We start from the raw sequence: 919,184 nt of genomic DNA on the forward strand, positions 1-919,184 counted from the left end.
ATCTTTTCCACATGCGTTTTTTCATTATTTTGGAAAGTCCGGTGCAATTTTACCTCATCTTAGGCGTGTATCTGGTTGAATGCAGGAAATGGGCGATAAAAGTCGAGTCCAGCGTCGATGCCATGGAGATGAGAAAATATAGCAAAGGCCCTGAAAACATGGTCAATGATAATAAAATGATCAACGACTAAATGGTACTGGAGTGACTTGGGCCAAGATGGCAAAGATAGGAAACAGAAATTTCAATTTTATAGATCAACATGGCTGCTTTTTGGGTTTTCTCGTATGAAACTTGGAAATAAAGTATTTTCAACATAAAATAGTAAAAAAAAGTAATCTTGAAACAGCATCTTGAATTTTCATGTATTTGTCCCCACCCAAACATGAGAGAATTTCTTTTTCGGCAAATAGAAACTGGTAAGTGTAAAATCACAATGACATTGGAAGCTTGGGTGTGTGTTTGAAAATGTCCCTTTTAATACAATACAAAATGTAACATGGAAACTACCCCTAAGCACATTTTGCATAGATAACGTATACTTATATTGTCTAATATTTGTGCATTATTAGGCTTTGTTTGTCAATGGCATGGTTTCAAAAGTGAAATAAAACAATTTGAAAACAGCTGTAACAATCTTCAAATTATTGATAAAGTTCCAGTTTGCATCATAGAATAGGAATGAATTCAACTTCTTGAAAATGTGCCATTTTGGGGATATTACATTTCTTTGGTGCAGCCACAACTACAAAAAAACCCCAAAAAGAACAAAAACAATTTCTCATATGCACTGTTATGTGACAGGTAATATACAGTAACTTACCTTTTAGAGTACAGTAACATTTATTTCCCTTTTAGTGAAATGTAACTGTTGTGTTGTGCTCAAATTCTGATGCACAAATGACAACAAGAGCGAGGTAGCGAGCTGACTTTGTTGGTGTAAAGCATTAGTTTGCCTCAGAAATACTGCTAAAAAACTCCAAATGATGAGTAATAATTAGAAAGAAAAAAACGATAGCTTATATAATATAACTATATAGCTTTCTAGGGCAGAGTCCAAACTGTATGGTGATCAAGGCCGTTTTGGGGAACATTTAGGCCGAAACGGCGCGGCGCCGAACGGGTCGTCCGGACTCCGCCCCCCGATGGTCCAAGAGTGCAGCGGACCTACGGCCACCGAGCCCACGGCGGCTCGTTGCCCCACTCGAGACACCACGCGGTGCACGGCGACCGGCTGCTGGGGCAGAGGTGTGCCTCGGACCGTCGGGGGGCGTCGTCCGCCCAGGAGCGCGTGCTCCCCGATTTTGACGAAGGGGGCCTGGAGGAAAACGTCGGGGGGGGACTCGGGTTCTTCGCGGGTAAAGAATGTGTTGCTCACCGCCAGCTTGTTCTTGAAGGGAGCCAGGAGGAAGATGTCGGGCGTGGGGGGGCTCATTGGGGCGCAAGTCGTGCATTCCATGGTGTCCTCTTGCGTCTTATTGGCGATCCACGTCGATGTTGCGATCCCATCAGCATCTTCTTGTGGGTCACTACATAGCGCTACCTGCTGGTCTGTGTGTGGAAATATGCAGAGTTGGCATTTTTTTCTGATAAATGTCTGACACTTGTAAAGACAAAGCAAAAAGAGAGCAAAATGAAATGAGCCAGAAATTAAAGTGGACTTTTTTGACACTTTAAGAGGTCTTAATGTTTGTTCTTACCTCATTAGAATGTACCAGCTCTATGGATAGAATAAAATGGTTATTAGTACATTGGACACTATAATATTGGATTGTTTTTTTTTAACTATTTTTCCATTTTGTTTAAAAGTGACCATCCCAAAAGCTAAGATAATGTAAAAAGCCATTTGAAATACAGAATACAGAATGCAGAATATGAAGATATACCATGAATATACTGTAAATCTTTTGCATTTTCGAGAGTTTGATAAAAAGATACTACATATCTTAGAAGTATCTCAATTTTAGGTTTTTTATTTTACTGACTATTTTTAAATGAATTGCCTGCCATTGATGGTGATAGAAATCCAACACATTCAAACTGGTTGAGTTGACAGTGATGAAAACTTTTTAAATAAAATTCACAATCAAATGGTAAAAAAAAGACCCATAATTGGACCTCTATTACCATCGATGGTATTGAAGACACGGCTATTAAAAAAGTATAGTAATGAATGTTAATCAATCACCAGTCCCACACACTGATGTTCACACTTGCATTTTATTTGGCCACCCCTTTAGAACGATGTCACAAAAATAGAAGGATCACGAGAGAAGAGAGCACAGCTGACGACTTTGTGGGCCATGATCACAAATGAGGGGACTTGGGGAAAAAAAAACATCAGCTCTACATCGAAGGGGATTTCTGCTTCGGCGTGAATTGCACTGCCTGCTTGTCACTTGCGTGCTTCAAGTGCCATGCTCGGGAGTTGCATAGGTTTGAACTGCCAATGATTCTTGACAAAATGGAGGGCAATGAACAAGGTCTCTGCGTTTTGGATTCAAAAACTTGGGGTACAAACATTTTGCATTTCCAAATATGGAGGAGTCTTCTCGAAACAAGAAAACGGATACTGAACAACAAAGACACTATACAAAGAGGACAATTGTATGCTTTCAACATCGATTGCCTTCTCATCCAATGGACTATTCTATCTTCGCACATTAGACTTGTTTTAACCAGCCATTTTGATTTGACGCAGCCAGTTTGGGGTAATTGTAGCCATTTTCAACTGTTTTTCCAAGTCAAGATTGCGTGATTTCTAGAAAACTGGAACAACACACTTGCCTGATTGCTAACAAATTGGAATGACGCACTACAGACGGCGAGACGAATTATGGGGGCATTTTGGTCAAATGTGATCGCGTGATGCATGGCATCTAAAGTGGACGGCTATCCATAGAATATGAAACTAATAAGTTGAAGAAAGTGACCCACCTAATTCAAAAGGCACCCATGCCGGCAGGAAACTATAAAGGAAATGTACTCTTGCCAACTTTTGCAATGGTGCAAAGGACATATTTGTTTATCTTTCCAGGGATTCAAGTTCTAGGTCTAGGCTCAGTTATAAGTCACATTTTTGGGGTCCATAAAATTCCCTAAATTTGATTGGGGAGAACAGGGTTGGTTGTCATACTTATTCTGTAACTCAACCACCAGAAGGCAGTGTTGTGCAGTATCAGTAATGAATTGGGTGCTGCTCTCCCTTATAATAAACATACGCAAGGGAATCCATGCGTTTTTCCCCATATTCCAAACCAGCGGATGTTTTAATTGTTTTTTTGTTTTAATGGCGGCACTCTTGGTGCAAACTACCGTTGCCCGGCAAATGAGATAATTTTCTCCTCTGAGTGCACATTGACCAAACTTATCTTACTTTTTTTTCCACCTGAGGCAATTCTGTGCTTTCAGGAGCGACCCTCTCACAATATTTTAAGCAAACAACAACACAGGTATTAAAAATTCACACATCCACGCACAGACCACACACAAAAACTGGACAGCTACAAAACACCCAAAGACACCGCCATGCTTTTCCAAAACAATTAAAATCAGCAAAGCTAAACTAAAAACTTTACCGAAGCCAATGTTTTCCCTCCCAAGCAGGTTGGCAGAAGAAATGAAACGGGACAAGCACACACGCACAAAAAAATAAAAAATAAAAAGGATCTCACTGGCAAGGAAACAGTTTTTTTTTGGAATAAAAATATAGTCCTTCATATCAGTCCATGTAAACACATGAAATCACTGTACAAAGGAAGAGAGGAGATTGAACAGGAGTCGCACAGTTAACATACCGTATTAGAGAAAAACAAAAACAACTTCCCCAAAACACACACACACAGCCCACAAAGAGGAATGAAATATTGATATTCTTTCAATATTATCTATTGTATAGATTTCTTTATAGATATTTTTAAGCCTAATATGCATTTCTTACATTCATTCTCTAACACTCTATTCATATTAACATTTATGGACAGGAAACAAAGTCATATATCATATATGTATATATCAACAAGTAAAGCTATATGACAGTGATGTCATTATGTACATGGGCAGGGGCTGACTACTGTATTTACACTAATGGGGCAGGATGTCATGAATGGGTTGAATGAGTAAAAAGAAAGAGGAGTAGATGGAGGAAAAAAAATGAAAGTGTCAAGTCTGGTCTCATGAGGATTTAGTAGGAGTCAGGAAAAGGTGGCCACTGAATTTCCACATAATTTTGCATTAGTTTCTTTTTTGTTTAAACTACATCATGTTAGAGACATATACATTGATTACCACTTGTGGAAGTGTATTAACAGTTTAGTAGCCCAACCTAGTGGGGAATTTGGTCCATAACCTGGCACATTCAATAATTTCATTTTCATCCTGTTTTACAGTACTGGTTGTTTGAAAATAAGTGCCTTATAGACTTTTAAGCATGATTGAATCAAAGTTCTACTTAAGTTGTTGGTGACAGAAGGCAATTTTCAGTCCCACAGGTTTTTACATTGGGCCATTTTATGTCATTATTTGAATGATTTCCTACTAAATTGTCAGGAGAGCAAGTAAACTGCAAAAAAAAATCAATATCAACAGCTGCTCTATTTATGCACTGTTTTATAATTTTTTTTAATCTATTAGCATATATGCAGAAACATGCATTTTTAATTGATATGGCACACTGCTAAATGCTCCTAAGAGCTTCTTATAAATGCTGTCTGTAATTAACCTATTGCTAACTTCAAAACAGACTGCTTTAGGGATTTTTTTTTCTGCACAATGTCCCATGTGAATTACATATCATTTAATGGCACGAGGAAAAGACTTTTTACAGTAACTTTACAAATGAAAGCAGCTTTATTTAACCTTAAACCCATCAGCAGCCGGCACTTGGATATTTTTCAGCTTTCCTTTTACTGATCAAAATGATGAATTACCTTATTATATAATTTCATTTCATAATGGAACATTAGGGCCAGATGAAAGAAAACTATGTTAGTGGCGCTTTTGAGTGAAGCAGTAGATGTGAGGCTTTTAAATGTGACATTAATTGGGGTAGTTTCCTTTTTTTGTAAGTCTGGATGCTTGACAGACAAGCTAAGGTGCAAAAGAAGGCTTGTTCGTGAAGACTTGACTTTAAATGTTGCCTTCTGATTATAGAACATTTATTGCTTCTCCTTGGTGTAAATAAGTGGGTTTACTACCATTCATTCATTATTGGAAAGCAAATGTCGTCTTTTCCCTTCTTACTAGATGTGTTTTTTTGATAAATATAACTTTTAAGCTCTTAACATATGCAAATAAACCAGGGTGGAAGGGGAATCTGATCAAGGCAAACAACAACAAATTCACTTGTGCACAATGAACTACAACCACTTAGCACTAGGCCTATTGTACATGACCACAATGTTCTATTGTTTTTGCTACCAGACATCATGTAATATTCAAAGGTTAAGCTTGAGAAAGGATGAAGATGGAGAGGGGAAAAAAGTGAGAGAACGGTGAAGTGGTGAAGCCGATAAAGTGGCGAAGATGGCAAAGGAGCGAATGGCGAGGGGTAGAAGATGCACAAGAATGATGATGGTAGCCCTATGCGAGCTATGACATGATTCCAATTCAGTATACAGCTTCTATGGGGGGGGCGGGCGGCGGGGAAGGGGGTTACGGTTTACAAGTCGATGAGCTGGTCCACCAGCAGAAGGGAGCGGGCCAAGCTGGGCAGGCTGGATTCAGAGCCGCCACTGTTACTGCGCGAGTGGCCTCCTGAAACTGGCCGGAAGAAACAGGGGGGAGGGCGGGTCGGAAGGGGGGGCGGGCGTGAGGCAGTTGAGCAAATGAGTTTGGGAAGGGAAAGCCGAAAGGGTTAAGGGAAAAGGACGGAGAAGAGAGAGAGAGAATTGAGCTTTTATAGAGCAAATGGTTCTCTTGGTCATTCTTAGCTTGATGGTGTGAGAAAAGCACAAGGGATCCTGTCATTTTTTTTTGTATGGCTCTTTGTAGTAACATACCTTGGGAGTTCTTTCGCCCGGTTACGGGGATGGGGTCAAACTCATCCCCTGTGGCCGCTTCGGTTTGCTGGGGCTCCAAGTCTGAGATGAGGATGGAAGAGTCTGCAGAAAATGAGTGCTCATTTAAAAAAGGGACAAACAGCACAAATACCCTTCAAGTGAAAGACTGTAGCTTAAAGGATTTATTTAAGGGACCATTTTTAACCAATAAAATAAAACTCAATCCCATTAAGTACCCACGTAGACAATTAGCATATTATAAACCATTTAAAATATTTTTTAATGATTAAATACCATTATAAATTAGGAATATGTTCATTAAAAACTAAATGAATCAAATTCAAATGAAAAAAAAAGCACCAACCTTCAATAACACGCAATAACAACCCCCTACAAAATTTCATAGTAGATAACTCATTTGTCTCCCATAGGCCCTTGACAGACATTCTATCCATTTAAACTAGGAGGACTGGCTGTGTATGTTCATATTTCTGTATCTAATCCATTTTGAGTGGCAGAGTTGTCAGCCATCATTTGCTGCTGCTAGCTTCTCCCAGTTAAATGCATTGGAGACCTAGCGCCATCAGTGGCAGCCCATGAGTTAAATGAGTGCCCTGGCTTGATGAGGCCTTGCCATGGCACAGCCCCTGCAGCACATTGACTTAACATTACGCAGCAGGTGGCCAGACACTCTGCTCTGATTCACAGTCGCCTCAGACAGCGACAGTCAAACACTTTCGTTCAGCGGGCCGACAACTAAAGGGCAGCTGCAATTGTGCCACTCCGATGATTCTCCTCCAATTGCACGTGACACACGCCACAACTCATAATGATGACATTTAGGCTGGATTTACATCGAGGATTCACATACCATATCCTATTCACGTGGAGCTAACATATACATTAAACACCTGTGACTTCCAAATTAGTATCATTAGCATTAACACAGTGCATTAACCAATGTCAAATTTAATCAGTACTTTAACAGACTTTCAAATAATTGTACTATATTTCTATGAGGCGACTAGTCGTCATTTAGTTATCCTCTGCAGAAAACATAATGCTCTGGAGTACCTGCTAGGGGAATTTCACACACCTACCTGATGGATTTGGCTGTGCAGAATCTCCAGACAGCAAACCGAAATCGTCTAAAGCAGACGTAGCGGAGGACACTGAGGAGGAGGCTGCGCTGCTTGCGGCTACCGGAGGCGCGGGTATACCGGAGATCAGAGAACATCCCAGCAAGGAGGTATCTGCAGTGATGTGATCTATGGCAAGAATAACACCATTAAAGTGTCTCCTCAAATAGTTACAAAAAAGTACCAAAACCTGGGTTGATAAAAAAAAGCTACCTTTTGCAGAGTCCTCAACAGATCCACCAAAAGGATCCGACAGAGACAGCAGATCGGGAAGCACGAGTGAAGATACGTCTGGAGATTTTAGTCCTTCGATAAGCTTCTCTGAGGAACGGCAAGGAGTTTACACAAAAAAAACTTAATAAAAACTACGATAAATGATAATCATACGATGTATCGTTTTTCTATGGCGCTCTTTAAAATGTTTTTTTACCGTACTCCTTAGGGTCACAAGCACACAAAAGAACATGTGCACGACATATGAACTCATGTTTAAATTCATATTCCAAAGCAGTTTCTTTACTCTGAGGTGGACATGTCAACCACCAGGTGTGTTAGTGTATATAAAGCAAAGTTACCTGGTGCGTTAGACAGTTCAAGGGTGTGGAATGGATCCGGGACGATCAACAGTGACGCACCTGAATCCACATCAACGATTGTGGACGGTCTTTCAGCTAAAATATAGTAACAATGTCAAATGCAAAAATGTAGAAGTAGAAGTGCTTTATCATCTGAAATGAATACCTTTAGAGTCCGGTTCTGCATTCTCCAAATCTGATGGCTGCAAGCCTGGTATCAACTCCCCACAGACAATTTCACACTCTGAGGGCGGTTCTATAAAACATCAGCCTTTCAGAATGTAACAATCCCCGTCAGCCCATTCAAAATTGATTGGACGTTTAGTGCCTTCAATGAAAGCCAATGTATTAATGATCCAAAAAAAGCCACGTGGGAATCAGTACAGATGCTTTACCAGTAGGCTTTGCTTCCTTGGGTTTGATTTCCTCGGCGGTGAAGCTGGAGAAGCTGTCATTGTCATCAAACGGGTTCCACGTGGGCGGCACGGTGGTGTCGTCGCTGGAGGCAGGGACATTGTTTTGGTCCTGGACTAGATCAGTTTGAGGCTGGGTGGAGCCAACTTGAGTGCTGCTGACAGAACATAAATAAAAGTGTAAGTGACTAGGATCTCTTGCAATTTTCCAGACTTAAAGTGACAGTACTTACTGGACAGCGTCTTCCTCAGCTGCCAATGAGGCCCCTCCGTTGCCTCCATTGGTGGCGCTCGCTGTGACATCACTTGGGACATGTTTGGGGCTCTGCAACCCCCCAGTCTTAGGGGATGCAGGAGGAGTCTGAATTGAGAGATAAACACTGATAAGCACAGAGTTCTGAATTGACAGTGTTGAGGCAATACACATGTTTAACCACAAACAGTGTTTATAGAGTAAAAATCCCAACTTAACACCCGCTACTCGGGATCATAGTGGCCAAAAGATCTATTATAAGAAACACAAATTATAGTTAAATATAATCCTCACGGTCTCAGCTGCTGTTTGCTTGACCTCCGCTGCGGCCGACTGAGCCTGGTTGACCGATGGCTGACTCGTCGGCCGTGGATGCTGCTCGGTTGTTGATTGGCCGGCGGCTGATTTGTTGGGAGACGCCTGAGAGGCAGGTGTCTGAGCCTGGACGGGCAACTTGCGTCTAGCTGGACGCTGAGGTGCGGCCGGGCTGGACGGACACTGCCCCGCCTGCTGTGAGGTGGCGTGAGCCGCGGAGGGCGGCGGGGCCGTTTGCTGTACTGTGGACGGCTGTGCTTGGGTATCTGTCTTGGACACGGGCGCCACCACGTTGGCGGTAGCTTCTGCTCCGGCAGGAGGCTGTGTAGCATAAAGGGGAAATTTAATTGCTTGCACGGGCGGTCAGCTACGTAACACAGCTAGGTAAAGGTTTGCCATTTCTATGTACCTGCTTCTGGGCCACTGTGGCTGGGCAGGAATTGTTTTGTGACTGGAGGAGAGGCAAAGCACAAGTCTGTGCCTTCTGTGACTGGAGCGCCGCAGCTGGCTGCGAGAGGTTCAAGCTCACACCTGTGGGAGGTCACAGATAACATGGTCATGTTGCTCGCAAACTTTTGAAGTACAATATGCTTTTCGTGTTACTCAAAACAGTAGCACTGACTGCAACCCAAGGTTACTATTGTTAATGAAAACAAAACGACCAAAAAAAACCTAGAATTGGAAAAACAAAAATGATACACCAAGTAAATATATACAAATTAAAGATGATAAAAAGCAATATTTACAAAATTACAGCAATCAAAAAATACAACTTTTCTTCTACTGCATTAATTTATTTTTTTAAACCATCCACCTGAACACAAACTCTAAAAAAAATTCCACCTAAAACTAATAACCATGCTTCTTGTACAGTCACAATGAAAATGGTCACATGGTGCACCCTTATACAATGTGATATACTCAAGCCCTTGATAGCGTACGTAATATCAACTGAAAGTATCATTTAAGGGCATGAGTTTAAGAGACTTTAATTTCGAATACTACTTTTGATGCTAGCTTCTTGTGCGTTCTTGATCTGCTTCTCTTGAGAATGGTGACATTCACCGCACATTACGGATTAAAGGGATTGTGGCCTTTCCACACATTGCCATTTGAACACCTGGCAATGGATTGCAGTAAAAGTGAGCCACGTACCAACAGGCTGAGCTGCCCCACCTGGGAGATTAGCCCGCTTGCGAGGGGTGAGGGCAACGGGCTGGATGGGAAGGATGCCGGCAGCGGTCTGAGTATGAGCTGCTTTGGGCCTCTGGCGAGGAGTGATGGAAGTTTCAGTGGTGGGGATCGGGTCTGTCAGCCTACTGACAAAGATGAGTGTTACACTACTTAAAGACTATGACACGACTGAGACCTTATAATTATAAACTTGGTGCTTATTACAACGATTAGCACGAGCTCAATGGTAATTTCATGAGGTGAGACTTACCTGGGCTTGGCTTGACTCTTCTTGGCTGCAGCTGCTTCGCTCGCTTTGATTGGCTCAGGAAGTTTAGAAGGAATTGAAGAATTCTTGAATCAAGCAGAGAAAGGACATTAAATCATAAGAACATAATTTAAAGAGGCCACACAGCCTATAATGTTATCAGGTTGTTGGATTGGTGTTGGTATTGTTATTGAAATATTTGCTGTAATGGCTCAGAGACAATAACAGGATAAAAATAAAATGGTGACTGACCTTCATATTCTGAACAGGACAAGTGCGTTGTGCCAGTTTAAAAGCAAAGTGGGACACCTGGTAGATATCTGGCCTTTTGTCTGGGTCAGGCTCGAGCATGTAGCCTGCAGAAATAACAAAGAGCCAATAAATCAGGCTATTACAAGACAGGGGGGGCTACTAGATTACTAAACCACAAGTCCATGCTTTTGTTAAAGAGCACGACTTGGAAAATATTAGCTTCATAAAAGTGTTAAGAGGGACTAACGAATGAGGCAGTGGAGATCGTAAGAGTAGCGGGAGTTGTCCGGAATGGTGAAACTGCCATCGCAAATGGCCACCTGGCTTTCACCAAAGGGCAGGGTGAAGAAGCACAATTTGTAGAGCAAACAACCCAGCGCCTGGGGAAAGGAACACCACATGCACGCCCCGTCACAACAAAAACACCAAACCCATATCAAAACACCACAGCAAAAACAGGCCATGTTATTTTCAGCTTCCAACCACACTCGTTTCAATACAATGCATTTTTTATTAATAACAAATCACTATGTTTAAGAACTGTCAAGAGGAATTCAGGCTTCATATGTTATTTGAACATTCTTAATGAAGCCTTTGTGTTTAATAATGTGAAACAAGAGCCTGCCTTTGGCTGTCCAGAAGGGGGGGAAATTTCAGGTCCAATTGCATAGATGTCTAAAAATAGAGTATACCGTGCCTGCTCTCAATGCATGGCTCCCTTATGAGTGGCACAATGCAAGCAGAGCAATCTTTCATAAGAGGGAATTATGTAACTTAATGTCTGCATCTAAAGCAGTGTAGACACAAACAAATCACCTAAAATGACCATGCTTTTCCTTTATTGTAATCAAGGTTAGGAAAGGCATGCATTATTGTTTCTAAAACATTATCTAGGGGGTTGTTTGCAGACAATAAAGGTAACATTCATGGATGCCAAAAACACAAATTGGGCAGATTGGGCACTCAATTTAAATTAAATTAAATCAAACATACGGTTTGGGAGCCAATTGAAGCCCACGAGACAATGTTTTTCTGGTCCCTTATTGCACATTAAATTGTAATCTTATTATGGCCTGCGTGTATTTTCCTATGGGCAATGAAAAAACATAAAAATAATTCTCTAATAATTAGAAAAAACTTATACTTAAAACCAATTAGCAAATACACGTTCACATTTGAGATCTCTTTTACAATCAGTTGATGTTCTCAGACAATAAATGACATCATTACTTACCCAGACATCCGCTTTGGTGGTAATGATCTTGTTGTTGTAAAGGTTTACCATTTCAGGTGCACGATATGACAAAGTAGTGTACCTGAAGTAAACCGATAACAAGTCAATACAAACTCAGACATAAAAAAGAAATATTTATTTTTGAATCAAGTCCAGTTGTGTAACCAACATGAAAAATGGACACACTCACTTCTTAATCTCTTCCTCCACAGCGGCAACGCCTTCATTCTGTGGACTCAGGGATCTGTTAGTGGCGCTGCCAAAGTCACAGAGCACATAATGACCTTTATCGTGCAGGAGAATGTTCTCCACCTATGGACATAAAACAGACGACATGAACATTTTAGAGGCAAATGTCTCCAAGTGGTGCAAAGATGAACCATCACTAGCACTCTGCATGATGAACCTGATTAAAAATTTGCAACAGAAATAGTCCGTTTTGACGTATTAGAACAATTTGCTTGTTTACGTGTCACCTTTAGGTCCCTGTGGACGATGGGCGTCTTGCGCTGGTGCAAGCGAGACACGGCGTCACAGGTGTCGCAAAAGATCTGAAGCACCTCCACCTCTGTGAAGCCTGTTTGCAGCCTTTGATTCATCAAATTAACAACCTGCCCACCTGTGAAATCATCATAAACAAGTTGAAAGAGCGCATATACCTATTGTCCATTGTATAATCTTCCAGGCGACTTAAAAGTGTGTACGTGTGAGTCACGCTGGTAAAAATATTCGCTTTACGCTTCATTAGGTACCCCCACCACCTTCTAACACCAGAGCTGGATCAAAGATAACTCCTATAGAATTAAAGGGCTCATTCATTCAAGTAGATGAAAGCAGAGCAGTTTTTTTAAATACATTAAAAACACAAGAGGAAATTACAGGGAGAGTAATGAACTGTGATATATTTTCTATGCGGCCGCGAAAAAAGATAAATTCGACAGCCCTGGACTACAGGATTAGAGAATTGAGTTTGCTAAGGAAACAACAAACCAGCAAAGATTGATTTCCCAGATTACATTAAGTTTTCCGGAGTTTGCATCTTAACAAATGCCCCCCCTAGCCTTGTCTCTTGTTGTTATGGAAACAAAAGCCATCCTCTGCATTAAGACGCTTTCACACTAGGGAGTTGCTCAGTGTGAAGAACCACACAGGGGCGTGGAATGAACATGGCGCCCCTAAATCAGCGTGCTAACATTCAGAAGTGCTTGTCTTAACAGCCAATCAGGAAGTGGCAAGGCTTTTCATAAATGATACGGCAATCCGCAACAAAATGTAATATTTAGTGTTGCAAAAGACAGCAAAGTGAGAAAAAACACCTAGTAAAACGCAGTACAAATAATTATACCCTTGTTTTGTTGTCGTCTGAACTCTACCACTCAAATTAATTCCACGGACAATGTTACCCTATTACAGCATCACCCTTTTACTTGAGGGCACTTACCCTTGCAATAGTCCATCAGTATAAAGACTTCCCACACGTCCCTTGACCCCATAGCGGTGATGCTGGAGTCTAGGTAGCCCACAATATTTTTGTGGCCCATAAGATCTTTCTGTAAGGGCGCAGACAAAAAGATCAGGATCAAAATTAACATGCTTAAAATGTCGGGAGGGAGAATACAGGAATGGAAACCATCACTTGGTTAAAATGGACAATAGCCTGAATTATGTCTACTAAGTACTCATTTGAGAACGCTTTTGTGTAACTCTCGCTCTACCATTTTTTTTTGTGTGAAGTAGAAGTACTAATTAAATTTTGTAAATCAAACAATTATGGTAATTTTTGCTTTTCTCCTTTTTTGTCATGATATGGATGCTCGATGGCAACATTCTGCCCATCACACGAGAATCTTTATATCTATGAGATTAACCTAAAAATGAAGAACATTTCTGTGTTTCATATAATTAAAAACATTTGAAAATTAACACCTCTTGAACTCAGCATCCATCCAATAAAAGAAACCTGATATTTGCAGCTGTGAAAAACAACACCTTTACATGCATATATGGTAGCTCTATTTATGTATGGGCTTCATGTCAAATGCAAGTGATGGAAAGAAGGTAGTATTGCATTTTTAGCTACTCACCATTATTTGAATCTCGCATTTGCAAACCTGCAGGTCATACTCGTTGTTGACGTACATCCTCTTCAGGGCGCAACGCACACCCTGGTTAGTTTTCACCAGGAATACAATGGCAAAGCCACCTGTTATGTTAAAATACACAATAAAACAGTCACATTTAAATATAAAAAATAAAAAATAAAGCCTGTGCATGTCCAATCTCATTTATCAGGTTTTCATCATGGAATACAAACCGTACACGAAATACAAGCAAAATGATAAGGAGAAATAAATGGTTGAAGCCCTCATAATGCATTAGTCATGTCTTTGCTCTGGGGTTTATGTACTGTAAAGGCCTACATGGCGGCCTTGCCATCTGCTGCAGCTCAGACCACAAATTCACTGGGCGCACTTTGGTCCCGATTGTTCGTCTTCAATTTCAAGCTGATGTTACCTGCTCAGCCTGGCGTACAATAGTGAATTGAATTTGAAAAAAATATTCGTGGCTATATGGGAATGTTAATACCGTTAATCTTATAAACAGCCAAAGTCCCATCTCAGTCAAGCAAAATGAAATGATCTCACTAGTCCAATTTTAATTGAGTTTTTCCCCCTTCAAATTCAATGATGGAGCTTGATGGACAACATAGTCAGTTTTCATCTTTGGATCTACTAAAACAAGGGCAGAGAAACTAAGATCCCCCCAAAGCATCATTCCAGCTACCACTGCAGTTCTATAAACAATTCACACAAACGTCTACGGACAATCATCATAAGCATGTTATTAGAACTATGACTAATGCTGGCAGAAAGAAGGGGGGAACTCCTAGTTCCAAAAAAGATTCCAAAGCAGCTTTCCTGACTGTGAAGCAAACTTTGACAGTTTTTTTCATCCTAGTAAGGATTAAGCACCAACAATAAACATCTTTAAAGATATTGCACTGTTTTTAAACCAAGTTGTTAGTTATACATGCACAGCAATTTAGACTAAATCCAATCGCATTGAGGCAGATGTGCCACACATTAAAAACCCCACCAGCCCCTCTAAAAAGTATTCCATAAACTAAAAACAAAAAACTGTGTGTGTACTTGTCAAAGATGCAGCTTTGGAGTATTGATGCTGGTCAATTAGTCAACTAATACCATAGGAGATTACTTATTTACACACCTTTGTTATTACCATTAAATACCCACATTTCACACCAAATGAATGTGCAAATATTCACATTTCATTGGCCAAGCAAAGTGCATTGGGTAGGCTTTCAGGAAACTGTCAAGACGACTGTGTTGAAACTGTCAACACGACTGTCAGTATGCTGGAGAGGATGCAAAAGAGATGAAGTGATGCTCTTCATCATGAAAATGTTTGGGTATTTTGATGGTGAAAAAAATATCTATTAAAAAAATTCACTGGGTTTGGGGTGCATGGGGGGGTTGGGGCAGAAGGGTTAGTGCGTTTGCCTCATAGTTCTGGGGTCAATGGTTCAATCTCAGTGTGGTCATCACTGTGCTGAGTTTGCATGTTAGCTGGGATAGGCTCCATCACCCCTCGCAACCCTTGTGAGGATAAGTGGTTCAGAAAATGAAAGATCACTGCAGTTAGAAATTAATATTCAAGATGCTCTTTAAAGACTTGTCTTTCTAGCTTTAGCTGATGATGTGCAATGAATTTTTTGTTTAAATATCAAATATTATTCATTGATAAATAACGGTTGGGGAAACAACACTGCTTTACACTGACAACACGAGTAGACGATAGAACAAATGCTCCCATTCACCTTCGGCGATGATCTCCTCCACGGTGACTTGGTGGCGGCCCACAGTGAAGGCTCGTCCGATGAAGTTTCCTCCGGCATGGCTGGACCCGGAGCTGCTGCCACCTCCTCCAGAACCTGGTCCGGAGCTGACCAACTCACGCCGGGAATCGAAGAACTTCCTCATGGCGTCCAAAACGACAGGATACCAAATTTGAAGCTTAATCGAGATGTTTTGGCTGAGTGTCTATTTGCAGCATCCAAACACGGAAATTTGTGTCGATGACGCCGAAACATGAGATTTTGATTCGAAATAATGAAAACGGGCTGCTTCTAGCTGTTCATGTGAATGAATGACACCCCATCGATGATGCTATAATAGCATTCTTCGGGTAGTCCTCTTTTGTACCTATTTAGCGGCTTTATTCCGATGAAAACACATCGGTGCTCTGTTCCATCTCTCGTTGCAGCTAGCTAGAGGCTAGCTCTTCACACGCTATGACATTTCGTATTTAAGCTTATCTGTTTATCCCCTGACGTTGTGGGGCTTCGATCGCAGTGGAAAGCAGCCTCGCTGTTCCAGTATTCCCATCCTCAGTCGAGCTGTGTGGCCGTTCGGTGGCACGTAGTCGCTCGGGAAGCCATTTAATCACAGCAGCTGACGATAACCAGATTTAAAATAAAAACGATTTTACCATGCATTACGCAAATCAGACCATCGTCGGCCACACAATTTAAAATAAAGCACAAAACGTGACACGTTTTTTAAATATGAAAGGGTGATCGGAGGATTTTGAAAGCGTTCTGCTCCAACCACGGCGTTCTTACACAGGCTGCCAAATCAATCGCAACATCCCTTCGCACTTCCCGTCAAAGCGCGCAAGGAATTGTGGGTCATGTAGTTCAGAGAATGCAGCTGCAGATCTCCTCTATCGTCAAGTATTACGTGGTCATCTGTGGCGTTCGCGGAGACTGGATGATAACATAATCAACGCTATCTAACTAGTTTGTTTTATTTGTCACCTACGTTAAATCATGGTATTGTTTAAAAAGTAAAATATTATACACATGGTTGTAACATCCATACTCTGTCAGAAAGAAAATCATTCGAAAGGTTTGTCGGCAATTTGAAATGGAATAGGGTGGGATTTCCGCGTTCCTCTTGTAATTGAACGCATCTGCACATCGTGAGGTTGAAGGCGGAAAAAATGCATTGAGGGGAGGGACTTGGTGCAGTTGACATTTGACTGTGGAGGAGAAAAAGCCCGAGTTTTCGAGTTTACACTGTCTTTTGGTCTCCGATTACATTGCAGTCAACGGCACAGGTAGGGATTTTGTTGCATTAACGACGAGACATGGTTTGCGAAGTATAGGATTGTCTTTTTTGTATATTAATTTGACGCAATGAGTTGAGACTGCAGCTCTGTGGGTTACTCAGTCACTTCTGGGTGTGCCCAACTTTACAATAAGTTAACGGAGACGTTTTAATCCTTCTTTTTTTGGTTCAACAGTCTCAGCCAACATATTAAAAACTAATCCATAACAATGTCTTTTAGTGGTGGAACTTTTACTATAAATGTATGCAAATATGTTCTGCATAAATTTTTCCAAATCTACTATTGCACAATCTTAATCTTATAAAATTGTCACATGTCTGTCTCAGTCTGGGGGGTTTATATTATTAAATATTTAACTAATTTACCTGTGATATCCATTGAATCGTGCTGTTTCTTTTGTCTAAAAGTTCCAGATTAATTTTGGTTTGATGTTTAATAACTAGTAATAAATATCTGCTAAACTCTATTTAAACACAAAATATTTTCACAAAATACACTGCTCCAACAAAGCTCACATGATTCAAGCCAAAAAAAAGAGAAATCATCATCTCGTACATTTAATTAATTTAAAACCTAAATTAAAAAGATAAATCCTAATTGAATTTAATAATCTCCTGTGGTTGAGTGGAGACATTGCCATCAGGATAATGAATTTCCATAAATGAAATGAAAGATGAAAAACTATGCAACTATCTGAGTGCCACATGCTGGAGAAAATTGATACATGGATAAAATGGCTGAATTAAATTGAATTACATTTACAAGTGTAAATATTTTGCACCTCATGTAGACATGTCATCTTGTAAAATGAGCCACGCAGGATGAGAACAATGAGCCCTTCAGCACTATTGATTTAATTACAGGTGTGTCCCAGCAAAATAGCTCTTAATGGAATTACCTGGAACACAAGGGATCTTATCCATAGGCAGGCACGTACGAGTGAAAAGATCCATTGGATGATGAGAAGCATGCATTATTAAGTTGGAGGTTAATGAGGTTCATCATGGACAATGCTACCTGATGCTTCCGTTTTATTAATTGAGTCACATTATTTTGCAGCCTTCCCTTAACTCCGATAAAGAAACTTCAACTCATCTCACGATGGCAGCGGTAAGTTTAGCTCTATTTTTGAAGCAGCACTTTTACAGATATTGTGGTGAACTGGGCTCAACATTATTAAAATGTTATTCTGATCCAGCCTACCATTGTTTGAACATTCATAGCCACTGCTATGACATTGTAAAAAATAAATAAAAATAAAACACTAACACAGACAAAATTGATATGATCAACATTTTTTCCTCTGAATTATTATGTTTTTACTGATATCACATTATTTATATCGTAATGGTGATATAAAATCATCCAGCACTAGAGACATTTTCAATAAATGTTCTCTTTTAATAAAACATGCTATACAAACTGATTATTATTTTCATTATTAGAATAATTTTTCTTCTGCATACTTTGAGATTCTAAAGGAAGAATACGATTGAAAAAAATATCCTATTCCGACTGCAAAATCTTATTTGAAGAGTACACTGTGATTACAGATTTCTGCACCACTACACTCCACCCACATTTTTGACTTAACTTTTTTTCACTTTTTTTTTAATGACTAGATCGGAAACCGTGGAACAGTCACCGAGGCATCTGGGTTCGACCCAGAGGCGGACATGCAGAAACTTCGTGGGGCGATGAAGGGAGCGGGTAAGTCTCGCAAAATAGAGTCTCCATGGAAAAACAAACAACTCCTCCTACTCTTCAGGAAAGTCAAAAATTCCATTTTGTTCAGCTTTTCTATAGTCCATTCATTCTGAATAGCATACTTCTTATTCAGAATTCAGACCTGCATAGCAGCCAAGACCATGTTTCTATCTGTCCCTATATAAGAGGGAATGTTGATTTTATTAGAAAGCTTAATCCTCCCCTGACTCAATCCCAAACAAATGCGTTCTGTGGTGAGGTTAACTCACTTTTCCTGATTCTGTGAGCAAATCATGTGACAGAGGCTTCCCCGAGCGGAGTGCGGAAAGCACAATTGTTCTATTTTTTGAATGGAAAAATGTCTCACAGGCACTGACGAATCCGCCATCATCGAAGTATTAGCACATCGTACAATCGCCCAGAGGCAGCGCATCAAGGAGGCCTTCAAACAGGCAGTGGGGAAGGTGAGAATTAACAAAATGGTGTTTTCGCCCCATTCTACTGATGCAAAGGGATGAAATGAACCAGCTGGAGGGTTGAAAAAGCAGATGTTGTCCTTTTTTCTGTGCACAAAGCAGGCTTGGGCTTTGTTGCCATGGTACTTATAGTGTCTATTAATCATTAGGGCAAAAAAGCAGAAATGGATACTCGAAAAGAAACGAGAACAGTGAGAGCTTTGTAATCAACAGGAAAGAGTGACGCGCCACGTTATCAGATAGATAAAGTATGCGGTCATTCGCCAATTTTTATGTGTTTTGACAGATCAGATGTTAATTAAATGAGAAGTTGGATGTGTACCATCCTGACAGTGAGATTGTGATTAGACTGACATGCTGTGGCAAGATTGGTGATGTTTAAAAAAGGATTTTTATCATGTAGAAATAACAAGTACTTTTGGATTTATTGTGTTCAAGTGTATAAGTCGTTGTAGTCGGGCTAAAATGTTAATGAGATGTTGAGATAATAAGGGAGAATTGGTTCAATATAAAAAATGGAATAGCCATTTGTAAATGGGCATTGAATTACTGTTGATATATATGGAATTTTGCATGGTTAAAACACTCTGGAATCGCAACCCCAGTACATTTGAAGCCATGCAAATCAGAAATATGGGTCAGGATTTGAATATATTTGTCTCCCACCTTATCAGGACCTGGCCGATGAACTGTCCTCAGAGCTGAGTGGGAATGTCCGCAGCGTGGTGCTGGGACTGCTCATGCTGGCACCCATGTACGACGCCTCTGAGCTAAGAAACGCCATTAAGGTCAGAATTATACTCCACCTTTAGACTTTTTATGCCCCTAGAAAAAAACTGAATAGTCTCATTGCAATTCTGGAATGTTTGTATTATTGCAACATGTCTGTGGGTTATGTCATAACTGTGTGTGTATATAAATATATACACACACGCACACCCACTTACACACTTATTATCACCACAGGGGGCCGGAACAGAGGAGGCGTGTCTCATCGATATTTTGGCGTCCAGATCTAATGATGAGATTACAACCATCAATGAAGTTTACAAAAAGCGTGAGTGTCAATTTTCCTGTCACCTAACTGGTTTCGTAGTATGACAACATTAAAACAATAAAAAATAATATTTATAGTCCATATATCTGCAACAATAGGTACTAACAATATGAATAGGCTACGAGGGGGAAAAAACAGTTCTACACTTACAAAATACAACCATATCACTTTTATAGTTGTACATTCATATAATTTTTTATCACATCACAGTACCGTATTTCTTTTATAAGTGTCTCTATCAAAAAACAAGCAGTGCAGATGTCCTAAATCTAATTCAAGTTGGCTGTCCTCAGAATACGGGAAGAAGCTGGAAGACGATGTGATTGGTGACACATCAGGAATGTTCCAGAGGGTTTTGGTCTCTTTACTAACGGTGAGCTATCCAAAGCGCATATGAAAACTTTCATTCTTCTTCTTTTGAGGTTGGTCTCAGCAGGGTGAGATAGAGCCTTTAGAATCATTTGAGATTTGCAAAATGTGTATTTGTATCACCATTTTTCCATCTTGTTGTTCCTCACTCAGGCTGGACGCGAAGAAGGCGACCAAGTCAACGAGGCCCAGGCTTTGCAGGATGCCAAGGTAAAGATTTACTCAGTTCTAGACAAAATGTATGAAAAATGACGTTGATATAATATTAAAAGTCAAACACGTGTCGATCTTATGCTTGCAGGAAATCTATGAGGCAGGCGAAGCTCGCTGGGGCACGGATGAGGTGAAATTCCTGACAGTGCTCTGTGTCAGGAACCACAAGCATCTGTTACGGGGTATTCCTGCACTAACATAAACATGATAAAAAGATAGGTGTATAGTACCTGTGTCACTATTTTCGGAAAAATACGACCTCTTTCCTCATTTCTTTTTAAAAACAACAATCTTTTCACTATTTGCCAAACCAAGATACCGCCCAAATTAATAATAGTATTGTTTTGGCACCATCTATAGCAGGGGTCGGGAACCTTTTTGAAAGAGAGAGCCATAAACAATTCCCATTTTCAAATGTTATTCCTTGAGAGCCATACTCCCAATTTAAAAGTCAAAAAACATGAAAATGTGCGAATTTTTTGAGTCATTTTCCCACTTTTAAAGTACAAAAAGACTCTGAATTCTTTTGACAACATTGTTACGCTGTTGCTAATCAATGAATATCAATGAGTTCAATGAGTATCAATGAGAGAATGAATGCAGACGATTCAAATCAATGCCACAGTTCCGACATGACGTTCCTATTGGTCCGTTCTGGACTCGGCTCCCTCACCAGCAGTTTCCATATTTTAGCTCAGAGCCATATGCACCCATCAAAAGAGCCACATGTGGCTCCCGAGCCATAGGTTCCCTACCCCTGATCTATAGTCAGCCACATGAAATTATTGATGGGTTGCTTAAGTTACTTTCAGACAGGTTTTTAATACTGAATTAGCGATATTATTTAATATATTGCTTGTCTCATTCCTCAACTTCCTTTGCTTTTTGTTTAGTATTCGAAGAATACCAGAAGATTTCTGGCAGAGACATCGAGGAGAGCATCAAGAGGGAGATGTCAGGTTCTCTGGAGGGTGTCTTCCTGGCCATAGGTTAGTTCAGGAGTGGGCAAACTTTTTGACTTGTGGGCCAGAATGGATACTAAAATTTGACAGAGGGGCCGGGCCAGGAGCATTTGGACATGCAATGTAATTTATCAAACCTGGGGATTGAAATATAAGAAAAAAGACACAATTGAAGGTGAAAATTTATTTTCAAATTTACTTTCAACATTAAGAACATATTATTATTCAACGGAAGAAAGCAGTCTTTAAATTGAGAGTGATGAGCGGCATGTTAATTAAGCTACTGTACTGCTCCTGTGCGTACATGTGCAAGTTGCTATTTTTAACACAGTAGAGAAACTCACATTTCAGTGGGAACTGTGTTGTTGTTCTCCCTTTTTTGCCAGTGCATCAAAATGTGGAGTTAGTGTGCTATCTATCGGGGAAATGAGGGTATTGCAGTGGAAAGGGAATGAGGTTATTGATTTTTACTATAATTTGGACAACGTCGGCGGGCCGGATTAAAAAGCCTAACGGGCCGGATATGGCCCGCGGGCCGTAGTTTGCCCATGTCTGGGTTAGTTAGTACTTAGTTGCAGGTTACCATGGCGGCTGGCATAAACATCCAACTTCTCTTTTCTTTCTCCAGTCAAATGCATAAGGAACAAGCAAGCCTTCTTCGCTGAACGCCTGTACAAATCAATGAAGGTTCATAGTTCATTCTTCAACTGAAACGTTAAAAAGTCCACTTGACATGTTTGCTGATGTGTGTTTGGACAGGGTCTGGGCACCACGGACACCGTGCTCATAAGGATCATGGTTTCCAGGGCTGAGATTGACATGTTGGACATCAAGGCGCAGTTCCTGAAGATGTATGGCAAGACTCTACACTCGTTCATTAAGGTGAGGCTCTAAATCAGACATCAATCCATCAAGCCGTAATGCTGTTAGAAATGTCTTTCCGTCAAGTCTGTTTTTTATCCTGTTCATTCATGATTTAGAACTTGAGGTGAACATTTGATAGGTGGGCTGGCACTCCTAACAACTGTTTTTAGACAAGCCATTCAAAGATACATTACGTTTTCTTCTATACTAGCCTACCCTTTAAATTTCTGTATTTTGAAAATCATTTACCAGTTGGGTGCATTTCCCTTTTCTTTACTGCTTTTCCTTCTTTCCAAAGGGAGATACATCTGGAGACTACCGCAATATCCTGCTGAAGTTATGTGGAGGAGAGTAAAACGACACGCAAGAAGCGAGAAATCCCATCCAGATCAGCATCCCCGCGTTGGATGAACATGGATGACGCACTTTTCCAAACCTCTTTCGTCTATTCCTTTCAATTTCAAATCACCACTTTACCTTGTTTTACTATATCTATGACCAATTAAACCAAAGACCAGTGACCTTTTACACGTGTCAGGGTTTTCCTCATCGATCCCATCTACAAAGATTTACACGTGGTAATAGTTCTAATATGTCCTTCCGCATCTTTACTGACGCATAAGACGAATGTTAGCGGGCCTTTACTCTTGTTACCGCCCATCAAGTCCATTTGTTTAATTGGGAGTCGTTCTTCATGTGTTGAGTCAGGCCCTCAATTACATTAACAGGAACCTAGTTTCAATTTTCGGCTGAAAAACGGGCTGTAATCAAGTTGACGAGGAGGTCCCTAAGCTCAAGCTTACATCTCAGGCAGGAAATACGCTGTAGTTGTTGCCATCTCCGCCACTGAGGCACAAGTAGAACTCAGAATAGTAAAGCAAGCACATTAAAAAAATAAAAAAGTGGTAATATTCTGTTTGGCAGATAAACACACTCAATTTTGTGACTCGCCTGTATCCTTGAAAGTTAGTGCACGTGTTGCTTTGTAAAGGTAGTTGCAAAATAGTCAACGTGCTCGCACAGAAAAAATAAAAACCTGCACATGTCAAGTATTACATTATACCATGCTCTGCTATAAATAACCCAAATATCATATCTTTCCTTTGTTTTGGTGTAAAGAAGCACAAGAACATTAGGAAAATATTGAAATTTAATGAACTATTCCTTTTCCATGTCACCGCAATGTTCATAATGTGCAATATTGTATCTTAAAGTATTAAAGCCCAACCAAAAAGTATTTACAGTACGTTATTATGAAAACAATGTATTTGTTTTGAAGTATTAATGCCCAACCTAAAAGTATTTGCAGCCCCAGCCCCCTGACTAATGCACTCTATGATGAAAACGATATCTTTTTTTTGTGTCTATGTGTAATAGGCGTGGCCGAGGCGTGGAGTTCAAAAGACCGCCGCCATCGCCGCCATTTTTCAAAATGGCGGATGAGCCGGAGGCTGGGCGCGTTGAACTGCTGAGCTGCTCAGAATTGACGATTTCCCGAAGAAAGACCCGACAAACTTCTTCCAGGACAATGCAGCGCGTTCGGTACTTCGTCTTTTGGGGATTTCGTAGCCCCAGTTCTCATTTCAAGAGTGCTTTTTGACGGGAACGTGCTTCATTGGCGTGATGTGGCCCCGACGTGGATGCAAACAAATGTTTGCTAGCAAGTTGGCTACATTGCGTCACCTATTGCTCTTAATGTTTAAAAAGAAACCCTTCCATTGTGTGTTTCAGTCCCTCAACGAGGACAGACTGCTGGGAAACATCAAGAATGTGGCCATAACGGCCAAAAAGGAGCAGTTTGTCGGCAAAGTGAGTCTTTTTTTAATAGCTTCTAATTCCTCTACCCGTGTAATTGGATTGGATAACTTTATTCATCCCGTATTCGGGAAATTTTGTTGTCACAGTAATGTTTAGATATCAGCGACCAGTGTTCACGGCTTTTCTAAATTAGCTTGTTTAGCATCATGATACACTCCAATTTTGAATGAAGACACTTTAACTGGGTTGGCGTTGATTTTTAATAGCAAGTTCCTGTGTGGGTAACTCACACTCACACTAGTGCCATCAAGTGGAGTTGTAAGGAATAAACAGTACACTTCTAGAATACGTATATACCTTTTCCCTTCCCTTTCCTAAAGGAAGACTAAAGGGCTTGGACCTTTTGATTTTTTATTGTGGTTTTGACAAAACCTAAGCGAGACATTCATTCAGCCGTAGCGCAGGGGTCATTTTTGACTCGTTTAAACAACCATTTTTCCTCCGTCTAAGAGCTTTGTGAGACGTATTTTATTTTTTTGATTGAATGGGAGTCATTTGTGCATCAAAATGGTTAAATAAGCAATGACATAATCATGCTGTGGTGTTTTGCAGAGATTTAAAGCGACAGAGATGGTGGAAGCTGTCCAAATCTACAAGACCAAAGAAGGCGTGTGACGTAAGACCTGTTTTTCAGGTTATTTGATTTATTATTTTCATGTCATGTGTACTAAAAATACTCTATTTTGCTTCTCTTCAAGGTCCACCCAAGTTTACCAAATCAACGTGCCTTTGACACCAACATCTTGAGGGCCCCTATCCAGTATGTTTTCCATATCTCCCACCACATCTGAAAAGAGAGATGGGCCTTTCTCATGTTGGTAAAACCTAACTTAGTGTTGTTTTTTGGTCAAATCTTTTGACCTAACTGGCCTCCAGTTTATTTATTTTTTTAAATGTTGGACTTAGTGTTTTGTGCTTTGACCCTCTTTTTTTCCTCCCCAGAATTCCATCCAGTGCCAAGAAAAGATTCATCAATGGAAATAGTCTCATCTTTAAATGCTGGAAGACTTGTGAACTTCTCAATTACCCCATTGTGGGAAAATAAAACCTCTGAAATATATTCATGTATTTTTCTTTGCTAGTTATATAAAGGAATGCACACAACATGACATTTTAGAATTTTTATTCAAAGAAAAACATTTGCACACTTAAGATCAGATCAATTGATGTACTCAACCTGTAGACAAAAGTAAAAACACTTAGAAAAATTTCAACAGGCTAAAAAAACCGTTTTTTAAATTATAAAACACTTAGAATATAAACACCAAAAAAAAAGGAAAAAAAAGACCATTGAGGGCCTTGGGTCTTTTTTCTCCAAGTGTTTTAACAAAGACAAATGACACTCAAATCTCTTTTATTGCAATTTCTGATTGAAAAAAAGAAAAGAAATCCTCCTCACCTTAGGAATCGGGACATCACCTATAAAATAAGAGGGGGTTAGTAAATTGCAACTTTAGTCAATAAAATAATGTGAGATTGGAATGTTTTGACTTGGATACATTACAATATAATCCGGTAGCCAGCGCTATCGCATTTCGATCTTAATCCATATGAAATACATATGCGTCTGACGAAATAGTGCGTGCTTTGTGTGTCTAAAATACAGAAATAGCACTCGTTACTGACACTGCGGCGTAAGAAACGATGCGCCAAATACGGTATTAACCTCAGAGCAGAGTTAAGAGACGATGCATCATCTTCAAGTGGGCAACCTGGGAAGATCACCTGGTCCTCCAGGGTCTGGACATCACCATGGACCTGGTGCATGCAAAAAAATTGAGCAAAAGTTATCATATACAGAGACTGGAGATTCAACAGATGTGTTTAGGTGGGTTTTTTGGGTCATTAGTATTACCTTGATACCTTGGCCCAGTCTCCTTTCCCCTCAAGGGTGTGCATGGTTCTGGACACACGGGAACAGCTTCATCTTGATTTAACCAAGCTATTTGGGAAGTGCAAACAATTATTACAGGAAAGAGAAATCTTAAACTAAATGATCAAGATAAAGAATGAAAATAAGTTAGTGCTCGGTGCTAATTTCCCATTTCCAGACAAAGCGATTCAATATACAGACTGATGTAAAAAAACTAGGAGAAAGTCGTCTTAACCATTTTGGTATCAATGATTTTTGTTTAAAACAGAATTACAAATTGGAAAAGGGCGTTTAGTTATCGCAGTGAAAACTATCATTACATTCAACACACCTTCACCTGGCAAACTGACCGTTGATATCTCGGCTTTGTTTGATAAAATGAAGTCTTCCCCCACGACTCAATAATGGAGAGAATACGGACAAAATACTTTTGAAGTCAAATGTCGTGAGGCTAATGCTAAGCTAGCTAGTGACATGCCAAGGAGCCCATACTTCAAATGTCGACGGTGTGTTCGACCTGGCAATAAACTAACAGATTTGTTGGCGTTTTGGCTCAATTGATTCCTAAAAAAATCTCCCGGTAGGGTGTTAAAAATGCACATAGGCCAGTAAATTGCTCTAGTCTAGGGCTTACCTCGTTTGGGTGCTAGTCGTTCGACCGACGGCATGGAAATGGCTGCGCTAAAGGGCGAGATGCTGCGCAGGTGCATAATTTAAGCACCTGCGTCACCAATGGGCGTAACCACGCCCATAGGAGGTGATTTGTCCTCCCGACTCAATGACCATGTTTGGAAGATGACGTACTATAGTCGCCATTTTTGTAGTCTTGATGCTGTAAAAGAGTGTGTTCGTTTTTTTTTTTTAATATAAAAAGCCTTACTTTGCATGGTCATTTAAAAAAAATAAAAAGCCTTACTATACATGGTCATTTTTACAAATTAAAAAGCCTTACTATATATTATGTCGTATTTTAAGAAAAAAAGCCTTACTATACTATGTCGTTTTTTTTAAAGAAAAAAAGCCTTACTATATACACTATGTCGTTTTTTAGGAAAAAAACCTTACTATACTATGTTGTTTTTTAGGAAAAAAGCCTTACTATACTATGTCGTTTTTTAGGAAAAAAAGCCTTTCTATACTATGTCGTTTTTTAAAGAAAAAAAAGCCTTACTATATACACTATGTCGCTTTCAAGCTACTGCCGCATAATATAGTCTAGCTTAAAGTATAACCAATACTTTATATGAGAAAGAAAAAAATGAATCAAACAGCTGACAACCGCTTCATCAGTGAACAACAAACTGAAGACTTCAGGATTAACGTCAGGATGTCACATGCACCTTCAAAGTCATCTGTCGTCATCTTATTGGCTCGCTGTCATTCCCATAGACTCCCTCCCTCCTTTTCCTCTCCTCCACTCCTTTCTACATGTTCTCTCAGAGTGAACCGGGCAGCATCCTTTTTATTCACGGAGGAGTGAGCGCTGAATAAATGCACTTTACAGTTAATGCATCACAGGTAAGTTACTGAGCTTTATATTCTGAAGTGGAAAACCTCCTACAATGCCATTAACTTGTTATCAACAAATATATATATTTTTTGGGACTAATATCAGACAGTCAGCTGGGTAAAATTTGAATCTATCATTTCGATGACATGGTTAAATTAAACTGAGTAGTTATTCATATACTGTCAATAAATGTACTGTAAACAGGTGCATATGCATATTTACTGTAATTGACATATTTACATATCAGCCCCTTCTAACATGATAATTGATCGCCTAAGTCATTTTTTAATTTTTTTCAGGAAACAAAAAAAACTGAAAATTTGTTGCATCTTTGATCATCATATTTTTTTGTAAAAAAAACAAGTATTTTAATATATATATAAAAATTAAAATATATATTCGTACTATAGTACATACCTTTCTTTGGCTGGAGACCATCAATACTATTTAAGTACTTTATGAGTATGAAAACAAAGAGCACAGTATTAAAAAAAATTCGGAGTAATTGTTTACACATAAATAGATTAACTATTTCCTTTTTTTCCAGAATTGTTTATAGTATCAGCCTCCATTACATCTAGTTTCAGTATTTTATTACAGTTGATGCTCTTAGATATATATAATAGGGTGAACATATAGTTGTGCTTTAAATATGCGGAATTTCTTAACTTGAAAAGTAACCACAAGGAAAAGTAACCACAAGGAACTGCTTGTCAATGTCAATTTACGTGTCATAGCTCAATACAATTCGTCTTTTTCATCTTCCTTGTCAAATTGCCAAAATAGAAAAACCTGACTTGATATCCTGATTTTGTGGCTAGAACTGTACTGTATTACCCGGTTGTTCAAATAAAAAGAATGTATGAGTCTGTATGATGAAAGCACTAAAACACTTGACATTTAAAAAACAAAGTGTTGACTAAAGTCATGCTGTCATTTCAATTTGAAAACGTTAAAGAATGACTCCAATTTACTGCACTTAGCAACGGTCTCTTTTTTGACAATAAGACGTGAAGTATATTTTATGATCTTTCAACCAAGAAGGGTGTGATTGTTTGGATTTGACGTTTTTGTTCCTACTTACCCAGACCCTGACGTTGCCACAGTGCGCCCCCATCATGCAGACCAATGGCAGTGATGTACTCCAAGACCTTTATGAAGTAGCGGTCAATGACAAATCCAGCAACCGCAGCTCGCAGTTTGCTGACGTAGCCATGCTCCAGACGTTCAAACCCCTCATCATCCCGTGCTACGCTCTCGTAGTGGCGGTGGGCGTTTTCGGCAACTACCTGCTCCTTTACGTCATCTGCCGAACACGAAAGATGCACAACGTCACCAATTTTTTCATCGGTAACCTGGCCTTTTCCGACATGCTCATGTGCGTGACGTGCGTGCCGTTCACCCTGGCCTATGCCTTCAATCCTCACGGTTGGGTGTTTGGCCGCTTCATGTGCTACCTGGTCTACCTTATCCAGCCGGTCACTGTTTATGTTTCGGTCTTCACGCTCACTGCCATCGCTGTGGACAGGTGAGTGATTAAAATGATACATCCCTTTCAGATAGACATGCTTTAAAGTAGATTGCGGTAGGTTGGCTCATTGAAAAGTAGATCTAGAAGTGAGTCTGGATGGGCAAAGGATGTTTTAAACACCAATGGTGGAGCAACATATGTAGACATTGTTTTTTAATTGTTTATAAGGAACCACAAATAATACTTTGGCTGAAAAAGCGAATGTTTCATCTGTGTTTGTGTTCTTAATAGGTATTCAAGTCATTCATGCTTGCATTTAGCTTTGCTAGTTGACCAATTTCTATCAGTAAAATAGCCTTCCGCTGAGATAGACTGGTACCCTACAGCGCTTCGCATGAAAAAGTGTCTTGAAAATGGATGGAAGAACATCTGTTCTTGTTCAATGTTGAATCCTCACTCACTTCCTATGGTGATATTGACTTAAGGTTCTGAATGGATGGTCGCATTGATGTTCTATATAAGACTCAAACAGTAAATCAATACATAGTATATGGGTTTTTATTTGACTTACTGTATGTTCTATCCTTTTCTTCAATCCCAAACCAACAGCTGTGCAAAAGTCCATTTCTGCTAAAGATAAAGTATGTGCATAAAATGTACAGAATGTTTTCAATAAGATTTCCCTGCGGTCAAGTCACATTGTGTACTTCTGCAGAGCAAAGCAGCAGCTTTTAGGAGCCTTAAGAGGAGTAACATCAGGGAAGAAAGAAAGAAATCGCTCGCCTCCACTAATTATACGTTACAAACACGCTCAGCTTTTGTACTTGGCACATGCATATTTAGACAAAATGAGCAATCCTTTTAAATGCTCAGCTTGTCATGTTGTAAATCACAGCACAAGCTCTACATGTACTCACCCAAATTCGAACATATTTTTATTATCCAGGCAAGAAAACAAGGCATGTTTAATTCTGCCTTAGTGTGAATCCTCCAAGCTTCACCGTGATCCATTCCATGACCTCAGTCAATTTCTGTTTAAAAATTTAAAAAAAGTTCAGTTAATGAGTGGACCGATTCTCAATTAACATTTCAATTTAACACTTCAGCACAATTTAACTGATTTAAATTCATCTGACTTTATCACAATACAGTAGAGAGGCCAAAAAGTAAAGAAATTTTAGAAGGTCAAATAAAAATGTTAAACTCATATTCATTATATGGAATGGAAAATATTTTTCAGAAGGAAAATTGCAAATATTTTTTTTTTTACAAATTCCCATATTTGTGCATCCCTTTGAGAAAAAGAAGCATACTATAGTTTAATATTCATGAATGTTGATATACTTCGAGTTTGTCCTAATTCCTCAAATAGGCGCAAAATTAAACATTTTGGGGGTGCCATACAATTGGATTCCATATATACGCTATAATATCAGAATCACCACCACTATTTGATGGTTTGCTCATGTTGTAGCAATACAATGTTACCTTTTTTTATTTGAAGTAGTCTCTGCAAATCATAAGGCAATTTCCCACCTTTGTAGATATTATGTGACAGTGCACCCTTTGAAGAAGCGCACCTCCGTGACCACCTGCGTTTGGGTCCTCGTCGGGATCTGGCTGCTGTCCTGCGGCCTGGTCACGCCAGCGGTGAGCCACACGTACCACGTGGAGTTCAAGGAAGAAGGCTTCACCATCTGCGAGGAGTTTTGGCTAGGCCAGGAGAAGGAGCGACGGGCTTACGCATACAGCACCTTGCTGATCACCTACGTCTTGCCCCTCTCCGCCGTTTTCGTCTCCTACTTTTGCATCACGGTCAAGCTCAAGAAATGCGTGGCGCCCGGTCACCGAACCCAGGAGAAAGCCAACGCCCAGCAAGCCCGCAAGAGGAAGATTTTCCGCCTCATCGCCCTTCTCGTGTCAGCCTTTGCCGTTTGCTGGCTGCCCATTCACGTTTTCAACATGCTGCGAGATATCGACATTCACCTGATTAACAAGCGCTTTTTCCTTCTCATTCAGCTGCTCTGCCACCTGTGCGCCATGAGCTCATCTTGCTGCAACCCTTTCCTCTACGCATGGCTGCACGACCGATTCCGCTCGGAGCTGAGGAAGATGCTCAAGGGCCCCAACCGTGTCGGAGCGCCGCTCAACCGCTACCCCGCTGGCGTGGCCTTGTAATCAATCGCTCGCTATGGCCACCTTGCATTGGATGGTCCTCATTTTACTCTACAGTTAACCTGGCACTCCGTACACGGCTTATCCTGTTTTGTGACCGGACGTTTGGTCGCCCGGACGTTTGGTCGCCCGGACGTTTGGTCGCCGGACATTTGGTCACCCGGGTGAATACAATTTTGAGAGCTGGTTTCAACAGTAGATATTTAGATATATTAAACTCTCTCTCATGAATATAATTTTGAGAGCTGGTTTTAACAGTAAACTCTCTGTCATGTTGTCAAACATCCGGCGACCAAACGTCCGGCGACCAAACGTCCGATTACCATCTTGTTCAGGGTGGCAGAATCCGATTTTGCTGATACTATCTGTAGAGTGAATGAAAACGGATAAAATGAATGTTGCATTAACCAGAGCGGAAATTTGCTTTGCGTTTAACATCAAAATGCAATAGAACACACCACAAGATGTGCTCAAATCATTTTAATGAAAAACATAATTACAGTTTCAGCCATTCAAACAAAACGATACGCAGAAGTCCACTGGCTGCATTCTTCGTCAACATTTGCCCTTCTCGCTGTGTAACTCCAAAGCTTTCTGCATCAAAACAAATTCCTTAACCTCCCGCGGGGTGCGAATGTAAGACTCAATTTCGCTGTCTGAGATCTCCTCATCCTCAGCCACGTCTTTGATTGCTTCTAGCACCACTTTCCTTCTCTTGGGCTGAATCACACAGGGTGGCGCAAAAAGCATCCTCTTACCCCAATTGGGTTCACAATTTTGATTAAAATCTTCATCATCTACTGCTGCCCGATCACCCTCCTCGGAATTTGGGACGGATGTGCATTGTGTCTGATCTTCGGGGTCGGATGGATTTTCCATTTCAGAGCTGGGTTGACTCTCCACCTGCGTGGTCTCTTCGTGCCTTTTCAAAGCCCTTTGTAATAGCGCGTATCTATTCTTGACAACATCAGCCACGTGCCAGGCCACATTGTCCATTGTCACCGAACCTGTTAGCCAAGGGATCTCTTGGCCCAGTTTACAGAGCACGCTCTTGATCTCGCCCACTCTTTTGGCAGCAGTTTGGTTCTTTCGGACTTTGGCGATGGCACAGAACCTATCCAGGGACATTTTCAGGCGAATTTTGTTGGGGTTTAAAGACTGCCAGGCCAAGTAGACCGCCGCCATCATTAAGGGGAGGGGTTTGCGTCCAGTCACGATCCAGGAGTCGGCGGCCATCTCTAGCAAGGACAAGGCTCGTTTGTTTAAGTCCTTGCAGTTTTCGGCAAAGTTTTCGTGGACGTCGAGGGAGCTGATTTTGTACCTGTCATTGATGATCAAAGAGGGGAGGGGGAGTATTAATATTGCCGCAGAGACACCCCTGCTGGAGTTATGATTCTACAGTTATAACTGTAAAAGTAAAACATAAATTAAAATACATACTACATAGGACACATTAGACGAGATTGCACATTTACAGAAATGGACAGCTTTCAAAGAGCATAACGTACAATAAAAATTAGCAGGATTATTAATATAATTGGCAGCAAAATTTGACTTAACATCTTTCAAAGCACGGATATCAACAATTAAGGAACAGATTTTGCTTACTCTTGACAATGAGCCTCCATCATATCACTAATATTGACCAGCGGCGCTTGGATCTTGAGAACCTGCACCATCTCTAAGTAGATGGCTCCCAGGGTCGCTATGTCGGCATCCAATAGGCAGGCGACGGTGCCGATGGTGATGGGCCAGTTGAGTTGCCGGCAACTCACTAGCACGCAGCAGCCGGCTAAGTTGTCCTTCTTCTGCAGGCTCACGTTCAGAAAACTTTCGTGCTCGTAAGCCTGGCCGAAATACGTGCTCGCCTGTGTCTCAATTTCCGAGTTGACTCGTAGGACTCTACAGAGAGTAGTTAGCCGCTGCTGGCCTGTGCGGGTATGATATAGGCACATGGTTAACATAAGTCCATCCACATGAACTGGCATTGCAGGCAGTGAATAACATGGATTTATTTATTTTACCCTTGTGACTAATTGTGGGGGGAAAAAGCTGGCATCCTCATACATGGACATCACATTTTAGGTCATGTATGCCCCAATATTAACAGTTGGAATACAAATCTCAAAAAAATGTGATGTTCACTTATGTGGGTGCCAGATTATGGTTATACATAATTTGATCATTACAAATAAACAATGCATTTTTCCTATAAATATACATACACGTGTATATACGAATATATGCATACATATGTATATATCTTTAAATAAAACAATTAAAAGGGATAATAAAAATATACTCCAGGTGCGGTGAATGAATATTCCAGTCTAAATGGAACTATCTAACGTGGTATGGTAGGACATGAGTTCAATTCAGGGCAAAAAAAAACCTACGGTGCAAAATCGGAGATCATGTTTTTGGACCATATCGCCCATCCCTAATTACACCCAACGATTTATCCTAAAGACAAAGTGTAAAGAGAATATCTCACCTTTGATCTGGTTTAAACATGGCCTTTTAGCCACGGCAGTTGTGCGGTTGTAACTGACGGCTGAAAATGAAAGAGGAAAAATTCAATGTAATTCCAATTCATGGCACAGTTAAACCTCATAAAGAGAAAAATATCTCAAGATTACCAGCTCCTTCGAACTGATCGTGGATGAGAGCCCCTTCGGACACAACCGTGCCGCAATCTGCACAGACCACTTGACGCTGAGCGTGGTGGTCGTCTTCGACAAGGCTGGACGAGCCGCATAAAGGACATTTTGATGCCCCTGCGGACATGTTGCGTGCAAAGATCACTCAATAATACGAAGAAATCATCACCGAAGGTGGACTGGAAGTACTGCCCGGCATTTGTTATTGCACGTAGTTATAATACTTCCGGGGGGAAACAATATACGGAATAAATAGTTCCTGATGAGTACGAAAATAAAGTCGTATTTAAAAATGATATCATATTTCTTCATATTAAATACATTGCTGTAATATTATTTCATGTATTTTTTTGTGGATTTTGGGGAGAAAAATCATTAGGGAAAACAGGGCTAGTTGTCACCCATGTTATAACTCGACCGAATGGGGGTGGTGTTGCGCAATATCACTATTGAAATAATGATAATGTGCACATTTGCTATAAAGAAACATCACTTGCCTTTAATGAAACAATTTTATATTGATTTTTTTTGGTGGTTCAGAGTTTAAAGATATACTATTTAAAGTATTTACAGAATATTATAAGGAAGCTAAAGCTCTAGTACTTAATTATCAGTATCATGATGGTGAAACATTTGTGTCTGTTGTATACAAAGAATACCGCAAGGTGCTGAAAATAGACTTTATTTTTTTTTAAACATTCATCCTGTTACTGGACACGTGACAAATTCAAAGAATACACACAAAGGGGTATTTTACACTTTAAGAAATGTATGCAAATGCAAAGAGGAAGAAGTGAAAAACAAAATTTGGCATTTGAGATTTAGTAGTTTTGCATCAGTAAATTGCAATCACTGTAGAAAATCTAATGTAAGCTGAGTAAAGTGCTTTTTCATCATTATGTAAACATTCCATCAGTGCAAGATGTGTAAATGTAACAAATGCATAGCTCAAATCCTAAAAAGACAGACCAAATGGAGCAGTTATGTTGGAAATATAAAGAGGAATGTCTTGAACATTAAGAAAATGTATGATTATCTTTGCGTGTGGAGGAAAACAAAAAGGAAAAGGCCAGCTAGACGAGTTTTTTCATAGACATGAGGATGCTTGGTTGCTCCTCCATAACACGCAAGAGTAAGTTGTCGATGTATTGCTCTAGCTCTGCTATCCTTTTGTCCTTGTTTTGCAGCTGCTTCTCCTGCTTTTTCGCCAGAGAGATGAGTTCCTCCCGGGTGAGCATAGAGTACGGCCCCTTCTCTTTGTTGACACTCACCTACAAATGGGACATAATATAAGTGAGTAAATCTTACCTTGAAAATTAACAAAAAAATTAAAATGGCATATATGCTATATCCATTTCGGGATTAAAAATGTGACGCACCGTCTTCTCAGAGTTACCAAGAGGTGATATCCCTTTTTCATCTTGGGTCTCTGTGGGAGGATACGGCTCCTGGCTGAGCGGTTTCACAGGCTGAAGTCTTCAGTCAGCAATACAGAAATATGAATTATTTAAACAAATCGTGATGAAAATGATAAAAGAAAACTGGTGTGATAATACCATATCATGCATATCAGCCAAAATGGTAGCATGGCTACTCATTGCCAGATAAAAAGGTAAATATAAATACATTCTAAAAAATAAGATGACAAAAAATCATTTTAAATGGTTACTCCTTGTTCAGGACCCCAAATTGCAAAAAAATAAAAATGTTAAAAGACTATACAAGACAAATAGAAAAAGATGAGGACCTTGCCTGACCATAAAAAAAACACAAAATCAATAAGATATTTAGCTTTAAAGTGAAAATTCAGGATGAGCCAAAAATGCATTTCTACAGGCACGGTTAAGATTTGTTGTCAATCGATATTATCCAAATTAATTTCCCTAAATACATTGTAAAAAAATAAGATGACAAAAATCATTTTAAATGGTTCTTCCTTGTTCAGGACCCCAAATTGCAAAAAAAAAAATGTTAAGACTATACAAGACAAATAGAAAAAAAGATGAGGACCCTGCCTGACCATAAAAAAAACACAATCAATAAGATATTTAGCTTTAAAGTGAAAATTCAGTATGAGCCAAAAATGCATTTTAACAGGCATGGATTAAGATTTGTTGTCAATCGATATTATCCAAATTAATTTCCCTCGTTTACCGAATACCAAAACACATACTCCAGACTTTGACTTTGAAAAGCATCAGCTCACCTGCGGGCAGGTGCTGGAGGCGGGTCCTTTTTTTCACCTGCACCTTGCCCATTTTGCAGCGTCTTCGGCTTGGACTCCTTTGATAGATTTTCCTGGCTTTCCAAAACCTTACCAGCCACAGATGCCTGAATTTCAACGCCACCGCTTTGTAGGGTCGGCGGTCTTGACGCGACGACGGCGCTTTTTGCAGGGGGGACCGGTGCACGGGCCACTTTCATCGACTTGACTTTGCTCTGCGAGGCGGCGTTCAGATTGGGAATTTGTGAAACAGGTGGAGCCCGTGACACAAAACCGGGATCTTGTGTGGCACGCTCATTCCCACCGTCATCGTCATCGTCGAATGGATTTAAAGTGTGTGTGGCTGGGAGGGGCTTGGAGTCAGCACTAGGTATGGATGGAGCAAGACGTTTAGCGGGTTTGGGGGGGAAAGCTTTTTGCTCAGGAGAGGTCGCCGGGGAAGCGTTTTTCGACTGTATGTCTTTGAGAGGCTCCATACTAGGCTTTGAAGGCACTGTTGGGTCAGCAGGGATGTTGGATCGAGTCTTTCCCGGAGGTTGAGGAGCTGCTCGCTTCTCACGTTGATTGAGCGGAGTGTTCTTTTTATCAGTGGCAGTATTGTTGCTTCCCAATGACGCTTCAGATGATGCGCAACTGCAAATAAATTGGCAAGACCAACAAATAAAATTGCAGATAAATGGAGGAATTCAAATGAAAAAGTCCTTATTCATTTTGTTCAAATCCCCCAAAAGCTTTTTTTTAATGTCAATGTAAAAAAAAACTGTCTTGTCTTCTATTTTTCTCATTAAGGACTTTCCAATGTTTACTTGTATTATTCAATTGAATTTTCTATGCATGTTATTATCACTTCTACTGATCTGTGTATTTCTACCAATGTTTATTTTGTATACTTGTTACATGTAAATGTACACATGAATAAGGCATGGCGTAAATAAGGAATAAGATCAGGCTAACAGAGGAACATGTCATCCTGGCTATGCAATTTTCACGAAGTCACCAAGCTTCGTTTACATCCTGGGAGCCCGTTGTCACGGCAACTCAGGACATAAACCAAACGAGGAAGTCACCGACACTCTTTGCACATCTCACTGACACTGACCTTGTCTATCTTTTTTTGCATCTGCCACTCACTACTACTTCCTCATCATGTTCCTCTCTCTGAGATACATCAACTAGATTAAAGGCGCTTTTTTCCAGATTAAACAATTACACTACCCGACATAAACATCAAACCTTTACTAACGTTCTAATACGCGACACATGATCCAATTTAAGTGAAGAACTGACCTTTTCGGGAAGGTTTGATCCGAAGTTCTGTTTTTGGACCTGAAAAATGGGTTGGGAAGATCGTCGTCAAAAGGATTATTGGTCAAGCCTTCGTCAAAGGGATTGGAGGAATCCATTTGTGTATCCTGAAGAACAGTTTTGGCCTTTTGGTTGCTTTTCTCCTCACATGCTTCATCCATCTTGTCCTCATCCTTCAACTTCTTTGGCACTTCTTTCCTCACATCATCATCATCATCATCAATCCTTCTGTCTTCTTCCTTTTCCACATGCTCTCTCGTTTCCGATTCCTTCTTTTCTTCATTCATCTTTGCTTCTTGAGCTTTCTCCTCCATCTTCCTCTTCTCTTCTGCTACTTGTGCTTCTTGCCGTTTCATTTCCTGCTCTTCTTTTCTCAGTCGCTCCTCTTCCTCTTTTCTCCTCTTCTCTTCCTCCCTTTTCCTCTCCTCCTCGGCCATCCGTTCTCGCTCTTCTTCCTCCTTTTCCTCGTTCCTCCTCCTTTCTTCTTCTTCAAGTCGCCGCTGTTCCTCCTCAAAGAGTTTCTGCTCTTCTCGTCTTCTCACTCGCTCCTCTTCCTTCTTTCTCGCCTGCTCTTCGACTCTTCTCTTCTCTTCCTCCAGCCTCATCTTTTCCTTCTTCAATCTTTCAAGTTCAAGTTGTTGGATCCGCTGCTGCTCTTCTGCCAATCGTTGCTTCTCCTCGGCCCTCCGTCTCTCTTCCTCTTTCTCCTGCCGCTTCTTCTCTACCTCCAATCTTTCCACTTCATGTCTTCTCAATCGCTCTGCTTCTTCTCTTTTCTTCTCTTCTTCCTCCTCCTGTCTCTTCACCAGCGCTAATTGTTCCTCCTCGTCTTGCCTTCTCTTCTCTTCTTCCGCCAGCCTCACCTTCTTGGCTTCCAATCTTTCCAGTGCCAGTCTTCTCGTCTGCTCCGCTTCTTCTCTTTTCCTCTCCTCTTCCTCCAATCTCTTTTCCAATGCTAATCGTTCCTGCTCTTCTCTCTTTCGCTCCTGCTCCTCTTCTTCCTGTCTTGCTCTCTCTTCAGCCCTTCTCTTCTCATCCTCCAGTGCCAATCGTTTCTGCTCCTCCTCCTCCTCCTCCATTCTTGCTCTCTCTTCATCCCTTCTCTTCTCTTCCTGCAGTCTCTTTTCCACAGCCAATCGTTCCTGCTCCTCTTCCTCCTGTCTTGCTCTCTCTTCCTCCCTCCTCTTCTCTTCCTCCAGTTTCTTTTCCATTGCCAATCGTTCCTGCTCCTCTTCCTCCTGTCTTGCTCTCTCTTCATCCCTTCTCTTTTCTTCCTCTTTTCTCCACTTTTCTGCTTCTAACCGTTCTAGTTCAAGGTTTCTCAACCTCTCCACTTCTTCGTTATGTTCCCTCTCTTTTTGCCTCGTCAGCTCATCTTCTCGTTCCTTCTCTTCATCCAGCCTCATCCTTTCCTCTTCTAACCTTTGAAGCTCTTGCTTTCTCAACATCTCATCTTCCTCCTCCTCCTCCTGCTTTTCAACTCCTTCCTGTTCTTGCTTTCTCGCATCTTCTTGGCTCTCCTCCCTTTCCTGCTCTTCTTCCAACCGCTTCAACGTGTGTTCCTCCGTCCTCTCTTGTATATCGGTTAACCCGTCAAACTCGGTTTTCTCCTGCTCTTCCTCCTCCTCCTCCTCCTCCTCCCACGGGGTGTACTGCCTTATGACGGGGAGCAAGTCAACCGGCGGCGGGGAGTTTTCGGGCACATCCTCCATAGATCCGAGTCCCGAGCTGGCCAGACTGAAGTTGGAGCCCACCCGAGACACGCGAAGCGGAGGCTCCTCGCAGTAAACGTGACTCCCGTTGATGCACAGGTTGCTTTTCTCCAGGGCGGCGTGCTTCTGAGATGACCCTTTGGGGTCTGAACTGTCAGAGTGTTTGTGTTTCAGGAATCTGAACTTCTTCTTACCTAGAGAAACATCAAAAAAAAAAAGTCCACTTTGATGTCAATTTCAGACCGTCATTCAGTCATGTCCTATTCGATTTTTAAAGGCAGGGGCTTGCTTTAACCAAGGTAGATCACAGAAAGTTTTAATTAAGCTCATTCACAAGCTATTCCCCAAAAAGTGAGAACCCAATGTGAGCCAGTCTCTTCATTTTATTCCGCTAGGAACCCCCCTTTCCTGTTTCATTGTTTCCAGATTTAAGTCACAATGGAATGCCACCCTCTACCCCGGAGTCAAATCAAATTTGGCACGCTGCTTTTTCTTCTTCTTCTTAACATGAGGCAAAGAATGGCCTAATCACACTCCAATTTCTAATTTATCTACGACACTGGTGTCAAACTGGCGGCCCAGGGGCCCGAGAAAGTAAATCATGAGTGGTGAATTTCTGTTTTAGGATCAAATTAAAATGAAGAGTATCGATGTATATTACATTTCCTGATTTTCACCCTTTAACATCAATAATTGTAATTTTTTAATCATTTTTTCTGTGTTTTTAGTTCAAAAATCCTTTTGTAAAATCTAAAAATACATTTAAAAAAAAAAGCTAAAATAAACATTGTTTTAGATCTATAAAAAACTGAATATTCAGGGCTTTTAATCCAGTCCATTTAATCCATTTATTAAAAAAAATCTTATTATATCTAAAATGGTCTGGCCCACATGAAATCGAGTTGACGTTAAATCGGCCCGCGAACCAACCCGAGTCTGACACCCTTGATCTACGATGAATATACGTTTTAATTTTTTCACCATCAATGGCAGCCATTGAGTGAGAAAAAAACAAACCTACTCCTCAATTTGAATGTAAAACAAAGCCCAAATATGAATTTAAACATGCCCACTGACCTTCAGAGGTATCTACATTAAGTCCAGACGACAAGCTGCCACTGAGAGCGGAGTTCTTGTCAGGTAAGACTGTCATGGATTGTGACAAGTTCCTCTGCAGGTTGGACTTGTGAGAAAATATAGACTTGATTTTAAGCCGCTTCTTCTCTTTGCTCATCGGCGCCTTGCCTTCATCCACCTCATCTTCTTCCTCACTCTCTGTGAGAACCTGCGTGATGGACGGAGACGCCGCATCCGGTTCTTTTTTCTTGCCCCGAACTTTGTCCTTGAGCTTGCCCAGGCGGGATCGAGATTTGCCCACGGCAGAGAGGTCGAACATGCTGGCCGTCATGTTATTTTTCATAAACTGGATGTCCACCAGGACCTCACCTCGGTCTTTGTCCGCCTTGCCGTTCTTGTCCAGTAACTTGAACCACCTGTGTGGGACAGACGCTTAAAATAAAATAGCTGACAGGTTAAAAAAAAAAAACATCTATATATATATCTCATGCAATAGAAGTCATCAATAGGACAACTACTCGAATTCAGCAGGCAGTGATGTCACACTCTTAAATACGACACGGCTTTAGTAGCAAATGACACGATACTAAATGATGTCATAAAAGCTTGAAGGTCTTTGATGAACCTCTTTAAGACAATGATGGATCAAAAGGTAAACTTTTTTTCACTTTCACTTCTGGATTTAGATTTGTGTTCATTGTGACAAATTGATGTTTCAATTTTAATTATAACATCAAGAACAACAGCTTTGAAATTAAGATTACACTCAAAAAGAAGAGTGAATAATGCAAATAACATGCATTGCACAAGTTTTAAAAAATCGTAAATATTAAAAAAAACTAGAATGGATTGAAAAGTTACAACTTAACTGTAATAGTGAGTTGCTAGGGGGGCATATAAATAGGACTCTTGTTTATACATGTTATTCATGGAAATGATTACTCGCCTAGCAAATGGAAAGTGATTTCATAGGAAAGTTTCCAAAAGGAAAAAAGGAGAAGTAATTTGGATTCACGTCCATGCATGAATGCTTTTACTGAGAATATGAATTGATGAAACTTTTCCGTGTGCCAACCAAGTTAAAAATAAGTGCTTTTCTTCCTCCTATAACAGGAATAATAATAAGTCTGACATGACAAAACACCAGTAAGACAATGCTGGTTATGAAGGGTCTCAAGGAAAAAACAGTCAGAAAATACCTCCGAGTCAGCGTAAAATGTGCTTATCACGCATAAATCTGAGGTCAGCACTGAAAAAACAACTCCAACTGAAATCTGGATTCCTGGGGAAATGAGGAAGGCACTTTTGTGTGTGCGCGTATGGCCATGCAGGGGTCTCTCTGGTATTTCACTGCAACAAGCCACTGGATTGCCTAATGTGGACCGTAATAAAGTATTCTTAAAAACTAACAGATGTGTCCCAATCATATTAACCCCACAGTGGGAGCCATGTCATGAATTTATAAAGATCCATAACAGCTAGAATGCTATTGCTATCTAAAAGGTGCTGAGGAAAATAGCACATTAACGTGCAACATGCACAATGCACTGAATGTATCAGTTGAAAGAGACGCAACATGAGAAACCAACAAAAAAAGAGGAAATTATACAATAATTTGGAGTATAAATCGCACCACAGCCCCAAAAAGGCGCCTTATAGTCCGGAAAATACGCTACGTTCCGGGAAAAAAATGCCATTGTGACAGGCTTAGCCACGTGTCAAAAAATATTTACTGACATATAGCAATAAAATGTGCTACTTTCTCTTTCGCTGCCACCCTCCCCCTTCAAATGGATTGGAGGTCTACCAGTGATAAACTCCCTTTTACTAACAAGCAATAATAGTTCAGCAGAGTAACGCAAAGATCACTTTATAGATCATTCGAAAAAGCGCAACAAAGCCAAGTTAAAAAAAAATGAAATAAAAGAGAAGTAAGCGACTCCCAATTGCAACACAAGGGAAGTTACAGAAATATCAGGAAGGTCTTCACTTCATGCTTGAGTGACGATAATGGCTTTAAACTGACTAATCTGACACTTGTGCGCCAAGTGGAGGGCCGGCTCATGACTCGACCTTGTCAACAAGCATTTTCCTATTTGTGCGCACACACACATACACACACATCCTTCCCAGTGCAGCGTGTTCTCAAGATAAGACACTGGTTGCTCTGGTAGAGAGCAAGCTCTTTTATCACGGCGCACAGCCGAGAGAAGAGCCGGCTCAGCATTGATAAGTGTCCATGCAGCACAAGTGGACGGATTATCAAGGAAGACCATCAGGGTGCCCTGTACAGGATTTGGACATCAGAGACAAGGTGGAGCTGTAAAGAACTTTGAGCTTCTCAAAGCCTGGGATGACTGATGTCTTCTCTTTTGGAACACACCCTAAACAACCCGCAAGTGTTGATAAGCAGCAGGATGCTTTGCATTTTTAGACCATTACATCAAGTACCCACTAAAAAAAATATTGTAGCATTTTAAATATTAACCTCACCCACAAAAATTGTCAAGAAAACAGTATTTATTCATATAAATCGCACTGGACTATGAAGCGCTTAAAAATTGATAAATATCCTAAGAAAGTACTGTATTTTCTGCACTATAAGGCGCACCAGAGTTCATTCATTCATTAAATGGCTAATCTTAACATTTGTTTTTTTTTATCTAAGGTGCACCAGATGATAAAAGGCAGTAGTAGTAGGGGGTTGTGTTATACATCCACTAGATGGAGCTGTAGTAATCGCAATAGTGGTTAGCAGCTGTGTTAAACGTCAACTATAGATGGAGGAGCTGTGTGTAAATTTCAGACAATGATTAATCAATATTGATTCATATAAGGCCCACTGCCGGCTGTAATTTGCAGCTTATAGTGCGGCAAATACGGTGTGAAGAGTGCATACATCTCTACAAGAAATAATCACGTTACAAAAAACCACCACATGTATCATATTTATATGATACATCCGTTTTTAATCAGGGAAAAAGAATCACATTGCTCAAAATGAATGTACCAAATATGATACACAGGGCTTTTGACGATTAGAAATGTCGTACAATGTAGCTCTTAAAAACTAAATCAGCATTCTTTAAATGATGGAACGATCGCTGCCAGCCCTCCCAGTCAAAGTTGATTGGGTGTATATACACGAGTTAAGATCTAGTGAGGGCAAAACTAGGTAATAGTTTTTTTGCAAACGAGCGTTGTACGCCTGCCAATCCACACAAAGGCATACTCAAGTGGTAATAAAACCGATAGTTGGCACAGTCCATGCAATTGCTTACCAGTCAAAGGCCAGCTTTGAGTTGTTTTGCTTCACGGATCAAGCAAACTGAGCAGAATGCAACGTGCCTTTTCTGAGTATTATTAAATTATGCTTCATTTAAATAGTGTTGGATTTTTACACAAGCTTTAAAAGCTTTTTTGTCAAAAAAAAAGAAAAGAAAATGACCCCGTGGGCAATTCAGTGTTTATTTTTCACTGATAAAGCAGCCAGGAATGTAAGGCCACCGACAGATGAAACCTCACAAGCAAAGTGCATTCTCTACACTTGTGAGAAGTTTGCCCACAAAAAATGCATTTATATTCCACAATAAGAATGAACGGGAATGATAACGATCATAGAAAAGGGTGGTGATGTAAACATACATGCTGATTAGAAATAAGGAGGGAAGCTGGTATGCAGTGGGTCACATGGCGGAAGAGTAAACTACTTACGAGCAGCTTAGCACAGCACAACACAACGCTTTCCAGGGCGCACACTCATAGTATGAAGTATTCACGTGACTAAATGATTAATTTACAACACATGACAGAAACAATTAGATCAATCTCTTGATAGTGTAATAGTGGACTCCTTGAATGACTCATGATACATGGGCTACATGGAAAAGTTCCATACAAGAATAGAAGCCTGGATTTGAACCCTCAACCTCTGATTTGGTCCAAATTTGGTTACATTACCTGCAGATTGCAGGATTATGTTCTAAAAATAGCTCACCAGTGATTGGACATTGTCATTTTATAGGAATGACGTAAGAAAGTATCATTTGAAAATGAAAACACTGCCAGTGATTGATAGATATGAATTGTTGCATTTTTTTTAATTAATGTAGAAATTCACTAACTGAATAAGGATGCAATTAATTTGAGGAAAATGTGTAGGTGGCTACTTAAGTCTTGGCTCCCATTAAAGTCACTAGATATTAAAACCATTTTGAATAGGGAGAGGGACGAATGACTGCTGCCAACCCTCCCAGTCAAAATGAAGTGGACATCTAGCGCCATCAATGGCACTTAAAAGATCAGATGCAATCAATGTGCAATGAGCATCAAATGCAATCAAATTAACAAGAATAAATTAACTTGAGAATTGTATTGTGGGCGAGCAAAGGGATTTTTATTTCATTTATTTTTGTAATTTAGAGTTTTTTTAAAAATCCTAACCGGTTAAAAAGGGTTAAACTAGTAGCTCTGACTTTCCAAATATTGGTAGGCTCTTGCTTGACTTTATATTATTCATATTGCATTTATAATATACAGTTCTGTCCAGATCAAAGTTTTCATGATTGTATGAATTAAACTTGAACATTAAAAAATGCATTTCATTTAATGACAGTTTTAAACATTACAGTGAGAATGGATCAAATGATTTCAATAAAAAATACTATAACAAAACCTGAAAGTATAACTAGTTTTATGTAAACTAAAAAGTCAACTTGGACGCCTAAACACGTCCTTTATTTTTTAAAATCCCTCAAACAAATGTTAGACCCTTTCTTATTCTCTTCATGCAGTAGTAGTACTGCCTTAAATCATTAGTTTTCCATGAAAACCCCATTGTAGTATCATATTATATGTTCCCTGTGTATGTCATGGACTTACTCGCTTTTGCTGCGGTTCTTATCCTGAGCGAGCAACTGCAGATCGATGACTGCCTGCCCCAGCAGCTTGTCCAGACCCACCAGGGCTCGATGGAGGACGTGGACGTGCAGCGTGCCTCTCCCCCCAGCGGCGCCCTGCTGGGGCAGCTCGAAGGCGGCCTCCTCCTTCCAGACGGGGGCCACGCTCTTCTCCACCACGGACGTCTGGTACTTATCTTTGCCCACTTGCATGAGCGCGTAGGCGTCATTGGTGCCGCCTTTGCCCTTCGCTCTGAGGCCGCGGGCTTGAAGCACGGTCACCTGGACGCTGGTGGGAGACCACGGTTGATCCAGAAACGACATCCCGGCTTCGGTGCTCGCTGAACGGCCGACGAGTGACCGATCATCCGTTCGACCAAAAGTTGCACTGCAACAAGTATACTATTGCAGTGCGGCATATGCGACCGGACATTAGGATTCAGCGGGGTGGGCGTGGTTTAGAGGCGTCGGGGGTGGGGTCAAACGAGGTCCCGCCCACAGATTAACGGACTACTACTACTACTGTTGATGGTACACATCTGAGGTTGATCAATAGTATAATTAGTTAATTAAATAAAGACAAAAATGGGGGTCAATTCTCAAAAGTACATGACCATGTCTGAGAGGATAGTTTGTATTTTCCACCAGTTTTCCATTTATGAATGTGAAAATTGAATAACTATATATAGGAGACAAATGTGAAATGCTTTCAATTTTGGTTTTAAATCAAGAAAAAGAGGGTAAATAAAAGATCAGATGGCATTAAAAAACTGCTGTTTTTAACTCTTTCAATCATGTGGCTCTATTTATCTTTCTGCATTGAATTAAAATGAGTTTTCCTTAGTAGCCCTCCAATTAATTTGAACTTGGAGTGGCAGCAAATGAACAAATCAAAACTATTGGACGTCTAGAGTAGTCAATGGCAATATGATCAATGCCCTACTCCAAATAATCTCCCCAAAACAAGCCACCCGGGGTGCAAAAATGGCCCCTGCAACAATTTTAAAGTGAAGAGGAGAAATGTTTGAACAAGAAATTCAATGATTGAGGAAGTTTAGTTTGATCATTTTTATCATGAAATGCTTTTGTCATTCATTCCAAAAACAAATGATGCACTGTGTTTTAAGCTCTTTGTCACCAGTCCACTTTCTGCAGCCCGCTTCAGATGCTTATATATAGAATCCCGAGCCAATTACTGAAGTGATGTAAGAGTCCAGCGACTGCACTTCATTTGTCTTTTGACAACACAATAGGACCGGAGAATGCCAAACTTCTTACGCACTCTAACAAACTCATCATTAATTATTCCTAGTACAACCAGCAATGGTCAATTGATCAATATACGGGGCACAACATTCATTACATGGCAGGTTTAATTAAAATGGTTCTGTTTAGGGGTGAGCTGTAGTCTATCCCAGCTAACTTGTGGCAAGAAGTGAGGAAAGCCATGCAATAGTAACACGCAAATAAAACCATTTCCTTGTAAAATGTGAGTCAAAGGAGTAAATGATTACATAGAAGTGAGATTTTCTGTGTTCCAGAGAATAATATTCATAATTCCAAAATCTAAATCTAAATTTCAAGTCATTTTGAAATGTGCTAATAGATCAAATCTCTTTCAAAGTGCATGTCACCCCACACAAAAAGGCCAAACACAGTTTAAAAACATGAATATTACCACATGTTGTTCATACCTGTGTTGTTGTAGTTTTACTAAGTGGCCAGTAGATGTCTGCCTCTTATTTCTGATATCTGATACTGCCTGGATTATTCCCATTAATATGTACAGTGCTACAGTGTTAAGAAAGTACATTTACCACTCACAATTATTTTTAAAAAAATCAGGTTTCAACTATCATGGGCTAGTTCTCAAAAAGATTCAAAGTACCAAATGCACCTAACAAATTTGAGAAAATGCTTATCATTTTCACCCAGAGGGCAAAAGGGCTGCTTTTTTCCACTAAGGCTTAAACTGTTACCTCAATATAAAGTCTTTAAAATACAGACTCTCTTCCCTCCCTGGTGTGTTAACATCACAGATGGCTCTCTCGTGGGCAAAGAGCAAAATTGCGTCCCAAGAGCATCACCAAGCTTAAGCCCCTTCAGGCTGGGGGTTGTTATTTAGCAAGATGGACAATGAGTATAACGGGACAACATAGCATAACATAAGTCAGGGGTCCCAGTGGAGGGATTTATACAGATTTGGCAGTGGGTGGTCTCTCTGGATTTGAACAGGCATCAGACAGTAAATGTTTAAAAAGCAATTTAAAGTCAACATAGTGACACAGTTCAGCGATTTGTTAAAACATTTAGCGAGCAGGAAAATGTATAATGTGCAAATGGGATTGATTTAAAGTTCATATTCAACAACAACAACAACAAAATCCATTCTTTACTCTTCATCTTTCATTGTAAGACATGGAAATAGATACATTTTAGTGGATTATAGGGTTTTTATGACAGAGAAACTTAAAGATGTAGCGTATTTTAGCGGGTTGAGACATAAACAAACACTCATCAAACTCTGCATGTCATAAAAACTTTTATTCTACCATAAAACCTGCTACAAATTGCTTTTGGCATGCATAGGTTTCACACAGTTATGACATGTATGAGAATTCCCTTTAGATCTTCACTTTTCGCCATGCACGTTTATGAAGTCCCTTTTTATTTTGAATGAATGACATTAAATATATGCATACCTTTTTTTTGTATTCAATGTCAAATGATACTTTCTTTGGCTTTCGTGCATAAAGAAACAAACAGCTTCTTTTGTTGTTGTTGATATGTATAGAACACTTCATTTAAATAACAGATTATCTAGCAAACAGAGCCACTTGATGAGCGAGGTCAATTTTCCAAATTACATACATGGACAATATAAAAAAAATTAATTCATTGATGGCGATAGACGTGCAATTTATTAAATGCGGGAGAAATGCTCATGTTTTCAGGGCCGTTGATTTTCATCATTTTGAGTGAACAAACTTTCATTCGACCCACCAATGCAGTCTAAAAGATTTGGACATCTAACGCAGTCAATGGCAGCCAATGTGTCAAATGAGTTCCCTTGAAGGGTTTAAAAAAAGCATAATTCTTCTCGTCCATGTGTGTATTTTGAGGTATTTAAGTTCATATAAATGCATTCAGGGACACAAACTACAATACAATAAATCAGTCTTCCTTTGGGAATGTCATCAAAAAATATACGTGCACAATGATATTAAGAATCAGTATGGAATGTTTAAAATGTCTACACACCCTGTTCAAATGTCATTTTTTTGCGTGTGTGTATATATATATATGTGTATATTATAAACTGTTGAACTTGTGTCAAGAATATTTGCATCAGCACTTCTTAAAATATACAAAAAAAACACAGATTCCACAATATGAGGACTTTTTAAAACCCAGAGGAATGATTTCCTACTACATGGCAGTTCACTACAAACTTAGGACTACAAGACAAACTTACAGCAAAGTGTGTACAATGAGAGCACAATGGGAAAATATCAAAAGTCTGGAGGAGAAATAACAATATGCACAAAAAAACCACAAAGACACAGATATGCCCATATTGCCATATAAGTTAGTTTACTTTCAGCCAATAAGATTTCTCCCCTCTTCATTAGCATTTTATCCGTACCACTCGGGGAGTGGAACACATAACCTATTTAAAAAAAAAAAAAGCAACCCTGAGATAACATCCATAGTTTTATCTAGTAGTTGAGGAAGTTCATATGATCTCATAGGGATGACATCGTCTAAATCGCTACATATTGTATGGTACAGTCAAAGTAATTAACCAAACAAGCATGTTAGCACCAACCATATACCAGGAGAAATTGTGCTTTTTTGTTATATATAAAAAAATGGTTTCTGGTCCAGACATATAGGATGTGTTGAAAGAAACAGCAGGAAAATGGAGTCGTCAGTATTGACTGGTTGCGCTTGCCGGTCTAGTGTTGCAGTTTCGGGGTCAGGGTTGATATGATTTTTCGCTCCATCTCGTCTTAAATCATCGAGACATCATCCGCACAAATTCTGCCAATTAAAAGCCACAGAAGCACAAGTCAATGTTTGAGTTTCCATAACCCCTATGGAGATAATCTGACAGACACGCTTGCTCCGCTCATCCCTTCGAATGTGGGTGCATTTAAAATTTAAGCGCGGTAGGAAGGATCAGAGTGTATATACTTGTATATATACGGTATTCTCACAGGTTTATCTCAGTAAACCAAAATACGGTGGAAAAGGTTAAATTCCAGTAGCCAATCATACAGGCAGAGTGAAATATTTCAAGATTTTTAGTATAGAATACAATAATTGGACCAGCCAATTGCATGCATGCCTTTAGGTGCATCTGTTTTGAATTCAAATGACTATATCATCAGTAGATGTCCAATCCATTTGGAGTGGAAAAACCAATTCAGTGCCCCTCGCCTCTGGCCCAAAGTCAGCTGGGATAGGCTCCAGCACCCCCCACAACCCTAATGAGGATAAAGGGGGTCAGAAAACGAGATGAGATGAGACTGCTGATGTTATACCAGTAGTGTATTAAAATGTATATTGTGTCACATACCTTCAAAATCCACATGTCCATCTCCATTGAGATCTATGTCACGTAATATGTCCTCCAGATCTCTGTGCCCTACCTAATAAAATAAAAAAATATAGAGGTTAAAAAAAGTACATGAACTGTAAATAATGTAGTTTTGACTGATGCTGTCAGAATGATATCCCGGTAGTAACAATGGCTTGGAGACGCAATGCATTATGGCAGCAATTTCAAATATTTGGGCAATCATTATGAGGTAGACCTGATAAAGTGGCCTTTGAAACTAATACCTGCTGTCCTAATAGTTTTTTCATGGCTTCTCTGAGCTCTGCTGTGCTTATTTGACCATCACCGTTGGTGTCAAACTGAAAAAGATGAGATTATCATTTTTAAACGCAAAGGAGAATTGACAGAATGTTGTTGGTGAGGCTGTAAAAATGTGAATGAATTGATGAGTACTACACGGTTGAAATGTCCTCACCTCCTTAAAAGCATCACGTAACTCCTTCACCCCGATCATGTCAGCCGTCTCCGCTAGAAGTTTAGGACCCATGAGCTCAACAAAGTCTTCAAAGTCGACATGTCCACCCACTGTTAGGCAAAAAAAGAAGTTCATGGGTTAAATCAGGCCAGTTGCTATCAAAACAGGTCACTCCTGGGGTAAGCAGGATATTTATCTTATCTTTTAAACAATAACAAATGACTGCACTTACAATTCATGTTTATCTGCTGGCTTAGTTCGATCAGCTCCATCTCCGTAGGCATGTATCCCATCGTCCTCATGCAGTTGCCCAAATCTTTACAGCCGATGAAGCCATCTTTGTCCTTGTCGAACTCCTTGAATGCCTCACGCAACTCTGCCAGCACGTCGTCAGAGGGTAATTATTACGTGATTCTATTTAAACTAGAGGGATATTTGATCTGGGCACTGTCGCTTACCATCCATTTCTTCTGGCCGCAGCTCCCGGTCCTGTAAAGAATCAGGGGGGAGGGTTAGAAGCCCGAAAACTATGCCAGATCACAGCACTCCTCACACAGCATGAGAAGTAAACAGATGAATACATAAGTGAACATGTGCTTCTTCTGGAACTAGATGAAGAGATTCCTGGCAAAATTAAGATCTGCTGCTTGAAAATATATGCATAGAAGATAATGGAAAAGAAATAAAATTTATTTCTACCATTATGTTTTAGTGCTGTATGATATGACAATATATAGTGCTGAAATGATTTTAACTTTTGTTTGACATTTTACATGTTTCTCGTCATTACACCTATCAATATACCTCTTCCTAATATGCAAAATTTGGCCAGCAGATAACGCCCTATTTGCATCTACATGCCACATTAGTACCATCAATCCGCCTGAAGATGGCCCTATCGCCAATCAATGGTAAGCAAACTGGTTGCCCCTGCCAACCATACATTGTTAATGCATGCAAGACAATTGGAAATAGCAACACATGACCCATGCAGAACACAGACAACACAATTAGTTCCTATATCAATGTTAATATGTTATTTATGATATTATGCTAACTTAATGAATAGCAGTCTTTAATGTCAACAAAAAGTAACAAGCATTACTTGAGTAATCAAATATCTTTGCATTCTGTTTACACTGGATTGTTTTAGGTTGCAGCACTTGTTAAACGTCATAATTTTTGAATAATTTTTCACCAACAATTTAAAGATTTATTGTCTTGTGGTCTATCGATATCATAAAATAAAATGTTTTTCACACATAATTATTATATGTATAGAATAATCCAATTTCTAGTTATTTTTAGTCAGTATTTCACAATTTTTTTTCCCAAAATCTTGAGTATTTGTAAATTTAAAGTGACTTGTATTGCCAGACTTGACACTTTCTGTACACATATACTTGTGACAAGTGTGCCTAGGCGAACGAACGTGGTTAGACAACCACCGCTTCCAAAAAGGAACAGCCATCTACAGCTCATCATCGCAGCGATCACTCAGTAGGCAGTCGCGCTCATTTCTCCTGACGGGTATGATTTGTTTAAGAAAGAAAAAAAGGTCTGACGAGGGATGTCACTGCTGCTGAACGACATTGTAAAATAATCGCCGTTCAACTTGCTTTGGCTAGTTTATCCTTAAAAATGACTGAATGACGGTGATAGATGTCCAATCCTGTGTCTCTTTTTAATTTTCTGCTGTGAGGTTAAATGAGTTCATGGACATTTTAATTCAATAAACTGTATCTCAGCAGTGAATCAAATATCAATGCTTCTGTTGTGACTTTTGCTGTTGTCATCTCACACCATCATATCAACAAAAACAAAATATTTAGATTTTTTTAATAAATGGATTAAAAGAACTGGATTAAAAACCCTGAATATCCAGTTTTTTTTAATAGATCTAAAACAATGTTTATTTTCGCTTTATTTATATATTTTTAGATTGTACAAAATTATTTTTGAACTAAAAACACAGAAAAAATGGATTAAAAAATTACAATTATTGATTTAAAAAGGGGAAAAATCAGGAAATGTAATATACATCTATACTTTTCATTTTAATTTGATCCTAAAACAGAAAGTCGGCACTCATGATTTACTTTCCCGGGCCACACAAAATGATGCAGCGGGCCAAATTTGGCCCGCGGGCCGCCACTTTGACACACTTTGGACTACGACGTCCATGAGCATGAGCGCTAAAATTCATTTATTCCAGAGAATAATAATATAGCAGAAGAAAGGCTACCACCTGTTTTCATTTAGGGTGTTGCAAATTCAAATGTTCCACCCCCCGGTGTGATGCCTCAATAAGATAATATGAATATTTAGTTTTGCTGTCTCTAAGGTGTCCTTGAACGCACTTTCAACCCAGTCTGTGATGCTGATATGCCTGCCTTGACATTGTTTTGATAGTGTGTATTAAATATGCATCAGTATCGAGTTTAAATAACAAGACAATACTATGTGATTTTAACATGACGATACACAATGAGAAAAATCTGATTTATGAACACTGCAGTAGGGCTCTGTATTGGAATAACTTAACTATACGTATATCCCATATTAACTTCACTAAAGAGAAATCAGATTTTCATATTTCTAGGTCACACTTATGTTTGTGCTAAGGTGGCGACATGATGTCGAGTAAGCGTTGGCGTGCTTATCTCTCAGCATGCGTGCAGATGCGAGAAATTCTGGACTTACGTACAGCCTGCCGGTTCTCGGCGAAGCCCTTGCGCAGAAAGATACACGCGGGCCCCAATACGTTGTGCATGTTGGCGCCGTTCTGGGCCAGGGCCACTAGTGGCTCCAAATGGGCCCCCCCTGATCCCCCCTCCTCACAGGACTGCACCGCTTTGTATTTCTTCTTCTGGTCCTGGCGAAATCAGTCAAGGAGCGGCTTGGTAAATAAATATGAGAGATTTTAAGGCGCTGGGTCGAGGGGAAGGAGGGAGGGATGTGGTCAGGTCATTCAGTCATTTGCCAAGTAGGAGTCAGTCACGGTGGAACGTGAATGTAAACCCTAAATCTAAAATGCAAAAGTACATCCAATACATAGGTTGCCATTGACAATGACAGATGTCCATACCTGTCAACCTCTGCCGATAACTGCCCTTATAAATGATTATGATTCCCCTTACAAACCCCCAAAAAACCTTACAAACACCGTACGAGTCGTACGGTGTTTGTAAGGTTTTTTGGGGGTTTGTAAGGGGAATCATAATCATTTATAAGGGCAGTTATCGGCAGAGGTTGACAGGTATGGATGTCCAATGTTGAATATTGCTTTCTCCTTTTCCATTTTTAAAATGGCAGCCAAAAAGAGACCTCTCTGAGACACTTCCCCTTCCTTTTTTTGTGTTAAAAAGCACAATTCTTGACCTAAAAGATGCTTCTGAAACTCACAGGCAGTTCAGAAGACGCCTTTTATGTGCAGCCAGCCTTTTATTTATAATCACCAATTAAGCTCATCAAGCCGAGGGCGAAAGAGGCTCCCGTGCAAAGTCGGCCCAATTACAGAGCAAGCTACAGGTTAATTAAAAGCAGGCGGTTCCTTGCTAGCGTCGGATGCAAGCCAAGCGTAGCCATAAAAAGACTGAAAATAGAATGTGACATCACCGATCACATCTTCAGATAGTGTGACTGTCACAGTGAATTACCAAGAGATCGCCGCCTGCATCTTTGCACAAGTATACAAATATGAAAGCACGTATACAAAATATATACTGTCCACCTCTTAAAATGACCTTCTCATTCCATCTGCTACCATGTCAGCCCAAATGCAGCCACTTTGTGCATTTTCTGCAATAGCCAAGCATGGAGTGGGGGGATCCATGCCCACTGGCTAATTTAAGCAAGTGATGCATGGCGCAGGGCTGTTTGCGGATACATCGTGCCAGAAAATTACTACCAAGCCACACGCGGACAGTTATATAACAAAAAAAAAGCATAACAAAAGAATAAATAAAATAATGAATAAAAATCTGGATAAAAAGGCACAGGTAAGAAGTCATCCAATGTGGCACAATTGCTTGAATTGTTTTGTTTGTTGGTTTTTGAAATTGTCTAATTGACCACTTTTAGAGTGATACAATTTTATTGAAATAGTGAATCAGCTTTCCTTCAATGCTTTGACTCAAACTGATGCAAAACACCCAACGTTGAACTTTTATGACTTTTGTTTTTTCTTTTCATTCATTCGTTCTTTTTTATTTTAGTTGCTTGTAACTGCAATTTAGCAGAATGTTTTATAGATTGACTTAACTTCTTAAGTTTTGCAAATGTTCAAGTGGTATTTGGACCCAAAAGGTTACCAGATGGTTTGAAATGTTATCATTTTATGTGCCAAAATCGACATCTGACAAGAAATAGTAAAGTTTTTTTGCCTATCATTGACAATGGCAGCGAGTGAGTTAAACTATATACATATAAGAAAAATCAACTTCCATGACATTGGACATATCTATATTTATTATATTTTTCGTGAATATAATATTTTTTTAAAGTATTCCTTCAAATCAATCTCAAAATCTCAACATTTAAACTTAGGGTAAAACTATATATAAAATAATAATTTTCTAACAATATTGATTAATATTTGTATTAATGATAATGTTTTTAAGTTTAAAAACCTTTCTTTCAGATTTAGAAAGGATGATATTCCATTTCCATGATATTATTCCAGTATGAAGTACATTGGACTTTGGAAGTTCCAAATGTAGTGAGAAAACCCTGTTTCTTGCCTGGTGAGGTGTCATTTATCCATTAGATGCCTTAAAGGCACATTAACCAAGTCTCCACAATTCTGAAACACTGAAGCCACTATTTAAAAAGAAAAAAATGACATCAAAAACCAAATCCAATCCTTTGACAGTTCTCCCCCAAAGCCAAGACGACGTGCAAGTCAAAGTCAGACAAAGTCCAGTCGCTCCAGGTGCAGTCGGGTCACCTTCGAGGTCGCCGGAGGTGGAGTCGGGGTGATCGAACATGCAAAAAACGCCGGGCGAGAACGCGGGCTTACCTTCTTGTTGAAAATTTTGAGCGACTTTACAGAGTTGCCCATCCTAAAAAGTCCCAAAAGGCCACGTTCTGACCTTATGTTTTCCCCCTAAGTATGTGTGACGGGGGCGCGTGCATGTGCATCCGCGTACGTCTCCTGGCATGCATCGGAATGGGGAGTGATTGGAAAAGGGTAGAAGGTCTCACGGGCTCATTGACTGACGGAAGAGGACATTTGGGGAGAAACGGAGAAGGGAAGGGATGTGAACGAGGGGGAGGAGGGCCCACGAGTAAGACAAAGGAGAGCAAAATGACGGATGGGAAGAACACGGGGACGAGTGAAGAGATGCGAGCGGCGGGAGCGGAAAAGACGGCTTAATGGTTCCATCCTCTCTCCGACCGTCTTTGCATCCCTCCCCTAACCCGGTCTCCTTCCCTCACTCGCTCTTACTTTCTCTCCTTTCTCCTCCCCCCTCTCTCCCTCTCTCTCTTTTTCCTCACTCTTCTACGCTTTCCCCCAAAATCTATGCAAATTCCACAGAAGAGACTCTTCTGGACAAGCGTATTACCTTGCCAGGAGCAAGACGCCGCAGAGGCTAATCCAAAAGCAACGGATACATACAAGCGCACACACTAGTGAAGCTCTCCATCTAAAAATAAACCAATCTCCTGCTCCTTCTCCCCAGGATTCATCCATCCGTCCATCATCCATGCAAACATACACAACAAAGTCATTTTAAGCTAGAAGGGCTTGGATTTAGGCCCAAACGTGCACAAAACCAGCTGCAGCTGCTCCGAGTGTAAACATACGCAACAGAGATGGCAATAGATGTCCAATCCATTTGAACCGGGAGGGATGGCAGCTCCGGTTCAAGTGGATTGGATGTCTCCTGGTGATGAACTCCTTTGAATTAACAGTTATATGTCTCTGAAAATGCTGAATTAAATATGCAGCAGAGCCCACATTTGAATTGTAAAAAAGTTCATTTAATCAAAGCTGCAACAATCGTAATTAAATCCCAATTAGCGGTGTAGCCCAAATAGTTTCAGGGGGTGGCGTACTCTAGACATTTCAAGTATTTGCGGAAGACAACAAGCATGATTATAAAAATGCAAATCCAAAGAAACAGCATAACTTCACCAAGAGCAAAGATTTGAACATAAAAACTGTGATAAGGGTGGGCTCACCTTTTGAAGCTTGATTTTTGCCGAGCTTGCACTTTATATTTGAGGCATGACTAAATATCTTCATGGTTAAAATACATTCCAAGCCAACTGCTGAAGACTGACATCTGCTGCAGTCAACTCCAATCCAAAGTCAACATCTTTACAGTATGAAAAAAATGTAGCTGTCTTAATGCTAAAACACGAAGGGGCTACAGCAGGGGTGGGCAAACTAATTCACAAAGGGCCGCAGTGGGTGCGGGTTTTCATTCCAACCCATAAAGAGGACACCTTTTCACCAATCTGGTGTCCTACAAGTGCAATCAGAGGATTGCAGTCAGGTGCTTCTTGTTTTCTGTAGAAATCTCATTGGTTAAACTCTCTGTGCTGGACCGGTTGGAACAAAAACCTGCACCCACGATGGCCCTCGAGTACCAGTTTGACCACCCTTGGGCTACACAATACACAAGCATCGACCATTTTACATTATGATCATCTTACATTCAATTGTGCTTGATAAATCATAAAATTACTTAATGGGATTCCCGTCTAATTGAAAGGGGCAATGTTGACTTGAGATATGCATGTTTTTACCTACACGTTAATGTCACAAGTCGAGGCACCATCGTATTTACTTTTCATGTTTATTTTCTGCTAATGTGTTTGCAATTCATTTTAACACTCAAGACATTTTGACTGGCTCTGCCATTCAATGCAATATTGTTCATTGGGCTCGTGCATGTGTGTGTGTGTGTGTGTTGCTCACTGGATGATTCATACAGCCTCGCACCGCAGGCTCATTGTGAACTTCAGAACTCATTGGACATCACACACACGAGCCGTCAGATTCCATCAAGTCATGGCAATGCATGTGTGCGTGTGTGTGTGTGTGTGTGTGTTTGTGTGCAACTTCAATTCCATGGTTTTTCCTCCCCTTTCACGTCCTTGTCTTACTATCATTTACATAACTCTGTATCAATGCGTTCAGTATATATTTTTTTAACATACGTAACCTCAATGAAACAGGAGGCTTAATAGGATTTGTTACCTGAGAGTAGAACATATGATGAAATTCAATTTGAATTAAAATGAAATTCAAGCTAAAAAAAAACTACGAAAGTGACCAGAAATTAAAGTTAAAATTGAATTCAATCCAAAAACTATTATTATCATATTTTTGAGGGTATTTATTTTCAATTAGACATAGTAAATAGAACAATAGTACTGCTATACGCAATGAGGTAGGTAGCATGGCATGAAGTGATCTTTTTTTAAGGCATTGGTTTATTGCCTTGAGAGGGCACAAGTGGATAAGCCATACTGTAAATTGAGTTATTTCAATTCCAATATGCCTCTGCAAATGTAGCCAGTTGAAAGCAATGACCATGAGACGCTCATGAATGCATGTGGGCATCGGCCTCCTCATCTTTATCCAAGCCAACAATTGTTGCTATGACATCACCAGGCACATAAAGGGCAAAATTCCCTCCAATTGGCCTCATGTGTCGTCTCATTTTCTGCCTTCCGCATTCCGCATAAATATTTAGCATCATTCGTAATCACGTGCAGTCGGGCGTTTCACGGATTAATTCTCATGTGAGGGGGAAAAAAAGGAGGATTGGCGCCAAGTGAGAATTTTTGTGTGCCAAGCGCGGATACAAAAATATCCACGGGCTTCTAAAAATAGAACCTGACACTCGAGACATATGCTGTGCTCGCTGTGCTGATTCACGCCACTTTTCTTTACATCAACACACAACACCCAGCTCCGTCTATTGTGGTGTTCTAACACCTCACAAAAATGATCATCAAGAATGTGAATCTCCAATTTCAAAATGCTATGATATCAATTATTCAGAGAACTATATTAAAATAATTGATTTGATTGGATCTTGACTTAACCAAATGAGCTTTCGAGCTGGATCGATGCACTCTAGACATCATACTTTTAAAAAAACAAACAAACACAGATATAGTATCCATTAATACATCCATGTCGATGGCAGTTATCGTGGTTAAAACGGCATTTTATGTCTCCATCTCTAGCAAATGAGCAATTCTGTGAGGTCCTTGACCCATCTGCACAGTCACATGAGGCCATCTTTGTCAATCCATTGCTTCCAGGACTTTTATCCCAAATGAATTGGACATTTATTGCTGTCAAACACAGGCAATGTATTAAATCATTCAAGTCTTTGCAGCAATAGGAAGGTTGTTAGTGTATTTCCATAGTTTTAGTTTTGCCAGTGGTCATGAATTGACGTGACGATGCTGACGATGTAAGAAATGTTGATTTTTAAAGCAACTCTGGATTGTCGATCATCGTTAAAGGCAGTCAATCTGTTAAAACGAATCAGACATAATTGCTCTCAATGTTGGTGAATGATTTAAAGACAAATGGCTTAAACAGCTAAAATCATTAAAATATATGATTCTTTTTCATCAGTAAATATTCATCTTTTGTGAATTTTGAATTGAATTGAACACTTTTGTTGTCATTATACAAGTGTAATGTGATTTAAACCTTCACCATGAAATGCACAAATAACAACAACAACAAACAAACAAAGAAATAAATTGCTCTCTGTAATAGGGGCGAGCGAGCAAGACAAATGCATCTGGCGTCCTCTTCTGGTAAATATGTCAAACACATGCTACTAGACTTATTTTCTTGCTTGAATTTTGGCCAATATGATATTTTTTTTCCTTGATAAAAACTGATGTCTCCTTTAAATACAATATATATTTGTGACAAATTTACTTCTATTTGAGATTTTGTAGTCTTTTTGTTCAGAAAGACCATCAAAGGCTCAGAGTTCATAGCATTATAAATTTTATAAAGTTTGATTCACATGCAGAGAATATATTTTATGCATTTATCTAATCATATAAAATATTTTAGGGTTTCAATATAGAATAATATACTCTTTTTTTACTGTATTTTTAATCATTGGGTATTTTATGACATTATTCTATCATTGCTACTACCGATCGTATTCTTTTGATTTTTTTATGACTAATGAAATGATAAATCATGATTAAATACATACTAGTGCAGCTCCAATCGTAATGTTTTCATGCAAATGTACCATCGTTTGAGAGCGTTTGAACATTCAAGCACATTTCCCAATATTTCCAAATAGTGAAGCAAAATAAACCCATTTTGTCGTTCACTTTTGAATGACATTGGATGTTCAAAACACATTTGGAAAAATATGCCCTGATTTCTATTGAATTGAATCCCTTGCATTTGAATGAAAGCCCCCATGAAGAGCTCCCCCTTTTTTTCCCTTTAGAGCAGAGAACACAAACACACAAAAAAAACTGCGCCGCCTCCAGTCTTTGAAATTCAGGTCTTGATGCTCTATTTTTAGCCTCTCCTCCCTCCACTGGCTGCTCTCGGTTGGCCTCGTATGTATGCATGCAGATCTTGGTGTTATGTAACAAATTATTTCATGAAAAGAAAGTTTGTTGCAGTGCATCGCATCACCCTGTCGTGTTCACTTTACAGGAGATCTGGACATGAGTGGGAATCTACTTTGAATTAAGGTCGACGCACGGACAGTCAAGTTAACTGTTGACACTTGTAATGTCAGCTCAGAACTTTCTAAAAGTTGTAAGCACAGTATCATTGTGTCTTTATTGTGCTCCTTACACACACGCTATTTATACTAGTATGTACACTAACTACTAGTACTATAAATATGCACATTAAGTCAGCCTGAAAAAGGTATTTTCTTTAGTAGCTCGTTTGTTAATGTGCCATTAAAATAATAGAATGGGTTGAATAATTTGTGAGTGTTAACATGTTAACTCTCATAGGCTTAGTTACATCTACATGAATACTTTTCTATTCTCAAATTCAGGTCATGTAAACACACAATGAAGACAGCCTCTTTTTTTGTAAAGCACATTCTCCATTCACAGGGAATTTGGGGCTTTTGAGTATAGGAAATAACTGTTGCTGTCTAATATTTGGAGAAGAAACCCAGGAATTCATCAGACTGAGTAAAATATTTGATTCATGGCATGCTGAATTTAATGTTAGCACATCAATTTATTGTTAGCACACTCATAACGAGGACCTTAAGAAAACTAACTTTTTGCTAATAAAACAGCCATAGGAAGATATAACGTTCAATGATATTCGGTTGGTACTTAAATGGAAGATTGATCAGCGGTCGCTATTGGGATGGAGTTTACGAAAGATCAATTTGCAACAGGAATATGTCAAATGATGGACATATGCATGTTAACAAAATTCCAAATGAAATACTAATAAAAACAACAGACCTTTGACCGCTCAAGTAGTCATTGTCTCTTGACTTGGTGTTACATTCTGTAAAGATTTCTTCCATTCATTATTATATACCAAAAATCATTAATTGCTGTATTTTTTTCAATTGTGTTTTTGATTTTTCTTGTTGTTTCTATATTTATGGATCCCCATGTGCTTTCACAAAATTAACTACACTAGTCCTTACTATACTACATACATTCTTAACCTAATAAGAGGTACTGGTAATATAAACATCATCATATTCCTCTTTGAGTAGATTAAAAATGCAACTAATGTGCCAATTCTCGCTGGTTACGCGAATATTTCTGCATGAACCTCGGAGACTGATTGAAGCTCTGGCCTGAATTGAGTGCTTCGCGAGATGAGTTATTTCTGGAACACATTAGTGAGCACGGAGGTAATTGTCTCTTCTACAGTTTTTTTCTTTTTTTAAATCATCCACCCAGAAGGCGGCGGATTGGAAGAAAATGGATAGATTTTGGAAAGCAATCAGACAGCAAGGGCACTAAGGGGGCTTCATACAAAGAACATGTTGAAAGGTCAGAGAAGGAAAAGATCTTAAACCAAACGTCAAAGTGATGGAAGAAATGCTCAAAAGGAGCCTTGAATTGGCGAAACACGACGCAACATTATTTTTTAGAGCATTTCAAGCTAAGATGTCATCATGTTTAGGCATTTCATTTTGGTTGGTAATTTGAAAAGGTTGTATTTCAGGACTGAATTGTTTTCACGCTTCCCCCTCCCAGCTGTTTTGGGGGATGTTTCTTTAAATGATGCTCCCTTGCTAATTTCCTCACTATCCCCAATGGACATTTTGATTTTTTTCCCCTCACTGCCTCGCTGTATTATCCTTTTCCAGGCAGCTTTTAGAGCATTTAGGAAAATGTAAAAGGTGACCACACAGGATGGGTAGATGAACAGAATTTTTTCATAGATCTTTTTGGAATCTGATTAATATTTTTACCAGGTTATCTAAAATTCAAACATTTTCCTTAACCATTGATCTCATTTGGAAGACTCTTTAAATCCTATGTCAGATAACGAGATTTCCTTAAGGATGTAGCTTGGAGATTTGAGCTTTAAGGAAGATCCATTTTTTAACCAACTATTCTATTTTCATTCTTATATTATACATGACCATTTTTTCCCTTTTTCTTAAAGGAATAACCAAAAAGGCTGTCATCGATGAATGAAATTACAGATGGTGGGTATGAAAGTGTGCAGTTTTCTATAGGTCGGCTTATCGCGCTATGTTGATAACACCAAAACGTACGGATATAGCAATCATATGGCAAATATGACAAGACCATTTCTACTGATTAGTGTACTCAGCTTCTTAATTTAAGTTTAAGCATTTTGGAAAGAGTGGATGGAAGTACTTGACAAAAACTGAGATTGGAACCCCGCATCGATCGACTGTGAGACCGGCATGCAGACCACGAACCCACTACCCAATGAAACCAACTATTAACACCTGCAGGCTTTTAGAATGATCAATAAAACTAACATGCATGTTTTATGTGGTGTGTAAAATGCTCTGGGATTGAACCCAGAATCTCCCAATTTAATGGCAGGCATGATAACGACTTGTGCTGACTTAAGCCTCGACGGGGGTCTCAAAAGATAGAAATAATTTTGATGAAAATGATTGAATAATTAGAGAATCTGGGGGTTAATTAGTAAAAAAAGAATAAAAATTAACATTTAAAAAATAATCAATATAATTGAAAATAACATTAAAAAAAAAATCAATAACTGCAAATAACATTTAAAAAAATAATCAATAATTGCAAATAACATTTAAAATGTTTAAAAAATAAATTAATTATAATTAAGTATGGTCCTTGTCTATTTTACTCTTTTTTTTACCTCCCATAGCTGCCATTGACGCCAAGAGAAGTCCAATCCATTTCAACTGGGAATGCTTTCAATATGAATTTCCCTTTTTTCACTAACTAAGACAACACATACTGACTCAGTCAAGATAATGAAAACTTTTGGGCAGATGTTTGCAGTATTTCTTTGGGTTAGGTGAGCAAAAAACAACTAGAATGCGAAATAAAAAGTACTATACTTACTTGTCCAAAGACAGACTTGACGATGGGGTGCAAGCTTGCATCATAGTCCGAAACGGTGCTCAACCTCTTGGACCTCCGACCGGTAGCGGGCCGACTCGTAGCCGGACCGGCGGCGTCCAAGCTCAGGCTGGAGGCGGAACCGCTCGCCTTCTTCCCGCTGGTCTCGAACAAGGAGTCCGCTTCATCTTTGCCCCTAGCCGCGGATCCCTTGGCGACCCCCGCGGACGGCTTGGACCTGACGGATTTGGGGCGCGTTTTGCGCTTGACGTCCTCCTCGGCGCCCTTCTCTGCGTGCCCGGGGCGGCACAGGGGTCTCCTGGCGCTCGCCTCCTCCATCCGGCCGGCGTGGACTCCTTCCCGGCCGCGCTGGTTCCGCGGAGTGCCTTCCGATTGCCTGCTTCTACGCTAAAAAGCCCCCTTTGGGCAACGATGAGCTCATGGTTCCCCCTTACCCAGACCTCGTGGAGGATGCTGCGGGTGCGCGGAGAGCATCATCCAGGTCCGCAGAAGTCGGGTGGAGGTCCGGGGCAGCTGCCACCTGCTGGGAAGAATGTCAAAGGAACTGTTCCCTCACACTTTGTCCAAGTTGGAATGGGAGAGCACACAGTGTCCACGATGCAAGTTCACCCACCAAAGAGACCCCGTCGTGCACGTCACCGCGGATTAACACGCGCGTAATTTGTCACAAGAGTGAAGAAGAATCCCGCTGCTGCAGTTTTTAGCGCAGTGGGAGGATGCTATCAGTCCTCCACTGTGAGAAGGATTTCAGCACTTTTCACTTGTGCAATATATATATAGAAACAGTGCGAGAACATTGCATGATGTCTTGGTGAAGATCATCTTTCTGGTTTGGCTGTTTTAGATAGTAAGTCAAGATTGAAGTGAGCGGTCGCTGCAGTGGACATCTATTCAAAAGGTGACGATTTGGACCACCGGTGTCAAACTTGCGGCCCGAGGGCTGTCGCATCACTTTGTGAGGGAGGGGCACAAAAGTAAATCCACCCAGCCAAATTCAGGCAGCACAATGTTTTATTGGCCTGTTGCACCAGATACTATCACACTGTGCATTGAAATAGTTTGCTATATATTCACATATATAAATAAAAATGTAATCATACGGAACACATTTGCTTAGTTCACATTGTTCTAACAAGGCAGTCGGGCTGGCAGTTACGTTCGGCGCAAAAGGTGCCCTTTTTCCGCCCTGGGCAATTGCCCACCCCAAATTGTCTGTGCACGCCTCTCACTGTGGTGCTATGAACGACGACTGAAACGGACTTCAAGATGATAGCAGATGTATGATAGATATATGATAGACACCAATACATCCATAAAAGAAACAGAAAGGGCTTAATAATATAAAAAATATCCTAATAAATCTTTTTTTTTCTTCGCTCAGACTTTTGCAGGCTGCTAGTTTTCTATTATTTTGTTGCCGTGCGCCCATTGTTTTTTTGTTAACATATACTAGCTAGCACACCACGAAAAAGCTAGAAAGGATCCCTGTTTACTTTGATTTGTTTTGTACTTTGTGCTTTTGCTATGTTGTTCTGTCTAATCACCCTCTTGCTACTGCCACAATGAAATTTCCCGAATACGGAATGAACAAAGTTATCCAATCCAATCCAATCCAATTCTGGTTGTAATGTCACAATTGTAATTGCCAAAATATGGCCCATCGCAAAGTAGCCAGTTTGTTTACAACGATGCAAATCTTCGGTCACAGAACTGTTGACATTCAATATTTATTCTACACATTCTTACAGCATTGGAAACCATTAAGAATCTTTGCGTCATGTTTCTCTCCCCCATTTTAGAACATTTTGGAAAAAGCTCCAAGGAACATGCTAAAACCTACGGTTGCCGACCCCCAATGAAATGATGTCAAGTGCGAGCAAAGTGTGCCTTTTTTTGCTACTAAACATGAGCACATTTGCCAAGGAGCATTGCATGAGGATGAGCCATGTTTACACCCGGGGTCGTGGAGGCCTCGCAGCAGATGTCCACCAAGACAAGAATTTTTTTTTTAAAGTGTGGGTGTAGATTCATGTACGCGGCCAATTATAACTTGAGCTTGATAGTGTAAAACTGTGAAAAAAGCACACTTTGCTCAGAGTTCCCTGGAGCACGTGTGTGTGTGTGTGTGTGTGTGTGTGTGTGTGTGTGTGTGTGTGTGTGTTCTGACATCTGTGCCTCCTGCGCTGCAGGGAATGCACGACTATCTCCCCTGCATCAACTTTCATATTAGCCTACATTAGCTCATCTGCTCCTTTGCCATTCTTATCGCACTTAACCCCCTCGCAGCCATTCATCTCACTATGCCATCCATCTTAGCTTCATCCTAACAATTTTGATTTTAACAAAAAACAAATACAATTATAGTGTGAGGCATTTAACAAAAAATACATTTTCTTTTGGAGATACCTTCGGATGAACCTTCACTTTTTTCCCCAACAACGACTTAGCCAAAGTATTGTGTTTCTTGACTATGCCATTCGGGTCCTGGTCACGCTCACTAAAATATTAATAAGCAAATATTAAATATTTAACCCCACTACAGCTGGAAGACAAGGTGACCACTGTCGTCCGGCAGAATGAAACTGAATGGAAAGCTCGGATGAAGCGCATCCAATTATGGAGTAATTGATAACGAAGCCTATTGTTGAGTGCACCGTTATTAGAAACAAAAGGCCTTCTATGGTGTGTCCCATCAAGAATGCGCTTGAGTGACAGATGCCAAAACCTGTCAAAGGTGCAGGCAGCGCTCATAGAAATGGAGTGAATAGAGAGGCACGGGTGGGTGGGCATGACGCAGGCTAGGAAATATTAATGTGCACTATTAATAGGCACGGAGCAGGCAGGGGTGGTGAATAAGCTCCTGTGATGCCCTCTCAAAAAGGTGGAACGTTTGAAGGAGAGCAAGAAAAATGATATCAATGATTCTTTCAAGAATGAATTTCTTGTGGTTGCAAGAATTAAAACGTTAATTAATTAGATAGAGTAGTTATATCAAAATAGTATATCTTGAACATCTTTGGAATTATATTTAATACTATTAAGAATAAATGTAAATGCTATTACAAGTGATAAGATAATCAGTGGTATTGACATTACATTTTGCTCAATGTCTCCCTCTTCGGGCAAGCGGTGGAATATTCAAGTTGAAGGTTGCAGAAATATGGAAAAAAAGGGGAAAACAACTGAAAAATAAAGAAATATTTTTGATAACTAGACCCTCTGTAGATGGCATTTGAAAAAGGGCAGAAACTACCAGAGAAAAAAAATATAAAAATGAAAATAATTGTTCTTATTAAATTAAAAACGACACGAACTAATTGACATGGCGATAAGAAACCAGACGTATACAAACACAACATAAAACATCACTTGTAATAAAATGACGATAATAATTCCACAGCTAGCACGTCTTTTCTGATTATTTTCTCCATACCCGCATAAAGTCCACTAAAATGGCAAATCATAAACACACCATTTAAAAACGTCATTAGATGTTTTTTAGACTATAATACTAACAAGAATGTGCACAACATCTATCACCATTACAACTGCATGCAAAATAATCTTCTTTGCTTATATCTTGTAGCAAATGCATAACTTTGTGGTACTTTTGTTGCATTTTGCAAGTGTTTTCTTGAAAATGAAATAAAAAAATCACTGGGAAAAACTGCTGAAAATGTTTTCCAACTTTCGGAGCAACATTGCAACTGTTTAAGTGAGTTTGTTGACACCCGTGTTACCTTTTAAGGATACAGCAATGTGGGCCCCATACGTGGATGGCCATAAGAAGGCTTGAGTCACTTGTGAAGTTTATACAAGCCCATCTGGAGAAAGAGGACATCAGCGAGGGGGAGATAAGGGGGATCTTTGAGGGAGCGTCATCAAATCATAGCTGATTCCAACTGGCCTACAATACCATAGGTCATTATTAAATTAAAGGCAGAGAGGTTGCACTAGGATGGTTTATTAGGACCAAGGAGTAAAACAAGATTTAGTATTACGAGATTAAAGACTTAATACTTCAAGTATTAAGTCGGTCGTTGTAATAGCAGAATAAAGTTGCAGTATTATGAGGGGAAAAAAGTTGGAATATGGTAACAATAATGTCATACTTTGTATTTTGAGATGATTTAAAGATTACCACTTTAATATTGTCATTTTCCCATTTTGGGGGGGTAATATTACAACTTTCATCATGTAGTATTTTCTAACTTTTTGCCTTTTTTTCTCGTATTAACTTTAATCTCAAAATATTGCAACATTTTTTTCCGCTGGGTAATATAATGACTTTAATCGTGTAATTTTACCGCATTCATAAAATATTATGACTTTTTTCCCTCTTAATGTTGTGCCATTTCCCCTAATGTATTACAACATATGACTTTAATCTCTTAGTCCTATTTTTTTCTTTCCTTAATACGCCACCCACACTTATTCAGGTGAAAAGGTTTAACGAGGGGCAGCCCGGCGGCTGAGTGGGAGACATGGGTTCAAATCCAGGTCGGTCCACCTGTGTGGAGTTTGCATGTTCTCCCCGGGCCTGCGTGGGTTTTCTCCGGGTACTCCGGTTTCCTCTCACATTCCAAATACATGCATGGTAGGCTGATTGGACATTTAAATTGGCCCTAGGTAGGAGTGTGAGCGTGAATGGTTGTTTGTCACCTTGTGCCCTGCGATTGGCTGCCCACCAATTCAGGGTGTCCCCCGCCTCTGGCCCGAAGTGAGTTGGGATAAGCTCCAGCACCCCCAGCGACCCTAGTGAGGATAAAGCGGTTCAGAAAATGAGATGAGGTTTAACAAGCACACTTAAGCCCCAAGATGGTAATACCCAAGGGGGGGGTTAGTATTCATGTGCATCTATGGTAAAACAATTGAGTCATTTGTGGACTGTCCCTAAGTGTCGGAGCCAGGCAGTGCTTGCGGGGCGCGTTCCCGTGGGATACTGAAAGTGAATTCAGCCATGCCGGCCGCACAATGATGCTGGCTTTCTACTTGCTGGGCGCGTGACCCCGAGTGGCCCCTGACTCAGATGGACAAGTCCAAGTGGTGCTGCTGCCTGACGTGTGCGTCGTTGTGCACGCTGGTTCTACTGTGCTTGTGCCTGGGCACTCTGCTGTCTCCGTCGTGTTCCAGCGCCGATGAATTTCGGCGAGCCGCCGTTGCCGCCGACTCGCAACTTTGCTCGCAGGTCGGCAGGTGAGTCCGTCCGTCCCAACCTATCAGATGCCGCTTTTCTCAGGTTATTTCATCGCTGGGGATGTGGATTCATTTGCATTTGTTGATGAATCGGCAATTGAAATTGAGCACGGTGATAAGCAGTTTAAGAGATTGAAGAAGATCTACTTGGATGACATAGACGCAGTCATGGGCTATAAGTCTTCTTACTACATATGGAGTCAATATTGTGCTCATTAATGTTGTAATTTTGCTTAGTGTTTGGACGCTTTGAATGCTGCTTGTGTTTTGCGGTGGATAAAAAAAAGTATACATGCAAATGCCTGTTTTTTTTTGTGATTCCTCCAAAAAAATGCTCATTTGATACCATCCTTCCCAGTTCAAATGGATTGGACATATAGCGCCCTCAATGGAAGCCAATGAGTTAACGTGTAGACTTGAAAGGTGCTATGAAATGAAACAAGTGATAAAATAATAGAAGTCCATATTTAGGAGAGAAATACACTAAAAAGTTTAAAAAAAAGGCTAAATAATGACAGAAATGTCTAGATAATCTTTCTCATCATCTGCCCACAAAAAATCCAATTATATTTAACGTCTCATCTAGCGTCAGCTGCACATTTTTGCAGTTTTCTGGCATGCTATCCATCAATCATCAGTGATGTTAGAACCAGAATTACTGAAAAAAGGTAGGCGTTCCCTCATGCATTTTATAGGATGCAATAACTATGAATTTGTAATAAAATATTTAAGATATTGAACCATTTGAGTGTCAAATGTATTTTCTACATGAAAAAACGACTTTGGCATATTTCACTTTTTGACAGGTACCATTTTTTAGGATGTTTAAGCTTTGGTAAGACATTACTCAATGCACAGAAATCTTCCTCACATACCTAAAATACGTTCTTGTCCCAGGAGGACGCTGCAACGGGGCGGCACGGCAGTCGACGGCGCCATCGCGGCGCTCTTGTGCACGGCCGTGGTCTTCCCTCAGAGCATGGGGCTCGGCGGGGGCTCTGTCGTAACTGTTAGAAATAAAACAGGTTTGTTTTTCGAGAGTTGAATGTTTTCCACAAAGCCCGTTTTCAACGTGGTTGTTGTTTTTCTCACCACCAGGCAAGGTGACAGTCTACAACTTCAGAGAGACCGTCCCTCGGAAATTTAAAAGCAACTTGTTAGACGATTGTGCAGATTCATTTAAAAATTCGCCAGGTAATTACATCATTTACGTCAGTGAGTCGTTCCAGAATTGGGGGAGTTGACGTCCAAACCTTCAGATTTTTAATCATCTAAATGATTTTTTTAATGCAGCTTTTGAGAAAATGTACTTGTACTGACCAATTATCTATGTAAAAGAGAAAAAAATGGTTGTAATTATTTTTTTAAAACACCAAACAAGTCTGTTATACTCCCTAAAATGCCATTTTCATCTAAAAAAATTGAAACTTATTTTGAAGATTTTTTAAGCCAATTCTGCTATGACTCAAATATGCATAAGAAAGAAAGAATTACCATTTTTGTGAGCCTATCTCGTTCTCCTAGGCAGTCAGTGGATCGGCGTTCCCGGGGAGCTGAGGGGCTACGAAGCCCTCCACAAGCAATACGGCAGGCTGCCGTGGTCCAAGCTCTTTGAGGAGCCTATAAGGCTTGCCAAGGAGGGCATCCCAGTTCCTCCTCATCTGGGGAAGATTCTTTCCATAGCCTCTGTGAAAAGAAGAATACAAAATTCTTCACTTTGGTACAAAATCCATCCGATTTCATAACAGTGTATAGCGAACTTACCAATTTCTGCTCTTTTTTTCCAATCCCCAACAGTGAAATCTTTTGCAAGGGCAACAATGGTGTTTTGGAGACAGGAGACATCATGAAATTTCCTCAACTTGCTGAAAGTATGCAAATCATTGCGGAGAACGGCGCCGATGCCTTTTACGTGGGCCAAGTGGCTTCGGATTTAATACATGACATCCAAGCTGCAGGTATCCACGTACAGATGCTACTATCTGGTCTGTCAAGATTATTTGAGTGGGCGGGGCCATACCTGTCAACCTCTGCCGATAACTGCCCTTATAAATGATTATGATTCCCCTTAAAAACCCCCAAAAAACCTGACAAACACCGTACGAGTCGTACGGTGTTTGTCAGGTTTTTTGGGGGGTTGTAAGGGGAATCATAATCATTTATAAGGGCAGTTATCGGCAGAGGTTGACAGGTATGGGGCGGGGCCAAGTTCAACGTTGAGGGTAAGCGTGCTACTACCCGCTAAACCTGAATACTTTAATATCGCTCTTCTAGGTGGGACGTTGGAAATGGAGGATCTGAGATCCTACCAGGTGAGGGTGATGGACCCGTGGACAGTTCCTCTAGGGGAAACGGTGATGCACATTCCTCCACCACCTAGTGGTGGCGCCCTGCTTGCCTTTATCCTCAAAATCATGCAAGGTTGTTGTCTTTTTCCCATCATTCAATTCCATTTCTATGAAAAATGAACTGTCCAAATACTGTTCATGGTTTTCCAGGTTTCTCCTTGACACCACAGTCAATAGAGAAGGAGCAAAAAACCCAGTTTTACCATCATTACATCGAGGCAGCCAAATTTGCTAAAGGCCAGCGAAGAAACATTCGTGATCCTTTCTTCAACAGTAAGACGGTTAGGATTTGGCAACTGTCACTTAAATATGAGGTCAGGTCAAAGGTTACAAGGTCAGTGTCAGAAAGATGCTTTTTAAAATCAACATTTAGCGAGCAGACCACCTGTTGGATGCGGAGTTCATCGATCGCATCAGAGCGATGATTTCCCCCAACGGCACCCACCCGGCCGCCTACTACTCCGACTTGACGGCGGCGCCCGACCACACGGGAACGTCGCAAGTTTCCGTGCTGGATGAAGACGGGCTGGCCGTCTCGGCCACCAGCACCATCAACCATTTGTGAGGAGAGCCTTTGAGCAAATGTTCTCAATTGAAAGGTTGTCATCTTGGCGTCTCTTGGCGTAGATTCGGAGGAGGCGTCTACTCCCCGCGGACTGGGATCATTCTTAATAACGAGCTGGCGGACTTCTGTGGGAGAGCAGACATATTGACACATGGTATACTTTTTACTTAGGCGACAATAGTTGTAATTTGTGGATGAAAAAGTCGAACAAAAACCTGTGGAGTCTTGCAAATATGTTCTGTAGGTGAGCAGCCCCCCTCCTCGATGACGCCAGCTATCCTGGTGTCCAAGACCGGAGGACTTTTTGTGATCGGTGGCGCAGGAGGAAGCATGATTACAACCTCGGTCGCTCTGGTAGTCAGCCAAACTACGATTTGTCCACTTTTCCGAGGCTACATTTGTTTACATCCCTTCTCTCCGCAGTCTATAATTAATCATTTGTGGCTGGGCATGAGTCTGAAGGAGGCCATCGATGCCCCCATCGTGTTTGTCGACTCCAAGAATAAAGTGAATTTCCCGCCCAACTTTGATCAGGTGACCAATCGAAACATAATGGTTAAAAAATGATTAGAGCGAATAGGGAAAATATTATTTCATTTCTGCCTTCAGTCTGTCATCGACGGCCTCAAAGCTCTCGGACACCAGGTCGGACAAATGGAATATTTTTTTAATGTCGTGAACGCTGTGGAGAAAAAGGACAGCTGCATCGTGGCTGTATCAGACAAGAGGAAGAAAGGGATGGCGGACGGGTACTGATAAGGAACGGACAATATTCTCACTTTACTTTTCAAAAATCTGCAAAGGACAACTTTTAAAGTTTTTTTTTATGCTATATTAAGTCAGTGAACAGCTCTCGTTTAGCACTGGACTGAAATCTAACACATTGTAGAAATGGCTGCAATGTAGTATATCAATAAAGAATATGTAATTGTTTGAGGAAATCACCTGTCTTTGACAACTGCAGACATCCAATTCATTTAAAGTGGCAGTACTCGCAATGAATATTTCAGTGGCATTGACGGCTATTTTTGCTTAAAGTGTTGCTATATAAAAAAAATACATATTTATACCACATTATAAATGATATTCTAATAAATACATCAGTAAAAAACATCCTATTTTTTTTAACATGTTTTTTTCCTATTTTCTTGAGAGCTTTGATTAATTAAGCTATCTTGGTTTTGATTTGATTTTTATTAATTTAGACATAAATAATACAGTATAGTATGACGGCTATTTTTGCTGAAAGTGTTGCTATATTTTAAAAGAAATAATCAAACACATTTATACCATCTTATAAATGATATTCTAATAAATACATCAGTAATAAACATCCTATTTTTTTAAAATGTTTTTCTCCTATTTTCTTGAGAGCTATAATTAATTGAGCTATCTTGGTTTTGATTTGATTTTAATTAGTCTACACATAAATAATACAGTATAGTATAGTATAGAATTTCACTATATATTTAACTGTATATATATTTAATTATACATACACATGTAAATACATCTATGCATGCAACATGCATTTTGTCAAAAATAATCATAAAATAAATAGTCGACCTGACAAAAGCAAATTGAGCAATTTGTTGTTGACTGTTGTTTTTAAATTTTTGGCTTCTTGTCTAATTATATCATTAATATAAAAAAAGGAGACAAACTCCTAAATCGGTCTGAATAATTAAAATGTATCCAGTTTAATTTTCAAGAGATGAATATGTACACATTTATCATTTACCTTCAGGCAGCGAGCGAAGCAAATACTGACATAGTATTCTGTCGAGGCAAGTTACAGCATCGAAGAAAAACAAATACGATTCAAAAATAGTCTTAAGTATGTTCCACGTACAATATATCATCATCATTGGTCCATTTGTGTAATCCTTTGATCTGGAAAATAAAACACTAGTGTTCTCTTATAGGCCGATATAAGAAATACAATCAGCAGTTCTCATCATCGCGCAAGGGTACGTACGGGTAGCAGCCAAAAGGAAGAGAACTTGGAAAAAAAAAAGCAAATATACAATAAAAATATAAATTTCTTTAAAAAGAACATACACTCACGGTGCGTGCGGGGGGTGGGGTGATATTTACGATATTTTTAAACCAGGTTTTCAGATTTGGCATTTTCTGCTGGTGTCTACTGACTATCCTGAGATGTTTTTCTCGTCTTGAAGGCATTCCAGCACGTAATGGATAACCCGGTAGCAGAAGATATACTGGTCCTGGAAGGCATAAGACAAAACTTGTCTAGACTTGTACTTTTTAAGTCATTGGTCTCTTAGTATTACCTCAGTCTGGACCATTCCCTTTCGCTGAAGTCTCATGTTTCGTACCACGTCTGAAATGTCAAACTGAGCAGAAATAAAAAACATCAGCATGCGGCCTTGTTAACACCTTTTATATTTATGTGAAAAAAAAAATCCTGGGTTTTTGCATGCCGACGTCGAATGTAAACGACGTGACAAAATCCATTCGCTTATGGCAGCATGAAAATGAAGTGTTGAACCATACTAAACCAACTAAAATATGTATTTAAGACATGTACCAATTACTATGAGTCCGATTCACACATTTATCCATCCATAAATCTGTCTGCAATATAACTATGGAATATTTTGTGGCTTATTCTCGACATTAAATCCATTGAAACCGGGAAGACTAGCATTGACTAATGCACATGTGTCAAAGTGGCGGCCCAGGGGCCAAATATGGCCCGCCGCATCATCTTGTGTGGCCAAGGAAAGCAAATCATGAGTGCCGACTTTCTGTTTTAGGATCAAATTAATATGAACAGTATAGATGTATATTAAATTTGGATAGTTTTTAGTTGAAAAATCATTTTGTAAAATCGAAAAACATATAAAATGAAGCTAAAATAAACAATGTTTTAGATCTATAAAAAATGAATATTCAGGGATTTTAATCCAGTTCTTTTAATCCATTTATAAAAAAACAAACAAAAAACAAATATTAAATCTAAAATGGTCCGGCCCACGTGAAATCAAGTTGACGTTAAAGCGGCCCGCGAACCAACCCGAGTCTGACACCCTTGGACTAATGTTTGACTGCCATTTGACGGCGATAGACGTCCAATCAATTTTGACTGGGCGGGCTGGCTACGATCAAATGATTCAGCGACCGCCTTAAAAATGAATGTAATTATTCTAAGACCTTCTCTTTCGATTTAAATAACCCAACTTCACTATTTTAAATCAGTATATCCTTACAAGTTTGAAAAATGGGAATCCTCCAGTCAAATTGGATTGGACAATTTAAGCTATTACAATTAGCAGAGTCTACTTACATCGGCGTCTTTGCTGATGAGGCCGAGAACCACGTCGATGCAAATGAGCGTTCCGGAGCGGCCGATGCCGGCGCTGCAGTGAGTGATGATGGGGCCCGAACGGTGGGCGTGCCTCATGTAGGAGATAAAGGTGAGCAGCTGCTCGGGCTGCGACGGCGTCCCGTGGTCGGGCCAGCCCGTGTAGTTCAGGTGCGTCACCAGCTGAGTCTCGTCCGTCTAAACGACAAGAGGTCGTCAGGCCAGGTCACGTCTTTCCGCGCTTACCATTGGACGAGCTCCTTACGGTCACGTCTTTGACCTCCATGAGTCGGATGACAAAATGGTCCAGGTATTGATCTTTGAGCAGCTTGATCTGCAGGCGCTCGTCCACCATCTCGGTGGTGCCGGGCGAGTCGGGCCAGTAGCGCTGGCACTTGACCTTTCCGCCTTCGATCTCCTGGGTCATCATGGCTACCACGTTGGACTTTTGCTCCAACACCATCTGCCAGAAATCACCCATGGTGGTGGGCAAGGGTCCCTGGCAGGCGATGTAAGTGAAGTCCTCGTCCTTGACAGGCATCTTGATGTGGTTGGCGTTGATGTAGCCACCGTTTGTGCCCAGCACCACCCGTGTCGTGTCGACTGCAAGAAGACATGTACGGGGAATATGTTAACTGTTAACGCCGTGCCTGCCATTGATGGTGAGAAATGAACCAGATCTGCTTTAAAAAATGAGCTGTTTTTAAATGAAGTAGCACATGCTACTGCCTCGACGCTTAAGGCAAAAAAGCTGCAAACTCACAGGGGACAATGTTCTTGTAGCGGTTCTTCCTCTTGTTCTCCTTCGTCTGGCCCACCAAACAGTCGTCCAGAGGTTGAAGATTTTGAAGATTCTATGAGGAAATTGTCAGGATGAGAGCAAGTGTAAATGCGCAACTGAAAATAATGAATGGGTTTAACCTCAAACTCCTGCTGCGGGACTTTCTGGTCCAAGAGTCCCTTCATCATGCGCACAATGCCATTGAGCTTTACATCCGTGTACTGGCCATCAGGGATCACTTCTACTAGCGGTAAGGAGGTCAGCTCGTCCTCGGTGATGATGGGTCCAGCTGTGAAAAAAACCCACCATCAAATTATACTATATTATAAATTGGATTATACTGTTTTTCATGAATTAATAAATATCCTCAAAATTGTCACAAAACACCTCCCCTATTTTGTGATTTTAAATTAACGTAGCATATTTTGGTTTTATTTGGTAACATACAAATGGTCATATGAATTCATATGTATTGACGTTTTTTTTAAAGAAAAAAAATACCATTTCTGTTTTCATTGGGCATCTCATCGCTTCCCCACGTGATGACATCATCTTCTTCTGGCTGGCCGGCGCTCATTTGAAGATAACTGTCCAATGAACAACATCAAACAGCATATTTACAAAAAAGCACTTTCTTTTGTAAATTCAACAAGAAATAAGTTTTACTTTTCATTGCTGGGGGCGTCCACATTCTCCTCTATCCATTCAACTTTACGGGAACTCTAAAGAATGAAAGAATCTCAGTTAAAATGTTTTAGTTGTAATATATATAAGTGTGAGGGCTTTGTATCGTACCTCGGGTGAGTCGTCAGGTAACGAGGAGCCATCGTAGTCCGTGTCCTCGGAGAGTTCCGCGCTGTGCTCCCTTTCGGGGTGGTGGGAACCTTCATCATAGTCGGGTGGCGGTAAGGGTGGGCAGCCAGATTTTGCCAGGTTATGGGGGCTACACAATTTAGTCTTCACACCGCTATCCTCACTGAGATCTGAGAACAACAATGGCGATTACAAACAATTGTTTCTAATAAGGCGTCAGAAATAATCTCAACATTTTAGAGCGAGTGATTATTTTTGGGCATTAAAAAAATCCAGATACAATAATAATAACAAAAAAAATCCAGATACAATAATAATTTTTAAACAAATCCAGATACAATAATAATAATTAAAAAAAATGCTACATAACTGAGGGCTATACTTATTATTTATGAATAAATAAAATATAGTAATGAAATGTTAATAAATACAGATTTATTTTAGGGATGCTTATGTAGTACCTGCAATTCCATTGCACTTATCATTTATGGGCAGGTAATCCAGGTAGGTGTTGGGGTTCTGATCAGGTGGCCTGGAAACCATGAGGCGTACCAAACCTTTGGCTTTGCGGATGGTGGTTACAGCTTTGGTGTGCGAGACGCCCGTCATCGTCTCCTCGTTCACCTGCACGAGAAAGACAAACAGCTCTAAGAAAATACTTTTCAAAGCGGTGCAATGTGAACATTTAAAAATGGCTCACTTTCAGCAGCCTGTCGCCCACTTGCAGTTGGCCCGAAGCCTCGGCCACTCCGCCCGCCGTGATGGATTTGACGAAGATCCCTCGCTCACCGCCAATAACAGAGAAACCGAGCCCACCCGATTGCGGTTTCTCCAGCTCCATTTTCATCACCTCCTCCTGTATTTTATTTAATTAGTAAACAAAAGTCTGTATTGTTCACCACGTAAAACAAATACATTGGGATTGAGTTTACCTCTAAAGAAGACAGGGCTGTGAAAAACTCAGTCTCCATTGGATCATCTGCTGTGAGGAACCCTGAAATAATAAACAATGCTTGTAAATAAGTAGTGTTTATAAAGTGTATATTATAAGTGCTTCCTTTGATGTTGATTAGATAAAGAAGAGTTGCCGCAATGATGCTTCATTTTGGCGCCCTTTGTTGGTAATAAGACACGTCTCAGCTACCTTTTCTCCCAACTCAGTTTTTTTATATGATTATTTTTACACTAGATTTAAAAACTAACAGTAATGGGTATTTAAACAACTACCTTGGTTAGGTGCCAAAGCTACGCATAAACAATTAACAAAAAGGAATAGTCCAGTTTTCTACTGTATTGGATTTCATTACAATGGGATTGCATAATTACTGGCAGATGTACCATTAATGTTAGATGATACGTTGGAGCCCATGTTGGTGTTGAGGGAAGACACGCTTTTCCCGGGGAAAACAGGTTCACCGTCCCTTTAAGAAAGAGACAAAATTAGAATAGATGATTTTGTTCTCAAACTTTTTGGCTGCGGTTAACAAAGAATTCGCTAACGAATGTATCATACTACCTGGTGGCTTTGAGAGACAGGTTGCCGCGAGAAAGCTCCAGCAGTCTAGCACTTTCGCCGAGGGTGAGGTCCTGGGTGGGCACGCCGTTAATGTAATGGATGAGGTCCAGTGGTCTTAGGCTGCCTTCTTCAAAGACCGCCGATCCGGCGAGGACATCTTTCACAAACACGAGACCATACGCGCTGTCCCGACCGCCATCCAACACTAAACCTGCAGGAAAAAAGTTGCAATCACCTTTTCACTAAAGACAATTCTGCTTGATGTGAACACTGTGGATTTTACCCAGTGGTTTGTTGGTGTCGCCAAAGCAGATGTCTGGAAGCAGGTGGGCATCAATGTAAGGTTTTGGTCCATCCAAGACCCTGCCCACCACCAATTTCACCAGCCGAGGTTCTGCACGCACCAAGTCAACCACCTCAGTGTGGCCCATGTTGCTCACATCCGTTTGGTTCACCTGAAAGTAAAAATCACACATACTTATAATACTTACACACTGGGTTGCTCAAGAAAAAAAAGCGCTTTCTTCACATTTTAAGTGGTGTTAAATAAACAACATATTCTCTTTACGTTTAGATATACATTTGAAGTGTGAAAAAGCTTGAGGCTTGTTTTTCTACCCGTTAAAAAAGCTGGCATGCGTGTTGTACCTTAATCATTCTGTCACCCGGTCTGAGGCGTCCATCGCTTTTGGCTGGATCCTGAACAATGTCATGGATGTAACAACCATGATCACTGCCTTTGGTCAGCGTGAAACCCAGGCTGCCCTTTTCTGACTTTATGAGAGAGACTTTCAGCTCCACTTCCTGTTACCACAAACAAGGATCCAATAGAAAAGGCTTAAGACAGAGTGGAAAAATGACCATAGGAATGAATGCCCATTGTTCGCCAAGGACAATCATGAAGTAAAGCTCTTCTTCGCAAAGTTTTATTTAACAGCAGCTAACAAAATAAACAAAATAGAATCACGTACATTTGGTTTGAGCCTTACCGGGACAAGTTCATCCATCTCCGGTCCATTTGTAGGCATAGAGAGATTTAAAGGCATGGGCAGAGGGGGAGGAAGGGGGTCTGGACTTGGTGCTGACTGGGAGGATTCCAGGCGGAGTGAAGATTCTTGATTCCTGGGAGGCAGGGGTATATTAAATGGCGCACAAACGGGAAGGTACGATCCACTACGCACTCTTCATGCCGTGACGGGGTGCATCAACGTTTTGTAGACTAAAACTACTTACTGCTCAAGTTAAAACTACTTAATGCTGAATAAAGTCTGACTTGGAATTTTAATGAAGTTAAGTATCTACAATTATGCCCCCATGAAAATACCCATACAAATCTTGCCAAAAGAGCCGAGTTGCCAGTTAAATATAGTATATAGTATATTAAACGGCAGGGGTATATTAAATGGCGCACAAAGGGGAGGCTCAAAAAAGCAAAAATCATTTAATATACCCAGGTATATTAAACGGCAAAATACGGTAAGTCTCAAGTCCTATCTTAGCAATATCCATAGTGAAGACGAAGGAGTTTACCTCTTGCTTTGTTCCAGTCTTGTCATGGCCACGTGTGGCGAGTAGAAGCCAGAGTTGACGCTTTCCTCCAACTGACCGCTGTTGTTGTGGGATCCGAGTCCCAGGCTCCCACTGGGGGTCTGGTAGACGCTGCGCTCCCACGTCTGCCCGCTGTTCTCCAAGGCGCTCGGGCTAAACGCCTCCTCCACCTCCTCGTCACCGTCCGTGCTGTCGCTGTAGCTGTTGCGTCTGCCGGAGCTTTTGACTTGCAGTCTGTCCAGCAGGTTTTCTACGCTGCTGGAGTTCTTAAGAATCGACGCCTCCTGCGGGTCTTCGAAGCTGCCGTTGGATTTGAGCCGCAGTCTCTCCAAGGCTTCTTCCACGCTACTCTGACTCTTCTTGTCATCCGGTTCAGGACAAGATTTGGTTCTTAGCAGATCAGGCTTGGGTGGTGGAAGAAGGTCTTTGAGAGGAGATGGATTGGGTGTCTGAGAAGAAAAACAAATGCAGAATGTACTTTAAATGGTGCATGGGTCAAAGACAGAAAAATTCCACTCAAAAAAAATTGGTGACAAGGAACAATTGTTGGGGATTCTCACCAAAATTGAGGATTCCATCTCTGGAAGAACGCCCCTTTCTAGTCTACAGAGACGTAACATTACTTCTTGTCCCGTCCCTCGCAAGGCTGAGATGACCTCCTAAATGCAAAAATGACAACAATTAATTTTTGCTGGTGTTCCAGAAGAATCAAAGCGGCATATTTAACATACGTGCTGCGAAAGTCCTTTGAGGGGGGTTTGATTAACGCGCATGATGACGTCGCCCACGTTGATGCGACCGCTCTCGGCAGCCGGCTGACCGGGGAACAGCTTTTTTACACGTACCATACTGGAAAGCGGAGCATCCTCTGCCAGGTACTCCTCCCGACTGAAGCTGAAGCCCAGTCCCGAGGCGTTCTTCACCAGGCGCACGTCAAATACGTTGTCTAGTATAAAAAAAAAGTATGGAAAATTGTTACTCTTAGCTTGAATCTCTCATACCTCTGTTTGTCCTATTTTATATCGGAATGACACTTAATTGTTTATTTAATTCTTTCAGTGGCACTGAAGATGACAAATGTCCAATGGTGTGTCTTTTTTTCTGTGAATTTAAATGAGTTCATCACTAGTAGATGTCCAATTCATTTGTACTGGAAGGGTTGGCAATAATTAAATAAATATTGTATGCAATGACAGCTTATGTTTTAAAATGACATAATACAGAGTATAAATAAAACAAAATAGTCCAGTTTTGACAGCTTAGAATTTAAACAGAAAAAAGGGAAAAATATACAGTATTTAATAATAAAGAGGATAAAAGAAAAAGAACATTGAAAACAAAGCTGCTGAAACATTGCATGTATTCAACAAGAGTTTTATCATAGCACTGGTCATTCTAATTATTATTTTTTTATATGGAAGATATTTTTAAAGTGTGTTTTCAAATCCAAACAAACTAACCATTGTGCCAGATTGGCCTTTTCCAACACAAATTCCACTCAACCTCTAATTTCTCTTCTTTCTGTTCTATTTGTGTCCATTTTGCTACCTTACCCGGCGTCAAAAAGCTGTACTCCAGTTTTTCTTTGAGCTTCCTTGATGTCAGTTTATTCTTGCTCAATTCCCTCAAGCTGTTATTACTGGAGTGGAGCGGTGTGCACTGAGGGGTGATGGGTACATGAACCTTTTCTGTGGGTGGGTAACCCCTCTCCAACAACAAATTCACCGTCTGATAAGAAAGAATGACATTTTAATCCAACTGAAATAAAAATGCAGCAGACGTGGTCACTCACTTGTCCCGTGTCTCTAAGAACGTCAACCGCTTGCTGATGAGAGGCACCCTCGAGAGATTTTCCGTTGACCGCAACTACGCGGTCCCCTGAGAAAAGTGAGAAAATAACTTAACATGCTACCAGGCTCAATGTTATTTATTTATGATTTTAAAAAATTAACATACCTCTATGTATCCTTCCATCAAGCTCTGCAGCTCCTTGCGGAAGAATGGCCTTCACGTAAATTCCGCCATGCTGAATGGTTGTGTTGACCCCTCCCTGTGAAATGACATCATAGTTAACGTCAAGCCTAAAAGAGACGTTGGTAATATTTTTGTTTGGGGATGATGGGCGTATGGAATTATTTTTTTATATAGGAACTTCTATTATCATTACTAGCGTATCTGGGGCATGCTAAATTAATGAATTTAAGAGACCTTTTTTTTAAAATTACATAATAAATGAATGTGGAATATTTTCTCAAAAAGGGCATATTTAGGTTGACGCAAGATTTTTGCAGCATTTGGAGAACAAAAAACTTAGGCCAAATCGGTCCAATGTGCAACAATATAAACTACAGCTACCCTGTTGTCCAATAAATTATGATTTTTTATTTAATTTTATTTATTTTTTAAAGTGTGACAGAATGAGAAGTCCTGAAAAAAACATGGATCCCTACGGTGTATATTTGGAAAATCTAAAAATATAATTTGTGGTTGAATGTTTTCTCCGTTGTCATTACGTTGTTCTATAGTACAAAAAGTTTAAAAAAAAATTAAAATGTGAATAATTTCTAATATGCTACCATTTTGTGACTTGTTTAGTACTTTTTAATGTATTGACACGCTAACTGTGTTACATACAAAAATGAGCCCAGGCCAATAATATGGACATATACAAATAACAGTAAATCTCTGGTAACAATGCAACAACAAATATGTTAGTTCAAAACTGATTTTTTTTTTAAAGTAGCATGCAAAGTGACAGTCCAAAGTGTTTTCAAATTAGACCAGATACACCGACAGGGAAGCAAGGCAAACCCGGTAAATGAACAGCACCAATTTGAGTTAGTGTTGAGGGATGGAGGGTGGGAGGGGAAAGGGAGATTTAAGAAAGAGATGGTCAAAACCTTGCCGAACAGTACCGTGACACTTATGCCCAGGCTGCTGTCCTTTTTGGACAGCTCAATGTCAAATAACTCTCCAGGCCGGAGGCTACTGACGCCTGAGGCATTACCATTTAATTGTTCCCTGTGGTAGTCCTGCGAACACAAGAAGAAGAAGAGGGCATGACGGTGAATGCGCGCAAGCTGGGACATGCAGAAGGAAAGGTTGAGCTGGTGTTGGGGTAGGAAAAAGCTTACATGCAATTTGGAACCAAACCGCCTCGCATTGAAAGTCAATGAGAGGCACAGGTTATAATTAGTGAAGGCAGGCAATGAAAGGAGTGAATATGCGGATTTTTTTCCGTCAATTCCACACACATTTAATGATAATCACATATTATGACAAATTAGTACCTTAGTGACCTTTTGTTTCTCTTGAGTTTTAGACTGACTTTCCTCATCCATGTCAGAATCCCCACTGAAATACTCGGAAAGCTTTGGAGCTTCTAAGAGTTTTGTCTTCCGGGTTTTGGGGGGCAACGCCGGCGGAGGAGGTTCCAGGGAGGAATCTTTGGACTCTGGCGCGGTATTTGCCCTTTCGAGGCAGTTTTGGACTTGGCTCGATACTGGCAGCATGAATGTTGGAATGGTGCTCGTCATGTCTTGTGCGGGTTGAGAATTCAACTGGGTGGGCAAGGTGGGTGAAGGCTGGCGACAGGAAGTCGGAGCGCTAAATCTCACTGTTGATGTGTGATCCGTTGAAGGAACTTCCATTTTTTGTTGAGTGGACTTTAATGCCGCTAACAAAGACTCGGTCTTTTCTGGAGAAGATTCAGGTGAAGAATCTGGATAAGTCATGAAAATATCATAACAAGGAAAAAAATAAAAAACAGATTTCTGCCAAAGCAGACAAATTCAAAGCACTGTCATAGTTATGACATTTAGACCCTTTCTTTTCTCGCCATATAATATGGATAGAAATTGAATAGGCTAATCCATTATAAAGTTATCATGAAATTTCTTTTGCGACCGCCAGATTTAATCACCTATGCAAGAATTCCTTGAAGTACTCTTTGAGGTGCTACTTGTTTCAACCCGTCTTATAAACAAATGTTACCTTTACAGAGACTCTCTTTAGGCTGTGACACCACTAGCATGACATCATCCAGAGCATTCTGAAGTACTTCGATGGCAGTGGCATGGGAAAGTCCTTCCAGGTTCAGGTCATTGACAGCAATCAGGCGATCACCTGCAATGACGCACATGAATAAAAGTATGACAAAACATGTACCTGCACTGCAGAACGAAGAGAGAACGTAAACTGGGTATACCAGGTTTCAGATAACCATTAACATCAGCAGGACCCCCGGGCATGACAGAACTGATGATGGTCCCCATATCAGTGGGACCAGAGTTCTCCTCAGCTACCACCTGGAAACCTGCACACACACACACACTGGTGTCAAGCAAAGAATGTAAAGAAAAAAAAGAAAAAAATGTCTTTACCGAGGCCATATTTATCATCTTTCTTCAGATTTACAAATGTGATTTGTCTCTCAGGAGATGGCAAAGCGTTCACTCTTTTCTTGAGGGAATCTATTAAAGAAAAAAATAGGTGATTGTTTATACTTGAATTTACAGTATATGCATGCACCAAACAATGCCGACATTGTATTGAAAGTATTGATCATTTGGAGAATAGGATTAAAAGAAATATTGATGAAATATGAACTACTCATACATCACATTTGTATCCTGACTAAACATACCGTTAGCAGATGTTGGAGTGGAGGGTAGTCCTGAAGAATTGTGCATACTAACCCCTAAAAAAAGATTATTTTTTTTTAAATTACAAAAAAATTGAGTCTTTGAACAAAAACTTTATATCATATTTTGTTAAATTTACCCATCACATAAGCCTGGCCTGCATCTTCGATAGAAGAAGAGTCCGATTCTCTTTTGGACTCCAAATGACTCCAAGCTGGACTGTTGTGAGAAAAATAGAAACGGTTAACGGTCTCACTTCTACGCCACTAGGGGTCACTGTACGCAATAGAGACGTGTGGGACTGTGGAGTCATCATTCATCAATTGGTTCATCATTCATCAATTGGTTATGTCATACATAAATCCAGTGAAGTAGCACTGGCTTTGATAAGAAACAAAGCACAGAGCATTCATGAAAACAAGCTGTTGTTCTCAGTAGTTGTTTTTTTTCAGTTATCCACACTTTTACTGAAAATCTCGTAATAGACTTATCACGTTCTTCCTCCTAAGCACAAACTCACGTGTTGGTCTGTTGAGAGAGCGAATCCATGTCTGAACTGGCGAGCTGACCGTGTAGAATCCGCATCAGTGCTGCGCTACGAGCTTCCGTCGCACCCTGCACGGGGGCTTCCAGTGTCTGCCCAAGATTGTGCAGGGAGCGGCTGATAGCCCGAGGTTTAGCAGCCCCCTTTGTCGGTTGGAGTCCGGGAAAGTTAAGGTGGTCCTGAATCAAAATGGAACTAGACGATGCCTTGTTGAGGGCCACCTCGGAATTAGAGATTCTCTTCAAGTGCTCTGGGTTGGAGTGTGTGGACAGAGCGGGGGCCAGGCTGCCTGAACTCAATGTTCTGCTCACTGCGGGTGGACGTTCAGTGGGGCACTGCAATCCAGTTAAGGGGCTGTTTGCTAGGGAAAAAAAGTAAACGATTGGTCGCCGGTCTTTTGGTCGCCCGGAAGGTTATTGATAATTACCATTTAAATTGTTGCTCAAATTCCCTAAATACAAACTGCGAATTACTATTTAGTCATACTTAATGCCCTATTAATTATTAGGCTAAAGAAAAGCGCCAAATTTCCCATACTTTTATTGTTTTTTGTTGGAGAACTAGTTATGACCCTGACTGACGTACCTAGAGGGACAATGCATGTACATACAAACTCATACACTCACACATCCGCTCAGTGAAACTGCCCAGGGCCATTGTTGGCTTTTATTGATGTGTAGACCGTCTTATTTTACCTTGTTTTGTCGCCGGTCTTTTGGTCGCCCGTTGTTTGGGTCCGGGCGACCAAAAGACCGGCGACCAAACGACTGCACACGCATTATAACCGAGAGATTGGTTGTCACATCCAAGCTTTTCTCAAATTTAACCACACGGGAAAAAAGACACTAATGAATCAAAAAGTCATAGTGATAGATTACCCTGCCCCCCCAAAAAAGAAATAATTCCTACCAATGTCCTTGAGTTCCTGCTGGCTTTGTTGGGCTCTCATCTGCAGGTGAAATTTGTAATGGTCAGAGCAGAGCTGGAGCAGATACTGACACGTGTTGCTGCTGTCCGTCTGGAACACGTGCTTGATTCCGTCAGATGCGTTTTGAAGGCATATCTTCTTTTTCTGTCGAATGAGTGAAATTGGGTTTAAAGCAGCGGGAATTTACATGAAAAAGGAAATGTCGTCTCACTGTGAAGGAAATCTTTTTGGTCTCCCTCCAGGGGAATATAAGCACTGGGGTTCGGTTTCCATTTAGGACTTCAAAAATAAGGACTCCCTTGGTGTATACACCCAGCATGATTCCCGTCTGCGACCTCTTCTCTGGAAGAACGCGGTGGAAATGAACTCCGTACTCGGTCAGCCTCTGGCTCATCTTTAGGAAAAAAAGCAAAAAAACTTTGCATTAACGTGACAACATTATGGATTTATTTCATTGTGTTTAGAAAAAAACTTAAAAGGTCAAAAGCTTCCATTGTATTGGCATATTTCCTCTGACAGACCTTGAGAAATTCAAACTCTGCATCCGACTCAGGTGCTCCAAAGTAGTTGCTGTGAAGTTTTGGCAGCTCTTCCTTGATTGTCGTCTGGTCTATCTTGTCCAAAACTGACACAGGCAGATAGTGTTCCACTCGAAAATATGTCTTTCCGTGGATCTGTAGCACAGAGAGGCACATTTGTTATTTTGTGCCTGACAAGTTAAAAGGAGCATGATATAACCCCCACGGGCAGATATTGGACAAGAAAATAAGGCTGTTTTGGCCTCATTTCTGCTCCTGTAATAATTTTCACCACATTTTTAGGTATTAACTGGATCAAGAAAGTGAATTACCTCAGGTTGATAGTCACCGTATTCCGCCTGAAGCCCCAGCGAGGCCAACAGAAGGGCATTTTCCATGTCGCAGCGTAGCCTCTCCTCCAAAATGTCTTTCCTCAGCTGTAGATAGTACTGATGTCTAGTCATCGCGTGTCTGTTATCCAAAGAGAATGAAATTATTCAAATATACAGTTTTCTCCTGCAAAGAAACCTCAATTCATTAAAAAAACCCTCACTGAATTAGGTTGATGTCATCGACAAAAAACTTGATGCGCAGGAAAAGGTTAAAAGGCACGTCAGGTTTCTTCTTCCAAGTCTCAGGCGCAACTTTGGACAGCTTGACATCAGGATTAACAAAGAAATACTCGTTATCTGTGTTGAAGGAGGGAGATGATATCAAAGTGAGTACAATTCATGCAATTTTATCCCAACAACGCACACAGAAGCGAGTGTCGTACCTGTCATGTAGGCCAGGCCAAAGAGATGGCGTTCTACCAGGCCCACGTGGGCGATCACCATATCCAAAGCGTCTTTACACGAGGCCTTGATATCACAGGTCAGATCCAACTTCTGGCCGTTCAGCAGCACGACACCCACCTTCCTCTGTACTTCCTCACACTTCCGCTTCTAAAATCAGAAATAATAATGATATCCCCGAAGAACAAAAGTGTCAGTTTTAACAACATAACGATGCATTCCCACCATTATGGAAGAGGAAACGTTGAGTGCAACACTGGGCTCACTGGCCATCTTCACAAATTCTGGCCCACGAAACAGCTGTGAGGTTAAAACAAAACATTAAAAATACAGTATTATGATTGGATACGTAGTCTTCAAACAACTTGACATAAGCCAAGTGAGTACGTTCCGTCCCATATTTTTGGCATTGGCTACAATTTCAACGGGCTTTCTGCCTAGGATTTAGCTCTGACATAACCGCCAAAAAAGGGAAAATTGCCAGCCTGACCTTCCATTCCCTGTGCCATTTATAAAGAAACGTTGGAGAAGAAACAGGACAAATCCAAGACCAAGCAAGTATGCCAATTTACTCTAAAACTGTCCTTCCAGGCTCTTGAACAAAAAAATGTCTGAGTGTTAAGACCTACCGTATGCATGCATGTACATCTATGTGTATGTATATATATATATGTCTGTACACGTGTGTATATGTATATGTGTGTGTGTATATATATATATATATATATTTCAGCGACACGCTTATTTATTTATATATTAATTCATGTATTTATTTATTAACTTAGGTACTTATTACCTATCTATTTAGGTCTAAAATGCCTTTCCTATTTCTGCATCCTCACCCTCTTGCTACTGTGACAACGAAATTTCCCAAATACGGGATGAATAAAGTTATCCAATCCAATCCAATCCAATCCGATCCAACTCATTCACTCCCACCGAGATTTGGGTTTTCTTGATCACATTTTTTTTTCAGATTTTAGCCGTCATTAAATAGGAAATAAGGACCTTAGCTCTACGCAGTGGCATTGAAGACGTGTACAGAGGGTCCCGGAGTTCCAACAAGGACGTGTGAGGAGCAGCCAAGGCATCATCCAAGGAGTACAAATTGGCCCGGGACAACCTGTTGGCCAGGTGAGCCTGCAGACGCTGCACTTCCTCCTCTTGCTTCTGTAGGAGAAGCTCGGTTCCTTCCAGACCTTCATCCGTTGTTCCTTCATATAGCCTGCATGGAAGGTAATAAAAAGGATAATGAGAATAAGAAGGGAATGCACGTTTGTCAGTCATTTGTAGCTGATGTATTGATGAATTTGAATTGAATTCAATTTGCATTTAATTTTTCTGATGTGAACACCTTTACATGTCACTTAACTAGCAACTACAGTAAAACTGCATTTTTAAAATTGATTTAAGTTGGTATAAAAATGAAAACAATTATTAGAATTTAAAAAAAAAAAATGATTGTGACTGGATGCCTTGGAAGAAAAAGATCATTAAAAATTCAAGTTCAAATAATAATAACAATGACATGTAAATGAATGTATTTTATTTTTTTAATCAATGATAAAATTGTGAATCCTAAGAGGGTGGTGCAAACCAATTAACAAAAACAAAACAAGCAACAAAAAAAAAACCTGTCAAACTTTTACGACGCCTGTGAAAGAATTGTTGTGCTCTGTGACAAAATGTTAACATTGTTTCCCCGGAAGCAACAGACAGATCTGCTCTCTAATACCCATAGATTAGCGAGATAGAGGTTTCTCAATGCGGAAGCCCCAGTACATCCGATGACCTCACTGTCCAAGCATGGGGGCTGACCCCGCTTTGCAACACCCGCTGTGTTTTCTACTCTTATCTGCCACTTATCAGCCCCACAGAGCTCTCGTAGCTCAGGTATTAAAAAAAAAAATCTTACGCAAGACAGCTTAACTTGCAACATCGGTGACGTTCTATATAGTAGTTGGAATTTGATAGTCATTCTCAAGGAAAATATGCCTCTCAAGTCAAATTGAAATAGACATCACCATCATTTGATGTGAACTGATAAACTTCTTTATATACTTGTATGTTAAAGACGTAAAAGTAGTGGGGGTTTGCATACCACATTGTATTTTGGGTGGTCGTGGGGGTGCTGGAGTCTATCAGGGGACTCCCTAAATTGTTTTCCAGCCAATCACAGGGCACAAGGACACAAACCACAATTCACCCATACCTGTGGGCAATTTTAGTGTTCAACAATGTATGTAAGCATGTTTTTGGGATTAGGGAGGAAACTGGAGTACTCGGGAAAAAAACCCACGCAAGGCACGGGGGAACATGCAAACTTTACATGGGAAATTCGGACCCCAAAGGGGGTTGAAACTTGATCTCAGAACTGTGAGGCGGACGTGCTAAACACCGTGGCGTCTGACTTTAAAACAATCTTTTGATATCTTTTTTAAAGAATTGTTCATGTTCCAAGTATAAGTACTGTGTGTATTGTGGCAAGTCATTTGTTAGCTGATCTCACCTGTGCCTCTGGGCGTTATGGCTGGTGAGGGACAGGGAATCGTGCTCCGAAGCGAGTCCTAGCTGAGAGCCAAATCGTTTCGCGTCAGACGTTTTCTTCCCTGTGGATGACACGGCAGAAAAACTATGGGCACCCGCATCGCATTATGCGGCTGACCGACATCAACATCTGATGAAATAATAGGCACACTAATGCGAGCTGAGAACAAGAATGGCCTCGGATATTAACAATATGGACATTTTACCTTGCCTGTAGTCAGGGTCAGAGGACGTAACTGAGGGGCTTTCACTGGAGGAACTGTAATCACTGTGGTGCCTGTGGTGGGTGAGATTCGGTTCTAGGAAGAGAGGGAAAGGGACCAGAGTTAAGTGGAATCCTGTAAAAGACGAGTTGAGCTTTTTGGGATCTTTTTGGTGTTCAACAGGGGACGTTTTGTGTTTTGATAATATTCCTCATTCACAATGGTTGAGGTTTGTTCATCAGTGTGATGGTAAACAGTCAAAAATGGATTAGATGTTCAAGAATACATGCTTGTCATGTGTTGTCATGGCCCGCTGGCTGAACATGTAGTACATGATGAAGTGAAACGAATTCTACTCTGATGACTTAGTCAAAACTTGAAAGTCCTGCTCCTCAGTATCACTCCGGGCTCACATAACTTAAATGCATGGTATTCCGATGTCATTGCTCAAGATTAGTATTTTTTTTTACTCCTGACATTTCCAAATGATGTTACAGTTTCATTATTCACATACTCCTCACTATCATCCCTAATAACATTAACCCAAGCATCACAAATACTTCCAATACGACTACTATAAGTGTTACTACTGGCACGGCTACGTTCTACTTTTTTTTTTACCACTTAGTACTACTACAAGTAATACTTTCAACACATAAACCTACACTAATATTACCAACACTACTGATTTTACTTGCCACCGCTCTCACTGCAACTTAATGTATTCCTAGCACCAACACTTGCTTCTATATTGCATAATAGCCAAGCCAGATGGTATGACTAAAAGTGGAGACAATAATTAGTTGTACTTAATTCACATCCCAACAAAAGAAAATTGCAGACCACAAATTTTGCTAATTAAGTCACAGTAATGCACTGCAATAAGTGCTCTACTAAACCCTATCACATGTATTCAGTTATAAATATTCTCCGTATTTGTTGGCCAGCTGTGAGAAAACCAGAAAATACACACATTGAAGCCCCGTAATGTTTACGAAGGGCTTGGTTGCAAAATGCTTAGGGATTTCTCCCAAAAATATATTGAAGCCATTATAAGAAAATCTAAAGTCCAGCAGTGATTGGACTTGTCAATTATTCAGTAACTTGAGATGAACGGTATTTCCCAAACACTGGGTAAGTAGTTGCATTTTTCATTTCCAGAGAAGTTTAACATTCAAGGCCAATTGCAATCAACAGACAAACACACATATGACCTTCACATTTAACCACATCACACACTCATTTTGATCTAGAAATGGAGTTAGACTCAAACGCTAATGCCAATGTTCAACTACAACCAGCTTTTTTTGTAGATCGGACACATGCAGACGTACTAAAAACTAGTGGTCTAGTTCAGGGGTGGGCAAACCGGTCCTCGAGGGCCACTGTAGGTGCAAGTTTTTGTTCGAAATGATCCAACACAGACAGTTTAATCAACAAGTTTTCAACTGAAACAAGAATCATCTGACGTCAATCCATTGTTTGCAGATACCAGATTGGTGGGAAGATTTCCTCTAATGGGTTTTTGTGCAATAGTTTGCCCACCCCTGATCCAGTTGGATTCTTTGCAGCAGTAATTGGGTAAATTCAACGACCATTGCACATTAGCCAAATGGAAAACAAAGTACCAGTAAAGCATGATGCCCAAATCCAATCTATAACCATGATTGCAGATTGGTAAAATGTATACATGTTCAACTTTAGGTTGGGTACTGTAAAGGTAAACATAGCTAATAGCATCATGGCAAAAATCTTACGACGCATCTGTTTCGAAGCACGAATACAGAAACCCTTTAATCTTTCATTGGAGTCAGCATGCCAAAGTGCCAACAATTAGGACAATTTGAGTGGTTGTACCTTCACTCATATTGTTTTGTTAATTGGACCAACCGCTGGTCTAAGACACATGACTTGCTGCCAAGAGCCGGAAAAATCCAATAACGTTTGGAATTCCCTCATCCGCAACACATGACTGCAATTATAGGCTCCAGATTTACTTTCAATAGGATCTACTGATTGAAACACCTTGTGGTGACGAGTGCGTAATACGGTGGTGGGGGGTAAGATGAAAGCAACCAGATATAAACATGCCCGTGCACACACACACAGTTTAGTCCAGTGAGACTGAGACACACACACACACATTCACAGAGAGACTCCATGCACTGTGCATGTGGGCGAAACCTGAGAGCACTGACCACTGCTGCGCCATCAATTTCCTGCAGGAAACAAGAGAAAGCAGTGAGAGGAGGAGAACGAAGGAAGAAGAAAAAGAAGAAGCCAAAGAACACATCTCCTGCGAAAGCCCCATTCACACCACGCTCAAGATGGAAAATGACATATTTGAGCTAGGCCAATCCACGTTTATCACATTAGTGTCATTTGGCCGGCCAGAAGACAAAACCGTTTCCTCAAAGTGGGAGTTTTCTTCAGCTTGTCACTGGGATATTTTTGCACGCTTAACACTGATGTAGTCGCATCGATAAAGTTCCCTATAGATTTAGTTTGATCAGGTTTGCAAGATATTCGGTTTTGAGAATTCTCAGAATGTCTTTTCCAAAGGAAGATATGGTTTAAAATTGCTACACTATCATGCTTATGCATTTTACAGGGATGTGGTTGCCTTGTCAAGCACCCTTGAAAGCTAATTCTTGTAAAATCAGCCTTCATAAGATTTACCCATTTTGGCCGCATCGTCTTTATGCTGTAATGTAAGGTTAGCATTGTTCAAATGCAATACTTTTCAGGACTGAAGGGTGGCATGCAAATAATTTCGGAACAATGGTTGGCAATGCGTACTTGAAACCAAGGCCACAATTATCAGGCAAACCACAATCCTGTGAAATATTTTTTGTGTTCCTCCAAAAAAAATTGGTCAACCAGATTACCAGAAGAAATAACAATGTGGTCAAAAATTAAACAATACAATTTACAATTAGTCCTCTACAATATTCTTAAAATTACAAATGTACATAATCATTAGTCAAAGACTATGATTGTGGAGCGCAATGCAAAAGAATGTTGGCTTCCCTTTACCTGCTGCAATTTGGTTTGTATAATGCAATCTAGCAAAGTGTAGGTTAGTATGTATTCTGTTTTGACTCCTCTCGTGCAATTAAAAAAATAAATAAATCAACGAAAACATTGTTGGCCAAGGGAGAATAAGTAGAGAGGAGAGTGGGAGAGACCCACAAAAATTGAGGGAGAAAAGAACTGTGTTGCTCTGTGGCACAAGTACACTGAAAATAACTGGAAAAAGAGGAGGAGTAAAGTCAAAGGAACCAAAATGGCTGTTTATGTTATTATGAAAGAGCGTCGAATAAAACCAGCAAATGCGCAGGAGACCTCTGGGTCAACAGAAACAGAAACTTGACAAAGAACTACTGCTAAAATGTGGAGAAAAACAAAAAATAATACTGGTTCAACTATTGGGTTTGTGTTGGGGGCGAAGATGGCGTCCAATCTTTACTATTCTCGGTAATATGCAGTGCTGATGTAACAGACGTAAGGACAGAGTGGCGACTGGCGAGGATGAGTTTTCATGTATGACAGAGCGCTGTAGTCTAAAATTAAGCAAGTCTGTAATTAGTGTGACTCAAACTCAAGGCTGCATCGAAAAGCCCCCCCAAAAAACACAAAAAGCGTGCGCGTGGGAGTTGTCATTTTCAGCTCCTTATCAGCAGCGCTGCCACGCAGCCTCTTTTTATTTTTACAACCTGGTGAAAGGGATTTTTTTTAGCCTGGTCTGGATGTTTTTTGTGTGTTTTATGACAAGACGAGAAGAGCACACGTATGAACTCAACTACTACTACTAGCTTTGTTACGTTTTTTTTGTTTTTACCCAATGACTGCCATTAATTGTGATAAACATCTACCTGCAAGGGCTGAAACTGAATAACACACAAGTTGACATGACGGGTTTTGTGAGACTCCCATCATTAGCCCACGAGACTTTCGCAATTATGGAGCTTTTTTCTTTTTAAATTGAGCAACATTCTCGGTCCCGTTTCTTTGTTGTGACGCATATAATTGCACTTCATATAGTGAGCCATTATATTTATTATGATGACAACGATTGCGTATCGTTTCAAGCTGCTGATGTCAAACGCTATGCGGAAAGACCTGATCTTAGAGCTTAGGAACTAAGTACAACCACAAAGATTGAGGGAAATTTGCCATCTAGTTCGCACCGAGGTCAGGCAAATAAACCAGTACATCATTGAGTGGATTCTGCGAAGAGCCCATTATAATATGAACTTTCCACATTTTTGGCTATAAATAAAAATAAAATAGTGATTAGACGTCTAATACGTGTAATCTGATGAAAACAAAGTAAGTAGTTGTTAACGAAAATTAGACAATACATTTTTGAGTAGAAGTCGACAAAAACTAGACACATTTTGAAATGACTAATACATGACTAAGACTAAAAGTATTTTAAGATGAGAATTAATAGTGTTGCCAAAAACAATACTAAATGACAGGTATTAAATGTTCTACTTTCTGACTTGGCATCGATTACTGAGACTGCTTTAGTTTTGGTCATGATAGACAGGCCTCCCAAATTCCACTTTGTTAAACTGAATCAGCTTCTAGAGCTCATTTTTTTCTCAATTCTGGAAGTAAAGTGTCACCAAATGGCTTTTTATTCATTTAAGAGAAACCTTGTTTGCTCTTTACTTTTCTTCGCAAGCATATTTTTTTTAGTAGCGACATCGTGTGAAGATTAAACTGGACAGACTCACCATCCACCGCCTGCCGTAACATCTGCAGCTTCCTTTGTCGCTCCTTGATCCGGTCATAAGCACCGGGCAAGCCTGAAACTACCGACGGGGTAGAGAGGTGATGGGCGTTCCGCAACTTCAGTCCACCAAACTCAAAATAGCGAGAGTCCCTCTCTTTAGATGTGCCGAATGCCGATTTGATCCTGCCGATAGTCTGCGTACTTAACGCGCTGCTGCCTCGACGTGCATCCTCCAAGGCTCCGAAGCGAAGGGCCTCGGGGTCGATGCAGGCCAAGTCCACGGACGAAGCCCAGGACTTTCTAGTCTGCGCCACTCTCAGGTCTGCGCTGTGAAAGGGCAAAGACCTGCGGTCCAGTTCGACCGGTCGGCCCTTTTGCTGGGGGTGAAGGGGGTGCAGGTAAGGGTAGGAGTGCTGGTGATCGAAAGAGACGAGTGTGGGGCCCATTTCCCCGGGGAATTCAGAGTCGGGATGATAGTCAAACTGGGGAAACTGGAGGGCGGCCCCTTCATCCTCTTGCCTGGTGTCATGCACTGACAGGGACCCCATGGAGCGACTGAGACCCCGGTTGAGAGAGCTCTGTTCCTGAGACCTGGCACGATAGCGCTCCAGCACCCTGGGGGCAGCACTCCTTCCTGGAAAGACATCAAAACAAAAGTTCTATTTAGAAATCTAGTGGCTTATCAAGAAGAAGAAAAATCACATGCTCAATATGGATAAGTTTAGAATCAAAAGATCACATTTTGGGGGGGTAAAACCAAATTTCCTGGAGTTGTAGATTAGGGTCGGAAATAAAAGAATTGCTGCAATTATGTAAGTGCTCTAAAATGTGTTTAGAGTTGGTGAAGAAAACAAAAAAAAGGCCTCTGGTAATTTATGAGAGTACAGGAATATGAATTATTTTCCTTTCATGGATATTGACAAAAATTTGAATGCCAATTGCTGGCGGAGGTCCACGTCTAAAACCCACTGAGACTTTCCAAGAATAAGAAAGTTCACAAGGACCCCAAAGCACATTTATTTCTGTTTATTGACATCCATAAAAACACTACTTGAAATTAAAAAGTGCAATTTTCCCCCTCAACGAGAGACAATCAACAACGCCATGGGACTATTTCCCCTGCGGCTGCCTGTTACTCATTCACAAAAACAAAACATGGGCACCCAAAGCTCCAGGGCTGTCTGAAATATGCATCTTTAATCATTGCCATCCCACTCTTACATAATCGGGATGGGAGCCATGTTTTTTGCGCTCTTTCTCCCTTTTCTGTGGGTCTGGAAACAAATTCTCAGAAAACCACCAGGAGGATTTGGTCATACTTTCCAAAACTAATGACCGATTTGATATGTTCCTCAACAACTTTCACTCTTCTGACAGAGAAAATGAGCTATGATACAAATGGATATCCAACAGTAAAGGATAAAATAATTTCAGATAGACTAAATGTCTGTCAAAGTGGCTGTTTTTATGATCGCTTTTACCTGATGGTAATCCTTTCCCTCTTAGCCTTTCCCGTATTTCTTTACTCCGCTCAGGAAGAGACTCTCTGTCAGTCAGCAGACCATCCAGCTGAGGAGAACACAAGAATGTATGCTCATCCTTCCTTTATTGTTTATTTAGATTGACATACAGGTATGAACAAGCTTTAACGGAAGAACCAACATCAAAGATTAATACCTAAAATGCAGTTGGTATGCTACTTTACCAAATACCAGACCCAGGAAAGGTTGCCAAAGGGTCAATACCTGAAATCTAATGTACAGGAGGTGCTACTTCACCAAGAAACATACCTGGGAAAGACTGCCGAGGACCAAGCGAACCAGCTTTCGAACATAAGAGAAGGGAGGATCACAGCTGGAGTTTCGGATGTGTTTGCTGCAGATGTCCAGCACCGTGCGCAGCGACATTCGACTCAACGTGACATCGTCGCACATGTTGAGGAGGAGGCTGTTTAGGTGTTCCCCCAACTTCATGGGCTTTGCGGAGGGACAAACGTTAGAACACCAGAAAAAAAAAGTCGCACAAGTTTTTAGCCGCCCTTGATTCACCTGGCTTTGGGGTATTTCGTAGTCTGCTCCCCAGAAGAGGGTCATCCCCAAAGAGTACATGTGCATCTGCCCCGTAAAAAAAGATATGTTTTGAAGTACAAGAGTAAACATGGACCACGCAAACATGAATGATTTCATTATTTCAAACTAAAAGGCTCTTCAAAATGGATTCTTTCCTACTTTCTCCTGTTACTGGTCGCCAGGAAGAAAATTTACTTCCCCTCAGTGTTGGTTTTGGTAAGGAAAAGGATAACTGTGTGATAGCCAAGAAATGCAACATAACTTCAAGGTCACAGCACACGTTTAAAGCCGCCCACACACTTTCTGAAAATATTACCATTTGATAAAAACAACAATGTGAAAAGTGCAGTGAGGGGAAAAAAAGAACTCTAGTCGAGGGAGAGTTTTAATGAGGATTGTGGGGGTTAAAATTTCAAAGCCTGAAATAACGTTTCTAGGGGCTAGCAGAGATGGGACTAGTGGTGGAACACTGACTCAGCACTAAAGTGTGTTGAGGTTTGCGGGACTGTGCAAGAGAGGGGAATGTAGTCATACACGCTTTCAGCGTTTCTACCGGAGGTAAATGCTCTAATAGTGGGGGTGTGGTTTGGAAAAAAAACATTGGCACTCAATTCAGCGCTTTATTTAAAGAGGAAACACGTTTGTAAAAATAAGACAGTAGAACTATTGTGTTTCTTCGAACAATTACAATGACTTTGTGATGGGTAAATGAACAAAAAAATGGAAGGAAAAGGTAATGATGCGATAAATGAACAAAATGTATTGTTTTTACAATTGTCCACCACATTCTATCTAAGGAAAAACCTTAGAGGTTCTGTCTAGATGACTGACACTGTGCCAGGGGAAGTCAAGGGTGACTTCCAGACTCTGTCTAGCTTTGGTTCTGGCCCCACTTTGAGTTCCCAGATGTGTCTACCAAACACGTCCAGGAATGGCGAGGTGACGAATATCGGCTATATTCCAAAAACCACCCAACATCTACGAACCCACCGAGGGTTTTTATGAGATCCATTACAGGAGTCGACAGCTGTATACTAGAAAGCACGCATGATGCACCATAGCCAAGGTGGTCATAGTCTTTAGTTCAGAGACACTGAGTAGGCCCAAAGGAATGCACCTTCTTGAAGGTCAATAGCTAGAGGCACCAAACCCTTTTAATAGCTGGTGAATCTCAAAGCTCCCTTTGAAATATGATATGTCTGTACTGGCACGTGCCAATTGGTTGTTCATAGTGTTTGTTTTGGTGTCTGACACAATTGCTGAAATACAAAATACCAAATCGCTTGTAGGGGAAAATGTTTTTGTACCTTCTCGATGTCAGAAACAGACGTCAGGGTGTTCCCCTCGAGGACTTCGGGGGCTGTGAAGGCTCTTAGGTCCTGTTGGGTCAGATACTCATCGGTGAAGGAGATGTTGCCTGAGGGCATGAGCAGGAGCGACCATGGGGAAATGATAAAACCCATCGCTGAGGGGTCTGAGGAAGGTGAAAAGACACAATTGAAGATAATGACATGGAAGATAAGATAAGAAAGACAAACAACTACATCCTACTTGGTAAAATCCCAGCTATTGTAACAATGATAAGGGGAAAATCACTGTAACAAAGCGCAGAGATTTGGTCATGTTTCATGTAAACATTGGTAGCTCAGTTGTAACTGTTGAGGAAATTTAAATTGGAGAAAGTAAACAAACAAGCTGGGAAAAAATAACTGTTGCGGCACAAAGGCACAGAGGAATGGCCTTTCGGAGAAATGTACTTTTTCCGACCAGGCCGCAGCAGCCAACGCCACGGTTGGAGTGCGCTTTAAAAATATACAAAGGAATGTTTGAGCAGCGCTGCAAAATTCTTTTCTTCCAAGTGATATGAAAACCCCAGAGAAAGAGAAAAAAAGCAGAAGAAAAAGCACACAGATGAACTGGAAAACATTTTCCTCCCAAAAGCTGGAATTTGCTGTGTAAATAAGACTTTCCTGTTTAAAGGAATTGCCGTAGTTATTGGTGTAGGCACTTCTTTGTGCTCATCCTAAGACAATGCACTGTCATCAGATGAGAGGATACTTGAGCGATAATTTCTAATATAGAACAAGTCAGTCGAGGAAAGGAACATTAAATACATAAAAAAAGCGCAGTAAAACAAATTGAAGATCAAGAGGGAATCAGAAATGGTCATGAGAAAAGTGGAATAGGAAAAAAAATAAACAAGATCTTGATCAACATTACCAAATATGACCATTCTGTCGAACCACAATGAATAATTTTAAATAAACCGCTAACAAATCTCATGGAGGAATTTTTGTGTTGAAAACAGATTATGATCAACTAGAAAGTCATTCTTGTGTAAACATTTCCATCAACTACTGTTGTTTACACACAAAGCAATACAAATAGAACAGTGTTTAAAAAAAAATGTATTCATAGATTCGAAAGGAGCGTGAAGCAACTGTCACGAGTTATGAAAGAATGGAATCAAACTTGAAAATGAATAAGACCGTGGGATACAGTGTGAGCTGTTGCTATGGTGCCATATTTCATATACCTGAATTCCTGCAACTGGCGAAGAGCACTAACTTTATTATCCTAGTAATTGTACTTGTACACTTGAGCGGGTGTCAGATTCTGTTGACTCTCAGTGGCAGTAAAACTGAACATTCAGCATGCTGTGTGAAAGCACGCTGTTTAAAAGTTCATGTTCAAAACGGATTCTTATACCCGTCACAATTACTACGATTTTTATCGGGAGAATTTGGTTTGTGTTGGGGTTATTCTGGATAATATTATAGATGTATGCATTTTAATCACTTTTGTATAAGAGTGTCTTTAATTTGAGACTGGGGCAAACTCGAGGTCACCCTCCAGGACAGCTGGCTCCAGCTTGTTGACGTAACACCTCACCGTATCCGGCTCGAAGGACCAAATGATGGATTTATTATTAATACAATTTAATCAAACACGGAGACATCTTTAAACATACACTGTCTACAACTTGCAAGGAGAATCCTCTTGAACGAAGGCGAGTTGGGAGTGATTCTCCTTGCAAGTTGTAGCCAGTGTATGTTTAAAGATGTCTCCATGTTTGATTAAATTGTATTAATAATAAATCCATCAGTTTGTTCATAATATTTTTCTTATTCAAAATGTGAATTCTAATCACATCCCGAAAGAGCCATGTGGCAGCACCCTTATCAGAGAAGTCCAAAATGTGAGCGCCTGTCCTAAAACACTACCTCAGCATAAACCAGGCCTCACTGATAAGACCAGCGTGGAAAAAAAGTATTTAAAAAATCCACGATACTCAGCAAAAAGTACTGTACTAATTGTACCGTATGTCTGAAGGGGAGTCAGGGTGGTTATGGCAGACGTAGACATTACAGAATGGCTGCCAACCCTTTAAAAAGAGGACTAGTGTAATCAGGTGCAAGAGTTTCACGACTTGACAGGTTAGCACCACCTCATTTTTTTTCTCAAACAACAACAGAAAGAGGAGAGTCCTGTAGTGCCCGCTGACTCACATCCTGCAATGTCTACAGACTGAAAACTTTCCTTAAGTCAGTGTTTTCCCTCCAACCCTGTTGAACAATTTAGTGGGGGCCATTTCAATGTAGTTGTCATACTGAATTTAACACTAAAATACAAAAGAAAATTGGCAAAGATGTATTTTTATACAAGCAACCCATCTGAATAGAGCAGAAAAGTTCATTTTAATTGGAATAATTCAGTGATCAACCAGATGTTTTGTTCTTTAACATAAGGTAACACTGTTTTATATCACAGGTATCAAAGTGGCGGCCCGTGGGCTAAATCTGGCCCACCGCATCATTTTGTGTGGCCCGAGAAAGTAAATGATCAGTGCCAACTTTCTGTTTTATGATGAAATTCAAATGAAGATTGTAGATTATTTCCTGTGTTTCCTCATTTTACCTCAATAATTGCAAAAATTTGTACTAATTTGAATGTACAAAAATGATCCATCGATTAGCACGATCGAGAAAGCTGTCAATTTATTAATCGATTAATTTTGGCAGCCTAGTTGGAAGACATAACGGCCCTCCGGATTTAATCGAAACTACCATGTGGCTCGCAACAAAAAATGTGTTTGACACCCCTGTTTTATATGATAACATAAATATTACATCATTTAATTCCACCTGTTCAAAATAGTATTGCAAAATAGCAAAGACTCCAAGTTCATATTCATTCCCTTATTTCTATCTTTTGAGTATTTTTTTGCTGAAATAACATGCCATAGATGTGGAACTTTGTTTTAATTGCGTAAACAAAAGTATAGCATATTTTTACAGTGTCAAACATTGCCTGGATGTCTTGAATTGATAGCTAAATTTAATTTGTTTTGACATGAGAACAAGTAGGTCAACCAAGAATGTATGGAGGTCTCCATTGTAATATAATGAATTCATTTAATTCATTTATTCATATTGAAAATAAGTGACTAACTGGCTGCGCATACAGGATATCACTTTCATCCTATTTTTGGCAGTCTGTAATTATGTCAGTCAGCATGCGGCGGTTTTACTCAAACTAACTCCAAAGAAGTCGGGCGAGGACTGAGAAAACTTGCGCTGGAAATTATGACTCAAATATGATAAGAGAATAAAGCCAAAAACGGTGCGGTGAACATAGCAAATAGTACGGTTTGAATGTTGGAACTGGATTTTGCAACGTTCATACCTTTGTGAAAGAGTTCCTGGAGACTCTCGGCGCTCTGGCTCAGCACCGCCCAAACCTCCTCCTCCTGGAGCGGACCTCCTCGGACCTCCAAGGCTTCTGCCAGTGACACGTGCATCTTTCCTGTAGGAGCAGAGATAGTCAGCATCGGTGATTTCACGGGCAAAAAAAAAATGCATTTCCTTTGCTTTGTGGTATGATGTGCAAGGAAGGAAGGAATTTCACTTTGTGCCAGTGGCAGTTTTAAATGCTGGAAATGGAACGACCACAAGCAGATGATGGATCATTAAAGAGAGATTATAGTTTTGGAAAAGAGACCCCTTGAATGTCACAGTTCAAACCACAATGATAGGACGCCAGACAATCTCACAGGACTTCAGCAAGCAGTGTGCAGCAGATACAGATGTATATTTATCATCAAAATTAGTCTAAATGTGAAGTTTTTGTGACTATTGACTGGTTTTAGAATGATATTAGCGACATGACTTCAATTTCTTTCACAACCCTTGTTGGTAGTCATAGAAGGAGTCATAAAAAGCCTATTTACTTACAATAATCCATCCCAGAAGACATGCCACAACAAGCTTGAACTCCTATCATAAAATCTTTGAAGTTTCAAAGAAATGTCCCCAGGAAAAGTACATCTTTTGGCTTTTCATCATTTGTTGTCTCATATAGAAAGATTTCAATTCATGTTTTTTTTGACAAAATGGGAATAGGTCTCTGTCGAGGATTACGACTTTGCGTTAAAAAAACAAACAAACAAAAAAAATGACGTGTCAGAGTGAAAATACATGGCACCTCCCACTTTACTTGAAACTTGCTACACTGGTTGCCAATCTTTCTTTTCACGGCAGGTTTTGAGAAAGGTTGCTAAGAATGTGTGACAGTATATATATTCCCCTTCCACATAGCGTTACTTGGAAATGACATTCCGACAAGTACCTAACATTGCTCATTCACTTGGGCAAACGTGTTGACAAACCCTGCCAAAAATGTTTCATAAGGCTGAGTTATAGTAGCTGCTACTACAAATTTAGAAGTGCACAACACAGCACTTTGAAGTTTAGACCTCCTCTTTAAATGAAATCACTACTTTTTGCAGCCTGAAATAGAAACATACCTGACCACGAGGGACTTTTAAGAGCAACACACCCACATTCACACAGATGGGTACAACATGGGCAGGAAAATATGGACCGCCTCCATTTAAAACCAGCAGCAATTTTTAAGCTTTACAATCCATTAGAAAGCACTTGGGGCATTCTGAATGTCTACCTAGGGGCAATTTAGAGTGTCCAATCAGCCTATCATGTTTTTTTTGGAATGTGGGAGGAAACCGGAGTACCCGGAGAAAACCCACGCAGGCCCGGGGCGAACATGCAAACTCCACACAGGTGCACGTGACCTGGATTTGACCCCGGGTCCCCCCACTGTGAGGCCGACGCGCTAACCACTCAGTCGGTGGGCTGCCTTGATTGCATTTTATTTTTCATATTAACGTTGTATTTGTATTATTCTTTCTACAATAATTAAATGTAGGGTTTAAGTAGCAAGTAAACCTACTGTTAATTGCTCTTTATTTATTTAAATGAATTGGGAATGGTTTATTGTTCTTTATTGATCAAACCTTGTCTTCCTGTACAAAGGATAACACGAATATTGGAAACCTAAACTGATGTGTACTTTTCAGATTATTATTTGAAAGTCTCACTCACATTTCTAGATAAAATATTACGGAATCAATTCCAAGGAATTCATTGGTCTTGGCTCGAGTCAAGAAAAAGGAACTCATATCTTCCTCAAATCAAATCAGCAACCACAATTCCTGATATGCACCGAATCGCCTAACTTAAGACTAGTTTAGCATCGACTTTTGTTTGTGTTTTGTTTGTGTAAAGAAAACATAGCATGAATGGAAGGAACGTCAACGCCGGACAAAATTTAGGACGTCTGCTTCCAAACCCTTCATTCCATCATGAGCAGGGCCGCGGTCCAATGAGAGCAAAGCTGGCCTCCACTGCGGCCAGGGGCCGGATAAAAACATTCCAGTGTGTTGAAACAACAAGGGCCGTCAAACAATCAGTCTTCACAGCGCTCGCCATTCTCACGGCTAATGAGCGAGATGGCGAGGAACCCGCTCGCCTCTCGTTCTGCAAGAGAATGGATAACCTGCATTCCTGCATAAACACGGTACTAGTCCTATTACAGGCGTACTCATTAACTCTTTTCTCTAAAGCGGGATTCTGAGAAAGGACGCTGCTTGACAGATATCCCCACTACTAATTTGTCTGCTGACCCACTTCTGGCATTCAATGCTACGCTTTAAAATCTTCCCAGAATGCACTGAACTTTTTTGTACTCAATAATGTCTCATGTTCTTATTTAACCAACAATAGGCATGTTTGTGCAGGGGTATGACAACTTTACTTGATGGAGACGATGGGGAAATTATTTTTGTTTGAAATTATCAAGTAGATAAGAAAATGTCTCATTTTTCTCATGCTTTGCGGAATACATAATACAGTCTCAAATGGTTTAGGATAATTTTAGCTATAGACTATAGCATCAATTGTGCACTTTATTTCTAAATATTTACAATTATAAATTTTTAATCTAAGCTATAAACACAATCTGTGCATGTGTTCCAGCATTTTTTTAAAGGTTCCCTTTCAGCTCACATTGCATACAGATACTTTAAATTGAGAATTGTAAGATGACAACTGTCATATCGTAAAGTACATGTGTCAAAGTGGCGGCCCAGGGGCGAAATCTGGCCCGCCGCATCATTTTGTGTGGCCCGGGAAAGTAAATCATGAGTGCCTGCTTTTTGTTTTAGGATCAAATTAAAATAGAGTATAGATGTATATTAAATTTCCTGATTTTCCCCCTTTTAAATCAATTATTGTAATTTTTTAATCCATTTTTTCTGTGTTTTTAGTTCAAAAATAATTTTGTAAAATCTAAAAATATATATAAAAGCTAAAATAAACATTGTTTTAGATCTATAAAAAAAAACTGAATATTCAGGGTTTTTAATCCAGTACTTTTAATCCATTTATTTAAAAAAAATCTAAAAATTATATCTAAAATGGTCCGGCCCACGTGAAATCAAGTTGACGTTAAAGCGGCCCGCGAACCTACCCGAGTCTGACACCCCTGGTCTAGGATAATTTTCGCTATAGCATCAAGTGTGCACTTTATTTCTAAATGTTTACAATCAATTATACATTTTTAATCTAAGCTATAAACAGCATTTTTTTAAACGTTCCCTTTCAGCTCACATTGCAAACAGATGCATTAAATTGAGAACTGTCATATCCTAAAGGAATATACAAAATTCCTGGTAATTAACGTGGGAAAGTGATTTTCAAAGATTTGGATTATTAGGCTTCCAAAATAATATCCTTATTATTATTATTTGTTTGTTTATTGAAAAACAGCCTGAGGGTAAAGGCCCCTAAATCCAGTGCTTTCAAATGCTTGGCTACGGTCACAAGGCCTTCAAGTAAAGTAATCCTGGAAACGTGATAGCGCCTTTTACCCTGTACTTAGTGTGAAGCTTTTCCTTTCCGCCGGCCGTCCTGCCAATGACAGCTCTGCTTTACAGATGAACATGAAAACGCTTCATTTCTCTTTTTGCAACCGCCCTAAAAAGTACAATTTTCGATTGTTCACACCCCCAACTCTTGCCAAAAACACAACAATTCACAAATGATCTAAAACACAATTCTTCACACAGCAGACCAAAGAGGAAATGAGTTCATATCGTCCGAATATCAAAAGTGTGGTCTCTTCTGGCAAAGAAATTTACGGAGATATTTTTTTTTCTTGAACGTGGCCCACGCCAGGAAAACAAGAGCAAACTCCGAATGAACCGCTTTTCCGAGGGGGACGTTGGAACAAAGCAGGGTTGAAATTCGGATGCAGAACATGCATGTGATGATGGAAGAGGCTTCCAAGGGATGATGCAAGGACTGTTTTTGTAATATAAACATGAGGGAATTCAAGAATGCACACTCTTGTGAATAAAACGGTGCTTTCTACACTTGACATTTTGTTGCTAAGAGTATGCACAGCTGTGCTGTGTGAGGTCAGGGTACTTGTGAAGAAAACAGTAGCGGGAATCTTAAAAAAAGGAAAAAATGAAGAAAGAAGTTGTGACTCATAGAAATAAATAAGGGAGGGGAAACAAGCTACTTTGCATTAATCATCGCCAACTGTATTTTATTTTTAGAGGTGTGACAATATATTGATGTGGTGATAATGATGTTATTTTAATAGGATGTCACCGTTGTACTCATTGGCTGCCATGGTGGATGCAAGATGTCCAATTAGTTTTGACTAGGAGGGGTGAATGAAGTCGCTGTCGCTGTCTTTATGATTTTTGCATGTCCTAATTTTTTTTAAATATATTTTTGCAAGTTTTTTTCTATTTTCTTTTCATGATTTATATGTTTTTAACTTAGTGATTTTTTTTTTCCATTATTAGTTTTTTCAAAGTTTTTTTGTGTTTTTGTGTGAGGCATTATTACAATTTCTGGTGACTTTCTAATTAATTAATTTTCAGGGATTTTTGGGACACTTCCTTGCTAACACAATGTTTTGTATGTATGTATTGAATTCATCCTAAATGAATTGGACATTTAGCACTGTCCATGGGACTCAAACATGAGAATTCAAACCCAGTCCTCCCAGTATGTCACCTATCAAATGAAGTCCTTTCAGATTCATGAGTTTACAGGCCAGAAAAAGAAATCTAATTTGACGTCATATGGCACCGTTCCAATCTTTTTACGGTGAAAAGGCACATTTTGGATTTCTTTGGCTCTGAAGTGGCATGATTGTGGTACTTATTGTGGCAATTTGAAAATATGAAACGGGGCATAACTGGATCAGAATAAGGCTTCTTTCAAATGTGGCTGAAAATGTGTCACTTATGCACAACTTGAATGTGCCGTGTAAATGCAAGCGTATCATGAAAATGCTGTTCTTTATAAAAAAAAGCAGAGTTTTCCTGATGTGTGAGCCTTTGCATCATTGAGTTCCTTCTCAGTGTTGCAGGGCAAAACCTAAAAAAAAATACAAGTGATTTAATCCCATCACATCAATCATCTGAGATAACTTCCACTTTACCTGTAACCCTAATGAACACAAGTGATGGATGGATGTTTAGTCTTTGATACCATTATCACAAAAGGGCAGTTGCACCGCTGTATAGCGTAGATAGCGCTTCTTAACACACTAAATTTTGTGGACTTATTTTGAAGGGGAATAGGTTATCTAGGATATGGGAGCAGATTCTTTTCGCCCCCAATACAACTCTATCTTCCTTTCCATATTTATTCTAGACCTCAAGCACTTCATTTGCACTAATTACAGGGTTGCTATGTTGCACACAACCACCAACACAAACAAAAACCTACCTCATCTCTTCCGTCAGCATTCGATACGGGAATTTACATCAATCGCATCCCTCTGCCTGGTTGACAAGTATTGCAAAAACTGGCGAACTCTGACCTGGCCAATTGTAGCAGTTGAATGGCAATGAATTGCTGAATACTAATGAAGGGGGAAGGGAATATATGGCAACAAACAATTGGAAAGCAAACTTGTAATATGCTCATTTCCTATACACTACTACTCATTGTATGCAAAATATTCCTAATGATACAAGCAAAACACCTTGATGTCATGTTTTAATTGTATTAATTCATTGACTGCCACTGACAAGATTGATTTTTTACATTTACTGCACCATAATTTGGTCAAATGACAACTCATAACAATGAAACTGAGGAAATACATCACCAAGCTTTCTAATGTCAGATCAGCTTTTAATGAACATTGTCTGCCATTGACGCCAATGGACGTCCAATCTGTTTGGACTGGGAGAGGCTGGCAGAGAACGATCTCCCATCCCTCCCAGTCCAAATAGATTGGACGTTCATCACCGTCAATGGCAAACAAAACACGATCATTCAACATCAGCCATGCCAGTTCAAATGGCTTTGACGTCTATGGCTGTCAATGGCAGGAAATGCGCAAAAATATCGTCCAAAATCGCCTCTTTTAGTAGATCCGCAACCTATTAGCTCAACAGAAGCTAGCAAGACGCTTCAGTGGGAGGAAAAAAACTTTGGAAGTCGCGATCGGAGAAAAGTAGCAGGAAAATAAACTTACCCGGAGTTCAGAAACGCTACCAACGAGACACCAAAAGTGGTTAAAGTTGCTTCGAGGGCGACCAGACGCCATCCCATCCACAAAGCAACATCTTGGCGAGAGAGGACAGTCTGGCAAGCGGCAACAGGTTGCTCTCGTTCGGCTTTCGAGATGAGTAAATCCTTCAAAACCCGTGCGTGGTTCCTGCTTCCCGGATTTCACCTCGGCGGTGACGAAGTAAAAAAAAAAAAAGCCGTGTGTTTTGGCGTGGAGCTGGAACCACCCCGCGTCACTCGCTCGCAGGCGGCCAAGTTATCATTACTGCTGGGGGACGCCAGCGGACTAAACTAACCCCTCCCTTCAACCAAACTCGCGTGGGCTGACCGGGAGTAACCAGACACCTCCATTGGCCCTCCTGGTTCGTTTTAAAGCGTCGCCATGACGACACGTATGCCATAACTAGCGCTCAGAACTTAACGCTACCATCTAACATGATTGCCATATTTTTTTCTCTTTTAACCTTGTTTATTTTTGAACACATAACAAATTCGGTGACTATTGCTTCCATTTAAAAGGAGCGATGCACTAAGGAAGCAATTGATGCCAAGTACTTCCTTCCTCGCAAGCGCCACGCTACCACTGGTGTAAAAACTACGGGTTGTCGCCATCTACTGACAAGAACATGTAATTACAGCCGCCCTTGAATGTGCAACCAACAGGAACACATGATGTATACAATAGCAGTACATGCATATATATTGTAGGATATTAAGAAAGCCAATTAATTGGACATAGTTGTGATTTAACTTTTGTAACCCAAGTGTTTTATTAGTTTTTGTCTTAGCTTGCTAACTACCCTTTAGATTCCCTCCCCCAACTTTATAGTTTTCTATCTCTTTCTTGCAACTGTTATCCATATAAAACTTCATCGCGCAACATCTTTTGAAATATTTTGCCTTGTAATAAAGCATCATGCCAATTTTAGATGACACTTTTGGCCTCTCCTCTCCTTGTGAAACACGAACTCTGTTTTAAAGTGTTACCATAACCCGGACGGTGCATTTGTGCAGAACGCCCACACTAAAATGAGGCAAGCACTGCTTTTACTACTTTTTTTTTAAAGCAGCTTATCTCCCTGCAAAGAAGTCTGGATGCAGACGGCGCAGTTGCTAATACAGCACATTCTCAGGAAGCTGACAGGATTCATGCAAGAGAATACGGGGTGCACAAATGGAGGCCCAATTCAACGCCATTGATAATAATAAATGTACAATCGTATTCAACTAGTAATGAGTGGGAGACATTACATCTGCAAAACTAAAATTTATGGTGATGTTTATTTTCAATGCAGAAATTAAACATCAGTAAATAAAGCTGTCCCTTAAAAAATTCCAACCCCATGAATGCCTTGTCTTATTGTGGATAGGTTTTATGTTGCAAGATGGGAATGTTATGATGAATGATTAGTCTTGGAAGAATTATAATTGCAGAGCAGCAATTGAATTACATTTGTCTTCTGAAAAACAGTAGAAAAAGAACAGGTGGATGGAATTTGTACTTACCAATACATTGACATAGAGGGAGGGATTGAAAGACTGCGCATTATACAACTGAATGGGAGCAGTCTGGCTGTGTACCTCCCTCTCACACTCTGTTCAGCTTTGACGTCACGTGAGCTCCTCTCCAGTTGCCATGGCAACTACTCCCCTCTACCTCCCCCTTTCCTCTCCCTCCTCTGCTCCCCCGATGCACAATGGTACAGCCAGCATCTTGCCGCACAATGGTTGCAAGGTGTCAGTGAGCTGAAGAGTGAATCAGCATCAGCCAATTTTTGCTTCTTGATTTAGGCTTTTTTAAAAATTATTGTTTTCATTTAGAGTTTCTCCAAGTGGTTTCCATCTTCCCTTTTAGGGATCCTGCAGCCATGATCACCGCAATGCTTTCTGTCGGGATGTTTTGAACTGGACTGGGTTTGTCATCAGCTGGCACGGAATGGTAAGCGCATAAATACAATATGAACTACGAGAGAAGGTCAAATAAAAAAATAAAAAAATACATTCAATCAGTCTCCAATTAAATTGATCATAGATTTGAATTGGAAAAATTACTTGGGAGCATATCATTGATTAAATGTTGCCCCTCCGCCCTGCCAAGGCAAAACAAGGCTATCCGAATGTGTTAGTGCATGGCATCAGGTGTTGTTATTTGCTATGAAATCCTATTAAATCACTGTATAAATGAATTTTGGCATTTAGGGCGAATTGTCTTGCATTTTTGATGCATCCATGCAAATGGCCGCTAAATAGAGAGATGGATGGATGAGCTTCTGTGTAGGCCCGCATGCAGTTTGTGCCCCCCCTCCACCCACCTCCTCACTGTCTCTTTCTCACACACAAGTCAGCTGCATACCTTGTGCATTATTCAGAATATCAGTGGACTTCAGCAAGGGAGGAGGCAGATGTCCCAGATCCCACTAGAAGTGTGTGTACATAAAGTGGACAGCATTGTATTTAGTGTGTTGATGTTGATTTATGCATAGATGGGAGTCTTCTTTAAGTGCGGGTTGGTAGTAAAACTCCACTTGAAAAGCCAAGGGTCCAGAATACTGTATTGTCCTTTAATTATCATGTTTAAAAACAGCATCATTCTCATGATGTTCCTCTCAATGTTTTTGATTTATTATATATTGTTTTGTTAGTATTTCAATACACCAGCATGACATATGAATAATATTCGAATAGAACGCCCAGTCCATGACACCTATGATCTTGTGCTTTTTCATACTATTGTTTAGTGTAATACAACTAAAGAAACATTTTCAACTATCAATAACCTTGCACTCACTGTACCAGAAAACCTTTGTATCATGCATAATAGCATTATGTATCACATTATTTGGTTGCTTCAAGGGCATAGAACATTAGACGTGCTATAATTCATATCATAATGCAAACATGACATATCATACTACTAGATGAATATGCTAACTCTGAGACGAATGACATTTTTTCTGCATAAACAAAACATTTAAAGTAATTAGACATATTTTAAATCAGCTTTATCCTGATAACAGCTCTATCAATGGCAGACTATGAAACTGTATCATATAGAAACAACATTCTTTCATGTTATACTTGTTTTTTGTGGCAACATTTAATACCAAATTAGTTACTTACATTAGGTGATGTCGTTTATATATCACTTAGCCTTGTATTTTTGTATACAAAAGGTGATGTAACTGAAAAAAATATTATTGCAGTGTTTTGAGACACTAGTAGGCTTTCTGTCATAAGGTCATTCATTATGTGACATATGGAACAAATAGATTCACCGTTGATACGCTCCATGTTGATACTATTTTGTATGTTATGCGACCCCCCAAGCAGTACCGTAAACTTATGCCACTGTAAATATGATCTTGTTTGTTTGTTTTACGCTGGCACTGATAATTATAAACTTTCCAATCAGAACACTCTCCTCAACTCACTTCTGAAATGTTGCCTGTTTGTAGCACACTGCTTAACATAAATGAGGAGACAGAGGTGGGGACTGTCCTCAGAACATAATTTTAAGGAATGGGAATTCACAAATAAATGCTAAAAAGTTAACAGAAATATTGCTGTAGATTTGGCTGTTATGTTATCCATAGTCCCTTTGTTGTGATAATCATGCACAGCATCTTGCATCAGATTTATTGCTATAAATGTTGTCGTTCATTGTCACAGGAGACCTTGGACGACAATGTCATTGTCTCAAAAACATTGTGTATGAGCTTGAATATTGGAAACGTAATGTTTCATGAGAAATGAAGACCAAATTATCCGTTCAATATATTATAAAAGGGCGAAATCCGCAATTAAAATGGACTGAATGATAAATCAGACTGCATGCATGTCGTCCATGTTGCTTATATGCAGTGGTGAGGCCTCTTTGTGCCAATGTTTGTAGTATTGCCATTATGTTGCAATGATGTGAGCCAAGCTGAAATTCTTTGGGATGTCACAACAAATCTTCCATGTTGACGAAAACAGAGAAAGAGCCAAAGAGAGCACCAGAGAGGATTCAGTGGCTCCGACCTTGTATTGATGAATTATTCAGAAGTGTGCTTTCATGCTTCACGTGAAAGTGCTGCAGGGAACACGATTCACCATTAAACTAAGCTTACGATCACTCTGCGCATTATCTAGTTGTGCAACAATGTCTGTGTGTTGTAAACATTGAGAATTTCACCATAACATCTTAGTTACTTGTTAACCTTTCACAACATAGGCGTACCGGCACAGCAAGGGTGTGTCCCATGCAAGTGATAACTTGAAAACAACTTGATTTCTGTTTATATTTCCAAATAGTAAGCGGCCATTGTGTTGCTTTTCCATTCAGCAAACCGATTTTGAGGCAGAAAACGATTGGTGTAACTGCCACTTTCCAAAGCAAATGTCTGCAGCCATCTAAAATTAAAAAAAAGACCAAACCTGTTCTAAAAAGCCACTTTCCTTGTCAGGAAAAAGAACACTTATCTCAAAATACTCCAACTCCGCATATGAGGAGTCCCAAATTGATTTCCCTTTAACCACATTATCGCAGTGCACCAGGATTGTTAAAGTCCTCATTTGTACTGGTCTCTAACAGAGTTCCAGCAGGGGTGAGACTTAAGTTCAATTTGGAGATAAGACCCCACACCTCTGACATTTCCATATAAAACAAAAAATCCATAGTAACTCTATAAGAAGTGGTTTGGTTATCATCACCAAGTTGACTATCTTTGAGGAAGGCTTCATTTATTCACAGTGTGACTACATTTAAGTATTCTTTTTACAGCTTTTTTACCCAAAACAATCAGTTACATAAGTGGATTGGCTCCTGCGAACATGCAGCTTTATTTCTCTTGTACATTGCAGCTTTCACTACAAATTTAAAGCGGCAACACATCTGCAACGTTCTGTTCAGAGTCCACACTTTAGACATCATATTATGTTAAAATCCAGGCTTTTCATCATCTTAAGTAATTATGCTTGCCTTGTTTGTTTGTTCTTATTTTTGCATCATTTTGGCATTGTGTCTAATGGCTTCGTTAATTATCTGTATCATTAGAAACCAATAGATGTAATATCTGCTATTGTACTTCTGTAAATATCATTATAATGAATTACCAGTTATGGCAGTTGTGGTGCTTTGACAAGGCAAAGTGTGCCCTTGAACGTGTTAGTGTAAAAAAGGACAAAATACATCACATCTCCATGCAACAGACTGCGCAAATCTCATTTACATGCCAGTGGCTTGTGCGTTTAATTTTTAAACTGTACGATCAGCACGCTTTTTCCCCCACCTTTAAAAAAATAAAAACTGTTATGAGGCATAGGAGATGCTAAAATGCATTTCATCTGTGATGAAATCAATAAATTGTCGAGCAGCGTTGAAGATTCCATGCATGAGTCAGTGCTGTTTTCTTTCCCAGACTCTGTGGGTGCTTCCCCCCCCTCCCACCACTGTGCTCTCTGCGTTACTGCAAGGAGAGGCTGCTGAAGCCAGAACTCACAATGGAGCTTTGAAGGCTGGGAGGGAGCAGGGGGGAGGGTAAAGTAGATGTACGCAGCCAGGCCAGTAGCCTGGGAGCGAGGGGAGGGACAAAAGGGATGGTTGAGGATGAGGGGAGACATTTGTGATGACTCAAAGTGCAATGAGTCTGACAGGGAGAACAATAAAAACCTACATTTTGATTCCATTGTGGGCTGATCATCCCATAATTGAGTCCAAACGAGCAGTCATTATGAATGCCACTCCATTGCACTGTGCTGAGTCAGAAAGAGTGCGTGCGTCCAAAGCAGAGCCATTAGCCGGGTCTCTTATTGATGTCCTTTAGGGAAGATGCATGGCGCAGTCATTATTGACTCCTGCGTGTTTGGACCAGTCTTGCCGCATTCGCGGTGTTAGAAGACATTCAATTATTGGGTTAGCTGGACTGAAAATGGTCTTTTAAGAGAAATAATGCTTTCAAATTAGATTGGGGGTAATCACATTTCTACTGAGTGAGGAAAAAAATTCAACCGGATCTGTTTACTTAAACTATGAGACAAAACATACGTATAAGATTGCTTTTTAGATCAATTTTCCTTATCAAACATTCATCAAAACCTCTGGATTTGGTTTAAAGGTTCAATTTTTGAATAATATTTAATCTAATATACTAATCACTATGACTATAAAACATTGGGAAGTCTTAAAAAATCATATTTTGTAATCGTAAAGGGTGCACAAATGAGACGTCAGAAAAAGTTACCAAAACAATTGATCATTTTGTCACCTTTTTTGTAAATATCTACCCCAGGAAAGCCCTTTTTATAGGTATTAAAATTTGGTTGAAATCACCTTCTTCCTTTATTCAGGATCTTTTATCTGTCTTTTTTGATTTTCAAGTGTTTATCTGGTGTTCGTCCAAAAAAATGGAATGCCAAGCTACTTTTCCACCTGTGTTATTAAACCTCTCAAGCCACTGCACTCTGGGTGATGTATTGCTACTTTATGGTACGGCGCAGAGTGTCGTCTTTGATGAAACCGGAGCGGCGCTTGAGACTCAATCTGGTCAGAGAGCTGAGTTAGCAAGCCCACGACCCTCCGTTTGCTAGAAGGCAAATATTGGGAGCCTTGTGTAAAGGTTTTAAAAAAAATCATGTATACACAGATGGCTAAAGATTAACGTCGCACAAATACGGATTTAATAGATGACGTAAAGCCAGTCTTTGCCCAGCTTTTTGCAAATCACTGTTGCAATGTTCAAAAGGCATCCCAATGAAATGGATGTAGGAAGTTGACGCACTATAAGAAGCAGTTCCATTTTTCATAGTTGGTCAAAGTCGCAATTCTGTAGAAAAGGCACTGCGCAAAACAAGGGAATGAACCCCCATAGCAATTCTGTTTTGTTACATAACTCTAAACTATCATCAGGTTTCTGTAAGTAACAGACTCCCACAACGTTGCGCTTGGACCACCCCATCGAAGACCATGACAAGTCTTTTGGGAGTCGAAACAGAAATGAGGCCAAGACCAGATTTATTTTTAAGACCGCCTGGATTCCAACTGACGCAGGAAAAATGTGGTTTTAGCTGAAGCTAAACAGCTCGTCATTCCCCTGGAATATATATACATTTACCCAAATACAATACCGTTGCAGAACTTCAAACTAAAAATTTGGTAGATCAATACCGAGTTAATGCTTTGACTCTTTCTTTTGTGTTTTTTGCAGGTATTTATGAGTAGACATTTCTTATACAACTGCAGCCAACCGATCCTGGATGTGAAGATAGCCTTTTGTCAGGTGTGTGTCCCTTACAGGTAAAATATTAAAAAGGTACAGTACTCATTCTGTTAAATTAACCCTTTTGATAACTAGTCTACAGGCTGCATAGTAGTTCAACACCAAAATTGTCCGTAACTCTTTCACTGCCATTTAAAATGATTGACGTCCAATTATGGGGCTCTTTTTATCCATTTGCTGTGAATTTCAATGAGTTTATTGCTAGTAGACGTCTGATCCATTTGAAGTCATTTTAAATGGATTAGACTTTTCACGTTGTCAATGGCAGCTAATGAGTTATAAAAATAAAAATCTTGGCATGCAGCGTAAATGTCAACTTCACAGAGGCTACATTGAATGTGCATGCTGTGTTAAAAATGAAAATGTTCATTGTGGTTGCATGAGAAAAGCATAATAGTATTCGTAAGGTGGCTCATTTAGTTAAGTTTAACTGAGGAGGAATTTATTTGAAAAAATATGGTATATTTTGACATATTATTTGTGAATGTTAGTGCAACTGTTAGCATGTAATGTCCTGATGATGCAATGAATGCCTCAAGCTTTCTTTTTAATTGCCATCACTGATATGATAAAGGGCAGAAGTTCAGTCGATTGAAATAATTACGTCAAAGGTTTGGTTGGATTGACACTAACGGAAATGTTTGATCCATTCATTATGTCATCCTCCAGGTTGTGATGCCGGTGAGGGCAATAATACACTAATAAACATACTTTCTTTGTTTTGTTTTTATTAAAATGAAAAACATGCATCTATTTTAAAAAGAAAAAATTAAAATTGAGACCTTTGGTGTCTGTGTTCTGAATTTCGAACTTGGAAAAAAAATTAATAATCATCTGTTTCAATCACTTAAGTATTGTTGCCTTCATCAGGACATGTGATGTTGCTCTTTTTTTAGCTTTTAACATACAGAATTTTCCTTTTAGCTTTAAGACACAACTAACATTTTTTCCATCTGTTTTGCTTTCACTATGCAGGGTTTCGGAAAACAAGTGGATGTGTCATATATTGCCAAGCATTACAACATGAGCAAAAGCAAAGTAGACAACCAGTTCTACAGTGTGGAAGTGGGAGACTCCACCTTCACAGTTCTAAAACGCTACCAGAATCTAAAGCCCATCGGCTCCGGTGCTCAGGGGATTGTCTGGTAGGTCGTTTCCACTTTTGCTTTTAACGGTTCTCATTTACACTTTTATTTAGATGGGATTTCATTTTGGTTAATTGTTCTTTTTAGATGACAACATTTTTGTGAATGTGTTTTAGCATCAGTGACTTTCCAACTATTCCATTTTTAGTAACATTTATTATGATAGTCTCTAACTCAAAAATATTTGAAACCATCTAAATTTCTCATCAAAAGTGACAGAAATTAATAAATAACACTTAATGTGATGGAATTTATTCCTAATCATAACAGGTGTCATGTCATGATTATCACAGCATTCAAATCCAATACAACCTAATCCACTACTTTGCCAAATTAACGTGCAACATGTTGTTAAGCAAAAACAACACCGTTTTTTAGCACAGTATTTAAGCTTGGATAAACGGTTGAGACACAGTGACATTTAAATTCTCGGCACTAAAATGTTGCTCTGTTTCGAATAATACATGAGTGAAGAGAAATCGAACAGCAAAGCTGTAGAGCGTGCTTGTTCATTGTAATTCAATGCACAACCTCTGCTTTAAGGGAAGTGCAAAATCTGCATTGTCGGACAAACACGGAGGGCTGTGGCCTACTTGCTTAAATAACAACTTACTGCTGGACGCTTGCCCATTTGAAGGAGGTCGTAGGTGATCTGTGTCAGAGAGTCAGGGCAGCAACTGTCATTAAGTTATATGGTGTCATATGGTGCCAGTATTATCGCGGCCAAATCCCCCTCCCTGACTGAAAACTGCTTTAATAACGGGCTGCCTGTTGAAAGCAAATGGGATACACTGTGCTAGTAATCTTATTTAGATTCTATTGCGCTTCATTATGCTAGTACATAGTAATCCCCCTCGTATTAGTGATCCAATTCACTAATTATTTCTTGTTTGCGTTTTCTCCAGCTACTGCCAGTAAAAATCAGCTATTTGTTTTTGTCATATTAAATGCTAACATGTTGTTTTATGTCATTTTTTTGTCAACAGTGCAGGTTATGATGCCGTTCTCGATAGAAACGTAGCCATCAAGAAGCTAAGTAGACCTTTCCAGAACCAGACGCATGCCAAGAGAGCGTACCGCGAGTTGGTACTAATGAAATGTGTCAATCACAAAAATGTAAGTGACAACTACACACTTGGACTTTTTAATTTAAAAAAAAAGTTAGACATAAGCGACATTTGTGCTGTTCCTGTCCTTAATAACTCACATTTTGTATGAGAACTTCTTGAAATATGATAAAACATTCTTTTGAAAGGTTCCTTTTGTACGACGCGTTGCATATTCCCATCTTTTTGACACACATTATTTTCTGTTTTCCAGATTATCAGCTTATTAAATGTCTTCACATCGCAAAAATCATTAGAAGAGTTCCAGGATGTGTAAGTACAGTTTGCACCTTTATCAACACATCCCTGAAAAGTCATGTCCGAAAGTGGGTGGAATGTAATGTAATGGGATTGGCTGCATCTATTATATTTACATAGTGATTGATGGATAAGTTTATGTTATAGGGAGGGATAATTTCTTCATTTGAAATTTTAAATATGATATATAACACATGATTTATCCCATTTTAACTCTCAAGACCGGACCGTTTCATTCCACACTTGAAACATTTTCTCTACAATGCTGAGCCATTTGCAGCCAATGAACAAGCACCTTTGCATTCCCTTTAAATGTGGCACAGTTAAGGCAACAGGGTGTATTATTTGTCAGAGTCTGGGAGCGTAAAGAGTGCAAAGTATACAGAACTGTAAGCACACCTTCAAGAAAAGAAGACATTAATTTGTATATTTCCCAGGTACCTAGTGATGGAGCTGATGGACGCCAATCTGTGCCAGGTGATCCAGATGGAGCTGGACCACGAGAGAATGTCTTACCTGCTCTACCAGATGTTATGCGGGATCAAGCACCTACATTCAGCGGGCATTATTCACAGAGTAGGACAACGTGTTTTTCTATCCTAGCCAACTTGATGCCATTCTGCTTTGTTTGGGATTCATGGGCCTCCCCATACAACCCTTTTAATCGTTTGCTAACATTCAACTTTAAAATTTTACAACTAATGTTTTTCTCCCATCATTTAGGATCTAAAACCAAGCAATATTGTGGTGAAATCTGACTGCACTCTCAAGATCCTGGACTTTGGACTGGCTCGGACAGCCGGCACTAGCTTTATGATGACCCCTTATGTGGTTACGAGATATTACAGAGCACCCGAAGTTATTTTGGGAATGGGTTACAAAGAGAATGGTAAGAACTCGCAGTATTTGGGCACAGATCTCTTTTTTTTATATTTAATTCAGTGCAGGGAACTCATTTGCAACTTGCCCCAAGATACCACATATTTTGCTCTTGTTTTGAATTGCAAATAGGCTCAAAAAGTAACATTTACATATCTGTATGAACAATAGTGTCTATGATTTGAGGTACCTTCAATTAATACAGAAATTGAATTACATTCTTTAGCTGTAACGTTTAAGCAAACCATGATAAATGCAAAAGAAAAATATATCAAGTCTAAGGACTGCAGCAATCACTCGTCCCTAAGCAGGTTATAAATCTTGTTAAAAATGACATTACAGATGTGATTTAATCAACGAAAGGCTTAATTTAAAGCAGCGGTATGTTTGCCAGGCACCATTAATATATTCATTACAACAGCGGGATACAAAACAAAAGCCCTTGTGACTGAAAGCATATCATTTATAATTGTCCTTGTAGTCAACATAAAGCCTTAGTGAACATTGACCTGTTGGAAAAACAACATTATGACTTATTGTCAGATTGATAGAGTGCATATTCTTTGACGTTTTAATCCCACTGAAGCTCTACTTTACAACTTTTGCTCTTTAACAAAACAAAATAATATTTTACTAACACTACAGTGGGAGATCTCGCACTTTGTTCACTGCTTTCTAATGTCTGTTTTATTTCCTAGATGGATTTCACACTAATCTTTTGCTTTTTCCTTTCTTTTCCTCTCACATTGTTGTATGCAGTGGACATATGGTCGGTGGGATGCATTATGGGAGAAATGGTGCGCCACAAAATCCTTTTCCCTGGGCGGGACTGTATCCTTGTTCTAAATGTGCTTTTTCTTTAATGGCATCAAGAAACAAACAAAAATTGGACTAAATTGGACATAACAAACAAAAAAAACTGAAGTCTCACATATATTTATGTAGTAATTCTACATTTTTATGTTGAATGCATCACATACAAATATTATATCATTAGATAAAATGTAACTATTTAAGTTTCTTTTTAAATGACCTTATATCAAATGCAGAAAACAGAAGACCAACATTTTTTAATATAATAAATACAAATTCAAAAGTTAAAATTCATTCCTTTGTGGGTTAGTTTGTTGAATATTTTGTAAATCCTTACATATAACATATTATAGACATTGTAACTTATTAGTTATGATGGCAATTTTCAGGTAAAAATTTAAGTCAATTTATGTTTTAAAACAGTTTAATGGTTAGTTAGTTAAGACTTTTGGGGAATATTAATTAATGTCTATTAAATCAATATGTTCATAATACATTTGTATTTAGTCATTTTATATAAACTCATACATGAACATAAGGATGTATGTTTAATCAATACTAATTAGTAAATACATTTCCAATGTATCTTTTTTAATATTAAAATATATTCTAGAAATTTTTTGTGGATATATTTTATATTAAACATACAAATTGATTTAGTAGTGCACACACATTTTCTAGTGTCCAATTTCTGAAGTGCAAACTAACCCATTGACCCTTAAGCAATGCTTTTTTTCCTTCTCCGATTAACTTTGCAGCACTGACAAAAAGAGTCAATTGTCGGCGAGTATTTTGTATTCCATATAAATATTTCAACATGTGCGTGTCGAAGGGAGTGCTTACCTGGAGTGATGCATCCCCTGTGGGGCATCTTTAATTGCATTTTTAAGAAGGCAAAAGTCTGCTTGAGACTGCCCTGCATGCAGTGTGTGAGTCACAGCACTTGAATAAATTATGCTACTATGCTACGAGGTAGCTTCTAAGGCACACCTGAAAACTGCGGATTTGTACATTTAAAACAGACTTGCAAATTGGCCCACTCCATTTCCCCTCAATTGTTTGACGATGCAATTATTCGAAAATCAATTCCGCCCAACTGAAAGAATGAGTGTTTAATGGGCCTATAATAAAATAATGATCAAATATAACATAGTATGTGTAATGTAAAATATGGAAATTTCACATAGGAAGGCCCAAATGAAGATATAAACCCTGAATCTTAGTTGGGAGATAGTAGTTGTGCCATGCCATATCTCTTGGCAGTAATTGGAATGTGTGTGTTTTTTTGGGTGAACCCAGTGGACATGTGGTCAGTGGGCTGCATCTTTGGAGAGGTGATTAAAGGCATAGTGCTCTTCCCCGGAACGGACCGTATCCTTCTGACGTCCACCCTTTCCCGTTGAAGTCGATAAAGCCTCGCTCAACGTGGTTTGGACGTTACACTAATTTAATGCGCCAAGCATGATGACATAAATATGGGATGTCTGGTCTTGTGAACAAGGGGTGTGCATGAGATCAACTGGAAAGTAACTATAATTCCCATCATTTAAAAAAAAGTTTTTAGTTGCAATAAATAAAAAGTATTGACAGAGTTGTCGAAACGAAACAAAACTCATTTTATTGTGACGAATTAATTGTTCACTTACAGCACAAAACGTGTTAATTTTGAGGTTTGCAGGGAAAAACTGTCAAGCAAAATAAGAACTAGGTTTATTCTGTATTTTCTCGAATATTTCCAGTGCGTGTATGTGTGTGTTTGCCTTAATCCCACATCAGATATCGACCAATGGAACAAAGTGATCGAGCAGCTCGGTACACCGTCGCCAGAATTCATGAAGAAACTGCAGCCCACTGTGAGGAACTATGTGGAAAACCGGCCCAAATACGCCGGTCTCACTTTTCCCAAACTTTTCCCGGACTGCCTTTTCCCCGCTGACTCCGAGCACAACAAACTCAAAGGTGACAACAAAGCATAGCTCTTTTTATACTTTTTTACTTTCAGATAGATTGCACTATATAACACTAAAAATTCACTGTTCCAGCGATTTACTGACGTCACACACTTGATGCGTTGAAAGAAAATTTGTTCCACTCTTACAGCGTTTCCCTGCATTTTATTTTCTTGCTCGCTCTCTGCTGTGACATTGAAGCTTCCCCCTGCTAAAATATTAATCAGCCTAGAAGGGGGAGATCACAGTGTCACAGACAGGAAGCAAGAGAATTTCCCATGAGCTAAAGTTGAATGCATAGATTGAGTGATGCATGGATAGAAAGGGGAATGAAATAGAAAGCATCCAAAGATATCATCTGACAAATTTTTCATCCGTTCCATAAGAGGAATACGTGGGTGGAATTTCTTTCGTACTTATTTCCGCTGTGTTAATGCAGTTATTTATAGTGAATGTTAAGGGAGCCACAGTGATGAGTGATCCTTGTGCTATTTTTTTCATTTTTATTGTCATTTTTCCATAATTTACAGCAAGCCAAGCCAGAGATCTGCTGTCCAAAATGCTGATAATTGACCCCGCCAAGCGGATATCAGTGGATGAAGCCTTGCAGCATCCCTATATTAACGTGTGGTACGATCCGGCTGAGGTGGAAGCAGTGAGTAGGCCTTTCCTCTAGTATTCATTTTTTTTAATCCTAGGTTTAAAATGTACTCCATTTTTCCTAAGAATAATGTTGCAGGTTCAATCTATGGATAGTATGAAAACAAATGACTGTAAATTGTGTGTTACTTTAGGCCAAATGTCATGCTGAGATGTAAACAATAGTCAACTGAACTGGTAGCTTAACATATATTCATCATGGAGTGTAACCGCACAGAAATGTTAACCTTTTGTTTTTCGTATTTTAGGAAGATTACCCTTAATTAATCCCTCCAAAAACGTATGACTGCAGAAAAAAAAACATTATCAATGGCCACGAAAATCCCAGCAATAACAATAATCCAGTATCAAATACCAAACAATAACGCAATCAAGAAAATGCTGTCAAAAATTACGATTTTTAAAAATATTTATGCTCCTGTAAACACAATTTGCGTAAACTTAAACTGATTTTCTGATGACTTATTGGTGTGCTGTTTTGTGTCGATCTTCATCATCAGCGCCTCATTTGTGTGAGGTGACAGCGAGATTGGGAAAAAGCCTAAAGATTTGGAGATTTTCTTTTGTTTCTGTTAATATCCGTGCCATGAAATGCGCTTGCCTGATGTTAACTGACTGTATATACTATTTGAGTGGCCTTGTTCAACACATGTTCTGCTGTTTTCCCCTTTCTCTAATGTCACCTCATGCTGATGAAGGCCAGGGATCTCATCCAAATATCCATGGTAAATGACCACCACCACTTCTGCAAAACTCTCCCTCCCTTCACCTGACAAAATATGCTGAATAGATTTCACTTGGACCCTCAGACGTGACTATTTAGTGGAGGAAGGAAAAAAAGGGGTCGGAAATCCAATGAATTCGATGGAATGAGCCACGGGAACTTTTTTCTAATTGAGTTTTCATAACAGTGATTTGTATATTTCCCTTCTTTTTGTGTAAATCAATGCAGTTATAAACAGAGTAATTCTGATGCCAGCATGTTTTTGTGTGCATCGTTTACATGCTAAAAAGCTCTGATGTTTTGTATATGTTCGTTTATGAAGCCTGCAAGTATGTGCAATCAGTTAAAGCGCTCGTTCGCAAAAGCACACCTTGGAGGAATTTTTTTTTTTTACCCTGAAAACTGAATATATAGTGTGTGTTTTGGCAAACAACTTCAAGTGTTGCATAGAGACTGTGCTCTAGCAAACTAACGGCATCCAATGACTGAAGTTTCTGTGCTTTCTTTTTAACTTGCAGCCTCCGCCTCAAATCTATGACAAGCAGCTCGATGAGAGAGAACACTCCATTGATGAGTGGAAAGGTGGGATACGTTCACTCTTACATCCAATTGGCTCATCTTGTTCTTATTCTAATATATGTTTTGTTTATCTATCACCTTATTGAGTTACATTGTGTAGGATTTTTTTTAATGTACCCTATAATTTCATGATACAAAACAACTACCTAATAGCAAATCATCGGTGTACAAACATATTCTTAATTCATTAGCTGCCATTGACAGCGCCATGCGTTCAATCAATTTAAATGGATTGGAGGTCTATTAGTCATAAACTCATTTTAATTCAGTTGATGAATTTCTCTTTTTAAAAACAAGAAGCAGTGTATTATAATTTAGACTACTACCTAATTTTGTAAGACGACACATTTTATATTCATCATATTAAAATACATCCAAACATTCTTTATCTATGTACAATGACACTTATTACTGGTAGTAGTGGTGGAAGTAGTATAGTGGGCAAATTGTTTACATTCTGGTATGCATTTCCTTTTTTTGTAGAGTTGATCTACAAAGAAGTGATGAATTTTGAGGAGAGAACGAAGAATGGCGTAGTGAAGGGACAACCTTCACCTTCAGGTACTCTCAGTGCATAAGCCTAATCGCTCTGTAAGTCAATTTTATATACAACCTTACTGGACCCTCAAATATTCACATACCCCATTGTCTTGTCCATTTGTCTTCTCTCATTTGAAGCTAAGTGATAACTTATGATCAAAATGTGTTGATGTATCATTTATAATATAGACGGTATTTTCTATGTTACTTGACTTAAGTTCTTTGGGAAACAATGACAGGCCTATTGGGTACAGTGCATGTTAAAATGGTCACTTATCTATAAGGACTCTGAGCAATTTTGCACGTTTTAAGGGTTTAGAAAATCCTTATCATTTGCATTTCTGCATTGAAAAAACAGTATTGTCAAGCGAGCAATAGTGCAGTCGCTATTTGTGCAAGTGGTTTAGTTCACAGGTATTAAAGTGGCGGCCGCATGATTTTGTGTGGCCCGAGAAAGTAAATCATGAGTGCCGACTTTCTGTTTTAGGATCAAATTAAAATGAAGAGTATAGATGTATATTACATTTCCCGATTTTCCCCCTTTTAAATCAATAATTGTAATTTTTTAATATTTTTTTTCTGTGTTTTTAGTTCAAAAATCAATTTGTAAAATCTAAAAATATGTTTTAAAAAAGCTAAAATAAACATTGTTTTAGATCTATAAAAAACGGAATAGTCAGGGCTTTTAATCCAGTTCTTTTAATCCTTTTATTAAAAAGAAATCTAAATATTATATCAAAAATGGTCCGGCCCATATGAAACCGAGTTGACGTTAATGCGTCCCGCGAACCAACCCGAGTCTGACACCCTTGGTTTAGTTGATGCACAATCTAACACGACACATTTTGATTATTATTCCCCAAACCAACAAATGTGGGTTTAATGTGTCAGAGTAGTGTTTGGTGGTGAGGAGGAGTGTAAAATAGTAAAATTGTGAGGCTACAACATTGAATACAGTAGTAAAGCCATAACAGAGATGTGCAAAAATTGGTAAAGGTGACACTTTGTCAATACTAGATGGAATATTCTTGAGTAAAAACAGCCGTTAAGGCTGTCCAAAGAGAGAAGTGAACAGTGTCAGCATTTTTAGGACAGCCCTCAATTACTTGCATTTACTTGCTATTTGTGACAAGTCCCTATCCTCCAAGCCTAGATGGATTTTGCTATAGGGATTTTTAGAGTAGCACTCAGATCCATTTTTTTTCTTGTTTTGCCCATACCAATCTAATCCCTTTATATATAGACCATGAGAAATACTCCAAACAACAATAATATAGTCACCAGTACTTTGGGGGCCTCCAAAATGACGATATCTCATCCGAAAACATGATCAAGCAGTGGCGGTCCGTGCATTTTCTCGTAGCGCCTTCAACAATATTTTGTGCATATATACTTGTGCAGCTCGCTACAGATACAGTTTAGTAGCTCTGGCTAATCACTAGCCAATCATAGTTGGTGAAAGCGATGACGTATCCCTATGCCTGCGACAAGGCAATGACGTATCCCTACGCCCGCGACAAGGCATTGTGGTGTTGCCAACTCGAAATCTGATTGGTTAAAGCAACAGTCTTATTGACGGTTGTTTAATGCAGCAGAGCCTGCAGAACTGATTGTGAAGGCCTTGGGGCAGATTTCTGACCCTGGCAACAAATAATGGCTGGAATGTGATTGGTTAAATGCTTCAATATGAAAACACATCTGGAAGAAGTGCAACCAGGGGGAAGGGAAGCTAACAGACAATTTGGAATTATTTAATAAGTATTGATGGACAAAATATAATATATGATTCAGATATTTCTTAGGCCAGCAGAGAAGGCCTTAATCCAACTCAGTTGTCCCAAAGAAATGAAAATATCCTCAAACAATTCCATTTGAGGTTACTGAAAAATGAATTGGCCCTGATCTGGTGACTTCATTTCCTGCGGCCTTTGGTTTCCCAGCGAACCAAAGTCCCAATAGCCACGTTGTGATGTGTACTCGTCCAACACCTCGTAACCTTTCCCCGTGCTTTCCCCACTTACCTATTTGGCACGATTGGTCCCAGCGCCGGCGTGGGCGCTCTGGTACGTTGTAACCCCGGCGCCGCCGTTGCTTCCCTCAGCGCAGGTGCAGCAATGAACAGCAGCGAGAGCCTCCCTCCTTCCTCGTCCATCAACGACATCTCGTCCATGTCCACCGACCAGACCCTGGCCTCAGACACCGACAGCAGCTTGGAGACCTCGGCGGGACCGCTGGGGTGCTGCAGGTGACTAGCCGCCTGCCTGCGCAACCCCGCCTTCTTCCGCCGCTGAGGAAGACGGAGAAAGGCGAGGGGAAGGGGGCGCTATTGTGAAAACAAAAAGGGAAAAAATGGGAAACAATCAATAGGAGACCACCGAGTCTGCGCGTTGTCATGCTGAACAAAAAACAGCAGTGGTATGTCAAGTTATCTAATGTGGATGATCCTCTAGTTGCTTTGCTTATATTAGCCCACATGTATTGCAAAACAAAAAGCGGCTTTGACTTGCATCTCCTTTAAGTGTAAATGCATCACAATCTGGCTGGCTGCTGCTCCCCCTGCGCCCCCTCTCAAATGGCCGCCCCCAAAAAGCATTTATGCGCTCCTGTCTTTGTCCTTCTCATGTGGCATCTGCTGTAGTTTCTCCAAAATTAACCCCTGAAATGTGTACGTGTGTTAAAAACACACCTGGGCCTCCTGTAAATAATGTAATTGTGTATAGCTGACGGGAATACAGTGGGACTAACGGCCAGTATGCTGGAAGCTTCTTGTTTTTCATCGGAATTTATTTCAGCAAGATGCAATTTATTTTATTTACTTTGGAAAAATTTTATTTGACTCTATTACACAAAAATAAAAATATTCTGGCAACCTAAGATCACTCCGTTGCCATTTTCTAGACATATTAATTTGTCGTTTACGTTGAAATAAACAATAAACCAACACAAAAATCTCAGTTAAATCAAATACGTATATTTTTGGTGATTAAATTTGGTTGACTTAAACATGGAAAAAAATCAGTACAATAAAGTCAAATAAAATAGGAAAAATAAATCTAAAATAAATTACATTTTACTCAAAATAAAATAGTGTTAATTCCTTTTTTTCCTCATTATTTCCACTGTTGATGCACCGTGCAGACTTAATTGCTCCTGCACTCGTGCATGAGTTCACATAACATTTACAGTCACTGTAAATGCAAAATGCCAAATGTATATGGCTCAAATCCACCAACACTGTGACACATGTCAGCTGTCGTCCCTCCTGACAATTAGGCTTAAATTTCTACTATTTATCAAAAAGGTTTTGTCAAACTTTTTCATTTTGGCCAACCCAACAATAAAGCAAACCAAGAGCGAACAGCCACCTGTCAAAGGCTTGATTGAAATATAAAATGGCATGGATTTTTGACCAAAAATGTAAACAGTGCTAAACGCCATGGGAAAAACTTTACTTGACACTTACCTGAGCTCCTCTTTCAAAAATGGCCGTTTTGATTTACACCTGTAGTATCTTGGGTGGCCAGCTAGAGGGGACTGTCCCCCAAATAAATTGCAGTCTGGCTTGATGTTATGTTCAGGGTCTGCTGGGTCGAGGCAACTACTTTCTCTCTTTAAACAGGGTTACAATGATTTTTTTTTTCTTCTACTGTATTTTTTCCCCAAAACCATCAAGCACGTATAATTATGTATCTTCATAAGTTCTGTACCACTTTCCTTTTATTTAATTTTTTCATTTTCTCGGTGAGAGTTCCTCACTTTGTTGTTGTTATTGGAATGTGTTTTACTCCAAAAAGCAATTAATTTAAATTTGTTAACATCATATAGTCAAGTGAATATGTTCTCATTTTAAAAACACACAAAAATAAGGCTTAACATTAAAATTCAATTGACGGTGGACATTTCTTCACATGGAAATTTGTTTTTGTAAATCTACACCTTTTTATTCAAATGAAAAACATATTTTAATGATCTATCCATGATTCCATTTGGATTGAAATCACTTTGGCAGCAACAACAACAAAACCATCTCTATATATAAGACAAGACATTTTGGGTCCTTGCCAGCACTGAATGTAATATTAGAAACTAATCATTTGTCATTTGTATGATTTTTGGATGTGCGCTTGTGAATGGAATGTGTGTGTGTATGTGTCTTTTGAAATAAACCAGCTAGTCAACACAATCGGAACTGAAAACACAACTTTTTAAAAATCTTGTGCTGATTTGCTTTCCTTTTGGGAATAATGAATGCGTGTGTGGATGCATGTGTGAGGTAAAAAAAACTGATGTGTAATCACATTGAAATGTAGGATAAATTTGAAAAGCAACTTTGGCCCATATGGAGCCCGAAGAGAGCACTTGATGCGGCTAGCCTTCCATTTACAAAATTTAACTATTATAAAGACAAAAAGGTTCCCAAGACCTTTTTCGGGACAAGCACTTTTGTTATCATATTGTAAATAATAACAATCCAATAATGCAATAAAAGCTGACACAAGAACGGCAACACGAGTATCTTAATTGAAAGTTGAAATAATTTAACGACACATGAATATAGGTCATCTGTACCAAGGGATTTTCTTCAGTTTTCCCTCTTTTACTGTTTTCATACACCATTTTGTTGGGTTGACAATAAATGAAAAAAGAAGAAAAAAAAAGTTTCCTGCTGATGATCTCAAAGCTTAAGGCAAACAAAAGCCCGAAACCATTGCAAAATATAAAATAAAAAGAGAGCTGAAAGTGAGAGCTGTTACTCCAAACACATTTTAAAGGAACTGTGTATGTAAAAACAAAACAATACTATGTAATGTATGTGATTGAAAATAAACAATCTTTGATCTTAGACAATTGACTGTTTTTTTGGCTTTTGCAGGAAAAAACTGATTTTTTTCAACATATAGAAGGAAGAGTATCCATTTGTTTGATGCATTTTTATTTTAACATTTGTACAATCACTTCTTTAAGTATCAAGTATCACATGTGGATTATTCCACAGTAGTCCAAGTTTTTCACTCACTGTTAAAAAGTCTTTAGGTGAGGGTGATGATCATGCGCAATGACATTTGATGATTCATCGGGGCACGCCGATTAACGAAGGCAAATGCGGTCAATACAGAACATAGCAATGCAACTTAGCATGCACCTGCAATGACCAGCAGCAGGTTTAAAATGACCATCTCGTACCGAGATTTTTTTGGTTTAATGCAATAATAAAATAAGTCCATTTAATATTGCATCGACACTTGCTACACACTAGCTGCTGTTTGGGTATTTTTTTTGGTCATGAGCCCATTGCGCACTGACAACAAGACACAAGTAAGTGCAAGCACATGTACAGTGTGAACATGTATGTACATTTAAATAGCACAGTTAAGCTTTTATGCCTCTTTTTTAGATAAGACGTGTGTTTCGCCACACTTTTTTTTAAGCACGAGTCTTTGGAGGATTTAAATAGTATCCTATTTACATAAAGTCTCACCCTGTCGTCACCATAGGTGACGTTGTAGTAGGTGTTCAATAAAGTTTTCACTATCACATCAGCAATTCAGCTAATATGCAGGTGAGTTAACTCATTCACTGCCAGTGACAGCGATAGAAGTCGAAATCATTTGAACTGGGATGGCTGAGGTTGAATGATCATCTTTCAGTTACGTTGACGACGGTCCAGTCCAAATGGACAAAGCGTTGATGACCTTAAATGACCAATAATAATTTAATAATTTAAGAAACACTAAAGCTGATCCGACTCTATGAAGGTTTTTGATCCGTACCTTTTTAATTTCAGTGTTGTAAATGGTTTTAAAAATCAACTAGCCACTAACTTAATATTGGAGCTGCTAGCCATTTTCCAGATTTTAAAACAAAAAATAGCAAAAGTTAAAATGTGAGTTGTTGCTTTTCCGTTCATGTACCGTAAATGTTGGTTCCTTAGAATACTAAGATAATAATGAGGCTAAGAACCATAAATCTAGACCAAACTTAATTGGAGCTGCCAAATTCAAAATACTTATACTGTGTTTTCATGTTTAGACAATAGTGATAGTAAATGTGCTTAGTGCTTTTGCTGTCTGTGGAAGCATCTACCAAGCTTCTTTTCTAGCTCCTTGCCGTTATAACACTCCTAATGGAAAGAGTTCCTCACCCAAACCAGCTGCCAAATCCCGCTTGGAGCTTCACAATAAACTTTATAGTCTTTCTGGGTGTTTTCGCCCTCCCCCTTCACTGTATCCAGATAGGGTTGCTGCGATCGGGCCGTCGGGTGTCGGCAGATGTGGAGTTGCCTCCGCCAATGGTGAGGTCGCTAAAAGTGGAAAAGAACTGCTCCATCTCCTTCTGAAGCATGTTGTTCCGGCGCTCCGCGTCATCCTTGGCGCGCTCGGCATTGCGCAGCTTGATCTCGGCCATGGTGTACTTCTTTCGCTCCTGGTCCAGCTCCTCGTGCAGGCTCACCATCTCCGACTCCAAGTCCAGGTTGCGTTGTTCCAAGCTGGGAAAATGAGAGTGGTTGGTCAACAAGGAACCGTGTTGTAAGGCCCAACCTTTTGTACCCTTACACTGTGAAATATGGTTTGGTTAGTTACTTCATTTGGTTCTTCTATTATTTAGAGCAGGGGTGTTAGACCCGGGTTGGTTCGTGGGCCATTTTAACGTCAACTTGATTTCACGTGGGCCGGATCATTTTAGATATAATATTTAGATATATTTTTTTATAAATGGATTAAAAGAACTGGATTAAAATCCCTGAATATTCAGTTGTTTTATAGATCTAAAACAATGTTTATTTTAGCTTTTTGTTATATATTTTTAGATTTTACAAAATGATTTTTGAACTAAAAACATAAAAAAAAGATTAAAAAATTACAATTATTGATTTGAAAGGGGGAAAATCATGAAATGTAATATACATCTATACTCTTTATTTTAATTTGATCCTAAAACAGAAAGTGGGCACTCATGATTTACTTTCCCGGGCCACACAAAATGATGTGGCGGGCCAGATTTGGCCCCCGTGCCGCCACTTTGACACATCTGATTTAGAGAATGTATATATTTGGTATTAATGTCACCTCTTTATCCTGGCCTCATAATCTGCCTTTTGCTTGAGCATCTCATGCTTGAGACTGGCCACCAGGCTGTGCAGCGCACTGTGTCCTCCAGCCGCGCCGAACTTGCCGCCTTGCTCGCTGTCGTTCCTCACCGTCCCGTCTCCTCCCGTTGCCTCCCTTCCGCTATCCCGTCCCTCGTCCCCGCCGCCACCACCGGCGCCAGCCTCCTGGTTGGGAGCGTCCAGGTCCTGGTAGTGGCAGCCGTAGAAGTCCTGCTCGGGACAGGTGGTCGTGGAGGAGCGACAGGAGGTGGAGTTCTCCGGCAGGGAGATCTCGCAGGAGGACGTGGACCAGGTGGCGCTGTCCACGCTCTGCTTGTCCTCGCAACTGCTGCTGAGACACGGTACGTGGTTGTGTTGCTGGAGGTTCTGATGGTTCAAGTGTACGTTGTCGTACGTGGACAAACGATTCTGGTTGCATAGTTGATCCCCGTTAGGATAGTCGCAAAGGCTTTTATTCGCCTCCCGTAAAGTGACGCATCCATTAGGTACCCAAAAACCACCGCGGCCGTTCAAGACCGCCGCCACCGCGTCAGAGCCGGAGACTCCCATGCGAAGAACCCCGTTGGCGTTGCCTCCTCCCGGAATGCCACTTGTTCCCATTTTTGTGCCCTTCAGTGCCCCGTTTCGGCGCCGCGGTAAGCTTCCGCCACTCAAAATCGGACACTTGTCCTGGTTTAGATCCGAAGATGGAGGCGAGGAGCTAAAGGAGCCATTGGTGACGATCCCGCTTCCTTTACTGAATGCAGGGTTCTTTTTAACCGTCAGTGGAGGACTACGGCTTTTGTCCAAGTGTCCCGGAATGTTCCGAGGGCTGGTGGAGCGCGGGGATCCTCGGTCGTCATCTAAAGCCTCCCACACGCACTGACGGACCGCCTGGACGTTGTTGTTCTCGGCATTCTGGGCCGCGGCTCGACGGGGCGAGTCCACGTTGTTGTTGGCGGGTAGCAGCTGGCTGGCCGGACTTTCCTCGTCTTGTGGGAAGAGAGCGTCGTGCCGGCCAATCAAGACGGCCATGAGCTGCTGGACCAGAGACGTTCCTGCAGAGTGTGTACACGAGAACTGTCTTCAGCTTGGATTTGCGTGGAAACCACTGGTGCGCGTTCAATACCAACCTTCCATGATGGTGACGGGATCCTCCACTTTTGGCCGGAGGATGTTTGGCCCAAATACCGTGGCCAAATTGTGCACACTCATTTTATTCACGCCGGAATATGACTGCACTTCATCAAGAAATCTTTCAAGGAGACACAAATGGATTCATTTCAATTTACAATTGATTCCTAGGGTTTGTTTCTGTTTCTAAAAATGTTAATTAGCCCAAAACCTGCTACCTGCAGATGTACTTGAGAAGGTTATAGTTGACAAGTGGTAGACCTCCCACCAGCTTTTTCAGCTCCTTCATACCCTGCTAATGATAAAAAAGACAACTTAGTCATGTGGGTACGCATGGATGGAAAGCACCCTCTTTACGACGGACAACTTGTCTCACCGTCTCATCGTCCTTGCCAAGCAATTTCGTACAGGCCAGGAAGTCGTCGTACTTGTGGAAAGGGACGACGGGCTCGGGGAGTTCTCGGAGATAGAGCTTTAGCAGTGATGCTACTGTGTGCACGTCTGTGTTACTGAAAATGCACAAAATGAGATTTAAAAAAATGAGGCTTTAATGACGGATTATTAAGGATACGCAATTATCTCCCACCAGTCAAAGAGGGGCTTCTCGCCGCAGTCAAACGCCTCCTGCAGCTCTTTAACCAGATTGGCTTGCCCGGGCAGCCTGAAAAGTCCTTCTTCGCAAAGCCCTCGCTGGCGGATGAAATCCACACACTGCTCTACCAGCACTGGTGCCATTTTGTTCCCATAGCGACGCTCGTACCGCACTGTTTCTTCCAGCTTCTGGCCAAAGATCCCTACAATGTGGTAATAGCACAAGGACAAACATATAGTTTAAAAAAAGGAGCACACAGAGCAGAATTCAGCCTAACCAGTCAAAGTCAAAGTGGATGATGCATTTCAAAATTCCTGCCTACAACAACAAATAATGAATTTTTTGTACTATATATATCACACAGACAGTCAGTCTGGGTGGGAGTATTCTGTTATGATCACCTTCGCCTGAGAAGGGGAGTGAGACCCAGGGGAGCAGGAAGCAGGCAACAAAACAGAGTGCTGGTGCACAAAACTCAAGGCTTTAATGAAAAATAACAGAAAAAAACCTTATAAACTTAAAAATGGGTAAAATTAATAAAGGAACAAACTTATTGGGAGATGACACATACTCACACCGACAAAAAGATGACATAACCCAAACGAAACAACAATCCCACACAGGGTTTAAATACATGGGCAGGGGATGATAAGACCATTACAAACACCTGGGTCACACGAGGGAAGGGGCACCAGAAAAACACAGCAGGTGGAACGTATTTATAATCACACGGACAGCACACATAAGGAAAACACACCCATCCAAACCCAAACAAAATGTAACAAAAACCCAGTCTATTGTAAAAAAAATTGCATTTATTTATTTATTTTAAAACTAATGCATAATTACTTTTATTATTTGGAATATATTATTCTAACACAGATTTAGCCTGACACAAAGTCTTGTTGTTGCCATCATACTTACCGGTCTTGAAGCTGATACACTTTGTCAATGTCAGCAGGAAGCGTTTGTTGATGAATTTACGAAAAAGAAACACACTAGACCTGCCCAGATTAGACTGCCAACATTCCACCATTTTGATTGAAAAACAAAAGAGCTAAAGTCGATTAAAGAATCTAGCTCTCAATGAGAGAATTACAACTATTCCTCTTGAGTTCCATCTTTCTCAGGTTCATGAAAGTCAAGGATAATTAGAGTTATGAGTCTTCAATGAGTTGTAATGCTTACAAAGCGCATACGTCCAGCCAACTGAAAAGTGAGGAATGTTGTGAGCATTTAAAGAGGTCATCTTTGCAGACGTCCTAGTCACGAGTTTCAAAATATTTCCCCAAGTCACATGTGACTTGACAGTAGACTGACTGTGGAAACACAGTACAAAAGTATAATTCATATTTTATTTGGCAATGCTAATGTATGAAATGACATTATCATGCACAAGTTCAAGACCAACAACTTTGAATTAGGTCACAGAACCAGAACACCGACTGAAAAACCATAATATCTGTAAGGTTAATTTAAAGCATAGTGGCATATAAAGTACATATGATACACTTGTAAGAAGTTCTAGACGACCAATTTTTTATAATAAATTGCTCAAAGACAGCCCTCCCTTTTAAATGAACTGGATGTCTATTGTCTAACAAATATTATCGTCTATATTTCCACATTTCCCAAGAGTAAATAAAATGTGATACATAATAGGAGCATTTATTAACAACAACAAAAAAGCAGCAAGGCATGAACTCAGTCTAATTTAACCACATGTTGTAAACAAGTTCCCTGTACAGCATTTTAGATGACTTCACGTTATGTGAACCTGGTCAACTTTGCAATGTGGCCATTCTAAAATGTCATGCATGTTCCGCCCAGTCTGGTTCTTGCTCTTTTTTTCCCCTGCATTTCTCCATAATGGTCCATTTCAGTTTGTTTTCAACTCCACCCCTCACCAAAATCCTCGCCCAATCTGCAACTGAGTACTAATTAAGGCCTTCCTGGGCCACTATTACAGTGCAGTAGCATCTTAAAAGTCACATTAAGAGGCATTGCTGTGTTTCTTTTAATTGAAAGGCCAGTTCAGATGAACACGCGAAGCCCAATGTTCAAAGTTAACATGCAAACGTTCCCAAAAGGACAACGCGACCGCTAATTACCGTGCAGTAAATCGGGAAGGATCCACAAGGAGAGGCCACGGCAGCACATCCCAGAGAGCCTAAATTCAGACCGCGAGCTGGCCCACGAGCTAGAGCGACATGACAGCCAACCGCCGCGATCAGTCACTCCCAATTGCACCGGGAGGCCCCTGAGTGGCCAATCGGGCCTCAATCTGCTGCTGCAGCACAATGGGGAAAGGCTGGATTGGCCCTGAACGCGAATGTGTGTGTGTGTGAGTGTGTGAGTATTGGGGGAATAACAAGGGGGGCAGAGGAAGGGCACCTTTCGAGTGGCATCTTTGACAAATGGCTCGTCCCTTTCAAGAGCAGTCAACTGTGATAGACGTCAAAATCCAATTGTGAGGGGCCAACGTGGCCTCCAGTGTTCGCTGCGATCCGCCCACGCATTCAGCACGTGCGCCCCATTACATGCACCCCATGTACAGGCCAAAGTAAAAAAAAAAGTTTCATAAAATCTCCACATACCAGTTCAAATGCCATTTTTTGGTGTGTAAAATGAGTACCCGATAAATCTCCTACTAATGAAATTTGCGATATAATGTTAAAAAATGCATCACAAAAATGTATACATTTCATTACATACTATTTTAATTCCCCGTAGATTTAAGATCATAAAATTTGCAGTTGTACAAATGGAAGAATATTATTGTTTGAAATATGACTAGTAAAATGGGAATACTTATGAACATGTGTGAATTATCTATTCACATTTTATGTGTAGTGAATAAATGTTGTGTATTATATTGTATGTTTTTGAGTCAGTCATTAATATTTAGAGCAAGAGTCAGACTTTGGATCATATGTGACTGCATGAACTGGGTATTTATGTACTGACCTCCACCAAAAGGCGCCCATATGACCCTGCGGATGGTCTTCACCCAATCCTCCATGTCATTCTGGGTGCTGGCCATAAGTAGGTAGGTCTCATGGTTGGCTGTCATCCGCTCTCTGTCTCCCCCTGTTGTAAAAATAAGTAAATAAAAAATGGTTATTAGCTCATCATTTCAAAACTGTCAAGGAATACAATTGTTGGCCTTTTATTTCATTTTGAAAAAGCATAACAATAGTGTCCGAATCCATCAAAACTTACAATTTACTGGAAAAACAAACAACAACAAAAATGGTTAAAAACATTTATCCCAATTTGAAAGAAAGTGTACGGAATCTACAGTCTGAAGTGATTTTTTCTTTAATGTACTGACCATATATAATAGCTAACACTCAACAACAATACAACAAAAACACAATGCATGAATTACTTCTCAAATGTCTGAGTAAGCACTGGTGGAATTATTTCAAATTTCAACAGTGTGTCTAATGACAATCAGGAGAACAAGTGGATTAAAAATAATATAACATTGCAAAAAGAACAATAGAGAAGATGGATTATGCACCAGCAGCATCCAATGAAGAAACTCGCAGTACCTGATGCTGAAGATATCAAGTGAGGCAATCCATAGACAGGCAAACTACAAACAGTTGGGTGTATCATCTCCATTCCTTCACTTCCGCTCCCGGTAATCCCGAGAGGGTTATTAAAGAGTGTCAACTTTTTAAGAGAGAATCCCTAATTTACGGACGGTGGCTCCGCACCGAAGACTGAGCACAGCTGAGAGGGTGTGAAAGAGAAAGGCAAGGAGGCAAGGTTTGTAGAGGGGGTTGGTGAGCACACACACAACACAAACACACACACAGCACACACACCAGCGCACGCCTCTCTTTAGCACAGTAACGGGAACAATGGGACGATCTCGGCCGCGACCCCATAAACAAACAAGGAAGGCCCATTCACACTGTGATGCTTCTCCAAACACTATCTTAAATACCATGATGTCATCGATAGACTTTCCCAGGTTTCATTCAATAATAAATCTTGTATTCTGTAACACAGTTCTAAAACAAGTTGTATTCAGTTACACTATGAAACAATTATTTTTTATCTAAACCCATCCATTTTTTTGAGTCCATTTCTGGATATAAAGTACATCTACACGATTGTGCGAAGTCCAGATGATCCATTAGAACTGGGAGGGTGGGTTGCCATCCTTCCTAGTTCAAACGGATTGGACGTCGACTCATTTCAGTTCACAGCAGAGGATAAAAAGAGGCACACGATAGGACATCTATCATTGTCAATGAAAGAGTTAACTTTTCAGTGTCCACTTTTCTCCCTGCTGAGCATAAATTCCCATCTAATAGCAGACCCCCCTTTCACCCGACCCCCCACGTGGATGGTATCAATAGTCGACAATATTGCTATCAACTATCATGTGAACATTACCAGAGTCCCCCAAGAATCTTTCTGTTGGAGAACACAGACCCCATAGAGCGACAATGGCTATCCATTACCATCTGATCCTAAATGAGTACCAAAAAGGGGGGGAACGGGCCTGCGGGGTGTCTGCTTGACTGACCCTAAAGAGTAAAAACGCAATCACGGCGCCTAAAAATGGTGAATAATTGTCTCCTCTGGCAAACATGATAGCCAAGCTTAGAATGTATACAAGTGCGGTTTGCCTACGTATGCAGCTGTGAGAGGGGGGGGTGACGGGGTCATCACGTTCAAGAGTGGTCAACGGGCTGTCCGGGCAGCATCCGTTCTGTTTTCATGCTGAGCAAATAACAGACTGTGTGTGTTCTGCCAAGGCTGCTGTAAATACACTATTATGTAAGCACAACTTCAGCAATAGGAACTGTCTGGTCGGAAGCTTGTGAGGGAATCAGATGACTACATTCAGACACTCAAAAGCGCTTGTTTGTTGATGTTTCTATGGGATTGACGGCGATCATGTTCCATAAAAATGTACACATTAAATCATTGCTAGGATTGCTACAATGTTAATGACTGACTGTTGCCTAAAAAGTGAAAGCGTGGTAGGTAATATGCAAACAAGGAAAACAAATACATTACGTACTCTAACTTTAAAATTCATACTGTTAAAAATGAAAACGCTTAATGGGGAAAAAGACTATTTTTGGTTATTTTAAAAAAAGTTATAGACATCACATTTTGGGTCATTGTATGTCATTAATGATTTTTTGGTACATTTTTCTACAATAAAGAATATTATAAATGAATGTATTGTTATTAAAAACAAAACTAAAAATAGAGATACAGTCTCACTGTGACTCGCATAACAGTTATTTCTTTGGCTATTTGTGTCTTTTTTAGGACACAGTGAAACTGTCACCACTATTAATTCAACAAAAATGTCAGCACCCAGGCTTGCAAGAAGCAGAAACAAGCAGTTGAGTTACTCACTAATATTAGTTAATATCACCTTTCAGCACTTGTGACTGCCCGGGGGCCAATGAACACCTGTACTGCTCAAAGGCGAAATTGAGCCCTTTTTGGAAGCCTTTTGAAGCCTTTTTCAAGTGGAAACCCCAAAGCCCTTGATTTATTGCGACAAATTGCAGTACAAAAGCACAACACTCGGGCTCTCCTCTAGGGAAATCAGAAAAAGAATTGCTGGATGATCAATTTCACAGTTTTGTTGATAAATGCCAAACTCAGGCGATGTGTTTTGGGATTGTAGATCAACATCCCTTTCATCCACTGGCTTGATTTCATTTACTAAAGAACCTGTCAGCAAGGCACATTATTGTGATAGAAAGAGATATAAATCTGACGTTCATTACTCAACAGGCTCCATCACTTTATATTGCCACGTAGTGACTGACACATGGATTACGCTGAAGCTCCGCACGCATCCTCGTCGTTTTCTTTGACAAAGCTGACCAAAAGTGTTGTTGGCTGGATCCGAGCGTTAAAAAAAAGGGTCAATGTGGGGTTATAATCAGGATACAGACACTAATGACAACAAAAATGCTAGCGCTTGTGTCGGGCAGCCAAAATGGGCGTTGGACTCCAGCAACAGTTGACTTTTAAGGTCATGTGTTTTAGATGTGGAAAGGAGGAAAGTACGCCAGCTGGATGGCTGTTTTTCTCGCTTTTTTTATACTTGGGATGAATTTTTATTCCTTCGGGTTAGACTTCTAAAAGCTACATACTTGGATTTCACATGTGCGGTTTAGGACCTTATAGTTGTAAACTTCTGTGATGAGAAACTTCTCCTTATGTTATTTTAAAGTACAAAATGCATAGAAACAAATGAAAGACTTCATAAACAACTGTGCAGACAACTCACACCTCAACAGAGGAAACCCCCAGGGCAGTTTGCTTAACCGATTGATGTTCATGATGTACACCAGAGTCCACTTCCCTGACATTGAAATAATGTCCAAATAATGTTTGGAATTTTGCAGAGAACCTGGGGCTCCGCAACGACACAGGAATTCTCAAATTACGGCAAGTTTGTATATGAAAGTGAAGCCTGATGATGTGTCACTGAACACAATCACCTTGAGCAAGGCACTAGCTGTGTGTAAAAGTACAATCTAGAATGACCCGCTATAAACCAAGATAGGGCTATAAGACTTTTCTGTTTCAGTTTTCTCATCAAACCACCATTCAATGTATCAAAGCTGTCAACATTACACAGAAAAGGCAACTCCACTGACAATTATCTATATTTCCACAATACAACCTTTGCAGATGTCTGCTGCAGGGAGGCCATTGACATCCCAGTGGGACAATTACAAAACTGATGCATTAAAGATGCAAACCTGCAATAAAATCAAGCTATAGAATTAACCATTTCCAGACATAACCTGGAGGAGAAAGTATCAAAAACTGTTTTAAGATAAGAACACCACAGAATCTCCGAAACCGCCCTCAGAGATGGCACGACGCCTTCCGCTCATCAGTCTGCTTCTAACTTTAAATAGTCCAAAGTCTAATTATATGAGCAATAAAACAGCCTCAGCTGGATGTAAAACTGTCTGCGGGCATAACTCAAAAAGACAGACCTGAGTTGCAGTTAAAGTCCATGGGCTGCAGACATGGACGAGGCCCGTCGCTGCAGTTTCTGACCCCCGGCCGGTCGGTCGCACTTCTTCATCGGATCCTGTCCTGGACCACAAATGGACCCAAAGCCTTCCGTCCCCACCAGAAAACTCACACTGCTTCCTTTCCTTGCAAATTGACGTCTTCAAACTTCATTGCAGCGCTCTGCTTCCTCAAGGTCAGGCTGAGGGTTAGTCTGCCTTCCCCTCAGGAAGTCATTCCTTCCACCAGAAACTTTTTTTTCTGTCCCGAGAGCGGAGAGAATGAACGAAAGTGCCGTACGTCGCTGGTCTCTGCGAGAAGTTGAAGGGGCGGGGAGGCTGGAAGCCGGTGCGGGGAAAGAGGAGGGTGGGAACGAGGGCTGCAGGGAGGGAGTCATGTCGTAAATCAAATAGCCCTCCCCAAAGTGCAGACCTGTAAGTCTGGCAGGCCAAGAGCAGGCATTTGGCCAAATGACTCATCCGCTGTGCTCTATAAATACAGACATGTGGGGTTCCGAAGCTGCAGCTTCTGCTACCGGCGGAAGAAATTGAGCTTTCTTGCTCTCGGAGGAATCCTCTGGGTGACCTACTTACCCCTTTTTCAATTTCCTCGAACACCCTTCGTCACCTTCGTCTGGCCTTCAGAGATGTTCCCATTTAAGAGAAATACAGTGTAGCGCAGACCTCCGCCAAGGACCAATCATAATTTGGATTGACACCAAATTGGAGATATGTACTAATATCCTTCATATGACTGACTTCTGCGTTTAACTTATTGATGACGACAGAAAAAAACGGAGTTGCTTTTAAAAACTTGGTCAAAGTAGGTTTTACAGCCCCAAAATTAAGGAAACATTAAAAACCTTTGCATGGCTTAACCTGCTTTAACGCCATTTATTCATTCATTTTCACAAAGTAACTCATTTTCTGCCATTCCCAGCACTATTTGTCCAGTGACAGCGATTATTTGACCATGACAGGTTGTTTGGGTTGTGATTAGTGCAATACTACCACTAACAAACCTTGATGAAACATTTCATTTTCCCTTAGGGCACATGTGTCAAAGTGGCAGCCCGCGGGCCAAATCTGGCCCACCGCATCATTTTGTGTGGCCCGAGAAAGTAAATGATGAGTGCCAACTTTCTGTTTTATGATGAAATTCAAACGAAGATTGTAGATTATTTCCTGTGTTTCCTCATTTTAAATCAATAATTGCAAACAATTTGTACTAATTTGAATGTCCAAAAATGATCTATCGAGTAGCACGATCGAGAAAGCTGTCAATTTATTAATCGATTAATTTTGGCAGCCTAGTTGGAAGACATAACGGCCCTCCGGATGTAATCAAAACTACCACATAGCCCGCGACAAAAAATGAGTTTGACACCCTTGCCTTAGGGGGTGAAATACCAACAACAACCAACGACAAAACGGAGACTGTCCCTAAAGCAAACCAACATTTTTCACACAACCCTCTAACAAACAACAACCAAAAAAACAACCTCCTCATTAGTATTAATACTGTTGGCATTCGGACGTAAAAAGGAAACAGGGAGACGTCCAAATATTTATGTAGTGAGTTTACATATCGTCGGTGTAAACATTCAAGTGTCAGAGAAACATACCCAGATATGCGGGTGCAGTAAAAATGTGGAGGGGGAATACAGAGAGGGTCAAAGTATGAGGGGAACTGTCAAGACCTATTAAAACATTTTAAATCTGGATGAAAAATAGCATTAAAAATATACATGAACAGATATGTTCAGCTTTTCCAATCAGTGTCCTCTGTTCTGTAAACAAATCAAGCAATAGTAAGTGGAAACATACAAACATTACTAATAGCAGAGCAAAGTGAGGAAATATATTATTTTTTTAGCAGTTTAATGAATGACAGGTTGTGAGTGAGCGTATATTAATAAGACTGCAATAGAGTATACTATAATTACATGTGTGATGAAGTTAACTAGAAGCCATGTCTGCTTTGTTAATCAGTAGCGGCTGATGCTACAAAACTGTTGCCGCCAGATATACTGTATGTCTGAATCCTCCCCCAGAATGCCGGCTTGTAAATTTCATTCGTGCACCACACACATCTATACGAGAAAACATTCCACCCCCAAAATCAACTTCACAACTTGTCACCTTGGCTCATATTCAGCCTTCTGGATTTACAACTTGCTAATTAAATCCCTTCATCACTCCGTCTTCCTGCAAACACGTAGTTGCTGACTCCCAAAATGCTTGTGTATACTTGTACTGTATGCAAACGTGTACTATATGGATTGGTATGTTATAAATTTACTGTAGGACATGGAATGCTGTCTTTAAGATTAATGCATACAATCTTTCATCGTCACTGACTACTGTACAGTATGTCTGCATGTAGTTCTGGGTTTGAAGTGGCTTGCCTTAAAATATATGTAATCATATTGAAACATTTTTCTAAGCTTACCACACAGTGATCTGGGCAGGAGATAATAAGTGCATGCAGACTTTCTAGGAAAATATGAAATTTTGCTTATTTGAGTGTGTCCAATCTTATAAATAAAATTCAGTGGTGGCATGTGAGCTATTTAAAGTGACTTATTTATTCATCCATACTTGTGGTGTGACACTGAAACGTCCGTGGCACACACTGATTGATATGCTTGACTGATTACAACACTGGGACTTTAATCCATTACTCTGAGCTGGACACATTTTATTACCCAGGAAGAGTTTCTAACGTGATTGAATTGTAAAAATCAAAGCATTTGCCATAGGGATACGAGAGGATGTTCCTGAAAATAAACATGGAAAATGTTGTTGTCTTCCTAAATAAACCAAGTACAGTCATTAGCTAGTTTGTGTATTCTACACTTGCATTAAAAATGCAAAAACCCTCTTTTGTGGACTCTTTCAGTAAGGATTTGCTTTTCTTTAATTCTCAAGGTCAAATTAGTAGTACCAAATCTGTCCACAGAGCGACACCCTAGGCTTTACTTCCCCCTTTACTGAATCACTCCAACACAGGCCACAACTCTGAGAAAATGATGCTTATTACTTACTTACTTTGACCGACCTATAAGTTGGAACGAACACTCTGAGGGGACTTGTAACTTTCCAACCTCTCCCTGTAAACAGATTTTTACTGCTCGCCTACGCACAGCAATGTGCCCCACAAAGGCCTCTCATGGATCGAGGAATGGGAAAGGAATGGCGAGGAGGGTTTGGGGGTGCTTTGGGACACAGTGAACTCACAGGCACAAATTAAAAAAAAATACTTATCGTCAAACACAACAGGGAAAAGTTCCTTTTTTGATGAATCGCATCTTGGGATTTGCATTTGGATATTGACTAAACATGGCCAAATAATGGAAAATGTATGTTATTTTTTTAACCATCAACTTTGTAATGAGACAACCAGGTAAATTTATGTTATCTATAGTGGAGCTAAAAAAATACTGTCATGCAAACTCATGCAAATGCACAGATGGATGAAAATAGCCACACTATTTGATGTTTAACAGTGTCACTGGCAAATAAAGAGTTAAAATGATAGATAAAACTGCCACTGGTTCGTGTTTTCTCAAGTTCAGAGATACCTGACATTCCTAGATGGATGAACTAGATAAAATGACTGACTAGCCCCAATGCTCCTCAGCAGACAGTTTCAGTGGGGGACTCAGATACATTACATTTATGCACCAAGATGGATCCAATCATGCCTCTTTAACACCGAGAGTTCACCTGTGACAGAGCCTAGTCAAGCCAGCGTGTCATTAAGGCACCCAACAGTTAGGTCAATGTATAAAATACTTAAGCTTTAAATACTTGACATACCTTGACAAAGGATTTCAACATGACAAGATGAGAGAAGTTAGTGTCGAGTGTAAAATATCACTTCTGTTTTAGCGATATTCCATTACACATAGGTGAGGGCTATTATAGATTTGACTCACTTTCACTGTTGTTCAGACACTGCAAAAATGCTAAAAAGAGTTCCAACAGCACCTTTGTCGGTAGCACAAAAATGGCCAAAAATGACTACTGAACAACCTTTCCAACAATTTTTTGAAAATTGATTTCATGGGTTGGAGAAAAAGCATTTGGAATAAGATGTGTGTCAAGTTTGGTATTATGTAAAGATAATGTAAACATTCAATGTCTTTCCCCTTCAGATCAACATCTGGCTAACGTGTTCCAACATGAATAGAATGTCACAGTTGCCCCGGATGCCCCGCAGACAGTTACCGACGGGATTGACTCTTCAATTGGAATATAATCAAAATATTTGTTTCATGGGAACCCCGTTATCCTGCCTTGAACTGTGCACGTATTCAACACATAACCAGAAGTAGAGAAAAGATTAGAGAAATATGCACAGTGGGAACAAAAGTATGTGCAGGTGCATTTCCTAAACTTTTTCGAAACTTTGCTAAAAGAGACAGAAATTCAGAGCCGAGTGATTCCAGCCCTAAGGCGACATCAGGCTGCCAGACAACAGACGTCTCTGTACGACTTTCTCCCTTTTCCTCGGAAAGTCATCAACATACACCCCCGCCGCCCTCATCACTTCCAGCTCTGTGTTCAGCACGGCAGCAGAGCAGTGGAATAAATGTGTTGTGCATTTTCCTTTCGTTCCCACTTCTCTAAGACTTCTTTATTCACCTCCTCATAACAAGACGTATTTTCCGGATTTGGAATGGCGTAAACAGCCGTGGGTAGTTTGCTGAGGGAGGAGGAACTGAAAGTGGGCACGCAATGCAAAAAAAACAAAAAACTGAATCATCAAAAATACTACATGACACCAGAGGCGGGGCTAACAGACAGGCTTGTGGCCCTTGCTAGTAAAAGGGCCCCAAAAGACTGCCAAATTGTACAAGAATTGGCAATTTGAAATGACACCCTTGTGGGACTCCACCCAAATTTAGGTTTATTTTGTTTGGTGTCATTCATTCATCAAATTAAATGTTATTCTTTTGAAATATGCCTACCAACTTTATCTTTCTTCCAATGTCATCTTACACATTATTCACTTATTTATTGTGAATTCATCCCCAGGGATTTATTGCTTGGAGCCCTTAGTGACCCCTGCAAGGCCACTGCATGACACATCGGAATGATGGGGCTTAATCTCATTCTTGTCTTGCTTATTGGCTCGTTCTGACTGACATGTTCAATGTACCATGGCACCAAGGTGGTATTGTGCTGGGTAAAACGGTCAGGTTTCAGAAAGGTATGAAATTCAGAGGCCACAAAATTCAATAAGCACCATGGAAGACAGAATTGAGGCTGACGATGTCCGTTTTTTTGCTGGTTTGTTGAGTTATATCCTCAGTAGCTTTCTCACAATGTTTAAAGCATGTGTCTAACAGTACTGGTCACAAAGATTTTAGGTGTGGCCTTGTGCAGTTTCACTTCTCTTACCAAAAGCAATAAACAGAGTAGAAACACAGAAAACTGAGAATTTAAAGGTTTGAAGAAGACATTGTTGCCCATACTATAAAGCAAAATGACTTATTGTTTTGTTAAATAAAAAATAAAAAACTACCTATCCTTTATAATAACATTTTATACAATGGAAAATATGTTTTAATCATTTGCTGCCAAGCCCTCCCAGTCAAAATAATGATGACATTCCCTGATCTAAACCCTTGCAAAGTTGACCCAATGATTTTTGGCTTGAAAAACAGCACTCTTTGTTTGAGGAAATGTAGCAATACTAGGACAGGGATGTGAAGTTTAACACTTGACACTCACTTCTCCCACACTGTTGTCCTGAAATCTATAGGACAGTCGAGCATAACATTATGTGTTCTTCTGAGTGACAAAAGATGGCTCTTTATTCAACCGGTATTTGCAATTCAAATATTCTGTCTATCCTATTTAGCTGGGATATCTGTATACTGGACAAAAGGAGACCTTGTCCATTTGTCAATAAATGCAATCTTTAACCAATTTTATAAAATGACTTGGATGGTTTTGTCCTACCTGGAATGACCTCAAAGAGATATTTTCCTGCTTCATCGCCGCTGCTTGGATGCTCTATAACTTTGTTGCCAGGTAGGAAAATGGCTCCCTGCGGAAGAAGAACAAAACAGAACTTTTCAATCCCACGCTGTGAGTGTTTTCAACCCAAACAGTCAGGATTAAGTTCTGGTCTACTTTATAGTCATTTGGACTGAAGTGTGAGTTGTTTAAAGACTCCGTGGTGTCAAATAGATAGAGGTCATTAGCAGGGTTCATGGTAATGCAGACAAGCTGTGGGTCAGTGACAGCATTAATGGGATCAGAGGGGAGGCAGAGTTTCAGACACTTTAATAGGCTGTAACTGTGACAACAAGGAAGTGGTGGAAATTGTACCTGAGGTTACAGATGAGGTGAATTTAGAATAAAGGGCCTGTAAAGGGGTTAGGGGAGAAGTGGTAGGTTTCATGTAGCCCGTCATCTACAAAAATGAGCTGATGAACAGAAGTGATGTTTTTTTGCATTTAACTTTCATCGTGGCTGCTCTGTTAACAAGCAGGAATCAAGAGATGGCTTCAATGCATTCACGAGTGTGTCTTTGAGTCCTAGTTTAGCTATAGTTTTAAACCACAGTGCCCACTGAAATCCTCCGTGGTGGCCTTTTGTTCACGGATTTTAAGCCGGACCACGAAGACCAAGCTTTTATTTTAAATGTCTGTATATTGTTCCAAAGTTGGGAACAGTCATTTAAAGGGGAATGTTGTAATGACAATGTCCCGAAATACAAATGCGGGAGACAAAACTTGTGTTTAAGGGATGTTCTGTATTGTAACGTGGGAATTTTGGGAGGATAAGTGCGAAATGAATCTGGCTGAGTCATCCCAAAGAAGGAATTATTTTCTTACGAATCCTTAAATATCCATAACATGTTAGGAAAATAGCCACACGAAACCAAGATTATCAGGATGAAAAAAAATGACGCGTCAGACATTCTACAGTATAATATTGACTTGGATGATATGGCTAATGTTACACCTACTTTGGGATATGTTTTCAGGATGTAGTCCCGCCAAGGACATTTTTTTAATTACAAGTTGCAAACAGAAACGTATTACTAGGCGTGCTTGAAATGCGAGTCATTGGTAATTAGTTACTGGCTGGTTGATCGCCACTAAGGGCCTTTACTTCCACTAATTACTGGTGTCCAAACTCAGTGGTGTTGCAGTGTCAGGAAGTCAAACCCACTGGGAGCTCTGGAGATGTCAGTGAGTCGCTGATTTTCCCGTAAATAGTCCTTGGCAAAGTAGTACTCAAAATGTGGTCAAAGAGTGTTTCTCCTTTAGTTGTCATTGACTGTCAGAACTCAGAATGCAAAAGGGGTAATGATGAGTTTTGGTCCAATATTCTTGTGCACTGTGGAAAGTGAAAATCCTTGTATTCATCCCTTTTTAAAGAAAATGTGTCTTTGATGTATTTAATGAGACCTCTTTGAGTGCCTTATGTCGCTCAGTGTCTTATTTAACCTTGTTAAAAGTAGAGAAGAAAATAAACTCATTAAGTCTTAGAGTGCTCTTTTGACTTTACTGTTTTATGGATTCACTTCGTTGTAAGGCCAATGTAGGATAAAAGAGGGTTCGACACAGGTGTCTTTGCAGAAGACAAGATGCTCGCTCAAGCAGAGAGAAATTTCAAAGGATAAAGGATAAGTAGCAAGATATTGTAGGATTTTGGCTAAAGAAATAGTAGGTGGGTGGTTGGCACTTTAAAATCCAAAGGGAGAAAAAGTCCTGATTGAAAATCCGTAACAGGATTAGAAGTAAAAAACAAGATCTGTGGGAAAAAAAGGTTACAATTCAGAAGAAAGCAACTGTTCAAAGATTCCATTAGCTGAGCTGTTCCTACCCGAGCCCATGAAAATTTATTTAGAAAACAGAACACGAGGGAATCTGAGTCATAGTTTATGGGATGCGGAGACCTTTTTACAGTGGTGAAAGTCTGCATTTGGGCTACGTGCGTGGAATAATGCGGAAATAAAATGTAAGTCTGTGCGCTTATGCAAACTGATGCGATGATGGATCAAGTGGCACCTTGCCATGTCATACACCCTGACATTGTATTAATGGGACCCTATGTTGTAGTATCCACTGATGACAAGCTCACTGAAGGTCGAAAAGTGGTTTTATCATTTCGTTGTGCAACACAGAATAGCATTGAGTGCAGCAAAATGTCAAGGTCAATCAGAAGATTTTCGCCACACGAGACACTGTCGTGTTGTGTTGTCTTTTCAATTGAAATGTATAATTTAACTAACTTATTTCATAACAGTAGGGCAATTCATTGGTGAGAACACACTACAATATTTTATATGCAATCATCCGGGCAGCTGATAAAAGCTACCATTGTTTATGCCCTGCATACGATGAAATTTGAGTGTAAGTGACGCCAATTCGGCGGACGAGTGAGGGCAGGCAGATGGCATGTTGATGCTAAACCCACACGTGCCGTTGCCCTACGCATGCTTGTGACCTCGCGCTTCCATCAGACTGCCATTCTTGGGATTCCTCGCGTTGCTCTGAGAGGTTTGGCTGAGTATGCGGGACACTACACGACCCCTTGCAGTGACAATGGCTTCTCGCCATTTGTTATTGTCAAACACCTGAGTGCTATGGGTGATTCCCCAAGTCACGTCAGTGCGTAGACTGTTAGTCATTGTTTATCTTTAGGTCGTGAGTCTATACCCAACAAGATTATGTAAAAGCTGCAACACCAGTTTTGGCATGAAAAAAAATATTGCTTTGTGATTGATGGATTGGTGATCAGCATGGCGTCAAGACAGGTAACTATATACATAGCTAGATACTAAATATGGCTTATGCTCTTGCATCAGTCAAAGAAGCATGTCAAGAAAAAGTTTTGTTGAAATAAGCAAGTGGAAAGAAGTATCGAGTCTTTTCTTTTCACATTTTGCTTTGTTACAAAAACCAAAAACAAGCTGTCTGTTTCGGTGTTCAGTCTTTGCATGCTTGCTGAAAGTGGCTGCCTAGTTACAGTCACTAAAGAGATTGCCTCGCTGCTGTCTGTGTGAGTAACTGGGCTCTTGGCTCAAAAATTCACTGATAGTCCAACAATCGTTTGAATGCGAGTCTGAGACACGACCTCGCACAAAATGTTTTATAGCTCACGTATTTGAAAGCAGCTAATTTCAGCAGCATCCTCTACAAGTGCGATTCATGCCAATGGCAATGCCATGCAATTTATTCCTATTAGAATGCCACATGACACTCTCACTCTGAAGCAATACCCATTCCGATCTGAAACACCAGATGTTTAAAGAAGCAAACTAAGAACCAGACTGCCTGAATTATTGAGTTAGCGACCATACCAGGGATTTGCTCTCGTCCTCGTCCTTGTAATAGATGAGCTGGTCACCTCGCAGGACAAACCAGCGGCTGTGCCACGTCTTGACGAAACCACCTTGCTTCCTTAGCCACCCACACCTGATGACACCGTTCCTCCCATGGTGGTCCTCTGCATTGGTCTGACACCCGCTTTGCTGGGGTCCGCCGTGGGACTGATCGTCCATCACAGCAACTGTAACCTGCCGAGAATCCATCATACGTAAATATGAGTGACAGAAGGTGAAAACATCCCCAGAAAGTACATTTCTGATACATCCCACAAACATTTGATCACTTTGTGTTTCTAGACTCATTTAGTCAAAGTTCCAAATCTCTCACGCTCATTTTAAATCAACACATTGTTGCATTTATTTAGCGAAACCTGCTGAAAGTCTGCTGACATCGGCATTAAAGTCTCTGTGACTGCGGCTGAGCTGCATTTGGGGAGCGTCCAAGCAAACCACAAGGCCAGATGACGACCAGATGCAGAAGCCCAGCAGTGCTTTCAAATTGCAGTGGAACAAGTGGAGCAAATAAAAAGACAAATGCAATAATATTAAAAGTGCAGTATTGGTTGCTGTGGTAACGACCAAACCAAAGCGTGATATTTTTTTCCCATCTAATGAATGTTAATAGCATCCTGCTGACGGAAAAGAAGAAAATCAAATACGAGGAACTTTTTTTTAATTAACTGGGAAAAAGGAATATACTATGCTTGAAAAAAGTAAAAAAATAGCGTACAAAAGATCTCACATATAAATGTATTCAATGTTGACATTGGGCACTTACTGTGTCTTGAAAAAGCTTGTAATTTCAAAATTATTTCCACAAGATTATGCTTTAAAGTATTTGAATTATTAAATAAAGACATGACTAAAAATGCATTGCTCGCATCTGCAATAGTAAATTATATGCTAAATTTGGGGCTTTTTTTCCAGAACAAAAATATCCTTTAAAAAAAAAGAAAAGGCTTGTATGAAATTAAATACACTGTGGCAACACTACCAAAACACTATTTGTCATTTATGACGTTTAGAATAACAAAAAACATGTTGTTGTTTTTGCTAAAGATGGATCTGAATCAAAAACGCAACATACATTCCAAGGACTCCAGTAAAATGTCAAATACAAGTCGCAAAGCTCTCCTATTTCTTGTAAAAGATTTATGATTCAGATTACAAGGGCTCTTCCTGGTAATAGATTTATCAATCAGAACACAATGCGACACATCTCTTTGCTGAATTATTTATCAAAGTCACAGGCTTTTCTTTCTGCGAATATTTATGCTTGAAAAAGATCCTGGTGGTTTAAACAGTATTTTTTCTAAAACCGCTCATAAGTGAAAATGTGACAAAAAGGAAGAATGGAATGTGTGACCACAGGAAGTTGCTGTGAGGAGGGAAAGTTGTATACAAAAAAGCCTTTTCCAGACCATGAGGTTGAAGGTGCAATTTGAAAGGGGCTAATTTGGACTCAATTTAGCTTCGTGCAGTGGGCTCTTCCGTCACGTCTCGTTTCTTGAGAGAAGATGACTGTGAGACAGTTTGTGTTCAGCAGAGTCTGGTCTACACTCAGCTGTGGTGAGGAAAATGCAACGAGCCCTTTGACATTCCAAAAGGTCTCGTTTGAGGAAGAAAAGGCCCACACATGCTGCCCTATAAACTGTCCAAAACAAGCACTGCACATACATTGCAGTACATACAAAGATGTTGATTCACATTGAGCACTGGCACCTATCCAAGTTGACTAATGGCAGTTTTACATTTAAGAAAAAATCAATTTCTTCCTTATATATTCATTCCCACCACTAACCTGTACATAGGAGACAGAGGTGTCAAATTTGGAGTCAATTCAAATAAGAATAGTTTGGCTCAAGGTCACTTAATAGCAAAACCTGTATTGGAAACATTGCTTGCCAGTGCTGTAACCCCTTCAAATATCCCTCCTCCCACTTTGGAGTCTTGCACATAGGGCCCCTGTGACCCACATGTGTTAAAGACAAATATAACCCCCGGTTACCAAAGCTGCAAGCTTGGAGAACAGTTTGCTCCTCCTGGGTTAGAGAGAAGGCAGTTCTTCTCAGAGGATGTAAAAGAGGAACTGGCTCGGTGTGGAATTATCGCACAAGTAACGCCACCTCGGTCAGCACAGACAATTAGATTCTTGCATGATTTAACGTCCGATGGGAGAACTTATTATGGATTTATCGTGTTGGTCTGAGATCAGTCACTACAACCCACGCTGTGAGTCACCGCGTGATTGCAAACAGCACACGATGTGATGTGAGAACTCATAAGGTTTGAGTCTTTTCGGGGATAAATGTTAGCTTGTGTGATGAATCACATGTGGCTCCCCCGCCATAGTCTAAGAGACAGATGTTTTTTTGTAATGATGCAAGCAATCACTACTCTACTACGATTAGGTCTCTGGCCACAAAAACGAGTATTGAAAACATCCTAGAGAGTAAAATGTATAATTATATCTAGATCCCAGATTGTGTGTAAATAGTTAGAAGGCAAACTATGGAGCAATACTCCCAAAATTCAAATAGCACTACAAGTCTTCAAAATGTCAACAATAAAGAAAGTGGAAGAAAGTTATGGCAGAACTTGCAGCTGCCATTGATGAGGCAGAGGTCTCCGAGTCAGGTCAAGCTCAAAATACTTGCCATTGCCACAAACGACTTTGCTAACTATCAAACGACCCAACACAGATATCTGATCAAAAAGGCATTGGTCACATTTGTAACATTATCTTCCTCAAGGAAAAATGTAGCAACAAAACTACCACAAAAAAAGGTTCAAAAATAGTTACTTGTTCGATATGTTCCACACACCTAATCCCGGTTTCCAACTTTGCCGCAGTTTCCGTGACCTGGCTAATAAACAGCTATCGCGGACCCCGGAACAGCCGAGTACAGCAGCTGACGCGGGCAACCCGATCCTGCAGCTTTCTAGCAGCAACTTGTAAGCACTGCACGCATATTCCGGGCACTGCGGGGTCACCACGTCGCATGTACCTTTCTTTTTTTTGTGAACATGCAGGGTAAAATGATTGACATAGGGTCTTATTGGGCCTATATAACTCTTATAACAAACCATTTTGATGAAAGCGACCAGGAAAATGCCCTGGGAAATTGCTAATTGCCAGGGAAAACGTGCCAGGTTTGTTTTACTGACTCCCAGCAGGCCCACCCACACCCAGGCAAGACAAATGAAAAAGTCTCACTTGCTGTGAAAATTGTTGTATAGTCGTTTTAGTGTACATTTCACATAACAATGGGTATGTGGATAAAGAACAGACGCCCAATTAAGAAAGTTAAAGATGACCAATTGAGAGAGATTATTAGACCGGCATGAGGAAATCTCTTTGTAATCCACCCTCAAGAGGAATCAGTGTCAAGAATACATACTTTGGATGACTAGACAGTTCAGTGGAGGAACATCATTGAAAAAGGACTCGCACTCTCAAACACGCTCTGGAATCTTAGTATTTTTTAATATAAACACAAATGTTTGTGTTTCATTATTAATGAGTTCCATGACTTTACTATTTGTTTACAAGTTTTGGTTGGATAGAAAAATGAATCATGATGATGATTTATAAATCATGATGGAGCATAATTTCCCTAATAGAAATAGAAACATGTTCTATTCCAGAGCAGCAATGGTCTCACGTCATCAAGTGACTCCAGTAGATCGGGCTATTTTGGTGGAGGTATTCACACGTATGAGCATAAGGACTATGAAAGAAACCTTCATAAATGCACTTTTGGGAGTTTTCTGAGCTTTTGAACTGTCAAAAAGAGGCTATCAAACTTCTTTTGGCTCAGTCTATATGATATCTGGAAAGAGTTTAGGTACAACTGTTGTACATTTCTTGTCCACCAATTAATAATGGACAGACGAAAGTCATCATAAAGCTATGCTCTATACTTTTTGAAATGTTGCTATGTCAGCACTTCCACTACAATTGGGTCATGTTGGTGAGCAGGTTGCCCGTTTTTTTGCCTGTTGTAACCACATTTCTTCATGCTAGGATGCCACTGTTGTGAAAAGGCCTGGAGGCTTGAGCACCCCTGTGATCCTCATGAGGATAAGGGGAAGGGATATTGAATGAATCATGATAAATACATTAAATCATTGAATGATTTGGTTGATTTTATTCAAATTATTAACACTACTAAAAATGGTTCTACTGTATACATACATCTAAATATAGTTACTATACTATATCATTTACATTTGTAGTTCAACCAATTGCATTAATTATTATTAATTTTTTGTGTTTTTATTTTAAAGCATAAATGAGCGCTACCCAAATTGTCTAATACATTACATAAATATAACTTGCAAAAAATCATTTATACTTTTTGTCAATACAATGATAATATAGAAAGAATCACAAAAAAATAATAACACAAATTGTCAAAATAAATTTTAAAATGTTATTGATGATTGAATCACAGTTGATTGTACCCCATAAAAATCTGCCTAGCAACAAATGGCTATAAAACATTTGACTTTGTAAAATTAAAAAAAAGTCTTTACAATCAAAGTTGTGTTCCCTTCCTTAACAATCTAGCTCTCATTGTGATGCATTGCAGTCTAAACTACAACCACAATAATTATTATGCCATACCTCCAAAATGAATGATGATTATGTTTGCTAGGCATCTGAATAAAATGTCTACCTTTATTACTCCCACACTAAAAGAGGAATGACACACCACTGAATCCCCTCAATAAAAACAGAGCATATCACTCACCTATCTGATAACCAACCAGGTGTCGCTCTCCAAATAAATCCAGTGCGGAATGACAGCCGGTGACAAGAAGATAAGCGGAAGAAGGGGGAGGAAAAAGAAAATGGAGATGATGTTCAATAGCCTACAGTTGTCGAGTTGCCTAGACTCACTGTGTGGAGTAATGTGTCCACAAGTTCAACTCTCACAACGAGTGCATGCTGAACCACTCTCTCTCTCTCTCCAAGAGGAGGAGTTCACTCTTACACACACATGTACACACTCACACACTCACACTGCGGCCTGACACTTGTGTAATCCTGACATCAGCATCCAAAGGCAATAGTCTATTTTCTTAAAATAAGCAACTTTGGGGCAATATAATGTCATTCTTAAATTCAACTTGCATATCTTTTGTGGTCATCTTAGAAATCAATATAAAGTAAAGGTATGCAGCGAAGCCAACATTTATTGGATGACCTCGTGGACACTTTGGTGTGAGTTTGCTGAATACACAGAAAAGGGAAGAGGACATATTTTGTTTACTCGTGATCTGTCTGAATAAAAGCGCATGTAAACTGTCCATATTATTTTAGTAGGCAATGTTAAAAAGCTTGATTGGCAATTATTAGACCAGTGCAGTCTAATTAGGTCTGAGAAACAGGTCTAAGTTGTTGGAATTTGCCACACTTATGGATTTTCATGCAAGAACTCCCATTTTAATGCCATGCCAGAGAACATAGGACATGGGCCACTAAAAAGTCAAATGACAGGTTACAATGAAAAATATCATTCACATTTTAGGCGGAAATTTGGAATTTTGTAAACTAAAGTAAGGGTAGAGACTAAATTTAGACAGGCCAAAGACATAAAGAGCCTGTCTTTATCTTTTAAGGTTGTAATTTGAATAAACCTTGGTTTTGGGGGTGGAGGTCCAAATTCATCTCTCCACACGTTTTCATTTTATTATCAAGATGTTGGATGTTCAGCATAAGACTCTGACCTTGTGCATAACAAGCTGTAAACTAAATGGAGATGCATGCAGCGACTCCCATGAGGGCCGCCTGTGAGATTGGGGATAGTGCATAAGATTAGACGAAAGGAATCTTCACAGATGGCGGATATGGGAATTAAAACGGGCTCTACGGTTCTTCTGTTCTCATGGCCCTTCAAGTAAATGGGTTGGACCCTGGGTGACATCTGTGGGGGTCTTTAGACAGGACTGGAATGAAACATAAGCAGTAGAAAAACTGATTGTTTTTCCAAGTCACTGTCCTTGGAAAAAAAACACTGCTATTTTCCCATTTTTTATTTAATTGCAAAGTCCAATCCAAATTGACTGGAGAATTGGCGGCGATTGAAAAAAGGCCTTAGCAAAACATCCTGTTTACAATTTTGAATCACCAAGTCTATTTTATTTTGCTATCAACTTGTGTGCATTATTTAATATGTATGAATTGTGTTTGGAAGAATCAGATAAAATATCTTACTATACTACTACTAAGTATTAGGGTTCTTTCTTCTGCTTTGTACATGTAAATATTCAAATTAAAATTTTTCTCATGGCTAGGCAGTGAAAATTAGTTCATAAAGGTTAAATATTTCTCTGTCAGTTCAACATTGCCTCTTGGTGGCAACATCTAATATTACATTGAAACTTAATAGGTGCTCAATTTTTTAAGTTTTAAAGGCTACTGGCTGTTTGCCATCAAATACAGACAAAGTTAATCTGAAAATGATCTGAAAAGAACATTATTTTGTGGTTTTATATCATTTCTAAATATTAATACAATTATAGCGAGGACACTGCTCCAGATGTCCAGTAGATAGCAGTATATTGTAAACTAAAAATATTGCATGTGTTTTGAGTTTCTACGATTACTACTAGTGGGATAAAGAACTTTGTATTAGTTATCTGAATTATTACATGTTGACTAAACCAACAGATTTGCATCACAAAGTGGAACACAATTCATTAGTCATTTTCATGATTTTTTTCTCAATACATGAATTATGTTTCAGGACAAGCGCTGAAAAGATCCATTGACTGAGAAGACATTAGTCCTAAAATTATGAGATATGCAGTAATATTACTATTTATAATGCTGGATTTGGAATGCAATCTGGATTTTTTTTCATAAGAACAAAGACATGATTATTTACTTTGAACAATCATCCTGCCCAATACTGAAACCTTCATTTGTATTCTCCCCTTTATACCTTTTTCATTCACACTCAACTAAGTTGTTAACTAATTTAAATTGTTTTACTTTCCTTTTATCTTTATCTTATCTAACTTCATTTCCTGGGGCCACAGGGTTCACTAATGAGAACAAATACTTGCTCTCATAATAGTGTTTGCTGTTGGTAAAAACAGCTCATGCAGGCGGGGCAAGACTGTAAATAGCAGGACATGTATTTGCAGTAAATCAGTGTTATTTACACCTTTGTTTTAGCGCAGGCGGAGGGAGGTGTGACGTGCTCGGGGAGTCACATAAAGGGTATTTCTCACCAACGCTTTCCTGTTATTTTCCTTCCTTGTTATGCTCCTTTTGTTTGTTTGGATGCGAGACCTCGGAATGTTGTCTCTCAGGGGAACGGACGGGAACGTTCCAAACGTTCCGGTCGGTGCACTGCCCTTGAATATCTGTAAACGTATTCGACACCTTACAGGTAGCGGTTATTTTAGTCCAAACATATCCAAAACCAAAGTAGTACCTTAACTAAAACTGAGATGAGTTTATCCAGTTGCAAGATGTCGCTTAGAATATATATAAATATGTTTTTTTAATCTTAGTTTGTGGATTCAAATTGTAATATGATGCTTTTGGGGACTTCTACTGTTAGCAGTAAATGCGCTATACAGTAGCAGTGCGTTCTAGTACACATTTGACATTTACGTTTAATGAACCATGGGCCAGTTTTGGCCCACGGGCCTCAGGTTGATATTTGCGATTTAAATGCTCACTGAACTGAATACTTCCCCAAAATGTTTTTTTAGCGCCCAAATATCTCATACATTTGGAATTTTCTTTTTCATTGAAGTGAAAGGTCATTGAAAATGTCCTTTTGTGACTTTCACAGCCCGGCAGGGGACATTTTTTAGTGTGTGCGTATTTGACCCCCTAAAATTCCAACGCTTTTTCAAAGTGTCATTTGCTCTTGAATTCCCAGCCAAAGCAGACACAACAACAACAGGAAGAAGGGCCATTTTCACAGGTGTCAGGAAGTCCAGGAAATAAACACGCCAAATGCGACACAAACATTTTGGTAAGTGTTTCAAGAGTCTGAGGTCAGGCTCAAATGCTGTTATTGTGAGATTCAACATTTTTTCATATTATTCAAATAATTTTTTTTGCACCAGTCACACATAGTATTTCATATAGTATTCTCACTAATATTTTCTTCACGGAATACAAATTGAACGGAATCATTCATCAATGGTTTGTGTAGTGTCTACACCATTAGTGACTGCTAAATTTTAAATGACCATACATATTCAAGATCAGTTTACCATAATCCATAACATATTTGCCAAGTTTAAATCTTTAAAAAATCATGAAACATTATGAAAATATGAAATGTGTCAGGGATTTCCTTTTACTTGTTAAACGATACAGGTATTGATGAGTCAATAACAACACATCTTTGTTCGTGGGTGGAATCACGTCTGACCCGCATCTCGGCTGTTTTTGGATTGTTCAAGTTGTTATCATACTTTATACCTTACTGCTGTACAACCAAATGAACTTTGAAGTAATTTAAAATTTTAAGGAATTAGCACACTTATATTTGTATTTGCCATCCTGGCCCAGATGCCCATTTTTAATACACCAGGTTTAAAAATACAACATTAGAATCATAAGGGACACTCCTGACATAGTTCAATTCAGCACCATGGCTGCAGAAATCCTCTTCTAATGCATTGTCATAAGTACAGATTCACAACATTATATTTGAAGTTCTTCTAAAGTCCGTATTGGTTCAGGCATATATATCTTTTTCTCTCATGAACACTATCTTGTCAACTAATTTACAGGTATATCTGGTCTGTAAGGAATTTTTGTGTGTGGCCACAATGCAGAGTGCTCAGTTGGGATTAAGTGCGCTAGTGGTGTAATTGTGATGTACTGAAGCAAAAGACTCCACCAGAAAACGATAAAAAAATGACAAAACAGTCACTGATAACTTTGGTTTATTTAGTTTTACCACAGTTTTTTTTCATATGTACATCTTTTATACTGTACAGTACAAATACAATTGCGATGAATGACATATATTACTGTGACACTATGAAAAAGTATACACCTTATTCTCTCAAGTAAAGGCTCACTATACATTTGGAAAATGAGTATAAAAAAGATATTAACTGTATAAATAAAAATCAACATGCAGTCAAGAAGTTAATAAAAAAATTAGAGCTGTCTGTTGACTTATAAGTTAACGCTACATTTCCACTGACTGAGTGATTAAATGAGTGAATTATGGAATGTACTCTCAGCGTGGGTTAAGTTGCCTGGGTGCATTGGGAATGTTTGCTGCCAAATCTTGAACTTCTCCAGAGCCTTCCTCTTCACCTTGGGGCTCCGTCTTGAGATGACTGGCCAGTTTAGTGATGAATTGAAGGGTTAGACAAGCGCCTGTCTCCCTGTCGCACAGGCCACCTTTGCAGCTGCATGTTTTGCGGCACTCCATGCCGTAGGTGCCAAAGTGGCAGTCTGGAAAGAAAGAAAAACATAATGATGAAATCCTAATATTATACTTGTCTTTGTATTTAGAGTAAAATATTTGGATTTGAATTTATAGTAATGGGATAGGCTGCAGCACACTTGGCAACCTTGTGAGTATAAGCGGTACGGATAATGAATGAATGCACAATCTATATATAAATGTTATTTTAAACAGCTGTTTTTTTCACTCTGGGATAGAATATATGGCATTTGTAATATTTGAATGCCATGTTTAAAAATATAACACATATATAGAGAGAGAGATAAATATGTATATACTATTTATGGTTGTAATATGAACTAAACAATGATTTTTGAATTCACTGTTAAACAAATACATCTCTCACTGTGGCATAGGTAGATTGTTGGGTCATGACATTTCTATGCCTTTCTACCAAAGTGACTTTTGCGCGTTAAATGACCAATATCTCTAAAGTTGGTGGATCAATTTCACCCCAAATTGGAATTTTCTTGCATGAATAGGAATCTAAGACCGTGAATAGCAACGTGTTCCCGTTCAACGTTACCTCTGCAAACGCCGTATTCGTCTCCGTAGTCATCCTCATCTTTATAGAACTCGCAAAAGAGGCCCGGTCCGCACTTGACGCCGTGCATGCCCGACACGGTGCGGTAACAGTGCTCCCCTCTGCCGGCAGTGCACACCGGGCAGCATCCGCAATCGTCCATCACGGTGCGCGCGCAGCCGGCCGTGGGGCCGCATCGCTCCGCGTCGCACCTGTCCGGACAGTTGACGGCGTACTTGACGCCGGAGCCCCACGCCTGGGCGCCGTGGGCTAGTAGTGAAGACAGCACCGTGAGGAGCAGCAGAGACATGGCGGACGGCGATGGAGGGGAGATCGGCGGTGAGTATCAGAGGAGGATCAGGTGAGGAGAGGCGAGGTTCGTGCGGTGCGGACCCAAGCGGGAGTGAGGAGGCGAGCATCGACCGGAGAGCTTTTCATGGCATCCCAACAAGTTTGTTTTGCACTTGGCTTTCGTCAATTTCCTCATTCCGCGACTGTTTTTAGAGATCCGGCGTGGAAGTGCTTGGGATTAGCAACGAGTCACCATCCAGGAACTGAACTCATGCCACAAGTTATCTTTGTTTTCTTTTTTTTGTGGGGGGAGTAGGGGGGGTCGAAGGAACCGAGTCGCCAGCCAACGTCATCAGTCATCAGGTCACATGAGTTTTTGACACTGACTGTGTTGCAACGAGATGGTTCAATTTTTTCCTTGTAAATAGATTATTTTGTTATGATTTGTTTGCATTTAACAGCCATTTCCTATTGTTACTTAATTTGTCATGCTGAAGGAAAGCATTATTTAGAGGTGTGATGCCACTAAATGAACAATATTTCTTCCAGTTCTGCAGGTAACGTGTCACAAAACTGTTGTTTTGATTATCCAGCTGCATCCGGTCACAAAAAAATACCCCTTTTGATATACAATGAATAACAAGTAAGCAGTGGGGAAGAGGAATAATGTCACTTAACTATTTAGAATTTCATAAATGGGGGCTTTCATAATGATATGAACTCTGATCATTGTCAGTACTATGGCTGGGCAACTCCAGAAATAGTTTCTTTTTCTAAAGGCACTTTGGGCAACTCCAGAAATAGTTTCTTTTTCTAAAGGCACTTTGTTCTTTATTTGCACATTGTTTATACTGAGTCCTGACTTCCACATGATGGAAATGCTGCTCTCACTTGCAAATTAATTTGGCTGAACTACTACAGTTTTGTAAAGTGGAAGGGTACAAAATATATCTTGATAGTTTAGTTACAAAAGTCTGATTTCCAATGCAGAAAACATTTGGTTCGGATTACTGTATTGCTGCGAAATGAGGCTTGCATATGAGTTTTATGAAAACTCTGCCTGTCTTCATGGTTTTGATGATTATAACACACTTGAGAAACTTATGCAAAAATTTACAAGAGTTGTCATAATTTCTCCTCTGTTAAAGCTGGACTGATAAATGCAAGAAACAGTAAATGGAATATATAATTGTGGATTTTTGTGAATATTGCAGAAAGAGTAGCCCCCAAATGTTAGATAACCTTTTCATGTGCATGAGTGTGTGAAAAAAAAAAAATAAACAAACAAACAAACAAAAACAATGCACATGAGAGACATTGTACCAATTACCACCTGCTGTGCCTGAAAAATTCCACCGTTTCAACACGTGTCAACGAGCTATGAATTCATAAGGAAGAAATCCAAAAAAATTAACGGACTCACAAGCATGCTGATGATCATGACGACCATTATTGATGATGCTGAAGATGAGCTGGAGTTCGACACTTTGAGACACAAGATGGCGATAAGGTAGCCATCCGACGCCGTTCGTCTTCAGCCGATACAACCCCAGAAGAAGACTAGGAAGCGAAGGAGGTGGTGAAGGTGGAGGAGCAGAAGGAGGGGAAAGCCGGGAAACGATGATCTTTTTGTCCGAGTAAGAGCTCGATCTCACCGGGACAGGTACGCTGACAACAAGCTAACTCTGCCCCCGAGCATGTGAGCATGCTTACGGCTCCCAGCTACAAAATGTCCGAAATCTATTGCAGCTAATATACATGTCAGCGCTTGTTGTTCTCCATCGTCACACGCCCGCCTGGACGCCACCGAGCAGCGGGGCTTGTTTTACGGCCAGCTGTCATCGACCCACCGAACCGAAGTGTGTGTGTATGTGTTTGGGGGGGCTTGTTCGGGAAGTGTAGCCAACCCTGGACCCGAGCTTACTCGGGGGAAGCGAGGACTGCGAGTTATTCGTTCCGTCGCTGAGGTGAGTCGCCGCAATGTCACCGGTGCCTTTGGCGATGGGGATGAGGATGGGGATGGGGATGGGGATGGGGATGGGGGTAGCGTCCCCTCCGGAAGCGGCTGGCTCAGAGGACCACCAAGCCGGCTAATGTCATCAGTATTGATATAACCCTATTTTTCAGTGATGCATCTTTGGTTGAAAATGAATGAGGATTTAGTCCACTTCGATGCTGCTTCATTTTTTTTAAACCCATAGGCTGCCATTGACGACAATAGACGTCCAATTCATATGCACTGGGGCGTTGGCAGCATCAATGGCACTGAAGCTATTGCTGTCAATGGCAAGATGTTAAATTGTGGTTGTCCTGGGAATAGAGAAAACCCTTCCCCCCGTTCTTCTGACATCCACATATTTTGCCCACGTGTTTTATTTCATTCATTCATTTTTTTTCTCCATGGTGCTTTCTTTCACAAGGGTCGCAGGGGTGCTGAAGGTCAGTAGGTAGGGTACACTATATATTAATGCTATTAAAAATTTACATTTGAAAATGGGTTAATCATAGTATTATGCCTTGTAACAATTTACAAAAAAGGGTTTGATTTTTTTAATGATGATTAAAACACAAAAATGGCTTGTTGATTCCAAAATTGCAGTAATCCCCTAATATGGTATCCTTTTTTCTTCCACCGATTATTCTGCAGAAAACTATTGTTAAAGCATTAGATGCAATAGTCCTCAAATTCATCACTCGAGAAATAGACACAAATGCACATTTTTGGCATAATTACTTTCACAGAATCACATGTGTACAATTACAGTATTCATTTCATTTATAATACATAATTGAGTTTTTAACACTGATTCATAATTATGTATTTAATTCATAATTCTATTTCAAATTGTTCATAAAACAAGCGCATATCATTTAGTAGGTAATGTAACATATTCTTTAGGAAAACAGATTTTAAAAAAGTTCAAAAACCAAATTCAATTTTTGATTCTGCACCTAAAAATAGTTAGAAACAGTTGTCACTTTTAACTCAACAACTACTGTCTGCTATTGTGCAAATTAGTCAAATCTACTTTGGTATCCTTGATAGAGGATGTGGGCATTTAAAATAGTGGCCAAGCTCTTAGGCTATTCCTTAGTGCACTCATATTACATTTAATGACATATTGCAATAGTTGTTTGAAGCTCAGATGTAGCTGGACAGTGGTATATATATTAGGTTTGCACTTAGTCATGCCAATGTGCCTAAACAGTAAAAAAAACAACCTCATATACTGTTAAAATAATCCCCATGATTTATTTAAAAGATCTCATTTAACTCAGAAAATTGTATAAACTTTTCAAACATTTAATAATAAAATATTTGGTGGTTTCACATCCGACAAAATGTATTTTTTATGCGCCTTATTTAATTTGGTTTAACGGTATTATTCAATCACTTATGGAACAGTTTAAAGAAGTCCCTCTGTGCTTTTGCTTTATTTCAAGACTAGAATGTTAGTAGCTGGTTGCTGCCAGCTGACCTGACTGCTCCGCTGATAGTTATTTTTGTCCAGAGTGGAAACCATATAGCCCTAGCTTTGCGGTTATTGTGCGCACATGCATGGCGTTTCTTTGAATCTCCTCAGCTTGTGTAGCATAGAAAGTTGGTCCTGTGAAGCAATGTCTCAATACCTCATTGTTTAGCTAAACTCAGTAAGAGCTAAAGTAAAGAGAAAAAAATGTTTTCTACATTTGATATTGAAGGGATGGAGGAAATGAAATAGTCAATCAAATTTATACTAGAGAAAGTGTCTGGAGTTTGCGTAAAAGAGAAACTAATTCTGGAGTTGCTGTAAAAAGTTCAAGTATCTGTGTCTTCAAAATGCTGAGGAGCAAAAATGCATTGCAGACAAGGAAAGGAGAATAGAGGACTCCAGACAGAATTAAGTACTTGTTTATTGTGGATTGAAGTCATGTTGAAATTGTGCCATGGAAATTCTAGTCCTGGTCCAGTCTTTAAAAGCAAAAACTAATCTATACTTGTCATTGGGTTCAATCTCAACTTTTGTCTCATCCTTTCCAATGTCAGGTTTGCTTGGTTATTCACTGCAACTTGATGTTGTTCTTCATTTTCAGGTGCTCGTCAGGGTGAAGATAATGCTCAGATATGATGCCCTGTGAGGCCCATGTGTTGCTCAAATGGCAGGAACACCTCAACAGCTCCTGGGCGGCGGAGGACAGCTTGCAGACGGCCACCAGACATGGGGCATCCAAGCTTTACGGCAGGCTCCTCCACAACAAGGAGGTGGTGAGTCTGGCCCAGCCCGTCCATGAACTCGTGAGCCCTCGACTGCCCGACTTTGAGTGCGAGTCCTGCTCGGCCGCAGAGAAACAAGAATATCTTTTGTCTCTGCTGCAAAGTCAACGATGGCTTGCTCGGCGCTTGCTGACGCAGACCCGATACACGCAGGGCCTTCACCAGAAACTGGTAGCCCTGCAAAGGATCTTTTATGCTATTCACACCAAGTATCACGACAACTTCCGCTCGCAGCTTCCCTCGCACGCCGCGCACAGCGGTGCGGATTGTGGGCATCTCGAGCTAGCATCTGATCCTTGCGTGGTAGGCGCGCTGCCCAGGGTCAAGTCGGGCTCGGATGTTCTGATCGAGATGGGCGTGAGGACAGGTTTGAGCCTCCTCTTTTCACTGCTGCAGCAGAACTGGATGTACGCCGCTTCCGTACACCCAGAGTCCATGCTTTGTAACGACGTACTGGCCACCGCCTCCTCCGTGCTGGCGTCCCTCCCGCCGCTCTCCCTGGCCAATGAGAGCAAGATACCATCAGTTGGGCTGGACTGCCTTGCACAGGTGGCTGATTTCCTAAAGAAGACGTCGGTGAACAGCGGGAGCGGCAGTGCCGATGTGACGGGGAGAAGGCTGGCCCTGGAACTGCTGCTCGGCCTGGCCATGCAGAGAGGCTCGCTCAAGTTTCTCCTGGAGTGGGTAGAGGTGGCTTTGGCAGCCTCCATGTCTTCACGCCCATCTGGGCCATCTTCCTCCTCCACACTGAGCTCCAAGCAAGCTGCCGGTGTGGGATTCGACGTCATCCATCAAACTCTACTTCAGATGAGACAGTTTTCGGTAAGTTATGAATTTGAGATCATTGGAGAGTATTGTTGAAAACATTTGCATGGTAACATCATTTGATAAAGTTCAAAAGGGAACAATTGCTTAAAAAGTAGAAAATAAAGATATCTATTTTTTGGTGATACAACTATATAGAAAAAAAAATAACGTACAGATACCAGCAGGCTTTTTTTTTACTGCATCAAGTATTTTAACTTTCTTACTTGTTTCCACCTCTGACAAATATTGATCAATTTCTTGCACTGTACAAATGATAAAGTACTTTACTTTCACATTATCCTTAAGGGTTTAAATGGAGAGACCATCAACACTCCAGTCCTCCAGAAGGACACAGACGGAATTTGCCGACTCTCCCAGGCGGCGCTCTGTCTCTTCGAGGAGGTAAAATAGTCTTTATTTTGAAACAACTCCTTCAAGAAGAACTCACTCTATTCCATTCTTTTGCAGATCTGTAACTTGGCGTCTTTTTGCCTGTGCTCCTGCAATGCCGACGCAGAGGCACCCAGCGCTGACGGCGATGCCGTGGTGGTGTACGTGTGGGGTAGCAACAGCAGTCATCAGCTAGCAGAAGGAACGCTGGAGAAAATCTTGCTGCCCAAACCAACGCAGGGCTTCAACGATGCACAAATGGTGGGAGCCACTGTTAAAGCCAAAAGAATCATAACCTGACTCATATACTGTATTTTCTGCACTATAAGGCGCAACTAAAAACACTTCAATTTTCTCAAACGCCAGTAGTGCGCTTTTTAGTCTCATACACCTTCATAACGATCAATATTGATTAGTCATTGTATGAAATTCTCTTCTCAATTTGGGGTGTCCCACGTCCAGTGCCTATAGATGGCTGCGATAGGCGACCATTGTGAGGATAAGCGACACGAAAAATGAACGAATTCATTGCAATACGAATGAATGTTGAGAGATTAAATGCCACTATTTGGGGAAATAAAGAGATCCCCTCTAATGCCCTTTCAGATCGAGGCCGGCCAATACTGTACCTTCTCCGTGTCGGCGGATGGTGCAGTAAAGGCATGTGGTAAAGGGAGCTATGGCCGCTTAGGCCTGGGCGACTCCAACAACCAGTCCATGCCCAAGAAACTGGTGCTTGAGCCCCACAGGAATATGAAGAAGGTGTCCTCCTCTAAGGGATCGGACGGTCATACCTTGGCCATCACCACGGAGGGAGAGGTAAGTAGATATACTTCAAGTCGGATGTGTTTTTAGAGTTACAGTTGTTGCTTGTGTGGAATAAAGATTGGGGAAAAAAGAGAGAGTTTGTATTCATCATGAACTTTTTTTTAAATTCATACTTTAGGTGTTCAGCTGGGGTGATGGAGAATATGGAAAACTGGGCCACGGTAACAGTGCAACGCAGAAATATCCCAAAATCATCCTAGGGCCTCTATCAGGCAAAGTAAGGAAACAAGCGTTCTACCAAAATGCTTAAATGATTAATCCGAAACGCTAACTCACTGCCTCTATTTCAGGTTGTTCTGTGCGTGTCTGCTGGCTACAGACACAGTGCTGCCGTGACCAACGATGGCGAGCTTTACACGTGGGGCGAAGGGGACTTTGGTCGACTAGGTGCGGGACTTGATTTTTTCCATCTTGTCTTTTTACATATTATAAACAATCTTCTTGCTTTCTACACCCATCATACAGGGCATAGTGATAGCCAGAGCCGCAACATACCAACACTAGTAAAGGACATCAGCGGTGTCGGGCAAGTGGCGTGCGGCAGTTCGCATACCATTGCCGTGGCTCAGGACGGACGTGCCGTGTGGTCCTTTGGAGGAGGCGACAATGGTATGCTCCTTTAGCATGTGGTCTTTTGTGGAGTAACTTAGCTTCATCCCTTGCAGGTAAACTCGGCCACGGCGACACTAATCGTGTTTATCGGCCAAAGATCATCGAAGCTCTGCATGGATGTATTATCAGGAAAGTATGCGCTGGAAGTCAGTCATCTTTGGCGCTCACTTCTGCAGGACAGGTGAGCATATAGCTGAGAAATGGCTGAATTAATCATAGGGATGAAGAGAACATGCATACAAACCAGTGCAGCTAGAGATAGATGGGAATGGTCATCCCTTAGAATTTCCATCACAGGGTTGCAGAAATGGCGTCAACTGGAGTCACTGTTTTGACCGACTTAGTTAAAACAGGGTTGTGAATGAATGTCTAATAATGTGATTGATTTAAGGTGTTCGCGTGGGGCTGCGGCTCATGTTTAGGGTGTGGTTCGTCCGAGACCACATCCCTCAGACCCAGATTTATAGAGGACCTGAGCATCACAAAGGTCATCGACATCTCTTGTGGGGATAGCCACTGCTTGGCGCTGTCACATGGTGCGTGAAAGACTGGACAGGATTTTCCAATAATTTCTCTCCCCTTGCGCGAAGTCTATTGATGTTTTTATGCAGAGAATGAAGTATACGCCTGGGGGAACAACACGATGGGTCAATGTGGGCAAGGTCACACCTCAACACCAGTTTCCAAACCAAAGAAAGTACTTGGTCTGGAAGGGGTCTCCATTCAACAGATCACCGCCGGGACTTCCCACAGCTTGGCTTGGACTGCGGTGCCCACTGACAGGTAAATACAACAAATATTGGTGCTTGTTTTCTTGTGCTAGAGTAAGAAAATACATTCCTGCTGACAATATTCCGGCATCAAATGACTCGTTATTGGTTTAAAAACTCATTTTGTGCTAATAATACTGATAAAAACTAAACACGGAAATCAGAACTTACATTTTTGCATTGTTTTCTTAGGCTCTTAATATCACAGACTTTATTTAACTTTATCGAAAACTGTCTGAAACCATTCATCATCGTATTTTAATCACCTTAAGAGGACGCACAGTAATTTATTATTGGTTATGTGGAGAGTCAGTCACATTTTATAAATTGGTTAATGATATTAGAACAAACATGATTCATGTTCCCTACTTTTAGTGATGTGGATTTGTTAGTAAGTGATTTGTTTGTCTTGTCAGGCAGCTGGTGGCGTGGCACAGACCTTTCTGTGTGGACCTAGAAGAGAGTACCTTCACTTACTTGCGCGGCTTCCTCGAAAGCTACTGTGACGGCATTGGGGATGACACACCCCCGGCGCCTTTTTTGTCCCAACGGTAGGGATGTATTATTCTATTAATTGACATAGGGGTCAATTAAGGGTGACATATGCACATTTAGATCTTTTACTAGTCTTGTAGCACTAGAACTCAGGCTCACTGTCTATATTCCTGCAGGGAGCATCACCAGTTCATTTTGCTATGCATGAAGATGCTTTCTGTCCATCTATCCCTGGCTCATGCCGGGGGAACTGGTGCTATGGTGTTGGGGGCCCAAGGCAGGCCCCTCCGCAACTTGTTATTTAGACTTATTGACACCAACATGCCGGACTCCATACAACAAGTACGCTTGCTTGTCATGATTGCGTACGAATAAATATAGGGTGTACCGTATATCAGTTTTTTTTCTTTGTGTCCATGTGTGGAGGCGGTCATGAACACGCTCTCCATCGGCGCTTCGCTCCTGCTTCCTCCACTGAGGGAACGGACCGAGCTGCTACTCTCCCTTCTACCTCAGGGCCCACAAAGTCTAAATGTGCTCTCCAAAGGGCAAGTAAGTGCAATCGTGGGCTGTATGGATAAAGTATTGGAACAAATTGGACAATGCAAAGTTTTTTTTCTCCATATGTAGACTGCAGGAAATTAGTTAAACTCACTCCTTTGGCATTTATAAACAATATTAAGTCTTAGGGAGAAATTAGGGGAATTTGTGTTGCTTTGGGAGATAATTAAACAGTACAGTTACACTTTCAGTTTTGTTTTTGCAATAATGGGATTTAAAATCGGATTTTTCTTTTCAAGAAAACTTAAAATAATTATTTTTTTCAAACTAATTGCACTAACATGTTATTTTTGGACATTTTTTAGCGTCTTCAGTTGGACATGGTGCTTAGCAGCCTCCAGGAACAAAGTCACATGGCATCATTGCTGGGATACAGCAATTTCGGAGATGTGGCAAACCTGGCACCACCTCTGATGGCCGCCTCATCTGCCAGACCCTCCTCTTCTTCCTCATCCGATGCCTATGACCCTTTTCATTTAGCAGAGGTGCTACTAAGAACGCTTCTGCTCAGTATTGGCTTTTACACGGTATGAACACGCACCGCTCCGCAAGCAATGGGTGTTGGTTTCTTTTACTCACTTTATTATTGGTGTTCAAATAGGAGCAATCATTTGGGGAATTAGAGAAAAACTGTGATAAACTGCTATCAAGCAATGGCCAAGGAGAATCAGAGCCTCCTTTACACTTTCACCAGCTTCTCTCCGGACTCCACAAACACATGCTGGCTCACTGTTATATCCACTTCAGCCCTGAGGTAATGAAAACTACTAAATGTGTACTTTTGGAATTGCAGTCAACTTTTGCGTATTATTTCCGCCAAATTTGCTTTTCCTGTTCTCAACAATTGGCCAATTCTTGTACTCAGGTTATTGCATATTGGTACAATTTGTAAATATAAATAAATACATTTTAAAAGAGAAAAAAATATTTAAATAATTGGACTGATCTGAGAAGACGTTTTCTCCTTTCAAAAATATTATTTGACTTTTTGAAAAAGCTTTTAAACTTACTGCCCCTTCCTAATCAATTTCTCATTGCATTGTTTTGACTTCATACATTGAAGTGTTGCAGTAAATTTGAGCACCATTGCTGATCAAATTCCACACATTTCTGTAATTCCATACAACGCTGCAGTTGTTTTGATCACCTATGTCAACGCCTGCTGTTCTCCCTCCTGATAGGACGACAGCAGTGTAAAATTACTTGGTGAGCATCTTCACCTAATGATTTCCTGCGCCGCTGAGACGCTTAGAAGATCAGCCAAGTTGCTGAAGAAGAGCTTCATGGACAAGCAGATGATGAAAAAGCTGCATAGTAAGAACCCACTTGAAGCTATTAGAAATAAATATAACAATTTATATATTTGTTGCATATGTGTATACTATACCTTTCACTTTTCCATGCCCTATCACACTTTGTCCATTAATTTGTAACCTTTTCTTTCGGTACAGAGGTGTTGTACAACTCTATGGCAGGTAGCCTGCTGTGTCAGGTCATGTACTCCCTACTGCTGCTACCCCTCACCTTGGTCCAACCTCTGCTTGGCCATTTGTTGGACTTGCTCCAGGACCTGGACAGTTTCAACAGGTTGTTGCCAGAGACGGGTCTGATTGAAGAGCAGGAGTTAGAGGTAGAGGTAGAAGCCTCAACACTTCCCTCAGGTATTTGCAGTTCTCGCTAATATGTTACAGAATTCATTATTTAATCACCTTTGGTGAACGGAGACTTATCACTTAGATAAAAAAGAACACCAGGAGGTAGAAGAGGAGGAATGCCCATGGCTTTGGATTTTGGATCTTGAGCGCTCTGTAGCACTGGCAGTGGGTCGTTGCCTTGGCGGGATGATGCAAGGCCTTCCATCCAGCCCTCAAGAAAGAACGTCTGAATTCTGGCTATCCAGTCTTCTTCTCCGGAATGGCCTGGAGATGGACTATGAGGAGCTGGGTAAGCTAAATAGGCAGATTCCTCCATCAAAGTTGTTCATGTCATTGTGACGCTTGTTGTTTAGACTCAAGCATGTCTTGGCTGACTGAGGCGGTGGTGCTGGGGGGCAGTGATGCAAGGCTGACAGAATTGAGCCTGAACCAGGAATCTTTGGCTTTACTGGAGGTGGCGCTGGGTTCCTCCAGAGGAATTGCTGGCTGCCTGTTGCAGAAGATGGAAGAGTTCACCCTCAGTAGAGGTAGAGTACTTTGTGCTTTGTAACTTTTTCCTGACTCTGGCAATGTCTTATTTTACCATGAGATAACACGTACTTTCGTTTTTTTTTTAAAACTCAAATGGATTTAAAGTCAGCATGCTTTAATTTTTTTGCTCTGAGAATAGAGTGGGAAAGCGGAGGAACTTTGGGTGACTCTTTGCTGGAAGCTGTCTGTCGCTGCAGCTTGGCGGCCCTTCTCAAGCACACAGGGATTCCAGATAAAGCTTGCTGGCATGAGAGGTCCGTGAGACAATTTCTTCATATCATTTAGTAGTTTTTTTTGTAATATGTGCGCATATGTTGCGTACTATCGTCTGCAAAGCAGAGCATTGCTAATTATCTGCTGTGTTTCAGGTATGAACCCTCCGAGATGCTGTTAGATGTCTTTGAACGTGTCTATAAAATCAGAATGTCTCTAGTGGTCCATAAAAACTCTCCAAGAACCTCACAGGTGTTTGCTGGTGCCAAACAGGTACAATTTCTTAGTTGAAAAAAGGTTGATCATGAACCCCCTCAAAAAACAAAAACAAAAAACACAACAAACCTTGGTCTGGTTGGTGGGTGATCTTTCATTGCCAGAGTCTGGGTGCAGAAGAGCCAGGACTTCGAGTCTTGAAAGATAGCGAGCGGGTGCCCGTAGGGCAGTGCAATCAGGAGGTGCAGGTGCCGGCGCCCCCTGAACCCAACCACAACCAGGACCAAGAAAACACAGAGGAACCGTTGGGAAGCAATTGCATGGATCTTACAGGTTAGTGGAAGCAGATCTCCTACTCCATTTATGAGCATTCAACACTTGGTGGTTGTAGGGGAGCGTACAATTTGCGGTAAAAGCGATATCATCTATCATATCAGTAAAATCCCTGTCTGTGTAGAAGTCCTGGAATCCTTCATGGCAACCCGTGAAGCCCTGCACATACACCAGGATGTGACGGTGTACGAGTCCTTTGGGACTTCTACACTTCCCGGCACAGTGGAAAGCCCAGTCAGCACCCACGGCGAGCTTGATCCCAGACAGCAATGGGACAATCGGAAAGAGGTGGTGGAGGAGAGCTTGCCTTTCCCCGCTGCCTGCCGGCTCCTCATTTCACGCTGCCTCTTTCTCCTGCTCGGGGTCCGTGCTGCCTGGGTGGAACCTGGTGATGGGGAAGTGAGTCAGGCACCTACTTCTGGCTCCAGGTAAAATTCTAATTAATGTTTAATTTGCTTTAAATACAATATTATAAACCTTTGTTCTCCTTCCTAAATATTGCAGGGCAGCAACTGACACTTTTGGCCTGAGACAAGAGGTAAAATTTATTTTCGTGAACTTTAATTGTTTTTTGACTGCTCTTATTTCATGTCATCTTTTTTTTTTATTCAGTCTGACCAAACAAAGACCTCCCTGGGATCATATACAAACAAAATTGGTATGCTTTATTCCATAGTAAATTGGTTCAGTTTGTAAATTGTAAGTTGTTTGTGAGTCTGTTTGTATTTTCCTTCTTCCAGGGTTGCCACTCTGCTCTTTGGATGTCATGAAAGACGCTTGGGATCGTTTGCGTCAGTGCATCAGCCCAAACTCCCCAGTCGCGGCCCCCTTTAGGGACAACACCCTGCCGATCCTTGATGAAGCTCTTCGTTTTGTTTGTGGGAACATGCTGAAGTTGACAGAGCCCAACCAGGTTTGTCATGAGGCGGACCCCAAAGCCATTGCCTTTGCCATCCTGCAGCAGCAACATAGGGCTGAGGTATGTACTCTGCATTATGTAATAAAGTAAGCCCCTCTCTACCCCCTGTTCACTCTTCAGACTTGTTTGTAGTTTTTCTGTGAAGCTTCATATATTTGCCAAATAGCTCACATAATAGCAAAAGAAACAAATCATTCTGTCTTAATCAAGTGTGTTGAGGTGAAAATTCCAATTTAAAGTCACTTGCCGTAGTATTTAATGAGACCAATTAGACCTTATGTGGGGCAGGAGCTAAATTTAGCATAGTTTGGTATAAGAGAGGAGTTGCCACAAGTGTTTTTGCTCGAATAAATGGAGATCAAATAGCTCAAGCAAACAAATACATTGTTTTTCTCCCATAAACATAAAAAAAGTGCAGGAAAGCCCTTTCTAATATATTGGAATCAAATGGAAAATGTGTTTATTACAACAAGAAATATGCTTATTTTTTAGGCTGTAGTACATGCAGCATTTTCTAGCTTGCTCTTGTGTGGTTTTGAATGCATTTCAATCCACTGTCTTTGTTTTGTTCAGCTGCGACTGGATGCCTTCCATCAGATGTCCTCTTTCCTTTCCAAGATGGAGGAGAAAAGCTCTTCTCCACACTCTCCTGCCCTGTTGCAGTCAGTGCAGCTCCAGTTTCTGTCTGGGTGCTTTGCCTTAGGAACTCAAATCATGGGCCCTCCCATGGGGGCCCCTTACGAGATGTGCCATTACACGGTATCCATTATACATACGGTCACGGTGAAGTCATTATTCCTTGCTGGTCCCTGCTGGATTAATACAGAACCTTTTGCATTTTCGCTATACAGGCTGGCACCCATTCAGCTACCATTGGCAAACGAAAGGAGTTACAATATGCAGCGCATGCTTTCTACCAACAAGTGGTGCACGTCCTCAGACAGAGGGTCCTGCTTGAAAGAAAACTTCCAGGTTTATTACCTCAGCCAAGAGAAATAATGTTTGTTTTACGTGAAAAAAATCTTTCATTGGACAGGTCACATTTATGTGCTAATATTTCAATACTATGTACCATCATTTCTATAGTATGACACAATGTAAAAATGCCACACAAGTGTCATGATGATGGGGGTGGGTATGTTTGAACCTAAATTGTTAATAATGGGATTGATAACACTTTTTTTGTCATATTGTTAAAGTTTATGGTCCCTGAAATATATCCCACAGAAATGTTGCTTTGCTTTCCAATCTAAAAAAATAGAGAATATCACAATAAGTACATCTAGAAGTTTAGATCTGTTTTAATAACGTGTATTAAGTCTTGCATGTAAAGAGCCACTTTAAAGTTGTGACTATTGCCATTCTCATTAACAATGTGTTTATTATCCTCCCTGGTCACGAATGTCAATTCATCTGTCATCAGGCTCGTGTCAGCACCTCCTGCTTGCCACCATGTTTGCGCTCAACTTCAACTACCAGCCAGCTGATTTGGTGCTGGTGGTCAAGCGCGGCATTCTGGAGCTGCTCTGCATGTTGACCGATAACAGCTGCTCCCTCATGAACCAGGGTTGGCTCACCGTCTCCACATCGGGATGCACGCTGCTCAGTGGCGCCGTCAAGCTGGCTTGTACGCGGCTCCTGCAGATCCTTGTAGTCGCTTCCAGGTCAGGCTTGAATTTTTTTCCCTTTGAGAGTGAGACCATGTGACCAAAACAACTGTGGGCTTTCAGCTCCTGCGAAGATCAATTGCCCCTCGATATTTCCCACGCACTCATGGAGGTTATGTGCCAACACCTCCAGAATGTACTTCATGCATTCCAACAACAGCGGGCGGCGGAGAGAGTGACAGAGGAGGAAATGATGAAGGAGGAAGATGGAAAGGGCTTAAAAGGTTTGGAATTTTTTTCCTTCTCCATCTAGCAGCCTCATTTACGCAAAACAGAGTGACCATCAGATTTTGTCAATTTTTGCCTTTTTTATTCATGTCATAAGTTTTTTCATTTTCTGTCTTGTTGAGTAAAAGAAAATATATGTTGGAATAATGCGTTTTAAGCTCGCTAATGAATTCATATAACCTACTAGAAAGTTTAATTGGTTAGTTTATGGTGAGTTAGTTGTTAGTTCACTTGTGCATATATTGGTAAACAAAAGTGTTTTTTGGACCGAATCAACATAATTAGAATGTCTATTACTGTTAATGGCACTAAAATATGATAATATAACACCTGGTCCAGTTCAAATGTTTGATTGTCTATCATCATCAATGGATCCCATTTAGTTAACTCGAAATTAACCAGTTAAACAGTTGATTCTTAAATTAGCTATACTTCCATGTGCAAATTTCTCTTAGTTTGTATGTTAATTTGATTTAGTTTGCTTAAAAAATGAATGTTAACTGACTTGATTATTTGTCTGTAGACATTAAAATACATTTTAAGACTTTTTTTTAAACCTAGAAGTCATTTAAGTGCGTAATTCTTTTAAATGTTGGTCTTTACCAGGATCAGAAAGCAGCCGAGTACTCGAATGTCGGCTTGCCGACTTCTTGGTATTCCTCAGACGGGTGTTGTCCTCACGAGTGATGAAAACATTCTCCTCCTTTATTAAGTGGGTTGATCCACTAATGGACATTATATCCTACAAGTGCACTTTAGGTAAATGTATTGGATGAACAAATTACTGTTATTGTTCCTTTTTTTATTAAATGTACCCTTTTTGATCACCAGGATCACCATGCTTCCAAAATCTTCGCACAAAGCTTTTGGCTTTCCATGTTTTGGAACGATTGTTGCCTGCTTGCTCTGAGCCTGAATATGTTCAAAAGGTAAGACATAAGAAGTAATATATTTGATTTTTTGAACATCCTTTTTCCCTTTTTTTGTAGATTGTCAAACAACTTTTCCAGCTGATGTCTGTTTACATGTGGGAGCAGCCTCTGGCTGACATGACCCACAAAGAGAGAGCTGTAAAGGATCCTGAGGTAAATTTCCTAAGATTTGGGAGTCAAGTTAACATCACTCACATTTTACTGTCCTTCTCTTTGTTACGATAGAATTCCAGCAGCAACGATGAATGTATTCCCATCGGCGATTTTTCCTTTGATCCGCATAAGATAACATGCTGTTCCCTGGAGAGTGGGGACGTCCTCTCACATGGTACTGGTGGAAAAGGTTATGGGCTGGCCACTACAGCCATCTCCTCTGGATGCTTTATATGGAAGGTAAATAGACTTTCAGTGCCCTGAAAAGCTTAGTCCTCCATCTCTTCCTTTCATTTTGTTTTTCCTAAACAATGTGGTCGGTGACTCGGTTGGTTTCTAACTTTCCCTGCCTCTCTTAGTTCCACATTGCCAAAGAGCACAGAGGCAATGAGGGTACGTGTGTAGGTGTGTCCCGCTGGCCAGTCCGTGACTATAACCACCACACCACCACCGACATGTGGCTTTACCGCGCCTACAGCGGTAACCTGTACCACGGCGGCGAATTGGTCCGCACGCTCCCTTCCTTCACACAGGGCGACACAATAACATGCATCCTGGACATGGAGGCTCACACTGTGTCATTTGCTAAAAATGACAAGGTATGCCTTAAATGTAGTTGGGAGCAGTTCTTTGGCAAATATTTATTTTTGCTGTATATTTTTATACAAGGAGCCTAAGTTGGCGTTTGAAGGTGTGGTTGCATCTGAGCTGTACCCTTGTGTGCTATTCTACAGCAGCAATCCTGGAGAAAAGGTACCTTATATAACTCTTGTTAGCATGTCGCTTAGATCAGGGGCGCTCACACTTTTTTGCTTCAAGACCTAGTTTTTAATGTGTGCTGTCCATTATTAAATAAATCAAACTCAAACTCAACATGTATGGAAGCGGCAGGGACTCTCCATTGATGCTAAAGCTTACTGTAGACATGCCAAATTCATAAGAGCCTAGCTAAGGATATAAACAGAGGGGAGGGATCAAAATGTTATTGTCGTGCGATCTACCAATAGTACCTTGGCGATCTACCGGTAGATCAGGATCTAAGTAATGGGCACCCTTATCTTCGATTAAAATAACTTACCGCATATTGAGATGGTGCTAGTAACATTCTGTATATTTTCTCAGTTTTGATTTGTTTTTTAGCCCCACCACCACCAAAAAAGAACAAGGCCGTTGTGGCTATTGAAATAACATTTTGAACAATTTGACCATGAGCAACAATAATTGGAACCCTAAAGTCAGAACACTTTTACAGATTTGATTAGAACAAGAACACTTAGTTCTAAGGTCAGACCAGAACATGACGACCTACATGTTTTTTTAGTTTAAATTAAACTAACTAAAAACTAATGCGTTCATCACAGGTAAAACTGGGGGACCTTCAGATGAGAGGTATGCCCTCCAGCCTACTACCTGGCGAGCCGCTTTGCAGCCCACGGAACACTGCTCTGATCGAGTCCACAGTGCAACTCCTGCGCCGGCTCCACCAATGCGACCAGTGGACACCACACATCAACCACTATATCCATACCCAGCTGGAGCTCATCGGTCCCATGCTAAAAGAGGAAAACCTGGGAGTTTTTGCCTCAGGTTGGTTACAAAATAAGCAAGTTTCCTTGCCCAGATTTAGCTATTTGTTTCATCACAAGAATTTGATAATAGGAAATGCATCGACAGACCTTGATTCATCCTACAAGGAAAGTGACTGTGGAGTTGCTCCATCCCAAGAAGACCCTCCTCAAAGCCTCCTATCCGAGTCCAAACTATCTGCTTTATGCACTAAAGTCTGGCCTGTACTGGCATTGATCGGAGGTGTGGATGGCGGTCTCCGGGCAGGAGGCTTGTGTCTACACAAGCCCAGTGGACGCAGGGCCGTCCTGCTGGGGGTCCTGAAAGAGAAGAGTTCTCTGGCCAAGCTTCAGTGGGAGGAGCCTGACCTCTCTATCAGGTATGTTAAATTCATGTAATTAGTCAGTATGAGCAAAGTTGTACTTACGAGTTATCTACGTGATCACCAATCCCCCCTCCCCTCCAAAAAAAACCCTCAGCCTTACGATATTTGTTTATAAATTGCATTTGGCTGAAATATGTCCCTCACGAAATGTATTTGTAATGTATTTACCTATTTTTTTTAAATACCTACTTAATAGCTACCTTTCCGATTAGTTTCGTGTCAATATTAAAACGGTTTCTACACGTGTCATTAACATTTTCTTGTGACCTTTCTGTTTCATTCTTTTCTGTTTCTTCCCCATTTGACTAATTTTCTTCTCCTTAATTTGTGAATCCACTAATCCATCCTGGTGTTGCTTGCTGTCTCTTTGGCTTCTTGCTAACCCTTTTCTGAATAACTAAGCTGCACAAATTCTTGGTCACCCAGCGACACACCTATTTCCTCGCTGGAGCCCTGCGATACGACCGGCTGCGACGCAGCACGGCTCGGAGTTATCAAACCGGCAGTACTTTTGGATCTCATTTATCTCATTGGGCTGCTAGAGGAGCGAGGCTGGCTAGGAGGTCGTGTGGCGATCGTCGAAAAACTGTCTCAAGAGAGTGAGGTGCATTATTGCCTGGACGAGATAGACAATCTCATTTCGTATGAAGAAGAAGGTTGGAAGAAGGCTGAAGACGATGGGAAGGCGTCTGCAAAAGACACGATGAAGATCCAAGAGGAGGTGACTGGCCCGCTGCAGACATCTCACACCAAATTCAATACCTTCGCCTTCGAGCTCAGAGCTGTCAAAGTCTCCTACCTTCTCACTGGGGCTTTGAAATCCCTCGCAGTCATTTTCAACAGTGAAAAATTGTCAGATTTGCTCTCTGGTTGTAAGACGAATGCCACCTCCACAAGTCCTAGACCTGACCGGGAAAAAGACGGAAGTTGTGGAAGTGAACAATGGGACGAGAGTGCCGAACTGAGTTCCGTGCTGCAGTATGTGGTGCAGAGCATGGTAAAGTGGGCAGTCCGGCCTTGTCCCATTAAGCAAAGGGTGTCATTGGCAGACCTTGAGAGGGCTCACATCATGATCTATAAAGGTGCATTGAGTGGGCTTCAAGATAAAGAATGCAAAGGTATAGTACATTTTCAATGTTGTTTTTTTCTTCACATTATCCCTTTGTTTTTGGTGGAGAGTTGTAGATTTGTTAAAAATGTATCTACACTTGAAGTGAAATAACTTTTTTTTTTATACAAATGTTACTTATTCGTTTACAATTGGATTCGCTACATATGCATTTGAACCCACATTTGGACATGACCTGCAAAAGTGTCAAATACTTGTAATCTATGTCTTCTGCTGCGTTTTGAGCCATTGTTTTTTTTTGCAGAATCAGGACATCACTCAGCCTCCCAACCCATCTCTAAGTCCTCCAGCTCCATCTCTTTATACAGCATCGGCTCAGAAGGCACCGCCATTTTTGGTCAGTCTAACCAAGCCTCCGCATCGTCTTCCAACTTGGAGCTGGCCTCATCACTACCGACAAACCTGCAGGCAGACAGTCTCGATCAATTCAATCCTTTCCTACCAATCAGCCTCCTTCAGTGAGTATTTAAGTCAGGGAGTCACAAAGTAAAATGCAACACTTGGCTTGCAACCATATCACGATACAACAAAGTAGTATGAGATCATACCAAAAAGAATAGAAGCATCAAGCTACTGTAATACATATTTTGAATCATTTTTATACTCTGTACATTTGCGAAAAATCAACATACTGTGATATGTCATAGTAAAGTGTGTTTTATTGTATTGGGACTAATTTCAGACACATGGTGCTAACCCGATTCCCCACGCTCACTGGATTGGTTAGTGCCCCTCCCTGTGCTGCATCTTCCTTTAGCCTGGCCAGTTCAGCCTCGTGTGATGCCTTCACAGAACAGCAGACTAGTTTCATGGAACCCGCTCCATGCAGCACGCAGGCTCGAAGCAGCTTAGGTAAGAGCTCAGCTTGCGAAAATTTCCATTTTTACACTGCGTGTTAAAAAAACATTCGTTTATTCTTTTTTAGACAATTTAAATCACTGTCACTGTTCTGTCCACAGCATTGTTACCATCTGTTCTGTAATGAGTCAAATCGGTCAACGATATAATCTTATTTGATTGTGTTTGTCCCTTGAAAAAAAAAGCATGTTCTCAACTCCACATTTTGCACTGTAGTCATAATTTTCCTTATCACTTTTTTTCTGTTGTATATTAAATCAAACACATTGCAAAGTTAAATTATGGCCACATTTTTCTTTTGTTTTTTTTGTGTCAGTCCACTTTTCTTTTTCTCCTTCGTCACCAGAGCGGACACAAATGTTTGTCACCAGCCGCTTGCTAGAAATGGGATTCACTATGAGACATATCTACTGTGCCATGGAGGCTGCAGGTACTGATGTAACTGTGTTGATGGTGCAAACACAGTCTCTGTTTTGCATGCTTTTTCATCTCAAATGTTGTACCCGTGTTTCTTTTGGGATCATGCAAATAAAATAATCCACAATATTTGCGGAAACCTTCCCATACCCCATCATCCACCTGGTGTTAATAAACTCCAACACCGTTCCCATAGACGTAGCGGGTGAGCTGGACTCTCGGACCATCGAGGTATTGGCCAGCTGGATGCTGGAGCACCCCCCGACAGAAGAGCAACAGATCGCTGAGTCACCCAGGCATGAGGTTGACCCCGACACACCGTCCTCCGATGGACCAGAGACGGTGCAGTGCCCTGAACGCCCTGCGAGTCAACCCACCGAGAGGTCTGCGATTTAATGCACATGTTTCATTATAAATAGAATCACAACATAATCCCACTTATTTTAACGACAGCTTTACAGCACGTCTTGACTGGATCGAGCGAGAGAACTTCTTAGATTTCCACCTGACAAGAAACAGACCTCCTCCCGCAAGGCGACGGCGTTCAGGTCCAATTCAAAGGACATCTTTTCGGAGGCCAGGTAATAGAAATCGAAACACAGAAATAAATGTATGATATGGAACCATTTTGAATAACTATGAAATGAAACAACAGAAAGAATAATTCAGGTTGCATTAAGTATGATTTTTATCAATTACTGCTAAGTTTTAACATATCCCATACCTTTTCTTTCAATCAAAAGGAGTTCCCATCTCTTCAGATTTGCCGTCACCCAACCCCATTCCGCAGCTTTATCATCAAAACACAACCGATTGGCCGGAATACGTGGAGTTTCATCCCTTCTCCACCGAGGAGGAGTCCGAGCTGGGATACATGGACGATGTCTACCATGAAGAGACGTATGAGGACATGCTCACTCCCTTTTTTAGCCTTGAGAGGGATACTCTTCAAATAACAGAGGTATATACACAAGGGGTTTTATCCATGCTTTACTCAAAGGGCGTCCAATCCATTTAGACTGGGTGTTCATTCACTGTCTTCCCGTTTCAATGACATGCAACTAAAATAAATCTATGCCCATGTTTTCGAATCAGAGCGGTGAAGAACACAATCCAATGGTGAAGTGTGAGCTATGCAGCACCCTCACCTTACAATTTAATAACCACATCAAGCGCCGACATCCCGGCTGTGGCCAGAGTGCGGCACGCAAAGGCTATGACAGCACCGGCGCCTACGTCGACGTCTGGTTTAAAGGGGAATGCGGCTCCAACTTTCCTTTCTACCTCCTCTGTACCTCATGCAGGGAAAAGTACCTTGCTGCCAACGCCAGTGATCCCAGTTCCAGGAGTGAAAGGTGTAGGAGATTTTCTCATATAGTACTTGTAGTAAGGGCTGCAGAAAGTATATTTAATAGTGCATGTGCTCATTTGGGTGGAACCGCAATGGGATACACTCTTGACTAGACCTCTAAGTCATTTAAACTGGGAGAACTGACTGTTAATGCTCATGTTTCAGTGTGGGACATGTTTACAAGTATGGAATTATATACAGTTGTCACTCAAACAAAGGCTGATCACAACTATTGCCATAATAGGCTCGTTTTCCAAAATCCAGAAGTGCCTCGATTTATTTCCCTTTTTAATATCTTAATACAATTGCCTGTTATTTTAGGATTAAAGGCCTGACGAGTGATCTGATTGGCCGTTTGGACAGTACCTCTGATGGTGAGTTTGGCTACGATTACTGAAATATTTTTATCATCACTCTTAGTATTCTGTTTGAGGTGAAACATTTGCTTTTCCTCAGACGACTGGGAAATTAACCTCCAAGAAGAGTGTGACGAAGACAGACTGACAGGACTGGAGGACTTTGGGCTCTTGTTGAGACCGCTAGGACTAAATGAAAAGAAGTTGGTACCAGACCCCATTGCCTTCACAGAGCCTGATCCACTTGGAGCTTTGGTTTATACCTCGGCGGATCCCCTGAGGGGTAATTCCAAAGGTAGTTTGCCCATCGATACCCTCTCGTACTAGTTAACACAGTTTTTCACAAAGTAATGGCAGTAATAGCCGATAAACTGCCAATATTCCGGGGTTTACCGTACATCTTTTAACCACTAGGAAACGCTATTGTGGAGCAGAGGTTCACGCTGAGTCTCGGGCAACAGGCCTTATCTCTGAGAGACTCTCACGACCGACTGAAAGCTCTTAGACGAGTGACCTCCACAGCTCAGATCCTGCTGGCGTACGGCATGGTGATGCGAGCCCTTTCTACCACTGCTTGCAGGTAAATCTGCTAATACATTTCTAGTTTTTTTTCTCGTGTTGCTACTCCTCATTTCTCCATATTCGTTAGTCCGTCCAGCGGACTGGACTCATTGGGCCTGGCAGACATTCGCATTCTGGTGCGTCTAATGGCGCTCGCCACTGCGGGCAGGGCAAACACGTGTGCAGACAGACGGTTTAGTGGCGAAGAGTTTGCTTCTGAGCGTGGCAACTCCAGCTGCCTCAGCTTTCTGACAGCAGCCATAGCCAGTGTGGTGTCCCACAGCCCATTTGCCTACAGGCAACTGGTGGAAATATGCACTCAGGTCAGTAACATGATCACTTTGCTTCTTTATTGTTTGGTATGTTTCACAGGAATAATCAATTGTTGACATTAATATCACATTTTAAAATGTGTTTACTCTGCAAATTATTAATTATTTCTTCTTGTAGGATCTAATGGCAGCGGCTACAGGAGTACATACTGTATCCAGTAGTGTTACACAGCAACCAGCAGTATTAACAATCAGTCTGGCACCACCCGCAGCCCAGCAGCAGCAACAACAGCAGCAGCAGACCAGAGAATGTAGTGAGCACTCGGCATCCTTTTTGGTCACGCAGAGTCTTGTGGCTTTACTCACGGAGAAAGGTGCTTATTGCCAGAGTGCTGACAAGACTGAACATGAGGCTCATGGTGAGTCATACAGTATAAATTGTTGAATTATATTGGGAACTTTCGTAAAACCTTGTGTGCTTAAAAAAGGTTGCTTTCTGTGATCCTCAAGATTGAATTATGCAATGTTGCAGATATGGTGGCTAACATTCTGCAAAACCTTCAATGATATTGCAATACAAGCAGTCAATGCATACTGGAACAATACTCAAAAGCATGAAAATATGCCTTTTCTAGATGCAGAATGACATCAAATAATCAAATTACACTTCAACCCATTGAGGACAATATTATAGAAAATGGGTGAATGAATAAATGATAAATTAAAATTTGAATCTTTCTAATAAAGATCCAGGACACCAGGGGCTGTCTTCCTCTGGCCCCTCCACCCACCGTGGCGCACGAGTGGGCCCTCTGGAGCTGGCTAATGCCCTAGCTGCATGCGTCCTGTCCGCCATGCTGAGCAACGAGCACCGCCAGTGGGCGGCATGGCGTCTCGTGCAAGCCCTGGCCGCGACTGGGCGAGACGGACCTGGACGAGCCCAGACTTACAGCGACCTTGCAGGCGATCTGCGCAAATGTCCCGTCCGAAGGCTGGAAGGACATTACAATAAGGTGTGTCTGATGTTTGGGATGGTGCAAGCAAAGTGTGCAAAACTTATTTTTCGGCGTTGTTGTTTAGATTGCCACCTGTTCTTGGAATAGTGAGCAGAGTCTGCTAGCTACATGCTCCCAGGACAAAGTTGTGCAGCTGTGGAGTATCAGTGAGAACAGCGCCCAGTTGCACACCACCTTCTCCTGCATAACCAGGTAGTAATAGTTGCACTCTAAAATAAAACTTAGGTTCTATGATAATACTTTTTACCTTACAAATACCCTTTTCGGGTGTCATCTAAAGAAATAAAAACATAACATCCTTCTCCGTAGTAAAACACATAGAACAAGCTCCGAGAGGGCGACAAGATTTCATCACCTGTCATCGCCTGTGTACTGGAGCACGGGCGGAGACTTCCTAGCCGCCCCTGAGAACAAACACATCACCATAATGAACATCAGAGGTGAATGAAAACATTTAGCTTTATTTTTTCCCCCAAATGTGCAACATTATATATTTACATACATACTGTTGGTGCAAGGACAAGTGATTACAAAGCAAAAGTAGGATTTCATTGCATTGTTTGTCCTAATACTGGGTTTCTTTCTTTTTAGAAGAATAGTTAAAATGAATGAATATGGTGGAGACCTTGGTTACGTGTCCCCTTGTATGCATTTCCCATTGCTTGCAGGCTCTCACTGTCACACCGTAGCTCAGGCATCCCGGGTCACAGCATTGTGTTGGGCCGCTGCCTTCAGCTTATGGCTTCTCGATCAGCCTGAGGCGTACATAATACGACCTACCGAGAGTTTGTTGGTGGGACGGCTGGACGGCTCTCTGTGCTGGCTGCGTGTCACCATGCAGGAGCTCGATTTGCTCGTGAACGCCACAGAGCTTACCCACTGCTATAGGACGGAGGGTGAGGAGACACCAAAATATAGAGTATATGGATATGATGATGTGTAAAAATTCCTACATTATCTTTAGCGGGGCCTTCTCGTCCTCTGGTCTTTCCCAGCCCCGCAGTGCGTGGCCTGGCACAGTGAGGAAAAGCCATTTGCGGTGGGTTACCCAAGTGGAAAAATCCTTGTGGCGACAGCTGAGACCGATGAGAATGAGCCCTCCGTGGTGCTGCCCATGTACCAGGTCTGACTTCATTATGATGAATAATTAACATTTCACAGGGGTGGGAAATAATAGACGGAATTCCTAAAAACTGAAATATCTCCTGATGAGAATAAGGCTTCCCATAGCTAACTATTTTAATGCAAATTGACAATGAAAGAAGTCCAATAACGTTGCTCTTTAATTCCTTCTGCTGTGAATTTTAATTAGTTTGTCACTAATGGACGTCCAATCCATCTGGATTGAGTTCAAGTGGATTGGACGTCTATCACGGGCAATTGCAGCCAATTAGTTTAAGTGAAAAAAAATAAAGAGTGTGTTACTTTAACTGTTGCTGTATTCTTCATGCAGGATGGTGTAAGCTCCCTTAAATGGGATCCAACCGGAAATCTGCTGCTGATTCTGGGCAGGTCCGAGGTTGTGAAGATCCTCGGACACTCGGGCGGCAAATGGGTGATACTTCATTCCCTCGCAAATTCTGGTACGGTCAACGTTGCGGAGTGGTGCCCCCTGACTGGCCGAGCCCCAGACCCCATGCTTATGATGGCGGCGTGAGTTCTTTAACAGAGATCTACAGTTTACCATGTGACTTTTCCCCCCCAAATAGATTATTCACTATTATTCTTTCCCTTACAGAGGTTGTCAGAATGGCTTTGTGCATGTGTGGACGTTGCCTCAAGGAAATGCTACTGTGTTGCAGTCATCCATGCTGAACAGTCCCTTGAGAGAGCACAGAAAGGCCAATGCCTCGGTAGTTCCAGCCTTTTTGGTATTGCATCAAAATAAATCATTTTTAATATCAGGAGTTAAATAACAGGGTTGTTTTATTTCAGGAGAGTGCAAAGTGTATATTTGCCCTCCATGGCCACATCACAGCGGTGAAGTCACTCTCGTTTTGCCCAAGTGGTCTGGCTCTGGTTTCTGGAGGAATCGGGGGCCTACTCAACATCTGGTCTTTACAGGTTAAAGAGTAGTAGACATTGCTAAAGTTATATGATGAATAGATAGAGTACTCGAGCTATCGTTGCTGTTTTATGTGTTTGTTTACAGGACGGGTCAGTGTTGCAGACAGTTACTGGTTTGGGATCGGTCATCAGTACAACATGGATCCCCAAAATGGGTGTTTTCGCCTGTTTTGGAAGGTCCAAGGTTAGCATTCAAATTTAGGCTTGTTTCCCCGAATGTGTGTTTTTTAAGAAGTACTACATCTTCCTCCTGTTTTCCAAAAATACACATGTTGATTGAGGTTGTCTTAGAATTTCCCCCCCAAATTCTGTGCAATTCTAAATTTTACAACCTCAATGCAGTTTTACATTTGAGTTTTCGTGACGGTTGTCATTTAACCTTTTTGTCCCCTATTTTTCGCACACAGGATGTCTTGTTAATCGGCTGCACTCCCGACTGGATCGCTCAGAATCACGTTCTCGCTTCCTGCCGCATGGTCTTAAGAAGCCAGAGCATCCTGGGTCTGCATCGGGCTCCTTGTTTGGCAGTGCTACTGGAGAGGCTACCCCTGTTGTTGCAGGAGCAGTACTCCTACGAGCGGGTCAATAATTATTAATTGCTCTTTAATCTACATTATATGGAAGATATTTTAAATACAGGTTTCTAACTCATTAGTCCAAGTGATTTACCCCATCCCTCTTTACACAGGCTCATGTAGTCATCGGCGACCAACTAGTCCACAGTGCCTTCCTGCAAAGCCTAGCCTCCCTCGCCGTAGGTTTGTCCTTAGAGGACCACCTGTGTCGTTACCCGTGCCCGCCACATCATGCTGATCCTGCCAGCCAATCCTGCCCAGCTGAGTGGACCTGGCTCGCCACCTACGCCACCACCGTGCGTAGTGCCGAGGCCATCGCCAGTGGCATTGTCTTCCCAAAGTCATTTGCAGTTCCAGAATTGGAAGAGGAGGATGAGGATGAAATATCAAAGGCCCTGGTAGAGAGTGATTTGTTTTATTATAATACATGACCAAGAGGACAATATTGTCAAGTGAGTCTTTGACATGGATGTTGTTACACTTGTTGTGCCTCATAGGACAACAGTAAGTGGAGCTACAGGATGGACGAACAGCTAATGTCCTGGGCAACCACCCGACCAGAGGTAAATGCATAATTATAACCTATTTGAAAATTATAGTCAGAATTGGGAAGGAAAGCTTAGTTTAGACTAGTAAATTTCATACATGTTACAGCAAATACCACCTCATAGAATAACTGGCTCTCCCAGTACCACTATTTGGACTAACATTTTCTTCAAAATTATAAACAAGATTCTGGAATTCGCTTGGTTAAAACCTTGTCCTTGTCTTTACCTGTAAATTGACTGGGGAGTTCATGTGATTTTTCTTTTCCACAGGACTGGCAGCGAGGGGGAAAGAGTGAGGTGTACCTTTGGGGGAATGGCCGCTATGGACAGCTGGCGGGTATGGGAACCAACCCCACCACACCTATGTTGGCACCCTCTCTACTACAGACGCAACAGGTATGGTATGTCCAAGATGTAAAGTATCGAAGTCAGCTGTTCCTAATATTTCACTTTGATTGTCTTTTAGGTAGTGTGTGGTCAGAACTGCACGTTCCTGGTTCAGTCCAATGGGACCGTGCTAGCCGTTGGAGAAGGACAGTACGGAAGGCTGGGGCAAGGAAATTCCGATGATCTATATGTCCCTACTATTATCTGCGCTTTTCAGGGTGATAAAAAAATACACACACGCAGGATGAGTCCATTAAAAAATGACACTAGCCACAATAAATGGAAATTTCTCTATGTGACCAGGTTACGTAGTGACTCAACTGGTGACTTCCTGCGGGTCGGATGGACACTCCATGGCGCTGACCGAGACGGGAGAGGTATTCAGTTGGGGAGATGGTGATTTTGGAAAGTTGGGACATGGCAGCACTGAAAGGCAGAGGAGACCTAAACAAATTGATGCCTTGCAAGGGGAAGATGTAATCCAGGTATAGTAGAGCAATTACATATTTTTGTAGTGTTTTTTCCCCCTTTGACTCACCCCTCAATTATTCATCAATGGCTGCCAAAGGCAATGGAACATGAGCATTTACCTCCTGTTCTCCAAGTTTTAATGAAGTCTAAAGCTATCATGTTAATGGCAGGGAATGGGTTTATAATCTTGTTTTTCCCTTTTTGATACAGCTCGCCTGTGGTTTCCGACATTCCGCTGTGGTGACGTCTGACGGCAAACTATTCACTTTCGGTAGTGGTGAATCTGGACGTCTGGGTCAGCGGTCAACATCAAACAAGATGCTGCCAGAGAGGGTTGCTGCACTGGAGGCTTACCACGTAGGACAGGTAAAGACTCATTGCTAGATTCTAACAATTTCAGATCCATTCAGTGACTTGAATGATTTTTTTTTTCAGGTTTCCTGTGGTCTCAACCACACTTTGGTTTTGTCTGCGGACGGAACGACTGTATGGGCATTTGGAGATGGAGATTATGGAAAATTAGGAATTGGTTCCTCAACAGCCAAATATTACCCCCAGGTATGTTGATTAGGAGAGGTTGTATTTTAAATGACACAGAATAATGCCTTCATCCATTTAACACAATTAGATGCACAACCTATATAGTCATCTAAAATTGATTTTTTTTGTAAAATTAAGACACGAAATATATTTTTGCGGGTGTGTTGTTAATATACGTATCAATACAGAGACTGTGTGTGTGTGTCATACAACTGTTTTTTTGTTTGTTTTTTGGTTGTATTGGGATTCATTCGCCTTGTGGTCCATTATATTGGGATGCATTATATTGTGTCATGATTTTTTTTGTCAATATGCATAATCCTAATGGTGGTCTATTTGTTCAGAAAGTGGAGCAGCTGTGCAATAAAGGAATAAAAAAGGTCAGCTGCGGAACACAATTCTCTGTTGCCTTGGCCTGTGATGGACATGTGTACACTTTTGGACAAGGTACATCTCATGAAAAATGAAAATAATATCACGCGTACATTAGGATATGTTGTCATTGTTGTTTTATTTGTGTGTTTATCCCAAAAGAACGTCTCATTGGCTTGCCAGACTCGATGCTCAAGAACAAGTCATGTCCTCAGGTGGTTCCGGCTCTGACTAGCCATTTTATAGAGGACGTGGCCTTGGGCTGTGAACACGTCCTCGCATTGTCCTCCACAGGGGACGTTTTCGCCTGGGGGTGCAATAGTGATGCACAGGTAACATTTATGAGAGTTGTAAAGACCCTTGTATTGAGTAAAAATCCCCTTTGCAGCTTGGACTGGGGCATTCAAACCCAGTGAAGGAGCCCACACTGGTGACAACCCTCCAGGGGAAAAACATCAGGCAGATCTCAGCAGGCCGCTGCCACAGCTCAGCATGGACGACGCCCTCTCTTTCCGTTAAAACTTCAGGTTCTTGCACGCTTCCGCGCCTCCCAGAGTGTAACTTTAAAATGAACATAAAAATCCTCTCTAGGTGGTTGTGGAAATTACCAACTCGGTCTTCCTCAGTGTGTCCCTCCCCAATACAACACATTGAAAGGCTGCAGCCCTCATCTACTCAGCATGCGCCTCAGGGTGCTCCATCACTTCTCTGATCTCATGTACAAATCATGGCGGCTGCTGAACCTTGACGCCAAGAACATGGTAATCATATTCCACAAATCATATTAGACCTTTAACCCATTACAAGGCAAGTGGCTATTTTTGGTCATTTAAAAAAGAACAACCTGCCGTGAAAGCCGCATTAATAACATTTGGTACACAAGTCTGTCCAGGTCTCAATTATAATTTTGTAATAATTTATAAATAGGAAATGACAGCGTATGTATATCTATGTGCAAAAAAAAATCAAAAACCTCTTAAATTCCACACAAGTATAAATTCAGACACAGCAAAATTAAACTACAAGTGTGTTTATAATCTGTAAACTATGATACAAATGGTACACATCCATTTTGACTGATCAGTGTTGCAGTACTGATATTTTGCTCAACTTTTAACTAATCCATGGAAAATTTCGGCTCTGAAATATCTTGTTCGGGCCAAGTAACGTGATCTTGCTTAATTCGGCCAACTCCTGCTCTGCTGTATCCAATACTACCACCCCTTTATTCCAATCAGGTGTCTACTTCAAGGTACAGTTTAGGGACAACAGCTATTGTCCGGGGTGAGCTCAGAGGTCTTCTCTCCCCTAAAGTCAACACACTTCCACTGGTGCGCTCAATTGGTAGAACTATGATCCAAGGAAAGACATACGGGCCACAGATCACTGTGAAACGCATTTCCACAAGGTATGTGTATTGTCAGAAGATTAAAATACGGATATAGTGAATAACACAAGATGTTTTTAGTTTCTTGAAGACTCTATGTTTGTTCCAAATAACCTACAGAGGCCGCTCAAGCAAGCCCATCTTTGTGCAAATCGCTAAGCAAGTAGTGAACCTCAACCCTCTGGAGCTGCGACTGCCATCCCGAGCTTGGAAGGTTAAGCTCGTTGGGGAAGGAGCGGATGATGCCGGGGGAGTCTTTGATGACACCATCACGGAGATGTGCCAGGTAAAACAGAAAAAAACCCTTTTTTTTAATCTTTTTAATTGACCAACCCATCTATTTTAGCAGAAGTTTTGTGAGGGCAACCTTTAACTAGTTAATTTTGTTGCGCAGGAGTTGCAGTCCACCGTGGTGGACCTTTTAATTCGTACACCCAACAGCTTTGCCGATGTGGGCAGTCACACTGACAGGTGTGCATTTCGTTTATACGGCAAATCCAAGTCAAAAATTGCCAAGTATCCAATCTGAGGCTTTGCTTCTGTGTCCCACTTCCATCAGGTTTCTTCTCAACCCAGCGGCGCTCTCCAAAGATCACATGGTCCAGTTCCGCTTCCTTGGAATCCTCATGGCAGTAGCAATCCGCACCAAAAAGCCTCTGGACTTGCATCTGGCACCATGGGTGTGGAAGCAGCTCTGTTCCATGCCGTTGGGAGAGCCCGACTTGGAAGAAGTGGACCTTCTCACTTATCGCACTTTACATGGCATTCTTCATTTGGAGAACAGTGGCATTACAGAGGAGAATTTCCATGTGGTAAGATATCTGATTTCAGTATGTTCTTGCCATTACCTGTAAATGTGTTTTCTTTCATTTTATTATGTAATATCAAACAACAGTTAAGTGAAGAGGTGCTCACTTTTTGAGTTTGACAAATCATGCTGTCTCAACATTTTCTTTCCTTTTTTGTTGAATGAATGGCACCATGTCTGAAAAGATGATTCCCCTGGATTCCTTCATGGCCTACAGTGCAGATGGAAGGCTGGTGCCAGTGGTTCCTGGAGGCCAAAACATTTCCCTGAACTTTTCCAACCGAACGGAATATGTGGAAAGAGCCCTGCAGTACAGACTTCATGAAATGGACTCTCAGGTTTGAAGCCATGACCACATGGCAGTTTCTACTTTAACTCTCATTTTTATTTGATTTGACTGCATTCTCTACTTGAGCATGGCCAGATTTTTGTTTGTATGTTTCTACATGATATTTTGGAGAAAAAAAACTCATTTCGTGCTAAAAGCATCAAATATGTACTCATCCTTTTTTTTGTATTCACATTTTGTGTTAACATTTTTATAGTTTTCTGTATTTTCAAAAAATACCTCCCCCTTGTACTTTTGTGGTGTGTAGATAATTCTGTCCCAGAGGTATTTGTGCTTTGTTACTTATTACCATCGCTGGTGTTGACGAACAAAGCTGACCCAGTCGTTTTCCCAGGTGGCTTCGGTCAGAGAGGGCATGTCGGCCATCATTCCGGTGCCGCTCCTCTCCTTGCTGACTGCGCGGCAGCTGGAGCAGCTGGTGTGCGGCCTGCCCGAGGTGTCGGTGGAGACGCTGAAGAAGCTCGTGCGCTATCGCGACATTGCCGAGAGCCATCAATTGGTTGCCTGGTTCTGGCAGAGTTTGGAAGAGTTTACCAACGAGGAGCGCGTTCTTTTCCTGCGCTTCGTCTCCGGCAGGTCCCGGCTGCCGTCCAACCCGGCGGACATGACGCAGAAATTCCAGATCATCAAGGTGGATCGGGTGAGTGGAGGCTTTGAAAAAATGCTCCCATTTGTGGAATGATCTGATCTGGTCATTTTTGATCAATTTTCTGGCTATTTCCTTGTTAACTAACCAATTAGCTGACATTGTCTGTGCTAGACGTCCAATCCATTTTGACTAGAAGGGCTGAGTGAACGTGCGTTCCAGTCAAAATGGATTGCACAAGTGAGTGGAAAATTTTGAAGGAATGTGCCCTTGGAAATGAATGGCACTTTTATAAGCATGATTGTATGTTTTTGCCAAAAATTGGCTAATAACTTTGGTGCGCCTTGATTTTTCAAATGTTTTATTGTGTAAATTCAATTTGACAAAAACTGTAGAATAAGTAATACTTTTTTTTAATTGGGTCAAAAAAAAAACGAAAAAAAAAAATTTGGAATCACCGCGTTATTTTTAAATATTTCAAAGTTTGATTAGTGGTACTCGGACGTTTCGTCGAAAGAAGTTTGGTCCCCGGACGTTTGGTAGAACGGACGTTTGGTCGCCGGGTTGTTACTGTTGAAACCAGCTCTCAAAATTATAATCATGAGAGAGTGAGTTTAATATCTAAATATCTAATATCAACAGTAAACTCTGTCATAATTTGACAGCGAGCGAACCTGGCGACCAAACGTCCGTTCTACCAAACGTCCGTTCTACCAAACGTCCGTTCTACCAAACGTCCGTTCTACCAAACGTCCGGTCGACCAAACGTCCAGGGACCAAACGTCCGGGGACCAAACGTCTTTCGACGAAACGTCTTTCGACGAAACGTCCGGTCACGGTGCGAACCAATCAAATTTTAAAAAATGGACAAAAAAAACCACCAGACAATTTATGTAGCGAGTTCTGCTTTGCAACTCATCCCCGGAATTAAAGTGTGTTCACACTTATTTTATTTGTGCTCTTCCCCACCCCAGCCCGTCAACGGTCTGCCGACAGCTCAGACGTGTTTCTTTCTCCTACGTCTTCCACCTTACACGAGCCAGGCGGTGCTAGCCGAGCGGCTGCGCTACTCCATACACAACTGCCCCTCTATCGACATGGACAATTACATGCTGACGCACAACACGGAGCCCTTGGAGACCTCTGACACTGAAGAGTGATGCTGTTGTAATGCACTGACTTTTAATGTATTTTCAACCTGGATGAGTGTCATTGTTTCGCGCTTGTGTGAGCTGTTGTGTATTTATTGTAGTGCTTGATCAGAGAAGCTACTGGGATAATATAGACTATTATTTCTCAACATATAAGCCACTGAAACAATGTGCCTGTTTGTTTGAAACGCCCAAGGAGAGTATTACTCTAAAATAAAGAGTGCTTACTTGGAGTGTTTTTGGTTTTTTAATGACATTTTCCTTGAATTCCAGAATGAATTTTTGCCTATTGAAAAATAGACCCAAGCGACTAGTGGCCATTTATGAGGGAGAGCAGCAAGTTAGCCCCAATTTGTAAAGTAAGTATTTTACCTTGTGTTTACTATTTATACAGTATAGTTTTTGGTTTCCTATCTAGTCTGCCATTAGTCTATTACTAAAAGGATTTGATTAACGTTATTATGCCCCACAGACAGTGTAGAATTCTACCTGCAGTCAGCAAACCAGGCGAGAGAGAACGAGAGGAGGGACAAAAATAACATTCATATATCATCTTAACAAGGCTACACTTATCACAGGTAAAGGCCAATGTGGCAAAAATGCCAACATAGCCTAGTGATTAGTTGTTGTTTTTTTTTAGAATAGAAATGTATGCGTGTGAATTATGCTGCAATTTATACAAAAATAGAACAAAATCAGGAATTATATATTTTTTTTATTTCATTTCATCCTGTCTCTTAATAACCCAGGCATGTTTTGTACTTAAGTTCCACAGGGGGGCGTTCTGGTTGTTGGTTTGAAGTTTTCCTGAGTCAGTTTTCATATATTTTTTAAATCCTTTGAATTTCAGGGTCTCAACAGGAAATGTCTTATTTTTTCCCCTTTCTTTCTAGGATTTTTTTGTTCTATAGACTATGGAGCAAAACAGTTACTGAATCAAAATCTTTTTTATGACCCATCAATTCAAAATATTCTGTTCATGTTGCTGTACATGAGTCATTGTTTATTGACAAAAAAAATAATTTACAGATTTCATTATAAAATGGTTAGTTGCAGCTCTCGTTAATCATACATTCCCAAAATGTAAACAATGTGAACTTGGCCTCCTGTTTTAAGAAAATTTCCTTACTTTGTGCATTTCTAAACGCAAAATCTGTTCTCAGCAACGTTTGCAACCCAATATGTTTTATTTCAGATAACCTTATGTTTTTCTTGTGACCCCTCCAAAAATAGCAAAGCATTTGTCTCAATCCTGAATTTTTAATTAGTCAAAGGAGGATGCGAATTACAAAGTCCCACAATTAGAATATAACTGGTCACCTGATCTCATCACCCTTCCAAAATTCTCAGATTCCGCGTTGCGATTGGATGAACTCATGGAAACAAGGGCAACCTCAACACGTCGTTGAGGTAATGCGGCAATATGACGCGTGACCCGCATACCCCCGCGTCTGCCATCTCTGTTTACAGGACAGACGACATGTTGACCACATCGTCGACACTTTAGACTTCACACTAAAGTTTCAGCTGCTGATGTCATCCATTGCAAATTGACGTTCTGACGCCCATGAAAAAGGAGATCATTACTCAATGGCAGGCTTTGACGGTATTTAATGGTCTCAGTTTAATTTTTGATTTTTTCAAAATCACGTCACTTTAGCCAAAAATGCTCATGAAGTTCAGTTTAATTAATTTTAACATGCATTTGCTGTGATTGGATTGCTGATGAAATTGAGGCCTACTTTTGAATCATTCACCTCATTGTCCGTTCTAAGACAGAAAATTGCCATTTTAAATTCATGAGATAAAACGAAAAAAACACCCGAACCCTACATTTTTAAAGAAGGCATTGTCGTCTCCACAATTTGTAGCCTCGCCTATTTTCTTCGAGAAAAAAAAAGCTAGTTAAGTCCACACCGAGACGGCTTTAAGCTCAAGTCTCGCTCGACTGCTCCTTTCAAGCGAGTGACCTTTTTTGGGATGCGCAGTGTTGGTGGCGATTGGCACTGAATTGCCCCCTGGAGGGAAATGCTAAAATGTGTCTTGAGACTTAAGGGGGATTTAGGAGACATTCAGTGATTGTGGGGGGGGGCATCCTGTGAGACTGCTATAAATAATGCAGCTCCTGCAGCAGCAGCAGCGTCTGGAGCTGGAAGACAATCCCCAGATACCGCCGGACATTTCTTCCCTGAGCAATTGGATCAGGTTCACTTGTTCAACTTGTTAGATTTGAAAAGCCCCTTTGTTTTTCACCATGTTGGGGTTACCGAGGTTTCAATAATTTAGATTTCACGTCCCCAATCATCAATTAAGTAAATGAACATTAATTATTAACTTTTTTCTAAGCACTGGAGCTTCATGGGCTCACTATTTAATATCTTAATGATTAAATGGACATCAAAAGCAGCCATGTGATGATCCAATAAGGTTTTGGGATCCAGCAACATTATACATAAATTATAAACTGGAGTGTATGTTATTACCATAGACAGAAAATTTGTGCTAATTTGAACAGCGTTTTCAATTACAAGTTTGCATGAGCAGATGGGTTCAGAATTAAAAAAGTTTATTCACGCTTCACATTTTCGATGTGGATTCATATTGTTTTCTTATATTACCAACAGGCTTTATTAGAGCCAGTGTAGTTTGCAAGGATTAAAGTAACAGCTGCTGGAAAGCCCTCGGTTTCCCAGTTTCCCTCCAGTGTAAATTTTTGTGCTTAATTTTAAAGCAATGTTGCAATTGGTTTTTGCTAAAGTTTGTTCAGTTTAAGCCATGGGATCTATAAATGTATATGTGGTGAATCAGACGCATGTCAAATGTAGCTTTTTTTTTTACCCTGTATCTATTAGCATTATCTTCACATACACATCTGATGAATTGCTTTCTTTAAAGAAAAGTCTAAACCTTTACCAAAGTTATATATGCTTAAAATGATCCTTTTTCGAAAGAATTTGTCCTCATTAGGGTCATGACTGAGCTGGAATCTATTGCAGCTAATTTTGGTGAAAAGCCATAAACCACAAGGGCTAGACGAGAGAATCCAACTTATTGGCGGTAAGGAAAACCTCTCAAAGTTCTTGGACTCTGGGCTATGTTGTCTTTTGTTTAAAACAAAATTCATAGCCGTCACCAAGGAAGGACATGCATGCATGTAACTCTAATAAAAATAACGCTGACTGAGTCTTCACGGTGAGTAGCATTGTAATAAAATGGTATGTTTGCAGATTTAGCACATTTAGTAAGTTAATGGTGTATTTTGCCAAAATGACCAAATTGACCTTCAGCTAGCATTTGGAATTTGCTACACTTAAAAACACTCTTTCTTTGTAAACGTAAAATAGTATGTTCATGTTTAACAATGGTTACCTCTTTGTTCAATAAATTAATAATACTTCAACTAATGTATTCTTAGAATTAATCTTTAACAAGCCTCTCTGTTTTAACTCATGTCTAGCCCCCCCCCAGTGCCACTGAAACTTCCAGTTTAAAATAATTTGATGTCCATTGTTGGCCATGGTGGGAAAGTAAGGTAAGATGACTTGCCACCATTTTGTGGCATTTTTAGGTAATTAAAAATCTCCTGTAGTGGTGCTTGTCAAATATATTCAGAATTTTGCTGTGACTTTTGCAGGTTTACTGTCATCTCCATGAACCAGTCACATCTAATTAGCGTTTTGACAGAATATTCACATATATCCTGCAAAAGATGGTTGCTTGGAAAAGCAGAGGCAGGTAAATACTGGCTCTTCTAAGCCTTCATTTTACTGGGTGTTTGTTGTAAAAAGAAAAATAAATAAAGTCAAATCAGTACTTGATTAGAGAGTCTTCTCACGTTCAGGCACAGTGTTTATAAGACAGTTTTGAAAGTCAATGGAGAAACTTATGAAACAAGAGATTATTTATGATGCGTCATGTGAGGTCCTTTGGGAGTTGTCTTTGCCTCGGGCTTGTAAACATCCATCATGCTGCATCCAGACAGACCATTCTTTGGGAGTGCTGGTTAAGGATTTTCCTCCCTCTACTGGGAGTGGACATCACCTGAGCATTGAAGCCAATATAAAAAAAACGTTTTCAGTTTCAATGAGCTCTTATGCAACAACATCTGGACAAGGGACTTATGGAAAAACCAAACTATCAGTGATTACATCAACAGCAATCCCATCCAACCTCAATGGGATCAAAACATGAAGGGCATTCCTATGTACTTTGACTGGTATCCAAAAACAGGAATTTCTTCCCCCTCCCTTGCCATTTTCTATTTGCTAATGATGCTGGAATAAGCATTTTTCATTCCCAGTAATCATAAACATCTGGTGTGCACCATCTGTCCATGTTGTTGTTTAACTGTCATTAGGTGAGGGTTTACAGTGTCCTATCAATGGATATGTATTTAGCAGATTTTTTGTATGATTTATCATTTTTGTCATCCATTTAGCTTTACCAATGATTTGGAATTGTTTTCTTGTTTCACGGAGAGGCAGAAAAACTGTTTTTTATTCCAAAAGAATAAAAAACACAGTTTTTTTATTCCAAAAGAATAAAAAAAACAGTGTTTTTTATTCCAAAAGAATAAAAAAAACTGTGTTTTTTTATTCCAAAAGAATAAAAAACTGTGTTTTTATTCCAAAAGAATGGTACCATTCTTGGTTTGAGGATGTGCCGAACAAATTGCTTAGCTTTCCTTACTAAACCTTTGCAAAAAAGTAATCAATCCAGTTAATCTTAGAGGAATAACGTCTTCGGAGAAACCAAAGATCCCCGCTGTGATTCATTCAATGCCCAAGATATAAGGAATGACCTAATTAATAGAGGTTCTCTAATGATTCTTTAAAAAAAATTAGATGCCAAAGTAAATACCATTTCTACTCTTCTGTAGTATTTATTGAACCTTTGTTTATGCAGGTGAAACAACAATTGATTCATTCATTCATTTGGAACGCTGATCTGGCTATTATGTGTGTCACATGTACTCATTTATTTCATGGGTGAGTATTTCTTTTTTTTCATACCTGAACAACAGTGACTAAAGTTGAAAAAATATACAATTGCTTCATCCTAGAATATCATGGGCTTAATTTTGGGTGGGATCTCTGTAGTTAGTTAGGTTACTGTATGGTGTGTGGGGGTGTGCGTGTGAATGTGTGGTGCGTGCGTGTGCGTCCATCTTCTGATGTTTATTTTAAAGGCCTGAGAGAGCTTTTTTTTGCACCTGTGCTACTTCCACATCGCACATGCTGTTGGATGAGAGACGCATGATGATGGAGGCAGTATTGGCTAGGGACCAACTTTATGTTTGCATTTCAAATACCTACAAAAGTAGGCTCCTGAGGTATGGAATAAATGTGGAAAATGGCTGCTTTTAGAGCCACCCTTTCAAAATATTGAGAGTATTGTAATGATGTATATTATGCCATCACATTTTAACTAAAGGCAACTGCAAACTTATGCAAAGGGTAACTTGTTTTGTAAGTCAGAGAAGGAAAAAACATTTAGTTTGCACTATATCTATAAAATTACGCATTTTCTTACAGCAAAAATCTAGTTATGACACTGGGGGTAAAAAAGTAAGGGTGTTGATCTAAATGCATTGTTGAGCCAATTTCTTACGCTAATAGTTACATTAAACAACATAAAAGGATCTGTAAAACCTGTCGGATCCAAAAGTGGCGTCTGCATTAGGCTTAAGGATGTGGTGGGCAAGTGGGCTACAAATGGGTTGCAAATTCATTCAAGTAAGCGCTGTTGTTGCAATATACACTCACTAAATTATGTCAGTATATAGATAAGTGCCCAGAGACCTCAAGGATTCTTATTTCGAATTCAACCACACATTATCCCATTGCTAAGGTTAGTTTACCAATTTTAGCACTAAGCCACATTCATTATCTGACTGAATACTATATTAACTCACCATAAAAGAAGTAATGTTACAATTATTAAAAAATCGTAGCAGTGTTTTATGACTGACAAGTGAACATTGCCTTGTTGAATCAAATTCCGGTCACTAAATGACCAATTTTAAAAAGAAAATATATATTACCTCATTTTTTGTCAGGGAAATTGCGGTATGTTAGCGCTAAGTGAAAAGGTTCCGATGTCAGCGTGTATGAAAACAAAAACTTTACGTTTGTCCTCGTGTGACCTTACACAGGACGTCACGGAAGTGTAATTTGTTAACCTGACCTACATAAAAGTCCTTGTATACAGCTGCGTGCTGACGACAAAGCCGCCAAGATTATATTTTAAGCAGGGTGCTTGTGATTTATTCTTCCGCTACATGGTTAACGGCAGCATTAATCACGCCGTGAACTATGCCTCCCGTATAATTTACAAACAACTCTATAGGATACATCTTTTGTGTGTGGCTATGTTTAGTTCCAATTTTAGATATGTTCGCACCATGTTTCTATTGGTGATGCCATTTTTTGTCGGTGTGACATTCTAAAGAATCTGTCTAGAATTTCTTCTTAACATTGACTTGAATTTTCGTTTAGCACACAAAGCTCCTTCAGTGTATGGTAATTTGAATTATTTTTTTTACTTTGTCCTTTTCAACTGTGTAAACACAGAGAATGCCAAAACTGAATCTTTGATGGTTGAAAAGGTTTCAATGTGCAACATGGGGGTTTGGTGTTTATTCAGAGAATGCAGCTGGGCAGAAAAGGGTGGAGGCGGTAGAGAAAAAGAATGAACAGTTTGAATGATAATAGGAAAGAATCGTTAAGTATAGAGTACTGTATTCTACCTAATTTAAGTAGGGTAGTTGTCTTGATAGGACTACTCTTACTGAAGGCATATTGTTTTATGTGTAAGACCAAATTGATGTGTTTAGTGACACTTTGTGATGTATTTACTCACTTGTAATTTGTATTGACTTGTAACGTTGTATCGTCAGTCACTACTAACTACTACATTTTTATCCTCTCTTGAAATGTTACACCATGGCATGGACTTGCGCTCCAGATTCACTTCTCATGCAACTTGATACCACTCTGAAAGATGCCAGGTTGTTTAAGGACAACAGTTCCTTTGAATATATTCTATCTTTGCAAGCATGGTAAGAGGCATCTAAAATTTCATGCAAAGTATCAGGTGTGCCGGGTGTGGTTTGTAAACGCATCCAGGCTGTGGACGGAGGCCGAGTGACGCCACGAAATTCGAGTGCTGTCGCCGGCCCTCGTCATCATCACAACGGCGAATATAGGATCCTCAATCATTACATTTACATCACCAACACAAAGTCACACGTGAAAACATGCGTCATCTTTAGAACCACGTACTTGTGTACCCGCATTATTCCCATTTGAAATATGAACAAAGAATGAGACAAACTCATCAATCCAATTTAACGAATGTCAACATTATGAGATGTCAGCTGTCTCTAAAGTGCGTTTGTGGGGAAACATTTGCTGAAACAAAAATTGCATAATACGATTAGATCAGGGAACAGAACACGGAAAAAAATGGGTGGGGTGGAAGTAGCTATATTTAAAGCAGTTGCTCAGCCAGCTGTTTTGCGCGTGTTGCTCTGGCTACTTTATGATTACGAGGGAGGATGCCGTTAGGTAATCTATCATAGGATGAGTTTTTTGCCCTGTTGTGTAAGGGTTGAATCAGAGTCCTTCACTAAGGTGTCAAAATGACAGGAAGTGCAATGTCGTGTTGTCATTGGAAACAAGAAACTGTTCTTTAATGGCTTAGAAAATAAATGAAAAGAATGGGAACAAAGTGTTGTGAATTAGTGTTTTCGACATGGAGGATATTGAAAAGATAAGATCAATTAAAGACAAAATCATTGATGATGTAACGCTTGACAAAGATTAAAATCAAGACTAAAACTTTGTGACTGTAGGGCCAAGGCCAAGACATGTAGCCCAGACCAAGATAAACTACCTGGAGACCAAAACTCTGAGGAGTTAAAACCAAGGTCAAACCTTTAGTTTTCCAACATCAGAAAGTACGAACTTTTTCCTTCCCTAAAATCGTCTTAAAACCAAATCGAGTAAAACAATCAAGTCTCAGCAAAGCTGGGCTGTCCTGATGTCCTTCATTGCAGCAATGTTTGGGCTTATCAATCATGATTTAGTACTTTCCAGTTGACAGCCACACACTCACGTGTCCTACACAGCTGGTGCTGTTGCGCTCGGACGAACAATACCTAGGCTTTTTTAATGACTTTGTAGCAGAACCCTGCATGAAAACGATGTGCCAGCAAAAATGCGTATCTTTCATTACTGCTTCATCTCCTTAAAGGTGAAAAGCTGAAATCGTCCATCAAGCAACTCTTTGCTCGTATAGTGGGAAGCTCATTTTGTTGAAAGCTTCACCACGACCAGAACATCAGTCAGTGACGGGAAGCCGCCAGACACTTCTCTGTACTCATTGATGGATTTGCATCAATGACACAAGAACCGACCGGGCAGCTTTTGTGCATGTGTAGTCCACGTGACTGTTTGACGCAAGCCTATGAACAATTCTTCCCCACTCAGCATCACTGCAACGCGCTGCTGTAAATATAGTCTCCACAAAACATGGGTATAATCAGTGAGCTTGACGGAACTGCTCTCACCCGCTAATGCCAGACAGATTAATTATCAAAATGGCAATTGCACTACAATGCTGGCACAATTTGATAGAAATGTCCATATCCGGTCTGATGTTGTAAACACGTGTTCTTTTATTCATCGTGACCGGACGTTTCGTCGACGGACACTTGGTCGACGGACACTTGGTCGACGGACACTTCGTCCCCGGACGTTTTGTCGAACAGACGTTTGGTCGACGGACAGTTCGTCGAACGGACGTCCGTTCAAATGCAGTTCAAGTGCAGTTCAAATGCAGTTGCCAGACGACCAATCCATTTAAAGTGGAACCTCTGGTTGAAATGTACTGTTGACAAGTGTCCGTCGACGAAACGTCCGGGTACCTTTATTCCTTGCAGAACCACGCTTGAAAAAGAACGTTTTTGTCAAATTGACAATGGTTGGACTTTGTTTCCAATGATGTGGGCATTGGATTTTGTTTTCGACATTTACTTTGCTTGGAATTAAAATGCGCACTAAAAAGTGTCCGGGACATATCCACTCTCTTTTGGCAGCAATCACGACATTTGACGGCTCCGGGAAGTGAGCTCTAGAGATAGTGGGAATTGTGTGCATTAAAATGCCTGCGACACATGCACTCTTGCTAGGCAGCAATCACAGCACCAGTTAGTCGAAGTGAGCTCCAGCAAGAGCAGGGAAAAATGGCAAATCCCAATCGATCCTCATTTTTGCTAAGGACACTTCACATACCATTCGTACCCCCCAAAATACAAATGCTGAACTTACAAATATAGTTTTTAGCATTACACAACATTAGGTGCATCGGAAACACACCAAAATAGACTGAATCAATCGATGTGATTGGTGGATTTGACGTTAAGTTGCAGCATTAAGCAAACAGAGTGATGTCAATGTGTAGCTGCCACAATGTTTGTTTTTACCCTTGAGCTAAGTGAGTCATTAGTGCTCGATTCATTAGTGCAGTATCGAACTGGGGCACCTTGCCATTGTTAGCTTTTGTATTATTCATAAGGATGAACTCAAAGGACTCCCACCTGCATTTATTTAATGCTTTATCCAACAAATCCTTCGGTTTTACATGGAGTGATTTTGCTAATTTAACATGTTTAACTATCGACAATAACCACTGACCACAAGATTAGAATTAGACAAATAAAACGGATCTATTATGAGATTTACACGCTTGGCAGGATCAAATCAAAAAAGATTTACTGGCAGTTTTATGGGTGGTGAATATTTACTTTTATAATAAAGCCAAACATGACTTGATGTGTTGTCGATTATCACGCCTCATGAATTCTCCTTCGGAGCTCATAAAACCAAGAATACTAGTGTAAAAATATAGTTAAAGACTAGCCTAGGAGCCCCACAATAAAGCATTCCAAGCTGAAGGCAATCAGGAGAGACCCTGAAATCATTGGGATTATGGTCGGCTGGAGGGTCTTTATAAAAGCCGGGAGGCAATTAGAGTGGCTTTCTGATGACCTTCAAGCTTGATCTGTTTTTTAGCAGACACTTTTAACCTCACCGCTCATTGTTGTCAGTGCATTTTGGCAGCATCCTGCGATGATACTCTATTTTCCGACCCTGGATCGCCCTGTCATTTTCATCATTTTCTTTCTCTCTGAAATGTATAATCAAGCTGTGAAAAGTGTCACTCTGCCAAGGTGACGATGCTGTTTGTTGTAATGGGGTAGACCACAGGGGACTGCTTTTCTTTATTCAATGGTTTAAAAGACAAAACCGGTTTGACCTTGCCATACAGCTGAGGGCATCCATTTTTAAAAACTGGAAAATATTCCACATGCGACTGAACTGGAAAATGAGAGTCTCAGTTGTTGGCAAAAATGGAATCCAAATAAGAATCTTTACGATTAAAATTGAGTTCGGGCCATTCACGTTATAAATATTGATTACTATAGATGTAAAACTAATAAGGAAAAAATACAATTTCTTCCTTTAGGGTCATACTTTAATAGGATTATTTGTGAAAGTGAGTCAAAACAAATCCATCTGTAGTCTGATGAGTACAATTCTGAGAGATGGCTAGGAGAATCCTTACAGTGTCCTAATGTTATTTACAGGTACACACCGGTGTGTACTCCTATGACACTACTACCCATCATGGCATCAACGGACATTGAGTAAATCCATTGCTAAAAATACTTGCCAATCCTTTGGGATTACTATGCTTACCAAGTGGACACAAATCTGGAATTAGGCAGCAAAAGGCTGTCAACTTCCCTCCATCAACACCTGATCCACTCCCTAGGCATGAATGTTCGTGGGGCAAAGGTGAACTCAAACAAGTCAATCCACTTGCCCCTTGCCATATGGTAGCATGCATTTTCAGTTTTTCTTTACTTGAAATGTTGGAGGCAAAACTTCCTGGCAATTCATGATGACCGTACTTTGAGATCTAAAACATATCATGTGGTTGATCAAATATGTTATATGGACACCATTTTTGTTTGGAGGCAAATCTTCACTTTTTGCATTTTTACCTGTATTTCAGTAAAAGAGGCACGAAAAGCCCTGTTTGTGGGATCTCTGAAAATAGTTCCTGAGCAATTATTCGGTGATGTGAGGAGTGTAAATCCACCTCAATCGTCTTGGGGAAGCAGTCAGGGCATGTGCAAATGTCAAACCTGTTCAATATTGACTTTTGCAAATCCTCGTGTGAGGCGGACATCGAGTTCGACCGAGTCACACACTTTGAGACTGTGATGTGATAATCAATCTAGCAGTTAACCTCCTGATTCGTGTTTCTCCGTGTATTTTCTGTCTGTCTGGATATTCTAACACCAGTCTTTCTCTCATAACTCAGTTGTAGTTGTGCCTCCGCTGTAAATTCACTAGACATACCAATACTACTTTTGTTCCTCCTCAGGTTTGATGTCTTAGGCTTCTCAGAAGTAGGCATTTAATAGAGATTGCCGTTAGCCTCTGAAAGAGCCAGTCAGACATAAGTGTGTTGGCGTACTTCCTTTGTAAGCTGTAAATCGGACTTGCAACGGACGCACCCCCGCTCACTTAAATTCATAGATATCATAGATATACAGTAGGAGATCTATGTTTATATCAGTGTCTATTACTTTCAGATCTAATCACATCATGTAATTGATCAAGGAAATGCATTAGTTAAGGACTAATACATTTTTTGTTGTTGCCTGCAAATCTTCCTGTTCCATTAAGTATTGTCAATCAACCTTGGTAAAGGTTGATTATTTCCATGTACGATAATTATGACCTTCACATCCTGGACAAGTGGGTGATTTTTTTTCTTTTTTTTTTTAAATTCTTGATGAAGCCAACCTATTGTCCGGGTTGGTTGCCGTCCAGCATCATCCCCTGCGCTCTGCGATAGCCTGATCGCCTCGGCCTGGAGACGGCCCAAACCCGCAATCCCATTAGAACGCTACTCCTCCCAACCCCGATCACACTTTAATTAAAATAGTCAGTCCGGCATGGGCGGTAGTCCAAGAATTACTTGTCATGTGTAGCCTGAGGAAAAATGTGTTGTTGTTTTTTCCATCAAAGGCCCATTGAGGTCATAGTATGCAAGTTCAAATGTTTTAAACAACAGCTCAGTCTTTCCTTTAACCACCCTGACATCCAATGACTTGCAAAAAAATAACAAAATAAATGGAAGTGGTGTTTGGGGGGGGGGGGGGGGCTGTAACGCAATGCTGCCATTCTGTTGGCGGCTGATGCTATTTGTGGCATAAGTAATAGCTGCCAGTGCGGGCCTATGAAATGGTTCACGTCAAGATGAGCTATTGACCGTAAGCAGAGATGACTGGGATGTAATCTTAGAGACACAATGCAATTTTAGCCTGGCCAATCAGAGCGCAGCAGACGGAACATTGTGCTCGGTGGAAGACCACGTTTTCTTTCAATGTGTTTTCAGTTTTCAATATTTGCATTTGAAGCAAGAATGGCCATTTGACTACATTTTCTTGTTTGAAAATGGAGAAAATCACACATGAATTCAACTGAAATAATTCTCTATTTCCGTGTTTTGCGATATTTTGACTTTTCCCTACAAATCATTCATTGACAATACCAATGTTATCATTTTTTTTGTAACTTAACTTTGTGGATCAATGTTAATGTTTTAAAAAATATTTATTTGTGTTCAGTAGTCATTTAAAATAAACAAATAAAAAAAACTATTAGTCCTCCTGCCTGCTTTACAAATACAAGCTTGCAGTCCATCACTTCATGCAACTCTTTGACCCCCAAAATATATATTTCTTCTCCTCTGACATGTACTTTGGGGATTTGCACTTCTTTCAATATCAGTATTGCTTAAAGCCATAAATCTTATGCAATCTTTCTCTTTTAGTGACCCTCCTCCCACTCTGTCCTTTCCCTTGCCCTGGCACCACGAACTGCGGAAGTGAAGTTACACAAGGAGTTGAACAGTTGGCATATCAACTAATCCAACCCAATGCAAACGCAAATTGAAAAAAAAATACACACAGGAGGAAATAAATGAAAGGAAGTCTGTTTCAATTAGGGCAACATTTGGATCGTTACATAATAATCCAAAAGCAAACATGCAAAACATCTGAGCTAATATGCTGCCCGGTCATCTAGAAAGCCAGCTGCACTGAACTAGATGTTGCTGCTGTTATGAATATTATGATTATTTCTTATTAACCCAACTTTGAAAAATCCCTTTATAAACTTGATTTTCATAAAATTGCCAAGTTAAGTTTAAATATTTCATTTTTATTCTCCTTTTAACATGCTTATATTGTAAAAACTATATTTCTTTTGTAAAATTACCATTTAAATAATATTTTTTTGTCTTGTAAAATCAATACTTTTGGTTTTAAAATGAAAAGGAATTAAAGTATCACTTTACTCTGATATGTGAAACTTGTTTTTTATTTTTATTTACTGCTAAATGTCAAATCTATTTGAACTGGGAAAGCTGACATTGAAATTGTATGTTTTAATGTGAGTGTCAATTGTTAGCTGCCATCCCTCCCATGTCAAATTGATGCAAAACACCATTGCAAACTACCTCTAAGGCAGGGGTGGGCAAACTATTCCACAATACGGTTGTGGGTTTTCCTTCCAATCCATAAAGAAGACATCTTTCCACCAATCTGGTATCTTAGAAGTGCAATCAGTGGATTGCAGTCAGGTGCTTCTTGTTTCAACAGAAACCCCATTGGTTAAACTGTCTGTACTGGATCGGTTGGAACAAAAACCTGCACCCAGATTAGGCCTCGAGGACCGGTTTGCCCACCCCTGCTCTAAGGCCACTTTAATCACATTTATTTTCCATTAGATTCTAATTCATGCATACTCTCATTGATTAGCAACAATGTAACAATGTTGTCAAAACATTTCAGAGACTTTTCCTACTTTAAAACCACTGAAATGACTAAAATGCACACATTTCCATGTATTTCCTTTAAATCCTGAATATGGCTCTCAAGGAATTTGAAAATATGAATTGTTAATGTCTCTCTCTTTGTCCAAAAGGTCCCCGAACATTCTAGAATGGATCAAGTTCATTAAACGCACATGCCTTTTAGTTTGAAACTGGGTGCGAGTGGGAGGAGGCGTTTGACCAGCCTGATTATGTAAATAAGTTGCAGGCGCGTGTGCAGGTTGAAGCCGCAGTGAGACAGACCATCCTCGTGTGCGTGTGTGCGTGCTCGGACGTTTCGGGGCCGGCGCCCGTCGGTAGATGGCGGTAACCCAAGAAAAGTGATCCAGCGAGCAGGGGAGGGCTCTCGGCCACTCGGGCTCCGGTGTTTGCGGCAGCAGCAGCATCAGCAGCAGCAGCAGAGGCAACAGAGGCAGCAGCAGAACCAAAGCAGGGCCAGAAGAGCCAGCGCCGAAGAACTGTGAAGGACAACCGGTGGAGAGAGCAGCACCTCTCCGCTCTTCAGCCCCCCTCCCTCCACCTCCCCGGCCCCCCTTCTAGCGCACGCAGCCATGGAGGACAAACCCAACTCGTTCTCCGGCGCCAAGGAGGAGAAATCGGACGGGAATAACGCCTTCCAGAGGCAGGACTCCATCCAAAAGAACAACAGCACGGGCAGCAAGGACACCAAGGAGCACGCCAACTCGGTGGGCTTTAAGGGGGAGCGCGACGAGGCCATGGTGGGCTTCGACGACCTGGAGGCGGCGGCCAGGCAACACGGGTTCATGCAGAGGCAATTCGGGGCCATGATGCAGCCCGGAGTCAATAAGTTCTCCCTGCGGATGTTCGGCAGCCAGAAAGCGGTGGAGAAGGAGCAGGAGCGGGTGCAGACGGCCGGCTACTGGATCATTCACCCGTATAGCGATTTTAGGTAAAACACCTGAACGCACCACCTAGCGTACACCGCCCCCCTCTCCGATCACCCCTGGGGGGGTCTCTGCGAGCTTCCACGCGCGTCTTGCAATAAAGCACGCGTTTCATTGCGGCATTTTGCTGCATCGCACAAACGTCCTTGAACGCAACGCAAACGCGCACCGTCGCTCGGTGCGCGCGCGTGTCTGTCTGCCTGCGCGTGTCGTGTTTTTGTTGCGACATATTGCAGCTCGTGCGAGCGAGATTCGACCTGCCAATGCACCAACATAGTCATTATACCTGGTGACGGACAGGGGAGATTGGGAGGGGGCTTGAGACCAGTCTTTTTTAGTTGGAGCTCTCATCTGCCATTTTTTTGAGGGTGGGAAACCCATGGGGCGAGGGGCGGAATGGGGCTCGAGCGTGTAGTCTTGGAGAGACACCTGCTCGGCATGGTGTCCTAGTGGGTGGCGCTGGTGCCTCGCTTTCCTGAGTGTCAGGGTTTGAATGGGTCTGTGATTCTCTGTTTTTCGTCACGCTACTGTAGGTTCAATGAGGGCAATGTGGGGTGAATGTGGTGGTGAGTAGGGGTGCGACAGTATATTGATAGGGTGATATATCGCAATACTTTGGATACCCTTTGTACATCAAAATACTCTTGTCAAGAATAGATTTATGGATTAATATATTTTGTGATCATAAAATTTTTCACGAGGCCGTTAGGATAGCTGTCATTTTTTGCACCGCCTAGAAGGCAGTGCTACAAGAGAAAGTGGGAGAAGAAAAATATGACTTTTAATATATATATCCTTTAATGCCTGTATCACTTGCCTTTTATCATCAAGTCTATAGGCTTACAAAATTGATTTTGCAAAATAGGCTGAATTCTTTTTCAAAATCGGCCTTTGAAAATCCCATATCGTTTGAATTTCAAAACATTGTCATTGGCACTCAAACATGAGCATTCTAAATTAAGCCAACCAGTTTAAATGAATTGGACGTCTCACGTTGGCAATGTTTTAAGAGACTCGTTTGTTGATACAGGAATTTTTCAATTGTATAGTATTGCTGTATTTCTATACTGAAATATTCCCTTTTGTAATTGACAAAAATGCTCCTTCATTCCATAACAAATTAAAATCGACTAATGTAAAAAATCCGGAAAAGAGCAAAAGGTCTGTAATGTGATGGAAAACAATCTCACGGTGTGACGATGGATGCTCTGGTGGTTGGACCGCCTCATCTAATTCCACCAGTGAAATCAGGTGCAGTTTGGCGGCCAGCTCACGGTCCATTTCACCAATTAAGGCATCTCACTCATCCGGGCTCTCATCCTGCATGCTATAACCTGTGCAGCTTTTCCCTGGAGTTAGTAGAGATGTTCTAGGTTTTTAGAATGTTCTGGCTATTCTATTTTTCTCCCGTTAATACAGTTCTGAGATATGGACAGATTCACAAAATAAGAGGACTTGGACTCGATTTGCAGGCAAAAATATGTGATTCTACTATGGAGCCTTCTCCTAACCAAGAGAACTGTCCGTGGTCCTGAAATCAAAGCTAGCAAGCCCTGCAGCAATGATTCAAACCATGTTTACCAGTATACACTCTAGAATCTAATAACTGAGTGGCTCACATAGTATGCTAGGGTCCTTGTGTTTCCGTAGGTGTTGTTAGCAAGCGTTTCAAACTGTTGTTGACTGTCAAAACAAAACAAAATGACTGTGGCCTCCAATGTTCCCTCTAATTTTTCGTTGGTCTGAGCAGAAAGTCAACCTCCCTGAGCGCACTGAGTACCAGTGTGAGCGACATCATCGGTACTCGGATGATTCGCCTAAAGACGTTTCGCCGACGGACGTTTGACAGACGGGCAGGTCGCCGAATGGACGTTCCGCCGAACGTTCATTCGGCCGAACGGAGGTTTCGCCGAAACGGGATTCGCGCGCTTGCCCCGCCCCCGGATCGTGTGTGTACAAGTTTTTCAACCTCGGCCCGCGGGCCATATACGGCCCGTTAGGATTTTTAATCCGGCCCGCCGCCGGTGTTGTCCAAATTATAGTAAAAATCAATGTTCGTCTACCATCAATGGCAGCCCGGGAATAAGCACTCTTGGGCGGGCAGATGTAGCAGAACCGAGCCGTAAAATGACAGCAATCGGGTCAAATCCATCCTAAAACAGCATTTAATGATTAAATACAAATACTGGAGCTCTTTGGACATTAGAACCGAGCCCAGGGAAGTGAATTCCTCGGTAAAAAGTCGCGATGGAGGCAAAAAAATGTCCATATACGTCCATTCGCCAAACGGCTCAAAATGCTCTCAAATTCGGTCAAATCCAGCTGAAAACAGCGTTTAATGATTAAATACAAATACTAGTATTTGTATTTAATCATTAAACTATCAAATACTAGTATTTGTATTTAATCATTAAACTATCAAATACTAGTATTTGTATTTAATCATTAAACTAACAAATACTAGTATTTGTATTTAATCATTAAACGCTGTTTGAACGAACGTTCATTCGGCGACCTGTCCGTCTGTCAAACGTCTGTCGGCGAAACGTCTTTAGGCGAATCATCCGGTCACGACATCATCATTGCTCGCTATGGGCACACCAGTATCACACCTGCCACAAGCAGGTGCATGTCAATGTTCCCTCTAATTTTTCATGTAAAACATGCTGTAAAACACGAAAAACATAAGTGGACAGAGCTACTGCCACTGGCTGCCGCTCAACCGGCGCCATCATGAAGAAAGGGGTAAAAAAAAAAAAAAAAAAAAAAAAAAAAAAATCCGTTTTTTTTTTTTTACTGCGCGCCATAGGATTGCTGCTGCGCAGAGAAGACGAGAGTAGTGCGCAATTGCGCACGTGCGCAGCTTAGAGGGAACAGTGGTGGCCTCCATCTGCAGATTTGCATTGCAAATTCCGCATACACCGCTAGCCACATTTTTTTTAAATTGGATTTTTTGAGTGAAGATCTGTGCATCTATGTGTTTTGGGTTGACATAAACATTGATGCATAGGATAGATGTCCATAAAGCTTCAAGCTGAAATGCACGTGCACTGTATGCACAGTAATGGTGGTGGTCAAGGATTAGCAGTCAATGAGCTTAGGGGGTTCTGCATACCATTATGTAAGGAGATTGACCCTTGCTGCTTTAAAATGGCCAAAGTGTACAACTTGGCCAATTTTCTTTGTCATACTAAGCATTGCAGAAATCCATCAGAAATGTCCATTTCATGTTTGTTTACCTCCTAAAAATCAGAGCATTGGGGACATGAAGTTGTAACTGTGAATTTACTCTACAATGATGTATACCACCAGACCAGAGATTAGTAAATGATGTTTATATTCTGTTTAATTTTTTTTTAACATACGCAAAGGTTTTTTTTTTCTCGAAAAGCTAAACAAACGGATTAAGGACATGGCAAAAAAAATCCAGGAATCAGCTTGGACATTTTTTATTCCCCTTTTTGACTTACAGTGTGTACCATCGGCCTGACATATACCAAAGGGCATTTTATGAGAGGAAGTCGCCTGAGAAATTGCTTTACTCGACAAGCTAGCTTTCGTGTCGTCGCCAAGTGTGGATTGCTGTTGTCTCTTTTCGCATTCAGGGTGTCGCTTTCATCCTTTATGCCTACCTCCAAAAAACAAAACAAACCAAACAAAAAAAAGGCACACCTTCACGGTATTAGTAATGACTTGCAGTATATCCCTTCACTTGAAATGTAACAGCCACCATATTCTCTCCTACATCCTGGCTTCTTAAAGATTAATGGCAGGTTAGTAGTATACATTATTCATAGGTTTTTGGAGACGTCCCACATGCGGGGTCTCGTATACCTTTCCTCACGCTAAAGAGAGTGGCCTTTGTCGTCCTTTGAAAGGCATCCTAGTGCGTCAGTGTTTTTAGGCAAGTGTCCCATGGCCAATTTTCATGCTTTCTCACATTCACAGTTTAGTATGACTATTCACAGCTAAGCTACCGTCACTTGGCTTTGGCAAAAGGTGTTCCTGTGCCAATTTCGGAGACATTCAGCATGCATTTGCTCCCTCAGCAAAGGCTTCCTGCTAGTGACTCTATAAATAGCACAGTATTGATTCTTGTCTGTAAGAGGACTATAATGATGCTTTGGCAATTATCCATGAAAAGATGACCGATTCATCTGCGGGGATCAATGTAGATGTCAAAAGCAGGTGTTTGGTCGGCCTTGACTATTTGAACTCTTATGCCATCATGCTGTATTAGCCTAATTACAGTCTGTTTCACTTGGAGACTGTTAATTAAACCACCTGCAAAATAAATAAATAGAAATTGGCTAGAAATCAGGACTGGGATTTTATAGTACGGAAACACTTAATTAAAATATTTTATTAATATTACTGGTCATGTGAAAAACCCTGTGCACAGAAATGACATCTCACCCTTGGCTTTATTTCTGTCTTGACAAAAAGTGCTCAATTGACTTTGTCCCCACCATTTTATACACAAAAGCCCTATAAAAAGAAGGAAAAACAATAGATTTACTACCCTTTTAAAACACCTTTTACAACAATGTGTACCCATTCTGTTACACCACTAAAACTACCTCCTAAAGTGGGAATATTTTTTGGTTTATGGCATTTTTGAATTCCAAGCTATGCACTAACTGACTAAAAAAAGCTGTAAAATTGTGTCTTTGGCAGAATTGACAAACGTTTGGCTAGTTTAAGCGCTTTTATGCAGACCAGACACCCAAAAAAGCAGGTAGTAAAATGTCTTTAGCAGAGTCATCTGTGTTTTTTTTTCCAAAACTGTTACCAGGTGATGGTGTCTTTGGCCTCCCAAGATACTCTGGAAAGTTTTCATTTTGCGGCAATTAAACAGAGCAATTCAGACAGAGGTTGCGCTTTTACCATAGATTGATGAGGAATAGATTTTTGGTAAGGCTGCAGTCTGAACTGGGCACGTTGCACACTGGACTGCGCAGTGTGCCGTGCGTGGATATCAGCTGAAGTGTTAAAGCAAGCAAGCTTAATTCAATGATGTAGGGAGAGCTACGCGTGCTGTTAAGTGTGGCTGACTGCATCGTCACGCTTGGCGACCAGCTCTTGGAAACCAAACGGCCGTGTGCCAATCCGGCATGGGAGTCACAGAATCATATTGAACTCCATTGGCTGCCATTGCCAGTGCCCCTCCCAGTCAAAAAGTTGGCATTTAATGATGAGCATTTACAGCATTTTTTTTCCCAGTAAAAGTTTTTTTAAAAATTCATGCCAATGGAATGGAATTTAAAAACATTGTAATGGGTAATGCTGCAAATTGTCCGCTTGACTGATCTGTTGTGCTAATGAATAAATCTCCACTCCTTTTTACAGGATTTTTTTTTACATTTCAAATTTAACCCCATTGAAAACACAGTTGATTTTTACATTTGTCGCATAGTAACTTAATCAAATGACCACTTACAAGACTGAAACTTAGGAAAAACGAACTTCCTACTTCCCAAACAGATCAAATGTATTTCATCAGTTAAAATTGGTTGCCATTGACAATGATAGACATACCATCTAGCTAATCCAAATTGAACTTTAATCTATAGGAATCCTATATTTCTTCTTCTTTTGAAGTGACCTCTCACCTGCTATGTTCATGTTTAAGAAGAATAACAGAGTTGTCAGGCTCAAGGCCCATTTGGCTGCAGTCCGTCGTAAGAATAATGGCTCGGACGCACCGTCGAAGGTTCTCTGCCGAGTCAAGGCCAAACATACCATGTAAGAATAACCGCGCTGCTATTTTCCGCAGCGCCTGGAGGGCCGCTGTTTAGCTTTAATTGAAGACAATTATCGGACATGCGATCTGCGGGTATATTTATGAAGCAGAGGCCGCGGCTTAATTAATTCAAACAGATCCATTACTGCCGGTCCAGACTGCCAGCACAAGCGCAGGCGGCCTGCCAGTTTAGCAAGCCAGCTAGTCGATTTTCACCCTCGGAGGATGGCGTCAGAGGGGAGTTTTTAGTTGCCGCTAGATAGAATGCCTTGAAAGCATCTATTTTCAGATCTTATCGGCGGTCTGGGGATCCTCTGAGGGGTTGATGAATGGCTTGCAGGGGCCGTTAACACAGCCTGGACCAATGACTGGCTCTCCTACTACACAGCAGAGTTCATGTCTGTGAAAAATAGCTCAAAATAACATGATATCTGGACAGAAATTTGATGTATACGTATATTATTTTAGCAAGAAACATGAAATCGATGCACTTGGTTTACTGTTCCTGGCTGTGGCTTGTGTATTATTCAAGATACATTATGGCTGTGCAGGACATACAGTGCAATTTCACCCCTTAAATATTATTAGTCTTTTTTATATAAAATGCTTGGGGAGGGGGGCATCCCTTTATTTTGCAATAGTGATTAATGGAATTTTCGCTTTCAAAAGGCAGTTTTTCTGTTGCCAGATATTTGGAGTTGACCTGAAATATGAACACATGCCGTGTGTTTGTCTCCGCAGGTTCTACTGGGACTTGATAATGCTCATCATGATGATGGGGAATCTAATCATCATTCCTGTGGGAATAACCTTCTTCTCAGAGCAGACCACCACCACCTGGCTTATATTTAACGTGGCCTCGGACACCATCTTCCTAGTGGACCTGGTCATGAACTTCAGGACGGGAATAGTCAACGAGGAGAGCTCTGAAATTATCCTGGACCCCAAGGTCATCAAGATGAACTACCTGAAGAGCTGGTTCGTGGTGGACTTCCTCTCTTCCATTCCGGTGGATTATATCTTTTTGATTGTGGAGAAAGGCTTTGACTCGGAGGTGTACAAGACGGCGCGCGCGCTCCGCATCGTCCGTTTCACCAAGATTCTCAGCCTGCTGCGTCTGTTGAGACTGTCTCGACTCATCCGATACATCCACCAGTGGGAGGAGGTGAGTACGACGCCTTCGGGTCGATGTGGGGTGTACGGTGATAGGGTTTGGAGTTGGATTCTGCCGGCGTGGCGCGGTCGCAGCATATCGTGACGTAGCGGCGTCAAGTATCATGCTGAATTCACCATATCTTAAATCTTGATATATGTTGGATAGCTTAAGTATTGAGCCAGGCTGTTATAATTAGAATTAAAGTATTAGGGCTGCATTGCGAAACAATTAGGCACTATCAAAAGAATTTAAATCATTAATTCATAATAACTTTTTACATACCTTTTTAAATCCACCGCAAGGCATATAGGCAATTTAAGTGTCCATTTGAGTGTGATTTTTTTTTTCTTTGCTATTTCCCTTCTGAGTGATGCAACCGTAAACAATTTGCAGAAATAGCAGCAAAATCAGCACAGACACGAGAGGAGAAAACACATTTCCAAAATTGAAGAAGGGGAGAGTGACAATATTTGTAAACACATTTTTTTTAATATCCGTGTGTGAACGTTAATGTCTCTCATTTGAGGATATTAGTCAGATTTTTCCTAATAAGGAAGGGAGGAATTTATTTTTTTAAGGCGCAAGCGTCGGTCGTATTTGTTGAGGGCCAAATTGTAGTTATGGTTTCCTTTGGACGGCCATTATTTCTACCCTTTAGGGTTGCATTTATTATTCAATTAACAACTATTTTAATAGTCGAATCAATTGTTGTGCGAAAAATATTTTAAACCCTTATTTTGAACATTCTTTAGTGTATATACCTATTTATGCTGTATGAAGTAATAATGTATTTTTTAAACATTGATTTCTGACTAAAAAGGCCAGTACATTTTTTTGAAAATTTACTTATAATTTTTTAATTTTATTTACATATACTTGAATCATTAAAAAATTTAATACAATAGTAAATTAGATAGATTTTTTTTTTAAATCTGGAAATGCTTTATTCTTAGTCTTTCACCTAGGAGTGCCGAAATTTCATTTAAATTTTAATTTAACAAGAAAAAAGGTTGACGTACATAATTTGCAACATTAACAAAATAAGGACCAGATTTTAGCCCCTTGAGTTCGACACCTGCAATTTGAGACAACTTATTGTTAACAAGTGTGTATTTATAGTTCACCCTAGCCCCTCAGTGTCCTTGTCGGACCTTGTGCCTTGTTTGTTATTGTTGTTGGCGTCATGCGTATCACATCATCAATCGACATTCTTTGGGTGTGCACCTCGCGCTTGACCGAGCACTGCTGCAAGGGTCGGAATGGCTGCGGCTGGAGCCTTTTTCCAAGATAAATGTCGGCCGTAAATGAATCTGCGTAGATAAAAGTACTGGGCCGTGAGTTCAATTTCAAGCTCTTGTGACGCTGACCAATGAAGTAGAAAGTGTTCAAAAACCACTAAAGCAGCCCATTTCCACCATTTCCCAGCAGAAACTTTCCTCCAAGAGGGCTCTCATTTAGACGTTATAGTAGCCAGAGAGTCAGATAGACTGTATATTAAATTAACTACTACTATTTGCATTTTTTTTGCTTCCTCCAAACGTGCTGTTGCTATGTGTTCGGCATGCTGGCTATGTGGGAAGCTGATTAACATTCCAGATGAGCCACCCAGAGTCTGTGGGAGGACTGTGAGGTGATCCAGACCCCAACTAGAAACAAATTGCATGCGTAATAAACCAATGAATGAACGAATGTTCCGCCCGCTGGTGTTGTTTGTAAGCGCGGTAATGAAGAAATGCCATGACACGGAGGCGTTTGGGCCTCGGAAAAGCCCCCACCAACCCCCCCACGACCCATACGCCAACACAATAACAGAGTCGACACATCTTCAGGAGCTGCTGCGAGCGCGGAGAGTGTAAAAATTCCGGGCTGTCATATGAGGTTAGGTGTCAGATAAAGGACATGTGCTTATAAGGGGAGAACAAATGCATTCTCCAACGCCTTGAACCATCGTCATTTTCATTCAGTTAGTCAGCCAGCCATCCAGCCACTCTTAAGTGTCGGACTGACGAAGAGTCGTCATCCGGCATGCACGTCACTGTCCTTCACTGCTAACCCCCTCCTCACTTTGCCACCACCTCTTTGCTCCATCTGCCTCGTCAAGAGTCTCACAGAACTGGGATGAAACCCCTTCGTTATGCTACAATTACACCACCATAACATCCAAAAGGGAAAAGTCAAGTATTAGTACTCCAAAAGCAAGTATTGGATCGAGACATCACAAATTCAGACCACACCTATTTCCCATAGAATCACTTACCAAGAGGAAACCTCTCAAAATGCCATTTTGAGCATATCTTTCGATTTTCAATCCGTTTTGAAAGAGAAAGGCAAATCATTTGAAATGAATTACACATCCACTGCTGGCAGCGACACTGAAAGATGAGCACTCACAGCTATTCTTGCCAGTTCAAAAGAACTGGATGCATGTACAAGAAATGTCTTCTTTAACCCCTCTTAGACCCGTAGGTTTAATTAAATTGAGCACACATATATAGAAATATATACACTGTTTCCACGATTTAGATTTTATCTGAAAAGTACACTGAAAGCCCTCCAAGAAGACAGAACTGGAATTTCCCGTATATAACACAAATCTTCCATGCTTAATGATACCCTAGAGACAGATCAAGAAAAAAAAATCCTCTCTATCTTTCTGCCTGTCTTATTGCGCGGGGCGACTCCGACACATACAAGCACGCACACGTCTTCCCGCCAGCCCATCCCATTTCGTTAAGAGCTCATCAGTTTACTGTGACTGCAGCATCACGCAGCCTTCAAAAAAGGCGTTGCAGAGAGATGCTAACATGCCTCTTTTTTTTGTAAACTGGCTATCGTTTCTTTGCAAGGATGTTCTTGCTATTTTATATGAAGGAGTTAATATTGCATGCAACACAGCCTATATAAAAAGTCATGGTTCCCTGTGATTTTCACAGAACACTGAACACCCACATGCCTGCTATGAAACCGTTAGCTCACAGTTAATTGGAGAAAAATTGTATTAGTTTTGAATGCAAACAAACAATTGTTTGTAAACACTTCAAAATTATCCCCATGATGGAATTGTATAGTGATTGTTCGTGCTGTACAATAAGACGATATATATATATATATATATATATATATATATATATATATATATATATATATATATATATATATATATATATATATATATATATATATATATATATATATATATATATATATATATATATATATATATATATATATATATATATATATATATATATATATATATATATATATGTATATATGTATATATATATATATCTATCGCCAAAATGATAAAAAGCTTTTTATTGATATTTCACAGTTCTATTATAATTATCGCTATAAATAGATCAGTTCCTACAATTCACATTTCGGCCAATCGGTGCTGTTTTGCCACATATGCTTAGCATTTTGGTTCCCCCGCCAACTGGATTTGACTAATGCATGCAAAATAATTGAAAATAGCAACACATTCCACACAGAACACAGGCAACGCAATTATTAATATTATGATAATTCCAATATCAATATTATGCCATCTTAACATATAAGTCTTAAAAGTCAAAACAACTGGTCACAAGTAATTGTAGATAATTACATCTTAGCAAACATGTATGTGTGTATATATATATATATATATATATATATATATACACACACATATACACATATATACATATATACATATACACATACACATATATACATACACACGTATACACGTATACACGTATACACGTATACACGTATACACGTACACACGTACACACGTACACACGTACACACGTACACACGTACACACGTATACATGTATACACATTTACACGTATACACATATACATATATATATATATATATATATATATATACACATTTTTGTTCCTTCTGTTTACAATGTACTGAGAAAAATGGCTTTATCGTGATAGATTTTTTTCCATTATCGCACAGTACGAGTGTCCGTGTTCATGGATGTTGCTCAACTTCTTAAAGTCAGTCTTCTTTTAGAAAGCACTCCATTTGGACTCATCAAGACACGATTAATCAACAACTTACTATCGTTAATCGATTCTTGTGCCTGCCGCTGCTTTATACTGATGATACCCATTAGGTTAGGCCGTTAGGGCCAAGGCAGATGATGAGCTTCATTATTCAGGAATTCCTTGTCAATGCCTCCCGGAATAATGGTCGCTCTAGCTTGTAGTTCCCAGGCAGAGTGAAACCGGTAGGCTGGTGTTTGCAAGGGGCGCACCGCCGTGCGTACACGCGTGCGCTCAATCATTCATTCGTTTGTTTGCTGGCGCATAATTATGGCGATGTGCAGCGCTCAGGGAAATTGCAGCTTACGCAGAGAAGGTCGTGCCGAGCGGTTGACTGCTCATTTGCCGTGCCGAGCAAAACAAACAAGGCTTAAAAAAATGGGGGAGAGAGAGAGAAATGAGGGAGTGGAAACTTAAAACTGGGCTGATTTTGTTTATTTCATAAGGGCTTCAAAGGCGATACTGCGGCCTTCGGAGGACACGTTGGAACAGTGTTTCGTAACGTACATTCTCAGATGAGTCACACTTGGCTCCTCGCCATAAATCCTGGCTATCATCGCTAAACCTTTACTATCAATCCCACATTATCTGTCTTCATTGTTTTGAACTTGGATGGATTGTTTGGAATATTTAGGGAAAATAAACATCCATTTGAATTAAGCCGTCCAATTGCCGATGGAATCCATTACTCTTCATTATAATGACAATAATAATAGATTTCTACATATTGATATCAGGTGCCTTTTTTTTTAACTGATGGAGTTTATGGAGGGACTTTTTTTTTAGGAAACCACAAAGAAGAGAGTTACAGTCGTCCGATGCAGGAAGTGACGAGACTGTGGACAAGAATAGCCGTTGTGTGAGAGGTGGGGGAGGGACGGAGACGGTTGATGTCGCGGTGGTGAAAGTATGATGACTGGGTAACGTTATTTATGTGATAGAGAAATGACAGTGAGCTGCTGAGGATGACACACAGACTTAAGATGGAGGGAAGAGGAGAGTGAGGAATTGCCGATTGTTAGGGAGGAGAAGCTGTCAACTTTGGCGAGGTGGTTTTAGTTGAGGAAAATGTCACTTTTCCTGCTTAACTGCATTTTCTGGGAATTAGAAGTGACAGGATTTGGCTGTAGGGTTATCTTCAAAGTACTCAAAAGCTACGTTCACACTGCAGGTCAATTCTAATGTTTTTTTGCCTATTTGCGAGAAGTATCTGATTTTATTTCATGCAATATGAAGAATCCAATTGAGATTTATCCGTATGCGGAGAATATGATGTGTATCCGACACATCTGGAGTACGGACATAATCCTCATGAATACGATTCTTACATCATCAACAATGACATATGCCACCGCTGTTTGAGAAAATAAACAACAGATGCGGCCAGATGAATGGTACCGAGAATGGCACGCAATAAACATTTCCTTCTTGAGAATGCATGTAAGGCTATCAGGTTTGACAAATGTTGTTAGTGTGATACGATGCCAAGATGCATCATGGGAAACCTTTGCATATAGTCATGGCAGGAAAGCGTTAGTTCGCCTGCTGTTTTGCATTTTCCTTTGACTGGCATTCTGTGTTTTACAGTGTGTTTCTTGAACAAAGATGTAACTGCCGTGTAGCCGCTGCCATTTCTGGTTTATATCCAGCAACACTGGCGGCAAGAACAGCGGGCTGTCTGCCATACTCATCTCCGCCGATGGGCTCAGGTTGGGCGGGTGGCGGCAAAGTGGGCTCCCTTGGGAGAAGGTTTAGCCTTTTTTTGGTGCTCCAGACGCAATATGTCAGATTCTAATGTGCTCTAAATTGAATACATAACAGCTGTTTTTTTGCATGCTTAGAAATTTTCAAGGTCAAATTCAATCTTTTCTACGATGCTGTCCAACCTTAGTGGAACAATTGATCGCTGTTTATTTTAAAACCCAAAAATGCAAACTGCAGCAGCAATAATTCTTGGTGAAATAATCAGGACATTACATTAGGCAGCATTGAGAAAAAGGCTGACGAGTATAACTCCTTCTAATTTGATTTTATGTAGCACATCAAAGTAAAATTGAATACGTGAATGACTGCATAGATTCGTTCTGTTCTCGTTTCCGATAAATTTGTCCAGCATAACGATAAAAAGTGACAGATTAGTAGGTCGGTCATGGTGTATTTCTCATTTTTACATTAGTTGAAATTGCATTTGGCTCACTTCACCGGCTATGCAGATGATAGCTCGTTTCAATACTAAATCTAAACACAGGTTATAAAAATGACCAATTAGCCTTGCAACGTTCATGTTTTTTTAATTTTATAACACTTCTGAGTGCCACACATACCTATAAAATATCATTTCACAGTTTTATTTCCAATATTTACTCCCATTTTGCTTTGACATTCTCTCACCTCTCACTGCAGTAATCCATCACAATAATGTAATTGCTTGCATATGCGTTTTCCTTCTCCTTTACTCTGGAACTATTCAGACCATTGGTTGTAACTACAAACGAGGCAGTGGAGCATTCCGGTGTCAAATTCTTTCATAGTTTAGTAAAGGAGGATTGATTACCGTGGCCAATACGATGACTAATATACATATACAAAAGAAATTGTGTCAAATACAACATATATTATAGATAAATTCGCCTGTGTTTGATGAAGATGATGCAGATTTTTGGCTGTTATTGAAGAGATTTAGTCAATCAATTGATCCGCAAGTAGGGGAAAAGTGCGCCAGCTGAGCCAGGTACCTAAATGACTTCTAACTGCATTACTGCGACTGCATTTGCCCTCCACGGAAGTATTGTCTGTCTTATACACACGCACTAACACACACGCTAGCTTATGTAAACACACTGCTGAAGGTGCTGATTGTCTGTCTTACAATGACTCAGCGTGCTGTCAGTGCACAACAAACATAAAATGTCTGCAAGTAAAGTTGCCAAAGCACACACCCGTCGTAGTTTGGACTTCCGTAGCAGGATTATGCAAAATGCACCGCGCATTTGAGTTTGTTTGCTCAACCGTGCTGCATCAACACTTCAGAGGCTTGAGATTTGATAAAAACCGACAATAGACAGGGAGTCAAATAGATTAATACGACGAAAGGCATTACTTAACTCAACATAACACAGTTTGCCATGATATAAGATTCATCACATTTCCTCTCAGTGTCTGTATTTTTTTCGATTATAAATTGCAAAGCCAAAATATGCAGAATGACGAAAAAAAGTAAACACGAATCATATGAGGAGAGGGTAATTTATATAATCATAGACCAAGAAAAAACATACATTATGGTACTTACAATAAAATAGAGACATTCTACAGGCGGACCAAATGACTATTAATGTAACATATTAACAGTTATTTAGATTATTACAGTATAACTATGCTAAGACTCTCAATTTAACTCCAAATTTTATATAAAGTTGCAAGGCTAGCCAAACTATGGATTAAAAAACTTCAAGTTATAGTCCAAAAATAGGGTTCATTGCATTATGTAGACTGTAAATAGCAGTATTTTCGACAAAGTTGGCCGTAACGGTAAGTGGAATTGCTAAAATAAATTTAAGCCGATCTATTGTGCATTTTTTTGGGTCATACTTACTCATGAATGATACTTGGTATAATATAATTGGCATATTTTTCATCATAATGATTCATCATAAGGAAGTGTATAATTTTTATCTTGATTGATGTGCTCCTACAAGTTGTTATCTTCAATTACAGCTTGTAAAATCAAGCATATTGCAAACCTGACTCTATTTAAAGATGCAATTAATGCTGCGGTTGCACCAAAGCTGTGCAAGGGACCACAATGTATGGATCACAGATGCCAGCCTGTGACATTTAGAAGAAGAAGTCTGCCTTCATTAGTATGTCAGCTCAAATGCCATTTAGTGGCAGGACACACAGTGTGTGTTTCCTGCTGTGAGACGTGATTGGATGCGACGTCTCTCTGTGTGTTGTGTGTGAGAGTCTGCGATACGTCACGTTAGCGTGCGAATCTACCGAACCACGTCGCCTAAGGGTGGCATGAGCCGGCTCTCTTGCGCTACTGATATTTTGTCCCCTTTCACATAACGCACAACTTCATTTTAGCATCACACTAAATAGCACACTTACTTTTAGTCAGTTTAAAAAATAATAATAATAAATTCTAGCTGTTTATGTAGCTGTGTTATAAGAACCACAATGTGTTGAATAGTATGTTTTTTCTGAGGTTTAGATTAAAGTAAAGTGATTGATTTGTTTGTTTGAAAAAGTATTTTTAATTTATCCCGGGAGTGTTAATACATATTTTCTTTTTTGTAAAATATAATTGCCAGTCGTGTTGGGTTGTTATTCTGCGCAATAAATGTATGTTACATTTTAGTTCATATATTTAAGAAAACAAATCTAAATACTTTGTATTTGGACAATTTAATCTTCTAAGAGCTAATTTGTATATGTATTCCAATTTCCATTAGACTCTATTATCACATGATATACAAGTTCAGCCATATTGTCAAGCCTTATTTGGTACTCATGTTTATTACTTTGCCTACCTAAATTGCCTTGAGTTGCCTTTTCTGCAACAGCAGCATGCGATCCAACAACAACAAAGCTTTAGAATAGATGAAGTCGATTAAAAGGAAACATAAATCAATATAAACAACTTTTGAGTTCTCTTGAGGGACCACGCTACATCAAGTTGTCGTTTCTGAAATCGGCAGCATGTAACTTCTTTCAAGACCGAGGCAGTACATTAGAAAAAGTAGACTTAACATCAATATGACTCAACATAAATAACAAGGCGAACTCAATAACACGGCTGATTTCAGACAAGGAGTTACTTCCAGATGTGGTTAATCAACGCTGACTTCCACACAATTGGCAAAATTCTTAATCTCCATATACTAATCTCACGCCACAAAGTTTGCAGGTTGAGACGTCGTGCGTCACGGCAAACGTAAGGTTTGATTTAACGGGAAGGGTATAGCGAGGACGCAGTCGTGGAGGCAATGTGTGTTGATGCGATGGCGTGCTCATTTCTGATTACCACATTGTGGTCGCAAACTCTTTTTGTCATATTTACGTGGTGAATGACTCATTTCGCAAGCTCACAATGCGCATTCGTTTCACATCACAATCAGTTGGCGGATTTGCCCAACGTTTTTGTTTTGATTTGCCCCTGTAAGTATTTATCTTAAGCCTCCTCTGTTTCTGGCAGAAATAAATGCAGATCATTTTTACATGCCAGACACGACTCGTAAGACGGCTTCCAGTGAGCGAGGAGCTAAATTTAACTTGTAACCTATTCCACTTGTTTCTGAAAAGCTACACTTTTATACGTAAAGTGCAAAAAGGTCACTATTTCACAACCGCATGCATAGAAGCAAATGCGCTCGCTGTCCGAAGCTGCTGAGCACTCATCCATGCAGCAGTGACTTTAACGCTCAGTGCTTTTCACGCTTTGCTCTTCTATTTTTCATTAGCTTTGAGTCTCCTTCCTTAGACAAAGAAACAGTTTTGCTGACGTCATCTTGATACGATTTTTTCTATCTGTAATGTCAAAGTTATACTTTTGCTCAGTTTGCTTTTATGTGTGTCATTTTTACAAATGACTGACCCCTACAGTTTTGAACATGCCTTCTCTCTTGCTGGCTTGGGGGATGTAAATCTTTCTGTAGCCCCTCAACAATCAAACCCAATCAACATCTCTTGCATCGTTCACCTACAGTCATTTTATTTTTAGCATCAGCCGTGAATGTATTTTTAATTTCGTCTTTGCCCCTCCTTCTAAAGCATGCAATAGGATTTCTTCAAAATCATCCTATTGTTTTTTCTGAGCTTTTCCATTAACCTACCATGCATTTTCTTAGTGTAGGAAACAATCCAGAATAACTAGAAAAAGGAGAAGAACATGCTTAAAATGGAGCCCGGATTTGAAATCGTAACCTCTGAAGTATGAGAGAGATGTGCAAACCAATCGCCCGCTGCCAGATTGTGAAGAAGCAAAATTTATGTCGTTACATGTTGGCAGAGTCTTGCGGCAAGATTGATGACTCACCACCCTAAAAGACAGGGATTCGGGCTTGAAAGATATATTCATAACTTTTCACTTCAGGTGAATTTTGTTCCTTTCAGATGAGATTTTTGTCAGATTGCTTTCAAATTCAAAAGACTATACATAGACCAAATAATGACTTAATCAAACAACACAAACAGTGGACAGTCTTTCAAATGCTGCACACTGTCATTCAGTCTGCCCATTCTTTTATTTATTTATTTCTTAACAACAGTGACAGTGGGATATCCCCGCTCCCCCCCACCCAATCTGCTGCATAGTGTACACGCAACAGTAAGCAGACGGATGGCAGCTACGGTCTTGGGAGGTCGACTGAAGTGATAAGCATGGCGATTAGGCTAATCTGGTTTATTTTTGCTTGACGGGGTGGTTGGCCTATGTAGGCATTCGCGGGGCTACGCAGCCATCCTTGGGCACATGGTTACATTCTTTCTGCTATTTGCACTGTAAACAGATTGCAGCATTTAGTTGTTTTATTATAAGATTAAGACGAGTAGCACTGTTTTCAGCAGCCTACTGACTATTAGCGTTTTCACTTCCCAAGAGTTAATGTTGCGCTTGATTTGCGCAAGCAGCCTCTATTTATCTAACCAACATGGTCCCCGCGATAATCATCGTTTATTCTTTCTCGTTAGCTGTTTACTCCCGTCAAAACACCATTAAATTCCCTATTGTGAATGTAATGATTAAAATTTGCTAAACTGAAACTGTTTTAAAATTGATGACGCTAGATTACTTCAAACTACCACCACAGCTCTAATAGTCTTGGGAAGATATTCAGGAAAATATGTAGGCCACGTTGTACGTTGAAACACGTCAGAAAAAGCACAGAGTTCTCCTGTATTTTATCCAAGAAGAGATTGAGGTCAGCGACAGCATGCTGAAGACGGTGGATTATACAACCGAGTTTCCGATAACAATTTTTATCATTTCCTGCTATGTCAATTTGTTTAGTAGAGCCAAACCTAGCTAAACACTGAGTGACTCACAGTGATTTACATCTTACTCAATAGTCTGTGGTCACCACAGATGATGACACAACGTAAATGAAGACCAAGGTAGAGAGGGAAAGTTAGAACAGCCAGACCGTGCATCTTTAAGATTATGTCGATAGTTGGATCAGGTAGCCTGGGGGTATTTGTGGGATTGCAACATTTCACCAGCCTCTTCCACTACTGTTTCATGACAGGTGTTTGGCTGCCTCAGCTGGAACTGAGAATTGCCAAAAGGAACTGTTGACGGGGCTGGAGAAACTGAGCGCTTGCCAGATGGCCTGCAACTTGCAGAGTTCATTATCCTATTTTGCAGAGCATACATTTTCATTTTGCTAAAAATGTTGTCACCCCTGTTTACAGTCTCCTCTTTGTTAGTATAGAAGCTGAAGGCAAATGTCAGGCTGGTAAAGTTATTTCCAGGTTCCGGTATTGAAGCATTTGTTACATTTTTGTTAGTGCAGCTCTAGGGGCAAGGGGGTTGATGAACTGCACTTTTAGAACGCATACATAGGATTAGAATCATACTGTGGGACCCCTAAGTACTCTCCGAAGATGCATCCTCTGCTGTGTAAACAATCGTGGGGAGGGTTCATCTTCCTGATGTTAACATGAGCACAGCGGGTCATCCTTTGCAATCCAGTCAAATCCCTCCCGCTCTCACATGGGCATTAATCCACCACGACTGCCTTCTTAGCACAAACATAACTTGGGCTCAAACAGTTCCCTTCTTCTCTTGCTTCAGTGACAGACATATTTGCAGCAACAGCTGTTTTTTTCCGTCTTTCTGCATTTATTTAAGTTTGTTTGGCGAGACATTTTTAGGTCACCGGCAGCAAAATTCTGTGAGCAAATGGTAAATTTAAGCACAAATCTTACGTTGCGATGAGGTTTTTTTTTGCCTCATTGACTGCTCTAGACGTCCAGCCCATTTTTACTGGGAGGGTGGGCAGAATGATCTCTGCCAGACCTCCCAGTCAAAATTGGGGGTTGGATGGCTATCACGATCAATTCAGTGCAAAGTAATCAATCAATAACAGCCATTCCAGTTGAAAGGGGGTTGATGTCGATCTCATTTAATGGTACCTATGATACGACCACCATCAAACATTGCAATGGTCATCATTTGGGATTGACCATTGTGTTTTTTTGTTGATTTTTCTCAATTGGCAAGTCATTTTAGCATTGGTGGGTAGAATAAAATGATTTAAGGGACCACAGAGTCTGTTGTTCACTGGTGAGAAAACATTTACTTGACGTTTTAGCCCCTTTGGTGCATACAGTCAAAATCTGCAGTCCCCAGCCTCCTGAAATGACCTCCACACTGGGTTTTCTTTGCATGTGTCGGCAGCCCACCAGCATCCTAATGCGATCTGCTTCTTACACGGCATGCTAATGTTCCAGTCTTGCCATTGTTACCAATGCAACTGTTCCCAAACTACATGCCGACTATATGAATGTGAAAGCGCCACACATTATGAAGGCAGAGCAGAAGTGTTGAGGTTATCACGCTCGCAGGACCAAAATAGATGGCAAGCGGGCAAGTCCAGGGACAACAATTCTGCTGACGGCCACAGAAAAGGATAAAACGTGAAGAATTTGTTCCAACTCAATACAGCTGTTCCCAAGCAAGAACCCACTCATTTTGTTCCAGTTTTTAGCCATTTGTGAAATTTGAATTAATTTGAAATGTTATAAGAGGGGTGCTGGCAAAGATTTCAACACTTACGTAAACACTATAAAAACTCTAAGCATCGTTTCACTTAATTTTTAGCCCAAAAATCGACTTCAAATGGATTGGATGTCTACTAATGCTAAACTAATCCATCACCACCATTGATCAAATTCCAACGTTTTCCCTACAACAACATTTGATCGCTGGTAATTCACACTAAACATTTGTCCAAGCTTAGAAAGAAAACACGGATATGTTTTGCGCTTCTGTAGTTTTCACCCATAATGAATCCATCCATCACACATCTGCCTTCTAATGAAGTCTCTTTTTTCCTCTTTGTGCTGCGGGGCTTGATTGCTTCAACAACGCGGCTCAATATGCAGTTTGAACTCGGTGTCCTGTCTCCTTCCTTCTATCCCAGGCTTATTTGCATACTAAGTAGTTTCCTTAAGCAAACGGGAAGTTGCTTTGAACTTTTAAACCCTATTCATTGTAAATAACTGCGTGTAGGCAATACAACATGCTTATGGTTGGCATTTTTTGTACGTTATCAACCATGAAGCCTATTCCATACTAGCATATTCCAGATAAAATGCACTTAATACTAACGAGTAATGTATATTTTTGAAAAGAAAATTAACATTTGTGGTATTTGTTATGTTTATGCTCCAGAAAGCCTTTTTGTCATCTTTCAAGTCCAACGTAATAGCCAGTGATGGATTTAATCCCTTTTTGAATTTGTCCTTTACTAATCCCTAATAACCTGAAAAAGAGGTCTCTCTTATAACTGAAGATCCATAAACGAATGGCTAATTGTGTCTGATGAAAACCCCTTACAAAACAATTTCGTTTTGTTTTTCACAGAAATTTGGTGAAAAAAAATATTTGTAAAGCATATTTGCCCTTTAAACTAGTTCCTATATTTTACATAGTTTCCCCAATCTAATTTTGCAGATTTTAAACAAATGTCAATATCAGATATTGATAACCAAAGTAAGCTTCAAATGCTGTTTTTAAATAGTCATTTTGAACCAAACTGCTCAATAACTTAAAACCTACACTGCAACAATTCTGAAATGAATCGTCTTTTAAGACAATTTTTGTTACTTTATTAGCAGATTTTTTTCCTTGTCATTTTAAATAAATTTCTCCTCATTTCTTTTGGTATCTGACATTGAAGGTCAAAATATCCTAACATATTTTACCCCAATATGAAGAAATTCAACCAATTCCTACATGTGCAATGTGTGCAAATTCCCATTAAGAGTGTAGAGCAGGGGTGGCCAAACCGGTCCTCGAGGGCCGCTGTGGGTGCAGGTTTTTGTTCCAACCGATCCAGCCCAGGCACTTTGACCAATGAGATTTCTGCAGAAAACAAGAAGCACCTGACTGCAATCCACTGATTGCATTTGTAGGACACCAGATTGGTGAAAAGGTGTCCTCTTGATGGGTTGGAATGAAAACCCGCACCCACTGCGGCCCTTTGTGGAATAGTTTGGACAACCCTGGTGTAGAGGCACTGCAGCAGTTGTCGACTCGACCTATATGGTGACAATTCATTTCACTGGCGAAAAAGTCCCCCCGACGGGAATAGAGTGAGCTGGCTGTCCTGCAACGCCGTGTGACCCTTTGCTGCTATCACATCATATCTTGGCTCCTCGTCTCTTCTGTATTAGAGGATTATGTTGACCTCTGCCCTTGCCCCTGGTCAAACCAGAACTTGACGCAACATAAGCCTGTATTTTGCTGATGCCAGCACGAGGTGTTGCTTCCTTTTGGCTCCCTGTCACTACCACCTAGTTGCTATGTTTAAAAGTAGATCGCTTATGTAGCTCAATTTATCGTAAACGACTTTTGTTGGAATGCTATCACTTTCAGTGCCATTGTGATGGTCACAACTTCAGAATGACAAATGGATTAACTCACTGCCTGCTAGCGATGGCAATAGACATCCAATGGTGTACGTCTATTTATGAAAAAAGCTACATTTGGGAGTTACAAAGGTTTAGAGCAGCATAGTAGATCGTCTTTACATGGATTCAAGTTTTCTGTCGTGTCGACAGAATTCTGTCAGCTGATACTGTTACTATTTTGTATGTTATTTTTTTTAAACTCATTTACAATGATAACTTCATTTTACTCTTTCACTACATAGTTCTGTTTTGTAAGATGTGCTGCAGCAGGTGTTTAGTGTAGACTGAATGACTGGAAACAATGAGGAAATTTAAATATTCAAATTCGGTTCAGTCAGCCACACATGAATGAGAAGCCGTTGAGTTGAGATAAAAAGTAGAATGTATTGAAAAAGGACATTTATTTCTGGGCATTTCAAAATTGACTTTCCAACCTTATGTATATTAAAACTTATGTTTTGAAAAGGCGCCACATTTAAGAATTCTCTCTTCTGTGACATTTTAAATTGAGAAGACACCTTTGTCACTTTACCAATGCATCATTATGGGTTCCAAAATTACTACTTGGAAATTTGGTTTGCATCAAAACCGTTAGAAATTAACTTCTCTCTTTAGCTTACTTTTACAGTGAAAGTGCTGTTCCAGCTACCTGCTATTTTTTGGTTCACCACATTATTTTTTTTTTAACGATCCGATTCTCCGGCACTTTTGCAACATTAACATTTCTCCAAAAATAAGTGGATCTTTCCTTTCTAAAGTTAAAATTCTCGAATTGACGCTTCATCCAAATTAAGCTCGCTGAATCCACACCACAGTTCGAAAACCCTTGTTAGGCAGAACTTCTTCTATTATTAGATCTCAAGGAATAGCGAGTTCAACAAATTCCACACGGTGCTAATTAGTCTCCACATCTTTCCTCCGTGTCCTCGGGTAGGGATGACCCAGCGGTTGCGGAGGTTTCCCAGCAAAGCGATCTTTAGCAATTGTATGAAAAATGAAAAATCTTTCGAGAAGAAAAGCTTAGTCTTGCTCTCAATTCCCTCTTACTCGTGAACTACGGTTAAGAAAATAAACTGTGTATTTCTACATATAATGACAAATCACGATAATTAGTTTATCGGTATGCGCTCACCGATATATCGTTTAAAAAAAGTGTGGAGGTTTAATAAAGGAACCTTGAAGTTGCCCTTTTCACTATTAAAGTGTCTATGTTAACATAGACTAATTTAATTGTAAATGTTTATAACATTGTTGCAATAATACAGTGTTGCTGTGTCTATGTATGTTGCACTGAACTAAAAAATAGTTGCATTATCAATTTAATAGTTGTATCGTAGAATATTTTAGATTCATTTCACAATGTTGTGAACTCTGGCGTCACCTGACTATTTGTGCTTGGAGATATATCTTTGCACCAAAGATGTTTTTTTCCAAATGTGGTTTCTGCTGAAAACATTTCAATTCCAGCAAAATGATAAAAACCGAGTAGATTTTTAGCTGTCTGCTAATAATCCTCACTTTGCATCCAATGGAACCTTTCATCGACCTGTAAATCCTCCCAATTTGAGCTGCCACTTTTCTCTCATCTTTTAATGTATTTTAAGAAAACCCATTGCATCAGACATTTAAAGAAACAATCCTTTCAGCCAGTTGATGTTTTTTTTCCTGGCATGTGCTTACATTATGTAATAATGTAATATGCACTCCATTGACAATTATTTCTGCACTATCAAGCATCTGATTGATCAGTCAGATGGCCTTTTCGATAAAATAATGTACACTTCAACATTATTTTTTTGTTATTTAAGGGTTGGAAACACTTGTCATCTAAATAAACAACCATAATCAGCTCATTTCCCTAACCAGTTAAATCAGACAGGAATATCTGCTTTTATTCCCAACTGCTCCCTGTTTGTTTTCATTTTCCTACTTTCTCTGTGTCAGTTGTTCCGTCTCATTAAGTCATCATCCAATGATGAACGTGAAGGCAAGCAGAACCATTGCGCGAGGGAGAGAGGGTTCTGCTAAATTAAGAATAAAAGACAGTCAAAGAGATTCAGGGTGTGTTTGAGACGAGCGCTCTCCTCTGGCATATGCTTGTGGCTAATTTTAGCCTCGCAGGGCAGCGCACCGAATGTCCCAGTGGAGGAGTTGAACCATAGAGGGATCTGAGCATCAGCCCCGGCCGGCTTCTTTGCTCTCTCTTTCTCTCTGATGCAGGCTTTCTCTCCCTTTGTCATGTGTGCGTGGCTGCTGTCCTTTACAGTAGTTGCAGAAGGTTACAGGGATAATCACAATAGAGCACACTGAAAAAGGAATGACCATTCAAGGAGGCTTTTTTTGTTTTACATTTTCACTCTACAGATTTTGCATTTGTGAAGCACCATCCCTATAATTGATTATTCTCAGGCAATTCAATCATTTTTATGATCAAGTACATTGATATCTTAAGTTTTTGGAGATGTAAGCTGTTGTTAGTCTTTTATTTTTCTTTGTTTTGTTTTGAACATTCAGATGCTGGAATTACCACCATTTTATAAGGGTATAAAAGTTAAATAGATAAATATGGTGCTGCAACGCATGTGGAACGACAGTAAAAATATTTAGTATTTGATAAAAAAAGTTATGCCCTGACTTGTAAAATTTACAGTATTAAGTTTACCATTTTTTTTCATCTATACTTGTGCATCCATTAAGGATTGTCTTGTAGATTTTCTCTACAGTCTGCCAAATTTTAACCAAGTAGTGGGTACTAGACGGCTATCGTGGTGGGCGGATCATTGCTGCCAACTTTGATGACTCACAGCAAAGCGAATAACTATTATTCAGCAACTTAAGGTTAGACTTTGACCGAATGCCTTATACCTTTTTTTATTAGTGTTCATTATGAACTGTAGCTGGTAGTTTATCATCATTTCATAAAATTGCACAATTAAAAAGATTCACCAGTTGGTGTTTTGGGAACGAATATTAAATCTTGTTTTGTTTATGATTATGGGATAGTATATATTTTAATTAGTTACCCATTGGGTAAAATAGTTTTTTTTTTTACGATAGCAGGAGTGTGGTTCTATAGTCGTTTAGTTGTTTTGCGCCAATAGCTTTTCTAACTTCACATATTTATTTATCGTCCATCCAGTATCTTCTCCGCTTATCTTCGTAAAAACGGCGAACCAAAAAGGCTGTGGTTTGGCATTGATCTTTACTGTGAAGCGAACGTGACACCCTGCCATCCACCGAGCTGCCGGTTGATTCATCACTCCATGTGAATTAATGTTTTCGCACCGTTTCAGAGGTGAATGTGAAATTCTGCCACTTAACAGGCGAAATAGGCCCAATTAAGAGTCATTTCAGCCATGATTTATTAAAATGGGCGCTTTGAGGGGAAAATGGAGAAGCATCGACTTTAAAAATAGATCGCAATTAGATTAAATATTTCACTCGACAAATCCTGGAATACTAGGCTTTTATTACCCAATCAGCAATCATCACGTCTATATTTAATGGTTGCGGTCGGCGGAATTATGTAATATCAACCTGAAATTAAAAAATGGCTCCTAATTATGATATAGTTTTGCTGGAGCTCGCCAGATTGTATACGGAACCATAAATAACTTGGTTTAATGTTAAGTCATCTTCTTAATTATATTCCATCAAGAAAATTGAGTAGCACACTAATTAGCAGTCCAAAGACATTTAGTGCAGTATTACATAATTATACCTAATACGATGTATGTTTCTTAGAGCTTGTTTGTTTTGGAGTGCGTCCATGTTGAATTATGCACACCTCGACATCTGCGAGCGCGCAGCACAAAAAACAAGCAGCAGCGACCGCCGAGCCTAAAATGGAGCATTTTCTTTGCCTCAAAGAGGCTGAAATGATGGTTTCATTTTGCTCTGTTTTCTGCAGATCTTCCATATGACCTATGATCTGGCTAGTGCCGTGGTAAGAATATTTAACTTGATCGGCATGATGCTGCTGCTGTGTCACTGGGACGGCTGCCTTCAATACCTGGTGCCACTACTGCAAGACTTCCCCCCTGACTGCTGGGTGTCGCTAAACGGTATGGTTGTAAGTATCACCTTTTTACTATCTCATTCTTCGTTTTGGTAGATGCACGCTCCATAAGGATCAACGTATGTATCGACTGGTTAACTTTTTCAATTCATTCTGCCATTATTTAAAACGGGTTTTCTACTATTTGACGTCTGGTCCGTTTGAATTTAATTTCAGATGGATTAGGCGTCTGTAGACGTGAATGGCAGCCACTAAATTAAGCAGGATTAAATGGAAACAAGATCAAAACGCAAGGATAGGTGGTGACAATAGAGAGTGCCTTCTTACCCAAATCTGGAAATGTTCTGAATTTGGCTCTGAGAGGGGTTGTCTCATGTAATAACATGGTTTGAACCTCAGTATCTCTGGTTGCGCACCAAAATAGCATTGCTCTGTTGTGCTCAAGTAAAAGGGCTTTGCTACTTCTTAAAGTATAACAAATCTGCTTACGTGAACTCTTCATATAAACTGTTTTGGCGTTTTGTGATGCCCCATTTGGGATGTCACGCTTTTCTGCCTTCTGTTTGCTGGAGCGCCTCGTAGGGGAAGCGGAATGTAACAGCTGGCCTCAGGCCGTCCGCTGCCTCTTCGTCTAGCCTCTTCTTCCGACACACTCCCCACATGCAAAAACGACCGTTGCGAGGCATCGGGGGCTTGAGGTGCTAACGTCAGCCCTCCTTAGCGTCACCTCGCTTTACTTTTCGTGTCAAGCCGAGCCGACCGTGCGTGAGTCACTGCAAAACAAGCACAAGAGTGGTTTGTCTCCAAAAACCGCTCCGCTTCATCCCGATTATCAGTACTGAACTATGCAAAGACAGTCATTCCAATGGCCCCACATTATGAAAGTGTGACAAAGTCATCCAAAAAGCCTCACGAACTGACTAAATTTGCACTGTACCTCTCGTGCGGAATAATTGTCGCTTATTACTCTGCCGCCAATCAATATGAAATCATGAAAAAGAGTTAATTAGCTGCACCCTGCTGGGCTTCATTTGCATAAGGCGCTTTCGCCACAATAGGACGTTTTAGCAAGTTAAAATGGGTCTTTCTAAATAATTTTTTGATTCATTTTTTTAAATTTAGCATTCAGTTAATGGTGGCATTGATTGGAAATCCAACATTTGCATCAATGGTCCTGTTGACTTCGTGTGCGGTCGATTGGTCGCCGGTCGTTTGGACGCAGTCTTTTGGTTGCCCAATCGACCGTGTACCGACTTCGTGTGCGGTCGATTGGTCGCCGGTCTTTTGGTCGCGGTCTTTTGGTCGCTCCGACCGCGACAACGGGCGACCAAAAGACCGGCGACAAAACAAGGTAAAGCAACACGGTCTACGCATCAATAAAAGCCAACAATGGCCATGGGCAGTTTCACTGAGCCGACGTGTGAGTGTATAAGAGTTTGTATGTACATGCGTTGTCCCTTTTAAGAAGCTACGTCAGTCAGGGTCTTAACAAGTTCAGCAGTTTAACAAAAAACAATAAAAGTCCGGGAAATTTGGAGCTTTTCTTTAGCCTAATAATTACTAGGGCATTAAGTATGACTAAATAGTAATTCGCAGTTTGTATTTAGGGAATTTGAGCAACGATTTAATTGGTAATTATCACTTACCTTCCGGGCGACCAAAAGACCGGCGACCAATCGACCGTCTACCGTTGACTTGGTGCATCATGTTTTAGGACTAAGAGGAGTCCAGTAAGGACTGGTGATAGTGGCTTGTAGGCTACTTATCAGCTTGACTAATGGCCTTAGAGTAGCTTCTTACTTCCAAGCAGCCACATTGACTTAATCAGCAGACAAGATAATACTGCTGTCAGGTGAGAGGGTGATGGAGTCTGTTGGTGTGATTGTACAGAAAGCCAAGGGTTGATGGGAATTTGTAACTGAAGAGTTATACTATATATATATATGTTGTCTTTTGAGTGGTGTGAGTCAATGTGCGTATCTTTTTGCATTATTAAAAGAAAGTAGCAGCAACGTTAGTCGGCAGCAGACCGTAATTAATTGGAGGCCATATTCTTGGTGTGGCTATGACGTTGGAAGCAGTCATAAAGAATTTGCTTAACATCCCAAAAGATGGTTAACGTCGTCTGCAAGTGTGGCGCCTTTACTTCCCTCCCTCGGGGGTTCAAAGTCCGCTTTGCCTTCTGTGCACTGTCATTGAGAACAGCTTTTTTTTTTTTTTTCCATTTGCTTATGTAATTGGACAAATGCTTATTGTGCCGCACTTTTCCGTTTTATCCGCGAATGTGACAGCTTGCTGGATTTTAGCGAGTGATTTGATTGACTCATTAGAACAGTGGCGTGTGCGAATGCTCCATCAGGGGGAGAAGTTATTTGAAATGTTATTTTGTAATGCGTGCGATTAGTTACTTTAGTATTTTTCTGGTGGGTTCAAGTAAGTTATGTGAAAATGCATCCATATGACGATATCTAAGGTTAACAAATATCCCAGTTTAATTGGATTGCACGTGCATCATTGTCAAGAGTATACATTGAGATAAGAAATGTACATTTTTTGACCAATTGTCCATGACACAGCAAAAAATAGGCATTATTTTACTTGTTTTTTAGCTTGTGTTTGTCTTTTGTTGTACTGTAGTATAGTATATATTAGATTAATCAGTCACCCATTCATACTTAATTTTTTTAGTGGTTATATTGTGAGATGATTGTTAAAGTGAGCTTTTGGACGCAAATTAAAAAATATATGGGCACCTTTTAAGGGATTTCCTGGCTTAAATTCTGAGAGTGGTGGTCCCATTCAGACCACTCATGCAGATGATTGCAACACTTTGACAGTGATTGGGGATGAGAAGGTGTGATAACGCCAGCGCCCCACTTCTTTTAAAGAAATGTCGAGCGGCGGTATGAATATTAAACTAGTTGCCTATTTGGCAGCATGCATGTGGTGCTTAATTAGAACAAGTCGCTTGGAAACATTTTCTGCGTTGGGCTCATTTGGAGCAGCACCACTTCTAGCGGAAGCTGCATTTTTTTGTTTTTGCCTTTCTAATGGAGATGTGTTGATACCCTAATGAGTCAAACACACCCCTCCCTTCAGATGACTGAGCATTACATGACGAGACATTCTTTCAATCCGGGAGATGAGGATTCACGGATAGAAAATATAGGCTGGTGAAACAAAATCAATATGGATAATGCGTATGAGTGGCTTGCAGTGAGTGAGTCATGGAAGATAGAGGAAAAAAAGAAAGAGAAATCAAATTAGTTAAGAGGGTTGGTGTGAAAAAAAAAAAAGAACTGCATTTGTTTTTTTATGGCCCATGTAAGATGAGAGCGTTGCCAGATAATAATAGGTGTGACAAATGTTGAAGCTTTACAAATCAGAATTCCATCTTTCATGTACAAATTGTGTTTTTTGTGTACTCATTTAACTCACTGGCTGCCATTGCCAATGAGTTAAAACTGTGTTGGGCTCTCATTTGAGAATTTACAATAAACAAGACCTACCTGAATTAAGTTGTTACCAAAAAAAGATGACAATTTAATTCCCGGGGGCTGAAAAGTGACCCGCAGTGCAAACAACACAAAAATATGACATTGCACAACATGGTGCCGACGCAGCTCTCCTCCATCTGCGCGACAACGAGGCGAAAAGGTGCAGTGAGTCAGCTTTGAGGAGCAAAAAAAATAATATTTTGTCTCCACTGCTTCTCTAACCATGCATATCATGTGGCCAAAAACACCTGACATCCTCCTAAATGTCTTTTGTTACAGCAATATGGTTGACAGTTTTTTGTCTTCCCACAATTGTGCAAATTGGTATAGTGTGTGTTTCTGTTTTATGATATGAGCAAACTCATGATGTGAATGTGCTCGTATCATGAATGTATTTTCTCCATTAGAAACAACTGAATCCAAATTAATGTGTGCAACACTATTAATGATGATTAGCTATTGAATGTGTTCACTTGCAAATTTAAGAATTGGCTTAAACAGCATCCATTATTATTTTTTTTAAACATGTTTGGAGAAGATATTCCCCCGGTAATGACTAAGTATTGATTTTATAGTAGTGTAAGTGTGACAATACTCTCATTGTATGCCACCAGTAATTTTCCTTCTGGCTTAATGAACTGATTGGTGTGCTATTAAGCAGATAATGATTTTACAAAACAACTTTTAGAGGAAGATTTAACATAGCTATTTGCTTTTAGAAAGAGCATAATTTTGGGAGAGCTGTTGCGTTTATGTACATGGTAGCAGAATAATGAATGATACCAACTTGAACAAAACGTGTTTGGAAACTGGCAAGAAGTGGGGGACTCCATTCGCATGCCAGCTGGGTATACGGAGGTGTCGATTTTGGCTTTGTAAACTGGGCTTTCCAAGGGCAATTAGTTAGGCCTCCAAAAATAACGGTTAACCTCTATCAAAGAAAGTACAGTACCTCAAGGATCCACACCGCAACTGTGTACTACACCACAACAATCATTATACATGCATTCTTTGAACCCCCTCCCCCATTATTTGGTCTCTTATCATTCCACGTGGGCTCTGTGGCTGGTCTGGTCGCCAAGCATGTTTGCTCAGCTTTAGTCTGATAAATGGCGAGTCAACAAGACGATTAGAGAAAAAAAATCAGACGCAAAGCTGGACAGAGCACTGCAAATATCCACACCGGACGCGTGGTTATTATCATTCTATTTGCGGCACAGGAGGCAAATGACTGTCATGTTAAAATGCTCCAGGGTCATTTGTAAAAACAAGGTGACTCGTGAGTAAATGTTCAGTGGTGAAGCATAATGTCATGCACACTGATTGTGATCCATGATGGTCTTAGTAGTTTGAAAAACACTTTTAGGTACTGCAGGGCATGTCTATTTATTTGGAAACTCTTTTCAACCAGGTTTTGCCTGAGGAAAGGTTGATCATTTAATGATGGCTTGAATGTTAATGTAAAAGTCCAATAGAGGTAATGGCAATCTGTTTTTTTGGAATATATGTATGTTTGGGTCACGAATAAGAGAAATGCTGAATGGTAATGCGGGACTGAGCTCTTGAAAATGTGGTTTGAAATGAGTTGGCAAAAATAAACAGTGGGAGAGAAGGCTTTCTTTTGCTTCTCACCGGAGAAAGGATGTCTCAGATGTGTAAATAATGCAAGTTGAGCTTTTTTAGTACTGCTGTCGACATGAACTCTTTTTCACCCCTTCGGAAAATGGGGAAAGAATAAGAGCAGCTACAATAAAGCAGGAGAAGTATTCGTAAATGGTTCCGGCGAGGTTGTGGAGAATATGTTTTGTCTAAGGACGGTTCATCATCAAGAAGTCCGGCCTCCCTATGGCTTCTCCTCAGTCTCATCTGTCTGTCTCTCTCTCCCCACCCTGGCAGAACGTATCCTGGGGAAAGCAATACTCGTACGCCCTCTTCAAAGCAATGAGCCACATGCTGTGCATCGGCTATGGTGCCAGGGCGCCGGTCAGCATGTCGGACCTGTGGATCACCATGCTTAGTATGATCGTGGGTGCTACGTGCTACGCCATGTTTGTGGGCCACGCCACCGCGCTCATCCAGTCGCTGGACTCCTCTCGACGGCAGTACCAAGAGAAGGTAGGGTCAAAACATCCTGCAAGTTACATTAGTTTTATTTTTTTTCCACTTCTTGTCATTGACAATGCCAGACCTCCAATCATTTTTGACTGGGTTTAAATTAATCAGACCTTTGTTGTTGCCAATGGCAGGGAATGACAACAACAAAAAACTCCAATGTATGCACATACGGTATTTATTTTATTATTATGTGCATGAATTGTGCTCATGTAGAATTCCAGACAAGCCAACATCTGGCAATTCCTAGAACACGTGGTTGTTCCGGATGGGCTGCGTGCGCCACGCAACAATCAGATAACCCGCCTTATAAAGTACATCTTCAATGTACATGTGTAGTACTCTTATCCAGGATTATAGTCAGTATGGGTTTGAGATTATGATTGAATAACAATTATAAAACAAAGACCAGACCTTTATACAGATCATGCAAAAGCTATGTATTGACCAAATATTTTTGGGGATTTCCGCTTCAAAAAAATAGATAAGAAATGGAAATGTGATAAAGTCAATATAGAAATAAACAAAAATATTGCACACAGATAGTGAATGGCTGGTGTTTAAAAAAAATGTGGCCTGGCCATTATCTCTTTACAGACACACACAAATATACATTTGGACATAAAATATGCTTCAGAATGAACATTTTTGTATCATACAGTCAACAATTTGTCCATGGATTTGTTGCTTTGTCCATGAAAAATGTTAATCGGCTTCTTCTTCTTTTTTCTTTTTTCGGTTTGTGGTTTTTTTTTAGCTTCTACTTTCACAGAATAAATTGCTTTTTTTTGCACATCATTGGCGCGTTGCCTTCTAGTGAATATTAATGACAGCAGGTTGCCCACAGCAAACATTGAAAGTCACTGAATTAGTGGCATGCCTTTTACTCTGCATGGGCATACTGGACATCTGCTCTGCAAATCGGCTTCATCTACATCCCACTTCATCCTCCTGAAATGTCTTTCGGGGCTTTTGAAATGGCATTTTGAGTGATTTACCCAAAATTTGCAATTACAATAAAAAAAAACTATTTTTCACCTACTGGTGTATATAGGAGCAAATATACATTTAGACATTTATTTTTATATACATACCTTACATTTATACACTATGTTTTTAGTTTGAAGCAACATCTCAGTAATGCCTTCTACTATATGTGAAAACATACACTACCAATGACTTGAAATAACAATGAACCTTCACATTGAATTGCCTTGTGTTGAGTGACCAAGTATGTTCCAAATGACCTTTGGTGGAAAATGAAATTTTGTTGTGTTAACCATTGCATGACCCATGACTGCTAACAAAATTGCCACTTATAAGTACCATTACATTGCCAGAATTTGGATTCTCTCATGTGTAAATCTACAATACAGATGCTCTTACCTTTTAAGTGAGATATGTGCCAGGAGTGTCATTTTCTTGACTCACTACACTGCTAATGACCCAAATAGAAATGCAGTTATTTCAACCTTTGCACCATCTATAGAATTGAGTATGAATTGAAAGACTTCTATATCAACCATTACACTAACGGCCTTTGACTTTAGTTTCTGTAGAAAGTCCCATGTGCTTCTACCATGGATGTGAGCAATCTACAGTAACCTGAATATGTCAGTAGGATGTTGCACAGGCCGGTAGCTCACTACCTCATATTACCATCATGGCTCAACTGCCCAACAGCACTATGCTTCATGCCTGTTTGAAATAATGGCAAATACAACCTTGGGTAGATTTAGCCTAGGGGGCAACTTTACAACCACCCTACTTCCTCTCGTACATGCCTACCTTGGTCACATCTTGCATAGTTTTTTGTACTACAGTCAAAATCAAAGGTTTATTCAGTCGTCATCCCTCAAACTAAATTATTAACTGAAACGTATATGCTTCTGTCTCGTCTTTGCCTCCCACAGTACAAGCAAGTGGAGCAATACATGTCCTTCCACAAGCTTCCGGCAGACATGCGGCAAAAGATACACGACTACTATGAACATCGCTACCAGGGCAAGATCTTCGACGAGGATAACATCCTTAGCGAACTCAACGACCCACTCAAAGAGGTGAGAAAAGGTTGACTGATGAAAGATTGAAGGAATGTCTACCTTGAGAGCACCTGAAAAAAAATCTCAAGAACTAAAAAGATACAGAAAGTCTGGATTTTTTTTCTATTCAGTGACCATTTAAGGCTCATTGGATTTTGCCATGAGATATTGACCAGTTGCTACCAAGTTTTAACCACGTTTTTGTCAAAATTTAGTGCAAAAATCTTCCACACCTTCCATCCACTCTAGAAAAGCGTAACATTGCTTCTGAGTCTTTTTAATTGTGACCAAGCATTAACACACAGGAACTGAACATCTATAATCAATATTTCAATGTTTGGTATGAATAATATAGACAAGAATTGTCATAAAACCCATGCGAACGTAGCATACAGGACTGTCTCCCATTCAGACCCATTAACTGCGCTCAATCACCAGTTCTGCAGAGCCCAGACACTGGAAAGGAGGACGCAGAGTGGATTTATGATTATTACCTACGATGCGGAAAATCCTTACAGGCTTTTTGTCCACTCTGCAGAGTAGGCAAATCTGCCTAGTGACAATGACAATCCAATCTGCCCCGTGGGACTGGCGACTAAAGAAGAACTGAGTCCCACAAAAATACACATCTTCATTTTATTGTGAAGCAATAGTCATTTTATGGATGTGCGCAGTTTGAAAAACACTGGCTGTTTTTTTTGCTTTTTTATAATGAGGATTCTCTTGCCCCAGTGAAATACATCTAATCCAGACTTCCCGTGGTAACATCCAAGAGCTGAGCCGGGATCGTTGGCTGCCGGCCACCTGACTGTTGTTGGCACCTCGCCTTCCTAGCCAAATTTGGAAGGAAGCGTGAGGAGGTTTGGATGGGGTGGGAGTGGAGGGGGTCATCGTGGCAGCGAGGAGCCTCTCCACTCAGCAGACTATGTGCAAAATCTGGCATGTCGTTTTATCACAAGATTAAAGCCGACACTGCTGGCTCCGGCAAGTGTGACCACCTGGGAAGCATCAAAACTGCTAAGATGCCAATATTATGAATAAGCGTCTAAAAATGCATTGCTTAAGTAAATATGTAGGGTTTTGTTTTTTGCTTTTAGGTTTTTTTGTTTGTTGGTTGTTGGTTTGAAGCTGCTACGTTATAAATAGTCTACTACTCTTTGGGAAGATATGTTCAGATGTGGGTTAGATGGAAAGTATAATTTGGGGGGGCGGAGAAAATTGGGGGCAATCATTCATTCATCATTTTATTTCTTGCCTTCCTGAACATTCCGTTAATAGTAGTGCCAACCATTACAGCAGCTTCACCAGCCATATTTTTGTCTGAGTATCAAACTCCTTTTTGAATAATGTGTGTAGCGCGTTATGTAACATAATATCATGACTGTTCAAGTCCATGGCCATGTGACAACTCTTTAAAGAAGTATTGTATAAGCAAAGATTTTTCCCCGCTAAGAGGCTTCTTGAAGCATGAAAACTGATCACTATCCGATTTTTTAGTTCTGGTCCACGATTGAGGTCATCGTCCTTAGCATCTGGGTAGCCGTTCTGTAGGTTAATGTCCCATTATGTTGTATATAGAAGAGGTGAGGGAGTCAATCACTTGCCACGTGCTGAGCAACTTCCAATCTGTGCCCCATTGGGGGTCAACGGAAAATAAACACCTAATCTCTAGCTGGGCCACGAATTCTGGGATGATTGGGCAAAGCTCATCAGGATCTGAGACCCGTGCCAAAAAATGTTCTTCCAAGCAGTACTTTAGAGGTTTTAGGGATAAGGCAGCAATATGCGCCCCATTCATTTTGTGCTGAGCTGATAATAGCAGCTGGAGTGGTGCTGATTTTTTTCCATTTTTTTCCCCTCGCTGCAATATCTCCTGGGATCTCATTTGTTGTTGTTTTTGTTTCCCCCCAGGAAATTGTTAACTTCAACTGCCGTAAGCTGGTGGCCACCATGCCGCTGTTTGCCAACGCCGACCCCAACTTTGTGACGGGGATGCTGAGCAAGCTCAAGTTCGAGGTCTTCCAACCAAATGACTACATCATCCGCGAAGGCACCGTTGGCAAGAAGATGTACTTTATCCAACACGGTGTTGCCAGCGTCATCACTAAGTTCAACAAGGAGATGAAACTGACTGACGGGTCCTATTTTGGAGGTATGCCATCAGTCTTCCTTAACATCACAAATTTTTAGTCCATATTTATTCAGTCATTGGTCAAGGCTTCTGACAGATGAACTTTAAAGGGCCAAAGGCTAGCTTTCAGTCACCATCGATGCAGTTGTTGACCTGTCTACTTGTCAAGAATTTTCACAGTCACTTGCTTTTGTACCTCTCTTTTCTCCACTCTAATGATAGTTACTATACTTGCAGCCCACCATGCGATCTGTGTGTGTCAGCCATTTTACGCAAGCACTTCAGCTGGCTTACTTTCCTCATGTTTTGATCTCCTCCATTGGTTGAGTCTAAAGACTCACACACTACTTTTGTATGTTTACATGCACGCAAAAGGTGTAACAAGTAACTTTACGCGCTGCTTTGTTCTCCCCGTAATCATGGTCAAGCACTATATAGTGAGTGTACAGACTGATGCACGCTGAGTTGCACCCGAGGCGCTTCGTTGGATGCCTCTCGGAGTCAAATTAATGCAGATTCTCATTATGCAGCATTGGCCGCTTGTCAGCCCCGCTGCCGTTATGTAAGCGCTCATCTGGCCGCCGGAGGAGGCCAAGGCGTGGATCAGGCATCCCCGAGGACACAGAGGTTGCCCCCCCCGCCCCCGCTTGCTCAATCCTTCCCACCACCCCTGCTACACGGATACACATTGCATAAACTCTAGTAGCCCTTCCGCCCCCTACTCTATATGTTCCCACAAACACTCCAGGCAGTGACGAAAAGTGGATTGGACGTTCATTCGGTGGATAATCAGAAGCTTTTACTCTGCTTTTTTTTCTTTCTCTCCTCTCTCAGGATGGATAGCATCTATGCTTTAAATGTCAGATGCAAGCCCCCTGCCTCTCGTTTACTCAGACAAATCAGTGTCATCTCAGTGTGACGGAAAAGTTTCCTATTTTAAGACGCGCTTGCATATTTTATGCCTGTTCGACAGGCACCACAGAGGCGAGCAGAGGGTTCTAAGAATACTGCCATTTTGGCGTCTCGCAGGCAAGAATCAAATAACAAATTTGGCCGTCTTTTTTTTTTGCATCGCCGGCGTGTGTATAATACTAAGGGGGATGCTGTCACATAGCGTCTGTGCATTTGTTCATTTGTCAGTGTGCCGAGCTAGGAGATCTTCGTCGACACGTAGTGCAGAACAGCTCATTCAGACGAATCAATGTCTGGTTATGACGCTAGCGATCACAGTCCGGATATGAAGTTATGTGTAGTGAATGATTTTATAGATAGGTGTGTGTTTGGAAAGATGAGGTGATCTGAAGTTAAATAGTTTGATGGGATGAAAAACATGTACACACGACTATAATGAAAACCACTACAAACTAAATTCTAACTGTTTTTAAAACTTAAAAATAATTTAAAAAATGAGTTTGTTGCACTAATTTACAAAGTAGGAGCCTTGCTCTAGAAAAACCTAAATCAAAATGTTAAAAAATAATCAAAAAGGGTTTAAAACCATGGCTGAAACATAACTATTTAATACAGACCTCAAAGTATCTCTGGTGGGAGTTTATTTTCAAACCTTTAGAAAATATCAAAACCTCTTTTTTTAAGTTGAAACGTCCAAGTGAGGCAAATTCAAGATGGCAAATGAAAAAAAATGTTGCTGTCAAGCCTCCCAGTTTAAATGAATTGGACACCCGCTTTACACGCTCATGTATGCATTTGTCAAGAATAGTAAGAGTACAATAATGCGTTTTTGCTTTTCTTGGGTTGTGCCTGTAGCTAGCTACCAGCTGTTGCCCTGCCGTCCAGCTGGTAATGCCACCCGCCCACGTGTGCACTGGTGAGCCCTGAGTCGGTCGGCCGGTTGGGAGCAGATGGTTGTACGAAGCCGGGCACCGGTCTCCTTTAGTTTTCCATTTTTCCTTAATGATTCACATAAAGACGGAAAGTAGTGCGATGAGACGGGGGTGAGCAAGGATTAAAAAGCAGCCACAGGACACCATTAGCATATTAACGAGCTGAACTTGGGAAGACTCAAAGTCACAAAGCGACCCGGGCCAATGACGCAAGGGTCCAGCTCCTGAGGCAAGATTTGCAAGTGAGAAATGACTCCAGGGCCCGTAGAAAAGAAAGGTTTATAGTAAAGATACAATCCCCAATTCCAATAAATTGCCTTCAAGGTTATTATGCTTAACAAAAACTGGCATTGGAAAAACAAGGAGCTTTATTTCCATATCAAAATGATAAATACAGTGGACCATCATGATATGAGCACCTCGCTTACGGGTTTATTGTGATATGAGACACGGCACGAACGAAAATGAGTTTCAATGCATGAGCAAATTTTCATTCCACAAGCAAATTGCAGGAAAGACTTTCTATTATCGTGTCCGCGTGTATGAGCGTGGCATACGAACATCGTGGATCAACAGAATGCCCCATCTGCCACTCATTCTCATCGTCTAATTTTTATCAACGTGCATCCGGATCATTTGTGATCAACCAGGAAAAATGGCAACCAAAGAGTAGTAAGAAAATCATCATTGTCAATAGCATTGAAAGAGTTAACTGTCCAGTCTTGTAGCTTCGAAATAGGTGCCTGTTAAATCTGGCCTTCCCACATCATTTCAGCATTCACACCTCATTCACACCCCCAGCGTGATGGTGTTGCTCCAGCGTGGCACACACATTCAGTGCTGTTTTCATGACATGCTCCTACCGAAGATCACAGCTCAAGTCCAGAAGTAAAAGATTGAATCGCCAACAGATGAAAAAGGGCTGCTTTCTGTCAGATGTGGGGATGAAACGTGGGCAAAGCTTGCCATGGGGTTGTTATTTGGCTGGAGTTATTTCTGAATTGATTCTATTGATCAAAAGAAAGCTCTATAACACCAGAATTGTTTTACACTGCGAATGTAGAGTTGTAGGACAAATAGGGGTGAAATTTCTAGTGTTGATAATGCAATATGGCACAGGTGTCAAAGTGGCGGCCTGGGGGCCAAATCTGGCCCACCGCATTATTTTATGCGGCCCGAGAAAGTAAATCATGAGTGCCGACTTTCTGTTTTAGGATCAAATCCCAATGATTATAGGTGTATATTATATTTCCTAATTTTCCCATTTTTAAATCAATAATTGCAATTTTGTAATCCAATTTTGTGTTTTTAGTTCAAAAAGCATTTTGTAAAATCTAAAATCTAAATAAAAATATTTTGTTTCCTTTTGAAATGAAAAATTATTAAAAGACGTTTTCCCTTACTAAGAAAAAAAAGCTCATTATTTAAAAAAAAAAGGATATTTAGGGCTTTTTGATCAGTTTGTTTCAATCTTACTTAAAAAAATATATATATAAATATATATAGATCTCAATAGTATATCTAAAATGGTCCGGCCCACGTGAAATCGAGTTGACGTTAATGCGGCCCGCGAACCAACCCGAGTTCGACACCCTTGCAATATGGTAAATTCTCAAAATAATCATAAAAATGTGATCTTGTCTTCCAGGATCATTTGGCAACTCCTATGTACATACACTATTGTAGGCTCAACTTAAGCTTCTTGTGCGATCATATTCAATGATATTTTCTCAATTTACTGTGGTCCAAAAACACTTGGACAGTGGGCCACTGCCCCTAGTTTGGACACCACTGCACTATTCATTACTATTGTCCAAAGTAGAACATACGTTTGACACACAAAAAGGTCCTCATCTACAATTTGTGCATTGAAAAGAGTGATGAATTGTATGGACGTGCTGCTACGTGGTAGTGAGGTACGCAATGCAAAGCGGTTCAATCCCTTCATATCACGTAGGAATGACCAATGCTTGCAAAAGAGACAGCTGGGTTGGTGCAATGCAGCGATGCGGTGTGATGCTTGACAGGACACGACTGCATTGCATTAAGGGGCCATTAGCCGTGCGGCGGATGATAAATGGTCTCGACGTCGCAGAAGTGACAGAGTTTATTTACACTTGGTGTATGCGTCTCCTTTAGTACCTTCATGTTGAAGGTTCATCTACATGCTAATGTGTCACAGGCATTTAGTTAAACTGTAACGTGATCCAAAAAAGTGGAAAGAGATCAAGCGACGAGATTTGGGATGAATCGTCATATTTCGATTTAAATGCCGCCAGCTCGTCAAAATTGATTGGAAATCTATTGCCGTCAATCAGTTAATTTATGATTGCTCATGTAAGCCGATAGAACAAAAAAATACTTATTTTGAATGCAACCCCGCCCGGCCATAATTGAAACAAAAACTATAAATCATCCATGAAACAAGAGTCTTTCTTTTGTGATGCTGAAGATATTGTCTTTGCATTGAAGACAGCAGAAACATTTTTCCTTATTTTGTTTTGTTGCAGAGATCTGCCTTCTCACTAAGGGCAGACGGACGGCGAGCGTCCGGGCCGACACCTACTGCCGTCTCTTCTCGCTATCCGTGGACCACTTCAACGAGGTTCTAGAGGAGTACCCCATGATGCGACGGGCCTTCGAAACGGTCGCCATCGACCGATTGGATCGCATTGGTAAGGATCTTCGCAATGACTGAATCTTTTCCAAAATAGTTTTTCTGCCTGTCATTGTGCCCTGGTGTCATCATCTCTGGTCACACTTTTTGCCGTCTTCCCTCCATGAAAGCATCGTGTTCGCCATCTTGTGCCGCATGGCCTTGTTATGCTGTCATTTGTCCTGATTAATTAACACACGTGTTGGAACCAGTATTAATCCTTGTAAAAAAAAAAAAAAACAATCTTGATGGTTGGATTAACTGGGGTGGAAGCGCATGCCGCCGTCCCGGAGGGGGTCGGGGGAGGTATTGACCTCGCCCACCCTCACTGGACGCCAGCGTCTGGATGGAAGCTAACCTCACATGCATGCCTTGTGTGGCCCTCTCCCCACTCATCTGCACTCCTGGGTATGAGCAGCCCCCCCAACCTCGACTAAAAAAGGTTTTAAATCGGGAGTGGGGAACCTAAAATATCGTAAGAGCATTTGAATGCAATGCATAAAAGGCATACTGGTGTCAAATCAAAAGAATGCTGATAAAACAAATGTTTCTTTGACGTTGCATCATATCTGTTTTATCAATTTAGTCTGGCCCGAGGAGGATTTTCTGGCCCCTAATAGGGAAAAGGTTCCCCACCCCTGCTCTAAATCAACTTAATACTAAATGAAAGCCAGTGACAGGAAACAGGAAGTCGCTTCAGGCTGGAACATCCCCACTTTCTTTTCGGAACAACAAACAAAATCCAGTTGAGCTCAGCCAAAGCAGCGATTTTTAAAAATAGATTAACACAACTCGGCTCTTGAATAAGCAATGTATATGCATTTCAAAGGGGCACATGTATCAAGTAAAATGGGCAATCATTTTCGCTAATTTGTTATTTTAATATAGTTTCTATTGGCTACTCATGAAAAAATCTCACGTACAGTAGCACCTCTTCTTTAGTCATTGTTCATAAGGAAATAACGACAATTAAAAGGAATGAACGACCAAAAGAAGGCTATTTTTTCCACGCGATCGCACTCCAAAGTTTTTTTTTATGGTCAAATGACAAACATGGAGTGTTGCCTTCAGGCTTAAGAGGTTCCACTGTATTATAACAAACAATCCTTCACTTCTTGAATTCTTACCTTATTAAATATCACAGAAAAACAACATAAGACGGTTTGTTGTGGGGCGACGTCTGTTGCACTGATTACCCCCGAAAAACATGAAAGATTTTGCAGTTCTGCTCACTCGGCTGGGCGGCTGGAGCCGTGCCCGGCGTCTTTCGCCGACCATACGCTCAGCTCACCGTTCTTTTCAGCTAATTACACGCTCACGCAAGCAACCAAAGCACATTGTGTATCCGTGTTCTGTCATATAGCTTCCTGAGAAAAACGTTACGTTATTTCAGTCTTAAATGTTTGAATTTGCTGTATTTTATTTTTTTGCTTTCTTTTAAATTTTTATTTTTTTGCAAAGTTTGCAACTGTGCCTAATATGTGCTCAGTAATTAAGCTGCAGTATGTACCTCTTCCCCTTGCTTGCCTCTGTCATACCCATGTATTTGTGCGTCCTTTAAGCGCGTCAATACAGGCGATCGCGGTCTTATTACGACGAGTTAGTGTAACCGTGTCAGGACACTCTGCTCCAGTGCAACATAACACATTGATTAGCCGCGCTTTATCCAAGACGAGACCTGTTTTTCATGTGATGAAGGCAACCTTTTCTCCTCGGAGTGAAGTCCTCATTCAGGATGCGCCTCGTGTTGTCGTCAGTTATTCGATTTGGCGCGTGAACATTTTTGAACTATAAACTGTTTATGTTCAGTGGGTGTTTACCCTTTTTAAAATGCATGTGTTTACAAGGAAGCTTGTAAATATGGCAACCTACCTAGTTAACTCCTTCAGTGAAATTGACGATGATAGACATCCAATCATAGCTGTGTTCATGTTTCTGCTACGAATTGAAATTTGTGTCAATAGCGGATGTCCAACTATATGAACCAAATGGATTTGATGTCTTTCACCGTCAATGGCCGTGAATGAGTTATTTACCAAATTAGAAAATGTAGTGCTTTATACAAAAAACACATTATACGTAGCAGACAGCCAAAGAAAATAGCTATTGTGAATTTTGTGAATCATAAACACATACTCGGACTCCACCCTGACCGGTTCGGCAAATGCGTCGTCATTTTAATCAATACAAATTGGTCCACATGCTCAGCATCGATCTGTCCTCTCCGACAAAAATACGGAGCAGGTCTATTTTCTGCCTCATCAACCACCGGCCGTATCAAGTCTTGCAGTTGTTTCCGAAAAGGAATACTGTAAAACGGCAGCAATATCTGGTCCTTCAAAATATATAGTTTATAAAAATTTTACACATCTTATTATTATATTGAAGTTTTCACTAAACATAAGTTATTTTGCATGGAGCGTACAGGTGCTAGAATTCAGCATATGAGATGAACTCTAACCACAAAAATAGAGTTATAATAACATTACGTTGTTATTTAATGATGGAAGTCCAAGGAAATGGGGTTGCATTCTTCAATTAAATAAAAAAAGGCATGTCAATTTGTCCCTGTGCAGCATTTTACAACACGATGCCCTTGAATCTGAGCCAAAATATGCATTTGCCCTTTTTCTTGTTATATTTAAAAGACAGAATAGACAGCTGCGCACTCTGAGTGGCACATTTCAGAGTGGCTTCACTTCCTGTCTCTCCCACCATCACCAAACCGGGGAGTTGGTCTCATACAAGGGAAGACGCGTGCGTTGTCATGACTGTATCGTTTCTCTCTCTTTCTCTATTTATATTTGAACTGCATTTGGTTCCATGCTTGTCCTGCATTGATTCAAGAAAAAAAAAGCTAAAAAAGAAAGTATCGTGTTGCACATTTGACGTGATCTTTTATCTATCTAAAAATCACCTGACCAGGAGTCCGTCTTGAGACGAGCTCATCTCGTTTTCAAGAGTGTCCTGGCCGACGAGTAGGCACCAGGTAAACACTTCATTCCAGTTGCAACATTCAAACAGCGTCTTAAAAAAAAGGGGGAACCCGTAGAGGCTGGCTTAGTTGGACCTACTCGTAAATTCATCCTCCAAGAGCTTGTTTTCCCTTCCCCCTTCCCCCTACACATAATGACAATTCATCCACAACAGTGACTGGATGGACACATAACCAATGTCAACAAGGGAGACAATCCAGGAAACAAAGATACATTTACATGCCATTGTTTTCTATTTGTTTGCTTTCAAAGATTATTACGGCTCAGATTTTCTTTTTTTCCCTTTTTTTTTGTTCAAAGGAATCCAAATTTGTAGATGAACAAAACATTCTCACATTGTTGGGTTTGTTACCTTGAATTTGGATGGTTGACTAAAGTGGGACATTTCATTTGAATCCTATTCAAACTGAACTCATAGACTGCCATTGATGATGATATACATGCAATTTATTTGTATTTAGGGCCTTGCAGACAACCAATGTTTATCAGAGATCAAGTGTTAAAATTGCGAATTTAAATGAAATCGTTCTTTTTTGTTTGTTTTTTTATTTTTTTTAATTTATGAGAATATACTTAGCTTGTTTGTCCCAAGAAAAATCAATAAGATGCTTTGTTATTGAAGCCAATGGGTACAAACAATGGAAAAAAAGTAGGGGCTTATAGTCTGGAAAAAAACGTAGTTTGTTTTGAATTTGAAAAATGAACTTTTTACGCTTTGCTTTTTTATGTTACATAATTTGCAACCACAGATGCCAGGGTCACATGACTGGATGTATATGATCGTCAATGGCGCTAAAAGTCTTAATAGGAAAGCGGATAGGTGAATGGTTTCCCATCTGTGACTTTAAGGAATTCTTGTTAATGAAAATGACTCACCATTATTTATGATTTTGCTTGTTTCAATCATGTTTTTGTTGATGTTCATATTTGTGTTTATCTATTTTTGGGTCATTCATTGATATGTTTGTTTAATTGTATTTTTGTTTTATTTGCGTGATTTTTTTGGGGGGTGGTAATTTTAGTAGGTTGAGCTAATCACGTTACTTTTTTCTATTATAATTTTTGTCATTATTTAGTAAAACTTGAATTTTAGGTTGTTGGAAGGGCTAACTCATAATTGATTTTTTTACATCAACACGGTGTGTTTAATACAATCAAGAACTTAATCGTCTGTTTCAGAATCTTTAGCAATAATTTACGGTAAGTTCACAAATGATCCTTCCATGCAACATTGTGACATTTGCTTTTAAAAATAAGCATTTCTTTGAAACCTCAAATCTTCTTTAATTACTACACACTGCCTACTGCCTATTGCTGTAGTAAACAATCGCTCTATGGCTGATTGGACTGAAAAGAGTAGGTGTTTAATTAGGTGAAATGGAGTACATTAGTTCTCTGTAACCAGCAAAGGCACCACTGATTTACTCTAAATTAGTAGAAGAAGAAAACTAATAGAAATGTTATTTGGGGATGAGTGGAATGAAATTCATCTGAATTTGCTCAGAAAAAAAGCATCCCATTTTTTTAAATCTCCACAATTTAGTCCAAGAAGATAGTGAATAATATAAAAATGCATCTCCACAATGTTCTTGAACATTTTTCCTCTGGATAGGCACATTTTGTATTCATGACACTATGAATGAAAGATCAAATATCAAATACAGTCCTGTTGAATGAAAAGTTTTAGCTCCATAATTGATTAAAAAGAATCAATTCTTAAAGATAAAATACACTAGTATTCAACTTTAGTGTCCACAGTAATTAGGGAGTGATTTTTGCGTAATAGTGTGTACCATTAGCAGATGAAAAATTGCTAAGCAGACCCTTCTAATGTTCTCTTTTGGACACCAATCATTTATATGTTGTCAAAACAGCCTTGTGAGCGTAATATCATTTTTACTGTTCTTCCAATTCGCAGATCTAAACCCAGTCACCTTTAAAAATGCCATAAAAGAAGCATTGTAAGTCAACTGGTAGTCTGTGGTGCTAGTTTTAGCCTGTAGTGAGAAATCGTACATGGCAGAGCCAACATCAATCCTACTGAAAGCCGATGCGGGTTTGTTAACTCGCCGGCGGCCTCGAGAGTAAAAACGCCATCCAAGTGGAGAAGTGTTCATCCCCTCGAGGACGGACAAAGTCTACATGATGGAGTGACTCAGACTAAAGCCTTGAGTGTACTTGTAGTCCACTCCATCTTCTTTAGCCAGCAATGTCACGTCATTGGCTGTCAATATGCAAGAGGTGTCCAAACGCCTGTCCAGATTTTATTGGCCTAAAGCAAATGATGAAAGTCATTGAATATGGCCCGCACAAGAAGCTTAAATAGAGGCTACATTGCGGAAAATAGTTGGACTCTAAAAAAATCTAGTTAAATTGTCAACCAGTAAATTGTCTTTTTAACCCTATCGGACCAAACATATCGTCAATGATAAATACATTTTGAGCAATGTGACTTTTCGCCTTATAAAAACAGATATATTATATTTATGATAGGTCTTTATGACAAATTATATTTGAAATTTGGTTGTAGTTTTGTTCTGGGGGACTGTTAAATGCTCAAATCAGTGTAAACTCTCTCCAAAAATCGTACGTTTGCCAATACGCAAACAAATGGGTTCTACCCTATCAAGGCAAACTGCCATGATGCATATCCAAACTTTGTGTAAAAAAAAAAAAGGGAATTGCCTGCTGGCCCCTTAGGCGCAATGTGCCCTTTATGATGCATAATTAGGCTATTTTCAATTTGAATCTATTGTGTATATATAAGGCCCCAGGGGGGTCACTGTGGCGAGCTCCTTTTAAAAGGGGCATGGGAGAAAATATGCAATGTTCTAATTGAATTTTGCAGTACAGTTAGATGCATAACTCTACCAAGTGTAATTGCTTCACACATTATTATGAATGTCACCTCACAAGCACTTTGTGGTAATAGTGGTAGAATAGACTTTAAAAAAAAAAAGAAAAGTCTTACAAAGTGGATATTCTAGGTGTCCTTGTGTGATGTGCATTAGTCCTTGTGGTTTGAATAGACTGTGACTTTCAATTGCAGTACTTTAGATTTGCGTGTCGTCTTTGGGAGGGAAACTGTCCAGAGTGGTGATGCGTGGCTGCGACTCATTCGTATTCCGTGTTTCGTCAGCACTTTTCTGCCAGTCGACGCCACACGTAATCTTTGTCTCCTTTATGTGTCATTCACCCCTTCCTCCCAGACCCCTCTAGTCGCCACCATTGCCATTCAGTGTACCTCACGTTCCATAAGACTAAGTTTTAGTGGATGTGCAAGGTTGCAGCTTGAAGACATTAAAAATTAGCATGGCTGTCATTGTCCAGAGCTGCCAAAACTACAGAATACATTAAAAAAAAACTGAGATATAACTGAAATGTTTATATTAATGGAATATTTTAAACTTTGCTTATTAGAATTGGTCCATATGTGAAGTTGTTAAAGCATTATGTTCCCATTGACTCGTTAAGAGTCGTGAGCAGACTCACAAAAACAGGTATAAAAAATAAATATGAGCACTCGCCTCCCTCTACTGGCTAAGTTAGAACGTACAGGCAAAAATAAGTTCACTATCAATAAAATTAGCTCATTAGAAAGAGGCCTGCGAAGACCGATGCGTCAAAATGTACACACATGTTTTGTCTGGAGTGCGCACACACCCCGGGAAGAAGTCAGTCCCATTGGTTCCCAGTTATTTCCCACATTTGGTCAAGTCTTCAAGCTGCATCTTGAGATTGTTTGCCATTCTTGTTCCTGGTTTAGCTAGATCTTTTCCTGTGCGCGCCCTTTTGCCAGGCCAGCTCACCTCTCTCGACTGCTTCCCAACAGGGAAGAAGAACTCATTGCTGCTGCAGAAGTTCCAGAAGGATCTGAACGCCGGCGTTTTCAACACTCAGGAGAACGAGATATTGAAGCAGATCATTCGCCAGGACCGGGAGATGGTGATGATGGTGGACCGCAAGCAGTCGGTCAGCGGGGTGAACTCGACGCCAATGTCCGGCAACTCCATCATTAACTCGCCAGCGCAACCGCCCTTCTCCGCCGCCTTCGGGATGGGTCAATTCCAGCAGTCGTCGGTTCCTTTGACCTACAGCGCTTCAGCTATCGCCAACGCCTCCGCCGCCCGTATGCTGCCAGCCGCCGCCGCGGCGGCCCTCTACCCCACTGCCAGCGTCACCCACCTGGGTTCCTCCTCCGCCATCGCCCAGACGCCTCTCCAGGGGGCCATCATGTCGCCGTGCTCCTTCACGGCGGCCATGTGCAGCCCGCCGGTGCAGACGCCGCTGGCCGGAAGGAGCTTCCAGTACGGCTCTCCCACGGCATCCCAGCTGTCGCTCATCCAGCAGCCCGTCAGCCAGCCGTCTCTCGGCGGCCAGCAGACGCAACTTAGCCAGCAGCAGCTGCCGACGTCGGCCGCGGGCGGTACCGGGACGCAGCAGCATTCCCCGCAACAGCATTCTCCCCAACAGCAGCAGCAGGTCCCTTCGCCCCAGCGAGGCGAAGTCCACAAGAGCACGCAGGCCCTGCAGTCGGGCAGCTTGAGTCGAGACGTGCGACACCTGTCGGCCTCGCAGCCGTCCCTGCCGCACGACACTTCGCTCGGGCAAAGGCCGCACCAGGCCTCGGGCGAATCGCTGGCCTCCATCGCACCGCCGGCGGCCACGGCGGCGCCGTCCATCCAGGCCATGAGTCTGCAGGGCGGCATCCGCACCACAGTGCCCCAGCGGGTCAATTTGTTCCGGCAGATGTCGTCGGGGGCCCTGCCACCCGTGCGCTCCACGTCGGCGGCCGTGGCGGCGGCGGCGGCCTCGTCGTCATCGGGCCAGCACAGGGAACCCCCTGGTTCTCGGAGAGATTCTGTCCTGAGCAGTACGGAGCCTGAGCAAGACAAAATGCGCTTTGCATCAAATTTATGATCCCGTTATTTTTTTTGTTTTCTTAATTATTTTTTTTCTTTTTTTTTTTCAACCATGGAGGACCTCGTAACTACTTCAGCATTGTTTTCTCCTTTTAGATCGCCTCATTGAAATAGTGTACATACAAAGCCCTTGTATTATATTTTAGACAAATTGTCTCCCTGCTTAAGAATGTATATTATACAGATAATCTCGTTTTCTTTTACAGTATGCCATATCTATGAATATGTACACATATCTGGTACATGGCCTGTGTGTGTGTGTGTGTGTGTGTATATATAGATCTGGTACGAATGGGAGCGTTGGGAAAATGCGCGAGTGCATGTGACTGCGTGTTGAAATCCAAGTAGGTATAATATATTTCGCAATGGCAATTGAAAAAAAGCTGTAGTGTAAAGAAAACATGAGTCTTCCTTTCTGAGAAATATAATGAATTATATCAAATGTATGAATTTTTTTGATTTCTATATTTATCATTTGATGGTTTGTTTTCTACCTGGAATGCATTATGGATCGTGACTTCCTTTTCCCACCAATGAGGAAGAGGAGAAGCAGCGTTTAGCGCCACTGTGGAACCATATGTGCAACGTAAAAACTTGCAAATCATCTTAAAAAAACAAAAAAACAAAGAAGAACTAACAAACAAAAAGCACACGCTCACTCGAAGGATTTTTACTGGCCCTACAGAACTCGACACCGCATTGAAAGTGTTTGCAACTTCGGTAGTGATAAGGGAATAAATATCGGAAAATTCTGCTTTAAGATGAGCGTGATGGATGGATAAAAGCACGGATGTGTGCCATTGTTTTCTATTCCTCATTTGGGATGGTTGAAATGTGACGTAACAATGAGAGCGGGGAAAAAATGAAACTGTGTATATTTATAATATTTATAAACTAAAGACTTATCACCATTATGCAATAGACTGTGACATAAAGATTACCTATATGTGTGCTGTAAATAGTTTTTGTAGAGCTAGTATTTACAGATACAGTGTGGTGCATTCTCTATCATAAACAAATGTCTTACTTCTGTCAGAGAACCTAACTTACCCACATGCAACTGACAAAGCTGACGAACGAACCTTAATGCAAAAGAAATAAGCACCGTTTTGACCAACAGGCTCAACAACACTCCAATTTTTCATGACAAAAGTTTACCGTTCTGCCATTTTTTATATATACTGTACTTTTTTTTAGAGGCGTTTCCCCTGTCATCGAGTCGTATTTGTGTGAAACTATCAGTTTTTTAAAAGACAGAATTGGTTTGTGGAAAAGTATGCCTTTTAACAGACTTAGTTGCGTAAAAAGGAAAACTGTGAGAGCATTGAAAATGGAGGTTTAATGTTGAAACGTCAGATTTGTGCCGACTTTAGCCAAAAAAATGCTTCAGTTCATACTAAGTGGGTTTCGCATCAGACCCATGTTCCCTACTTACTGTTATCGTTTTTCACGATGTTTGAAATTTTGAGTGTCCTAGAATTTGGGGTCCAATGATTGGGGTGGCAATCTGTTCTATTGTTTTTTTTGTTATTTTTTTATATTATGCTCAAGTTTAGTTAGCAAGCTTTGAAACTGCTCCAAACTGTCTCGATAGACTAAAACTCCAAAACTACGTTCCGGGTTTGATCTTTCAGGCTGTTGTTTTCCATAACGATCTTAAAAGTGACTCGCGTGTAATAATTCATTGATTGAATCTGTGGCCTACTTAAAATAGTGTTAAGGCTCTTCAGTTTTACAACTACGGTCAGACCAGGTTCCATTGGGAAAGATTAAGTCAAACCAATCAACAAAATGTACAATCTGCCAAGTCACCTTTGAATTCTCAAATACTATATTCGATTTTGTAACCGCAAATTGCTTAATAACAAGACAATCGTTAAACCACGGCTCTCCGTGTAGTCATATTTCTAGTAAGAACAGTAAAATCTAGCTTTCGCATCAGAAATCAACTGGAATACATCAAAGCCCGATATTAAAGCCAGCTACTGGAGTGATCTTGAGTGCATGGTGCATCAAAGTATGCCCACCTGGCACAATTCAGGACATAAGCTTTATCACAAAAAAAATGACAGATTGAAGGCTGCGTAGTGCTGTTGTTTGCATTAAGGTTCTCCGGCTCATGTAAATCCTTCCTTGTGGGCTCGAATATGCCAAACCAATTCCAAAGCAGACACGGAACTCTCTAAACAAGGTCACGATGGATCCAAAAGGCCGTTATTTTGGCTTCCCACGTAAAATGTTGTTAAGCATATCCGAGCCCTTCCAGGAATGAGCGTTCGGCTACCAGTTTGTGTCGATAGTGTAGCGATACGATCCTACCGCCGCCGTCAATGAAAGCATGCACTGTCACGACAAAGACAAAAAAATCAAAAAACAAATGTTGATGTTAAATGTTGATGTTTCTGTTCATTGTCCGTCCGACTCGATGTCGTCTGTGCGAGCATCGACTTTTCACATGGACATTCTTACGTATTTGTGCCTAAACTATAGCCATGTTCCGTCCTACTTCGGTTCCTCTTTTACACGTTTTTTTGTCCGTGTTTTTGTTGTCAGTTTCTTTCGACGGGAAGGTAGTTCATGAAGACGGCCAAATGTGTCACGACATCCAACGTTTTCAAGCAGCTTGTTTATTTTCTCTTAGATTCACGCTTTTATCTTCTTTTTTTTCATGCGGGGTAGAGTGCAATCTTAATGCAGTTATATCATGCATGACAAGATGTTGTAAAAATGCTGAGCACCTTTCTTATCTTTTCTTTTTTTGGGGAGGTAGCCACTGATGTTTGTTCACAGAAATCGCCCAAAGCAAGAAAAAGTAATTGTGTTTTAAGAATTGCACTTTTTGAAGTAGAAAACTGGACATATTGATGTTGGTGGACTTTCCAACAAACGGAGCTTTTGGGTGAACTGCCATTGTTACGTAGGAATGAGTGATGGCACATCGCAGGATTGTTGCGTTGTGCCATTTTTTTGTGTTTTTTGGTTTTTTTTTTCATACTTGCCTTCAGAGGGAGTGCGTCCCTTTTTTAAAATTATTATTCTTTCCCCACTCTACCGAATACAGCAGTCAGATGGGCATTATTGGCAAACTAACAAGCTTACACATTAGCAGTGTAGAGACCCTCTACAAACCAGCACATGCTGTATGCTTGTATGTGTATTTTCGTTTTTTTTCCCCCCCTTGATTTTTTTTTTCCTTTTCGTTCGTCAGACTGTTTGGTTAGGCGCAAGAAAAATAGAGATGCAAAAAGAATTTCCGCAGAGGACGAGAGCCACATTTTGGTTTACTGAGTTTTTCGCGGAGGACAAGAAAGATTAATGTAAACTTTCTTGCAACAATATGCAGACAAACAGTGTTTGTCAAAAATCCTTTTTATTTTTGTTTTATTTGGTTTGTAAATAATAAACCTTTAAGATATAGAAAATAAACGACATATTGTCATTTAAAAATGGAAAGTGTCTGTGTGTGTGGTCGACTTTTGGACCCAGGCCAGTCGAGCAGTCAGCATTTTCAACCGTGGGTGAAATATCAGAAATACCTTCAGGAGGGGATTTCCATTCATTAAAAATGAAGTTCCAGGACTGAAGTCTGAAAGCTGCTTGCCACAAAGACAGATTCCCTCCCTGCCAGGGCAAAGGACTTCTTTCTTTGTTCTGAGCATCGAAACCTTCCACGCAAACTTGTCCCGAATAAATCTTCTTCGGTCCCCTTTGGAACGATGGCATTGCTTTTGTGCCTGCCGCATTATCACAGCAACAACAGGGCCTCATTCGGCTTTGAAGAAATGTTATTAAATGCACGGGAAATTAATTCTGTTTTCCTCCTGACATTTTGTCCTTGTCATGGAGGAGTCTTTTCTTTTCCCAATAATGAGAAATTATTAGTTCCATTGGAACTGAGGGGATTGGCAATGAACGAACAGTCATTCGCTGCCAGCCCTCACACTTTAAACGGATTGGACGTTTATAGCCAGTGACAGGACCAATGAATTAACCAATCCAATGTGTATTTGATATGCATAGTTGACTTGAACACTGGTTAGCTGGGATTCCACTGCTTAAAATGTCAGTCTTGAACAATTAATTAACCAAGTGTTTGCAACATAAAAATCTAAGCTAAAGTACAGTGGGAACTTTTTAACTATCCAACAAAATCAAGAGTGATGGAAGAAACATACATTCATGTGATTGATTGCCTACTAGTTCGAGTGTATAGTCCTCATATTAAAAGTCTGCTCAGATTGGCACTCGTTTCCCTGTGACCTTGAACAGGCTATTCCCGAGAATACTGAAAAACTTACTTGCATTAGGAAATAATGACTGAGCTCAAAGTCTTTATGATCGATTATAGTTTGCAGTAGGCTGTACTGAAGAGACAGTGAGAAGATTGGGATTCACGAAGCAGGTCTTCACATTCAGAATGCAAATCTGACTGTCTTTTAAGGTATGTTTACTTACTTATCAATGAGATTTATTTACCATTTTGACTTGACTCAAAAAGTGCAAACCATTTATCGTCTAACAAGTCATTTTTCTAGTTCCTGCATCCAAATATGAGGGAAAAAAATGTTGATTAAACTAATTTATTATTGTTTTTTTGTCTTAGTAGTTGTAATTCTGATTGTTATGCTGCAGGACAAATCGGCTCCAACTATACCTCGGGATCCTGACAAGCACATGACGAAACTGCCCTGGTTTGACATTTTGCCAAAAAGTGACACAGCTTTCTCTGTGGGTTTCCAGGGACCATATGGCTCTCAGTCAGGACCAAGAACTGCAACCATGCTACCCTCCAGGGTCACTCCATTGTGCCATTTCTGCGTCCACAGAACCACAGGCGGACTTCAATATCATTCCCTCTAGAATTGTCTATTCAAATATAGCTGCGGAAAGTCAGAAGCAATTTGCGCTTGAGCTGGCGGATCCTCGCCTGGAATGCGTCCGATGAGCAAAAACCCGCGAGTGCCGGGGGGCTGCCCGAATAAGCACATGGTGCCGGAGCTCTGTCGGTTCCCCTTCTGCATATGAGAGCACTGAGGTAAAATGTTTAGCAGACTTTCTTCCCAAAACAGTATATACAACATGCATATTTGTTTATAAAGGTTTTTTGTTTTTTTTAAAGATTGACAATGTCACATTTTGAAAGGTTAAACCCATATACCTGCCCAAAATGTCTTTATTCTTTATCAACCACTTGACAGTTGGTGTACAAGACATGTTTCTGAACGATTCCAGGAGATAGGTCGGTGCAGGTTTTCCTAGCAACCAGTGAAGACGACACCGTTCCACCAATCAGTTGATTGCTGTCAGCTGAAGTCAGTTGGAATGAATTCCTGCACCCACATATCCCTTTGTGGAATTGGTTTGGAGACCTGTGGTGGACAAGAAGTCATTTGATGAGATGTCCTGTCTGCACTTTGGATTTGTGGGGCTCTTATCTGCCTTCAATGAGGACTTCAGAACAAGGTTAGAGAAACTACATACACATACACATGTACACATACACATATACACATACACAGTTACACATGCACATACATACACATACACATTCACACACATACACATACACATACACATACACATTCACATTCACACACACGCACACACACACACACATACACGTACACATACACATACACGTACACATTCACATACACATTCACATACACATTCACATACACATACACGTACACGTACACGTACACGTACACGTACACACACACACTTAGGAAGCACAGATAGGAACCTACTATTTGGGATCTAAGATGCAATAACATTTTAAATCATTTGCCCTGGAGGAAATTGTGATACTGACAATGCATACCGTTATTGTGAAAAAATAATGCTACAAGACTTAAATGAACAATAAAATCACTATTTGTTAAGGTAAATGTAGATAGTTTTCACGTCAATATACTCTTCACTATAATGATTCATGCAGTTGATGTTTATGTATTTCTATGTTGTTGTAGTCGATGAGAGCTTGAGTTTGTTGTAATCAGGTCCCGATGAATCCATGTTGTTGCTGTTTTCACCTTGTCCGACCTTGACGACCACTAAATTTTCTTGCCTTGTGATGATATCCTGTAAATTCAATTACCTGTGAGCACTCGTTACCACCGCCACCGTGCAGGGTCGGCCATCACGCGTGTTGTCGCGTCCTTGCCGTAATGACGCTTCATCGGCTTGGCGGCAAGGACGCGTGATGCATGTTGGTTTGCAATTCGGTGTGATCGTAGGATGACGCGCCCTCCACGGAGGCATTTTGGATCGACTTTTATCAGGATAATCAAATCAGGTGAAAATTTTCTTGAAGATATTACTACAATAGATTGACATTGCTTGACAGTTGCACAAAGGCCTTGTCAACCAGGAAGAGTTAAGTGGGGCGTTCCACAAGACCACTTTGCAGGTCCCCTCTATTTTCAAGTTTCATACTTGGTTTTAGCTCCTTTTATACCAGGCTTTACATTGAACTCGTTCACTGCCATTGACAGTCATGGACGTCCAATCTAATTTGACTTAACCTATCATGTTTAACTGTGCAAAATGCATTTTAAGATTATATTTTAAGGAATTTTCTACATTTACTTTTTTTTCTTTTAGGATTTTCCTTATTTCAACTATTTTGCCATAATTTTCCAATCAATACTATTTTACCAGTAAGCATGAAAGACATGATGACAGAAAAATGTTAGGTTGTACAGCAAGTGTATGCAAAGCATGAAACTGGATTGCTATAGTTATGAGATTATTTTGTAGTATCACTGCAGTGCTCAGATGCTCGTCAAGATTTGTTTGACCTTTCGCCCACATCAACCCATCTTCACATCGCGTTTAACTTGCCGTGCCAAGGCCTGACGTCTCTGCTGACCTCTACGCTGAGGTCGCAGGCTTCTTGTTATCTCGTGAACCTCAAACACAATACACACACATCACTATCTTTACAGCAGTGTAGGAAAGAGACAAGATTTTTCTTTGTTGTGAGATTCCAGATTATTAGCAATTAATTGGTGCTGTTAATTTATGATTTTCTGAGTGATGTGTTGCTGCCACAGTACAGGTTTGACACTGACTATAAAAACTGCAGATTATCATGGGTAGTTTTACCGAAACAATGCAGGGAGACACTTCGTTGCTGACGCCTCTTCCAACGAATACGCTTTTAAAGTTCACGAATGCGGCTGGCCAAGTTTAACTGTGGCTATAGAATAAATGTTAATGGTAAATTTATCACATTTGCCACCTTGACTGCTCAATCTCCAATCATTTCCTGTCCCCCGCGCCACAGCTACTGCTTCGGCCTCCATTGACGAGCTGTCAGTACACCTACTTCATCATCAGCTCCTTCATGCAATGCAACTTTCCATCAATTCCACACTGAGGATTCGTTTTCTGCCCCAGTGCTCATCCCTGCCAACTTTACTGCCAAATCCCTTCTGTATGAATCATTCCTGCTTTATCTTTATCATGCATAAAGCACAATCCGTCAATATTTTGCAAAGTGATAGCTTTGTTCATTAGAGCCCAGAGGAACCCTTAGAGAGCTTAGTGGTCCAATTTCCCTTTGACCTCTTTACTTGTTCATATTGTGGTCAGGCATTCCCGGGCAATCTTTAATCCCGTTTTATTGTGGTGGGAACAGATTAGAGGAAAGCTAGAGTATGAGGAGTCTTGTTGTTGTCCTTGATTGACTCATAAGATCATGCAGAGAGGATTTTTGACATTTTGACTTGTAGTTGATTGATGTTTTTTAGTCAAAATGTGATTCATATGATCCAAAAATGTTGGCTTTATCTCGTTATATGTTAGGCTTTGGCTAGCCATTCCTTGTCTTTGTTAAATGGGCTTTATCTTGTTAAATGTTAGGCTTTGGCTAACCATTCCTTGTCTTTGTTAAATGAATTAAGTGCGTGATATATTGTTTATGACACTTATGATCATTACCATTGCACTTTTATTTGTAAAACGTGTGCTCATTAAGAGGGTAAATGGATGTCACCAATACCAGCATCCACATACGCCCAGAGGCCCCCCACCCTCCCACACACACACACTCATATATGCCAGACTGCATAGTCATGTGACGCCGAAAGCCTCCTGCATAACAGTAAATAATCCCGCCATGGCTAAACCTACCAGATTAAAGAAAATCCCCCGTCCCGTCAATTCCATTTTTTTGTTGTACGATCCATAACTTTATTAACCATCTCATCATCATATGATAAAGTGTGGGTGGCGGAATGCATCCACATGTCGTTGCTGTTTGCCATCCGTCCACTTTGACATCGTTGAGGTGTTTGCATGCGTAGTCGCCGGGTGTTGTGAATGGAACGTGACCTCTGTCTAAGATTTGCAATCCCAAACCGTCTGTTACGCAGCATAAGCTTCCATTTCTGATTTTTTTTTATTATGATTATTCCTACCCAAAATAAAAACAATCTGAAAGGGATCAGCAGTAATTCCATTATATTGCGAGTTGCTACCAGCGACACACCATGTGCTTATTGATGTAATTCTTTTTTTTTTTAAAGTGATGGCTAGAAAAGTGTGCCTGTAAAATCTGCTGCGCAAAAAGTGACATTTAACCATTTTTCTAAGACACATTTACTATTGCAACATTATTTTTTTGAGTGCAATCGTCCAATTTTACCAAATTATACCACCATAATAATTCAAAAAGGTTGAATTGACACAACAGGACTGTTTGCGTATTGGAGACCTTCAGCTTTAGTACAAAAAGTTCAATATTTAGGTGTGTTTTTTGGTTTGTTTGTTGTTTTTTTATGCCTCGATAGCTGTGCTCCCTTGTAGTGGAGTAGGGTGTTGTTTTTTTCCGCTTGCCTTTGAATGAGGAAATTCCTCTATCAAGTAATTATTTAATAGAAGTTTATCCTTTCACCTTTGGTGGTTTAATTATTTGTGTTAGTATTACATTCACTCCTCCATTGTGTCCATTTTATTCTTGTTTCTCAATGGTTTGCATTGTAGTATCTGGTTTGGAGCTTCCCATCCAATTTATCTTGGCGAAATGACTCCTGAAGTCCTCCATCGTACAGTATTTCACTCTTTCTACAAAGCCCTTTGATGTATTCTATCCCTCACCCTTTTATTTTGTACTTGTTTAGTAGTCTCTGGCCTTGCTTGTCTTCAATCACTCCTTGTGGTGATGTGCCTCTCCTGCTGGTTGGTGTGCTTATTTCTATCACCTTTTTGTATGCAGCATCACTTCTCTTTGATTCCCTTGCATTCTAACCCAGCTTCTTTTGTTTCCCTCCATTTAGTTTACAATACAATCCACATTTTGCAAAATTGAAGTTCCTTTGTGGTTAGTATTAGTGAGGCTTGAGTGGGATGCTGCTCCTCGGTGCCGGGAAGAGTTTATTTGAAAGCTATTCCTCCTGTCTTGCATTCTCATTGTTAAAAAGTGAGAGAATTTGTTTAGGTGTAACATCATCTCTTTGCACTTTTTTTCTCTGGTTAGAGTACTAGAATTATGAGGTTTACTCTAAAAATAAGCATGCAAAACACATTTGGCTTACAAAGTGCTGCTTGTGCTGATAACATAGGATGCAAACTCAAATAAAAAGGATAACCATTGATGATTATAAGCCACATGTGTCAAAGTGGCGGCCCGGGGGCCAAATCTGGCCCGCTGCATCATTTTGTGTGGCCCGGGAAAGTAAATCATGAGTGCCGACTTTCTGTTTTAGAATCAAATTAAAATGAAGAGTATAGATGTATATTAAATGTCCTGATTTCCCCCCTTTTAAATCAATAATTGTAATTTTTTAATCATTTTTTTCTGTGTTTTTAGTTCAAAAATCATTTTGTAAAATCTAAAAATATATAAAAAAAAGCTAAAATAAACATTGTTTTAGATCTATAAAAAACTGAATATTCAGGGCTTTAATCCAGTTCTTTTAATCCATTTATTTAAAAAAATCTAAATATTATATCTAAAATGGTCAAGTTGACGTTAAAGCGGCCCGCGAACCAACCCGAGTCTGACACCCTTGTTATAAAAAATTGAACAATGTATATTTTTCTCACTTTAAATGGTGAGAAGTTCTGCTTGACTAGTTGTATTACATCAATTTTAATGTAATTTTTTTTCACATCTTAGCCACAGTGTGGTGTCTTTCATTGAAATCTATATTTGTAAATTAAATGTTATGACCATGTCGGGCTGTATTTCATCCATTATTTTTAAAATAATTTACCTCAATTCATTCCCCGTATTGACTCATTTCCCAAAACGTGTCAGGAAATGACTGAAAATGGAGTTAACTTTCATCCATTGTCCTTGTTTGACTTTCTTCTCCAAACAATTTTCCTACCCTTTCCACTTTAAAGACGTTTCAACACTTTGAATGACAGCTGAAAAGGCTGACTCAATCAAAAGGAGAAAAGTGCAAAGACTTGAAGGAGCTGTGGCTGATGATTGACAATAAGCCTGACATGGCTTAACGCAGCTATCATTTGTTGATTATGTTAAAGGTCACCACCTTTCCCCATTCTTACCTATTTAGACCTATCCATAATTATTTGGACACTTTCCAGTGGAGGGGAATTTTGACATGTAGACATTTAAATGGCTCTGGTTCGTTTTGAGATTCTGAAGAAAATAAGTGAACTGTGGGGTCGGAATTTACATTAGTTTGTCACTAGTCGACGTCTTATTCATTTGAACGGGGAGGGATGGCAGCAAGTGAAGGAAGTTTCCAGAAATTTCAATTCCAGTCTCTAAATTCTATGATATATTTCCTGTGATTCCTATTTATGGAGTCAAAAGTGACATGAATCGACACACTCCCAGTCGTTACCTGGACGTTTTTCATTTATCAGTTTTCTCTCTCCATCCGGGTTACTCCAGTCCAGCATCTGCCCTTGGGCGATAGCGGCAGCCTGGGCGGGAGTCACGAAACCCTGAAAGAAGACGTTAATCGCATGGGAAAGCCAAGACAAAAACAAAAACACTTTGGCGGAAAATCTGCTTACATAAGAGCAATGGGTTTTAATTTTTTCCTCCCTTACATGGTGGTTTGGTTGCGTTTTTTGGGATCTGTGGAATGTCACATTAGTTCGAAGAGGCCTACCGGAAAAAATCTCCTAATTCACATTTTCGCTGCATGGATTGCCCCATTGCAGCCATCTGCTCGCCAGCATCTCGATCCGCGGCCACATACTGCCCGTCCAAAAGAATTAAAGCTGGAAACTCGCTTCTGTTGATTTTTTTATTTTTTGTTGCAAAGGGCAAAAAGTCAGAATTGTACAAGAAATAAATTGTTGCTGCTATAAGGCGGAAAAATATTCTATTCATCCTTTCCACTGGAAACACAAATGTAGTTCAGGTACTTTACGACAGAAAAATTCAGTCTTCTGTGAAGCCAAAACACTATCATTCTTTTCACAGAAAACGGATAGTTACGTAGTGTTGCTTTAACGTTTTTGGCCAGATATTGAATTTAAAAAACTATAGGTATTTGGCACTTTTCACCTCATTTTTAGTCACCCAAATTTAGGCCAGTCTCACTACTTTTATTATGCATTTTGCTTGTTGACTAGTGGTACCTTACCAATCAGTACCAAATGCATGTACATCTATGTGTATATATGTGTGTGTATATGTGTGTGTATATATATATATATATATATATATATATATATATATATATATATATATATATATATATATATATATATATATATTTCAGCAACACACTTATTTATTTATATATTTATTCATGTATTTATGTATTAACGTACTTATTACCTATGAACCCATATTACTACCACTTTTAATGGAATTATAATGAGCATTAGTCAATTTTTTGCATCGTATTTTTCTTGACCATCTTTTTATCTGCCCTTTTTTTCTTTATTCATAACGTGATGCTAGCTGTTCTTTACTTGGACACAACAGCCTCCTGGAATTATTTTCTTTTATCTGATGTGATGTGGGCCGGAAGGATTATTTCAAAGCAGGCGATATTGTGTATGCGTGCAGCAATAAAAAGATAAAAGAAAGAAAAGAAAAAAAACATAACAGAGGGATGTGGCGATCCCAAGGACGTACGGAGGTTATTGATAATGATCAGAAGGCGTGCAGTTACGTGTAGGTAGTTTGCAATCTGGCACTAGATGTCGGCTGCTGATAGACTGTTAAATCGGCTTAGGGATTTTCTATTTTTTTCTTGTATGTACAACTGTGCTCCCATGTTCAACTTTAATGGCAATCTACATACAATGTCAGCATCATCAAAGCTTTATTGACTCTTTCGGTGCCTTTGAAAAAGGTGCACATTTTTCTTTTAACCATATATTCAAACAATTTTCAAACGTTATGACTTCATTGTCAAAAATAATACAAATGTATTTTTGCAATAATTTTTTTAAGGTGGAATATTAGTAGAATCAGGTCATAATTTTGTTCAACAGAAAAGTCATTCAATCTAGACAAAAAAATGAGTTATAATAAACTCTTATCTTGAAAGAAAGCCAAAAAAAGAAATGTATTTCAAGTAGAAGGTCACTACGTATTACAAAGATAGAGTCATAATTCTCTCTTTTGGGCAGAAGATATGTTACTGGTAGCACAGATGATGCCAGCGAATAGAGAGACAGTATCAGTCGACCTGCCGCAATGAAACCACTGAAGCGTTGAAATGACAGGAAGGAAATTGCTTATTAACCTACTGTCACACCAACGAAGAAGAAGCCAGCACACAATCGGTGGCTTCATTTGCTTGCAAAAAATTATAAGTCAGAAATACAGTGCAAATGCTGAGAGAGGAGATTTCAGTAAGTCATAAGTAGTACAAGTGTGTGGCACTTTATGAGGAACAGACATGGGTAATCTGATTGGACAGCATGATCTAGGTACAATGAGACATTTTCACTCAAATTTGACATTACATTTTAGCATTATTCTTGTCTTGCAGATCTTGTAACAGTTATTACAGTAAAATATAGGATCTTGGTTGAGTGAAATGACAATTTAATGGCCACATACAATACAAGTTGCATATTTTGTAATACTACACTGTGTCTTATGAAATTCAATGTTGTATATGTTATTTATATATGCTATGTTTTTATATTTTTATTTTATTATACACCAAGTACAATTCGTCATCGCAAGTGTTTTTGTTTTAGGCAATAATGACAGTAAAAAAACAATTGGGGAAGGAAATTTAAACGTTTTGACTCTTTCTATTCCAGTTTTAGAGACAAATATACAAATGTACACCATTTTAGCTTGCGTTTTATTGTCAAATTTCTGTCTTTTAGTCATGCAAAATGTCAACTATTCTTTTCCTCATACCCTCACAACTCAATCAGCGTGTCATCATGACTTTATAGTCTAACACTAAGAATGTATTGTCATAACATTACATGTTCCTTCCTCTATTTTATGACTGCTGCCAGCCATGTATGGGCTTTTGCATACTGATTAGTATGGATTGACTAATTAAATAGATGCATATGCATGTGCTTGCTTTAACACAGCTCGTGGTTTTAATTTAAAACCCATAAAGAGAGAAAGACAGAGGCAAGCATAACACGCTGTGATTTAAACCGCAGTAAGAGGATCATGAACGACGAACAAGGGCTGTCGTGTGCAAAGTTAGTCAAGGGTAATGAAAAAGGAATTAGTGGCTTTATTTGAGGGGGAAAAAAAGAAAGATAGAGAGACCCTAACATGAGTTCATGTGCTCTTGGCTGTGTTCTTTCCCACGTGGAGCAGCTTGCTTAAAAAAAAAGTCTCACTGACCTTGAGACCATAATGATATAATAAAAATACAGAGCGTCCCCCATTTTTTCCATCTTCTCAGCTCGATTGGGAGCCTCTTAACCCATCCGACAAGTTGAATGCAAAGAGGTGAAGCGGGCTATAATCGTCAGATGGCCACTTCTTGTGTGGGTTTGAGTAGCTGAATTGCTGCAGACGGCAACCCACACTTGGCTTTTTTTTTGGTTTTGGTCTTTATAATTTTTGTTAGATATTATTTACACAATACGAAAGCTATAAAATGTTGCATAAAGTCATGAAACTGGAAGAATCCTGAAAAAAAAGAATTAAGAATTCTAACTTTCCCAACTCTTAACAAGGTTTTTACCGTTAGAAGCATGATGCATGACAAAAAGTTAAACAGACTAATCCAAATGGAACATACCTATTCATATATGAGTAAGTAACGCATGGTTGGGGAAAAAAACTGACCAAACACTAAGAATATATTGCATCATAACATAATGACTGAAAGTGCTCATAATTAATTTCACAATTGCACTGCTTTTAAATATCTCACTGAAAGACAAACACTCCCGTCTACTGGTTCCGATGGGTCACTGTACCTTGCTGCCCATGAGAGGAAACTTAATATATGGTTGTGACTCATTCCTGCAGGCGAAGTAAATAGACACCATCTATTGAATCATATATACTGTCCATAGGCGTGGCAATAACGTACATGAACGTGTAAAAATGATTGCTCTGTTCTTATCCGGTGAGGCTAAATAAGGGCATGGCGACCAGTCCAGCCTCATTATTCCCCTATATGTGAGGCCTTGCAGCATCCCTCATTCTTCGGCAGGTCGGGTTGCTGAGGAATGGAAACAGGTGGAAGGTAAATGGCACAGCCTTTCCTTCAGTGCTGTGACGCACCCTGCTTGCACTAAAAGCTGTCATCCATTTTGTGGGCACCGATGACGAGGGTGCTGAAACAAGAGGAGGGATGGGGATGGAGGAGAGATACCTTTGTCTTGGTTAAAAGAGCCATCCAGTGGAGAGAAGAAGAACTTCCTAGTAGTCTCCTGCTAGAAGCATTTTTTGTCAATAGCAATGCCATTTTTGGCCAACTAGAATGCAGTCAGATGTAATAGTATAGAATATTTTACCAAAATGGTAACGCTACTTCTGCAAAGGAGTATGGTTTAATATAGTATTTGGCGGCAGATTATGAAATTCTAATAAAGACGTGCGTTAGAAATACAAGAGTTGAAAGTAAAAATGGTTGAAAGCTTTCCCTTTCAAACAGGCATTCCAATGCAATGTTTTCCTTTTTGGATTTTTTTGATACACATGGAATTTTTTAAAAACTGAATTAAAACCAATTCTATTTTTTTTTCATCTCAGTTTTGCAATTTTACTCTTTCTCTGTGGAGGATAAAGAACATTTAACTTTGATTACTGTTGCGCCAAATGGGATGCTGCATCGTTCGTGAAATAGTCACCAGTTGACAAAGTTCTACTTATTGTGAAGTAATAACCGAGTTGAGTTCTCTCGTAGCATACTGCACGTGTATTTCAAATTTGTCAGGCAAATGACGTCTCATATTTCAAGGCAATGTTGTAGTTAACATCTAGCAGTACACTAAGAATCATCCATACTAAATTTCAAGTTATGTCCTCTTATGAAATGTCCTGGTATAAGAAGGGTGCATTGTGACATCTGTAAAGAGACACCATCCACCTCTGGTTTCACACAGATATCTTTACAGACCGCAGTGGAACGCCACACGAGGGTCAGCCTGACTTGTGCCCAGCTCTTGTGTCCGGGACAGCTACCGAGGTCGCCCACAGTACAGGATAAGGCTTGGCATCTCATGTGTCGTCGCGACCAGGGTTAACCCCTAAACCCCAGTGCCCAGGTTAGTCTTTTGGAGTTCTTTACGTGGCCACAAATGGAAGATGAACTAGTTTAGAAGCCATTTGTAAAAGACCATAACTGTATTGCTTTTTTTATTTACTCCACAAACATTGTCAATGTCACAACACCTCAATGTCAGATTTCCCATTTCAAATGGGTTTTATGTCCATAACCTTAAATAGAAGAGAATGAGTCAAGAAAATCCCAACCGAGATAATTCAATGTATACCATTGGATTATTATTATTATTTACCACGTTGATTGCAACATGTTCAGATAATGGCACTGTTTAGGTGACAAAGTCCGACTAGTGTTTTGACTGAGAAGTGCAATACAATGTCAACTGGAGTTAAGATTCTTGTGCGGGCCATATTCAATGATACATTCATAATTTGCAGCGGGCCGATAAAAACTGAGCAATGGGCTGTTGTTTTGACAGCTATAATTTAGCTTTTGGGGGGGGAAATTTATGCTCCTGGTGTATGTACTTCATAAAATGACCTAATCTGTAGTTTTGGTTTACTGTTGCAATTTTATTGAGAGCCACCAGGTAGAAGCAGAGTTAAAATCCTGAAGTGCGCCCTACTGCTTCATGACGTCAAGAATTAGACGAGACGCACATACGTAAAATAATGAAAAATAGTCACTATAAATCGCCTCGATAGAATCCCTCATCTAAACCTAACGTGCGCATGGCGAGTGGGAGGGTCCGCTTGGCTGGCTGCGTGTCAGGTTTTGTCCACGCACGGCCCTGCGAGCACCACCACGGAGCTCATTCCACGAGCGGGTGGCTCGGTGACAGGAGTCCGACGGCGAGCCATGATCCCCGGACACCCTCGCAGTCTGCTCCGCGCTGTCACCCTGCTCTTTCTCCTCTCCGAAGCCTCCCCCTTGTCACGCTACCCGGAAGATGCCCGCTTCGGGTAACTTCCACACACCCACCGCGTCATTTTGAAGACAAATATTAAAAATATTATTTTGATATTGACAGAGAGGAGTGCTCAGAAAACAACATATCAACCACCAAGTACTCCTGTGTCAAATCCAGTGGAGAAGTTGCAACATGCTACAAGTAAGTCTTCTCTTGGCTGAAATAATTGCAATTTTTTTTTTATATAAAATTAGTATTTAATATATTTTCTTAAATATTTACTTTGCGATTAAATTAGAACCATGCACTCATGGATGTATCACCAGCATCATCATGGTTGTCATGGTAATGCATGTAAACTCATCAAAAAGCATATTTTACACCAATTTATTGCTTTTTTTTTAATTCTTGGCTATTTTATGTCTGTTATGCAAAGTGAATGGCAACAAAATTGGAAAAGTACATGTATACCAGTAAGAATATTTTCGCCTAATGCATTAACAAACAAAACATTTGACGTTTTACTCAAAAGTCTAACGCAAAGTTGTGTTGAAATCTGAAAATTTTGAGTAATCTTGTGAAACTACCAATGATTAAAAACAGAAAGACGGGAACTGTATTGTTATATAATAATTAGAGGGTATTGTTTTCCCACGTTTTCGAAGATGCTGACATCTAAGTAGGATTGAGAGGATGCTGGACATTGTGTAAACAATGTTTTGGATGGAATTTGAAAATCATTTTGCTTGCCAAACGTCCTTGTTAAAATGGATTTTATATATTTGATTTCACTATCATTGGCAGTAAAAACATACTGATTATTTCAATGTAAATTGAATACCACTAGAAACAAACAATCACATATTTTGCCTTTTACCCAAAAAATGGAAAATATGTATGAAAAGTTTTTTTGCACATAATCCGTTATGATCCCATTTAAGTCTCAATAAAAAGATGTCCTAAAGGGGGTTTGGGGGAAACATGGTTGCCATGGAGACTAGTTGTGCTACATAAGAACAGGCGTCTCAATCGATCATGTCAGATAAATAAAAATACACCTTTTTACATGCTTTATTTAAAATTATTAGTTTATGTTGAACAATATAAATGCAACTTTATGTGTAATCCTGTGCAAAAAAAGGAGAGGGGAATCAGACATTTCCCCTTTCACCCCCAAAGTCTTGTCTATTTCTTGCAAGCAGCAAATAACTGACAATGATTTAAAACACAGATAGCTCTTGTTTTGCATAATAATCAGTGGCTATTTTCCAAGAATTTTCAAAGATGAGCAAATACAAGTGGGAGGTTAGTTTATGAACTCATGTCAAATTTGTTTTAAGAGGTCGTCTTGGCTGCTAAATTTTCAACAACCATACACAAGTTTTTTTTCAAAGGGCCATGGCCAATCTCCCATCATTTTGGCATTTTAGATCCAAATTTAACAAAATGCATGTTTCTCTGCATGCTGAGTTGAATGTTTGGCTCAAAAATGGCTGTGAGAGACGGAGCCAGGTTTTTGGTCTACAATTGCTTCTAATTGCGATTATAAACCTAGTAGTTCAAATGGTGTGAGCATTACGTGCCAAGTTTGCAAGTAGTCAGGCTCTAAGTGGTCTTACGTTGCCACATATAAAGAAAATAACTCTTGGCTTCGCATTTTGCGGTTAGTTTTTTAAATTGTTTGTTAAGTGGTGTACATAGTTTTCTCCCTGCAAATTAGAGTACTATGTAATGAAAACCTTTGATCCACAATATAAATGCCCTAGAGTCTTGTTTTTCATTTACATTGGAGCCAAGTGATAGAACTTAGGAAAGAAAATGGAAGTACAGTATGTTTGAATTGGGGTATTTCTAGGACCACCAAAATTTTAGTGACCTTTACACTAAGAGTATTCCACTGTCTGCACTAGCAATGAGGCAACCAGCTGAACATGTTTTATTCTAAAGCACATGTGTCAAAGTGGCGGCCCGCGGGCCAAATCTGGCCCACCAGATCATTTTGTGTGGCCCGAGAAAGTAAATGATGAGTGCCAACTTTCTCTTTTATGATGAAATTCAAATGAAGATTATAGATTATTTCCTGTTTCCTCATTTTAAATCAATAATTGCAAACAATTTGTACTCATTTGAATGTCCAAAAATTATCTATCGATTAGCACGATCGAGAAAGCTGTCAATTTATTAATTGATTAATTTTGGCAGCCTAGTTGGAAGACATAACGGCCCTCCGGATGTAATCGAAACTACCACGTGGCGCGCGACAAAAAATTGAGTTTGACACCCCTGTTCTAAAGCCATAAGGTTCAAATTGGTGGTAAAATGTTGTGGATTGCAGTACATAAAATAAACATCTAAACAAAGAATTAACCACGTTTACAATTGTTACTAGGTTCAATAGCTGAATAACCGCGATGTCGGGACAATGTTTTTATGGAGTCGATTTAATATTGTTTTGACTTTTAAAACCCTCACTGTACTATTGTTATTTTTTTCTCGTGAAGATAGACACTGCCCCATAGTGGCCAGTGGAAGATTCTCCAATCGTTTTCCCTTAATTCATGTTTGTATTATTGTTCCTAGATAGTAGCCAGGTATTACTGTATTTCCACAGGTCAAATTTTATTGGCCGCTGAACATTTTAACACATCAAATGATAAACACTAAAGCCTCTGCTTAGCTAGCTAACGTACCATAGCAAACCGCCACGTATTTGCTCAAATAATCAGCGGATTTCATCAGCCATGCTCGCATTGTTGAATCGGTTTCAGCGTCGCCTCGCCGGCTATGCCAAGACAAAGGCCAGATTCCCCCTTTGCTATGCAACAATGGCGGGAACCAAAAAAAGGACACATTTATAATCTTTGTTTATAACTCGTCTTCAGTTGAGGCGCGCGAAAAGGATGATTGCACTGATTTATAGCGTGAGCGATGTTGGCTTAGCCCGGCCTGTAAAAAAAGACTTCCCCATAAAAGACGCTTTCCACTCTACAGCTGCAGCATAATTAATGTGCGGCATGTGCAGTGGTTGCGATGTTGTTTTTAAAAATAATTCTGCTGTTACAACGCTTTTTTTCTTTTTTTTTTTCTTGTACGCAATCGCTCCTCTTAATATACGCTAACTGTTATAATCATCAAAAGTTCATTCACTCTTAGCTTTCACTATAAACCTTTCATTAAAGTTGATGTTTAAAGCAATCACATAAAATAAATGTTTTTTGTAAATAAGAAAGAGAAGTCAGCATCGTGGTAAAAGAAACAAATGGCCGATTCCATTTTTGTTGTTGTTTTTGTTTTTTTTAAGACATCTGGAAATATTTGTCAGGTAGCCTATTTTTAACGACAGCATAATAAATTACTCAAATGGTTCCTTTTTTGTATGCTACTAATGCAGCTAAGAAAGGATGATGGAAGAAGTCCAAGTTGTTTCTCAACATCTCTTTGAGCAGATGTAGACGCAGCAATCATGCCAATCTGAAATGCCTGAAAGGCATTTATTCCGCCTGGCGGCCTTTCTCACCATTATAACAATGAAACAAAGTCTGCCGAGTAAAAGCCCAACTTATGACAGTTTGAATCCAATAAAGTCGTATGCTCTATTATGATCAAAGCCATAAAACTCAAGTGTCTGCAGTGTGTCAAAGCCTATTAGGACTTTGTTATTCTCAATTTACAACTATATTACAAGGAAATTTTAACTTGAGCAATCAGTTATTTCTTTGCTTGTAACATTACAACTTAGAGTTGAACTAATAGAGAGGGATACTTATTTTAACATTAATTCTACTAGCATCGGTCAAACTTTTCAGAGAAAAAATCTAACTTTTTTTCTTGTAACAGTGATTAATTTCCTTACAGCAGTAAATTAATGCTTATCTTTTCTTGTTAAATTATGATTTAATTCTAGATAGGGTCATCTTTAGTCTCCAGGATTGGCGTTTTTATGCACATGATATAATAATGTTAACTCATAAAAGACACCTTCCTTAATTTTAAGTTTTTTTTGTAACATTCCAGCTTTCATTTTACTTCAATATTTGTGTGGGTGTAAAATTGCCCTTATTTTCAGGAAAAAAATGACTTTTTTAATTAACAGAGTGAGTGGAACCACTCTAGCACTGCAAAAAGACAATGCAAAAAGTCCTTCAATCTGTATTAAATGCCAAAACGTGCCTGCCTTTAGCCTTGGTACGTGTCGAAAGGAAGGAAGTAAACATGTGTTTTCTATCCTGGTAAGAACAAGTGTGACCTGTCAAGCAAATGCACACAAAGTGTTGAGAAATTGACTTCTCCCGCAGAGTTCAGAGCTTGAAAGATCTTAATGGTAAAGTAGACTGTAAAAGAAAATGAAGAAAGTTGAGGACAAGGTCAGACTAGCAAATAATTCCCGCTTTCCTTCAAACACGGAGTGAGTCATTGTGATTGTTACAATTAATAACTAATGAAAACACTGTAAATTGCCGTAAGTAGTTTTTGTATTGTGATTGATGAAGAGTTTAGCAAAAGATACACAGAGAAATTAGATCATGCACACACTCAAAGCGCTACAGTGTAATTAATTAGAACTTGATATCGTCTGACATAGTATATAGTACGTACTATTTATACATTTGTCAACTTAGAATAAACATGCTGACTGAGGCAGATTTGTATTTCAATACTTCCTTTTATTATATGCAAATGTAGTGATTTTAATATTAATGAGTTGATTTATGTTAATTTTGTATGACATATACTAATTTGTTCATATCTTTTGGGTGATAATTTTGTTTGGATTTTCATGCACTAACACTGATTTAATTTTTGGAAGCCTAAATTATTCACTTCTACTCTCTTCCAAAACTATGAAGATGGGGGGGTGCTGAAAAAGGATTATTGAGTTAAGCAATGTTAATAGCGCACTGCAGCAATCCTATTGAATTAAACAAATCATACAAGAATTAATATGTTTTTCTGTATCACAGCATTTTGCTGCTGTATTATGAGCAAAAAGTAGCATATTTTTGCTTAATCTGCAATAACCCTCGTTTTTTTATTTGTCAAAAATGTCTTTTTTCACCCATTTCTTCTCATGACACTATTGTTGTAATCTATAATCGTGCATTATTTTTCATTGTCAGATAATGTGTAAGAACTAAGATAAGTTCTGATTATCAGTGAGTGGAGGATAATGTCGTGCTTGATTTGTATTTATTGCTGCTGCTGAGTGGCGAGGATAATAATTCGTACAAGTCAGGGCAAATTGTACTGTTAAAGTGAAGAAGCTGTAGGAATGCAAGCTATCACAAGGACAAGGGAGTACATGTTAGTATTAAAGAACATTCCTTAGTGTCAGATGTGGATATCATGTATCGTGGTGTTTGTTGCATCGTTTTTTCAGCTTGAAAACAAGCGACCACCACGCAACATTCCGTACTGGTTCCTCTTAAATTTGATTCTAAGCCTGAAGTGGATTTAACAGCTAACTTTGGGTAAGAAATAATTGACGGTTTGAAGGGGAAAAATAAGGCCACAACTCAGAATATGGAATGAAATACACACTGAATTGGTTGTCATTAATTGTACATCGTGGGAATTTATGGAGTTTGTGATTACCAACCTAAATTGTATCCTTTGTGAGCCATTTCCTAGAAATAATTCAGAACATAAATGTTCACTTTGACGATTAGAAAGGGACTATAAAGTGTGAATGAATCCAAATAATAGGCAGCCATGTCAATGACTATACCAGTGGCCCTGTAGAGGAAGTTGCGAACGCCTTACTTTGATTTACAATTTGAGGTTTTGTCCCAAGAGATCCTCTGAATTCGTCTTCCAAACTTGCTTTAATTCAGATGTCAGTTGACATGACAAAAAGCAAATACTCAAGATTCAGTGAATGGGCCATTGAATGTGAAGCCATCCAATGGCAGATGCCCAAGTTCGACTTTGAGGTTCTCCCAAGCCATTTCCTAAACTGACAAAGTCTGCGTCCGTTTTTTATTGTGTTGGCAGCCGAGTTCAAACAGCCCTTTTGGGTGCATTTGTCTCATTTAAGACGAAAATGCAGACTGCACAGTGGCTTGGTCAACAGTGAATTGCGGGATGATTATAAATACTCCATTCAATGTGAGTAGATCAAATTCTACGACAGCTACATTATGTGAATAATACCTTACTCTTCTTAAAGAGAAGGCTTTGCTCTTTAAAGCTATACTTCAATTTCCAGAAGTTTGGTCCCTGGAGTTCCTCGATACTAATTTCCCCTAAACTAAATTGTATGCTACGTGAGCCATTTTCCTTTTAAATTTTCTGGACGTTTGCTACGCCAAATGATCACTTCGACAATATATTTGAAGTCTGTTTTCTTAGAGGTCCTCAAGACTTTTGTTCAATAATATGTGAATAACGGCACTAGCAATAGTCTCTGACAATATATTTGCCTTGTTAAAGGCGTAAGGTACAGGATTGTTCCTATTAAGCGGAACATTACCATTTTTTTCCAATGTTTTGCTTGACAGACAACATGAATTTATCAAGGGTCTCCGTAAAGGGGAAATGCGATCCCAGGTGACTTTAGGCAAAAAGGCGCAGTTAAACTTCTTTTTTTATTCCTAAAAGATCTTGCATAGGCTTTTTTAAAATTAAATTGCTTGTAAAATAAGAAATTCAAGTCATTTTGGAAAGGATTTGAAACCAGTTTGTTGAATAAGAAAGCAGAATACATACTTTGTTAGTCTGGCATTATTTCGCCAACACAAAACAAAGCGCTCTTGAGATTCTGACTGATAGAGATCAAATGTCGCTTAGGTCACAGAGTCCTGTTGGTTTCAAAGCTAGACTTGTTTTTCCGAGTCGTCAAGTTTGCAAAATACGCTTTCAGTCACCTAGAGTGTTCTGGCTCCCTCCCTCTCGGCAGAAAGATATCATCTGCTGGAAAACAGCATTCTTTAGCAATGTTTTACCTTTTTTTTTTTGCACTTTAGAATCTATTTATTCTGGGAAATAATGGAGACATGGCTAAGAGAGCATCAGCATGTCGGTTATGGAGTAAAAACAGAGAAAATTGCACATGGTATTTTTAGATGAATCATTAACTTTTCACTTTGGTGGTTCCCAGTTTACTTAAATAATTATTTTAAATTTCCATTTAACTCCCTTTGTCCTTAGTTGTGTTTGCCCTGCACCTGGGCAAAACTGCAGCTAAATTCATTTAATCTGAGCCCCTAAAACGAGCCAGTTTATGGTAGTTGATACTACAAGGTTTACGTGTAAGTGACTCGATGCCAACTCCCGCCTGCGCAACAGCGTGAGCTACACATTGCTTCATCTGTTTACATTTTTACTCAAGTGTACGTAGAACTACCGAGACAGTTTATGGTGAAATCTTGATTTAGTACTGCATAGCATCATGTTCTTTACCAGTCGCGTAGGAGATTTATATCTAAGTGACATAATATGAACCCCCTGCAATCTAAACTGAACAAGTTGCAATTTACATCGGCCAAGATAGTTTATGGTGAAAGCTTGGTTTTATTGGATTTACATGCAAGTCGTATAAACATACTCAAAATTAGATATATTTTCATTCATATATCTGTAAAACAAAATAAATGTTCTGCACATGCTGAATTTATTGTCATACTTATATTGTCGTCATGTCAACACATTATGTAATTTTTTTTAAAAAACACTTAAATCTTTGTGGTACGCTGACTCATCCTTCTTTGGTGTGCGTGCCCCCCAAAGACAAAGTTTTAACATTTTGTCACTTACCTCATAGCCTCATCCGTGTTATTAATTTTTGTTCTACATGGGATATTAAAAAGATTTATTCATAGCAACTTTATGTTTTATAGTGTGCATGAACAAGGGAGTGCAGATGGAGTGCGAAATGTACCAGAGAGGTTTAGATGGACAGAATACCTGCAGAATCCATAAAAATACACCAGTTGGATGACTTCCACTATATAGGTTTTGGCTAAGAATTGAACTTCTATAAAAGAGGAGTGCACATTAGTAAATGCAGCATGGACAAAGTACAGACAGGGAAGAATGTACAGTACATGGATCTGGTTTTTAAGATCACTTTCAGGGACCGTCAATCAAAAGTGAGTATTCCATTATTTTAAAAGGTTGATTTTTTTATACGGTAATGGATCTCATCCACAGAATAACAAACAACAGCAAAATGTTGGAGAAGAAAATGGCAGCCATCACATTTGTGGAAATGATTCAATTACAGGTTTATTGGTTGTATATTTTATGTCACCTGTACACACATTCACAATGTGCAGGTTAATAAGGTGGCGGTTTCGTTAAGTTGTTTTAGTATGTTCGAAGTGTAAAATTCTTTGGCATCCATGAAATCCATGATTGGCCGCATCTATCAATTTTGTTTGAAGGAATCTTTTTTCTAGGATTTGGGCCATTTACAGAGATCATAGCCACAGTCAGCCCCCCCCCCCCCCCCCCCCCCGCATCCCCCAATTTACTGAACTCATGTCAGCAATGGTCCACACGAATCATTTCAAACAGAATCATTCATGAAGGAGAAAAAGATAATCTTGTCAAGTTGTTTTGGATGTTTCCTAACCCCGCTTGGATTTTCCAAAAGGGGCAACAAAGTATAATGTTGCAATGTGGGACCATTTTCCCTAATGCTAATTCAATAAAAGATGCACAGTTGAGGGAACAAGAACATGGATATGGATCTGGTTTCTCCTGTGATGGTGGGAGATGTTTGTTTTGACCGCCATCGTCCCAAAGACTGTTTGCTTATTCTCCTTTGAGTCACACAGGAAGTCCCCTTTGTGTCAACTCTCTCAGGGTATCCTCAAGTCTAATCCAAACTGTATTTTGTATTAATATAATATATTGTATTTTAGTCCAATGTAGCCGACTGGCGTATAGTCTAGTGAATCACCAATCTAGTCTATTCTGCCTATTCCATCAAAATCAGCAGTGTAGCCTCTTGAGTACACTATGTGGCGTATTGCTCATTTACAGTGAAGGCCAGGACAAATGTAGAAGTTCATCAAGTGCGATGGTAATGCTTTATTTAACAAGTTGGTGCCTCCAGTGCGCTGAGAGAAGTGGTCACCATGTCTGGTGAATAGTCCTGACGAGTGAGTTAGTATTATTTGCATTCTATTCCAGTGAGCATGTCTCGTGACGCACATTTTAAGAAAATATGCATTAAAAGTACATCGGCGAACTGAAATGATGTCTGTGTGCCAACACTGTGGTTTCTTGTCATGTGGATGAGTTATGGTTTTTCATCTGTGGGTTTCCTGAACAGAAAAAAAGTTATTTTCAGGGTTAACTTTCAGTGCCTTCTTAATATTTGTCATCTGCAAAATCATTGCTGAGTTAGGAACTACCCTTAATTAAGTATATTACCTCTAAAGTACAAATGTTTCAGATTATTTCTTTGACATCCATGCCTTTCTACATACGATAAATGGGAGTAAGTAAATGAAACCTTGAGTTCGTATTTTGTAGATGAACTATTACATTTTTAATTTATCAAGGTTTTGTTCAATAATCTTCATTTTTAATAAACAATGATTATCCAAAACAAATGTATTTGTATTTGAATAGACTAGCAATATATTCTGTCTTAATGTCATAGGAAGTTAAGATGTTGTCTTTTGTATTTACAAAATACAAGTTATATTCTAATTTAATTTTACTCCCCCAAAAAATGACTTTCTGCTATAATTTTAATGTTTTGGTTCTGCCTTTTCTTGTTTTACCTGGCAATAGTTTACTTGGTGATTATATGAATGACATCAATCATATTTGAACACAGGCAAGCATATAAAAAAAATAATTTAAAAAAGCAATGCCCCTGAACGGTGAATAAAAGCTGCAAGAATTACAAGGTCATCTTCTCGGAGTGAGTATGTTGTATTGCTGTGCTGACTTCATCGGGTAATTCAAATTTTTTTTGCTGTGTTTTTCCTGTTTGAGCGCAACACCTGGAAGCACTTTTTGCCGAGTGTGAGCCGTTGACGAATAACCATAAAATACTTTAGATCAGCACACAGCACTATACGAGGGAATCTGTCCAAGTCAGCAGGAAACCCGTCTGTCTGACCTGCAGATAGCCGCCCGCGTTTTATTAACATGACATGTCGTTAATAGACTTATTAAATAAGTTTAACATGTTTCCGCTTGGTATTTTACAGAAAGCAGTGTTGCCAGGGCTTCAGGTTCGTGTTGGGTCAGTGCATTCCCGAAGGTAGGCAAGAATAGTTAAAGCATGCTTAAGCAATTCATCTATTATTCAGAATTTTCACCACAAGGGAGAATTTACTGTCTCTAAATATAATAGGGAAGCATTATTCATTAGATAAAAATGGTTCATGTTGGGGAAATTCAAAAACACTACACGAACAAATGCATCAAGAGCAAGAAACTGGTTGCACCGTGGGAAATAAGTGAATTTATTTGGAGTGAAATAATTACCGTATTTTTCGGACTATAAGCCGCACCAGCAAAATAATGCACAATGAAGTTGCACTGAATTATAAATCAAAATCATTTTTGGTGAATTGTTTGCTGCGTGATGGATGAGAAATGAAGTGACTGCCTTATTGTCATGGCTGACTTTTCCTTGTGTTTTCAAGACTATGACGTGTGCGCTGACGCTCCCTGCGAGCAGCAGTGCAGCGATCACTTTGGCCGCGTGGTGTGCACCTGTTACGCCGGCTTCCGTTACCACCGCGAGCGCCACCGGAACCGTGAGAAACCCTACTGTCTAGGTGAGATTTTCCAATTTCACACAGCATGATTTCTTCTTCAGCCAATCACCTGACAGTACCCTATGATAGTATAAAGGGTGACCCCCCAAAAATAAGGCCACAGATTTGAATAGGCGTCACTTCTTAATTATTTTATTCCGGAATAAAAATAGAAAAATGATCTGTGCTGTGCTAGGAAAAATACAATACAGTTGTTTTAGAAGCTTCTGTCTCTTTTTATTTCGAAAAATAAATCAACAAATGACGCCTATTCCACATTGGGTTCTGTTTTTGGGGGGGTATCATCCTGTGCAGGTATTTTGACCTCTATGCATAATATTACTTTATTGTTTTCCATCCAGATATCGATGAATGTGCCGACACCAATATAACAACATGTTCTCAACTCTGCATCAACACAATGGGTAGCTTCCAGTGTGAGTGCATTGTGGGCTACTTCCTTGAAGAGGATGGACGAACATGTTCTAAACAAGAGAGAGGTCAGTTGCTTGTTGAGAGGTTGAATGTGTTGGGTACAGTTTATTCCATTTTCATTTTTTTAAGTGTCTTCTCTTATTTCTTGGCTGACATCGCAAGTTTAAAGTTTCAGTGCAATCTCTGTTCTCGATTGAATATAACTTTCATCCAGTATAGGAGTAAAATTGAAGGCCATGTTTCTATTGGCAAACAGTATTGGGTTTACTATATGGTATCACATAGACATTAATTAATCTATATTATTAGTAATCCATAAAATGAAAGAAAAACCCAAGCATCACCTGGGCACCAGGCACTGTCCCTCCACTTAATGCAGTACAAAAAAAATATTTAAAAGCTATATTGATGTGCATATGCATGTGTACACCTGGTAGTCATTACATATGGCACGTCAGAACAATTTTTTCCTCCCGAGTGTGAACTTTGAACCCTTGGACTCCGGTGTACTTCTCTGGTTTGTCTAGATGCTCTTGAGAAAAATAACACAAAGGACCATGAAGATTGGGAATAATAATAATAAAGATTGTCACGCCCCTTCCGTCGCCAATGAGGCGGTCCTTCCTCCCATGGGTGTCTCCTCGGTTTAGCCAAAGCAACGTGGTCCCGACACTGTCAATCTTCTTTTTAATGTATGCGGGAGGAAACAAAAGCCGCCTCTGTATTGCCCTCCTTTTTCACGATTGTTACACTGATTATCAAACCAGAGGAGTAAATGGGAATGATGGGGGGAAAATTCCCGCACACCGGTGGCCTCAAAGGTCCGACACGTGACTTGCGACCGGGTCGTGAGGTTTTTGATGTCACACGTCCAAACCTGTCAGCAAGGCGGCGCTATGCGGATGTCTGCTTCTGTAATTGTCCTACTTTAATTTGCATGGTTGGGGTCAGAAGATCTGTCACTGATCGTAAAGTGTGTTTCATTTATTCTTGAGTTTACAGTATGTTCACTGTAGGTCAGTGGTCAGACTTAAATCAGTGGCCTTTTGTGGTAAAACCTGCTTGTATGCTGTGAAAAATGAAATTCAAATACTAGTAAAGTGCTATCTTTAACAGTGCTGCAAAATGTCTTGGAGAAATCTGACAACGTCATGAACACGGGGACCTGCTCGGCCACGTGTGACGACTTCCAACAGATTAAGACTACTGTGTTGCAACTGAAACAGAAGGTGAACATGTTTTTTTATTGTTTCATGTTTTGTACCCTCACAGGTTTACATTCTCTGTATGTCTTCAGTGTGGAGATCTGCAGAAATAATATAACCCTACCTTTATTTGTTCTTACAGTCGTACGTGAATCTCACATTGAGTCCCTTGGAGGAACATTACATTACTTTATTTCCTTTAAAACAATGTTTTCACTTGATGTCTTTCTCCAAGTTTGAATTTGGGCAGCAAAAAACAGTCAAGCTCTTGTTTTTCCTCTTGGAATCCATCTGCCATCGTTGGCAATCTGGGTCACATGATTAATTGCTTTAAGTCATTTGGTCCACCGACTCCATACATACTTGGCATAATACTAAGAACTCTAGATGAGCTAATTTTGTTCTGTAATGAGAGATTTAGTTGGAGAGGTATTTATTTGACATGCATAATTTTATATAGTTGTGGTTGAAAATGTTGCCTGGGCAATGAATATTTTCGCGAAATGTTTGATATATATATTTTTTTTCAAGATGCTATTAAGCAATACTGATGTTCCAGAACAATGGACCAATGACAAAATCACAGCTGGCCTTTTGACAGGCCCCCCTGGCCTGCCTGGTCCACCAGGTAAACATCTTATTTTAGCATTTGAAGTCTCATTAATTGGAGTGTAAGGTCATCTTTGGCAACACAATTTAAGAAAAGATACACACATACTACAGCCCAAATGATAACTGATCATAATGATCAGATCAGATAATAATTTTGATTTTTGCATCCCTTTTTAAATGTATTTTAGTTGCCTAAAAACAAGCAAAACTTTGCAATTTTAAGTATTTGAGACAGATCCAGTGTAAAAGAAATGGTAATTGAGTCACGTTTCAGATTGTGATTTATCTTCAGCATAGAGTATAAATGTCCCAAAATGCCTCAGGGTTTTAAAGTAATTCAGTAGTAAAAACAGCAAGCGAGGAAGTCAAATGAACTTGATTTTTATTTGCTTCATTTTTTTAATTTTAGGAGATCCTGGACCAAAGGGACAGCTAGGTCTTGCAGGACTGACGGGAACCCCAGGCACTCCTGGACCAAGAGGCCTGATGGGTCCCATGGGTCCCACGCCAGACTTGTCTCACATCAAACGAGGCCCCCGTGGATCTGTGGTCAGTTGATTATTGCTCATCTTTTTTTTATTCTATCTCGGTAAAAGGATCACGTTTTAGTCATCATTTAGTCTTCTCTCTTGGTATTCTTTTCTGGTACCTTTCCATTTGGAATATGTTTCTGGCCAAGTGGTTCCATGCTGGGGAACTCATTCGTGGTTGTAGCATCATAAAGCAAAAAGTTAGAAAGCACCAATATTCTCCATAACAACAAAAAATATAGGGGTCAAGGCAATTGATGTGCAAAAGGCCCAGCATGACGCCAAATCTAAAATGAGAGAAGTAAATGAGCTGTTATAAACAGGCTGCAGATTAAGACACACACAGTAAGGTTTCAACAACTCTAAAAAAAGTATTTTTTTTTCATGTTGAACCCCTTTGCTCATTTAAAAAAAAAATACTTTTCAGCTACACTTTGTTTTTTGCGTCTCTTTTTTTCTTCCCCCTTCAACATTGCACTTCATTAGTCACTTAAAAAATGGTCACTGCATTCCAACTTAGTATGACTCATTTTTATTGTTACATGCACACCCGTGGAGTTGATTTATGATTTTTAATATAATCATTTAAAATGAGACTAAAAAGCCAAAAAGTTCACCTTTTGAGATAAGACGAACGGAAGGTTAATCCAGTGACGAGTAGTTTTCTTTGGCTCATCGGCTTTCTTTGCCCGCCAGCGTCATCTTTTCCTGTTAATTAGGGCGACCGGATCGTGGACCAAGAATGTGCAGGACGCGGTCATTGCATCGTTGATGAACGACGCTATCAAATCCTGCAATTAGACAAGCAGGCGGCCTTAACTGAGCCAAAAGCTTCGCGAAGCCCTTGAGGGAGCATTCGGGGATTTTTAAAGGAGCCAAACGTAAGATTGGTGGTCATGAATGGTACTGCAGCCAAGAGGAAACCTTTTGAAGAGCATCAATATCATCCCCTTTCACTTTGGGTTGCCAGATAAGCACTTCACAATGGAGAATCATACTGCTAATCATGCGGTCATTAATATTTTTTATTCGTTTTCAGTTGTCTCCAATGAGAAAAGGCATCTTTAATTCATATCCTTGTCTTATTTTGGATTTTACTCAATTGAAATTGGTAACGATTATTTTTCAATTGATAAGATTACATCATTAAATCAAAACGCGACCTTATATTAGGTAACCTACAGATTACTGAGCCCTGACAACTTGATCTCATGATTACTTTTATGGGTTGACAATCTCGGCTTTACTATTAAGAACAGTCTCAAAAATACGTAAAAACATGTTTCTTTAGTGTTTATTGAATTAGAAGCGATTTTTTTACATATTGTTATTTGTAAAATACTTGTTCGGAGTATTGATGATAGTCCACACACATTTAAAAGTATGTAAGTCATAAAAATGCATTCATGTAGCGTATAATCTTTGGGAAACGCAATTAAATCGCACAAGCTTGAATAAATACAAGTTGTTGTCTTTATTCAACAGGGGCCTCCAGGAGCGCCGGGAAAAGACGGACATAAGGTGAGATTACGTTTCGGAGTTCAAGCACGGTTAACATTGCAACAGAGGCTACACCGCGATGATTGTTAACAGTTGAAGTTGCTAAATCGAATTTGAAATGTGTTCCTGATGCCTAATGACGTATTGCGATCCCCTCTCGGGAAAACACGTTTCTTGCCCCCTGAAAATCAAAATGGGCCCCCATGGGGTTCGCAGTGTTCAGGATGCCATTAACATTTTCCCGATGGCTGTAAGGACCACTGAGCAGATTGAGTGTTTCATTTTTTTCCCGGCCGGGCTGCGTCACTTGTCTGGTCCAATTCAGGTGCCATAGCTTAACACAGAATCCTTCAATTTTCCGCACCGGGAATGTTTGTATGAATATATCGGAGGGTGATGCTAATCTGTCTCTCTGAGTAACAAATCCAAACCATCTGCCAAAACACTCACAGCCCCAACGTGACCCCCCTCCCCTTTGCAAGCCCACCGAACCACCTCAGTGGTCGGGCCAACCAGTGCTACCGTAGATCAACAGTACTTCCTCACAGTTTCTTTTACACTCGTTAAAAGAAAAAGGGGGAAAAAAGAAGACAATATTATGAATTCCACTCGTGCTCCCCTTTACTCAAATTCATCTAAACTAAATATTTGTTTCTTTACCCTCCAGGGGGAGCGAGGAGCACCCGGGCCCGTTGGACCTCCAGTAAGACAATCCTAGATCAACGTCACATGCTTATGAAATCTGTTGCTAAAATTTAGTGCTATTATATTAAGGCATTTAACAGATAGGGGGGTAAAGCGATATTGCCCAATGTTGAGAAGTTCTGACTAGCCAAAGCTCACCTTGGCACACAACTTGGCCAAAATAGATCACGATTTATTTGCTGATCAAATAGGCGATGGATTGAGGCCGTAATTTACCTGCCATTGTCGGCTAGACGTCCAAGCTATTTTGATGAGGAGGGGCGGCTGGTTCGTCCCCTCCCAGTAAGAATGGATTGAGCGTGCAGGCAAATGAGCTCAAAATTTATATGGGTTGGTCAATATAATAGAGACCCTCTTAAGAAAACCGTGAATACAATGTGGCCCAAGACAAAGATGAGTTTGACACTCTTATACTCCTAACATTTGATGTTATAATCAATCCTCAGGATCATTGGTGGATATAATTTAGTTTTTTTCCTTCTTTACTAATATGTTCTTTGTTGTTTACCTCAAGGGTCTTCCAGGCTCTTTCGACTTCCTGCTGCTGCTCATGGCCGACATCCGCAACGACATCACTGAACTGCAGAACAAAGTGTACGGCCAAACACCCCCCTATCTGGGGGAAGAGCTCCCCGCCCCGTCCGACGTGTGGCGGGACGGCCAGGACGCGGGTTCGGGCGAGGACTACCGAGAGATGCCGCCACCACACCCTAAAAGGACCCGGAAGAGGAAGCCACCACGAGGAAGAACGGACCACGATGGATTCTAAATACTCAATGGAAGTGTAAATATATTTTTATAATTTATCTTTTTTTATTAACGGAATATTTTCTATGCTTTTTCGATCACAGATATTTATTTTTGTATGAATTATGCAAGATAATAATTCTTTTTTTAAAGAAAAATATATATCATTCCCATTATATTAAAATGAAAAAAACAATCAATTTCTTTATTATTGTTATTAGTCATGACATAGGTTATTCTTTGAATATTTTTCAGTCGCTAAAGATTATAGAGAACGAATTATTATGCCAAAGAAATACAGTATTATTAATTTTGACAGCGCTCCTTCCTTAGATTTTTTTAGGCAAAAAAAATGAGAATTTATTAGAATACTAGGATTTTCCTCTTAAATGAATTGAAATTCAAGTTTTTTTCTCTATAAAACACTATGCCTTTTTTGGCAAATAGTGTCTTTTCTTATATGAATTAAGATTTGATTTGGATCAGATTATTTTACAATTTTTTGCCCTCATACCACTATATTAATACTTTTCTTGTCGTTGTGCTTTCAGGGTTAAGGACTTTTTTTCCCACTCTATAATAGCAGTTCATCTCGCATATAGTAATATTATTCTTTAACCAAACTGCATTTTTAGCTCCCAACTCATTCCACTGAATCGGCTCTTCATTCTGTTAATTTTATTTTCATTAAACATGTACAAAAGAGCGTTCAAACAATTAGTTTAGATAATCTCAAGATATTCATCTTATCAATGGATGCTATATGTAAGTAGAGTCCTTGGTGATGCTACCATCACCGTGGTAACAACATTACAACAGTTTAATGGAGTAAATAATCATTTTTACTAAAGCATGCCTCAACTTAACATATCTGATGATTAAAAAAAAAAAAAAAAAAAAGAGAAGATTACTTATAAAATATGATCACCTACAGTCCTACACTTTCTCTTTCCAGGTCCCAAGTTAAAAAAGTTACATTGTAACGGGCCTTCTTTGGACTTCCAGCTGCTTTGGGAGTCTGTAACGTTTTTTTTTCTTAACTCATAAAAGTTTGTTGTTGTAAAAAAAAAAAATTAGTTGTGACCTCGCTGACTTTTCGACAAAAGACAAAAAAACAGGTTTTAATCGCAGGAGGTAAATGTCATCGTTGTTTTCTGAAATAACAACCAGAGAACCTTTCAGAAAAGTGGAACGTGCCCCTTTGGTGTCGTTCATCACTTTTGTCTTGAGAAAAAAAAATGGAAGTTATCTCGGCCAGGGTCAAGCTGTCGCCATCATAAAAGCTTTATTAACTTCGCAGTGATTTTTTAACTCATTGGCTGCCAACCTTCTCCCAATCAAGATGTGATGGGCATCCAGTGCCATCAATGCCACTGAAAGATGAGCATTCGCAGCCTTTCCTTTTAAATTAATTCAACTATTTATTGTATATATTTGCAAATTTGAAGCCAGATTATTCTATTTCGTTACTAAGAACAATGCTGAGGGGAATTGGGGATCTTTTTTTCCAAGCAAAGTATAGTTGCTACCATTTTGTAGCATCTATAGCCAATTATATACTTTTCAGGGGAAAAGGTCAAGCTGTCATAACAATAATATTAATTGAATAGGGTTCTGTGTAGATGAATGCATTGAACATTTTGAAAGAATTTTAGGTATTTATTTACAAAGAAAGCAAGAATCGTCCTGAAACTGAAACAGCCTTTTCACTTAATTAAAAGTCCACAGTTTCTTGCCCTTTCCAGTAAACATAACAAGGTCATGCCAGTATGTCTCTTCCCTTTAAAATTATGAGCAAATCATGCTTTATGTGTTTTTTCAGCATTATATTTCTACTCTACAGCATGTTTTTTCTGTGTTTTATCATCTCAGACATTTCAACTTTGATTTAATCAATGTAAACTTCATCCTTTGTACTAACATCCAACCTAGTTTTAGTTGATGGGTTTACTGGTGCCTTGGCAACTAAATATACAATGTTTTAGGGTTTTGCCATGACGTCATTATAATGCACCCCAGTTGACCCCAAATAAATGGAGGGTCGCAGTACACAGTACTCCTCTGTAACCACTAGATAGCAGTACTTGCTTACTTCAAATTGTCAGGCTCGCTTAAAGCAATTCAAATTTTCTAACTGGTTTCCTTTGGGGGGAAAAAACAACTTTAAATTAGTATTTCCTACCCCAGATTTGGGTCATTAAACAGCCCTAAAACAATGTAGTAGTTGTTCCCCCTATAGTGGTCCATGAAGTATCACTGAAAACTGTTATATACTTCCAAATAATAGGAATGCCGTTTTTCTAGTAATATATAAAATCTTTCCACCGATTTCATGAGCCAACTTTTATTTTTTTTAAATGACATCTTCCTATTTTTTTTAAAAAAAATAGGCTTGTTATTCAGGCATGTACAATTGGATTTTCTAAGAAATCTTCATGGTAGTTTGAGTACAGCACAAACATCCCGCAACATAATTTTCTATTGAGACAATTTCATTTTTTTCTGCTCTGTGTGCCAGCGTGAAAGTCTTTTTATCTCAAGTTTTTTTCCCACTTCAATGTCATTTTAGTTGGTTTTACAATTTGGCAATCTGTTCTGGGTTGTCGACTGCCATTAACGCCACAATGGCATCAACGTAATGATCATGCCTAGCTGCCTTTTCCAAGTCTTTATTTGTGTAAACAAACGACAAAACATGACATCATCGTTTGCGCGTCGTACCTTTGTGTCGGTAATGAGCCCATTTTCTGTGCATGGGTTTGATTAAAATGGAGGCCCCACCGTATTGAAGAACTCCCACCCTAACAAGCTTATCTTGTTAGAGGAAAGTTGGCACTTCATTTCCCTCCGCGAAAATCTCTTGTGGAAGTAATTAATCGAGGGTAAGCCTTAAAAGATTCCAAATATTTACTGAAGTGGACCCTTGTATCCTAATTATATCTCCCCACCACCACCACCTCCCCTTATTATTTAGCCCCCTCTGAAAAAGATGCACTCCTGAATAGGAGAAAATTAGTGTTACCCAATTCATTAATGAATGTGTTTAGCGTGGGTGGCAGATTAAGCGCCCCAAAAATCCTCAATTCAGGAAAGATTGTGGAAAAAAAGAGGAAAAAGAAAGTACATTGTTGCGGCCAGACAGTACAAATGTGCTTCTAATGAGGTGAAAGGCACCCCCTTAACATCCATCCACCCCCCGTCCCTTGTTGAAGGAAGTATTGAAAGTAGATGCGGACAATAATAAGAGATTGCAAACAGGTAAAAGAGGATTGAATGGCTCTCTTTCTGGGACTCCTGGGGGGCCTGGGGCCTTGCCAGCACAACAACACTTGGCCCCGGAGAGAAAACCCCCCACCCCAATGCCCGCAACCCGCGTTGTGAATGAACTTTTGTAACACACAACACACACACACACTCTCTCTCATTGAGTTATCTTTACTCGGTCATTGTCTCGTCTAATTGGAGCTGATGAGGCCCCTAATTGGTCACTGCTTCACAAGGTCCGCCCACTTCAAGCCATGGCGAGCATGAGCGGAGTTAATGAGAGGCCTGCCGAGTAAAAAAGAAACCTGCCTGGGCGAATGGAAGAAAGGGAAAGTTGAGGGTATCTTTTTTTTTGTTGAAAAGACCAGGCAGGGCATGCTAAAAAGGGGGTAGAAGGGGGGCAGCCCCGCACCACACTTGTGCGCATAAAAAGGGGGCCCGTGTGCTATTGTCGCCATTGCTTAAATAATGAGAGAGAAGGTTGCTCCTCAAATGAATGCGCCCAAGTCCAATAAGTGGTCCAAGCCACTCCAAACTGGACTGTGTAGAAGTAAAGGCCCCTCCAAGGTGAGACCCAAGGGTATTGTGAGAATGGAGCATGTGCAATACTCACAGCCACTAATCCTCTTTTTCTTTTAAAATTTCTTTTTCTCTATTGAAGCACCATTTTTAAAAAAAAATGCAATTTCATAATTGGAGACAACCACATTGTAATGTACTTTGCCATACATTCCGATACAAAACGGCGACATTGAACGAGGGGGAAGGTGATTGTGGGGGGGCATAGGAGGGTAACGTGATGGTGATAGAATCGGAATCTTCTTTATTAGGGAAGCCAATCTTTTTTTATATAATTAGTGGCTATCTTGGTCAAAATATACATATGAACTATTTGTGATGTTTTTTTTCTAATGTTTATTGGAGTTAATACTTGCATTCTTACACTTATACAATGTTAATGAACGCTAGATGAATTCAATTTAAATAAATAAAAACAATCAATTTCTGGTTACGGCCCCCAAGTAACCCAATTTTGTTTTCGGCAAATATCATAACAGGAAAAACAACTTTTTAATGAGATTTCTTGCCTCATAACATTGTATTTTGGAAGTCTTTTCAGGTAAAACTGAACACTTACAAGAAAGGCAAAAAAAACGATACTAATGTCGATTGTTTCAGAATGCAACAATTGTGCACAAATTGATACATTTGGTAATATAATATCTATTTAATGGAACAGAGAAAACTTTGAGTCACTGAGAATACTAGATGGGAAAATATTATCAAGGCAGCAAAAACTCATATGTCACCTAGCGTAATGTATAGTATTTACAAAGTTTGTGCTATGGTAATTCGTAAAAGAAGAAGAAAATGTGTTAGTTTGATTAAAAACCCACATTGTCAGAGATGGACCTCCAATGCATTAGTTTTTGGGTACATGCATGACGTGTTGATGACAACAGCGCATAATTGATGGCCAAATATTTGTGCTGACTACTGAGCTAGGGCTTTTCACAGGCACCACTGACCCATTAACATCTCGCGTTGTCATTATGTGGCGCTCACTCGAGCATTAGCATGGCTTTTGTCATTTTAAATCCCACGTTTACACACAAAGAAGTGCAGCATTAACTTCCCAATAAGAACTTTGGCCACAAAGACACAGAGGACTTGTATTTATTTTATTTATTTAGATCTATTTAGGGCTTAATCGGTGTGCCATGAGGTGACAAATAATTCATGACATCCTATAATGTCAAGATGAATCTTCCTCTAAAAGTGTCCTCACTAGTGTACAACACCTTTTGAAAAAAATACAATGAAATCACCTTATTTATACTTTAAATACTAGTTTTGATGAGAAAAGCTATCTACTTTCATTCAAAATTATGTGAATTATATTTGGTAACTAAAATAATGCTAAAATATCTTTAATTTCATTCATTTATTTACACTTTGGTGGGGAAAAAGAGAATATTATCTACAGTTTTAATTAAAAACAATATAAAACATTAGTAATATATTTCTAAATTTGGTTTTTCCATTTAGAAAATGAAACGAATCGGAAATATCCAAAACACTAACTTGAAAATGTATTTTTTTCCATGTTTAATAGTCAGGATAATTTAAAAAATTATTTCTGCTAACATACATTATATAAATTTGAAGATAATAGAACAGTGAAAATAGAATATCAAATTGTGTTCTTTTATATCTCAACATAGAGGCAGTTATTGACCAATTTATCTTTTTTTTTAATCTCTGTCCAATTGTTGTCTTCCATTGTTGTGAACTCTAAGAAGGCCATGGGACAATCGCTTAAGTTTTATGATTTAATACACAAAAAAGCATATCTCCTCTCATTGTTGTTGGATTTTGTAGATAAATCCACAATGCAATGAGCCTGGCCCAGCGCATGAAAACTTATCAGAGAATAGCCTCTCAAATAATTTCTTGCCATTTGCTGATCATGCAACCGAAGAGCCAAAATCCCCAGATTAACGTTGCCATAATAGCCGAGTTTTGTTAGGGAATAGACCCATGCCGAGAGGAGGGTTGCTGGGGGTGCCTTGACCCATGAATGGGGGGGGTCACCAAGTGAAAGTCGATAGAAAGCAAGCCTCAATTGTGTCACCTCACAACTCCCACAGAGGCTTTCACAACCCACTGCTGATCCAAAACGTAAATCACAGCCAATCATTTCACTTGGAAGACTGCTTGCTGTCTACTTTTGACTGACATATCACCATGAATAGTATGATAATTTGATTACAATAATCCAGCTCAGCTTCACAAGAATTTATGAAGACAATCACAACATATTTTGTACTAAACTCAAATGGATGCTGGCACATCGGTATCATTCAAAATAGATAATTAACATTTGTTTTAAAGAAATCATGACTTAAGTGAGGACAGTGCATGAGAGGTGAGATGAGTTGAATAGTTGTTGGTTTGAAACTTTTGTCTTAGTATTCAAACTGCAAAAATATGAACACAATGGCTGCCATTAGTTGCCATTGATGGTGATAGGCGTCCGACACATTTTGACCGGGATGGGTGACATTGTCAATTCCCAGTGCTAAAGTTTTGGACATCTATTGACGTCAATGGTACTGAAAAATGGTCATCAATAGCAGTGATTGGTTTTTAGGAGTTTATTTTTTACAATTATAAGCATCAGAAACCCCCTGCAAGACTCAATTTGCACATATTTTAGGCTTTTAGAGTTTTTGTTGATATATTATTTATTTTTTGGTGTGTCGTGTCACAACCCCGGAGGTCCAACTCCACGTGTGTGTCACCAAGATGCCAGGACCAATGAGAAGGAGCCTTGTTGGCCTGCGGGCATCCCGTCATGCACCTGTAACTCAGCGCTACGTCAGCACTGACACGAAAACATGGCGGTGTCCGGAGGAGCAACACGGTGTCGGCGGCGACATCGGGCTTCGATCTCGGCAACAACAAGGATGTTCGTCGCTTTTGTAAGCACGCTTCTGTGCCAAAGCCTCGTTGTCAAAATGTCGGCCGCCGAAGACGCGGTCGTGAATACGCCGGCAGTTGCAGACGCAGACCCAGCGGACGCGGCTCCCCACCGCCGTTTCGAGTACAAACACAGCTTCAAGGGGCCCCATTTGGTCCAAGATGACGGCACAATACCTTTCTGGACATATTCCGGCAGTAAGTCCAGATAACAACGTTTTTTTCCGACATCTGACACTCACGGTGGTACACGTGACACTCATTAATACCTTCGCTAGAACCATCAAACATCAGACAAACAGATCTCAACTTTTACTTGTCACATTCGTAGATGCGTCATATAACTTATGATTGGTGTGTCACACCGGTGATTGTAGCCCGTTTTGGTATTAATTTAAAAGGGACAAAGACGATCTGAACTGCCATTGACAATGATCAACATGAATTCAATTTACAGCCAGGGGTGGGCAAACTATTCCACAAAGGGCCGCAGTGGGTGCAGGTTTTCATTCCAACCCATAAAGAGGACACCTTTTCACCAATCTGATTTCCTACACGTGCAATCAGTGGATTGCAGTCAGGTGCTTCTTTTTTTCTGCAGAAATCTCATTGGTCAAAGTGTCTGTGCTGGATCGTTTGGAACAAAAACCTGCACCCACAGTGGCCCCCGAGGACCGATTTGCCCACCCCTGATTTTTCCACTGTGATGGCCAGCAGAGTGATCCGTATTTACTAACATTGATAGACTATGGTTAAAATGGATTGGGCATCTATCGCACTCAATGGGGACCAATGTGTCAATAGATTTGAAAAAAAAACTGTATTAGATTTTTCTGATTTGTAATACTAGAGATAAATGAACAACAACCATTATTTTAAGGAATTCTCCACCCTTAATGCAGGCAGACATTTGTTCAATGCCCGTAGAATCTTAGCCAATTTACTGCAACTATCCCAGATTGGCCGCCTTCCTTCATGACATCAATAATACCCATGCACCCTAATGTTTGTATAATGTTTATGTGCATGCAATCATAGAGTGAGTTCATAAGGGGTGTCATTTTTTGTTTAAACATTATTTAACAAAGTAACGATGTGCATTCAAAAAAACGGGGGCAGAAACAGTCTTTGAAATGAAGGTCAACTAGTTATTGTCTGTCACTTGAATGGTATAAGATTTTTAAAATGTATTATCTCTACCCTAGATGCCATCCCAAGTGCGGATCAGGTGCGCATTGTCCCATCTCTCAAAAGTCAGCGAGGGTCTGTGTGGGCCAAAAACAAGGTGACCTTTAAACATTGGGAGGCTGAGGTCACCTTCCGTGTGTCTGGAAGAGGCCGAACGGGAGCAGATGGCTTGGTGAGAAATAGCTAACACTTTGCTATCAGGTTAATCCGTTTGTCTTTTGTTTTACAAAGGAACGTTGATGTTATTCTAATGTCGTCCTCAAATATGTTTGCCTGCTTCCAATTTAACCCTGAGGGCTCCATGTTGACTGTTGGCATCCCATTCACGTCACAGTTTCTCACTCAAACCAAACCATATAAAAGTTCATGCGACTATAACCTATTAGCTCAAAACTTGGATGTAATTGAAATGCCATAGTAGAAATAAAAGTCTATTTTAGGTCAAATGTGAATCGCACAACTGCGACTTTAACAAACAGGGTAGCAAAACAAATATTAAATTAGCCTGAAAATTAGAATGCATGTTAAATAGACTACCTCTCTCATATTGGAGTCGTGTAAAAAATGAAAATGGTCTCATGTTTGTGTATATCTTTTCGTAGCCGTCTGTTTCTCATGTATTTTATATGAATTAGATTGAATTTTTACGCATTTAAAACGTATTTGAGACCTCAGCGAGGATTAAAAGTGTTGTGTATTTCTTAAATTGTGACAAAGTGAGTACAATTAGTTTTTTTTTTTTCCCATTGTGCAACAACTACATACTTTTGTACGTGTGTTTAATTAAACTAATTGTTTGATTTTTTTTACCGACAGGCCATCTGGTACACTGCAACCGAAGGTCAACTGGGACCCGTGTATGGTGCCGCCGACAAGTGGGACGGAGTCGGGATTTTCTTCGACTCTTATGACAACGACGGAAAGGTCAGTGTCACATCAGCGTATTCATTTCCCATCAAAATATTGTCAAAATGATCAAAATCAAAGCATAAAATGAGTTATTTTAGTTGTTGTTTGTTAGTCAGTTGTAAAAGGCATAAATCAATGAATGTATTTTTAATTTACTTCCTGAAGATAATACAATCGTCAAATCCTGAGGATAAAACTAAATAAATATTGATTCATTCATACACCACCTATAATCCCATGTGACTTTATACCTTCCTAATGTTATTGTTTTTAAAGAGAGTTTCACATATTTCCAGTTGTTGTTTTTTTCCTTTTTTTTAATATTCGCAAAGGTGATTATTCAAGATTGTTTGCTTACACCATCGTGACAGTCAGCAGGTCATGTTTGATCATGTTCAGGTATGAGATTTGTGCGACTGTTTGTTCAAGATTAACATGTTTTGTGTCCTTTGCAGAAAAATAACCCAGTAGTCCTCCTGGTTGGAAACAACGGCAAACATGTTTATGACCACAAACAGTAAGTAAATACTTTCTTTGCATCTGACGTCACCGCTGCCACCTCACATTTCGTCAACTTAAAAGAAGATTAGGAAATATGATTATATTTGCTTGAGAGTAAATAATCCCCTATCTTTCCCTAATCTTGTGTGTGTGTGTCAGTGAAAGCTTGAAATTAGTTTTTCCCACAGTTTGTCGTGGAATTGGCTCCGTTTTTACTCGGATATACTTATCAATGTTTTTTTACGTACAGTATTTAATCAACGTAGGGGAATGTCCAAAAACTGTGTACAGTAGAGTTGCAAAGTGTTGCATCATAGATTAAAGTGACAGCCGTGCTTTTCAGTGTGAAAGTCAAAACAAGGTGTACCTTATCTCAGTAAAAAATAGTCATGGGAATAACTCATTAACTCATTTTAAGACAATATTTGGTCCAAAATAATTTCATACGAAACCAATTGTCCAGAAGGTTTCATAGTTCTCTGCAGTTACATTATAGCTATTTTGCTATTGACCCTAATAATGTTTTTTATTCATACAGTATGTATCTCAGAAATACCACGTGATGATTTTTCTTAAGATTTTCCCTTCAAAGTAACACATTTGTACTCCCTATTAAAACCATGAATATGGAGGTGGAAATTGTTAATCAGGGGGCGGCTTATACGCGAGAAATTGTAAACTTCAACAATTTTTAGGGTGTGTTTTATATGCACGGGTGGCTTACGGTATTTAATCAGGGACAGCACATACCAATGAACAGATTCATATTCATGTTAATGAACATATATGTAAATATGTAAAATTGTAGCCGAGGGCTAATTTCCATCTTTAGTTCCTTGTGTAGGTTGAAGATAAACAATGACACATACTTAATGTTGACTGTTTATATTGTTTTTAATAGCCGTTTAATTTTTTGGAATGTCACACAGCACATTTTAGGCAATTGGGTGGAGTCACAATGTATCCCAATCTTGTTCTTAACGTATCATAATATTACGGTAGTAACACTGTAAATTGTCTCGGCAGTGACGGCGGCACGCAAACTTTGGGCTCATGTTTGCGGGACTTCCGCAACAAACCGTATCCCATTCGAGCCAGGGTGACGTATTACAAAAAGACACTGACGGTACGTCCCGACACACTTTGCGTTTTGCTCAATACATGTCCATATCGAATTTTAAACCGATCCCCCGACTATCGGCAGGTGATGATCAATAACGGTTTCACTCCAGACAAGGACGACTTTGAGTTCTGCACCAAAGTGGACAACATGATTATTCCCCCCGAAGGTTTCTTTGGCGTCTCTGCTGCAACCGGTGGATTGGCAGGTATTATCCTGTAGTTTGGTGAGAAAAAAAAAGTCATTTGAAATGAGTAGGGTTTTTAATTTGGTTATTATAGTCTTGTTCTTTTTAAATATGGGATTTTCATGATTCAGGTGTTGTTCGCATCAGACTAAGTGTTAATTATTACAGTAAAACAGACCTTATTTGTCACTGTCATTAAATTCTCTACAAACACGTTTGAATTAATTTTCTCCCATTGATTTCCCTCTGCAACAGATGACCATGACGTGTTGTCATTCTTGTTGTTCCAACTCACGGAACCTGGCCAGACGCCGGTAAGTTAGATTTCCTGGAATTCCTTTTCCAAAAATGCTGTGGCTTGTCTGTGTGAATGAATCAGTCCAATCTGCTATTGAATTCATTCAAATGGTTTTTTTTCTTTTTGTCTCTGGTGGCCCTCTTGAAGCCCCAACCTGAAGCGGAGATTCCTAAAGAAGACAAGGACAAGTACCAGGAGGAATTCCACAACTTCCAGCAAGAGCTTGACAAAAAGAAAGAAGAGTTTCAGAAGGAGCACCCAGATGTCCAAGGAGAGCCAAGTTAGTGTTTTGGGGGGCTAACTAAGTGCCACATCTTTCCTTTGCTATGCCCAAAATTACAACTAGTATATATATATTTTTATGGTAAATTGATTTGTTTAATTATTATTATTATTATTAAACATAACAGGATTTTTTGTATCAGTACAATTTTGTAGACATTTTATTAATCTTAAATAAGAAGGCACACGTTATGTGTGGCAAAAATAAAGACATTCTAGTGAGATAACCTTATATTCTTAGCAAGCTTACTGGACTAGTTTCATAGATTCCCTCAGGCTGTTGGTAATGTCTTCCTAGTCATAAGGCTTTCTGATATTTATTTTAGATATAATTGGGAGTCATGCCTAATAATTTGTCACTTCATTTTGTTCTCTAAATTGGATATGCATATTTGTTTGTGTGTAAATATGTCATATACACAACTTTGCAATTTTATCGTAGAACAATAAGAAACTTACCCATGAATAGCCCGCCATTCTCTATATTGAATTTGTTCTTCCAGTTGACGAGTTGTACGAAAGCGTGAACGATCGGGAAATCCGTCAGGTGTTCGAGGGTCAGAACCGCATCCATCTGGAAATCAAGCAGATCAACCGTCAGCTGGCCATGATTCTGGACGAGCAACGCCGCTATGTGACCATTGTCACTGATGAGATCTCCAAAAGGGGATCCCACACTGATACTGGACCAGTAAGTTCCACTAGTTGTATAATATTACGTCTGCTTTTAAAATTGCCAATTATTTCTATTTTTTTGTCATTAACCTCATAATCTTAGTTACCCTTTTCCACAACTGTAATATTCCTTCAGTCTTTTAAAGTGTTATCTTAAAGTAACATAACATGATTGCTGTTTTTTGTAACGTCAAAATATAAGGGCAGTACTTAGGTTTTATACTGGCAGTCGCTTTTCCCTACTTAAATCCTAGCTTGCGCTCACATCTTTTTAAATAATGAGGACAAAGCTTATTTTATTTTTCAGATTCAAGCCTGTTGTTTTTTTCTCTCTTTAAGATCGATGTAGCAAACCAGCAGCTGGGTACTATTGTATCCTCCCAACAAGATCTGCTCAGAAATCTCAACGAGATGCGGTGAGTCTTGTTTTTTTGTGTTTTTTTTTTAAATCTGCTGAAAAACAAAACCAAGTGTAAATCAATCCCGGCAGTCAAACCCCAGAAATCATATTTAATCTCAGACTGCTCACATCTCAGGTGTCTGCCCGCCCGACTGCCAGCGCTGGTAATCCCATGATCATGCTTACATGACATACAGTACATGAGAAAGTAAGTCTGTTTTTAAAGGTACATGTACGAGGCATGATACGCACACTAATACCCACCCACTCATAATCTTCTTAAACTTAAAGGGTCATATAGTACAAAAACAAGTAAAAAAAAGTGATTTCCCCGCATTATCTTGAGCGCATCCCTGGTTTAAAAAAAAAAAGCTATAATATTGTATTAAGATCCGGACGGCTGCTGAATTTCTCAGTAAAATTAACGAATAACAAAATAGTACAAAAAATATCAGGCAAAAAGTAATGAATTGGGTAGTATGACTGGAATTTAATTAGCGCAAGGTTATTTCAAATATTAATCATAATTGGACACCTGCAGAATGTGGACTATTTTCCTAATGTAGAAAATGATTTTGAAGTTAAGTGCGTGTGGCCGAGACTAGTGAACTCAATAACACTCTTGTTTTTGAAAAATATAGCTTTCCTACTAATATTTTAGTGTACCATTGTAGCTTACAGTGTGAAACAACACTTCATGTAAAACTTTCTCTAAAAGTATTGAAATCATTGCCAAAGGACTTCAAATTTATTAAAACTGGAAAGATTGAATATAAATGTTCGTTTATTGCCATTGACATCCAATTCATTCACCCCTCCCGGTCCAATCAATGCTAGCTAATAAGTTAGTTTTCATACCATAACATTTTTTTTTTTTGGCTAATACATTGGATTCTGATAAAATTAAGATTTCCCCCCGCCCCCGTTTTTGGTATGATTTGCATTTTAGCACGTCCTTAATACTCTGTGTACGTTGCTGTTTTAATGATTATCTCTTTTCAGGTTTTGATTGTTTTTTAATTCGCACCTGCCATCTGCATTAGGAATTAATCAGAATGATATTAGATCTCACTTTATGCAACATTAATCTGTGTCTTGTATCATAAAAGAAGCAAGCTGTCCACGTGGCCTAAATCCTGAGCGCATATACATGATTTTTCTTCATCATTATGACGTTGACCCATAACTTTGGAGGTGTCACTGGGATCACTTGATTGACGGCAGTAAAAGGCCAGTCTAGCCTTGATCGTGCTAACTGATTTATGGTTGGTTTTAGGATTAGATGATAGGTCATAAATGGGACACTAGATAAAGATTAGATGTCGGCTTTATTATAAAACGTTCACTTTCTCAGGAGGTTTTTTTTTTCAGGGAGGGGGTTAAAAAATGAAAACAAATTAAATTTTTTGATTCACTAAGAAAAGGACACGTCTTAACGGCGCCCCCAGATTAGGCGTCTTTAAATACATCTGTCATACACGGTCTGCTGGACTTTCTTTCATTTGTCCATTTTTTTCTTCCTTCATCCTAATCGTATTAGTTGTGTTTTAAGACGATAAGAGAAAGTTAGTGCTTACTGCCTGGCACCGATCAGTGGAAGAAATGTCATTTTCTTTGGACTTATTGTATAAGCAAGGCGACGCAATTGAAATGAAAGTGTAAAGCCCTTTTCCCTTTTTAAATTAAAGTACGGGGACTGTAAATGAAATGAAAATGTCAATGTGGTAAGATGGAAATAGATATTTAGTCATTTCAAATTGCAGATGTGAACATTAAGGACAGTTAGGGAAATTCTATTAAAAAAATGTTTTAGCCTTCATTTAAAGCAGGGGTCTCGAACTCAATTTACCTGGGGGCCGCTAGAGGCCGAGTCTGGGTGAGACTGGGCCGCATCAGGATTTCCACAAGAAAAGCACTGATAAAACATTCCAACGTTATCAAATATCTTTATTTTTTAACAAAAAATAATGAATTAAATAAATTAACTTAAAGATGAACAAAAAATAAATCAATCAGTAATACAAAACCAAATAATACTAATGAGCATACAGTAGATATACACTGGCTGGCTAAGTAGAGAAAATGAATTATTTTTATTCCGTTTCAAATGTCTGTATTAACAGCTCTTTAACCTTAAACTTTCTGAACTTGAATGGAACATTGAACATGAAATATTCTGAACACGGCTTCTCTTGCCTACTCCTTGCTGCTAGAAACCTGGCAGCGCTTCTTCTCACATAGTCACATTTGGCTTGAGGGAGGAAGCAGTGGAGACCCTCAGTAGAGCTTGAAGATGCTCATCAGTAAGTCTGGACCTGTACTTGGACTTATTGAAGTTCAAGGTGGAGAAGAGCTTCTCACACAAGTATGTGCTCCCAAAAAGGCACATGGTCCGCTTGAACCTTCGGGAAAGTTCAGGGAAGCTGGGGGTCAACTCTCTCAAAAATTGCCCAAGCTTGTCTGCTTCTCCACTCACCTCCCTGAACTTGGCTTTGAGTGCAGAGTTGCACTGCAGGTCAATGAGCTCCATTTGAAGCTCAGGAGGGGCATCTTGCACATCAAAGGAGAAGGGGTCCGCAAAAATTTGAAATGTGGCTTTGTGTGTCTTGAAGTCTGCAAATCTGTGATCAAATTCCTCCTGTAGCTTCGAAATGGCCTCAACATACTTCTCACCACTGAATGGTGTGCCTGCATCCACGAGAGCCTTGCATGCTGGGAAATGGCAAAGGTTTGTCTGAGAGAGCTGGGCTTTCCATAACACAAGTTTAGTGCAAAATGCTCTCACGTTGTCATAGGCAGCACTGACAAGTTGCCCCTGGCCTTGTAGCTTCTTGTTCAGTACATTAAGCTCATGTGTGATATCAACAAGAAAAGCCAAGTCCATGAGCCATTTGGGATCACTTAGCACAGGATCAATCAACTCACAAACGGCGTAGCTAGCTTTGACTGCTGCATTACTGTCTTTGGTAGCCTTCTTGAAGAAATCCTGTTGCCTCAGAAGACGTGTTTTCAGACTGGCAACCTGGTTGGCTCTCTCATCTCCCTGGTATTTTTCGTACTCCTCAGCATGTCTCGTAGTACAATTACGTTTCAAATTGTATTCCTTGTGCACCGCAACTTTTTCAGTGTAAATGAGACACGTCGGGGTGCCCCTGTGTTCAACAAAGAAATATTGCACTCCCCACTTTTCTTGAAACTGTCTGTGCTCATCACCGACCTTTCTCTTCACGGCAGGCTTTGAAAGAGACATCTCTGGGGCTCTGTAATATGTTTTTCCACTTGGAATGAGTCTCGGGTTGATCTTTCACATTCAGTCGCGCGGGTTTGTGGCGCATGTGCACTTTCGCTCTCCGTTTCAATCGCGGAGATGGCTACAGACACTGACACAGGCTGGATCACGGATCATAGCGCCTCATTCAGTTCTATGCTGAGAGCAGCGGAGGAGTGTGCGCGCCGAGCGGAGTGATCGGCCTCACGGCTTCTCCTCCGCCCAGCTGATTGGAGGAATGAATGAGTGAGTGAGCGAGGCACTGGACAGCCCGGCCGATGTCCCGCCCTCCAGAGCCGTATACCTCACCGTGATTGGTTCATTCAGCTCCGAACCAAAGTTCCCTCTAATTTTTTGTTGGTCTGAGCAGAAAGACAACCTCCCTGAGCGCACTGAGTACCAGTGTGAGCGACATCATCGGTACTCGGATGATTCGCCTAAAGACGTTTCGCCGACGGACGTTTGACAGACGGGCAGGTCGCCGAATGGACGTTCCACCGAACGTTCATTCGGCCGAACGGAGGTTTCGCCGAAACGGGATTCGAACGCTCGCCCCGCCGGATCGTGTGTGTACAAGTTTTTCAACCTCGGCCCGCGGGCCATATACGGCCCGTTAGGATTTTTAATCCGGCCCGCCGCCGGTGTTGTCCAAATTATAGTAAAAATCAATGTTCGTCTACCATCAATGGCAGTCCGGGAGTAAGCACCCTTGGGCAGGCAGATGTAGCAGAACCGAGGGGTAAAATGACAGCAATCGGGTCAAATCCATCCTAAAACAGCATTTAATGATTAAATACAAATACTGGATGATATCGCGATGGAGGCAAAAAAACGTCTATAGACGTCCATTCGCCAAACGGCTCAAAATGCTCTCAAATTCGGTCAAATCCAGCTGAAAACAGCGTTTAATGATTAAATACAAATACTAGTATTTGTATTTAATCATTAAACTAACAAATACTAGTACGACCTGTCCGTCTGTCAAACGTCCGTCGGCGAAACGTCTTTAGGCGAATCATCCGGTCACGACATCATCATTGCTCGCTATCGGCACACCAGTATCACACCTGCAACAAGCAGGTGCATGTCAATGTTCCCTCTAATTTTTCATGTAAAACATGCTGTAAAACAAGAAAAACATGAGTGGACAGAGCTACTGCCACTGGCTGCCACTTAAACGGCGCCATCATGGGGAAAGGGGTAAAAAAAAAAAAAAAAAAAAAAAAAAAAAAAAAAAAAAAAAAAAAAAAAAAAAAATAAAAAAAAAAAAAAAAAAAAAAAATCGATCTTTCATATTAAGACGGGGGCCGCAAATTATCGTCCCGAGGGCCGCAGTTGGCCCGCGGGCCGCAAGTTTGAGACCCCTGATTTAAAGGAACTAATTTGCTCACTTGAGGTTATTTGCTCCACAGTTAATTAAGATTTTCAAGTCGGTCCTTTCACTTACCAGTTCCAGCAATGCTGTAATTTCATAATTAATGTAATATATGTTTGGTTTTGCTAAAATTATAGGTGATACTCAAAATATCGGATCACATGTCATAGTTGGGCTTACGGCATACTACCCTGCAAACTTATATTACATTAATTATGAAATTACAGCATTGATGGAACTGGTAAGTGAAAATGACAGACTTGAAAATCTTAACTGTGGAGCAAATAACCTTAAGTGATCAAATTAGTTCCTTTAAATGAAGGTTAAAACATTTTTATAGAATTTCCCTAGCTGTCCTTAATGTTCACATCTCCAATTTGAAATGACCAAATGTCTATTGCAGTCTTTCCTACCGTGCTTAGCTTCCAAGATCAGACGTAGTATGCCATAGCCATGACTAGGACATGAGATCAGATATTTTGAGTAGCACCTATGATTTTAGCAAAACAAAATTTTTACCGGTTTAGTGCACATTTATCATTGAGTTTGGACCCTGGTCTCAGCATTCTGGGTTAGCTGCACTATCCTGATTGGGTTTTTTTTAACTTTAAGACATCTATATGCGCTAATTGATACAATTTTCTGAAAATGCATACATGGAGATTTTTTTTTTCGTGTCTAACCGTGTGTTTGCTTTTTGTTTCTTGTCACACTTTTTCTCGCAATACGCCCAGCAAAATGTCCCGCTGTTATAATGTCAACGTACTAATTCTGTCTGCTAGCGTCACGGCTGGCCCTTTGCTTAACCCTTTCAGGCCTTGTAATCTGATGTTAGAACATGTTTTTATAAGGGATTCATTTGGCAATCATGACCTGCTTTATCAGATGGTAATTTTTCGGTTTTCAAACTTTGGCTATACAGATCCTCTGGTGAATAGGGATTAAAAGATTAGGTAGGAGACAATTTGAATCACACTTAAAAAAAGGGTGGGGTAAATAAATACTGTACGTCGTGTTTGCTAACGTGAAAAATCGGACTTGCAATCAATTTTAAGATTTTTTGGGGGGGCTGCTGATTTCTATTGGATTCTATTAGCTGAACATTCACAGTCAATCCTCCCAATTGTAATGAATTGGAAATGCTTACTTATCTCTGCAGGAATTCCTTTCACGAATCTTTAAGGCAGATGGGCACAGGCCAGCAGCAGAATCATCAGCAGGGCGGCGTGGCCACGTATGAGAGTGTTCAGCATTTCAATGACATCAAGGAGCACATACACACCGTCAGACGTGACCTGGAGCAATTGGTACAACGTGCCGTTCAGGTAAGAATTCTACGTTAGAATTGTGGTAGGATTTTCTTGTTTTGCGTACTAAAATATGGACTCACTGCAGAACCCCGGTGAGAAGGTCCAAAAGTGTCCCGAGGTTCCTCCAATGCCATCCTGCTTGTCTACTGTCCATTTTGTCATCTTCATTGTGGTCCAGTCAGTTCTATTCTTGTGTTATATCATGTACAAGTAAGTCAATATTTTTGTAATTGAACAAAAATGAATTGATTTAGCTTCTAATGTATCATTTTTTTTCTACTGTAGAAGCCAACAGGAAGCAGCAGCCAAGAAGTTCTTTTGATGGTAAAAAAAAGAAAATATTGAAGTAAAAAATGTAATTTAGAGAATGCTTATTTTGGATGATTTTGTTTTCAAATTTTCTAACTTATTGTACCCTGAAGGAGAATTGATTTGTATGAAAAACTTAATTTAATTCATTCTTTTCCATTTCAATTTGATGCCGTTTACAAATGACACACAAAACTTCAGCTTGACAGTATTTTTGCCTTTGTATTATAGAAAAAAAGATTGCCTTAGGTGTTAACAGGCAGGTTGCTGACACCAAACCTGTCTTTTTTTTAAATGTACAATTTTCTAAAAATAAAGATGAAATTGTCACAATCTGACATATCTGCCTAATGACTAAAAATGTCACTGTGTAACTTTAAAATTGACCCAAATACCTTAATCAAAATTTGAAAAATCATTTATTTTTCCCTCCCAAAAATATAAGCGCAGTCATCTTGTGACGAACATACGCTCATTGAAACTGTTTTTAAAAATGTACCTCAGAATAGTGAATAGCCAATGCATGATGAGTAGGTGGGGCAAAGTCAGATACTTGAATTCGATTGGCTAAAATGGTGCATTCTTTTTACCTCTTTGGCTCCTATCAGTGGTGTGCCGTCAGCTATTATTTGTTGCCAGGGTCAGAAATCTGCTTCCAGGCCTTCACAATGACTTCTGCTGCATTAAACAAGCGTCAATAAGACTGTTGCTTTAACCAATCAGAATTCGATTTTGTGACATCAAGGCCTTCTCACAGGTGTAGGGATACGTCATTACCTTCTCACAGGCGTAGTATATATTTGCAGTCAAGACTTTCCAATAATGACAAAGTGAAGTATGTCTACTTCATGGTGTAGAGGTTTGCACACCTGCCTGCCATGTGGGCAGACAGGGTTCAAATCCCAGTTGGTAATCATTTTCCCTTAAATAAAAACATGTGTAGTCAAGACTTTCCAATAATGACAAAGTAAAGTGTTGCCACTTCATGGCGTAGAGGTTTGTTCACCTGACTGCCATGTGGGCAGCTGGGCTTCGAATCCCGATCGGGAAACATTTTCCCTTAGTTGTTTCCATATATTTGTGGTCAAGACCTTCCAATAATGTCAATGTAAAATGTGGTCAATTCGTGGTGTAGAGGTTTGTTCATCTGACTGCCATGTGGGAGGCTGGGGTTCGAATCCCAGTTGGGGAATATTTTCCGTTAGTTGTTTCTATATATTTGTAGTCAAGACCTTCCAATAATGACAAAGTAAAGTGTGGCCAATTCGTGGCGTAGAGGTTCACTCACCTGACTGCCATGTATGAGGCTTGGGTTCGAATCCCAGTCTGGAAACATTTTCCCTTAGTTGTTTCTATATATTTGTAGTCAAGACCTTCCAAAAATGACAAAGTAAAGTGTGGCCAATTCGTGGCGTAGAGGTTCGTTCACCTGACTGCCATGTGGGCAACTAGGGTTCGAATCCCGCTCTCATTTGACTGATCACTACACTATGTAGTTCATTAAATGGGTAATCCTTTTTTCATTACAATAAAGACTTAGTCATTTTTTTCAGCAAAACAATTATGTTCCGGTCAGCCTTCGGCTGACCGGAAGACAGTTGGGGGGGGGGGTTCCTGGTGGTGTTCGACAGTCGGCCTGCGGCCGACTGCCGACAACATACAGTCGTTGACTGGCGACACCGGGACGTGGGGTTCCTGGTGGTGTTCGACAGTCGGCCTGCGGCCGACTGCCGACAACATACAGTCGTTGACTGGCGACACCGGGACGTGAACCCTCGACACCCACATTGCAGGCAGGTGACTGACCCACTACACCACGAGGCGGCCCGCCTATATGTGGTCATTTGGTGCTTTTATTTAAGGAAAGACTGAATGACTTAGTCTTTTTTAATGGCAAAATGGTTCATCATCCACCGAGATTCGAACCCTGCCTGCCCACACGGCAGTCAGGTGAACAAACCTCTACACCATGATGCGGCCACACTTTACTTTGTCATTATTGGAAAGTCTTGACTACACAAGGTTGTTTCTATTTAAGGGAAAAAGGGTACCTACCTGGGATTCGAACCACAACTGCCCGCATGGCAAGCAGGTGACTGACCCACTACACCACAAGGTGGTCAGCCTATACATGGTCATTTGGTGCTTTTATTTGAGGAAAGACTGAATGACTTAGTCTTTTTTAATGGCAAAATGGTTCATCATCCACCGAGATTCGAACCCTGCCTGCCCACACGGCAGTCAGGTGAACAAACCTCTACACCATGATGCGGCCACACTTCACTTTGTCATTATTGGAAAGTCTTGACTACACAAGGTTGTTTCTATTTAAGGGAAAAAGGACTCCTACCTGGGATTCAAACCACAACTGCCCGCATGGCAGGCATACCTACCTGGGATTCGAACCACAACTGCCCGCATGTCAAGCAGGTGACTGACCCACTACACCACAAGGTGGTCAGCCTATACATGGTTATTTGGTGCTTTTATTTAAGGAAAGACTGAATGACTTAGTCTTTTTTAATGGCAAAATGGTTCATCATCCACCGAGATTCGAACCCTGCCTGCCCACACGGCAGTCAGGTGAACAAACCTCTACACCAGGGGTGTCAAACTCATTTGGCATCGTGAGCCACATACGGCCTAGGGAGATGTCAAGTGGGCCGGACCATTAAAATTATTCCATGCTCTGCTATAAATAACCCAAATATCATGTCTTTCCTTTGTTTTGGTGTAAAGAAGCACAAGAACATTAGGAAAATATTGAAATTGAATGAACTATCCTTTTACAAAACATTTCATCAAACACCTCATATTTCCTTAGACAAATGTGCAATGTGCAGTGATCTCAGTGATGCGGCTTGTCTTCTACTCTGATGGAAAGAGTGCGCCCTTATCGGATTATCCATGAATTGCAGCGAATTAAAAATATTAATTCCATGTCTTTTATGCATTTTTTTCCACTTTCAAATTATCCTGCGGGCCTGATCGAACCTCCTTGGGGGCCGGTTCCGGCCCGCGGGCCGTATGTTTGACACCGCTGCTTTAGCCAAATGAATCCCAATTGAAAAAGCATATCCAAGTATGTAACCTTAGAAGTCAAAAACAAACACTGAAGTGCATGTCACCGCAATGTTCATAATGTGCAATATTGTATCTTAAAGTATTAAAACCCAACCAAAAAGTATTTACAGTACGTTATTATGAAAACAATGTATTTGTTTTGAAGTATTAATGCCCAACCTAAAAGTATTTGCAGCCCCAGCCCCCTGACTAATGCACTCTATGATAAAAACGATCTCTTTTTTTGTGTCTATGTGTAATAGGCGTGGCCGAGGCGTGGCTGTGGTCAGAATTCAAAAGACCCGCCGCCACATTTTTGAAAAATGGCGGATGAGCCGGAGGCTGGGCGCGTTGGACTGCTGAGCTGCTCAGAATTGACGATTTCCCGAAGAAAGACCCGACAAACTTCTTCCAGGACAATGCAGCGCGTTCGGTACTTTGTCTTTTGGGGATTTCGTAGCCCCAGTTCTCATTTCAAGAGTGCTTTTTGACGGGAACGTGCTTCATTGGCGTGATGTAGCCCCGACGTGGATGCAAACACAAATGTTTGCTAGCAAGTTGGCTACATTGCATCACCTATTGTTCTTAATGTTTAAAAAGAAACCCTTCCATTGTGTGTTTCAGTCCCTCAACGAGGACAGACTGCTGGGAAACATCAAGAATGTGGCCATAACGGCCAAAAAGGAGCAGTTTGTCGGCAAAGTGAGTCTTTTTTTAATAGCTTCTAATTCCTCTACCCGTGTAATTGGATTGGATAACTTTATTCATCCCGTAATCAGGAAATTTTGTTGTCACAGTAATGTTTAGATATCAGCGACCAGTGTTCACGGCTTTCCTAAATTAGCTTGTTTAGCATCATGATACACTCCAATTTTGAATGAAGACACTTTAACTGGGTTGGCGTTGATTTTTAATAGCAAGTTCCTGTGTGGGTAACTCACACTCTCATTAGTGCCATCAAGTGGAGGTGTAAGGAATAAACAGTACACTTCTAGAATACGTATATACCTTTGCCCTTCCCTTTCCTAAAGGAAGACTTCAGGGCTTGGACCTTTTGATTTTTAATTGTGGTTTTGACAAAACCTAAGCGAGACATTCATTCAACCGTAGCGCAGGGGTCATTTTTCCTCCGTCTAAGAGCTTTGTGAGACGTATTTTATTTTTTTGATTGAATGGGAGTCATTTGTGCATCAAAATGGTTAAATAAGCAATGACATAACCATGCTGTGGTGTTTTGCAGAGATTTAAAGCGACGGAGATGGTGGAAGCTGTCCAAATCTACAAGACCAAAGAAGTCGTGTATGACGTAAGACCTGTTTTTCAGGTTATTTGATTTATTATTTTCATGTCATGTGTACTAAAAATACTCTATTTTGCTTCTCTTCAAGGTCCACCCAAGTTTACCAAATCAACGCTAAAGAAAGGTGACTTTGACACCAACATCTCCCACCACATCTTAAAAGAGAGATGGGTCTTTCTCATGTTGGTAAAACCTTACTTGGTGTTATTTTTTGGTCAAATCTTTTGACCTAACTGTCCCCCAGTTTATTTATTTATTTAAATGTTGGACTTAGTCTTTTTTTTCTCCCCAGAATTCCATCCAGTGCCAAGAGATTCATCAATGAAAATACCACATCTCTAAATGCTGGAAGACTTCTGAATTACCCCATTTTGTGGGAAAATAAAACCTCTGAAATATACTCATGTATTTTTCTTCATAGAAATAGCAAAGGAATGCAAGCAACATTTCATTTTATAAGTTTTTATTCAGAGAAACACACTTATCATCACATCAATTGGTAGACAAAAGTAAAATACACTTAGGATATAAACACCAAAAATTAAAAGGAAAAAAAAGACCATTGAGGGTCTTGGGTCTTTTTTCTCCAAGTGTTTTAACAAAGACAAATGACACTCAAATCTCTTTTATTGCAATTTCTGATTGAAAAAAAAAAAGATATCCTCCTCACCTTAGGGATCGGGACATCACCTATAAAATAAGGGGGGTTAGTAAATTGCAACTTTAGTCAATAAAATAATGTGAGATTGGAATGTTTTGACTTGGATACATTACAATATAATCCGGTAGCCAGCGCTATCGCATTTCGATCTTAATCCATATGAAATACATATGCGTCTGACGAAATAGTGCGTGCTTTGTGTCTAAAATACAGAAATAGCACTCGTTACTGACACTGCGGCATAAGAAACGATGCGCCAAATAGGCGTGTAAATACGGTATTAACCTCAGAGCAGAGTTAAGAGACAATGCATCATCTTCAAGTGGGCAACCTGGGAAGATCACCTGGTCCTCCAGGGTCTGGACATCACCATGGACCTGGTGCATGCAAAAAAATAGAGCAAAAGTTATCATATACAGAGACTGGAGATTCAACAGATGTGTTTAGGTGGTTTTTTTTTGGTCATTAGTATTACCTTGATACCTTGGCCCAGTCTCCTTTCCCCTCAAGGGTGTGCATGGTTCTGGACACACGGGAACAGCTTCATCTTGATTTAACCAAGCTATTTGGGAAGTGCAAACAATTATTACAGGAAAGAGAAATCTTAAAGTCAATGATCAAGATAAAGAATGAAAATAAGTTAGTGAGTGCTCGGTGCTAATTTCCCCTTTCCAGACAAAGCGATTCAATATACAGACTGATGTAAAAAAAACTAGGAGAAAGTCGGCTTAACCATTTTGGTATCAATGATTTTTGTTTAAAACAGAATTACAAATTGGAAAAGGGCGTTTAGTTATCGCAGTGAAAACTATCATTACATTCAACACACCTTCACCTGGCAAACTGACCGTTGATATCTCGGCTTTGTTTGATAAAATGAAGTCTTCCCCCACGACTCAATAATGGAGAGAATACGGACAAAATACTTTTGAAGTCAAATGTCGTGAGGCTAATGCTAAGCTAGCAAGGAGCCCATACTTCAAATGTCGACGGTGTGTTCGACCTGGCAATAAACTAACAGATTTGTTGGCGTTTTGGCTCAATTGATTCCTAAAAAAATCTCCCGGTAGGGTGTTAAAAATGCACATAGGCCAGTAAATTGCTCTAGTCTAGGGCTTACCTCGTTTGGGTGCTAGTCGTTCGACCGACGGCATGGAAATGGCCAAAGGGCGAGATGCTGCGCAGGTACATAATTTAAGCACCTGCGTCACCAATGGGCGTAACCACGCCCATAGGAGGTGATTTGTCCTCCCGACTCAATGACCATGTTTGGAAGATGACGTACTATAGTCGCCATTTTTGTAGTCTTGATGCTGTAAAAGAGTGTGTTCGTTTTTTTTAATATAAAAAGCCTTACTTTGCATGGTCATTTTTAAAAAATAAAAAGCCTTACTATACATGGTCATTTTTTAAAGAAAAAAGCCTTACTATACATGGTCATTTTTTACAAATTAAAAAGCCTTACTATATACTATGTCGTATTTTAAGAAAAAAAGCCTCACTATACTATGTCGTTTTTTTAAAGAAAAAAAGCCTTACTATATACACTATGTCGTTTTTTAGGAAAAAAACCTTACTATACTATGTCGTTTTTTAGGAAAAAAGCCTTACTATACTATGTCGTTTTTTAGGAAAAAAAGCCTTACTATACTATGTCGTTTTTTAAGAAAAAAAAGCCTTACCATACTATGTCGTTTTTTAAAGAAAAAAAGCCTTACTATATACCAGGGGTGTCAAACTCATTTCGCATCGTGGGCCACATACACCATGATGCAGCCACACTTTACTTTGTCATTATTGGAAAGTCTTGACTACACAAGGTTGTTTCTATTTAAGGGAAAAAGGATTCCTACCTGAGATTCGAACCACAACTGCCCGCATGGCAGGCAGGTGACTGACCCACTACACCACGAGGTGGTCAGCCTATATATGGTCATTTGGTGCTTTTATTTAAGGAGAGACTGAATGACTTAGTCTTTTTTAATGGCAAAATGGTTCATCATCCACCGAGATTTGAACCCTGCCTGCCCACACGGCAGTCAGGGGAACAAACCTCTACACCATGATGCGGCCACACTTTTCTTTGACATTATTGGAAAGTCTTGACTACACAAGGTTGTTTCTATTTAAGGGAAAAAGGATTCCTACCTGGGATTCGAACCACAACTGCCCGCATGGCAGTCAGGTGAACAAACCTCTGCACCACAAAGTGGCCACACTTACCTTTGTAATTTTTGGAAAGTCTTGACTACACGGTTGTTTTTAAGGGAAAAATTATTACCAACGGGGATTTGAGCCCTGTCTGCCCTCAAGGCAGGCAGGTAATAGAACCACTACACCATGAAGTGGCCACACTTCACCTCCCCATTATTGGAAAGTGTTGACAAATATATATACATATATACACGTACATATATACACGTACATCTATATATATATCTATATATATCTCTATATATATCTCTATATATATATCTCTATATATATATATCTCTATATATATATCTCTATATATATATCTCTCTATATATATCTCTATATATATATCTCTATATATATATCTCTATATATATCTCTATATCTTTATTGTCAATTTATCCTTCCATGCATAAATTATAATATTTCTTTTAACCCCCAATGGCACTGAGGTAACTGTTGCTTGCATTAACAGCCATCAATGGCATTGGAAGATGTGCACTCACAACCGGCCCTCCCAGTTTAAATAAATTGGACATGTATCTTTGCCTGGCGCTGAGTTAGGTACGCCCTACCTGTAATGATTATGGATGGTAACGTGTCGCAATGAAACGGTTTCCCTCCCATCCTCCCCCATTGAAGAATAGCATTACACGTCTTAATCCTGATGCCTTGCCACTTTGACGCTGCACGTTTTCACTTTTAGAGTAAAAATTCCATTTATGGTGTGTTGTTTTAAAAAAACTTGCTTTTTGCTGCCCAAATCAGCGAAAGTAAAAAGGACGGAAGCGCTGTGAAAGGCTTGTTTGATTTAAATATAGATAGGAAAGAGGCCATCTGTCTCTTACCATAGCGGTGGTAGGGAGGATTTAATCCAGATTATGGCCGAAACGCATTCACTTGTGCGTATGTGTGTGTGTGTGTGAGATTGTGTGTTTGTTGCCTGTCATCAGTGCGTCCTCGGCCGAATAGACAAGCAGCAGGTTAGCTCGTGAGCTACAGGGGTGCTAAGGGTACAGGAGCGGAGAAAGCGAGTCATTTTTCTCGTTCCTTGACCCCCCAAAAAACAAGCAAAAAGTCAACATGGCTTTTTTGATCAAGAGCATGATCGGGAACCCCTTGTCGGGAATTGGCCTTGGCGGCGGAGGAGACAAGGAGGAGGAGGCCACCCCCACGGACCCGGCCAAGGCGGCGGGCATGACCCGCGAGGAGTACGAGGAGTACCAGAAACAGGTGGTGGAGGAGAAGTAAGTGAGGGCCTCCATTTTGGATTAGCGTGGGACGACCTTGAAAAGATTTAATTCGAGTCCAATCTCACGTCAGATTGGAGCGATGTTGAAATGGTTGCGGTTTTACAGGAAGATTTCATGCAAAAAATAGACACTATTGGTATGTTAACATTGTCTAGGTTACATATTGGGGGTTTGTGGATCAATAATCAGATTTAATCCTATGTTTTACTCGATTTGAGTGAACAATCGCAGAATGGATTTGATTGTTGGTGATCCAAAAAATTTTTAAACATTAATTTGACAAAATTAGTGCCACATTAGGCCTGCACGCTTTTTGCTTCTTCCTGTTGTGACGGAATTCCATGTTAAGCCTTTCCTTGTAAACGATTTGCCCACTACCCCCCCCAAAAAATCAATTACTAGTTTAAAAATCAAAGCACAAATTAATTTGTGTAGTGTAGTGAAATTTCAAGTTACGTGACTACACAAAAAACGATGTGATGAGTATCAAATTTAGTTTAAAAAAAAGTTGTTTGAGGGAGAGAACCTGCATATAAGCACATTATCACCTAAAAACATTGTTAAGTACTGTAATTAGTTTTTTATGCTTTTTATGTAGTGGTGAGGAGAGGGATAGCAGCTGTGGGGGTGGTATTTGGCCCGCATGAAGTAAATCTCGTCATCCCGAATTACATAACGGGATTTATCGGCCTCCTTTGTTTTGTAGTTTGTTTTTTGCTTGTTTATCTTGGGCATGTTTAACACATGGGCTGCCATTGATGGCGGTAGCCGTCTGATCCATTTGAACTGGGAGGGCTGGCAGTAAATGAACGAATGTTCATTCAATTGTCTTGGACGTCTACTTGATCATTTGAATTCACAACCGATGGACTAAAAAAGCCTTCTGGTCTAAATATATAAAATGCAATAGCATTGCCAATTTCATGTGTGCTTTTACCTTTTGATTCTGAGACGCGAGTTACATTAAAGGCAGTTTTTTTGGGGGGTTTAAATATATAAAGCCAGTTGTGTATGGGTCATGATTTCGAAATGTGCCCCGCCCAGTCTGGTCTGGTAATCCTTACCTCTAAATAGCTTTAATTAAAACTACTCAACTCAAAGAAACTTGGCAGTTCACTTTTCTCTTATGGCCTCTCTCTGTAAAGACACAAAAATACATTTAATAAATTTGTCTAGTTTGCAACTCAGATGTTTTTAAAAAATCCACTACGGAGGCAAGGTTGATTTAGCAGAAAGACAATTAGTAGTCCTACAAAAAAAGTCTCAACAACCCTAAAATGACAGACAAAGGGAGCCACCTGTATTCATTTGAAGGTAATTTCTGACATTTCCAAGTACCCATTCATCCAAAAAAATTATGATTATGGGATGGATTGGACATACACCGCCATCGATAGCAGTAAAACATAAGCATTCACAGCCGTTCTCCCCACAATCAATGGCATGGAATTGGTTAAATACTCTCCAAAAAACCCTGTACTTATGTATTTCTGTTTTAGTGCATTTAAGTAATTTAGTTAATTTGAAAAATGTATTATTTTTAAAATGTATTCATAATTGTTAAACATAATATGAAAAAATAATGATGAATAATTTTAACATATTAATATATTAATATTGACCTGAAATAGTCGTTTGCTTTTAAGGGGTTAAAGGTCAATGTTTGAATAGCTGTCCACTCTGATGATCACTGTTAAAAACAACGATAAAACAAAATTAGAAAGTATTCTGTGTGTCACAACTATCCAGGTTAAAAGGTTAGGTTTCATTGTCAAATTTAGCAGTTGCAATTAATGGTGACTAATATTCATTGAATGTGTTTCAGAATGGAGAGAGATGCCGATTTCTTGCACAAGAAGGCTGAGAGGGCAACACTGAGGGTCTGCCTAAGGGAAAAGTACAGGCTGCCAAAGGTACACACACCACTCTCCAAGGTTGAAAAAAATAGACTAGAATAGTAAAGAAAAACGAAAAGTGCATCCCTGCATAGATGGTAAATCGTGTCATTTTTTTATGCTACAAAATTGTGATGAAATGATCGGGAGTGGGGGACCTGAGAATTGGAATATCTATCTTGCAGTGTTCATCAAAGAGCGAGATTGTATACGTAAGCCATTTGGTCATTGGGTGTTTCTAATATTGTCATGTTAAATGAGAATACAGTAAATTGGGCAAGTCAGGGTGCATGAGATAACTGGGCGGTGATTAGAGGAGATTAGACCGGAAGGTGTTGACCCATGTGAGCCTCGTGGAAGCCCAAAATCCACTGAGCAGAGATCCCGGGATCACTCGCTAATGCATCACTTCATGTGATCCAACTTCAACTAAGTCATTCTCATACTTCCTTTTTTTTTAAAGAACAATTTTGGAACATTTAGCAGGCATGGAGGGAGGACAAAAGGTATGTCGGCTAGCGTTTAATTGTTGCTTTTAATTAAGTGTCGACTACAAAATTCAAACTCTTATTTAAAAGTGGGTTTTTAATATACACTCATGACCTTGTCGGCTTTTGTGTGATGAAAAAAACAACAACAATGGCTCCTCTGTGGCCTTTTAAAGTATATCCATGTATACTGTAAATCTAATTATTCCGCTCTAATGATGTTTACGTTGTTCACGAACAAAAGCCGACTTGTCTTTAGTGGAAGAGAAATAGGTTTGTGGCATGGCGACAATGGTAAAATGTGTACAATGGTTTCTCTCTTGAATGCAGGGGGGGGAAGGGAACACTTTTAGCAAATAACAGCATGGAAACAGGAAGTTGTTGTCCCTCTTATGGCTTTAGCATCTCGTGCAAATACCATGGACGTTATCTTTAGAGCGCCGGCTGTGGATAATCTCCATGATTGGACGTTGAGCCCGACTGAAACGGTCATTGCAGGCATGACGATCAGAAATAGAATTGTTCATTAAAGTTGGAGATTGTGTTTTGAATCCCATATTTAATTTCATTAGTGTCATAATTGACTATCCCATTAACAGTAAATAAACATTAAATGATGATATTCAAGGTACATTTTTTTTTAATTAACAGGATTTGTTTAAATCTTTTATTTTAGTTTCTAGGGTCTATATTATGAGCTATTGAGTAGTTTGTAAATGTTTAATAGCGTGCAAATTATTTTTTGACGGACAATCTTATGAACTAAATGAGAGGATCTCTTTAAGAAACCAGATTTATGCCTAAACAGCCAAATTCAAAGCATTCCCATAATTCTGTCCTCTTTGACCTTTGACCCACCCTACAAATTTGAGTTGAATAGGTTTATCTGTTATCAAGTTAATCATATTATGTTATCAACATGTCATCGTGAAATTTATTTTCTGATGTCTGTGACATTTAAACCTGTTAAAAATGTAATCCCTTCTTCATATCAAAAACAAAACCTGCAAATTGATAATAATCCCCTTATTCATTCTAAAGTTACCCTGAACACAAACAAACAGTCAATAAACCAAACCGAATATACAAGCTCCACCTTCTGTAAATTGTGGTTGTGGTAAAACTATAGTTTCAAATGTTTGTGCTATTTTTTCAGGGGTTTTTAAGTAAAACCGAATTTTAAAAAATAATAGTTTCCTCTTTACAATGTACCTGCCCTTCGGAAAATACCAATAACCGGGATTAAGAACGATTCATCTGTTTGTTTACATTGTATCTAATCTTCCATTTAGGCAGTGGCCTCACTTCTGAAAAAAAAAACAAGATAATACTATGTGAAAAATGTGTTTACCATTTACTTTTGAACTCTTTTAGTGCTATCGACGACAATATTAGCCCAATCGTGGGCTCTTTTCATCCTTTTTACAGTAAATTTAGAGGAGTTTGTGACTAATAGACGAACTATCCCCCTCAAAATAACAACAGTAAACTATTTACAAACTTGTTTTCCTCCCTATTGTTGCCTTATTAATTTTATCTTGTGTTTTAACATTAACCTGCCAAAGGGACTAAAGATAGAAATGAGCCTTTTAATTATAATCCTACATATTTATAGGTGTATGTTCATTAATATGTATTCTCTCTATTTCAAAAAATAATAATTCAAATTCAAACAGCTATTTTATAGTAGCAAACCACCAACTTTTCATTGAAAAAGTGGAATGGAAGCATTTTACCGTTATGTTTGAATGCAGAGCGAACAGGACGAGAACATGATCGAGATGGCCGGCGATGACGTGGACGTACCTGAGGATCTGCTCAAGATGGTGGACGAGGACGCCACCGAGGAGGAGGGCAAGGACTCCCTCATGGGCCAGATTCAGAACTTGCAGAACATGGACATGGACCAGCTGAAGGAGAAGGCGTCGGCCACCGTCACCGAGATCAAGTCCAAAGCCGAGGAGAAGTGCGCCGTCATGTGAGATGAAGGCCGCCGCAAGATGGGTTGTTTTAAGAACGCCGACAAAGACCTCCGCCAGGGCTGTTAAGAACAAGGAGAGGTTTGTTTTCATGTCTGTTTATTAACTAAAAGGTTATTCCCCAATTTTTCAAACAGATGGGCGCAGCCCGGATGATTCAATCATCCAAAATCTCACCTAAATTGAAAGATTTTGTGGCTATTGTTTTTGTGTTTTTAGCTTAATCCCATTAACTATCTGTCCACTATTTCCCGCTGCGTTGTGAATGAAATGTTTTTTGTTTTCTTAATGGTATTGGAACAACAAAGCTCAAAACCTACGCGCAGGGGTGGATGTTTATTTACTAAATTAAAAGATTTTAAATGTATTGTTGAATTGTAACAGGATCATGGCTTTTAAGTCGACGCACGAAAAACCCTAAAGCTCCCCAAAAATGTACATATACAAATAATATCATGTAAATGAGTCAAACGTGCCCTAATTTATTCATTTTTTCATGTATTTTGCCTTTAGAGTAAAAACAGTGTATTATTTTTAATAAGTAAGGTGGAAAAAGTAAGGTTTTTTTTCAAACCATTTGGTTATTGACCCACACAAACCCATCTACAAATACAGATACAAAATATCATAGAATATGAATCAGAAACTGTATAAACAATCTAAAAATGAATGTATATTAATCCCTAACAGGTGGCTTGTCTTACTGAAGGAGATAAAAACATATCTGATTGAAACTAAAACACCAAACTTAAATTCATCCATTAAAATAATAAAACATTTAAATATTACAAGATGTTGACAACAAAAGAGCAAATGATATCCAGCCTCTGACTTCCGATAAAGACCTTTAAAAAAATCCCCTACCCGCCATCAAACCATATTCTTTGTCATACTAATTTATTTATTTTCGGTAAGCAACAAGACTATTGCTGTCCAGCTCTCATGAAAATGTTGAAAGCCAAATATATGTTTAAACTTCCCTTTTGCTTCAATGGTTATGCTAGTTTTTTTTTCTTTTTCTATTGTGCTGTTTGAGTTCATGGATATGTTTAGAAGTTCTCATGTTCATTGAAAAAATCAAAAGGAATATGTATAAATCTGAAATCTGAGGTTAATAGATAATGTATATATAAGAGTGTGGTGTTCAAATAAAAATGTGTATTATACAATTTATGTGTGACTGCTTGCTTTATGATCGCCTTCTTGCACCTTTTTTAATATAAAAAAACCCTTCCTATACATGGTCATTATTTTAAGAAAAAAGCCTTACTATACTATGTCGGGTTTTTTTAACGAAAAAGCCATACTATACTGTGTCGTTTTTTAAGAAAAAAAGCCTTACTATACTGTTGTTTTTTAAGAAAAAAGCCTACTAATCGATGTCGTTTTTTAAGAAAAAAGCCTTACTATACTATGTCGTTTTTTAAGAAAAAAGCCTTACTATACTATGTCGTTTTTTTAAGAAAAAAGCCTTACTATACTATGTCGTTTTTTTTAAGAAAAAAGCCGTACTATACATGGTCATTTTTAAGAAAAAAAGCCTTACTATTTATGGTCATTCTTTAAGAAAAAAGCCTTACTATACATTGTCATTTTTTAAATGCTTTACTATACATGATCATTTTTGAACAAATAAAATCCTTACTATACATGCCTTTAGAAAACTAAAAAGGAAGTTGCGCGTTGACTCGCTGGTGTTAATTAGCATCTCACCCCCCTCTTCCCTTGGCCTGTGACAAAGGATGAGGTCACCTTGTGCAATTAGGAAAAGCTAAATAGTTTTAGGGGGGGTTTAACTCTTTTGAGCAACATCATGTAATCTCCTTTAAGCGGGATTACCACACTGCTGTCAATCTTTGTTTGCTCTTAAGTGGTTATCGCTGAAAATTGTCTTTATTGTGCGCTTCCCAAAGGGGGCCGACCCCGCACTTAAAATGTAGGCTTGTTTAATAGATTAGAATGGAAACATTAAAGCTATTCCTGCACTGAGTGTTTACGCTCAGGAGGGCCAGAGATGACACTGCTGCCCACTGGGCATCTTCAAACACAAGTAAAAGTTACAAAAACTCATTCCAAATTTCATCAAGCCTAGCATCACTTTTTGTAGTTTAAGATGCAAACATTTATTCATTTTCTGAACGACGAAAAGTGTCGCACGGGGTGCTGGAGTCTATCCCAGCCATCAACGGGCACTAGGTGCGGGTAAACCTAGGGGCAATTCAGTGTTTAGCTAGCCTACCGTGCATGTTTTTGGGACTTGGGAGGAAACTAGAGTACCCAGAGAAAACCCATAAACGATGGGGAGAACATGCAAACTTCACACAGTGAGGACTCACCTAGGATCGAATCCTTGACCTCAGTACTGTGAGGCTGACGCGCAAACCACTCGATCCCCGTTGCCACTGAAATGCAGACAAATGCTGTTAGTATATTATAATCATAATTCGCAATTAGTTGAGTTAGTAGTGACTGACAACTTTACTACACAACTATTACACTTAATTATTCACTGCAGCCAAATGCATTACACTTCTGCTGCTGTCAATGGCAGCCAATTATTGAAAAAAAAATGATTTTTTTTCTTCCTCTGTCTAAGTTGCACACTTCCACCCATTACTTTATCACTAGGTGATGTCCAATCAATTTAAAGTGGGGGTGAAATGGATTGGACGTCTATTGCTGTCAATGGCAGTCAATGAGTAAAAAAAATCCACCAAGATACACTATTTATATAAGGAGTTTACCATCTTATATATATATATATATATATATATATATATATATATATATATATATATATATATATATATATATATATATATATAAAAATATTTATGTATAAAATATTTATATATATTATGTCTGAAGGAGGTCGGCCACCAAAAACCAACCAATAAGATTGCCATTCAGTTTGGCAACAATATTTGCACATTTTGATTAAATATTAAGCTGGCAATCCTGGCAAGAAATCGTATAATTATGATTTTGTTGTACCTTAATCTGCGAGCCTAATCTTTCTTCTTTTTCCCTCCTCTCAGACGGACATGAACATGACATCTGGAGGAGTGGAAAGATGGTTTTAAGATTGATGTAAGTAGGTTTTACACATGCACTGCTGCATATTTGCATCCCCTCCCCGTGACGTCGAAAAGCAAGCAGGTGGGGTGAAGGGTGTGTGGGTGGGTGTGTGGGTTGTGGTGGTGGGGGGGGCTTGAGTTTAAAAAGCGAAGATGCTCCAGGCGAGAAGACATCCATCCCATTTGTGTCAGTCCCTGCCGACCCATGTGGCTGCTTGGACCACCTTCCCAGAGGAGGAAGAGGATGCTGACAATGATGATGATGGAGGAGCGACTGCAGACCCCCTCGGCGCGCGCCCTCGTCAACCAGCAGCACCACCACCCGGGCACGGTGCACAGTATCGAGGCCATCCTGGGCTTTAAGGAGGACCTCCTGTTCCACAAATCGAGCGACTGCAGCCCGCCGGTCGAGGTTGGGGGCAAAGACGCGGAGGAGCGCAACGTCCAAGTCGGACACAAAAGTCGCTTTGCAGAAAGTTTGGACGGTAATTTGCTTTGGAATTTGCTTTACATGCGTTTGTTTCATTTGTTGCGCTGGATTTAGTTTGGGTTGATTTAAAAGTAGTTTGGCATTGTTACATGAAATTGGTAATTCTCCTTAGTATACTTCCAAGTTATTTCAGAGAGTCGAACATTTAAAGCAAGACGTCCCACTTAAATAATGCGTTTAAATTAAAATCTATTTCATTTATTTCGTTCAAAAACATCAATAAACAGAATGTATTGCTGTTTCTATTCAGTGTAATCCTTTTCATTTTGTTTTTATTGGCATTTCATGCACTTGAATTTGTATTTATTCATGAAGCTACGGGTAAAAATGATGATTGATAATGATAAATCTATAAATAAATAAGACACCCGTCTATAACATTTTGGCAATTGGCCACACTTCTATCCAAAATGTTATTATGTGGCAATATGTGGATGCCAGATCTTCATGAGTTCATCATTACTTTTTGTTATTATTATTATTATTATCATCACTAGACACTTTCCCCAAAGGATTTCGATTTAGTTCAAAACTACAATTTAGGCATGTCCACTTTAAATCGGATCTTATTTTATTTCTTTTTGTTTTACTAGCACATAGACTGATGGCCTTAATTTTTGCGATAAATGATAAAGATTCCCTTGTTTTAGAGCTCATATAAACATTTAAAAAAACAAGAATGAATAACTGAACTCTTTTTTTTCTCATGCAATCGTGCAGCTGCCACTGACGGTGCCGGTTTGGGTTTGGGTTTGGGGGACGCTCCGTGTCCCGATTCCCCCGAACGAGAGGGTTGCAAGTTATCGGACGACGAGAACCCCAAGAAAAAGCATCGGCGAAACCGGACCACTTTCACCACTTTCCAGCTGCACGAACTCGAGCGAGCTTTCGAAAAGTCGCACTACCCGGACGTGTACAGTCGAGAGGAGCTGGCCCTCAAAGTCAACCTTCCAGAAGTTCGAGTTCAGGTGTGGAAAGCAAACTGCATTTTTCTTTCTTTCATCTTTCAATGAAAGTTAAAAAACGTACAGGGATTTTTTAAATTTTTTTAAATCATGCATAGCAATTTGATGCACGCAGGAAATAAATAACCATGGCACCTAAATGATTGATAATGACATGGAATATTGATATTTTCAACTGCAGAAAAATATATATTTTATTACTGATTGATATTTCTATTTTTAAAACGTTCAGGGAGAGTCGCTACACTGGACAGCTTTTTAGAAAGTTTTAACCCTTTATGGGGAAAGTACCCATTTTTGGCCATATAAATATTGTTGAAATAGCTGCGATTATTTGTTTCAGCCATTCCTATTTATTGTATTTTTATGTTATTTTTATGATTATAAATAAATGTATGAATTAATACAATGTTAATTTAAAACAATAACTAATATTGTTTGCCATTGACAGCGATAGATGTGCAATTCACGTGGCAGCCCATCACTTAAAAGACAGTACCATTTTTTTAAAAAGTTATTGTCGATATTTTTGTAACCTCAATTTTACAAGGTTAAAAATATCACTGCTGACTACTGTACAACATTATTATCATTGAACCAAGACAGACAGGTGAGAAATCCAAAGTGCAATAGTAGGCTAAAATTGTAAATAATACACTTTGAATGATAATGCAATAAAGCACAGAAATAAAACTAAATAGATATATACGTATATAGTATTAGAACAAAGAACTTTTTTTGCAGATGTAAAATGATGTTGTGTTGGATAAGGAAATGCATTGTATATTTTGTCAGGTCTTACCTTGTGGATGTCAAATAAAGTTGGATCATCTTTGCCCTCAGGTTTGGTTCCAGAACCGTAGGGCCAAGTGGCGTCGACAAGAGAAGCTGGAAGTGAGTTCCATCAAGCTCCAGGAGAGCACGGCAGCCTCCTCCTTGCTCTCCTTCGGCCGCCCCACCGTGGCCACGGGGCTGCAGCTGGACCCCTGGTTCACCACCCCCATTGGGGCCTCCGCCAGCCTTCAGTCGCTCCCAGGGTTCATGGGTGGCGGAGCCTTCTCTGCCTCGCCTCCCCCTTCCGTGCCATCTTCCTTTCTCAACGTGCCCACCCTGGGGCACCCCTCTCACATGCCCCGGATGGGCTCCGTGTGCCCGGCGCCGTTGTCGGCTTACCAGTGCTCGTCAGACCCCAGGAACTCCAGCATTGCCTCGTTGAGGATGAAGGCCAAAGAACACATTCAGTCTATTGGCAAGACGTGGTGATGGATGCGGCTTCTGCTTATTTGGGGAAAACAGTTTGGATTGGAAAACAGTTGGGATTGGAAAGCCGGCGCTGCTATGGCAACAGCCCGACAGGCATAAACTGTCAAAATGTTTTCATACTTTTCAGATTTCTCTTCATTCCCTCTCATTTTTACATGTTGCAACAGGCATTATTTATTTGACTCTTTTACATGTACAGAAAACTTATTCTGTTTCTTCTTCCGTATAAAATCCATCTAATGTGAATATTTTCAAGACAATAAACTTATAAGTAAAACCAAAACAACAATGAAGTTGTAGAATTTGATATTGGGAACCCATGCTTAGAATGAAAACAGTCCAATTATGTGCACGTTTTGGTCACCAGGGGACACTACACCAAAGTCACATTAGGTTTTTATCGTAGAGGATAAAGAATACATGCATGGGAATAGTGTGTCTATGTGTTGGTGTACTTGCTCAAATCCAACGCCCAAAACTGGGGAAACAATCCTATTTAATATCCTGTTTTTTTTTGCTTCAACTAATGACAAAATGATGCGTTTGGTTGACATTCATATGCCATGCAATTGTGGACAATGGATTTAAATGCAAAATAAAATAGAAGCAGGAAAACACTGTAATAAAAGAGAAAAATTAATCTGCAATATCGTGCAACAACAACCCAGTAACCCACGTGGAAAGAAAATATTTTGACGTGCATTAATATGAAAGTGAGCAGAGAAAGGCCCCTTAGTGGTGGCATACCATGATAACAACAAATTGAAGGACTAATGCAAAAACTAATCTTTAACTTATTTCAAGACAAATAACATTTCTAATTTGATGATTCACAAAAAAGAAAAATTTAGCTTCTTTTGGCCAAATGCACCAATATTGGCTTTTCACAGTCCCCTGAAGCAAATAATAAATAAACATTGAGTGTCTTTCTTGGAGGAAGTAGTACACCTAAACCAGCTTAACCTGGCTGACTTCCTCCTGGACTCTCAGAGAATAACTTGTTTCCTCCTCATTAACTCCCGTAAACGTTATCCTGTGGTCTGGTGGGATTAGAGGCGTAATCATGGGGTGAAAGTGGCTTGTTGTCCCTTTGTTCACCAATAAACCGTGAAGCAAATGAGGGATGAGTACACAAGAGGAAACTTTTCCTTTTGACCTTAAGAGGGACGACATGTGCAACTAACTTGTTGCAATTAGTGCTCGCTATTGTCTGCAAACTCAAAGGGGCCCAAACACCGACCCCATCATTGTGTACCCCACTGTTTTATACATGCTGTGTAAGTAAGTGTGTGTCTGTGTGTGTGTGTTGGGGGTGTTTGTATGCAAGTGAGATGAGACAATGTTACAATATACAATAAAAAAGAATAAATATTGTCTTATGTATCTTTTAGTTTTCCCTCATTTTCTTTTTACATTTTATTTTAAATAGAAAAAATGTCATTTAATATTGAGATATTTTGGTCTTTCTTGAAAAAAATGAAAATAACTGAATATTTCTTCATTTAAAAACAAACTAAAGAGGAAACAAGGAAATATTCTCTCTTAGTGATTTATCTTAACGATATCGTTTAAAAAAATAGTTTCATTTATGATTGTTAATGATCCCTTCGACTTTTAATAGAGAAATAAAACCACTACAAGTGCAAAAAATCTGCTTTTAAAAGAACTAATTATATTGGTCAGTTTTAATTAAAATTTAGGTCTACAGTGACCATAAATAATGCCAAATTTAAAACAAAACGACCTCATTTTTTCACTCAACACTTTAAAACGGAGTGTTAGCGCCATCTATTGGGTAAGAAAATTAATCTAAGTGAGTGCACCATACTACATATACTATAGCCTTTTGAAGGAATGTTTTTTTATACCATGCACATACCTGATACTGAATCATGTTAAAATGAGAGGGAAATCAAAATATCCTCTGAGAGCCACTGTCAAAATCTTGATCATAACTGGATAGTTCTATTAGTTTCAGTTTTCAACCAGATGAAAATTGTGTTAAAATACATATGAATTCAGATGGAGCTCTTCCTAATGCAAAATGATGGTCTGATATCTATGCGCTTATGGCATTCTAAAAAGGTCAAATAAAGCTCAAGGACTAACCTCTCCTGGATTATTTGGTGATTGTTGATGGAATGTTCAGTTTTTGGCACTGAAGTTTCATCTTATCTTGCTAAAAAGAGTTTGGGGAGGGGGGGTTGAATCTTCCATCCATTCTCGTCTTTCCCAGCAAATGTCCTGAAATTGGTAATTGCAAGAATAACGATGAGAATGGGTAAATTTATAATATTCCCTGAATTTTCTTCTTCTGTGTTTTCACATTGTCAATACAGTTTTTCTCCAGTCAATTATATTTGCAACCAATATTTTAATTTCTTACTCAATTTTTTGTGACATGAATATTTGAGTGTATTATTCACTTCTTTCTCGTTGTCTTTTCATCTAATTTTATACTTTGCTGACAGTCATCATATCCTATCATATGTTGAAATATATTTCAATTTCTCTTATTCAACTACTGAATCGTCTCTGAGCACCTCGAACATTTTAGATTCTACTATAGTATTCAATTCCTTTATTGTCATTTCCATGTACATAAACCTTTAAAAGGCATTAAATGACTCTACGGTCTTTTTTGTGGTCATTCAAATGCTAATAATCATCAAAAAAGGGATATTTTACTTACCGACTGCCCAATGTCGATTGCGTCCATCCATCTTCCCAAGAGGGACTGCAAGAGAGTGAAAAAACTAAATGATTAAAAGCAGCCACAAAAAGCAGGCTCCCCTGCCCATGTTCAGTAAAGGTCAGACATTGGAAACTGTTGGATTTTGATCCCTGCTGTTAATCAACATGATCTTTGAGGGAAAATTAGACGCCCCTTCTGAAGCGGCTGGGCGTCAGTGCCGGGTGTTTTACATTTAAATTTTCAATACAAATAATTTCTCTTTCTGCCTGAAATTGCATAGACTGCAACTGAACTGCTTTGCTTGTCTGGGAATATAAAAAGGTCATTCCAGAAATGGAATGGGATTGATTGGTTAATAGTTGTTTTTTTTCTTAGGCTTGTCCCGTATGTTTAGATTTGGACAGAAACATACCGTGCCGATTTTGTTGTCTGTGATTGTACAATTAAAAAAAAAAGAATTGGAAGACATTTTGTCACATCCATAAAATTTTAGAACACCCAAATGCTAAATTCTACAACACGCATTTGTCTAAATGAATATGCTTGTCCTGAAACAAATCTAAACATTTATTTGAATAAACAACGTTAAAAACAGTATTTTCTTTCCTTATTTGGAGAAATTTTCTTGTTTGTCTTATTAAGCAGTGCAACCCTGTTGCTGTGATTTACCAAATATTGCAAAACTAAAACAGGGGCTAACCTAAATAGCCAAATTTTACACTAGGCGGCAATGTTGTACAACTTTAGCAAGCCAAGCCACTGCAAAATGCTTGTTTCTTGATTTATTTTATCATTAAAACCTGCTGTGCACGTTCAACTGTTAAGACTGGAAAAAGCAAAAGAATCATTTAGAGTTGTGTGAGGGTGGATATATTTAATAATTGTTAAAATAAGTGTTGTTAGGTTTGCATATATAAGGTTAAATGGTTGATTTATATCTCCCTGAAATTTTTTGGAACTTGGGATGTCTGCTGACATAAATGTCATTTTATTTTATTTATTTTTTGCATGTTTGAAATGAAAGAGTAAAAAAGGATGGCATGCACCAATGTGCATCAGTTAGAAGCCTTGCAAACTGAGAAACACAATTCACAATTTTTCCAATTTAAGGACAGCAATGTAAATACAAGAACGGTTGGATTTTCATAGTGACTTTCTCTTTGAGGCTTTTATTGTTGATCTTTATCTAATTATGACTCAAATACCTGTTAAAGCTATTTTTACCTATGTGATTCCTAAATTGTCCATTGAAAAAACCCACATTTTAGGGTTTATCCAGAGTTTATGAGAGCGCATAACTGGCATCATATTTTGTATTTACATCCTTCAGTTCTTGAACACAAAGGACATTGACTATCAATTTTAAAGCCTTACCATTTAAAATCAAATGTATAGGCCTACAAGTCTTACACTAGAAGAAAATAGGTGTAAAAATAGGCTTATAGCATAAAGCGCTAAAGAAAGACTGGGTGCAAAAATGTGCAAAACCAGTTATAGTATAAATATAACAGCTCAGGCCGTGCACAAAATAATAAATAATGTGTGGAAATGATCCCATTTGGAGTGAGACAAAAGGAAAGCTCAAACCAAGCATTGTCGTGCAAGGTGGTTAGAGAAAAGATGAATATCAGAAGCATTGAATTGTTCTTGTAATATATTACAGAGCATAATACCCTTGTATCAAGGGAAACATGACGTCACACTACATTGGGGGAGGGGAGCAGTACTGTGTGGTCTCCTCTGCACTGCTATGTCATAACATCGAAGGGCAGGAAAGACTATTCGGGCCTTTCCATTCACTGAAGTGAATTGCACATACAGCCTTGTTAAATGTGAAGATATGTGTCGCCTTAAAAATACATCCATCCTACCCCCGATCACACAATAAATGCTGGAAGATGTACAAGGCTGTCAAGTGCAACAAGGACTGATAAGCAAGGCCTAAAGAGGGACAGCCATTGGCATTTTCATCGTTTGGAAATTGCGTTTTCACCATGCATCCCCATACGGACACAAATATGAAAACGAAAGGAGAGTGGTACTGAAAACCTTTAAGAACCAAATCCCTGTCCAGAAAAGTATCCAGGCAGGGTGCCAACCTCATCGAGTACCGAGCCACTTTGTTTTATGACTGTAGGAGGACTAATGAAAAATTGACCATAGGGCTACCTCCACCCTACAAATACAATGCAATGCTAAAGGTCTATTAGAACATAAAAGCGGAGCTGGTAGTGGCACTCTTATTAGACATTCCTTGGTTATTTATTTCACTCCCGTCTCCCCCACCTCCATCTGCCTCCCTCTCTCTCTCTTCTTCCTCTGCACCAGCTGCTGCTCCAGAGCCAGAGTGGAGAGTCCCTTCCCCACCATCCCCACCAACACCCCCCTTCAACGACAAAGACAAAAGGCCTGATTCGCCTGCTGAACGAACACCCCCCACCCCTATCTCTATCCTTCCCTTCATGAATGCCCGCGAAGGTGGCGGCGGTGGCGGCGGCAGCCGAAGGCGGAAACGAGGCCCGGAATGGGAGGGAATCAGTCAAGCAGAGTGGGAGGAGGGGGGGAGGGGAGAAGGGGAAGAAGATGGAGGCTGGAATGGCTGGGTAAGACACCAAGGCAGGTGCTGAGGCCTCGAGAGGAAGACATCATTTTCCAATGTGGGGGGAAGATCTAACTTGGTATGCAATGTTTAGTTATATATTTGTATTTGCATGTTTACAAAAATGCATGTATCCGTGGGGCACGTGTGGAGCGATGGCATCTGATTGGTAGCAATATAGGATAGGTAGGGGCATGGATAAGCAGTGTTTGACTGGGCCACCATGTATTGGTATCTCAGAGGTCTAAGGTTGGTAGAGGGTGAAAGGACACCCAATGCATGCTCGTGCCAGCTTTTCTTTAATGTACAGGTCGGCGCATGCATACCACATATATTGTCATCCTGCCGTTTTTGGGCGACTGAGAGGAAAACTACGTGGTACGTGGATGCACAGTGTTTTTACTTGACGGGTGACGACGCTTAGGTTTTCGGCTATTTGAATGATGGGATGGTTTGATGAAACCTTCATTGAAGTACTTTATTGTATACCAATCCTTGAAGTATTGTTCCTTCCTTCCACTGCCATTCCAATATCCATACTTGACAACAACACTTGTTTACCAAACTTTCAATCTCAATACCAAATCCATTTAAGTCCGCATCTTCAATATCACAGAGGGCACGACTAGCAGTCTTTTTAAGGCTGTAAGCCTGGAAAAAAACCCACATAAGTCGCATCTGAGTATAAGTCGCAGGCCCAGCCAAACTACGAAAAAAATGTGACTTATGTCGTCTGGTTTACAGGTTTAATACTGCATATTTATTCATTCACTGGCCATAAAACGTGTCGGATCCGGACAATCTTTATCTGCATTTCCATAACGCATAAACAGGGAAGAAAAGGTCCCAAGAGTAGAGCATCCTGTCTGTTGCCTGTGTGCTCCTGAGGCCGCACTGCAGCTTTGGGCTTTATGTCAAGGGAGCAGAACTAGCTTAAACCAGTTTGAGGCAGACACTGAGCGAAAGGGAACAATACTGTGTGTGTGTGTGTGTGTCTTCTAAGAGATATAGGCGCTATTCCGCAGTAATCCAATGGCAGACTTTTGCATCTCGACCACCGGCTGCCACGGAACAAGTGTCAAGCCTGCAGCAGTTCGCTATGCGGCAAAGACTCGTGGAAAAGGGAGCAGGGAGATTTGGGAAGGGGGCAGAGGAGGGGAGGCTGCCTGGAAGTCTGTGAATCTGCAGCCCAGACACAGACACACACACACATAAACACACACACACACATAAGGGATGATCTATGTCTTGTTTGTATGTCTGTGTGCTGGATGAGAGGATTTTTTTTCCCAGGACCACCAGCACAGCTCTGGATGTAACCTGACCCTGGCTTCTGGGCCTTCCGTGAAGAGAGGCAGGATTTTTGTTGTTGTTGTTGTTGCTGTTGTCATTGCCAGGGTGGGGTGCATGGCTGTTTAAGGGTTAGCAGTGGGAGTGAGTATGTTTGTTGCAGGATGGGAAAAAATGAAAGGACGAAGGTTGGCTAGTGGCTCAAGAGGAACGAAGCGAGGGGGTGAGAAGTAGATGATTTTTCTTGCATGTTTGTATGACTACTCTTTTTACTCAAATGACGGTGATGATGATCTCAGTGTGTGTTGACGTGATTTGGCAGGGGTGCCGAAAGAGGTTATTATTTACGTTATTTAATTTTCATTTTCATGTGTATCAACATTGATTTTCAGCAGAAAGCGGCTCTGGCTTGCTGCTCCCACCAGGCCTCTCTTTCTGCTGCAGCAGCCATTTTCATCTTCTTTCATCGCTCGTCAGCCATTCCCTCCACCCGCTCTCTGACATATCTCCCTATTGTTTGGATTATGAAAGAATCTGAGGGCAAATAAATCTGTGCATGCAGATTGTGGCCATCAGAAATTGATTGAAATCGATTGTGCCAGGCTAGCCACACACGTGATCTTCCTTTTGTCTACAACAAGCATGACACATACATGCATTAAATATTCCACTTTGAAAAATGAGTGAGGACGATTGAGGATGAATTAAAATGGTGTGTACTCAGATTATTTTGATGGCTGACTTTCTTATACTTGTACTGGGAAACCGCAATAGAGATTTTTCTATTATTAGTTTCAACAAGTCCTGTACTTGTGTCAATAAATTCACCCATAAACATGCTTCCTTATGAGTTTGACCATTTTTGGGAGATGAAAAATTACAGCAAAATTCATTTGAGGTATATTTCATTGCAACTATTGTCCACATTTCAATCCAGTCTCATGTTTTGCCTTCTATTGCATATTTTCTCATTGATGAAAAACAATCGAATGATCTAGTGTGGTTAGTTGGTCTTAACAGTATAAAGGTGTTGGTTATATAACAAAAATGATATTGAGACTAAATTGTTTTGATTTGGGGGAATTATCAGGCAACATGGTTTTCCTGTCGAAATCTCTCTTAAAGAATGTTGTTTGTGTCAAAGAATGAGCTTTACCAACACACTGTGATGATCAGGTGATTGACTCCAATTAATGTATTTTCTGCCACTTATAGGATAGCTCCATAATAGAGCAGGGATAAAAACATGGCCGATATGAAGACACCAGACTTTGAGGACCTCCTTGCGGCTTTCGATATCCCCGACATGGTAGATCCTAAAGCTGCTATTGAAGCTGGCCTGCAAGATGAGCACGACAGCACAGTCAAGCAAGCAAAATGTGGGTCGACAACCAACGACGATGTCGGTGTGAGCGTCATAGTCAAGAATATTCGAAATATGGATTCAAGTCAGCATGATGGAACCCTTTCTGGCAAGGACCTGCAGTTCCACCCCATAGCTCATTCTTTACTTGGCAATAAACTTGAAAATGGTTTCTCGACTCCCATGGGTGGTGACTATGTCAAAAATGGATGGAATGAACTGACAGTTTGTAAACAGGCCTCAACCTATAATGAATTTAGTCCATTCTTCATTAGAGAGGAGCTGGAAGAGGAGAAGATTCGAGTTGGTGATCCAAATATCAACAAGATTGGACAGCCATTTGTAAAATCCGCCACCAAAAAAGAGAAACATCAATCTAAACATCCTTCCTCTGTGAAAAACCTTTTAAAATCCGAAGCAAAGGACTTCAAACCGGATCAGAATAACAATGAAAATATCACTCTTGAAAGCTCCATTTTCAACAGCACCACTCAATCGAGGTTGTTCCCAGAAGAACCCACGGAAACACTTCCTTCTTCACATTGCAAGGAGAATAATGTGCAAACATGCCAAATCCAGTCAAAGACCTCTGCAAAACTCTCTTGCATTGCAGCGATTGCCGCACTTAGCACTAAAAAGGAAAGCCTTGCCGACTACATTTTAGATTCTCCTATTTCACAGGCGGGCTCGAACCGTGACAATGAAAATTCCAGAGAACCGGGAAAGAAACGTGAGCAGGAATCAGCCTTGGAGATCGCCAAGCGCCTACTATCGGGACCACCGGATAGTCCCTCCAGCGTTCATAGTGAGAGTAGCGCCACTGACGACACACCAGTTATTCCAAAAGTCAGGATAAAAACAATCAAGACCTCTTCCGGACAGATCAAGCACACAGTCACACGAGTGGTCCCAGACTTGGATCTTGACAGGGCAACTCAAGATGAACATATTGCCAATGGCGTGACAGTCAAGGCTACCAGTGGCGCATTTCTTTCATCTGCAATTGCCTCTTTGCCAACTACTGTTGTTCCGACCCGCGGAGGACCATCAATTGAAATAACTAAGCAGATGACCATTAAACCAGTCGCCACAGCCTTCCTGCCAGTGTCCGCTGTAAAGACGGCCGGTTCCCAAGTCATTAACCTGAAGCTGTCGAATAACACCACAGTCAAAGCAACCGTCATTCCAGCTGCCTCGGTACAAAGTGCCGGTAGTGCCATCCTTAAAGCGGCAAATTCAATGCAGCAACAGACTGTCATGGTCCCTGCTTCCAGTCTGGCTAAAGCCAAACTACTACCAAAGGCAATCAATTTTAGTCATCTTAATCTTCTCACTAAGAATGTGTCCTCCAAGGGCAATGGTCTCCAAAAACCAATGTCCACCACCAAGCAATCACCAAAACAGCAAGGGTTTCTAACCAGACAGTCTTCAAAGAAACAGTCCAGAGTTCAAGTCTTCTCCAGCTCCCATAGCTCTGTAGTTGACGCTTTTAATAAAGTCTTGAGCAGCATAAATCCCATCCCCGTGTACGTCCCAAACCTTTCCCCGCCAACCGCGGCCTGCATTTCCATTCCCTCTCGTGGCTACAAGTGCCTGGAGTGCGGTGATTCCTTTGCTCTTGAGAAGAGCCTGACCCAACACTACGAACGTCGAAGTGTGCGGATTGAGGTTACTTGCAACCACTGTTCAAAGAGTCTGGTATTCTACAACAAATGCAGCCTTCTCTCTCATGCCAGAGGCCACAAGGACAAAGGGGTGGTCATGCAGTGCTCACATTTAATCTTAAAACCCATCCCTGCCGACCAGATGATACCGACGTGGCCCTTTTCTGGAGCAACCATCAACGCAGAAGGCATCGTCTCAGAATGTGCTACGCAGGCATTACCCGTTCTAACGGGAAAAGTTCCAAGTGGCGGGGCCCAAAGTGGGGTGATTTCAGTTCCAAGCAGCGCTCCTATCGAAGCAGCCATGCCTTTAGAGGATGATGCATCAAAGCTCTGCAGGCACAGCCTAAAGTGTTCAGAATGCAATGAAGCGTTTCAGGACGACAGCTCGCTAGCAACGCATTATCAACAAGTTATGGAGACCAGTGGGCAGGTATGGCACATGTACTGCTTTTAAAGAGGATATATTGCAGAAATTTTAGCTATCGAGAGACCATAGATGTCTGAGACATTTCTAAAAAATATATATATAATAATACAGTTTTACAGCTGCCACACACATTTATTTCTGTTGTAAACGTTTTTGCCTTTTATTATTGGTAGTGTTGTAGCACTGCCAATAACAGTAACGACATGGCTCTGAAATGATCCAATCATCCTTCTGCTATGAATTTAAATGACTTATGGGTAGAAGTTATCCAGCTATGGCAGCGAATGAATGCTTGTCCAATTTCAAGCAGGGAAACTTCTTGGATAACATTGCAATTATTTTGATCTCCCTTTTCCTTTCTCTGTTCTATCAGAAAATTTGCAGCATCTGCCAGATGCTTCTCCCAAATCACTGCAGTTTTCTATGCCATCAACGAATCCACCAGCAAAAGTCTCCATACACATGCCCTGAATGTGGAGCCAGCTGTCGTTCTGTCCACTTCCAGTCTCACCTCACCAAGAACTGCCTACATTACACCCGTAAAGTTGGCTACCGGTCAGTCTCCTGTATTCAGAATCATATTTCATTCGTCTTTGGGCGGCAGGCCAGATGTCTTTAAATACAACTTGTTAGACTGAACAAAAAATAGGAATATATTGCTTTGTTTTTTGCTTCGAATTGTCAAGACCTAAAAAAGTTTCAAGATTTTCAAGTAAAACAAAAGACCAATTTCTCTCACATCATGTTCACACCTCTAAATCGGTATTTTGGAGCTTTAAGTCTATCATTTAGCCACTTCACAGTTAACAGACATATCACTAGATAGATAAGTACAAGATAAACTTTTCCACTGGTTTTTAACTGGTGGTTGTCTTACGTTACTGAAAGAATCGTGTTCAGTTTGTTTTTTTTGTCCAAGTTTGACTTTCATCAACTCATTAACATTCTATTTATGCTCTCTCTCCAATTATCAGTTGTACCCACTGTAGTGTGATCTTCGCCGATGTTGCAACTCTGAAGTCGCACATCCAGAATACACACAGTGAGATCTTCTATAAATGCTCACTTTGTCCCATGGCCTTCAAGACCGCCCCAGCAACACACTCGCACACAAACACGCAACATCCTGGACTGAAAGCAGGCGAACCCAAGTGAGTCAAGAAAAGTGCCCCTAAAGCACTGAAAAGTACTTGCCATATGTTCCATTGAAATTGAATCTGCGGAGAGAAAATGTCACCCCTCATCGTCGACATACAAATTGGCCTTTTAAAAAATAATTGCCGCGACGACTACAACCCGAGAGCCTCGACTAATTCGAAGGAAATTTGAATTTTGCTTCGGCAGATGAAGGATTTGTAGGTTTTAGACAGGGTGGATTAATAGGTGTTATTGTTCCATATGGAAAGCTTTAGCTTGAATGTTTTCTCATTGGAGGTGTAACAAATTACTTCATGCAATTAAAAAGTATTTCTTCCATTCAACAGGCTTATATACAAGTGTTCCATGTGTGATACTGTATTCACCCTGCAGTCTCTGCTCTCCTCACACTTTGACCAGCATATTGTCAATCATAAAGTTCCTGTCTTCAAATGCCCTGATTGCTCATTGCACTATGCAAAAAAGCAGCTCATGCTGGACCACATAAAGGTAGGAATTCAATATTTTATGTACAAATGAATTCAATCGTGATACTCAGTGTATGCAACTTTGCCACCAGAGCGTCCATGGAACTGTGAAGATCATTGAAGGTCCACCAACCTTTGGACTCAACCTCCCTCTCAGCATTAAGACGACAAATTCCAACAATAATGGTGCGAGCAACAATAACAAAGAGGGTGGAAACGAAACTAAAGATGCACCTACATCGCTAAAAACGCCAAACAAAAGCACATCGGGGGAACTCAAGAACAACAATAGTTCAGGGTATACATGTAACGAATGCAACCTCATTTTCACATCCAAGGAACCCTTTGTGGCTCACATGAAAGGAGAACATGGCAAGGTAGAAGTCTGAAACCGTTCAGGAATCATCTGGCCATGAAATTATGCTATGTCACCCTCATACTCTCATACTTTAGAAACTGAAGAAGCACCCATGCCAACTGTGCGAAAAGTCCTTCAGTTCTACCCACAGTCTTTGCCGACACAACCGCTTCAAACACAAGGGGGTGCGCAAAGTCTACACATGCCCGTGAGTACAAGCTAATTGTAAAAAAATATATATATAAATGCAATTTGTGCATTTTGAATGAAGGACTGAATTATAGAAGTCTAGCGAAAGCAGTCTTGCTGACTAGATTAGCCTACTTGAAACCAATTGACAACAGTGAATGTGGATTATCGACAGTAAAGACAAGCTTGCATGCAAATAAAAGTAGGGGAATGACAATATTTCGATTTGGTGATACGTCACGATACTTTTACAAAAAATTTAACAGGCAATGTCCAGCTCTCGTCAAGTCGTTCACCAAGAGGGCGCTGCTGGATCAGCACATTCAGCTGGTGCACGGGACCTCGGAAGAAAAGACCGCAACCTCCGAAACCAGGCCCAATTTGCCAGTTAAGAAATCGGTACCACCCGGAATTTTTTTTTAATGTCTCTCCTTTTTGGTGTCTCCTAATATTTTTTTGGAATGTCTTTCACAGAATGTCAGCCCCAAAAGAAAGAAGGAAGAGGGGTCTCTGGGGTTAAACTCCAGGACTTTGGACATGCAGCCATTGAAGAGACTGAAGGTGAACATCCCCAAAGTTCATCGCTGCACCGTTTGCGGCTTCACCACGGAGGACGTCCCCGCCTTCCGCAAGCACATCCCCCAACACAAGTCAGACGGCTTGTCCTACCAATGCCAGGAGTGCGGCCTGTGCTACACTTCGCCCCGTTCCAAGGCCCGACACCTTTTTATCGTACACCGACTGAAGGACCAAGGTCTCAACCGACTCAGGGGCAAGGACGACGACGAGAACCAGCGAGAGAACCAAGCGGACGTTGCAGTGGATACCGATGACGGGACGCCAAAGACTAAATGCAAAGTGTGTGGGAAGCTGTTTGAGACTGAGGGAAACCTGAACACGCACATGAGGACACACGGCATGGCGTTTATCAAGGCCAAAAGACTCAATTCAGCAGAGAAATGAAACCATTCCACGATAACCAAAAGTCTTCATCTTATGTCTCGCAATCAACTTTCATAGTCCTACTGTACATGTACAAAAGACAGCAATATATATACAGTATAAACTATGTCCCGGTACTGTTCACAGAGTCAATTTCTGTTTTTAATGGAAAAAAATGTTTCTAAAGACTTTTATTTTATTTAAATAGGAGAGCATTTTATTTTAAACGGTTTTCACTGTCGTGATGAGCTAGTTCTACATCATGTACTGTATGGCTGTAGTGTAATGTTATTGTGACGGTCTCCATGTGAACACAGGTATTTTACAATACTGATATTTTCTATACATCGGTTTGGGGATAAATTATTTTTTCCGCCGTCTACGCTACAATGTTTTCACTACTACCCTGCATTAACTCAACTGTATTTTACTGAACGGGAATGTATTTAGATAACCAAACCAGACAGGACAAAACAAGGAAGGTGGCAAGAGCATATGTGTGTTATTGTCATTTTCTTATAATTAAATACCTGTGTATGTATGTGGATTTACAGTAGCCTTTTGGTCAAACATTCTTGTTTATTGCTATTTAGAGAGAATAAAAACTTGAATATTACACTGAAAAAACAACTAAAGAAGAACTTGCTGCCATGATTTGAAATGTGTAATGGGCAAACATCAATAAGCTGTTGGATAGAAGTAAACTACTTTTTAAGACTTTAGTTTCTCGCTGTTGAATTGCATGTGAGAACTAGTCTGTTTGAATGTTGTCTTGTTGCTGCTAATGTTGCTGCTGATTTGTATTTAGACATTTGGGATGCTGGAGTTTAGTGCAGATTTGATTTGTCAATAAAAAGTGAAAGTAAAGAAAGAGATTATGTTACCAACTTTTGTGGAAATGACTGTATTTTAATATCTGTTGAAAATATAAATGGTGAAATCAGGGTGCATGGGTTTTTAGAGCAGGCACTCTCTCTAGTGGTCAGAGTTGAATTGAATGTTCTTTTCTTTTTTTTCCCTTCTTGCATTTAAATGAACCCAATAGCATAAAGGCTTGAACTAGTTTGCTAATTTAACTCAAGAAAATTAGTGAGATGTTTTTTCTTTCCTCTCTTTTGAACCCAAATATTTATAGTTAACTTCTAATTGATTAACATGCATGTATCTTATGGTTAAAAGTAATAATCACAGTTGTTACATTTTTGTCGTAAATCAAATTTTCAAGCCTTACTCTTTTGGTGCTTTCTTTTATTTAGGACTCTATATTTAATTGACTATTTAAAAACGTATTATCATTTGTATTACCATGCGCCCCCTTATGCAGGCAGTCTCTCTTTCAACAACATAGACTTAAACATATTTTTTATGCATGTCGGAAAATATGAACATAGCCTATCACCTATGATGTACTGGAAATCCTTTATGGTAGCCAATGCAATAGGCCAAAAAAAACAGATGATGGCTGTTGAGCTTTTAACTTTTATCTTAAATGGCAACATGGTGGCAATGGTTAGCAACACGATAAGGAGATAGGGCCATCACAAGGTCACCATGGTTCACAAGTACAATAAATATTTGTAAACAATGAGTAAAAACATTTCTTAATTACTCTGTGGTTCTTACGAGAGTCGTCTTGTAGGAAAATTATGCTATAGTAATTCAAAGTAAATTCGCAACGCACCTATTATGATAGATCACTAATGTTTTGGAAATTAAACACCTTGAGCAACAATCAACTTTTGTGATTCTAAGGTGTTAATCGTGTTAATCCCACAATGACGTCGAGACACTCCAGATCATTTCCGTCAATGTCGCACGTAATCGAATCCTTTGCGCACCTGCCCTGGAAAGCCAGGTGTGGAAGTGTTACATTTGCCAAGGTAGCTCTTGAAACCCTCCCCCTTTAAATACCCAATTCTGTCAAAGATGCAGCTACTTCTAGAATGGCCCTTGGTTGGGTGAGGTTATTTCTTTTAGCGGGTTTAAATGTACTCCTAAAGACAACGCAGTCGCTGAACGTGTCTAAAAAATGTGCGATGGATACCAATACTTTCTTGGTAGAAATGAACCGAGACAAGCCCCAGGAATTTGCAGTTCTTAGTAAGTAGTATTTTGGTTTCATTTTATTTGTGCTTTTGTGGTAAGTTGAATTTATCCGTTTGAAATGAATAAGGTATTGTAATACTATCATTTTTTTCAATTTAATTGCAGTGTATGATGCTTTTGGGAAACAGGGTAGCAATGTAGAAGGAGGCAATGCGAACAGACCTGGTCTGCTTCAGCAGTGCCGCTCTGCCCACAGTCCTTCTTTCTCTGGGCAGTACTGCCAAGTGTTCCTCAAGCAAGTTAGGATGAATAATGCAAATTACAGAAAGTAAAAACTTTGCAGTGAATTAAAAAGCCAATTTTCATTTCATGCATAGGGAACAATACAGTACTTTGTGGGCATCTGTGTCCCGGATTCTTGTGAGGAAAAGGAAGTGCAAACGCTGGTGATCTACGGTGAGTATACATTTAAAGCTACTGTCTTCTACATTCATAACTATGATGTATTTATACTCTTTTCAATAGATGCATTTAAAATCGGACACACATCACTCATCCTGCCGTTACCCTCGATTCTGACTAATGAGTCTACTCAGGAGATGTTTATGACTCACTGCTTATCAGATACCGTTACCCCCGATGCATCGGATGTCACATGCATGTAAGAACACCCACCAACACTTAACTAACGCTTGCACCGATACAATTTTTGGGCTTCCGACACCCAGCTCAGGTCATTTGCTGCCAACCCTCCCACTTCCAATGGACTGGACGTCTACTAGTGATACAGTCATTTAAATTGACTGAAGAAAAATGATTTGATAGATAGGGTACTGCAACACTACTTTTGACCTTAATCAAATCTTAATCCTTTCTTTCTATTGTAGATTAGTATGTTTGACAATGCTGGCTTTGCCACTCCTCGCCACCCTGTTATCGGCAACAATGAGATGGCAACAGAACCAAGCCTTGATGCCAAATACAGAGTCCATCTCTTTAGATGCTGGCTTTGACCAGTACGGCACACTTAAGACAAACGGTTCAACGGGTGGTGAAGTAAATGGTGGTATTACAGAGGGAACAAGTAAGTACAAAGACTGCACCCTCCAAAGTCATGTGAATTATGGAATCTGATAAGTCGCAGTGTTTCCTTCATACGCGCCGAAGAAAGCTTGTGTCACGTCTAACATGTTCATGTCCAGAACAAATTCAAAGATTCTTTTGGGTATTGTCTAAATAAAGTTAAAACTCACCCAAAAACTCAGTCACCAACAAAAACATACTCTAGTTAGCCAGCCCCATATTTTGGGAAGAAAACAGACTAAAATCTTTGACAAATTCAGTAAAATGTGATCCTGTCATGTCTCCCACAGACAGCACCAGAAATGGATCTTGGTATTTTCCCAAAAACTGCATATACCAGTGCCTCCAAGCCTTTTCCCTCCAGACAACCAGCAAGGGTATCTTTACCACTTCCTCAAGTTTGCCCACAACCGGCTACTCCTCCCTGAACGGCATCCGGATCCTTAGCCTCCTGTGGATCATGTGTGGACATTCTGCACAATTCCCTGTGATAAACAACCTCGGTGAGAATTGCAAGGCTCGTGGTTCTGTTTTCAGTTGTTTAAATGATGATATAATTCGCAGATAACTACAAAGACTGGAAGAAAACAGTAGAACGAAGCCCCCTGTATGTGTTTTCTCTAAGTGGACCAGTTTTTCTGGCTGTAGACACCTTCCTCCTGCTGGGGTGAGACTGCAGCTGCATTACAAAAACTGAAATGTCAGAACTTTGGTGTTCATGCCAAGTCGTAGATCCCACTTGTACAATGCAAGCATAGTATTGGTATGCAAAAACATTTTGTCTTTCAGGGGTCTACTGAGCGCCAGGTCTCTGTTGGGGTCCATCCAAGGAGCCGGAGATAAATTGAGTCCGGGTCTCTTGATGGTCTTCCTCTTCAGGAGGTTCAAAAGGTTATCTCTCACTGCCATGTTACAAATGATTATGAAACAAGAATGTGAAGGTTTTTTTTTCTCTATGACAGGGTCCAGCCACTGCACATATTTGTTATGTGTCTGACTATTGGCTTTATCTCATTAGTCCACGGTGGTCCTTACTGGTTTCCATTCATAGACAACCTGATGGATTGCAAGAGATACTGGTGGGGGAACTTGCTTCTGATGAGCAATCTACTCCCAGTTCATGAGATAGTAAGGTCGAACAGTAACTGCTAAAGTTTTGCATTTTCAAGATTGAAACAGCTGTTCACAAGAACCCAACTTCTCTGCAGTGTGTGCCTTGGACGTGGTACCTATCTTTGGACTTCCAGTGTTACGCCACCACACCCCTATTGATCTATTTGTACAGATTGTATGTCCAATCTCTTGACAATTTTAAGATAACAAGAGCACTTAACCAATCTCCTACATCCTCCAACAGAAATAGAAGTATCTTTGCTGCCGTGGCAGGAGGCCTCCTGCTGATGACCACTTTAGCGGGCTCTCTAGTAACAGGACTCCTGCAACTCCCTGTCTTCCAGCCATCTACGCTGTAAGCCCAAGAGACGGTGAATAGGTTCTGATGTTGTAAAGTCATACAGGTTTACATACTGCTAGTGCCAGATTAAAAAGGAGAAAAAAAATGATTTCATCGATTCAGTTGCTAGGTTTAAAGTCTGTTCCATCATTTTCACTCAAGTGTACAGTACTAATATTTCTCTTTTTTTTATTCCCAGGACGTCCGAGAATTATGTCCTATATTATTATGTGAAGCCCCACACCAGATACGGACCATTTTTAATAGGAATCGTAACCGGTATATACCTGACTACTAGAAAAGGGCAACTCTTAAAACATAAGGTTAAATCCATCCTCAAGAATAATAAAGGCACAAAGTCCAGTTAACATTGTTGTCTCTGCGGTTACGCTCACATGCTTACCTTGTGTTTGTACTTCAGTGGCAGGCGCTGCTTGGTTGGTTCTGTTGTCTGTTAATCTTGGCAGCGTTGATAGGACTAGCCTACGTCCTTCGTGGCATCCCAGTGCATCCATCCGTGCCACATGCGCTTTATCAAGGACTGCACAGGCCACTCTGGGCTTTGACCATCACTTGGATCATCCTGGCCTGCGAGGATGGCTATGGAGGTAGAAGAAAAATACACGTGTCGTTAGCAAAAGAAAAAGAAATGAAATTAATCTATCTAGATGTCTGTTTGTAGGCTTCATCAATAGGTTCTTGTCATTTTCTGTGTGGGTCCCCCTGGCCAGAATCAGTTTTGCGTGCTATTTAATACATCCTGTTTTCATCCTGGTCTACATCGCCCTGCAAGAGACGCCCATCCACTACACAGACATCACCTTTGTGAGTTTTTGGCTGCAGAATTGGCGACTGGCACTGTTGTACTGGATTTATGTAGGATGGCAATCTTCTTTAGATGTACCTGTTTCTGGGCCATGTGGCACTCACGGTGGGGACAAGCGTGGTTTTGACGGTGCTGATCGAAAGGCCTTACGTTCTTCTCAAGTGGAAATGGGAAGATGAGCCAGTTCAACAGTGATTTGAGACATACATTGACTTTACGAGTTTGGTCATGTAAGCTTTGAACTGCAAATAAACGATCCACAATTTTTGCGGCAAGGTTGTTTTTGTTGTTTGGTTGGCCACCAGGAATAGCAACTCAGCCTGTTGCCAATCATACAATTTGATTAAATGTATTTTCTTCATTGTCACTTTCAAATAATATTAGATGATTTAATTATTGTCTTTTTTATAATCCGCTGGAGTATTCCAGTTACATCAAAATCCATTTGAACTGAAAAGGTTGGCAGCAAAAGAATGTTCATTCGCTGCCATCCCTCTATCGCCATCAATGGCAGCCAATAAATTAATCCCAAGGTTTAGAATAGCTGGAGCTTGGCTCTGGACTTTCCCCTTGAAGTTAACGTTGCAGTAATTCCTCTGAGATTTACTGCTGTAATCCGATTGAGCATGTTGGCATCTCTGATTTGTTCACTGCATCTTCCATGACAGAAAGTCACAAGTGGTGGATGACGTCCATTCTCACCACTTAGATAAATCCTTTTTTAACTGGTCACGGTTCCTAACTACCAAACATTGCTGACTTATTTTACAACATTGTGATGTAGTGATGCCAGTTCCCGTTATTCATAAAAAAAGATCTGAAAAAATACATTCCAACAGTAGACATTCAATCATTTTCAATTGTGCCATAAAGGTATAGCTACGCACATAGGTATTACTCTTGATTAATAACTCAAGATTTTGAAGGAACACTACATTACATTTTCCAAGATTACTTGTGACATGACTTCATAGTTCCGCAAAAACTAAACCTTCGTTGTGCACTCATTGTAACGGATTGGTTGCCATTGATGTTATAAAGAGGATTGAAAGAATAGCAATGAAAGATGAGCATTCAGAGTCAGTCGTCCCAGTTTAAATGAATCAGACGTCTGTCATCGTCAATATCAGCCAATGAGTTAAGATGACTCTCCTCATAACAACGAAACTCGGCAGAGACGAATACCTTGGACATGCGCATCACTTGTCTGAGTTGTTGAGTTTCGTAAGGAGGGCAAATGACAGGCTGGACAACAACACGGGGTAAAAATATATCATCGTGTTGTAAGAGGACACTTGTCTCACTCTGCCTCATCGAGTGGATGAGTCCAATCTAACACGTCACAACATCAGTGCACATGGTGTAAATGTTCGTATGAGCATGGCTGCAGAACGTGTAGCTTCTATTTTTTGATCAACATTCCCATTCATATAGTTGCCAGAAAGATAGGGTGAAGTTTACCTATGAAGTTTAACTGTGTACCCCCCCCCCCCTACTTTTCTCACAATATTTTAGATGAGAATTTTAAGTTGATATTGATATCCTAAAAAAAAAAAAAAAAAAAAATTATACTGGATCACATTTTTTTTAAATCTTTACTAATTGTTTTTTAAATTACAATGACTTTTATTTAATTATTTTATTATTGTTTGGCTTTTTTGTAATTTTTTTTTGTCAATCCCATTTTTCAAACAACATATTCATTCATTAATTTATCTTCTGAACCACTGATTCTCACCAGGATCACAAGGGTGCTAGAGCTAATCTGGATACACCCTGGATTGGTTGTCAGCCAATTGCAGTTATACAGATAAACTTATTTTTTAAGTGAATGTTTCTCTACTCTTTCAGCACCATTGACGATAATAGACGTCCAATCACGTGACATCTAATTATCCATCTGCCATGAATTGAAAAAAATAAAAGATTGTTCAATTCAGCTAATTTTGACACTGGCGACAACTGTGTGCTTTCATCTTCGAGAAAACAGAAAAATGTTTATCGTGGAAAAAAATCTTTTCTGGGCATAACAATAAACAGAAGAACCAAATACCAAGAGATGATGCAAATATAACAAAATTCAGTTTTTGCATTCTTCTGCAAGTCAACAAACCAAAACAGTTCGTCGAAAGCACTGACTCTAATCGTTGTAAATATAGAAAAGCCTTTTAAATGCTGAACATCGACACTTGTCCTCACTATCAGGTAACTTTGCGTTCGTGAGGCGCCGGTGACGGTGTAGGGGGTTGCCTAAAAATAGACCCTCCTCACCCACTTGAAGGAGGGTTGACACTCAAGTGGTGCATCACAGCTTTAAATCGTCAAGTACGTCTATGAGAGAGGTACGTACTTTGCGGCCTATTCCTTTTTATTAGCCTTGAATCCATTCCACAGGCTTGTTGTCGGTTCCAGAATGTTCCACTGGGCCTTTCAAGTGGCAAATGATTTGAACTGTTGCATGAGTGATGGATGGACTTCCAATCCTATCCAGTTGCCGTTTAAATGTCATCTCCAGAGACTTTTGTGTGATGTGTTGTAGTAATGTGAAACTTTGCCAGATTTAGTTTTGAAACAAACAGTCTAATTATCAAGATATTAATTTAGTACATAATTGAATGCTTAAGCCAGAGTGAAATGTTACACATAACTCATTGGCCGTCTAATTAATTGTCTGGGAGATCTGGCAGCCATAGTTTGATCATTCAAATCAGATTGGACAGCTAACATTGTCACTCTCAATGTGAGTGAATGAGCTGGTTGGCAAAATGAAAACTGTCTGCGATTGGCTGGCAACCACTTCAGGATGTAACCCACCTCCTGCCAATAGTTAGCTGGGATAGGCTCCAGCACCCCCGTGACGCTTGTGAGGATAAGCGGTGCAGAAGATGAATGAATCAGAGAAAAAAATACTGCAAGAAAAAGTTCATCATTCAGAAAAACTAATTTTCAGGGTTTTTTTCTTCAATCAACAAATGTTTATAATAATTACTAAAGATAAAGTATTTCTCAAGAGTCAAATAAGACAAATGTTGTATTAAATGACTACAATAAAAATATGTTTAAAATGTACAGAATGCAGAAATAAATATCAACCCTTAATATAGTAAATTATTTCCCAGTATTTTTTCTTAATACATGAGTAAAAATCTGTATAAAATAATAACTAATCAACGTACAATTACTATTACATTTTTGACTGATCTGGGTTGATTAACTATTAAATGGGACTGAAGAGGAATTATAAAGTCACTTTCTGGAAAGGCAGGCCTCTTATTTTGTATAGTAAAGTGAAATAAATATTATTGTACTACATTTTATCTCATTCTAAATATTCAAAACCTTGGTAGGAAATCTCCTAGAAAGCCATAACCATGTCCTCACTAGGATTTCACATGCTTTGGTGTTGTTGTTGTCGCCGTGTAGCGTGAGGTGCCTGCCCTTCACCGAGTATGTGACCAATGCAGGCCATGGGTGAAGATGTCCTGGTATTTTTCCAGTCTGATCACCACTAGCACCCCTTCCAGCACTCATGTAAATCAACAGCGACACTTTCGACACTTTGTAGCCAGCTACAGCGACACTTGCTGTCCAACTCACAGAGTGATGCACTTTGTACCTAGATAGATTAACATTGAACAAATAAAACTAAATATTCAATTTATTTCAATAATATCCCAATGTTGCCAGCGTTGAAAATGAACAGATGAATATTCTAAATTCGGGGTGAGCATCAACTCATAAAATCATACTGACAGCTTTAACTATTTTGCAGGAACAGGAAACTGCAGTCGAAGGTATGCAGAAGGCATCAACATTTTTTAAACTGCATCAATGGACGTGACACCTATCTCAACAGACCATCAAAGACAATCACCATTGGAAAGCAACCAAGATTGTGGCTATTTTTCTCTTTTGGGCGGCTTCATGAACACACCGGAAGAGTTCCTACCCTTGCTACCTCACCTGTCCACTAGCCTTATCTCACCCAGGTGTGAGATTTACACACAGCCCGTCCTTATACCCGACACGAGACGCCCGTTCGGGGTGGAGTCGATCAACCTGGAAAATTTCAGGGCCTCCGATCTAAGTGCCGAGCACACTCTGACTGCGTGCGCTACGAGCTCGGACAGCTCGGAGGATGACTTTCCCACGGACCCGGTGTCAGACTTGTATATTTTTGAAGATGAGGCACAAGACTTTATACTAAATCCAACTAGCCGGGAGATTAAATTAGATCATAACAATGATGGCTCCCCCATTGGGTTTAGTGATGCAGCAAAGAGCATGACGCACAGCAATGCCCCAGACGAGTACTGGCTGGCGTTGGCGTCTAACTCAGCGCTGGAACCGCTCACTGAGCTCACCCGGATCACTCCCCAAAGACCGAGGAGTGTCAGTCCTGCCGAGCAGTGGTGTGACGCCTGCCAGTATTTGGATAACAAGGATGTTTTGCCCGCTTCCACCTCTAGCGACTTATCGTTGGAAGAGACGTGGGTGTCGGGTTACGCCAGAGAGGGGATTGGCTGGGGAGGGGATGACACCATAGGTTGGAGGCCGCCGGTGGAGAGGTGGTCCTCCGTGGAAAGCTGGGCCAGCGCCCTCTCGGACTGGAATGTCATCGGAACGCCGGCGCAGGAGTTTACAGCCACTTTCTCAGAGATCGGAGCCGAGATAGACGCCCTGACTGACGCGCTAGCGGATATTAAGCCTTACGACTCGGGAAAAGGGATGGGGCTTCAGGATCAGCCAGTCGGAGGAATCATCCAAGAAGTATCCATTCAGAGTGGGCAAGGATGCTTTGATTTCCAAAATCCAATGGGAGACATCATCCAATCTCCAGGCCATTTGACAGCTATCACGTCAACGCAAGTAGAAGAAACGCCAGTTATTAATCTTGTGTATGAAAAGCCATCCATTGTTTCATCCGATGAAGACAGAGAAGAAGACATAGACAGCCTAAACCCTGCATGGACTCACTTAAGGGATGTGGACCTTCCTCGATTTGTCCAATTTTTAGGGACAGAAAATTTGAAAGAAGAGGAAATCCTGCTGAAGATTGTGGAGGATGGACATGTGACAGAACAACCAGCTGATCTGACAAATGAACAGGTGGGAGGATTTTTAAATGCAGTCACAAACCAAGAAATTAAGTCAACAACACATTTGACAGCCCAAACTAGGTAACTTTTTTAACTGGCTTTTGAAGTACCAACTAGAAATATATTTTTTATACACATTTTTAGCGATTTTTTTCTTAACTTCTAAAAAACATCAATTGCAAACTAGAAAATGTTTCTTCTTCACCCAGGGAGTGTGATGATCTGTTTTAAAAAAGTATAATATAAATGAATAATAACCGTCACATAATTTTAATGGGTCACATAATTTTAATGGGTCACATAATTTGTAAAATGTAATTTGGCCAAATTTAAAATATTGTTAAGGAACATATATGTAAATTAAACAAACTTTTATTAAAGGATTACACAACTAAAAAGTATGTACGTATCTCATCAAGTAGGTTTACAATAATACAAACACTAATTTTGTATGTGGTCAATTTCTACAAAAATAAATTTGCAGGCCGCAAAAGTAATTGAAAGTAGAGTTACAAATGAAATAGCGTCAAGAGCAAATTAAATTACATTAAAGCAAATACACTTGGTCTGTTATTAGTTGTAGAACTTCTGAAACCGCCATGAATGAAAGTAGTTTGTAGTGTACGCAGTGTAATACTGTCCAAACAAGTAACGAATAGAAATGGTCACAACCAATAAAAGCACAAATAGCCACGCGTATGAACACAATGCACTGAATGGCAAACACGGGGGACTTAAGCAGCAGTCGTAACCGCTGGAGAAAAGGTTCCAGACGTTCTTATTCCGTTGACCGTATCGCGCTACAGTCGCAGAGATGAACACAATGTAAAGTGGCTACACAAATATTGTCACCCACCCATGCCAAGTTCCCGGGCGGGCCCACATTCTGCAGAACCAATTGTGAGTGACAGCTGAAGGAGAATGATGGGAGGGGCGAGAGAACGGCTGTTTAATAATAGCACAAGACAACGACGTTAATAGCATGCATCTCTTGTGCGTCAAGGCAATAGGGTTGAAGGTTTGCACAGCTGCTGATTGTAACACAACACCCCTTTTCCCCACACACGCGGAGCCGCTGTATCCCCGCTTTAAAAAGGCGAGGGCCAAAAACAGGTCCCTCATTGGTTGTTGTTGTTGTTGGGCTCAGATAAAGATCCGCTGTAGGCCGTTTTGTGGTTGCGTGGTCTTCTTATGGCTTTTGGAAGTAGAGGCATGGCACTTCGTGAGGGGGTTTCGGGATTGACGGGAAGGTAGGTGATTTTAGGAGAATAGAGAGAAGGTCTTTTGATGCTTTGGGCTTGAATGTGGTCGAGAAAGCAATGGACGTTGAGCCAGTCAAGTCAGAAAAAGGAGAAAGGTTATTCTGAGGTGTAGCGTCGTCAAAAGCGAATAGAAATGCTGTTTCTGGATATCATATTTGATTGCGAAGGTATTGATCCTTGGTACGTAGTAATTTGTTTTTGGGGGGGGACCACATGTCAATAGAAATGTGATTTTTCATTATTTCCTTGTGATTGTAATGGATTTTTTTGTATTTTCTTTTGGCTGCCATTGACAACACTATTTGGATGAACGATCATTCATTTGCATCTTCTATTCATCATGAATTAGACGTCTTTTGTCCTCAATAGCACAGAAAGCTGTGCATTCATCAGCTTGACTGCCCACTTGAAATGAATTATGTGTCTGTCCTTACAAATGAGCGGCTATGAATTAACATCCCTCTTTTCTTCTTTTACTCCGTGTCACCTCGGGTACATTTTGAGGCATTCTGGGGTCACCTGGGGAATATTTTGGTTCCGGGTCTTTTCTTCTTGATTTCATGTCACGTTTTGTTCACTGCAGGGTATTTACATGTCAAATTATGTACTTTAAATGAATAAAACCTATTTTGTCAATGAAAATGTCTCCAAAATAATCCTAACACTATATTTTTTTAAATTCCACAGCAGTCTGGAAACAGGTTGTTTAAGGTGACAGAAGATGACAGCATCCACCAGCTGGACTCTCCACAAAATCAGGAAACAGAAGCAGATCTGAGAGCTGGGTCAAGCAACATCGAACATTCCGGAACTTTTGCGGAAGAAAAAATGAATCTCTGCGTGCCAATGTTTAACAGTGGTGGCAACGTGCAATGTAATACTCTGACGGAACCTGATTTAGAAAGTCAGATGCACTCGCAGGTATCGTGCCCCACCTTTATTTTGCCCGTAGCTCCTCTTGAGATCAAGTCCACGTTGGAATATCGTAGAAGCAGCTTGGAAGGAGATCAACTAAGGACTTTAAATGATGCCCAGCCACGGATACGGACTCTTTGGCCGCTCTGCGACAAAGCGAGGCCTAGCGAGGAGGTTCAGGAACTCTGCAAAGAACCTCCCCCCATCCTCGAAATGAACTGCGCTATTCCAGATGAGCCACATGCGCCCAATTTGGCAAAACCGAACAACCGATTGGCCACGGGTAAACCGAAGCAGAATCAAGGGACCTTGGAAAAAACGCAACTCAAAACCGATGTCAACCCCCGCTGCAAGAAGGAAAAATCCGCCGCACACCATCACGGCGCTCCCGGTCCGAAGAAACTGGAGAACTCGCCGCAGCTCGTAAGTGGTAAACAAAAAGAAACTTTAGAAAATGACAGCAGCCAGCTTGTCAAAGAGACGATCCCACATATGGAGAATGCTAAACCGCACGGCAAGAAGAAAAAAAAGCACCACCACAATGCGCCCGGGACAGAAAACGATGCAAAGATGAAGGATACCAAAGGACGAATGGAAATGCCAAACATCAAAGTCCACAAGGACGCCAAGACGTCAGACCCAGTGGACAAAAAAACTCTAGCAAGTTTGAAACCCCCGCACGGGGAACACATTCGTCATAATACGGATGGCAAAAACAAGCACGTCCTAACCGGTGATGATACTGTTAAAAAGCGACGCTTGTCCAAGGATAAGTTTGCAAAATTTTTGGACTTAAAACCAAAGACGGAGGAGGGACCAAAGGTCGATGTCAGAGCGCCAAGTAAAAAGGCCTCCAGTGAGGTGGTCAAACAAAATACAAGCCCCCCAGCAGAAGGTAAAAATTATATTCATTTGTGCAGAATTTGTACTCTAATGCCTTTTAAGAAGAACAGTTGACAGGGAGATGGTAAAACTAACTGAAATTTTAAGATTTGACCAAAAATCTAAAATTCCATATTGGACTTTACTTTAAAATAATGACTAAATTTTATAATATAAAGTTTACTGTCTGAATAAAATGGTTATTTAACTCATTGGCTACCATTGATGGCACTAGATGTCCAATTCAGTTTGACTGGGAGAGTTGAATGAACTTTCATTTCAGTCAAAATTTTAAGTTTAAATGAATTCAACGTCTATAGATGTCAATGGCATGTAAACTTGTTACTTGGGGACTTAACCAGTGTGTAGTTTAGTCTTTGTTGACATCACATTATTTATAATGATGACTATAAGGTTTAACAATAAGAAATATAGTACATGATAATTGCTAATATATTTATGACTGTCCTTGAAAGGGTTAATTACAGAAAAAAAATCATGTCATGACTTACAGAACCGAAGGTGATGCAACCCATCCAGCCAGAATCCGTGAGCGGGGACCCCCAAAGTCTAAGTCTGTGTTGTCGTTTCGCCAGCGTCTTCACCAAGCACACCATAACTTGGAGGCATGAAGCTGTTGTCCTTCTGGAGATCAAACGAAGGTAGTCCAACTTGATGACCTCTGACCTTTAAAGAAGTTAAAATGTTTGCATTGCAATTCAAATGTGCGCACTCGGTCGTTTTTCAAGTGGGTACCTGATAGAAAGCAGATTTGGTCGATGAAACGATCCCTGCAAATGTGTCTTTATGACACTGTGTTTGTCTCTGAAGTGCAGGGGACGAGAGTCGAGCATCCTTGACCATCTCCAACGCGTCCCACAAGGACCTGGGAAAGTACCAATGTTGTATGAGTAGCTCACAAGGCTCCATCACGCTGGATTACCTGCTCACATATGAAGGTATGACTCACAACATAGCAATATATATAAAAAATATAACTATTAGGTCAAGCCATCTATTAACAGTCACAATTTTACAGTGCTGCGTGAGATTGTCATACTTCCATCTCCAAATATTGCAGGTGAGTTGCAATAGATTAGTTTAAAAAAATAAATAAATAAATCACCCTCACTCATTACCTTCTTCTTTTGTAGCCCCCCCGGTCGAGGCGGGCTACGAGGCGGAAGACGTCCAGTGTTCCCGGCTGCTTTTCAAGGAAGACTTCTTGTCCGAGCAGTACTTTGGCGAGAACCAGCCCGTCAGCGTGGTCACCGAGAAGGCCCACTTCGGCGAAGGCATGCACCGGCGGGCGTTTCGAACCAGGTTACGCCAAGGGTGGGTTCCTCTCCTGCTGGCGGGACCCTCGTGCGTGCTCAAGGTCCACACCGCCGTCACCTATGGGACTAAGAACAACGACGACCTCGTTCAAAGGAACTTCTCTTTGGCTGTGGAGGTATGTGCACAAACCACTTTTCAGCCAATGTTTAATAAAATGACTAAATAGTATTAATACGTTTTAAGTAAAAGTAGGAGGTGCAATGATACATCCAGCTGGACCTATACCATCGGTTAAGCAAAGTACTACCCAAATATTATTGTCCTTTTTTTGGAAAAAGAATAGCAATGATTTCTTTTACATTTGTTGCTTCGTAATATTGCCGTATGTCACATTTTTCTGACCCCAAAGCAGGCTACATACGAGGCAGTAGTACTATATAGATGAGGATTTTATTAGCTCAATTACAAGAGAGCCATGAGGTCTGTATATAGAGGTTAAGATGTAGGTACCATGCACGGGTCAGGCGAGGCAGAGGTCAAAAGCCATGAGGTCTGTAGAAGTAGCCAAGGTAAAAGTGTTCCGGGAAGGGCAGGAGGTTGATGACTATTTGCAAAAATAAGACTAAAATGGAAGAAAGCACTAAGAGATAAACACTAGGAACATTACAACAACATGGTGGAGAATCAGTAGGCTGGGGATCTTGATTGCAGGCAGCTGTCAATGCTCCACCCATTTGCTGCTGGGCCTCTAATTGGAATGTAGACACTCCTCCTGCAGGCCTCACCATTGTTGTCAAAAGAATCCATTGATATTGTGTCATATCGTCATGAAATTGCTGATTTACAATTAATGTTGCATCAATATTGGTACTGACACAGCACTAAAGTGAGGATTCTAACTGCATATTGCTCTACCCAATTAGGATGCAGGTTATGAACAATACCGTAAAAAAGGAGCGCTTGTTTACTAACTTTTTCAATGGTAGACATCCAGAGGATGCACAAATTTGAATTAATATTCATATATTTTGCAGATTTGATCAAAAAACACTTCATAGCCAATAATAAGAATAGTAAAAAGCACAAATAACAGCAACAAACAAAGAGACAAATACATTTATTGATTATATATTTGTATGTTTGTTTTTGTTGTTATTTGTGCACTATGTGGTGAAAGCTTTCAATTCAATTCAATTCAAATAGATAATTACTGGCATATTTTCAATGGTATATCTTTAGAAAGGAAGCCCAATGGTATAGTGGTTCGAACTTTGGCCTCACCGTTCTGAGATCGAGGGTTCAATCCCAGGTTTGGAAAATGAATGAAAAAATGTGCACGCAAGGTGACCCGGATGACCCGACAGCTATGGTTCTACACGTTTTTATTGCGACACATACTGTACATTTCACTTTCGACATTGCGCTAGAAATAAATCCAGGCTCTCACACGGTACATTAAAGTCAAAACGTGATATGATGCTTGATTTTACAAGCATGCTATAATTAGTATGTGCTAACATGTCACGCAGGAGTGTCACGTTCAGAACACGGCCCGGGAGTACATCAAGGAGTACAACGTCGCCACCCAGTCTCTCGACGCCTTCGGAGAAGTCCCGGAGTGAGTAAACTCAAGAAAATAGTCTTTTCTTCAACAAAATAAAGGAATTTACAATTGGCTGGCCACCAATTCAGGGTGTCCCCGCCTCGAAGTCAGCTGGGACAGGCTCCAGCACCCCTTGCGACCCTAAAGTGGTTCAGAAAATGAGATGAGATTGCATATCAAATATGAATGACACCCAATTTGGTGCTTTCTATTCCTGCAAAACAGCATCATTCCCATCTATCTGGTTCACCGGCCCTCCAGCGACATCCCGTACGCCACGTTGGAGGAGGAGCTAATTGGGGAATTTGTCAAGTATTCAGTGAAGGACGGCAAGGAGATCAACCTGATGAGACGGGACTCCGAGGCGGGTCGCAAGTGTTGCGCCTTCCAGCATTGGGTGTATCAACGGACGGACGGGAACCTGCTGGTCACCGACATGCAAGGTGGGTCGAGAAAATATCTGGAGTCCAATGAATTAGTTGAATGTTTCCATTTTTTCCAATGGTGTGTCTCTTAAAAACTAGATTAAAACTATTTTGATGAGTTTGCCTCTTAGTAGGCATCCAATCCATTTGAACTGGGAGGGTTGAAAGCAGTTGAACGTTTGTTAATTTGCTGCCAGACATCCCAGTTCAATTGGATTGGACGTTTATTGTAGTCAATGGCAGCTGAGGCGAAAAGAACTCATTTTACAAATGAATAACAAACGGTGGTGTTTTGCAGGAGTGGGAATGAAACTCACCGACGTGGGAATTGCCACGTGTAAAAAAGGGTGAGGTGATCATTGTATTTGTTGATTTCATTCATGCATTCATTTTCCTGGGCAGTTATCGTCCTGCATTTTGTTTATTTTTATTTTTAATATTGCTTTAGTATCTTTACGGTTTTTTTGTAACTTTTCTTCCGCTCTTTTTATAGTTACAAGGGCTTCAAGGGTAACTGTGCCACCTCCTTCATCGACCAGTTTAAAGTGCTGCACCAGTGCAACATGTACTGCGAGATTCTGGGCCTCACCTCCCTGCAGCCCAAAGCGAGCAAAAAGGCCGCCTATCCTCCCAGAATCAAAGCGCAACCTTCAGCTGGAACCAAAAAGAAAACTTTTGGGCCAACTGTGAAAGCCAAATCCTAACAGGAGGACATTTGTGTTGAACTCTCATGTCTTACATCGATTATTAGGTATATTAAATTTTTTTTTTTTACTTTGGTGAGGTTTCCAAATGCACATGTTCATTAAATTAATGAACTGGTTGATTAACTTATTGGAGGAAACATTGTTGACTATGAAATAGAGCAGAAGACTGATCTTACTGTATTTTTATTGAGAGACATTTATTGAATGTTTATTTACAGCAATACATTTGTTTATGACAAGAATGTCACAAAGGAAGTCGTATTTCAAATGAGTTGTAAGGCAATGGCACCGATACCGATTTATATAAATACTAGTATTTGGTAAAAGCATCGATATGGTAGTAAAATGACAAAATTGGTATCGGCGACCACTAGGAAATAATGTGCCAATGCTGTGAAATGTGTACTTTTAGATTTGGTTTCTCAAAATGATGACGTCTAATTGCCTGGCGTTGAATCTTTCTTCTGTGAATTGAAATGAGTTCGTCCTATTTTGCTTCATTTCGATGGACATTTTGCTGCTCTCTTTGGTGTGCACGCTTTGGCCACCAGGGGGCAGAATAACACATACAGGCAGATCAACTATAAGAAAGTTACAGTGGTATTTTGACATACACTTGACTTATGACTTTTTAATTAAAAACCCCCAAAAGGAAAAACAGCTCTTAGTTAATTTCTTTAATCTAAAATACTATCATCCATTTAAAAAATATGAAAATGCTATTATTCTTTTGTTTTTAAAGTTTTCATTCATTCATTTTCTGAATTGCTTATTTTCACAAGGGTCGTGGGGGGTGCTGGAGCCTATCCCAGCTGACTATTTGCTCAAAAAATATTTGTTAATGCTATTTTATTCATTATTTTATCCACTTTAGAGTGGTAGTATTGGGGTAATTGAGACCAGGCATTCACAGATGTGGACATCACATTTTGGGCCATGTGTGTTATTAATATTGTGGCCTACATGTCCCAAAATGTGATGTTCATGTATGGGGACACTAGGTCTTTATGAGGCCAGGTTTTTTTGTTGGACTTGTTTGTAATCAAGTAATATAAATAGCCGCTTGCCCTATAAAAAAGGTTAAACATCCTGAATGTCTTTGACAACTTGTGAATTTCCATATTTGTAAAAATGTACCTGAAAAAATCCCTGTGATTTCTCCATCCAGTAGCTATTTAGTGTGATGATGGCGTTTGATTGACAGGACACAAACACCATTGTCACACTCCAAAGCTCCAGAGGACAAAAACCGGACCTGGACACACCAGTCAAGAAGTTCAAAACTTGCCATCGGGCAACTGGGGAAACAAAAATAAACAGGGTCATCAAGAAAAGTGACCATTTTTGGTCCTATGGCTTTCCCTCACAAAATGAAAAAAAAAAAACAAGCTCACCTGCCCATCGTCCCCGGGCTCCTATTTCATATGCTCTGTCTTCCCATCTGGAACCTCTTCATATACCTTGTGACGGCTTCGGAAACGGTAAAAGTCCAGTAGCTGACCGGGCAGGCAGGCAGGCAGGCAGTTGAGAGGGAGGTCTGTGCCCTGTCCAAGTCTTTATGTAGACAAACAGCCGGTTGCGCATTAGTGATAAGCCACAGGCAAAGTATTGATCGACCCTGACCACAGCCAAGAGAGGGTGATCTCAGGTAGGACCAAATAAAGGCCCCACTAAGGCAACAGGGGTATTTTACACCAGAGGTCTTGTAACTTTTGTTTTTTTTTATGTATTTTAACTCATTGGCTACCATTGATGACGATACCAAATCCCTCTGGTCCTTGTTTTAAAAGTTTCGTAGTTTTGGATGGATGTCTTAACCGATATTATAATTGTATGAAGAAAGGACTGTTATGTAATTTCTATTCATCCTCACAGTTTGTCAGTTAAGTGGCCTGGGAAAATGAATGAATGAATAAATATAGAGCTATATGTTTGTTTTTTTGTCGATATACCTGAGGATTATTTTCTTGCACGCCCAATCCAGTTTGACTGGATTTGCCCTCCTAGTTAAAAATGGATTGGACGTCCATCGCCATCAATGATTTAACCTAATTTCTGCATGTGTACCTCAAATGGTATGTTGTTGGGTGCTGGCTTGTTTGTCAGCTTTTAGAGGCTAAGGGTGCTTTGATAAAATGTCCCCACGCTTGGCAGGCAGGCTTTTATTTGCTTGTCCTTGGAGCTGATAACCGTAGATTATGCATGTGAATGAACGGGAGTCCTTTCACAGCAACAAGTGCAACGCATTGACCAACGCTCCAAATCAAGAGACTAAAACAGCATCAATAGGTATATAACAGCATTACAGTTGCATTATTAGCTTAGCGAAGAAAATATTGAATTAAAGACATGGATTTATAGTTAAAGAACAATAATCCTTTAAAGGACACTCATTTTAACTCACTGGCTGCCATTGAGAGTGCCAGATGTCCAATACTTTTTGACTGGAGGGGAAAAATGAACATTTGTGCATTAATCCCTACCGGTGAAAATGGATTGGACGAAAAGTGGCATTAAAATATGGATACGTCTGAATGTATTTATTCATTTAAAAATAGTTGATACTATAATATGTCATTTATCTGTTAAATTTTAGGTCACTTGTCCATTTTAAAGTATTTACAGGTCACTTCCTATTGATTTTGGATCACTTGCTGCACATTTTGGGACATTCTGGGTCACTTCCTGTAGACTTTGGATCAGATTTTTCAGGTCACAGGTAGTTTTGATATCGTGTCCTTTTACTCTCAAAGAAATGAATGGGGATGTTTATTTCATTGTCACAATTTTCTAAATAAGATGAAGTAAAACAAGACAAAAGTATTGAGAGAAATGTCACTTTTATTGGACTTAAGTTAACCACAAGAAGTTGATAGGAGAGGCATACACACAGTATGTGTACGTCACCCGTAAGAAAATAAGCAAAGCATATACAAAGAATGGATAACTGACAAGGTGAGATGCAATAGAGGAAATGGATTTTTTTTTCTTTCATCCAAAACGTGATTTAGCAGCTTTAACCACATTAGTTTGGGGTTCTATCGCAGCCAATAAGCGCTGCATATGAAATAGAATCACATTCAAAAGTTGACGACGACGCAGGTGACCTCAGTGATGTATAAAGTGCCCTTTAGGTTCCATGGTGTTAGAAAAGAGAAAACTTTCGATTTTCTTTCGTAAGAAACATGCTGCTTATTAGATTCAAGATTTTTTAAATCACAGCTTTCTCGCGCGCTCACACACACTTCATTTTTTAGTGTTGATCATTAATACTTCTGTTAGATGTAATGCATACATACATTTATAGGTGGTCAAAAAAAAGGAACATTTACAGCATTATAAACAAGCCAGGACTATTCATGTGAAGATAGTCTGACAAACAGTAGCCCCACACGTCCAGATCACGAACCCACACGCGGCGTTTCGGCCAACTGCGGCCATTCAGAGTAGCGATAACAGTTAGTTTAACAATATATAAAAAAAAAGAAACATTTTAGTATTTCAACATGTTCTCAATTCACCGTCAAAAGAAATGATATGGAGTTGTTTTTGTGTGTTTTGCATTTCACTTAGCATGATCTTTGAGAAGTAAACATCAGTACAAAGACGTTATATTTCCTGAAGGAATTATACCAATATTTAAAAAAAAAAAGATCCCCTATAATGGAAAAAGGCTCCTGTGGCAACATAGGAGAAGGGAGCATGGCAGACTTCCTGAAGTGTAATTGGCTAGTTGTATCGCTAAGGTAATCCGGTGATGGGAGCCATGTTTAAGGCCTCGGATGCGTGCTGAAATGTTAATAGTTAGTAGTAGTGCTTCCACAGAATTTAGTGGTGACTTGGATGTTTTTCCATGCTCATGCCATAGGATAAAATATACACCCCTCGCTGCTGGGGGGCAAGCGTCCGAACGTAGCCCCTCGACTGTGTCGACAGTCGATTGTGGCTAACAGTTCGGCATTTTGCTAACCACATGCTACCCGTTTGGACACTTTTTTCCTTGTATTTCCCCTATGTCAATTCCGATAAATCGGGAGGTCGGCTTAGGATACCGGTTTTTCTTCTGGAGGTCCCCTCCCAACTGCCCCCGTCTTTAGTCAACTCCTTCAAAGCCCTGCGCGTTCTCCACGGCCATGAGAAGCTTCTCACGCAGGTCTTCGAATGAGTCGTAGGTGGGAAGGTCCAAGCGGTTGAAACTGGAGAAAGAGGTTGTGGGAAAAAAAAATTGACTGGGCTTCCAGATGTAAATGATTTACGTCAATACTGGATTCTGATGAATGTGTTTTTATAAATGCTTGTGGTAATATCATAATTTGAGCCACAATTTACAATCTGAGTTTAAATACAAAGATTTGGAAACAAGTATGAACTCATTTGACATTTTTGGAGTAATACCACATAAGGCAGTAATAGGCCACATTACAATATATAGTAATATTTATTTCAACAATCTAACACAAGTGTTGACCATTCATTGGTTTGAATTATTACGATTTCATTTTTTTAAAAAACAGATAGAATTGGAAATCCTGCCAGTGTCGTAGTTATTACGGTAAATAAGCCCCTGAATTGAATTTCCTTTCATTTGAAATATGATAAAAAATATTAAAGTGCGAGTGTCACATACCACGTGTGGGCTCTGGGCAGCTTATCCGGCGTTCCCCACTGCTCAATAGTGAACAACTGAGGTCCGTTCGAACCTGGATCAGGAACAAGTGTGTTAGAAAAATGCAAAGCAAATTCTGCATTTGTAAAGTAAAATAAACTCTTTGGCTGCCATTGACAGCGCTAGACGTCCAATCCCTTTGGAGGGGCGAATGTCTACAAATTGATTGGACGTGTCGCGCTGTCAATGACACTGAAACGTATGCATTCGCAGACAGTCCTCCTGCCGGTGCTATTAGATAAGAAAGAGAGGAAAGCGCACCATAAAGCTCGGCGAAGCCATTCATCGGCACACGCGATGTTCCGGTGACGAACTGAAGAAGTCGGATCCTCTTTTCGGCATCCATCAACAGGACGACCTGAAAAAGAATAAATATATTTACATTTAACTTAGGGTTTTATGTTTTTTGCGATCGCCTCCGATCGTGCAGTCACGAAAACAAAATGCTTAGCACCCAAATGTTAAAAATTAATAAAAAACGGAACAAAAACATCAACACTGAACTGATTTGAATCGCTAACTAAACACTCAAATTTGAAGTGACTACTAAAAATAAAAACATTAGGGATTGTCTCCATTCTTAGGGATCTTTTGTCTCTTTGATTTTTCTGTGAATATTTAAAAGAAATTAACCCTGATAAGCAGTTGACTTTCATCAGCGCAAACAAGGCTGTACTTCCAAATGGACTTTAATCTTTAAAGGTAGTGCCAGAAGAGCCATCGTGCTTTGAAATCAAACACAAAATAAATAAACAGCAGCTTAGTGGGACGTGCTGTGTTACAAACTAACGACTGACCTTCCAGAACCATTGAATGACCGGGTGATTGGGACAGTAGCCATTCTTGTAAACGGTGTGTTGGCGCCAGTCATTGACATCAACGTCACCTAGTCCGCACATGAGCAGCTGCACAAACACACCAAGAAAGCAGTCAGTTGAAAGTTTTGCATTAAAAATGCTTTTAACTCATTGGCTGCCATTGGCGGAGATAAACATCCATTCCAATTGGGGTTGGCAGGAAAGTTCCGAGTCGAAATGGATTGGACATCGTTCGATGACAAACTAATTCAAATTCACAGGAGGAGGAAAAGAGCCTGATTGAATGTCCATCATCGTCAATGGCGCGGAAAGGGTTAAAAGTCATCTGTTCATACCTCCAGTTCATTTTCATCAAAGATCTTGATCAGATCGATTTGGATGAGTTCGGTGAAGCCCTTTAAAGAAAGGAAACAGCAGTAATCGTCTTGGCCAAAGTCAACCAGGGGGAGGTTATAGTGCCTACTGGTGGCGACTTGGTAGTAGTGTCATAATACCTCCAGGAAGGCGTTCATCTGCTTCTGCACCCGATTGACAAAGCGCCACTGGATAACCAAACTGGGGGGAGAAGCGTGTCAGTATCAAAAGCATTGTATTGGCTTCATACTTGATTCAATTTCTTACTCGATGTATTCCTTCTTGTTGTCATTGGTGACCACCATGTCGGATCCGCTGGGCTTGAGGTCCACCTGGTATGTCTGGGGAGAAGAAAAACAAAAAACAAAGAATTAAAGGTAATCACAGAAATGCTGCCTGAAATTGGATGCTTCTGCTGTGAATTTGAAGTACTATATTATCATTAGTAAATGGATAATCCATTTGAAAAACCCAAGTACAAAAAGTTTTTAGCCACAGGCGTCCCTTGTTTCACAAACCTGTCCAAAATTGTCCTCATCAATGCAAAACCGCAAGTCCAGTTCCGTGGGATCATTCTCCAGAATCCACTTTAAGGAGTTGTAATATTCACTGTCCTATGGGGAAAATGCACACTTAAAACTAATTCACTAAATCAACCTAAAAGCTCTCAGGATTACATTGACTTACCACAGACTCCATATCTTTCAGGGAGATCTGTTTACCCAGCATCATCTTGTAGAATGGCCTGATAAAAAACCCTGTAGGGGGCGCAAGTCAGTTGCGTGTGAATCTCAGCAACTGAGGCGGTCTCAATAGAGTAGCCTCTCTCACCGTCCAGTAGCTTCCCATGAAAAACGGCCATGCCTGCCACCCGTCCAATGAACTTGAAATATGATAGGTGGTCCTCATTGCATAAGCCGGAGTTGGGGTTGATCTGAAGTGTGTAATTGTCGCTGCAAATAAAGCATTCGCCAATTATTATGGTAAAGCTTGAAATCTCATTGTGTACTAATACCAATAAATCCACTGATGAATTGTACTGTCAAATATCCTACGTATACACAGGCAAAGGTTATGTGTTACCGGCAGTTGCTAAGGAACAAGTGAAGCAGAATGTCTCTTTTGTACTAATTTTAAACCAATTCTAAGTGAAAAACTAATGGCTCCTAATGGCTCTTCAAGGATTTGATCGCAAGCCTGACTTTTTTTTTATAGCTTTGCTCTACAGGGCAAAAAAAAAAAAAGAATGCGAGCTGATTGCCGGCGCCAAGAAAAGCAGGCAATCAGGAGTCTTCTATTATATTCGCTCTGGCTGAATGTGGGAAAAGATTGCTTCAGGATGGATTTTTGAATGAGAGGAAGAGTTAGTCAAAATGAAAGGACATTTTAACAAGACCCTGGGGGAAACGGCACAACACCTCAGCTCAATGACGAGACGTTTTTCCTATTTCAAGGGGAAGGAAGTATTGCGTACTTACGTGGCAGAGTACTCAAAAAGGCCGTAGTAAGGATTAAACATCTCCTTGGACAGGAGGAAGAACCACTCGCGGGCCACGCCTCCGTAGTCCAACCCTTTCTCCGACTCAAACTCAATCCACAGGCGTGCTTTCAGGACGTCGGGCTTTTTGAGCGACATGATACGACGATAGGACTCCTCGAAAATGTTGTTGCGGTGGAGCTTCATCTCGAATCGGTTTGGGATGTCAGCCTATAAAAAAACAAAAAAACAAGTTCGATATCACATGTATACATTAAAATCGGTAATGTGACAGTATTACATATTGGTGAATTCGGAAGACCAGGTGTAAATGCTCATGTTACAGTGCCACTGCCAACATTAGATGTCCAATCCATTTTGACTAGGAAGGCTGGCAGCGATCATTCACTGCGGTACTCGGACGTTTGGTCGCCGGACGTTTGGTCGCCCGGACGTTTGGTTGCCCGGACGTTTGGTCGCCCGGACGTTTGGTAACATGACAGAGAGTTTACTGTTGCAACCAGCTCTCAAAATAATATTCATGAGAGTTTAATATCTAAATATCTACTGTTGAAACCAGCTCTCAAAATTATATTCACGCGGGCGACCAAACTTCCGGCGACCAAACGTCCGGGCGACCAAACGTCCGGGCGACCAAACGTCCGGGCGACCAAACGTCCGGGCGACCAAACGTCCGGTCACGATTCACTGCCAGCCTCTCCCAGTCAAAATGGATTGGCCATCCAGCAGTCAATTAGCAGTATCTCAAGGTATTAGTGTATTCAAAAAGTGTTTAAAAAAAAAAAACATCACACTGTAAGGTAGAACATAGCAGGAAAAGTCAGCAATCAAGCAATATTAAGAAAGTTTTCCATTGTAATAATGACTGCAGCATACTTACTGGTTTCTTCAGTTTTTTCCGAAAGTAGTCATATTTTTGCTTAAACTCTCTGGAATATGGAACAGCCTGCACAAGAGAGAAAACTATTTAAAAAAAAATAAATAAATTGCATGCTGGTGAATGGCCAGCCTTAAAATGTAGACCATTTAATACACGCACGCTGCCAATGTTGGGCAACAGAAATGGGACTATTTGTTGGAAGCATAAATTGAAGTACCATGTGAGGGGTGTAACACAAGATTGACACGGAGGTGTTGGAATGCCAAGTGACGGTTACAGTGTTGAAAGCGTAGGATGTGCCATTTCCAACGGGTGGAACACATCAGCATTGAATGGAAAACTACTCACGGGTCCGGTGATAGCAGGACTCTGAAGTCGGGGATCCTCCCATTGCGTGTTCTTTGTATCTAGATGAGACAAAATGAACATTGAATGATAAGTCAACTACACGGCACTGATTTGGTGGTTGAAGGTTTTTGTCCCAACAGTGGCAATGTGCTAAACTTGCTTTGTATGTTTTTCTTAAATAAAGGTTGAATGCCACGCATAATATTCTCATGACTTTGCCAAATAGTACACTTCACTACACCTAAATTGCTTTGAGCCAAGTGAACTATATCTAGGGGGAAAAAAATAATGCATTACCACCGCAATAAACCATTATCAATTGCTTAATAGGATTCACTCATTTTTAATGGAGGGATCTAACACTCTTGCCATTATTTTTACATCAATTGTAATTGTTTTGTTTTTGGAGATTAGTAAGCACCATGTGGTCCACTTAGGGATGGAAAACAAAGGTGTCATCTTACTGTGGTCAATGTAGAAAGTGCGTCCATCCGTGTGAATTCGCTCTTCCCACCCAGGCTACAAACACAACACACACACACAAAAAACATTGTTGAGAAGAATGACAGTGATAAAATCACCAAGGCTATACTTAAATTGTCATTCAAATCTATTCTTTATTCCAGGGTTGATTGATCTTGTTCCCGTCAATCAAACCCCATAAAAACAAACTCGTATGCATCTTTATTTTCTTATTTTTTGTGATAATCAGTCCTATTTGAGTCAGGTTAGGAAAGACTACATATACCACCAGACATGACACAGAAGGCCTGTTACCACCAATATCAAATCCGGCTTCCAGTTCTAACCAGAGAGCCATTGCTCAACAGTCACAGCTCACGCAAGCACGCACATAAACACCCACACACACATACACACACTCACTCAGCACACCGGCAGTCAGGCAATTCAAGTAGATAGATAAAGGGAAAAGGGATGGGGGGATTAAGAGGCCAAGACTACACTCCTCATCTGTAGACTCCACAAACATAAACATGGGCATTTTTATTCTAAGTTTGCTTCGCTTTGAACTTTCCATAGACCAAAATAATTACTTGTGACATGATATCTTTATGCCTCCTCATAGGGAATGTTGGTTTTAACTCTTTCAATGCCATTGACAATGAGAGACATCTGGTCATGTGGATCTTTTCACTTCAGCTGTGATTTAAATATGTTTTTCACTAGTAGACGTCTAATCCATTTGAACGGGAAGGAATGACCATTCGCTGCCAGCTCACTCAATCAATGCACATGGATTTGACGTCTATCATTGTCAGTGGCCTCCAATGAGTTAATTGGAACCAACTTGGAAGACCCTGTCTGAGGCACCACTGTGCAGTCATCGCCCTCCTTGCTAAAAACTGCACGGGGTGCTGTTGTCCCTCAGTGATACAGTTACACAGACATGGCGTAATCTTAGAAGCCCTGGGGGGGAGAGGCAAAGGGGGGTGCTGGTGCAGAGGGCGTGCAGAAAAAGAGGAAGCTGGAGGAAAAATTAGGACGGAGGTAAAAGCCATTCATGCTGGTCACGAGAGAGAAACAAGAGAGAAAGACCAGAACTAAACAAAACAATAAAGAAAGCGCAGTGCTGTCTGCAGGCATGATGTGACCACCGCGTAAGCAGACCAGACATGTAGGTAGGCAGGCAGAGGGAGGGAGCCGACCAACCTCCTCTGGTAGGTGCTGCCAAACAGACATGGCCCCGGTGGGGTGCAAGGGAAGTAGTGGACATTATTAGATCCACCAGAACAAAAGAGCAATAACACAACGTACACACTCATGCACGCGCCAACCACATACACCAGGAGAGTCATCTAGAAATCGACTTCAAACTAAATCCAATTATGCAATACGAAATCAACTGATCAGTGAACATGTATTGTATTTTCTGTATATTTTTGTGAAGCTAGAATTATATTAATAAATTGCCATAAACAATGGAAACATCAGATGTTAATCACATTAGTCATTAAGCTTTGACGACAACAACACTTGAAGACTGTAAGGCGTGTCATATTCATGGCAGTTCTTTCTATTTTAAGCAGTCTATACAGGATTTCGGGACAAAATTTACTCACAGGGAGAGGCCCAAGTTCACCGGGTTCCATGGAGTTCTTATTTCGCATATGGACCGGATACTTCAACCTGGGATCCTCCTATTTTGGAGCAGAAGAGACTGAATGAGGGACAGCATTCAAGTTAATATTTCAATTATTTAGTAGAACAGATTGTATTCTCATTATTTTCTAATTTGCAGCTATGCGAAGACAAGAACCGAGTTCCAGTTCATCATGAAACATTGTGTTTAAGAAATACACTTCATTAATTGACACTGAACTTGGCAACAGCCTTCAAAAAATAAAATATCGGTTAAAAGGAAGAAAGCGTCCAGCAGAATTATATATTGAATTCAGGCTTGATGTGAATAGACCAGTGATTCTCTCCCAGGGTCTTAACAAGTGAGAATCAATAGCATAGAAAAAGAAGTGGTACAGTGTTACTCACCCAGGTGGTGGCTCTGCTATTGTGGTCGATGAAAAATGGCCGTCCATTGGGAGCTATTCTCATTTCCCAGCCTGGCGGTAGGAAGCTCTGTTGGGTCTTATGTTGTGATTTGGGGGAGCTGTACGGGGACGGTTGCGGGGATTGAGGGTTGGAAAAGGTGTCCTTTACCGCACGCCTAGCCTGGATGTTGCTGGCCCCCTGGATAAACAAAGAAAGCAACAGTAATCCCAAATGTTTATTAACGTAAACATTGCCAGCGAATAATTGCAGCATGCTTTTATATTAGTGTCATCTAAAAACAATGGGAGTTAGAGAGGGTTTCCATGTTATAACAACTATGATACATCAAAACATTCAAACTTATTACAATGAGGCTTTTTCATGATTAATTTCACCCTCAATATTTTAACACTTTTTAGGTTAAACATCTACAAAAACAGAAACAATGAAAATGGTATTAATCTAACTATCATTCTATGACCAGCTGCAAAACAAATGCTTTACAGGGGTCATTTGAAAAAAGTCAATTTTATAACAACTTTTATTACAAAAAAAGACTACCTGAATAATCCACTGCATTTAGCTTTCCATAACTTTTAATAACTCAGTACTAAAAGTCACCCTGACCTTTTTGTTAACTTCTTGTGTTCTAAGAGGCTTTGTGCTGTAATAGGCTTTTTAAAGAACATAAGACATGGAGGCTAATAAGTGTTCCGTCATCACAATCACTCATTATTATGCACTGGTCTGAACTTTGAACAAGAAAAAAACAAGTGTTAATTAATGCAGACGAGTCTGGAAGTTCTAATTATGTTACTGTTTTTTTCTCACTTTGACTTTGGTGGTGTGTTATCACACACAACTCTTAATTAAATCACCATCAGGTCAGCTCTCTTGGTAATTAAGCAAGCGACAAAGAATTGCAGCTCTTAGTTTGCCTCATTTCTACACCATCAAAATGTCTTGCCAGATTTAATTGTCACAGCAAGAAGCTTTGTTTTACTGTTTAACCACTGATTGAAGTACAAAAAACCAAGAGTACTTCATTAGTTAAATGGAATAATTGATTATAGTTCATGCAAGCATCAGAGAAGAATTTGAGGTGTTTCTCAGTAGACGTGTGAACTCATTGTGAGAAAAGTACATTTCCGGTTAACTGGTTTGAACATAACAGTTTTCAACAACACAGATAATTTAGAAATGTGAGATACAAGCTAAATCATTTAAATTGGAGAAGAAAAAAACATTTCATATCATCGCACCCAAGTACCCAAACAGGAGGGGTAATTTGCTCCCAATCCTTCCAGTTCAAATGATTTGGGACTTCTACGAGTGACAAACTAGTTTAAATTCACAGGCTAAAAATGCCAGTACGTATATACAAATGTCTATCAATGGCAGTGAAAGACTGACTAACAAGATGAAGATTGACTTATTAATAAAACAGGTGATTAGGGTAGGGGTCATTGGTAAAAACAAGGGTGGAGCACCTTTTTTGTTTTTAAATCAGGGCCATTTTCCATTCTCTGTATGAGTCTATAATCAAATCATTGCCTATAAAGGCATAGTATACACTTCACATTGAGTCTGAGGTTCTCCACCCCTGTTCTAGAAGGATTGCGATGGATTGGAACACTATGGGTGACTACATCTCACCTCCAAGGGGGTCGACAGGGTGACAGTGGGGGAGCTGAGACTACGAGGTCGTCGGAGTTGGGGCTCAGGTAGGTGGTTGTTGGAGGCATTAGAGGAGGCATTGGAAGAGGGGGAGGGTATGGGGGCTGCACTCGACCCCGTTGCTGCGTTCGCACCATCTTCAGTCAGCTGTCAGGAAGAAAAGCACTTTGGAAGTTAAGATAGAGAAGCAAATGTGACATTCCTCCTCACTGAAAATTGCAGTGCGGAAGATAACCACAAAAACCACGGTGCATTTAAAGGATCAATCTGATAAAGAAATAGAGGAGCCACTTAAACACTGCATGTAAGAAGACAGCAATTTGCTGTTTTTCCTGTAGTTGCATCAACACAGAATAGGAAAATGTCAGCCTGGTTATTTTCCACTTTAGCAACAACAGAAGGGGATGCAGTCAGTTTATTCCAGTGCTGTGAAATATAACACTTATTCCGCCCCGTTGTTGCGTCAATATCCAAAGTTGCTTGGTTTTTGTAAAAAAAAAAAAAAAAAACAGGCTATTTGGGAGGGATTGTGGAAAAGAAAGACAAACTTTATCCAAGAGGAAAGAAAGCCCAGTCCCACTGCAACATAATGGAAATTTCCAAAAGCCCACCAACACTGTTGATGAGCTAAAGTGCAGCAACTGTGCTATAACAGTGTGCTTTTTTGGTAAACATGTTACAACCAATAGAATTAGCATTTTTCCTTTAGCAAGAATTTTTTTAAAAAGAATAATGTTTAAGCCTCAGCCAGGTGGGGAAACATTTTTTGCATCTTTTTAAATGCTGTTCAATATAAAAATAAGTAATTTATGCAATGATACGATGTTTGATAGTCCCTTACTATTTTTATCTTTATCGCTTTTGGAACCAATAGAACATTTTACTCAAGTCGTACAAAAAAAATTATATTGTGAGGATTGGTAAATTAAGAGTACGGATAATAGACTAATCTTCCCACAGTTGTCCTTGAAACAGCAAACTTTTTGTAAGTGAATCAACGCAATGGCGTACTTCTTCAGCAACCTATTTTCTACACTTAGGTAGTCCTATTTCACCCCTTAAAAAGTGCTGCTGAAATAAAATACCACCAGGAATGATCTATTTGCCATTCTGAGTCGATACCATGCAGTGGGTAAGGGGCACCGTTAGACTCTTTACCTTCGCCAAGAAAGTCTACTTTCCCTGGTCATTTTAATTTCTGTGATGGTTAGCATGACTATTCAAAAAGTACAGATTACACAAAAATTCCAAATTAAGGGACTATCCATCCTTGGCGGAGGTCTAACGAGCACCAATCTAGGTCTGCAATGCAATCCTTATGACAGGAATCCTCTCCTTCTGGTAATGGAGAGCGGGGTGGGAATCAGACAATGAGCGGTCAACAAATGCACAGGCAAGGACAGGTTACTAGGACATTATAGAGTAAAACAAGAGATTAGACGTCCAGCTCCAACTAGACTCGACAAAAAACACAGCGGAAAGACAAATATGGGAAAAGATGTGGCTCCGATCCAGTGTCAGAAAACGCTAAACAAGAGAGGATTGAAAGGGGAAAATACAAACTCAGTGCAGCCGCCTAAAAGGCCGCCAACACTGGGGCGAAAGGAGAATCGACGCCAACATGGTATGGAAGTACGCTTCGCTCCCGCCACCTTGACCTGCTGTACCTGCACAATGGGCCTAGTCCAGGTAGTGGTGCGGTTGTTATGGTTGACGTAATATGTTCTCCCTTTGGCGTCCTTCCGCTCCTCCCATCCAGGGGGCAGGCCCAAGGTGGTCAGGTTGAACGCGGTTGCTGTGGGAGACTGGAGACCCGCCCGTCGTGTGGAAAGAGCAAAAATAAACGCGTCAGAAGAACGGAAGGTGACGTCTCCAGGAGGGAAATGTCATGTTTGACTAGCATTCCAAACGGAGATTAGTTTATAGATATATTAAATATTATATATTTAAAATTGGAGTTCCTCAAATGTAGTTTTCGCAAACAGTTCCAATGGATGGGACATCTATGAGAGTTAAAGGCCTTCCAACCAAAACCATTTGACAGAAATCATTCTTTGCCTCTGTGTACCAATCTGGATGTTTCCTATTTATGACAGTATTAGAACCTCAAAAAGTAAATTTGCCTATCTTGAAGCAACATTCACATAACTGGGAGTGATAAACTGTATATTGCCCACCCCTAATCTTACTAATGTGCTGTTTTACTGATTGTTGTCTTCCTCATATGCATTCCATACATTAAAAGTAGGAGGCACTAGATGGTTTCAAGTAATCATAACAATTAAAAAGATGACAACTGCATGATAAATTGTAAACTAGAAAATCTAAGAAAATCCCTACATAAATAAGGTCCACAAATAAAGATGCAGGCAACAAAGCCACTAATATTGAAACACTTTCACAATTACCACTGAAGGCCTCCTATTCCTGTAATTTTTAGTACATATTTGTGCATGTATCTTTTATATAATTTTAAGAGTATGTTCTGGGGAAAAAAGCTTGTTTTCAAAGGGGTGACAAAGCTATAGTCAACTAGAGGGGATGTTATTGTGTGCTAAACAAGAGGAGAAAAGGGTTTGTATTTCATATGAACTGAGACATTACCGTGCTATCCTCACCACCTGAGACTGTTTGAGCCCTGGTTCTTCTGGAATGGGAACGCTGCTGGTGGCAGACAACAGTACTGTCAGGAGGGGGCATTAATACGGGGGCCAGGGGCATTATTTCAGAAGGGGTAGTGTAGTATAGTGAAGAGACACTGAAAGGACAAAAGTGTGGTGAAAGTGATTGTCTCAAAATCAATAGAGGGATTCTAGAATATTGATTGTGGGGTGGCATGAAGGTAGTGCAGTTGTGATTGGTAGAGTGGGATTATGCAAGGAAAAGGACCCAAGTTTTAAACAAAATTACAGGTGAATTGGATTTTTTTTATGGGGAATTGGATTTTAAAATGAAGATCAGATGAATTATCATGGACTAATATCGGGGACATGGCAAAAAAATTAAGGTAAACTACTGAGAACTCGCCGGAAGACCAAGATGGACACACAAAATAATGGGTGACCTTCTGGGACACTAATGACGCTGGCACATAAGTAGGTTATATATCAAAACTATGGTGTTGGTGTTGACTTGATGCACTCTGCAACAACATTGCTATTTTTCTGAACCAAATTCATCCAAAAAAAATCTAGCAGTTCAGCAAGTAAACACAGAGGTTTCACAGCAGTGTTATAAATATGCGCACCAGTAAATACTTTCAGGGATGAATGTCTCTTGCAAAACCCAATTACAAATGTGACTATAAAACCTCAATATGGCTGCAGGGACATTAAACCATTGGTTACTGGCTGAGGATAGCAAATGCCTGCCTGATACCGCCGCTCGACACTGGTTTGTCATCATTGCTGACATCAGCAGTGGTAGTATTCCTTTGTTCAACAGCTGTGTGACTCGCGTGTGCGACAAGCCTCGAGAGTCATGTGACAGTTTGGCATGGAGGTAATGATTCATGACATGTAAGGCTTTTCTAACTGGAATGGTCATAGTGCTGAAGAGTAAGTGTTTCCTTTCAAATCAGCTATAAGGAGAGGAAGGAAGCAATGCTATAATCTTAGTGAAGCAATAAAAATGAAAAGAATAGTCACAACCCGAAGAAGATGTGAAGAGTTAGTAACAACAGCGGTCTGGAATGGTGGAGGGGGTGGGGGTTGGGGGTGAATATGTTGTGCACCCACAGCACCGACAATAGAGATGTGAAGGAGAAGCCTAAAAGAAGGCTCAAGGAACAAATGTTTGAAAGTACCTAACTCAAGAGGAAGGGAGAAAGTAGCACAAGATAGGCACGGGACGGATGGAAATATGAGCATTGGGAAATATTTACCGCAAGAGGAGGAGGCTGGGCCTGATCGCTAACACCATCAGTCATACTGGAAGAGCGCAGTCGGTTGGACAACTGAGTCTGTTAAGAGGAAAAAAAGTATTTTAAACCATTTTCACAAATAATGAAACAGTTTTGGATTTTACAACTATAGTAAAACCCTGTGTCGGTTTTCCATATAGGTTAAAATCTGCAATAGAAGGGCATTTTAGCGTGATAATATTGCTTTTAAATCGCAAGGGGTTTTTATGTTGTTTTTTTATGCACTCAAAACACCTAACCCATTTTTTTGTTCCCAGTGACATTTCATTTTAAAGGTGACACCTAAAAAAAATTGTCCATTTCTCACCAGAACTGAGCTAGGCCCGGGAACTTCGCCGTTGGTGTCAGGGGTAAACGACAGCCTCAAGCTCAAATCATCGGAGAACTCTTGTGAGACGGGAGTCGGTGGGGGCTGTGGGGTCAGCATGGAGGACGTGCCAGGTTGGGACTGGGCGAGGGCGTCATTAGGGTCTTCCTCTGTGATCAGCTCCCAGGACTGAAAAGAGAAGAAACCGAATGTCTACTGAAAATCTTAAGCTTCAAGTGTCGTTCAGAGTTAAATATCCAAAATAAAATTTGCACAACACTGATACCTGGGTAAGATAAAAGAGATTCACTGATGTAACAAACTCAGGTTTTGTGCAATTACTGACTCAATATTTATGCCTGCTATTGTCATTAATGCTATCATTAAAATATTCTTTTTTGGTGTTTGAATGCTTAAAGTCTTCCTCACGTTGTCAATAACATCACGTGGCTCCATGTGCTCATTTTCCAGGTCCTCGCTGATGTGGCGTCTCGAACGGAAGACCCGATGCGCCTCCTGGTGTATCTGACGTTGCCGATTGTCGCTTTCTGTTTCCGAAATCACATCCCTTAAAATAAAAATTGCAGTTACTTTTAAGAAATCATGCAGATGTAGGTTAAGCACGGCACAAAATAAGAGGTAGCAGAAGCATACATGTTGGAGGGCCGTTTCCACTGTGTGGATCGGTTGTTGTGGTTGACGTAGTAGGTTCGTCCTAGGTTGTCCACCTTTTCTTCCCAGCCAGGGGGCAATGGTGGAAGAAGCTGCTGCGGTCGCTGCGACCCTGAATCTGCGGATTCCTCCCACCCCTGAAGTCAAAGGGAATATGCATACTATTTTTTGAATGCACTTCACTGCATGGTTTAAATTAATGATGAATTGAATTGATAATCATTCAAATGGCTGACGACCTCTGGAAAAGCCAATGCTGCTGAAGTTAAAAGCTTAAAAACTGTCAAGAGTTCAGGGAAACAAAAATAATTCAATAAAGCACTCCAATATGCTAGGGAGACTGTTTACTGACAGTTTGTTGTATAATACATTTATTCATGTGTATTAAATTTTAAAAAAGTAATTGTTTATGTTGATGCTTAGTGGTTAGAATAAGGGATCGGCAGACTAGTGATGATGAAGACAAATTAGTTGTCTAATTATTTGTTTAGATTTACTAGATTCTTTGTAACTGAATCTTTAATGCAATTAATTACCCAAGACGATAAGTAATGTCACGGGGGGGCTGAGCATGGCTGATCTTACCTCTACCTCCTCCCTCATGTCCCCAGCTTCTTCTTCTTGTCCCCCTTGTTTGGGCAGGTAAGCCATTTTCAGGCGGAGATAACCCTTCACCCTGGACTTATGGCTTGAAAATAACAATGAGAAGAAATAAAGTGCTAAGTAACTAAAATTTTGCTCTATAAAATGTGATTCATCATCGTTTTAATATGCTTTAATAGGATCACATCCACTTTGTTGTTTACTCTAAGTGGTACCAACCTCCTAGGTCGCAATAGGAAGTCCTTAAATGTGTAGGGCCGCTCCATGGCTGGGTCCTCAGTCTGCAAATTAATTAAGAGGAGGTATTTTATTTTGACAGGCATCATAATCGAGTCACGCCTCTGGATTGCATGACGCTGGGCGTCACGCTGGAACTGGGTTGTGCAACGCTTCTCCGGTTACCCATTGGAAAAACAGATACGTTTTTTTAAAGTCTCAGTCTGCCACACTGTTTTCAGTCAACAGTAAAAACCTAGCTAGTGAATAAGTATGTATGCATACATGACTCATCTACTAACATGTAACATATAATATAGTTCATTCATTAATTTAACCAGCTTCATTGTAACAGAAATCTTGGAAAAGAAATCTTGGAAAATCAGCTGACAATAACAAGCATTATTATACAAAGACACCAAACTTTGTAAATATTTTCTTTGCAACTACCTCAAACCCACTGCATCTTTGATTTTAGAACCGGTTATAATATCACCAAAGTCTGCATTTTCCCACTGAGAATATGTAAATTACACCAAAGTGTTATTTCTCTGCAGTTCCCAATCAAGGACAGTTGCCTTTTTGTTTACATTCTAGACGTCTCCCTGTCTTGCCAAAAAGGGATCGTCTGCTCGGCTATTGGAGCAACAACAACAAGCTACTTTTTGTATGCACTATCACACCAGAGACACTTTTGGCTTACCAAAAGCAGAAGTGTTGATAAGGACCACAATGGTATCACACAAAGCCTATGTGCTGCTCTGCGATTTAACGCCTGTACCTGATTAGTGTGTTATTTACACAAATGAAAAAAACCAAAAGACGTAATGTCTTTTTTGGCATGGGTTTTGATACATTGGTGTATATATTTTGTCTAGTATACTTAGCCTTCTTTAAGAGGAATGACAAACGACAGATTTATAAAATGTCATTTATGTTAAAGCTAAAGGACTGTCATATTTTGTCAACATCAGACTTAAACTGACCGAGTTAATCAAATCCATCTAAAATGCAGTCATACTCGCATATGCAATAGATTGACCATGTGTGGTCGAAGTCTTATTCTGATCATACATAATAAACATTGGAATTGAACCAAATATGTAGATCAAGATAAATGTGAATGAAGTCAACTCACCGGCAAATGACTAAGAGGTACATCCACTTGTCCCAAGAAATCATCTCTGGTCTAGAACACAACAACAACAAAATCAAAATCACAGCAGAAGTCACTTCTGCGCGACCCAAAAATTTCCAACAAGGAGAAAAGAGGGAAAAATACACAGTGATTGTTGAGGTACGGCAGTATCGCCAAGGAGTTCAAAAACCCAGCAACAGTTTGTCCAAGAGAAAGGTATTGATTTCAGGTCAAATGTAGAAATAACCACTGGCCTTATTTTATGAGCGTCTAGTACTGATGCAAAACAGCAGCAATTGTGTTTGAAATTTTATCATGTGACAGCACTCTGCCAAGAGCACAGAATCTATCATTTGTCAAAGACAGACGCTCAGTATAAGTTTAGCCAAAAGGTCAAACCTTTGGTATCAGAAAACCCTTACCCAGAGAAATAATCAACAACAAAACAAAAGCCACATTAGCCAGACAGAGGAGATATGACAACATGAGGAATAAAACCAGGAGAAGAAGGTTTATGAGTCAAATAAAAAGAAACCTGAAAATGTGTCCATCCCTTTGCTGTAATTAACGCAGACTAGAAAAAGGGGAAGGGGAAAAAAGCGAGGAAACAAAGGCGAATGATTGCATTGCACCACATTTGCGCCCCCTTAAAGAGGGCCAAAGATTACCTGTCCGATGTGGAAAAGCCCATTCTTGGAAGAGGCCTGTGTATTGGAAATAACTCATTTAAATGGCAGATGTCATAGAACGGTGAGCTGGATTTTGGACCCTTCAACCACATTGCAAGATGATTGGAAATCCTTTCTAAGTATTCATTTATTAGACTGCCTTTCTAAACACCACAAGCTTTAAACTACAGTTTAATGACATGATGATTGGAAGCACTTTGGTATTTGGAGGCTCAATGGTGACATTGAAAACAATTTGAGTGGTACCTGTCTCCTTTCATTGGGTTTTAACAACGCTAGAATGACGCGTTTTGGCCAATGTGGACAAAAAACTAATTATAGGCTGAAATAAATGCTTAAACGCATTGACGTCAGGGATATAGTAATTTGCATAACATTTCCGAGTTGGATTAAAGTACTCTTTCCAATATTTAACTCAAACATCGGTAAAATGGCCAGCGGGGCTATTGAAAATTGGAATGTACAGGATTATTTTGTATATAAAGAAATTCACAAGTGATGCCGAACATTGTTGAGAAGAAATAGGGGGGCAGGCATAACCAGCCTTATCTGTCTCAACTGTGGCAACACTCACTCTTGACAGATGTGGAATTCAATGGTGAAAGGTGAGTCAGACATTTGCTTGTAATTTTCTATTGTGCCGTTATGTCAGTGAAAGCAACAAACAACTAAACACACCTTCAGAAACCTCAATACGCCTACAGACAGCTGAATACACACCTATTGATACCCAAACACTAGATGACAACAGTGAAACAGTGTAGAAGACAGACAGTGTAACGATATCTGCTCTCATTTCATACACCAAGTGGAAAACCTTCTAAGTCGCTGACAAACTCCCAAAATGGTGAATCATGAATCCCATATTAACTCGGAATTGTCTGGCACGTGTTAATGCTGTCATCAGAATGCAGTGAAAACTTGTTTTGAAAAGCACCTAATTAACTAACATAACTGACACTCAGTATTGACGAAACCCTGGATTTACCCTTGACCTCGTCATCCTCTAGCTCGTTTACAAAGTAAGGCATTAAACTGTGAGTTTTGCTACGGCAATAAACAGCCAGCGCAACCATGCCGTGGGGAAATCGGGCTGTTTTCTTTGTCCTTTAATGCAGGGGATTTTAAGCTGTGGGTATGTGTATGCTGTGGTCTATAATTGCAGCGTCATCAAAGGGTCACAGTTGAGCCATGCAGCTGCCTCCATGGGCCAGGTTACACTCGGGGTTGGGGGTGTCGCCAATGGCCAACAAACAGCATGAGGGATGAGGGCCTAGAGGCAGCCAGCATATGAATTGTTTGGGACAGTCATATCAACCTTTGCCAGAAATCCTAACAGCATTTGTGCACCCCCTTTGCTACGCCTGTATTATCTGTTAAAAAGAAACTGTGAAGAAAATGCTCCTATTAAGTTAATATTTCATGGGAAAAATCTAATTATTCTACCAGAGCAACACTACAAATTTTACAGATGACACCAAATACAAGTGTATGCTTTCTTGAGCTAGTCACTCTGAATATTTCCAGACAGTAGTAATTGTTGATAGCACTGCCAGGAAAATAAAGGTGTCCACTAGTGTCTAGGATATTTTTTTCTACCTGCAAAAATAATTGGAATCACTTCTAGTCCCACAAAAAACTGCCCTTTTCACCCAATTATATTTAAGTGTGAGGGACAATTAAAGAAAGGCTGTTTTCTGTGAGGAATAATCTCACCCTAAATGTAGCAGATGTGACATAGATAAACATTACACATTAGGATCTTTCAGGTGGTATGGGAGCAGATTGGCAATATTTAATACTCACAACACTAAATATTAGGATTTAAAAGTTGAGAAATCGCAAAGCTACAATTATAAATGAAAAAAACATAACTGAACAGATGCCATTTTACCATTATGCAGAAACGTAATGCCATTAAAACAGATACTAAAATCCAGGAACATACTTACAGAAACTAATAGAAGACAGCTCATGCCTGATGTAACACTTGAGGTAGGCTAAAGATAGATCAAATTACACTTACCTAAATGCAATTAGCATACTAAAATGTTTGTGAAAGAAAAAAGTAAATGTGTAAAGATACATTAAGATTAAAATCCTAAAATGCATTTCTTTTGCACAAACGTCAAAAGAAAAAAACGTCACCCAACCGAATTTCTTCAATAGCATTTACCTTGGGAGTATTCGTTGCTGCATCAATCACTTCTTGATCTCCACCTCCGCCAGGTGTGAAGTAAATCTTGAGATGGGGCTGCCTTGGAGGGGGGTCCCCACTGACTTTAAAAGTACAACCATTAGATCTTGGATCCATCCTCCGATGATCCACATTTGGTTGACTGTCTGAACCAATTGCCTGGCTATCTGTTACATTTTCTGGTTCATTCTCTTGCACAAGTGGAGATGAACCTCGTTCCAATTTAATTCTTGGATAACGGAATATACGGCCACTGGTGGATCGAACAAATCCAACATTGTTGTGCTCCTCTTGCGATGAATCTGGTTGCTGCCAGCTATGGTTCAAATCTCGGTTCTGATTCTGTTGGAGCTGGAAGACAAGTCGCTGTGCTCCACTGCTACTAGAAGCAGGAGACTGCTGCTGAACAGTCCAAGCAGAACTACCATAAGGCAAAATTCTAAGATGCTGTACGTCAGAACCGTCGGTTGAGTTCCTCCGGATATGAATGCCACTGACGCTGATACCTGCAGGGTTTCTGCTGTACACGTTATGACCGTTGGAACCGATGCTGAAAACCCTACGCTTTGGAAAACGTGGGTCAGTCACAAATATTTGTTGGTTGGGAGACTCCGGGCCGCAGTAAGGAGGAGGTGGTTGTCGCGGAACATCAGATTGACCCGAAACTTCGGCGTACGTTGGCACAGGTCCCGGAGGAGTATAATGGGGTGGCAAGACATCATCAGGAAGGCTACAGGAATCCCCATTACTTGCTACGTCAGAGCGCTGAAGAGAGATGTGCATGGAGGAGCTTTTTGTAGGCCGCGGCTCGGCATAGGCTGTTAGCTGCGGTATGAACATAGAGGAACTGCGCTTAAGCAGTGCGTCCGCACGCGGCCCAGACGTAACTGGAGGAATTGGCTGCTGTGCTGCCTCCCGAGATGGACTCGGTCCTGCGGATGGTTGAGAGTGAAGGGCTGTTGCTACATCATTATCTTCTGTATCTCCTTCTAGTATGTCCGGGGCAGTGTTGCTACGGTTGGAGCCAAAATATAAACGCAGACGTGCCATTTTTTAGTCCCGTTCAAAAGCCTCCCTTCCCTACAAAGGGTTGCGCGGTAGTCCCATATGTCGTTCTTCTAACTGGCCAGATGACTGTTCCTCGTTTTTTCTTCCTTCCACTGTAGCCCCGCTCCCATTAGGTCCCACCCACCTCGAGTCCCTTTCCTCAACTTTCCTTCCACAAGTAAACGCCATAGAGGAAAAAGAAGAACATCACACCACCAAAACTTGGGGCGCAAACCACAGGACCGCTAAGAGTGACGAAAAATAAAAATACAGACAAAATATTGGTCTGTGTTCTCCTGGTTCTCGGCACTACTCGGCACTGTCGACGGACAGCAGAAATAGCCTGAGCTTAGTGACAGCCAGCATTCCTGACATGATTGGATAAGGGCGGCCGGCGTTTCTGGTTTCCAGGGTGACAGCGGGGTTGCCTGTCGCTCACGTGACAACAAAATGACCCCTTTCAACATGTGCCACTATGATTCAATGCTACCCCCAAGTGCCAGCGGGGTAGAGGGTTACTCCAGAAATGACACCCTAACCTGATCATACAGTAATCTTTCTTTTTCACCCAGCGAGTGCCATTAAAATGATAACTATAACAAGAAAACACCATAAAATTTCAAGCCGGTGATCTTTCTGTGTGTGTATGCGTTTTGGAGATGCGTAGGCAAGTTATGACTCAAAATAGTTGGAAAAGCAGCAGGAGCGCAAGAAGCAAAACTAACAGATCGAAGTTAAACCTATGTGGCGAGATAGATTTTCTAGGCTTCTCTGTTTACATCTGAACGCTTCTGAAGTTACAGGACATCTTTGATACTATTTTAGTCCACAATGCTAAAAACAGGCGTGCACACATAAGCATGAGACTGATAAGCAGCAACAGGAACTACACTATCTGCAAAAGAAAATTGCCAATTTAGGATGCCCATGATAAAAATGAACTTGGTGAGGTTCTCCGGAAAGGCTAAATTACCTAAAATGTCACAAACAGAAGAAAAGCAAGACCATTTCAGTGAGAAAATAGCAAAAAGAAATCATGTTGCGATGAGTTAACTTCATATCTTCAGGATATGGGAAATACTGACGGAGCCACGGAAACAGAAGAAGAGCCTGTCAATTATAGAACGACACTGCACACTGTGTTTGGCACTGTCAATATCTGATTGTGAGCAGGAAATGTTCAGAAGAACTGTGTGGAAAAGAAATGCAATGTGTGGTCCGATGGCACCAACCCAAGCTTGAAAATTACATAAGAGTAAAATTCACAAAAAAATAGAACACTAACCTATTCAATCTAGTGCTTCGATGCATTAACCCAAAAACTTTATGTATTTTTTTCAGAAGATGAAGCTGTTATGCAAAAAATCAAATCACAAAGGTGTCAGTTCAGGGTTCAAGTGTAGATTTCTCTTGGCAACATGAAGAAATAAATGGAAAACGAAGCCATCTAACTAAACCTGACTGATTCCTTTGAGGTTTAATATAAATCACTAAGATGCGCGAATATAAAGTGCTGTACAGTTTGTCCCTGCATGCACCGAGATATGGAAAAGCCCTCCTCAGACATATAAGGAGACAAACAGGTTTGAGCCTTCTCTTTCATGTGTCCCCCCCACTGCCACTACTTCACAACGCTTACGTTAGGGAAAATCTGAGCTGTGCCTTTTTTGGAAGGCCACTTGCCACCAATTCCAGTCTTCATTTGCAACACAGTACTAATAGATGCATGTGTTATATACACCTATGATTTAAGATTTTATGTAAACATATCAGTTCACTTTTTTTTTCCTGTGCAGCATCCACTAATTGTTATAACAAACATAAAAGGGGCTTTCCAAGAGATTAAGTTACAAAGAAACCATTGCAACAACCCTACACCTGCTACTAAGAAAGGTCTTTCCATAGAAAGCCTAGTCTGGTCATATCTTGGATCAGGATTTCTTGGATTTACAGAAAAATAGAGAGGAGTAAAGTAGTAGATTCATCATTAATTAAGAAGCCTCATGTTATTTTCAACTCTTTCAGTGTCATTGCTGTGAATTTAGATTAATGCACCCCTTTCAGTGACGGCCAATAAATTAATTGGATCACGTTTTGATATAATATCTAACAGCATGGTAACGGCAGACCACTTTTTACACATTAAAATAAACTTTGCATTCAATCAGACCAACATTTCTCTTTTGTGTTATTGATTTGACAATGTCCTTGGGCATTATGAAAAAATATGCAACCTTGAAGAATGAGTTGAGTAATACAAAATAATATAAAAACATGCATAAAAAAACAAATATATTCCAGAAGGCTAAGTGACCAATGTAACAAACATGCAGGAAAAAAATAGTTATCATCATGATCGTGACGTTACATTTTGAAAGGCTCTAATTCTAAAACATGTCCTTGAAAAATTCTCAAGTTAGCACAGTGGAAACACACATTCATAAATGGAAAATGGGGAAAAACATTATGCCCTAAGAATTTTAGTGGGTGCATTCAAATATAGGACTGACAATAGAAGCTGTCAAAATGGGAGTTTGAAGGTGATGAAGGAAGGGTAAGGAGGGAAGACACCTACCAATCTGTTTTCATCAAACACCTCAAAGAGAAGCCTGTGATTTTGTGGACACACCTGCATAAAAAACAAAAGGAGTGGTGTTAACTGCAGAAATGTACACACGAATGCAGCATCTTCTTCCACCTTCACACAGACAAAGCACACAAAACACTAGGTATAAAAAAAACCTATGTACAATGAAAGCAGCACCAAAGTTGTGATACTAAAAAGTTAATAACTGCTCTCTTTGTGTTACACAGAACAATACAATTTAAAGGGACGTCTTTTTGCAGTATATAAGAAAAAGGCTGTCGTAAGGGGTTAAACTGGGGAGAGAAAAAAATCAAACCCGATACATGACATAACAAGTAAAATATTCGAAGAAATTGATACTCACCCTGAAATAAAATTCTTCGTTCCATTTGGGATTAAGCGTCTGGAAAAATCAAGTATTCAAATGGTTAGACTAACAATGAAATAAATAGAGCGCACAGTGCATGTTTTTATTATGTTTTATGAAAAATTGCCATATAGACGTTCTCATCTAAAAGGCTACAAATTTATGACAAACAAACTAGATTTAAAAAAAACATTTCCCTCAAGCAACAGGTAAATTTAGATTGTTATGATTAAGGCATTAACAAAAAAATATTTGAATAATCGACTAATCTGTCAATTACATGAGGTGTAATAGGCGAAATCACCAAGAAAAGAACAAATAGAAAAATTATAAAGGCCAACAAAATAGGGCATTGTGGCTGCTGCTTACACACCAAACAGAACATTTTACACACCAACAGATTATAAATAATCATTGTCCGTGACACATCTGCAAAGCACTCAGTTATATTACTCACAACCTGTAAAAAAAAAAAAACGAACCCTGAGAAAACAAGCCAAGTTTGACAAAGAAAACAAATGAACAGGACAGTTTATTTTTTTGCCAAAAGCAAACCTTTTATCTCAGGAAAAAAAAAATGATGCCATGAAAAGGTGTCCCACTTAAAGACATAACGACCGAGGAAGATTCTTTTTTTTCTGCTCCAGATAGTGTGTTGTCAGCTATTCATAGCCTATACGGCATGAATGGGCACTGGCAGCATATGCGTACTTGCATGGGGAATTGCCTGACTGCCATCGGCCACTTTGTAAAATGAAGTCTCTCTTGTATATGAATATACAACTTGTGTAGTTATTTCTTTGTGAATTTAGTTTCAAAGTAAACTCCAGCTAGTGTGTCAATTACCATCTTATAACATACTCAGTAAGAGCAGACTAACATATGGCACAGATGAGTTTGATTTATTTAATAAAGGGACTATACATATTAATGAATATATACATCTCATCATTGTTTTTCCTTTGATCCAAATGTGATGATTGTGAGACACCAAATGGAAAAATAGAATAGATAGTCTTCATTGTCATTGTACAAGTACAAAAAAATTGAAAGTGCATTGATTTTTTTTTTAAAGCGCAAATATATGAACACAAAGCATCAACTTCAGTCATCAGTATTTCACAACTAATTACTGCACAGCTCTTTCAAAAACTTGCTTTATTATGTGTGATTATTGCACTCAAATTTTGACTCACCAAAATAAAACGTTGTTATGAAGGCAGAAAATTTAAAAAAACAGGTTTTGGTTGAGAGTAGAAGACTTTTCCAGATAACAAATGTATATAAAATTGAGGAGTGACAACATAATTATGATTTAGACGCAACGCAAAAGGCTATGTAACTCATTGGCTGCCATTGACAGCACTAGTACAAATTGATTACAGTTATAAACTCATTTAAATTCACAGCAGAAGATCCGGATAGGAAAAAAAATCCCTGCAAATTATTTAGATGGATAACCGACTATTTGCTGTCTATTAAAAAAGTAAGTAAATCGCTTTAGCTGTGTCTGCAGTGGCATGAGCAACACATTTCCTGAACAACTCGGGCAGGAAACTGCTATATTAGCAGGCACAAACATAAGTAGTTTGGGCAGAAATTGTGCAGGACATGATTAGACCGGGTGTGGCTAATCTGATGAGGTCAAAGCAAATTACAGATCACGCAAACCCAAGCAAAGAGGGAGAAAGAAATGGCAAATTGTCAGCTCCAGTTTGCTACTTACCTTTTTTATGGTTTTTGTTTGGACCAGGGCAAGCTCTCTGGTTTCATCTGTGACATAGAGGGACAGTTTGACGTAGGGGTCGCTGTGGACGAAAACATTGCAGATTTGTATGGGTGAATATTGTACCAAAAAGTATGTTCTGGTTGGTGTTTGTTCAATTTTTTTATTTGTCCATGTGAACATTTTAAACCTTTGCATACAACGGTCATAAAATATGGTTTGATAGTAATTCAAATAACAAGAATAAACAGAATTTGCCCAAACTAATATGAAATCTGTGATTTTCAATGTCAATAACGTAACTCACCTGGCTCCAATAATGTCTTTCTTGGCGAGATCAATTCCCGCAATGACCTTAACCCGCAATACTCTGGTTTCATGCTGAGGAAGAAAAAGACTTCTTAGTCAAACCAATGGGAAATAACATTTCAAATGATATTAAATGCTATCAGTATTGATTTTATGAGTTCTTTTACATTGTGTGACCCTAATTTTTCTTCAGGGTAAAAGGTAGTTAATTTAAAAAAAAAAAAAGGTTAAACTCTTAGGCTTATCATTATCAATAGTTTAATCAAATATTTTTATAAAAATAATAATATAATGAATGATTATAATATTAAACAATTTCTTCAAAAGTGAGGGATGCACCACGTTTCTCCTGGCCATCACAAGACAATTATCCCCTTTAAAATTAAAATACATTTTCAGTTCTCTGACAAATGAATGCTTACGCATTGCTGGTCCAAAAACTGATCTATATATATAAAAGGTTTGCAAATCCCCCCCCCCCCAAAAAAATACTCTTGACACAGTTGTAACCTAATAGACAACAATCAATGGAGCATTTACTTGGGACCGGTGTCACGTTACTGAACCCACAGAGAAGGATTTAACAGCCTCCGGCGTCAGGTGACAATTTGCCACGTTGTGGTTTTTGGCGCAGCATATGACTGAAGGTGAGCCAAACCATGTCTAGAGTTCACTACACTTCGGAATGAATGGCACGTCTACAACCTGCTACGTCCTTATAATGATTGACAGAAAAAGGGCGATGCTGAGCTTGTAGTCTTGAATAACATTTCATAGATGATGAAGCACACGTATCATGATGATCATAAGTCCCATATTGGGGACAACGTAGCTGCTGTTCAGTGGTCTTGTAGGAAGGAGAAACAAACAAAAAAACAGGGACTTTACAACAATGCTTTCATGACAAATTTGATTCCCCTGCAAATAAAATCTAAGAGCCAATTGGCAATCTAGTTTTCAATTTGTGTTCACTCCTGTGAGAAAACAAGCAGTCAGTAACAACATCAGAAGAATTTGTAGGCACACATCTTGTCATACAGATTTTAAATGAAGTAACTCTCGTCAAAGTGCTGTCATCGAATTGCGCTATAAGGTTCAAAGTTCAGACCTTCCCTCTAGGACAGTGGTTCTTAACCTGGGTTCGATCGAACCCTAGGGGTTCGGTGAGTCGGTCTCAGGGGTCTGCCGCAGAGGTCAAGACATATCGACTCATCAAGTCTATTCACGATAACATGTCCCGCTTGACCATCACTGGATGCAGATGATGACCTGACATTGCTTTGCCAATTAGTGCTGCGATGAATTTATATATCTTACATTGGAAAAAAATAATTATATCTTACACTAAAGTGGGGGTCGGTGGATCCTTATATTAAACTGGTGGGGTTCAGTAGCTCCAATCCAACAAGTTAAGGACTTTATGAAAAGATCTTCAGGTTCAGGACCCACTAGCCATATTTAGAGACTCGACCTGCAAGTCCACGAGAAAAGCCCCAAAAACCAAAGCTCTAGAAATAACAATCAGACGTTAAATGTCGACTCACTGCTTGTCTCATTTTCAAGAGGAGCGATCTGATGTTATGTCTAAAATGACGGCTGTATGCTTTATACTATTTTGTTCGCATCTTGGGGTCCGTCAGCGTTTTTGTAATGATCCTGATTATTATGGATGGCAAAATAAAGTGAAACACTCGTCAGAAAAAGTCAGACCTGTTGAATGCTTTGATACGATCATGGTTATACATTTATTATGTGGCTATATGCCATGTATTACATCAGTGTTTACCAAAATGGGGGTTCGCCTACCCCAATGTAAACAACAAGGTCTCCTCTACGTGGGCGAGTGGAAGAGTGATTTAAATTATTTGCATTGTGTATTTATTTATTTATTTATCTATTTATTTTTGCTCTAAATAAAAAGAATGGTGTTGCACAGGGAGGGGGGAATGTTGTCGGGGTAACAAGACAGCTGGCTGATCATTAGTACTAAGGTAAAGCTATGTGGGTGAGGGCTGTGTAGTAGCTATGGTTAGCATCGGCAGCATCTGTGCGGTTGTCTCGCCGTCAATCGGCACTACGATCGGGGCTTACCTCATCCTCCGACAGTCCGTAGATCGGCTCGTAATTCGTAGCCATATAGCCCGACTGTGGTCGCTAATCGCCGCTTGAAAAAGAGGAGGCGAGGCAGCGTTAGCTAGCTAGCCTCGAACAATTAAATCCCACTTTTTGGACCCCCGGGCTTCCTGTGTCGCGCCGTCGTGGTTAAATCCGTTAGTTTTGGATTTAGCTTCCAAGATCTCACTCCGATTCCACAAAATGATTATGTTTACACTGTCTGATGAGGTTTCACTGGAGATAGGATAGCTTTTGTCAAATACTGGGCACCCCCTCCACTCGAAACGTTGTGACACTTGACTTTCAAGGGGTTCGGCCAATCAGGTATCGGATAGGTGTGATTGCTGGTAGTGCCGACCAATCAAACGCGCCCTTCTGTTTCCCTCACGGACGCTGTCACCCCGCCTATCAAAACGTAAAGAGGAGTGTGGCTTTGAAATATGTATTCCAAGTTGTCTCTTGCGTATTATATATATTAAATACCACAGATTAATGATTGACAATTACAGGAAAATATTATATTTTATTACATGGCGAGAAGTCTGTCCCCGAGATGGACAGGTCGGGGGGTGGGGCTTAAACACTTGTCCAACAATAATATTTAACTATTTTCCTGCCATTGACGGCGTAAAACGTCCAATCCATTTGAACCAGGTGGGTTGGCACATTCATTAATCTGGTTCAAATGGATTAGACGTCTACTAATGACAATTTCAGTTAAATTCACAACAGGATGAAAAGAGACAGATATTTTTGACGTCTATAATCGTCAATGGCACTGAAAAAAATAATTAGGTGATGAGAAAGTTTAGAAAGTAGTGGGGGACAAAAAAATTTCTCTGATGCAGTTGAAGATTTACATTAATCATGTTTTCAGGTAGAAAATAAAGCCAACATGGTTTGGAAGTTAATTATATGTTTCTTGCTATTTTTTTTCACAGATTCACAAATGTCTCCGAATAAAGGCAACAAACATGCAAAGTTGCCCTCAAGCAGCCCAGTGCACTTTTTAAGTCTCTCACACAATGCATTCTTAAATAAATATAGTAATAAATACTATATGAATACATGTGTAATTAAATAAATCAACCATTCTGACATTTGGATTTCTCTTGCCGGTTTTTTTCTTCAAAATTGCACCACCAGAGGACAATGTCTCCTTGAATGTAATGTATTAATTTTGTGAAAAACTGACACATCATACACAAGATTAAATAAATAAACACCAACTAAGCTATGGTATGACAATCACATCCCTTTCCTTCAAAGAAAATGAATACAACACCAAGCTTAGTCTTATAATATTTATCCACAGATATAAGAGTCAAATTAACCCCCCACTTGACAAAACATGTTAACCACAGAGAGGAAATGAAATGGAAACTATTGACCATCAACTAGGGCACCGATGGGATCATACAGTGGCATCCAGTGTGACTCCGATGTTTACTTTTGGATGGGAAGAGCAGATGGCATTATTATATAACACTGTTGCTTCTAAGCACAGCTGAAGCAGAGATTGTTACAAAGCCATCTTTCGCTTTCGCTCAGTTGGTGAAAAGCTCCCTCATTTTTTTGTTATGATTTTCATTACATCTCGAATGAAATTTTGTAAACAAGGGAGAAATAAAAATCATTTTTTTTCTAACAAACAGATGCACTAATAGGATGCTCACTCAGAGGACTTAGTCAATTATTCCTAATTATGTATAATTACAGAGTGGGTTGTAATTCAGAATTCTTCTGGGTGTGTGGGTGTGTGTGGTGTGTGGGTGTGTGTGTGGTTTTTTTGTTAATCCCAGCATCATGTCATCTTTACAGATGCCAAAGGAAATACATCCTATTTGTTCCCTATAGGGGCAAAAAAAGTGCTTATTTGATTTTTATACTTAACTCATTAGCTGTTATTGATGGGAATTAAAGATCAATGCCATTCTTGCCTGTTGAAAATGATTTAGACATCTATCCCTATTAATGAGTTAATAATAATGAATCTAACGGTTCAAAATCATCATGGCATTAATTTTCTGATACTATTTTAATGACATCTTGGAACCACTACTGCAAGAAGTTTCATGGCATGTGTAAGTAAATACCTGTTGTTTACATCCAATGTTTATATTTGCATACCTGCTAAGTACTTATTTAGCCTGAATGAAACTTAAATTCAAGCAAGAGAACCTCATTCTTATATATTACACAAGACCATATTTGAATTGATGGACTTTTAAAATGGTGAATCCACAATATCGTGATTACAGTTACATCCCTAATGTAACAGTAGGGGAAAAAAAGACTTGCAATCCATTAGTTTTGACCTTGCTTTCATTCAGTAAATGTGGAATATCCCAGTTACAAAGGGGATTGTTCACCTCGGCCTTTTTGGCCATGAAAGGGCCGTCCGATACAGCGGCTCATACTCCCCTCCCTTGCTTGGAGGCGGAGAGCTGTTTCGATGCTTCCTCTTACTGAGGCTGAAACAGCCAGGCGGCTCAGCCAGTAATGTCTGTCTCACCTCAACTCCAAATCACTTGGACCATCCACTCTTGTGTGGGGAGCCAGCGCTGCCCTGCACGGACAACTTGAAAAGCTGACAGACGGGTGAGTTTATTTCTAATTTAGAAATATTCATATTTTATGTACATATTCTTTCTACCAACATAAGAGTGGACTTGTCCGTGGCTAGAAGGATCAATGCCCGAGCTCAATGTATATACTGAAATACAGTATTGTGAAATGATAGTAAAGCTTTTGAAACACTTGATAATTATTATTATTATAATATTTATATACTTAATAGGTTTATCTATATACCTGGCAAGAAATACTCATTTGTATAATATAACAGATTGTCAATAATTTCTCAAAATATTGTGCTAAATTCAATAAATGATGAATATTTTGTATTTTTTTTAGACTTTACTAAATTACATTTAAAAATTAAAATAGGACAGTTTTAAGGTAAACATCTATTGATACAAGTGTGGCAACCTGTTGGAAGATGACAACATTTACCAAGGAAGTCATATCTTGATGTTGTATAGAGTAAATTCACTCTTCTATTGCTAAACAACCAAAACATTAAATCAGTGTGATAGTGTTCGAATATGAGCAGTATTTTTCTTTTGTAAAAGGTGATTTGTCATTGTATTATGTGCTTAAAAGCCTAAGATCCCTAAGTAGGATTTCCGCCGGCACGGTCGACCTGTCCAATGGTGTTTGCTTGAGCCTGGTTCAAGCTGGTTAAGGGTGAAATAGGTGTTGGCCATTATAGTAACAAGCCGATCAAGTCAATACAGGATTATAACGTCAGAAACCTTGGACGCTGTTTTGTCACCTCTGAATAAAGTCCTAAACAACAGCACTCTAAACAAAGCATCTGTAAATGTATACCACATTTGACCACATTTTGTCATTTTACAGCCTCATTCCACTATGTCATGAATGAATTATTTTCCTTAAAAATAAAAAAGCAAAGGAGAATACTCTGTAACTCCAATAATATGAATTTATTTGCCAAAAAAGCACCTCTTAGATGATGAGAAATGAGAAAGGTAATTATCTGGTCTTTAGGCAAAACAATGCACTGCTCAATACCGGAGAGTACCATTCTTAAAGTGAAGATGGATGGTAACAGAAGCAGGCTGTGGGAATCATTTTCAGCACTAGATGTATGCATAGCCTGATGAAAGCCCTTAGGAACCTTTGATGTGAAGTAAAACGTAAACACACAATAGATATTCTAAGCACACGAGCAAAGCTAAGAAAACTAGGTTGTAATTTGCAGAATAAAACATTCATTCGCTTCCGTTGGTCAGTCACCCACAAATAAGAAGCGAATATAAGGATTTAAACCATAATTGTGATTGCACATTGATAATCAGTGACATTTAAAAAAAATGGATTTCACTCATTCACTAGCACCAATTTCCAGTTTGTGCTTTTACAACAAATGGGAGCTGCATTAACCCCAACCTTGGTAGATTGTTGATGCCGGCATCTATTTACAGTGCAAGCACAGTCTTAGGGCGTATGAACCTGTTCCAATATAGGTAAAATAAAATATCAAAGCAAAAAGGTTTGACCTTTGCACTGTAAAGGCAAGAGAAAAAAATGGCAATGATACAATATGTATAGAGACGCTAAATCACCATAATAATGGCTTTTAAGGGCAACCCTACTTCAGTACATTTCCAAGTTGTCATCACTCCCTCTCTCAGCTCTTATTTCTTCTTTTTTATTGTATGAGAAATTCTTAGTTGAAAAATGTGAAAAGTCCATCTTCTACAAGATGTGCTGATAATTTAGCACAATCTGACAAGGTAGAAGTGCTACAATTAAAGCTAAAACTAAGTTATGAATCTAAATTGACAATTATAATGAGGTAAATTCGGGTGATAGACACTGAATTAAAAAAAAAACAAGGGCATTCAGTTCTGAATGTTAAATTAAACAGGCCGCAACACGTCCCTGTACGTCATTGAAGGGATTCGCCGTTAACGCAGTTTCATGGCGCTTTCCTGTCTTCTTAGCAGCTTATTTAGAACGTGCCCTCTGATTATATAAACCCGGCTATATACAGCAGGAGGCTAATCCAGTGGCGTGACCTTAATGCCAATTAGAAGATCATGGTGACGTTATTGAAGCACCATCAGGATGGGCATTTAAGAAAACACTGTTCTGATATGGTGGAATTCAATAGGTATGACAGCACGGGACTACGATGTTAGCATTGGGGATTGCGAACCGCTTTTCATGGCGCCATGTCGCCAGATGTACTCTCCCCGTCAGTGAAATAGTTTTCGGGGTCAGCCGTCTTTGGCAGGTTCAGAGATGAGAAGGGTCGCGTCCTTTACTACCAATGCAAAAAAAAAGCTATCTGCTGCTGGATTATGCAATCGCTTGCGCCACATGTGCCAGCTGGTGGTAGTAGACAGAAATGGGGAGGATTGTATTTATTTTCCTGTTTAATCCATAGTGCAAACACCATGAAGAGGAAAATACAGTCGATGAATTCTTTAGTTAATCTTCTTTGGTTATATGGGATGATGACACTGCATCCAGACCTTTGTTGTATTGGTACAAAGAAAGGCATAGATTAATTTTAGGCAACATTAAAAATCAATAATTGCCTAGAAATGCAACAGTATAGCGATAAAATACTATATTTGGCAAAGTGAAGCGCCTCAACTCATTTCAACATAGGTGCTTAGTCTTTTTGATACTTCCACAAGATGGCAACAAAGCTCTCTTTCTCTTTTGTCCACTAGGTATCGTATATATTTAGAAAATTTAATACAGTTTAGACACAGACAAATTTATTCAACTTATAGATAGACCATTAAATCCCTCGTACAATGCTGTATTTCTAGAAAATGCTGCATGAAGACAAAATGACTTGACCAATCTCGTTTCGTTCTTCTGTAAATATAAAGGTGCACAGAAAAATATTGAAAATCCACCCTCCCTTCGTTTTATTTTAGAACACACTTCTCAAATGACCTGTGCAATACTGAGCTTTAAATCTGTAGCTCTAATAAATAAAAATGATAGATCTACTCTACTGTTTCCTAGCTTGGACAGAACATAACAACATCAGTGTATTTCTTATTGCAACCCGAATGAACAGTAATTGCAGAACAAAGTGGCCTGGTCCTCGTAATTTGAGTGATTGAAAAGCACTGCTGTTGTTGGCCAAATATTACATTTTCACCAAGTGCATTAATGTTTCCATCTATACCTTAAAAAAACCAATACAATTGCAAAGTCGCTAAAATTATAGGGGTTCTTACAATATTTAGAACCCCTAAAAATTTCCAGTAATAGATTGTAGCATTGATGTTGTCTTTCAAAAAATAATAGCTTCAAAGGAATTACGATTAGATTTACAAATACATGGCAATTTTTGCTGGAGAAATCATCTTTGTTTAATATGACTACCTTTTCATCACAATATTAGTATTCTTGTAAAATGTTGCTCCCACCTTACCCAAATAAAACTCCAACTTTATTCTAATAAAATAATGACCTTTTTTTTACACTTGCACTGAGAGAGAATAAGGAATTTCCATAACAAACAGTCATTTGTAAATGTCTGTTGATGTTTTCTGTCCCTCCAGCACTGAAATGTGTGGTGCCGCGATGAGGAATGCTTTGGAGTTGACCTGGTTGCTGTTTTTGGTCATCACACTACGTGCTAAAGGTACAATGTCAAAAAAAAACATTGTCCCTGTAACACCTACCCACAGAACATGCAGTCAGAACAAAATGTTCAATTTAAATATCCAAATCCAACCAAAATTATTAGAAAATGACATTCAATTTAGCATCTAGCACCGTCAATGGCAGCCAATGAGTTGAATGACCACCATGTTAGGGTTTGTCTTATATATATATATAGATATATATATCATAATTGGTGGATGACTGTGTCATAGGTGTTGGCTTGACTTTTGAACATGGGGGCAATTGGTATCCATCCGATCTAAAGTTTCCTTCCCATCTGCCTCAAAGGTCACAGTCGACCAGGGAAGCCCACACTGACCAGCTGCCGCTCACCTGAGAAAGAGACCTTTACCTGCTGGTGGCAGCCTGGCTCCGACGGAGGACAACCCACCACATATGCACTGTACTACCGCAAAGAAAGGTCAATAATTCCCTGATTGTGCTTACTATTCATATAATATCTAGGTTTATTTTTAGGGAAGGGCTCGGCCAAAAGTAACGTTAGTTTCTCGTGCCTTTAGCTCTGACATTGTGTACGAGTGCCCCGACTACTACACGGCAGGGGAGAACTCCTGCTTCTTCAACAAAAATAACACTTCGGTCTGGGTCAACTACAACATCACTGTGGTGGCCACCAACCGACTGGGAAGTACCTTCTCAGACCCAGCGGATATTGATGTGGCCTACATTGGTCATTTTTCCTTTTTTTGGGACAGGCAATGTCAATGTATCCCGATTCTTGTGATTGACTTATATGTATAAATGCATCTTACTTGACTTATTGTTTTTCCTATGCAGTCCAACCCAATCCCCCTGAGAACCTGTCACTGACCATCATGGAGGACAAAGCCTGGCCTTTCCTACGGGTAGCGTGGGAGCCCCCCCACAAAGCCGACACTCGCTCCGGCTGGATTACGCTCATCTATGAGCTTCGCATCCAGGTGGATGGCGAAAAGGACTGGGAGGTGCGTACGGGCAATATTATTGTCGGCTTCATCCATGTCAACGAGGAATCGTCAATATAGCGGCCGTTGTTTGAAACCTGATCTTGGGTGCCAGCTGCTCCCTCACATTAGGACACTGTATATAATCCTCACTTTACCTATATACACTGTTATCTGTTATCTTTACCTACCTAGGCTAAGTGGAATAGCGCAAATGTGGGATGTATAGTTTGAATGTTTTTTTTTTTTGGTGGATGGGTGTGTTTTGTTTGTGTGTCCTGCCTGTGTGATTGTATGAGTTTCACCTGCTGTGTCTCTTTTGACAGGTGTTTGTGATTGTCCTCAACCCCTGTCTGTGTACTTAAACCCTGTGTTATTGTAAATCCGTGTGGGAGTACTGTTTCCTGTCATGAGTTATGTTTGTCTGTTCGTCTGTGTGGACTCCAAAAGACACTGTTAAAACTAATCCAAATGATTCATTTGGAAACTGCTGAAAACAGAATTCCAAGGTTTATCAACCCAGCTCGAGCCCTTGAAAATTGCCTAGAGTGTCATTAGTGGTTCTGAAAGACTAATAAATACAACGGCGGTGCCTATTGTGCTTTTTCAGACTCACGTGGCTGGCCAGCAGAAGATATTCAACATTTTCAGTTTGCGTTCTGGTGGCTTGTACCTTGTACAGGTGCGCTGCAAGCCCGATCATGGCTTTTGGAGCGATTGGAGTACTGCCTCCTACATCCGTTTTCCTGAATGTAAGATAATCGCAACCATGCATTGAGTGTGCTAGCAGATTTGTGTGACATTGCTTATATTCTACATCTAGATTTCCATCAAGAAAAGTCGGCGTGGATCGTCATTGCAGTCGTTTGTGCCTTTTTCTTCTTCGGCATCACTTTGTTTCTGCAAATGACTTGTCACAGGTAAAAAAAAGGAAAGAATATTGTTTTGATTAAAATGACAAATATGAAGGTGTCAGGAAAGTGCGGTTTGGGATACCTTGTAGTAATTGTATCTGTCTTTTTTTTCATCTGAAAAGCTTGAAACACTTCCTCCTCCCACCCATCCCTGGTCCTAAAATAAAGGGATTTGATCAGCAGCTTCTCAAGGTAACGTCCCACTTTATTTTATCTAATTCTAATTTGTTGCAATCCTCCTCGGGTCAAAACAATAAATTATACCGAGATACATGGATCAAATGGTGGCAAAAACTATTATGTTGACAGACACCTATTTAGCCTATTCGGCTCCATTCTACCATTGTTACTTTAATGTATCTTTGTTCTGGGTTTCTGATAAAAATACTCCCAAAAAATGCCCTACCAACATATACTGCAGTGTGATTTAAATATTATTTTTTCCTTTTCATTGTGTATTCTTTGGCTGCTGCGACTTATAGTCCAAAAATATGTTGTTCATTGGTTCTTCCCGTGCAGAAAGGCAAGTCTGAGGATATGTTCAGCGCCTGGGTGGTATCTGACTTTTCCCGGATGTCATCATCGCCCAATAGCGAGGTATTGCTGGTGGAAGAGTATTTGGAGGTGTACGTCACGGATGAGCGAGAGGCCATGTTGGGAGAGAGCAAAAGCCAACGCGGCCACGACGGCTTCAAGTTAGAGAACTCAACGTCTGACAACGACTCAGGTCGCGGAAGCTGCGACAGTCGGACCCTACTGATGGAGAAGTGCGGCCAACCTCAAGAGCACCAGGGCGACGATACCCAACGGAAAGACTGGGGTGAAGTCCGAGTCGACGGCGTCAGTGGGACGTGGCCTCCTGTATTTACCGGCCTGGAACGACCTCGTCGCTGCCTCTCCGGTCTTCTGGCACCCTCTAAGGCGTCCAAATACGTCAAATCCCGCAGCGACGTCAATATCGCAGCACCTGGGCCCAAAGAGTCGCCGGCTCGCTGGTCGGTCGAATACGTCGGCACGCGGACGGAGGCGGAAGATGACCTGGGCGTACCTCGGACGGCTCCCTTTCAGGAGCGGGACTACAGCCGAGTGAAGCGGGTGGGCAGCGACGATACTCTGCTTCTGCTCCAGAGAGTGTCGGAGGCGTGGACCGACGAGTGCGAGACCAGGTCGAGCTTTGGCAGTGCGAACCAGAAGATCACCATCTGTATGCAAGACGCCTTGCCGATGAGCGGCTATGTAGACACGGCCGCTATTTTGCCAATGACATCCTACTGAGTGCCCTTTTTTTGGGGAGGTCATTTCAACTAATTCATTCATTTTCCTCACAAGGGCCGTAGGGGGTGCTGGAGCCTATCCCAGCTGACTTAAGGTGGAAGAATTTTTTGAATGTTCTGAACTCACTTTTCCATGTGCTTGAAAACTAGACTAAATTGTGCAGTATTGTCATTACTTTACAAGACTTTCTTAATGTATAAAACCGTTTCACAAAAAAAAGATGTCAAGCAACGTTGAATTTTTGCACAGAAATCAAAACTGTGAGAGGAAATACTATGAATACGCAAAAACTCAACTAAGTTCACATCGGTTTTTTTAACAAAATAAGAATGGTATTCATTGACATATTTTTTCAACCCACAAAAATGTGTACAGTATTCTTGTTGGTGGCAGGGAATGAGTTAATCATATTTAACTTGAAAAGTGCAAGTGTCAGGTAAAAAATATGCCTTCTTTCTGTTATTTTCATTTTGTTCTATTTATTTCTTCACAGTTTGTTGTAGCCTATTTTGTTCATCCCATAAATTGCAATGGCTTGGCTTTTTCTAAATGGCTAGTAATACAAAGCTAGCAGCCAAATACTGTATTTGTTTTGTATATTTCTTGAAATTAAACACATCTTAAAAAACCAGAACCACCTTTTTTTCTGAAGTCCATCCTTCCACGCATCCCATCTCCCACCTCACATAAAATTAGACTCTAATATTAAAGTGTAGGTCCAGAAAGTTACATTTTCTTCAGATCATGATGCTTTTTTAAGAGCTGCCCTGCTGCTAAATACATCAGATTTTTCTTGCAAACACAAAAATCAAATAAACAAGGTTCTAATGTATTTGTTGTATGTTTGTACCAGTTTTGCATTATTTCATTATTTTTATGTTTTTGGTTTTGTTTTATAAACCACTTCTTAGCATGTGTGGTTATGAAAAACAGGAAAAACCTTTTAGTTTTAATAGATATGATTGGTTTAACCACTTGAGGCCTGAGTTTACATTTAATAGATATACATTGAAAAGCCATTAAGAGAGAACATATATATTTTCTGAAAATAATAATTAAAAATAAAAACAACATCAACAAAGTTAATTGAAAAATACAACCATGAATAATAACTTCCTAATAGAAAATACCCAAAAGTTTAAAAAAATAGATGCGAACAGCTTTAAATGATATTTATTTATTATTTATATTCTTGTTAAAAGAAACCTCTAATTCTATTTCTTATTATTTTGTATATTTTTATTATGTTTGTTTATTTTTTGGTAAATCCAGGCATCAAGATCCCACAATTTCAATGTAGTTTTAATTATTGCAGTTTAGGGGAAAGTTGTTAGCGTTACTAAACATTCTTACAAACACATTCATCTCACTTTTCAACAGGGATCCCTTTCAATTTTTTTTGTGACAGCAATTTTAAAAAAACCTGTTCTCTGCTATTTTCTAAATACATGCTTCTTAGTAATCTTTAAACCGGATTCCTGAGGACGTCGCCGAGCCTGATTGGTTGAGGCGTGTAATTTGGCCATGTCCTCCCACAGATCAAGGTTCAGTGGGCTGTTTAAGTTCCACCTACCACCACCGCCACACATCCCGAAAAAAAAGTGATTACCTTGATCTCTACGGTTCTCTTTAGAGTTTGGTGGGACTAACTATAAAAATTGCATTGAGCTAAAAAATGCACACGGTAGCTTTGCGTCACTACAAGCCTCTACGGGCCCTGGCGAAATTCCACCAAGCAAGTGGTGAGTTACCATGACAACCGCTTTTAGACATTCACTAACCTCTATCCTTGGGTAATATTTCTATGAAGTAGCACAATACACATATGTACTATATTGGCATGTGTGTTGGTTTGAAAGAGCAAAGCAATTTAAGGAGTCACCAATTTGCATATAGTAGTACTACCTCTACATGAGAATTTAATTTGTTTCGGGATCTGGTTTGTATGCTGAAATGGTCATATGTCGAGTCAAATTTAGAATATATTTTAATTTGATTAATTCAACCTGTAGCCCAAAAAATCTAAAGCCTTAATAAATACTGGAAGTAATTACAAATAGAAATTACATGTGGCAAATTAATTACATTCTAAATTAGGGGGAAAAGGCCTGTTTATTATCTTCTCACCTAAGAGGCTAGTGGACAGAACTTTAAACTTTAGAAATTTAGACGAAGTTGTTGGTGTATAGTATTTTATAATAATAATACGTATGTGTAGTAAGTTTAAAGTCTGTTGATTTAAGTCCATATCACACCACTTTTTTGAGGAGTTCTGACTTTTGGAGGGTCTTCTGTATTGTAAATGAATGACAATATGATTCTTACACAGGGCCATCATGTCAGAATTCCTCCACGTTGAGCGCTTCTGCAGATTTGTTGGAAATGCCTCTGTGCGACTTCACACCAAGACAATACAAGGTGACAAAAAGATAAAGTAACCAGTAGACATTTTATCAATGCCTTTACTATTTTAGCCAATCCCATTTGAGTATACAAAAATATCTGGTATTCCTCATGCTATGCAATTCCATATATTGGGTTTAAAGGTGAACTCAATAACATAACAAATGAATGAATCCATATCGTGTCGTCTTTTTTAAACCAACAAAAAAAGCAAATGAGTAAATTCAATGTGGTTACTTCTGTACAGAAATATAGAATAAGATATGAATCGTGATTCCTTTCCATTCAGGGCATGTCCAAAGATCGTATGATGGAGATCCGGCAGACAAACTGCCACCCCATGATCATGAAGGTGACCTTCTACAAGAAGCCGATGTTCATCAATCAAGGTCACATGCAGTGGCTGTTTGACGTGGATGGTAGGCGATACTTGGATTTTTTTGCCGGTGTGGCCACCGTCAGCGTGGGCCACTGTCACCCGTAAGACCGCATTTTTCCTTTTAGCACTTTTGTTGTGTTCTTGCGGATAAACACTCATTTGCGGTGGGTGCAGAGGAGTGACGGCAGCCGCTGAACAGCAGCTAAGGACACTGGGACACACCACCAACATCTATGTTTATCCTTCTATGCATGAGTACTGTGAAAAACTAGCGTCACATTTGCCCGATCCTCTCAAGGTACTGCAATGAGGTTTTTTTTAGGTTTTTTTTTACGTGAGGCTTGAATAACCAGATTAACAATAACTACAATGACTCAAGTAGAGTGCAGACCTTCACCAATCATGCATGGACATTTCTGTGTTATTCAAATGAGTGAATACATGCTACTATGTGTTTATTTATATATTATTTACAATGCACAATATTCCATCATATTTTTTAGCAATGCACAACTTCTCTTTATAGCCAAGCAGTATCTAAATCTCTGAATAATATGAAGTTGGGTTTGCTAAATAGTGTCGGAGTTAACCTTGAAAAAATAGATTGAATCTAAACAAATGCAATCATAATGTAAAGCTAATTAAATACTATATCGCCAAAAAACGGCATCTAAAATTGCATATGTTTCCCAACATTTTGTTATTTATTCAGTTATACGAAACAATTATGCTTTTTCCTTAGCGGTAGTGGTGCTAAATGCTAATTGATAATGAAAAATTTCATTAATTTGCTAAGAAAAATTAGCACAGTTCTGAATAAACTTCTTAATGTAATTCAAATAATTATGTTTTTTATCATCTTGGTTATATTTTATTTGTGATATTAAACTGATTTTCCCTATCCAGGTAATCTACCTGACCAATAGTGGCTCAGAGGCTAATGACCTAGCTATGTGTATGGCTCGAATGTACACTGGAAACTTTGACATCATCACTTTCAGGTATCTCAATGTTCAACAAGCAAAATAATTTTGGAATCAAATTTAAATTTTCTCTGCAAGGGGAGGATACCACGGTGGAAGCCCGCAATCCATGGGTTTGACTTCCCTACACGGTTACAAGTACCCTATCGCTACCGGTTTAGGCTGCACAAATGTACGTATTACTCATTGCCTTTCAAATTATAACATCGTGAGAATAAAATGACATTTGTGAGACATGACTGAAAATTTGAAAGGTTTTAGAATAAATTTACAAGAGTTGATTTGTAAGAATATGCGGATCCACTTTAAAGTTGCAGGAATATTAAAAGGTTATAAGAATGAATTCCAAAAGTTACCAGAGTAGAAATATGTTTGGGATCAAACTGGTGATGTTATGAGTTTTTTTTGGTTTTGTTTAATGAATATCTTTACTTTTTGCCCTATTTACATTATGGACCCTCCTAAGGTGATCTGTTTTCTGCCCTAAAAACCAAACAGACCATGTGTCCTGATGTGTTCAGAGGTCCATGGGGGGGAAGCCACTGCAGGGACTCTCCTGTGCAGACTATTAGACCATGTAACTGTGCCCAAGGTAAACTGCAGACTCACTTATGTCAATCCAAGCTTAAATGTGCAAAGAATTGTCTGAAATCAAGCACTAACACATTTCTTATACCACCACCACCATGTTTTATATAAGGTTGGTTGTAGTAGTTTTCTCCATACTAAAAGTTTCTTAAAGATCTTCATGAAAGGTGCTTTGACCCTTGAAACTGAAGGATTTTGACCACCAATCATTTTTTTGATTTTGGAGAAGGTTTAAAATAATACAAGTGTTGGTTCTTTTCCACAGGCTACTGCATGGCAAATGAGAAATACCTTGAACAGCTCAAAGAAACGTTTTTCACCAGCGTCCCAAGTCGAATTGCCGCTTTCTTTGCTGAGCCCATTCAGGTGATGCTTTATCAAAAAGAAAAATCCATCTGTGTTCCATTTTAAGTGAAAATTGGAACTTTAGTGCTTGCATTGTGTATTATCTATGATTTATAAAACACCTGTTTCTGTTGCCACTTGTTCCAAGGCAGAGAAACACGATTTTTTTCTTCTTCTCTGACAATAAAGCGTACCAGACTTGACGGATGCGCTCGCAAAAGAACATAAACTTTAAATTTAACTTAAATGAACTTAGATTCCTATACACACACATTTTAAAAAGTTTTAATCTTACGTTACGCTAAATTTAAACCTTCTTGTGCAATTACCAAGGCAAAGAGGTTAATGTATTCCACCGCGGCTTTCGAGGCAAACTTCCTGCTTCTCCAGCCTAGTGGCAAGCCAGTTCAGTCACGCGCACACTACTCATGTTTTTTGATTATTTCATGCTTAATATCGATTGTCATCATACGCCTTTTCTTCCCACTACCCTTCATTGCACCAGCTTGCGTTGGACCCGTTAAGTTTCCCTTAATTCTTCACTGACTAACACAAAAAAAGAGATCTTTGCATGAGGGAGATGCGGCGAGAAATCATAAGCAGCCTCTCCCTGTCTCGTATGCTCGTATCTCCAAATTTGTCTCGCATGTCAAGGTAAATATTTGCTCAGAATTGTACTCGTATCTCAAATTCCTCGTATATTGGGGCACTCGTATGTCAAGGTATTACTGAATAAACAATGTTACTTATAATAAATCCATAATACGGTAATATGATTACACGCTCTGCTTTCCTGTGTGAACCTGAATTTTGCGTATGCAAGTTCTCCCTGAGGGTTTTTTCTTTATTGACAAGTAGTTCGACTTGCTATCTCTGCCCAAAGCAAGCTAGGATAGGCTCAAGCACCCTTATGGCAATAGTCCAGATAAGCACTTTGGAAAATATTGCCTGTCAAACAGACAAACGATTTAATGTCTAGATAAATACAGCCTAGGTAATTGGAAAATAAGCTACATTTACATTTGCCTAATAAAATTTGGATTGTTCCTGAGTCTTAGAGCTTTCAAAAAAGAAACTAATTCCGTTTACAGCCGTGCTCTTAGGCAAGAACTTCTGACTGCCGTCTGTTTTTACAGGGAATTGGTGGAGCAGTGCAGTACCCGAAAAACTTCCTGAAGGAGGCATATAAACTTGTGAGAGAAAGAGGTGGCGTCTGTATCGCTGATGAGGTTTGACCCTATAGTAATAATACATGTGCACATACCAGTTTTTCGAGTCACACATTTTTTGGGGGGGCTTGCAAGTAAAAATCTTGGTATTGACACATTCAAATCTTGCCTGAAGGAACTTTAAGTTCCTTATTAGGGTTGTCCCTGATTTGTTGCTATTTTGACAGGCAATGTTTGAATTGACAAATCCCTTTATCTTGAGACAATTTCACAAAGTCATGTCCTATGAACGAGTTTCAACCCTGAAGTTCACACTTAAAATAAAATACCATGCTTCTAGGTGCAGACCGGATTTGGCCGAACAGGAGACCATTTCTGGGGATTCCAAGGTCACGACGTCCTTCCTGATATCGTGACTATGGCAAAGGGCATTGCAAATGGTTTCCCGATGGGAGCTGTTGTTACAACACAGGGTGAGATGAGATTATGCACAATTGCGCCGGCCACAACATTCGATAAACATGCGTAAATCATACTTTTCACTCACCCAGCACTAGTATTTGCACAGTGACTTCTACTAATAGAATTTTGGAAACACTCGTGCTTCAAAGTTTCACATTATATGGGGAATATTGTGAACATTTTTCATTCTGAAATTATAACTTTCTTGCTAGTGTTTTTTCCAGATTTCTCCTCTTTTAAAGCATCTAGCCACTTGTTCAGCTTCAATTACCAATAATAATAATCATTGTCACAATTTTCTCGTGGGTGTTTTTTTCCCGCTGTGCGTGCAGAGATTGCAGACAGTTTCACAACTGGAATTCACTTCAATACCTTTGGAGGAAACCCATTGGCTTGTTCCATCGCGTCATCTGTACTTGATGTAAGAATTCTATCTTAAATTCTATCAAAGACAGTGGTCTGCTACAGTGGATAACTAGTCACGAGTTATCATTAGCTTAATTAATTTCCTGCCAGCTCAGGTCAGAGACTATTTGTTGTGTTAGATAGTAAAAGAAGGAAATTTATATTGAAAATTGACGGCAATACAAGTTCAATGCATTTCAACCGGTTAAAATCGACCGGATGTCTATTGCCCAAAGTCAGCTGGGATAGGCTCCAGCACCCCCGCGACCCTAGTGAGGATAAAGCGGTTTCGGAAAATGAATAAATGAATGAATTAATTTGTTTTAGTCAAGTGTATAAGTATTGATTTTCTTTTTACAGTTTTTATGAAAGAATTTCACATTCACATTTGATTGGCTAAAATAGTATACTTTAGTATCCCCTGTTACACATCAGAAAAAAAATTGTTGATTTTTTTTCCATTGATTTCAATTTTCAACTGGGAAATATAGTTCCATTTAAGAGTGTCTTTGCACATTGCATCAAAAATAAACACACTAATGCTAATGTTGGCTTGTCTTAGGTCCATACGCGCCAATATCAACGTCTGTTCTTTAGATGTTTTGTTAGATGCAATCATCCCTAATGTATGCGACGGCTTGTTTGCTCATCAGACAATTAAAGAAGAAGGGCTACAGAAAAACAGTTTGGAGTTGGGCACTTACATGATGACTGAACTCGCCAAGCTTAGAGACAAGTATGAGATCATCGGCGACGTCCGGGGAAAAGGCCTGCAGATCGGAGTGGAAATGGTCCAAGACAAGGTAACAGCAATGTCATTTGTCCTCCTTTGTACCATTTTTGTTTGACCTCCAGGTTATTTTAATTTTACAGCCTCTAAAAATGAAGTAAATTGTATTTTGGATCAACATATAACATTTGAAGTCATGAAGCAACTTCTGTGTCAAAGTGGCGGCCCAGGGGCCAAATCTGGCCCGCCGCATCATTTTGTGTGGCCCGGGAAAGTAAATCATGAGTGCCGACTTTCTGTTTTAGGATCAAATTAGTATAGACGTATATTAAATTTCCTGATTTTCCCCCTTTTAAATCAATAATTATAATTTTTTAATCATTTTTTTCTGTGTTTTTAGTTCAAAATTCATTTTGTAAAATCTAAAAATATATTTAAAAAAGCTCATTTCTTACAGCCGTAACACCACCACACAAAGCATCCTGGGATATGGCTTTGCACTAAGGAAGTAGTTTTGTAGGCTGAGAAGATACTTCTAGTGTTTACGCTGTATTTCTTTTTAAAAAATATTTATCATTCATTCATTCAAATGGTAATTACAGAGGTATAGAGAATATTTACTGAAAACAACAACATTTTTCAATCCAGAATCTGTTTTTAGTAAAAATCTCAAACTAAAAACGATGAAAAAAATAATTCAATGTTTTCCTATTTTTTCCCATTGTAAATAAATAGAAAAATCTAAAGGTGGGCTGGTGACCTAGTGGTTAGTTCAGGGGTGAAGGGTTCTAAAACATGCATGATAGGCTGGTTGAACACTCTAAATTTCCCCTAGGTGTGAATGCGAACTTGAATGGTGGTCTGCTGCAATTATGTCCGACCGAGGCTTGATGTTAAGATTGTTAATAGGCTGTTTCTCCACTTCGTTAAAGGAAAAAAAACTAATACTATTCTAGGAAAATGAGTACTGCTGCAGCCCATAATTGTGCTACAGTATGTGTTACCATGGTGACCAACAAATGCAACTTTTTTTCAATCGCGCTCCTGTTGTGTGCTTAGGCCAGCAGAAGGCCACTGCCATATCAGGATATGGCAGCCATCTTTGAGGACATCAAGGACATGGGAGTCCTCATTGGCAAGGGGGGAGTCTATGGACAGGTAACTACTCAAATGATGGATGATGGCTTGTGTGGCATGTTTGTAGTATTTGATACATTTAATAGGTTATAGTTTGAATTTGAATTCCATCATATTGAGCACGAGTACTTTCCTTAAAGTAGTCAGCAAGGTCATTTTCAAGAGTGCTGATTTTAAAAAAAAATCTATTTCGAATTAGTATAGTACATCATTTTTGAAAAAATGACAATGGCCAATGTCTTTGAAGGTAACAGTGTGCATTTATAATGAATGAATATTGAATTATTGTAATATTTAATTTTATTTATAATAAATTCCATTTTGATTCAATCATTATTTGATTAGATAAGTTAATAACCAGTCAAATGCAGAGTAGATAAGCTAATGAACTAACACACATGATTCTTTTTTTTTTGTACTCAGACCTTCCGCATCAAACCACCAATGTGCATCACATTGGAGGATGTCAATTTCTTCCTGTCTGTATTCAACAAGTCCATCCAGAACCACATGGAGGGAAGATGAGCCCAGCCAAGGCCTGGTGCAAAAGTGCAATCTACAATGACTGGTTTATTTCCATATTAGCAATTTCCCAACATTTTTTTTACTAAAACAATGTAAAAACCATGCAGCAATAGAAGCATTACATTTTGCAACAAAAAAATGATGCCTACCTCACAAAACTGTTTTTTTTTTACTCATTATTAAATGTTTTGTTCCTAAATGCGAAAGCAATAAAGAAGTAGACCATAGTACATGTTTTTGCTTTTGTATGTAGTATGTCACACAAGGTTACTGTTTATATATTCATTAATTTTCTGCACTGCTTCTCTTTCCATAGGTTTTCCTTTCACAGTAACTTTGACCTTGCTACAGAAGGCATTTAGATGTTTGATTTGCTCCTATGGAGACGTAAACATACATCTCGAGGACGCAATGTAGCTTTCATTCATTCAATGTAGCTTTCATTCATTCATTTTTGACACCACTTATCTTTGATGCTGAAACTGATTTTGTGCGAAAGGTAGACAACACCCTAAACTGGTCGCCAGTTAGTTGTGGGGCACACATATACACACAAAATTACAGATACACGGAGACACAATCACACACCCACCGAGTGGGAATCGAACCAACGCTGGCCGGACTGGTGCAATTTTTGTGTGAAAGTACAGGTATATACGAAGACACTCGTCAAAAATAAATATCTTAGGCAGCCCTAGTTTTATTTTATTTTTGTTTGTACTGTTTCTTTTTCTGGAAAATCACTTTGCCATTTCTTTCTTGGATTAGTTGATAGGCTTGTGTTACCAGGAAAGAGCCACTTAAATGTGCATCAAGCAAAATGAATGATGTTGAAGAGGACATAATCAGACTACGTAAATGTGGAAATGCATTACACAGCAGCTAGATTTTCAACAGACCTTTAAAACAATTTGTAAAATTCACTTTATTTGTGTGACAAAATGAAGTGAACCAGAGTTGGTGATGATGTCCATCGTCTTAAGGATAAAAAAACAAAGATCATGAATTCAGCTCGTTCCAACTGTCGCATTCAGAGAACTCCTCATGGTCTCAGTTCAGTTCTTTTGGATTCCACTAAAAAGTGTTATTATCTGTTTTTCCGTTTGTCTTTTTTGCTCCGTCCAACCGAGGTCGTCGGCGCGGGATTGGAAGAGACTGCAGAGGCGTGACCGCTAGATTTAAGATGGTCGAAAAGCTTGTTCCTAGTGGAGAACTCGCCGTGGCAAGTCACACATTGCAGTTTTGCTGACTTCTGGGCAGGGAGGGAAACAGAAAGCAAAAGTTCACATGAGCCTTATAATTGCACGAAAGCCACGTATATCACTGGAGTGAAATAATTTCTGTCCCAACCTCATAAAGCTGCTCCCCTCCCAGATTTTCCTTAATGTTCTTTGACTGGTCTTTGCCGGTTGTCTTCTTTGTCTTGGTTTTCACGGAGCTGGGCAAATGGGCGAAACGTTTCAACTGAAAACCTGCAGGATATAATGGCAGTATATAACAAAACTAAAGAAAAATATTCACCTATGGGATTCAACAGGAGGAACATGGTCTTCCTGGGCTTCAGTGGAGCTCAGTGACTCCTCGGGGACATCCCGTGGAACCTCTTTTGGGTCCTCTTCAGCGGCATCCTTGACATCTGTAGTCGATGTCAGTGCCTCCTCTTGTTCACACTTCTCCACTGGATTGTTCTGCATTTGAGACCAGATATAGGAATGGATTTACTGGCTATCATTGTCAGGGATATAAATCCAACCAATTTGACCTGGATTTATTAGCGGGTTCTGCAATTAATCCAAATTAATTCATTAAAAACTATCCATGAGGTTTCTAATGCTTACATTGGCTACTTTCTGTTGCCTCTTCTTCTGCTTCTTGGATAACCTGAATGTTTAGAAACAGGATTTTTTTTTTAATTCCTTGTCAAACAAACAAAAAAATGTCTCAAATATGTCTTGATTTGTCAAAAAGACCTACTTTTGTTTTGGTCGAAACTCCTCATCCTCCATTTCTTCTTCTTCTTCTTCGTGGTTTACTGCATGTTTTTTTTCCTCGGCCTCCTCTCGTTCGTCCAATAATAGAGCCAGCGCGTCGTCGTCTTCAAGCTGTTGCCGTAGCAACGCAACCATTTCCTTGTGCTTTTTTGACCTCTCATGGTTGTTCATTCTTTACAGAAATGCATGCCATTAAACGAAAAGAATGGGATGTTCATCCTTTATGGGACGCTCATTGAAGCCATTGACAGTGCTAAATGTCCAATTTCATCATTTTATTGTTTATCTATATTTTTTTCCATTAAGATTATTAATCTATAATGGTATTTATTCATAAAAATGTTGATTGAAATACAATAATGATGTTAAGAGGTTATGAGTTAGTTCTGTATGCCTATCTAAATTGTTTACAATAACTCGAGAACAAATAAAGGGATTATCGCCAAACTTGCTGGATATGTTATTAATAATAACCAAATCGTAAGGAGTACTGATAATGGATCAGAGGTTTGCACTCTCTGATGTCCTCTAGTTTTAATTGAGAGCTAGCATGCACATAGGTACCATTATATAAGAAATGTTAATGTTGTGGCCAAAATGTGATGTCCGTAATTGGACAGCAGGCCTTGATGTGGTTAAGTTTGATTTATTTTTATTTTTTATTTTTGACATTTAAAGTTCTAGTGGATAAATGTGTGTATAACTTATTCTGGAAAGAAATAGGTGACTCACGCTTTTTCTGATTTGAAGGATTTGTTACAGGCTGGGCAGTAGAGATCATCATAATATTCCAAGTTCAAGTCGTTTATGTCCACATGGTCTTCACCTGCAACTGTACATGTACAATTAGGTGTGTGCGTGAGTGTACAGTAATCCCTTGCTATTTCGCGGCTTCACTACATCGCAGATTTTTTTCTGGGGAAATTTATTTGTATTTTTATTATTATTATTTTTTTTCAAGTTCATAAAAATGTGAAAATCCACGCTGAAACTCGCAAACGGAAGCAACTACCCTGTCTCCAGCTTACTGTATATATTAAATACAGTATCCAATCATGAAGATTTGCGGCATTATGGCTGCTCGTGATTGAAAGTCACAATGAGTAAGAAACACTCACCTAATTGAGCCTGTGTTTCGAGCTCTTCGTCCTCGCTCTCGGAAGCATCTCCAAACTCGACCCCGTACTGGGCCTCCATTTGCTTCAGCTCCTTCTCCAGCTCCGACATGGCCGCCCAGCTCTGCTCTTTGTATTCCTCCACCAGCCTTGGAAAAAAAAAACATGTCATGAAGAGCTGCTCTCATGATTGTTACAAGCTAACGATTTAATCTCACATTCTCAACTATGAACATACTTTACTCATTGCCTGCTCATGACGATGACAGATGTCTAATCATGAGGCTTTTACAAGAGACGCCCCATTCATTTGAACTGGCAGACTGCCACCCTGCCAACTCTCCAAGTTAAAATGGTTTGGACGCCCATACTTATCAATAGCAGCCAATGGGTTAAAAAATGTGGAATTTACATTGAAAAATGCAGAGACAGGTCAAACTGAATGTGTGAGGAAACCTTGTGCCGTATTTTTGGGACTAATAAGTTGCACTTTTTTTCATACATAGTCGGTTATCTGCTACAGTTTGAAAGAATACATATAAATATAATATATATTTACTTGGCCTGACTGAGTTTCTGCTTGCGCCTGAGCTCCTGCGCTTTTTTGCTCTTCTCTGCGTTGCGCTCCTCCACTTCTTTGCGGTGGGCTTGCACGCGACGGTCGCGCTTGCGCACAAAGGCCACCAGCTGGCGCACCAGCTCGTTGCGCTCCTTTCGCGCCTTGTCCCGAGTTTTCTTATTTTCCTTCTCCATGGCGCGCTTTTCCCAGCGGTTGGACCCCTGCCGCGTGTCGTACTCCTCCTTCCAGGCGAAGTTCTTACACGTGCAGAAGCTCTGCCAGTAGCCGTAAAACACGTGCACTACCTGCGGCGGGGGAAGAGCAGAGTTTATCCTTTAAGCATGAAAAAACCCCAACAATTTTGTTGTCATTTTCTGTATTAAGTATTTTTAAAACCTGTTTTGCCGTGGCGACCCCTGAGGCGAGAAATAGAAAGTGGACCATCATTCTATACGTTTATTGGCCACTGTTTTCTGCTATCAGTTTTCCCCCCACTGTATGCTTTAGTTTTCACAATCGGAATTTATTATTAGTAATATTATATCAAGATTTTTCTTATTTTTTCCTCCAATACCAGTTATATTATCATTCCGTTGCATAGTAACTACACGCAGCATAAACTAGCATATTGATTAGGTTGGACATAAATTTTAACTATTTTTGTTGTTGTTAATCACACAAAAATTAAGCATTTTTACTTCTTTCAGTGCCACTTAAAATGATATCTAGTTTCAAATATTTTAAAGGCAAAAGCTTCTTTAATTGTTGTCAGTGCGCCCTCAAGTGGAATGAAAAACAATAACCACAGACTTTACATTTAACACTGACAAAGAGGTAACACAAAGTAAAACATGCTTGCCATATAGTTTGACACAAAAGGCACCATGAAAAACTGCACTGAAATTAACATTTTTGTTCAAAAGTGAGAAGTGAAAAAGGGGAATAGAAAAATTAAAAACCTTAAAATAATTACATGATAACAAATTTCTTTATGGAAGACCTTGCTGGTTCATTGTTTAGTGATGTGAATCATTCCAGAGTTTTCACGTACCGTGTCATAGTTGCTCTGAGAATCCCCAAAGGATGGGAACTCCTCCTCCTCATCCTCATCTTCCACTTGTCTGTGCTCCAGCTCCTCCTTGACGATAGCCTCAAAGACATTCCTGTACACTGTGTAAAAACCCTAAGCAGAATAAGAGGAGAAAAACACATTCTATTAACCGCTATGTTCATAGAAGCTGGTTTCTGTCTTGTTTTGGGTTGTTTCACCAACCTTTTCATCATCCCCGTAACCCGAGTAACAGGTGACGGTGAAGAACTGCAGCAGGTCAACGCTATCGTCCTCGTAGTCGCCGCTCACGCCACCTTTTAGCAAAGCCTCCCTGTGATTGTCATACCTGAAGGACAAATTCAAAGGCAGATTCTTTCCTTGAGAAAAAAATAGATCTCACACAAAACAAATAGAGGACATTGCTCAATGGTTGTTTAAAGTGTGTCTTGATGATGAGTTAGAAAAAAAAATACAACTAAAAGTGCAGTGTCTTTCTTAACCAGAAATAATAATATTCAAACTTGCTGCACATGTTGTTTGAAATGTTATGGTTATTTGGCATTTCAACCATTGCAGTAAAAATAAATTGGATTCGGAAGATTTTAATTATTATTGTTTGATGTTTTCTGCAAATGTCATGTCATGCAATATAGTAATTAATGAATAATACAGTTGTTAGTCAATGTACCATGCTCTCTCCTGTGGGTCACTTAGGACTTCATAGGCTGCCTGAATTAACTTGAACTGCTCGGCTGCTTGCTCGGCGTTATCCAAGTTTTTATCTGGAAATATTCAGGAGGAAAAAATTAGGACTATTTCATACAATATCACCTAAATTTCTATTACATACCAGGATGCCATTTCAGAGCTAATTTACGATAGGCTTTCTTCAAGTCATCATCGTTGGCGTCCCGATTGACTCCGAGGACTTGGTAATGACACTTCATCGTTATAATTGTATTAAAATACCAAATTTACATTCAAAGTTCACGTTGTTATGTGGTTAGCATTTAGCATAAACCAGCATTACAAATACAATCTAAATGTCAGATCCTGCCAAAAATACACTGATTTTTTTAAGCAATCGCAAATAGTTTGCGCGTCACATCGTCTAAAAAATTCAATGTTTTGTACCGTTGATCATTGAATGTAAGGCAGTTTTACTACGAATAACGCAAGTGACCGGTCTTTCATGCGTGCCTGAAGCAACTCTCGCGAGAGTTCCCCTCTCTCGGCGGCTGTTTGACAATATGACAACACGTCGCTGCCCCATCTGGCGATATGTTAAATTGTCAAATTGCCACTACTAATGCTTCCCTGCTAAAGTTTGTTAACGGTTTTGCTCTATAAAAATATATGAGTTATATATTTCAAATTAAGTAATTTTAGGGGTTTTGTTTGGGGAACTCTTGAATTAACAAAATACAATAACCATAGCGCAATAGCACCCAGGCGCCGCTAGTAGTCGCTGTCAACATGCCCATGTCGTAATTTCGTGCATTTCGCGTTCTCGTCCAGTTACGCGAGAGTTCCGCTAAAGGAAACATGTCCGCCTTCAAGCGAAAACGTGGAAAGGGTTTACCTGTTGGAAAAAAAGCAAAAAAGGTCAAAACAGCAATTGATGGAGGCAAACCACCGGCCGAAAAACAAGAGGAGAAGAAGGATGAAATCAGCATTCCGCCGCCGGTTTCTATGGTGCGTACGATAGCTCGTTATTGCCAGGGGAAGGCTCAGATTGCTAGCAAAAGCTAACTCATTTGGAAAGTTGACCATTCAGGGAATCTCCGAATAAAGTTTTTACTTTTGCAATAATCTTAATGTGCAGGGCAAATGGACCAACAAGGAACGTGTTCTTATATTTTCTTCGAGAGGCATCGATTTTCGAACAAGACACTTAATGCAAGACCTGAGGAGCATCATGCCACATTCAAAAGCAGGTCAGTGGCGTGTTTGGGGCAAAAACTACAACATAATTTACAATTTGGACAATAGACCATTTTTTGTGTAAATTATTTTATTTTGAAAGGCAAGCAGAAGAAGTGGTGTGTGATCCAGAATAATATCTAAACAAATGAACGTTTTTATCCCTAAATAAAATAACAAATACAACTCTTTTATCCCCTTTAGATACAAAAATGGACAGAAAGGACAAACTATATGTTATTAATGAGGTGAGTGGTTGTATTGATATGTCTTACTAAAATAGTTAAGTAGTATATTTTTATTCAGGTTCATCTACAGTACAAAAAAATGGAGTTCATTCAAACCAAAGCTGAAAGAATGATATATTTTTTGTCTTATTTTGATTTTTCATTGACAAAGATAAATTTCCATAAGCACAATAAATTGTTAAAGGAATGAATGTTACAGAAATGTATTTTTCCCGTCTAGGTATGCGAGATCAAAAACTGCAACAAGTGCCTCTTTTTCGAAGCCAAGAAGAAGCAGGACCTCTATATGTGGTAGTCTGTCATTTTCCTAGAAACACAATTATGTCATCAAATTCCATCTATATAAATAATGTTCTTGTAATCCAGGATATCAAATAGCCCTAATGGACCTTCTGCAAAATTCCTGGTTCAGAACAGTAAGTTGTAATTTATACAAAGGCTGGATTTATTTTTTTAATTCTTACAATGACTCCAGATGTAAAAATTTGATATTTCTCCACAGTTCATACACTGGCTGAGCTCAAGATGACAGGAAACTGCTTGAAAGGATCGAGACCACTGTTATCCTTCGATCCTGTAAGACCAGAAACAAGATGGGTGCCGTAGTTAGTATGAATTGTTTTTAAAGATTTTCTTTTCATCTGCAGGCATTTGACAAACAGCCCCACTATGCTTTGCTAAAGGAGCTCTTCATTCAGGTTGGTGGAGACTTGCATGATACAGACTTTTTTCACCAATGTGTTCATATAATTAAAAATAAAAAGTAAGCAAAGCACCAGGGTGAATGCTCATTAGTTTACTGTCGTCACAGACTTTTTCCACGCCACGTTATCACCCTAAAAGTCAACCGTTTGTGGACCACGTGCTCACCTTTACCATAGCAGACAACAGAATTTGGTTCAGGAATTACCAGGTAACTTGTTTTCTTTTGCGTACAAAAACACCCCCTATGAAAATGGATTGTTGTTTATTGTTATTCAATTATTAGATCATCGAAGAGGACGCGGCGCTGGTGGAAATCGGACCTCGCTTTGTCCTCAACCTCATCAAGATGTTTCAAGGGAGTTTTGGGGGGCCCACACTTTATGAAAACACATTCTTCAAGTCACCCAATATGGTAAATATGCACTATACTAAGTCCTTCGTGCAAATAGAATGGACGTCTACTTCATTGTCAATGGCACTAAATGACATGTGATTCATTAAGTCAAATGGCATTGTTAACACGATGGGTGCCATTTTTTCCATGTAGCACCGGCGTGAGCTCCGCGTGGCGGCAGCGGCCCGCGTACGCGAGAAGCAAATGGTGAGGGAGGCGACGAAGACCAAGAAAGCCATCCTCAAGCCGGAGATCATCACTGATGTGACGGACAAGGTCTTTGACACACCGGCACCGGAGAAACCCGTGACAATCCTGACGGAGCCACCAGAGCCCGGAGAGAAGAAGAAGAAAAAGAGGCAGAAACCCTTCCAAAGGGACAGGAAGAAGACGGGGCGCAGGTAACGGGAAAGACTGATCAGTGACAAGCAAGAAGAAAAAAAAGGTGTTCATTCACATTAACTTTGTAATTTTATGTGAATGCTTCATATTAAAACTTTCAAACATTTGTCATCTGCGTTGAAGGATTCGTGTCAATGTTACTAGGCTATAGCAACTGTGCCAGCCTATTTATTGCTTTTGCAATACTAAACAAATGCAATGCGAAAAAGCACATTAACAACTTGGATGCTTTCTAGCTGTCACCAATTGGTAAATTGACTTTGTCAAATCACTGAACTTTAATAATCTCTAAATTGTAGTTTTGCAGAAAACAGTCGTCTAATGTAATTCTTCTGGAAAACAGTAACTTAAATAAAGCCAAAAGAACAACATCGGAAATATAACAGTGCTGGAAGGAGTTTGTTCAATCAGTTTGCATCGGTTTTGTCCGGTCAGTCATCATCGTTCACTTCTTCGTCGGGACAGCAATAATATTCCACAAAGCAAATTTGTCCGTCGTCGTTGCGCACCATGTACTGCAGTGACAGGACACCCCTGCTGTCCATCCTCACGGACACTTTGCAAGATAACGCCAACGCCTTGGTGGATGGCGTCAACAAAGCCATCCTGTACCTGTTAGGACCGACCAAAAAACATGAATTGTAAACAGGAGTTTTACTCAAAACAGTTTTTGTTGTGTAATGACACCACTACAAAAGACCTTTTGCAATCTGGTCAGTCGATTTGAATTTGTTTCCCAATAAATGCCATAAATTCTTATTTACAACATCTTAAAAATGTACCACATTTGGCAAGTATATAGTACTGACTCATCAATCTACTGTGAATTGTAATTAGATTGTCACTGGTAGACAAGTGATCTATTCAAAATGGGAGGATTGGCAGTTTAAATAGATCAGATAACTCTCACAATCCACAGCAGCCAATGATTTAAAAGTAACCTTCTTCCAAACTCACCTGTTACTTTGCCTGGTGGTGCAATGAAACAGCTCCATCATGTCGGAATCTTTGGGGTAATCATAATGAGCGCTCCCGGCGTTACCAAATGTCGACAGCCTGAAATGAGGAGAAACATTAAAAGGCTTTTGGGGAAAAATAAGCCACAATAATTTCAAATATGTACCGAAAGTAAGGCTGGTTTGGGGACATGATGATTTGCAGCACCTCACTGGTCATGTCCAGTTCAGAAAAAGCCTCCTTCAAACTCTCTGACAGTAGGATAACCTTGAGTAGAAGAAAAAAAAACTTTAATTTCTCCACAGATAGTAAAATACTTTGCAAAACCCACCTTATTTGTGACGTTGGTGCAGCAAAACTCAAAGTCAATCGGCTCCTCAGGCTCTTGCGTTTGGATTTTGCAAACAGTCACAACCCCACCTTCCTCCAGGAACAGTGTCAGAGGGTAACCGTACCCCTTGTAGCACAATCGCAACGTGGTTGACATGCCTGAAGGATTCACACACCGTATACTAGTCTCCATATTGTAAATTGAAGGTTCTAATGAGAGATATTTGCAGTGTCCAACTGACCGCCTGGTACCGTACTCCCTCCAAAAATACTGAGGCAATCCTGCAGAACTGTGAGATTAATCTGCAATCCTACTTGATCTTCTGTGATGGTAAACTCCTGGAAGACTTCTGCCTAAGATATATAAAAGAACAATCATGTTATTATTGGGGATGGTTGAGTGCCACTACTTTATGACCGATATCAGAGTGAGTACTCAATTATTGAGTACTCACTGAGACCACTATTCATTTTGATACCAAAGCAAACACCTGAATAAAGGCATTGGCTTGAAGACATTTGGTGTCTTCCACAGTGACCTTAAGGCCATTGCGTGTTGCGGTGAAGATAGCGTGGTCTTTGAACGCAATGGCCTTCAGGATGTTGGAAAGATTGCGTACATTGTCCAAGCTGGCTACCAACACGTATTGCTCGTCATCATCTTGCGAGTGAGTCAATAGTGGCATTGTGGTGCTGGAAAAAAAGCATGAACATTTTACGACAGTTTCTAAAAAGGACAAAAATATAGATATGAGCTGATTGCCAATAAGAAGAAAAGGTTTAACCAAATCCAAAACATCAAGGTTTCTACACTAGTGAAATCAGTACCAAAACAATCAGTACCAGCAAGGTTTTGATGGAGTTGTTTTGTTTTGGTACTGGTCTTGCTGGACCTGAAACAAGTATTTTTAAAAGGGGATGAACTTCATTACATTTGCCTTTTATTGCGCCTTACAATAAAATAATATATAAATATAACGGACTGGTAAAACAACACAGAATTTGCATCAATCTTGCCGCACGTTTTCTTTTTAAGGTACTCTATTGGACTATTAGGAGGTAGCGTAGCCCAGATGTTACATGACAAATATTGGATTTTCTTTTAAGTCAGTTAAAACAAAATGATCCTGGAAATATGACTCACTTTGTTAAAACGCAGACATCCTTTTGATAGTGTATTTGAGAAAAGCGCACTATTTGTGTTGCTTCTTCAACTTCCGTTTCCTGCACATAGATATCATATATTTAAAACCAGTCGCGCAATTTGCATCGGATCAGTTCGCTAAATATAAACCGATGTTCAATGGAGTTTATACTTTGAAGAAGTACAAATTGCTCAGCGTGTATATTCAAACAGCTAAAAGAGTATTTTATTGAGGGGGGAAAAGCATTCGCCTTCTTCATCCGCTACGATAGAGTACGCCATAGAAGTCTTCCGACGCATGATGGCTGTGAGATATTTTCGCCACCGACTCCGCCTTCAAAAATCTAGCGTTGTTTATGTACTATCTACGCTCCTGTACATAGCGTTAGCATCCACAGTTTCCTCTCCAACTGATAAACCATCTATAGCGTTTGTTTGTTAATTTTTCCGACATAAGGTGAGACTTGCTACGCAAATACACGATAAATCCGACTATGTAACAATGACCTAACATTAAAATGTCAGGGACTTTCTACTTAGCCTCCCAGCTAGTTTTATGACGTAATAATCACGAAACTAACAGTATCACATAAAAGTAAACGTGTAAGGTAGTATAATTAAAATCTATGGGCGTGAGTAACAAACTAGAAGGAAATTAATGAATACAGTTGAAATGTGGTCAATATTTCTACTACCACCAAGACTCAACACACCGATATAAATGATTAACTCAATGGCTGAATCTAACGCCACTAGACGTCCTATCCATTTTGATTGGGAGAGGTTTCGTTCGACCCTCTCGTGAAATAAATTGGACATCTAACGGCGTCATTCGCACTGAAAGATGACCATTTGCAGTTAGTTACTCCCCCTAGGTTAAATAAATTGAACGCCCTCCGTTGTCAATGGCATGCAATATTTAATAATGTGTTTGTGTACTGCAGTTTCTTCACTTTGCTGCAGCCATGGTGTGCATCCCCTGCATTGTCATACCTGTTCTGTTGTGGGTCTACAAAAGGTTCCTGGAGCCCATCCTCTATCCTTTTATCTCACCTTTTATCAATAAATTCTGGACCAAAAAAGCAGTGCAAGAGTCTGGCGCCGGTGAGCCAGGCACAGCTGAACCAGCCGTGGGTGAGAAGTGTAACGCGACATCTAAGGAGGTAGGCTAGTTTGAAGATTAAACCAGCAATATGTTCTTATGTGCAGTAATTGAAATGTAATGCACTCCTTTTCCAATTTCCAGACCAAGCACAACGGAGAGGTCACTGCTAATGGTTCCACTGTGGTTGGCGATAAGAAGACAGACTGATTTTGACATTCCTAATCCCTCACATGAATGCAATTGTAAATACTTCCAAATGTTGTATTCATAATATTCCAGAAGATAAAGCTAATTATTAATTTACATACAGAATATTGTTAGGTGTTTGAGATGTTATTTTATAAACAAATCCACTGCATTGTGAACGTAATGACAAAATAAATTATGTTTAAAGAACGACTTCTTTTTTATTTTACTTGCAACTAATAGTGGAAAATTATTTTCATTTATAATAATTACCAGTAATTACAATGTTGCACACAATCTCATAACACATTCAAACATTGTACACCACCATTTTAAATGTGAGGTTGAAGTTCTGTAGACTGCATTGCGTTACAAACATTTTCAGTGCATCTGAATTTCTTTTGAAAAACCACAAAGGGCACATGATAACTTTCAGCATTACAACACATTCCGATGTACTGTCTTGCATTTCCAAGTAACTGAACAGGACCCTACCAAGATTATTTATATATTACTTTCTACATGCCTGAAGAGGTTGCAAGCCAATCGCAGAAAACATAATAATTAAAAACAAATAAAATATAAATAATATATGCTAACATTTCTGTAAGCAATGCTTTTAGATAAATGTACATATAAATTCGGGTAACGATGATACCGTAGAAACTGAGGGTCGTGTTCGTACCATGAGCTCGTTCACACGTGACGACACGACGTAAGTGAACGCCTATTATGACGTCATTACGCAAGTGGGCCGCGACGTGGAAACATGGAGGCGAAGGAGTGTGTAGAGTAAAACTTGCCCCCATCGCTATTGAATCCACCTTTGAAGCCTGTATTTTTTCATCTTAAACTTGGATCATTGTCGGAAGTAACTTTCATCGCTTGGGCTGTTTACTTTGCTGTTTCACTCAGGAAGAGAGCAGGATCAGCGGCGAGCAGCATTTGTGACAGGTAAGCTAAACGGTCAGCTGATGGCGTACTTGCCTCTAATATTAGCTGTCATAGCAACAACATCAGATTGCTATTGTTAGGCTTGTTATTTAAGGTAACATTTTGGCGTTTCTGTGTTTTTGTTGGTATTCATGGGTGAAAGTCCCCGCAGTAGCAGCAATTCGCCTTACTGCACTTCCTGTATGAGTTCACGTAGTACTGAATGAAGTACCATTAAGGTACAATACACTTTAACTGTGATGTAACGATTAACAAGAAGCGCATTGCTTGAAACGTGTTTTGTTATTGTTATTAAATCAGATTATTAGTAGTATGTCAACGGTTACACTCTATGTTAACTTACTAGATTCTCTATCACTCAATGATAAATTTGATTGGTTATAAAATGAAAGGGTTTTGGATATTTGCGTTGTTTCAATTCATAAAATGCTGTTATTTCTTTAAATGTTCCCGTTAAGCGTTAAAATGTTGATTTGCAGATTCAGATGACTATTACTGGGCGGCCCAGTGCGGCAAGAGGTTAGCTCGTCGGCCTCCCAGATCTGGGGTCCTGGGTTCAAATCCAGATCATGTCCATCTGTGTGGAGTTTGCATGTTCTCCCGGGCCTGCGTGGGTTTCCCCCGGGTACACATTCCAAAAACATGCACGGTAGGCTGATTGGAGACTCTAAATTACCCCTAGGTGTGGGTGTGAGTGTGCATGGTTGTCCGTCTCCTTGTGCCCTGCGATCGGCTGGCCACCGATTCAGGGTGTCCCCCTCAGACACTTGGGATTGGCTCCAGCACCCCCTGCGACCCTAATGAGGATAAAGCGGTTCAGAAAATTAGATGAGATGACTATTACTATTATCATTTCCATGATCAGTCATTATTTTGGCATGAGTAACCCCTTAATAGCCAGAATATATTTAATAATATTAAGCTATTTACCAGAACATAAAAATGGATGTCCATTATTAAAAGAATTATAATAATACATTTGCAGCAGGTAAAGTATGAAAAAGAGGCAAATGATTGGGCATCTATCATCTTCAATGGCACTGAACAACTCAATTTTAGGTGATTCATGGATCAAAATCAAACCTGCAAATATATCATGTTAACAAAATTTAATATTACTCTTTGAAATATGACTTATTGTATTTCAAGGGCATTTTCATGCTTGCAGGTCTTGGCATATGCCAAGCAAACTAGCAGTGAGGCATCCCTGAGTCTGGAGATGGGAGCCAACACCAGCCAGCTCAGTGACCTGCCTGACAACCCCAGCCTCAAGACTCTGGTGGGCACAGAGTCAATTTCAGCAAATGACCCTTTCTGGAACCAGCTCATCTCTTTCACCGTTATTAGTCCCACTAGCAGGTACTCAACATAGTTTAAATCATGTGTACAGGATCTTCCAAAGTACACCAGGATGTTTGTAAAGCCGGCTGCCACTGGACTTGAGTAATGATTTGTCAGGGCTTTTTATTATGGTGCTCTATAAAGGTGTTATTCGTGGTTAGTTTTAAAAAAAAGTAAACATTTTTCCCCAAATGAGCAAGAGAAGAACCAAGGCAAATAATGAAAATAAATATGTAATAAATTATAAAATCAACTTTTACAAACAAACAAGGTACATTACTTAAATTTACATCAACTTTGTTTGAGTTAATAAGAGGTTCAATGGCTGTGCATTTAGATCAGTTGCCAAGCAAGGACAGACACAATTATGCTAGCTTGCAGTTTTAGAAATGTTCAAACTAAAATTAAGTGAATCTGAATTGGATCACATTAAGTACGATTCCTCCTTAAACACACAACTCATTTGTCATTTTATTTTCTGCTTTCTTTCTGTTTTTAACAGCGGAGACTCCAGGTTGTTGGAAGAGGCTGTGTTACCATTGGCTAGGCTCCTCAGTAGGTCTTCCTTAATTAATCAATTGATGAATATTGCAATCTGTCACACTAAAAAATGTTTTATGTGCTGCAACTGTCTCATATTTTTTTCAGTTGAAAACAATCACAGAACAGGAAACTTTGGCACACTGGTTAGAATATTCCTGGGAAGAACCAAAGAGCTGAAAATATCAACAGAATGTCAAGAGTGAGTGTGGGAGTCTTTTGTGTTACTTATTAATGTGTCTAAGATAGCAGAGTTAATTAAAATCAGGAAAATGGAAGTCACTCTTCTCGGCCTATTTCTAGAAAAATCCACAATTGAAAGGTTAACTTCACTGTTTACTTGGCAATGAAGAAGAAATGAAATGTAATTTTTCCAGCTAATAACATTTGACGATTTCAATATGACATTCAGGTGAACATGTTTCTAATCTTCTCTACAGTCAACTGTTTATCTGGCAAGCCCACAATGCTCTCTTCATGATCCGTTGCCTGCTCAAGGTCTTCATCAGGGACATGAACGTGGAGGAGCTGCACTTGCAGTTCAGTTACCAAGAGAGGGCGCCAAGATCCTGTGGAGGTAGACCTTCTCTACAGCTCTTCTTTACACACACACATAGGTGGTCTAGGGCCGGAAGTTGTTGTCAGAGCAGGCATGGAAAGCAGGAAGGGATTTTGACCTAATTCACAGGAACTTTGGTTTGAATTGCTTTCAATAAACCTGGGAAAGTGGGGCACTTTTGTGGACAGCTGTGGTTGCCTTCAGTGTCAACTGAGCAATCTAGTTACAGTTTGAGTACAGTTTCTTCTTTATTCAAACCCAGTGGCGGGCCGTCAGGGCCTTCAAGGCCTTCTCTGCTGGCCTAAGAAATATCTGAATCATATATTATATTTTGTCCATCAATACTTATTAAATAATTCCAAATTTTCTGTTAGCGTCCTTTCATTGCTTTCCCCCCTGGTTGCACTGCTTCCAGATGTGTGTTTTCATATTGAAGCATTTAACCAATCGCATTTCAGCCATTATTTGTTGCCAGGGTCAGAAATCTGCCTCAAGGCCTTCACAATCAGTTCTGCGGGCTCTGCCGCTTTAAACAAGCGTTGATAAGACTGTTGCGTTAACCAATCAGATTTCGAGTTGGCAACACCACAATGCCTTGTCGCAAGAGTAGGCATACGTCATTGCCTTCTCGCTAGCGTAGGTATACGTCATCGCTTTCACCAACTTTTATTGGCTGGTGATAGAGTAGGTGGGCCAAAGCTACCAAACTGTATCTGGAGCGAGCTGCACAAGCAAATATATTGTTGTGTTGATTTAAAGCCATTTTCAAGACAGACTTTTCAAGAGAAAAAAGCTGTACATCATTAAGAAAGGTCGGACAACTCCAAAGCAAGCAATCCTGTCACTACCGGGAACGAACATTTTCAGCACTCAATCGAATAAAAATGTATGCCCGAAATACAACAGGTCAGGCTCGACTTTCAGCATTAGCTTCAATGGCGATAGAAAAGAAGGAAGGAAGAAAGAAAGGAGGATGGATATTGTGTACAGTTAAAAAGGATTTTTGGTTAGTAAAATATGGCTATATTCCTAAATAATATTTTAATTGTATGAGGTTATTATTGATTATTTTTTATGTGTTGCAGCTGTAGATGCAGTAGAGGGTTTATAGCCATAAAATAGTTTTTGAGGGTTGGATTGATTCCGACAGCTTAAGGCGTCGCTAGGAAATTCACGGACCGCCGCTGTTCAAACCCAATTCTTTATTAATAACATGACCCCATGTAAGTTTTCATTGGTACGTATCTGATTCTACTTTCAAATCAGTGCCAGTCATACAATACCATGACACATTGGAAAAATGGCAGGAACAAAATCCAGGTTTTAGCAGCTTTACATCTCCGTGAAAGCTGGAAAATTGCCAGGTCATCTTAGTCCCTCTGTTCTGTTTGTGCCATGCATACAGAACAGAATGAAAATGACTGAAAATGTCAGAATATGGAAGCACAATAAAATACTTTTTTTCCTCTTCTTTTCTTCTAGAAGCAAGCCACGAAGACCTCCTTGAGGAGCTCTTATCCAACCTTGTGCACCTGATCGTTGAAGTGCCGCTGCTGTAAGTGATTCCTTTGTGTGTGAGTCATCAACGGAACTGGTGCACATTTTAAAAAGGTCAAGATGTCCCCAGACGGTTGGGGAAAAAAGACAGTTATGGTGACCGGGTTGTTCACAATGCCCCGACTGTTCCCACGCAGCTATTTAATAATGTCACTTGTCTGACATTTTACATCGCCGACCTAAAAAATGGTGAGTAGTGGTAGTCCTTGTGGAGCTGGACACTCCCTCTGTTCATCTTTTTCATTGGAATTCGTTGCATCCAGGATGGTAGTCTTGGAGATGATAAAAATCTATTTTTCCAGGGTCATCATGGTTTAATAGTGTAATAATGGTTAGAATATTTACTTTATTTATCAGATGTTGTGGCTATCTCAAATAACTAACACGGCTTCCTCTCATGCATGTTAGGTTAAGTGAAGGTTCTAAATCAGGCATGTCATATACAATTTTACTTTGGGCTAAAATGGAAAAACTGGTGCCAAGTTGTAAGCCCCAATCAGTATTTTTATTTTATTTTAAATTTACTGCTATTGTGCTTGTTTCCCATAAACCGACTTAGGTTTTGATGTTCTAGGACTTCATTCCTCCGACCAAAGAGAGGATTATTCATAATGGAAGACATCCTTTCCTCTTTTCTGTCCGTGGGACTTGTTCAATCCTGCCATCTTACATAAACATATTGGACGTTACAGCATATTATTCATTATTCCTGGCTTCCAGGCTTGCCCTGTTCCATTGCCTCCCTCTTCTCTTTCTCCAGAAATGTGCGGCAGCTGGCCCGGTTACGCCTTTGTACGTTCGTCGTATTGCACATAGAGCCATTCCTTCATGGTTACATATTTCTCGGCTTTGACCGTAGCCTTGGAATAAAAACATTTTGTTTTGTCATAATTCGGCCTTAATTTTCACAAGATACACATCAGTAATTGTCATATTTTTTGGACAGCTTTACAATTGACTCCTTTTCAGATCAGAGTACCAGATGTTGACGTACTTTAAGATAAGGTTATTTGCACATTAGTTTTTAACTTCTCTTTAATCACACACATCTCTGTGTTATTTCAATGACACAAATGGGCATGCTTATTCATCTAATGGGCCTCTATAGAAGGTCCAATGTTTCAACTGCAATAACACCAAGCATTTTCTTTACATGACAAATAATCAACATATTTCTGCCGTTCACATTGTTGTCTCATCCACCTACAGTGACATCACATACAGCATCCTGTTTGAAGCTGTCACCACTCTGCTGGTGTTCTTCTCCTACCAGCTATTCAGCAAGGACATCCTGAGAGATGGTTTGATCCACCGACACGTCATGAAGGGACGATGGTAAGTAAAAAAAACACTTGATGGAAAATTTAAAAAGAAAAAGGTTTTACCACTGCAGGCAATACTGGCTCATTTGTACAACTTTTATAAATCAGTATACAATAATTTCTGGTTTTCTGGTTCTATAGAAACTTGCCATGGCTTCTTTTTTTAAAGAGGGAATTGCAAAGTGTCTCCTAAAAGTTGCCCAAAATATTTTTCTTTGTTCCAGTCTGTGTTTGGCACCGAATTTTATGGATTATTTCCAGTTAGTTGCTAGACAGTCACAGGCCTTTGTCTGCTCTTCTTCGCAACCAGACAGTTTCATCACGCACATAACAAACAGTGTCTTCATGCGTTATTCCACTGCGGTCATAAAAACAAGGAAACGTCCAGCTGACCGTCATTCCGCCGTCTTCTCTGTGACCTTTCCCTTGGTGTCTGGTAGACAACCGCAATGTCTGAATTTTTAGCGATGACGTCCATTCCATAAGTTCCCTACCCAAATTCCTACCGCATTCCTGTCCTAACTTATCCTTCCCAATCATTCTGAGACAAATCACTCAAAACACAGGATATACAACACGTTTGTGGACTGTCATAAACATTTCAGAATTTCCTCCAATGCTTTAAAAGCCTGGCGGGCCGCTAGGGTTTGCATTTTTTCAAGAGGAAAAATACAAACAGCAATGAGAAATGTATTCTATTTTTTCCCCTTGTATCCAGTTTATCACTGACCAGTCGCCTAGTGAAGACGCTGCTCTACAACTTTATCAGGCAGGAAAAATGTCCACCCCCTGCGACACATATCTTTGAGCCCAAAGAGGAGAGTGGCCTGCTTTATGGGTTGGCGTCAGGCGTGGCAAGTAAGAACATACCCACAAAACCACAAGGACCTGCTAAATACAGACACTTATGCTGCATGTTGTTATTTGGCTAAAGTAATCCTCAATTTGGATTTTTTGTTAATAAATTTTGTGTGTGCGCGGCTATTCAAATTGCAAAAACATACAAGGCTTGCAGTGTGAAGGGAATGTGTCCATTATGTCACATAGATGTAAATATGGTCCCTTTTGGGAGGTTCTAGGCGTCACAGGAAAGTGGAAAGTTTGAGATCTTATGCTCCTGGAGCCAACCTTTTTTTTTTCAACCTGATACATTCATCTGTGGTATCACGAAGGAACATTTTTTTTATCCTTAGTCTTCCTTTGCTAATTTATTTCTGTTATTTCACTTGTTGTTGATGTATTTGGCACATTCATATGGATATGCATTCATATTGCAAATGTGTCAGATAGACATCTAATATTTATCAAGATAGAAATGAGTCCAGATCGGATATATAAAAAAATAAATCAATTAAGACTTGGACTTTTACTAACTAAGAGGTTCTGAAATGCAACTAGATTTTGGCTGCACTTTGCTAAATGCCTTTCTGTCCTGTTGGTGGCAGATTGCATCCACTTTGGCATCAGCATTCAACGGCTAGTGTTAGTTTTTGTGTGTCTGTCTTTGTCAGTTGGTCAGTCAGTCAGTGGCTACCGACGGGACTGATGATGACCTTGTTGCCCTATCCTCTTCCATAATCCCCTCGAGCCTCTCTGTCTGCAGCCGTCTCCCTTGTGCACACACGCACATCAACAAAGGGACAGAGTTACTCTTATAGTCACCGGTAGGAGACAATGCTTGTTTTATTCCTCATGTCTCCTAAAGCGTGCACATTCCATTTCCATGTGGAAAATGTGTTGTTTACAACGTAAACAGCAAAGCCTTTCAAGCAAAGACTCTTATTAGGGAGTTTTCACACTTTTGAGTCTGATTTATTCTCACAGCCGCTGGATGGGCTTTTGAAGTTGTTTTTTTTCTTCTGCGCTGCAGTGTATGCATTATGGGTAAATCTGTTCATTTGAAAGCCCTTTTTTTTTTATATGGGCGAGATTATCAGAACTGTGTGCTGGCTGGCATCATCTCTATTAAAGCACTCAAAACATCCCAAGACTCTGGCCAGTCTTTCATCTTTGTTTAGTTTATATACTCTAATCAGACCCTGTGCAGGAGCTAGATAAAAAAAGGTTTCCATTATAATAGTGCCCAGTTTTATTGCTTTAATTTACATTTATTTTTATTGGGACTGGAGTTTAAAGTTTGTACAATTTGCATAAAAATGTGAGGTGGGAGTTGCGTTTGCTAAACTAATGCATTAAATTAAAGCGTGGGTATTTGAAAGTGTTTTTTTGCCCTTCTGAGCTTATTCACGTCAAAGAACTAAACATAATTTGACTACTTGAGAGAATTTGTATTCCAACAGGTCCTCAGGTAAGAAATAGAAAGCCCAAGTTTATGATTTGTGTTGGCTTCTATGCTTGCAACCTTCTCCATTTCTTGTTTTTCTCCCTCCACTGTTTGTCTGGTCACAGGCAAAGCAGTCACTGCAGTTATTTATGGATAACAAATAGCTGTCGCTTAGGCAGAATAAAGCTCAGTGAATGTGTGTGCGAGCATGCAGGAAATGTGGCACCCTGACCAACTTCAGTGACACAGTCAGGCTAGTCACTGTGGTGCCGGTGATGCTGTGAACAAGGGCTGTGTCACAGATTGGCGCCGTTTCTTTTGAGATCTTTTTCTTCTCCCAGAAAGCGTACGTGGGAGAATGCTGGTTCTGTGGTAAAAATCACCCTCCCTTTCCCGCTGAGTCCCACTAGTCCATTTCTGGCCACCATTTCCAAAATATAGCACCAGAATGGAATACACAGTGCCCCCGCAGTGTGAGGGAAGCATAGTTTTTGTGAGGTTGTTTATCACATCATGTCAATGTAGGCTTGAAAATAAGTTGATATTTTTTTAGTAGGAAATGTAATCCTTTTGGAAGAGACCAATTTGCCTACTGATTTGAAAAGGTCATGGCCAGTATCAATTTTTCTGTAGGTGTTGATGAACTAAGTTATAGAATCAGCCTGCTTTTTAACCTTCACCACTAGATGGCAACACGTCTACTTGATGCTAATTATCAGCTGACCCAAGAGTAGACTTCCAATGAGGACCATGACTTTGCTCCACGCTTGCATCATCACAGCTAACCTAGAGGTAGACGTCCAGGAGCCAGAGGGCAGTCATTCGTGGGCCTCAATGCTGAGGCTATTCTTGATGCCTTTAGTAAGCCCGCAGTTAAGTCAAGATACCACCAAACTAACACACACCAGTAAAAACATAATACATTTTTTTCCCTCTGGCGCCAACTTTGTTGTTTCTCATCTCGAGCGCTGCAAAATGGTCAGCTGTGATTCCATTGTGTTCATTTTGGCTTTCATTACATCAAGCCTGGTGGTTTGTTTCCTTTCACATTCATTCTCTCATCAAGCATAAATCAGGCCGACCTTATTATACAGCAAGGTTGGTACTCACGATTGAAAGATTAGAACAATATGACTACTATTAGCAGCACCTCTAGTTTATAGCTCGATGGCACCAGAATTTACGACCTGTTGAAGCCCGCCACTTGACTGGCAAACCTTCGCATGTATAACTATTTAAGCATCCCTCAAAGTAGGAGTGCCATGTTTTCTTATATTTCAACCACTGCCTCAGTTTACACTCATGCATCCATTTTTTGGTACCACTTTTCCTCACAGGGGTCGCAGGGGTGCTGGAGCCTATCCCAGCCAACTGTGGGCAGTAGGCGTGCGACATCCCTGAAATGGCTGTCAGCAAATCAATAGCTGCAAACATGAAAACCAATCAAGCAAAGATACCTAATATTCCTAATCATTTTACTTGACATAGAATAATACAAAAAATTCTCTAATTATTTACCAACCATACATGATTATAGAATATTACCAATTAATACAATATCTATGCAATAGGGCAAAGTTTGCTTAAAAATTACTACTAAATGATGTGAGGAAAAATTAGACCAATTGTCTTTTATTTATTTATTTATTTTTTTGTAAGGCAGTCTACAGTACGTATTAGTAACACTATATTGTATATATGTCTCCAGGTGGTTTATGGAGTGTCTTCACCTTGGGTGGAGCTGGAAGTAAAGCCGGAGGGGACCTGGAGCACAACCCCTTACCATTGTCTAATCAAAGTCTCCTGTTACTGCTTGTCCTGGCCAATATGACTGATGGGCCTGAATGGCCCAATCCCTACCGCCAGGCTATAACCTGTTTTAGAAACACACAAGGTAATGGGCACATAGTCATTCACAAAACAGTTAATTTTTAGCTTAATTATGGAACAAATTAAACCTATAATTGACCTTATCACCATGTTTGTATGGTTGAGATGTTAGCATATTTTTATACTGTGTACATTCATTTCCTGATTTTTTGATTGTAATAACAAAGAGCAATTAGGAGACAGTGTGTCTTGTATATATTTGGGATGATGCTAATGTAAAATTGACAGTACATCAATACCCTCTGAATTGCCAAATGTTTCACAAACTGGATGACCATAAGCGCACTGCACAATGAAGCTCCGTCATTGTTTACTTCCATATTTTACCCCACCCAGACCACTTTGACCAATCTTTGAAACACGCAAAGCACATTATGGACTTTCCTGGTTTGAAAACGCCTATGAATTTTTAAACCCCACCTTAACGCTCAGACAAAAGGATGTTAGCCTGAGTATTTACAGAAAGCATCATAAAAACAGTACCTTTCACCCAAATGGGTCGAAACAGTTGCGTTCATACAACCCGCTCCAGAAGGTGCTATTACAATTTTCTCACATTAACAAACGCTTCTTTCTGGTCTGTGCAGACACGTCATCTATTCCTGTGGAGCAGGCACACACATTTCAGATCAATTTTAACAGCTTGTACACAGCACTGTGCGAGCAGCAGTCCTCTGACCAGGCCACACTGCTGCTCTACACGCTGCTTCACCAGAACGCCAACATGAGGACGTACACGCTCTCCAGAACAGACATGGACAATCTGGTGGGTAACATTGTGGCCAAGTACATCCACAAATATTTGTCAGAGACATTTGTTTACTAATCCATACTATATACAAGGGATTAGGATTCTTACATGTGTTTTAAAACTGGTGTAAAACTGAATAAAGCTCAGATTCCAGGAAATAGCATTGATTTTTATCTTTTTAATTTTTTTTCTTCAGGTGTTGCCAATTCTAGAAATCCTTTACCGTGTAGAGGAAAAGAACTCCCACCATGTCTACATGGCTCTTATAATCCTTCTCATTCTCACAGAAGACGACGCCTTCAACCGTTCCGTCCATGAAGTGGTTGGTCAAATGCACAGTTGCGCAGACTCGGGAAGTTTGGCCTTCTTCATCAAATTTCTTGTTTTTATGTATCCCTGCTCGCAAGGTCTTGAAAAATGTTACGTGGTACTCGGAGAGGTCGTTGACCGACATCTCCCTCGGCAGCTTGCTCATCCTGGTGGTAATACGAACGATCCAGTTCAACATGACACGCACAAGGGTAATGTCAGCAATGAAGTGTCTTAAAAGTGATGATATCTGACTGGTTTGTAACATTATGCTACCACCTCCTGTAGGATAAATACCTCCACACCAACTGTCTGGCAGCACTTGCGAACATGTCTGCACAGTTCAGATGCCTCCATCAGTACGCTGCTCAAAGAATCATCAGGTAGTAATTTTGTCTACCAGCTTTTATATGACAAATGGATAGATATAGATGGACAGATAAAGTGCTCCACTAATTCATGTATTTTATACGTCCTAAATGGGTTTGTTAGATATTTGCAGTTCAGATAAAAGGTACAACGTCATTGATTTCTGATATAATAGAAAAATATTGATGAAGGATACAAGGTAGAGGGTATATGAGTAAGGCATGTTTATGTGTGGTACCAATTATTTTCCCAGTAGAATTGATAGTTGTGAAAAAACGGTATCATTGAGTAAGCATAGTGGAACTCAATACAGTTTATTCTGATATTAAGGTACTATATGACAAAAGAATGATAGTTGATAAATGATACACGACGCAAAGGTTGCATAGAGACTGATATGATAATTATCGAACTGAAAGGAATGATTCATATATTAAATATATAGAAAGATTATTGATGCTCTAATGTGAAATATGTATCACAGTTTTGCAAACTACTACTCAAATCAAACATAGCCATGTCCTCTTAATAATTGATGGTAAATCAGCACAAAGCATCCATTCTCAAACAAAACATGAAATATTGAGTTTGCAGCTTTTTTCAGAGCAGACACTTATGTAACGTCCAAGGAAAATTTGTGTGCACTCACGTGAGCACGCACACGTCAAGTTATTCACTCGTGATCGTCAACTTACGACCTAACAGGAAAGCACGTTTCCTCTGCTTTTAGATGCACGTGCCATTATTCTCTTATCTGTATCTCTCACAAGTAAGGAACCGATTGCACGGTCAGATATTTTAGCGATGACCACGATGAACTAAACAGTCAGAAAAATAGGGGCTTTCCTGGCTGGATTTTTCTAATAGCCAGCCAGACAGAAAGTCAGACTGTTGAACCGCGGCCTCCTTTTAATGGACTACCAGAGTAGCACCAGAGCGGTCATTGTTTATTTACTCACTGCTTAAATTTCCTGCCGACAGCACACCCAACGCCATCATTTCCTTTTATTTACTGTTCATCCTTTTTCGCCACAGATAACACATTCTCCGATTACGCACTCCCTCGCTGCATTAAATCACTTCCACCGTCTATCTCGCTGTCTCCCGTGATGTTCATTCACTTGGCGCTCTCTTGTCTACACACTTAAGTTGTGAGTCATCAATGCACCAAAGCACATTTCCATCTAGCAAAATAACCATATTGGGATCTGTGGAAAAATTTCTCCTTTCAGAAGGGTGGTTAAAACCTCTTTTTCAAACCTGCAATGGCAGACGGCACCTAACAATGTCACGTAAAGAAAAAAAAACATTTAACAGTTAAAATGTAATAATTATCCATTATTGGCAGAGTTCCATGTATGAAATTCTTGTTTATTTATTTTATAGCATATTGCACTTCATCCAAATTACACTTTCTTAACCATTGAACTGTGAATATCACACGGTCTCAGCACAATAGGAATTATACGAACAAATAGGAAACAAGGCTATATGCCCATAAAAAGATGCACTTTATGTGCATGCAAGGACAACTGAAAGACTTTTAAAAAGCAGACACATTGAACAGTGAGGCATTCTGTCATTACTTTCAACCTCATGACGAATGGGGGGTCTCGACGCAGCCACGTGGAAGTCCGTCCATGTCCCTCGTTTCCATAGCAGTCGCTCTCACACAGTGTGTTATTGTGTGCGGGAGTCCCAGCTGGAGCCTTAACATCCCCATAGTACAAAAAGTCTTACTGGCTTAACAGACATTCGGACAAGGCTCCTCAAATATCTCAATTTGTTTTAATTAAATAGTGCCAGTGAGTCTGTTTTTTTTTCTTCCTCCATAGTCCTAGTGCTAACAGATGAACAGGTGTAGCTGTTATAAGCATTCCCTGTCCTGCATTTTGACAAAAAAAGTGAATGCTTGCAGTGTTATGAACATTTAAATTGAGCAGCAATATAGACTCCATCAATTTTAATTATCGTTGTGTGGTAACAAAATGCCTTGATTTGCAACTTCTCCACATAAGGAACATAAACCAATTACAGAATTATGCAATTTCAGCCTTTTATTTAAGACGAAAAAACCCAGCTGCATATGGAAAATACAGTGAGTGATCAACAGTAGATGTTAATATTCAACGAAGAGATCGCCTTTCCAATTAGAGTATCAGCCACAGATTCACAGATTGATAAATATAAAAAAAAATACTGAAAATTGAAAAATTGCAATCCATTTAAATGACATTGATTGCTGTTCAAATTGAAATATGAGCTTGGACGCAAAGCAATTTAAACTTTAATTCAAATTACATCTCCAACTCCAAATAGGATATCTCGGCCATCTCACTTCATGTTTTGGTCTGTCAATTTAAGATACTTATGTCATTTGTGTACATGCATCTTTCTGTCTCTCTAACCTCCCCCTATGCCCTAGATTGCGCAAACACACTTCATATGGCCTTTTAAGTTCACCTGCTGCCATACATGCAGCCCACACTTAAGTCAAAGAGTTAAGGGCAAAATTGTTCACATTTTTGTCAAGTGGAAGGCAATTCTTATTTCTTAAGGAACATAAGTATGGAAAAGGAGTTGGAGCAATGAATGTATAAGGTCATCATGATTGTGAATGGTGTTTTTCAGTGCTGCTCTTGAACCTCTTGCTTCCTCTTTTGTGTGGTTGTTTGTGTCTGCTGCAGTTTATTTGCTTTACTTTCCAAGAAGCACAACAAGGTGTTGGAACAGGCAACGCAGAGTCTGAGAGCCAGACAGAGCGACAACATGGTCCTGCCCGATTATGTGAGTAATACACAAACATGCTTTGTTGTGTTTTCTAAACCAGGCTACACACATACCGTTTCTTTTAAACTGGAAAATGAGTTTCCCGTTTGCAAAGGTTGAATTTGTCATTTTGAAGCTGTCGTTTATCAATGTAGGCTCATAACACTCCTGTTTGACTGATTTTTCAGAAGGTTATTTAAATTATATACCACTGTTATAATGGCATATGTACAGGAATATGACAAAACGTGTTGATTCCTTTAGTGTCTGTGTTTGTAGGGCCCAAATCTCATCAAAATGTCGAGCTTGTTCACTTTCAACATATGCAAAATGGCCTGTTTAGAATTCTAACATATGCGCAACAAATGACAAAGTGATTTAATTAGCATACGGTGCTCATGAACCAATGCTTGTTGGAGTCGGTGCAGCAATTGAAATAAGAATGAGACAGCCATTGTTGATCCGTATGCCTAGAAACGATTCTTATGACGTTTGAACAATATGTCAAACACAACTAAAAACAGGATATGATGATTTACAGTTCCTTTTGAACTTGTGTTTAATTCAATGCACTACAAAGGCAAGCTGTCAAAAATGTAATTAACGTTACCAGTAAAATTTTCTTTTGCCAATATTCCTCATAATTAACTTAATGCGTGGAAAAGCTGTAGCTAAGAAATATTTTCCCCTATGTTACATCACCTTTCCTATTAACAAGCCTCAACATGGGACCATAGGACACTAATTGCGAAAGCTCTGTAGGGGGAGTTCTTTCCAAATCCTTGCTTGAATTGCAATTAGAGTGGTTAAAAAGTATGGGCCTCTGTTGCATTTGGTGCACCCAGAAAAGCGTGAAGCTACTTGTCTTTTCTGATTTAAGCAAATGGGATACAATGCACCTAAACTCAGAGAACAGCTTATTAAATTATTGAACACTTATTCCAATTCTCTGTAAAGTGCATTAATATCAAAGGCTGCATTTATGCTAACATAATATAGAACGGTGGTTTGCAAGACCCAACTTAGCTCATTTGAAATAGAAAGTGATATGAAAGGGATTTTTTTTTCTGTTTTCACTAAAGATTTCAAAACATTGCAATATAAAGAGTGCCTCAATATTGTCATTTTCTCTTTGTAATGAAGGTGTCCTTTATACTTCAAATGTATTTTTTGGATTCTGCACAAAAGCTCCGCGCACTTCTTTGTACCAGTAATGTGTAAAGAGCCCCTAATTTAAAGTGGGTGGAATAGATTAGTATTTAAATGTTACATCTTTGGCGCAATATGTGCAATTTGTGTTTTTGTCTCAACGCTTGTACACCCTACGTTCCAGTTTGCCTGTCTGGGACCCACTCGGACTGCCACATTAGATTCTCTTAAGTGTGTTTATTGTTTGTGTTTGTATGAGGGGTGTGTGACATGGATGAAGATGCCCTTAGGTGTCTGGGGAAACATGAGTGCATGTGAGTGCTCCTTCAAGCATGCAGCGTCTGTCTGATAAGGCCCCTTTTGCAAACACATCAGTGCGTATATATTCGATATAAAATGCAATTATCCAGTTACTATGTTTTGAGGCTTGCATCCTTTCCTTTAGGCCTTCTGTTTTATTTAACAGCTGGTATATATATATATATATATATATATATATATATATATATATATATATATATATATATATATATATATATATATATATATATATATATAATGTATGTTATATACAGTATCTACATATGTATCCAGACATAGTTATATATATATATATATATATATATATATATATATATATATATATATATATATATATATAACTATGTCATATCTGCTACATGGGTGTGCATCCATGCTGGATACATATGTAGATACCGTATATAACATACATTCAGCAATGACAACAACAAATAACAAGCAGCACACAGTGAGGTCAAAGTGTTAATGTCTGCACACCACATCTTATTATCCAAAGACTCTCGACTAGCTTTTTTTGCTCAAGGGCACCCAGAGGATTTTTTCCCCTGTGGTCTTTCATGGGAAACTCGCCACAAGGATTTTTTTTTCCACCCTCCTTGAATAGCGTGTGACATCCAGTCTGGGTCAGAGAACTGGTCCGTGTCTTTGATAGTACTGTTGTGCTTGACTTTAGACTATACTAACTGAACATGACATTGGTTCCCATGTCTGGCAGGGCTCTAGTTTAGTGTTATTGACATTTGGCAATAAAAGGGGACTGAAATGTATTGTTTTCGTCCACGTGCACACACATTGAGACACGCATTCATACATAGGCTTTATCTGTTCATTTCTTGTAAGCAAGTGGAACGCAGGTGTGTTTTGCCTGGAATGGGAAATGCGACCTTCCAGACTGGCATGCATTTCATCTTAGCTAAGTTGTATAGTGGAACCTGTTTTTGAGTCTTAAGCCACCACATAATTGTACCAGTGATGGTTTAGGCTGGAGTGTCAGACTCATTTTTGTCTAGGGCATATCATAGTTATGGTTTCATTTGGAAGGCCATCATGACTCTTAAACTATATATAGTAAATATAAGACCCTATCAAATTCCATTTCATTTCTTTTGAGGAAGAAACATAAATAGGGCATTTATATGTATTGTTATGAACAACTGCTCAAGGAGCAGAGACCAGTAAAAACCAGTTTTTTAAAAAACGTATTCCATTTCTTTGAAATTAGGGATTGGTATAAGAAAAATATCTCAACAGATTTGAATGTCAAATCACTGCAGTTTTAGGACTTAAGCATAAAATATATAACATAGAGAGGGAACGGGTGACATAGGAGAGGATTTGTCGATCATTGAATGATACTTATTGACTATTAGAAAGAAATGAATATCTTTTCATCTAAATTGTAAGAGACACTGTGCTTCTGACACAGATAAAGTAAAATTGAGTTTTTTTTTTAACAGCTCACTGTTGGACCCCTTGCCGTAAAGTCAAAATTGGTAGTTATGAAAAGAGTCATGATAACAGTGCCTTTTTTAGTGAAACAGCGCAAGGTGTGCTTATCTTAGTTGTTTTGAGCTGTCTACAACATATGCCAGCCACTATGTAGTGGGGGCGCATCCATAAAGGAAGAGCAGGCTAGAGGAAAGCTTATTGCAGCAGTGTGGGAGGATGGTGCAGGGTGCTGATGGAGACAGGGCATCTGGAAACAATGTCATTTGGCTGAGTCTGACCCTGCAGAGAGAACTAATGTTTGTTTAATGTGGGATTGCCTGGACATGTAATAGGTTGCTTTACAAGGAAGAGACTTTAAAGAGGGTGGGTGGGGTATGAGAAAAAAATGGAGTGCAAACATCTGTCGTTTTTCCTCGGTCACCCGTCTTTTCCATCCGTTTTCATTCCTCTTAATGTCGTCTTTTTCGCCATGCCACAACCCCCCGCTCCTCCCCATATCCCCATCTTAGAATGTGTTGTTTATGCTGCTGTGTCTGGTTAGCATCAGCCAGGCAAGTGACGAGCCCCTTGAAGCCCCCCAGGGGACTACCATAGACTCCCTGGTCTCGGCTCATTCTTGTTCTTCCTTCCTTTTTCCTTCTCTCTCGTTCTCTTAATGCTGAGTTTTCATCCTTCTCACTCTTTTCTCCTCTTTCACAGCGGGCTGTGGTTAAATTACACATGGTGACGTGCTGCGAACGCTAAAAGATGGCTATTGTGTCCATTGCGTTTTGTGTCACTGTTTACCCTCGCAGCGAGTGGTCAAGCTAATGGCGCTTCTCTCTGTGTTTCTATTTACTGTTATTATTACTGCCTTTCTGGGAAAACACGCACGAAGAAACATGCACTTAAGCAAGTCCTCGCACGACCACCCTGTCAGTGTTTATGCATGGCAGTTGTTTCACAAACTGTTATTTCTTCTTTTTTTTTTTGCCTAGACCAGACACGCTCATTGGCTTTGAAGTGATAATTTGTTACATCAAGAGTATTAGTCCAGATCAAGGAAACCACAGGTAATACAAAAATAATAAGAAAAAAACACACTCCTACTCTAAGGAATGAGTATGGAATTGAACTCTTTTAAATTAATTTTTATTTGGATGATTTTTTTCTTTCCTACCAAAACTAACCTATAGCAAACTGTCTATAAATACGAGAGTGAAAAAAAATATCTTTTAGATAGAGATTTAGCATTTTATTTACTCTTTTTATTGAATTTTTTTTCACCCTTTATAGGGAAAGAGACTATTTTTGTTAATTAAAAAAACAACAACAACACTGTTGCCCTCCTAGCCCAAATAAAGCATTGGCATCTACTCGAGAGAAATTAATTTTAAATTCGCAGCAGAAGAATGAAAAGAGCCACATAATCATCGCCGATGGCACTGGAAGAGTTAACAACGTACACATAATTCACGATCAATTATTTGTAGGAAAATATTAAAATTTTAATGGGAAAAAAATATTGGCACATCTTACCAAAACAGGCCTAAGGCTTGGACCTCATGTGTGAAATTGCTGCCTGGCAAAAATGGCATGATTATGACGCAGTTGTTGTGGCATAAATGGAGGTCAGACAATGACCTATTTTGAAAAGTCCCCAAAGACATGACAGGCAGACTGACTGCTTATGGGGCTGCTAAGTCACTCTGACCTACGCTTGTGTGCTGTGGTACTGTGTGTACTATGCTCTCTTTATTCTGCTCTATTTTCAGCACCCATCTCGTTCTTAATTTGTTGTTTTTCATTCTACCATTCATTTGAACCAAAAAAAATATGTTGTAATATCAATGTGTAGTAAGGGCGGGTCTTTAAAATACTAATTCATCATAAAATATATTTTTTGTTATTATAGTTAACATTGCACGGAACTATTTGCAACCAATATATTTTGTTAAATATCTTAACGTCCACTTAAAAAAATATTATTTTTAAATACATAAAAAAATATATTTTTTAAGGCCTTTAAATGAGGAGGATGTTCAGTCCTGCCTCCCAGCCTGTGATTAATCTTTTCGACATATAGACAAGACTCAATACATTTTCTTCTCAGTGGGCAAACTATCAACATGCCTGCGATTACAATTCAAATGACTGTTGAGTAATGATACAGCTCAGGTCCAAGGCTGGTCTTTTTAATCGCTGTTGGGAGGCATTAAATGGCCGCATGAGTGGTCTGTGATCCAACTGCATAGCGGACGGAAACGGGAGGCAAAGAATAGACTTGTGTGTGTGCGCCAAATTTTCAGGCAAAACAAGCCCAAAAGCGAGGGGCAAAAAGAAATGAGGAGTTAAGATATTTAAATCCTGTCTGGGTTTCAAGTAGACCTCTTAATCCCATCCACTTGACACACTCAAACACACATACACATGCTGGGCCAGGCAGACGTCTAGCTAGCCTATTTTCCTCTGACCTGAATTCCCCAGCGTGGCATTTTTCTCCCTTGCCAGGCCGATCTCATTAAGCCGCAGCAAGAGAACAAAACACACTCGCCACCTCACTCCAACTCTTCATCTCGTCCTCCATTTTAGTTCTCGCTCCCGCTTCGTCCTACTGGACTATCTTTTGTTTCATCCCCCCCCTCGGTTCTGTCTAATTATGGACCGCCACAGCGGACCGAGCCAGGCGGCATAGACAAGCCCCGAGCGCTTCCTCCTTTGCTTCCAGACGCACGATCAATCCTCATTATCTCTGGACGCCCTTGTATTCTTCTCACCCCCTTGTGTCTGCCAGTTAATGCTGGCGTACGAGCCCCGGACCACCTCCACCTCCTCTTGGCAAAATCAATGCAATGCACGTGACAGTTATTTAACAGCTTCTGAATTTAGTATTCCCAATTCATATCCTTTTGTGTGTTCTTTTTATATCATTTCTTGAGCTAGGGGCCCCCAACATGCCGCTCTTTTTAAGAAGGTTAGCCCAGATTTAAGACGCCATCTCGCCTATAAATCAGCTTGCTATCTCACTCCTCTCCTATTTTGAGACTGGTCTTAGGCTTAGCGATTTCTTTTTTTAAAACGGGTCATCATCCTCAAAAACAAAGATGTTTGTCACGAATGTGATGTTTAAGAAAATGGATTAGTGAGGCTGACAATTATGGAAGACCCAAAAAAAGATTGATATTAAAGACATTAAAATGCTGTTTGTTCTCATGAATATGAGAAGCGACCATGTCATGGCAGGATATTGAATAAACAATGCTGTCATCACACAGTTGTATAGCTGCGCTCGCAGATGGAGAATGTTATCTGGTCTTGGCAGTGGCAGTCTAAAGGGGCTTTGACGCGTGTTGAACCCGACCAGATGAACAGAGGAACAAACCTGTTCCCCATAAAGAGCAGATGGATTAATTTTATATGAATGTACTAAAGCTCAGACTTGTGCCCCTAATTCCCATTTGCTATTGGTGTTGACAGAAGCGAAATATTTTTGAAAACAGCGCATTTAAAATGTATTGATTCAATTTGCCGATTTATTTACTTCATGCTGTGCATATGAGCGCTCCACAAAGCCTTATATTTTCACAGGATTCTTCACAGTACGAAGGCCAAATGTAGAATCTATGTTAGGCTGTTGCATTTTTATACTCAATATTGATCTTTTGGCTGCTATAGGCATCATACTTAATAGCTAATGCTATGCTAGATGGGGGGGACATCTCCGATGTGCCATACATGTCTGACTTTGACTGTCCTTTTCTATTAGGAAAATTGAGTCATTTGTTTAAATGAGCCATTTATTTTTCCCTGAGTTGGTTGATAAAACTCAGGACTGATTGGGGGAGTTTCTCATAGGTTGGATAGATTGAATACTTTTGACCTGGTATTACCTTGGCAAATGAAATGGTTTTTGCCTTTGGTATTCTTTTGACCTTTGACCTCAATGTACACACATTAATCTGTCTTGAAGAAATCATTTACAGACACCATTATAGGTGAAACTAGTGTTGTGGGGAGCCAATTAACCTTTTATGTCCTCCTACTCCTCTGTTTTCTCCCTCAGGCGCAGGACCTGAATGTGATTGAGGAAGTGATCCGCATGATGCTGGAGATCATCAACTCTTGCCTCTCCAACTCACTGCACCACAACCCGAATTTGGTGTATGCACTACTCTATAAGCGGGAGCTCTTTGAGCAGTTTAGGATGCATCCGTCCTTCCAGGACATCATGCAGAACTTGGACACGGTCAGTGTCTCATTTAAAATTGCTTCAAGTTTCTATCATTTCTTCAGTTAATAAGTGTCAAAACATAATAGGTGGTATGGTAATGCATTTTTTCACCATGACTTATACTACTATCCTTAGGTATCCTCGCCAACATTTTTTTTCCCTTACCAAAAAATGTGAGTTGTACTCTACATATACTGGCTCTGCTTAATGGTTCTAGTTTACTGCAAATTATTCTCAATTTTTTCTAGGTGAGCCAACTTTCTTGTCCTAGTCTGTTTCATTCTACTTAAACTGACATACAAAAAACATCAACATTTCGGTACGAATCTAAATTAATCATGTTAGCCCTTGTGTGAACGGGATCAGGATCAGTGTCAAATTTATATATGAAAAGATTTTGGTGGCAAACGAAACAAGTTTTATCAGTGAAGTCAAAGAAAGGAAAAGAATTACAACCCCCTTCCTGTTGGCATAGTTGTGCGTGTATGTTTGTGCATTTGGGGATTGCTGCATATAAGATGGCCATAGGCACCACTGTTATCCATAAGTATGAGAAAGCATGCTTGCTGGAATCCCTGTGTTAAGTCAGCTTCCCCAAGGCAATTCTCCAAAGTCCTTCCCCTTTTCTGCTTTCAAATCTATGTGCATATATAAGAGGCTGTTTTGAGGAACTGCTCCTCTAAATTAACCCCATATGGGAGACCTTCAAAACTGATGAAGAGATTATAGCACAGAATGCTCTTGTGGGCTTCTGTTGCGAGTGAAGGAACTACATGTGCATGTGTTTAGGGGTGTTGCTGTAACAAATATATAAATACATTAAAAGACTCAGTAAATAGGATTTATATTTACACTTGTCAATATCTTCAAGGGTGAATCTAGTGGAGCTCGAACACTTGTTTGAGCTGAAATCCAGCAGGCGTCTCACAATCTTACTGCAGGGTAATCCCAACTCTGGGAAGCAAATATATACTGCACTGCCATTGACAATGATAGAAGTCCAAATATGTGGTACTTTCTTTCTGATGTGAATTTACACGGTTTTGTCATTATCAGACATCCAATTCATTTGACATGCTAGCCAAAGACTGAGCAGGACTGTTTGTTTATGGATTTAGTGGGAGGATCATTATTGAGGTATAATAATCTGACATGTTCCATGGGTAAACCACAATCACCCCACGATCCATCATATTTCACTATTAACCTTATATTTTAGGGTTCATTTTTATGCAACAGGTGTCAAATAAAATGTACAAGGGACATTTTAACACCAGTAAAGGTTTCATGCAGGATAAAAAATTGTTGACAGTCTTGAAATATACTCCCCCACACCCCCTGTGAACAAGCTATTTCTCCCATGTTTATCCAGCCTGGTGCATCTGCATTAGTGATTATTGCCGGGATGTTATTCCAACTCGGCCAGTTGCCAGCCAAACAAGCTGGATTATATAAATAAATATATATATAGGGAAATGCGCCTTTGTTGTGTGGTTCTATAAGTATCATGAAAGCTTCATATTGCACTGGGTGTCATCATATGGGGGTGCTCCTGCTACAGGCCCAGTGTGCCCATGCTGGGATTAGACCAAGTGAGAACTGGCAATTGATATTAAGCTTCAATGAGATAAGCATGAAACGAGTGCCTGTGTGTCTCAAAGAAAAAAAAAAGCAAAGAGCTTTTTGTTCCTGTGAAAGGCACCAGCCGCGTTCATTATCCGGCTTTTCGCTTTAGCCTATACGAGCACAGTGTGTTAGTTACACATCACCACACATCACACTGGTGGTAGCCCATTTTAGTGGCCATTTCTCTAATGGAAACGGTGCTGTTTTGGTCATTTATTTGCCCATTAACAATTTTGCAGAGTAAATGGATCTCAAAGTGCGTGTTTTTTGGGAAAATGAACGTTACCATACCTAATAACACTTCAAAATAGCTGTCTATCCCCAAAAAATGGCAATGCGGCACAAGGAGTCCTCAGTTTGAGAGTTCTGCTTCCACAGAGGGTGACATAACCTATTTTTGTACAAAGTTAGTTGTCTACCGATGATGCCTAAAAATATTTTTTCATACAAACGTTTAATGTGCCCATGTGACAAGCATAGAGCACATTGATTAGCCTCGGTACAAATTTGGGTTAGATACACCACTATTGCTAGAACTGAAATTTATCATTTCCCCTGGCTCCTCTTTGGTGCTTTTTTGTAGGCCTGTATAAACTGTGATGATTTTGACAATGCTTTCTATGTAGTACATAAAATGTTCCTTATTTTACTCGGTTAAACATAGCAAAGTTCTTTTGTAACTGTCTATGAGCTCCTTTTTTCTCTTTATGACCCTCTTTAGGTGATTGCCTTTTTCAGCCAGCGCCTGGAGCAGGCTGGAAGTGACCTGTCTGTGGAGAGGGTCCAAGAAGTGATCATGAAAGGGGCCCAAGCGATGCCCATAGACAGACTTAAGGTAAGACAGGCTCTCGGGGCTATCTGTAATCACGATTCATGCGTTGGGACCATCGTGGTGACTTGGAGCCCTAAAGCTCTGTTCACAAGTAGGGAAAGGAATTACGTTGGGGGAGAACTGGGAGAAAGATGGAAAGAGCCATTGGGATATGTGACAAAAGGCCAAACCCCATTCTCATTAGCCATAACACCCGTCTCCTTTCCATCCCGCCTGGCCTTCTTCATGCGAACATGTAATGACATTTCAAGGAGATGGGATGGGGTCTGGGGGCACTTTGTCATGGGCACATGCGATCGGGGAGGAAGGGTGAGAGGTGGGGGGCAGATATAAATCTGCCACAGCACCTCGTTACCCAACGTTCCCACCACTCCTGCCGGGTTTGCGAACCCTGGCCCCTCCCGGTGCGCCGCCATTAATCAGCGAGAAAATATGTATCCAGTCTTCCTCCCGCTCGGCTCTATACCGATGCCCAAGCTCTTAATTGCATGTTTCGTCATGTGTTCGTGTTTTATACCGGCCGCGAGGCATTTGTCTTGCCGGCGTGACAAGGGGGAGGTACGGCACGTGGCCCTCACGATCTCCACTTACACACTCGTGGCCAAGCCATCGATGAGACAACCCTGATGTGTCCTTCAGGAATGTGGACAAAGCTGGTATTTCACTGAGCCGTGTCACTTAAAGATGGGATGCACATACTCACAATCACGCCGAGCCGACGAAATATTTCTTGACGGATTATCCGGGGGTGCGATAAGAGTGACATTTGCGCCCCAATTTTTTTGAAAAACAGTCAGGCCCTGAGTCTGTAATAAATCTGTTCATTATTTTCCCTCGCTAAGCCTTGTATGTGTGTGTGGTCAAAATTTAAATTGAAATTTGTTGCTTGGTTTGGGTTGTCACTTGCTAAAGTTGTTGCTAGGTTTGTGTTATGTTATCCAATTCTTTGAATCACCCTTGCATTTAATAATTTGTCTTAGTAGGCCATTTCTGTTTTTTACTTTTACTGAGAACAAAAAAAAATCATGCTGTTACCACCATGCATTTAGAAAAATTATGCTCCCTAATTTGATGACTCTTCTCACAGTCAGTTTTGCTATTATACGGTCCTCATGAATCTTACAGAGCACTAATCTCACATTTTTTCATTGCGGTCTATCTCGTTTAAGTGTTACTGCATAGCAAATGGCACAAATATTGTCCATCACTATGCACCATACACTTTCTTTTTACTTTTGTAGTCACGTTGAAACACCACACGTCTAAGGGGCTTTTGTTTTTTGTAACCTCAAGAGGGCGCCGGGAAGTGGGGAGACAATTTGGCCCAATGTCTCCTCGGGGAGACACGGGCCACTGTTTGATGGCGCCATCGCTCAAACAAACAGCTGTCGCTCTCCACACCTCGCGCATGCCTTCGTCTGATGAACTCATTGGGCTACTCAGCCCCCAGCGTGAAAGTCCATAGGCTGGATTAATGTTGTGTGGAATCATCAATGAATTGGTAATTACTGCTAAAAGCTCTTGGCAGCGAGCACGCAGAGAATGCTGACGAGGTAGCGGTGAAGGATAATTACTACATTCGGTCAAATATCGTTGACTTTCAGGCTAGCCTACTTTTTTGTTAATTTATTCACACCCCTTTTGCCAACTTTAGGCATTTGTATTTCAATTACTTTGGCAACCCATTCAAGTGGCAAGCACTGACAAGATTTATTCCACCCAATGTTGCCCTTTTGAACATCATTTTTTTTTGTTCCTACCAGAGAAACCATTTTACTTCATGTTTATTTAGCTAAAAAAATGTAGATGTCACCATAGACTTTGATTAATCAACTTTTTTATTTATCCATGCAGTTTCAATGGTACTTATCCTAGTCAGCCAATCAAAAGATACATGGAAACAGGCTACATTTCACACTAACATTCACACCTTCATTGAGTAGTAACTGAATCCAACCTCTCCAGTCAGCCGTTAAAGATAGGTAAAAGTCCAATTATTCATTACTTTCTGGGAAGTGTTTGATGCAGTTCTCACTCAAAATATATTTGTTGGGTTTATTTCTGCAATGAAAGATCAGCAAGGCGTGTGCTTTGCTGATTTCCTCAAGTGTGGATGCTGGAAACAACCCTAAAAATATTAGAATTTCAACACAGGCTTGCTTTTGTGTTCCCAAGATAAATCAGTAACATTAATAGTTCTTGTCCACATTGCTAAGTTACAAAAAAAACTTTTGTTCCTCGTCAGGGCAAAACCACTGACAGTAGACTTTAAGACGCCTTTTTTCGGACAAGATGCTAACACATACACTTGCCAAGTATACTTCCCAACTAAAGAAAAGAATTAAAAGTAGATGGCCTTGGGGTTGACTGTCTTGTTTATACACGAGTGGGTTTTTTTTTCTTCCAAAATGTCATTTACCTCTATTTTAATGAATTGTTGTATTGGGCAGGTATCAGTCAAGCCATGCATGAAGTTGCATTAATTTATTTTCAAGCCCTCCGGATAGTCATTAGCAAATTTCTAACACTATTAACTTGTTTTTAATCACATATGTTTTGACATGATATGAATTAGTATTTTTATATTTGAGTTCATTAATTTAAGCAGCATAGCCACTTGTCTACACCTGAAGTGTGTACAACCTCATTAATTCTGGAGCATTCCCCAATACCCTCAGGTGTAATGTGTTTCGATGTCTATTCATTCCTCTCATTCCTCACATTCCAAAGAGATATTGTGTTGATGTAGGTAGTTAATTATTTTTTTGTGTCTTATATAATATGTTTACAAGAAGACAAGTGCAGTTTAAACACGGAATCCAGCTTGGGGAAGAATAATAGATGGGCATGATTTTGACAGATCCCAATGTTGAGCTTGTGTGTAGTTCGTGCGATGTTTGTTTTTGACAGATCTCCATGAGCTGCTTTTGTGTTTCGAGCATGGCTTGTGCTTACTCCACGGGTCGCATTCTTCTCTGTCTGGCTTAGGTCTTAACAGTGTAGGGAAAGGCAGTGGAAAGGAAAGGAAAGGGAACACGGTGTCCCCGCGTGAAGGCATGGGTCCAGCTAGTCTGTGTCCGGGGGTGAGGGCATGACCCGCAATGACCTATAGCTAACCAATAGTTCAGACCAAGTAGGCCCAGGCAACTGTCTAACTGCCAGAAGAGGAGGGAAGTACAGATATATATTCATAGAGGAAGGCGGTGTGCAGACAGTTGGGGCAGCAAGATAATGTTCCAAGAAAGTGCTGGAACCCAGGGAGAACATTCTTTCGTTGAGACATGTAGCCATATCGGATACTTGTTTGTGCTTACTCCAATCATGCCAAAGGAGGAGGAAAAGTCTTTGTGTTCTCACACTAAAGCTCTTTATTTTGAGTATCTGTTTGGCAGCCTAATGCTCAGTATATGTACTATATATTTTGCTTCCAATAACAATAGTATCACGATAATGTTATGTTCTTTACAAACATGAAAATAACTTGAATAGAAAAGAATATACTTAATTGACATTTTTGGTTAAAAAATGATGCTATGGCAGTTGTATTGAAACCAAAAATAGTTTACCTTTTATTGGGGGGGTATCTATAATATCAATATTTACGCAATAATTAGAATCTGTTGAGGCTCCGTAACACACCATTTATTTGAAGAGGTAAACTGGCTGATGTATGTTTGGAAAACTGAGATTCCCTTTGAAAAATGGGACATTTTTTATGCTGTGTCACATTTTCTCACTTATGGGAACAAGTTGAGAAGTGCTCTATTTGAGAAGATGAAACCTTTGGTGCCACATATGTCTGTTCCCATTGCTTTTGAGACTGGGGGGGTTTCAGATTAACCACTGGCTCACCGTTTTGACAGGACGCCACTCTAACAGCTTTTTATCATTTTGGGAAATAGACTCCCCCAGATGTCGGAAGAGCTGATTTTTTCCATCTGTTCCAGTAAAGTGAGTGGCGTCTCAATGATTAGACGCTCCCTCCCTGTGTTCACTGTTGAGACACTCAGGGATTGAAGGCAGATCAAATTCAATTATTTGCTTAAATGGAACATACCCTGTACCGCATCTATCAAAATGTTCTTGTAGTAACCATCACTGGTAACAGGGCATTGTTGTGAACAATCCAGATATGCAATTATTAATGACAACCATAGGGGAACATCCTTTAAAAACCCGTCACAAATAGTTGCTAGCAAAATTGTATGTTTAAAAAAAAAGTGTTATTTAATGGACATGAGCAAGGTAATAGTTATGGAGTTTCAATTAGGTCCTTTTTATTTCACTTAAACTTTTGTTTTTATTTTCAAATCATTCTTAAGGTAAGAAAATCATGAAAATAATGAGAAAATGCAACCATCAGTAGAGCGACAGAATGAAAAAAAAACTACTTTTAACAATCTAATCATTTTTTAACCATTTTATTTTCTCCATATGTGGCTATCCAACAAAAACCCATCCAAATTTTTAAACCAAGTGCAAATACTTAGCCCTATATACTCTATCTTAGTCCTATACGATGAATACTGGATGGCATATGTAAAGCATGGTGGCAGCAAAATACAAGGACCATCAAGGAAAACAGCAGGTAGATAGACGTAAGTCTATAAATAATATAAGAGAAGAATGTCTCATTATATTCTACTGTGTGCATGGACATGTAGTATAAATGCACATGCCGTCAGTAATCAGCTGTGGTAAAGACACGCTCTATTGAGTCCTGCCTGTCCCTATTCAGCGCTATCCTATCGCTATCATAATGACCCAGACACCAAGGCTACAGGGTTCACAGACCATATGCCAGACCACACACACACACCCACACACTCACACAAACACACACATACATTGTGTTGACAACGCAGGTTCGCTATTATCCGACCGGTGTTTGTGTATGGACGACTGTCTCGTAGACACCAGCTCATCAAATGTTCAACAGCAGTCACTTTCACATGCAAGCACGGAAACACAATATTCTGGTGACATTTTCATTCTTTTCATTTCACTTGAGACTTTAGGTTGAAATATTTGCCATAATCACTGTGACGGTACAAGAGGCTTCACCAATTACAGTACCCTTATAAGGTCACAGAGATAATTGAAATGTTAACGAGAACAGCACTCCGTTGACTGCAGAACTCTGCCGCAGGGTGTCAAACAATACCAATTTGGATCTCCACCAAATGGCACACCTTCCATCAATGCGTCTGAGCTCTGTCATTAAGATTCATGCATTATTCAGTGAGAAATGAAGGGGAATTGGTGTAAATTGGCCTCACGCAATTAAGCGAGGAAAAGGATAGGTAGAGAAACTAAGTAATTTTGTCATTGAACAGCTCACTCTCAATTCAAGCACCAAAAGTGGCATAAAATACTTGTTTAGAAAGCTAGTATTGTTAGTAAAAGTTTTTTTTAGCTGTATTGTAATATTGAACTATTTTACATAGTACATTAGAAACATTGAGAAAACCTGAATGCACCTTTTACAACCTCACACAAATTTAGGGGTGACATTTCTGCCATGAATCAAGCCCTGAAAGAAAAACTGTAATTCCTCTACCAGATGTATAGTCGTCTATATATTAGCTAGCTCACCTATTATTTATCTGGGGTATTCTTGCTATCTAACCAATCAATAAATGGTGTTAAAAACTAATATCATTTCGCCTCTAAGCTTTTACAATAGTAATGCTTGAAACAATAGTTGTGGGGAATATTAACAGTTTGCAAGTCAAATTCGGAAAGGAGAAAAAAATAATGCCTCTTTGGTTGTGGTTTCGCATCAGAAAATGTACTGTAATTATATATTCCCTATCCAATCAGAAATGTTAAGGCGCTCTTATTTCGTTGCAGGAAAACAAAATATACGTCTGTTAATTGACACGCGATCCAGTAGTGTTTGTCGCCTGGACTGCGGTGTAAACAATACAACAATGCGTTTGTGTGCGTGTGGTTGTGTGCCTTTGAATAAGTGTGGTCAACACTAACCGAGACCAGCGGGAGTCTGAGTGTTGTTAGCGAGTAATCATGTAACACGGCACCTTGCTGCCGCAGGCTCAAACAATAAGGTCAACCTGTCGTGCAAAATGACACCGCTCTGTCTGGCTTCATTTTATTACACTCCCCGATGTGTTTACCGATTATGAGCACAGCACAGGTCAGGTATATGAAGCAAAGTTATTTCCTTTTATTTCCCCCCGCGAATGAGACACACTCAAGCACTTGTATTTACCAGATATTAACCATCGTATCACCTAGGTCAAAAGGCGACATGGCCACATTAGTTAAGAGGCCAGACGTTGGACCCTGAGTTTATCCGTGTCCCAAGGGATGCTGTAAGCAATTTAACCTCGGCGTAAGGTGGAATTACATCTGCCACCTCAGTAGTAGCTCATGAAGAGTGATCACTTAGAAGTCTCCTGATGAAAACCTACCTGCCGCAAACAGGCTACTATGCAATGCAAGTTTGATTCCATTCGTAGGTTTTATCACTTCATTGTGTGATTGGAAAAACGGGTGAAATTTATTATGTTCCTGAATTTAACCATGGTGTCCACTTGTGTGTATTTATACTCATTCACTGCAATTGACGGCGTAGTCCAGTGATACTTAAAATCTGGTACATGCACCACTTGTGGTACATGGAGAAATCACTATATTAAAGTTAACTAGACAGAATTTTTAGGTGGCTTCTACTTTGCTTAAAATCCCAGTAAATGCATTTGGTATTTTTAAGTTCGGTTGTATTTTAACTGAAATTAAAATACGTTTTTATTTGTATTTGCTTGGGAACCATTATTTATAATATAATATAATTTATAATTTAACCAATTTCAATTCATCTTAAGAATAAAATACAAGTAACGTACAAATATTTTTGTGCCGCCTAATATAGCACATGATAGCACCATTGACATCACATTTTTTAAGGAACAAATGGGAAATTAAGAATAAATAAAACTCATCCACCAAAATGTTTTTATTTGGTGCGGTTACCACTTGATGCTTTGGAACTAGTACCAAAGGATATCGTGTTTCGGTACCCAACCTAGTGCTCATTCATACCATAAATCCTTACTGTTACTTCACACAATATATGAAACTATTCACTTTCTCACTTAAATTGCTCCTCTTTATTTTCTGTTTGTTTACTATCAACTGGACCACTGAGACCTCGTAAAGGAGCGATTTTAATGTTGCTGTTTTCTCCAATGCCGAATGAAATCTCTTATTCTAATTGCCGTCGCTATCATCCCTCTCTTTGTCTAGAAGTTTCCAGAGCTAAAATTCAAATATGTGGAGGAGGACCAACCAGAAGACTTCTTCATCCCGTACGTATGGTCGCTGGTCTTCAATTCGGGAGTGGGCCTTCACTGGAGCCACCAAGGTATCGAGCTTTTTAGCGTGGACTCCGGTTGAGTGTGTTTTGTCTGCCACGGACTGGCGAGCGGGTGTGCAACTGAGGGTGCGTGAGTGTGTTAGAGTGTATGTTACTTTTTATAGGACACTGCTTGGAAGTGCCTCGGTCGGCCTTGTGTTACAGCGGCATCGCAGCGCAACCTCATTTTGTCGTAAACCAAAACAATCGATCCCTCTGGTTTCTCCGCTGGGGAACTTTCCGGGGGCTTGAACTGTTCCGCAATGGGGCGGGCTATGCAGACTAGCGACAGATAATAATCTTTGTTGTTGTTTCTCCTTGGAAAAAAATATGATAAATATAAAAACAAAAATTATGACGTGCACAGAGGACTTCATACATGCGTCATTTCACGATGATGTTGTTAAATGTCGTATTTGAGTGATTGATTCGATTTTATTCGCGCATGCTTTGCTGCTTAACTCTTTCAGGGCCATTGACGATGATAAACTTTCAGTCGTGGCGCTTTTCATTCTTCTGATGTGAATTTAAATGAGTTTGTCACTAGTAGACGTTCAATCCATTTAAATCGGGAGGATGGACAGCGCTACGAGTTCAAATGGATTGGACATCTATTGCCGTCAATGGCAGCCAAAGAGTTAAGGGTCGTTAGGGCCACACTGAACAAAATATGACGTTTTGGGGGAGGGGAGATTACAGTTAGTAAAGTGTAACGGTTTTATTTTTGTTTGGGACAAAATGGATATTATTGAAACTCTGAACATATTTTGTTTTAAAGACAGACCCTTTATTTCAGTTCATATTTCTTTTTTTTTGCCAAATGCAACTTTATTTGCCCACTCATGTATACAATAACTTGAAATATTATGGGAATAAAGACAAACTTCAATGAGAATACATTTTTAATTGAGAGGAACATTTTAAATTTTCCTAAATATTTCAAATAACTTATTTTTGGGTGAAAAGTACAACTCCATAGTTCTGTATGAATACAGAATTCAGGATTATACAATTAAGTTTAAATATTTTGACAATAATTTTGTTGGGGTGATGGAGTTATATTTAACTTTTTTATTTAATTATATATTTTTATATATTTCTGATCAAATTCTCTTTTTCCCTTCACTGTCTGTATTTTTCTGGACATTTCAGTGTGTCCCTAACACTTCTTTGTACTGCCTGAATGCCTTTGGTTTGCAGAAAGAAAAAAAAGAATTCAATAACAACCAACATTTCAGTTGCAGTAGCACAGTAGCAGGTTACCTTTACTTATTCCCACTAAGAGTTTCAATCTCCTCTTGAGTTTCTCTTTATATGCATGTGTAGCATTTGCATTGAGTTATTTATATTATTTTTATTTTTTATCTGCTCCTCTCGCAAAGTGTGGTAAAAATCCATGGTGGGGAAAAATGGCAGATTCACTTTATTAGGGGCTTCAATAAAAATATTGTATCAAAGCAGTGGCACCTTAGCGTGAAATCTTTATTTGAATTAGTGTGTAATTAATTGGGGCTAGGAAGCCCACCTAAGAGATACAATGGATATTAAGTTAGCATTTTTGCCATTTGGATTCTTAATATCTCCCATGTACATTTTTTTTACAATGTCCCCACTTCAATGGCATTGAGGTTTGTAAATCATATTAACAAAAATAAGAAGAAAATTCCCAATTATAAAATCAAACAACAAAGATTTTTTTTTAACTCTTAATCCTTTGAATCTCACTGCAATAAGTCTTGTTCGATAACATCTCATGGGACGCATGAAGCAGCAGCCGATAAATAGGGAAGAAAAAATAATAATCAGAGAGGTCAAAAGCACACAACGGCTTCTCAAGAGAGTTCCACACCATTCTATGGATTTTTATTTTTTTATTTTTTTGTCCACGCCTGAAATTGTTGCATGGTCAAGGACAAAGCTAATGCCTCTCTCTCCAGAGTGCCCCTCTCTCAGCTGCTTGCGGCTTCGCCACGCTGAAATGGGGGACGGTGTTGAGCTGGCAGATGGCTGAATGGAGGTTTTTCCAATGTGACATGGCCCTCCTTGTTCCGCCTCGCTGGCGGGGTCACCTTACCGGTGCTCCCGTTTCACTTGACGGCGGCAAGATGGATGAAGCTACCGCTCAGTGGTGGTTTCTTTCCCCATTAAGGTGGATACCACGAGCTGCCGCTATAGTAGACAAAGTAGGACGGGGAAAAGTTAGCTCAAGCAGTTTGTGACCTCCGTTACCATGGAAACGTGGTGTTAGGTCATTAGAGAGCCTCGCATAGGTATCCAATTGAGATGGTCTGCTTCAACATCCATCATATTCATATTAGTTGTTCACCTACTGTAATAATGCCGCCACATGATCATTAAATATGTCATACAAAGGGAAAAAAATCTTAATTAAAACAATTTGATTAGCTGTTTGATAGTTTTAATTTCATAGTATAATTTCAATATTAGCATAGTTATAGGATAATAGAGTTTAAGTGCTACTTTTACAATTTTCAGGTAGAAATTTGACGAAAAAAGCTAATTAGGCTACGCATAAGGTGTCAGTGTTAATATTACAAGACAAAAGTTGTCATTCGTATTATGACAGCCGTAATTTTGCTAGACTAAAATAGAAGTTTCATAAACATTCAGTTCTAGTGTTACCCCAAGAAAACAAAACGAGCATTTCATAATTGGATAACGGGGGAAAAAAAATCTATTTATACGGTCATTCAATTGAAAACGAAAAATTCCAGAGCGCGTACTCATCATTCCCAAACGAAAACATTGGCAGTCTTTATTTTCGCACTTTGCAAATATTGAATGAAATGCTGCTCATACATAGCGTGAGCTCGAAATAGTGTGCACTCGTGTGTTGTTGTATGGAAATAGAGCAAGTTGCTTCCTGCATGGCCAACATTCCCGGCAGAGGAAGGACAACATGCAGTCACTTCCACAGAGCTTTTCCCTGGTGACTGATTACTTCCAGACATGATCCCCCCGTCCCCCCCCAACCCCGTTCCGCTTCCTCCCGCTCGTTTCTTTTGACCGGCGCCACTGCTGGAGATGGGACAATAGGGATGAGCAATTGACTATACAACCCCCCGCCATCCCAACATAGGCACACATCCCAGTGACCAAGTCCATCCCCCCGCGCCCCTTTCCCCCCACCCACCAACTTGCCCTGCAGCCACAACGGTGCATTAACATAGTGATGCTTGCATAGTTTACAACGCTTCCTTGTCTATGAGATAATTACACACACATGCACTAATGCAAATTCAGCACAATGGCTGTCTGGGGTTTTCTCCACTAAGCATAATTAGCAAACTGCTAATAACAATGGTAGAGAATGAAGTCGATGTTTCACGAGGAAAAAAATATATCGTTTTTTCGGGAGCATTCCTAGAAAACGTTAACAAGTACTAGGTTTTTTTTACTGGAACATTCCTGTGTAACTTTATTGGAACATTACATTTTAATTGTACAGGCCCCCCATGTTAAGTGAAGAAAAGTTAATAAAAAAAATCCCTGAGAAAAATAGGTGCATTTTTGCCTAAATAAAATATGATCATATGATGTTGTTGAAGATTAGTGGAGTAAATGTATCTTGTCAACTGAGGTATCCTTTCATGCAATTAAAAAAATCAATTTGGCTTACACTTTAATCAAAATATTTATATTTTCCTGTGATGAGCTTTCCTATTTTATTGCTGTTTAATATTATATTTAAGAAATATTTTTATAATATTAGTTAACAGCCTCGAAACACTTGTCTTTCTTGTAGTATATTTGTTATTGTTTTTCTTAAAAATTCCCTTTTTAAAAAGCCTTTTTCTATGATTGATTAGTTTGTAATGTTACATTTTTTCTCATAACTAAGCTCTAAATATTTTTTGCATTTACAGGAAGGTTTTTGTAGCAGCAACTCGAGCGACTGAGCGTATCCTAATCGTCCAGACGGGGGCGGCAACGAGTAAGCATGACTAAAACAAAGTTAGCCTCGGTTATGTTTCTTTGGTAATGAATGAATTTAGGAAAATGTAACCAACCCAAATAAAAAAAAACGACCTCCAGCAGTATTTAACTCTTCAGTTTAATCAGGGCACTTTTCATAGTTCAGTCGTGAATTTAAACCTCAGCAAAATCCATTTGAACTGGAATGCCTGGCAAAGTTCAGTCGCTGCCACCCCTCCCATCTCAAATGGATTGGACGTATATGACCGTTAATGGCATCTGACGAAACCTTCATGGGAAGGGAGCATTCCTCAACGCGATTAAGATAGAAGAAAGAAGAAAAAAAAAGAAATCCCAACTGCAACGTTTCACCCACGCCACATTTTTATCAATTAAAATGCGACTAGGACATTTCACGTCGCCTCCAACGCGTCAACTTTTTTTTGGGACGCGCTCGTTCCCGTGTGCGCGTGCGCGCTCTGTTTGATTATGCGCGTTGGGTGTTTGCGCAACAACACAATCCCATTTCTTGTCAAGCGACAGTCTGTCTAGACGGCCATGTGACCGGGCGCGTCAATGCGCTCGGCGGCGAGGACACGCACACACAAACGCTAGGCGCACAATCCGCGTCACCCCCGCTTGAAAGGGAACACACACACACACACACACACACACACACACACGTACACGCAGACACAGACGCGCACATACACGCACCCCCACACGTCGGCTCGCATGCTTGTATGCCACGCACAGACTCGCCGTGTGCGCGAAGGAGAAAGGCTGCAGGACGCCACGGCTCAAGGATATCACGGAGCTTCGAAAGAAAAGAAAAGAAAAAACAACAACTCCTCACGGTCCTGCTTTTTTGGGGGGGAATTCCTTCCTAGTCGTCGTGGATTAAAGTCTCTTTCAGGCCCAATTTTCACTCCTCCACGCCACGCTACGTTGTTTGTAGCGCGGTCCAAGCCCCCTCCATGTTCGCTGGGACCGGCTAAGCGAGCCGAGTAGAGCCGACTACCGGCGGCGGCCCAGCGGAGCAGCCTCGGGCGCCTGGCCGGGCTGCGGACTCTCGTCTCCGGCGTCGCGCTGCTGCAGCCACGCCGCTCCGCTCCTCCGGCTCGCCGTTGCTCAGCCGCCACCGCCACCGCCGCCTCCGGACTCGGACCCGGCAATCTTCATGGTTTGCGGACACCATGCCCGTTGTTTAGCCGGGGAACCCTCATCTCGTCCCGCATGTTCAGGACCAAACGATCGGGGCTCGTCCGGCGACTGTGGCGGAGCCGCGCGCCCGTGGAGGGCGACGGGGAGGCGGACGGAGGGACGCATGGCCCCGGGGGCTGCTGCATGGGCAAAGCGGCCAAGGTGGCGGCCAAGTCCCACGGCGGGTCGGAGGCCGAATTGAAGGCGCTCACCCACTCCGTGTTCAAGAAGATTAAAGAGAAACAATTGGAGGTGCTTTTGCAAGCGGTCGAGTCCAAGGGGGGCGCCCGGAGCCCCTGCTTGCTGCTGCCGGGCAAAGTGGACGCCAAAGTGGGTCAAGTGTCTTACTCCCTCCCCATGCTGCTCTACAAGGTGTTCAGGTGGCCCGACCTCAGGCATTCCTCGGAGCTCAAGAGGCTGTCGTGCTGTGAATCCTACGGCAAAGGCAACCCGGAGCTCGTCTGCTGCAACCCGCACCACATGAGCCGCCTATGTGAACTCGGTAAGGAGACTTTGCAATATACTTACATATTCCCCCCAAAAATCTGATTTATTGGATGATTGTGGTTCACATGGAAGTTTGTTGCGGTGCCTCTTACCTGAATATATTACCTTTTTCTTAGCTATATACATATTTATTATAATATATATTTCAAAACAGGTTTAAATGACATTGGGTAAAATTAAAGTCCAATTTTCCTCACATTCCTTAGAAATACAACCAAAGCTGCAATTTATTACTCTAATTAATCAAAACAGTAATTTAGCAAACATTCCTGGAATATACCTACCAAATTTCATTCAGATCCCCCCAAAATAGAGTGACAATTTTAGTTGATGTCCTTCCCAAGAACAACAAAGCAAGCAAGTCTTTGACACTTCCCTCCCAGTGGTCCACCTCAAATGGATTGGACGTCTTTCCCTGTCAAAGGCAGCCAATGACTTCATGTCTATATAAACCTATTTAATGTATTTATTCTTGTATTATGGAGGAGAATCAATCAAAGCAGTAAATAGTTACTTGTTGCCTGCCATTGACAGTGACAGACGTCCAATCCAGTTGAATTGGGAGCGCTGGGTAAGTTTCCGCGTTTGTGTGTGTACGCGCAAGAGAGAGGGAGAGAGGCCCCTATCTGAGTTTGTCCTAGACACTGATAGTGGCTCTCCTGGCGCCAGGCGGCCCCCTTGTTTATCTGGCTGTCAGTGAAAGGCAATAGCATGCCCCCCCCCGGGCCCCACTCTCCTACTTGCAAAGTCCTCCGAGAGTGTGCTTAAAACTACGGGAAATATATCATTATGTTAATCATTTGGTATGACTAGAATTTTCTGTTGGATTTGTTTTCTGTCACACGGCGGCTCAAATAAAAATGATGTTGCTTGGCTGGCTGGTTTTGGCCCACATGCTGTAAGTTTATCCCAAGAGGTATTTTCTTACAACTTTTGCCTTTTTGTTTTTTTGTTGCTCATGCAGAGTCTCCACCTCCTCCATATTCCCGCTATCCCATGGATTATCTTAAACCACCAGGTGAGCTCTTAAAGATATTCTCTCACTGTCAAAATACTGATGGAGGAACGAACACAGCATACATATATTTATATTTACACTGAATCCAAAGTGTATTTATAAGTGTACGCATGCTCCAAATGTCATTGTCACTTTATTTAACATGTGTTTTGGTGTTAATTCAGTTTTATAGACATCTCACCATGCTCAAGCAATGTACTAGTTATCATGGAAAAAGCCTTCAACCGGTCAAAGACCGTAAAACTCATGTGCTTGTTGGCCGCCATTGATGGCACGGCATTTTAGTGTTGTTGGTGTTTAGACTAAATACATTGGTGTATCCCTTTTTTAACAATCAGCAAGGCGACATCAAATCGGACCAAATCAGACCGCGTTTGCCGAATAGGCACTTCTGACTTAAACGTCTTCATCATAAGTGCGACAATGTCTGCGGCGCATATGTGCGCACATCCACGTTAGTGCGCACAGGAAGCAGCTCCGTGTTCCGCTGGGATTTATGGCACCGGAGCAGAGGCACCGAGGCAGACCGGTGCACTTCTAGCGTGGACGGCGGCCAGCTGGCTTTCGCGCCGGCATATAAGCATGTTTATTTGCCAGCGCGTCTTCGTGGAGCCGAGCGCACTTATTCACACTTCAGTCATGTTAGCGGGACACGTCTCCGGCGTTGGATGCCTCTAATGCTAGCACGTGGGACGTTTTTTTAAGCATCTTTGTTGTTTACCGTGCAGCCGCCGAGTCTTCGTTTGTTTGTCGGCCACCGCGGCAGTGAGCTAGACGACGGTCGTCACCCTGGTGCCACAGGGGCGCAGAGAGTTATGTCATCGTCGACTTGGGGAGCGTCTTACATTTCAAGTGTAGTGTGTCGCCTTTGGGCAGATCTTGGCCGGCTCGCCTTTACTGCCCAATTTTTTTTTGTGGGGCACGTTGTACCGAAACCTAATTTATTGCAAATTATTTGGAAAGCGCACAGGGCTGGATTATGAGGTATCTGGGCCCCGGGGTGTGATACTGATTCTTCATTTCAGAAACGTTAGCGCTGCAGAATTGGTTACCATGAGCGCACAATCCACTACGTATAACTAGTAATAAAAAATACTGGTCCTAAAGCTAAGAATGATCTAAAAAGAGAAGGATGATTCTTCCCTGAAAGAGGAATACAAACAAAATGAGTTGTTATTTGGATGTTATGATGACCATGCAGCTCGAGTGGCAAGCGAAACGATGCACCCTGACATTCCGGAGCGACCGTCGGTGCACGCAGTCGTGTCTTTTCCTGCTTTAAAACCACAACAAACATTTGCACCCAAACCCAAAGATCACATGGTCACAATGATGTGATTTTTTGTATGGCGTGCAAACAGCAAAGCTTCGCCTTGTCGCCTTTCTCTGACGCTGCTGTGCCTTTGAAAGTGAATTCAAGGCTCGACATGCCCACTGTCGTGCAAAACTATAACTACTGTGCGTGTATATTGTATTTAAACATACACAATGTGCATCTACATTACACATATATCTCACCATAAGAATATGTTGACATTAAATCTGCCTCATTGTTTCTAAAAGTGAATAGAAAAATGGATCCGTGCGCTCAGAAAAATTTGACAAAGAGAATGATTAGCAAAAAGTTTAGTTTGTAAGTAGGGCAGAAAACTGACTTTGTGCCACAACATTCAAAAGACAACAACATTGCATTGTTTCCTGTTTCAGGTTTCCTAATGATAGACAAATCTAGCATGTACAGGAAAAAAAAAACTTTGGAAAAACCCACCAACAACCACAACCGAATAGAAAAATTTGACTGACTGCAGATGCCCAAATGACAACTGTTATTATAAATTGTACTACCCCTTGGAGCAGTGTTATTATTGACCAGAAAAAATGGTTTGTTCTACATTTTAAGATTAGTTTACAAAATGGTGCACTAAAAACAGGTTACGTCCCTGTGCAGTGTTGATCTGTGAACGTTAACGTTTGCACAATTAAGTGGGAAAAGACATGATGACGTCTTTGGGTCCCTGTTCAGGCATGCCCAACCGAACCAAGAATAATCAAAGTTTTACATTTATATTTACTGCCCCGGGAAACAAGTTTACAGGCTGTTGAGCTGAGATGAAAAAAGCAAAATAATGATATAAACAAGTTCAATCCATCCACCCATTCTCCTGTTCAGATACTGTTACGATTGCTTGGCTCACTTCCGATTGTGAAAATGCATTTCGACAAGTATTCATAAGACTGCAGTGATAACCGCTGCAAAATAACGTTCACATTGCCGGCAAAATCTAAAAAGAATTTTCCCAATTTTCCCAATACGAATAGCAGAACCGTGACGCTATTGATAGCCCCCGGTGCGTTTTTCTGTTTCTTTCATCCCATTGGCTGCTCATTTGCGGGTGTGTGTGTGTGTGTCAGTGCCGGAAAAGAAAGCCGGGGTCCAGACAATGTCCCCGCCAGACGAGCAGCTGGCTGGGGGTCCGCCAGCCGAGGAGAAAGTGGCTTTCAGTGAGTGGAAACAATAGGAAGTCATTGCAGCTGCAGCTGTGGCTCTGTATTACAACCCCCCCATCGCCACCCCACCTCCCCCTACAGCCTCCACTCCGCACCTGCCCCTGCTCCCAGTCTGCTTATCAACCATTATTTATTCAGCATCACGCTAAAGACGCGCGCCAGTGCTGTCAGTCAAGCTAACAACCAGCATCCCACAAGTTGAAGTAAATAGGAAGCCTCGTGCGGATACAGGAAGTGATTATGCAACTGGAGTTGGCGTGGGAGCACCACAGGAGAACCAGGAAATTAGCAGCGAGCTCAACTCTTAAATCATCTGTCACCATTTTTTTTTCCGCCGTTTGTCGCGACTCAGCGGGCGCAGCTGCTGTGGCCATCACGACCATGGGAGACTCTGCAGAGATGTATTAATAGGACAATAGGACGTAGACTGTGCCGCCCCCCACCCGAGCCTCGGGCAGCTGTCAGTCATCCCAATACCCGATTCCGTCCCGGGGCTTACAATGAATGTTAATATTATTCCAAAATGAGCAAATGGTTCGAATCCCCTTTTAGATTTTGGGGAGTTTCCGGGCATTACTACTACCACTGCTCTTTAGAAACTTAGTAGTAGAGTAACAAAGCATCATGTCATATTTGTAAACAGATCATTTCTTACCTGTTGGGCTCGATCGAATCCGAAAAAAATGGATTTGTCATATACTGATGACATTATTTTTTGTCATTTTTACCCATTAAAAAAATGTTGCTTTTGGCAATATGTATATTGAAAAAAAATGATAATGAGTAAAATATTTAGAGTTGAAATTATCACCTTTTTTTGTACTTGTACCCAGAGCTTTGCATTTTACTCCTTGATTTTTTGGAATCCAATCCCGACTACCCAGAAATGAGTTTTACTCCTTGCTTTAGTGAATCTACATGCTTTATATTCTTTATAGGCTTGAACTGCATGTGTCCTCTTGGATTTAGCGCCCAAAATTTTACACGTTGTTCTAATTGTACTCAAATACAAGGAACTGTGTTTTACTACTTTTTCCTTCCCAAGAATGGAGAACTGTAAACATTTTCCGCTTTGATCCTTTCACTGTCTTTTATGCTTACTGATTTTTGAATGAATGATAGATTGACAGCATGTAATCTGTCAAAGGCCGTCCCTGTTGTAATTTTGTTGTTACAATGACTGAAATTGCCGCTTTTGGTATACACAAAGTGGAGGTCGCCCGTGTCAGGGTCGCCGTCTGCCGCAGCGTTTGGCGACGGCGGCGCCAGAATTAGTCCATATGAAAGCTGCTCTGATGTAAATTGCCACCTTGTTTCAGCTCTAGTGGGATATAATCCACACAGTGTTTCCCCCCACGGCCTCCCACTCCCTTCCTCAATCCTGCGGTTAACTGTGAACTGTTGGCCGCTGGCAGCCAATGAAAGTGCGGGCAGGACCGGCTGGCCAAGAGGGGCTGTTTGCCCTCGCCGCTCGTTAGCACGACCGCTGCGGCGGCAAAGCTTTGCCAGCGCGAGCTCTCTCCTCCAATACCTCGATGCTTTGGAGTGATCCCCCCTTTCTCATGGTCTATTTGGCACTGGATCTGTACGATGCAGATTATGGTAGATTATCACAGCTCCTACTTGATCATTAGCGTCTTCTTCATCTGGAATTGATTTCAATTTTTTGATTGACAGATTGGCTGCTGTCTCTTTTCTGTCTAGCCTCACTAATTCTAAATCTATGTCTTTCCTCCAGATTCTCCGGACTCAGGACCTTCATCCAGTGAGACCGGGGGAACAACCTACTCGGCCCCCGTGGGGCTTTCAGGTAAATATATTCACTGTGGCTTCCATGGTTGCGTGTTAAGCCAGGGAGAGGACGTTTGAGGGTGGTGTGCGTACTAGGCAGAAATCCCGGCCAGCTTCGTTGGCAAAGGCGGTTTAGGCGGAAACGGACACTGTCGGTTCCGTTCATGTGCAAGTGAGAGAAACAGGCGCTTTTCTCCTTTTTTTTCGGGCCCCAGTATGGGGCTTCCTCGGCTTTCCTTTCCCATAATCCTCTTTGGCCTCCCTCCCGAGCCGGCGCCGCGTCCTCGGGCAGAGTTTTTCTCTCCGGGCCCTCAGATGGTTCTCATTACTAGGCCCTTTTAAAGCCTGTTTTATGTCGGTTGGTGTTTGCTGCCCATATCCCCCACCCCCACCCCAACAGCACCACTCCCAACACTCCCACCCCTGAATATTTCTCATTCTGGACAGTAAAGTCACCCTTGCGTGTACGAGTTAGACCGAATTTACTTTAAACTGTGAAACCCTGGAAGTGGGGTCCTCAGGGCTGCTCACCCATGTACTTATTCCTGAATGGGTTCCCTCCTCCTCCTCGTCCCTTAGTTTCCTTCCTGGCATAAGCAGCTCTGGAAATGGTCCACCTCTGCAAAGATGGCAAAAAAGCGGTGCCCTCATAATTTTCCCTGGCAAGCCACTGCACATCCCCCCCCCCCCCAGTTCCTCTCACCTCCCCTGCACCCTCCCTCTGGGGCCCCGACAAAAGAAACACAGCTCTCCCAGAAGGCCTGTCGCTGACCTTCCAGTTCCCTCAATCGCCCCCTTTTTTATATATATTCCCCTCCAGACAGAGGAAGAGGCAAGGCGGGGCGCCAAGAGAATTTTTTTAAATCTTAGTAAGAGTTGTTGACTGCGGTACATGACCCACAAACCTGGGTGAAAGAGTGAGCAAGAAGGGAAGGAGTTAACCGAGATGCCGCGACAGTGACAAGCGCAAATTCAAAGTGGGCTGCCTGCCAGACTCGCGGCTTCGTAGCGGCCTCTCGCCGCCTCGCGTCATCCGCTTGGAACACGCCACAGAACAGGGAGGGGCACTTGGGGGTGGAGCAGTTTGATTTGGTGGGTCTCAGTTGACCACAGAAACTGATGAGAGGGATCACTAAGTGTTTTGTGAATGGAGAACGGCAGGGACTTCAGTATCGCCGCTAAAGACGTTTTCCCTGCAGTTTGTTACGTAAAACGCTCCTTTTTAGGACAGCGAGGTTGAACTTGATACATTGCTGTCCAGATGCAAATGATTGTTTTATGATGGTTTGTATATGTTGGCAGCCTTCATTGCATAGTATTTTTCTCTTCATGAACCCCCCACAAAACATTTGTTGGCAGAATTGCGTAAAAACCTCTCGTTACCACAGGGCATCGTTTTAGTTGTTGGAGTGCCAATCCAGATGAACCTACCAATTGTCATAGTTTAGAAGAGACATCTGCCTTATATTAGTGCATAATGTTGTTTTATTTTCAAATTTACAAGAGATTTTACCGCTTTCACCAGGTCTTAAACCAGATGGTAAGAGGTTGAATCTATATAAATCTGTAGTTTCACAAAGATTAGTTTACATCAACAAAGCGTAGTCAAACAATGGTTAGTTTTCTGAATTTTAATAGAGCTACTACAATCGTCATGGGGTGCAGATTTTAAAAAATGTGCACATTGCAGCATTTGCCCAACTTTTTGTTTTTGGAATTGTGCCTAAAAACGATGGCTGAAATATCACAGATGTACTTTAATAGTACCATGATTGTTAGTTTTTGTTCCTAGTTTTGGTAATGCGACATTTTTTAATTTTATAATACAACTTAACAAAACTTTGTCGGCATTTTAATGGTTCACAATCATCTGGTAGTTGACAGATTTGCTCGACCCACTTGCAAAAAAAAAAACTTTCTACGTGTCAGGGAGTCCATCATAGAACACATGATACGTTAGCACAAAGGTTGCTTTTTACTACTTGTATCCACTTTTCTTTTAGGCTTGTCGGTGTTACATTTAGCCTTACTTTCCAGCGATTAAAACTCCCATCCCATTGACACGAACAAGGGAGGCAGAAAATCCACGTCTGTGTCTAATCTGATCCAAATTAGGGTTGTCTGACCTTCCTTGGCGGAGGTCTTTGCTGGACTTAGCGTCCGCACTGGCTTTTTCCTTCACCCCCCACGTGGTTGCTCTGCACGGAGCCTGCGCCCACGTCTGCTTCTGTTTTTAACGAGAATTGATGAGAGGGCTGTTGAAATCCTGGCGACGCTGCCTGAATACCAGGCGTGACGCTGGCGTGGGCGGCCACGTGTGTGCGTGTATTGAGGTGTGTGTTGTCGGAGTTGAAATGCTGTTTTGGGGGGAGGGAGGCTTCAATTGGACACTTTGAGTTGGTTTTTGGTGTACTTGGATCAAGTGTTTTTATTTGTATCCTGTTAACTTCTTATTAGTGTGTTGGAGGCATGCCTCTTGGTGCCACCCAAGCCTGACTGGGATCCATACAGGCTCCAATGTCACTCACACACACACACGGGCGTGAAAGGATTGAATGACCACGGTGCAAGCCCTGGCATGCTGCCCACTGTCACACAGGCGCTTCCTCTTGTGGCGGTTTTAAATTTAGCCACGCTTTCTTGGAGTCGACCATTGTATATTATTAAGATAGCTGACACTCCCCAAAAATCATTGTAGTGCACAATATGCGTCATTTTCTTATTGTTTGTTTAACGCTACTTTTCAAACTCTGACAAACTAGTCCGTTTGCGTTTGTGACGATGATAGATGTCCAATCAATTGGCTCTTTTTATCCCTCTGAATTGTGAAAAAGTGTGTTTTGGATTAGTTTGTCACTAATAAACGTCCAATATATTTGTTAGTCACTTTCACTTCAAATGGATTGGAATTCTATTACAGTCAGTGGCAGTCGATGGGTTAAATGTAACACGGTTCATCTTAGATTTGAACTCTTTCACTGCCATAGACAGCGATAAATGTGAATTACATTCCGACTGAGTTGGTTGCCAATAAGTGATCACGTTTCAGCACCACTGACAGTGATAGACGAAATATCGTAATTAAAGCTGTTACTACAGGAAGATTGTTAATCTATTTATTTAGTTTCAGTATTCCGTCTACTTTTTTGTCCTGTCACTTTACCCGTCACAATTTAAGTGACGGCAGCACTTTAAAAAAAAAGCATTCCATCCCTCTCGCCACATGCTTGTCATATTAATTAGTTGTCGTATCCGCTAGAGGTCCATGAGCCATCAACATCTCTCGCGACGGGGGATTAAATTTAGTCCGGACTCATTAATTCAAACCTTCTGTCATGACGGCTAGCCTATTTTTTTTTCTATATTCATTAATAACGGGAAGCGTAGTGTCACCCCCATAAAACAGTATTTTTTTTCACGTTTTTTCAAATCCGGAAATTTACTTCCAGCTTGAACAGAGCGGCCTCAGTGTTTCTCCACGTCCAAGTATTTCAGCTCCTTCGCTCTCGGCATTCCCGCCTTGTTTGGGTTAGCGGCGAGAGGAAAGGGCCGCGCAGGATATGACCTCATGTCTTTGAGCCGGCGGGGAAAAGGCCTTGCATAAAAAAAATACGCACGCAGGAAAAGCAGAAAGAAAAAGGGACAACGGAATCTTTTTGTCAGACTGACTCACTAAAGTTCAGTTCAGGCAGCAAGGGATGAACTGTAGCTTTTCGCTTTTACTTTTCTGTGCAGCTATCACATATAAAAACCATAGACGATGATTGGCGTCCAAATCTATGACTTTTTTTCATTCTTCTATTGGGAATTTAAATGAGTTTGCCACAAGTAGATGTCCAATCCACTTGTTTCACATTAGAGTTCTTATCATTTGTGTTGGAAAATGACTCAAAGTATACCAGCAGCTATGACTATCCTTAACCACAATATCTATCACTATCTAGTTGCTCCTATTTTAGTTGTGCAAGCACTTGAGTGTCCAAGCAAATGTTAACAATATCATTGAATATGGCCTGCACACGAATCTTGAGTTTAACCAACATTCTAGTGCGCTTCCAATCACCAATGTGATAAATGGAGCTATCTTGATTTTCTTGACTTTTTTTGCAGCAACCTGATCATGTTTCCTCATTCTATCACTGACAACCCCCCTCAGCAAAGTTGGATTGGACGCCTATTTCAGTCAATGGCAGCCATTGAATCAGTCGAGGCACTTCCCTAACATTTTAGTACTGTAGTACTGTACAACGAGATGATATACAGTATATCATCTTGTTTGAGAAATGATAATGAAAGGATTGGCTCTTGCATCCTTCGATTTTTCTGAACCGGCCCTTGGAGGAAAAATAAGGCTTACCCTTGAGTTACTGTATTTGAAGCTGGAAATAATGATTTATGCTTCCATTATTTTACTTAGGGAAATTTTGGTCTAAACCTGTGCAATTGGAGATTCCACTGTCTCCTGCATGTGTGTTTTTCCCCCCTCCAGTCCAATGGATGTCCCATGTTTTCTTTAAAGAGGCAAGATGGCGTCCTTTGGGCGGAGGCCGCCTCGCAGGCCGTCCTCTGTAATTTTCAGCGGCATGCGCGAGCGGAGACGCCGGCCTGGGTTCCTCGCTCCCGAGTCGTGCCGTGGCCGGCGTCTCTCATTACTCCCCCACTTCCTCTCTTTGCGAGGCCGCCAGAGCCGCCTCTTGGCAAGGGGCGACTCCGTTTTGGGTTTTGGCTTTGCTGTGTTTTCTCCACCCTGTGTCATTACGCCGCACAAATCGAAAAAACACTGAGGTTAGGAGGAGGAAGGGGAACGGAATGCGGGACTTTGGCTGAATATTCCCTCATTTTCAGGCTTTTACGGGTACCTTTTAGTAGAAGGGAGGGAAGCGTTTTTTTGGAGTGTAGCCCAGAACAAGTTGAACATTGTTACTTTGGGAGCACATTCTGACACGAAAGGATAATACATAACTAGAGGTCGACCGATATGGAATTTTCAAAGGCAATCTTAAAAAAATATGTAAGATTTAATCAGCTAATTATTCTTGGCTCGAAATATAAAGCTTTATCAGTAAACTCGCATTTCTGTGCGAGTGTTCGATTCCCACGAGCCCCGCAGTCCATTTATTCCCGATGATACCTGACTGTACTGGTTGGAGGTCAATTCAACATAGCCACGAGGGGCTGGCTTGCATAGTGACAACAGTGCATTACGTGAGATCACGCACACACAACTGGTGTAGTGCTGTTTATTAACAACACTAAAAGGCCATACTGGCTCTACAGGTCGGCCTTTTTTCCCCACACGACCCGAACGCCACGGGGTTTGGCACAAGAGATGACACCTTCAGTGTAAGTTGAGTTTGGTTCTTGGAAATGCAAACCCCTTTAGGCTGGACTGAGCTGCAAAGTATTTCTTTTGATATTAGTACAAAATATGTGATCATTAATCCTTCCAGATGTCAATTTATGAAGCTGTTTTTATCCTCCCACTGATTTTAATGGGAGTGTCGGTTACCAAGTTGGGATTTTAGTACATTTTGCAAGCAAATATCTGACCATTAACGCTTTCAAATATCCAATCGTGGCTGTTTCCATCGTTCTTTGTCACTACTAGACGCCCCTTGCATTAGAACTGGGAGAGATGGCAGCAAATGAACAAATTCATTGGATGCATTTGGCCAATGTGCTTTGTGCACTAAATTTGGTGCAACTTTTTTCACCTAATTTTTAGTCCCCTGCTGCTTGTTTTTTTTATTATATAGAACTGAATATGCACACAAAATGGTCCCTGCCCATTGTCTGCACCCCCACCCCACCTCGGCGCCTTAACGTGCATGTGAAAGAAGTGGGCGTGTCCTGTTGTCCACTTATGTGAGTCACCTGCTATATAATCTAATGTGATGACATCATCAGTGCTCGCCAGGCACCCGGCGTGCAACGATGTGGTGTTTATTTGTCCTGTCACCCTGGGAAATCTGGGCATTTGGGATGATGGGGGTGTGTGGACAGTGTTGATGAAGTGTTACAATAATAATAAGTCAGTCAGCATGAGGAGGAAAGAGGCGGGACATGGGAACAGAATGTTCTTCTGATGACGACGGCGATGATGATGATGCTGCTTCTTAGACTTGTGCTGGTCCAGACGTGGAGATCATGTGATTATGCAAGCCAAACATTCCCGCTTCTTATCTCTAACCCCGGATGCTTCTGGGAAGAAATAGCATGTCTGCGAATCGTTGTCCAAGATTAACCGATAGTGAAAGAGTGCCACTCCCATGCCAGGCTTTTAATGTCATGAGGGCCCTCTTTGCTTCCTTGCTTCTATTGGCTAAAATGTTCTTTTGTGGGGGCTACTTGGAATTGGCTATGATTTGAAATGAAATAATCGGATGCTTTGAATGGTGTGTTCAGAGGTTTTTTTTACATTTTATAAACAGTAGACATCCTAATCATACGACAGCCTTTTCAGACATTTTTGGAAAACAATTTGAAATTTGAGCTTTTTTTGTAACTTCACAACTCTAGTATAATGTTGTTATTTGAACATAATGCAGATTTATTTGTCAAACGTTGTCTTTTCTACAGTTTTTTATATGGATCAATTTTGCTAATCAGCCATATTTAATCAACAATATGCATATACAAACTAACCAGTTTGGCAGATTGGAAAATGTCTAGCATGACAAAATTGTCAAAAACATTGTGGTTATATCAAGACATTTATTACACTGCAGGTAAATTATATTGCAAAGCTAAACACAAAAAAACAAGAAAATTACACAAATTGTGCACAAAAATACAAATGTGTACATACATTTTTCAAATGCCAGCAAGCTTAAAACTACTATAAAACCAACACATACAATTCAAGTTTTAAATCAGATTGTGAAATCGAGGTCAGATGACATGACAAAAAAATATTGTTAAAATTGTTAAAGTTTTAGCTTATGTTAGCTTTTCAAACATGAAAACTTTCTACCATGAAGAAAAACCATTCACTTCACCACCTTCTCCCATAAACCCATATAATATTGTTCTTGCCCCACTTGACGACCAATTACTCTTACTTAATAGTTTTTCATACATTTCACTTGCGGCCGTCGCTCTACTTGAGACCGTTTGTGTTTGTGTGTGACGAGTGAGACATTTTCTTGGTAGCAAAACAAAAGAAACGCCTCCGTGGCGTGACCCTTGAACTTTTGGAATAGACCCCCACCGCAACACCCCAACCCCGCTAGCTCGGGAGAGGGTGTTGACTTAGAAAATAAGGCGCCGCTGCCAAGAGTCCATTTCCTTCACGTCTTCCCCATTCCTGTGTTCAGCCGCTGTGTGAGTGCTGCGGGCGTGTGTGATGACAACGGTTGTGTGTTGAGGCAGACAGAGGTAATGATTAACCTTTTTAGACTGCAAAGAGCCAGTCAGCCGACAAGCACCACCCTCTCCTTTCTCCCTCCTTCTCTCGGCTATCTTAGAACCCAAGCTAATAAAGCTCCATCGTCTAATTCAGGAGAACTCGGTTTGGTTCACGGGACACGTTAATGCCAACTAGATCTGATGTGAGCCGAACCATTGTATTTTTGGACCAAAAAGTTAACGTACTTGAACGGACTTCATTCACCCCTCCCAGTCAAAATGGATTGGACGTCTAGGGCGCCCTAGAATACACAATCCCCAAACCCCTGGTTTTGCGGCACCAGTGTGGAAAAAAAATGGCAGTGGCTCCTTAGCCGGTAACCCAGGGGTTGGGAACCTTTTTGAAAGAGAGAGTCATAAACAATTCCTATTTTCAAATATTATTCCTTGAGAGACATAATCACAATTTAAAAGTCAAAATTGCGATTTTTTTTTTTATTTTTTTAGTCATTTTACAACTTTTAAAGTACAAAAAGTCTCTTAATTATTTTGACAACATTGTTAAGCTGTTGCTAATCAATGAATTTCAATGAGTTCAATGAGTATCAATGAGAGAATGAATGCAGAAGACTAATGGAAAAAAAATCAATGCCACAGTGCCGACGTGACGTTCCAGACTCTTTTCTCTCACCACCGGTTTCCATATTTTAGCTCAGAGCCATATGCACCCATCAAAAGAGCCACATGTGGCTCCCGAGCCATATGTTCCCTACCCCAGCGGTAACCGGTCAAATAGTCCCAGGGGCTATTTAGCCGGTAACCTATTATTGAACATTGAGTGAATAGGGGATTTTCTAAACCATTCAACCAATCTTATTGAAATTTGATGTGTTATTGCCAATTGATAGATTTTAGCATTAGGTAAATAGGGATTTAATGGATTGGATAACTTTATTCATCCCCTATTCGGGAAATTTCGTTGACTATTATGACTATTATTTAGGCAGTGGCTCCGTAGCCATAGTTTCTTATTATTTACCCCACACAGAATTCTTACCGGTTAAATAGCCATATGGGGCCATATAGGCTATTTGACCCGGTACCGGCTAAATAGCCCCTGGAACTATTTGATCGGCTAAGGAGCCACTGCCAAAAAAAGGAACTTTCGGCCCGCGGCCCGCACCTTTGACACTACTGGTTTAATTGTCATAATTTTAGGAATATTAGTGAGCACTTCTGTTTTTAATCTGACCATACTGTCGTCATCTGTTCTTTTCTAAAGATATGATAAAGACCTAGTTTATACGTTCCCACCGGATGCCATTTTGTTTCAAGAGCACAAAAATTATCTATCGTCTGTATCAGTCAGAATGTGTCGCGCCCTCGCAATCTGCTGTTACCGCCGCGTCTACATCCTGGTTGATGTTTTCTTGCTTTGTCGCCATCGGTAGACGGCAAAACCCACGCAAGACCTGCCTAGCCACAAGTGACAAAGACAAAAATAGCGCTTGCGATATGATGACTATATACGTAGACCTGTATTTGTTTTTGGCCTCCGCATTTTCCACAAATACCAGCCAACGTCGTTTTTCCTCCCAATCCCGTTACGTCCGAGGCTGTAGGCCAGAATGACGCGGGTGGCCGACAGGCGCGGAAGAAGCTCGACAGATGGCCTCGAGACTGCTGGCTAGCCAGATAATCTTCGCGGAGGAAAAGCGATGAGAGCAGGCCGAGTGTCTGGCACACAGACAGACAGACAGACCGACTAATGCCTGAACGGGCAGACGTCCAGATAGATGTACACACGGAAGAAGTGCCTGTCTTGCAACTATGACGGACGCTGAAAATAGCGTCATATTTTATGAGGTGGGAGGAGGCTGTCCAAAACCCAAGATGTTCTCTCTCTCTCCCCATGAATGTTTTGAGTATGAAGTCCGATGTGCTGTCAGGACAAGCTGTGAACAAGCTACTGACAGGGCCGAGGACCGCCCATATCGCTTTCGCCTTGCTACTAAAATGCCTCTAAGGCATATGGCAGGGGTGGCCAAATCTGGTCCTAGAGAGACGCTATCTGGTCTGTTTTCCATATCTCACTCCTAGCACACCTAAATCAAATGATCAACTCATCAGCAAGTTGACCAGAAGCATAACACCAATCCCGATTATTCGATTCAGGTGTATTGGTGGCTCTCTTGGACTGGAGTTGGCCACCCCAGATGTATAGTAAGGCTTTTTCTTCAAAAAAATGACCATGTATAGTAACGCTTCTTTTACCCAAAACAAGCCTAAAAAGCTTGTTGTGTAGGCTATTGTTTGATCACCTCAGTTTGAGCTGAAATGAGTAAGAAATAGTTGGATCGATTCCCGCGTCTTCCAAGTTCTCGCTTTTTAGGCCAAATAGAAAGGTACTGAGGCAGTCCTTGGTATAGGGATTGATCCCCCACTACCTCTCGCATGGTAAGTGGGCACTCTCCCATTTTGAGCTAAGTACCCAACCCACCTCCCTACTTTACCAAGGACTGGCCCACTACTTTTCTATTCAACCTGACAAGTGAGAACTTGGAAGATGCGGAAGATAGTGATTGATCCAACTACCTTTCGTATGGTAAGCAGCTACTCACCCATTTCAGCTAAGTACCGAACCCGCCCCTCTACTATCCCAAGGACTAGCCTACTATTTTTCTGTTGGACCTCAAAGGAGGGAATTTGCAGGATGTGAGCATTGATCCAGGTACCTTTCGAATGGGCACTCTACCATTAGTCCTAGGAAAACTCACCCGTTGCAAAACTGCATTCCACTTTTGTGTCCCAAAATCTTGTCTGCCCACAACCCATTTTTTTTCCAACCTATTTTCTTTTGCTTGCTGGTGTATTTGTCCGCCCCCGTGGTCTTATCTTTAATCTTTGTGGCATTTAATGCGTCTTCCTGCCCGGGGCTGTGGGGAGGGGGGCGGAGTCCAGCGGGCCCGGCCGCTGTCGTCATAAATAGCGGGGTGTTTTCTGACACGCTTAGACAGGCAGCCCGGCTCTAATGACCTCTGACGCCAGGCCCCGTCTGTCCCAGCAATAACAAACAGAAAGACTCTCCAGGTCTCTGCCACACACACACACACACACACATATGCACATACACACACCCAATGCTCCCTCCCCCCTACCTGGCAGGTGAGCGCCCCCGCCAGGCTCTCCTCCGTCAGCGGGGTCAGAGACATTTTCTGTCTCTTATCTAAAAGATAAATGGCCCTTTTCCCCCCTTGCGTTTAGTCTAAGGTAGATAGTCGGGTACTTAGGCGTCCCTCCCTCCCCTTGCGCCCCACGAGGATGGATTTACGATAAACTCCCCCCGAGGCCCCGGCTCTGACCAACTTCAAAGAACACGGCTCCGCTTGTTTTATGGGAGGCTTTCAGTCACCACCTAGCACCCCTCCCCCCGCCACCTCCCCCCCCCCCCGTTTCCCTGATTCCGTCTGCCGGTTCTGTGTAATGAAGGCTAATGACAGGCCGCGGTAAGGCTCGCTCGGACCGCCGCGGATCCTGCCGCATTAGCGTCTCCGTTTGTCTGCGGCGGGGCCTTCCAAATTACCGCTTTACACGAAGGGGGCTCGCGTTAGATGAAACGGAAGCCAAACTCCGAGGAGAGTGGGGGGCTCCTTTTTTGCTTTCGGAAGTAAACACACGTCCGACAGAGGACGGCGCAATTAGTCAAGGACGCAGAAGTCGCAGTCCAACTATGTGCTTCCCACTCTTCGCCCTTGCCCCCCACTTCCTCGCTCGCTCCCACCTTTTGAGGGCCGGGGCGGGAGTCGCTCAGAGCCACATTGCTGCGGAACGGAGATACGAGGAGGGAGGGGGCTGGAAATTGGAGCGCCGCCAACGCCACTCTTCTTTTTCACGCTCGGGGGAACTTTAGACGGGTCGGGCCTCGTCGCTCGCCTCCGCCGTCCCGTCCCCGCCACACGTGCTCCCCCCCCCCCCCCCCCCCCCCCCCCCCCCCCCCCCGACCAAATAGGCCGGAGGAGACAATGTTTATGGGGATGTTACTCAACTCGACAACGGGGATGATTTCCCGCAGCGTGCGGCGGGGAGATTGCGGTGACGTCAGCACGTTGTTGGCCCGCGCCGCCAACAAAAACACGGCGAGCTTGAGAGGAGATAAGCGCTTATAATGCCTGGACAAGTAGTGGAGTGCATGTGGGCACTTGCACGCCGGCATCTCCCGGTTGCCGCCTTGGCCTCCAAGAATTCCTTCGTGGCAAAAAGTGGGGCGGAGAACGCCGTTCCGCGCTATAATCAAGGAATTCGGTAGACTTTGTTTCCTTTTAAAGACACGCGGTCATCCTCCGGTCTTCGCTACCCCCGGGCAGGCGCTTCTTTTTTAGCCAGCCTAAATACAAGTTTGCCGTCCCTGTTTTCAGCAAGGGCAGACTTTTATCTACAACCCCTGAAAATGAGCCCAATAATGCACCAAGATAGCTATCATACCAAAATGTCACAGACAGGATATATGTAGGTTCCCGCGGGCGTGTCGTCAAGTAGGCCAACTAATGCGGGTCTTTACAGAGGACATTGTCTGCCTATTTTAAATGTAATGTAGCAGGATAGTTTGCTTTGTTAATGCAGTTCACAATGTTTCTGGTTTGTTCTTTCGAGAGAAGAAAATCGGTTCTGAATTTGTAGATAGTTGCATAACTGCATACAATGTGGTCTTGTTCTTGGATTTTGTTCTCTGTGCAGGGACCCAAAACAGCAATCCTAACTTTTGTCTTAATTTTTTTAAAGAAAGAAAAGCCTTACTATACATGGTCTTTTTTTTTAGGTAAAAATAAGCCTTACTATTATTAAGACTTATTGTTTTGGTCCTTTGGTCAATAGTAGTTTTTGGTGCAACCCACTCTGCCAATTCAGCTAATAGTCATATGAGGTTCTGTATGCTATTTGTAGAAACCAACCTGCATTTCTGGGGGGTCAAATTATTTTGGGGGTGATTCCAGATATAACTCAACACAGAAAATTCAGGCTGAGAAACCAGAGAATTGTGATTGCGGATGTGCTTAGGTTGGTCGGTGGTGTAGAGTATTTTGAGGATAAAGTACCTTTCTCATGGGCTTTTACTCCATCAGCTATTTCTATTTTCACCTTTCTTAAAGTGACCTATCTCGGCGCAACAGACTATGCTTGTACTCTTCAGGAAAAGCCCATTTTTAAATTTGCGTTCTCCCTCTCTTTCCATTCCAGACTCCCTGGCCATGCAGGAGTCCGGGGAGCGGTCCCGCTGGTGCGTGGTGGCCTACTGGGAAGAAAAGACCCGCGTGGGACGCCTCTACTCGGTCCAGGAGTCCTCCCTGGACATCTTCTACGATCTACCTCAGGGCAACGGCTTCTGCCTGGGCCAGCTCTGCTCGGACAATAAGTCGCAGCTCGTGCAGATGGTGCGCGCCAAGATCGGCTACGGCATCCAGCTGACGCGCGAGCCCGACGGCGTGTGGGTGTACAACCGAAGCTGCTACCCCATCTTCATCAAGTCGGCCACACTGGATAACCCGGACTCCCGTACGCTGCTCGTGCACAAGGTGTTCCCCGGGTTTTCCATCAAGGCGTTCGACTACGACAAGGCCAGCAGCTTGCGGAGGCCCAACGACCACGAGTTCACGCAGCAGCCGCGCACGGGCTTTACGGTGCAGATCAGTTTCGTCAAAGGTTGGGGACAGTGCTACACCAGACAGTTTATCAGCAGCTGCCCCTGCTGGCTGGAGGTCATCTTCAACACTCGATAGCAGCGGCCCCCCTCGCACCCGCTCCCTTCCTCGGACACTTAGGCCCACCCTCATCCTCCATTTTTTTTTTGATGAAGAGGTTCCAAATTGAGAAAGTTACCGCACCGAGGAAGAAACGGGGAAAAAAAAAACCTTCGCACAAAAGTGACTGAAAAGTTGATGGAAAAATAAAGAGACAAGAAATGTATTTTATGTTATATATAAATATATTATTAATTGTAAATACGAAGACATTTTATATGCATCATTATTTATGTATTGTGCAATGTGTTGATGAGAAAAAAAGAATAAGATGCACTTTGCTTAATATAAATGCAAAACAAAAGAAATGCCAAAATAATAAAAAAAATATATATACATTTATCTCCTGTTACTTTTTCTAATGATGGGACTCTTCTTTCGCCGAGTTATTTCGGTATGGCTGCCCTTGATGACTGACGACATCATATACAGGAAGCAGTGACGCACACCAGGAAGCTACAAAACCGAAGGGAGATGCCGGCCTTCCTCTGGGTCGCTGAACGTGCGGATTCAAACAAAGGCATTTGGGTGGCACGCCTGTGGAAATGACCACTACGCCGCACGGTGACCCACTCAAGACAAAAGTGTGTGCTAGTGTGTGTGTGCTTGTCTAGGCCTGGTCCTGTCAGATGGGTGTCTGTGAAGAGGATTACTACTGTAAGCCTGCTTTACCCGCAGCCACCGTCTCAAAGACCTACATTCACGAGGCCTACTTTACATGACGTTCCACTTGTAAAAGTGTGACTACTATAAGGTTGTCAGAATAATTCATGTGCACGGCCGGACAAAATAGTGAAATTCGACCTCCAGGCCGATCTAAACATCCTCTCAATTGTTTGAATGTGGAATGTGAGTCACCTTTAAAAGTAAAGTCTCGTTTGGAGGTGTACGCTCTATTTAAAGATCAAACAACCTCACCTTGTCCTTTCTTTGCGTCATATATAATAATAATAATATAATAATAATCGGACATAGGCCCTGTCGTCATTATCACAACACAAAGCCTACTTGTCATCACACGCAGAAACTGCGTGTGACGAAATTGAGATATATCTGTCTATATGTCCATACAATACATGCAGAATACAGTGGCGGTCCGTGCATTTTCTCGTAGCACCCTCAACGTATCAATCCAACCCTCAAAACTATTTTATGGCTATAAAACCTCTACTGCAGCTACAGCTGCTGCGACACGTAAAAAAAAAATCAATAAATCTGCACAAAAATGGGGTAAAATCCACTTCCTAGCAGCATTTCATGATTAAATACAAATACTGGAGCTTTTCAGATATTACAACCGGGCCGGGGAAAAGACAGCAATGAACGTCAATGGCGTACGGGCAAACATTGCCCGGAAATGGGGTAAAATCCAGCCGAAAACAGCATTTATTGATTAAATACAAATACTTGAGCTTTTTAGACATCAGAGCCGGGCCCAGAGTATCATTTCCCCGGTAAAAAGACAGCGATGAACGTCGATACGTCCATACGTGAAACGGCCAAAAAATGCACTGCCACTGTTTAAATATCTAGAAGTAAAAAACAAACACTAAAGTGCATGTCATCACAATGTTCATAATGTGCAATACTGTATTTTAAAGGATTAAAGCCCAACCAAAAAATATGTACAGCTCCCCCCACTAACTAATGCACGTTATGATGAAAACAATGTGTTTTTCTAAAGTATGAATGCCCAATCAACACGTATTTACAGCCCCGCCTCCGCCCCACCCACTGACTAATGCATGTTATTATGAAAACAATGTATTTTTTTTGTAAGTATTAAAGTACAACCAAAAAGCATTTACAGCCCCCCCCCCCCCCCCACACACACACACACACTGACTAACGCACGTTATTATGAAAGCAATTTATATTTTGTGTGATCTATTTTTAATAGGCGTGGCCGAGGTCAGAGTTTAAATAGCCGACGTCAAACCCCAAGATGGCTGATGAGCCAGGAGGCAGCACGGGCGTGCACTGCAGAGCAGCTCAAAAGTGACGATTTGCCGAAGAAAGCCTGACAAACTTCTCACAGGACGATGCAGCACATTCGGTACGTTGTCGTTTGGGGATTTCGAAGCCCCAGTTCTCGTCTTAAGAGTATGATTCGTTGACGTGATGTAGCCCCATGTGTGTGCAGACAGCAAAAATGTTTGCAAACAAATTGGCCACATTGCGTTACCGATCGCTCTTTGTTTAAAAAGAAATCATTCCATTGTGTGTTTCAGTCCCTCAACGAGCACAGACTGCTGGGAAACATCAAGAATGTGGCCAAAACGACCAGAAAGGGGCATCTTGTCGTCGCCATAACAAAGTGAGTCATTTTTAAATGGTTCCCGTTTTCTCTATCCGTGTAATATTTAAACGTCAGCGTTCAAGGCTTTGCGCAATTGGCTCGTTTTTCATCATGATACATTCAACTTTTGAATGAAAACACTAACTAGTTTAGTGTTTTTTTTAATAGCAAAAACCTGTGGATATCTCACTCACACAAATGTGATTAGTGGACGTGTAAGGAATAAACAGTAATCCCTCGATTATCGCGGTTAATGTAGACCAGACATGGCTGCGATAAATGAAAAACTGTAAAGTAGTGTCATCCCTATTGAATTTAATTAAAAAAAATACTATAGTGGCAAGTGTAAGAGTAGCTTCTGCTTGTGAGTTTCACATCTTTCTGAACTTACAAATAATAATCGAACATGGGCTTTGTCATAATACCCAGATAACTGCGTATGATGAAATTGGTAATTGGTACAAAAAAAATCTGCCATGTAGTGGAACTGTGCACTCAAATAGATTATATACTTTTACCTCGTTAACTTTCTTAAAGACCTCAGGGCTTGGACTGTTTCATTTTTAGTTTTAATTGTGGTTTTGACAAAACCGAAGTGAGACATTTATTCAACAATAGTGCAGGTGTCATTTTTTTCAAGAATGAATGGATTTGAAATAATTGACTGAAAAACTCAAGGCAGAAGTTGGATTTATTTTATTTATTATTTTCATGTAATTTGTACCTTGTGGGCCATCTATATTTCCCACCACATCAAGATCCTGATTATTTGTTTGTGGAGGAAAAAATGAAAAATTGACTGGATAGGGGCCTTTAAAGACTTGGATCATTTTTAGTCTCTCTGCAGCAGTCTAATATTGCCTTTTGCAGTTTTATAGAAAGAAAAAAAAGCTAAATGTAGGAGTTTTTAAGTTAAATTTGACTTAATTAGGCCCTAGTCTGTATTTCTTTTATGTAACTTGACCCTTTTTTGTTTTCCAGAGTTCCATCCAAGGGGGACAAGGTTTCCTGCCTATGTTGACGCACCCTCATTTCTTGGTGCTACGTGAGAACCAATCTGAGTTTTTTTCAAAATAAAAGGTAAGGCCTTCCTTGCGAATGGTTTTTTACTTAACTTTGTGTATTGACCCCTTTTTTTTGTTTTCCAGAATTCCACCCAAGGGGACCTGGTTTCCTGCCTATGTACAGATAGGCTGACGCACCCCCTCATTTCTCGGTGCTGGGGGTTACGCCAGAACCTATCTCCAAAGTTTTTCAAAATAAAAGGTAAGACCTTGTGAATGGTTTTTTATTTAACTTTGTGTATTGACCCCTTTTTTTGTTTTCCAGAATTCCACCCAAGGGGACCTGGTTTCCTGCCTATGTACAGATAGGCTGACGCACCCCTCATTTCTCGGTGCTGGGGGTTACGCCAGAACCTATCTCCAAACTTTTTCAAAATAAAAGGTAAGCCCTTGTGAATGGTTTTTTATTTAACTTTGTGTATTGACCCCTTTTTTTTGTTTTCCAGAATTCCACCCAAGGGGACCTGGTTTCCTGCCTATGTACAGATAGGCTGACGCACCCCCCCATTTCTCGGTGCTGGGGGTTACGCCAGAACCTATCTCCAAAGTTTTTCAAAATAAAAGTTTTTAAATGTATACATGTGTTTGTCTTTATCTAACAAAAAATGCAAGTAACAATGCAAGTTAAAAAATTTTATTTACAGGTAAATATTTCAACTTTAGCATACTTAGTTGGCATTACATTGAAGTGTTGATTGGTGTAGCCAGTCTTTTCTCTGGTTTGTCCACCTGTAGACATAAGACATTTTAGTTAAAGGTTACAAAATACAAAACACTTTGAAACAAAAGCTGGGGAAATAAACAGAAACTAAAATTAGAAAAAAGCTGGGGGAATATACACTTGGAAAAAAAGAGCTGGGGGAATATACACTTAAAAAATACACTTAGAAAAAAAACTGGGTATATACACTTAGAAGATAAAACTAGGAAAAAAAGCTGGGGGTATATACACTTGGAAAAAAAGAGCTGGGGGAATATACACTTAAAAAATACACTTAGAAGATAAAACTAGGAAAAAAAGCTGGGGGAATAAACACTTAAAATTAGAAAAAATTGGGTATATACACTTGGAAAAAAAAGAGCTGGGGGAAAATACACTTAGAAAAAAAAACTAGGGGAATAAACACTTAAAAAATAAAATTAGAAAAAATGGGGAATATACACTTAGAAAAAAAACTGGGGGAATAAACACTTAAAAATGGGGTATATACACTTAGAAAATAAAAACTGGGAATAAAGACTTAGAATTCCTTCTCTAACATTAACTGAGATCCTTACCTTAAAGATTTAGTCAAAGAGCTGTGGAAATGAATGGCCAGTGAAACATCACCATGATGATTTAGGCTTTTATTTAATTTGGATTTTCAGAAGTACAGAGACACCATATGATTCTCAGGCAACTTGCGAGGAAGATCTCTCAGGCAACCACCTGTAGACATAAGACATTGAAGGTTCACAAAACAATTTTAGACTTACAATAAATTTTTGTAAAATACACTTAAATAAGAAAACAAACTGGAGGGAATAAACACTAAAAAAATAACAGTATAAACACAGAAAATAAAATTAGAAAAAAATGGGGTATAAACACTTGGAAATGACTTAGAAATACTTGTAGGAAGGAGGAAAAAAAAGACTTGTATCAATATTAAATGATGCTTCTGAAATTCTGTTGATGCCAAACAGGGAAACCTTGTTTTTTTTTTTAAAGCAAAAGTTATGATCTGTCACAATGAAATTTCCCAAATACGGGATGAATATAGAGACTGTAGACAGGCTCACGTTTTTTTGGAACTAGTTTTACCTTGATCTGTCTCCACTACTCAAGGGTGAGTGCTGTGGGCACGCGGAGCTGCATCCTGAGACTAAACAGGAAAAAATAACTTGATTTAACCAAACTATTTGAAATGTGCCAAACAATTATTACAGAAAAGAGAAATCTTACAAGAAATTTAATAAACAATCAAGCTAAAGAATGAAAAGCTAGAGTGCTCCATGTTATTTCCCTTTTCCAGAGAAGCGGATTAAATATATAAACTGACGTTAACAGCTAACTGAAGGTTGGTTTAACAATTTTTGTATAAATGATTTTTTTTGTGAAACCAGAAAAGTTACAAATTGGAAACTGGTGTTTAGCATGATTAGCAGTGAAAGTTATCATTACATTCAACAGACCAGGAACTAAGACGTGCCTATGGATGTCATTTAAGAGCGAGCCTTTACCAAGATATATGTCCATTGATATCTCGGCTTTGTATGGTTAAATTAAAGGTCTTTCTAAACCAATCAATAATAGAGAAAACGGACGACATACTTTTTAAGTCAACTGGGGAACGTCGTCTTGACGCTAATGCTAAGCTAACTAGTCACATAAAGCACACACCGGGGGAAAGGAGCCCAAACTTATAATATCGACGATGTGTTCAACCTGGCATTAAACTAACAGATTTGTTGGCGTTTTTGGCTCAATCGATTCCTAAAAATTCTCCGGTTAGCGTGATAAAAACGGACTTAGGCCAGTAAATTGCTCAACACCTTACCTCGTTGGAGTGCAAGCCGACCGTCAACATGGAAAGGCTGTTCCAAAGGGGCGAGACACTGCGCATGTGCTTAATTTACGCAACTCAATGGGACAGGCGTAACCACGCCCCTATTGTCCAGCCCTATTAAATGTGGAAAAGACGAAACCATTCAGACAATGCATAAAATAAGATTGTACATTTAAAGTTTTAAACCAAACCACTTCCATTCTAAATCAGATTGCTTAATACGAGAATTTAGGGAAAAAGCCTTTAAAGAACTGCTATGTTGTTGGATATTTGAGTTTATACTTGAATTCAATTAAAAATAAATAAAAAAAATCTTACTAAGAATGATGAATAACATTAAATTAAAAATTAATCTTGCATAACCCGTTGGCTGCCATTGACGGGGATATATGTCTGCTAGACTTCTAGGGATAACATCCTTTAAATTCAGAGTAGGATAAATTGGACGTCTATCACTGTCAATGGCACGGGAGTAGGAAATGTTCAATCTCTTTCATGTAATATCATTTTATATTGTAATAGTGGATTTTCGAGACATTTTGGCACAGATGACGTTCCCGATGGTATATTCCAGAGTTGTTTGCGTCACATCCTATTACCATCACCACGCCGTAATTCCCTCCTATGGCTCTGTACATTTCTATGGCACATTACCAGGATAACTTAAAGAAATGTCAGTATGCACGGCCTAGAAAATATGATGGATGACTGCAATGTTGCCACCAGACAGGCGACAATTTCGTTTTTCAATAACACGACGTGAGGAAAAGACATTTCAGCCTCAACTGCTGACAGCTGACTTCAATAATGCAGCATGACTTTAAAAGCCGATTGGTCGCCCTGACGAGCAAGATGAGGAGGAGGCAGCGACCGCTCAGCCCTCACAATTTTGTGCGAGTTGACTGACAAGTGCGGCTTTCTCAGCGATACCCCGACAAAAAAGGCGGATGTGAAGACCGTTACATATTTTTGACTTTGTATTAATAAAAAAAAAAGATAAAAATAGTAAAGCAGTTTAGTATCCAACAAAAATGAGCAAAGCGATTCCACTAGTCCAGCTTTTGGGATAGCTTAGACATTTAAAATAGAGAAGGTGATTCTATTTAGGCGTAATGAGGTCACAGTTCAAAGGTCACCAAGATCAGAGAAGGAATTTTGCAATGACTCAGAAATCATAAAATTATTGTCATCAGACGTACAGGATATTTTTGCGATATGAATTAAAAAGGTGATTACATTTTGGAGTAATAAGGTCAGAGGTTGAAGTTCACTGAGGGACAGAAAATACATTTTGTGAGCAATGAAAGGAATTATGTATTATCAAACTTGGGATCATTCCCTGCCAACCTTTCCTAGTCAATATGAATTGGACATCGAGCACCGTCAATGGCAGCCAGTGGGTTCAATAAGTGGTCTATAAAAGCTCAAGTCATTAACCGCCATGGAGTTAATGTACAAGCTACGGATGTTAAACATGCCGGATGTGAGGGCCCAGGAATGCGAGTGCAAGCTGGATGGGAAACTAGATAGCAGCTGGCAGACTTCAGAGGGGCGAGAAAAGCCTCCACGCATACGCGCCGCCTCCCCAAGGAGACGCATTGGCTGGACCCCCACCACCCAGATGAATACCCCCACCCCACATAAACACTGCGTTTGACCCAGATGTTGCCCTTAAGCGGCCAGCTCACAATCAACTGTTTGTTTGGATTGTGTATTCACAAGACTTACTTACATTATAAGGACAAACCTTTCAAACATTTATATGTATAAAACTAAGTCTTTTTTTACCCCCTTACCCATTTCATGTATTTTACTTTTTTAAAATAATATTTATGTGTTAATTGAAACTGTAAAAAAATATATTTCTTCTACTAAAATGTTAATCTTAGTTTCCTATAGTTTGAAATTTGAATATTCTTTTATCCCCCTATTTTTTTAAATACTAACCAGCACAGCAATTAATACAGTCTGCCTGTTTACTTGAAAATTACACATTAATTCTATTATTCATCATTTTTAGAGCAATATTTTTTCATAATCATTTAACATTTTTTTTTTCTAATAAATTAAACAATAAAGTTCCTTATTTGCAAGAAATTGTTGAATTAGAAAACATTAGATTTTTTTCTGACATGTATTTTTATGGAAAAACAAGTTTTATCTCAGTATTCTTATTATTTAAAATGATTGTTCCCTTAAAAAGTTAATGCCCATGATATACAGATTTATGTTTTCAAAAATATTCAATACGTTTCTCTAAAAATATTTGCACTTTACAATTTTTCCTTTTTAACTCTTGCCATTCCTTCGCCCCTCCCCGTCAAAAATGTATTGGACGTCTAGCGCTGTCAATGCCATAATATTATTCCAATTTTATTCAAATGCTCTTATAAGTATATGAGCTAATACATTTAACCAGCAATGTTCCACAGAGCAAACCAATTTCAACCACGGTTTAATGCCCATTAAGCATCTACAAAAATGGAAATGTAATACAGTCTTATGTTAGAGAGCAGAAGGCTTTCCAGCAATGCAAAAAAAAAATACCCTCATGAAAAATTAATCCCTACGGCCAAGTTTGGTGTCTGACACAAATAGGATGATAATCAGCACATACTTCAAGCATGTACACATGTGTGAACACACACTCCCATGCACGCACGCAAACACAGACACGCACCCACGCATGCACAATTAGGATTTTTGTACTTTCTTGTAGTGTCGGACCCGGGGGCCTTGTTATACAAGGAGCCCGATCAAAGCAGAAAGAAAGCGATATGAAGCTCCGAGGAAGACGGCGACTTTTACTTGAATTATCTGCCTTCTATCCTTGAAAAGCGGCTGGGTAAAAAAAAAAAGAAAAAAAAAATCGATGGAAAAATAATGTTTTTAATTCAAAGTCAGCGAGCAAAAGCTTGCTTAATATGCGTTTTGTTTTTCTTTCTTTAATGACTTCAATCACGCTGACGTTTATTTTCCATGCACAAGTCTGAGCTCGCCAGAAATTCCGTGGACCAAACTAACTACATTTGACATTTACACTATTTTTCACCCCGTTTCTTAAGATTTTTAATATTTCAATGTGTATTGAACTAATTAAAAAATGTAAATGGGTTGATCTGCTTATTGAAAATACAATCATAAAATATGAATGTAATAAAGCCTTTTTATAGAAATATTTTGTTAAGCTATATTAAAATGAAACAAAAAAATTAGCTACTGTAAGTAGCATTTGCATGACCATCTTGCATTTATTGTAGAAAAATAAAACAAAACGTGAGTTATTTACGCTTATCTTTTGTTTTTCCATCTATAAGTCATACCGACATCACTTTTTTCATAGTTAGCTAAAGTGAATGAAACTCATCTTAAATGAGTTCTTGACATTTATTCTTTGAAAGGGTAGTAATAAATTGTATAGAGTGTGTAAATGTCAGAAAAGCCATGAAGAATTTCACGGGGAATTTGGTCATGTCGAGGCAGGTTGTTAGCATGCGTAGGTCTTATCATTTGAATGCAAAGATTATTTATGAATGAATACGATGATATTAAATACTGTTTTCTTGCCCTAAGGGATCATGGGACAACTGGAACTCACCTCAGCTGATTTTAGATGAATGTTTGTCCAAAAAAAAAAAAAAAAAACTGAGATCAATGAGAGAATCTGTGACCCTGTGCACATTGCAATCTAGATTGCTTGCTGACACATAGTGGCCTTTCATGCATGTTTAACTTTTGAAGGGCTGAGCCAAAAGAAGAATAATATGCAAAAGCATAAAAAGGTGGATACAGCACTGCTGTTGCTAGGCAACTGCATGCCTCCAAGTCTGTGGAATTTAAGCTGTGGAAGAGATCCAATTTTCCCGGGAACCCATTTCAACATTGCTCCAGACCTTAGTGGTTTGTGTGTGTATGTGTGTGTGCATGCGAGGGTTTGTATACACTCAATATGTTCAGTTTAAACTTGAGTGTGCATGTGTGTGTGTGGCGTTTGATTATGAGAGTGAAAGAGTAAGCCCAACGTGATGGCAATGTGTTACAAAGTTCTAGTTGGACAGACGTTAACAACCCTGAAGAAACAGAAATAGAAGCGTGAAGCATTTATAGATGTGAAAAAGGTTGCTTGAACCCTCCCACTACAAATAAATTGGACATCTATCGCTGTCAATGCCAGCCAACGCGTTGAGAATAGAATCTGATCAACGGGCAATTATTGAGAAGTTAGCAAAAGGTAGTGGCTTGCCATAAACAAATATTTTAGGTCATTTACCAAAATTCTACCCCATCAAGCACAGCCAATGATCGTGTGCGGTTGATTGATCGCCGGTCTTTTGGTCGCCGGTCTTTTGGTCGTGGTCTTTTGGTCGCCCGGACCGTGACAACGGGCGACCAAAAGACCGACGACCAAAAGACTGGCGACAAAACAAGGTAAAACAACACGGTCTACGCATCAATAAAAGCCAACAATGGCCATGAGCAGTTTCACTGAGCCAACGTGTGAGTGTATAAGAGTTTGTATGTACATGCGTTGTCCCTTTAAGAAGCTACGTCAGTCAGGCAGGGTCTTAACAAGTTCTCCAACAAAAAACAATAAAAGTCCGGGAAATTTGGAGCTTTTCTTTAGCCTAATAATTACAAGGGCATTAAGTATGACTAAATAGTAATTTGCAGTTTGTATTTAGGAAATTTGAACAACGATTTAAATGGTAATTATCAATAACCTTCCGGACAACCAAAAGACCGGCGACCAAAAGACCGGCAACCAAAAGATCGGCGACCAAAAGACCGGCGACCAATCGACCGTGTACCGCCAATGATTTAATTATTTAATACTTTAAAATACTAATATAACTCACTCTCCGACCAGATATATGACAATGGCAGCTAATGAGTTAAACCGGTACCCTAAAAAATGGTTAAAACAAGAGTCAGTGGTCTTTTTTTTCTTATTATTTGGGTGCAAAAGGTTTGCCTTGTGGATGCCTCTGTGAGTGAATTTCAGCCTCCGCAGACATCAAGTCAGTCTAAATAAAGCCTGGCACAGGCCCTCCCACGGCCGGCCCTCTCAAATTGCATAAACGCTTTCCCCCCGTCACTTTAATGCAAAGCCTCAGCGCAGTGTGCATGATTAAATGCTGTGTGATTATGGTCGTAAAGGGACGGCGCAGGATGGGGAATCTATCACCCGCTGCCTCTTGCGCTCCGCGTGGCAAGCTGTCACTTTCCGACGCTATCTTGCCCGCCGCTCATCTTATCTGCGGGCAGCAGGCCAGCTTCGCGCCACGTCGTCTAGCACACCACCGATTCGCACCCTGTCTTGTCGTGTTAAAGTTACAAACGACTTGTCACACAATGAGTCAGACGTGTTTTTTTTTCTTTTCTTTTTTAAACGCACCAATGGAAAAAAAAACATCAAAATGGTATCAAATTAAGTCCATTTCTGGAAAGAATTCTGAAGAAAGTAAATACCGGTTAAACGTGAGTATAAATATGGCAAATCCGGGGGAAAAAAGGGAAATTATAGCGTGCAGGAACAGTGGATTGAAGTTGCCAACAGCAACAAGAAAATCAATCTTTTTGGTCATCCGGGGAACCGTGCAAGGTAAATTTAAAAAGGTACGAGGAAATACTGACAGCGATGGATTTTAATATGATAGCAGAGCATATTTTGAACACAAATCCATGCACAAATGTGAGAAAAAAGGCTCAATAATAAAACTAATTAGTCTTCCGTTTCAGTTGGCTTGGTTCCAACCACAAAAAATCTCCAAACATGCCACAACATGAGGTGTAAATTTTTGAAATTTGCTAACATGCAAAGCATAGACTTTCTATTCCTATCCTGGGGGCGCTGGAGCATACCCCCAGCGAACTACGGACACAAGCCTGCATCACTTTTACATCTGATTTCTGTCCATTTTTTTTCTGGGTGCTTTCTCTGTATAAACAACATTATAAACAAGCCCAACATCGAATACACCAACTCCCATGTGGCATATTTAAACTGTTCAGCCTATAAAATCTCCATTCTCTATCTTTAACCAGCTCAACAGGGCAAGGGATGAAAAAAGAAGCAATACTCGGACGAATAATGGAATACCATTAGTACAAAAACCAGCAAGATTCGTAGCAGAAGCCTTTTTTTAGACTAAAACATTTTTTAAAAATCAGACCCATTGGAGTCACTTAAATGTAGCTTTTTGTACAGAAAGGATGAATTTTCTTTTCCATTTACACAAAATATCTGCCTTCTTGCTAGAGATATTAAATGACATAAACATGATGTCAAGCTGCCTTGAAGAACTGAAAGCACAACAGTTGGATTTATTGAAGCATTTTTCAGGCCTGCCTCCCCCGACAGTTTAATTTGACAAGATTAGCCCAATGATCATAAAAGAGGATGCTGTAGTGTAGTAATATATGTCATTCAGAGTGGAGAGTGTTCTGACAACAGGATGTTGTGGCAGGTGTCGCTAAACGGTTCATAGTCGTGGAAGGCTAAATCTTGGCAACACGTTGTTAATTAAGTGTGCTTTTTATGTTAATAATAGTTTTTAAAAAATCCTGACTGTGCACTCATTGAACTCATTTTCTGCCATTGTCATTTGCATTGTATTCTCATGCAATGCTGTTTGTTGCCTTTGCTGCTATTAACATTTGCTTCCCTCCATCTTTTCTTAACATACAAACTAACAAGTACACATACCAAGCTCATAGCTTTTCTGACAACAATATCACAAATATAGCAAGAACATATTAAGCCAAGGGTGTCAGACTCGGGTTGGTTCGCGGGCCGCTTTAACGTCAACTTGATTTCACGTGGGCTGGACCATTTTAGATATAATATTTAGATTTTTTTTTATATAACTGGATTACAAGAACTGGATTAGAAGTCCTGAATATTCAGTTTTTATAGATCTAAAACAATGTTTATTTTAGCTTTTTTTTAAAAATATTTTTAGTTTTTACAAAATTATTTTTGAACTAAAAACACAGAAAAAAAATGATTAAAAAAATTACAATTATTGATTTAAAGGGGGGGAAATCAGTAAATTTAATATACATCTATACTCTTCATTTTAATTTGATCCTAAAACAGAAAGTCAGCACTCATGATTTACTTTCCCGGGCCACACAAAATGATGCGGCGGGCTAGATTTGGCCCCCGGGCCGCCACTTTGATACACATGTATTAAGCGATATAAACCATATGGTGTTCCCTCTCACATCAGGAGCCCGAAAGCCAAGACACAAATATCCACACACAAATTTAGACGTGAGTCAACAATGGTATCCAAACAGTGGAATACAGTAACGTGGCGAGCCTGCCAGCTCACCCGCCGGTGAACCCTGACTGTGACACACCCGAGTGCACACACACACACACACACAAAGAGTGTGAGACAGAGTGGAGGTGTGAGCCCCTCTGAAAGAAACATATGAAATATTAAGAGCTTTGTGCACTGTCGCTCTGCGCGTGACGTTTTGTGGCACCTCACGCACCACTAGCCGAGAGTGTGACAGCCAGCGAGAAAACAGGAAACCGAGGAGACTGTGTGCATTTGTCAAGATCAATTTAAAATATCTGCAAACGCACCATTTACAGCATAAAAAACACTTGGTAAAACTTTCAGGAACCGCGACTGGTATTAGGCTAGTGTTCAGAGTGAGAAACACAACAATGTAGGCTGAACTTAAGGTTCTTGTGGGGGCCTTTTTCGATGATATTTTTAAATCAAATCAAAATCAAAAGGCTTTGTCATCATACACATCTGCGTATAACGAAATTGGTGGTGCTACTCCACAAAGTGCGTTTTCCCAGTTAAAAAAACTCATAAATAAGTAATATAAAAATATAAAAAATCACATCCTGCCAAGGTAAATTCTAAAATATTGCACAATCTAAGATATTGCACATTGTTATTGCAGACCCTGAAGTTATTTGCAATTTGTTAGAATTTGCTGTGGGCTAATAAAAAATAAAAAAAACAGGTAGTGGGCCACAGTTGCTTTGCAGGAAGCGGTTTGGACCACTGATGTTCTCTGTTTATTATTATGCTTAAAAGTTTATTTTGTTGAAGTAGTTTTAAAAATTTTATGTGAGGATCAAACTAATAATCCCTTTCATGTCAAATAGAGACCCCTGGTTTAACCCCAATTTTCATTTATGAACTGTAGACTAACAAAAGCATGGGCTCACAGGACCTGCCCGTCATTTTCTCTTCATGTATGAATGAATGTAGACGTGGCCTTTAAAAAGCCCCTCTGGATGCTGACACTTTTGACGCAAAGTGCTAGGCTGCTCCACAACAGAGAAAAAAAAATGCATCGCTGTGAGCCGCGCTGTTTACAGGCGGCACCTCGCTTGAGTGCACATAAACGCATGTGCGAGCCCAGGTGGTAGCCGCTTTGACCCCATTCAGTTCGAGATGCACTGCCCTAGCAGGTTGAATGGGGAAAAATTAGGGTACTTTTTTGTCTTAAACTTGCTTCGCAAATAATGTAACGTTTAACTGTTTATACTGAAAAATCCAACCTATGTCAGATTTCAAAAATGCATACGAATGTGGACTGGATTTGAAAATATCTGATTCCATTTGACGGAGCCTGTTTAGATCATCATGAAAAGAACTCAGTCAAACTACTTAAAGGCAAAAACAATTGATTTGAGTTGCTTCAAGTTGTGGGCTGAACGTAGCCTTTGTTTTTAGCCTGCGGTGAAAAAACATGTTAAAGCATTTTATTAATAGGCGGGAGAAGATAATGAGGACTGCATTCACTCAGACAGCATAGCTTATCAAAAGGCATCCCCATCAAAAGGAAACTTACAGTAGATTCACCTATAGAGTAGCAGTCCACCCCCAAGACCCGCGGGAATATATATTGATGCCACATACAAAAGCTAGACTGAAATGCAGCCTCTAGCTGAGGGAGGAAAATTCTACTGCATTTGTCATTTTCTACGAAATCACATTGGATCTGCACAAACTAATATAACTTTACATTTTCTTCCAGATCAGGATTTTATAATTTAACGGCCTTAGCCCATTCCAAGTGACAAATTAAGTTCAATGACTGTCCCGTCCTATAAAGGGTTAAGCATCCACTTTTTATACATAGAAGGAATAACAGCAAGAGAAATGTCAATGCCACTGGAGTACTTTTATTCAAAAAGCAAGATTTCTTTTGTCAGATCTCACGATACTGTGCAAGTGTATCAAATGTGACATTTAAAGGTAAAATGCGCTATGCACTCCATCGCCATTGAGGACAGTAAGGCTCGAAAGTGGTTAGCGCGGTGGCTGCATCGAAAGTAGCCCCCGTTGTACACTCACGGCTTCTTGATTCAATTATATAGAACCGGTGCTTTGCCCGAATAATAATCTGAGGGGAGGGGGCCCAAAAGTTAATTTGTCTGACGATAGGGGGACACACGGCCATCTTGCAATGTGGCAATTCTCTATCCAATGTGAGATACAAGAAGGACGAGGTATTCAAAAGAAAGTAGACACTAGTTATATGACTATACAAAACACGCCAGAACGCTGGTACACGGTCGATTGGTCGCCGGTCTTTTGGTCGCCCGGAAGGTAAGTGGTGATTACCATTTAAATCGTTGCTCAAATTCCCTAAATACAAACTGCGAATTACTATTTAGTCATACTTAATGCCCTATTAATTATTAGGCTAAAGAAAAGCTCCAAATTTCCCGGACTTTTATTGTTTTTTGTTGGAGAACTTGTTAAGACCCTGACTGACGTAGCTTCTTAAAGGGACAACGCATGTACATACAAACTCATACACTCACACGTCGGCTCAGTGAAACTGCTCATGGCCATTGTTGACTTTTATTGATGCGTAGATCGTGTTGTTTTACCTTGTTTTGTCGCCGGTCTTTTGGTCGTCGGTCTTTTGGTTGCCCGTTGTCGCGGTCGGGGCGACCAAAAGGCCGCGACCAAAAGACTGGCGACCAAAAGACAGCGACCAAAAGACCAGCGACCAATCGACCGCACTCGAGAACACTACACTACAATTAGAAAACACAAATGCTCTGCGCACAAAGCTTTTTAAATGTTGTTTTTGGTTGCAAGAAAATGTTTCCATACATCGACAGCGCTCGGTGGTGTAAATTGCCACAAGCCGCAGGCAGCCGTATCGTCATCCTATTGCCTCGTCCTTGTTCCCCTGCCAGGAGACCCCGAGGGAGTCAAAGACGGCAGCCTCTCCTTGACCTCCCCCTCTATGAGTGTGGCTGACCTCCCTTTGCATGTGAGGTTAACTTTTTGTGAAAGGGGGGCAAGGTCAAAGGCAGTGTGAAAAGAGGCGGTGGGGGCGAGGGGGGATTTGTGTGCGTGCTTGAGTGGAGGAAATTAGCAGTTCAGGCAACACTTTTTATCGTGATGTTCTTCTCGCTCATCACTGGGAAGGCCACTGAGGCGAGAAGCGATTGGGGGGCAGGGCTGGATCATGGTATGGGGGCTGTCGGATAATGGAAGGTGACAGACATGCAAACCCACATTATGTGTGAGAAGAGGTGTGAAAATATAATATAAATATGTATACACACACACACATACAGCATATACACATACACATCTCTAACCTTCCTGCACTAACCGTATAAAATTGCAGAAATTCACAGGGGAAAAGAATAAAAAATAATGCACATATACATAGTGTGTGTTTCTATATAGTTTTTTTTTCAGACTATATGTCGCATTGAAGTATAAATTGCATTTTTGGGAGGGGCGTTTATCATCTTATTTTTTATTTTTATCAGAAAATAACAACAAACGTGTGTTAAACAATAGTAAAAATAGACTTGAGCATTGGTCGCAGGCCCAAGAAAGGATGACTTATAGTTCGGAAAATACGGCAATTAAGTAGAAATATGAAAATATCTGTACCATTATTTAATTAAACGAAATGAAGTCATGTTACTTATTATTCGAGGCGTCAGGATTGTGAAAGTATATTCAAAGTTGTGTTTGACAGGTGTATTTTAGGGTTAATTTAAGCATGGTCAGCACTTGGACTGCTTGAAAGGTCAACCGGGCTGTCAGCGTTCATTTCAAGTTATTTTTTTCTCTCTCACTTTTCTGCAAACACTCCAACACACATCCGCTCTGTTCCGTTTTCTTTACGAGGCGTGTTGACACAAATATAAACATTACCGCCAGGGCACGCTTGTTACACCTGCGTGCTCGTTCCAACAGCACGTTGTTTGCCTTGGCCGCACTGCGGCGTCAAGACAAACCTCCGTTTTTTTAATCGCGGCCACGTAGCGGACGGGGTAAAAAAGTCTTGCATGGATGAATGTGCACCAGGGTCATCCTTAGACTAATTTGCCTCCTCGTTTGCCGTGGGCGTCAAAGTCAAAACAGCAATTGAGCTGTCAAACAAGAGGCCAAACACGCGCGGCGGTAAGCGGGAACGAGCGATCGATAACGTAATCAATCTTTAAGGGAGGCCTGTGAAATTATGACGAGCCTGATAACATTGCAGTTGCAAATCAGTTACAAGAGGAAAATCAATGGCGTTGATCGGATTTTTAAACAGCTTTGTCAATAGCCCGATTGGATGCTTTGACATTTCCATTGAGAAGATTTCTAAAGGCAAACTAACCGGACTGCTTGTTACTTTTATATTTGATTGAGTTTATCGGGATTTTTAGGAGAATTAAGTCACAATTAGGAAGAGAATATAAACAAAATTATTATGAGACATATACATGAGTTATAAATATTGCAATAAGAGGGTCAAAATATTATGAAAATAATGTTGAAAGTGTAAGAAAATAAGTAATGTTGAGAATAAATATGGGAATAAAGCAAAATACTACTAAAATAAAGGGAAAACGCAACAAGAAAGACGTACTTTTACCAGAAGAACAATTACTGTTGATATTTGTGTCAACACACGTCACAAAGGAAACAATAAGTCGGAAAAAAATGTCATAAAATGAAGTTACAAGAATTATAATGTGACAGTCATGATATATTTTTACAAACAGCTAAAGTCAAAAATAATCTGAAGGAAATCTAACTACTACCACTCCATTCAAATGAAAATATTACGATAGCAATACCGATGAAATCAAACTAATTCCAACTATTTCGACAAAGATTCAAAATAAATAAACCCATTCCGACTATGAAAATTCTGAAAATTTCCCGAAGCTCATTTCCATGAGTAAACAACATTCTCACCTATTCGGAGCTGCGACAATGACTAAGAATAACGTCTAAAAAGTTTTCCTGCACTGTTATGTCTCGCTCAGACTTTTTAAAGGGGGAAAAAAAACCTAACATCGTCATCTCAGAATTACCCAAGAGCGACTGTAAGTTGTCCCTTGTTGTCGGTATGTTTAATATTCAGAGCCGGAGGCTGAATAGCGCGACGCTGATATCAAACAACGTCGCCATTGTTGCCGCCACCATCGCGGCGCTCGCCGGTGGCCCCGGCTTGACCGCGAGGGCGCCTCAACGCTCCTTTGTCTGCCGCCTCATGTCTCATGTGCGCTTGTACGCCACGCACGCATGCACGCACGCACAAGGCACGAGCTGGGAAAAGAGATCTAATGAAGAACACAAAAGAGGTGCGAGATGCTTCCAGCCCACCCACACTAGAAATTAACATAAAAATTACGCTCGTACTCAACCTGCAGCAAAATGAGTGAGATATATAACATAAACCATCCATATATACCACCACTACATTATAGTATAGTAGTCCTATACTACTATATACTAATACAATACTAGTACAACTTACTCTATTCTTATGTTGTGTGTTTTTATAATACTATAGTTATCCCCAAAAATATTTTTTTGACTATTTAGCCTTTTGATATCCATTTTAATATTTTTACTTTAACAGAAGTTTGTTCTTTTCTTATAAATAAATGCAAATTATTCTCCAGTGCGATTTATTCATGCATTTTTCCACTTTATTGTGCTTTTTTTTGGGCTAGTGAGACTTAAACAGTAGCCTGATAAAGCCATTGAAGGTGATAGGCGTTCACTCTATTTGAACAAATGTTTGGCAAACACACATTCATTCACTGCCATCCCTCCCAGTTCAAAATGAATTGGACAACTAATTTAAATTCACAGCATAAGTATGGATTTCCCATGCTATTTCTATTTTCCCTGTGGGTTTTTTTCCCCAAGTACTTCATCTTTGATTCTACAAAATACATGTTACGGTCAACTATGCTGAGGCTGGATACAAAAATATATGAACCGAAAATAGAAGATGCAATTTTAAACTAAATTGAAAGATGTGGCGCTTTTTACATACTGTAGGAAGTGAGGATTCCAAAAGGAGTTGGATATAAAAAGGTCACAGGAGTGGACATGCGTCCTTTTGCAACTTTAACATTGCAAAAACTAATGAAAAATGGCATTGTGCTGAATTTTCTTTAGCGCAGTTACCTGAAAAGTTTTTAACGAAGCAAAGACTTCCTTGAAAAAGCCTCCACACTAAGAATAAGAAGATGTTGGGTTGGGTTGCTATTGGTTCATGCATGGGGCGTGGAGTTTCCAAGACAAAGTAGCACCTTGTCTTCGAATCCACACGATCCGCCGGCCGTCATCTTTGAAGCGTGTTTATACGGGGGGAACACGCCTTCAAGCCGGCGGGCCCGTTAAAAGTGGGCAAACGCGCACAGATGTTTTCACATTACGACGCCGTTCAAAGCCTTCCTCGGGGGTTAACTTGTTTCCTGACTTTTAAGCATGTCTGGCGAGTGGGGGTGGGTTGTCGAGGGGGGGGGGTGCGGGTTGCCTGGCAACAAGGTCGAGCCTGATCATCGCTTGGCGGGTGCCCAGCAACAAAGACATCAGGTGCCACGTTCTGCTGTTCATCCGCAGACATTGGCAAAGCGGCCCCCCTTTTCCCGTCGCTAATTATAGTGGTTGTGTTGATTTGCGATTCAGTGACCCATCAGGCTTAACTAAAAAAACACGTAGACATCAGCAGTGGCCAGCAACAGACTACATAAAGGAATTGTTGACCTCTTCCCACTTCCTCATTCCTGGAATTCTTGGCCTCTCCTCCCTCAGTGCCACATTCCATCTGTTAGTATTGGCACCAGCGACGTGGAAATAGCGCAAGTGAGCCAAGTGAACGCTCGGGCGAACACGCTAGCAACAAAGACGTCAGGAACGTGACCCACGCACGTGAACTCTGCGGAATGATTACGATCGATTCAAGACAAGCCCATTCAAGAGAGTACAGTTGGCAATTGTGCAACTCGTTTGCGTCAAAAGTTGTCATTGGAAGAAATGAGAAAGAAACTTGCCAGCCCTTACAAAATCCAGATGATTGGTCTCTAATTTTATAGATATCTCAGAAATATCTTTTTTCAGATCATCCAGACAGAAATATTTTTTTCTAAAATATATCAATTTTGACATGTAAAGCGAAAAATTATTTTAAAAGTATCTAGTCATCTTGTTGCAGGTAGAGCACGTGTCAAAGTGGCGGCCCGGGGGCCAAATCTGGCCCGCCGCATCATTTTGTGTGGCCCGGGAAAGTAAATCATGAGTGCCGACTTTCTGTTTTAGGATCAAATTAAAATGAAGAGTATAGATGTATATTATTTTTCCTGATTTTCCCCCTTTTAAATCAATAATTGTCATTTTTTAATCGTTATTTTTCTGTGTTTTTAGTTCAAAAATCATTTTGTAAAATCTAAAAATATATATAAAAAAAGCTAAAATACACATTATTTTAGATCTATAAAAAACTGAATATTCAGGGCTTTTAATCCATTTATTTAAAAAAAATCTAAATATTATATCTAAAATAGTCCGGCCCACGTGAAATTAAGTTGACGTTAAAGCGGCCCGCGAACCAACCCGAGTCTGACACCCCTGAGGTAGATGAAGCATAATTATCGCCTTCTATTATTAGTCATCTTTCATTTTTTTGTTACCTAATAAAGTAGGACTGTTACAACTTCTATGCATTAAAACCTCAAAGCATTCCTCAAGCGTAAAGTACAATTTTAGAAGAATTATTATTTTTTTAAATGTAATTTTAAAGAATATGACATGAGAATGGTCTTACCTCAGTGCCACTGACAATGATAGATGTCCAATTACATGGCTCCTCTCATCCTTCTGCTGTGAATTGATGAGTTTGTCACTAGTGCTTGATGATGGTTGGTCGAAAGAATGTCGCCGTTTTATACGGACTGGACGTCCATCGCTGTCAACGGAAGCCAATGACTTAACGTTAGCAATATTGAGAGAAATGTCGCCGTTTCACATTTTCTTAACGCCACTTATCCAAAAATGGATGCATACTATGCCGAACCCAGCGGAAGATGAGCTAACTTGCTTGGCAAATATTTAAAAGCAGACTTTGAAAGGACTCCAAGCGGGAGCCGGCGTTTGGCTCCATTTAAACTTGATTTACTGACTCAGGAGTTCCTGCGCCCCAAAAAGGGCCGCTGAGACACTTCATTCAGGAAGCGTAAAGGTCGTGATATCATTTCCTGCACTGGCAGTCCAGGAAGCGGCGACACAGCTTTCCAGTTTCCGCTCGGGTTGACATCAGCTTCTGAGTTTCCCCTTGCTGAGAAAAAAAAAGGGTTTTAAGATTTGCGTCATTCAACTTAGCATAGACAATTTGTGACAACACTTTCAGCTTTGACGCAACTTGCGTTAAAATCTGATGAGGTCATTAATGTGAGGTTGTTTTCTATTTAGGATGAGGGGTGGCGAGCATAATATTTGGTAAGATAACAATTTTACAAGCAACGTTTGTTTGAGGACCCTCAAAAGCGACGGAGTATCTTGCACGAGGCAGTGAAAGAGCCATAATTCCACAAATCTAGGACAGGAGTGTCAATTCTAACAGCGGACATTCACTTCTCGCTCCATGTTGTCCGTCATACCTAACGCTCGCATCATTTACGGTCTGATGATGCGTTGCCATGTCACTCTGTAAAAAAGCGCACAGTTGCAGCGATATCCGTGCTTTCTTTAGCTTCTATATATAGAACGCACGGGGTGGGTAATGAGTGGATGTTCCGGGATAGTAACTTGGAAGTAACAAGTAGCGGGGGGTCACTGGCACTGAGATGGAGAGGTGAAAAGGTCGAACTGGAAGCGGCAGGTGCCCCATGGTTATTGATTTTTTTGTGGAGAATAAGGACATCTGGGGAGAAGCTTCCTCGGCTTTTTAACGCAACGTTGTCTTCTGCATTGCGCTGCCCTTTTGACCTCCGAGTTCCATCTTGGTTGGACTCCATTAAATACTACATTTAAGTAGTTTTATTTTTGTCTAAGTCAGACTCGGGTTGGTTCGCGGGCTTGATTTTACGTGGGCCGGACCATTTTAGATATAATATTTAGATTTTTTTTTAATAAATAGATTAAAAGCCCTGAATATTCACTTTTTTATAGATCTAAAACAATGTTTATTTTAGCTTTTTTTTTTTTTTTTTTTACATATTTTTAGATTTTACAAAATGATTTTTGAACTAAAAACACAGAAAAAAAGGATTTAATAATTACAATTATTGATCTAAAAGGGGTAAAACCAATAAATTTAATATACATCTATACTCTTCATTTTAATTTGATCCTAAAACAGAAAGTCGGCACTCATGATTTACTTTCCCGGGCCACACAAAATGATGCGGCGGGCCAGATTTGGCCCCCGGGCCGCCACTTGGACACATGTAGTCTAAATCATTTTTTCACTGCCTGCCTTCCTCACTCAACGGCAGAGAATGTGTTTTGTATTGCCATAAATGTTTGTCAAATAATCTTCTGCCCACTTTCCTTCACTGTATTTTGGATTCCCAGAAATCCGAATCACCAACAAGGAGAGTATTACGCAAGTTTACCCTCTTGGTACCGAGGCCAACTTTATGAAAGTTTCAGAAAGTGAGAGCTCTTATACTTTCGTGTACAGAGCTGGCCTTGGCCAGCAAATGCCTGGAGCATCCGAGGATGAGAAAGCATCCTGAATCAATAGCATTCTCTCGTCGACACGGTGGAATAATCTGGTCGGAAATGCGGGGATGCGTGCACGGACCTCGCTGACCTTCAGAACGCCAGATCACTGGAACATTTCATTGTAATCGATAAGGCCCTGTCAATCCTGAAAGGAGATTGTTTTAACTTTTCAGCAATCTAGAACACGCGTCGCTGTTGATCAGATTGTCTAAACAAGCCTTGAGTTTGAAATGTGTAGTCTAAAAGCAACATTGAATGATAATCCTAAAAAGTTTGATGGCGTGTTTATGGAGTGCTTTAATAGATTAACCTTTGCAAAATGCCGCCCAGAAAAAAAAGTCATGAGATTTTACTAAATCTAGCTCACAAAAAGGGAATAGATGAAGCTAAAAGTGTCAATTGGCAATTTCCGTCTGAAATGTTAAAGCAATACCAAATAAATGAAAGTTTTCGATGATGCCCTAGAGGAGAAAAGCGGTATTATTGTACCCAATGGAAGGCTGGTGTTATATTACCTTAATGCAGGGGTCGGGAACCTTTTTGAAAGAGAGAGCCATGAACAATTCCTATTTTCAAATGTTATTCCTTCAGAGCCATACTCACAATTTAAAAGTCAAAATACATGAAAGTGCAATTTTTTTAGTCATTTTACCACTTTTTAAGTACAAAAAGTCTCCAAATTCTTTTGACAACAATATGCTGTTGCTAATCAATGAATATCAATGAGTTCAATGAGTATCAATGAGAGAATAGATGCAGAAGACTAACGAAAAAAAAATCAATGCCACAGTGCGGACGTGACGTTCTTATTGGTGTGTTCGGGACTCGGCTCTCTCACCACCGGTTTCCATATTTTAGCTCACAGCCATATGCACCCATCAAACGAGCCACATTTGGCTCCTGAGCCATAGGTTCCTTACCACTGCCGTAATGGCTGCGAGAGAAAAGTTGAAAAATGGAGATAATTGCCACTGGCATGTGTCAAGACTACCCAAGAGTACTAACTGGCAAGTATGCGTGTGGAATGGCCATTGGAAAGTGTGGTTTGCTTAATGTGCGACGGCGTAACGGTCGGCATGTAAATGAGGTTTGCATTGTTAGCGCGCCGACCAACTGCGGTGACACATTTGTCACGCGTGTTTGCCGCTAATGACGTTGAAAACAATATGAGCATCTGCCTTTTTGTCTTCAGAAGGAAAAAAAAAAACTTTTTTGTCCTGTTTTTTTTTTTATTTCTCACAAGTCCTGAAAAAAACAAAACAGGAGACACCTGAGTGGAGCCCATTGGATTTAAATTTTAAATATTCGATGATAAGCATGGGGGTGGGGGGGTATTTTGAGGAGGGGACGGGGCTCCACCGGCACATAAATGAAGGGGGTTGCTCTCCAAGAGTGCCTGCCATTTTTTTCCTTTTTTTTGCAGAACAAAAACTTGCATTGGTGAGTAAAATACAGTAATACCACTTACGTACCTTCCTGCAAGCTAGGTATCACAATTCTTTTTTTTTCTCCACCTCCCGTATATGAATGAGCTTAAATAAAAAGCTAGAAATAAAACAAGAGGAAAAAACAAGTTATCATGACATCATCATCATCATCTGAGTGATGTTTCTATTACACATGATCAGAATTCTTGATGCAAGACAGAGGAAATAATAATAGAAAAACACACGCTGTGTAAGCACAAGCATGTCCGCTGTATTGGGGGGTGCAAGGGTACTTTATATCACAGGCTAAGGCTATATTATGGGCTGCAACTAGCTATAAGGCCGGATTTTATTGGGGTGAGGGGCTTTTTTTTGGCTCTTCCTTGCTGTTCAATTCCATATAAGGCACTAAAACAGAATATAAAAAAAGATCATTGGTAGGCCAAACCTGGCACAGAACTGTGAGCTTTATGTACCTTTACACCCCCTTTTTGTCATTGTGTCCCAATTCAGGGGTTACATCAAGTGGAACGACGACAGCGTAACGCAACGCAAATGGCGTCATTAATCTAAGCAATATTACAACAGGAATTTTGTAATTTTACTTCTCAACAGCTTTGAGCTTCATCCTAAGAGTAAAGTACAACTTTGTGATTATCGCAACTTCACATATTTTGTCCTGAAATGTTACAAGTTTAATTTTGTGACATCACGACACATTTTTTTTTCCATTTAATAATCACAATTTAAGATGGTGCCGACTACAGGCCAGTCCAAAGAAGACCATCGGCACAGTAAAAAGCTACATGCGGATACTTGAGGAAAGCACGTCTCGTCCTATAATTACTACATTTTGCTCCTGTAAAGACTTCTTGTATTTTACGATTTCATTTAAGTAGTGACATTACGACTTAGGTAATGTTTTAATGCAACTTCATGCTTATCGTCACAACATAAATGAAGATCTTTTACTCTAAGGAACACGTAGATCAATATTTTTAACTCAGTCATTTTTCTTTAAATGCTTGTGCCAGTTTCTTCAATTATTCTTTGAAAAGTGGCAACACCAAAAGTTATGTGCTTTCCCATTTGTCGTGAAACTTACATTGTTTATGACCTCAATATTGCCAACTAGGAGGTCAAAAAGTTGCATGTTATGACTATTTCATTGAGGAAGGTTAAAAGGATGCAGCCCCTGAATTGCAAAGTTGTGTGTTTACTAAAGCAAAAAAAAAGCTAATTCCTCATAAAAATGTTCTGGGTATTTTCCCGTAGCATTTCTTTTGCTAGCTCCCATTATTTAAGTTTTTTTTTTAAACACATACTCAAGACAGATTACACAGAGCCCATTCACAAATGCTACATAACCAATGATAGCGCACTCTAGCTCCAAAGATACATATGTATAGATCTTTTAAATACACAGGTAAATAAAGGTCATTATTTCTCAAATACAATATAATTGACAAATAGTGTTGATCATAAATGCACACCAAAAATACACTGCAAGGGACTTTTCCAGTTAGACGCCAACTAGGTTATATTTGCCACTTTGTTTTGTTGCTTTTTTCCTTATTTTTTTCCGTCTTGATAATAAAAAAACGTTATGAATTCCTTTTTATCTTAAGAATAATTTCCTTTAACCGCCGGGATGTTTCCTATTCACCCCTTTTGTTTGTTTAAAGCACACCACTTCACAACAGTGCAAACAACTCAAATGTGTGCAATAAGGCCTAGCGCCAGATGTCATTCGTAGGTATGCATTAAAAAAATGGGTCAAATAACAATCGGGAACGTTCACTAAGGAGTCTTAGAGCCACTCTGAAAGGGTTAAAAACATTTTTTTTAAATAAATCATACGTGTATCGACTCATAGGCTGAACCTAAATGTCTAAATTTGTAAAATCTAACATATTAGTGTTATTTCTCCCCGGAAAATAAAATATAAAAAAAAAGACTTTCTTCTTTCTTCCTACTACACTACATTTATCATATTAGCATAACATTGTGACTTTCCCTCAATGTATTTGCGCCCCATCACAATCTTCCCCTATTACAACTAAAATATCGTATTGTTATCATTTTCTCTCTTCAGCGTGGCGCCAACACTCCACGGTAAGACTCGGACAATAAAACCCAATAAATACATTTTTTTAAAAAAGCAATTAAAAATATTGCGGATGCGCACGGCTCGACGGGGACAAAAACAAAAGGTTTAACAGCGTTCCGACTGTTTTTTTTTTTTTTAATACTCCTCTAATTCTGACGACCCCCTGGTTTCCTTTTTCCGTTGGGGAGCGGGATGCCCGTTTTGCCGTGCGTGCATCGATTGTGTGTGTTGTGACTGTGTGTGTATGTTTCACAAGGGCTCAAGCCGCCATCTGCCACCCTACTCTAGCCAGCCTGATCCTTATCCCGAGCCCAGCCTGGCCCAGCAGGCCTGCTGTCTCATCCCTACAAAAAAGGCTTCCTGCTAAGGGAGGGAGACAAAGGGTGGGGGGGGGGCGCTTAGGTTATGGGGGTTGGCGTAGGCGTACTGGAGTCCCGCGGCGGCGAGACCTCCTGACCCGGGGGTCCCTGCGGAGAAGAGGGCAGACGGTGCAGACAGACAGCGCCGTGTCTGCTGCCTGCCTCCATTTTCTGTCTTTTATCAGCCACCAGAGCTGGGGGATGGAAAAAGAGGTGGGGGCGGGTGACGATAAAGAAACGGCCCCCTCCTCCCTACTTTTAACACCTCTGTATTCCCAGACAAGCTGATGCTGGCCTACACTCCCCCTAGTGGGAAAGAGTAAAGTCTGTACCCAAGAGTCGGGGGACGAAAGGGCGCTTTTTATGCTGTGGTGAGTTTGTGGATGGTACGGTTGTAGTACTGCGTGGTGAGGGCTTCCAGGGGGCTCCAGTGGTGCGCGTGCAGCTCCACCACCTCCATGAGGAGCGAGCGAGTCAGGGGCGACTCGGTTGGGCTCAGCATCTTGTCGCGCACGGCCGCGAGAAGCTCGGTCATCATCTCGGGAAGCTGCTCCTCGAGGAGGCGCCCGGCGCTCTGCAGCTGAAGAGGAGCGGGAAAAAGCGTGAGACCACGTTTGAGCGCATCGGCCCGACGCCGCCGACGGCGACAGACGTCCAACGGGAGACGGATGTTCCTTTCGCTTCCGAGGCCTCGAAGGTATTGATTTTGGAAATGGATTCGGACGTCTGGTGGCGTCCAACTCATCAGATGAAGATAGACACGCGCAAGTGGACGTCTATTGCGCTCATGTCATTCGTTGGCTGACGTTGACGGTGCAAGACGTCCAATCAGTTAAGACTGGGAGGGGCGAATGAATGTTTGTTGCACTTTGTGAGCATTCCCAGTTCCCAGTTTAAAATCACCCTCTTAGAGCAATAATAATCAGAACTGGTACATTGATTTATGAGTTCAAGTCATTTTGTGGCCATGCTTGTATCTCAAATGATTTTTTTTCCAATGTAAAGAAGTTGATGATGGCAGCCATTTTGGTAGCTTAAAGCAAAAAAAACAAATATGAACATGTCCGCTTTTTTTCCATATGCAGCGACCAGTTTAAATGAGCAACCATCTTTTAATTCTCATGTGTGCAACAAGATCTGGGATTTTTCATTCCAATTGTCCTTCTTACTATACGCTATTGCCTTTGATATATATATCTATAGAGTATAGCAAAATAACAAATAAAAAAAGGTTGAATTCCACTCTATGTGGCACTTTGAACATGAAAATGTTAATTTGATAAAGAATGTGTGATCTACTATATAGGAAGGCAAATAGATGAATTGAAGTCCTTGCTAAGCAGACAGTGCATATAAAGTGGGAGGCTTTCAAAGTCTTTATCAGGACGCATAATTAGTTTTCGATTTCAAAGTCAAAGAAACATCACGTGGAGAGATAAAGCTCGACAAAAACTGAAGAAAATCACCCATAAAAGCAAGCGGAGTCTTCAATTGGGTGTAAATCTAGAGCTGCTGCCAGCCTATTAAGATTAGAAATAAAACAATTTATGAACAAGGTGAAAAATCTTGAAGTGTAAGTGGTTCGTTTTCCTGCTTTAATAGAAAGTTCCCTCTAAAAATCAGAGTTTAGTTATCAATATTAAAGTGGAATTACACTGGTAGACGCAAGAATGCATTTGAAAATTAGTTATTTATAATAAAGTGATGCCAGACCATTGATAAGGGTGCGATGGTCAAACTTTTCAGTTCTGTAGAAACATCTGGGTATGTCACTCATTTACTTTACTACTTTTATATTTATATTATGGTGAAGTTTGTCTCATAACAATACAACACATTTATATTTCAATTATTAATTTGTCCAATTAGAGATTAGAGTATTTACATGTCTGTTACAACTTTCTTTGTCTGAAAAAGGCTTCTTTTGCCTTACTTTTTTGAATTGTTCTTATATAACTTTGTGTTATTATCGATTTAATTTTCTATTAATGTTACAATCCTCATAAGTCTGGCCTTAATACAGTACTTCTTGGTAAAAGTCAAACCATTTTATCCATTTTTTAACGGGCTCTTTTGTTTTTGTGGTCTATTAAAAATGGCAACAAAATTAATGGCAAATAAAAATAGAAACAAAATATCCTTTAACGATTTACCTTATTAGCGTGCCTTTTGTTTAACCTCGTACGCAGTATGAAGAATATTTTATCATTCTGCTTCACCTTCAGTCTTTTATTATTCATAACATTCGCCAGAAAAACAGAGCGCATTCGGATGGAATTCCAAATGCGACTACAGTTAAATAAATGTTAAAGTTCAAAAAGAAGATTGTTTACACTACGGATTCTTAAGACTGGATTTTTACTTATCAATGATTTTTTACCTTCATAAGGAAAAGTCTCATTCATTATAGGGCAAGTGGAAGTGAAAAATGACAACTTCCCTCCCATATTTTAACTTTTTAAGAGCCATTGACGATGAGAGACGGCCAATTATAAGGCGCTTTTCATCTTTTTGCACTAGTAGTCCAAGCCATTTGAACTGGGAGGGTTGGCAGCAGTTAAAACAAAGCGTCAATAACTCATTACACTTTAACGCGATATTTTCTCATGATTTAACGTGGTAACCAGTTTGCTTTTTTTTAAAGGGTTTTGAAAATCTCTGGCTTATTATATCTTGAGTTGTGTAACTCTTGTTTATGTTTTTACCTCCATGGAGCAACACAGCACGGCGTCCTCTTTGACGTCCTTGGACTGCAGCAGCTACGTGGAACAAGAAGAGACAGTGTCAATTTGAATCAGGGTGGAAGCGAACATTGGCAGTATTGCGGCGACATCCGGCGGGGTGAAGACGAGGAGGGGGTAACGAGACGAGATGCAAATGTGCCATGTGGAAAATAAGAACCAGTTAAAGCACTTTTGCACCCAAATTTCAACCGTGTGCGGTCTTTTGGTCGCCGGTCTTTTGGTTGCTCGGACCCAAACAACGGGCGACCAAAAGACCGGCGATAAAACAAGGTAAAACAACACGGTCTACGCATCAATAAAAGCCAACAATGGTCCTGAGCAGTTTCACTGAGCGGACGTGTGAGTGTATAAGAGTTTGTATGTACATGCGTTGTCCCTTTAAGAAGCTACGTCAGTCAGGGTCTTAACAAGTTCTCCAACAAATAACAATAAAAATACGGGACATTTGGAGCTTTTCTTTAGCCTAATAATTGATAGGGCATTAAGTATGACTAAATAATAATTCGCAGTTTGTATTTAGGGAATTTGAGCAACGATTTAAATGGTAATTATCAATAACCTTCCGGGCGACCAAAAGACCGGCGACCAAACGACCGAGTACCAATTTCAACAATCACCTTGAGTGAGGAGGACCTATTTTACGGAAAAGGTGAAATTGTGTCCATTTGAGAAAAATGAAATGTCATAGAAAAGCCTTCTCGATATTCACTGATGGACACGGACGGTTATGGCTTGACGATACCTCACACGTCCCCTAATGAGTCCCGTTGGGTAAGTAACGGAGATGTTAAACTGACATAAAGTCAGTAATCAGGAATTCTTTCGCAAAAGACTCAGTGTTTTCGCCCCCCTTTCGTTTCATGTGGAAAAACGAACAAAGCCTCACAACATCTCCTGACAAGCCGGTTTCTGTACGCCTGCTTGCGGTTATATAACCAAGCAGGGAAAACCTTTGCAGTCTCTTGTGATTGCCAATCCAACCTCGCGCATTTAAAAGGCATTTGATCATAAAAATGGAAAGTAGGACAGCTGTGATTTTCTGTAACGTGAGTGAAGAACATCCATATTCATGCCAACATTTCTGTCTGCACGGATCAAACGTGAGTTGTTTGACGAAGAAATGACATGTCACTCACTGATGGTGCAGTCAAAGAACAGCGCGATGGGAAGCACCGATTTCCAGCTGAGAAGGAAAGCACGTTTCATCGTTAAAGTAATAACTCACGCCGTACGCGGCGGCGTGTTGGAAGTTGGGAGACTTCAAATAGGCTTCCAATAGTTGCATAGCAACACGACTTCTGGCTTATGGACCAGCGATCCCGCCTTTTACATCAAGTATTTGTCTTTTTTTCCATCACATCCACTCCACTTAAGTGCACTATTCCAAAAGCACACACTGCAGACGTCATAAAGTTCACATCAGCAGTGTTTATCGCAATTTCCCCACCATTTTTTCGGGGGAGAGCCAAGGCACGTATTTTATGTTCACCTGCGATTATCTATTTTTCTAATTCCAGAAATGCCATCTTTTGACTAGAGATCCATACAGTCCATTCTTATATAGGGGAAAAATATCTCTTTTTCGTGTGCAATTTTTTCCAAACCAACCGAAAGGTATATTCATGTTGTACTAACATAATATTAGTATTGGAAGAAACCCCAATAGGACACTAAAATGATAGCATTGGTATTGGCATATACGAATAGATAATGCATCAATTCCATTCAACCTCAAAGTTTAGTTTTCTACTACAAAACAAATAAACAAAGAAAAAAACACAGAAGATGACGATGTGTGCTGCATGTAGAGCGGGGAATTGTAATGTGGTGCCAATTGTATGGCATATAAATAATATTTTGTATATTTTCGGAAACAACGTTGATATTGGTACTTTATCGGAATTGGCCATGACAACCAAGCCGTCTTTCGGATGCGAAATAAGACGATCAGTTTTTTTTTCTTGCCATTTCAAGCAATGTATCCTCGATTAAAACATGATGACGGCAAATTTGTGGCCACTCAAAAAAGTACAAACTTTTTGCAAATGGAACATGTTCAATCACAAGTAGAATAGAGTTAGGCAGCATAAAATGGAAGCGTGAGCAGCCTCAGTGTTGTGTTGATTCTTCGGTAGGCTACAAGTACATCACCGGCTTTAATAAAAAATGAGTTTTTCTACAGGAACAAGTTTCCTGTGACAGGATGGTGCATTTATAAAAGCAAAACAAATGTATCGTTATCTATTTTTCCCTCATCTCGCCTACACAAAACAAGCTATGCATCAATTCGACTCATTTCTGAGGCAACCGCAAGGGGAAGTTGTTTCTGTACCATGTTTTCACTGCAGTAACATGCTGATACTTGATGAATAATTCAAAGACAAATTGTCTTTTTCCGTTCTGTTCTCTTGTTGATGCTCAGAGGACAAATATACACAATTTAGCGGGGAAAATGACTGTATCACCTTTCTCAAAATGAGATCTAAAAACAGACCATTTATCTTCTAAGGCTGCATTTTGAGGACACGGGTCAAATGAAATGCATTTTTTTTAACGGCGACTACTTTGTGTCAACTGGCATTTGCCATATTGGTGGCAATATTTCGTCACTGTACGCAACTGGTATGAGAGTGACCCTTAATTTATTCCCGTTGCTCCCGCCATTGTCTTCCACAGGTGCTGGAGCTGATGAAAAAGCATAAACAAACCACTGCACAGCACCTGCAACTAAATGGAAGAGCAATTGCCACTCGCCTGGTGGATGTTGCAAAGCACTTAGCGGCCAATATGCAGATATTTCCCCTGGGTGTGACAATGAAACTGGAGCAGGGGCAGGTACATGAATGCAAACCACAGTTAAGGTAGCTAACAATATATTTGCCTATGTGACTTTATGTCAGTCGGTTGGCTTATTTACATTTTTTTTTAAAGGCTTTAGGACTGAAAGTCATATGCTTTTGTTCAGAATGCCCCTTTGAGCAAATACAGTGAAATGTAAACTATTTTAACTTATTGGCTGCATTTGATGGCAATATGACAGCATTTGAACATTTTTAAATTCTGTATTTACCAGTGGCGGGCCGTCAGGGCCTTCAAGGCCTTCTCTGCTGGCCTAAGAAATATCTGAATCATATATTATATTTTGTCCATCAATACTTATTAAATAATTCCAAATTGTCTGTTAGCTTCCTTTCATTGCTTTCCTCCTGGTTGCACTGCTTCCAGATGTGTTTTTTCATATTGAAGCATTTAACTAATCACATTTCAGCCATTATTTGTTGCCAGGGTCAAATATCTGCCCCAAGGCCTTCACAATCAGTTCTGCAGGCTCTGCTGCATTAAACAACCAATCAGATTTCGAGTGGGCAACACCACAATGCCTTGTCGCAGGCATAGGGATACGTCATTGCCTTCTCGCAGGCGTAGGGATACGTCATCGCTTTCACCAACTATGATTGGCTTGTGATAGAGTGGATTAGCCAGAACTACCAAACTGTATCTGGAGCGAGCTGCACAAACAAATATATCGTTGTGTTGATTTAAAGCCTTTTTCAAATCGGACTTTTCAAGAAAAAATAGCTGGACATCATTAAGAAAGGTCGGACAACTCCTAAGCAAGCAAATCTGTAACAACCGGGAACGAACATTTTCAGCACTAAATCGAATAAAAACGTATGCCAGAAATACGACAGGACAGGCTCGACTTTCAGCATTAGCTTTGATGGCGATAGAAAAGAAGGAAGAAAGGAGGATGGATATTGTGTACAGTTTAAAATGATTTTATAGCCATAAAATAGTTTTTGAGGGTTGGATTGATTCGCTGAAGGCGCTGCTAGAAAATGCACGGACCGCCACTGGTATTTACTATTATTTTCTAATTATAATGTGCTAATTATTTTTAATTTCTGTTATTTTCTATAGTATTAACTGAATGCGAAAAAAAATCTATAGCACCTGGCGCCGCATGTAAAAAGCTGCTTTTACGTGTCACATTGCCAGTTAACTTCCTGCGCAGCAAAGGCCGACCTGACCGCAGCCTTCCTCTCACCTCTTTTTCAAGCCCCCCAACCCCCGCCCCGCTTCCTCCTTTCAATACCTCATAGGTCGGTGAACGGTTGTGTACAGCGGTCGTTGTACTGCGGTGACTCTATAAATGGTTTGCACTGATACCAAGAAGAATACATGCGAACCTGCTGACGAGCGTAAACTGTGGGTCGTGCGCTTTCCTGGAAGAAATTGTATCATCGCGGGTTGCACCACTAATGAAAAAGCCACTGCGGTGTCTCGCGTCTAGACTTGGTCGGAGTGGAAAACAGGAAACTCAACTGGCGTGGGGCTTAAGTGCTTTCATTTTAGTGGAAAAATAGATACGGATGGTTGTCTTAAAATGGTACATTTTTTAATGCAAAGATTAGACCACGTTCACTAATTTGTTTAGCAGTGACATTTCCCGTCTCATGCAAGTGAGCCAGTGCTCACACTTACAGCCCAGCCAATAAGGAGAATTGATTTTTACCAAAACAACTAAAGGAGCAACGTTATTTAGCCCAGGAAAGGAAAAAATGAATAAAAATATATTTGTTTGTGCAGATTTCTAATTTGTGCCCGTGCAAATCGTTTGGCTCAGGAGGAATATTGAGCTTGAGATTTTTTGTGGAGCAATTGAACCCTCTGCAACTGGTATTACTGAAATGAGCTCCTCTGTTTATACTGTGTGACATGGGAAATCACACAGTGAAGACATCGACTATTAATACAAATGAGTGTTCCATGCTATCTGATATGCTTCTCACTTTTGACCAAATGTAAAGTACTCGACCATATGTATTCAATTTACAACACAGTTGTGGTTGTTTACCCTCAACGTGACCCAGTTTGTGCATAATTCAGTATCAAACTGCAGCACAGTATGAAAACCATCACAATAAATCATGATGATACATTATGATGAATAAACAATAAGAAAAATGTACGTTACAAACAGACATCTAGTGCCCCGTGGCCACATATTCTTTTGTGCTTTACAAACTAATTAGTGCTCTGTTCATAACCCCTATCCCCTTTACTTTTGAGATATATGGTGCATAACAACTCATTTGGATAGCAGCACGTACCTCTCGTAGGCAGGTGTAGATGGGACACACCAAGACCCGAAAGGGCTCCCCAGAACTGCTCCTCATAATTCCAAACACCTCACACAGGAAGGTGATGAAGCCCAACCACATCTCCACATCTGACCGCTGCAGTTCCTCGCGGCGGGCAAAGTCCTTCTGTGAATCAAAAATGAAGGGGGGGATGAATTACGATTCATTATCACCGCGTGTCCATAATACAGCGGACACGGAACTATTTATTTGATGCTTTTCTGGAGGTGCAAAAACAAAACGATACTGCAACCCTTAAATTTTCATTTGTGGCTCTCAGAAGACATTGGATCGGATGGCTACATTTATTTACTCTGTAATATTAAGAATGTTACATTCATTAGCGTGGGTGATAGCCATTAAAATCTGCAATGAGAGTTTCTGTAGGTGGTGTACAAATGAACCTTAAAGCCTCAGAGCTAAAATGCATTAGAAGCATTTGAGCACACACTGTTGATTAGTGGTTAAAATGAAACTTTTGAGATTTTCTGCACGCAGAATCTTGACATGTGACATTTTCCTCTAATAACTGATCGTTAGCCTTCAAGTTAAGCGGAGGTAACAAACAAAGTTGCGGGGTAAAGGCCAAGCTCTCTTAGATGACATAAGATAGTCGACACCTTGCCTACTAACGAGCATAGTGGTCACACAATAATTTCCGCTTGTGAAGGAGTCTTGAAATAATATAATTTAGAAGCCATTTATGAACCTACGTTTGACATTTACAATGTTGTGAAGCTAAATGTCAAAATGTCAGAAATAAACGGGGAACAAGGAAGACCAGAAAGGGAAATGAAGATTGGAAATGAAGTCCAGTGCTTCGCAATTCACTCTTCCGCTATACGTATTGAGCTATTTTGCATTTTCCCTTTTGATTTTTTTTTGCTGAAAAACTTTTATCCTTTTGTGCCAATTATTGAAACACTGTCCAAAATCCAGCCTAAAAAAGAAGGGACTATAGTTTATTGGAAATCCAATTTGACTGGGGGGCTAGGAGCGACGTTGAGAATAAAAGACAAAATATAAGCCCTTTACCCATTTGTCTTTTAGCTGCACATTTCCGAATTGTGTTGTTACTTCCACAGTGGCCTCTGTCAACCCTCATCATCTCTGTGCTTCTCCAATGCAATCGTCTCTCCTCACCCACAACACCACGGGCTACTGCCTTAATACAAGACCTCTACTTACACCCACTCCAAGTCTTTCCAGCCTGTCTGAGGTTTCCCTCTCACAGCTCCAGTCAGCCATACAACTCACCAAGGGCAGAAAATTGTCCTGAGGTGGTCAACCATGACAAACATGTCAACGCTGTCTATGTGTGACATTGAAAGGTCCAAATGTTATCCTACCTCCCTCCATGCCATGTTGCCCTTCACTTACTTCATTTGATTCATTTTTGTAACTTTTTTGTTCTCAAACTCAACCATGATTTTTGTTAGATACAAATGGGTAAATTCTGGATGTTCTCTTAATGCAGCTGGACATTTATGCAAAAGAAACCATGGATTACCTGCAACAAATTAAGAAGAAGCGATCTGAACTTGGTTCCGTCCACCATGAAGAGTGCCATTTTGTCGCACAACTTGGCGGCAGTGGCGGCGAAGCTTCGGTCGGACACGGCCTTGTCGTAAATGGTGCCCACCACTTGGGTCAGGGTTTCCTCAGAGCGTGCTGAGCTCTGCGCCTCCTCCATGAAGCAGGCCAGTTGCTCTTCCACACCGCTGCTGTTGCTCCTCATGCTGTTGAGCAACCTCACCAGGTGGTCCATGTTGGGTGTGCTCGTCTCTTCTGCTAGTGCCTCCTCCTGGGAGACATTACGGTTAAGTTTAGGGTTGAGTTACCAGCATTCCCACCATAACCTTAGAACTTTGAGTCAGTAAACGCTGCACAAGAGTTGTAAAATCTACCCTGAACTGATTGCTAGACAATCAACTGGGACCAACAAACACAGTGGAGAACACTGAGAAAACGGTACACGGTCGATTGGTCGCCGGTCTTTTGGTCGCCCGGAATAAGTGATAATTACCATTTAAATCGTTGCTCAAATTCCCTAAATACAAACTGCGAATTACTATTTAGTCATATTTAATGCCCTGGTAATTATTAGGCTAAAGAAAAGCTCAAAATTTCCCGGACTTATATTGTTTTTTGTTGGAGAACTTGTTAAGACCCTGACTGACGTAGCTTCTTAAAGGGACAACGCATGTACATACAAACTCTTATACACTCACATGTCGGCTCAGTGAAACTGCTCAGGGCCATTGTTGGCTTTTATTGATGCGTAGACCGAGTTGTTTTACCTTGTTTTGTCACCGGTCTTTTGGTCGCCCGTTGTTGCGGTCGGGGCGACCAAAAGACCGCGACCAAAAGACCGCGACCAAAAGACCGCGACCAAAAGACCGCGACCAAAAGACCGGCGACCAAGAGACGGCGACCCATCGTCCGCATACGGAGAAAACCCCCACAGGCGGCTTGATTTAATTGCAAACTTCACCCAGAAAGGGCTATGCACAATACTGAATCGAAAACCTTGGAAAACCACTTTTCGATGATTTCGGTTGGAAGTAAAACATTTAAGATTTCAGGTAAATTGAGTAAAAAAGAAGCTCCTTGAAAGTATAATTTAAGATTGCCATTCATGAATGGTGGCGATGCGCAATCACGCATAATAGAACACAGTGGAGGCATTCAACAGTTTGAGTCAAATCGAAACGTGGATAAATGACTTAATTGTCGTGATGAGAGATGAAAGTAGCCAGCACACACATGGACACACAACTATCTTGATTGGCTTAATCGCCAAGGACAAAAAGTAAGCAGCTTTCCAATACCTTGTCCTTCAGTCTCCTCTGCAGCCTCTCTTTGGACGACTGCAGCAAGCTGATTTGGGGCTCCCTGGACGGGGCCTGGACTGAAGAGCTGGGGCTTTTTTTGCCCGCTGTCACATCTGACGAGGGCTTGCTGTCTAGCGCTGACTCAGACTTTGTCGAGTCAGCGAGACTCCAGCAGTCCCGAGGCTCCTCCATCTGTCGTGTGTGCTTGTCACTTGTCACGTTTACATTCTCTGTCTCTTTGGTTATTCGGGGAGGAAATCCTCTATCACAGCCCGCCGGGTTCTGTTGTCCTGGACCCTTCTGATTGTGGAGCCAGCGTCGATTCTGGCTGTACCCGTGCGGGGGTCCGACCTGGCGCTGCCCATGTCCACCTTGATGTTGGCGAGTCGACCGACTGTTGTTTCTGTTGTCTCCCGTTTCTGTTGGGCTAGGTGAGTGCCGATCCCACTGGTGTTGCGGTGATGGAGACTGGTTCTTTCCTCCACCCTGAGTCCGCTGCTGTCTCCTGGAATGGGAGTTAATGGTCAGTTGTGAGTAGCAGTGAGAGTAAACCAGCCTTAGAACTCCAGTACCCCAACACTTAAGTACCGTTCCTTTCCATGTGAACGCACATTGAGTTTTGAGTTTTCTCGTCACTCTGACTGTACTTCCTCTGGTGTTTTCACTTGTCAATGACATATGTTTCAGGAGATTAACCACACTTTGCCCATTAGGCGGCATTAGCAAACAACAGCCAACTATCACAGTGCTGTTGCCCCGCCACCTCCATTTTATTTAAAGTGAGCTGGTGATTTAAAAAAAAGGCTTTTACAATGAAACCACCACTGGAGGCGATAACACAATGCAGATTATGTAATCAGCTCTAATATTTTCCTTTCATTTTCATCATTTCACCTATTATATTCAGTGTCGACCGGGATGATTCTCTATAAAGTTAAACAGAAAACTGCTGTGATACTTACTGGTCTATATTTTTAGTAATAACTGACATTCAGAAGATGATATATGTGGTTTCAATGTCATGAATGGTGTATAATGAAATTGGGCAGTGATTTAAACATAAATGATCACGGCTCAATGGCTCATAATTAACCTGGAGTTCATGTTTGTGATAAATTACGTATAAATTTAGGTTAAGGACGAAATGAATGCAACTCCATCGCCCCTCACTTTTGCACTAAAAAGTCTGCAATAAGTAATGAATAGCCTAAAAAGTAAAGAGGTGAAAGTAAAGGGATGAACTCTCATATCACATCAAAGAATCGTGTGTTAATTTTAAATATTTCTCTGCTCCATAAAGGCGACAGCCTAATCAAATGCAAATGCCTTATATTTATAGGCCTCTTTGTATGCGTTCATTGAACCAGCGTCCTTTCTGGCACCTCGTCTCCACTCTCCCGGGGAGGTTGGGAGACAGTTCATCTGGTGGTGAACAAATAACTGCCTCAAATATTCAGCATCTTTCCCGGATGGATGTTCGTTAAGATGAGCGAAGGGCGGCCGCACTTTTCTTCACCTCTTTTAAGAAAATGACGATTACAAAGCCGCTTTCAAAGGCCCCAACATTTTCGCTAGTTTTACCGGTGATTAATCCTAATCAGACTTTAATGCTGACTGGCAGGAATAGCAAAGCAGTATTAAATGCCCAAGTATAAGAATCTATCACGGAACCAGGCACTACTCAGAGAAGACGTGGCGAGAGACGAGCAAAACAATATCTTGCCCGCACTCGTGATTAATTCGATCTTTACGCCAGCTGTTAGTGGAGACTCGCATCTCGTAAACCTTTCCCCAAAGTGCCAGAGGCGAGGGGGTGAAAACAAGACAGTAATAAAATGTTAATCATGTTTAATGATGACTGAGCTCGGCGCCAGCCTTGCTCGCGCCGACCATCATCAGCCACATCGCTGGCGGGGAAGTTTGCTAAGAGAATGAAACAATGGAGGCCACCGATGGGCTTTTAATGTCTACAAGGAAACTTGGTTGTCTCTGAAGAAATGACCTAATTAGGAAGTTAGTTTCAGCATATTTGAGACACTTGAGGCTCAGTTGGTAGCGAGAGAAGCCCTGTAATGCTACATATCGCTCAAATGTGTGTTTGTTCCACTATAAAGTTTGCCCACAAGGATCTGATGATACAAATGTCGCTTGATTAAACTTCTAGTTTTGGGTTTTAGCCGTGTTTTTTTAAAAATGATTGGCAATTGGCTTTATGTTGTGTCCCTTGTTGCAAAACTAACCTGGCGTAGACGTGCCGTGTCTCCCCAGGACCAGTGGGCAGATGTATAGTTAACTGGTCACAGTGTTCTAGAACTCTATAAGGAGGAGAGGATGGGTGTGCCAGAGTGAAGGTGAAAAGATCGATGGAGGAATGCAATACGTAGGATGCACAGAAAAAAAAAACGGAGGAATTGTTTTTAAAGAAGAAGCAAGCAAGGAGTCACGAAAGGGGAAAAAAAGTACAGGTTGACAACATTGAACAACATGCAAAGAGTTGAACTACTAATTAAGGATGCTACTGGAGTGATGAATGATATGCATATGGTTGAGGGTTATTGGCGATCGATAAGGATTGGTGCTACAGATATGGAGACGCAAAATCATGGACCATTGATTGACCCAAATGAAATGGTTTGGCCAGGCAGGGGAGAACGAGTGGAGTTCAGCTGGCACATAGTCAATAACATGATCTCAGCTTTATACTGACTGCTATGCTTTGTCGCAATTTGGGTGCGGCCTCAATGTAAGAGGATCTTTGTTGAGATTAAAATGAAATCAAATTTGAGATAGATGAACATAAAGTATTTGTTTATGATTCAAGACATGAATAATATTAAATGCAATCAAAGTATTCCCGTAACATCAAACTAAGTGTGAAAGCTGTCATTTCCCCCATGTCACTGTTAACAAAGTCAACGTGGGAATTTTTATGGAGCGCATTCCAGATATTGAAGCAATAAATAAAAACACATTTTGTGATAGTGGTGGTGCACCAAAAGCTAAAAAAAAAATTCCTCCAATATTGTGCTGGCATATTCAGAAATCCATTAAAAAGAATAGCTCAAACAGTGCCAATTATTTGCTGTACTTTGTAAGTCCATTTGGCACTCAGCTGAATATTATTTTTCCTACCAAAAATACTACTCCAATAGTTTCATTCCTGGTTGCTTAGCAACCAAAGAACAATTTTCCAATGACATCAGGGCAAGCAGCGAGAGAATCAGGCTCCCCGTAGTCTACGCTGAAGAGGCTGCTTTCAATGAAGTTGCAAATCAGCCTTCACTGTGTAAACAAAAAAAATCTGATGTACCAGCACAAATCTGGAGGACTGAATCAAAAGGAAGCAGTTTTTATTGCTGAAAAACCTTGAATATGCCTGTTCCATTATTTTCCTGCAGTCTGCATTCCTGTGTGGACATTTGGCAGACGCGAGCTTTTAAGGCCAAAGGATTGGCTGTTTGACATCTGACTTCATTACATTAAAACCTTCCCATGAGAGTGTGTAAGTGTATGTGTGTGTGTGTGTGCATGCGTGCACGTGGGTCTTCCACGCATCATTACCGTCGGTCATTTCTCCTGCGTCGGAAGAGCTTTTTGGTGTGTGCAATCTCAGCCTCATTAGGAAGGGGTGGGAAGACCTGTTAGGAACAAATCAGAAAGGCTGTTGTCAAGACAAGAAATGTGTATTAGATCACTGTGTGGAAACTTTCAACAAATGCAAGACAATTGGAAACAACGCACTATAAACTGCATTCTTATGGTGACCGAGACTTGACATTTTACCTTTAGCAGCAACTTACAATTATAACCGTAGAAAAAGGGTGTCAGACCATTTTAGATATAATATTTAGATTTTATTTTTTTATAAATGGATTAAAAGAACTGGATCAAAAGCCCTAACTATTCCATTTTTTATAGATCTAAAACAATGTTTATTTGAGCTTTTTTTTCTTAGTAAAGTAAAATCTCTTTTAATCATTATGTTCCATATTATAGTGGAAAACAGAAAATATTTTTATATATTTTTAGATTTTACGAAATGATTTTTGAACTAAAAACACAGAAAAAATGATTAAAAAAATAAAATTATTGATTTAAAAGGGGGAAAATCAGGAAATATATTATACATCTATAATCTTCATTTTAATTTGATCCTAAAACAGAAAGTCGGCACTCATGATTTACTTTCTCGGGCCACACAAAATGATGTGGCGGGCCAGATTTGGCCCCCGGGCCGCCACTTTGACACCTGTACTGTAGAATAAGATTGAACAGGTGCATCTCCATGCAAACATAGCGCCAATAATGCCAAGCATCACCACTAACGTTGACCGGACCCCTTTCACTTAGTGGATGGTGGGTGATACAACAATATGACCAAGGAGAGACTCAATAAACCGCCCGTCTATCCTTGTCCTCTGTTTGAAATGTTGGATTGGATTCGAAAAGGTCTGTGCTCTGATCGTCAACCTATTTCTAAGCCCTGGATTTTATAGCCTTTTCTGACCTTGTCAACTTTATGGCAGCACCTCTCAAAAGCAAGGAGATCAAATATGGCTGCTGCATCATCATTGTCATTCGGAGTGCAGATTCAGCGCATTCTAGCCTTTGGAGGTGCATCTGAGATGCAGATCCGCCACGTAATTAACCATCTAATTAAGATCGACTATAGACAAATATTCCACCTTACAAACAACCATTTAGAAGTGTACCCCACCTCCTAGCTATAGTCCAGCATCCTCATGACCAGTGTGAGAATCAGCGGTACAGACAATGCATCTTTTAACTTATACATTGTCTATTAGATTTCCGTCTGTGTGTAAAAAATGTATCTCTTAGAAAACATTTGCCTCGGAAATCCTGCAAACAAAAAAAATCAAAGTTTCTCAATGCTCACAGGGACGACGCACGTCGCATAGCCACATAGCGCAAAGGAAACAATGTATGCTAGATAACAAACGTCCTCGCTATAACCCGGCTGTATGGAAATATCCCAGGCGTACCAAGAAAGGTCATGATCTCATTACCATTGTTGATGGTTTCATTAGAATGAACGCTGCTGCGCATGTGAGAGGTGGTACAGAACAAGGAAGGAAAGCAAGGAAGCTAAGAATACCAATAGAAACGGAGAACAACCGGTCGGTATGCACAGTGCAATTTCATTCCTTCAAATAGAATAAAAGTTCTGGCACCATTTTGGAGTTCTCCATTGTTTCACTCATACACTCTGTTTATTTATGTTGCTGGGGAATGTGGCCAAAGCAATAAATATAAAAGTGCCCCAAGAGTGGCGTTAAAGGACAGGTTGCTGAGCGCACTGAGGATTGGGGGTTAGTTTGCAAATGACAACATGTGATTGTAAATTTAAAGCCATGAACCTATAAAAGGTGGAGGAAGGGACTCAAAAGTACATTTTTCTCACATTCTCATAAGGATGAATGATACTTGATTCCATCTAGAAATGAATTGCATCCAATAAAATCCCATTCACATGCAGAAAGCTGCATGAAAAAACTAACGCTCAAGTATTATGTTCCAATATGATGACAGATTCAGGATTTTAAATGGTGGTGGAGGATTAAAAAAAGTTATACTAGTGTATAATTTTGAAGTATTTATAGAATATGGGTTTCCTTGTTTCCTCCTTGAAGAAAGTCGACAAATTACTGAGTTAGCTTTAAGATTTTAATCTGCCGCTAAGCCATACTATTAGGTAAAAAAAATGACATAAATAAAAACTTTTAGCAGAAAAACGTACTGGAAAAAAAGGAAAAAATATAATGAGTAATTTGTGAATTTGAACTGGCAACCAATTCAGGTTTTGCTGGGATAGGCTCCAACACCCCCACATCGCTTAAAAGAAAAAAAATAACGAATTGACTTTTTTGGCTGCCATTGACGGTGATAGGAGTCTAACATATCGAAATAGAAGGGTTGGCAGTGAATTAACATTCCAGAACAAATGGATTGCGTGTCTATTAGCAGGATAAAGAATCACATGATTGCACATCTATGGTTGTCAAAAGCACTAAAGCATTAACCTTGTGTTTTTCCTTCTCATGGTAAGCTGACAACTGGTTTGGTAGGATCTTGATCAGATCTGAAGCGGGCACCACATTTTACATGAGGAAAAAATACCCACAAGGATAAACTTCATTTAACCTTGGCTGCCAAAGTCGTGATCACAATAAGTCCTCATATCCTTCAGAAATCTACGACCAGCTAAAGCGCCTTATCGACTCCTTCGTGGATGATGTGAGAAATGCTGTTAATGATCTAAATATCAAAAACCATTAGAAAAGTGGTCCTTCAAGCCTAATCGGAAAACCTGTATTCTGACAGACGACCGCTGTAGCAGTCGGCGGAAAGTAGAGCTCACATGTCAGGTGGATACATACCTGTCATCAAGGCGGAGTATTTTCATGTAAAAAAAAAAAAATCCCTGAAGTATAGAATTCCCTGTAGTGTCAGATTTACTTGGAGTTTGATGATCGCTACTCAAGGGCTCTTTTGATCTAACTCTGCAAATGACGCTCACGCGTTGTAGAGAAAGGGGTGATTTGGAGCTTTCCCACTCAGGTACGGTTGGTGATTGGTGAAAGGAGGCGAAAAGATGTGAGGTCCTGACATCCAGATCTCATTAAATAAGCGTGATCTGAGGCCAAAGCCACTGTGGAGCGCGGACAGATAGACAGCTACTTCAAAGCGGCTGGTGGTCTGGATGCAGAAGGAGATGGGAACCATTGTGGGATCAAAGTGTCGGTAGGGGTGGGGAACTGTAGTACCCTATAGAAATGTAATCATCCGACACCCCATGCTACAGCAGTAGGTATCATGTGTGAACCCTCTGTTCTTGTCAATGCTCCCAGTGAGACGTCTATCATATGTGCGTGTTGTGGTAAATTGTTATGACAGTGAGCTCATCTCAGAAGAATCAAAGCTAAGCTTGTTTACTCTACTTTAGTTTAAGAATGTCTTATGTCAACTCAGAAAGTGTCTTAGAAAGGAGGGATTTGAACCCAAACACCCCAAGGAGCAACAATTTTGGTGAAGTGCACCTATTGCATGAAAAAAAAAATGTTTAACTATCATAACCGGCCCAAAATTTTGAGGTCAAATACAATAATTTGGAATAAGAGCAGTCTATGCATTTTCCAAAACCACATAATCAAACAAACCTGACAGACGGACACAAAATATTATTAAATAACAATTAAAACAAAATTGTGGTGTTGGGAAAAGTAAAGTATAAATTGAAGTCTTTTCAAAAGGCAAAGTCTCCAGAATTAAAAGATGCAATGTGTTCAGAAAAATGAGTTCTTACATGGAAAATATTGATAAATTACACAAATTGGTGATGCTCATTAAACACAACTAAGTAGTTAATACGCTTAATGTCAGATGACTATCACCTTCATATTGTGCATATAACTTGTTGCATTTTGGAGGAATAAAATAAATAAATAATAAAAAAATAAAAAAATCGACAGAACTCGGAAATACAAGCTTTTCCGAGGAAAGTGAGTAGATGCAAAGCCTTGGAGATGTCTAAGCAGGGAAAAGACCACAGGGTCGTGATGCAGAAGTGACCAGCGCATATTTAACATAGTGCAGGATCAAGAGCAGGAACAATAGCAGGAAAAGCCCACAGGGTGGGGGGGTTACCGGTCACCATGACCCCCCCTTGCACCTCCCTGGATGTTTTTAAGCTGCCCACCAACATTTGAAGGATGTGGGGAACCGCAAAAGGACATCAAGTGGAGCGGAGGGAGGAACGACGAGATTTGCGGAGAAGGAGGAGACGTCAAATATCGAGCGCGATGGCAGATGAAGTCAGATTGGTTTGGGGCATGAAAGAGATGATATGAGGTTAAATCTACCAGTGGAATGCCATTGACAGCTAGCAGATGCACTGCCACAAAGAGTCCAGCCCCGACACCCCCTCCCTAGGTCCACTTCCCAAGCCCTGCTGGACTGCACGTACGCGTCCAGGCACAGGGGCCAGGCAGTCTGCGAGGCATTTCAGCTCCGGGCAGCCTCTTTGTTCCTGGGCCAGCGAGCGGATATGTCCTCAATGACTGCTCTCACCTAACCTTCCCTTTCATTCTTTTACAACATTGTAATCGTCACTCTGACAGGGCCGTACAAAAACACGGCTCATTCCTTGACACACTTGAAAAAAGTGCAGCAGTCTGTCCAGTCATTTAGAAATGTTTTCTTTGGCGTGGCTTTGTTTTTCCATGCGATTCTGGCCCAGGAAGGGATTTTTCTATTAGGCCACTACCTACACATCAAACAATTCAAACCCAAACGTCATGGAAAAGGAAATAAATCCTTACTTTTGGTTTCCTTTGATAACCGACATTTTGCTACTGTATGGCAAGGCTACATAAAAATGTCTTTCCACTATCGAAGATCAATATCTATTGACTTGTTGCCTCCACCAACGAAGAATGCTGCATTAAGTCTTTGGACTGCTTTTATTAAGACAGTATTTGTATAAATGCGAACATTGTTATTTGATATTATCCATTTATGCCAGTAAAGAGAAGATTGCGAGAGCCAGGGCCATATGTCGGCACACCCAATTCTTGGCAAACGTGAGGTTAACCCCCATCTTTCAATAACTGGAAATAACATTCTTGGCTCGTGATCTATACAATGAGGCAGGCATCCTTAACAGTGCGATTGGGACAGCCTTTAAATGCCACACTAATGCATCACTGACCCAAAGGCTGAGGCTGAGATAGGAAGGGAAAGAGCAAGGTTGGGGGGGTCGATGTTCCGCCTCTGACAAACGGGAAGGAAGAGTGGGTGATATTATTGAACCGAGGCCGCCTCCTGACACCCCAGTTAAACACAAATCACCTTTCAAAAACACTATGCAAAGGTTCTGATTATAGAAGTAAGTGGTCACCATCTGCAAAATCAGTTACACACATTAGGTTCACATGATGACACTGCATTCAGGAAAATCCGGCTTTAGAAATATACTGTATTATGTACAACAAAGCGTGGACAATATGCATTCTCTAGGAAAAAACAAGACATCTATAAAATAAGACAACCGCTGAATTCTAAGTTTCTCTTTTTTTTGCTTTTAAACCTTGTGTAAATGCAACATTCTGGCAGGATAACTCTCAAATTCCGAAGCCAGAAAACTATAAATGTTCTCAAATGGCTTGATAAAGTACAGACCACAACTCCGCACAGTACATAATGTTTCGAGTGAAACACACTTTTAAACTCGTCATGAGTTGTGATCAAGCCAACTCCAACTCTCGATGACCTCTTTCAAAACTAATAGCATTCTGAAAAAAAATGTTCCTGCTAAGCCTCTAATTCAGTACCTTGGACAGTTGCCAGCGTTGGTACCTCAATAGTTGGGAGGCGGATTCAAATTGCTCAAGGTAAAGTCGTTGCATAATTTAATAACTGGCTATTTACATCCCACCGGTGAGCTCTAAAACTACTGTAAAAGCACCACTTGATGGCCTTATTAATAAAGCCCTATGTCAAATTTACTTCAGCTAATTTTGCACATTAACAGAACCACCAGGAGGCAGTGTTGAATTTTAGAGCAATGTACAGTTCAGCGATGAACCACTAAGTGTCAGCAGAATATAATTTATAGTCATCCCCTCTTCACTCGAAGGCTTGCTCTTTTTTGCCAGTTACCAACCATAGTCCAATGTTTACAAGAAATACAATCAATCAATGTTTCCTACTTGTAAAGTGTTCACCCTGTGGCATGGCTAGACCTATAAAACAAGTGTATGTATTTGTTTTAACAAAAAATAAAGAGACTTACAGTGCACAGGTGAGGGAGAAACCTCTCTATGTCATTTAAGTCGATGCCATCATCTTCCTCAAACATGTTTTTGCTCATCCTAAAATGGGTGGAAAATGATTGACATCATCAGGCAACATGGCATAAATGATCATAAGTAATATTACCAACATGCAATATCAAATTTTGCACACAAAATGGTAGATCATACCCTTCTCTATCGATGTGAGGCAGATGCTTTGGCGCTGCTCTTGTGTGTTTCCTGTGAAAGTGGCTGAAGTCTAATTTCTCCGGCTGCACATCCCAACCTGTACCCCTGAACCCCCAGAGACCAACAGAAAATCATTTAAAAAATATAATGATCACAGCTCCTCAAAACAGTAGATTTAAATTTGACAATAATAATAATCCCAAAAATGTCATTCATATGAATTGGATGTGATATGCTGCAGAAAAAAAGTTGATGAACAAAACACTCACCCACGTGAGTCCATTGTGTTTGCAGCCCATATGTCTGTCCCTAGGATATCCAGGGAGACCTCTCTATTTCCATTCTACAAGACAAACGGCACAAAGGAAAAACATTATCATAACAAACAAAATCAGAATTTGACATTACACCATTTAAAAGCACAGAGTAGAACTAGCACCTTAGTGGAGCTTTTAAACTGGTTGTTTCGACCTCTGCTGCCAGATCGAGAGCCAGAACCTGGTCTGGACCCTGAGCTAGGCCTGGAACCTGAGCTGCCATTACTGCTGTGCTCCCACTCATCCTGTGCACAGCGTGAAAAATATTATATAATAATAAATATTATAATAAGAATTGTCTTTCCATCCTGGAAGGGCCCAACTCAACTCCTTTAGAACACGCATACATACCGGCTTAGTGGAACTTCTCCCCTGTGATGAAGCCCAGCTGCCTTCTTTGTAGTCATTGCAATCGTTCGTCCACTAGAAATGAGAAACAAACAAGGGGATGGACTTAGTATTGGACTTATGTGATAGACCCTATGTGTACTTTATACACAGCAACAACACCATATGTTTCTGCATAAACAAATTATACCAATCAACACATCAGGAATTTTAATTATTAACCACTATGCTAATTGATGCTTTCAAATCTGGCCAAAATGTGAATGTAAAAAAATATATATCTCCACTCAATTAGTATTGTGGGCAGCACCTGAGCTTTACTTCAGACCAGAGGATAGAGGGATAGTGTCGAACCACAGATTGGAAAATAAAAATATTTTTTATTCCTCACTCAATACTTTCATTATTAAAAATATACACTACATTTTTTTTGCCTTGCCCTGCTGCTGGTCTAAAAAATCCAATTTTCTCAATATGTCCATGCTATTCAAACATGAAAAGAAAATTGCTAACCTGTGACAATTTCCCACCATCATCCAAATCCAAGTCTGCATCACCCTTGTCTCCCAGCAGGCCTTGCACCTGGTACTCCAGCACATAGCTGTCGATGAAGCGTTCCAGCTCTTCGATCTCCTGCGAGCGCGTGCTGCCCGCCTCGGACGATGCCGACGCCACCGATGAACTCTCCATGGCAACTGAGGTGGCGGTAGGTGGGCAGTGAAGAGGGGAAATGGGGGAGGAAAGTGACCTAACCAGGGAAAGATTGTGAAAGCAGAGTTAGATTCCTCAGGATACCATATTAACACATTTTTACAACATCTAAGCTCTCACCTCAGGATCTGAAAACAAAGCATCACATCACTGCTATCAACAAGCATCCAGACATGCACCATCTTTTCAAAACAGTCCAGGAAGCGTCTTATCTTCAAACTACGGCCACCAATGCAGTCATGAACACTTCCACTAACGTCTACATCACTGCTCTCCTTTTTTTTCCCCACCTCCTTTTCCCCGCTGCTTCATTTACCCTCCTGTCTGAGAAGTTGCAATCACCTGGCCCCTGGCCCTCGTCGCTAATCTCCTTTACATCACAGCTTTGATCAGCGGCCATGCAAAGAGGATTTATCCCATGCAGCGCAAGGAACGCGCTATTATCGAGGCCTGGTGATTCTTTGAAGCACCATCACCATGTGTCTGGTTTTTAAGTCCGTAGCGGCAAGGACCAATTGTTTAAAAGGTGGCATAGTGGCATTGATTCCTCTGAAAACTGAGTATTTATTCAGTCAGTAGGAAATACCAATCTCAGGACAGGATTTATGAAAATATACCCACATTACAGTTCACCAGAATGTGAACCGCAGTGGAACTTCTATGCAGTGCACCACAATTTAGTATTTAATTATTTTATGATGTGTATAGTTTTTTAGGTATGCAGCCTCTTGACCTGGTTAGTAGTTTATCAGAAAAATTTAGATTTAAAAAAACACCAGTCAAAATACATTAAAAAGTAAATTGCTAAATCAGACCTCAGCATTATTATGCCAGCAAGTGACCATTTTAACACATACTACTTTATATAAGAATGCTCAATGATTCTCCTACTCATTACTTTATCATAGCCTTAATATTTATTTTATTGATATTAGTGAAATGTCCTTGAAATTTAGACTTCAGTAAATGCCATAAGACAAACAGCCGAATAAAATCGATCCTTCCATTAATTCAGATCTTCTATATTGACCACAAACTGTGTGGTTTTCTTTAAGAACTGCACGGCAAAACAACTCTGACAGACTTGTGTGGTATCCTTTAAACACATGCCGTTACGCAACAAACAGACATAAAGAAGTATAAGCCTGCAGCTAAAGCAGTCGGAATGCAAGTCAGGGTTCCAACCCCATACAGCGAAAAGAGGCTAATACATCTAATCTGGTCTACTACAGACTTGCTGTCTTAACAATCTTACACAGCGGGTTTACACCGAATTTGGCTTTTTCTATTTCTGAGAGCAGCGCCCTGTTGAGGGCTGTCGCAGTTTATCAATCTACAACTGACTTGAGTTAACAAATAATGCCTGAAAGTCGATTCCTTGTTTAATTTAATTGATGGATATGCCATGTATTAGAACTAGAATGACACTCTAGAGGCAGTTATTTGGGTAGTAAAAACACAGCAGTTGATTAATAAAGAATAAAGTCAGAGGACTCAAAAGTAATCATTGGAGAAGAATAATAGGGCAGTAAAAATTGAGGTTCTTTACCTCTTTAGCCTGCATATTCTACACTACGTGACTGTAAAAGGGTGTCTGAGGTGTTTTTGTATGTGGATGCTTGCATTCACTGTTTGTGTACACAATAGTCCCATTGTCGCTTCCTGGCACAATGGTGACCTACTGGGAGAGCAGTGCTGTACAACTCTTAACACACGATGACAGTGTTTGGTCTGCAATTTAAAGCACACTTACAATCAAAAGATGAGCAGTAAAATAGTGTTTCCTAAAGTGGTTAAGTTTATTCTTTATCAACGTGCAGTGATTGCGGTCTGAGCACATAATGATAACACAGTTAGTTGGTGCAGACAAAAGCCTTTTTACAATAAGGCCGCAACAATGAGAGGGAGGCCATGTTAAGGGAGTAGAATTAAGTGTAGGCCCTCCCCATTTCACATTTGGCTCCCGAAATTAAGGTATACTTGAGTTTGTCGTTAATGAGGTAACATTATATCTGTAAAGATATTCTGGAGTGCTAATTCAAGAAGTGCTTCAGACCTGGCCCAAATGGGGACAATTTCCCAAATTTTATAGCATCATTCTATGGATGCCATGATATAGAGATATTTAAATTTAATATCAGACAGGAATATGTCTGACAAAATGATGCTCCTTTCCCTCCAATTAGCAGGTCCAATGTAGTTCTTCCACTCCAAGAATCCACAAGATGGCACTAAATCCCTGCTTGACAGACAGGGCTAGGACTAAACATTAACAGCAAATAAGTAAGTTTTTAAGGGGGGGCTAGGTTCCGGGTGAATACGTGGATCACAGTCATGCAGGGGAAACCTGTATTTAGGATCATCTGCTCAATCTTTTACCTTTACCAATAAGTCAGTGAAGTACAAAGTGTAAAGAATCAAAATTGTCACATTGCTAGTCACTCTTTGACCTCCAGAACAGAGGCCAACGGATTCAATTGATCATTTGGCAGCAGCCTCAATCCAGGCCGCAGCCTCACTAGCTGACAGAGCGTTTATTGAAATGTAACTACAGTGGAATCACTTAAGCCAAAGGATTCTTTGCCCTCATACAAGGCAATGAAAACACATTGGCGAAATTGTAACCCTAAAACAAAGTGTACAACTAAGTTATCCAACATATAAAAAATTGCCTTATGGATCAAAGTAATATTGAGATACTCAACACCCATATTGCATCCCTGTTTTATATTATTCAGCTATTATAGAAATTGTGTTTTATGCATACACACACAACCAAAAAGGGATTTTGTATAAGCATCTAGTTATTAATTAAGTTATACTGTGCAATAATACTCGCTATGTAATGACAGTGGATATTGATTCCAATTTATCCCAGTGCTAAGTGGTCGTCAATCTTTGTGCAATGTTATCTAACACGTTCATTTTTATTTCAACTTGCAAAAAAAAAATCAATTGAGTTGAAAAGGTTATACTATAGAGTTACTAAATACGGACTTACTGATTCCATTTTGTAATGCCCTCATGAGTGACCAATTCACTACCAGCCCACCCCAGTCAACTTAGATTGGACAAAGTCCCTGTAGTGAATCGTGATATTGATTGATAATAAGTAAAATATTTGTGAAATGTGTGATTTGACGGTTACATTGGCTTAGTCGGAGTTAACAGTGCTGTGAAGGCAAAGATTTCTGTCCACATTTTTTAGAAAGAGGCCCGATTCTGATCTGAAAAGTTCCCACATGCAGTTGTTTACTTATGACACATGACCAGTGGTGTATAACAGCAGCTTTTCATTGGAAGCTGAGGGTCTAGTAAATGTACCATTCCTGTTATTATCATTTTTTAAAGAATCCAAGGAATGTCGCAATCATGAGAAGTCATTATTACTGTAGGTATATTTTAGGCAGATGAGGTACATTTGCCGTATTAATTGAGGGATTGAGAGCACAGATCAATGAATTAATCAATGACATTAAAAACACAATGGAAAACCAAAACAATGCCCCTCAGCCTCATTGTATCTCCACACTACCCTAACCACGCCCATATTGACTGAGCAGCTACATCTGTTAGCCACGATTTTTACCATTCTACACCACATTTTGACCATTTAAATCATTCTGATCTTACGGGTGATGTCTGTTCCCACACACAAATAACCGCAGGGAGCTAAAAGTCACAATCAAGTGAATCAAACCACGCGCGGAACTCAACAATGCAGCCAACTTTGCGGCAAACCGGCCGGCTAATGCTAACAACCGCAAGACAACAAGCGCACGCATCCTGGGTTTAAAAATCACATTATTAAACAGACGGATCGCGTTGTATTATGAAAAGACTCCAAGGAAATGACAGTTAAGAAACAAACCTTGCTGTTATGACTGATCTTTCACACTGGAAACAACACATATACATACACCCAGGTTTCTAATAAGATTAACGCTTACCCGAATTGAGAAGGAGTCTCTGGAACCCGGGTTCACCCCCTTCTCGTATCAATCTCGCCTTTTCATGAGTATTTTTTCCTAGGGGGGAAAAGGAAATGTATAAATGGGAGCGATATGGAGAAAACGCCAACGTAGAAACACCGGACGGGAGAAAAGGAATGCAGGAATGTGACGTCTAGTCCGGTTTGCTGGCAGCGTTGACACGTGCATAAGAGAAGGTGCATCAGGGGAAATGTAGTCAGATGACAGTGTAACAACTCATAGACTGTTATTTCCAGTGATTGGACTTCCAAAACCGTGAAAGACGTCCAATCTATAGTCAGGGGATGGTCGCTGTTAAGGATCCAGTAATTAGCAGTGTACTATACATTTGAATGGTAATTAATTTATTTGTTATTTAACTCATAGAGGCACAAAAAAGTAATGATTGCCCGCCATTGAAAATGATAGGATGTCAATGTCCTCCAATTATACTTTAATATGGGTGAACTGGCTTTGAATGCATCTTTCAGTGCCATTGACGGCGGTGGACGTCCAATCCAGCATATCACAGTCAAAATAAATTGGATGTCAAGCACGGTCAGTGGTAACCAATGAGGATACATAATTTCAACCTATGCCAGGAATATTTAAAAAAAAAACATTTGTAACTAAAGAAGTGGCTAGGAAGGGAAATTGGAAAAATATTCCAAACTACTAAAATACTGCATGCCACAGTAGAGTACCTTTACAAAAAAAATAATAATTACAAATATTCTTTTTTTTATAATTCAATATTGATTAAGCAAATCGTTAGAATTCAATTTGATATTGAGCAGCAGTTAAGGGACCACTTAATTGTAAAATGACCTAATACGACTAATATGTTCACCCAAACAAAATAAACAGTCAAAATTCCTCATATTTGTTCAATATTTACCTTCTATTAAACCCCATTGGATCATTGAAATAAACATAAAATGAATCAACTCACAGTGTAAAATGTTCAAAAATGAATCCAAATTAGATCCAAATCAAGTTAAATCCCAGCAGGACTTCAAGAATCAAACCCAACTCGAATGCCAAAGAGTTGAAATTGTATTGAATTTTGAGATAGTGAACGGTTATGCAGATCCATGTGATATAAAAGACATGACAAACATGCCAAGGAGTTGGGCCTGCATGCCCTTTGTATCACATCCATCTCAAATCACAGATTCTCTGCTTGGATTGTGTGAGTGTTTGCACAAAATTGAACATATCTGCAAGATAGTTATAGTTGTTCATTAGACTTTGTGTTGCAGCATTTCGGTTTGGCGCGTCTGTGTGGGAAGAGACCACAGACAAATGGCTCACAGCCATTTTGTTGAGTAACAAACACAATGTTAGATTTGCAGCCAGTAGGTGGGGGCAGCACACAAATCATAAACTGAGAGATAGCACCGAATGCTCTCCATATAATACAATAGAGCATACTTCAGTGGGTGTCAACTCCATTATAAAACACGTGGCACGACAAGAGCGGCTTCAAATCAAGCTTTGAAGATTCCCACCTACTTAAATTTGGGACTATATAATGTTACATAATTTGAAGGTTATTTTGATGCAATCCCCACACGCATTGAAATGTGAAAAGACTGTAAAAGGCAAAGGATGGAACAAAAACCAAGTGCACCATGTCAAGTTGGGATTTGGAGAGCCATGTACAAACGACAAAAATGAGGCACATTCTTTGAAAGCTAGACAAATGCGTGTTGTAGAGAACCACCACCAAAAAACAAAAACAAACTCGAATATAATGGGAAAATGGGGAGAAACAGCAAGGATGTGTTGATCCCATCCTTATGGACCCGCACATGAAAGCGACCACAGGCAAGTTCAGGTTGTGATACTACTGGGTCTACTTAGTCCTGGTAAAACTCATCTTAGATGTTGCACAAGGAACCTCACGTATAAATTCAAGAGACTCTTCCCATGAATAGTCAGGTGCTGCTTTGTCGATAAAGTCTCAATAAGCAAAATAATATGGAGCCACCACATCTACTGAATTCAGCTAGAAGTTGCACTTCTGGAACAAAATCCACATAACATTCATATCTGGAAGTTTAAAAATAGCACGCACCCAATATTATGGAACCCCCGTCGCAGTCTTAGTCTAATAGAAGTCACAAAACCAGACTAGATGAAATACTTAGTCGTGAGTGACATGTCATCTCTCAACCAAAAGTTTGTTAGAGAAATCCTGTTACCATGCCAAGTATGTTTTAGCAAGTGAAAAACAATGCCGTAAGATAGTATTAGAGAACAATTGATGCAACATTATGAAGCCCTCTTAAATCTGGGCGACACCACATAATTTGTTAAAGCCAACCACATAGACAAGGCTTTCCTAATATGAAGTTTGGTCCAAAGCGCTTGACAACCAGCGACTGCCATCTCGCCGAGCGAGCAATTGCAGCCCGGCAGAGATGGCTTCGTTATGTGTACGCACGCTGAGCACCCGTTGAGTAGGTGGGTCCGTGGCAAGGCAGTGGGAGAGGTGGCAAAGGGGCAGATGGAACACAGAGGGAAGTTCAACCGGCAAACACGCAATCGGGAGGGGCGGTGGAAGGGAGGAGGGTTGTGATGGCGGATGCGTGAGGGAGTTGAGGCTCTTGGGGTGGGGGTGAAAATGAAATCAGGTGTGGGGAGGACTACAGGAAGGGAGGACGGGAGCAAGGATACAGGATGGGAGAGGTATACTCATGACCTTCAATGCTTGACAAAGAAAAGGTTGTAAAGTGATCCCCAGCATATTTGCACTTTGGCATTGGACAATCAGCCGTTATTTGAGACAAAACTCACTAGTTTCGGAATGTCTGCAACATGCCCCCCAAAAAACTACAGAAAATTGCATTTCAAATGTATTAGGCAAAATAATGTCTAATCTGTATTTGTAGGTTTAAATGCGAATCAACAGGTGCTTCCTTTTTCAGAGTTTAATCTCAACTCTGTGGCTGCCATTGATAGTCATCCAAGGCAACATTTGAATTCATTCCAAAAGTTAGTGTCAGATTTACATTAAACTCATTAAAATAGGAGTGTCAGGTTAAGTGTACGATCTCCATATCCAGCATCGACACGCTCAAAAGTGAATCAGCTAACATTTGTGTCATCAACTCCCTATTACACATTGCAAATGGTGGGTGTACGTGAGGGAGGTGTGCACGGGCGTTTGGAAGGTGTGCTGGTAATGAAGCTCATGCCGCGTGAGAAGGCCAATTAAAGCTTGTGTGTGATGGCTGCCACCGCACTAGGTTCAGGCTCCCTCCAGGCCAAAAGACAAATGCTAGTAAACACCACCTGATGCGCAGGCGCACAAACAGGCATAGGTCCATGAGATGACAAAATGTTGATTCACATTTTGGAACTCACATGTGTCAAAGTGGCGGCCCGGGGGCCAAATCTGGCCCGCCACATCATTTTGTGTGGCCCGAGAAAGTAAATCATGAGTGCCGACTTTCTGTTTTAGGATCAAATTAAAATGAAGAGTATAGATGTATATTAAATTTCCTGATGTTCCCCCTTTTAAATCAATAATAGTAATTTTTAAATCATTTTTTCTGTTTTTAGTTCAAAAATCATTTTGTAAAATCTAAAAATATATTAAAAAAGCTTAAATAAACATTGCTTTAGATCTATAAAAAACTGAATATTCAGGGCTTTTAATCCAGTTTTTTTAATCCATTTATATAAAAAAAAATCTAAATATTATATCTAAAATGGTCCGTCCGGCCCACGTGGAATCAAGTTGACGTTAAAGCGGCCCGCGAACCAACCCGAGTCTGACACCCTTGCAGTATAGAAGCTGAGCTATAACTCCATCACTGAACAAAACAACAACACCTAAACACCTAAACTATCTCAACTATCTTGTTTGTTGCATTAGTTGGTACTGTATGGTACCACTGTATGTTACCTCGGTGTGTTTTTTAAACAGATCCAAACATTGTGGACACATTAGGGAGAAAGGACAATGCGAAGGAAAAGAAGGTGACGCAAGGGTCCACCTGCGTCAGCCGTTGTACAGGGTCATCATGGGGGAGGTGAAAATTAAAGCATGCAGGCAACGTCTTGCACCTCAAAACCCCCTCTCGCGACTCAGCGGGATCAGACACACACATTAACACACACACACGTGCACAAATAGCTGGTTAGTCACAGGTGGGGTTGCTGTCGCTGCATATTTGAGGCCAATCTTTAGTTGAACGGAGGGTCAGAGGAGCATAGACAGACCATTTCCATTGGTTTATGTGTGTGTGTCTATAAAAATGGCGCTTTTTAAAATGTACTTCCGAGGGATGACTACAGTAATTAGATATGTAAATGAATTGTCATGTAAATCAAATACAAATTTTGAAAGATTTATAGAAATGTACAAGTATTCATTCATTCCAAAAATGTTCAGCAATGCTGCAGCAATACACGTGCATGTTAGTTAGTCCCTGCATGCGCATCCTCCCCTGTATGCGAGCCGTGTGACTCAGCGTGGCTTTTGCCGGCCACATCATCGGGATGTCCTGACGTGTAGACCATAATCATCCCTTGACATTAAAGGCCACTCGTTTTTCTCTGGTGTGTAATAAAAGGGGACTTCCACAAAGCTTATAACAGCGTATAACGTTTTACAAATCCCAGCCCATCAAAAGGCTTTCGTGTTGGTGTTTATTCCCACTCTGCCATGGAAGGGAGACTTAGACGATACTCTGACAGACTTCTGTTCATTTGTGGGTTCATCAAATCACACAGGGTGGGCTCAGTTAATAGTTAAGATGATTTGAAACTAATTAGTTACATAGATGTAATATGCTACTATGAATGTGCCCTACAGAATTACCCAACAACTGCATAAACAACCACTGCAATGACAGGTCGTACAACTATACCATATGTTTGATAAGTGACTGCCAATGCGTGACGACAGACCTCCAATCCATTAGAACTGGGAGGGTTGGCAGCAAATGAACAAGCAACAAGCACCGTGACACCCCAAACGTCAGACGCCCAGTCTATTGTTCATACCACAAATATGATGAGACTTAAATCACTCTCACTGCTCAGTGGTTAGCATTTGTGGCGTCACTATGCGTCAAGAAAAACAAAACAAAAACTTTCTTCCTTCAGTCACGCGCACCAGGGGGCCTCTCCATCTCTGAATTTGGGGCCTGGTGCTTCCCAGCGTATAACTATGAATTATATATAGTACATTCTACTGTAAACATGTTAACAAGTCCCAAAGACAGTCCTAGTTGCCGAGTACAATGATAGACATGTAGAATTCCCAATAACGATACTACATGAACAATGGCAAAATGTACAAAATGATCCAAGAAAGAAATGGCTTTCCTTCCAACATTGGTCTGTGGTGACACTCTAAACGAACAGAGCAAGACAAATACACAAAAAAAGGAGACGGTGGGGGGTTCAAGGTCAGTGTTGTACGTAGATGGGAAGTGAAATGCTGAGAAAGTCTCCAAAAAAGCAGACAGAACGAGGGGGAGGGTGGTAGGGTGTAATCTCTGCCTTTACCAGAGAGGAGAGTCGGGTGGGGAGGGTTTTGGACTTTGCTTCACACACACACACACACGCACATACACAAGTCGCCCATGCCAGGCGGTTAGGTGGGAGGATGTAAGGGAGAGGGCTACACCCTTGGGCAGCAGCTTTGTTGTGTGACACATGGACAGCCCACCCTAGCATTCCCACCCCTAAATTTGGCCTTGGATACAATTGTAGGTTTGAGGGCGACAAATCGGACCCGGCCACGCAGGCGGTACTGGCTCGGCTCAGGACTCGTCCAACAAGAAATGACTAGCCTGCTACATTTTTGTTTTTAAGACCTTGCCCCCAAACCCCCACCTCCCCCATGCTACAAATTTTAGAATAGAACAAGTTTGGTTTAGTATTCATAGCATAGCAACTAGCACCACCACCCCATATTACAAATTTTAGAATAGAAAAAAAATATTTTAATATTCATAGCATAACAACAGGTACTTCTAATTCACCGGTTTCCATTTAAAGCAATAGACATCCAATCCATATTGAGTAGGAGGTCTGGCAGAGATCACTGGCAATGGCAGTGAATGAGTTAATTGCAAAAAACCCTTACATATATTGTTATTATTGATATAATATAACAAAATTATTTTTTGGTGTGTATTTGAAAAATACATATCTTAAAATGATAATAAGGTGAAAATATGAGTTTTGAAAAAATACAATATCTTCCCACAGCACCGTGTTATTTTTTAGTCCTAGCTGAAACCGATGCCTGCATCTGAAAACCGTATCGAGCCTCCTTCCAATACTAGTATAGTTATGGAGGCAACATACTGTATATATATTAATGTGTTCCAATAAGACGGGCCTATATAACAACATAACATTTCCGAATGTATGTCTCATAAAAATAGCCCATGGCTTCACTTCCGCAAGGCAGGGCAGCCTTGTAAAATGTTCAAACTGTTTTTTCGATGGTGAGATGCGTCTTTCATTGTGGCTTTTGCGGGGAATGTTTTTTATTTAATTTTTTTAATAGTAGAAAAGTGCACAGCTACAGCTACCGGTGCAACCATATTTTGTCATGACCTCTAAGCCTGCACACATTTTCTCTCCCCACCACTTCATACTGGCTATAAACATGTGTGTACAGACACACACTCGCACACACAGTGTTTATTCTGAGTCTGCATCCCACACCGATGACCGCTTTTGGGCTCTAAGTCATTCTCCACTTAATTTACTGTCCTCCACCACCGGTCCACTACTATGTAATTACCACATACACATATACACAACGCTACATGGACACACATTTTTACACACCTAATTATAGAGGTTGCGAGTGCACACGCACGCACACACACACACACACACACACATAGAAAAGATAAGAGCAATAAAGTGAAAGGACAAAATTGTGATTGGTGTGTACAAGTGCTGTTTGATATCTCTTTACATATGGTCGATGCAACCAAAAAAGTTCCAGTCAACTTTATTCACCGGGTGCCATTGACAGCAATAGACGTTTAAACCATTGCATTGTCCATTATTTACTGTTCTTTTTTCAATAACTGAGTTTAAAATCAAAACACGCAAAATATTGTCAACCAAATCTGTGTCAAATTTAACTTAATTAGGTTTTTTTTTGTTAAAGAAAATGATTGCCATATCTCTAAATCCTTATTAAATCATTGCCAAAATCAATTAGACGTCTAGCGCCGTCAATGACAGCCAATGAGCAAACTAAAGAAGGCATATTTAACGTTTGATTTAAATAAATAAAAAATCTACATCACAGATTTAACTTAAGCTTTGTGTGGGATGCTTTTGGGCAAACGCACACAGTTCAGGAAGGGTCACTTTGGTTGGCAGATTTTCAGTTTTCGCACTCCGTTTTGGAGTCCTAACATTAAACATGCACTCACACCCGTACGTACACAGTTACAGTCTATGTTGCCAAATGAATCAGAGTAGAGTGAATGAAAACAAGTGTCAAGTGTATCCTAACTACCAGTGAATTTGAATTCTAAGAAGGATAAAGTCATTCTGGATTCGTCACATTCATTCACACAATGTCATCCACTCTAGACAAATATATATATATACATAAACAATCCCAGGACTGGTATTCCTTCCACACATATGCCAAATCAAAGTCCACTTTCGATGGGGTCATAATTAAAAATGTCTTTTAGTTTTTGTTCTTTTTTTGGTCCCCTCTTCTAACTAGTAGCTTCACATTTGGTCCTGCCAAAATAAGATGCTGTTTGGCTACTGCAAACATGAAAAAGCCTATAAAACAGCTAGGGGCAAGTCATATTCAGCTCTAAAGTTGCATGCTAAAAAGACCACATGCTACGTATAAATGGACCTATGCAAGTGAATGGTATGTTTAACACTGCTGTGAAGGTTTGTAGAGCAGAACTCATTTGGTCATCTGTACAAATGGGTGTTTATTTCATTTTCTGTTTTCTCGCTATTCATTCTGTAACCATATAAAAGCCTCACTCGGCTCGGAGCACTCCAACTGTAAGAGAGGGGCTCTCAGCCAAGGTACAATAGCCAAATTAGATGTTTTTTTCTGAATACCAGTTGTGTTGGCTTCATGCAATGACCTATTGAGTTGCCATGATATAATCCAAAGAGTAATCTCATTTTAAACCTGTAATATATTGTTATGAAAAAAATAGTGAGGTTTAGATTTACAGCATGATGAAAAGCATGCATTTAAAAAATCCAACAAATACATTTTACAATTTTTTTTATTCCGAATGATTCAAACATGAATTATAATGTATATTACTTATTTCCATATTTAACAAATGTTTAAACTTGTTTAGAACTTTTTTTGTCTTTTGATCAATGGAAAAAAGACTAAACTCTTAAATTTAATGTCCTCAATGAACAGAAGTTGCGTGACTTCAGCTAAAAATAAATCAAACTAAAATCAAATGAATCCTTTCAGTAAGATGAACTGCCCATATTCATAATTTAGATGAACAAATATCATTTTCTTCTACAAATTTCAGCACATTTTTGAACTAAAACCAACTAAATTCCAACAAAAATGCTCTTGAATGTGGTAATGTGCTGTGTGTAGCCATGTGTAATTACTGCATGCGTCAAAAGTACCCAACCAAAACCCAAATGTTCAGCTTTTTCCCAGAGACACTGACATACAGTGAATGTTTACACTAATGATGACGTCTTACTAACATCATCATTGCGTTTTGAACCCCCTCCCCGTTCTCCTCCTATCATGTCGTCATCCAGAACCGGGGACTATGACATCACAGCACGATCATTAGTTTCTGAGCCTGATGTCATGTCATGTCATGTCCAGCCGTGTCAGGGACAGCTCTAATAGGCAGCGAGGGCAACCGCTGCGTGCTATTTCCGTCCAAAGCGGATAACGGCAAGACAGCCAGAAGCCAAGTAATGGTCGGCGTCCCTCTCGGGGGTCTCGGGGGACGAGGCCAGCGCCTCGAGCTGCGCCTCTGCTTCTCAGGCGGCCAGGAAAAGAATCATTGCCGGACGGGCGGAGGGATGAGGACATGGAAAGGGGTGTGTGAACCCACCGCTCGTCCTCTCACAACTAATGGATAACGTCCACATGGTGATGTAATGTTAGCAAAGATACGTGTTTGGGTGGATTTGTTGTCAATGGTTGATTGCTATCAGGGACATAGGCTGGAATAGGAATATATCATAATTTACAAGAAATAATATATTATAATAATCATGAATAAGGTATGCAATTGGCTGGCCAGAAATTCAGGGCGTCCCCTACCTGGTGGGGTAGGTTAAGCAAATACTAAGTTAAATTTATAGGCCTGGCTTACATGAGATTTAGTTGGCATTAATTTGGACGTGAAACCAAACTGAGTTTGACTCCCCTGGTCTACAGTATGTTTGCATTTGATTACGATAGCATGTGGGCAAACTGTTAATGAGAATATTCTGTAGCTCTTCCTCTCTGTCAAGATTGAGGTTGCTAATGTACCAGTTTATATAGATTTTAATGAGCTAGAGGTCAGCCGTGTAAAAGTGGAAACTGAGCTGACAAGAAGCCCAGGAGGTGTGTAAACTGCGGGACCCTTCAAAAAATAAAGTTTGAAGGTTGAGGGCCATCGATCGGCGTTGGGAAACGTAGATGGTGCCCTGAGCCAGTTTAGCTGAGAGGTCAAGGAGGCGAGCAAGACAAATAAAGTCCCACCCACCCACTCCTTCTCGTTCCCAACAATGAAATGCCGACACGAGAGATATCCGAACCGGTGGTGGGCGTCGCTTGTCGAAGGTGAGCTCTGAGGTCACTTTTGCAACCTTTTCTGTTTCTGCTTTGGTCAGATTGCTTATTTGTCACAGACCCTCAAGGTTATGTCAAAATTTGGGCAGTTTTTTTATGATCCGCTACTGGATAAACAAACAAGTCCTTCTGAAAACAGATTTTCCAGTCGGCCATAAAGAGACCTGTGCGCACTGGTGTCTCCTTGTCAGATAGATATGCGTGAGCCACTTTTAATGGGAATGAGTGTGTTGGTGAATGGAGTGAGAAGTGATCATGCCTATGGCGTTGCAAGCTGCCTTCTTTCAAAACCCCCCATTTGCACGTGCCAAATTAGCATCCATTGATCTAAAACGCCTCCTCAATCCAGAGTTGCTCTAGGCATAAAAATAGAGCCTTTAAGACACAAAGAAACTTGGGCGCAAGTGCACTGGGACGAGAGTACTGTATAACAAAGCGCGATTATTTTCAGACTGAAGTGCACAACTGTACAGATTAGGAAAGAAGGACTCCAGGATACATGGACAGAAGGCTGGGGTAAACCTTAGTAACAACAAGACCTCCTGACTGTGAAGTTCACCCATATTTGTCTAGACTCCTATAAATAGGCACGCAGTGTCTGTATCAACTGAAAAATACTTGTTGTTGGGTTAAATAAGATCTTTTTAGATGAGGCGCGTGAAATGCGCTCAACAGGTGTCAACTTTGAATTTAAATGTTTCATTTGTGTGTTCTGATTCATTCCAATGGATTTGTTTACATGGGTAGTATTAGAAAATAAGAGCAGACACACAAAGAGTCAAAAGAGTGGGACACGTACTGAGAAGGGCCTCACCATGTACGATCTGTTGTTGTGTGAATCAACTCCTCTGTTCTTGTTGATGACTTCTTTGTCGCTGAGTCATTGCTTCTTTTCAATGGCGGCATGGATTATTTACCTATGAATTGAAGAATGCATGGTAGTGAGTACGTTTTCAGTCTTTTCTATTGGACTAGCACAATAACATGGGACAAATTAAAGAGGTGTAAAAAGGTGAAGATTAATATGTGGCAGAATGAAAGTTGATCAAAAGTATTTGAGTTTGTAAATTGTGAATTCCATAGACTCTGATAATTTTTCATCACAAAAGAAAGGCACCAATTACGAGCACAGACATTTTGAGCCGTCATTTATACTCACATACATTTTGACAGCACAGAATTATTGATGAAAACATAAGGAAGGGCAAGTAATCTGGGATACTTGCTTTTGATTGGCTACAATAGTTCTAGCATTGATAAAATGTCTGTAACCATGTCAAGTGCCCACTCTGGCTTTTATTGATGTTTTTCATAACTTAGAATCAGAAAGATGTGTTCCCTCAATTTAATAAACAAGATTCTTTCCACTGAGCTGAACATTATAAATATCTTGTCTGTTAACCTTTAAGCAAACTAGAGTACACATACATAAAGTATGATGCACACAAAGTAAACAAGGGGACAAACAGTCACGAGAATAGTTGCATATAGTCAGTCATAAGTTATTCCAGAGGGTGAAAATAAATAATATTTTTTGCAAGAAAAGCTCTGAATGGACCACAATAATCGTATTACTTTAAATTAAATAAACTCTGGTGATAATATAAAGGAAAAAAAGATGGACATTAAAGTGCTGGGACACTCAAAACAAAGAAACTCCGACACAATTACGTTTGACTTAGAATAGGAATGTCTTATGAATGTGAGATGAATCGAAATATTAGTGGTAGACAGACTGACAAATATTTGGACCTATGGCCGAACTGATGGAAGGATGGTGGCATGTCGAGGAGAGAAGTGAGGGATGAGGCTGAGGTGTGAGTTTGGCTCAGTGAGAGCAGCTGTATAGAGGACACTGTGGGTGGAAGTGGTAGAGTCGTGGGTGAGCTTTGAGTTGAACTGCCAACACGTGCACTCGCTAAACTGTCCACACACGCACACCACCATTTATATGTACTAAGCGTTTGAGTCCGGGTGTTTGCGTCGTTAGACGTGTGCTACAAAGATGCGCACAACCAAAGGCATGTTCTTGTTTTATGCCATCTTTTTTTTATTTTTTTAAATCTTTTTTAAATTGGATATTCTTAAATGTATGGCACGGCATAAAAGCAGGGGCGGGAGCACATGTCTGAGGCAGGGGTTTGCGCACCAGGCAATTGTAGGTTGCAGACGATGCTAAATAATGAGAGTGGTGCATCTTGAAATAGAATACCACCGCCGCCGCCAAACCCACCCCCCGTCCCTCCTTGTCCCTGTGGTCCGCTCTCATGAAGCAGCCGTCCGGCTTGCGACTTTTCCTTAGTCGTCCCCTCCCTGTTGCCTCCTCTGTTATGGTTAGCATGCTGGATAAATTTGTAGCCTTGCGCCTGTAATTAGGCCTGTGCCTCCGCTGGGTCGAGTACTACACACTCGCAGCTGGTAGACAGGGGCTGTGGTAACATACACACACTTATAAAGAGGTCTGACAATATATCAATATTTTATGGCATCATATCTCTATATGAGATCTGGGTTCAAATCCAAGTCGGTCCACCTGTGTGGAGTTTGCATGTTCTCCCTGGGCCTGCGTGGGTTTTCTCTGGGTACTCCGGTTTCTTCCCACATTCCAAAAGCATGCATGGTAGGCTGATTGGATACTCTAAATTGCCCCTAGGTATGAGTGTGAGCGTGAATGGTTGTTTGTCTCCTTGTGCCCTGCGATTGGCTGGCGACCAATTCAGGGTGACCCCTCGCCTCTGGCTCGAAGTCAGCTGGGATAGGCTCCAGCACCCCCATGACCCTAGTGAGGATAAAGCGGCTCAGAAAATGAGAGATATCTCTATATGGAGTATCTCTGGATACCAGAATTACTGTACTATGAACACTATAAGTTCATATTTTGTGCTGCCTTTCGAGTAGAACAAAAATCTTCAGTACACGGTATCGTTCCATTTTACTACAATTTTGAATTACAAGGGTTGTGTTTAACAGCTGTCTTTGTCCCAGTGTGTAGATAACAACCTAGTAGTTACACTGTGATACTATCGATCGGAGTTTATATTTCCAATAGGATATTATACTGCTTATCCTCCTTTCTCCTCGCTCCTCTTACCACCTCCTCTCCTGCTCATCCCTGCTGAGTGGGCACGCTGACCTGGCAGCGTTAAAAAAATAAATACATAAAACAAATAAAAAAGGAATAGATTAATAAAAGCGCAAATGAGCTGTAGCACCAATGCAGCTATGCTATCTTATATAATGAAGATAATACAAATGTTTTCAAAACAAGCAGCCATGTCATGTTGCAACATGGTGGTGGCGAAACACAACAGGATTACTCAACTCAACAAAACTTTTCTGTTTTGCAGAAGCAAAAGAAAACTGCATTAGATTGATATCGCAGCACTACATCTCATAATACCCTGTTAAATGTATAAAGTTATGTAGTCGGAATATTGTATCCTAGATATGTAAAATTGTAGTTCTCCGCCGTGCATACTAAAACTCGGCTTTATAAAAACACTTAGCGAAAGCAGCGTGTCACATAAAAGACAAACGTCTTCCTCTGTACGGCCGCCGCGGGGAAGTACAAATAAAACACTTCCTGGCCATTCGGTACTGTATGTTTTCCTACTTTTTTTGTGTGTGTGCTTTTGGCGGGCGGACGCTGTGTCTGAGCGGTGCCTCGGTATCCCCGTCGAGATGAAAGCCAAGCGAGGCCAGTCATTTGTGTCGTTTGTGTCAGCGTGTGGTTTGCGCGCCGCTGCCAGTGCGCTACCATCGCCTCACTAGTCTTCGCCGTCACCAGCGGTGTGGCTATTTTAGCCGCTCTGAGCCACAAGTGACCAGCGCCCTCTCTGCCGGCCATAATCATCATGTGGATATTGATAGAGCACGGTGATTATTATCATCTACTAAATATACTTTTATATTGTCCCACATGCACTGGCCCCAGCCTGAGGGGAGTAAACAAGTCACATGAACTATTTTGTCTGCCCTGACGGTATACTTTTATTGACGACACTGTCTATTGAATTCCTGAGCTTGCTGCTTAGGGGAAATAATTTGCTGGTTATATCAATTGACTTTCAGTGCATATGATGATGATGATAGACGTCTAATTGTGTGGCTCTTTTGCTGTTAATTAGAATTAGGTTGTAACTAGTAAAAGACTATTTGAACAGGGAGGTCTGGCATTGACTGAACAAATGTATTACATTTAAAAAAATACAGAAAAACTAAAATCAGAAGTAAATATTCTCTTGTTTTATTTTTAAACAGTTAACAATTAAAAATTGTTGCAAATGTTGCCTTAAATCATGAAAAAAATGTTTTAATTCAAAACAAAAAGGTTTGTTTTCTAGTTTTCATTGTTCATTATGGTTAAAATAATTCATTTTCCTTTTTGCTTAATCGTAATTAACACTTGACACCATCATGTGTAGACCAAAAAAATAAATATTAATGTTGTTGCCTAGATTATCCGAAATCTGATGTCCATGTATGTGGCTGCCTGATCTGTATCGAGTTAAGTTTTATTCAAAGGATCAAAACTAGGCAAAATTCCTATCAATGCTTAACAATTGTTTTAATTTTTGAACTAGCGACAAAAAACAAAAAAGACTAACATACTAGCTCCCCGCATTCAGATAAAAGAGGACCAGTGGTGGGTCCAAAATCCCACTTAAAGGATTTGAATCATGTGTTGGCTGTCATCTACCTCCAAACTGCCACCCACCCTTGAAAGCACCTGATGGTGTTGTTGCCCACCCCTCGCACTCCCACCCAGCCCCTCTTCTCTCTTCCGCTCTCAGTGGGTCATTCAGGCCCGGCTTGTGTGGGACGACGCTGTGTGTTTAGGCAGAGGGGAGCTGTGCGAAATGTGTGTAGGAGAGGCTAAGAAAAACACCACGGCCTGGCAGGAGCGTGGAGGGAGTGGAGGACGGCAGGGACGGGTGGGATAGGGAGGAACGGACGCATGGGTATGACGAAGCCGAGAGTAGGAGTGCGTGCCTGCGTGCATGTTGAAGGTGGGGGAGGTAATATCTTCGGGAGATCGCGTTTGAGTAGCTGGGGGGGAACCGTTGGAGGGACAAAGACATGGAAAGCCAATCCAAGGATTTGTATGAGTGACCCTGAAATACAGTTGCTCAAAGAATCTAAATATGCAAATCAAAACTGTGATCATGGAGAAATTATTTTTGAAGGACAAAAAAAGGACGCTTGTATACAGCACATAAATGCTGATACATTTGAAACAGGTAAGAAGTAGCTATGAAAATAAGCATACACTATTTACAAGTTTCTGTACCTGTATGTGTGTGGGTGTCTTTGGGCATCTATTAGTGATAAATGAATTTTAAATTGAAAGCAGAGTTTTGCTTTTAAAAAGGTAAAGCATATCTTTGCAATCCTTTTGGTTATATGAAGAACATGCGTCGGTGGGCAGATGATAGCCAACCTGCCAACACAAAATAAAGAAATTGAGGAAAATAAATAAATAAATGAACACATTTGTTGGATTGAGATGGCGGCTCCCACTCCCACTTCACAGGTGGTGGCAGGAAAGCAGCAGTGGCAAGTGGGCGTTGCCAGGGTCTGTTGTTGTCAAAATATTAGGAACAGCTCCTCATGTGATACAGTGTACCAACACAATAATATATCTATATCTATAATCTATATATCTCATCATAAAGCTAGTAATTTCCCTTTTTTGATGTCAACAGATGAAGCAGGGTTACCTAATGTTTTGTCCGAGCCCTTGTTTGGGTTGTCTTGTATTTGTTGTTGCGACACTAGAAGGGAATTTTGCACATTCAGCATTTTCCCTCCTCTCCCGCTGCCAGTTTGCAGTAGATATTTTCTCTCGACTACTTCGCTGAATCCCACTCATTGACCCTGCAGATCCCTTTTTATTTTTGCCATTTTCAAAATGTTCAACCCGCGAACGGAACCTGCAAAAAGTTACATGTGCTCACTCAACGCACTCTAACTGGACCCTTCATTTGGTACACCCGCACAATCCTATAGCAACTCAGTGAGCATCGAACATTCACGTTGTCAAGAGTCTGGTAATATTCGAGGCTTTAGGGTAGCAATTTTCCCAAAACTTGATGAAATTAAATTAAAATATACTAAACTATTTTTTTTAGTATCATACCATTTTGCACTATAAGTCACTTTTTACCAAAGATTGGCTGCACATAATTGATACTCATCCCTTTCATGCATTAATTATGATGTTTTTTTAAAACCTAAAGGTCACTTATTTTACTAGTTGGCTACTATTGATGGTCACTACTGGTGAAAATTGTAAACATTTTATTAACATGGTATTATTTATTGTATAACTATAAATACTATACAGAAATCATTGATAATCAGGGTCCTCTTTTGAATAGGTGTCCTTGAAGGGTTAATGTATTGAGTTTGTTACTGGTCTTTGATAAGAAAAATGCAACTTATGCAATTATATACTTAATACTTAATGTAAGAGTGTGTTCTTTTTTCCCCTTTTCATTTTTCTGGATGGTCTGACTTATGTGGGTCTTATAGGCCGAAAAATACAGTACACATTATTTTACACACATTTCTTGAAACCTCATCTACAAAATCACCTAATCACAGCTCCATTCAAGTTTTACACGGCGTGCAATTAACTCATTTTTACACTTGTCCGACGGTTAAAAATCTTTGCTGTTTGCTATACTTTCTCCATTGCCACTTTCACGCACCCAATTAAAAATTTCAAACGTGTTCATCAAAAAAGTGCAATCCTGAGTCATCAGTTTACCTGCACTTTATTTTTTTAAGGCTTTACTAGTTTCTGCGAGTGTGTGTCACTCCCTTACGCTCGAGCACAGGTGCACCCACAGTGGAAGACGGCCAAATAGTTTTGGTTTAGGAGGAAGGGGGGGTGCAGGGAGGGCCGGCTAGGGTGTAACACTTTTTTTGTTATGTTGTTTCGCAGATAACTGTTTTTCCCCCCTTCTTCTACTGTGCTACCTTTACTTACATATACACACACTCACGAAATGCACACCCATGAAATCTCCTCCCCTCTCTCGACTTGATTGTCGGACTTCCTGACAAGTAGTCAGCAGAGGAAGTGAAATCAAAGAGTTCTCTACTTGCTGAAAGGTCAGTGTGTTTTTTTTTTACTATATCTTTTTAAGTTTGTTGTTATGGTTTTATGTATCGAAAAAAAGTTTCCAATTAGTAAAAGGGTGAGATATGACCATGCTTGTTTGTGTGTTTTTCTGGCCACAAACTGACCCCCTATTGAGGTTAACAGCACACCAACTGAAGCATTTGATGTGTGCATGCATGTTGGTCACGTCTATTACTAATATTGCCGTAATACATTATGCAACCTTGTTACATCTCCTACGGGAAGGAGAGTTCAACCTCCCTTTTTTCATTTCTGAGAACATATTTTAGTTCTAGTAATAAATGAATAGATCCACATTCAATTGTCGTTTAAATTCTGACATTGATGTGTACAATCAAAAACGAATTCACGTTACTTTGCGCATTATTTTGCTTTTGACTTGCTTATATGTTTGTTTCTGTTAACTTTGTGTTATCAGTTGGTGACGGCACGGAAAGAGTTGGGTAAAATTGGCATGTTTTTAGGGTCACATTAAGGCTAGTCTGTCGAGACGAGACTGTGCAGGTACCGAGCGAATTGACTCAGTGGAGTTTAACTGAGGACACAGTCCAATAAACACAACCACACCTTCTCTACACTCCTACTGTACACACACTATGATTGACTGCGATGGCCCTTTGTCTCAGGCAAACATCACCAGAGGCGTGTTACATGCGTGTTTGCACATTCCACGTTTGTAATAGTCTGCGACGTGAGATCTGCGTGACACGTGACTATGTTTGTTAAAATATGAATGGGGTTGTGCTTGAAGAAGTGTTATTTAAAGTGACTCTTCCCACAAATGAACCCATGGTGGAAAATTAAATGAATGCACTGATTTGAGTGGATATTTCGTGAGTTCTGGGGAAATTTGTGTCGTAGCACCTTCTTACGGCCTATAATGCAAATGTCGGGGACATGCACTTGACCCTGAAAAATCTAATTTCTTAAATGGGTGGAAAAAAATGTGATTTTTATGGACATTGAGTTACCTGAGTGTGTCTTAACATGCCTCCAAGAGCTATGTTTAAGCGTGCATGTGCATACGTGTCGGCCCTCCTCTGCACAGGTTGGTTGTGTGGAGTGGGGCTAGTAGGCTGACTAAACGGATGAACAGGAGATATAGGGGCGGAGGCTTGAAGGGTTTGTAGTGGGTGGGAGGCCCTGGCAATGCCTACCTACCAAAAAAAAAGGAAAAAAAACCTTTTGTGTACACTTGCATTCCGCACTAAAAACATCTGACTGGAAGGTGAGGTCTTGAAATTCATCAGACTATTCCTTTTCAGCGAATTATTTATTTGCATTCTGTCATTTGATGGATTTCTTCAAGTGGCCTGTATGCATTTATATTTCATCTACTCTATTTATTTTCAGTTTAATTCAGTTCAATTGAATTAGAGTACTTCATTAAATGTCCTATGTTCCTTTGTATTTAATTTGTTTGTTTTTTTTTAAACTATTTTTAGCATAATGTATTTTTTTTCTCCTTCAGCTACAAATGAGAAAAATAAGTGTTTTCATAATGCTTTGCAAAAGAAAGCTTTGGTGTGAATAAGCGGGTCCACCCACCTGAGAGAGAGAGTGTGAGTGTGGGATGGCCTCATTCGGTCTGCTCATGCTGCCCTCTCGCCACACGCCTTGATCTGCCCACCCGACACCCTGCCAACACCAGGTAGCATGTTAGCATCTCCAACAGCAATTTAAATGTGGACTGTGTAACTGCTGCTCAGGTTCAAACAAAACCCAACAAAATAAATGCAAAATACTTTATCGTCAAGCTAATATATACATATAGATATACACATGTATACACATACATACATGTATATATATATATATACACATATATATATGCATATATATATACATATATATACATACATACATACATATACATATATATACATATATATATATATATACATATATATATATATACATACATATATATATATATATATGTATATATTTGCATTTTTTATGACACGAGTTCTATTAATGTTTTCAATGGGATCTATGGGTCTATGACGTGTGTCTTCACTTAACACTTGTGGTTTTCCTCATCAAAGTACACAAATTAGTGAATGACAAGATCACACAACAAAAAACATCACGGCCGTGGTGGAGGTAATTAGTGGCTAACACGCGGTCAAATTTCCCTTGCCCTAAATGAAAGGGTGCTCATTTTCAATTGGTTGTGTGCAGCTCACATTCTGTGGTTGCAGAGATTCACTGTAAACCTGCTTACAAATGAAAAGTTCCTTGATGGAGGTAAAATGAACAAAGTGGTCCCAATAGGATGACAGATCTTTAATCTCAGCCCAACCTTCCAGCGTAACTAAAGGCAGCATGCATGCACTTTTTATGACCATTTACCTGCATGACAGTGTGGGATGTGGGGGTCGTGCTTGGACCCAAAATAGTTGACCGATACCTCACACCTCATCCATGTGTAAGCGCGGCGCTGTGCTCTTTTGTGTGTGTGTGTGACAGGCATGTGCCTGGCCTGCCCTGCAGCATGACTGCTTTTAATTAGGAGGTGCCATGGTGCCTCAGGGGTCTCCTGCTGACACGCATACACACTCATAAAAACACACACACACAAGCTACCTGAAGGCAGACGGAGGCAGTCCCACTACAGCAAGGTCTAGTCCTCGTTAACACACATTTGACCTTTGCAACGCATACACACGAGTACGCTATTACAGTCAAATGGGATAACGAGAAAGATGTTCAGGGGTATCAAACTATTAATATTTGCTTGATTGGAATGTAATTTCATATAGGGAAGAAATATATAAAGAGGGCTTATGCTGGAAATATGCTGTTTTTTATATCCTGAAGAGCAACAATCTTATGAATGTCCTTCCGACAGAAAGGATTTTTTTTGTGTCATGTCATGTGACCACTTTGTCCTCAAGTCATGATAATCCATCATTTAATAAGTCGAGTTTCTTTGCTGATTGGCTAAACTTCATAGGAAGGGGCTCGCTCTGTGCAGGTGCCACTTAGGGCGCGAGAATAGCCAGGCTGTCTCGCGTTGTTGTTTTGACCGTCTGGCTGGTCTCTTAGCAGTTTGTGGCCAAGCCTCCATTTATATATACTGGATGCCAGCTTCAGTCGGCCACACCAGTGTCACTCAAGGGGAACGCGGGGGCTCTACCGCCGAGGGGAAGTGGGCTCGTCGTCTTGTGTTGTTTGGCGCGGGGCAGCTGAACCGCGCTTGTACTGCGTCGGTGCTCTTGGACGCGAGGAAAAGGCTCGAGCATGTTCACACTTGACAGTTTTCACTCGGCGAAACTGCAACTTTAACGACAGGCTTTTTTCCCCTACGTCAACTGTTCAAACTTTTTTTCCCATTCATTTCCAATGGCACAAAAACTTTTACCATTTTACCCTTCACTTATATCGATTTTCAACTTAGACCTGCACAAAATGTACTTTAGTGGACACAAAAGTACTATAGTGCAACTTGTGGTCCCATTGAAATCAACAGGGACCCTAAAATGTTTTCACAAATTCAAACAATTTTGCCTGTTGCAAATGAAAAAAAAATGTGGGGAGAATTCAATCCAAAAAGTTCATGTTGGACCCTTTGGAGTAATTTGACTCCATGTTATTGGACCCACAAAAAAGTCCCCTTTGGCTCCATTCGTATTAAACTCTAACCCCAAATCCCTGTTTTATAAGTGTTCAAACTACAGCCAGCAGGGCAAGTGTGTCGTGCTGCCCATTTTTTTTTATCAGCCCACAGCAAACTATAAAAACATAATTGAAATTAATTCTTTTTTCATTTCTATTCCATTCGACTGGAGGCCTGGCACAAGTCAAACAGTCAAGTGAGTCAGTCCCAGTCAAAAAGGATTGGACATCTTCCCCTATGAATGGCAAAGTTATACCTAAAAATACATTTTCCTTTTTTTCCTTCTTTTTATTTATCCAATTTCTCTAAGGCAAGTTTTCGTCGATATTTCTAAAAGCGGCCCTCAGCGGAAAAAAAAAAGTTAGGACACCCTTTGCCCTATCAGAAAGAACAGTGAACATCTCCATTGCACAAAAAATCCTATTCATCTTGTAAAATCTCTCCCTTACTAAACAAAAAGCCCAACCAAGTCTTTTAGTTTTGCTGCTGCATTTCACCCGTCTGACATCCCGGTAGAAAAGGCTAAATAGTTTTCACGAAACCTCCCTCTCTCTCTCTTTCTCTCTCTCTCCTTCTATTTTCTCCCTCCTCCACCGCCTCCCTCCATCTCCCCAAACAACCCCTTGGAGTTCCTTTGCCCCCGGTCCCCTCGAACACGACTAAAAATTCATTTTTGTCTGACCTAAATCAGAGGGTGTCTGCGCCATGGGGCTTATTACACGGTGCACATACACTTGTGTTGTGGAGGAGGATGGGGTATTATTATCTTGCAGCTACCCACCCTGCTATAAAAACTAGCGGTGCGACATCTCCGCAGCGCAGTGCTGCTGCTCGGCCCTCCCCTCTTTTTTTCTCTCCTCCCCGACCCTCCTTTCTCACACACAAACGCACACGCAACCTGAGTCCGCCACTCGCCTTCACACACACACACACACACGGTTCACACACTCACTCAGAGACGCAACAACCTGCACTGCTTCGCCTTTGGATTCTCCTCGCTGGTTTATTTGTTGGTTTTGGTCCATTTTTTGATGAATGGGAGCTCCATTGAATGAAAGCGAGGTTGATTGGCAGTCAATAAGGGGGAAATGCTGAGAAGTTCACACTAGTCGGACCTGAGGAAAAGACGGCTGAGGTAGGTGCAAAGTGCAAAACTTTGGGGTTGTCTTTTTTTGTGGGATAGTAAGTGGGAATAAGCATGTTAAAGAAGTGAGTTAAGTCCATGGGACTTCAGAGTTGGGCTTGATTGGTTTTATCAAATTTAATTCATATGATCATTTGAGGTTTGTTTTATTTTGGAATTGATGGAGGCAGAGGTTTTTGGAATCAGAGTTAAATATTCACAAGGATTTAAGTGACTGTTGACTTTATTGCATCTTGTATTTCCTGTGTCTAATGACCGGTCTTGCTCTCTTTACGAGATGTTCAATTTTGACGCATGGCGATTAGCGTTACTAATTGGGAGGAAGGGAGCAACTTCATCCTTTTCATGCTTATCCTTGACTTTACCAGAATTTCTGGGCTCTGTCCAAAGGCAAGATGAGGATTTTTTAATTGATATTTTGCGTATTCAGAGTGCGTAGTGACTTTTTGTAATAAAAAAATATATATATATCTTAAGTGACTTTAGAAAGAAAACAAAAATGAACCCCATTGAGACCATTTAAAGACATGTAAGCTGTAATATTACATCTGGTATACATGTGTAGCCTACATTACCTAATATGTGAGGTCTATACATTTGGATGCTCAAGTCTAACTTTTTCTGTCATTTTAATCTCATTTTGCATAATTAAAATGTCAAATTGATCAAATATTACAAAGGAAAATGAATACAATCAAAATGAATACAAACTAAATGATTATGGCCCCCTTTAAAACTCTCTAGTTGATTTTTTTTTTAAATTCTTTTGCTCCAAATTATTTAAACTGGGAACTCTGAAGCCTCATGTTTTAGTCCCACTTTCGTACATTCCCACTCACAATGGATTGGACGTGTACCGTCGTCAATGACATCCAATGGGTTTGAGCGCTTTGTAAAGGCTTAAACAGCACAATATGGCATTAACTTCCACTTTTAATTCAAACATAGCTGTGATTGACAGCAATTTGTTTGCAATTGGAGTCTCCTCTGGGAAAAGGATCTCATCCATAGCAGCTCAAGTACTCCAATAACAAGACGGGCCAACGAATGGAGTTCACGACAGAATTCTATGGCCTCTCATGTCAACTTTTGCCCCGTAATGAATGTTTTCCTGCGCGGGCCTGACAGCGTTTTGGTCGTTTTTGCCAAAACAAGCGTCTGTTTGTGACACTGGAAGATGATTTGCGGAGGCAGCTGCCCAGTGTCAAGACCTCATGGTGGTGATGAGGAGGGATGAGAGGAAGGAGAGGTGAAGGTGACACAAAGGTGTACACCTGCAGAACCCAGAACCTTCACGGCAAATGCTCCCTAACAGTCACTGAAGCCTACCTGACTAGCCATAGACACAGACGGTATAGGAAGTGTAACTGGGGTTAAATAAATGTCCATAAAAATTGTGAAATTGGGCAAAAAGTACAATTTGATGTAGAGTCTCGGTTGGAGTAGTATAGTGTCGAGTACAACACTAGGGGCGCCATGAATTCGGTCAAATAAGTGTCCAATCTGTTAAAACTCAAGAGAAAACCTTGATCAATTACATCCCAGAGGAGAACTAAAGACAGAATCATAGGGAAAAATGTATATAACAACCAATATTTCCCAAAAGTATGCAAAAAAGACGGATATTTTTACATGCTAGTACTATTTTAGTCAATTAAATGCAAAAACTGTGATTGTTCCCCCTACTTGTAACGCATTGGCTGCACATTATTATACACGGTCAATGATGAGAAAGTGAAGCAAGTTTTGTCTGAGTCTCAGACGGAAAAAAGACAGACATATTGCATAGGTATAGAAACTACAAAGAGTGTATGCCTATTTTTTTTAATTAACCTTTACCTATTCCGAGCATATCAGTCTTTTTGTCTGCATTTGATGCCACTGAGAATTCAATCTGTCCTCAGTTTAAAAGAATTGCACTTTGATTTCTGTCAATGGCAGGCAATGAGTTAAGAGTATACAGAAAGAAAAAAAATGCAATATTCAATTTAATTTTATTACATTTATGCATTTTTTTATAATAATCGGACATAGGCCCTGTCATCATCATCAACAACAAAAAGCCTAATTGTCATCACACCCAGAAACTGCGTATGACGAAATTGGTAAAGTTATTAAAACAATTATGAATTTAAAATGTCATTTGTCACTATTCATCATTAGTGATTATCTGAGTGTTATAGGGGAAAGAGATTATTTTGATTGGTTTCATTTATCCCTATGATATTAGTTACTTTTTATTGTTCATAAAAGGATACAAAATAACTATTTTTTTTTAAATACATAAAGTATAGATGCTGTAACTATATTATGATCTGGCATCCACATTTTGAGTCATGCAGGCCATAATTACATACCAAAAATGTTAACATTGGTAAAATATTAATATGGTGTCCTGCATGACCCAAAATGTGATGTCCACCTTAAATGACCAAAATTTGTCAATTGACCTATAAAGATTTTACCGTTAGATTATAAATTGGATGGAGCTGGCTTTGGCTTTTTCCCAATAGTGAAAAATATCGGAATTGGGATCAATCGATATTTGCCCCCGCCCCTTATTTCATTTTTAAAACACAATGGTGATTCATGAAAAGCAATCACCAGTGTGGTGTTAACATCCAAACAAGGGCGTTTGGCCTGAGAATTGACGCTGACGGCGGGGAAGCCACGGCCACGGCCACCGCGCCAACCTTCCCCACCCTGTGTCCATGTGGCACATCCTCTTTAGATCCTCTCCACGTTGTAATTAGGGGCCGGCCGCTGCCGGGGAGGGCAGGCGTACAGTGGGAGCACATGTACAGTCATTTCAGGACGGGAGGGCGGGGGGCACTTTGGGGAGCAAACAAAATGACACAGGCTTGTGCCTCCCATTCGGGCTGGTTGGCGCTGTTTTTTTTTATTGTTTGCCTAGGCGGGGGCCTCGCAAGGAGGGGCCCGTCCTGTCTGTTTGTGCAACCTGTTAGGGAGCTTTTCACAGGACCTTTTACCCACGCGTTCACTTTTGAACCCTTTCATAATTTTTTTTTGCCATTGATGACGTTAGGCGTCCAATCCATTTTGGGAGGGGCGAGTAAATGTTTAAAATTGCAACATGAAAATTAAAAGTGCAATGAAATACTACAGAAAGTAACTTTAAAATGATACCAGACCATATTTTTGACACAAATTCATCAAAGTGATAGAAAAGGCTTGATAATGAAAGTATATCTCAATTTGTGTACTTACACTTGCACACTAATCAAATGTACTTTTGGTAAATTTAAAATATTTATATATTAGCAATAATTATCATTGTATTTTTTTGCATTTTAAAATACTTTTGTAATTACAAATACATTTGTAAATTAATAACTCCCTGCATGCCACTGATCTCAATAGACATCCAATTATTTAAACTAGGAAAACTGGTCGTAATGCCATTGACGGTGTTAGATGCCAAATTCATTTTGAGTGGGTGGGCACCCCTCCGCCCCTCCCAGTCAAAATAGATTGGCTGTCCAGCGCCATCAATAGCTGCTAATGAGTCGTACGTTTTTTTCACCACCTGTGCTTTCCTGAAACCAATTTAATTGTAAATGCAGACGTGTTGATGAAGTTAACAGTTAACAGATGTAACAAATGTATATCCAGTTGTCTTGTCATTGGACAGTTGCTCTTTTGTTGCACTTTTTCCCACGGGGTGTTTGCACAGGCCTGAGGGCTTGTATCCGGTTGAGCTACATCCTCTACGGACCTGTTAATCACTCCATCAATGGTCACGACATAGCAACCGTTTCCTAGCAACAAGACAATAAACTAAGCGCAAGGTGTGTAACTGCAGGTGAACTGAGGGAATCATTGACTATTCTTTTTTTCTCCGGTAGGAAATCATGGGAGTCATCCGGTTCAGGGACAAATTGTTGCCGCATTGTAAAAGAGGAAAAGCAACTGGAATTAATTTATAAGTAAAAGAGAGTTAGTATCAGCAGCTTTATTCTATTTGCTCATCGTTTCTCCAGAATGGATTGTTGGATACAATCCAACATAAATTCTTATTCTTTGTTATATTTATTATAAGTGCTTTTAAATGTTTAGGTTAGTTAGTAGTTTTTTTGGATACAGCTGCACTTTGTGTAACAAAAGTAATAGAGTAGTTGAAATATTCATTGAAATGTGTGTTTATTTTGAAAGGATGCACCATATTAAAAAAAATGTGTACTCTGACAATGTGCATAAAAGGTGACTATTTTTGTATAAAATAAAAGGATGAAATTGGGTGAGTGAATACGTATTTGCTCCATGGACATGTGAGATCTTGTTGAGGCTTCAGCGCACGGACTGTGGCTTCTTTCATTTAGAGTGTTTTTAAATATGTGCTGTCAAATACTGTAATCATAAAGCCCCAAGAGTATTTTTACAAAATGGCGGTTCTTGACTGACCGTGTTTGTTGTTGTTCTTGTAAAAGGACCATGTAGTTCTTCATCTATCATTTTTAAGCAACCTTTCCAACTCATTTGATGTTCTTATTGAATGTTTGAATGTCTTTTTTTTGGCATGGAACATTATTCTCTATAGTAACAAAGTTGGATATTTTGTTAAGGTGAAAAACAATATTTAAAAACATATGATTATAATTATATAATAATTTTGTACCCTGAAATTTGATTTTTGTATAATAATTTAAAACTATAGGATGGACCTTTTGTAGAAAGAGAAACATGGGTAGATGTTTTCAGTACTAATACAATGAAAAAAATCACAAAAAAGTATGCTGACATAAATGTTTTTATTGAATACATATGGAGGAACAGTAACGCAAAGTAGAGAAAGTGCATCTTCAATCTTTTTGTTAGTAAACTTTTTTTTCTCATGGTTTCCATCCAGAAAGGAGAAGATGGTCCACCACAGAGAAGAAGATCGCATCGGGATCCCTTTCCCCAACCACAGCAGCGATGTCCTTTGCAGCCTCAACGAGCAGCGTCGCGACGGTCTCCTCTGCGACGTGGTCCTCATCGTGCGTGACCAGGAATACCGAAGCCACCGCTCGGTGCTGGCCGCCTGCAGTCACTACTTCAAAAAGCTTTTCACCGTGGCCAACGGCGAGGACGGGCGCCACCACCACGCGGCTGCCCCGCCCCCTTCGGCGGCCATCTACGAAATTGACTTCGTGGCTCCAGAGTCGCTCAGGGCCATACTGGAGTTTGCCTACACCTCCACCCTGACGGTGACGGCGTCCAACGTGAGTGAGATCCTCAACGCGGCGCAGATGCTGGAGATCCCCTGCATCATCAACGTGTGCATGGAAATCATGGACAGCGGCGGGGAAGGGGGTGGGGGGTCCGAAGGCAGGGAGGAAGAGGAAGTAGAGGAAGACGAAGAGGAGGAAGACGGGTCCAGGAATGACGATCAGGAGTTTGACGACGACGGGTCGTGCGAGAGCAGGGGGGAACCTCTGGGGGTGGACGATTCGCCACCACCGGGTACTTCCGCTCACCAGGAGCGGTCGCCCCATGGCACGCATAGAAAGCAGGTAGACCTCTGTCGAGGGTCCGGCTAATATCGCCCACTGTGTTAAACGTGAAGCTAACAGTTTGTGTCGTTGCAGGAGAGCCTGGAGAACCGCTCCCTGAAGGACTTCTCCATCGAGTCGCTCCTCCAAGACGGCCTGTACCCCCGCATGTCGGCCCTAGACCGAAGGGCCAGCTTCTCCCCCCTTCTACCTGGCTTCTATCCCTCCATGTGGGCAGCTGACTTTCCAGCCTTTCCCCAGCATTTCCTGGATCCCGGGCTCCATCAGCACCCTCACGTGGGCAGCGGCTCTTCACGGGTACCCGCGGCTTACCCGACGACGCCCGACGCGACTTTGTCTGGGCCGCTCGATCTGGCCGTGAAACGAGAGGTTATCAAAGAGGAGATGAAAGAAGAAGCACTTCCTGGTCTGCTCCACGGAAATTTACTGAAGGATTTCGTCAGCAGGTCCGTACCTTCCTCGGGCCACGCCCTGGACGTGGTCAAGGACGAGGCCGACTTCCGCTCGTACCTGAGCTTCCTGAACTCGGCCTCTCACCTGGGGGCGCTCTTCCCTCCGTGGCAGCTGGAGGAAGAGCGAAAGATGAAGCCCAAATCTTCGCAGCAGTGTCCCATCTGTAACAAGATCATCCAGGGGGCCGGGAAGCTGCCGCGACACATGAGGACCCACACGGGCGAGAAACCCTACATGTGCACCATCTGCGAGGTGCGCTTCACTAGGTGAGTGAAGAGCTATTCTTTCCAATCTTTGGACTTGAAAGACAATGTCTCAGAATAAATTAGATGATAGAAAATGGATTCTTTTCAATCAACTGATTAGGGTGTCCTGTGGTTAATGGCTAGCCTCACAGTCCTGAGATCGAGGCTTCAATCCCTGGTGGGTTCTGGCCTTCCTGTGTGAAGTGTGCATCTTGTCCTCTTGCCTGCATGGGTTTTCTCCGGGTAGTCAGGTTTCCTCCCACATCCCAAAACCATACATAGCAGGCTGATTACACAATCCATCTCTCTGCTAAAAGTAGCCCTTCTATGACATTGACTTGATATCACAATTATCAAAACAAACCTAAAACATTTGACAACAGAAAGTTTTGAGGGTACCAACTGGGGTGGTTTTAAGACAACATATATATTCATATGGAGGAAACAATGTCAAAGCGCTTCAAGAACCCTAAAGGTAAAAAAGTGCTACGCAACTGAAAGGGCCCTTTACAATTTTACAACAGATAACTCATCTCAGACAAATCAGGTCAATCTTATTCTGTGCTAGCAACTTTCACACAGACAGCACAAATGGAAAAAGTTTGAGAAACCTTCTTAAAGGCACTTTTCATATCGCTCGATGTTCGGTCACTCGATTCCATGATGCCATCTGACGGTGCGTTTCACACAGTAATAAGGCAGAGGAAAAACCCATCGCTTTTCTCACCAGGTTTGACAGGCAGGTGAAAGGAGTTTCAGACTAAAGCCAGATATTGAAAAGTTGCCAAGGTGATCTAAAATATGAGAAACTGAGAAGAAGTCAGGCCTCACCAGTAAAAAATAATTCCTCAGATGCTGGAAAATTCACAAGGCAGCGGCCATTCCTTCCACACCACACAACAGCAACATTTTCTCAAATTTAGGGGTATACATCATAGGCTGGGTGAATACCAGGTTGCAGCCTCTACCTCCAATTCTGCAATAGTTAGCCTTTTTTCAAGCATGCACAAGTTGCTTGCTAATGTTTACCACTGTTTATTTCATCCCACCATGCAGACAGGACAAGCTGAAAATCCACATGAGGAAGCACACGGGTGAGCGGCCGTACATCTGCTTGCACTGCAACTCCAAGTTCGTGCACAACTACGACCTGAAGAACCACTTGCGAATCCACACCGGGGTGCGACCTTACCAGTGCGAGCACTGCTACAAGAGTTTCACGCGTTCCGACCACCTGCATCGTCACCTCAAGAGGCAGAGCTGCCGGGTGTCCCGCCCGCGGCGGGGCCGCAAGCCGACAACGTGGCGGTCCGCGCCCGGCGCCGGATATCTGTGCCCGCCCGACGCCGCGGCCGGGCCAGGGGTTTTGGAGGAGAACGGGTTCAAATCATTCCAGGACGGGGAGGAAAAAGACAGAGCTGAACGGCAGAGGGGGATGTTTGCCTTTGCCTTGGCGGGGGACGACATGTTGGAACGCTCGCCGTTTTACTCGCCCGCCTCGGACCCCTGGACAGTCAGACTGGAGTGTGCCCCACCCATCCCGGAGACAGCCACATAGGCATCGAGAGCACAATCAGTGAACTTCCGGAAATTTTAGTTTCTATTTTTATGACAAGATAAAAACCACAGATTCATGTTACGTTAAAAAAAAAAAAAAACTTTGGAAATGTTTACACGCATGTAGGAAGAGGTTGTTGTCATTGTAAACTATGAAAATCAGTCAAAACTGATAAGTTCACATATTTGAATATTGGATTCAGATTTTCTGAAAGCTAAAAACTGAAAGATAAATATTGAACTTTTTATGGATATACCCTAAAAGGGAATAGGCTATATGACACAGTCACCACCAGATCAATGTAATATTATTATGTCGGAATCAGGACTTATGGACAAAATGATACATACAATCATGTATTCAATGATAACAACCTGATTTCCGCTGCACTAATTGTACATAGCACAACAAACTGGCAAAAATCAAGCTTCTTCGATGCTATGTAAATGAGAAGCAGGTCATTTTGATAATAAAATTTCCTGCGTTTCAATAAGGACTCGTCTCAAAGACATTTGACTTGAAATATAGGTTAAAAAAAATACTATTTTTGTTTGGGTTTTTGTGCTATTTATGCCTATTTAAATGAATTCTCTTTGGCTACATTTTGGAAAATGTTTCATAAAGATAAGACGTGTTGAACCTGGTGTGAGATCTTTATTTCACCATATTCATAACATGATCACTAAACAGAAACTGTTTTGCAAGGCAATCCTTTTTTTTGAAAAGGAGAAAGTCTGACTGCAAAAAATAGAAAATACTCTTACTTACCTTTTTTCTATGATAAACATTCTGTGAATTTAAATGAATTTGAACGATTGGATTCGATTATAATATTGGGATGTCCACCTAATATGCAAGCAGCTGTTTTTCCATCTAGTGGAGAAAGGCTGGAACTAATAAATACACGACATAAAGAGATCAAGTTTTTGTAAAATTCTCAAGACACATTCATCTAACCCCATATACAACAACATAAATAGTGATTGAATAAATAAAATAAGATATTAATGGAAAGCATATGAAATGCAAGGTGCGCCTTATGAGTTAAAATAACATACTGACGCATTATTGTACTGGTTGGTCGCTCCCCCTTTCCACAGCATCCCAATGTAATATGTATTTCAGCCACTATGTGGCGCTAGAGTGCCAAATATTGTCCCTGTGCTCTATTATGTGGCTTGTTTGAAACTTGCAAGCGGTCCAAAAATGTTATTGTTTTTTCTAGATCTTTTGTTTAGAACATGTTTCCTGCTGGGGGCCCTTCGAGCACATTGTTCTTTTCCACTTCCTTCAAGGATGTGCAATTGTGGAACAACATAACATGCAACCAGATGCACACATTTTTTAAAACCAGTATTTAACAGTGGAATTAAAGAATAGACATTTAAAGAGATTTTTTCAATGATTGCCTTTAAACTTGGATCCTTTCAAATGTCTACATGCATTTAATTCAGTCAGATACACACACGGGGTTGCTTAGCAACGACGAAAGAGAAAATCTACACACCCTTTCGAGCCAAGAAACGACATCAGCGAGAACGTTTGTATTGTGATCGTAAAGGATCAGGTTCTCACTGTGGGTCAAATTATTTTAAGGCTTTCAAATTTCCAACTAAATGGAAAAAATATTCCAAAGGTGTATATTCTTTATCCTCTGCAGAAATGGCTAATATTAAGCAGCTTTACAAGCCATTTACAAATATGAAGAAGAAAAAATGATGAACAGCCGTTAGTAGACAGTGAGCAAGTCCATAAAGCCTTTTATGATCCTTTATAACTCATCTTCAGCCCCCTGCTTGTGTTTAATCACGTTACAATCATTTCCAGATCACTTACTCTGCATGGAAGTGATTTCCTGGCTAACTGACGAGCACCTTTATCGATTCCAAAGCAAACAGGAAGAGAACGGATTGTGTTTCAGTCAGTCAGCTCCAAGCCATGACAACAAAAATGAATACATCGAACGGAATACTTTTTGGTGTGGCCAGATGGCATGGAAAACCACATTTTTACTTCTGTGCAAAACAGAACAAACAGTAGAATCAACAAACTTTTTACAAGCACCAACGAAATGCTCTGATTCTAATATGAAGAAGGCAAGAACAATATGATTATTAGTGCGAACACACCGCATGTAATTAATTCGCATTGTGTCAAAGACTAATCGACTGCGATACACATTATTTTCCCAAGCTTTAGAGACAATAAGACTAATGAGACTTGGCTAATTGACATGCTAAACTTTTTGAGAGCAAACTTAAATTGGATTTATAATACTAAGTTAAAAACAAACTGTAATAAACATGATGCTGTGAATTCCAATGAGTTTGTCACGTAGTAGACGTCCAATCCATTTGAAGTAGGAGAGTGGCAGCGATTTTATTCGCCATTATCCTCCCATTTGAAATGAACAGACATTTGACGTGGTACATTAAGCGCTCACGCCAGATTAAAATGGCCTTTGTTCTATGAAACAAACAGAGCATTTTAGGTATGACTAATAAGTTTGACAGTAAGTGCAGTGCACAAACTTTGACCAACGTTTTGGGCCGTAAAGGAGTGGCGGAGACGGCTTTACGTCGATACAACTCGCACTAATGGATCTGAAGGAGAAAAGCATTGAAGCCTGCAAATAAGTACTCACTCGCATACGAAAGCACACTAAGCACACTCAAGGTAAAGAAAGTAAATTACTACAGGAGAATGCGCTTATTAGCTGATAACATCACATGGCATCATACTTGATGGTGTGCATTTATATATCCAGTATAAGGTAGTCATGTTACCATAACTGTTCATTGTGACGTTTATTTCAAACTACTGTGGCACCAATGAAGCACTAAAATAATTATCAATATCAGGGAGTACTAAGTGTTAGCACATGAACTTTTGGAGTGATATGCTAAAAGAGATGATTTCAAATGTACAACTTGTAATTTGACAGTAACTTTCAGCTGAGGAAGGCCATGTAGCAAAAATATTTACATATCATATCAGCCAAATTACATCCAGCCTGTTGGGACACCAGTTGTTAGAAGCATGACTTTCTCTTTTTCTAAGTTGGACAGTAACATAAAAAAATGCAAACGCACTCCTTCAGAATCCAAAATGTACCAGAATGACTTTTCCCCCCATATCGTGCCATTAAAAACAACAGCCGAGGCAACGTAAAAGGGACTTTCACACACAAGATGAGCTCTCCAGCATCAAATGACAGCTAAAGTTATCATATGACTTCTCAACATACGAGGGGCTCCCACTGACTTGTTCCAAAATATGACGACCACAAAGCCACACGATGTAGGCGGGGATTGCCTGCCTGACTCACTCACTCACTGGGGGACCGTTGGAAAAAAAAATGTAATGGGTGAAATTAAAGACACAGTCTCAGGGTGTAATTGCACATGCACCCCTTTATATGCCATCCATGCTCTCACTCTAATGATGGGTTAACCTAGGCCAACCTTCCCCGTCTCCCCTCTTCAAGCACTTTTGGACAAACACGTCATCCAATGTGCTTATTACACTGCAGACCCAGGTTCTTATCTTCTTATTATCATGCCATGGACACTTACCACTGCTTTACTAGAATCAATTATGCATGTCTTCATGATACAGATTACTCCATCTTTATATATACACAGTGCAGACTTAGATTTTTGTGCTTTTATATGGCATGTGAATAATTCATTTCATATGAGGAACTGTGCAGATAAGCTTGGAAGAGTGACTCTGCATATTCTCTACCTCGGTCACAGTCTGCAGAAGTTCCCCATCTCGTTGAAGACTTATTGTGTGTGGTTCCAGTTTTTGTCCAACTTTACATCTTTTTGAGTCTATCCGTTTTTGCTACCGAAACTCGTTTTGTGTTTTTGCTGCTTTTCTGTCTTAATGATTTGGTGATTCTTAATGATCCCATTGACTTTGATTTGCTTTGTACTTTGTGCTTTTTGCTTTTGCCTTGTTGTTCTGCGGCCTTTGACTGTACTGTCCAACTTATAACTATGCCTTTTCTTGCTACTGTCACAATGAAATTTCCCGAATACGGGATGAATAAAGTTATCCAATCCAATCCAAAGTATATCTTTATGCCTGTGAGGTGAGCGCAAAGCATGTTTCAGGCCTGTTGGCTTATCATGTCACTTGAGAGTAAACATTGGTGCCAATAAATGTTCATATACAAATACTAGCTCCTACTCTTGATAAAGAGAGAAAGAGGAAGCAATCGGCAAAACAATCTATTCTGTCCCAGTTGTTCCTATTTTTTCCTCATTTGAAATAATAATAAGGAAATTTCAAGATCAGCATTCTTTGGTGTATCAATTACGAAGGGAAGAGAGGGAAAAAAATGAATATCGACCTACAACACTCAACAACTAAGCCCGATTTTTATATGCTTTCTAAATTTGGAATAATGTTTAAAGTCCTTCAAGTGAATGGGCAGTGTAACTCAGGTTTTGATCATTTACTTGACAGTTGCAAGAAAGAGCAGCATATATCAGGATGCCAATAAGCAGGCTTCTTCCCATTATTGTAAACTAATTGGCGGCAATTCATGTGGCTCTTTTCACCCTTTTTGCTCTGAATTAAAAGGAGTTCAACTAGTAGACGTCCAATACATTTGAGCTGGAACGCTGCCAACGAATGTACATTGGTTTATCCGCTACCAGCCCTCCCACTTCGAATGGACTAGACGTCCATTACCCACGTAGCGACCAGTGAATTAAATGACCCCCCAGAAAAAATAGTTTCTTTCCCTACAAAGGGTTAAACAGAGTCTGCTCTGCGGTGTGGTCGCACAACTCAAATAAACTCCAACACACACACACACACAATATCAAATAGTGGCTGCAGCTGAGGAGTGGAAAAGTCCAGGAATGGTTTTCCCAGCTGTGAGGTCGCAGCTCAGCGAGAGCGAGAGCGAGCCGGGCTCAGCCAAGCTGCGCTGCACTACTCTCCTAATGAAGGGTTGCGGCCGGTAGGGCGACATCAAATGTCGTCAGCCTTAGTTGGGAATCAAACGTGCGAGACAGTGACGGCGCGAGCCGAGACGCTCTAAATGTCCACGCAGATGACAAGGCCAAACCCTTTAGTGAGGGTGGTCTCATTGGGGAAAAAAATAGAGCCCTCCACCCATCTCTCTCTGTGGTAGTCTATGAATACACAGCACACAACCACATATTGTGGCTTCCTGCTAGAAGATGGTTTCCTTCTTAGACCGCCGTCAATGTCGATGCAGATGTACGCCCCACACGGCAATTTTTTTCCTCAGAATTTTTCCCTGACCGCGTTTGTTAATCCTGTTCCATGATGGCTCCCAGATTTCTCTCCAAAAATGACTCGTTCATTCTCGTTGACTGCGGAACAATGCTATTACACCAATGTTCCTCTTGGTTAAGTCATTCATAATTGGCTCCCACATCAGGAAAAACTGAGATTTGTTTTAAGAACAGTGCTCAGCAGAACTACACCGAATTCAATGTTGCACTTCCATTTACGCTGATAGACATCCAGTCATGTGACTCTAATTTTAAATGCATTTGTCACTAATAGAGGTCAATTACCGTTGGGCCGATACCAACGGGAAGGGGGACCCCGATATGGCGCTAAAATGTAGGTATCGGCTAATCTGATAGTGAGAAATAATATTTTGACGGCTGTGTATGGATGCCAGTAACATTTTTATGTAACAGATGGGTGTACTGACAGACTAAATGAGGATGGAGTGCAAATAGATAGTAGTAAATAGATGAATTATGAATAAATATACAAACAGACCAATGACTGGATAAAGTATGGATGGTAATAACTAATGGGCACTTGGTGGACATGGAAATAATGCATGAATAATATATGTGTTATCTGGATAGATATTTTACGTAGATGAAAAAGTGGAATTTTTAGTTTGGACAAAAAAGGAGGCATAAGGTTAAAGAAAGACATGACATGTTTATTTTTAAATTCAAAAGAGCATCCAAAAGCTGAGAATAAGTTACAAAATGAATAGAAAAGAACGTCAACGTATGCAGTAGTGTCTTGAAGGAAGGAGGGAGGAGAAAATTAGGAGGAGGAGGAGGAGGGAACAGGGAAGAAGGGGTGTGACTTCTAGACTGACATCAACTCTTGAGTTTAGGGGAGGAAAAGGGCAATGATGTTATGCACTGTGCGGAGCGAGAGGGGATCGGGAAAGTTTGTCTGTTTGCGGGAATCCAAGTGAAAGTCAAATTTTAATGACATGGTTGCACTTCAGATTTGGAGCGACTGAAGCCTCGCAAGTCCTCCGGGTAAGTCCGTTCGACTACTTCCACCCTGTTTTATTGATCTTCGGCGAAAAACCAAACCTTCATAGCCTGCTGCATGCATTGAGCAATCGTAATGTGGAAAAAAAAAAGTAATTGAGCGGAAGCCTGACTTGTCTCCACAGAGGATCGAGCATCAGATCCCGGAAACCATCCGACTTCAAAATGATCGATCCTCACATCTACCTGCACTACAACTACACGGGCAAGCTGGGCCACCGGCCCAAAGTAGACACCGGAACGGGCATCCCGGACACCAAGACCCTCTTGTTCCTGGTGGTGTGTAGCTTTATCGTATTGGAGAACTTGACGGTGTTGGTGGCCATTTGGCGGAACCAGCGCTTCCACAATCGCATGTACTTCTTCATCGCCAACCTGGCGCTGTGCGACATGCTGGCCGGAGTGGCCTACCTGGTCAACCTGCTCCTGTCCGGCGACAAAACCCTTCACCTTTCTCCTGCTTTGTGGTTTGTGCGCGAGGGCAGCATGTTTGTGGCGCTGGGCGCCTCCATCTTCAGCCTCCTGGCCATCGCCATCGAGCGCCATCTGACCATGATCAAAATGAGACCCTACGACGCTAACAAGAACTACCGCGTCTTCCTGCTTATCGGCACGTGTTGGCTGATTGCGATCTCATTCGGGGCCATGCCCATCTTGGGTTGGAACTGCTTGGGCGACCTGGCCGACTGCTCCACCGTGCTGCCGCTGTATTCCAAGAAATACGTGGCCTTCTGCATCACCGTTTTCATGGCGTTGCTCTTGGCCATGTCGATACTCTACGCTCGCATCTACATCCTGGTTAAGTCCAGCAGTCGTAAGGTGAGCAAGCACAGCAACTCGGAGCACGCCATGTCGCTGCTACGCACCGTCATCATCGTGGTGGGCGTCTTCATCGCCTGTTGGACGCCCGTCTTCGTCTTGTTGCTGGTGGACGTGGCGTGCCAGCAGCGCAACCGCTGCCCCGTCCTCTACAAGGCTGACTGGTTCATCGCGTTGGCCGTGCTCAACTCGGCCATGAATCCGATCATATACACGCTGGCCAGCCGCGAGATGAGGCGGGCATTCCTGGGCTTAGCTTGCTGCCTTTGCTACTCACGCGAAGCGTCGGTGCAGGGCAGCGGGAACAGGCAGTGCATGGAGGCTAGCCGAAGCAAGTCGTGGAGTAGCCAGAACAACCCCAACCTGCAAGGGAGCAGGCAGGCGGTGCCCGACGCGGCGGAGGCGGATTCTGGCCTCGCAAAGGTGTCGCATGTTGCCGGGCCCAGCGCCATTGAAGATGACAACATTCTCCAAAATGGCGGGAACGAGTGAGAGAATAATGACGCTTGGAAGGGCGGTCCTAGCGAATAGTTGGAAAGACTTCAGTGTCCTTTTGTGAGTTGCATCTTTTCCAAATCGCGACGAGGCATTGCACCGTCTACAATTTGAACGTTGACAGTCCTTTGCTTAATCCTGAATGAGTTCTAGCACACAGAGACTGATTTTCTAGGAAAGCGACTGCAGCGCAAATCCGATTAAATATAACCTGTTGTCAAAAAATAGAAGGAAATTGCAGTCGAAGAGTTTGACAGAGCACCGGATAACCTCGGATCAGAATCAAGTCTTAATTTGCATTCTTGCCAAAGTGACTGCGACGTAATCGCGATAAATCAAACCGGGTACGGCCTATGACTGCGAGTTATCTAAAAGTGGGAAGATAAAAACTAACACGAATCAGAAAAGGGTGTAGTCGTATCCTTCAGTTTGTCATTGCAAGTCACGATTAATATTGTATTAAAATGTAAAAAAAAAAAGTGGACATAGGCATATCATAGGATTCAAGAAATTCAGTGTAAATGGATTTACATGGAGAATAGCCAACTGATCAACTGTCATTAAGTTTCAATGATTGTAGTCCTGAAGTAGAGTAATAGTGTGATTGTTTGAGACAATTGCAGCTTATTTATTACAGTCGTTTATGCACTAATTCTGACTTTGAACATCTCAACTGCATGCTTGAATGAAGGGAGCTGCAGAGTGGAAAGCCATATTGGTATATACATATAGTACTTATACATATTGGTATATACTGAATACTATATTGGTGCGAGGGTGTCACCTGCTGGCTGTTAAAGAAAGTACGTAGTCTGCTATAATGCACATTTCTGTAATAACTTTTTTGAAAATACCAGATCAACCTTATGTAAATAACTGCAAAAGCATGAAACTGCACTTTTGAGGCGCATGTGATTTTCTTATCTTATATGTGATCAATAGAAAGTGTACATTACCTTATATGGTCAGCAGAGCTTGTCAAGTGTCCCTTTTATGCGTCCAAAGCCCCCTTAAAAATCCAGGGAACATATAGTACTGGAAAACACGTCATCTCGTTGCGATCATACAGACTTTTCTGTAGAAGTTTTAAAAAAAATGTTACTACTTGCCATTGACGGTGATAGACGTCCAATCAATTTGAACTGTGAGGGCTTGCAGCGAATGATCGGTACTCTTAGTTCGAATGTATTGGACGTCTATTCGTGATAAACTAGTCATTTAAATTTCCAGCAGAATGATGAAAACAGTAGCATGATTGGACGCCTATTATCGTCGATTGAAAGATCTAACATGGACATTTTAACAATTGCACGCTTGCAAAGCTTAAGAAAACATAAAATGACATTGATCTTTTAAAATCTTGAGCTGATGTTACACAGTTAAAGTGTAAATGTAAATTATTATGCAATAACGATAGATTAAACGTACAGCGATGTTCAAAAGTCATCATTTTGTCATGTTTGTGTTTGACTTACACGTGTTTTCCTCTCCTGCGCATGGCATCTTGATTATAGTACTTTTTTTGTTTGTTTCCTCTTGTCCTCGTCAGGATTTTTCCGTTGTCTTAACCAATCAGAAACGAATTGTCCAGGTGTTCCTTAATTTCTTATCACATTGTTTGTATATTATCAAATATAAGATCAACAAACTACTATAAACTCTATAACTATGACTAAATTGAATGAATTATAATAATTTCAGACAATATCAAAGTTAAAAAGAATTGGCAAAAATTATATAGTATATAAAAAAAATTATATAGTATATATAATTATTCACAGCCGTATATAGCAATATAAATGCACTTTAACTGGGGTGTTGGTATTGATTGGTAATGTTGTCATAAGAGGCATTAACATGAATTTAATGGTACGTCAATCATCGTCAATGAGTTGTTGTTTTTAATTAAAAATATATGTAAATTAAGATTTAAAATAAAGAAAACTGGGATAAAAATTGCAGAAATAACTATTGTGCATTTCTTTCCAAGTAACTTTAAATGAGGAAAAAAAGCATACATATCAGCATCTAAAATAAATAAAAGAATTAAATACAAATGATAATATAATTAATAATATACTATATTACAGCAAGTTTGAGAATTTCTTTTCAGGATAAATATACTAAAGTGGAAAGCAGAGTTTCTACACATTCACGGTTTTATTGCCAACAGTCATACAGAATAATGTCAAACCCATACAACCAAAGGATTAAATCTGTAAACATCTAGACTGTCTTTTGATTTGATGTCCTTGATTCTCTTGCTTTCCCCATTTACTGCACTGTTCCAAAAATAGTGACCTCTTGTGTGATTCTAGTTCTAGTGTGGAGGGGGAAAGCTTAACGTTTACACTCCATGTATATAATAACAATAATAATAAGAGAGGGAGTGAGGAAAGGAGGTGTCGAGCAGCAACACGCAGCAGGGCCAAAAACACCAACTCCATAAATGGAGGACAGGCATGCTCCATATTGAACCTATTGCACTTTGAAGATAGAAGGGAGGAAAAACATCCAGTAGTTTGTACAAAGAAAAGGCACATTTTCATCAACGGAAACCCCTGCAAAAGAAAATTCCAATTGTTTGCCTTGAGAATCTTCTTGGAGTGAAGTCAAATGTGTTCAGATTTTCTGTCACAAGTGTGGCTTGATTTACAGAACCCTCATTCCACTTATTGGCGACCAATCCATTTGAAGTGGGAGGGCTGACAGCCGGAGGTTAGCCCTCCCATTTCTACTTGTGATAAACAATTTTAACTTCACAGCAGAAGGGTGGAAAAAGCCACTTGATGTGATGCAATGGGCTGAAAGAGATAAAAATCAATGCAAATGTGCATTTTCACTTAATAAAACAAAGTGTGCACATTTGACCCCAACCCACCACCACCACCACCCAAAAAAAAACCTACGCCAAAGATGGTTTTCCAGGTTTTCACAAACTTCAGTTAAATTGTTATATGACAAACACGTACTGTACACTCCCTTCTTGCAGCAAAATTACAGGCATTACATTGCACCGGTCTTCTCCGAGCCCATTGAAACGCATGCTGATTTTGGCTCGACTGCATTTGAGCGCACCTCTGTTCATTTGCCATTGAGGGCAAACTGCAAAATAATCAGGTGTTTGCTACTCAGGTGCAGAAATGTGGACCAGTTCTTAGATCATCTGTGCTGACACCAAGAGTTGGGCCCGCTTATTAAACGTGGTTTGGGGGAGATTGCAAATGACGTCTCATCCAAGGTTGGGATTGTGCTATTTACCTGTGACCTTTAACCCTTTATAGGGCAATTTGAAAAACTTTGATATGGTTATGATTTTTTTTAAATGAGTAATTGTATTCATCAAATGTTAAGAACAGACTAGAAATTTCTAGATGATGTCATTTCTGGGTGGGATGCTCTGTTCTGCTGTTCATTACAGTAAAAACTCAGATCAGTTCTTGCAAATTTCAGGCCATGTTCTACACATTTAGGTTAAATTTCAGGTCACTTTCTGTTGATTGAGAGGACATTCTGGGTATTATCCGGGTTCATGTTGACCTTTCTGCATTTTTGGGTCATTTCAAGTCGATTTTGGATCATTTCTGGGTTACTTACTGATTATTTCTGGCCACGTACTGTCAATTTTGATGCATTTACAAGGCAATTCCTAATGATCTATCTTCATTTTCACGTGTTTCTGATTTTTTGGGGGGCAATTTGGGGTCACAATATCTGGGTAGCTTCCTGTGTGTTATAAGCACTTATTGATTGGGTGAAATGTTCAGTTTACTTATTGATTTAGGGCATTGTCTGGGTGTTTTTTTTTGCATTAATCGCATTTAAATAAGTGCCCTATAAAGGGTGAAAATAGTCATCATAACTTGTGATAAGGTGACCAAAGCACTTGTAAAATCACTAACACCTACAAAAGAATCCAAATCATGCAAATCAGAACAGGATTATCTTTACAGTGTTGTCACAGTAACCTTTCCCTAAATAAAAGGGTCATGCAATCCAGTGAAACAAAGCAAAAAAAACAAGAGTTTTAGGGCCTCTCTGAAAACACAATATTCCAAATTAATAAAATAAATAACAACAGAATTCTCAATTTACGGAGAAAGTGTTCAATTTTGTGAGAATAAAGTTGCAATTTCACAAAATTAAAGCCTGAAATTATAAGCCTAGTGACATAGTGACAAAAGTCATCATCTTGTGAGGATAAAAAGTTAAGTTGCAAGTGAACATTTAAAAAAAATAAAAATAACATTTTAAGATTATTAATGTTACAACTTTTTCCTTTAATTTTTTTTTTTTTGGGGGGGGGGGTTCAGTGTGGCCCTTCCTCCTTTAAACCATTTGAAATAACTATTTCAAGCCACAGTCGAAAAGCACTCTGAAGGATAAACAGCATTTGTGTGGGGCTCTTATGTTTTGTTTTTTTGATCAGTTAAAATGTGGTTGTGCTTGACAGACGAAAAAGTAACATTTGTAACTTTCGTAATTTTAAATACTCTGGTCTATTTGTCGAAACTACAAGAACATATCGTTCCAAACACCAAATCAAGAGATTGTGTGTCTTATACGTCTTCGCAAAAATAGAACATTTCAGTGGTCACGATAAAATAACAGTTCTATAACAAATATTCTTTTTTTTTTTTGGAACTCACGTTGCACGAGCTGTTCAGACTTTTTTCCCCCCAGTGGCTTCCCTCACACTTCAAGTTTCTGAGACGGCAGGAAGTAGAGTTCAGAGCTTCCCGTTTGCCCCACAGCGGGCAGAGGGTCACTGCTTCCATACTACCGGCTGAAGAAGACACAGTTCACTACCGGCCGAAACGATTGGCAGGTTGTTGTCACGGTGGTAGCCAATCAGATGGCCAATGCTGTCAAAAACGTGATCTTTAGTCCGGACCTTTTAAACAAAAACAAAAAAGAAAAAAACAGTAAGAAACAGATTTTTGTGGGCCAGAAAATAGCAAGATGAACAAATCTAAAAGAAAAATGGATGAACGGAATAGACGAATTAAACTAGGGAACACATTTTTTGTTGAGGTCAATCAGAAAGCTGTTTTTTTTTTACTTTTTGGTGTGTAATCTAAAACGGAAATCAGTTTTTCCCTATCAGGTCAAGATTTAGACCTATGGGATCTATTTTTTATGTATTTCATGTGACTGTGCATTTTTTAAAATATATACTTATAGCATTTTTCAAATCAAATATTGACATATGATAAAATATGAAAGAAAAATGTGCATTCTTTATTTTAGACTATTATTTATGTTTTTTTAATAAACGCTAATTGTATAGTTTTGGAATCAACATGAGAATAAGCACAAAAATCTACCTCAAGAATCACCAAGAATTTTGGTCAATTCAAATCAAATATTGACATATGATAAAATATGAAAGAAAAAAATGTGCATTCTTTATTTTAGACTATTATTTATGTGTTTTTTTAATAAACTCTAACTGTATACAGTTTTGGAATCAACATGAGAATAAGCACAAAAATCTACCTCAAGAATCACCAAGAATTTTGGTCAATTCAAATCAAATATTGACATATGATAAAATATGAAAGAAAAAAATGTGCATTCTTTATTTTAGACTATTATTTATGTGTTTTTTTAATAAACTCTAACTGTATACAGTTTTGGAATCAACATGAGAATAAGCACAAAAATCAACCTCAAGAATAACCCCAAGAATTTTGGTCAAACATTAGTAGTCAGAGCCTCACCGTGCCCTCGGGGTCCACCAAAAGCAGATGTTTGGCCATTCCGTTGTGCATGCCGGTCAGTACGTAAGAGCCCGGGTTGGTGGCGCTCTTGCGCACCAGGAAGTCGCCGTCCTCGCGTAGTAGTTTTTCGGCGTCGCGTCGGCTCATCTTGTCACGGTACCACGCCTGGCCCTCCAGCTCCTCCTGCGCCCGAAAGGCGATGGAGCGCGCCAGTAACGGGCTGGAATTGTCCACCGAGGTGGCCTTGTGCAGGGCGGACACCTGCGAGGGCGCTTTGGGCTGCGACTGGATGGCGTCCTCGAAGGGTTCTGGTCACAGATGCTTGGGATGTGATAAGGCTGTCCTTTCTCTCTTAAAGAACCACAAAGGACTTACTCATGTCAAAAAGATCCGTCTGAGGGTTCTCCCTGGCAACGGCCGCCATGCTCTTGGTCACTTGCTCCGCCTCGGCTTGCAGCGCCGCCAAGACCTGCTCGTCTATCTGCTGAGTGTTCATGTATGTGGGCATCTCATCCGCTTTTGTCACCGGAGCTTTGTACTCGCTGGTTATATCCAAGGACCCTGGAGACAATAAGAGCAATAGGAAATAAAAAATATATGACTGAGATGACCACCAAGTGGTCTACCGGGCATCTTGTAATTGAACGCTACTAAATTCCAAGAATTATTGATAACTGATTACAAAGATGTAATATGTCATGTCTGTTGATATTGCATGTAAGCATGCATTCTTATAATAAAAATGTAAAAACAAAGTAAGCAATGTTTTTCTTCCAAGAAATTATTTGTGATTTTAAGACCTCATTGAGTCCTAGAGAGAATTCATGCGCACATTCTGTACAAGCTATAAATATTATTTTTGGATGACAGAAGGAAAAATAAGCAAAAATGTATAACCTGAAAAATAACCATTTTACTACCTTGTTGAATAAAGATAGACTTTCTCTCCTCTGACCAGTTTTCTCCACAATGTCGCCCTTGGTAATAGTTCTGCTCCGTCTAAAACAGACCATCTGCATTTTAGTATGAATGCAACTACCGGTCCTTGATTGTGGTTTTTAAGTCACCTGGTTTCCGTCTGAGGGCGCGTTCTGATTGGTCAGCCGCGTGTCAATGCAGCCTCCTGGGGGCGGCATCTTCCCGGGGATGTTGTTGTAGTACGGATGCTCCGCGGATTCTTCCTCCTCTTCCGTCCACGGCAAATCCTCCACGTTGAGGACCCTGCGTGCCAGTGAGCAATTTGAACTGGATTTCTCAGATTACACGCACAAACATTCGGGTAAAACACTCACCTGTCATGCGTGGAGGAAGGTTTGCTGGAAGGACACTGCAGGTACTGCTGGAAGCGAAGGTCAAAGGCTTGGCCAATGGTGCTGATGACGTCCTGGGCGAGACCATCCGAACACTCCAGGATGTGGCATGCTGAGGAAAGTCAAATAAACAAAGCAAAAGAGGCAAAAGATTATTTTTTATTACCTTGAAAGGTGCTATTCCAGATTTTTAAGGCAAATAGTATCATTCTAAAGCAGGGGTGTCAGACTCGGGTTGGTTCACGGGCCGCTTTAATGTCAACTTGATTTCAGGTGGGCCGGACCATTTTAGATATAATATTTAGATTTAATTTTATAAATGGATTAAAAGAACTGGATTAAAATCACTAAATATTCGGTTTTTATAGAGTTTTAGATTTTACAAAATTATTTTTGAACTAAAAACACAGAAAAAAATGATTAAAAAATTACAATAATTGATTTAAAAAGGGGGAAAATCAGGAAATTTAATATAAATCTATACTCTTCATCTTAATTTGATCCTAAAACAGAAAGTCACTCATGATTTACTTTCCCGGGCCACACAAAATGATGCGGCGGGCCAGATTTGGCCCCCGGGCCACCACTTTGACACATGTTCTAATCTAAAGCATAAGAAATAATCTTACCTTGAGTTGATCTGTCAAAAGCTATGTATTTTATACACGACTTAATATAATTAATTAATATAATATAATTATATTTTTGTTCTTTTTATTTTTTATTACTATGCATTATGTGTTGCAGTTTTCAATATTATTCTCATATATTTTTATTATGAATGAATACAATTCTAAATTGATTAAATGGCCCCTAATAACAGTATAAAAAGTTGCTTTTTTCTTATTTCATAGTATTTAACTCATTGCTTGACAACAATGCATGTCTAATTCATTCTCATCTTTCAGTGTCATTGAAGAATGATTGCCGCAAAACCTCCCAGTCAAAATTATTGGATGTCGAGTGCTGTCAACTCCTACCAATGAGTTGAATGAGTGCCCTGTAAAGGATTTAAATGTAATGAAATACCTCTTCTGTTAACAGGATCCTTCGCCACATAGGCCACAAAGTCATTTGTATCCTGAAACACCGAGAAAATTATTTGTTAAGAGAGATTTATTGTAACAAGCTGTGAATGATTTATTAAATGTATTAAATATTAGATGTAATAAATACTTACAGGGTCTCCACCAGATGCAAAAGAGATGGACTGCATGTGATGGTTGGCTATGATCTGCACAATTAAAAATATATTGCAGACTTTATTTCAGATAAAAAGATAATCCATTCTCAAATTAATTGATAGTGACAGGCCTGGTCAAGAGAACAGAAAAGTTGTTTTTTTATATCTTGGTGATGCAGTGATTCATGATCTAACATTAAAAAAAGAGGGCAGCAGGAAAATGGGGCGCTGCAGAAAATGGGAACTATGCAGAACAATATTGCTCTGCCTGAACTAACAGGCTAAGTTTGGTATGGTGAAAAAAAATGAAATAACATCACCATCTGAGTTTTATTTTGGTCTTGTACAGCTCTATTCTATATCATTTTTATGGGGATCAAGGAAATTTTAATTACTGATTTTAGCTGCTTATTTATTGGTCTTGGTTTATAAAAAAACAGCAATTTCCATCCATTTTGAAATTCACAATGCAGAAAATGCTCAAATATAAATGAATTGAGTTAATGTACAGTTCAGGTCTGAAAAAATGTGGATCAATGGTTTCTAAAAATAAATTCCAAAGTCTTGAAGATCACATTCTAAAATTTGCTTGCCACAAATAGCCGTCCAATCCATTTAACTGCCAACCCTCTCAGTTCAAACGGATTGCACACCTATCGCCATCAATTGCAGTCAATTGGTTAATATTATTGAATGACATATTTACTTGCATCCTGTACTTGCACATCTATCATTCTTAATGGTATACTAGTATATTATACTCCTACTTAGTACATTGATAAAAGGGTCTCTGAATGGGTGTGTTTGTGTGTACGAAAATATCAGAGTGGCTATAAATACCGAAGACATTACTGTCTTTTTTAACCGTACTTTGCCAAAAATAGCGTTTCAGCAGTTGTTGTTTTACACCTCACCTGTTTGCAGTCTGGTGTCATTAAGTTGAGGCTACTGGTGGAGATGTTTAGGTTGATGGACATCCCAGCAAACTGCAGATTGCTCTTCCCCAGGATGCTGGACAGAGCTTTGGATGGCGGCTATCACACAATAAAAATCGTTCAATTTCAATTAAAAAAAATGAAATTCCAATGAAATCACAGCCTGGCAGCACCTATTTGGAACACGTTGAAAGATAGAGCTCGTTCACAAATATATCAATAGAAGGCGTCAAATAGTAGAAGACGTCATTATGGTGGTTTGTCATTTCTTTCATCAACAATGCAAATAACATGAACGAAAATGGAAAAACTACAGATTGTATTTTTGTTGGAACAGGTGGACACTTGTTGAACAAGTATATACCATAGATATTAAGGCCCATGGTTCGTTTCACAGCCAGACTAGATATGTTGGCTTGGTGAGTCACCGAAAAAACACGTGAAAAGAATTGCAGTGCGCGATGTGGGCGTGCCAAGCCCCCGCAATAATGTGCATGTAATCGTGCATACATTTGCATCAACAGGCACACGGTGCCACAACGTCTCATCAATTCTTCAATCTCATTATGAGGGTGTGTTATCTTCCGTTCTCCAGCCAGGAAGGATGAGAGGAAGATGAACAACTTAATTTGTTGGTCTCTACAAAATTGTGCATTTAAAGAAGATACATCAAAATTTAGAAGTAAAATAACCCCTTCCCTGCCTTATTATTTCACTTCTTAACTGCTATATACTGACCCACTCATGTCCCACATACTGTCTCCTTGTTTTCAGTGTCCACCAAATCCTCAAATTTGCCCAAAATACACGTTTTCTGTCCAAATTTATGCATACCTTTCGCTTCCGTAGACCTCCTTTGGTCCCCGGAACGGCCTCCCAGACCAAGCTGATGGCTTCTCTGTCAAAGAAATAACAACCAAAAAAATATGTATTAGCTCTACCAGTAGGTGAAACCTCCATAAAGCAGAGGTTACATATTCCATTTTCTATGTCTGTTTGTGTTTTTGATCATTCAAGAACAAATAAAAGGTATTTTTTTTACCAAACTTGACATATATGTTTGTAATATAAAGTAGAAGGGATTAAAATTGAGGGTCATGGGGCTAAATTGATGTTGTTACTGTGCCCGCTCTAGCAAATAGGACAATGCTTTGAATTTGGCTGCTTAGGCGGGAGTCTGCTGAAAATGTTCTAATTATGAGAAAAATGATTCAAATATTCTGAGGTGGTGGAGGGGGAGGCTGATGAATGGATTAGTCATTGTTGGCCTTTCCTAGTCTTCATGTTCACATGCATGTTACGATGAAGTGACGTCAGAAAAGTGAACCCAGATTTACCTTGTTATTTGCGATCTTGTGGTGAAATCTAAAGATCTCATTGATCTCAGCACTTCAATGCAACCCAGATACTAGAAAGAAATAACAGAAAGATGTCACAAAAGAGCGTCATTAAATTTCAAAAGGCTTCAACGAGCATGCATAACAATCATTGTTTTTGGAACATTGGATGAAGGCTATAAACTATCTGTTGAAGACACATTAGAACATTTGCGACACTACATTGCCACCAGCGAAACCCCGTCGTAAACCGAAGACGTCATAAGAAATTGTACTTTGAACCAACTTAACACTAGAGCCGTAAAGTTGCAGTACAGTTTGAAAAAAAAAAGGATCTATGCTAACTTTGCCTCATAAGATCCCCTTGTAATGCTATTCATTAGTCGACACCTACTCACAGGGAGTACAGACCAGGAACACTTTGTACTGTTGATGAGCGCCGCTTTCATCACCAAGCATGCACAAAACACATTTCCCCAAGCCCTCCCTGCATCACTCATTTCCTGCCATTGACGACTATAGACATACAATTCGTTGAAATTGCGAGGACTGGCTATTAAAGATCATCTTTGAGTTTCAGCCAGACGTCACTGACAACCAAATTAGCAGTTAACAATGAAAATATAAAAATATTCTTCATTCTCCTTAATTTCAAGAGCAGCACAAAAATCCAAATAACCCGAACCCAAAATAATTTGCTATCAAATATTGCATCCAGTTACATTTCAGTATGAATACGTCAATACTTTTAGATATTTTTGACAACCCAACAAACCACAATGCAATTCCTTTTAATGTACTTCATTACTTAACTGCAGATAGCAGTTCATGTGTAATTGGGGTCATGGGTGAGCTACAGCTACAGACTATGTGGGTGAGGCAATGTACATCCAGGGTTGGTCATCAGCTAATCATAGTGTGGGAGCGAGAGGATTTATTTGTACAAATGCATTTACAACAAATCCATGTCTTTTGTGTCAATGCTAAAGGCAAGATCAATGTCCACTGGAAGTAATGGCACATGATGGGTGAGGGGGCGACCATGTGACGCTAATTTGAAGCGACGTTAAACTCAAAGGGCCTCCTGCGTAAAATGGACGAGTTCATTGATGCCGACTGGCCTAAATGTGGTTAACGTGAACTGACATGCAGACGCTTTGTCGGTGTTTGCTTATGTCGTATGTTGCTGTATGCAAAGCCCATATATTATGCTTTTTGGACGAACCAATAGTGTGATTAGTTTAAAGCAACTTCAGTTTTTTGCCTTTTAAAAGTATAAAATAACGCAACATATATACTATATATTAACGAGAGTTAAAAAGTATAATAGGTGTGCTTTAAAAGGAAACAGGTAAAAAAAGGGGGGGGGCTACATTTTCTATTCACTTCACACCTCAGCTTCATCAGTCCTGCCGGTGACTCATTTCCGGCATGATGACATTCACAGCGCAGCGCCGTGTGCTCCTTTCAAATGATGTATGTTGGCCATTGACATAAGATGCTCTTCCTTGGTTATTTTCTTTATTTTCTTACCCCTGCTGCTAAACTCACCCGGCCACAGCCCACTGGGGAATAAAGATATCAACAATGCTACCGAAGCACATAAGGAAGGTGCTAACGTATTAAAAGACAACACCCACAGATGACCTTCAAAAAGGAAGCTTTCCAGGCTGATGATCTTAGCCAACTAGGTCAACTGTAAAGTATTGATTCATGTAGATTTCAATGGCCATAACACAGCCAGGAACAAACATTAGAGCTATTTCTTAAAATACCATACACCATATTTTTCAGGCTATGAATCACACTACAGCACCCTAAAAAAAGTAGTGGGGAAAATGTCAAATACATATTTGAGTCGCACTGGAATAAAAGTTGCATTTTTGGGTGGTATTTTAATTTATCAGTGACCAAGATCAATCATTATACATACATTGTGGTAATAAGAATTAAATGACAACAAGCTGAGTAGGCTTGCTGTAATTTAACCTTTATTTAGATAACTAACGCCTAAACAACACGACAAAAAAGGACGAGTGTGTTACAGCACACTGCAGGCTGTGACCAAAAGCATGCATGGTCTCTGCGATCTAACTTATAGCTCTGCAACGAATTGATCAGTGCACATACAAAATTAAAAAAATATAAAACTGAAATCAAGATTCGAGGATTGATGGGAACTGGCCCGTGCTACATGGCTACCAAGTTTCTGGACGATCGGTTTCCGAAAGACGAAAGTGTAGGACTTCAAAGTTAGTGTCCACAAGAAGAAGAACAACAACAACTGACATGTCACAGGCCCAGCCAAACTATTAAAAACATGATATATATATTGTTATCTCTAGATTTAAATGGATGGATGTGAATGTAATTGGTTGTCTTTCCCAAAGTGTGTTTTGAATGGTGACCAATCCTGGTCTATCCTAAGATTTGGAACTCAACAGAATCAGGCTCCAAGAAATCCATATGATGTTAGTGTGAATGGTTGTCTGTCTTCACGGGTGTCTGACGACTACCTGGGGACCAATCGTGAGTGCAGTTTGACACCAAAGACAGCAGTTGAACAAAAACAGATGTCAATTAACTAACGACGGTAGTCAAATCTAGTAGTGTCAAAGATATTCAAATTCACAACAAGGGACTAACATTCAAGACTTACCTTAACAATATACGTCACTCCTGGACCTGAGATCTTCTCACTGGAATGCAACCACCCTCTGAAGGGTTTGCCCAGCGGTCCAGAGTTCCAGTCCTCCCTACCGGGTGGAAGCTCATCCAGCCCTCTCTTCTTGTTCACGCTGGCGGCACTCTCCGTCGTCGGGAGGCAGGGCACCGCCGTCGCCGAAGCTCCCGGGTTTGACCCCGGGCTTCCTCCACCTTGCAGCTTGGCCACCGCCAGGTCCTTAACCGCCGAGGGCAGACCCTTGATGCCGAGCAAGCTGCCCGAGTTGGTGAACTTCAGGTTGGACACCTTGTTGATGAGGGTGCACAAGGGCGTACCGCCATCGTCCGGGTGGTCTTGGCCGACGGCGGCCACGGGGCCGGCGGGAGCGTTGGAGGCGGCCGAGGGTTGAACGTCGGCGGGGGGCGCGTAAGGCGGTTCGGGGCTGGCCGATAACTTGGGGTTCATGGACAGGCCGTGGACGATGTCATCGACGGACGTCACCGACTCATTCCTGAAGCGGTTGTATTTGGTGCGGTGAAGCATACCCTACGCCTCTGCTCTGTCGTGGCGCCTCAAGCGACACGCACCGCCCGCCTCCTTGCCGCGACGATTACCCTTTCCTTTAACATGGCAGCAACAGACGTAGCGGTGGTAGGCCCCTCTTTCGAGCCCTGATGGGCAAAATCTGGCGCTTCAATCCGCTCAGGAATGGGAAAACAAGGTAAATCCATGGAAACAAGGCAGGGGAGGTTGTTGTTGTGGTTTCCAGTGGTGATGCTTCAACTGCTGCTCGCAGCAGCAGCAGCGATGATGCCTTCTGTAAAAGAGGCAAAAATCCAGAAATCGAAGGGAAGGTGATGGCGACGGAATCGATATGGCTGTTGCCTTCTTGCCTATAGCTGCTGCCAGCTCAGAGCTGGAGCATGACTCACTGATGTGAGAAAACCTTCTCAACAAAAGGGTTGCTGAACACTGCAAATCACTTCCTGTTGGAGGGAGGGCGGAAGGCAGGGAAGGGGAGGAAAAACTCCCACTCACAGCACTCTAGAAACAATCACTTAATAAACTCCTCGACTTGTTTAATGTATTTCATTTTCTATTATTTATACGAGTGCCTTTGTGGTTGTTGTAGTCAAAAATATTTTTTTTCCATGGAATATTCTGAGGTAGGTTAATCATCTTGTTGAGAATTTTAGTTTTAATTCATCATCAGACACATTTATGCGATAGCTCAAATTTGGTAATAAAGAAATCTTAGATAATTAGTGACTTTACCGAAAAAGATAATTTGACTCAACTACATTTGTCAGCCATTTTAAAGAAAAACTAAGACACCTACCACTAAATAGCAAGACGGACCCTATAATAATGTCAAATCTTGGATATTAAACGAGACAATTAGAGCAAAGCGGATGATACCACCCAAATAAACCCGCCCTGGGCGTCATCTTTCCCAGGCGAGGATGAGTCAGTGAAGGAGGAGGGAAAAAAAGCGCAAGCGGCAGTCTCCTTGATGGTGGAGCATCCACAGTCGCCGTGGCAGCAGGGAAGAAAGCGCGCAGCCCCACGTTCACACACGCAAACACACACTATTCATGTAAAAAATGTCCTCTAGCCTTCTAGAATGGCAGCGGCGCTCATTCATGAGCAGCTTCTCGCTCACTCTGCTGCATTTCGCACTGCAGTCTCCCTCCCCGACAAGGCAAATATAGAAGGCAGGAGGGAGGAAAAAAAACCCTGCCCTTCCCTTCTTCACACAAGGAAAGAAGATGAAGAGCAGAAAAAGAGAAAAAAGGATGAAGGGGACCAAAAAGGAAGGTTTATAGTCCTGGCTGTGAATGAAATAGCCGGCTGGCATACCAACGTTTCTGTGAATGAAAGCAAGGCCGCTCTGCTCGGCTCGGCTCCGCTGCTGCTGCTGCTGCAAGGCAATCCCTCTGGACGGCTGCTGCCATCCAATGAGCAGCCGGCTGGATGACTCATTCAGGGGAGGCTTGCAGGATAGTGGAAGAGACCATTGCTGGGAGTGCAGGTGAGAATGCTCGTTTTCACTTAAAAAAAGACAGGAAAAATAAAGTCATTCATCAGCTTACAAGGCGTTATCTTCTTAATTCATTGGCTGCCATTGACAGCCATTGACAACCTGGATTCGCTGCCATCTACTATTGTCATGATGCTAAAATTGCCAACTCAATATTGATAATCACCCAAAATTATTTTTGGACAATTAAATGTTTTTTCAATTTGTTTAATTTTAATTTATTACGTTTTAATGAAGTTTCTCCATTGATGGTCATTTTTTTTGAAAAATAAACCTTTGAATTGATGTCAGAGTCAAATATGCAGGTTTGAAAATCCTAAACCCAGTGATATACAAAGCAAAAATCCAAATCATACGTCTTCGTGGTTTTGTTTCAATTTCTTCCTTACAAAATGTGTAACAGCATGTAAATCATGTTTTATCCACTTAATATTTGTTAGTATAAATATCGTAGTCAAAAATGAATGTGCTGATTGGCCAGGAGGATATTTTTGTTATCTGTGATCTATTGCTTTCCCCAAAGTACTTGTATGTATTTCACAAAAAAATTAAAACCCCTTATAGAAAAGTTCAACAGTATAACTTGTATGTTAGTATATGCAATTATTACAGCCAAATGTAGAGGGAAGAAAATTGTAGTGTTGAGATTGAAGTCGAAATACAACGAGATGAAAGTATATTACAAGACTACATTAATTTTATGACTTGTTTTAGGTTACATCATGTACGCAAAGACAGCAAAATACACCCAGGACCCCTTTGCGTCGTACTATTTCATTTAATTCCGTTTTTTGACCAAAGATTTAAATGTTTTGCGGCATTCCACTCACCTGATCCATCACAAAACAGCCATGCGATATTTCTGGCCATGTGACAATAATTATCCAATTACAATGCTCCAACCAATCTGCCTCGTTTGTCCTTAATATAAATAAATAGCATTTTGCCTTTGTGATTGACAAGTAGTATATACATGTTTACTGTGTGTACAAGTAGGTAGTATTGGAAATATAAACTAATACTACTACTAGTTTGTTGCATCTAGTTGTTGTTCTTTATTTGGACACAAGGAGACGCTAGAATAGTGATAGAACAACATCGCCGTTGCACAAAGGGGAAAACCAGTACAAATACCAAGCACACCCTTTTGACCTCATCAAAGACACATGCATGTTGCAAAAACACGAGAAAAGCAGGGGAAATGTAGCAGGTATCAAAGTTTAATCAAAGCGACAAGTTTAAACGCCAAAACTTGACAAAGCAGCATTTGCATAAATACGGTGGGCAAGGGCTACCATGTCATACATTTTTAGAGTCCCTGCACATTGCTTTAAAAAAAATCTTTTTGTCTCGCTTCCCTCAAAGTCCTCTGAGTTTTTGGGTTCTGAGAAATAAAAAGACAGGTACCGGGACCTATTCCATCTCCTATTGTGAAGGGATGCTTCGTCTCATTTTGGCAGTGCTCATTGGCCATTACAGTTTTCCTGCGGTGTGGATAAAGAAAAGGTCAAATAGGCATTAAACAATAAATGCACAGCAGTAGAAAAAACATTTATATAAGTTAAATATATAACATTTATGGCATGAGACGTTTTTATTTCATTTTTCATTTTGTTTCAATTCATTTTAACTAGGAGGCCCTGCAACCATTCGAATGAGTTCTTCCACTTGAAATGGATTGGACGTATATTGCAGTGAATGGCTTTAGCTAATGATAACTTTTGAAATGTTGTCCATTGTATTGAGCACTGTCCCCCAAAAAGTTAATTCAGGATTTGATTAGAAAATCTAGTAACAAATGATGCTGTTAAGGGGCAGGTTAAGCGTCAGGTTAGAAAATGACACTTTCACCTACCCAAGACTTTTCCCATCTTTTAAGCAGCTGTTCATGTTGGGTGAGCGCACTCCTCCATTGGTTCAAATCCCTGGACGGAATGCCCCCCTCATCTGTCGAACAGCCAACAATCACACCAGCCGTGACACATAAGAATCAGAAACCCTCTCATGGGCCCTCTTGGGCTAAAAGGTACCTCCGACAGCAAGGCGGAGGTCCACGTGCGACGCGTCGCTCGCCGTGCCGGCCCGGACCACGCAGCCAAAACGGGCGTCCCGGTGCAGCGGACCGGCCCGCATCTGGCTGCTCACTAGTACCGTTTTCCCAGCAAGCACGAGGCGGTTTTCTGTTACGGGCATATCCGTGGCGCGCCCGTCTATAAGCCAGTCAATGTGCATGTCGCTAGGACCTAAGGGACACAAGGGGACTTTTCATGTGGACCGCTGACTTGTGTAAGCCCACCTAAAATATGTTAAGGAAATGCTTATTTTGTGGGTTTGGGGGCCTCAGTCATATTTTCCGCACCGGGCTCAGATCAGATTTGTTCCGCCACTGACTGATACCTTTCTAAGTGGTAGCATTGCAAATAAAGTGAAATAAAGACTTTTATTTGCTCTCAAGAAAATTACCCGAAAAAGTCATTGACCCACATTTTGGGGGAATTGGACTTGAGGTTTCACTAAATTCTGTACATCATTGCCATTTACAGCTTGTAATAAAGAAATATTGTAATAGCCTCCAAATTCTCTTCATCCTGAAATCTGTGTTGTTACTTTACACAAAGAGACAAAATGCAAGCAAGCCATTTCTATAAACATTTGACACCATTTATTTCATCCCCCCTACCTACCCAATGACCCGTTATTTACATGTTTTTTTTCTCGTATATACACACAAATATAATCACAAGCAGGCACAAAAATGGCCCAGTTGACATGGCGTAATGCATGACAGTGAGCCTACCGTGGATTTAAAAAAAATAAAAATAAAAAACACACACACACCTCACCACATCATTGACATTCTAAGTCATAATGTCAGCTTTTTCTTCCAATGCCGCCATATTCAAAGTTAGATGGCTCAAACCAGGCCACAATGTTAGTCAGGCCATGCAGGGGAAAGTCCAGTCAAAATGAGCAGGGTTAATGGTTTTTAGGGTGGGAGGCCGTCACTCACCCAGGGCCAGGCAGAAGAGCAGGAAGGCTTCGTGGGCATGAAGCCCCCAAGCCTGGTCCTTGAGAAGGGGGGGCAACAGCCTCACTTCTGCCTCGCCAGCCTCACCGCAAGGTTTGGTGGAGCAAGAGGAGGAAGTGAAAGTAGAGGAAGGGAATACAGATGAAGATGCTGTGAAGGAAGGAGGGGAATCGTGGTGGGAAAAAGGGAGGAAAAATGAGAATTGAGGAATGTGTGAAAGAAGATATATGCAAGAGACAAGATGGGGGGAAAGCAATAAATAAGACAACTACTGAGATAATAATTCACCTTAAAACGCAATTTCCGCTTTATTTCTGAGAACAGGATGGTAAACCTATTCCAAAAGAATATCTATATTTTACTGATCTGTCACCATTCTCGTCACGTGACAATATTGTTGGAAAAGAAATAAAAGGAGGTAATAAGTGGCTTGGAAAAAAATTCACTTTGTGTATAGTATAGTTATACACAATAGAGGTGTTGCTGTCTTAAGTTAGCATTAAATTTTTATGCTCCATCGCCATGTTTTAGAAAATCTTAAATAACCTTTTACTTTCTATGCCTTGGCACATTTGTATTTAAAAAATATTTTAAGGCAAATTTTAAAAGCAGACTGGACTGGACCTGGACTAGGCAAGGGGAGACATTTCTTTTCATTCTGCTCCATGAACAAACTCTCACCTTAGAAACTTTCACTTTAAGTTGAAATCTTTCACTGCCATTGAAGGCAATGGAGATCAATTGAGCAAATGGGAATGTTGTGAAGGGAAAATCTGACAGAAAATGATTGCAATTTTTCTCTCAACATATCATAATTGTTTGCTTGATTTGGCCAGTAGATTTTAAATTGTCCAACTCGCTCCGTATTCTGCACTCCCAGAGTAGGTAGGCTATGACATGCAAAGGAAAAATCTTCCCTGAGAATTCTTGCGATTCATCTGCCCAGATGCAGGAAAAAAAGCGAAAGAAAACTGAGATCTTTTCGGAAAACATCTATATAACTTACCAATTTGGTAAACAATGTTTCCAATTTGGAATTCACGAAAAAACCTAAAGCGGGGTATATACACAACTTTGGCTACACTGCAATGAATCAGCAAGATTAATTAAGGCAATGTTAGCCAAATATGAAGTTCTTGGTGGACACAGATTGTATAAAAAAAGTTTTGATCAAGTGAGGAAACGGCAACGTCCTTGCATTTGAGCGAAGGGACCAAACGTGTAATTTGCAATATTTCAAAAATACTCCAGCCTAAATTTCTGGTACTTTTCCCACCATTTTCAATCTGAGTGTATACCCCGCTGAAGAGGGCGCAACGGAACATACAAAAAGAAACACAACGTAATGTTAGCAATAAGGCTCGTCGGCGTCAGCGAATTGAATGGACTGGGAGTCGCAGTCTACGTCGAAGGGCTTCTGCGCAGACGGACTTTCGTCACCGAAACCGTGAGATGGCACGCGCCCGTTGCCGCACTCGGGCTCCGTCTCGTAGCCGGTATCACGCAGAGCGCGTGGGTTCTGGCCATTGTTCTGCGGGGGCCACGCCTTTGCGGCGATTTTATCCGGTGCGGCCGAGGGGTCCGTGAGGCCCGCTTCGCAGGCGCTGTACTCGGGCCGGGCGGCCTCGCTTTTCTTGTGCGTTCCCAACAAGGCGGCCCGCAAGCGTAAGCACGGAGGAGGGAGGTATTGCATGTAGCAATTGTACGCCACGGCGGCCAAAAAGAGGAAGAAGAAGAGCAAGAAGAGGAAGAGGAGGGCCGTGCCGTTGGTGCGCTGTAAATACTCCGCTTCCGTGGGGACGCGCAGCTCAGGGGGGGGATCGGTGCTGCTACTCGGCGTTAGTGACGAGCGGGGCGGGGATGTGAGCTGCACGCCGGTGGTGAAATTTTGCGGGGCGCGGGCTGATGTTAGCACGCCGTCCGCGACGACTTTACCTTCCACGCCGTGCGTGATCTCTCGGTTCTGGAAAGTGGTGGAAGAGTGCGGGACGTCCAGAGTCAAGACGTATCCCGCCAAGAGGCGGGTGAAGTTCTTCCCTACGGCCCTGGCGAACTCCACCGACCAGCACTCGTAGTGGCCCTGGTCTTCGGCGGCCACGCTGTAGATGAGCAAGCCGTTCTCTCGGATGAAGTGGAAGCGTGAGGCCTCGGTGAGGAGGGAGCCGTTAAATCTCCACGTCAAGTGGGCCGCGTTTGAGTGAAGCGGGCACGGCAGCTCAGCGGAGCTTCCGGGCTTCACGGAAACATGCCGGTAGTCCTTCAAGGGTAAAACTGGAGCTGTGGGTGGGGTCAAATAGAAAGTGATTAGTACTTTATCACAACATAGTTGTCTTTTAGGGAACATTACCTTTGGGGCATTTGTCTGCATCACCACTAAGGTTCTGAATAAGCCTCCTGGAAGAGAAAAATCAAATGCTGAATGGAAAAAAAATGTAAGTGACAGTGATTCTTATCCTGGGTGTGTCTTTATGTTGAGTCACCTGAGCTGCTGACTGGGTATATCAGCGATTTTGACGCAGTGAGATGTATGAGGGTCCCAGGCACAGTATGGGTCTCGGGCCAGTATGCAGTCATCACAAGACTGGTATCGGTTACAGAAGGCGGTGGGTGACTGAACCACGCCGGAGTCGGAACCAGCGTAGAGTGATCGTGTCTGTGGGGAGAAGATTTTTTTTAGATACTCAAATGCAGTTCAGCAAGGATATTTGTTGGTGTTTAACAAATGGTGTAATACTGACATGGGAGGACAATAGCAAGTTTTTGATTGGCTCAGAGTTCTTCAGCATCTGGATTTCCTCCACCATGTGAACCTCACTTCCAAGGACCACTGACTTGTGTAGGACCCCCTTATCTAAAATAGAGTTGTTGTTGAAATCTATTCTTTTGCTTGTGTGGATGAATACAATTTAAATGCATTAGATTTTGAGTATGTTGTTTGGGTTTTGTACCTGTTCCAGTAAATATGACATCGTAGACACTCTCGTCGAGGGCGCGGACGCGCTCCACGACGACTTGCGTGTAGTTGACATCCTTGGTAATGAGACGGGGTCTGTTGCCGATGGGAAGTACGGGGTCTTCTAAAAGTGGATGGTCTTTGACAAATTGCAGGGTTTTGTCAGGGAGGTGCAGCGAGCTGTTGATGTTCTGCTGCCGCATTTGACCATTAATGCACTGCCGGAAAACACAGTGATTTTTAAAATCGGCAGGATATACGATGTAAAATCATGCTGTGTAATTAAAACAACTAGGAGATATTTTAAATTGTGTCTATGATGTGTGAACTTACTGCTCCCGGGCGTGGTGAGGGCATAATGCCATTATAGCGGACCCACTTGGTGTGAGACTGCTCCACAGTGGCTTTCTGCATGTACTTGCCCTTGGAGAAGACCTCATCCACAGCAGACATGTTGTAGGCACACACCGCCGAAAGGCCAACATTTCCCCTTTGGAGACATGAAACAATACAGTTTTAACAAGTACCGAATAGTCAGAGGCATCGTGTGAAACTCAAGCCTTATAATTTGCAACAACAACAAAGATCTGAACCAATATAACAGACCATTGGGAGGTGAAGACCCCATAGATGACTGTGTCCGCCAAGCGGGCGCCTTTCAGGATGAAGACATCGTGCACCACATTGAAGACAAAGTTGAGTTCTGGCATGGAGCAGACCAGCTTCGCTTTCAGAAATGACGTCCACTTCTTCTGCAGTGTCCTCTGTCCTCCCTGGTCGCCCTATTTCGAGAAAAGGACAACATGGATGACATCGGGGCAAGATTATCGGAAAGCCGGGAAGAAGGACGTGCTCACTTTGCAAACGCGCGCCACCCTGGGAATGAGCAGATTGCCGAAGAACTCATACTCAACCGACACTTCGGTAAAGAAGTAATAAATTTTGTCGTCCTCGCCATCTGCTGGGTTCTCCTCTTCCCTGATTACATCAGCGAATACAAAACTTGGTTCTGTAGAGAAAATGAGGTAAATGCATTAGATAATAATTTGAGTGCATGGATGACACCTCAAATACATTATATAGTCTTTGAGTTCTATTGACGATGATAAACGTCAAAAACGTTATTGGTAACTCGCCATTGAGCCATGATGTGGAGTATTCCGTCCTCAACAGGTATGACAATGGAGAGTATCTGGAAATAATGGGCTCGCTACCCAGGAAGTTATAAGCAGTCCCCGAGTAGAGCTCTCCATCTGATGAAAAAATGTACTGTTAAATGGTATTTAATTTTCTTGGGAAGATTATTGTTCACAAATTAACATAAAAGTGGCGTTAACTCACCAACCATGACTGTGGTGAAGCTTTGGGAGGGATCAAAGGAGCATTTCCCTCTGCCATCTTCTGCTCGACCCTCTAATGAAAAGTTAGCCACAGTCTACAGAAAAAAAATCTTTATATAGTATTCAATCAAATCAAAATTTTTGAAAAATGTAACTTTCAAGTGTCATTGAAGGCCATAAAGATTCTAATTTCTCATTAAAATGGTCTAATATTCAACAAGAAATGATACAATATAATTGAATGAATTAATATATAATTATATTTTTTTAATAAAACCTCACCAGATAATCACACTTGGGTTGAAAGGCATGAGTCCCGCAGACGTAGAGTCGCTGGTCGTCCACTACCTGCAGCACTCGAATGTAGTTCAGGCAATCGGTCTGAACAACAAAAGCCAGTGAACAATATGTATAAACATTTAATTCAATACTCTATACATCTATACTACCCTCTTATCAACATTCGCTCACTCACCTCCTTTGATTTTCCTTTCAGGGTGCACATGGCTATGGGTGTCTCACCAACTTGCCACAGAACCTTTAACAGAGCAGTCAGGATTACCTTATATTTCTATTGCTGATGAATTTCCTTCATACCTTCTTGTTTCGAACGGTCACATTCCTCTTGCTCAGCTCAAAGATGGCCTCCCGGGCGCCCACATAGAGTGCATCCCGATCTTCACTCAGTAGCAGCGTGGAGTAGTTGAAGATACCCGGCTCCGAAAACTTCATCAGCTCCGGATCTAAGCACAGTGATAAAAAAAAATTGGTCAGGTTGAACAATTAAGTTTTGCTTTGGTCAAAAAGGTAAGCTTTATCTCGCACTGTTTGTTCCCCTTGTCTGTCATGAACAACCCCATTTCTCTGAGGACTCATTACACATAGACGGCATGAATACAGTTTCTATTCTCTGAAAAGGAAGCTCCAAAAGACAGACCCTGACCCAATACAGTATCACAATGAGTAAAGATAAATACATATTTGACAACTGCCAACAATGGGTTTAAACAGGATAAACCGTCATTTTACAGGAACTTGCAGGCTGAACTATAAATTAACCAAACAAATAATACAATAAAGGTCAGAACTTAAAATATACGCACGACAGTATCAGACAAATGAATTTGGAATAGGAAGACGAAATCCTAACATTATTTTAAAAATATTGAACAAGGAATAAATACAGAAACAACATTTTCTTCAATTTCTAAAAGGGAAGACAAACAAAACAACCTGACACAATGTCAAATGCTAATCTTTTTTGTCTAGTCAAACACTAGATTACCACAATATTGAATGGAAATTGTTTATTTTTTAAATTTGTGGTTAATATATAATATCACAATTTAAAACATTTAAAAAGACTTACTTTTGTCTTTCCAAGAGGTTCGAGGGACAGCATGGGGTCCATGGGTAGACACCTCCAGGAGCAGTCCGAGGAACACGCCTAGCACGCCAAACCCCATGTTGGATTCCGCCAACTTCGGAATGGTGGTGTTTCCTCTGTAAGACACGGACGGTGGAGAATGAGCAAGCCAAATTCTATTTCACAATTTAGACGAGATGAAGGAGGAGGAAAAGCTTCTCATGCTGTGCTGACAGAATATGGGAACTCCACAAAAATACACTTCCCTCATAATGAAATTTGATGACTGGTTCAACCTCGTGTCACTTAGTGTTACTCGTATCATGTTGCAAAAGGAATTGAAAATGTTACTGTACAATGGTGTCCATGTAATACTTCAGATTTTAAATTCCGATATGACAACACTATGTGCAAAACAGCAGTAGAGCACACAACAATAACTCAAAATGTAGCATGTTTCTGAGCACAAAAAAAGTAAATAAGGCTACAAAATACTTGTATTAGGAAAAAGGAGATGTATTTAAAAGATTGTAATGTTATGAAAAAATCATGCAGCAATTTAAATTTGAACTTTTCCATCTAAGAAGTATTTTCTAAATGTCATAAAATGTCTTTCTCTTTCGCTTGCTACTGGTATACAACCAGTATTTAACACTTGCTTGCATTTCAAGTCAGTTTGAGGTCATTTGAAAATCTAGGGGGGTGTAGAGCGACTTTAAAGATTAGGCAGAAATATTAAAACAAATCTCTAAATCTGTTCTCAATCCCTCTTGTGCCACACGCAGAGTGAAGACCAACTTGTACAATTTAAACCTGCGTGTCAAGTTTTACGATAGTCTGACAAGTCAAGGAAAGACGTGAGATTAACAACGGTTGGAATGACATTATGCTTCAAAGTGATTAATGGACATAATTCAATTCAAAGTGTTTCCCTTGACTTGATCCAATCATGTGATGGTGCGCTGCATAGGTTGAATTTTGTGAATTAAAACTAAATTAGAGTTTAATTTTTCCATTCTGTTTATACGAGTATACATCAACAAACAACCCAAACACACAGAGTTTGGGTACCTATTCACAATAAAAAGGCTAAAACGATCTTGACAAAAGCCGGTTATTCTTGTTTTTCCACAACACCCTCAAAGATTTTTTGACCAAACGGGTCAGTCAGGCGGTCTGGTTTTCTTGTGAGAATCGGACAAAGGTTTTAACCAGTACGTAATTTAATAACATGGCTTTTTTCACCCTTCTACTGTGAATTTAAATTGTCACGAGTATACTGGGATACAGCAAATGAACCATTTTCTATTAGCTGAACCTCCCAGTTCAAATTAATTGGACGTCTATTGCTGTCAATGGCAGGCATAAGCGATGTTTTAACAGCACAGAAAGAACTCACACTGCTTTATTGCAGTTAAATTCATATTTAGCAGTTTATGATACAAAATATGATATCTGTGAAATAGTATTTTGGGTACAAAACACTTGATCTAAACCACATCAAGTGTATATCACTTAAAAATTGTACTTTGTTATATAAAAGCCTGTGTTTTAAAATGATATCAAAGCTTTTCTTTGTTCTTCTATAAGAACAATGGAGAACAAATAAGGTATTGTCCCATGGGCCTAATAGGAGCACAAAGACTAATTCTAAATATAGGTTGGTCATTATTTTTAATAACAAGGGTGTTGATGGCGGGAGGATACACAAACAATCAATCATTCCTATTGGGAAAATGGAGCGGGCTGGGGTTGTTGATTGATTCTTGATTGACTAGTAAATGAGAACAAATTGCCATAGGAGTTTTGACCTCTCAAACATTGAGGTCACCAACCAAAGTTGGTCATTTCAGGCAAAAACTCTGTAATAAGAATGGGGGAGGAAGGGGGATTGCTCCAAGTGCACAAGGACCAATTGTTTACTGAAGATGGCCTCCACTCATTCCACCGCCAGACCCCCCCTGACCCCCCAGCCCATTCCTCTACATCAACACTGCAGAGTAGCAAACAATGAACAGAGAGGCAGGAGACAACACAACCGAAGTAGAGAGTCAGTTGGGCTTAGCAGCACGTTTAAACATTGCACAAGAAAAAAGTCCTTTAAAATTGATGGTCGTGAAAAAGACCGGAAACACGACCTGAACTTGTAATAACGTTCTCTTGTCTTTGACCTGCCACCTAACCTCGCTAGCACTCTGCATGCGTCCCATTTGGGTCAAGGCTTAACAAAAGCCTTATACGCTCATTGGAGTGCTCTGTGGGTTACAGTAGCAGAAAGAGCAAAACTGGCAACCACGCTGCGCCCGCTGACAGATTTAGAGAAGCTGCCATACCGGGAGTGGTTATTCAAGACGGTAACCATGCTGGCAGGCTTCTTTGAGTCCTTTGTGTTGCCTTCTCGGCTACTTGAACTTCACAAGGAGGCGGACACCTGCGCTGGGCCGCGGGGTTCCCAGTACTTCGCTGGTGACCGAGCGTTGATGTTGGGTGGATGCCCACTTGGGCCGAAGAGGGTCGAGTATGTAGCGTTGGCTCACATGAAAACCGTGGCGAAATGATATCGGATTATCTACAAATACTGCCAGGAAGGCCTTACAATTATAGGGTGAGATAGTCGATTAACTCCAAATGAGCATTAAGGTTAGTAAAATGGAGTAGGAAATATCTTGTCTGGGCTTGAAGACTGTGCGTTCCAATAATAAGGTGCAATTTAGACATGTCTAAATTTTCTTTTCGTGGTTCTGTCTTGAACAACTGGTCTCATTGCCGAAATGAATACTATACTAATTGAACAATCTACCAAGAATCCAATCGAAGAATCATCACAAATATTAATCGGCATATTCCATTGTGTGTACAATTTTGATGTTTAAAAACAACAAAATGAGTTGTTTCAGTGTTCCAGATAAAAGTTTTTTTTTAAATTACAAACCAGTCTACACAAAAGCATGCGCACCGCTGAATACTTTCTCGGATTAATGTGCGCCGTTTGTCTTTTTCTCATGCCTCTCTAGTTCAAATCTATTGTGCCATGACGAGGAAACGCTGACTACACTTTTAGATGTTTACTAAGATTAAATCTCATGAGATAAGATTAAGAGATTATCAAACATTTTACATGACTCTATGCTTTATTTTGTTGTGTTGGCAAAAAAAGCCCCATCCCATAATAAAAGATGCTATCTTCCCACATTTTAAATGCAATGCAAACAAGACTCTGGGCATCCAGAGAGCCAGAGCAACAGAATTGGACATTCACCCGTTGCCAAACTCTGAGCTCTTGCTGGCGCATTCATCAATGTTTCAAAATCAATGACACAGAAACAAACTACTTTTTATACTTTGGGAGAGATTTTGTGGTTGCAAAATAGCGTTTTCAGATTAGATGCTGTGAATTTTAATGAGTTTATCAACAGTGGTACTTTGAGAAATCGGAGGGATTATCAATTTCCAATGCACCAATTTTATGAACGGGATTTGAAAAATAAAGTAGGGAATCACATATGGCTGTCTTCCCTTTAGCTGCCCACAGGGGGTCTGGCGCAATCCCGACATTTGTGAGGACTCATCGGATAATACCGGGCCAGCAGTTAAATAAGTATGATCATTTAAAAAAAAAAAGCACTACACTACATGAGGTTAGGCGAGGACCGAAAAAAACACGTGCTAAAAAGGGACAGACAGTTTAGCATTAAATGCAAGTTGGACTATAAAATCGCAATTGAATGTGGTACACCAAACTAACTGGTGGGGAGTCATCTTAAAACAAGGGGACTTATGGATTCACCCAGCATGATGAACAGATTCTGTCAGTCCAGCTGAGTCTTTAACAATCCCAATATCTGGGTTTAACCAGCGTTACAACTCCAGCTGGCAATCATTTATTCATATCATTATTAAAGCATTCATACTATTCCTGCACGGCTGCGGAAACGCGGTTTTTGGTTGTTTCAAGGACTGCCTCGTCGCAATTAGTTGTGGAAACAGTGCAATTTATGAGCAGCTCATAAAAAGATCAAAATGTACTGGCATGACCTCCGGTGGTTGGCCAGCCGATGAGGGATGACACATCAGTCTGGAGGCATTATTCACTGTAACCTCACTAGATGACAGGTGGACGGCTGGAGGAGTATATTATTAGATACAGTCGAATGCCTTAAAGATTGAAAATATGGCTTGAATGTCAGACAAATTCCATCTTTCATATCACTTCACTAAACCGCTTTTAAACTGAATTCAAAGAACAGTTGGTAGAGTTATTGCTTGTGACCAATGTTTGTTGAGATGTTAAGACTTTAACTGATTAATTGCAATCAATTGACTACAAATCATCACGGGTGCAGATTTTATACTGTGTTTGTTTTTACTTAATTTTACCCACATAAATTATGCTAAGGTTTTAGAATAAGTAATGTGTACTGTGTATTTTGTAACAATTTAAATGTGGGGCTGCCCCATTGAAAAGTCCTAAAATGTCCATTTATCTTTGGATCTTCTGGGTTTTTGACCAGATATTTGTGTTTTAACTTTTTTATTTTGAAATGCAATGCAATATTACTGTGTGTAACTCTTTCTAAACACTCAAAATTACTTAAAACATTAGCCAGACTCTGCATTGGTTTGTTTTACTAGAGGCTCAGAATAAAATCTGCACAATTTGCAAGGTACAAATCATACTCCACATTTTTCCCTCCACGATCCAGGAAATACGGGGAAGCAAAAACAAACTATTCTTGGTTATATTAAACTGTGTGGCTCAATGATCAATGACTGGCTTGAAAAGGATAAGAGCTTTTGTGAAGGAGACACTACACAGAGGATATAAAATGGAAGCCATCATATATAATTACTAGCTGTAGTCCACGGCGGAGCTAGCATGTCAACCTAAAGTAGCCACAGCAAAGGCAAATAAGGGGTCAGGTCCTACAGAGGGTATATTTAGTAGACCGATGGTGAGCTTTTAAAAAAAACGCCCTTTTTTTTAGTCATGTAGCGGAGAAGGATCTAAAAAGTGAACATATGCATGAGTGATGTGTGTGGCCAGGCTTTCAGTGCTACTTTAACAGGACAAAATGTTCCTCTGTAATCTTTCATCTAATTAAAAAAAAAACTAAAGTTGTGACCAACAAAGCATGGATACTAAGATTCGTGATCTAAATAAATGCAATTAAATGCATAAAAACGGCAGGATAGGCAATGTAGTCTAAAAAGAACATTTCTAATCTTTTTCCAACCCCGTATTTAAAATCTATGCAAAGAAAAAAACCATATGTCAGGGAATAATCTAATGAATAATTGGTTTCTAGATTTAATTTTTAATATTTTTTTAATAAGGAGCAGTAAAACAAAACAAAAAATTACTAAAATAGTTTTATTGCGCAGACATAAATGGTGGTAAAAGATCCAAGTTAAAGTCTAAAAAGGCAGTTGAGCGATGTGTAAAAGCGCAATGTCAGAACCTAAACACCAAACAATAACCCCTGACCTACAGTAATGATTGTTTTGACAAGTGTGTCTCAAGGCACCTGCTCTAAAACTTTAACATACACCGACCCTAAACAACTGAGTACAAAACTGAGGTCGCCACACAGTGGGATTAAGCCACAAAAGCTGTGCAAAGTACGCAATGTCACGACTCTAACCCTAAAACGTCAAAAGGCATTAAATTCCAACAGAATTGGCAATTTGGCATAGGAGCCATATGACTCCAACTTAAGTTACTTAACTGTGTAGCACCTGGTGTTGCACAAACAACCAAAAAAGTTAACTAAACCAAATGAAAAGTGAATCCCATATATTTGAAAGAGAGGAAATCTGTCAAATACTCTGAAGGATTTGCTTCAAAATACCAACCCAATGTTATGCTATGCACCTTTAAGGGTCCTGACTGTGTAATGTATAAAATGAGGAAATACAGCCATGTCACATGGAAGCCACACACTCATTCACAGACAAGTCATTCTCTAGATGTCGTTTTCCTTTAGGCCACTATAATGACAGCCAGGGCTCTAGGGCACATTATGCCAGCCTATTTTGGGAAGCCGTGAAAGGCTTGTTTGAAAGCCTTGAGGTCTCAAGAGTGTGACTGGTAGTCCAATCTGTGGTTATGTTTTGTTTTCTAAGTAGTCCCGAGCAGGTGACTTCACTCACCATAGCTCAGGGGCCATTTCTTTTTTTATTTCATAAGTTGGAGAAAAGTCATGAGTCGTTACTTTTACCTCTCTGTCTTTTCTTCATCTTAAATCAATCCAGTTGTTTTTTTTTAATTGCATGACGGGCTGGAGCAAATGCTCTAACCATCTGTTACGCCCCTGTTGTAGTGCACAATTAAATCTCTCAAATGAACTCTCCCACCAGTCACTAGAAAGAGTAGAAAACATCTCTAAACATGATGCTACATCTCATCCTCTCTGCTTCCTGTTGGCACTCATTTCCATCCCTCTTCATTCGCCTAACAGTCTTTAGAGGGCACCAATTTCACGGTGGTAAATTCTGGAAACGAATGGACAAATACATCCCTTTGGAGTCGTGTGAAAACTCACTAAATCACCCACAAAGGCTCCCAGAACACCAAGAGGGTGTCCTCCTGAATTTGGAAAACTAGAGGGGGAACACACACACACACACACACACACACAAACCCACAAACACACTTTCTTCACAAGGGGATGAATAACAGTGAGGCAAGCAAGACAGCAGGATTCTCATGATCTGTTGATACTTAAAGATGCAATGAAAGAGATTTTTAAATATATATAAATACATAAAAATTAGACGGCTCGATTCCCGCTGGTGGCGGTATGGTCGTTTGTCTCTCTTTGTGCCCTATGACTGATGGGCGACCAGTCTAGGGTGTAGTCTGCCTTTCGCCCAACGACAACTCGGTTAAGCTCCAGCAACCCCCGCAACCCTTTCAAGGATGTGCGGTATGGAAGATGAATGCAAAATTAATACATAAAAAGTAAGATAAAGAATAGTAAAGTAGATAGAGAATCCAAAGCTAAAAACCAAAGTCTCATTGATAGAATTTGAATCATAAATTCATTCCTTAAAGACAAGCGTTTTTTTATAAGTTGCTCTACTTCAAGTGTCATGTCACAACACTAACCTAAACCAGTTTCCACTCAGTAGATCAGACGAGGTTTCTAAACCTGTAGCAGCAGGATGCTTGTAAAAAGAGGAACTAGACACCATGTGTTGTAATGTGTAGTTCCCACAGAGCAGTGAAAATCTATACCTGTGAGTATAGTTGTTGATCAATTCATACAGGTATGTGTTATTCAGCGAATGTTAATAATTACTGTAACCTTTACACAATTTCTCTTACCCAATCTGCATTTCCTTTTTTTGGAATTCCAGTTTTTATTGTATTTGGTAAAAAAAAATAAAAAATTAGAGTTTTGTTGTTGTTTGCCAAAAGGGAAATCAAGCAACCAGTAATTTTACTATTTTGTTCTTGGGGGGCTCACAGCACAAATAGGAGGGGAGAAATGTGTAATGAAGACAGAGGTTTTGCACTTTCCTTATGTGACACGTGATCAACATTTAACTTTTTTTTAACCCTTTATGGGGCGAGTGACATTCATTAATTCACCCCAGTCAAACTAGATTGGACGTCTATAGCTGTCATTAATTTTTTGTTTTAAAAAAAACCTAACTTTTAGTTTTAGTAAATATATAAGGCAGAAAATTACCAGGTTATTGTAAGATCTATTTCAGCTGTGGGGTTTCAATTCAATTTTCAACCATCTGAGTAAATTCAGTAACAGTTGATAGTTGATTCATGCATGGTTTTCTCTTGGGGAAAGCATTGGCAAAAGCTTTTTTTTTAAACTGAAGAGTGGCAGAGTATCTTTGAGACAACTCAAAAAAGCTGGCTGCTTTGCCCAAAACCATCAGTATCACGTATCAAATAACAACCAATCACAGAGCACAAAGGGAAAAAGTGGGTTTCATCACAGAGCCCAGGTGTAGCTCGGTAAAAGGTAGTAAAAACAAACAAAAAAGAGAGCAAAGCCCCAAGGTGATTACAGGAACAAGGGCGGAGTAAAGGGCGGTTTGGAGGGGGATGGTCAGACAAGCATGCAACATTCGTGTTGGAGCGTGCAAGCACATGAGCAGCTCGGTTACGGTCCGCACTGCACCAGGGGAAAACAACAGGGAGTGAGAAGTAAATCTGACCTGTGGTTCCTTACAAGATGTGATGTTCTTCCTCTGGGGAGGATTATAAAATCCTCAAGCTAGGCGAAACGGGCAAGAAGAGAGAGATCAGACAGGATAATTACGAAGAGTGTGAGTGTAGTGCACAACGTTGAAAAGGGCCAGTGGTCCAAACAATGAAAAATTATACCATTCGGCTTCTAAAAAAATATATACAAAATTAAAATATTTAACAAGCCTATCCAAATTCAATTTAGATTTTCAAACAGTAGACCAAACATGCTCTTCTTTATCAATTTCAAGCAGTTCTGAGAACTTGCTACTTAAAGGAACATGGTAAAGTCCAAAACAAAAAGCATAAAGAAGAACACTCCATCCTCATGGAAGCAGCACATCATTAAAATAAATGATATTTGTCAATAAGTGTGGCAGAATGATACACAATATTTTCAAAAACTCAAAGACTCTTTTAGTATTAAAATTTCAAATTCCAGGACTTTCTGAATGACATTTGTACGTTGATCTAAGAATTGCCTTAAACCTAAAGTTCCACAGCATTTCAGTGGAACTCACACAGAATATACTTTAAATCATTGTTCGTACACGTCATTAAATTAAACCCACGCAAGTCACAGCAAAACAATGAGCTAAAAAAGTCCAATGTTTTGATGTAGAGGAGACTTAGAAACATGTAACAGATGGTTGGGCGTTGATTCATGTCCTTCCCAGTGTTTGCCATCCGACTGCTTCCCTGAGTCAGAAGAAAACCCTCACAAAAGGCACGAATACCTTCTCCTTTGCATAAGTTTCTATTGCCACAGTCTTATGTGGAATTACATTTTTGCCCTTTTCACAGTCTTTTTTTCACTTAGAAAAACTAGCAAAAAGAAAGCAAATAAATGAACAAAGAGAAGTGAATGCAGGACATGAAAAAAACGCCAACGAACATGTAGATTTATTTGCAATATTACACAATATTGTATAGTCCCATTTGTCTCAAGAGGAAGGATTTTTAAAAACATGACTAATAAGGAGAAATGCAGCATTACAAAGGAATGCAAAGTGGTTGTCCCTCAGTTTCCAGTAATGCTAAATGTCATCAATTGGTTACCTATGCACTCTTGCTGATCAAGGCTCTCCACCTACATCGATTGAATAAACTTACCTTAAAATACCAAGAACAGGGCTTATCAAACTTTTTGGATTCCTCTATGTAAACATAAATAACAAGAGAGCAAGGTCAGCTCGCTTAAGTTATCCTATGCAGCACTTCAGTGTGCACTCCAGGCTTCAGTCTATTGTTGATGCTCACACAAAGAAGCTAAACACAATTGCAAATGAACACAAACAAAACATACAACACGTCCCTGCCTCCTGGTCTCCTCTGACAGCTTCGATTGAGATGTGCGAGATGATGACATTGGTGCAAGATTGATGAGGTCTGGGTCAAAGGCTACAACCCCTAGGACATAGTTAGGAAGCGCTTAGTCTGTTACTCGCTCAACTCCAACAAAAAAACACTGACAGCAAATTCAGAGAGTTTTCCTGCGTGATTCAGACAAGGTCACCTCTTCACAAATCTATATCGTGAGATGGTTGCGAGCCCTTTGGTGACACCGAGGTCTGGACAGGGCACAGAATGGAAGCAACGAGGTCAGAAGCACGGACTTGAATGAGGACTCCACACAATCAAAAGTAATTTATCAAATGTTTCCCACTCCGGGAACTTAAAAAGTAGGAAACATACTGACAGATGACGTATTTAGGTCACACCAGTTTGACACCCGATTTCCCACTCGAGACAATAGCGTTCTCTGTTCCCAAGCACTCAAGTGTCCACTTCGTTTTAATCAGTTTTTTTTCATTTTCAAATTCAATTTGCAATTGATTGCATGTCTATCGTTGTCAATCCTAACCAATGAGTTAGGGAGACAATAAGAAGAAAAGACGCAATTTATATTTCATTAGCTATTTCACTCCCTCTATTTGGGCTGTCAGCCCTCATGTAAAATCTACCCAAAGAAACAGACCATTTCTCAGGGAATAATCTAATGAATAATTGGTTTCGAGATGTATGATTACGGTTATACTATTTTTAATTGGTATTGAAATATTACGGTCTTATCTTGGTAGCTAAATGATATCCTAAAACTATTTAAAACCTAAAGAGCTGAAACTGCTTAAGGCAGGTGACTGTGGTAAATCAGGCTTGGATTTTACTGAAATCCTAACCGCATGCAGCATCCTAATTGCAAACCACGACCAACTGTTGGGCGTCTCAAGCTAACCACAGCGCTAACAAATACATCTGCAACCAATTTTTATGGTTTTCAGCCATAGCAATTCCCAGTTAAATAATAAAAATGTTTTATTATTTTAGATTTTAGTACAGTGGAACTTCAGTACTTGGGATTCTGAACTGTGAAACAGATGAATTTTATCCAATTTCTCATAGAGTAAAGGTTCATCAAATGTTGTTGAACAGATTTCATTCAGTGGGTCCATTGTAGTTGCAAACCTGGCTTGTCTACAAAAAACACATTGGGATCTTGACTCACGCAGAAAACAAAGCACATGCCTATACAGCAGACATTCCCTGCAATGGTGGTCTTTCCAGGAAGTCAACACACCACCCTCATCCCCAAATTTTCACACATTATTCTTTCCGCAATCAACCCCCTCAATCTATCACGCATGTTCTGTGACACAGCTATCAGCGGAAATCACTGCAGGTGGGGGAGCTAAACAAAATGATAGAGACTGTGAAAGACTGGGAAAGAACATACAGGTTTAGGTATTAAAAAAATAAAAAGGGGGAAAAAACAACTAAGTCGACTTGGATGAGATTCTCCATTACTAAGCAAATATTTACCTATTGAGTTTAACGCTCTACTTCATTGTTTTAGTGGGGACTTATGGAGAAAGGATCAAATCTTGTGAAATCCTCTTCTAGAGAGGGAATTGGGTGGTTGCCTTGAAGAGGATTATATGCCAAATCTTAGTACATCTGGAGCTGGAATCCAGTGCTAGTCGATGCACAAAAGATGCACAGTAGTGCAAGAAATGCTGAAATATCAACGAGGTCAACTCTGTTTGGAGGTTGAAAAGGAGGCTCTGGAGACAAGCCAGTTAGGATCTGGGAATAGCAAATGGAATGCCTGAATCCAAGAGGAATGTGGACCGATATCCAACACTGAACAAATCTTCGTTTCAAGGAAATAAGGGGACATTTGTTTGGCCCGTTTTATCCAAACTGAAAAGCAAATAAGTGGCATCTTCTGCTTTTCTTTGTATGAATGTTAAGCAGCCACTTGTTGAAGAGGTCGGGTTTGTTCTCTGTAGGCGCGGGGACCTCCTCCAACTTTTCCCCTTACTTCCCTTTGCCGTAACATTTACCATTCTTCATTGGTGAACAATCATAGAACAACACAGACTAGCAACAGGCAGACAATAAAAAGAGGACAGCCCCTCCCCCTCCTTTTCGATCCCACTGGTTGCCTGGTTACCTTTCATCCGAGCCGGACAGTGAGCCAACAACATCATTGCCTACTACTGTTTAAACTTTCATTTCATATTGACAAATGAAATATTGGTTCCTCCAGTTTTCAAACATGTTTGTTTTTAGTTTTAAATACATGTTCATTCAACATCTTTCGTCAAATGAATATTAAACGATGTTGCCGCTGTCCAAGGTCCTCGTTTATTCCTACTGTTAAAAAGATTTTCCCTGTTTGACAAATGAAAACATGTTTAAATAGATTTTGTCCTATTCGGTCAGGCATGTTTGCAAAATCCCTTTCAGCTGACTGACCTCTTGAACATACTTCACTTATTAGAGGTCTTGACGGCCTATTTTCTTAGTTTACCATGCACTAATTCTCTAACCAACATGGAGAGAGATAGAGAGAAAACATTCACAAAAGAAAACATTTTTTGAGACATTAGTGATGAGGAAATTACATGTGGACATGTTACTTTCACATTGAATAAACAGATCAAAATGAGCAATGCCAGACACTCGCATGAGGATGAAACACCACTTACTTACTCGGTTAGCGTGTAAGGGTTCATTAAAACGTCTTGGCTCTTCCTCCCTTGCACAATTAAAATTGGTTGGGAGTGAAGTTCCGGACCCTCAAAAGGCCAATCTGGCAAGAATAACAAACAGAAAAGAGAGTTGGTTTATAGCAGGAAATGTCTTTCCATGTTTGGTGTTAAAAAAAATTCCAGATGATTACTGTATACTGCTGGCAAAAATGACCATCAAGGCTGGAGTGTATGTCAAACTTAGCAGACATGCTTCAGTAGCTTGCAATTGCCCTAACGAGGCCTGCACTCTCCGAGACGAGTTTTGTGGGATACTGTTACCGTGGAGACCGAAGCAGGCCGCCACCCCCATTCAACCAGCTAGCTAAACAGAGACAAGTAATCCTTGGAGAGCACACAGAGTAAATGCTGCCCAAAAAAATATTGCAATGCAATGATGCCACGCAGATAACATTGCAAAAAAACTTAAAATAAATTAAAACCAACATACACAAAAATTGAATATACTACAACATGCCATCTTCTGTCATATGATTCAATTCATACTACAATATGAACTTTAGTCCCTTTCTCCCAAGGCTTACATTATCTGGGATTTTGAAAAAGTGATAGGGATGATTCTTTCTCTTAGTTTACCCAAAAAAGGAGGCAAGTGTCATATCAAGAAAAATTATATATATATATATATAAAGTGGATTTATGAGTTGAAGAGGATAATTTAATGTGACGCCAAAAAAAAAATACAAATCAGGCTTTAGCTCTTCATCTCATCTGCTTTGGAAGGGATTACATTAGCCACATTGGATTCCTAGATTGATACACTATCTGAGTTAACATCCTGCAATAACAGTGAGTCTTGCCTGACAAAATGGGATTTAAACCCCAGTAAGCAGATAAATGTTGGGATACAAATTTTTCAAGCGCCTGATACTAAAAAGAATAAAATAAAAATAAATGTTTTACAACATTATTTTAAATGGACAGTAAGTGCATAATCTACAACAGATTATCCAAACCATAATGGATATTTTGACTGAATGGCTGATCATCCTCAATGGGCAGTCGCTTTAGCTGTATCATGCAAAAATCTTCTTTTGGCGAAAATATGTTTAAAAAAAAAACAGGGAATTTTGATTTTATTTTTTTTCAATCAGTAAAATGTTCAATGCCTTTGTCAACCAATGAAATAGATCCACTTGCTGAACCCATCTTCTCAAGGCTGAGTTTAGTGCTACTAGCATCGAAACCAATTAACCTGCAGTGACCGGAAAAGGATTGGCAATAAAAAAAGATTAAAAAATATTCGCTCCAGATAAAAATGGCAAACACTATACAAAATACTCCCCAAAAGCTTATATCTTAAACACCCAGGGGTCACCAATAAAGCTATTTATTTCCCCTTCAATCCAACAAAAACTGTCATCACTTATCACTGGAAAGTGCAAAGCACCACCGTACTGAATTATTTACCTCAGACCGGGTGAAGGTAAAAATAACCTGAAACGTGCAAGCCTCCACAGCACAAAATACAGTTTCTGTGGCAATAACACATTGACACAAGTCTTACCATGACGACTGTGGTAGAAGATCCTGCAAGGGGAAAAATTTTCCTTCTCAGATTTGCAGGTGCATGACAGAGAAGGGGGCCAGAATATATATTTTGTTCTTTTAGTCATCCAAATATGACTGTCACCTCCACTCACATTGCTCTCCGTCATCCGCCATGTAAAAAGGGCGGAGGGAATGGCGCTCATCTGCTGTTGTGCAGGAGTGGTCTCATCTCTGGAAAACCTCAATGCACACAATCGTCTCAAGAAGGAGGAGGACGAGAGTTAGAGACGGGGGAGGGGGCTTATGGTAGTGTGTCTATTGTGACAGGAGTCGCTTTCTTCGGTCCTTTTAATGCTCAAAGGAGTGGCCAGGGAAGCTATATTTATGTCATCCCAAAAATGTTTTTTTCTATACGAATAGTCAGTGAAATTATGACAACTCATTGACGGCAATGGACATAAAATATGTTCTAACTTAGAAGAGTAGCAGTATTTATACAATAATAAAATATATATATATACATGTTGTCTCTGCATTTTTATGCAATCTCTCATGATGAAAATTTACTGAATTCAGAGTTGTTAAATGAGAGCGTTAATGACCAAAACGCTGCGGGCCGACTTCTGTAGTCATTAAGACTTTTCCTGCTTAACCACAAGCCAATCATTCCAATGGACAAAATTAACTGACCCATTCTGTGAATGCTCTTAATAATATACTTGGTAAGATATTTGTTGTTTACCAATATGACAAAATAGTTTGTGGCACTTGAAAGATTATACATTTCATACAATGATACCACAAAATATATCAGGTTTTATATTGTTACGGTATAAAATCATATGGCAATATAAGATTTATTAAACATTGCACAGCTCTATGCTATCCAATCCTGTAGCTGCAACTAACAAACTGCATGACATATTAACTGTGAAAAAATATAGCTTGAGCCCTTTTATGTTACCACAAAAAGTGGCCAGTAACAGTCAAACATGTGGCTTTTACACACATCAAATGCCATTACAGGCATGTCGCCTTGTGTTATGGAGGCAGATGGTACCCCTTGCTGCCAATTGCAAATAACTGCAGCCTGGGGGAGGTAAAGGGGATGGGGTTGTTGTGGCTGGAGAGTGTTAGGTGGGAGGGGGTGGCGTGGGCTGGCCCAGATGTCTGATATTTAGAAACAAACGCGCACCACACACCTCAACTTTAAAGCACCAGACCTGCACCCTGACCTGACCCTGCAGGGCTGGAACAATGAGGGTGGTCGCGAGCTGTATGTCAAAAGTCCACATGTCGGCAACACTGTTGGAGGTTATAAATCCAAGTAGAGCAGTTTGGTGACTAAAGTGAGTGAAATCAGATAAAAATTGTAGTCTTTCAAGGCTACTTGAAGAATAAAAGTTATGTAAAAGGACAGCAATGAATCAACAAACATCTGTTTTTGCTTTGGAAAATATTGGTGAACATTTCCTCTTATTTTTTGCATGTCAACTTTTTCAGTGCCAATGAGCAGAAAAAAACTATTAAATTGTTCCAATGATGAAATTTCCACTAATTACCTCATTGAAGTCATTCACATCTAATATACGTGAGGAGACTTTTACAAGAAGGGAGAGTGACCATTGACATTTTCACATGGAGGGCGAGCAGTGATCTTTTACTTGCAGCCTCCCCAGCCATTCTTTATAAATGCCACATACTGATGCTGTTTTATAAGGAAATAAGGGCAGAGTTTAGGCAGAGAGGTATTGGGACACACTTAACTTGCGCATACCAATATATCCTGCCTGACATACAAAACAGGCACCATTCCTTGTTGGAAAACAAAAAGCCTCCAGAGACGATCAGGTTATAGCTAACAAGAAAGAGTTTAGTGTGTCCTTTAAATTTAGCTCACATGAATATGTAAAGCACAAACGATGGTCTGTGATCAATGAAGAAATTGAATAAACATGACTCTGTCTTGAGGGAAAAAAAATGTCAATATAGGGTGTAGCATAGTAATTGTGAAGCAAATTCAAAACCAAAATAATGTCAATTTATTAAGTGATTTAAAAATATATATATAAAATATTACATTTTTACTGTCCAATACAGAAATTGATTCTAGGTTTATAACTGGGTTCCATTCTTATGGCACCAATAGAACCCAGACATTAATGGAATAGTATAGTCATAATAATGGTAAATACTTTATGTTTACCTGGATGTCAAATAGACAGTTCACAGCACACCACGTCTTAGAAAGTAGACTGAGGTGACACGCTGGGGTCGGCTGCGTCCCATAAACCTTAGTCTATTGTTAAATTTGAAAGAACAGCCTCAAAATGTATGTGTGTCAAAAGCAGAAACCTCCCAATGACCTTTGGGTGCCAGAACGGCTTTTTGAGGGAGTGCAAGAAGTCTGAAAAAGTTTTCTGCTCACCACTTATGATGCTGGTTTATTAGCTTTGCATTCACGAGAAGTAAATATTTGACACATTAACCTACTTTGTACTGGTATTGTTTGTCTTTGTGGCAAGTTTATGTTGTTTGGGAAGTTTGCTTACACAAATTGCGAAAAGTAAACATGCATAAGAAAAACACAAAATGTCATCACTGTAAAATAGCAATGAAGGCCAAATTTAACATAGAATTTCAAGTGCAAATATAATGTTATGCTTGAAAATTGCACTTTAAGTTTTGATGTGGTATTGCATTTTGACTTAGAAAAAAAGATCAGGTTGTCAGATCGTGACATTCGGGCACCAAAAGAACTTCTTAGTGGTTACGGCATTTTTTTTTTCAGTCTTAGAACATCAGTTGCCATTGACGGCAATAGACGTCCAATCCATTCTGATATTAAATCTTCATTCGCATTCGTTTAAAGGAATTTGACCTCTATCTATTGACAATGGCATGCAATCAAGTCAAAATCTGTCCTGAAAACGCATTTTCATCACGTGGATTCAAGTATTTCAAACGGGAACACGGCGATCTGCATTTAAAAAAAACAGCGTGTGAACTAAAATGACAATGGTATTTTTTTTGCTTCTCCGTACGGGAGCAACAAGTGCACAACTCTGGGAAACTCAACAGCAGTTAGCTTGGCGAGCTAGCACGAGAGAAAAAACATGTATTAAAGTAACTTTTCACTGAATTGAAACTCACCGAGTACGCTTGCTTTTTCTGTTCCTTTTGTGGTCCTCTCAGTGCAGGCGACGGGTTACAGAACCTGCATGATGGCTGAAACCAGACTGATTCCAGTGTGTCTCGCTCCGGGCTCTCATAGCGACACGAAAGGGGGGACGCGGGAGGGGATAGGCGAAAGGGGGAGGGAAGGAGAGAATAGAGATGTTGGTCAAATGGTCAACACAAGGCTCCTGAATTTCTTATGCATTTATTGGAGTGCAGAGTTAGGGTATTTATTCTCCAGGGTGATGTGGGATAGGAGTGAAAGTCATTCTTAAATCAGTGACAAAGAACTGATAGGATTTGAAAAGGGAGGGCAGGCAAGAGTAGGGTATGACAGAGCCACTCTTGGTTAGTTTGAAGAAATTAATATCAAGATAACTGGATCAGGATTCAATGAGAAGGCAGGGGGATCCCTTAAAATTTTGCCTCAGGATTTGGATGGGTTTCTTTGGGACTGGCTTGAGCTGGAGTTAAAATCCACTCGCAATTAAAATACCAAGCATCCCGCCCTCGAGACTTTAAATCTGACCTTGCATGGAATTCCTCTTATTCGCACTACAGTAGTTCATTCATAGATACATCATGACTTCATGAGTATGTGACTTGGAGCATAAAAAAATCCATTCTGGGTGTTGTGAATGCAAACTTTTGCAAATTTGATAAAATAGCATGGAAGTTTAAGAAATACACTATTAAAAGTATTAATGCAAAGTCATCTTGAAGGTAGTAAATGGTGACTTTTGTGAGAAAAAGTTTACCCAGCATTTTTCTTAAATGAGTAGCGGTTGTGCAGCAGACAGAATGACTCTTGTGAGTTCGAGAGGGTCTTTTTTTAGTGGGCCTTGAATACAATAACATCTTTATAGTTGAGATTGAAAAAAAAGTCTACCTCTGTGGCCTCTTTGTGGCTTGTGAAACAACAAATTATTCAAAATTGGATTGCCGCATTCGTCTGTGAAATTAACTTCCAGATGCTCCGGAAAAATTGACAGGGGTCATGTAACGATCTTGTCGTTTTTTTATTTCAACAAAGTTTTTGCACAAATGAAGTTTTTGATCGTTTGCGAGTGATTTAAGGGTTAAAAACAGATGAAATAAAACAGCTGACTTTATCTTCACTCAGTTGCTGACATGTGCTGTTAAGAGGAAACAGGTGACTATAGAATGTGTGCCAAAGTATCGGTGGCGTGGAGATGATTTGTTGCAACTTGAGATGGACTGCAGCTTTTTAAAAGATATACTACACGCACAGTAGTGTGTTAACATATTAGGCCTCTGTTTGCTTTGTTGTTTTAACGACGCTTTTCACAGCAGTCAGTCAATTGTAAAGAACAGGCCATATGCATCAGTCCATGCTTTTTACCACACACGTATTTAACTCACTTGTCACCAATGATCATTTTTCAGTGCCCATGATGGTGATAGATGCACAATCCATTTGCTCTGATGACATTAAAAAAATATTGATTCATTGTAAAAATTGATTAATCTCATTATTAGTCGGCATCAGACCTGGACTGAGAGCGGGTGGAGAATTCCACATGCAATAATTGGCCTCCTGGCTTGCTCCTCTCGCTCGCAGATTAATTGCAAAATTCCATTAATTGCCAAAAATTAGATGAATCTTTCAGATTCAAGAAAATCACTGATCAATCGCAATTTTTCTATCAAATTAATCAATGAATCCAAAGATATTATAAAAAAAATTCCCCCCAAAATGCACAATGGACGGAGCATCATGCAGCAAGGTGTAGATTTCCACTAGTCTAAGTATATACGATCTCTATGCCTGAGCTTTTGAAACACACCGGCTGAGTATATTTAGCGTCTCAGGCTGGTGGTATCCATGCAGGCTAGGCAGACTGTGCCATTATTTTCATTCCAGATGGAAGTCTGGGTCGGCGCCTGCTGATCCTGGATCAGTCTCGAGAAGATGCTGAGTAATGAAATCGCTAAGATTATAATGCAAAAGTTACACGTCGTGGTTGAATGTCCACCTTTACTAATGATGCAAACAGCAAAACACAGGTAAAAATACACTGTAATCACTTTCGTTGCTGAAATAATGCTCATGTATTGATGTTTTGGTCAAGATACCCTAAGCATCAATAATGTTATTCCACTTTCCAGACTCTGCATCCTTTCTTGCACAAATGATCCAATTTTTAAGGGCCGCCTCATGCAAATCATGGTGAGTTCCCCAAAACATTTGTGTCCTGTGAACCCCTTCTAGGTTGGTGAATGTGACCACATACGCCAGTGCATGTGCATGGAAATCTACGCATACCCATTGTATATGCTTCCGCGTTCGGATGGGAGAAAATTGATGTCGTCTAGCTTTTCTCATCATGTGACCCTTGCTGAACCTGTAATTGAGCTTCTCAAATATCTTTATATGCCACCTTTCCTGTTGAGCGGATACCAGTTATGGCATGTAAGTGAAATATTTAGATTTTTTACCTGAGGCTTTGTCATCTCAGATTTACACTACATATTTAAGTCTTATTATCAGTATTAGCTTTCTATGGAAAACCCCATAATAGGATCTTGTTTAATGGGCAGGTATTACAAGGAATGAGGTCCGCCCCATCACATCGCGATGGGATAAAACAGTACCACCTAGTGGCAATTTCCGAATTAGCACTACACAGTTAGGAGCTTTAAATTTCGTTATACTTTTGTTTTAAATGGTTAAATGAGATGGAATATCTAGACCAGGATAGAACACCGACGATAAAAAAAGATAGAATTAATATAGTGGAAGGTTTGTCTCACACATTTGTCGACTGCGGACTCTAGTGGATAGGATTTGCAATTGCAAGCTCACGTCAACATATTGCATACGATTATAGTAGAATTACAAAAAAGCAAGATCAAAGTAATTATGCGTTTATGTGTTGTCAAGCCATTTGTAACATACACAGAAAAAGGTGTATCTGGGTGTGCCTATTTCTGTGTCATTTCACGTTACCAATAAATAACTCCAGTGAGTGCGTCTTTACCTACATGCGATTAGGCGGGGCTGTACTCTCATCGTCCAATCAGGCGTCCTAGAAAAATCACATGACTTGTCTTGACAAATGAGAAGCTGAAATTGAAGACTTGGGCCGCACCCAAACGATGGGAGACGGGGAGGAGCCAAACTATAGGGAAGAACAACTTAACGCAGGGGGTGAGGCTAAAATTTCACCGTTATCAATAGATTTTGTGGGCAAAAATAGCGGAATCGCCCGCCTGAAAACCTTCAACAGACAACGGTTCCATTTCACCTCGTCTACGAGACGGTAAGCTTCTAATGGATGGCTTTTCCTTTTGCTCACCGCAACATGGCTCCTGGATTGTTTTGTACGTGTATGTTTCCAGTGGACGCGATCAAGCTAACGTTGTTTTGCTAAAGTGTCTCTGCTAGGTCAATGGAGACTGCAGGGAAGTGGGTGTGCACCTTTTTTTTGGTAACACTGTGAAAGAGCAACTTGATTTCATATAAAAGTACTCGGATCATCTTTATATGAAGGAAAATATAGTAATATGTGTGTGGATCCTTTTTAACCCATTATATCTTTAGCTAAGGCGGGCCCTCGGAAGCAATAATATGCTTTTGTAACAGCATCTTGGCTCGGTGCCGAAAGTTTTGGCGTTCTTTGCAATACATATCGCTGTAGTACATGTATTCTGATAATAAATAATAAAGATAATAAGATCTTTGTTTCAATGAGGACGTTTAGTGTCTGATCGTGTTGAAAAAATAGGTGCAATGCGTTTGTAAGTGTTAAATTCCCTGTCGATAATGCTCACGATTGAAAATTGTAAATACTACATTTTTAGCAACGCCTTTAAATAATCCGACAATTTGGTTTATAAATAAGACATTTATAAAAATCGGAAAAATGATCCAAAATATTCCCCTAATTTCTGATATGCAATGAACCAAATGAATTGTGCATTTTCTGAAATGTCAGTTTTAAATGTCACATTTGATTTTAGAGATTGCAATTAATTAGTATAATCCAATTAAAAAGAAAAGAAAAAGGTTGCATGACTTAATAAATAAAAAAAGTGTTGCATGACATAATCATCATTATATGAATTTGGCAGTTAACTTTACACTCCTTGTCTGTGCTCCCAATTTCACAATCATCCTCCTAGAAGTTGGTTGTTTACCTGCACCGTGATGTGCATTATGGCATGCAACGGCTGGATAAAAAGCACAGCTGCTGTGTAACACGCCAACACCAGACTATGCCTGGCCCTTCCTCTGCTGTCAGACTAAATTAGTGTGACTCCTTAGTTGTACACTTCACCAGTGATGACCAATTTTTGCTGTGATACTTTTTTTCTCGCTTCAACATCACGACTTATCGTTATAAACTCCAACAATGTTATGGCAGATGTATCAGCTACAGCTTTTCATTAGAGTTTTATTGCCATTAAATGTCTTTCATGTCTAGAAAGTAAGGAAATCATGTATCCGTCCTATTTGAGCTTGTTTTTTTGTCATACAAGTCAGCTGTGTTTGCCTTTTTAACACCAGCTATATTGCTGTGATCTTAGCCCACAGCTGCTATTGCATAACAGTAATCTTTACAAGACCGTCCCGTTTCCATGGAAACATGTTGCATCTCCATAGTGATGACACTCTCAAATAGGTCTGGAGGTATGCCATGTCCCCCCCTAGCTCCATCCCCTGCGCCCACGTTTCCGAAGCGGGATGTTGAGTTGTGAGATGACACATCCTGCCTGTGGCGTGGGTGGGAGAAAGCTTCCTTTATATTCTGACAGGGTAGTTGCATACAGTTTGTATTAGGGATTTTTGTTCATCCTTTCTACTGGACTATTACTACTACTAATACTATTGCTGCGAAGGATAATCCAAATGTTCCAGATTTCCACAAACAGGGGTACTGCCTTTTATTCCAGCATGCTGTGTATGACGCAGCATATTTTCGATGCCGATAGGCTGTCATGACGTAACATTGCTTAATATGTAGCAGATGTAGGATTTTTTTTTTAATCTCTCCAAATTGGCAGATAAACAAATTTCTGTCACGGGTTAACCTGAGTTGAAATACGAATTTACTTTATATGTAATCATGCCGTGGGAATTGGAAGTTGCTTCCCATTTGAACGCACCGTTAGAATGTTAGATACATTGAATGTAAAAAATAAATTGCCAGTCTTCTGTTGACATTAAATGAGTGAGTCAGGATAAAAAGAATAGGATTATTTTGCTCTAGGGAAGCCTTGTCATGGATCATTCTGTATTATTGATCCTCTGCTGTCTACCAAGCTCATTACCCTTGCACGCTTGCACTGGCATAAATCAGAGTCCTCGGTCAAAAACCCACCGGATCTTTTGGATTCTTTTCATTTATCCTTAGAATCATTTAAAAATTCTTGCAATCAATTTAAAATTCTACAAATTTACCACATTGCTACTCGTCCATTGTTTGTACTACTTGTAATACATACAATATTTGTCTTGCATCTCTACAGGAGGCCAGGCTAGGATGAACGGGGACTCAGGTGCCGGCGTGGTGACAGCCCACCCTCCCGCCACAGCCCCACACAAAGAGCGCTACTTTGACCGGGGCGTGGATGAGAGCAGCCCCGAGTACCAGCGCGAGAGAAACATGGCGCCCGCCCTGCGCCAGGACTTTAACATGATGGAGCAGAAGAAAAGGGTCTCCATGATATTGCAAAGTCCGGTCTGTACAAGATTAACAGTACTATTTGCAAAATATACATATTCGATTGTATCCAACAGTCGTCCGTCACTGAGTTATTGGTAATAAGATAGTTTTCAATAGTTGCGGGAAAAAGGAGGGATTTGTTCAAAACATGTTTCGATTGGTAGCTTAGATGTTTGTAACACTGTAAACTGGCATTTTAACTATGCCAGCATAAAAATCGACAGCCTTCCAAATAAATCACATGGTGATTCCGCAATAGCACTGTGAGTATGATAAAATGAATTTTCCACACACAAAAACATCCTGTTTTAAGAACGGACTATTGTGATGTGTAAAATGCTCCTGTTGTGTTTCAATGACTGCCATATGTCACACATAATTAAGCGTCCAATGAATTGATAAGGTTATGGGGTTATTTGTTGATCATACATTTCATTGCGGAACATTGCTTCGTGACCAATAATTCAATACAGTGTCAAAATTACAATGCAAATTATTATGGTTTTTAAATATATAGTATGTAATGAGGTAAAATATTTTATCTTGCCATTGCTGTGATGGCAGAATAAAGTATTTCCAATGGTTTCACTTTGTAGGTGTTCTGCGATGAGCTGGAGTCCATGATCCAAGATCAACTTAAGAAGGGCAAGACACCCACCAGCCTGCTGGCGCTTCAGCAGATTGCTGACTTTATGACCACAAGCTTGCCTTCCATGTATCCAGCTGCACCGCAGGGGGGCATGGCAGCTCTCAACATGAGTAAGTCTGGATTTTCTTACTTTGGTTCTTTGGCCTTTTTACAAATATGACTTGCATCGCATGTCCCTATTTGTGCTGTCAGCCCCCAAATACAAAGTATTAGCTTGAAAAAGAAACACACTCTTTCCCATGAAATAAGACATTGAATAAATGGTTGCTAAATTTTCCTTTTAGCAAAAAACTGTAAAACAACAAACACCATTTTTTTTCAACCCTCAATTTATTTCATTACAATTGATGTATCGCCCAGTTGTGATTGGCTGATAATAGCTGTATGTAATGTCTCTAGTGCAAATTAGTGCTCCACTCTTAACCCTTTTTCTTCCTGCAGGTTTGGGTATGGTGACTCCGGTGAATGATTTGCGTGGTTCGGATTCCATCTCTTATGACAAAGGCGAGAAGCTTCTCAGATGCAAGCTAGCTGCCTTCTACCGGCTCACCGACCTGCTTGGCTGGTCGCAACTCATCTACAACCATCTCACAGTAAGATGATTTCTAGCAAAATGTCAAGAAGAATGAGTCTAATGTAATGTAATGGGTCTTACTTCTTCCCTTTGTTTCAGGTAAGAGTGAGCTTAGACGAAGAGCGTTTCCTGATCGTCCCTTTTGGGCTCCTCTACAGTGAGGTTACTGCATCCAGTTTGGTGAGTGCGTATGACTGCTTCTTCTGCTTTTTTGTCTTCTATATGTTGAATTTTATGTCCTTCAGGTCAAGGTTGATCTCTCGGGTGACATTGTGGATCGGGGAAGTACCAACCTCGGCATCAACGCGGCTGGCTTCAACCTACACTCCGCCCTCTATAGCGCACGGCCAGATGTGAAATGCATCGTCCATGTACACACGGCTGCAGGCGCAGCAGTAAGTCAGAAATCAACACGGTACAGATGTTTATTTTTGGGATGGTGACCTGATGCTGTCCAAAACTTATTTTTTTATTCCTGCCATCAAGCTTCTGATATTCTAGACAGCTCAACATAAGCTTCCTATTTAAATCCAATTCCAGGTTTCGGCTATGAAATGCGGACTGCTACCCATCTCACCTGAGGCGCTTGCCCTTGGTGAGGTGACCTACCATGACTACAGAGGCATAGTCGTGAATGAGGAGGAACGTGTTATCATCCAGAAGAATTTGGGCAAAAACTCCAAGGTACCATCTCAATTTGTGTACACTGTAATCTGTATTATTCTTTCGGTTTCATTTTTATACACTTTCCTTGTCCTTACCTTATTTCAGGTGCTCATCTTGAGGAATCATGGTTTGGTGTGTGTGGGCGAAACCGTCGAGGAAGCATTCTATTACATCCACAATTTAGTCAACGCCTGTGAGATTCAGGTGGGAGAATTTTTTTTTTCGCTTAATAGATTGTTTCACTTTGGTTCATTTCTTGTTACGTTATATTTTCCTCTTTTTTTCTATTGTTTATAGTGGCGTTTACTATAAATTTTGGATCATTTCAAGTCATGTCATATCTACGTCATGATTTGGGTTTTTTCCCCCACCAGGTGCGAACGCTGGCCAGCGCTGGAGGCCCAGATAACTTGGTGATGCTAGACCCAGGCAAGTACAAGTCCCGTCCTCGCGTTCCCGAGCCTGCTGGCGATGTGTCCTCGTCCCAACCCAAGTGGTTAGTAGGGGAACAAGAGTTTGAGTCTCTCATGCGAATGCTCGACAACCTGGTAAGTAAACCTAAGACGTGGTTGTCTTGATTTTTACAGGATAAACACGTTCTCACTATTGTTTGGTTCCCATTAGGGCTATAGGACCGGTTACCCATACCGTTGTCCAGCATTGAGAGACAGAGGTAAAAAGTACAGTGACGTGGAGAACCTTCACTCCGCTGGTTACTCGTACGGCGAGGACAGTGACTCGGGCGCACGCTCCCCAATGAAACACAGCTTCCAGCGCGGCCAGCGCGACAAGACCCGCTGGCTCAATGCCGGCGGTCGGCCCGACGAGCTGGGTGAAGATGGGCCCGATGGCAGCAGTCCCAAGTCGAAGCCTAAGGTGTGGACGAATATAACACACGATCACGTCAAACCGTTGCTGCAGTCGCTCTCGTCTGGTGTCTGCGTGCCAAGCTGTATAACCAACTGCTTGGTCTGTGCCTACCTTATTGTTCATAGTATTACCTATGTGTGTATAAGTAACTATGTTGCTGAGGTAGCTGGTCACTGTCACTGGGAAAGGTCTGTTGGCTTATTGCAAACTAAAAAATGGTCTCAAAGAGATAGATAGAATAATATTTTAATGAAAAAAGAAAAATACATCCATTTAAGGTAAGCTTTTTTTCCAGATAGTTGATTAACTCAAAAACCGCATACTTGGAGAACTCATTTTCCAATTAGTTTTTTTCCATTTAGGTGACTATATAAAGAATTTGACGCATCAATTTCCCAACTGTTTTGTTTTCGTGAAGATTTGGGTGATGTCAAAAAAAGATGTCTAGTCCATTTGACCTGGTAGAGCGAGAAGTGGATGAACATTCGTTCTATTGATGATAATGGCGGCCAATGGGATTAGTTTACATAATTTATGAAAATATCAATCCTAATATTGATTCATGTTTAAGCCTACAATTTTAATTTTATATGAGCTTTCTAGCTTTCTGAAATCAATTTGCATCTTAGCAGTGAGTCTTATTGTTCTCCTCACAGTTCTTTTATGCATCACGATTGCTGACCAGCTGCCCCACTTGCATGTCCCACTGCATGTGTGGGTAGTCAAATGTTGTTTTGGTGGTGTTATTGTTTGTCGAGGTTGTTTTTCCCAGAGGAGCGAGAAGCAGGTGGGCCTCACCGCTCTACTATACCTTTTTGTTTTATATTTGTTCATTAAGGTAGAGGAGTAAATTGTTTGCAAAAAGAAAAAACAACAGGCGAATGCACTTTTTCTTTTTGAAATATGCAGCTTGAATTTATTATTTGCTCATTTGGAAAAAAAGAGGAAAATTGCTATTGCTTATTTAGTTTCTTATAATCTTTAAAACTGCATGATTGGCAGCTGAGAAAACCGTAATCTGACCTGACCTTTAAAAAATGAATTATGTCCTGTTGGAAAATTAGGAGATGTTGTGTTGTGAGGCTCTTCCTCAGTGAGTATATAACATGTCTATGTGTCCATCTCCATGCTATATCCAACTTCCTTCCCCATTCAACTCAAATACGTATTTACAAAGTCATGCTTTCAGCAGTCTCAATTTTTAATAAGAACTCATTCCTGCATGAAAAATAGATTTTTGTTTTCCCCCCTATCTTGTTCTTCATTCTTCCCTCTTGCTGAAATTGATTGTTTCAGTCGAATCATGCTGCGCATTACCAGGTTTTCCACGCCAACTGGGTGGAACATATAGCAAGCAACCAAGATTCAACTTTAATGATTAAGAACAGTATTAAATAACCGTATCAAAATCAAGATAACATTCAGAAACTGGTGCTGGGTAAATACAAACATGATACAGTTAAATATCAAAATGCACTGATTAAAAAACACACAAACATGTAACTGATTTCAAATATAATTCGTGCAGGGAAAAGTTTGGCATTCGTTTGCCTTGTAGATGGCAACTAATTGGGTCTAGTTATGTGGGGAGTAAAATGATAATTTCCCTTTCAAAGTGGGATTTTTTTTTCTTAACTCATTTGTCCATGTTGATGTTGTCCTGTAATCATCCTTGAAAATGGATTTGGTGATGCCAGCTCACCTCTCACTACCCACACTATTCGCTTCGTAAGCCTCATCATCTCACGCCTGCTACTCACTCTATTCCTCTCTTCATCCTCATACTGGGATTTTAACACTGCTGTTTTTTGTTTAAATTTATTTTCCCTTTTGATTTCATTTAAAATATCAATGATGAAGGAAGACAGCTTTATGCAAATTATAAACCACACATTTAGGTCAATTTAAGGTATTTTATTTTAACTTATAGTCCCATATGTCACTGGTTTAAATATCCCCACATCACTACAAATGTGTAGAAAAGTAGCTTAAAAAATAGGTACATACTCTTTATAGTTACTCTACATGTTTAACGTGTCCTTTTTCCGTCTGAAACTCAGTCTGGGTACGCAAACGCTTTTTTTCTCCAATCGCCATGCATAGCACAGTGGGTAGCCAATGCATGAGGACTTGGTAGGACAAATACTCCTCATTTGATTGGCTAAAAAGTAGTGCCATTTAAGAAAAATTGCCAGTGGCTGTTCCACCTTAAACTTTTTTGATCTATTCTAAAATTCAATCATAATTCGATTGTGTTTAACTGTAAGGAGAAACACAAAATACTTTTTCATCATTGACTTAGTAATTCAAAACCTTTTTATGTCAACCCATTTTTCTGTTTTTTCGGTTTAGCATGGTTCTCTTAATTATGTTAAACCCTGCATAAAATAAGTTTGTTTTTTTATCATTTCCGTTCAGTTCTCGGCTTCTTCTGCTTCTCTTTTGTGTTGACTTTGTTTTGTGGCGTTTGCAGTGGACTAAAGAAGAAGGAATGCGACAGGCCGCTGCGGCCAATCAGTTTATCCCGCTGAACACCAATCCCAAAGAAGTGCTAGAAATGAGGAACAAGGTAACTTCCGATTCTGTTCCTGTTCATATCTGATTATGTTTTTTTATGACAAGCACTTGTATTTTTTTTTCCTCTTCTTTATTATTTCTGCGTCGTTGAAGATCCGTGAGCAGAATCTGCAGGACATTAAGACCGCAGGACCTCAGTCTCAGGTTCTGTGTGCTGGATCGGTGGTGGAACGCAACTTTCAACAGGTCGGTGCTGCAATGTCACTTCTGTCCTGACCTGGAAAGGGATTTGGTCTTCTAAACCGAACGTGACTATTAGTCGCATGAAAAAAGTGTGACTTATAGTGCGTAAAACACAGTATATAAAGCAAGTTAAAAAAACATTATCTCCATTAATTCCCACAAAACCTTTGCATAGTTTTGATCAGAAAAGACCCTTCAAATTTATAGGCCATCAGAACTGCACAGGCAAAGTGCGATGCATGCCTTATAGTCATGTCACACCCCGTGTTTTGGATTTTAGCTCAATGACGATGACTTTCACATTTTTCCATCACTCACCACTTCCTTTGTCTCATCAATTATCGTCTCAATGTTCTTATCCTTTCGCCCTAAACTGGAATTAGTTAGTCACTTTTCGACAACATCGTTCATTTGTCAATGGCGGCCAATGAGAGAATTAATTTGATTTGGGCTAAGAATGAGAAAATTATATAATACAAATAAAATAGTCACGTTTCCACTCAGTTGGCTAGATATGATTAATTTTTGACTGACCACTAGCCAATGAAAAAGAACATTAATTGACCCCTACAAAGGGCAACATACCTAAAGTCCATTTTAAAATACCAGTCCGTATTTTGTCTCTGCAGCTCCATATATACTGAAAATACAAAACTAATGTAAACAAATTCCTCCACGTGGGCCTTAATCCAGATTTAATTTAAGTGTAATTGTTTCATTGAACAAAACATCACCTCGAGCCTAATTTTTGGAAGGAACCATTTCACATTGTCTTTGCTTTCCTTTGTGCTGACAAATATTTTTGATATAATCAAGACTTTAACACCAACCGCAGAAAGACATTGGTGGCAATGTGGTAAAAATCTATGCTTTCCAGGTCAGATTCCCTCCCAAAAACCAACAATAAGTGAACACTGTTACCTATATTTCATTATAATTTTATTAATTTTTGAATGAGCTTTGGCAAGCTTGAGGGAATGCTTGGCATAAAAATTCAAGGTTTTATGTGCATGCAAATTGTCGTATTTTTGGGTCATTTTTCAGCCACCAGGAAACAAGTAAGAGCAGGATGTGAGGGAAGAGAAACTATCTTAATGTAGTTATTTATGTTGCTATTACCAGTCACTTTCATAAGAGTAAATGCTGCTTTGACGCATGACTTCACTTTGCACGTGAATTGTGCTTTTCTGCATGTTTGCTTCAGTGTTTTCCCCTGAAATCATAAATGCACTGTTCTAATTGTAGATTTAAAAAAAGTTAAATCGCTGTCTTTTGATTAAAAGAAAAAAAAAGAAGAAGAAAAACACTTTTCCCTACCTCACCGCCTTTGCATGCGTGTGTAAAGGTTCCCAGCTGCTAATATGAGTCTGCTGCCCCTCCTATCTCCTTCCACCCTCACTGGGCTTACTATTGCAGGATGCCCCTCTGTCTGACTGTACAGACACTATTGACGGCCTCGATGCCTCCGAGGGGTCCTATAGTCCTGCTAGATCTATTAGAAAGGTATTTTCAGCTCCTGTCACTCACAAAGTCTATAGCCTTATTTGCATGATGTCTAAAAAGGAGCCTCTTGTCTAGTCGACTTCATTCCCCTGTCCTATGTCTGTGTTAACTATGCTGAACCGTGACCTCAAAGCAATGTAGGAAATGCTATTTATATAAATCAAAACATAGGAACATGGTGGTGAATGCCAGGTATGGTTAAATGATATTGCACCGAGTTGCCTTCCAAGTTCTTTTATCTTTGGTACTACTCCTGAAGGTGGAAAATCTTAAGGTCAAAAAAGGTGGAAGATGGTAGAGTTGTGAATTAAAAGGGGCATTTTCCAGACTCTGTTGAAGGCCGGACAGAATAAAGGCATTAGCTAGTTAATGCGAATGGAAAATTGACATATATACCAAGAAAATATGGCACTCGATTGTGGGCATTTAGTAAAATGTTACGATCTTAACTTATTGTTTGCTTTTTATGGCAATAGACGTCCAATTCATTGTGAATTCAATGCCAGCCGTCCCAGTTCAATGATTTTGATGTCCATCACTGTCAATGACAGTGAATGAGTTAATATAGGTATAGCAGGAGTAGGACATAATTTTCCTGCTATGTTCTCATTGTATAATAGAAATAAAGCTTTGCGTGCACTTAACTGCGTCCTTTTCTTGTTAAGGAAAATGTTTGATTTCATCTATTGTTTTCCCCCATTTTATCTTTGTCCCAAAGGGGGAACTTGTGACTGCATCTAAGGCCATCATTGAGAAGGAGTACCAGCCCAAGGTGATCGTCAGCAAACAGGGTCCCAACCCTTTCAACAAATTCACCGACCAAGAGCTGGACGAATATCGTCGAGAGGTAGAGCTGAAGCAGAAAGGACCTGAAGGTAAATGTTTACTGCCTCCTTGCTCCCTTCCCTAATCGGTGAGACTAGTGTCGGTGACCTCAAGAGTAATCCCAATAAATTGTTACAAGTAGTTTGGGGACTTAGTGTATTGTCGTAATGATGACATTATGGCTAGAGCAGAAACTTTGTATCTAATTTTATCAATCAAAGGTAAGGTTTTGTATTTCAGTAATTTGGTCTAATAGTTGCTTGCGGGAGTTTATGTACTCAACTGCAGACACGGATTGTTCACACCATTATTTTAATCCTGGATGGTTCCACTTCTGAAGATCCATTGTGTTTTATCTGGAATCATGGGTAATGTTTTCTCACATACCCTGCCAACGTGGATTTACAGTGCAGGAACAGGACTGTAAGGCTGAACTTTCCTCCAAGTTGGAAAGTTTATCCCTGGTTGAAGCCCCCGATTCCCTTCCTGTGCCCTCTGGAACTGGCACAGGCTCAGCCTCAGAGCAGGGTCCCCCGCCCTTCAGCCTCACGGATGAGGTCCACCCAGACTCCCCCCACAAGGAGTTCCATTGCGCCGTGCTGCGAGCCCTCAGCAAGGAGCCGCCGGAGGCAAAACAGGCTGAAGGTACATGTGGTGAAGCGGAGGTGGCCATCCTTGCCCTTTCCTGTTAACCCCTCTCTGGGCGGGTTCTGAGTCTGCTGCTCCCCCTCCCTGCCCCCAATCCCCTCGCTCTGATGTCAAAGACATCCGAGAATTCTGCAGATTGGAGCGAGGAGACGAGGACGCCCGGGTGCTCGCTCCTCGCATCCAAAAGTCTCATTTTGCTGTGGTGTGCTGTGCTGTGCTTAACCTTTCCAATCAAAACAGCCCTTGATTGAGCTGATATGATAATGTTTCTTCCTAATAACCTTTCCTCTATTGGAATCTGTTGGGGTCCACTTTTTCCTGCGCCTTCAAAACTGATTAAAACCTTGACAAAATTGTCGGTCCCCTTAAAGAAGACACCCAAAGGCTAAAGTCAATTTATGTAGAGTTTGCAATTTTTCCTTGTGGGGAAAAAAACACTCAAAAACTAAAAGCCCATACTTTGTGATATTTGAAAACATGTTTAATATTAGCTAGCTGATTGTATCTGGTGTACAGCATATTAACAAGATTTGCTCCCGGCACCCTTTTGTCGCAAAAATTGGTTACATATGTTCTCGCGCTGCTTTGGCACATCCAGCACAAGTTTTTTTTTTTTTAACCTGTATTGCTACAGTGAAATCTCAAGACTGCTAGGGCATTATGGCAAACAATGAGAAGCCGCTTTGTTTCATCAGTTATGCTCAAGTTGTCTTGAGACTTGGTTTTGTTTTGACCCTGCTTTGCTCCAACCAACAGAAAATGTCTTGATTCTATGATAAATTCAATCAAATCACCATTCTTGATAAAAATGTTCTCGATTCCGAGAAAGCTGGATTTTAAAAAAATATAACGTGAAGGGCACATTTTTGTCCAGGCTGATTTCATTAGTTTGATGTACAATGTGAATATATTTTGGGGGCTCTTTTGGGCAGCAAAAAATGAAGCAATGACTAATTAGGTTTATTGCTTTCGGCAGCTTTATCTATTTATTTTTGCAGTGGAAAATGTGGGTTTTTCTTTCTATTTTGTGCATGCATTTATTTGTTTGGTTCTGTGGGATGCCGTGCCAATGACGATGGGAGACGTCCAATCATGTGGCTCTTTTAATCCTTATTCTCTCAATTTAAATTACAATTTTGGGTATGGTATCGCCCTCAATGGCAGTGAAGGGGGCGTGTCGACTGAAATGTAATATGAAGTCCGCTTTCATGAGATCACTTTGGAAGTCAATTACTTTCTCTTACCAGATCAAGAACAAATAGCAGAACCCGAGGAGGAAGCTAAAGACCCAAAGGCTATCAGTACACCACCCAGCACTCCAGTAAAAGCAGACGAAGGTAAGGTTTACGGGATGGATGTCAACTCTGCCGGTCTTCCGGCGAGCAGTTTATAATCTTCAATGCATCCTTGTGGCTGTTGTAATGTTTTAATGGCATTCCTATTGTTCTGTGTTTGTGTAATAAGAGACCAAAAGGCATGATGAGTATGGAGGAAATAATAGCAATGATTCAAACTATAAACAGTCATAAATTTCAGTCACAATCTTCTTACATTAGCTTTCCGTTTTAGCTGATTGAGGTTGTAGGTAAATGTATACATTTATTGCTTTCTTTCTCTTTAGTGGGAATTTTTTTTACCTGTAAGAACACAAAATTAATGTGAACTGTATTTATGTTTTGATTTAAAACAATGACAATACAGTAATACCTTGAGATACAAGCCTAATGCGTTCCGGGACCGAGCTCGTATGTCGATTTACTCGTATCTCAAATCAACGTTTCCCATAGAAATAAACTAAATACAAAATAATTCATTCCCACCCTCTGAAAATTGCTCCAAAACATAAATTAAATTAGTGTTACCATCATAAAATGATTACAGCTTGTATGCCTTTGGTCTTTATTACAGTTGGATTACACCTACAAAACCACAGCATCTGAACTCATTTTGCAAAATGAATTTATAATTCCATATTTTAAGTCAAAATGAGACATATGCTGTGCAGCTTTAACGTCGGGTGTCATCCAACACATGAACTATTTGCTCTATAACATTTTTTCCTTTTGATCTCCCACCTCCATTGTCCATCTCGTCGGGGTTCATAAAGAATGGCGAGCCAGCCGCCATTCTTTTTTTTCCTCCCCCGCCCAAATTTGATTTGATTTTTAATTTCCAACACTGTGCCTGTGGTTTGATCTGCATAGACATTTGTTTCTACTTGTGCTTCTTTTCTTCTTTGTGGCTGCGATTTCAATCAGGAGATGGAAATGCAAAAGAGTACCTGTTACCATAGTAAGTACGTACAGTTCCATGAGCCTCCCCATCTAATGATCCACTTCCAAACCACGTCCATGCTCGTCTTTTAGCATTCAACTCCTCTTGCATGGCTGTACAGCTAGCGTAATGTGGACTAATGAACTTTTCACTCTTAATGTCTCTCCTGTTTTCTCCTAAACGTGGATGAGGTTTGTTTCAGAGCTCAGTAGTCTATTAAAAAGCACTTGAATAAACAACAAAACTAAAGAAAAAAACATGTAGTGACTTTTAATACACTGCTGTTTTATTATAAATATATATTGTATGCTCTAATTGGAGTAATAAAGTAGCAAATGCTCATGAAGCAACCCTCACCATCCACCTTTTTGTTGTATGCTAACCTTGTTCCTTGCCAATGGCGCACTGTCAAAAAATAACCGTATTTTTCTTATCAAATCCTGAATATTTATTTTTTATATATATATATATTTTTTTATGTTTCAGATGTGTCCTTCAACAGGTACATAAGTGCCTTTTTTGAGCGTGTGTATGGCTTTTCTATGTTGACTTTTGTGACATCGTCCCTGGAATTGCTGCTTCAAGGCTAAAGCTGCTGGCTTTTTTTGTGAAATGTATATGTGCGGGTCTGAAGAGAGGAATGGTGATGGTTGCGTAGTAGACTGTCACAGATAAGACTAACATTCAAAGTGGTTGTTTTTGGTAGCTGTGTGAGCTTACCAATTGTTTGGCTCATTTTAGGATTAATTATCCTCCTGTGACCATTTTAATCTTTAGAGATCATTCTGAAATTTGGGGACAAAAAAAAATTATATCTTATGATAGATACAGTGTCTGTATATTCGTTTCTGTTTGGCTTGAACGAGTTGTTTTAAGAGTTTTAGGTCTCAGGAGGTTAAGATTTTTGCCGTGTAGTGTTGTGACCTCACTTGCGTGGTTTTTCTATACTTGGGAACTGAAAGCACCCCCAGAATGTCAATAGCAGAATAAAATATGTATTTTCTTGTTTATATACACAGGGTGGAAATGATCAAAGGAATGGCACTTGTTAAGATTTTGCTGTTTAAATGAAGGTAAAACCAATCGATAGAAAGCGTACTCTGATTTTTTTCTTGCTTTTTGGCACGTTATTTAATTGTATTTACTCAACCGGGCATCTCTTTTTGGCACAACGGTGTTTTCTCTGCGTCTTTTAGTTGTTTTCTGGCTCTTCAAAATATTTTTCTTGCAACACCTAAACTAAAGAAACAAATTGGTGAACCAGTAGTACGATTTCCTTCTTACAAAAAGCAACAAGAAAAGTTAATTGGTTGTTGTTTTTCTTTTTCTTTTTTTCGTTTATTGCAAATGATCTAAAAATAAGGTTAATTCATTACTTATCCAGACCTCAGTTTAAGACAACTTCTGATTATGACCTCCAAAGTTGGACATTTGACAGGTTGGATTTTGTGTTGTTGTTGTTGTTGTTATGTAAACGGAATGGTGACAGATGGACAAGTTGGACATTGGGAAGCTTTTCGGGCAGGATTACTCTCCTTCTGACAGTGGAAAGTCTTTCCTTTCGTTCTATGTTAGCGCATTTATACAGAAGTGCCACTGGGCAAGACTGTTGGCTTTTTCAGGCAATATAAAAAGGGGCTGTTTTTTTCCACCGACTTGGCGGCGTGTGAGCGCAAAAGCGTTAACTCCTTGTCTTTAACTGTCCCCACTTTTCCCCGACAGAGACCTTGCCAGAACCGACATTTAAGGACGACAGCGATGCCGCCACCATGAAACAGACCTTGCCCGACTTAACCCCAGACGACCCATCCGACGCCCCGGCGCTTCCAGTCGAGGACTCCGAAGCCGACCCCACCCCTGCAGCGGCGGAACCCGTCGACGATGGCGAGGAAACCGCCGCCGCTGGCGACGAAGCCGCCGCTGGCGACGAAGCCGCCGCTGGCGACGAAGCCGCCGCCGACGAAGCCACCGCCGCAGAGGGGGAAGGCGACGAGTCTCCCAGCAAGTCTCCCTCCAAAAAGAAAAAGAAGTTCCGTACTCCTTCCTTCTTGAAAAAGAACAAAAAGAAGCCTGAATCTTAAATAGAAGCTTCCTCACGCTATTTTCTTTTATTTTAACACCACTTGTCGCTGGCTTCTTAACCTTTTAATCTTCCTTTAGCGTGTGCCAATTTTGTATATGGTGTAAAAAAAAAAGAACAACAAAAAGACATCATTTGGGATTAGAATGCGATGCCTCCTATTTTTGTCCACTGTGCTGACCTCTTTGAAATGCATGCCTAGTAAGAAGTACAAATTGCAAAGCAAAGTCAATTGTAACCGCAAGAATGTATTGGGATTGTGTAACAATTTAAGAATAGTGTCTTTTAAGAACAGAAGAGTGAATACTGGAAGAAAAATCCTCAATGTTCGAAATGCAAAATGTGACTAATTTAGTGACCGCGGCTAACGTATACAAGATAATTAACGTGTCGGTTATGGGCTTTACTCCAGTGGTTGAGTTATTATGAAGGAATGTGTACAAAGATAGACATTGTTTTTTTTTTTAAATATTACTTGTTTTAGCATTTATATGTTTGAGTGCCATTGATGGTGCTAGACGTCCAAATTGTTCACCCCTACCAGGCAAAAGGAATTGGATGTCCACCGCCGTCAATGGCAGCTGATGAGTTGTTATGCTGCGTAAAAAAAGCCATAGTCAGTGAATCACTGTTTTTATTGTTTTATCTTTAACCACGCAACATTTTTTTGTATTTCTTTTCCTTTTTAAGTCATGTATGTGCCGTAGAATTAAACATCCTGTTACAACTCTGCCATCTTTTAATAAAGTTACACTAAATTAAAAGGCCATACTATAAATTGTCTTTAAGTGAAAAAAGCCTTACTATACATGGTCTTTTTTTCAAAGAAAAAAAAGCCTTACTACATACATGGTCTTTTTCTTTGAAAAAAGCCTTACTATATATGATCTTTTTTTTAAAAATCACATTCTGTTGGGTTTTTGTGTGGAGGCGTGTGTATGTGTGCTCACGTTTTCCCCTCCTCCCGTAGCCAGCTGTGTTGAGTTTAATTGTTAAGCCTTTTGTGTCTATATAAAGAGCGTGTTTGGTGACAGCTTTGGAGTCATGCTACCTTTACCTTGTGTGGCCCATCCAGTAAGTCATGTTTTTTTTTTTTGCTTTCGCTAACTTTTTTTTCATGCATCTTGGGTTCAACTTCGCTGCAGCCGACTTTAAACATGCCAACATGGTCTTTTTTTCCAAAGAAAAAAGCCTTACTATACATGGTCATTTCTTAAGAAAAAAGCCTTACTATACATGGTCATTTCTTAAGAAAAAAATCCTTACTATACATGGTCATTTTAAAGGAAAATGCCTTACTATACATGGTATTTTTCTTTAAAAAGCCTTACTATACATGGACATTTTTGAGAAAAAAGCCTTACTATGCATGGTCATTCTAAACGAAAACGCCTTACTATACATGGTCATTTTTAAGAAAAAAGCCTTACTATACATGGCCATTTTTTTCTAAATAAAGCTTTACTATACATGGTCGTTTTTTAACAAAAAAGCCTTACTATACTATGTAGTTTTTTAAAAGAAAAAAGCCTTACTATACTGTGTCGTTTTTTTAAAAAGAGCCTTACTATACTATGTTGTTTTTTTAGGGGGAAAAGCCTTATTATACATGCTCTTTATTTTTAAGAAAAATAGCTTTATTATGGTTGGTGCGGGCAGGCGTGGGCTTTTTTAAAACTCTTATTTTTCATGGTCATTTAAAAATAAAGTCTTACTATATACATGTTCAATATTTCAAAAAAAAAAAGGCCTTATTTATTCATGGTCTTTTTTGTTTTGTTTAACAAACAAATGCCTTACTATAGATGTTCTTTTTTGCCTTAATATAGCCCAAATATACATTTCTATATTGATTTTTTTTGTTGGTCTGTTCAAAAGTTGACACTTAGAATGTGTTGTTTTAGACATCTAGTGCATTCACTGGGAGTCAATGAGATAAATGAGTGCCCTTAAAAGGATATTAATTCCTTCATGAAAGGGTTAATAATAAAAATAAACAGTCCCAAATGAGTATTTTTTATTAACACAAGTCACAAAATGTAGCAGGTGATGGATCTTATTGACTGTTTCACTATTATTCATATTTATGTGCCATCTGTCATGGTCTGTCGTCTCTAAGTGGTTCCTTCTCTTAGCAAAATCTGAAATTAAAACAACAACAAAACGGAAATGATTCATCTGCTTTGAATAGTTATTTAACAATTCCTCCTCACCGGAGCAGCTTCTTCATTTGTGTTGGCAGCAGGCCGGCGCCAGTTGGCCTTGGACAGAATCCCGAAGACCAAGGTACTGAAGACCACGATCAGGATGCCCAACGTGTTGCCAAAGATTGCCTCGGCAGGCAGGGAGCTGTACGAGCTGCCCGCTACACCATTGCTAAAAATAGCAGGAAAAAAAATCAGAATTTTAGCTTGTTATTATATATTATTTCTTATTTATTTTTATATCCATAGCACATTGCGACTGTACATATGGTGAAAAAAATAGGTCAAATAATTAGGTTAGATTAGGACTTTCTTTTAGTAATATTCCATAAAATGTTCTAAATGTGCCTTTTTTTCCTCTGAATATTAATGAACTTATTTTGTAAATTGCATAATGCTGCAAAATAGGTCTCACAGTGCAAAAAACAGCGCTTCGTTGATTCCGCTAATGCAGGCGGCCAGAGTGAGCATCAGCACCGCTTGCCCAGTCCAAACGTGAAGCCCCTTCATGGTGCGCCCCAAAAGAGGAGCAGAGCAAGGCAGCAAGAAACTGAGCAGGCCCAGGAACCACTGTGGGTCAAAGTAACATTCAAGCCATCTAAAGTCAACTTGTCCGATTGCCGGTCTCCCACCTGCCAGGCGAAGGTCACGACGGCCGACATTCCCACCCAGCTGTGCAGGGAATACATGGGGGGAATGTTAAGAGTGTCGTGCACATGGAAGGCGGCGTGCAGGCCGACGGCCGCGAGCGCCAGGGCAGCCAGCATCAGTCCCGCGTGGAGCAGCTTCCAAGGACGCTTCTCATGAGACCACCCCCAAGGCACTCGGAACAGGACGGCAGCTGCCTGGCGTACAGAGGTGTTTTATTGGGGGGTCCATACAACGGCCAATGGGTCGACTGTGCCCTTCTTTTTTTTTTTTTAAGAAAAATCCATGCCCTCAAAAGCTCAGTTGGGTTTGACTTCATTTCAATACATATTGCCATCTATTGCCTTCATGGAAAGCAAACGTACTACTATTTTTTTACACATACTTTCTAGATATGCTTTTTTATTTTTTAAAGTTTTTGGTAGCTAAGCAGAATTACGTTTAGTTCCAAATTTTTGAAAGGCACTATGACCCTAAAATAGCTCTGCAGGTCATCTTGAAACTGGAGAACATTTTAGAAATGTTATTATTGAAACTGGAATGTTGCTATTAAAATTTCCACCGATTCTGAAACAGTTGCAAGTGCTGTAAACTCCTCGAAATGAAGAACGACAACTCACCCAGGCCATAAAGGACCAGCATGCCGGCGATCATGAGGACCGGATGCCAGTTGAACTGAGCCTCCGTTCCATCCCAGGCGAATCCACCATGCCAATGCCAGTTCCAGAAGACCACCATGACCAGGCACAGAAGGCCTAAGCTTACGCACAGACCGCAGGCCATGTAGAAAGACCCTCGAGCTCCCATCGTACAGCGTCCACTCCGTCGCTTCGTCACTTGGACTCTGCGATAGTGGCGCGGACAAAGGATTGACTTTGGTTCATAAAATGTCAATGTGATGGGCGGTCAGGAGGGAGGTCAGCATCATACTACTTCCTGATTGATTTTTCTCACAGTTACACTATATTAAAGCTTGCTGAGTCACCTAGGCAGAAAATGAGAGAGCTTGCTAATATTATGTTGGGGGAAGAGAATTTTGGAGAATTAGACATTCTCTCAAAATTCTACTCTAGGTAATAGTGAGCAATTTTGCTCCATAATGCCAACTCCTGCAATCCTGGTGAGGATGAGATGAGACACAAACTGTTTTATAGCATCAAGACCACCCGACTATTCTACGTCATCTTCAAAACATGGGAATTGAGTTGGGAGGACAAACCACCTCGTGGAGCGTGGTAAGCAAGCCACCGTCTTTTCCACATTAATAGGGCTGGACAATATGGGTGTGGTTACGCCTATTGTCAATGCAGCTGCGTAAATTAAGCACATGCAGCGTTTTGCCCCTTTCGAACAGCCTTTCCATGTTGACGGTCGACTGACTAGCACGCCAATGAGGTAAGGTGTTGAGCAATTTACTGGCCTAAGTGCATTTTTATCACGCTAACGGGAGATTTTTTAGGAATCAATTGAGCCAAAAACGGTCAAAATCTGTTATTTTAATGCCAGGTTGTACACATCGTCGGCTGACCGGAACACAATTGTTTTGCTGAAAAAAATGACTAAGTCTTTCTTTAAATGAAAAAAGAATCATACATTGACTGAACTACTTATTGTAGTGATCAGTCAAACGACAGCGGGATTCGAACCCCAGCTGCCCACATGGTAGTCAGAAGAACAAACCTCTAGGCCACGAATTGGCCACACTTCACACTGTCATTATTGGAAGATCTTGACTACAAATATATAGAAACAACTAAGGGAAAATGTTTCCCAACCGGGATTCGAACCCCACCTGTCCACATGGCAGACAGGTGAGTAAACCTCTACACCACAAATTGTCCACACTACACATTGTCATTATTGGAAGATCTTGACTACAAATATATAGAAACAACTAAGGGAAAATGTTTCCCGACTGGGATTTGAACCCCACCTGTCCACATGGCAGACAGGTGAGCTAACCTCTACGCCACAAATTGGCCACACTTCACTTTGCCATTATTGGAAAGCAGCAGCGGTCCGTGAATTTCCTAGCGACGCTTTCAGCGAATCAATCCAACCCTCAACTATTTTATGACTATAAAACCTCTACTGCAGGTACAGCTTGCGACACATTAAATAATCATCAATAATAACCTCATACAATTCAAATATTATTTAGGAATATAGCCATATTTTACTCACCAAAAATCATTTTTACCTGTCCACAATATCCATCCTCCTTTCTTTCCTCCTTCTTTTCTAGTCTGTGATTCAGATATTTCTTAGGCCAGCAGAGAAGGCCTTGAAGACCCTGACGGCACACTACTCTGCCAAGTATCATTTAAATGTCTAGAAGTAAAAAACAAACACTAAAGTGCATGTCATCACAATGTTCATAATGTGCAATACTGTATTTTAAAGGATTAAAGCCCAACCAAAAAGTATTGACAGCTCCCCCCACTAACTAATGCACGTTATGATGAAAACAATGTGTTTTTTAAGTATGAATGCCCAATCAACGCGTATTTACAGCCCCGCCTCCGCCCCACCCACACTGACTAATGCATGTTATTATGAAAACAATGTATTTTTTTTGTAAGTATTAAAGTCCAACCAAAAAGCATTTACAGCCCCCCTCCCCCCCACACACACACTAAAGCACGTTATTATGAAAGCAATTTATATGTTTTGTGTGTCTATTTTTAATAGGCGTGGCCGAGGTCACAGTTCAAATAGCCGACGTCAAACGCCAAATTGTTGATGAGCCGGGAGGCAACACGGGCGTGCACTGCAGAGCAGCTCAAAAGTGACGATTTGCCGAAGAAAGCCTGACAAACTTCTCACAGGACGATGCAGCACATTTGGTACGTTGTCATTTGGGGATTTCGAAGCCCCAGTTCTCGTCTTAAGAGTGATAAGAGCATGATTCGTTGACGAAATGTAGCCCCATGTGTGTGCAGACAGCAAAATGTTTGCAAACAAATTGGCTACATTGCGTTACCGATCGCTCTTTGTTTAAAAAGAAATCATTCCATTGTGTGTTTCAGTCCCTCAACGAGCACAGACTGCTGGGAAACATCAAGAATGTGGCCAAAACGACCAGAAAGGGGCATCTTGTCGACGCCATAACAAAGTGAGTCATATTTAAATAGTTCCGGTTTTCTCTATCCGTGTAAGATTTAAACGTCAGCGTTCAGTATTCAAAGCTTTGCGCAATTGGCTCGTTTTTCATCATGATACGTTCAACTTTTGAATGAAAACGCTAACTAGTTTGGTGTTTTTTTAATAGCAAAAACCTGTGGATAAGTCACCCACACAAATGCCATTAGTGGATGTGTAAGGAATAAACAGTAATCCCTCGATTATCGCGGTTAATGTAGACCAGACATGGCTGCGATAAATGTATAGTAGGGTCATCCCAATTGAATTTTAAAAAGATATTATAGTGGCAAGTGAAGGAGTAGCTTCCACTTGTGAGTTTCAATGGCTTTTCACATCTTTCTGAATTTACAAAAAAATCTGCCATGTAGTGGAACTGTGCACTTAGATAAATTATATACTTTTACCCGCTTAAAGACCTCAGGGCTTGGACCTTTTCATGTTTAGTTTTAAATGTAGTTTTGACAAAACATGTGACATTTATTCAACAATAGTGTAGGTGTCATTTTTTTTAAGAATGAATGGATTTGAAATGATTGACTGAAACTCGAGGCAGAAGTAGGATTTATTTTATTCCACAGCCATTGACATGAACTCTGGTCCTTGAGGGCCCCTGTCCAGTATGTTTTCCATATTTCCCACCACATGATCAAGATCATGATTATTTGTTCTTGGAAAATAGACTGGATAGGGGCCCTCAAAGACTCAGATCATTTTGAGTCTCTCTGCAGCAGACAAAAAGAAAACCTGACCATCAGAGTAGTATGTCTAATATTGCCTTTTGCAGTGTCCAAATAATGGGTACCCTTTTGATGTTTTATAGAAAAGCTAAACAGGAATTTTTTTGGTCAAATTTTGACTTACTTAGGCCCTAGTCTGTAACTTAATCTATTGTGCCTTGACCCCTTTTTTGTTTTCCAGAATTCCTGCCTATGTTGGGATAGGCTGACACCCCCCCCCCCCCATTTCTTGGTGCTGGGTGTTTCGTGAGAACCAATCTGAGGTTTTTCAAAATAAAAGGTAAGACCTTGCGAATGTTTTTTTACTTAACTTTGGGTAGTGACCCCCTTTTTTTTGTTTTCCAGAATTCCACCCTAGGGGACCTGGTTTCCTGCCTATGTACAGATAGGCTGACGCACCCCCTCATTTCTCGGTGCTGGGGGTTACGCCAGAACCTATCTCCAAACTTTTTCAAAATAAAAGGTAAGACCTTGTGAATGGTTTTTTATTTAACTTTGTGTATTGACCCCTTTTTTTTGTTTTCCAGAATTCCACCCAAGGGGACAAGGTTTCCTGCCTATGTACAGATAGGCTGACGCACCCCCTCATTTCTCGGTGCTGGGGGTTACGCCAGAACCTATCTCCAAACTTTTTCAAAATAAAAGGTAAGACCTTGTGAATGTTTTTTTACTTAACTTTGTGTATTGACCCCTTTTTTTTTTTTTTTCAGAAATTCACCTGGTGCCCAGGGGAGTGTCTTCGTCCATTTGAAAATGGATGAAGGCAAACCAGATTTTTCAAAATGCTGGACGGCCTGGGCGAACCAATCTATGAGTTTTTTCAAAATAAAAGAACTTGCAAAGTATATTGGTGTTATGCCAGAGCCTATCTTGTAACTCTTTCAAAATAAAAGATCTTGCAAAGTATACATGTCTTTTTATTAACAGGAAAACATTTTAACTCTTGCTCTTAAGAGTTGCCACATCATATTGAAGTGTTGATTGGTTTGGCCAGTCTTTTCTCCACCTGCAGATGAAGACAACATGGTTATAGATTAACAAAAACACACTTTGAAAAATAAAAACACTTATATGAAAAACTTAGAAAAAAATACTAAAATGTGGGAGACTAAACATTTATAAAATTAGAAGAATGAACACTTAGGAAACAAAATCTGGGGGACTAAACAGAAAATAAAATTAGGAATAGGGAACCAAATATGGAATTAACACTTAGAAGAAAATATAAAAATCTGGGGGAATAAACATGGAATTAACACTTGGGAAATAAAATCTAGGGAACTAAACATGGGGAATAAATATGGAATTAACACTTAGAAGAAAATCTGGGGGACTAAACAGAAAATAAAATTAGGAATAGGGAATAAACACTTAGGAAATAAAATCTGGGGGAATAAACATGGAATTAACACTTAGAAGAAAATATGAAGAAAATCTGGGGGACTAAACAGAAAATAAAATTAGGAATAGGGAATAAACACTTAGGAAATAAAATCTGGGGGAATAAACACTTAGAAGAAAATATGAAGAAAATCTGGGGGACTAAACAGAAAATAAAATTAGGAATAGGGAATAAACACTTAGGAAATAAAATCTGGGGGAATAAACATGGAATTAACACTTAGAAGAAAATATAAATAAAATCTGGGAGACTAAACAGAAAATAATATTAGGAATACGGAATAAACACTTAAGAAATAAAATTAGGAAGAAAAACTGGGGGAATAAACACTTGGAATTCTTGCTCCAACATTAAATGAAACCCTTCTTACCTTAGTCAAAGAGCTGTGGAAATGAATGGCCAGTGAGACATCAGCATGATGATTTAGGCTTTTATTTAATTTGGATTTTCAAAAGTACAGAGACACCATATGATGCAAGAGAGACATCTTCAAGTGGGCAACCTGCGAGGAAGATCTCTCAGGCCTGTTGCGTGCAACAACAAAAAAAGCAAAAGTTAACATATATAGAGCCTGGAGATTCAACAGATAGGCTTAGTTGTTTTTTGGGGAATTAATTTTATCTTGATGCTAAACATGGAAAACTTGATTTAACCAGGTATTCGGGGGTTGCCAAACAATTACAGGATACAGAAATCTAACAAGAAATTTAATAAACGATCAAGATAAAGAATGAAAATAAGTTAGTGAGTGCTATTTTCCCTTTTCCAGGCAAGGCGATTAAATATACAGACTGACGTTAACAGCTAGGATAAAGTTGGCTTAACAGTTTTGTAGAAGTGATTTTTTTTTGTAAAAACAGAACAATTACAAATCGGAAAAGGGTGTTTAGCACTCGCAATGAAAACTAGCATTACATACAACACATCTAGACTGAGCATTTACCCAGCAAACTGTCGGTTGATGTCTCGGCGTTGTTTGATTAAATTTAAAGTCTTGCTACACGACTCAATAATGGAGAGAAAACAGACAACATACTTTTTAAGTCAAATCGTGACGCTAACGCTAATGCTAACTAGTACCATACAGCACAGAGCCGGTGAGGAAAAGAGGCGCAAACTTAAATTGTCGACGGTGTGCTAAACCTGGCATTAAACTAAGATGTTTGTTGGCGTTTTGAGCTCAAATGATTGCTGAAAAATCTCCCGATAGCGTGATAAAAACGCATTTAGGGCAGTGAATTGCTCTTCTCCTTACCTTGTTGGCGTGCTCTCATCGACAGTCAGCGTGTGAATGGCGTTCCAAAAGGAACGGTTACTGCGCATGCGCATTATTAACTCAGCTACGTTGACGATAGGCGTAACCACGCCCATATTGTCCCGCCACATTGAAAGTGGAAAAGATACACAGAAAATCAATATATAGATTTTCTGTGTATCTTTTCCACGATCAAAATATCTGAATCACAGACTAATGTTAATTATATTTTGAAAATATAATTAACATTAGTCTGTGATTCAGATATTTTTTTGGCCAGTAGATGTCTTGCAAGCCCTGACGGTCCACCACTGACTGATAAGCAGTGTGCTCAGTCACATAGCCCAAAAAAATGCAACCATCCTAATATGTTGAGTTTTTACATTCTCTGAAGATGCAACTATATCTAAAAAGGGACCAATTTTACAGCCATTTAAGATGAACGTAGCATGATTTCAGTTCCCTAATTGATCCAATTGCATTTTTAGTCATCTGGCGCTTAGAAAGTCTTTGGCCAAGAGTCAATTTTGCATTTTGTGCCCACCCCCCAAACTGACAAAGCCTTATTGTCTGCTTTCCATTCCAGTTTTAGTTGGCTCCTTGGCACACTCCCCCGTCATCATCGAATCTGAATTCCTATAGCTAATGAGCAAAGCAGCTTCGCCGTTTCCCAGAAGCGAAGAATCACGAGGCTGTTCATCATCTGACTTCTCCGGTGGGAACGGGAACAAAAGTGACACTGAAGCTAATTTATTGTTTTTTTGTTTGCAGGCTTTTGGGTCGCCCGGACAATGACTGCTTTTGACCACAAAAATAGCAGGATACATGCTCGTTAAGTTTTATGAAGCTTTGATAATGACGAATTTGATCAGGCAAAAGTCTTGGAAATCGCAATATTTGCAAAGAACAGTACGCATATTTAAATAATAATTTAATAATTTTTAAAAAGTCAACCAACATCCTAGGCTCTTGTTTATTTCAGTGCAATTAGATACACAAGAGCAGGATGAAATTAAAAGTAATAAAATCAATGATTTAAATGAGTTCCCTGTAAGTGTTAAAAAATAATAAAATACATTCATAACTCGTGCATAAGACAATTTACCTCACTGAACTCAGGCAAATTCAGTCTTCTTAGAAAATATGTAATATACAAAAAGAAAAACCCATCGCCACAAAATACAATTGTTTATTTTTATCACGGAATTGAAAGCAATTCAAATGATCCAACAAGTGAATCGCTGTACAAAATATTTCTCCAAATGTACATCATTTTCCATAACTTACATCTCAACGACATCTTCCATCAACGTATCTTTTAACTTCTGCCTCTTCTCTCCTACAATAATCTATATCGTGTTACAACTACGACAAACAGTCTCAAACAACAAAAAACGTCAGGTGACCAAGCCTTGAAATCGATGCAGGCCATTGGATGACAGCGCCAGCACTGAGCATCGCGATACAGTAGGATACGTGCACACACAAAACGCACGCTAACAAACAAAAATAGAGTGGGATGATAAAGTTTTAAGTCGAATAAAGAAAAAAAAAAAGAACGAAAAGGTTTCCTTCATTAATGCTAAGCGGGACAAAAGGTTCCGTACCTGCCGCCCAAGTCGCCGCTGTTATTTTTTAATTGGCCCAAATCATGATTTATTCCTATTCCCAATTTGGAGAAATGTATATATTACCAGCAGGATCCACAAGCCTAGGTTATCCATATTGATAAGTCTGATTAAAAAGAAATGCGCTCACCTCAGGGTTGAAATGTAACAATAGTGTTCTGCCTCTACGAGGGTATAAATAAGAATTAGGGGTTAAAAATAAATAGAAAATAAATAAAAAGGTGAAAAGAGAGTTCATGTAGCTGTCATACATTTTGGAAATGTTAGTCATCTGTTATGTACAAATTCCTTTTCTGGACTGACTTAGGGTAGCACATTTAGAGACCTAAAAAAAAATCTGAATCTTTCATTCAATAATTATTGAGCATTTTTTTGACTTGTTCTCGTTTAGATAAAATTAGATAAAATTTAATACTGTAATTATAATTGTGGTTTAGTCAATAGAATTTAAATGGAAAAGTATTATTCCAAAAATATATTGCATTGCTTTGAGTAAATGTTGTTAGCCAGAATTAAAATGTTATCTAAAATCGGAATTTTGCATTATTTGTAAGCAATTAAACAATTAAGGAGTGAATTTTTTGTTGTTCTGCAAAAGTTGTGATTTTATGATATTAATTATAATTTCTGAAGAAAAATACATGTTTTTTTTAAGTTAAGTCAAATGTTAATGTTTTGAATGGTATATAAAGGATTTTATGGGACTAAAAATCTCATATATTTTTTTGAAATAAAGGTTTTAAAAAATCCTGACTGCAGGAAATGAGTTACTTCAAGTCTTAATTGAAGTCAGAGTTTTAGAACGGAATCTGATGACCCTAAAAAAGTTGATCTACGTGAGCATTTCTTTGCCTGCAGAGGATACCAAAGCCAATTTCGAGCACCCTTCAAATTTCAATGGAACAAAAAGCCAGACAACACTGATAGGAGCCAACAATGAGGAAAAAAAACACCCCCAAAATTCTTAGTGACAAACAAACAGCTACCATAGCGACATTGTCCCAATGGCCGTGTCTATAAAAACGTCGTTTGCGCCGGACCAGTGTATGTGCTAGCCAGCAGATGGCGCAGAGTACGTGCATTGTCCATTCTTCCGTTCTGTTCTTTCATTTCCTTCGAGCAGCTCGACTTGACCGTTTTGCAAAAAATAAGAAGAAAAAATTGTCGCTTACGAGTCTCGGAAAGAAAAACTACTGGCTCTGGAAACGAGGAGGTAAGTCCGACAAGGGGACGACCCCTCCCTCAGGCGGCGGACTCGTGCTTGTAGTAGCCTCGCCTGAGCGCCTCAGAGGCGATGATCTCGGCCGAACGCCGCTGGTCCAATTCCAGCAGGGCATGCAGCAGGTGATTGATGTCGGCCTTCAGGCCCTGGCGCTGCATCCAGTTCTTGAGCAGCTCGTAGACTTTGTCGCAGGCCGCGCCGCTCTCCGCCTGCCGGATGTGGTTGTCGCTCACGCCGATCATACGGAAGAACTTGTTGTGAATCCGCACGTCCAGATATTTGTCAAATAGGTCGAAGCTCTTCTTCAGCGACTTCTCAGACTCTGCAGCAGATGCAGAATTGAAGTGGTCAGAATGTAATTACGGTAGTAATTAAAAAGGCTTCCTTTTATTATTCCAACCAATTACTTTGTACTAACCCTATTTGTTTTAAACCGTGAGGCCTGGTTTTGAATCCCCATCTTTAAATTTGCAATTGATGGTGCAAGATGTCCAATGCATTTTGAGTGTGGGGGTGCGAATAAATATTGACTCCAGTTTAAATAAATTGGACGTCTATTTCCATCAGTGACAAGCACTTTGCTCTCTTCCGACATGGGCACGAAATGGGCTTTTCTGTATAAGTGTCTTTCATTTTTCTTACCATGCAGCGGCAGCAGGCGGTATTGCAGGGGATCCTCCTGTGGACAGAACAGAGTGCGTTAAGTTTAAAAAAAAGAAATGATATATGGGGAAAAACATCTTTTCCAATGGACACGCACCATGGCGCCGACGCTGATCCTGCATGTAGCGGGGCTCTGCTGTGGGCTGTTTCCGGACGAGGCGGCGGCGGGCAGCGCCGACAGGCTGGTCTGCGACGAGCTGGTGGTGTTGGGCAAGCTGTCGCCCAATCCGCGGTCCTCGTCCTCCGGGGTCGGAGACGCCTTGATGCCCGTCTGCGTCTCTTGCAGGAGTGGACGCGACTCTGGGCGAGATTCGTCGCCCTCCAGGGTGGCGTTGCGGCTGCTCTGACACTCCACTGACGCGGGGGCGCTCTCGTCCTATCGAGAAAGAAACAGAAGTAGAATTCACGAATTGTTTACTAGTAGTGATGCCGTTTTGGATAACGGCGGATGGAGATATTGTACCAATACATTTTTGTCAAACACTACATTATTGCATGTACTCAGTTGAATGTAAAGTAATTGTGACATTTGTGTGTGTGTGTGTGTCCAAATATATAGAATAAATAAAGAAAATGAAGTTACTTATTCATGTAATGTGTGTAGTATTTATTTATGAGAACAAAAGTGTGTATTTTTTTAATGGCTGAAACATTTTATTTTGTGATAAAGATTTTAGTTATAATCATTTTTCCCAATGTATGAGAAGTTGTTTTAGCTTTTTTTTTTAAACCCCAGAATAAAGTGGCTTGACTTTGCTTTTTAACGGTTGTTTTCTAACTAGCTTTGCCCTTCATGTACCCTTTCACTTAGCTAACCCTCATGTAAAGTTGACGGTAAGGAACAGCTGTTTTGATACCTTACACCAGGGTTCAACTACCCCCCCCAAACATTCAGCACCCCAGCCATACAGTATCTAGTGTAATTACACTTAAAAGAACTATATTTATTGACATGTACTGTGTTTTTAGGGCATCGAAAGCAAATGATTTGTCAGGCCATCTATCAATCATACATAACATACAAACATTTGACTTTTGGCAATGATCGTACGATCGCTCCCTTTCAAAATGGATTGGACGTCAAAACGCCGTCATGGGCAGCCAATGAATTAATACCAACAGAATAAGCAAATACTGAATACGCACATGTAAATGATCAGAACAACTAGTACTTGTACCTTCATTTTACTTACGATTGGAATTTTGATGATTTCGCCGTTGTCACAGTGACTCTTAGCACCTGTCAAAAATAAAAAAAACAGCATACATGAATAAAGCGACACTGTCACACACACCGGGCTGGCTGTACTCACACGTTCCGGCGAAGGAGCAGCGCTTGATGGCGAACCACCACACGGCGAGCCCGGCGATTCCGGCGGCGAGCAGTAAGATGCAGATCAGAACGGGAACCCCTGCGATGCAAATGAGTGAGCCAAAGAAAACCAAAGAGACGAGCGGCCAAACGGAGAGGCGGCATTACATATGTCTGCCGGCGAGGCGGGCGTGGGCAGAATCGGGGCCTGCGGCGACCGGGTTGGAGACTGGTAACGCTTCCGGCATACCGTGTTGGAGAAATGCGTGCACTTTTTCACTTCCTCTTCACCCGCTTTACACCTAAACAGACGATCAGCCGGTCAATCAATGAAATGAATTGAGCGGCCAGGATGGGTTGATTTATTGGGTTTTTGAGACTCACGTGGCGCAGCGCTTGCACACCTCGCAGGCTTGATCAGGCAAGCAGAAGGTTCCGGGTCGACATTGACACCTGGTGTCTGACGTGGTGGTGCAGGACGCCGTCTCCATCTCGTCTGTCGGCCAGAAAGACACTTGTTTTAAAATCAAGAGAACGTGAGGAGGTTTCAAGTACACAAGCCAGTATTCACCTGATATAGTCCTCCCATAGCATTTTGAGGTCATCTGATATAACATTTTTGTGTAGTTTTGAATGAACTATTTGTTGTATTATCCAAACTTTCTCAGTTATTATAACATTATATATTCCTTTGATTCAATTAGCATTCATGTCTGTGTTTTAGGTGTGGGACTTGATTACCAAAAAAGCCTTATTAACTAGCCATTTGTAATCAATTAACCTTGAGTAGTGGAATTTTAACCTCACAATAATATTTGCCCTCAAAATAAATTTTTGAAATATGTCGTAAACTGGATTAAATTGTGAATATTTGAGGAATTTGTTTCATCAGATTTACAGATGAACAATGAGAAATGAATAGAAAATATGATGACTAAATTTGAAAAGAACATAAAAAGCCACTGTGGGATGATTTTTCTTCCATTGTAGTATTGATGAATGATTAAAAAAATCTAACATATATATGTATTAAAATGACAAAAATACAAAACTTCCTCAAGATTGTAATTCATTCATAAAAAGAAACACATTGAGAGATTTCTCACTATGGCCAATGGCGCCCATTACTCTTTCAACTTGCTTGTTGTTGAACTTGAAATTGTTTAGCTTTACTGGTATCATCGCTTTACCCGGACAAAGAACTGCATTGTCCGGAATGCCAACTGCGATTAAAACTTCGTTTTATCTTTATGATGGATAATCGCAATTAACACATTAAAGTTACGCCCCTTCTTTAAGCAGCATCAAAACAACCGTGATTATTTTGCTCACAGTAAAGCTTAATCTTTCACCTCTAAAAACAAAGACACGCTTTGTCCTTCTTCAAAGATATTTTCCCAGGTAAGTGAAAAGAGGACACGAGATCATCAGGGTGTGGAGACATTCAGAGGCACGGACAAAAAGGAGCGATTATAACCCAAAGAGCGAGCTGGCGTAACCCGACTCCTTTTCAAGAGGGACACAAAAAAACCACGCCCTGACCAGTCCAGGTAAGCCCCCCTCCTGGGACGCTCCCTCATTGAACGGCGGCAACAAAACCACAAAAGACACGCCCTTTCTCGCCGAGTAACTTCATCACTCTGCATTGTCAGGGCAGCGTCTCGCAAAGCTTGAAAAAAATAAAACATATCGACTTTCCATAATGATACAGCTTGGAAAAAAACAGGAAGAGCCCACTTAAGACCCACCTGCTAAATTGAAAGATATTTTCATCCCGTCCATTATAATTGCAGTCTGCAAGTCAAATTTTTGTGACAACTAGTCTATAACATTGGTGTCAGTGCCTGTCAGTGTGTGTGTATAATTCATTTTTTTATTGCATTATGAAGTTTGTATTCGGAGCGTGTTTACCTTTTCGACAATGCGTACAGTGCAGACATCGGTCCATGCCATTGGAATGTTCGGTGTACGTAAGTCCTTGCTCGCAGGGAGCACACACCCCCTGCTGGTGATCATGATCACATTCCTTCTGCACATACGTCCCTGATGACGACAATAAAAGCATTGTCCGAAATTGAAATATTTCTAGTGTATTTGTTCCCCAGAGCCTGTAAAATTTTATAGAAGCAAAATGTTTCTTTCCGTCAAATATTTTGTATCGTTAACTGGTGTTTTTTGTCGTAGATATTTTATTTAGCGTATTTTCCGGACTATAAGGCGCACCTTCAATCTGAGTATTTTCATAAGGCGCCCCTGATTATAATGTGCACTAGTACATCTGTGTACAATAGTTCTAATTTGTTCTCTAGATTTCAACGCTGGAGTTGTTCGGGTATTAAATTTATTTGCTTTACTTCAGTGTTGGATGAATGATTAATGTGTGTCTTTAGCATGTCACTGGTGTAATATAATTCTGTTATGCTTCAACAAAATAGGTTCAAAGTCATTAGGCATACTCAATTTATACACATTTTTTTCTAGTTTGCAATTGATTTTTCGCCAAAATCTTTGCAGATTTCCTGAAATGTTCTTTTGTTGTCACGTCATATTTGTGTATTTCCTATGTGTCTCATGTTGTACTTTTGTTGCGCACTGTGCAATTTGTTTTGGTTTTTAAATGAGTGTATTGACCATTTAAGCTTGGTTTGAATTATTAAGATTTTTTTTTAAATGCGTTACACAATATTTGTGCATTTTTCTACTTTGATATTGAAAATTTCCCCAAATCCGAGTACAAAACCAACATACCGGCCTGGCAATTGAGACAGCAGAAGCCCTGGTAGTTATACTGCTGATTCTCCACGCAGGTTCTGTGGCGTCGCAGGAGGGTGACGTTCCGGAAGTCGTTGTCTACCACTGCGGACCACTGGTCCGCGGGGGGCTGCTTGTCCGCACGGCCCGGCAAACTCGCGAGGAGGAGGAGGAGTGTCACCAGCAGCACCTGAGGGAAGGAAAGAAAATAAAATAAAAAGACAAGCCTTTGCTTTATTGACTCGAATGTGCTTGCACAGTTGAGCTCTTTCAGCGGAATCACATCAAAGACCGAGAAGATTCTTCATGAGTTGCCTTCTGTCTGCAATCTGCACATTGATTCTGAACATCTGACCTGAACATCTGCCGTGGGAACCAGATAATATCATCAGTACCCCACCACGTGTGCCACGCAAAATCGCAATGGAAATTTTTGTTCATAATGAAGTTGATTTGCTCGTTTTCATAATGTGGGAGAATACCTGGGTTACCCAGAAAAAAAAACCCACGGGGGAAGAAAATCAACAGAAAAGTTAGTATTTTTAAATAATGTTTGAATCCTACTGTGTGGAGTTTTATGTTTTGTTTTTTTCTGGCTTAAAACGCTAGCAATGACACACGACTCAAAATATTTATCTTTTTAAATTCATACTTTTAGCCTAAAAATGACTTTCAATTGAATTTATTATCATTATTTTTAACTAGACCCTTGATATGAGCGACAATGTAAGCACGGCAGTGTCCGACGCGATAGCATGGCTATTCATTGGGTGTATAATAGCCGACTTGTGTAGGTGGGCTATCCAGAAGAATACTGGGCCGTGCTCCGTTAGCGAGGCCCCCCGGGCGCTGGCGCTTTTCTTCGCACGCTTTTCAGCACGTCAATGTGAGAAGGGCCCATTCACGGGCCAACAACACTCCTCAGTGTCTCGACTTCAAATGACCCACATTCTTCCAACGCGGACGCTTTGAAATAAGCGACATGCGACACCGATGCAATGCGATACCGTCGAGATAAATGAGAGCTTGCGTTGGAGGCTTTTGTCCCGTTTGCTGACGCTATGCCAAAATCCTTCAGTTCAATTTAAAACCTTTAACAGCTTCCCAATATTCTTCAGAACCAAACAGAACAACTTCCCCATTTGTCGAAGCTTGACCTATTTTTTTTAAAAGGTAAAAGCAAAATTAAGACCCCCACTAAAAGTATAAATGATTATTAAATTACTCCATCACTAGTAGACGTTTGAAGTGAATGAACGTTTTTTTTCCAACCACTGCCAACCCTCCCACTTCAAATGGACATTTATAGCAAGACAATAAGAGACAATGAATTAAATTTAATTGGTTCTTCCTCGGGCCAAGATACGCTTTAACATCTAATAGTTTATTACTTCTAAGGGTCCAGTCCATTTGAGGTTGGAGAATGGCAGGAATGAACTAATATTAATTTGCTCCCACTACAAATTGGACGTCTATAGCAGAAAATGCGTTTATCAGTGTCTGCAAATTACTTGCAGTCAAGCGAGTATGCAGCAATATAGTTTTCAAAGAAAAAAAGGATTTAAAAAAAAAGTTATATTGTAGACACAGCATAAACCAGAATCGGTTTCGGAATGCAAAACAATGCTAGCTATTAAACTACTACTAAAAATAAAATAACCATTAAAAGAGAAAATATTTTAACACTCATAAAATGTCTTATTATTAATCAGATTCTGGTCTTATTAGGTGTTAGGGGAGAGATAAAGACGCTATATGCGAGAAGCTGCAGAAAAAGGACGACGAGGAAGGACGAGTGGGACTTCTGGAGTGTCGCCATGTCTTGTATCGGGAAGAACTTTTCCCTTCTGCCTGCCTCTCATCCTGGCCCCCCACCCCTAATGCCAGCTCCCGTCCCCTTCTCCCACTTCTGCCTTTTACTCCTCCTCGTTGTTCACGTCAGACTTTCCAAAGTGGCGGCGAGCAGTCACAATCAGTCCTTTTATATCTATCCAAACATTGGACGCCGGCAGAAAAGAGGAAAGGCGGGCGATGGATAGATGAGGGGGGGGGGGGGGTTGTCTGCTAGTGGTGGTCTATCGAGACTCGAACACAGTGCGTTTGTGTGAGAGAGCAGCGGGGAGTGGGGGGGGACGTCAAGAATGCGTGATGGTGCGAAGGCTGCCGTGAAAAGAAAAAAACGGTGAGGAAGCACATGTGCGTTTCGTACAAAACAGGGGAAATAGGCCTGGGAAAATGAAAAGTCAACTGGAGATTTTCAGAATGCAACGCTACACCATCACGTCATAAGCGTAAGGAGAAAAAGCATCAAATAAGGATGATAAGTCTTCTGCCACTTTGCGCATAAATTCATACAGCACAGAGAAATCTTTCCGTGCAATGTTCCCTTAACAGAGTCTGCGAGCTGACATGTTTATCTCCATTAGCGGTCTGTCAAATTCAAACGAGTGGGCAAAAAGAGAAGAGGGGGCGCGTGAATACTACTTTTGGCCAGCCACACGTGGCAGGGGTTGACCGTAACCTCAGTGCAGGACACCCTCCTAAACCACAATTCCTGGAGTTGGTCCAGTCCACTGAGCACAGAGCGCCACTGTGACGAGGATGCCACTTGTGTGCAAGTTAAAGCAATTAAAGTTGCAATCGAATGAAGGAGAGAGAGGCCTTCCTCTGGAAAGGTTCCTCTGCTGAAGACAGGACATCCGCCAAGCTGCTTATCAATAGGGCCATTTTAGTGACGACCATTTAGCCAGCACGCACATCCCCGAAGTGATTGTAAAACCGGGCGGAGTGTGTTAAACAAAAGAGAGGAGACGTTTATTTAATAATTTGTTGATGATTTTAGCCGGAGCCGAATGGTAAGCGGGGACGATGTGTACCTTATTACAGAGATGCATCCTGACCAAAACCATGCTTTTCTTATTAAGCGTTAATCATTAACTCCGCCTACTCCTTAAAACAACAACATATTTTGGTGTTTTTCTTGTTTTGTTTTTACAATAAGGTATGATATCTATAAGAATTAATTTTACAAAATGACATCATGCATAATTAGACATGAAATAATTAATTAACCTCATTTATGGGGTTCAGCTTTGTGAATTTAGTAAGAAAAAGTTCTGTTGTTTGGTGAAATACACGCGAATATGTGCATAAACGTGTGATATTGTGGCCAAATACACTCAAGTGTGGGTAGAATAGTCTTTAACTGTTTACCCACATTGGCTAAGTTTCATTACCCAATGCCAACTCTGCAATTTTTGCGCTCATTATATGGATTTTCTTTTATATTACATTTTTAAGCCTAATATTTTCTCCTGATATTTGTGTTGTTTTGCTGAATCATTGAGGGATCATATTTTGAGTATTATTGCATTGGCTCTTGACTTGCGGCACCCCGATTAGTAAAGCCCTGACGCCGCCACTCTGCTGACTATAATCACGATACTAAACTTTCCTAGCTTTCATCTGTAACTCAAACAGTGGAAAAAGTGTTGCAAGTCTGCCACCGCCGTTTATGCGGCGCAGTTAGACTTTGAGCACGAGCCAAACAACGCTCGCGCCGTGATTTGTTGCTCCAAGCCAAACAACTCGACTAGTTTCCAAACAGCAGGCAGCAGGGAGGTCAAAGTCAATAAGCGCCCAAACCACCCACTAATCACTAAACTCCTCCCATTTTCCACGCCGAGGGTTTGGAGATGGAAGAGAACTAGACGAACGTCTCGTAAACGATCGTGACAAACGACCGACGTGCCTCTTTTCGCCGTCTCTGTCCTTATCGCCGCCGCCTTTCTCGAACCGCGAGCGCGGCGTGCATCCAAACGTGCCCGCGGGCCAAGAAGAGGCCATGTTAACACGTTACAGCTGTTCGTGACAAGCCAACAAATGCTAGGCTCCGAGTCGAGTGGACATGTTTGCGTTGAATGACGACGATGAACGTAACGAGTAATTGAGTGAGTTCAAAATATGACGTGAACAATGCTTAATTGCACTTGGCTGCAGTCACATCATTATGAAAGAACTCCATCACTATAACAAGACTGCAGCCAAAACTCCACTAAGTGACCAAGTTTAACTTGAAAGACTGCCAAATTGTAAACCAAATTTAAAAAGTAGAAAACGCAAATATACCTTGATTTACAATTCCCTAGTTTTTGACATTGTCAGAAATCAGTTGAAATTTTGGTGGGAATTGGAAGATAGGTGGTATTATTAGAAATACTGTTAGATAACTTCAAAGAGCTATTGACAGATAAATAGGTACAGTTGATAGTGATAGTTACATTGTATATACATACAAAATCTAGTGTGTAATATATATAAATTGGAATAACCCTATACCTCATGCTTATTTTGTTGTTGGTTCCTACCAGCCCTCCTATTCAAAAAGGATTGGCGGTCTAACGGCAACGGCAGCCAATGAGTGAATACTTAAAAATAAATGGACATTTTTTTAAAACATTGCAATGTACAGGACAAACTGTAGTTTAATGCAAAATCCTGTGTAAATTTGCCAATTTTAAGTTCAATTTTCAGTCTCGATACTTTAAGTCAGGGGTGTCAGACTCGGGTTGGTTCGCGGGCCGCTTTAACGTCAACTTGATTTCACGTGGGCCGGACCATTTTAGATATAATATTTAGATTTTCTTAAATAAATGGATTAAAAGAACCAGATTAAAATCCCTGCATATTCAGTTTTTTATAGATCTAAAACAATGTTTATTTTAGCTTTTTTTAAATATATTTTTAGATTTTACAAAATGATTTTTGAACTAAAAACACAGAAAAAAATGGATTAAAAAATTACAATTACTGATTTAAAAGGGGGAAAATCAGGAAATTTAATATACATCTATACTCTTCATTTTAATTTGATACTAAAACAGAAAGTGAGCACTCATGATTTACTTTCCCGGGCCACACAAAATGATGCGGCGGGCCAGATTTGGCCCCCGGGCCGCCACTTTGACACATGTGCTTTAAGTTCTTTGAACTAATAGGCTACATTCACAAATGGAACTTATGAAGCTCTGACTTTAAGTTTCCTGAACCCGTCAAAGTTATAGGGTCTTATTTCGGCCCCCGATAAATCAGCCAGTTATTAGGTGCAGACAATGGACCCCATGGTCCACTTTCACACACAATGTTCCCAGTTCCCAAGGTGGAAATGTGTGCAAACCTACATACATACTGACTCTCAGCACTTAACATAAGACTGAATGTCTGTCTCACTGGTAACGCGGACCGAGTGCGTCTCCCGCGGCGACTAGCCGGCGTAAAAAGTGCGGCAAAGTGTTGAAGTATGCGTGTACAATGGCGTGTAGAGCGAGTGCCTGAGTGGGAGCGTGTGAAAAGCAGCGGCCCCCTCCTCTCAGGGAGGACAGGAAGCTGAGACAATACAAGGGCTTCATGCAGCACAGTCACCCTCTACCCCCTTCCAAAAAGGCCTGCACATTACGCACACACACACACAACATATCCGGCGGCCAGGATATTTTTAACCGGGGAAAGCTTGCAGCCCCGCGACACACATTCTTGAGTTTCCTCAGGAGGGGCGCACGTGTCGCTTACAGGTTAGGCGACGTTGGCAAACAATCGACCGTAATGAATGGCCAGTGCGGCGCGTGACTGACGCCGAGCTGAAACGCATAAAACCGACTTAGTCTGCTTGGAGTCTGGGGAGGGTTTTGTTATCGTGGCCAGACCAAAGGCAAGCACAGAGTCAGACATGTGCATGACCCTGGGCGATGGGCGGAGGCTTTTTCCATCTCGATTGGGCCCGAGCCGCCGCTCACAAGACGACTGGCAGCGTCGAGGAGGAGGGCGAAATTGACAACAACGTGAGAGGCGGATTATCAGATTGAAAAATGCACACCGCTTTTGCTATGTCAAATCACATTAGGGCCATTAGGGCTTGGTGTCTGTTATAAATGACACGCAGCAACACAGATTCTAAGCCATGCAAATGTAAGCATCCAATTACTCAAAAATATACATAAAAATCACATTTATATTTTTTTCAGATGTGTGTGTGTGTTGAAACTGGTAACTTTTGTTGCCAGTGATGTAAAAAGCCATAAAGGGGAAAAAAAGATTGAGTATGAATAACTTTTTGGGGGGATTCTGGGAGGCTCTGCTGTCCTAATTAAGATGGAAAAGTACTGAAATGAGGAACTGCAACCAGTAGATAAAAGTCAATCAATCTGTTTTGGATGGAACCAACACAAATAATAAAGAGAAAGGTAAAAAAAAAAGAGAAAATGGTGGCACACTAAATCTTTAACAACCAGCTGACACCTCTAAAAATTGTCAGTCACCCCATTTCAGGGCCAACTTACAAAATGTGTCTTGTTTCCCAGTAACTGCTGAGACTCCGTGACGCCAGTAAGTGTACTATTTGTCGTGGCGGACCCGCGACCAATCGTGGTCGATTATCACGCAACCAGATCACTGACCCACTGCTGCTGCTTTATTCATGGAATGATTGACTTAGACAATAATCAGACGCGTTCACGAGACTGACAACAACATGCAATTATTTTTTTATAGCGACAAACAAAAACCCACTGAACCTCCTACTTCTGAAATGCTTCCAGATGAAGAGCTTTCGATGAAAATTTAACTTACAGGTGCAGCACTACTCATGAAATATTGTAGATTTATCATTTCATATGCACATGGGCTTAGAAACTTAGCATACTTATTCTCAACCAGTTCAGTTTTAAAAAGTTCAGCATACAGAGCCCCAGAACTTTATTCCCCCCCCCCCCCCCCCCCCCAAAAAAAAAAAAAGAAATTCTTATACAAGATAGGCTGAATTGTTTGAAGCATGGCAGAGTTACACTTTTTTTTCTTCCAATGGTCCACTTTTTAAATCTCTGAAGTGATAGCGAATCTGAAGACCACTCATGAAGAAAAGTTTGGCTTAGATCTCAAACACCCCCCAAAATTGACAAAGTGATGACAGCTGACAGGAAAAATGCACAAGTTAATATGGAATATTTTAAGTTCTGGAGCCACGAAATAACCTTATCAGATTTTTCCCAACATTTTTTACAACACAAAAGGCACTAAAACAAAAGTACATTTGAGACGTGACAATAAGTGCCGAGGGCAATTCAACCGTGCAAGAATAGTTGTGCAAAGCCACCGTGCAATGACAGCTGTGTAAGTGATGGACAGAGTTGTGCAACATTGTAAAGGCACATGGAAGTACAGTAAATACTAATAGTGCAACTGATGCCAATAAGCAATATATTAAACTGACAGTAATATGATTTACTGATCAACAGCAGTTGTGTGATGTATGTACACAATTTTGTCAGTAAGGCTCCAAATGTATGATAGTGCAGTTTAAAAAGATGCCAAAAAAGAAATAGGAGGGCAGCCTGGTGGACGAGTGGTTAGTGCGTGGGGCTCACAGTTCAGGAATCGACGGTTTGATCCCAGTTCTGAGCTTCCTGTGTGGAGTTTGCATGTCCTCCCTGGGCTTGCGTGGGCTTTCTCCAGGTACTCCGGTTTCCTCCCACATCCCCAAAACATGCAGGGTAGTCTGTTTGAACACTCTAAATTGCTCTTAGGTATGAGTGTGAGCGTGAATGGTTGTCCAGCTCCTGCGATTGGCTGGCCACCAATTCAGGGTGTCCCATGCTTGGTACCCGTAGTTAGCTGGGATAGGCTCCAGCACCCCCCGCAACCCTTATTAGGATAAGTGGTACAGAAAAGTAAAGTACAAATAGGTGTTGTTAGCATTAAAAAACAATTAAAAAACTAATTGTACTTTAGGGGAGTTAAAAGAAACACTATGCATTAAAAACAAATCATTAAAGAAACCAAGTCATTAAAATGTTGAAAACAGCATTTTTGAAAAAGTTGTTCAAAGATAAAAAAACATTGATAAATCATGACAACAGTTGTTGTGTGTACTAAGTGTCTGTGCCTGTCCTTACTTAGAGTAAAGTAAAGCTAAACAACACTGACGTCTGCCTGCGGCAATCCTGTAAATGATTTGCGAGACCGTTCATGAAATATTTTTTCAATAGACCACGCACCGCCTTAATTGGCATGAAAGCCTTACTGAGCCGACTAGCTGTTTTGCTCACAAGTGAACTGTTGACGTCATCCAGGCTTACTCTAGAACACGTGTGTCAAAGTGGCGGCCCGGGGGCCAAATCTGGCCCGCCGCATCATTTTGTGTGGCCCGGGAATCATGAGTGCCGACTTTCTGTTTTAGGATCAAATTAAAATGAAGAGTATAGATGTATATCAAATTTCCTGATTTTCCCCTTTTAAATCAATAATTGTAATTTTTTAATCATTTTTTTCTGTGTTTTTAGTTCAAAAATCATTTTGTAAAATCTAAAAATATATTTAAAAAAGCTAAAATAAACATTGTTTTAGATCTATAAAAAACTGAATATTCAAGGCTTTTAATCCAGTTCTTTTAATCCATTTATAAAAAAAATCTAAATATTATATCTAAAATGGTCCGGCCCACATGAAATCGAGGTGACATTAACGCGGCCCGCGAACCAATCCGAGTCTGACACCCCTGCTCTAGAATGTGAGCAGCCGACACTGCCCAGACACACCTGCAAAAGTGACACATGCCCGGCGGGTGAGTCAGCCACTCTCCAATAAACCGAACCGCTGACCTAGGCGACAACGCGGGTGCCTTTCCGATCTAATAATCCAAAGTGTTGACAGAGCACCTGCTGCAGGTATTGCGCGCCTGTTGCATCATCCCATACCAAGCCATAAAGCTACCCAAGGGTTTTCCCACAGTCCGTCCCAGATTTCAGTTTTTGGCCTTTTCGGTACCATGAGGTAGTGGACGTGAGGGGCATTTCCGGTGTGAAGCCACACCCAGGCAGACGCACAAGAGATTAGAATCAAGTTTACAGTTACAACTGATGTCCCCTAATATGATGGCATGCGTGTACAGGAAACGGACAGAGCAGGCAGGCACGTAGGCTCGCTATCTATGTGTATGGGGAGGCTGTTGTGGGGGGGGATTAGGCTCCAGGCAGAGTCGGTGTGTGGGTGGATCAAGGGTGGGGGTCTTGTTTCCTCACAGTCCCCCCAGCAACAAGGCCACTTGGAGAGGCCTCTTCCAGAACGTACTGCGGTTTACACAAAAGATAAACAGTGACGTCGCAGCCCGACATGAGGAAAAGCAGCGGGGGGAGTTTGCACAAGTTGCAAAGGTCTTTGAAAAGGTTTCACACGGGAGAAAAGATGCCACATGACAGTGCACGGAGGACAATGTGACTTGCAAATATCAAGTACTAACTGAAATTTAAATGTGACTTACAAAACTCACAACCGCAAAAGAAAATGGAAATAGGAGAAATAATCGGAAATTTGAGGAAATATTAGGTGTTCTTTGCCTTGCAACCAATCATGGTGTACTACAAAACATTCATTCATTCAGTTTCTTATCCTCGCAAGGGTTGTGGGGGGTGCTGGAACCTATCCCAGCTGACTTTGGGCCGGAGGCGAGGGACACCCTGAATCGGTTTGGGAGAAAAACAGAGTACCCGGAGAAAACCCCCACAGGCCCGGGGAACAACATGGAAAATAAACACAGAAGGACAGACCTGATTTCGAACCCAGGGCCAACTGTGAGCCCAACGCGCTAACCACTCATTCAAATACCCTTCCTTTAGTTATGTCATTATTTGTTCCAAGTTTTACGTGGTCCACGTTACTTAAACTAAAGTTAATATTTGTTATATCGTATGCCTTATGTCAACCCATTTAGGGTTTTTATAGTTGGTTGCCACAATGTGTGAATTGAATAAGTTCTCACTAGTAAATCTGAACTCATTAGGTAAACCATAGTAGGATCCCACTGTATTATTATTGTCGCTGTCGCTTATTAACTCTGTTATTGTCAACCTAAAACGTTTGTGTTAGAAAATGAAAATCAATCTATCATTACATGTCATTAGTCATCACTCATTACGTCAAAGATTGCAGTGGTTTTATGCAGTACAGAGGAACTTTTAAGGTTTTTTTAAACGCATATTACAAATGGCTGATGGTTATGATGTTATATTTGTGGTTTGTTGAGTCAAGGCTTTGTTCATTATAATCCATATTTCTCTAAATATTTAGTATACTCCTGGTATGAAGAGTTTTCTTTTTCAATGCACCACTAGTTTATTCAATTAGTGTTGGACAACACTTGTTGGATTCTATTTGTGGCTCATTTGCATGCATTGCTTGATAGATGACAGCAAAAAAAGGCTTTCAAAAATAAGGGAGGGAGACTCATGCATAGAAAAATGTACTACTCTTTATATCTATATTTACTGTAGTGACAGGTACAAATGTAATACTCTTCCACTGGATGGCAGAAATGTACAAACGGCACCTGCTGCCATTCTTACCGGTTATGACTAACTGCAAATTAGGTTTAAAAGCTTTGGGTTAATTGATGTCAATACACTCATGCGTGCGCGCGCGCACGCGTGCATGCATTTCAGATGCATATTTATTAATTTCGCGACATCATAAACCGGGTTATTCACAAATCAGCCTTTGTCCCTCTCTTACCAATTGAATAGATATCAATGAATGTCACAAATACATTTTGTCATGTATTTCAAGTGGTTTTACTCACGCTGAAGTTCCCGACAGCTGGCCCGGTGTCCATGTCGGAAAGTTCCGAGACTTCTGCAGCCAAAAAGTGTCTTCAATTAAACACGATCGCGTGGTGGAAAGAACAAGAAAGTGTGGTATTAGAAAAAAAGCGGAAGAACCAAACTACTCCGTCATCCGATTTCTCTCATGAGTCTAAATCGTTGGCTACTTCGCTCCAATGTGTGTGAATTCCAAATGCTAAGGAATAGACAGCTGCACTGATTCTAGCACTGACATGTCGATGTGCTGTGACGTCATGCCATTCTATCCAATCAGGACAAGGAATGATCAAATATGTATGAGACCAACTTTTAGGCAGCCAATCATGGCCAGCCTATTTAAATATTAATGAGGCGCTGAGGTCAACGTTCTCCGTTTTTAAAACATGTTTCACACAGGCAAATTCCCAAAATAACACCAAAAATTGGACATCCCTGTGCTTATATAACCATTAATTATCAGCATACGTAGCATTCGTGATTCCCTTGGAAATATTTTAAGATTTTTAAACTTTAAAATAATTCAGAATTTGATTTTTTATTAAAGTTCTGTAGTTATAAATGAATCTCTTATATAATACAATGTGAGGAAAATTGATTAAACTAAAAGACTCCAATGAGTTAGAGTTTGTTCATTCATACAAAGTGGATTGGACGTTTAGTGCAGTCAATGGCAGCCAGTGAGTTAAATGAGTTTCCTATGAAGGTTGAAAAAAAAAACAATAATTATTGTTGCATAAAAGGGGAAGGAAAACAAACTCAACTCTCCATTAACATAAATAATGAGTCACAAAAATTGGACTAACACAAACTAAAATAATCTTTGTCACTATCTTTAGTTCTTATCTTTAGCCTTCAGGGGGGAAGGGATGACAAAGTAGAATAGAGACAATATATGCATAGATAGCCAAGATTTTCAGACTGGAATGAAACTTAATTTGATAAGCTGGGGTGGAACAAACACAGTGCAATGAACAGAATCTAATTTAATATAATAATAAGCATAATGATACTGATATGAGACAGCTCTTTCCAGGCCCCGGGTATGAGAGTTTGTTGCAGAATGGGGGTTAGTGTCCTTGAGTGTGGTATGTGAACTGTGAAAATTTACACTCATGTATGTGGAAATGTGAATTTTACATCAACATGCCCCAAGTGAAGACTTCATGTTCTCCATTAATCGGGATGGTATGTTGGTTCAACATCAAAAGACATAAACATCCTGTCCAAAATGACTCCGCCTAATGTTAATCTAATCTCATGGTAGCTAAAGTTCCGCCTGTCTGTTCAACAGTGTGCTATGTACAGCGGATGCAAAAAGTTTAAACACTCCTATTCAAATGGAACAAATAAATAAATAAAATGAAAGAAAAATATTCTCAAAATAGGACACGAGTACAAACAAAAACAATAATAAAGCTTGAATAACTGGAGGGTAAATTCAACTGTTTGTGGTCGCAGTAAATGTGGACAAATGCAGTTCAAGTGTAGCAAGTTGGGGTCATTTGCAAACATAAATAAATGCGGAGACCCTGGGTGGAGTGGAGGAAGGAAAGCGCTGTAATTAGCAGGCATCTTGAGTGAGCCATCGTGAGAGATGAAACCTCATGATGTCCACGTCTATTGCTCGTGATCCTGGGCGCAATGGTACAAAAGTTGTTTTTTTAGAGCACATTTATCAAAATATTTGCTGTTATGTCAAAGTTGAACGTGAAAGGTGGCCACGCCCAGACTTAAAAGACAAAAACGAAGGTTTGAATTGTCTTTCAGAGACTGCATGACCCAGTAAAACCAGGAAGGGAAAAGCAGGAAACTGTCCATACCAGATATATTAACAGGGTGGGCAAAGGCAAGTTTGAGAAAAACTAAACTTGTGAATATCTGTCGAGGAAAGCTTGTGTTTATGTGTGTGTGTCTTGGGAGCACATCCTGTGTTCTCCTCCAGGAGGTCAAGCACTGCCGACGTGCTGGAAAACAGGAAGTGCGCTGTGGAGTTATCGGCGGGCTCATCCTGCGCTCCATCATCGGCTACTTCATGACACTTCACGAAGAAAAGATGCAATCATTCACCGGTAAGACTGCACATGAATGCCACTGACCTTGGGTTAACCAGCTGTGTGTAGATATGTGTGTTATCTTAGTGTGTATGATGTTCATGGGTGGGTGTGCTGTTATACGGTGACATTAAAATGTCTTGGTAAACTTGTGTTTGTTTACTTGAGGCCAGTGGGAATAAATATTTGTGTTTATGTGTCTGAGTGTTGTGTTTAAGTCATGGGCTTCCATGAAGTTAAGTGAGTGTGTCTTAGATACGAGTTTGTCCGTGTGCTTTGTACTGTGAGCGCTATGCTTGTATACTGGTGTATAAAATTTAAAAAAAAGATCTGCTTCAAAGATAAAAATGGCCAAATCGTACTTGCTGTAGGGATCTGGACTGGAAAATGAAAGATTGTAGTGCTTGCTGGTTGGCTAAAGTATTCAATATATTAATATAGTGTTAATATTTGATTACACAAAAATGTGCTGCTTTACATCACTTTCCACTTTGACTATAGTTCCCCTCCCATAAACCTGTTTAGCCACAATTAGATTCATAACCTCAACCTATTCATTCCTTGTACAGCCACTGGAAACACAAATGTCGATCAAACTACAGACGCCTGGGGGATTACGACACTTGTACAGGTCCTTGTGGGAAATGTAGGCAAAATACTACCGCTTTTGTCCACTGGCATCACCAAAATCGCTAAGAAGTAGCACTGTCAATAGCATTTAAACATGGGCACTCAAAGCCAGTTCTCACACTTTGAATCATTGGACATCTACCAGTGTCAGTGCCAGGCAATCAGTTAAGAAAAACACATTTGTTTGCAGGAATGTTGCAATAATATAGAGTTGCACAAGAAATTCTGGACAAAAACCTTTGTGTCAGTTTATGACAGATTGTCTCAAGCAGTGCAAAAAATAAGCATTGTTTATTATTCCATCCAGACCAAGTAGTTTTCTCTTTAATAGTTAAATCGTAGAATATTAAGGAGTGATTTACTAACCGTCGTCATGATTGTTAGCCTCGTACGGCAAATTGTATGAAATAATTGAATGCGTGTTTGTCTGTTGGCAGTGATACAGGGCATGACCCGCTGACCGACCGCGGAAAAGGCCGACAAAAATAAAAGGAAGACAAACCTTCCTGCGTGACGTCCGCCGGGTATTGTTTTTGCTGGCTCTGTTTAGGAAGGTTGAGGCGGTAGGAAGCCAACAGAAAAAAATAGGACAAACTTCAAGTTCGCAGGTGCTGAAGAATAATGCTGCAATGTTGATACAAGGTAGCTGCTTTTGTCGCTTATGTCATCCAGCAATATTAGCACATGCCGACACTTAAAGCATCTGTAAGGAACGGCGGCCTCCACATATTTGTGTTATCTTGATTAGAGAGTAACAGAAGGTCAACAGTTGCTGATTTGGTAACTTTGCAACTATACATGAAGAGTTTCTCCCAAATGTGGTTAAAGCACTGTCTTGTCTTTGCATCATGGAATCCGTCGAGGCGTTGGGAGGATCCGCAGAGGATTTGGGGGGTCTGGAAGCCGCCGAGGCTGCTGGCAGAAACTTCTGGAAAGACTTCTTGCGGATTCAGCGCCCCCACGCACACCCCGGCCGGCGGGTGGAACTGGCGTAGGTGGCGAAGGGCCTGCCTCGCTCAACTTGTCGAGTCTGGTTGAACGTTAACCCGTCGGATTAGCACGCCGTGCAGGAATGCGGTCTTTTGTGTGGGGCCAGGTGATGTCATTGGGCTGATGAGTCACCTGACCTGACCTGATCGAGTAGGTGAAGATTGGGCAACAACTCTACGCTTGCCTGAAAGTCTAACTCATTAGACTTGTATAATGTCAATGAGAGTGTCTAATTCAATTCAATGTTTAAAATCGATTGCTCAACAAACAACACAGAATTCCAAGCAGCGAATTTCAAACCCAAATGGGGAGGAAGGGTGATGCTGATGCTGCTAATTGTGAGTGGGAGAAGACGATTAAAAATAGACACTTGGCGGCAGGAGAAATCCAAACACTTTGGTCTTGGAAGAATTCAGACAGACGACTGCTGATGTTTGCTGTCTGATTCCAGACGGCAGCAGACGGGACGAGCGCGCCAGCCGCAAGAGCGCGCTAATCCAAAGCATACCACAAACCCTCAACACACACGTGTATACACACACTACCAAGAACATGGAAAGAGGAGTGCCGTCCGTGTTCACCCACCAGCACACAAGCGACACATTTCGATCAAATGTCATCATTTCAAACTGCAATCTGAAAAAGCTACCCTAATGCCTCATACATGCTTGGATGACAATTTAAAAAAACACGAATAACTCCTTACTTAAAACCCAAACTAACACAACTTTGAAATACAGATCCCTGTTTGTGACTGCCATCTTGGAAGACATCACTCCAACAACAAAAACCTTCACTTTGAAACCCTAATAAGTTTCTACTAGATTCATATTTAACAAAAAAACAAACAAATAAACATGCAGTAAACTCATTTACGCACACAAACTACAGGTGTTAGCCTGGGAACCCTCGGAGTGAAGCCTTGGCAGCCAAAGAGTTGGGACCCAGTTGTCCCAAAGCAAAACAAGTTTGCCACTATTTTTTCTGCATAGCTTTTAGTTCTCATGAGCTGCACATGACTTACATTTAGTGCCCCCCCCCCTCCAACTCCACTCAGACACACACACACACTTCCTGTTTGTCCCAGCCGGAATGCTATTGGGTGGTGGGAGTAGCTATTGAAGCGAGGGGTTGCGGGATTATTTGGTGGTCAGAGGGCTCCATGGACATCCGGCCCGGTCACGCTTAGCAGTGAAGGTAATAAAGTAGATTAATATTTGCCCAGCATTCCCTGCTTCACATAGACCTCAAGCTGTGTGTGTGTTGTGGGGTCAGAGGCCCTGTGTCATGGAAACTGTGTGTATGGGCATGCGCACAAGACAAGCGACTTTCACGATTAGAAAGAAAAAAGACAACTCCCTCTCTTGGTGTCCCATTGGCAATACAGCATTGTTGGTCAGTAAATTAGGGACACCATCTGAAAGTCCTTCATCCTCAAACAGGGCACTTATTTATCCTCGTTTGGGAATTGGATCTGAATGCAACACACTCCAGTGTGTTCCTAAACTCACCGCATTAAGGGGAACTGATTGCCTGGTGACCAGTTTGGGTTGTCGTCGGCCTTTTACCCGGCTCAAGCACCCCTGCAATGAATGAATTTGCAATTAAACACATAGTATATTCCCAGTCAAGTTTAACTATGAGCTACCAAAAGCATAGAATTCATTCAGGTATTGTTTGTCAGCACTTAAAGGCTTTACAGCAATGTGTTGCTGCTAAACTAGCTTATGTGTGCTGCAGTCTCTGGCAACAGCTGTAGTTTTCCAGAAAATGAGCATGTTTAACCAGGTTTGGTAGTATGAACAGTGAGAAGAGAGTCACACGATTGGACACAAAGCCACTTTATTCTGTTGGTTGCAAGTGAACCAGGCCCTGGGCTCTTACCCTTCATCGAGTGTCCCACCCTAAAACAATCTTCCTCATGACAATTTTTATAGCACATTTGGCATTAAGTCTCCAACATTTTGCATTCGTTATGGCCTCGACTTTTTTGCACAATTATAGACACGACGCAAAAGCAAAAAAATGACAACATGACGTCACACTAAATGTTTGTCCCCCCGAAGGAAGAGGAACTCGGGAAATCATCTCCCCACGATGGACACTCGTCCGTCCTTCCCGACGACGCAAAGCTCACCTTAAAGGAGCTGGTGTTTGATTCCAGGAAGGAAGTCCCTGCTGATAAGCGTTCATGCATTTGTCCAGACCTTCAATCTGCAGTCCTTGCCGAGTTTAGGGAACCCCGCGTGTCCTTGCCCGTGTTCCCGGTGGGCGATTGGACCCGGCCGATCTCCTCCAAGGCGCTGGCCAGGGAGTCCAGGTCGGCTGAGTCTTGCTGTTGTGCCTCCCACAGGCTCAGGATCACTGATGCCGGGCTTTCTTGGCAGGCGAAGTAGCCCAGGTTCCTGCGAGGTGAAAATACAACTGTCAACATCTGAAAAACGACTTCACCCTTCAAATGTATGAGGGAAATGAGAACGTAGGAATTGGAATTGTCTTTAAAAATGGACTCAAGCAAGCTCTCGCAGAAAGTGACAGATCTAGTAAAGTAAGGTCCGCTAGGGGACAGTGTTTCACCATAGTTTGCTATGGCAGGATTTTCTACCCCGCCCCCTGTTCTTCCTCATTCCTACCAGTGACCACGTGTAAATATTTGCAGAAATAATTGCATAAATCAGCTTAGCGAACCCAAGAGACCCCAGACTCTTCTCCTGTCTCACTCCAGTCGTGTCGCTTCTCTTCCTACATTTCCCACCAGGAGGTCATCAGCAATCAGCAGGCATTCACGCAAGTAAAGAGTGATCAGGCCCAGGTTCCCAACAGTCCGAGACCTTCCCGATCAGAATCTGGCGTGCCAAACGGAACGCCGCTCCCCCTACTAACTTGCACGCCACGGGATCTATAATGAAATCAGCAGCCTGGGCCGGACCGAAGGCTTTGGTGCCTGATGGCAGATTAGACCTGCCGGCCAGGCTGCCCCTAGCCTACATTCTAAATAAGCAGTTAACCAATTCTGCTTTTCCACCCGTGTGTGAGTCCATTCAGGGTTGAAATGGAACATTTCTCACCTGTCCACGTGGAGTTTCTGGGCTAAGAGGCGCCAGTCTTTTCCCTTGGAGTTGCTGCCGTCGAATGTAGCGCTGATCCTCTGGCGGATGGAGAGCGGGATCTTGAAGGCCCGTGCTCCCGTCTGAGAGGTGACGGAGCAGTCGGACTCGCTCGAGATCGGGAATGCTAACTTTGCGTTCTGGAAGGCGGGAAGGGGGGATAACCAAAGTACAATTATAGGAGTTCAAGCATGCTGAGCCCCCTCGACAGTCAAAATTGTGGACTATAAACATAGAATTGTTTGCAGTCTCACCTCAGGTTGCACCGTCGTGTACACCTGAAGGATTTGCTCTTCACCTTGAACCTGACGCACGCTGATCTTACACGAGAGGGGGGACGAAGGGGAAGAGGAGGTGTTGTTACGCTCCAGGGAGAAGGCACAGTGCAGGGGGCGCTGTTTGCCCCACCACACCTGACAGAAGGAGAACTCCTGAAGAGGAGTATAACAAGAGGAGAAACAAGAACATAGAGAGAGAGAGAAGATGGAGCAGTAGAAGAAGGGGAAATGAGAAGAGCGTAAAAGCGAGAGGGGCGAGAAAAAGTGGGAGGAAGAGAGGACGATATTTGAGATAGTTTCAGCCATTCGTGAAAATATAACCCGCAGAGTAGACAAAAGAGTTGATATCATATCGATTTTACCTGGCAGGTGGTGAAAGGCTTGATGTTCCACAGCATCTGCGAGACATCCTGGATATTCACCTGCAGGCTTAGCGCGTTCCCGCGGAACGACAACACTTTGGGCTCCTCCAGCAGGCGCCCGCCTTGGACGCGCTCGCCCGCCGCCACCTCCTGGGGACGCCAAATGGGCACGTGGCAATTGAAACGAGTACCAATTCCAAATAATCCACAGAGTGAAAAAGGAAAATTCACGTTGGGTCAAGAGAGTAAAATAAAAAGGAGCTTCAGTCGTTACTTGGAAGGCGTGCGGCGTGTCGTCCACGCAGTAGACCCTGAGGATGAAGCCCATCGTCTTGGCGGCGTCGTGGCTTCCGAAGGCGGCCAATCGCAGGCGCTTAGCGGCGTGCGGCCGCAGGGGCTCGCCCACCAGGGCGTAGCGACCGGGATGCTCAAGCAGCATGTGGCAGCGCTGCTCCTCCAGCAGGCAGTAGCAGGAAGTGCACTCCTCCCGCACGCACATCACGTCCTGTTAGGAACGAGAGAAAAGGTTGAGCCTACATGCGGATTTCAGCGCGTGTCAAACTGTCGCCAGCCTGACTCTTAGGACAGTAGCTGCAATTACCTCCTACGGGGAGCGATAATGAAAGTGGGATTGGATGAACACCACTGACATGTTATAGATAAAGGATGCATATGTAATGCATAAATTAAATTGTTTCAGCTTGTATGGCTATATTTTGAGCAGCAGGGTAGGCACATTTTGGTTGTCCTCTTTTGCTATTTGTTCATAATAACACCAACCTGCACAATGGAAATAGAGTGGTGCCTTTAAGTTTGACAATTTCTTTGACCAAACTCATAACCAAAAAGATATTTTCTTATTCAAATGAATGGAAATGCCACATATGTGTTCCAGGATACACAAAATGTTTTGGTAATGAGTTTACTTTTAATTATATATATATATATATATATATATATATATATATATATATATATATATATATATATATATATATATATATATATAATATGTAATATTCTATTTCGTAAAAATGGAAAGGAAATTCAACTTTCAATTCCAAAATTGTATCTTAACCCTAGAATGGTAATCGTCTATTTCAGGGGTTACCTTTCAAGCTTCTGAAATAGAGGGTTACCATGGTTACCGGGGGGAAAAATGGGTACCCTTCATTGCACTGTCTTGCTTAGGACCCATTTTTTTCCCCGGTAACCATGGCAACCCTCTATTTCAGAAGCGTGAAAGGTAACCCCTGAAATAGAGGGTTACCATTCTAGGGTTAAAAGGAGCCAATTTTGCGCAAATGATCAAAATGTGTGTTTATTTGGTTTTTGTGGCAAATGCCTCAACGCTTCTTTGGCCATTTTGTTAATTTTTGTGGACTTAAATGAGGAAAACGATTATTTAACCAATTCTGATTAGATTTTACATATATGTTGATAGTTTGGAATTTTTGAAAATCTCACTTTTCATTTCATTTTTTTCACTCCACGGTCCAATGGCAAAAAATGGCTAGGATTCTGAAAATGAAATGATCTTTGAGTCATTTCTATATTTGTAGGAAATCTCCATATTTGACTTTGAGGCATCTTAAAGTTGACACATCAAGAGTGCAGCAGGGAAGTCTTTTGGCACTTTAATGGATGGCAAAGACCTCCAGTTGCGTTCGTAACGCTAATTCTGGAAAATTCATGGTTACATCAGACATCTTCCTCATTATCTTGCACCGATCAGAGAAGCCGCGCCCACCCCTCGGTCGGCTGTGGCGAGTCCGTCGTTTGATCGTGGTCTTTTGCGTGGGTGTGTGCGTATATGTCATGATGCCTCAAAGGAGCCACCTCCAGCTTGCCCCCTCTGCATGATGAGGTCACCAGACCATTAAAAGCGCTCCACGACGCGAGTTGGAAGGTGGTGAGATGGAGAATGTATTGTATATGAGGTTAGTGTCAAGACGGATAGCTGACCTCCCACTTGCGGTCCTGCGTCTGCCTCTTCAGTCGCGGGATCCAGTGGTCGGCGGCCGCCTCAGCGCTGTGGGGTACAGTCAGGACCACGGGACAGGACAGGACCATTCCTGGTGGGCCATACGTGACGGCGGGACTCAAGAAGATCTCTGATCCTTCACCCAACGCCAAGCTACGAGTCACAACAGTAGCTCGTGATTTGCACTTTATCTTCACTTTACAACATATGACTCATCACAGGGTGGACCGGCTTACTCATTTTTTTGTCTGTATTTTATGAAATATGGATTAAAGTTCTTTTTTTTACATATATATTACATTGAAACTGAATAACTAAAGTGATCTATTATACTATACTAATACTGAATCAGAAAAGGTGGTGGAATATCGTTAAGAAATTAATAATAATAAGTTCCTCTTTTTTAATTTCTTTTGAAACGTATCCTAGAACCTTTGTTTTTTTTTAGGCCATGGGGAGGGGTTAATTATGTATTGTGTACTCTTTTTTAAATAATTCATTGATTCCCATTGACGGCGACATGACCAGGCAGTGAAACATGATCACATAATAGCAGTCATTACTGTTGATTTCAATGAATGAGTTAACATTATTATTATGTAGTAATGTTCCTCCAATGTTTTATGTAGATTTATTACATTTAAATTCTGACATATAGCAGCATTTCCTGGTCAATTGGGGTGTCTCACACAACAACAGTGACTGAGCCTGACATATCGGAGATTCTTGAGCATGTGAAAGTGAGCTCGGAAGAAAAGAAATGAAATCCCATTTCGCCAACCTGCAGGACTTTCCCCGCCTATGGGCTGATAGCGTTTGATTGACAGCTCGGTGCTGCGACTCCGGCAGCTTCCTTAAGCGGCCAAGTGCACGCGCCTTATCACAGTGCTGCACAACGCAGTGCAGAAGAAGCGAGCCGAGGCTCAGAGGTGGCTAAAGCCAGAGGGGCATGTCATCATCTCTGGGTCACTTATTACCTTCTGGCCAAAAATGCAACTAAATAAAAGCCTGCCAACCATCAACTTAACCAACAAAGACAAGCTGACAAACTAACAATTGAACAACACGAATAATTAACAGACAAAGTCACTAACAACTACCTGCTGTCCTCCTGGTTGACGATGACGCTGGTTTCCCATGTGATGTCATTAGCGATCCCTCCGACGGGTACCAGAAGACTCACACCTGTGCAAGGCATTGGTATCATTAGCATACTCGACCTACAGAACATTATCATTGACACATGAATTTACATTGAAAAAAAATCCATTGAAGGATTACTAAACTAAATATCAATAGTAGTAATGCGTAACTGGAATGCATCTCATTGTACAATGTACAATATAGTATATTGAAATTTAATTGTCTATATTTAGTATAAGTTTAAATTGAATTGAATGCTTTATTATCATTGTACATACATATACATACTTGGTATATTGAATATACCAAGTATGTATATGTATGTACAATGATAAAAGCGTTCAATTCAATTCAAACTTGCACTAAATATAGAAAATTAAATTGAAAAAAATAATACAGCTAAAACTGAGAGCAAAATGTTTCTCTACTAAAAGCATATTAAGTGTAAGCTGTAGCAATGATATTGTTTTCAAGTTGAAAATGTTCCGTATGATTTCATTTATGTTTTCCTTCAAATCCTCTTATCTCATTAAAGAAAGGCATCATCTTCAAATTTGAGTGTGTTTCCCCGCTGTTGATGTTTTTGTGCTTTCCGAGACCGAGGAGGCTAATTGAGGCGTTTGCGAGAAGGCCAAAGCTGTCGGCTTTCATCTATGGAGTGAATGAGAAATGAATGTTCTCGCTGGATGGATGACATTTTCACATTCTTGCTGCGGGCCAATAACGACAAGGTCAAGCATTTCCAAAATGTCCGCCTCGCTCGCTAAGTGCTCTTGTGATTTTTTTTGTTTTGGCCTGGGGACAGAAAGGAGCTAAGAGGGAGACGAGAAGGGGGATGACGAAAGGAAGAGCTCGTAGAGAAGGTATGGATGAGAGAAGGATGTGAGAAAATGAAGTTCCGGAAGGGAAGTGAGGAAAGGATGACAGAAGGAAGAAAGAGGGAAGGAGAAAAAAAAGGAAAGAAGAAGAAATGAAGGCTGGAAAAAGTGGGGTACCTGTGTTTGGTACCACCAGGCGTCCTCCTGCGTGCCCCAACATGGCTGTGGCTTTGTGTCTTGGCCTAATGGCGGGTGCCAGTGCCCCCTGTGAGCTAAAGAGGCTCCTCTCTCCGCGGCTCAGCGTGGCGCCCACGACGACGCCGCGATAGTCTGGAGAGAGGCCCCTTGGGAACGTCTGGGGGTGAAAGTCGGAACCCTCCGACCCTGCGTGCATAAGTGAGTACATAAGCAATGAGAAGGCAGTAATAATTAGACCAGTTAGTCTCACAGTAATCAAGAACTACATTGGTTATTTACCAAAAGTGAGTAAATAATAAGCTCGTGTAAGAGAGTGACATTATTGTGATATTATGAAGAGCAGATCTGAGAGGATCTCACCTTTCATCTTGATAACTGGGAGGGGGTCCAAAAGCTCCTTGTCCATGGCGTCGTGGAAGCACATGGGACTAGTGTATGTGCGAGACACGCTTAGGTCAGGCTGTAGCGACGAGTGGATCAACAGAGTGTTCCCTGTGGAAAGACACATTTATTTTGTAGGCTTTAGGACATGCCTGTCCAGACTTGGGCCCACTGCCCATTTCTTATTGGCCGCAGAAAATGATTAAAATTTCATTGGATTCTGTTGCACTTGTCAGTTTTAACACTAGACGGACATAGTCACTTAAAAAGGGCCTCCATTGGCCGAGGAGTCAAAGTCTGACATGTTGAAATTAACGTAGGAATTGGCACAGATATATCTAATACTTAAAAAAACATTTTAAAAAAGCCAACCTTTTTTGTCCAATATCAAGTTGCATCCTTTGATGTTAAGAAGTTTGGATGCCCCAGCTTTAAGAGTAACTTAGAAAATAGGCTACCTACTATGAGTCAGTATTTTAGAATAGTAGTATTGCATTTTGACTTTTTTTAATAGAGTGACAATGCACCATTGCATGAATAGTATCGCTTGAAAGACACTTATAATTTAGTGAAGCAAAAGTGGTCACAGCGTCCAACTATGCTTCATTTCAACCGTCTTGCCGTAATATAATAACAACTCTACTAACTTTGTAAAACAAATTTACATTAAGCATCACACATGCATACAATAAAAGATTAAACAGCATGCATGAATTATTCATATGAACCCACATTCATGATTCATACAGATACTGTAAAGCACACAGACATAATTTTAAATCACTCCATTCTTTATGTTAATTAGATCTTGGCATACATAAAGCTACTGTATATGTATGTTTCTGTACATGTGGCATTAGTGTCACCTTGGCGTGACGTCTTGAAGTTGAAGGACTGGAACCCTCCGGAGAGGGCGGATGAGTCAATGACATCCACTCCGTAGTCTCGGCGGCTTCGGCGGTACACGGTGACGCCCACGATCAGCAGTGCCACTGTGGCGGCGCCGGCCGCCAGGCCGGAGTAGAGCGCTACGTCACTTCCGCCGCCACTGCCGATGCTGCCGACGTTGCCGACTCCACTCTCCACAACACCTAAAAATGAACAGCAATTGTGTTTACTAACACCTACTAATTGATTCATTCATTTATTAATGCTCAAAGTAACTAAATACGTCAATCGCCGTCTTTTCCCGGGGAAATCATCTCCCTGGCCTGGTTCTGAAGTCTAAAAAGCTCAAGTATTCGTATTTAATCAATAAATGCTGTTTTTGGCTGGATTTTACCCCTTTTTCGGGCAATGTTTGCCGGTACGTCTTTGACGTTCATCGCTGTCTTTTCCCGGGAAAATCCCTCCCTGGCCCGGTTGTAATGTCTGAAAAGCTCCAGTATTTGTATTTAATCATTAAATGCTGCTAGGAAGTGGATTTTACCCCATTTTTGTGCATTGATTTATTGATTATTTTTTACGTGTCGCAGCTGTAGTTGCAGTCGAGGTTTTATAACCATAAAATAGTTTTTGAGGGTTGGATTGATTCGGTGAAGACGCTACGAGAAAATGCACGGACTGGTATCCACTAATACCCAAAAAAATTGCAGATCGATGCTCTGCAATATTGACCCTTTGATATTTAGTTTCCAACCACAGCTTGCCCTTGCCAATATGGTTAACAATTACAAAATGCCAACAAAGAAGCTTCGGTAAAAAAAGAAGCAGCAAAGGAAGTTTTATTCCGGCATGTGTTTTTGAAAGTGCTCATTTGGCAGCCATGTTTTCGATATATGAGCTGTTACTTCAAATGGCGGACAAATGTACATTAAACAGTAAAATCAGCCGGGATTCTACATTTTTGGAAAACGGATCTTGACCTAGCTTTTTTAGATGAAAACTGGAAAAAGCAGGCCAGCCAATGCCAATTTGTATCCTCTGCTTGCATAAGTGATGTGCCAAGCTAATGTACTAATGTTGTATAATTGCACACACTGTGGACTCAATGGGGGCATCGGGCTTGACACCAAAGTGAACAAACATAAAAAAACAAGAACATTTTGTCCGTAGAGAGAATTTTAAGTATCCAATTTTAAATGGAGATCATTCATTTATTTATGATCTCCCATATCAGGTAGGACCAAGCCATTGTAGCATTTAATCTACATTCAGGAGAGAATGCAGTAATTCAGTATCAGAAGGAAAACAGTTTTTGTCAGTACAGTATCCGTCTACACCAAAACAGAGTAGCGGAATTGCTAAAATATGAGAGGAAACAAGTAAAGTTGTTGGATCTGGATAGACAAAAAGAAGTTGAGGCGGTTACTAGTTGGGGTGTTAAGGAGGAAGGAATCACCAGGGATTGCTTTGTATGTGAAATGTGCAATGACAAAACTCTATTTTGGTCCAAGCAGAAACTAGGACCAAGGACAAAACGCCGAGCACGTGCATCGGGCTGCTGGCTTGTTACGTGAAGATAACAAGATCCAAGTGGGAAAGTGGGAGAAATCCACTCAGCAAGAAGCAGTGCAAAATGGGAAAAATAACAAAAGCACATTAACATTTTTCCACTGGCAGGTTAATTGAGGGCTCGCCAAGTTTGGGACAAACTAACAAAGCCAAGACAAAGTGAGAAGGAGTCACAGCAAAGACTCCTAAGCCTCATTCGCACTTAAAGTCCCACAAACTTTTCGGTCTTAGAACTTCTTGGTACTACAAAAAGAAAAAAATCACTCTAATTTGTACGGGAAAATGCTCCTAACCACTTTTGGTCTCCCGATACAGATTCCGACATCCTGTGTGGTATCGGCCTATGTATAGAAAGTATTCAGACGCCTTGAAATTTTTCACTGTCAATTTTTCACCAAAAAGTAGTCAAGTTAATATAAAGTAATTGCTGTCAAGGTTTTGGTCACACAATACTTTAACTCATTGGCTGCCATTGACGGCACATAACTTTGAAATGGAATGGGTGTCTACTCCAATTCACAACAGAAGGACAATTGAGTGCCACATGATTGGACGCCCATCATCATCTTGGGAAGGGTGACAAATGCTTCGTTTTCTTTTATCGGGTAGGGCGACCAGTGGTTGGAAAATAAGTCTTAAAATGTGCATATTGCTCAGCATAAGCATATTATTTCTTAGTATTCTCAGATACTGGTAACAATCCATAGTGTTATTGGTGCAACACTAAATGTTATCAACATGATGACTATAACACATATTAAAACTCACCTTGTGGTTTGGCATCACGTAGCAATTTTCCATCTGAAAACAAAATGAAAGTTTGATCCATGTATTAATATAGTGATCCCGTCCGTATAAGACTGCTCACTCATCCTGTTCTTATACACTTTTGTATTGCAACTCTCACTTTGCGTGCAGAGGCCTCCAGTGCAGTTGTCGGTAGCCAGCGCCACACCGTCACACAGCCGCCCCCCGTGTTTAGGTTCGGGCGCCGTACACTCGCGACTCTTCCTCCTCTCGCAATCGCCATCGCACGCCGACCACTCGGTCCACATGCCCCAGCCGCCGTCCACTGGGCGGGTCGCAACCATCACAACACGAGCATTTGAGCGAATGCGACGACACATCAATCTTGTCGAGTCATGGCTAGCTCACCTGGACACGGCGCAGTGCAAGCGTTCTTCTGCAGAGACGTTCCATCGCAAAAGGATCCGCCGTTGAGCGGCGCCGGATTGGTGCACGTGCGCGAACGTTTGTGGACGCCGCGGCCGCAGCGTACGTTGCATGCCGACCAATCGCTCCACGACGACCAACCACCATTTACTGTAAGACATTATATTATAATGACTTTAGAGTACATACAATATACATGAGGTGGTTTAGAAGTGTAGGGACATTAAATATGCAAATAGGATACATTTCCGCTTTGTCGATAGATGAGAAATGTAATGGTTAGCGCCTTCTGAAACCCCAAGGCCAAACAAAATATAGCGATGGAGTGATTAATCTCATGTTTGTTTACTTCTACTCTAGTGTGCAGTTGTTCAGTAAACGTACGCAAAGAAAGAAGTGCAAAAATGATGATAGATCACTGATACAAACACTAAATTGGAAAAAAGCCGCCAGTCTCTAGAGTTCATCAGTGAGACAACAATGATCAACGGCATCGAGTGTCACGTTTGCCTGTGATTTGCAGCAAATGAAGCGACGTGTCAGCGCATCGACTATCATCAGACAGGAAGAACAAGTCATCAGGCCATCAAGAACATTATGGAAATGAGTGATTGATGGGAAGAACCTGATTAATTCCTGAGGCGGCTCCATTGCCTGTCTCTATCGACTAAATCAGACCAAAAAGCAATAAAACACAAATTACTTGGAAACAAATCTTTAAAAAAAAAATGCATAGTTGAGGGTTTTAATAACTCACCAAAGACGATGACAGCAGCTGTGGAACTGCGTCGCTTGGCCACGATGTTGCTGGCCACACAAGTATAGTTTCCTGAATCGGAGAGTTGGGCTTGAGAGATAACCAATCGGTGGTCGCCTTTAGCATCCATGACGCTGCTGCCAACGTTTAAAGGCTCGTCGTTTTTCAGCCATTCTACCTGAATATGGCAAATACAGAACTTTACTTTTGAAGCCATTTATCATTTTCCCAGTTCAAATCAAAACGACCGACTACTTTTGTCTTTTAGGCATGGCTTCTTAAGCATTTTTTGTGGGTCTACATACAATAAATGTGATAAAAAACACATTGTTTTTTATAACACACTTCAGGTGGAAGTTAAAGCATTCCACCAAGTGCCACTAAGCCATTTAAAAAAAAAAGTACACTCTAGTGCAAGGGTGTCAGACTCGGGTTGGTTCGTGGGCCGCTTTAACGTCAACTTGATTTCACGTGGGCCGGACCATTTTAGATATAATATTTAGATATTATTTTTATAAATGGATTAAAGGAACTGGATCAAAAGCCCTGAATATTCCTTTTTTTATAGATCTAAAACAATGTTTATTTGGCTTTTTTTCTTAGTAAGGGAAAATCTCTTTTAATCATTATGTTCCATATTAAAGTGGAAAATAGAAAATATTTTTATATATTTTTAGATTTTACAAAATGTTTTTTGAACTAAAAACAAAGAAAAATGGTTTAAAAAATTGCAATTATTGATTTAAAAGGGGGAAAATCAGGAAATATAATATACATCTATATCTATCATTTTAATTTGATCCTAAAACAGAAGTTGGCACTCATGATTTACTTTCCCAGGCCACACAAAATGATGTGGCGGGCCAGATTTGGCCCCCGGGCCACCACTTTGACACCTGTGCTCTAGTGCAACCAAATGTACATTTTGTCCAGGGTTAACATTTCTGCCAAATTAAGTTAAACTCGATACAATTTATGATCAAACTCTAGTGAAGGATGCTCTGTTGAAACTGGTCCCTGCGCTTGAGCCCTGCAATACATTGATATTAGCATTAAAATCTTTATATCCACTATCCAGGGAGAGAAATCCGTGAATCACATCGCTTTATTTAGGGATTAAAAAGTCAGTCCCATTGGGAATTCTACGTATGTATGTGAGTCGAGGGAGGTGTGCTTGCTTGAGCGTAGCATTTGTGTGTTTGTATTTGGCGTCCAGTCGCTGAGGGATTAGCACAGCAGCCAACAAACTCAGTGATTGCCTTGCTCTTTCCAAGCAACCCCAGTTGAAAAGGGGAAAATAACTAAATGCCAGAAAATCAATAACTTGCGAATCACGTCATCACGAGCGCTGTTGATTTTTCTAGCCCGCGCACTCTGTCTTCCATCTTTAATCTAGCGCCCGCTGGTGGGCCGCGTCACTCGCTCTGTCAAGTTTGTCCAGCATGTTTGTCTCTGCCGTTTTTCCCCCGCCTGGCGGTACAATCAAGTTCCACGCTGCCGAGCGTGCACGGTTCGATTATTCTTCGACCCGCGCAATTATGGCAGCGGTGGCTTTCTACCCCCCGTTGAAAAGTCTTGGACGTTACAATAAAAAGGAGAAAAGAACATGAGGACTTTATCCCTAGCGTTTCCATGGAAACAAAAGTCAACAGCTTTTGCCGCAGAGCGAACATAACCACGGGAACAAAACAAGAGTTTGTGTGACAACATTATGGGTTGCTTTAAAAATGCTTGGCAATATCGGCAGCTATTGTCAGCAATTAAGCCCGCGGCAATAAAAAGCAGACAGAACAAAGTGCATTTTTTTACCGTTTAAAAAGGCATGCAAGTTGGGTGATAATAATAACGTTCACATTTAATCACAAGCTAATATCGGCAATTACACTAAGTACATTTCATTCGGGGCGAGCGCGCGATTGCTTTTCTCACTTTAAAGAACGATTATTTGAAAAATTTCAAACCTTTTCGGTGTGACCTTTTACTACAGCAGCAATAGTGTCACTGTAAAACTGCTGTGCCATCATATATGAGTTAGATATAGTGCTGCACCAATTCTGAAACTATACGTGGTACTAAAATTCAAGTATCGTTGTCAGCGAGTTCTGCGCAACATGAACACTTTGAGATTTAATTCCCAAACACTAGTTGTCCTCTCCATGATGGTCGGCAACTACCATTTACCAGCCATGATTTAACGTTTTATGAATAGTGACATCACCATGGGCACATATAAAGAGCCAAGTATCGGAATCAGTATCGGGAGCAAAAAATGGCATCTGGGCAACACCATTTAAAACGTGCTTGCTGAATATGAATTTGAATATGGTACTTTGTGGTCATCAGTGTGTTGATGCATTGATGCATGTGACAAAGCGCGGAGTGCTGGTAAATAATCCATAAAGTCAAGTAAATCCCAGCTGCAGCTGGAAATAGCATCTATCCACATTTAGGAAGCTTCTCTTGTCTTTTTCATGATACCAAGTTGAAAAGGTCACCCCCGTATCGGATATTTATTTACTAAACTCAAACTGGCTCTTAAAATTCCGTCCTGTTTCCTATATTAAAAAAATATCAAGAAAGGCCCAGAAGATGTTATGCTGGCGTTAGGGTTGCTTTGTGACTTTAATGCAAAAAAGAGGCATCCATGTTATCTGCTGTCCTGCTGTGATAACAGCAATCAGCTTAGCATGCGTGATAGCAAAAAGAGCTTAGGTCTGCTTTAGTCTTGTAGACGATAGGACACTATTTTTTTTCAATTAAGACTTTTTTTTAATACAGCCAGAGAAGTTTGAAGAGACAAATATAACCCATGTGATATTCTCCTACGCAAATCCCTTAAATAGAACAAAAGAGGTCAAAAAGTTAAAACGACTCATTGAGAACGAGTCCTCAGTTGTCGCTCTTCTTTTCGCCATTTCTATTTCCCGACAAATGGTATCGGTGCAATACAAATAATGACAAGGCAAAAAGTGAGTATTCAGTCAACGGCTGCCATTGAGGGCGATCAACGTCTAATCTATTTGAAATGTAATTTTAATAGGTAATGAAGCTATAAATTAATTTGTGCTTTATGTTGGGACCGAGTAAGCTCGACACTTTTCCCCCAGAGCTGCTTTCGAGGCCAGTTAATCGTTTTCAGGACTATTGACTGAGCAGGACACCATGTTCCAGGCCGAGACTGTTGATCTGAGTTGGCAATGAAGATCTACAAGGGACTCTTGAATTGCTTTGACTTGGATTCCGGCAGATGGCGATAATCGCATTATTGTTTAAAAATACGGTCGCTCTGTTTACCTTATAAAGAAATTATTATGCTTATTCGTGCAAATTCTTACGCAGTTGTTTTGGTTTCCGATCTAATATGAGCAGTTGTTTTTTTTACCTTGATGGTGTTATTCGGTTAGCTTATGCAATTGTTTGAATCAGATTACATTAAATGTTTTGATTATGCGCTGACTAAATTGACAGAGGAAGATGCCGTTTCTTTAGAATCCTCTTGGACGAAGGCGAGTTGGGAGTGATTTTCCTTGCAAGTTGTAGCCAGTGTATGTTAAAGATGACTCCCTGTTTTGATTAAAGTGTATTAATAATAAATCTATCAAAATGGGAAGGGCCGATTGGGACGCTATACTGTAGTTATTGGATCCCCACATGGATTTATGTGTCAATCAAAGGAAACAGCAGTCCCGACTTTTGCGCAAAGTTAAGCTTTCGACTTGATGAATTGTACAGATGGAGGCTCAGCGTGATGCTGCACGGCTCAGCAGGACGGCCAGCGAGAGCGCTGGTTGCTATTTTCATTGTTGTCCTCATTGATATTCACATTGATATTCATGAGGGAGAAATTAAAAAGGCCACATGTCAAACAGGGGAACACACGTTTGCCGAGGGAACTGACAACTGAAAAAGTCACAGTGGCACGTCATGTTTGATGTATTTTTTTGGATTTTCCGTTGGCGCCCTTTAACACTCATGCAGGTATGGTTAACGGCCGAGATTAAAACTCTCCTTTTTTGTGAGGCAAAATAAAATCTCGTCTTAGCTATTCTTTGAACATAAATGTATAGGTTTTTATTTGTTTTTCACTCACTTTCTGTTCTGCTAAATCCTCACAAGGGCCGTGAGGTTTGCTGGAGTCTATCCCAGCAAATTTTGGTCTGTAGGCGGGGGACACTCTTAATTGCCAATCCTTAAGGACAATTTAGAGTGTTCAATCAGCCTCTTCTGCATGTTTTTGGGATGTGGTAGGAAACCAGAGCACCCTGAGAACAAACTATGTATTTATCGTTATATTTTCTTAGTTTCTATTCCTAATTTTCATTTCATCCTAATTCAAATGTATTTTTAAAGTTCACATATGTGTTATATTATATATACAAATAGAAAGATTATATCAATATTTTAGTTATTTTTCAAAGCATTTAGTTAAGTTTATTTAATAAAACAATATTTTTTCTTATCTTTTTAGTAGATTAAGACTAAGAATCCACAAGTTGTGCCCCCAAAAGAGGATTTCACTAACATGTTGCCCTATGGTGACTCAGAAGACGGATCTGCTCATGTTCAAAACGCCGCCACGAAAACAGAATTATGGCGTAGTCACCTGGGCTGCAGGCACCCCATCTGGTGGACGACAATGCAGCACAATCATGCCGCTCAGGGGCACCTCCAAGCCTTGAGGGTCTTGCTCAAAGTTTTTCCTCAGGTCTGGGGGAAAAAAAGGAAGCTGCATGAACACCACCAGAGACACCAAAACTGCGCACTTAACATTTCGGACTTACAGGCGATCCGCACGGACGCCTTGTGGCTTTTGGATGTTCCGAGGTGGCTCCAAGCGACGCAGAGGCACCAGTAGTCCTCTGGACCGTGGAAGTCCTCCACCTGCTGACGGGACACGTTGATCATCACCTCACGGATCTTCAGCCCTGTCGGCATCAGTTAGGATCAGTTTTAAGATTTACGTTGACAACCATTGTTAGAATGCATTTGCTATAATCAAGGCTAGTTGTTATCATTGGAATGCCTTTTTTGAACTTTTAGATAGCTCTTTGAAAGGCAGCAACATTAAAAGGGGAAGGCAAATAAGGTTAGTGGTTAGAAAATGATGCTTCAGAAACGATAAATACCGTAATTTAAGAGTATAAGGGTCTACTTTTTTCATCCCCCTTGAACCCGACGGCTTCTAGTCCAGTTCAGTTGGTACTCGGACGTTTGGTCGTCAGACGTTTGGTCGCCCGGACGTTTGGTCGCCCGGACGTTTGGTCGCCCGGACGTTTGGTCGCCCGGACGTTTGGTCGCCCGGACGTTTGGTCGCCGGACGTTTGGTCGCCGGACGTTTGACAACATGACAGATAATTGACTGTAGATACCAGCTCTCAAAATTATATTCATGACAGAGAGAGTTTAATATCTAAATATCTACTGTTGAAACCAGCTCTCAAAATTATATTCACCCGGGCGACCAAACGTCCGGGCGACCAAATGTCCGGGCGACCTAACGTCCGGGCGACCAAACGTCCGGGCGACCAAACGTCCGGGCGACCAAACGTCCAGCGACCAAACGTCCGGTCACGGCTCAGTTTATATATGAGTTCTTATAGCCTGATGAGCTTTGTGTTTAGTAGGGTTGTCAAAAGTATCAAAACGTGTTAAAGTGCGACCCAAATTTATAATACATTGCAAGGACAGAGTGGTTGTAGGAGGATTGAAAAAAACTCGATCCTTGCTGAATGTCCAGGTGTAGGAGGACTTCTGAGTCAGTTCGATCACAAAATCCTTGAAATTGCCACAACCTGAACACCTACAGGAGGAAGCATATTTACTTCTGCAAACATACAGGGCCACAAGCCATGTTTTGTATACACACAACTGCATATATTTTTGTAACGTGAATGGCAACTTAATATTATAAATGTTCAAGTGTTGATAGTATTTTTACCATATAGGGCTAGCTCTTCGCATAAACCTGAAGGTTTTGAATGTATTTTTCATCTTGGGACATCATTTCTTATTTGAACAAGATGTTGGCAAAAACAAAATGCCAAATTCAAGGAAACACATTTTTCACAGATCTGTCAGGAAAACAATCGAAAGTTAGTACTTTTACTTTGGGTCAGCCCAGCGGGCTCAGTCATTGTGACGAGAGCATCAAAGGGGTCCCATTATTCTAGCAAATGTATTCACCAGCCAGACGCTCATCATCACGAGCGGCCCGAAGCTGCAATTTCCTGTGGGTCCAATAAGCTAGTCAGCTATTGTGTGGTGTAATTGAAGGCTTTTAAATGTCCATCGCTCCTCTGACAATTACGCATTCGAATGCGGCGTGACGTGATGATTTCATATTTCATTTCTGGACATTTTTAATCGTCACCTTCCTCTCGTTTGGTTGCTCTCTTAAGACCACAAAAAATAAAGATGCATTAATACGCATTTATTGTTGACTATTAAAAGGGACATGATTTGGAAAACTGACATTTTAATGCCCTGTATACATAATAGTTGTGGAAAATGTCTCTAAGGGCGATCAATATTTTTTATACTGTAATTTCTGGACTATAAAGCAAAAATGACTGTAAGTTGCTCCGCCCAAATGTCACTCAATTTAAGAAAAAGAACATATATACGCATCACCTGGCTATAAACTGCAGGTGTGTTGGTTTTATATGGGAGATACATAAAGAGAGATGTGACACAGAAGTATTTGTTTCATGAAAAATATCTATCAACCAAATAAACACGCATCAACACGTGGTTGAGGTCACAATGTCTTCGTGACATTGACAACATCATTTTTAAACAACGAGAAATAATAATGACAAAATATGAAGCTCAATTGTCCCTAAAAAATATATCAATAATTTAACCGCTTCATGATAAATAGCCACAGGGTAAAAAATGAAAAAAAAGGAGCAATTTTTTGTCCAAGGCTAAAATTGGTGTTAGCTTACGGACATACAAGCTTACTAAAAATGGCATCAGTTTGCTGCGTGACTCTTTTGCGACGAGAGCCCAAAGCGCAAAGCAAGCCGAGGGGCAGCGCAAGCCCCGCCCACACCGCCTCATCTTTATTGATGGCCACGCAAGAGAACCTGATGAATAAACAACAACGTGATGATGATGTAGTGCCTCACGCTGCAGGCACAACAGGTGACTCCCATGGCCCGAAGCCTGTATACGCACATACTTTGACTTGCACATCATTTATTTATTTATTTATTTTTAAGGGGTCGTTGATACTAATTGACACTGTCTTATGAAAGTGGAAAACTTCAATAGATTTGTTTATGCATGTGTGAGTGTGGCTTGCAGGAATGCATGTGGCACGCTCACACGAGAAAATCACCCTAATTCCGCCATTAAAATGCCCCGAGTGCCTATTTGGTTTGTTGATGTGCAAAAAAAAAAAGTGAGCGTGTGGCAATTAGGAGGCACTGAATGCTCACTGAGGATGACCTCATTTACAATATTTATTCATGAGCTAACATGCTTGCTCCTCCTTGTTTAAGTTTTGGCTTTTTATGCATTAATCAATTAACTTATTGGCTGTCCAGAACATTTGAATTCAGGGTTGGCAGCGAATAAACATGGCCAGCCCTTGTTTATTTTATAAAATCTCGAGAATTGGGGCATTAGAGCAGTTGCTATGCAGCTTTGTTTTCCATTCAATTCTTTTCAAGTAAGACTTCAGCACCTCTATTTCCCCTTGTATCCATTTCCATCCCCCTCCTGGTCTTATCTCATCCCATCAGGGTATCTCTAATGCCTTCCTTTGTCCTTCGATGACCTCCTCAGCTTTAGAGGCACTTATGTTCTCAAAGTTGACGGGCCATTTTTACCATAGACGGATAATTATTCGCATTATCTTGGTGTAGGTTAGTGAAAAAAATGACAGCTTAATTCTATTTTGGAATACATTAATATGCAAGGCAAAACATTTCATAATGAAAACATAATTATGTGTGTGAATGTAAAATATGTTTGTGCATTCATTACAAATAAACACATTCACAACCTTAGGTGCACCTTTTGTTGATATTACAGCAACAAACAATAACCCTTTCAGGGACAGTGGTCACTACCACGGAGATCTTTTTTAAAGGTTATCATTAGCCTAACTCAACCATTGTCAGCCTAAGTCACAAAGTTGTGGTAGATAGTAAACGAGGAAATTTGATATTAAGAGAAATCTGTTGGCAACAATAGACCATGATTTCTTTACTGCTTGGGCGCCACTTTGATGATCCCGTTCTCATCCTTACATCACAATTTGAAAACAACTATTATCAAAGTGTCTTCCTGGAACACACACACACACACATACTGCATGGCTGGTGTTTTTTATTTCTATGGTAGGCACATAATTGTGTTCTTCCCCCCTGGCCAAAACATTGCAGTTTCCCCACTTCTCATCTCTTATTCATATTCCTATACAATGTATTAAAAACAACAACAACCCTATAAACAGCTTTCCATTCTACATAAGGGCCACCAGACAATCCTCAGCATCCAAATTATTAGGTACACGTACAGTATATAAAGGGAAAGACCCTCTTAAGTGGTCCCAGAGGTGCTTGGAATCAAAGCCCCGACGCGCACACTGCGAAACTCCATTCTTCATCTCTCTCGTATGAAATATTAAAGTCAACACGCGTTTAAAGAGATCATCTAACTCGGATTCTGACAGATGCTGCCACCAGTAGACCAAAAAAAAAAATCTCAGTGAACAACTCGTTTGTTTCCTGCAGCGCTCTTGTTGTGGATTCACGCACAGTCGGGCAAATCTGTGCGCTCGCCAGCTTTCTACACCCGACCTAAAGACACATGGACTAGGAAAAGATTCCTTGAAAAAAAAGTGATAAAGTAATGGCAGTAGCTCCTCTCACTAGTTATTCATGATGTAAGCAACCTTACACGATAGAATTCGACACGAAGACAATCCTTTAAATAAAGGTTCGCCTCAGTGCGTTCATCTTAAAAGGACGTCCAATACGCTTCAAAGACAAACAATTGATCTCAGGTAAATTGAGTCCAAATTAAATCTTGTGTTCTGGATGCGAGCTTTTAAGAATCGATGCCATTAATTTGGCATTAACTTGTTAGCGTCCGCTCCGCTGAAGCATCTTAGGCAGCTTTTCTTAACGGACGCCGCAGGGGCCTTCGACTCGCAACACTTTTGTGTTCTGGTGCAGAACACGTAGAGTAGAAGCACATCGTTTCAGCTCCAATTAGCTCACCCACGTCGTTAATTAACAAAGCGGCCCCGGCGCATCACCAAAACAAGAAGGAAAACATCCTCGTTATGAAGCGAGAGTGGAAGAAATCCGGCCAAAGCAGGCGCTCTGATGAAAGATCACCTCTAGGCTTTTGGGAAAAGCTACCCGGTCCAGTTTAGGGAGAGGATCCGGGTGAGTTCAGATAAGAGGTGAGAAAACAGGGAGAAAATTTTGGTTCAAAACACCCTAAAGCATCTTGGACATAATTCAAGCATTGGTGTACAATAACAGCTTTTTGCTGATGGCTGTGTGAGAAAGATGGGTCTGTTCGTGATTGGTCAGGATTCCATTTGCTGCTCTACAAATGACGACAGTAGTGTTCTGATGTTCCATGTTTTATGAAGAAATAAAAATATCTAATAATACTGTGAGTTGGTCATACACTACTTATTTCCTGCCATCAACGTGGCAGACAGATGTCAAATGATATATTTCAACATTATATAAGGAGCTCCTGCGAATAAGTCGCAATCTCATAACAACCTCAGCCAAAGTATAAAAACAAAATGGATTGGACATTCATTAGTGAAAAAATAAATGGAGGGGGGTGCATCTTGGCTAGAGAAAAAACTAATTTAATTTTATTACTTCATTGGCTGCCAGTGAAAGCGCTACACTTCCAATTGTTTGAAATAAGGGGGATTACAGCGAAACAACATTTGTTGTCACAGCCCAGCTTCAAAGCGATTGGGTGTCTAATAGGGATTAAGAAAATTTTGACAAGCAGCAGTTGGAAACTAGATCACAAAAAGTACATATGAAATATATATTACGGTTTTAGATGTTAGAACAGTGTTGGTCTCATATAGTCTTCTGTAATGAGTAATATTGTACTGACCAAACTTGAATTTTAACAGCCATGATTTTAAACCTTAAACCTTTTATAAATGGAAAAGTTGAGGTTTTTGTTTTGGCTAGACTGATAGAAGCCCGCTTCGCAAAGACCAACTGGTCAGCCGGGGTGGATTTGCATGAGATTAGTGGCTACCTGTTCCCAGGTCGGTGTGCTCGCGAGATGCGTGCTGGCTCTGATGGACCCACTCTCCGTTGCACTTGAAGAAGATCTGCAGGGCAGGCCTGGCCTGGCACCGGAGCTTGATGGGGTTGCTCTTGATGATATACGCATCCACCGGCTCTTCCACGAAGCGCGGCAAAGTGCCGGACGCACCATGCTGCTGGCTTTCACCGCGGGAGCCTGCACGGAAATCAGATCAAATCATAGTCAGGCTCCATTGAAACACTTTTGACACATTGGGCTGTCACACTGCCTCCGAGCTGTCAACGTGTTAAACATCTCCATCTGGAAAATTCTCATCGTCCTAAATCAGATGCCCTGTAACCAGGTAGTAACTTTTTAATTGTCTCAACTGGCCCTGCACTATATTTATCATGGACATTCTTGAAATGATCATTGAAACTTTAACCCCACGCCTTACATTAAGTTAAGCATCATTTCAAAATCCAGCATTGCCGATCTGCCTAGTCTGGTGATTCACTCCCACTATAGTTTGCATTAGTATTTAAAGTACAAGGTGGATAAGATTTCCAAGCAGGAGATGCTGAAAGTATGAGCTTGCACATAGCTCAAAATAGCCACCTTCCTGTTTAATTTACTGCACAGGCCATTTGACTTTTTTCCTCTGACATGTCCACAATATTTCATGTTGATTCGTACAACTGGTGCTAGGAATTAAATGTTTAAAACTTTTTAGAGAACATTTCAGCTGAGTTAACTTCGGGAGAAAGATATTTAAGACTCTATGAAATACCGTATAAGGACATACATGATATAGATCACACGTTTCGGTCAAAATGAGTCTTAAAGGACCTGACATTTTTGCGTTGCGTGTGTAGTCCTGATACTTCACTGCCAAGTAATGACCAATATCCAAACACCTTAGTTTTGCCCCTTCATAATTTACAGTTGCCTGTACTTAGATTTGGTCGCAATTGGACAAAATCTCTAAAGGTTTGCAGTTGAAAGACATTGGAAAATTGCCATGGCCGTCATATGATGATTTTGTCACGTGTCTCTCACTTTCATGCCACTTAGTGAAACTGAAAGCTAAATTATAATACTTAAAAGTCTTTAGTGAACACATTAAGAATGGGCTGTTATTTTAAAAATCAATAGGATTCTTGCCGTGACAGCGCAATTATTCCCGGGGTTCCAAGAAGACTGATGGTGAGGTATCAGGAAACGCATTAAATTGTCCATTGATCTCTGCTACCTTGGCCACCTGGCTTGAAAAAAAATCACTAGGACATTAAAAATCAATAGGATAGTTCAATGACAGGCTCGATAAAAACAACATGGAATGTTGTGCCAGACAGGAAGCTGATAGAGGCGGTCACAAGATTAGCAGGAAATATTCTTAAGCCTTCGGGGTGACAAGGCACAGGAATATCTACAATTAGGACCTTGTACGAGCTTTTAAAAACAGATACTTCGAGTTCCTATGCATTTTAGGTAACTTCTTGTTATTTATGGGCAATTAGAGGAAGTTGTTTTTCGAAATTAATGAAACCCAATGTAGAAACACAGAGTTTAAAAGGAGTAACATTTCATTTAGGGTTTTGTATTAATGCAGTATTGAAAATTGAATATTTTTTCAGTACCAATAGCAAGACATTTTTTTTTGCATAATGACAAAAGTAGTTTATGCACACGTTTTACATCGACCGACATGCGATATCTGTTCAGAAGAATCATTTCCTGGCAGTTCCTGCTTTGCCAGTGCCAATATGGCACAGTTGCAGAGGTAAATTTAGGTTAGTCTCGGAGGGAGCGGTCGCCGAATTGGACGCCATCGCGTTCGCGATGTCTTCAACATCAAAGAGCAGGTTGAACAAATCTGGGGAGAATTCACAATTCTAACATGAAGATGTTGTGAAGAAAAGCAGATGTTTGCTTAGGATCTGACGCTCACACGTGCTCATTATCACTCAATGTGTTCTCATTAGCAAGAGACCACCCACTCCCAGGGGGTGCCTGCAGGAGGTGTGCAGCATAATGAAACCAGCTAATTCATAAGCATTTGCCATATCAATTTAATTACATTTTTAAACATATTTAAATCGTCTCTGTTTCATGGAGTTTGTTAGGTTTTGTTGGGCATCGGATTCTCTTTGATGTTTATAAACACAGTCTTAACTTTCACTAATGCAACAAAATGTCTTTGAATTTTGACGGAACAACTTCTGGAACCAATTCACCAACTCAATACAGAGGTAGCACTGAATAATGAAAATTGAAATAAGACTAATTTATTCATTATCCGAGCTAATTTTCCTTAAAAGGGTCGCCGTAGGCAGGGTGTACCCTAAATTGGCTTCCAGCCAATTACAGGGCAAATGGAGATTGACAACCACGTACCCACACACCTATACTTGCGGAACAGCTTGGAGTGCCCAATCAATCAACAATGCAAGAAACTGGATGACCCAGAGAAAACCAACACAAGCACAAAGCGAACATGCAAACTCCAAACAGGAAGGCCGGAAGCCATAAGGGATTGAACCCTCGATCACAGAACTGTAAGGCAGACTTGCTAACCACTTTCACCATTCCAAGGATATAAGAGCAAATAATTACAACTGAAGATGGAGATATATATAAATACAAAATTAAAACGACTAGAAAAAATTAAGATGAATACAAAAATAAATGCATAAATACCCCCAAAAATATATAAATTGCAATACCTATCAATATCTATGAATAAACGAGCCTTGCTTTCGTATTTAATTGTCACCATGGACATGCATGCATAAGTCATTTCTTTAAAAAAAAACACATACACAAACAAAAATTGATTAAATGCTTTTTATATCGGGCAGATGGTCGCGGTGGGCGGCTGGGGTGAAGGAGCATCTGCTACAATGATGACACACAGCCCAGAAGACGGAAAAAAAATTATTGAGCTTGTCTTCTTTGCTAAGTGAGGCAACACATCCTGTGACCGGAATTACTACAATTCTGGACGTCAATAATGTTGGATTGGAAGACAAAGACTTAATTGTCTCTGTTAACAAAATATAGAATCTACCATTTCCCCACAAACTGTCCTCAACGATTTCAAGACTTAAAAAAAAAGTTTGTAGAAAAAAATCAATTGAAATTGATGTTGACAAAATTAGTGCCTTCAAAGAATAAGAAATTCAGCTTTCTTTGCATAAATTAATCCGAATACAATGGTGACATTGTGCACGTGGGCAAACTTTCTATCTAAGAACAGAAGGCGAAAATTCAAGCGAGATTGAACTTGACATTGTTTTGAAAAACTTTTTATTCCAGCGTCTTCTTAGGACGCTAAAGATGGAACGCCAACATCTGTGGTGATGATCTTCCTTTCTGTTCCTCTGCTTAAGAGCAGAAAAATGCCGCAGTGCTTTGTTCAAATATTGATGCAAACCTCTCGTCTGCTGTCTCGCACAAGCTTGGAAGCTTTTTAGGCTTTTTTCATCCATCCAGGCACACTTACAACATGACAGGTCATCAATCCTGCTTCACAATTACTTAAAAAAAAAAAGAAAGTAGGTGGATATCCTGATTTTACTCCAGGCTGCTTTGGTCAAATTTGGCTTGTATGCTATATTGTGTAATATTCCATTTTTGTTTAAGTCACTTGCAATTAATTTTGGGGCATATTCGGGTCAAATCCTTGTTAACTCAGTGGCTGCTATTGACATTTAACCGGGAGGCGGAAACGTTCATTTTCCAGTCCAAGTCAAAATGAATTGGACGTCTAGCGCCATTAATGGTAGATAAAGATTTAGTGCCAGTCGTCCCAATTTAAGTAAATTGGATGCATGTTGTTGCCAGTGATAGGCAAAGAGGTAGTTTTGTGTCACTTCCTGTACATTTTGGGACAATCTGAGGTGACTTCCGGTACATTATGGACCATTTGTTGTTTATTTAGGGCACATGTGTCAAAGTGGCGGCCCAGGGGCCAAATCTGGCCTGACGCATCATTTTGTGTGGTCCGGGAAAGTAAATCATGAGCGCCAACTTTCTGTTTTAGGATGAAATTAAAATGAAGAGTATAGATGTATATAACATTTCCTGATTTTCCCCCTTTTAAATCAATAATTGAATTTTTTTAATCAATTTTTTCAGTGTTTTTAGTTCAAAAATCATTTTGTAAAATCTAAAAATATATAGAAAAAGCTAAAATAAATGTTGTTTTAGATCTATAAAAAACGGAATATTCAGGGCTTTTAATCCAGTTCTTTTAATCCATTTATATAAAAAAAATCTATATATTATATCTAAAATGGTCCGGCCCACATGAAATCGAGTTGACGTTAACGCGGCCCGCGAACCAACCCGACCGAGTCTGACACCCTTGATTTATGGCATCTTTAGGTCATTTCTTTGTTGAAGTTGGAACAGTAAGGATCGGTCAAAGTGTGTGTTAGGGACAAATAATATAAATAACCCTAACCCTAAATATTGCTGAATGTGAAAAGAGATCTAAATTTCCAACTACACTCCCTTTGGGCTAAAAAAAAATGCATCTTGTCAATATCAAAAGTATCTTTGATCCCAAAAACAAGCACACCTGGATGCTTTGACTCCAACTCCTCTTTGATAGTGGCTGCATAAAGTGCAAGGAGACTAAATTATCTTCTTTGCTTACAAAAACGTGTGAAGCAGAAGCGCTGGTGACGAGCAATACGCGTGTGCTCGCCTCCAAACCCCCAGGTGGCGCCGCGCGTCTTCATCACAGTAGTGACAGCTTGCCAACTTGCCGGTGGCAGACGGCGTCGGCACTTCCCTCGGCGCCGTCGCCATCAAAGCGACGAGATTCGCGAGCAGAAGTGGGTCAGCCACGGAGTGTCGACGTGACAAGCGTCTCCCATCCGTGCGACAAATCATCGATCTTTATATGTTTGTTTTTGTGTCTTATGGAACATGACACCTTATTCATCCATGCTCACTACTAAAATGTCAAACTAGAAGAAACAGGAGAAGACCCCCGCCAAGGCCAAACACTCCTAATATAGATCAACTTCACAAATACAAACATCCTGTTAAGAACCATATTTTCCTTGAAAATTAAAGACAAGGAAATGAAGAGAACAAATGTGAGGTGAAGCGTTACGACATTTTAGATGTGAATTAAACGTGCTATTTATTCATTCGTTTCTGTATTTTTCATGATGACATAGTATATCAGCTTCGAAAGCAAAGAAAACAAGAAGTTGCAAGCTCAACAATACAAAAGTGATGAGCTGCGATGAATAATGATTATTTAGAAGAAAAAGGGCTGTGCTAAACTAATGTGTGTATGGGTGATTAATGGCATTAATACATTTCGCAGGATATTAACTTTCCTTAATGCATCTCATTTCCCTACTGCCAGCGTGCAAGTAACAAAAACCTGCAATGTGACAAAGCTTTTTGCACGTTTGAGGCTAGTCTTGCTCTTTCATTTATTCATACTTCCTCTTTATTTATGTCCAAAGGGTGACAATTGTTTTAACTTATTTATCGAGCCTGCCGCACAGGACTTTCATTAGGGAGAGCTGTCAACCCAATGGAGTCCGTTCGGCGCAAGCTTCAATTATGCCTCGCCTCTTCTTGTCATGTGGATCAAAGGCCAGATAAAAAGCAAGAGTAAGCAAGAATAAGCAATTACTTTCTTTTGTACACCACAGCCACAGCCAACAGACTTATCATTAGATAAAAAAAGAACCCAGGTCACATCATGAAATTAGAACTGGAACTTGACATGTGGAGTAGATCTAAAACTGTTCATCAGGGTTAAGAAACAAAATAGACGCAGCAATTTTGAACCAAACAATAATAGAACGTGTGTATTCTCAATCGTAGACAATGAAGCTAAAAAAAACATCGTAGGAGTGAACGTCCTCGTTTTTCCTGTAAAGATCGAGGGCAAAGATAGCGGTCGTAATCCCGAAGCGAGGACCTCCTGTGAAAGTATTCTTGAAGAGTGTGCGTGGGCGGATTAAAAAGTAACGGAATTCCTAATGACAGACACCGCAGAAGATGGAGGCGAGCAGCGGTGGGTTTCTCCACATAGAAAATTTATGATTGTGAAGTAGTGCCCCAAAAGGTGGCTAATGGCACCTGAAAAATGCAGGAAAGACCAAACTGCAGAACAAAAATTCAATATAAATACATTGAATACCTGCAATGGAGAGGGATCACGCTAAGATATTTTCTCTGTCGCTTTGGCTTAGAAAAAAACGAGATTTCCATCTATGACCACATCTGTGCCTCAAAAGGTAAAATAACTATAGTTTTGCAGAAGGATGAGTGCAGTGGAGGTGAAGATAAGTCGAAACTGATCTTAGTTCAGTAACGTAGATACAAGAGGGCGCTCGCCGACGAGGTAAGCCAAGTTATTGTGCGTCGCTAATCAGCTTTTCCCATGATAGCCCTTAATGACTTATTAAGAGGCTCAGCATGCGGCGCCGAGAATTCCCGATGAATAATTTAAAGCGCCGAAGAAAAAAGAATAAAAAGAAATCAGCCGTAAGACAAGGATCGAGGTCTTTTCAGCGCGAGGCTCAGCGTCCCGAAGCGAGTCCGAGGCACGCGGTGGCCCAGATTGCGGATTATGTAAAATCATTAGCAGAGTACGACGAGCCAATGCAACTAATATAGGAGGCTTCAGGTGTCCTAAGCACGGTGAAGCTAATTGCAGTGATAGTGGCGTGTAAAAGACAAATTATGGACACGGCGTGTTTGAGAATGAACAGTACGTGATGAGTGAGGCTGGGGGATTAACTTTAATGGAAATGATGATAGCCTCGGCAAAAATGCATATAAAAATTTGTCCGTCTCTGCTTTTAAACATTTATTTTCGATGAGTCTCACATAGCAATTTACTGATGAATGAGGCCATGATTATTATTCATTTTCACGTAAATGGCTCTTGCCGACTATTAGGTGGGAACGTCACATTTGGTTCTAGTGGTGGATGAAACAAATACAGAATAGAAACACTTTGTATAGATAAACAATTACTAAATTTGACCCATACAAATGTCTGTGCTCTCATGCTTTACAATGGCGTAGTAAACCACCTGAATAACCCTATAGAGTATGTATTTTACCCACTAAAGAGGTTTATAGCAACGTGTTTAGAACCACGAGAATAATCTTATCTTAATATCCAGTGTTTAAGGAAATTATCTCACGCGTGTTAAGAGCATTGGTTCTTAGCCGCCATGTTTGCAGAACAATGGACGCGACCACATGAGGTTGTCAGCAGGCGCAGCCACTAAGTGGATTGCTTTGGCCTTAAAGCTGATTTATCTGATGGATGGTTGCTGCCGCTCTGCTGCGCTGACCTCTGGGGCGGCTTGAAATTACATTTTTTTTTTTTAAACTCCCCCACGAACGGGACCGCCGTTGACTCGACTGCTCGCGTGATATGAACTCAGCCTGGATGCCCTCCTGGGACCAGGAGGCCTCAGAGTAAGAGGACCAGAAGGAGTGCCGTGATGGATGGCACTCAGAAGGTGAAGAACCTGAATGGGTATGCTGTGAGCATCCTACGATATCTATTTCATCTTTTTAGCACTCTTGTTTTGACTGGACGTGCACAGATGGAAAAACCAAAAGCCGATGTGGTTAAGTATCGTAAAGGATTACTGAAAAATGCATATATTTTTCAGATAATAAACCAAGATATCATAAAAGCAAACATACAAATGTTACCTTTACCATTCACTCCCCACACTGTCAATAATTTGACTGATTCCTCAACTTAAAAAAAAACGCAATGATTTTTCATGATACAAGCTCAATTTGTGCCATTCCTAAGCTTATATTCCTCATATAATAAATGCATTTTGTCCATATGAAATACTTGAATTCCAATTAAAGCGTGGAACACTTCCCGTGAACCCCAACGTTACTGTTAAATAATAATACAAGGCACCATTTTTAAGGTTAAATATTTTCTTCTTGAATTTTCTATCAGTATCAGAACTACTTTCTTCAACACTAGCTTCCCCTTGAACAATTTCTTGAAATATGCGAGGCAGGTGTCATTGAACAAAGCTATAACATGGCCAGCATGCATCTTTCCCCAATGTTATCCGAACACTAAGGTTTTACCGCTTCACAATGCATAAACATATTCTTTATCTCATTCGTTGTCAGTGCCTGCTCTGGTTTATGATCTTCATCTTCTTTGCAATTCAACTGTTTGAATAGCTCAGAGTGCTGCGTCATATAAAGCCTCCTCAGCTCCGCTGTGTTCTGAAATGAGCTCGTTGACATCCCTATTGTCCGCCTACAGCCCCACGAACACGCAGATGTATTGGATATCATCGAAAGTTTGCGGGTCATCATCCTCTAAGAACCCTTCAACATCCCTAATCGCCACGAAGAGTTTCGGGTCCTCCATTTTACTCATTACCAGGTCTTATCAATGAGATCCAGGGCAGGGACAATGTTGAATTGTTCCATCCAGAAAAGCCAAGGAGTAAAACACTTGTTCTAGATGATATCAAAGCACCTTTCGAAAAAGAACTTCTAAAGTTTGTAATGTATCTTTTTTAGGATGAGTCACAATATTTACAGAATAAATAAAAGCCTCACTGTTCTAATGCATTTGAAGGAGAATGTGGATTTTACAATTTTATTCAGTTTTATTAATAATCCTTGAATAATTATACTATTGTCATTGGCAAAAAAAGCCAATAATTCCATAAGTAAAGTATTTGCACGATTAATTGAGCCGCAGGAAAAGTGACAACACTTCAAGTGATCCTCTGCGACTCAAAATCCTCAAAGAGGTTGACAGTGCAGAGATGTTTGGAAAGAATATTCTAATAGCAGTCACATGACACAAGTGGGTGTGGAGGGTGTTTGAATAGATTCTAATAAAGCGTATGTGGGGATTAAGGGGCTCTGCGATGTTTATGTATCACGGCGATTAACTCCTATTGATCCTACGCGTGCGCCCGTCGTTCAAAGTGATTACAAACTTATTTGTCTTGCCACTAATTTCCAGTCCGCGCTATCACGCTGTGTGTCAGGATTAGCAGTAATCCCTGATATGCGCCTATCCCTGATTCCTTTGGCAAAAACAGGAGACGAGACGTCGTGATTGGTATTCACCACGTTGGCTGGGTCAGGGTTCACTTAGTGCGTGTTTTGCGTCGGTGCGCTCAGCGAGCGCATAAATACGAGGCCGGGTCACCGCATCTGGCACCTTTCTCTCATGTTTTTAAAATGAAGACGCCGGGCTCACCTTGTACACCTGCCACCGCAACGTGTCCTTATTACTTCGTCTTTCGGGACGAGCGGCGTTATGGTTTATCAATACACATTGTAGGTCAATGAAAAGCACACAGATGGAGTTGGATTAAACACCCCAAAACCAAATTAGTGCAATATTTCCACTGATAATGAAATCCTATTCCATTTATTCTAGTCTTTCCCCCACTTTAAACCTAAAGGTAGCATAGCCCCAAACATCTAAAAAATGGTTGAATGCTACTAAAAATAACGTTTTATTCAGTTGAACTTCAAGTCCAAGTCCTCCTCCATTACTTTCTGCCCTCTCAAGCCTGTTTTGAACTGCGAAGTATGAAGTATATTTCAGCGCCTAAGGACCACCAAAACAAACAAAGATGTAGTTATTCAACTCAAAATGAAGTCCTTATCATTTTATTTTAAACACAATCTCTTCCACTACTTTTCTCATGAATTTCACAGACTCCAACCCTCCAGCTGAAGCACAAACAAACTACACAAGCCTCATGCATACTATATTGCTTCTAACTTTGAAATCATATTTAGCTTCCTCAATTTTCAGTATGTTCCAATATTTTTTCCTCAACCCCAAAATGGTATTTCAGATCTTTTGAAGTCTAACCAGAGTGTTACGACAAAGATTAGCCATCATTCAACTTGTTCTAATCCCTTAAATCAATTTCCGGCCTCAAATTTCAAGCACGGGTTAACATTCCAAAATGTAGCCCAAGATCAGACAGGTTTATATTCATCTTTTCCACTTTTTTCTTCGTGGGAAGCGTTAGAATTCAATTCAGTGAGGCTGAAAAAATGTCCTTTGATTGATTGGCAATGTAAAAGGGAATGGAGAGTCCCAGAAACGTTTAGTTAGGTGTACAGCTCGTACAGTAGAAGAGATTTAGCGTCATAAGAGACTCTCCATTTGCTCACATGGAGATGTTTGAAAGATGTAGGGAAAAGAACATTTTGACTCCTTGTCAGAGCTCTCTGGGGAGATCTCAGCTTATGTGGCTTTAATCCTCAACCAACACTTGACTCCCGTCTGAGTTGTCGCCAGACTCCCTCATCGCCAGCCGTCCGCGAACCGTCCCGTGGGGGGATCTGGTGACACCCGGCTTGTCGGGAGCCCCTCGAGCGGAAAGAAAGTCAGACTGATGCTGTCAGTCTTGCGTCCCGAGAGTTTGCGCCGCCGTGATGGCTCTTCAAAGATTTGATCATTAGGAAACTCATCGAAAAAAAAAGTAGGAAGTAAGAAAAACAAACACTTTGTATTGTTTGTTTTCTACGTTTATGCTACAAATCAGGAAGATTGTTCTAATAGCTCTCAGGAGGCAACGTTGGGGTAGCAAAAAAAGGCATCAGCATCATGCTTTGGAAAAATAAAGCTATTTGATGTGCTGGAAAATAACGACAAAACTTAGTGGGGAAGCCAGACGATCGAAGATGATAGAATTTAGATATATATTTGTGTATTTATCTCAACGCAAAGATGACAACTATAACACAAAAGTATTTGAAAATTGTGGCTTCAAAATCTAACTAATGCTTGAAACCAATTGGATTGGATTGGATAACTTTATTCATCCCGTATTCGGGAAATTTTGTTGTCACAGTAGCAAGAGCGTGAGGATGCAGAAATAGGAAAGGCATTTTAGACATAAATAGATAAGTAATAAGTAAGTTAATAAATAAATACATGAATGAATATATAAATAAATAAGCGTGTTGCTGAAGTATATATACATATACACACATATATATATATATACATACACACATACACATATATACATACATGCACATAGATGTACATGCATGCATACGGTAGGTCTTAACACTCAGCCATTTTTTTTTGTTAAAGAGCCTGACAGCAGATGGAAGGATCTGCGGAAGCGCTCCTTCCTGCAATGAGGGTGCCGCAGTCTATTGCTAAAAGAGCTTCGGAGGGACTCCACAGACTCATGCAGGTGTCCAAACTATTGCCCGCTAACCAGTTTTTATGACTCCGCAGCAAAATAATGAAAATATCATTGTGTATGGCCTGCACAAGATGCTGAAATACAGCCTAAAATCTTTTACACTTTTCAGTTTAAAACCAAGATGGACTTGGTCAATTGAATGGCGTCTTTTATTTTAGCGGAGTGATCAAAATCTAACAGCATGTTAAAACCATTATTGAATTTCAGTGTTTTGTTTTACATAAAGAATCTTATTTAAAATATATCTCTGCATTATTTTGTATAATAATAACTAAATGGGTTTTTTGCAATGGTTCCTGCACCATCGCAACAAGATGAAAAGTGTCAGGGTAACAATCCTCTCCACGCAGACACTCGGGACACTATTTCTGTCGTCTGCTCCTTTTTTAAAGACGTCGGCCTGTCTTTGACTCTATTTTCCCGATGGCGCACCGCGTAAATCAGTGGACCTTTTCATCCAGTCTCTCCCTTATCATCCATCTTTCTCAATCATCTTCCAGCACAGAGCGACACAATGTCGCAAATCTCACAGCGAGTTGACTCCCGGCCGGCCTCGGCCCGCCCACGACCATGTTTACTTCCTGTCGTCCCCGATAGTCCCTGCAGATTTTTTTTTTGACGGCGATGAGTCAGGGTGTCATTTGCATTTGAACAGGCGGGCGGCGGCATTTAAGGTGCGCGGGATGGCGTGCTATGAATACAAATGCTCAAGGGAGGGAAAGCGATGAGCAGGAAAAGAAGAATTAGATTAGACATTTAAATGAGTTTTTTTTTTGGGAAGGCTCACTTTGAAACCTTAACCCAGATTTGAAAGCATGAAGTTTTCAAGTAAGGTTTATGCTTGCTGACACTTAATTGAGGAAGCGTAACTCAATCCTCACATAGGTTTGCAAATCAATTTAAAACCCTGACCTTGACCTAGAAACCAGAATGCAACCCCAAGCCAGACAAAGTGCTGAAGTAAAAAAAATCAACATCAAAATCTGTCCTTAAAGTCAACCCGAGCTTGAAATGCCTATGCCTAAACTTAAGATACATTTCTCATTTGTGCCTTATAGTTTTCGATACAAAAAGTGCAAAGACCTGTGAATATTCCTTTTTTTGTTCTACCAATTGGAACATGTAGCAAATCTGCTTTGGACTAAAAACAAGCATCCAGAAGGAAAACTAAATAAAGAAATTAAAATAGAATAAAGACTGCATGAAGTCCTGATATTAATTGTGGAATACTCAGCTCTATCCTGTTCGGTAAAAAGAGTTCATAAAGGACTTGTACAAACTTCCATAACCTGCCTCGGAGAACAAATTTGAAATCATAACCCGATGTAAAAACGGTAAACGATGCCTGAGACTGGCTTGATCCTTACATTAAAACTTTAATGCTTATTTTTAACCTAAATTTGAAACCCTAACCCCGTCTTTCAAGCATACAGAAAACTAACGCAGGTCATTTTCACGGGCCATTCGGTGCTCGCGTGGCCGCGATCATCACCATAGTTTGTCATGTTGAATTTAAAATGTGCTGAGTCGAGTGTATTAGTGTGTGGCCGTTTGGAGGGAAATGAAAAGTGAAAGCGAAACTGAATTAGACAAGCTTGGAGATGGACGACAAGCTGACTTTAATTTCCTACGTCGCTCGGTGATGGAGTTTTCTTAATTATTCTCCGCCTTGATGGGCCGCGATTACATTCTAACATTAGGAAAGAAAGAAAAGAAAAAAAGCGGTGCTAGACTGTCCTTTATCGGTACTCAAAAAGCAATGGTGGTCACTACACTTAAAACATTATTAAACATATTTTGGTACTTGGAGAGAAGTTCAACGTCGTAAGTCAAATCCACCTCATCCAGCTCTGTCATTAAAGAGGTGCGGTAAACTTTATGAAAGAGTTTCAATAAAAAGCTGAAAGTCTCTGTTCAAATTTAACCCCAAAAATACTATGGCTGGATTTGAACAGTTTAGTTAAAAGTAGCTTTGTACTGATAACATTTTTTGGTTCTTTAATACTACATACATTTCTACGTGCTCATTTGAATGTAAGGTAACGGCTATCATGGCTTGGCTGAACTAAACAAGATGTCACCATTGATGGTGCTAGACGTCCAATTCATTTAAAGTGGGAGGGCTGACAGAGAATTTTCATTAATGTGCTGCCAACCTTCCCACTTAACATGGTTTGCACGTGTACTAGTGATAATCCACAGCAGAAGCATGAAAAGCGCTTTCCTCGCCTCTACCAAAATTGCCGCAGGGCATTGTTGGCAAGGCCAACAAACCCATCAAAGTCAAAACCATCTTAAATATCATTTTATGTTATGTTATGAAATCATATGAATCAGTGGCCGCTACAGTGCTAGACCTCCAATACAATTGAAATGGGATGGTTATGGATTTTTATTAATATCACTGCAACAAAATTAATTAAAATTACCATTCCGAGCAAATTTAAGAACTCTACATGCTAAAAATTTCACTTAATTTACCTGCAACTGGAGACAGGTATGCGTGATGAAGCTTCTAGATTCGCCATATTTCATATTTCACATAACAACAAACTAACCTTGAAAATGGAATTGACAAGTTCTCTTAAAAATGCCTTTATCCTTCCCATGATTTTTTTCCTCCTCCATCTTAAATGTTTTATTTCCACAGCATTCCAGTTCAACACTTGCTTTTCAGCATTCATACAGGCAATTTCTACAGAAATGGCATTTCCTAGTTATGATTATCATGCTCAGCATGGGCCACATTGACGGTCAGGCAGTGAAGACCTCATTTCAAATAGGAGAGAGTCTCTATTGGCCAATCCCTGAAGGTGTTCCGAGCAGAATGTGGAAGCTTAAAGGATTCCACAAAGATGTTGGAAAAAATACGAGTCCAGGAATAAAGCAGCGCGCCATCAACCGGGTTTGCAAGTGGGACCATTTCAAGGTGCGTGCACCGCTGAGGGAGCGCTCGCTTTATTTACAAGGACCTTTACGATGCTCCTCGTGATAGCGCCGTTGACCCCGAGCAGCCTGGAGGACCTTATAAAAAGCACACGGCGATTATTACTGGCTGCAGCTCATGGGCTCTGCGTGTCCGTGTGTGCGCGAGGAGACAATGCGAGCGCGAGTAATGAGTGTCGGTGCGCTGATCCGGGCCAATTATCCTGACTGGCAAAAGGTCCGGTCCCTGACTCCATCCCGAGGGAGGAGGATGACGGGCGGATGGCGAGGGAGTGGGGGGTTTCCTTGTTAGAGGACTCGCTAGGAATGAAGGCACTTTTTACAAAAAAAAAAGAGCTCAAACTTTTGTAAGGGAAGGTCGAGGCTGCATTGTTAAGGGAATTGCTCAGTATTGCTGTCTCCCAGTCCAGTTCAAGGTTTCAATTTGAAGCCTAAGGTAAGGTCAAAGTCAAAATCTTTAATTGATAGCCATGACTTTAAAACAAATTTTCCTATTGAAATCATCAATGGTGCAGTGGTTCTTTCGCCTGACTTTATTGAAATAACGTACTGATGCTGCGTAAGATGCGTGTGCGGGCGATTGGTCGCCACTCTTTTGGTCGCCGTCTTTTGGTCGCCGGTCTTTTGGTCGCCCGGACCGCGACAATGGGCGACCAAAAGACCGGCGACCAAAAGACCGACGACCAAAAGACCGGCGACAAAACAAGGTAAAACAACAGTGTCTACGCATCAATAAAAGCCAACAATGGCCATGAGCAATTTCACTGAGCCGACGTGTGAGTGTATAAGAGTTTGTATGTACATGAATTGTCCCCTTAGAAAGCTACGTCAGTCAGGGTCTTAACAAGTTCTTCAACAAAAAACAATAAAAGTCCGGGAAATTTGGAGCTTTTCTTTAGCCTAATAATTAATAGGGCATTAAGTATGACTAAATAGTAATTTGCAGTTTGTATTTAGGGGTTTTGAGCAACAATTTAAATGGTAATTATCAATAACATTCTGGGCAACCAAAAGACCGGTGGCCAAAAGACCGGTGGCCAAAAGACCGGCGACCAATCGACCGTGTACCGTAAGATGTACATTTTGAGATCTAGTTCTAGTGGTCGCCCTACCCAAGATGATTTTGCAAGCCCCAGTAAAAAAAAGGGTGAGTGCGGGTTCATTCGCTGCGCACATTCATGGCCGATAGATAACGAGCCGCCTTTCCAGGCATACGGAAGCAGGGTGGAGATAGCTTAATGGAGTATTAGTATGAACTAAGCAATGATTACAACTACATCCACTAGTTTCCTCAACGCAGATGCGCTAAATCCGCTGCTAAATATTCATAACCGTCTGGCCGGGCCTCAAAATAAATTCAAACGCCCTATACATCAAAACAATGATGAATAATCCCAGCCGCGGGCCCTTGAAGATAAATAAATGATTAGGGCCTTCATGTGGCTCGTTATAAAATTAATCTCGAGAGTGCTTTTCACCTCCACCAGGCAATAAACTTCACTCTTAATGAAGCGCGGAGGCGGTGCACGACATATGGTGACTTGTGTTTCGTCTCTAGCACCAATAACAAACAGTCAACAAGATAACAAAACTAAGGCGTAGCGAGAAACAAAATATCAGGAGTCGAGCACATCTGTCAAATTCTATTGAAGGCAATATCTTGTTGAACATTATGGAAAGCAAATAATTATCTAGTCATCCAAGTTGTTTCTTTTTTAACATATTAAACCGTCAAAATATGATTTCTTAAAGTTCATTTATTTAACTTGTGGGCTACAGTTGACGGCGCAAGAAATGCAATTCTTTACGCCTGGAATGGCAGACAGTTTGTTTACCGGTTAAAATTAACTGGATGTAATGAGTTAGGTACAATGGGGAGAAAAAAAACAACAACTTTAGACTGTTACTTTGGCTTGTAACCAGTGTGTATTTCTTCCAAAAATATAATTGACTCATAACGATATAAATTGAGATAAATGGAATAAAGATGATTGAAAAATGTATGCTGTAATGATAATTAATCATATTTCTTTTTCTTTTTAATAATAAAAAATCACTTGCAAATCCAATTTTCTAACCTCTGAATCTATTAACAGAAAGTGGGTTCTTGGATGGGTCTTTGTTTGTTTATTTATTTAATTGAGGCAAATAAAAACAACTTCTGTGTGTAATACTTGTACCACTGATTTAAATTTGTTAACATCTATATTCACTAGAAATTTTATTTTTATTTACAAATAATTTTGGGGGTTGGTATGAAAATAATAAACAACTATATATTCCTCTGTGGTCAAAACTGATATATAGCAGATTGCTTGGACTTAAATCTATTTAAAGTATATATAAAACTTACTTTTTTTGTGATATAGTAGTCTTATCTGTTGCAATAATGCAATTACTTTTTAAATAAAGTAGTTAAGTAAAGTGAATAATAAAAAAGTGATAGTTAATAGTAAATTAAATAAAAATAAACAATAACCCCCTACATAACCCCATACCTCAAATTGAGGGCTTTTATCAGCAATTTCCAAGTGAGATAAAAAAGGACATTCATTGAATTAATTATTCACAGATCATAATTAATTAATCTAACAATTTTTCAATCCCTTGAAGCACTACTTTTAATTGTTTAGTTTTTTTGCTTATTTGGGCATCTTTTGTTCAGTTTTTCATTTTGCATTTTTTACCCACTCTACGTGTCATTAACTCTGTTCCTGTTTACACAAAAGAAAATTGTGTGTGTTTGCGTCCTCCCTGTGTGTATTTGTTTTTAATTACATTTGGTCTGCATCGACGGAGCCAATTAGGACGTTCTTGTCGCCACTCTTTTATGTAACCGTGGCGATTACAAACAGCTTGTGTGTGTGAGTTTAGTGTTTGTGACTGTGTGTGTCCAGAAAAAAAGTTAATTTGCTCAAGTGGCACTGAGCCATTTCCTTATTGGCGCCGCCTCGACAGACTTCGACTAACTTTTTTATTCTTTAATGAGCATTTTCCATTTGAATGTGTCAAACAACAACATCTGAAAGTCAGCCAGTTCGTGGGTTTACTGTTACGGTGCACTCAAACCCTTGAAAAACTCAAATTGGCCGTGGATGCTTCTGCTCACTTCCCAATTCCTTATTGTTTTTCTTTTTTCCTATTTTTTATAGTTTCGCATATTTTTCCTCGCACTTTCCGTTGTTTTGCTTTTTTTGCAGGATTTTGAAATACTTTTATCGCATATGCAGGGACAGCGGAAATGTACATGACTACTAATGAGGATGCTATTCACATCCAGCCTGCCCACCCCTAATCTTTGTGGCAAATATCGCAACTGCAAAAACTGTCCAGACACAAAAATGAAGCAGTGCGTAAGAGAAATCTGTTTTGCATGGAAAAAAAAACAGCTTGGTTTCGAGAGTAAAATGCCTAGGCAATCAGAATTAAGGTGATTTTAAACCTTGTAAGTGTTGAGCTATAACTTTTCAGTTGAGTTTGTTTGATAACCATTCATTTTCTCAGTCTTATTTTTTTGGTAGCAAACCGGGAACCTTTGTTACTGTTTACGAACAAACTCTTACTTCAGAAACATTCACATCAGGGTTTGCATGCTACAGTTGTGTTCAAGGGTGACTTTGTAATGAAACCTATTCCAAGTACCGGGCAAATCAGCACTAAAAATTCCATAAAGCTACACACCTGCACAATTTTGGAAAACTTATCAAAAGCATAACACAAACAATAAACAAAATAAGAAATCTAATTTTTCAATATCGACAAACTGGAGTTGATCACATTTCTTCAGCATTCTATGGAAATTCAACCACATCACCTAGTCAGTCCATAAAGATTAGATTGAAGAATCACTGGAGAGTGCAGTATTTCATCGCCAAACAACTGAAATGTAACTCTATCCCAGTGCCCGCTGAGATTCAATTGCATTATCGTTTGTGAAAGAGGCATTCCTTCACCAACCCACCGAAATGTGATCACATCCCAGCGTCCTTGGAGATTCAGTTGCATTATCGCTTGCAAAGGCAGCATTTGTTCACCATGCCAACATTATACAGTCATCAGATTTTCATAATATGCCCTCTTTAAGACTGATTTCCTCTAACTTTCTGTCTTTGTCTTTCTACACCGGCACTCGTGCGCTCAGTCTGGATGAAGTGCGCCTCGTCAATACGGCAAGCAGCCCAACGACTTACTGGTTTGCTGGGGGATAAAGGCACATCTGCTGGGATTTAGCCTATGCCAGCTGTGTTTGGATTGACTGACAATGTCTTCTATATGTATACACAAAGGGAACTTGCAGCAACCCACAAGAAGCAGTGATGGAAAATGGCCTCTGGTGGATGATTTCGCCGCATTGTTACAGCCTTATGGTATTAAACGAGCTGTAGTGTGCGGCAGGAGTTAAATGCTTGCATGTGCACTTTTTCCCCTCGGAAAAAAAACACACTTAAGCGCTCCCACCCTTCCCAGAAAAATTCATATTGTATCCGGGTTACAATATGAGCTTTACCGTGAGAATTATGAAAGCAAAGCAGTCCAAACCATTTTAACAAGGAGGGGCGACTAAATATTCAAAATAGATTGGACATCTAGCGTCATCAATGGCAGCCGATGACCTAAATGGGGTCGCTGTAAGGGTTAGTATAAAAGAAAGAATTTTTTTTTTTTTACTTTACATTAAAACTGGAGTGAAACTAAATTTTAGCAAAGTGAATGTAACTTGATTTCAGTAAATCATTGCGTATAAAATCGTATTATATCTGATTACTATGGGATTGATTTGGACTGAATTGGATCAAAATTGGAGTTAATTAATATTAAACTGTAATCAGAGAGAATTGTATGACACTGTGTTTAATTGATTTGGACTAAATTTTATCTCTTAGGAACTCAAGCCAATTGTATTGCAATTTTAATTTAACAGAATTAGAGCAAATCATAATGGACTATTACAGTCTTTTGGTCATTGTTATTGGAGTAAATCATATAGCGTGCATCCTAATTCAAGTGATAATTGGAATGCATCGTAACAGCACCTCACATTGGAATTGGCATAGTTAAATGAAAGCAAATCACACGGCATCATAAATCAAACTCAAACTCAAATCATGCATGGTATCATATCACATGTAATTGGAGTGAATTGCATTGTGTGGCCTCATAATTGAGAGATACCGATCAGGAAACAGCAATATCTTTCTACTTTTGCACCCCCTGCGTGTCTGAGATCTCCAATAAGTGCAGAGAGGACTTTGTGGTGTTATTTACTGCTCCAAATGTCAGCACTGAGCAGTCTTGACGTCTGCAAGTCGCTCTCACTTCCACGTACCATTTCAACAGATCGATGTTGCTCAGCGAAAGCGCTAAAAAGCCGCTGCTCGTTTACTCGTCCACGTCGGGAGAAAGGTCACCACGGACGGGATCAATTTACGCTCTGCCTGCACTGGAGCCTCACGGAGCGGCTGTCATGCTGTCAATGCCGTCAAGGTCAACGTCAATTATCCGGAGATAATTTTTACAACTTGATCGATCAGGAGATTGGATAAGTCTTCTAATCAACTAAAATACCATATTCATTTGGAGCTTGAGTCCCAATGAAATGGCAATTATTTTTTCACAACATGCAAACTAGCTTCGAAAAGTTCTTATTTCTCAATAATTGTTGAGCGGTACGATGAGAGTGGATTGCACGACCGGTTCACAGTTCTGACATTGAGGGTTAAATTCTTGCTGGTTTCCAGTGTTTTGTTAGATTTAGCTATTTATGGGAAACTTGTACTTTGTGGTTCTGCGCATGAGAGCTTATGTCATTGTGTTAGGGCCATTTGATAGGACGCAATGGAACCATCAAAATATGATCCCCATTGTTGGCTGCATAGGTTCCAGCACCCCCGCAACCCTTGTGAGAATAAGCAGCTTGGAAAAAGACTAACTCAATGCACTGATTCAAATTTTTGGACTCCTGATCTTGGGTAGGGCGACCAAGGATTTGAAACTAGATCTCAAAAAAGACATTGCACTGCATTGGCACGTTATTTCTTAGTTCTCCCTATCATTTTAGTGCTGTATCGGTTGACCATTAATAGTCACCAAATCACCATACAAATGCTGTTTTTTGTGTCTGAAAATTATATTTGTTTGAGGAACTTCAACAATAAAATGTTTAGTAGACCATATACAGTTCATAGATTGACACTCAGACGCATGTGTTTGCACATTGTCAGTCTGCACACGATGGTGAGATGTCACCTTTCATTTCCTGTGAAGAGATGACTAGATGTGCAGCAGCTCATGACGGTGGTGAAGTAGTTCTAGCATGCATGCAAGACTGCCATTAAAGCAAAAAAAAATGCAGGGTAGTAACCCAAACAGTAACCCAGAAAAACCTAAAGAGCGACTGTCCATATTTTAAAGGTCGAAACCTGAATTTGATTATTTAATGTCAGATCAAGACTGAGTCTTGTCGTTTTAACCCTAACCTTATTGAAACTCTAATGTGAAATCACAGCGGATGTTAAAATCCTTGGAAATAGTAGAATGGAAGCTTTTTTTTTCCATGGCAACACTCTCTCGAAAAGGGTGAAGATATTGTCCCTCAGGGAAGCAGGGTAAATTGTTAGGAATGAAGGCTGAGGGCCATTGTGCTTGGGGGCACACACAAAAACACACACAGGCACACACAGAGACATGGATTGAAATAAAATGTCTTTCATTGAAGTCTTATCAAATGAAATCGGTGCGATTAAAAAAATCAGGAGGACTCTGAAGCGAGCAAGGCAAAGTGGAATTTTGTCATCACAAATTTGTGATGATACGAGCCAGTGGGCCGTGACATCACTCCCAATGGCGGTCAATCGCACGCCATCGTCAATCTCTGCTCTCCTCTTCCCCCAAAAGAGATTGAGTCAGTATTCAATGACGCTCATGTAATTTAAAGCCTAACCCGGGGTTGAAACCGAAATTTAAATGCGTAACTACTAATTATTGTTTAACAATAACATATAACAATAGCTTACTGTTATGCTCCTGCCAAAAAATTATATATGGATTAACAAAGGAACCAACAGCTTGCTACTGAAATTTTTCACTAGAAAAACATTCCAGATAGAATAGTTTATGGTAAGACATTCAATTTATTTGGATCAGTCAGAATGAAACATATTTTTCCATTTAGAAATAGCTTGTTTTTCCCTCATATCGTAGAATATCCTAGATTGATTTTCCGACCCATGTATCGTAATAATAATAATTCCTGTCTAGGGTGGGCCTTCTTTTGACCAGAGTCAGCTATGATGGGCTTTCACCAGGCAGCGACCTTGACAGGGTTAGCAGTGTTGAAAATGAATGTATTGATAATTGTTGTATAGCCAAACTGTGAGATAATCATTACCATGAGCCTTGAATCTTATCATATCGAGAGATAAGAGGGGGTTGGCGCCGCTACCTAACACCCTGTCTTTCAAAGCTTGGCAAAGGCTTCTTATAAAGTTTCAACAGACACTTTTCATCCTGAATGGCTCCAGTCTTGCTAGGATTTTTCCGCTTTCTCGCCGGGGGCCGCGCACGTCCTCTTACCGCTCGGCGACCGATTGATTGTCTTTTGCCTTGTCCCCGATGCCTGCTGCGGCCCTCCCGCAGCCCCGTTTGCGTTCGATCCCGCCTCGGTTTTAGTCTAATTGGACGAGACAGAAGTTTCCTGCCTGCGGACCGAAGTGTTTGACAGTCACGTTCAAATCAATCGCAAGAAAATCATTCAGGTTGGGTGAAAAAAAAAAAAGAGATTAGTTCTAGCACCATTGGCCATTAGTAACCCTTGAAATAGAAATGTAGGATAAATGTGTAAATTGACTGCCCTCTACAGACTTAAAGTCTAAGACTAAAACTGCTACATTTAAGTCTCCTATTTGATAAGACTCCATAGCAAAACACTATCACGGTCCTAAACAAAAAAAAACACAATTTACCTGATGTTGTATTTGGGTTGTTATGAAAAATGAAAAAAAAAACGTTTTGTGGCTCTCCCAGTCAAAATGGATTGGACGTCTATTGTTGTCAATGCCACGCAATGAGTTAATAAGAAAGTGACTCAAAATTTAAAGAAATCACAAATCTGACCTATATCTTAGTTTGACCCTGTCTGGAAACCTTACTTTGACACCTCAACCCTGACTTCAATCCAAAATTGAAATCCTAACCCCATTTTGCTACCTCACTGTGTGTCAAAGTGTTGGGAAAGCGAAGCGAGGAGCTGGTATAATTTACGACCACATGTTATTGTTGGGAAATGAGAACGGGGGGAGTAAATTGTCCGCGTGCCAGACAAGCGGCGACGGGGAGGACGGGAGTAAACAGAGACGGTGACTAGATGGAGACGGATGGCAGCAGGATGATCTCTGACCACGTCCTCCCGCCAATGCATCGCGGGGAGATTCATAAGACCGTCCCCGATGTGCGATATACGGCCGAGGTCGAACGGCGGCTTGACGCGAGGCCGCTTTGCCCAGGCGTGACAAGGACGGGAAAAGTTGCCATAGAGAGCAAGTGGGGGATGAATTAAATAAATTATCTGCAAGAGTAGGATTCAGACTTTGGGACATTGTGTTGGGTTGAAAGTCAATTTAAAATTAATCCAATGCTAAAAATAACATATAAAATCCCTAATCCAAGTTTGCATGCCCCTTACCCAACCCAGGTAAAAACCTTAGTCAACCTTTAATTTATAACTCTAATCCATCCATCCTTGAAATCCCAAAACTGTCTTCAAACTCTTAGATTGATTCAAAAGACATCACAAGACTTGAACCGAATGTAAAACATTAATAAGGAATCAAACCCTAACTCTTACACAAATCCTATTTTTAAACCTTAGCCCTAACTTGAAACCTTACTTTAAACCCAAAGCATGTCTTTAAACCTGAGGGATGAATTATCTGCAGGTGGATGATGTTTTATTCAGGTAATTCAATTATGTATCGGTATAAAAGGCTTCTTCTCAGGAGGCTCCACAATGCAATGTTGATACTAAAGGCGCACTTATTTTATATCAATTATACATTTGGGCTATTTAGGTTCCTCCTTTTGGTGGAACGCAGGATAGTTTTATTGAATTTTTCATATTTTAAACCAACGACAAACACGCGATTCGTCCCATCCAATGAAAAACACTACGGCAAGGATAGACGTCCATGGCAGCCAATCGGTAAAAAATTTGGGAGGAAATATTAGTTCACAGGACATTTCTGCAAGCAACTTGTTGGTTTCTTTTTTGAAAAGGGTCATCTTTTTAAAAACTATACATGGAGTCAATACGAAGTATCACAATATATCGCCATAGCAATATCCTTCCATAGAGCTACTCCACAATCTCCATTTCACTGTCTCGTCCGAATAATTGACAGAGCTGGCATTTTCTACTTATTCGCTCGTAGAGATGAATACTCCCCTAAAAAGCTCGGCTTCATCTAGTTTCCTTGATCTACCGCGTGCGCTCATGATGCATCCTGACAGAGGAAGTCTTCAGCACCTTTGCCAGGTCCTCCCACGACGTCTTTTTATCAAGATTAAACGGCTTTCCAGCAGCCGCTTCGCAGCCCGCCTGAAGTAATGACTGCATCCATCAGGCTTTACAGTGTCCCGTGCTAATACCCAAATAAATGGACTTGTCTATGTCTTGGCACTATCGTCTCATCGCAAATATCACAGACCTCGGCGCGCCACCTACACCACACGTCCCCGAGGGCGGCCCTCTTAACGACAGGGGCCACATTTGTTGTCGTTTTGTCTGCATTTAAGGAATGAAGCATCGTGCCTCGGCACCCGCCCCCTATCGGAAGCAAAACTTCAGCCACTCGTCTTTGTTAATGGAAATCATTTGGGTAATAGACATGAGAAAAGTCACAAGATATACTGCTCTTGAAGGGAGAAGCATAATGAAACGGATTAATTTTAGTCTCGGGATAAGGAGATCATTAAAAATGCATGGGCAGAACTAGTTGTTTCAATTATATAATAATAGAAGGCATTATTTTAAAACATTAGCAGGAGTTCATCGCCAGAGAAGGAACTATTTTTATCCCTTAACAAATACATATAGAAAAAAATCATACATACTCAAAGAGATTGGGGGAATACATAAATGCGTGAAAATAATTAACCCCCAAAAATGGGGGGGACCTCGAATTAGTTGCTAGTCAATTGCAGGGTACACTAATACAAACAACCATTTATGCTCGCACTCATACACACATTTTTTTTTAAAAGTCATGAAGTGCTGCTTTGGTGTCGCACTTGAAGATTTTGCCACACAATAACAAAAAAAAAACGTTCAAATTTTTGCCTTTTCTATTTGTCTAGTACACATGCTTAAAATTCAACATAAAAATATCCTCAAAACGCATAAATGTAAGCACAAATGTAAACTCTGTGCACACGTTAAGGACAACAATACCATTAGGGCTAAGACCAGCGCTAAAATAATTGCTCTAACCATATGAAGAATGGGTAGCATGCACTATAGTGAGGTGCGCCCCCCAAACCTACAATGTTGACTCCTATACACGGTGGATCCTGGCTCCTATTAAAGGCATAAGAAATGCAGAGCGATTGCTACCAGTGCAAAGCTAGTCTTTATTATTGATTTTCCCCAACGAATGATCCATGTTTTTCCATTTACTTGTCGCATTTTATATTCAGACACACAATACCGACCTAATAAGAAGGAGGGGGGGATCATACGGTGCGGTGCATTTTGTCTTCGCAGCCTGGATGTAGCCCTGAAAATGATGTATTTATGAAATCAAGGGCAACGCTGGGCGGGAACGCGTTTTGTTTGTGCTATGGCCCCCCGCCCCCCTGGTTCCTGGACCACAGCCTGCATAAATACATATATATACACGTATGATGCACATTGGCTGAGTTCATCTGTGATTTCGTAGTTGGTTAGGTAGTAAACAATTATGCAAAAAACGACATCAGTGATTTCCAAGTGATTGTATGACAGGCACGTAATGAGCAGAAAATGATACAATGTGGTGCGATGATTAATTTAAAAAAAATCAGGAACGTTATCTTGAGGTGTTGTTGTGTGAATGGTTACGCTAGTTCATGCTGTTAGGTTAACTAGCTTTTGGCGGTACAATTTTTGCAAATCTGCATACTACATACATGCATGCCCACACTAAAAAATAAAGCTGAAATCCTTTACCCATATGTCGAGATTTGTGCATCAAATTTCAAGGGCCCTGGGGAAATGGTGCAAACATCTGAAATTGCCACTTGGAATCCAACAAAAAGACTCCGTCTCCTTTTACTCGTGACTTTTTGCAAGGCCTCCTCATCAGAAATGTGTACCAAATTTCATGTCGCTAAGTCAAACGTGGGCTGAATCTTCAAAATAGTTACATGTTCTTTTCATGTTATATGGCAAATCCTTCTAGTATTTCCACATCATGCTCTTCCCACACACTGCCTAAAATACAAACCTTCCTCTATGTACTACCTCCCATGTGTCTAGTACACAATACATGATTCAAATATGCTAGGAATCAGAGAAAATCTGTCTCCAGGGGCAAAAATTTCAAAACATTCCGGGTGGGCGATACCTTTTAATGATAATAATGCTTAAGTACTGCTTTAAAAGACATCCTAATGGTTTATTCCGCCTCACCGTGTTCTTCCAACACGTAAGACAGGCCCACATTAGCCTGAAGCAACAAAAGGTCAATCTGGTCTTGTCAAATAGAACTGTCAAGCTCACAGAGAATACCTCACCCGTACAGACACACACACGCGCACACGTAACCCCCAACATAACTTGTGGTCAGGGATGCGCTGCTGGATTGACAGACTAATTGGATGTAAGCCATACGGCTGTCCCTATTTGGGGCGGGAGGATGGCCCTGCAAGGCAATCAAATGTAACAATGCAAGCGAGAGTGCTTCTCACACACGCCTACTCGCGCACTCAAACGGCCTCTGGAGCGAGACGAAGATGCAGAAGATGATGGAGATGATGAAGAAACGCCAGGAGTGGGCTGGAGAGGTGATTACGGTGAAGGTTGAAGAGAAAGAGAACTTGGAGATGATGAGAGTGCTTTTGTTGCAGAGATGAAAGCAACAAAGTCCAAAAGGATGTTGATTGTATGTATAAACTCTTTTAAATGATTCGAAATAATGTACTTAGATATCATTAAAAGGCAGCAAACAACCACATTTCTTAGAACCCTGATGCTTGCGCTGGTAAAATGGCAAACACTACATCTGCCAATATTGTGTCCTCATCCCTAATTCCAATTCCCTTATTAAACAAGTTCTAGTTTATAAAAAAGACAAGTTGCATATAAGCTTCATTGATAATGTCACTTCTTGGCAAAGTCCTCTTTTATTCCCTCAACCATCCTTAAAATGCCATCCTGTCAAAACTCCTAAATCCCAAAGACTGGTTTTGCGTGTCACCTCGCAAAGATAGACTTTGGTTTTTAAAAGCGGCGATAAGTGAAACACGACCAGTGAGATGTTGACATGAAGAGGACACGTTGGGCCATCTAAGAGAGTCGCCTTGTGGCAGGCAAACGGATGTCGCTCCCTCTCACCCGGATTGTTGTCAGGACATCTTCTTAATCCCGGCAAATCCCCGCCGAGTCACTGCGGCACGGATTCTATTTTCAAATTTCCTATTAGTTGCTCTTTGTGGATTAAGCACCACGGTTGACGGGAGAGGGCCCCGGCTGCCCGGATACGGCCGCTTTCCGCTCGCCACTCGCCACGTATAATTGGCTTTTAATGGATTTGAGGTGGACTTGGTGTTGGCAATACAATGAAATCCAAGTGGAATTGCTTCGGCTCTTCCCTGCACTACAGTCAAGCCTCAAAATAGTACTACTAAACATGTTGTTCTTTGCATATGTAGTTGTTGCAATCAGTGTTTAAACTCTGCAGCCACACCAGGAAGATTTCAGATCATCCCCTTGTTTTTATCATGCGCTGTGATCCATTCTGTTGCATTCTAATAATTTATCTATCACACACACACACATATATACATAGGAAATATTTTTCCTGATTTTCTCCTTCAGTTGCTCTCGCAAAATTGTCTTTTGTATTTATTATATACTGGTGCAGTGATGCACCGAGAACCGAGTGAACTTTGTTAAGCTGATTTGTTTTGGTTTAACTTTTGAGCTCCATTTGAAAAGGCTGGAAGGGTGCAGTGAAGTCCAGATCAATACTAGTTTACAAATGTTAGTGCGGACTTCATCTTCAAATGCTAGTCAACCTCCATACTTTCTTTGACGTCTGCCTGCCCGTTGGACCTTGACTGTAACATTGGCACGCTTCTGTATGAGCCAGTTAACTGACCGCCCAAGTAAAATACATCAAGACCCCCATGGCCTTAGCAACTTGCTCAGAAACCCTCCGTCATCACACCCTCAATGGACCATCCAATATGATTGCGCAATTGGCCAATATGATTTGCGAAAACTAAATGTAAAGCAAACGAGAAAGCCAGCACCACCCTTGACCATCACCATGTGTTCACGGCCCCGCAGTCGCTTTCATGCATCCGGCGATTTTTGTTTTCTATCGAGAATTGACAAGCTGTCATCGAGAACACGCTTGAGTGTGTAATTGAACACATTACAGCGTGCCAATGAATTAAATAGATATTGTAATGCGCTGTCAGCTTGGTTGGTTAGCAAGTGGAACAGAAAGATGCGCATGCACGCACTCACACACATCCACACGGTAGCGTAATGGAGGCGCAATCGAAGCTAACAAGGTTGGCGCCCGCCGCAGTCGGATGCTACGCAGCCAATTATCACATTATAATGAGCTGGCCTCCTCGGGATTCGCACATCCTATCGCTTAGGATGCAATGCCAACGCGCCTTTTCGGGCTCCAAACGCAAGGCGGCACAAATAAAGCGCTAAAATAAACCGCAGTGTTTATTTGCATTTGGAAAGGCGTCAAGCAGAGTGCATTTTTATGGAGACAATTAAAGGTAGGGCCTCTAACGGCGCACGCTAATGTGCTGCCTCTTGGCTGGACTTAATTAGGATGTCTTTTTACTTGACTTTATGGATGCATTTAGTCATCAGGCACGCGTAAATATGTTTTAATGTTGTCCTGAATTTGGACTTTAATGGCGGCAATATTGCTGTGTCTGGGGTTGGTTTCACACAGTGAACGCCATTTCTGTGTGACGCCATAAACGTGAGTTAAGGATGCTCCTAATCACGCCCGGTCATATAATTTTCAGAGATTTGGAATTGGGTAGGATAATGTTTTTTTTTTAACTATTGGCTGGAATTATCGGTAAGAAATATTTAAAACATTTTGATTGAAAGGGTTGGCACAGATCAAGCAACTATGATTGGACATCTGAGGCAGTGAATGAATTGTGGGCTACAAGCAACAACATAATCCAGAGGAATGATAATATAAATAATAAAAATAATACACAATTGAAACTACTGGTACATTACTTTTCAAGGAAAATGTCAAGCAAAAAGAAAATGATAGCTCAACGTATCATATTTGATTGTATACATTATTCAAAACAAAATACTGAAGTCCTAGTTTCCTACATTGATTTCATTGTGATTTTGACCCCTGAGTGAATGGAGAGGCACTGTTTAAGTGACTAATTTCCACCGAGTTTGATGCAGTGCAACAGACTGTGGGCTAAATTTAAACCCGGACGAGGGATTAAAATGTGCCTTGAAATCTAATTGAACAGCTGTGCTTTTATTAAAAGTGGGATAGACAATACATTGCATTACACTTGACTTATCGTGTATGCATCTTGTGGTTTTCCTGGAAATTCTCGTTTCTTGTTTCTGGGCTTGTTTTTAATGCTGGTGTCTTTTTCCTCAACCCAGCACACACATTTAGTAATCTTTTACATCCCGCTTTGTTCTTTTCACATTCTGGATTCTCCCTCACATTGCTTTTGAGTATCGGAACTTGAGCCTGTCATTCGCCTTTTTTTTCACGTTTTAATGTTTGCTTGTGACCGCGCATTGAGGCGAACCAAAATCATGATGAAACAGCATTGAGTTGTCCAATGTTTTCAATATTTAGCATCTCCTTCGAGTGCCAGCCATGTCTCTCGTGTTTTGACCTGACGCGTAATTAGCGTGGCGGGATTAGCGAGGATGTATCGGCTGCGTGGGAGCGCTTTTAAGATATGCAAGCGCGATGCTCGTCTGTGATAAGAGATCTATGCAAATGAGCACATGTCCGACAAATCTCAGATAAGCAAACGGCAGTCTTCAAAGTCAAAGACGATAAGTCAACTACTGGCACGCCCGAAGCGCGACACTTCATGTGTCGAAATCTTTGGAGATTTTAAGCGACATTACAAAGGAACTGGCATCTGTGTGCACCTGTGCACTTTATATTTAAGGGAAGTGTGGCCCATAGGTATGTGTTGTATTTGTAGTTTTTAAAGTTACAAAGAGCTATGTGTCTATATTTGTGCACATGTTTAGTTTGTCGGTTACTGGGTCTCTTCACCTGGGGGTTTAATTTTTTATTTTTTTGCTAAAGGGTGGCTGTCAGAAAAAATAAAAAAGGTAAGGGCCAATTTGAAATCCTTTGTGGTTAAACAGAACATTTGAATCAGGTAAAAGAGATGGGGGCGAATGACAAAAAAATGGGCACCTTTGCCTCTGTCTCAGGTGCAAAAGTGTCTATGACCTTTCCAGTCTTTCTCTAATATTCTATTTGACGTGCTCTTGTTTTCGCTGATCTTAGAGCAGCTTAGCAAACTCTTTGCGTCCGCGTTTTTTTCCAGCCCAAATGGATCCATTCATCATATACGATCATTTGACATCACAATACATTTTTTCTATTGGCACAAAGTGCAGAGGCTTTACAAAAAAAAACCACAAACACTTATTTCTCAACTAACAACACCAAGCACCCACTCTAACTTTCTCTATGTGGTGTGTGCCGACTGATACGGGAGGGCATCCTTTCATATTCCTCGAGGTTGTCCATCATGCCCATCCCTGCGGCGTCACTAATGCACTGCTTCCAGCCTGCGCCTCTAAAGAAGAACCGGCGTGATGAATGGTTCGTTTGTTAGCGAGCACATTAGCGATCCCCGCGGCCGGCGCTTAATTGATCTCTTCCAATGCTCACGTTCATTGTTTTGTTTTCAACTTTTAATTAGGACTCTCAAAAAAAATCACTCTGTTTCTTTGTTTTAAAAAAATGGGCTTCCCAGTGCCTCCCCAAGCTAGTTTCAGTGAGCAACTTGCCATTTAGTAGACGAGCCCATGACAAGTAGATGTGCAAAAAGGTCACGTCAGATTATTATTTCAAATATTTTTGAATGAATCATTCCGCAAAATTTGACGAAAAACGCTTGACCTTTTTATGAATGCTCTATCTTTACTTTCCTCCCTAAAGTGTTTTCCTTCCGAACCATAAAGCGCCATCCTCCTGATTCCTTCTTGATGCCTTTTTCCCGTTTTAACTTTAATCACTGGCTGAGGCTGTGTCACACTTGGTGGTTATTAGCATATGATTATTAGTGCTGGACAATTGGCCTCAAAGATGTTCCTAATGAAACACTCACTGGGATCTCATTAGTTTTTACGCTCGGGAGGATTAGCTTGTGATCAGTACCTCTAACAAGACTAACATTAAACAGACGCAGGAGTAACCAATCGCAGTAGCTTTGCTACCGATGAATAACAAGAATGTGTTTGATGGCAGAATACAACCCCCCACCCCACCCTTTCCTTTTACAGTTCACCTGCCAACGGCATTTGTTTGTGCCTGACAGGAGCATCCATCAAAAAATGTAATTTCATTTCTTTTCAGCTGTTGATAAAGTTGCTGACTCGTGCCAGTCCCCCTCGCGCAGGATCAATAGATGTTTATACAAACAGCGGCGCAAAAGCCACACGCCTCCAAGGGCGGCGGCTGGCCAGCCGTTTAGCAGCAAAGCGCATAAAGATGGAGCGGTTGCGACAGTAGAGGTTATTACATGCGCCCACTGCACTGTAATTGTTTACACAGAAAGACAATTACATGTGCTTTGGATAGCAATATACAATGTTGAACATGAATTGAGTGGATTCCAACCTTATGCATTATGCATTACTAAGACAAGAGGATATATATTTGATGTTTTAGATGGAGTAATCTACAGAAATGAGGTCATATTTTGGATTGGAAAATCCTATTTATATATTTTACCAGAATGATGTTATAGTTAAAAAAATAATCAACATAAATGTAGTAATAATACAAGAATATAATGTTTTAAGAAAGAAAATATTTTTTTAAATACTTCCTTGTAACATAAAGTTTCAATTAAACATTTTTAAAATTATCGTGTTTGATCTTTTATACTATTTACGAAAGGTCCTTTCCATGGGCAAAAATGATCATAATCTGAGAAAAATATCATAGACCACGAGATGAAAGAAATAGATTTGTAACCCTGCATAATCGAAAGAGATATTAGATAAGAAAGTGATTACATGTATGCCTAAAAGTTGTATTTCCAGAAAAGGCCTTTTCCTCAGTGGATGAGTCAAGATTTTTTTAATCAATTGCAACATTTTGAAATAAAATACTTTTTTTCTAACTGAAATGGACTTAAATTAAGTAATGCATATTTAAATAAATACACTAAGAATAACACTTATTCCATATTAGGAGTCAAAATCTTGTAATTATTTTTCTTGATCAAATTAAGCGGGAAAAAAAGGCAAGTCTCCAATGCGGGCGGTCACAAACCTACAAACCTGGCACAAGTACATCGGGCCAACAAAGAGGTTATTACTCGTGCCCACTGCATTGTGATTGTTTACACATAAAAGCAATTATGCTTGCTTTGGCTCCCGGTATACACTGGGCGCACTGTAAAAGTAAATTGAATGGACCTGCATTCAATTGTGTTGCTGTGCAAGGCAGCGACACATGTAAGAACAAGAAAAAAAAATGTTTCAAGCGGCAACGCCTCAGTGATTCTCCTTGGCCAAGCTAGGAAGAAAACACTACAGGAATCATGCATTAACTGCAACTACTTTGCTGGAATGCAGCCCATAACAGTAAGAATTACGATGAAAATATACAAAGGAATACTGCATTTTGATATGAAGATCCACCAATACATTAACTGTCGAGTTTTTTTTGATAAAAACGTAAAAAGTACAAAATCATAATTCAGTAGATCAATTTTTCATTCTGAATGAAAAATGAAGTCAACCATTTTTATATGAATTTTTGTTCTTTCACGGCCACGCTGCAGAGTGTCAGGGCGTTTTTTTCATAGGATGCTACGGCTGCGTAACGACTATTCCTTTCGTGACCTTGCGAAGCATCGTCAGTCAATGCTATTTATTAATCACGTCTGCAGTTTGCTAGTCGGGTGCACGTTTTGGCTCAAAAAGCAACAACAAAGATCCCGGGCTAAGACTGGGTACGTCGGGCGTGACGAGCAAAGAATGAGGTCTTTAATGCAAAGCGAACATTTAATCGGGTTTGCAAAATCATCACTTTTCTTTTTCAGCTTTTGGAAATGAACTGGAAAGATCGATTGGGTTTCTCAAATCAATCCGACCATTTACGGCAGAGAATAATGGTGGGAAGAAAAACAGTCTTATGTTTGATTTTTCCAAAAACTAGCAGCAATACAAAAAGGTTACATTATCCTATTATCTGCAATTCAATCGTCTTTAAAATGACCAAACTGCTTTTGAAAACCAACCCAAAGTTGAACCGAAATTCAAAACTAGAAAACTAGCACAACAATTCAACACAAAATCTGTGCCAAAAATGCCAATTAGATTAAGAATTGGAAAATGTAGAAAAATTCAGTCACACCCTATGAATTTTGGAGAAATTTGGGGTCGCTTGTTTTTAATTAATTGGCAACTCTTCCCAGTTCAAATGAGTTGGATTGAGTTTATTGTTGTCAATGGCAGATAATCTGTTTTTGGGGTCACATTTTCTTAATTATAGGGAATTACCGTGTCACATTTTGGGGATTTTAGTTGACCTTCTGGCCATTTTGAATCACTTTCTAATGATTTAGCATTCCCATGTGGCTTTCTTATCCATGTTTTTCAACCAAAAGGTCGTGGGATCTCCCAGTCAAAATAAATTGGGATGTCTATCGCCATCATTGAGTTAACAAGGAAGTTACCTTTAATTGGAGTTGACTGAATTATCTACAGGAAGTGACCTGCGGGTAGCCTACACATGCAAATTCTCTCTAGGAATTGCATTTTATCATCTCAAACTAAAGTGTTATAACAAAACTTAAACAACGCCAACCAAGCCTGGAGCAGCGAGAGCAAGAGGAGGCGTGATGAACTCTGAGGTCTCGTAAAGGTAGGGTTTGTTTCTTTTTCCGATCTGGTACTTTTCCGGAAAAAAAAGAAAAATAAACGGAGTGGGAGGAAAGTCAAAGCGCTAGGTGAAATATGCATTGATTAATGGATACATCAGCATACTGGCTATGAATATGGATGAATAAATCTATAACACATCGGAAAAAAAAGGATTTGTTTGCATTTTTGGTATTTTATGGAACATTGATTGGTAATAAACAAACAATTATGTGAAAAATCTATGGCCATGCTTAAACCATTGATGTCTGAATTTACATTTAACTCTTTCATTGGCATTGATGATCCTAGATATCTAATAATGTGGCAACTATCCTTCTGCTGTAAAGTGGGAGATAAAATAGGAAATAATTGTAAATATAGTTAATGTATGTATATGATTTAATATATAATAAAATTACAAAAAAGGAATTAAAAAAGATTTTCAGGAATGCAATCAATTTCCGTTTTTTCTTTTTTTTTTAGTTCCGTCAATTTAATTTTTTATTTAGGATTTATCTTTTCTTAGTTATTCCATTATTTAAATTTTACTCATACATCATTTATAGTATTATTATTTTAATGTACTTAATGCTTTTTGGTTGATATTTTGTAAATGTAAATTCAGGCATCAAGAGGTTAATATTCCATCAATCCAGGTACACATGGTCTGTTTAATTTGTGCGTTCTCGGTAAAAACCTTTAACAAAAGAAAACAAAAATGAAATGAGGTCAAGATAGAGCCTCCAAATCTGTGATGTGAGAGGACGTTTATTTCTCATTTAAGCCACTCGGCAATGAGACGACAGGCTGTTATATATCCAGTCGGGATGCGCAAGATGAGGAAAAAAAATCCGATGCAAGAATTTGGAGTGTGACTAATGGGCAAAAAGTACTTAAAGTTGGTCTTGAACTTCCATGTGACACCATGATGGAGTTGGCTGTCCATCAACGGATGGCATTTGGAAAACTCTTCTATGACCGTTAACAGTCTTAACAGCAGGAAAGCCATATTTTTGAGGGGAAAAAATGAATTGTATGCAAAAAAGATTTTTTTTCTTCCAAAATGGAGCGTCATTTATTGTACAAAACCTTTCATTGGATATCAGGAAACGAGAAAATTGACTAAAAAAGACTACAATTAAGTGTGGATAATAGTTAAAAAAAATTACAGTAGCTTGTAATGAAACAGACTTTGCTTTTGAGTTTGACTTTGCAGTTGACCTTATCGCACTGTGCTTTAAATCAAGATGGCTGACTTTATGTGTGGTTTCTGGACTGGCTTCTTAGGACTTATTTTGTGCATCTACTCATGATAAACCTGTAGCTCAAACGTCATGCGTCTATGTAAAACTAGATTCTGGATTTTTCTTGTACTTTTTTTCTAGTGGGTGATACAAGGAAAAAATAATGAAAAGCTTGTGCCTGAAAAGTTTTAGTGCAGGAAATCCATCAAAAAGTTGATCCATACTTCCTAAAAAAACAAATCATAATTGACAAAGCACAAAGCTGTGCCAGTATTTTACGTTGCTTAGTAGCGGTCGCCACTCTCAAGCGTTACAACAGAGAAGCCTCGCATGGAAGACGAAAGGAGTACGCCATTCATAAAACATGAAGGTTTCTTCTTTTTCTTTTTCTTTTTTTATTTAATTATTGAACGCACTGGCGTCTTAGCGGGAAGCCCCGGGGGAAGTGTTCACGGACGACAATAAAAGCAACAAAAAGATTTTTTTTGTCTTCTGCGAGTCTTCGTAGAGTCAGACCTTGTGTGTCTGCAGGGGATTGAACATACAAGATGTATTTTTATTACTTTATTTTTTTGTTTTTCTTCACATCTGAGAGCACTTTTTTGCCTGACAGTCTTAGATGGAAGGATGGCCAAATCATCATTGTACTTAATGACTCCAAGTTTATGTTTACAAAATAAAGAAGAAATACTAGAGTGGTGCCTTGAAATAAAGCTTTTAGGTGTTAGCCAACGTCAAGCTCACTTTAATATTAAAACTGAAATTGCATTCTAGAAAAATTAATCCACAGAACAATGCGTTCATTTTTCGATGCTGGCGGGGAGTGGCCCACTTTCGCCCACTGATGGGAATGAGAAAAATAGAACGCTTTATTACTCTCGACACCAACAGGGACGCGGCAGTGGTCAAATATAGAAGGGCGCCAATTACCATCTGAAGTGGTGACGACTTCGCGGTCAAGCCTTTCCAGCATTTCAAGCCCCTCACGCAATCTCCACGGCAATCCCGGGCCGATGAGTGTCAAATCACTTTGGTGTCAAATCACTTACAGCGAAAAGCTCACTGATGACCGATCCAGTGGGAAATGTGTGAATCACAAAAACACACTCAGCTTTTAATCATGTCGCAAGTTGTCAAGTTACTCTAAAGGACATTAGGCATAAGGGGAAGAAGTACAATGCGATTCCATTAAAAAATAGATATTCAATCAAATTATTCAACTCTTCAAAAAAAGCAGAAGATTGAAAAGAGGCCCTGGAAGAGTTAATTCCATTTTCATTTAAAGAAGAAACTCATATTTCAAGAAACTATAAGAAAAAGTAAACAAAAACAAAAAAAAATCCAATAACATTTGTTAAAAATCATTAAAATATAGTTTGAAATCATTTTAAAAAAAATCTAAATACATTTTTCCACAAATGTCTAACGTATACTCCTCTGTTATATATATTTTTTTAATTATTTTTTTTTTAGAATTTAACCTAAAAACAAAAAACTTTTGAAAATGCTTTTCCACTGGTACCTTGATAAAGGATGCTGCCAAAGCATTTTGGATTATTGCCTCTTCTTCTAGCTACCTTTGGTCTGATTGTGGCTAATAATTAGCTTTGATTGAATCATTTTAATGAACATAAGCACCGTTGCCAGACTCTAAAGAAAGTAATAATCATCATGTGAATGTGCATTTACTCTCTTACGTCTCCTTGGCCACACATAAAAACACAGTGATGGCTGCTTTTATTCAAGCACTAAACGCTCCCTGGAGGAGGCAGCGCTCTGATGCTCTTCCACCGCCTGATGAATGAAAACACTCAGGCAACTAAAAGCCTCCAACAAGACACGGATGGGTGGCTCTCCAAATGAAAAAGTCTGATTTATTCAAAGAAAAGGCAGTATAAAACAAGACTAAAAGCCATAATAATTTAAGAATAAAGTTGTCTTTTCCTTACAGCGTAAAAAGTCATCTTTGTTTTGCAGTGAAACGAGCCAACATTTTGATCTATATCTATATCTATATCATAATATATCATAATATATCCTGGCTAAAGTTGTAAATACTACAAAAAACTATTTTAAATTCAGGAAAGACAATTACCCAAGACTGTTTTGATTTATTCAAAGAAAAGGCAGAATAAAACAGAAGACTAAAAGCATAATAATTTAAGAATAAAGTTGTCTTTTCCTTATAGCGTAAAAAGTCGTCTTTGTTTTGCAGTGAAACGAGCCAACATTTTGATATATATCTATATCATAATATATCCTGGCTAAAGTTGTAAATACTACAAAAAATATTTTAAATTCAGGAAAGACAATTACCCAAGACTGTTTTTGACTTTTTTTTAGCAGTCAAGCATATGCATCAACACCTGTCCAATTGTGTTGCCATGACAATGCATCAGCTGTAATTGGAGACACTGCCTTTACCCCGCCGAGCGTGTGTACGGTCAAAAAACTTTATGCAATCTCACAAAAACACACACGCACAGACACACACACAAGCAAACACACTGGGTTCTGGTGCGGGCCGGAACGGCGGTCGTTTGGAGCTCAAAGCGTATCGAGCCCTTTGATAGCGAAATGTAATTACGTGTTGGGCGTCTACGATGTGTTTCATGTGTTTTTTTTCTCCTGCTGCGCTGACACTCCAATTACCAGCAAAACTTTGCGGGAAAAACCTCAAACACCTAAGAGCTAATTCCTCACGTTGCCTTTTTTCCCCACCCCACTGTCGCCTTGTTTCAACGCTTTGATGGGTGACATCGCTTTTCAACTTTTCAAGTGCTTCCAGCTCCATTAGTGTCTCAACACGTACCTTCCATAAGTGGCACGCTTACTTTTTCCCCCTAAACAGTGTTTCGAAGAAAAAAAAATGCAACACTTCAAGTTTGTCTGTTATTTTTGTTTACGTGCTATTGCTAGATGCCAAGAAGGTGTCATCTGTCATGGAAAAGGGCAAATGAAATTATTTTTTTCTAGCTATAAATAATTAATGAGCATTGTGTTTTGCTTGCACTAACGATGAACCGTGTGTGTCGTGATTAACTTGCTACAACTTGGTACTACTTTTCTATTTTGGGAGATGCCATTCTATATGGGGAGCAAGTCGTAAACATCCAAGAACAAAAAGTGGAATAACAAGTGGAAAGCCCTAAATTTCTTAAAGAAGTTTCAATCTTAAAAGAAAAATGTCAGAAATCTAGCGAGCCAAGTCTAACTGATTCGGAGAAAAAGTTGTAGTGTAGTAAAGTACTGCTAAGTCAGATTTGTCCATTAAAAAGAGTTATACTTTTAAGAAAAGAAAAAAAAAAGCCAAAATACTGCGAATGCAAAATTGTGACTGACAAAAGTTGAATTACAAGATTTGGAATTGTTTTTGTTTCAATTTTATCTCAGAAACAATGTTCTAGGCCAAGAGGATTTATCTGTATGAATAAAATGAAAGCAAACATCCACTCGAAGACTTTCTGTGAACTTGAAAACAGCACCATTGGTCTTTTTTTCTTCTTCGACGCAGCGAACGAGAAAAAGGCTGCCAAGAGAGGCAGGCTGCGACCTTGACCCTGCACTTTTCAAAATAAAAGCACGGCTGGAAGGACTTAGCAAACGCGGGCGCTTGCTGAGAGGCGTTCGGGGGCCGCAGGTGAACCGCCTCCAGAAAGAAGCCCTTACTCATCTGACGAGAGGAAAGGTCAGATGTACGATGCAGATCAGAGCGAGGCGATTTCCCCTGGTGCTGACACTTCCCAGCCGAGTCGAACTTTACACCTCCGCACTTCTCAACAACGTGTAATAGTATCAAAAACATCACTTCATAACAAAAGTCATGAGATCTAGTTCAGGACTTAAAGGCGCTATGAAATATTAAAGCTAGAAAGAATTTCTGTTTTAAGACAAAAAAAATCAAAAATAATGAATTATCAGTTCATGAAACTATACTCTGATTCAGTCTGTTTTTCTTATAATTTAATTTAATAGTTTTTTTCTTTAAAGGCACTGTAGAGGAATACCAAATATAATTCAAAATGTATTACAATACCAAGCTAACATAATAGTCTTCTTTCTAGAATAAGCAAGTAAAAAGTGACAAATATTAATATTACAATGTGTAAAGATACTAATACTGCTTGAATGCAACTGGAGAATGTTATAATGTCGCACCTCATAGAAAGATGAAAGAAGCAGAGCATCACACATTCTCTTACGTTTGGTCATCAAAAATGTATTGAAATATAAAAAAATAAGGTGTGGGGGGGGGGATCAAACATTGGAGCCTGGACGTGAAGTGAGAAATTTCAGGTTTGATCCTCTGTGGTGTGCTAATGAAGCCCCCTGTGTTTTCCACCGGGTTTTGCATGTTACCACAGGAGGGAGAGCATAGTGGGTGGGGGTTTGTTTCATCAAAGCTTGCCACCTTTTCACCAAGCAAAGAAACATCAGTGTTGGTGCGGAGGGACATGTGGACCGCTGTCCTGCTGGGCTGCCCTTAATTTAAGAGCTCACTAAAGGTTTTTAAATGCAGACAGATAATAAATATATATACATACACACATATATATACATATATATACACACACATATACATGTATACACACATATACACATACATATATACACATATACATATATACATATACACATATACATATATACATATATACACATACATACATATATATATATACACACACACACAAAATATACTACTAAAATATTAGAGGGAAAACAAACACTACAGTGTATACAGACATATAAAGTCCATTAAGTAAACTGAATCATCGGATCCAAAACTAACAGTTAAACAGCAACTGATGGCCTAATACGTAGACAAAACCGCAATAATTTTGAGGCATGTTTAACACAGACCTTGTCTGAAAAGTAACCTTGACTTCAATCCTATCTGACTTGAAACCCTCACTCACTCCCCTTAACCTTGACCCAAAATCCAAATCCTCCTGGAATCCCTCATTTACTTTGCTTCTTCGAATGCTCGACCTTGACTTCAAATCGTAATTTAAAACTAATTCGATACCTTAGCCATGACTTGAAACATTACATTAAAACTTTAACCATGCTTCAACACTCGTTTCAAATCCTCATTTCTACATGTGCAAATCTTGTAGGAGAAATCAGCGCACTGCTTTGGAAGAGACTGCAAAGGCAAAAAGATCAGGATGAGCGGCGATCACCCGTGTACTCGCTTTCTGCCGAAGGGGAGCAAACGTGGGTGGGAAACAAACTTTTCTTTTCCCCGAACGCAATCTGCGCGTGACAACGAGGTCAGCTAAAAACAAGTTTAGGCACCGATGGACCAGAGCGTGAAATAGTTTGAATGTGAACCACTTTCTCAGTCTAGCGAGGTCTGGAAACGCAACAAAATCCACCCAAAATGCAAAAGAGGCGTGACTAATAATGAAAAGGAATGCCTAATGCGTTGCTGCCGTTAACACGTGCACCACCATCTTCCAGGAGGAGGAGGGGGTAAAGCGGCAAAGAGAGGAAGGATCCAGTTGGCCGGGAACAGAGCTGAAAAGCCGGAGGGGATGGATGAGAGATGAGCTGGGCTGCTCCAGCGCGCCAGACGCTCGCATATCGGCCAGTCTTTGACGAGAGCTTGCTTTTGCACAGCCGACACAACCGCAACCACCATTGCAACAACAACAAGAGCGCTAGGGTGTGGAAACCAAAGATATACACTCGTCAAATGATGCTGAAGAGTTATAAGCCTGCAGCTTAAATGTCGTACCCTACTACTATATCACCTTTCCATTGCATTGCGACTAATAAATAGATGCTGCCATCGGTTTTAAAAGTATGGTTTCGAGACAGTCCTGGAGGAACGAGTTAGGGTTACAAATGAGTGCTACCTGCTTAAGGTTTAGATTTAGGATTTATTTTATTTAGGGTTTTAAGTGAGGTCTAGTGTTGTACTCAAGGGATTTAAGTAGTGTTGCACGGATACCGATTTTAGTTGTAGTACTACTGCTACTACAAGTGTGACATAATTGGGAGGTTGGAGTACTTTGAAAGAACGCGCTGAGGCTGCCCAATATGTAGCAAGTCTGGTTTCCAATTGGCGATTGACCTAACCAATACAGCTGGCTACTTGTGAAAAACATTCAAATACATAATATAAATACTACACAGCAGGGTATTGGACAAGGAATTGGCAGACCAAAAATTATATTGGTGCCACACAAGTTTTAAGCAAGGGTGTTGTTGATAAGCAATGTCATAAAATGAAGGTAATGAGGATTCCATCACCCAGCCACCTGCCTACCACCTCGCTGCAAGAAACAGGAGTTCAAAACACTGACTCATTCTGACGGAGTGGGCTCATCTTCACCGCCCGCTGGCGTTGCAGGTGTAACGTGTCTCAAGTACTTAGCCGAGGAAAGATTATCTTATTGATTACTTTCAAAGCAGTCACATGACATTAAACACAACCTGCATGCCAGCTTCATGTTCCGCCTAAGGAGCTTTCTCCATTAGACGCGCAAACTGAAGAGGACCTCCTGGAGGTTATCGCTACGGTGGAGCTCTGTCCTTCATTCCCCTGTGTGCATTCTTGACATTCATGGATAAGTATAATCTGATTCTCAAATTTTGGGCTAGTGTTTCAAGTAAGTCTAGGTTACAGGGTTTCAAGTCCAACTCATTCAATCTGCGAGGACTGGCTGGGAATGTGTTATGGTTTCAATCCTGCCTCCTCAAGGACATAAAAGTTTAGCTAATTTTCTTTGAATAATTCAGGGATTTTCAACTTAGAACTTTCGAGTTAACAACACCAAATTGGTTGGGATGGATTCAATTTGCTATCGGTCTTTGATCGAGACGGGGAGAATCACACAGTAAGCGAGGTGGCGTACATAATCAATAGGACACCCTTTAATGGCTTCTGATTGAGCCGACCCGCGCTGAGCGCTTCTGTTAATACGTTTTATTTATTTATTTTTAAATCCAGGCCGCTGTCGGACTTGGGTGAAGCATACGAATGAGGATTAGCACTACGTTGCATAATAAACTCCGCGTCCATTCTGATTCCACGCCTCTTCGTTGGGAGCTGACATTTCAATTTGGGCATCCTGTCAGGCTGACAATGGCGAGCGTCCAGGTGCCAAGGATATAGTCACCACCACCGCCGCACGCCTTCCCAAATCAACGGAGGAGTTTTGCGCAGTGAGCGGATCTTCTAGAGTTATACAGGCTGAAGTACTGACGTCTTGAAGTGCTGCTCCCAAATTGATGAATAAAACACGAGCAAATTGGTGGTGAATGTTTGCCTGCGTTTCCTTGACGACGGCCTTCACCCGCCTCAAGTGTACAATATCGACTAGTAGGTGGCTGCTTTAAAACAGTTGGAATAACATACAGAACCTAAATGTAGGACTGCAAAATGAGTGTACCAAAGCAACAGTTGTGCTGTTATAGAGGACAATCTAAATATATGAATTTCCTAATTTAATGTTTCAAAACAATCAGTTGGAAAAGAATACATGTAAATTTATTGGTGCTAAAACTTAAATACAAATGATTAATGGAGGGTAAATATCTAAGCTTGTGTGGCAAGTTGAAAAATGGAAAAATAGTTGGGAAAATTAGGGAGGAAGGTAGGTTCGATGGTAGGCTGGTGGTTTGATGGGTGGTCATAAGGTACATAAGAAGCTGGGTAAGGTGATAGCTCAGTAGGGCAATAATTAGGTAGCTAGGAGATTGGTCGGTCAGTCGATCAGGTAGTACTAGGTGGGAAGTGTTTGGTCACTACTAGTTGCCTGATAGGCCAGCATACAAGTAGTATGTTGGTTGGGTAGTTTTTCAGTAAGAAGAAAGGTAGGTAGACTGGTTGACTTATCGTTTTTTCAGGTTATCTGTTGGTTTGTGATTAGATGGCAATCAGGCACGCTTGTGTGGCTGACAAAGTAGTTTGGTGCATTGATTGTGAATCAGTGGATTAGTAAACCAGTATTTCTTAGGGCCCGGGGTCAGGTGTTTTTCCCCCAAAGGGTGTTTTAAAGCTGTGTCTCAGCACTTTGGGTACTGAAATCTTCAGACAACTCCTCAGAATTTAACATAAAGGATCAGGCCTTGGTAGAGCCTCAGGCTTATTAAATATGTTTGTATGTGATTCATGCAGAAGTTAATTCTTCTGATAGGAGGCGGGGTAGACATGGCATCGGTCGCGGCAAGCACGAGAGATGATTTTAGCATTCTACCCCGCAATATCCCATCAGTCTTCGGCCTGGTACTTTTCCTCGGGAACGCCGCCTCGTTGCGTCCTTCCGTCAGGACATTTGTCACGACCATATATGGCCGTTGAATCACGACATTGAGGCGGCGTCCTTGAGCGCGCTCCGGAATGGCTTTGTGGATGGTCCGTTAGCTCCGAGCCTTTTTTCCCTTTTCTATATTGCCCACGTGCTTAGCAGTGGTGGCGGAGTAAAAGCCAAAGGATTGAAATGGCGACCCATCATTCCAATGTAGCACATTTAAAAAGCGGTGCTTTGCCCCTTCACGTGAGCACGTAAACGAGAGTTGGTGAAGGAGCACATGGCTCATTAACCAAGCTTAATCCCGTGTGTCCAAGTAACTGGTATCAATTGTATGTTTGGGAACAGCGGTAGCTCAGAGTTTAGTATTACCATTAATACAGCTTCCCTATTAGACAGAAAATGTTGTGTACTATGCAATCGCTCCTCTTGATAGAAAATATGACTGCAGCGATTCCCGTAGGAAATAACCAGAGAGCCAAACATTAGGTAACTGGTTTTAACTGCACACTTGCAAGGTACAGTACAAGAAAAAAAAAGAAGAACAAAAATAAACTTTACTCCAGGTGTAGTTTAAGGTCTTATAACTTTTAAAAACTATTTTTAAATAGACAGTCTTAACATGTGTTTATGCAGATGTTTGCCAAAAATGTGAATAAAAAAATGAATCCAAATGATATTAGGTTACATTTGACTTAAAAAAAGTACTAAAAAAATTAATTAAAAGGCATAAATCTTGCCAGAAAGAGAAAATGATTACAATATCTGGATTACAGACTTTCAAAACAGATGAGAAAATTTGTTTTATAGTACCAGCAACATACAGTGTTTGGCAGGATAATAAAAATGATTTTCAGTTTTGGTTTTAATTAAAGAGATTTCACACTGTACGTACGTTTCTGTGTGTAATTGAGACCAGTACATCATTATTTCTGGACATTATGTATAAAGTGGGAGCTAAAACTTAATAAAGTTTGACCTAAAGGTTCATTTAATCACAGGATATCATCACACGGACTGCTTGGGGTTTTGAAAATACAGCGTAAATTTACTTATGTATATTAAGAATTCTGTTTACAATCCAAATCGACCTCACTAATGAAGCATCAGCATCCAGTGATCCATCATCCAGAAGCACAAACAAAGCCAGCGAGTCACATGACTTCCCTTTCACAATAAAAGCTTTGTGATTGATGCCACGCCCGCGAGGCAAACAAAACGGCCTCTGTATTGATCTGCTTTAAAATAATACAACAATGGATATTGACCTGTTTGAAAATAATACAACAATGGCTATTTGAGGGTGCTGCTGTCCAGTCACCGTCCCGCTTTATCAGCCGAGCCAAACGCGCTCCCATTCACCTCTTCTTTTTTCCCTTTAGCATCTCTCGCCTGGCGAGAAATGCGCTCCCCTTCAATAATGCAGGAGCGAAAGTGAGCACGTCGCAATCTCCCGCCAAGCAGGCGAGCGGCCGTGGCCGAGCGGCGCGTCTCCGCTCTGACGTGGCTTCAATCAAAGTCGCGGGCCGAGAAAAGTCATTTAGCAGCAAACATAAAACACAACCGCGTTGGCCTTTTATTCCTGCTGCGTTCTTGCCTACCTTCCGAAGCCAGCTTTTTCTGTCAGGACACAAACGTATATCTTACTACCTCAAAAACGTCCATAATAAAAAAAAATCTTTACGAATAATAATTAATAAAAAAAACATATATACTGACCATTCAAAAACCTGAATAAACATCAAAAGCTGACAAAAGAACACTAAATATGGACAAGCCCTGCTGCAAATACCCCAAAAACGTAGTGTATTCTGAGTTCCAATAAAATGGTCCCTTGTTTTTGTGGCATTTAACAACATTTAACAATACAATCAAAGTACTCCGATGCCCTCTTATGATGGCAAGGGGAGCCACCATCAGCAATGTCAAACATAAGCGCACGGGTAAAAATTAATAAATAAAAATCGGATTACTTGCAAGTTTTTTCTTCATTTGTATTCAGAGAAATGCAACAAAAGAAGGGTTCAAACGGACCTTAGCTGCTTATGTAACTCACTGATCCACACCAACTGTATAAAACACTAAATATAACCTCAAATGATGATTCTAAAACTAGAAGGTTTAGTAAATAATTTAGTGTTATCGTAGTTTTAGTTCATTCATTTTCTTTTTTAAGTATTGTTATTGGCGATCGTGATCAGTTTGACTAAATGATATCAGTATTACAAGTCTCTTATGTTAGAATTTAAGTGGATATTGTGATCTGTACTCTGTGATTAATATCAGTGACACCAATTTATATTTTAAATGGCTCTGTATCAATCAGTATCAACGTTTTTTTTACTCCATTTCATTTTGAAATGATCAAAATAACGTTGCTTTCCTTTATGTCGTTTCCTTGGTGACCAATCAAAGGCCCTTCAAGATGACAGACCTTCTAGGGAGAGCAAGAGACTATATTTTTAAATCAAGCTCATTAAAATGCAACTCATCAACCAGCCTTTTAATACTTTGCCAGGCCAAAGTTTTTTTTTTTTTAAGAACAAACATTGATCAATGAAGTCTCTCTGACAGCACCAATCGGAAACTTAGCATTGTTGTCCTTGAGGATTCCACCCATCCATTTTCCATACTGCATATTCATTCTCATTAGGGTTGCTGTTACCACCAGATCATCAAAAAATAAGAAATATTCCATATCTATTGGTGATAGTGAGAGAAGTAGGTGTAAATATACAAACATAGATTAAGACAAACAATTTTTTCATTCGCTGCTGGAATTTAAAAAAAAAAAAATCCTCTGGCAAAGATGCACACTCCTACTGATTACTAGTTAAAAGGAGTTGGCTGTCTATCACTGTCAATGTCAAGCCAATGAGTTACATTTTGGTTATTTTTAAGGAACCTGGTTTACCAAGAAAGCTCACGCAATACCAAGAAATGACCAGAGACCTCAGATGCAATCCCAGAACCTAACAAAATAAATAAGAAGGAGCAAACTATTTACCCACATGCAAGATCAGGAAATCACCACAGATATGAGATTCGACCCACCTAACCTCAAAACTGCAAAGGGGAAAACTATACAGTCACTACGCTACTGTCCTTGTGGGTGATTGCCGATGAACCTAATGAGGTGACCCCATCGCTCGAGTCACAAGGCAGAGCTTGATTGACAGGTGTGAGTCAAAAGGTGACAGTCCACATGCACATCATTCACTTTTCAGCAAATAGTACTCAAACTGAGGACCTTCTACAGCTTCTACAAGCCAAAGAGACTCTACAGCAAACTTCCATGTGCAACTTCCACACACGCACGGAGTGTTCCAGAGAGCTTACCTCGACCGAGCGCGACAGTCGGGAGGAGAATCACTAGAAGCGGCAGCAGCCGCACGACGGCCAAAGTCGCTCTTCCAGAGCTCCGGCGTCCCATCACGGCTGGGTCCGCGGCGGCTCTCCGCGAGATGCGCGCCCGCGCCAGCGCATTTGTAGGCTATACACAGTGACAGATGGAAAGCCTATGGGGGGAAAAAACAAGTACCACAGAAGGGGCAAAAATTACTTCAAATAAAGGAAATGAAAATTCCCGAGCTGCCTGGGGTGGTTTGAGTGTCCGAGCCGCCACCTCGCGGTTGTAACGCAGTGCGGAGACAAGAAGGCAGGCGAAGAAGAGGAGGCGGAGGATGAAGGAGGAAGAGTTCAACTGTGATACGAGGCACGCGAGTGAAAGAGAGAGAGTCACATGGTGTTGTTTTCTGCCTTACTAATTAATGAGCATCTGCTCCCTGATTGGTCCAATGATCAATAAGGTGGAGGTTAACTCATTGAAAATAATAGACGTCCAATACGTTTAAAATAAGAAGGCTTGGCAGAGCAATCCGTGTGAAGCAATCACTACCAACCCTCCCAGCCGAAAAAGAATTGGACATCAATCACCATCAATTGAAGTGAATGGAGTTAAATTTGAAACAACATAATCTCATGTGCTTTTAGTTAGCTTTAAATTATGTTTTCGTTCACACAAAATTGTGTACCATCTATAATTACTTATAAGATACTGAAAGGTTTTCAAAGTTTAATTATATTTACCGCTTTGCATTTTACTGTATAAAATTATGACGAGATCTGCTTTCAATTGCTTTGGTATCATATCATTATTTTAATATTTCATCATAATGATAACAGCCTTTGTTGTGCGTGTATTTTCATGCGATGTATCAACAATATCTGCCTTAATCTGACTTGGTATCACTCATTCATGTTCTATGTCGCTTAACCTCATGGTAGGTATCATGATTTTGTTAAATATTTGAATCATTTCAGTTATTGCAATGTTATGGCTTCCGTTTTTTTAAATATATATTAATATTAGTAAAACTTTAAGGTTGTAATCCGCAATTCTAATTGATATCGACGACACCTCTGTAATACTAGTATTATTGTGTTTTTTTTCTTAAGAGAATTGGTGACACCATGGGCAACACTATCACTTCTTTTACTTTGTAAAGGTTTTTAATGTATTGTTTCAAGAGGAATTTTGTATATTTCCTTTTTAATATTTGACATTGATAGGAGTCACATTGATACCAGCTTAAATTTTATGGCTCTTATGCGTTTTAATGAATTGGTATTGATTTCTTGTATCAGTGATACCAGGCTATTGTGCTTGTCTTTGTCATTTTAAATATATTGGAATAAATAGCAACCCAGACAATAGAAGTCTTTTAGTATTGATATTAGTAAAAATAATTTTGGAAAGTGCATGGCGGCTTATTGATTTATTTATTTATGTTTTGTGCATTGTTATCAGCATTGCCAATCAACAGTCAGAAACTTGACCTTGACAAACTTCATTAGTGTATAAGGCAGAGAGTATGCGGTCAGGCCAGGTCAACCCCTAGATAATATATCTGGAGTTGGCTATAAACGTGCATCAAATATTCGGGAATGGAAACGGCTCGGGGGCGGTGGCGGCCTCGAGGCCATTGAGCGGACCGCCGGAGCGAGAACGAGAGAACGAGCTTTTGTCGCCATGCTGGTGTTTTATGTATTGTCACGCCAGAGATGCGTAGGCTCGCTCGCTCACCTTGAAGATGATGTCGTTTGTCCTGCTGATGACATCATCCAGCAGCACCCGTCTGTCATGTGGCAACTCGGTGACAGCAAATGATTGACACGTGGAAAATGATGTCTGAAAATAGAGCGAGATTGTTTTAATGGTAACATTCTATGCCTTAATGTAATAGTGAATACATTTGCCCAAAAATATAGCAGTCTAACCTTGTATGCATGTAAAATTTTTCATTGTTCCTACATTGGCCTAAGCTGGCACACCGGACTTGATTGTTCCATGTATCCACTACTACCAACAGTATATTACACAGATGGGCAAGATCCAACTAAGACTTGTTTTGTAGAAGAAACCTTCCAAAAATAAACAGCTACTGATTGGACGATGGCTCTGCTCCCACTGCTACCGCAAAAGCTTTTAGTGACGTTCTTTGCTCCCTTTTTAATGAGAAAATTAAGTGTAAACATGTCAAGGCAGTACTGCATGATGGGCGAATGAAGCTGTCTTCCTTGCAAGGCTTCCATTGGCCAATCCATGCCCAAATTTGGATTCCATGTCTAACGTCACTAACTCATGCTAATGTGGTATTAAACCCAAAATGAGTTCATGAACATCATTACTCTGGCCCATCTCTGATAGATTATTGATTGGGCTAGCCTGGTCACGTGTATAAGCAGCAAACAAACAAGGGCTTTAAAGAACAAACACAAGCTGCCCTCACAGGGGTTATTTTCCAAAGCAGGCAAATATTCCCAGTTAATAAAACATCTCTGACATTTGTGTTTATTCTTAAAGGCGAGGCGTTGCGCCCACGCGGGGTTCATCTGCAGCGACCGCGTGTCCTTCTAAACACACAAAGATGTGAATAGAAGCGTTTAGGCGGAGCGTCCTCGCTTCTGTGGAGCTCTCATGGCCTTGGGCAAGATAATAGAAGGAGAGCGAGGCCGAGGTGTCGTGTGGGAGGTCTTGCTTCCGGGCACATTTGTTTGTCACCGCCCGGTAAATATTAAACTCTTCTGCCACATTGTGGAAACAGTTGTGCATCCACAGTGGCACAGAGTATTTTGATATAAAGTCTAATAGGATGACGATCAAGAATAATAACAAAACAACACAAGAGTATCTCTTTCAACATTTCTCCAAGATTTCATTGTATTCAAGGGCCTTGGATAGGTTCTCGTTGCAATTACAGCACATGGCAATTGATAGAACAGAAAACACTTTGGATGGATCTCTTTGTGCTCCCATGCTTCTGTTAACTGTGTATACGACCGTCAGCTCCATTCAAGGTCGTAGTAATGCTCATTGCCTGACTGTGGTAATAGATATACGATATACACAGTGTGTGCATTTATGTGTGTGCCCACCCTACGGGCCTTCAGCCATATGGGCTCAAGCCTCAGAGAGCATCTCAGTGACAGGGCTAGGGTGCACCGAGATAATCAGACCCTGGGGAGCTGCTCTTAGCCAACACTTTTGTTGCTGGGAATTCTTTCATTGTTGCCCTCGAGGACAAAGTCACCGTGAGGGTCTTTTTGTTACACACACACACTGGACACCTGGATTGGTGGGGAACATAGTGAATGGCAGAAGTGGTGGAACTCGAGTCAAAGTGAAATTGCCAATTATGAAAAGTTAGAAAAGAATATTTTTGTCTTGCTAGTCATGAGACTCCATTTGATTTAGAATTAAACTACATAGTAATGGCATGTGGCAGGTCGTGTTTTGTTTTGAATGAAAAGTAAACTGCCATTTAGATAGTATTTTAGTAATATACACTGCTTTCATACAGTACCATCAATTGCAATAGAAACAGTATATGCTTTTTTTATAACATGCATTGGTACTCATGTTTTGAATAGTAAGACTATTTATTGACCTGTAGGTTTGATTCCTACATACATTGCTGCAAATTAATCTCACTGCTCTTTACATCCCCCTAAGCAAATATTATTTGGCAGGGTACTGCTCTCAGTCAGTCTAGATGAAAGGACATGGAAGTTTGTCATATTATTCTAAAAAACACCAAATCACAGAATCCCAGCTTTGTGTTCCTGATGCCGCCATCGGCTCCAAGGCAATTCCTCGCAGAGTGTGCGGAGGAGCACTCCTCCCATTTTATGGAAATCAAATGCCAAAATTGACTTACTGGAATCCCCCTGAAACCTCTGAGCTAATCTTGCCCCGAAGCATCTGACATTCACGTAAAGGTGGAGAATAAAGAAGAGCATCTTTACATATTGGCAGGGCTGCCGCTTCAGGCACAAGGGGGTTTATCAGTACTGCCAATCAGGGGTCTCGGAATACGCAGCCGGATTGCGGTCTCCGGAACTGACGAGGGACCAGAAGGCCAAGTGCAAAGCGATGGAATAGAAATGACTACATGCTTGTTTGTATGTTCAGCGAGTGCGGCGGAAGGAAAACAGCCTGTAGATGTAAGTTTAATGACGCGGGTCAAGTATAAAACACAAGTGACAGACGGAAGCCGCCTTTAAGGGGTGCTGGCCCGCTGCACACCAATAAAACCGCCCGCTTGCGTGTCGCCCTCCCGGGAATGACATCCAGATTTAAATGTGCCCGCCCGTACACAAATTGGACTGCTGCGCACCACTGATCCCAAATTCGTTCAGTGTGAAAGGGAAAAACGGGGGATTTCAAGTTAAACTCCAAATTTCTTAGATAAAATCCTAAACTACCGACGTTTCGAGGTATTATCATACATGGAGATAGATGTATCGTCCTGCTTTTGCAATATCGTGAAAGTTTTTGTGCATCTGGGTTTTTACGCCATGTATCACGGAGCCCAAACAATCTGAAGTTCAAAATTAGTTAAACTTTGCAATTTAAAAAATCCATATTACAGCAAGGCTGCAAAAAGTGAACTGATGTACAATGAGAAAAGAACGTACCTAAATCATGCTTCATGAAATTGAGATTAAACAAGCAATATGAAAGACACAGGCACATAAATAACTTGCTTTTCACTTTATATTTGAGACTGAAGGAATAAGCCAAAAGTCCACCACTACCACTTTAATATTGCAGAAATGTTTACTTAAGAGATTTTCTGCCTGTTTTTTTATTTGTTTCTTTTTTCTTATTCATTTCAATCTGCCCATTGTAGCTTTTTTACTTCCAACTTGCTGTTCTGTGTGAGTTACGTTACAAAATTGAAAAGCCTTAAGGGAGTGATGTTTAACATCCTGCAATCACTTCAACTGCGCTGTTTTGTCAAAAGTAATTGTAAAAGTTACACCAGTAATTGGGGCTGCCTTCTTGAAACACTGGCTTGATCGTGATTAACATCAATCTTGTCTGGCAAATCTTCCCGATTGTCTCGAATGCATTTCAGGACAAATTCCACGCTTGATATGCGTTAGTATATTTGCGTTGCGAGGACTGTGTGTTTTGAGGGGGTGGTGGGTGGTGCGTACGGGTGTTACAAATATTAAAGCAGGCTGTCTGCCAATGGCGCCTCCGGCTGCGTACATCTTAAAACACACGCTGCAAAGTTCAGATGGTGTATCAGATCCTCGGAGACCAATTATGTGTTTGTTCCATTCCTCCTAAAATCTCTCGTTATGCACAAAAATAAAAAAAATACTGAATTCGATAAGAGCGCTGGGACTGGAACTTTTTGCAACTGGCTGAAGTTGGACAGGTCGCCACATGTCAGAGTGTATTTTTGTCTGCGTGCTGCATCACCAGTTGGCCTCTTAGTCCATCTCCAAAGACCTCATTAACTGCTTAACATTTAGCAACATATCATGCATACATGCAACATGGCCTCTTTTATGTTATTAAAGAAGGGAGTTTTTAGCCTTTTGCCAATATTGAAGTTCTGTGTGATTGACGTAGAATTCAAGGGTAAAGCAGTAATCCACCCTCTAACTCGAAAGCTGGAACATTGCCCATTTCGCACTAACTTTGAGTCGGTACCTTTCCTAGAGATCAACCACAATTGAAAAAAAAATGGGATTGATGGCACTGTGAAAGGGGCTTTTGTGGCGTGTTCTAAAAAGTCATTGAAGCTGGGTAAGGTGTATCTCAATAAGGATGTACTTTCTGATCACTAACTGTGGCAAAATGGGTTATGCCGGCTAAAAGGTAAGCGTAGCATCGTTTTAAATCAGTTTTGCCTGTCTGCCGCCGTGAATTGCACCTGCTGGGCAACGGACAGCCCGTTCCCCAGGTTTCTCTGCAGCGTCCTTGAGCTGGGAGGGAAAGAGACGATGCATACGGGGCGAGGGTTGGCTCCAACCTAAAGTGGAGCAGTCACCTGTCGCCAACAATCAGTGTGGTGCTCTTTCTTTAAATGACACGCTAGGAGTTTGGGGAGGGATGGAACATTCGATGTCAGAGAAGTGGGGAATCTCCTAACGGGAAGTTCAGACAAAAACGAGAGCCGACAAATTTTGTTTGGCCAACAAAAGAACAGCCACAGTTAATCACATCTTTGGTCACTATGTTAAACCAGCTTTGTTACTTTGCCCCAACTTGGCCTTCTAGTAACTTTTTACCATCCCAACAATAATCTAAAAAACTTTTTTTTAATGACGGATCGGCTGACAGACTCACAACAGAACACAACAAAGCTCTTGTCGAGGCTCTAATGGTTCTTCAACATCAGTGGGAGATACCTGAGCCTAGTTAAGACCAACGTATAGCTTCGTAGTCAGTGGGTGATGAAAAGATGGAGAGACCAGAGAGGTGAGCGGTGCACTCCATCAGCAGTGTGGCAGCTTGTTGGAAAGAGGATTGATAAGGAGGATGCTTGTTAGCACACAGTCACAGGAAACTCACAAAAACCACGCACACAGCGTGGTTTCATCTGTCAGCATAACAAGAGCTCAGCCGAACAAATGGGCGATGGGGGTACAGATGTCAAGGCCCAGTCTTAATATAAAATAATAAAGCGTACACAGGAAGTGGGATGGGGAGGGGGAGGCATTAACGGGCCAATCTGGGAGCGGCGTGATGGATGAAGTTGGCGGCGTAAGGGAAGAAGAGCACGACGCGTCACACGGAGTTATTTGCGGCGCCGGCTCACTTATTCGCCGGGTGAGCGCGGACTTAAATCAATCCATTAGATCCATCCGTCACGCCGCTATCTCGGCGGGAGTCAAACGCCTGATGGATGTGCTCGCGTCCGCCGGGATTCCGCCGTAACTACTCGACTCCCGCCGCTTCCATTTGCAACTTGTGGAGCCGAGTGCACAGCGGGAAAGGGGAATAAACCAGGCAGAGCTCATAAATGTTCATGAGATGTAAATACCGTCATTTTCGGACTATAAGACGATATCCCCGTTCTGTACTGTAGAGTATATCTGGATTCATAAAGGTTAATGAGCTGCATGACTTTTGGTGTTTATATCGAATAATACAATTGGACCACCTGACTAGGCGTCACCAAATTGTTCAATCGCTGTCAGCGCTTCAGGTCAAAATAGAAGGGACCACTATCGCCATCGTTGGCAGCCAATGAGTTAAAATCAAATGACTCAGATGATTGGATAACAGAGAAAATGTTCAACTTCTACATCAGTCAATGGCAGAGAGCGACTTAAACCTACTAGGTCACTCAACTATTTACTGTTCTCACTAACTCACTCAACATATTTATTCATAGAAATAAATAAATCAACAATAGCACAACTTTTCATCTGCCATGAGCTTTTTGCTTCCAAAACTCTGCTGTGCCTTGGAGGCTTTTTTTGGGAAAATATCGCTTGACAAAATTTATGGCACAATGATGTTGGATTTTTTTTTGCTTAGATGTTATGTTGGCTATGTAATACAATACATAACTGCTGTTGCAAAAACAATGACCGTCTCACCCACTCGCCTGTCACGAGCCCCCAAACATGCACTTAGTCACTAAAAGAAAAGTGTTGTGATGAAATTATTTTAATTGGCTTAATTTATGTGGCAAAAAAAACCTTCAACGCAGCGTGTTAGACGTGGGGCACGTCGCTCTGATGACGACATATATTATATCCACTACGGACAGTTAATTTCAGATTTAAAGTGTGCTATATTTTCCAAATGGATTTCTATGGCATTCACAAATCTCATGAAAACGGCATTTGCTTTGATTTATAATCAGCCTCAGACCTCCTTTCGTGGCGCTTCTTAGCTGGATGCATACACATCATTTGGCTTGACATATTGGATGGGCTCGAAAGAAGTCATTACGTGAGGAAAGATACAAGTCAGGGTTCTCAACTCTCACGGGTGGCACGTTTCTCCCAAATATCAGGCCATTATTTCACCCTATTTCATACCTTACATTTCTCAGCCCAAAAACTAGATCACTGTAATGTAAGGAATAAAATTAAGTTGCCAGATTGCTCATCTGAAACCATCTCGCCATAAAATAATAAAAGATATTTCCCACCCTGCCGCTATGTAAAGCATTGCTGATGCATGACAAAGGTTGAGAAATGTAAACGTTGACTTTTTCAATCGCTTTGTTCTTCGCATTTTTTTCATCAGGCATCCGACCGACAGCCTTTGACCTTTTCACTTTCGCGTATGCGCAGTAAAAGTGCTTAAAGCCGCTCGATGAAACAATTGCAGCCAGGACGAGCCGACGCGAGGTGGTAAAGCACTTTGAAAAGGCGGGCGAGCGCGAGCATCCGTCAGTGACGAGGCGCCGCCTGTTGCCTCTGCAAATCTCTCCCTCATCCGTCTCCCCCGGCTTCGCCGCCACCAACGACGACCTTGTGGCGGGGAACGCGATGCACACACACACACTGCAGACTGCCAGCGTGATGGCTGGCTGGGCGCTCATGTTTCAGTATAGCGGGAAAACATGCTGATTTAACAGGAGGATCCCTTGGGAGACCAAGCCTCGAATATGAACACTGACAAACAATCTAGTTGTTCAACTAACTTAACTTTTGATTGGTGAAACATTTCACAAGGCAACTGACCCAAGTACATAATACTCATTTGCTAACTCCATCTTAACTAAATGTCTCGACTTAACTCAGCAGTCCAATCGCGACAGAGGACTCCGTTTAAGGGGTTTTTGCTCTAGCGCAAATCCGTTTAAGTCTTTTGGCTTTTGTCCTGGCTCGAAAGTACCCTTGTAGCTGAGAGTCTGAAACCTGGGAAAATTTGTTATCGTGGCCATCCTTGACTAATGTTGTTGTTGGCCAAAACTTTGTGAACAAACCTAAAAAATGCTTATGCTTTTAGTTGTTTGTATATATTATGCAAAGTGCATTTTTAAGCAACTTCATGCTAAAAAGCCACCGCTCATGTCTTGCTTCAAGATTTCTTCTCAAGCAGCCATGAAGGTGTTTCAAGCCCCAAATATGATTTTTTTTATATCTGCTAACAAACCTAATCTATGGATAATCTTACTCAACAAATCAACCTCAACAAAATGAGGGTCAATAGTCGATTCATTTCAATACTTTTTTGGCCACATTTTCATAATTCATTAGGTTGAATTTTCGGTACGCGGTCGATTGGTCGCCTGTCTTTTGGTCGCCGGTCTTTTGGTCGCCGATCTTTTGGTCGCCGATATTTTGGTCGCCCAGAAGGTAAGTGATAATTACCATTTAAATCGTTGCTTAAATTCCCTAAATACAAACTGTGAATTACTATTTAGTCATACTTAATGCCCTATTAATTATTAGGCTAAAGAAAAGCTCAAAATTTCCCAGACTTTTATTGTTTTTTTGTTGGAGAACTTGTTAAGACCCTGACGGATGTAGCTTCTTAAAGGGACAACGCATGTACATACAAACTCTTATACACTCACACATCGGCTCAGTGAAACTGCTCATGGCCATTGTTGGCTTTTATTGATGCATAGACCGTGTTGTTTTACCTTGTTTGGTCGCCGGTCTTTTGGTCGTCGGTCTTTTGGTCGCCCGTTGTCGCGGTCCAGGCGACCAAAAGACCGCGACCAAACGACTGCACACGGAATTTTCTCGGGTTGGACAACCAGGCAATGGAGACTGTCTTGAAAAGTATATATTGCAACGCAACGGACGGCACGTTATTTTTTAGTATTCCCTAGTAACGAGGATATCATTAGCTCAGATACCAATATTGGTGCGACACTTGATTTTGAAAAAAGGTAACCAACGTGCTACTTTTGGTAAACATTTGACCCTTGCCACAGTCTCCCGGACAACTCGACAAAATAGCCCAAGTTTGGTCTCAAACTTGAAGCGGCATTGCTAGTTGAAGTATTATTCTCTGCTTCCTGTGCAGCAGTTAAGCTCGTCATGGCAACCGTCGCTAGTGCGTGGATGTAAGGGTGCTTTTATCAGCGGTGCAGGCGAGCCAGTTCCCTCCTTTCCTCCCTTGCCTGCCTCCTTGTTCCACAGTGCTGCACCAATCCACTTTCCACCGCGCCTGAATTGGTTTAATTAAATTGGGTGTGTGTGTGTGTTTGGGGGTCTCAAATAACGTGCTGATGAATTTCAAGGAGCAAGGGGACGCGCATGCGTCAAGCGGGAACTGCGGCAGCTTGGTCCCATCACGGCGATGTCTGATCAACGGCAGTTTGGTATTCACGCCACGCTTTTAATGTAATATCCTCACGTTCATCAGCACCAATGTTAATCACAGATTCCAATTCGGGGCGAGTGAATTGCCTCTAATGGACTTGACTGCTTATCCGTTCTTATTCCCTTTTTCCCGGGCTCAGGTGCTGACATGATGTGATGTCGGTAATTCATTTAGCTGTCGTCGCTGGCGCTCATTGGGACTTTTTACATCGGGCAGACGTACGCATATTAAAACGGACTAATGGTGCATCAGCGGTCTAAGTTGGAGATAAGTGAGGGGATGCAAGTTCGCGTATTGTGTCGTCATTGGAAAATAGGTTTTTAAACCAAAATTATGGATTTTAAAGTAGGATTTGGGGCATGAGGTAAGGTTTTAAGGAGTTTTAAACCTGGTATGGGTTTCAAACTTGGGTTCTGAGCCGAAGTGAATCCCTGGGGTATTACTTTTTTTAACCCTTTCATGCGTAAATGATGAATTGGATGTCTATCCTTGTTAATGGAAGAATGTGTTAAATGCTATAAAAAAAAAAGTATACAGACGCTCCCCTACTAACGAACGAGTTACGTTCCGAGCGATCGTTCGTAAGTTAAAATTAAGTTTAACTTACTTTTGGAAGATGTACTCGATGCTTAAGGAGATGATGGGAGGAGGAGGAGGAGGAGGAAGAGGAGGATTTTATATCATGAGAGGGTCTTCGTTTTCGCTGGCATGGGCTTCAAAAGTTACTTCCTTCTCTGTAACTTCAATGTAGGAAGAAGTTGAGGGTCGAGGAGAAGAAGATGAGGGTTGATGAGTATCTTCCTTGGAGGATTTACTAGAAACTGGCCGAAAGAAGCGATCTAACGACGATTGCACAGTTTTCTTCTTTTTTTCATCATAAATGATGAGGTAGCACTGTATGGCATCATTCAATTGATTTGCAATCTTTGTGCAACGTTCAATATTTGGGTCTTGCTGCTCGAAGAGTGCGATGGCTTTATTTAGTTTTGTCTCGAATTTCTTCATGGGGACAGGCGTTTCTTCCTCCTCCTCCTCCTCCTCCTCCCAGAGGAAGGTGGATGCTGGGTGAGCCCTCACAGCGCCAAGCGTCGGTATTAGCGGCGGAAAGAAGCACTACTCGGAAAAACGCGCGCAATACAAAATCTAACTTCCGAACTTACAGCATCTCTTTCTGAACATTTTTCGACATATGCCATATGCGCAGACATGTTCGTAAGTACCGTTGTTCGCAACTCGAATGTTCGTAAGTAGGAGAGCGTCTGTATTTGTTATTTTAGTTTTTAGTTTTGTAATTTCATTATAATTAACCCTTTCGTATACTTATTATTTTATTATGTAGTCGGAATGGATTGGAAATTTAGTGCTGTCAAAGGCAGACAATGTGTAACCTTAAAAGATCAACTTTTTGAGTTTTTTCAGGATTTTTCTTTACTTTTTTGCGGCTCCCAATGAGAAAGCCACTGTGGGCTTCTACTTATGTCGCCTGCATAAAATCCCACTCACTGCTCATGTGAGAACCGTTAATGAAGTCGCATGATAAAAGAGGTTGGGGTTTCATTTTCATTATAAAGTCCCCTTTAATTGAGGTGGAAGGATGAGAAGAGGGAAGATAGTAAATGGGGGGGAAAGATGAGAATGCGTTGGAAGCAGAGGAGAATAAGGACCAGGAAAGGCGTGGAGGTTACAACATGAGGAGGATGAGGAGACATAAGGAATAAGACGAGGAGGTGAAGAAAGAAGAGGGAAGGTGGAAACAAAGAGGAAGAAAAGGCGAAAAGAGGGAAGAATTGTTGAACAAAAACTGCCAAACATTTTTCAGCGGTTCTAACGTTATATACACAAGGAATGATGGTGACTGCAGGCTTCACACTGGGTGTGTGTGTGTGTGTGAGAAAGTGTGTGTCTTGTTCCGTGTTCTCATTAGATTGGTCTCCGATGCGGAACGCTCAAACAGTGTGTTTGTTTATTTGGCTGGCGGTGGCCGTGCGGTGTGCTGAGCCGCACGCGAGTGAGCCAAGCTGCAGGAGAAGCCAAACACCAAAAGACAAACCTGAAATCCCAAACAAATTATTCCAAAAAATCCTTCCGTTTCAGTGTTTGTCTTTGGAAAAGAGCTAATGCCAACTTTAGTATTCAGAAAGAAGAATGAGGAAAATATCTAACATTTGATTGCCAGTTTGTGGAAAAAAAGTGGGTGTGGTTGATTTATGACACTTATGCTTTTGGATTCTATCTATAGCAACAAGTGACTGTTAAATGGGATAAGAAAATTATAATGAACTTTTCATTATACTTTCATAGTAAGGTTAGTGTTTTAAATTATGGTGTCAGTAATTAAAATATGTTGTTTAAAAGTTAGGCTTTTAGTTCTAAATGGAAATTTCAAGACAGGTTTAGTGTTTCAAGCCAAAGTTTGTAACAATTATTTGTGTTTTTAATTAAGATATGAAACAAGGGTTGGGTATCAATGCAGTCACTTTCAAGTCAGGATTATGTTTTCACATTAAAGGTTTGCATTTTAGGGTAGTAAGGTGGACTGTCTGCATTTTTGGCTTCAAGCTGGGATTTTGGTTTCGAATAAAAGGGTTATGTATCGAGTGCGTTTTATGTGTCTATTCAAGCAGCTACAGGGCTGGTCCCTTATGCATTCTGCAAACAAGTGGCTATTAAAAGATTAAAACCACACAAACTGATTGTGGTTAAAAAAAATGTAATTATTGAAAGACTTTATCTAATAAGCTGCTGGGGAAATGCCCACGAAGAGCGACCGGTCGGTTGTGGATGTTTTAAAAATGATTTTAATTAATATAAATCTTATTATCTCAACTTAGCAGCATAGGAACGCAGTGCTTCCGAGGCTTAGCGCACGTCTGGGAATTTTTGGATACGGCGAGGCCATCAGGCCCAAAAATGCATCCAGCCCGGTTCGGCCACTTATTAATAGATGGTTAGAAGTGGACGCCAATCGCTACTCCCCTAGCACGTGCGACCAATCGACCGATCCTCTGTGGCGTTCGAAAAGTGGGACGTCACTATGCTCAGTTGAACATCACAACCAACTTCACAAATTCAACTTTGTTTTCAAGAAAACACAACAAATAATTACTTTGAAAGTAGTTTTTGTTTTTTTAAGTCAGGGTTATTGTTATTTTGGAGCTGAAATATCGCAGCCAATCTACTTTATGCTTGTAAACATGGTGCCCATTCACATTGTGGTAATTAATAATGAAATATGTCACTCTTTTCAAGACCACTTGGCTTGCAGCATAATGGACAGATACTCGATGTTCAGGCAGAAGCTTCTCGGGCAATATGTTTGTGCGTGTGTGTGTGGGGGGGTGCAAGTTGTGGTCTCACTCAACCGTGAAGAGATTGTGATAGTGAAAGTGCAAAATAATCCGCAGTTGTAATTGAATATTCCTCATTTTTATTGCAGGTTGAGCTCGGTGACAAACGGTGTTTCAACCCCTTGATGCATTCGTTTAGGTATATATCACAAATATAATTTAAAAAATGTGTGGGATATATTTTAAATAAAAAATTCGAACTGAAAAACTTTAGTTTGGGATTCCTTCCTTTTTAGCCGCATTTTTTAATTAACTCACTGGCTTCCATTGATGGCGATCGACAACCAGTCTTTTGATTGCCACCCCAATCAAATAAAAATACAAAACTGGTCATCAGTGTAGGGTTTACCCCCGTTGTAAACTAGTAGTCATTTTGAGTTGTCTAGGGCTTCTTTCCACTGTAAACTAAAGTCATCTTGAGTTTAATTTTTTTCAGTGAAGACCCTTAATAGTCAGCCGTCCAGGTTGCACCCCATTTCTCTCACCTAAAAGTCAGCTGAAGCCGTCCACGTGAGACGCAAATGAAGCCACGCATTATAAAAACGGCCCACAGGAATAATTGCATAAAGAGAGGAAGGAAGTCTAAATGAAGTGGTGATTCAGAGCGGCCGCGGGCTTCCCTCATGACGGTAGCTCGTTAAACGCGACTTTCCTAGTCCGATAACAAGGTAGGAAATGACAAGGTGTAACATCAGAGGTGTTGCTTGGGCTGGCAAGTTGCTTTTGGCTTCAATTTTCTTTATGGTCACACGCTGATGTTATGACAATCAGTAAAGCCCGCAGCGCAAATGTGGTTTTAAGTCACTAAAACAGTTGTCCGACCCCTCCATCCCCTTTTTATTTTACTTTTACTTCTGAACTTTGTAATAGAACAAATGACCTAATTGAACCTATAAAGCTTTTCATTCAATAAAAAAATACAATTCTTGATCATAGTAAACTAGGGGTGTAGGTCAACTCAAGTTTCCATCTGGTGTCAAATAGGGGGGTTCGAATCTTTTATGATTGTTGTGTTACTGATAAAGAAGAAAGCCCTTCCGTCCCAGCTCTGCCCCTCACGTTTACGATGTAAGTTGTTTTCTTCCTGAAATAACCATGGCCAGAGCACACACAAGCGACATGAAAGAGCATAAAATATATTGGCTTCATCACATCGGGAAAACTGGCCGCTGTCTGACAGAGCGCATGTTGCAGCCTGAATGGGTAAATATCTGGGGAGTCCGGCCTTGCCGCGAGCTTTCCAACCAAGACGAAGGTTGCCCATGTACAAAGATGCTCCTCTGACTGACGGCTGGCTGGAGGGTCAACAACGTACACGTCCACTGACGGTGCACGCGGGGGGGAAGGCTACAGAGCTGATGAAATGAGTTGTAAAGCATCACTCGGCCCCCCATGAACACCCACTGCACCCTATTAAGCGGCTTTTCTCTACGCAATTGGAGCTATTGTGCAAGCATATTTTCCTGCCGAGTAAGACCTCACGTTGATTAGCTCTATCTCTTCATCGGCCTCAAAACAAGCAGCTCTCACGTGACCTGAGCAAGCCGGTGTCTAGGCATTAATTATAAAGTCAACACAATCTCAATGAGATAACGACTTAACTTTCTGCAGGTATTTGACAAGCCATGATGTGACTAGGTGGAACAGTAGGTAAAATTGTGCAGATATTATTCGTCATACCAAAGTTGTAATTTAAGATCAAGAACAGCTCTTTGCAGCCACCCAACTAAAAGAAAAGCACCTGTCTGCCTAAGCAAAGTCAACGGACTAAACACTGTGTAGTGAACACTATTGGCATGCCAACAGTTAATGTCAAAAGATGCATTTTGAGCAAAACAGTGGCATAACAAATTGAAAGGAAAAGAAATGACTTGTATTCATTGGATGATGGAGAACAAGCTAAAAAGGCACATTTTACTATAACACTTTTCTAGCTAACTAAAGCCACCCCATCAAAAAAAAATCGACAGGCTGGTGGTGGTTAGAGAGGAAAAAATACATGTATAAGTCGTACTAGTATAAATCACAGGTGCAGCCAAACTATTTAAAAAATGTCCTACTTATTGTCCGGAAAATGCAGTAATATTACAGTAGCCTAATGAGTCATAGTAGTTTGAAATGGAAACACTAAATTGTGATACACCTGCTTAATTATTCTTTCTATTTATTATTACTCTATGTTTTATAGTGTACAATATAAAAATAAATGGTTTGCAACAACCGTGAACCTCCATGTTGGGGCACGTGCTATTCAAAGTAGCACAGCATACAAGAAAAACATTTCTTTTGACCAGCAGGTCACGATCGATATGTGCACATGCATCTTATGTTCCAAGAGATTTTTGAAGAATCCCTCAGATGAATTCATCTCCTTCTAGCCACAGACTGTTGGAGGTGAAAGGAAGTCGCGATCCATGACGCAACATGGCGCACAAAACACCTCGGCGGCTTGCCTCTCTGTACGTACACTGATGTTCCGCAAGGCCGAGTCACGCAGTCTATCAGGCTTCGCCTTTGTTGCTCTAATGCCGGAATCAATATGAATGAGCTGCTCGAACAATAGAGCACCATGTGTCCTTTTGGAGGCTTTGCAGCTGCAACGGCCAAGTGTGTCCTCTGACTCACACTTACATCGCTGCTGCTATCTCCGATGAATATTTCAGCAGCTCGGAATCTCAACGTCCAAAACATACAACATTGGTATGACTAGAATTTATCGATTATTACTGGCTGAACACAAGTCTGCTTTAATAAAACACGGAGGGTCACTTTTGACTGACAGGTTGCTGGTATCTCTATACAAATGCGTTCGAACAATAAATCGCTGTTTTGGCAGACGTGATGTTCTGGTATTGTTTTGAAAATAGAAAGAATATAAAAGGGGTGGATATGGCGTGTCATAAAAAAAATCTCAAGGATTCATAGAGGAAAATGCAGTTTTGGTTATATTTTCAGTTTTCCTATGTCTTTGAAGGACTTTCAGATCTATTTGATAATTTATTGTCATGAATAAATTGTACTTGACTAGAGTTTATCATTTGTAGAACACTACATTTTGACAAGATTTTTTTTCTGATTGCTACTTAATTTCTAAACACAAGTTTAAGGTTCTGTTTTTTCTAATCAAAAGGTTCTTACCTGTGTGTTTTTTCCTATTGTGGAGGTGTTGTGAGCTGGATGGAGTTGACAAGGAGTTCCACACTTGGAAACGATTAGCAATCAACTCCAAGGCTTGAAAGTGGACACCCTAGAAATATTGGTAATCAGTTTTATTGTGCTTTTCGCATGCAAAAGATTTATTCTGATTTTGAATTAAGACTATGGAATAACCTCAAGACTTTACTACTGCTTTGAGGTCCAACTTGCCACAAACCAACACACTAAATAAGCATTTGCAACAGTTATTCTGTGGCTAAATTCATTGACGAAACCCAACTCCAAAAATTGGACTACACACAGTTATATCCAGAGCAAACACATTTCAGATTAATTTAGACTGTTATGTCAGAATGTCATCATCATTTCAATCAACCATTTAATACTGTCCAAATCTGGTGGGCTGCTATCAAGACACAATGAATATGCGAACCATCAACAAAGCTGTCAGTGAAAAACGAAAGACACATCCTGTAAAAGACACTTAAAGTTCCCATCATGCATCATCATCCCTGTCGCTACTTTTTGTCCTCTCGTTGAGTTTGTCGCTAACCCCCCACGCAAACCCCCCCGCCCACTTCTCCGCCACCCAGCCAGTCTCTATCTGAGGCTAATGGCACATGCAGGTTCAGCACCATTAGTCGGCTCTGTGGACTCGAGCTGCACCTATTACAGCGCCGCCGCCCGGCTCTCTGGAGTGGGCCGAGCCTACTTTATCACTGCTTAGCCACCACCTTCTCCCCGGAAGGTCACGCGTTTCTAATGACTCGTGACGCCGGTCGCCGCCAGCCGGCGAGAGCCAACGTGGGGGGCGAGCGAGAGAGAGAGAAGGGAGAATTGCTTGTAATTTTCATGGAAAAAAATATCGGGTAGAAGAGAGAGAAAAGGCTTGAAATGAAAATAAAAAATGACGGCAGTTACAGAACACCTAAGCTACAAATGGTTACAAATTCATCCATTTGTTATAGGAAAAGTCAATTTTCAAACAATGCTCCTGCCTCGCCTTGGAACAAATGTTTATTTTGACTTTGCTTGACCTGACATGTTGTCATTTCTTTTCATTTTCTTATAATGACTATCCGGTAAATCAGGTGTTTACTTTTTGGCCAGCATGACTAAATGATAGTGTAGTCATCTCTCAACGCAAAGGTTGCGCGTTTGATTTTCCGTGACCATGTCGAAGTGTCAGGTTTTTGACATCTTTTTACACATTTTCTCAGATTTCCACCATGCTGAGCCTCGGGGCCAAATGAACCCACGGGCTGAGACTTGGGCATGCGTCACTCGTGTGAAGGAGGCAAAAACTCAACGGATGCGACAGCCGTGAAAACAGCCCACAGGGATCAGCAGAGGGTTCATCACTTACGCACGCCTGGATACTTCCCTAACACTGTTGTCTTCTTTCTTCTTCTTTGGTGCTCAATTTATGCGCAAAGCAGACACCACATTAACCTCCACCTCGCCCATCTCGTTTCAGACGCTTCCTCTCAATAAAAGTTGCCGAGCAAAAGGGCTTATTCGTTCCTGACTGGTAGCTGATACTCCCTTGAGTTTGTAATGCAAAGAATATCGGGGGCGGTGGAGGTGACGAGCTGTATGCTACGATGAAAATGAGCCCGAGTGAGAAAGGAACAGTAATTAATGTTAAATAAAGACTAGTGTGAGCGGGGCTGCCGCTAATGGGAATAAGATTGCATTCTTTCTCTTGTTCCTACGCACCCCGTTTCTTTTTCTTTCTGTCTAATTCAATCAATGCGCGTCGAGCGGCGTGAATGGACGCGGGCCAATGCCAGCTAAGCGGCAGAAGCAAACGGATGGAAGCGATTGACCCGGGAAACAAGAGGATTCGCCAAGCTTGGGAGTGGCCGACGAAGAGCAATCGCCGTGGATGGAGGCTATAGATCGATGATGGTCGGCCGGGCACACTGAATGGGATGATGATTGGATGGTTAGAAGGATTGTTAGAAGGCAGGGATACGTTGATTAATAGATGACGGATGGCTTCTTAAAGGGATGGAGGGTTGGACTGATGAAAGGACGGGTTACAGGTATGAATGGTTGCGTGAGGCATGGCTGGAAGAATTGGTTAAGGGATGAAGTTGGGAGGTGATAATGGATTATTGGATTAATGGTTAAATTGTCAGAAAGATGGCAGGATGGATAAATTAAAGGGACGGGTGAATGGATGGATGGAAACTGGATTAATTGATTAGGGGTGTGGAGTAATGAAGCTTAGACAATTGACTGATTGGACGAATTGAGTTATTTAAGGCAGATGTCTTCTTTCATTGGAACTAATTTAATTATTTAAATATTTTCCATGAAGTCATTTTTTATTTAAAAAAAGAACACTCACAGATTATTTTATTTGTATTTGAACTCGTGTTTATTTAAATTGGGGTGTCGCAATTGTTTCCCAGTGCGTGGGTCAAATTCCTCATCCAATTCTAATTTAACCATTTTTATTTGACATCCTTGTCAAGAATATCTCTGTTTTTAATTTAAATCAAATTCCTTTTGAATATTTTTTCTTGTAGTTGACCTTTCTCTGTATTCATTATAATTTCTATTATCAACATTTTTAAACCCCCGTTTAAACTTGATTTTCTGTTTCATTTTAACCTCACAGCAAAAATTGTAAATTTCTCCCCCGAGAATGCCTGTGTCAAATGGAGTCAAATGGTGGAAATGTTTGCTGTCAAAAGTGTTGGTGGGACTGCGACCTGATTGAGGAGTCGCGGTACATTTAAATGCAAACAACGTGGAAGCAGGTGCTATCTATTGTCTTCTTATCTGGAGGAGTGTGTGTGTGTGTGTGCGTGTGCCTGCCGGGTGGTCAGGGCTTCTAGAGAATGCAGGTCACACTCATGCTCTTGCACTTAAAAGAACTTGTTGGTGAATAAGGAGCACTGTTGAAATTCCTCACCACGTCTCAGCTTGGAAAATAAGCAACAGAGTTGTGAGACGAGAGGCGGTGCCGTCCTTTTAAAAGGGAGCAAAAACTTCACACCTCCAAACGCCATTATGTTTATCTGACACCTTATCGCTGCCCTGGAATTACTGGCCGCATTCAAGATCACTCTGTACTGCTGCATAGGGCCTGTTGAGATGCAGAAGACTGAAGCAAAAAACTAAAGCTTGGTAATTAATGTCAGCAAGGAAAACTGACTGTCGCAATCTTGTATACTTTATGTCTTGTGTCATCATATTTTTTGGTCTTAAATCAAAAGGCATTTTGGGTTTTAAGCAGCAAAAACAATTTTGAGTCCTTAGTTGACCTTGTTTATCACACCAAAAAAAAACACAAAGGCATATACAGAGTTGTTAATAAAAGAAATATGAACGTCAATTGTGAGTCTGCGGAATATGACTTGAAAGGTGATTTTGTCTTTAATGGACCTGAAGTTTTGATCAAACGTGTGTTTAAACATTACTGACAAATCTTAAAACAAACTAGAATTTTATTTATAAATGTTTCTGTGTATTTCATCACCTCAAGGTTTGTGTTCTTAAACATGTAGATGACATGCACCCAATAATACTTCGGACATAGTTTAAGTAAACAGACATTTGTTCAATAAATACCTTAATCATCTCAATGGGTAGAAAATGTGTCTTGTAGACAAAAATCACAAAACTGCCTGATTGCCGACTGGTTATTGAGATCTTGCCCAAACCCTTGACTTAAAAAAACAATCTTGCACAAACCTAACGTATATTTTTGAATCAAATTTAAAATTTGCATGTTTTTGCAAACATTGACAATGCAGCCTTAAACAAGGAGGGGAGGAAAATTTAACCTTTTACGTAACATACAGCTTCCTAAAACTATGATTTCCAATGCAACTGACATGGATGTTCTTGAAAACATCAACGACAATTCAGTGCAGCAATCAGACAGCCATATATTTGTAACTTTCAGGTCACAAAGTAAGCATAACATGCTAATTCAAACCTCTCTGTGAGGCAAGGCTGCTAACCACAATAAAAATAATCAGTCCCACTGCCTCAATGCTCTAACTCAACTAATCCAATCAACAATGATCAATGAACACCAACGTCTGACCCGTCAATCGTTCTCCCGCTTTGACCATGGAGAAAACATTTTTTTTCTCCCTGCTTCTTATCAAGGTGCCCCCCACAATATCCACCAGACCCTCATCACCATGTGTTAATAAAGAGATGCAATCAGCGTCAACATTAATTAAAAGTAAAGAGAGAATAAACAGTAGCGCAGATCGATTCCGCTCACGCTCCACAGTACCGTTCGAGGTGGAAGACGCCAGCAGCCGAATATTAAATGCCTCACAGCTACAAGGGTCGTGACCTGACACGACAATCAATTCCCGTTTGTCACCGTCTCTCACCCTCCTCGTCTTCACATCCTCGTTTCCCCCCTCGTCCCCGCAATCCCATATATGTTGCAGTGACACGGAAAAAAAATCTATGTTATGAAGGAATACTATTTTTCATTTTCATATTTCAACATAAGTTTTGCGTAAAGGCTTAGGATGGTTTTATAAATACACAAAATAAATACAATTTAACATTCCAGTTGCTCCATGCGTTCACGTTTGGTTGATTCTTGAGTCAAATAATGTGAATATTGCATGTTTCTTAGGTAGATAAAGAAAACAATAACGAATTCCAATTGATTAAAGACTGTTTCATCAGAAGCCCATTTACCGCTAAGCATGCTGGGAAATGCACGCCATGATGATGGACTCACGCACTTAACAAATTGTGTGGATTTGCTGTGTTTACCTTTTTTTTAAACCCCGACCTAATTATCATTTAACCCTAATTAACCCAAGCGGCCTTATTAGCAGGGAACATTGTGGCTGGAAAGCCGCCTGCCGCATTCCCCCTTTAATCGGCTTTCTGCCAGCCGCTGCACTGGAGTGATGTGTGTCAGCGTTTTTGCGCACCCACAGTCGAGCGAGCACATACACGCATGTCATGCCACAAGGACAGCCAAGCTACAGCGTCAATGACTGAAATTTTCTTGCTTTTGTCCCAGAATGAAAAGGAGGGAATGCTATTTCCGCATTTCTTCAAAATCTGACTTCCACAGAACATTGATTTTCATAAAGTGAAATGTTTTTTTAACTTCTGAACCCTGCACCTGTGCTTCACACCCTTATTTGGATCCGTACACATTTGAAAGCATTTTAACCCCGAACCACAACAAACTACAACATTAAAGCCTAACTACGCTTTGCTTGACACCTCGATTTAATCGTGACCGGACGTTTGGTCGCCCGGACGTTTGGTCGCCCGGACGTTTGGTCGCCCGGACGTTTGGTCGCCCGGACGTTTGGTCGCCCGGACGTTTGGTCGCCCGGACGTTTGGTCGCCCGGACGTTTGGTCGCCCTGACGTTTGGTCGCCCTGACGTTTGGTCGCCCTGACGTTTGGTCGCCCTGACGATTATAATTTTGAGAGCTGGTTTCAACAGTAGATATTTAGATATTAAACTCTCTCTCATGAATATAATTTTGAGAGCTGGTTTCAACAGTAAACTCTCCATCATGTTGTCAAACGTCCGGCGACCAAACGACCGAGTACCGATTTAATACCATTACCCAATTTTGAAACCGCAACTCGAAACCCTAAACTTAGAACCAGGGCTTGAACCATCCTACTCACGGGATGACCTAATAAACCTACCAAAGGGGCTCAGGTGTCTTGTTAATTCAAGCTCTTCATATAGTTTTACTTTTCCTGACTTTGCTTGGCTTCCTGGACTTCAAAGTAGCATCAACTTCTAAATTGTAAGGAATAGGAATGCAGCCCATGTAAGATAGGAAAACAATTTGTCCGAACACAACACCTATCGCTCACCGCCTTGCCCTCAATGCACACACATGGCTTGCAACAGGTGACATTTTGCACGGAAGGAGGGTGGGGTGACCTGAAACGTATTAAGAAGCAATTACTCTTTAATCACGCTGACATTATCAAGAGACAGGCAATATTCCGATGACGCCTCGGCCAGACTTTTCCCTCCCCTTATCGCCCTTTCCTTCGTTGGGAGCGTTTGCGTTTTGGCCCGCTGTGCCAGAACCGGGGAATGATGAGACACGACGGTCCAGTGCCCCGCGGCTGATAAGTTAGAGCGGGAGGCTGTGCGGCAAAACTCATATTTTATGTAACAGATATTCTACTTTCCAACCATCCCTCCGTCTGCTTATCTGGGCCAGTTGTGGACTTAGTTCTGTGGCGGGCCGCTTAGCGCAGAGGTCCAGCTAACGCAGATGCCTTCACACATTGCTTGGGATTTGAGTTTCTCTGCTTGCTTATTTTTTCGATTTTTGTTTAGGTAGGGATGGATCACACACACACACAAGTTCTAGCGATACTCGTCACCTAAAGATATTTGACAAGATTGCTGGATCGGATAATACTGCACTATAAATTTTACACGTAGAAGTGGACAAAGTACTGCTTACATCAGCACATAAAGAAAATAAAGGATAAAGCGATAATGAGGTACCCTTAGCATAACGCAATTAAAAACTAACCGATGGCTCATTTGTTGCAGATAGCAGTAGGTGAGGCTGCCTATTACCCAGTCGCAGGTGTTTGCTGACAATGAGCATTTCAAGACAAAAAGAAAAACCTCAACTCTGTTGAAATCTAGCGGATCATATGGAATAAAGATCTGAATGTATACTAACCAAGCAAAAGTGAGTGGTGTGCACTAATTACCTTTGCTAAAAAGGCGAGGCTATTTTTTTGCCATCATTTTTAATGAGGGCTTTTCATATGTAGCCTACAGAAGTAAAACACTGTTTTCATATCCATTAGCATTAGCATTTTTAGCAGATGTGTCTTTGATAACATCAAAGAACCTTGTGTCATTTTTTTGGGTGACCTTTTATTTTGTTTTTCTTAAGTGAGAATTTTATTTTTTATCAAATAAATTTATTTTTCAGGTGCATGATTTAGTTGGTTTAATCTACTAAACATATCTTTGTAAACATCAAAAACCCTAACAAAGCTTTATGATGCACCTCAGTGTGTTTATCTTAACTTCAATTATAATTTAGTCTTTAAAACAAAGCACGGCTGTTTTTTTTTGGTTCTGGTCTCAGGGGGAAACTTGAGTATGTTTGACATTGACGTGTAATTAACCTAACATACTTTGTTTTCTGTACTTTGAGGATTTTTAGTCATCAACAAATCTGAATAAGTGTGAACATGGCACAATATGTTTAGGTAAAACAACAACGTCTTCAATTACCTGACTTTATCGACAGGCACATTTGCGGCGGTGTAACTACTAACGAGTGAGGCCTTAGAGAAAGTCATAAACTGAACTAATTTCTCTTGTGTTTTCCACATTCGCCAGTGAAACATCTGCTGTTTGCTAACAATTATCCGCAGGAACGCTTTTCACATCATCCATCACTCGATGAGGTCTGTTGGTCTGCGTGTGAGATGAGGTTTCTTTGTGAAGACTATTTGTCACCGGGAGCCACACGTACAAAGATAAAAAGCAGTTTGATTTGAGGCAAAACACAGCGAGCTCTCAAATGTCATTAACTCGTTTGCGGACGATGAAGGCAATCGCCGAGTTTATATTTGACTGGATGTTGGAGCAGATGGCACATATTGTAATTTAGACAAACGTGCCAGGTGATTCGATTTTACTAGCACTTTATGTGAAAACTAGAGAACGCAATTTCAGGAAAAATTGCTTCTGAATTCTGAAGAGCTGATGCCGAAATATTGCGGAATTAATTAAATTGTTGAAATGTAGTGTGAGCCAAGAGACAAAATGCACGTAAAGTATCCAACGGCTAAAACTATGACTCATCTGTCTAACAGTATCTTTGGAGGTTTTGATTCTGAAAGTGCAAATGGGACACTCGCATTTTTTGGTTAGAAGGAGGTTTGAAAGGCTCAAATTGGTGGAGAATCGCAATGCTTATGAAATTCAGGGAAAGTGAGTCACTGTCTCAGTTGTGGATAGAATGGAAGATCTTGTAACGGAATTTCTGTTTATTCATTGGCAGTTATTGACAGTGCTAGACGTCAAATTTATCTGAAGGGCTATGGTTGGTAGCAAATAAACGGATGTCTCCTGATTGGACAGAGCCAATGTGTTACCATTGCTGTAAGTAGTGTGAGCGATTATGATCACGGTAGAGCTTTTCGGAAAAGTTAAAGAAGTGCAAGGGTTTGTCATCACTGCATGTCAACACGTGACAGTGATGGATGGCGGCTGTCAGATGCTCGCTAGGCTCTTCCTCTCTCCTCTTCCTCAACCCTCACAAAGAATCAATCGACTTCACTTAGTGCGGTGACGTTCCAGCGACAGCGACGAGACAGGAGTTGCATAGAGGTCAAACCTTTGGGTCACTAACGAACAAAACCTTAAACTTGAACCCTTAACAACCCAAAGGGGCAGTTTTTAGCTTTCAAAAACTAATGTTTTTGGTGAATATTTAACACAAATCTACTAACATTGAACAGAGTTTATCCCTAAACTGGAGGTTTTGATTCTGAAAGTGCGAAGGTGACACTTGCATTTTTTGGTTAGAAGGAAGTTTGAAAGGCTCAAATTGGTGGAGAATATAAATATATAGAAATATTTAACACAAATCTACTAACATTGAACAGAGTTTAGCCCTAATGATCCGAGCAAACACAGTTAAGATTCGGATTGACAACCCCTCGAATATATATATATATACTTAACCAAACTTCCGCATGAAAAACAACTTTTCCACTAACATGTTTTTGTGAAAAGCCAAGACAATCTTTCTGACAAACAAATACGTTTATAAAATCACCAAGGACAAGTTAAAATGCACTTCCCAGTCTTTGAAGGACCATAAATATCCGCTTATATAACACTAAAACACTTCAAACATTTATTTTAGAAAAGACAGGTAATAAAACAAATGCCCCATAATGTTCAAAAAAATAACACAAACCCGCCTTTAGTCAAATGCTGCTCCTTTTGGTGATGAACCATCAGAACTAACCACTCGCCCACTTTGTCATGGACATGCAAAAATAAAATGAAACGAGCTCTGCGTTGGAGTGCACATAAAACTCGGAAACTGTGATGTAGACAAAGATGTCCGCCTCACATTACACAGATTTATAATGACTAGTAAGACATGTTAATGACTGAGTGACACATCGACATCATAGCTGACACTCTGGTGGTTTTATGAGCACACGGCGAGGCTTTAATGTAGTGGATATGCATGCGTGTGCGCGCATACACGATGAGCTGCTACAGCCAATATCTTATCTTCACCTTGTTCTGTGCTATTCAATCCTGTGCTAGCTCCAATATTAAATTCATACATTAGTCATTGTATGATTTAATTTATATGCCACCTCAAAAGAGTACAATAACACATTGTTCCCTGTTTATACTCAACTAATGGCAACCTTTGACAGGCTCACAATTTGCCATGTATTATGTATCCGGTGTGGCAATATAAAATATAAATCATCAGCCACGCGTGCTTCATTTTTAAAGAGGAAAGATGATCAGCTTTTCCTTTAAGCGGCCCGCTTTATTTATTTATTTTTTCCGAAATCAATTTGTCGATTTATCTTTGGCTTCACGCGCTTGGAATTTGAGCGCAGGGCCAAATGTGTGCGGAATGTACAAAAAATAAATAAAAGTATGTGGATTATTAGAATTGAACTTGCTTTATTTGCCACTAGATGGAAACCAAACAGCTCAATGACAGACAGACTACAGAGGATATGTCTAAGGTACTATTGGAAGGATATTTTAGATATAATTATCATAGTGATGGATGGCCATCTTGATGTCACCATGCCTATATCAAAAATAAAACCTGATTCATAAAAAATAAAATTAGTCGATAGTTACGGATGAGTTTTATTCGGGATTCACCAATAAAGTCGAAATTTAGGTCAAAATAGTTTATATGAAAGAACTGAAATATGTAAGGAATTGGGTTGCATGTATGTAATGTTAATGTGTCAAGTGTTGCGTTTTCTAATGAAGTTCACTTAGAAATTAGGGTATCAAATTTGGATTTAAAGCCGGAGTTTGAAATGAAAAATTTAAAGATCAAATGAGGGGTTTCAAATCAGGGTGCGTCTTAAAAGTTAGGGTATCAGGTCCTATAATTTTAAGCCAGGGTTATGGATTTTTCAAATTAGGCTTCAAGACTGTTTCTGACTTTAAATTAGCGTTAAGAGCGAAGGTTACAAAGTCAGTAAAGGTTAGTCTTTGTAAATAAATTTGAAGAAGATTAATACATTCCAACACAAATCGCTGCAGTGAATGAAAACAGAGAAAGGAAAAGAAATCTCAATTTTTACTTTCCCCATAACATTTTCAGAGTTCATGAATAGGATGCATTTAAATAATAATGCGAGTTGAAATGTCACTTCTATTAACAAGTCTCGCTCGGCGTGATATTCAACAACAAGCTCACCCTGCACAACAACAAGGTGAGCGCCCAATGCACCGCATGACTCGATCAGTAAATAAATCAGCAGCCGTATGAATATGCAAATAAAGGTTATGCTGACTTTATTATTTATTTAATATCTTTTTTTTTGCATTGTGCAAAACTGTGTGTGTATATAAGCTAACCTTGAGATAAAGCATCAACACGGTAGCGCTTTATTAGGCTACAATGAGAACATCTTCATTACCCCGCCCTCAGAGACGCTGATAAAGCAGAATAACACGAACACACAAATACAACTACTACACACCGAGTAATAAAAGGGTTGAATGTTACAACAAGGTGAAATGTTACGCCCCTTTATGCTCCTTTTCGGAAATTAACACTTTGATCAGCAAGGTGAGCCAAACCTGCACACCTCATTTCCCCACACACGATACCTGACAGTGCAATTTAATGTGTTAATTTGGAATAAAACTGCCATGTCCAATTGAAAGATTTGAAAGTACACGTTCCACCCAGGTTAAAAGGCATTTTTAGTCTTTTTGCAGCTAAGTTTAAAGTTCTGAGACTGATTGGGGGTATAAAAAATGGGTTAGGATTTGAAGCAAAGTATTTTTGGGGTGAAATTCACAGCCTCGGGGTAAAGACGAACATTTAGCGCACAGTTAACTTTGCCCTGGAGAAAAAAAAGACTGTAGTTGAAGCAAAACTAACAAGGAGTATTACCTATTGCATTAACTCATTCACTGTGATTGATGACGATAGACATTAGACGATAGAATTTTTTTCTTATGCCATTCATCATTCATTAGGCCAACGATATAATCATTTTCTTACTAAATATCCTAGACGTAAACAACCAGTATCTTAGAAAAGATAACGTTAAACTCAATCTAGTCCACATTAGTGTCGTTATCTACACATACACACAAGGTCATACGGATTGTGCATTCAGTAACCGAATAAGGATAATAAAACCATCATAAAAAGAGTCTAAGGTTAGTTCAGAAGCTGCTTCTTAGAGCTTAAAAAGCATATAAACATGGTCAACCATTAATGTGTCTTGACATATGCACAATAAGTTATCACGGTGACTGGTGACAAATCACCAGATGCGCTTTCACAGCGTTACACCGCTTGCATTATGGGTAGACAGAAGGTAGCTCTGCAGAAACTGAACAGGACCTTTCGGACCTCGCATCGGCTCCTCCGCCAGGGATTGGCGGAATGCCTGGGAACGCTAATCTTGGTGGTGAGTGACACCAAAGCGTCTTAGCAGGAGGTTGTGTTAATTGAGGGAGAACATGAACTGGGGATCAAATTTTAATTCAAAGGTTGCCGACTCCTGCATGCAGGGTTAATGTACACGTCTATGGAAGATTCAGTGACAAACCAGGGGTTAAATGTCACCATTTTTGTAGGAACTAGTTCCGTATTAAAGGATTCTTGAAAGGGATTTGAGTTTCAAGCTATAGTTTTATGGTTAGCAATTCAAACATAAGCAAATCTAAATATGGTTGACACAGTATCAGACTATGGTTATTGTTTTCAAACCATGGTTCACAATATGGTTTAAAAAAATAGTTTGGGATTTGAGCATAGATTGGGGTTTTAAATGAGGAGTTTAAACCACTGTTACAGTTGCAGATCGGAGTTAGAGTTTCGTACTTAAGGTTTAAGACAACAGTTTTAAAATGAAGGTTCATAGCAATGTTTGTTTTTTAAACATAGTATTTCAAATTATATTTTAAGGTTATGTTTTCAGGTTGAAAAATGCAAATAAACACAATCAAATGAGGAAAAACTCACAATACTGTAGATGATGCTGTGATTAAATTGTAGCCACTTTTATTATTTAATACAAAAAGCATACATACACAACTTCATGATTTTTTCCCCCAACACATCCATATTTTTTTTTTTATCTCGTCTGTTTAGACATTTTCCTGTGGAGGCGTGGCTCAGTGGATGCTCAGCGGCGGTTCGCATGGGACATTCCTCTCTGTCAACTTCGCGGTCGGAGGCGGTGTCACATTGGGCATCCTCGTCAGCGGACCGATCTCAGGTGAGCGCTTCCGTTGAGAAGAAATAAAACAACTGAGCAGTTGGCAGAGGGGCAGATGCCCGCCAGAGGTCAAGGTCATATTGGGGTGACGCAACTTGGGCAGGGTGCTCGTCATCTACTCTCCGGCATAGTTACCTGGCCCATTACTTTACTTACACACAGTGCAGCAGCTGTCGAAGCCACGGGCAATCAAGAAACGAGGCAGACATTAGCATCCCCATCAGGTGGTCACCATCACTCATTTTGCCAATAGTTTTTTCTGCGGCGAGTCATTATCATTGACGGCTTGACAGAGCACAAATATCAGCAAAGGGTAAACTGGTAGTTATGTGAAGTGCGGTATTTACTTCCTTGATGGAGGCAGGGAAAGGGAGTTTGAAAGAGGTGTCACTTATCACTTTCCCAGGGAAAAAAAAGGGGCTGTGTGTAATTGAAAGGAACGCGTCGGTCGCAGCGTTCTTTCGTCGGTGCTACAAAAGGTTTGTTAGCCGCCCCAGTCTTTAACGACTTGCTCCCCACTTGCAACCTCCCAATTAACATGCCATAATGTCTCCCGTCCAATTTAGAATGTGTGAGGGAAAGAGCATGAAAGTGTGCTAAAGTAACTCGAGGAAGAAGGTGGGGAGATACTTTAAGTATTTAAAAGAGAAAAGAAGTATTTTTTCCGCTTTTGCCTTTAATTTTTGCACCCATAATGCAAAAAAAATGACTCTTATGTGGAAACAGTTTGTTCGCTAATATTTCAATGCACCAATGAACAGTCTTCGAATTGGTACTTCTACATAGAGATCTCTTTGCATCTTTACATCCATAGGAGGCCACCTGAATCCCGCTGTGACCTTTGCCCTATGTTTACTGGGTCGGGATTCTTGGAAGAAGTTCCCATGGTTCTTCTTCTTTCAGACATTGGGCGCCTTCCTTGCTGCTGCCATCGTATATTGCCTCTATTTTGGTAAGAACATTACAATCCACGATTTCCAAATCCGTAAACATCCACGAGCAAGTATCTAATTATAAGTGTTAATCTCGCAGATGCGATAAGGGAATTTGGCCATGGGGAGTTTCGTGTGGTGGGGAAGAATGCCACCGCTGGAATTTTTGCTACATATCCTTCTCAACACCTCTCAGTGGTCAATGGATTCCTGGACCAGGTTGGAGTGTCCGTCCAAGAATGCTTGAACCCCAAATACGAGCATCAAATAAATGTGAACATCCATGTGCTTTAGGTGATTGGAACAGCAGCCCTGATTACGTGCCTCCTCGCCATTATTGACCCGCACAACAATTCAATAACACCTGGTTGGGAAGCATTTCCCGTGGGTCTTGTGGTAACAGTCATCGGCCTGACCATGGGATTTAACGCAGGATATGCCATCAACCCCGCCCGGGACTTGGGACCCCGCTTCTTCACGGCCGTAGCAGGATGGGGTCATGAAGTTTTCACGTAAGACGAGGACGCAGTTTTGCAGTACTGTGGTGTCCTTTTGTTATTATATCTTGATGTGAACTGGTTGAGGAAATGTGAGCGTGTCGATGCTTACCCGTGTGCGGTCGATTGGTCGCCGGTCTTTTGGTCGCGGTCTTTTGGTCGCCCCGACCGCGACAACGGGCGACCAAAAGACCGGCGACCAAAAGACCGACGACCAAAAGACTGGCGACAAAACGGTCTACGCATCAATTAAAGCCAACAATGGCCATGAGCACTTTCACTGAGCCGATGTGCGAGTGTATAAGAGTTTGTATGTACATGTGTTGTCCCTTTAAGAAGCTACGTCAGTCAGGGTCTTAACAAGTTCTCTAACAAAAAACAATAAAAGTACGGGACATTTGGAGCTTTTCTTTAGCCTAATAATTACTAGGGCATTAAATATGACTAAATAGTCATTCACAGTTTGTGTTTAGGGAATTTGAGCAACGATTTAAATGGTAATTATCAATAACCTTCCGGGCGACCAAAAGACCGGCGACCAATCGACCGTGTACCATGCTTACCCCGGTCTTTCTCTCGCATTCATATTTAATGTGACATAATGTTTAGTTATTCAAGCATGTAATGGTACCTTCCAATGACACTTGCTTTCACTTGCAGGGTGAACACCTACTGGTCTGTCGTGCCCGTTACCGCCCCATTTGCAGGTGCCTTTGTGGCAGTGATGCTGTACCAGCTCATGATCGGATTCCAATACAACGAAGATGAACCTGACAGGAATGCGATTGGAGAAGTGAGGAAGGAGGAAATGCTTAAACTGTCCAATGTTTTGACCAATGAAGAAGAGATTTGAATTTCACGGCCATGTAATGGTAACAGCGTTAAAAAAAAATGCAATCATTTTCTCTTCTTCGAATGCCAAATCATTGTGCTGGAAATGGCTACGCCAATAAATATTGGGCTGAAGAGTAAAATAATGTTGACGTTTACAGCTGAAATGGACGGCAGCCTGAATTATTAATCGCAATACAAAATGGTTGGGTGTCTATTGAGTTGTAAATCAGTAAGACAATAGATTAGTCAGTTTACAGCAGGCTATGTAAAAATAAACATCAATAACAAAAAGCAGAATGGTATTTTCCCTGTGAAATTTATCAAAATGGCGACATGAAAAACCGACTGATAAAGTACGTTTAAAGGAAAATATAACATTTGGGAATCGGTGTGGGTTCACCATCATACTCAGTCTATAATATGCAAAAGGTGACCTTTTCACCTTACAAGTCCTCTCCAAAATGTTCTGAGAGTAGCAGGTGGTCGTGAGCAAACTTGGCATTTGTTCATTTATCTAACAAAGCGCAGAGGGCAATAAAAGGTCTGGATTGTTTACTTGGAAGAATAATGCTTTTTGAAATGACACGAAAAGGCTCCTCCATCAGAGCAGTCGCTGACAAGATGTGACATTTTTCAGCATCTGGAGAAGATCAGTCTGTCTGGGTGTTACAAAGATTTAAACTTCACAGGCTGATGTTTGACATTTGGACTTCCTCTCTTGCGTGACCTTTTGCAACCGTATCGGTGTTCAATCAAAAGAGTTTTCTGACAAAAAATTCAAATGAAAGTCGTGGTTTGAAGGCAGAGAGGAGCACAAAACCCATAAATGGGACTAGTTAGGCTGTCTTGGAATTGAACAAACATCAGGCTAATTTATGAATAATTTCAATATGATGAAATAAACATGTTGAACTGAGAAATTTAGATTATTTGCTTAACATTTCACTTTTAACGCAGGCAATCAGTACTTCATTTGCATTTCAAAAAGCAAAACTGGTGTTTCACACGACCAAACAGCCTACCTCAAGGAAAAACAAAAAGTCATCCAGTGTGATGGCCTTGGTTTTTAAAGTGTAAAAAAATCTGCAGTAAAATTGTAACACGTTGTTAAATTGACATGGATGAAAAGTGACTTCCAAAGAAACAAGCTCTTCGAATACTATTAACTGCAAACATTTGAGCAACAGCTCGATCAAGTGGTCAGATATTTAACTGCACACTTACTGCCATGAAACTATGGTTGATGCTTTTATCACTTACCATTATTGCTCCCAAAGTTCTTCATTCACGGTGAAATCCATCACCTGATGGTTTGGCCATGATTCATTTTGCTACAGCAAACGCGGTTTCTTCACTGAACGTCTTGCGGCGACCAAACACATCGAAAGACTATAGTGAAACACAAAGCATAATTTTAGAAGTCAGATCAAAATAAAACATTTTCACTTCAATTACTAACCTTTTGTTCAAAGTCGATGTGTCTTGCTATACTATTCAGATGTTCACCGTCCTTTTTAATCGTTGTCTACGTCTGAATCGGAAGCTTCTGGAAACTTAGTTTTTCTGCCACCAATCACACACGTGAAACATAGGTTATTAGTAATATTCTACAATTAACCACTAGAGGTCAGTAATCGACCCAAAATATATTCACTCATTAGTTTTACCTTTGATTTTACGAAAATATAAAACGGCAGTTTTTTTTCATTAGAAATTGAAGACAATATGTATTTTAAGGACTATAAAGGCATATAGATATTATTATAGAGAAAATACTGCGGTTTTGTCGATTTTGACCTCGATGACTTGTAGAGTTTGGGAAAGAGTCATTTCCGGGTTTTACGACAGGGCTATGCTCTATGCTTTTCACAACAAAATATAATGTCCCAGTTCGCACATTTGAGCACTTTTTTATCAATGTGTAAGGCGTTAGGCTTGTGTGACTATACGGGTCAATGCAGTTTGCATCGATGAGTACGAACAACAATACACATGCAGTAACTTTAAGCCGTACTACGACAGTCGTCAAAAAGCAACATCACCAATACCGAGTGTGAGACGCTTAAATAAAAGAATAAAAAGGCAAATAAAGGACGTTTGAAGTATTGGGGGATGCATTTTTTTCAGTTAAATAAAAGCCGTGATGTAAAGACTGGTGGACAGGGTTATGGATATTAAAACAAATGATAAAAATGTGTTTGCATACCATTTTTTTGTATATATTATGGATATATTATATATTTGTAAACGGCTCAAACTACGTCTTATGTACAACTCTTAAAAATGACTTTTGGGGGGAAACGTCATAACGTTTTCATTTGGATCGTCACCTAAAGGATATGACGTAAAAGAACGTTTCTTTTTGTTTATTTGAACGTCTAAAGGCGGGTGAGATTTTAGCCAATCAGAAAGTTGCGCCGGCACAGTGCTATTTGCATCGCAGGTCGTGCATAAAAACTCGAGCTCTGCACTTCACGAATCATTGTACTCCATTTTGAGACTCTAAAAATGCCTGAACCATCAAAGCCTGCCCCTAAGAAGGGCTCCAAGAAAGCCGTCAGCAAAGCCCCTGGCAAGACCGGCAAGGGACGGAAAAGAGCCAGGAAACAAAGCTACGCTATCTACGTGTACAAGGTGCTGAAACAGGTCCACCCAGATACCGGCATCTCATCAAAGGCAATGAGCATCATGAACTCCTTCGTCAATGATATCTTCGAGCGCATTGCTTCTGAAGCCTCTCGCCTGGCCCTGTACAACAAGCGTTCGACCATCACATCTCGGGAGATCCAGACCGCTGTTCGTCTTCTGTTACCCGGGGAGCTGGCCAAGCACGCCGTGTCTGAGGGCACCAAGGCCGTCACCAAGTACACTAGCTCTAAGTAAACGGCTCAATCGTCAACAACAAACCAAAGGCTCTTTTTAGAGCCAAGTACTTTCTTCTAAGAGTCAAACACCTTTACATGTTATAACTCTTAATATTATCCAATGTCTTGTGAAGTATGTCAAATAAAACACATGGCATTAAGGACGTTTAAGTCTACTTCACTCACTTGTGTTTTATGTGTCTACTACAAATAGCTCTCATACAAATACCATTCAACCAGAGCCATGACACATGATGTCCACACAAAGGCGTTATTTGTAGAATGACGTTTAATTCTACTTCACTCACTTGTGTTTTATGTGTTTGCTACAAATAGCTCTCATACAAATACCGTTCACTCAGAGCCATAACACATGAAGTCCGCACAAAGGCGTTATTTGTAGCTGTTTCTTTACCTCATGTGATATCCGGGGTCGCATTCATTTTGGACTCAAACAATGGCTGACACTAACGAACAACTGTGAGGGTGTGGTAAATCCGGTGAGAAGCCACCACACGCTCAAACTAACTAAAAAAAAGAATGCGCTATTAAAAATACGCATTTGTAGTCTGTCGACTCGAATTGACAAGTTGCAATATCACTGATACTTTTTGGGCAACTCGAAAGTTACTCACACAAGAGTTTCTATGTGATGGAAAAACAGGTTTTCATCGTGAACGAGGAAGTTGCTTCAACGAATTGCGTCATGTCCTCTGTCCTCTTTCAGGTCCGCAGTGTGGCATTAAGACTGCCCGCCCAGCACCTCTTAGAGATATTCAACCGCTGAATCTATACTTGTAATCATGTCAGGAAGAGGCAAGGGAGGAAAAGGTCTTGGTAAAGGAGGCGCTAAGCGTCACCGTAAGGTTCTCCGTGATAACATCCAGGGAATCACCAAGCCAGCAATCCGTCGTCTGGCTCGCCGCGGCGGAGTCAAGCGTATCTCGGGTCTCATTTATGAAGAGACCCGCGGTGTGCTCAAGGTCTTCCTGGAGAACGTGATCCGCGACGCTGTCACCTATACCGAGCACGCTAAGAGAAAGACCGTCACCGCCATGGATGTGGTCTATGCTCTCAAGAGGCAAGGACGTACTCTCTACGGTTTCGGCGGTTAAGTTCGAGAGTCCACCATCTACTCAACCCCCAAAAGGTCCTTTTAAGGACCACCCACCTCTTCAATTGAGTGCTATTCCATCATACAATGATTTTCGTTGTGCACATTTTGGTAGCATTATTTGCGCTGCCCCGTGAGAAATTTGTATATAATACTTATATTTATTAAAAAAATCCAATTTTTAGTCTGTTGATTTCTAAACTATAATTTAGTCCCAATTTGGCACTATTAAACAGCAGAACGTGGCTCTATTTTCCTGCGTTTGGATAATAGGTGAAATTATACAATTTTGAAACTTTTTAAAATGACCTGAGGTATCCTCATTGTATTTTTTATCCCTCATTCAATCATTTCAAATAAGTTTTTTGTATGCATTTTTATTTTATAACTGGTACAAGTGTAGCATTTCTACTAAATGAAAAGATAGCACGTGCTTGCACTCATTATCTGAATGTATTTCTTATCCCTCATTCAATTATTTCAAATACGTTTTTTGTATGAATTTTTATTTCTTAATTTGTACAAGTGTAGCAATTATACCAAATGAAAAGATAAGATGGTTGCACTTTAATTTTAAATGTATTAAAGTCTGGACATTATCTAAAGAGTCAAATTATATAAAATTGTTAAAAGTGCATATCTAGACTAAAACTTATGTGGAAATGAAGCTCATTTGAGGATAGTGAGTGGCTCTGAAAAGAGCCTTTGGTTTGGGTGAAGATTCTTGAGTAGTTTACTTGGAGCTAGTGTACTTGGTGACGGCCTTGGTGCCCTCAGACACGGCGTGCTTGGCCAGCTCCCCGGGCAACAGAAGACGAACAGCGGTCTGGATCTCCCTAGATGTGATGGTCGAACGCTTGTTGTAAAGGGCCAGGCGAGAGGCCTCAGAAGCAATGCGCTCGAAGATATCGTTGACGAAGGAGTTCATGATGCTCATTGCCTTAGATGAAATGCCGGTATCTGGGTGGACCTGCTTCAGCACCTTGTACACGTAGATGGCGTAGCTCTGCTTCCTGGTCCTCTTGCGCTTCTTACCTGCCTTGTTGACAGATTTGTTGACGGCTTTCTTGGAGCCCTTCTTGGGCGCTGGCTTGGAGACTTCAGGCATTTTGCTCTTGTCAAAAGATGAGATGACTAGTGTCGAGTAAGGAGGTGCTGGAAGAGCGAGTCTTTTAATACACTGTTCATGCAAATTTTACTGCGTCAGCGCCTATTTGTGATTGGCTGAAACTCACCACAACAGGAGGGGTTTGAAGAAAAGGCGCGGGCGGCTGTAAACGGCTACGATGCCATATTTCCCCCCCATTATTCGACGCTGACTAGCTAAAAATATAAATATATTTTTTGTTGCTGGTTTTTTTATGTTTTGTTGCGTTTGTGAAGAGGGATTCCGCTGTAAATAGTACACATTTTCACGAATCTTTGTTTACTTATAGATGTTTACTTTTACTCGGTAGCATAGATATTGCCACATACAGTATGTTATTATACGTTTATTTAAATAAAATATACTATCCATACCCATTGCTCAATTTCTAAAACATTTAGTCATAAAAAAACATTTCATGATTGAAAGTTATGAACAAAAAAACAACTATAATTTGTTGAACAAGATACATTAATATAACTAGAATGGATCTTAAAGTGTGTTGGTGTGCTTTAATGTTTTATATTAGAGTTGTGCTACAGTTTATTAGGTTTTACCACAACACCCATTTATTTTGCAAACACCAAAATAAAGTGATGCAACACTTAGAAATACTAGTTTCCCTTTTCTCCAGATTATTCAGAAATATATTTATTGCACTGTTTTACTGTAACATAGTTGTTCTTACATACAAGAAAATATAAAACGTTTAGTTTACAGATCTCAAATTATTAAGTATTGTGCTATGTGTAACAAGAATAACAAGCACTTTGTGAGAGAAGTGGGTGGCTCTTAAAAGAGCCTTTGTGGGGTTGAGTTTACAATGAAACTTTACTTGGCTGCTTTCGCTTTCTCGGCCTTTTTGGGCAGAAGAACAGCCTGGATGTTTGGCAACACACCGCCTTGAGCGATGGTGACCCTTCCCAGTAGTTTGTTGAGTTCTTCGTCATTTCGGACAGCCAGCTGCAGGTGACGTGGTATGACTCTGGTCTTCTTATTGTCACGGGCTGCGTTACCGGCCAACTCCAAGATCTCAGCGGTCAGGTATTCGAGCACAGCTGCCAGGTAGACGGGTGCCCCCGCGCCGATTCGCTCGCCATAGTTGCCTTTGCGAAGAAGTCTGTGCACACGACCCACCGGGAACTGAAGCCCAGCACGGGAAGAACGAGACTTTGGTTTCGCCTTGGCTTTGCCGCTGGTCTTGCCACGTCCAGACATGTTATGACAGTTAGGTAGTCAAGTTAGGAATATGGTGAGCTCTGTTGTTAAATCGATAATCGCGATTGTATCGAGGGGCCACATTTATACAGTACCTATGCTGCTCGGTGATTGGCTAGATGTAGCGAGGAAACAGTTGACCAATCAGGGTGATTGGCTAGATGTAGCGAGAAAACAGTTGACCAATCAGGAAAGAGCTAATGTAATTCTGCCTTGCTTCCGCGTTTTTGTGATGACGCGCCCCCTCAACAGTAGTAACCCATTTGAGGCAATATCTTTAAAATAAATAAACAAACGTTGTCACTAGTGGTTCACGAAAGAATTATACATCTTTTGAACGACTCACTAATATGTAAACTTTGAAATAAACGAATAAAGATTTCTGTCTATTCATGTGGGAAAAGTTATTAAAATATTGCCTTTAACTCAAATGTGTGTGGGTGTTTTTCATGCAACTTCATTGTAACCTAACCTTATAGAAAGTTATAAATGGGTAATGTGTAAAAATCAGCAGTTTTACATTAAAGTTGGAAAGTTCAAAAGGATTATCATTATGGTGTACTGTATCTCAATCCGCCCAATTGAAATCTCTCCCGCTCAGAATTTGAACATGGCAGAATAGGGCGGTAAACCACTTAGTCTGTGAACACACAACACAGTATCGGTTTAATCTATAGGTGGGGGTATTGTGCAATTTAATTTTGTTTTGTTTTTGCCCATACATAAACATTTATATCTTCAGATTGAAATTTTTGCAACTTCACAATGCTACCGCATTATAGCAGTTAACGACGCATCATTGTGCGTTGCAATAATAAAAGTGAGTTGGAACGTTAGCTTTAGTCAAATGTTGTGGCTCTTAAAAGAGCCGTTTTGGGGTGGAGCGAAGGAAAGTTTAAGCCCTCTCTCCGCGGATACGACGAGCCAACTGGATGTCTTTGGGCATGATGGTAACCCTCTTGGCGTGGATAGCGCACAGATTGGTGTCCTCAAAGAGGCCAACCAGATAGGCTTCGCTGGACTCCTGAAGAGCCATTACGGCAGAGCTCTGGAAGCGAAGATCGGTCTTGAAATCTTGAGCGATCTCCCTAACAAGACGCTGGAAGGGCAACTTGCGGATGAGGAGCTCGGTGGATTTCTGGTAACGCCGGATCTCACGAAGAGCCACGGTGCCGGGCCTGTAACGGTGAGGTTTCTTGACACCGCCGGTGGCAGGGGCGCTCTTGCGAGCGGCTTTTGTTGCCAGCTGCTTCCTTGGAGCTTTTCCTCCAGTAGATTTACGGGCGGTTTGCTTGGTTCTTGCCATTTTGCTCTCGTAAGGAAACTGCTCGGTTTGTCTTAAATCCTATATGTTGGAGCATGGACGGCGAGCCTATTTTATAGCAGAAGTCCCTCCTGTCATGATTGCGCTGATTGGCTCGTTCGGGTTTAAAAAAAGCGCGAAAAAATATTCACATGTGATTGGACAATGCGAAGTCAAATGTAACCTATCACCAACAGGGGCTGTGTCTTGAGTTAGTAAACTTCATATATGCAACGAAATGATTCTATATTTATTTAGAACCATACGTTATTACATATTTATGACGTGTGAAAGGTATTTAGACGGAGAAAGGAGTTGTTTTGGCTCTTTCTCCTGAAAAAAATATATTTTATATAAAAGAGTTTAATCGCTCATTCATCAAAACAACAGTAAACAGTACAAAGTCCCTTTGGTCACGTGAACCACAGAAAGCACACAGAGTTATAAAACTGTTGTTCAAAGCAAGCGAAAACATTTTTTGTATACATTTCCGTATGACAACAACTGACCTCAAGCAGGGCAGTTTTAGAGGCGCAGTCAAATGACGTCAGACGAGCGACAGAATGGGATCAATGAACATTTCCAGAATGTCCCACTGTCTTCGTGTCAGTATGCCATTCATATACGGCCGGCGCATTACACATGCGCAGATTAAGTTGATTGGATCTTGCGTGATTTTTATTTTCCCGTTTAATTAACATAGTTTACTGAATTATACTGCCTTGACAAATTATCCCGTAATTACTGAGGAGCTGATTGTCAAGCTTTTGAGTTACAACAACACCAGGAACCACTCTTTTGGAGAGAAGTGTGTGACTCTTAAAAGAGTCGTTTTGGTGGGTTGAAGAGATCGTCAAGTTTTACTTAGTTTGCTTCGTCTTCTCGGCCTTCTTGGGCAGGAGAACTGCCTGGATGTTCGGCAGCACACCACCCTGAGCAATTGTCACCCCGCCCAGTAGCTTGTTGAGTTCTTCGTCGTTACGGACAGCCAACTGCAAATGACGGGGGATGATTCTCGTCTTCTTGTTGTCACGGGCAGCGTTGCCAGCCAGCTCCAGGATTTCAGCAGTCAGGTATTCGAGCACGGCCGCCAGGTAGACGGGTGCACCAGCACCGATTCGTTCCCCGTAGTTACCTTTGCGAAGTAGCCTATGTACACGGCCGACTGGGAACTGTAGTCCAGCTCGTGATGAACGAGTCTTTGGCTTTGACTTGATTTTTCCGCTTGTCTTTCCACGTCCCGACATTTTGTTTAGACCGCTTTAGCGTGCTCGCTTGAGTCTTTGAATAATTACGTAAAAGTAAAATTGTTGACAGATCCAAAATGAAGCTGTGTAGCTTATAAATGACGAATACTGTCCTGTGATTGGTCAGCTGCGTCTTAGTTTCAACTAGCCAATGAATATCGAGCTCTTATTAACCTACATTGTTGTCATTGACGCCTGTCCTTTTGAAGAGCAGTATTGACGCATTTATACTTTTAAGTTGAATTATTAAATAAAATGTCACGCTTTACTAATATTCTCTTTATGCAATAAATCTCTTGATAATCGTCAAGTTCAACCAGTTCCTTGCTTACACTGTCACTGTGAAGTTTATTTAATAAATCTGAAATTAAAGAGAGGTAATATTATATTACCTCTTTCATTTCCGCATAAATACTTTGTAACCGTAGACACCAGTAGCGAGTGTCAAGTTTATATAAGACTGAAAGTGACTAAACTGTATTAAAAAAATAATAACCAAAGAGGTAAACAAACTTTGTTTATCTGGAATGGTGATGTGGATTACTACCTGTTCTATGTTTGGGGTAAAAATGTTGGGCTTGGAATAATGAAGTGCAAAGAACTATGAAATGTGATATAAAAAATGAAATGAAGTCATTTTGTTGTCAAAAGTTTTTATTTCTCTTGAGAAATAAGGTCAGCATACCTTTCAAAGGATCAGTATGCATAAACTATGTACATTCTACCAGCTAACTTTAGCCAACATTTTGAAAGGTTGAGCAAGCGGACATTGAGCTTCTTGCTTGAAATGTCTTTAAAGAAAAAAAAATGTTGCACATTTTCATCAAAGAAAGGTCAAAGTGCTACAGTGGAGCAAAGATGTCTTCAAGTCTTATTTGCACAATATAGTTGGTAAGTATTTTATTCAATGTTGCTTCAATAAACAGACACTTGACTAGGGATGTCATCGGTGCATTAATCTCTGCACCTCAACTCCCAACTAGTCCACTAAGGCATTTGGGCTCCAGGCGGTCACATTGACAACAACAAGCCTTTGCATCACGCTTACAATTTTCAATGGGCTAGTTCCACCCTCTGCGCTGAGAATCAAGCGCGGTCATTAGCAGAATTAGCGGTTTACATCATAGGGGGTCCGGGTTTCATCACCAGGTTCCCCTCTGTGCTCTTTAGATTTAGACAATACAACAAAAACAGCTGACATGTAGCAATGCTGCTAGTCTAAAACAGTCACATAGTACTTTACTTTTTTTTTTCTTCAATATAACTCATATGTCCATGTATCAACAATCTGAAATTCATGACATGAAACCACCAAGGGGTGCCATTGATGTTGGTGGATGGATCTCAATCATGGAATAAAATGAGACACCAAGAAGCCATATTCTTAGAGAATTAGTGGTGTTCTTCGTGTTATCGTTTTAATAGAAAAGATTCTTTACCATAGTAAAGACTGGATGTTTTTTCAAGAAAAAGTTTTACTTTGAAAAATGGGCTAACTTTCATCAGGACCGTAGTCTGATTTCTCTCATACGTGGCTTAAATTTTAAATTTCGGAAAAATGTTGCAGTGAGTGCACTTGAGCAAAAACATAATTTGTTAGGGAGAAAGGAGATGTTTTTGCCATTTGTGGAGTCTTTTTTTCCCAATAATTGAAAGAATACATTTTTCCTCAACAAAATTTTTCCTAAGGGAAAAAATATACAAAGCTTATTTTCATGAATGTTTGCCGTAAAAAAGTTCTTAACAGGGAAATGAGCTAAATGACTTGCAAGCGTTTTTACATGTAAAAGTAAATATTGGATTTAAAAAAAGTGTCTTTACAAAACAGTCATATTCCTTTTAGAAAAGCTGTAATTTAACAAGAATTAGACTTCTTCATAAAACATATTTTCTAGAAAAAATATGACTTTATTGATGAAAAATACTCAGGATGAGTAATTTTTTTCAGGATTAAGGTTGTGTTTTGAACACTCTTTACTTTGGGCTCAACTCAGGTCAATACGATAGAGTGGCAGGGCTGACACTAACGAATCAGAACAAGATGGGCTTGCCGGCAGTCTTCTCCTGCACGTACGAGGTGAAACGCTTCAGGAACTTGGGATACTCCCTCTTGGCGACCGCCCGCAGCACTGACGCTGGTGCCCAGCCTCCAGGGTTCACTACACAGGAGACAAAAAGTTTCTTATTATTCTGCCCTCCAGAATATTAACATTTTGTTAGTTTTCAAGAATATTATTTTTGAATTGATAGCAAAGATGTTTTTTTTTTCAATTATATTGAAAAAATTATTATGTTCACCCACCATTTGCCACGTATGTGATTTTACACAACACATTGTCTCTGCTGATTTCCTTATCGCCCTCGGGTGGACTGACCAGGGTCTGGCAGATCATGGCGATGTTGATTTTTGCACGTACGCAGCGGCTGCTTGGCTACAAACAAACAACACCTTGTCAACAGATGGCCTACAAAAAGAGGAAGTTCCGCCCCCTAGGCTCAATGCGGCTCACCTGCGCGTCGTGGTGGTCCACAGAAAAGTTGCACACCAGCCACGTGTCGGGGTCATTCTCGTTGCTAGCCACCATCTTACGCATGGCTGACAGGTATAGAACGTCACGCTGGGATGCGGGCCACACTCTCTAAAAAATAAATTAGTCACTCGACATCAGTTGAATGAAAATATTCAATCACTTTGGAGGGATTTTGGGGGAATTGCTTTTGCAATACTTGATGACCAAACGCGGTCTTACCTTATGTGTTTGATGGACGACGACAGCATTTTCCGACAGGGTCTCCACGATGTTAAAGTTCTCGATTGTAGCTGCGAGGGAGGATTGAGAGGTGCGGTCACGACGAGACCAAGCAAAACGTAAGCGGATGCCGTGAATACGGACGTACTTTCCCAGTCGTTTCGGTAGGCCGTGTCCCAAAAATAGTGGCAGACCTCGTGCCCCGTAACGCCTTTCACCGAGTGGGTGGCCTTGAGCGGGTCTAGGACAATGCCATTCTCCTCCACCTCCCTCCTGTACACCTAGTCAGCAATAATAATGATAAAAATCTGGACTGCATTATTGTTACCTTCCCCCAAAAATGGTGTTCAAACACTGGTTCAGCAACAATATATCATTCACAGGCATGTCATGTTTATCAAAATGGACTGGACATCTGTCACCATCAAAGGTAACCAAAAAGTTAATTATCTAATCAAGCAAATGTACAAATATTATTTACTCTTCTTTCACTAGGAAACTATAAAATGCTGTGCTGATTGTGCACCAGTAAAGTTGCTTCCAAAGCTAATATTTACAGTCGCACCACATCAAATTCTCTCCGTTAAAAAAAGTTATTGTCACATACTTTCATCTCTCCTTCTTCCACCACCAGCTGCCAGTTAGCATCACCCCCGACGTCTTGAAGCGAGTAAGTCATGTGACTCTGCACCATTTCCTCCACCTGTAAGAGAGGAAAACATGTTGTCAAATTTTCGACATTAGCATTGTTGATAACTACAGGAAATTAATGATTTGTTTTGGTGGGAGAACCTGCTCAGATAATCTGTGAGTGCCTGAGCTGGAGAAAACATCTGCTGGTGGAAGTGGGCTGGATCTCAGGATTCTCGTCTTCTCTGTCTGACACTGAAACGCGCACACAAAAAACCCAACAGGCTTAGTCTGACAGAACGGCCTTCTATCGCGCACTGATTTCTGTATTCGCCCACCAATTCTATTTTATCCTGTCGGTCGAGAGCAGCTTCGACCGCGTCGAAGAACTCTTCCTCATTAATGAGGCTATTCGGACCCTCCTAGTAGAGACAGAAATGAGCGTCAGAACATGAGCTCCTTTTTTTGACTTAATTATGATGTCACCTCATAATCTGGACCTCCAAAGTGAGATTTCTTCTTCAGATCATTGAGGGCTGACTTGTAGCTATCCTCAATTCTTCTTCTCTTCTCCATTTCCTGTGACCATGTTAAAAAGTGAACTCCTAATTCAAATGGATTGGACGCCTACTATTGACATGGAATAAATGTCATTTCAAGAGCAAGTGTTGTTCACCTTGTCCAATCTTTTCTGCCAGCTGTCCTCTCTCTTGACCATCAGGTCGATGCAGTGCGAGAGGGTGGCCAGGATCCCGGCAGTGGTGGCTTTGAACGTGATGGCCTCGCCTTTAAAGTCGATGCCGTTCACCTCCTTGGAATTGGAGCACTGGAACACTACGCAGACGTAACAACCAAAACCTGGGTTTAGAGAGTGGACTCCCCGCAAGAAAAATATTCTTGACTTACTTTTGTCTTTGTTGTTGTTGTTGCTGTTGCTGTGAAGAAAATCTCCATCGGTGCGGGTGCTGGGGAAATCGTCCTCATCGTCCTCAACGACTGAAAGAAAAAGAAGCTATGATCACACAAACACACTGACAGACTCACCAATGTGACGACGACAATGGTGCGGTTTTATCTTGAGAATGGAACGAGGGTGAGAGAGTGCGAAGATGGGAACAAAAGGCTTTAACGAGCGCAGGCGGCCATGTGGGTGCATTCACACAAACACATACAAAACAGAGACAGAAATTGTGAATTGCAAAAAAAAACATCCCTGAACAACCCACCCAAATAACTGTGCCCAAATAAAAAAACTTGTGGGAAATTTGCAAACTTGAAACCTATTAAATAATGATTGTGGAAAAAAATAGTTTCAATCAGGGTTTTCCAATAAATGCCCTCCCAAAAAGTACAAACAGATTTTTTAATGTATATTTTTTATCCGTTCTCAACTCTGAGCCATTGAAAATGAAAGATTCCCTATTGATGTGTTTTTTTAAATGATTGGGGGCTGTAAGACAATGAACAAACAGTCATTGGCTCCCAGTCCTCGCAGTTCAAATAGATTGTCTCACTTTTGTCCCTCTGAAGCTCGTCCTTAGACACGCCGTCTGCACAGCTGTCAAAGTATCTTTGGAGCGTGTCCACCTGCCGACACAGGATGTCTCGAAAGGTCTCCATTTCCGCAAGCTTCTCTCTCAAGCTGTGACCCTTCTGAAAAGGAGACAGCCACGTTGTAATGACCAAATTCCACACTCAATAAATGATCCCGATTCAACCTTAAAAGACGAGGTGGAGGTAGCAGAGTATCCGCTGGTGGCTGACATGAGCGACAGCATGGAACCGTGCCGCCGCAGACTGGACTCGGAACCGTAGCCGGGATCAGCCTGGTGAAGAGGAAAAAAAACAACCGTCAAAAAATAGATATTTCAACAATAGTCCACTGGTTATGTTACCATAGCAACACGTGTTGCTTCGGCGTGCACTCTTTAGCTGCTCCACAAGAGGGGAGCAAACACAGTTAGAAAGACCCAGCATGTGACCAAGGTAACTATCGGTCAATGACCGACAGTAACTCTGTTGGGGGATTTCAGTCTTTAGGGCCAAGAGCACGCACGCGCCCATTAATCAGCTCAGACTTGACGAGAGCGCATGCAAGAGGCTGCTCCGTGTGTTACAAAGCTGTTTTGTGTGATAAGCAGGACATCATGAAATTAGGGGAAGAACGGAGTCGAGCCCGACTGATTTTTCTGTTACTCTATCTATGCCGTTATACAGTTTAAGGCGGAATCCCAGTAATGACATCATCGAGCATCTGTTATGTTTCCAAGGAGACTTGGAGGGGGTCTGGAGAGCACTTTGAGGGTAGGAGAGGGTTGAGGTTTTAAGCAGTGACTCACTGTGGACGACATGACAGCTATAATGTGTGTTTATTGGATGTGCACAAGGGTGAGTCATGTTCCTGTGGCTCTTCCCAGAACTTGGGGGATATCCCTAAACTAAGCTTCATGTGAGTGCTCATCTTGTCCACTATTTAGGAGAGTGCTTTGGAGACCAAAGAGAAGTGATAGTTTGCTGTGAGGTTCAAGGAGGAAATAAGAAAGACTTTCTTGTCCCAAGTGCTTTTAAGTACTTTCATTTTTGCTAAAGGTTAGTAAAGACACACATGTACCTAAACATACCAGTGGTGAAAATCATCGTGGGGTATCACCCCATCTTTGACATGCTGTTTTTTTCTCAAATGCAACAGACATGCCAATATCTTTTGAGATTTTTTAGGCTTACATTGGGTTCGTATACTTAATTTTCTTTCAATTTTGTGTGTCAAATATTACGTTTTTTTTTGTTTTTTACGTTGCAGGGACTTGAACAAATGTGTGAAATATTTAAGTGTACTTGGCTCACCCTGTGCAGCTCAATGGAATCGATCCAGATGCGTCTGTGTTCGGGGTCCTGGGCCCTCAGGTACCACACGCTGTCGTTGACGCTGATGTCCAGCCTGCATTCATCAAACTCGTGGGGCTGCAAAAACAAAGTTAACATTTTGTTGTGAATTTGTCCTTCCTTGTGATAGCCATCAGCTGTTTAAGTACACACTCACAAAAACGAGAGGAAAAGCTGAATAAACATGTGGGGGGACGGTGCAGCCATTCCGTATCATGGCAAATTAGCGCCAGCAGTGGCTTTGTGTGTTGTTGAAAGAAATACATCTCTACACAACACATCAAGTGCTAGTCATTAACTATGCAGTCTTAATATTTAAATTAGAGCATTTATTATTGATCCTGTGAGTTGGGTTAGGGTTAAAATCCAAAATTTGAAGCTTTAATCATGGCCTGAAGCCCAATCCTGGTTTTTAAACAATAATACAAAACATGACCAAATCTTATCTTGAATCCCAACTTTTCAATTGTAATCGTGACATTTAAACATGCTTTTGTTTATCCACGACACTCAAGAGAAAAAGAGGATGTGGCTCGAAGTTTAGCACGCATTCACCATGAAAGTGAGAAGGAAGAAGACATGTGCTCATTCATCCGGCATCATGACTATATAATTGTGTAAAGGAAGTCATGAGCTCTAACATTCCCTTCCTTTAGCAAACCGCCTATTTCCAAAAGTTACGTCAAAACCTCCACGTTGACGATCCCTCCGATGATTTGTACCTTAGGTTGCGAAACCTTAGATAACACAGAAGACAAAGCTTTATCTCCACTTGGGTGTATTTGTGCTGAAATGAGCGGCGGCAACAGCGCCAGTGTACAACATGTAGGTTAATATTTACATTGGTCGGGAAGGGTCAAAGCTGAGCAAATACACTTAATGGAAACAGAATGGTTGTCTAGTGCCTGGGAACACTGACTAATTAAAGTCAATATCTGTTTGTATGGGACGATGTACGCCCCTTCGCCCATATAGACTTTTAGGAGTGTTTGAGATGTAGATAGGAATAAGTAAAACGTTTGAATTACAGAGTATCATTTCTAAACAAAGACACATTCTAGAGACAACGTCTGGTGATAAAGCATCATGTTAGCCACGGGCAAACCATGGGACACAATGTTGGGCCACGTGCGATGGAGGAACAACAGGCTAAACTTTCTTGGCTGATTGTGCCAAGTCAGCATTGTCCGGCGGGTATTCAGGAAATGAGAACCGTTCGGCAGACACGCCATATCTGATTCACATATTTTACACAACAGGGTATCTGTGCTCATAAGGAAGTTATGTAGGACAGCCATAGCTTAATAACAGGATGTGGTAAATGAAACATGAAAGTTTTTGACAAAAATAATACATCGTTTGAGTGAGTGTTGTTCATTCAACTGTGAAATCAATCTTCTCAGCTCAAGTGTGTTTATGGTGCACTTTCACAACAGGCCATGGTGAACCAAAGTGCTTAAAAGGCCACGGCACACACAATGCAATTACCATCTAATCAAAATATCTTTTTGTCCATCCTCTTCGACGCTTGAAGCAATTATAGTTATCTATGTGAGGGTTTCAAAAGAGGATGTTTACTCTTTGTGGCGTGTGGTCCTGAGCACTCACTGTGATAACTGCCTTGCTAAGGCACAGCGAGCCGCGGCAGCCGTATTCCGTCTCATCCTGCGACTTGTAATAGCTGAGCGTGTTGTTCTTCAGCACCACCCAACGGTCCTGCCATCCGTGGATGTAGTTGGTCCACTGGAGAGAGAAAGATCATCATTTTTTAAATTTGTTACAGAGCCTAATGCCTCACTCATGGTTGTAAGACCTTTGCAAAAAATGGAAAAAGATTGGGGATATGATGTAACAAGGTAATTTGCTTTAGTGAAGTATTAAAGGCTTTTTGGCTGGTTGGTGCGTGATAAAAGCAAAGACTGTCGCAACTAGCAGATGTTTGACTGGCATGTCTGTCAATGGCAGTAAATGTTTACGCTAAGGGTGTAGACTTTAATTCACCAATTTTCTGATATTATTATCATGAGAAGGTATTTAGATGATGCTATTCCATGAAAAATAAAACTCACAATTAATGTATTTTGTATATGAATCAGTTTAATCCACTGAGCAACATCAAAAGAGGAGCTTTGTTGCACGTAATATTAGTTAAAGTTAAAGTTTTCAAGGGCATTAATTGTTTTGTTATGCTATTAAGAGATGTAAAACAGAAGAACGGAAGAAGTGCATGTAACCACCAGCTGCAGTCTCATTAATCCCCCTGGCGAGGTCTCGGTGACGCACAGTGGATTTTGCCTGTACCATATTGGTTCAGGTGAGCTCCCCTCCATTGGACGTGTGGGTAATCTGGCAATGTGCATGGTTAGCAGGTCAGCGCAAAATCTCTTTCAAGACCGACGGCAACATTCAGGCCAAATTGTGTGTGTACATTGAACTGCTGATTCAGTTATCTTCAAAAAGAGGCCCTGGGATGTGGGGGTGGTAGTTTATTCCACTGTCAGTACAGGTGTTTATTTTGGCCGTTTCTATTTCTGTGTGCATTTATTCTCGATTCTCATCATATAAAAAGAACATTGCTGCAGTATAAGGGATTTTTTTCTATGATTAATTTGGAGCAATTTGATTATACAACCTCTATTCCTAAAGCATACAAGCAATCGGAGGAAATGTGTGTCCATTCATTTTATTGATTTGATTACCACAGATTAACTACTTTTATATGACAATACTATGCCATAAAAGAATAACGCTTAAGACAATTTGTATCTGCTCAAGGCATTTTAGGCTGTGTAAACAATAATTCAAGAATGACCCTTAAATTTGAATAATGTGAAGGAGGAAGAGCAGGAGTAAACAGAATGTGGGTTGATTGCTAAATGAGATTTTTTGGGGGACTTTAGCACATAGCAGTCTAAAAATGAAGAATATAAAGGAGTGGATTACAACAGAATTGTCAATTCTGGAGGCCCAGGTTCGATTCCTGCCCAATACAACGAGCAACAAAGCAGATAAAGGATGCGGATGGTAAAATAATTATCACTACTTTGTTGAATTAGCAAAACATGTAATATTAGCGCTAAAAAATGTAACAACTATTTTATTTATATATTTATTACGCTCATAATGAAAGGCGTGTGTTGTCATTTAAAGCACTCTCAATAAAGTTTTATTGCTATCCTTCAACATTAACACGAGAGAAAACGACGGCAGTTTGATTAGCCCGAAGAAACTCACCTTACTGAGTACCCCGCCGAAAACGCCGACGCCCACCGGATTCCCCGTTTCTTCTCTGGTCTCCGAATCCTCCTCAGATCCGGAGGAATTCCAGCTCTGGTTGTCCGACATGATGATTGCGGCGGTGCTATCGCGCGAGAGTGAGTTACTAGCGCTAATTCCGGGCACAAAATAGGGGCTAGCTGCTCACCAAGTCATGATGAGATGAAAAAAATAACCAAAATGTCGCCTATAAACCGAGACGGGCCTAAATCTTTCCGTTTCCTTCAGACGACGCAATTTGTGGCAGCTTGATCGTTCTGCGCCATGTCCACTTGACGTCCCGAGTTTGCCAGTGTGTGCTTTGACGTGTGTTGCTACACAACTCGGAGGGGCGCTGGCTGCCGTGACGCCATCAAATCGCTTCCTGAAATGGAGTGGTAAGCGCCGCCCTGTTTGTCTTGCTCTTTCTGGAAATAGAATGGGGTTGCCCGATTTAGATAAAGGATGGAAATCGAGGAGAACCGAACTCGCAGCATGGAAATTCCAGAACTTAACCCTTTCGTGGTCAGTGCTCATTACAGTGGACAGCTATTCAAACGCTTTACCAACTCTATGTAGACCAAGTGACTGTTGTTGGTCATAAAAAATGCTTGCGTGCTCAGGTAACAATTCATTTAAACTGGCTGTCAATGCTCATGTTTCATTGCCATTGACGGCACTAGACGTCCTATTTATTTTGACTGGGATGGGCAGGTAAATGAACCCCGTCAATGGCAGCCTATGAGTTAAATAATTGCCCTGCAATGGTGAGAAAAAAAATATCATAATCCATACAAGAAAGAGTTAAATCCCCAAATTATATAATGATATAAATATTGGGGCTGCAGTTTTTATTTTGACTCTACTATCCGCACACCCATAACAGCAAAATGTTATGACTACAGTTTTATACCAAAGATGTAATACGCTTATAATATGAATCAATTGATTTCTCATTTTAAATATTGAACTTTTTTGTAGGAGTAAAGGTGAAGGGGCATCTCACTTGCTCAAGGGCACCTCGGCACTCCTGGAAACGGACCTGCGCTCGCTGGATTTGAACATTCTCTCAAAAAATGTGAGTCAAACTAAGTTTAAAAAACCTTTTCTGAAAACCAAAATAATGCCAAAAAACAACATATGCATCAGAACTTTTTAGGCCCTGTGACGTCTACATCTCTAAATTTAAATGACATAGCAAGGTATATACATTTCCTAGAATAAAAAGTAATCCAGTTAAGTGTTCATGTGCTTCCCTCCCCCGTGCTTGAAATAAGCCTTTACTTATTGAGTCACACTGTAATCCCCTCCGTAAATATGGCGCCATTCATGTATATGTTGTGTACAAGAAGCTAGAAAAAAACAGTTTAACCTCATCACGAGTTAGGCGGTTCTGCAATCATCTGGCAGAGTCACCAGACCTCCAAGCCATAAGACTTCCAATTACTGCACAATGCAAGGCTTCTCCGTGTCCAAAAATTGATCTTACTCAAATGCACCGATCATTACATGGGAGGAGACATCTTCGGGGAAGCAAAATTTTACCCTAGCGGTAACCCTAACTAGCTGTAACCCTCCCCAGACCTTCACCTCGCCCTAACCGTGACACAACACACTGCTTACAGCACACGTAATTCTGATGCTAACCAAAACAGCAGCACTACAGTGATGCAGTCTTTCAAATGATTTACAGTTGGAGTCTTATTTATTATATATATTTCAGGCATGACCTTATGAATGTATATAGAGACAGTGTCTTTAGCAATGATTAGTGCCGTCATGTGGCCGATACACAACGTTGCGGCAATGTTTACGTTGGGGGCAAGCTGCGAAATATAATTTTTTCACTTATGCTCGAACACAAATAAAACTATGAGAATTTTAAAAATACCTCAGGATTGACATTTTAGCAGCCTTACTTAGAGTATATTTTGCTTTCAAAAGTCTACAATCTTTAGTGGAAGCAGTTACTGAATATGATTCAATTTGAGTAGGATTTTCATCCCTCAAATATTTTCAGTCATGCGTTATAATCAGTACATGCCATGTGTTTAACCTTTCCTCTACATTTGTGATTCACACTGAGGCCCTGACACATGAATGAGTAAATACCAGGCTGATCAGGTTTGATTAAATCATATCCTCTTTCCTCTTTCATGTTGCACAATGGTCACTAGGAGAGACACAAGTGGGACAAAGAGAGGCCTGGAATAATTTTGTCACATGAGAAGGGTTTCACATTCAAATGTGTTCAAAGTGCACATGTAGATGCTTTTTTTTTTTAAGTTGTTTTTTTTAAATTCTTGCCCCATGACATCAGGCAATGCTGTTTCAATCTCTTAGCTTGTAGCGCCTTCTGCAGTTTAATAAGGTAGTGCAACGTCCCTGGCTGCTCCTTTACACATTCACATTGCAGTATTTTTCTGCTACTACTACTACACCCGCATCATGCATACATTACATAGGCACAACAATTATGATGTTATACAGAGTGTTGTCCTGTGTAAAATTCATCGTCAACCCAACTTCCAACACAACAATAAAGCTCGACCAAGGTATTGACTCTTCATAAAAGATTAACAACTGAATCAATACATATAAAGTAAATATACAGTGGTCTTCAGATTTGGGTTAAAACAATAAAGCATATATACATGGACTCATATACTGCAAATTGATGCTGACATTTAATCCATTTGGAATGAGAGGGCTGCTGCTTTATTGTACTTTCAACATTGAGTAAAATCCTAATTAAATAGAGTTTTAAAAAATCAGTTTGTGCATCATGATTAATTCGTTGCAGCTCCTGCTCTTTGTATTTTGGACAGTCATGCAGAAAAAAAGAAGAGTTTTACAATAATTGTAACTGTATCATCACTAATGTATCTATGTAAATATTGTTTACCCATAACTAAAAGAAAAAAACCTTAGGTGGCTCCTATTTAAAAACTAAAAACAAAACAAAAACTCAATTCTTGTATCTGAAGGCATCCATGTAATTGAAAAGGAATACATTTTTTTCTCACAATTCCATTTGCATGAAATTGCTGCATACTATTGATACTTGGACGGCTTTTTAATGATTCAGCATTTTCCGTATGGCACACGGCTCTAGTCCCCCTCCTCTTCGCCACGTTAAAGTCAACGGAGCAGAACGTCATCGAGCGGCGCTTGAGTCATTTGTCAGAGGCAGGAGAACACTTTGACCTTCAGGGGACATGCAGGTTTTTGCCCTCTCAGCAATTTCCCCCACTTTCCTCCTTTTTTATGCCCAATCAAGTGAAAAAGAAGAAGAATGGTAAATGAGCAAAGATTGAGGCCTGTGAAGACCATTAAAGCAGCCGATGATTTCAATGAGTAGACTTATCACCTCCATCGAGGCCCAAAAGCCGCATTTGGCTTCGGTTTGCTCACTTTGCAAAAGTGCACATTTTTTAAGTGTTACAAAAAAAGCTGATGATGCAGTAGTATGCTGCTCAGCCAGTAGGCTACACTGCTGTATCACACTGTTTATTCACATGCAGCCATTAACCATCTTATTATTATTGTTTTCACATTATTTATTTTTTTAATTCTATTTTTTTTAGATAAATTACAGGGGAAATAGTCAATACAAAACTGAGATATTGACTAATATATACTTTTGCTTAAGAAAACAATGACACAATTGCATAGTATTCAATACAATTATTTCATTGCACAATTTTTGGTGCTAATGCACATTTAAAAGTTAAGGTAATTTTACCATTAAATTTTTTTTACCTGTCTAGTGGCACTTTCTCATTTAGTTTGGACCCAAACAACACAAATAGATGAATCACCTCTCAAAATATTAGCTTTCTGTAGCCCCCTTAGCCACACATGACACTCCAAAAAAATGGAATCATCCCTCTCACACAACTGCAACCTGCAAGCACACTCAAAGAGACCATTAGCCAAAAGCTAATATTAAAGACAAATGCACACTCGGCGAGCTGTCACCGCCACTCAGAGGCGAGCGTTGAAGCGAAGACGTTCCCGTCGCATCATCCGCCATCACCACCCAAAGGAATTCCCAGCTGTGAGTCACACATGATGCTTCACAGTCGTGAGGAGGAGGAGGAAGAGGAAGAGGTGTGGGGAGTAAATGATGCCTTGCAGGAATCACAACCGTTTCCCTTCATCGCCCAGTCATCTGCCGGCTCTGAAGCAGGCCTATCAGTGAATCAAAGACAAGCTGATGAAACAAAACGAATACACTTCCTTGTTTTTGATGCAGCAATACACTAATAACGACAAAATTTAATTTAAAAAAACGGCGAGAGAAAAAAGCATCGGATTGTGATCCCGACAGACAACAACAGGATAATTGATCAGCAAGTCATCGTCTCCCATCCTCGTACCGCCCAAGTTCCAGCTGACAAGGAGGGGAGGCAATTAACATCACTGTCACAATGCCCATCTATTAGACTCTACCTTAATGAGAGATGACAAATTAATGAGTCCGTTGTCGTGCCACCTCCTACACGCTTCTGTATGTGTTTCTGTAAGGAAGATGAAATGGTTTCCCAATAAACCCTAAGAACATTTTTAGATGGTTAATATTCATCTCATCTCATGAGATGAGATGAGATGAGATCAGTCGACATAACCTAGTCCTCCTGTGAACCATGAGTAGGCTGGTATGTTCCGGGGCCACTTTACAGAAGTCTCATTGAAAGTTTAAAAAATGGTTTAATTGCAGTGATTGCTCCCAAAACCAAATACTAGTAAGTTAGGACTACCCACCATTCTTTGTCACCTCCTTTCAATGCATGTTTAGGAAAAAACTGAAATGTTTTTCTTGGACAAGGTAATTGCTGAATTTGCACAGCCATTCCCGTTGATTGCAGATTTCTCTGTTTCCTTTTAGTAAGTATACTGTGTTGTGGATAAACTACAAAAAACCAGGTGGCATGAGAAGGTTAGGTGCACCCCCGCACATGCCGCTTTGAATTAACACACATTCCACGCTTGTATTTGTCAGCCAGGGCGCCCACTCACCCGCAGATGTTGGCTCATTGCATGGGATTAGCGTTGAGAAGTTGTGTTGCTCATTTTGCTATTCACTGTCCCCAACGTGTAGAATTTCGCAACCCCTTGTAAGCCAGTTTTTGCATAATTCAATGCATTGTCATAATTTAATATTGACAATATCACAACAGTAAAAGTGTCTTGATATCATGATGGTCCAGAAAAAAAGGATAAAAGGGAAACCGTAGATAAACTATACTCTGGTCTATGAAGAAGCGACCTCTCCTTGCGTCACAGTTTGCTCCTGGGAGCAAGGGCACTTGACATTCCAGCATTTGCGAGAGTGTGGTATCACGTGGCTGAAGGGGAAAAGTCCTTAAGACACCAGAAATAGCCTTTTTTTGTGATGGCAAAGAAGGACTGTCTTGAATTTGCAATTAAATATATAAGCCATTACAATGCCCAAATACATTACCCAATTTTGCATAATAGATACTACAGTACAAATAACCCACAAAATTACATTAAGTTCATAAATAAGCATTCAGTCCTTGCTGTATCCATGAATCTCCAACTCGGAGTTCATGATTCTTACATATCTGTCATAGAAATGTTAAATTCACATTTTAAACTGAATATGGACAGAGACAATATCTATGTACTATATTAGGAAATGTCAGAACCTTGAAAAAATATGTAGAGTGTATATATTTTCTATGATCGAACATGTATTCATGCCCTTATGTTTTTGACACCAAAGGTCATTTTTTACACAGAACCATGACTACATCCATCCACCCGCCTTCTCAAGATTCTCGCATAAATTCATCAATGGCCTTGGTAAGTCATTTTAAATTTTATTTGTTTCATGTTACAGATCTATTTGCTAGTCGTTCCATTTGAAGTGGTCGCAACCCTTTCTGCTCAGCAACCTTCTTTTAACTTCTCCATTCTGTGTTTTAGAAATCTAATTAACCTTGCGTTAACCCACCGGGCTAGTCTCAAAGCTATCTGTCTCATTACTTAACACCACTCTGGACACTGACTGCTCATTGTTTTTTTTGTTTTTTTGGATTGCTTCTTTTCCCTATGAACTTTGCGATGTGGTCTCACATGCTGAGTTAGCAGCATCTCCACTCCAGTTTAATTAAGGCTCCAAAATGTAGAGGTTCCCATTTGCAGTCCAAATGATGAATATTTTAGATCTAAGAGCAGAGAATTAAGGATAGTAAATTGCTTATGTACTTTTACTTATCAGTAATGGTAGAAGGGTTGCTTGATGAGTTGCTTTCTGGGCGTTACATATCATTCACTGACATCTGCCGGATTGAAATGCAAATGTTTAATGATTTTTTTTCTGCGAAGACGAGAGGGATGTCCGTCTTCCTTCCTGCCTTCTTGAGATGTTGTTATTTCTGGAGAAGATAAGGGAATCTCACGGGGGCATTGCTCATTCAGTGTTTATAATGGCCCTCAAAAGGCCATTATGAACATCTTGGCCTTTTTTAGAGTTGGAAAGTGCTTCCTTTCAGCCTGAAGATCGCCCAGCTGCTTATCATGATATTTCCTCTGAGAGCTATCACTTTTGGCCCGAGGTTAGTTTTTAAAATCTTGAAACATCCTCACCCACTGATCCCACCATCGTGTGCAGTAGAGGGTTGTCAATAAAGGTGACTGCCCACGGTGGCTTTCTCAGAGGGGCATTGCCGGGTAAAGTAAAAAAAGAAATAGAAAAAAAACGGACAACCGTTCACACTCACACTCATACCTAGGGGCAATTTAGACTGTTCAGTCACCCTACCATGCATGTTTTTGGAATGTGGGCGGAAGCCAGATTACCCAGAGAAAACCCACATTAGCCCAAGGTGAACATAAAAACCACACAAGAGGACCAACCTAGGATTGAACCCAGGACTCCAGAACTGTGAGGCCGATGCGCTAACTACTCATCCGCCTGGCCACCTAATCTAAGACATGTCAAGTTAAATTATGACAAATTACGTCCTCTAGAGGACACGACTCAAACGGGGCCTCCTCCCCACGTGAAGATAACGCTAACCGGCCTGTCTGCCATATAGGAAGGTGGCGTCATTCCAAGCATGGATATTGAAAATTATTTGTAATTTGGTCATTAGTCAACCCATTTTTATGTTTACTTTTCTGGAGACATCAAAACAGCTGCTACAGAGATGGAACCAGTAGAAAAAACAAACTTTTTAGTGCCACAACCGCAAGTGGGAAAATATAATTGATGATACTTATCCTTCTTAACCCTCATGCATGAAATATATGACCATTTTGTCTTACCCTTAGAGGACAGTCATTTAACTCACTGGCTGCCATTGATGGCGTTAGATGTTGAATCCATTTTTACTTGGAGGGAAATAAATATTATATATATATATATATATATATATATATATATATATATATAAATATACATATATATATATATATATATGTATATATATATATATATATATATATATATATATATATATATATATAGTCACCTGCTTTCGAAAGTATTAAAGGTGTTAAGTCTCAACTTTTGAAAAGCTGTCAAATATATCGACCACTGATCCTAAGCTACTTGACAACAACAAAAAGATAACAAAAACATCTTGATGGGCTTTATCATCCTTGGGTGAACTTCCTGCGCAGAGCCCCATCTCTGCATCCTTCCCAAGTCCACTCTGACTTGCCGGCTATCTCACCCAATTGTTGTATATCAGTCTGTACAACCTCCGTGCAGCTCCTCCTACCTTCCCCCCTCCCTACCACCTTCTCCTGCGCTCACGCTTTCCAACCTCCTCCAGCCTCTTTCAGTCTTGTCGGACTGCAGCATCAAGCGACGAGCATCACAATTGGAACGAGCGTGAAACTCACACATTCCCTGGCCTGCATTCTCAACAACGGTGAGTATTTTTCCCTTATCCAAACCATTAGTGATGAACTCCTCTCTGAATGCTGTTTTTTTTCTCAAGTTTAGCTGATATTTAAGGAAAAGTTGGGTAAGAATTCTCCACAGGAGTCACGAAAAGGTTGAAAAGTTCCAGATTTTTGCACGAAATTCAGCACTGAGGCAACCACCATAGGAGTGAGACTGCAGAGGGTGTGTAATAAAGGAGGGGTGCGGGAAACACATGCAGCCATTACTCAGGAAAGCGCTGCAGTGTGAGCGAACACGAGTGGTGGTGGGGGGTTGCTTTAGGAGTCTGTAGGATGGATGCTCACAGAGCGGGACAGCCCACAGGAATGTAATTATGGGACGTAACGCATGTCAAACTACTCTCTCATTGATTGATGAATGCCGCTCCCGCCATGCGCTTGGACTGAGCCACAGGCTGCAAAGCAAGTCAGTTTGGAGGGATTTCCATTATTAGTTTGAACCTTACTGTACTTAAGACTTTCAGGGACAGTGGTCACTACTGATAGCTTAATGGGGAGGCCCAGGTGCAGTTTGTAGCTTGAGTTGTCCTGGGTTCGGTTCCTGGTGATGTATGCCGACTGTTCAAGTGCCCTTGGGCAAGGCACTGAACCCTAATTTTCCTTCAGTGTGCTGGCAGTGCCTTGCATGGCAGAACGACCACAGTTGATGTGAAATTGTAAAGCAATTGTGATTTTTGTCTGAGAAAGGCACTGTATAAATAAAGCTAACTAAAATATGGTTTCTGATAATGCCTACAGCACAACAACTCCCTATAATAGACTTGTGATATTGCAAGATTAAACGTCTGTATTATAGGTGTTCTTTTAGCTGTCTTTTAAAGGGAAAATGGACTCTATAAAAATCCTTCAATATAAGGACCATGTTGGTGGAGGGAGACATGGAAAATAGACTGGATAGGGGCTCTTGAGGACCGGAGTTGGCCACCCTGGTCTACAGTGTGAATACTTATTCCAAATGTAGGTGAAATAGAAAAGATTTCCACTGGGCAAAGAGCCCCAGTGGGTTCAGGATTTAATTCCAACCAAATGAGACGAGACCTGTTCACCAATCTAGTGTCTCACTCGTGTAAGCAGTCAATTGCAGTCAGGTGTTGTATGTTTCAGCTGAAACATCATTGGTTAAATTGTCTTTGCTGGATTGGTTAGAACAAAAAAACAAGAACCACTCCAATCCCTGAAAACCTATTTGGAGAACCTTAATTTAGATCCTCCAGTTTTTGTGGCAGAGTTGGGGATCTACGCAGTTTGAGAGTTTTTCAAGTCAGGGGTTGCAGGTAGCAAAGGGTACACCAAAAATTGTCAGAAGAGGGTGCTTGCTGTAAAGATCTTTTTTTCCAGGAGTGTGTGCAAAGTGCGATAAGTGCACCAACTATGGGCGAACCCTCGAATAAAATTTTGTGACATATACCCATTATGTAACCGAAAAAGACCAAAAGTCGAAATTCTCCAAAAAGTCGTGTGCAGGATTGCCCAGCATCTGTAGCAGAGCTTTGGCATGTGGTTTTTGTTCGCATGATGCGCATTAGCCGATGCTCACTGCAGCCATCTGCGGGCACCGCAGAAAGCCTGCAGGGCCTCACATTTCCATATTGCCAACCTGGATGTCACATGCTTGTCGTACCCGTGTGGAATACAGACATTTTATTTCTTTTTAGCACTAACCAAGGAAAAGTCGAAATGTGCGTATGCTTATTGTCGGCAGTGATTAATGAATGTGTCGGCGCGATGTCAGCAGGCCGTTACAGCGCCACAGTCAGGAAAATTGTTTACTCCCTCCAAGGAATTTAACTGATTACCAAAATTCCATTTCTTGCCCTTGTATTACGCTGTAAGTATAGTAAAAATGACTACGGTAGCGATTCCGTATTTGTCCAGTCAGAAAAAGCTTAGGTTGCAATATTTGTTAGAACTGGACTACTTGACAGGAACTTAACTATGATCTAAGTCACCCGATTTCAGCTGGCACACTCCTCAACATCCGAATCAATAACTTTTAGCGCAATAATAAAACTCCATCCCAAATAAGAAGATAATAGACGTCTCAAAATGTGCCGCTCACTGCCCGACAAATGATTGACACATAAATCCTGCTCTCTGTCTCCGATTGGATTTTTAATTTCTAATGACTTTAACAAATTCCATTTTTAAAGTTCCACAAGAAAAACTGTCAATCTTGTTTTGAAAGAAGACTGGTAATAGTACTAGAATTTGTTTTCAGCTTCTTTATCCAATTAAAAGAGTACAGTTTATGGATATGCTATTCAAAGATTAAAAATAAATACCCAGAAGGCGTATATTATTGATACGGCACTGTATTTTAGGCTTTGACGGATGTACTCAGGACCAGGGTCAGCTCCCTCCTCATCACCCAGTACCGCCAAAGAAAAGTTAGTTACGAGCCATTTCCCACTTCATTTCGCTGCTGCATTGCACCAAAACTCTCTAGAGCACCTTCCCGCCAGCCCCCTGGCGCGCCCACGTTCAAATGACTGATCCCAACTGATGTTTTATCTCATCACGCTGAGCAAAAGGTGAGCACAGGCGCCATATATCAACGTGCCACGCTCCATTTAGGCACTCCAGCCAACGTCTAGCAGCCCTCTCCTCCCGGGAGTCGTGAGTGTGTTGATACAAATGCGTTACTAGCACGTTAGTACTAATGTGGAAATGATGGATTTCATATCCAGTAGATGTATGTGCAGCTGTAACGCTTTTAACATCATTAGACGGACACACTGGCTATTCATTTCAGTATATATGCTTGGATGCCCACTATACCGGCTGTACACTGGACACAATATTGATTCAGTTGGTTTTGACAAATGAGTTCAAAAGAGCGAAAGTAAGGCTATTTTTTCCTTTTCGAAGGAAATGTAAACTGTGTTAAAATTCATTGGCTGCAATTCATGATGATAGATGTCCAAACCATGTAAACCAGGAGGACTGCGAGTAGGTGATGGATTTCTTTTTTTCTTCTTCTTTTTTTCTAACGTAATGTTGGTGTTTTCCGATGGATGGAAGGGAAAAATCTCATGTGTCCACCCTTCAAAGAACAACTTCACACGTGTCTGTGAGGTTATTGGCCTGCCACAAACAGAGTCGCTAAAGGGCTATACAGGCGGCAATGCCCTGATGTGTTGACAGGTCTTTCGCGAGACCGGCCCAGTGCAGCAGTGACGCCGGCCATGGAATGAACCCCGAGGGTGCTCACTCACACGGGCTGACATGTGTTCCTGGATGGGAAACACCAAACTGAAATGAATTAGCTTTGAAGCATAAGAGACATGATCTTGTCTTGCATGAGCGCTGAAAAGGATAAATAATTGAGGAATTGTTTTGAAGTACTTTGAGGTACTAGGAAGCGAGGGCATCTATATAAAAAATGGTATTGTTTGATCTTGCTTTTTTTTTTTTACCCAATGAAGGATTTATTGAAAATGTACAAGCGCTGCAGCTAGTTTAGAGGGAGGAACAGAAAAAGATGTTTTTTTTGTGTTTTCTAAATAATGAGGAAGCTAAGGTATCGGTTCCAGTTTTAGGTTAAAAAAACATGTTTTGAGATTTTCAAGAAAGTAATTCATAAACTCCAAGTAATATCTTGCCAAAAAATGAACAATTATTTTAAAAATTATATATATCATGTTTTCCCTAAAAATAGTGAAATCTGAAATATCTGTCCATGGGACTAAAATGTGAGTCTGCATTGGTTCATCAAACCTCTTTTAAGAGTTGAATTTTGCAAAATTGAAATTTCTGAACCGATTTTGATAGAGTGCTTCTCCAAAAAATTAAAAATGTTGACCGGTATGTCCGTGAGTTTTCAAGTAAAGTACAAAGGTGCATTTCCTATTTGCAGTGTCAAGGGACATCTCCCCATTGCCTTTTCTTTTAAGGGTAAATCACTGTGACTTTGAAATAATAGTGTTTATAGAAAGTGTGCTAGGCCATCAACATGCAGTTATCCACTGCACCAGATAAAATAAAATAATTAAATAACTAATCAGTTTCAAAAGTACCCTAAAAATCCCTTCACTCGACGCTGCGGTCAGGTGTTCATCACTAACTTTTAATGAAGCACTTTCGCCCTGTGTTCCTGCAGGCTGATGGCCTCGTCTTGCACAACTGAGGAGTTTTCCAATTTCAACGGCCTGCTTTCTAGCTCCATGGGGTTCGACCTCAGCGCTTAATTATTATCCTGGCAGCCGACTGGCGTTCCCGGCTGTTGCTCATTGACCTTATAAAGTACCCCGAGTGCGTCTCGGGCAGCTGCATCCGCCGGAGCCGCTGAAATAGGTTTCTCACAAACACTTACTGCTCAGCTTTGTCGCTGTCAAGATGAATGAAACACACAACAACAGGACTTCCCTGGTGAAAGGCGCCAAGGACATCGCAAAGGAAGCCAAGAGGCAAGCTGGCAAAAACGTAAACAAGGCGGTGGACCGCGCCTCGGATGAATACTCGACACACCGGAGCTACAATCGATTCCAGAACGATGAGGACGAGAAGAACGAATACAATTCCTACGGACAAGCGGACAAGCACTACGGCGAAAATGCGGCCAACGACGAAGACGGGGCATCCAGCGACGCCACGGAGGGCCACGATGATGAAGACGAGGTCTACGAAGGAGAGTACCAAGGCGTGCCTGCCTACCAAGATGGGAAAGCGCAGGATGGACAGATGCCTCTGGGACAACCGACAGGTGATGGTTCAAAGAGCTGCAAGGAGTTGGAGGACGAGCGGCAGGCCGACGAGGAGGAGCTGGCGCAGCAGTATGAGCTCATCATGCAGGAGTGCGGCCATGGGAGGTTCCAGTGGCAGCTCTTCTTCGTGCTGGGCCTGGCGCTCATGTCAGACGGCGTGGAGGTATTCGTGGTGGGATTCGTCCTGCCCAGCGCGGAGACGGACATGTGTGTGCCCAACTCCGGGGCAGGATGGCTCGGTAAGGGGTTTCATTGTTCACATCCTATTTCTGTTTTTTACCCATTCATTCATTTATTCATCTTCCATACTGCACATCCTCAAAAGGGTTGCGGGGGTTGCTGGAGCCTAACCCTGCTGTGTCGGGCAAAAGGTGGACTACACCCTAGAGTGGTCGCCAGTCAATCGTAGGGCACACAGAGACAGATGACCACAATGTCAGTTCGTGAGCTAAGGGAAAAAATATATATTTCTGAACTTGGTACACACCTTTTGCTAAATGATGCACTCGACGAGTGTAAGAATGGTGTGTAATTCAACCACATTCTACGCGTGAGTCATCTTGCAGTGGGAGATGAGAGGTGGTGAACAGAAACATGAGTCATATTATATATCACCAACTAGCTCCAAACAAAAATAATCTATTTATATGAGTGTGGAGGGTAATAAAATAATAATGATCCATTGGAATGGATCGATTCAAAGGGAGAGACTAATGAAAGTTTGAAAATTCTGTGATTAAGTTAAGGATTTTTCCACTACTCTTGCCTACTTTTGTTTAAACTAAAGTTTTGGGATCTAGTAGTCTTGAGACTAGAATACATTTTGTTAATATATTAGCACACATGATAGTCGCTTGAATCTCCAAATTTGGGTTTTGTTTTGATTGTCACTCAGTTTTAAATTATCTTTATCCAAAAATATTTTTGATTCAAAAGAGAACAGAGAAGATTAACAGTAATCATAAGATTGTAGTTCAGTAAGTATATAATTGACATTTCATTTATTCTTGACTAAAGCAAACCTGTCAATCACAGGGTCTTTCGGGGATCATCCATCATCTGACAAGATCCACTGTCCTCAACGAGGAAATTAGCAACTCGCAACACTTCTAGCATGGCGGGACATGGCGTGCCAACGTGCCAGAACATTGCACAAGAGGCGTCAAGGGGGAGTTAAGATTTAAAAGAGAAAAAAAGCACAGATCAGCATGCATGGAGACTGTTTAAGATGAATAATTATAATTATCCCCCCAAGGAAAAGTTGTGCATCATTCCAGTGAATGCCATCCCCTTCTATTACAAAGCACTATATAGATCTCAAAACTTTTTTTTATTTCTCTAATAGATTTTTATGTGTTATTTTATTTTTTATCTTAGGTCATTTTAAGTCTGCACTCTCAAATTTGAGACAGCATCCTTCAATGAGTTTCAAGGCGAGAAAAACTCATGTCAAACAATGCAACATTTACCTTTTTCTTGATCATTGCTTGTTGACAAAGGTGCTTCATAAAACTAAGCAATAGCAGTACAATATTTTAGACTCACCTCTGCTGTTGAGTCAGTATTTACATTTCTGACCTTTCCCTGAACCCCATAGGAAATAACAAATCCAATCTCGGCCCACAACCCCACCCCCGTCTTACACCACCCTTAATTACACACCTTAACTCAGCATGAGCTCCGCCATAAAACAAATGAGCCGATGCTTCTGTATAGCGTCCTGCCTGCAGCCCATCCCGCATTGTTTGTTTCGTCTTACGTAAACCTCTGCTTTTGCAGCACTTTTGACATTTTTCTTGGTCGTCTGTGTCATTTACGCATCCCTCAGCCAACCGGTCGGTTGGCTGGTATGGCCTCCTCCGCAGTGGCAAGCTTAGCAGCTGTCGCCCCGTAATGAATAGCTGGCTCTTGGCGCGGTGTCTGCGCAGCTCGATAAGAGCGTTTTACTTTTGGCCTATCTGTCCCATCACTGCAAACACAGTGCAAGAGAGAGGGCAGAAGTAAAAAGAGGAGACCTCACCCCCACCTTCCTTATACATTAGAATTTTTATTAGCACGTTGAGAACGACACCATTATTTATTTACCTGACAATCACGCTCTCCAACACTGCCATGTCCCAGCTACGAACTGACCAGGACTTCTTGTAGTCAAGTGACCCTGTACTACAGATTGATTTCACGAATTATTTTTCCAGCATAAAAAAAAAAATCTAAAAAAAAATTATGCACAATGCAACATTCCGGAATGTATTTTATTTTATTTTGTGCATCCTCCCTTCGGATTGTCCACATCCATGGCTGCTATAAAGTGCCTCATTGAATTTCCAGTGAGTGGAAAGTCCAAGTTGATAAATTTGTAGGATCTGTGTGAGAAGCCAAATGTAAAATGCTTTTGGGAGAAAAGTAACAATACCATACTTTTCATTTCAGGCAGCATTGTGTACCTGGGGATGATGTTCGGCGCCTTCTTTTGGGGTGGCCTGTCGGATAAATTGGGTCGGAAACAGTGCCTGCTGATATCCTTGTCGGCCAATGGCTTCTTCGCTTTCCTCTCCTCATTTGTGCAAGGCTACAGCACCTTCCTCTTCTGCCGCATGCTCTCAGGATTCGGGTGAGTCGGTCATTGCTGAACCATATGATAAATTGGCATGATAACATGGATAGTAGTGCACCAAATTTGTCTGTGTGCTATTAAAGTTGATAGCTTCTGAAATTGTCAATAGCTAACCCCGACTGATAATTCACAGGATTGGAGGCGCAGTGCCAATCGTGTTTTCATACTTTGCCGAGGTGTTGGCCCGAGAGAAGCGTGGCGAACACTTGAGCTGGCTCTGCATGTTCTGGATGATAGGTGGCATCTACGCCTCAGCAATGGCATGGGCCATCATTCCGCACTATGGTGAGTAACTAATTATTAAAATATTAAAATGGCCTGAATGCTAAACGATCGTGTGCGGTCGATTGGTCGCCGGTCTTTTGGTCGCCGGTCTTTTGGTCGCCGGTCTTTTGGTCGCCGGTCTTTTGGTTGCGGTCTTTTGGTCGCCCGGACCGCGACAACGGGCGACCAAAAGACCGGCGACCAAAAGACCGACAACCAAAAGACCGGTGACAAAACAAGGTAAAACAACACGATCTACGCATCAATAAAAGCCAACAATGGCCCGGAGCAGTTTCACTGAGCTGACGTGTGTGTATAAGAGTTTGTATGTACATGAGTTGTCCCCTTAGGAATTTACGTCAGTCAGGGTCTTAACAAGTTCTCCAACAAAAAACAATAAAATTCCGGGAGATTTTGAGCTTTTCTTTAGCCTAATAATTACTAGGGCATTAAGTATGACTAAATAGTAATTCACAGTTTGTATTTAGGGAATTAGAGCAACGATTTAAATGGTAATTATCAATAACCTTCCGGGCGACCAAAAGACCGGCGACCAAAAGGCCGGCGACCAATCGACCGTGTACCTAAACGATGACCTGGAAAAACCAAACGAGAACCAGAGTTTTATGATGATTTCCTAGCCCTTTTATAAAAAGTATACAAGATATGGAAAGAGGTCCTTTAAAGCCAAAAAGAGGTAAAACTCCAGTTTTTGCCACCGCTGTCGCATTGCTGCAAACAGAAATGGAGCGTGCAGGATGCTCTCTACTGCAGTGATGCCAATAAAAAGCAACATGTGAGATCGTTTAGCAAATACGTCCCGCTCTCCCGGTACCCTCGGGCACCCATGCAAAAAACAAGCAGGTGGTGATGTGGTAGCCAGGGATTCATTCTTTTCGCTAATGACGGGTCAAGTTTTTACAAATAAACTCCTTTCGGTAGTGGATTTTCAAAACTTCTGCAATGTACAGTGATCCATAACATACGAGGTTTCAAAGTTACAGAAAATAAATTTTTGGAAACTCGCTAACTGATTTGCTTCTATGAGCAAACAACTGAGAAGCAGTTCCATTTGTAGATTTAAACCCTATGGAGCTTGTACTTAATTTGTGCAAAAAGTACAGTAATATATTTTCACTATTTAAATATATTTTGCACAGTAAAAAAAACATAACCTAGAGTTTTGGGGTCAGTACTCCATCATTTCTAGGTTTTAGCAGCAGACTATCTCATGGGAGACTTTCATTGATTTTCTAAACTTCTTGCTGATTGACTTGTTTGTGAATCGACAAAATGTCTCTTAAGGTATAAATCGCACAATGCAAGCTCATACTAGAAGTACGCTGTGCCAAGAAAAATATTTCCTCATTGATTTGTAATGCACTTTTTTATGACGAACAATTGAATTTGTTGGTGTGCCTTCTTTGAAGGTTTATTTGTGCGTGTGTACATGATTTTTTTTTTTAAAGTCTCATTTAAGCTAACATGACTGTGGATAAGCTGCGATTCAATGTTGAGTAGCAAAAGAGATTAATGGGACATGATCGGCATCCAGGTTTATCGGATACGCTTGATTTATGAACCTTCTAGAAGGGATAATGGAAAGGTGGAGTGATAAGCAGCCACCGGTTAGAAAGAGAAGCAAGAGTGAAGACAACAATGAAGGGGTGCGTCAAGGGGTTAAAAGCAGTCCGTAGCTTCAAATGTTTCAGAAGTTTATGCGGTAAAACCCGAATGAACATTTAGTAACTCATTGCCATTGACAATGCTAGGCATCTAATCATGTGGCGTCCAATCAACCTTTTATCAACTATAGGTTATCGCTAGTCGACATACAATCCTTTTGGACATCTATCACTGTTAATGGCAGTCAACGGGTTACCAAATATACATAAAGCATTTGAGGAATATATGAGTATATAAAAACAGTGTTGATAAAATTAATTCTACATTATATAGAGGAAATCATAATATAATGTAATAATCCTATAATTATTATGGTTCTGGGGATAAGGGTGCATCAAGCACATGATTTATGAAGCCACTGTGAGGGATAATGGAAAGGTGAAAGGATGCGGGGCGGCAGGCTAAGAGAGAAACAACGGCTTAGTCGCTTTAATGGAATGCTGGAAGGCGTTCGATATATAACGAGCCGCACTGATGAAGTACCTCACCTGGGCGGAGCACTTATCTGGGGAGTCGTAAGAAACGCACTTGAAGAAAAAGGAGCCACTTCCAGGACAAAACTAAAGTTATAGAGAAAGGTGACAGTAAAGATTATGAGAAGTGAAAACGTGCATCGACTATTGAATCACCATCAACCACTCGTCTGGCTGGCGTATTCTACAGTTATATTTTCTACTTTTTTAACCTTTTCATGCACAAATTGTGCCTTTTTTGTACCCTTATAGGCCACTCATTTGACGCATTGGCTGACATTGAAAATAAAATTATTTCCTCTGGCCAAGGTGCACCCTTTTTGACTGGCAGTGGAACGTTCATTCGCCACTCGCAGTCAAAATGGATTGGACGTTAAGCACCGCCAATGGCAAAAAGTTTAAATTTATTGGACATTGGTCACTGTCAATGAAATGTAATTAAATAAATACTAAGCAGGGAAAACAATCTACTTTAGAGTGTTACTTGGGGCCTCACCAGTGTGTGTTTCAATTATGTATTCATTTAATTAATTTAGATTTCATTCACATTTTATTAATGTATATTTGCGGTATTTGAAATGAGGCGGTGCAACAGGATCATAATCGAGGTCAATTGATTAAACGGCAGTGTTTCATCCTTTTTTTTTCCTGCAAGATGCAGTGGTATGTAGGCACTGGGTTTCGCCGCAGTGCTCTTTGCATTGACTCTTGGTGAATAAAGGCCAGATGCAAGTGTGTGTGTGTGTGTGTGTGTGTCTTTGAATGAGTATGTGATTGCGTGTATGGTGCCATTTTTATAGTCTCTAAAAAGCTGCTGCTGTGACCAGTATTAAATGTGTGTTTGTTGCAGTGTAAGTTCGATATGTCTGGATGCTCTTGTGTGTGTCGGGGGTGTGTTTGTTCGCGCGCGTCGAAGCCGTTCTCACTTACTTTAGGGTAGCCACATTAATCACGTTGAGTATCGCAACCAGTCAGCCATCGCCGACAGTCCATTATAGCTGGAATCCACCTAATGAGCTTTTTACTGGACTGGCTGAAGGGAGCTCACACGGGCTCACATCGGCTAAATCTAACATACCATGGCCGTCAATATGTCTATAATGCCAGATGTTTTATTATCAACTATCATTATTTTAATTGATTAAGAGCTACGATAAGTCGTTATAATTCATTATTCCTTGATCATGTTTTAGCGCAAGAGAATTGTATTCCAAGTGAACACAAAACATAGGCACCATCCATTTAGATACAATGATTTGGGATGCCATGTAGCCTTATTTCGATATGACACATTTTGAGTGTTTTACTATGCTTTGTGATGAATTCCGATACAAATGATTGCAGATATTAAAGTTGATGGCACGATCATGCTTCGCCACTCTGTGTACAGGTTGGAGTTTTAGCATGGGCTCCGCTTACCAGTTCCATAGTTGGCGAGTGTTTGTGGTGGTATGCGCTCTGCCCTGCGTCTCAGCGGTGGTGGCGCTCACCTTCATGCCTGAGAGCCCCCGGTTCTTGTTACAGGTGAGAGAGTACAGCCATGTGCATACTGTAAGTACACTACTCCCAAAACATGAGTGGTAGTGCACTTTCAAGTAAAACTTAAGGATGAACATAAAGTTAGATTGTCAATGGCTGTCACTGAGTCAAAACATTGGGGAACTATATTTCCAAGTAACCATTTTGCCCACTCTGTCAACTAGATGGGCAAACACGATGAGGCCTGGATGGTCCTCAAGCAAATCCATGACATCAACATGCGAGCTCGTGGAGAACCCGAGAGAGTCTTCACCGTGAGTGAATTAACCTCACTTCTGGGCGCTTCTCTGCAGTAAAAACCCAAAAGACTGATGCTACCTCCCCCTGCAGGTCAACCGGATAAAGATACCCAAACTACTTGATGAGTTGGTGGAAATGCAGAGCGAGTCGGCCAATCCGGTGCTCAAGGCTCTTTCCAAAGTAAAGACAGAGATCCGAGGGGTCAGTTTCAGTTTGAAGTAAATCATACTATATTTCACTATGTGAGCGATATAAAAAATGACTCATTCTTATTTCTTTTTATAAACAGATCTGTTCTACTTTCATGAAATGCTTTGACTACCCAGTAAAAGACAACACCATAAAACTGGCGGCAGTTTGGTTTACACTCTCTTTTGGGTAAGACCAAACAAACTACTAATCATTTAAATACATCTAATGTTTATTATTTCCAAAAGTTTGCTTCTTGCTAAAAATCTCTATTGTCACCTGTACAAATTCTTTAGAAAATCAGATGCAGAAAATAGAATGCCGCGAGAAATTCAAATTCAACCTTGACAGTCACTCATTGTCCCTGAACCACAGGTTCTACGGCCTATCCGTGTGGTTCCCCGACGTAATCAAGCACCTGCAGGCCGATGAATACGCCTCCCGGGTGAAGATCCACACCAACGAACGCATCGAAGACTTCACCTTCAACTTCACGCTGGAAAACCAGATCCACAGAAATGGCGTTTTTCTCAATGACAGGTAATCAAACCGACTGGTTGGATTCATAGGGTGTTCACCTCAACATGTCGGGGGCCTCTTTCTCACTATTTGTCATGAGAGTTCACATTAATCCTGCCTCCTTTATCTCCAATGAAATGAATAGGCTTATCTCCGAGGCTTATGACTTTTACTTATACAGAGAAAAGATACATGTGCACATACATGTTTGCCTTCACAACATAAATCTTTTTTTTCCCTAAGTGAGCTTAGAATTTTGACATATAATGAAAGCAGATATAAACATTTTGGACAGGGGTTTTCCGTTCTCTACTCATTGTTAGGAATGATATCACAGTGTTTTGTTCAGAGTTATGCCTGAAGAAAGCAAGAAGTCGTTGCCCTTATCACAAGGACTTTTCATCCTGGCAGGTTCATCAGCATGAAATTTAAGGCGGTCTCCTTCATCAACTCCTCTTTCCTCAACTGCTACTTCGAGGATGTCTCTTCTGTGGGTTCCTCGTTCAAAAACTGCACCATTATCGACTCCTTCTTTTACAACACAGGTACGTTCAGTCCAAGCCGGAGTGGGAGTGCGCTCGTTAGGAAACTCCACGGCTTGCAAACAGTGCAAGGAAAAAGGTTTCAGACGTGCAAGCAGAAAGGAATTGAAAGGCAAGGGAAAGAGAAGGCGGCAAAAGAAACTGGAGCTGATTCAGACCCTCTGGGAGTCTGGGCCTTCAAATGATTTCCCTTGCAGCATTCAGAAAAAAAATGCTGAACATGGAAACGGAAAATGCACGTAAGCCGCCGGCAAAGCACCATGGGAAATGTAGTCTCCTTTGAGACCCCCGGGCGACGTGCCAAGATTGTGAGGGTGGAAAGAACAACATTAGCGTGCACTGCAGGTCAAATTACCCAAGATTTTGATCTTTGCTAGTTAAAATAAAATGACTGTAATCAGGGCGAAATTGAAAATGGAGGCTGAAAAATACTGTCCCGTGTGCCCAAAATTTGAGACCCCTGTCCCATATGAATGTATTTAAAAACATTTAAGAAATAATGTCATCATTTAGACATGAAAGTGTTAATCTGAAAATATTACAAGTCCTTCTTAGAATCTAAAATGCTTAGTTTTTAACAAATACGAATATCCCAAAACAAAATCCTACGCATTTACAGTGTGGTTAAAAAGCACTAATGGCCTCTTTTCGGCAGATATCGACGACACCAAGCTGACAAACTCCAAGGTGGCCAACAGCTCCTTCCACCACAACAAGACGGGCTGTCAAATGACCTTTGACGACGACTACAGCGCCTACTGGGTCTACTTTGTCAACTTTCTGGGAACGTTAGCCGTGCTGCCCGGCAACATCGTCTCCGCCCTCCTCATGGACAAAATAGGCCGCCTCAGCATGTTGGGTATGCTTTCACAGCAAGCTATATACTCTTATTTCAGACATACTGCAGTTTAACATGTAGGTGGCAAGCTCCAGTAAACCAAAAAATATGCATCCCATATTTTGCTATTGTGATTTGGATTGGAATAATTCTGCTAAAATTGCTTAATTTTTTGGAAAGAAAGTCATAACTGTATTTTCTTCTGCCATCAACCGAGGTCAGTCATTTATCTTTTGGGCATCTTCAGGGGGCTCCATGGTGCTGTCGGGCATCAGCTGCTTCTTCTTGTGGTTCGGCACCAGCGAATCCATGATGATCTTCATGCTGTGCCTTTACAATGGCCTCAGCATCTCTGCCTGGAACTCCCTGGATGTGGTCACCACAGAGCTCTACCCCACTGACAGAAGGTAAAATGGGTTTTCATTTTTTTCATTTAAAAAAACCATTTATAAATGGTAACTTTTCACCTGAATAGCTTTCCCCTCGATATAAAATGACAAAAGAAAAGTCATTATACCCTTTAAAAAAGGCTTCACATGTCATTTGAAAATATCTAACCCAATTCATATCAAAATGAAGTCTGGATTAAAATGTCTTTTCCCTAAATATTTTATGGAGAAAGATTTTTTTTTAACATTTCTTTTCCCTAAAACATATTACTTTCAATCTGCACAGTATTGTTTTGTGAAATTGAAAACACACATAATACCTTTAACAAAGGCAATTTATCCAACAATACATGACAATTTCTGTGTCACGTTTTGTTAAAAACTTTACTAAGTGTAGGTAAGTGTTAAATAAAGATTTCAGGGTGGAATTTTTGAATTGTTATTTTTAACTATCATGATACATAATAATACATACCATACAAAGCATACATTTTAAGATTTGTAATAAATCCAATGATTAATTTTACCTAGCAGTCATACTATTTAAGAAAAAGTGAATTGCTTGGTGGAAAAAAAATCAACATTAATATGATGTTTTCTATCTCAATATTGACTTTAATTCTGGGTCTGCAGAGGCACAGGTTTTGGTTTCTGCAACGCCATGTGCAAGCTTGCGGCCGTGCTGGGCAACCTAATCTTCGGCTCTCTGGTGGGCATCACCAAGGCCATCCCTATCCTTCTGGCGTCATCCGTGCTGGTCTGCGGCGGACTGGTGGGCCTGCGACTACCCGACACGCGCGCTAACGTTCTCATGTAACTGCGCAGCACCGCTTTTGTTTGTTGCTATCCCTTGACCTGTGCCACAATTCCTTCCATCCACATTCAAATGGAAACATTGATGTCAAAGTTGCTAGCTTCGCATTACTCCATCATTTCCACACTGTAAGTCACTAAAACCCGCGTTTACACATCAGAACACATTAAATGGGACTAGAGAAAAACGTGGCGTCTCGTACCATAAATGGATTGAAAAATACGCCAGAAAGCTGCTTTACGACCCTTGCAAAGAGTCATATGCCTCCAACATAGCTGCCTATCAACACGCTGTTGTTTATTTAATTAAAAGAAGGGAAAATGGGGGGAAATAATACAGATAAATAGATTTGATTGAGCAGTGAAAATGCATTTATTTTCTCACTAAGTTTATTTATTTTTCTTTGAGTCACAAGATTTTAGTCTTAAAATCTGTAGCGTGAAAGTGTAAATATTTTATACTTTTTTGTTGTTGTTTGATTTACTTTTAACGTGAGTCATATAAGTCATTCTTACGAGAATTTAGTAGGATTTTCCGCTCATTGGTTTGTAGTAGGTATGTATAGTAACTTTCACTGAAAAATGTAGCATATACATACCATATTTTTTCATCACGAAATCCAGTCTTTTCATGTCAAAGTTTATTTCTGATTTTATTCCAGAATCGAATGTTTGTTTTTTTTAAAAACGAGGCATTTGAATTTGAAAAGTTTCCATTTTCATGGCAAAACTTAGAATTCTGTCACTAAATATCCCAGTTTCATGCAAAATTTACTCTTTATTGCTAAATATCAACATTTCATCCCCAAATCAAGCATTTTAACATGTTACCATTGCGTATTCTTGATTTTCCATTTCAAAACAGTAGATTTACTGTTTTTTTTCTGGACTTTCCTACTAAATTCATATCCTCAATTTCATGCTTTTTCTTGCGAGTAAATATAAAGGAGCAGCACCATTTTTATCGTGACATAAAAAAAAGTTTACATTTTCTGCCTTTTACCAGCCGTGGACTCTTCCTCGTGTGACCATTCGCTCTTGACCTCGCTTCCCTGATTCTGTCTTTTTCTTTGTCCTGTCCTGAAAAAAAGCCTTAAAGGCTGTGATGCCTCTTGGGAGGCTTTGCTGCTTTATTGCATCTATTCCATGCCAAACGTTTAGCACACCGCCATGCAAACATTGGTTCATCACCACTTGAATGCGAGTGGTGATGTAGTTTTATCTTTGATATTCAGGCCGTTGTCTCCATATGTTGCTGTGATTACTTCAAGAAAAGACCATTTATTTGTTCAACCTACTGTTTACTATATAGTGGTGCCTTGAGACAAGAGTTTATCCCCTTTACGGGCCATGTGGCTATTTTGAGTCATTTAAAAAGAATGAACTTAATCCTATTAAGACCCCACATTTTGAGTCATGGAGGCCGTACAATTAGAAATTGAAAAAAATACAGACAGAATAAATTGAGTCACTTGTATTGCAGGCATTGCTTAATTCTAGTCATTATTGAACAAAATCTCTGAGCAGTATTTCTGTGAAGGACCCTTGTGAATTTATAACATATACACTTTTTGTGGGTCTACTTATTGGCAATCCTGCCCAATTAGAACAATAGAGATGATATTTTTGCATTAAACAGAGATCATTATAGCTCAGTTAACTCGCAAAACACAAAAGAAATGTTGATTTAATCTGTATCATTATTATTATTTTACTCAGTCGTATCCCGCAATGTGAAATCCAATTCAAAACAAATTTGCTAAACATTCGAATGTCATTTTCTTTTCTTAATTGGCTTCTAATATCCATCATGATCCAAATCCAGCTTGACCATATGCAATCATTTTGACGATACATATGTCCTTTTGAAACATTGCTGTTTCCAATTAACATTTCCCTGCATGTTTGTTGGAAAATGTCCTTTAATGTGGTCTGTAATCTTTTCTTCTTCCCCTGTTCTCGACGTCCCTCCTCAATGTACATGTTGTTTTTTGCAAAGATGCTCTACCTGCGCGCCTGGATGACTTATTTTAATAAGAAAAAGTGTATGCGGTGAATGCTGTGTGAATATTGATCACTCTGGTGTCTGTATAAAATGTCTCATTTGAACTGAACAAATGATATCCTCTTTTTTTATTCAGAAGGTGGTGCTGTTGACAGACTGAGTCTAATTCATCCGTTTCTCAAGCTTGACGAGACAAAGCAAATGTAACGTATGTCGATTGCTAACTTTTTGCCAAAATTCTACAGCTCCAGAAAAAGATGATAAAATATTTCCACTTTTTACCCATGATATTATAAAACACTTTGATATTAGTCATATAATTCACATTGCCACAGATAGACCCGTGAAAAAAAATCTTTGTTAACTGGACCTGACATAGACAGAAAAATGTTTTTGACAAAAAAAATGTTTCTGTACTGATTGGAACCATTCTAACTTTCAACTGTTTGGATGGTCATTTTAATGTTAATTCAACATATGAATATGGATACTCTTTTAGGCAATTCATTTGTTATTCTAAATTAAATTAGTTATCATGCATCCTTTCCAGCAATTGAATATGCTTTATTTAAATAGAACGAAGTTACAGAAGTGGACTAGTCTGACTGCTTTTGCTCTCAGTCCTGTCTTGGGATTTGTGATTGCGGGCGTGTATTGCTGTTTCCTGTTACAGGAAACCGGAAAGTGCCTCTTCCATGAGAGAGCTAAGCTACTAATGGACAACAACTCTGTAATAGAAATCCCACAAAATACAGCCCCTTAAACTTTTCCACTTTGCAACAACATACTACAAATACAGACATGTTTTATAAGAAATGAAAAGTGAAAATGAAAGGCACCTAATGAGAAAACAACAACAAAAACAATACATTTAAAAAAAAGATATTTGCATTATCTCTTTATGTCTACACAAAGAGTTCAGTAAATTATATACATCTGTATGAGGGTCCTGCTCATACATACCATACAATACATATATAGTATACACTTACATGTTTTCATATTTGAGTCTAAAGAAAACTTATTTTGTGGCAACTTTGTCGACTCATAATTTCATGTTGCAGGTCAGGTCATGTTGTAGGGCTCTTTTTTGCAATACTACATGACTAATAAGATAAGATTTTCCAGTTCTGTAATTAATTCAACAAAATACCCGCATATGATGACATATAATGGTGAAAGGAAGCAACAATTTGCAAAAGAATGAAAAAAATTCAACAAAATAGATTTATCCGTCATATTAACTGTTTCAGTGCCATTGACGATCAAATGAGGATGTCTCCAAACATTATTTTTTAGGAGGACGTGCTGATGCTTCTTGGCTTAAATGTGATGTAGGACAAACTGGATCTGGCAGATTTGGACATGAGCAAAAAGAGAAAAGGGTCCAAACAGGCGTGCACGTAACACAGACACAGGGCCACATTGAAGACCACGTACGAACTCTCAGTGCCGTCCACAAAAAGCTGCACGTAATGAAGGAAGTGCACTACCCCGGCGGGCGTGAAACACACCAGGAAGATGGCGAACACTAGCGAGCTGGCCTTCATGTAGACGGTCCAATCCAGGTGGGATCGCTGCAACTCACACATGATTCGACCGTAGCACAGAACCGTCACGGCCAGCGGTACCAGGAGACCCGCCAGCGTCAAGACGAGGTTGTAGTGGAGCAGAAAGACGTGGGATCCGAGATCAAGCGGCAGGACGTCGTGGCAGGTGACGTGGCCCAGCTCGGGGATCTGAAAGCTCTGCCGCACCATCAGCTGGGGGAGGACGGCGGCGGCGAACACCCCCCACACGGCCACCGTCGTCCAGGCGGCGTAGAAGCGCTTGAGGAGCCGCTTGTAGGTGAAGGGGTGCACCACGGCCAGGTAGCGCTGGATGCTGATGCAGGCCAGCGTGTGCGCTGAGCAGTAGAGGTTGCCATAGAAACATGCCGTGACAACCCGGCAGGCCACTTCTCCCAGTGCCCAGTGGTTGCCCTGGAGATGGTAGTGGGCTTTGAAAAAGAGGGAACCCAGCAGGAGAAGGTCGGAAGCGGCGAGGCTGCTATAGAGGATGGCCGACGACACCTTGCGCACTTTGGCGGCCAGCACACTCAGAACGGCCACGTTGGCCGGGAACCCCACGGCCACCGCCAGCATGTACACAGCAGGGAGGACTTTGGTGCTCAGCGGGCCAGACAGGTACCCCGCCGTGCTGTTGCTTAGCAACCGCAGCCTCGGAGGCGAGTGCAATGGAAGGGCCGTCCCATTCACGGAGAGGACGCGGGTCTGGGCTAGGAGTTGTCCTTTAAAGGTTCTGGGGGAAAGAATCCCAGATGTGTTCTTGCGTTCGTGAATGGCCAATTTCTTTTTACCTGCCAACATATTACAGAACATATTTCTAATATGGAAAAACATGGTAAAAAAAATTGTCAATGGCAAACTATATCAACGTTGACGGCAATAGATGTCCAAACCATTTGGACTGTGAGGGATGGTCTGACAGCGATTAAAGCCCTCACAGTCCAAATAGATTGGACGTCTATTGCTGTCAATGGCCGTGACATGTAATCTTTCAAAGACAGCCATCCCATAAACACCAATTTTAAATGACTTATAAAGATTTATAAATCAATTATAGGATAAAAGTATTTGATTAATATAAAAATGGAAACAATAGAAATAAATTGAATTGTCATCATATGTAAGACTACATAAATAGTAGGATACATTTTTTACCTTATTAAAACTAAAGAAAAACAAATTACTGTTACCCAAAAATTGCTTTTACTGTCAATGAGAATTTTTAATAAGACTAACACATTTCCTTCATTTTCTAATTACTACCACAACACGTACTTTCAATCCTTTTCGGATACGCTGGCAATGAAAGATGTTAAAGACTGTATCCAGACCATTCCAGATTTATATTTATTTCCTTCTAGTGTAAGTTGACACAAACAAGTTGAGACAAAATATTTTTGTCTCCAATTTTTCAAAAAAAAACATCACTTGAAAAGAATATAAAAGCCAGATTTAATCGAACTTTAAATGAAAAGAAAATGTGAAGCAATGTACAATGTATTCTAGCAAGCTCAGCTGTTAAAACACAATAGAAATACTTTGGAATTGTGCAAGACACACTGGACCAAACCTTTTCCTGAATCGAGTGACAAAAGTGAAGCAAGCATATTACTTAATCCATAAAAGAAAACATCCCTTTCAATGTTATCTCTTACCTTTCTTCTGGAGAGTACCACCTAAACATAGCGATAGAAGCAACAAAAATAAATATTTCCCCATGGTTTTTGCGCCTTTGACCCGCAAACAGCTCCTCACGTCGTAGCTTAAACTTCACTCTACCATGAGCGGGGAAAGAAAAAAAGAAAAAAACTTCAATGTGGGTTGGCTGCTGTCTGACCCTCACACACCCTGTTTTTGATCTTTACTGCGTCAACTTTTTTTATGACGTCCAAAGGTAACAGCCAAGAGATGAATATACTTTTTCCTAATGTGGATTTAACATATTAAATATCTCCAATTTGACCTGGAAATATGATCCCTGATGTGAGATCATGACCAAAAGTATGTGCGAAGGAAACATCTGCTAAGAGATGATAAACTTGTCTCAACATGACCTTCTCCATTTCCGGACTTTTTTTCTCACTTTTGTCTTGCTTGTTTTGGCCAGTTTGGTGGCCCAAACATTATGGAGTTAAATTTATGTATTTGTTATTCAATCCAAAAAAAGTGACGTCAGTTAAAATATGTATTTCAATTTAAAAAAATCCCTACACCCAAAAAAAGCTTTTCAGTTGAACAAAAAGGAGTTTGAATGCAAAATTATAGTTGAGACTCAATAAACGGTTATTTTTATTGAAGTAAAAATTTGGGGGGAGATTGAAAATAGTAAGTATTTTGATTGAAGCAAGGGTTTTTTTGATTGAATAACAAAGACACAAATCTACCCCCTTACCTCAGAATCTAAAATATATCAGCATCAAAATGTTTAAAATACCACTTAAACTACTTCGTCTTGATACATGTTAAGATTAACCAGAGACACTGCTATTTAATTCATTAACTCCCATTGACGCAGAAAGGCTTGCTTGGATTAACCAATCGGTTGACAGGAGGAGATGTTGATATTTATGTTGGATTCCAGCGGTGGCCATGTTAGTGAAAGATCAGGCTAATAGTTGTCGGGTCAGCCATCTGTTACTGTTACATAATTAAAAGTAAACACTGCATTTTTTTTCTTGTTGAGGCAGAGCTCAGCAGAAATATTTATTTTATCAGAAATCTAAATAAGATGATTGCCGTCATCCTGTGATTGGAGCTGTCAGCGTTTCTGGAGTGATCAAGAAAACTAATACAGGTTTAGATAGATATAACAAATATATATATATATATATATATATATATATATATATATATCTTCTATTAACTTTTGTATTCACTTCAACTCTGCCTTACGCTACCTTGTCCTTGCACGGCTATTTTGTCTAGTCTGTGCTCGCAATATTGTGTTTTCTTTTTTTCCCCTGAACAAATGTATCGCACTAGGAGATATACAAGTGACCTGCAGACTTAAAAAGGATGATGATTGGTACATTCAAGAACTGTGAATAAGAAACATTTAACCTTTTTTCATTCTTCTTTTTGACAAATTTACACTGTCAGTGTCTAAATTACACGTAAAGATGCAAATACAATGACCATGTATCTTAATGTGGCGACAAAAGAAAATGCTTTAACTAAATAGAGTTCATTTTGAATATTACAAAAAATTATTAAAACATTGAATTCACTGTTAAATTTAGCTAAATAATATATGGCTCCTGATTAAGAATTCTACACCTGACTAAGAATAAAAAAATAAAAAATAACCTTTTATACAAATATTGATAATATAATGATTAAACAATAATGGGGGAGTGGTTCTTCCGCCTGACTTCAGTTCAGGGATTCTTGGTTAGAATCCCATTTAGTATTGGTGTGATTGTGATTGCGAGGGGTTGTCCGTTTCACTGTGCCTTGTGATTTTCTGGTAAACAATTTGGGTGGTTGGCTGGGATAGGCTCCAGCACCCCCCGGATAAGCGGCACAGAAGATGAATGAATAAACCATAATGATGGTTGTTTTTGTATTTTTGGAATTTCAGACCCATGTCCGGCCCACAGGCCAGGTCGATCGGTCATGCCATACTCTGGCTCTCCTCCGTCTGGTTGGATGACGGGAAACATGACGTCAGCTCCCAAAGAATGTCCGTCTGCTAGCTCCTGATTGGCCGCCAACTGGGGCCCACTTTTGGGGAGGGGAATCAGCAGAACATCCTGGGAAAGAGAAGAAGCCACAGTAGCGCACTACACAGAAGGTGGGAGAAGCTCCACAGGCTTGTCGAGTGAAATTTTCATCTTAGTTTGGAATTATATTGTTAAAATTGCAGGATGTCTCCAAAAATGTTACACTTGCTGCTATTTACTTTGTGTGCATGCACAGCCTCAGCAGAACAAACCAACAAAGGTAGGTTTGTAGTTTTATCCTATGTTGATTTCAATGCTAAAGATAATCATGTTAACTGTTTAAAAACAATATTTTTCTGTAATTGTTTGAGTAATGTGGAATGTTGGAATGACGACACTACTGTGTTTATGAGCGCATTCACGCTTTGATGTCAAAGGCTTTAAATGGCTTCTTTGAAAACATCATTTTCTACTGTTTTCCAATATCATAGTCTCTCAAAGGATTTTTTGAGATTGAAGTATTTTGCTTTTTGGGGCAAATACATTCTTTCTTTATCAGTGCGCTTGTGTATCGGAGACATATTTTGATCCAAATGTGATGTAATATATATTTTTTGTTCAGTTCCTCAAGTATCTTCAGTATCTGCTGTTTTTAGCTTAGATTTTGTTAGTATACACTTGCCTGTTACTTAATCAAATTCTATATGAAAACATAACTTGTGTGTCCAGAACGCCCCAAAGTACGAATGTTCACGTACTCCAACATTTCCTTCATTGCTGAACCCTTCACCAAGGATGATGTCTACGGTCATGAAGTGGTCCCACATGCGAATGACACCAAGTGGAACAGCAGCATGAGCACACGTCACATTTCGGGCGAAGTGCGTAGCTTCCTGACGGGCCGCCTGTCCACGCTAATCATCCCGTCTTTCTACACATTGGTGTGTCTGTTTGCACTGCCTGTCAACGCTTGCGCCGTCCTGGCCTTCTCGCGCCGCATTCGACCCAAGAAACCGGCGGCCATATACATGCTGAATCTGGCGTGCGCCGACCTGCTCTTCGCTTCCCTTCTGCCCTTGAAGGCGGCGTACCACTTTGCCGGGAACAACTGGGTATTCGGAGAGAGCATGTGCCGTGTGGTTACGGCCGCTTTCTACTGGAATATGTACTGCTCCGTCCTCTTAGTAGCATGCATCAGCGTGGACCGCCTTCTGGCCGTCGTGTATCCCATCGAGTCGTTGGTGTGGAGGACGCCACGCAATGCCATCATTGCCTGTGTGGCTATGTGGGTCCTGTCCCTGGCGGGCACGGCGCCCTTACTAATCTCAGAGCAGACGTTCTACCTGAAAGAGTTAAACATCACCACATGCCATGACGTTCGACCCGTGGGCGAGGTGGTCGGGCTGTACGGGCCGTACTTTGTCGCCTTGTGCGTCGCCCTCTTCATCGTCCCACTTCTGGTCACGGTCACGTCGTACATCCGTGTGATCTGCTCCCTGAGCCGGGCCCCTCGCAGCATTCCCGGACGCTCCCGTCGCAGAACCAGGGCCTTGGTGATGGCGCTGACGGTGCTGGTGCTGTTTTTCGTGTGCTTCGCGCCCACAAACTGCCTGCTCCTGGTCCACTACGGACAGCTCCACAGTGGGGGTAGCAAGGTCCGCGATGCCCCTGATAGCGCATATGTGGCCTACCTGTTGTTCCTGTGTTTGGGCAGCCTCAATTGCCTGCTAGACCCGTTGCTCTACTGCTTCGGCTCGTCCCAATGTCAGCGAGAGCTCGCCGGAACGCTCAAGTGTCGGAAAGGCGCCGAGAGTTTCAGCAACGGCTCATCAGACTCATACAGGTCCAGCAGCAGAACCATTTTGAAGAGTAGCCGTGCAGAGTGCTCTGATCAAAATGCCTCACATGCTAAGAAGGATTCTTTGCAAAGGAGCCAGAGTGGACAGTATAATAAACTTCTAGTCTAACTAATGAACCATCATATCTAAAACACTCAAAAATTAACTTGAGTACATTTTTACCACAATAGTATTCTTCCAGGAATCTCAGGAAGCTGTCCAATTTCATCACACATTCCTGGAAACTTCCGAAAAAAGGAGAAAAACAAAGTCTAAACTTCCTACATAATCATTTTGACCAAAAGCTCTAGGTTTCAAGAACTTTTGATCAAGGTGAATGTCTAAAATGTTTAGATATGTATAAACTTTTTTTAAAAATCCAAATAGGATGCCTTTTTAAAAGGTTTTAGAGCTTTTCTAGTAGTGTCCGCAATGTAGCACATTTTCCATTAGAATTTTTTAGATAGTAATGCACCTTCTTTTTTGAAATTTTATTTTATATGTATAATGTGAAATGATAACAAGCATTTAAAGCCAATGAAGGACTTTTTCTTTTGCACTGTTTCACCATTGAAGTTGTTACATTACAAATGATTATTGTTGTGTGTTGTGTGTATATTTGCCTACGTTCTTAACTGATATCCTTGCACATTCCTTGGAAAACAAACAAGTTGAAAATCACATTTTTTACCTTGTTTGGCTACAATAAACACGCTTATCCAGGAAAGATAAGCCAGCAGGCTTTTGAAGTTGTTGGTGCTTTTGCTGCTCCCTGTTGATCACCATCAGTATACCCTGTCCATTGCCTTGTAGTTCTTGTTTTAACCACTAGAGAACAATAGAGGAAAGGTTTTGCTTGGATTATAATATTTCCTTCTATCTTTATGCTATTATTTTACAATATGTTAAGTTATTCTGTATGTTTTAAACACAGTTGTGATGTGAAGTGATACACAGAATGCTAAATATATACTATACTACAAGAAAGAATGTTAGCTTTAGGATGAAGAAGAAATATCTTATCTCAGTGTCTGAGCTCCTTTGTTTTATCACTAATAAAAATCATAGTTTGAAATTATGAGTTTTTTCATTCTTATTAATTGATGATATCTTGTGTAAAATCAAAAGGGAAAATAAACTACATATATAAATGTCAACATTGCTCATTGGGAGCTACTGATTGGCTCTGTGTGGTCATGTGACATGAGGACGTCATCAAGGTGTGGATTCTCTGTGCCTCACCAGGTGGAGATTTAAGACAAGCAACTGCAAGGCGACACGACTTTTTTTTAACTAAACAAGAACAAGTCTATCAGAAAAATAATACGACTCCACCATGGCTACGCGTGGTGGACGTCTTTGTGGACTAGTTGCCATTCTTCTTTGTTCTCTGCACACCTGTTGGTGTGACACAGGTGAGTCGGTTTTATTTATTTTTATCGGGTGGGACGACATTGTAGTGGTCCACAAAAAAGAGAAGATATTTGCCACAATGTTTTTGTTACACATATTGTGGTAGAGTATGTGGGGCCTTTAATTGGGTTTCCAAAGTGGAGGGTTTATTTTTTTAACTTGGCTGTCACATGACAGGCACTCTGCTGTAACGTCAGGTTATGCTCAATTGAAGGGAAGTGCCATCTGTCCACAAAAAGATCCCAAACAAACATTAATGATTCTGAAATAGAAGTGGATACTTGGGACATTAGGACCCTCTAAACTTTTAGGTTTATTGCAGTTCTCAAAAACAGTGCTCAATAATGCATTGATATAGTTAAATTGGTGATCTAGAGACCAACCAAGTATTTTTTGGTGCTTCACCATTTTGTTTGCATATTGGAATCCTGCAGAGAATGGGCGAGGCTTCACCGGCACAGAAACCCCCGATGGCATTTTGTTGGGCCCACAGGCCAAATCGGTTCTGAGCAGCGGCCTCACCACCGTTTTCCTGCCAATCGTATACATCATAGTTTTCGTGGTGGGCCTGCCTGCAAATGCAATGGCTGTCTGGGTGTTTCTGTTCCGCACCAAGAAGAAGCATCCGTCATCCATCTACATGGCCAACTTGGCGCTTGCAGACCTGTTTTTTGTTATCTGGACGCCATTGAAGATCGCCTACCACCTCAACAACAACAACTGGACATACGGCGAGGGGCTGTGCAAGGTCCTGGTGGGCTTTTTCTACGGGAACATGTACTGCTCCATGGCCTTCATCGCCTGCATCAGTGTGCAACGTTACCAGGCCGTGGTGTACCCGCTGGTGCAGCGCCAGAACACCATCGCCTACGTGGTTGCGGCGGCCATCTGGGCGACGGTGTGGCTCCTCACCATCCCGCTCTATCTGTACGACCAGCAGGTGCGAGTGGCCAAATTGAACATCCTCACCTGTCACGATGTCACCCGACCCAGCCAGAGGAAGATGCCAGCTGGCTACTTCCTCACCATGGGCGTGGCGGGCTTCTTGATACCCGCCGGTATCTGCGCCGTTTCCTATGTGCTAACGCTACGGGCACTCCGCAACAGCATGGTGGTGGACGCCGCCATAGCCAAGAAGCGACGCAAGGCATTGGTGCTGATCGTCACTGTGCTGCTGATGTTCATGCTATGCTTTGTGCCCAGCAACATCATGCTCCTGGTCCACTACATCCTACTGCTGAGGGAGACGCACAACAATCTCTACGGATTTTACATCACCACATTGTGTCTGGCTAGTCTCAACAGCTGTATCGACCCGTTCGTCTACTACTACATCTCGGACGACTTCCGGGAGCACGTGAAGAACACCTTCCGTTGCCGTAGCCAGCGCACTGTGGAGAGGATGCGCGTGTCCTTCAGTGCTCTGAAATTCTCCAAGAAGAGCAATACGTACGCGACTGATTCCAGTGGAAATACCGGGAGCTCAAATTGTTAGCTGGGATGTCAGACTTTCTCCAGACTAGCAAACTACTTTAGTTGTTAATGGCAACCAGTCAGGGTTGTTTCAGCTAAGATGAATAATAACACTTCAAATGGAAGGATGTTTTTGAGGGTACTTTTTCACGTTAGTTTCTTTAACTTGCACCTTCACTTCTATTTAGTGTTCAGTTTTTGCTCTATGGAGTTTTAGTTTGTTGCATTTTTACGCTTTGATGAGCCTTATGGACCCTTCACTGACACTGAACTTTATTTTTTTTAAAGACCCCGTTAACAACCAGAAGCCGAAAACAGTAAATGAAGCCATAAGATGCATGATGTAACACGGTTCTTTTTTCTTTCTTTCTAAATAACTGCCTATATATATTTTTGCTCATGTTTACTTTCAATATTTTTTCATTGGAAATTTTGAAACCTTAGAAATTAATAAATTATATCTGTAAAACTATGTGAAATTATACTGACCACAGTAGATCAATTTGGGGGGGTTTGTTGGTAATCAAGACAGAGCGAAAATGTATTTAAATGTACTATCCAAAAAAATCTCTATATAACATAAGTAGTTATATTTTGAAAGTTTAATGTTGAATTTTTATTTTGAACCAAATTGCTTTATGTACATGAATTGATGTCCAATATCTTGACTCAATTTCATTTATATTGAGCTTTCAGCCTTCTCTCTAAAATAACAGTACAGAGAGCAAATACTAATACAATCATAAATAACCCAGCAAAATTCCATTACAATAAGACGGCATATAATAAAAAATATTGATGAAACTATTAATATATTCAATGTGCATGTGATGTAAACATTTGAAGATTATACTACATTGTTCATGCAAAATTTAAAATATATCTAAGGTAGTAGAAGTTAAAATTAAGATATAATGATATAATATAGTAAATTATATACTAATTCGGGTGGCAATTTATTCCTTAACGATGACGTCATCAAGAAAAACAACCGGCCCAGCGACTGCCTGCAGACGTCATCATGCCCGCACGCTAGCCAGGTAGTCTCGGGGCGTGCCTAAACGAGGATCGGTGAGACATTTGGGTGGTACTTGAAGACAAAACGACTCGGTGGATATTTAGGTTAAAGGATACGGTTTCTGGACGTAGCACATTAGAAGAACAAGTGTACTACAAGAGAAAAATGGACCCTGTTCGCTTTTTTCCGCTCTTGATCGTCTTGTGTTGTTTTTGGACCGCGGTTGGCGCAGGTGAGTTTTCCTTAACCACTCATTCAAGACACATCCGCACATGTACTGTAGTTTACTGATCTACTGTAGTTTACTGATCATTGAGATCTGTGTTGAGTTGGAATGAAGTTAAATGCATAGACTGATTGTAATAAGGCATCGGTACGTCAGTAAACTTTTGACCGTGTTCGGTACTCCAACCTCGGCTTCCGTCAAGTCTGTGGTCAGGCCTTGTCGTGTAGGCAAACTTTGCGGTTTGGACGATACTCAGTCATCATCCACTATATTTGAATAGAATCAAATATCAAATATTAACGTTAGGCGTTGGTGCCTTTGTTGAATCAACATACCAAGTACTGAAAATCTACTTTGTCGATTATTGTTTAAAATATACAGATTTTAATTTGCTCTCCTTAAACACCTGTGATATTCTGAAGACTAGACTTTTCCATTTACAAACTTTAAATGACTTGTGACAATGAAGTGCTATTCACAGTTAGGAACATATACAGTACATATACTATTTCACTTTAAATGCTTGTGTTCAATGATATTTTGTAATCATAAAAAATCTTAAAAGGATACTTTGTTTTAAATAAATACTGCAAAACAGTAGTATTAGTATTGTAATATTCTTGTTAAAGAATGAGCGTCTTATCTCATTGTCTGCCATTGTTGTCCAAATCATTTAAACTGAGACGACTGGGTTATTATGTGCCTTTGACGGTGCTAGACGTCCAATTTATCGTGACAAAGTAGGAGTCTGTTGATGGGATTAAATAGTGAATTCCTTTTAAAACCATGTATCCATTCTTAGGAGGAGCATATCAATAAACTCTCTTACATTGAATCAATTTCAAAGTATTGAGGATCGAACAGCTAATGTGTTGCATTCAATCTTGGAATCAACACCAAGGCAGGCTTTGTTTTTTGGGGCCAATGTTGCAGTTTCTACGATACTTTTATGTGTGTGTAGAAATAGGTGGGCGTGGCTTCATCGGTCTCAAGGACCCCGAGTCCCCTGACCAGGTAGTGGTGGACTCCACCACCTCGGATGCCCTGCAGAGTGGCCTCACCACCGTTTTCCTCCCGATGGTCTACATCGTGGTATTCGTGGTGGGCCTCCCATCCAACGCCATGGCCATCTGGGTATTCCTGTTCCGCACCAAGAAGAAGAACCCATCGTCCATCTACATGGCCAACTTGGCCCTCGCTGACCTGCTCTTTGTTATCTGGACGCCGCTGAAGATCGCCTACCACCTGGCTGGTAACGACTGGAAATACGGCGAAGGACTGTGCAAGGTCCTGGTGGGCTTTTTCTATGGGAATATGTATTGCTCCATCTTATTCATCGCCTGTCTCAGCGTGCAGCGCTACTGGGTGGTGGCGCACCCACTTTCCCAACAGCGCAAGAACAACAAATTGGCCATCATCGTAAGCGTCGCCATCTGGATTTTTATCTGGCTGACCACCACGCCGCTTTATTTGTACAAGCATACGGCCCGGCTGAGGGAGCCTGCCATCACCACCTGCCATGATGTCAGCATCATCCTAGACCTCGAGGAACCGTTCGCCTCCGTCCGGCTGCCTTTCTTCTACTTTGTCCTAATGGCCGTGGTGGTGTTTCTAGTGCCCTGCATCGTTATCGTGGTGGCCTACATGCTGCTACTTCGGGCACTGGGCCGGGGCATGGGGGACGGAGCAGCGGCCAAGAACCGACGGAGGGCGGTGTTGTTGATTGGTGTGGTGCTGCTCACCTTCCTGATCTGCTTCATCCCCAGTAACATCATGCTAGTGGTGCACTACTCTCTGCTTAAGAACGGCAAGGCGAACAATGGCTATGCCTTCTACATTACTACGCTGTGCTTGGCTAGCCTCAACAGCATACTGGACCCATTCATCTACTATTTTGTATCCGACGATTTCCGGCAGCACGTCAAAAACACGCTACTGTGTCGCAGCAACCGGGCGGTGGAACGCATGCGAGTCTCCTTCAGTTCCATGAAGTACTCAAGAAAGAGCAAGTCGTACGTGTCGGACTCTGGAAACACTCAGAGCAGCTCATGCTAGCAGATAAAGGGATGGATGGACTTTGAATTAAAGGCCTGTTGCTTCAGTTTGTAGCCCGTCCGAAAATACTATGAATTGCCCAAAGAGTTGAAAGTATTTTTTTAACCTAATTTAGTGTTACAGTGTTTTGTAAATACATGCCAAGGGACGATAATTCTGAGCCGCGAAGTGTCGCTGCCAGACTGGAATTCATGGAATGCAGCTTTTTTATGATTGCCTGATGTGGCCCAGTCTTGCCCTTCCCAGATAACAAACAGTTAAACAGAGGAAATTTTCCCGCACTGTCCTAACCCCCACAAAACATGAAAACTTTCAACACCTAGACTTGTTGAAATGTAAGGCTTCAATTTAGTATATACGTATGATATTGTAGTATTAATTTAAATATATCCCTTCTCATAGCAAACATATCGGCTCTCCCTGTAATAAAAAAAGGTACTTTGGTCCAAAGAGGTCGCTTTTTAGAGGTAAATGATTGTTGCTGAGTGTCCTGTTACTGTTTGCTGCCCACTCATATGTTTGTGAGACACATTAAACCTGTCCAGGCAGACTAAACTGTTGCGATCAAAAGCTTTCTTGTATCTATTTTATGTAAATATAATACATGTAATCTACTAATTGTGTCATTCATTACTTTTAAAATGTATTATGAAAAATGGTGTGCTTATATTTTTTTCAATAAAATTTGGATTTCAAATATATACATGTGTGATGATGAAAATAACTACCATAAGTGGATCTTAAAACAAAAGCCAATAGGAATATGAGCTAAGACTTTTGTTCATGCAAATGGATTTGTTGATTATATATGTATGAATATTTTTTTCTAATATATTGTTTTCTGTATTGTTGAGATACTCACATTTCATAGCGTCACATTTCAAGGTGGTTTTGCAAGTTTTGGTTACCAACATAATAGGAATCATCCCAACGCCCCCTTATTTTTAGTCCTTGCGTGCTATTGTTGCGTGTTTTCCATAACAACACCCACCCCCTCTAAACAAGCCATTGAACCATTTCAGCATTTTGCGTGTGTACGCTATACCACAAGAGGACCGACATATTGCATTCATGAAGGCAGTTGCGTATTGTTGGTGTTATAACGTGCGCTATATGCCCTAGCTTCTTACAGACGACAACCGTTCTTTTAACTGCTGGCTTTATGCATTGCAATGTATGGCCGAGTTCCTCTTCTGCTTATTTTGACATTTTTTGTTCCCTGTTTTGATCATTTTTAAAGACTACGTGTCAGCAATACGATGGTGGGCGTCTATGACAGGCTCGGGTCTGACTGAATTTTGCATCACTGCTGCTAAAATAAACATGACCTATTGCAACATACTCGCATAAAACACAATTCACGTCAAACCGGTTTTGGGTCTTCCTTGCAATGAGTAACAAAAGAGAATCAGGGAAAGGCCAGCCAGGATTTGGCCTGGTTTTAAATTTCTGCTTGAATCGTTTTTAAGACTTTGTAAATTCTTTGATATGTTTTTAACTACTTCATAAATGCTGTTCAATTCACAGGGTTTTAGACAAAATTAAATGTCAAATCTATTGAACTAGGAGGGCTGGCTGCAAGTCCCTTCATCATCAATGGCGATTAGTTTGGCATTCCCCTAACCTGTTCTGTAACTCAGCTTCTAAAAATGAAACTTTTTTTAATTCAGATAATGCGCTAATAGTACAACGAGTGGCACAAAAGTTCCCTCTAGTGGTATACAAAACGAATTGCTGAATAAATATTTCAGTCACTGCATGCTAGTGATTTAAACTTAATTTTTCTTTGTTTTGCTATGCCTAGATTCGTGTATTGCCATTCAGTTGTATTTAACTTTTACCATACCCGATTTTGTAGAAAACCTTTTCTATCCAAATTAGATCACATTTTCAATAATTCATCTTTGTCAAAGAAAAAAAGTTGTTCAAAAATCTAGATTTGTGACTTTTTGTATCTGCTGTAAATATTTCATTGGCCTGCACTTTAATTGAGAGCCCCTTTTAATGGCAGATCCATTAGTATTGCGAGCCACACATCCTGATCTGGGACCACTGCTAAAAGACTGCCATTCATGCACGGCGGAGAACCGGCAAGGAAGGAGAATGCAGAAACATAGCTGAGATCACACACACAACCTGTTTAGTGAAAAGACACAACTGTCAAGTAAGAAGTAAGTGCACTTATTGGTTTTATGATGATTTTTTTCTTCTTCTCTGTTTATGGAAACAGACCTGAGTGACTATAATAACAATAGGGTTTTAGAACTCTTGAAAACAGTGCAATGCCCATCCATACCGGTATAGGAAATGTGACATCTACTGCAGAGTCAATGAATCCATAACATTTAATTCCATGCGAATCCTCCTGTCTCAAAGCGCTCAAATTTTGTCTTCCCCCATTGAAATGAATGGATTTCAAACATGCACAGTGAACTTGAATATTCAATTGCTGGCAGTGAATGAGTTCATCTGTTCCAGCTACATCCCAAAATATGTATGTGTTTTATAACTTTTAGTGTACTTTAAATAACTAATTTTGCAGTGTAGACACCTGTGCCTTATTGACGTGTGGCTTGTATGATGTGTGATTATGAAATATGAATGTGGACTTCTAGACGGATATAAGTCCGGAATTCATGGTTAAAAAAACCCTGTAAAATATACCTGAGATGAACAGGACTTGGCTGTAAAATAAAATTGCATAAAGGAAAAACATCATTAAAATTTGCAATCAACCAGAACCCACCTAATAACTGTAATAAAGCAGAGGCAGAGTGTACCTAATTACTAAGTGTTCATAACAACAAAAGACCAGAGCGCAAAGTGGATGTTCTGCAGCACGGAGGGGTACAAAAGTAACCCGTTAGTCATTAGGCTCAGCACCAGAGCTGTGTTCATGGATCGGCGGCACCATGTGGGTACCCCCTAGTCGGTCCCAGTGGGAGAAGAAGGGCGCAAAGTTGGTGGTGGGCCACCTATGGTGGGCGTCGTGCTTAGGAGCACCCCCCCAGAGGCCAAAGGGCACCAAGTTGTGCGTGGACCATGGGAAGTCGTAGCCACAGTGATCTTCTGTGGACAGGTAGACGTTGAAGACCATGAAGCCCCACGTGGTGAGGCAGTGGCACCGCAGCAGAACTGGATCCACTGTGGCCCACAAGCCCACGCTGACTAGCTCCCATCCAGACAGGTATTGCGTGACCAAGCTGAAGGGACGCCGGTACTCGTGATGCACGGCGTGGAAGGTGCGGTACAGCCAGGGGATGCGGTGGTGTAGCAAGTGCCAGAGGTAATATTGGAAGTCAAAAACCACGAGGCAACCCAGGATTCCTAGGGAGAACTCCCACAGGGTGGGAGCCTGGCGAGGCAATGGCGTGGGTGGCCTCCACAGCCATTGACCCACAGCGGCGGGAAAGATGTAGAGCAGGTGGTTGTAAACGGTGACGCCCAACGTGGTCCCGATGCCGGGCCAGGTGACAGGCCTGTCCGGGTGCAGTCGGTAGCGGTTAATGCTGGGCCAGACGCGTGCCAGCAGATCCAGCGTGGTGTAGACCCCCACCAGCAAGAAGTAGGTAGACACTGAGAGCACCACAGGGAACAACGGGCTCCTGATGAGGTTTTGGTGGTTCTGGCGGAGGTAGTCCCAGATAGGCTGAAGAGCCACACTGGACCCGGTGGGGCTCCCGGTCATATTGCTGGAACCCGACATTGAGGACCAAGTCACCTTAGCTGGGAATGACATCGACGGTAAATCGACTGGTGAGGCTGTGCCAACTTGGAGGGCCAGTCTGTCTGAAGCTCTTATTTATGTTCAAGCCCCACCTCCCGTGCCCCCTCCTCTCATGCCTTTAAAAGAAATCACTCTGTAAAGACCTCTTTTTCATGGGCACAAGGATGGCAGCCAGCACTCCACAAACGCTCTCATTTTTTCCTGTTCAATTCGTTCGTGTGTATATATATGTATATATATATATATATATATATATATATATATATATATATATATATATATATATATATATATATATATATGTATATATATATATATATATATATATACATATGCATATATATATATACATATGCATATATATATATATATATATATATATATATATATATACATATGCATATGTATATATACGTGTATATATATATATATATATATATATTTATATATATATATATTTACATATATATATATTTATATATTTACATATATATAATATACATTGCCATGTTGAAAAAATATTTTTACATAAACTATCTCATAATCCATTTTTTGTTTCATATCCATAATGTCTGACATCTTGTTCCTACTTTCTACCTGTCATTTCATTTTTTCCTCTGCTATTTACTGTTACTGTTTACCAAAGAATAAGCATAATGACAGAATTCTATAAATTTGTTTTCCGGAGACATTTAAACTACAAGACAAACTTTTTTGTTTTCTACTGTTTTCTATAGGAAACACTGAGGTTTTTCAAATAGGCCCGTGGAGGGCAGTAGAGCTCAACACTTAGGCTTGTATCTGAAGATTTGAACTCAACTTATTCAAGTGTTTTTTTAGGCACATAGGGAGAATCCATAGATATAGATGATATCCATTCAGTAGTTCCAACCTCTAGAGCATGCATGAAGTTTCAGAGCACAAAAAAGTCTGCAACAATCACAATGTCTCCCAGAATTGGGGTTGTGTTTTATAGGTTGACCATTTCAGTTGTTGCTGGAGTTTGGAAAATTCCTAAATCAATTACACCAAACACATGTACAAAGATTATAAAGAGAAAAAAAACAGCAGCGTCATATTCTGACATCCCAAAGACACAATGTAATGTAATGCGTATTCTGCAAACAAGTACATTAATTTTAAAAAAAGCAGTGAAGAAACTGTTGCTCTGTAGGCCAATGATTATGTCAATTCATCTCAGTGACATGGCAATAAGCATTATTTTATGATGTTTGTCCCCCCCTCAAGGTCCTTTTGGTGCAATTCTTTCATCAAGCTAACAAATGGAAACTTGTCCAAAGCTGTCCTGCGGGGGAGTTCTTAAGGGGTTGGCTGTTATTCTTGTTGTTGGCAGTTAGTATATCAGGAAAATGATGTAAGGATGAAACCCACCTGGCTAAGAATAAACTCAGGAACATAGCAAGGGAACTGACGGGATTGTACATGCTGGCAAAGGGAAAATGAACAAGCTGCTACAAGTTGAAGACGTTAGATGCATTTTGTTTGCAAAACACATTTTCAACATCTTAAATAATTTTCCCAAGTTTAAATGTAAACTAAATTTCATAATGAAAGCATATAACGCAATTGTCTGCATATTTTGAGCATTAAAATTCATTGTCATGATTCCCAAATGGAAGCCAAAGACTGGGGTTTCCGATGAGTTCGCTATCTTGAGTCAGTGGATCAAATCAACCAAATCTGAAGTGTTTCCGGTGAGAACTCAAACTCGAGTCAGTGAACTGAATTGCCCGAGTCTGCTGCATTGCATGCGAGATCGCCTAATCGTGTGTGAATTGAATAGTACAGGAGTCATCCGAGTCTGCAGTGTTTCTGGTGAATCTGCTCATTTGAATCAGTGTCATTGAACTAAAACATCTGGGTCTGTGACGTTTCTCTTCAGTCTTTTGAACTTGAGCCACTCGACAAACTGAATGATTCTGATGAGTCTCTAGCATTTTCTATGACTCCTAACCTGAGCCAGGAAATCCAATAATATGTAAATTGGTCTTATATGATCCATTTCTAGTAAATCCACCATTTCGACTCAGAACATGGAGTGTTTAAGAAAGATTTCTTACTCTAGCATTCAGTATTTCTGGTGCTATAGTTAAGTTCCAAATCAGATTTGGGAGTAATAAAGTTCATAGAATCTGGAGATGCAAACAAATGGGACAAGAATTCTCTAATTATAACTAAAGATGTGTGATTTGATCCAAGAGTTCCTTCCAGTCCTCTATGGGTCACCTAGAGAAGTGACACACCTGTGTGAGTTCAGCACTAGTCAGAGAAGCACCGCCATTGCAGGGCTTCCCTGGAGAATGTGGAAACACCGGAATAGTTCAATGTCGACATGGAGGAGTCTCTGTGCAGGCTCCATCCTGTGCCTTGCACCCTTGGGGTGGCAGGATCACCTCGGCACATGTTTTGTTTTCCAAATACGTACTTGGAAAGGAAGACGGTCACCATGGATGCTCTCGCCTATGGAATTAATTATTCCGTAGGGCGGCTCCCCCAACCACCTACTCCAGCTTCCACATTTGAGGCTAACTTTCTGACAAACAAGTGATCCGTCACACCTGATCACGCTTCTGATCGCAGGTAGAACCGCTCTTCTCTCTCCTTTGTCATTTTCTGCTCGATCGGGCTATCAGGATGCCGAGCCAGCTGGAGGGCGCTATGGACGCCCTGATCGCCGTCTTCTACAACTACTCGGGCCACGACGGGGACAAGTACAAGCTGAACAAGGGCGAGCTCAAGCAATTGCTTCATACCGAACTCACCGACTTCCTCACGGTAATCTTTCGACTCCCATCATGCTTTTTAGATTCAAATTTTAGCCCTTCTCAGAAAGCTATGCATCTTTTTTCATGTGCATTTTTCATTTGACACCACATTGTTTTTTATCCTATTCACAATTGTCTGTGATTACAGAAACTATGCCAACACGTCCATAGCCACCTTATAAGATCCATAACGTGAAAGACAACCACTCACACACACATTATTGTTACTATAGCTATCTTGTTTTGTATTAAACCAGAAAATTGGTTACCAAGCATCCAATCAGGGCATATCTACCTTTTCTCCGATAGAGGTGGTTAGCATGTGTGCAGGAAAATTCTGAGTTTCTAGGTTTGAATCTCATCATCCAGCCTGTGGTTGGAAGCAAAAGCCACAGGTGCTTGTACATCTCCAGCGTCATTGGGGGGCCCACATCACCTCCAAATATAGACGCTGCCATGATGTCAGTGCAGTCTTGCGGGCGGAAAATATGACAGATTGCAGCAAGAGCTTAGTTCATTTCCTATTGCAGATGAAAAATTAGACTGCATTATGTGGATTTTCTAAAAACACCCAAAGAGAAAGTTCAACTTTCAGACAGTTTTTATCATGCCGACCGAGTAAAGCCTTTGAGCTCATGATGTGTCTGACTTTAGTAGAAATAGTAGAGTTTGTTGGTAATTATCATGCAATTGTGTGGCATCCAATCATCCTTCTGCTGTGAATTTTAATGTGTTTATCCCTAGCATATGTCCAATCTACTAAAGTTCAACTGCTGTCACACTCCCACTTTAAATGGATAGGTAACAGTACAGTATTGGTCGATATCACATAGTATTAGGAGCCAATAAATGGAATTGGTGCAACACTTTATGAGACATTGGAACTCCTTTCAGCTCTTCAGTACTTAGCCACTCTACGCAGAGGATAAAGAATATATTCCACATGGATACATATTGTTTTAAACACATCTTTGTTTTGGCCTGACAGTAAATTTAAACTGGGAGGGTCAATAAACCAGTGTGGCCTATTTGTGAAAAATGGAAACAAAGTAAAAGTCCTTAATCAAAAGTAGCCATTGTAAATGAGTCAAATGGTAAAGTTTCTCATTGTTGTATGTGTTTTTTTTCAGTCACAAAAGGATCCACTGCTGGTAGAGAAGATTATGAGCGACCTGGATTCCAACAAGGACAATGAGGTGGACTTCAACGAGTTTGTGGTGCTGGTAGCGGCGCTTACCGTCGCCTGCAACGACTTCTTCCAGGAACAGAAAAAGAAGAACCCCAAATAGTACTCAGTTTCGAACCAGTCTGTATATCCATGTGCTCTGTCTTTTAAATGATAGTCATGTTGTATCAATTTGTTTTTGCATTGTTGTCAATAAATGAGCAAATTTACTTTTCCTTTTAAAACATATCGTTCAAATTGGCCTTAACATGACGCTTGCGTCATCTCCAAATGAAATATGCCAAAGTAACCAGAAAACAACATGTTATGTTATCTGCAATAGGAGGAGAACGTGTGAAACCACATCTGGGTTTCCACAACACGAGTTTTTGCGAATCTCACACCCTCCACACGCTCGCGGCCATTCCTGACGATCACCGGACTTTGCTTTTCGGAAAGAAAACCTCCTCGAGGTCAGCGTGACGCACGGACCACCTGCGTCCACTGGGTCGGACCCTTGCGTCTGACATATAATTCCCTCAGGCAGCGACTCCGACACTCGGCTCGGCGTAAGAATGAGAAAAATGCATTTCCAGTTTGTCATTACTTGATTGGAGATGACATTTTCCTGCAACGTGGGATGCTTTTATACTCACAGATATGTGCTCCTTGTTAACGTGATTGGCTTTGATTGAGTCGAGCGGATGCCCGCGAACAATTGGAACATGTAATTATTAGTCTTGGTTAGCGTAAAGGTTGCAATCAATCAAATATGTCCTTTAGGTATGACAAAAACATTTTTAATTTTACAAATACTCTTTATACATTTGATACTTCTTTTAAAGGAAAACCATGTATATTTTGATCTTAATTCATAAAAAAAACATTTTGAGGAAGGAATTCTTTTTATTTTAAAGGGCCATTTTTTTCCTGAGAAAAGAAATCATACTGTATATAAACAGCTGTCTATATTTTAGAGAAAATGTAGAATGCATTCTGGACAAAAAAATGTATTTAAAGAGGAACATATATCTATTGTTATATATCTTGTACAGAATTTACCCAAAAGTATAAAAAAGAAGAAAAATATTGTCGTGATATCTATCAGGAAACATTATTTCCTTCTTTAGTAATGAAGAAAAGTGGCTATTTTTTAAGGAACAAATTATTTCAATATACTCTATGAAAATCTCATACCACTTTGCTATTACTCCAGCAGATGGGAGCATTTTTTTCTAATTAACCGAAAGGAACAGAAGACAATCAGACTACACAACCTTGGCCTACCTGGGAACTTCACCTCACCATAATTTGCGTAAGTTGGCAAAATTATTTACACTTATTGGAATATTTATTTGTGTGTGTCACCAATCACATTGGTGATTAGCTGAAGTTCATCATGTATGATTACAACGCAAACACAAAACCATTAATTGAAACAATGGCTCCAGGTGCATGTCAAAGATAAAGTACCTGTCCTCCTTGAGCACAAAGCGACCATCACTCGTCTGCTCACCGCTATGCCAGCAGCGAGTGTTTTCTGTTGGAGGGGTTCATCCTTCATGTCAGTGCAGATGATAAAGCTTTCCTACCTAGGGAAGACTTGGGGTGAAGGTGGCTGTCACAGAAAATTTATTTGCAGTTAGTGGTATGCATGAGGACAAGGTGCTAGAGTATAACCCAGCTAACTACTGGGACAAGGCAGAGGACACCCTAAATTGGTGGCCAGACAATTGCAGGCCAAAAGTAGATGGACAACCATTATGCTAACATCATAATGAGGGGCAATTCAGTGTCCAATATATTTTGTTTATGTGCATTCATTAATTTTCCGTACGGCAAGGGTTGGTTAGCACCCCGTTTGGAGAGCCGCTATTATTGTGGCTTGTTGTCATTGTTACAGTTGCCATAGCTCCTTTAGTGGTTAAAACGTTCAAAGAAGTGGGAACGTATTTAAACTTTTCCCTCAACAATAAAAATCAAGCAGAATAATTGCTTAGCCATGCGGTGTCATTTTATTACAAAAAAGCGTGTGTATACACAATGCATTATGACAACAAATATAGGAGTAGTGATGACTTTTTTTTTATCCAAATACATTTTAGCCACACAGCCATTTAGTAACAGTTCAGACAACAAATAGCACCGTTCATCACAAGAATGACAGCCAGAAGAAAGGCAGCAACAAAAAACTTTATTCAACACCAAAAAATACTTGCAATATTGTGCATAAAACACAGCTCATTTTCAATGACATTCCCGTTCACGTTTGGTCTTTTGAGTTGTCAAGACTGAAGAAATGAAGAAATCAGTTGTTGAAGCAGAAATCCTCCACGTTGTTGACTCGGAGCAATTGCAGATCATGGCTGTTCAGCAAGCGGTAGCTGAAGGAAACTCTGTTAATGTAGCGGCCGCTAGACAACATGCGCACCACTGTGTTGTCGCAGCCAATCTTTGTGTGGCCTGGGAGAAAAAAATAAATCAACAGAATTAGACACAGCCCACTCTTTGTTCAAATAATGTATAATGTTGGACTCACTGGGCCCGGCAGAAGAGCTGCAAAGCTCCTTGAAACTAAACATCTTGGTCGTGTCAAGGCCATTTCCTCCTAGAAGCTGCACCATGTCCTCAGAATCAGAAGCGCAACCCGAAGCAGACCACTGGAGGTGGGAGGAGTCCCCGTTTTAGTCCAAACAAAGCACAGCAAAACAATAAAAGGTCAATTTCTTGGACGGATTCGCTGCTGATAAAGGTCAACCTTTTTTTTAACAGTTCATTGTTCTTTGAACAGTTCAAGTGCATTGGACATCTATGGCAATCAATGGCAGTCAATGAGTCGATCATACTGTCACTTACCTTGGGGATGTTGCCACGTAGACCCAGAGATGAAAATTCTGAGATGTCCACCTCAGCCGGGTAGATGATGGAGAAACTGCAGTTCCTGTGCTGCTGTGGACTCACCATAGTGAAAGTGCCTTCCGGTGACTGCGAGATGACATTGCAGGCTGCAACCAGGCAAATGCATCACTTCAGTTGGGGAGCTAACACACAAACTGCAATTCTTACTTGGCAAGCCCAAGTAAGGAGTTTTAGATCGATACCATATTGAGTCTTTGGACAACGAAAAGATATTTGTCAACATTGCGAATGAAAGTCTGTTCTGAAATTGATTGGCACGGTCAAAGAGTAGTTAGCAAGTCCGCTCCACAGATCTGAGATCAAGGGTTGAATCTCAATGGACCTTCCTGTGTAGGTTTTCTGTGGGTACTTTGGTTTCCTCCCACGTCACAAAAACATGCATGGTAGGCTGTTTGAACACTCTAAATTGCCTATGGGTACAATTAGGAGCACAATTAGTTGTTTGTTTCATTTTGCCTTGCGATTGCCTTTCAACCATTGCAGGGTGTAACCCGCCTTGTGCCCATTGTCAGTTGGGATAGAAACAGACAATGTGAGGAAAATTGACAGTGACCTGATTTCTTGAGAAAAGAGAAAACAAAAAGAAAATACCCTGTTTATTACGCTCCTACGAGAGGGGTAGTACAAAAGCGACACACTCACGGAAAGGGTTGGACATCTTCCTGAATGTGACGGTGAAGCTGCTGCCGGCATTGTGCATGCGGAAGAAGATCATGGCCACGTTCTGCGAGGAGCGCACGCTTCTGCTGCCAGAATCGGCAGAATTACAGTAGTCAACGTAACGCTCGTGCGCAGATAGCGGGTGGTCCTCCGAGCTGGGAAACTTCTCGCCCTTCATCACCCATCCGTCAAACACCGTGACGAAATCTCCCGCCTGACAGTCGATGTCGACGGTGTCGTACTCCACGCTGACCACCTCGTCGGGTTCGGCCATGAAAAATGTGGCGCAGTTGAGCTGGGGAAGCTCGGCCTTGAAGGTGAAGCGACCCTCCACCGCCACCATATCCACACAACCTGAGACACACACACATGCAATTAATACTATATGAAAGCTTTTTGGCAAAGAGCGTTATAATCCCACAGTAGTTTACCTCATTAGAATGAAGCCTTTGCTATTTTTTTTTTTTCAAAGATGGAAGTTTTTTTTTATTGTAACATTTATTGGACACAGTAGTACAACTATATCGTGTAATCAGTTTATCTATTCATCTTCTGCTTATCCGGGGTCAGGTCACAGGTGCAGCAGCTTAACCTGACTTCCCGCTATCCAGCCACTTCATCCAGCTCTTTCGAGGTAATCGGTTTATTGAAGACTAAAATGTCTTCCATGGTTTTTAAATTGCTTTCAATTGAAAATCAATAATCAAAAGGGTTCAAATATACAGACACCTGAAATCTAATTATAATGGTGAAAATCATTCTTGGAGACTGAACTAATTTTAGTGTGAAACGGTAAATCATCTGTAATGTTTCACAAAACTTAACTGAAGACAAACTTGACATGCAATTAATTGATGTCCATTGGTTTATAAAAAATACAATTTTTTTATATTTAAAATCATAGTGATCAGCTGTTTGAAGACTTTTTTGTTTTCCAGGACAACTACATTCAATTTGTCCGAAGTTGACATCATCAACAATCATCAGAAGTGATCAAAAGTGAAATTAGAACTCACGCAGCGGTCGTCGGTAGACAATCAACTCCTTTGGCGTCTCTCTGCGCAGTTCAGAGTTGAAGAAGGAGTACAATTCATCCTTTAACACGTCGTTATCCTGCACGGTCGAGAAGGTGAGAGTGTGTTTGCGTGATGATGAGGAGTGATGCCTGTCCTACCTCAATATATCTGGAATCTCCCTTGAGGATACACAAGCTCAAGAGCAAGAAGAGCCGCTGTCGAAAGGTACGCTCCATCATCGTCGTCGTCATCGCATCGTCGGAGCCTCCGTGTGCTCGTCGTCACCTTTTATAAGTTCCGCGAGGACCACCTGCTTGTCACCCTGAGCCCCCCGAGCCCAAGTGATTGCGCACTTGTGACGAGGGCAAGGGTGGTAACAGGGAGGAAACAGGGGGAGGGGCGTTGTCCACACCGAGGATGGGCTGGAGTAATCTCCTGCAGTCAAAATAATATTTGTCTACGTTTTGGGAAGTAAAACTGAAGTATCAGTTCAGACTAAAAATGACTTTGATTTGTGGTTTCTTAATAGACATTAACTCCCTGGCTGCCATTAAAGGCGATGGATGTCCAATCCAATTACCAAGATTGATCCCAACTTGAAGATTGGCATTGTTTTGGATGTTCACAGAAATAGAAAATACGTAATTGATAACAAAATGTTAATTGATAACAAAATTGCCTTTAATCTATAAAGAATGCTTACATTTGTAACGACAAATATCATGTAAACCCCACCAGATGGTGTACACAAAATGAACACTTGGGTTTTTAAGGTGTTTTACTATTTGGTGGCGCTCAAAATCATTAAGAAACCGTCTGCCCATAAATGAGCACTGGGTTGTGTTGCAGGCTTGAGGCCATTTTTACATGACGTTCGCTCTGCACCTGGACTATGACGACCAAATTGATTTCATGGTGTCCCTGTGTGATGCGTTGGTGAAAAATACAACACCAACAATGTAAAGCGGCTCAGCTCGGGTGTCAGCAGTGCAAATTAACAGCCTCAGCAGTTGGATTATAGAATGCTGAATATGAATTAAAATCTTTATTATCCCCAAAGAATAGTTACAATTATTAGATTCCTAGAATGTTGTATTAAAGGACATCGTTTATACCAAATTTGGGGCTAAAAGAACGTATGTAAGGCGCATTCCAAACTAAATTGTCATCAATATTGTATGATACAATTTATTCACTTATTTAATGTAAATGACAGTGGACAAAAGTCCAATCCAATTTCTGGCGGGTGAAACTTGGTAGCTATGAAGCACGGGTCAGTATCTATCGATCACTGGAACCCGATTTCTATTTATTTTTCTTTTTGTACCATGACTAATTGTGCTTATTGTGCCTGCAGGTTCCAAATTAGCGAGTTGATGGCATGCAGGGAATATATCAGGTCTGATGTTAACAAAAACACACAATAGGTTCGCAAATAAAAGATCCACTGATGATCAAATTATATTTGAGTTTAACAAAAACAGGTTTGTGATTTGAGGCTTGCAAATGTATTGTCTGACAGGTGGTAAAATTGGACCTTAAGATCCACAATATGTTGTGTTCAATGACAAGGTGAGAAGACTCATTTCCCAGCTGGCTGGTGGCGAGCGCCAGATGACGCCATGTTTGTGTGTCCGAGATAAACTCAGCCATCAAGCTGGAAACTTAAATTAACCATACGCCTTCAGGCCTTGAAAGAAATGAGAGGGCTAAATTTAGCAATTGGGAAGATGACATCACTGCTAAGCCTGTCTGTCATTTCTTAGAAATAAAAACCTGAATTGCTTCCAGAAAACACTTTAAGTGGCTGAGATTGACGTCAGCTCATTTTGATAAATTCAAGATTATCTGTTGCCTGGAAGATGAATTGAGCTTTGTGGCCAATATTGGACATCGCAATCATCTGAACAATTTGAGAGCCAAATTGGAAATGCAGTTTTGGGTTTGTACTTGTTTTGTTTGTTGCAAACCTGTCAACTAATTCACATATTAGTTTTTTTCTTGTTGTTCTGTTTTGCATGGCATCTTTGAATTAGATTGTAGAACCTTTCTGTGTGTAATTTGTTTAATAGTCAATATTGCATAGTATGGTCTAAAAACACCATATCTGGTGTTTTTTAATACACACACAAACACACACACACACACACACAAATTAGCATTTTTTTTCTCAGCCTATTTATTTTTTAAAAGAGGTAATAAGTTTCCTAGAAAGAAAAAAAATGAGGTGGGGTTGGTAAATTCTTCACAAAAGAAAACTCTAATTTCACCCTGAAATGAATGTATGTACCAATTACCTTTACCTTGAATACATAAACTTTTTTTTCTCTATCCTATCATCTCCTAATCAAAAACCATAATTACACAAAGAAACAAAGGTTAACTTATTCTCATGGAACAAAGTAATAAATAGCTCAAGGCTAGATTTTTTTCCCCCAAACCATGTGGTGCTCTTAGCTCAAAGACATTCAAATAAACAATCGTCCAAACAAACAGAACATAATGCTATAAATTGGTCAAGTCGTGAATCCAACCACCTTTGTATATAATTTTTCCGACATTTTTATTTGTGGTCAAATAAGCGTCTTGGCTCACTAAATGTCGGAAACATCGACTATCTTACCCCAATGTGTGGGCATCCATGTTTGTGTGTAAAACAGATTCAGTTGAGCCGTGCATAATTGAGATTTAGGGAAACAAAGGCAGGCTTATGGCATAACGGGCCAAGCTACCTATTGCTGCCAGCAGAAGAGGCTCAACGGGAACTTCTTGTTGACCGCCATGACAGCGCGCTCAGCATCTTTCGGCTCACTGTGCGTATTCTATATACAGTAATGTCTCTCTCTTTTGCTCTCTCGCTCTGTGAATTTTGTGAATTATTTTTATTGGTGAATAGTAAAAACATTCATATGTCAAATAAATATTAAATCAAATGAATGGACTTGAAGGAATGTTGGAAAATTTAGTTAGAGTACGGAGTGATAAATGCATTAATATGCAAGGATCAAGTGAGCAACATAGTCCAAAAAAGTGTATATTGAGCATTGTTCAAAGTATGTATAACATTTGCTTCCTCAAATTAGAAAGAAAATATTTTCTAGCATAATTTATGCCCCAAAAGCACACAAACCTGTACACAAATATAATTCCATCGTGTAAATGATCACTGTCTGCTTGCTTAAGTCTAACAAGTAATGAGAAATACTATGCCCAAGCTAATGGAACAAACACTGCTAATTTAAAACAACCCACCGAAAGACAGAAAGCAGAAAAAATATTCGCTGGGGGCAAAAAAAGGAAAATACTCAAATAAAATCTCTAATATGACAACAGCAAAAGTAAAAAACTTAATATTATTGTTCTGAACCAGTGGCCTTTCTTTTTAATGGTGCTTAGTACATTGCCCAGAGGCACCTCATATGCCTGATTTGATGTTTTATTTATTATTAGCTTTGTTAATTCATCAGGCGTGAAGAAAAACGGTGTGACTTTTGGTCATGTGTAACGATTGGGGGTTGTTGGTTGTGGAGTTATGTCATATTGTGAGTGGGTGGGATATTGAGGGGGGAATAACTAATGTCACATCAAGTCAGTTCCTCCCGACCAGCTCAACATGTGGGAGCAGAATCTGATGTTGTGATGCTTTCCAGTGCCGCTCCATTCATTCACACGGCGTAGCGGAACCACCGTGCCATATAGCAAAGATGACATCCAGCAGGCTACCGTAGCGGAGGAGGAGGAGGTGGACTGTGCCTTGGTGGGGGGCGGCATGGGCTGCGCACCCAGCATCCACGTCTCTCAGAGCGGCGTCATCTACTGCCGCGACTCGGACGAGTCCAACTCGCCGCACCAGACAACTACTACCATCTCGCAAGGAGGCGGCCTCGGCGCTGGCAGCGGAAGCGGCGGTGGCGGTGGTGCCGGAGGAGGAGCAGGAGCAGCGTTGCACGGCCTCTTTATCAAGACCGACGCGGCCGATGCCATCCCGTCCGTCATCGCCTACCAGAGCCGACACTCGAGCTTCAACTCCCACCGGGAACGAAGGGACATCACCGGAGGTGGAGGTGGTGCGCACGTCCTCATCGAGGCCGAGACGCAGACCAGCGACGCCGGCGTCAAGGTAACCGCTGGGCGGAAAAGCGCACGTGAGAAGGCCTCTGTGTGCGTGTGTGCGTGTGCGCGTGTGCGCGTGTGCGCGTGTGTGCGTGTGCGCGTGTGTGCGTGTGTGCGTGTGTGCGCGTGTGCGCGTGTGCGTGTGCATGTTCGTGTGTTTGCATGTGTGTGTGTTTGCATGTGTGTGTGTTTGCATGTGTGTGTGTTTGCATGTGTGTGTGTTTGCATGTGTGTGTGTGTGTTTGTTTGTTTGTTTATGCAGCGTTTGGACCCATCTGACGTCACATGTTGAAACACATTTCTCATAGATGTACAGTTGTTCATTGATAAAGTTTCATAAACGGGATTTAAACTATTACTTTAATAATCTAACTGTTAATACAATGGAGAGCTATTCAAAAGTTGATACTTATGTCCTTCCATCCATCCATTATATGTATAGTATAGATATAGTAGCTTTTCATCATTAAATCAGTCATTTACACCCCTAATCAGCCAATGAAAATAGAATAAAACACAAACTTATTTTAGATATATTTCTGGAAACCCCTAATGATGCATATCTGGCTTTTGTTAGGAAACTGAGGAGACAACATCATCAGATTTTGACCGGTGAACTATAACAAGGCTTCACAGCCGCTTTTCTATGAATTATATTTTCTTCTCCATCGTGAAAGACTTTTCTGGGCCACTTTTCCGTTTAAAGTCACTGTAGCCAACGTAACACACACACACACACACACACACACACACACACATAATAGCCCTTGTGAGGATAAGCGGTATGGAAATTGAATGAATTGACCAAATTATTGATTATCATGTAGTACCCCATGCTTGTGAATATTATAATCTTCCCTGAAGATTCATGTTTCTCCGCCATTTATATTCTTCAAGGTTAGCAACACGCCAATTATCACATATCTTGATAACAAATCCAAGCAAATAAAGTTGACAACGGCTCACTTCTTGCAAACACAAAGTCACCTCAAACATATTGTATGCCACCACTGTACTTTGGGGGATTTTTTTCACAACCCTGTTGTGGCCATGACATTGCTGTAATGTAAAATATGTGTCTCTTTTCGGACTTAACAAGTCGGCATTGTGAACCCAACAAATCCCCAAATAAACCAGGATGCAAAAAGTGGTTGTTTTAGATGCATGTGGCACGGTGTCACGAGTGTGTGTGTGTGTGTGTGTGTGTGTGTGTGTGTGGTTGGCGAATCAGCTGTTGCTTCAGAGAAGTGATCAATGATACCATTGAATATTTGAAACTAGCACTTCAAGATGATGTGGATCATGCTCCTGTGTGTATTTGAGTATTATTGTGTGCTGGTTTGTATGTACAAGCAGTTTGTTTACCCCTCTGGTCAGTGATTGTCTGTGAGTCACATGAAGGCACTGATGCCACAGGCTAGTAGTTTCCCAACTGCAGGTCAGTAAGATTGAGATGTTGCAAGTTTGCCAACAGTGTGCATTTTGTTGTGAGCTACTGCCCGACTCAAACACTAACCCTGATTTATTCCCATGGTGCGAAAAAAATTAATTAATCGAGGGGTTAACTGTGTGTTTAGTGTGATGTTCTTTCCTCACATGCAAGAAACATAAATTGGACGATGGTTAATATCATGAGTTACCAGATGTTACAACCTCACGGCTTCTCTTGTACATTGTGATCTCTTCATCAGTGATTTATATGAAGACGGGATGTCTGGTACAATGAGAACAACAAGCCTTTTTTTGTCAGGTGGCTTCATAAAGCGTTGGATGACTACAAGACATAAGTGCTGCAGTGTTCTTCTGGTGTTGGCAGAATCTTTCTTTAAACTGTCTTCATCTCAAGATCCACTTTTAATCATTGGTTCTATAGCAACCCCAGGTTAAAAAATGGAGAAAAAAAACCTCTTGACTCTTTCTCGGGATATAAACGAATGCAATCATACTTCTCCGTGTTCAAGTGCAACGTCTTGAAAATCATGAACAACTGCGTCTTTATGGCAGTAGTACATGGCGGTCGCCGTAGTAACACTGATGATTTCATTGGATTTCCACTTAATAACTTGTTTAAAAAAATGTCTGCTCACCTCAACTATTGCCACCCCTCTTTTCTACAAAAGTGTATATGCTTGTCTATCTATGTGTGTGCTAGCAACTTTTCCACAGCTTAACGTTCTAAATTGTGCCCATATACAGATTGGATGACATCAACATCAAATATACTACTATTTATATACTTTTGTCACTAATGTTTGGTCTCTCTGCTGGCAGGTTTCCGCTACAGAACAATGTGTCGGACCGATGAGAGTGAGCCAGGAGGCCATTCAGGTGAGACCATACTGTGCATTAACGGTCATTATACTTTGTGCTTTCAGGTCACTAATGACATTTCTTTCACAAGCATACCATCAGAGAAAAAATGTTTGGAAAAGTGTGTCTATGCTCAAATAATGAGTTTGAAATGATCAAACGCAGGTCTTGCTGGTGTTCGCCAAGGAGGACAGCCAGAGCGACGCCTTATGGTGGGCGTGTGACCGTGCCGGCTTCAGATGTAACATTGCCCGGACGCCCGAGTCGGCGCTCGAATGTTTCCTCGGAAAGCATCACGAAATCGTGATCATTGACGGGCGCCACTCGCGTTACTTTGAGCCCGAGGTTGTGTGCCGGTAAGGGATGTAGTTGTTCAACTTTGTTGTCAAAATTCCTATACATGTCTTGGTCATGACAAGACTTTGTTTATTATTGTGAAGAGCATCTTGCGTCCTTACAGATTGCGAGTATGTCAGACATTGTTTGCTACCTTTTGTCATTCCTTGGCAGGATGATCCGTGCCACGAAGCCCTCAGAAAACACTGTTATTCTCGCCGTTGTGCCACAAAAGTAAGTCAATTCAATGTCGCCCATCCTGTAATTCTAGCAGGATTGATAAATCAAAACACTTATTGCCTGGAGATACAAGTTTAATTCCTGTGTAAACAAACTTGTGACATAGAATCCTCATATTGAAAGTGTACTTTCCCTGCTGATTCATTTTGAATTGAAGTGGCCATTTTGGGGTCATTTTGGTGATTCCCACAGGTTCTTCAAAGCAAAACTTGTCCTAAAGAATCAGATGGATTATTAACAAGTTCTAACCGACGTAAGGACAGATCAACTCTTTTGGGTTTTCCTCTTAGTGTGTAGCGTGGCATTACGCCTACATTCAGTGACTTGTTTGTATTGCTAATAAACAAAAAAGTGTTTTAAAAGTGTTTAATAGCACATTAGATGATGCCTGTTTTGATGTAGGCCATTAGAACAAGACGAACCTTCAGTTCTTCCTCTGCTGTGTGCTGGATTTAGTCGAGTAAGTACTTTCTTAAATGGACTGTCACCCAATCAACATACATAAACTAAAAATTGTCTATTTACATATTTGCAGAGATTTGTGGAGAACGCCAGCGTGTCGGCATGCTATAACGAACTGGTTCAACTTGAGCACGGAGAAGTGCGATGCCACTTCAAACTCAGGTAAATGGCACACAAGCACAATTGTTAGCAAGTTAGTAGCTTCATTTTTGATTCTGGTCAATATTTTCAATACACGGCCAAAGTGGTGAACAATAGACACTGAGATGAGTAAATATACCTTGTAAAACAGTATTATAATGGGAAAAGGATGAAAGTCAGCTTTGGTCTCGGATATTCATCTGCATGACATGGGAACTACAGTATCGGTTTAACCTGGAAAGAGTTCCTATTTGTGTGTAAAATGTCACTTGAAATCATGTAAATCACAGTCCATGCTCACAACAATTAGAAGTTGATATGAGCACATTACAGTTTTTACATACCAGATGCCTAAAATGATATTTGAGCATGAGATAGGATGTCTATATTTTTTACAAACATTTTTGAAAAAGATATTTTCTAAAACTCTATGAAGAAACTTTCACCCCAGAAACTTTCATGTCAAGGTTTGCTTTATAAAGTTAAAAAAAAGCTTTTAAAAATGTCCAAACTAGAAGATGTAAAGAAAGACAGAAAGAGTCTCTTGCCAATACAAATTTCCTAAACTGGTGAAGTAGGGATTTGTGACAATAAGACTTCTCTCATCGTTATGAACAGGTAGTGCACAACTTCTCAGAATTTGTATCTGGTTCTGCCAGGGCTTGTAACTCTGCCTTCACAGCTCTGGAGAAATGTCAGGAAGCTGTGGAGATCACCAGTGAAGACCGGGTCATACAAGTAAGAGGGAAGCCTTGAGATGCATTTTAGAGCTTTATGAGATACACGTGTTGTTAGGCCAATTTCTTGCTTTGACCTGTATGCAAAAAAATGCATTACAAGAGCAGTACAATAGTAGTAAACCTTACTCCAATCACTATGACAGAAAAGATGGTACTTAAATGCTATGTGATGTGCTTGACCCATTCTTGTACAGTTTGTGAACCCCGCCTTTGAGCGAATGATGGGTTATCAAAAGGGTGAGCTTATTGGCAAAGAACTGACTGAACTCCCAAAGAGCGACAGAAACAGGGCCGATCTCTTGGAAGCCATCAATACCTGCATTGAAAAAGGAAAAGTGAGTGTGACCCAGCGCGTCCAATCCTGTCGGTCAGAATTTTACTGAAGCTTATCTCACCACAGGAATGGCAGGGAATTTACTACGCCAGAAAGAAATCAGGCGAGAACTTGCCGCAACACGTGAACATAACGCCTGTTATCGGCCAAGGAGGGTGAGTCGAAGAATCAAACGATGCTGGTGAAAGCGCTCACGATTTTCTTTTTCATTTCCGACAGAAAGATTCGACACTTCGTAGCCATCAAGACACCTCACGTCGACAACAACTGTCAGGTGGGTGTTGCCAAACTGAAACCAAAAAAAATGCATAGGCTGTAGTTTTGGGCAAAAAAATTTGAGGCAAATTCATGAGAAAAGAAAGCAAAGTTGCATTTGTTGCAAACAGAAAGATGTTGATAGATTATCTTTTGCGAATTCTAAATGGGCCCCTTGTCTTTGTCAATGTTTAGTGCGCCCGACTCCGCAATTGCCTTCACTTTTGTCCTTTCTTGGCAATTGGAAAAGTATGTGAGAATGAATCTGTCTGTTGTTGTATGTCATCAAGAACTAAATGCTTTCCTGATCACGAGGATCTAAATCTAGCTGAAAAGTGGAAGCACTGCCTTTGAAAACAAATGCCTATCTATGAGCAACTTGGTTATTACCGTTAGAAGTACCCATCTTTAAGGATGGCCTCACACAAAAATTGCTAGAATTAGAATACACTCTGATGTAAATTGGGTAAAGCTAGCGTTTCAGAGTATTGTTTTGAAAAATGCATATAAATACAAAATCTGGCCTGGGTTAAGACATGGATGCAGATTCTCCTTCGCTCAGCAAGGTTCCCATCCCAATTACGTCACGCTAAGATAAGCTACAGCTAAGCGGCAGGATAAAACCCACGAGGGCTAGCTTCCAGGCCTTGGGGTTATTTATATGACTGGGGGCCTAGCGTTTGCGCTTTCTTTCCTCGTGTTTAGAAAAGAAGAGTCAGTCTTCAGCAAATAGGGTCTGCAGCTCATTAGAATCAGAAGCCAGAATCAGAAGCATTGTGATCAGATTTGTTCCGTGGCACAAGAGCTATTTTTGTGTTAAAGCAAAACATTGATTCAAATAGTGAAACAAATTAAGAGTAAGATAAGATTTGACAATTTATGAGACAATACAAAATACGAGGCTTTGAGGCTGAAATTCATTTGATAAAATGATGTTTTTCCCCCAAGATGATTCACATACAGACCGGTGAATAAATGCTTCTTTGATTCATTTTGTTCTGTAGTTACCCATTTATGTAGAAGCATTGGGGACTACAAGCTTGTCCGGGTTGACTCCCTCTCGCTTAAGGCTCTTCTTAGTATTGAGATCATTCCAGAGACATTTTTTTTTGTTTATGGACAAGAGGCTCTTTAAATCTGGCAACTGTTTACATTGCGTCAACATCTATCGCCCATCAATGACAGCCAATGAGTTAAGTTTCACTTCATAGAAGCCAGGTTGTTTTCAGGAAAAAAAATAACCCATCAAAACAGCCATGACAGTGCCACGTTCTGTTATACTTTGAATTCAGATAGCTTTAATTCAGTGTTATTCACAGTAAAAGCAAAGAGAAAGTCAAAACAGAATGCTGCGTCATTTTAAACATTTCATGGAATCTCTCGAATCAATTTCTAATTACATTTTTTTTTTTTTTTTTTTTCTGGGGCGGGGGGTGGATTAGGTCCACAAATTCAACAAGGAGGCCCGATGCAGTATGGATCATTCTTACCCAGGTAATTTACTAATAAATAATTAAATCTAATGTATAAGTTTAGCCATGTTAGTAACCTATTCTGTTTTTTATATGGTTTTCGCCACTATAATTGCATTTTTGACAGCAACGAATCACACATTATAAATAATTCAGCAACTACAAGATATTCATGTGAATTAGGAAAGAAATACCAGCACCACCATTTTGGAGCAAAACTTAACTCTTCTGACTTCTATTCTTGACCTCAGTTCACGCAGAAAAGCAGCAAAGTGCTAAAACTGAAACTACTTTAGTCACGTAGTCATTCTAATACATTTTCAATAATTTTTTGTTTGTTTTTACCACTACCCACCTTGTTTTTGTAAGAGTGCCACTCTCTACTCCACCGCGACAGGAGGAAAGACTCAATGGATACGAGATCGCTCAGCTCCCGCGGTAGCGACGGTGAGGAGGTTTTTATTCCTTATTGATCAGAACTCTTATTTTTCTCCCCCAAAACTCTAAAACTAGTATAAATCTTCAAAAATCTGGCACTAACTCTATCACTGTGTTTTTCCAGCTGCCAGTTTACAGAACCGTAGACACTCATCTGTTGCCAGGATTCATTCCATGACCATTGAGGCTCCTATTACCAAGGTTGCGCTTTTGAAAATGAAGTTCTTAGCTTACTCCTGTAGTGAAATGTCGTCTCAAACTAAGTGTGTCCATCTAAACAGGTGATCAACATTATCAACGCTGCCCAAGAGAGCAGCCCCCTGACGGTGGCTGAGGCTCTGGAGCGTGTGCTAGAGATTCTTAGGACCACCGAGCTTTACTCGCCTCAGCTGGCGGCAAAGGACGATGACCCTCACACCAACGACTTGGTCGGCGGGCTTATGAACGTAAGAGATAACAGAATTGTTTGACACATTGAACATTCTCATTAGATATATCGTAAAATAGACTTTAGCGCTGGCAAAAAAGACTCATTATTCAACTTTAATGTAGTAATTGTATTATTCCCTTACACAGGATGGACTGCGGCGATTATCTGGCAACGAGTATGTTTTTTGCAAAAGTAAGTTAACTTCAAATGACACCATAATGAATTACTTCATATTTTATGACTTATGTTTTTGTATTTTTTTAATATTATTTTTATGTTTGTTGTAGTTATATATAGTTATTTTATTATATTTTTTGTCTTCTAAATTATCATTTTTTTGTATTTATACAATTCTTTTCTTGCTTTGTTTGTAAATAAATATGCCCAACATATATTATACATTCCGTATTTCTAGATTATTTTTGTATGAAAGTTGTTTATTAATTCATTTTCCATTCTACTTTTTGATATTTTCATTATTATTATTTTACATTATCTTCAATATTGTATTTTTATGCATTCATCAAATAGCATGCACTGAAAGGGTCTGGATAAGGTGCTGTTTTTTTTCTTTTTTTTCAGACATGAGCCAAAGTCAGCTGGCCATCCCTGTGACCCTGAGTGACGTGCCTCAATCCATCGCAGATATGCTCAATGACGAAGAATGCTGGGAGTTCAACATCCTCAACTTAGAGGCAGCCACACACAAGAGGTAGCGAAATGCGATGCGTCGGCCTGTCAATTCATCAACATTGATTCTAAAAATATTACCAAGCACTTGGAGTGAAAATTCCAACTTAGACTTTAGCAATTCTACTAAAATTCTCCGCTCAGCAATTTATTTGTTGATTTCAAAGACCGCTGACTTACCTGGGGTTGAAGATCTTCACCAGTTTTGGTGTGTGCGAGTTCCTCGACTGTTCCGAAGCGTCGTTGCGCTCGTGGCTGCAGCTGATGGAGGCCAGCTACCACTCGTCCAATTCCTATCATAACTCCACACATGCCGCCGACGTGCTGCACGCCACCGCTTACTTCTTACGCAAGGAGAGAGTAAAGGTTGGTCATGTGTTGGTTGATTTGGAAAACATTTGATGACTTAGTAAGAGAACACAAAGGGACCCTGCATTGCTCCCTGAGGGACACCACAAGCTCAAAATGCACTTAGGCGAGCCTACTAACATCAACGGACCTCTCTGTTGTTTCCCCTCAGAACAGTTTAGATCAGCTGGACGAAGTGGCGGCGTTGATCGCGGCCACCGTGCACGACGTGGACCACCCGGGCCGGACTAACTCGTTCCTGTGTAACGCCGGCAGCGAGCTGGCCGTGCTGTACAACGATACAGCGGTGTTGGAGAGCCACCACGCCGCTCTTGCCTTCCAGCTCACCACACGGGACAGCAAAAGCAACATCTTTAAGAACATCGAACGGTGTGTGGCATTGGTGTTTTTCACTTGCTAATCCATGATTTTTGATCCTTCATTGATGTTTAGACCAGATGAGTGAGATTAAAATACATTCACAAAGGCATATTGGTTCCGCACGTCAATAGGAACCAGTTCCGAACATTGCGGCAGGCTATCATCGACATGGTGCTAGCCACGGAGATGACGCGACACTTTGAACACGTCAACAAGTTTGTCAACAGTGTCAACAAGCCCATGGCGACCATCGAGGAGACAAACACTTGTGTGAGTGGGCAAATTATTCATTTTACAAAGACATTACTATAGCTTAGTATTTTTGTTTTTCAGCAATTTTATTCTCACCTTACAAATTGATCATGCAAGACATTTTTTTAAATGTATAGTGTTAAAACTTTTTTCATGTAATATGTTATTCGCACAAAATTATGACTTTGCTTTTGTTAGATTTTTTTTTTATCCTTTAGTCACCCATGACTTTTTTCATCAAAGTTTTTTCTCAAGTATTTTTTTACTACATTTTAAAAGTATTGCTACAATTAATAGGCTCTTAATACCTGACTGTTTTGTATCGGCTGATTCCGATTCAACATTTTTAATATTTAGATTTTTTAATATTCAGATTTTTCAAAATTTAATTTTATTTTGAATTCATTTATTTTTCTTCTCTCAAATCATTGCCACATTTTCCGTGTAACACTAGCGCATCAATTGAAATACTCTTGTACTGATTTATCCGAGCAAACATGATGTCAATTATTTTATTTTATTTTATGAGCAGAGCATAAGCAGCGACTACGAAGATCAAGCAAACACCAAGAATTCTCCAGAGAACCGGCTGCTAATCAAGCGAATGCTGATAAAGTGCGCCGACGTGGCTAACCCATGCAGGCCGTTGGAACTCTGCATCGAGTGGGCGGGACGGATCTCTGAAGAGTACTTTGCTCAGGTGCGTTTTGCAGACCTCCATTCTTCTAAGCGCAACAGCGTCGTCACGGCGATCTTGCTCTTGTCCATGTGTGCTTGCAGACCGATGAGGAGAAGCGGCTGGGGCTTCCTGTGGTGATGCCTGTGTTTGACCGCAACACCTGCAGTGTGCCCAAGTCGCAGCTCTCCTTCATAGACTACTTCATCACCGACATGTTTGATGCCTGGGACGGTAAGGATAATGCATCATATATAGAGGAAGAAATAATTCTGGATATTTTTTTATTATATATATTTTTGTTAAAAATGAATTGAAACGTGAGAAAGAGTGAAAAAGTCCAGTAAAAACGTCTTAAGTTAAGAAAAACATTTCAGAAAAAGTAATGTCAATATTTTATCCCCAATTATTAGGTTGACAAGGAACTAAATATGTTATGAGAATTCAAGCCTCATATTTCTGCAAAAACTAAATCACCAGAAATGCCACATTTTGACTTTATGATGGAAAAGTTATTTTAACTCTATACGAGTATCATGTGGTATTGCAGGCTATGCTCACATCCTTTCGTTCCCACTCAAGATCAAATTTGATTTCCCCCAAGAGATGGCTTCTTCGGCTTGTTTACTGTTGAACGTCGCTCTGATGTCATGGAAAGATTCTTCATCTACACTGAGGGGATGGGGAGAAACCTCCCTTGAGTGGGGGGCGGGGGGCGTGGAATTCCGGGTTAAGGGCTTCATACGATGCTGACAACATCCTGTCATCTCCACAGCCTTTGCCATCCTGCCGGGTTTGATGGAGCACCTGTCGGAGAACTACAAGTATTGGAAGACTCTGGACGACATGAAGTGCAAGAATCTGCGCCCTCCACCGCCGTCTTGACTGCATAACACTCTTCATCGAGGTCATTTTCCAGTAGGTGATGGAAAATCTTCACCTCTAGCTCTAAAAACCTGACCCACATGGAGGTGGTCCTCACCCAGCAGCCACTACGTGGAGATGATTCTTCATATTTTGTATTTTTTAATACAGAAATCCACTGTAGGTATGACAAAAACAATAGAAGCTGTTGAAAAGACAACAATTCTTTAAAAACTTTTAAACTGTAAATGTGTGAACGTTGAAAGACCATCACCCCAGCAGGTGCAGCCAAAATTAACATGCGAGTGAATAGACGAGTTTTTCTTTTGCTCACTAGCGTCATCTAGTGTACATAAAATGTTATTGCGGGGAAGACGGGACGACTGAAGTGGGTTCTGTAACTTCTGTTCTTTGTAACATGTGAACGCCAAATGATTGAAATGTATGATATATGGTCATATTTGCACAACCATTTGATAATAAAGTGCCAAGTGAAAACTTGTGAAATTAAGGATACCTTGAATATATATATATATATATATATATATATATATATATATATATATATATATATATATATATATATATATATATATATATATATATATATATGCATATATATATATATATATATATATATATATATATATATATATATATATATATGCATATATATATATATATATATATATATATATATATATATATATATATATATATAGATATACATATATATACTATATATATGCATACATATGCATACATATATATTTAAATATATGCCTATATATGCATATATATTACATCATTGTATTGATAATTGCACAATTACAAAAAGTACATTTGCCTTACATTGCAGTTTTAGACGTTGATGTAATTGTTGACGCTTAGGACGAGGCAGCCAATAAAAAAGCGCTTAGTTCCCATTTTAGCCAACGAAAAAGGTGCGCTCACTCTAACCCGGAAGCGATGGGGGCGAGGCCTTGAGAGCAGGTTGGTTTATTTACACTTGTCGGCTACTAATAATAATAACATTAAAAATGAATTATACAGGTAATAGGTTTGTGCGCTAGCTGTAGTTCACATTTAGATTGTTTTGCGAAATGTTGTAGATTGTTGTGTTATTAATGTTGGACATCTGTTTTTATATTTATCTTATCCACTTTGTCTAAAAATGATCAGCTTTCAATCAAATGCGATCTATTTATCAAAGGCTGAAAAAAATGTATTTTCTTTTGCAGGGCAAAAAAAAATAAACCCGAAAGAAAAAAAGTGACGCTTTCCGCCAATGTTTTGGTTTCTCACAATGACGTAACACACAAAAACATGGTTCCCTTGTTGTGGACCTGTTTGGCGTGCTGCATGGTACGCATGGAGATGCTCTTTCGAGTCTAAACGAGTGGACGCGACTGCGTCCTCAATCAGGCGATGGCTCACGCTGGGGAAAGGTGTGCCGAGTCTGGCCGCCGGCTGGTGGGTAATCGCGATCCTTGGCGTTGTTTTAATCGAGGAGAGGGGAGAGGCTTCGAGCTAATTAGTTAGCCGAGATAAATCTGTACCGTCCAACGTGTGGTAGTAGAAGTAGTAGTGGTCGTTGTAGTAGTAATAGTACTAGTAGGAGTAATAATTAAAGGCGTTTAACACGCCATCTCTCATCTGATCTCATTTTCTGAACCGTTTTATCCTCATAAGGGTCGCGGGGGGTGCTGGAGCCAATCCAAGCTGTCTCCGGGCCAGAGGCAGGGGACAGCCTGAATCGGTGGCCAGTCGATCGCAGGGCCATGCACACTGACACCCATACCTAGGGGCAATTTAGAGTGTCCACTCAGCCTACCATGCATGTTTGTGGAATGTGGGAGGAACAGAAATAAGACAAGAAAAAAAACGCAAGAAATGTGTACAATAAAACAATAAATCGACAAAAATTATGAATTGGGAAGTCCACTTGTATGAGCATGAATTTAAGTTAATATTTTTGAATATTGCAGCGTTCCATCTGCCGGCGGCTGTATGACGAAAATGAGGACCTGTCTGATGTGGAGGAGATGGTCAACATCCGAGGATTCAGCGTGGAAGACAAGCTGGCCAATGACAACTACACTGCCAACTTTGTGCATGTCATGGAAGCTAAAGGTAAACTATTTACACAGAATCGTCTAAACTGATATGTTTATTTGTATATATATAAAAAGAAATCTCACTCCTGCTTATAGACTTTACCTATGAGTATGTACAACGGGAGGCCCTAAAAGTTCCACTTATTTTCAAAGAGAAAGAAGGACTAGGGATCATGTAAGTGCCTGCTATTTTCTACTTATTCTATTTTGAGTGTAATACTGTCTAATTACTATAAACTGAGTAAAACTGGTCTTCTTAAATGTGCGCAGAATGCCTGCTCCGGAATTTACTGTGTCAGAAATTAAAGGCTTGGTTGGTATGTGTAATGTCACACACACTAAAATGTAAAAACAAAATATTGTCTACGTCAAAAGTGCAAAGAAGTGTTGACCTTTTTATCCACTGGACTTTCAGGCAGCCGTCGCTCCGTGGACGTGATGGACGTGAGCACTCAGAAGGGCTCAGAAATGAGCATGGCCCAGTTTGTGCGCTACTACGAGACGCCGGAAGAAGAACGTGACAAATTATTCAATGTGATCAGCTTGGAGTTCAGCCACACAAAGCTGGAAAATCTCATCAGGAGACCCACTGTGGTACGTCACTATCCTTTGTCCAGCCACAATTCAATATGAAAATGGTAAATGAATTTGTACAGCTTAATAAGGGGAATAGCAATCATTAATAAGGGGAGAATTTAGCATTTAATCTTGAAACATAGATAGTGGTTATTGTGAGACAGCCAATTGAATTGAATTGAATGCTTTTATTATGAGATAGAATGAGAGCGATGAAATGAGAGCCCACTAGAGGGTAGCGATGTTCTAAAGTGAGAATATAGGCATTAGCGACAATATAGGAAATGCATTTACTTTTGGAGGGTTTTCTTAACTTGGATCTTTTTAGTATCTCAAGTCACTCGTTTGGATATAAAAAAATTGTAACCTGAAAATTTCGTACCTAGAGGAATTTGTAAGTAGAGGTCTGACTTTAGATGAATAACAAAATATGCAGTGTTTGTTTTGAAACCTCTCAGGTTGATCAGGTCGACTGGGTGGACAACATGTGGCCTTCATATCTAAAGCAGAGCCAAACAGAAGGCACCAACATGATCTCAGAGATGAAATATCCCAAAGTGCAAAGGTAGGCCAGCTATTCAGAGATCAAATTGTTTGTTCATGGTCTTTTCCCAACTTCTCTTAGTGCTTTTAATTGTCGCTGGAGGGCCCTTTTCTCTTTTGCTCCTTTTTTTCATACCATTCCAATTTCTCCCTCTGGGTGAACAATCACCCCCACCCTTTTTACCTCTTGCACATACTCAGAGCACTGTTCATAAGCCAGATTTCTATTATTCATTCCCAAAAGTGATCATTTTATAATGTCACTCTAAAAAGATCGTGTAACTGGATGCCTATCTATGTACATAACATATATACATACATATAAAATCAAAAATGTTGGTACGTGTCTGGTTATAAAAGGAAAACACACAGTAGTCACTGGCATATGTAAAATATAATAACATCAAATAATGAGGACACATTTAATGTAAATATAGGGGATTCAGATATCACTTTGAGCTGACGTATTAGAAGTTTGAGGACATTTCTGATGCTAGAGAGCCAAGGTTAGCTGTCCCACGTTGCCTTTCTTTACATGTTTATTGTTTTTCAGGCTGGGAGAAGGTTCCTCTATTGACCAATGTGTAATGATATGGTGAAAAATATTTTGCAGGATTGTATATAATTTTGGTTGTCTCAAAAGGCACACTTGGTGTACCGCTGTTCAAATAACCACCCCCGGTTATGTTCTTTTCTCCTTCCTCCTGAGATTCTCTCCCATAAAATTAAGGCTCATCTCAGCGGACTCGCATCCTGCACGATGACTGAATTATTAATGTCCCTTGGAGACTTCATCACTCTTCAATTTTTATCCCTTTCTAGGCTCAGCGCCATTTCCAGCATTATTCTACTAGTATTTTTTCGTTTCTAGATGTACACGTGTGTGTTTACCCTATATTTCTGTATGTGTGTTTCTATCCTAGATATTGTTTGATGAGTGTAAAAGGCTGCTATACCGACTTCCACATTGATTTTGGGGGAACCTCAGTGTGGTATCATGTCTTCAAGGGGCAAAAAGTATGTATGCAGTGGCGTTGTCATAGCAACTGTTCGTTTTAAGAAAAAAGTATATCTTTCGAGATCAAATTAGTCATTAAAAAATGAGTAACATTTGACATCACTGTGATATAAATAATGCTATATTTTTTTCAAGAGTTTCATACCCATAAAAAAGTTTTTGTATTACATGTTCTCTTTTAAATCTAAAATGTCTTTGTTTAAAATATTTTAATGATCGGTTGATGACAGTTTGACTGTTGAATGCTTCTCCTTAGGTCTTCTGGTTGGTGCCTCCAACGCTCCACAACCTCGCTCTATACGAGGACTGGGTATTGTCGGGAAAGCAGAGCGACATTTTCCTTGGAGATCGTGCTGATGGCTGCCAGAGAGTGGAACTCAGGCAGGGATATACTTTCTTTATCCCGTCTGGTGCGTTCCCATTTAAAACAAGTTCATTAAAGTATGACTGCATCTCACCAGTCTCAAATACATTTCTTTTTTTTCTCCATATGATTTAGGTTGGATTCATGCAGTGTACACACCTGAGGACACGCTAGTTTTCGGCGGCAACATTCTGCACAGCTTTAACATTCCTATGCAGCTCACCATCCACGAGATCGAGAACCGTACAAAGGTGTGAGATGTCAGTATAGGAAAGACATAAAAATTAAAATTATGTTATCATGTATTTATTTTTTTCCCTTTTATATTTTTTCCCAGGTTCACTCCAAATTCCGTTTCCCCTTCTACTACGAGATGTGTTGGTACGTCTTGGAGAGATACATTCACTGCCTGAGCAAACGGTCCTACCTTTCTCAGGACATCAATAAGGAGCCTTTATTCATGGGTCAGCACAATTAAGGTTTTAATTATTATATCACAAGCACTCAAAAACGTTACTATGCTTGAGATAAATACATACTAAAGCTTGGCGATATGAAATTAAGAAACATCGTAATATGGGCGAGTTTATATCACAGTCATGATGTGTCTTTAAATACTATTAATTATTTGACGAACAAGTTCTTAAAGGAGAAAAGAGTTATTAACAAATAAGTGTTTGCTTATTTTAGTAGCTACTCTTTTTTTCCCCCCAAAGTAGTATAGATAGTGGATATGTGTTTACCTTCACGGTCAATAACTTATTTATACACCATATATTTGTGTTGTGTGTATGTGTATGTGTTTTTTTTATAACAGTAGTGCTTTTTGCTGTTAGATAATAATTACCACGCAATTAGGGCGACAATTTTCCAATAATGGGCTTGGAAGTCACTCAACAATATTTCCCAGTATAACTATTTATGAGAGAAGCAAGCTATTTTTGAATGTAAAAATAAACTATTTTCTATCTTTTTCATGTTTTTGCAGACTACGAGACAAAAGTCGACATGGGAAGCCCCTGTTCCGATTCAAGAAGTCGGGACAATGAGGAGGACTGGTGTGATTCACAGCTGCGGGATGACCTGGATGAAAAACAGGAGTTGGTTTCCAACCAGCAGCACCTGAAACTGAAAGCCAGTTTGACCGCAAACTTTGAGGACAGTTCTTTCGTCTCCATCTCCACAGACTTTTCGGAATCAATGACCTCGGAGTCACAAAATAAGTGGACTCATCTGACGGAATTTGAAATCAACGGGCTGAAGAGGCTGGTAGAAAAGCTGGAGTCGCTACCTGAACATAAGAAATGCGTTCCGGAGGGATTGGAGAACCCGCTCGGTCTGCTGGAGGACATGAAAGTAAGTGTAGAAAAACTCTGAATAATTTACACAGGTAAAGGATAATTGTTTTAAACAAAATTTAGCATAATCAATATTTTTTAAGGTATTATTTAGAAAGAAAGTAGTAGTTTTTTTAGATCTAGTTGTAGTTTTTTTTCCCAATCAAGTTGTAGTCATAATAGTTCAAAAAAAATACATTGGAAACTTGGTTTACGAAAGGAGGTTTAGGAAGTTGTTTTTTAAACAAAAACATGTTAAGATAAATACAGTAAGATGTTTTGTAAGTAAAGCTATAGTTTATTTTAGGAATAAATAATGATCCCGTGGTTAAGCTGGATTTTCTAAATATAACAAATTAATTTTCTTTCACCTCAGGCATATTTCTTCCATTAGAAAGAAATGCAATATCAAAAGAGGTTTTATTTCGGAACAAAGTAATAGATTGTGTTTCATTTTTTTTCAAATTTCACAAGAAAAAAAAATCACACTAATTGCAGAAGAAAAAAACATTGCCTTACAGTAAAGTAAGTACAAAGATAAAGCATATAAGTGACTCATTCTCTTCCATTAACCATTTTTCCTGTTATTTGTAGGTTCTCTTAAAGGAACATGCCGATGATGACCCCAAATTAGCCATCACTGGACTTCCGATTGTTTTCTGGCCAAAGAAATCAATGAAGGTATCCTCTTATCGTTCTTTCCATTTTTCATTCTTATATTTCTTTTCATTTCTCTCCACTCTTTTACCAAGGTTTGACTTTTTTCAAAATGGAAGAAAAAATATTCTTTATTTGACCAGTAATCTTCAAGTAGAAGGATAAATACAGTGTGTGTCACTGAGCCATGAAGTGATATGTTTAGATTTATTTTCTAGGAAATAGGACATTTTTTTATTCTATAAATCAGTTAGAATGTTATGAGAATAATTTCTAATAATCTCTAATTTTCAATTAATATGCATGGGTATAAATAGCATCGCATAGCCAGTTGACTTACCCTATAATATAATAATATATGGATGTGAAGGCCACCTGCTGCCTACCATGCCTGTGTGTGTATGTGAGGGGGAGGTGAAGTGGGTGGGGGGATTCTGTGTGACCATTTACCTTCTTGCAGTGCAATGCCATCTGTCTTTTTTTGGCTCTGTGATGGTCAAATTTTTTTAGTGAAGCTCCCCTCGTCAGGAGAGAAATGCTACAACCATAAAAACGTGCATATTAGCCTCACACTGGGTGCTGACCTATCTGCCATTTTGAATCCAACATTACTTAAGATATGCAGAAAAAATACAGTAATGTATATATTCTGCAACATGAGAAGAATTTGAATTTATTGTTGTGGGATAGATTTCATCTATATTTGACTTTAACATTTTATTTGGTCATAACAATCGCCAGAGACTTAAGGGAGCAAGAATATAGTAGATTTTTTTAATGGGTTGTAGTAAGAAAATCTGATTTCATGGGTAAAATTAGCTTTTTAGCAAAATAGATCTGTTATTAAATTATATCAATTATATTTTACAATATAAATTATTTATTTTGATCACATTGCATATTTTTTAATTCAGCAGATTCAAAACAAATCAAATTGAAATTCATTTTCAAGTACAATTCAAACATTTTAAGACTAAGAAAAGCTAATATTGTATTTTTCTTACTAAATAATGAATCCATGTGATTTTTGTACTTTCTGTAACGCGATGCCTTCGCTTTATATTGGCTCTGTGTGATAATTCCTGAGAATCAGCGCACCTCCTCTCCTGATTGGAGGAGTGCATCTGTTTGGACGCATCCAGGCTCCCATTGGCCGCGCATCCCATAATAATGAGGCAGGCTGGTCTTGTGGCGCCGACATCTGCTGGTGGTATTGTGGAGTGGTAGGGAGGAAGGGAGCGCTTAGAGGGAGGAGAGTGCAGCCATGTCATTTGGTCTCGCACTGGACAGCGTGTGAAACAGCCGCCATGGCCATGTCGCTCAGCGCCGATGATGAGGACTACGACTCCGACTCGGAGCAGGTTAGCCCCCTCCCACCCCGCACGTTTCCCCCCCCATACCCCCCTCTTTGAAGCAGGCTTGCATAGTCAGGAGGCCACTAGAGGAATGCATGCATGCAGCAGTCCTGCAGCGCAGCAGGAAGACAGCTACCTGGGGATACACACGCAGATTCAATTCCCTTTCCTTTATTTATTTGCTCGCATTCACGTGTTTTGACTGCTATAAATCCTGCAAGAGTAGGCGTGCTTTTGGGGCTGAAAGCCTGAGGGTTGTGATTGGATGTTATAAAGAGGGATAGAAATGACTGTAAAACAGTACATTCGTTCTTCTGTATTTTTTTATTTTATTTTATTACTTTTCAGGGTTATCGGCATGACAGAGGGCAAATGCACAGAGAATCTTTGTTCTGTCTTTGTACTACAATGATAATATTGTTTGTTGCTCAAGTACTAAATGAGTGCATGTGAATGCAGTTGGCTTAACCACTACTATTTAACACATTGGCAGGCACTGATGTTGATAGGCATCCAATCTATTTGAACTGGGAGGGATGGCAGTGAATGAAGAATTCACTGACAACTAGTTGAAAAATTATTCTCAGCAAGAGGATGAAAGGCATGTAATTAGACATTTATCCTTGTCAATGGCACTGAAAGAGTCAACAATCAAAGGCTTGGACAACAATACAATATCTGCTGATGTGCCTTACACAATTTGATTAATTGGCTTTGGAATATTTTAAGGCGTTGTGCACATATTTTACAAAAGCAGTTACGTTTCACCAAAGCAGTTTTTACATTTTTGACTATTTTATTGTTGAAAGAATGCATCAGTCTGGACTTCTCTGGGTTCTGTTCATGTTTAAATAGTGGAGACATGTTGGTAAGTGCTGTGATTGGCTGGCAAACAGTTCAGGGTGTACCTAGGCTATTTCTGTTATAAGGTGGGATAGGCTCTAGCACCCTACAGACCCTCGTGAGGACAAGCGGTTTTGAATACAAAGGAAGAAATATTGATGTGTCCAAAATATTGGACATAGACAGTGACCACTTTTTCTAATGGCGAATCCTCCAAATCCGTAACCCATTTGTTGGCTTCAGCGAAAAGAATGTGTCAATTTAGCATTTAACATCTGTTAATATTCCCGATTTTGATTTGGGCTCATTTAGACAAGTTTTATATAACAAAATTTGAGAATGTGAGATTGGATGGACATTGGCTGATGAGAAACACTCAATGAAAATGTAAGGATAGTTTTCGAGAGGAGGATACAGAAGACATACTGTACTTTTTTTGATGCATAGAATGGGGTGCTATGGTGACTACAATCTTAAAGGAAAAGAATATTTTTGAATTTGCCCAACTAGTGTAATTATTAGTCATTCTAACTTTCAAGACACCTTTTTTGTCACAACATTTAATCCAAAATGGCAGCCTCAGTGTTCAACAAATATATCTATCCGTAATCCCCTTTTGTAACCCCTCAAATCCAGACCAGGCCAGATTACATCCCATTCAGTATCTCCCACTAATCCCGTCGGGTAGCCTCACATTTGACTGCCTCCCGAATTTTACCAGACTATTCCAATAATGTTGCGCTCTGTGCTTTTCTTCCTTTCATTGTGTCAATACAGATCTTATTGGTTCTGTGTGAGCGCGTGTGCGCGTGTTTCAGAACTGGGCTGTTGCTATGCTGATGTTTTGAAGAAGAAGAAGAAAATATATCTGCACTCAGCTACATCTGATTTTGAATTAGGATAGGCGCCATTTCTTGATGGGTTTTTTTTGTCAGGATAAAAAAAACTGCAGCTGGACTGCTGTATTTTATTTGATTTTATTTCCACAACCAAGTTAATGGGGAAAAAAAACATGGATAAGTTTTGAACAAGGGTGTGTAGACTGTGTATTTACTCTATGAAGGAAGGAGAGATAAAGGTACAAGAATTATAAAATTGTAAGAGTAAGCGTACATACTGTATTGTAGTGTATTAAACCAGCAGCCATGTTGATGTTTGGCACCAGAGCGAAGAATACATTAGGATCAATAATGACCCAGATCAAAGGCATCTCAATTTCCCAGTTGTCTGAAATGGAGCACATTTAGCACGCGGCGTTGTAAATGTGAGCCCTCCTTCCTCCGTAACTCACAATAATGGCTGCCAGAGAGTGAAAACGGAGCAAAGAGCGTCTGCTTCCTCTTTGAAGTGGAAACATGCAGCCAGTAAGTGAGGAGCTATATGTGGATGATGCCTCCGGGGAACGTTGTCTTGATGGATCTTTTCTTTCTCTTCATCTCCCACCTCAGCATTCTTTTCTTTTCATGCCAGAGGAGAATTAACCAGCAATTATTCCAGTTTTTACTATCATTGCAAAGGCTGAATCGATCTGTGATTGTTCTGAACTCCTCTGTTTCCACGTCAATGTTGCTTTTCACAGTTCTACTTCATTCAATCTGCCTCTTGAAAAAAATTCTAATTTAAAAAAAATATATTTGTAATTATTATGTGAAATTTAACATTAATATTAATTTGTTGAAAACGGCTTTATTCATGTATTCTTTTAAGTGGATGATTTATTGGGAAGAAATGTAAAATACATTGATTTTTTCATGTATCATCTACTTGACATTTTGTATTTTATTTAATGTTTCATTAATTCTAAATGAAAAGATGCATAGCACTAAAGTACAACAGTTGTACATTTTTAATATAACACTTGTTTATTTTATTTATTGAAATTAGTTTCTTTATTGTAAATAATGAAATGAGTACTGAATTACACACCTAATTTTTTCCAATTAATTTTATTATAATATTTATTCATTGTAAATAACAAATAGACACTTTCTGGTAATTTCCCCCAATACACAACCATTTATCAATTAGACATTTCAAATTTACCCTTGAACATAAAAGTTTATTTTCGTACCTTTTTTCCTTTTTGTTTTAAATTAACATTTTTATTTTACCCGTAGGCCCGACCTCCACACCGACCCAAACCCAAGATGGTGACCTCCCCGGCATCGGCTCCTAAGCCAACTACGGGCCGCGGCGGCGCCAGCACATCGAGCGCCAGGAGAAGGCGCACCCGCTGCCGCAAATGCGAGGCCTGCCTGCGAAGCGAGTGTGGCGAGTGCCATTTCTGCAAGGACATGAAGAAATTTGGTGGGCCAGGACGAATGAAGCAGTCCTGTATCATGAGACAGTGCATTGCAGTACGTCCACTTCTCTCTCATTATACACCCATGATTCAATCTCGGCCCCATTGACGCTGACAGACGAGGCTGGCAGCGAATGATCGTTGCCAACATTAATACATCCAATTTTCCTATTTGCTCAACATCCCTCTTTATGCAGAAATCACCTTCTTTAGTTGTTATTGTACCACTGCTATTTTTAGACTTTCACTTTGGGGACTTGTTCATTCAAGCCTCATCCAGATGGTTGCTATGGTGACACCAAGGAGCACCACTTGCCCTCTTGTGTAGAGAATCGCTAGTGAAGAATTGTCACAGTGCAACTCACTTGTGGGCAAGGTGTAACTTGTTTAATAACCCTTTTGTAGGGCGAGGAACTATTTTTGGTCATTTAAAAACATGATGTGGAATTCACATTTTGGGTCATGCAAGCCAGAATGTTAATAGTTGGTATATATAAAATGTATATAGTGTGAGTAAATAGAAGCATTTAAAACATCCCTGTTTACCGAAAATGAAATGAGTCAAGAACTTCAAGAAACCGAAAAAAAATTACATTTTAGCGTACCTTTACCCTATACGTTAAATGAAAGCCCCATAAAGGCTAAATACGTTTCACCTCACGTTTATAATATTCTGTGATGTTTTTGCATTCATGGCTAGTATTTTTTTCTAAATACCAAAATGTATGTTTACAGTTTTTTTCAACATTTTCTCACTCATAAATGTTTGTGTTTAGCCTGTCCTGCCGCACACAGCAGTGTGCGCGGTCTGCGGAGAAGCAGGCAAGGAGGACACGGTGGAGGAAGAAGAGGAAAAGTTCCACTATATGCTGATGGAATGCTCTATTTGCAACGAGATTGTACACCCTCACTGTTTAAAGGCAAGCATAAATTTTCACCATAACTCAAATATTGGAGGTTGTGATCATCAGAAATATTGATTTAATTATTTTTGTTATCACAATGTATTAATAATTCTTAATAGGCGACAATTCAAAGCTAAAATATATTTAAAAATACTAGTTGGAAGAAAATAGATATTTCAAATTTAATTCAATTATTTATGAAAAAAAAAACAATTGGTATGGACCTGACCCAAATTGATGAATTCATAATGAGGTTGATTTCAACGTTTTCACAATTTCACATCCCCATATCGTCGTTATTTTCAGGTGAAAGATTCCAGCGGTGTTGTCAATGATGAGCTGCCCAACTGCTGGGAATGTCCCAAATGTAACCACGCTGGCAAAACTGGGAAAGTAAGCACCTTAACAAATGTTTTATTTGGTCACTACATGGCTAAATCATGTTTAGGTTTTTTTTTCCACTGACAAGACAAATGAAATCATTGCGTTTTCTGCATTTATTCTCTGGGCGCCATAGCAAAAACGAGGTCCCGGATTCAAGTACGCGTCAAACCTTCCCGGGTCGCTACTGAAAGAGTCGCGTCCATGCCGGGATGTTAAAGAAGAGCCCGATACGCCCTCTCCATCATCGACTCTTTATACCAAGAGAAAAGCCGAACGGGACGAGGAATTTCTGAAGAAAAGACCCCCTTTGCTGTCCTTGGATGGGTCGCCTCGTTCGAGACAGGAGGAAAATCCTCTGAGGAAGAAGAGGAAGCTCTTTGACACGCAAGACGAGCCCGTCGACGTCAAAAGAAAGGTAAGGAACAAGATAAGTATCTCATACACTAAATTGTTCCCCCACTGATGGGCTTCTCTGGTGGCTCTCTGAAAAGCTCCCAAAGCTGGACGAGCCTTTGACCGCCAAGCTGTTGCGCCACATCAAAACGGAGAACGACCAAGAAGACGGATTCTCCTTCCACAGGATCCACGTCACGTCCGGGAAGCTGTTGGACAACCGGGAAGAAGACGACGATAAGGAGGAAAGAAAGGAGGACAACTCAAAAGTCCTGCAGAGTCTTCCGAGGAGAACGTTAACAACCGGACAAAGCGAGCACTTCAAAAGCACCTCCTTGGGGGGATCAAGCAGCGAAGAGGATGAAGAGAAGACCTCAGAGATATCGTCACCGAAGTTAAAGGTATCACTTGTAAGGCACATATTGTGTTAAGTGTTTAGACCTTTCAGATTACATGCAGTACTATAAAATGTGTTATTTAAAAAAGATGTGCCAAATAGGTTTTTCGATTATCGCTGCTATGTCTGGTCTACATTAACTGCGATATTCGAGGGATTACTGTACTTAGATTCTTTCAGCCTTTTTAGACTCATCCACTGCCATTGATGGCACATGATATCGTTGTCACTAATCGTTTATCCCTACCTTGAAGGCTCGCTATCAACGCAGACACGTCAAGTCCGAAGACGGCGTCGTCCACCAAAACAATTCGGTGGACCAGTTTCAAAGTAAGCTAAAGGCGGAAGATGGCACCACCAAAACCGAAGTTTCCAATAGAAACAGAAAGACGGTGAAATCCGAGGAGCTCCCGTCCAATCAGAACCACAGGCCTGTCAAGGCGGAGCCCGAGAACGACGACGCGGCGGCGTCCGATCCGAGATGGCCTCTGAACAACGGCAGCGGCGACCTCGGAGGCTGGTTGCGACACAGGCGGGAAACCAACGGGACGCCGCGCCGCCACTCCCCCCTCAAATGGAACCGGAACCCCACCCCGGGGCCCCTCTCTCCCCGCCCGCTGCCTTACCACTCGCCACCCAAATGCATTCAAATGGAGCGCCACGTTATCAGACCGCCTCCCATCAGCCCGCCACCTGACAGGCTCCTTCTTAACGACGGAAAAGAGCACGTCATGCGACGCGAGTCTTGGATGTCCGTCTTCGATCACCTGGCCCTCCGAGATCTCTGCGTTTGTATGCGCGTGTGCAGGACGTGGAACCGATGGTCGGTTGCATTGTGGGACGGCAAATGGAATAATCCACCTATGGGAGGGTATCCATGAGTCAAGCGTGTTTTATTTGTGGCCAGGTGCTGCGACAAGAGGCTGTGGAAGCGCATCAATTTGAACCGCTGCAAGTCCATCACACCCCTCATGCTAAGCGGGATCATCAGGAGGCAACCGGTCATTCTGGACCTGAGCTGGACCAACATCTCCAAGAAGCAACTCAGCTGGCTCATCAACAGACTGCCAGGTATTAAAATGACATGCAGGATCGTCATTGGGCGCTACGGCATAATTTTAAGATACACTACCAGAGTTTGTTGTTGTGCTTTAACCATTTCATATGCAATTATGAAAGAAAAACCAGTGGAGCAACACATGTAGATAGACAATTTAGCAATACATATGGGCATGTATTCTTTATTGTCTGTGAAGAATGATTCATATTAGTGCTTTGGAGATGGTTTGAGAACATGACATTTCAATCTTTCAATCCCCAGATTAGAACCCCACTGAGCATTCGTTTGGCCAGATAAAGGAGAAGAGGGTAATCTCAGTTTTTTTGAACGGAGAGGTTACAGTTGAAAACCGGGTGTGCGCAGGTTTGCGAGTGCTCCTTTTGTCGGGGTGCTCGTGGGCGGCCGTCTCCGCTCTCTGCACCTCCTGCTGTCCTCTCCTGAAAACACTGGATGTTCAGTGGGTGGAGGGATTGAAAGACGCCCAAATGAAGGACCTGTTGTCCCCCACAACCGATAACAGGCCAGGTACAGAGCCTACTTTTATTTTCAATCTTATTCAAGTATGATACATATATAATTGCCTTGCCTTGGCCCCGCACAGGCCAGATGGACAACCGTAGCAAGTTGCGCAACGTTGAAGACCTCCGTTTGGCCGGCCTGGACGTGACCGACACGACGCTACGCCTCATCATCCGCCACATGGCCGCACTGTCCAAGCTGGACCTCAGCTATTGTAACCACGTCACCGACCATTCCGTCAACATCCTGACCGCCGCAGGGACCACCACCCGGGACTCCCTGACCGACGTCAACCTCTCAGGTGGGAGCATTTTCATGTATAAAAACTCAACTATAGAGCCCAAATAGCGAAATACTTGTTTTAATATTTTTGTTACACATAAATCATGTTACAAAAATGATCACTTTCTGTATTTGGAATCGTTCATTAAAAAAAACTTTATAGAACACGAAACTATTTTTGGTAATTAAAAAAAAAACATATACAACTGGTGTTATACGTAAAAGTATAACACCAGGTGTATATGTTTTTTCACATTTCATCTTATGTAGCCCACAGCCTACCTGATCGAGAAAGCGTTTAATCAAATGAATACTATAATATTATAATGTATCTGTTCCTAGTGAGAGTATGTGACAGACATGCAACAACAATACAGATATATGAATTGCCACGTTTAATTCAAAAAAGGTTTTGAAAAACCTTTATCTTTAATATAAATAAATCTGTTTGTGACCCGCTAGTGTGCAACAGAGTAACCGACCAATCACTGAGCTACTTCAAACGTTGCGGCAGCATCCGCCACATCGACCTGCGCTTCTGCAAGCAGGTGAGCAGAGAAGGCTGCCGGCGCTTCGTGGCTGAGATGTCGGTCAGCGTTCAATTCGAACTGATCGACGACAAGCTACTGCAGAGGATCCAAACTGCTGCTTGCGATTAGCGCCACCTACTGAGGAATAGCGGCACTGTGTGTTGCCCCCCTCTCGCAAACTACTGAGCCAGAATGTAAAGAACATTTACAGAACGTGTCAAAAGTTTACACAAACCTTCCCATTCTATAGCACGAGGAAGCGTCTCTAAACTTTTGATTATCTTTTTTTTCTTTAATTTATTTCCTCTTTTTGTTCTTTTCAAGTGACTATTTTTGTAACACAAAACGTTTACTACTTTCATGTACAGTATTATACTACTGATATTGATAATCAATACACAGTGTTAGTTTTTTCGTGTTTTATATTTATTTAAGCATACTTGTGTTAATGTTGTGTGTAACGTTTACAAATTGCACCTATTACACAAATGCCGACACTGTAAAGTGTAAAACGTATATGCAAGTGCAGTTTGATAAATTAGAACAAGGTGGAAAACTTTGGGGCAAAAATATTTTTACAATGAAACACAAGAAAAAAAAACTTTCTTCTGCCACAAGATGGAAAACAATATTCTATCTTTTTCCTTTTTGTTTACCACTAAGCATTAAAAAAGGATTTGTTTCATTAAAATCAACACTAGAAACTTTAATAACTGAAAATGGTTTATTTCTGCCATCTACTGGTAGTTATGTGGCAGCAAAATCGTTTCCATGTTTGAAATTAACTGTTGAGCAGTCCTCCCCTCCAAAATAAATGAGTACACCTGTCTATGGCAGTAAAACAAAAAATAACATCTAATTTATTGGTGTGCACTTGTATTTTTTTGCAGCACTGGAAAAAAACGATCCCCCAAACAAGTATTTTCTCCTCGCAGCTCAAATATAAATACAGCGTTTTTAATTGCAGAAATATCCAAAATAGCAAAAAATCTGTTTTTTCCAGAGCTTATATTTTCTTTTCTTTGTTCCTAACCTCTTAGTGGTCATTCCTTTGTACTATGTGAAGAACGTAAAATATTGCTCAGCATGCACCCATAAGAAGCTTAGTTTCAAGGTGCTGTTGCACTGGAACAAAAGAATGATTGCATTTACTTGAACAAATGTGCATAAAAACCCTTTTTTTTTATTTTGATGTTTTTGTTTTTCGACATTGTTCCATTTGAAGAACCTATAGAATTATGTAATTTTTTTCGACTCATAAGAAATGATGTTTAGGACAAAGGAAAGACGTACGTTCATGTATACGTACACGTCATCGCTTTCATAAACTATGATTGGCTAGTGATAGATGGACTAGCCAGAGCTACCAAACTATCTGTAGCGAGCTGCACAAGCAATATATATATATATATATATATATATATATATATATATATATATATATATATATATATATATATATATATATATATATATATATATATATATATATATATATACATATATATATATATATTGTGTTGATTTAATAGTGGTTTTGTCAACCCAAAATGGCTGAATATTCTAATACATTATTATGAGAACAATGTATTTTGTGTCTACTTTTAATTGACGTAAGCAAGGTCAGAGTAAAAAATAGCCGCCGCCATTCTTCAAAATGGTGAATGAGCCAGGAGCCAGTACGGGAGTGGACTATTTAATAAGTATTCATGGACAAAATATAATTAACATCAGTCTGAGATTCAGATATTTCTTAGGCCAGCAGAGAAGGCCCTGAAGGCACACTACTGCCAAGTATCATTTAAATGTCTAGAAGTAAAAAACAAACACTAAAGTGCATGTCATCACAATGTTCATAATGTGCAATACTGTATTTTAAAGGATTAAAGCCCAACCAAAAAGTATTGACAGCTCCCCCCACTAACTAATGCACGTTATGATGAAAACAATGTGTTTTTTAAGTATGTGCCCAATCAACACGTATTTACAGCCCCGCCTCCGCCCCACCCACTGACTAATGCATCTTATTATGAAAACAATGTATTTTTTTTGTAAGTATTAAAGTACAACCAAAAAGCATTTATAGCCCCATACCCCCCCCCCCCCCACACACACACACACACACTGACTAACGCACGTTATTATGAAAGCAATTTACATTTTGTGTGATCTATTTTTAATAGGCGTGGCCGAGGTCAGAGTTTAAATAGCCGACGTCAAACGCCAAAATGGTTGATCAGCCGGGAGGCAACACGGGCGTGCACTGCAGAGCAGCTCAAAAGTGACGATTTGCCGAAGAAAGCTTGACAAACTTCTCACAGGACGATGCAGCACATTCGGTACGTTGTCATTTGGGGATTTCGAAGCCCCAGTTCTCGTCTTGAGAGTGATAAGAGCATGATTCGTTGACGTGATGTAGCCCCATGTGTGTGCAGACAGCAAAATGTTTGCAAACAAATTGGCTACATTGCGTTACCGATCGCTCTTTGTTTAAAAAGAAATCATTCCATTGTGTGTTTCAGTCCCTCAACGAGCACAGACTGCTGGGAAACATCAAGAATGTGGCCAAAACGACCAGAAAGGGGCATCTTGTCGACGCCATGACAAAGTGAGTCATTTTTAAATAGTTCCGATTTTCTCTATCCGTGTAATATTTAAACGTCAGCGTTCAGTATTCAAGGCTTTGCGCAATTGGCTCGTTTTTCATCATGATACATTCAACTTTTGAATGAAAACACTAACTAGTTTGGTGTTTTTTTAATAGCAAAAACGCCATTAGTGGACGTGTAAGGAATTATCAATAATCCCTCGATTATCGCGGTTAATGAAAAACTAAAGTAGGGTCATCCCTATTGACTTTAATTTAAAAAAATATATACTATAGTGGCAAGTGTAGGAGTAGCTTCTGAGTTTCACATCTTTCTGAACTTAAAAATAATAATCGAACATAGGCTTTGTCATCATACCCAGATAACTGCGTATGACGAAATTGGTAATTGGTACAAAAAATCTGCCATGTAGTGGAACTGTGCACTCAAATAGATTATATACTTTTACCCTGTTAACTTTCTTAAAGACCTCAGGGCTTGGACCGTTTCATTTTTAGTTTTAAATGTGGTTTTGACAAAACCTAAGATATTTATTCAACAATAGTGCAGGTGTCATTTTTAACATTTTTTTCCTTGGCATAAGAAGAGAAAACGGAAGCTTTTGGGATAGTTATATTTTTAAGAATGAATGGATTTGAAATATTAGACTGAAAAACTCAAGTCTGAAGTAGGATTTATTTTATTTATTATTTTCATGTAATGTGTACCTTGTGGGCCCCTGTCCAGTGTGTTTTCTATATTTCCCACCACATCAAGATCCTGATTATTTGTCTGGAGGAAAACATGAAAAATAGACTGGATAGGGGCCTTTAAAGACTAAGATCACTTTTTAGTCTCTGCAGCAGACAAAAAAAAAACAGACCATCAGAAGTATGTCTAATATTGCCTTTTGCAGTGTCTGAATAATGGGTACCCTTTTGATGTTTTAGAGAAAAAAGCTAAATGTAGGTGTTTTTAGTTAAATTTGACTTAATTAGGCCCTATTCTGTATTTCTTTTTTATGTAACTTTAATCTATTGTGCCTTGACCCCTTTTTGTTTTCCAGAGTTCCACCCAAGGGGGGGGGACAAGGTTTCCTGCCTATGTACAGATAGGCTGACGAACCCCCTTCATTTTTCGGTGCTGGGTGTTACGCGAGAACCAGTCTGAGTTTTTTACTTAACTTTGTCTATTGACCCCCTTTTTTTGTTTTCCAGAATTCCACCCTAGGGGGACCTGGTTTCCTGCCTATGTACAGATAGGCTGACTCACCCCCTCATTTCTCGGTGCTGGGGGTTACGCCAGAACCTATCTCCAAAGTTTTTCAAAATAAAAGGTAAGACCTTGCGAATGGTTTTTTACTTAACTTTGGGTATTGAACCCCTTTTTTGTTTTCCAGAATTCCACCCTAGGGGGACAAGGTTTCCTGCCTATGTACAGATAGGCTGACGCACCCCCTCATTTCTCGGTGCTGGGGGTTACGCCAGAACCTATCTCCAAAGTTTTTCAAAATAAAAGGTAAGACCTTGCGAATGGTTTTTTACTTTTCCAGAATTCCACCCTAGGGGGACCTGGTTTCCTGCCTATGTACAGATAGGCTGACGCACCCCCTCATTTCTCGGTGCTGTGGGTTACGCCAGAACCTATCTCCAAAGTTTTTCAAAATAAAAGGTAAGACCTTGTGAATGGTTTTTTAATTAACTTTGTGTATTGACCCCTTTTTTTTTTATTTTCAGAAATTCACCTGGTGCCCAGGGGAGTGTCTTCGTCCATTTGAAAATGGATGAAGGCAAACCAGATTTTTCAAAATGCTGGACGGCCTGGGCGAACCAATCTATGAGTTTTTTCAAAATAAAAGAACTTGCAAAGTATATTGGTGTTATGCCAGAGCCTATCTTGTAACTCTTTCAAAATAAAAGATCTTGCAAAGTATACATGTCTTTTTATTAACAGAAAAACATTTTAACTCTTGCTCTTAAGAGTTGCCATCATATTGAAGTGTTGATTGGTTTGGCCAGTCTTTTCTCCACCTGCAGATGAAGACAGCATGGTTATTGCTTAAACAAAAAGCTGGAAAAAATAAAAACACTTAGAAGAAAACCTGGGGGAGTAAACACTTAGGAAAAAAACTGGGGTAATAAACACTTAGAATAAAATATTAGAAATAAAATCTGGTGGAATAAATACTTGGAAAATAAAATTTTGAAGGAAAAAAAGGGGGCTATACACTTAGAAAATAAAATTAGAAAAAAAGGGGGCTATACACTTAGAAAATAAAATTAGAAAAAAAAGCTGGGGGAATAAACACTTAGAAAATAAAATTAGAAAAAAAAGCTGGGGGAATAAACACTTAGAAAATAAAATTAGAAAAAAAAAGCTGGGGGAATAAACACTTAGAAAATAAAATTAGAAAAAAAAAGCTGGGGGAATAAACACTTAGAAAATAAAATTAGAAAAAAAGGGGGCTATACACTTAGAAAATAAAATTAGAAAAAAAAGCTGGGGGAATAAACACTTAGAAAATAAAATTAGAAAAAAATGGGGTAGATACATTTAGAAAATAAAATTAGAAAAAAAAGCTGGGGGAATAAACACTTAGAAAATAAAATCAGAAAAAATGGGGTATATACACTTAGAAAAATTTTTGAATATCTATACACTTGGAACAAAAATGGGGTAGATACATTGGGAATAAAATTAGAAAAAAAAGCTGGGGGAATAAACACTTGGAATATAAAATTTGGAAAATAAAATTAGAAAAAAAAGCTGAGGGAATAAACACTTTAAAATTAGAAAAAAACTGGGAATAAACACTTAGAAAAAAAATTGGGAATAAATACTTAGAATTCCTGCTCTAACTGAGATCCTTACCTTAAAGATTTAGTCAAAGAGCTGTGGAAATGAATGGCCAGTGAAACATCATGATGATTTAGGCTTTTATTTAATTTGGATTTTCAGAAGTACAGAGACACCATATGATTCAAGTGGGCGACTTGCAAGGAAGATCTCTCAGGCCTGTTGCAAAAAATAGCAAAAGTTAGAATATATAGAATGGAGATTCAACTTTTTTTGGGGGGGGGTTGTAGTTTTACCTTGATCTGGCAGTCTCCTCTTCTATAACCTCAATAGTGCTCTCGGCATGCTAGAAGAGCTGCATCTTGGTGCTAAACAGGAAAAAAATTGCACACAAAAAAGCACAAGTTAGCATATATAGAGCCTGGAGATTCAACAGATAGGCTTAGTTGTTTTTTTGGGGAAGTAGTTTTATCTTGATGCTAAACAGTGAAAACTTGATTTAACCAAGGTATTTGGGGGTTGCCAAACAATTACGGGATAGAGAAATCTTACAAGAAATTTTATAAACGATCAAGATAAAGAATGAAAATGAGTTAGCGAGTGCCAAGTGCTGCTTTTCCTTTTCCAGACAAGGCGATTAAATATACAGACGGACGTTAACAGCTAGGACAAGGGTGTCAAACTCGGGTTGGTTCGCGGTTCGCAATAACGCCAACTCGATTTCACATGGGCCGGACCATTTCTGAAATAATATTTTGATATTTTTTTTCTATTTAAATTGGATTAAAAAAATATATCAAAAACCCTAAATATTCAGTTTTTATAGATCTAAAAAAATGTTTGAGCTTTTTTTTTTCTTCATGAGGGAAAATATCTTATAATAATTTGTTTTTCATTTCAAAAGGAAACAAAATATTTTTGGGAATATGTTCAATATTAGAGTGGAAAACAGAACTTTTAAAATATATTTATTTTTAGATTTTACTAAATGCTTTTTGAACTAAAAACACAAAAAGGAAAAAAATGGATTAAAAAACTACAATTATTGGTTTAAAAAGGGGGAAATCAGGAAACATAATATACATGTATAATCTTCATTTGAATTTGATCCTAACAGAAAGTCGGCACTCATGATTTACTTTCTCGGGCCGCACAAAATGACGCGGCTGGCCAGATTTGGCCCCCGGGCCGCCGCTTTGACACCAGTGAGCTAGGAGAAAGTTGGCTTAATAGTTTTGTATACGGCGATTAAATATACAGACTGACGTTAACAGCTATGAGAAAATTGGCTTAACAGTTTTGTACAAGTTATTTTTTTTCTAAAAACAGAACAATTACAAATCGGCAACTAGTGTTTAGCACTCGCAATGAAAACTATAATTACATAACACACTAATTCGTGCCTCGATGTCATTCTAGAGTGAGCATTTACCCAGCAAACTGTCGGTTGATGTCTCAGCGTTGTTTGATTAAATTTAAAGTCTTGCTACACGACTCAATAATGGAGAGAAAACAGACAACATACTTTTTAAGTCAAATCGTGACGCTAACGCTAATGCTAACTAGTACCATACAGCACGGAACCGGTGAGGAAAAGAGGCGCAAACTTAAAATTGTCGACGGTGTGCTAAACCTGGCATTAAACTAAGATATTTGTTGGCGTTTTGGGCTCAATTGATTGCTGAAAAATCTCCCGATAGCGTGATAAAAACGCATTTAGTGAATTGCTCTACTCCTTACCTTGTCGGCGTGCTGTCGACCGTCAGCGTGGGCAGGCTTCCCAAAAGGAAGGGTTACTGCGCATGCGCTTAATGAACTCAGCTACGTCGACGATAGGCGTAACCACGCCCATATTGTCCTCCCAACTCATTGCCTATGTTTTGAAGATGACGTGGAATAGTCGTGAGTTTTGTGGTCTTGATGCTATAAAACAGTGCGTATTAGTAAACCAATTTCACCGAATATTGAGTAACATTTGACTTAGTATTTTACATCAACTCACCATTATTCCAAGCCATCTGACCAATTAAAAGTTTAAAATTTGACACGCAAAGAATGCTTCATTGTATTGTATACAATAACTCAGTGGTGGACCATCAGGGCCTGCAAGGCCTTCTCTGTTGGTCTAAAATAGTATCTGAAACACAGACTGATGTTTTTCATATTTTGCCCATGAATATTTATGATGACTATGTATAGTGAGGCTTTTTCTTGCAAAAATGACCATTTATAGTAAGGCTTTTTTTCTTGAAAAAAATGACCATTGTTAGTAAGGCTTTTTTGGCGAAAAATGACCATGTATAGTCAGGCTTTTTTCTTGCAAAAATGACCATGTATAGTAAGGCTTTTTCTTTGCAAAAATGAATATGTATAGTAAGGCTTTTTTTTTTAAAAAAAAGACCATGTATCGTAAGGCTTTTTTCTTGCAAAAATGACCATGTATAGTATGGCTTTTTTCTTGCAAAAATGACCATTTATAGTAAGGCTTTTTTTTCTTTGCAAAAATGACCATGTATAGTAAGGCTTTTTTTTTAAATGACCATGTATAGTAGGGCTTTTTCTTTGCAAAAATGAATATGTATAGTAAGGCTTTTTTTTAATAATAAAAAAAGACCATGTATCGTAAGGCTTTTTTTCTTGCAAAAATGACCATGTATAGTAAGGCTTTTTTCTTGCAAAAATGAACATGTATAGTAAAGCTTTTTCTTCCAAAAACGACCATGTATAGTAAGGCTTTTTCCTTAAAAGCCTTACCATACATAATCATTTTTTGAAATCGCGGACGCCGTGTTGTGCCAGGGTTCCACTTGGTGGCTTACTTCACATTGCCTGGTGGTTGGATTTAAGTGTTATCAAAAAGTATAAAGTTGATCTTTTTACCTCCAGAAATATATTCTAAAAGGACTTAACACATACGTATAACTTTGGCCAAATTAACTGTAATTGAAAAAGCATACACACACACAACATTGTCATAGGTCTAATTTTTTTCAGTTTGCCCTATTTTGTTATAAAAGTCAAATATTTCGATTTATGCTGGGAAAGGGGACTTTCCAGCCTTTTAATATTGATTGAGAATTTTGCCACTGTATACTTCAAAACTACTGTATTCAAAGCAGTGCAAAAATGAAAACGGTTAAATGCACTTTGTGGATGCTTTCAGATTTTGTATTTTTTTTAACGTTCAAGTTCAGCAGACGTGTTTACATTGTCATTTGGTTCAACCACTGTTTGTGTGCTATCCTACATGCTTACTATAAATGTACAGTTAGAGCTCTGTAGGATGAGTTTTTTGGAAGATATTTCAAAAACCTTTTACTATTCAAATCTTTGAGACCTACCACAATGCAAGGAAATATTTAAGGGAAAAAATCCAAAGTCCTGCATGAAAGGTTAAAACACAACTCAAACTTTGTTTTATTCACTCAAATAAATCCCTTTTCTTATCTTTTTACCAAAATAAAAAGGTCAAACATTCCGAGATATAAAGATCGAGGTTATGAGTGCTCGTCAGAAGTCTAGCTGCCATTGAATGACATCTTCCATTGACAAACAGCCAAGCAATAATGACAAAAGAAAATGAGCAAAAAAAATTCCAAACCAACAGCATCCATCTTTTTAAAGGTCTTGACTAAACCGTCATAAATACATTCTGTTCATAAACCTCAGAGCCGCTCCTTTTGTCCATGTAAAAATAGACATTTAATATAGAATATTACCTACCTATGTATATGCAACACATTTACAGTAACAATTTTTGTAACAGATGAGCAGAAAAGAATCTGGCTTTTTTTGCATAACAGACAGAAACAGGATATTACCTCCCTCTGGGTGACAAAGAGATATGCTCGAGTAGGAGGAGGAAGCTGTTAGCGATCAAAACGATGACCAAAAATATGATATTGCTCGGGTGATTTGTTCCCCGTCGCTCTTGAAACTTTGATGCATAAGATAATACAGAAAAGGCTACAGGGTATACTTTGAAAGATCCAAAAGGAAATGAAAAATTAGGAGGATTTGCATGGACATTGGAGTGTGTTTGTTAGATTTTGTAAAAAGTCGACACAGTAGTGGAAAAAAAAAATTCAAATCGTGTATGAATCAGTGGACGCGCAACATTTTTAATCAATTTTTCCTTATTTCTACAGTGTTTTTTCTTTGTCAATTTTTTAAAAATCACATTCCCTACTTTATTTTTCCCTAATAATTAAATTTAAAACTATTACTTACCTTTTCTCCTATTTGAAAAATATTCTTGATTAAATATTCACCAGTTCCATGTTTTTAAATGACTGATAAATTCACCTCATTCTTGATTTGTTTTTTCACATTACATTTCAAAATCACATAAAATTTTAACCATTTTAACTCTTGTAACTTGCTCTTATGTAAAAAAAAAAACAATAACATCATAATTTTCAAATCTTGTTTTTTTTTCAATTCAAATCTAAGGAAACGATTACAGTAATCCCTTGAATATCACGGTTAATGTAGACCAGACATGGCTGCGATAATCGAAAAATCGTGAAGTAGGATCACCCCCATTTAAAAAAATAATAATATAATATATATATTTTTTATACTTCATTTCGTAGTCCTAGGAGCAAGAGTGGCTTCCGCTTACGAGTTTCAGCGTGGATTTTCACATTTTTATGAACTTTAAAAAATGAATTAATAAAAATATCCATGCTCAAACTTGTAAGCGGAAGTCACTCTTGTTACTAGGACTCAGCACTGAAGTAAAAAAAAAAAAATAATAATAATTAATAGCAGAAAAAAAATCACCAAGTAGTGAATTCGCAATAATCGAGGGATTATACTGTAATCTTATTTAACCTCCTATGACCTGGCATCCACGTGTAGACATCACATTTTTGGTTGTCAAAGACTACAATGTTAAATTTTGGGGGGTCCACTTATGATGTGGATATCATTTTCTCAGAAACTACAACATATAAAAAGATAATTCTTTGTTTTTACACTCATCAGGTCCCAATTAGCCTAAATATCAAAGAGAAAATAAAAATGCATGCCTTGCAAATGTCTAGGAGGTTAATGTTAAATTTTAACTACAGTGTCATGTTTTTTTTATAAACACCATACAAATAGAAATTTGTTAACATTAGCGCACATCATTATTTGGTCACAGTGATTACATCAGTGTGCCAAACCCTCGTTAAGTGATTGGGTTGCCATTGACGGGGGTATACGTCCAATCGCTTTAAAATAAGACTTCCAGTTCAAAGGGATTGGACGTCTTTCGTCATCGGTAACGTGAAAAAAAGAATACAAAGCAAGGAATATGAGAGTCGAGGCATGTTATTTGGCATCTGCTAACACAAGTTTGCTGTTAAACTACAACCAATGGCCATTTTCTACATACATAAAAAACACATTAGTCTCCTTTTGTTTTTTGTTTTTTTTGTTAGTTTGTTTTCCACAGTATTGCACATGTAAAGTCGACCTGACGGCGATGGCGCGTCGCCCGAAATCCCTACCGTGTCCCGCAAAAAGCGTCCGTCTCGGGCGCGAGCGTTTTTCTAGGATTTGAAGACGTGCACGGCGCGTACCACGTACTGCCGACAGATGGGGCACTCGTTCATCCTCTTACCGCATTTGGTACACGTGACCATATGGCCGCACTCAAGCAGGACGCAGTCGATGATGGCGTCCATGCAGATGCGACACAGGTTGTCATCGGAGGCCATTTGGGCTTTCACGCCGTCTGCGGAATAGGGAAACGTGGTTTTGGTGATATTCGTAGAAGTTTGGCGAAAAATCTTGGGGGCGAAAGAACTTACCTCCGACGGCGCTGTTGCACAGAAGGGGAGGATATGAGACAACTGGATGGGAAGATAAACAAAAAGGGCAGATGTTAGATTTGTTGAAGTCATGACATGCTGAATTTACATGAATATTTACCATTGAGCATTGGGGAACGTAGTACATGAAAATAAAAATAACCAAAAATATATATTGTTTTTTTTCCCCAGACTATAAATTGCAATTTATTCATTGTTTGGCTGCGCCTGCGACTTATACTCAGTTGGAACTTATGTTTTGTTTTTTTGTTTTTTCAGTTCAAAAAGTTCAAAAAGTTTCCCCCGAAAATGGGACTTATGTGGTTGTATGTTGTTGTTGTTGTTGGGTTTTTTCTCCTCTTAGTTGTGCATTCTTTGTCTGATGCAATGTATACTACAACTAATAGAGACTGGAGAAAATTAATTTGAAAACTACAAGAAAAAGTTGGCCTCTCAAATATTGTTAATATATTATATATATATTCTATATTTAGCTGAAAAAATAAATAGTTTGAATGACAATATAATAAATAAAAAAACATATCATACTACTTTTATTCAAAAAACATTTGAAAGAAAAATAATAAATCTCTTCAATTATAGAAACCTATTGGAAAGTAACTAGTAATAAAAAAAACAAATACAAATGACATTTCATCTTTCTATATTTGACTTCCCCAAATTAAGCATTTACCTGCTGTCATGTTCACGTTCTCCACTAAAAGAAGAGAAAAACAAAAAGAAGTGATAAAAATGAAAGGATGTTGACATTCCAATTTATGCGAAGCGCGGTCGGATGCTTACTGGACTTTCTGTTGTTCTGGTTTTCACGATATAGGCGATGCACACGTTCCAGTAGCTCCCACTTCTCGCAGCAACCCGAGTAATTGACAAAATTCCTGGCCAGGATTTCCTTCAGCTGGCGTACCGACAACCTCTCGATGGCGTCTTCGTCGTCCAGGTCGGAGAGGGATGCGCGAACCCTCGTCCGCGTCGCCGGACTGGACTCCGCCGCGTTTTCAGTCTGCTCCAGACTGACCAGGGACGCTGTGGGCGTGAACTCTTGCTCCTGTAGAGAAAACTACAAGCAATGAATGAGTGAGTTTTTGGTGCAACTTTGCTCCTATTATCACAAAGGTGGTCCTAGTTTATTTTGGAATACTTTCACACATCAATACAAAGACACACCCAAAAAAGTACCATAAACTGACATATATTTAGTAGACTTATTTTGTTTTGTTGTTGTTTTTTTCATGCCCTGTTAAGATAACACTTAACCGATGTGGTAGTGATTGAGAGCGAAGTTCATTTTGGTAAGCAAGTTATGTTGTGGTGAATGGATTTTTTAAAATTGGTTTTCAATGAATTGTTAACGTGATATAGGGAAAAGTTACTATTTGTTTGTAATAACAAAACAAAACAATACATATCCATTCTACAACATTTAAACTGCTATGCTGTCCTATACGGCTAATCATTATTCTTATAACTTTTATGAACATATGGACGTGTATTGCATTCACCTGAAAAATAAATGTAAAATAAATAAATAAAAAGTAATAGTAATTTATTTTGGTGGTTGTTTTTAAAATATATATATTTTATTCCCTTTTATGAGTATTTTTTGGCATATGTCATTTTTATTATAAAATATTTCTGAGGATTTGGCTTGTTCCATTGCAGGTCCATCTGTTGGCTTATCTAACACAATAAGACTCACCGCGTGATTGCACGCACAACTTGGAGATTCTCATTCAAGGTGAAAAGGATGGATAAAAAGCAATATCCAATGAATAAAAACTTTAATTACTAGTAGTTTCTTATTCAAGCCTTTTTTCCTTTCTTCTCTTCCTCCTTAATGCCAACCTTGCATCCTCCCTCTATTCCATGTTTTGTCCTTGTTTGCCTTCCTGCACTAGTTTTCAATTTTTTTTTCTCATTTAAAAATACAAACTTGCCAAATGACAACGACAGACGTCCAATCCATTTACTGTGGGAGGCCTGGCTATAACCACTCATCCTTCAATGCCATTGGCGCCACTAGACGTCTAATCCATTGAATGATCAAATGAAATGTTAATCACAAAATTCAAGAGTTGAATAAGTGGCCGATGAAGGGTTAAATTAAAATGCAATTAAATCCTCTTAGTCAAATTCTGACTGTACTGAATGGACATATTCATCATGAAATAAAATTAGGGTGTGCGGGAGTAGTGACAAAAATTCTGGTATTATTATCATTATGAATCTACATAACTTAATACAAATATTATTAATACTACTTAATGGTTTACCTTGGAAGCATGAGAGCGAGGAAAGTGCGAGTGTCTGTGCTTACGTAGTGTTAATGTAGTGTTTAGTGTCAGCTGGGTTGCTGCGGGGAGTTGTCAACCTGCGTGCGTGTTACGTAACTGACTCAGTCAGCCCGTGTGAGCGACCTAAAAAAGGCAAAGGGCTTAAGCCGCCTTTCTCGCTGGTCGGTGTATCGACGGTGCACGTGCACGTACGTGCACGCGTGCATTGACAGTCAGAGAGGAGAGTAAATGCTGCTGCTTGCAGCTGTCACATGAATGCACAATCAGCGGAGTGGAGAGAAAATCAACATAATTGTTGGTAAATTCCACTCCACCAGCGCGAGTTGGCATGAGGGGGGAAACTTTTGTGCTCAGGGGGCTGCGTTCCACTCCAAGAAGGCACAGATGGGACAAGATTGGGCTTGAATCCTTAAGATGTCCAATCCGTTTTGACTGGGAGAGGTTGGGTAGCGACCCCAATCACTTTTCGAGTGTTACTGGGAATGCAGGAACAAGCAAATTCATTATTATTCATTTTTCATTAAGTTTTCTGAAATCTGTTTTGGTTTTACAACTATGATCTTTGACCTCACTAGCACAAGTCCAATTACGTTTTTAAAGTTTAATTTTACAAAAGTATCAAGTTAGCAAAAAAAAAAACAGACAAACAGCCATCCAGAACCAAAAACATAACCTCTTATTCATAGGTTTGATATACTGGCAATGAAATAATGAATAATAATATATATGATATAATTATTGACTAATACCTGTCAGTGTGTGGACATCCCATTTTGGGACTTGGGAGGCCCCAGTAGAATAAAATTTGACATACAAGTTTGGTCTACATAATGTATATGCCAGGTCCCAGTTTTCTTTTTGTTTGTTTTTTATTTTTAATAACCAAAAAGAGTGAAATCATTATTTCAATTCAATTAATGCCTTTGCATTTAACAAAGAAGGACATTTGGTTTTGCAAACTCTCAAATCTGACATTAAATTAGGATTTCCTTGGATTAAAAGATTTCCATTTGTTTCAATTGCTCGTGTTTATTTGTCATGTGCGTTCTGTTGTGTTTTACGGCTTGTTTGCTTGCACTATTTCGACCTGTTGTCGGTGTGTGTTTGAGTGTGTAAGCGTGCCTACTGTTGCATAAGTGCATGGGTACTATGTGGTGTTTTTGAGTGTGCGTCCCACCTGGCTAGGGGTCCCTGAGCTGTCACTGGGGGTGAGCACAACTCCCTGAGAGGCCGAGCCGAGCGACTGTTCCGAAGCCGAGCCGGCGGGGGAGGACGGCGAGGCGGCATGTGAGTGGAGACCGTCTGAATCATCTCGGTCATCTTCCTCCTCCCGATCCTCGGGTGTGTCTCCATCCCGCACCTCTTCCTCCTCCTCTTCCTCCTCCTCCTCTTCTTCTTCCTCCTCCTCTTCCTGCACCACCATGACAGGTCGCGGCGCCTCTCTGGTACCCCGGTGGCACAGCACCAGGTCCACCAGGTCTTCCTTCTCCCTGCAGGTGTCTGTGGGGATGTTGCGGAGCAGCAGGTACTGGCGCAGGTCCTTGACGCGAAGCTGCATGAGGCGTGGCCTCTGGAAGGCGGTACCGCGTAATAAGTGGCAGGTAGCGCAGCAGCGCAGGTTCTCCTGAAGTACCGAACACAACGCGCAGAAGCTCTTCTTGCAGTCGATGCACACGTGCTGTCAAGGAATGACACCATCAATCAATTCAAAGCTTATTATCAGATCACAAAGGATGTATGGTGGTATTTGGTAATGGAGGGAAATTGATATTTAAAAATAAAATATTGAGGATTTATAAATAGGATTAATAAATCGCTGCCAGTGTTTCACACTTAAAAAAGATTGGACATCTATTGCCATCAATGGCAGCCAAAGTGTTCAACTATGTGAAGCCACTCATCAAAATACACATGGGCCACACTTATTTATGTATTTATATTCTTTTTTGAATGAATATAATACTAAATAAATATAATAAATCTAAATCTAAATATAATAATACTAAATCTGTCATAATTTCATATAAAATGAATTTCAAAATAAAACCTCATTTTTTATTATTATATTTTCTTAATTATTATTTGTATAACTTATACCCTTTCTATTAGCATTTTTAAAATGGAATTTCAAGCATTTTTCTTTTATTTTCTAAATTTTAGGTCATGCGACAGTGCTTTCACCCGCAGTTGTTCAACTTTCACTCGCAATTTTGTCACACGCACGCCAAATGGAAGCCATCAGTCATTCCTTTTAATATCGCTTAAGCATCATTTAATAAACTCCCCTTAAATATTGCATCGCGGGATGTCTGGCTCGTGTGGGCATTTTAAAGTGTTGACACTGCCTCCCTTAGCTCGACATTATGCAAACTTTGATACACAAAACAGCATCTGAAAGCGGCACAGTGCTCATCGAAGCTGCTGTTTGTACTTGTAAGCAGAAACACTGATGGGATTTAACCCAAAAATGCCATTCATCCGGCAGTTTACCCCATAAAGAACCGCCACCACGCCTGATTTGAATTCTACAATACTTCCCCCCTCAATAATTTTGACAAATTGGCTCCCATTCATGGTGACAGCACCCTAATCCATTCTGAATGGAAAGGATGACAGTGAAACATTTTGCATTTCAGTCCAAAAATGTAATTATGTCCATCTCCATCCACTTTTCCAGCCAAAAGCTGGGTGAACCGACACTTCAAATAGCTGTGAATGGAGGTCAGCCCAATTGGTAAACATTTGCTTATCACTCAGGCGCAAATATGTCTTGCTTCCACACCTACATCGACACCTTCTTCGCTATCATTTGCTGCTAATTCCCCCAACAGTTATTCAAAAGGTAGACTAAAAATATCTCACAGACACACAAATGAGCACGAGCGGCAGTCCGCCATGTGGCGATAGCACAGGCCACACTTGACTAGCACTTGCACTCTGCCATTATACTCTGACACGAGCATCTTTGCGAAAATGTCAGTGTAACGGAGGACGATTTCAGCAATTTTTCTCGTATTGATGGCAAAGAATTTTCTACAGAAGGTGTTACGTTTATTTTAGTCCGCCATGCAAATTGACTTTCTGCAGGCACGTGATGATCACAAGCTGTGACTCTCCATATGCTATATTAAAGGGGACAGACATATTGTGGAAAATTAACTTTTTAATTGCTTTTTGTTCCCAAATTTCTGGTCCTTTCTACTTGTCCTTGGCTGACACTGACCGTGGAACTTCATAAAAAACATGTCTGGCTCTTCTGATGATGCATTATGCACTTTCATCACTGTAAAAATGGTTGGAACTTTTTGTTGCAAGAACACACGAAGGGCACACTGATACCAAGTAACGATCCGTGAAAATATCAAAATCTATTGTAGTTTGGATAAAAAAGTGCTTGATTTGAACTAAAATTTGTCATGAATGTGTTTAAATTTCACTTAAATATAACAATGAGTCAAACTACAGCCTACAATACGCAGCAAATATCGTTATAGAAATATATTTGAGTTTAGCACGCATAATAAGCTTAAATCCAGCTACCCTAGAGGATAAAGCGTTTTAAAAAATTAATGAATAAATACAAAGTGAGACATTGAGCTACCTTGGTTGTGATTTTCTTGACTTTCCTCTCCTAAAATATGTCAGAATTGTAAATAGTATAAATATTGCAATGTCCTTCTACCACTGGAATATTTTATTCCCTGTAATTTTAACCAAAAACATTGGACGTCTGTCTATCACAGTGAATGGAAGCCAATGAGTTATTACATTAAAATATATATCTTATGATGTTTTGTTTACCCGTTTGGATCCTCTGTTTACCTTGCGTCTGAAGACTGAGAAGGCCAGCCCGCAGGCCTTGCACAGCTGCCCGGCGCTCCCCGAGCTGGCGGGCGGGTACGTGGAGTACCCGGCACCGGGGGCGAAGCGGAAAGGTGCGGCCCCCGCTCCGAAACCGGGCTGCTGCGCCCGCACAGTACCCGTCCCCATCACTTCGTTCAGCAGCCCGCAGCATGACGCCCACATGGACGAGGCCCCCGCCTGCCAATCACAAAAACACATTTGTTGTTAAAATCCTCTCCATATTTTACACATAACTCACTATTACTTCTCTAAGCACCACTAAAAAATAGGGAACTTCGACTGAGCCTTGGTAGAAGCTGCCTATTAATGGAAACTTGCGGAAGTAGTCGACCATGACACACCGCTCGTCTCCAAGGCTTCCTGGTGGCTTTATATCATTTTTTTCCCTCTTCCTACTTTGTCACGCCAGCTGTTTCCCCGTGCGTTACTTTACGAAGCCCAAATAGCATAAAACACAAACACCGGAGGGAAAATGTATTTTGGGAAAGTGGTAACTTAAAGGCATGGCTTGATAAAGAGGTTTTAAATTGGGAAGTTGCAAGACCCAGCTAATAGCCACTGATGGTGATTCGTCCTTATATAGTGAAAGTGGTAGGCATTTCTTGATGGCATAAATGTGCGGAACATGCACTCAACTATTGAGTTAAGCAGGGGGATGGGAAACGACGTCTTCCTCTATTCTACCAGCCTGTGTCAATCGATAGCTGACAAACAAAACTACAAACAGAGGAGCGCATTATGAAGGCCTTTGTAGCACACAACACAGGGATTCACAACCTCCTGTTTTGCGGGAGGCTCCCTCCAAGCTCCGAGTTGTCACAAACGCGCTGTGATGTGACCTCGGCCGTCTGCTTTGGGACTGCTTACGTAATCTCGGGAACAAGGCACTATATGTGGCGACGGGAAGCTCAAACCCTGCAGGCCTGACTGCTAAATGTGACTGTATTTTAATAGATGCATGGACCATTGTTTTCAATGGTGTTTTATCCCCTTCTTTGTTTGTTAGCAAAAGTTATATTATGACACTTGTTTCCTCTCCTACTTCAGAAAATACCATATACTAAATGCTATCCTATAGAAGCCTGCTAAAGGCAACAGAAGGAGACTTGAAGTATAGAATACATAAAATACCAAATGTGGTGGAGTGTGGAAGCGGAACGTCTTGTGTGACGTCTGGAGTGAACGCAGATAAAAGTCAAGCTGTGACTAAGCGGGTTGAGATTTGTTCATGCATAATCAAAAGATTTAGGGGACTGGAAAACATATCCAATGCAGAGACGGAAAATCAACAGCCGCAAGGCTCGCCGCGGGACGCGGGACTCTACAGGACTCTTTTTTTATGGCCAATGTTCTCATTTTGTCAGAGATTTATTTTTTAAGTGGAGCAGAAGGAAAAAAGCTGCTTTTCAATTAGAAACAGATTAATCAACAAAATGTCACAATCACCGTTTTACGACATAATGTGCTTTCATTCAAATTAGAATAAATAATTTATAATAGTCGTTCAATAAGAAAGTAAAATTCGTGCTTTAGAAGACAAAGAGAAATAATTATTTTTGAGTTTTTTACAGTTATAAAGTCAGCACCAAATCAGGACTATTAGTGTCATTTTAAAAAATTGTTTAATAGTTAATCAATAAAAAATTCCACTTAATTTTTATGGATAACTGATTTGATCTCTTTTGAATTCATTTTAATATGCGGGTTGAACAAAGTAGCATGGAGTTGTGCCCTGCTATATCAATATTGGATCAAAAATTAGGCCGACAAGTCGCAAGTCTGTTCTTACACATGGTTAAAAAAACCAAGTAAAATTGTGAGATGAATGACAAAAAAGGTTGAGATCATATCAGCCTTCCCTGTTTTGAAATTGATTTATCGTCTAACTATCCGTGGCAACGAATGAGTTGCACGGGCTAGAAGAAACAAAATAATGCATTGCTAGTCTGAATGGCAAAATATACATTCATGTACGTATTCGTATTTTATATTTACACTCGTGAAACTAACTTTGCAGAACAAAGAAAAGGTCAATTGACCACAAAAAAAGAAAACCAAATCCATTTTTTCAGAATGTTTCATCACATCAGATGACCAACATCAATATCAAATATTTAAACTTAATCTGCTTTGAACCTGATTATTGGCTGAACAACTGATTTGAATTTTTTTCCTCACCTCACTTTGTACAAATTCCCTCAAATCCTTAAAATAAGGTGACTCGAAATCACATGCAAAAATATGTGATCGGGACATCCCTAACATGTACTATATGTGGTGTGATTAACCGTATGACGTCATCGCCCCATCCTCACCTGCACCTTGCATTTGCTGCACAAACACACACACACACGCCCACACACACGCACTCACACATACTCACACACACACTCGCACAAGGGAGAACCCCGACATGCATTGTGAAGCAGAGGGGGCGATCCTCGCGTCCTCCCCTGAGGAGACATCCCCCAAACATCCTCCTCCAGCTCATCCAATGTGCGATCTCGTTAGAGCGGATTAAAGCGATGAATGGAAGGTGGCTGCATCGGATTTGCGTCCACTCAACTCTCCGAGAGGGGGGGTCAAAACCTGTCTTCACGTTGCAACAAACAAACAAACAAACAAACAAAACGGCAAAATAAACCAGGAAAACTCCCCCCAAATCGTCCATCATTGCTGCAGCAAAGCCCGTCTCCTTACATAACCCCGAGTCAACATCATCAATTACCTCCATAGTGAAGATGCGCTACCGTGCGTAAAGCCCTACAAACACAAGGGAGTTACGGCCGTGGACACCACATGCAATCGGGGCAATAAAACGACAAGGAGGGGAAGGCCGGAATGGAGGTGACACCTACCTTCATTGCGCCTCGCGTTTGCGGAATGTGCAGACTAATGCAGGGGCCACAATCATCGCAAGTGCACACAGAGTCAAACCATTACGTCTTCCCTCTCGCCCGCCGCCTTTCTCTGACTGTGCGGCGTGTGGGTCGGTGGGGGGGCATGACGTCATTCCCAAAGACAGGCGACGCTAGCCAATCAGTATGCACGTACGGGAGCGACGGTGTTCAGCAGCCAATCGCTCTTTACGTATCGGCGCCATGCGTAAGGACGCACGCATCACGTTTTTCCTTTTTTTACACGGTCGGCGTTGTGTATTTCTTTCTCAGCAGTCAAATAAGGTGACCCGATGCGTGTTTTGACGTGTCAAGAGATGAGACAGCGTTGAATAAAAATGCTACTATATTTTCATTTAGGAATAAGTGATTCAAGGAGGATCGGATTGTTCACATCGAGTAAAGACAGATCAGAGGGATTTCCTTTCTTTGCAGCGGGCGGGAGTACCTAATAGTGTCCCGAGGAGGGCGACAAAGCTCTCGCTACTAAATTTAATTTTAATTCTCAATTTATTATCAACCACCATTGTGCAGTTGTGTGTAGTTGAATACAAAATAAATGCTTAAAAATAATTATGTAGCGGCACCCTTGCTTAAAAAGGCATTCACTATTGTATGAAAATATATTATTTTATAAATTGCAAATCATATATAGTACTTTTATTGTGGTATACAATAAATGTTTACTTTTTCTATTAGAATTTGTGTAGAATATTTACATTTTTTATCTTTTTTATTTGTTTTTACATTAAAAATATTAATACATAATAATATTATTAGATATATTTAATAAAATACATTATTTTAAAAATAAATAATCATTTTAACATTTTTTAAGCTTGACTTTGTTGAAGGCTGGATTTTTAGACTGTGGTGGTTCTACTTTATCATCATAGCCATCATCCTCCAAACCAAGGGTGCCTCAGGAGAGGAATATAATTTCAGCGTCTCCCACTTAATCTGCACACGAGACTCCATCTAATTCTGCTACAGCATCTCTTCAGGCGAGTGCAGAAATGATGCAAATGCCCCCTTAAAATTCTCTATGCCATATCACATCAATAGTGACCCGCTGTTGATTTCATTTCACAGCCGTTTTTGGTCTAAATATGTTCCAAGGCCCTCGGGCCAGCAGTGACACACTTTAGCATGGATATTCCTCTACACTGGCAGAACTTCAAAGCTGGTAAAAAATTGAGTTTTACTCAATGTTTAGGTTCACTTACTTGGTTTTAGGTGTCTGGATACCTGCTTTGACTGGCTTCAGATGTTGACCTTTTTTGTTCCATTAATCCACTGCTTTGTGTTTGGTTGAATACTAATGAGTAGTATTTCTAAACGATCTGTGAAATCAACGACATTCTGGGTGAGATTGGTCAAAGATGTACAGTGTACACATTAGAACTGTGCTCAATGGCTCAATTGAAAAAAAGTTAATGTAGCATAAAGTTGGCCATAGAGGGAGATAATATAATATACATTTTTGGACAACATTTTACTGTTTCACCATTGCACCCCATTTGGCACACTTATTTATTGCAATTATATGTTTGTGTCCTAAAATCAAGCCAGTTTCTATATAGCCTGGGTTAGGGTTTGTGGTTATGATTTCAAATTGTGGTAAAGGATTAAAGGTCCTAAACCGTACTAATTAACATTGACTATCTCAGAAAGGGTTAAGAAAGAAAGAAAAAAATCAAAGAAAGTAATGTTTACTCATGTAAATTCCGTTTTTTCCACTAGATGGGGCCGTTATCCCTTTAAAACAAATAATATGTTGCCAGAGTTCAACCACATATTGGACGAGCATTGTGACTCAAGAAAATTTGACATCAATTGACAGAATAAAAATTAAATATGTTCTTTTTTGTTGTTTGTTCTTCTTTGCATCTATTCCATTCCAAAGTTACTGGCCACAAATTGAAAATTCAAACCGTGTTTATTTTGAAAGTAAAAGCAGACAAAATAGTCTAACACAAAAAAATATATCTATCCAAAAAAATAAATAGAATGCTTCAAACATTAATTTCAGGACATAATGCCTCATTAACTTATTGTTTTCCCACCAATAAAGACTAATAAAAACATTTTTTTACTCTGTGGTCTCATCATTAGGGTCCAAATGAGTAAACATTAAATTTCTGCCATCAAAAAGGTAGTAATTTACGTCAAATACCCACTTATTATACAAACACAAAGTAGGCAACCTTGTCATTAATATCTCACAAAAAAGAAAAACAACAATACTGTGGAAACAAAACATACACAATGATGCAGGATCAAGTGTAAAAAAAACGCAAATAAATATACTGTATACTTACTACTATCTCCAATAGCAATAAAACATGCTACAATATACATACATTTACACACATTTAAAATGCGACAAAGCTATAATCAATTTGTTTTCATGCCACAACAATTCCATTTCACGTGGCCAGTATGCTTCATATCTCTGTGAAAATAATAGAATGCATCAGTAGCCATCATCAAAATAATCTGGGGCTTGGCGTCCTATTTACTGAAGAGGAAAATAGGCAGTATAATAAAAATAGGTGTGTGTTGATGAACACAGCTACCGTCAGAAAAACTCATTTTATGAAGCTCCTCTTATTTTTAGGTTTTCAGTCAGACAAATAAATATTTAATTCATTGTTGTTGGTTTATTAGTAAATTAGTATTAGTAATTCATTGGTAATTCAAATGTCTGAAATGCTTCAGCAGCAAAATTGTCAAAAACATAAAAATCTATGGTTGACCCCTTTAGGAAAATGTCACTGTTTGTGGTAAGTTTGTAAATACCCAAAATGCCTTTTATGCAACAATATTTTTTCATTTATATGTATTACATTCATATACAATAGGTTACTAAAAGGTACCTATTTTGTGAAGGAATTTTTCAAAATATATATGAGCTTCCATTTTGGAAAATAAAATAAATCAATCATTTGATTAGTAATAAAGTTAACTCCTTGGTTGCCATTGATTGCAATAGACGCCCACTCCGTTCGAACTGAGCTCTCCCACAGTTCAATGTCTCTCATTTCAAAATATCCACTATTGAAAAACTCATTTAAATTCCCAGCGGAAGGATTGAAAGACTGGACGTCTATCATCGCCAATGGCATTGTGGTTGTGATGATTTTCATTACCCTTGCCCTTGTGCAAGGCAATTAACTGCCATTCTTTTCCAGTAGTCCGTTTGCGCATCCATGGTTAACTCCTTTGATATAAAAGTTCCCATTTGTTGAAACATTCAAAAAATAAATGGCTCTTCTTTCATTTGGGTATACAGGTGATCTATTTCTCCACAGATTTTTTAGGGGTGAATAAAATCAGCATTTCTTTAGTTCAACTTGGCATCAAGTAGTCAATAGCCATAGTGGAAGCACAAGCTCTATTTTCAGCTCAAGAGAAGGAGACGAAAGGCCAGGAAACTTGCAAGTATTTTCATGATCACCTCCCACAAAAGGGCACATGAACATTCCTGGATGTTCTCTCCTCCTTAAATCCCCAAGCACGAAGCTCCAGCCTGTCGTCGTCTTCGTCTCGATCGTCCTCGCCTTCGTCGCCCTCCTCGCACACGCTGGTCTCCTCCACGGAGGTTTCCAAGTTAGGAATGTAACCCCTCGGGTTTCTCGCCTCGCCGTACTCGTATATGGTCGGGAGACTGCTTCGTAAACCGAAGCGACGGCGAAGGGCTACCAGGAGTGGCTGCGGTACGGTGAAGATATCCACGTTGTTACCCAGGTCGATCCAAGCCAGGCTGGGGAACTTCTTGGGGTCTTTGACCGCTTCCATCAGGTCTTTGAGGACGCCGGTCGTCAGGCGGTTACCGTTGACGGCCAGCGTGGTCAGCTTGGCCAGACCGCCGAGGGCCGGCAGGAGCAGCCGCAAGCTGTCGTCGCGAAGCCCGGTGAAGCTCAAGTCTACGGCCGATACGGCGTCGCCGCCGCCCTGCAGGTGGAAGGCCACGCGGTGGACGTCTCTTCCCGACAGCGGGATTCCGGAAAGATTGACTACGTCGCCGGACACCTTCTTCTTTAGGGTGGTCTTCAAACTTGGTAAAAAGGCAAAACAGTTTTTGAGTAATTCCCAAAGTCTGGAACCAAGGTCGCTGTCACTTGAATCGGACTCGTGTGGAAATGATGCCAATTTGCGGCTAAAATGAAATGAACCGACCCAAAATGGGGGTACACGGTCGATTAGTCGCCGGTCTTTTGGTCGCCGATCTTTTGGTCGCCGGTCTTTTGGTCGCCCGGAAGGTAAGTGATAATTACCCTTTAAAATCGTTGCTCAAATTCCCTAAATACAAACTGTGAATTACTATTTAGTCATACTTAATGCCCTAGTAATTATTAGGCTAAAGAAAAGCTCCAAATTTCCCGGACTTTTATTGTTTTTTGTTGGAGAACTTGTTAAGACCCTGACTGACGTCCCTTCCTAAGGGGACAACTCATGTACATACAAACTCTTATACACTCACATGTCCGCTCAGTGAAACTGCTCAGGGCCATTGTTGGCTTTTATTGATGCGTAGACCGTGTTGTTTTACCTTGTTTTGTCGCCGGTCTTTTGGTCGCCCGTTGTCGCGGTCGGGGCGACCAAAAGACCGGCGACCAAAAGACCGGCGACCAAAAGACCGGTGACCAAAAGTCGGCGACCAATCGACCGCACACAAAAATGGGCGCCGGCAGACGAAGATATACTTTCAAATGTCTTGCCTCCAATTATCCATCTGCTGTGATTTGATATGAATTCATGAAATACATTTTTTTTAAAAACATGTCACACATATCAATAACTATTAATGATGATAGACCACAATAGATGTCCAATCGTTGCATTTAGAGTAAAAAAGCTTGCAAACCACTGCTCTATCTCCCCCAGGAGGAAATGAGTTGTGTCTTTTTTTAACTACCCTATACTGATTTCAAAGGAACTCTAGCGGAGCTTTCCACGCTGACCCACTTGACTGCGGGAATTTCAAAGTATGCAAAAAGAAAAGAAAAAAAGAAAAGAGAAAGGAGCCCGTAAGCTCTTACAGAGTATAACAAGCTCTGCGATCAATATTGTAATGAGAGAATTAGCATTTGAATATGTCTCGCTCTCAAGTAATGACTTGTGTCTCCTGGGTACGAATATCACGACAAGACTTAATTTGGAAAAAGCAGTGAAATCAGAGGCGGAAAAATAACGGATGAATTCGCAGTGTAGAGTACAGGATAAATGAGGCAAAAGCCAATTCATAACACGTATGTTGTATTTGGTTTGTTGGGCTTTGGGTTTTACCCTAGGGATTAGAGTGCCTCTGAAAACTGACATTCAAGGAGAGTTGGGTTGCATTCTGAAGACGACGTTCTACTGGGATTCGCTGGAGGCCATGACTTCTTAAAACAAGTTCAAAACAACAACACAGATTGTCAAAAGCATATTTTTGGGGAACTGGCTAAAGTTTTGGGCTAATGAGCTCGCATTTGTCCCTTCGGATGCGCTCCCTGTGAATTAATTAGCATAGAAATATGGGCATCTGTCACAGTTTAGTCTCTGTTGGAGAAATAAGATGCAAAACCAGCAGAGTGATTAGAGAGATGATTAAAGGGACGGCTCATTGTTCACATAGTCGAATTTATTCAGATTTTTTGGAGAAATAATGTTCGTATCGCAAGAATTCTCTGGTCTTCTAATCTTGTTTTTGTTATTATCTTAATCCTATGAGTGTTTTACAGCTATTGATCAAACTTTATAGTGCTACAATTAACTCTACAACAGATTTTTAGCCAATGGTGTATTAAATATTTGTATTTTTTTATGTTCACCTTTTTTTTTAACTCATCCATTACCACCCAAAAAATGTCAGCAAATTTTTGGTATTGGACCAATGATTCAAGAACCAAAAAATAATGTTTTATGATCACGGAACCAAGACTTTTCTATTATATTCAGTACTTTAGCAATTAGCAATAGAATGTTTGTTTTGTTACCAATCACAGTGGTGTCTCCCATCCCCTTTAAATGTGGCACATTGACATCTTTCTTCGGAGAAGAACACAATGAGCATCGGCACTTAGCCGATTTGGCGACAGGAAGAATAGGCAGCCCCCCATTACTCAATCACTTCAATTGCGATCATTCCCCGCCAGCCTAACCTAATTCAGAAAGATTGGACATCGATCACTGTCAGTGGCAGGAAAAAATGATTATTCAACGCTGCCTGTATTGCAATTCTCCTCCGGCATTGGGCAATTGTCTACAAACGTTGCGGGAACTATTCCATCCCAAAAAATAATGGCCAAACTCAAACGGTCTAGTTTAGAACATGTTTACACTGATGAGTAATTCCAAGTGTTAACAATGTATTTATAGCAAGCGTTTGCTCAGCGAGAGAGCCTCCCACCTGTTTGTCTGTGGAAATGATATCCTGCACAACTACCAAAGACAGGCGAGGTTTGTACAATGACTGCAAGTGGGTGGTGTGGTGGTCTTTTTTAATGAGATAAGAAGAGACGACTCCAGACTTTGCTTCCAAGCACACTGCCTCGGGGCTGCGTGGCCATACTTGCCACCCACAATCTGCTGGTTTGGCCACGTTTGGAAATTTCTGAAGAGACGCTTTTGTGCATTACGCTCCATTATCATTAACAAGCGCCAGTGTGACACAGGCCTGACTACCTTGGAGTGAATGAATTAATCAGTTGATACAAAGAATAAAAATTTGCTGAGAATCTCCCCCACTTTAAATGGATTGGGCGTCTTGGGAGACAAAAATTCTATCAGTGCAAAAATAGCATTTTTGTGAGTTTAAGCCAGTTTATCACTAGCAGACGTCCAATCCATTTGAACTGGGAGTTAGTTAGCAGTGAGTCAATGGCACTCGATTAGTTCGCCAATCAATGTAGTCTCAGATCGAAGCATCATTACAACCCAACCCGTTTCCAACAATTCACTTTTTTCTCATTCTATGAATCTATGATTTTTTCCTTATTCATCTTTACATTCCTCCCATTCACCGGCCTTCATTACTTTATCTATTTAAGAATCGATCACTTGCTACTATCGACTCCCGGTTGAAAATGGGTCAGACGGAGATTGGACCAAGTAAACTAAGATCACGCAAAATGCCTTTATTGACACAACAGCGCAGGGATCTAATAAGCGCAGAGTCTCGCGTGTCAAACTATTGGCTGCTCACATATGGGTAGAGCAGACAGTCTAATTGCTTTTCATAGCTCGACTTTCCTCGGGGATGTTGTTAACTTTCACGCACGGAGCAAGGGTGCTCACTGTTGTGTGGTTACATAAAGCCCAGAGGTGGGAAAAGAAGCGTCTGGGGCTTTGGTGATATTGAAATAGAGCGGGACCAACGTGTCGGAAAGACCGGTGCAACTTCGAATAAGTGTGGCCTAATGAAACTGTGTTTTCACAATGCCATTATAGCAAGTGTGCCTAGTGTTTTAACCTTGGAATGCACAAATTATGATTTAGTAACTCATTGGGTGCCAATGACGGCGATAAATGACCCATCCATTTTAATTGAATGAGTGTATTGGACGTCTGTCTCTGCCAATGCCATGCAATGAGTTAAACACTATAATAAATACTTTAGCGTGTTATTTGTGACTGTTAAAAGTTTGTATTTGTGTTTTATTCAATTTAAGTCTATTAATTTAGTTTATATTGACATTGTATTTATAATAATAAAATCTGATCAGGACTGATGATTTAAAAACTGTATTTTTACATGAATATATTTATTTCTTTTAACTGAACCATATTTTTATTGAGAAAAATAGCAAAACATGAATAATTGATTTTTGAAAATTTATTTTACTTCTAAAAAAACAAAAACAAAGTATAAAGAGCTTATACTGCGATCTTTCATTTAAGCTCGCAAAATGTTACTGTCATCTGAGGCTTTTTTCGTTAAATATTTCCTAAAATATTCTTAGTTGCTTTCGCTAAATGCAAAGAGGAACAAAATGTCATTTATGGGAGAAAAATTATAGATTTTTATTAAGGCCAGGTTTGTGATGGATTACTCCCCTACAAGGTAGTAAATGCGTCTAATTTGTAAATGCCACGATCAATTTCTCTGGTCACTCTCATCTTCGTTTGTTTCGAGTCAAACCCTACCACGTCATTTATGTGTTTAAGAGTGGCAGCGGTTTAAGCCCCGCTTGGTTGCAGTCCGGGGGTGTCGAAGCACATTGCCATTTTTACCCTCAAAGATTCAGCAAGCCATCTATCTATATGATGCCTCAAGGGTGACAGTTAAAAGCATGCGGCAGAAGAAACTTGTAATGACTGTCCTCCCACGCTGACAATATGTTCCTCTTCATTTACTGTCATGAATGAATAATATGCAGAGTTCAAAGCAGTGGTTTGTGTGTGTTTTTTTTGTTTCAGAGGAGGTTGAGTACTTTAACTTGTGGACCCGTTCATTTAAAATAAGTCTGGATGATTTTCCTCCCTGAAGAAAAAACATTTAGAATGCAACCTGGTGTTATCCACGGGTTATATTAGTAAGTAATATACTAATCCCCCCAAATTCGTATGAACAATATGACGGCACCAAACTGTTGCATTTCATTGTTTTGTAAAAAAAAAAAGAGCCAAAATATTGTACCAATTGAATTGTATTGGATATTTTCATCTAATACTATCCTGACAAAATGTATTTGTTATTTTTCTATCCTTCATGGAAAAATATACAACTCTTTATAGGAAAAGTGTCATTAAAACAAAATCATAATAAACTCATAAGCTTTCTGGTGTAAATATTACTTTTTCTTTGAGGAAATACAACTTCATAACATTTATATCATTACAAAATATGAATTTGTCATTATAACCGCAATCATTAATCTGTAGGATCATGAGAAAATTGTGACCTCAACATTTTTAGCCAATTTGCACGTAAAAATCCTTGGATGTAGTCAGCTACTCTTTTAATTGGATAGCCTTTCTTTGTGGTCTGGTTATTTTTAATGAATCTAAACATCATGTTAGTGTGTCCAGTGATGGTGAGTGTTATTTGCCCCCTAGGGTGAGGTAGGACATTTGGATTTTGGGCTGTGCAAATCTACATAAATATGTAAAACTATTAAAAATTGGATTGATTGACCAATGAATGAAGAATAGAATGTGCATTTCCCTTGACAAATCATATATCACGATAATGTGGCAGGGATGAGTTGTCGACTTTCTAAGAACTGAGAAGCTGCTAACTTCTTTTACACGAGCCTGAGGCAGCCATCGACACACAACACAATTAACCCTGGCTCTTTATGTGTCTATTCATTTATTTTTAACAGGGTTGAGTGTGGAACAGCAGCAAAGCACAGGGACATGAGCCAAAATTGTTTATATTACAAAACTGAAGCTTGCCAACTAGTTTATTTTGGTAGACAAATGCACCCTTTTTGTTTTAGTCATTCATACGCCTTCATCCATTTATTTGACCGCTTATCCTGACGAGGACAGCGGGGGTGCTGGAGCCTCTTCCAGCTAAATATCGACAGCAAGGAAGGATACATCCTGAATCAGTTTTTTCAGTCAGTAAGTTATACTGAAATTAATTATATTTGTAAGATGCCAGAACGATGAGGCTTTATATATTGTTTTTAAATGACTTTTCCAATGTGAAAATATTACATAAAATAGGATTACTAAGATTTTAACCCCTATTCAATCGCTCCCAGCCAAAATGGATTAGACGTCTATCGCTGTTTATGGCACTCACTCTACCAATGAAACATGCTAGCAACTAATCGTAAAAGTAATTTTTGTTTAACACAATAAGAATGTCGACAAATTTCGTGTATTTGGCACGTATTTCCACAAAAACCTTTTCCAGGTAGGATTCCTAGAGATCAAATAATGATCTGCAAAACAAATTGAATGCTTCCTGCGTCAGAGACGGAAGTAAAAACACGTGAGGAATAGAGGCCGCGCCACAGGGATCAAATCCATCGATCTGCTTCCTTGACTTCTTTTCTTGACTTGTTTATTTCTCGGATCGATCGGCACTGTGGTGCAATGGGCCGACATTCTTACTGCATACAAAGAAGTTGGTCCTCAAAAAATTTGCTAGTTTGTAGCTACAGTTTTCTACCCTGTACCCTCAGATTATTAAAGAGTACCCACAGTTCACTAACCTGCACTAAGGATGTCCCGATGCTGACTTTTTGATGTCTGATCTGATCAAGATATGTTTTGCAGCTACAGATGCCAGAATTTTTCATCCAGTAAAAATAATGCAAAAAAATCAATTATATTTTTAGTATCAAAGTGATTTCTGGTGATACCTCTTCAAGAAAAGCTGTCTCATATCTGTCAACCTCAGCCAATTACTCCCCTTATTAAGTGATAAAAAACCCGTACGCAGAACATATTTATTCACATAGGGCGCACTTAAGTCTAAAATTTTCTCCAAAGTGGATGGGGTGCCCAATCAGTGGCACTAAATTGAAGATTCTGTAGATGTTGCTGTATGATGCTGACAGCTTGACGGTCTGGGTACATTGCTTGCTACGCGCTATATTTATATAGTGAAAAGGCGGACGTGTGAAAGGAAATGTGCATGAGCATATTATGCTAAAGCATGACAATATTAGCAGTTGACAATGACGTTTTCGTCTGCTACTAGTGACCGAGACGATCCGGATTTGAACGAAAATGGGTAAAACCAGATCGGTTTTACAAAAAAAATGTAAAGGTTTTTCCGTAAAAAAGTTGTTATACGGCATCCACAATTTTAAATGATCAAAAAAACAGTATAATATACTGGAAAAAAATATAAATTGACAGGTAAGCTGTCTTTACATAACGGTCTTTTACCATTGTTAGTATCTAATGAGAAATTGTTCCACTCAACAGGTTTGCCTGGTGGTTTTATTTACTGTAGTTAAAAAGCTTCAAACTTGTGACAAATATCCGAAAGTCCAAAAATCTATAGCCACAGTTTAATAAATTCTACGCACAGTTTAGTCCAGAAATGTACGGGTGACTAAACATTGAGTACAGATCAGCTATGAAAATAGATTTTTCTACCCTCACTTTTATTTTAACTGCTAAGGTTTCTTGTTAACAATCCTTCTGTGATATTGCATTGGTTGTCTTCCTCTGTTCTTTGACTGCGGGGTTCACTTCAGTTACAGTAAAGAGTCAATTTTCTTGAGCTGGTGCCACACAAAGCATTTCTGCAGTTGGAGCTTAGGCTCTGGGGAAACACTGTCAAACGCCGAGATAGAGGAGGAGGAGGAGGCATCACTGCAAGGTTGCTGATTAGAGTTCTTACAGTCACATGCACACCCTTCCTTTTTTCTCGACGCGCTTAAAAATCACTGGAGAATTCTCTCTGATTTTAGGGCAAGGAAAAGATTTAATGAACTTTCCTTCATTGCCCTCTCTAACAGTCAAAATGGGCTGTACACCTATTGCCGTCAATGACACAAAAAAGGCATTGAGAACCAGCCAATTAGAATTAATTGGAAAATTCATTCATTTTCCGCTCCGCCTATCCTCACAAGAGTCGTGGGAGTTATATACTATGAGTTATTCATTTCCGCGAGTAGATGAAAAATACAGATGGCAGAGGTTATGTATTTGGTTTTTATGTCTGGCTGTATTTGTTCAAGATAAATCAAGAGAGAATTAAGGGATTGAATTTGTTTAAAATTTGGTCTAATGAAGTCGAAAGTCACAGAGATCAGAACAGGAATTTTGTGATGTTTTGAGAACGGATTGGCCTCTTTACCTCCAATGTGCAGGTACAATTCAAGATAAGAGACTATGAATGTATGCAACAGTTGTGTTGTATAGGTATATTTAATATATTATGAATGTAATTTCATTTTTCATCCACTGCACTGTTGCACATCTTGCCGCATCCCTGGGAGATACTTTTAATATTTTGTAATAAGTGTGAATGTTTATATGATTATTGCATTTCTTTTTGAGATTAGACTATGATTGCAGACACAATTTCATGCCTTTTTTTTATTTTTTTACTGCAGCGGCTCATTTTACGGAACGAACGGCCTTGCAGAAGAAGAAATTAGAGTGGCTTCAGAAGACAGCTTAACCTTGTTTGCCTTGAATTCACATTACGGCAGAGCAATCGAGGAATACGTGGCAATTACACAGCCTTTGTCTCCGAGCAGAAGACGTCGCTCAGCTGGTGTGCTTCTGCAGCATTTAGTGCTTTAGAGCTTTGCGTCGTCTGATGATGAGAGTGAGAGGAGATGCGGATGTGACAGCTGTTTGGGCAGGTGTCACCCGCTCTGGGTGAGCGTTGACTGGTGGAATTTTCTCGCACAAGCTGTTTCCTCTCTATCCCTAAAATCAAGCTTTTGGGGGAGGAGCGGTTGGCTACTTTTTGATTGAATATAAATATGTTTTAACTCGGTTCACATGGGTTATACATTTGAGAAGACGCTAATAGATAAAGGGCAACTCTTTTGCGAAACCTAAACACAGTTAAAATTAAGTGCTCAGCTGGCTGTTGCGCCATTGTTGTGACAGTGCAAGATTCTATAATTTGCCCTCATTTGCATAATATTTGTATCAGTAACTTTGGTCTTCATTACAACTTAACCGCTTTAGACCAACTTTGGATTGCTGAGCACTTTCTGCTAAAAGCACAAAGCGGTATGACAACGCTGTAACCCCCTGACAGACTTCTGACTATCTGATATGCGAAGAACTCCCAGTTTTACTAAAAAAAAACAGACTCCAATTATTTTCGCATGATGATTAAAATTAAAATGTCTCGTTTCAGTTTTGCTTTTGGGCGTGGAAAATTTTAATCATCCCCTAGCAAGCATTACAGATCATCGCAGTGTCATCACGCAGCAGTAGATTTTTTCCTCTGGAGGCGAGACCTCGACCAGATTCTCCTTTTTCTGAGTGCTTTCTTGTCTGCAGTATCTTGCGTTACACTTATTCTGGAACGGATCATCGATTCATATCTTAAGCGAAATTTTACATCCCTGTTTTCCGAGCCTCGAATACCTCCCGGGCAAAATAGATACGCCACACAATTTCTCTACTTTGTGCTGCTGTATAGTAACTCTCCGGTTAAAAAAAATCTGAGGTGGTGCTTATCTAGTGTTTGGAATAATAGATGTTTTGGCCTTCTGGCTAATTGTATGCATGCGGCCAAGTGCAGGCACTATTTGTGGAAGCAAGACAAAATGCCTTGGAACTGTATGTTGAGTCAACACATCGACCTTTGATGAGACAGTAAAGTCAGGCCCTAGAGGAGGTTAACTCTGTCAAAGCTGCCTACCAAATATGTTCAAAGTCACATGTTGTCTGGCCTGGGGGATAACGGGAGTATTCTTTAAGATAGTGGTCCCTCCCCACCCACAAGGGTGTACAGAGCAACTGAAAACATTATAAAGTCTATTGGACATACAGTAAGTTTGGATGCTATTGTCATTTAGTCAAATCATGACTTGCAATTAATGTATTTCACTGGGTTTTAGCCTATTTTAGATTAGATTAGAACTGTATTTCATCCCGTATTCGTTAATTTCTTGGTTGCAGTAGCAAGACAGACAAGACACACAAGACATTGTAGACCTAGGTAAAAAACTGGAAGTTTACTGTTTACTGCCACTTGAGTACTTCTGAGGAGAGCCAATTGCTTTTCATCATCTACCTGAGGTGCCTAATTTGATCAAATGGACCCTCATGCTCTTTTCACCAATATTGCAACAGAGTCACAAGTTTGGATTATCCAGAGTAGGTTTTGTTTTCTGAAGACTAGGATTGACGATTGAGTACATAGCTTTTATACCATTACCGTGCTATTTTGTTCCAAGGGGTAATACAACATAATTTTGGACAAGCAGCAAGCAAAGAACATACTCTACAAAACAATCAAGATCGCCGATTATTTAGACAGCAAACCCTGACAGTTGCTCGATCTTAGGTCGGAGCAAGAGACTGTCAAACTTTTAAAAGGGATTCTGTACGACTCGCAACACTGCTGAGTTGCAAGTGACAGCATGTGTTTTATGTTCTTTTTTTGTCTTGAAATAAGAAAATGTAATTGTTTAGTCTGTTTTTAGAATCCTGCGAGTGCACCGACTCAGTCTGCCATGTGTTAAAAGGAGCAAGCCGGGAAATTTCTGGCACGCGGCCCTGTGTCTGAAAGACACTTTTCCTGTAAAAATTCCGGGTCACATTGCACATTAATGCTGCAGTATTTATATCTGAAAGCATCTTTAGAATGCTTTGTGTGACCTCATAACCATGAACATGAATAATTGAAGGCTTCCAGTGGTGGACTTAAAGCTCCTGGAAGATGGCGATGAACAGGGAAGTCCAGTTTTCAAGGCATGGGGTCAGAATGACCTGATTTAGCCCATGAAATGTAAAAAATTATGAAAGGCAAATAAGATTGCCTGTAACAGGGAAATCTAATATTTACGCAAGACTAGTATTCATGTCTTTTTTCTATTCCGGGATTAAACTGCTCTTAACCTCCTATTGATTGTCTGTTAAACCGTAAAGCAGCCTTGAGGGTAACGTGAAACATGCTGACCTTGATGATGCAAATCCCCGCAAGGATGATAAAGATCAGTGGAGCCCATTTGTACTGTATTCGGGGCTGTGCATTTCCATGCTGGTTTCATAACTATTTCTTGACATACTAAAGCGGACTAGGGCGCTCCCCTCCACGATATACAGTTATGTAAGGCAAACTGTTTTCTGTGTGGTCTGTCGCAGTGCCTCTTGCTCATGAGCATCTAGTTTGTCACGTGAAATCAAATCATTGGTGCATTCGTAGCGTACCCGGCGAGCATAAAAGAACAATTTTGCGCAAAGAGATTGCTGAAAATTGCCTGTCAAACGCGTGGGTGTTTGTTTTATTTGCTTTCTGTCATTTTTATTCCATCACGTGTTTTGCATGACGAAGAAAAGTCTCCCGATTTCATTGCTTTGCTACCCGAGCGGCCCTTAAGAGACGTGTGATGGAGTAGCTTATCAATGGCAAATGTTTAGTGCGCTCATTATGCCTAGCATGTCTCATTACAACGGTAACTTCACACCTGCACCCGAAAAGTACACAAAAGGGAAAAGGATTCTTTGTTATATTTGCTGCGACATTAAGATTGCTAATTTTATTTATTCAGATGATGCGTCTCATATGAGATGTCAAACATAACATAACCCTGAAGCCAACGGTGGAATCCTTCATCAAGCCATCTGCTAAGAGCTTTGTTTTCTATCTTGGAAAATGTGCCATTATGTTGGAAGGAAGGAAGGAAGAACATTCAATCACTGTTCGTGAATCCTGCCAGCATACTGTATGGGATCAGTTGAGAACTGATGCTAAAGCCAGCTGCACGCCTGAATGAACTCGTCGAACCTCACAAAAAGATCAATTATTTCACATTTAAAAGTAAGACCTATTTGATTTAATTGGATCCACAAACAATGTGAATAGCCTGCAGGTAGACGTTTCTCTGTTAGTGTAAAAGGGGTAAGAAATGGAAGGATGGTGGTTCAAGCTTCATGTATTTTTAATGACTTGGGAACTTTTTAAAACTATTTCTAAAATGTAAGATGGCGAGCACAATCCTTCAAAAATTTCTCCGGAGATGCAGAGATATCTGACAGGCTTCTAGCAATGAAAGCACCATTCATCACTTCGTACTTTTTAGAGACAGTTATTTATGAAAATAGTACTACTTGTTAAAATACTAAATGCGCAAATCTGCGTATTATACAATTAAGACGAGAAAAATCCCTGAACTCTTTCATTTCCCTGTCCTCTGAAATTGTAATATTACATACCTGCCTCCATGCATACAAACCTACTTTTTCATCAATGCTTTCCCAAGACAGGTAATTCAAATTAATTTTTAAAACATGCACAATATATGAGGCTTAATTTAGAGAAGAGGGAAGGATGCTCATATTCATTTTAGCTGCAAGTCACAATTAATCAACAATGAATTGGACTCCATTAACAGATTTCTTGGGCATCAATTAACAGCCACCCTTCTTGTTACTTCCCAAACAATACCAAAAAGGGGCCTTTTAAGTGCAAATCCTGTGAACAGGTTCCTGCCAGCCCATTTTAATGAGACTTACTTCCTGCGTGAACTGCTGCGAAAGGAGCAGACCTCACTAATGAGCCTATTGTTGTTTGCAAACATGGCGAGATGAAGGCTGGAATGACACGACTGTAGTTACACTGTCCTTAAACACCTCAAAGAGCTTTCAGCGACGTTGTATTTCTTCCGCAAATAATTGGCTACGGAGTTCAGTGTGTTGTTCGTGTTGTTGCTTGTGATATTTTCAGTGAAAGTGATTTAGCCCGTTAGGGTTTGGAACTTGTTAGCCAACGGTCGCTTCTTAAAATCTTGTGTAGAGAAAATGAATTGATATTTTCCATTATTTAAAAAAACAAAAACAAAAAAACAATAGATACTCTAGCCCATGTCGGCAGTATAAGACAGAGACATGGACTCACGTAAAATATCTCAGCAGTAATGATATTCATTCTTTGCAGAGGATAAAGAATACTGCCCTGTGGTAGTTATCACCTCTGTCTTGTTATATGGTGTATTTTTTATTACCATTTAGCAAGCAAACATTTCTCAGGCAGTTTTTTGGTTATTTTAAGTACATATTACAGTATATATTTATGTTCTATGTTAAGTTTCACACCAAGTTAGAACTGTTATTGACATTAACTCATTGATTGCCACTGACATCATGAGACGTCCAATCCATTTGGAAAAAGGAGAGTCAGTCTTTCATTTCCACAACTTCATTATGTTGAATATATCATGTCATTTCTAGGATTCTGCAATCTACATTTCATTTGGATCATGGCAGAATTTTCACTTATGTGACTGCAGCTCTGAAACTTTAGATTAATTATGGCTTAGTCTCTAATACTGACCCTGACCCAGATTTTTTCGTCACTACTTCCATATAAAAAGTGCTGCAGGTTACAAAATGGAAGGGCAAAGAGCGCCTTTCCAAACCTCTGTACACTAAGTCAGATTAATATTTCCAAAGGGCTTTAAGGAGGATTTATGGGAGGCGAAGATGTTTACAGTGAGGATGTGCCTGGCATGACAGAGAGCTTCCAAATGAAGAGTGTTGATGTGACAATGCACTCACCAGGCCTGAGATTTCCTCCTGGGAACACTTTGCCTGGTCCACTTGGAGTGAGGCGTCAGGTGGTAAATCAGCTGGCGGCAGATCTTGTTGGTCGACTTGAGGGAGTCCGTCTCCTGCAACCAAACAACAGACGAGTGTCGAATAGCAAGTAGACAATCTTAATAAAAATGCTGAAGGACAAAACAGTGGATGCGTTAAGTAGGGACACTTAATATTCTTTGGGTATTCCAATATTAGACTGAAAACTGTGTGTAGTCTGAGAACATGCAATTAATGACTAATTATTCATTTCATTTGACAGAAATTTTTGGAAAATATAATGGTCATATCCTAGTCCCAAAATACTTTGAAAGTCATATTAAATAGCGCCAAGACTGAAACACAAAAAAAGTAGTTAAATTTAGCATACGTTTTTAACATGGGAATTTTTTTTTATTGATATGGTACACTTGTCATAAATTTCAGAATTTAGGTCAAAATAGGCTACTTTTAAGTCATTTGGGGAATTTTATTTTAGCAGAATCCTGCACAAGGGACTAAAAATGGAAATTAGCTTTCAGTTATTATCTTACATATTTACATGGATATGTTCATTGATATGTATTGTCCCTTTTATTAAACAAATCAAACTCAAAATCAGCAGATAGCTTCATGTGTTGTATCAAGAAAAAGAAAATACATTTACTTCCCGTTCACTCAACATTGTAGATTCGCGTAGGTTGTGTGTTTTGTCCAACAGTGATGACCGATTTAATTTTTTGATGATAGAGTAGGTCACATTCATACAGATCTGATTTCATACTGCACAGGCGTCGGATATATATATATATCCTATTTTATCGGCATTCAAATGAGCCCAGTTTGTATTTGATGAAACTAACAACAACAAAAACCATCTGATACTGGCACATATAGATTTCTAAATGTTGAAAAGTCACCACTGGTATAGACCATTCATCAGATTCATATTTTTTTTCTCTGGTACAACGTTGTGTAAATGGACATTGTTTCAGAGGTTTTTTTTCTGCTCTCATAGAAGAAACAACATTTTCCTCCTGGCAACCTGATACTAATAGGCCTGCTGCCATCTCCTCCTTCTCCTTCTTCCATGTCCCTCTTATTTTTTCCCCTTTGTCACTATAAATGGAATGGGTAGCGCTGAGCTGGGCAAATCTAATTAATGGTACAACACAACAACAACAAAAAGGAGGCAGCGTGGCGAAGAGAAAGCGAGAGAGTGCGGTAGTGTAAGAAAGGACAAGGCAATTTACCTCTAGGCGATTAACCATTGCAGCTAGCACTTTGTTTCTTGGGTGACAAACAAACCCACCCCTCACTTCAAAACAGTCAGCACTGCCATTTTCAGCCACTTGGGTGGGTGAACACTGCCTCGCATACTGATTAAAGGGGGAGTAAATCACCACTTTCATGATGAAATATGATAATTGCAGATCTGACAGTCTGGTAGTATTAAATTCCATTTAGAGGCGTTTGATGGATTTTTTATGATATTTTGGACATGCAACCCCTTGAAGTTTGCAATTGTCCAGTATAATGATTGATTAAGTACCTATTAAAACTGATCTCATATTAAATGGATTTGATGCCGATACTGTACCGATACCACATTGATTGGTTAATTTAATTATTATATAACCATAAATCTTTTTGATGTTGATCATTTACATATTAGTATGTTTAAGTCCTTGACTTTGTTCAGTTAGTTTTTTTTTAATTACTGATGGCTTTTTTAATTTGCATGTTTAATTCATTTTTATTTAATTCATTTAAATCATTGTTATTTTTTTCAAAATTGATCTCAAGTCATTAAATTAATTTGTTTAAATTGAAATCTTTATTATATTAAAAAGGCTTTACCCTTCCCCATATCCAAAACGAGTTGGACAAGTCCTGGTTTACATGACATCTGAGCATTAGATGTTATTTCCTGAAAATTGTGCCCTTAACCACCATTTTGAACGCTTGGCCACTAGCCAACTGGAAGTGTTTTACATGTTCTTTGCCACTCCCAGAATACTAAATTAATGTGGATAAACCGGTCCTACAAAATAGTATCATTCGTCCAAAGTCTCACTTTGTCTTTTATCGACCGGCCAGTCATTTTGTAGTTACAATAATTGTGAATCAACTAACTTTTGAACTTTAAAAATAACCTCTTCATAGCCTCAAGCATTGTTGAGTTGTATTGATCTTTTTAGCATGTTTTTTTAGTCCCCTCATAAAGAGCAGGAGGCCTGGAGATAACAGATAGCAGCACCAGCTTCTCCAGTTTAGTTCACCCACGCTGGTCAAATGGAAGACGATCTCATGCTCCTGAGGGTCGAACCCCCGCCATTGACCATTTTCACCATTCAACAAAAAGAGCACATGAGCAGCAGGTAAAATGATCTATGCTTCTTTTGCAGAGCAAGATTGGTTTGTTGTTATCGTTGTTGATGAAAGAGCAAAAATAGTACAAAAATGTATTTGACATGCGCAGAAACTTTCTTAAAATGTCTTGATTTTGACAAAATTTCTGCACACTCGTTAAACTGTTGTTAACTTAAGGTAATTTTGAGCAAGTATATGCCAGCAATAGTCTAAAAACTGTATTTTGGTTAATAATGCATTTGTGGTATAAACAGAAAAGAATTGTTTGGTTCCCATTAAGAAATACAAGTAAGTGTTGACGCTAATGCTACACACATTTTATACTTTTAGTGTAAATACTGAACAATACGAACATAGTATTGTTATGAATTCTCACCCTTTTAGGACATTGTAGATCTCGGGCCAGGCTCAACAGCAACTCGTGTGAGATGGGGTCCACCAGATTAAGAAAAGCTGCGTTCTTGTACAAAATGTCATTGAGCGACGTTCCCTGGAGTCCCAAATCCTGGAAAGAGACGATTGTTAAAAAAAGTGACACACAAAAGATTAATCTTGAACTTGGAAAAGGTTTAACAATCTTGCCTAATGCTGATAAGGGAATTCTTCAAAATCCCCAGAGTCTAATCAATAGAGATCCGTTATCTGCCAGATCTTACTCGGTTTTAAAAGCTGTCTAGGTGTTGAAAAGAAAGAAATGATTGTTGAGCCTAGCTTGTGTATAATACTAGCAGTTCTCCATTACCCATATATTAAACAATCTTCATTATAAAGGACTTTATAAAAAAAATCCCAATATCCAGTGGTGAAAAATGTATACGTTTTTAAAAAGTGTTGCCTAGGGATGCGAATTTAATCCATTCCATAACTGTTCAACCACTATGATATAGTACTATATTTCCTAAAAAATGCGTTTAAGCCTTCCAACGCAATTTCTGCTGGAACTGCATTTTTCAGTGAAACAATAATCAATCACATTTCAATGGTCCTTCATCCCCTCCCAGTTAAATTAGATTTTGCCATCGTTGGCAGCCAATGAGTTAAACACGGTCTGCGCAAATTGTGTAGTAATGCATACTGTAATACAAGCTGGGGGGTGAGGTTATATAACGCTCCATGCGCTCTGACAGACTGAAGCCTTTGAGGGGTACGTGGAGGAGGAAAACTCCCATCAGCATTTTCTCCTCCCCCGGCTTCTGATTTGATTTATTACCCTGGACCTCGGTGGGAGTCCCTGTTGCCGGGCTATCCTCCAGGCCAGCTCGCCCTCTATTATGCATTGTTTAGTGTCCACTGTAAGTCTATTGCATTATGATGCAGCTACAACGCACATTAATTCCAAAGATTAATTTGGCCCACACCCCATGTTTTTGTCCTCATGTAATAATATTAAACCTTCAGAGAAGTTTATTGTGAGTTTATTTAAAGTTGAAGCTATAGGTTTAGCTCCAAAGATAAAGCTTTCATTTATTCATGAACTAATTGAAGACTCCAATTCATGCATAATTGTGATTGTGCATATAATTTGCTCATATTTGACTGGTCTCGCCAGGCGGCATCGTCAAAGATCTGAATTGCACATCGCTGATGAACTTTTTTGCCATGAGTTGCTCAACACCCTTTCGACTGTATTTGTATCCTTATTGCTCATTCATGGTTGAAATGGCAGCGCAATCGATAAGCTGTAGTAATGTGGTAATAAAACTACACTGTGTTGCGGAACCAGAGACTCCTCCTAGTCAACAAAGACTACAGTTCTCTTGATATTGCGACTTTCTTCACTTCTGCAAGGAATACCTGAAAAACCCCAAACTAATTATGTTGATAACCCTCAGGGCACACACTGCCATCGAGATGTTATTGGTTCTCCCCTGTAATGACTAGCACCACGAGAAAGAGACATTTTCAATCATCTCAAAGTGATTATCTGCAAATCCTTCCACCTCTCGAGAGAAAAAAGCCGTGTCACTGTTACACAAAACACTAGACTTTTGCCAGTTCATTTCGTTTTCAATTCATGAAGTATAATTGAACACTGCGCTCTCTCCTGTGGCATCTCGTAAAAGGTGGTTTGATCCGTAACATTTCAGAAATGGATTGTTTGCCAAAGTAAAAGCAGATGTATGCACGTGTCTTTTGTCAAAGATAAGCCCTAGGAACACCGTTTTTGGTGTGTTAGGTAGTTTTTTTTACTAATTTGTGGGTCTAGAATCCAGTACTGATCTCAGTTTTTCTAAATCACATCAGATTTTTCAACCATAGAATCCCGGATTTCATGTTAAAAAATACTAAACTTCCCATATGTGCTTATCTTATTTCAAATCAAATGTTGACTTACAGCTTCAGTGAAATATAAACGAAAGGGCCTTAAATGTAATGTTTATTTAACATGACTGTGTTTTTACAATGTACCTGACATGCCAAAAAAATTAAGAAAAAAATCTGACTGCACTTTTGGAATCAGCATACCAATTTTACTGTTAATTAACATGAAAAAATGTAGATTTTTTTATTATAAATGATCTGATAATAAAAAAAAATAAAAAAGTTTACTGCAGAGTCTACCTCGCATATAAAGCTCCTCATGTGAAAAAATAAAAACCAAATTAAGGCACCCCTGCCAACACATTCAATATGTATCACGGCAACAGTAGGACCATGGCGATAATTACTACTTTCCTATTATCCAGGACTATGGCACCATCTTATGGGATCTTAGTGTGTTCTACTTTTACCAATGTGTTTTTAAAAAAAAATTCTATAAAATTATTTTAAAAAAACTTACACATAGCCTCTTCTTAAGTGACTCACTGCCTTAGCACTGCTAATGTCGCATCTGTCAGAAGCCTTACTGAAAGTTTCGTGTGAGTCACAACCTTTCAACTTCATGAGAAATATCTCTGACGTTTATTCATCTTACAGCTACTTGACATTGCGCTTTCAACCTTCCACAACACGGACGCATTGTTTATTGCTTTCACTTCCACTGTACGCCAAATGGATGGTACATCAGCTACAGATGGGCCGGAAGTTACTTCCAGGTTGTTGTTCCCCCCCCCCTCAGCCTAACTCCGGGAGCTCTCTTGATCAGAAGTTCTCCCGTCAGAGCATCCTGACTGTTCCCTTCCTTTGATCAGTGCAAAGCTACCAAGAGGAAATGGGAAGCTCAAGCTGAGCTCTAAAAACGGCGCTCACTCTCGCTTCCCTCTAGTTTGGGTAAATCCCCACCCACCCCCTACTTGGATAGTGCAAATTACAAAATGGGGAACGAGTTACACAATCAAATGAATATCTGATAAGGGGCAGATGCAGGATGTCGATTTATAGGCAGCCACAACCATGACTAAAGAGGAAGAGAGAAGCTGGCTCACAAATTTGGAAAATAAGTGTTTTGATATCGTCCATTCATCACATTGCTCCACTGTTAATACACATTAGCGTTGTCAAAGCTGTTCATGTATTGATGCTGAATTGTTGTAACCGGAAACGATATTTCATTGCAAACGTATGGAAACTCAATTCTTCGTTTTTGTACCCAAGTCAAAATACCTAATAGATGGACATCTACCACCGTCAATGGCAGCCAATTGGTTAAGACCAATAAATAGAAAAAAAGTGTGACTCCTATGAATTCAACATTAATTTAATGTCCTGTTTTTTGCATATCTCTTAGGGGGGGAAAATGTAAAACAATTTATTCCGTGTATTCTATTTTTGATCTGTTGTTGAATTTTGAAGGGCTTTTTTGGACCTTGTGTTCTTTCTGCTTTTTAGACATGAATAAACATGATGCCGTGCAGACAAAACAGATGCTTTCCTCAGACACCACCAAAGCCTCATAAAACTCAGACAAATATGCTGATTGATACAAAGTCAAATTAACCAATTTCCTATGAAATTAATGTTAGGATTTTTAAATGACCACATGAACTATTCCTCCAATCAACTGAATCAATGTTGTGGTCCTTTAACGAATGAAACAATGAACAGGGGAGGGGGGAAAATGCCGCAGACAAACAATATCATAGGAGTGTTTACGCCCCTAATAACAGGACACAAGGCCATATTCTTTATCCTCTGCAAAGAACAACCACACTGATGACATATCCGTCTGTCTGATACTGCCCCTGGGTGGCCGAGGTGAAAAACCCTCCAGCAGAAAAATGGCTAGCGAATTTCACTGTCCAGATGAACGTGATAAATAAAAACAATGCAAAATGAGAAAACCCCTTTTGACCGACCCACGGAACAAATTCCACTCATACCCCAAAGCGCTATCGCATGCTGAATTTGAATGTACAATATAATACTTTAAGACAAGCTATGGAATATGCTATTCGTTTACAATCTATGCACTTCTAGTCAACATTGCCTGCCAATGACCGCAGTAGACGTCCTATTCATTTCAATTAGTAAGGGATGTAGGAGTGTGTTATCCTGTCATGTGCGCTTGAAGAAAGTGACAAAAGTGTGACTAAAGTAAGCGTGATGTCACCTTTCTCAGCAGTTTGAGCACTTGGGCCGCTTGCTCGGAGCGCTCTTCCCGGAGGTGTCGCTGGATTTCGCGGATCCAAGCCACCCGCTTGACGTACGGGCTGTGGTCGCTTTTGCGCAGCATGGCCGGCACCTTGTCCGACTTGAGCATCAAGGAGGTAAACAGCACTTCCCCTCTGCCTCCGTCGCTTTGCACTTGCTCCTCATTCCTCTGCCTCTGCCGCCGTCGCTTGCTCCAGCGACTTTCCCAATGGAGACTTCGGTGCCTGCTTAACTTGGAGCCCATCACTCGTGAGGCGCAACCGGGAGAGCCGAGGCGTCCATGCTGAGGAAAGTTTGAACGCTGCACAGGCTGCGCTCGATCGCCCCCCTTTCGTTTGCCCCCCGTGCACGCGCTTTTTGCTCACATCCAATCAGAGGAGCGCGCTCTTAAACAGCTGCTTGCCTGACCTCTCACGACACACGCGGTGGACAGCATCACTCAGTTCGGGGTGGGATGCATCCGCAAAAAACGACCCAGTGCTCTGATAACAGAAACATTTGTGCACCCAGACGCACAAAACACAGGTTTCAATACACAGACAAGGGTTGATGACAATTACAAACACCTGGGTCCCACAAGGGAGGAGGAGCCAAACGAGACACAGCAGTGAAACAATCACCCAGACAGGAAACACAAGGAAACACACCCAACCAATCAAAACTCCAACAAAACATGACAACCACCAAGTTAATTTGATCATTGGTCTCTTTTTTGCACTTTTATAATTATGCATGGATCACTTTTGTGAAATAAATATTGCATTCGTTTTGGAACAACGCTTTCTTAATAAGCATTTCATTTATTTAATAAAGGGACAGTGCACAATATTTATCAATTACTCACATATACCAACATGCGCCATCCAAATCAATCTATCAGAATGCAAAGTACACTATGTGGCTGTTTGTACTGAGGCTGGAGTGACACAAAAATGTGGACTTTTAATACTCCTAACAGGCCACAGCTGAGAAAACACTAAAATTGGGCAATGTTTTCATAGCTGAAACTAAGCAGGCAGCAAATAACTGTAAAATCTACAACAAAGTAACATAATAATTTGTATCATCGTTTTGGCGAGAAAAATGAATTTATAAGGCACCGCACATAGAAAGGAACTTCTCAGTGGACTGCACGTCTTCTTCATCCTCTGCGAAGAATGACTACTTTTAAAATTTTGAGACACTGCTGTATAAGAAAATAAATAAAAGCTGGTTTGACTGGGTCAAGAAAATAATTGCGTATTTGTGTCAGGTCATATTTGAAGCCTGTGATGAATCAGAAAAAAACTTTTGCGAGTGAGCTGGAAGGCCAGTTGGCAGGCATCCCCCATTTCTCTATCGGCCATGCTTTACCCCGATTGGGCGAGTTCCGGAGGGGGCAGGGCGTCACGTCCCGGGCATTTCAACACAAGCTTCTTGCTATCCTTTCCGTTCTCACTGGACAGGAATCCGGTGCGCCGTCCCACTTAACCTCCACCTCTTGGTTCTCGCGTCTTTGACCCCTCCCGGTGATTTGTGGACCTTCGTTCTTGGTGAGGAGGCGCTTCATTTAACACTTTGCTGTACGTGATCCAAAAAGAAAACATACCAAAGGCCAGAGTTAATCTTTGTCCCAGACAAGTTGAACCATTTTTGCAGATAAATTGCAACTCACACTGGTGAATGCGGTTTCCTCTTAATGATTCATTCATGGAAAGAGTGTTCTTCTGCTTGTCTGTCTTTTGACACTTACACTTAAACACAATAACATGCTTAAGGGCCTAATAATTCTATACTATGTACTATCACTAGATATAGTTAGTACTCGTAAATATTACTACTATAATTAAGTGCCTACGATAATAGAAGTATAAACTCCTAATAATTCTACTAATACTAAAACTAATTTCAATAAAAATTTCAGTATTAAAACTGCAAGTGTCATTAAAATGACTAGGAATGATGATTACTATTAACAAATCAATCTTTCTGAATATAACTATACTATGATAAACACTTTGCTTTTAAAAAAAAAACTAGATGTAATGCCATGAACACTGCTACTACCAGTGAATACAACAAATACTTTAAATACTACTTATAGCGTTAATAGCCCTACCAGTAAACTTACTTCCTAACAACTATGAATACAAATATTATTATGACCACAAAATACAAACCTAAGAGGCTAAAAACACATCTAATACTAATGCTACAGATATAGTAGTAGTCCTAAAATTACTAATAAAAAAAATACAAACAAATGTTCTTGCCTTTACCACTACAACCACAATTAAATAAAAAAATATGGAAATGTAATTCCATAAGCATTTATAATTAAATATTTGTCATTTTTAGTCATAATATTAAATTTCATCCTACTAATTGTATACTTAACTAATAGTTGTAGTGTTAATAGAACTGAATACAGTTGCTGCTTTGACTATCACTGAATACTACCAATCTTATTACTGATAATACTAAAACATAAGAATAAATATTGCCACATATTAGATATAAGTACTAAATACTCTTACTTATATTCTACATATAGTGAGAATTAAAAAGAAATACTACCATTTTATTCCTGCTCCAAGATAACCAATCCAAACTAATCAATCTAAAACTATGCCACAACAAATAGTAACTAGCTAATGATAACAAGCACATTAATAATAATAGTAATGATAAATTGAAATTATAAAACAGTTTCTTCTCAGGTTGCTAATCATAAACTTCCTTCTATTTGCCTGCGTCATGCGTGGTGGCGTCAGAGTTCTTCTGGCTTTCTCCTCCTCGAGGTTTTTAACGGCGGGGCTTTAAAGTTTACGACTCCAGTGATAGTTAAATATTGAAAAGACACGGTGAGTGAGTCTGTCGCATATCACCTGCTTCGCAGATTCCCACTGACAAAACCACGAACAGCGAGCTTCTTATTGCGGAGTACCCCAACAAAAGTCAAGGTAAGACTTTCATTCACTAATTGTTATCCTTGGAATGCAATCTTATCTCATTCGGAGAAGTAAAAGATCATCAGTAAACTTGTTTATCTGATAAATGTTAACATTTAGAGGTCATTACGTCTGTATAATAATATCGCCTCATACCACATTTAAACTTTGCTCTTAGTGTCTTATTTTATTTTTGGGGCTTTTCTCAAATCAATGTTTTCCATACTCTGTTCTTTTCAAGCGTATTATCTATGCACTGGATTATCTTGTCTGAAATGGAACAAACTGATGCTGTTCCAGATGATATGGTTCACCAGGACACGAAAACATCAAATGTCTCTGGCAAAAGTGCTTAACCAATATTATTACTAAACTAAAGCCCACTAAGATAGATGCAAACTGAAAATGTGAGCGCTAAATATACACTTTGTATTGCCCTCCATGGGAGACGGACATTACCAGATATTCATTAGCAAATTAGATTTTTGTTCCGGACTGGATCAAAAATTGCCCTTGTTGCTAAGCAGAGAAAACAGGGCACATTCTAAATTGCCCCAACTGTTATGATTGTTTGTTTATGATAGGAAATCAAAGTCAATTGAGTACATTTACAAGTCTCCTAACTTGTCAATCAAGTTAAAAACATAACACATACAATAAAGTAATCCTCAGAGCCATATGAGCTTTAACCTCTTTAACAAGTGAATAAGTTAGAAGCATTTAATAATGAAAAAATTTTATAAAAGGATTTTGTGGTGGCTAGTATTCATTTTTAAAAAGATGATTTGAGATTCAGTATGCGTTATTTCTGCTATGTAGACTATAACACAGCTAAATCTGCTAATACCTTATTGTAATTCCAAAAACAATGCAAAAAGAAGTACAAAATAGAATCATTTGGGTTGCAAGCTTACTCATCAACTGTTCTTGATGGTCAAGTTGATAAAAAAAATCCTAAAAAATGAGATTGAAATCCAACAAATAAGCGAGAATGGCTCATTTTCTGTGTCCAGATATCCCAAATCCCAAGCGTGTCAAAATGGTGAAGATGACAATCGTGCTGGCGGTGACGCTGCTGCTGCTGGCAGCCGCGGCTATATTTTTGGGAGTTTTTTACGGCGTGGATGACATGATGCACCAGAACCAGCACGTGTACCAGAGGGCAGCCGTGGCGGCCGATGCCGGACCGTGTTCTGTGATTGGCAGGCAAGCGCCTGCTCACTTTGTGCACATTTTGTTTACATACCATCTGGTCCAGATGTCCCCGATACGGCAGTTGAGAATGACTAGTACACCACAAAGATAAATGGCAGTCGATCCCATCATTTTGCGATTTACATACGGGAAAACCAGTTGAAAAATGCTACCTTAGCACCCTTTCCCGCTGGTTTTGGTTGATAAAAATAATAACAGATCATTTTAAGTTTTTGGGATCTAACCCTAACAGCATTACCGTTTTATTCCCAGTGATGTCATATTGGGCCAATAAATATATGTATTACATTTGTTAAAAACAACCAATTATAAAAGAAGTTACCACTTTTGAATTTCCTTTTTTTCTGGAACGTCATTTATAAAATGTTGTTAAAAAAATGAACACAAATGTTAAAAAGAAAATTCTTCCCGAGTTTCTCATTAAAAAATGTAATTTGAATATTTAACAAAAATTTCAAATTAAAAAAAATCCCAACTATGAAATCTTTTGATAAACAATAAGTTGTCAATGAGCCAATTAATTGAAGTGGGTAAACTAATAAGAAACTAATAACTACAATGTGGCCAGCGACAAAAATGAGTTTGACTTCCCTGTGTTTAATGCAATCCATCTCAAACATAGTAACTAAACCATAACAAGTATACACTCATTTGTCACAGTAATCTAATGACTTGCGGTGAATGCATACTGGAAGATCCAAATATATCACACACACAATTCTCCCTGCGAGGAGGCGAGAACTTGTTGTCACGCTTGCATGACTTGTATGAAAACAGTGTGCGGGGCTTAGCATCACAATGAGAGAAAAATGGAACATTTTCCATGCGCTTGCTTGCATGCAACGGATGCAAAATAGGCACAGATGGATGAACATTGCTCACCCGCTTTTCTGTACTCACACACACACATACATTCACCCATTGACATGGCTGCTTTTCAAAGCATTTTCCCGAGCAAGGCTTTACTGTCATTTTCAAAGTATTATCATTCTTGCACACGTTGACAGTGACACGTTGAAGAAAGGAGGCTCCGCCGTCGACGCCTCCATCGCCGCCTTGCTGTGCGTCGGACTGATGAACGCTCACAGTATGGGAATCGGCGGGGGGCTTTTTCTGACTATTTACAACGCCACAACGGGTATGCATACTGTCAAGTCAGAATATCTTCTGCACGGCCAAGATAATATTTCTGTGAACTTGACGGAGATAGACATCAGTGGAAGTAGTCATCCCATCGTGCCTATTTGCAGGGACGGTGGAAACGATCGACGCTCGGGAGACGGCGCCTCGAAACTCAACGGAGAACATGTTTGGAAACAGCACTGATTTGTCACAAAGAGGTATGCTGGTTCATAAAACCATGAAAATGATTTAGTCATTTGCTAAGTAGCGCCCAAACTGAGTAAATTGGGGAGCCAAGTCTGTCAATCACAGTATTTTAAGTGATAATTGATTAGTGGCCTACTGAGCTCCAGCTGGAGGTCCATGGGGTAATTTGGATTGTTTTCAACCTGCTAAAGAGAGCCTTACTGGGGCTTTTTCCGTTGACTCCACAGCAGGAGGAGGTCCAACAAGGGTGCTGTGGACTCTCTACATACGCAAAATAATCTGATAGAGGGCCATATTGTAATTTGCAACCGAAAATCTGTCAAGACATTTTATTAAAAAGTCCACTGCAGCCACAATTACTCACTTGCTTACACACAAAAAAAATGAAAGAGAAAAGAATGCAATGAGAAGAAACAGAAAATGGGTGTGATAATAAGAAGAAAAACACGAGATGCAGATTCCTAAAAGGACTAGTTCAGTGTCCCCCCCCCAAAAAAAATCGGAAATTTCATATAAAAAAAAAATTGTAAAGAAAGACGCCGTTTTACACATCATTCATTTTACACATGAAAATTCCATCATCTTTTTTAAATGGCCAACAAAATATTTCTTCCATTACTCTTGTATTATTAAAAAGGTCCAATTTTTAGGGGGAATTTGTCTTTGGCGAAATATAGTCGGTTACTTGCAGCATCATTTTTGCTTAAAGTAGAGAAACAGAAGAAAATTAAGATCTCTGACATCAGCAGCAATTAGTAGAAAAACACCCAATGTCCACAGGTAGATTAATGTCAAGGATTATCATGTCTCTTAAATGAAAAACAAGACAGATGGAGTTTGATCTGCTAAGAAATCACTCCCATCGCTTATCATTTGTTCTTATATTGCTCATCCATTGACCATCCTGGTTTTATCACTTGATAGGCGGCTTATCCATAGCAGTTCCCGGAGAGCTTCGAGGTTACGAGCTGGCTCACAAGCGACACGGCAAACTTCCTTGGAAGGATTTGTTCCAGCCGAGCATCAAGCTGGCACAGGAAGGCTTCCCTTTAGGCAGGGCGCTCGCCTCGGCTGTGGCCCGACATAAGGGTACCATCGTCAAAGACTCAGCCTTGTGGTAAGATGTGAAAATGACCCAGAATGTCCTTTTAGGAAGCCAGTTTTCTCACAAAAGGCTTCCTCATCGCGCAGTGAGGTTTTCTGCAGCGGCAATGGCGAGGTTTTGAAAGAAAACGACACCATTAAGTTTCCCAAGCTTGCAGACACGTACAGAAGATTAGCGGAAGGAGGCGCTGATGCTTTCTACACTGGTGAAATCGCAGAAAATCTGGTGGCAGATATTCGGGCTGCAGGTAATTTGTTTTAGTCGACTACTTTTGGGGATGCTATTTTTTCTTTTTTGCGCTTCTTCGAGCTTTGACCAAAAAAATCTTTTTTAATTGCAAAAACTTGAGATTTTTTTTTTATCCAATTGAAAAAAAAATGTAGTCATTAAAAAATTCAGGAGATCCAGAAGCACAAAAGTTGTATGGTTCCACCCAAATTTGATAAAACATTGTTGTTTATTTCCTACACCCTCTTATTTATACAAGGAAATAAAATGACCCAATATCAAAATGATCTCTTTACCCCCCAAAACTACATGAAGTGGCCCAGAAAATCCCTAAAATCAAGAGGAAATAATGTAAAATGTATTGGAAAAGACCCCGTCAAGCCCAAAATGTGCGGGACAATTTAAAATTCACATAAAGTGGCACACAAGTATCCTAAAATTAACAAAGAAGTCACACAATTACTAATTTACTATGGTTGATACCAATGGTCAACATATGGCTGCCATTGACAGTGATGGAAATTGACTTTTTTTAAATTACAAGTCACATCTGTCTAAAATAAAAACAACTGTATGTGAAACTATCTTGTGAATGAGAAGACAAGAAGACTAAATAGCACCACAGCAAACTGTTCCTCTCTCCGTGGCGTCTAATTTTACTGCCATGACGGATTTGGTTTCCACATGGAGTCCAAGTGCATTGACGGTGTTTGTCTCTGGCCTGCATAGGCGGAATCATCACAATGGAGGATCTGAAGGATTACGCGCCCGTCTTGGATGAGAAGCCTTTGAATGTGAGCGTGGGGGAGTACATCATGGCTGTTCCCAACTCCCCCGCCAGCGGCCCCGTGCTCTCGCTGATTTTCAACATCTTGAATGGTAAACATTAAATGCTCTGTTCCAAAAAAGCACCGTGAGTGGGTGCCTAAAAATTTGCTCCTAAAATCAAATTGAACTCAATCTGTCAACAATATAACGAATCGACCTCGTTGAACCCTTTAATACGTGAATTATGATTCCTTTTCTGCCAGAATTTCAATCTTTTTTGACTGCGAACTTATATTTAACAACAAACTTATATTCCGCAGGTTACAACTTGACGTCAGACAGCGTCGCCAGCACCGAGAAGAAGATTCTGACATACCACCGTGTCATTGAGGCCTTTCGCTTTGCCTACGCCAAGAGGACCTTGTTAGGAGACCCGGCTTTCCTCAACATTACCAATGTAAACGGACCCTGTCAATCATTCCAATCCACTTTACCACTAGTACTCAATGAGTCACACTTTAATATGTTGAACAAAAAAAAGACCACTATCCCTATTTACTTTACAAGTGCAATATTAGACCAAAAAAATTATGTAAACTCCTAGTCTTAAGAAAAAGTAGAATATGAACTAAATCATTAGGTGCAATTTCACCATTATATTTTTTTCTGGCAACTAAACTACCTTCTGCAAGCTTTCTGATTGGCCAGCATTGACCAAAATAACTGCGTCCACATTTTAAATGTTGAAGAGGTTTAACATTTAGTTTTACTTCACAACTTCATACGTAGCACGACAGCATATTTTAATGTTTCAGTGACTAACGTTCATGAGAACTTCGCTGACTTTGATCAGTAAGTAGTGAGTCACAATTCCTAAATATGAGATGATGATTTCTATGCAATTTTGCTTGTTCAGGTTACCGTTTCTCAACTGCATCAGTAAGGAAATATGACTTAGCTGTGAAAGTCACAGGATAATTACTCAAGTTAATGTTAACGCCTAATAGTCCTGACTTTTGAGTCACAGATCTAGCCCGCAAAAGTAAATGTAGCTCAAATTAAATTAAAATAAAATGTCAGTATTCCTTCATGAATAATATAGGAGACTACAGAATTTAGTTTTAACTGTTATAATAAATACACTTCCTTTAGGTTTAAAAACAAAGAGAATATTTACATTGTTTCTTTTCACAAAACCTAAAGAACTGTTAATTTTTTATTAAAGTTCTGCAGAGACATATTGAACTAAGCTTTGTATTTCCATTACATAAACTCATTTCTAAATATTTTATTTCTACTTGCAAAGCTCATCAAGAACATCACCTCACTGTCCTACGCCAAAGAGCTCCGAGAAAAGATCACGGACTGGACCACTCACAACATAAGCTACTACGAACCAGAGTTTCACCTCCCCGAGAACCACGGAACGGCGCATCTCTCCGTTCTGGCCGAAGATGGCAGCGCCGTGTCGGCCACCAGCACCATCAACCAGTTGTACGACCAAAGCATTTCACCGGGAGTGTGCGCGACTTGTCATTTTTTTACATTTTACATTCTGATGGTTACTTTTGGCCCTCAGTTTGGGCTCCAAAGTCATGTCAAAATCAACGGGAATCCTCCTCAACAACGAGATGGACGACTTCAGCTCGCCACTCATCACCAATGGTTTCGGTGTTCCTCCATCGCCAAGTAATTTTATCAGGCCAGGTTAGATATGAACTGCTAAATACACACACGGACCTCAAAAGGTATTATAAAGTCATTTAAAATGATAACAGGCAATATTAAGGGCACAAATACATATTTAGAGACTAAAAATGTCCAAAAAAAGATGCCACCCCCAGAATGAGCTGCAGATGTTTGCATTTCGCTAGCATGCTTTCCATAAATTTTCTATTATATGTGATAAAAACTGACTCATCTACTATTTGATGCTGTTCAAAGGAAAAAGACCCATGTCTTCCATGTGTCCAACCATCCTCTTTGATAAAAAACACCAAGTAAAGATGGTGGTAGGCGGCTCCGGAGGTACGAAGATCACTACCGCTATTGCACAGGTAAGCCTTATAGAAAAAAAATTCAGTTTGAAAGAAATTTCCAGTGCATAGAAAAGGCTTAAAAGGGAGTGAATGGATTTGTGAATTGTAGGTGATCCTGAAAGCGTTGTTTTTCGACTACGACCTGAAGAAAGCCGTGTCTGACCCGAGGCTCCATAACCAGCTCAGTCCCAACACTACCATGGCCGAGCCAGATTTTGACAAAGTGAGGCTCGGAAATGTGAACACTTGAACGCAACACAATGAAAGAATGAAGTTATTCAGACGTTTTTAAGAAAAAAATGAAAAGTTGACCATATTTCTGGATTTCCTAACATTTTTCTTGTCTTTGCAGAACATCATGGAGGGTCTGGCAAAGAAAAACCACGAGACGGAATATCTCAAATCAACCGCAGCCGTCGTGCAGGCCATTGTCCGTTACGAGGACGGAATCCATGCTCAGTCGGACCCTCGCAAGTGGGCTTACGCCGCAGGATACTAAACTTCAACATAATTGGAAAACAAGATCAGAGACTTTAGAACTCCTAGTTGTCTTTTTGCAACAACTAAGGTTATTAATAAATCTATTTTTTGTATATCAGGACCAAAAAATAAAATAAAATTGAACTTTCTTCGAGTGTCTTCTCTATTTGGACATGGCTTCTTCCCCTTTTGAAAGGAGCCTTCGTGAATGTTTAGAGCACAGCCTCTCTGTGACCTTTTGTCCGATCATAAAAGTGCATGATTCTTTGCTATTTATGAAGGTCTTTTGTAAATCATTGGTGCTGCCAAGTCATTGCTGTCTATTAAAATACAACAGTGGGCTCATCGTGGAGGGATGGCAGCAGCTCGAACACACCTGATGTAGACCTGATTGCCTTTTGAACATTTTTAATGTGGCACGAGGAGTTTGGTATACTCAGACAGAGAGAGCCAACATCTTCAACCTTCTTAAATAACAATACAATATGATACAATTGCATACAAAGTTATCGGCAGAGGTTGACAGGTATGCAATTATTCCAGCAAAAATGAGACAGCATGATCAGATGTAAAAAATGAATGGCTATCCTCAAATATAGTGAATAATTTTTCAATGTCACACACTGTCAATGTCAGTCGATAATAAAATAAACCATTTTGTTTAAAAAAAAGTGCAGTTTTGCAGTCCCCCTTGCGTTTTTGCACTTGATAGAGGTAGTAACTCTTGCTTGGGGGTTTGGGAATATTTCATGTAAAGCTTCCCAAAACACCCCCTAGGCTAATAAAAGAATCCCCAAACTGAATAAAGATCCATACTTGGCAAGAGACTCAGGAATTAATCATTAGGAAGACAGGGAGACAATGGAGCCTGACTGTTTCATGCCTCTAAGGCCCAATTAAGCACCACCTATGGTCTACGTGTGTATTGGTGACACTTATGAAACACCGGGATTTATTCACTGTAGCCATCTGCAGTGGTTGTAATCGAATTTTGGACGACGTCTAGCGAGCGTTGTAATTCAGGTGGCTGACTCGGTTACAGCACTTTTGGGGACGTGTCTAGCAGACGGCATTGATTCACTCTGCTCTGGTGAGAGCCACTTGAATTTTTGTGGAATGGCTTTCAAACGATTAGGGTGTCGTATTGTTTTACTCATGGGCTGCATTGCATTGCAAGCATGATTCCCTTCCAAGAATAAATTATAAAAATTGTTCTTTTTTTATACATTTTTCAAAAAACTGTCACCCTGAAAAGGGGAGAAAAGTACATATTTAAACATATTTTAAATGAAGCTTTTAATCAACATGCTATTTATTTCATTTCTTAAATATATATTGAAAAGCATGATTACCTTATTGACTGCTACTGATGACACCTGAAGTCCATTCCATTGTGATTGGAGAGATTAGCTGGCAGTTTAAATGAATTGAACCTTTTATATAAATTACTGCATTATAAATCACATTTCGATTAAGAAACATATGTATCACATCAAATGCACGACTCAAAGCTAGCTTGGTCTTTATGGGGAAAGTGTTTTAAATTGCCCAAAATAGTCACTTGCTCTATTGAAGATTAGCTGACAGGGTGTTGTTGTCGGCAATTCCACAAGGTGGCGTTAAGGCCACGATGACGTAAAGCGCTGGGCGGGACAAGAGGGTAAAGACTGCCTACTGTCCTCTAACACGTCCTCAAAAGTTACATACAAATAACCGTAGGGAATTTTAACCAGACATACGCAGCTCTATTTACAAGCAACTGAAAATGTCTGGCAGAGGAAAGGGCGGAAAAGGACTCGGCAAAGGGGGCGCTAAGCGTCATCGTAAAGTCCTCCGGGATAACATCCAGGGTATTACAAAGCCCGCCATTCGCCGTTTGGCTCGCCGCGGCGGAGTCAAGCGTATCTCGGGTCTCATTTATGAAGAGACCCGCGGTGTGCTCAAGGTCTTCCTGGAGAACGTGATCCGCGACGCCGTCACCTATACCGAACACGCTAAGAGAAAGACCGTCACCGCCATGGATGTGGTGTACGCCCTCAAGAGACAAGGCCGTACTCTGTACGGTTTCGGCGGTTAGATTCGCAATCTAAAAACACAAAACGGTCCTTTTAAGGACCACACACTTCTTAAACTGAAGGCTTCTTTCCGGTGATCCGATTATTTATATTGCAATCACAATAGTAATAAGTCCCATTACAGGAAATGCAGAGGATCTTAATGTATATTGGTTACGTACATATTGAAAAATCTAACAAATACAAAGTAACACACCAACGTTGTAGCAAAAGTCAAAACCTTGACATTTAAGAAAACTAGACTGTAGGCACTGATGGTTTGCAAGCATTTACATAAAAAAAACTGAAGTATTAACTCTCCATAAAGAAATGTAGGTGGCTCTGAAAAGAGCCGTTGGTGAGCTAAATGTACAAAAGAGCTTCACTTGGATGGCTTAACCTTTTCGGTCTTTTTAGGCAGTAAAACAGCCTGGATGTTGGGCAATACGCCGCCCTGAGCGATAGTAACACCGCCTAGAAGTTTGTTAAGCTCTTCGTCATTGCGGACAGCCAATTGTAGATGACGGGGGATGATTCGGGTCTTCTTGTTGTCCCGGGCGGCGTTGCCGGCAAGCTCCAAGATTTCAGCGGTCAGGTATTCGAGCACGGCCGCCATGTAAACAGGGGCGCCTGCGCCGATTCGCTCGCCGTAGTTACCTTTGCGTAGCAGTCTGTGCACACGGCCCACGGGGAATTGAAGCCCGGCACGGGAAGAACGAGTCTTCGGCTTCGCCTTAATCTTTCCGCCTGTTTTGCCACGCCCAGACATGATAAGATTTGATATTCTTAGATAAGGTCTTCCCCAATCTAAATCGGACGAGTACAGGGACGCCGGAGTGGTTTGTATTTATACAAATGAAATGCCGCGCTGTGATTGGCTAGCTCTAGTAGTAAAAAGGTTGGCCAATCAGAGATCAGATGTGGTTGTCTTCCATTTTTCAGTGTTTCCTGTTTTACTGCTAAATCGTTAATGTTGATTTAATGATCAGTCATTGTGTAACAAAAGGTTATAATAGCCTATATAGGGACAGTAGCTGTTTGGTCTTCTAAAAATTAGACATTAGCGATTTCAATAATTGTCTTTCTGATGATTATGCATGTACATTGTTAGTGTTAATAAGCGACGAATGAAATAATAAATAAAACAAACACCGTGACGCTCTACATGCATAGCTGCTGGAACTGGGACATTTGCAAAGCATCAGCAGGAATGAGCTTTCAGTTGAGAATGTGTTGGCCCTTAAAAGGGCCGTTTAGATATTCTGTGGATACGAATTTAACCGCCGAAACCGTAGAGAGTACGGCCTTGACGTTTAAGGGCGTAGACCACATCCATGGCGGTCACAGTCTTCCTCTTGGCATGCTCGGTGTAGGTAACGGCGTCGCGGATAACGTTCTCAAGGAAGACCTTAAGAACACCACGAGTCTCCTCGTAGATGAGACCCGAGATACGCTTTACTCCACCGCGGCGAGCCAAACGGCGAATGGCGGGCTTTGTAATGCCCTGGATGTTATCACGGAGAACTTTGCGATGCCGCTTGGCGCCTCCTTTGCCGAGTCCTTTGCCGCCTTTTCCTCTTCCAGACATGTTGATCTCTGAGGGTCTTGAGTGAAGTGAGACTGCTAAGACGTTGCTTCAGGTTTTATAAAACGTCTGAGGACGTGTTAGAGGACAGTGACAGTCTTTCCCTTATAGTACCGCCCAGTGTTTTGGCCATAGTCATGGTTTTGAGGCCACCTAGTGGAAATGGCGAGGATTGATCTCTCGTTAAATCCTGCAAATATGTAACACTTTCAACCTGTACGTATGATATTTTCTTTAATATTTTACAAAAACTATGAGAAAACATTAGATTTCGTGCAAGGAAAAGAGGGAGAAAAGCCATGTGTGACGTCAAGGGTTGTTATATGGCAGTTAAGCATCTTTGGAATTGGGAGTGGCATAATGACACCAAATGCAATGAATCTAGCACACAGATATTTTGGCATTCTGTTGTACTTATTACAAAAGACCAATTAAGATTTTTTTTAAAATGTGTGGCCACGTCTGAGAGCGCTATGACATTCATTAGATAATTAGGTGACTTGCTTGACTTCCTGGATTCCATGAAATAAGGTACATGGCCACGCCAGCAATCCTATTAGTACTGTAGACATTAGGGAGGAGTGTACATCTCATCTCATGTCATTTTCTAAACCGGTCTATCCTCATTAGGGTCGCGGGGGGTGCCGGACACTATACCATATATAATTCCGTTTCACAATAATATTATCGCCGAGTGAGTTGAGTTGGTCTCCGAAAATTTGTCTCTGAAATCAAATTTGTCTGAGAAGTCAAAGGTCATCCCAAAAAAATTACCCTGTGATAGCCCGATGTCAATGTTACATCACAAAAGGAGACGTCTGATTGATTAATTTATCTTTCCCAGAATTCCTGGCAACTAAAACACTGAAGAAAGAAGAGCGTGAATTTCACTTTCTGACTTCTGTATGCACATATGTCATCTGTTTTTTCCTCAGATGTTTCCCTGGCTGTTAAAGCTCACGTTTCACTACCACTGACGGTCCTAGATGTCCAATTTTGTTTGTTTGGTTGTTAGTTTTTCCCTTTATTCAATGTTAGACGTTTTTATTTGTGATTTTTTTGTGTGTCACTCAGTCAAGTTTCTTGTCAAACTGGCTGAGCCGCGTGACATGCAATTGCATGTTGACATTTTTACCTGACGATAGATAAATATCAGGGCACTTTTAGAAAAAACAGCCGCCATCCAATTGGAATGATGACTGATATTGTTAGCCATACGTGTAAAAAAGAACACCCAATTCATTTTAACTACAAGGATATTTATTCGTCCATGCCAGTCAAAATGGATTGCATGTTTACCAACTATTATGAATCTAATGTAGCATTATTGGAGTATCTATGTGGCAAAGATTAAGTGCTGCAGTTTCAAATAAAAAATGATCCGAAAAGATTTTTTATTGTAAAACCAAAGAATGTTTTTTTTAAATCAATATTTATTATTTTTAATGATTTTTTTTAATGATAAATAGGAATACTTGGTCACTTTTCTTTGTCTTTTTCTCATTTTCGGGTTTCCAATGTTGGCTGTATTTATTTTTCCAAATCTTTTTTTTTACTACTTTTCTTCTTTTATGTATTTTTTTCATTTTCCCCCACTTTTAAATTTGTCATTATTCTTTTTAATTTGAATTTTAAAAAACACTATCTTTAAAACCAATTCTTATTTTATTCTTTCCTATTTTTATTGTACTTTTTATCGTAATTGTCAAAAAATACTTTATCCTAATTCCTTTATTTTTTCACTTGTTTAACTCATTTTTTAATATCATTGATTTAAAATTGAAATAGTATCTTTTCATTGATATTTTTTTCTCATCTCTACTTTTTTCTTTTTTGTTAAGTCTTTATTTCGATTCATTGATAATAACATAACAGCATAAAAAGTATACAACCATTTCTTAAGATCTATAAATTCTACATTTTAATTTCAATCAAAACTAATGAAATCCCCCACAAACCCAACTATGATTATCACTTCACATCCAACTAAACTCTCCAAAATCAACAAATTAGTATTTCATCACTTTGTCAAACTTCTGCATAACTGCCAGTCAGTCAAGTATTTTTTATTCTTTTCTTTACAATTGCGATCTAAGCAGTACGTCACCATTTGGCAGAAATCCAAAAATTAATGCTTTTTTCTTCTTCTTTTTCAGCATTTTTTTTCAAAGCGGCTAATTATGACAAATTAAACAATCAAATTAGCAACCGAATGTCTTATACAATCTCACCCCAGCGAAACGAAAAGAGACGGGAGCTGTTGAAATGCGGCATTTCCTGTTTATGCGAGGATAATTGCCATCCTTAATATGACTACATGACAGGGCACGTTACCCTACCAAGAATCGGCGTAGCCATCTGTCTTTTCCATCAGCAAAATATCTTCACATTTCATCAAACCTTCACGCTTTCCCGTGACAATATGAGCGCAATGCGGGGCGAACAACGCCAATCCAACCGCTATAGGCGAGTTCTGTTGCAAAATTGCGCCACGCGGCCAATTTTGGCCCGGCAGTCGTTTGGGAGCCGGTCGGACCGGTTGAACCGTCCAAATCTCAGCAATGCGTTAAAGTAGTCGCACTCAGTCGTGCCGTCAAATATTTGCAAACGACTGCCGAGACTAGCGTGCGTTTCTGTGAATTGCTCTGGTTTTGGATGGCACACGGTGCTGACTAACCAGCATCTCTGTTCGTGATGGAAATGGTGAGTCCAGGAAGTTTGTCGTGACTTTTTGTCCTATTATATTAATAAGAAAATTGAATTTCAGGTCAGTCGAAATTTTGGATTTTTTTTCTTCGTCTGGTCCATCAAATTTGACAATAAACGGCAAACGTTAGATTGAAGTAACTGGACAATTTTATCGATTTTTTCTTCACTGTTTCCGAAAATGTTTACAGATAAATTGAGATTTGTTCTGATATTCGTGATTTGGAGCAAGAATTTTGGATTTAGAGCGACAAAAAAACAAAAAACAACTGACGACAGTGTGGGGAGCAATAATTGTTTTGATTTTTTTGGGATGATATTAAACCAATTTTACGTTTTATGAAAAAAAAAATGGGAGAAAAGGAAGGTTCTGATTGGTCAAGGTTGGGGTTTATTATTTGGTAAGAGTTTGAATTTTGGGGAACATTGCAGGAATTTCAATTTGGGTAAAAAGATCATGATTTTTGGTTAAAATTTGGGTTTAGTCATGAGGTTTGGGATTATAGATTGTTGGGTTTGAGGAGGGTTTCATTTGTTCTATTCTTTTGCTGAAAATTGGGGTTTGCACGTGGCTTAAATGGAGTCAAATAGCAGTTACATACCAGCAAAATTCCTGAAGGGCGATGAATAACCAATGAAAGCACCCATTGATGCAGCAACATTGCAGCTGTCTCACACCTGATTTATGTTTGATGCTTATTTCTTAGTAAGAACCAGAACAATGGGCCTTTTGTCCAAACACTTAATATTGCCTCTTTCTTTTCTCAGGCACACGTTGCCAAGACTCACCTTCGAGTATCAGGGGTACTGGAGGACCACCGCAGGGAATTGGTTGGCATGAGCGAAGAGGCCTTCCTGAAGAATCTCTACCTTTTCATGAAGAAGCGAGATACGCCCATTGAGAGGATTCCTCATTTGGGCTTCAAACAAAGTAATTAAGGCATTTTGGAATTGTCATAAATTTGGCATGAGACATAAGAAAAAAAAATGGACATGTGAAACATTTCTGATGCCAACTGAAAAGGCCTAAAATCAATCTTTTAACCTTTTTCTACCGCTACAATTGATTTATGCTACTGAAGTTGACCTCCCTAAATGTTTTATATTGTTTCTCCACAGTTGACCTATTTGTGATGTTCAAGACAGTCAGGGATTTGGGAGGCTACCACCAGGTGACTTTTAGATTATGGTTGCCTGACACTATTTATATAGCTTCATATGACTCATGTGGCTAAAGTTGAATTTACAAATAAAGCTTTGAGAGATGAACGAGATTTTGTTTGGGTAGGTGACTGCTCAGCAGCTCTGGAAGCAGGTCTACAACTCGCTTGGGGGGAACCCTCGCAGCACGAGCGCCGCCACCTGCACCCGCCGTCATTACGAAAAGTGAGTCAAAAAGGGCACTAGAATGGGTGCACTCTTTTGTGTCAGATTCTAACGTTACTGGGGCGTCCCAAAAAGGCTGCTGCTGGCGTACGAGTGCCACCTGAAGGGAATGCCGATGACCTTGGTGTCACCACATGCGGTCGAGCACTACCACCATCACGGATACGGCGTGGAGGACATGGACGGTCCCAGACCGGCTAAATGCAAGATGATGTCACTGCCGCTGCACCATCAGGTGGGTCATATGATTATTTCAATTTGGGGAGACAAACTACTTATGCCTATTTAATTAATTTAAGGGCGGTAAATCAGATCATCAGACGCCATCTTCTGAGACAACTACTAATTTTACTACCTTTGTTTTTATGGCTGCCATTCTGTTGAGCAACCAAATTAAACCGTTCTCTATTCAATAAACCTTTCACATCATTTTGAAAGGGGATCAAAGCAAACATTTAAATGGCATTGGCGACTGAGAACAGACCCACTAAACTGGTTCATCATCATACTTATACGTTTCCACTTTACGTCCACAGAATCATCCCAACCTCCCACCAGGTCCTCACCACAACATCTTTCCTCTCCAACTCCACCCACCCCATTACTATCAACCGGGCCCCCCCATTTTGCCCCCTTATGTCCCCATGTCCGGTTCCATGTTGTCTTCACAGAGACCTCAGATAGTCCCCCCGCCCAAATTACCCTTTCCCCCTTGCGGTCCGGCCCCGGCCAATGGGGTGAGGCCCCTGGAGCACTTGCGCTTCCTATCCGAGCAGTACAAGTCTTGTTCTGGACTGAGCGAGCCCCTCAACCTTAGCATTAAAGCGGAAAGTCAAATGGTGGAGAAGAATCCCAAATCCTCATTCTCCCCGCCCCTGGCCCACAAGACCCCAAAGTTTCTGAACACACCCTCCTCGCTGTACAAGCAACTGTACTCGCAGGGAGAGAGGAAAACGAAGGCGGATGAGGAGGCTACAGTGGAGGTCAAACCCAGGGAGGACTACGTGGTTGACCTGACTTCCAGCAGTAGCCCAGAGTATGACACTGCCCTAAAAATGCGAAGCGACAACGAACATATCTACATGACCAAGCAGAGTCCAATAGAGTACGGGAGTCAGACAGGAGATCAAGAAAGTTCAGTGGCGGACAGACGAAACCTCAGTCACATCCTACCCATCCCGCCTCGCGAAAACAACGGAAAAATGGAGATCGAGATCCCACTGTCGGTGTTCCACAATTGGCTGCGGACGTACGGCCCGCCTGGCGCTACCGTCGACGCCAAGATGCTACCTCACCTCTTGCAGGAGGCGGCGCAAAGAGGCAAGAACGTGCCACCAGCACCATTAGCATTTCACCCAAACTTTCATCAGCTAAACATCAAAGATCTCAAGGTGCCAAGCAGAAAAGCGCCAAGCCCAAAGTCCACCGACAAAGTGTCTGCTCTGCATCACATCCGTAGTCAGAATTCTTTTGCCGGCTACACGGCACCTACGCCTTCCTCTAGCGCTTCTGAACCCAGCGGCAGTCTGGAGGCTTCTCAGTTTTCCCATCCAGAAGTTACGTCATCTAGTGGGCCCAAAACCTTTTCTTATTGGGAGGCCTCTACCAAGGACAAGGAACCGCCGCAGAGTCCCAGCCCAATTCCGCAGGACCTGACTATGACAACAAGCCGTCACAGAGACGCCGATCCGGAGAAGAAGGCGACAGAGATGAACAACTTGTCATCAACCACAATGAATTCAACGCTGCATCTTACTAGTGAAGAGGTGATGAAGTTAAAAAAAATCATCTCCAGCTCCACGTGACACTCAATATGAAGGACATGTAAATATTGTCATTTACTGCTAACGTCCAACACGTGAAGTTAAATTAGCCTTCAAAAACTGTGACTTTATAACATGGAGCAGCAATGAGTACAAAGACCAGATTTTACAATACCCATAATTTTTTTTTTCTGATCTTGGGTAACCATTGACTCTTAAACTGTAAAACAAAACACATTTTGGATTTAAAAAAAACTACACTCATGGATTAACGGGTTAACCGTATGTATATTCTATGATGTAAATAAAGCCTGAACTGGTTTGCCAATGCCTTTGGATGCAAATAACTAGAGTTGCAAGATGGCATTAATATTACATCATCTGTATCTAGGAGCAGAAAAAATACATTTTAAAATGCCTTGCACTGAAAACAGCAATGTAGCAAATACTTTACAGTCCAGTGAGTGGGTAGAAATGTAGTATTAAGAAAAAAAAGTGTGTTTTTATTTTATTTTTATTATTTTAACTGTAATAGTTGAGCATCAGACAATTACAAATGTGAACATTGCAATTGCTGAGTTGAAAACTCAATCTAAGTTTGTATTGATACCAATAAAATATTAATTTCTAGTCATTTTCATGTGTCTTTCTCACGGGAACCGAAAATCAAAGGCCTACCATAAAGATGCTAAACTCGCTCAGTGACAGGTAATTATTATGTACCCTGTTAATTACTGATGCATCGCAAAGCAACTATCATCACCTTATCTAATTGATAGTTGCATTGTAATTTGGGGATTTTCATCAGCACACAAACAGCCCATTGGTTTGGCTCCTTCAGAACGTCATTGCGTTCCAAGCATACAAGTGCAAAATGAATGTGTTTTTTTGTTCTTTGGGTTTTTACAAAGGTTTCTTACATTTGCGGTAACTCCCTCTGAGGGTATGTTTGTCTTGGGATTTTTTTGGTAACTTGATTCTAGACAAGGCAGCCGACTGGTTAGAATGTCCGCCTTTGAAGTTTGTGTGTTCTTCCCCCCTGCCTACGTGGGTTTTCTCTGGGTAAACTGGCCTCGGGAGCATAATACACTAATTTGATGCAAGGTTTAGAACAAACTAATTCACAAAAAGTACTATTTTGCTTGTTAGCATAGGCAAAGATTGGCAATTTGAAAACATTGATGCCATATTTCCAACTGAAATTAGACTGACAAGCATTGAATGAAAAAATATCAATAAGAAAAATAGTGATCCTTATCCACATCTAAATCACTAAAACTAGGAACTAAATTTACCTTCAAAACAAAGTACATTGTCACCTATAAAAGAGTATATTCTTACATTCGAGATAGTAATTCCCAGTAGAAGTGAGTGGGGACCAAAATAACAATATTAAAAGTAATAATGTACATTCTCTGATATTTCTTAAGCATGAATTCAAAATGTATGTACAGTGGATATTGTAATTTTCAGCCAGTCGTATTTAAGCCTCTATGTATTAGTGTCGTGTCAATTTCATCTGACGATAGCTGTTTCCAGAATGAAAATTCAGGGCGGGGTGAATGTGATAAGGGGTGGATTAATAGCCTGAATTTTAAATGTCATGGAGGAATGAGAATGTTCAAGGGTGCAGCTGGAGATTTGTTCTCATGAAGTCCATTAAAGTTATTCAGCATCAATCCAGCAATTGTGCACCGCGCCCTTTATGATACCTGTAATTAGTGTGCTTAGTGTGTGTGCAATGTGGGCAACATAAAAAGGGCCCTGTAATTAACTAATAGTTGACGAGCTTCCAAGTGCAGTCACAATACACTTCTTTCTCTTCCATAAAATGCGATGTAAACTATGGAAAGAAAACCGGAATCACGAGCCAAGGCTGTGCCCGATTAAAAATAGTGTCAGGGCGTGTTTATGTGACTTATAAGAGTGATGAAATTGTATGTACATATTTTGAATTTGTGTTTGGTGGAGTTCCATTAGATTCTTTAAAATAAGTTTGGGGAAACGGACAAGAAATTCCTTTGTATAATGTGATGGCACCTCAGGCAAAGAGTGTCACGATGACAGTGTGTAACAATGCAAACAATTATAAATAAATGTCATAATTAACCAGCTTCGTGGCATTTGGAATTGTTTGGAAGAACAGCTCGTACCTTTTATTTAATTGACTTAATTGCCATGTTGCCTCAGAGAGGCCAATCTTGGGGAAACCGACGCAAATACGTAATAAAAGCTTGATACAAGTCTCTTCTATGGGAACGAGTTAAACGGCAAACTGCCTATTGTTTATAATAGCAATATTTTGGTGGGGTTTTAGAGTAGATTTTCCCACTGGAATCCAACCAACTGTCACCACAGTCTAATAATCTATACAGCAATTGTGTTTTTTAAAAATTCATTTGCCTACTTTTCATTGTTAACTTTGTTTTTTTTTAAGCCCATGTCAATGTCAATATCAATATAAACCAAATGATAAATCCTGGCTGATATTACCTTTTTTGCATGTGAATGTATTAGCCATTTAAAGTTCTTATAGGTTTTAACTTTGAAAATATGACTAGGTTCAAAATACCACTGAATTTGACTCTACCATTTTACCATAACCCGATAAATAATTAATAACATATTCACAGTTATGTCAAAATTTGCAGATTTTAAACCTTAGGGTACTTTTACTACATGTGTCTCATGTCCTTATAAACAAATCAAAGTGCCAAAAATTATAATCTTTACAACCTAATCCAAAGTTATTTTAAAACTGCAAACTTTTTTTGTCAGTTGGAAAAATATGTAATCATTCTGAATTTTTTCCAAACCATATTTTAAGCTTCAGTGAGTTTCTTTGTTTCGGTACCGAGGCAATTGCATACAACAACAATAGTTATAAATAAATAACCACCCCCCAAAAATCCTCTCTTATCGCACTCAACATCAAGTATTCGAAATATGTTCCACTGATAGCAGTGTTTGTGAACAGAGATATTTATCGGCAGGGGAAAATTATGAAAACATATCTCCATAATACCTTTTACACTTAGAGGGCATTCATATGATTTATTGCATGCATTGACGGCACTAGACATCCAATCCATTTTGAACTTTAGGCAGTGTATTTACCACAAATTATGATTTGGAGTCAAGAACATCAAACAATGCTCTTACATAAACCCAAATTGATATAATATTTCGATGAATCCAATGCGTCATCACTTGTTTGTGAATTTATTTTTCTTGTTGTGTAATCATCCACAAAGGCTGAAACATGTAAGGCTATTTTTGAAAAAGGAGTGGAAAATAGTTATTTTTTTAAAGTCATTTTAGTTAGGTATTTAACTGTGAGGATAAAAGCAAAACAATAATCTGATTCATTAGATTATGAAATCTATGAGGAGTATGTAGGCAAGATTTTTATTTTGACAGCAGGTTAATTTTTGACACTAACACTGCTTACTCATCGTACGTTAACACACCCCGAGCCGACCTATCTTCCCCTTTTCCTTATTCTTCGTTTACAAGATGTTTCTATCTTTTTTTTCCAATTAGTTTGTTTCAATCTCCCAAAAATTGAATGTTGATAAGTTTGTTCAACGTATTGTAACCAGGAACTTATGAGGTGTTTACACTATCCGGATCATCTAATCACGCAAACTTATTTTTGGCACTTATTATCGGCCAATCTCACCAATCCTGATTGTGAGTCAACTTCTGTTGACAAAC

The 919,184-nt window shown here is 40.3% G+C and overlaps 60 protein-coding genes, 10 long non-coding RNA genes, 1 other non-coding gene and 2 pseudogenes across 150 annotated transcripts; 41 read left to right on the forward strand and 32 right to left on the reverse strand.

Annotated features, from left to right (window-relative positions):
* Positions 1 to 453: 453 nt before the first annotated feature.
* On the reverse strand, positions 454 to 16,330 carry LOC144091107 (AP2-associated protein kinase 1-like). Its single transcript, XM_077623152.1, has 20 exons — positions 15,458 to 16,330; positions 13,704 to 13,822; positions 13,061 to 13,169; positions 12,096 to 12,238; positions 11,810 to 11,931; positions 11,620 to 11,701; positions 10,633 to 10,765; positions 10,386 to 10,489; positions 10,137 to 10,219; positions 9,848 to 10,008; positions 9,098 to 9,223; positions 8,672 to 9,015; positions 8,358 to 8,485; positions 8,107 to 8,279; positions 7,878 to 7,967; positions 7,712 to 7,807; positions 7,350 to 7,457; positions 7,098 to 7,265; positions 5,998 to 6,099; positions 454 to 1,549 (listed from the first exon to the last, which is right to left on the reverse strand). The coding sequence occupies exons 1-20, from the start codon at positions 15,618 to 15,620 to the stop codon at positions 1,071 to 1,073; spliced, it is 3,033 nt and encodes a 1,010-aa protein (XP_077479278.1). The 5' UTR covers positions 15,621 to 16,330; the 3' UTR covers positions 454 to 1,070.
* A 284-nt stretch (positions 16,331 to 16,614) lies between these two features.
* anxa4 (annexin A4) lies at positions 16,615 to 22,944 on the forward strand. The gene is made up of 13 exons (XM_077623151.1): positions 16,615 to 16,758; positions 17,830 to 17,880; positions 18,393 to 18,480; positions 18,847 to 18,941; positions 19,628 to 19,741; positions 19,920 to 20,010; positions 20,304 to 20,383; positions 20,533 to 20,589; positions 20,681 to 20,774; positions 21,486 to 21,581; positions 22,183 to 22,241; positions 22,314 to 22,436; positions 22,717 to 22,944. The coding sequence occupies exons 2-13, from the start codon at positions 17,872 to 17,874 to the stop codon at positions 22,771 to 22,773; spliced, it is 963 nt and encodes a 320-aa protein (XP_077479277.1). The 5' UTR covers positions 16,615 to 16,758; positions 17,830 to 17,871; the 3' UTR covers positions 22,774 to 22,944.
* Positions 22,945 to 23,817: 873 nt separating this feature from the next.
* LOC144091108 (uncharacterized) lies at positions 23,818 to 25,296 on the forward strand. Of its 3 annotated transcripts, none has more exons than XR_013305617.1 (5): positions 23,818 to 23,960; positions 24,150 to 24,227; positions 24,789 to 24,852; positions 24,935 to 25,054; positions 25,179 to 25,296. It is a non-coding gene; the product is annotated as an uncharacterized LOC144091108 (long non-coding RNA). The 3 variants fall into 3 exon arrangements; XR_013305618.1 differs by having other exon boundaries at positions 24,935 to 25,050; positions 25,179 to 25,193; XR_013305619.1 differs by having other exon boundaries at positions 24,789 to 24,996; positions 25,179 to 25,235.
* A 277-nt stretch (positions 25,297 to 25,573) lies between these two features.
* On the reverse strand, positions 25,574 to 27,031 carry LOC144090955 (uncharacterized). 3 transcript variants are annotated; one of them, XR_013305558.1, is made up of 5 exons: positions 26,744 to 27,031; positions 26,092 to 26,178; positions 25,903 to 25,994; positions 25,741 to 25,831; positions 25,574 to 25,655 (listed from the first exon to the last, which is right to left on the reverse strand). It is a non-coding gene; the product is annotated as an uncharacterized LOC144090955 (long non-coding RNA). The 3 variants fall into 3 exon arrangements; XR_013305557.1 differs by lacking the exon at positions 25,741 to 25,831; XR_013305556.1 differs by having other exon boundaries at positions 25,574 to 25,831.
* Positions 27,032 to 27,552: 521 nt separating this feature from the next.
* LOC144091048 (prolactin-releasing peptide receptor-like) lies at positions 27,553 to 31,438 on the forward strand. The gene is made up of 3 exons (XM_077623053.1): positions 27,553 to 27,627; positions 28,708 to 29,147; positions 30,635 to 31,438. Exons 1-3 carry the CDS (start codon positions 27,601 to 27,603, stop codon positions 31,266 to 31,268), a joined length of 1,101 nt encoding a protein of 366 aa, XP_077479179.1. The 5' UTR covers positions 27,553 to 27,600; the 3' UTR covers positions 31,269 to 31,438.
* Positions 31,439 to 31,730: 292 nt separating this feature from the next.
* On the reverse strand, positions 31,731 to 34,136 carry brf2 (BRF2 general transcription factor IIIB subunit). Its single transcript, XM_077622845.1, has 4 exons — positions 33,905 to 34,136; positions 33,760 to 33,819; positions 32,874 to 33,195; positions 31,731 to 32,586 (listed from the first exon to the last, which is right to left on the reverse strand). Exons 1-4 carry the CDS (start codon positions 34,050 to 34,052, stop codon positions 31,821 to 31,823), a joined length of 1,296 nt encoding a protein of 431 aa, XP_077478971.1. The 5' UTR covers positions 34,053 to 34,136; the 3' UTR covers positions 31,731 to 31,820.
* A 455-nt stretch (positions 34,137 to 34,591) lies between these two features.
* Positions 34,592 to 45,605, reverse strand: LOC144090783 (uncharacterized). Its single transcript, XM_077622578.1, has 6 exons — positions 45,125 to 45,605; positions 40,244 to 40,659; positions 37,437 to 39,360; positions 36,132 to 36,782; positions 35,305 to 35,401; positions 34,592 to 35,196 (listed from the first exon to the last, which is right to left on the reverse strand). Exons 1-6 carry the CDS (start codon positions 45,463 to 45,465, stop codon positions 34,999 to 35,001), a joined length of 3,627 nt encoding a protein of 1,208 aa, XP_077478704.1. The 5' UTR covers positions 45,466 to 45,605; the 3' UTR covers positions 34,592 to 34,998.
* A 2,059-nt stretch (positions 45,606 to 47,664) lies between these two features.
* On the reverse strand, positions 47,665 to 63,504 carry LOC144090800 (calcium-binding protein 1-like). 4 transcript variants are annotated; one of them, XM_077622608.1, is made up of 8 exons: positions 55,201 to 55,609; positions 52,888 to 53,055; positions 50,639 to 50,669; positions 50,413 to 50,556; positions 50,181 to 50,290; positions 49,987 to 50,064; positions 49,724 to 49,796; positions 47,665 to 49,185 (listed from the first exon to the last, which is right to left on the reverse strand). In XM_077622608.1, exons 1-8 carry the CDS (start codon positions 55,240 to 55,242, stop codon positions 49,160 to 49,162), a joined length of 672 nt encoding a protein of 223 aa, XP_077478734.1. In that variant the 5' UTR covers positions 55,243 to 55,609; the 3' UTR covers positions 47,665 to 49,159. The 4 variants fall into 4 exon arrangements, with proteins under 4 accessions (XP_077478734.1, XP_077478735.1, XP_077478731.1 ...); XM_077622609.1 differs by having other exon boundaries at positions 49,990 to 50,064; positions 55,201 to 55,606; XM_077622605.1 differs by lacking the exons at positions 52,888 to 53,055; positions 55,201 to 55,609 and adding an exon at positions 62,721 to 63,504.
* LOC144090801 (uncharacterized) lies at positions 61,508 to 64,339 on the forward strand. Its single transcript, XR_013305508.1, has 2 exons — positions 61,508 to 61,846; positions 62,521 to 64,339. It is a non-coding gene; the product is annotated as an uncharacterized LOC144090801 (long non-coding RNA).
* Positions 64,340 to 67,631: 3,292 nt separating this feature from the next.
* On the forward strand, positions 67,632 to 71,779 carry ggt5b (gamma-glutamyltransferase 5b). Its single transcript, XM_077622604.1, has 12 exons — positions 67,632 to 67,934; positions 68,832 to 68,959; positions 69,033 to 69,128; positions 69,459 to 69,654; positions 69,732 to 69,892; positions 70,209 to 70,355; positions 70,433 to 70,563; positions 70,656 to 70,843; positions 70,910 to 71,001; positions 71,092 to 71,201; positions 71,271 to 71,381; positions 71,457 to 71,779. Exons 1-12 carry the CDS (start codon positions 67,768 to 67,770, stop codon positions 71,601 to 71,603), a joined length of 1,674 nt encoding a protein of 557 aa, XP_077478730.1. The 5' UTR covers positions 67,632 to 67,767; the 3' UTR covers positions 71,604 to 71,779.
* A 739-nt stretch (positions 71,780 to 72,518) lies between these two features.
* On the reverse strand, positions 72,519 to 107,018 carry ptpn13 (protein tyrosine phosphatase non-receptor type 13). 5 transcript variants are annotated; one of them, XM_077622669.1, is made up of 48 exons: positions 106,690 to 107,018; positions 100,510 to 100,629; positions 97,131 to 97,297; positions 95,803 to 95,868; positions 95,545 to 95,730; positions 95,236 to 95,323; positions 93,756 to 94,388; positions 89,014 to 89,106; positions 88,770 to 88,869; positions 87,269 to 87,485; positions 86,486 to 86,560; positions 86,242 to 86,410; positions 86,020 to 86,155; positions 85,799 to 85,937; positions 85,470 to 85,622; positions 85,160 to 85,342; positions 84,930 to 85,092; positions 83,997 to 84,381; positions 83,616 to 83,695; positions 83,479 to 83,532; positions 83,216 to 83,305; positions 83,041 to 83,148; positions 82,827 to 82,958; positions 82,124 to 82,530; positions 81,734 to 81,865; positions 80,790 to 80,883; positions 80,626 to 80,711; positions 80,387 to 80,561; positions 79,565 to 79,779; positions 79,394 to 79,492; positions 78,816 to 79,282; positions 78,275 to 78,407; positions 77,934 to 78,089; positions 77,569 to 77,740; positions 77,286 to 77,496; positions 77,108 to 77,190; positions 76,702 to 76,763; positions 76,470 to 76,625; positions 76,231 to 76,393; positions 75,752 to 75,939; positions 75,623 to 75,678; positions 75,458 to 75,543; positions 75,097 to 75,245; positions 74,939 to 75,029; positions 74,441 to 74,778; positions 74,158 to 74,373; positions 73,142 to 73,204; positions 72,519 to 73,075 (listed from the first exon to the last, which is right to left on the reverse strand). In XM_077622669.1, exons 2-48 carry the CDS (start codon positions 100,622 to 100,624, stop codon positions 72,998 to 73,000), a joined length of 7,608 nt encoding a protein of 2,535 aa, XP_077478795.1. In that variant the 5' UTR covers positions 100,625 to 100,629; positions 106,690 to 107,018; the 3' UTR covers positions 72,519 to 72,997. The 5 variants fall into 5 exon arrangements, with proteins under 5 accessions (XP_077478795.1, XP_077478794.1, XP_077478792.1 ...); XM_077622668.1 differs by having other exon boundaries at positions 81,749 to 81,865; positions 82,124 to 82,554; XM_077622666.1 differs by having other exon boundaries at positions 82,124 to 82,554.
* LOC144090822 (uncharacterized) lies at positions 102,591 to 104,554 on the forward strand. The gene is made up of 2 exons (XR_013305516.1): positions 102,591 to 102,699; positions 104,358 to 104,554. It is a non-coding gene; the product is annotated as an uncharacterized LOC144090822 (long non-coding RNA).
* Positions 107,019 to 108,394: 1,376 nt separating the features above from the next.
* On the forward strand, positions 108,395 to 127,481 carry mapk10 (mitogen-activated protein kinase 10). Of its 9 annotated transcripts, none has more exons than XM_077622076.1 (14): positions 108,395 to 108,663; positions 113,909 to 113,980; positions 114,956 to 115,125; positions 116,112 to 116,241; positions 116,446 to 116,504; positions 116,927 to 117,065; positions 117,213 to 117,378; positions 119,481 to 119,552; positions 119,958 to 120,140; positions 120,661 to 120,785; positions 121,489 to 121,515; positions 122,033 to 122,096; positions 122,577 to 122,654; positions 124,740 to 127,481. In XM_077622076.1, exons 1-14 carry the CDS (start codon positions 108,661 to 108,663, stop codon positions 124,880 to 124,882), a joined length of 1,431 nt encoding a protein of 476 aa, XP_077478202.1. In that variant the 5' UTR covers positions 108,395 to 108,660; the 3' UTR covers positions 124,883 to 127,481. The 9 variants fall into 9 exon arrangements, with proteins under 9 accessions (XP_077478202.1, XP_077478204.1, XP_077478205.1 ...); XM_077622079.1 differs by lacking the exon at positions 119,481 to 119,552 and adding an exon at positions 118,128 to 118,199 and having other exon boundaries at positions 108,397 to 108,663; positions 113,909 to 114,013; XM_077622080.1 differs by lacking the exon at positions 119,481 to 119,552 and adding an exon at positions 118,128 to 118,199 and having other exon boundaries at positions 108,397 to 108,663; positions 113,909 to 113,997.
* LOC144090532 (uncharacterized) lies at positions 112,214 to 124,986 on the reverse strand. The gene is made up of 3 exons (XR_013305425.1): positions 124,655 to 124,986; positions 112,379 to 112,522; positions 112,214 to 112,274 (listed from the first exon to the last, which is right to left on the reverse strand). It is a non-coding gene; the product is annotated as an uncharacterized LOC144090532 (long non-coding RNA).
* Positions 126,294 to 153,034, reverse strand: arhgap24 (Rho GTPase activating protein 24). 4 transcript variants are annotated; one of them, XM_077622072.1, is made up of 10 exons: positions 152,584 to 153,034; positions 147,800 to 148,015; positions 144,442 to 144,529; positions 134,414 to 134,536; positions 131,441 to 131,648; positions 131,231 to 131,363; positions 131,073 to 131,146; positions 130,854 to 130,975; positions 129,701 to 130,778; positions 126,294 to 129,120 (listed from the first exon to the last, which is right to left on the reverse strand). In XM_077622072.1, exons 2-10 carry the CDS (start codon positions 147,998 to 148,000, stop codon positions 128,853 to 128,855), a joined length of 2,295 nt encoding a protein of 764 aa, XP_077478198.1. In that variant the 5' UTR covers positions 148,001 to 148,015; positions 152,584 to 153,034; the 3' UTR covers positions 126,294 to 128,852. The 4 variants fall into 4 exon arrangements, with proteins under 4 accessions (XP_077478198.1, XP_077478197.1, XP_077478199.1 ...); XM_077622071.1 differs by having other exon boundaries at positions 131,073 to 131,149; XM_077622073.1 differs by lacking the exons at positions 144,442 to 144,529; positions 147,800 to 148,015; positions 152,584 to 153,034 and adding an exon at positions 135,004 to 135,195 and having other exon boundaries at positions 131,073 to 131,149.
* Positions 153,035 to 156,753: 3,719 nt separating this feature from the next.
* On the reverse strand, positions 156,754 to 160,049 carry esm1 (endothelial cell-specific molecule 1). 2 transcript variants are annotated; one of them, XM_077622574.1, is made up of 3 exons: positions 159,528 to 160,049; positions 157,817 to 158,490; positions 156,754 to 157,277 (listed from the first exon to the last, which is right to left on the reverse strand). In XM_077622574.1, the coding sequence occupies exons 2-3, from the start codon at positions 158,121 to 158,123 to the stop codon at positions 157,057 to 157,059; spliced, it is 528 nt and encodes a 175-aa protein (XP_077478700.1). In that variant the 5' UTR covers positions 158,124 to 158,490; positions 159,528 to 160,049; the 3' UTR covers positions 156,754 to 157,056. The 2 variants fall into 2 exon arrangements, with proteins under 2 accessions (XP_077478700.1, XP_077478699.1); XM_077622573.1 differs by lacking the exon at positions 159,528 to 160,049 and having other exon boundaries at positions 157,817 to 159,014.
* LOC144090781 (putative E3 ubiquitin-protein ligase HERC1) lies at positions 159,604 to 191,054 on the forward strand. The gene is made up of 80 exons (XM_077622575.1): positions 159,604 to 160,071; positions 162,179 to 163,181; positions 163,473 to 163,568; positions 163,635 to 163,817; positions 164,163 to 164,375; positions 164,503 to 164,601; positions 164,675 to 164,771; positions 164,850 to 164,993; positions 165,050 to 165,177; positions 165,388 to 165,532; positions 165,608 to 165,779; positions 166,183 to 166,317; positions 166,438 to 166,603; positions 166,688 to 166,813; positions 167,128 to 167,349; positions 167,424 to 167,576; positions 168,004 to 168,136; positions 168,274 to 168,483; positions 168,560 to 168,766; positions 168,831 to 169,004; positions 169,148 to 169,262; positions 169,377 to 169,494; positions 169,602 to 169,770; positions 169,895 to 170,198; positions 170,275 to 170,308; positions 170,383 to 170,428; positions 170,511 to 170,749; positions 171,263 to 171,448; positions 171,541 to 171,661; positions 172,113 to 172,353; positions 172,420 to 172,580; positions 173,191 to 173,343; positions 173,416 to 173,513; positions 173,574 to 173,669; positions 173,742 to 173,909; positions 174,029 to 174,268; positions 174,339 to 174,422; positions 175,031 to 175,256; positions 175,329 to 175,614; positions 176,023 to 176,738; positions 176,994 to 177,207; positions 177,432 to 177,601; positions 177,954 to 178,037; positions 178,221 to 178,407; positions 178,478 to 178,605; positions 178,768 to 178,985; positions 179,120 to 179,379; positions 179,697 to 179,749; positions 179,832 to 180,026; positions 180,146 to 180,311; positions 180,381 to 180,615; positions 180,743 to 180,983; positions 181,312 to 181,577; positions 181,645 to 181,772; positions 181,890 to 182,020; positions 182,249 to 182,476; positions 182,576 to 182,703; positions 183,034 to 183,233; positions 183,319 to 183,433; positions 183,516 to 183,644; positions 183,733 to 183,831; positions 184,055 to 184,228; positions 184,336 to 184,620; positions 184,720 to 184,785; positions 185,041 to 185,166; positions 185,237 to 185,375; positions 185,461 to 185,642; positions 185,839 to 185,994; positions 186,064 to 186,186; positions 186,513 to 186,615; positions 186,703 to 186,872; positions 186,929 to 187,067; positions 187,132 to 187,301; positions 187,779 to 187,948; positions 188,048 to 188,213; positions 188,322 to 188,398; positions 188,487 to 188,739; positions 188,921 to 189,073; positions 189,419 to 189,724; positions 190,645 to 191,054. The coding sequence occupies exons 2-80, from the start codon at positions 162,210 to 162,212 to the stop codon at positions 190,828 to 190,830; spliced, it is 14,295 nt and encodes a 4,764-aa protein (XP_077478701.1). The 5' UTR covers positions 159,604 to 160,071; positions 162,179 to 162,209; the 3' UTR covers positions 190,831 to 191,054.
* A 13,929-nt stretch (positions 191,055 to 204,983) lies between these two features.
* hcn1 (hyperpolarization activated cyclic nucleotide-gated potassium channel 1) lies at positions 204,984 to 254,871 on the forward strand. The gene is made up of 8 exons (XM_077622980.1): positions 204,984 to 205,708; positions 212,188 to 212,611; positions 231,200 to 231,361; positions 236,701 to 236,919; positions 238,830 to 238,976; positions 240,870 to 241,110; positions 245,444 to 245,608; positions 252,418 to 254,871. Exons 1-8 carry the CDS (start codon positions 205,350 to 205,352, stop codon positions 253,503 to 253,505), a joined length of 2,805 nt encoding a protein of 934 aa, XP_077479106.1. The 5' UTR covers positions 204,984 to 205,349; the 3' UTR covers positions 253,506 to 254,871.
* Positions 254,872 to 257,325: 2,454 nt separating this feature from the next.
* On the forward strand, positions 257,326 to 290,764 carry ccbe1 (collagen and calcium binding EGF domains 1). 3 transcript variants are annotated; one of them, XM_077623596.1, is made up of 14 exons: positions 257,326 to 257,948; positions 258,248 to 258,542; positions 258,706 to 258,970; positions 269,015 to 270,086; positions 270,155 to 270,235; positions 280,204 to 280,256; positions 280,645 to 280,779; positions 281,121 to 281,258; positions 282,310 to 282,422; positions 282,930 to 283,026; positions 283,420 to 283,559; positions 285,026 to 285,061; positions 285,708 to 285,743; positions 286,260 to 290,764. In XM_077623596.1, the coding sequence occupies exons 4-14, from the start codon at positions 269,983 to 269,985 to the stop codon at positions 286,512 to 286,514; spliced, it is 1,188 nt and encodes a 395-aa protein (XP_077479722.1). In that variant the 5' UTR covers positions 257,326 to 257,948; positions 258,248 to 258,542; positions 258,706 to 258,970; positions 269,015 to 269,982; the 3' UTR covers positions 286,515 to 290,764. The 3 variants fall into 3 exon arrangements, with proteins under 3 accessions (XP_077479722.1, XP_077479723.1, XP_077479721.1); XM_077623597.1 differs by having other exon boundaries at positions 258,740 to 258,970; positions 269,003 to 270,086; XM_077623595.1 differs by having other exon boundaries at positions 258,740 to 258,970.
* Positions 290,765 to 293,087: 2,323 nt separating this feature from the next.
* Positions 293,088 to 305,399, forward strand: lman1 (lectin, mannose-binding, 1). Its single transcript, XM_077623137.1, has 13 exons — positions 293,088 to 293,437; positions 294,445 to 294,599; positions 295,244 to 295,351; positions 295,792 to 295,853; positions 296,864 to 296,963; positions 297,042 to 297,165; positions 297,400 to 297,458; positions 297,590 to 297,722; positions 298,228 to 298,415; positions 298,739 to 298,815; positions 304,602 to 304,767; positions 304,838 to 304,962; positions 305,038 to 305,399. Exons 1-13 carry the CDS (start codon positions 293,158 to 293,160, stop codon positions 305,072 to 305,074), a joined length of 1,614 nt encoding a protein of 537 aa, XP_077479263.1. The 5' UTR covers positions 293,088 to 293,157; the 3' UTR covers positions 305,075 to 305,399.
* Positions 305,400 to 308,430: 3,031 nt separating this feature from the next.
* LOC144090985 (uncharacterized) lies at positions 308,431 to 309,770 on the forward strand. The gene is made up of 5 exons (XR_013305563.1): positions 308,431 to 308,557; positions 308,749 to 308,826; positions 309,365 to 309,430; positions 309,513 to 309,610; positions 309,717 to 309,770. It is a non-coding gene; the product is annotated as an uncharacterized LOC144090985 (long non-coding RNA).
* Positions 309,771 to 309,950: 180 nt separating this feature from the next.
* Positions 309,951 to 311,248, reverse strand: LOC144091068 (uncharacterized). Of its 3 annotated transcripts, XR_013305604.1 has the most exons (5): positions 311,206 to 311,248; positions 310,561 to 310,647; positions 310,371 to 310,462; positions 310,199 to 310,287; positions 309,951 to 310,114 (listed from the first exon to the last, which is right to left on the reverse strand). It is a non-coding gene; the product is annotated as an uncharacterized LOC144091068 (long non-coding RNA). The 3 variants fall into 3 exon arrangements; XR_013305602.1 differs by lacking the exon at positions 310,199 to 310,287; XR_013305603.1 differs by having other exon boundaries at positions 309,951 to 310,287.
* Positions 311,249 to 313,195: 1,947 nt separating this feature from the next.
* Positions 313,196 to 319,065, forward strand: cplx4a (complexin 4a). The gene is made up of 3 exons (XM_077623188.1): positions 313,196 to 313,528; positions 315,360 to 315,447; positions 317,672 to 319,065. The coding sequence occupies exons 1-3, from the start codon at positions 313,365 to 313,367 to the stop codon at positions 317,897 to 317,899; spliced, it is 480 nt and encodes a 159-aa protein (XP_077479314.1). The 5' UTR covers positions 313,196 to 313,364; the 3' UTR covers positions 317,900 to 319,065.
* Positions 319,066 to 321,157: 2,092 nt separating this feature from the next.
* rx3 (retinal homeobox gene 3) lies at positions 321,158 to 323,731 on the forward strand. The gene is made up of 3 exons (XM_077623187.1): positions 321,158 to 321,458; positions 322,184 to 322,431; positions 323,272 to 323,731. Exons 1-3 carry the CDS (start codon positions 321,179 to 321,181, stop codon positions 323,689 to 323,691), a joined length of 948 nt encoding a protein of 315 aa, XP_077479313.1. The 5' UTR covers positions 321,158 to 321,178; the 3' UTR covers positions 323,692 to 323,731.
* Positions 323,732 to 328,734: 5,003 nt separating this feature from the next.
* znf532 (zinc finger protein 532) lies at positions 328,735 to 337,719 on the forward strand. Of its 2 annotated transcripts, none has more exons than XM_077623257.1 (9): positions 328,735 to 329,064; positions 331,491 to 333,735; positions 334,106 to 334,287; positions 334,707 to 334,883; positions 335,217 to 335,379; positions 335,450 to 335,734; positions 335,811 to 335,923; positions 336,171 to 336,303; positions 336,379 to 337,719. In XM_077623257.1, exons 2-9 carry the CDS (start codon positions 331,522 to 331,524, stop codon positions 336,865 to 336,867), a joined length of 3,756 nt encoding a protein of 1,251 aa, XP_077479383.1. In that variant the 5' UTR covers positions 328,735 to 329,064; positions 331,491 to 331,521; the 3' UTR covers positions 336,868 to 337,719. The 2 variants fall into 2 exon arrangements, with proteins under 2 accessions (XP_077479383.1, XP_077479384.1); XM_077623258.1 differs by having other exon boundaries at positions 336,171 to 336,291.
* A 1,070-nt stretch (positions 337,720 to 338,789) lies between these two features.
* oacyl (O-acyltransferase like) lies at positions 338,790 to 342,472 on the forward strand. Of its 2 annotated transcripts, none has more exons than XR_013305625.1 (15): positions 338,790 to 338,946; positions 339,058 to 339,191; positions 339,270 to 339,348; positions 339,418 to 339,553; positions 339,780 to 339,976; positions 340,266 to 340,478; positions 340,540 to 340,642; positions 340,765 to 340,866; positions 340,938 to 341,103; positions 341,184 to 341,263; positions 341,333 to 341,443; positions 341,628 to 341,707; positions 341,850 to 342,036; positions 342,111 to 342,253; positions 342,327 to 342,472. XR_013305625.1 is itself a non-coding variant. In XM_077623186.1 (15 exons), the coding sequence occupies exons 1-15, from the start codon at positions 338,790 to 338,792 to the stop codon at positions 342,447 to 342,449; spliced, it is 2,055 nt and encodes a 684-aa protein (XP_077479312.1). In that variant the 3' UTR covers positions 342,450 to 342,472. The 2 variants fall into 2 exon arrangements, 1 of the variants encoding a protein (XP_077479312.1); XM_077623186.1 differs by having other exon boundaries at positions 341,628 to 341,751.
* Positions 342,473 to 346,178: 3,706 nt separating this feature from the next.
* On the forward strand, positions 346,179 to 355,067 carry alpk2 (alpha-kinase 2). The gene is made up of 10 exons (XM_077623520.1): positions 346,179 to 347,363; positions 349,303 to 350,425; positions 350,927 to 351,074; positions 351,244 to 351,371; positions 351,452 to 351,493; positions 351,567 to 351,865; positions 353,220 to 353,308; positions 353,519 to 353,736; positions 354,017 to 354,065; positions 354,212 to 355,067. Exons 1-10 carry the CDS (start codon positions 346,179 to 346,181, stop codon positions 354,420 to 354,422), a joined length of 3,492 nt encoding a protein of 1,163 aa, XP_077479646.1. The 3' UTR covers positions 354,423 to 355,067.
* Positions 355,068 to 357,248: 2,181 nt separating this feature from the next.
* nedd4l (NEDD4 like E3 ubiquitin protein ligase) lies at positions 357,249 to 385,370 on the reverse strand. 10 transcript variants are annotated; one of them, XM_077623177.1, is made up of 33 exons: positions 385,046 to 385,370; positions 382,953 to 383,026; positions 382,646 to 382,727; positions 380,917 to 380,955; positions 380,541 to 380,594; positions 374,568 to 374,606; positions 374,033 to 374,083; positions 372,898 to 372,959; positions 372,661 to 372,763; positions 372,058 to 372,212; positions 371,833 to 371,971; positions 371,404 to 371,592; positions 371,058 to 371,135; positions 369,779 to 369,835; positions 368,842 to 368,979; positions 367,154 to 367,321; positions 365,498 to 365,695; positions 365,071 to 365,148; positions 364,661 to 364,675; positions 363,454 to 363,508; positions 362,990 to 363,048; positions 362,642 to 362,707; positions 361,742 to 361,971; positions 361,095 to 361,216; positions 360,951 to 361,021; positions 360,782 to 360,877; positions 360,531 to 360,604; positions 360,404 to 360,464; positions 360,245 to 360,304; positions 359,889 to 359,996; positions 359,353 to 359,449; positions 359,053 to 359,125; positions 357,249 to 358,621 (listed from the first exon to the last, which is right to left on the reverse strand). In XM_077623177.1, exons 1-33 carry the CDS (start codon positions 385,088 to 385,090, stop codon positions 358,519 to 358,521), a joined length of 3,039 nt encoding a protein of 1,012 aa, XP_077479303.1. In that variant the 5' UTR covers positions 385,091 to 385,370; the 3' UTR covers positions 357,249 to 358,518. The 10 variants fall into 10 exon arrangements, with proteins under 10 accessions (XP_077479303.1, XP_077479301.1, XP_077479302.1 ...); XM_077623175.1 differs by having other exon boundaries at positions 369,779 to 369,838; XM_077623176.1 differs by lacking the exon at positions 374,568 to 374,606 and adding an exon at positions 374,701 to 374,736 and having other exon boundaries at positions 369,779 to 369,838.
* Positions 385,371 to 387,503: 2,133 nt separating this feature from the next.
* Positions 387,504 to 395,061, forward strand: prlra (prolactin receptor a). The gene is made up of 9 exons (XM_077623402.1): positions 387,504 to 387,670; positions 391,189 to 391,271; positions 391,583 to 391,715; positions 391,816 to 391,985; positions 392,093 to 392,259; positions 392,849 to 392,990; positions 393,062 to 393,158; positions 393,275 to 393,344; positions 393,672 to 395,061. Exons 2-9 carry the CDS (start codon positions 391,196 to 391,198, stop codon positions 394,425 to 394,427), a joined length of 1,611 nt encoding a protein of 536 aa, XP_077479528.1. The 5' UTR covers positions 387,504 to 387,670; positions 391,189 to 391,195; the 3' UTR covers positions 394,428 to 395,061.
* A 946-nt stretch (positions 395,062 to 396,007) lies between these two features.
* Positions 396,008 to 403,780, forward strand: agxt2 (alanine--glyoxylate aminotransferase 2). The gene is made up of 14 exons (XM_077623099.1): positions 396,008 to 396,169; positions 396,757 to 396,845; positions 397,120 to 397,310; positions 397,384 to 397,507; positions 398,116 to 398,210; positions 398,271 to 398,364; positions 398,691 to 398,784; positions 399,046 to 399,146; positions 400,262 to 400,354; positions 400,635 to 400,767; positions 401,089 to 401,177; positions 401,815 to 401,964; positions 402,951 to 403,049; positions 403,452 to 403,780. Exons 1-14 carry the CDS (start codon positions 396,103 to 396,105, stop codon positions 403,551 to 403,553), a joined length of 1,521 nt encoding a protein of 506 aa, XP_077479225.1. The 5' UTR covers positions 396,008 to 396,102; the 3' UTR covers positions 403,554 to 403,780.
* A 680-nt stretch (positions 403,781 to 404,460) lies between these two features.
* On the reverse strand, positions 404,461 to 409,488 carry dnajc21 (DnaJ heat shock protein family (Hsp40) member C21). Its single transcript, XM_077623098.1, has 12 exons — positions 409,120 to 409,488; positions 408,958 to 409,051; positions 408,492 to 408,615; positions 408,270 to 408,401; positions 407,219 to 407,523; positions 406,663 to 406,808; positions 406,277 to 406,376; positions 405,528 to 405,716; positions 405,392 to 405,434; positions 405,075 to 405,241; positions 404,904 to 404,991; positions 404,461 to 404,805 (listed from the first exon to the last, which is right to left on the reverse strand). Exons 1-12 carry the CDS (start codon positions 409,214 to 409,216, stop codon positions 404,641 to 404,643), a joined length of 1,650 nt encoding a protein of 549 aa, XP_077479224.1. The 5' UTR covers positions 409,217 to 409,488; the 3' UTR covers positions 404,461 to 404,640.
* A 285-nt stretch (positions 409,489 to 409,773) lies between these two features.
* bxdc2 (brix domain containing 2) lies at positions 409,774 to 412,052 on the forward strand. The gene is made up of 10 exons (XM_077623166.1): positions 409,774 to 409,964; positions 410,095 to 410,206; positions 410,397 to 410,440; positions 410,661 to 410,731; positions 410,807 to 410,856; positions 410,943 to 411,016; positions 411,088 to 411,138; positions 411,252 to 411,353; positions 411,429 to 411,557; positions 411,693 to 412,052. Exons 1-10 carry the CDS (start codon positions 409,815 to 409,817, stop codon positions 411,942 to 411,944), a joined length of 1,035 nt encoding a protein of 344 aa, XP_077479292.1. The 5' UTR covers positions 409,774 to 409,814; the 3' UTR covers positions 411,945 to 412,052.
* On the reverse strand, positions 411,973 to 414,680 carry rad1 (RAD1 homolog (S. pombe)). Of its 4 annotated transcripts, none has more exons than XM_077623170.1 (8): positions 414,373 to 414,679; positions 414,072 to 414,121; positions 413,849 to 413,921; positions 413,471 to 413,582; positions 413,230 to 413,387; positions 413,065 to 413,165; positions 412,899 to 412,997; positions 411,973 to 412,553 (listed from the first exon to the last, which is right to left on the reverse strand). In XM_077623170.1, the coding sequence occupies exons 3-8, from the start codon at positions 413,912 to 413,914 to the stop codon at positions 412,373 to 412,375; spliced, it is 717 nt and encodes a 238-aa protein (XP_077479296.1). In that variant the 5' UTR covers positions 413,915 to 413,921; positions 414,072 to 414,121; positions 414,373 to 414,679; the 3' UTR covers positions 411,973 to 412,372. The 4 variants fall into 4 exon arrangements, with proteins under 4 accessions (XP_077479296.1, XP_077479295.1, XP_077479297.1 ...); XM_077623169.1 differs by having other exon boundaries at positions 413,720 to 413,921; positions 414,373 to 414,677; XM_077623171.1 differs by lacking the exon at positions 414,072 to 414,121 and having other exon boundaries at positions 414,373 to 414,680.
* Positions 414,668 to 415,873, forward strand: c21h18orf32 (chromosome 21 C18orf32 homolog). Its single transcript, XM_077623172.1, has 3 exons — positions 414,668 to 414,829; positions 415,317 to 415,535; positions 415,619 to 415,873. The coding sequence occupies exons 2-3, from the start codon at positions 415,338 to 415,340 to the stop codon at positions 415,682 to 415,684; spliced, it is 264 nt and encodes an 87-aa protein (XP_077479298.1). The 5' UTR covers positions 414,668 to 414,829; positions 415,317 to 415,337; the 3' UTR covers positions 415,685 to 415,873.
* Positions 415,874 to 416,346: 473 nt separating this feature from the next.
* Positions 416,347 to 471,720, forward strand: dym (dymeclin). Of its 3 annotated transcripts, XM_077622189.1 has the most exons (21): positions 416,347 to 416,617; positions 417,786 to 417,976; positions 418,461 to 418,513; positions 418,607 to 418,700; positions 418,939 to 419,075; positions 420,540 to 420,612; positions 421,824 to 421,949; positions 422,655 to 422,794; positions 425,929 to 426,114; positions 426,698 to 426,876; positions 427,058 to 427,183; positions 427,269 to 427,382; positions 427,459 to 427,553; positions 430,227 to 430,326; positions 437,270 to 437,452; positions 439,785 to 439,898; positions 447,165 to 447,282; positions 451,161 to 452,914; positions 453,884 to 453,937; positions 458,184 to 458,255; positions 470,819 to 471,720. In XM_077622189.1, exons 2-18 carry the CDS (start codon positions 417,837 to 417,839, stop codon positions 451,172 to 451,174), a joined length of 1,992 nt encoding a protein of 663 aa, XP_077478315.1. In that variant the 5' UTR covers positions 416,347 to 416,617; positions 417,786 to 417,836; the 3' UTR covers positions 451,175 to 452,914; positions 453,884 to 453,937; positions 458,184 to 458,255; positions 470,819 to 471,720. The 3 variants fall into 3 exon arrangements, with proteins under 3 accessions (XP_077478315.1, XP_077478313.1, XP_077478314.1); XM_077622187.1 differs by lacking the exons at positions 451,161 to 452,914; positions 453,884 to 453,937; positions 458,184 to 458,255; positions 470,819 to 471,720 and having other exon boundaries at positions 447,165 to 448,730; XM_077622188.1 differs by lacking the exons at positions 451,161 to 452,914; positions 453,884 to 453,937; positions 458,184 to 458,255; positions 470,819 to 471,720 and having other exon boundaries at positions 420,543 to 420,612; positions 447,165 to 448,730.
* Positions 452,446 to 471,720, forward strand: smad7 (SMAD family member 7). Its single transcript, XM_077622190.1, has 4 exons — positions 452,446 to 452,914; positions 453,884 to 453,937; positions 458,184 to 458,255; positions 470,819 to 471,720. The coding sequence occupies exons 1-4, from the start codon at positions 452,446 to 452,448 to the stop codon at positions 471,355 to 471,357; spliced, it is 1,134 nt and encodes a 377-aa protein (XP_077478316.1). The 3' UTR covers positions 471,358 to 471,720.
* Positions 455,234 to 455,368, forward strand: LOC144091406 (small nucleolar RNA SNORA68). The gene has a single exon (XR_013305685.1). It is a non-coding gene; the product is annotated as a small nucleolar RNA SNORA68 (small nucleolar RNA).
* A 1,105-nt stretch (positions 471,721 to 472,825) lies between the features above and the next one.
* Positions 472,826 to 628,332, forward strand: LOC144091395 (uncharacterized). Of its 3 annotated transcripts, XR_013305673.1 has the most exons (8): positions 472,826 to 473,434; positions 473,610 to 473,695; positions 474,659 to 474,757; positions 474,826 to 474,943; positions 475,007 to 475,123; positions 627,772 to 627,889; positions 627,954 to 628,071; positions 628,137 to 628,332. It is a non-coding gene; the product is annotated as an uncharacterized LOC144091395 (long non-coding RNA). The 3 variants fall into 3 exon arrangements; XR_013305674.1 differs by lacking the exons at positions 627,772 to 627,889; positions 627,954 to 628,071; positions 628,137 to 628,332 and adding an exon at positions 475,188 to 475,317 and having other exon boundaries at positions 472,844 to 473,434; XR_013305675.1 differs by lacking the exons at positions 475,007 to 475,123; positions 627,772 to 627,889; positions 627,954 to 628,071; positions 628,137 to 628,332 and adding an exon at positions 475,188 to 475,317 and having other exon boundaries at positions 473,157 to 473,434.
* Positions 475,360 to 520,528, reverse strand: ctif (CBP80/20-dependent translation initiation factor). The gene is made up of 19 exons (XM_077622327.1): positions 520,382 to 520,528; positions 520,064 to 520,298; positions 519,554 to 519,625; positions 519,325 to 519,447; positions 519,155 to 519,228; positions 518,886 to 518,990; positions 518,696 to 518,774; positions 512,446 to 512,522; positions 511,125 to 511,199; positions 508,882 to 509,389; positions 507,561 to 507,854; positions 506,021 to 506,176; positions 500,868 to 500,921; positions 495,739 to 498,742; positions 492,366 to 492,875; positions 477,282 to 477,404; positions 476,546 to 476,606; positions 476,020 to 476,170; positions 475,360 to 475,470 (listed from the first exon to the last, which is right to left on the reverse strand). The coding sequence occupies exons 1-14, from the start codon at positions 520,441 to 520,443 to the stop codon at positions 498,524 to 498,526; spliced, it is 2,133 nt and encodes a 710-aa protein (XP_077478453.1). The 5' UTR covers positions 520,444 to 520,528; the 3' UTR covers positions 475,360 to 475,470; positions 476,020 to 476,170; positions 476,546 to 476,606; positions 477,282 to 477,404; positions 492,366 to 492,875; positions 495,739 to 498,523.
* Positions 541,040 to 554,364, forward strand: zbtb7c (zinc finger and BTB domain containing 7C). 3 transcript variants are annotated; one of them, XM_077622334.1, is made up of 4 exons: positions 541,040 to 541,159; positions 550,824 to 551,469; positions 551,545 to 552,188; positions 553,224 to 554,364. In XM_077622334.1, exons 2-4 carry the CDS (start codon positions 550,834 to 550,836, stop codon positions 553,723 to 553,725), a joined length of 1,782 nt encoding a protein of 593 aa, XP_077478460.1. In that variant the 5' UTR covers positions 541,040 to 541,159; positions 550,824 to 550,833; the 3' UTR covers positions 553,726 to 554,364. The 3 variants fall into 3 exon arrangements, with proteins under 3 accessions (XP_077478460.1, XP_077478461.1, XP_077478459.1); XM_077622335.1 differs by lacking the exon at positions 541,040 to 541,159 and adding an exon at positions 542,662 to 542,841; XM_077622333.1 differs by lacking the exon at positions 541,040 to 541,159 and adding an exon at positions 545,706 to 545,947.
* On the forward strand, positions 559,883 to 562,836 carry s1pr3b (sphingosine-1-phosphate receptor 3b). Its single transcript, XM_077622336.1, has 2 exons — positions 559,883 to 560,009; positions 560,150 to 562,836. The coding sequence occupies exon 2, from the start codon at positions 560,190 to 560,192 to the stop codon at positions 561,333 to 561,335; it is 1,146 nt and encodes a 381-aa protein (XP_077478462.1). The 5' UTR covers positions 559,883 to 560,009; positions 560,150 to 560,189; the 3' UTR covers positions 561,336 to 562,836.
* shc3 (SHC (Src homology 2 domain containing) transforming protein 3) lies at positions 565,642 to 577,514 on the reverse strand. Of its 5 annotated transcripts, none has more exons than XM_077622332.1 (14): positions 577,363 to 577,514; positions 576,352 to 576,542; positions 574,486 to 575,308; positions 571,827 to 571,897; positions 571,324 to 571,387; positions 570,469 to 570,588; positions 569,552 to 569,605; positions 569,401 to 569,452; positions 568,354 to 568,483; positions 568,129 to 568,282; positions 567,982 to 568,060; positions 567,437 to 567,622; positions 567,062 to 567,369; positions 565,642 to 566,232 (listed from the first exon to the last, which is right to left on the reverse strand). In XM_077622332.1, exons 3-14 carry the CDS (start codon positions 575,032 to 575,034, stop codon positions 566,104 to 566,106), a joined length of 1,896 nt encoding a protein of 631 aa, XP_077478458.1. In that variant the 5' UTR covers positions 575,035 to 575,308; positions 576,352 to 576,542; positions 577,363 to 577,514; the 3' UTR covers positions 565,642 to 566,103. The 5 variants fall into 5 exon arrangements, with proteins under 5 accessions (XP_077478458.1, XP_077478456.1, XP_077478455.1 ...); XM_077622330.1 differs by having other exon boundaries at positions 574,486 to 576,238; XM_077622329.1 differs by having other exon boundaries at positions 574,486 to 576,241.
* Positions 577,900 to 597,865, reverse strand: sema4d (sema domain, immunoglobulin domain (Ig), transmembrane domain (TM) and short cytoplasmic domain, (semaphorin) 4D). Of its 4 annotated transcripts, XM_077623050.1 has the most exons (18): positions 597,428 to 597,865; positions 585,223 to 585,356; positions 584,451 to 584,596; positions 584,329 to 584,391; positions 584,136 to 584,234; positions 583,855 to 583,948; positions 583,650 to 583,766; positions 583,371 to 583,522; positions 583,120 to 583,295; positions 582,847 to 583,003; positions 582,509 to 582,731; positions 582,299 to 582,411; positions 582,041 to 582,213; positions 581,908 to 581,954; positions 581,496 to 581,837; positions 578,563 to 578,775; positions 578,388 to 578,479; positions 577,900 to 578,016 (listed from the first exon to the last, which is right to left on the reverse strand). In XM_077623050.1, exons 1-18 carry the CDS (start codon positions 597,448 to 597,450, stop codon positions 577,996 to 577,998), a joined length of 2,385 nt encoding a protein of 794 aa, XP_077479176.1. In that variant the 5' UTR covers positions 597,451 to 597,865; the 3' UTR covers positions 577,900 to 577,995. The 4 variants fall into 4 exon arrangements, with proteins under 4 accessions (XP_077479176.1, XP_077479173.1, XP_077479174.1 ...); XM_077623047.1 differs by lacking the exons at positions 577,900 to 578,016; positions 578,388 to 578,479; positions 578,563 to 578,775 and adding an exon at positions 593,401 to 593,459 and having other exon boundaries at positions 579,172 to 581,837; positions 597,428 to 597,860; XM_077623048.1 differs by lacking the exons at positions 577,900 to 578,016; positions 578,388 to 578,479; positions 578,563 to 578,775 and adding an exon at positions 593,401 to 593,459 and having other exon boundaries at positions 579,172 to 581,837; positions 597,424 to 597,860.
* On the forward strand, positions 605,283 to 621,725 carry add1 (adducin 1 (alpha)). 9 transcript variants are annotated; one of them, XM_077622458.1, is made up of 17 exons: positions 605,283 to 605,438; positions 607,648 to 607,859; positions 608,441 to 608,603; positions 608,935 to 609,086; positions 609,167 to 609,247; positions 609,313 to 609,462; positions 609,608 to 609,751; positions 609,839 to 609,937; positions 610,108 to 610,281; positions 610,358 to 610,702; positions 613,077 to 613,172; positions 613,274 to 613,366; positions 614,780 to 614,866; positions 615,585 to 615,741; positions 616,100 to 616,336; positions 617,587 to 617,676; positions 620,336 to 621,725. In XM_077622458.1, exons 2-17 carry the CDS (start codon positions 607,662 to 607,664, stop codon positions 620,692 to 620,694), a joined length of 2,625 nt encoding a protein of 874 aa, XP_077478584.1. In that variant the 5' UTR covers positions 605,283 to 605,438; positions 607,648 to 607,661; the 3' UTR covers positions 620,695 to 621,725. The 9 variants fall into 9 exon arrangements, with proteins under 9 accessions (XP_077478584.1, XP_077478578.1, XP_077478581.1 ...); XM_077622452.1 differs by lacking the exon at positions 614,780 to 614,866 and having other exon boundaries at positions 620,336 to 620,508; positions 620,545 to 621,725; XM_077622455.1 differs by lacking the exon at positions 614,780 to 614,866 and adding an exon at positions 618,598 to 618,631 and having other exon boundaries at positions 620,336 to 620,485.
* On the reverse strand, positions 622,808 to 624,920 carry LOC144091272 (lysosomal membrane ascorbate-dependent ferrireductase CYB561A3-like; annotated as a pseudogene).
* Positions 628,323 to 630,191, reverse strand: LOC144091396 (uncharacterized). The gene is made up of 3 exons (XR_013305676.1): positions 630,084 to 630,191; positions 629,199 to 629,352; positions 628,323 to 628,432 (listed from the first exon to the last, which is right to left on the reverse strand). It is a non-coding gene; the product is annotated as an uncharacterized LOC144091396 (long non-coding RNA).
* A 1,066-nt stretch (positions 630,192 to 631,257) lies between these two features.
* Positions 631,258 to 648,565, reverse strand: tnfrsfa (tumor necrosis factor receptor superfamily, member a). Its single transcript, XM_077623028.1, has 10 exons — positions 648,284 to 648,565; positions 637,657 to 637,849; positions 636,820 to 636,951; positions 635,293 to 635,404; positions 635,077 to 635,210; positions 634,910 to 635,008; positions 634,790 to 634,836; positions 633,694 to 633,972; positions 633,576 to 633,612; positions 631,258 to 633,255 (listed from the first exon to the last, which is right to left on the reverse strand). Exons 1-10 carry the CDS (start codon positions 648,314 to 648,316, stop codon positions 632,954 to 632,956), a joined length of 1,368 nt encoding a protein of 455 aa, XP_077479154.1. The 5' UTR covers positions 648,317 to 648,565; the 3' UTR covers positions 631,258 to 632,953.
* Positions 648,566 to 651,255: 2,690 nt separating this feature from the next.
* LOC144090517 (netrin receptor UNC5D-like) lies at positions 651,256 to 756,264 on the reverse strand. 5 transcript variants are annotated; one of them, XM_077622048.1, is made up of 24 exons: positions 756,064 to 756,264; positions 754,244 to 754,347; positions 754,045 to 754,173; positions 752,582 to 752,720; positions 738,019 to 738,127; positions 723,017 to 723,121; positions 721,270 to 721,448; positions 674,892 to 675,098; positions 669,413 to 669,556; positions 669,235 to 669,338; positions 664,632 to 664,809; positions 663,857 to 664,024; positions 663,609 to 663,773; positions 663,470 to 663,502; positions 661,114 to 661,338; positions 660,227 to 660,358; positions 659,846 to 660,052; positions 658,808 to 658,892; positions 657,689 to 657,860; positions 655,998 to 656,228; positions 655,724 to 655,873; positions 655,338 to 655,514; positions 655,045 to 655,223; positions 651,256 to 654,381 (listed from the first exon to the last, which is right to left on the reverse strand). In XM_077622048.1, the coding sequence occupies exons 7-24, from the start codon at positions 721,361 to 721,363 to the stop codon at positions 654,186 to 654,188; spliced, it is 2,847 nt and encodes a 948-aa protein (XP_077478174.1). In that variant the 5' UTR covers positions 721,364 to 721,448; positions 723,017 to 723,121; positions 738,019 to 738,127; positions 752,582 to 752,720; positions 754,045 to 754,173; positions 754,244 to 754,347; positions 756,064 to 756,264; the 3' UTR covers positions 651,256 to 654,185. The 5 variants fall into 5 exon arrangements, with proteins under 5 accessions (XP_077478174.1, XP_077478173.1, XP_077478176.1 ...); XM_077622047.1 differs by lacking the exon at positions 756,064 to 756,264 and having other exon boundaries at positions 754,244 to 754,376; XM_077622050.1 differs by lacking the exons at positions 752,582 to 752,720; positions 756,064 to 756,264 and having other exon boundaries at positions 754,244 to 754,376.
* Positions 749,601 to 752,803, forward strand: LOC144091300 (aquaporin-3-like). The gene is made up of 6 exons (XM_077623521.1): positions 749,601 to 749,708; positions 750,395 to 750,521; positions 751,336 to 751,473; positions 751,554 to 751,672; positions 751,748 to 751,965; positions 752,611 to 752,803. Exons 1-6 carry the CDS (start codon positions 749,601 to 749,603, stop codon positions 752,801 to 752,803), a joined length of 903 nt encoding a protein of 300 aa, XP_077479647.1.
* Positions 755,223 to 755,824, forward strand: LOC144090868 (histone H2B 1/2-like). Its single transcript, XM_077622761.1, has one exon. The coding sequence runs from the start codon at positions 755,293 to 755,295 to the stop codon at positions 755,665 to 755,667; it is 375 nt and encodes a 124-aa protein (XP_077478887.1). The 5' UTR covers positions 755,223 to 755,292; the 3' UTR covers positions 755,668 to 755,824.
* A 156-nt stretch (positions 756,265 to 756,420) lies between the features above and the next one.
* Positions 756,421 to 757,356, forward strand: LOC144090519 (histone H4). The gene has a single exon (XM_077622054.1). It carries the CDS (start codon positions 756,452 to 756,454, stop codon positions 756,761 to 756,763), a length of 312 nt encoding a protein of 103 aa, XP_077478180.1. The 5' UTR covers positions 756,421 to 756,451; the 3' UTR covers positions 756,764 to 757,356.
* Positions 757,165 to 757,892, reverse strand: LOC144090518 (histone H2B 1/2-like). The gene has a single exon (XM_077622052.1). It carries the CDS (start codon positions 757,868 to 757,870, stop codon positions 757,496 to 757,498), a length of 375 nt encoding a protein of 124 aa, XP_077478178.1. The 5' UTR covers positions 757,871 to 757,892; the 3' UTR covers positions 757,165 to 757,495.
* Positions 757,893 to 758,523: 631 nt separating this feature from the next.
* LOC144090662 (histone H2A-like) lies at positions 758,524 to 759,193 on the reverse strand. Its single transcript, XM_077622370.1, has one exon. The coding sequence runs from the start codon at positions 759,125 to 759,127 to the stop codon at positions 758,741 to 758,743; it is 387 nt and encodes a 128-aa protein (XP_077478496.1). The 5' UTR covers positions 759,128 to 759,193; the 3' UTR covers positions 758,524 to 758,740.
* A 645-nt stretch (positions 759,194 to 759,838) lies between these two features.
* On the reverse strand, positions 759,839 to 760,636 carry LOC144090660 (histone H3-like). Its single transcript, XM_077622368.1, has one exon. It carries the CDS (start codon positions 760,431 to 760,433, stop codon positions 760,023 to 760,025), a length of 411 nt encoding a protein of 136 aa, XP_077478494.1. The 5' UTR covers positions 760,434 to 760,636; the 3' UTR covers positions 759,839 to 760,022.
* Positions 760,637 to 760,777: 141 nt separating this feature from the next.
* LOC144090661 (histone H2A-like) lies at positions 760,778 to 761,799 on the reverse strand. Its single transcript, XM_077622369.1, has one exon. The coding sequence runs from the start codon at positions 761,675 to 761,677 to the stop codon at positions 761,291 to 761,293; it is 387 nt and encodes a 128-aa protein (XP_077478495.1). The 5' UTR covers positions 761,678 to 761,799; the 3' UTR covers positions 760,778 to 761,290.
* Positions 761,800 to 763,010: 1,211 nt separating this feature from the next.
* On the reverse strand, positions 763,011 to 771,591 carry LOC144090653 (ceramide transfer protein-like). The gene is made up of 17 exons (XM_077622361.1): positions 771,365 to 771,591; positions 771,175 to 771,301; positions 769,549 to 769,683; positions 767,902 to 768,018; positions 766,776 to 766,883; positions 766,572 to 766,710; positions 765,964 to 766,053; positions 765,734 to 765,891; positions 765,544 to 765,636; positions 765,396 to 765,479; positions 765,220 to 765,312; positions 765,035 to 765,130; positions 764,576 to 764,708; positions 764,428 to 764,498; positions 764,188 to 764,316; positions 763,980 to 764,109; positions 763,011 to 763,836 (listed from the first exon to the last, which is right to left on the reverse strand). The coding sequence occupies exons 1-17, from the start codon at positions 771,370 to 771,372 to the stop codon at positions 763,709 to 763,711; spliced, it is 1,839 nt and encodes a 612-aa protein (XP_077478487.1). The 5' UTR covers positions 771,373 to 771,591; the 3' UTR covers positions 763,011 to 763,708.
* Positions 771,415 to 794,504, forward strand: LOC144090652 (synaptic vesicle glycoprotein 2C-like). Of its 3 annotated transcripts, XM_077622360.1 has the most exons (17): positions 771,415 to 771,593; positions 772,177 to 772,273; positions 776,964 to 777,027; positions 779,007 to 779,105; positions 781,461 to 781,670; positions 783,239 to 784,081; positions 786,273 to 786,453; positions 786,590 to 786,741; positions 790,270 to 790,403; positions 790,583 to 790,672; positions 790,749 to 790,859; positions 790,948 to 791,036; positions 791,223 to 791,387; positions 791,778 to 791,911; positions 792,564 to 792,767; positions 792,994 to 793,153; positions 793,769 to 794,504. In XM_077622360.1, the coding sequence occupies exons 6-17, from the start codon at positions 783,475 to 783,477 to the stop codon at positions 793,950 to 793,952; spliced, it is 2,211 nt and encodes a 736-aa protein (XP_077478486.1). In that variant the 5' UTR covers positions 771,415 to 771,593; positions 772,177 to 772,273; positions 776,964 to 777,027; positions 779,007 to 779,105; positions 781,461 to 781,670; positions 783,239 to 783,474; the 3' UTR covers positions 793,953 to 794,504. The 3 variants fall into 3 exon arrangements, with proteins under 3 accessions (XP_077478486.1, XP_077478485.1, XP_077478484.1); XM_077622359.1 differs by lacking the exon at positions 781,461 to 781,670 and having other exon boundaries at positions 776,948 to 777,027; XM_077622358.1 differs by lacking the exon at positions 781,461 to 781,670.
* Positions 794,505 to 796,064: 1,560 nt separating this feature from the next.
* Positions 796,065 to 799,489, reverse strand: LOC144090657 (proteinase-activated receptor 3-like). Its single transcript, XM_077622365.1, has 2 exons — positions 799,177 to 799,489; positions 796,065 to 798,312 (listed from the first exon to the last, which is right to left on the reverse strand). Exons 1-2 carry the CDS (start codon positions 799,238 to 799,240, stop codon positions 797,249 to 797,251), a joined length of 1,128 nt encoding a protein of 375 aa, XP_077478491.1. The 5' UTR covers positions 799,241 to 799,489; the 3' UTR covers positions 796,065 to 797,248.
* On the forward strand, positions 797,948 to 803,371 carry LOC144090654 (proteinase-activated receptor 1 pseudogene; annotated as a pseudogene). Of its 2 annotated transcripts, XR_013305474.1 has the most exons (3): positions 797,948 to 798,139; positions 801,102 to 801,314; positions 801,387 to 803,371. The product of XR_013305474.1 is annotated as a proteinase-activated receptor 1 pseudogene, transcript variant X2 (transcript). The 2 variants fall into 2 exon arrangements; XR_013305473.1 differs by having other exon boundaries at positions 801,102 to 803,371.
* Positions 803,372 to 804,208: 837 nt separating this feature from the next.
* Positions 804,209 to 806,386, forward strand: f2rl1.1 (coagulation factor II (thrombin) receptor-like 1, tandem duplicate 1). Its single transcript, XM_077622364.1, has 2 exons — positions 804,209 to 804,436; positions 804,869 to 806,386. Exons 1-2 carry the CDS (start codon positions 804,358 to 804,360, stop codon positions 805,927 to 805,929), a joined length of 1,140 nt encoding a protein of 379 aa, XP_077478490.1. The 5' UTR covers positions 804,209 to 804,357; the 3' UTR covers positions 805,930 to 806,386.
* A 622-nt stretch (positions 806,387 to 807,008) lies between these two features.
* s100z (S100 calcium binding protein Z) lies at positions 807,009 to 817,214 on the forward strand. Of its 3 annotated transcripts, none has more exons than XM_077622371.1 (4): positions 807,009 to 807,157; positions 811,218 to 811,377; positions 814,182 to 815,729; positions 816,850 to 817,214. In XM_077622371.1, exons 3-4 carry the CDS (start codon positions 815,589 to 815,591, stop codon positions 817,006 to 817,008), a joined length of 300 nt encoding a protein of 99 aa, XP_077478497.1. In that variant the 5' UTR covers positions 807,009 to 807,157; positions 811,218 to 811,377; positions 814,182 to 815,588; the 3' UTR covers positions 817,009 to 817,214. The 3 variants fall into 3 exon arrangements, with proteins under 3 accessions (XP_077478497.1, XP_077478498.1, XP_077478499.1); XM_077622372.1 differs by having other exon boundaries at positions 815,535 to 815,729; XM_077622373.1 differs by having other exon boundaries at positions 815,588 to 815,729.
* On the forward strand, positions 807,015 to 809,907 carry f2rl1.2 (coagulation factor II (thrombin) receptor-like 1, tandem duplicate 2). The gene is made up of 2 exons (XM_077622362.1): positions 807,015 to 807,157; positions 808,113 to 809,907. The coding sequence occupies exons 1-2, from the start codon at positions 807,091 to 807,093 to the stop codon at positions 809,204 to 809,206; spliced, it is 1,161 nt and encodes a 386-aa protein (XP_077478488.1). The 5' UTR covers positions 807,015 to 807,090; the 3' UTR covers positions 809,207 to 809,907.
* On the reverse strand, positions 811,769 to 812,967 carry ch25hl2 (cholesterol 25-hydroxylase like 2). Its single transcript, XM_077622367.1, has one exon. It carries the CDS (start codon positions 812,943 to 812,945, stop codon positions 812,070 to 812,072), a length of 876 nt encoding a protein of 291 aa, XP_077478493.1. The 5' UTR covers positions 812,946 to 812,967; the 3' UTR covers positions 811,769 to 812,069.
* A 1,843-nt stretch (positions 817,215 to 819,057) lies between the features above and the next one.
* On the reverse strand, positions 819,058 to 821,815 carry crhbp (corticotropin releasing hormone binding protein). Its single transcript, XM_077622366.1, has 6 exons — positions 821,638 to 821,815; positions 821,480 to 821,576; positions 820,446 to 820,817; positions 819,741 to 819,889; positions 819,424 to 819,544; positions 819,058 to 819,347 (listed from the first exon to the last, which is right to left on the reverse strand). The coding sequence occupies exons 1-6, from the start codon at positions 821,728 to 821,730 to the stop codon at positions 819,193 to 819,195; spliced, it is 987 nt and encodes a 328-aa protein (XP_077478492.1). The 5' UTR covers positions 821,731 to 821,815; the 3' UTR covers positions 819,058 to 819,192.
* Positions 821,816 to 825,031: 3,216 nt separating this feature from the next.
* On the forward strand, positions 825,032 to 836,457 carry pde8b (phosphodiesterase 8B). Its single transcript, XM_077622357.1, has 22 exons — positions 825,032 to 825,599; positions 827,864 to 827,920; positions 828,068 to 828,258; positions 828,413 to 828,472; positions 828,881 to 828,938; positions 829,014 to 829,102; positions 829,741 to 829,819; positions 830,016 to 830,156; positions 830,222 to 830,310; positions 830,375 to 830,429; positions 831,853 to 831,904; positions 832,252 to 832,329; positions 832,445 to 832,521; positions 832,602 to 832,766; positions 832,897 to 832,942; positions 833,333 to 833,462; positions 833,608 to 833,806; positions 833,961 to 834,178; positions 834,301 to 834,439; positions 834,954 to 835,121; positions 835,202 to 835,331; positions 835,873 to 836,457. Exons 1-22 carry the CDS (start codon positions 825,249 to 825,251, stop codon positions 835,980 to 835,982), a joined length of 2,682 nt encoding a protein of 893 aa, XP_077478483.1. The 5' UTR covers positions 825,032 to 825,248; the 3' UTR covers positions 835,983 to 836,457.
* A 668-nt stretch (positions 836,458 to 837,125) lies between these two features.
* On the forward strand, positions 837,126 to 856,063 carry kdm2bb (lysine (K)-specific demethylase 2Bb). 7 transcript variants are annotated; one of them, XR_013305518.1, is made up of 29 exons: positions 837,203 to 837,434; positions 837,950 to 838,094; positions 838,175 to 838,253; positions 838,349 to 838,395; positions 838,494 to 838,672; positions 839,113 to 839,219; positions 840,121 to 840,214; positions 840,472 to 840,625; positions 840,715 to 840,830; positions 840,917 to 841,043; positions 841,568 to 841,935; positions 842,511 to 842,597; positions 846,889 to 847,128; positions 847,850 to 847,993; positions 848,285 to 848,371; positions 848,496 to 848,777; positions 848,854 to 849,156; positions 849,407 to 849,975; positions 850,060 to 850,223; positions 850,576 to 850,737; positions 850,814 to 851,032; positions 851,476 to 851,561; positions 853,727 to 853,882; positions 854,066 to 854,151; positions 855,198 to 855,271; positions 855,349 to 855,467; positions 855,531 to 855,649; positions 855,684 to 855,802; positions 855,868 to 856,063. XR_013305518.1 is itself a non-coding variant. In XM_077622688.1 (22 exons), exons 1-22 carry the CDS (start codon positions 837,390 to 837,392, stop codon positions 851,670 to 851,672), a joined length of 3,915 nt encoding a protein of 1,304 aa, XP_077478814.1. In that variant the 5' UTR covers positions 837,126 to 837,389; the 3' UTR covers positions 851,673 to 852,402. The 7 variants fall into 7 exon arrangements, 3 of the variants coding, with proteins under 3 accessions (XP_077478814.1, XP_077478816.1, XP_077478815.1); XR_013305519.1 differs by lacking the exon at positions 855,349 to 855,467; XR_013305520.1 differs by lacking the exon at positions 855,198 to 855,271.
* LOC144090832 (uncharacterized) lies at positions 856,059 to 858,709 on the reverse strand. Its single transcript, XR_013305523.1, has 4 exons — positions 858,668 to 858,709; positions 857,224 to 857,295; positions 857,003 to 857,146; positions 856,059 to 856,161 (listed from the first exon to the last, which is right to left on the reverse strand). It is a non-coding gene; the product is annotated as an uncharacterized LOC144090832 (long non-coding RNA).
* A 1,606-nt stretch (positions 858,710 to 860,315) lies between these two features.
* On the reverse strand, positions 860,316 to 871,901 carry LOC144090596 (E3 ubiquitin-protein ligase RNF34-like). 2 transcript variants are annotated; one of them, XM_077622225.1, is made up of 7 exons: positions 871,766 to 871,901; positions 868,866 to 869,084; positions 866,221 to 866,721; positions 863,533 to 863,797; positions 863,423 to 863,446; positions 862,729 to 862,770; positions 860,316 to 862,652 (listed from the first exon to the last, which is right to left on the reverse strand). In XM_077622225.1, exons 1-7 carry the CDS (start codon positions 871,769 to 871,771, stop codon positions 862,468 to 862,470), a joined length of 1,242 nt encoding a protein of 413 aa, XP_077478351.1. In that variant the 5' UTR covers positions 871,772 to 871,901; the 3' UTR covers positions 860,316 to 862,467. The 2 variants fall into 2 exon arrangements, with proteins under 2 accessions (XP_077478351.1, XP_077478349.1); XM_077622223.1 differs by having other exon boundaries at positions 863,533 to 863,809.
* Positions 871,902 to 891,061: 19,160 nt separating this feature from the next.
* On the forward strand, positions 891,062 to 906,466 carry LOC144090595 (glutathione hydrolase 1 proenzyme-like). Its single transcript, XM_077622222.1, has 15 exons — positions 891,062 to 891,354; positions 895,848 to 895,995; positions 898,758 to 898,821; positions 899,823 to 900,015; positions 901,032 to 901,162; positions 901,275 to 901,364; positions 902,278 to 902,470; positions 902,545 to 902,705; positions 903,416 to 903,565; positions 903,775 to 903,911; positions 904,761 to 904,948; positions 905,034 to 905,161; positions 905,399 to 905,511; positions 905,603 to 905,716; positions 905,846 to 906,466. Exons 1-15 carry the CDS (start codon positions 891,269 to 891,271, stop codon positions 905,990 to 905,992), a joined length of 2,043 nt encoding a protein of 680 aa, XP_077478348.1. The 5' UTR covers positions 891,062 to 891,268; the 3' UTR covers positions 905,993 to 906,466.
* Positions 906,467 to 907,738: 1,272 nt separating this feature from the next.
* On the forward strand, positions 907,739 to 908,093 carry LOC144090599 (histone H4). Its single transcript, XM_077622228.1, has one exon. The coding sequence runs from the start codon at positions 907,739 to 907,741 to the stop codon at positions 908,048 to 908,050; it is 312 nt and encodes a 103-aa protein (XP_077478354.1). The 3' UTR covers positions 908,051 to 908,093.
* LOC144090597 (histone H2A-like) lies at positions 907,754 to 908,888 on the reverse strand. The gene has a single exon (XM_077622226.1). The coding sequence runs from the start codon at positions 908,794 to 908,796 to the stop codon at positions 908,410 to 908,412; it is 387 nt and encodes a 128-aa protein (XP_077478352.1). The 5' UTR covers positions 908,797 to 908,888; the 3' UTR covers positions 907,754 to 908,409.
* A 342-nt stretch (positions 908,889 to 909,230) lies between these two features.
* On the reverse strand, positions 909,231 to 909,646 carry LOC144090598 (histone H4). The gene has a single exon (XM_077622227.1). The coding sequence runs from the start codon at positions 909,613 to 909,615 to the stop codon at positions 909,304 to 909,306; it is 312 nt and encodes a 103-aa protein (XP_077478353.1). The 5' UTR covers positions 909,616 to 909,646; the 3' UTR covers positions 909,231 to 909,303.
* Positions 909,647 to 912,032: 2,386 nt separating this feature from the next.
* Positions 912,033 to 916,101, forward strand: arid6 (AT-rich interaction domain 6). The gene is made up of 6 exons (XM_077621869.1): positions 912,033 to 912,315; positions 913,087 to 913,249; positions 913,438 to 913,490; positions 913,607 to 913,704; positions 913,780 to 913,939; positions 914,241 to 916,101. Exons 1-6 carry the CDS (start codon positions 912,307 to 912,309, stop codon positions 915,507 to 915,509), a joined length of 1,752 nt encoding a protein of 583 aa, XP_077477995.1. The 5' UTR covers positions 912,033 to 912,306; the 3' UTR covers positions 915,510 to 916,101.
* Positions 916,102 to 919,184: the final 3,083 nt, after the last annotated feature.

This window comes from Stigmatopora argus, chromosome 16 (genome assembly GCF_051989625.1).
Source record: "Stigmatopora argus isolate UIUO_Sarg chromosome 16, RoL_Sarg_1.0, whole genome shotgun sequence".
Classification (NCBI taxonomy): domain Eukaryota; kingdom Metazoa; phylum Chordata; class Actinopteri; order Syngnathiformes; family Syngnathidae; genus Stigmatopora; species Stigmatopora argus.

What these genes read in the sequence shown, in the direction of transcription:
- cplx4a (XM_077623188.1), top strand. Translation starts at nt 313,365, where the DNA reads ATGGCTTTTTTGATCAAGAGCATGATCGGGAACCCCTTGTCGGGAATT. An exon ending in AAACAGGTGGTGGAGGAGAA is followed by an intron (nt 313,529 to 315,359) that starts GTAAGTGAGGGC and finishes AATGTGTTTCAG; the next exon opens with AATGGAGAGAGATGCCGATT. An exon ending in AAAAGTACAGGCTGCCAAAG is followed by an intron (nt 315,448 to 317,671) that starts GTACACACACCA and finishes GTTTGAATGCAG; the next exon opens with AGCGAACAGGACGAGAACAT.
- pde8b (XM_077622357.1), top strand. Translation starts at nt 825,249, where the DNA reads ATGGGCTGCGCACCCAGCATCCACGTCTCTCAGAGCGGCGTCATCTAC. An exon ending in GAGCCCGAGGTTGTGTGCCG is followed by an intron (nt 828,259 to 828,412) that starts GTAAGGGATGTA and finishes ATTCCTTGGCAG; the next exon opens with GATGATCCGTGCCACGAAGC. An exon ending in GTGAAGACCGGGTCATACAA is followed by an intron (nt 829,820 to 830,015) that starts GTAAGAGGGAAG and finishes ATTCTTGTACAG; the next exon opens with TTTGTGAACCCCGCCTTTGA.
- arid6 (XM_077621869.1), top strand. An exon ending in ATTTGGGAGGCTACCACCAG is followed by an intron (nt 913,491 to 913,606) that starts GTGACTTTTAGA and finishes TTGTTTGGGTAG; the next exon opens with GTGACTGCTCAGCAGCTCTG. An exon ending in ACCCGCCGTCATTACGAAAA is followed by an intron (nt 913,705 to 913,779) that starts GTGAGTCAAAAA and finishes CGTCCCAAAAAG; the next exon opens with GCTGCTGCTGGCGTACGAGT.
- LOC144090598 (XM_077622227.1), bottom strand. Translation starts at nt 909,615, where the DNA reads ATGTCTGGAAGAGGAAAAGGCGGCAAAGGACTCGGCAAAGGAGGCGCC.
- LOC144090661 (XM_077622369.1), bottom strand. Translation starts at nt 761,677, where the DNA reads ATGTCGGGACGTGGAAAGACAAGCGGAAAAATCAAGTCAAAGCCAAAG.
- ch25hl2 (XM_077622367.1), bottom strand. Translation starts at nt 812,945, where the DNA reads ATGTCATTCCCAGCTAAGGTGACTTGGTCCTCAATGTCGGGTTCCAGC.
- f2rl1.1 (XM_077622364.1), top strand. Translation starts at nt 804,358, where the DNA reads ATGGCTACGCGTGGTGGACGTCTTTGTGGACTAGTTGCCATTCTTCTT. An exon ending in CACCTGTTGGTGTGACACAG is followed by an intron (nt 804,437 to 804,868) that starts GTGAGTCGGTTT and finishes GGAATCCTGCAG; the next exon opens with AGAATGGGCGAGGCTTCACC.
- LOC144090596 (XM_077622223.1), bottom strand. An exon ending in GCTCAGGGACCCCTAGCCAG is followed by an intron (nt 863,810 to 866,220) that starts GTGGGACGCACA and finishes CATTGCTTGTAG; the next exon opens with TTTTCTCTACAGGAGCAAGA. An exon ending in GTGCAACAGCGCCGTCGGAG is followed by an intron (nt 862,653 to 862,728) that starts GTAAGTTCTTTC and finishes CCTATTCCGCAG; the next exon opens with ACGGCGTGAAAGCCCAAATG.
- hcn1 (XM_077622980.1), top strand. Translation starts at nt 205,350, where the DNA reads ATGGAGGACAAACCCAACTCGTTCTCCGGCGCCAAGGAGGAGAAATCG. An exon ending in TCAACGACCCACTCAAAGAG is followed by an intron (nt 238,977 to 240,869) that starts GTGAGAAAAGGT and finishes GTTTCCCCCCAG; the next exon opens with GAAATTGTTAACTTCAACTG. An exon ending in CGACCGATTGGATCGCATTG is followed by an intron (nt 245,609 to 252,417) that starts GTAAGGATCTTC and finishes GCTTCCCAACAG; the next exon opens with GGAAGAAGAACTCATTGCTG.
- LOC144090781 (XM_077622575.1), top strand. Translation starts at nt 162,210, where the DNA reads ATGATGCCCTGTGAGGCCCATGTGTTGCTCAAATGGCAGGAACACCTC. An exon ending in CGCTCTGTCTCTTCGAGGAG is followed by an intron (nt 163,569 to 163,634) that starts GTAAAATAGTCT and finishes ATTCTTTTGCAG; the next exon opens with ATCTGTAACTTGGCGTCTTT. An exon ending in AAGGGGAAGATGTAATCCAG is followed by an intron (nt 185,643 to 185,838) that starts GTATAGTAGAGC and finishes TTTTTGATACAG; the next exon opens with CTCGCCTGTGGTTTCCGACA.
- zbtb7c (XM_077622334.1), top strand. Translation starts at nt 550,834, where the DNA reads ATGGTCCACCACAGAGAAGAAGATCGCATCGGGATCCCTTTCCCCAAC. An exon ending in ATGGCACGCATAGAAAGCAG is followed by an intron (nt 551,470 to 551,544) that starts GTAGACCTCTGT and finishes GTGTCGTTGCAG; the next exon opens with GAGAGCCTGGAGAACCGCTC. An exon ending in TGCGAGGTGCGCTTCACTAG is followed by an intron (nt 552,189 to 553,223) that starts GTGAGTGAAGAG and finishes CCCACCATGCAG; the next exon opens with ACAGGACAAGCTGAAAATCC.
- LOC144090662 (XM_077622370.1), bottom strand. Translation starts at nt 759,127, where the DNA reads ATGTCTGGACGTGGCAAGACCAGCGGCAAAGCCAAGGCGAAACCAAAG.
- LOC144090652 (XM_077622359.1), top strand. Translation starts at nt 783,475, where the DNA reads ATGAATGAAACACACAACAACAGGACTTCCCTGGTGAAAGGCGCCAAG. An exon ending in AACCCGAGAGAGTCTTCACC is followed by an intron (nt 790,673 to 790,748) that starts GTGAGTGAATTA and finishes CTCCCCCTGCAG; the next exon opens with GTCAACCGGATAAAGATACC. An exon ending in CTCTACCCCACTGACAGAAG is followed by an intron (nt 793,154 to 793,768) that starts GTAAAATGGGTT and finishes CTGGGTCTGCAG; the next exon opens with AGGCACAGGTTTTGGTTTCT.
- alpk2 (XM_077623520.1), top strand. Translation starts at nt 346,179, where the DNA reads ATGAACACACCGGAAGAGTTCCTACCCTTGCTACCTCACCTGTCCACT. An exon ending in TACAAGCCCCCCAGCAGAAG is followed by an intron (nt 350,426 to 350,926) that starts GTAAAAATTATA and finishes CATGACTTACAG; the next exon opens with AACCGAAGGTGATGCAACCC. An exon ending in TCCATCTCCAAATATTGCAG is followed by an intron (nt 351,494 to 351,566) that starts GTGAGTTGCAAT and finishes CTTCTTTTGTAG; the next exon opens with CCCCCCCGGTCGAGGCGGGC.
- LOC144090868 (XM_077622761.1), top strand. Translation starts at nt 755,293, where the DNA reads ATGCCTGAACCATCAAAGCCTGCCCCTAAGAAGGGCTCCAAGAAAGCC.
- sema4d (XM_077623046.1), bottom strand. Translation starts at nt 597,450, where the DNA reads ATGAACCCTTACACGCTAACCGA. An exon ending in AACCTCTTGGAAAGACAAAA is followed by an intron (nt 584,597 to 585,222) that starts GTAAGTCTTTTT and finishes CACTGTGCTTAG; the next exon opens with ATCCGGAGCTGATGAAGTTT. An exon ending in CTCCACATCATGGCTCAATG is followed by an intron (nt 583,523 to 583,649) that starts GCGAGTTACCAA and finishes TTTTCTCTACAG; the next exon opens with AACCAAGTTTTGTATTCGCT.
- crhbp (XM_077622366.1), bottom strand. Translation starts at nt 821,730, where the DNA reads ATGACGACGACGATGATGGAGCGTACCTTTCGACAGCGGCTCTTCTTG. An exon ending in GAAGATGTCCAACCCTTTCC is followed by an intron (nt 819,890 to 820,445) that starts GTGAGTGTGTCG and finishes GCCTGGTTGCAG; the next exon opens with CCTGCAATGTCATCTCGCAG. An exon ending in TACGTGGCAACATCCCCAAG is followed by an intron (nt 819,545 to 819,740) that starts GTAAGTGACAGT and finishes TCCCACCTCCAG; the next exon opens with TGGTCTGCTTCGGGTTGCGC.
- agxt2 (XM_077623099.1), top strand. Translation starts at nt 396,103, where the DNA reads ATGCACACGGTAGCTTTGCGTCACTACAAGCCTCTACGGGCCCTGGCG. An exon ending in ATTTGCCCGATCCTCTCAAG is followed by an intron (nt 397,508 to 398,115) that starts GTACTGCAATGA and finishes TTCCCTATCCAG; the next exon opens with GTAATCTACCTGACCAATAG. An exon ending in TCGCGTCATCTGTACTTGAT is followed by an intron (nt 401,178 to 401,814) that starts GTAAGAATTCTA and finishes TTTGCTCATCAG; the next exon opens with ACAATTAAAGAAGAAGGGCT.
- nedd4l (XM_077623184.1), bottom strand. Translation starts at nt 377,968, where the DNA reads ATGGCACGTCTGCGTTTATATTTTGGCTCCAACCGTAGCAACACTGCC. An exon ending in GTGAACTTGGGCCTCTCCCT is followed by an intron (nt 363,509 to 365,070) that starts GTGAGTAAATTT and finishes TTGTGTTTGTAG; the next exon opens with CCTGGGTGGGAAGAGCGAAT. An exon ending in GTCCTGCTATCACCGGACCC is followed by an intron (nt 362,708 to 362,989) that starts GTGAGTAGTTTT and finishes TCTCTTGTGCAG; the next exon opens with GCTGTTCCATATTCCAGAGA.
- LOC144090599 (XM_077622228.1), top strand. Translation starts at nt 907,739, where the DNA reads ATGTCTGGCAGAGGAAAGGGCGGAAAAGGACTCGGCAAAGGGGGCGCT.
- LOC144091107 (XM_077623152.1), bottom strand. Translation starts at nt 15,620, where the DNA reads ATGAGGAAGTTCTTCGATTCCCGGCGTGAGTTGGTCAGCTCCGGACCA. An exon ending in GTCCTGTTCAGAATATGAAG is followed by an intron (nt 10,220 to 10,385) that starts GTCAGTCACCAT and finishes GCTTGATTCAAG; the next exon opens with AATTCTTCAATTCCTTCTAA. An exon ending in AGTGGCCCAGAAGCAGGTAC is followed by an intron (nt 9,016 to 9,097) that starts ATAGAAATGGCA and finishes TTTATGCTACAC; the next exon opens with AGCCTCCTGCCGGAGCAGAA.
- s1pr3b (XM_077622336.1), top strand. Translation starts at nt 560,190, where the DNA reads ATGATCGATCCTCACATCTACCTGCACTACAACTACACGGGCAAGCTG.
- LOC144090657 (XM_077622365.1), bottom strand. Translation starts at nt 799,240, where the DNA reads ATGGGGAAATATTTATTTTTGTTGCTTCTATCGCTATGTTTAGGTGGT. An exon ending in TGGTACTCTCCAGAAGAAAG is followed by an intron (nt 798,313 to 799,176) that starts GTAAGAGATAAC and finishes ATATGTTGGCAG; the next exon opens with GTAAAAAGAAATTGGCCATT.
- s100z (XM_077622371.1), top strand. Translation starts at nt 815,589, where the DNA reads ATGCCGAGCCAGCTGGAGGGCGCTATGGACGCCCTGATCGCCGTCTTC. An exon ending in AACTCACCGACTTCCTCACG is followed by an intron (nt 815,730 to 816,849) that starts GTAATCTTTCGA and finishes GTTTTTTTTCAG; the next exon opens with TCACAAAAGGATCCACTGCT.
- rx3 (XM_077623187.1), top strand. Translation starts at nt 321,179, where the DNA reads ATGTGGCTGCTTGGACCACCTTCCCAGAGGAGGAAGAGGATGCTGACA. An exon ending in CTTTGCAGAAAGTTTGGACG is followed by an intron (nt 321,459 to 322,183) that starts GTAATTTGCTTT and finishes GCAATCGTGCAG; the next exon opens with CTGCCACTGACGGTGCCGGT. An exon ending in TTCCAGAAGTTCGAGTTCAG is followed by an intron (nt 322,432 to 323,271) that starts GTGTGGAAAGCA and finishes CTTTGCCCTCAG; the next exon opens with GTTTGGTTCCAGAACCGTAG.
- LOC144090800 (XM_077622605.1), bottom strand. Translation starts at nt 63,056, where the DNA reads ATGGAGGAGGCGAGCGCCAGGAGACCCCTGTGCCGCCCCGGGCACGCA. An exon ending in TACGTGATGCTTTTAAGGAG is followed by an intron (nt 50,065 to 50,180) that starts GTGAGGACATTT and finishes CATCTTTTTCAG; the next exon opens with TTTGACACCAACGGTGATGG. An exon ending in TGGACATGTGGATTTTGAAG is followed by an intron (nt 49,186 to 49,723) that starts GTATGTGACACA and finishes TTTAATTGGCAG; the next exon opens with AATTTGTGCGGATGATGTCT.
- prlra (XM_077623402.1), top strand. Translation starts at nt 391,196, where the DNA reads ATGTGTGGTGCCGCGATGAGGAATGCTTTGGAGTTGACCTGGTTGCTG. An exon ending in CATCACACTACGTGCTAAAG is followed by an intron (nt 391,272 to 391,582) that starts GTACAATGTCAA and finishes TCTGCCTCAAAG; the next exon opens with GTCACAGTCGACCAGGGAAG. An exon ending in CTGCAAATGACTTGTCACAG is followed by an intron (nt 393,159 to 393,274) that starts GTAAAAAAAAGG and finishes TCATCTGAAAAG; the next exon opens with CTTGAAACACTTCCTCCTCC.
- LOC144091048 (XM_077623053.1), top strand. Translation starts at nt 27,601, where the DNA reads ATGCACTTTACAGTTAATGCATCACAG. An exon ending in TTACAGTTAATGCATCACAG is followed by an intron (nt 27,628 to 28,707) that starts GTAAGTTACTGA and finishes CTACTTACCCAG; the next exon opens with ACCCTGACGTTGCCACAGTG. An exon ending in ACTGCCATCGCTGTGGACAG is followed by an intron (nt 29,148 to 30,634) that starts GTGAGTGATTAA and finishes CCACCTTTGTAG; the next exon opens with ATATTATGTGACAGTGCACC.
- LOC144091300 (XM_077623521.1), top strand. Translation starts at nt 749,601, where the DNA reads ATGGGTAGACAGAAGGTAGCTCTGCAGAAACTGAACAGGACCTTTCGG. An exon ending in CGTATATTGCCTCTATTTTG is followed by an intron (nt 751,474 to 751,553) that starts GTAAGAACATTA and finishes TTAATCTCGCAG; the next exon opens with ATGCGATAAGGGAATTTGGC. An exon ending in TGGGGTCATGAAGTTTTCAC is followed by an intron (nt 751,966 to 752,610) that starts GTAAGACGAGGA and finishes TTTCACTTGCAG; the next exon opens with GGTGAACACCTACTGGTCTG.
- shc3 (XM_077622332.1), bottom strand. Translation starts at nt 575,034, where the DNA reads ATGCTTCACCGCACCAAATACAACCGCTTCAGGAATGAGTCGGTGACG. An exon ending in ACAAGATCGCAAATAACAAG is followed by an intron (nt 571,388 to 571,826) that starts GTAAATCTGGGT and finishes TTTCTTTGACAG; the next exon opens with AGAAGCCATCAGCTTGGTCT. An exon ending in TGGTGGACCCCGAGGGCACG is followed by an intron (nt 566,233 to 567,061) that starts GTGAGGCTCTGA and finishes TTTGTTTAAAAG; the next exon opens with GTCCGGACTAAAGATCACGT.
- LOC144090517 (XM_077622048.1), bottom strand. Translation starts at nt 721,363, where the DNA reads ATGGGACGCCGGAGCTCTGGAAGAGCGACTTTGGCCGTCGTGCGGCTG. An exon ending in GCACACCGACCTGGGAACAG is followed by an intron (nt 669,557 to 674,891) that starts GTAGCCACTAAT and finishes TGATGCCGACAG; the next exon opens with GGCTGAAGATCCGTGAGGTG. An exon ending in CCTGGTGGTACCAAACACAG is followed by an intron (nt 658,893 to 659,845) that starts GTACCCCACTTT and finishes TGCCTTGCACAG; the next exon opens with GTGTGAGTCTTCTGGTACCC.
- anxa4 (XM_077623151.1), top strand. An exon ending in AGGCTTTGCAGGATGCCAAG is followed by an intron (nt 20,590 to 20,680) that starts GTAAAGATTTAC and finishes TTATGCTTGCAG; the next exon opens with GAAATCTATGAGGCAGGCGA. An exon ending in CCACAAGCATCTGTTACGGG is followed by an intron (nt 20,775 to 21,485) that starts GTATTCCTGCAC and finishes CTTTTTGTTTAG; the next exon opens with TATTCGAAGAATACCAGAAG.
- tnfrsfa (XM_077623028.1), bottom strand. Translation starts at nt 648,316, where the DNA reads ATGGACACCGGGCCAGCTGTCGGGAACTTCAGC. An exon ending in CTGTCTCAATTGCCAGGCCG is followed by an intron (nt 636,952 to 637,656) that starts GTATGTTGGTTT and finishes TGTCGTCATCAG; the next exon opens with GGACGTATGTGCAGAAGGAA. An exon ending in GTGTGCAAGCGCTGCGCCAC is followed by an intron (nt 635,211 to 635,292) that starts GTGAGTCTCAAA and finishes TCGTCTGTTTAG; the next exon opens with GTGTAAAGCGGGTGAAGAGG.
- LOC144090518 (XM_077622052.1), bottom strand. Translation starts at nt 757,870, where the DNA reads ATGCCTGAAGTCTCCAAGCCAGCGCCCAAGAAGGGCTCCAAGAAAGCC.
- LOC144090653 (XM_077622361.1), bottom strand. An exon ending in ATTCCATTGAGCTGCACAGG is followed by an intron (nt 766,884 to 767,901) that starts GTGAGCCAAGTA and finishes CCTCTTCACCAG; the next exon opens with GCTGATCCCGGCTACGGTTC. An exon ending in TGGACCACCACGACGCGCAG is followed by an intron (nt 764,110 to 764,187) that starts GTGAGCCGCATT and finishes GTTTGTTTGTAG; the next exon opens with CCAAGCAGCCGCTGCGTACG.
- smad7 (XM_077622190.1), top strand. Translation starts at nt 452,446, where the DNA reads ATGTTCAGGACCAAACGATCGGGGCTCGTCCGGCGACTGTGGCGGAGC. An exon ending in GAGCCGCCTATGTGAACTCG is followed by an intron (nt 452,915 to 453,883) that starts GTAAGGAGACTT and finishes TTGCTCATGCAG; the next exon opens with AGTCTCCACCTCCTCCATAT. An exon ending in GGCCCCCGTGGGGCTTTCAG is followed by an intron (nt 458,256 to 470,818) that starts GTAAATATATTC and finishes TTTCCATTCCAG; the next exon opens with ACTCCCTGGCCATGCAGGAG.
- f2rl1.2 (XM_077622362.1), top strand. Translation starts at nt 807,091, where the DNA reads ATGGACCCTGTTCGCTTTTTTCCGCTCTTGATCGTCTTGTGTTGTTTT. An exon ending in TTGGACCGCGGTTGGCGCAG is followed by an intron (nt 807,158 to 808,112) that starts GTGAGTTTTCCT and finishes ATGTGTGTGTAG; the next exon opens with AAATAGGTGGGCGTGGCTTC.
- ccbe1 (XM_077623596.1), top strand. Translation starts at nt 269,983, where the DNA reads ATGATCCCCGGACACCCTCGCAGTCTGCTCCGCGCTGTCACCCTGCTC. An exon ending in ATGTTCTAAACAAGAGAGAG is followed by an intron (nt 281,259 to 282,309) that starts GTCAGTTGCTTG and finishes TATCTTTAACAG; the next exon opens with TGCTGCAAAATGTCTTGGAG. An exon ending in CCGGGCCCGTTGGACCTCCA is followed by an intron (nt 285,744 to 286,259) that starts GTAAGACAATCC and finishes GTTTACCTCAAG; the next exon opens with GGTCTTCCAGGCTCTTTCGA.
- LOC144090597 (XM_077622226.1), bottom strand. Translation starts at nt 908,796, where the DNA reads ATGTCTGGGCGTGGCAAAACAGGCGGAAAGATTAAGGCGAAGCCGAAG.
- znf532 (XM_077623257.1), top strand. Translation starts at nt 331,522, where the DNA reads ATGGCCGATATGAAGACACCAGACTTTGAGGACCTCCTTGCGGCTTTC. An exon ending in CTGAAAGCAGGCGAACCCAA is followed by an intron (nt 334,884 to 335,216) that starts GTGAGTCAAGAA and finishes TCCATTCAACAG; the next exon opens with GCTTATATACAAGTGTTCCA. An exon ending in TGAAAGGAGAACATGGCAAG is followed by an intron (nt 335,735 to 335,810) that starts GTAGAAGTCTGA and finishes CTCATACTTTAG; the next exon opens with AAACTGAAGAAGCACCCATG.
- arhgap24 (XM_077622071.1), bottom strand. Translation starts at nt 148,000, where the DNA reads ATGGACGATCAGTCCCACGGCGGACCCCAGCAAAGCGGGTGTCAGACC. An exon ending in GAGAAGCCCCTCTTTGACTG is followed by an intron (nt 131,364 to 131,440) that starts GTGGGAGATAAT and finishes GTGCATTTTCAG; the next exon opens with TAACACAGACGTGCACACAG. An exon ending in TCCCGTCACCATCATGGAAG is followed by an intron (nt 130,779 to 130,853) that starts GTTGGTATTGAA and finishes CACACTCTGCAG; the next exon opens with GAACGTCTCTGGTCCAGCAG.
- bxdc2 (XM_077623166.1), top strand. Translation starts at nt 409,815, where the DNA reads ATGTCCGCCTTCAAGCGAAAACGTGGAAAGGGTTTACCTGTTGGAAAA. An exon ending in CACTGTTATCCTTCGATCCT is followed by an intron (nt 411,017 to 411,087) that starts GTAAGACCAGAA and finishes TTTCATCTGCAG; the next exon opens with GCATTTGACAAACAGCCCCA. An exon ending in TTTGGTTCAGGAATTACCAG is followed by an intron (nt 411,354 to 411,428) that starts GTAACTTGTTTT and finishes TTCAATTATTAG; the next exon opens with ATCATCGAAGAGGACGCGGC.
- ptpn13 (XM_077622666.1), bottom strand. Translation starts at nt 100,624, where the DNA reads ATGCACGTGTCACTGGCAGAAGCCTTGGAGGTCCGAGGAGGTCCGCTC. An exon ending in TCCCGCAGCAGGAGTTTGAG is followed by an intron (nt 75,030 to 75,096) that starts GTTAAACCCATT and finishes ATTTCCTCATAG; the next exon opens with AATCTTCAAAATCTTCAACC. An exon ending in TGGAGGTCAAAGACGTGACC is followed by an intron (nt 74,374 to 74,440) that starts GTAAGGAGCTCG and finishes CTTGTCGTTTAG; the next exon opens with ACGGACGAGACTCAGCTGGT.
- dnajc21 (XM_077623098.1), bottom strand. Translation starts at nt 409,216, where the DNA reads ATGAAGTGTCATTACCAAGTCCTCGGAGTCAATCGGGACGCCAACGAT. An exon ending in GAGTTTCGACCAAAACAAAA is followed by an intron (nt 405,435 to 405,527) that starts GTAGGTCTTTTT and finishes CTAAACATTCAG; the next exon opens with GTTATCCAAGAAGCAGAAGA. An exon ending in GAGGGGAGCAGCTTTATGAG is followed by an intron (nt 404,806 to 404,903) that starts GTTGGGACAGAA and finishes CTCCCTGCCCAG; the next exon opens with AAGTCAGCAAAACTGCAATG.
- add1 (XM_077622458.1), top strand. Translation starts at nt 607,662, where the DNA reads ATGAACGGGGACTCAGGTGCCGGCGTGGTGACAGCCCACCCTCCCGCC. An exon ending in ATTTGGGCAAAAACTCCAAG is followed by an intron (nt 609,752 to 609,838) that starts GTACCATCTCAA and finishes ACCTTATTTCAG; the next exon opens with GTGCTCATCTTGAGGAATCA. An exon ending in GAAGCAGAAAGGACCTGAAG is followed by an intron (nt 615,742 to 616,099) that starts GTAAATGTTTAC and finishes GTGGATTTACAG; the next exon opens with TGCAGGAACAGGACTGTAAG.
- LOC144090595 (XM_077622222.1), top strand. Translation starts at nt 891,269, where the DNA reads ATGGAAGACGATCTCATGCTCCTGAGGGTCGAACCCCCGCCATTGACC. An exon ending in GATTTTCAACATCTTGAATG is followed by an intron (nt 903,566 to 903,774) that starts GTAAACATTAAA and finishes TATATTCCGCAG; the next exon opens with GTTACAACTTGACGTCAGAC. An exon ending in TCACTACCGCTATTGCACAG is followed by an intron (nt 905,512 to 905,602) that starts GTAAGCCTTATA and finishes TGTGAATTGTAG; the next exon opens with GTGATCCTGAAAGCGTTGTT.
- esm1 (XM_077622574.1), bottom strand. Translation starts at nt 158,123, where the DNA reads ATGTCTCTGCTGCTCCTCACGGTGCTGTCTTCACTACTAGCCCACGGC. An exon ending in CGAATACGGCGTTTGCAGAG is followed by an intron (nt 157,278 to 157,816) that starts GTAACGTTGAAC and finishes CTTTCTTTCCAG; the next exon opens with ACTGCCACTTTGGCACCTAC.
- rad1 (XM_077623169.1), bottom strand. Translation starts at nt 413,914, where the DNA reads ATGCCACTATTGACTCACTCGCAAGATGATGACGAGCAATACGTGTTG. An exon ending in AGGGAGTACGGTACCAGGCG is followed by an intron (nt 413,388 to 413,470) that starts GTCAGTTGGACA and finishes TGAATCCTTCAG; the next exon opens with GCATGTCAACCACGTTGCGA. An exon ending in ACCACCAGGCAAAGTAACAG is followed by an intron (nt 412,554 to 412,898) that starts GTGAGTTTGGAA and finishes CGGTCCTAACAG; the next exon opens with GTACAGGATGGCTTTGTTGA.
- mapk10 (XM_077622076.1), top strand. An exon ending in GGTGCTCAGGGGATTGTCTG is followed by an intron (nt 115,126 to 116,111) that starts GTAGGTCGTTTC and finishes TTTTGTCAACAG; the next exon opens with TGCAGGTTATGATGCCGTTC. An exon ending in GGGACAACCTTCACCTTCAG is followed by an intron (nt 122,655 to 124,739) that starts GTACTCTCAGTG and finishes CCCTCAGCGCAG; the next exon opens with GTGCAGCAATGAACAGCAGC.
- lman1 (XM_077623137.1), top strand. Translation starts at nt 293,158, where the DNA reads ATGGCGGTGTCCGGAGGAGCAACACGGTGTCGGCGGCGACATCGGGCT. An exon ending in AGATGTCCAAGGAGAGCCAA is followed by an intron (nt 297,723 to 298,227) that starts GTTAGTGTTTTG and finishes TTGTTCTTCCAG; the next exon opens with TTGACGAGTTGTACGAAAGC. An exon ending in TTGTGTTATATCATGTACAA is followed by an intron (nt 304,963 to 305,037) that starts GTAAGTCAATAT and finishes TTTCTACTGTAG; the next exon opens with AAGCCAACAGGAAGCAGCAG.
- ggt5b (XM_077622604.1), top strand. Translation starts at nt 67,768, where the DNA reads ATGGACAAGTCCAAGTGGTGCTGCTGCCTGACGTGTGCGTCGTTGTGC. An exon ending in CTTTCTTCAACAGTAAGACG is followed by an intron (nt 70,564 to 70,655) that starts GTTAGGATTTGG and finishes ATCAACATTTAG; the next exon opens with CGAGCAGACCACCTGTTGGA. An exon ending in TTACAACCTCGGTCGCTCTG is followed by an intron (nt 71,202 to 71,270) that starts GTAGTCAGCCAA and finishes TTCTCTCCGCAG; the next exon opens with TCTATAATTAATCATTTGTG.
- oacyl (XM_077623186.1), top strand. Translation starts at nt 338,790, where the DNA reads ATGGCCCTTGGTTGGGTGAGGTTATTTCTTTTAGCGGGTTTAAATGTA. An exon ending in CCCTGTGATAAACAACCTCG is followed by an intron (nt 340,479 to 340,539) that starts GTGAGAATTGCA and finishes TATAATTCGCAG; the next exon opens with ATAACTACAAAGACTGGAAG. An exon ending in CTCTTCAGGAGGTTCAAAAG is followed by an intron (nt 340,867 to 340,937) that starts GTTATCTCTCAC and finishes TCTCTATGACAG; the next exon opens with GGTCCAGCCACTGCACATAT.
- c21h18orf32 (XM_077623172.1), top strand. Translation starts at nt 415,338, where the DNA reads ATGGTGTGCATCCCCTGCATTGTCATACCTGTTCTGTTGTGGGTCTAC. An exon ending in GTAACGCGACATCTAAGGAG is followed by an intron (nt 415,536 to 415,618) that starts GTAGGCTAGTTT and finishes TCCAATTTCCAG; the next exon opens with ACCAAGCACAACGGAGAGGT.
- kdm2bb (XM_077622688.1), top strand. Translation starts at nt 837,390, where the DNA reads ATGGCTCACGCTGGGGAAAGGTGTGCCGAGTCTGGCCGCCGGCTG. An exon ending in AAATATCCCAAAGTGCAAAG is followed by an intron (nt 839,220 to 840,120) that starts GTAGGCCAGCTA and finishes TTTCTATCCTAG; the next exon opens with ATATTGTTTGATGAGTGTAA. An exon ending in TAAGGAGCCTTTATTCATGG is followed by an intron (nt 841,044 to 841,567) that starts GTCAGCACAATT and finishes ATGTTTTTGCAG; the next exon opens with ACTACGAGACAAAAGTCGAC.
- LOC144090660 (XM_077622368.1), bottom strand. Translation starts at nt 760,433, where the DNA reads ATGGCAAGAACCAAGCAAACCGCCCGTAAATCTACTGGAGGAAAAGCT.
- dym (XM_077622187.1), top strand. Translation starts at nt 417,837, where the DNA reads ATGGGAGCCAACACCAGCCAGCTCAGTGACCTGCCTGACAACCCCAGC. An exon ending in GTTATTAGTCCCACTAGCAG is followed by an intron (nt 417,977 to 418,460) that starts GTACTCAACATA and finishes TGTTTTTAACAG; the next exon opens with CGGAGACTCCAGGTTGTTGG. An exon ending in TCAACATGACACGCACAAGG is followed by an intron (nt 427,383 to 427,458) that starts GTAATGTCAGCA and finishes CACCTCCTGTAG; the next exon opens with GATAAATACCTCCACACCAA.
- LOC144090783 (XM_077622578.1), bottom strand. Translation starts at nt 45,465, where the DNA reads ATGTCGTTTCTGGATCAACCGTGGTCTCCCACCAGCGTCCAGGTGACC. An exon ending in GATCAAACCTTCCCGAAAAG is followed by an intron (nt 36,783 to 37,436) that starts GTCAGTTCTTCA and finishes ATTTATTTGCAG; the next exon opens with TTGCGCATCATCTGAAGCGT. An exon ending in TTGGTAACTCTGAGAAGACG is followed by an intron (nt 35,197 to 35,304) that starts GTGCGTCACATT and finishes TCCCATTTGTAG; the next exon opens with GTGAGTGTCAACAAAGAGAA.
- ctif (XM_077622327.1), bottom strand. Translation starts at nt 520,443, where the DNA reads ATGGTGCATGTCTGGATGCTTGTTGATAGCAGTGATGTGATGCTTTGT. An exon ending in AACACAATGGACTCACGTGG is followed by an intron (nt 518,991 to 519,154) that starts GTGAGTGTTTTG and finishes CTGGGGGTTCAG; the next exon opens with GGGTACAGGTTGGGATGTGC. An exon ending in AGAGGAGACTGAAGGACAAG is followed by an intron (nt 507,855 to 508,881) that starts GTATTGGAAAGC and finishes AATGTCTCCCAG; the next exon opens with GAGGAGGCACTAGCAGAAGA.
- LOC144090519 (XM_077622054.1), top strand. Translation starts at nt 756,452, where the DNA reads ATGTCAGGAAGAGGCAAGGGAGGAAAAGGTCTTGGTAAAGGAGGCGCT.
- brf2 (XM_077622845.1), bottom strand. Translation starts at nt 34,052, where the DNA reads ATGTCCGCAGGGGCATCAAAATGTCCTTTATGCGGCTCGTCCAGCCTT. An exon ending in ATGTTTAAACCAGATCAAAG is followed by an intron (nt 33,196 to 33,759) that starts GTGAGATATTCT and finishes ATACCCGCACAG; the next exon opens with GCCAGCAGCGGCTAACTACT. An exon ending in ATGGAGGCTCATTGTCAAGA is followed by an intron (nt 32,587 to 32,873) that starts GTAAGCAAAATC and finishes CATCAATGACAG; the next exon opens with GTACAAAATCAGCTCCCTCG.